The sequence below is a fragment of the Thunnus maccoyii genome, chromosome 22 (genome assembly GCF_910596095.1).
Source record: "Thunnus maccoyii chromosome 22, fThuMac1.1, whole genome shotgun sequence".
Taxonomy (NCBI): Eukaryota; Metazoa; Chordata; class Actinopteri; order Scombriformes; family Scombridae; genus Thunnus; species Thunnus maccoyii.
The window spans coordinates 4243136-5320659 of NC_056554.1; the positions used below are offsets into that span (position 1 = coordinate 4243136).

The 1077524-nt window shown below is 39.9% G+C and overlaps 9 protein-coding genes and 3 long non-coding RNA genes across 30 annotated transcripts; 7 read left to right on the forward strand and 5 right to left on the reverse strand.

Moving 5' to 3' along the window:
• Positions 1–8007: 8007 nt before the first annotated feature.
• LOC121888973 lies at positions 8008–38136 on the reverse strand. Of its 4 annotated transcripts, none has more exons than XM_042400621.1 (8): positions 38049–38136; positions 30479–30621; positions 29525–29994; positions 27115–27317; positions 26262–26627; positions 25895–25996; positions 8821–8921; positions 8008–8160 (listed from the first exon to the last, which is right to left on the reverse strand). In XM_042400621.1, the coding sequence occupies exons 4-8, from the start codon at positions 27170–27172 to the stop codon at positions 8008–8010; spliced, it is 780 nt and encodes a 259-aa protein (XP_042256555.1). In that variant the 5' UTR covers positions 27173–27317; positions 29525–29994; positions 30479–30621; positions 38049–38136. The 4 variants fall into 4 exon arrangements, with proteins under 4 accessions (XP_042256555.1, XP_042256553.1, XP_042256554.1 ...); XM_042400619.1 differs by lacking the exon at positions 38049–38136 and adding an exon at positions 31445–31468 and having other exon boundaries at positions 30479–30706; XM_042400620.1 differs by lacking the exon at positions 38049–38136 and adding an exon at positions 30940–31423 and having other exon boundaries at positions 30479–30706.
• LOC121888976 lies at positions 16912–26591 on the forward strand. Of its 5 annotated transcripts, none has more exons than XR_006093393.1 (5): positions 16912–16994; positions 18191–18298; positions 23380–23514; positions 25906–25999; positions 26506–26591. It is a non-coding gene; the product is annotated as an uncharacterized LOC121888976 (long non-coding RNA). The 5 variants fall into 5 exon arrangements; XR_006093395.1 differs by lacking the exon at positions 25906–25999 and adding an exon at positions 25787–25858 and having other exon boundaries at positions 26506–26590; XR_006093396.1 differs by lacking the exon at positions 25906–25999 and having other exon boundaries at positions 26506–26576.
• Positions 38137–38240: 104 nt separating the features above from the next.
• On the forward strand, positions 38241–56752 carry LOC121888972 (equilibrative nucleoside transporter 2). Of its 2 annotated transcripts, XM_042400618.1 has the most exons (14): positions 38241–38444; positions 39098–39217; positions 43255–43311; positions 43761–43842; positions 46363–46505; positions 46626–46765; positions 46880–47014; positions 47204–47301; positions 47637–47703; positions 50760–50950; positions 51060–51162; positions 51275–51360; positions 53036–53235; positions 54666–56752. In XM_042400618.1, exons 3-14 carry the CDS (start codon positions 43280–43282, stop codon positions 54775–54777), a joined length of 1389 nt encoding a protein of 462 aa, XP_042256552.1. In that variant the 5' UTR covers positions 38241–38444; positions 39098–39217; positions 43255–43279; the 3' UTR covers positions 54778–56752. The 2 variants fall into 2 exon arrangements, with proteins under 2 accessions (XP_042256552.1, XP_042256551.1); XM_042400617.1 differs by lacking the exon at positions 39098–39217.
• A 3270-nt stretch (positions 56753–60022) lies between these two features.
• LOC121888854 (serine/threonine-protein phosphatase PP1-beta catalytic subunit) lies at positions 60023–80856 on the reverse strand. The gene is made up of 8 exons (XM_042400403.1): positions 80723–80856; positions 65383–65514; positions 65028–65258; positions 64500–64604; positions 64205–64276; positions 61720–61871; positions 61450–61584; positions 60023–60617 (listed from the first exon to the last, which is right to left on the reverse strand). Exons 1-8 carry the CDS (start codon positions 80772–80774, stop codon positions 60513–60515), a joined length of 984 nt encoding a protein of 327 aa, XP_042256337.1. The 5' UTR covers positions 80775–80856; the 3' UTR covers positions 60023–60512.
• Positions 80857–83641: 2785 nt separating this feature from the next.
• rela (v-rel avian reticuloendotheliosis viral oncogene homolog A) lies at positions 83642–95310 on the forward strand. 2 transcript variants are annotated; one of them, XM_042400402.1, is made up of 11 exons: positions 83642–83899; positions 85879–85914; positions 86153–86298; positions 87458–87603; positions 89504–89595; positions 90566–90700; positions 91777–91881; positions 93282–93497; positions 93619–93699; positions 93806–93883; positions 94430–95310. In XM_042400402.1, the coding sequence occupies exons 1-11, from the start codon at positions 83893–83895 to the stop codon at positions 95266–95268; spliced, it is 1881 nt and encodes a 626-aa protein (XP_042256336.1). In that variant the 5' UTR covers positions 83642–83892; the 3' UTR covers positions 95269–95310. The 2 variants fall into 2 exon arrangements, with proteins under 2 accessions (XP_042256336.1, XP_042256335.1); XM_042400401.1 differs by having other exon boundaries at positions 83651–83899; positions 94427–95310.
• Positions 95311–96218: 908 nt separating this feature from the next.
• On the reverse strand, positions 96219–99355 carry c22h11orf68 (chromosome 22 C11orf68 homolog). 3 transcript variants are annotated; one of them, XM_042400405.1, is made up of 2 exons: positions 99254–99355; positions 96219–97439 (listed from the first exon to the last, which is right to left on the reverse strand). In XM_042400405.1, exon 2 carries the CDS (start codon positions 97390–97392, stop codon positions 96652–96654), a length of 741 nt encoding a protein of 246 aa, XP_042256339.1. In that variant the 5' UTR covers positions 97393–97439; positions 99254–99355; the 3' UTR covers positions 96219–96651. The 3 variants fall into 3 exon arrangements, with proteins under 3 accessions (XP_042256339.1, XP_042256338.1, XP_042256340.1); XM_042400404.1 differs by lacking the exon at positions 99254–99355 and adding an exon at positions 97915–98020; XM_042400406.1 differs by lacking the exon at positions 99254–99355 and adding an exon at positions 97844–97865.
• On the forward strand, positions 98815–105411 carry drap1 (DR1-associated protein 1 (negative cofactor 2 alpha)). Its single transcript, XM_042400407.1, has 7 exons — positions 98815–99063; positions 99670–99742; positions 100479–100572; positions 100801–100926; positions 102105–102195; positions 102309–102397; positions 103838–105411. Exons 1-7 carry the CDS (start codon positions 99022–99024, stop codon positions 104022–104024), a joined length of 702 nt encoding a protein of 233 aa, XP_042256341.1. The 5' UTR covers positions 98815–99021; the 3' UTR covers positions 104025–105411.
• Positions 105412–109705: 4294 nt separating this feature from the next.
• On the forward strand, positions 109706–161585 carry LOC121889356 (mitogen-activated protein kinase kinase kinase 11). The gene is made up of 10 exons (XM_042401239.1): positions 109706–111631; positions 136402–136582; positions 140793–140941; positions 142159–142334; positions 143490–143736; positions 146825–146941; positions 151853–152024; positions 152130–152242; positions 152442–153062; positions 155420–161585. The coding sequence occupies exons 1-10, from the start codon at positions 110875–110877 to the stop codon at positions 156019–156021; spliced, it is 3135 nt and encodes a 1044-aa protein (XP_042257173.1). The 5' UTR covers positions 109706–110874; the 3' UTR covers positions 156022–161585.
• Positions 161586–185041: 23456 nt separating this feature from the next.
• LOC121888950 lies at positions 185042–214745 on the forward strand. 5 transcript variants are annotated; one of them, XR_006093389.1, is made up of 6 exons: positions 185042–185161; positions 185244–185316; positions 185850–185973; positions 203111–203187; positions 212116–213937; positions 214577–214745. It is a non-coding gene; the product is annotated as an uncharacterized LOC121888950 (long non-coding RNA). The 5 variants fall into 5 exon arrangements; XR_006093386.1 differs by having other exon boundaries at positions 185043–185161; positions 214574–214745; XR_006093387.1 differs by having other exon boundaries at positions 185052–185161; positions 212116–212232; positions 213757–214745.
• On the reverse strand, positions 203936–920771 carry nrxn2b (neurexin 2b). 4 transcript variants are annotated; one of them, XM_042400576.1, is made up of 21 exons: positions 920605–920771; positions 826068–827472; positions 777834–777854; positions 721797–721826; positions 681054–681071; positions 605395–605696; positions 577453–577614; positions 568186–568624; positions 566297–566680; positions 563237–563440; positions 531855–531974; positions 529948–530329; positions 528578–528768; positions 502240–502413; positions 498033–498152; positions 314375–314556; positions 253630–253801; positions 236103–236192; positions 223094–223419; positions 216009–216087; positions 203936–207049 (listed from the first exon to the last, which is right to left on the reverse strand). In XM_042400576.1, the coding sequence occupies exons 2-21, from the start codon at positions 826777–826779 to the stop codon at positions 206157–206159; spliced, it is 5001 nt and encodes a 1666-aa protein (XP_042256510.1). In that variant the 5' UTR covers positions 826780–827472; positions 920605–920771; the 3' UTR covers positions 203936–206156. The 4 variants fall into 4 exon arrangements, with proteins under 4 accessions (XP_042256510.1, XP_042256509.1, XP_042256511.1 ...); XM_042400575.1 differs by lacking the exon at positions 920605–920771 and adding an exon at positions 905436–905718; XM_042400577.1 differs by lacking the exons at positions 721797–721826; positions 920605–920771 and adding an exon at positions 905436–905718.
• Positions 920772–941682: 20911 nt separating this feature from the next.
• Positions 941683–943536, reverse strand: LOC121889507. Its single transcript, XM_042401511.1, has 2 exons — positions 942084–943536; positions 941683–942000 (listed from the first exon to the last, which is right to left on the reverse strand). The coding sequence occupies exons 1-2, from the start codon at positions 942638–942640 to the stop codon at positions 941763–941765; spliced, it is 795 nt and encodes a 264-aa protein (XP_042257445.1). The 5' UTR covers positions 942641–943536; the 3' UTR covers positions 941683–941762.
• A 27293-nt stretch (positions 943537–970829) lies between these two features.
• On the forward strand, positions 970830–983655 carry LOC121889360. The gene is made up of 4 exons (XR_006093506.1): positions 970830–971048; positions 972522–972665; positions 981030–981117; positions 982121–983655. It is a non-coding gene; the product is annotated as an uncharacterized LOC121889360 (long non-coding RNA).
• The last annotated feature ends 93869 nt before the right edge of the window (positions 983656–1077524 follow it).

Here is a 1077524-nt window from a genome sequence, read left to right on the forward strand (position 1 = left end):
CCTCATCTTTCCTGCAGAGAAGTGTGAAAACCCACAATGTTTGTTCCTTCCTCTGTCTGTTTAATATAATTCTCACAAGAGAGTTTGAAAAAAGACATTCTGCTCTTCTGCTTGACAAAGATCCTCTTTTATCATACTAAAAATACTGACATACAATAGGTTACTAACTAAATCGATACTGAGGAGAGAAGCATTGGAACAGTCAGTATTTCTTTTAAGAAATAAATGTATTGAGATTATAATGATGACAAGGTTTTATTCTCATAGACTGTGTTTTTTCAACATGGACTCCATTTCTAACACTAAACTCAGTCCCTAGTTCACCTGATGTATTTTTATAGTACGTTCATTATCAGCATTGGAACATCCAATAAGTGTAACCTGTAGTCATACACTGTATTTTGTTGATTTACTTTGGTTAGAGCCAGTGGTGGAATGTAACTAAGTACATTTACTCAAGTGCTGCACTTAAGTACAATTTTGAGGTACTTTTACTTTCCATTTCATGCTGTTGTAAAGTTCTACTACACTACATTTCAGAGGGATTTATGTTGCTTACTCCCCTTAACTATTTACTCCACTACTTGTATTTTCCATTTATAGTTAAAAATCAAATTATACATTCATACAATATGATGCAGTACCATTACTACTAATCTACCCAGTAGTGTATAAAGTATCTAAAGTTGGCTCCACATTGACAAACTAAAACATTAAAATGTTTTGACATGTATTTGTAGCAGTGATATAGTGATAAAAACAAATAATATAATATATTGTAATAATATTGCACTTTAAAAGAAGTCCTTCTGCTAAATGATACTTTAAGTACATGTGGCTGATGATACCTCTGTACTTTCACTTCAGTAACATTTTGAATTCAGGAATTGAGTATTTTTACATCGTTGTATTTTTACTTTTACTTTAGTAAAGGGTCTGAATACTTTTCCCACCACTGGTTAGAGCCACTATTTATGTAGTTTTTATGTGATTGTACCATCTTTCAAATCATTTTGAAGGCGCGAGTGTTTGTTTGTAGAAATCATAGACAGTCCTGGTGGAAGTTGGTTCAGTTCACTTGTTGCTTGATTAATGAGTTTGTTGTGAGTTTGTTGCTCTGTGTCCATCAACCAGTCAGATCCATGGTCACAGGTTAAGTGTTATTTTTGGTATCACCACTAGGAGGCACTAAAGTCCTACAAAGAAGTGTTGTGGACTCACAGACCCTTCATTGGGTTTATCTTTAGAAAATACTTGTTGTACAACCAAGAATTGTGTAAACCAGCAAAGCTTTATTGAATTTCAGTCGAGAAGGTGGAAGTGTCTGGACATACAGCATCTGCAGAAGATTTGCAGGGATGCAAAAAGAATCTTTCCCAGGTGCATTAGAAGAGAGGACATGAGGTGTGATATGGATGAGAACTTGAGGTCAAGTGCAGAAGAAGTGTTGAATAGCACTGCTGTAGATTGAACCTGCAGCTCTCCTGTAGTGTTGCTGTTTTTGAGGTCAATGTGTTACGAGTGACAAAGTTTTCTTATTTATTGTTGAGACATATGTTGTGGAACAAGAGTTTTTCATGCATGTTGTTTAAAGTTAACTCAGTATAGAGAAATCAAAATGGGAGTAACCAACTGCAAAAACTTGTCGTTTTTCTATGCAAACCTTGACATCTTGAATGTTGAACTCATCACTGTCAAATTGTAGAGGTTGAGAAAACTCAAAGGCAGCCAGTTACACAGTCTTTTTGTTTACTCTGCTGTGTCAACTTATTTTAAGAGGTTCTAATGTTGATTTAATTAAACATCTAGATCAGTTTTATCAGTTCCGCTGGTTCTGTCAACTGATGATTTGTTTGTTTACAAAGCTTAAAAGTTTAATGAAGTCAGACTCCATGATGCCTCAACAGAGCTGTGAATATAGTTTCCTGGAGGAGGAAGAGATAATAGAAGTATCCATGTGACCGACAACATAAAACCAAAGAAGAGTCAAAGTTCCAAAAATAAAAATTCATAAGGAACAAAATTCAAATTCTTCACTTTAAAACCGCAGAAACATTTGTAAAGGTTTCCTTTTTCATGCTCCGACCTTCCATGGAAGAAAAACAACAAACCAGGGAAATAGATTCAGCAGATACATGTCATGACTTTCTGCTCATCTTACAAATGTTTCAAATGTGTCTTACCTCTGTTTCTTCATGGCCTTCTAACACAGTTTCAGGTCTGTTTGATGATGCTTTGGCAGATCCATTGACGATAACCAATTACAGGACAGGTTTGTCCTGAGAAAGACGCGTGATATCACATAAAGCAGAGTGAGAAACTTTACTGCAGGAGAAAAAGTTGACAGGAAGATGCCCAAATCAACAAGAGGACCTGAAATAGAAAACAACAGGGGTGAAAACTGTGAAGAATAAAGCTACATGGTGCTGGTCTTCATGGTGCTGGTCTTGGTCTTCATGGTGCTGGTCTTCATAGTGCTGGTCTTGGTCTTCATGGTGATGGTCTTGGTCTTCATGGTGCTGGTCTTGGTCTTCATGGTGCTGGCCTTCATTGCTGGGAAAGCAGCTTGCACTAGGATTTGTGCCAAAAGTTGTAGGTGGCTCTCCAATTTTTCTAATTATTTGTAAGAAACTGCAAAACCCTCTCGGAAAAACGTCCTAGAAATGTACCATTAAATTCCTGCAAACTACATCCAACATTTCCTATAAATTGTTAGACAATTAAAGGAATAATAAGATAAAATAAAGTGTTACCAGAATTTTAATTCAAGGACAATAAAACTTGAACTTTAAATTTGAAGTTGAAGTCAAAGTGAAACTGTAAATCAGTCACATTTGATGGGAACTTAACAGCAAAGTTCCTGTGATGTAAATGAGATCAATAAGTCTGTACAGTCGGTCTAAATGTGTCCCAAAACATTCACTAACATAATGTGCTGTTTTTGACATTTTGGAAATTTGTCTGATCCCAGACTTTCAAAGTTTTCGAATCTCACATTTTCCATGATGGAAGTTTGTTTTGTGGCTTTCATCAGTCTCTGTGAGTCTTTAGTCCTTGTCAGGAAGTGAGAAGTCCTCAGTAGAGGAGATCATGTCCATCAAATCATTGAGTGAGACTTGTGAAAACTTATTCTTGACCGTTAGGTTTTGTGTATTTTTGAATGATGATCATAAATAAATGATGCACCTGAAGACAAACATAGTAACCATGGAAACCTCAGCATAAATTTTCTTCTCATGTCACTTGTCTGCTATAAAAGTTGCTTTCAGTCTTTGTATTACTGGGTTGTTCATATTAATATATGTTCTGTTTCAATGTGTCATGAGTGTCTCTTTATTTGGATGTGTCTGGATGATTGTGTAGGAAAATAATGTGTCATAATAATAATAATAATAATAATAATAATAATAATAATAATAATAATAATAATAATAATAATAATAATAATAATAATGGTCATTTATCTCATCAAAGCTGAACTCTCCTACATAAAAGCTGCATGTGCTCCAAGCAGTAAATAGTCAGCAACTGAAGTCATCATCTAACAGAAGGCTGTTGATGAGTGTTGAGGATGGTGAATGTGGGCAGGTGAGAGTGACATGAGGATTGTTTGGAGTGACACAGTTAGTACAAACTAGGGGAGCCTGAAGCGTGTCTCTACCACAACATACTGTATAAATCCACATATGAACCAACTTTTTTCCATCTTTCTTATAATTTGTATAATTGCACCAACATGTTTTGCAAAATCTCCAAAAATGTAACAGTTACATATCTGCAAATTATTATGAATATTTCCAGGAAATAAGAATAAATGCAGTGACCTGTAAAACAAAATATTACCAAAATAAGTTGTACTGAACAATGTTGATCTGATCTTAAGGAGCATGTTTGGTAAAGCTCCTTCTGGATGTTGTAGCAGTGCTCCACCTCCTGAGGGCGCAGCAGGACAAAACAAGTCAGGGAGAGAATCAGAATTCAGCAGAGAAAAAGCAATGTGTTCATCCATGATGAGTACTACTGTATACACACCTGGATGTTTCCCATTACTGCAGTTGACTGCAGTTTTCACAGATGGGCTGCAGGTTTGGACCTAAGTGGATGGATTATTGTTTTGGAGGAAAATTTTATTAATGACAGACTAACATTTACATCTGCAGGCCTGATTGGTTGTTATGAGGTGAAAAACTTTTGACCCTTTACTAAAATACATGAAGACATGGTTTATATACTGTTATAAATCTTACTAAAAGGATTTTGGTCTGGATGCTCTGAACCAATCATTGGAGGGGTCTTCCTGATGAATTAAAGACAATCACATATGTTCTGTATTATTGTATTTCATCACATCAACCTTTACATGTTTCAATTTTTTCTACACTACACTTGTTTTCTGTCTTTCTCAGAGTCACATGAGAAGAGCAATGGAACAACAGGTGAGGAACACATCAGTAACAACCTGATTTAAAAGATAAAGTCCCAGTGTGGCACACGGGGTCAGTGTGGTTGAAAGCCTTGATCAAAATCAGTGACATGTCAAACATCAGCCTCTCCATTTGAATGTATATCTGTGTTGCTTCAGCTGATCTGCGGAAGGACAAATTCATTTGGTCTCCAAATTGTTGTCAAGCTTCAGAAAATGTAAAAGCTCTTTTACGTAGCAAACCAGCGTTTGCTGCTCCACCAACTGGACATTTCCTCCATTACAAGAATAATTTGACATTTTGGGAAATATGCTGATTCTCTTTCTTTCTGAGAGTTACATGACACCTTGCAGAAATATATGCCTGCATCCTTTCTTGTGATACTTGAAATGGTCAAGGTTGAACAGTTACAGGCCTCCTTCTGCAGAGATCCTTGAGATTGATCTTTTGAGATGATGCCATTTTTATTCTTAATTTCTGTTTGATTTTTCAGCCAGTTAACTCCCATTCTTTCAACTCTTTCAAACGTCTCTGTCCAGCAGCAGGTGATGTTTACCGTCTCCCAATCCATGACAGCAACATCAGGACTCTGGGTCACAACAAGTGTACCTGTTGATGAAACACCTATGAGGAGACAAAGTGATACAGGTTAGTTCATACTGCATCATTTGAGCACGAATGAAGAACTATTGACACATTTGTTTCCAACTAAACTTTAGGATTTTGTGCAGTATGGATGGCAGGGATCCCATGACATGTTAAAATCAACAAAAATACAGAAGTGATTTGAAAGGAAAGGCTAAAATGATCTGTGTTGGTACTTACTCCAAGATGTGAGTTCACAGAGAGTGACGAGAAGAAAGCTACTCAGAGGAAACTTCATCCTTTCACACCGGTTCACCACTGACTACTGATACTCATCTCTCTACAGCTAAGTCCCTTACACTGACTGAACTCACACACGCAAAACAACACATACCAAGAATTACCTTTATTTTTATGTTTCTCACAAGTTATCGCAGAGGTGTGCAAAACCACAAGTTAACACATTGACAGACACATTTTGACGAGCTGTAAACACAGAACAGAATTTTTACTGCTGCCAGAAAGCAAAGAGTGACAGTAGTCAAGGTGACAGAAGCATCAATAACAGCTTCTACATTTTTGGAAATGTATCCTCATCAAGACGACGTAATCATAAGATGACATCATCATTTTTATCTTCTCTCTGCAACTATTTCTGTCTCATTTCCTTCCTCTTCATCTTCCTCTCTTCTGTGGGCTGAAACAGGTGTATTTTCCAGAGTGGCTGAAACATGAACACATTTATGGATCAGCTTCACCAATCTCAACACACTGTAACATGTATGCTGCTACTGCATAGTCCTGATCATTATAGTGAAAGTTACATTGTACCTGGTGTGTGTTGCTGTGTTTTGGTCCCTGAACTGTTGAGGTAGAAGAAGGTTGCAACAAGGGCGAGGATGGGCAGACATCGCAGGACATGAACTAACACTTCCTCCCTCTGAGAACCTGAAAGTCACAAAACAAAGGCAAGTGCTGAGTTACACATAAGCTGCTATTAATACCAGTAATACTTTAACCAAACATCTGACATCCATTTCTGCCTTTAAATGAAAACAAGACTAAAAGTCTACGGCCACATTAGAGGAATGAACTCAGTTCTAACGTTCCAATCTGCTGCAGTGTCACTCATCCATTCCTCATAGCTCATATTTTGCCCTTGTAGGTTCATATACTCACACTTATGCTAACTAGGAAGGTGATATCAACATCCATGAGGGATCAGTGTTTAGGGCTTGTGTCAACAACAAGCAGCAAATACAACAACTTATGGCTGAAGCTAATGTGGAAGTACCATAAAGTGCAATACCACTGACAACCACTAGATGCTCCAACAGACTCCCATTCCAAAAGCCTCAACTTCTCTCTAGAAATACTAAGTCATGGTCTCAGTCGCTAAATTCAAGCCCACTAATAAGTGTGCTGGTGGTCATTTTGGAAATGATTGCTCCATTAATAAGATTTGAAGAATTATAGTAGCTTTGATGTCTGCTGTGTGGAAAACTACTTGTCCAAAATGTCAGAATGAAAGCACAGAGACACATGTCAGCAGTGCAGTGCAGATTTATACAGTGTCAGCTACCTGCTGCTTTTTATCCTCAACATCACACACTCATCAAAGGTGATACATGTTGATTTTCAACTAGTCATTGTCACTGCAACACTTTGTATGTTGGATGTTTAATGTTGTTTGTGACATGCAGCTCAACAAACACAGCTGCTAATTCATAGACAAACATTTCTGAGAATTGTGTTCTCCCTTTGACCTCACTATATTGTCACTTTGGGTCCACGTAGGTTGTTCTAGAGTCAGAGTTAAAACTGATGGAGCTTTTGTTGTACTGGCACCAAATAGCATCAGATCATCCTGCACAGTCTCCATTTAGTGTGATTGCGGTGCAACAGCACAGTGTCTTGCAAACGTAAAGTCTCCATCCACTCAAAAATGTGTTTTTCTTCTTGTTCCTTCAGTTGGATGTTTGAGCTTCACTGTGCAGAATGATGTATGTACAGAGTTTGTTTTCACATTCATCTGCTGAAAGTGGAAAGTTTCTCTGGGCTCATTGAAAACATGATTTTAAGGGGCGGGCCTACATGCATGATTTGCGACATCACAACTACTTTGAAATCAAACGAGCGCCAGTAAATAAAAGTGTGATGTGGAAACTTTAAGCCTCTAGTGCACATACACTGAAAATGGACTTAACAGGGAAGTAGGAGACATCTTGTGTCCAGTAGATGAAGTTTTATACGTTTAAGTGTTGTGCTTAGTCAAATCCCTTTTAGTTTACATTTATACTTTAGTTTAAATTTATACCAGCTACCACAACCCTGTGTTGCCCTTATAACATTTCTGTTCAACTTGTGGAAATCGTTTAATTTGGTGTGCTCATAAAGCTATTAATAACTACATTAATGCCTTCTTTGATTCTTGTTTGTGATGGATCTATACAGGTTTTTTGATATTCAAGAATGACATTTAAACACATTTCTGTTTTGCATGCACAAATCTCCCTTAAAGCAAACACTTTCAATGTTCATGCTGAAGATCTCAATTCAAAGAATACTGCACTGAGATGAATGAAAAGCAACTCATGTTTAATGTCAGCTTTGAACTGAAGAATAATTTGATGTAAGGAAACAGACATGTTATTTATAGCCATACATATTTTCAAAAAACTGAACTTAAACAACTCCATAGGGTTGATAACCATGAACTAAAACATTCAAACCAAAAAGAAAAGGCTAGTTGTGCTTCTCCACCAACTTGCCAAAGATGCCAATAAGGGTGTCCAGCTGCTCCTGATGTTTTTCTTTCTTCCTCCTTTTCATCCTCTACCTCTTCTCCTGCCTTTCAGTGTACTTCTTAAAGTATTACAACCTCATTATTCCTTTTTTTTTTTTGTTTCTTTTGTTTCTTTTTGAGCCCCCAGACAGTTGGTTTGGGGCAGTGGATGGTCCTGGAGCAGAGGTACAGGGCACTTCATTGGGCACCTCATCAGGCTCCTCTAACATCTGATGAAGAGTTCACTGCTGTAGCGATTAAGTTCAGAGGCTTGATGGAGTCCCTCTGCCTCAGATCAGTCTGTGAACTTTGTTTACTCTCTGTGTGTTCAAGGTAATCGAAGGATTCATACACTGGCACCTGACACTGAGAAAGACAGAGAGATTTTTTTTTAAAAATGCAATTACACATTGTGCTGATGGTTTGATCTGCTTAAAGGTCAATATTATGATTAGACCTTTACTAATGTGCACAGTAAATAACTGAGTATGCGTGAGCAACAGACACTATTCATCAGAAACAGGATGTCAGTTATATTTCATAATAATTTCTCAGCACTGGAAGTTGCAGCTTAAAGTACTGCAGTTTGTGAAACATACTATTTCATTGTTTCTGACAGCGTATCAAGGCTTTAGCTTGTAATGTTGTTGTACTGGATTGTAGTGTATTGTATGGTGTTTCATATGCTTTTGCACTTTCATATGTGTGAGTTATGTGGACAAAACATGTTAGAATATACTGTAATTTAGTCTAACACAAAAACACCACAAAGTACAGTCTTGAAACATCATTTTTAAATAATATATCATTACTTGCATGGCTGTTGTATTGTATATAAGGCAATGTATTATGTATGTATTATAAAAGTATTTTTCTGGTCACTCATTGTACAGTATATTGGACAGCATGATCAGTTTGCACACTATTTAACTTCTCTTTCACCACACTGAACAAAAGGGAATCAGGATCATGTTTGTTGGGTAGCACCATATTAATATGTTTTCTTCAGTCTGATATTGGACTCACCCACTGAAAGGAGCCACTGGAGGAGCTGGTGCTGTGTTTGTCCATGTCTGCCACCTCAGAGTCAATGTGCGGAACCTCGTAGATCACCCTGGCTGCTATCGCTGAACCCATGAAACACACACACACACACAAATTATTATTGAAATTGTTGGGAAAAATTACACAAAAGCGTATTGCGTAATTATGAGATAGTAAGACATAATTATGAGATACTTAAGTCGTAATTATGGGATACTTAAGTCATAATCGTTGAACACTTAAGTCATACTTGTTGAACACAATAAAAAAATACATAAAAGCAGCAATCAGACAAAGTTAACACCTAACAGGTAACATGGTGCATTTAGTGACTACGTAGCCCGATATTTGCCTCAGTAGTAGTAGAGACTGTAAAGTAGAGACTGCAACAGAGCTAAAAGGAGAGTGAATATTGGACATATATTCAATAGGTCGCCAGAAACACGACTCTAAATGAAAGCAAATGTTGCTCTGATGGATGATCTGATGGATGTGTAAATATGCAAACGTTTGCTAACACATTTGCAATATCAACTATATAAACTAACATGTTCGTGTTGGGTTTACAACTTTTTAAAAATCAGTTAATGTGGGTTTAAGAATTCATTTGAAGAGCCTGTTGGTCATCTTTAAAGCACAGTAAGGTTTAGCATTTATCAATTGCTTTTATTTACTCCTCAGTTCACATTTAAGACAACTGACTGTTCTTGTAGGTTTATAGAACTGTTAGGTTTGCTAAAATGTACCTCTGAATCTTTAAGTTGCTTAAAACACACTGTCGCTCATGATTTCATCCTGTAACTGTGTCGCCTACATTTTCTCTTGTTTTAAGTCTTTACAACTTCTTCTTTTTTGCTACTACTAATTATTGTTTTTGCTATTGGCTTTTCAGTGTTTCACGCTATGAAGCTGTTAAAGCTGGCGACCATCCAATCTCTCTTTGAACTTTTGGGTAACTCGAAGGTTTCTTGTGTCAATCTGCTTCTCACCTTCACTTTTAAAGACTTCTTATCAGCCGCAATACACAGGTTCTTGTTTGAGATGGAGGCTATTTTTCTTTTTTTTTAAATGTCAGGTTTTGTTTAAGTTACAATCCTCTGCTCTGTGTCCTTGCAGAAATTAAAGAAAGACATGAAAAAATATATTTTCTCACTAACATTACCAGTGTTACTGTATCTAGTCATGCAGATATTTTGGGGGGTTTAGCACATGTTTTGAGATGTCCGTCTCTGAGTTTTCTGCTGCAACCTCAATAAATTGAAGGTAAATGGAATTTTTTGCACTCACAGCATTGAAAATTATATTAAAAATAATTACATGAATTACATTAAATTGCATTAATTACAATCTAAACTAGCGCTATCTCTTTCAAAAAACATTTCCAAGTTACTCACACAGATGAACTTTGAACATTCATGAAACCATTTCCTGCTGAAGAAATATTTTTCAATGCGCTAACTTTCACCTCCAGTGTATTTGGGTGGAGGCAGAAGACTCAGGCAAGCTGAGGCAGAAATAGCTGCATGACCCGATACCCACGAGAGGTAAGTAGGGAAATGATAAGTGTCTGATACTTGAGTAATAATGCTGCATTTTTCTTTGTACCTTGTTTCCTTCGCAGTATGCAGACACAGAGGAGAGTGAGGAGCAGCATTGGAGCCACTACAGCCAGGGTAATGATCAGGGGAAGTGAATTGCCGGTAGAAGATGAAAAACTCCCTTGTGAGAAAAAACACAAATGTGTCAATTATGAGATCAAGAGAGTGAATGCTTTTTACATACAATCCAATTTGTGCATGAATCTTATAGTTTATATTTGTATAACAAGCAAATAAGGTTTGACTGAGGTCATATAAATTGCTGTTTTGTGAACAGACCTCATCCCATTCTGAATACACTTCAATAAAAGCCCCGTCCACTGTAAAATCAATATACTAGTAAACTCTTATTGCAACACACAAATTTCTAATGTTTTGTCACCTACCTTCTTCTGTTTTGTCCTTTATGTCGTCTCTGTCTTTAACTGTGATAACAGTACCATTTCCTTTAACCACAGTTAAACTTGGTATCTCCACATTCACCTTGCAGTAGTATATCCCTTTATCCTCTCTTGTGATATTTGTAAAGGTCAAGGTTGAACAGTTACAGGCCTCCTTCTGCTGACATCCTTGAGATGTATTTGTTGAGATGATTCTAGTTTTATTCTTTATTTCTGTTTGGTTTTTCAGCCAGTTAACGCTCACTCTTTCAAACGTCTCTGTCCAGCAGCAGGTGATGTTTACCGTCTCCCCCTCCATGACAGAGACATCAGCAGTCTGGGTCACATCAACTGTGCCTGTTGATGAAACACCTGTGAAGAGACAGTGATTTAAATGATTTGGTAATTTATCACAAGACTGTACAAATTGCATCACGACAGAAGCTAAACATAGTGAGTAATATGTTTTTGGCACTTTTCAACAACAGGATATGTGATTCAATCTGAATTGTGGGTAAAGTTGTCAACATCCCAGTAAAGTGCTGAAACATCACATCACATCACAGGTTTTCATTTCTCTTTAAGGTGAATATTAATACTGCTCTGAAAGTGACTGTACAAAAAACATTTTTCAGTGTAAAAAGGGAGTATCAAACCATAGAAACGTATATACATATATATATATATATGAGAAGAACCAACACACATTTACTCATTGGAGTCATATTTTAAACTACTTTTGTTGGCAGGCTATAACATGCACTACAGCATTCTGATATTCTGATATTCAGTCGGTAAAGACAATAATTACAAAAACCTGTCATCATTTTGACCTTTAAGAGATGTTTTTGAGCGCATATTCTTGCACAACAGAAGCAGAATGTCTGTATTTCTACTTACTCCAAGATGAGAGATCACAGAGCGAAGCCAGAAGCAGACAGCTCAGTAGAAGCTTCATCTTTCCACAATGATTCACCTCTGACGACTGACACTCATCTCTTCACATCTGCTGCAAGTCCCTCCCAGCATACACTCACACATGAACACACACACACAACAGAAACATACTGGGCATCATCTTTTCTTCAGTGTCCTCATCTTTCCTGCAGAGAAGTGTGAAAAACCACAATGTCTGTTCCTTCCTCTTGTCGAAAGAAGGCGATGACTTTCTATGCCTGTTTAACATAATTCTCACGAAAGAGTTTGAAAAAAGACATTCTGCTCTTCTGCTTGACAAAGATCCTCTTTTATTATACTCAAAATACTGACATACAGTAGGTTACTAACTAAATAGATACTGAGGAGAGAAGCATTGGAACAGTCAGTATTTCTTTTAAGAAATAAATGTATTGAGATTATAATGATGACAAGGTTTTATTCTCATAGACTGTGTTTTTTCAACATGGACTCCATTTCTAACACTAAACTCAGTCCTAAGTTCACCTGATGTATTTTTATAGTACGTTCATTATCAGCATTTGAGCATCCAATAAGTGTAACCTGTAGTCATACACTGTATTTTGTTGATTTACTTTGGTTAGAGCCAGTGGTGGAATGTAACTATGTACATTTACTCAAGTGCTGCACTTAAGTACAATTTTGAGGTACTTTTACTTTCCATTTCATGCTGTTGTAAAGTTCTACTACACTACATTTCAGAGGGATTTATGTTGTTTACTCCCCTTAACTATTTACTCCACTACTTGTATTTTCCATTTATAGTTAAAAATCAAATTATACATTCATACAATATGATGCAGTACCATTACTACTAATCTACCCAGTAGTGTATAAAGTATCTAAAGTTGGCTCCACATTGACAAACTAAAACATTAAAATGTTTTGACATGTATTTGTAGGAGTGATATAGTGATAAAAACAAATAATGTAATATATTGTAATAATATTGCACTTTAAAAGAAGTCCTTCTGCTAAATGAATACTTTTACTTTTGATACTTTAAGTGCATGTGGTTGATGATACCTCTGTACTTTCACTTCACTAACATTTTGAATTCAGGAATTGAGTATTTTTACATCGTTGTATTTTTACTTTTACTTTAGTAAAGGGTCTGAATACTTTTCCCACCACTGGTTAGAGCCACTATTTATGTAGTTTTTATGTGATTGTACCATCTTTCAAATCATTTTGAAGGCGCGAGTGTTTGTTTGTAGAAATCATAGACAGTCCTGGTGGAAGTTGGTTCAGTTCACATAGTAACCATGGAAACCTCAGCATCCATTTTCTACACATCCCACCTGTCTGCTATAAAAGTTGCTTTCAGTCTTTGTATTACTGGGTTGTTCATATTAATATATGTTCTGTTTCAATGTGTCTTGAATGTCTCTTTATTTGGATGTGTCTGGATGATCATGTAGGAAAATAATGTGTCATAATAATAATAATAATAATAATAATAATAATAATAATAATAATAATAATGGTCATTTATCTCATCAAAGCTGAACTCTCCTCCATAAAAGCTGCATGTGCTCCAAGCAGTAAATAGTCAGCAACTGAAGTCATCATCTAACAGAAGGCTGTTGATGAGTGTTGAGGATGGTGAATGTGGGCAGGTGAGAGTGACATGAGGATTGTTTGGAGTGACACAGTTAGTACAAACTAGGGGAGTCTGAAGCGTGTCTCTACCACAACATACTGTATAAATCCACATATGAACCAACTTTTTTCCATCTTTCTTATAATTTGTATAATTGCACCAACATGTTTTGCAAATCTCCTAAAATGTAACAGTTACATATCTGCAAATTATTATGAATATTTCCAGGAAATTAGAATAAATGCAGTGACCTGTAAAACAAAATATTACCAAAATAAGTTGCACTAAACAACTTTACCTGAAGTCTTTGCACTTCAGTGTTACAATGCTAATGAGAGATGTCAGGTGTTATTTTTTTGTACATTTTTCACCACTAACCTGCATTGTTACCTGATCTTGTGGAGCATGTTTGGTAAAGCTCCCTCTGGATGTTGTAGCAGTGCTCCACCTCCTGAGGGCGCAGCAGGACAAAACAAGTCAGGGAGAGAATCAGAGTTGTGCAGAGAAAAAGCAATGTGTTTGCATACATACCAACATCCATGATGAGTACTACTGTACACACCTGGATGTTTCCCATTACTGCAGTAGACTGCAGTTTTCACAGATGGGCCGCAGATTTGGACCTAAGTGGATGAATTATTGTTTTGGAGGAAAATTTTATTAATGACAGACTAACATTTACATCTGCAGGCCTGATTGGTTGTTATGAGGTGAAAAACTTTTGACCCTTTACTAAAATACATGAAGACATGGTTTATATACTGTTATAAATCTTACTAAAAGGATTTTGGTCTGGATGCTCTGAACCAATCATTGGAGGGGTCTTCCTGATGAATTAAAGACAATCACATATGTTCTGTATTATTGTATTTCATCACATCAACCTTTACATGTTTCAGTTTTTTCTACACTACACTTGTTTTCTGTCTTACATGTCACATGAGAAGAGCAATGGAACAACAGGTGAGGAACACATCAGTAACAACCTGATTTAATAGATAAAGTCCCAGTGTGGCACATGGGGTCAGTGTGGTTGAAAGCCTCGATCAAAATCAGTGACATGTCAAACATCAGCCTCTCCATTTGAATGTATATCTGTGTTGCTTCAGCTGATCTGCGGAAGGACAAATTCATTTGGTCTCCAAATTGTTGTCAAGCTTCAGAAAATGTAAAAGCTCTTTTACGTAGCAAACCAGCGTTTGCTGCTCCACCAACTGGACATTTCCTCCATTACAAGAATAATTTGACATTTTGGGAAATATGCTGATTCTCTTTCTTTCTGAGAGTTACATGAGACCTTGCAGAAATATATGCCTGCATCCTTTCTTGTGATACTTGAAATGGTCAAGGTTGAACAGTTACAGGCCTCTTTCTGCAGAGATCCTTGAGATTGATCTTTTGAGATGATGCCATTTTTATTCTTAATTTCTGTTTGATTTTTCAGCCAGTTAACTCCCACTCTTTCAAATCTTTCAAACGTCTCTGTCCAGCAGCGGGTGATGTTTACCGTCTCCCCCTCCATGACAGCAACATCAGGACTCTGGGTCACAACAAGTGTGCCTGTTGATGAAACACCTATGAGGAGACAAAGTGATACAGGTTAGTTCATACTGCATCATTTCAGCACGAATGAAGAATTATTGACACATTTGTTTCCAACTAAACTTTAGGATTTTGTGCAGTATGGATGGCAGGGATCCCATGACATGTTAAAATCAACAAAAATACAGAAGTGATTTGAAAGGAAAGGCTAAAATGATCTGTGTTGGTACTTACTCCAAGATGACAGTTCACAGAGAGTGACGAGAAGAAAGCTGCCCAGAGGAAACTTCATCCTTTCACACCGGTTCACCACTGACTACTGATACTCATCTCTCTACAGCTAAGTCCCTTACACTGACTGAACTTACACACGCAAAACAACACATACCAAGAATTACCTTTATTTTTATGTTTCTCACAAGTTATCGCAGAGGTGTGCAAAACCACAAGTTAACACATTGACAGACACATTTTGACGAGCTGTAAACACAGAACAGAATTTTTACTGCTGCCAGAAAGCAAAAAGTGAAAGTACTCAAGATGACAGAAGCACTAATAAAATTTTCTACATTTTTGGAAATGTATCTTAATCAAGACAATATAATCATTAGATGACACCATCCTTTTCATCTTCTCTCTGCAACTATTTCTGTCTCATTTCCTTCCTCTTCATCTTCCTCTCTTCTGTGGGCTGAAACAGGTGTATTTTCCAGAGTGGCTGAAACATGACACATTTATGGATCAGCTTCACCAATCTCAACACACTGTAACATGTATGCTGCTACTGCATAGTCCTGATCATTATAGTGAAAGTTACATTGTACCTGGTGTGTGTTGCTGTGTTTTGGTCCCTGAACTGTTGAGGTAGAAGAAGGTTGCAACAAGGGCGAGGATGGGCAGACATCGCAGGACATGAACTAACACTTCCTCCTTCTGAGAACCTGAAAGTCACAAAGCAAAGGCAAGTGCTGAGTTACACATAAGCTGCTATTAATACCAGTAATACTTTAACCAAATACCTGACATCCATTTCTGCCTTTAAATGAAAACAAGACTAAAAGTCTACGGCCACATTAGAGGAATGAACTCAGTTCTAACGTTCCAATCTGCTGCAGTGTCACTCATCCATTCCTCATAGCTCATATTTTGCCCTTGTAGGTTCATATACTCACACTTATGCTAACTAGGAAGGCGATATCAACTTCCATGAGGGATCAGCGTTTAGGGCTTGTGTCAACAACAAGCAGCAAATACAACAACTTATGGCTGAAGCCAATGTGGAAGTACCTTAAAAGGCAATACTACTGACAACCACTACATGCTCCAACTGACTCCCATTCAAAAAGCCTCAATTTACACAGTAAGTTATGGTCTCAATCACTAAATTCAAGCCTTATTATAAGTGTGCTGGTGGTTATTTGGAAATAATTGCTTCATTAATAGGATTTGAAGAATTATCGTAGCTCTGCTGTGTGGACAACTACTTGTCCAAAACGTCAGAATGAAAGCAGAGACACTTGTAGATTTATACAGTGTCAGCTACCTGCTGCTTTTTATCCTCAACATCACACACTCATCAAAGGTGATACATGTTGATTTTCAACTAGTCATTGTCACTGCAACACTTTGTATGTTGGATGTTTAATCACTTACCACCAGCTGTGTTGTCTTTTGCATCGTCATGTGTGTTCTCATCTGTTCTCTCTCTGTTTTTAACTGTGATGACAGTACCTTTTCCTTTAGCCTCACTGAAAAATGGTATCTCTACAGACACCTTGCAGAAGTATATCCCTGAATCCTTTCTTGTGATACTTGAAATGGTCAAGGTTGAACAGTTACAGGCCTCCTTCTGCAGAGATCCTTGAAATGTTTTTGTTGAGATGATGCCATTTTTATTCTTAATTTCTGTTTGATTTTTCAGCCAGTTAACTCCCACTCTTTCAACTCTTCCAAACGTCTCTGTCCAGTAGCAGGCGATGTTTACCATCTCCCCCTCCATGACAGAGACATCAGGACTCTGGGTCACAACAAGCGTGCCTGTTGAAGAAACACCTATGAGGAGACAGAGTGATACAGGTTAGTTTATACTGCATCATTTCAGTAGAGGTACGAGCTGGTGTACAGTTGAGAAACAAGGTTGATAAAAGCAGTGAGGTTGAACCAAAGGCTTAAAAAGCCCCGTAGAGCTGCAGGGTTGGCTGATCATTTCTTTGTGGCTTTATCATTATAAAGGCCGCAGACATTACACATGGCCATTTGATTGATTCATTATTTATGTTTCCAATCACTCTGCAACATTTCACAGATATATAAGCAGGAAATTAGTGTAAACCAATCTCTTCCAGTTCCAGAAATATTATATTAACACCCTCATGTCAAAAAGCACAGCGATGCTTTAGCGTTATACGTCACTCATCCATTCCTCATAGCTCATATTTTGCCCTTGTAGGTTCATACACTCACATTTATGCTAACTAGGAAGGTGATATCAATGTCCATGAGGGATCAGTGCTTAGGGCTTGTGTTTAAAACAAGCAGCAACCACAACAACTTAAGGCTGAAGCCAACATGGAAGTACCTTAAAGCGCAATACCACTGATGACCACTAGATGCTCCAACTGACTCCCATTCCAAAAGCCTCAACTTAGACACTAAGTCATGGTCTCAATCACTAAATTCAAGCCCTATTATAAGTGTGCTGGTGGTTATTTGGAAATGATTGCTCCGTTAATAGGATTTGAAGAATTATAATAGCTTTGATGTCTGCTGTGTGGACAACTACTTGTCCAAAACGTTAGAGTGAAAGCACAGAGACACATGTCAGCAGTGCAGTGCAGATTTATACAGTGTCAGCTACCTGCTGCTTTTTATCCTCAACATCACACACTCATCAAAGGTGATACATGCTGATTTTCAACTAATCATTGTCACTGCAACACTTTGTATGTTGGATGTGTAATCACTTACCACCATCTGTGTTGTCTTTTGCATCGTCATGTGTGTTCTCATCTGTTCTCTCTCCGGTCTTAACTGTGATGACAGAACCATTTCCTTTAGCCACAGTTAAAAATGGTATCTCTACAGACACGTTGCAGAAGTATATCCCTGAATCCTCTCTTGTGATACTTGAAAGGGTCAAGGTCGAACATTTACAGGCTTCCTTCCGCAGAGATCCTTGAGATGTATTTGTTGAGATGATTCCATTGTTATTCCTAATTTTTGTTTGATTTTTCAGCCAGTTAACTTTCACTCTTTCAAACATCCCCGTCCAGCAGCAGGTGATGTTTACCGTCTCCCCCTCCATGACAGAGACATCAGGAGTCTGGGTCACAACAAGTGTTCCTGTTGAAGAAACACCTGTGGGAGACAAAGTGATACAGGTTAGTTTATACTGCATCATTTCAGTAAAGGTGGGAGCTGGTGCACAGTTGAGAAACAAGGTTGATAAAAGCAACATAGGCTTAAAAAGCCCCGTAGAGCTGCAGGGTTGGCTGATTATTTCTTTGTGGCTTTATCATTATAAAGGCCACAGACATTACACATGGCCATTTGATTGATTCATTATTTATGTTTCCAATCACTCTGCAACATTTCACAGAAATATAAGCAGGAAATTGTAACAAAGTAAACCAATGTCTTCCAGATCCAAAAGTGTTATGTGAACACCCTCATCTCAAAAAAACATACAAAAAACCCCTCATATTACATTTCAATAACATTTTGCTAGAAATTGTGTGGAAAGCAAAAAAACAAACAAACAAAAAATAAAAACACAATCCCTGAAAGTTTCTGAAAATTAAACCAATAATTATTTATTAAATATTTTTGATTTTAGTATGCAAGAATACAAAGAATGTGTCTTGGCATTTGTTCCCACAAACACAACATAGAAAAATAAAAATAGAAAGAAAACCTCCAGTCCATTATCACACCCTGAAAATTTGATTTGAAAAATCTTTAGACACTGTGACTATAACTCTGGTTTTGATCATATGTAATGATTCACGCTTAATATGAAAAACCATCAATGTATGCAGCTTTATACAGAGGTGATTTGAAGGTTACAGTTGCATAATAATTACGTTTTTACTTACTCCAAGATGAGAAGGCAAGTAGAGAGGCGAGTAGCAAACTGCTCAGTAGAAGCTTCATCCTTTCAAAGCGATTCACCTTTGAATACTGAAACTCATCTCTTAAGCACCCACACACACTCACAAGACAATAGGTGCAAGGCATCATCTTCATTTGAGGTTTTTCTGAGAATTTTTGTAATGTATAAAACCACAACTAGTGTTCCCTTCCCTCTAGAAGAGTCAAAGGCAGCTATAGGTTCTATTTCATCAATCATTATTGATACAATTGTATAGAACCTTTCATACAGGTTAAATAACTGACTGAAATGTAGACGGTAAACAGTGAAACAATCTGAGAGCAATGTACACGAGAAATAAGACTTTTGAAAACGCAATAAAATAAACTAGATTTAAAAACTATAACAATAATAAAATGGAGTGAAATAAAAATTAGATTAAAAAATCTAGATAAAAAATAGCCACAATTGAAGTATGTCCTCCCCTCTCTGCCCTCACTGTGAAGATTAAAGAAATGTTTTCTTCTCTTCTGCCTTGCAGTGACAGATTCCCTTTCTTTCGTATAGTATATTTTTTAGATATTTTGCAAGATTTGATGCTCCCAAATTTTCCTCAGCTACAGTATATCAGAAGTATCAAAGAAAACACTTAAAGCAACGATAATCATTATTCTTTATATTTTGTGTAATGTGAAAGATCTTGCTGGTGATGATGAACTCATCACCCGACCCCACAGATGCCCTCAGTTCTTTTGAGCATTTTAGCATCTTTCAGCTCATTGTTTTGGTTTCACAGCCCACAACTTATCACTGTTTTGGTTCAGTCACAAAGCAGCAGACTTTGGTTTTCAGTTGAAAAGCTCTGATAAATTCACTCTATGTACCTGCACCAAACAGCAGACCAACAACTAGCTAGTTAGCAGCTGGCTGGGGAACACAACAGAGCCAGGAATTTCCCTCTGGAGTTTGTATTGTTCTATCTCGACATTTTGAACATATTTTGTAGTTATTAGCACAGTATAATGGAAATAATATATTCCTTATAGTCACTATGTGTATAATGGCAGCTTCTTACTTGTACAATATTAAAATAAGGACAGGACATATCTGAGCAGTACTGTACAGATTTATACTGATAAGAAATACATGAGTTTGCCATAGACATTGTACTTTACCGGGTGTACTGTTGACCTACATCATGTTGCACCTTTTTATAAGGTCTACTGAACCAGCCATTCTCAACCAGTGGGCTGCGGCCCACAGGTGGGCCTCAGAGCACCATCTAGTGGTTTTCAATGAACTGATGGAACTATCAGCAGACAGCAGCCTGAAGCTTCAGCTCACACAAGTTGACTCTGCTTCATTCTGGATACTGGCTGCCAGTCAATATCCCTCTCTGTCAAAACAAGCAATCAAATTTCTGTTGCCTTTCACCACCGCCTATTTGTGTGAGTCAGGGGTTTCCGTTGTGACTGTCACAAACTCAAAGACAAGGAACAATCTGAAAGCAACTTGGAATGCTACTCTGCACGTCAGTCTCTCACCCATCCCACCATGACTTGATCTCATTATTTCCCAGAAGCAAGTGTCTCACTGAGGGTAAACTGAATATTTATTTTGGTCATTACAGCTGACAGTGACATAACACGTATTTCCATATTTATTTGTTATGTTTTTTTCATTTATTTTGGAAGGTGTTTCTCGGAAATGTTTTAACAATCAGAAGTGGGCCTTAAGTTACAAAAGGTTGAGAACCCCTGTACTAAACGGATGTGGCCTGGTGTTCTGTGCTCTGGACTACCAGTATGATGATGTGTGAAAACAGGAAGACCATCAACCACAAACTGCAAAATTTTCAGTCTTCAAAGCCATAACTGACAAAGCTCTTCAGCAGCACTGAGATGTTGTTTGTGACATGCAGCTCAACAAACACAGCTGCTAATTCATAGACAAACATTTCTGAGAATTGTGTTCTCCCTTTGACCTCACTATATTGCCACTTTGGGTCCACTTAGGTTGTTCTAGAGTCAGAGTTTAAACTGATGGAGCTTTTGTTGTACTGGCACCAAATAGCATCAGATCATCCTGCACAGTCTACATTTAGTGTGATTGCGGTGCAACAGCACACTGTCTTGCAAACGTAAAGTCTTCATCCACTCCAAAATGTGATTTTCTTCTTGTTCCTTCAGTTGGATGTTTGAGCTTCACTGTGCAGAATGATGTATGTACAGAGTTTGTTTTCACATTCATCTGCTGAAAGTGGAAAGTTTCTCTGGGCTCATTGAAAACATGATTTTAAGGGGCGGGCCTACATGCATGATTTGCAACATCACAACTACTTTGAAACCAATCGAGCGCCAGTAAATAATTTAGAGTGTGATGTGGAAACTTTAAGCCTCTAGTGCACACTGAAAATGGACTTAATAGGGAAGTAGGAGACATCTTGTATCCAGTAGTTAAACTTTTGAAATGAACAATATTCATATATTCATAGACTCTGGATTTACCAATGAGAAGAAGGCATAGATGTCCTTTTAAGGATTTGTATATTTTATATTATTTTATGTTGTAAAACATGGATGAAGGAGATCTTTAACTTAAAATAAAACCCATTTATGCTACATATACTGTTCATATAATCATATGTGCATACTTTTATGTACAGTAGTTTCCTATATTTTTATGAAGCTTCCATATATAATTTGCTTTTCCTGAAATGGTATTTATTTACTTCTACAGTTTTAATGCTACCAAGACAATAGCTATAACTTTGTAAAACTGTACATAACTTTATCATGATGTACAGTTTATATGTTGTATTATGAGTTAAATAATGCAATAACGTCTATGGAGACCCATTCTGTTCCACTGTGTTTATAACACAGATGTGTGCATATTACAAACTCCAGTTAAACTCCTCAATACTCAGTGTTAGGCTCAACTACATAAGCACATTATGTTGACATACACAGTTAATGAGTTATTATGACTTACATGATACATTAAAATGTATGGTAGCCCATTTATTCAAATTGTAATTATAATTTGGCACCGATGGTTGTCGAAATCCAAATTGTCCAAATTAAACCACCCAAACACATCCAGTTAGATTATTTAACTACAAACAAAATTCACTCCACTCAACTTCAAGGCATCTATGACATCTCTGGGTGATTTCTGGACATTTTTGTAGGTTATAGAGGTTCAGTACATGACACACGGATTTTAAGAAACGGCCCTGTTTATTTCAGTTCCCTGTACCCCCCACCTGCTTTCTTTCTCTTGGAAGATGGAGGCTACCCTTGTCTTCAGCTTTTAATTATGATTGTAACTCCTATCAGACAACCATTACAGGGGTGGATGCAGGAGCGCTTCAATAAAACACATGGCTGGGCCTTGATTTAGAGGACATTTGGGGTAATGAAGGCATGGTGGCTAGCCACCTTATTCAAGGCACTCAATTTCTGTTCTGATGTTGCCTTGGTCTGTGCGTTCCCCTACATTGTGTGCCTTACTCATGGAGATGTCATGGAAGACCCAGAACTCCAGCCTGAAGAACCTGGTCCCCCTGCTCCACTTGACCTACATGACATCCAGGAGAGGACTGGGGCCCACATGAGGGACAGGTTATGTGCCCAGATATCGGCACCCCAGCATCTTCAGGCCCCATGAAGGGATCATGATTAGGCCAGCAGATGAAGTTTTATATGTTTAAGTGTTGTGCTTAGTCAAATCCCTTTTAGTTTACATATATACTTTAGTTTAAATTTATACCAGCTACCACAACCCTGTGTTGCCCTTATAAGATTTCTGTTCAACTTGTTGAAATCGTTTAATTTGGTGTGCTCATAAAGCTATTAATAACTACATTAATGCCTTCTTTGATTCTTGTTTGTGATGGATCTATACAAGTTTTTTGATATTCAAGAATGACATTTAAACACATTTCTGTTTTGCATGCACAAATCTCCCTTAAAACAAACACTTTCAATATTCATGCTGAAGATCTCAATTCAAAGAATACTGCACTGAGATGGATAAAAAGCAACTCATGTTTAATGTCAGCTTTGAACTGAAGAATAATTTGATGTAAGGAAACAGACATGTTATTTATAGCTATACATATTTTCAAAAAACTGAACTTAAACAACTCCATAGGGTTGATAACCATGAACTAAAACATTCAAACCAAAAAGAAAAGGCTAGTTGTGCTTCTCCACCAACTTGCCAAAGATGCCAATAATGGTGTCCAGCTGCTCCTGATGTTTTTCTTTCTTCCTCTTTTTCATCCAGCTCCCTCTACCTCTTCTCCTGCCTTTCAGTGTACTCCTTTAAGTATTACAACTTCATTATTCCTTTTTTTTGGTTTAGGCCTTTTTGAGCACCTCATCAGGCTCCTCTAACATCTGATGAAGAGTACACTGCTGTAGTGATTAAGTTCAGAGGCTTGATGGAGTCCCTCTGTCTCAGAATCTGTGAACTTTGTTTCCACTCCGTGTGTTCAAGGTAATTGAAGGATTCATACACCACCACCTGACACTAAGAGAGACAGAGAGATTTTTTTAAAAAAAATGCAATTACACATTGTGCTGATGGTTTGTTCTGCTTAAAGGTCAATATTATGATTAGACCTTTACTAATGTGCACAGTAAAAAACTGAGTAGGTGTGAGCAACAGACACTATTCATCAGAAACAGGATGTCAGTTATATTTCATAATAATTTCTCAGCACTGCAAGTTGCAGCTTAAATCACTGCAGTTTGTGAAACATACTATTTCATTGTTTCTGACAGCGTATCAAGGCTGTAGCTTGTAATGTTGTTGTACTGGATTGTAGTGTATTGTATGGTGTTTCATATGCTTTTGCACTTTCATATGTGTGAGTTATGTGGACAAAACATGTTAGAATATACTGTAATTTAGTCTAACACAACAACACCACAAAGTACAGTCTTGAAACATAATTTTTAAATAATACATCATTATTTGCATGGCTGTTGTATTGTATATAAGGCAATGTATTACATCATAAAAGTATTTTTCTGGTCACTCATTATGCAGTATATTGGACAGCATGATCAGTTTTCACACTATTTGACTTCTCTTTCACCACACTGAACAAAAGGGAATCAGGATCATGTTTGTTGGGTAGCATCATATTAATATTTTTTCTTCAGTCTGATATTGGACTCACCCACTGAAAGGAGGCACTGAAGGAGCTGGTGCTGTGTTTGTCCATGTCTGCCACCTCAGAGTCAAAGTGCGGAACCTCATAGATCACCCTGGCTGCTATCGCTGAACCCATGAAACACACACACACACACACACACACACACACACACACACACACACATGCACTCAAATTATTATTAGAATTGTTGGGAAAAATGATGCAGAAGCGCATTGCGTAATTATAAGATAGTAAGTCATAATTATAAGAAATTTAAGTCATAATTACTGGATAGTCGGTCATATAATAATGGGATAGTAAGTCAGAATTATGAGATGAGGACTCCAATTTTTTTTTCTTTGTTGAACGCAATGCGCTTCTGTAAAATGAAGCCTAAGCTGTAATAAATAAATAAAAAACATAAAAGCGGCAATCAGAGCACTTAACAGGTAAACATGGTGCATTTAGTGGATAAGTAGTCCGATATTTGCCCCAGAAGTAGTTGAGACTGTAAAGTAGAGACTGAAACAGAGCTAAAAGGAGAGTGAATATTGGACATATATTCAATAGGTCGCCAGAAACACGACTCTAAATGAAAGAAAATGTTGCTCTGATGGATGATCTGATGGATGTGTAAATATGCAAACGTTTGCTAACACATTTGCAATATCAACTATATAAACTAATATGTTTGTGTTGGGTTTACTTTTAAAACTTAAAAAAAAATCAGTTAATGTGGGTTTAAGAATTCATTTGAAGAGCCTGTTGGTCATCTTTAAAGCACAGTAAGGTTTAGCATTTATCAATTGCTTTTATTTACTCCTCAGTTCAAATTTAAGACAACTGACTGTTCTTGTAGGTTTATACAACTGTTAGGTTTGCTAAAATGTATCTCTGAATCTTAAAGTTGCTTAAAACACACTGTCGCTCATGATTTCATCCTGTAACTGTGTCGTCTACATTTTCTCTTCTTTTAAGTCTTTACAACTTCTTCTTTTTTGCTACTACTAATTATTGTTTTTGCTATTGGCTTTTCAGTGTTTCACACTATGAAGCTGTTAAAGCTGGCGACCATCCAATCTCTCTCTGAACTTTTGGGTAACTCAAAGGCTTCTTGTGTCAATCTGCTTCTCACCTTCACTTTCAAAGAGTTCTTATCAGCAGGTTCTTGTTTGAAATGGAGGATATTTTTCTTTTTTTTTAAATGTCAGGTTTTGTTTAAGTAACAATCCTCCGCTCTGTGTCCTTGCAGAAATGAAAGAAAGATATGAAAAAATATATTTTCTCACTAACATTACCAGTGTTACTGTATCTAGTCATGCAGATATTTTGGGGGGTTTAGCACATGTTTTGAGATGTCCGTCTCTGAGTTTTCTGCTGCAACCTCAATAAATTGAAGGTGAATAGATTATTTTTGCACTCACAGCATTGAAAATTACATTAAAAATAATTACATGAATTACATTAAATTGCATTAATTACAATCTAAACTAGCGCTATCTCTTTCAAAAAACATTCCCAAGTTACACACACAGATGAACTTTGAACATTCATGAAACCATTTCCTGCTGAAGTAATATTTTTCAATGCGCTAACTTTCACCTCCAGTGTATTTGGGTGGAGGCAGAAGACTCAGGCAAGCTGAGGCAGAATTAGCTGCATGAGCAGATACTCCGATGGGTAAGTAAGAAAAGAATAAGTGTCTTTTCTTTGTACCTTGGATGCAGACACACACGAGAGTGAGGAGCAGTATTGGAGCCACTACAGCCAGGGTAATGATCAGGGGAAGTGGATTGCCGGTAGAAGATGAAAAACTCTCTTGTGAGAAAAAACACAAATGTGTCAATTATGAGATCAAGATAGTGAATGCTTTTTACATACAGTCCGATTAGTGCACGAATCTTATAGTTTATATTTGTATAACAAGCAAATAAGGTTTGACTGAGGTCATAGAAATTGCTGTTTTGTGAACCGACCTCATCCCATTCTGAATACACTTCAATAAAAGCCCCGTCCACTGTAAAATCAATATACTAGTAAACTCTTATTGCAACACACAAATTTCTAATGTTTTGTCACCTACCTTCTTCTGTTTTGTCCTTTATGTTGTCTCTGTCCTTAACTGTGATGACAGTACCATTTCCTTTAACCACAGTTAAAAATGGTATCTCTACAGACACTTTGCAGTAGTATTTCCCTTCATCCTCTCTTGTGATATTTGTAAAGGTCAAGGTTGAACAGTTACAGGTCTCCTTCTGCTGACATCCTTGAGATGTATTTGTTGATATGATTCTAATTTTATTCTTTATTTCTCTTTGGTTTTTCAGCCAGTACACTCCCACTCTTCCAAACGTCCCTGTCCAGCAGCAGGTGATGTTTACCGTCTCCCCCTCCACGACAGAGACATCAGCAGTCTGGGTCACATCAAGTGTGCCTGTTGATGAAACACCTGTAAAGAGACAGTAAAGAGATTTAAATGATTTGGTAATTTATCACAAGACTGTACAAATTGCATCACAACAGAAGCTAAACGTAGTGAGTAATATGTTTTTGGCACTTTTCAACAACAGGATATGTGATTCAGTCTGAATTGTGGGTAAAGTTGTCAACATCCCAGTAAAGTGCTGAAACATCACATCATATCACAGGTTTTCATTTCTCTTTCAGGTGAATATACTGCTCTGAAAGTGACTGTACCAAAAACATTTTTCAGTGTAAAAAGGGTGTATCAAACCATAGAAACATATATATATATATATATATATATATATATATATATATATATATACACTACTTTTTTTGGCAGTCTATAACACGCACTACTATTCTGATATTCAGTCGGTAAAGACAGTAATTACAAAAACCTGTCGTCATTTTGACCTTTAAGAGATGTTTTTGAGCGCATATTCTTGCAGAATGTCTGTATTTCTACTTACTCCAAGATGAAAGATCACAGAGCGAAGCCAGAAGCAGACAGCTCAGTAGAAGCTTCATCTTTCCACAATGATTCACCTCTGACGACTGACACTCATCTCTTCACATCTGTTGCAAGTCCCTCCCAGCATACGCTCACACATGAACACACACACACAACAGATACATACTGGGCATCATCTTTTCTTCAGTGTCCTCATCTTTCCTGCAGAGAAATGTGAAAAACCACAATGTCTGTTCCTTCCTCTTTTCAAAAGAAGGCGATGACTTCTATGTCTGTTTAACATAATTCTCACAAAAGAGTTTGAAAAAAGACATTCTGCTCTTCTGCTTGACAAAGATCCTCTTTTATTATACTCAAAATACTGACATACAGTAGGTTACTAACTAAATCGATACTGAGGAGAGAAGCATTGGAACAGTCAGTTTCTTTTAAGAAATAAATGTATTGAGATTATAATGATGACAAGGTTTTATTCTCATAGACTGTGTTTTTTCAACATGGACTCCATTTCTAACACTAAACTCAGTCCTAAGTTCACCTGATGTATTTTTATAGTACGTTCATTATCAGCATTTGAGCATCCAATAAGTGTAACCTGTAGTCATACACTGTATTTTGTTGGTTTACTTTGGTTAGAGCCAGTGGTGGAATGTAACTATGTACATTTACTCAAGTGCTGCACTTAAGTACAATTTTAGGTACTTTTACTTTCCATTTCATGCTGTTGTAAAGTTCTACTCCACTACATTTCAGAGGGATTTATGTTGCTTACTCCCCTTAACTATTTACTCCACTACTTGTATTTTCCATTTATAGTTAAAAATCAAATTATACATTCATACAATATGATGCAGTACCATTACTACTAATCTACCCAGTAGTGTATAAAGTATCTAAAGTTGGCTCCACATTGACAAACTAAAACATTAAAATGTTTTGACATGTATTTGTAGGAGTGATATAGTGATAAAAACAAATAATATAATATTTTGTAATAATATTGTACTTTAAAAGAAGTCCTGCTAAATGAATACTTTTACTTTTGATACTTTAAGTGCATGTGGCTGATGATACCTCTGTACTTTCACTTCACTAACATTTTGAATTCAGGAATTGAGTATTTTTACATCGTTGTATTTTTACTTTTACTTTAGTAAAGGGTCTGAATACTTTTCCCACCACTGGTTAGAGCCACTATTTATGTAGTTTTTATGTGATTGTACCACCTTTCAAATCATTTTGAAGGCGCGAGTGTTTGTTTGTAGAAATCATAGACAGTCCTGGTGGAAGTTGGTTCAGTTCACTTTTGCTTGATTAATGAGTCTGTTGTGAGTTTGTTGCTCTGTGTCCATCAACCAGTCAGATCCATGGTCACAGGTTGTTGTTGGTGGTTATTTTGGTATCACCACTAGGAGGCACTAAAGTCCTACAAAGAAGTGTAGGTTTATCTTTAGAAAATACTTGTTGTACAACCAAGAATTGTGTAAACCAGCAAAGCTTTATTGAATTTCAGTCGAGAAGGTGGAAGTGTCTGGACATACTGCATCTGCAGAAGATTTGCAGGGATGCAAAAAGAATCTTTCCCAGGTGCATTAGAAGAGAGGACATGAGGTGTGATATGGATGAGAACTTGAGGTCAAGTGCAGAGGAAGTGTTGAGTAGCACTGCTGTAGATTGAACCTGCAGCTCTCCTGTAGTGTTGCTGTTTTTGAGGTCAATGTGTTACGAGTGACAAAGTTTTCTTATTTATTGTTGAGACAAATGTTGTGGAACAGGAGTTTTTCATGCATGTTGTTTAAAGTTAACTCAGTATAGAGAAATCAAAATGGGAGTAACCAACTGCAAAAACTTGTCGTTTTTCTATGCAAACCTTGACATCTTGAATGTTGAACTCATCAGATCCATTAGATACACGGTCAAATTGTAGAAGTTGAGAAAACTCAAAGGCAGCCAGTTACACAGTCTTTTTGTTTACTCTGCTGTGTCAACTTATTTTAAGAGATTCTAATGTTGATTAAATTAAACATCTAGATCAGGTTTATCAGTTCCGCTGGTTCTGTCAACTGATGATTTGTTTGTTTACACAGCTTAAAAGTTTAATGAAGTCAGACTCCACGATGCCTTGACAACTATATTGTGAATATAGTTTCCTGGAGGAGGAAGAGATAATAGAAGTATTAATGTGACCTACAACATAAAACCAAAGAAGAGTCAAAGTTCCAAAAATAAAAATTCATAAGGAACAAAATTCAAATTCTTCACTTTGAAACCACCGAAACATTTGTAAAGGTTTCCTATTTCATGCTCCGACTTTCCATGGAAGAAAAACAACAAACCAGGGAAATAGATTCAGCAGATGTATGTTATGACTTTCTGCTCATCTTATAAATGTTTCAAATGTGTCTTACCTCTGTTTCTTCATGGCCTTCTAACACAGTTTCGGGTCTGTTTGATGATGCTTTGGCAAATCCATTGACGATAACCAATTACAGGACAGGTTTGTCCTGAGAAAGACATGTGATATCACATAAAGCAGAGTGAGAAACTTTACTGCAGGAGAAAAAGTTGACAGGAAGATGCCCAAATCAACAAGAGGACCTGAAATAGAAAACAACAGGGGTGAAATTTGTGAAGAATAAAGCTACATGGTGCTGGTCTTCATGGTGCTGGTCTTGGTCTTCACAGTGCTGGTCTTGGTCTTCATGGTGCTGGTCTTCATTGCTGAGAAAGCAGATTGCACTAGGATTTGTGCCAAAGGTTGTAGGTGGGAGTGGGAGCTGCATGTGGTTGAAGTCTGCAGTAAAAGACAAATAGTGGCAGCAGTCTGACAGAACCTGCAGGTGGAGGCGAAGGTTTGGGTTGCAGCTCCTGACAGAACCTGCAAGTGGAGGTGGCATAAGAATTTTTGCAAATTAGCAACTAGGAACCCAAATAAAATTACTGGTTACTTACCAGCTAAACCAACTTAACACTTATTTCCAATTTTTCTAATTATTTGTAAGAAACTGCAAAACCCTTTCTGCAAAATGTCATAGATATGAACCGTTATATTCCTGCAAACTACATCCAAAATGTCCTGTAAATTGTTAGACAATTAAAGGAATAATAAAGAAAAATAAAGTATTACCAGAATTTCAATTTAAGGGCAATAAAACTTGAACTTTAAATTTGAAGTTGAAGTCAAAGTGAAGCTGTAAATCAGTCACATTTGATGGGAACTTAACAGCAAAGTTACTGTGATGTAAATGAGTTCAGTAAGTCTGTACAGTCGTTCTAAATGTGTCCCAAAACATTCACTAACATGCACAATTTGGGACATTTTCTTTATTTATTCCAAAACATAAAAACCTCTAATGTCTGACCTAGTCATCCCTGCAGCAGGGACACTTGCTGTGGGCTTCAGGCCTCCTCGCACCATCTGCCAGGTGTGCAGAGATTCTCCTCCCTCTCTGGTTCTCATGGTCTTCCAGGTGGACAGGCACATCATGCTGCAACAACCCCTGAACTGTTGAGGTAGAAGAAGGTTGCAACAAGGGCGAGGATGAGCAGACATCGCAGGACATAAACTAACACTTCCTCCCTCTGAGAACCTGAAAGTCACAAAGCAAAGGCAAGTGCTGAGTTACACATAAGCTGCTATTAATACCAGTAATACTTTAACCAAATACCTGACATCCATTTCTGCCTTTAAATGAAAACAAGACTAAAAGTCTACGGCCACACTAGAGGAATGAACTCAGTTCTAACGTTACAATCTGCTGCAGTGTCACTCATTCATTCCTCATAGCTCATATTTTGCACTTGTAGGCTCATATACTCATACTTATGCTAACTAGGGAGGCGATATCAACATCCATGAGGGATCAGTGTTTAGGGCTTGTGTCAACAACAAGCAGCAACTACAACAACTTAAGGCTGAAGCTAATGTGGAAGTACCATAAAGTGCAATACCACTGACAACCACTAGATGCTCCAACTGACTCCCATTCCAAAAGCCTCAATTCAGAAATACTAAGTCATGGTCTCCTACGCTAAATTCAAGCCCTCTAGTAAGTGTGTTGGTGGTCATTTTGGAAATGATTGCTCCATTAATAAGATTTGAAGAATTATAGTAGCTTTGATGTCTGCTGTGTGGACAACTACTTGGCCAAAACGTCAGAATGAAAGCACAGAGACACATGTCAGCAGTGCAGTGCAGATTTATACAGTGTCAGCTACCTGCTGCTTTTTATCCTCAACATCACACACTCATCAAAGGTGATACATGTTGATTTTCAACTAGTCATTGTCACTGCAACACTTTGTATGTTGGATGTTTAATCACTTACCACCAGCTGTGTTGTCTTTTGCGTGTGTGTTTTCACCTGTTCTCTCTCTGTTTTTAACTGTGATGACAGTACCATTTCCTTTAGCCACAGTTAAAAATGGTATCTCTACAGTCACTTTGCAGAAATATATCCCTGAATCCTCTCTTGTGATATTTGTAAAGGTCAAGGTTGAACAGTTACAGGCCTCCTTCTGCAGAGATCCTTGAGATGTATTTGTTGAGATGATGCCATTTTTATTCTTAATTTTTGTTTGATTTTTCAGCCAGTTAACTCCCACTAAGTGCATTTGTATTGGAAAATGAGATTCTGTGTGTGAACCTGTTGGCTATTTAAAGAATCAAGCACAGAGCAAATCTGATGAAGCAATGTGTGAAACACATAGTCCGCTCCTTTTGTTTTTTAATGTGACCCGTTAATAAAATAGTCTCAATCCTAATATCCTGGTGTGTGCTGGAATACTTTTTTGATTTATAATACATTTGAAGTGCTTATATAAGTTATGTGCGGTTTCAAAGAAAACCTCCAGTCCATTATCACACCCTGAAAATTTGATTTTGAAAAATCTTTAGATAGTGTGACTCAATCATCCTTTTTCAATTCCCTAAATACATAACTCTGGTTTTGATCATATGTAATGATTCACGGTTAATATGAAAAACCATCAATGTATGCAGCTTTAAACAGAGGTGATTTGAAGGTTAAAGTTGCATAATAATTGTGTTTTTACTTACTCCAAGATGAGAAGGCAAGTAGAGAGGCGAGTAGCAAACTGCTCAGTAGAAGCTTCATCCTTTTAAAGCGATTCACCTTTGAATACTGAAACTCATCTCTTAAGCACCTACACACACTCACAAGACAATAGGTGCAAGGTATCATCTTCATTTGAGGTTTTTCTGAGAATTTTTGTAATGTATAAAACCATGACTAGTGTTCCCTTCCCTCTAGAAGAGTCAAAGGCAGCTATAGGTTCTATTTAATCAATCAGTCATTACTGATACAATTGTATAGAACCTTTCATACAGGTTACATAACTGACAAGCCAATAATAAGACAGAACAAATGTAGACAGTAGACAGTGAAACAATCTGAAACTAATGCACATGAGAAATAAAAATTTGAAAATGCAATAAAATAAAATAGATTTGAAAACTATAAAAAATAATAAAATGGAGTGAAATAAAAATGTGATTACAAAAACTAGATAAAAAACAAAGACAAATAAAATCGATAAGATAAATAGCCACAATTGAAGTATGTCCTCCCCTCTCTGCCCTCACTGTGAAGCTTAAAGAAATGTTTTCTTCTCTTCTGCCCTGCAGTGACAGATTCCCTTTCTTTTGTAATTCAGTATTGAAATATGTCCAAAAACAAATCTATGTACTTTTTTAGATTATAATGTATGGTAGGCTGTGTTTTTTATTTGAGGATCTTAAATAAGTGCTGTATAGCCAAAGAACACAGACAGCTAGCTAATTAGCAGCTGGCCAGGGAACATATCAGAGCCAGGAATTTCCCTCTGGAGTTTGTACTGTTCTATTTCTACATTTTAAACAGATTTCATAGTTATTAGCACAGTACAATGGAAATGATATATTCCTTATAGTTACTATGTGTATAATGGCAGTTTCTTATATAACAATGTTAAAATAAGGACTTCAAGACATATCTCAGTAGTACTATACAAATTTATACTGAAAAGAAATAGATGACTTTTCTGGAGACACTGTGGTTTACAAGGTGCACTGTTGACCTGACCTCATGTTGCATTTATTTATAAGGTCTACTAAACGGATGTGGCCTGGTGTTCTGTGCTCTGGACTGCCAGTGTGATGACAGGAAGACCATCAACCACAAACTGCTAAATCTTCAGTCATTCAAGGTATAACTGACAAAGCTCTTTAGCAGCACTGAGATGTTGTTTGTGACATGCAGCTCAACAAACACAGCTGCTAATTCATAGACAAACATTTTCTGAGAATTGTGTTCTCCCTTTGACCTCACTATATTGTCACTTTAGGTCCATGTAAGTTCTTCTAGAGTCAGACTTAAAAACTGATGGAGCTTTTGTTGTACTGGCACCAAATAGCATCAGATCATCCTGCACAGTCTACATTTAGTGTGATTGCGGTGCAACAGCACACTGTCTTGCAAACGTAAAGTCTTCATCCACTCAAAAATGTGTTCATCTGCTGAAGTGGAAAGTTTCTCTGGGCTCATTGAAAACATGATTTTAAGGGGCGGGCCTACATGCATGATTTGCGACATTACAACTACTTTGAAACCAATTTAAGTAAACAACTTACACAAGTGTGATGTGGAAACTTGAAGCTGGAAAAACATGTCAGACAAAATTCATTATTCCAATCAGAGGATTTTAACATGTCCTTAACAAGCAGCAACCTCCAGGGCTGAAAAATGAAGCCAATGCAGAAGTGCCAAAAACTGCAGTTCCTTGAGTGGCCACTCGAGGCTGGCTCCAAAAGCAAGTCAATCCCCATAGACCCCCATTTTAAAATGCCCAACTTTACAGCAGAAATAAACATGTCTACTTCTTTGCCCATTTTGGATTAGCCAGGAGTGAGGTGGAGTCAGGCACTGCCAATATGGCAACAGCCAGAGCCGCCCACTTTGAGCTTCAAAACTGCTCTTCAGAAACCAGTGGGTGACATCACAGTGGCTACACCCATATCTTTTACAGCCTATGGTCCTAAAACATGCTTGGAGCTTGTAGTATTCATGCATATGTGCGTAATTTTATGTACAGTAGTTTCCTGTATTTTTTATAAAGCTTCCATATTTAATCAGCTATTCCTGAAATGGTACTTATTTACCTCTACAGTTTTAATGCTACTAATACAATAGCTATGACTTTGTAAAACTGTACATAACTTTATCATGATGTACAGTTTATATGCTGTAGTATGGGTTAAATAATGCAATAAAGTCTATGGAGGCCCATTCTGTTCCACTATGTTTATAATACAGATGTGTGCACATTACAAACTCCAGTTAAACACTTAATGCTCAGTGTTAGGCTCTACGATGAAATACATCTTTTCCCGGTTTTATGGGGCCCTTATTTGGATTTTTAGTTTTCAAGGCTCTCATTCTTTGTCTTTCAAATACAAACTGTTTTAATAATCGGGTATTTAGTGTTTTTACACAAGAATATATAATATTATGTTCGAATCTGTTGTGATTTTCAGCAGCCGGGCTCCATTAAGGTTATGTATTGCTTCCAGAAACACAACATTGGACTCCAGTAGTAGCAGCTACAGAAGAGTGCCATCTCCAGTCCGCCAGCTTGAAATTGAAGTATTATAGAGACATGCCCTTTCACTGTATAACTACACACTTTCCCATTTTGTTCAAGATAGTGCCAGAAGCATGTGTTCGCATTTTCATCTGTTAATAATGTGGAGCTTGTCATGGACTTGTGTGTTTTTGTTCTTTTGGGTTCCTGTGTTCACTCTGTGTGTCTGTTTAATTCCAGTTCTTCTTTATGGTTATTGAGCCTGTTAAGTTTTCCATCACAGTATGGCTCTGTGTCCCTTGGTTGCTATTCTCCATTGTTCCACCAGAAACCTCAGCAGAGGACCTGCAGACTGTATTATTACACATTTTAATTAATCAGGTATACTTCAACAAACCTATCTTTCAAACAAAAGTAAAAAAAAGTAATAGGCTGTCATAACTAGCCTAAGTCTTCCAATGTTTCTTAGTATTAACCCCTGTGTCTGTTATAGATCCACCAGCGGTTCCTGGCTGCCTCCTTGTGTGTGAGATGTGCTGTCACAGCTGCCCTTAGTCAGTTCATCATTCTGTGCCAGTATACTGGACATAGACCTTTCATTTGGGCATCCGGTGCTTTAGCTTATCTATATCTATTTATAAATCCATTTTCTGTCATGTTTGATTCAGGGCAAAATGCAATATTTGTGTTTTAGCAAGTGAGAAATCAGATTGGGGATTTCAGGCAAAATTTACCTACTTCCAAGGTGCATCCAGAAGGGGAATAGTCTGCAGAGGACAAAACTCCAGCAACACTTGTAGTATAAAGAACAACTTAGTTGTGAGTGAGTCGTGAGTCTTCTTTATACAAAGTGGTGCTGGAATTTTATCCTCTTCAGAGAGTGAGAAATTACAACAGTTGAAAATTCAGCTTTTGCTGCCATCTAGTGATTGAAATATTCACTTGCTGAATGCCCTGGCCTCACCACAAAAGTACATTGCACTGTGGTGCGTGCAGAGAGGGAAAGTTGTATTACAATACAAGTTAGCTGTAGTTCCGCCAGCAGAACATGTTTAAATAAATACCAAGAAGCTTTAAGTTAGTTCAGAGATGAGTTTTAAAGAAAGCCGAGTTATGACAGCTGCTAACCACTTTTTATGACCACAGCACAAGTTGGCATTCCCTTTGATCTGGTTGAGTGCTGAAAACATCACTTGTGACTGTGTTTGTGTGTGACCACTGTTTACAGCTCCTTAGACAGTAACGTTGGCAAAGAAAGCTTTGTAATGCCATGCAAGGATTTGAAATGATTACTTCCTTTAGATATGACAGGTGTTACCAATACACCACGAGTTCATGAATAGCTTAACCACAAGGCTGGACAAACTCAACCATTTACTCACTTCTCATGTAGTTTACTGCACCTGCACATAGATACAATGTGTGTGTCAGTCTTGGTAATCAGAACAGTCGCAACCATTACCATAGCTAAAGCCATACCATAATCACAGCAACAGCACTGTACAGCTGTACTAACCTCACCAATGGTTGCATAAAAACTTGAGCTAACTAGTTAGCTTACCATTAGCTTCAAAGCTACAAATTTTGTGGCAGATACCAAACATGATATATTTTTCAGCCTCCAATATGAGCCCACCATTACCCCTAAAATGTCAGTGCATGAGTATCAGGCTCTACCTAACTTTACAGTGGCAAGCTTATGCTTAAAATATGGTTAATGCTACCACATTTTGACTAGCTAACTGCAGTATTTTTTACACAGAATAAACTGAAAACACATTTACCATTAGGTTCACTATTTAACTATTTTGATAAACTCTTGGCTAATTTATGCTAACTGCTCTAGACCATTAACTGTATATAAACAGCTATAGACCTTTCTCATAGCAGACATTTTGACATGTAAAACAGAAAAAGCACAGGTATAATTAATAATGTTAATGATGGCTGCATTCCATTCAGGTCAGCCAGTTCTGGGTTCCTGGCAATGCCCATGCTGGCTCACTGGAAGGGCTTAACTGGAAACATGATGTAACAGACACATCGTCAGTGCTATTACTTACACCTGCACTTTTCCATCTGCGGCAAATTAAAACGTCTGCTGTGAAAAAAAACTGTTAAAGAACCAAGGGTTATTGGTGTGCAGTGAGCCCTTTCCTCATTTTTCATGCACCTGAGTAGTATTTATAAATGTGGGGTGTTTGTGGGCTACTACCTTTATACTTCTACCACAGTCTAAACCATATGATTTATCTGATATCTCGTTACCACAGTAGTATTCAAAATTTGATGTGCTTATAAACATGATACTTAATATATCCAATGGTGTGAAATTTCAGTTTTTCAGTAACTCGGTTTCCACCGTGAAACACAGTGCTTTAATGACAAATTCTTTTTTTTAATTCTTAAAGCTCACCTGCCATCCAATGTCTCTTTTTGTGGATTTTATGTTAAGTTTCTTTAAGTGTTTCTTTGGTGGTGCATTTTGCATGCATCAGAAAATTCAAATAACATTAAAAATTACTTCTAGAGTTTTTATAAGATCATCTCTTTCAATCTATCACATCTGGGACAGCTCAACAGTAATGTGATGCCACTGGGCTAATCAATCCTATTAGATAATACATTCACACATAGATGTCATCAAATATACATTGTTCCCACTGCACAGTGCTGATAAAGTCAGTTCAAAATTGTACCAGCAGAGGGCATTAAACACTAGTACTTCGGTGCAGTGAGTGCAGTGCACTAAGTGCAGTGAAATTACCCTTACAGTTTACAGCATAACTTGGCAGGTATCATGATATTTGCATTATATTGCCTGTACTCCACATTCAACGCTTTGAACAAACATGACAGTTTTTTAGAATTATTGCAAATATAACTGATTAAAATATGATTAACTGTCATTTAAAAATGATTGTTATATAGGAACCTGTCAAGACTTTGTGGTGTGCAAGAAGCTTTTTTTCTTGATGATCAGCTAATTAATCCCTTTATTTACTGATTACTGTTTCATATTTTTGTGTTTAATGTTACATATCAATGTCCAACGACTACCTAAATAAAAGAGGTACATCTATAATATACAATAAAACTCAGAATGGACCCTTTCAGAGTGTTTTGATATATTACTATGATATTACTGATTATTACTGATCTATTAACATGTAAGAAGCATTTTAATGATACTAGTTTTATTTAGGCGTGTAACAAACCATCTGGTGAGTTACAAGTAGCCTACAATATTTTCATTTGAAATGTAGTGGAGTAGAAGTAGCCTATAGAGTAGCATGACATGGAAATACTCAGTTAAAGAATTAAGCAAGTGTTTCCAACCAATTTACACACCTCACAACATCTCATCTGTAGGTTGTTGTGTACAATCATATAGAGTGGGGAAGGGGCTGTTTTGCCCGCCAGTCTTCTGTCAGATGCCCGCGAAGACGAAACATAATGTGACGGAACACATGTTTAACAGGGCACCGGAAGTACTACCTTTTTTTGTGGAGGTTTCCGTAACGTGTAGCAGCCTGTACTAGCTGACAGTTAAAAAAGCATACAGAGCCATGAACTACCGTAGCCATTTGTATATCCTGCCGCCACGTGCATGAACGACGAACACACACATCGGTTAAAATTAGTCTCCCAGTGAATCATATTGGACCGTTTGGATATGTTTAAATTACTTGAATCGACGGTGGGAGCATTATGAAAATACAGTGACGAGACCAGCATTTTTCCAAGGTGAGTCTGTCACATTCCTACATCACGTTAGCTAGCACTCATGTTAATAGATGGCAACATTGTGTTTTATATGGAAATGTTTTAGTCGTTTTTTAAGGAAGAAGTGATGTTTACGTCACTGTCGGTTGAGTGATGAAACAAAAAAGCGTCTCTGGTTTGCTCCTCTGTCTCTTGCAGACTTGAAATATGGATGTCATTGATTGTAAAATACCATTTACTAACTTACAGGGTTTTTAAAATTAACACCAGATTGTATGTGTTATCAATAGTTTCATTTAGTAATAGTTTTGTAATATAATACCATAACATGTGTATCGTTAAGTTAGCTATGTCCTGATAAAACATGGTTCCACATGGCTTAATGAAGATAATATTTTACGACATTTCCTTGAATATGATTTTGCCATTCACATTTAATTATATGGTGTTTAACCACAGCTGTTAGGGACGCAGTTGCCCGGGAAAAATCAGTCTGTGTTTTGTCTTAAATAACCTACACAGTGAAACAATTAAATCACTCTATTTGGCGTTACAGTACGCCTGTTTGGACCAATACATCTATTGTTTGGATCTACATTGTAGGCTACACTTTACTCAACAGCAGGGAATTGATACTGTTCCTATTTACTACACATGTATTTTCCTGGTGTTAGGAGCGATATGGTCCCTGCCACAGATGAACACATGTTCTGTGCGACTCAGTCTGGATTATGGAAGGGAGCCTTAATCTCTTGTGACTCAGGAGTGAAACACAGCTTTTTAAGGGTTAACAGGTAAGGCGAGGAACTGTTTATCACTGGGAACACAAGCAGCAAGTAGAAGGTACCGAGGTCTTGATACATAGATTTGTAATACATTTTTTTTTGTTACATGTCCACTTTCTGTTAACTTTCCTTGACCACTTCTACTTTAATGGTCAGGTGCTCATATGAACATAGGAACAGGTTTTTTCTTGCTGTAATCATTCCTCCTGTTCATACTATCTGTTAAAATATCAGTTCTTGATGTGCTTTCAATGTAAATGAAAATGCACAGTCCTCTGTTTGTGCAAAAAAAAAGTATTCAAGTTTATCTAAAGCTTACATGAGGCTTCAGCCTTCCAAACCAGTCAACTTAAGTGCAGTCGTTTTACTACTATCCTTTCACTGCTGCTCAACAGGGAAACACACAGAGGGAATGTTATACTAAAAAGACTTAAACTTTCAATTGACTTGACTAATTTGAACGTATGAGGATTCATGTAAGTTTTAGATGAACTTTTGAATATATTTTTGCACAACACTAAAGCTGAAAGCACATTAAGAATGGCTCTTCTAAAAGTCAGGAGGAATCATTACAGCAAGCAAAGCCTGTTTCATTGGTCCTTATGGGCACCTGACTGTTGTTTACGACACTTATAGATAATTGTGAACCTATCCTTTAATGAACTATGGCTGTTTTTATTAATTTCCCATAATATCTTTGACAATTTCCCAATTCTAACCTTTTCATAGTCAAATATTGCCATTTTAAATGTATAGACTCACAAGCAGCCGCCTGTTGGTCTCTGGAAGTTGTGATAAAGGGTGTGAGCGTGTGTGTAGACAGAAGATTTAGCATGGATAATTGTTCAGCAAGGCCTGGCTCAAAAAGTGACAGCTACCAGTGAGATGCCTCCGCAGTAATATTACAATACAAACCACTGTACAGGGAGTATTAGAGGAAAAACTAAAATAATCACAAAAACACAAGCAGAAATAAAACTGTACAGTGTAAAAGATGCATAATACAGAAATTAAGAGAGAAAAATAAATAAGTATAACTTTAAAAAGTGAATAAGCAATGTTCAAACCACTTTAAATCATTTAGCAATGTTGTCCATAGTGTTTTTCAAGAGATGAGATGTCTTTAAAGCTTTTTTATTTTGAGATACTCTACAGACAGAATCAAAGAATGTCTGAAGTTCTTCTTAAAACAAGTTTTTGTTTGGAAGAAACTAAAGAAATCTGGCTTTGTGAATATGGCGTTTGTTTCTGCAGTCTTCATGTTGCTCCCCTGCATCTTAACACGGGAGGAACAGTTTGATATACTGTCAGTGGAAACACCCACCAAAAACAGGCTCTTTTAAGAGAGAGTGATTTCTGGCACTGAAAAAAATAGCTGTGCGTATGTTACTTAAGCAAATGACTCTGCATTGGAAAGTACAAATTAGAGTGGGTTGAGCAAGATTGAATGAAAGAAGTTGGCTGTCTGGAGACAAATGAGCATTTTGTGTGTCTCTTTTCATTATGGAAAAATCCTTAATGAAAAGAGAGACACAAATAGTGTTTCTGCATTTTCAGCCTTGTGTTTTGGTTGCTGTTTATGCTTCATGCTTTCCCATCTCTCACCTAAATACCTTCCTAGGAGCCCTCAAGCTAAACAACCACTGTCTGCTGCACAGCAGTGGTGTCATTACACCTACTGTTTATGCTGACAAAAACCCTTAAACTATAATTAATATGACTTTAACAGTGATTGTCCCCACATTAAAGATTCTGTGTGTAAACATTTCTTTAGAGATGCTGCATTTGAAGTGGATCAACATCTGAAGAGTGTAATGAGTTAGGTGCCTACAAATGCAAATGTGTTTTATAAAATCCCACTTCAGAGTTTTCTCACGTTTAGCGTGTTTGTCTCAATGACGTGGGAGGTGTCTTTCACATGAAACAATGAGGCTACTTATCCTGTCTGCCCTGTACATGTTGCTAGTGATGGGGGGGGGGGGGGTGGAAAGAAAGAATGTGAATGAGTAAAGATTTGTACGATTCAATGCTGGGAGAAGTTCTGCCTTTTTTAAAATGTAAGTTTCATTCTTAGCCCTGTTCCTTTTTTGTTTCCATTGTTTTTACAAGCCAGAGCTAATGTGAGGCTTCAGCAGTCTGAGTTAGGCAAATCAAGGGGTTATCTTCCAAAGTTACAGACTGACTTGAAAAACCATGAACCTATCGTACAACAAGTTCACACACAGTTATTTTGTAGTTACAAAAATTTGGTGACAAAGATCTGTACACTATTGATAGTAATCATTTTATGTCCAAAAGATTGATTACCTTCGTACTAACCGTGAGGAACCACTCACCTACAAATCCAGTTAAAAATGCGACTTAAATGTAGTGCAACTGTGTTTCATAAGGAAGGACACTTCTGGTCATAAACATATTTTAAGTAGCTTATATCAGGCTCTGAGTGGAATTATACCAGCTGACATTCGTGTTGTCACAGTAAACCCGTGAGGAACTTTTGTTACTGTTTTTGTCTGTTTTTTCCACAACCTCATATTTTAAAAATGCACAGAATGACGTCTGAGACCAAAGCAAATAACAAATCAGTATAAATAACTAGAGTGGTTTTACTGGTTTCAATTAGAGACAGAATGTTTCTGGCCAGAACACAGACTGCACAGAGGACACTATGATATTAACTCTCCAACTCTTGCCCTTCATGCTGTTTTCCTTTCGTTTTTTTCAGAGGAATAGAGCTTTTAATAGGAGAGCTTTGAAGCAGCAAGCAGTCAGTTATAATTAAATTGTAGCCAAACACTGTTACCGTCTTATCCTTTCCCATTATGTTTATCACTTTCATAATCTGTGTTCAATATAAAAATACTCCTAACACATACTTTGATTTTTCTGTGAGGTATGTCCACATCATTTTAGTCCATGATTTACTTGCTGGCTCTGATTAGTTCTGCTCTGTTGCCTAAAACATGCTGTCAAGTTAGATTGTAATGACTTTTGACCAAGCTGATTACTTGTCAAGGGGAAGAAAAAACGTGTCCAGTCAAGTAATGAGTTGCTATTTCACCTGGGAGAAAACAGGCTTTTATTTTAGCTTAGTTACAGTCAGAGGCAAAGCTCCAGAGTGCACTAACCCTGTGATCCATGGACATTCACCGTCTGAGTGATGTTGACTTAACTGAATTGTGAGTATGTGCTATTGTAATGCCCTCTAAGAATGACGCAGCTGTTTTTTGTATCCGGTTACCAACGTCTGTGCTACACCTGCTTTTGTAGAAACACTGGTGTCGATTGGCAAGTTTAGTGAAGTAGTCCTGTAACCAAACGCTGACAAACAAATGGAAACCAAAAACCTTTGTGCAAAACAAAACAGTGGAGTCAGTGAAAAAAAAGGAGGTGGTTAGATCACATCCTCCTCCTGTATTTTTAGGAATTAGTGCTGACTCCTAAAGTAGGACAAATGTGAGTCGAGCTCCATTATTTGTCTAGTTACATCCTCCCAACAAGTCAAAACAAGCAGAGCAGCCATACCCTATACTGCCAGTGGCAATGTTGTTAGTGGAGGAAAAAGCTTTGCCAGTTAGTGAGTCAAAAACACAAAGAAGCGAACTATCAGATTCTTGACTAATGTACACATTAAAGAGGAACCGAGTTTGTTCCCAGCCTCAGGGTGCTGGTTCCAGTGTCAAAGCTTCAGCGGAAAATCATTGATACTGCACTTAGTCAGGTCATTTGATTGGACATATAGTAGACTCCTGCCATGTGTAGTGGCATATTCACGTTAAACTACACATTGTTGTAGTAATTAGTTCATTCTATTGCTCTTCTTTATCTGACATCCATGATTCTCCAACACATCACACCACTGTAGCTACTTTAGTGCCTCTTTGGAAGCAGGTTTGGACAGCCCCTCGCAGCCTCTTGCCAGAATGTAAATGGATTCCTGCGTGACTAAGTAGGAAAACCTTGGCAGAAGAGTGTCTAGAAAACAAAATACATGCTCCGTAATCTTTGGAGGTGCGGCTGACTTTTCCTCCCTTCTGTTGTTGTAGTTTCACTTGAACCTCCTACATCAGGATGAAGAGATGCAGGGACGCTCCTCCGGACCGGTGAGTTGAACTGGAAACAGTGAAATGGAAACAAGAAACTCTCACTTCCCAATATTTACTCTCAACCACAGTTTCTCTCGACCACAGCTTCTGTGTAGTTTCTGAAACAGGTTGTTGCTGACAGGCAATGATGTGACAATTGAAATGATTTTCATTTTTTTAAAACCCAACACCAGATTAAAAACTCTGGTATACTGTGTACTCTGGTTCCTGTGTGTATGAAGGCAATTTGAATCCAGCTCAATGGTGGACTCCACCACAACTGAAAACTATTATCTAGAGGTATCTACAGAAAGAAAATACATCAAATGGCTGTTGCTGAAAAATTTCTGACCATAAATAGTATCTCCAGGATTATAACTTCAAGTTCCATCAATTTTAAGTAGGCAGCACCTAGTTGTATACTGGTAACCCTTTTTCAAACAACACCCGTTACTTCTCACCTACAGGGGCTGCTTGGTGGGAATAATATTCTTCATTCTGGGCCTGGGAACGCTGCTACCATGGAACTTCTTCATGACTGCTTCATTGGTAAAAACATGGCAATTACTTCCATCAGAGGCTTCTGACACATTATCTGCTCCTCTGCTGAAGTGTTTTAGTGCATTAAAACCTATAAACTCAATAAGATGGTTTTCCAGTCAGATCTTTGTAAAAGCCTTTTATCTGAAGCCTTTTATGCTGGATGGATGTCAGTGGTCTTAGTGGGAAATTAACAGTGTTTATGGACAGAAAGCTGTTTACATCATTAAAGAAAATGTCTAGTGGATCTACAGAATGAAACTTAGGTAAACACGATGGATTGGATCAGTCAAAATTGGCATTATGTAGCGAGTGGTTTAAGTGATTTGTAGATGTCTTGCATGTTCTGCAGTCTGTGTGTAGGGTATTAAAATGTCATGACCCATAGGAACCCATAAATCCACACAGTCTGTCATATGACTTTAACCATGTGGGTTACTGCATGTGTACACATGTGAAACTTCTTATCACACACGTTACCTGCATCTCTTCCAGTGCCTTGCGAGCACTTCGATTCCTGCTGAAAGCATTTACTCTTCAGTTAGAGCTATTTTCAGCTGCTTGCTGATACTGAGAGCACAGAGTTGTAAGAGTGACCAGCATCACAACAGTTTGCCTCAAGCAACAACCCAAAAGAGAGCTGTATTATTAGTGGTATTGTGATGTGTTATCTTCACTAGATTATCTGGAGCTCTGTTCTAATCAGCCACCCACACAGCCTCTATTATGAAAATGTTGCTTGATGTTGACAGAAGGCCAGTGTAATGAGTGCCAGAGAGCCATGTACCAGTGTGTGTATGTACCAGTTTCTTGGCTGCTAATGAATAATAAGTCAGATTGTAAGATTAGTATTCCTCTTAGCTACAGTTAGGGCTGGATGATATGGACAGAATCAAATATCGCAATATTTTTGACCAAATACCATGATATCGATATTGCAATAATATTGTAAGGGATGACTGTGAGTGCTTTCACAAAATATTTACACAGTTTAGATTTTTGATTATAATATTTACAAATATAATATTTTTGATATAATATTGGTATATTAACCAGCCCTAGCTACAGTGCCTTCATCTCCTTTGTGGATACTTTACAGCAACATTACAAGTTTGGATTATTTTATTATTGCTTGATTGCATATTACATTATCATTATAGCACATACAAGGATACAGTGCTAGAGGACTGGCTTTAAGTTGGGCTACATTAAAGCTGCATTAGTTGTTGTTTTTTTTTCTTTTGGGCCTCTTTTGTCTTTTTCAGATTGCAGGCAAATCAGATTTCTTTCTCAAATCAGATCTTTAAGACAGACTGTCCACATTGTTATTTGCAAGTGACCAGATTGGATTTGTGTGTCCAGACATCACCAACCTATCTGCATGTGTTGCTGTGGTAACGACATAGGCATCAGTAACTACGTATGTTGGTGATGTGGGTTTCCAATGTGGAAGCCTGACAAATGAGATCCATCATTCCCCCAAAGTGCCAGCAGACCTTATTTTAGTTGTCTGTCCATGGACTGTTGTTCTCTGTGTCGTCCTCCATACTGCTCTGCTAGTAGCAGCATGGATTCTGCTCAGCCACTCTGATGCACCTCCGTCACTCTGGATTTGACGTTGTCATCGTGTGTCACATTGCGAGTGATGCAAAAGACACTTTGAAATCCGATTGGAGCAGCTGAGTGTCCGGACTGAGACACATCTGTATAAATCTGATTAGAATCGCATTTCAAACAACCTCTAAATGTGGCTTGGATCCAATTTGCAAAATTCACATTTCATGTGGTTTTTTGCTCTCCAGACTTTCTAAAATCAATCTGGATACAATCTCAGTGTGCCAAAAAAGGATTTGGGCTGACAGTCTAAATAAGGCTTTAGGGACAAGCTGTAAATACAACTTTGATATATTCCTGCATCAGGAAACGGGGTTGATGAGTGGTGAGACTGAACTAAAACAGTAAAGTTGAGGATCGTAAAAACCAAATAATGAGTTGAAAGACACTAAAACTCCCCATTGATCTGAGGGGTACTGCAGAGTCGGGTGACAATTCTCTGTGGGTTCATCACTCTGAGTGACTCCTCATGTTACACACAGTCATTTGACCCATTTTAAATATAAAAAAATGATTAGTGGTAGCTTTAAAGTTATATACTTTATTGTCTAAGAGATGGAAAATGTAGAAGTATATTTTTCTCGCACATGACAAGGATTCTGGGAGTTATGTTGAGTTCAACAGGAATATGTGAATGTCTTTATGTGGAGGCAAGTTCTCCAAATAATAAAACTTTCTTCTGCTGGTGAGCTGAGCAGAATCAGTTTTCTCAAACAATGTAAACTGGTTGTCTCAAAGAAGTAAGAAAAGTTGTCCTGAGAATTTTAACATTTGAAAGAGTATTGATCATAATATTGATTGATTTATTTACTTCATTTTCCATCACTGGTTAATGTAGTGTACATGTAAATGAAATGGAAGCATGCAGGATAACTCAACAATGTAATGTCTGTCTTGCTTCCTCTGGGTTTGTAGTATTTCCAAGGGCGCCTAAACAAAACAGAATGGAACAATGGCACAGCAGTCCAAAAAGAGTACTACTTCAACAACTGGATGACCCTGCTGTCCCAGCTGCCCCTGCTGCTCTTCACTCTGCTCAACTCCATCCTCTACCAGAGGTAGCTCATTTTAACCCTGACTGATTTAAATCAGCCTAAATAGAGAGGATTTCTGACTGAAGTGTCAATTTTATACAGCTTCAAATATTTGCAGTGATAATGCTGATGTTTGTGTTTCAGGATATCGGAGGCAATGCGCGTTGCAGGAAGCCTGGTTTTTATGCTGTTGCTCTTCATCCTCACAGCAGTGCTGGTCAAAGTGCCCATGGAGGAAGACCGCTTCTTCTCCGTCACCATGGCTACTATCTGGTTCATCAACTGTAAGTCAGAGTTACTGAGTGTGTGTGTGAGAGGAAGTCTGATAGTGACAGATAAAGGTGAGCATGTGTGTCTAAGTGATAAAATGTCACATTTAATGAGCTCTCCTCTCCCAGCGTTCGGTGCCGTGCTTCAAGGCAGTCTGTTTGGTCTGGTGGGACTGCTGCCTCAGAAGTACAGTGCCATCTTCATGAGCGGCCAGGGCCTCGCGGGGACCTTCGCTGCCATTGCCATGCTGCTAGCCATAGCCAGTGAGCCCACCCACACTCACACACAAAACACCACTAGTGGGTGCCTAATCCCTCAGTTGCCTAGTAACAAAGGACGTTCAAAACGGATCTAGAGCTAGTCAAATGCAGCATGACACCACACTGTGCTCCATTTCAGAGGACACAAATCATTAGAGTTCTTAGTTACTTACTTGTGTGTTTGTCTCTCAGGTGAAGCAGACTCTGAGACGGCAGCGTTGGGTTACTTCATCACGCCATGTGTGGGGACCCTGTTGACACTCTTCAGCTACCTGCTCCTGTCCCGCCTGGTCAGCTCTGCATGACTACATTACCCACAATCCAATCAAACTAAATAGCATTTTAAACCTAGCAATATTAGCACATTGTTAAAAAAGGTTGCAATAATCAAATCTTCAAAAGTGAAACAGGAGCCTCTTGGTGGCATATAGAGTTGCCAAAGTATAAAACTGTCTTAAATTGAATTTAAATTAAATGTGGATTAAATTGTTCACTTTTATCTAAGCAGGAAAATATTGCACATACTTACATACTACTACTACTACTAGAATCCCATTTGACTCTATCTTAGTCTAAACATGTATACAGAGGTATTTATTTTGTGCTTTCTGGTGATTCCACACAGGACTTTGCTCAGTATTATCTGGACAAAAACAACAAATACGAGGTGGGCACCACAGAGCTGCTGACAGGTGAGATTTAGGCTTCAACAAACTCCTTTTCATGCCTGCTGATTTAATGTAATTTGTCTCCAAGTTGGCATCACAGGGACACTGTAAATTTAGCATTTCTCCTCATTCTGAAGTGCAAGCTCTTTAACACTGGTAGAATTAAGATCAAGCATTTGCCTGAGCGAGTGAACCTCTGCTGGTTTTTCTACTGAGTTCATGATTCTGTGCTTCATAGTCTGGCTGAATGAAATCAGTTCAGGGGAACATTATCTTGTTAAGTCAGTTTACCCACTGTTTATTCAATTAGAGTCCTGGCAGTGCCTAGACAAAGACTGAGCCTGTTAGACACACAGAGGCCCACACACACACTCACACTCTTTGTCAGTGTTTTTCATGAATGTTAAAAAGCCCAAAGTGGCGCACTTACTCAAATCATTGACTAAACCAGACACCATATTTGAAATATTTCCTTCAAGCACATATGAGCATAAGAGCATGAGCATGAACAATGAGGATTTTTACTTGTAAATGGCACAGTGGAAGTCATTTGTACAGTGCTGCTTGAAAGTATTTGAACCCCTTATAATTTGCTATATATCTGCATAGATATGACCTAAAACATGATCAGATTTCCATTCAAGTCCTAAAACTTTATAAAGAGACATCAGCTAAACAAGTGAGACAAAAACCGTACTCTTGTTCATTTATTTATTGAGGAAAATGATCCACCGTTACACATTTGTGCGTGGCAAAAGTATGTGAACCTCTAGGATTATCAATTTATTTGAAGGGGAAATCCACCAGTCGATTGTCAGGCAGATTGTGTACAAATTGAAGACATCCAACACCATTGTTACCCTGCCCAGGAGTGGTCGAACAACAAAAATCACATCAAGAGCAAGGTGTGTAATAGTCTGGGAGGCCACAAGAAACCCCAGGGTAACGTCTAGGAAACTAAAGGAATCTCTTGCAGTGGCTACAGTCAATGTTCATGAGTCCATCATCAGGAGAACATTGAACATCAATGGTGTGCATTGTAGAGTTGCAAGGAACAAAGCCACTTCTCTCCAAATAGGACATTGCTGCCTACTATAGTACGCTCAAGACCACGTGGATAAGCCAGTAGGTGATTGGAAAAATTTTCTGTGGATGGATGAGACCAAAATTGAACTTTTTGGCTTGAATGAGAAGCGTTATTTTTGGTGAGGAGCAAACACTACATTCCAGCATAAGAACCTTAACCCATCTGTGAAACATGGTGGTGGTAGTATCATGGTTTGGGCCTGTTTTGCTGCTCCTGAACCAGGACGGCTTGCAATCATTGATAGAACTGAGTTCTCAGTTTTGCCAGCACATTCTACAGCAAGATGTCAAGGTATCTGTCTATGAACTGAAACTCAACAGAAAGCAGGTCATGCAGTAAGACAATGACCCTAAACACACAAGTCGTTCTAGCAAAGAATGGTTAGAGCAGAAGAAAGATAATGTTTTGGAATAGCCGAGTCAAAGTCCTGACTTTAATCCTAAAGAAATGCTGTGGAAGGACCCGAAGCATGTAAACTTAGCACAAAAAGTAAGGAAATTTGTGTTTGGTAGATTATTTTTTTGTTGTAACAATGCTTCTTGGCAATAAATCTTATACCGTTGAAAAGCCAGTTTATTTATTTCCCTTTTTAAATGATGCCACATTTGTAAGGAACATGCATTTGTGGGATGAGCAGCAGAGCTGAGTATGTGGGTTGCGCCCATGAAAAATTTGCCAAATCTTCTCTGCCAATGCCAAACAGCTTATTTTGCAGTTGCTATTGATTCTTGTTTTGAGCCTCATTGGTACCTGATTGGCAGGAACCTGAACCTGAACATGTGGAGGAATGTGATGTTCAGCGATGAGTCCACATTTTGCCTACGACAGTTGGATTGTAGGGTCAAAGTGTGGAGAACGCTATGCTGATTGATGCACTGATAGAGTAACATCTTTTGGTGGAGGCAGTGTGATGGTGTGGGGTGGCATCTCCCTCACTGGAAAAAACGAGGCTTGTCATCATTGGAGGTAATCTCAATGCAGAGAGATATCGAGATGAGATTCTGCAACCAGTGGCAATCCCATTTCTCCACAGTCTGGGACCGAACTCTGTCCTCCAAGATGACAACGCTCGCCCCCACAGAGCGGGGTTTATCAGAGACTACCTCCAGAATTTGGGAGTGGAGAGGATGGAATGGCCTGCCAGCAGTCGTGACCTCAATCCCATTGAACACTTGTGGGATCAGCTTGGGTGTGCTGTTAGTGCCAGAGTGACCAACACAACCACGTTGGCTGACTTGCGACAAATGCGGAGGTGCCAGACTGTTGTAGCTTTGTATGGTTCTTCCACACGCTGCTGAGGCTCCTGTTTCTTAAATGAATAAATTGTTAATTTGCCAATATGTCTTGTTTCTTCAAACTTCAATCACCAAACACCAAACAAGAGTCAATGGCAGAATAACCTATTTGGCAATTTTTTCATGGGCGCAACCCACATACTCAGCTCTGCTGCTCATCCCACAAATGCATGTTCCTTACAAATGTGGCATCATTTAAAAGGGAAATAAACAGGCTTTCCAGCAGTATAAGATTTATTGCCAAGAAACATTGTTACAACAAAGAAATAATCTACCAAACACAAATTTCCTTACTTTTTGTGCTAAGTTTAGTTCATGCAAAGAGGCCCACCAACATCCCTGAGTTGAGGCTGTTCTGTAAGGAGGAATGAGCTAAAATTCCTCCGAGCTGATGTGCAGGGCTGATAAACAGTTACTGGAAATGTTTAGTTGTTATCGCTGCAAAGGGGGGTCACACCAATTACCTAAAGCAAGGGTTCACATACTTTTGCCTCACACAAATATGGAAGATTGGATAATTTTCCTCAATAAATAAATGAAAAGGTTTTTTGTCTCATTTGTTTAATTGGGTTCCCTTCATCTAGTTTTAGGACTTGTGTAAATTTCTGATCATGTTTTAGGTCATATTCATGCAGAAATACAGAACATTCTAAAGGTTTCACAAACTTTCAAGCAGCACTGTATATATTCAACTACAGAGAGCAGCACAGTGGAAAACGGTAAGCTGAACGGCCATGCTAATGGCTCCGTGCCCAGCGGCACAACCAATGACAGCAGTCCAGCCGAGGCAGAGGTCGACAGTCCAGATGGGACCAAGCAGGCCTTCCTGTCACTGGAGCAGGTCGAGAGGGGACAAGCCAAGGCCTCGGTCATAGAGGTCTTTAAAAAGGTAAACCCAAATGTTGTGTGATGTGTTAGTTGTGACTGACTTGAGAACTACTTGAGAAAAAAAGCAGTTTAAAGTGTTTTAAAAAGTTTTCTTTTCCTTTCATTTTAAGATCTGGGTGATGGCGTTCTGCGTGACATTTGTGTTCACAGTCACTCTGTCAGTCTTCCCTGCTGTCACAGCAGATGTCAGAACATCTTTCCCAGGAAAATGGGGTATGACGGAGTCAGTTAGTTCACCTCACTGATTAGATCTCTGCTGCCTTTAACACACTTACTGAAGTCTGGTGTAATATCCTATTCATCTTGTTGGTTATTCTCTCCTCAGAGCGCTTCTTTATCTCAGTGTGCTGCTTCTTGATTTTCAACATTAATGACTGGCTTGGTCGGACAATTACCACCTTGATACGTTGGGTGAGTATTTGATTTTCATTAGATTTTTTTGTTTTGGTTTTTTAACATAGTAGTGCAATGTCTCTCCTGCATTCTGTTTGCTGCCACAGAAACTGATCATTTGTTGATGTGATTAATGTACATGACTTCATTTCCAAACTACACTGTAATATTGTTCCTGCCCAGGCCTGCATTGTATTACAGCAGTTGTTTGCGTCATTTACATTTATCTTCCAGTGCAATAATCCAACCAGTTTGACAGCACATGCCTGATAACTAATGCAAAAGTAATGTATAACCAGCACAAGAGAGAGCACAGAGCAGTTAGAAGACTGAGTTTCACCTACGTCAGTTATGACAAATATTTATACTGCATGAAGATTTGTAAAGTGATAATTTGGTGTGTATCACTTCCTGCTATAATTTTCTATAGCAACTTTATACAGTGTTACTTAAGTAACACTTACAGAAAGTAAGCACAGTTTGGGTTTAGGATGGATTTCTGCAGCCATATTCAGAGGATTTTGCATTTTCCATTTTGCATATGGAAAAAGGGAATTTGACATGGTCTACCACAGTGAGGGTTTTATGTGTTTTTGCTTTGTCACCAGAGAATGATTTTCTTCCTTGTTCAATGTGAACACTTTTTAGAGGCCTGAAAAGGAAAATTATCCAGTAATTTACAAGTTAATTATAGTTTGTTTTAGGAAAAAGTTTTTTTTCCTGCTTTGATTTCTTTATAATATGGAAGCCCGTTATTATTATTATTATTATTATTATTATTATTATTATCATCATCATCATCAGTGTTAGTGTTTGTTTTTTTTCTCCCAACTAGGACTCATATTTCATAATTATACATTTTATACATTATTTATACATTATTTTCTACATTTACTAAGTATACAGTGTTCTATTGCTACATCAATATAGTAGATCTAATCTAATGAATTTTCTGGAAAATCATTTGAGAACTGTTTATTTATTAAGTAACAGACAGAAATGTCAGTTTCATTAAATTGAGTAAATTAAATACGTGACTACTACTTCATCCCATTGATGCAAAAAATCATTTAAAAATTCAATATTGTCATAAAGCAGTAATGCTCGCTGGACATTGGCTTAATTTGCTTAAGACACCCACAGATATGAAATCCAATTTAAGGTGAGAGCAGTCATTGAACTGCTGAAGCGAACGTGACTCAGTGACTGAATCCTTACTGGAAATGACCTCCCTCCTCCTCCACTGGAACAATAATAATGGAATATTAAACACTGGCTGCTGGGCATGCAGTGATAGGGGACTTGGCTCTGGCTCTGGTAGTTACTCTGTCAGTTGCTTGCACCACATTTGTGTTGTTTTCCTGTGCCAGATGGTCCCGTCTCTCCCACACAACTCTTGTTTTCTCAGCTCCCACGCCTACATATGAAAATCCCTGTGGCCCACATCCACACTATCAGACACTCCCTTTCTACTTTCTATCCAACCTCCAACAGAAAATAATTTTTTCCTACACGCAGGACTCTTTGTTCTCTTTGTGAGGTGTTGTATGGGAGATACTTTTTTTTTTTTCTTTTTGTATTTTAATCTCCTACTCATTTGTTTTAATGTTCTCACCCGTTCCAAATCCACTTGTCACTCTACATAATCTCATTTCTCTCCCCTGATTCCCTCTGTCTCTGTCTCTCTCTCCAGCCTCGTAAGGAGTCCCGTTTGTTCCCGGTGCTGGTTGTCTCCAGGGTGGTGTTCATTCCTCTGCTGATGCTCTGCAATGTCCAGAGTCGCTCCTTCCTTCCTGTTTACTTCGCCCACGATGGTGCTTTCGCTGCCATCATGGTTCTTTTCTCTCTGTCCAGCGGATACTTCGTGTGTCTCTCCATGTCCTACGCACCACAGTGAGTCCAAACACGTTGGTCACTCACACTGAGTACATGTGACAATAAAGCCAGTGTAAATATCACTGCTTAATGAGAACTGCAGCAACAGTCATATCTGTCCACAGCTATCAGTAGTTAAATACCTGTCTGATATCAGAACAATCAAACCTGTTTAGCAGGAACTGTTACATAATGTTGTTTTACATCTTAACTGACATCAGACTACAGGGTACACTTTCATAAAACACTGTTTTTATGTGTTGTTATTTTGTTAGATTTTGTTAGATTTCATGAAAGAAATGATCAACATTATGTCTTTGACAACATATTTTTGCCCACTGCTCATCATCTGAGTTTTTCTTAAGGTGAGCTAAACAGTGTGTAGTCTAATGCACGCCTGTAAGACCGGTGTGTGGGAGAATCTCATTTACAGAACATTCAAATAATTTTAATAAAGAGCTGTGTAGACCAATACTGACAGAGGTATAAGTTTGATTCCAGCACACTTTATTATTTCAGACCTTCATTCAGTAGAATGTATTGAGTCAAACAATACTAGCACACCATATATGGTAGATATAAATCTTTACTCAGCAGCACGCCAGCAGCGCCTCCTGCTATTTATACCAGTTAAGGTCAATAAGCTCATCTAATCATAAACAAGCATAGCAGGATTGTGCTACTGTGTGTATACGAACCAAGGAACATAATGTATCATACAGTTGCAAAAAACAAACATGTTGCTAAAAAAAAACTATCAAATCAGTCAAAGTAACAAAATCACAACAATATTAAAAAGGTAAGTGATTAGTAAATGTATATAAAACAGGCCTTAAAATCTCATTGTAGTAAAATCAATAGTCAAAGCTCATAATTTTGATAACAGCATTAATAGTTACACTCCGTCTCTTGAATGTTTGCACACACATCGTTCTGCACAGTGAAGCTGGAGTTTGTTTGCACGTTCATCTGCTGACGTGCTCTGACTAAATCTCAGTTTAAGGCATGTACCTACCGGCAGGATTTGTGAAATCACAACTAGTTTGGAGCGTGATCACGGTCCAATATGCAAGATTTTTTTAATGGGAGAAGTAGAATTTTTAACTAATTAATTGAACTCTTTTGTGGAAAAAAACAAGCAGAGTGATTTTTATGTTTTTCAATCATATGTGGAAGGGGTTTTTAAGTATATAGTTTAAAAACGCAGGTCTTGGAGTGTCCTTGAACGCACCATCAAGGTGTGTCCCATGGTAACATAACTTTGACAAACAAAAAAGAAAACTCCAAAGGTGGCTGAATGTTCACTGTGTTGAATCACAGATGTTTAGTGTGTATTTACGTGATATGAAGTGAGAGCAGGGATTTCTGATTTTTGGCTGAGACATTTGAAAGCACCAGACTGGTCTCAGCTTTAAATACTCCATAGCTGACATCTGCTTTCTCATCAGGTTAGTGGAGCCAAAGGATGCTGAGACTGCAGGAGCCCTGATGACCTTCTTCTTGGCTCTGGGTCTGTCCATTGGAGCAGCGCTGTCCTTCCCCTTCCGGGCTCTGGTCTAGTCATACACACTTTGATGGGAATACGTGAATAATGTCAACTTCCTGTTTTCCATTCATCTGTGAAGTGGTGTGTTTGTGTGTGTGTGTGTTACACAGCGTGACAGCCATGATTAGGAAGTTTATGGAGTAGTACCAGTGCCCACACGTCTACAAGGGATCCCTAGCATCACACACACACACACACACAAACACTTGACAAGATTCCTTTTGGGAGAAGGAGTAAGGGAAGACTGCTCATCATTTTACCTGCTTCTGACCTGAAAACACAGGTTAGAAAAGGTCTCCTCTCGGTACAGTCAACTTTTTATGTGAACTGTTCATTTTTAGGTTTATTTATGTTTAATTTCCGTTAGTTGTAAGTAGCTTTTTAGGCATTTATCCTCAGATGAGAAGATTGATTTTAAAGAAGAACAGAGGTACGTGTTTCCACCACAACAAAATGAACTTTGTTTACTTGGTCAGGTTTTAATATCAGATTGAGGTTTTTTTTCTACTTTGATTGATGGCTTGAATGTTTCCTTTTTGTTAGATTCAGTGTTTTTTGATGGATTTTTCTCCTTTTGAATTATTTTGTATTTTCTAATGAAATAGCTCTATGATAGAGAAGTAGATCAAACAAAAAAAAAAGTCTTTGTTATATTAAACTGTCGTACTGTAAATATGCAATGGGAAGTAAATGATTTGCCTCAATGGACATTCTTCCCCTCCCAGTCTCCCTCACCAGCGCCAGCGGTCTCTCAAGCCTGAATGCTACTACTGCCATCTGTTGGTCAAACGACTTCAGCTTCATTTCCTTTTACTTTAAAACCTCAGAGTTGAAATATGACACTATCAGGACAGTGGGAACTAATGACTGACTTCACAGCAACTGTTGTAACTCTGATGTATATTTCGTGACCTGTCAGAGCTGTGACTACTTCAGTTCACTTTAAAAGCAGTTTAGTGATGCTGTTGTTGTAAATCATGAATATACAATTGAATCATGCGGAAATGGGAGTAAATGTTGAAAAAAGGCACTGAGTAATTCCTCTGTTTAGTATTGTATTGTTATTGCATTTGCCACTTGCTGCCAGTGTGCTATGCTTCAGTTACTGTTAACATTGGTTTTGTTGATGTATAGAAATTAATTTATTGCCCCAGATTATAGATTTATTTAGTCCCATTATCATTTATGTTGATTGAACTTTGCTCAAGTGTTCATAAGCCTTCATTTTTATGCTTAACATTCAAAGTGTGAATGTGTGTGTTTTTTTAATTGTTTATTTCAATGAAACTGTAAATGAAAAGTTTGTAACAAGAGGGGGCAGCAATAATGGGATTTTTTAAAAGCATGACTTGATTTATGCTGCATTCACATGCAGTGGGAATTTTCTTTTACACACATGCATTTTCAAGTCAAAAAAGTACATGGTTTACAGCAAAGAAAATATGGCAATGTGAGCCACAAAAAGAAGTTTTGTTTTTTTTTAGTACCATATTTCCCACAGAATGTAAATGCAGCATCAGTAATGGAGATGTGTGAACTGTGACTTTTTTTTTTTTTTACAACAGGATCTTGTGTCCTTTCATACTATACTTCAAGAAGAAGAAGAAACCTTTACAGGTTTAAAGAATTCAAACTTATTGGAAATTCTCCTTTTCTTTCTACTTCTAAGTTTCCTGTCAAAGAATTTAGATTCATTTAAAATGATTGGACATGACAGTTCTCAATGTACAGTTCTCTCACAATCAGGGTTAATGGTGATCAAACCCAGTTTCCAAGGTGCATATGGTGTTCACATCATATTAGCTTGACTGTGACCACAGAATTAATATTTCATGTACTCCGTTATATGCAGATCGCATCTATAAAAACAGATGCTGACAGAGCACAGACCACATGTCTCATGACTTGCAGTAAAGGGAATTCATGCTCCTGCATGTTTATAATGTATCTGTAGAGATTTGACTGTCAATAAACGGACGGTTTCAAACAGCTGTGTGTGTTTGTGGCTGTTGGAGATGCTCATTTGCATGAAAACAGACTACTGTCTGAGGAAGCCTGATTTTTTTTTTTTTTTTTTAATTCTGTCGTTTGTCTGAGCAACAAACAGCTGAAAATAATCTTATTCAGTTTATCTGCATCGATGTGATCAAGAATTTTAAGAGCTTATTGAGAAACATTTACAGTCTGTTGGTGTAATCATAATAACATTTTCCCTATAAAGAGTTACATGTACTATGGGATAGTATGAGCAAAAAGACATTAGCTTAACTAAAACTTTGTTAAAAAAACAAAACTTGGCACTTAGGTATAACATTATAATGAAATTTGAATACTAAATTGTATTAAATATACATGTACTCACTGACTGTGTGTATATGGACTGAAACATCTGTTTTAAATTGGAGTAAATTTACTCAGTTTGCTGGAAATATGATACAATTAAATCTGCTTTATGATGTATTTTGTCAGGTTTCACTTCATAGAGTATGTTTAAGGTTCCTCAGCTTTAAATGAACTACTGTACAACAGCAGGAATAAAAGTGTCATGTGTAGCCATAGTGAAATCCCAACCAATCAGGAGTGCTGATCATGGTTTCAACTCTAATTACAGTGAGATGCCTTTATCACAAAATAAGAGCTCACCTTTACAGAAGATAAATCGCTCCTCTAACACCATTCAAAGAACCAAATTAGCTGAATGAGAATTAGGATTATTTTATATGGCTAAGATTATGCTAAGATCCAAATGACTCCTTTCCAAGCAGGCATCAACAGAAACATGTTGATATAATTATGATTTTAGATGAGAACATGTACATTTTTTAATAGTTTTTGGGGCATTTTATACCTTTATTACAAGGACAGCGTAGATATGAGAGAGAGAGAGATGGGAGGGCGACATGCAACAAAGGTCTGCTGCTGGATTCTAACAGTGGACGTTGTGGTTATGTGGCACGCGTACATGATCTGATCATGTACATTTTTGAGAAATCTAAATCAGATTTGTGTATTTACAAACACCTGGTAGGCCAGCAGTTTCCAACCTTTTATAGTTTGACCCTTTAAAATAATGTCTACTTGTGACCTCATCACAGGGAATGACCTTACTGTGGACTGGTGGAGGCTGGTCCATAGAGGCAGAGGAGGTTGCTCCTCCTTTACTTTTTGAGAGGCAAGAGGGAGATCAAAATATAAAAAAAGAATATCTGGTTGAAACAAACCATTACCAAATCTCAGTATTATTTATAAAATATTTTTTCTCTCTTCTTTGGAAAAAATCCATTATTGAAATTCTGTTTAAACTGCTTCAACAGTGACACCTGCAGGGCAGGAGGAGAAAGAGCAGTCTGTGTGAAGTGGTGGTGGGGGGCAGTGTGGGAGAGTGAGAGGGGGTGGGGGACAGAGGTCCGCTGCTGTCCGCTGCAGGGCGGGATCTCTTACATCTATTTAATGTACTTGAATTTTTTTCCATGCTAATCTATGATTGGCCAAGACAGGTAAAATTACGCTCCAAGGGAGGACGTCCTCCCTAGCCAATCAACAACCAGAATGCAATATTGACATCGTGTTGGTCCAATGATAGTTTCCAGATTTCATCTTCAGTTCTCTCCACTGTAAAGCAGAGTAGCAGCAGTAGATAACTCCTTGCGTAAGCCAACGCAACAGTTACCTTGTTGTGGCAGCCTGAAGGACTCTTTATACATCCATGGAAGGACTGTTAAGGACTGTTGTTAAGCTAAACGGAGAAATTATCTGGACTATGAAGCGGAGGAGCAGAAGGACGCCGCCGGTGAGGCTGGAGAGAGAAGCAACCGGAGAAACAACCAGGAGAGTTAGCTTGTTTGTCATTGTTGCTAATGATATCAGACTGGTTAACCAGCAACCATAATGTTCTGTTAACTAACAAACAAGATGACCAACAGCTACAAATGGACGTTATGACATGGATACTTCATCTCCATGATAGAAAGAAGACATCAGATGACGTGAGTTAGATACAGCTTCTCTCTCTGTCTCTTTGGTCGCTAATTTCATGTCTGATGGTTAAATGTCTCTGTGTAGCTCTTGTGTGAATTTATCTCCTTAACAAGCAGAGATCATATAATGTTCTGTAGGTAGTTTGCTTGTTGAAGTTACAGTGAGATGTCTGGACTCACTCATTCATTTGGAATTGAGTGGTTGTTCAGTCAGCTGTTGATGTGTGATTAGTGAATGAGTGTCCAGGAGGTCTGGCTGCTTGTTGTGACAATTTCTTCATTGTTCGTTTTTAAGCTGAGTCGTATATTGAGTAATAAGCTTAAATAAACTAGAATAACAAGTGATAACATGTCAGCTTTGTAGACTATATTTTGTATGTGGTGCACATAGATAAGAGTGTGTAAGTCATGTATTTGATACATGCATTCATACTTTTTGTGAAGCTACACTTTTAGATCTGTGAATGTTTTTAGTGTTCAATCTTTCTAGTATTCAGCACTGATCTGTACCTGTATCACATTATAAGCTTTGTGGTACTTTATATATTTCTGTATACTAAGAAAATACACAGGAAACAGGTGTAAATCATGTGATATGTTGTCTGTTTGATGAGAACATAAATCTGTTGTCACAATAGAACAATACTATAAATCTGAATTTCACTTTGTAGATAAAATGACACATTCAGAACCACTCCAGGGATAAAATGAGCACTTCTTTGTTTAGAAACAATATGTTTATGCTAAATGTCTTTAAAGAAGCGGCCTTTTCACCACTCAGGGGTTTTTGTTTTTGAAAGCAGTTGTAAGATTCCATGTTGGCTTTCCTCCTGTCCTCCCCAATTTTTTGAGTCACCAGCCGCCACTGCTGTGGACGGACATAAACAGTTCAACCAAAGAGTGATTTTTTTTTTTCTCCTCGGACTCTTTCATTTGAAGGATTTTCAGAAGCCTGGAGATTTAGAGTATCCAGTATTACACATGAAAAACAGCAACATCAGTAAAAGAATAGACATTTTGTTGGACAGAAGTAATCTGGTGACCCCTCAAATTTTTAAAGATTAAAATAAAAATAAAAAAAAGAGGGAATTCAAATTTAGTCTGGGATGGTCTGACACTAAAAGGTATGAAATGTTTCATCTGAAACAAATTGTCTCTTTTTAGTTAAATTTGAGTCATTTTCATAGAATGGAAGTGCACCGTTATCCCAGATTACTCATGTTTTTAATGATCTCTCTGGAGAGGTGATTTTAGCGCTTCACTGAAAGAAACACACAACAGGTGGATTTCTTCCCTGTATTATTTATTGAAAACCCAGCAGCCGTCATTAATACCTGTTGTGTCTGTACAGGCAGGGGAGTAAGGAGATGTGATAAACTAAACTAGTCGTCATTCTGTTGTAAAGAAAAGAAAAAAAAAAGGCAAAGGACAAAAGACAAAAAAAACACTCTGATATGCTACAGAATGACATCCTTGTACTGTTTTCTCATTTTTCTTTCAACACTTGTTTTTAAAAACATTTCAAGGTTACACAGATGCAGAGAAAAAGCATTGAGGAAGAAGAGAGTGTGACAGCAGTTCAGAGGGAGATAAGAAAAAAAAAAAGTAAATGAAAGACTGGTTTGAGTGTGTCTTTTAAAATAGTTGTGTTCATCTGTTTTCTCCTCTGCCGAGTGTTACTTTGACTTATTTTGTGTTGTGAAAAGCCAACGGGAGACAATCTTTGACAATCATCTCTCTCATTCTGTGTCTCTTCCTCCCTCCGTCCTTCTTCATCGTTTCTTTGGGGGTTGGGCTGTGCGGGGAGGAGTGACGGGCCGACCCGAGTTCATCCCTCCGTACTGGTACTTGGCTTTCTTCTCAGATGGCTTCAGGATCTAGGATCAGACAGGCAACAGCGTTAGCTTTTAAATTAAAAGAATGAAAATGTTTTCTGTGTCGTGACTGGTCGTACTAGTGTAGATGCTTAATAACAAAGTTTCTCTAACTTCCTGGATTCTGTCATCATCACCGTGGAAAAACACAAACTTCCAACACTTCAGGAAACACTGCTACTGCACATATCTGTTATATCACTGTTATTGTGTCTGACTGCCATAAAACCATTAGTAATTAACTGAGTAGCCAATCACTAGCAATTTTCATAAATCCATTAATAGTTTAAGTAATTCAACAAGAAGAAAAAGGCAAACTTTTGTAGAATCAGGTCACATGTTGACAACTGAGCAAACTCCATACTGTGAGATGTGGTTGAAAGCCCTGGAAAAAACTAGTAAGCGGACCTTTGACTCCCTGACTTTTGGTTTCAGACTGTGACAAAACAAGCAAGTGGAAGATTTAAAATACTTTTTTTTTTTACTATTATCTGACATTTGATAAACACAATAAGTTGTAAAAAACAAAACAAAACAAAAAAAAAAAACAATATTCATCATTTATGAAGTCGTTATCTAATGTCAAATCATTTCATCAGAAAAGGTGGGAAAGGATGTGGTTAAATATACTGGCAGAATGTGGTTAAATATACTGGCAGAATGCGGTTAATATGAATGGGGAAATTCCCACATCATATATGTGAATGTACATTAGCAACACCATTCTGGGTCAAAGCATTATCAGTAGAAACCAAAAACTACAGAGAGCTTCAGTCACGACAAATGAGTTTTGGTGCTTGAACATCTGCGTGTCAGTGCTGTCGTTACTGCCCACCTGGAAGGAGCACATCAGGGTTTCATCCACACTCATCATGCCACCGGCGTTGTCAAACTCTCCGCAGTAGTTGGGAGCTGAGAACAGAGTCACCAGCTGCCGCTTGGCAAAGAACTCATAGCCATCTTCTACCACCTGAGGGCGTCAGACACAGACCATGAATCAGTCCAGAGAAATACCTTAACATGTGACTGTGGTACATGGGAGTCCAGTCCTGTATGTGGCTGCATGCCTATGTTTAAATAGTTAAATAATGAATGTGGGTGGTACCTGGTGGGCTCTGCAGATCAAGTCCAGGTCGTGGCGGTTGAGGAACTTGCTGACCACATCAGCTCCAAAGGTAAAGGAAACGCCGCGGTCGTTCTCTCCCCAGCCCTGGACGTCCTTGTCTGGGTCCGACCACAGCAGATCACACAGCAGGCCTGGAGGGCGGAAAAAAACCAAACATAAAATACAACTAAATTTTTACTTTTTGGATCAGATGAGACCTGCAACTAAACACTCTGGGTCTGGGTCACAGAACTTAACAGTTTCTGCTGTGAAGTCAAATTTATGGCATTTTTTCAGATATTAAAACTTTCAGGCTGCCCTATGTATATAAACAAACATACGTTCTTGACATCCAGACACAGCAAGTCTCCCTGAAAGACCATAAGAGGATCTGAGAGGACCATAAGAGGATCTGAGAGACAGGAGCTGCCAGGGTCTAAACCCTGCCAGCCTTATAAGGACAAGAACCAAGACCAGGTTTGATGAAGATGGGTAAAGACTAAGACTGAGAGAGGTTCACTCCTACAAGTTTCCTGTAACTTAACAACTACACCTCATTTAGGAAGCAAAAGAAAATAAAAAAAGGTACAAACATGTCTTTGTGCCCTTAAAGGGGACCTATTAATATTTTCCTTATTTTCAGTCATTTATATAATGTTACAATGTAGGATGTTCATATCAAACGTGGCCAAAGTTTCAAATAATGAAGTAAAACGTATGTAGAAGTAATCCCTGTGAGCAAAAAGCACTGGCTTCAGACTGCTCCTAACACTCGATTTGCATCAGTTTCTCCTACTTTCAGCCTGAGTCGATGTTGGCTGTGACCAATTTCTTTATATGGTCATCTGCTCTACACACAGCGTGCCAGTTCACTGCTCCAATCTGCTAACATTACGGCATTTTTCCATTGTTTTGGGGGTAGTCACGTCAAGCCATGACTCCATTATACAGCAGGGCAAAGTAAAATAAGTTGTTTACCCGTTGGAGGTGTGCTAGTCGTCTGCAGCGCTTCATCAAACATCATCATCACTGTGGCCATTTCTGCTTGTCCTATTCCTCCCTGCATTATTTCTGACTGATCCGCTCAACAAAGAGCTCCAAATATCTCCATATGTGTCGACTAGGTTTTAGCGCCACTAAAAAAGCTCTGCTAATTCAGTGAGGAACATGTTTACTTTCCTGTAAATTCTTCACAATAAAAGTCTTATTGAATAATTAAAAAGCTTTTAATGTGAAGCAGTTTAGCAGGAAATGGGTTTTCATCAGCAGTAACTTAACACAACTTTGATACAGCTGCCCCTCGACAGGCTTCCGTAAAGCTGGCCAATCAAAACAGAGAAGGCTCATCAGGATGGGGGCCTTAAAGAGACAGGAGCTAAGACTGCCTGTTAGAGACAGAGGCTGAACTGAAGGGCTGCATAAAGGGCCAGTATAAGATAAATTTGGAGTTTTTTTGAACTGTGAATCATGCAAAGCGACTCTAGTGGAGTCCCAGAATAAAAATATAGAGCTGGAAATGTGCACAATAGGTCCCCCTTAAATATTGAGTATTTGTCAATCTGATAACCTACATTACAGTTAATAAAGCAGTTTGTGTGACAGCTGAATAGTTCTGCAAGAAAATATAACCTGCATCACAGTTTGTTAAATAACTTCCTATAGTAATCTGTATCAATACCTTTTTTTTTTTAACCCATAGCAGCTCTTCTAACAAGTCTAACCGACATGACATCCATCACATTGCATCACTGACTGAAACTGCTGGCTGCTGTTTGTTTATTCTGTACACTCATGTGTCACTATCATTTTCACACTGCATGGTAGGACGTTTAGGTGTGGCCAAAGCAAACAAAGGATCGGAAGTGGATCGGGCTTTAAATAGCCAATAATTAATCCTTTTTTTTTTTTAAATGCCTAGATCAATCTTGATCCCGATCCTGTGCCAATCCTTATTGACAAGCTCTAAATGAACTAAACACCCAAATGCAGAAAAAAAAAGCTTTCACTGTTGTCAAACCAGGGGAGGAAATATTCAGATCCTTTAATTAAGTAGCAATTAAATAGCGATATACAGTGTGAAAATACTCCATTACAAGTCCTCCATTCAAAATTTTACTGAAGTGAAAATACATAAGCAAAATGTACTTTCTGCAGAAGAATGGCCCGTCTGATATATTTTTATATATTAGATGAATTGTACTGATTTTAATATTGTAGTATGCAGTAACAGTGCATCACATTTTATAAGATGATCATGTGTTTTGTATGTGAAATCTGAGAATCTAGTGGAGCAGAAGTCCTCCAGTGAAGTACAAAAACCTCAAAACTGTACTCATGCTAATGTACCAAGTTACTTTTCAACACAAAACTACAGTGCAGATGTGATAAACTCTAAGCCGACAAAATGATAATCATTTTATACTGGATGTTCATGACATGTAAAACATCAGGCCAGCTGTGTGTGTGTGTGTGTGTGTTGACCTACCTGTGTCAGGAACGTCTGTGGGTCTCATGATGCGTCTGATCTGCTCCATAGACTGCAGATCAGGAGAGAGACCTGCGGGACGGCACAATGACACAAAGCAATCAGTCTGTAAATGACCTCATCATCTGTACAGGTATTAACTGTAACCCATATCTGTGAAGTGATAGACTTGTCCTGACCCATTTACTTCACAGCAGATTAGTAAACCCAAAAATATTCTGTGCATTTCGGATTCAGTGCAAACTACCAGCCGGAAACATGCAACGTGATCGGCAGTTTGTCCGCGTGAATATACCTCCGTGACAGCAGAAGATCTTCTCGTCCACTATGGCGGCGATGGGCAGGCAGTTGAAGCAGTCAGTGAAAGTCTTCCAGAGCTTGATGTTGAATCTGCGTTTACCTGCAACATGAACAAGACAGTGAGTCGGGAAGACTCATGGCAGAGAACAGCACAAGGCCGCTCAGTCTAGAGATACTGGAACTGGAACACATCTGGAACCAAGTCTGCTGTCCTCTTTTAATTATGTCTTTTACAGCCATAATATTTGCTCAAGAGATTGAAGGTGGAAAAATGCTCATTTCTTGTCATACATGTAATATCTATCATAAAAAATGCACCACAAAATACATCACACTAGATTACACACGTTTGTCCACATTTTGGTTTTAGCAGCATTCTATTTAAGGTTTATCTGCCCGCTGCTCTATAGCAACTTCTGCTTGTTTGTGGGCTGTGACATTATGGAACTACATCTGACATAATGGGACTTGAGGGGAACTGCAAAAAAAAAACAAAAAAAACAGAACAAAACAGAGCACTCACACTCGTCATAAAAGCCGTAGATGCGGTTGATGGAGGCACACTCGTGGTTGCCCCTGAGCAGGAAGAAGTTCTCGGGGTATTTGATCTTGTACGCCAGCAGCAGGCAAATGGTTTCCAGCGACTGCTTCCCTCTGTCCACGTAGTCGCCCAGGAACAGGTAGTTGGCCTCTGGAGGGAAGCCGCCATACTCGAAGAGCCTCAGCAGGTCTGTGTACTGTCCGTGGATATCACCTGGGATGAAGGATGGAGAGGGAGCAGGGATGAATCGAGGAAAGAGATACTAAAGAGACGGATATCTTACAGTTTAGAAGAACAAAGCCGAACAGGAGGTTTCCTGAAGGATGAAGGTACTGACCACAGATTTTGAGCGGAGCCTCCAGCTCCAGAAGGATCGGCTGACTGAGGAAGATCTCTCGGGATTTGATGCAGAGGCCGCGCACCTCAGCCTCCGTCATCTGGACGATCTTCCCTGGACGACATCCTCGCACTGGTGAGGGGAGAGGAGGGTGGAATAAGGTCAAACAATAACTGTAAGTGTGTTTTCAAGAGCATCATTAACAAACTTATCCAGCTTTTCAGGCATACAGTGAAGCAATCAAAGTGTTCTCAGAATCCCCCTGATTTTTTTTTCCTCAGGGATATGATCCCACACATCGCTTCCCTCACTGTGAGCTTTTAAAAAAGCTTCAAACTAAATATGGGAGGCAGGGTTTAGCCAAAAGACAGGATGGAAATAGCCTGTGAGGGTGTTGTTTATGTTGTTGGGAGTGTTTTTGGACACACTTCCTGTTGTGTAACTGAAAGGAAAAAGAGAAGGGGGGAGTCACTGTGGTCACGTGACAAGGAGCTCTAAGACGCCAGGCACTGAGGACTGGTAATAAAGTCAGCAGGGCAATTACAGATGCTTCATAAAACTTACTTGTTTCCTGCCCCAACTTACATCTTAAAACATCAGTGGTGGTAGAATTTAGACAAGTGACAAACCCTAAACTTACTTATTATACTGCTCACATTATTGTGTAACTGTACTGGCTATTTTTACATTTTAGTTTGCACACAGCACAAAAGGTGCCGAAGACAAGTGTGAGCAAGTCGCACAACTCCTCTCAAAACATTTCCTGCATCTGGGTAGTAAATTATTCCCTGGTTTAGTCCAGCAATTTGCGGTACGAGAGAAACAAATTACAAAAGATATAAATCATTTAGACAGCAATATGAACATCTTCTTAAAATAGAATTTTTAAAAAAATGATTGGGTGATTAATTGATAAGTCAATTAAACTATTTGACGTCATCGTTTTAGTTGTTTTCTGTGTCATACATCATAGACTGAATCTTTGGATTGGAGCAAAACAAGGTATTTGAAGACGTCACCATGAGCTCCACAATATTATAAACAGTTATTTTTTAAACAATTAATCCAGAAAATAAACAGCAGATTTAAATTGATAATGAAGATAATTGTTAATCACAATCCATTTTTGACACCTGTACCAACACAACACCTGAGTCTCTGTACCAATAGCAAAATTATATTTTCAATACCTTACTTTGAAGAAAACAAAAATGTTTTGACAGTATTTTTGTCTCCCATTTCACAAAATAAGTTCAATGTTTACTTTTGTCTTAATACAAAGCATCTGTACAAGAACCTTCTTTTATCTAAAGTTAGCAAAACTATCCAATCAAAGAACAACATTCAATGCCAACTTTCAATACTTGAGACACATTTCAGTTAGTTCCAAAAAGAGTACTGAAGTTGGACTATGATGATGATGATGATGATGATGATGATAGTATACAACTTCATATACCACTCTGATGAAGGCCTATTAGCAGAAAACATGTGGGGAATAAAGAGTGATGCAGCACACTGAAGAACGGTTGTGCCGCTTTTTTCATCTTGATAGACAAATTATGTAAAACAGTTTTCTCTGAGCTAAAGCACATGCATATACTGCACAGTGAGCACTGCAATGTGAGAGTAACTGAAAGCAATAATATTTTTTTAATAGATAATATAATGCATAAAATGCAAAATATGTACTGTAAGTGGCCCTGCACATCATCACTTTCCCTTCAACTCCCTCTGAGTAAAAACAGTTTTTCCTGCCAAATGAAAAGCATTGCACTATTTATGAACAAAGCCCCTGCATGTCAGCCACTAATGGCCTCTGAAAAACTGTTGACTCACATACAGGTATGGCTACTGTCACGCATCCACTGACGACAACCACGTATAGCTGCCTTTGCAATTTGAGATTTTAAACTTTCCCTGCTTTCCTGCATGTTTTGTGACTGTCCTATATCTCTTCCCGCTGTGCTTACATGAACAGCAGGATCACCTCCTCTTTCTCTCCTCCATGGTAAACCACAGAAGTGAGCCAAAGCTGAGTAAGACCGCTGCTGCTGTCAGATGACACCTCAGCAACATGATGGAAATCCCCACAGGCATCAAACGCCACTTAACAAGTCAATCAAACAGACGTGGTCAGAGGAATCCTGCAGCTCCACAGCTAGAAGTCTTTGTTTTTGTAAAGAAGGAGAAAAAAAACAATGTAAAAGTCTCTCTCAACTGTAAGTTTATGAGAGGTGAAATGTGCGGCAGATTCCTGCAGGTGACTCTCCCTTGTGTGCCTTGAAGCTCTCAAGGCATTTTACATCCAGTTTTAAAAGGTGTGTGCAGCAGTGTGTGTTTGTGTGTGTGTGTGTACACATGTGCAACGTGACCCTGCTATTTCTGCCTTAAGCGCGAACCATAAACACTCGTCTGTCTCTGACCGCTGCAGCCAAACACAACCTGCAATCACACACCCCCACCTGAAGGGTGAGACCCGGGCTGTATTTAGACTGTCCAAAGGAGGGATTTCACAGGTAAACATACATAAATAAATCATGTGTAGGATTTGCAAGGTTTTAATGCTGCAAAAGTCAGGGGTCAGCATGCCCTTAAAAACTTCCTGTGGTTTCGAAATATAAAACATGGATGCAAAAAAAACAAAACGTATCCTACACTGAGCACAATACACAAGCAAGGAGTGTCTGTGTGTCCACCTAAATGTGTGTGTCGGCTGTCAAGAGTGATTTCAAACCCCTCCCTTTCAGTTCTCTGATAACGTGTTTGCAGTCTGTGCTGGCTCAGCTGACAGAGAGAGAGAGAGAGAGAGAGGCCAGATATAGGACAAACGCGCGCACACGCACACACACACATACAAGACAGAAACCGCAACCAGCACCCACTGACCTCACTTGCCTGAGAGGATCTCTTTGGTCAAGTTAAGGCAGAGCCGGGAACACACACACATACACACAGTGAACCAGTGACCTTGACTTCAGATTGTACCACCATGGGATTGTGGGGAGGTATCCCAGCATCCTTTACTCTGTCACCACTGCACTGCAGCTTCCCCAGTGAAGAGGAAGAGAGGGAGCGGGAGATACCGAGAAAGGGAGAGAGAACAGGAGGTGGTACCCCCCCCCCCCCCCCCCTCATCTGATCACCATAGCAACCCAGCAAGACCAATTTCCAGCCTGCAAGGTGTTGGTGAGCAGAGCTGCTGCTGTATCTCATGAGGGAGAGGAGCTGATTTGCAGATAAAGTGGCATCTCCGCCAAACCCACGCCCTGCATACTAACATGAACTGCATCTGACAGCAGTGAAGGGAACAATACAAGCCTGCACGCGCACACACATACACACCACAACAGTATCTCTGATATCAGGCCGGCACAATCCAGCTTAAAAATGAAACTTCCCAGTGTGAATTTTTCAAAACCTGATTTTATGCCTCAAAATGCCTCTAAAATCCTTAAATTTCTTCCCCGTAAATGGAAAAAGATAGGAAACTGAGGATGTAGAGGTGCTGTTGGTCATTTTATTATATTTCAGTAAGTGAGTATAGTGTATTTTAGAGGTGGACAACAATCTGGTTTTTATGTGAATGCTGCAGGTTCAGGTCTGATCCATGTATACTTAAATCTTACTATCAAGTCCTACTAGTACAGTTCAAATAATACAGCGATAATGATGAATACTAGTATCCACCACACGTGCGTCACTCAGCAGCAGAAACATTCTGTCCAGCTTGCCGCCACACACACACACCCACACTCACACACATGCACACGCGCAACAGGAGTGACAGCAACAGGTAGCAGCTTGCCGGCCAGCTAACTGTTTTGGATTGGGTGTTCATTAGCTGGTTGGCGAAGATATAAAGTGAGTCTGTGGTCTTTGTTGGTGTGTTTTTCCTCACATAAAAAGGCAAGTGGTGCATCAGTTTTAACTAATGTTTGATAAGAAGTGACCACTGACTATGCTGCACTGTATCTATATATATTTATATGTTTATATTATAAAGTATTTTCTGTGTAGCAGAAGCCTTCTGAGAGCTCCACTGTTGTCCTATTAAAAACACGTCAATGGGCCCTTTTTTTAAAGAGCTCTCTGCATCACCACATTGGTCTCATTCAAATGAATGACAGGGCTGTGTTTTGTCATGCACAGTTTAAGTCAATCTGAACACGGCCTCATCATTGGAAATTTACAGCTGATTGTCTGATTACTTCATCGTGACAGATAGGCAGATAACTTGTAGAAACTAAACTGTGACTATGTGTAGCTGTGTGTTTAAGACAGAGGAAACTTTGTTAGCCGTTAGCTCTGTGCAGGGCTCAGGCTGGTGCTGGTTTGTTTTTTGATGATGTGCAGTTTAGTGCAAAATTTAGCTTTTCTGACATGACAAATGTTTCTTTAATTGCAGTTTCACATTCAAAAAGTGTATCTTTTATGACATTTTTTACATCAAATGATTAATCAATTCATAAGGAGAATTATTGAAATAATCGTTAGTTGCAGCCCTAAAACTGATTAGCACTTAGCTTGCATAAAAATGATTCAGATGTATTTCTAAATGAAGCACACTAAGGCAAACTAATTATCAAATAAATGTAAACACAAGCTTAAAGCATATGCTCTGAAGGTGACAGACACTGCTAACAGATGCACAGTGTTTATCAGTGAACGTCACTGCTGTCTAAGTGGCAGCAGTGTAAATGAACCAGGTCTGTGGCTAAAACAGCTGTCGGGCTTCACTTCATGACAGCCTCGTGTCGACTGACAGGAACCAATGTTCTCATCGACTAGCATTTCCCAGCTGGTTCTTATGCACGATTGCTGAAAATCTCCCAAGAGCCCTTCCTCGAGAGACCTCTCCACGTTCTGAGTCATCTCTCCTAATTTGGTCAGGTGTATGAGTCTGTTTTCCTAAGCTTTTCAGTTTGGGTATAGTTCACACTCTGAAGCCCTGAAACTGAACGCTATGTCCTTCCTGTAGCTCAAACTGAAGCGGATCACTTTACTACAGGCTGCTACTCTCTTTCTCTCTGTTTCCCAGACCTCCTATCCTCCAACTTCACTCTTTTTCCCCTCCTCATTTGTTTATCTTTAGGCTGCTTTCTTGGCTGTGCCTGAATTCCTGGGTCATCCTCCTCCTCCTCCTCCTCCTCCTCCTCCTCCTCCGCCTTACCAGTGAACTGTGCTGACGTCAGAGGACAGCTCTGCCTCATACACCCCCCCACCCCCCCCCTCCCCCCTCCCTCCTCCCCTCCCAGTGTAGTCTCTGCATTCCAGGCAGCTCACGGACCGCTCAGACCTCGACAGCTCTGGCTGCAATGAGGCTTCAGTAAACACCAGTCAGAGCATCTGCAACTTCCATCAAAATCTTTACAAATATTCTGCAGCACAAGTTTTCTAAAATGCTTCTTCGTGTGATCTGGACTATAAAACTATGACATGTTATTCGAAAAGAATACAAAAAGGAACCGCAACACCAGAGCCGCTTTTAATTTGACTTTTGAGGCCTGAAATTTAGATAGGGAAAAAAAAAAAAAAAAAAGCTCAGAATAACTAAAATCGACAGTAAATTTATCATCAACAATTCTAATAATTTATCATTTATCAAGCAAAAATGCCCCAAAATGGAGGATTTGCTGTTTTGTAAACTGAATATCTTTGGTTTGGACTGTTATTTGGACAAAATGATTAATCAATTGAAAAATAATGGCTAAATAAATACTCTTGATGTTATTTTTAACATAACACAGCTATATTTTTAGTATTGGCAACTTGCATCCACTCTTATAAACAGTAAAAAAAACCAAATCCTAATACTGTTACTACTAACTGAAATACTTTCTCCACTGTGAGAGGAGGGAGCCAATGCTTACTTTAGAGCACTACCCTCCCTCAGCACTGCTCATTAACCTTTGTTACAGTGGTTGATCTTTCCAGGTACAAAAATGAGCCAACGTTCCCTGAATTAAAAAGTCTAGCTGCCTTGTAGTTGCTAAGTTAACTCACTAAATATTTGGGAGGATCTTGGGTGCTGCCCAACCCACTATTGTGCTGTGCGTGTTGAACCACACCAGAGAGTTGTTACGACATACTGTAGTGCAACTTGACAGACTGAACGCTCAATCACACTATGACAGATTTAAGATCGTTGGAAAACAAAACCTTACAGAAAAACAGTGAGAGCAAGCCTGTCTGTGCAGTTTAGGACACGGCACAGCTAGAGCATTCAGAAGAGACACTGTGGTTCACGAGTTTAAAGCAAAGACTGCCACGAGTTTGACATTTACCAATTTAAAAAAAAACCGAAGGAAACTTTTTATTTGCCTGAATACTGTAGATATCAGCTTAGAATATAATCAAATACATAACTTTTAACCATAAATAACAAATCTAGAAGACACAAGTGTGTAGTCCTCTAAAAGGAGGTTTGGTCGTCAGTTATTTCTTCTGCGTCATTGGTTGCTACTACTTACTACAGGTCAAGGAGGTCAACTATTTTTCCATTCACTTAAAAAGAGCAGAGTTCACGTGAACAATGTGTGTAAGAGCCAAAGAGACAGGGTGAAAGATGAGTGAATTACAGTCGGATTGCTTCTTCGAGGCATTACCATATATGGGCGTTACTGTATGGAGGGAGGAGGAAATAGGCTGTCAGGACAAAGAGGGAGCGCTTGAAGGCTCTGTTGTATCTGATGGAAAGAGAACAAGACCAGCCAGGCACGGGCCAGGGCTCCATCACTGAGAGAAGGTCCACAACAATGTACCAGCTGTCAGCTGCAAAGAGCTGCGTAAGCCCATTCACATCAACAGGAAAACACACACACTGAGGTCAGCGCAATATCAGCAGCATAAAAATAGGGCTGACCCCTATAAGAATTATTCAACTGGTGTGTTCTGGCTTGTTTTGTAGTCTGTTCTTTGCTTTAGTTGCACTAAAACCGCTCTACAATGAAAACTGCATTTGTAACGCTAATGATACAACTTTGTTGAGACTGTGTCTACTTAAGTTTAGTGCGGTCACAATTGTTGCTTTTATTATTTAGTGTTTCTTTGCTGGAGCTTATTGAGTATTTGCTGCACAACTTGTCTCATCTTGCCTTCATCTTACAAATTTTTTGGATTAGAAATGTGCAAGGTCTCTATGCTGCAGTTATAAAGTTTTTTCCAAAACTACAGTAAGACTGGGCAGGTACTGTTTTAAACTTCATAGTATTACAACCAATATATTTTGATACTACTACAGTACTAAAATTAGGCTATACTTTTGATACTTTAGGAAATGTAAACACATTTGTTTGTTGATGCCCCTGTGACCTGGTTTGCCAAGAGGTTTTTATTTTTAATTTTATTTTATTTAACCTTAAACCAGTGTACCATGTAAATGCAACATCCCTGGTTTGATTTCAGGTTGGGGCTTTTTTTTTGCATGTAAACCCTCCTGCTCTGTCCCTGTGATGTCATCTGTCAAATCAAGGCAAAAGTGCCAGAAAAAATGTTTTTGTTTTTTTTTTTAATTTTACAAAAGTTCTTGTAAAGACATATAAGAACCCTCTCTAAATGATACAAGCCAGCTTTCTATATTTGATAGTTTGATACTCTATGCTGCAAAGAAATTTCTTTCAGCCCCCAAAAGGCAACATTAGCATTCATCTGGAAGTGTGTTTCCAGTATTCACTCTATTTAACTGAGGTCTGGTCACCAACTCCTGAGAAAAATATCTGGTACTGGTCTAGACGTGTAACAACTTTTTTACTGAAAACAGCTGCCACCTGAGTTAATGAGAGCCGAGAGACTGAGTCAAAACAGTACATTTGTGGGCACGTAACACCAAAACAAAGAGCTGAAAGATGCTAAACCGCTGAGAGGAACTGCAGAGTCAGGTGAAAATTCTCTGTGGGGTTGTCACTATGAACAACATATTAATATTTCTGACTTGAAATGGAAAGTAAAAAAAACAAAAAACAAAACATGTTTTTAATTTTCTCGTAATTGCCGAGCAAAGATATTCAAAGGAACTTCTAATGGGTCAAGCAGACCCATGAATTTAAAGCAGGCATGACTGTGCATGTTTTAGTCATTGCTGCACCTCGCAGCACCGATAAAGATGCCCAGTCAGACCTTTTTTAGCTCTCCATCTCCATTCTTTCCAACCGGGCATGAGTCCAACAGTTCCCCCTCCACTCCTGCATCTAACCCTCTCCCACACAGGGGCGACGGAAAACAGTGACCCTTCAGTGAACGAGAAAAACAAAGTAACTCTGGCGAGGAAAGAGAGCGAATCTTAAGGCAGAAATCCCGACTGCGATGGCATTTCTGTGCGGGCTTTGCATTTTCAGAGGACGTTTTGTTCGCCTTTAAGTGCCACGGGTGAATGGCTGTCTTTGTGGGGCGAAAGAAAGGATGAAATTGAGAGGAGAGAGTGGGGGGAAGAAATAAACAGGAGGCATGAGTATAGACACAGAAAGTGGGAGAGATGGAGAGGAGGAGAAGATGAGATTAATGTGGGGAGAAATTGAAGCTTGAGTGGGGGTGACGCAGAAGGCGAGGGAGTGAATAGAAGGAGAGGAGAGGGGAGGGAGGGTTTATTGGAAAGCCTAGCTGGGCAGCTGAAAGGCCTGGGTGAGCTCTGTGCCACGTTTGGTGCCAGGGGGTGAACGCTCCCCCGCCGCACAGGCTCCACCATTGTTGTTTCCATAACAGAGTGCCACGCCAGCAGCCTGAACACCAGCAACACAGCAGCAGTCCTCCACATCCGACAAAAACAAGCAGGGTGACACCAGGGTGGAATGGATTATGGTAGAGCAGAAGAAATGCAGTGTATTATATTTTTATATTACTATTTAACTGTCAGTTCAGACAGTGACATCCTACAGAAAAGCTCCTAGAAGTGGCATCACAGGCCAGAAACGATTGAGAAACCATGACAAACATCTCTTTCAGGTTTCAGGTCCATAACCTATTAAAATGGTAAAAACGCATTACTGTACACTGTCCAAATTAAGAATTTACTCAATTCAGTTAACCTAATAGAATCTTTAAAAAGGGAATTTGTCAAGAAAACATCAAATTCATAAACAATAGTTGTCCTGAACATAAATTCTCAAATGCCAGAGCTCCACACAAACAGTTTTTGGCAGTGAAACAGTTGTTGTCTGTTAGCTAGACCGTGTTAGTCATGTTTGCCTCTGGTAGTGTACCTCGTATAGCAGACCTAAATGTGATAACAGTACTCAAAGAGCCTCTAATGTCATTAAGGACTATTATTTGGGAGTTTCCCAGGAAGTTAGCGCAACAGCAGGCAAATAGGGAAATGAACGAAAACTTTGTGCTTGTTGAACTGACGTAGGGTGATGTGACATCTCTGGGAACAGTATTAATCAACATGTTAAATCATTGTGACATGATCACCTGAATCTGTATTTGTCCTAGAAACCCATTGGTAGATTTATATGGTTGGGCTGACATATGTTCATTTCTTTATTATTGACCATATGCCAAAGTTTTATGTTCAGAATCCTCAAAATCAATGCCAAAATTGTTATCTGTGTTTCTTTTGTCTTCCCTGCTGACCCAAAAAACTGAGGTACATACAAAACTGGGATATCCCTAATGTACAGCATCAGCCTCTATATTTGATTATACTAATGCCTTTATAAGGCGCTACTGGGCTGCAGTGTGGAAAGTGGATGCAGACTGTCCAAAAACTGTGCAGCTCAACAATTAGGGACAAACTCCATTTCAGGAAATAAACACAACCTGAGCAGCTCCTACACAGAGAAATCCTCTTAGCAGATTTGGTGTACCCATACTGAGTTACAACCTGGCTGGTGTCTTAGCCCATAAACCAAAATGACAAAATGGCTCTGAATTGCAACTTTCCATCCCACCTTGTCCCCTCTGTTGCTGGCTGATGTATGGGACCATGGTGTTGATTGTGCCAAGGTGAGCCTATGGGACACCGGTGCTGGCAGGGCAGACAGAGGGCCTGTTGTCGCTAAAGCCTGGGCCAGCGTGGGCTTAGCGTGGGCATGTTGGGAAAGCTGGGGCCTGTAATAGCTGCTGTGCTGGATCGCAGCACATAGACAGAGCACAGTACTAGTAAAAACTAATGAGGAGGAAGAGGAGGAGGAGGAGGAGCCATGTGTGGAAAACTCAAACAAACAGAAAAATATAAGACTGGCCTCGTTCAGCCAATTGTACACAAACATGCAGTGAGGAAAATCTGGAGTCTTGCAGAGGCATCCTGATGTGCAAAGACAAGCGAAGGATTTCTGTGAATACTGTGAAAAACGCAAGGTCAGCTCGACTGTGCTATAACCAACCGCAGATATTTCACTGTGAAATATGAAACATGCTACTGGCAGTTGTACTAAAAACAGATAACTGATTGATTTCCCACAGTGTCATGCAATACAGTGTAATGTGGCTGTGAGTGTATTGATTTTCTCTCATAGAAGGCAATAGCACATTGCATCAGCGGTTAAGAGGGCAAACACTTCAGTTTCCTAAAAATCAACACACACCGTATGAGCTGAGATAGGGATATATGATACCCATCATATGCAGTGTTAATGTCATGTTACTGTGGCATTACAGTAATGCAGTCGCACCATCAAGTGTGCCTAAAGTAACAAACTATGCTCAAGTCCACTGGGACAGAACTTCTAGGACCAGAGACTCCACTGAACAAGTGCAACAGAAAAACATGATGCGTTCATGAAGGAGACTTAATCTGCAAACTGACTGCATAATACTAACATCCAGACAGACAGATATACGAATGTAAAAAAAAAAAAATGGTAAAGGACAAGTCATTGTACTTACACGTAAGTGACAAATGAAACCAGAGAGGGAAGAAACCTGCATGCTGAGGCCACTGAGGAGACACCAGTGATTGTAAACCATGTTGTCAGTCGATCAGGTTTAGCCTGTTGGCTAGACAACGCCTGTGGGCTAGACAATGCCTGTCAACCCCTCCACCAAATAAGGACACGTGCACTGTATGTGTGTCCCCACACAAAGCAATTCATATTTACACTTTGTTGTCAGACAGCGAGCCTTGGTGTGATTTGGTATTAGCGACACATAAGTAGAAATCTAGTCAGTTTAGCCAATGATAAGGGCTAACTTGTAAAGTAGCATGTGATGCTACTCATAAACTCAGCCCTTTTCTGTCTAACTGATCAGCAGTTTTTCTTTAGTCATACCTAACAGCATAAACATTTTGTGGAAGTGACGTTTCTCAACAGCTAATAATTTAATAAAGTTCAAATGACACCTGTGGTATCTTTAGTGTAATCCAATCATCAGTGTACCTGAGAGACAAATGGAAAAAATATTAAGACTGGATTACTAGAGAAGTAAAAAAAACAACTGCTACGACTGAGCTGGAAGTCTACTGTATTAATGTATTGCCCTTTTTACACTCCCCCCTGTGTGTGTGTCACCAAAAGGGTAGGTTAATTTCTACCAGGGACAGCTGTGCCTGTTGACATTTAATAGGAGATCAGAGAGCTCCCTGTATGTGCCTCTGTAGGTTCTTGACTGGCACCAGTGCTCATGGAAAAAGTTAGAGATCCAGCTTCTCTTGTTAAGGAAATCCCTTTCCACCTTAGTGAAAGAGTCCTGGTGTTGTTATTGTGTAAAAGAAGAAGAAATGACTCCCCAGTGCAGCAAAGGGAAAATATTCGGAGCTTCTTGAACTGACTGCCAGGAGAGAGAGTCACTGACAGGCGAGTCAGTGAATGTCTACATGAAAGCAGGCTGTAGATGTAATCTAGTTCAGTAAACTAAGATGAGAGATATCAAGGTTTCACCAGCGAGGAAAAGCCTGCGAGAGGTCTTTGTATTGTTGAAAGGTCATGTCTTAAAATAAAATGCAGTCCTTACAGAGACAAGGGATACACCAGCGACGGTTAGAGAGAGTGTATTTTCTGTTTCTATGGCCCAGATCTGTCTGCTACTATTAGACTAACAGGGTTTTGCCTTTTTTGTCCTTTTATTAAAAAGAAAATAAAGGCAAGTCAGCTCTGACCACCCGATATGATGGAAGTGATGCGACTTGATTTATTTGCAGAACTGCTCATACTACACCTGCCATTCTAATGTCATCTATTTTAACTTGACATAGCTATGAAAAATGTTTTATGGCTGTCATATTATCATCCCGGGTCTTTATGAAAGTTTTAGTGTCATGTGGTCAACTTCCAGTTTCAAGCCAAGTAGGGCTGGCTGGATATCAAACCTCAATATCTTTTTGGCGCCAAATGTAATATGGCCGTAATATCAAGTATAGAAAGTACTGAAAGTTGGTACTGAATGTCTGGTCAGATTCATAATCTTCTTTGATTAAGAGCAGAACTATTAGTTGATTAACTGATCAACAGAAAACTGGCAACAAATAGCCTGAAAATAACCTGCTCTCTGCTTCTATAATGTTAATATTTGCAGTTTTCTTTGTCTTCTATGACAGTAAACTGAATACTTTGGGGTTTTAGACTGTTGGTCAGACAAAACAAAGTATTTGAAAATGTCAACTTGGGATTTATGAAATCATGACTGGCATTTTTGTCTATTTTCTGACACTTTATAGACCAAACATCAGCATGATTGGTGACATCACAACTAGTTTGGAGCCAATCGTGGTCCAGTATGCAATTTACACAAGTGTGATGTGGACACTTGCAGCCTCCAGTGCACAAACACTGAGAGTGGACTTTGCAGTGAAGTAGGAGACATCTTTTGTCCTGCGGTTAAACTTTTGATATGAACAGTATTTGCATATTCATCAATTCTAGATTTTTTCAATGAGGGGAAAAGGAATAGATGGAATATGAAGTTTTTATGAGATAATTGTACCTTTTTTTGAGGACAAAACCGTAGACCCTTATTTTTCCAAGCTAGGGCTGTGCGATAGGATAATATATATCATGTGACGATAGAAAAATGTCCATTGTTTCATATTATGCTTTATCGTTTATTTTGCTGTGTCACAAATTACACTCTTTATGGCAATATTTTTCATCATTTGGAGTCCATCTTTTGGGCAGATTACATTAATAAATTACTCTTCTTGGCTTTTTACTCACAAAGCTTTTATTGCTCTTACAGTAACATAAGAGTGTAGTTGTTGTCAACTCGAGTACTTCACCAAGTTCACTGTCTCTCCTCTGCTACGCTGTGTGCAGCACACACACAAAGAGGGCTCATCTCCACCCCTGCTGAACCACACACACACACAGCACGGGAGAACAGAGTAACTAACGCAACAATAAATGAAAGCAAAACAGAGTAGAGTCATGTCATTTACCTAATTTATGTGCACTCGTTTCATTTCAACTCAATGTGAGAGTCTCTACCATGTTCTGCTGTCAGTTATGGTCGCGCTACTCTCGTCTGCGCTCTGTGGTTCACCGCTTGCTGGGCTCAGACCTCTGTGTGTGATTTCTGAAACTGATTTTATTTACATCAAATTTTGGTTTGGATCCGGAAGTATCAGCCTTCATAAAACTATTAGGTTCAAGCTTATGAGAGGCAAGCTTAACACTAACAGTCTGTAAATTCCCACCAAAAATGAGCAAGCCGGATACACACTAACTGTAGATGGAAAGAGAAAGTAGCTGAAGGGAGATGGATGGTTGGATATATTCTCTGCTCACATCTGGAAGCTTTTAGGGCCAGATCCCTCCAATTTCCTCCACTGAGGTTTCCTAGTCGCCGCATAAAAAAGCAACTAAATATGTAGCCAGTTAACTAGCAACATTATAGCATTGCCCATCTGACATACAGGACCACACTGCTGTGTTACTGCACAGCTGACACATATGCATAGAGAAAACAAGCACTATTATATAACCAGTCCCGATCAATCCAGATGATTAGGTTATACTGACATGTTGATCCACACCTTGCTCATTCATTAGCATATGCTGACAAACTGTGTACATTTCTGTGTGTATCTGATTTCCAACACACTGAATCTGTCTGTGAGACAATCAATGGTGAATGTTTGTTCACCACTGCCTCAGCTCTCCACATGTTTACTGAAGACACAGAGAGACACTGTCTCTGTGTTCTCAAGAGAATGAAAGGCATGAGAAAGACAGACAGATCAGCTTACCTATGTCAAGATCCCTTATTTAGCACTGCTAAGAAAGTCACCCACTGCTACCCAACACATAACAGTGGTGCGGGAGCAAAAACAATGCTTTCTTCGAAAGTAATGAGGTTACTTTTTCTGCAGCATTAACAGACTAAGTAATTGGATGTAAAGTTGTGTCACTCTTCAGTGGAGAATTTAGTCCATGCACTGTGCAGAACAGAGAAATAGCAACTTTAAACACCTAGTTTGGTTTACACATTTGTCTTTCAACTACTGGCTAGGGAATTATAACGTCCGTGGAATAAGGTTAATAAGAGTTACATAATGTTGAAATGCTTACAGAGTACACACTCTGCAGGTTTATTTATAGAGGAATATCATCAAGCCCTGTGGCTTGTGTAAACATTACTATTCAGCAATGTTCGCATATAAACACATTGAACTTGTGACGTGCCTTCTCTTCTCATCTGAGGAATCCTTGTGCCAAACCCCGTTTTTCTTATCAGTGGGGGCAAACGATATATATACATATCAGAGTCAAGACTTTAGATCTCTTATGAAACCAGACAACTGTGCTCAAACTTTCGGGCATACTTAATGCACCAAGCTGCGCTTTGTCTCAATAGAAATGTAAAACTTTTAGGACTGATATACACCATAAACTATCGCCCACTGTTGTGTGTTTTGTTGTAGAAAGCAGCACAGTTTTAAACACATTTTGTGTGATTAAAGCTTCTTAGATAGTGTGTTGTAGGCTGCATACCAAAGTGATGACAGTATTAATGGTGTAATGCAGTTATTGCAACATTAATCAAGAACACGATAAATGACAATAGTTTTAAGGTTGGTCTGACTACTGGAGCTTGTCCCGGATACAAACAACAAACAATCCTTCAGCTAGCTAACATACAACTTTGTTACCACTTAACCGTCGCACAACTGTAACACTCAACTATCACTTTATAGAAACACTCGAGTGTCAATAGATGTAAAATAACGATAACTTCATCTTAATCATGGGATAAGTAAGAGAGTAGGAGGCGGCTGACTAAAGGTGTGCCTGTGATTCCTATTACCGACAGACGGGACGAGTCCTGTTCACTCCAGCACCGGGCTACGCTAGCAAGTCCAGCGGGCCTTTTTTGATGCCTACTGGCGTCAGAACGAAACCCAAATAACCACGGAGAACTAATACCGCAACAACAAGATAATATGTGAAGAATATGGTTGTGGACTTACCCTCTAAAAGCCTGGAAATCAGCGAGTCCACGTCCAACTCCCCCTCCGCCATTTCTGTAACGAACAGCTCTGCCCGCCCGCCGCAGTCTGGAGCAGGCGAGACAGGCACCGCCTCACCGCAGCGCCACGCACCGCCAACCTCCTCCCATTTAAGGCTATTATGCTGCCTTTAAATGCCCCTCGGATACTTTAACTTCTAACGTCGAGAGAGGAAAAGTGGATAGCTTTTACTCTGACACAGAGAACATTACTGATGTTTTTCAGAGTTATGGTTATATTCCCAATTGTCTGACAAAAAATATCGACTCAAGGTCCGCTTACTAACTTTCAACCGCATCTCATAGTCTGCACAGACACTACACTCTTTTCCAAAGTGAAGAATCAACTTTCAAGCTAATATCCTAAATAATTCATATTATTGTCCATTAATATATACATATGAACATTTTTGTGCATGCGTAGAGCTTTAGATTTCTGAATATATTTCTCCTGCCTTGAATGCAGATATTACTCCATTCATTTACATAATCAATAAGTAGGCTCTCAGAACTTACCTCAACGTAAAAATACTCCATTACGAGAAAAAGTCCTGCAGAAAATAGTACATGGATGGATCACGGTTCGTCAGGGGCTGAGACCATCACTGGGCGAGGACAGACAGACAAATACAGACATACAGAAGAAAAATAATTCATGTTCAAATTCATTCCTGTCTGCATTTGAAAGTCACACACAGACCTATACTTGCATTACGTGGCAGCCAAATGACACCTATGCAAAAAGCTGACAACATGGAAACTCCAAAAAATAGGTCGGACAATCCCCAACTTTTTACTTTTATGTACTAATTCGTTGTTGTTCCCTAATTGATCCTATGATTTCCAACAGCACCTGAATGTATCAGTATAACCAGGGCATTTGCAACAGGTTATTGTAATAATGAATGGTGGATAAGATAATTTCTGAAAAAAAGACATTTAATAAACTCAGTTGACAACTTTTGCAACAATTAAATATTTAGTTTTACGTTGTTTGACTTCCGGTTACCGGTATAATAGTGATAATCTTTGCAGATATGTTTTTATAAGCCGATTTTATGGACATAAAATACATTTGAAATAAAGAAAACTTTTTTCTTTTTTTCAACAGTCAGTCAATTTTCATCAAGGTACAAATGAAAAGTGCTGTGATGACAGCAGATCCTGATTTATTCGCCTACAACGCCCTGTTCTGGTCAGAATGTGAATTTGAGTGTGAATTTTTTTTTTGGATAAACTTTTATGTGATGATTTAGTGATTAAAAAAAAAAAAAAAAAAAAAACAATATTTCCCTTTCTATGGCTGAAGGAATTATATAATGAAAAAATCATCATTAATAAAAGCGTTTGGGGCGCTACATGTTTATTGTCACTGTTTTTCCAGTGTCGAGATCACTGATTGATGTTTGCGTAGGCCACCAGCGGAATGGAAACCTGCAGTATTGGTCAGTGCGTAGGGTTTTAAGACAGTCACACACACTTATAAATATAAATACAGCTGCATCCTGCCCATGAAAAAACTCTGTTTACATGAGCATAACATGAGAATAAACTTCTAGTGAAGATCAGAGAAGTATCCAGTCCGAAACTGTTTCCTAGGTTATAATGACTAAAGCCAGAATCTGCCTCTCCCACTCGCAACTTATTTTTCTGTTCCTTTCAAGTGCGTCATCTGGGTATTTCCGCACTGTTTTGAGTGGGTGGTGGTAAGTTGCATTGCAGAGGAAAAGCAGAGCGCTACAGCGACGTCAAGCTCAATATAATCACACGGAAATCACACGACTCATCATTTCAAAATTACAGCATAAAGTTTTACCCTTTGCCTGTACTACAAATACGCTGCCTTTATCATTTCCTGATTTTGTAATCCTGATAGTCTGAATTAATACACAAACCCTGAAACACATTATATATGGCTAGTAAGTTATTTTTAAGGAAGGCTAAACTACTCAATATGTGTTTTTTAACGTACAGTTTAATTATTACTTTTAGGAATTTGTCAAATGAACATCACTGACTATTGTTTAGGCAACTGCTGAAATATTGTGTAATTACCAGAATCTGCTCTGCAAATATGATGGAAAATTATTTTTCAATTCGTTTGACTTTCAACTTAGTCATCGTGGTAAAGTAAAGAAAAAGAAAATGTTATGAAGTACTATAATGTCAAAATAATATTTGGAAATTGGAAAAAAAACACTGATATGTTTATGGTACCTAAATAATGTTGTGTACCAGTTTTCCAAAGTACACTGGTTTTATTTACATGATAAAAAGGCTTTTTTTGGCTTTTTTATTCATTTTAAATTGAAATTAAGTTTTTGATTCTGACTTTTGAGTAATGACACCATAACCTAAGATTAAGCAGCATGTAATCTCCAATACAAATGCAGGAGTGGCCTCACAATCCTTTCCCTTTCTGCTTATATAAATCAACTAACAGCATTAACACAAACTATCTGATTGCCACACAGTGAACCTGTGGCCTAAATTACTCAATACTATGAAAAAAGACATTCTGATTCATTAAGTTCAGTGGTTCTCAAAGTGGGGTACAGGGACCCCCAAGGGTCCTTGAGGGGGAATAATTGTGGAATAATTTATTTCCACTGTAATTCCATCCATATGTAACACAGTGATAAATGTATGACTGTTTTGGTCATGGGTTTCATACACTTTCTGTAATATCATAATATCATATGGGGGTCTAATTTGTGTCAATTTAGGGTCCTTGACATGAAAAAGTTTGAGAACTACTGATCTGGTGGAAGAAAATCAGGTTGTATTTTCATATACAAAGGTCTGGTAAATGTTGAACTCACCATTTTAACGATGGGAACAGTGCATTACGCAAAAACAAAACAAAACAAAACAAACTGAAGTTGCAGCATAATGTTCTTTAAATAGGTGTTGTACTTGTGTGCTGTTTTTACCGGAACTCCTCGCTGTCGTCGCGTACAACTTCATCTCTGAAGCTTGTTGTACACAGACAGATGTAGGTGGAGCAAACCAGGCGACAGAACAGCACTGTCAAGAAGTTTTTTTGAGTCCTCAGTGCCGTGTTTGCAACGTCTTTTAGCTGAAAAAATAAACAACGGATAAAGAGTCGTGTCGTCGGACTCAGACACAGCCATGGACGGTAAGTGGAGCCGATTTTATTTGCTCGGCCTGTTTACTCAGCGTACAGACTCTAGGTGAAACTGTACAGGCAGTTGTTTTGCGCACAGGGGAAAGCCCCGCTGCCAGGAGTGCGTTCCTCCCGGATACTAAGCTAACATACAGTAGGAAGTTTGACTTAACTTAGTGCTTTTATTACATATGTGAGTGATATCAGAGCTAAATTTGTTGTTACAAGTGTTGTACTTATTCTTCTGTATATGACTAACTCACCTAGTACGGGTGAATCAGTGTCGAGCTGCCAAGAGGCCTGTCGGGTTATTCCGCCTCATGGATTTCCTTTAGCGACTAGACATGCCAAACTTCGTTCAAAAATCTCACAATTGAAGGTTTAACTGTCTATTTGTGGAAACGTTTGATGATAAATCACAATTTAAAAGCTTGTAGGCTATCATGAATAACTTCTCTTCAGTTCGGCCAACATGTAACCCACCAGGTAGCATTGGTTTCAATTAAAAACCTCCTCTTTATAACTGGTCCACGCTGCTCGCAACCGCCTACCTCTGTTTTACTGGACGGAAATTTTGGAAATAACACACCAGTTTCGCACAAGTTGTGGTCAGATGCCGGCTGTTTAGTGGGACACGTATATGCCGATATGACGAATATCTTGTGACAAGTAAAAACTGCCCCTGTTTCAATTTACACTTTTATTTACCTTTGCATGTAAGTAAAAAAATAAATAGCAAGATTTTAAAATGGAGTTTTGATACATTATTAGATTGAAGCGTCTCCACACTTTTTCCACACAATAGATCTCTCAAAAGAGATTGATATTGTTGGTAAACGTTACTTAGTGTTGAATTCATATCCGTGTCTGGAATGTAAATAGGGGAAGACAGTAAAACCCTGTTCAAATGAATCCATATCAGAAAAAGTCAACAAACAGTCATAAATACACGTTGAAGCAGTGACTTTTATTGGGGCAATTAGAGTGAACATGACGCACCAGTGTCTCAGATGCTTCAGCTTGTTTTGATTTTAGTACATAGAGTGATTTACTAAATAATGGTGCTGTGGTAGACATTTACTTTCACTTTCTCAACACTCAAATATTCATTGTTTGTTTTCCAAATAAAGAGCCCACTGTACCGTCACTATTCTTACACATTTATTGGCATTTACGCTTTGTCTAATTGCAAGATCCACATTTATTCATATTAGTCCTACATATTCTAACTTTTAACAGTAACTATTGGGCTTGATTTACACTTTTTTAATGTGTCACTGTTTGGACAAAAGCGAAAAGTCAAAGAAATTTGTTGGTTTCTTTTGCAAACTCTAGTTTTCTATAAGCCAGAATAGGTTACTGTTAATGTCAGTGTGTGAAAAGTGAACTCTCAGATAATATAGAGTCCACATTCTGTTATGTGGTCTGAGGCTGAGAAGCAGGCATGTTCCAACTTGGAAAGCATCCTACTCACACTTTCACACTGAACAAGTCCTACTAGCTGATGGGTGGAGCTTTGACCATCCGATCTAGTGTCACTCCTCGCTTCTTTCTGTAAATCTCACCAATTCATTCACCGAGCACCTGAAACTAGAGCGCCGCCACTCTATTGAACCACTTCACCCACAATGGAGGCTCCTCGCAACAAGGCGGGTAACCTGACACCAATATTACACCCTGCCTGTCATTGTTTGCTTCATTGTGCAGTTCTTCTCCTTTGCAAGCTTGCCAGTCAGTTTATGAGAAGTAATTATATTTAGCTGTGCGGTCCTTGTATCTCACTGTCCTTTGACCTCTTTGGTCAATGCACTGTCTAGTAGATTTCCACCCAGACCACACCACAAATGACAAATTCTTACTGAACCGCAAATATGTGCTGAAGCAGTTCTCTGGTTTTTGTCATCTTCACTGCTGCTGTGTTGCGGGTGACCTGCTTTTCACCCAAAGCCTTCACATAATAAATTTCTTTTCCTGTTTTCTGTCCTCCCAAGGTGTGTATGGATGGGGTCTGGCCTCACTCACCCCAGGTAAGAAGCAGTTCCCCGAAAATTATCAATGTTATGTACAAAAGAGTACTGATAATGACTGAAAACTTTTCATGAGTAAATATTTCAACACTCTGGTGTGCCGACGAGTGATGACAGAGCTGTTCCTGTGTTGACACACTGATTCATGAAAAGTAGTTGAAGACAGTGATTCAGATTCTAGACACTGACACTGCTTTTTAATCACATTCTTCTTCTCTCTCTTCCACCTGTCCATCAGTCCAAACAGCGAACCCCTTCATAGAGATCATTGAGCAGCCAAAACAGAGGGGGATGAGGTTTAGATATAAATGTGAGGGACGTTCAGCCGGCAGCATACCCGGAGAAAAAAGCAACGACACCACCAAGACCCACCCAGCCATTAAGGTGAGCAGTATGCAGCTTTGTGCTGTATGTTTTTCAATAATATAAACTGTAGTGTGGTGGAAATTCAATTGAGATGTGGCTGCAAGACTGTCACAGCAGCACAGGGAACAGGCCAAAACAGTAGATTGAGACATACATTTGTGCAGAAAGGATAGCTGCAGCAAACCAGCAAAAAAAGAAATGAAACAATAAAATAGAGTTGAAACAGAAATAACAAAACAAAAGAGCAAAAATATCATTCAAGAAAAGCATGGGAATATAAATGAGTAGAGCTGAAACAAGTAGTCAACCGATTAGTTGATCTAGACAAAACGAAGAAGCAAAAATTTTGATATATTAATGTTTCGTTGAAGTTATTTTTTTAAACATAAATGGGGAAAAAAAATCCATTGGCTCCATTTTCCGTTTTCTTTTAGTCCTCTTTGAAAGTAAACTTAATATGTCTGAGTTTTGGACAACAACACAAGACATTTGAAGACTTTTGGATGATCTAATTGGATGATCTAATAACGAGAGGTAAACTGTGCCAAAGTTTGTGGGCAGAGACAGTAAATGCACTCAGTTTTTTAGATACAGTGTCAGACAGCAGATACATGTACTGAAATAGGTTAGGATATGCAGTAGCAATATACAATTCAAAGCACGATGTTTTACAGGGGTTATGTGTGTATGTCTTGGCTGAGAACAGCTGAGACTCCAGGAAGTTAACTTGTCCCAGCCAACAAATAATCAGGCACATAAAACAGTGCATTCAAAAATTGTGAATTTGAATTTTTTCACCAGTGTATGTCAAGATTAAACAAACAAAGATATAACATGTCAATTAGTGAGCTTTAGTGGTGCTTGTAGGCAGATTATTTGTTCCTTCCTCCTTGGCAAAAAAGTGAATAAGTCTGTTTCTAAAAAATGTCAAATTATTTCTTCGAAGGCTTTTTCTGGAGAATCAGCTTTAGCACTTCTCCATTTCTTCCATTGGTCTGAAGCCTTGCAGCATGATTTATAGTGTATTCTATTTTCTAAAAATATTGATGCTATTATAAGAACATTTGTCCATTTGAGCAGTACAGCTCGACACTAGACAACTGCAAGCAAGCACTCTTTTAAAGTGCCCTAAAATTGCTTTTTGGATTCAGTAAAGTATGACATATTCCTCCTACAGGTGCACAACTACAGTGGCCCCCTGCGTATTCGTATCTCCTTGGTGACGAAGAATTCACCGCACAAGCCTCATCCCCACGAACTGGTTGGGAAAGACTGCAAACACGGTTACTACGAGGCCGACCTGCAGGAGAGACGAATACACAGGTAGACTGGAGAAGGACACCACACTCTGTGTCTCACACACTCAAGAGAAACTTTAGGGAAATGATGCACTTTGTGATTTCATGGCAGTGTTCAAACAATGAATCGCCGCAGGGGAACCTGCAGTTCCACTTCAAAACAAGGACGCATTTGTTTGAGACTGACCTAGATAAGGTCAGATAAGGACTTTATCATTTGTCGGAGGTGACGTGTTCACTGTCTCCTTGGTAAAAATAAGTTACATCTTGGGTTTAGAGATGAGTAGAACATTACCTAATGACAAGTTGTGTTTGCTCTTGTTGTCTTTCACTGCATTATTGAGTGTGACAATGAAAAACTTACTTGTGTAACAAAAGTCTGGAGATAAAAAAAAAAAAAACGAGTGACTGTCACTGACAAGAGAAGTATTATTGCATAAATTTAAACTTATATTTGCATAATTTAACCAGTAGATTTGGGTAGGGGGGGATGATGTTTGTCAGTCTATCTTTATCACAAGAGTGATGAAACTCAAACAAACAGTGTGTACTGTAGTCTGCTGCCAGCACTGTGATACAGACTGAACATTGGTTTGTATTAGTCATTTGTTTTTCACATTGGAAGATATATATTAAATCTATAAAAGCTCCACATTTACAATAAGGGTTGGAATAAAGAAGTAGACATCATAGTAAATATATTCTAATAGGCAATATAAGGGTAGTGTCTTTTAAGCAAGAAGAAATATTTCCTGAATAGAGCTGCTTATTATTGAGTTCTTATCAAATTCTTATGTATATTTCACATAATAAAAACAAATATAATAGAATGTCAGTAAAACAGTCATAACATGTACTGTATATATGTACAGTATATAAAACAAAATAAATGACAGATGAGGCATACAAGTCAAAATTACTGAAAGGCCAATCAGTAAATATGAGATAGTGATTGGTGTGCCACATTTCAGAACTGTGATACTGTCAGAAGCCTGACAGATATTTTTCAAAAAAATAGGATAATCTGCCATGGTTAGCGAAATTGAACAACGGTTCCACTATTGTAAAATTATAGCTATAAATGGGAGCCTGGAAAAAAGGTCTGTGATCATTGTAGGAGGGATTGAGGCCAGCTTTCTTTTTTTGAGCAGGCGCCGGACACATCCAGTTTTGAAATGGTCAGGAACACAGCCAGTAGAAAGGGAGGTTTCCACTATTGTGTAGTACATTCAGTACTTAAATAAGAATTTGGAAGTGGTAAGATGATCTAAAAAATTATCAACTGTGTTAAAGAGTTGGAGGGAAGTACTTTATGGCAAAAATTCAATCTTGCATTCTTAACAGGCTTATTATACAGTAGGATTTCAAATGTCCTCATCTATTGGCAGTTCACTTGATGTCAAGTATTTTCCCACTTGAACTCTCCTACTCTGTCTTCTGAACTTGTGGATGTGGTCAGTGACCCATAGTGACGATGCTATATTATTTTTAAAACTGGCTTTTATGGGACCAAAAGTGTCCAAAATAGAGGTGCAGAGAAGATTAAAACTGTTTTTACGATGGTATTGTTATCAGAGTAGGTTAAACAAATACTGTCAGAGAAAATGTCAAGGCTGTCTTCTCTTAAAAAATGTACACTTTAAAAGAGCACATTAACTGTTTACAGCAATAGCCTGGAGGCTGAGATCAAAAAACAGTATGAGAGTGTTGGAGTACATTAAGATAAGTTGAGTTAATGGAGCTAATACTCAAACCATGTGTAAACACGAAGCTGAGTGGATGAGCATAGTTCTGTTAGGCTGAGAGTGTGTTGTTTTATGTCAAAACAATACCCAAGACTAAGAGATGCCTAAGAATTCATCATACTGACTAGACAGTACATGTATGCTTCTGTGGTTTCTATCTTAGACTGTGTTTGCTTTCAGTTTTCAGAATCTGGGCATACAATGTGTGAAGAAGAAGGATGTGAATGAAGCCATCACATGTAGGCTGCAGACCAATAATAACCCCTTCAACAGTAAGTCGTCATGGTTAGAGATGAGTGTACAACACAAAGTACTCCATGGTGTTAAATATGTCAAAAAGTGAAAAGTTATTTTGAGTCCCTAAATTTCCCCTTCAAATGAACAATTGTCAAATGACTATTACTTTACTGGAGGTTTACTCTACTAGAACTGATACTTCTGGCTAGGGCTGAACGAATTAAAAACAAATTCTAATTATGCCATAGTGCGATTTTGATAACATTTTGATTAATTGTTCAGCCCTATTTCTGATTTAAAATATGCACAAAAAAAGTTACTAAATGACTTTAAGAATGAGAATTCATTTAATCTATTTGAAAACACTAAAAATGCTTATTCTTCCCAAAAATTACCTCTAGTATTAGTAAATTTGCGCTAACTTTTTTCGTTAGCTAGAATTAACTTGTAAGGCTAACAAACTAGCTCGAAAGTGGCTGCTCTCATGCAAAACAGTGGTAAAATATTGTGGCTAATAGATGCCTGTTGACTCATTTTAAGCTCACCACTGTTGCATTTGAAGCTTACAGATAGTGATATCTTTACTCTGTAATTGCATCATGGTCCTCCAATTCACACAACACATCAGTATTTCAACCTGTAGCCAGTTCAGCCTTGACCTTTGCTGTGGAACTAATGGGGTAGTTAGCATTAGCATCAAGTTCATGGCTCAACAGAAAAATAGCACCATCAGAACAGCTATGGAAGAAAATGTCATAGTCCTGCCAGAATAAAGATAAAGTAATTATAGTTGTAGATAAAAGATGTGACTGATTATTAACAGTTGTTTGTAATTTGAGCAGTATAAATACAGTTACAACAACAACAGGAAGTGTCATTTGCTACTTTCGCCCTTGACTGATTTTTAAATACTGATAGTCTACATACGACAGGATGCAGTTCTTTGCTAGACTGCTGTCGCCTGACTGTACACCACACCCTTTCCCTGCTGTGTTTTGGCTGCAGTTCCCGAGGCGAAGGTGTGGGAGGAGGAGTTTGACCTGAATTCAGTGCGACTTTGCTTCCAGGCCTCCATTACTCTGCCTACAGGGGAGCTGTTTCCTCTTGATCCCGCGGTATCACAGCCCATCTATGACAACAGTGAGTAAACAGACTACACATACACAAAAGTACATATTCAGCATATTAGAGTTCAGCTGATGCACATTGTTGAATGTTCATACTGATACTTTTAGGTCGAAGCTGATAGTAACTATTGTGTGCTCTTCAAAATATTTTAACTATTTCATTTGCATATTTCCCCAAAGTCACATGATTTCAGTGCTTACCTCAAGATTTTGTCAGGGTAAGCTGATAAGCGATTGGATTTTGAGAAAACACCACACAGTCATTCAACACAAAGTTCATACTCTAGCCTATGTATCCCCTGAAACCTTTAAAATCCTCAAAGACTCTTTGTTCCTCTTTGCATGATAACTATTCTTGTCAGCCTGAAGGTATTTACAAGAATTAGTCTGAATAGTAACCATGTCCCTTTTTTAAACAGTATCTTCATTCTTAATCAGTAACTCTGACCTTTTTTGACTCAGTGCTTTTCCCATTACACAAGTCTATACAGAGAGACTGTGTGAATTGCTTTGGAATACGTCATTGTCAAAAGATATGTGTGCTACACTAAAATAAGCTATTATTTCACCGTGAAACACAGTTAATGTGAATAATGATCACCAAAACATCTTAACAACCTACACCTAAATATAGATTTTCCTTTTATAATCTCCACAATTTTTGCTCATATTAGATTATTTAGATAAGGAAAATTAAACAGATTAGATATATCAGTAGTCCCCACAGACTCAATATGAGTTTCGTTTCACTTTCTAAATGTAACATCTGCTATTTCAATTAAAGCAAGGCAGACTGTTTCAAAATGAATGCCGTCTGCTTCACTGTGGTGAAATTAAAACCAGACAAATTACAGTAGCTTACGTAATCAAAAATCATAAGAAATGACAGTAAAAACCGAAACACAAAAGACTTAACAAGTAACTTACATTTATACAGGGGAAAGAATTTAATTCTTTGGCTGCCTAAAGTGTGTAGTACTGATTTGTCAGCCACAGCCGAAATGCCTCAGCATTTAGCAGCAGTCTGGTATTAATCTGTAGCCTTGTTGTTGCATTTATTTGCTCATTGACGCTTTTTCTCTCTTGCAGGGGCCCCAAACACAGCTGAGCTGAAGATCTGCCGAGTCAACCGCAACTCTGGTAGCTGCAAAGGAGGGGATGAAATCTTTCTGCTCTGCGACAAAGTGCAAAAAGGTACAGTGCTGTATGTCTGCACTGAATGTGCTGTTGTCAGTTGACGAGTTACTTATTCTAGAAGGAACAGTCGTATTTAATGAGCCATGAATAGAACTCAACTGTGAAGTTTGAAGTACATCTAGAGTGGAAAAGGTGTAAACCCCTAACACCCACAAGACATCAGTGTGAGTTGTGCTCTCTGCAGGACTGCCATATTCAGTTATATACAGTACAGAGGCACACATACAACCCTGATACTCATTATATAGTATACTACATTTAGTGATTACCTCAAGGTCATAGTGGCTCAGTGTGTTGCTATGTTCTCTCAGTGGAGATGACGAAATAGACAACCTCATAAATTACTGTGATGCATTCATAGTCCAAGTTCCTTCTCGACAGATGCAGTTGAAAAGTAAATGAGTAACACAGGTGATGACTTTACAAGGAAGGCTACAGTCACATAAAACTGTTTGTACTTACCTTAAGACATGATTGCCTAAATTTAACTTGAGGCCACAGAGGAATATATCCAATATTATAATACAACATACAGATACTGTTAGCAAGACATATTAAGATTTGAAGGTTAAAAAATGCTCATTTTCACTTGAAGTAAAGGGTGTTTCTTGCTGTATATATATGTTGAAGGCTGTGGTACCAACTTTGTGTTCTGTTATGCAGCAATTGTCCTATTTGTCAGTGATTACCAGTCATACAATAACCTTAATGCTGCACTAATCAATATTTTTCTATTATCAAACTGCCCATCAGTTAATGTAGCTGTAAGTGTGAATTTCAACAAAAGCAGCCCTCACATGACCCATCACACATACAGAGTGTGTGTCAAGTGATATTTTTGGCCATCACTGCTGACACATACTGGTTTAGGATTTGTTGCCTGTCACGGTGTTTGCTGCTTGTAATGCAATGCAGTCACGTTATGTTTTGACATGGGAGTTGTGGGATGCTCCCTGGAGTACTCCATGTCTCAGCTTAAGCTACGCCAACATTACATCAGCGTGAAAAAAGCCCTTGAATCCTGAATCTTGGACCAGATGATAAAACCCTCAGTCCTCATATCCTCAAGAGAATGCCATATTTCCACAGCAAGCAGAGCTGTCATATTTTTACTTTGAACATTACACCCTTTTTACTTCAAGTTTGACAGCTGAAGCTAATTACGAGGCTCGCGAGATGTTGTCAAACGCTGTGTTGCGTAGCAGCAGAAGTGATGTAACTTTGCATGAGCTCTTGCTCTCTGTCAACAGTAAAACTCACAGCTTGCCTTTCATTGAAGCTAAAGAGAAAAATGCCTCTGTGTGATCATTGCCTGATGTTGATTCTTCTTTTTAACTGGTGAGTCCACTCTCAGCTTTAATATCTCCTCATATTTTCCATGTTCTGTTCCCCTACAGAGGACATCGAGGTGCGTTTCTTTCAGGACTCTTGGGAGGGAAAGGGCACTTTCTCCCAAGCTGATGTCCACAGGCAGGTGGCCATTGTGTTCCGCACACCGCCTTACCGCGACACTAACCTCACTGAGCCCATTAGAGTCAAGATGCAGCTCCGCCGGCCCTCTGACCGCGAGGTCAGCGAGCCAATGGACTTCCAGTACCTGCCCGCTGACCCAGGTAAGAGTTATGTTTCCATATAATGTCACATCTAATGAAATCTCTTGCTGAGAGTATTTAAGATTTCTCAAAACAACTCTACAAACTCAGTCTTAATTCTTCTTAAACATGTTCCCTATAGATGAATACAGGCTGAGTGAGAAGAGAAAACGTACAGGGGACATATTCCAGGGCCTGAAGCTGGGGCCCGGGCTGGCGAGTGGTACGTTGATGAGATTTGTTTTCTGTCATTCTGTCATAATGTAATTATGTGATAGTAATTTTTTTGTACTTGCACTGTAATATAATCATGTCTGTTGGAATTTCAGTGTCCATTCCCGCAGATAGAAGGCACATAAGCCCGGCAAGGAGAACAGTCAAGCCTGTACCAATGACTGCACAAGCTGGTGAGTCTGTTTCATTCATTCACATGGTGATTATTTTCACTGCAGACATCGGCTGCGACTTCAATAGAGCTAAAATGATTTGTTGATTAATCGGATAGTCAACTGACATATTAAACTGCAACTGTTTTGATAATGGATTGTTTTATCAAGCAGAAATGTTAAACATTCTCTGGTTTCAGCTACCCAAGTGTAAGGATATGCTGCTTTTTTCTATTATTTATATTTCAGTGTTATAAATGTTATGAATTGAATATTTTAGAGGAAGAAAAGGCATTTTATTTTTTTCTTGATTTCCTCACATTTTATAGACCAAAAAGTAAATGGACTAGTCAAAAAAACTATTGTCAAAATAATCAGCAAAGAAGATAATGTAGTAGCTAGATTTTAATCATGTGCACATTTGTTTTTGCTATATGAATACCTATATTTACTATATTCAAAATCCCTCTTATTAAAAACAACTGCACAAAGAATATGTTACACTAGTAGGATTTTCAGCAGATGAACTGAACTTGCTTGTGTTTGTGTTGTGTGTGTCTTCAGCAGCAGTGGTGCCCCCTGGTGCCAGTGGAGCGAAACCCCAGCCCGCCTTCTCTTACATCCAGCCAGGCCAGCTCTTCTCAGTCCAGCCTAAGGTAGAGGCCTCCCCCTCCATCTCCACTACAACCACAAATCAAACATGGAAGATCATGGAGAGTCTGAACCTAGGCCCACAGCCCAAAGCCACTGCAGTGCCCAGCTTCACAATGAGTCAGGCACCAGCCTCCTCCTCTACCACCACCTCCACCGCCAACCAGGACTACTCAACCGTCAACCTGTCAGACCTTCATGAATTCTTCCCCAACATTTCCTCAGCCATGTCCCAGGAGTCAGCAGCTTCACAGGGAAGCACGGCCTCCGCCCAAGCCAACAGCTCCTTCACCCTCCAGGGCTCTCAGTTCCGGGTGGACGCGCCACTGGCAGAGGAGGATATCCCAGAGTTCCCTAGCTTTCCTGAAACCCAGGCTCAAGGTACCCTGGACAGCCTAAACATGGATGACTTTGTGGACCTTCTGAACCCCCGCCTCATGAGCGAGAGTGGAAACGGCGCCTCGATGTTGGCCCAAGCTTCATGCCAACAAGCTGCCCCTGCCAGCTCCTCAACCGCCGCCCAGAACACTTCTGACCCTGCCAGCAACCCAGGAAGCACTTGGATGAATTATCCCAACAGCATCGTCAACTTGCTCCAGAATGAGGGAATGATTGACGTTGCATCCAACAACAACAACCACCGGCCTGTCATGCTGGATGAATTTGATGAGTTAATGTCAGCTGACGAGGATCGTCTTATTTCCATTTTTAACAGTGGAAGCCAAGCTGGTTTCGTGTCAGGACACCCGACTTAAAGGTTGTCCCTGTGATTTTTTTTTTTTTTTTTTTTTTTTTTTTTACAGACATATTAACAAGCTCTTTTTATCAGACCACTTGCATCTGCCACTTTAGTCTTGGGAACTAAAGATGCTTTGTTGTTAAAGACAAAAAAGGATACAAGGTGGACATGAAGGGCTTGTGGAGACAGAATGTAGCAGAGCTGCTCACTGAGGACTCACTTATTGAAATACCAGCAAAGATGATTACCTGTTGACATTCTTGAACATCTTAAGCATGTTTTTGTACTGTCATTTTAACAATTTTGGTAGGTCTAGTCAGTGTTAATGTGATGTTCACTGTCTTAAGTGAAAAGTGTGTTTTATTTTTAAAAAAGGGGCTGGTATTCTCAGTAAGAATTGTAATCAGATATAGAGGTAAGTCTATGCAAAATATGCCAGTTGTACTTTTAAATATCCCCATGTATTACTTTGGATCTTAGGATGTTTCACATGCTTTCTGAAGGTCAGCAGTAATACCACTTTCTTCATACAGGTGCCTTTGTTGAGTCTCAACAAAATATAGTAGTATTGTTCAGAACCAAATGAAGGTCTACATGTAAATAATTATCAGACAAGCAACATTAATGCATATAGTACATGCTTATAGCAGATAAGTGTACCAGATGTTTATGCTTCATTCTCAGAGCTCTATAAGAATTTTTTTTTTGTCTGGCAATATAATTTGTGGTCGCTAATCAGTTTTTCTACAGTTATTTTATGAATAATGGCTGCAGTTTAACAGTCTCAGACCTATAGGTCAGCTTGCTATACTATGTACTGAAATATGTTTAATTGAGATGAAATAGTAATGTTTATCCTGCCATAGTAAGCAGATTATACTGTATGTAATCTTTGCTGTAACAATTGATTGTTTCTGTCAAAATCCAAAACACTTTGCTCGGAAATAAAGACATACAGTATAAAGATGGTCTTCAAAAGTAGACTTTATTTGGCAACTCTCATTGTTGTTTAGTACAAAGGAAAGAATAAATTAGACAAATGTATGTTGTAAAAAAGAAATGCTTCATTGGATGCAAGTTTTCCTCTGAACGTGTGCATACAAATTAAGGATTTCTCCAGCCACCCTGTCAGTCAGGTAAGTGTTAGTGAGTTACACACAGAATCTCAAGAATACGTACAAAATAGTCTTACTGATGATGAATACAATAGATTCAATTCCAAAAAAAAAAGTGTGACAATATTTCAAGTCACTTCGAAACAGCATGAGAAGACGAGACTGAAATGAGATTTAGTGCTTTTTTGCCAAAAGGAAGAACTTGAGATATTTCAGTCAGTGAAACGCAGATGGGATCACTGAAATAAGTGCCTCCTCATCAAACTGTCCCCTTAATCACAGGCTTATGTTACTTCAAGATTGGTGACTTTGTTGATGATGTGGGAACGCCTGGGTACACACTCCAGGTTAAATTTGCTCTCGTATATGGTTGGACAAAGCTTCCAGCGGTTGTTTCGGTAGATTCCCAGGTATGTGTACACGTCTGGCTTGTAGGCAAGAGGGCACTTGACCCCTGTGGCACGGATGATGGAGTCCAGCCTCATAATCTCACTCTCGTCGGTGAAGTTCTGGTTGTAGGCACAAATGACCTGCTTGCCCTCTCCCTTGGGGTCATAGGTACTGACCTTAGCTGAGGAAACCTTCCCGTCCAGGACTGCTCTGGCCACACACTCCCACGCATTGTCCAACTTGAAACCAGAGTCCAAGTGCATCAGCCACTTGCCCGTGAGCACTCCGTGGTTCAGAGCCAGTTCCCTCACTGTCTGGAAGTTGACAGGCCGGCCACTGGCCAAAAGTTTCTCCCAGCTCTCCTGGAGACCCGTGACATCCCCACAGCTGGGGCAGTGTGTCGGGCCCCGCACAGCAATCCACCCCACAGGGCTCACACCACCCTCCTCGTCACCATATCTGTACACTTGTGAAGGCCTGTTGCTCTCCAGCCAGCCATCAAACTCGGATCTGGGAGTTCTCCTCGAGTCAAACACAATCCAGGGGTCCATGTCTGCAGCCATGGCCTGAGCGGCATAGGTCTCTGCAGCAAAGGGGGCCATCTCGCCATCTACGGGGGCCTCCTCCTCCTCCATAAGGTCGTCAGTGTGAGAGTATCAAACAAATCCTTGTTGGGATAATCCTGTCGAAGGGAGGAAGGTGCAGTGTATTAGAAAGTTTTTTTAAACCACAGGTGCAGCTTATGTTAGTTTATAGTTCCTCCTGGGCCGTTGCACTGCTCGCGGATGTTTACTAATGCTGCTATTTAGTTAGCTTGCTATATTAGCATCACTTGTTTAATGGGTAGCTAACGTTTTCCCAACATTGATTCTTATACAGTAAAATACGCTACTATCCTTTTCATTTGTGTTACTCATGTACGTTTACAATCAACATGTAGCTAACCACGCAGAAAACATTTTTGATAGCTTGGCTCCATTATGTAGCTAACCGACTAGCTAGCCAGTTTACCGATCCTCGATGTTTGTCCGGACAAATGTGTTGGGTTATTATTTACAGCCGGCTGTAATCAATTATAACAAGCACCTTTTACATACAGAGCACCAAATGTATTTCACGCTGATCACAAACAGTAAACGCTTAACAGTTAAAGCTACCTGCTGACGTTCAAGTTTGTTGTCCAGCGTTCTTCCGCACAAACGTAGACCCGGTAGTGCGCTTCTCTTCTCTTCTCTCCTCCCCTCCTCCCCTCCTCCTTTCCTCTCCTTCCCTCTCCTTCCCTCCACCTCCTCCTCCTTTCCTCCTTTCCTCTCCTCTCCCATATTCTCTCCTTCTCCTCTCCTCCTGTCACCCCCCCAGTACAATTTTGAGGTGCACAAGGATTACTTGAGTTATTCCTTTTGATGTTACTTTATACTTCCACTCCGCTGCATTTATTTGACAGCTTTAGTTACTTTTCAGGGGAAGATTTGACACAATGGATAATATAACAAGCTTTTAAAATACAACACATTGTTAAAGATGAAACGAGTGGTTTTCAACCATTTTGACTTTTGACGTCTTACAAAAAGCAGTGTGTAGTCGGGGTCACATTTCAGATGTCTATGAGTTGTTCACAGCTCCACCAAATAGTGATTTTTCCCATTAAACTTCTCACATGGTTTCATTTCAATAAATGTTCAAATGATCCAATATTTTACCAAAAAATAAAAATGAGAGAAAAAGTCAAAAAAATTGAAAACAGATTTGCGTATCAGAACTCTGTTTTTTCCTCTTTCCTCTCCCATTAATCATCTGACGACCCTTCAGATGTATCTGGTGACCCTTTAGAAGGGACTAAACCGCTAACGTTACATTTACGGCAATACTTTAACTAAATCAAGCTGATAAGACTTATGTACTTTAACTGTGGTAGGATTTTTCATGCAGGATATTAATTTGTAAAGGACTATTTCTACATTGCTGTATTGGTACTTTCATTTAAGTAAAGGATTTGAATACTTCTTCCACCGTTGATTATTACATTATAATCATGGACAAGTTGTGGAACGTCGTGAGCTGCAACATGACGGCACTGAGACCCTGCGGAACCAAAGTGACCTGCCAAGCAACCGAGAACGAGTGACGACGACGTGCTAACCAGTTAGCCGGATAGCTATCGCTATCTGGTGTGTGCGCGGTGGAGGTGATTTATATATGATATAGAGCAATAATCCAGAATATATTGTATTTTATTTTAGGTTAGCCATCCAGGTAATTTAATTATGCCCAGCAAAAAGAAGAAATACAACGCCAGATTCCCTCCGGTAAGTTTAAACTTTGTCGAAGCAGTGTTAAGAGTAGCTAACGTTAGCGCACTGTCTGATGGAAAGCTAACTTCTCTAGCTAGCTTGAGTGGGATATGGCCTGTTTTGTTGCATAGGGAGCTAACAAGCCAACTAGCAAACGCAAACTCTTTGACCACTTATATGTAAATTGTGAGAGGTAACAACTTACCTTGCGTCCCAATGTTTGTTAAGGTACAGGTGTGCGACCTGCGTTAGCCAGCGAGTCCACTAATTAACGTTGTTTTTAGCATGACGAGCTAAGTGAAGCCGAACGTTATGAATCTGAGCAAATTTGTTGTTTGTTACTGAATAATTGGCAAACTCGCAGAGCTCACACTATAGAAAGTTTCATCAACATGACGGAAATTAATAGTTTTAAATAAGCATGCTATGAAAGCCCTCTTACCATGATCTGGACCTTTGAAAATATGCTTTACTGTATTGTGGAATCATTTTAGCCTTGGGGTTTTGATACTCAGAAAGCTATCTTGAAGTCTATTAATGATAAACTATAAAACTTTGTTGTGTCGATGTATTCACACTGGACACACACACTTAAAACCATACCTCCTTCTCTCATTACAGGCAAGGATTAAGAAGATTATGCAAACAGATGAAGAAATAGGCAAAGTGGCTGCAGCAGTACCTGTTATTATTTGTATCCTTCCTGTCAAATATCTTCACTGTGCAAGTTCCAAGGTTTTGATCATCTGTATGAGTGTGTGTGAATGGAGGGGTCAATGCTCCAGCACCACTTTTAGTATAGAGAACAACTTTATTATGAGACTTCTCTCCTTCTCTAAGTTGTGCCAGAAATCCCTACTGTGAGCGTTTTGAATGCACAGTATGGTGTTTGATTTATCTAAATTGTACTATTCATTTAGTCAAGGGACCTTAAACGAATGGTCTGACACAGAGCTGAAACAAGTACATAATCAATTAACAGAAAATTTATTGAGAACAATTGTGTTAATTGATTACTCAGTAAAGTCATCAATCAAGGAAAAATCTGAGTTTTAGAGTATTGTAAACTGAGTATTTTTGGAATGTGGACTGTTGGTTAATCAAAACAAAGAATCAATTTTAGTTTTTTTTCCTAGGCTAAAGATTAATCAATTGTGGTCAGACTCTGTCAGGTAGTATTTCTAATAACTGGCATAAGCAGTAGAAACTAATATTTGTTGTGTCTGTAATATTTATTGTAATGGTTGTGTCACATTTAACCTCTTCTGTTAAAAACGTAGCAAGCTGCTCATGTTTTTAATTTTCTTATTTGAATGTTTTCAGGCTCTGTGCCATTCCAGTATAAGCTAGGCCATGTACAAGTGAATCTGCTTCATTTTCTTAAAGAACACAGATATGTTGTATCCTAATTTCCTTGACCGAGACATCAGCGAGAGCCTTGGAGCTTTTCTTGGAATCGTTGCTTACAAAGGCTTGTCAAGTCACCCAGTCTAGGAACGCAAAGACAATGACAACGTCACATTTGTAAGTTTCTGTGTTTGTGTGTGTCTTGATATAGAGTCTGGTCTATATTGCACTGTGTTGGACTTCTTTGGGAGTCTAAGACATCCTCTGCTTCATTCATTTTGACTGACATACCGTGGATGTGAATTCAGACTGCTGGATAATAACGTACATTCTTATTAAAGTGTGTGTAAGTCTGTGTAAAAAAAAACAAAACAATGAGCTGACTGAAATGTGTGTGTTTTTTAGAAAGCAGTGTATCGAGCTGGAGCAACAGTTTGATTTCTTAAAAGACCTGGTGGCAACAGTGCCAGACATGCAGGGCGAGGGGGAGGAGAACCACACTGAGGGGGGAGGAGAAAAAGTCCCACGCAGGTATCTCTCATACAGACATTCACACATATTTGTATAGCAGCAAGACTACGGAGGTGTGAAAGCTGTATAAATAAAACATTCAAAGTGACAGACTGTGCATACACGCAAATGCATACACTGCAACAAAATGACATCGAAACTGCTTTTTCCACTTCACAAACGTTTCTCGGTTTCTGGTTTGCAAATTAAAAGCACATGTTAAACTTTGCCCACAGTTTTGACATATAAATATGACTGATTTGAGTCAGATGTTTGCTTGATCACCAGTTTTTCTTTTTTTTTTCCCCCTTTCAAGAGTCTGTCAGTCTTATACTTCACATGCTATTTTACTTTGTGGATAAATCTCATTAACCTGTTGGATAGCATTGCTAGCATCAGAGCACACTTGTTTCTTTATCAATGACAAATAAATTACATTCATAAAGCGTTTCCACACATTTAGACTTGTTATTGCAGAGAGAGCACAGGCAGAACTAATGCCATTAACAATGGCTCAGTTCCAACACTTTTTGCAATGCCGTGCAGCAGTTAATAATGTTATTACACCTGTGTTTGACAACATATCTGCTGTGGAAAAAGGTCTTTTCAACTCTGGTTTTAATTCCACAATTTCCCTCTGGTCATGTGCTCCACAGAGCGAGAACTAATTATTGTGGATTGTAGAGAAAAAAAAAAGGCTATATTGACAGTTGAACTAAACACTGGCACTGCAGCCATATCGAGGCAGAGAACTTGGCAGAGAATTCCACATGAATTAAACGAGTAAGAAGTCGTCTTTTCACTGAAGAGTGTGGCTGACATGATTCAGATTAAAGTGGTTGTAAGCGCCCAATATTAGGATACTCTCTCAGCTGTTGAGATGAGGCATGTGGAGTATCTTTGAATATAAATGGCTTTAAGTCCAACTAAAATCACATATAGTCATACCATTTTGCAGTCAAAAGGAAGAAAAAAAGGTCTTTGGGGAAATATCAGAAATGCTCCTTTTATGAAAAATCTTTTTGAATGACAAAATCAGTAAGTGTGTGATCAGCTGTTGCGTTGTGTGAACATTTATCTATACAGGACGAGGAATATCTGTAGAATCTTATAGCATGATCATGACTTAAACCTAAAAAAATGTCTTTCCTCAAAAGTTAAAATAGTAACGTCTCCTTCTTTTTTGTTTGCTTCACCAGGGGTCGAAAACCAGGGTCTGGTCGTAAGAATGGAGGGGCTGGCTCTAAAGGCAAGGACAAGAAGTTGTCCGGCACAGAGTCGGAACAAGAGGTGGGAATTGATTTGCACGCAGAGGTTAATAGCTATCTGCAGTTTCATTGATTTGTGTGCGTGTGTGTGTTTGAGGTAATGAGGCTCTGTTGCATTTCTTGTGATGGAAACAGGACGACTCCGAGGACAGCGAGACAGACGGGGACGAGGAGGACGGCTCTCAGTCAAGCACAAATCAGCAGGCTGCATCCAGGTTCCACAGGTATGGACACAGACCCTCAGTGTGGAGATAGTGGTTATCCAGACTGTGTGTAGATCCACTGGAGGCAGATTACAGTTCACACCTGGCATCACAATGTGTACTTTGTATGTATCCTCAAAACGTTTCAGGAGATTTGACAATGCATTGGTTTTTAAATGGTTTTAACAATATAAGAAGTCAAAAATTGAATCCATCAGTTCCTCAGAAAAAAATCACCCAACTTTGGAGATACATGGTTTTCACTGGACAGCAATACTGTTGACAAGGCAGTCCTTCAATGTGGTCAGAGACACTTTTGAGCCCCTTTCAGACATGAACCTCTTTATGTAAGCATGATGGCAATTTTACATGTCGATAGTTTGTCTGAATAAGCACCTGAATCACTTTAACCTTAAAATCACAACAGAAATGTTACTAGGTTGAACATTTCTATGACACAAGTCTGAATTGAATGCTGTCAGGTTAACATCAAAGCGGCAGCAGCGCAAGGTCAAATATCATCCTCATATCCTCAAAGAAAGTCAGATTTGTTCAGTAAACTATGAAACACTTCAAAAGATGTTGTTGGGAGATTCCTCTTTTGACAGTTTGGTCTAAAAATACATTTTTCCTTTGTGGTGCGGCGTAAAAGAGTTTTTTTTAAAAATCTTGTACACCCACAGTAATGATTAGACCAGCCAGAGTAAACCAATGAGCAACATTTATGTAAAAACTACCTATGTCACTTTAACAGCTCACTGAGGCCAGAAATGTTAAGTATAGCATGTAAGAAAATAGCTTTGAGTTCTCTCTTCACAACACTACATGTGTTCCTGAACACCGCTGAATGTGCCTTGATGGGTGGAACCACTGTGCGCTCACTATAACGGGATCACTCAAGACACGCCGTTACAGCACAGCTGAGATATGCAACAATATGTCAGCAATCCATAACCGTCATAGATAATGACACATTTACATGATTGATGAATTGTTTGATTCTAAATGTGGCTACTAGAAGCTCACCGCTCCTGTGCCACCTGTTCAGACAGAGAAGAAACTCTACTGGCTAAAACAGGGAGAGGGTGCTGTTTTCCCACTAGAAACAATGTTAAAACCTTTGCTGTGTTTCAACTCCACACTACAGGGTTTGAGCATGTAGTGTGCTCACAAGGGGAAAGTGTCAGCCTCAGTATGTACACTATTTTCCCATGATGCATTACACAAAGGAGATGAAAGCGCTGGTATATTTTTGGGAATTGGTAGTGACACTCCAATGTCACAGTTTGATTGACATGCAGTTGTAATTTCCTGTTAGGATAACATGATAAAGTATATTTAAAACAATGTATTCAAAAACATTATATGCTATAAACTGTCATAGAGGTATAATCTTTCATTTGAATGGACATGACTCCTAACATCTGGTTTACACCTCTGCCTGTGCCCCCCCCCCTGCAGCCCTAACGCACCCCCCCACTACATGCAGATGGGCAACATGGTCTCAATGGGCAGCATGGCCCCAGCACAGCCCCAAGGCGGCATGGCCTTCGTCCCGCACCCCTCCATGATGAGCGCAGCACCGCCTCCCCCACCCCCTGCGACACACAAAACCGAGGATGATGACGATGAAGACTATGACTCTTAGCTCCCTCTGCCGTCTTCACCCCCCTCCCCTCCCCCCCAACACACACACACACACACACACACACACACACACTTACACACACACGCTCTCTTTCAACGTTCTTTTCAATTTCTTAAGTTGCTCTCACGGCGGTCGCTCTCAACAGAGGAGGGAAAGACTCTTCGTCGCAGCCCGCTCAACAGAAAAGCGCTCGACAACCGGCTATACAAGACGCCGCCGCTGGAGACAGGAAACTGGTTGTATATTATGTGTTTTAATTTTCAGTTGTTGTTTTTTTTTTTTTTTTTTTTAAAAAAGGTTTTATTTTATTGTAGAGGAGAATCCAACCAGGATGTTTTTTAACAAGTAAGTCGTTCAGTTTTGACTATTAAAAATGGCGGTCGTCACTGTTTTTTCCATGAGCCCCCCTCTCCCCCCCTGCAGACAGGATAGGTGTGGTTTGTGTTGCCTTGTAGCTTTTTCTTTAGGCACTTTTCATTCTTTTTCAATCCTCAGTGATACGCATACGAAGTCAGCATATCAGTCATCGTCACTCAAACCCTCAGGTTGGCTAAAAAAAAAAAAAAATTCAGTAAGTGGTAGTTAAGGCCTTTGATGCGCATACAAAGACTGCTACTTTAGATTTGTTCAGGGCAACAGTTTGTAAAGTATTTGGAAGGTGATCAGCACTCGTCTGAGGTAACAGAGGTCATCGTCTCACCCATGAAGTGTTATATTACTATGTTATCGATCGACTCTGAAATACTGCAGTTAACATGTGAGCCCTACTTCCCGGCTTTGTCACATCTCGCTAGTCAGTCCAATTGTCAGGCTGTAACATAAACAAGGAAGCAGGTGTATTTTTACTATAGGTTAGCTAATCACAGCTTTTTTCAATTCCTTTCTATTTTTAATTCACGTTTTTATCAAGAGAACTGTAACCCTCCACAACCACAGCCCTGAAGTCAACCATATCAACAGGTTAATTCCCATTCTGTTTGTTGTTGTTTTTTGACGCTGTCAAAGGTTCTTTGCTCCGGCGGTCGGAACTGGTATATAATTCTTTATGACCATGAAATTTCCCCCTAATTCCCATCAGAAGTATACTGTGACACTTGGACCATAACTTTGTTTTTAAAGTTGTTTGTCTCCTCTGTCCTCTCTTATTTCTATTCTGGCCACCCCTCCCAATTATGAGTAACTCTTCTTTTTTGTTCAACATTTCCCCCCCCCCCCTCCCCCTCTTTTAGATTGTTTTAAATGTATCAATTGAAAGCAGAGATGGGGCTCCCATTTATGTGTCAGTCTCAGTATGTAATGTTGACACTGTATTGTAAACTTTTAACATTCTTTTTATTTTGTATGGGTGAAATAAAGTTCACATTTCAATTAAAAAAAGCAACACTTGGGTTTTGGTTTGTTGTTTTACATATCAGAGATGAATAACCTCAAAAGTTCTCCCCATCATGTAACTGCCACAGCGTTCACCTCTAGATACAGCTCAGTGTTTATCAGCTGGAAGGACAAAACTTGACTCCTGCTGCATCTTTATGTAGAACATTTCAAAGTGCTACCTGTATTTTTCAATTTCACAGCTGTACAAAACATCAAGTTCTGTCTTTGCACCTTTGATATTCTAAGAAGTTTCTTGATATTTTGTACTTTCAGAAAAGTTTCCCGTGAATGCATTTGGTGTTGATCTACCACCCCGTGACTCATGCAACCTGTTAGACAAAAGCTGGTACTTCTACTCCTCCGCACTGCAGTCTCCTCCTGGTATTTGAATCAGATAAGTACAAGAAAGTACAGGTTTAGGGGAGCGGTGTTCACAGAGGGGTGATTGTTACCATCGTACTTACTTTCAGAGTAGCGTGTCCAGCCCCTTTCCTCTTCCTCCTGCTTTCTTTATTTTTTAAACAGTCCATTTTGTCGTGTAAATGCAGCCGACTCCTCCACCCCCCTCAAATCACCCACCCATGCAAGCAAGCAACCCCAAGCCGGGACTGCAAAAACAACTGCATCCTTCCTGCACAAGCGTTGACTCAGCGGACTGAGAGGAGGGTGGGGTTCGATATGTGTGTGTGAGTGTATGCGGGGGAGGGGGGGGGGGGTGGGGTTGTAGGTGGTTGACTTTAGGAGGTCGGTGTCCAAACAAACGGCAGCCGTGGGGCAGGGAAGGAGGGAGGGGAAGGGGAGCCATCAAAGGGCTAACAGAAGGAAGCACACTGTTTCCACACAGCAGCCGGCGGGGCCAAAGGTGGCCCTCTGATTCCCACCCCCCTCCCATGAAGCCACTGGTTTTTATGGATTCTGCACTTTGGAAAATGTGGCAAAAAGGAATTCCCTGACATTTCAGTGGCTACTTGAAAAGCTCGTGTTTAAAATGCACCTTGTGTTTTAGCCCTGCTGTGGGTTTGATCAGAGGACACGCTGGGAACCAACTCATTAATATTCTCTCAAACCTGGAGGCTATTTTTGAATACTCTTTTATCATTACAGCCCGGCTTCACCCTGGTAGGAGGTATGTGAGATATTCTGTCATTGAGGGAGTGACTGTAGTCGTATTAATGAGCACAGCAAGAAAAACTTTAATCATACAGCACATTTCATAGATGGGGAAATCCACAGCAAGCACATATAACGTATTCAATAACTAATTTACAATGCTCATTACTGGAAAGCAAGAACACTAGTGTTAGATGACCTGAGAGAGCAGTATGACTCATACAATAGCTTTCAAGAATCTTAAAAGGGGTTAATAGACCAGCAGGGGAAACTTGAAGTCAGTGCAGTGAAGTAGAATATATGGTGGACACTTCTGACAGAAATGATTAGTGTTTATTGTTGCATATATTTTAATGTAATGGAAGAATAAAAGCATAGGCCTATTTGTTTGATCTACCAACCTTTAAATTAGCCAGTTACTCCGAGAAAGCCTGGGAAATAAGGAAAAAAGCACTTTTCCAGGTTAAACTAAATACTCATGGCACATCCAAATTATGAGACACTACATCCACATTGATTTACAATGATAACTTTAATTTTTATTGTGCCTTTTCATCAATTCTTTTCTTTTTACTGGTGGAAATGGACTTCTATAGGCTGAAAATCACATCAGAGGACAAATCTGTCGGCTTTTCATTGATATTGTGGCCAGTTGCAAACCAATCAGTCAAGTATATTCTATAGTATAGTCAGTCAGAATCTGGCTTGTTGAGGCAGAACTACTTTTCTGAATTTGAGTGCTTTCAATATAACAAAATTGTACTCAAAGTAAGAGTATTCTCCTTGAAATAAAACTTTTAAACAAGCTACATTTGACTTTACTAAAAACAAAGTCGAATGTAGCTTTTTTCAGTAATAGCCCTTCCACCCCACACACGTAAGTAGCCCATCAAACTCCATAAAGAACATTAAAGCAGCCACACACTGAAGACTTTTAAGAGTGTTGCTTGAAGAGAAGCTTGAAACTCTTTTTTTTTTTTTGCTCAAAGTAACACTAGACAAAAGAAACCCTTGAACAAATTCCTCCTCACAGAAATCCAACAGAAGCAGTTTATCCTCTCTTCTTTGGGGATAATTTGTAATGAAATACTGTCTTATTTCTTAACTTAAAACTCTTGAATAAACTTAATATTTCAACTGATTCAGCAGGAAGACACTTCAGGATACTGATTTCACTTCAGAACACTACTCCTGGAACAGAGAGACAATCAGGGTTTAGTTGAACAAAAAGCAAATGGTATGTATTGAACATACTCCTACCAACAAATGAAGTATAATCACATTTGCAGGACGTATGCAGGGTGTGTTTACTTAACACTATTACAGATATATAGTGACATTCTAAAGGAAAGAACAAAATAGGAAATTAAACATTTATATTTATGGCATATTTTCAGGAAAATTGTGATTTGTGTTGATAATTTTTTGATGTTTGCATATTTGTCTACCCGTAGGAACTTGGGTAGAAAGACTATGAATTATTGTGGTTTAGTGGATTACTTTTTGGTAAATGTTTCACGAGCATTTGATCTTTCTCAGTTTCATGTGCCACCTGTGAAAATGTATGTGAAGTCAGACACAAAAACAGGAAACACTTCTGGCATGAGTTTCAAAATAAAAAGTCAGATTAAAACGTATTTGGTAGATAATATCTACTGTAAATCAAAATACAAGTGTTTTCTTCCCAAACAATAAAATTACTGTGCTGGTCATTTAAACATGTACTGCTGTAATCAAAATGTAAGAAATTTCACTCTTTTAAGTTGAAGGCAAAGCACTTCCTCTGAAGTATTGTCTGCCAGCTCCTCTAAAGTGTAGAGGAGTACAGGAAGTGGCCAGAAAACTACCGGAAATTAATGAATTCAGAATAAAAGTCTCAAAAATACATGCGTATAGGCCGGTGATTCTCAAAGTGAGGTCTGGGGACCCCCAGTGGGTCACCAGCAAAAAGGAGAATAATTTGTTTTCACTAAAATTCCTTCCATAAGTAACACAATGACAGAATGTATGACTAATTTGGTCATCGGTTTCACACACTTTCAGTAATAAAACATCTAAAAGCAAAAATCCTCTAAAAATGGGGGTCCATGGTCTAATTTGTGTCAGTTTAGGGGTCCTTGACGTGAAAAAGTTTGGGAACCACAGGTATAGGCTAATATTACATACATTAACAGTGGATTGTGCACCAGTATCTGAATCCATATCTTCCTTTCACTTAAGACAGTGAATGATAAATCTATAATGCACTTTCATTACTGTAAAATGGTATCTCTGGTGTGCACTTAAAGCTTGTTGAGTATTATCTGAGGTCAGTAATTTAGCTTCAATTTGATATAACACATACAGTACTGCTACACCTGTACTTTAAATCACATTTGTGCTGAGTGCAGGTGGCGTGGGCTCCCCATTAACAGCAGTTTTTATCCTAATGGAGAGCAAAATTAAGCAAAAATGACAAAAAATCTATAGAGAGTCTTGATATTGACTATATGATAATACATTATGTCATCAGAGTTTCTCAGCTTTGTCCTCACTGATATATTTGATACACACTTCACAATAGTGTGTAGGGTTTAGTGGCATCTAGCAGTGAGGTTTCAGATTGCCTAACCATAACCTTCCCCTTCCAAGTGTGTAGGAGAACTTACGGTGGCCGCAAAATTTGCAAAAACCGTGAAAGGCCCTCTCTAGAGCCAGTGTTTGGTTTGTCTGTTCACGGCTATTGTAGAAACATGGCGCCCTCCGTGGATGAGGGCCTGCTCCGTGTGTAGATATAAATTCTAGGTAATGAAAATACAATGATTCTTATTTTCAGGTGATTATACAGTAATTAAAACATACTTGTGAATATTATATTCCATTTCTGCCAAGGTGGTTCCACTGGATGCCACTAAATTCTACACACTGCACCTTTAAATGCCCAGTCACTTAATTCCTGTACTGTAAATGGCCTAAGACTATTATATTATCTAATATTATTTTAGCTACTGCTTACTTTTTTTCATTCGGACGTATACTAATATTTTTCTGTCTTTTAAATTCAAACCTCTACAAACTGCATTTGTTCTGTTTACCTCAAATAAAGCGTTCTCGTGTATCCTGGTTTTATTATGACAGTTACGGTCGGATACGTTCTCATTGTCTCGAGCTTGACTCTGGCCTGTCATCTGACTCTTTTCCTGTTGGGACAGAAAAAGTTTTGAAACCCCACCCTCTTTACTGACTGTAAGCATAGACGTAGAAGTGGTTCGAGGTCCTGGCGAGTGGACACTGACCGAGGAAGAGGAGTATGATAATCAGTTATGATGGAGTTATGGCGCTGTTTGGATACCGAATGTAACAACAAGACCACCGAGCGGGACCAGGCCACGCAATGAACTCCAAATAGGAAGCAGCAGGATTTGTTTTTACTGCGTGTTTCTGTCTGGAAAGTAAAGTCAAGCAGGTTTGGATAGCTCTTCCTGTTACAAAGTCGGCGGTTCCTAAGTTTGTGTGTTGTGATATAGCCCAATTCATCGCGTGCTTCTGCTCTCATAACACCGTGAGTATGGATACTCTCGCGCAATGGGATGCGGGATTTCCTGCGGGAGCGCCGCTACATTGCGGTCACACGCGGTTATTGGAGATTTGGGCTTAATAATGCGAACTGCTCAGCTCTGAAACTTGTCGTGAAACACTGGTTGGCTGGACTGAATGCTCCTTTCCTGCTATTCTTCTCCGCTTCTCAGCGCTTCCTGCTTGTGGTGGCCACTGCACTTAATGGCTAAAAATACATTAAAAACTCAAATGGACAGCTAAATGCAGAGTGAACCTCACCTTGGAGTTGCAATTGCAGCACTAGAAGTGCTTTACAACAAGCTTTGGGCACTTTTAGCCCTCCAAATCAGAATTCAACAGGTGGCAATTGAATGAGGGAAGAGAAGAGCTAATTCACCCATAATGAGGTGATTCAAGAGTCTCTTAAATACAGGCTGGTGAAATTATATTGTGCTCAAACCATGTGTTGGGAAACCACACACCACATCACTTGAACGGAGAGAAATTCAGTAGAGACAGTGCTGCCTTTCCGAGCTTTGAAACACTTAATCAAACAAGAGCAATCTCTCGACTGATTGTGCATTTTCAAATGAAGAGCTTTGCATTTAATGTCAAGACGAATGAAAGACACTTACCATTCAGTTATCTTTGAATCCTCTTGTGTAGCCCACTTGTTGGTCAAGCTTTTGAACACATTTCAGTGGTCCCTGATGAACCAACAAGAAAGACAGGAAAGGGAGCGAGGCGCAATAAAGTACTCCTTTGTACTTTATTTTCAAACCCTTGGGGTGCAAAATCAGATCCAGTCAAAACATCTGCGTGAGGCTCCATGGAGCCACTGAAGAACATATTCAGTCGAGGCCCGCTGTCGAACTGGAAAAATTTGGAACAATCACAAAAAGGGAACTTCACCAACCCAGTGTGGACGGCCTTATTCGACTATGAGGCGTCCTGTAAAGATGAGCTCACCTTGCGTAAAGGTGACCTGGTGGAAGTCCTCTCTCTGGACTCTGAGATATCAGGGGACGAGGGCTGGTGGGCGGGAAAGGTCAACAACAAGGTGGGCATCTTTCCCTCCAACTATGGCTCCTTCAAGCCCAGTGGATATGGGAAACTTCCGGGCACCGGCGTGGTCGCTGAGCTCGGCCCAGCCGTGGTGGGAGAGTTTGAACCCGCAGTGGTGGATTTTCGGGAACTGAACCTGGAGGAGGTCATAGGGGTCGGGGGTTTCGGGAAGGTGTATCGCGGTACATGGAGAGGCGGGTTGGTGGCTGTGAAGGCCGCCCGCCAAGACCCGGATGAGGACATCAGCGTGACGGCGCAGAATGTGAGGCAGGAGGCGCGTCTGTTCGCCATGCTCACCCACCCCAACATCATCGCCCTGAAAGGTGTTTGTCTGCAGGAGCCCAACCTGTGCCTCATCATGGAGTACGCCTCTGGTGGGCCACTGAGCCGGGCGCTGGCGGGCCGTCGCATCCCGCCGCATGTCCTGGTCAACTGGGCTGTACAGATTGCCAAAGGGATGCTGTACCTGCACAGCGAGGCGATCGTCCCCGTCATCCACCGGGATCTCAAGTCCAACAACAGTAAGTTCACTGTCCAAGCCTGCACTACAAGTCATTCACCAATCAAACTGGTCTATCCCAAATCTGTCAGTGTTAGATTGGTGAAAATAAATGGTGCACACTTATATACTGGGCCTTCTCTGTGGCAATATGCCCCATGGCAGTGATGGAACATGGTGTACAAGTGTATATAAAGCTGCTAATGGCCTCTCAGTGCTTACAAGGCCATGTCTAGAACAAAGGAAACATTTTTAACTCTCTCCACATACTGTAAGGCCTGTGCTCCAGTAGAATTATTAACAGGAACAGCTCATTAACCTGGGAAATTGAATGATTTCTCTTTTATTCTGAATGTAGCACATCGCTGCAGTCCAAGTCGTTGCTAATATATCAGCTTTATTGAGTGTTATAGTTCAAGATCATGACAAAGCATTTAAGGATAAGATTAGCGTTACGACAACACATCTTTTTGAAACGTAGCCCAGTCATTTGAAACTCCGGCTGTAAAAGGTAGGCCAAGGCTACTGAGTGCAGAGACTGAGAGGCCTGCAAATATGCGTTGTTGATAGGACAGAATTCCTGACCTTTGCTACGAATGGTAGCAAAGGTCAGGAATTCAAGAGAAAGCTTCCTGTCTCATCACCACTTTGGACTTTGATGCCATCCAGGGGTATCGGGATGCTCTTGCGTCAGTTTCTCTGGCCCTCGTGGCAGACACGTACGCAATGGACCTTGTCATTAAAGCTACATTGCAGAGAGATGTATCGCTGATAAAGCTTTCTGTCCCCCTTTTGAAGCATAACAAGTGGCTCTCTCGGCTCTAACGGTGCTTTTAGCGAACCTACACACTGAGCCACCTGAATTTTACAGCAGCCTCCCCTCTGTTATTATCATTCTTGCCATGCAGCATATAATCCCTGTCAGCTCTGTGGTTGTATCTGTTGCGGTACAAAAGATTTCCAACCTCCTAAAGCTCATCCTGTCTGTTACTGCAGATCCTGATTGCCAAAACACACTAAAATAGAAAAGATCAGGGTTGCTCCATGTTTAACTGGGAACGACTGACACCGCAAAGCATTCAGTACTGTAGTTTCTGAGAAAACAACCTTGGTTGGGAGCAGCAGAAGGTTCACTCCTCTGTTTCAAGGTTTGTTTAAAGCAAAGGAGCCCCTATTCAGCACATCCTGAGAATACCTTTCTCCTAGACTCCTCTCAACATTTCTGTATTTTTCACTTTTTTATCAGCTTTAACGTTTGAACGAGCACTAACTGCTTCTGTCAGTCTCAATCATCAACCACCTCGTAGCCTCAATTCTTCCTCCTCTTCCTGTTCCCTTCAGCATCTGCTTATACTCTGTTTCACCCCTTCGCTTATCTTCACCCCTGTGTCGGGTTCATTCCCAGTAGAGGTAGACCTCTCCACTGGAAAACATCTCCTGTCGCGCAAAAGAAAGAGGAGTTATGTTAATATGGTGTTTGTATATGAGGCCGGCCAAAGCGAACACAATCCCTCTCTCTGTGCGCCGGGAGATCGTATCACTCTCCTGCCTCCTCCTGCCTCTTGTTTTTTAATTCTTCTCTGAATCTATGTCCCTGGCCTGCCCCTACATGTCTCCATACAGCCATAACCCTGTTGTGCCACTGAGCAATATCCTGTTGTGGTGGTGGAGGAGGGGTGTGGGGCGGATGGGAACAGTGGGGACGGTGTGTGTGTGTGTTAGGGTGGGGGGGGTGGGGGGGGCTCTGTCAGTTTGACAATAATGCGCTGCGCTGTAAGTGAAGTGCTGACAGGTTTAATGCACAGGTGCAAGAGCATCTCAACGTAAAAAATGCACCTAATAGAATTGTTTTAAAAGATAATGAGACAGTGAGGTTGACGGTACAAAATGTACTAAAGTATCAATGGTAAACCTCACATAATGGTGTCAGTTCCTCAGAAAAATAGTGCAAGTTCTTCTTTCTGGAGCTGCCATTTTGCTGCGACTGTCTGCAGTCATACAGGGAGAAATCTGTCAAGGAGGAGACAGAAACTCTATTTCCGACTGTAGTCTCAAGTGGACCGTAATGCAGCGTGGCAACAACATGTGTCCATTGCAAAAAATGATGATGAAAGTAGATGAGTCAAGTTGAGGGAAAGATCATTCAATAGAAAAATAAAGAGTAACTCCTTTAATGAAGATATGATGGTTAAAGATCATTCTTTTACATCATACGGCACTAAAATATCATATCAGCCTAACCAAAACACTAGTGGAAGATAGTGACCACCGGCACAGTACCGCGTTAGAAATACGATGACTTTGGAGCATTAGACCCAGCTGTCACACTGATGGATTAAGGTGAATAGTCATTATCCCTGAAGAGCTTGTTAACAAGAGCCAAGAGGTGCAGTTGTAGCTAATGACCAGCGGAGCATATTGGCCTGTGTGGAAGATGCTGATTAAACAGAGTCATTGAAGAAAGTGCATGGTGGGACGCTTGGGTCGAAGCTAGAGGCCATAACTGGAATTCCACCAAAAGTAAATACAAAACAGAGAATAGAGGAGCTTCTTTTACTCGCTGTTGTGTCCTTATGTCTGCAGATGAGAGCTAATTCAACATACTTTTGATTATATCCCCTCAGTCACACCTAATGCTTTTTATTTTTATCAGACCAATGTTTTCGTATATTATGGTATCTAAATGTGCTTTCAGGTTTTTACTGTCAGCCATACGGTTTTACAGTAAATACTCTGTTTTAAGTCCAACTGAAATTAAATTGCATGTTTTTTCTGCTACAGCATACAGATGTGCTTTCTAAATTACATGTTATTTGCTCTGTTTTGAAAAAAAAAAAAAATAACCAAAAGGGAGAAATTTATATATTTTATTTTTTTTGTTTCATGACATTCCATCCTGTCTGAGCATATACTATCACCGTTCTATCATTGGCTGATATGACACTAGCAGTCAGACCATAGCGGTCACTGGACCAGAGTGCAGCTCTGAGCCAGACAATACAAAAAGAACCTCAGACTTTGAACTGTCTCATTTTTATCTACAAACGGGGACAAAATCTTGCGTTGGAACTTGGTTTGCTTAACGAACCACCAAACAAACCTCCCAGAGGAAAAGTTCTGTGCATGCTAGATAGCTTTTTAACCAGTTAGCTTCAGCACTTCAAACAGCTTTAAAACATATGTGCAGATGTCACAATAGCTCAGTTTAGATGTTACATGATGGTCATCAGGGCTGCCGTGGGGGTGTGTTAGGCCCCGTGCAAACTTGACATGCGAGGCACTGGTCATTGACACGCATGCACATGAATCACAGTCACACGCAACATAGCTATTGTAGTTCTACAGCAACTGTAATCTTGGTGCAATACATTTGTAACAAGTAGAATAATACAGCATCATCACGCATGCTATGACTTTTTGCTATTACAGTCTTTCAAAGGGAAAAAAAATCAAGTGTAAAACTATTGGCTTTACATCATCAAGTCAGCTCAGCTGTCACTTTATTTTGGCATGTTGAAGTATGACAGTTACAATTCAGTATTTCAGCTCTATAGTCTACATTTCATACAGATTTCGAAACATTTTTCAAACCAGTCATTACACATAGCCCACAGTCACAGTCACATGCATATAGCTATTCTAGATCTACTGCAGGCTGGACAATGCAGTAATATATAGACAATACATTTTGAACAAGTAGGCTAGAATAATACCGCATCCTGTGTACATTGTATAAGCTCATCACTTGTTGCTATAGTCTTTCAAAGGAAAAAAAAAATCAACAGTAAAAACTAGCCTATTGGCTTTACACCCACTGATGACAGTCATCTGATCTGTGACTAATTTGACATGACATTTCCATGGAAACGTGACTAAGCTGGAAGTTTTCAATTCAATATTTCAGATCTGTACATTTCTATACAATGTAGGATTATTTTTTCATACTGGTCAGGTCATACATGGCCTAGCCTACTGTAGTGTGCACTGTACTGTAACTCAAACAAATAAGATGGACTCAGTCCGACTCACCATACACATAAATGGATTAAGTGAAAGTCACTTTCCCTGCCTTCTTGGCCACAAACTCAGTAATAAAATCCTTGTAATCCAGCTTGGATGCAATGTCCTTCTCAACTGATAGAAGAACGAGCCCACGTAGTCTGTCCTGTGAGAGAGAGGTGTGCAAATAGTTTTTAATTAGTTTGAAAAGCTTTGCTCACCCAATGCCACTGTTACTGGGATAGTCAGTCGGATCCTGAGTGCAATCTCACAGTTGGGGGAGGTTGCTTCAGTCCTTTTAGAGGAAATGAAAAGTTTAAAGTGCTGTAATTATTCCTTTTGGAATTATCTCTCGATGTATCTGCAACTTGTGGAAGAGGTCCGGTGCGTTTATGTCCTGAGATTCAGACATGCTCAGAGCATCGTTTAGTCCTGTGCACTGTCTTTGTAGGTCAGTCTCCTCCATTTCACACAGTGTGGTCAGATCAGAAAGACATCCAAACATCTTGCCAAACTCCTGCATTTGTTTAAAACGGGTATGGAGGGCAGTGAGAGCCTGATCACGATTTAAAACAAAAAATATTTTAGCAAGCAGTTAGTTATTTACACATCCAGTAGTTATGGAGTAACATCAGCATTCATTTGGAGTTGTGTTTCTGTCCACCTGGCGAGTGTAAGGCCAATACTGACTCTTCTTTTCGCTCTGTTTTGTTCTCTATGGACTCCTGAGGTAAATATGTCTCTTTAGCTGCTAGATGCTCACCTGTGTTCACCAACTAGTTTGTGTGTTGTTTGGAATGTGATTGGTGTGAGTGGTAAGAATGAACCAAACCAGTTCCCTACCAGGCCCTAAAACCAAACCAAAGACTCGAAAAGGCTCCATAAAATATAGCGGAACTGCAGAGTCGGTGGTAATTCGTTGTGGGTTTGGCCCTTTCCCCCTTTTCACATTACACATAGCTGTTTAAGCCATTGTTTGTATAAAACATTGATTAGTACAGTTTTAAGTTTTTTTTGTAATTAAAATATCAGCACAACATATCTTGCTGTGCTTCAGTGAAGATCTTGCTATCACTAATGGCCTTCAAAAGCTCATACTGGTCTAACTGTCATCCTCACACTGTCAGTTATCTGCACAAAGCCTTCATAGACCCAAAAACAGCTATTGGCATCACCACATGCCATAAAACTCTGCAGAGGCTTTAGTTAGAACTGGTGGGGAAAGTGCCAAGCTAAGCACTTGCTGGGCTGGAACTCACAGGCCTTTTTTTTTCAGGAAGAAGCCACAGTTAGATCTTGGATCAACATGTCTTTTTTTTTTTTTTTTTTTTTTCCACGAGTGGACAAACATCTGATACATCCCTCTACCAGCATGTTTTCATTCAGGGCCCCCAGTGCCCCACACTGCAGTGCACTCAAAACATCCCCTGTGTGTGTGTGTGTGTGTGTGTGTGTGTGTGTGTGTGTGTGTGTGTGTGTGTGTGTGTGTGTGTGTGTGTGTGTGTGTGTGTGTGTGTGTGTGTGTGTGTGTGTGTGTGTGTGTCTGTCTGTCTGAGTGTACTGGCGGCTGGGCGTGTGATGTTTGCATGTGTGTGGTGAACTGCACTCCTGTTACCACTGCACTTACACACACATCAACATTCCCCCGTTCAGCCGGAGGAATTATTAGGGCAATTCAGACATTTTAGCCATTTTGTTGATTGTACAGTCATTTAGTGAATGGAGTAGGGGGATTTTAAACCTGATAAGTCTGAATATGCACCTGTATTTTGTTAAGGCAGCTGCATTATCTTTTAACTGTGTATTTTATGTGATAGGTGAACAAATACCGACGTAAAATTGGCCATGAGAGAGAAAGAACACGATAAAAATCCTATCTACAGATGTAAATGTTGCAGAGAAGAATGTCAGTAAGGCTTGACTTTTGCCAGTCAAATGTTTTATTGACTCCTGCATGTTCTTCAACAGCCTTTGAGTAGATATACCAACGCAGGCCTATTCAAAACAGCATGTGTATGTAAAAACATAAAGATAGTGCTGTTAGTTGTGGAACAGAGATGTTTCTGTTCCTGTTGAGTAAGGCCAGGTTCACATATGATCTGTTATAAAATAAATCTAAATAATTAAAGCAGCATTTTATTTGTATATTCTCTGTCTTCAACTGATATAAGATAATGGTAATTTGGTCCATTTGAAACCGTAGGTTCTGTGGCTTGAGCCAGAAGCTCCATATTTGGGTCAAGGGCAGAGCCTGAGTTGAACTGAGGGCGTGACAAGCAAACGGCAACTAATAAGACTGGCTGTGATAAGCTGGGAGAACTGTCAATCAAGGCAAACTGACCTTGAAACCTATCCCTTGATAAGCCTTAGTAGCCTTTTAATGCAGCAATTTGCAGAGTCATTGCCAGGACAAACTTAAAAATAAAAGGAAATTAGCTATTGAGGTTGTAAAAAAAAAAAAAACTTTTGGAACCAACGTCTTTTTTTTGTTCATTAGAGAAACTTTAGACACTTTATGTATTGACTTGCTTGTTCTAATTACAAGGGGCCGACTTTGTAGATTTCAGACTAAAACACATACTATGCACATTGCTCACCACTGTTATTCATAAGTTAATGTTCCCTTGTTTGGAAAAAAAACGATCCTTTGTCTAACATCACCAAATCAGTCTGTCGTCAAGCATGTTCGATTGACAACAACATATTGATAACACAAGTCTGGGTTCCGCTGCTCAATTGAATAATTTGAATGTGAAAATTCCCTCTTGACATAGATAACAATAGCTTGACAAATTAATCTTATGTCGAGGTCCACTTGCTGGCCTTTCCGAGAACTTTAACATAATATCTTTACGTCTTCAGCAAAGGAGTTTGCTCAGATGTCATGTGACTTAAAGGGAGACTGTAACTTCTGCTGAGCAGCAGCAACAGTAGCCTCTGCTGCCACAAGTGGTAATTACAGGATGCTGGTGCGTTTATTTCTGTTGATATCTGAGCATTGAGGGTACCGCACTATTGTATAACGTGAGGGAACACTATTTCACAGGGAACAGACTTCAAAACTTCAGAAACGCCGTATCTAGACCGCAAGCATTGCGTGAGCAGCACGTTTAGCAGAGCAGCAGCAGCAGTGAGTGCTCCGTCTGTGTCTACACAGGAGGTGCTCCGGTCCATTGCTGCTTAGCTAAGCATGCTGCTCACACTATGCTAGCGGTCTAGACACAGGGTTACTGTTGTTACTGTTGCTTAATTTTGATGTGTGCTAAAATGTAGTTGCTAACAGCTAGCAATACACTGATTTACTTACATTACGATCCACTATGATACACATCATCTTCACACACCGCAGAAAATACAGTCCGGTGGCTGCTAGCTCTTAGTTCTATTGATAATGAAATAGTAACATATTGGCAAGCTAACAAGTGGGTATAATTCACCAAAGGGCTCATCAGCTGTCGCTTACTAGCTGAAGACCCATCTGCACGTATTCATTAAACTGAAGTTTCATCCAGATAACTACTATTTTTAGTGATCGTACCTGTTCAACCCAAGTTACATAGTGCAAGAACAGGCGTTCAGGGCAGAGTGGGAATGAAAGAGGCTTCGTTCTCCCTAATTACAAGTCAGTGTATCATCAAAGTGATTTTGAAGCTGTTATTTTAAGGTAAAATAGTTGCAAAATGTAACTTTAAAGATCCCCCCCAGAAATGTTTTAAGATGTTACTAAAAGACTACTTTGAATAATAATTTGAGTCCGATATGGTTTTTCCACCAAAAGTTCAATTATCTTGCTAAAATACATAAAATGACATCTATTCCTTCTCCCTCATTAAAAATTCCAGAATCTATAAATATGCAAATATATTTAATCTTAAAAGTTTAACTGCTGAACACAAGATGCCTCCTAATTCACTATAACTTCATTCTCAGTGTTTGTGCACTGGAAGTTTCATGTTTCCACATCAGACTTGTGTAAGTTGAATATTGGACCAGGATTGGCTCCAAACTAGTTGTGATGTCACAAATCATGCTGGTAGGCCCGCCCCTTAAAACTGGATTTTCAGTGATATGGTTGTTTCACAAATAAGTTTGATTACCTAGTTAAAGAGGTGCTCCACACTAAATGATTATTTTTGCAGTGTACACATAATGACAAATCATGATGAATGATAAATTCTTGTTGGCATATGATGTCATATGGTAGTATCAGTGTCCCCTTACCTCTCACGTCTCACACTATGTACCCACAAGGTCACACCTCCTACACTCGTCGAGGGTATCAGCAGAATTGGAGTGTGTAGTTACCCTTTTAAAAATTTTCAAATTACATGTACTCCCTCTCCCTTATTGAAAAGTCCAGAATAAATACTGTATGCACATTTTTTTATTTCAAAAGTTTAACTGCTGGATGCAAGGTGTCTCCTACTCCATCCTCAGTGTATTTGTACTTGACTCGAGGCTTTAAGCTTCCAAATCACACATTTGTAACTTGCATACTGGACCATGATTGCCTTCCAGACTACTTGTGATGTGAAAAAATACTGCTTATATGTTCCAAGTGTTAAACTAAAATTTAAAGTTAGAAGATGAAAACAAACACATACGCATATTCTGCTGAACAATCCAAATGAAGGAAATAAAAATAGAAATAAAGGAAATAAAATAAAAAAGGAGAAGAACCAAGGCACACATGTAGGCATGTTGTTATACTAAACTTTCCCGATACTCTGAGATCCACGATGAGCTGAAAACACTACAGCTTCAATGAAAATGTCACAGGAATTCCCTTGTTGATGTTATCCTTCCTCTGCCTCACTGCTTCATCACACTCAACTCAGCTGACTTGTAATAAGTCTGAGTGTGCATGATGTAAAGCATGCGTGAAGGGAGGGGGTGTTTTTACATCTACTGTATGTTTTTACAGTTTCCGTATAGACACTGGTACATGCATTCTGTACATGAGTCTACATCATGTGTTTATCTGGCCCCAGATGATGAATAGCCTCTGGCATAGAAGAAGTGATTTAAATGTCAGACAGTAGCAATGGAGTCTTGTTTAAAAGAAAACTGTTAGCGTGAGAACAAATAGCCACCGTGACTGAAAGAGGAAGGAAAAAAACACCATAGAAAATCACTACTTTAACTACAGAAAATTCAAGGGAAAAGATGATTCAGCTATGCTGCTTGATTGGCACTAGTGAACTCTGGGAAATGCAGTGAAACAGCAGTGAGCTTTAAGCACCAAGGAAGGAAACTCAGGAACTCGTGCATTGTCACTGCAATACAGTGTAAAGATGTTACAACAGTTTCCTCTCCGTGCACGAGAGTTGTGAGATCTTTCAGTAACCTACAGTGAATACATTAAGTTATACAATATGCATCATGGGCTACAACTAGACTCTGAAATATAATGCCTGCTCTCAAAGTTTACTTCATTTCTCAACTAATTCACAACTTTTGAGGCGCATCACCATGAAGAGCAAATGTATTTTTATTCAGCAGAAGGCATAACCTCAAAAGTCAAGTGTAAAGTGCATCGTCATGAAGTAACCCATCCATAAACACACATACTCCTTCACTGCCAGTTTTTGCTGACTCGCATATCCAAGGGAGGCCTGGGGTGTCCTGGCAGGGAGTCAAAGGGGGTCACCTGGGGTAGTGCATGGCTGCTGGCTCAGAGTGTGTGTCAGAGGGTGATAAGGCTCCCTGCGTCCTTTTATTTTTTTTTATTATTATTATTTATTGTTATTATTTGGTCCAAGAAGCCTCCATTGACCTCAAGTTCACATTGAATCGAAGAGCAGGTCAGACCTGGAGATTGAAGAGATTCACACAAGTGTGCATGAACAGAATTCAGCTGTCTGTTTTTCAAGCCTAGTTCTGATCCCATTGTTTTTAGATCAAAGCTTCCGGGACCGCAGTTTTTGTGCTGATCTCAATTTTATTATGTCCTCAAAAAATGAGGTTCAAAGTCATTTTATGCCATGTTGAGCTGTGTAAAGAAATAGTTGAGTATTTTTCGCTTTCCTTCCGTGAATGATATGAGAATATCACTGTCAATCTCATGTCTGTTAAATACAGAGCAGGAGCTGGGAGGTGATCAGCCTAGCTTAGCATAGCAAAGGGAAGCAGTACTCTCAGTAAAACGGACATTCCCAGTGTATTATAGTATATATTATACTATTTGTTTTAATGCACTTCATCAAAAAGAAATGACCTAATAGAATTAGGTTCATAATGTGAGTTATTAATTATTATATAGTTGTTTTTAATGATGCACACTTCTTTATGATTATCATCCTTTCGGAAATTCCTTGTGTTCTCAGTGTTTTCCTAGACAGTCCTGCAGTGCTTACTCTTCAGCTGACACAGCAACAGTTACTTTCCGTTTAGACATCTGAAAAGGCACTTCTTTATTTCTGGACCGCCACTTTGACTGACCCTTCTAGCACAGTGTACTTCAACCAACATTTCAGCTCCTTTCATTGCTTGAAGCTCAACTAAGTCTTTAACTCCTCGCAGTGCTTTCACTCAAATGAACTCTTCAACTTCTTTCAGTACTTAATCTGAAACTTCAACGTCTTTCAGCCCTTCCATTTTAACTACCATTGCAACTTCTTTTACTCATTGTATTGCACTTTGTTCAGTTATCTTTTTCAAATGTTTCAAGTGCAAATTTTCAGCAGTGAGCACATACATTTCCTCCAGAAATTATTAAATAATTGCTTTGTAGTTTAGACAGTTATTATGCCATCATATCTTTCCTGAGATTTCTCTTCTCTCCAGGGCAAATCTACATTAAAACTCAGGGTGATAGCAATATTGGTGAAAAATATCCAAGCATACCTGGGTGTAGTCCAACCAAAATATTGCACTAAATTAAATTCAGGTTGTATAGTGATCATTATGTAACAAATAATATCTGTATGCTGACGTGGGAGTTTTGATACGATGGAGATTGTGGCCTGATATCTCTGTAAGACCATATATCCAGTCTCATACAGCACAGTGCATAAGTGCAAAATGAGATATGCCCACACAATGACTGCATACCCATGCTTAGTCATGAAAGCTGCAGAATATGTGTGTGTATGTAGTCCAAGCAGGATGAGTGAGGGGGCAGAACAACAGAACTGCAGGGGAGGAGGAGGAGGAGGAAAAAAAAGAAAGAAAAGCAGACAGTGGAAGGTCAGAGCGCACAGGAAGTAGAGGGGTTTCCAGAACTCAGCCAGAGTGAAATCTGTTGTTGTTTTTTCCCTTCTCTGGTCTGAAACCTCATTCTCAGCTTGGCCTTCTTCTCACCATACACATCACGAGACAGTTCCCATACAAATGAACAAAAAACCTACATACTGTATGACTGTCTGTGGGAGAGAAAATGGTCATGAGGATTAGGACACATTTGTTTTGGAGACTTCAGGAAGGAAAACAGCCAAAGGAATGTTGATCGTAAATGTAGTAAAGATTGGTTTGGTGGTAATAGAATTTTTGACCTTTTCATCTGAATTCAATAAATGTTTTTTTTTTTAAATCTTTCTGTTAACCTTCCTTCAATGTTATCCACTCTCAATAAAAAGAGCTGTAGTAATTCTATAATACATTTTATAAGGCTATTGATATCACACTGGGGTACAAATATGCAACTATTACAAGCCTTAACACCAGAGAAGATAAAGAAATATCATATAGTGTGATAAGATTACTATCAGATATTACTATTTACCACTGGCACATCAGAAATCCCTGTGTTGTATCAATATACAGTAATCCCTATAATATTTTGGTCTACTTCAAGAGAATACAAAAATGATCACTCTGATTTTCTTATTTTCTTGAATGTCAGTTTATAAGGTTGGATCACTGGAATACAGTGTTTCTGTTTGCCAAAAAAACAAATTGTCATTTAATTATTGTATAATTTATGTCATATCCAGGTTAAGTTTTCCATTTTAAGTTAATGAACAACAGCTAATTACATTGGCTCAAAATCAGCTCCATACAATTTCGTTGTAGAAATTGAGTGGAGGGATGAGGGGTGCTTAAGTTGGGGCCAGGAGTATTTTTTCCAATTTTTTTTTTTTTTTTATGTACTTGCATATTTTGGGGAATTTTGTTTTTTTTTTCCCCTTCTTTCCTTCTCTTTCATGTACATTTGGCATTATATACTGATTACATGCCAGCGTATGTGCATTTGCATATACTGTAGTGATTTATTTAGTGTAAATTAATTAGAATCATTAATTAATTTCTGCCTTCAAAGCAGCTCTGCCTGTGAGATAAATGTTTTAATAACTGAAATGCTACTCTGCTCACCAAGAACATTTTAGTCAAGTTCCCATAAGATATATAGACAACAAAAAGTACATTCATGTAAATCTGATGTCGCTACTGATTTGACTGGAGAAACCAGGGTCTAATATTTAGTTTTCGGCCGTAGTTCTTTTCCCTGCTCCGGAGATAGTAATTTCAGGTCCAGGAACTCTTGGGATGTCTCAATTACAAATCAGTAAACCGCCGGAAAACAACACAAGAACTCTGTTGTTTCATTGTGTGGGAAAATTACATTTCAGACAATGACGTTATTTTTTAATCTCTCATCAGTCTAATCTTTTTGGATCTTCAGATGTGGTGTAAACGCAAACAGGATTGCTCAAAAGGGACTTTCCTGATTTAGTTCCTGAGTTCAGCTCCTTAGTTCCTTGGACTTAGGGGCTTTATACTGTAGTTACGAATTAATTGGCATAGCCATGTACTTGCAGTACATTTCTTACCTGGTTGTGTCTGATCCATCATATTTACTTCCACAGTACGTCACCCCTGCTTCCCACCACTACCTTGACCTCAGAGCTTCTGGAGTCAATCCAGTAATGACCCCCTATCTGAGTTTCTAAGAAAATGGCGCTAATGAAGGTTAAATTTCAACATATGAGCAGTGGAGGCTTGTTAATGAGTGACCATTTTCTAGACCTCACAGTGTTTTTACCTGGCACTGGATACTTTGCACAGGGAATCATTTATAACTCCACTCTGACAGCGTTAATGTGGATGCCCAGAAACAGAAAATTCCCTTGTGTTTGTGTGTGTTGAAAGGTGTGTTTCAGACTCTCGAGATGATTAGCTTGTAGTTTGTTTTCCAGAATGTGCTTGATAGGAACAGGTTTGTCCTGGTTGTTTAGCTAAGTTTGATTTCCTATATTTGATTTACTAAAATCAATTGTTGTTTGTTCATTGTTGTATAAATTGAGCGCTTGATATTGATTTCACATTTTGTCTTTTATAAACCAAAATCATGTTGGATCAACACACCGCTGAGAATGCAGTGAAATCTGCAATACAAAGGTGTCACTGTTAAACTTTTACTGTGAAGCATTTACAGGAAATGTGATGAACCCCAAATCTATCTTTTCATAATGAAACACTCACCCCTGTGAGGGCAAAACGTGGCTTTAAAGCTGGAGTGCAGGACTTTTACATATAAATGAACATCTGTTACACTGAAGCCCAAGTTCACAAAAAGCTGATTAAGCCTATCACTGCTAGGTAAATCTCTCTGTATACTGGAGTTTTTAAATCTGGTGTCTGTGGTGACTTTCCCGTGCTGGTGAACTAGTAGTGATGCGTTTTATGTCAGCCAACAATGATTGGTTTGCAACTGTCGACCAGGGTGGACTGTCCTCAGTGCGCCCTAACCGCGTCACGTCACCAGGGCGGGGACTGGCTCACGTAAAAAGCGTCAGGGGTCTGGGGCATTGACATCCATAGTGTTTGTGTAATTACTCTCACTGCCAGAAGGGGGAGACAAAAGTTCCGCACTGCATCTTTAAACTTGCGCTGTTTTTGGCTGGACTGCAACAGCAGGGCCAGCCCTATAAACACAAATGTCCATGACTGAGTGAGTTACTGAGTGATGAAGCTACACAATTGGTTGGCTGAAGGCAGCCGAAGTATCCCAGAATGCATTTCGCACCAACTGGCAGCGATGGCAGAGATTTTTAGGCTAAAAGCTGTTGTAATTTTCGCTGTAGCACTGTATTAAGTTTTAATATTTTTTCAGGCAAGAAAGTAACTATTTAGATTCCCAATAGGTAAGTCAGCTTATCCAAATAACTCTATTTGGAAATTTGCTCCAATGTTTTTGGAGATGTGAGGAGCCACTGGCCTGGTAGACCAGCCAGTCATCTCAGCTGCTAGCAGTCCGACTCCTGAGATGATCGGCCGGTCAATGTCCGTTGTCATCCAGGGGAGAACGTGATCCGATTAACTGATCTGTGCAGCTCTTTTGAGATGTACCGCTGGCTCTAATGTCTCTGTAACATTTTGATACATGATATAATTCCTTTTGGAAGATTAATGTTGGTCTCACAGATTAAATCTGACAATTTTAGCTGCCATATTAGATTGCCTGAATGTAAAGAGAAGCATCATGTTTTTACTGGACAGAACAACAGCGCTGTCCCTGGGGCTCTATATGTACAGATATCACCACATTTCAATAAATATAAATGTATTAAAATGAACAGATCAGTCTATATTAAATTTTGTTTTATTTAAACATTTTAATCAAAGCTACATAACTGTTTGGGTTTTTATCATAGCTACATTACAGACAGAATAACATAATTTACTGCATCTCTCTGTCAATGAGGTTATTTTTTTGTGAGGAAAAAAAGTGTTAGTGGAGCTTTGACTTAAGATTATTTTGTCACAGTACAGTCAGGCAATTGATACATTTTAGAGTAATTTATATAGAGTAATTTAGAAAGAAAATTCTAAACATTTGCTAATTCCATGTTCTCAAATGTGATTATTTCTTTCTTTTTATATCTAAATTGAATATAAATGGGGTTTGGATTCTTTATCTTTCAACTAATGATTGACTGAAGAAAAATAATGGTTTATTACAAGTTGGGTTTTATTTATTTTCCTCTGCGTTACCCTCTACTAGACTATTACTGAAATCAGGGAAAGCACCATTGAGTTCAATGGGGCCTTGGCTATAAACAAACCAACAGGTTAGCCTTTCTTATTGGAAGAGAAAATGAAGAACGGTAAAATTATTTGGTTTATCCTGGTTCAACTTTGACCGACTGTACTTGCTGTTTTGTTTTTGGGTTTTTTTCGCACATGTTTTTTTTTTTCTGTTTTTCTGTAAATGACGGATTATTGCCGACACCTCTGATGCACTTATTTACGGTTTCATAATCAACATTTCTCAATTGCAGAGCACGGAGAGTGTCTTCCAGTAAATGAACTGTTTTCAAGTGTTTCAACACCTGCCACCATGCAAAGTGATACAATAACCATATAGCGATTAAATAAACATTAGGGGTTTCAGGTTTATGTAATGACAACACTGTGGTGTAGAGGGTCAATCTCTCTTTACACATCAAATGAGGAAGAAATGTCACCTCAGATTGATTTCAGAATCTTCTATTCATAATTATGAGTCAACTATGACTGTTGTCGCCATGTGCTTTCTCATGGGGGAATGCTTAGTTTCTGTGAATTAAATAGTACTGTCTAGACCTGCTCTATGTGAAAAGTGCCCTGAGATAACTTCTGTTGTGATTTGGTGCTATATAAATAAAACTAACTTGACTTGACTGTGGCCTGGCTTATAAAGTTACCAATGTTGCCCAATTCCTGGTTTCACTGAACAATATATTGCGTGCCCTTAGCTAAGACGAAACTCTAGCGAAGCGAGTGCTAGTTTCACCCATGAGTTGACATCTTCCGCACTATGATTATGCCCTGTCACTCTCTCTCTCTCACTCTCTCGCTCACTGGCTGCCTGGTCAGAGGTTGCCAGACTGTCTGTCAGCCTATGGCCTCGTCCCTCAGGGGACAAAGCTCCCGTTCTTCCTGGGGAAAGCCCCCACCCTGCCGGAATTCTCCCCTCGCCTACGGGTGCAGGGTAGGGAGGGGGGAGAGGGAGGAAGGTAGAGAGAGCATAGAGGAGGCTTAGGTTGAACCGATGTGTGTATGTAAAAGCCAATACAGATATTTTTTGGCTTGAACCGATATTCACCACCTTTTAAATTTAACCATTTCCATGCAAAGTATTTGCATTGAAATGGGAATACTTTTTTACCTAGCTTTTTACAAATGTTTTGTGTTTTCTTCATATTTTTAATGTAAATTTTATTTTCTGGTTGGGAATATAAACACACAATATCAGATTTCTAGTCATATCAGCCAATATCGGCTTAATATACTTCCACAGTAATGTATCAGTCCGCCCCTATCAGAGATTGGGAGGGGGGTGAGGGTGAGAAATGATAGCATACATAGAAAAATGCGGTGAGAGATGGAGATGTAGCTCTAGCGTCGAATTATAGAGAAAATATAATTAAGTGAGGTGCAGAGTGAAGAGGCAGAGAGCGGCTTTGTGGAGCTGACTTTTCCATCTGGCATGTTATCGTGACTGGATGGTTAGAGAGAGACGGCCCCGCAGCTGAAAGGTTACAGCCTCTATCACTACATGCACTGTATGTTCAGCACCGCCACGTCCTCTCAAATGTCCTTGAGCAGGACGTTGAACCTTTGCTTTTGCTCTTTGTATTTCAGGAGCTGTAGGTGTAACTGACTGTTCCCTAAGCAACGCTTCCCCTTAAGTTACTGTTGCTATGCCTGTCAAGCATTCCTTTCTCACACGGCACATATGCAGTTTACAATGATGGCAGCGGCGGATTTACTTTTCCACTCGGAAATTCTTAGTAATTTTTTAAAACAATGGGTTCTTGCTCTCAGAGGTGTACAAAAGCACATTTCTCATTTCTAGTCACTGACTGTCAGTTTTGCTGTTTAAATTGCAATGGTCACACGAAGATTTTAACGAGTATAGCTATCTAGCTAATTAAGCTTATGTTAGCCCCATGAGTTGGTTGAAAAAATACTTTAAGTTAGTCTTTGGCTGACTGATGTTTTCAGCTCACTTGTTTAAGACAAGAATCTTGGAAATGGGGTCTTAAATATAGTGCACTCAATGGCTAAAAAATTGAGGCTAAAGTGAACAGGTCTCAGGCAAAAACTCAACATACTCAACTTTTGATGATTGGCTTCAAAATGGCATTTTTTTCTACCTTGCCGAAGAGCTGATGTCGGCTCATTGCTCATGCCCGTAAACTGCCACCCACTCTGTAGCCTTCTGTAGTTGCTACTGTTTTTCCATGTGTTGTTTACATTGTTCACTTGCATATTTCACATCAGATTCTGGCTCAGACATGTACAGATGTATTTGAGAAGTTGACATTTCGAGAAAGAACAAGAAAAAGAAGTGAAATCCTACTACTGTAGTTTCATTCGCGGTTTGTTTATGTAGCCTCCCGAGCAGCTGGTAGTCGGCTGTGACGCAGCTTCCAGAAGCTAACCAATCAGAACAGAGTGGGCTCATCGGAAGGAGGGGCCTTAAAGAGACAGGAGCTGAAACGGCCAGACAGAGGCTGAACTGAGGGGCTGCATAAAGAACCAGTATAAGATAAATAAGATAAAGAAAATAATTTTTTTGAATTATAAATCATGCAAAGCTACTCTGGTTTAGTCCCAGAATAAAAATATAGAGCTGGAGAGGAGCATAATAGGTCCCCTTTAAAAAAAAGACACCACACTCCATAAAGATCAATTTTATGTAGGCATTACCAGCCATCTGATTTTGCAGACACTCATTTTGGCAGTTTTATGCTTTGCGGCTAAGACTTCTTGAAATGTAAGGTCATTACATTGGTAATGACGTTAGAGCAAGTTCCCTGAATGAAAGTATTTCACTTCATTTGAAAGTTCAGTGTCTTTTTTCCAAAAGGTTGAACTGATTTTGCACGTAAGGCAACTGTTATGAAATCCAAATAGACCTGAGGCTCTTGTTTAATGATGTGGAAAGTGTGGGGAATGTAAACATGCTTGTGACATGCTTATACTTTATCAGTCAGGTAAGCTTATGTTAAATCAGCCTGGGAACGGCCCGTGCAAAAATCCCTGACACTGGTATTCTCACTAAGCTAACTGTTTGCTGGGTTGAGTCAGTCCCAGCACCAAACTCATATCTATGCAGCCGCTAGTACGAGTCATGTCTGCAACTGACACACTCTTGTTTCTGAACAACAAACAATGCCAAACAGAGTCCTGTTGCCATGGAGATCTATCATGGTGTTTTTGTGGCGACATTGTTGGTTTCGCCTCTCTATCAGGAAGACGCTCTGTCTGGGCAAGACTGATCTAGTCATGTTACTTGCTGTTATCCTTTGAAGGAAAGGTGGATTTCCTGCTCTGTTTGCCACTTTTGTTAACACACCTTCTCAAACTGTGATGTCAGGTAGGAGATAGCAGAGGATGTAGATAAAAATCACATGTATGTATCTTTCATGTATTAGCCCAAAACAATTCATCAAATTCCAAGTTTATCAGCTCCAAACCCTAAATTTAAAAAAAAAAAAAAATCCGTCTCTTAAATTCCGGTGTCCTACATACGCTGATTATATGCAAAAGACCTCAGGCTATTTGTGTTTGTGCTGTTGCTATAGCTCACTGTACAGCATGTAGGTCATTAAGCGTATGAGCCTGTTTTCCCATGGATCCTGCCTCTGTACTCTGGAGTCATCCTGTCCACACCTAAGTGCACTACTTTGAAACTTCTCAACTTTTTCGCTACAGTTTTGAAGATGTCAACAGCAGACTTAATGTTATTTGGGTCATTGGCTGATTTGGACACAGTGTATTGCCACACGCCGTCCAGTAAGCCACTGACTAATTCGGCAGCTGTCGTCAGTGTGATGGCGGTGGCGAGAGGAGGAAGGTTGAACAGGGCTGAACTGTGGATGCACTCAGGAAGTGGAAAAAGAATGTGGTGTGTATGTGTGCTACTAAGATTACTAAAATGCTTTTGTTACTTGTGTAATTTGCGTGTTTGTCGCTACTTGTGTGTGTGTGTGGACACATTTGTTCATGCATGTGTGTGTACAGGTAGGCTATATCTGTCCCTTAAGTGCAGAGGGACATTTATATGCATGGATTATGTATATTTATTGTGTGTGTGTGTTATGAAACTGTCAGAACCTTGTTATATATACGCCTGTTGGCCTTTACAATAAATCTCTCTGTATGTGTGTGTGTGTGGGTGCATGCACCTGCGCAGGCCTGGAGCCAGGGACTGTATTTGCCCCTTTTCCCAGCATGACTGTTGTTAAACCTATTTACATCACAGGATGGATGGAATGCTATGAGGCTGTCTGTCTTTCTATTTCTTGATGAACAACAGTTCAGTATCCATCCGCTCAACACCTCTGTGCAGAGCCCCCCACGTACAGTTTTGATCACAGGTTTTAGTCTCTGTACAGGCACAGTGTAACCAAACCTGGCAACCACTGTGACCACAGGACTTCAAGATGCCCTTCATAGTCACTGTGTGCACCGAGAAATATTTGCATCATGCATGACACCACATCACAAGTTGTCATTTTTAGTCCTGTGTATGTCAAACAAACAATGTTGAAAGGCGTTTCCCCCCGCTTCCAATCCTTATGCTAAGCTAGGCTAACCATGTCCTGACTCCGCGTCTATATTTAACGCAGATGTGATGTTGATAGTGAGTCTCATCTCACTCTCGGAAACAAAGTCAAAATGTTGAACGATTACATGACTTAAACCAGAGGTAAATTGGGTCAATGTAGACTAACATTAAAGCAGCTACAATCAATATTTTTGTTCAAAGTGAGAGGCATCACTTGTGGTGATGAGAATTATCACCCCACTCTGTAGGAAGCTACATAGCGAGTTTCAGATCATTGTTCATCTGTCTGACTGCCGCTTTATTGTTGAGGTTCACCCTCACCTCTCCCACCGCAGCTCAAGAAATGTGTGAAAACGTCAAGCTGTACACCATCCAGACGATTTTTTTTGTTGTTGTTGATGATGAGAAATGTTTTGACAGATTATGTACAGTACTTGTTGTCAAGAAGTTTTGATAAATCTCACATTTCCCATTGACTACTTGAAAGGTACAAATTGGGTCTAAACATGCCAATAATGCAGGGCATGTAATGCAACCCATACATCCCTGTGATTTAGACTACACCTCAGTTTGTGTCTGTGTATGGTAGTTTCCTGGCATGTGTATTCATCTGTATATGCATGTATCCTTTAGGTGCATATGCTTCTGTATGTGTGTGTGTGTGTGTTTGCAGAGATTTCTCATGCTTTCCTGCTTGTGTGCAGCCGGGCATATTGCTAAAAAACAGACATAGTGTGAATGAATGTGTGTCCTGTGTTAAGTGTGTGTATGTGTTTCTGCTTGCCAATGTAGAGAGAGCGCTTTGTGTGTGTGTGTGTGTGTGTGTGTGTGCACCATTATCTATAATTCTGCTTTCTAGGTCCAGGCAGCCACTTTTAGCTGTGCTCTGTCTCACTCAATCATATGATAACAATCAACATTCAGCACCTCGCTCTCCCTCTTTCTCTCTCTCTCTCTCTCTTCTCTCTCCTCTCTCTCTCTGTATCTCTCTCTCTCACACACACACACACACCTCTCTTGCTCTACACAGCAGCACCTCCATGTCCCTCCCCGCCTGTCTCTGTCAGTGTCTGGAGTCACATGACCCCTCTTAACCTCCGTTTCCTAAAATAGCGCTCTGCTTATTGTGCACAATGAACAGCGAGCGGGAATCGCAAATCGGCTCCTGCTTTTTTTTTTTCTTTTTTTTTTTTTTTTTCTTTTTCAAGGGAGAGTCCCGCCACCGGAGGCTAATTGGCCGATACCGGCGTCACTTCCTGGAAGTGGGGTCGCGGGCGCAGCGAGCAAGCGGCCGGGTGGAAATAGGGGTGACTGCCCGGGGCTTGTTTTTACCAGACGCTGATCGGCAAGCGGACAAAAGAAGTGGAGCAAGGGATCAGGCCTGTTGCAGTAAATACCAGCGCCCCCCCCCTCCCAGCAACACCACCACCACCACCACCGCCACCCCCTCCCTGAGGGCCTGCGGAATTGACAGAAACAATGACTCAGCCGTAGAATGGACAGAAATTGATTTTTCTGCAAAAAGGTTAAATGAGTGGGCACTTTTTTCTCACTGTAGAGGTTTTTGTTTTGGCCACTGGCTACTTTTGCTATTTTATTGTTTGCGCCTTCCTCTTGAGGCAGAAGTTGATGCGAAAGTTTGTGATGGACATACATTAGTGCCGTTTCTTCCCATTAGAAAGCTGTCTGGCTGTTAGAATAAAGACCGTTACCAATGTGAAGTAAAAGCCTTCATTAACTATCAGTCTTTGCACCTGTCATCATTATAGACATAACATGCACAAAATCACACACGTGTTGCTATGGAAGGTATCTGCATGTGTGGTTTCAGCAAAACTGTGTGCAGAAATTGTCTTGCAACTACATTATGAAAGAACCATGTCTCCTATCCCCTTTAACATTCATACACACACACACACACACACACACAGAGCAGACAACACAACCTCTTGTGATGCATTCCTTTGTGACGTCAAACTCGCTGCCTCTGGGCTACGAGGCGCAGCACAGGATGTCTGAGAGAGAGAGACAAAGACAGAGACAACAAAGAGAGAAAGAGAGAGAGTATGTGTATGAGAAAGATGAAATATGTGTGGTAAAAGAAAAGACAGATTTTTCAGTGAAAGATACAGTCGAAAGAAGGAGCAAAAAAAAAAAGGAAAAGAGCGGCGAGCCCAGAAAGTCGGAAAGTGACTGCAAATAGCAGTAGTCTTACTTCCCTATAATAAGTCAAATTCTTTGCTGCTTCTCCTCCCTGTGTTTGACGGCCAGCCTTGCCCTGAGCAATGCCCGGCCTGCCAGCAAAGGGGAAGAGAGGCACGGCTGCCGATCATACTGAGACATGTGATACAGAGTCACACCGCAGCAACCCACGTCGTCGACATTATATTCTATTTTCATAGAAAGTCGCCCGGCGAGCCTTCCAACACTGTGTGGTTACACAACATTGGCTGGTTACCAAAATGTGTTTACTTATAGGTTATTACATTTTACAGTGTGTACTTTTCTCATTTTGGATTTCTGTTTGTGTGTCTATGTTTAGATCGACCTATACTTTCATGTCAGTCATCCATATCTGATTGTTCCATATTACTGCTGAGATTTTAATCAATCTGGATTCAACCATTGATTCATCAAATCCTGGCTCCAATTGTTGTCGTATTATTGAAGTATGAAAAGCAACACGGTTATGTTGACGGCAAAAACCACAGTTTTCAGTAGATTTAAGGTTTCATAATCCCCAGTGAGAGTAAGAATGGTTTTTGTCATTTGTAGGTCAAAAGGTTTACAGACGTTTATGTGAAAACTGGGCTAAATTTGGTTAAGAAGTGAATGTTTTTAAGACATCTAGGTTTCTTATGATCCTTGGTTCACAAGCAATGACTATATTTGAATAGGTAGTTAGGACCTGCTGCACATTCAAGTACAGTCATTTAATGTAATCTAGATGTTTAAAAACTATTTAGTTTTCAACCATAAAGCCCAGTTTTAACCTGCAAATCACCAAATCCATGTTCACTAGGGTCATTTGATGTAATAAATATTTTGTGATTCTTTCTGATTGAAAGCTAAAATGAAGAAAACCAGAAATATTCTCTGTCTTGACATAAAAAAGCTGAGTGTGGGCCTTTTTCCTCGGATGTCCTATTGTTAGCAAATTATTGAGCATTATGACCACGACTGGGAACATCAAAAACATTCCAGGAAATGCTTTGTCACGTTAGACCACATTCCTCCTGACATGAAATAAATCTTGCTAAGTAATAATACATCCTTTCCTGACATTCCTGTCTTTTGTGGAAGTTTTAGCCACACCTTTAAGCGTCACTTCTGGTCCACCACATTCTTAATAACTCATGCGCTGCTGACACATGCGTACGGTGATGCAGATGGAAGTGAGGTAGATCCAGACTTCACTCTCAGGAATCCAGTGAAATCCTTTTTGGAATTGGTTCCAATTCATTACTCAACCTTAGCTGAGGTGTCAGTGTGAAGAACTGAACATGAGAATGGCCAGTGGATTTAGGATCTTAAGAGTAGTCTGACAAGCCAAATCAGTGCATGAATTAGAAATGCTAACAATACTGTTTGGGACAAAAAAAAAAGCTGGAACTTCAATTTATGACATATGCAGTGTTTTGATGCCAGCATTTTTGAAGTTGCACTGATATTTTGAAAGAGTTTCAGAAGCCTATAAACTCTTTAGTTTTCTCAGTCATGATAATTAATGCAAATAAGCCAGTCCCTGCAGAACTTGAGATAACTTGTACTTTTGAAAAATTGTCCTACTTTGTCTGCAAGAAATAGCTAAATCAACCCAGAAGTGTTCACAATGATGCATGATGACACGGCACTAACAAACTACATCATCATTGACCCTCTTAATTAAAACCACTTATTGGCTCTGTGCACCTGATCAGTTGAAGTGTTTGGGTTTATTTTGTTCTTCATTTAAACATATTTCAGTTTTCTTTTACCAGGTTTCAGTCTTATCATCTTGACACATTTAAAATGTGGTTTTGTTTGGTGCTTTCCGTCTTGTGTTGCATTGAGGGCTTAATAGACTGCACAGTCAGTTACTTTGTTACAGCTTTGCTTGCTGCACAGGAAATATGAATTGATAATATGAATTGATAATCAAATAAGCATCTGAGTCTATGATGCAATGTCATAATAATGATTTCCATTGATTTCTTTGGTTACTTTTAACCCAATTTTGCTGCAAAACAAAACTTTAAAAATCCAAAAATAACCTACATATTACCAAAATAGGAATAGCAAGATTTCCATGTGACAGCCGACACACATCTGATCATCTGAAAGAGGGTTCTGCTTTGAAGAAACATGTAACTCAGCAGCTATATGATGGTGGTCTGCAGGTATGAGATAAGATACAGGAAAGATGAATATCACTGTACTCTAAAGGAATAATGTGTTGAGAAACATTGACTTGTTGGTCAGTTGAGTCATTAGACCAACAGTTTTGTAACTCCAGCGTTCTTCAGCAAACAATGGCACAATAGTAAATGATAGTGTGATGAATTTTGCTGCAACACATTATCATACACTATAGCTATTGTGATCAGAGGCTGTGATGCGGGAGCAGTGTGGGTGGTTGTTGGGCAGCAAGATAAAAGAATCAAAACTGATCCTTTAAAAAAAAAAAAAAAAAAAAAAAAAAGCTGCTATAAAGTGATAATAAGATGAGTGGAGGAAAACCCCAAACAAACCAGCAGTGATACACAGGAGCTGCTGAATTCATTTTAACAATTATGCTTCCTCTCTATTCGCCCATGTGACCCAAATTGTTGAGCCAGTTCACTGATGTCGCAGCACGTTTGGCCTTGTTCCCAAGCACATGATCTCAGCTCGGCATGCTGAGCCAAAACATGCTAACCTCCAACCTTAGTGTGAATGTGAAGTACGAACCTACCAGGTGGACTAAGCTCACTAAACTGACCGATGGGATGCTCACTCAAACATGGTGTGTCTGTTATAAGGGCAGCGATTTATGTTGTTTACACTGATTTGACAAAATGGAAGTGTAGTGTGTCATAGGATATGTGGAAATGTGTTTCAGTGTCAGCTTAGATTGTAGTGGCCTAAATAGGAGAAAAAGAGGAAGTGAAAAAGACTCAAAGAATGTGTGAATGTGAGGACAGAACTCACTCTACAGGAAAGAAAAAGACAAAAGTGATACAATCATTTCATACATGTACCTGTTTAAAACCTGACCTGTCTTTCTCTCCTTCTTCCCTCTCTTCCTGCCTACCCGTCTGTCCTCTCTCCAGTCCTTCTGGCTCAGCCCATAGAGAATGAATGTATGGAGGGTTTGACGTTGAAGATCACTGACTTCGGCTTGGCGAGAGAGTGGCACAAGACCACCAAGATGAGCACTGCTGGCACCTACGCCTGGATGGCCCCTGAGGTCATCAAGTCCTCCACGTTTTCCAAGGGCAGCGACGTCTGGAGGTGAGTGCTTGTGTGTGTTTCTGTGTGAGCAGGGATGTGGAAGTGTCTGAAGCCCAGAGATATTCAGCAGCCGTGTAAAATACAGTGGAGCATAGCCAGACCAGAAAACTGAATTTTTCTAAGGAAATGGGATATAGATTTAATCAAAGTACCTTGAAAGGATAGTTAAGGATACTGGGAAATACAGTTATTTGCTTTCTTGCCGAGAGTTAGATGTGAAGAGTGATACCTCTCTCAGACATCTCATCTAGCTTTTCCAAAATTTCTAACTATTCTTTTAACATAAAACAAGACTAGCTGCATGTCCAGATAGAACACAAAGCATATTTTCACTTGCAGGTATTTGAACGCTGAACCATTTCTGTTTATTCTCCCCAAACAGCCAAAATACCAACTGTACATTAGCTGTAAGCTCGCTAGCAACAGACGCACCAACCGTGTCTTTTGGAGTATTTCTGTGTGCTTGTGTTCAGCTCTGCTTCTGAATGGACTCAGAACTCACCAGAGACTCTATTTCATTCTGTTATATCCCTCCAGTCTCTCTCTTCTTTTCCCTCTCGTCCCTGTACATTTATAAAGTAAATATAGCTATGATAGCTACTCTGTGAGGCTGTGTTTATACACAGCGGTGCTTTGAGCTAAATACTCAAGCCAGCATGCTAACATGCTCGTAGCGACAATGCTAATCTGCTGACATTAAGCAGGTCTACCATATTAGTTTAGTGTGTTAGCATGCTAACATTTGCTAATTAACTGAGGCTGATGGGAATGTCGTTTGCAGGCATTTGATGACAAACCAAAGTATTGGACAGATTGAAATGTTGACCTGATGGTGTCACCAGATGAAAGGTTATTATAGTTCATCCTGAGTGGAACATGAACCCCTTTGTGTGAATACATTTCATGGCAGTCCATCAAGCAGAGGTATCAAAAACCAAAGGTATCAACCTGCTGGTGGCACTACAGGAAAAGTCAGGGGATCACTAAAGTCAGTGACATTTTCACTAATGTGTTTGAAGGAGCGCTAATATAAATAGTACGAAAATATAATTAGCTGTTTTATTTAATGTATAAATTGGTGCATCAATTTTGACAATTCTTATGTAAAATCTGTCTCTAGCAAATCACCCAACTTTATGGAAGTGCGATATTAAATCATGGAATATACCCCTGTGACGTTCAATATTGAGATCAGGCTTTTATAGTAGTGAAGTAGTATAAAATAATTATCTGCCGCTCCTCAGCAGGACAGTGGACCTCCTGCAGCGGTCTGTGGACAGAAAACCTCATAAAAATGGCAGGAAAAGGGTGAAAGTGCAGAGAAGTGATGGTGGGAGACAGAATGATGAAGAGATGGAGGGACATAGTGATGGATTGCAGCAGGGCAGCCGCAGCCATGTGATGGCGTCTCTTCAAAGAGCTGCTCTGTGCTTTGTTGTGGGACATGTGTACTGCACACTGTCCCATTGTCTCCAGTATAGACAGAGAAGGAGGCCACACACCAGACCTAACCGCAGCCCTTTATCTGTGAATAGCTCTGTGTGTGTGTGTGTGTGTGTATGTGTGTGTGTACATACAGTATTTGTGTGTGTGTTTGGTCACATCTACACAAAAAGAGAAGAGTCTCTTGATTATGGTTTGTGGTTGTATAACAATGACATTGACAACTGTGATTTTTTTTTTTTATGTGATTCGTGATGGCTTTTAAGTGCCACATGAATTTGCATTTGAAATGAAGCAAGCGGGTGTTTTTGCTCGGCGATAGGGGAAAATATAAATAATCTATTAAAGCAATAACACATTCACAGCTTTGCTACATTGTGTTTATAGCAGTTATTCTCATATGCTATGGTTTAATTTTAATTCTGTGGATTTGGATCTTTTCATCCATTCTTAAATGGCTCTTTGCAGCAGCATTCAGAACCTATATGAAAGCAATTGAGCATGCTGTTACAGAGGACCCTTTTGAAAGTGTCCTTGAGAACATCAAAAAGGATTCTGCTATGGTACAAGCTACTTAAGGAATTTTCTGGTACTTTAAGGAATTCAATTTAGTAAGAGTGTACAGTTTTTATACCCTAATGGGCTCAGTGCCATCTCACTATCTCACACACACATCCTCTCAGTTTCTATCTCCCCCGTCTATCGACAACAAACCCACGCAGGCTCATTTTCACAGCAATCACTGCACAATCTGGAAAACAGCAAAATGAGCGAGTAGCAGGCGGGCAGGCAGGCAGCCCTGCTCTGAAAATGAAGGGTAATCTTTGTTCTACTATTCTTTCTCATCTGTCTACGGCCACTCGTCTCCAAAGCCGCCACGCAGAGACGACGACCGCCTCGGGGCGAGCCGACAAGCAGCATTTCTGCACAGTCACAGTGTGTGGAAGTTGTAATTAAAGAACTAAATAAAAAAAGGCTGCGGCCTGCGCTCTCCACTTAGCGAGCCTCCACAGTGCGTTCAGTCAGGTCCGGGCAAGGGCTAATTGACAGTGTGGGAGATCCAAGTCCTGCGCCACGCTTCATCTTCTTAGGACACAGGGCTGCTCCCATTGTGTGGGCTCAAAAGTCCTCTGTGTGTGTGTGTGTGTGTGTTTGTGTGTATTTGTGTTTGTACAAGTGCTGCATGCACGAGTTCACATTGCTTTGCAAGCATATGTTTCAACAAGCAAAAATATTCCATCGCACAAATGTGTCCTGGTTCTGTTCTGTCAGTTCTATGATGATAAATGTGTTGTATATAAATGTAAATGTGTTTCTATAAGTAATAATATGTTCTGCAAAGCAAAAAGCAGAAAAAGCTACCATCCAAACACCATAGACGACCCAGTGTGTAAAAGTGTTATCTTGTCATGTCAGGTCAGAACTAAATGGGCTATTATTCTTTTAAAAACATCATCATATACAGTATGTAAATAGTAAGGACATAGGTGTCAGTCATGTTGAAATATCCCATTTTGTAACAAAACACATTTCATACCACCTCTCAGTATCTATGCTGCAAATGTCTGCAGGCATGAGTCAGAGGACAAAACATTATCATGTATTTCAATACATAAACAACTTTTTTTTTCTTAACTGAATCCAGTTATACTGGATTTTCAGCAGTGTTTCCCTCCCCAAACCTAACGAACAGCCTCACATTCAGCAATATAATGTGATTGGGAGCTGACAGCTTAGTGTGACTGACTTTCTTTTAACCAATTTACTGTGTATAAATGTAGAACAATGTCAAAATGTATATTTAAACCACCCATAACCTCTAAATATATCTTAAAGCTGCACTAATCAATATTTCTGATATTAACAGTGGTTCAAATGACTGTGTGTAATGTGAAAGTGTTCACTCGTGATGAGTAACTCACAGAAAATTATCACCCACCTCTGCAGTTCCTCTCAGCTCTGTGAGAGGCTTTTTAGCTTTTTTAGCTCATTGTCTTGGTTTTCAGCCGGTAAACTCTGCTCTCATTGTCATTGTTTCCAGCTGCAGCATGCAGCTGTTGTCAGCAAACGAGCTCTGAACTCACTGTACACTACCTGCCCAAACAACAGATAGACCAAGTTTGCGACTAGCTTAGTGTAGCATCTATCAGCTAATAAGTTCCAGGTATTTTCTTGAGGAGCCGTTGGAGACCAAAACAGAACTAGCAATCGTTTGCTACCACATTTGCCTCAACAGCTTTATAAGGTTTTAATATGACAGTGTTGTTCTTCTCAGCGTGTTCCACTGCCCACCAGAGGCCAACAAATGAATTGATACAAGCCACTATGTGTGGAAATTAAAAATTGTAGATTTTGGCACCCTCTATTGGTAGCATCACAGAAGACACTATGGCAGACCTGGGAATCTGACCCCAGAACACTGAGTTGAAAGGCCTGAAAGCAACACATTTGTTTTCCCGCAAACAAATGCTGCTCCAATAACACAAGAGTTTTACATATGGAGGCATTAAGATAACCATAAAAGTCATCATCAGTTCAAGCTAGAAGGCTTTCACTGTGAAGCATCTAGAGGAGGTATTGAGTTTGCAGCTTTTGAACATATGTAACTCATATGTAACTGGTTTACAATGCTGTAGTGGTTAGGTGTAATTCTATGTAAAAATGTGAAAATACTGTAACAGGAAGCTAGTTTGGTTTTATATCCTGCATTTAACTGTGGTCTGAATGTGCTCTCTCATGCCTTGTTGTCTGTATTTTTTCCCTCCAGCTATGGTGTTCTGCTGTGGGAGCTGCTAACAGGAGAGGCACCCTACAAAGGGATTGATGGACTTGCTGTCGCCTATGGAGTCGCCGTCAACAAGCTCACCCTGCCCATCCCTTCCACGTGTCCCGAGCCCTTCGCCCAGCTCATGTCAGGTGGGACGTGTGTTGATATGTGCAGAGATGTAATTGAATGCACTCAGAGCACTGTGAAGAGTGACTTTCAGTAAACTGGTGTGAGAGTACTCTTGCGTGAGATCAAATTTGTGTCCCCAGCACGCTCTCTTTCCATTTCCCCAAAGCTGGTTTGAAATTGAGAAAAACAAATTCCTGTATGTTGTTAATAACGTGGCTGTAGAGGGGAAGTGTTTTGCACTGGAGCCACCTTGTGCAATATGTTTGTGCCCATATGTCCTCTGTCTTTGTTCAGCTTCTTGTCAAAAAAGAAATCCAGTGGATCCACACAGTCACCTGCACTTGCTAACACACTAAAGGCCTATCTGCGTCATTCCTGACACAAACTTCCCAACAGGCAGAGAAAGATATTTTTATTCTTTCTGCTTAGCCCCTTCTCTTGATGTCAGCTTGTCTTTTACGGTTGTATTTTTAAAAAAAAGAGAGATCAGTGCACAAAACCACCGATAGCCACCTCAGAGGATTAATTAATTATCGGATTGGTTTTTGATCTGCTTGTAATGCCCAAAGTGTTGCAGCAAATTATGCAAAACCCCCCACAGCAAGTTAATTAAGCATAACACTTTGAATAAGTGATCAGCTTGACTCTAGATTGTGCTCACACAAGTGCCTGAAATATGTGTAAATAAAAATTAGAGGCAGTGCAGGATATGAAGTGTAATGAGTGCAGAAATATCCACCTCAGTAAGTAATCTGGCCTTATTTTAAGTGTTAAAATCCTAATGAACGCCTTTCAACAGGGTGATAAAATTCACATTTTCTTCAGTGCAGATCTATAACTCTTAGGATTATGGTGAATCAGTGAGTGACTTCCTCCTTTCACGTCCCTTGATTCAAGAAAACGCTCAAAAGAAGTGAAACCATACTGGACACAAGTGAACGTGTCTCACTTTTTTGTCAGATGTTTTCCACTCAGTTTGAGGAAACAAGATTTTACAACCAAACTAACTCTAAATAGCTAACTCTAAATAACCTCTTTGTAAGTTAAGCACACACTAGGATTTTCCAGCATGAAACTCCTTAATACCCGTTTTGCTCCTGTTAGGTAATCTATTATTTTTGTGTCAGTGTGTGAGGACAGCCATGCAGTTGTAATAGTAACAAGTGTTATTCTGTATCTGAATGCTGTAGTGTGGTAAACCCTGGTTTCTTACCGTGTGTGCTTGTATGTGTAACAGAGTGCTGGGACCAGGACCCCCACCGCAGACCCAATTTTTGCTCCATTCTGGCCCAGCTGACGGCCCTGGAGCAGCAGGTGAAGGAAGAGATGCCGCAGGACTCCTTCCACTCCCTGCAGGAGGACTGGAAACTGGAGATCCAGGACATGTTCGATGAACTTCGGGCTAAAGAGAAGGTAAGAGGCAGTTAGCCATGGCTTAGGTTGAGTAGCCTTTTGTATACATTTGTAACTACTTGATCAATTCACTCTCCTATTTATTCAGAGTTCTCATTTGTTTCTGAATTTATGCAATTTATTTGATTTTAAGGTGTATAGATGTTGTTGATCTGTATCTTAAAGTTATGCAGTTTTATACATGTTAGCTATGGCTAGTTACATAAACAGAAAATTCATCTTTTGATGATAATGGTAAGTTTGAATAGACAGATATCTTTCTTGATGATACTGATCTGGTCTTTCACACAGCTTAATCCACTCTTGACATTTAATTAGATTTGTTTTAGGCTTTGGGAGTTGAATGTACAACAATATTACATATTCCTCAGACACATGTTGTGACTGTTTTCAAAGTGTCTTTGTAGCTTGTAACATAAAACATTAATGTAGACGCTCGACATGCAGTAGAGTGTAAAGATGACTCAGGTTGTCTGAGTTAAGGTGATTGTGTGACTGTAACTGGTGCATCGAGGGCAAGGATGGACGCACGTTGACGGTGCGCTATCGCCCCATCGGTTTATACTGCAGCCCGTTTTGTGGCTGCTGGCTGCAGCGCTCTTGCTCTATACTGGACCAAATTTAAAAAATTAATGGGAAATTTAATATGAAACTGTAAAGTATAGTTAGATATGATTTTGCAAACAAATATAAATAGCTGCTATTTTCGCCAGGCACCTACATATTATTGACAGACATGAAACAGAAGTTATTTATCTACAAAAAACTCAAAAGCTCATCACAGAAGTGTTCACTTTAGTTTTGAATGTTAATTTTACTTTGATGTCATTTGGCCTGTATGGTATTAAATGTAAGATCCCTGGAGAATAAAGCCTGTATACCGCAACCTTTTCAGTTGGGTCAACACCTTTAGGATCAAACACTAATCTGCTGGGCATCAAATAAAATGTCAAACAGCAGTTGTGAGTCATCTCGTCATTAATTTTGATGAAAGGTTTCATTACAACCAAGCCTCTTCAGCATCTCATTTCACACTGCCACCCAAGAGTAGATAAGAATGTAAGCCTGCATAACCTCTGTCACACATGATTGGGACCCGCTGATATTAAACACGCTTTAACCTCTTTCATCCGTTTGTCTTTCCTCCTCCATCAGGAGCTGCGATGTCGTGAGGAAGAGCTGAAGCGAGCAGCGCTGGAGCAGAAGTCCCATGAAGAGTTCCTGCGGCAGCGTGAGCAGCAACTGGCCCAGTGGGAGCAGGATGTGTTTGAGCGCGAGCTCAGCCTCCTCATCCTCCACCTGAACCAGAACCAGGAGAAACCCAACGTTAAGAAGAGGAAGGGCACCTTCAAGAAGCACAAGCTTAAGTCCAAAAATGGCGAGAAGATCAGCATGCCCCAAGGTGTGTGTGTGTGTGTGTGTGTGTGTGTTTGAACTGTCTTTGAGTTGTCAGGAATCAACTATTAGCTGGGCTGTGTCGACCAGCAGTCTTTACGAGAAATCCTATTTCAGTGGACCATTACTGGCTCAGTCTCAAAAAGAAACAAAAACAACAACAACAACTGCCAAAAACTACACGAGAGCAGAGAAGAGGAAGTGAGGGAGAGTTTTGTGGTCCAACTATTGTAATTTTGCAGCTCAGCTTTGCTGAAGGTCCTATCAGGGCTGGACTCACGTAGGTTTAGTGGCTCATACTTTGAAAAGGAGGCTGCAGATCATTCAGACCGTCGTTAGACATAGTTAGAGAGGTGACATTACAGGTCGGACATGCTGATATCTGAACTGACCAACACACTCACTTTTTTTTCTCCTGTTTGTCCTTTCATACTCAGCTGGTTGCTGTTTCTTATGTATCCTCTACTATCACAAAGTCACACAGCCTGCAGCAGTTCACATCCAGTGTGTTTCAATGCGTGTGTTGAGTGTATTTTGGGCTGAGCAAGCATGCGTAAATGCACTGTGTGTGTGTGTGTGTGTGTGTGTGCGTGTGTGTGTTGTGGTTAGGCCTTTCCCAGCAGCAGCAGGGCGGTGATGTGGTGGTGGGGGGGGTTGATGAGAGGGGAGAGTGAGCCAACCACGCCTCGACACTTCCTGTCCATGGATACACTGCTGGCTGGCCTCTCTCACTTTCTCTCTCCCTCTCTCGCTTATTTTCTCTCCCTCTTTCTCTTTAGGTATCCCTCTCCAAATCCTTTCTCTCCCAGTCCCTTTCCCCTACAGCTGCCTAGTTAGTGTTTTTATTCTCCTTCTAACCATATCTGCCTACCTCCCTTTCATTTTTTCCTTCCTCTTTCCACCAATATTATTATTATCTTTTCCTTCATCCTGTGTTTCTCTTGCACTTTGTACCCTGTGGAGCAACGTGTATATCATGGTTTATCTTATGTTCTCTAGAAGTAGATATAAATAAAAGAAAGTGCTTCAAAATTACCTCTTTTCCATCACCCCTGAGCTCAAACCTGTATTCAAGGATTCAAAGGATTTATTTGTCACATACGCAAATAACAGGTGTAGTGAAATGCAATGTGGCATGCTCTTAAGGCCCCGAGGCAAGGCAAATGTGAAAAATAAGAATTAGAGAAAGAAATATAAAGGATAAGTATTCAAAGATATAAAAAAATTATAATGTTTTTTTAGAGGCTTTGCATCACAAATTTGGCTGTGACATGGTCGTATAGTTGCTAAATATACAGAGAAACAAATGCCAGATAGCTGAGCATCAGTGTTGTGTGGTGTGGCTGTTATTCCAATCACATTTGAAGTAAAAATGAATATTATTATATAGGAAGCGTGTCAAAATCTACTGCTTTTTATCTTCAGCCCTGGTCTCTACTTCTTAACACCATGTATCTTGAGACAGCTTGGTTAACATGAACAGAATATTGACTACTTTTGCTAACTAGCCAGCAAGCTAGTTAGCAAAACAGTATTAATGTCAACAAGCAAGTACCAGCTAGCACTTGCTTTGCAGCATATGTGTCAGAGAGCAACATTTTTCTCTCTCAAAAGAGTCAAATTACAAATTCCACTTGTGTTACCTTAGTTGAGGAAGTCAAATCCTAGAGTTTCTTTATTTGTCTCCTTGAATTTATAATTTGTGCAATTAAATTATGAAGTCATGATGATCTCCTTGATTCCATTGTATGCAGTAATACTTCAGGTTTTGGTACTTAAATGTGACATTGAATCATCTTTAACATCCTTCTTCATCCTTTATACCCATATGTAAATAAATAAATGATTTAAGAACATAATTTAGTAATTTGAGGGCACAAACCAAAAATGAAAGAGAAGGATTTAAGAAAGCCAAATGAACAAATTACAGGTCAAGGAGAGGACATGGATATATTGAGTGGATGTTCATTTGAGGTAATAGTTCATAATTTGAGAGCTTGGATAACTAATTTTTAGTGAATAATTTATTTTTATATTATTATTATTGTTACCTCCCAATACCCACTCGGCTGTAAAGCTTGCTATTAGTGAGTGGTGCTTTCTAATATAAGCAGCAAGCTAGTGGTAGCTTGCTACCTTTACCACATGTTTTAGCCATCGCTAACATTTACTTGCTAAAAGGAGCACGACAAGTGTCAGGCTAAATCTTTGGTAAATCATTTGTCAAATTAGTAACGTATGCAGTCAATATACTTCAATTTAGTGCTTCAGACCATCCCTTAAATTTCTAACCTTGGGTTATTAAGTTCTGATAATGGCATCACCACTTCACAAATTTCATTTCGTCCACACTTTCAGTACAAATCATTTGATTTAATATAGTTTTATTTTAATCCATGTAAGGTTTTGAAGTACATCATTCTATCATTGTTTTCATACCTTAAATATGTTTTACAAGATATACTACAGTATATACAGTAGTATATGGCAGATATACACTAGTTTTGCCCTTTTTTAGCTTACTGGACACTGCAGAGATGATGACATGAGGTAGAAAGACGCAAATTAAGTAATTTGAGAATCTGACTTATTAATTCAACAGCACAAATCATTCATTCAAGGGAAGGGATTAAGTAACACAAGGATGCAAATTACTGAATTTAGAAGGAAAGCACTTAATTTGAAGGCATGATTTGTATTTGAATTACTACTTTTGAAGGAATGATTTATTAAAAATTTTTTTATTAAATGGCCAGTTCCCAAACACAGCACAGAAATTAGCCATGTAACGGTAAGCTGAAATCTGATTACAGGTCTAAATATTATGAGACACTTGGCTCACCACAGCATTTGTTACCAAGTTGAGAACATGCATTACACTAAATTACCACTGCCATGACAGTCAGTATTGGCTGTATAAGAGAAATAAGGAAGCAAAAAAAAGTGTTGCAACCTTCAAAACAACTGACAACTCTTAAATGTATGAATGTGGAGGACGAGTGAGGAAACCCAAACTTGTGTGTATATTCTGGTTGATGTCTGCCATCCAAGTGGTCTAACCTCTGTCATATACTGTATGTGTGTGTGTGTTGCAGATTTCATCCATAAGATTACAGTGCAGGCATCTCCAGGCCTGGAGAAGAGGCGGAACTCTCCTGATTTGGGTTCGGGCTCCTCACCCTCCTTCGGTCCACGTTTCCGTGCAATCCAACGTGAGTGCAATCATTTTTTCCCTTGGATACACACTCACATGCACACACACAGGTACACAGGTGCACAAACAGTATGTGTGTGTGCGTGGAGAGATGGAGAGACATTTAAAAAAAAATCAAAGAATGTGGGATCTCTCGCCTTCTTGCATGCACACACAGACTCTGTTGCAACATTATATCTCTGTTTCCAAATTCTCTCCTTTCATGTGCTCTCAACCACCCACTCGTCTTTTTTGCCTTCCCCTGTTTCCCTGTGGGCCCCTCTCTCTCTTTCTCTCCCCCTCCCTGCCTTACTGCTCTCTCTCTCACACACACACACCCTTTTCCCTTTTCAATAGTCTGTTCCAGTCCAAATATTATCTGACTTCCTCTCAGCGGCTCAGCACTTCTCAGCAGCTTTTTTCCACTGCAGCCCTGCTATGCTCCCCCTATCTGCAGTTACTCCGTTGCTGCAGTGGGGGGAGCCATTGAGCTGTATTTTCCTGGCAGAAGGACTCCACAGTTTTATATGCATGTAGTGGCTACAGTGCGGTTTACTGAATTAAAAATAAGCAGGGAGGAATTTATTGCTCCAGGAGAAGGGGTTGAGAAGGGTTGCAGCAGCAGCAGAGATTTACAATACTCTTCTGCTTGTCAGCCTCTTAGACAAACGCCCCGAGATCCTCTCCCTTTCCGAGGGAAATTGTAGCCAGTAGGTCACGGGGCGTCTCAACAAAACCCAAAAGGAAATTTGTGGTGTAGCAACAGGCAATGAAAATGATTTTTCCAAACAATTACCACCAAGGGTTGACATCGAAGCACAAATTGCGGTGAAACATTTTTCTATAAGTGGTTAGTAAATCCAAAACATCTGCCAGCTTCATTTATTCATTAAATAGATGGTTGGTTTTCTTTACTTACTAATGACTCTCCTTAATGGCAATCACTAAGCCATGAGTGTGCCTGTCATTAAAATGTGTTTAGTGGATATTTATTCTTGCCCTCTCAGTAGCAAGCAGTGATTTATTGCAAGGGCCTCCCAAACTTATTTATCTAGAGAACTGCCAAATTGATTTGCATTAGTCCACAGAGCTCCATTCAACAAGATTTTTGCTCGAAATTAGTGGAGGATGGCACAGTAAAACCTGCAAAATAATTGTGTCCAAAGTCAATTGTTTTATTGTACCATATTCTAGTCTCAGTCTATCTCAGTTGGTTGACTTTATCATACTGTCTGTGCTGGCAACTTATGGATATTGCTGACATCATTTATTTTGTTTTTTTATCTGTGGGGGGAGGGTTAGTTTTGGTTCCTGTGCCTCTCTCCTAGTCCAATTCCTCATTCCAGTTCCAGTACCTGAGGTATAGAAGTTAGTGTGTTTATGTAATGATACAATTACTATCCTTTGTAGTCCCGCTAGCAGCGTAGCTCTAGGGATGACAGTATTAGTTAGTCTGGCCACTACTTTGGTCCAAACTGAAATATGTCAACAATTTTTCGAAGGATTGGGATGAAATTTGGTGCAGATATTCATGGTCCCCAGAGGATAAATCCTATTGACTTTGGTGACCCCCTGACTTTTCTTCTAGTGCCACCAGGTGAAAATCTTCACTCATCCAGTTAAATATCTCAATATTAAGTCGATCTGTTGGCGCACAATTTGGTACAGAGATTCATATCTGCCACAGGATGATTTGTAATAATTTTGGTTACTTCTGTCTTATTCATCTAGCGCCATCATCGGGTCATCAAAACATTCAATACTTTGGTTTATAACCAAATATCTGCTAAGCAGCTGGACTTCTGTTTTGTGCTAATTAGCAAATGTTAGCACACTAACAGGCTAAACTAAGATGGTGAACATGGTAAACATTATGCCTAATCTATTATACTAAACACAAGCATGTTAGCATTGTCATTGTGAGCATGATAGCATGCTGTAGTTAGCATTTCGCTCAAAGCACCATTGTGCCTAAGTACAGCTTCACAGGACTGCTAGCAGGGCTGTAGACTCTTTGTCTTGTTTGATATACAGCAAAAAAGAATGCCATCTGTGTCATTCATATACGGTAACAAAACTAGTCTTTTCTATATATTTTCTTTCCCAATGACATTAGCAGTATTACATCTGTCCCCTGCAGATGATGAGCAAACACAAAAATATTGCAACCATCAAGAAAGATTAAATCAAAATGAGACATTAACTGTGACATTTTGCAAAAGAAAATGTGTTCATGGAGTAATATACTGGGAAAGGGGAATTTTTTTAAGCCACGATCTTGATGAAATTGCAACACTGACTCTATCACCTAACTTCTGTGCTTGCTTTGAAAACATTGTGCTGTAAGAGTAATGGGAGGCAAAGTGCATCAGCCAGCCCTCCAGAGTACTAAAAGGCCAAAAAAAATAACATGTCCATTCAGAGACCATATTTACTTTTTCGTATTTCTGAAGGTGAAATGAACCAACATGAATGAAGGAATCAGTGGAAATAAGCAGCACCCGAACTCAGGGGGAAAAATAGTAACTTTTTTCCTTAGGATTTACATGACATTACAGTCGTATCCATACCAGTTTAGTCTCTTCTTGTGACTAACATGTCAGGTGTTAGGTTGAGAACATTCCATTAGGGCTTGTGAAGGGTGTGATGGAGTCTGTATTGCAAAGTGTTATGGCAGGAATCCTAATATATACATGAGACCAGTACATCCGAGAAATTTGGCTTGCAAAATGTCCCTGTCCCTTTTTGGAGGAAAACAAATATAGACTTTAATGTAAAATAGCAGTACAAAATAAAACCAATAGAACACCACCAGAATTAGTTTATAAATGATCCAAAGACACTATGTCATAAATATGTAAATATATGTCCACTCTGCCTGCCATAAAACACGCAAGATGCATCAAAAAGATTTATTTGATCCATCTTCAGTCATGTCCATTCAGTCTCCCAGCATCAAGCAGGTGCAATAACCTCACTCCATGGCCAGAGGTGTCCTACCCGGACGTCTGTTTTTACCTTATTGAGTCTCCAGGTAAGAAAATTACCAGTGAGATATTTTACTTTTCAGTCATGCTCTACAAATAGTATGCTAGCTAGCAATAGCACTGTGCTCTGACAACTGACCTAGCTACATGGTAGCCTATACGTTAGCTCAGTCAGTCTAGCCTGAGCCCCAGCCAGTAACTGTTAGTAGCCGACAAAGAACCCGAGCCCCACTACAACCTATTCTTTATATAATGTAGGTTACAAGAAGCTATGAATTTTTAAACAATTATTAGCTACCTTGATTCTGCAATGTGGATGAGCAGACACAGGCTTGCTGCCACTGTCCTGCCCTTGCAATATGTGTTGTGGCTGACAAGCATCAGTGCTACTTACATTAGGCAACAGCTGTTAATAATAAATTCATGGAAGTCAAAATGGTTTGTCTTTCCGACCCTAACATAAGCTAAGCTAAGCTTACAGGGTCAAGTAACACAGGTGACTTGTTTCACACACTGGCAAATGAGCAGCGCAGCGCCCGACACATGAGCAAATAGAACAGGATCGCATGTCCTACCTTAGTGGCCAGAGGACCTCTCATTAGTGTACTCTTCTCTGCCTTCTTGTCCATAATTCCTTCCCAACTGTGTCCAAAGCCATTAGAACATCCCTTTAATTTTCATCAATGCCTGCACTCTCTTTCTAATTTATATACCTTGGAGCCATAAAGCCCTGCTATCAGGATGTTTTTAGGACATGGCAGTGGAACAAATTAGAGATCAACATTTTTGGATTTATTGTTGGTGCAGTCAACTACACAGCAACTCTACAGCACAGCATTATTCATTTAAACACTTTTGTTTAAAAACTAAGTTTGGAGACATGTTTCAACTTACTCTGTTTTCTCTGGAAATGGGGCGTGATGATGAGAGCCCACTCTGGATGATGTATTGCTGGTCTAAGGCATACATGTTGTGTGTGATTGAATGATTACGCACCACTCACACACTTTGTGTTAGCAGCACAAGCCGGTGGGTGAGGAGAGTAGTGGGATGTGATTAAAGCGTGTGATTAGTGTGTGAATCAGGGGTTACGCCATGTTTACGTTACCTAACCAACATTGTCGCCATGGTAACAACTTGTCAATCACAATGTAGCCACGCCCTAAAACATACCCTGCTTTATCGTCAAATTTAAATTAAACAGGACCATAATTTACAAAATGAACATCATGATGTATTGAAGACTTGAAACTAGCAATTGAGACCATAAACTCATTAGGAAAGTATTTACTGAGGTAATAAATCAAGTGAGAAGTTGGGTCATTTCCCCATAGACTTCTATACAAATTGACTTCTTTTTGAAGCCAGTGGAGTCGCCCCCTGCTGGCCATTAGAGAAAATGTAGGTTTAAGGCACTTCTGCATTGGCTTCACTTTTCAGACCCGGAATTACCCACTTTGTCCCTCGCTGTCCTCCCCACGGCTGTTTTAAACATGGCACCCGGGTCACAAACTTTCTCAAATTACAGCTAAACAGTACACTAAAATATGTTTCTGAAAACATTTGAGGCTAGAAATAGGAAATGCAGTAACAGAATCTTGATTCATATTTGATCAGCACTGCCTAGTTTGACAGTTTGATCCGAGTTTCTGTTCAGATGCTGCTTTTTTTTTCTTTTTTCCCAACTTTACTGAGTAAACGAGGCACACATTTTTTTGGTCTGAGATGCTGGTGCCAGTGTGTTATCTAGTAGGGCTGAATGTCATATATTGTACCTCTTAAAGGTCATTGTGTTGGAGATGATTGCAGGACTGCATCGATTTGTTGGTGAAACCTGCCTTTTTAAATGCCCACCTCATTAGAATACAGCTAGGCAGTATGCATACTGATGATATGTAAGCTGATATTAAATCCATCCTGTTTTTCTCCATTTTTCTGTGCAGTCAGTCCTAGTGACAACAGCAGGACGTTTGGCTTGAGCTCAGTCTGGCCCCTAGAGGCCCCCTCTCTTAAACAAGCCAATGGAGACCTGAGGTTGGGCCCCCACTGGAGGCCCCAGAGCCCAAAAAGTCCCAAGAGTCCCAAGGTCCTGCGCCTTAGTCCCCAGGAAAGCAGGTACAGCAGGACTGCTTTTTTGATTCATTTGTGACATTGAGATTTATAAAGAATTTGTTACACTTTTAATTTATCACCTGTTGATGTTTTTGAATTTCTTTTCAGTCTGTCGATGAGAGCCAAGCTCCTGGTGTCGGACAGCAATGAGAACGGAGAATCCAAGGATGACTTTGAGGAGTACAGACCCTCTACGCCAACCTCTCCCCCTGCTCAGAACGGTATCCAATGCCCTCCATCACCAGCCTAACCGTCAGCCACATATCTTCCATTAGCCACTGTTATAATTCACACTGGCATGAGTGTGAATTATAAATAGAAGCTAAATGAATAATAAATGTGTTGAGGAGTTTCTTTTCTGTCTCTTTCTCCTTCTCTGTCTTTTTAAAACTTTAAAAAAACACTTTTCTCTGTGTGTAGGCTCCTCAGTGAAGGACAGCCTGCGGCTTCCTCTACCTCAGGGAGACTCTGGCAGCGAGGAAGGGGGTTACTCCCCGGCTGGCTCCCCCAGGCCTGAGAGGGGTTCCCTCAGTGGCCTGATCAAGAGCACCCACCGGGCCCTGCTTGGCGGTGGCTCCATCCTGGCCTCCATTGGACTAGGTCGATGCCTGGATATCCCACCAAGGGTGCCCCCTCGAACTAACCCCCCGTCCCTTGAGGACCGCACCCCTTCTGAACCGGAGATCTCAGTTCCAAAGCCCCTTATTTCAGACCCCCCTGTAGTGGATGATCTCATCACCTTCTCCACCTCTGAGCCGCTCCCAAGGCCACTCTTGGATTTAACTCTGCAATACCAAGAACTGAAGCCGTTGCCCCTGACACCGCCTCCGCCGAATCCCCGCGAGAGGTGTGGCCACCGGACACCGCAGGCGCCACACAGTCCCCAGAGCCCCAGGACCCCCCTGCAGCACAGTGGGGCCAGCCCAGGGGAATGGAACCCAAGTTTCCATTTGACCAACGGGGAACTTGGCTATGATGCCTCGGAGCACAGAGCTGACAGGAGGAGGAGGTCCAGCCAAGGCCTGCATGCCTCTCAGCTAGGTCAGTAAGAAGTCTAATGTTTCTGGAGCCACTAGGCACTAAACGTCAGGATATCTTGGCCTCTGCTTTTATTTTGACGGTTCTTTTCAACTGTATGGAAACAGGGAACTGTGTGCCTGTTCCAGTTACAGTCCTCCCTCCAGATTGAATCCATGATTTAGTTTTGATTCATCTGCATTTCTGAAATTCAAGAGCACTAAGCATGTTGAAATTGGATCCAACTTTTACCTTGAATAATGTACTTCCTCAGCACGACAACGTTGCCTCACAGTTCTTGCAGAATTATTGTTGTGCCTTTTTTTAGCCAGATCTTTATGGCACAAGGGAGGCTTCAATGCTGCACGAGCTTTTTCATTTACATCAAAGCTCGTCTTCAGCTATTTGCATATCTCAGGTAACAGATGGCCCACTATACTTCACTGCTAATACTTGCTAAGCAAAGCTGGCATCCAATCTTCTGTTGTTTTTCCCCTCTTTCAAGTCAGTTTTCATGCAAAAACATCAGGCGTCACAGCTGAGGTCACACAGACAGAAAGTACCGGATTCAAAATTGCTATTAATCTATTCTTGACTTCACCGCCACCGCAGTGTCTTTCTGGCCACTCTCTCAGATGGGTTGGGAGTTTGGCTGGAGCTCAACAGTGCGTCTCGGGTGAATTTACACTCCAGTTACAGCAAATTCTCACATGGAGGCATGTCAAATGTGTGCCTATACGATAAAGGATGCTCACATGATAAAAGATCACATACTAGAGGGATTAGCATTCATTTTCACCCTCAAAATACATGTGAAAATAGGCAATTTTCAGTTCTCATGGGGCATATTGAGACTTTTGTTTTAATTCATGTCAGTGTCATGCTAGCAGACATTATCTGCATATCTGCAACACTTTCATTTACAGTACATTTACATGTTTTTTTCCCAAAGAAGCACTGACACAGTTTAGAGCCGTAATGATGGAGGCGTTGGTATCGGTTGTTTTAAGAGTGAGTGGGCTTTTACGAGGGCTTTAAGAGTGCCCTCTAGTAACATTTCACACTCTATATCTGGTCCGCTTGACTCACAAAGCCTTGGATTCTCCACAGAGAGGTTCTTACAGCTCTGCCCCCAGGTACGGAGCAGACATGCATCGCCTGTTCTGCAGCTAACAACCGTAATCTCACAAACCGTGTGCGCTCATTACATCGGGCATGCAGAGGCAAAGAGCCACATATAATTAAACAGCGAGTGTTTTAGCTAAACATCTTATTATGTTTATTGACTGTAATGACTCAGGCTCAGATGCATAGACAGACTGCCACAAGGTTGCTGGCGGTGAATATGTGCTTGAAAGAGAGAGATGAATTCAGAGGATTTCTTCACTGGCGTTCTTCATCTGCTCTCATGTGACTCCTGATTGCTCTTTCTTGTCAGCTGAATAGCTTAGCAGCCTGAGAGAGTTGCTGTTGATGTAAATAATGCCATTTGGCAGACACATCACATTTGGAAATAGCAAATGTTCATTCAAGCTGATTTATTCCAAATTTAATGTTCTTGTCGGTGCTAATTTACAATTGCTGTTTGCTGCTGTTGCAGCTCTGTCAACTAGTTACACAGTGCTATTTTATACTTAATTTAGACTAATTACATCAATGTTCTGTGCTGCTGATTGTTCCATTTCTTTGCAACAGTAATGTACCACTTTCATGTTTGTGTTTGGATTTTGTATGATTTCATCATACAGGTTTTCGTGTCTTGCTGAATATTACAAAAGCAGAGTTTGGACTGTAGAGCAATGCATAAATGAGCACCAGGGCAACACCACAGCAGTTTGGACTAATTTCTAGATTAACAATTAAAGCTTCCTCAAGCAAGAAAATGAAAGATACTGTGATGAAAATGTTTAATATGTTGAATATTCTCTTTTGTGTCAGAGTTATTTTCATTTTGTGTCTTGGTTTAAAAGGGCACTCCACTGACTTCAGACATAGGGGTCAGTTTATATGTCATGCAGAGATAGGAATGATGGAGGAACTTTCTGAAATCCAAGAAAATATCTTGGATTTGGTTTGAGGCTTCAAATGTTTGACAGAAAACCTGTGTACTGGGGGAATGGCGTTTGAAAGATGAGGACATTTAATAGGCAGGGAGGGTCTAATGAAAAATGCGATTGGGTTGCACTGTGGGAATTGTATGAACCAGCGTTTTTGAAGTTTGACTCATTCTCGAGTCTAAAAGTTGATATTTCAGCCTGTGCTACTATTTTTTACTGTACTTTTTTTAATCTGTCTCTCGCAAGTCCCTCAACTTTATAATGGTACAATAGTAAATCTCTAGAGTAGCCCTTTAATGTTTTTTTTCTTTCTGTTATTTCCAGTTTTGGACTTGCCCTTGTGCCAAGACACCCAGGACTCTGATGACAAGCCTTCAGTGCCCTATTCTCTCCACCCCAACCCTGCCCTCTGGAGCCCCAAAACCCGCCGCCTGGAGGTCAGCGTCATCCCCCGACCTCGTCCCTCCCCTATACGTCCCCGCATTGACCCTTGGAGCTTCATCTCAGCCGGTGGTGGGAACTCAGCTGGCGGCCGCAGCCCAAACCGCTCGGACAGCATCCCTCTGGGATTCCAGCCCTCCCCTACCAACCCGTTCACCAACTGTGACCCTTTCCCCTCGCCGGACTGCGACCCCTTCGCCCTCAAGGCTGACCCCTCAAGCGCCTCGGACACGGCTTCACCCTTTGACCCCTTCTCGGCGCCTTTTCCTACCTCCCGTTCTGCCCCGTGCTCCACCAATGGCTCGCCCACGCTGCCCTCGTTTCGCATAGCGCCCCTCAACCCAGCCGACTCGCCCCTCATTGACCTGGGATGGGCGGCCTGCGGCAAGCCCCTGGATAGCACCAAAGAGAGAGCTCACCCCCGCAGGACACTGGGGCTCAAGCCCTTCAAGTCCCCGACGCAACTCAGAGATGACAGGTTCTAAACCGGCCTCGCCACCATGGCACAAGGCCAACTCTCACTTACAGATTTTAAAAACTTTTGGTTTTTATCACAGGGACATAGTCCGGGACCCTTTCCACTACTTTGTCCTACATTTTAACAAGGATTTGGAATCTTAAAAAAAACGCACACTCATCATTCAACCCACTGAGGGAGGTCTCCCTTATGGGAGCCCCAATCATTGCAGGTCCTATTTATATGCCAGCCTGCTGCTTTGGGAACCTGAAAGCCAGTAAAAGATGGTCCATTGGATTGTGGGATAGCTGCCTGTGAACCAATAGCTGGTGCCCATTTCATTCTCCCTCTCTATCTCTGTTTCTCTATCCCTTTGAAGGAGCAGAACACAGATCACTAGTCCCATCTTCAGATTTATCAGACTGCTCATATCACCTGCTTTCATCTCCCCCTACCTTTGAAGCATTGTGACAATGCAGAGGTGGATAAGGCGACTTGCACAGCTTCATCTGCCTCTACCTCTCTGCAGACTGAAAGCATTCAGGACAATGGAAAATTGGAGTGCCTTATTTCGTGAAGTGTTTTTAATATATATCTTTTCAAGGTTCCTTGAATGGTTAATCTGGTGCGTAGGGAAGATGCTATGAATTTGGCTTAAATTTGCAAAGCAGCTTAGCATTGCTGTGGAAGAAAATGTTGTGTGTGTGCGTGCGTGTGTGCATGTGTGTCTAGACTCATTGTTCAAGGAAAGCTTACTGTTTTTTTGTTTTTTTTTTAAACAGCGTCTGCCTGTTGCATTATGGGAGAAAACACTCAGAGTGAATATTCCAGGCCACTCATGAAATTCAAGACAAAACCATGACCCATGCATTCCACTTGGAAGCAGATAACATTCCAGTCACATTCCCCGGGAAATGCCAGGGATTGGACAGATTCATGCGGCTGGCAGTGCGACAGAGCACAGGAAACAAGACGGGGGAGCCCTCCGCATTCCCTTCATATGCCAAAGAATGCCACTGTGACAGTGTAAGGGCTGGGACAAAGAGTATTTGCAAATGAGTTGTTTTTACCTCCATGGAGTGCCAGACGGGTGGGGTTTGCCTCACTGGACAGCACAGATAGTGTGAAAGTTGATTCAATCACAGACAGTATTTAAACACAAGTTAAATATACTTTTCTGTGATTATTTAGCTTATTTGACACTATCCAGACTTTCCTACCACCACCCCTCTGATGCTTTAGGAAGGTTCAGCCAAATACTTAAAAGTATTTGCAAATGCTACAATATGTAGGAAGTATAGAGGTGTCATTGATTAATTTGTACACTTCACCAGAATAGTAGTAGCCTCACAAAGCCAGCCCACAATTCTACAGATGGACTCGCTAGGTTGCCATTAGCCCCTTCCTTTAGCTAGAAAAAATATTGTTCTGGATGTTTCATTCTTCTGAATGGATCCATAAAAATTAGTTTATGAATAAATATAAGAAAGACAGGCAGCAAAGAGGCAAAATCATGCTTCATTTTACCTTTGTATAACACCTCCTTTTAAAGGAATAATTCAACAATTTGGGAACTATGTTGAACTCTGTTCAATATGAAGCTTGAGCCAGAAGAGAGTTTAGCTTAGCATAAAGACTGGAAAAACGTACCACCACCTATAAAGCTCACCAATTGTCATGTCTTGTCTCATAGTTAAAACTGAGCTGGTGAGTTGTAGTCTGGCTTTGCGAGGCTAGAGTAGCAGGGCCCCAAAACAAATTTCCCTCCCTTTTTCTGTTAAAAATCCACCCAAAAACACAGTTAAAATGATCTGGTAGGATCCTGTGGATTAGTGGTCGAATATAGTTGAGATGTCAAGTTGACATACTTCCAGCACAATAATACAGATAGAAATCCAATCTGTAGAAACTGAAATATATATATATAAGACCAGAATAGGCTGCAGCTACAACTGGAAAAAACTTGCCCTCCCACTGATAGCTCCACTTAATAAGTAACATGTTCAGGCACTCTCTCAGGGGGTTTTCAGAAAGTATACCGGGCAATGTATGAAATGACTAACAGAAGTAGATGAAGCAGGGAAAAGTGGCTGTAGCAACAAACAATTCATTAAAAAAATAACTCCTGCAATATTTTGAACATCACAAACATGATGCCTAACAATATCCAAGCATCCATTTTCTTAAATGGCACTCAACTGGTGTAGGTCAAGCATGTAAGCAACTGAAAGAGATCCACTCACACACTGCACTGTCCTGTCACACCGTTTCTTTACTTCAGCATTATGAGGGACAAATACTGATTGGGTTCATCATTGACACCGTGTCATTGGAAGACAATAACGGCTTTGTTCTGATGAAGAGTGAAAATCTCGTCTCCAAAGGGGGAAAGCTTTGTGATTAGCCTAATAATCCTACAGACGAACAGAGGAGGCTGATAGTGATAATTAGCCTCTTGATAAGAGCAGAGAGCATTAACAAAGCGTTGAGATATTTGGTTAATTAATTTGCCCCAACATTACGAAAATGCCCTGCGTCTTGCTTGCAAGGTGTCGAGTTGCTTCCTGCATCAGTTCATATTTCGATATAAGCAGTGCCCTTTTTTCTTTTTTGCATAAAGCTTCAAAGACAGGTTTTCCTGTCTCTCCCCTCCATCGCTCCTTTTTCTCTGTTGCCACTGGCTGCTCAGCTGCTGACCAGATGAAATCTCCACCGTTGAGCCTTCCTCTATGTCCTTCCCCCTCAGGTGATGTGGAAGATTTCTTTCTTTCTTTCTTTCTTTCTTCTTACTCCTATTCCTTTGCTTTTTTTCTTCTCCGGAAAGTTTTCTTGAGGGCAGTTTTGTCCTGACACTGCAGAGCCTTCAATTCAATAACGGCCAGGTTTCTATCCAGGAAAAAGAAATGACATTTGTTCTAGGATGGAGCCCATTTACAGAGGAGTGCTCATTTTACAGAGGCAGGTGAATTCGGTTTGAAATTGAAACAGGAACTTTATTGTGTATTTCTATGGCACATTAATGTGTCGAATCATCATCCACAGGACATCTGAGGAATACTGAACAGTAGCAAAGAGACACACTGCTTGTTGAGGTCTCAGAATGCTTCAAATGAAATAGGTTATATGGCATGATGTCAGACCAGGCTTTAAGGCAAACATGCATAATGAATTGTATGAATGGGGAAAACAATGCTCACTATTAGACAGTCTCTCCTCGAAAGGTTCATGGTGTTGCATTTGGTTATACACACAAAAAATGACGGAAGTGGTTGTGTCAGGAGTGAAAAAAGAGCTTGAGAGAGAAACACTGCCTACTCTCAAACCTCGGCGCACCCGGCAATTTCTGCGTCAAGTGGGCATGATTATCTGATTGCACGTTTCAGAAAGGTACAAAAATTGTTGGCTGCAGCCCCCAGATTATGATGTTGTAAAGGTTATTCTAGACACTGTTCAGGTGATCTGAAGAAGTTTGTTTGAAGCCGTAAGTCTGAGGAGCTACTTGATTTTAACAACGGTGGCGTCGTAGTCTGTAACTCTTTGAAACATAGATGCATCTTATAGATAAACATTGGTAAAAGCAAGAATATAAGCACTCTAAGGCCACTATTCAGAATATTACAGGATCACCCAAACACAGGAATTCACCCAACTGCTTCTCCAAAGTTGTTTTATGTTGACGTTTAGCCCTGTCCAACACTCCTGCCGTCATCTAGACATGAGCAGTGTGGTTCGTCCGTCATGGTGTGCAGAGGGAGGAGGTTTAATATAGAATTTGTCTTTCTCAGCAGTGTTCCCTACCTTCCTCCTCTGTCTGCCCTCACCACCAACATTTTACAGAAGTGACAAGTGATGAGTTATTGCTTCGTCTCCCCCCGTGTCAACACACAAAGCCACAAGAGCTATCCTCTGATAGTCATTAGACTCGGATAGATGTTATTGTCAACCGAGCTCTGTGAGGAGAAAAGATACATGAAGGAAATTGAGATGATTGAAACCTCTGGCAGATTATTTCTGTCACAAATTCTGTGTGTGTGTCAAGTATCCACTTCAACCTGCCACTCATGTCTTGTCTGTATGTTCTCTCAGCGCTAGACTTTAATTGTACCCCAAACCCGATGTTGAAAAGTGTTACCTGTCATTTTCCATCAAGCGTGCGCAATAAGTAATTGACTTGATGAAATATTACTTGCAAAAACAGCAGTCACAGAGCTTTTCAGGTATAATTAAGTTAAGTGGGAATTATTTTCCTCTTGGTAATAACTTCTAAAAGTGGTTCAGTTGAAGTGGTGAGAAACCCACTTACTTTAAAAATGACCCGTGCATGGAAATACTGTAGAATACTCAAAATGTTTGTTTTCCGGCTCTTCAGGTGTAATCTGAATCTGACAAAACTCCTTGGTTGCTGTGGGAATGAGCAAGACAGGTTTTAGGAAGTCTTTTGTGGACAGGGATGTCCGATTTTTGGTTTTGGCTGTCAGTTGTTGGAACCGTAGCTGCCACTCGCCTGCCGGAACTGACAGCCAGCACTCCAATAAGAAACTCCTGATGAGTTGTTTGTGACGCTCTGCTCTTCCAGGCATCGCCCCATCCGTCATTACAAATCAGCGTCCAGAGTACAAACTGACAGGGAGAATGTAAGTGAATTCTCCACAGGAGAGCTGAACTAGAGTGATATCTGGCCACCGGCAATCAACTTTCAGCCCCAAAGTGGCAGGGAGCAGGCATGATTTGATGATCTTAATTCAAAGTTGAAACTCTGACCATTTTCCCCTAATCCGTCAATATCAAAGGGTCAGTACATTACATGAATGAAAGCTAATGAGACTGCACAATGGAGGAACCCAAGGCTCTGACCCTCCTCATGCCAGAAGGCTACTTTTGAGCAGTAGTTGTTTTTTAGAATTTCAAAGGTGAAAAATCAGAGCCATTATGCAGAAGAAAAGAACAGCATGTTGCAAGCTAATAATTTACTGGCTTTGTGAAGGTGGTTACATGAAGTAAATGATTAATAGTGGAAAGTGTTGCCTAATGCAACCATTGGACTTATACATGCACTTAAAGCCTAATTTGTGAACAACAGACATATTTACATGCATACTAATTATGTGATTTACCTTGATTAATCCATTGATTCCGCTATAGCAGTACTCGTGTGAATGCCTTAATGATTTCCATGGGGCTCATACCGCCTGAGGGCGTTCAGTAATCTGTAATAACCTTTGAAATAATAGTGCCAACCCCTTACAAACCTGCCACATCTGTAATTTTTTAGGTCAAAATTCTGGTGCAAACACGTACCTTCTGTTGGAAGTGGACATTCCCTAGTAATTGTAATCTATCCCTTGTCAAATGCAAGATTACACTGATGTTGGTGCGTCATTTCGTGTGTTGTATGAAGCCCCAAAACTGACAAAATGTAGTAAAAAACATGTCATATATGTAAGTCAAATACATATGTGACATATATACATATAACGTAATATAAGTCAAAAATGTAACTAAAATCATCAATTAATAACATTGTTAGTTAGATAATTGAGATAGTGTAATTAAGAGATTTATACTTTTCGTTTAATCTTTAATCAGCTGTTTAAATAAAAGCAAAAATCTTAATCTTAATTCTTAAATCTTAAATCTTTAATTTTTTATTTAATCAGTTAAGCTGAATTAAAACTTAATTTTACTCTTCTTTTAATCTTATATTTACTCATTTTATTTTCATTTCATTTCTTTCATTTCGAGAGGACTGTGAGGCTAGCTAGCTTAACTCATAGCTAAACACGTTGAACGCTGGCCTTTTCTGCTAACTACCTAGCTGAAGCTAACTTTCATCTTGAAATTACACATATAAAGCTCCATATTTCTTTTTACACTTCAATTTTAATTATTTATTTATAGAATTTTTATAATTGATGTTGAGTTATATTTTCGACTTGTTTGATAATCTTTTTCTATATTTGCTGGTTTTGGGGGTCCATACCACAAACCTTTCTTGTTCTTTGGCTAAATCCAGACGTGATAAGTAAAATATTATAAAGTATAGGCTGTACACATTTTTACATATTGCACTGATCACTGCATTAATTTAACATACTAGACAAATGTGTTTTATTATGCCAGGTCCCTAAATACTGCTGTGTGAATTGGATTTAAGTGAAGTCTTTAATATGTAACAAGTAGGATTTCTGTTCCATCTTTCTGTCTCCAACACTGTGCAGTTAGATCAATGTGATCTGATTCACTTTCATAAATGTGTCAAAATGGCCACAAGGGAAATAGACATATATCAAGGCGCAATGTGTTTGTCACAGTAAGAACATGGTGACAGAAGCTAATATTTTTCTCTAATTGTGATGAGAAAAGACAAGTGCTGTTATGATTGCGTTGAACAGCGAACACTTGAGACTGTAACCCCTGCATTAAGGTGTTGTGTGCACCCGTCAGCTTGAGCAACATAGAGGGCCTCATACTGAGAACAGCTGAATCTTGTTACTGCATAGCCTTCTAGGTAAATTAACTGATTTTCAGGATAGAAACACATGAAACTTGAACCGTACTTTGATTACTCAAAGTAACAGAGCACAGCGTGCATGTAAACAAAGCCATTTGTAGTGTTTGACTTTAAGTATATCAGCAAGTCAGGTCTGTAGAGGACTGCATTTCTTAAATTGCTGTAGATTCAATTAAGGCATGTTTTCTCTCCTGGTTAATTGAGAAAACTGGATATGGATTCAACAAGGATGGAGGAAAAAAACTGCTTTTGTTTTGTTGATGAAATCTTACTTTGGCAGGTCAGTGAAGACTAAATTCTGAGTGTATGAAATAGATGGCCTGGCATTTCAGTGGTTGTAACCCCATATATCTTTGCTGCTTTTGCTTGCTTGTTTGTTTGGACGTTACAAATATACCTGGTTATCAGCTTTTCTTCAGTTTTCAAACAGCCAGCCATCAGTGCCAGAGACACATTATTGCTCTTTCTGGCTCATAATAAACTGAAACACCTGCCCAGGCCTTTGTCTAGTATTAACAGGCTGAGACCAAACGATCAAATATGACCTTTCATCAGCTGTACAGGAATTGCACAACCCAATAGGGACATGGACAAAAGCCATGTCTGCGAGAAGCGCCGCCAGGTGCGTAAGCTAATGCTCAGTCTCTCAAAGTGTGAATATTATTCCTAATTCTTTTCAGTCTGTGCATCCAAGGTCACCATCTGCTGTCCTCTTTCTGTAACAAAGAAACCTGAATGAATGGGAGCCATGAAGGGAGGATCAATTCATTTCCAAGACCACAGTGATGGCTCTCGGAGAAGGCTGGTGCTCTGTTTAGAAAATAAACATGGATTTTATCTATGAGGTTATTAAGTCCAAGGCCCACACACTCATCCCCCCACCACTCGACAGCATACAACAGCCCCATGGTCGTGATTATTTTTCTGCCTAGCTATTGACACTCAATTACCTCGTGATCTTCCTGGAATAGAAGCCACTCAATCTGTAAATTTCTGTTTCTAGAGTGTTGAATGAGTGTGCTGCAAACCAATTGGTTGAGTAAACAGCCCTCGTGTCTCAAATAAAGAGAGCGCAAAATGATTTATTGTCATCTGCTAAACAATGTTTGCAGATAAAAGGAATGAGATAGCTGATCTTTATGGCCTTTTTCTTAATCACACTATGTCATTCTACATATCCCATATACATGTGCATAAGTTAATGCGTGGTGGTGCTAAGCTAATACTACGTATAAAACTCCAGTTGGTTCTGAAGCCAGTATGCTGTACAGCTAGCTAGCTCAGTTGTTTGCCAGATATTATGTTAACACGGTTCATTCAAGAGACGTGTTTGTATCAGCTGCTCTCTCATGGATGACTGCAGTCCATGTCATATCTTTATTGTGAAGTAGTTAATACTCTGGCAGAGAAAGGTTATATAAAATTGGCTGGTGTAACATGGCTAACATGATAGCTTCCTCCCTTTTGGACTCTCTAAAGTGGCAAACTGCCAAGATGGTTTGCAATTGGTTTACAGCACAAATTAGCAGTAAGAGTTCACCACAGTTGAAGTAGGAACTCATCAGCATTTTTTCACCTCTGTGTAGACAGCTTATTGTGCCCATTCCATTGAAATGAATTGATATTGCACCCAAATGGCACTGTTTTAAATGCTGGTGTGACCAAGGTTTTCTGGGTGGCTATTAGATGGAACCTGGACATTTTTATTGCACAGCCATTCCTAAAATGTGTTCCAGAAAGAATGCTTAAAAATATGAACTCAGATAGTAGACCAAACAATGTCAAACAGGTGTAAAGTAACAAAAAACATTCCATTTAAGTCAGCAGCAACATGCTCGGCTGCTGCCGCTGGTGTCCTACTGTTGCAACAAATTGGTTTTAACATATTTTATGAATAGCATTTTAGTCATGAATGACTAAAATGTCCGGATCCCTTCCACTAACCATCCAGCATCGTGATTCTATAGAGTGATGGTCCTGGTTCAGGGCTAAGACTACAGACAAGAGCATAGGTTTGGTTTTAACTTTGGTAGGGGCGTTTTTTTTGTCGGACAGCCAAAATACTTGTATATGTGTACTTTCTCTCTATCACTCTTTTCTCTTTCATAGGCACATGTGCGCACACACATAAAGCATAAAAGACACAAAAAAACATAAAACACAAAATGTTTACTGAATATGCGTTTGCTGCCTTGACTGAAACTGGACTTGTATCATGATTTTTTCTCTGATTTTTACATTTTTTTTTATTGATAGACTACTTAACTATAAATCTGAGACCAAAATTAATATTTAAAAATAACATATCATAGACTGTCACAATAAATGTGTAGAAAACTGTCGGTAATGTGCTGCTCTGTAACTACCTGCTGTAAGGTTTTCAAGCCTCACCTGAGATTCTGTCCTCCTTTCGGTTTGTGGATTTGGACAACACGACTCAAGAGTTTCATGACAGAGCCACAGTGATGTCCAAACCTACCTTTTAAATGATCTCGAAAACTTCTATCTGTATTATTTTGCATTCACCTCCTGAACCTATGGCTAGATCTTTCATTATGACATCAGCGCTCACCTGAAAGGCTGCAGCTCACCTGTCTGTGTGTCTCTGTGCTGCTCAGGCTGCTGCTGACAGGATTTTCAGAATAAATTAATGCCTGACAATCACAAACAAATCAGTAAGACAAACTGTGGATAATTTAGCTTAGAAATGATGTTCATGTCTTAATGATGCAATAACCCTGCTCCTGATCCACTCATGGAAAAGGGGAGAGCTGACAGTAAATAGTAAATATTTCTCTCACTAATTTCAAAGATTAATTTTGGATTTATTATAGAACATTTTTATTAACTAAGCTCAGCTATTACTGACACTTTGGTTCGCTTCTTTTAAAAGGACCAGATGTCTTAATTTGCTTTTGGGAGGAATTAGTTTAATTAAACAGTATGTCTGAGCAACATTCACAAATTAACTAACAAGACCAAATGCCTGAAATGAAATATAATATCAAATGATCTTAGTGTTGTCCAGTGAAGTCGTATTCAACTCTGTTTAAAACGTTAAACTATAAATACTAACTGCTTAAGATTCTCCACTGATGACTCTGCTGCTGCTGCTGCTGCTGCTGCTGCTGCTGCTGCTGTTGTTGTTGTTGTTGTTGTGCTGCTGCTAGGCGACAATACGTACAGCTTGAAATTGAGGGTTGCCAGACCATCAGGTCGACTATCCCCCATATCCTGCTCTTTCACTCTTTATCGTAATAGCACACTTTTTTTGCAGAAAACACACAAACCTGGCAACTTTGCACAGATCTTACTGTTAACATTACATGGAGTTAAAGCAGCTAAATTGTTTGAGATCAGTAAAAATATTGGTAGGGACAATCCAGCAAAACCTTGATATTGGTAGGGACATGTCACCCAAATCTACGCCCGTGAGTATGGTTGACACTCAACCTGATTAAAGTCTTCCAAGGCACAAATATAATTAAGGGTAAAGACTTTGACTGAGGCTTGAAGGTATTTAACAGTAGGTGGTCTCTTTCAGGTGCTTATGCTTGGGCTTAAATAATTGAACTCTAAATGATCCACAGAGGCAATTTTAAACGGTGTGAATGGTACAAATCCCCATGACTCACTGGTCAAGTCTCCTCCACTCACAGCATTACAGTACTGTAAAGGGCTTTTCCTTCTGACAACTTCCTACCAGCCAGCTAAGGACATATACAAAATTTCTATACAGGGGAAGAAAAGTGGATATTTATGAATGGCCATCTTTTTACACACTGGATTAAAACTATTTCTCTTTCTAGATGGCCATGGACACAGTCTACATTAGGATGATGGATTGATTGCTTCATTTGAACAAAACATTGTATAGGTTTTCACTGGAGTATTTAAGATGTACGTATGGGTGCTTCACATGAGGCAGATTAACTTTACATTCCAGTTCTCCAATTTGACCAAATCTGTATCAAAATGATTCCTAGTCAAAACCCACTATATGTGTGTAGCAGAAAATTCAAGAGAATTGCCTGATAGAGCTTGAAATCCGGTTCTTTGAGTACATTGCAGCAAAGTCCCAAATGTAAATCAGTCTAATGTCTCCTTGGGGCACCCATACTGAATTTTTTTTATGTGCATAAAACTGCTAGATGGAGATGAGGTTTTTGTCACTACCTTTAAAGTAGTAGACATGGTTGACCTCCTCTCTGTCTTTGTATCTATTTGCTTTTATTGTTATTGTTCCAGATTCATTTCCATGTCTTTTTTTTTTGTGTGTGTTCATTACAACCTAGGCGATGTGATAACGCAATTGTTGCATTGTCCTGGCAGCCATTTTTACATCTCTCTCAGAACTGTCTCTGCTCATGCGAGTCAGGGGTTTTGCGGTCGTCGGGCTTTGAAAATTCGTTATTGTTGCATTTTTGTGAAATCTCGCACTGGGCTGGGCCTAATCAACTGTTTTTATTGTTGTGTGTCAAGAGAATTATTTCTGTATACAGTATGTGAAATGTTTTTATTTCTCTTGGCGATTATAATGGGTTTTAACCTGTGGAAAAAACAAAAAACAAAGGAAAAAGCTCAAAAAGAGATAAGACCAAATAAAATGTAACACTCCTGAGTTGTCTGTGGTCTCATTCATCTTATAGTGGGAAATGTGTCTCAACCTTGAAGGTTTCATGATCAGTCAGTTGTTCCTTTAGCGATCTCTGCCAGTCATAAAACTGCAGATAAAATTGTTTCCTTTCACCATTTAAGTGTATTCATTGTATTATGAATTATTGTTATTATATTTGGTAATTATCACAATATTATTATTTTGAGATTCTTAGGTTTGTATCATAGTCTTTATTTTGTCAGTACAGTAGCTGTTCAATCAAATCACATGATTTTCATCAGCTGATGGTGTTTGTCAAGTTGATTTTCAAGTTGATTCTTGAGCTTGGGAACAGCAGTTGACAAAATAAGTCACACCACAAGGCTCATTTAATAGTAGGTGCTCTGGAGCTTTTTGATCATATCACATGAGCTTCATCAGGACCAGAAAACATATGTTCTTAATTATAATATGTCAGTACTATGTGTCTAGTAAGTAATAAAATGTTTTCTAATGATTCTTCTGTGAGCTCAAGAAAAGCCTAGCTTTTCAATGTTTTGATCAAAATTATTACAATTCACCTTATTGGGAACATGAATGTTTTACCAAATTACTTTGAAATGCATCCAATAGTTGTTGATACATTTCATTCTGAGCCAAAAATGTTAACCTGTTGGTAGAACTAGAGAAAAAGTCAGAGCATCACCAAAGATCACCAAACAGACAATGCATATCTGTATGAACTTTAATGGCAATCCATCTGGTAGTTGTTGGGATATTTCAATTTACACTGAACCTACCGAAATCCCTAGATACTCACAAAAAGTATGAAGAAAAATGTACCTACTGTCTTCACTGGCTTTCCATAGTCACCTCTCGGGGACAGACGTGGACATTTTCCTCCAGTTAAAAGCTCCTTTTAACATGAAACATCATTTCAGTCCTGCCACAGACGCAGACGTTAATATTCTGTTATTACTGTTATGACATCTTTTCACATATCATTCACGGTCCATAAATTGGAATGAATGCAAGCAAGTTTCATTGGAAATAATGGCTGTATGTGTGTGTGTATGTGTGTGCACGTTCTATATCTGTACCTGGGCATAATAATGTGAGCGGTGAGAGCTGGTGCTTTACAGCTACATGACAGGTGAGGACAGGGTGAGGACAACGCTGGCTTGTGTGTGTGTGTGTGTGTGTGTGTGTGTGTGTGTCTTTTTAAACAACATAAATTTTGGGCCGCTCGTGCAGACCGATAAGGGCACTCATACTTTTTTCACCGTGTTACTGCCTTGTGAGACCATGCACCAGATGCATAAACGATGCGTACGCACAAAAACCATGCCATTTCCCGCAAATAAACTGGCATTTCTAAACACAGAATGTGCGCACCTCACGCACTCTTCAGACGAGGCGTACACATGTTTTCCTAAAGGTGATGTGATGAGGTGGAGATGAAATATAAGGTGAGAGACGAAATCTTTTATTTTTATCGTTTGTTTTTTGTTTATACAGAGGTCTGCGCATTTATAAACGTACCATTGATTAACTACATTTGTGAGATTAATTTTATCATTGTTTTAATTTATGCTGGAGTCAACATTTTATTTTGCTGTTTTGATTTTATCCTTAGTTGTCACAGCTTGTAAAGTCGGTTTAGATATCAGCGCTACAAAATAATCATTGATTACATTTCCGAAATATCACTGCCAACGATGGTTTACAGTCCATGTGATGAATTAATGATATGGACGCTATAAACAGCCGCACAGTCGTGCGTAACGGTCGCGCGTAATGACAGCTCCTCTGGCTGTGGGAGAACCTTGTCGGTGTAACACAGTTGGTGAAACTGCACTGCTTCTCTCCCGTTTGTTTCACCGACAGCTGTACAGACTATAGAGCAAGCAGCGAACTGATATGAAAACGTGCACGTGCGCCCGGTTCCAAAATAACTGAGATGTATAAAATAGAGCCATATGTACACACAGCTTTATAAGTCTGACGAAAAGAATGCATATTTCTGGCTTTGTGTGTACACACAGTTTTAGTCATGAATCTACACAGAGTTTTATACATCTGGCCCCTGATGCTCTGACTCTTACAGTCTTTGACTTGCCATCCTGAGTGAATACAAGATATAATGCAGTAGAAAAGACAATGAGGGCCTCTCTAGTGTTTTTTGCCTCAAAATAGACACATATTAGACCCCTCAGACTTCTATCTAATCAGATTTTCTCCCTGAACGAGAAGATTTAAGGAAATAATGATGAGGGTGAAGCCTAATATCAGGGTAACTCTCTGTAGAATTAAATAACAGTGGGATTAAGCTATTACTCATTTGGTTGGGGACACTCTGAAGAACATCAGGGACTCCTTAGAGCCTAGGAGCCATTTAGTTATTATTCACTCAGCAGTGTAGGCGTGTTTATATGCATCTGGATTGTAGATACACCAGATATGATATAATATTTCTTGTTTGTTTGAACACGTTGTGCCGGGATGTCAGAAACTGAAAAGGGTTGCGAGGAAATTGCAGCCAATCCAGCACAGCAGAAAGTGCAGACAGCAATCTTCAAATATCAGATCTCTCTAGAGAGAGGTCATCATCTCAAATATGAATCTGTTTGAAGAATAAGAGGAACGACGTGGGGAGTTAGGCGGGCTGGGTGGACGGACACGCTGAGACACAGCGCTGCACTTTACTACGACTCTCTCCCTTCTCATCAAGACTGTCAGTCAACTGGATAACACAGAGAATAGGGAATCAGCAGCGTCAGCGAGGACGTGATGGAGAAACTCTCTGCAACGCCTGACCCTCCTCTACCCCGGCACAAGTCTCCAAGGCTCTTGTTGCCATGGACACTGTGAATGAAAGTCTGTAAAGCGCAGTGGTGTGGCTCTGCAATGCCCTCACACCGAGCAGTCAAGCATTATTTGGTTTATTTAAATATATTACTCGTGATTTATTTTGTATAGCTATTCTGCTTAAATAGAATAAACAGAATAGAATATTTAATGCATTATATTCAATATGGTGTACATAAAACTTAAAGGTGCAGTGTATAGAATTTAGTGGCATCTAGCAGAACAGACTTGGCAGAACTGGGATATAATACTCATAAGTATGTTTTCATTAGTGTATAATCAAATGAAAATAAAAATTGTTGTGTTTTTGTTACCTTAGAATGAACCCTACATAGGGAGCAGGTCCTCTTCTATAGAGGCAGTCATGTTGCACTGCCATGTTTCTACAGTAGCCCAGAATGGACAAACCAAACACTGGCTCTAGTGAGGGCCTTTTGCTTTTTTCGCAGGTTTCATGGTCACCGTTCTCCTACATGCTTGGAAGGTGGGGGAGGTATTCAGTTGGTTGCAATCTGCAACCTCACCACTTGATGTCACTAAATCCTACACACTGTACCTTTAAAGTGAAGTTGAATTGAATATACCCACATTGAAAATAATGCTGTAATCTACATAAGATATTACAAAAATAATAAAAATGAAATACTATATACACAGTGTGAGTTAAAGCTGCATTAAATGATTTTTGATCACTTGGGGGCAGCAGATCAAACTTTAAACACATGTGACGTATTATCACCTTATATGTATATAAGTTGTTAGCAACTTTGTGTTAACAAACAACTGCCTATTTACACCTCCTGCTGACATTGAGTAACATTAGCATTCAGGTGGAGTATTTTTCTGGCCATCTACTGAACGTAAATCCAGTATTTACTCTCTTTAGCCGCTAATGCTATGTTCACCAGCTAGTCTCTAACTTTGTAGGTAGCTGGTTAACTAACAGTGGGTTTATCAGAATGTTCACACTATTAACAGCTGACTACTGCTGCTTGACACAAGACTGACAAGTTTGCAGGCCAGAAAACTAAAGTAATGAGCTGAGAGATGCTTAAAAGGGGGAACTGCAGAGTTGTTGGTGGGTTTGTCGTCATGAGTGAGATGTTTCACACATTACACATAATCATTTGGTCCGTTGTTAATCTAAAACTATTGATTGGTGTAGCTTTAAAATATTTAAAAATATTGATTAGTGCAGCTTTAAATATAACATTTTAATATATTTTCTACATAAATATGTATACTTTTACTTAAATACCTACTTTTAGATGAAACATCATATCACATTATACTTAAAACTGCATTAATCAATATTTTAAAGTTAAAGACCCAGATATCTTGCAATTCAATCTTGGCTTTATATTTGGTGGGTGATAGAAACATGACTCCAAATTAATGCTAATGTTGCTCTGTACATGCTAGATGTATACATAAGCAATTGTTTGATAGCTCATTCATCATAGCAACTTTGTAAGATGATTATATGTCAACATTGTGTTGGCAACTAGATTTGCTGCCACAAAGTGACCAAAAAATAATTACTGCAGCTTTAATTAACAATATATATATATATATATATATATATATATATATATATATATATATAGACTTCATCTTAACCCTTGAGCATCCACATGCCTCCCACAGTACAAATGTTCTTTTCCTCCCAGTTTTTAAAAAGTACTTACAATCACTCAAAATCGATTCAATCAATCGCGTCAAACTTTCACTTTGATAAAATAAAATAGAATAATCCAACATATTTATTTGTTAAATGTATTGTTGAGTCTTTGTTGAAGATTCTCATTTTTAATCCTTTTTTGTAATTTACCCCCAGACATCTTCAGCATTCTTTTTTTCTCTACACAGCTCAAAAGATCATGTTCAGCATCATCTGTACATATACAGCTGAGCGTCAGATATTCTAATTTTCAGCTCATTTCAGTAATCAAATCAGACTCTCACTAGTGAGCGTCTTCTATTCCCCAAAAGAGACTGTCTTATCAATGTTAATGAAGGGTGGGAATGGAGTTCTCTCTGTCTCTTTCCATTTCTCTCTGCTCAGCTGCCTTTGAAGTGAAACAATTCTGTCTGGCAGAGAGGCAAAATAAAATAAAAAAGAACAAACTCGGATGTTTCCTCAAGATGTGATTAAACTTGATTTCTAATCCTGAAGCCGTGAAGAAGAATGTTTCAGATGTTCATTACTTCATGAAGTTGCAAAGATAATAATTGTTTTGGGCACTTTTATCTGCCTTAATCAGGGCATTGTCAGCTCTTCAGCTTTTAATCTTCTGTCTGAAATTGATTATAGACACAAGACAAACAAGAGAGGAAAGGATCGATTTAGCCTGGAGAGCTACATCACCTCTGCCCTGGCAAGTAAAAACAGATTTAATATCAGTAAATATAAATTGTTATGAATATCTTGAAACTACCTGGATTTCTGCTGTAATTTGTCCTGATCTTTAATTATCTTTGATGCCATGACACACAATTAAGAATAGTTCAGTTTTATGCTTTTATGAATTTTGTTTGGATTAAATACATTGTTTAAGGGTGTATTTTGCCCTATACAATATCATATGTTCTATGATAACTGATAATTGGAGTCAGGTAAGTCTGATGACATTCATATATGGGCAAGAAATGCTCTGTTCTGTTTGGCTATCAAAAGAGTGAAACATGTCCTGATCAGAAGTGATATCAGAGGATCAGAGAAGAAGATGCTGAATTTAAGAGGAGAAAGGGCTACAAAAGCTTCTGTGAAAGATTTAGGAACAAATATAAGAAATCCAACACCAGTGTCTTGCCCTTTAGAACAAGTTGTTCTGCAGAGCTCGCAATACAGATATCAAAGTGACAAATCTGCAGCCCTCTTTTGCACTTTCTAACATTTGTTTTCATGGGTCCACAGGAAGAAAGTCGTTGGACAAAAGTAGTTCTGGATTTTTTTTTTTTTTTACAGAGAATTGTGGACAGATGAGAAAAAGTTAACCCTTTGGTAAAAAAAAAAAAGATAACCCTGTTACTTATGGTAGAAAAAACAAATGCATATCAACACCTTGACCTCATCCAAGCTGTGAAACATGAGGTGGAGTGAGCATCAAGATTTGGAGCTGCTTTGCTTTGCAGCCTCAGGGTCTCGACAATCAGATGATGATTGAGCAATCAATAAATTGCCAGTTGTAGGAGGAAATACTACAGAAGAATATAAGAGTAATTGTGAGCTGGGTTATACAGTCTATCTGAATATTGTATATATTAACGATGGAGAGACTGATGGATTTGCATTTTGTGAATGGCTTAGTCTGAGAGCTAGAGGATGAATGATAAGAGGATAAAGTTATTTGAATGTTAAGTGTTTAATTCATGAAAAATTAATTCTGGTAGATAACAAAAAAGAAGGAACACTTTGAGGATCTCTTTAACCTGACATGCCCTCTATGGAGGAGGCAGAGTTGGACAACTCGGGGGAAGGTGCTGGGTGTGAATGAGATTCACCCTGAGATGCTGAAGGCTCTGGACATGCCAGGGTGCTGGAAAGGAGTCCCCGGCCGATCAAACCTCAGATTCAGGAGGAACAATGCAGATTCCTTCCTGGCCATGGAACAGTGGACTAGCTCTTCACCCTTGCAAGGATACTTGAGAGGTCATGGGAGTTGGTACATCTAGTCTACATGTGCTTTGTGGACCTGGAGAAGGCTTACGACCATGTCCCTTGGGGCACCTTGTGGGTGGTGCTGAAGGAGTATGGGGTACCAGGGCCATTGCTGTGAGCCATTCGGTCCTCAACCGCAGTGAGAGCCTTGTCTGAATTCTTGGCAGTAAGTTAAACTCATTCTCAGTGGGTTTTAGGCTCCACAAGGGTTGTCCCTTGTCACTGTTTCTTTTTGTGATTTTTATGGACAGAATCTCAAGACGTTGCCAGGGGGAGGAGAGTGTCCGGTTTGGGGACCTCAAGATTGCTTCTCTGCTTTTTGCTGGTGATGTGGTTCTGTTGGCTTCAACACCCCAGCAGGCACTGGGATGGTTTGCAGCTGAATGTGAAGCGGCCGGGATGAGAGTCAGCACCTCCAAATCTGAGGCCAGGGTGAGAAGGCCGGACAACCAAGAGAGTAGTGCTGCTGCTCCTTCTCATCGAAAGGAGCCAGCTGAGGTGGTTTGGGCACCTGGTTAGAATGCCTCCTGGACACCTCCCTCTGGAGGTGTTCCAGGCATGTCCAACTGGTAGGAGACCCTGTGGAAGACCCAGAACATGGTGCAGGGGTTACATATCTCTTCTGGCCTGGGAACACCTTGGGATCCCCCAGGAGGAGCTGGAGGGTGTTGTGATGAAGGATGTCTGGGTTGGATGGATGCATAACAAAAATCTTAACCCAACTGGTCAAAGCAGATGGCCACCCACCAAGAGCTGGGTTCTGCTTGAGGTTTCTACCCGTTAAAGGGGAGTTTTTCCTTACCGCTGTTGCCATGTGCTTGGTCATGGTGGAATTGTTGGGTCTCTGTAAATTAGTGCGGTCTTGAGCTGCTCTATGTGAAAAGTGCCCTGAGATGACTTTTGTTGTGATTTGGCGCTATATAAATAAAAATTGATTAATTGATTGATTGATTAAAGTGACTGAGGCCTATATAGCAAAGGCAGCTGCATTAGGGATAGATTTGGAGGACCACTTGGGGATGAAAACATCAAAGAAAGTGGAGTACATGGTGACTGTTTTTGTGGCACAGATACTGATGCAACAGTGGCTTCCAAAGACAATTATCCCTTTGCCACCAAGTGTTAGTGCTCATTTTCCAAAACATGGGAGCTGTAAGAACCATGATGTGTAGTGTTCAGTGCCAAATTTGAATTGGAATTGGAATTTACTATCTTTGTGGATAATACTGCACAGAAGGAGGCAAAGAGGAAACACCTTGTTCAGTGTAAGACTATAATAAACACTGCAACAGGTTCTGTGCTCTATGACCAATGTTTTACTAGTGAATACCAGGTGGTCTGTGAAGAATTTAATTTGCTCCTGGAAGGTGAGCTTGTTGTGAGTTGCAAGTTGTCAAAGAAGGTCACCCACAGGTAGCCTGTATGGGACATGATTCACATATGTGCATTGAGCAAGTTGATGTATCTCCTCTGATGTTCCCTAACTGATTAAATCCAGTACTGATGAAAGCTATAGACCTATAGAGGGTGCTTTTGAGTTTCTCATGTAAAATTGTAGCCATCTAAGACTTAATGTTCTTGGACTTGACGAGATGTTTTTCTAGGAATACAGCATTCATTTAGGTTGAGATGGACTCTGCGGAGACGAAGTGGACTCGGTGTGTGGTGTGTGTGTGTGTGTGTGTGTGTGTGTGTGTGTGTGTGTGTGTGTGTTTGCACTTTTACCAATCCACAGTTAAGTGTAAAAGCTGATTTTTTCACAAATTTACATTGCTGCAATATGCAATGATTCTTGTAGCTCTCTATCACATTTTAAGGGCTGTAATTTGCATTTTTATACTATGGATCAGTCTGATATTTTGTTGATTAACTGATCAATTGTTTGTTTATAAAATGTGAGAAAAGAGTGAAAAAATGTTCATCATAATTTCTCAGAGCCCTGGGTGATGTATTGAAATTGCTTGTTTTGGCAATTTTGCAAAATAGATGACTTAAAAGAGTAAATCAACTATCAACATTGTTGGTGATAAATAATGTTCTCTATTGTGTCAAGACTATCTCTCCACCCTACATATTCCATATGTATGGGGACTGACCCCCATGGGAGCAGCTGACGTGGTTTATTCTTTTCACCTGTGGTGGCCACCCGTAGTCATATAAAAGCTACACATGCATGGCCTCTTTGATTCCTTGATTTCCACGGTCAAGCAGTCAGACGTGTGTGTATCTTGAGAGAATTTGAGTTGTGTATGTGTGTTTTGACATCAGCGTCATCCACTTACCTTGTGAGGAGCAGAGCTGGTCTACAAGGCCCCTCTCTGGATCACTGCATTGTCTTTCCTACACAGGCTGTTGAAAACGTGTCAGCTTGCGGGATTGGCTTGCTGGTATGCTTGCATAGGCAGTGTCTCCTGTGAAATCTGACCTTGTTGGAGGTAGTGACAGGCGTGCTTCTCAGCTGATTGCTACACTACTGTGGCCAAGTGTGGCTTGTGTGTATCAACGGCAGCACCATCTGACACTCATGGCCATAATCTCTTGTGAAGTCCAACCTAGTCGGATCACACGAATGGGCATACTTTAGCCGTGGGTTATTCCCAAGGGGAAACTAAAGAAACGGGACTGACATGCCTCCATGGTCAACTTGGGCTTCCATGTCTGCATGTTGAACGTATGGAGGATGAATAGTGCCACTGAGTGCGTTCTTTTCTTTTAGTTCACAAGCATTCACATAGTTTTATTTTGCTGAGAAAATGACAAGCCCAGTAGGACACACCTGTTTGGGCTGTGGGATAAGAATGCCTATGGAGGATGGTCATGATCAATGTATGCATTGTTTAGGGCTGGACCATGCACGCATGGCCAGCCAGGACCTGGCCTCCTGCATGAATTGTTTTATCCTGTTAGGTAGAGTTAGGGAGACTAGGGCTCTAGCATTTTCTCGCAAACATCCAGCCACTCTCATTGGGCAGCTGCAACAGACAGAGGCAAAGCAGCGGTGGTTTGTGGTGGTTTGTAATGACCAAGTGGGGGTAGAGTCTCAATCACCTCATACCCTGGGTGTGACTGCCAGGAAAGGGTTGACATTGTCCTCCTTTGTGGCTACAGGGACAGCCCCATCTACTGCTCAGCACCCCACCTCCACCCGACTAGGACGGGAGGAGCAGGATGTGGTGTGCCCTGTATTGGATGCATCAGATGAAGGGTAAATTGACATCCTGGGGTTTGATTCAGAGGGCGACGACCTACCCCTGTGTCAGGTGTGTGTAGAGGCAAGGCAGGTAAAGGAGGAACAGGTGCAGGAGCAATCACCTCCCCTCTATCACCAGCTCATTACTCAGGCCTCATTACTCATTACTCATTACTCCTGATGTGGAGGAACTGGTACTCAGACAATTTGCTAAACCATCTGGAGCCCATCACTGGTTGGGTCTATGTCAACAGCTGGCATGTGTGCATGGTCAGGAGAAGATTGGCTGTGTAACACCACCACCCATGGATCAGGCTTTAGGGGCCTTGGTGTCCCTCACCAAGTCAGTCTTGGGGGAGTCGAGCTGCCCCAGCAAGGAACACGAAAATGATGGATGCCATGCTTGCCAGAATGCATGAAGCTGTGGCAATTCAGGGACAGCTGGTTAACACGGGGGCTAGCCTTGTATCAGTGCCTGCTGACCAAACAGTTGGAGGAGGGTGGCTCTGACCTAGCTGCAAACCCAAACATGGTCAGCTAAATAGATGGGGCCATGACCCCTCAAGCCTTCTCCTCAGTCCTGATGGTTCTCAGAACCCAGAGGGGGAAGGTCTTTGCATCCTCAGTTACCTGGATGACTGACTGGTGTGTGCTCACTTGGAGGAGCAGTGCCACAACAGTGTGACCCAGCTCCTGCAACACAAAGAGCACCTGGGCCTGCGCCTCAACAGAGGGAAGAGCAGGCTCCAGTCCACACAGTCCATGCAGTTCCTAGGCATGTGTTTGGATGCCAGGGCAGGAACTCTTTCCCTAACACCAGGAAAACAGGCTGCCTTCAGGGCTTGCTTGTCCCAGTTCTGTTTGGGGGCCAGGGTAATCTGGATGTTGTGCCTCCACCTCTTGGTGTTAATGGGGCGGATCCCGCCTTGGAGAATGAAGGCTGCATCCTGAGGTTGTAAGTGATCCTCCTGCATCCACTCCTACAGAGAGTCCAGGTAGAAGAGGTGACCCTCATCTTGGTGGCCCCCAATTGTCCCCAGATGATCTGGCTCTCGGCAATTGCACCCCTCCTTCAAGGACACCCCTGGGAGTCCCCTGTTCTTGTTCCTGTCCCAGACCCATAGGACTCTTTTTCATCCTTTTCCTCAGGGGCTAAGGCTTTGGACCTGGCCCCTGAGAGGGCCAAAATTTATACCCATGGGTTGCCCCAGTCTGTGGTTGGCACTCTGCAATGAGCCCGGGCTCCATCAACTAGGGCAGCATATTTCTATTGTTTGTGAGTGTTTCAATCATGATGCAACTTGAGACAGGTGGATCTCCTCTCCTGCATGGCCCATGACATCCTCCAGTTCCTCCAGGAAATGTTGGAGGTGGGCAAGTCTCCCTCAACTTTGAGGGGAATAGTTACAGCGATAAAGGCAGCAATGTTGGACCTCGGAAAATGGCAGAGGGTTATTGCGACCTTATTGCTCAGTTTCTTAAAGGTGCTTGTAGGGTTACTCCCCTTCACAGAATGCCACACTTTGTGCTGCGCCTGAACCCTGCATTCCACCCTAAGGTCTGGTCTGAGTCCCATGAGTGAGTCTATTGAGCTGCAGAATTCACAATCTGTTGAAAGGTGCTGTAAATGTTTACATCAGTTCTCAGAAAGATTGCAAATTAGTCATTTTATTGAGTGTGATTTAAGCAATAAGTGTGCCAAAATCTGTTAATTTACTTAGATCTTTAGTGGGTGTTATTGCTGTACTGCACTTTAATGAAATTTTGCTCTTGATAAATAAGCTTCTCCATGTAGACACAATAACCACTGTATTAAAACAAAAATACCCCACTGGTGTGGCATGATCTGAGATGAGCCCTTTATGCAAGATCTCCACAAATATATCACTGAACTGAAACTGTGTTTCATACTAGTTCCTAAATCTAAAGCTTCACTTTTATTTTCCAATCCAGGATTGTCTACTGAAGCAGTTATGTAAGCATAAAAACAGCCAGCATAAAAAGAGAAAAATATTTTCTGCTGCAGGGATGCAGGTAATTCTCAGGAGGTCACAAACTCATTCTCATAAATGTAGGTGGTGTTAATCAAATCAGCAAGCCCATGTTAAATATAAACCCACATGAAAAGGTTCTAATTAGCTTTAGAAATAGTTTCCGAGAGACCGCTGAGGTCAGGATGAGCTTCTCTTTCTACACTGAAAATGGCAAAATTAACATTTGCATCATAAGATTCGGTCCAGCTGAGGAGCTGAAAGATATAACCATTAAAAGAAATGTTTTCCTATCTCAATGTTAAACAGTCAGTTCACTTATGTGTATATATATGTGTCCATATTTGCATTCGTCTTTTTGAAAATATATAATACTAGTATATCTATCTATATTATAATACAATTGTGGGCTGTTAGAGGTATTTAACATGCTATAACCTCCTAAATATGCCCTCCCCCCTCAAAAAAGCTGTAAACAGTCAAACTAAACTATTGAAAAGGGAGACATTTACAACCATGATTTTGAAAAACAGTAGCAGCAGTGTACACAAGATCTCCACTATTTCTATAAGAACTCCATCCACAAAATCTTTGCTATTTCCAGCCTCTCTATTAGAAAATGTCAGAACCTCAGGCTTTAAATCTGTTGTGTGCCAATCTGATGTGTGATATGTGCTCACACAGCCAAATTACAGAAAGTCCTTTTGCTGGTAGTGAGTGAGCCAGGGAGGAAAAAAAGCCAGTTGTCTGATAAGACTGGCTTACAGCAAACTGACACCGGAACAAAGATGTCCCCAGTGCTGTAATAATGGAAAACCAAGACATCTCAAGCCAAGGATAACAGAGCTCATTTTCTGTAATACTGAACCAAAATTTAGGACAAGACAAAATGTAGTCATACAGCCAGTAGATGAAAGTGTTTGTTGTCTGTTATACTGTATACATTTAGTCATAGTGAAAGTAGAAGCATCACTAAAACAAAATAGAGTTGCATGCTCTGATTTAAAAGATAAATCTTTCCCTACTTGCATTTGTCAGGCTGAGGAGGATATCCAGTCAGTTATGTTTGTGCAGATGTAGCCACCAGAGGGCAATGTGTAAGTGCACAGCTGCCTCCTGGGCAGCTACTGCAGCACATAATCACATGAGACTTTGTGCACTAATCTATTCTATTTGTTATCACTGTAGCCTGCCAGTTTGCCGCTGTGGTTTCCCATCTCACACTGTTAGGGAATTGTACAACAGTGCATCGGGTCAGAGGTTGAGCATGTGTTTCCTCCTCTTCACTCATCTCAAGCCTCCTTGATGAGCTGCTGTCAGAAATAGCTTTGCATGGCGGGGCTGACTAATGATGTTTTTAGGGAAAGTCAGTCCTCCCACCACAGAGAGCTGCACACATAACTGAGGAGGGGTGATTGACAGATTGAGATCATGGAAATTTCAGACAAAAGGTCTTTATGGAAATGTATGCAGAATTAAAACATTACACAGTTGTCAGTCTTCACTCCTTATCATAACAGAGCGAGTATCAAGGCAAGAAGAAAGGAAGCATGAAAAAATGTCATTGTGACTCCCAATAATTCCCGCTATTGTTATGGACTTTGCACAAACACTAACACATATTAAAAAGGCTTACTTCAGACATTCTGAGGTGGTGATATTTGCTGCAGTAACCTCCTACTGATCAAAGATTTATTTTGCAATTTGTCACAACATGCTTCACCTGTCTCCGTGTCAAATTGGCCACATGTCCTGGTTGCCTTTCATGGGCCCATATCGTTACATTAAAAAAAAAAAAAAACATCCATCCTCTTGCTTGATTTCTCAACTAACCTACTTCAACAGGAGCATGTCCGAGATAGGACTGTGAAGTGCACGCCAGCAGTGCACAAACAATTACACAGCACAAGGCCGCCACAAAACCTGACTGTTTTGTGGCACCCGATAAGAGAGCCCTGAATAAATGTGCCTGCATGCATGAAAGACTTGAGAGGGAGAAGTGTTTGCAGGGTAAATATTGCAGTTGGCCTTCGTGCATGTGTACAGAACAATTACATGCTTCATTGTTGTGACAAAAACGGGCCGAGACAGCAGATATTTGCTGCTAATTTAGCTTGAGAAGTCCCCAACGGTGGGGGATAAATCTCATTGGATACTGTATGTCAGCAGTTACACTCTCCTGCAGGCTGCTGGCTGTAAAAGGCACAAGAAGCTCAAATGTAACTCTGCAAGCTGACGGATAAAAATAACTCAGCCGTACTGGACACAAGGTTTGGTCTAAGTACTGTAATGTGGATCCATTGTGGATGATCAGATCTTTAGGTTAATTTAATAATGGATGTGAGTTTGACTTCTAATGTATTTCTCTACATTGTATTGGCTTCAGCCAATTCAGGAACAGCAGCACAAGGTATTCTAACTACTCATAAGTTATCTCTGCTGTAATTGACGATGACATGAGACTGTCTATAAATCAAGCTGTCGCTTTGTCTTGCCAAGATATAATTTTTCTCACACTCATCTTTTTATGACAAAGTATCCATCAGTAGAGCACAGTTAGACAGACTTTCTTTAATCGCAGATGTGTGTCAAGAAAGGTCAGATGACAAATGCATCCAGAGAAATCACAATATCCTTACTTGATTTTAATCAGAGGGGTCAATCACCAGCCCATCTTCACACACGGTGCAAAATTAGCAGATGAACTAGAATAAAACATGAAATATAAGAGTGACCCATACTGGATTTTGAGGCAGATAAAGATCTATTAGTTGACTTTTTTTATCAAAGACACATAAAGACACAGGATTTAAAATGTACATACATTTACTTAATGTACTGCTAATTAGATAAAATAGATTTTATCTATTTTAAGATAGAATTTTACAATTGAAAAATCACTGTTCTCTATGGAATGGTGACACTGTTTCTAAATGACCTCAAATACTGATGATGACTATATTCAAAAGGCTCCAGAACAGCTACAAAATGGACTTCTTTACTATAAACATATCTTTGGCATTTCTGCACTGCAACACTCTTGTTAGGGTGCCTGGGATAAGCTGGTGTATTGGTCAGGGTTTAATTTGAAGCAGATATTTGGCTTCAGTACTACAAAGCAGAATAAGTTAAATAAAACATTGATCTGTCAGAAAATCAAAGGGCAGAAAAGACAGATGGTGGTAGAAGGTGATAGTAAAGGAGAAAAAGAGAATAAACTGACTGAGATTTGTTCCTCCAATACCATGAAGAACAAAACTGAGCCTAAAGATGAGGAATATGATGATATCATCACCGCCAGCAGGCTGTGCTACTGCAGAGGGCTGATGGTGCAGTTCATTTTTCTCCCTGAGACTTTGTCCCGGGGGATTTGAGAGTCCATGTCCTGATTCATGACCAGCGGTGGTGCAATTGAACATCTTAAAAGGAACCAGGGGTATACAGTACAGCGTAAGCTTTAATAAATGGTGCTCTTAAGAGCCATTCATAGCCTGTCCTGAGCACAGGGAAATGATGACGGATTGGTTTTTGTTGCTGTGCCTCATTTCTTATCCAAATGAAATCCGGGAAGTCCATTCATCCCGCTTAGAAGATAATAAATTGGTTGAGTTGTTGGCTGTATATAGACCTCATGAGTTGACCCACCTCTGTGCTTAATGTGTGCTGGTTTCCTTTATTGTCCCTCTCCACCTCCTCCTTCTCATTGTTGTTCTGGCTTTTTAAGTTCACTTTTTTCATCAATCAGTGAAGAATAGTTTACAACAGTATAGTTTTATCATTCACATAAATAAATGCATAAATACAAGTAAAGCTAAATAAATAAGCTACCACAGCCAACACTACTCTATCTCACTTACATGACTTGTACTTTAAATATTGATCACAGGAGTATTGGTTTTATGACTTCTACTAGTATCATTCATCCATTTTTCCACTGTTTTAGGGAGGTGGATCCTATCCCAGCTTGCATTTGGCAAGCCTGCTAGTGTCAGTGTAAGCACTTGTGGTACTTAAAAGATGCACCATGACCAGTATTCCTGTTCTAAAAATGTGACTTTAAAATCTTAATTATAAATTGCAACAGAGACACAGATCCATCCTTTGTTTGAGCATTACTAATGTCTGGCTTGGCCAAGCTATATTTTTAAAGGAATACTCCACTGAAAACTTCACCTTTTTTAAAGGTGCTCACTGATTTGCAGCACTGCCCTCAACAGCCACATGCAACAAGGGATATTAAAGTGAAATTTCTATAATGTCATGGTGTATGTAATCTTATTGCCCAACCCTAATTGGTAGCTCGCTCATTTAACCAGCTTTAGAACAGTTAAATGGACTTCAATGGATTGGTAGAAGGGAGGGTTTTAATATCATAATACATACATCCAAGGTAGAGTTAAATTGTTTTTCTATATCCACCCTAGCTAGCATTGCCCTAGCTGTCAGAAAGAATGTTGTAGGTTGTAAATCTTTTGCTTATCCTTTTCTCTTCCTTTATAACAGTTACTATACTAAGTCCTCTTGGCCAATCTAGGTTCAAAACATATTTATTTTCATTATATTTTAATTGGTCTGACCTTTTTTTTTTTTTTTTTTTAAAAAAAAAAAGTGGCAATCACAATCTAATATTTTCATATTAACAATGGATCAATGAAAGATATTAGTCATAGTGATAAACCCATAGATTTATCACTGAACTCTTCAACTCATACCCTCAACTCTAAGGAGCATTGTAGCATTTTTCAGCTCATTGTTTTAAGTTTTACGGTCTACAACTTATTTGCTTTGGTTCACTCTCACTGCTCTCATTAGTGTAGTTTTCAGCTACAACAGGCAGCTCTTTTCAGTGAAACAGCTCTGATAAACTCAATAGACAAAGTTAGCTATTAGCTGGTGAACATAGTGGAACATTTAGCAGTTAAGGAGCCAGATATTTCCCTCAGGAGTTGGTGGAGACAGAAAAAATATCGGTGGCCAGAAACATGACTCCGTATAAATGATAATGTAGCTCAATATCTGCAAAATGTGTGAATAAGCAACTGTTTGCTATGGGAATGCAAATTTTAAGCAATTTCTTTAATCGATAGTCGGCCATGTTAACAATTGATTATTATATCCATTATAAAACCATGTTAACCACTGACATGACCTATGTTCAACACAAAATCAGAGTAGGCTACATTAGTAATTCGTTCAAAGAACAGATAAACACCAAGTTACTTGAATGATGAATTAAATAACACAAAATAACGACTTAATTTAAAATTATGGAGCTCTCACTCTAGTCTGTCGCTGTCTATTCAGCAACTGGCCAGACAAAAAGTATTAAACACAGCAAAGGGTTGAACAACTTCCAGCTTCATTAGATGACATAATTAGATCAGACTAGATGTGTTGGACATATCAAAATTCAAATCAAAAAGTCATAGTCAACAAAGTGAAATATAAACGAGCCTGTAATCATACTACAGAATAAGAAGATGTAGAAACACTAGAAATAATTTCCACATATTAAAAGTAGGTTAAGGCTTAAAATACATGTAGGAATGACTATATATGACTTCAGTATAGAGTGAGTATTTTTTGATATTTAGTTGGATGATGAAGAAACCATTCTGAATATGTCACATAAAAAGACTTAAAAGTAATGCCAGACTGTTTCTGCTACCAAAGCAAAGAGAGGAAAAGTAGTTAATAACTGATGAGGTCTATCTGACCCAAATGTTGCATTTATAATCATGGGAGCCAATTAACAGTGTGTGGATTATTTTTCTATTAAAAGACAATCTTTTGTTTTTATTTCCAATTATCATCACATAGTTGTCTCATGTTATTCTGAGCTGCAGTGCTGGAATCAGAGTGTAAAATCAACCACACTGTCAGCTGTCACTCTGGGGATAAAATAAACTTTGCACAATTAAAATGCAGTTAAAATCATCATTATTGTTCAGTAAACAATCTCTCCGTTTGTTAGAAGCTCTTTTTTAAAACCAGAGTGGAAATAGAAAGCCTGGAACAATAAAACGTCTCCACTGACCTATAAAAATATATATTGCTCTTTTTTTCTTGTCACTTTATTGTAATTCAGGACTGCTGACCATGTCGGGTTCTTGGGAATGGTGGTTCTTTTTTTTCCAGTGAACTGATTGGACACTGGTTGGAGTGTTGACAGGTTGTGAACCCAACATCCTATTCAGTGCATGCCTCAGATCACAAAGCGTTAACAACACGGAAGTGCCTTAGCCAATCAGAACGCAGGTCCGCAGCACCGTTGGCCGGCTAGACAGCATGCGCTAGTCAGACGCTGGGTGACGCTGTGTGAAGGGGATATACGGCTAAATGGTAAAAATGTAAGTTAACTCAGATAAAACAGTAAAAACACCATATAATGTTGTCAAAGCAGAACAGTAACAACCTGTACTTTGTTGTAAGCTTGTAGACGTGTGTGTGAGAGAGGCCCGGGTCAATGAAGCCTGCCGAGTGACAGAGAGGAAATCCCGAATTGGTGAGTCGTAGTTAAAGTAATTAATAAAATGCTGCGCCACACGATGCTAGGCTAAGCTAGTTAGTTCAAGCGAATGGGCCTAGAGCTAACAAAATTAGCATTGAGTGCTGAACAGTGCAATTAGCCGACAGTAGAGCTCAACTTAAGTAAAACTGTTTGACAACTCAACTGGAAAAAATATGAAAACGTGACATGTAGAGTGTTTAACTGCTCAATGTTTTCTGTGGCCGATAAAGCTACTGAACTGTTGAATACCGAAGCAACATATTAAATTATGTTTTGTCGGGTATTTTATTTAATTGGTAAAGTGAATCTGATAAAAAAAAAAAAAAAAAAGAACAGAAGACATAAGAATATAGTGTGTAAATTTCGCACTTAATTTTACTCAGAAATGTATTTACTCTAAAGGTTATTTAAAATGTGTTGATCGTACAATTTACATTATATGTATATATTTTGTTGTAGTTTTAGGAATTAACCATTCCTGACAAATCAGAATGGCAATTGATTAATTAGACATTCAATGACTGCAGGTCAGGTTTTTTGAGTTGATCTGAAGTTGATGGCGAGCCAAACCAGACGAGACGTTGGACTGAAGATCCCTGAATCGAAGAACCCAGAGTTGAGAACTGCCAACCTTACCTCTCTCCTGCCACGGTAAACATCATAAGCTGCACCACTCTTACACTCAACTCCCAGCACCACTTGCACAACTCTGAACCCCAGACTCTGACTTTACCTTTTTTGCCTTGACTTGGAAAAGACACTTACCTTCTTCATTCTTGTTCAAATATATTCCCTGTGCCTGTGGAAGGAATGAGTCATAACCATCAGTGGTTTATGTGAGTGGACTGAGTATCCATATTATTGATATGGTGTATTATTGTGTCTTTGTTACAGTGATTTTGTTATTGCTGGTGCAGTGAATAGCGAAACATTGTAAGGTTGAAGTGAGTTGTGAAGTGATAATATTGAACCAGGTATTGTTTTAATATTGTTACCTTCCCAATGTTGGATCCAAATTTTGAGAATTGAGATTACCTACATTAGTGTGCACACAGTTGAAAAGAAGACTAGTTGAGAAGAACTCAGTGGTTCAAAACCAAAGAAAAAGTGACAAAAGAAGTAATTTGTTGCTGAATTGAAACTAAGGTAAATTTATGGAGTTGAACCATATAGTGAACCCATGGTCATTTAATTTAGTTTATGTTTAAAAATGCAAGGTACCAGTTAATATCTCCTTGTCGTATGTGGTCACTGAATATTGCAAATAGCTTTTTTCTGCCTCCTGTTTGAATCTGGTATCCTCTGAGTCTGGTCCAAAATAATTGTAATCCTTACTAACTAGTAGTGTTAGGAGCCGTATGCTACACAGAGTTTGTGTTGATGCCAGTCAACAACTACCATGGCTTGAGGCTGGAGCTAATGTGGAAGTACCTTGAAGTGCCACTGACGGCTGCTAGATGCTCTAACTGACTCTCATTTAAAAAGCCTCAACTTCTTTCTAGAAATACTAAGTCACTCTTTTTTTTTCAACGAGTCATTATGGTCTCAATTCTCTAAATTCAGGCCCTCTAATAAGTGTGCTGATGGGTCATTTTGGAAATTATTGCTCCGTTAATAAGATTTGAAGACATATAGTAGCTTTGATGTGTGCCGTGTGGGCGTTGATTGACAGCTGTGATTGACAGTTGGCTCACCTGCTGCTCTCCCTGGCTCACACTGAGTCGGAGAGCAATATTGCAATATTTCTGTAAGTTTAATGTTACATGTTAATGATACCTGCCCTGTTAGCACAATTAAGTTAAAGTAGCTAACATTAGCCAGGGCTGCCAAGTTTTGACTTCAGCTTGGAGTGACATTTGTGATTTGTGCATCCACTGCAGTCTGCTGATGCAGGAAGGAGATTTCTCCGAGCAGCCATTCCCAAGGTTTCCATTATTGTAATGAAGATTTCATAGTCATTTTACCTCTCACTGAGGATGTACATGTCATTATTTATCATTTACAGTTATTGTTTCATCATGTCTCACTCTGAGACTGTAACTGATGAGTGCAATGTGACAGCAGACTGGAGATATTGCTCTTTAGACAGTTAATAACTACTAAAGCTTGGAACTGTGTTATGTGTCTATGTTAGCATCCAATAGCTGACTTTATGTAACAGTGATTGAAAAGTAGAAGTAATAGATTCCTCTGAGTTTAATTATGTTTGTTCTGTTAATAGCTCTAATAAAGGTTCTCTGTCGCGTTGGTGATAACTTTGCAGTAGCCAGGTGGAGGAGTTTGACAATTATATATTCAGGAAGAACTTGCAATTAGAAGGATGTTGATGATGAAATCCAAGCAGATTTTTATGAAGCAGCTTACACGCCTTCATATTTTGTAGCATGTGAATCTTGAGTGTTTACATCTGAGGGTGATGATAAAATGTTTGAGTAAATTAGATCTCAAGAGACTCAGAGTGAGATCCTATGTGATGTTATCATTATGCTCATTTGCATATGTGACAGACAGGGGCCAAATGAAAGACAAAGGGGTTTATGCTTATAAAGGTAAATGTCCATGCAGAGCAGAATAATTTCACTTTGGTTGGACTAAGGCATATTTGGAAAACTTGAACAATGCCGTTGATCTGAATGTCAGCTAACATCATGAGAGGGTTCTGGGAGGCTCAGACCTCATCCTGGGAATGGATTTGTTACACATTCAGAATGTATAATGAGCCTTTACAATTAACATATCCAGTGAGACACAGATCTGAACAACTAATGGTTTATGAACTGTGACGCTAAGAGGTGTTGTATATAGAGGCGTTTTCTGACATTTATTGGACAATTTGATAAAACTGACAGTGAGTTTATAAGGAAAAGACGTCTTGTAGTTTTATCTGTCACCTATAAATATGTCTGAATATATTCACCTTTCTAAAAACGTCACTACATTTGTAATGCTTAAGCTTTGGCTGTACTTGGATGTAAACTGAAACCACATTATATACATGTAAATGATTAAAATCTAATTATTTAATATTAATGTAATTTAAATAAATTTAGTAAAATGCAGAATTAAGGTACAAAAAAACTGAATTAACAAAAATCCTTGTACTTATGAATGTATCAATAGGATTTGAACATTAAACATATTATCATGTAAGCAATGCTTCTAAGCATCAGTTATTATTATTACTAAATAATGTTTTCTCTTAACAATGGTAAGTGCCATTTATAGAATACATTGCCAATTTTAATGATTTTAAGCATCCACTTAAACCCTTTATTTTGCAGACTTACTTTTTTGAGTATTGAATATTTGAGTATTGTTTTGGTAGCAGAAACAAAAGCAGATGTGGTATCGGCAATTAGCATCAGAGCATTTCAAATGATATAGCCTTACCCAGAACGCTTTATTGGCACTTAAAGACTTTCAGAAAATAAAAAAATATTACTAGATCCAGGTTTGTTGTCAGAATCAAACAGAAAACCATAAAAATGTCCCTTTTTCATTTTGGTGAACCAACTCCCACAAGCAGGGGAACCACAGAGACATATGCAAGCACTGACTGAATACTCCAGTGTGGTTTTATTAAGTTGCATAAAAAACAGCTCAGTAATAGACTTGTAGTTGATTTTATTTGAAACCCCATTTTTCTGTCTTTACATAACTGATACTTTATATCATAAGTGCATGTTTTTAAATGCTGGATGACAGTAAGTTAACAGACAGCAGTAAGTTAGAAATGATCTCGTCTGAAAATACCGATTTGTAAGAAAATCAAATATGGTAATTGTCACTGTGGCATAAATCAGCATAGTTCTGCTTATATATGCAGTATCTGCATTAAGCTAATCTCAGCTGATATATTGGCCTGGTTAATGTATGGGTCTAGTTCTAGTTCTGCTACATTTTCATTATTGTCAATCACTTTTATGGTTTCATTTTATCTTTTGATAGGGTATGGAGAACCTGCAGGATGATAGCAAAAACCAAAAAAAAAGATGCAACTTCTTTTAAGGTGCCTTTGAATCATAGCTTTGCTGTTGGTGATAGTAGAAATGCAGTTTTTCAGGTGAGAACTATAAAGCGCTTTTCAAAGCAGACGTTAAAAAAAAAAAAAAAGTCTAGAATTACATCGACTGGACTTACAAAATGAATTGTGTCATGGTTATCATTCAGGCTCATTTTAATTTCACTGATGCTCAGAGAATATCATCTGATGAAACTATCAGTTCATTTTTGTGCCAGTAAATTGCAACGGTCAACAGCCCCTTCAATGAAATAGTGAGACAGGACACTTGCCTGGCTGCAAACAGACCTCTAACTCAGACTTGTGAGCAATATGAAATGCTCTGATAAACAATCGCACACTGAGAAAGCAGAGCAGCAGTGATATTTCTCAATTTTAAGGTGTAATTCAATATGGCATGCCAGAACGTGGCCTTATCCAGTCCTATTCAGCTTTTAGATTTCATCATTCCCTTCTGCTCATGTTACTGATACATTTTCATTTTATTCACTCGTGTTCTTTTATTGTGGCCATCTTGGAAAATATTGAAATGTTAGCTGAAGCCATTACATCTTCCTGTGTCTTCAGTGATGTGTGTGGGTTAGTCACAAGAGCACACATACTAAGTGTACATGAAAACACACGAGTTCTTCTCATGCCCACATACAAACACACACACATACACACACACACACATACACACACAGACAACACACAGCACATCCAGAAATACATAACCATATACTGGTCTCACATGGATGCATATAATGTGCTCACACTCATTCAGACATGCGTTTACACACTGCAGGTGTTCACACTTACACTTATTGTACAGCGCGTATGCACACAAACCCATTAACACACTCGCATTTGTGCACAGCTACAGTAACACAATCAGTTGCAGAAACGTACAGATACACACACACACACACACAGGGGCATCGTGCAGTCAATTTTCTGGCAGGTGGCACAGTTTCACAATACATATATTAATTTTCACACCAAACTGAGTTGTTACCAGTAATTATCAGCTTTGGCTTTTATGTTTATGATCAAATCGCCGCCCCACCAGGAACTATCCACAACTATAACTGAATGACACTCATTGACGCTATAGAACCAATCAATATAGATCCAACAATAACTTTGGGTAAAAACCCTGCGTCATGTACATACAATTTAATGGTGTGGAGAAAATATATTTGTCAGTTTAAGCAAGTAAAGAAGTAAACAAAAAAGCATATGTAAATAAGAATAAGCAGTAAGTAGAAAAGTAATTAAAAGTAAGCATAAGTAAGTATAAATGAGTAAAGCAGTGATAAGGCGGCTTCCCACTATGACAGCCACCAGTTAGTCCAACTGGCGGTGAAATGTCACTGTTGGGTAGATTTGGTTTATCAAAGACACTAGCAAAACAACACAGTACATAAAATAATCACAGCAAAAAACGTCAGATAGGTTGGACCACTGTGTTTAACTATGGCCTTGCTCACACTAATATGGATATTTTGCAAAACGAACATTTTCCTCTACGTTTGGCCTCTCATCCACACACAAACAGTCAGTAACACAGAGATTTCTTAAAACACCTTCTGAAGTGCAGATTTTAAAAACTCTGTTTTCTGTGTATCAGTGTGGACATGTAAAACATGTAAAGTATATGACAATATATATATATATATATAATATGACATGTAAAGTGTTTGGGACACAATGTGCATTAACATCTTCTTTCTCAGCCGGGCGGGTCTGCGGTATAAAGCTAAATCACTTCCCAAAAAGCTCTTCACCCGTTCACACACACACACACACACACACACACACACACTCACTCATTAGCCCAGTGAGAGTGCATCGGTGGTAATGAGTGGATCCTGGTTGCATGATAGAGCTGAAGTGTCTTTGGAGGCGGTGAGGTCAGCCGGATGCCGCTTCAATGCCACGGCAGTTTAATTAAAGCATTCTATAATGGAAGCCTATCTGGAATAGACCTTAATGAGCACCTAGTCATTCTATGTGTCCTTAATTTGTTCCACATAACTGAGGCCATGAATAATCTCAAACTGTGAATGATTATCTAAGGCCGGTGGGGGTCAGGGTCGGGTGTGGAGGGGGATTATTGGTGAAGTGTGTTTTTGGGAGTCGTTTTAGCTTTGTTCAGTCACCACGGTGCTCAGAGCTGATGGGGCGAGCTCAGCTTTGAGGTGTGGACAATGCAGTTTTTGCGAGCCTAGACGTTGACTTTCAATTCCCAAACACATGCACACAAGCATAAGGATGATGGTTGCCATGGTAACTGGGCAAAAATAGTAGGGGAGGGATGGCGGAGGGTGCGCACGTACACACACTCATCAACACACAAACCCTCTCAGAAGCTGAGTGATTTTGCAATCTCGCTGCACGTTTGTCTCCTCCCTCCCTGACATCTCTCCATCTTTTGTTCCTCACCTCTCTCTCCCTTTCACTCACTCCGATTGCACTCTCTCTTTCGTGCACACACACACACACACACACACACACACACACACACACACACTCTCTCTCTCTCTCTCTCTCTCTCTCTCTGCGAGTGTGTACTGTATGTGTGTCAGATGGTGTAATCTGCTGACAGCCAGATTGATAGGTAAGTGTGGTGTGTTTGTATGGCTTCATTCCAGCAGCGGAGGTTTGGAGGCACCTACCTGTTCATCCATCATCCTCCTCTCTGCCCCGCAGTCTAGATTTTTCAATGCAGTGACAACCACTTTCTCATACACACACGTGCACACACACTGATGTTTGTGCCCCTATATATTACACGCACATGCATGGGCAAACCCGTACCGTCTACTGTATAAAAATACACTCTTGTGCCTGCACACGCTTAGTCACATATGCATGCATGGACACTCATGCGTTCACGCTGACACAAGCACACTCATACATACAGACAAAAAGACAAACTTCAATGAGCAGCGACACACACACACACACACACACACACACACACACACACACACACACGTTCTCACTGTATAAGGCTTTCTTTACTTTTCTGGAGCTCGCTCTATGCCCCATTTTCAGCCCTTGCTCACCATCTTGTATCCAGTTATTTTATTCAACACCCCCCCCACCCTCTTCATCCCCTTCCTGCTGCATTCGCAGCTCTGCCTGGCTCCCTTCCATTCACGCACCGCTCCTTATACATATTTGACTTGTAAATTGAGGCTCTATTTGTGTCATGCCCAAGAGGTGCTGTCAATTAGTCTAAACACCGTGACGCATCTTGTGAAGAGAGAGAGAAAGTAAGAGAAGAGTGAAAGAGGGAAGAAGGGAGTGAGGGAAAATAACAGTGAGAGGAAGACCAGAGAAAAGGGGAGAGAGAGAGATAGACAGAAAGTGAAGTAAATACATGGAGAATGAGAAGGAGGCAAGTTGGAGGCTTTTGCCCAGTGCAGCACCATAGAGGGACCCCCCGGTGGTGGAGCAGATCCCAGATCAGTGCGAGTGTCATCAGACAAAACCCCCACTCCAACCTACTGAGCATCTTGGCGAGAAGCACGGATCAGACACTCACCCCGGGAGAGCTGCTGAATATAGGGGGGTGTTGGGATTCACACTGTAGATGCTGCACATGCTGACTGTCCAGCATATGTTAGAAAGGCCTGCTGGGCGAGATGTACACTCACATGATGATGTAAACATTTAGTCACAACACACACCCTGCTATGAATGAGTAATTATATGATGTGTTGTGGAGGGATTTAATACAAATTGAGGAGCTGTTTGGACAATATAGTAGGAGTCAGGGTTAAGGTGAGTGTGGCGGGTATGAAGTCTTGAAGTCATAGATACCCTTTTTTATTGATTAATTAATTAATTAATTAATTATTTTTTAAATTAATTTACCAGGGACAGTGCACATTAATCAACATTTCAGTTTCCACATCATTGTAAATGTGCTGGAGTTAGCTAACTCTAAGTTAACTAGCTAGTCCCTGACTTTTTTTCTCACTCCACATTGTTTCTTTCGCTGTGTTACATGTTAATGGTGCAACCGAAATAAACACGCATGCTAAATGATTGGCTGTTTGAATGTCACTCCTATCATGCTCCATTATCAAGGGATATGATAGGCTGATTATGAGCCAGGGAGGGAGCACGCGTGGGATTTGTTCATTCAACTGAACTATTTGTTATGTGTTTTCATGGCGTTTTGCATTTAATGCATTTAAGTGAAACTATTGAACATTCTATTGAACAATTTTCTTATTGCTATTGATGAAGTGTATATTGCTGGTACATATCGCTATCATTTTATCACTCAGGCATAGGTGTAACTAATAATATCAATTTAGGAGTTCCAGTCACAAAGCTGTTACTGTGCGTGCTGGATCACTGGCATGACATATAGCACACCTACATGTCATCATTAATGCTATTAGTTACACCTGTGACATGTCAAATGATTGTCATGAGAAGTCTATTATCCTGTCCCCTGAAGTGTAACGAAACTAATAGGGAAGATGTCAATCATGCGGTCTGTAACCATGCCCAACAGTTCTGAGAAGAGGTATATAATCAGCCACAGTGAAAACACCTGCGTGAACAGACAACTCTCAGTGATAGGTTTTTTGATATGGAATGGGTGGACATATTGTATGCATATATGGTGCAGGTTTATACGTTTTATGTCGGCAACAAATATTTTTTAGAAAATTCCCAAAGACTACAAGACATCCAGACACTGTCTTTTTTGCTGGAAGCATATTAAACCTTTGTTCTTAGTCTGTGATAGTTTAGTAGGCAAGTTATTTGAGTTCACAACATGGCCTTATTATATCTTTGCTTACTGTTCCATATAACATGTGTTCATGGTGCTATGGCCCCCAGTATTACTTGGAAGAATTATGCAATGGCATGAGAAGTGGAGCTGTATTTTCCCCTGACATAGTGAATGCAATGCATGTGGGTATAATTGGTATGGATGCTAGCTAAATGTAACTGCAAATTTTGCCTAAAAGTACTTAATATTAGCTAACTATGGGTGTTTTAGACATTAGGTTTTTTGAACATAAAGTTATGCTATCTTAAATTTGCAAATGCCTACATCTCCACTGAATAGTAACTGACATGGGTGAGGTACAGAGTTAATTGTTATGTTGCATGAACTAGAAACATTAGCTTGTGTGGCTAATGTTAGCTACATTATAGGTTGGCACTCTGTTTTCTTGTAAATAAACACAGGTAACGTTTCTTAGCAGAATCTATTGTGTGGCCTAAAAATATGTTGAATGCATTTCCTTCATAAAAATCTGCTTATTTATACATGGATGTATAAAGAGAACTGGATGCAGTGTCGGAGGCGGGGCCCCGTTCATTTCTATGGAAGTTGCTCAGTGGCGCATGAAGCCAAAAAAGTTCAACAACTTCCGCTTTGCTTACGCATCTGTGCGGCCCATAGAGCAAGCGCAGTAGTGACTTTCGCCGGCCGAGTCAACTTCTTCCCTAGTTCTTCCCCTTCGGCTAACTTGAATGGAGATTAAACACTTCAATTGTGCAGCTCTTCTAGGCTTTTGAAATGTGATCGGACCAAATGGATCAAATTCTGATAGTTAGACAAGTCATGTCTGTAAATCGTTGGATTTACAGACGTCTCTTTCACAATGTAAGTCTATGGGAAAAAGTTTTTTTGTGCCAGTGTGCATCACATGACGTTGTAATTACACGGTTTGGCTGCTATGTCAAATTTGCTTCAAAACCCGGCTCTCTTCCTGTATCCAGTTCTCTTTATAAATCCATGATTTTACATCCATATTTCCTAGCAAGCAGTCTTCTTTTACCCTGCCTTTTGCTGCTGTTTCTTTGGCCATTATCGCCATCACCTGCTGATTAGTGGAATTGTATGAAAGTATTTTTCAGAATTATTTTCAGAATTTGTGGTGTCACTGCATGCTTGTGCATTTGCAGTGTGTCTTCCAACATGTGCACAAGATACTGACAAAAAGGGGATCAACTCATTAAAACCTTACTCCACATATAATATCTGCTATCTAGTTAACTTTGTCTTGATATGTTTTAGGGTCGTATTCTTAGAACTACAGCAGCAGTGTTCATTGTATACTCTGCAGTTGTCTCTGGAGTTGCTTTTAACATGTTTTTCCAGGTTCTTGCATACTAAGCCAGGTGACAGAATGTGAGTATTACCTGCCTGGTTTTCTTCGGGGACTTCAAACAAAGTCTATCCCTGCGGGAGCCCCCCTCTGTCATAAACGCTGCCTTGGGGTGCATGATCACACACATGATTAAACATCAAACAACACACACACACATATCAGATCATGGTTACTTTTGGGGACATTACATAGACTTACATGCATTTCCTAGAGACTTACCCTAACCATAACCATTACTTGCCTAACCCTAACCCTTACCCTAACCTTAACCTCACCCTAACTTTAACCACTGACCCAAAAATCAGCTTTTTCCCTATTGGGGATACGGCTTTTGTTGCCATTTGGACAAGCTGTCCCTAGTTCACTGGTCCTAAGTCTGAAATTTGTCCCCAAAAGTAGCATATGACAGACCACAAACACACACACGCACACACACAGCCCATTTGAGCTTTTACTCAGAGAGGCAAATAAACAAATTGAATCTGAAGTTGCATTGCCTCTCTAATGCTCACATGCACCCACATGTGTACAGATACACACCCAAGCACAATGCCGATAATTTGCATGGCAGGGGCGGCTGCGGACATGGTGTCATGGCTGATTGTCTATCTAACCAGTGATGTCATATTTCTTGTGAAAGCCAAGTTTACTGCAGCGCTTTCAGCCGGCGGGGAAATGATGCCACAGCTTTGTTTTTTGTCTTTTTTTCATCTTTAATTTGATGAGTGTCGAGCAGAGCGGGGAAAAAACAATGCTCTCTCTGTGGGAGGAGCAGAGCAGAGGGTGAGGAGATCACCAAGTTTAACACATGTCCTATTGTAGTGTGGTCCATGCATGTGTGTATCATATTTTGAGGATTGGTGAGTAAACGGCAAAGGTGGCCATGGGGCACATGTCACAGTTGGATTGAAGAATAGATGATGAAATAGTAACGAAACACCATACAAAATGGAGTAGAGGCGTCTCGTTCTTCTTTCCTCTCTTACCTTTACTAACCTCTGCTCCAGATTCACAAACAGAGCGTGTGATTTGATACTGTTTCTCTGAGTATGTGTTAAACCTGATAGTAGATGAAATGTTATGGGCAGAAATATGTGTCACTAGAAACTGAAGTTTTAGTAATTTTTTTTTTTTTTCAGTTTTGAAACTGAATGTAATATTATGAAGTTGGATTCAGTTGCTTTGAAACTGCATTTGATCCTCACTGAAAATTCAACTCTCTATATACTGTACTTCCACATTCAGTTCTCACAATTCAAATTCAGTTCTCACAGTTTAACTTCAGTTTACTGAATCACACATCCGGTCATTGAGGAAGAGCAGTCAGTTCCAAACCAATAAATTCAATTTAAAATTATGTTATTCAGTTTCAGTTTTTTTAAATGCAATTATTTAAGTTGAGCAGTTCAAATTCAAATGTAAATGATTCAAATTCAGTTTCTAGTGACACATATTTCTGCCCATAAAATATTTTTATCCTTGGTGGAAAGGGGGCATAGAAATGGTGTTTAAACTGGTTTTAAACAATACCAGCGATTTGTTGTAATTGCTTATAAGAATTTTTTTATCAGAAGATGAGGGTCTGATGGATATTCACTGGAAGTCTCCACCCTGAAGTTGATATTTCCAGGTTTTGGTGTCAGGGATTCTGTTTTGCAGCAATATATTCAACACCATGCATGGGGAAATTCATTGGAAAAAAGGTAGATAACAGTGTCCCTACCAACAGCAGACTCAGTAGACCAGAATGCAATGCAAAAACACAACACTTTTTGAGCCACTGCTAGCTATGTCCTATCAATGCTAGCAATGTCTAGCTATTTCTTCCTCTTGCTGCACTATCAAGTGTTAGAAATAGCATGACTATATGAATGACACAACAGTGTGTTGTCACTTACCAGTACGCTTTTGATAGACTACTGTGCATTTCTACTTTTGATATTTGTTTAACTTTTGCTACAATGCATTTTAAACGTATTAATTAAAAAATCAATTAGGTGCCTGTTGTGACCTCTTCATTGTGCCAGCACGGCACAAAGTATCATTGAGCTGCTTAAATCCTAAAGTAAACTATAAGCAGGTAGTTACAGGTCCGAAAAGTGAAGCCAATGCGGAAGTGCCTTAAATCTGCATTCTCTCTAATGGCCAGCAGGGGCCGCCTCCACTGGCTCCAAAAAGACATCCGTTTGTTTAGAAGTCTATGAGAAAATGACCCAACTTGTCACTTGATTTATTACCTCAGTAAATAATTTCCTAATGAGTTTATGGTTGCAATTGATAGTTTCAAGTCTTCTTCAATACAGCATGATGTTCATTTTGTAAATTATGGTCCCCCCCTTTTTTTTTTTTAGAGTAGAAATAGACGGTAAAGCAGGTATGCTTTAGGGCGTGGCTACCTTGTGATTGACAAGTCACTACCATGATGTTGTGTGAGGTGCTCCTCCCCAGCTCCATGTTCTCATCCAAATATGGTTACTTCTCATAACTTCTGGCTCCAAAAAACCAAGATGGTGACGGTCAAAATGCCAAACTTGAGGCTTCAGAACAGGAGTCCACAAACCAATGGGTGACGTCACAGTGGCTACGTCCATTATTTTCATACAGTTTATGGTAAAATATTGATGCCCTGTGCACAGCTTGACTGAAGGAGACCAAAGTGTCCTTCCAGTTGAGGATGAATGATGGACAGCTATGGACTAGTGGCCTGTCGTGGCTGTTGTATTTGTTTGCTGAGAGTCAGAGCAACCAGAAGTTGCCAAGTGTTATTTAAAGCAAGAATAAGAATTTTTCATAGTAAGAGGTTCAATTAGTTTATACTACCCTGTGTGACAATTATAACTGTTATATTTTTTGGCCTAACATGTTCTGCCTATCTTGCATACATTTAACATTTATTTTCATAAAATAATTAGGATTCAGGAGGGTGAGTGTGAACGAGCATTCTCAATCTGACAATTTTGTTTCAGTTTTGTGACTGGCAGCTTATTTTCCTCTTTTTAATCCAATTCCAACCTTGGTAATGAAGTAATATTTTTCACCGTGTTGTCCATGTTTATATAGCCTGCATGAAACAACACAGTAAAAATGCATGGGGTGAAGTATCTAAGATGCGCTTTTTGTAGTCCATCTTCAGAACATGGTAGTTTCACCACAGCAGACCGACGTCAATAACATGTTGCATAATTATGTAGCTCAGTGTAAGTGCAGATGGATTCTCTTAGCACTGTGGTTGTCTTTTCCTAAGTCCTTTTGAATTCTCCTTCACGTCTTTCCTTGATCTTGTGATGTTTTCCATCAAGGTCAAGGAAAAGTGGTTAGGAAAAGACGATAGACCGCAGCCTAGCACTGTACTTTGACACTGCTATGCCTAAGTACAGTATCACAGAGCTGCTAGCATAGATGTTACATGTTTTAACATAAAGACATAGCAAACTAACATTTTTCATGAGGAGTCCTTATATCAGTTTTTCAAAGAATTGTGGCCAGAATATGTACTGAGCGGGACATTTTGTAGTTGAAAAATAAAATGACCAGTGTATCTGATGTCCAAACTTATGCAATTTAGACACCGTTTCTAAATGACCTCAAACTTGGCATATCTGTACTGCAACTTTTTGTTACTTACTGGCCAACATAAGCCCATATTGCAATGAACTATGGCCAATTTATCATCCATATTATCTGGCTTCAGCCAATGCTAGGAAGGAATAACATGCAACACAACTCTTGCTGTTTGAAGAAGTATTTAAGGGCTCATTTGTGCTAATTAGCTGCAAATGTAGCTTTAGTGCTATGACTTAACTAATGCAATACCATCTTTTAAGCATACATTTACATTTACTCTGTAATGATAATAATATTTTCATTTGTGCTGCCCAATTTACATTTTTGGCAATAAAACTGCCAGTACTGTTTCCCTTGACACCTAGAACAAGCTGGTCCAGGCCATCTCAGCAACAGGCCTACTACCTCTGCAGCATGTGTGTTTTCCTCTTTAGAATATAACCTGTTACATGCAATGTAATAAGCCTCTCTGCTTCCATCAGAGCAGATGAACCACCAAACACTAACTCTACTCTCATGCCACGGTGTTCACTCACTTAGCCAAGCAAACATCCAGACTGAGACTAGCTGCTCACTAGCGTGTGTTCCTTACCTTTTTAAACTCGTTTTTTTCCCAAATAAACAGACTGAAGTAGCATCGGATCAGGTACTGAGAGCTGAGGGAACAAAAGTGCACATATGGAGGGTTTAGACAGCCAAAGCTGCAGTGAGAGATGAGCAATCTAACACAGGCTGTGGTGCTAATTGATTTGGCAGGTTTTTGTAGTTAATTTTGCTACATGTTTTTTTGCTATATTAAACCTGCAGTGTGGAACTTTTACATATAAATAAACGTCCGTTACATTCAAGCCCGTGTCAAACGAGTTCACACATTGCTGATTAAGCCTATCAACACCAGATAAATCTGTATTTCACAGAGTTTTTAAATCTCATGTTGGGGGTGATGTTCCCACGTTGACCATTTGGCTGTTAATTGTGTGGCTCCTCTAGACTTTCCAAATGTTATACAACCGAATGGATCAAATTCTGATAGTGAAACAAGTCATTTTATGGGGGTTGTGTGATGCTCAAAACAATTTATCCACCGTTTTACAGCCGTAACAGTGGGTTATGGCCAGTGGTGTACTGGCTGTCGAGCATACTGTTCTGGGACAAATCCTGGTGGGCCAGTGGGCCATCAAAACAAATCCGTTTTTACTGGCCTTCTCTGTGTGCCTGTCATTCAGGTTGCACATGAGAGCGTGCTGCATGCCCATGTCAGGCAATCATAGCTGAACGCCCCCCTTTACTCTCACTGCCAGCAGGGGGAGACAAAATTCCTGCACTCCAGCTGTAAAGATCACTTAATTTTTTTGGAATCCTGCCTCTCTGCAACTTGTGGAACCACTGAGTCCTGCCAGCCCTGCTCAGCCTTACTTCTGTTTTTTCTTCACAATATTCCTCCTTTTGATTTTGATTTGCCAGTAATTATTCAAAAATGTTTACACTGTGTAGTGTGGACAGGTGGAGCGCTATAGTTTCCTACTTAGGTGGACGGACAGTTGGAATAAGCTGTTTAATTGATCTGTAATTGGAATCAGGTGTTTCAGTGGTGTGTATGGATGTGCATTCATTTGGTTAATTAACCCATCATGGATGCAGACTTTGTAAACCACTGTGCTCTGGTTGTGTGCTGACTGCAAATAATCAAGAAGGTACAGGCCACTTTGTTATGCTTAGTTTGTTGTTTTGTTATGAGACACACTGATGAGCAGATTAGGCAAAGATATTGCCTATGTAAGCAATCAGTAAGACAGCTCGTCTCCATGTTGAGAGGTCGGCTGAGACCCGGGGATATGGAGAATATACTGTGTCAGTAGAATAAGAAGTTCTGCTCCTACTGCACTGTTATACCTCTGATGCAGCAGAGGGATATTATTAAGGTGCTTGTCTCTTTTTGCTCTATGGACATAGATGCTAGTAATTTGGCTACAGTATACAATATCACATGAAGCCGACATTGCTACTCTAACTGTGCATAAAAGTTGTGCAGTTTTTGTAAAAGTTACCATTCATCTATAATTATGTTATTATTTGTGTTGATAAATGTGATTCTCTGAATTGAATCTGTTCAGGAACAGGTTAAGACAGGACACACATTGTTGAGCCAATAATAAATATGATTTAGGCATGATGACTTAATGATCCGAGCTGGGTCAAGTCTGGGTCAGATGGTGTTGACAGCAGGATGATGAATTCTTACAGTGTTGGGTGTTGAAGGATTCTAATCGTTTGTCCTCTGATCAAATTGTTACCCATCGGTCTTACAATGATTATTTTTAACATGATTTTTATGACTGGAATTCAGATATAATGATAAAAACAAAACCAACTAAAAATGGGGAGCAACTTATGCACTGTGAGTGAGAGGGTATCAGTGGCTGTTAGTTTGTGATCTACTTCATCAGATTTCAGTACAGAGCCACAAGTCTTGAAGTTTACAGTTCATGTTGTCCTCATTTCCCCATCTATTGTCTTTTTTTTTATTAAATTTTGTGTTTTTTCCTCTGTTCTGTTCTTTCCCTTTCCCATGTGGATTGCAGTGTATATTAGCAAGGCAAACTCTCTAATGAATGTCCATAACTGTTCTGTTAAAGAAATACTGAAGAATTTGTGTTTTCGCAGCATTTCAGTGGTTGTCTAGTAACATGATTGTTATCATTCATGTCATGATTCATAGCCTACCTATTGTCCAGTGTGTTGTCTCTGCATTTACTCAAGTGTTCAATATGTGTTCCTTTCTGACTGTTGAGATTTAAAAAATCGGTGCAAGTTGGTGGAAGATTACCATGATGATGTGCCCTGGTAAAAAAGTGAGTCAGATTCATGATACTGGAAACTGAGTGAAGCCCAGATTATAGTTGGCTAATGCACAAATCTTGTTTTATGATCCAGGCCCCAGGACTGATGTGCTGATGTGGTCTTTGTCATATAAAGCAGCTCAGATTCAGCTTTAAGGCAACAGCAAATTTGTATGGGAAGTCATTGCTGCTAACATTTGCTACTGTAATATATGTAAAGTAGGTAAAATTAGCCAATATCGCTCACAAAGAAACATCTAGTTTGCCACAGGTTCTCCTTAAACAACTCAATTTCTAACTGTTTACCATTTTTCTCTTATCCTCATCTGTTCTCAGTGCAATGGACAACTAGCAGACTCAAAATGATAAGGCTTTCAAATATAAGTATGTATAAGCCTATTAATGAATTCATTAATGTAGTTTATATCTTGGCAGTAGATGTAAATGGTAAATATTATGTCATATGAGGCTCACAATCTTGATGTTTAAAAAAAGGTTGAATTATGTCTCCTTTAGAGAAGAATCAATTTTAAAACTGTACTGGCATGAGTAAGTCACAATTACATTAGAGCACTTATCTCAATCTGTCTTTGAGACAGTCTTAAACATGAAGAAACGCTGCTTCTGCATGTTGTTCATGATTGGAGAGGTGTTGAGGACTGCACTTGAGTGGCATGATTGCTCTTTAATGTTTGGATCATTAGCATGCATTAACCACGGTTTTTAAACATCTTCACCAAACTGATTGGCTACTTGTGATGATTTAACTTTCACTATGTGAAAAGTATTTCCTTTAGAGGTGTGAAGAAGACTGTACATGAGGACTCAAACTCAACTGATGGTAGTGTGGCATTTTCCTAAACTGTGGACAACATTTCTTAAACTAAAGATTCTCATGAAAAGCATAGTACAGTTACTTTGTAAGGGTATGGTAACATAAAATCATCAAAAGGTTTGTCATAAAATGCTTTCCTAATCTGTTATGCTGGTAATAATATGTGTATGATATGTATGAACAAGAAAGATATTTTTGAGTATGCCTACATAGGTACACCTGTGGGATCACACCTATAGAATAACATCTGTGTATGTGAAGAGAAACACAAAATTAACACATGATTAAATAAAATCAGCAGCTCTGCCTTGCAGGGGTGATTAAATTACAGGAAGTGATCACAAGAGCTTGGTTAGCCTGGTGGTTGACTGTTTGTCTTTGTTTCAACTCACAGTGAAAGCGGCTCTTCAATGCTGAAGTGTTCTTGAGCAATACCCTGAATTATCAGCAGATCCAGACCTCTCTGCTAAGGTAAGTGATACAAAAAATCCCTGTAGCTATAATATAGCTCTAAGGAAGAATACATCCACAAATCTAAAACTGCACAGCACTCATTTCAAAAGTGGTTGGTAAATACTGTAAGTTAAGAGTACAGGTTTTGTAGTTAAAGCTAAGTTTGAACTAAACTTGTCTTCTAAAGTCAGTGCTTCAATGGCTGAACAACTATTGCTTATTCTATCAGACAATTTAGAAGATAACTTGCCTTCAAAGTGGAGAGCCTAGTGGGTAATAAGCCAATCTTGCATTCTTCACGGCAAAATTTAAAAGATTCTTACTCTTCCAATCAGTGGAAAAGACCCTGACCTAATCAATTTTCTATAAATTATTTTGTAGATTAGTAAGTAACATGAATATTTGAATACATGAATATCATGAGACTGTTTCATAACCTGTTAAAAGTTCCTTGTAGTAACTTTAACATTTCATTTGAAGAAAAATGAGATTCTCTGTGAAATTATCTCAGCTGTCTGTTAGTATCTTTTTTTTAGATTCTACCACTGGGGGACACTAAAGTCAGAAATGATCTAATTTTACACATGGTGGCTTTAACCATCAGTGTTGTACATTAAATATAATCCTGATACGGAGCTATGACTGTTTTCAAATCAAGCTGAGGTTTTTAGAAGCAACTGTCCAAATATTCTGCACACATCACCAGGTAAGATTAAACTGGATTGAGAGACAAGGAGACGATAAACAGACGACACGACACAGGGAGTAAGAAGTATATAACCAAGTGTATTCCCTCTGTTAATGTACACATATTTAGAGTCATCTCACTGGAACACTTTACAATAACATTTAGAAAGAACAGGAAGATACTGGGAGGAGTATGCTTGGAATGGAGAAAGAGAGAAACCAGACAAACGTGGCAGGAGAGTGAATCGATGGAGCCTGTCAAATGAAATGGCTGCCATCTTGTCTCTAGCCATATAGACAGAAATAGATATAAAACAAATAAAAAAAATAGATGAAGGATGGATAGAGCCTGCTTTCTCCACAGGGTATGAGGACAGACAATCTGCCATACAGAAAAAAAGGAATAGATGCAGGACAAAAAATAGACTGAGGATGGAATAAAAGGAGAGGAACTTTTCTCCCCTGGAAAAGGAGAATGTCTGGTTTCATGTTCATAATCCAAATCACATTTGCTCAATTACCAAAAGAAAATACATAGAAATTTTTGTTTCCCAGAATCATAGTCATTTTTTTCTCCAAACAGGAATGATAGTAGGGAAAACACATTTCTCTTAGTAATGGGATGAGAGTCAAATATTTAGACATTTCACAAACTTTTTTCAGGATTTTTCTTTTCTTTTCATGGTACAATTTTCTTTTTTTAATAGAGTCGAGAAAATTGGAATACTAGAGTTCTGTTGTTCATCTTCCAGGGAACTGCCGTTCACCTATATTTGTGTGCTCTTCCCACAAAGTTTGCTTTGCCCATTGGCTGCCATCAGTCCAGTCAGGCTAGAGAGGGGCGAAAGACACAGTTGCTTTTTCAGCTGCAAGGTATCTCTCTCCACAGTGGGACCCCAGCAAGAATGAATTCAGAATTTCCCTAAAATGTCTCTCATTTCTCCGGAGAAAAGAATCAAATAAAAAAAGAAAAGAGCAAACCAAAGTGACTGAGTCTTGCAGCAAGGCATTGCATCAGTCATACTGTTCATGAGAGGGGGGTGGGGGGGTCTGGGGATTTGGGTGGTGAAACTGTTCCGACGTCAAAAATCCTAAAGTCCATCTTCGCCCTTCAGTATCAGCAACTTTTCCACTCGCTCACAATTTAGGTCCATAGGTTTCTGCAACGTCTATACATATATTTATAATTATATAGAACAGAGTTCATCTTGTTTGCTGGAGGTTTTTTCTGTTTTTCGGTGATTAGTAACTGTAAGGACGTGACACAGTTTCTCTGCTGGCCCACTAGGGGGCACCTCTGAGCCCCAGAAACACATGACACAGATCTGCTGGAACAAAGGACGACCAAGGGGTTTTGGCCTCAACAAGTTTTTGGTGGCTAAACGTACAAGTTAGCTTCCATTAGTTTGGAGCGGTGGTATCTCACATAGTTGCTACGTTTAACGTTGTTATGATCATCAATCATCGTCATATTTTTTGTTTTTTGAACTCCACGGAAAGAAAAACAGTTTTTATCTCTTTTTCGTTAATGAATACTACATGCTTGAAACACGGCAGAGTTAACGTTGCATCAGCTGCTGAGCACCGTAGACAAGGAGAGAAACAGAGTGCACGAGCCAATGAGAGGAAGAGAGAGAGAGATCTGATGAGATCAGAGATGTGGAACACTTACAGTGGTGGGAGAGGTGGATTTGACACAGTGTTTCTGTATGCTGGCAGTATATTGATTTTACAGAGGGACGTCAAGTTGCTAATTCAAGCCTAGTTGGAAAATAATATGTTGATACTGTCTAAGGTGACGGCTTACACCACAAGCTCGCCTCAGATTGAATTACAGACCCTGACACAAATACTGATGTTGGTGCTTTCCTACAGTACTCAAGATATTAAATAACCTGTCATATGCTAACCCATAAATCACTGTTTTATCAGCATGTGGTACGCAGTTGTTGGCACAGTATGTGTTGAGATCTGAGGTGTAATAGCCTTTCCTTAAATCCACACCATGGTTAACATTGAATAAGAAGTCAAATCAATCAAAGCGATGCTGAAAGGTGTGAAGAACCACAATGTCACCTTGCCATCTTATTTTTCTGCCTCCCCCTGATTAGACTGGAATTGGTAACATGCATGACAATGCACCTGACAATACTGAGTTTTAAATAAATAACCCTCTGTGTTATGTTCACCATTTTCCATATACTGCCTCTTCTCCCTCCCTCTCTCTCTCTTTCTCTCTTGTCTCTTTCCTTCTCTAAGTGTGTCTGCTGTCTGTCTCTGTGTGTCACGGCGGTGCTCCCTCAGACGTAGTACTCTTTGTCTTTGTTCTTCTTGTTTTTGGTGACCGTCTTGGCAGTGGTGGGCTGTTTCTCCTTCACCAGGGCTCCGTTGCTCTGCGTGGCTGAGTTGCTGATGTAGTTGCGACTCTGGTCCACCTGGTAGGAGCCCTCGTCACGGTTGCGATACTTATACATGGCGTAGAGCAGGATGAGGATGCAGAGGGCGGCGGCTGCTACGATGCCCACTACCATTCCCGTGGTGCTGCTGGACTGCTGCACCTCTACGGCGCCTGGGAGACCTCTCTCAGGAGACGTGGGGTCTGGAGTGGGAACATGGGGGAAATTTGGGGGGTAGGTTATTCCAGGGACTCGGCGGTGGCCGGGGTCTGACGAGGGGTGGGCCGGCGGCAGCAGCACCTGGTCCCGGGTATTCATTTTCCCGGCAGGGATGTTGTTGCTGCTACTACTGCTGCCGCCGGCGGCTGGCTTGATGCGCGGGCTGAGCTGGTCAGGGTTGGCCGTGGGGGTGGAGGAGAGAGGTGGGCGGTGGGAGTTGGGGAAGCGGGAGAAATGGCGGTCTCGGGGGTTCTGGACGCCACCCTCAACGGCCGGGGGAGGAGGGAGGACAGTCCTGTCGGTGACTAGGGGGGAGTTTTTGTAATAGTCCTCGTCATCAGACTCTTGCATCTCCCCCGAGCCATACGCCGACACCTCGATGGTCTCCTCGCAGTCCTCCTGGTCCAGGGGGCATGGGGGCCGACCGTTGGGCAAGGGGAGGGACTCTTTGGTGGTTTCGAGCAGGGTGAGGAAGGGGCGGTAGGTGGTGGGGGGCGGGGGGATTACTGGGTAGCGGGTGGCGATGGATGGGGGGTCTAGGGAGTCCACGGTTATAATGGGCAACACTAATTCACCTCCTAGGACAAGAAAGAGACAACGGAGGAAAAGAGTGTTAGAGACCACCTGAGAGAGAGACCTCCTCCAGAACAACAAAAGAAAAACAGTTCAAATGAATACAGCAACACCAGTATTAGAACAGCACTACAACTTCACATGAGGTTAGTTATATAAGTTTAGTTAGTCTGTTCTATTTAAGAAGTTAAAATGCTGACTAACTGTCTGCCAACTGGAATAAAATACAAGATGTAAGAAAATACTCTAACCTGCACCTGTTCCTGACTGCTCTGACCTATCTCCCTATACTGCATAGACCTACATGTTAATTCACTAATACAAGATAAAAGTAGACTACAAATTACACTGAACAACTTAACATCTATTGTACTACACAGCCTATCCTTCACTGCTAACTGTCTATTCTTACCTATGCTTACTACACTAACGCTCAGATGTTTCTGCTGTGATTGGTTAAATAAGATAGCAAACCACGAGGTTCAGGTCACTTACATCAACAAATTGGCCGCATGATTTTTGCATGAAAAAAAAAATTACAAAAAGAAAGCTGTGTAAGATTGTTCTCGGATAGTGATAAACATCTCCCCCCCTCCCTTCTTTACCTCCTCTCCTCTTTTGTTTCTTTATTGCGTGAAAAATAATCAGGATTTTAAAAAATATAGTTGAATTATTCATTGTGTTTTTTCCCCCCAAATTCTCATGAAAAATAGGCTCAATCCGATTTCCCCCCCTTTGGGCATGGTGGTTTCTATGGCTCATTTCTAATTAGCTTAATCTGTATGCAAACCCTGCAGGAAACTGATGCCCCTAATTTCTAACCCAAACTCTCAGTACACACTACAGTACACTGAGAGACAGAGTATTAAACACTACTGCTGTCTTTCTTACATGAGTCCCCTGATGCCCACTTCCCTCCCAAACACCACAGATATACATGGGGCAATGACGGTCTTCATAAACAGCCACCAACACAAGTGCACAGTTAAAAAATCATCTTAATGAGCCACAATTTGTTGTCAAGCTTCAGTTATATAATCTTTTTAGCCCACTGTGAAAAGAACACCCCAGATTAAATAAAGATTATTGGGTGTAAAAAGTTGCAGTCATTCAGAAGGGTCAAGGTTAAGCATTAAACATATTGGGAGTATGTTAGCAGAACATGGCAGAATATCAGTCTAACACAGTCTATTTATACACTACATTTTAAATCAGAACAATTTTCTCTTCGGCCTTGTAAAAGTGTTAGGGTCACAGTTGAGAAAACAATTGAAAAACATGGCAAGGGGGAATTAGATTATGGCACATCTTGGGGGAAGAAAAAGAGGGGGTAACAGTAAAACATGACCAAAGAAATGCCAACATCACCAGCATAAAATCATGACTCTGGCTCTTTGTTCATTTGATGAGGTAAATCAGAGTGACTCAGTGGGAGAGGTGTTGGATCAAGCAGTTCAAAAATGATGGGGAAGTGTAAGGGAAGGTTGTGGACTGTTAAAATTCCCCCGTGGCCTTTATACAGCTCAGCAACGCTCAAGCACCCCAAACCGTGAGCCCCCCAAATCTTGTCATTTATACAACCATACATTTTCACTCAGAGAATGGCAAAGGCTTTGTTACAAAGGGTGATGCATTGAGTTAACAAAGCCACTAAACATATCAGCATATATACAACACACTTCAGAGAAACAGGCCTTGAAATGAAGCAAAATGTGAGAGCTGTAAAGGGAAAAGAAACTTAGCAATTCTTCAACCTTTCTCCTAACTTCTTATTTCAGTACCAGTGCTGGAACAACTAGTTTCCATGGCAATGCTCAAGTTATTTCTATAGATTATATTTTCTTTCTCTCTGTGTGCGAGGGCCGTGTTTCACCTTGACGGCTGAGAGGACAGCAGAGCGTGGTGGCAAATTTGAGGAACAAAGACGAGCTGCACAAAGTAGGATTTCACAAGTTTAGCACGTTCAAAAAATCTTTGGTTTTGTGAAATAACTTGTCAAAGTCACAGAAAGTTAAAAGAAAAAAAAAAACAGTTTTGGGGACCTCAGATACAGTAGCATATGTGTGATTGAGGGTGACAGACAAGATGCTAGTGTCGCTATCTTTACTTTGCCATCTGTCTGTATGGGAGAGATGCTGCAATTGCAATTTCAAGCTTTCTACCTGCTGATCGGTGTGCAGCCCACCCATTACTGAGCAGTTACCTCCACTCTGTGTGCCCCACTTACATGTACATGTGGCTGACATTGCAAATAGATGGTCTTGTTACAGTAAATACTTCTAGGAAGCCTTGCAGAATCAGGAACACTGCTTAACTGGAGTCTACAATCCACTTCATATGAACCCTTAGCTCAATGTTTATAAGATTTAAAATATTCAGGAGCTAAATAAAAATATTATCTAATATTGGGTGATTTAGTGTAGAAAAGTATCTTTAAAAGTAAAGGATGATTCTGACAAATCACTCACACCACTGTTGTGCCTCTCAGCAGAACCAAAGCCTGAAGGTTTTATGGTATTATCCCACATGACTGCCAGGCATTGGCTGCTAGAAAAATAATGAATCTCAGTCCTCATACACAGAGTGAGCCATGTCTCAGCACTCTAGGCAGTTATCAAGTCAACCATCTTTTCATTTCCTGTTGTGTGACCCAAGCCTACTGCACCCATAGTTTAAACCAATCAACAACTTCAAATTTGCTCTCCCCTTCTCCATGACTGCACCCTCTTTTTTCATGATGCAGCTCTGATTGTTCAGTTAACACCCACAGGCAGGTCGATGACAGGCTGAGAAAGTTGTACAAACGTGTCACAAATAACACACATATGTTCATATATGTGTTGTTCTGCTGAAAGCTGCCAAGCTCCACAGACTGATAGATGGATAGTCAGGATTTGATGGGTTTATAACCCAAGTGAGCATAAGATATTTAGGTACTTTTAACATAGGCACAGGCTTTGTTAGTACCATTTTATTTTATATCCAAACCATCACCCTGGACTGATACACAGCTGTTTGAACCAAAACCAGGCCTGATCCAAACAGTACTGGAAACAAATGCATATATATTATGATTCCAGAGTGTGGGTGTCTCTGTCTTTAACATTGTAACACTGTCATTTAAACGTGAAAGCGAGAGAGACTCAAAGATATTCAACTTGATTGATTGAGTTTGACTCCATTGATTTGAACAGCTGAGGCAGTGGAACCACGTTGAGCCCACATGATGAAATTTCTTCTTTATCTTTACCCACACGCCACTCCACAGCGCTGCCAGTATGAGTCATCCCCCCTCTATTTACTCAAAATGAGAACAGGGCAGATGGATAGTGATGCATCTATGTCGGTCTCCTGACAAACATAGTTATTCTAACAATCACGTCGCCCTGCTCACATCCATTTTAAATATTTAGAGCAAAAAGGTTGTTAGGAGTTTGAGTATTCTATAATTCAGCTTTGATTAGGCTGCAGATGGAAAATCCAACAGCGTGTCCAAGCATAATATATTTTTCCTTGCTTGCTTTTAAATCATGCCACAATAGTTACAATTATGGCCATATAATCTGTGCAACGGCGGGAAAAAAACCTGTTTCTTCATATGTACGACTGGATAAACTGTTTATAAATGCTGCATTTGCTGCTGTCTTTCTCAAGCAAAGTGATTTATTTTGACACAAAGGGATGATACCCTACTCATATCGTGTCTCACTGAGAGTCACACACCGGCTGCAGTCAAAGTCACCTCCCTACAGCTCCCCGGCACCTGGATCGACTCCATGAAGCTGGCTGGATTTGTTTTTCTTGCCAGCTTGGTGTTTCTGCCTCACTGTGGTATAAATCACAAGCTGTTCAGGAACAAGAGGCAAGTCATGCACAGAGAAATCTCCTAATGGAGAGATATCAGAATGCACTGCTTCCCTGCTTTTTACATTTGCCTATCTGGACCACTCCATGGTCTCTATATCTTTTTTTTTTCTTTTTTTCCACCTGTTATATTTTTTCACACTAACCTTTTATTTTTTGGGTGTCTTTGTTAGATGAAAAGGTCTTAGAATATAAAAGTTATAGAAAATGAAGTTTAAAAAAAAGAAATAACTAGGTTAGGTGGTTCAGACAAATTGCGCACCAGTGTTTCTCCACCATGCTCCTGGGAGAAACTACGACATTTGTTTACGGTTCTTCAGATTTTGAAGTGTTGAGCAGAAGGACACCCTGCTGAGGAAACAGTAGCACCAGGAAGAAAGAACCTAGCCTTCATAAGTGGATGCTCTGGGGCAACATCAGATTTTAATTATAATCAAATTTATTAAGATCTCACAAACAGAGATCGTTTGCAGCAGGTCAAATTTCTAAAGTAGGGAAATTCTTTTTGTTTGTTTGTAAATGACAAAATGCACCATTTACCAGTTTAAAGCAAAGTGGCTGCAATGAATGTGAATAATGTTGAATAATGCAGTTTTTGATGTGCACATTTAACAGCAGACTGAGAATGTTATGTCTTTAGAGCCAACACATAATAACTAATTCCCCTGATTTATCTCTATGAAAGCAATGATCCCTACTATTGTTACCCAAATGCATCTCCAATGACAAAGTAGTATATATATTATAACACTGTTTAATAGAAAAAATAAAAATAAATGAGTATTGAATTAATATATATATTTATTATTGATTGGTGAAATTACATTTTGATTAGTCATGTCAAGGTTTATTTTTGGTAAATTATGTAATTGTTTATTAATATTTAATTACATGATATTTAGTTAGAAAATCAGTACAACTTTGTTATATTTATGTTATTCTATTTTAGCTCATTTTTATTCTATACAAAGCAATATTCTTGTGATATTGCCTTGTGTTTCTTTTTATATAAAGCACTTTGAATTGCTTGCCTTGTATTAATACTCAATATAATCAACAGTCTTTGTTATTATCAGTAATTTTATACTTTGTCAGCTACTTTTGACATTTACAATTTACACAATCTGTTAATTGCAGTTATTTACACAAATATAACTAGTCACCTCATTGTTTGTGCAATCACTAATCACTGCACTTTTTATTTCAGGCAGAGCTGAGGCAGGGCCCGAGATGTGGCATGGATTGGACGACTGAAATCTGAACTCTGAAATCTTTCTGGGGCAACAGGATGGTGTATTGTTTCGAGATCATCCAGACAACGCAGGTTCAAGCTACTACACTGCAAAACATCTAACCTGTGCAACCCCTGCGATAAACCTGGGGCTGTTTATGTGTGGAGATCGATCGATAAAGAATCTCACTGACAAATATCTGACACCCAGACCCATCAAACAGTGTTGGTTTGATCCCATGCGTGCTCTGTGTATGGAGGCTCAGAGCTGGGGTCACCCCTCATCGGTCACCCAATCTCTTAGTTGCACTCCTTGACCTAAAACGAACATTCGCAGGTCGACTCTATAGCATGTCGTCTGATGAATTATTGAGGATCTCCTCAAAGCTCTGATCTTGTCAGAGTGAAACCGATATAGCACCTACAACATCTTGGGACTGATAAGTAGCTTGGAGGTATGAAAGAGACAAAGAAAGTGAGGTAGTGCTGAGGTAGAGAAAAGACAAAATGAAATAAAGAGATAAAATGAAAGATTTCATGTGCAGGGCTCATTGGAGAAATGACATTTGTTGTTTCTCTGAGAAGGACAGTATCTTCAGTTGTGTGTTATTGTGAATACAATTACTGTATGCACATGAGTTTTCATCTATGTGTGTTAAATGAGTTTCTATGCAAATGTACATATTTCTTGGTGTATCTATACGAGTGTGCACGTCATCACTATCCCCAGGACATGTTTCATCTTTGTAATCCTGGTTCCCACTTCCTATGTCTTGTCGCTCTTCTGACGGGGGGCTCATTAACAACACTGGAGGATCCAAAGCAAAGCTTTAATTGGGTGATGTAATTAAGGCTCCCTAACAAAGTCAAAGTTTAATTAGCCTGGTGGGAAAGGCAGGAATCATTCACGGGAATTTCACTCTCAGTTTTGCATCCTCTCCTCCACTTCCTCTTCCTTCTCTCTTGCAAGCTTTCTTTTTCTCCCTCTATCTCTCTCTCCTCTCCCCGTTTCTTTGTTCTGCTTTGAGCGCAAAGGAACGTGACACAAATCTCGATGAGGGTCAGTCCTTCACAACGCACTCCTTCCAGGTCTTCTCCTACTCATCTCTTCCGCGGGTCTGGGTCTCTGTCCTCCCTCTCTGCGTCCAGTGCTTTGTCTGTTTTGCATCCGCTCTGAGTGTTGACACTGTTGCTCTAGTATCTGAGCTTTTCACATGGACGCCCTCACACTAGTCCACCTAACGAGTTCCAAGTGCTGTGACGAAATGCAGTTGTAAGAAAACAAGTTGTCGTGAGTTGTAGTACTACAGCTGCAGGTAAACACATCTGTAAATGGGATGGAGCTCCACTGGCTGTATAGGAAGGAGTTGTATTGATCCCCATGCATTCACAGCAGTCATATCTCGCTAGGCTTAATAGAAAATCCACAACTGCGTGGCATTTTTCCTCCTTCCTGAAGGCAATTCGATAACACAGAGCCGCATTCTCACATGTAATTGAAAACACTGGGAATTGGTCCTATCATACAATGACGACTACGGGCCTGTGTCTGTGCAGCAGTGATGGAGAGGGGACATGTTTTGCGGACAATGTTGATTCTTTTCTCCTTGTCCACAGTTTTCACCGAAGCTTATCCGACCCTGCTAGCTTGCCTCGCTGGAACTCTTTTGGCATCTGGAAGGTGCGATACGGAGCATGTGCGTGTGCGCGAGCGTGTTTGTTGTTTCTCAGGAGAGACGGCTGCAGAGAGAAAACTTTACACCCACAGAGCGAGAGAGACAAGTGTCTGTCTGGAAAGGTGAGCATGTCTGCCACTGTATGTGTGTGTTTGTGTGGGCATATGAGAGAGAGAGAGAGTTGTGTTTCCCCATGGGAGATTAAGCCTGGGCATAGCATCCACCACCGAAAAACTCTCATTTCTCCTTTCGATAAGAAGGGAATTGAGTCTCTATTTTGGTCCCAACCACATACAGAGAAAACCGCAGGAGAATGCTACACTTGAGTTTCTCAACAGAGGTTCAGATCAGTTTGTCCTCACATAAACACTCCGATTGCTATAATCTCCTGCTATTTACAGTCTAACATATATTCTATTCATATCGCTAATCTCTGTTCCCAAAAAAACTTTTAGGAATGGGGACTGACAGGACTTGTGCAATGCTTTTCATAAACAAAGACATTATGCTGATCCTAACTCTTTTGTTCTTGTATTGTTCACCGCGTTTGTTCTTTTATTGTTTAATGATGATTTGCTCTCCCCTCAGGACATTAGAGTAGATTTTGGGCAAATCTGACCTCAATGTTGTATAATCCGTTGTGGAGCCATGCTAAGATTAGTGATACATTTTCAAATACAGTTCTTTCTATTTTGAAAAACCCTTTGAATGAGCTCATAATAAGCTGTATGTTCTCTCTCGCTTTCTTTCCCCAACAGCAGTTGCTTTCAAGGATGGGTCTGGGGCAGGATGTATGAACAATGCTTATGTGCAAAAAGATACAAAGTAAATATGTCTAACTTAACTAAAAGTATACTGAAGACCACGTGTAAGCATCGTTTCTTAAAGAAAGCCAGTTGTGCTATGGTTGAAATAAACAACATTTTTGAAGTTTTCTTTTTCAAGTCTCTGTTTCTGTGTGTTAATTGTTCGGATGTCTCTATATGTATCTGAAAATATGTATCATTTGAGTATTTTTTTAAAGGAAAATCCCCCTCTTTTCTCTGTAAACATTAAAATACTTTTGATACTCATGCTGAACTTGCGACTGTATACATACATTTATTAAATGTCATTTGAGGTGACTAGTTAACCCAACTGGTCATTTAAAACGGCTTTCGAGGGATAGCTTGCACACATTTGGATCTAAGTTTGCAAAAACACTGATTACATTTCCAAAAGAGCCTGGTTGAGGTTTGATTCATTCATTTCTCAAATGTCCTCCTCATGAACATGGAATCTAATAATAAGGGTTAGGGTTAGTTTAAGTTGCTAGTATATTTTACTGATTGTGTTTTTTGCAATCTAAACAGCGATCTCCAACATTTATAAACTTAATTTTAAATGATGACTTGTGCCCCAGGTGTTATTAACGCGGTTCTAGAGGAATGATTTCTGCTATTTTAATCCCTACAAGTTAGAAACATCACAGCCTGTATACTGGCACTGTTTCAATGACAGGTTTTATTCTTTTCATCTCACCCACACCAGACTCATTTAAATCTGTGAAGCCATTTAACAACAAAAATCTCATCAGAAGGATAAAATGTCATGTGGCGTGTGGTGTTAAAAATATATAGGAGCCGTTGCTATAGAGGTAGCAGTAATTTGAATCCCATTGCTTCACTGTACATGGTTCTTGGCAGTTTCCAAGTATGGCCAACTTAATAGAGCTAGAAACCACAGAGGCAGGGAGTAAAACACATGGCCTTTAACTTCCACCTCCTGTCATGGTGTCAGAACATTGCTTGACCCGCTGTTCACACTAACAGTGCCTCAGCCACCGAGCCTGCCAGGCTACAGCTGTGTGCTGCACAGAACAAGCTGTGTTTCCACGTTGAAACTGTCCTGCCTTGTTAAAATCGGGGCAGGAGATTGGTGCAACAGCTGGGTAAATGCCAGACACTACCACTTGGCTGAGCAATTGATGGACCACGGTGCTGTTGACTGCCTGCTGCTTTGAAAACCAATAAGAAACGGGGTTGGAGGGTACACATCTGGCCAATCAGAGCTGCATATGGAGGGCTGTGCAGTCACAAAATGTCATATAAAAGTGGAGAAGGAGATATAGCACTGCTCTAAGTCCTACTTTATTCCGCACTTTGTTTCTGGATACCAAGTACTAAGAACACAGAACTCTCAGAGTTAACTCACCATTTCCAGGCTCACACTCCTCCAAATCTTCGTCATCGCTAGGACACTCAGCTGATGCTACCAAGAGGTCATCCGCATTCTGGAAGAACAGAGGCAGGGAGGGAAAGGAGAAAGAGTCAGGACACATTGTATTTGTGTATTTGGACACATAGAACATCTAAGAGGATTAAGCCAGGCTCCGTCAGCTATAGTGAAGGTCTCTGGCTCTGCTGAAACCTACTTACACACAAGCTGATATAACCAAATTTAAAACAGCAAACTGAAAGTAAATAATCTTTCATTGGTTACAACATGAAGATTTATAGTTGAACTGTTTGGTAGTAGCAGAAAATGTGTTGAAAATACGGAGGTGGTATGCTTTATGAGTAGCACCCATGTATATTATGTAAGCAGAGACATGAAGCTTGAAGGAATCCGCAGTGAAACAAACCTTTCTGACCAAATACAAGCCAACAGAACAGAGAGGAGTAGCGTGTCTAAAACTGTAGGTATCCTCCATTGTGTGGGCACAAAAGTCAGACACTGGAAGCTCTATTGCACAACTATTGAGTGCTACCCCAACAATATTCTCTATCAGGAATCTCGCTCTCCATGACCCAGCCTGTAAACATTTCTCTACAATATTTGTACTATGTGATAAAGAAGACAGTATACATGAAGCCCACCTGTTAGTGCAGGGTTTAAAAGTACATTAGGTACAGCAGGCAGGGGTCTCGAGATGAAAACCGATTAAATCTGACAAGGTGGTTCCAATTTGGTGGCCAGGGTTTGTCCTCACTACTGCATGACTCACACTCACTGCATGTCTAGACACCCAAACCTCCCCCTCCTTGCTTCTCAGCCTCTGGTTGTTATTCAAGATAGGGTCATCCGATAGAAAATGGGGGGCTTTTATCAGCATAATTGATTCAAGCGCCACAGTGCTACGCACAGTTTTCTCTCTGTTATTAATCCAACACCTGGGTGTAATAATTTATTAATTAGATTGTGTGAGTTGGAGTGTGTTTCCACATCACCTGACTCTGTCAAATGGGTCTAATGATCCTGCTTCAGTTTCCTGGCAACATCTCCATCAAACATACACTTTCATTTTTATTCCATCCATGCAATCGGCTGCTTCACTCTTCCTAACTTGATAGTAAACAGCACATAATGAATCCTAAATAAAATGTGCACTTCTTTAAATTAAGCAACGCAGACATCAATAAATGCCCATGGCAGGGTTTTTACATGTTCTTTATGAATGAAAAAATGTCAGCCTCCAGGAGTTATCACGGTTGTAATTTAGTGTAACATCTGTGAAGCACTTGTAAACCCCAACCCCACCCGCCCCGGACATTCAAAACAGGCTTAAACCACAGTGTTGAGTGTAATTTATTGGATGGAAATCTGTTACATAAGGCCCACTAACCCAGTGCACTGATAAATGCTGAAGGAGAGCTGAAGGAGCACTCTCCAAACTCCAGTTTGACCTGGTCAGAACTTTTCTCATCAGTCTCCAAGTCGAATCCACAAGGAGACAACTCTGAAACACATCCATCCTGACAAATCAGAGAGAGATCACAAACACCTGGGAATGCTCTCGACTCAAGATGGCAGCAGTAAGGGCGTAGCTTGTGATCTTAGTTTTATAACATCCTGACACCAAATTTGGGTCAGAGCGAGACAAATGACGACTCCAACTGTTTCATGGAAACCCACAGTATCAAGGGGTGAAGGAAGGAGAGAAAAATCAGACCCCCACACACACATCAAAAGGTAGATCTTTTATTCTAAGCATCAAAGCGCATTATTCCACTATGATCAAAGCTACAGCGCGCGGCGGGTAGCTCAGAGCTTTTGGAGAAATTGAAATTTGGGTTTCCGCTTGCTTGCTTTCCGCCACCCTGGCCTGTCTCCTGTCTCCGCTGTATCTTGCCGGGTGCTGGGGATATTCATTAGAACGCCATATTTCCTGTTAGCTTTGCCCACTGCAGTATTTAAAATGCTATTACTACTGCATGTTTGTTCTAGCACAAAATTACACCACAGGCTCCATAGGATGGATAATTAACTATTCAAAAGGACTATATATATCTATATGTGTGTGTCTATGAGAGAAAGAAATCATGTAGACAGCATTTCTTCATGGGACTATGACTGTGACTAAAATAACTGATGCAAGGTCTAGAGGTTAATTTCAAAATGTACTTTGCTGCGGATCAGTGATTGTCTGTATAAACTGTAATGTATAGTGTTAAGATACTGGTGTGAGCTGTAACTGCAAATTAAAATTCCTCTCTCCCTCTCTTCCCTCAACTCATTTACAATCTTTGCTGCTGTTTTTTTCTGTGGCAGTCATATTTCTAATGGCTTATTATCAACATCTTGGCTCTAGAGGATAATACATAATCCAAATAACCATTAGTGGAATATCAATTTCCTTCAGTATACTGTATGTTTTGAAGGTAAATCAACCATCACATAACCAAAGAGTATTAGGGCAGTCGGTTTATTAGTTCCTATCAACTTCCTCAACACAAAATGAAACTACCACCAACCAGGTAAAATCAAAGCCGAGGAAAATAATCAGCATGAAAAATGAAGATTAAAGTTATAATCTCGAAGATTTTAATTTAAATGAATGTCTGTTAAGTCTCTATCGATTGCTGAATGAGGTAACACAATGGTGATTAAACCGATGGTCCACTGATGAAAGCTCTTGCATTTGCAGTATTACGATTATTACAAACTAGGTGTCGGTGGCGACTTTCCTGCCACGCATTCAAATTACAAGCGATGCAGTTAGTGACGCGTTTTCCATCACCCAGTAGTTGATCTGCCAGAGAGGGTAGGCGAACCTAACGCAACACAATCGCTCTTTAGTTCGCTTGTGCTAGCGTGACGTCACACAGCGGGGTGGAGCTGCTAGTCGCTGTCTCTCTCCTCTGCTCCACTCTGTCTGTTTCTGTGTCATTGATGTATAAATAGCTGCAGGTCTGTGCGTCTGGCAGAGCTCAGCTTTGCATGAGTGGCCAGTGCAGTCATCTGTGGTCTGGGAGATTGGGGTTTAAGACCTTGTGTGGGAACCCTACTTTGCAAAACAGTTTATTGAAGAACACTTATTTTAACACTTTACTATCCTAAAATTAGAAGTGTAATAAAACAAAAACAGGATTATTATGCCTACTTCCACATTTATTCAAATACAATTTTGCTGCCTCAACAAATACAAATACTGGGCTCTCTGCACATCCCTAACAGCAATGAGGTCCAAAAACACACCTGCAATTACTGCTTAATGCCGTATGGTGCCACCAAGAGTACGAAACAGAGATCTTCAAGAACAGGTTTGGTATTGTGCTCAATGAATGCTGTTTCCTCGAAAAAACAATTGAGCCAATCAGAGCTTTGTTGATAGTATTAAAGTAGTACTTCACCAATTTAGCATTGCACTCTTATAACAATGTACAGTTTTTAAAGAAAAGGATTAAAATTGATGCAGCAGAACCAGAGATGTCTTCTTTTTTATTCCATGCGTTGTTCTTCCTTGGCAAAACCTGGTGCCCATTACTCATAATTCTACTTGACTGTTAACAGTTCGGTCTGAGATTTGGGGGTGTTATGCTAGAAGCAGCTAATGTGGCCTCCAGCCACTAGCCTCAAGCAGAGATGAGGAGCGGGCTACAGAGGGCTGGTAACTTCACTTCTTTCTAACTCACACATTTTTTACATTTTCAAACTTGAAGTCGTTATAGACACTTATTTATCAAACTTTGTGCAGCTCCCTCTGGAGCCACAAAAGGCATACAACTTTTTTCACCTGCGCCCCAAGACCTGTAAACAGACTTTGATGTAAAATCGGTGGCGTTCCTTTAAAAAAAGCCATGTCATCTTCCTGTGCCAGAGCCAGAAAAATGTCCTGGGTTGACTTACAGAAATAACAACTCTTAAATCAGTACATATGTGCTCAACTGCTCATAGCAACTACGGCATCTGTATTGACTGACAACAATTTTGACAAGATGGAAACGACAGTCACTTCTGATTGGTTAGGGCAAAATAAACCTCCCATTAATTTGTCATGGGCTACTATTTCAAACATTTAATTTGTAAAAATGAAGGTAACCACTTCTGGAGCTTGCAATGTCTGTTATATGATAAAGATTGTTTTTGTCCTCAGTTCTGACTGACAGACTGGCCTTCAAAGACATAGTTATCTGTAAGCACTGAACCTTTAATTTAAATATGAATATCTTCAATTAAATGTTCCTAAACACTGTTTAGCCACCATAAAAGAATTTACCTCTCATACTGCTGCACATATACTGCACAAACCTCAGCCATTTACAATGAATATCTGTGATTTTTATTGAGTTTGAGCTATATATAAGTTTACAGTTTCAATACAGGGTTTGCTTTTCCTTGTCTGTTCAGCTACGATACACACTGCCGCTCATGTTAAATCCTCATTTTTTCTTCTATTTATTCCAAACTGCTGTTTCTGCCATAAATATAAAAACAAACAACACTTCCTGTGCACCACAGGCTTTTTCCCAGGACAGACATAGCAGACGCCAAGTGTTTAGAAGAGCAAATATCAAAGATTTCACACACTGTCTGGTGCCTCTCAGCTGTTCTAAAATCAATGAAATCCACAACCTTTCATGACTTTTCGCTTAATTTTACTTGACTACAACTGTGTGTACTAACAATTTTTCCCTCTCTTCAATGCAGCATCTCTGTTTTATTCTTCCTTTTCATTGAGGGGGCCAGACTCTCAACACCACTTAGTAAATAAGACAAATTCCAGAATAAAAAGTGCTGTGTGACACTGGTACCATCTGTATGAATGATCAGGTCTGCATTAGGGAACTATACGCCCCAATTATGCTCTTATGTTTGTACATTAAAGTATGTGGATGAGTGACTCATTGGTAATGTCTATTCATTTTCAAGCACATGTCCTTAATGCTATTTTGAGCTATTGTGACGATACACCATGTTCAGCTAGGTACATAATAATAAAGACGACGCTGTTTAAATGTGTGGACGCTTACTGGAGAATAGATTCTTGGCAATAAAAAGCACTCTAAAGGTGGAACTGTGCCTTTTTTATGACAAAACATAAATGTTAGTCAGCAAAGGCAATACACATTAAGGCTTGTAACAACAGAGAGACAGAAACACTCAGAGTCCTCTGCTATCCTAAAATGGTTCCAGATAATTTATCAAACAGCGCTGTCTATGGCTGCCAATTTCACATCACAGATCGCTGCTGTAAAAGCTTGTTATAAGCTGAACGCGGAAAAATGTTTCCGCCAAGAAGTCTGGAGGCCAGAGATATGATATTGAACTGAGTGGATGGCTACATGTGACATCTTGGAGTCAGGTTCCATTGATCTCATGTTTAGAGAGAAGGCGCAGAAACACTAAACCACGGAGCATTCATCCAAATAAGTCATGCCAGCTGGGCACGCTGGAGACAATGTCTGTACAGAAGCTTTGACTGACCTCTCAAAGTCCTCAATTCTTCCTCGCTTGTAATTACATGGCAACAACAACCATGACTAAAAGCAAGTGCTGGGGTGAACATTTTTGAACATGACCACTTTCATATCTTTTGTCAGCTGGCATCAGAGCACTACTTTGAGGCTCCATAAGTGACTTTTACAAGAGGAAGACAAAAAAAGTACCAGCAAAGAAACAGTTGATGCAAAACTAACATTCTGATTTTCTTTGAACTGGTTGTTTGCAGTATAAAGTGACTTGAATTGTGCACTTGTGCCATCAACAGCCTCACCTTGACTTCACCATAATTGGCACCGCCGCGTTTATTCAAAAGGAGGCTGATAGGACTTTCAAAGGAGAGAATCTGCTATGGTTTGAGATGATGATAAAGGGACAAAGAGTGAGCTGGTCTAAATATATTCTGAATCTGCTGATCATGGTTGTCAGGGATGAGCATGAATACCTTTGCTGACTGATCTCAGATAAGCTTCTGTGGACATGAATAGCACTAATGAACACAACAGAATAAGAGAAATGCACTGGTAATTGGCACCTCGCCTATGTGTTTCCTGTGACATCAAAGTTCGTTGGACAGTTGAAGTTTAAAGAAGAGAGCTTTCAAGTAGTTACATTACCAAGTGATTGCAAAGACAGAAATAGCTGACATCATGTACATCCTGCATAAACATGGAAGAGAAGCTTGCATCTTTTGCTATGCAGCAAGGTCTTTTTGCATAACACACAGATTGTAGTGAATGATATTGAGCGTGAACTGGAGCATATCCCCCCTGGAACACATGGAGCCTGTTATCAGCTCTTTTTATGAGAGTGGTGGGCCTGCATGACCCACCTCTCCCGTCTCACAGTATGTGGGCAACAGTGTTTTCCTACTGTTTGCTAATTATTGCTTACTATGATGGTGATGGCTGCCTTTAGCACATGTGGATAATCATCAGACAGTAAATCACAGTCTTTCACACATGTATGAAGGACGGTCATAAATATAAGCTTATAGCACCCAAGTTGTTGTGCTGTTACTCCCCTCCCTCAGCCTTTGTCGATCGGTCTGGATGTGCTGTAATTCATAGCATCCTACATGTCTAGGGTTTATTCGGACATATCTTCTCCGAGAAAATCAAAATTGCAGTGTTGATTGGTCTAATAGGATGAGCCACACAATGCTGTTATGTAACTCGCTCTCGGGCTGAGGGCTGTTTGAACATCTGAATATGGCTTTGAGCTAACAAGGGGAGGCACACAGAAAACACTCACGCTCAGGCCGTGACTGTTTGACCTTGCTGCTGACGTATGATTTCGTTTGAAATGCACATCTACTTGTCCAAGCAGGGCCATCTGGTTACTTGGCCATGCTGTTTAATCTTTCAAATATTGTTTTCAGCACTTTGAGATTTTGGAGGAACTTTAGAAAGCCAATTAAAAGTAAATGGCAGTGTTCCATCACAACGCACTGCACTAAAACATTTCCCCAGCTCAATGACTCAAACTGCAGTCCTTTTTAAGATACAGTTTGTTCTTTTAGCTTCTTGCTATGAATCATGTAAACAAGCTTGGATTACAAACTCTGGATTGCTCACCTGTGTGACACTGTCCCTCATGGTGGGCGAGCGCTGTTTGCGGGTGGTGGTTGTGGCCATGGTGGTGGTTGTTTCCATGATTGTGGTGGACATATCAGCCAGCGGGGTGGTGGAGGTAGTGTCAGTAGTGAGCACCGAGGGCACGTCACCCACCAGCCGCAGGTTACCCTGGGTCTGGACATTGGGGTCGCCCTCGGCTGCCAGTTTGAGCACCTGCAGACCGTTGTAATACAGGCCTGAAATCTGGCCCTGGAAGTGGCGCCCTTTTTCTCCACCGCCACCGATTTTGATGAACGCCTGGCTGTTGAAGATGGTCAGCTGGCGACCTGATGTACAAGAGACGAAAAAGGACGGACAGAGAAATGAGGGAAGTGAAAGGAAGTGAAGGAGAGAGAGACAGAGAAAGAGAAATCATGGAAAAAGGGGAAGAAAAAGAGAGAGAGGGCAGAGAGTACAAATCAGTCATGGTCTCTGGGTGAGCTTGCACATGAAACACAAAGCAATACACAGACGCAGTGTGAAACAGGGGAGATAGAGGGACTGTTTCGATCACATGGGATTTCCTGGGTAACACTTTAGAGAGCCTGGACCCTGGCTTGCTGCAGGTGCAGCCATTATGGGGCTGGGCACGTGCCACTTTCTCAGAGAGGCAGCCTGAATCTGGCAGTCAAATAGATTGCAGGGGCAGTTGCGGCTTGACCCTGAGACTGAAGGTGCACAGTGAAATGCATCTCATTTGCCCTGAAATGGAATATATTAGAACAATGCTGGGTCTGTGTCATTGACCTCCAATGCACCTGAGCTGCACAATGATAAAGTACCTCTGCCAGCAGAAAAACTGTCGCCCCGCTCTGCCATCCAAGGGGGGAAAAATAAGATCCTCATTGGAAGGAAATGTTTAATTCAGCAGGGGCTGTTTCTCTCTGTGGTCATTACTATTCATCTGGATGGATAGATGGATGAAGGGAGGATAGGGTCGACCATTTAACCAGGGTCCAATACTAATGTGTTACCAGGACTTGTGGTGAAGGGGTGGAGTGGGGGCGGTCTAATGGGTGTAGTTTTTCTCCTTGTATTTTATTCAGCTGATGTCAGTTTAGGTTTTATTTATAATTTTTCTTTCTTGTAACCCTGCTCTCCATGGACGCATCCCACCATGGCACTTGAACTGATGCAAACTTTGACCCCTACGATGACTCGTGTGGAGAGGAGGAAAAAGGAGAGCAGAGTGGAGGGTGGGGAGTGTTATTGTGGGATACTGTTAGAAGGAAGGAGGTTAAAAACAGACTTGATGGGGTAATTATTTAGAGGAGAAGGACAGGAGAAGCCAAAGAGCTTTTTTTTATGGATTAATCAATCCCTGTAAGGAAAGAGGGAGCGTGTTTGTTTGTGAAAGGAATACTACACTAATGTGTGCATTTGAGAGTGAAATATAGACTCTCTGGAGATGGCAGGCTATGGACTTCTGTAATGAGAGACCCCTCTGGCCTGATGGGAGTGTGTATATGTGCATGTGTGGATGCATGTATGCAGATTTATTACTTACACAGGTACGGTACGGGAGAGTATGGATGCTATTCAATCCAGTGTATTTTTGCATTTGTGCATGTGTAATTGTGTTTAATAATGACAAATGAATCCTCTGAATGTCTTTTGAATGTTGCTGTTGTTTTCTATGTGGGACATACTCCTACCTATCAGCATAGCACAAGACACTGGGGACAGGCCCGGGTCTCATTTGTTTTCAATTAAAAGAGCTGAGAGGGTGCTTCATCACTGTAATTATGATTTACTCTCAGTCTATATTGGTACACTCGATTTGACGTATGTGCAACACCAATGTGGGTGGGCTTATCAGAAAATAATGTCTATTGATGCACATCCGTGTGGGTGTGTGGGCGTAAAAACACATGTTCAGTATATACGTGTATCAGTATGTTTTCTAGAGAAGTGCTTGAGAGATAAATATATTCCACTGAGATGGGCCATTACACATGTCATCCCATTATTAGATCATTAGGCCCGTCAGGGGCCCACAAGGGACCCGGCTCCCATCTCCTAACTTTATAATGATGAGATTTAATGTCTGGCATATGCACTGTAGACACTGCTGAGTCTCACTCTATTATCTCATCACTGAGCATGTTTGGTGTGGGAGTGATATTGCAAAAGAGGGGATGGGAGAGGATGGCAGGGACAGATTGTCAAATTGTGGACATCAGCAAATAAAATACAGAAGAATAACCATGCTTGTGTATGTGCAGAGAGAAACTTTCAACAACAAGATCAAGAACACAGACAGGATCACATTCAGAAATGCACAAAATCAGTCTCAGCCCACCTCATAGCCCCCTGTATCACTCTTCCAGTGTCCTTGGCAAGAGGACATGTACATACACACCCACACGTTTGACCAGAGGGTCTCCCATTTCACACAAGCAGCCCCAGTGGGCCCCCACTCTCCAGTGGAAGGGTCATGGAGTACGGCAGAAGTTGAGGACATACATCATCTCTGTATTCCTGAAAGCTATCGGTCCTCTTGGTTTACCAAACAGCTCAAGTTCCTCTAGAAACGGCCGACTTTCCTCTGTGTGTGTATGTGAGCAGCATCTCCACATTAGAAGATGATCTGTTCAGACAGGACAGTTCACTCGGAGGAGTTAAGTGAATTGGTGTCACAGTTACACTCCGAGCCAGTGACACAGTCATAAGTAAGCCATATTGACAAGCGGCTTATGATTATGATGCAGAGTAGGGGGGATTAGTGATACCTCCAAAAGTCAGTGCACATGCATTGGTGTATCGTTACATATTTCTTAAAGAGTCCAAGCATCCATGGCCTGTTTAATCCTGTATTGCTAGTAGAGCTTGTGACAATGTCCTCCTTCATAAAAAAAGTGAGGGAAGATGAGCCTTGAGTGCAGGAGAGCATTGTGATGGCCATTTATGCATTCATCCCATCTGAGAAAGAGACAGAACAAGAAAGAAGAAAGGTGCCCTCTAGACTAGATGAAGGGGAATCAGTGTTTGTTTTTGTAGCTGTCTGGTCAGGATGAGACTCTAACAGGCCCTGATGAAGTTATTGTTTCAGGGTCTGCCGGGTCAAATCAAAAGTGACATGCGGTTTTAGAGCCAATTTTGGCGGCGGCCATGAGTGGGGTGAAGTGGAGGGGCGGGAGGGTAGAAAAAGCAGACCCTGCATGACAAGCAATCACAGCGCTTAATATGACAGAGCTGGATGTGGCGCTGCAGCTGAAGATAGGGTGTGTGTGCGTGTGTGTAATAACTTATGAAATATGTCAGTGAAATGACCTTTATGTGTGTGATAGCTGGCCTTTTCAAGTAGTGTCTATATGCCCAACATTTATTTACATACGCCTTTCTCTTTGTGTGTGTGTGTGTGTGTGTGTTTTGACAGCTGTGTGTGTGCAGTAGACAGCACAGCACACGGGGTTTTCATATTGATGAGAGTCTATTGGACCAATTTGGTGGGATTGGGTGCCTGCTGCCTCGCCTCCCTCCCCAGAGCTCTTAAGGTGATAGGCATTTAATGGGCAGAGGCTTTGGTATGGGAGGGGCTGGAGGGGGGTGAGGCGGTTGGGATGAGTGGGGGTGGCAGGCAGCCAGCTACTCATTATAACAGGCATTCACAGCCGTACACAAAGCCTTAATTAACTGCAGTGCAGAGTGTGATGGTCAGGCTTATGCAGTGAGCTACTGCAGACACTGAGCTGAGACTCAAGCTTGATACATCTATCCATGTATCTGTTTGTCCATCCATCTGTCCGTCTAGTAGCACTGGGCAATACAACTAAAAGGTAAAAATCGAAAGTTTATTCAAGCTCAGGCACAATTTTAATTGATTTCTTCCCTGCAAGTCTAAAATACGATTAAAACAACAACACAGTCAGAACATCAGCTTGCTAATGTGCTCACAGTGGCAATGCTAACATGCTGATGTGTAGCAGACAAAATGTTTTCTATATTTATTATCTTAGTTCAGTGTGTTTCAATGTTTAGATTTGCTAATCAGCATTCAATACAAAGTACAAGTGTGGCTGATGTGAATGTTATTTCAGGCATTTATTCATAAACCAAAGTACTGGATGAATTACAATTTTGACCTGATGATGATTCTAGATGGAAAGTCAGGGCCATCAAATTATTACAATTCATGCTGAAGGAAACATGAATGTCTGTGCCAGATTTCAGGGCAATCCAACAAATAGTTGCTGAGATATTTCAGTCTGGACCAAATTAGTGGATTGAGCAACAATCACTGCTACCCATAGCATGGCTGCTGCTAGCATGGGTAAAAAAATACAGGCTACCCCTTACAGCTAAGGACTGTCAGGACCAGAACCTTTACTAATAGAGCAAGGACACCCAGTTAATAATCAGTTTCTGCACAGATAGAGCAGAAAGGTCAGCACACTAATTAATCTGCTCCTCCTGTTCATTTTTCTTGACATCAGCCTAATATCTGCAGACAGCTAGTTAAGCTAGTGTTAGCTACCTGGCTACATGACAGGGACAGGCTGAACAATGTAGAAGCTGCACATTGTTCTGTTGACTGCCATGACTGCACTTCTTGTAATGATATGATATCTTGTCAACAAAGTGCATCTTGTAGATGTGCTTGTTTGGATAAACTACAAGGCAGCCAAAGCCAGCGAGCCACCTGGAGTCACGACTGTCCCATAAACTGTAGCATAGCTAATGATGGGACTGTCATGACTCAAGACAGCTCATGTAGTCAGCTACATTACTTCTTGAATTATAATAACCTTTTTGTGCATGTTCTGACAACGTAGACATTTTACACATAGTGCAACAGTGTAAAATTGAAAAGGAATAACTCAAATTATTTTGATGCACCGCTTATCTATCTTATCTCTTGTCTATGTTATCCCTCCATCCAACTGGAGGTGCTGGGGATTGAACCACCGACCTTCTGATTGGTGACTTCCTGAGCCACAGCCACCGAGTAATATGGAAAGCATTAAGTAGCACACAGTGCCCCTCAAACTTGTCACAACAAAGTGAATAAAAATAGCTCTGGATAATGAAGGGATATGCATAGACACATGTTGGAAACTGAGAGTAAAGTAACAGAGAGTGGAGAGGCAGCATGAGAAGGACTGAGCAGTAAAACATATATTATACTTTAAGTCATGTAAATCTCAAGGCTAAGTTGTCAGTGGAGATTGTTGATGTTTGTTGATGTATTTTTTTGCCCATTTCAAAGGTTTGTAGACTAGAAATAGTGCTTCAGAGGTAGTGCAGCTTGGTAAATCTTTGCTCTTTCCTACAGTCGTGGAAAACGTGTTATCCTGGCTAGAAGCTGTACGCTCGTTGCTGCTTAAATAGGGGATCGGGGTATAAGAAGGCGGGAATCATCTGCAATCACGCGCGCCTTTGGTTGGATCACCCTGGGGGGGCTTAGTGGCTGATAGCCTAGCAGGCGTCATGGAGGAGTGAGAAGCGCTCTGACTTCGATTACCTCGCCGAATCATTGCGGTAATGACCCCTGCATGTCACAGCATCTGGTGTAGCTGGGGGAGAGAGGTTATTTTTACATTTATAATGCACCGTGAAATGCAGCGTGCAGTGCAGTGCCCCCCCCCCCCCATAGCTGGCAGGAAATCAATATGAAGGGAGACTACTGTACATCCTACACAGGCCTGTCATTTTCTAATGAGACTGTCCTCAGTAGTGTCCCACAACAGAAGATGTACAGTAATTGTAACAGAACTTAACTGTTTCAAGTACATCAATCCTATTAAAGAAACTGGTATGTGGCATGTAATTAAGTCCTCTTTTACAGGCAAAACTGACCATAGGGCTGCTCCTTCCATAGGAATTACCTATTGAATGCCTGCGAGAGAGAGAGAGAGAGAGAGAGTGAGAGAGAGAGGGAATGAGAGAGAGAGAGAGAGAAATGACAAAAGAAGAGGTTGGACTGAGAGAATCGGGACATGAGAGATGACAGGAGGGAGGCAGGATGACAGACGAGTATGACAGAAAGAGCGAACCTGCATGAGGATAGAATGTCAAAGAGACAGAGTGAGGGCATGGAGGGAGGGATGGAGGGAGTAGATGATAGGCTTGATAAAAAGAACAAGTGGAAAGATGCAGTAAAAGACAGTGGCTCAGGAAGATAAAGATGTACAGTAATACACATGAGTAAGACGGCAAGAAAGAAGTAGAAGGAAGAATAGTGAGGTAGTAAGAAAAATGAAAAAAAAAAAGCAGAGGCACAGGACGGTGCACTGAAGTGCTTCCCGTGCAAGGGATACTGAATGGCTGGTGAGAGCAGTCAAGTGAGTCAAGTGTAGCCAGCTAATCATATGGTTAACCTTGTGGTAATGACAGGGTTTTATGATATGTACCTGTCTTAGTGTGAGGCCATAGCTTCCTGCTGCATGTCACACTGTTTGACCAGAAAAGAAGCTCATATAGAGGACGTAGGTATATATAGCACAGGAATAACATGCTCAGCTTGACGAGCTGTCAAAAGTGCTGGTGTGAAATAGACGTATTTTGAGAAAAAGTCAGAGGGAGACAATGTAATCTATACTTTTTGTAATACTGAAAAAACTATGTACTTTGTAAACTGATTGGTTTAGACTACATAACAATTCCAGTTGATCAAAACTGGTGTCTTATTTTTGTAGAACTGACCACCATTTCTATCAGTTATGATAGATGATATTCTCCAAGTTAATTGTTGAGATCTGGGAACACAGCGACAATGCTAAAAAGTAGTCAGAAATGAACAGTCAGTTGATCTGACAGGTTTTAAACAAATCCTAATTTAGTTTTATTTGGAACAGAAAAAGGTGGACAGTCCCAAACTGTCCATTGTATACACCTATCAGTTCACAGAATGACTTCCTGGTTCAAACATAGTTGTATGTGCACACAGTTTTCCTGTGTAACTGTGAACACCCACTGATCAAGATGGGACTTGTCAGATGTGATCTATTTTCTATCTGACTCCAGTGAATTGTTTCTCAAAGCATTGTGGGACAGCAGGCGACGCATCACTGACTAGAAAAGCAAAACTCTAAAGGATTGAAAATTTTCCTAGAAACCTTGTAGTGATTTCACAAAATCTACATGCTTGTGATCATTGACGCCCACAGTAAATTGATTTCTTTGCTTTCAGTCTTTCATGAGGTAATGAGGGATTTGAGGAACAATTCAGGTGCGCTCACTCAGGTTTGTTACCTCCAAAAGTAAAGTGGCTGAACTTTTGGCTTGGACTTCATAGAGTTGTCACTGTGTTCCCAAGTCTCAGCAATTATTCTGGTGAGTGTGTTCATCATAATCCATAAAAATGATGGCCCAAGCTAGGAAAATGAGACGAAAGTTGTGAACAACTGGAGGCTCTACCTGGTTGTATTGAGATTAGTCTTCATCTATTAACAAAGTTTGAAATTTTATGGATGGCTGACTTTTGTCTGATCAGTCAGAGTGGCTTTACTGTACTAACTGTCTGTATTCTATCTGTCATGGGAAATGTAAAAGACATCACTTCCTGTGTGCCTGACGATTTTTCTAACAAAAGACCCAACTGCACATTTAAAAGCTTTTATCAGTTGGGTACAGGTTGCATCACACTTTTCTGATGTCAGTTACAAATAGAGGACAGAATATTATTGAGATGACTTCTTCTGGGAAAAGTGAACTGCCTTAGAAGCTGTTGCAGTAACAGGAGTAATAGCAAGTATCTAGTTGCAGCTTTGCATCGTTGCACCATCCTCGGCTTTTTTTCTGAACAGAGAGAAATGGCTTGTCTCAGATGAGCTGTGGTCGGTAATTACTAGCTGAGCTGAGCCAAACAGGGGAGTGGGCTGGGCTTGGGCCACGCTCGGCTTGCTAATGCACAGATTGCTTGTCGGAGGCTGTGAAATAATGGCTGTACGTCTGCTACAACCCCCAGAATGTAGGTGGAGAGGAGGGCAGGGGACGAGGGCTTGTGCTCTCGCAAGGCTTAGCCCCTCCCCGGCTGTGAGCGGCAATCACCTGGAGGAGGTGATTGCTGTAGGGAGGCAGAGGAAGATTGGAGTGGGGGGATGGGGAGGTAAAAGGATGATCTCAGTTTACGGTGGATGGGATATGAAAAGGACTGCAGCTAGAGAGAGCAGCATCTTTCTCCCACCACCCTCATCGTTACGCCTCTCTCATCCTCCTTCCACTCCTGTTATCTTTCAGAGAGGAAGGATGCCATATGGTTGCAAGGAGCTTCTATCTGAAATGTTTTCTCTTAGTCGAGTTGCAGGGTGGGAGGGATGGCCCACAATTCACCTCTGTCAATACACTACTTTGTGATGTGCAGAACAGAAAGTTGGACCATTTGCACACAGTCTTTATGGGTTTGTGTTCACAAAGCCCTCATGCGCCTGCAGAATTTCTAGTATGTGTATCAACAAACAAGAACTCCCCCAATTTCCATTTTCTTCTCTAAAGAAAAAAAAAAAGAATAAGGAGGGAGAAAGTCGAAGAAGACTGGAGCACAATGGGGGTGGGGTGGGATGCTGACAAAGTCGATTATGAAGTGTTCCCAAGTTATCTCCTCAGCACACGGCTCTCTTTGGTAATTAAGAGCGTTTTGCTATTTTACTCCTCAGAAGTTGGGCTGGTTTGGGTAGAACACTATGAATTAATTGTGTTTGACAATGGAGATGAGGGGCCAAATGCAGCATGAAGTTAAGACTGAAAGCCTTGTGAGGCAGTGTGAAGCCCTGAGGTCCTTGAAGACAGCTGAGGGCGCCAAGATTGTGGTGGTAAATCTGCAGGACTCAGATGTGTCTCTATCTCTGATCCTATATCTGTACGTAGATCTTAAACAAGTGATACTGTCGAGGGAGAGACACAGAGAGAGATAGCATGGTGGTTAGCAGGGGACAATCTTTTCTCTTTTTATTCACTCCAGCTGTGACTGTGCTGTTTTTAGGCCATTTCATGGTAGGGGACCATGAAATAACAGCAAAGTGTCTCTTCATTGCAGCTACAGAGCCCCTTTCTAGCTACTTTTCTGCTCATGAGCAAGCATGTTAAAATTCAAACAATTTCACCCTACTTCCCTAAAATATGGCCATAATAGTGCAGAGGGCTAAAATGAGAAAACAAGATAGTAAGTCAGCGGGATATGAAGCTCATCATGGGGGGCTGAAAGAGACTCAAACAGATTTGACTGTGGCCTGATGTGAGAGAATCTCTGAAATGAAGCTGGAATCAGGAATAGCAGATCTGGACCAATGCCTGGCCTGGAGATGTTGATTTGGGTTCTGGCCCCACACCAAGTGGGAGGACTTGATTGCTTTCGATTAGGGAAAGGGGGAGCTCACACCACACCATTAAACACTGAACATTAAACCTGGTTGTGGAAGCTTGCTTTTTAGGCCACAGAGACCTGGTGTCCTACTGTTCCTCCTCCCTCTTCCTTCCTGTGCTCATGTAGCTCATCTCAGAGCTTGATCGTCCTGCTGTTGGAGAGCTCCAGAGGGATAGACTTCTTGCCAGAAGAAGATGTAAAGCTCCGATTCTTTGGGGAGCTTTATTCGCATCCTTGCTCATCTGCTAAAAGGGAACAGCTAAGGGAAATTGATTCTTGCTGGTTATTTGTAATCTTTATTTTTGAGTGGAGCTCCCTGATGACATCAGGAAACTGCAACACATTGTTATTGTTTCTAAAGAAACAAACTACACTGACGTAGGGAAATGCCTGTGAGGTTTTTGGTGAAGGATGGCAGCAGTAGTTGAGGAAAAAAATAAAGGAGGATCTAAGGAGAGACAGGAAAAAATAAAAGCTATGAAGGGCAGATAAATAGCAGAAAACCTGGGATGACAGATCTATCATGAGGAGAGAGAGAGCGATGCAAGGAAAAGAGGACGCATCTGAGTAAGTTTTGGCTTGGATGGAGCTGTTGAAAACTTTTGGGACTCTGATTTTTCCCCTCCATTGGGTCCCTGTAATGGCTGCCATTTTGGATTTAGTCAGCAGGCACAGAGTCAGCTAGAGATGTTCACTCTGATCTGCCTCACACACAGTAGGGGAGATGGGATAAGGGCTTCAGAATGAGATGCGGTGACACAGTGCAGCTCTCTTCTAGGACACTGCTGGCTCCAATGACTTCCACAAGTGCACGAGTCTTGAGATCAATGATGCAGTTCTAAGACCAGTGAGATCTGAAAGACGTGGAGGTCTTTCATGCTTGTTGAATTTTACAGAATTGACAAAACATTAAAAGCACAGAGAGAGGAGACCCATGGGGCTGATTGTTTTGTGCAGTCTGGCCAAGAGCTCTGAAGCATGTTAAGACCATTTGAGGCATTAATGAAATGAAGTCGCCAGAGACTGGAGAGCAAAACACAGCCTGGACCATTACTGGACATCTATTACAAGAGGAATGATCCAGGCTGTTTACCACACAACGCTCATACACCATTCACCCTGCATAACAAAGGACATACAGTACAGAACATTTAAACACAAAAAACATATTCCATTTCCTCAGTGGTGAAAACAATAAATGTTAAAGGGACCTTCATTGAGTTCTTCAAATATATTTTGTTTGAATGATCCAGAGCAGGTGCGTCACTTTTGAATTTGGTGTTCAGTTATTTGCTTTGTTTTAACCCTCTGAGTTTTGCAGTACAGGGATGTGGAGACAAGGGGAGGAAGTTGCCACTTGGAGATTTTTGTCTTTTAGTAGTAGTTAGAACTTAGTTAGCTTTTTTATTTAGTTTTTGTCTCGAGCGATCGCTGCTACCTGTCCAAGTTCTTCCAAATACTGACATCCAGGTCCAATTGCAAATTGCAATTTTCAAATGTTAAAACATAATTTATAACAGGGTTATAACTGAGGGCTCTCTGAATTTGTTACCAGCAGGGCAAAGCTGGAAATTTGTCAAATTGTTTCAATTTTCAGCTGGCGGTGGAAGGTGGGGTGTCATGAGAGAAGCCCTCAGCGGTTAGTGTGGGTGGAGTTTGATTTGCTGTTAGGTGGTTAGATTCTGCTTAGAGGTCTCTCAGCTTTAAGTTCTAGCCGCTTCCTTATCAAAGCAACAAACAGCCTTTAACCCTTTGAGCTGGGAAATGTCCGCTAATCCCCCTCATTATCTAGACTGATATGTCCTTTATGCAAACAGTATCTTATAAACCACTTTGCCTCTTTAGTCCATGACGTGTGTATGACATTTCATTAACACACCCAATCAAATTAACAAATAAGTTACATATTTCTGAATATGCGCCCTGATCAAAGCCCCCACTTGAGGTTTGATGGAGATTATTTGTTTATTTCGTCTTCCCACTTTATCCCAATGCTCTCATCTAAATGATTGGATACAGACTCATTTCAAGCTATAGAAGAAAGAGAATAATACATTCAGTTTCACTCTCTTTAGAGTTTCATAGCATGCACAAATCATTTCATAAGTGGGTAAGTCATTTTTTATTGATCCAGTTTTTCATTCAACTTTCATCTCCCAAGCCTTTTTAATTCTGATTTGTGTCCTAACTACCCTCAGCAGAAGTGCATTCCCTGACGCACCGGAGGAGAGCAGAGAAGTCAGTTTATAGGAGCTCGAGATGAATGCAAGGATTGTTTTGTTTCCATGAAATAAATATGCAAGTGCTTCATTTATCTTGTTTGTCTGATGCATTAATACTTTATTTTGCTCTCGGAGACAAATTTTATCATCTGAATTCATCCCTGCATGTGTTATCGTTGACACTACCGTTTCAAAGGAGCCCCTAGAGCTAATTGGCTAATGTTTAAAACTCTTAATTCATAATCTCAATACATCTCTTATGCAAATGGAAAAGCTAATGCAAAACTTGCTGTAAAGTCTCTAGCTTTGGACATTCTGATAATCCACACAAAACCCATAGATTCTCATCTCTACATGGTCGATTTTATACACTAAATACTCTAGTTACGCTTCCTTGATTTTCAATCTACCAGACTTCACAATACGCACAGAAGTGCATGAGAAATGAGTGTCTGCAATGCTTTCACTGCAACACGGAAACTATTTTGGGACTCAGCTGCATTTAACTTTCTTTCAAATTAATTTTATTCCAGTCTTTTTTTTTTTTTTTTTTTTTTTTTTTAAAGAATCAACCACCTTCAGCAGCACAAACACACGGCACAAGACAAAGACAAAGAGGTTGGGACATTCGGCACTCAAAGGGTTAAAGAGTCATCACTTTGATGGGACCACATTGGATGGTCTAGTTATGGCTAGTTATGCATAAATGTTGGGCGGAAAGTGGCGCCCACATGCTGCAATGAATGTAGATTAATCACTGAACAAACTACTGAACAACAGTCCCTTTAACTTTTAGTGACTTCCATGGGGGGGGGTTCTGTTTCTTGAAAATCCAGTTATAAAGTGATATATATTTTTTTGTTTTCATGAGTGATTAAATATAGTCAATGCAAGTTCACATTCAGCCAACAAAAGACACAGGAAAGAAGCAAACGTAATCAAGAGTCTATTTACATGTGGTCAAGTTATTAAGGGGGTTATGTCGGGTTATTTGGGGGTTAATCCTCTGAAGAGATGCAGCCCCAGTTTAAGGTGCTCTGGATATGGTCCCCTGGATATCTGCACCCCAATGCTAGAGGATGGTGCTGTTATGTCAAAACATTATACTGTAGTTTATTTTGACTGCCAATTATTACACAGCAAGCTGTAATGTAACAATATGTGATTGAAAACAACAAATCTTCCGACAATGTCTTATTGCCATGTTGTTTGTTTCGTTTTCATACTAATAGAAATAAAGAATAGTTGAAAGTGATGAGTTATGATATATCAGCCAATCATTATTTGGTTTGTTAGATTTGAGGATTAGAGAGGGGACCTACAGGTCTGTTAAAGAGCCAAATCACATTCAACCTTGTTGCGTGGCACTGCACCTCCTCCAGAGTGGTGGTTAACGGTAGGTTAGGCGGTTAGATCATTAGTGGAGTTAAAGGGATTTTATTACCTTTGTCGAGTAGCCACTCGTCAACTACCCGACCGAGTCGGTATGGGATTCTTTGTCTAGCAATAGCCAGGCGCTCATTATCAAAGTTCCCTTTAAGAAATTTGGAGAAGACAAATTAAGAGAGGTTACAAAAAATCTGGAAGTTGAAAGGTTAGAGGTTAGAAGGGCAACATGGCAAATGTTTAGCAAGTTATGTACTTTAAATCAGCTTTAGTTAGGACAGGAAGAACTTGAGGATGTGCTTTTGGGCTGGTTTGTTTGGTTAGGCAAGTTAACAGCATTCTAGTTACCTTGAGTTTAAATGATTTTTTAAGTTAAACAGATTTATAAATTATTTAGATATAGTATTGCATTTGTAGAATTGCTAACTTATGATAGCTATCCGCAAAGTCAATACACTTTAAAAATGCATTAGCAGTAATGAAGTAAATTAAACTAGAATCACACACAGAACCAGCAATCATTGAACAACAGAATTATTACACTGTGGAAGAATAAAGCAGAAAAAAAAAGACATTTCAGTGTCAGCAATAAACCATTGTTATTTCACATGAGCATGAGATAATCACACAGTACTAAAACACATTTCATGGTTGCTTCAAGGAAGACATATTTTAGTTCCCGTTTCACACAAAGTCACTGATTAGCAAATCACCACCTCACAAATCCGACAACAGGATGGCATTCTGCCTGTGCTGCATCTGTTGGATCTGACTCTTCTACTTCAACTAAGGCAAAAAGGATTTAGTGAAACTGTCAGCACTCTGTTTTTCTCAGGTTTTTTTCCTTATGCATTAATTGAACACTTCTCAGTGGCACTTGGCAATTAGCATCACTTCATCAGCGTGTCAAAGAAGTTTCATTGCCGCTGTGCAAACTTATTATCCCTCACTTCACTTCAATCAACCTCGGGGTCATGCTGCGTACATCTCCAACACCGTCAACAGAGACAGAGCTGGAATTAAGGAAGATGAGGGCTGATGGCGGCCGGGCTGGGGCTTTGATGAAGTCTAGTGTGGTGGCAATGTCAGAGGCTTAATTAGGAGTTATTGTCTATGTCAAACAGCAATATTTGCAGATTATAGGCTAAAAATCAGAGAGCTACGCTGGCAGTGATTTCCAAAAATGGGGTCAGGGAATCCCAAGGCGTCCATGAGGAGGGACAAAGTTCCAGGGGGTTCCCAGAAAATGAAGAACATGCTATTATCACTATAATTTACTGGAAATTATCTAATTTACAACACGCAGGTGTGAGAAATTGAATCGAAAATGTGTATCTCTCCATATACAAGGTGACACGATTCAACTGCAAGAGTGTTCACACCAATGAGCATGTGTTTGAAGTGTTTTATTTGAACTCTGGAGCACTTAATTACCTCCCACTAACCCAAGCACCTAATAACTCACATAAAGCAAGCTACTTGTGAGTTCTGTTTACTCCTGGTCCTGCTATAGTTTGCCACTGCAAGTCAAAATGAACCACATACATAACTATATCATACAATACTATATCTTTATCTTTTAAGTTACTGAAAACACAATCTGAGCAAATTAGAGTTTGAGGTTTGAAACATGAAATTTTGCAGAGCCGTTGGACTGGACAGATACTGCCGAAATGATATGAAACACGTGAAAGACTTGAAGAGTTTGGGAGCAAAGTCTAAACAGCAAACAGAAGAGCTCAAGGTATATACTGCATCTTAACTAGTATCCTTTGATTTTTGCTCCCCCACTCTGTGCTGCTGCAGAGATCTAAAATAGACCACCTCTCAGTTCTGCAGTACCTACTTCTACTCCCCAGGGGTCTCTCTACCCACGCCTGCCTGCGCAATAATGTCTCACACAGGCTGAGGAGGTGTGTGTGCGTGAGTGTGCATGTGCATACTGTACACTATGTGAACAGTTGTTTATGCATGAGGAAGAGGGCAACAGTGAAAAAAATAAATAAAAGAAAGGCAGTGGAAAGAAAGAAGAAATTGAATGACAGATGGCAGATGGATGGAGAAGTGTAGGACAGCCAGGATGAACATGTAAGAGTAGGTGGTTCCAATGAGCCATATGACTCAGTGGCATTCATATACTGCACCTATAGCTGTGTGTTCATCTGGGTGAGGAGTGACTCACAGGTGCAGGTCAGATGCAGGAAATGACAGAAGGGAACTGAAGCAGTTAAATTGTTACTGGATGTTTTGATGTTTCTATAATATATAATTGCTGGTAATGATGCTTTTTATTACCTGCAATAATCCCTCAATTAACCCTGCAGGGGGTCTGAAAAGTCTAAAAGGTTGAACCATTATAATCATTATTATTATATTTTCCTTTAGTTTAAGTGATTTGAAAGCCACTCTTTAGAAACAGAATTGCCAGATTTCACATTGCATGTATGGTTTACCTGTGATTACAAATATTCTTTGGGAACATACTACATTTTTCCCATCTCTAATGGCAGCAAAGTGTTCTAAATTCAGAGAAAAATGTATTGTAGCATATTAGTGTGACCAATTACATCACACCAATGGTTCACATCACACTTAAAGGGGCCATGTTATGATAAACTCACTTTTTCACTGCTTGTGTGTTTATATTTGGGCCTCTGATGTGCCTACTAAAGACATTCCACAGGGTGGTCTTATTCCACAGTTTATGTGGAAGTCAGTTTGGTGTACGCTGGCTTGCTCTGAACTCATGTGATTCAACAAGCCATTCAGATTTGATGCCCCTTCTTACATCACTTAGGGCTTCGTTGAAAATGTAAGTGCCTCCTCATCTTTGTTTCTTCACCCACGATTTCTGGACAAGAAAAAGTGGCTGGACTGGTAGCAAACACAATATGTTTAAGTTAAGAGTTAAATGTTGTTGACTGTAAAGACCAGCACAAATCACTACATTGGCCCCCAGCATCAGATGACAGAGGAGCTGAGTAGTTAAATTTTATTTTTGATGGTAATGTCCCAGCTAAAGTTAGCAAACACCTTTATGTTGAACATGTAGGGGGCTGATGTGTAGGACTGATATGAAGCCATTGTTACTGTAGCAACTAGCAACAGCAGTGTTTTTAGCATTTCAGGCTGCCTCGGGAGCTGAACTCCACTAATGGTAAGTGAGACATAGTGGCTGTATCCATGGCTTATACAGCTGTAACTAGGAGCTTTTTGACCATGAAATCATGCTAACATGCTGTTTGTAAATAGACCACAATGGTGAAAATATTAAACTGGAAAATATTAAGATTAGCCAGGTACCACTTGGTGATTAGCCTCCTGGAAAAGCAGTGCAGCAATTACATTGTGCCAGGCAGACAACCCCACTTTAGAAATGACAGACACTCTGCAGCAATCACTGAACTAGAAGAGGAGAGACTGTTGCTGCTGGAGTAGAGAGAGCAAAGGGAAAGATGGGAAAAAATGAGAGGGGTGTGGTGGGTGGGGGAAGGGAGGTTTGCAGAGAAGAAGGCGATCAAAATAATAACAGAGCGAAAGGAAAATAGTGGGAGGCAGTAATCCTTAGTGAGATGAATCAATCCTGTGAGTGTATATTCTCCTCCTACTGCTGCATCTACTATCTCGTCCACAAATCCTGACTAAATCTTCTCCCTCTCCTAACTTGTCTGAATCACACTGAGGCAGGGAAAGTGTAGATCTATGTCAGTCACCACCAGTAACTTAATCCTATGAAAGATCCTTTTCATCATCCAAATAATAGTTCATATGGACCATCAACAGGAGAGATGTCCTTCTCCCTCTAGTGGCAGCTGTGAGACACTGTAGTCAGGAAACAGCTCGGGAAGTGATGTCTTAAAGGACCAGTGTGTAGGATTTAGTGGCACCTAGCGGTGACGTTGCAGATTGCAACCGACTGACTATCCCTCCCCTTCCAAACGTGTAGGAGAACCTATGGTGGCCGTGAAACTTGTGAAAGGCCCTCTCTAGAGCCAATGTTTGGTTTGTCCGTTCTGGGCTACTGCAGAAACATGGTAGCGCAACATGGCGGCTCCGTGGAAGAGGACCTGCTCCCTATATAGATATAAAGGGCTCATTCTAAGGTAACGAAAACACGATTCTTATTTTCAAGTGATTATACACTAATGAATACATATGAATATTATATTCCATTTCTGCCAATAGATCCCCCTAAATCTTACACACTGGTCCTTTAAATGGTTTTAGCCTCCTTTTTCCCTCTATAGAATCTTTCCTTACTTTCTCACTTCCATCGCTCTTTCCTTAATCCTTTTTCCTTTTCTTTCTCACTTCTACCTCATTCTTGCTTGCTTCTTTTCCTCCATCCACACCTGTCCTTGTCCCCCCCTTGTTCTCAAACAATCCTTCATCCACGCTTCATTCTGTCGTCTCTTACCCTCCTGCCAAAGTCCATTTTGATTTCTTTTTCCCCTAATTCCTCCCATGCACCATTCTCTCCTGGCACCTTCGCTTCCTACTCCTTTTCCATTATTTCTTCTTTACTTAGCACCTTCCTTCCTCTTCCCTTCTCCATCCACTACTTCCCCCCTTTCGTCCTCCACTTTCCCTCTTCACCTTCTTCAACTGCAGTTAGTTTGTTCTTTCTCTCTCAATTCCTTCTTCCCTTCATCCACAGTCTCCTCCTTTCCTCTTCCATCCTCGCACTTTTCTCTTACTTGCTCCCTTAATTTCCTCCCTTTATTTTGTTTACCTTCACTTTATCCCTCAATCCTTCTTCATTGCCTGCTAACATAGTGGGTTTATTACTAAGAGATTAAATGTGCCACATTGTGAACCAGGCAATGCCATCCATTACGACACAAACACACACACAGTTTGACTAAGTGTAAAGTGGGTAAAGTAATAAATGCTATGAGTGAAGTGTGTGTACATTATGCAAATGTGTGTGCAGTCTTTCCCTGGCAAACAGGAGTGAGTGACAACATCCTCATCAACAACCAAAAAAATAACCAAGGTTGGTTTTGTGCATCTACTCAAAACAAAACGGACAAGGCGAAGAAAACTGGGGAAGCGACAATGGAGAACAGAATGTGATTGTGAGTTTAATTTGAGCGAAATTAGATGTAGAACTACCATAGAAAAAAATGGCACAAAGTTATGTTGGACAGCTTTTTGTGTCATCTACACTGCAGTGTATGAAAATCTGAATTCCTACGTGTCCTGATTGTTTGTTTGCATCTGTTTGCACTCGGATCCTTGGAGAAATAAGTCATTCTGAGTGAACCGGTGAAACTTTTCCCTTCCTGCTCTTCTCCGCACCAGCTGAAGCCTGCTCTGCATGAGAATGGGGGGATAGATTAAACAGCTGGGCCCTTCTCTTCTCCCCCAACGTCATTATCGCACTCGCTCTGCTCCTAAGACTATTCCCATCGCTTGATATGAAAGGCAGAGAAACAATGCTATCCGACCTGGCGCTCAAGGAAATCTGATATAATAGCCAAATGGACACCAGTGGCTATTGTATGTTTACATGTGACTAAGATTTCCCTAAATGTGCACTCAATGTGTTTCTCCTTTGGAAAAATACTGAATATAGTTGTATAATTTCCTCTGTGGCTTCAGAGGAGCTTTGTCAAGTGTGAGAAAATAACCACAGTAATGTCATAGCGATTTCATCAGGGTCATCTACACGTGGGCTTGAGACTACAAATTGATAATCAAAAGCTTATGCTACAATCTCGGGGTGTAGGAGTTAGAATGATACGGGAATTTACAAGTCAGGAAGGGTGTAAGGAAGTATGCTATTGGTTGCATTATGGGAAGCGTAGGATACAGTGTTTTTGGACATTTACCCCTATCTGTGACTTAAAGTTAAGATGCCCCTGTTGTGTCCATTTTGTCCATTTTTAAAATTTGCCTCCAACAAGTCCCCAAACATTATGAAAGTGCAACATTAAATCACTGAAGTATTCTGTCTCATGTTTTTGTAGTGTTTGGATTATGAGCTGGCACATGTAAACATAATGTATCATTCACAACAACCTAGTTAAGATTCTTATCCTGGATTGTGGTGCATGTAGTATTATGGAATAATAAGATGTTTACATGTTTTGTACTTACATGCAGCAGTCACAAGCCAGTTATTTAGTTGAAACATGGCCCCGAGTGTTAAATAAATGAGTCTTCACATGTCAGAACTGTATTTTCCTAAGGACTGGTGTTAAAGATAACAGAAAGAGACATATGTATTTTGTTATTGTTGTTATTTTGTGAATCTATTTAATCTGTTATTTTGTATTCATAAGGCATGTATAATATGTGGACATATGGGCAAAAATGTGTATCTCTAATTAAAGGTGCATATAAATATCTTGAACCAGACATACATGGTCCCTGCTAATGACTCACACTGAACATCAGAGGCTGGTTCACACTTATCCACACTAATCATGTATGTTTTCCAGCCAACATGCCTGTAGCTCTTGAGCCCTTGAGGCCAGGAGCGTTCACCCTGAAACACTAGTGTTCATCTCTAACTCTGGAAGCCAGAAACTTGTCTCGCCTCCTATTGTGCCCTGTGTTCGGTGCCTGGAGCATCAGCTGGATTTACAGCTATGATGGGACCCTTCCTGAGTCGGTATCACAGCTGCTGTGCAAGGGGCAGCGCAAGGGCACTCTGATTGACTGGCACCTCGGGGAGACACAAAGCAAGGTGGAGGACAGATGAGAGACCATCTCGGCATGCTGGGAGTGCAGAGTATCTGTTTCTGTGTCTGTCTGGGAGAGTTGGACTCTGGTGAGCTGATAATCCAGCATATGAATCACACACTGTTCTGTCTAGCTCGCTGTCTCCTGCTGCATGTGTGTGCATCTGTGTGAATACATGTGAGTGTGTGTGTTGAGACTCTCCAAGGAGCCAACTGTATATCATGTAGCTCTGTAGGCAGCCAGATGCCCTTGTACAGGACACCCACATCGGAAATCCATCCACAAGAATGGAGATTACATTGGAGACGATTGGCCATCGGCCATCCCACTCTCCCTCCCTCTTATAGAAACCTCTCTCTGTCAAGCTAGCCTCATTCTGTTTTTCATTAGGTAACTTTAGATGGATTGCCCTCACCCACTGGCTGTTTTTGAGAGCAGATGGGAAGAAGAAACCACTGTTCCATGTACTGTAACCCTGTAGTAACCCTGTAACCCTGCTAGTAAAGTCATTTTTGTTTATTATTAAGTCTTAAAACTCTTATTTTCTCAAAACAAAATCTGCCAGTGCAGTAAAATAATTATTTTAAACCATTTCTGATATAAATATATCAATATATTTCTAGGGTGTCAGCAGACACAATGCTGCACTAAAATCAAGAAAAATGACATGTGACCGTAGAAAATTCTTGAAACTTGTTAGGATAATCTTCGTGTGCAGCCATATTTGTTCACTTATTTAGAGAACAAGACTTTCAGGGCTCAAAAATTAATCAAACGTCTTTGATAAGATGAGGTTTTAGGCAGCGTCGTTTTGCTCCCCCAACTCTTTTATGGCAAAGATTGCAGACAAGTTGTGTTTCTTTATGTGAAACGCGCGGGAAAAGCAAGCGATTTACCTACCCACCACACTCCTTTGTTCAATGTAAATACGTCGTCCACCGCTGGTGTCGGCGTGCATTTGAAACAGACGACATCTCACTGTTATAACTGCTCGCTCATCTTTCATCTGTGCAGTAGTTATCAATCCAACAGCTCGTTTTCATTTCCTCCCCTCTCTCTTCTCGCTTCGACAGGATCCTCACCACCTTTCATCTTGGCCACGGTGGATTTGTGTGAGGGTGGCTGCCAGAGTGAGCCCCCCCACTCATGTGGAAATCAAAGTTGTCACTTCTCTAATTACCCAAAGCAATCTTTTCCCTCTCCTGCTCTGCACTACTTAGCTGTCTCTCCCTCTCTCTCTCCTTGCCCTCATCATTACTTTCTTCACAGTTTCTCTGTTCGCTCTGTCTTTCTCCATCATCCCATAGCCACAGGCCAATAATTGGAGATACCTTCCAACTGTGCAAGATCCAATCAGAACGTGTCGCAGAGCACCAGAGGCCCAATAAGAACCAGCAGAATGAGAGGGAACTGTCATCAGTGACAAGTGACTAAGCTGGCTGACTTCAATTAACTCTTTCTGACTTTTTTTTGCCACACTTTCCTGAACATAATGACAAGTAAAACAGAAATCCAAACTGTGACAAATGTCAGTCATGCATCATATCAGATCAGTGGCCGAGGAGCACTTGCAGTTGCAACATTTTGTGCTTGAGGGTGTTATAAGACTGGAGTGTGACTTTAAAAACTCCATCTGCTATAACACCAATTATAAGAGAACCACTCCACAACATGTTTAATTTATGTGCCAATTTATTTTGCCAACACAGACTGAAATAGAAATCAGCTTACTTCTTGGGAGCATGGAGGCTGTAATACTTAACAAGTACTAGTGAGTCCTGCATTCAAAGTCAGATGAAAAAGTGTACTTGAGTTAAAATGTGTGCTGGTAAAAATGAAGGTATTCAAGATATTTCAGAGAAGTGTGCACTCAGTTTCCAATTTAGCTAATGAATGCAGTCAAATACAGAAGCCCTTCAATAAAGCCTCCCTTCATGATGGTTTTAATGTTCATTTTAGGGCTGAAACAATTAGTCCATTTATTGGTTAATCCCTAGAAAAATGATTTCCACCTTCTCAAATGTGAGGATTGGCTGTTTTTAAAGTTTGATATCAGTTTAAACTGAATATCTTTGGCTTTTGGACTGTTGGTAAATATTTATTACTTGCAGCCTTAGTTCAGTTTTGTTGAAACTGTTTTTAAAACTGTTGTTGATTCAACTTTATGGTCATTTTGGAGGCTGTTTGTGTTGTTGTTGAGTTGTATTGTGTTACTGTATATTGAGAGGTGTTTCTACCACATTTATATAAATGAAGGTAAGAAATAGTCCTGGGCTGTTGTATTACACTGCAGTAGTGTAAGCTGAGTGCATTGTTGTAATAGCTAGTTGGCATTAATTTAAACTACTTCATGTACTTTATGTTGGTAGTTTAATCTATGACAAAGACAATGCATTATATATAATGAGCTGATGAGATGTTTTGTATGTTAAACATTCCTCTGTAGTGGAATAAAAAGTGCAATATCCCCCTCTGGAATGTAGTGGAGTAATACCTTAAATTTGAATAATTGTATTTAGATCCTTTCCACCACTGCCTGATATGTGGACTTCTGCAAAGTGGAATGAATCTGACTTTCGCCACAGGGCCTGGTGCTGTTGAAATGGTGCATACTTTAATTACTAAAAACACTTGAAAGAAGCCTGGTTAGTATACAAGTACAGCTCCTGAGCAATAAGATAGTAAAGATGGTTTCCTGCCAAAGCCACACTGTGCTCACAGCCACACAATCATCTATCATCTTCTGCTCAGTGGACCATCAAAGTCACATAGAGCCTCTTTTCCATACTTCTTGCTTGAAGGCCCGAGCTGGTGAAGTGAAATCTAGTCCATGCACAACTAAAGTCCGTATGCCTCCAGCCATTTGTCTGACTGCATTGCCTTGTAAAAAGTACACCCCTCTCCTGTCCAAATCCTGTTGCTCTCCCCTACTTTTAGCATTTTAACGTGCACCGCTGAGTGCTTTTATATTGCTTTTGCCAAAGGGAAGAGGGAAGCACATCTCCTGGGCTGCCTCAACCTCCTCTCCTCACATTGTCTCTTTATCTTTCATGCGTATTCACGTTTGGTTTTTCTTCCTTCTATGACTGTGGAGGTCGCAAAAAGACAAAGATGGATATCTAGAAACAGTGGAGACATAAAAGAAAGGATAAAAAAGGGGTAGGAGGAAGGAAAGAGTGCAGCTGAGAGCTTTGTTGACCCTTTTTCTTAGACCATTTATCTGAGGAGTGAGAACATCTTAACAGCTCAGTCAGATGAGCTGGAACTGACCTTGTTGGCACAAAGACTCTCTCTCTCTTTCTCTGTGAATCCATGTCTCTCCTCCTCCCTTGTCCCTTCCTCTAATGGTCAGCGTTACAGAATGACAACAGGGAACGGCAAAACCTCTGTCTTTGTACTTCGCTTCTTTCCTCTGATGCTCTTGATTTATGATCTGTATTAAGTGGTGTGTTGGTCTCCTCGAAATGAACGTTGTTGCGTCCCAATGCATTTCAAGTAGCAAGTAATTTGCGTGCTTGTTATGAAATGATTTCTGACAATATTACGTTGTGCGTGCATGTGCCTGCATGTGAGCGGCGAGCACATGCTACATCGTAACGTACAGGCTCTATGTAATCCTTCCTGCTGTGATGCAATCCAATTTGTGAAGTGCTTATTATTCAGTAACATGCAAAGCCTCATCCATCACAGCGTTGACAGCAGCTTGCTTCCAGCACACATACTGGATCTCGCCTCTGTATTTTTCCCTCCCTTCACCTCTCTTTTCCATCTCTTCATTCTTATTCTCCTTCAGTCCATCATCTCCCAGCAATGCATCCCCAGCACTTTGCTGTAGAGTACTATTGCTTTTCCTCTCCTCTATCTCCCCAGCCGTCAACCCGTCTCTCCGTGCGTTACTACACCCCCACGCGCTGCCACTTCCTCCGTCTTATTCTACTCAACTGCAGCTCAGTCAGAAACTAAAGCAAAGTGACAGTTTCTTAATAGATCTACTGCCTGTAAATACTGGCAAGTGAGAATGAAACAGAGTAAGTGAGGAAGAAAGATGGCGCACTGTGTGCTCTCATTGGTCATAATGACACTGTTATGAGGCAGCAAAATATGGTAATCACAGCCAATACACTGCAATGGTGACAATATAACTACGGTTGTAAAATGTATAATGATTATCCAAAGCTCAGGGGGACCGCAATGAAGTCAAAATGCCAAGTGTGGTATTAACCCTCAGGAAATGGATGGATTTTACCACAAGCTCCCATCTTACCGTAATGTCATAATTTACTGTGGCAAATGACTATAATCACAAAAAGAGTCAATGTGAGGCGATTTTCAAAGAGAGATGACAATGAGATGATGGGGGAGTGTATGACAAAGCAGAGAGAGAGAGAGATAGGTAGGCATTCATGCAACAACACCTCCGTACACACTCCCAGGAGCACACATATCCTCAAACAAATGCTACAGTTCTTCTCTGTTGCTTTGGCACATTTCTCAAAACAGTTCTAAATTTATCAGCGATGAAGATGTATTTCTCAAAACAGCTCATACGTGCAGCAAAACACTATAGTTAACCAGCAAATGGTGTAACTCACCAAAACTTTTAATTCATTTCAAAATTAAGTTACTGTGTCAAAGTCACTGCCACCAAAATGACACATTTCTGTGACATAGTGTAACACCAAGGTGGTCAAAATGTTACAATGTTTTGTCAGGAAGACAGTGGACTCTAGAAGTGTGAAGTCTTGTCCGACATGTTTTCACTGACACTGAATGCCTACTGTACCAGACTGTTATTTTTCTATATTTTCTATAGCGAACTGACTGCTATTCTTTATCAAAGTGAATACTCTTTTAGACACTGATTTCATGAGTACAAGGTTTCACATTCCACTTTGTAAAGCAAAAGAGCACTTAGATGTGCATGTAGTGTGAGGAAAAACAATTTCATTTTCCTGCAATGATCACACAACACAGTACAATACAGTAAACAGACAACAGAAACAAAACACAGGCCTACTATATTCAGCAGTATAGTGAACAAATACAGTGACAGTGCTGGGAATCATCCTGTCGATCCTGTCTGTTGGCCACAGATTCTCATCAACCTCACACCTAATGCTCTCCTTTGCAATGCCGCAACCATCCTCATCACACTTCTGCTGTTATGTCATCACAAGCTGCATCCATTGCAGCTTGTGATGACAATGGTCGATGATCGTATATTTACACCTCCACTTTACACCTACGTTGCCCCCGTCCCCGTCTGAGCAGGCGCCTCCATGTTCACAAACTGTAGTAACTCTGTTGCCCTCAAACTCTGTAAATGTATTTTAAAAAACTCATATTCATGACTTACACCTGTAAGCTAGCTGGACAGCATGTGTCATATGGGGCTAGAACAGCGAAGGTTAGATTTTGGCATTGAAAATAAAATTTGGCATTGAAAACACAACCTGAACTGAAAGGGAAACATTGGCATTGAAACACTTGTACTGGAAAAAGTTGTATTGGTACTGAAAACCAGTTCCACTGAAAAATAAAACACAAGCATTAAAGAATGACAGTCATACAATCTTATTCTAGTTTGATATTTTTGCATTATGATGTGTTTTTCAATGTCAATCTGCAGATTTTTTCTTCATGTCTATCTTTTTTCAGTGACAGGTTTTTGTTCAGTGTCATTGGTTTTCAGTGCCAATACAACTTTTTCCAATACAAGTGTTTCAATGCCAATGTTTCCTTTTTCAGTTCAGGTTTATTTTTCTATGCCAAATTTTATTTTCAATGCCAAAATTTAACTGTCACTCTTCTTGCCCCAATAGTGCCATTGATTGATCTACGATGTGAGAAACTCCCTATTCGTAAGTGAAGTTCAAGTTTCACTTGGCAACCAGTTTATCAGTTTGGCAGACTTTACTCTGTATCAATTTAACATGAAACATGGGCTTGGATTTTGACAAATAGATGGACTATTCTGCATGAGATGACTTACACAATGAAAGAAGTCTAACATTTTTGAGAATAAAACTATTCCACCGGGAAGAAAACAATCTATTTTGATCACAAAGACCTACAATCAACAATTGTTAAAAATTGTAGACGACTGTACTCACTCATTTGCCTAAATGTGCTAAAACGTTTGCAAATGGTAACAAAAATGAGAAATGATCTTTCTGCTGTGCACAAGTAACAAAATGTTGTGAAGAATTTCACATATTGTTTCGACAACTTCAACTGTTATTCGAGAATTGAGCCAAAGCAACTGAGAAAAACTGTAATATACAGTATCTAAACAGAAAAGTGAGTATACACAGACAACCACTTAGCCACACACACCTCACAAAGACATACACACACGCCTCCCTTCACCACTCAGGAACATTTTCTCCCATGAAGCTCTTTCTTTCTTCTAGTCGGATTCTTTTGGAAGCAGCAGCTGCTGGAAGGGCGGCCGTCTCCTTCTAAGAGGGGGATTAATGCTGTTGCAGGCCCCCACTCGCTAAATCTGACCTCCCCTTTGAGTGTGTGAACATCATGATCAGTTAGGGGGTGAGGAAGAGGGGGTGAGAGAGCTGGAGAGCTGGGAGAGGAAAAAGGTAAGAAGGAAAAAGGCAGAGAATTGAGGAAAATTTCAAGATGGCGATCTAATAATTTTGGACTGATGTTGCTAGTAGTGGACTGTTGATGGATATATAGGAACACAGTATTGACTGAACCTATGTTTACTTAGTTTGCAAAAGGTCATTTAAGTCTCCAATGAAAGTTTGAGAAATCCTTTATACAAATGAAAATCTAAGGTAAAAGCAGTCACACTGCACAATTAGCAATTGATTGCAGAGATCACAGTGCAAAATCAAAACAGGGATTAATGCAGAGAACCCCAGACTTAGTAATTAATTAAGTATCAAAATCAGATTGTTATAGTAAGCCTGTGGAACTTTGGCTGAGCTGCAGCCACTGTGGCCAAAAGCTGCAATTATGAGATAATCTTAAATGTAGTGAAACAGTAATGGAATCAGAGAAGAGTCTCAGAGAGACTCAGTAATATCAGTTACTGTTCATGGCAATATCAGTCTAAAGTTAGCTAACATTAGCTACTGGACCAAGTGAGGCCATAGCAACAAATCTATTGCACTGGGTAAAGATATGTTTTTACTGCATATAAATTCAACAGTTTTATTTGTCAGAGTAACAATGTGTCATTTCTTCTTTCAAAAGCTACATAGTCTTGTTTTAAGTAAGAAGCTGTGAGGTTATTGAGAAATAAGAACCTCTGACACACAGCAGAGGTTGGTTTTCTTCTGCATTGTGTATTAAGTTTTGATAACTGCATGGGTCAGGGTGGATCCCAAGTAAATGTTTTTTGCTCAGATTCTGTAACAAATGTTCTCCAAAACAATCTTCCTTGGAATAAAAGTTGCTCTACGACTAATAAGAAGAAGCTCTAGCCTGGTCACAGCTCAAACTGGCAGCGGTTCAGCTATGAATTTTAATTTAGAACACTGATGAGGCTGCAATGTCCTAGCTGTGTGTTTATCTGAATAACAACACACCCGTCAGCCAATCAGAACTGAATATTCTTCAGGGCAATGGTATAAAATTGTAAATAAACCATTTCAGACTAAACAATTATCCACATCAGATCTGCTACCTTTCTCACAGCAGATGACCAGTAAATAAAGGGAATCGGGTGTGAAATTGTACAATTATAGTCCGTATGGCGCTGCTGGTAACACCTGCCTGTTTATCTGTGGCCAGGTTGAGGTGCTCAGTGTGTCACAGGGATGTTTTCTATTGAGTCTGCCATTTTGGAAATGTGGGAGGTGGGGTGGGCCAATAACTGTTGCTGCAGGATCCACCGGGGATACCTGACATACTGGATTAGCTGGCCGGGTACTCCTCTGACACTTTTTGTCTGCTCTCTGTCCATCAAATGCATACATGCACACACACACACACACACACACACACACACACAGGATGCACTTTGTCATGCACGCAGATGGATGTGTGCACTCTCACACGTAGAATCAGACACGGGCCAAAACACCCATAGACACACAGTCCCTGAGGACTACAAACATCACTTCTTGGGACATCAGGAGACATGTTGTTTTGCTGTTGAATGTGCCTGACCCGTGACGACCATGTTTGCTGTCAACATCCTGTCTCTCCAAATCATCACCTTGCAGTGGCCTTCTGTTTATAAGCCTGCTGCTGGCAAGCCCAGCTTCACATGGAAACTATTCTGAATCTAACAAATGTTTTGGACACTAATTATACTGTGCTTAAATATGTGTGTGTGTGTGTCAGAAAAAGATACAGAAAGATATCCCGTTGTTGCCTTTCTAATGAGGGATGACAGATTTACATTCTCTCTTTTATTTCTACTTGTCCTTGTCCTTCTCCTCTGGGATCTTTTGCATTTCTTGGGCCGTGGTCTACAAGAAAAGAAATCCCACAAGCAACTCTGTATGCACAAGTATAAAATAGGGCTCAAAACTGCAATGCCATCCCAATGAGACTGCCTGATGTGGGTCACAGCAGTCCCTTTGGGGAAGGAGATTTCACAGGAAACTGTGCTTCCTTGTTTTGTTTGAAGAACCAGACAAATGTGGCACCTGTAACACCTCACAGTGGGCCCCATTGGAGGCATCATTCATGACAACTTGTTCTACTTTCTTCTAAATCTGGCTACATGGACATTTTAAGCTGTTTTCGGTGTTCCATAGGGACAACATGACTATGATATTGTATAATAGACGTATCAAGAAAATAAAGTAGGTTTGAACGCGTTCCAATATAGTGAGTATTTTGTCCCGTTTAAAGAATCAGAAGATGGTTTAATCTGGGTCACAGGGACTTGTTTCAGCGAGGGAGATCCCCCTTTTTCTTTCTCCTCTCTACAAAATAAAACCTCACCCTTTCACACACCTCCTGTCTCAGGAAGTTGTCATCCTCACAACCCCCCATTCATCCCCAACTCACTCTCTCCCTTACGTATTCCTCCGCCCTTTTGTGCCTCAGCCTCATCTGAGGTTTTGCTTTCCTAATGTGTAACATCTCTGTTTCCCCAGGACGCCGCCCCACCAGACGATGACGACTGGAACCTTCAAAGCGGGTGCCGGAGCCTTCAAAGCCGGTGCCCAAAAATAGTTTGAGTGTATCTAGCTCACATAAATGAATCAAAGTAAATGAATCAAAGCTACTCTACACACCAACCTGCTAGTCTCCCCCCTCATCCATTTCCTTCCCTTAGTCTCCATAACCTCAAACTTCAGTCGGGCTCCAGCCCCCAAGTAAGTAAACTAACAAACAACAACAAAATAACACTCTTCAATTCTTGATCAGCAGAGGAAAAGGAAAGCAATGTTTGATGAAGACAACAGCGGTGGTAAGGAGGGCGGAAGGAAAGAGGAATAAAAAGAATACAATATGGGCGCCTTAATGTTTCTTTAAGACACAAAACACAGACTTGGATGATGACACTCACTTGCCAATGTTAACAGGCTGCTCTGCTGTTATTTTCTGAGTGGTTAGTGCTATTGTTAGATGGAGGCTCTTCTTTGGAGCATGTGCTGTTGCGAAAAGGGCTGCATTTCCATCATAATAACAACTGAAAAGAGTGAACTGTCACAGGGCGCTTCCTCTTCTGGCTGTGATGCATGCCCCTCAGAACGGCCTCGCTGTGCTGATGGATGAGCAAGAGAATACGCTTTTCTCAATGCCAAAACAAAGCCTCAAAATATGGGATCACTGCTGTGACAGAGGATGTCGGTGTCCCATTGCTCTATATGCCAACTATAGTAAATATCATGGCCATATTAGCAGCACTCTCCTTCCTGTTTGAAACAATGACCATACCTGATTTCAGATAACGGAGATGGAAGGCATTGACGTCAGCGGGGATGGTGATTTACAAGTCGGACAGGATCAATGTAGAATCAAAACACTGGTGATTCATGAATGTACCAGTGAGTCAAGGCTTTTAAAAAAACACCTATTTTTGTATTTACTTTATTAGTTCTTCATGTGATCATTAATATCTACCATTGGCAGGCAGACAGCCTGGCTTAACCTGGTGTTTAACAAATGCAAACTCATGTTGGGAACACAAAATGTCTTCCTTTGAACAACAATGAACAAAGGGGAAACACAATGGAGAGAGAAATTAAGAGAGAGCTTCAGCATAACCAAAATAGCCTTATAATTCAGGCCGAAATAGAATACCATGATTATGGTTAAACAAGCGGGGGAATTAGCACACTCCCAGCAGTGACTCATCGGATGCTTGCCCTCCTTTAGAGTCTGTGTGTGTAATGATGCTGCGTCCCTGTTTATCTTGGAGTCGAGGCATGACTTATAAACACCTCCACGTACTTTCCCAGCATGAAGTATCCTCCCACTGTACGCTGCCCAAAACCCAAGCGCACAAACCATACCTGGCTGGCATATTCACATTTTGCTGGCCTGGATTCAACGCTGGCTTTCACAGTGCCAGGAGCTACAATGGTAGACTAACTGCAGTGAGCTGGATGCTCTTAGATGGGAGATTGCTTGCCTCAGGAAGGGTGCTTGGCTCTTCCTGCCTTTCAGACTAGAACCTGGCTTAATCACCTAGAATAATGCAGACACGCTCTAAATATGAATGTCATGATAAATAAACCAGAACCCTCACAGAATGTTCTATAAAAATCACTTTCAGTGGCACATGGGAGGCTGAATTAATGAATAGTAATTATTTTCCAAAGCTTCTTCTTTCTCTCTCCACTGTGTTTACCACACGATTCAATACTATGAAGGCACTACCCTAATAATGTTACCTTCCCCCCTCCTTCCCTCCCTCCCTCCCTCCCTCCCTCCCTAAGTCCCAAGATCAGGGCCCATGCTCCTACCTGAAGGGAAACGTTCGATGACAGGCTGGTTGTCCACCTGTAGTGTGGCATTGCCACCGCTGCGTGTGAATCGCACCACATGGTATTTGCCGTCGCTCACCATCACCGCGCTCTCCTCGATGATTATGTCGTCCGTTCCCACGTTGAAGATCACGCCGATCTTTCCCCTTTCCTATGGACAGAGAAGGACGAAGAACACTGTGAGAACAATATACCAGCACAGAGAAAAAACAAGTATTCACAAGTGCATTTCAGACTAAGTTCACAGCTCCACATTTGTTACCTTTTAAAGAACCAGTTTGTAAGATTTAGAGGGCTCTATTGGCAGAAATGGAATATTCATAAGTATGTATTAATTAGTGTATAATCCCATGAAAATAAGAATCATTGTGTTTTCGTTAGCTTAGAATGAGTGCTTTGTATGAACACGGAGCCCACCATGTTTCTACAGAACGGACAAACCAAACACTGGCTCTAGAGAGGGCCTTTCATGTTTTTGGCGGTTCATGGTTGAGGGGAGGGGTATTCAGTTGGTTGCAATCTGTCACCTCACCAGTAGATGCCACTAAATCCTAAACACTGCACCTTTAAGCTCTGAAACTTTAATTTCCTGGAAAAAAATATTTTTTGGAGCTGGGTGTAAACAGAAAGTCCAACCAAGTCATTATATGTTTTTCCACTCTGCCTATGCTATCAGACCAACCTGCCTTTCTCTCCATAACTAACTGTTCCTCACTGTCTAATGTCCTTCCCCAACAACTGCTTCAAAAGCAAAAACACATCAAGGAAGTTTGATACCAATTCATGAATTAATAACAACAATCTTCCTTTAATAATAGATCAAACTTTGTACAGATATTCAAGGTTCCCAAAGAATGAAGCCCACTGACTTTGGTGATCTCCTGACTTTTCCTTTAACGCCACCAAGAGGTTAACATTTGTGGTTTTGAGAGAAATGTGTCAACATCTATTGGATGCACCGCCATTAAATTTGGTGCTCACTTTCATGCTCCCCTCAGGATGAATTGTGATAACTTTGGTGATCCCTTAACTTTTAATGTAGCACCATCATCTGTTCAAAATTTCAATTTGTCCAACTTTGGTTTGTGATCAAATATCTGCTAAACTAATGACATCCCCATCAGCCTGAGCTGTACTTTGTCTTTAGTGCTTATTAGCAAATGTTAGCATGCTAGCATGTGAAACTAAGATAGTGAACACAGTAAACATTTCACCTGCTGTCAGCCCAAGTACAGCGTAACAGAGACACTAGCATGGCTGTAGACTCAGTGTTGTTTCATTATCAGAGCCTCTTTAAAATTTCAGAAGTAACAGAGCACTTTTTTAATATTGAAGGTTTTGGAAGAAGATTCTAGTAAGTCCATTTAGACAACAATGTGCCTATGTTTGTGAATGCAATACACTGAAGCAATCTAATAGTCAGCCAAACAGTACTGTCACACTAAAATGCAATACAATTACATTACAGCGATTGATTGAGGAGCTGTATAAGTGGCATTCCTGGCAAAAATCAAAAAATATTTTCTTTGAGTCACCAAAAAGGCCCTCACTGCTTGTATTGTGATGATGCTTTGAGGCTGAAAAAGAACAAGAGTACTTGTTGAGGACTCAGGCACCTTTAGTATTCATCAACCCGGTGACCCCCTCCCCTCTCCCATCTATTAGTGTTGACAGCCGCCCACTGCTTCGAGTTTATTACAGTCAACCGCCTACTCTACTCTCATCTCCCGCCATCTCTCTCCTCTCCCTCTGTGGTTCCTGTCCTCAGTCCCAGGAAAGGTCAAAGTCATTTACAGAGTTACAGTCTGCCAGAGAGGCATAGCACAAGGGTGAGAGAGAGAGAGAAACAGACAGAGTACATACCAGACAGCACCATTACAGACAAATTCTCTGTTTGGCAATAAATCTAGTGTTACAGTTGTGTTCTGCACTGCCATCAGATCCCAGGCAGTAACTGCCCTGCTGTCCATACCACTGGCAGGAACACTTCCTGGGTGTCACTAGAGGTCAAGCTCATTTGCAGACGGGGTCACTTCTGCTATCTTCCCACTGCAGCCATGAGTCCAGGACAACTTCATCGATTCCATTGTCTCATTAGCTATGTGCATTTATTCTGCCACTTTTCATATGCCGAGATATTCAGAGGTGAGCGTGTGGCTTTAGCTTGCAGCAGTTTTCCATTATTCATGGCTGATTAAGTATTTAAAAAAGGAAAATAAACCACCCTAATGTTAACAGAACTTAAAATAGCAAGTTAATTGAGTAAATAAGTGCAGAGGTTGTACAGTAAGTTAATGAGTGGTATAATCACAGCCAAATTTATGTGCATCCTAACCACTCTTTGGTGCTGTGTAAAGTGGTTACCGTATTCAGCCAAGGCCATAGTATTGCCATGCACTGATGACAGAGGAGATTAGGGTATTAATTGAGCATGCTCAAATTGCGGTTCAAGTGGAAGTGCTGGTGGCCATGATTAATGCCGTAGAGGGATCAACAGAAAAGACACAGTTGAACAGTCAGAATAAACAATGCACTCTGAGTCAATGTGGACATGTAACAGGAAATGGACACAGTTGAGCGCTCTCCATGAAGATCAGAACTAAGTTAGACTTGGATGAGTCTCTAAGAGTGGAGCTTGATGGACTGCTCAACAAATGATCTCATTCTGCAAAGAGAGCTGAGCGTCTCAAATGGCAAAGTGCTTCCAGCTTCTTGGGCATTTAATCAATTGATTCATGTTATGGACTGACCCTTGCAGTCTTTCTGCCCGCTCTCCCCATGCCTGCCCCAAGACCAATATTGATTCTAAGACATGAATATGAATACTATCAGAGAGAGATTAGTGAGGCACATGTGAATGAAAATTTAATCAAAGCTCTGGCTATTGATACCTTTGAGATACTGCAGCAAGAGAAAAAACAAAATAGAGATAGTGAGTGAAACGCTTTTGGTTAGAGCGGAAATGCCAAGATCATCTCCATTACATCCCACGCACTAGGAAGCTTAGAATAATCATAACACCTTTGCTTGGTGAATTAATTCAATTTGCCAGGGCAAAGCAGAATGAATCCATGCTATTAGTCTGAAAAGCAGAAGGGAGAGTGAATTTGAGTGATATTTACAGAGAGATTAGCATTTGTGTTCCGCAACATTAGGGTTCTTCCTGGTGCTGAGGGAATGTATTGAGTCCATTACGACGGGAAGCCGCTGGGAACCAGTGCTTTTTTAAAAATGATTTTAGTGTAGTGGTAATGACATTTTAATGGCCATTTCCCTTAAGCGAACATATCTCTGGAAACAGAAGGAAAAAAAAAACTCTGAATGACTGGAAGCAGTCAAGCCTGCAACATTGAAATGAAGGGACTGGTAGGTAACTGACAATAAGCCCTGGCTGCTCTTTAAACACCACAGCTTCTAAACTACTGCTTAGCAGCCCTTAATCTGCTGCAGCTGTCGGCTAATGTCATGAATAAGAATGCAACGTTTTTGCTCTTTTATCCAAACGTTGGCTCATCTTACTTTTCTGTCTGTGGGTCAATCAGTGGTGTAGGTAGGGGGTCCACTGTGGACCAGAGGCAAAGAGCTCTACTTTATGATACATTTTCAATTATATCCCATTAAAACCTCAAGTGCCTGGGGAAGACAGCATCTCTTTGAGTTACTGAGTTCAATTAAACAATATTCAGTGGTGGGAGGTTGAGGGAAATGCTTTGGGTTTCTTTTCTTCAAGGAAGGTTTCATTTGATGAGAACCCTAGTTAAGAAAAACTCAACATTTTTTAAAGATTTCTACTTGAATATCTTTATTATTACTCAAGCACAAACCTGCTGTCCTTGTCAAATATCTCAGATCTCAGTACAACAAAAAAAGATGTTTTTGCAGAGCAGAAACTGCTGATCAGCTTCTCACACAACAGTAAGTGGAGGATAGAATTTATCTGCCAAAAAAATAAAAAAAAGTTTGTGTAAACTTCTCATTAGGGTCTATCCTTCCTTTTTTTTCTGAAAGACAAAGAAATTGCCTTTGGAATTCTGTGCAGCAGCCACAGACGAGAAAGAGAGCAGTGCTGGAATATGGAGAGCATTTTCCATCTGAAATATTTCAACATGACCTTGCAGAGTGCGGGAGCGCATCGAGGTAAACGCTGCTGGCGAGAGCGGAATGTGAATGAGGGACTCCAGAACGAGGCTGCAGTCGGCGTGTGTGTATCAGGGTTATCAGGCAGCCTCAGAGAGCTCTCCCTGATCACGCTGAGCAGAAAAGGAAAAGGGAGAGGAGGAGGAGGAGGAGCAAGGGGCAGAGAGAAACACTGCGTGATAAAAGGACAGAGGGAACCTTGATGATCCTCCAGGGCCTCAAGGTGCTTTGAGATCAAAGCTCCTTTTGAAGATGTCAAGATTTCGTTCTCTCCGTTACACACAGTGGTAGTCAATTAAGAAGGGGGAGAAAAGACAAAGGGGGAATACGAATGCATTTTTGAGGGATTTGTTTCTTGATTTCATTTCTTTATAGGCAGAAGACAGCTTAATCATGATGCTCTTTTTCTGAAACACCCCCTACAGCTTCTCCTCCACACACATCTACTTGATCTATTTGCATTTCCTCAATGTGTTCCTGCATTTCCCTCTTAGATCTGATACATAAGTGCCAAACAGGCGAATTAGAAAGAGAAAAACAACAGAGAAACAACAGAGCTGCTACTGCTGGTGGATTCAGCAAGACTCTGACAGATACAGCTGCACTTTGCATTTTGCTTTATCAACAGGCTTCAAGAAATGGTCTAGAAAAAAAAAACAGCGGCTGACCAGTTCAGGAATTTGCTGATGCTGATGATTTGGTTTGACGGATTTCATATTAATAGTCCCCTGGGTGGTGGAAATGCAAACTATTCATCAGCTTCTTACTCATTTCCCCAATAATGATCTATCACAGCCTGTATCTGCCTTAGCCTAACTTGACACAGCAGTGTAAGTATGCAGAGCTGCAGTATTTATTAGCTTATGAATCAGCCAGTGGAGCAGCATGGAGAGAAATGACTGATAAATAGATTTTTACTAGATGCCCGATGAAAAGCAATCAGTTTTTTTTTTTTTTTTTACCCTTTTTCTATGGGCACGCACACACATCTGACACTTCCAACTGGTGTAAGGCAGCTTAATATTTCATAGTGTTGCAGCTTGAGCAAGCATTTCCACTTATATCCCAGCTCTCTGCATTAAACTTACATTTTACGTGCTCAGTTACAGATTAATATTGAGGAATATTATTGTAACTTATCCCACTGAGCCTGCTATAGCCTCATATGGTATCTCTGCATCTCCCTTTAGAGGGTAATTCTGGCTCTGTACAGATAATCAGCTTGTCAACATGTATGCATAATGCCTGCGAGAGGAGATCGGCTGTGGAATCTGCTACATGGAGAACAGTATAGTGGGGCTAATCTTCCACTCTGAAACTGCAGCGTTATGTAAGAAGAAATAGGCTGTTGCATAACATGTAGACTCCTCGTCGACTAAATCACCCACTGTCCGTTCGCTTAACGTCTTCAGAGTGTCTGTGAGAGCAAGAGGAAGAGACTGAAGGCAAACAGCCATTTTGGATCAGGAATACTGTTATCTAGTCCTCCAATTTCCTCCCCTCTCATCACTTAAAGTTACAAAGGGCTCATACATAAAGAGGAAATGCAGACGGAGCAGCATGTGTGTCATTTTGGATTTGGGGGAAAAAGAGGACGGCGGCGACAAAACATTCACTTTGTGGGAGAGGATATGCTTGGTTTCATTTACCACACCTTCACTCTGTTTCTGCTCAGCCAACTCATTTGTATGTGTTTGCTGTGATCTCAGGCAGTCACCTTGGGGAAGTTGCCCCCCCATCTCCTCATCTTAATAGCACTTTATCTCGCCTTCCCTACAGCCATCCCCCCCCCCTCTCCACTCTTTCTTTTCATTCCCTCTCTCCAGCGACTGTGGTCACAGCTATTTGTTCTTTCCTGCTCTGAAAATGACGAGCGGCCGCTCTAACGGAGAATCACATCTCATTGAAAAATCGATGAGTTAGACAGATGCGGTGTGGGTGTGTGTGTGCATGCGTCTGTATCTGAATCTCACATCCGAGTATGACTCACACAGGGCTTGCCCATTTGTCCCGGAGTACATACACACGGGCAGTGAGCCAAAATACTGCAGAGAGAAGCAACATTTAACCTAAAGAAAGACGTGAGGGAAAAATAAATCAACGCAAGCATCATCTTCTATAATCCTGATTATGTTGTCAGCTAGCGCCAAAACTCGTCTTTCACTTTGTGTCAGTCTCCGATCTCAGAAAAACAACACATAGACAGACATATTAACACAATATACACACAAACACACTCTAAGTTGATTCTAGGATGATGTGTACCACTGGGGCTGTTGATGGATGGTGTCCTTCAGCTCAATGACCATCAGACGTGTAGGTTTGAATCCCGCCTAACATACCCACTCTCACACACACACATAGTTATATGCAAACATGGGAACGTCCTTGAGCGAGGTTACGCTGAGCCCCGCCACACACCACCGCCTTGTTTACAAAGCTTCAGAAAACTGATGGACACACACACACACACACAGGATTTATGTATGCACTTTCCTATTGGCTGGTATCCAACTGATCATATACAGCTGAAGTGGGGTGTAGCTGCTTTGTGTCTGACTTTTTGTCTGGATGTACAGTATTTTATATTGTCGTGGGACACATTTAAGCAATAAAATAAAAATGTAAAAACTCCATGCTAATATGTGTCCTTGTGAAGATGGTGATGCAGTGACCACTTGAGGTCATGTGACACAACTAATAACCTTGCTTCCCTCAAAAGTCAGCACTGTCAAAAGATATTTTGCAATTAGTCAGTGGGGCAAATGTGGGTGTCAGATCAGGGATGAAATCTACATGAAAGCTTTGCAGTGCTTAAAACATTAACATTGCCAATGTATTAGAGCAACATTAGCATTCATTCAGGTATGCTTCTGGTCACTTGACAAGTGTAAATCCAATATTCACAATCCCTTTAGCTCTGGTTTCTACCAACTTCCCTATGTTCACCAGCTAGCCACTAGCTTTGTCTGTCAGCCATTTAGAGTTGATCAGGAAGTGGACAGTAGGTTTATTAGAACTTTTTTTTGCCTAAAACAGTTGCAGCTGTAAATGAAGCTGATGAGACAGAGATTTAATCAAAACAGTAAAGTTGCAAGCCGTAAACCATCATCATAGTCACTGTGGTCATTAGATCAATTTTTCATATAAAATATAATTTAGAGCAGCTTTAATAAATGCTGGTTTGAGTGAGTGCTAAGTGAATCAGTCAACTAGAGAAGGTAGAATTTAACTGTAATTTACAAAGACATGAAAGGCAACAGTGTCCTCCACAAGGACACTTTCATTGCCGCATTATCCGTGGCTATCAAACCTTTGACATTTATGTTTTGCTACAGCTCCGCTAACCACCCTTCCATAAAGTCCAGTCTGTCTTGTCTTACCAGCTTTCACAGTCGAGAAGTTCTCCCCCTCTTATAAAAGTGAGATATAAACTTAAAACATCCATCAGGAGTTGCCAGTCTGCCTTTCAGTGCCTTATCATAGCAAAAATGAACAAATCTAAGAGGCGGTATTGAGGGAATATGCCACCTTAGTGTGAAAATACAGTCATCATTTACATCTCAGACTCTCCTTCTGCCAAGAGATATGTTACGACAGATTACATTTATCAAGATACACAAGTGAAACCTGAACATTTCAAAGAGCAAAGATGTTTCATGTCAAGCGGCTCGTCAAGTCGCTAACCAGCGATGGATGGAGGATGGAGGAGATGAAGTGGAGAGAAGAACAATACACGCACCGGTATAGAAGAACGGAGAAAAACGTGGTGATAGAAGGATATGACGAAGGAATTACAAAGACAAATAAACATTGAACAGAGGGAAGCAGGTTACCACAGGAAGAAATGGTAAGAAAGAGGAGAATGAAGGGTAGGGAGCCATGATGCTGGAGCTGCGGGGGTGTATTCCTTGAGGCAAAAAGCCAGAAAAGAATCTCTGTTACTGTGGCGGTAGAAATCGATGTCCATCCGCCCACTCTTCATCCTTTAACCAAAAGGATTGGTAGGCCCAGACACAAGTAGATATTTGGGTGACTTAATGTGGGATAAAGAGGCTTACAAGATCTATAAGTTCCCTATCAGCGTTCTTTTATCCTTTTCTTTTATATTCAATTATCCTTTTCCTTTATCAGCTCTCCGTAATCCTTAATCAGTTCACTAAACGCTAATATATGGAAATAATTCCTGCATCTTCCCCCAAACCTGCTTATATTGACTACCTATTTAGGGATAAAGTGGAGCAATGACTGATGACTAACATGACATTTTATCAGTGTTATAGGAGTATTAGAAACAACCAGGATTCAGTCCTGCGTCTTACTTTATTTTGATGACTTCAAATTTGTGGCAATTCTGCTCTTTGTTGCCCAATAAAACGATAAAAGCTTCAAAATTCATTCCCGATTTTCCTCAGCATTGTCCGGTTAGTGCCTCACCTTCAAATGTCCTCCATTATCATTTCTCTCACTTTGGCTTTTTACCTTTCCTATGCCTTTTCTCCTTTTTCTCAATTTTCTAATCTGTCTGCCCTCATCACCAGCTCTTTCACTCCCCAGAGGCTCATTACTGTGTTGACTGGAGTTGCTAACATGGATTTGGTAGAATCCAATTGATCCACACTCTCTTGTGAGTGATCTGAGAGAAAGAGTTGATAGTCAGAGTGAATTCTGTGGCTCTGGAGAAAGGTGCATCAAGTCAAAAATAAGATAGGTAGATCATTCTCGACTGCCAGCATAAATCTCGTCAGCAAACTGTGAAATGAGATAGCTGAGTGCTTGAATATTGGACTTAATCTGCCTGTTGTTTAGCAGCTTTGTGCAATAATAATCCTTTCTGACATTGTATGGGTTAATTCTGTGGCACAGTGTTAAATTTATGTCTTACTTGTGGATGGAATAAGGCCAAAAAATTATGAATGCATGAATAAATTATCATCACTGTGCTATTTACCCTGATTAAGGCATGAACCTTGACAATAAAGGCTAATATATTGGAGATACACATGGCCTGAAAGAGTAATACAATAATTTGTTAAGATGTTCTTCAAGTACTTTCTTAATCCCTAAATGCTGATTAACATTTTATTTCAGTCTAACATTATGCTCCAAAACAAATCTAAAAATAGTACCACGGGTAAAATGCTGCTTTTGTGACCTAAACAAAGTGCTGCATTTGACTTCATCCGAGCCTGTTGAAAAATTTACACAGTAGTTTTCCAACCTCGGTATGAGGTCTTCAAGGGTGCAAAATGTTGGCACAGAACCCAAACAGGTCTTTGGTAAACCTACCAATGTGTATAAATCAATAAGAAGAACACAGCAGACGATAGTCAGACATTGTTCAAAATACACTTAGACCTGATCCAAAATACGGTCACACTGATCAGATCCAAATAGAGAAAGAGCATCAACACTGGCAGCACCATGATGCTCCACCATTTAACAAGCAGGCACCTTTGAAAAAAGAAGCAACACACACTTTTTTCCTGCAATGATTACAGTATGATGCACCACATGATCAAGGAGTCTACTTGGATCCACTTGTGTAGTACAGACAGACCAGAGATCCACAGCAATAGAACGAATTCCTACCCAAACATGATTCGACTGAATATAATTTGGGCGTGGCCTGACTTGAGTCATCAGTCTGGTCTGAGTACAGAGTGGAGCTGTGAAAACCTCTACCCACAAGTTAACCCATAGTTATCTGGTCAATAATGCCATGTGATAAATTTATTTCAGAATGGATTGTTTCATATCACTTCACCATCTAGTGTGGATATCATAAAGCAAAAAGGCCTCAAGTTGCAGGCTTTGCAAACATTCCAAATTCAAGTTTATTTGGAGAACATTGCCATTGTAAGTCATGATCTTTGTTTTATATGTTGCATTATGTTCATAAATGTTGATGCATTTAAATGGGACATTACTGACTATATGACCTGAGTGAACACGATATGAGCCAGTTTGGTAGAGCAAAGTAGCAAGTAGAAAGCAAAAAAAAAATCTTTTTGATGTTTTTACACTTTCACTGCATGACTTTGTGTGTAGCTATGAGTGAGATATGTGTATTCATGTTTATTTTAGTGTGCGTGTTTGTGTGTGTACTGGAGCGGCCAGAGCCTCGCTGTTGAGGAGAGGCGAGGCAGGCAGCTGGCCGAAATTGAAGGGAATGACTGTGACCTTTGGACAAAATCAAGAGCAAAGTGTTTTCTATCTCCATTGTTTTCTCCACTCGTCTCCACTTTCCATCCTCGCTGCCTCATTTTCCTTCTCTCACTCTATCTCTTTCCCTTCTCAGCACTGCAGAGCAGAGCTGCAAAGAAAAAAAAAACAGCATGAATCTGTTTTCTGTTTTATTTCGTTCCCCTTCTTTCCTCCTCCTTGGATCCAAACCTCCTTCAATTGAAAACAGTGATGGTACATATTGTACAGTCTGGGGTTTGGACAGACTTAAACAGTGCACCATTCCTGGCGTGATAAAGAAAAACACTCTGAAAGCAAGAGCTGCAAAATAAGTGCCACGCTGTGCTTCCATCAAAAGACCTGAAGTAGACATATGCCATAAAATGTAGTAGTATGAAAAGCTATGCAGAAATCATTGATACAAGACATACTCCTAAGTATGTTCTGACAGTAAAAAGAGTCTCTTGATTTGGGCTGCAGACTGTCGGATGATTGATCAGATTGCCCTCTTTCCATCTCCTACTTTCTCTTACTCTATTTTCTGCCATAATTTGGTCTCTGTACAATTCCTCTTTCCCGACTTTTGCGTCTCTCCATCTGTTACCCTGATAACTCTCTGTCTCAAACAGTTTCTCTCCCATTTATCCTCTACCTTCCCCCCCTCCCTGCTCTCTTTTTGGCTTTTAGTCTCTGCAGGCAGGGTGTGAGGTTGAAGCCCAGTAGAGAAGAACGGTTGCCAAGCACACTGGCTAATATTTGCCCTGTGCTAAACTGAGCAAACATGGATAAAGCGAACACAATCTCTTTCTCTGTCCCTGGCTGTCTGCCTTGTTGTCCTTTCATTCCCTTCCTGTCTTTCCTACGTGGCTGTAGAGCTGACTGCTGTTAACCAACGCACACACTGTGCACATGTTGTGTTCAAGCAAATCACTGAGTGAGGGATAAATCTGATACCATAATCCGTTTCTGGTGTGTGTCTGTCTACATCAGTGTATAGCTTATTAGGTGCACCTGTACAATCTCATGCAATCTAATCCAACAGCCCTGCATTAAACCCTACGATTGTGAAGCTTATAATGCACAGCTCTTGGTAACAGGAATCACATTTATACTGGATGATTATGCCATTAATTTTAGTTGTCTAACCCAAACTATGTCATAACCATAGCTTATTTGCCAGAACTATGATCCATCCCTTCCTTTAACCATACTGTAGGTGCATGGAAGATACTGTAGAGAGCAAGAAAATGAAAAACGTTGGCATTGGACATAAAAAAGAAAGTTGTCTTTGAACATAATTCAGAATTTGAAAAGTGGTCCAGGATCAACGTTCTTGTCTGGTGATTGTGTTTGTTACTAATCTCCAGGGTTTTTTTTGTGTGTGCATATTTTCAATTAGTGCTTAAAAACACTAGAGTCAAAAAAAAAGCCTGGTGATGATTGAAACTGATTTCTCAAACCTTAATGACATGCATCAAAAGATATATGTAACTGCAACGTTCTTGGGTTGAGTCCAAGCAAGGGGGACTTGTTCAGTGCACACGACACACGTAGCTCAGAATAGACTAATTCAGTCATAGAAACACACAAATACAATCTGAGGTGGGAAGCAGCGATGAGATGCCCGAACAGATCAGCACTGATGGTGCTCGGGTAATGTCGTCATGTCCTTTGCAGTATATTCACCATAAATGTAGTCGATGGAATCAGGCACTGATTCACATTTTATTTGTGCAACATTTCAACAGAAACATTACTATACCAGACACGTTTTCATTCAAGTCTATATTCTGTCATTAGGTGGACCAGTCATAACGTGCTATTTCATGACATATCCATGCGTGCCAGGCCACCTTCACCCCCGAGCACCTCTACTGGAGCCAGAGCTGTTGCCTCGGGTTGTTGGACTCACATCTGTCGAGTAATACTGAAGAGCTTGTTCTGTTCATGGCTGCTGAGTGACGGCCCTGGCCATTAGAGCTCTCCAGGCCTAAAATTAATCTGCCTGCTTCTACTTTTGTGTCCCTTTGGGTTTGTATGATTAATTGACAATTGAGGACACTTTGATCAGAATTTACTTGGAAGTTGTTCTAAGGTATAGGAAACCTGATTCAGAGTCATGGTTCTTCCATATCTGTATATAGGTATACAGGTGATGCCTGTTCAAAGCATTTAAAGTTATAGAAAACATCAAATAACAGCTAAAAATCTCATGGCTTAGGTTGCTTTGGCAACACGCAAACAAGGCAGACACACATACACACTTCTCTAAGGTATCAAGAGGAATCTCACAGCCATCAGGTGTATGTTTGAGCCAGACGAGCCCCCAACAAACAGAACCAGAGTTAGGCTGAAACAAAACAGTTTAACCCAATACAAAACTAAACTGAGTTTGTTTGTGCTGAACAAGCAACTGGTGTACACTTGAGGAATTAGACCTTAATTGTCAGATACACCAAATTGATTCCACAATCTGAACAGAGTGTATTTCACTCTGAGTGTGTACATTTGATTTTCTTGAAAATAAAATGCACTGCACACAAATGTCAACTTTCTTTCTCACTTGGAATAAGCTCCATTAAGGTTTTATGGTTAACATTGTTAGCAACTCATGGCAGGAAAACAAACACGATAAAAGCCTGATTTCTAAAATTTACGACTTTGAGTTTCCCATACCTTTAAGGCTTATATTAAGTGGGATTTACAGCTTCTAAATACTTGTGGAGTGATTGTGGCAGTTCTCTAAATAAGCAACGTTACTTAAAATCAAATAGAATTCCTTCACTTCACTGCCTTTTCTAAGAGAAACATAATACACGCATGAATTAGTAAGATGAACAATTTATGTGATGTTACTCATAGTTAGTGAATGAATTGAAGCAGTAATTACTGTATTTTTTTGTGTTGGTTGGTTCCATTGTGTATTCAAAGACATGAGGTTGGAATAAATGTAAGTAGGCAGAGTAGATACAGTAAAAAACACAAAACAAGCTATATTTCCAGTCCAGGGAAATTTGCTTTGCAGCAATGTAACAAGTTCACTGCTTTATGAAATCAATTACTTTTGATTTCACTCAGTGTTGCCCAAAGAGAAAAGGTAATTTGACAACAACATTAAAGAGATACTGTTTTACTCAACAATATTTTATGCAAGCTGGAATAATAATTATTAATCACTGCTGTATATGATTACAGCACCATTTAAATTCTAGCTCCCAGATCAAAATAAATTGCTTGTTAGGATCTACAGAGGCATATGAAAAATTCAATAAGCCATCAGAATACCGATATAGAGCTGAACTGCTACAGTCGATTATCTTGCTCAGTAACAAGAAAACATTAAATAATAGATAACATGCATGTTTTCAAAGTAACCTTAACTGGTTGTCTAATTCTTTTTATTTGAATGTGTCTCCTCTAGCAGTCATTTTGGAAGCACTCAGCTTGTAATAAAGGTGGACAGTGTTATAAATGAGTGCGTAACTAAACACTTGCTTCCTTGGCACAAGTCAATTATTTTAATTTTTGTGACATTTTTGATTTCATCGCAGTCGTGATGTTCCTGACTGCATTTAGATAATGTCGTGTTCAGAAGATGGTGCAATTTTGTGACGTACAGTACAAAAAAATACTCTTTGCAAGCAGTTTTTAGGAGGCAATTCATATTCTAACACACCCACACACAACCTGAAAGAGCAAGCAAGTGACCATGCACAATTACTCCATTAATTCACTATAATTTCTACAGTGAATAGTCTATAAATTTCACAGATTACTGAAGAGAAAAGCATGAGAGGTAGCGGCAGGTTTGCTGTGAACATACTCTGCATTGTATATTAAACAGGGGCTAATTATCTCATATATGCTCAGAGCTAAAAAGTGCACACAAATGAAACATCTAGGATATTATCATGCAGCAAATTGCACCAGATAATGAATAATTAAATGTATAAATTACCTTCTTCTAACCTTTACCCTGTGTCTTTCTGGGGCGAGTGCTTTCACAATCATACATGATCTGGATGAAAAATTAACACTGCATTGTTGCTGAGCAGAAGGACGTACTGTACACTGATATTGTACAATAAATGATCATCAAATTCTAGTTATGCAATTAGCGCATTATGAGCTAAATGCCAAATAATTAAGGTGATGTTTGTGATTGGTGGTGGTGTTGATTTTTAAAAGCAAAGGTAAACACTGCGGAATACAGTGCTCATGTTTGCAAGTATTTAAAAAAAAACATAGTATTTCTTCACAAGTGACAGTTACAAAGTTGCTCAAAAGCATTTAAGCTGTCTCCAGCAGTGACAGCTGTGTGCAATCTTTATTTACAAGGCGGCATCACAGTCTTCAAAGACCTCAGTTTGAACCAAATGAAAAGAAAAGAGAAAAAAAACAAACAATTTCTCTCCATCTCTTCCTGAGACTTACAGCGGGGGGATGTCAGAGTGCGGATCTTCATTCCAAACGAGACAACATGAGATACAAAGTGACAATGTGACAGAGCAAGACCGGATACACACACACACACAACTACAGACAACCTACTTACACCTTCCAGCTCATTAATTCTTGTGTTAGCCAGTGCTGCCAAAACATAGAACCCACACATTGTTGCTGTCTAGTGAATACCTTGTATCTATAACTTTGTTAATTTTCATGTCTTTAGACAACTTATAGGATGAGGCTGGTGATACATGAAAATAAAAAAACCAACAACGTCCATCCCACAACTCGGCCCATTGGTTCCTACTGAAGATGTAAATCTTTTTCAACAGATCACTAACATATTGCTTCATTTTTTAAAAAGGCAAAATAATTTCCTAAAACAGCTGGGCACTGTATTTCTTTTAAGCAAACATTACTAAAACAGGAGTAAACAGTGCATTTGTTGGGGACTATTTTCAGCAGTGGATTTGGTGCTCTAGTGAGTTCCAACAGCACAACAGTGTATGTGAGACTGAGTCAAAATCAACTACAGTGTGTGTTTTCATTGTAACAAAGGAATGTGTGGCTCATTGATGTGTTTAAATAGTTTTTGGACATCAGTGGATCAGATTTGTTGAGAATATCACCAAACCTGTTATTATTCTTGAAAGGGCCACTTCTTCTAAAAACCTAACATTTCCCCAAACCCTTTTAAAACAATCAAAAATACATTCTCATCAAGCTTAAGCTCCTTCAAGGTTGACAATCTGGAGATACAAGATTTCTATACTACACTCTGACTTTCCATATCTGTCAATTTACACGCATTTTTTAACACAATCACCTCAAAAAATCTTCATATTTGTATAGAAAATCTTGTCTGAGCAAGTATTCATTAATCCATCTGTGTGTCACTTTATCAAATGCTGCATTAACTTTCTTCAACTTTTACTTATTTTTGAAGATATTTCCATCTGAATGAACGTGTGTGTGAATATGTGTGGGTGGTCAGCTTGCCAGGTGTGACCCGGCACCCCCAGCAGGTGATAAACGCCGCTGTCTCGCCAGCCACAGGTGCTCTTTCCTCTCTTGCTGTGTCACCATGGCAACCTGCCGTGCCAGTTCAGAGTGCCGCCAGCAATGGTCGTCAACTGTGATGAATCATGCGCCAAGAAAATGATAGGCCAGTGATATTGAACACTCACAGCCTGGCTTTCAATTTGTTTCTCCCCTCCTATTTTTTTCCCTAAATAGTTTTTTTTTACCCTGCCCACTACAGTACATACACACATACAGTTAGACTGCATGTCTGGACATCACTGAATGATTCCCAACACACACACACACATGGATACACACTCTGGCTATACGCCTAAATTTTGTCTGCAGAATGAATGGTTACACTAAAAAAGGAGAGCAGGGAGTAAGTCAGTTATCCTGATTGTGCTGTTGACTACCTCTGACTAATCTCACAGTTGTAAAATGTGTAAAATCACCAAAAGAAATTTTAATGATGTGTACTCCCTTCAGCTGACATCTTGCTAGCCCTCTTTTAAACCCTCAAAAACCCATTAACGGTTCAAATGTTAACAGTAGAAAGACTAACAGTAAGGAGTGTTTGGAATTTTTAAATGAAAACTCTGCTACAACTGCAGCAGGCACATTCTCTCATGACCTGGTGAGCTGTAAATGTTCTCAAGCTCAGACATAGAGAGGTCTGCAGACAAGTTGTACAATTTCCTCCACACGAAACACCCCTAGAAACAAATATCCCGTGTCAATGGGCTGCTTCATCGTATGTGTTGGTGCCCTGCTTGTGGCCGGCTTCTGATTTCTGTGCCAGTGGGCAGGCCCTACCTTGGTCAGGTCACTGGAAGGATTCCAGTGTTAAATGTGCACACATATGCCCACCTGACCTGTGCTGGCATGGAGCGGACTGGAAGAACGGAAGCAAAAGCATGAAGGTCAGAGAGAGGTCTCATCCCTCTGGCCTCTGGTATCTATTCACGCCTGGCCCTACTGCCCACACACACACACACACACATACACAGAGTAACACGTGTATCCATACACATGTATATGGATACTGAGTGAAGTTTGGGCATACACACACAGCTGCCCTTATGGACACTCAGTGTGTGAGAAAGACACACACACACAGGATTTATGAGGCTGTGTTGTTGGTTATTTACAGGTAGTGCTCTGCTCTATTTACTGTCTATAACTGTGGACTGTTGGCTTTGTTTAGCACTGCTGAGGCAGAACCACTTACTGTACAGTCAGTGCGTGTGTGTGTATGTGTGTGTGCCCAGCACCCTCCCATCTTGCAGCTACAAAACTCACCTCCCTATAAATCCAAGATGATTTAACGTGAGCCCTTATTTACTTCCACTCCTTGCGTGTGTCGCCTGCTTCGCCACATATGTCTGAGGCGTAAAATATAAACACCACCCTACTGCGTTAGCTCAAAGGCAGGAAGGGAAAAAAAAAAGAAAAGCTGAATAAAAAAAGAAATCACACATCAAATATCAATCACAGGGCACCCCAACAGCTTCCACTTCTCTCATTACCGCTTTGAGGAGCATGGGAGCGCATACGAGAGCCTCCTCGATCGATACTCAGACAGTACCCACCCCCACCCTCACCCGCTCACCGCCTTTCCCTACTAACACCCTAACCAGACATCTTATCAGCCAATCAAGCAGACAAACCTTCTTCAGACTACACACCTCATCACTCCCTCAAAATAAATGTCTTCAGTGGCAGCAGAGGGACAATGGATGGATTGAGGATGAAGAGAGGGAGTAAAATGAGCAAATCAGACAAGGAGGGGATGTTAAAAGCAGAAGGACAATGAAAGTAAGAAGGAGGGCTTTTTTTAAACTTTAATTCAGTCCTCTTATTCTAGTGATTTAAACTCAAAACATTCACAACTAAACCTCTTCATGTTCATGTCTCTATATACTAAATGCAAACGAAGGACATTTCAAAGTGAATAAAGCGCTGTAGTGTTTAGCCCTTGAATCAGACACAAATGTGAGCTAGCTGAAAGCTAAAACACCTTGATGTTAAAATAATTAGGTTATGTTGCCTGTGCCTGCTAAAATTATACTGAGGTTATACTAATTCCCTTTCAAATGTTGCTATGTTTTAACCTTATCATTATGCTTTTAGAGATATGAATCTGAATCATGATGGTTCTGCAAATTCACAGAAAAAAAAAAGAATTGGATCATCTGTCAGGATGAAACAGTCCCTGTGACTCCCATGATTTAATTTGATATCTTCCCAGTACAATGCTCCTGTGCAGGGGAAGCAGTATAAAGTTAAGAGGCAAATAGAAAAACCTTTGGCTTGGGTTTATGCTCTATTCGCCATCCTCCCTCCTCTTCATGTCACTGCCTGCATTTTGACTGAGATCATGTAATACATGTGCGCACGCATGCAGAAAATTTTTACAACAGATTTGTATGAGAGCTCACCACCACACAAACACAAAACACAGATGCGATGACAGGCCATGGCCGACTGTGTACTAATGTGGGCTGTGCATTTCCACAGTGTGCAACATGCGAACACTACCGCGTGTCGTGCTCAGGCTCTGGGCACAGACATTGTGCATGCTCTCTACTGACATCCAGAAGTAATTGAATTAGAGATCCATGAATACCTAATATTCTACAATTCAACAGCCTCTCTGTATAGCTATGGCAAAAACCAAAGGCCATACATGGGTGATAATGTTGCAGCCGCTCAGTACGGTACGGTGTGTGTTGTTGAAAATGGTGGTAGGCTGAAAGGGAGAGATATACAAGCAGAAACATACAGCCCACTCTCATTCAGATGAGATCAATGTCAGCTATGATGCATCGCGTTATAATACACTCTGCTGAGCCGATTGAGATTCTATGACAAGTGACGGGGCTTAAGAAGATGAGCGATAGCTTCTACAATAATGGCAAAAAGAATAACAGCTACAATATGGATCCTATGGGAAGGAAATGTAAACTGCTGAAGCGCATGTGGAGTTTTACTCACTTGGAAGCAAAAGAAAGGTATTGCCTGAGGTAATATTTGATCAAGAGGAATAACAGTCTGAACATGTTTTTTTTAAAATAAAACATGACTCAAACCAGACTGTAAAATCTGAAAATGTTTGTTTCTATTTACCTATCCTGAGACCACTGGGGTTATGAGCTCAAATGTGATCCTCATCTTAGAGAAACATGCCCTCCTGGACAGCCAGCTATCTACAGTATATGAATGAGTCTGTGTGTTTGTATGTGTGTGTGTGTGTGTGTGTGCTGAAGAGATAAAGACAGAAAAATGTGGGAATAGACTTGGGCTGACAACATTGCCAGCATGCATCATCGCCTATCTTACAAACACACACCTCACGACACCTCAACCTCCGCTTGAGCCTCGTGCACCTGACACCTGCCCCCCTCCCCCGCCCCGCACCAGCCACCCCCCGACACACACCACCTGCTGCATGCTCACATGCACACGCTGATGGCTTACGACAGGGACACACACACACACAAGCGTATAAACAAGCTGTTAGCTTGACTGTACATGAGGATCTTCTGTTGAATGCTTTCATATTGTAAAAAACTAACTTTCACATATTATTGGGAGATTATTGAGCTTTATTACATTATTTAGCATGTCTAAAGCATAATATGTTGCATTGCTTGACACTGAAGCTGGAGCCCTGAAAAACCAGCCCATTGAATAAGTTTAGAAATGATGATATCTCAAAAATGTACCATATTTTTTCAAATTCAAGCCAGTATCAATATAAGGGTTACTTAGCCTTGGAAATAAAGGCTTTTACCTATATTGTTACCTATATTGTGACAGTTCACATGGTAAATTAATGTTATACCAACCAACCTACTTTTTTTTTTTTTTTTTAAATAAATATACTGTTCATTCACTTCTACTTTGCCATTTTTTTGGTCGGTTTTAAGCCAGTGTCAACAAAACTTCCTCCAGATGTTTCATATCAAAAGGCTTGCCAGGAAAGGCAGGGGTTATGACCTTTAAGACACTGGAAGGCTGTGAATGTGGCTCAACTTTGCAGGAAGTTGTGTTACATGGAGAGTAGCATGACAGCGGTTGAAAACACCTGGGCTGGGCAGATAAAAGAGAGAAACGGGGTTTCTTTCTGAAATATGAAAAAAATATACTTATAAAGGCAGAAACAATTTATAATTAACAATATAAACCCATTTCAAATAAAGGACTGGAATCTTTTGTTTTCATTAAAGTACAACAACACAAATCTACACACACGCACACACACACACAGGCACATACTTGACCCAATTGTAAGTAGCCTACATATTCAGGAGAAGGTGAAGGCTAATGGGAGAACTTCAGAAAAGAGAGGAACAAGGGTATTTTGGGAGCGGTGGTGATAAACAGAGCCAAAACTGCATAAAAAGGGAACGGAGAAGGATGCAAAGAGACAAGAAGTCAATGAGCGTAACATCATGAATGCACTCTGCTCTCTCTCACGCAGCCATGATGGAACAACAAACTTTTCCTCAGCTTGTTAATTGCGATGGCATTGGCAGACGTGTCTGTCTCTTTCTCATTAATCCATTTCTTAATTACAGAGCAGAAGGAAAATGCAGAACTGCTTCTGCCCGAAATTCTCCTAATGAGCCTCCTCGCTTTCTTTCTCCAACCTCCTGTCTTTTCACTTTTTTCCCTGTCTGCCTTTCTCACTGCACCTGTGTCTGTCTCCCTAGTGTTGTTTCATGCGAGTGCCAACCAAAGTGTAAGCAAACTTTAAAAACACGGCAAAACTGAAATGCTAATTAAATGCATTTTTATTGGCTGGGTTGATTTCCTTAATATCATCTATAGAAATAGATGTCTTAGTAAAGTTTTTGGCCATATTTAATTTTGTCTGAAGCTATACTTTTATACTTTAGAGGGGGCAGCATGTACGACATTTATGTTAGCGCTGTTGGACACCTTTTATTACACACACGTTAATTCACTGTTAATTTAACAAATGTTTTGCTGTCTCTGTCACATCTTAATCATCAAAACACCTTTCTATTCTAATTAAGCATAAAATATTTTCTTTTGTGATACTGAGGCCATTTATTCAAAAGGTTTCTGCTTCTATTCTGCTCATTCATTTTCATAATTGCTAAATCAAAATTTGCATAAATACGACCCAGCTGGTAGTTCTCTGCCTGCGTCTCTTTGTCCTCGTTATTGTTTGCTTCTCTCTTGAACTCTGTCCTCTTCTATTTACAGTATCTCTCTTGCAGCCTCGGTCTCGGTCATTCCCCTTATTTCTCTCCCTCTCTCCACTGTGAACATTAAATATTAACTCATACCCTGCCCGCTGGGGTGGAAAAATAGCAGCCTTGCAGAGCTAATTGCACTTCTTATGGTATATTTAACTATAAAAACATGCATTTGTGTGAGATTGTTAGTCTTTCAGTGTGTCTGTGGGTTTTATTTGGCTTCTATAGACTGAACAGACGTTCTTTTTTGCGACTATGGATTTGCTGCGTCAATGTGCATGGTACAGTTCATTTGGTCTAATAAACACAGAGTGCAAACGATGATGATGAGTGTGTATGCGAATGCGTGTCTGCACGCTCTTTGATCACAGAGATAATACATAACAGAGATTGATTACTGCGGCACTGATCAAGGCAGCTGATCTGATAGGTTAGTGTGTGTCTGTCAGAGCCCGGCTGGAAATGCTTTATTGAGAGTTGTTTACATGTCAGAGCCTCGCGGCTCAGTGTACATGTAATAGTTGGCTGTTCTGCTCTGCTTGGTAAGGCATTGACTTTCAGAAAAGTGGCAGGCAGAGAAGAAGCAGGGGGAAAATAAACACTGATTGCCACTCTGCCTTGAATCTGTCTGAATTGGAGATGAAGCAACCCCCGCATACAAATATGGAGGGACACACACACACACACACATAGGACCATGCGCTCATCATGGCAACAGGAGAAGTAATGGCACTTGGGGTCAGTAGTGGTAAAGCCTACACACACACACACAGGCTCACCCACAGTTTTGTGAGGTGATGACAAGCATGAGATAAAAGTCCTATTTCCAGATAACCCAGATGCCTCAGATCTGGCAACACACTGTAAGTATCTTGACAGCGTCTCTGTGTGCGTGTGTCTTCGCATGTGTTTGCTTCTTTGCTCATGTGTCAGAGATAGTGTCAAACACCGAGATAGCACAATATCAGAGGTGTGTGTGTATACAAATGCATCTGTGCGGTGTTTGCGCACTTCAGTTTGTGCTTGTGTACTGTATGTGTTGTGATGTTGAGTATATGCCTCAGTGTGTGAGTGTGTGCCACATTAAAGGCCGTCTCTCCTTATCTCTCTATGAGGATTAGAGTGCATAAACTAAGGCTGAGGGCTCCAATTCCCCATATCAAACACTATCAACAATTGCTGGACGCTGGCACTGAGCTCTCTATTAAAGACCCTCTCATATCCAACAGATAGCAATCTAGCAAAGGTAATGGGCCATAGATAGCTCACTGATTTGACGCAGCTGAAATGGGATTATTCAGCCCCATTGTGATCGTCAAAGAAAAGGGAAAACAAATAGTTCTCATTTGTAGTCCATGATAATTTGCCATTTCAGTCAGCAATATTTATCCACAGTGCCTTACCATGAATGCATTTAGTGCATTTTTGAGTTTGTGAGGCCACAAAACTGAACCACCAACTCAGGTTATACTAAAGCTGAAAGGGTCAACCTTTATCTATATGTGAGGTCAGAGGTCACACCCAACAGTCACGTGACGGTGTACAGAACCACGCTGACATACACTTTCACATCACTACAGGAAGGTGAGAAGTTAGACCACTGTCAGTAAGCAAGTACAAGATTTTCAGCTCTTGTTAGGTTACTTTTTAAAGGAAAATCCAGCTTTAAAAAAAAAGGGGGTCTTATTATGATAACACTTTTCTTGCCAACTTCAATATGGCAGGAATAACAGCGCTCAGAATGGTTCCACCAAACATATTTGAAAGAAAAAATGAAGCCGAATGTTGAACATTATTAAACTATCTGTCTGTTGTTGCAGGCAACCTTCTGGTTCATCTTTGATCCAATTCACAGTGGGTATGTGCACATAGTTTTTCATTGCAACTGCAGATTGTAACACACATTCCCGTTGTGTTCAATTTCAGTTTTGCCCCCCAAAAAGTGATTTAGATAATTGTGACTGAACTGGAGATTTGTTACAACCTGTCTGATCATCTGACAGCATGTGCTCCATATCAACATTACCAGGTACCAGGATCTCAGGAATTTAGGGAATGAGTAAAATGTTTAACAATGACCAAAAAACAGAACTCTTACAATGTCTTCTTAAAATCCATTTGTAGAGTATTTACATGAATTTTGGTCCCACTTCTGTATAGCTCTGTCTGCACAGTATGCAACAGTTAAAAGCACTAGGAGACTATTGAGCTGTTAGTCAGTGACAGAGGGAAGCTGGAGAGCTGAAAGGAATTGTATTCTGTGGAGGATGAGTTGTGATCCCAGCATACCACCTCCTACATGAGTCAAAGTGATCTCAACTTCACTGCGATTCAGAGAGTTCTTCCTTAACCTAATATTGCCTTCCAGCCAGACCCAGAGCTTTCAGTGCCAAAGGCGGGGAGAGAATACATTTCTGATTTTGGTTTTGATAGCCTTTTGGTACACTGCACACCTGCAGCATGACCCTTTTCTTGGACAGCCAATGCTTCAAGACACATTGAGCACAGACATGCACCGCATTAAAAAAAAAGTGAAGGGAAAAGAAAAGAAGGAGAGAAGGAGGCAAGGTGTAAAATGCTAGCTTTAAATCCCCTGGAGGAAGAGATGTTTTTGTGAAGCCGTCTTGGCCATAAGCAGAGACTGACAAAATAGATAAATCCACTCTTGTCAATGCCGCCTGTCTGGGACAAGCTCCTGCCCGATGAATATTTTAGTATAGCTGTGAAACGTTGGCTTGCTGCACACTAAACAACTTTTAGACTGTCGTATTTTAGTCCATTTTGTGTTAATTTTCTGAATCTTTTTATACAGCGAGTAAAACTGTCAGAGTGAGTGATGTGTTTTGCCTCAGTGCTTCACTTTTACACTAAGGAAATTCAGTGTACTGTGGGATTTCACCTTAAAATGGATTGAGTGAGTTAGACGGAGCATGTTTTACACTTTAATGGGAGAGCACCTCTGTTGAAACCTGGTTAGTGGGACGAAAAAGCCCAGCAATTTAAGCAAGTGCTGTGACAGAAATCTAGTTCATTTGGATCCAAATATTTCCATCCACACCTGCTTTCAATACAAAACTCTTATGCTGATGATACACAACTATATATCCCTGTTTTGCCAGATAACCCCACTTCTTTAAATGCTATTTTTACCTGTCTGAATGATATCAACATTTGGATGAGTAAAATATTTTTACATTTTTACCTTTTAACAAGGTTGCAAAAACATTTTTTTTTCATCTGAGGAATGAAAACCCCCCCAATTAATCTCACTTTTAATTGGGGTTAACTTCACTTCACATTATTGTTAATGTTTTATTGTATTTTGATCAAACTGTTTTTGTTTGTTTGTTTTTCTCTTGTTTTCTTAAGCACTTTGGACTGTATCCTTGCATGAAAGGTGCTATACAAATAAAGTTATTATCATCAAAGTTATTAAAATATTACTATCACCAAAACCCCCCACTGACTGTAAGGTTCAAATCCTTTTTTTTCCAACATCACCCAATACACCTACACTCACTGTCAGTCTGAATACCATACAGATATTACAGCAGGCAAGCACTCTGGAAATGCTGAACTAAAATAAGACAAAGACACAGTGCGTCCTGCCTGCGGATATAAAAGGATGCCTCCTGCAGAGACATTTCAGCACTGGCTGTATGGCCATTAATGGGGAGTTGAATGTTTTCTTCTGTCTGTATTATGATTCTCCTGGGAAGCGCAAGTCCGGTGATAAATGAACAGCCAAGTGGGAAATATTGGAGCTGATGGGAGCCATTTTGGCTCCATTATTCTCAATAAAAGGCAGGTCAATGTGCCTCCCCTCCCCCTTGCCTCCCTCCCTCCCTCCCTCTCCACGTGTCATTAAATAGGCCTCAGTGAATGGAGCAGGGGAACATCATTAGCTCTGAAATGAAAGAGAGGCCATAGTGTCCCGAGAGGAATGCAATGATGCCCCTCTTAGAATGATGCTCGAAAGAAATAAGAGACTCTGAATTTGTTTTTGAGTGAGAGCTTTCTGTTTGCATTGTGTGTGAGTACGTGTGATGTATAAACTGATGTGTTTGAGGAGAGTTACATCTCGTCAGCACCACATTGGTGTTGAGTGCAGGTGTGCTTCTACATCGATTGTAGCAGTGCATTCAGTGATGTCTCTCAAAAAACACACATATATATATACACACACACACCCACACACAGGTGCACTGTGCATCACCATTCAGCCTGTGTGTCTCTGTTTATGAGTGTGCTGTCGCCTCAGTGTTGCTGAGGTTCTTTCCATCGCCTACATGTCAGCAGTGTCGAATTGTTTTTCCTCTGCAGCCCCTCTCACTCTCCTGTGGCTGGAGATTGGAGTCCTGACCCAATGTCTTGAGGATAGTCTGTATCTCATGCTGCCATCTGACAGCCAATAATGAAAGCATTTGAGGTCTTCATCTGAAACATCTCTCCCTTCCTACTCCCTCCTTTCTCCCGGCCTTGTATCTTTTTTTCAGATTCGTCTTTGTGTGACTCACTGTAGCCTGACATCTTGTGTCTGTCCATCAGTCTTCTGAACCCTTAACTGCATCCTCGCCAATGGAATGGTCCATCTTGCTAAAGTGTTGGCTATCAAAGAGCTTGCTGTGTGGTCGACAAGTGATGGAGTGTACTATCAGTACCAGAGCATGTTGTACTCTACTCCTGTACACTTTCACTTTGTGTTGAGGAGCTGTCTTCAGTCATGGCCTTCAACCTTTCACTCACTCACTGCAGTATATGTACTCAAACAACAGATGTGCATGTACACTGTGAAAAGCTAAGGTAAGCTAAGGATTTTGGGTTACTGCCTTGATCTGCTCAATGTATATAATAAATCATGCCTCAGAGACAATCCAGTAATGTCTGGCATTATGCATAAAGCCTTCTAAATGTACAAAACTAGCCAGTGGTAGCTGCTGATAAGAATCCTCACTGGGCAGAATTTTTCCCTACAGAACATGTATTGTACTCGCACTGAAGGAGACGGGCTAGATTTGGCAAAAGACAGATCACCTGGCAAGCCAAATCCCATTTGGACTCAGTCATAGCCTATACTCTGCACCTGTCATTACAGAGACTGCACAGTTTGTTGTATCCAGGTTTTATGTCATAAATATAGGCTGCTCTCTTATCCCATACACCATTTTAGATCACCTCTGATTGGACAACTTGTCATAATGAACGAGTAACAGAACCCTCGGTTATATAACTGTTAGCAGGCAGGTGAATTGTGAAATATGAATGTAAAAGCTCACACCGCAGAAACTGGCAGATGTTGATGCTATAATAAACTCAATAACGTCATTGGTGCAACAAATTAAAAAAGTATCACATACTAGAATTATCAACAAGTGTTGTTGCTTAAATAGACTGTATTGATGTGGTTATGACTAAGCAGGATCTTCCTTGAGCAAAAAAGTTAGTGATTATTCATTGATGGCAGACAATCTGTTAAGGATAGATGAAGATAGCTGCTTCTTTATGTAAACATTTTCATAATGCTATAAGCTAACTGGTAACATTTATGTTTAACACTGTACATTGTCCGAATAAATAAAAAAGACATAAGACACTAGCCAGCCAGAAACATGCTAGTACTAGTCAGTCACAGTACTAGCATGTTTTGTTATAGTCACAATAGCACTCCAAGCTAGCTGCTTGCTGTCTGTTAGGAAGCTTGTTAACTCAGTTGCTACTAGGACATTAACTTTTTCACAGTTTATTCGAGAGACACATTTGTAGCATGCCTCTTTGGTGGAGCAGTTTATACTCTGGCAGAGGAGGATTAAATAAAAGTGAGTGATGCAACACGGCTAATAAGCTACTATAGCTTCCTGTTTTTTGGATTCTCTGCCTGCTCAAAGAACAGCTCTTTCAAGACAACCCTCTAACGGCGCAAATTTGTGTGTCCGAGTTCACCAGTGCTGAACTTGACGTGAAATATTTGCACATATTTACTGTACTTCACCCCTCTGAGTGGATGCACTAATGGCAGCAATCCCATTGAAATGAACAGATCTGGCAGTGAAATTTGGTTGTTTTAAATGCTGTATGACCAGGCCTCGAAGCTCTGATAAACCCACTGTATGCTACCTGCCAAGCCCCAAACAACAAAGTTAGCAAGTAGCTGGTGAACATAATGGAACATCTACCAGCTAAAAAGGCAGATATTTTTCCCAGGTGATGTTATGATGAACCAGGTTTTCCTTGAGTGAAATAAAGTTAGCTAATACGTTATGAATGTATGTTTTAATATAGCTATATTTTATGTTAACTCTTAACTTTTATGCTAACAGTCTCATATTTAATAAAAAATAAAATAAATGAATTACTATTTTATGGTTGATTACAACAACAATCTTGACGTCCAGTCCTGCACCACTCACTACTGTATTACTAACAAGGACATTTACAGTAGGCTGGCTATGGCATCATTAGGAGGTGAATGGGGTTAATGAAAAAGGCTTAACTAAATGATTTGTGGTTGAGCTCTGGTAATGCAGCCATGTTCCCTTGGCTACATTTCAAAACACCTCTGTGACAGCTCTGGCCCCGAACATGGCGAGCTCTTATGTTTTGCTTATGTAATGAGCCCCCTCCACCACCACCGCTGAAATGCAATTATCATTTGGCTGACACCAAAATGCGTTTTCTCGCCTGTGGCCACTCACGATGCTATTTAGAATTTCTCAACTTCAGGCGAGGGGATAGGAGAAAAAAAAAAAGCTTTCTTTCTCTCTCTCCTGTCGTCCTACTTTTTGGGGGTGAGCCGGAAAGGAAGAGGGGAAGAGTTACATGAGAGAGAAGGATGGGGAGGAGGAGGAGGAGGAGGAGGAGGAGAGGGATGATAGAAAAAGAGAGGAGAGGGAGAGTTTCTGGGAGGATGCGATAATGAGGACAGTTAATTCAGAAACAGGGTGTGAGAGCGAGAGATTAGCCCGCTAGCAGGACGATGCAGTCCGCAGATTTTCTGCTCTGAATGGCTGTCAGTGAGGGCTGAGGGGCTAGGACGGGCCACCGAGCCGAGAGGAGAGGAGCGACAGTTTTAATTAAGGAAGTGTTTGGGTAAATATGCATTTCCAGGTCAACTTATACAGCATGGGAGGCAGACATTATTTTTCCTTTTCAAGTCTCTTACATTCAGTGTGAGCAATCTGGAACCACTGGCTGAAAGTTCGCCACAGGAAGCTAAGCCAACTGTGCCCGCTGTCAAAAATCATGATTAAAAGAGAGAAAGCTGCGGGTTGGTTGGTGGTAGGCTACATTTCGACAGTCTGATCTTTTATTTACTGAAAAGGGGAATATATAGGATGCAGTGGATTACTTATTTTTTTAATTAAAGGGAATGCATGTCCCTGAGGGAATGCATGAGTGTGATGTTCAGTGCACCACTTTATGAATGCTGATTCTGAAACGTACCTGTCCATAATCTTTTTTTTTTTGTACACCAAACCTTGTGACCTTCACCAGTGTTGGAGGGCAAACTTCTGCCTCTCACACATTCCTCTACATCCACCACTTCATCCCTTTATCTCCAGCTCAATCCCACTCTGTTCATCTCTGCTTATTGTCCCAGGCCTGTGCCTAAATGCAGCTCTTTCATCTTTGTTTTTATCTGTCAGATCAGTGAGGCGCTAGTCCCACTCCACACAACTCCTCAAAATATAAAGTTAGAAAGTCTCCCAAATCCAGGCAGATCAATGGATAAGGGTTGGCAGGCCTAGCTAATGGAATGCAGCTCGTGCCCTAGATTAGGATGTTTTCTTTTACGCTTGGCTGTCCTCAAACCACCATGAAGCCATAAAAAATGTTGGTGGTGGAGTGGAAAGGGGGGGGAGGCAGACTGCAGGCTGGTTACTTGCCGAGACAGACAGGCAGATGGACAGACTAACAAGCATAGAGTAGGATTTATCAACTAGAAAAGACTGTCAATCAGCCAGGAGAGTGATAATGTGCTTTTACTACTGCTATTAATAAAACAGGATCATGATTTGCATCTATATCACAGGTCTTAACACCCAGTTACAAACTCCAATAAATACCAATAAAAAAAAATCTTATAATGATTCCACAGTGGAAGCAGTGAAATCAATAAAAATATCATCCCCATGAATGATACACTCCTTTGGAGGAATCAACATATATGTTGTAACACCTCACTAAGAACAAAAAATATCATATACTTCAATTTTAATACTGAAATGATGCATCATTAAAGCATAATTCCAGTTTATCACCACTTGGACCTTATTTTAGTAGTTCTGACCATCATTTTGGTTATAATATTAGTGGTGGTAATTAATGAGATCTGGGAACATATTGAATTTGTTATAACAAAATCACACAGTAAGATTGTCCCCAGTCTTTGTTGCGTGTTGTTCTCTGTCTCTCTCCCCTCATTTCCTGTCATATCTCTTCTTGGCTATCCAATAATGCCATAAAATGCCCCCACCCGAATCTTCTTTACAGTGTGTGTGTTCATGGTAATTAAAGAACATTTTTGATCTCTATGCAACAGAAGAATAAGGTACATAATAAGGCTTTGGATAGACACACAAGACTAATTCGTAGAATCAAGTTATTGCAGTTTTTGGGCTTTGTATGGATTTTGTTGTCAATAAAAAAAACTAGAACAACCTATCTATATCACTAGAGAAAAACCTTAAAACTATAAAGCCCTGTTTGATTGCTTCTATTTATTGCCCTGACATACTGTATTTTTTTGCTGCATTCCCAGACCTACACAGTTAGCTTGGTTTTTATATTCACTGATTGTTATTATGGCCAGAACTATAAAAAAGAAATCCACACTGTCACAAACTAGAATTATGCTTTAAGAGTATTATTACAGTCCCCAGAATGACTGTATAGATGTGAAGTATCTAAAAAGAACAATGAGTTCAGTTGACTTTCCCTGCATGGAAGACAATGACAAATGAACATGCAGCTAAACCTACAGAGAGACAGGCCTACGAGCAATCATCTGCAACACGAACGGACAGCACAACCCATAGGTGGCTTTCCTCGGAGCACCAACGAGACAAAAATGAGAGGCGAGTTTGAGTGAAGACCGTAAGAGAGAAACTGAAACAATGGTGATGATGTAAGATTCTGCCGCTGAGCCCACACAGGAAGAGAGCGGGGCAATGGAAAGTCCAATGGGCTTTTTCTGATTACATTTTTGCTAAATGGGATTAGTGAAGAGGGTATAAGGTTGGACGCACTCAGCCACAGAAAGCCCAATGGAAGAAGTGGGAAATGCTCATAAAAGATGGATATCTTTCGTTCACACTCTCAATCTCACTCACTTTATCTTGCCTCTAATAGCTTTTTCAGGCATTCCTCGAACAATGAATGTACCATCTCCTCTTCTGCAATGTGCCTCTGAAGTTAATATTTGCATGTATTTGCGAGACAGAGGTTTGTCTGCGTTCAAAAGAGCTGAGAACAGAGGACCTCATTGCTATAACAGAGGGCCCTCAGAAATTAAAATCTAACAAAGTGGATACATTTTTTTTTTTTTTTTTTACATTTTATAAAGTTAAGTCCAAATATAGTCTTGTACAACTTTGTTGGGTTAAGGAGTCATACAGAGACTTTTTCTGAGTGAGAAATGAACATTGTCCTCTGAGTGACTCTGAAGCTTTGCTGTATTAATTAAAGCTAAATTAAATGCTGGAGATGAGAAAAGAACAGCTTGGGCCAATACCTCAGTGAGCAACACTGATGAGGGAAAGACAGTTACATTGTTTTATATACAGTATTTGAACAGTGATTGGTAGGAAATTCAGTTTTTTTAAAAAAAACCCACATACAATCTAATACTTCAAAATTTACATACTGGAGCATATTCATTAGGGGGTGAATTACACCAAAGGTCGGGGCAGAATGGTGCTGATGAGAATTATTACCAACACACCATTAAGTCATAAGAGAAAGAGTTAGAATACTCTGTGGAAGGTACACTGCATGTGATTAGCCAGAAAAATGGTTTTCAACCCCATTGAGCTGAAATTCTTGTTAAGAAATTCTAACAATTTCAGTTTCTGATATTTCAAAGAGCGTCAAGTACTTTATGGTTGGAATGAGAGGTATCCCACTTCATGATCAATTATGTCGACCTCTTAAAAAACACCTCCAATGATACAAACCTACAAGGATAAAAGGAGGACAAACTAGACACAAAATTGTGCGTGAAGCACATTCTCACCAAGGTGCAATTCCTCTTGAGATTTTGATTATCAACCCAATCAAGTAACCTGCTCTTCACAGAAGAGGCTCACATTGTCTGACATCAAGTGATGATGGCAGAAGACAGAGGGAGGCAGAAAGACGCAGAAAATGAAAATTAAGGAATGTAACAATGAAAAGACTCTTGGAAAGTAAGGTCAGAGAATTTAAAAATGCGTGGCAGAGATTTAATAGGAAGTTAGTAAAAAAATTAAACTAAGAGGAATGTTGAGTTGCTTCTTAATGTAGGTAATGTGGTTGATATTCTGGGAAATATGTTCCTCGTGTTTTGTCATGTAAGAGGTTTTGTTCATATGGGTTTTATTGAAGAGCTTCACTGTCACATAAAGGTCCAATAAAGGTCTAAATGTTGTTTGAAAAGCTTTCCTATACTGCATGAAATACTTGTACATTTATAGTCTTACCAAATGTACATATGCTGAATGTTAGTTCTAAATACAGATTACTCTATTTGCACACTTAATCCACTAATTTCTGTTTAAATGATTGCTTCCAAAACAAAATGTAGCCTAACAAAAAGATGCAGGCATGTAAGTAAGAAGGTAGAGGTAAAGTAAGTAAGGTCAAGTCAGATAAAAGGTAAGTAAGTACTGCCCACTATCTGGGAATGGCTGTAACAAAGTGTACGGTGGATTCAGACCATGGACAGCTCCAGGTAACAGCCTCTACTCTGCAGCCTCCATCTGCTCCACACTGATGTAGACTGCAGTGCTTGAGATGGAGCCCTCTGCAACTGGTTTTGCATGGCAGTCTGGCAGGGTAAAAGCTGAAGTAATTATCTCCAAAATTTTCATATTAATATTTTGGAAACCCAGTAATATCATTTTCAATGCTGTCATAAATAGTGAGTGAACTCTGTGACGGAACTGGCAAACTACAGCTGTGTGCCGAGGTGATATGATGTACTGCGCAGCTCATGTTGCTGGAATTAGTCAGCACAGCTGTTGCCACCCACTGGCAAAAGGGAAACCATTATTTACATATGTGTTGCACATGGAAAAGAGAAATGGCTTTCAAAAGATAGATTATACCGAATTTAGCCTAATTGAAGTCTGTGACAGTTTGAAATCAAACTGCTATAAAAGATAAGTGTGTGACGTGTACCTATTTAAATTTGTAATGAAGTTATTTTAAGCTCAGAAATATGAAGTACCCTGATGAGTGATGAAAGGAAAATAAGGTCTGTGAAATAAGATATTCTTGGAGACCAGTTAATGTGAGACAGTTAAGCTTTTGACATGTTAATTTCCTGCTTCAAAGTGACCATTTAGAAGTATATAGATCCACTGCTCCAACAGCATTGAGCAATATGAACAAGTCTAACATCCGGTGACCATCTTTAGCATAGTAACAGCTATTAATATCGTCACTCTCAGGTAGATGAATATTGGAGGCAACACTTAAAGTAGATGATCTGGTGATATGGGAGGTGCAGTGGATGTCACTGATTGTTACTTCATTAGGCATGTGAATAATTCTGTGCTGTAGATCAGGTCCATCTGATTGAATATTCAGATATACTGTTACTGTATTTGTCTGAGTGTGCAGTGAAATGTGTATCTCTCTGAGTAAAATTTATTTAGCAGCCAGATTTTGATCCCAACAACCACCCACTGTCTAGCTGTACATGTAAAATTTATTTTGAGCAGGGCTCCTTAAAATATATTACTGTATTTAATATGTGGGGAAACTGGGAACTGCAACATTTGAACACTCCTGGCTAGATTCACCCAATTCCTCATCCATCCTACCATTTCATGGCAGGAAATGAGATCAGCCCTCTCCTGCTCTCACCTATCAGGACGGTCATTATCATGACTCAAAACATGTCTGCTGTCCTGCTTGATAAATAGTTTAGAGTAAACCAGGGCAGACAAGAACACCTCTCAGGCCTGTTGTCGTTGTTCTGCTGGGAATGCTTCTGTCAGCGGTGTAAGCTACGGGCATCGCACTGACACAGCAGAAACTATTTCATTTACATTTGAGGCATTTAGCAAAGGCTGTTATCCAGAGTGACTGACCTGTGATGGTTCTGTACAGTAATTAGACTGACGCACCGTGGAACTTTGACTGAACCTTGAATGAACAAGTGGCCTTTAAATGAAGCGGAAGTATCCTGGACCATTTGACTTTATTTATGGCAGAATAATGAGCAAACACAGGGCAAGAGTGAAAACATTTGTGACCCTAGGATTTTCAGGTACGATGTTCCTTTTAAATGTTGCTGAGTATTGTTAATTTTTAATAAGTCCCTGCAAATTCTTGATTTCTTCCTTCATCTACAGACTACAACATGCAACTTTATCAAAACCTAACTGAACAGTGAAATAAGGACTCTATCTTCTGCTTCCTTCTGCCATTTAGGAAAGCAGTCATGAGAGTTTAACCAAGTCATTTAACAACAGATGAGACAACAACCCACCGTATTGACTCTTCCTCAGAAAAAAAAAAAAATCAATTATAAAAACATCCACCAAGTCCAAAGCAAAAGAAATGATACAGACACTCTTTCAGAAGATGAATCCTTTGTTTTTAAAGAATCAGTCTCTCGCCATGTTGTGTAAGCTGACAGGAATTGACGGGTTCAGCTTCTGGCCGTGGTTAGTCGATATCTTGCAAGCCTCTCCAGCTAGTGTTTGTTATAATCATTTCATATCTATCTTCTCTGACCAGAAATTCTAGTAATATACATTTCCAGAGGCAGAAAAAAACTGAAATATTCACTTAGAGGGGCTCATTTGTTTTCGGAGCGAATCTAAATGGCATTGATATATAGTATGATCATCACCCTTGGGGCGCCATTTACATTTAAGCTCTGAGTTGGAAAGGTTACTGATTCACAATCATCGAAGTCTCTCTTCTCCTGCCCCGCCATCCTGGATTCATCTCAATCCAAAACTATCAATCTAAGTAATTAAAAAGACATCACTGAAATGTCAATGTGCTGTAATAAAGCTTATTAATGGTGCCCGCATTTTGTGCCGGAGCTGTCAAATGATGGAGGGCCAGATGTTTGTAGCGAGAGGGAGACAGGCGTTTTAAAAAACTGTGATCACTAATTGAAAAGTCCTGAAGGCTTTTTTTGTTGCTGTGACTCAAATTGAGGAAAATGACAACAATAAAATGCTTTCACTCTGGGTGATAGTAGTTTTTCTGCGTTGAATTACAGGTTTTTGAGGGAGGTAAGGTTGTATTCAATAGACAGAGGTGGTCAATAGAAGGTAGGTGGTGGTGGGAGGGGGTAGAGGGAGTTGCTATGACAGCACTGACCCAAAGTCAGGGCCCCTCCCTCTAGGCTTAGCATGCAACTCAGCACCCGTCCCCATTACAATGTCCTTCAGAAACATGGTGGGCTTCTGCGATCAGACTAGAAATATCATTCTGACAAACTCAATCTGATACAGAGAATCATGTCTCCCATAGGAGGGGAGGAAAGGACGGAGTGCTGAAAAAGAGGGCAATAAAGCAAAAAAAAAAAAAAAAAAAGTGAAGAGTGATAGGAGGGCTGACTGAGAGAACAGTCGGAGAAAAAATGATAAAGAACAAAGTGCCTGAGGCAGATTGAGACGTTATTAAAAAGTCAATCACCCATCAGTCCTCAGTTAGAGAGATAGAGTGACAGGCACTCAGGTCACTTGACCTGACTCAGTCATCATTTGTGCAAATTAGAGCAGTCAAGGACTGGGTTGATGTGAACCCTGGTCCAGCTGTTCACACTGAAAAATTCTAGCAAGGACATTTGGAAAGGGCAGCAGTTTAAAAAACAAGATTTAGGCCACTAGTTTGATTGTAGTAAACTCCCACAGTCAGTCACACCAGTGTACGGTGTACAACAATGCACACCACTATATATTCTACACTAATGAACTGAACTGAACTGAACTGAACTGAACTACTAAGCAACCAACTAGGCAACACTGCCAGCATTAGGTGGCGACCACATCAATGCACTTCCCTAATACTGCCAGCAAATCACTGTTTCACAGTACAGTGTGTGTGCTAGTCTATGCAATGCACTTTGCATTCTCCCGGTGGATTTTAGCTTTGCACAATACCTAATGTAATCACACATTTTTGATGTAAGGCGTACCGGAAAGAATAGCCCCAGGCCCACTGAGCCTTTCTGCTCAACATCGTTTGTGGATGAGTCTGTAGTGTCATTTGGTTGCTTTTAGGCCGTGTGCTGTCATCAGCAGGGCATAAAACCACTAAACATTTCCTCCACCTCTGTTACTCCAACCCACCTTCTCAGTTAATGGACTAATGTATCCATTATAAGACCCTGCCCCTCTGAAAAATCTAATACCTCAACCTCCCACTAACCTATAAGACATACATTGTTTTATAAATAGCTCTTACTCATTAAAACATTTCATTGTGTGATTGTGAAGTTGCCAGTGTTACTCATTCTGTCCACACATGATGGAAGGAATCGTGGGCTTTAGGGAGTCACTTGCTTATTCTGTGCCAGAAACAGGATGCAATGTGATCCAAAATGAAGGCTGGAAAGACCATTTGATTTCACATGTTGCCGGAATAATGTGCTTTTTTTTTTTTTTACATTTAGGTATCTAAAAATACAGTATGTGTTATGTGTGATCAAATTCTTAATTACTGAATCTTCTGAATCTGCTTTTTAGGGCTAGGTGATTCTCACACACACACACACACACACACACACACACACACACACACACACACACACACACACACACACACACACACACACACACACACACACCTGCTGCACAAAAAACACCAACAACAAAGTTCTGCAACCCCAATTACTGGACCAGTAAATACAACCATCCTACAGCCTGTGCTGAAGAGGCCGGAGCCAGATGCTTCCATTTTGGCTGGAAGTGAAGACGGGACAAAAGCATGGCAGACAGTGCCAAGCAGCATGATGAGAAAATAAGAGCCAGGAAGAGGGTGGAGGAACGGGGGGGTGGGGAACAGGAGTCCTTGTTGAAACTGTCCAGCAGATGATGCACCCTCAGTGACAGACCACACAATCGCTGGAATGGACTTGACAGATTTAGAGCACACACATAGAGGTTGGACATGAGTTGAATGGTACAGAATAGAGCAGAATAGAATATAAGAAGAAGAAGAAGTACTTTATTGATCCCTGTGGGGAAACTGATCCTCTGCATTTGACCCATCCTATACACACACACACACACACACTAGCAGCAGTAGGCAGCCGCAGTGCAGCACCCGGGGAACGACTCCAGTTCTTTTGCCAGCTCCTTGGTCAGGAGCATCGACAGGAGTATTAACCCTAACACACACGTCTTTGATAATAGAACCTGACTGAACTTGTACTGGAGGTCTCTAATGTATGGACACTACACCATGGAGATCTGTAAAACAGTACTCTAAAAATTACACCTACACAAATCAGTCAATGAGATAAATTTGGTGGATTTTGTGTGTCTTGGCAACACTTATCTTAGCTTTGAGTTGCCACAAGCAATGAGAAATAGCTCATACTGTTGAGAACATCTTGCAGGATGTAAATACATGTATGGGCCTGATCAAATATATTTTTATATGAAAATCTATAAAAGATTAAAGTATAGCATCCCTGTTTAGTATGTGAGCTCTCCCACTACGGCATTATTGGTGTCACGTACCCTTTGAGCCAAACACTTTGTACTTTATCTCTTTGTCAAACACTTTGCATCTTATGAATGAACACCGACAACATAAAAAAGGTAAATTATGTCCAATGCTTCTCTAGATTGTAAAGCTGCCATTTTCAGAGTGCTGCAGTTCAGGAGGGTATCATTGCATGGTTCGTGGAAATATGGCGGTACAGATACACACAGACAGTTATACATCAGAAGATGATTGCTTAATCCATAGAGTGAGTGTTTGGGAAACTCAATGAGATGGCCATAACCAGCATTTCCGGGCAGGCTGGCAGCAGGATGTGCATTGTAAGCATTCCTGGAAGCTATAAATGATTGTCTGTCGTCTCAAAAATGCAGCTCACTTCAAGTCAAGATTCAATTCACACACATCTCTTCCTTATTCCCTTACATCTTCCCCTGTAACACGTGCAGAGCTGCGTGTGTAGATGTTAGACACAAGCAAAAAATAGAGATCTGCACATGAATACATATAGAAGGATGAACATGCTCATGGGCGCAGTCCTGCCGACAGCTCTTATTAAAGCGTGTGTTATATCTGAGGTGGCAGCGGTGAAGTCACAGCCCAGGGCTCATTTATTTAAGAGGGGGAAAAATGAATTCTTTGTGGCATCTCATCTTCCCATCACTATTAATCTGGCTTTCTGCAGGTATCTGCACAGCGATCCATACCGCTATACTGCTTGGGCCTCTAGACTGGCGCCTCACGCATTGTGATGCTTAACCCGTGACAGATTCACAGCCTGTCACCCTGAGGATGCTAATTGTGCATGAGTTTTACAGTCTCCCCCAAGTCTCCCCAAGCTGTTCAAAAAATAACATGCATGTCGTCCATCACACACTGTTTCAGCGGGGTGCACAGTTATGTTATTTCACATAGAAGCTTTTCATCACTACTCCAATTTTGCTTTTACTTTACTCACTCTCATTGTTTTGGTATTGACACATGAGAATATTTGCAGCCTACTCTCATGTTAGAACCTTTGGCATGCCATAATTCTTCTTTTGAAGTAGGCACATGACACACAAACACACACTCCTTAAACCAATTTGTGCCACAGGCAGACGGAGAAGTCATTTACCCTCCATTGAAAGCGGCTAAAAAGAAAGGCAGGGATTAACCGCAGGCCAATTACAGAGTTGGCTAAACCCTGTCTGACTGGAACAAATACATGGCAGGGCCCAGGCTTTTTGAACATACATTAAGTTGACCATCTTCAGAGAAAGGTGAATAAAAAAGAAAGAGACAGACTAAATGAGGAGGTTGGACGGAAAGAGGAAATGAAGGACAGAGGAATGTCAATATAGATGGAAAGCAGGATGGTTCAATAAAGGTTTTTAGACGGATGACACGAGAAAGTGGTTGTCAAGAGCTGATATTTGAATTCCGAGTGATTTTAAATTGCATGTTTTTTTTTTCCTTCTACAGCATTCAGATCTGCTCTATAAATAACATTTCATGTGTTCTTTTAAGAAAAAGTCAAAACACAAAAGGGTTGTATTTTATATTTTTCAACTTCATCATGGTGCCACATGTCTGCGCATTAACCTGTCAAAATGCTTTTGTCTTCTTTCCATATCACCATATTATACTGTATTTAGAAAGTGCTCTGCTAATATCAGTTTGCAGGCTAGATAGCTAAGAAATTAATCAGCTGTAGAACACTGAACAGCTTTAAAACAGATGTCAATGTGAGTCAGTTTAGGTGCTAAATGATGTGGTTCTTATTCTTCAACACCACTGTTAACTAAACATAGTCTGACCCAGGCTTGTAAACAACCGTCTTCAGTGCAGTTTTGCTACCCAGCCCACAACATGTACCCTCTGCAACTATGTGTCTGAATCCTAATGATACTTTCAGAAATAATGGCAGCAGTGTCACAGAGGTCAGAGTGGAAGCACCACCTGAGTTGATAATGGTTTTACTTGTTCAACTCTTCACCTTCAGTGAAAAAGATGCAGTATATGAGATGGAGAAAAACGGTCTTGGAGCAACATCAGTTTCAAAGTTTGATTATCCCGCCTGATGCCAATATGTGTGTATATATGTACAACCCTTCATTTAACCAGGCAATCTCACTTAGATCAAGATCTCTTTTGTGACAGAGACCTAATTACAGCAGAGAGAAAAAAAAAACTTGGTAGGTATTCAACAAGGTGTAATCAATGAGTGAATAAGGGAGTTATTTCAGACACAGTCGTTGTTTCTCGGTGCTCCTGCCAGCTCAGCTGTCAATCAAGCATGAATACCAGCGCGCCTATTCACAGGCTTGGAGGCTAAAGAAGTATTTCTGATAGATATCCAGAGAGCTTTTAAATTTAAACATCAGCAGGTTTTATAGATAAAGAGGAATGACCATCATAGCAGGGGGAGAAACTGAAAATCTGATATTTGATCACAGGCATATATCAGGCTAGGCTATGAGAAAACTTAAATATGAGTTAAACCCAAGAAGGAAGAACTAAGCTCTTTGAAGTAAGGTGAAACACGGGACAGATAAAAACTGATGTAAGTGAGAAAAACAGCTGGAGAGAGAACATTACAGATCCAGATGTGGAGAGACAGTGTGTCGGTATAAGTGACTCAGGGCAGGTTGTATCCATCATGACTTTGATAAGCAGTGAAAGGTAACATGGCACCTTGGCCTAAGTTGACACTAACCCATCGGAGTGACATCGACAGGGTGAGAAAGGCCGAGGACAAGGCCTCGCTGGAGGACACCGCAGGTCATGATGCGTTACACAGCCGACTGACATAAAGGTCAACGACAGTCGCCTGGAAGAAGCTGCTGATACTGGCTATGTGGGCATTTCTCTATCTGTCTCCTTATGTCCTTAACGTGAACCATATTCCACCTATCAGAGACTGTCCGAATCAAACCTCTCTCCAACGCAGGTAACATCCTGGCTTTGACAGTCTAGTCGGCTCATATTTGGATGCGAGCGGGGAAGGAATAGATAAACGAGAATCTGTTGGGAAGGATCCCTTTGTACGCATGCTGACTCACCTATGTGAGGAGGGGATGGCATGAGGCTGCCCGGCTCTCGCTGGAGAATGCAGTCAGAGGAGCTGCTGCTTTATCAGATGCTGCTGAACACAGCTGTGGTGACATTACACGATTCCCGTCGGATTCAAAGTCGACTCTCTTGACATTTCTCTCCCTCTCGTTTCGATGGCAAAATGGCTGCCGTGAACGAATGTCCGAGAGCCCAAGGACGGGGGATAACAGCGCTTCCAGTAATTAGAGGGGATCAGCGCCATTGTAAAAAAAAAAAAACACCTCTTATATCATAGCTAATAGCATCAAAGCAACAGACTAAATGTGCTGTAGGACACTGGGAGGAAGTTTACAGTTTAATTAAAGCTTGCTTTAACTTTTGTATTTGATGAGGGAATTGGTGCTTTCTCCCCATCACTAGCCAATGGGGAGCGGAAGACGAGCGCCGCATCTCTAAATACGGGAGTGAGGAGTCAGGCATATGCTGCTACGATTCTTGTGGAATAAACGCAACCGTAATGAGCGTCATGGCTGCATACATTTATTGGTTGAAGTGTATGGGAATGTATCTTGAGGATACAATAATGAAGTATTTAGATTCTGCAGCTGGTGCTTTTTAAGGCGGTAAGTCTCCGAGTGCTGCTGATTGTAAAATGGAAAAAAAAGATGCTTCGTTGTTTGATGTACGTCATAGTTTGGCTCTCTAAATTTTTTTATTTTATTTGCAGACTTATTGTTTATTATATACAGTATATATATATATATGACTTTATTGTCAAAGAGGGGACTGGCATGATAAACAGCAGACAACCTTCACTGCCAAAAGACAGACACAGGTGTTTTCTCTTAGGTATCTGTCACTATCTCACCATCTGCCTTGTCTGATGACGAGAAAGTGCCTGACTTTGGTAGAATACTAAATATGTGTGATAAGAGTAAGCTGTCTGAGTGAGGTGCCGGTGTGTATCTATAACCACACCCTCCCCTCTCTCTGTCTGTCACGATACGTCGCTCCTTTAACTGGCAGATGAGGGCGACCTTACCTTTCTTTATCTCTCCAGACACACATTAGACTTTCTAATATGACTCCAGACCGAGCGGGGATCTCATTTTTATAAATGCTCGGGCTAAATGACCCACCAGCCGCCACGGCTATGGCTCCATCTTTACTATTTCTTTTTCATTTTCATCATTTCCAGGGAATAATTAAGAGTTGGAGGCTTGGCGGTGGAGAGGTGGGCGGGTGTCGGGGTGCTACCCTTCTCTCGGCTTCACAAGGAGGCTTTTCCTCACTTAAGTGGTCATTCAGGTGGAAGTTACTGTGAATTTGTCACCTCTCTTTGTAATCTCATTCCACAGAGCTGAACAAAGTGTATTCAGATGGTTTGAGATATAAATGAAAGATTTTTAATTAGTTTGTTAATAAATTGACAATAATGCTAGTCATGTTTGACTATCTTTAAAAACATCACTTTGACAGAAGCAGTAATAACTGGTAAGTGGTATGCTTTGTTGGTTTATGTATAATAAGATCTGTCTGTAAGATGTGCTTCCACTGTTGCCAGAGAAATACTTCTTTAAATATAACAAAATAGACATTGTGGTAGATTTTGCACTGAATACCAATTTCCTCACCTGTCAAACATCTGCAGCTGCTTTAAGATCCGACTACAGGAACTAACACCTCCCCTTACCTTCCTATGATCACCTCTACCAAATATCATAAGTCTCCTTTTTTAATCCATCAACATACACCTCCTCATGACATGTCATATCACACATACTATGTGTGATATGACAGGGGGTGGCGGGGCTCAGGAGGCAGAGCGGGTCGTCAACCAATCAGAAGGTCGGGAGTTTGATCCCAATTTGTGATTCCGATGGTGTGTGAGTGTGTGTGTGTGTGAATGGGTGAGTGAGCATTAGAAACACTGTAAAGTGCTATATCACTCCTGATGAGCAGTTTGGCACCTTGCATGGCAGCCTCTGCCATCAGTGTATGAATGTGTGTGTGTGTGTGTGTGTGTGTGTGTGAATGTTGGCATGTGTTGTAAAGCGCTTTGAGTGGTCGGTAGACTAGAAAAGTGCTATATACATGCAGTCCGTTTACCATTATTCAGCAGATATGTGAATCTAAACCCTGAAACCAATCTTCCACTAAATCCCTGATCCCTGATTGCTTTAGTAATCATAAAGCCAATTACACTGCCATGCTGGGATAACCTTTCCTGTTATCTGTAGTTTCACCCAGCTGAGCACTGACATAAGAGTGATGGCTGTGACTGAAATTCACATATGTGTATTTAAGCACTTACTTTGCATGCATGTACATGGATTATCCAGATCAATATTTCTTGCTTCAAGAAAATGTGTATTTTTGAGCATGCCTGCAGCCAGCTGCAGTGAATATTAATCTGAAGCCACAAGGCGTTTCTTGCTGTTTCTTTTGGATGTTCATTCATTGTTTTTGTCGTTAGGAAATAAAACCATAACATTGCATGCTGCAGTAAGGCAGGTGTGATAATAAGATATATATATGTACAAAAAAAAAAAAAAAAAAGATTTAACATTTGTATCTGCCTTCATTAGTTTGCAGCCACTTGTGATTTCTGTAATTTCAGATTCCTGTCAGCATAATAGAATGATCAAATTGAATTTAGGTTTAATGTATTATTGTACAATGAATAACATCTTGACTTCTCACATCTTGTATCAATGAAATATGTGTCTTTGTTTTCAGTCTGCTAATGTTTGAAGCACTGAGCCTTCTAGTCAAGTTTTCCTGCAGACAGAGTGATCTGAGGCCTCTACACTCACATTTTGTTAGACTAAAGGTAAAATCTGTATTTAACGGTGGAGAAAGGCAGAGAATGTTCAAAACTAACTTTCACTGAATGTCTTAATCTATCTACTTGCTATGTGCCCATAATTTGTGTTGACAGCCTCCGTTACTCGCATTACAGCTGAGTATCACATACTGTCTGGGAAAAGCAGCAGTATTTCCCAATACACATCCACATCAACTACATGCGCAGTGTGTTTGCCACACATTTCATTTAACATTAGATTCAGTGGCTAACTTGCAGCCCCCTCTGACAACTCCCTTCAGACTGCATCCGCTCCCAATGTTCCAGGACCCTCCAGATTTACACATTAAACACTGGTTGTGCTGCACCAGCTGTCTGGCCGACTCTCTAAATCATCAGGCCAGATGTGCAGCTAATTGTCATGGCAAGCATGGCATCTCGACACCCCGCCGTGACAGCCTCCAGCATGGAGAGATTTATGAAGCATGTGTCTGTACGCATGTTTGTGTGTGTGTACGTGAAGTTCTGAGTGTGAAGAACTTTCCTTCCTGCTTCCCCTCTGAACCTTCCAACCCCTGGGATACCTCCGTCAACACTGATGTAACTGACTAGTGATGTCAGTATTGTGCGTTTTTAAATAAGCTCAATGGAAGTCTGTGAGCATTGAGCTTTTAGCCTACCCATGAAGGCCAGACAGAGTGCAGCAGGATCCCTCACACACAGCTGTAAACCAGGCGGGGGGGCGCAGGAGCTGAGAGGCACCACCCCCTGGCCATCTGACCCAGAGAAGGCTCACTGATCTAGGACTTGTTAAAACAACGGGTGGGGGCCCTCAGAAAAGCTCCTGGGTGTCCTCCTCTTCTCTGTGTAGCTGGCATCACAGTCAGTGCTCACATCATCCCTCCCATGTGGGTTGCAGCTTGTGTGTGTGAACATGTGTGTGTGTGTTTATGAGAGAGACACAGAGTCCGGAGAGCCGGGAAGGTGCCTGTTGTTTACGCATCTTATTTTCTCTCTGATGATAATACATCTGCAGCTTTTGGAGACAGACCACTGTGTGCTATTACATCTGTTGATTAGCTAGCCGATTGCTTTTGATCAAGTGGATCCAGAGAAAGGCATTACTGATGCTCCATACATCTGCCTCATGACTGCCAGTGTAAACAGCTCTGGGACGCCGCTGTAAGTGATTGCTGTTAATCCATCAGGGAAATGGTCTCATCTGCCTCGGCTATTGCCTTTTTCTAATTATTGGGACTGCCAGCTTTGATAACTATGCCCTATCTGTCACATATGTATGGATTGCGCCCCGGTTGACTGAGCAACGATTGCATGGCAATGTAAACCGGAGAGCAGGTGGAATGAGCAAGACGCGGAAAAAGCTTCATTTGTCAACATGGATGACTGTGGTCTGCCTCCTCGTCCATTTATCATGCTACAGTAACGTGGATCATACAAATCCGACGTGCTTTTTTTTTGAATGTTACATCCTAGATCTGACCCGTAGATGAGTCACCAGTAGCAAAGTACAACCTGACATTCAACCTGGTCACGATGGAAGGGGCTTTGGCTAAGCAGAGTGGCTGGGAGAAGCTAATTTTCATCTGTGTATTAATCAAACAGGCATGTGGGTTCAGCTAATTGCAATGGGAAGACGTCCAACTAGCAAGGCTTTTTTTCCCTCGAGTTGGCCCAGCTCTTTGCAGAGGACATGAACAGCTTGACGGCTACTGCCCCAGTCTTAGTTGAGTGGGAAGATCCATGTGTCCAAAATGCACAGGATAGTAGTCGGAGTCGGTGAACTTTTTGTCATGTAAGTGACTTCTTGCACAACCCTAATGAGCCTGTGCCACCACCAAGTATCCTCTTTAACTTTACTGATCTGCAGGAAAATGTCAGATTCTTCGCTGCTGTTGAAACATTAGCAAATCTGGCCGTGTCCCTAAACGTCTCACACCATAGCCTGTGCTGAAATAAAGTCAGCACATTTCCCTTTTTTTTAGGCAGTAAAATACAGTTTCCAACTCTCATTAAAGTCAAACTGGTGACTTCTCCCTCTCTTACTTTCACCGACTCTTCCTCAGCCTTTTGCTACATCAGCTACGGATATAAGGGTACTTATTCAGCATATCATTCTGAAGCCTAGCTCTGTGTAAGTACAAGCACTGACTCAGCAAAGAGGGAGTGGAAGAGAAAAACAGACATAATAAAAGAATTAGAGAGACAGAGGTTGAAAATGAGGGCACAAACAGGAATAACCTTAACCCGCTAGATGTAGCTATCAATTCTGTCAAATTAAAAGTTTAAAAAGGAGCTGCAAACACATTTAATGATGTCCGTGTTTGATAGCTCATGGTTCCCTGATGAAATAAGCCCATGGCTTACTTGCAGAAGATTACTTTTGTTTTTCATTGTTTTTCCACCTACAAATTATGATCAAGGTTCTTGCATCCAGCAGAGTAGCTTTTTGCACTCAGCTGCTAAAGAGTTCCTACATGATGGAGAGACAGAATGAAATGTACAAGACAAGGCGTGGTTACAAACTAAAAGACTGAAGGCTGTTGCTGATTCTTGCATGTGATTGTCCCGAACCCAACTGGATGAACCTAAGAAATGGCGGTACACCCAGTTCCCAGCGGCAGCAGCCGATGAATGAATGATGAACTTCCTTCTCCTCCTAAATTGTGCAGGAATAATATGATGGCACCAATCCTTCAATCACTTATTAGAGGTTCCTCCCTTGTGGCTTTACTTCCTCTAAATATTAGGGGGAGTATGTGAGACAATGCAGCTCAGCGAGAATCAAAGAGCCTGAAACTGTCTTGATTCTCCACTTCTCTGAATATTCTCCTTATGACACAGAGTTTTGTTTTGTTTGGGTTTTTTTTTTTTTTTTTTTTTTCAAATCTCATAAACGTGTCACAAAAGAAATGATCTTCTCCCTCTTCAGGTCTCAATTCACACAGCTCTTGGGAATGCGAGCTTAACAAAACAAAAGCCCTTTTTTGTTTCATTTTCTGAAGTCATTTGCAATTTTGGCTGCTTGTGAATTTTTCCTCCAACTGACCCCCTCCCAGGAGAGAGAGTGAGACACTGAACGGCAGCAGAAATTTATCAAAATGAGTGAGGGTTATATTTTTCTTCCCATTTCCCCACCCCTCCTCGTCCATCTCTGATCAAATTCAGAGCCAATGCTGACATGAAATACACAAAAGAGGATATGGTCAATGAATATATACTGTCTAGCAAACTGACAGGCAAACAGATTGTTATTGAAAAGGGACGGGACTGAGTGAGGGTAGAAAGCATTAATCTACTGCAAAATGTGTGTATTTAAGTCGCCATAACTTAAACATTAAATGATTTTTTTATATGAAAAACATTTACGTGGGTTGGATTAGTAAAAGCCAAAGAGGAGGGATTTTTAGAGAGGATCACTGAACTACATAGGTCTGTTTGTATATATTTGTAGCTAAACATAATCCACATTCTGTCCTTTTCATCCCCTTTCTTTTCAGTTTTCATTCTCTCTGTACACACCTGTCTTCAACTTGGCCAACACCTTCCATTCAAATCAAACCAAAAATGGTCTTTACAGCAGATTTACCAAAGCAATACAGCAGCTGCAGCAAGCGAATCCTATTTGCACCTTATCGGCCGGGTGATAGCGCATGAAAGATTCAGCAGTGAACATCCACAGGACGGTCTGTGTGACAGGTTTGCACAGACCTCAGGGGCCCATCATGCATCGGTTATCGCCGGTCTGACAACAGGATTTCATCTCTTGGGGAAAGAGAGAGGAAAACAGAGCAGTCGACGTCTCAGCTCAGTGAGCTAAGACCCTCAGTAACCCATATCAGTGAGGATGGATTACTGGTGAAAGTAGTCCTCGACCCATAGAGAAGAAAAGATGGAATAGAGAGAAGAGGGTGATGGAGTAAATGTGAAAGATAAGAGAACATTTTCATCTTTGCTGTTAAAGCATAATTTTGATTTATAACAACTTGGGTCTTATTTCCTTAGTTTTGGCCGACATTTCTATCAGAAAAAATGACATTACATTCACCAAGGTAATTGCTGTCATCTGAGAAGGCTTATATACACACACTGTATATATATATATATACAGACAGGTGACAAATTACAGGAATAACTTGAAAAATGAGTGGAGAAACATAACGAACGCAGACGCTTCCACACAGGTGCACTGCATTGTACGATTAAGCAATCAACATCCAATCATGCTCTGTGGCATCCGGATTTTGTATCAAGATGGCAAGAGGAAAAAAACTAAGTGACTTTGAAAGAGGGTTCATTGTTGGGGCACGGATGGCAGAAGCTTCAGTCACAAAGACTGCTCAGCTGGCTGGTGTTTCAGTAGGAACGGTGACTAAAGTGACATCTGCATTTCGATCTATTGGAAAGACATCAGTAAATAGGATCGGAAATTGTGGTTGACAGCGCGCGTTTGATGACCGTGATGATGTGTAAGGAAAAACAGAAGAGCAACTCTTCCTCAGGTGACTGAGAATGTCAATGATGACAGGATGTGATCAAACAGTCCGTCGACAATTACATAGAGAGGGATATTATAGTAGGGCTTCAGTGCATAAACCCCTCATTACAAAGATGAATGCACATTTGACAGTTCAGTGGTGCAAAAACCACTGGCACTGGTCTATAGAGATGTGGGAAAAGGTGATATGGTCAGATGAGTCATCTTTCACCATATTCTTGACAAGTGGGCGAGTGCATGTGTGGCGTACATGAAGAGAACAGTACAGGTCTGAATGTTTGACCCCTACAGTGAGGGTCACTGCAAATCAATACAAAGTTGCTCTGAGTGATCACCTTTATCCTATGATGAAATATTTCTATCCTGAGAGAGTTTCTTCCAGGATTACAATAACCCTATCCATAGGGCACGAGGAGTCACTGCATAGTTCGATGACTATGAAAGTGATGTGAATCATATGCTATGTCCTTCACAGTCACCAGATATCAACCCAATTGAACACGTATGGGAGATTTTGGACTGACGTGTTAGACAGTGCTCTCCAGCATCATCAAAAAACCAAATGAGAGAATATCTTTTTGAAGAATGGTGTTCATCTCTCTCCTGGAGGGATGAACACCAGAGGGATAGAGACTTATAGAATCAATGCCAAGGCGCGTTGAAGCTGTTCTGGCAGCACATGGTGGCCCAGCACCTTACTAAGATATATACATATATAATATTTCTGTGTGACTGTGTACAGTAATCTACCATATGCTGCCATTTTGGACAGGTCTCTCTTGCAAAAGAGACAACATATTAAATATTCCCATCATACAGAATGGATGACAGATGAGGCAGATTGCCATGTTTACATGTCATTCATGTCACTGGGAAATTCAAGACAGTTGTATGATTGCCGAGTCGGTCCAGTGAGTGTTAAAAAACACTGTGCATTGACTGTAGGACAATATCCATTTAAATTGTGTATGACAGTATGACAGACTCCGAAAGTATGAGCTATCCATATTTGTTTGCTTTCTCAGGCACATCCATATTATTGAGTCTGATACATATCAGCAGGTTCACAATCATCCAAGTTTCCCAGTGGAAATTGATGTGGAAGTTGAATTACAGTTACACATCAGCACCGGGTAATTATGGTAACTTCCCACATGGCATAATGCAACTTTATTACCAATATTTCTGACGCACTCGCTTTCGGTTTTAATTAACCTGGCTAAACTATTGGCTTAATCATAATCTGTCTGATCATCTGACTGCTGACTCCAGATCTCATCAAGTACTTGTTTCAGTACAATGTTATCACAACATAGAAATGATAGCCAAAACTACAAAATATGACCCCAAATGTAATAAATCAGAATTGTGTCATTTCTCATTCAGCATCTCCTTTCCTCTCCAAACAATGGAAATTAATTGACAACAGACCAACTGCTCAAGTTACAGCAAGGAGACTAAATATACTTGGCCTGCAGACTCTGCACGCTGACCACTAACACGCTGACACAGTGCATCTAACAACACTTTTTGTACACCGACTTTATCAGTGAAGCAACCTGAGGGACTGAAAGGTGTGACCAAGTCTGAACTTGATAAATGGAGAAACATCATGACACAGACACTGCTGTGTTCCTGCCCTGGCTGATTGTCTCTCTTTTTTTTCCTCTTTAGAGGTGCGCTGCATGAAATTTAACTCACTGCAGAACACCAGCTGTGGCCCTTATTAAGAGCTCTTTCATTCCTAAAAAGGAAATACAGTTTAAGAAAAAGTCTTCTTCTTATCTTCACCAGTTGCTTTTTAAGAGTTTCACTCTCGGTTCTGACTAAATTTATGCTGATGGCACCACACATTCATTCTTAATGGTGTTCATTTTCAGAATAACAAAAGCACTGAATAATGAATTGGTTTTTCTGGTCTGTCACAGTGGAATGGTCGATGGACTCGCCAAGTTAAGAGTGGCTACTGAGAAAAGATGCATTTATCATTTCTGCCTTGAGTACATCACCGAGGGCTTGGAAACATAGACGTGCACTCTGCATGGATGAGCAGATGTAAACATCTTTTTTTGCCTCTTTCGGCCTCCGAGACATTCTCTTGCAGTCCATCGATCTTTTTCCAGCTCTGTTGCTTTTTTCCCTCTTTCAGTCTTTAAGTCCATTCTCTCCTACTCTGCTTTCAGTCTCTCCTTTTAGCTCGACTATGTTCATGGTAGAAACATCCTCTCCAAGAAAGTCAGCAAGTACACACAGTAAGGGTGAGAAAAGATTCACTAACAGTGTTTGGGCTTTAAGCTGACCACCATTATACGATAGTGGATGAGATAGAGTGGAAAAAGTTCAAAGCAGTTTCATGGAGTAAACACAGAAAAGTCTGACTGTGTTGGTTTTCCTCAATGCAATACAACACTCATGGTGTTTGGGCAATAAGAGATAGATTTTTTTTTTTTATCCTCCAGGAAAGTGGGCCAAAAGTGATGTAGGATGCTCATTTGGTGGTCGATTGAGATATTAAAGGGGGGCATGGACTGATAGCAGTTTTACAATCAATAGAAGACATAAGCTTTATTAAAACAGTACAGAAAGTCAATGGACAAACTTTTATGGAAAGGGCAAGGATGAATTATGGATGCAGTGATGAATCAAAGAGGAGGGAAAACTTAAGGGTCAGCCAAAGTCCAAAAAGTATTAGATAAAATGCTAATAGGCAGCTTTGAATAATGCCCAATAGAGCAATGGTTCTTAAACTTTTTCACGTCAAGGAGCCCTAAACTGACACAAATTAGACAATGGACCTCCATTTGATCAGATTTTGTCCCAGGATCCCACATCTGATAAGATTTTTGCTTTTAGATGTTTTATTACAGAAGGTGTATGAAACCCATTACCAAAGTAGTCATATATGCTGTCATTGTGTTACTTATGGATGGAATTGTAGTGAAAATAAATGATTCCCCTTTTTGCTGGGGACCCACTTTGAGACCCACTGCAGTAGAGAATTATAACACACAGTCAAAAGTTGGGGGAATGTGTTAGATATGAGAATTGGGAGTTTGTATACAAGCACTGTAGGCAGTCGATGTTTGTTTAAGGATGATGTATCCACTATGAAATTCATGCATGTGTCAGCGTTATGAGTTAATCATGGAAGAGAAAAGTTTTAATGAGACCATTCAGAATAGTGCAGACACCTGAGCGTTCAAACAGAAAATGAGTCGATTAGTCACAGAGAATCGTTAACAGCAGCAGCAGAAATTGTAAGTGTAGATGAATCAGAATGCAAATGAAGGTATGATTTCTAATGAGTAATGTTAGCTATGTTGTGTCGGATGAGTTTAGAGTTGTGTTCAATTAAATAGGTTGTCCTGTCTGTGCTGGCCGTGTGCTTATAGCAGTGAGTGAGGCTGGAGGCCTGGATAAAGTGCATCCAGCAGGAGCTGAGGGCCGGATGTGCAGCGATGACATTTGGAGAAGACCTTGCAGTGGTCCTCTCCTCGGGGCACCTCGCTAAATACAAAAAGGACAAGATAAATGCACTCTTTTCATTTTTTCTTCTCCATCTTATTACTTGCTCTATCCGTTTCTTCCCACCCTCCCCTCTTCTTTCCATCTCCCTCCTCATTTCATTCCACATGCTGCTCTCTCTCCAGATTACTGGGATTGTGAGGACCAGCTATACATACATTTTCTTTTATATGTAGGTTTCAAACTGATTCACAGAGTCGTATTGTGAACCCGTACATGTCAGGCTCATTGAGTTAAATCCTAATCTCGAAGATTAAAAAAAAACCACACAGCGAATGTGAAATGCTGCACGTTAAATCTTAAATAAAACGACAAAAGCAGCAAAGACGACACCGTCGGTGCAACGCATCACAATGCTGATAACATAATTTGTGTGGAAAATTATGAAAATAAAACTCTCGCTTCATATTAGATTGCTAGTAGGCAGGTAGTTATCTTGTTGTGCAGTCATACAGTACTCATCTGCACTAAGCTGATGAACCACTTGTGTAAACACTACAATTATGTAGACAGAGTGCAGTGGAAGATGAGTGGAAGGAAGCAGATGGCAGACAATGGCAAGAAAGAATAGAAACAGGGTAGTTTTGCCTTCCCAGGTGATTATTAAAGGCTAGACTGAAGCCATGCAGACAGGCCTGCTATCTTGGACCCTAATAGCTTATTGATCTGGAAAGCCCATCCACCACTTTACTCTTACAGGATACATAGCCAGGGTGAGTTTCAAGTACAGTGACCTACAGGCAGTAAAGATAGTTGAGACCACAAAATGATTGGGTTTTTTATGGACTTATCATCAGTTAGTTAGTTTCAGTATAACATATATTTTAAGTGGTTAAGACATAGCAAAGCAAACAAATGAATAAAAAGCTATCATTTTATTTGCCAGTAGAACTTTGACCTGTCTTCATAGATGTGTAAGTGTAAGCCACTGAACTATCAGCCAGAAAGAACAGCTGGTCCTGATGGTTTTAGATAATGTTTTCTGGGTGGGTTGGCGGTTCAATCCCCAGTTCCTGTCCACATGTTGTAATGTCCTTAAGCATGGCACTAAACCCCAAATTGCTCCTAATGTGTAAGTCGTTTTGGGACGAAAGCATCTGCCAAATAGGTCCGGTGTAATGTAATGCTTCCCTTTTTGTAGACTCACTTAGGCTGAAGTGTACAAAACCAAATGGATGTCCTTTTAGCTACAGTACAGTGCAGATCAACCAATCTTCATTTAATAATAATGTCATCCATCACTTCCTGAGTGCGTTGTCTTCAACAGTAAATCAACACTGTATTATCTGGCTGCAATTGCCCGTCTCTGTATACGTTTAAGTTTTTAATCCCATTGCAGGTCTGACCACACATCAATCAGTGATGTGAATGCGGGTGCTTTCATCAGCTGTCAAAGGCAAATTAGCTGTTGTGAGACCAAGTGCAACAAGCTTAATACAGTATGTGCTTGAAATGATTCAAAATTATGTAATTCAGTATGGATGTACCCTTTCATTCCTTCAGTTGTTGCACAGCGGACAGAATAAATGACCCTCAAATAGTCCAGTTATAGTAACATCTAACAAATGAACAAGTCCACACACATGTGCAGTGATGCTCGCTGTGTGTTTCAGCAGTACTGAGTAACTTCTTGGATCTTTGAAGTACTTTGCGTCTAAAAATCAAGACAAATGACCAAACAGATGACAGCAGAGGCACTGCTTTGAAGTGGTCATCCAAAGGGTTGCAAGAGGTATGTGCATTGTGTAAGACCTCTCAGGCGATGTTAATTAAGCCCATGCTGTGCACTCCCCTCTACAAGCAACACCAATCAAATGATCATGGATGGATTTTAATTAAGAATGGTTAATTATGACAGGGGTCTACCAATCCTAGAGAAGGAGGTGGGTTTCATAGGATGGTCTAGCTCCTAAACCCCTTGCCGATCCAAAGTTAGCCACCCATGATGAAGCTCTAAGTTAGACTCTGCCCCCCCTTCAGCTCACACCCTGCCGCCCCTCCAACCACAGGGACAATTAATTAGTGATGCGAAAGCGAAGGATTAATCGATATGTTGTCAAGCTCCCGCCGGCTGAGGAGAGAGACCCTGCCAAACCCACCAGGACCCGATCTCATTACTAACAGCGGCCCACGCTCCCCTTTGCGAGGCAGCTGCATTCATCAAAGCAATGCCTCCCTTTCTCCCTCAATTGTTCTCCATGCTTCATCCCTCCGTCCCCTCCCTGCATGTTTGGCTTTTTCTTCCCTGACAAGATGAAGGAGGGTAGGTTGCAGAAGTGACATCCATTTAAGAAAGGAAAGGCGGGAGTTATAAATAAGGAAATAACTAAAACACAATGTGTAGCAGAGAATATTTAGGGCTGCCCTTGTAAATTGTGACTGTGCATGAATTAAAGTGTGAACTAGGTTAATCATATATGTCTTGTAAGTGAACGTGAAGGTGTCCTTGCAATTGTGTTTGTGTGCAACTCTGACAGCTAACTGGAACCTGAGCGCAGTGCGTGACTCTGTGTGCATGCCACTGACAGCTAGTTAGGAGTTCATGTGTACTGTGTGTCGCTAAATGTGTGTGCGTGTATGCACTCATATATCCCTCTGTGTATATGTGTGTGTCTGTGTTACTGGGGGCGGGGAGTAGAGGATAAAAGCCCCTGCCTCTCTCTGACAGTTTTATCCGCATCACCATCTGCCTTTATCTGACGCCAGCATCTCTCGGCTCCCCACTGCACTGTGAAAGCTCTCCATCCACCCTGCTCTCCTCGCCACTCATCTTATCCCAGCCTGCCGTCACATGTCAGATCATATTTTTCAACCCATAATTAAACAGTCGCTGGCTTAAACCCTTGACAGATAACCTGTGGCCGTTATAAAGTAAAAATGAAAAAAAAAAGGCATATGGTATATCCCCTCCCCCCCTAAAAGAGGAGAGTTTCTCTCACTAGCCAGCAGTGAGAGGAAAAGAGATCATGGTGAAGGTAATGAAGTCAGATGCTGCACTTCACATTTGGACTGTGGGGATGTTGGCAACAAAAAGCCTATGTGCAGAAACATGAACACCGGGGTGCGCTGTCCCTCTGTTCCTCTCTCAATCAGCATTTGTCACATGCTGGGAGAGGGGTAAGGGTGGGGTCAAGAGGAGAAAATATAGCCATGTCCCTCTTGCTATCCCCCCTCCCGCCTCTAACCCTGCCCCTGCTCAAAGTAGACACTTGTCGTGAGGGATGGCTCCCTCACTGGTAATCAGAGGCAGCTCTTATTTAATGCTATGAGCAGGGACCGGACAGCCAGTGATGGAGGTACTCGGGGAGGCCCGCTGCACGCTGTGCACTGGCCCATAACTGCAGATGAGACACTTCCCACAGAGCAGTTAGCGCGACAACTCGCCAGCTGTAAACATAATGACTGCCAAATGTGAGCGGTGCCCGTGTGAACAGCAATAAATACAAACAGACACCTCTAAAAAATACTAAAAAAGATTGTGCAAGTCCTAGTTTGAGAGGTGCGACTAAACTGCTACAACTTTATTCAGCCATCTGTCAGGCCATTTAGAAAGTTTATGAATATCTCATTGAGAGAACAGCACTGATATGTGCTTCTTTCTTTGAGTGAAAACAGCTACATGAGACTCCATATTTTAACAGTCTCAAGAAAGGAATATTATTTCTGCACAGATTCAAGAACCTGCAGGGTAAGTTCTATTCATTTCTGATGAGTCATAAGGCTGAAGATAGTTACGTTTTGTGAGGCCTCCCTACACAAGCCAGTTTCTCCATATTGTGATCAACGAATACTTTTGGACAAGGGAAGCAAAATGCAAGAAAGTCTCAGAAAATGTGTTTTCCTCAGTGCCTATGTTTACCACGCTGGGTGCTGTCACCTGAGCCAGGCAGCAAGGACAGCAGAGCGTGAAGCTGGAGAAAGACAAGCCCTTCTTTTTGCATGCCCAGTTTTCAAATTGTCAATGTTTGTGTACAGGGAAACATGGACACACTCAGACTGAGACTATCAACTCAGCACAAAACTAAACAATGTTGTACTTTTGTTTGCATTGAGATATGACTGCGGGAAATCACACCAGACACCACACACACACAACTGCAGCTTTTACACTCAGTGTGGTAAGACTGAGGCAGAAGGAGTGTGTATCCTTTCTACAACTGACTGGTGTACTGACTGAAAAACAGTATCATTTAATTGTTCACCTGTTCTGGAAGTTCTTACATTTCACCACTAACATAAAACTACATGTTCAACTGTACACAACCAGCTACACATGATCAGCGACTTTGAATTCTTGCACCTGGACCCAGTTTTTGGCATACTTACATACAGAACTTCCAGTTGATCAGGACATACAGTATGTTGTGCTTTAAAGTAAAGATCATTTTGAAATCTTCAATTGATATAAATGACATTTGTTTTTTGGTTAATGATATAAAATTGTGATGTGGCAGAAAATTCCAACAAGAAAAAATGATTTTGGGTACAATAATCTTATTTTTTTAAATATAAATTAAAACATTTCTTTTCATGACTGGGTTCCAAGGTCTTGCAAGGACATCTGACTTTTCCAGCAGCCACAGACGGGAGATTTAGCTATCAGCCCACTTCCATATCTGTCTGTACGCTTCATTCCCTGAATTTGATGGGGGAAAAGTCATGAATATTGGAAAAAAAAATGATGCTCTGCTCTCCCAAATGACCATGTTTACTTCTATTGAGCTAAGATCCTGTGAAAGACATAGGGGGGACTGGGGCACACCTTGTCTATTACATCTAAGAAAACAGAAATGCTCACTGGAGTAATAAAAGTTGTATCTATTCCTATTGAATTCATCTTGTGAGTGGTGAAACCAAAGGTATTTGCTCACTTACTAAGCTCTTCCTGGAGCTTTTGAACCAATCTCACAGTCATGTTTAGCAAATGGAACTTGTTCAGGTGTCATCAGGTGACCTATGTGCAGGTCCCTGGTCATGGTGTTCTATGAACACCAGACCAAAACTGGCCATCAACTGCATCGGATCAAAGTTATGGACCGGGAGATATGATCTCCCACCCATATACAACTCTCTGTTATGACTTGACCATGGTCCTGTACTTAAGTCATGTAATGACACCTGAGCAAGTTCCATTATGGTTTAATAATGGGTATGGTTGAATGATCCAGGAAAAACTAAGTAACTTTGGAAAAGTGGACTTTTCCAAAATGACTTCCAAGGAGAATGACCTTCCAAAAATGTCTCTGCATTGAAGGAAGTATGGCAGCAACAACAGCGACGTTGTTTGGGATGAAATAAAGAAACTATAGTTTGAATGAGCAGCAAGCTCAGCTCATAGCTGGTTACACCAATGTGACAAATGACGCAAAAACTCCACAACAGTGACTGTGTACCGCAAAAACGGTTGCTAATTCAAACTAATGCAGACATTGGGGGTTACAATTGAGCTACAAGCTACCAACATGTTCATCTAGGCCCAGTGAGTAAAAGGCAACTGGACTTAGTGAGTATTCTTGAAAATGTTTCACCATTCATCCAAAAGGCTTAATTAGTTCTACTGACTCTTGGGGAGTTCTGTGGTATTTAACTTCTCTGGGTGATTAAATACAGAGGAACTTCCCACCAGTCAGTAGAAATGATGAAGTCTACTGGATGAACAGCACATTTTCTTCAAGGCCAGGCAGTGAATCCAGCTGTTTTTGGTTTATTACTACTTGATATTCCCTGACCTGGATGACAGAGAATCTTTATAGACATATGAGCAATCCTGCACTGCAACAGCAATATGTGCAGTCATGTTTAGTCCGCTCTGCAATGATTCATTCCTATGGCATTTTCCAGATAATGAATTTCAAAGCTTTTTCATCTAGAACTCTCAAAATGTCAACTGGAAAGTTTCAGACACACCCACAGTAAATAATTAGGGAAGTGCAAGAAACAAGGTCTTGTGGGGATATAGTATGTCCTTTTTAAACCCAGCCACAGTCAGCAGATTCAGTATAAGCACCTTATCCCACAACCTGGACATTACATCTCATACCCCCAGGCCTGATGACAGGCTGTCAGGAAGATGTAGTGAGTGATGACCTGCCCTCTGTCAGGTAAATAGACAGAAATGGAAAAGGAAGGTGGCATGAAAGAAGAGGAGGCCAATAAAGGAGGAAGCGAATATATAATAATATACTGTAATAGTATAAGAGATGAGTGGTTTGTGAGTGATAAGGAATAATGCTCATCTTGGTGGCACATTATTATCAGCCGTGCCCACCACTGCCAGTATTTTTAGTTAAACAGACAGAGACCGATATCCATCAGCGATGTGTAATATGCTGTAATGAAAAGAAACGGTTGTGATATGGGTCTGTGGGCTTCTGACTCAGTGAAACAGGCTACGGAGGGCCTTAACTTAACATTAATCAATTGCTTCATGAGTAAAAACATGAATTTAGTTGTTTGTCTGCTTTCAAAATGCAGAAATCCAGGAATCATCAACAGCAAACCAATACAGTTTCTTAGCATTGTGCATGTCCACTTCCAAATTGGTCAGTCAGGTTTAGAACCTTTGGAATCCTATTAGAGTCCATGGAACAAGCTAACCTGGAATAAAAAGTGAAATTTTTGAACCACTAGTCAGAGCTAACGGATAACGCCCCTGGTATTGGACCTCAAGACCGCCATCAATGTTTGAACGTTGAGCTATTTTATAGTGTGATTGGGTCCGTAAGGCCCCCATCAGGTGGGATGATATGGGGCCACGGCTCCTGGGTTCTCAGGTCTAATTTGCCTGTACTTCTCCCCTCAAAGAGAGACGGGCATAATTAACAGCACCAAAACACCCACCATGGCTGAACAGAGTCATTTAGGGGAGCGACTCGGGAGGAACGGCAGCAAATGAAATGTAATTGCAATGGGAGCAGAGGAGCCGGGCTAGTGTGTCAGAGGCACTGATGTGTGTGTGAGAGGGAGGCAGAGAGAGAGAATGAATGGGCCAGACATGGGGGAATGAGGGAGTAAATGAAATACACAGAAGTTAGATAGAGAATATGCACCTGAGAGAGGAGCAGGCAAAAAAAATGACTGATGAGGGAATGTGAGCGACAGGCACAGATAAACTAGAAGGAACCTTTCCTTCAGTTTAGAATAAAAAAATGAATGCATCACGGTTCACCGAAAACTCTAAGTTAAAGGATCAGTTCACGTAAATTAAAGAAAAAGACGTTATCTCACCAACCTCTGGTGGTATCTAGCCATGCAGATAGTTTTGGTTTCATTTCCCCAGGTTTTGAGATAGAGTATCTGCCTTCGAGATTTCTTGCAACACCTCAATACAATAGAGGCAAATGGAATCTTGTGACGCTCGCAGCATTGGAAATTGCATTTAAAAATTCAACAGCGATATCTCAGAAACTGTCTTGTTACCCAGCATAATCCACTTTGGTTGAAAGTGGTTCAACTACAATTATTTATTCTATGATATTCTACTGAGATTTACTGTATATGGCCCATTGGTTGAGTCATATGTGACTCTCTAAACAACCCTCTGAATATAACAAAAAGAAGAAATATTACTAAAAATGACAGAAATTGACCCTTTAAAGTTCAAAGTTGCTGCATCTAAACTTTGCAAGGTACATCATCACTTCAACTCCAGCATCATTTGTTGTGTCCATTGCATTTAAAACTGTAATCTTTCATCATTACAGTCATTATCACTATTTATCGCTGATGTTAAGAGCATTCAAATTGGCCTTGACCTCCTTGGTTTATCCATCAGACCTCTCCCCCTCTACACTTTCACCTATCCCTCCCTCTTTCCCCATCATCCCTTCCTCTGTCCCTCTCAGTTTACGGAGCGCTGGATGAGAAGTGACCCAGGGTCAACTATGTTCCTGTCGTTTCCAGGCATGGGCAACCCAAACAAATTGGGGTCACGAGGATGTTGGAGTGGTGTGATCACACACACACACACACACACACACACACAGACAGACGCGGGTGTGCAGATGGCGGAGTGTAGATAAGTGTAGATAATAGTGATAGTGTCTTATCAGTGCGTACTTAAAGAGAGTGTAAAGGAACAGCAGGACATCTTATCCACCAGCTGGTACAGTAAAGCACTGTAGATGTGGACCTGACTATGTACAGTGTGTGTTTAATTGTGTGACTCCAGCAACATGAGTGGGTCACAGTCACCAGGTGTGGTTGTGGTTAGTAATTAACAGAAACCCCCCATTAAAATGAATATGAGTTCTGAATGTAATTTGGGGTAGAGAAAGCATGGGGTCAACGAGACAATTAGAGCCTGTGTAAATGCATTTTTAAATGCCCTCTGTCCCTTAATTGCCATTTAAAGTTATCATTAGAGGTGGTTTGAAATGACCTTTAAGCCTAACATATGAAAGCAATGAAAGCGGAGATGAGGCTAATACTAGTTTAACAAGGGATAAAAAGAGAGGCTGTTGGGTGAGTAGTCATTTTCTGGACTCTGCACACCCTGCCTCTCTCTGAACATTGCAAGTACTACACGCCGAAAAAACTAAATACCATTCAAAGATGATTCCTTAACACCCAGAAAAGCTTGAACCATACATTATCCTGCATAAAAGGGACAGAGCTTAACGTGAGCCAAACCTGAATAAAACCTGATATTACTAATTATTACATACTGTCTGTCTTCATACTTCTCAGTACATCTGAACTCCAGTCCAACCTTGAAGGATAATTCTGCTTTATTACAACTTAGGTCTTTTTTGACCTTCATTTCTATGGCACTGTACTCACCAAGTTAATTGTAAAGAAAGGGGAACTTGGCAAGAACTTTATGTCTGACGAGGCAGTTTTAAACACACCCCCATCTTAGCCAAGCCTAATTTGAGAGCAGAAAAAACAAACAAAAAACCCTAATAGTAAAATGACTGTCTACTGTAAGCATCCATCACACTTAACAGACTGACTTTATTCCCTTTGACCTACAGCACTGTATTTGGCTTAGTTTCTGTGCACATGCAGTTTTCCTGTGCAATGAGGTAGTATTACCAACATCTGGATGCACTAACTCTCAGTTTTACCTACAAATAAGGGTTGCTTGTTTAAAACCTGTCTGACAGACAAGGCAAGAAACACAAATAATCAGCCTGCAGATCTTTATAACATCATCACCATGTTCCCAGATCTCAGAAATAACCTTAGTGGGTTATCATTACTAATAGAAATGATGGTCAAAACTATGAAAGACCCAAGTTACATCATAAATTGGATTATCCTTTAAACCCCAAAAATTTATGACTAAGGGTCATAAAGATCCAAAAGGTTCATGACTAAGCATAAATATCAAGTTGTTATTTGTCAAGCTGGTATCTGTAACCAGCATAAAACACAAATACCTAATTAGTTTCTGTTTGAATATCAAAGTCAAGAAACATTTATGATGTCATCTTGTTCACAGTCCTATCCTTAAAACCAAGAAATTACTGCAAACAAAATGCCTCTATCCACTGACTCAGTTACTCTACTCTTCTCACCTTTAGCCTCCCTCTTACTATCTGTAGGTCCTGGTTTATGCTCAGTCCCCTGGTGCAGGCCATCCTTCATCCCACTTTGACATCCTTCCTTTATGTAGCCTGCTTTTCCTTGTTCCTTTCATTAATTCACCTGTCGTCCTCCCTCCTTCCAGCTTCTTGTTCACCAGTGAAAAGTCTAAATCGCCCCAAGTGCTCTCCCACTCTCTTGGCATCCTTCATCACCCTCCTTGTCTTTTCCACCTGGCGGCTGATAGTAGCTCATGCACATACATCCCAATCCCTACTTTTTCTTTCTGGGCTTTCCCCAGTGCGTCATCTGACCAAATTTAGTGTAGAGTACTTTCCCATTCCTCCATCAAATCCACCCCCACCCCAATAGCCAGAAGGGAGGATATCTTACTATGTGCAGTTCCAGGTAATCTCCAAGTCCCTTGGCGCTCTCTACCCTGACCAGAATGGCCTCCTTCAGCTGCGTGCTGAAGCCCACTGCCAGCCGGTCTGCCCGTGTGCTCGGCCGGTCATTGGGTGGCCAGGTATATGTGATGAGGGCTCCGCCTCGTCCGAAGATGTAAGTTGTCCCAGCTGTAAAACAAAGGAATAAGGGAGGTTATGACACAATAATAGCACTTTAAATACTGTAAAGAAAGATGTTTAATTAAGTTTGTTTTCAAAAACGAATACATTCCCATATATTTTTGGTCTTTGTATTAACAATTTATAAAAATGGCATTTATCTCTGTTTTGAAGAAACTGCAGTTTGTGAAAATAACCTGCAGGTTATAATTCAATGTCAAATAAAGCCTCCTCTTTTAAATAAATACCACCTAAAGAGAGCGTGATGAATATCATTTTGTACTTCAAACCAAGTTTGATGACTTATAAGCACATAAGTGAAATGTCACATACTGATCGACTGAAAAATAAAAAATATGAAAAATATGAGATGAGAAAAAATATATAGTTACTAGCAGTGTAAAACATGATCATGAAGTGCTGGCTGTCACCTCTTTGAAATGTTAATGTGCCATGCCACTGCAGTTTCAATTGCATTGCGTTCAAACTAGAGTGAACTGAAAAACTTTGTGATGGCTATGCTGTTAGTATAACCAGCACTTCTCAACATCAACGATAGAAATCCCTCAGATTTCCCTGTCAAAGAAACTTTGCCTCAACAGTATCTTGAATTTCAGCCTAAAAAAATCTGCCCTCTGTGTACACTGAGTGATTTCATGTTTGAACTGTAACAGAGGAGTTATGACTTGGCTCGGCTCCAATAAGCCCAGTGGTGAATGAGAAATGATGGGCGTTGGCTATGATTAGAACAGAGTAATGAAACCACAGTGAAGTGCTCTAAACCCTGTGGGCTGTCTGCCTTCCCTGGAACATAAATACACATAAACAAAAACACAGGCTGTACGTGTATACAGCTAATGTGCACGCACGCACACATACACACAGTAGATGCATGCACACTCGACACGCACACATGACCCAGCAATTCAAACACACTTTTATGCACACAGGCGATTACATGTTCTAATGATACACACATTTACAGACAAGGAGAGACGTGCACACACACTCACATACAGATTCACATGCATGTCAGACTGCAACTAAGAACATCTTTGTTATTAATGTAACATTTAGGTTTTTTTGATTTATTGATTAATCCTTTAGTCCAGTGTTTTTCAACCTTTTTTGAGCCAAGGTACATTTATTTCATTGAAAAAAAAATCATGAGGCACACCACCAGCCGAAAATGTTAAAAACTGAAACTATGCAGCCTATATTAACAACATGAAGTCATTCTCGTCAAAGTGTCTTGAATAGGAATCATATAAACACAAAGAAAAAAGTCTTTTATAATCTTTCATATTTCTACTCTCTCAGTGTGAAACCTGGGCCTGTTTGGATGAACACAGAGCTGATATCTTGGCGGGAATCAAAGAAAGACACACACGAAGCTCTTCCTCAACAGCTCTCAGTCTCTCTCTGTTTTCTGTTTTTATAGCAGTCAGGCTTGAAAAGCTCACCTACCACAGATATGTCGTGGAAAATGTGAGCAATGTCAAAATAGCTTTGTTTGCCAGAATGGGGAACTCCTTGGCAGTAGCCAAGCAAAAACTGTCCAAAGGTAGATCAGCAAAGCTTAGCTTTAAACCACGATTTTGTCTCAGTTCAGTTATTTCCTCCTGCTCCTGGAAAGACATGTCCTTTCCAACAACTGATGCTGAGCTATCAGGGTCCCTAACCCAGGTAAGTCATTCAGTGAAGGCTGAAGAGAGATAAAATGTAACTGTCTGCAGACATGTCATCAATACGTCTGGAAATTGTGTTATCTAGGAGAGGGACTTTGGCTATTTCTTTAGCCGCTTCAGGTCCGAGCATCTCATTTACAACGGCTTTGCAGGCGGGAAGTATTAATGTCTCTGCCACAGTGTGGGACTTTTTTGATTTAGCTACAAGTTCAGCAACGTGGTAGCTAGCTTTAAGGGCTCTCTCATTTACCTTTGTGGTTCTTCTAATGAAAGTTGCCTGTTTCTCCGTGTGTTCACGCAGGCGAACAAAATAGTCCGCATTCTTGTTTTGAATCGAAGGGTGTTTCGTTTGGAGATGGCGTTTAGCTTACTTGGGACCACAGCACTGTTGGATAGCTTTTCACCACACACCAAGCACGACGGAGTCGGTGTCATTGCCTCGCGCCAGAGACTTAACTCGAGCTCACCGTCTTTGCTTTCTTTTGACCTCCACTCCAGTTCGGAGTTAGCATTTTTCCTTTTCAAAAACTTTTCCGTCACTGTCACCGTACAGTCTCACTAGCCACAACGCCCTAATCACCACCACCTGTCGCATCCATGCATCACTAATTCTCTTGTCTCAAAGTAATAGGCAATAGTAGTAGGCAATTAGCTACCTGCTGCCCCCTACTGACACGGAAGAGTATTACATGATTACTCTGCCAGTCACTATACAGCACAGACACTCGACAATGGCACATTATTTGCAGATAATAATTAATTCGTTTTCAAAAAATGTTTTTTTAGACCAATTGGGTGAAATTGGATAATTTCCCACGGCACACCTGACAATATCTCACGGCACAGTGGTTGAAAAACACTGCTTTAGTCCAGTGGTTCCAAAACTTTTTTTTGTCATGAACCCTTTTGGAAGCTGAAATAGATTTAAATCCCCACAACCCTCCTCCCTAATGTGAAAATCAATGTGATTTTTTATTTTTTTTATTGTAGCAATACTGGGGAAACAAGAAACTGGAGGAGCTCAGTTTAAATTCTATTAAAATAGCACTGTCAGCAACATGAGCTGCATGTTTCTTTTCATGCATGTCTCATTAGCTAAACATTCCCCAAACCTTTTTCTGAGTTTTGAAGTTCTGAAGTTTCTATATGAGTTTCTTAGATATAAAAGACACACAGCACTTCTGTTATATTGACAGCAAACTCAAAAGCAAGAAAGTCTTTTTCATGTTTTGGATTTGACAGATGTGTTTCCACGATGCCCCTCACCATCTTGTACATGCTTTCTGAATAAATCTTGCAAACCTGAATCTTGAGAGGCTTGCCAACATCAGAGCGCTCTCTTTTGTTTTTGTTTCCAAATGAATATGATTCAGTCAACTTTTGTTCCTCGACACATTTTTTCCCTGTGTCATGTGTGCCCCTGGTTTAATCTATAAAATGTCCAAAAAAAGAAAAAAAAATTCTATCACAACTTCCCAGACTACTACTGTTCTCCACAAATTGCTTGTTTTGTTCAACAAGCAGTCCAAAACCCAAAGGCATTCAAATGCAAATCCTCATATTTGAAAAGCTAGAACCAACTTATGAAATGACTTAAATTTACCAAAATTGTTGTCCATTCATTATCTGTCAATTGACAAATCATTTCAGTACTGTAGATTGACGTAGAATATGCACAATCACGCATGGACACAGTTGTGCACAGCATGAGGTTTTTGTAGCACACTTGTATATTGAAGCACATATACTCACACGTTCAAGGACGCGCACACACACACACACACTTGTTTTTTTCATGCCCTACAAAGCTCTCTCTCTAGGTGTGCTCCAGACAGAGAGGATGGAGAGCAGAGCTGTGATGGCTGAAGGGCCAACAGGCCATCAAACGACATTCACAGAAACATGCCCCAAACCCCACAACAAGGCAGGCTGATAAAGAATAGAGACATGCAGTCTTTTCTGTGCAAACACACGCTCACACACACACGTTTACCTAGCTCACTTTTGGGGAATTTAAATAGACTTACATTCATTTCCTGAAGACTTAACCACTGATCAAAAGAACAGCTTTTTGCCAATTGGGTCACAGCTTTTGTCCCCGACTGCACAAGCTGTCCCCAATCAACGGGTTTTAAGTCTGGTGTGTGTCCCTGAGTTAAGTCACCCACCACCCCCACCCACCCAAGACACACACACACACACACACACACACACACACACACACACACACACACACACACACACACACACACACACACACACACACTCGCACATATTCACTGAGCTACCTGACACTTTCATTATCTAACTATCCACTGGTCTGGTAACCATTTGAAATCAGCTGACACAACTGTCCTCCCTTTCTCTCTACCACTTTTTCTCTCTCCCTCTCTCTGGCTCTCAACATCCCTCCCTCCCTCCTCCTCCTCCTCCTCTCCTCCTTCCCTCCCAGTGGAGCTAAGCCCTCTGCTCAGCTCTTGTTGTTTTCTGGAGGCTGTATTATTTTAGCGCTGACTAATTATCGCAGCATGGCAAGGAGGGCTATAAGGAGGTTGTGTGCCAGAGGAGGGGGGAAAAAAGAGAGGATGAAGAAAGACGACACTGTATGGAGGCAGGGAGTGTAGAGGATGGGAAAGTGCACACAGTGGATGGTGGAGAGAAGAAGAAAGTTGGCATTTTGCTTCTTTTTTTTTCTTTCCTGTGTTTATTAACAGCGTAGCACTCACAGAAGCTGGGCGAGAGACAGCTGTGGAGGAAGAGGAGGAAAGGTTTCTAAAATGGCCGACAAACAGGGAGGGAGATGGAGGGGAGCCATGTTGTGATAGATGAGAGTGTAGCCATGTTGGGTAAAAAGAGAGAGAATAGTTAATGGTGGTTGGTAGTTGAGCTTGTTAATCTGTGTGAATGCATACTAGGAGAGAAGAGACCGAGAAGGAGAAGAAGAAGGTTTAGCTGCCACACAAACACTGGCACAATAAAAGAGTGATGATTTACAAGTGGCAGGAAGTACTCAGCCTGTAAAAACAGTTGTATAATGTCTGATGTCTGAAGAAACCCTGTCATCAGGGTTGGACTATTTAACAGTAAGCCTATGTAGCAAAGAAAGTTTGAAATATGGCAGCATTTAGCAGACGGATGTGGTCTAAAAACACAACCAATTTGCATTATGGGACATGTAGGAACCAGTGGTTTTGAGTTAGGGTATCTTTGCCTCTACTGCATCAATTTTGGATATTCTTTTTAAATTCTAGCCTCTTTGAAGTCTTTAAACTTTATGAAAGTGCAATAGTGCATGCTACAGATTTCTTTTCATGTAAATAGAAGGAGATATATTATTTTTTAAACTTTTCTTTTCAATAATAAACAAACAGTGTTTTTGTGAATAACAAATAGAGGATGTTACCTGGTCGGTCAAGGACATTTTCATTCAGCTAGCTAGATAGCTGCATACACACAACCACGACACAACAAGGACGTCAAAACCTGAAATGCTCTTCTGTCTCTGTTGCTGTTTTAAAGTGCCTTTCATCAACATAATGTCACATATTTGAACTTTATCCCTATTCTGACTGGGCTAGTGGTTGAAGTTGATACAACACACACCGCACAATTACAAATTCATATAACTCACGTTTTTAATGAGCTAGATTAATCATCCTGTCCATTTATTATGAAGTATTTGTCTGTCACTGTGGTCCATCTCTGATATGACAAAGGTCCCACAGGTCCCATTCTAGTCCCTCTTAATTTACCTAAACCGTCATCACATGTGTTGTGTTTTGAAGTACTGTCAACCCACATAACTCTAGGTTCTAATTAAGCTCCTGAGGTTTTCATGAATGCTACATTTGCCAAATTCCACTAAAATATGTATCAAATGAAGCATAAAACATTTAATCATTCAATTTAATGAACATGTACAGCCATACATAATAGTATATTTGATTTTACTAAATATTAGTGTTGAATGTTGCAAAGGGTATCTGACCTAAAGGGAGAAGGGTCCCCAAACACCCACATGAATCTAACACTTGAATATATCTAAATTAGGGTGCACACGAAATTAGACATGCAGCACGAATCGTCACTGCATACCTTACGTGTGTACTCACAGTGAATTAAGCCTTATCAGTTAACACCCCTCTCATGTGGAGCATCTACCATATGTTTTGTGTTCTCTAGAGTTTCCTGTGTGCCGCCACTGTCACAGTCACTCTTATCACTTTTTACTTTATCATCAGCACATTCACCTTACTATCACAAACAGTGGTGCCAAAGTCGAGAAAAAAAACAATTTCAAAACTCCAGTAGAACTTAGAAACTCTTTCTACTTCTTTCTTGTTCCTACGACCATCCTATGAGGTGGTGTTGACTTTACCTGTTTTGATTTGTCCAGTTGATAGTGGCCACCTGCTGCTTTGTGTGCTTGTATACGTGCTTGCATGTCTTTGTGTGTATGTGCACTCCTCTCGCCTCTAAATGAGGAGACAAAGGAGGTGCAGAGTCTCTAATGAGTATCCTGACAGGGCGCATCCATGTGTCACTGTTTCTCCCAGCAAACACCTGCTGCTCTGGTTGAGGCGAAAACCACCTAATACTGCAATGCAACACACACTAACAGGAGGACAAGAGGAGGAGATAAATAGAGAGAGAAAGTGTGCATCAAACCAAAGAAGACGAGTCTGGAGGGCATTCGTCTCTGGCTGGCTTCAAGAGAATGATCTCCTTCAAATCAGAGAACATCTATACGCTTTGAGTGGATCTCTGAGGGCTCAAAGTCAGGAGTCTTGCAGCCGCTCTAACAGGTGACTGTATTGCACTTTTGACACAAAGATAAACACAGTGAGTTGTTCACTGTGATCACATATCTAACACAAACACATTTCAAGTTATTGCTTGCTAAAATAACTTGAATACAATGTCTGCCAAGAAATCAATCTAACACTTTTGGTGGGGTTTGCAAACAGGCAGCAGTAATGTATTGTAACGGTAAAGACGTTACTGGATTGAAAGATGAAAAGAAACACTGGTATGGCTATGTAATCATCATAAAATATCTGCTTGAAAGAACCAGAGCTGACGGCTTCCCAACCTCTTGTGGTCTTGTGAATTCTGTCTGTCCTCTCTCTGAAGCAAAGGTAGAACTAGCATGACGTAGCACTGTGATACCCATTATGAAGGAGGTTGGGTTTATGGTTTGGAGTAAAAAGTGTCTGACCTTGACTTTCAGTCTCCTCCCAACAATCAATGTTCTTCCCCTACCCTCAACCAAGGAGTCTTAGGTGCCTAAACCAAAGCAAACTTAAAGCATAGAGATCATATGATTTATTTTACAATGGTCATATGGGTCATTTTGGAAGGGAGGAAGGTGTTAGGTATTAGGACTTGTTTAAATGTGTGTGCATGTGAGTATGTGTGTAAGAGTAAATGTATATACTGCATGTACCACCATGTTTACATGTGTATCTGTGGTGGATTTGTTGGTGCATAAAAACGTGTGAGTGTGTAAAACTGCTTAAGCAAACATGGCAAAAAAAGCTATCTGCATCAGAATTCTTCCAAACAGCAACTGTTTGCCTTTATTGGAAACTGTGAGTTAAAAGTAAATTAGTGCTGCCTTGGGAGTTGTCTGCAAACAAAAACCTGGCAGAGTATGGATTCCTCTGACCTTCAGTCCACCGTGGTCTAATCAAGCAATCTGCCTGGCCGTGTTCGCTAGAATAACAATAATGATGGAAATGCTCTACTGCACTCGTGTTTCACGCCCCCCCACATCCAAAAAAGAGGCTAAATATTTATTACTTTTGTCCAATTAGCTCTGGCGCCATCGATCTGGCCAATCAATCTTACCTGCGGCGCTAGAGGTGGAGAGAGTGCAAATAGATGAATCAAAACATTGCGGGACGCCCCTAGATTATTATTTCCATTCACAGGAGCCGGCTGGTAATTTGGTTTGAAGAAGAACGGACAAAAAAAAAAAAAAAAAAAAATTTTCCTTTGTCCACAGATCCAGTGGAAAAATAATCAGAAAAGACTCATGAATCAAAACAGTAATGAAAAACTTATTGATTTTGATTTCTTACGCCCCCTCCCCTTCCCTTTTCCTCACTCTTCTTCTCTACAGTGGGGCAAGAGGGGACTGTAGTTAGGATTGAGTTTATCATTTGGGATGCTTTCTCTGTTAGGGGCCATTGATTTAGGATAGTGGATTCTAGGCCACTACCATCTCCATCTACTGTGCGGATAAACAGGTCATATTGGAGAAAGCAGACGCCACGATTTTTCATTAAGGCCTGTGGTCAATGTTGCAGTGTCAAACACCAGCTGCAAAGCCTCATGGGAGCTGACACCGTGAAATTTACGAGACAGGACAGCGTTAAAATGAAAACTCCAAGAGGAAGAAAGGCCTGATGGTGGTGATTAAGTCAATTCTTGAGAGGCAATAAGCCTCAAGGCACAGCACTGTACACCCACATAAATATACACAAACTTCTTACTTTAAACTCTCAAACTGGCTCTCAAACAATAACTCAATAATACACAGATGATTCCTCCAACCTTCATGTATTATTGCATCAGTACAGGCTGATTCTTTGAGGCAGTTAAGGAAAGAGACAAAGCTATTGATTCCTTTTTAAAGAGCAGAATGAAATCTTTTTTGCTCCTTTTTTTGACACAACATATATTTCAGAGAAACTTACAAAGGAATGTGTAGACTGGGAGAAACAAAGGACACAGAGAGAAAGGGGCTAAGATGAGACATTTGCCAAAAGTTTCCAGACAGCTGTTGATCTTTGAAGTTGCAGTTACACACACACACACACACACACACAAGAACTTAGTGAAGAGCACACACATTTTGTTGACATTTTAGGGTCTTTCTATCTCTTACCCTCACACACAAGCACTGTCAGATGCAAACACGCCCCTTTGGTTGTCTAACTACCTCGTCAACATCGCTGCCCTTGCTCTGATAGTCATTTCTCTGTGGCGGTACATAGAAAAATGTAGAAATGGAATCCTGAAGATTGGCTGCATCTAAAGTGGAAATAGCATGTCATCCCTCTGTGATGTGGTTGGATAATATTCCTCTTCTATCTATACTTTCTGCAAGATTGCTTCAAAGGATGAGACGGGCCTTCCTGTTACAAGAGGTTAGACGACACATGATTACTGGATTGTCAAAGTTTCCAACACTTTCCTGAGTCCAGTTCTAGTAATACAAGTGAGAAGGTGAAGACACTAAGAAGGATGTATTTGAAAGCCATTTAAAGACACAGTTTTCTGTGACTGAAAGAAAAATATAATTGTTCAGGTATGGTTAAATCCCATTCATTTTGATACCTCAAGGAAATCTAAACTCTTTATGTCTTTTTGACTTAGTTTGATCTCAACAGGCTGATAAGAGCTTCAGTTGTAATTGGGTTTGGAGAGTTTTGCAGCACTAGCTGGAGGACAGGGACACTGCACCTCAGTAGCCTGGACTATATTTGAAAAGAGTAATTGGACTGACCTTATACTTGGGAAATAATTGGACTGATTATACATTTTTCACATGCTACACATACCCTTATATCACCAAATCAGAAGCTGAAACATGTTCCTTTTTAACTACAGTTGTAAAGTATAAAGATCTCCTCGTGTGATGCTGTCACCAATTAAAATGTCTAAGTCAAAATGAGTAAACATGCAGTTTCATCTTCAAAATATTATATAGTATGTCAGAATAAGAGGTCGCTCAATGTCATTCAGGATTGGTATATAGCAGCTGCAGCTAGCATAGATTTTGTTTCGGGGGCTACTGATGGTTAAGGGCACTGTGGGAATTTCAGCCATGAGCAAAAAAAAACCTAATTGGGAAGTAACAATAGAAAGGGAATTGACAGGGAGTCCATTGACAGGTAAAGAATGATAAAGGACACCATTCATATCCCACACCCAAGACCACTCTTGAGACATTGATTACTACCAAATGTTACCACGTTACCTACGTTTGCATGTTAACACATGGACATGCTCCATTTGCTGATGAAACCATGACATCTGATTGAAAAGTTGGGATAAGATACCTACCTAAGTGAAACCTTTATGTTGAAACTATTTTGTCACACATACTTCTATCAAGGTCAAAAACGAACTTCAGTATTAAAATTGAATCGGTAGTCAAATTAAGTAACCTTAGAGTAGTGCAAGCTCAGTGTAAGGGTGTAACAGAGAAGGGCACCAATGTAATCAAGCTTTTCATACTTGCCACTAACTGAAAAAATATACCTATGGTTATGGCTCGACTATAGCCACACATCCAGGTGGGTGCGTAAGCTAGGCTTCACATACCAAGGTTATCAGTCAAAGAAAGAAGTCACTACATTGCTTACTTTTTCTTCCAACTTTGATAACACCTGTTCCCTCGTACTGTTGTCCTTGTCACTGCTCCCGCCACTGTTGTTAGCAGGGGAGAAGATGTGGACAGCCACATGCCTTCCCTCATACACGGGTCACCAGCTTGGACAGAATGGCGTAACACTATCACTCCTTGCAGGCATTCAGTCCCGATCAACCAGCAGGAGTCACTGCCGCAGCAACAAGAACATAAGCCCTCACTGTCTTCCACTGATGAACACAGCCAATTATATTCATTAGAGTCCATGACCAAGCTGGAGATGCTGCTACTGGGTATTCAAACTGGGTGACTGTGGCGGTGGGTCAGCGTTTTACTCCTGTGCCACCCTGTGTCTTGTCTACCTTCTTTCCAGTAAGCAATCTTTTAACTTGACATAATGTATTTTGCCACTATAGCTGCATCTCAATACATATTTGTATGAGCGAACTTGCCATCAACTCCATCTCAATCTTTCATAACCAAACCAATTACATATAGGTTCCTTTGAGTTTGTGAGTTTAACATAGGTGGATATCCTCAACATTGTAGTTGCTTTGAAATTATAATGTCTATGTGTGAACTCTTACAGAGTCAACAACATAATATTAGGGAGGCACAGAGGAGGGAGTGATAGATTTCTTTGAAGCTTATTGGTGCTTATTTGTTTTGAGGATGATAGCCATAACAATGGAATAATAGCTTAGTCTTCTCTTTCTGTATTAAATTGTAGGCTACTAACAAAAAGGAACTGATTTCAGTGACAGATTGTCACCCGCTTAAAAGCACTTCTTAAAATCACATTTTGTTCGGTCTGGCTTTAAAGATCAAAGCATAGTGACAGATAATTGAAAAAATGGCTTTTGTTTAGAATTCCTAAATTTGGTTTACTTAATTTAAAATGTTCACAAAATAACAATTAGAGATACCAAGAATACTGTAGTATTTTCTTTAAATTGTGGTTTCAGTTGTGAGCTTGGGGTTCAAAAGCATTTTATTGAATTCAAATCCAGTATTGAATCCTTATCAGTCTTATTAGGTTCACCTTTTAACATTTGCAAATAACTAAATGCTAAAAAAATTACAACTCGAAGATGTTAATCACCTCTTCTTGGCTCAGAAGGCAGAAACACTCCAGTTTTTAATGGCAACCTAATAAATGTTCACAACCTGTACCTACAACCTGAAAATTGGATGAGCAGCATAAAATATGAAATGATAATTATATGCATCTGACACATTCAGTTAGCAGCTGTAGCATTCTGTATTTCACAAACTACTTACTCTGAATACTGAATGTCTTAATTCAAAACTATGATGTTGATCAGATTAAAATGTTGATATAGAACGAATCAAAGTTTAACTGAGAGATTCTTAAACTGATGTGAGTTGATCAGCTAGATAATTTATTTGTAGAGAAGAGTACCCACTCTGTTGGTCCCTGTTGAACCACAAAAACACGGTCCACTCAATGTCATACAGTGGTGTTACAGAGTGATCGCTGCACTCGCAAACAATCTCTGAATACGGACAGTAGGCACAGAGAGCACATTAACCATTTTCATTTTAGCTGTTATGGAATTAACATTAATTAGCTACAGCTGACTAATCTGCAGCCAATGATGTCTGTCATTTTAACCATGGATAGTCGGCTAAAAATGAGAAGCCAATAACCCCTGTCTTTTCCACTGCTATTGGCAAGAAAAACAGAGAGACAGAGAGATAAGGTTTGACAAGATATTCATTAGCATCAGAGCTTAACGAACATGGGTATTTTGTCAACTGGGAACCATAACCAAAATGGAACCTGTGATCAAAACCCATCCCTTCACATATCTCTCTGAATCATCCCTAAAACAGAAATCACTCCTGTCATCTTGAGATGTCTACTGATTATTCCCCTCCCAAAATCTGCCAGTTGGGACTTGATACACAGCTGTACCTTTCACAGTTCAGGAAGATTCACATGTTGCTCCTCTTTTGCTTTTGACACCAATGATATGCTTGCAAGGTTTGTTTGAAACATTTCAAAATGTCCCTGGAGGGATGCTACTATCAGAGAGTGGGTTTTTTTTTTGTGGAAAAAATACCATTCCCCAGTTAGTACTGAGAGGTCTACCCTTGTCTTTTCCAAATATCTTTAAATGAAGGGCTCCAGTGGAGGTAGTAGAATGGGGGGGTGGGGGGACATGGAAAAAGGTGATGGGGGTCTTGCTTTTAGACTGGTTTACACTCTGAGAGGTTGCTAGGCAGGACAGCACATCTAGCCTGCATATATATCATCTGGAAGGCTTATCGATCAGCTCAAAATACCCTCCTCTGTCTGATAGCCTGTTCAATAGTCTGGTGAGGTTGAGGCAGTGATGCCCAACAGAGCTGCATAGACAGAGAACATTAAATGTTATTTTTAAATGCCTCACATGTGCACATGTTGTTGTAGGAGGACAACTGCTTGTTCTTTAATTGTGTTAACTAATCTTTGATTCTTAAGGAAAATAAGAGACAGACTCCCTGGATTCCTAAGTTTGTAGCGCAGACCCCCGGCCTGCAGAATTGACCTTTGTAACCCTCTAAGTGGGGTTGATCAGTGATGCTCAACAGACTCAGAAAGACCTCCTCAGAAATCATTTTGATAAGTTGAATTATGACACAAACTAAAAGCATGAACTGATCCTAAAGGCCACTTGGACCTGAGAAAAACAACTCCCACCTTAGATGGAGCACAGACTCTTATCACCAAAGCCATAAACTAACCCACATTCCTGAGGACTTTGTGAAGCCTCCCTGTAAACCTGAGGCAAACCTGTGATTCATGTAAATGAAATAACTAATCATGCAACTTATATCATGTTATTTGTCATGTAAATACAAGAAGAATGGTATAACTTTCCTAGGTGTATGACTATCTACTAAAGAGATATAGGACTTAGATTTTATTAACCTTTTATACTACATATAACCATACTCCTCTCTATTGACAAGAGTTAAATTCCCTTATGTGAAGAGTTAATGAATGTTTGGTAACCATGTATTTGTATTTTAAAGTCACCCAAGTGTTTAACTTGTGATCTATTAACCTCATAGACAATCATATTTTAATAGTTAAATTAGACAAGTAGTTGTATCAAAAGAATGACGTTTCTGAAGTAATAGGAATGTAAAGATATAATGTTTGAAGGATTTGAGTTTAAAGTTTTCTTTTATTGTTAAACTATAGTCACATTGAATGCTTTATATTACGAAGTTGAAGTAATATTTAAATATGTTTCTCAAAGTAATCTAATCACATTAGAAGAAGAAGAAGAAGAAGAAGAAGAACACTTGATACTGCTCTCTGAGAGCAAGACTGCAACCCAGAAGTGAAGCCAGCCTGAAGACTCTGACAGAGCAGCCTGAAACGGCTTGATTCTTTACCGGCATTCAATGCCTCTGCATCTATTGAGATGTTCCACAGCTCATATGGGCTCTTTCACTTCAACACCACTGGTGATGCTGCATCAGGAACTATGCCATAAACCCCAGCAAGTAAATGTCAGGACTAGTTTTAGTTTAGCTAACAATTGTTGTTTCTCCTGCATCTTATTAAGTGTGGTGAGGACTAAAAAGCAATCATGTCATTTGAGAAATATATTTTGAAAACAATGAGACAACAACACATGAGTCATCATTGTTCTGTTGTGTAACTGTGATGTTTGAATCAATGTTGGAAAGAAGAGCTGCCGAGGTGGTTCGGTGAAAACATCAGAAGCAGTGAGGGTCTGATCGGTGTTTTGTTTGTCTGATTCAGCTCAGTACACAAACACATTAAAACAATTAGTTAATTAATTTAAGATTCCATTTTGTTTCTGTTGATCGCTTGGAAATGGACTTACGATCCTGCAGGCAAAATGCAGACTTGTTGATGAGCAACTCAAAAGAGAAAAACAAGTAAACAAGTAATGTTGATTTTATGACAGCAAAATGTCTTGCAACATCTAGTCTTTGAGAAATTCATAACAAAAAGAAAAGAAATTCACCTGCACAGGTACGCCTCAAACAAACTATGGCTATACAGTAAGTGCATCAAATGTTTCATTTAAGGTAATCTAGTAATTTGTAAGAACATTGCCTCTATGAGGAGGGTTTGTTATAAACGGACTTCACACACAACTGTCTGCAAGAACTGTTTCCCTGAACAAGAACTGGACAGCACAGCACATCAGTGCACCATTTAATTTGGTTTGGTTTTTTTTAAGTTTTGCAGTGACTGTGTTTATCTTTGTTAATGTGCATTGTTCACGCATGCATAACATTTTTGTTCATACAAGAGAGGCTCTGACACCTTAATATCCGTTACTCACAATCACAAGAGGCATGAACACACACACAACCCAACTCAGAAACACACAAACACACAGCAGCATCTTTTCACATTAACTCTCGTAATAACATGCCAATCAAATGGCAGCAGCAGACAGAGACGTGTGAATATTTTAGCTCGATGCACTCGGACTCTGTTGTTTAATTATTCACCATGTTTGGAAGGTATGCATCACTACACTGACCCCACCCCCAACCCACCACTGCCACCCCCCAAAAGCCTGTAAAATATGGTGTTAGCAAGACTTTGGCTGGGGTTTATGTTGAAATATACAGCAGTAGCAATGAACAGAAGACAGTATGAATGAGAGATAATAAAAAGGAAAAGAGAAAAATGAGGAAAGAGAAAGGAGAGATCTGAAGAGAAATGTATGTACATGGGTACTGTCAAATACTGACATGCACTGGATGAAGCAATAATAACAGACCTGTACAGAATAACATCCTTATTTTCCGTACAGCCATTAAGCTGTGATGTTCTGAAAAGGTCAGATTGTTTTATTACTGCTACATCTATGGGAATACAGGTGTTTGCTTGTGTGTGTGCTGAGCGGATATAAATGTGAAAGTAAGTGTGTGCACTTCTTGATAATGTTTAATAGCAATGGGCCCCATTAGTGTTAACATCATCCAAATTGCGCTAGAGTGGCCTATATAAACTAACACAGGCTAAAGGTGGTGTTAGCTATTCCATCCCTGAAGTGGTGACCTTATGAAATTGTGGCGGCTCAAATTGTGAAATTACATAAGTGGAAAGGTGTTTGAGTGAACTATGCTCACGCACCATTTAATTGGCAAATCTGAAATTGATACATAAGGGGTTTTCAAATAATTCCAAGTCAAGGACCACAAAATAGAAATGTTTTTTTCCTCAGAAATCCCTCAGATACCAATTTGTACTAAGAAATGGTTTCAGAGAAAAATTGTTTGTTTCACCTTTATACCCTTGACAGTACCTACTGTAGATTGGGTAATTATGAACAAATTTAGGCATCCAACTAATGAAAATATTCAATATCAGTGATCAGTGAGTGAAAAATGAAACTGAAATGTCAGACAATTGTGAAAAATACCCCACAATTTCCTAGAGCCCTCAAATTGTTGGTCTAACTGGTAGTCTAGGTTAATAGGATGAAACCAAAATATGTTTGACAGTTTCACTAAATACATGTATTCAAATGATTAATGACTATTTTTTTCCATAGTAAACCAAAAAGTCACACCAAAGAACCACTTAATTTCACATCTAGTCCCTTGACTCCATTTTTTGAACCACTGTACAACATTCCAATACATGCAGAACTTGCCAAACTAGAGTTAAATTACCAGAGCTCCCGTACTCTGTGAGCATTTCGCACTTGATAAAATTAGTCTCCACTGCACCTCTCCAGCTTGTTACATAGCTGTAATGGCCTCTTGGAAATACCTCTTGTCAGAAACAGAGTGAGCAAGCAAACACCTTGCACAATCAGTTTGTCTGGGCCAACATCAACCTCCACTTTAGCAACTTAGAGCCTAACATGAAATGGACCCCCGCAGTACACTCGACCAGAGGTTAAAGCAACATTCTAAATGGTTCTTTAATGAAATGAGTTGAGTGAGCTGTAGGGCTCGGATAACTTGTTACTGTGGTACTAGAGGTGTAGGAGTGGTTGAAAGAACAATGTGTACAGTGGAGGGAATAATGACCTTCATCCTGGATGAGGAGAAAAGATGTTTGTAATGGATGTTGGTGGAAGGACAGATAGATGTTAGAGAGTGGGGGAGGTGATGGAGTGAGTGATTGAAGGCAACAGAAAGAGGCTGAGAGAGACCAAGAGATGCAAGGGGGATCAATGGGAAAGCTCTTCCTTGGAGAAAGAGTGCAGATCCACTCTTTCATTCCCCAGGACTGTATTCCTCAGACTCCAGGGTATCCCACATCAAAGGCGGAGGCGGATGAAGTGGGGAGATGAAAGAACGACATAGTCTGTGGTGGATGTGTGAGGTGCATGCATTAAATATTGTGTGCATGTGTGTTGAATGTGTTCTGACACGCACGTATGATGAGCTGGCACAGGTCAGTCCACATAGGATTTCAGAATCTTGTGAAGCTTTGACTGTTGTTGACACATGAAAGCTGCTGGGTGGGATTCAATGTTGCACCAATGTGCATCCATTTCAGCCCACAGAGAAGGTCCATTATGCATTCACTCAGGTACCATGAGCTTGCATCCATAAAGATTAGTCTTAGAAGAAAAATAGAACAAAAATAAGGCTGAGTCTTTGAAGACTAACGGTGGTCCAGGTCCTTTCTGATCTTGTGAGATTTAAAGTTGAAACCTGCTACACACTGCTTTGGATGCTACTGAACTGAGCAGCCAAATGCTAAATGCTCAGGATGGCTTAGACCAAGCGCATACAGCAAGGAGGCAACTTCAAAAAACCATCTACAATCCAGCTCTCTGAGGACCATGGCTAGTCATCTGAAATGTCATTGGTGCCTCTGTTCTCTGATGTCGAGTCAGTGTGAAGTGCCCAAATAAAGCAGAGACAGTCAATTGTATTCTTTTTGTCTTTCCTCCCTCCCTCATCTCACCGGCCTAGAGGGACTCCTGGACAGGGGCGACTGTCTGAGTACGCCTGTCACAGAGCTGATATTTCACATGTGGGGAGAGCTGGCAAGATGGACGAGCGAGGCAAGGAATGTGAGATCCTAAATAAATGACTGTCTGTACTTTGCTGAGAGCCCTTCAATGGAAAACAAATCAAGCCAAACCAATAATGTGACGAGACAAAACCCAAACACGGGAGAGAAAGGGGAACACAAAAGGAGATTTGCTGTGCCGTGTCTGGAACCACAACATTTAGCCAGAGGCTCATCACTTACTCCTTCTCTCTTTCTCCAACTGCCTGCCTCCCTTTCTCTCATTCTCTTTCTTTATCTTTAACCCTGCCTTTTGTCCCTCCATCCCCTCTCTTTCTCTGCAGGTTGGCAGTCAAACATAACAGGCTGTGGCCGTTATGTAACAATCCATTTGTTGGCCAGTGCTGAGAGGCTGCTTGGCGGCCAATACATAAGCAGCAAATAAGGCCCTTAACGGGGGGAAATTCACAGACGCTTGTGCAAACAAAAACAAACAAACAAACACAGACTGTAAGAAGATAGAAAACAAACACTGGGGTTATTGGTGGAGGCCTAATGCTCCTCCTCGCTGGTGCGTCATGTAAGCTGAGGAGCAAACTGGACTCTCAAGCAATCTGTTGGGATTAATAATGTTTTGCCAAAGTCTCTGACACTTCTAAACACACTGTAGGCTGTTACAAATAGAAGCTGTGCATACATCTTCTTTAACAGGAATTTACCCTTAGTTTGAAGGCTACTGCACATCTTCACTTTCTGCATACGCAAGAGCCCTGCATGATGAGTCACTGGGACAAGATTAAACAGGGCTTTCTTGCATGAGCCTGAACTATATGTACAAAGAAGTCAAGTTTATTATATAGCCTAAATCCCAAGTTTGTCTCTGAGGGATTTATTATCTATTACAACAATCTCTGTCTTCAGACCTTTGAGTTAGATAAGGAGAAACTCCACAAAAAAACTTTGACAGGAAATAAAATGTGCAAAGAAGAGGGGAAAAAACAAGACACATGCCAGAAAAAGAAAGAAATGATCAAGAAGAAGAAATTCAGCCAAAATTGTTTGTAGTTGTTGTTTAAGTATTTTTAGTTGCTTAAACCTAATCAAAAATGAACTGTAAAGGTGGTGGATCAGAAAACGCTAACAGGAATCATTTTTCATACGAGTGGTTTTGGAAGGCACTGACAAATGATTTTGTCCTGCTGATTGGGGTTACCTACAATACATTTTGTTATGTAATTTAAAAGACTTGTTAGACAAACTACCTATTTTGATGTTTAGGCTTGAGGACTTGTTAGCCAAGGAGAAGGAAAGTGGAAAAGACATATTTAGCTTAGTGAATGCAATGACACCATACACTGCACTTCGACTCCAGTTAGAACAAAGACGTCACAGGTGTGCTGGTACTAGATACTGAATACCAATAGTTATTTAATTGTTGATGTTCAGGTGCACCTCTGAAAAAAGCTGTCCCTCAACCTTTACAAATTGCACTATTTCTAATTCAGAGGCATAAATAATAGGTGAGCTCTGAGTAAAAAAGAAACCTCTGTGTGTAGATGGCAGGAGGCTTCAAAATATCTTAAATTATTGCTCATTACTTTGACTGCATTAGCCCAAATGTATCTTTCCATGCATTTTAATCTGCATGTTTCCCTCTCACGGATTTTGTTGACTTTCCCTAGCATGACTTTCCCTAACCTTCAAACCGTGACGTTCACATTTAATTTCCTCCACTTTTAGCCAGGAGGGGTGTTTGAACCTAAGCAGTGTTGCTGAATACAAAGACACTGCATTTTCATGAGGGAATGAACAGTGGGGAAAAACACAGGCAAGTGTTTAGCTGCAGGCTATTTCAGAGCCTGTGGAGAATGTTTGGACAATGCATGGCAGCACTGGTAAGATGGGCTGTGGCTGTTACGAAGCCATTCACAATTCCTAAATGTCACGATTTTGTAATCCTGTAAAGAAGGAAGAATTACTTCAATGCGGAAAAGGACCAAGCTTTGCCTCTTTGGTGCGAAGACATTTGTTCTCATTGAATGCTCATTCAAGTGCCTTTAAGTACAAAAGATTGTTTATGCTCTCACTAAGTGATATAACACAGGTTATAGAAATGAATTGGAGCCAAGATGGCTGAAAGAAATGCTTGGAGGCAAATAAAGCAAAATCTTATTTCATCTTGTCTTATTAACAGCAGCAAGCAGATAACAGTACAGTGGCCCCCAAACATGAACAGAAATGTGATTTGATATAACCAGGCAGCCATTCCAGTGTCCACACACTCCAGTGGCATGACTGCCACCACAATAACTCCATTACCCCAAACAACCCAAACTCATTTCCCAAGCTCATACTTAGTGTGTACGCTGTGGCTAATGAGGGGAATTAGACAAATAACGAGTACAGTTCAACCTGGATTCGAGTCAACACATCTCAGACAACAGCCAGACTGGGGGGCCTCACAATGGCAAGGAAATATATTGTTTCAGCCAGTTCTCGCTGGTAAACAAACAGCAAACATTTTCTCTGTAATTAGTAGAGCTTCCCTGCCAAAGAGCGGACAGAAACTGGTGATTACAGTGATCACAGCAATCTTCCAAAACCTTCAAGATGTATGACATATAAGCTTTCTCTGTATGTTTATTAAATTATAGTGATGTTTCTGTACCCCTGCTATCTTTTGATAGGTCTGATTTTTCTTACTGTCACTATGGGCCAAGGTAATATACCATGTTTTGTGCTGTCTGAACACAGGTCAAAACAAGTGAAATACATGACATCCACATGTCCTGTTTAATGGATGTACAGAGAGTGAACATAAAAAGAAAATGAATTGTATAGTTTACCTCTAAATTAGCCCCATATGCCTTAAGGCTCATCAAAAAAACACATCCCTGTACAGTACATTAACTTTAACAGGGTTTGTGATATGTGATGTGAGCTCCAACCTTGCAATAAATGATGTCTGCTTTAAAAAAAAAAAAGGATTTGCACAGGCGTCATGGCTGAATGCCCCTCTCAGCAGGACCAAAGGACGTGCCAACAACACTCAAGAAAAAAAAAAACCTAAGAGGATCATTTTCAAACTGGAGCTGATTTTGTACACATAAAACTCCTGCAGTACTTCCTCTTCTCTTCTTTCCTCTCCTTCCCCATTCCCTTTCCCTCCCCATCACTTTCAGTCAGCAGATTAAAAAAAAAAAGAGTGTCATGGATGTCAAGAAGTATTAGCTTCTTGTTTGAGTATGAGGATACAGGGATAGACCTCCTCATCTTGTGCTCTCTCTTTCTTTTTCTCCCCCTGCATCATTCTGAGAATACAGTGCACACAGCTAACCAGAGGCCCCCTACCCTTCATACAGAGAAACTGCACTGATGTTCACTCAAACAAGATTCACCAAGGAAGTGGACAAAATAATGTGTCACATTCCTAAATCACAAAGGCAGCTACACTAGTGAGTCATATTGAGTGCTGTAGAAAGCTCTGACAATTATTTTACAGTTATCAGAGCAGTTGCACAAAGATGAAACATCTGGTACCAAAACTGCATGTGCCTGCAGAAAAACTGGCACTTGGAAACTCTGCAAATTGCTGGCTCCGAATAGCAGCAAGATGTATTGAACTGACCTGTTGTGAAGAGGTTTCATAGGGACTATTTCTTTGGAAGGAAGTAGTCCCATTGAAACATGTGGATTATCCTGCATAACAGGGGCTTTGTTACTGGAAAGACACTGTTGATATTTTTAAAATGTAATCTTTCAACACTGCAAGTACACACACAAGACTAAAATAAGATAATTACATTCACCTACATTGTAAATGGGACAAAGGCAGAAATCTAAACTACAAGGCAAATAAAACCACTAGAGATAAATGACAAAATATACTTTTTTGTCACTGGGGGAATTGACTCTATAAGAATGAATTTACAGTACATTTTAGCAGAGTACTGTAGTGGCAACATGAAATAAAACATGTCCTCCAAATTAAACAACCAATTACATAGTTTGACCATGTGCACTTGAGATGACACATAGGAGCATTTTCTAATCAGGTGCCCCTATCGGCAGTAATTAGACAACGCTATAGTTAAGGTCTGGTTAGTCTGAGGTAAAGATCATGGTTTGGGTTAAAATGATCACTTTGTTGAGGTTGACGAAACACATGGTGTGGGTTAAAGTTACTACTTCCTTAAAGATCTGGTTTTATGGCCTTTTTTGATTATTTTTTTTATAAATACTGAGTCAATTTTAAACATATTGGTGACATTTTATGTACCAAAGTGGTTTAGGTTTTGCTAAATCCATCTTGAAAAACTTCTTGGTATTTCTTGGTACTAAACAACTGTTTTGATGTCAATCAGGATTTTGACTACAACACAGCACTGAGACTGCTCTTGTCAAGGTCTTCAATGACATCCACTTAAACACAGATGTCCTGAATTTGACACAGTCGACCACAACATATTACTAGGCCAACTGGAAAACTGTGTGGGACTTTCTGGCACAGTGCTAAACTGGTTTGAATTTGGAAAAAACTTGTCCATGGATTTATCTTGAGTAGACTTGACTACTGTATCAGTGCCTTTACAGGTCTCCCTAAAAAAATCGATCAGACAGCTGCAGCTGATTCAGAACGTTGCTGCTCGGATCCTCACTAAGACCAAAAAAAAAAAAGGGTCAAATCATTACAGTCCTGAGGTCTTTACACTGGTTTCCTGTCCAGCAAAGAATTGATTTGAAATACTGCTGCTGGTTTATAAAGCACTGAATTGATTAGGGTCAAAATATATTTCTGATCTTCTGCTATGTTATGAACCATCCAGACCTCTCAGGTCATCTGAGACAGGTCTGCTTTCTGAGTTAAACCAAACATGGAGAAGCAGAATTCAGTTTTTATGCTCCACATATCTGGAAGAATCTCCCAGAGAACTGCAGGTCTGCTGCAACTCTCACTTCTTTTAAATCAAGGCTGAAGACTTTTCTGTTTGCTGACACCTTTTATTAAATCAAATTTGAGGCTTTTGATTAATATCTTCTGTATTATCTGTTTTACACTATCTAGCTTATTTTAATTTTTTTTCCTCCTCCTACAGGGAGGTGTGGCCCCCAACCCCAATTGGAATACTACCTAATTTAGTTTAGTTTATAAAATGTATTTATATCAGGGACCATGTACAAAATACATTAAAATGCTTTGTACCAGATTTAGCTACAGGCTAATTTCCATCTGTAGTCCCTGGGTGTATGAACACAAACAATATAAAACAGAGTAAACCTATCATCTCCACCACAAATGGACCAACAACCTATTGATATCCACACAGGCACATGTGCGCACACACACACACACACACACACACACACACACACACACACACACACACACACACACACACACACACAGAGGAATAAATACAAAGCAGAATACAAATATCAAAATATTACATCCAGTATATCCAGTATACATCCAGTATTACATGCATATGTCCAAAGTTATAAAAACAAGTTGTCAAAATGTCAAATTAATGCTGACAAGACTGGTTACTTAAAATCCATTTTTTAACTTTATGGGAGAAAATATGGAAATTTGTGCAGGTTTTCAGATTGACAGGTAGCTTATTCCGTTCTTTAATGGCTTTAAAAGAAAAAGCGGATTGTGCAAAGGCTCTGCTCATTTGCTCAGAGCGGAGCACTAAAAGAACATCTGAATAAAAAATTGAGTTGTTAAAGCTTAACATTTTTTATTTAACAAGTATATCACAATGATGATAGTGTTGTGACTTCTTGTCCAGCACTTTCAGAGCTTGTTTATGAAAAGATCTAATTGGCTTTAAGACAGTCGTGTTTGCCTGAGACCAACATGACATGCAGTAATGAAAATAAGAAAAAAATCACTGCACTCAAATATGTCTTAGAGGCTTCAACTGTTAACAAATTCCTAATATGTCTAAAATTAGCTAGATAGTTACATTTCAATACATGGCACATCTTTTTAATATGCCTTTGAATGTAAGAGTGGAATCTAAAGTAACACCTAAGTATTTAAACTCCAATTTTTTATCTATCTATATAAATATTTGGAAAAACCTTTTGTTTTTGTTTATTCAAAAAACACATGGTCACTGTTCTCTAAGATATTCAGAGTGAGACAAAAGTAACTGAGCCACTCTGCGACTGTTTTCATTGTTAACGAGATAAACTTCATCTAAAAATTGAGGATCAAAAAGTTGAAAATCCTGCCAAGTCTCATTAAGCAGACAACACACAAACAGCCACTCGCTGATAACGGAGGGAAGATTGTCACCAAAAAGAAATTGCAGCCGTTCCCGGTGCAAATGTTCATCCTCTGGAAGGCTGTAAAGACTTTATAGCTACTGAACAACCAGCAACAGCACACTTCCAGTGTCCTACTCTGCTTGTCATCCGGCTGAAATGCAAACTGCGTCTACAGAAGTTACAGCAGGGGTGGACTCATGCTAAAGCTTCCTCGCATATTAGATTTGACTGTCTGGTGTGACATAGTAACAGGTTCTGCCTCAATACCGCTAGCTCTTGAGCTGTGAATTTCAAAATTTCAAATAACTTAAAAAGACAGAGGAGATAGAATTGAGTATTGTTACAGCACAGGATGCCGGGTCATAATTACTACGGCCACTCGATGGCATACGTCTCTCAAACATGACTATACTGTAGTTTTTGGGTGACTGACATTACGACCTATTGTGTTGTTTATCTTGGGAGGACAGTCTCAATGAATGGTTGAAGCTACAGTAAACTGCTTGGTCACAAAAAGCAAAAATTGCACTTTGCAAAGTGCTGGATACAGATGATCATGATATGAACATAAAGAGCTCAAGTGCAATATATACACAGAGGTGGCAAAAAGAGTTAATCTATAGCATTTCAGTAAGAGGGAGGGATGCTTTTCTCTGTTGCAACCCCAGTGAGCAATTTAAGCTGTTAAGATTACTGTCTTTGCACATATTCATACCAACAGGAGCCTTTCTGTGGCAAAGACTTAAATTCTCTGTAAACATATATTAAATGATATTTATAACTTGGTGTTAGGACCTTTGTGTTTGCCTGAAACTCAAACCGTGAAGGGAATGATGGGTATATAAGATCATGGTTACAAATCAGAATCAGAATCTGTTTATTAGCCAAGCATGCAAGCATACTAAGATATATTGCATATACTGCTACATATCACCAGAGGGATCTAACATAGAGCAAACTCTTGGTTTGAGCAGTTGCATGGGTATAAGGTCTGGGTGAGCTTGTCAGTGAAGACAGCAGACACGAGATCTCGATCCTCAGCAGAGTCACCTGCAGAGGTGAGATTTAGGGAGGGAAGAGAGGATGAGGAGGGAGGGAAGGAATGAGCGGGTGTCAGTCATGACACAGGCATGTTAGTTGCGGCTGCAGATGGAGCAATGAGATGACATTTTGCTCCCCATTTCCTCCCACAGCTGTTGCTACCAGCAGGCGAAGGCAGAAGGAGAGAGGGAAAGAGACAGAGATGCATAGAGAGAGAAATAGAGCGAAAAGGAAGGAGATGATGAGAAGGGAAAGAAGGGATGAAAGATTGCTAACCTGCACCTTTGCCTCTGCCTATTACTTCTATCCCTTGCCCTTCAACTGCTACTGCTGCTGCTACATTCTCTCTTTGTTGTCTCTTTCCTTACCTCCCTCAATCACTGCCCTAATTTTTCTCCCCGTTGCTCTGTAAAAGTCGACACAGGCCACGCTCTGCCGGCAGGCTTGTCCGAGGAATGTGGAGGATGCCTCGCTGTTTCTAATGAGATACCCTCAGTGAGATTTCAAACATCCACTGCGTCCCTTGCCTTCAGCAACACCAGCACAAAGTGGTTCACAGGGAAAGGTTAGACTAAGGAGGGGGAAGGATGGAGGGATTATGAGGAAGGAATAGAAGGAATAAAGCATGAGAAAGAAAAAGAGATGCAGATGGAGGGAGAGGCAGGGAACCAGGCTTTCTTTTAAACTGCAGTTAAATCAAGTCAGGTCAAGTCCAGCATTTTAATTCTGAAAATGAAAAGTTGGTTGACAGCAGTATCGAAACGAAAGCTCTCACAGGGACAATAAAGGAATTCAATACAGTCCTCAGTACGGCTGGGTACCAAACTTCAATACTTCTACAGCACTGACTGAATTGCTTCGATACTACGGAGTATTTAAAAATGGCTTTTTGTTTGGTCCCAAATTTCAATACCTAAGGAGTGCACCGACGAGTGATGCTACTCATACAGCAGTTGCTGCTAACAACGCCCTCCCGACCCACGGTGGCGGCCCAGCGAGAGGCGGTTGCCTCGTGTAGCCCCATTAGGAAATCTTCCCCACTGTCCTTTACAACTGGCTCACCAGGGGACGAAGCGAGGGATGCAGCGATATCCTTGCTAGCCTTAGCCTCTTCCTGGCCCTTTTCTGCAGTACCCAGCCCTAGGTAAATAGGCTTATATGTTTTATGTTACGAAACTGCTTTGAGTGTGTAAAAATGCAAAGGAGCTGAAAAATAAAACTAAAGATTTGTACTGTAACGTAATTTTCTTTTTGTTAAAATCGATTTTATAAAATTGGTTGTTCAGGAACCGGTATCGAACGTTTTTGAACAAATCGCAACCCTAGTCCTCAGGCACGTCATCTAGAGCCAAAACCATTCATCTCTGCTTATCAAGAGGTGAGGATGCAGACCGGCTCAGTGAGGGTTCATAAGTACATGATATAACTCGAGGGCCAGACCTAATTGTGCTTGAAAAATTGATCAATGAAATCTTAAAAGTAATCTTCCAACAGGCAGATGGTGAAGAGATGCCACAATTGGGGTGATGTGATTTGTTCAGTTAAAATCAGACTGCAGCTCCAGCTCCAAGAGAAAGAGGGTGGAGAAAATAAATGGAGTAATACCTGAAGATTTGTGTTTTGTTTTTGATTAAAATGCAATGTTAGTGCTGAGGCTTGGGCTGAAATCCATTGTAACAAGCCTTATCTGTGCCCTGAAATGTAATCTTTCTTAAAACAAGTTGAAAACATCTGATGACAGTTGATGTGTCAGTGCAAATAAATTTGTTAAGAGAGGAAAATGCAATTTTTTAACTACAATGGTAGAATAATCTGCCTTTTTCTACCTTGTTTGGTGAAAATGTATTTGAGAGAATGCTCTGACAAATACATCCTTACTGTCAGGCTTTTCTAGATGTTTCAGGAAAAAAAACAGACTTATAGATTAGCTGAATTACACTTTAGATGTACGTAAAGACATCAGATGTATTTTGAAATCCTTCGGAGTAAACGGTTTATTATAAAGTCTGAATTTCTGTTTCCAATAAAAAGTGGCTTACAATGTTAAATAAAACTATTGATTATACGATCCACATGATCATACACAAACTGTGTGAGTGTGTGTGTGAGAGAGAGTGGGATAGCTTTGGTGAATAATGTAACCGCTCACACAAAACAAGGCGGCTCTGATCCATAGAGGAGCGGAGAGAAAGAGGGGGTAGACATTAATGAGAGAGATGAGAGGAGTGCTGTAATCAGAGGCTACACTGAGGCTGTGGCTCGTGTGTGTTGTCCTCCCCCCTGCTTCATTTGCCCCTCGGTGAACAGCGGCGACACGGCCGCATGGTAATAGTAACTCTGCGAATCACTCATGCCACAGCCATCACAAGCCTTCTTCTGGAACGCTTGACTTTGAAATCCCTCCCATAATGTTGTGTCCCATCTTCTCCTCGGTCTCTCCCTCTCTTGCTTGTTTTCCCTCACTTCTTTTTTTGGGGGGAGCTTGTTAGCTTCGGACAACCGCTGTGCAGCCCAGTCAGATGACTGGTAAACTAGCAGAATGGGCTGGCAGGCAAATGAGAGGACCTCCTCTGTCATCCATCCCTTGTGCATCTAGAGCTTTAGAATAATATATTCCCCTGCTTATGCTATACATACAGTTCTTCAACAAACTTTAACACTGGCTTATTGAAAGCAAGCATGGCATTAAAAGCTGCAAACATCCTCCATAAATCCTCTGTTCTAGCACAAAGCGACCAGCTAGGGAGTTGGAGCACACAGGTACTGGATGTGACTTCATCTTTGAGGCACAACAGCTCACAACTATCCAACAGACTAAAACAAACCAGGTTTTAGTCTTGTTATCTGTTATTGCCATGGTTAATAACAACACCCCCAATCCTCTAACATGATAAAAATGTTTTGCGAAGCGCAACATCAGCCTATTTGCTACCTCGCCTGCAGCTTCCTGCAATAAATCCTGCCCCCTTAATGCAATTTGAGATCCTTACCCTCGACATGTCAGGGAGCTGACACGTCTGAAATATAAACATGATCTCTGTGTTAATATATGGGTATACATGTAGAAAAAAAAAACAGAGTGCATCAAAGAAATGGGAGTTAAAGCACACCAAAAGGAGTGATTTTCAGTGGCCCACAGTTTTGCAATGACCTACTTTTGATTTTGCAGGCAGGGAGAGAGAGATCTTTAATAAACGCATCACAGCTCACACACTCTCATGAGGTTTGTTGCGGCAACTCTTGACAAGATCCCTGTCATGTAACATTCTATATAGTGGCTGCCATACTCTGAAATAAAGCTCCTTTAGAAGCATGGAAAGCTAATGTAATTAGAGAGGGTTGAAAGTCAAAACTGTATTCCTAGAACGCACTTTGTTTCAAATAACTCAAGAAGCTTCCTTATTAAGTGAAAGTGCCTGTGATGAGTTGCACTCTCACCCTGCACACGTTGGGCTCGTCTGTATTTGAAAGAATGTCAGCGGAAAGTCAAAGTCATTGTTTTTTTTTACCGCGATGGTGCTGCATGAAAAGCTGACATAGAAGTGGAGAGGATGAAAGGGGAGTGGGCCGGTCCCTGCTTAACAACAAACAGGAAACAAACAAAATGTGAATCAGAGACGTGCTCAGCGAGATGGTGACAATGAGAGAGCTTTACTGAGTCAGAGGGTTGAATTTGCAAGCACTGTGTGTATATGTCTACATACAAATAGCTGTTATGAATGTTATATATGTATTTGGATAGATAGATTAAAAAAAACACAATTGCCAGAATCCATCAGTCAGTCACTCCCTCGCTCTCTTGTTTCATCACCTCTCACTGTGCTGTCTGCCTCTCTCCATCAGCCTCACTCTCTGCAGTCGTCCACACAACTTGACTTGTCGTTAGTGTTGCACTAATCAACCACCGCCCATTAAAATCCATTCTCTCCCTGGCGGAGGCGTGCTGGTGACAGGAGGGGAGAAGGAGTGATGGAAATTGGCCTTAATAAGAAGCACACAGTGTCGGTTGTGTCCATGCTACGATGTAATCAGAGAGGAAGGGGAAAACAGAGAGAGAGAGAACGGAGGAGGAACAATGAAAAAGGGGACAACCCCACATCGTAAGGAGCACAAGAAAACAACGCTGACCTTTAACAAAATGGGGACGCTTGTCAGTGAGAAAATGGTGGCTGATGCAACTAAGCCTCTAATCTGGAGGAAAGTCTCTGTGTATGAGCTGCTTTCAGAGGTTCAAAACCAATCTGTGGCCCTCAATTTCTGGGGACAAAGTGACGTGATGACTAATGTCTTACTAAATATTATTAAGGTCAAAGTAATAAATCATGTCAATGTAATAAATCACTTAAAGTAGGTCACTAAACTATCACCTCGGAGAAAACTTTGGTCCTGGAGTCTCATTTTATTTTTTTGAATTTACACATTCAATGGATTTAGTGGACGGATAGAAGAGAAATGACCATGGACAATGAAAATGAAGCTTTAGTTTATAAATCACAAACAAAGAATGATCAGTTTCCACCCTCTCTGTGTCACTAACGGCCAGTAAAAGGTCACATCAAAAACCACAATCCTGGAGATCCTAACTAACCATGACTTCCATATTTTGCACATAAAAGGCACTCTCTAAAACTTGCATTACCTCGTTCCTCATAAAACATAAAAATCACAGCCTCCTCCTCCTCCTCTTCCTTCACTCAGTGAAAGAACAGTGCAGTGACAGTGGCAGCCATTTTGTGCCTGTGTTTTTCCCCCCAAGCCTAAGTGCTGAGTGAATAAGGAGAGAGTTGGGATGGGAGCCAGGACAGCGTTTTGGCAGGAGTCGACGCACAGGCCAATGCATGACAAATGAGTGTGTCATGCATACTGTTGAGCCTGGGCAGAGACCTGCCCTGCTCATCCGTTTGGTGAACACGGCACAAGTCAATTTGACTACAAAGACCCCCTCGCTGCTGCTTCAACCCCCCCTCCCCCCTCTCCCTTGAATCTGGGGGAAGGAGGGAGCTGTCTTGATTGGCCTCCAAGTGGGAGAGAGGGACTGAAGGGATGAAAGGAAGGGTGCATGGGGGGGACAGGGGAATATAGGAGATGGAAAGAGAAGGATGGGAGAGGCGATGAAACATACTGGCAGAGGAGGAGAGAGATGGACGGCAGGGGAAAATAAACAGAATGCGAATCGGGGAGTGACATGCACAATGAGACGCTGACGGACTGAGAGAATTAATGACAACAGAAAAACGGGAGAGGCTCAACAGAGCAAACGGAATAGGGAAAGACAGCGAGAGTCAGAAGTTTCAATTTGTAGGCTTCAACCATTTTTATCCCCACTCTGGGTATTATTATGATTTCATGTTTTAGAAATACTCCTTGATAGGGGCCACAACTCCATCAGAACACATACAATATGCATACAGAGCAGAGCCCTTGTTCTCCCTGCGACAATAAATCATCCCCTCCTGACTGTTTTATGCTCAGCGAAGCACTGGCTTTGACGACAGTTCATTTCATGCCAATTGTTCTGCGCTTTTCCCTTTCCTCCTCACCCCCCCCCCCCTCGCACCCACACACCCTCAGTCAGCCCCTTCATTCTCTTTTCATTGGACAAAAACAGACTCCTGCATGCGTCTGATTAAAAACCTTGCTCTGACAAGAGGCAAGAAGTTGGCGTCTATGGGAGGAAATCAATGGCACCAAAAGGCTCCTTATATTTTAGTAAGTGTGTTTGATTTGGCCAACCACGTTGTGCATGCAGAACTTAACAGGCCGGTTGGGAGGTGCAAAGGTTCAAAATTGCAATCCTGTTCATCTGAAATGTCACGGAAGCCGAACTGCAGTGTAAAGCAAAGGCAAACATGTTCAGTGTATTGACTAGCATGAAAGCAACACGAGAACATCACGTCTGAAAAATGTCAGCCGCTGTGCACCAAACACTTCTCCATTTCAACACCTGTCATTGTGAATATGGCCTACCAACGCTCAACATCTGACAACACACATGCACTCTGAAACATAACAAAGCAGGGCTGAGCTGAAGATGGAAGACAGACAATTACAGATGTTGTGAGGCTTTCTCTGTCGTTAAATCACTGCTACATCCCACAGCTGTCTACTTTTGTTGTTAAATCACTTCTTCTATATCTGTGTGTGTGTGTGTGTGTGTGAGTATGTGTGTGTATTGGTCTTGCCAGGCTGCATGCAGCATGTTAAACAGCAGATGCTGATGTTCCTGTGATGGGCTAGCTGTAAATCTCCTTGGCAGACAGTGGACATACAACAATCCATTAGGTGTTCTGACGGCTGGCTCTGATCATCTGGTTGACCCGGGTCAACCTCTCTTCACTCTACCACTTCATTTTGTTTAATGTTCTGAATGATGGAGGTACCGCCCTTGAAGAGTGCAACTAGGAGCAATCCACACTGCCAGCATTTCTGAAACATTTCTAGTGAGTATCAGACATCTGTTACCCACCCATCTCATGGAATAGATACACTTCTGCGTCTAAAGATTTATCAATCCACATGAGGGACATGCATGTGAAGCACGTTCACACACTGTCCAAACACTATTTTATGCTCCGAGTCCATTTTTTTTTCTGTTGCACACCTCGTGAGGCCTTATCGCCTTAGGCAGCCATTCAAATCACACAAATCAGATTTTTTCGATATGTTGGGAGCATGTTAAAGAAACAGTTTGATATTTCATGAAATACGTTTCTTGAGATGATCAATAGAAAATCAATAAGACCTTCATATGAGTATGAGGCTAGAGCCCAGCAGGCGATAAGCTTAGCTTCGGGTGACAAGAAGACTCCATCAAAGGAGGGTCACTCCAGTAGCACTGAAGTCTGGAGTGAATTTGAGGATATTACATTTTAAAAAGTGCATGTGGCAAAAATAGAACCTGTTTGAAATAGTCTGATCTTGAATAATAAAATGAATGACATTTTTAAAGGACTGGACTGGCAATACTTTAATACTTTCAAGTACACCTATGGGACAAAAGATGAAAAAGATCTAATGGTGTGTCTTTGGATAGAGGACTCATCTAGTGTTGTTTAGGAGCGGTTTAGCATTTTCATTAATCCCTTATTGTGCATCAAGAAATATTTCAGAATTTAAGTGGATAATTAAGCCAAATCCATGGTGTCTCTAGAGGGGACTGCAGGATTTAAGCTGATAAGATGACTTATTAGTATTTAAAAATCTTTTTGGTGCATATTTTCATATTGTCTGTTCCTCTTTTAATTTATTTTCCCTGAGATTTGATGCCTGTGTAACCCGATTCCTGTGTCAACTTCCCAATCACCTCTTTCATCTAATCTCTGCTAATACAGGTCATTGTCATTGGAGAAGGAGCCTTGACTGTGTCAGACAGCATAACAAAGCACTAATGATGTGCCGCCAAATTGAATACCTGTAATTGTAATCCCACCAGATGGGAGACTTAATGTAGCACTGCTCAAAGACACGTCAGCCTGAAGACATTAGTGGCAGAAGCAATGACTGACCGATAAGAGATACAAAAGAGGAGGACGAAGAGAAGAAACATGGACATGCAGTGGTGTATATGATGAAAATAAAGCTGAGGAGTCAACAAAGGGAAAAAAAGAAATAAGTGAGGAGCAAATTTCTATACTAGGAAAGATGTTATTAAAACACAGAGCCACATTAGTCTCTTGACCACTTCCCTCCCTATCAGACATGAAGAAGAAAAGTCTGAGGAATGCACAATTTATTGATGTCAGGATTTTGGGGTAATGAAGTCCTTTAAGAAATAGTGTAGCATCCAGGGTCAGCCACAGGCTCCGTCATCTGCACCAGTCCTATCTGATTAATCAAAAGTTTCAGGATAGGGATCACCCTTAAGGTAAGTTAATTAAAAACACATTTTTCTGCAGGCTGTATTAAGTTTTTACCTCTGGAAAAGGAGGGGAAAAAAAACAACTTCTCAACTCGCCTCTGGCCCTTCAGAAGCATAAAGTGAAAAAGCCAACTGCTAATTTAGAGCTATTCAAGGGTAAGCGGATTGCACAGAGTGAGGCTTGAGGCTTAGTGCAGATTGCAGGGCAGTGTGTTTAATGCAAGAGAGATAGCAGGGTCATTTAAAGCACCACTGAAACCAGCAGCCTGACTCCCTGCAGTAACAAACCTCTGTTCACACATTGTCTCTGCATGATGTTCACTCATCTGCTCTCCCTGACTCCCTCTACCTCCCCCTGTCTCTCTGCTCGTCTCTTTCCTCTGCATATACTTTCTGATCAGGATTCATATATGACTTTTTTTTTTTTATAAACTTTGATTTTCATATTCTACTGAAATGCATGAGCAAAGAAAACAATACATCTCCAAGGAGTGAATACATTGTTCAAACATTGCTGATCAAATAGATGATAGATGACCTTACTGCTACAGTAGCTGTTGCTCCTCCATTATGAACACCATTTAAAAAGACACAAACCCTATTAATTCCTCTGACCTTGGTGCTATCAGATCTAAGCAGCCCACACAGGATGAAGAAAAATGTGTGCAGGCTCTGATGATTTATATGTTAAAATTGAACACCATTAAAACATGATATTGTAGAGATAATGTGGAGGTCTGGTGGAATAATCACATATGAAGTTGAAAAGCAGTAAGATTTGAGAGTGTATGTTGTGTGGATTGGTAGCTCCCTGGACGTTTTCTTCCTCGGGGCCACGAATGATTAGAGGAGAGGGCAGCTCTTTGGTGTCTGTATGTTCTGATGTGTTCATGGACTGTATCAGCATAAGCATTTTGTCACGGCTGAACAAAGCAGGTATTCTCCCGAAGGTGCCTTTTGACTGTCAGTCACGCCGACAAATCCAAACAGCAGAAGAGGATCAAAAAACAGAGAACACTTGGATCTCACTGTCACCTCTGCGATGTCTTTAAGATGTATGGTCATTCACAGAGCAGTGTACATGCAGCATGGTGAGCTGCTGATTTTAAATACTAATCTCTTTTACATGCAAACATTGCCCTTTATGCCTGCCACTAACACTAGGAATGATAAGCAAGTTGCCTTTTCTAGAAGATTAAAACAGCATTACAGCTAAACCCTACTGAAAAAGCTGGTTTTGAGGCATGGTCAAGGTGAATGTAATACCATTTCGTACTTCAAGCACCACTTTTAGAGACTGAAATATTAGGCAAACTTATCTGCTGTGTAGGATAACGTCAATCATAGTCACCAGTACATCATTGGATCTGCTTGTTTAACATCATACTACTCACTCGTGTGACTGATAGTTGAGGCAACTCTTGTACTGTAGCATTAACAAACGATTGAAAGTTCACAACAAAAAGTTGTATATAACACTGATCTCTTATGTGCTGCATGTCCATCCACCATCAACCTCCACACAGTGGCATTTGGCTTGGATACAGAATGGATACTTCCTGCATTGGCACTGGATGCAAATCAGAAGATACAAAACGTCCAGTATGAACGTAATTCCTCATGATATACTGGGCTGCACACAAGAATGCTCTGAAGGTATTTCAGTATTAAATATTTAAATTAGATCTTTCCAAAAAGGACATCTCTGTAGCAGTGGTGACAAAGGTATGAATAACTATCAATTAGAGTCAAACACCTCAAATCAGTGCAATGAAATTCTTCTTTGGTCAGGGCATGAGGTAGTCATTGGAAAAGGTGCTGGTTTTCATTTCTCACTATTATTATATCAAAGAACCTAAGTTAGCTACAGCCAGTCAACAGCTTGTCGAAACTGTTGTCAAACAATGATCTATAATTTTCTTGAATGGGGCTTGTTTGACGGAGCTTCGACTATTCTTACCTCTCACTTACACTCGTACCACTGTTCTGAAAGCACACTCTTATAACACCTTGGATTATACACAACAACCAGTGAAAGTCAGTGGTTTTAAGAGATACAAGAAAACACAGCACATTTTTTTTTCTCCTTACCCACAACGATAATGACTTCTCCCACACACTCCTGCACTGGCTAAATGTAGAAGAGTAATAGACACTACATGCCTTGATTGCTTTCCCTCAGTGTAGAGATGTGATAGTGCTGTAACAAGGCTGTATTTGTAGGGTCTGTTTTGTTCCAAGTATCTCTACACTTTTACACCTCTGGAGAGAAAACTTATGTTCATCTCTTTTTTTTTTGCTGCTGCTGCTTTTCCTTGAGATATCACTTGCAGCGTTCATATGGCTGCAAAGACAAAGCACAGTGAGGATATTGTAGGATGCCTATAAAATGGAACTGATGAGTTATGTTGCATCAATAAACAAGACTAGGTCAAAACCTAGTATATGGCTAGACCGTGTGAAATTGTGGCCAATTTGTTACAGGAATAGTCAGTGGTAGTGTCTATAATGTGAATTCCTGGATATTAAATGTGCATCATCTGCAATTTTCTGTACTAGCGTTTCCAGTGATGTTTGTACTGAAGTAGCATATAAAATGAAATGGTTAAGCTACATTTGACTCAAAAAAAAAAGGTTATAAATGCAGTTGCAAGAACAATACTTTCCACTCATAAGATGTTTGACTTGAAAGAGAACTTATTTGAATTCTAATTATAACTATTCTAATGATCTGTTAACTCCCTCTGCTCTTTCATCTGTTTCCGCGGATGTCTCTTGTTTTTCTAAGACTCACTGTGTATTGAGTGTTTTGTCAGAGTGATTGTTATTTGGGGTGCTATAACTGTGCGCTCTCCCTCATGCTTCTCGGTGATGAGCTGTTTTCTCTCTCCTACCCTGCGAGCTCAAACTGTTTGTCCCGGCCCATGGAGAGCTGTTTTCTCTCCCTCTCTGTGTGTGATAAATTTGGAATGAGCTGCAGTCAATAGCTTTGGACTAGTATTAGGCCTACCTGCAACCTCTGATCATTTGTAATAATTGCGGAGGATCGTCTGTGATCTTAATCCCATGCCAATCTGCCATGTCTGTAATTTGTAAAGTAAAAATTCCACCACAAATTACCTACCAAACACAGAGGTCATGTGATAACATTATGCATCTCATCAATAGGCATCTCGGTGATTTTGGGTCATATTTTTTATTTTTTGCAAGGTTTTTATTTTCTCTGCACCTCTTTCCTGGCCAATGATCATGGAGGCTGTGGTGGAAATTGTAAATGAAAGTTTTTGACGGCATTTTGGGTGCAAACTCAGGAGGCTCATCTCTGCCCAGTTACTGCAGTTACAGAACAATCAAGTGCACCTGCAGAGCAGCCACCTAAACTGATATAACAGCCTAAATGAATCTCATGTTTTACCTGCAAGACTCACATATTAATACTGTTTTTCCATCATTTGTGATGTGAAAACGTCAGAGAAATAAAAAGTTTGTGTCCTGGTATTTAGTTCAGTTATAAAATCCAAACACACCCTGGAGCATCTCTACTGCCAGCTGCTGACAGCACTGTCGGCCAGAGAGTTGATCACACTGCACATTAGAGGAGAGAGTAGAGACGCTGGTATGTGTCTGTTTAAACAACAGTTTAGCCAACTTCTCTGCATTTAATACCTGAGCGGAGAGTGTCAGTCACTCTGCTGTCCTCTGTTTCCATCACAGTTATGTATATAGGTCATAACTGTCATAACGGTCAAGACTTTAAAAGTTGGCAGCCTGTCATGTTGTTAGGCATATCCAGGGGGATAATGTCAGTGAATTTGAGTAAAATACAGACTTTGCTTAACACAACACTAAACACAAATGTGTGTGTGTGTGTACGGGGGGTAATACTAGTCCTGTGTAAATGTAATAGAAAACTGTTTGCGCCGATTTGTTTTGAAAGAGCAACAGCCAATGGGGAAACTCCAACACTCAGCTGGCAGACCAGTGGTGTCAGTCCGTCATGGACAACTGCATGTGTAGGGCTGGCTTCACTGTTGCAGTCCAGCCAGAAACACATTCAACTAGGTCAGAGGAGGCAGCTTATTGCACAACAGATAACAACAGTTAACTTGTGTTTTGCCAATCGTTGGTATCCTTTTTCAGTTTGTTCTGGTATGGAATTCTATATCTGAGTTCAGTATTCAGTATACATTTTGGGGATAAATATTGCTATGCACTAAACTAAAACATAAAAAAGGACATTTACAGTGGCTGTTTCTTGTAAACACTATCAGTTCACAAGATCTTTGAATTCTCATGACACTGTGGTCTAAAGCTAGGCAGCTAAAGAGAGGGCGGTGAGCTGAGAAACATTTAAATTCAAACCTTACAACAATTTCAATAACAATGCAGTGATATTGCTTCAGATCTGGTTGTATTGTGGAGTATAGTGGACATTTACACTCACACTGATTATATTGTTGTCAACAATGAGCTAATAGGGCATCCTCAAGAAGTGTGTAAATGATTCCAATTATAGAAAGCACTCCAGCTGACCTCATGAATTTAAACAAGCTCATGTATTCCAAATACAGCCATTTGACAAGATTAAATGAGAAAATTAAATTGGAACACATGAGCTCCAGTTGTAAGCAACACAAACGCCATCTTGCTCTCTTTTCCCGTTTTATGAGGTGTGAGCTGAATAATAGCGCAGGACGTGGCCGCTCTGATGTAGAGGAAGCAGAGGGAGCGTAAAAAAGACAGAAAAGATGGTTCTCATTATTATGAAAAGGACAAAAGGAGACGGAGAGGAATAATGAAAAGACAGAAGGATGGAATAAAGCGAGAGAGACAGATGAGCAATTTGCCTTTGTGCTGGTGAGAAAGGAGAGGGTGGTGGCACAATGCGCATGGAAACGGAGGGAGAGCATGAAGGCTAGGCGAAATGAAGTGAGCGACAAGTGAAGCATCGCGTGCTGTCTCTAATGCAGTCTGCTGTAAGCTCTAATGAGCAACCCAATGATACTTTGTGAAAAGGAACCAGCATAGAGTGAAAAAAGTCAAAGAAAACTCTAAATTTCCTCTGACTGGTATGATATAAATTGTCCCATCAACGGCACCGAGGTGGTGGCATGAGCTGCCCTCAATTGCCTCCAAAGTAGGTAATTTGCCTCCAAAAATGTGGCAATTGCCCACTTTTATAATCACCATACGTATTAATATTGCAATGTCTCCTGACTATTAAAATTATGATACGTAGAGGAGGAAGCTGAAATTAGTCAGTGGTGGAAGAAAGTAAGACACATAACAATCCACTTGTCAATTAAAATTTAATGCTACGCCTAACTTCTAAGCCACAAGAGCAGACTCTCTGAAAATATAGTATAGTATAGTCAAGGCTTTCCCCCATTTGAGTTAAATATGTAATTAAAAACAAGCAGCAGCGTGTGCTTATATCACTGCCAGAATGACAGCACTGAGTTTTCCACTAAATTCTGTAACTATAGGAGAAACTGGGCAGAGAATAAAGGGATCATGAAACCAATACTTTCTTCACCACAGATCTATCTTCCCAACACATTTCTTTGCTCCAAAATTGCAGAGCTACAGGATGTAAACCACTGTCATTCTCATTCAAAAGGACAAGAATCCCATTAAAAGTCATCAGGCAGTGGAAATGCCTGTCTATTGAAGAATCCTTGAAGCCCATTCTGCATCTCTTTTGTACCTGCTGCCAAAGCTTGGTGTCGTACAGCCTCTATCTTTCCTAGCAAAGGAAATGAACCAAATAACTTTATTTGACATTTTAGTGTGTAAAGTGGGATTCTGTCACTTACCTATTTGGTTGTTTTCGAGGCATCAGTGAGAGCCGGAGGAGAGCATGAGAGAGGCAGGGAGAGAGAGAGAGAAAAATTGGTTAGTTCAAATGCACCTCAACAAGATTGTACATTCATCACACTCTGATAAATTCATCACTCATTCATCATACTTAGCCATGGCTTCTCTTTAGAGGATGTAATAAATGCCGTCCTTTACACAAAGTCATTCATCCAGGACAAAAGAGAAATCCGAGACAAAGATCAAGTGGTATAAGCCTCAAGACGTGATGCAAAATGAATGCCTCCCAAATAAACAGCGATGTGTGTCCTTTTTCATATCCATAATGCCCCCAGTGACCTTTTACCATGGTAAAAGACATTTAGCCTGTTGTCTGTTCATGGCAAACATATCAGGCTTTTTTTTATTCAGCATAAGACTGCTCATATTTCTGATATCCACAGTCTGATGACCTACTTTGGCAGAGCTGGAGAGCTTTATAAGCAGGACATGCATGTATTCTGACAGTGTTTCTCCATGCCTGACTATAGGATTGAAAAATGCAGCCAGTGTGTGGTTGTGAAATACATCTCCTTACTGTGGCAAGAGGGTCAGAGAAAGAGGCTTTATGGTTGAAATTACTGATAAAAATGTGTTTGAGCATGTTAGTTTTTTGCAATTTCCTCTCATCTAAGGACACAAGAGATGCATGAATCTGTCCCAGATTCTGTGCAGACACACAAACCAAGAGTCAGGACAGTCAGGAATTCTAATATTCAAAGTTACTAATCTTTAGCAAAGGGGGGGGGGGGCTATGAGGTTTTAGAACAGCAACCTTTGCTATAAATGCTGCCACATGGAAGTGGGAGAATATGCAAGTGCCTGTCGAGCTACATAACAAAAGGCTAGTCTGCAAGAGCGCTAAAAAGCATTTTGATTCTGCTGAAGTCATGTTTTTCCATCTCCCCGTTTTTCACTATCTAGGTCAGCCAAGGAAGATACTGAGAGGAAGGCAGGAGGAAAAAAGAAAGAACAGCATAGGAAATGGTGGTGTGGAGGGTGTGTGTGTGTGTGTGTGTGTGTCTGCAGTCGTTGATCGCTTCCAATTTTCTCTCCGATTGGGTGAAACGGTGTGCAGATGGAGCAGGGTATTGACCAAAAAAAAAAAAAAAAAAAAGGGAGAGGCTGTTCTCCAAGTGAAAATTTGGCAAGCGGCAGAGGTTATACTTCATTGTTTATTATCAGCTATCTTTAAAATTTCCATATCAAAAGCAACGAGCAACAACTGCTTTGTTGAGCATTTTGGCCTCCTTTCAAGGGAGTGAGAAGCCCGTAGGGGCTGGAGGAGGAGGAGGTGGTGGGGTTGGGGTTTGGGGTGTGTGCGAGCTCCGGGAGGAAGAGGGTGGGTGGGGGTGGTGGAGGTGGGGAGGATGGGGCAGACAGTGACAGCTTTCAAACACCTATCTTCTGTCACAGAGGGTGTGGAGGGGGATCTGCTCCACGTTGCACCTCCTTAATTAAAACCATCATCACACACACAATCATGCACACACACACACACACACAGATACACCACCTGCTTTACTTTCTCCGCCTGCATTAATAGAATCAAGTCTGTGTGCTATCAGATACCTGCTATTTTCTCCTGCTAAATCCAATTTGCTGATATTTCCAGAATGTCTCTCCCTCCCTACGCTTCCCTCTCCCTCTGGTCCACCCTTCTTATCGGATTTCAAACAAACTGTCTGGCTCTGTGTACCCTGATTAGTAACATGCTGGCGTAAAGATGGGAAGGTGGATGCGGAAGAGAGGAAGGAAGGAATCAAGGGAGAAAGGGATGAAGTGCATCCTTCAGTGTGCAAAGAAAGAGCAGATAAGCCTTTGCTACTGCAGTGACACATTGTCAAGAGAGTTTACACCAACCAGACTGAGCAAAATACAATATATGAAACCTTTTCCATATCCAGTGTATTCCTCTATATATGCAGTCATATCACATCTCTTTGCACTGCAGCATCATGTATCCATTTTCCTCTCCATGATACGACTCCATGCCAGGAGAGGCCTGTGTGCCCCTGCCAGTGCCCACAGGCTTCAGAATCACAGCAATACACCACCCAAACAAAGTGGCACCAGTGGGGCACGGCCTTCTCCATCTGTGTCATGCCAGGAGGGAACATGAGACCATAAGGGATGCTGGGATTGCGGTAGAGCCCCTACCATTTACTGGCATTTCAGAGGGAACAAGGCGGGGAGGGGAGGGGTGGCGTATGTGTGTGTTTTTGAAAAACACTTTTTTATGCAAATCATGATGTTGTTTAGTGATCAGAGTGAGAAAATGATGCTAAGTGTTACCCCATGCTGTGTTGGATTTTCTTCTCACTCTTCTTTGCCAAAGATTTTATAATACTGAGATGTAGGGGGAAATAGTGTCAGTTTTTCAATCTAATCTAAAAAATACATTTATAGATGGTTCTAAACTTCCGGTTTGCCAAATATTGCTTTACCGATTACGTTCAACAGCAACCTTTTTTCCAAACCAGGCATACAGCCAGATCCTTAACGAAGGGTATGTTGACAGTGAACATTTTGTGGATATGTTCAATGAACATGTTTCTTCTCTGTACATATCAAGAATAAAATGTTATCCTGACAACATTAGGTTTACTACAAAATGTACACGCTACTCCAACTTAGTTGTATATGATTCTATAGGAGACAGGGTCGCTGTTTTTATGTTTGATCTACACTCTTGTTAGACTGCATCCTGCAGATGGTCACTGATGTCTGTACACTGTACAGAATCAACACTACATGTTTTTCATTAACCTACGGCTCAGTTGCTGACAGGCTGGTTCACACCTGCCTTGAGCCAGCTGAGGTCACCAGCAGCGCCGCTGGTCACTGGTATCTTGCTAATGACCAGGAAATTGCCCAACAGCTGTCCATCGCCCCTTGACATTCACTTCTTAGCGCGCCGTGCAGCTCACATCTGACATTTTGCATTGCCTTTCCACAAACACCCTCGTTCTACAGCGCCCATTACCAAGCCCTCCATCACGTCCAGAACCCCCTCCCCACCACCACCTTCTACATCTTTATCCTTTTTTTACCCACCCCTCCCTCTCCAACCCTCACCCAACACTTCCACATTAAATGTCAGGAGAAGCCTTCTGGGGAGTAATGGTGTTTTCATGTCGGAGGCAGAATAACTATAAAACCATTACAATGCAGCAGTAAAATGGTGCAACCTGCTCCCACAGGGCATTCAAAATGCAATTAAATGCTGGGATGATAATAACAAACACAGGGGTAATTTAGTGTCATCACTAACCCTGATACAGTGATAGCTTTGAGGGGATCGGCCTGCGGTGAGGATATTTGAACATGCCTTTGATAACTGCCAATTTACTGGAGTATAAAAGAGTTGGGGGACAGGCAATGTTGGGAAAACGTGTGCACTGATTTGTCTCCATTGTATTGTATGAGTGTATTAGCTCTTGGCTGAGGAGTTAACTTTGGCCCCTGCCTTACCTCTCTACTTCCTAGTATGTCAACAAAGAAAATATACAAAAACATTCAAGGTAACAGTACTGTGTCTGGCACTCCCGCAAAAGATGAAATGTGAGTGTGTATGTGTGTGTACGAGAGGTAGAAGGCTTGAGTGTGCAGTGTGTGTGTTCTTTGCTGTGAGACGGTAAATTATTTACAGTCTCAAACCCCTGACACTGCCACCACTGTGCTGGGGAGAGCCAGCGCCTCAGGCAAACAACCCGTTGCTCTTTTCTACCTTCTCTACCTTTGTTTCCTGTCTCCCTCCTTCTATGCAATGGCACTCTAATGATTTCCTCACTCGACTGGGGTTCAAAGTATTGTAGCAGATAGAGCAACACATTCGTTCACATGTTGACTTCAAGTGTGCCTTAAAAAATTGAGTTTGGAAACCACTGCCAACCAAAAACACTCAGGTTCAAGTGTTTTTTTTAATGTTAGAATTCAGTACAAAATGGACATTTTAAAAAGAGCTGTACATCAAATATGAATATAACTTCAGGCAAGTACATTTGCTACTGTATTTGCCTCTTAAACATCACACTGCTGCAGCTTGATGCAGTTTTTCTGGAAGCTGAGTCAGAGGGACAAATAACAAAAACCAAAACAAAAGAGAGCAGATACTAGAAAAGGACCACGAGCCTATCATTGAATATACAGGATAAATGCCTCAACTTCTTAATTTCCTTTGACACTGCTGTAGCAAGCAAGCATTCTATCACTCAAATGTACCCTGTTCTCTCTCTCTCTGACTCAGTTGGCACAAGACAGAAAGCTACTTTTATTTTTTAGAAACCTAGGAGTAAGAGGAGGGTGGAGTGATGCCACGGTACAAAATGAAGAGCGGGGAGGCATAGAGGCGACCGAGCGAGTCTCCATGTTTCTTTTCCAGGCCTTTGATGTACTGGGAGACTGGAGAGAGGTGAAAAGAAGAGGGGATGGAGAGGAGGAGAAGGACGGCGCTGTGGGGTAGTTGTGTGTTGAGGGGTTGAGGTGGTTTCATTTCTTGCCAGCGTGGGGTTTCTCTCCCAGCAAATTGGCTCCAGCGATTGAAAGTCAGTGAGGTGAGTGAGAGGAACAGGGATGCTGAGGTGCCTGCGAGATGGGGCAGGAGATTTCCCAGGGCTCATTTCTCTCTTTCTCTCTCCCTTTCTTTTAGTTTCTTTCCCCCTCCTAAGCAGTTTTTTCAAGATATAATACCGCAGTCACATCATACCCCTCTTCAGTGGAGGACTGAAAATAACAGACCCTTCCCAAAGGGCTTTCTCTCCCACGACTCAAACTGCCATTAATAGTGTCAGACGAGGACATGCTGTTGCAGCAAAGCCCGCTATCACCTGTTACAACAGCATCTCAGTGATCACAACCAAGCAGGATAATTCAATTTGTATGCCTCTCTTTGGGTGCACATCAGGTAGTAAAAGGCTTTTAGACATTCTAGTTCGAAGGAACAAAAGCATTTTTTTGTCCTGCAATCTAAATGACTAAGTTGAGAAATTTTGAACAGGTCTATGACGGAAACTTTTAGTTATAGGGGACTTATTATGCTTTTCCTATTTTCAGTAATTTATATAATGTTACAATGTCTGATATTCATGTTAAATGTGGCCAAAGTGTCAAATTATGAGGTAAACATATGTAGCAGTAATCCTTGTGAGCTAAAAGCACTGGCTTCAGACTACTCTGATGCTTGGTTTCCAACAGTTTGTTCTACTTTCAGCCCGAGCTGACATCAGCTTGTGACCGATTTCTTTATATGGTCATCTGCTCCACACACAGCCCAAAAGTTCACTGCTACACTCCACTAACATTATGGCAAATATCTCCATATGTTGTCTTCTAATTCGGTTAGGAACACGTTTCATTTCCTGTAAATTCTTCACAATAAAAATCTCCTGTTATTTAGTCATCAGAAGCTTTTTAAAGAGATTTAAAGAGTAAAGAAAGAAATGTTTGGTTTGTATCAGCAGTAACTTAACACGACTCTGATATGGCCCCCTCCGCAGGCTTCCAGAAAGCTGGCAAATCAAAACAGAGAGGGCTCATCGAGAGGGGCCTTAAAGAGACAGGGGCTAAGACTGCCTGTTAGAGACAGAGGCTGAACTGAGGCGCTGGATAAAGAGTCAGTATATGATAAATGAGTTTTTTGAACTGTGAATCATGCAAAGCTACACTAGTGGAGTCCCAGAATAAAAATATAGAGCTGAAAATGAACATGATAGGTCCCCTTTAAGTCAGTCAGGATGAGACTTTTCTACATTTCTAATCTTTTCTCATTTAAACAGGATTAAGGACAAGCTGAAGGAGTAAAAGCATTTCAGTAAACTTTTCATATGAATCTTACTTTTACTATCAATTTTCCTATCATGGTTGTGACCTTTTATAAAGCTCTTACAAACTTGTGCGTTTGGATATTCATTTTGAAAATGTCAAATAAAGAAAACTTGCTGTGTAGTTTTTCAATTCTACTAGTTCCTGCCTTTTAATTGCATAAAGTACTAGATTAAATTTCAAGCAACATAATTTGTGTGTCTTCATCTTAGTACAATCTAAAATAGTTAGTCTAAAATGTATTATTTATAAGAAGTGCATCTTTATTTTATGTTTAAAATTAGGAAAAGACCTTAAACTGAATTCAAACAGGAATCTCATGGATTTTAGTCGAGGAGAAGGCCAACAAACAATGATAACAATTTCCCCATGTTGGATCATCAGCTACTGAGGCAGCAGAGGATCAGCAGTCCCAGCAGTGGAGGAGAGATCTTTGGTTTCTGCACCATGGACAGCTCCCCTGGGCTGCTACTGCTTGTTCACACTCACCAGGCCAAACACAGGTCTGGACCAGGATAAACAACACTACAGAGGATAGGCCATGACTGCGAGTTTTTCACCACTGCGCACACAGGTCCCTGGCCTGCCTGTTATGTGGTGCAACAGTGTGCACAAGGCCCTGGGAAAGATGACATGGCTTTTCCATTAGGTGAAGTGGTAGGTTGGTATATCTAAATAACAAATCTTCATCTCTCTACAGGACAAAACTCAAAGAAGGTAGCGTAGCACAGTTTGTTATGTGATGTGTTGAACCTTACCAAGAAGCAGCTGCTAGAGTATACCATAACTTTTGAGTTGCACTGTCATTCAGTGCCCATAGGTAAGAAACACGAGCAGTCACACGATAAGACAGGCTTTAAACAAACCCACAGAGCCATCTAGCATTGAAACAGAAATTGAAACATCCATTACAGTTTACACTCTGTCTGATTACTCATGTTTCAGACCACGTCATAGCAATATTTCCATGTTCCCAGATCTCAGCTATTATTCTTATGACAGTTATGTTTTCCTAACTGGTAGAAATAATGGCCAAATTTCCAAAACTAAAGACTCAGCTGCAAGAAACTTGAACTTTCCTTTGAGTAGTAGCCTGTTGGAGGAGACATGAGTGTTCCATCTGTTTTCCTCACGCGTAGCTTCAGAAATGCCAGTTAAAAGAACTGGCAAGGACACATATGCAGAATATTCAAAATAGCATTTCAGTGAATGACAAAAGGATAATGAGGTATAGTTTACAGTCCGAAGTTATTACCTGTACATGCTTGAGATACCACCAGCATTTTAAAAATGATAGGGGCTGTTGTTCTGATGTGCTCTGGTTGCTGCCCATGCTGTATGTTTTGGCCTCATTTCTCGGTGTCTCCAGACCTCTGTCCATGTAACCACCAGCTGTTTCCTGGTCATTCACTTAGTTGATTTGTGTCTGATTCGTTCCTTCTGCCCATCTGTTTTTAATTCTGTACGTCCATCTTCCTGTCTTTTGCTAGACTAAACACACATACACACACACACACACGTTTGGTTTTTCATTAAATAAACCAATGACAGAGTATGACAAGCTCTCCCAGCTTTTTAATTTAGTACTGGTGTCCGCCCACCTCCTCAGAGAGCTGGTCTAAAACCTGTCACTGGCAACTGTCGAGGGATGACAAGGTAATTAATAGTGTTTCACTACAATGCAGCCAACTCTTTTAGGGACTGGACAGACAGGATGAGCTGAAAAGCGTATGAAGCAAGGAAAGAGACAGAGATGAGCAGAAAATATTGACAGATACAGGGAGAAGAGGAACAAAAATGGTTCGGTAGACCAGATGGATGCCCCTCTTGACACTAATCGCAGGATGTAGAGAATGCAGATATAAATGTTTCAATGCAAAAACAAACGGGCACAAATCAGATTCAAATTTCACTACATCCCAAAGCTCCGAGCAGATCACTCTATGACAGTATTCTGTGATCGAAAAGCTGCCCAAAGATGAGGGGTAGCTGTGGACATTTTATGAAGCCATTAATCAGGAGGACAAGCACTCTCAGAAATATTTAGTATCTCTAATGCACCAAGCTTGCCACTGTGTTTCATCCATCTCTCTTGATAAAGCGTCATCCGGTGATGTATAGAGGGTATATATGCACATTCTGCAGAGTGGAGAGATCAATGGATGCTAAAGGGCTGTCTGCAACATCTTTGATAGATTGGTGATGTCGCTCATAAAGCTAGCTGCCCCAGCTAAAACTAATTTAGCACGGGTGGATCTCGGTGGTCTAAGGCCAAAAATGTGGCCAATGAAAGGTATGGCGGTTAAATATAATTCAGTTTATAAAGTATATATAAAGTAAAAACTAAACACTGACAGGAACAGAAAGTTGGACTAAGAGAAATCAGAGAATTGAAAGCTGAGATATTTCAATGCTATAAGGAAGTCAGCAGCTTCTAAATCCCAAATCTTGCTATAGTTGCCTTTTATTTTCAGTCTCAAAACCCCATAAGGTGTGTTTGATAGAGGAAACCTGATACAGAAACATGTTGCAGTTTTATTACTGGTTATCCCAGCAATAAGTAGAAAGATTTACTCACACACTTTACTTCCTATTGCCCAATGCCATCCCCTGATTTGATTTCCACCATGATTTTTTCATGAAAATTAGATCAGAAAATGGCAGAAACGTTTTCTTCTTCCTCTCTCTCTGGGTGCACACATTCTAACCATGTTTTTAATTCACCCAGTTGAGGGCAGTTGAGAACATCTAACTTATCTGGTTTCCCATGTGATCTGCAGAAGAGCAAATCACACAGACATCCTAAGTTTTAAAGGGAAGAGGGGATGTCATTGCCAATATTGGTGATCTAATGCAAAAGCAAAATAATCATATAAGTAATAAATAGGTTAGTGTAATAATGTTGCTTCTGGTATGAAAACACTGTGACCATAAGAAAACAAACCATTGTTTAGAGGAAACAAGGACGGCTGTGTGACTGCAAACTCAAAAGCACACACAGCACTTAGTGACAACTTCCAGCACAGACACGCCATGAGCGCTGCAAACACACATCCACACCCACAATCTCCTCTCCAAATGTCACAACATCATTATCATGCAGTATTGATCCTGGTGAGAGTGATCCATTTGAATTCCAATCAGGATGGATGCGAGAGTTCTTTGGCTGCTGCACCGCTGCTGTCTTGACTGGTCCTGGCAGTAAAAATGTTATTGTTAGTCTTCTCACGACCACAGATGGCCACAAGATGCTGGAATCTCCCTCGAAAACATCCTCTGATTAGAATCAGGGTACCTGGGTTCTCTGTGTGTGTTTTTCATGATGCATTATTCACCTCCAGGCTGAAAAATGTTCTGGCCCTTCAATGGATTAACTCGGCTTATGGGTGTTTCCGATGTTTATGAATCTATATTCATAATCCTGAATGATGTAGCTGTAGCTGTATATATTATAACTGGTCAACCTTGTCACTCTAGCTTCCCATATCACTCTACACCCTAACAGCTGGGAGCCCCTCCAGGCATGTGGAGCTGGCAAGGGCATGGCACAAAGGACAACACAAAGGGGGAGCTAATCATCCCCCGTTACATCTCGCTGCAACACAGTGGAGTGGTGGCCTTGTGTATGTGTTTATGGCCTTGGGAACACAACACTAGATCATGCGATGCATTAAGCGTGATGTGTTTGACCTTTCAGCCTGGCTCACAAAATATCTGTGATCTCTGGTCATTATGTTTGATCAAAAGCATATGTTTAAGGTCTTTTCTGTTGTAAAATTGGAGCAAGCCGCTCTATATGCACTGTGCATGAGCTTACTTGTTCTCCGTTTCTTTTCTTTTCCCTCTGATCTTAATGCAAGTGCAGATAATCAGAGATAATCTTATCTCTTCTCTCAATCACTGTGATCTTGTCTATTCAGTGTCATTAGCCTGCCCGACTCCCCTGTTTCCTTCAATCACTTTTACTACTTCAATTTTCTTTTTCTTACTCTCTCTCGCGCTGTCTCTGAACAGTGCATTAGCATCACCAGTGCCACTCAAGATTTCAAGTGCTCTTTTTGTCTCTCATTCTTTGCCTCTCCCTCTGTCTCCTTTAGTTCTCCACCACCGTTCCCAGTGGCAGCCAATCACAGCCCAAATGAGAGAGAACTACTGTAAGGTAATCAAACTCTACAGCAGGTCATACCGTCTACACACATACACACAGATAGACACACACTCAATGCTGCTTTCCCAACACTATTATTATGTTACACAGCTTACACTAAATCACAAATAGTCAACTTACAATGCATATTTTTATCAACAATGTAGCACGTACTGTATATAAAATGTCTCAAATTCTTGTTGATCATGTTTTATGTGCTGTGTTTGTAGATAAATCCAGATCTTCGTCCATGATGAGGGGTTGAGTTTATGATTTATAGGGGGAAACTGGGAGGGTCAGATTGTTGGCTTCTCCTTGCCGCAAAACCAGCTACTGAAGGTATCAGTGTATATCACATAGACAGGCATCATATGAGCTCTATGTTTCCACAAAGCTGCTTATTATAATGAATCTGGCGTTCAGGGGGAAAATGAGGAATATTTTTGGCTGCGTGCTAAAGCTAAATATCTGCGTTGCTGGTGACATATTGTATTTGGTTAGCAATAATAAGCTGCTAATGAAAAACGTTGGCGAGTAATGCCGGGCATATTAAAAAAATCAAACAACTGTGGCAGTCTGCAGTGAGGCTAACCCACACAAAATAAAAGGAAATATGGATAGCTGCATTTGCTTTGCGTCAAAGGCCGGAGCACGGAGATTCTCATTACAGCTCCTCTTCCGTTTCATCACTTTCATCCCAAGGCCATCCACCTCCCAAACACAGATAACAGAAGCACCCCAAATATCTCTTTTAAAGACACTACTTAAAAATCCTCAGCCAAAGAGAGAGCAGAGCTCTGAAGAGTGTGAAGATCCTCTCAAATAATTAAGGAGTGGGGTATGCATAGCAGATAATGAGTTTCTAGCATCACTGGCTACACAGTATTCCCCTGTCTTATCACCTGCTGCTGTCACTCACTAATGAAGTTGCTATTTCCAATTACTGCTCCCTATTAAGAATCATTATTAGGCCTGGTCTGTTATTGTGACTGCTTCTGAAGTCTGAGATGGAGCACGCACACAAACACAGCCTCATCATAAGAGAATAGTTATTAAAATATTTTAGAGGCTTTCATGTTTTAAAAGGAAAGTGAGATTCTTGGTCTGGAGCTTTAGTGAGTATTTGGAGTGTGAGTTTTTAGTGTATATCAGTGACTTGTTAGCCAAAGATACATACATGTTTATACAGTATAGACACTGTGTGAATGAGTGTTGTAACTGTCCAGCTTGAGTGGAGGTATTGAATTAAATGAAAAGTTGAATAGATGATTAATAAATCACACTCTTGTTCAGTTCAGTACACTCAGGGGTTTTGCTGTCACAGTCTCACTTGATCTGACCGGTAGCTAATGCTGGCTAATGTTAGCATACTTTAGATAGATATTGCTGTGTAACTGTCTGTCTGCTGACTTTATCACAAGTTTTCTGTGATGTAAAATGTCAACACTCGATCTCAGGTTTGGGTATCAGCCCATCAGAACAGTTCATCTTCCTCATCTTGCAACATGTACAGGAAGACCCTCTCATAGGAGAGGCAGAGACAGTCATTTCACACTGACGGTAGCTCAAAAGACCAGAATGTAACGCAGCCACAAAAGTCCTTTTTTTAATAAGAGGCTCATTATTTTTCCTCAGAAAAACCTCTCACTTCCTTTCTTTTGCAATGCTTTCACTGTGTTTGGGTTACTACGTGAATGTCAATAAGAAAGGGCTGTTGGCATGTATGCATTGTCGACATGCTACAGCTGAACTTATGTATCCTGTATGTCTTCCTGCTAAGCAGAAAGGTTAAAAAAATATCTCAATACTTTTTAAGCCTTTGGGTGATATATGATCTTGATATTTACAGTAGTATGTAGCTATCCCGAGTGATAAGCCCTCAAGAAAAGAACATAAGAGAAGATCTGGATCACTAAATGCCACATTACTTTTGCCACGGGCCGCTCAGAGTTCACACGCAACCCTCATTCTTCATTTCAGTGTGTTGTTGTGCAAGTGTATCTGGGTATTTGTACTAAGCACCTAACGTGTGATCATTACTGTCTGCAATCAGTGGCCTGTCTGCTCTGATGCTGCGCCTGATCAATCTCAATGCCAAGGACTCTCCCATGCTCTGACACACTGCAGTCTTTCCAGCAATTTATCACAACACACACACCCCCACACACACACACCTACACACACCTACACACAAACAAACAGACACAACCTGGGGACAGAGGAACAGGCTGGAGTCAGGATAGGTGAGAGGTACATTCCAAAACTTCACCTGGAGGAGCTTAGAGCGATGAAGATGTCTAAATTTCAGTTTTGGATAAATCCACTTACTTCCCTGAGGACTAATAATAAATGCAACAGCACTACAGGATGACCTTTGAAGGCAAATAGCTTGCATGCAGTAGCCATACGCATAATTAATTTGTGTGATTTCTACACATGTGCCTATGCTTTTATATTTGTTTTTACTTAAGATGCTGTAGAAGTTGCACAATTATCAGTGCCAAGAAAGCAACATCATTAGCATTAACAGCAAACATCAGGAAAGTGCTTAGCGTGTGTGTGTGTGTGTGTGTTTGTTGGCTGGAAGCTACTGTAACTGTTTGTTTACACTAAGGGGCAAATTGTCTAAGTCCTTTCTTCAAATGCATTGTTCAGCTAAAGACTTGCGTGTAATTTATCACCCAAGCACAGAGGAGCACTCTGTGTAATCAGTGCACCTCTCTCCCTCATTTATATGCATTTAAGAGAGAATTGTGTAGAAAATAAAGATAGGAAGATATGATCAGTGTGGTTGAGTACGCTTTGTGATGGATTCATGCAATTTTCAGAAGTCAGTAATGGTGGGAAATTCCTTCCTCTATAAAAACAAGGTGCACATATGTGCAGGAAGGTGGAGGGAGGAGGGATTTAAATGAATCTGCATTCTACATAAATCTTAGTGACAGTAGAGAAAGGGTGAACGTGCCACAAAAGTGTGCAGTGGAGCTACGGTGAATTAGTAAAACAAGACAAAGCTCGTGGGAAAGAGAAACACAACCGATAATAAATCAACATAATATAACTATTATATATTTTATAACAGAAAAAGCGCGGACAGAGTTGCGGCTGTGCGTTCATTAAACTTCAGCTGTAGCCTGATCCTCAATGAGTCTCTAATCCAATATGGCAATAGCATTAACTAGAAAGCAGTCCTTGTTGCTGATAATGTAATTAGCTGCTGCTTTAGTCAGTCAAACTATAATTACATGCAGAAGACGAGTACAAACAGAAAGAAAGGCGCCTGCGTGAATGTGCACTTTGCTTTTTCAGGGACATACTTTAGTCCTAAGTGCTTCTAAGTTTAAGCTTAATATTACCGATGTTTAAAAGGAAACTCTCAAATCATGTCTGTGTCTTTTTCATTCTCTCCTTTGTGTTTATTGGTCTATTTAATGCAACTGTTTTTCATAGATAGGATCCAGGAGAAAACCTGGAAACTCAAAAGAGCTAAAGACTGGAAGAGGAACGGAGGAGGGAGGGTGGAAGACAAAGGCGAACGCTCTCCATGACAGAAGATCCTTGTGCAATTCAGACTAAATCCTCCTACAATCACTGCCCCACGTGTCTCACTCAACTGACATGAATACACACGCTGTTTCTGCTGTTATTACATTTCATGCCAGAGCTAAAAAATTGACCATGGAGAAGTGGAAAGTAGCGTAGGAGCTGCAAAGTGGTGGGTCAGTGCAGTTCTCTCAGAGGGTTAACACTCTCGCTGATATTCAGGCCCCTTTGTTTTAAAGACAAAAGGGAGATGGAGTGAGAGACGAGGAGTGAACAAGGCTGTGTGACTGTAGTGATGCATGAGAGGCTATTTCTGCTTTCAGTGCCTCCACCTCCCCTGAAGGACGTGGTGGAGGATGTGAAGTGGGCAGAGAGCTCAAGGAAACTAAGGAGGGAGGCTGCAGGATGGAGAACGGGATCAGGAAGAGAAAAGACACTGAACCACTGCAATTATCATTAGATTCAATTTGTTTACACATGATCCAGACTGAGTTAGAATGGATAAGTTAATAGGATTTCTTCATGGACACTTTGTGAGGATGCATTGCTGTTGATGAACAGGAGAGTTGAGGAGACAGAAGCAGTAAGATCCCGGTTATAAGACAGACTCTATAACCACAAAGCCTCCCTGTCATACCACACTGCTCATGTTGAAATAGCAGTTAATGACTTTCTTCTTTTTGAAGCAAAGGTGGAAGTAGTGTTACATTGTTGTAGCCATGCCAGACCTCATGTTGAGGTCAGGGTGGATGTTTGGACATACACACTATCTGGCTGTGACACCAGACACCATGGTCCACACCCTGTCTGCTACCAAGAGTCAATATTGGTTTAACCAACTTGTTTTGGTTTTAGGTTAGTTTGCTGTTTTTACCTTGTGAATTGTCCTATGGCCACATTTCATGTTCATGTTATACAGCAACAAAATCCCATTAAGTAACTAAGAAGTAATTTATTCATTGTTCATGGTATTGTACCTCTGTAATTCATTCTAAAGATGCATCTACAGAGCTCAGAATAATAAACTATCAAGGATATAGATGGGTGACATTAGTATTTGACTTACTGAGAAGTCTTACTACTGTTGTCTGTCACAACAACCACTTAATTTATGTCCCGAAAACTTGCTCACTGTAACCTTTTAGCAATGTCAGAGCTCCCAAAAGATGAGAGAGAGTGCAAAATCAGGGAACAAGCAAAGTAACCTAACACAATACCCTAAATATAAAGTGTAGCTTCTAAGATCAGACAAGGAAAGGACAGAAAGGAATGAGATATCAGTCAGCGTTGTCTACCTCTGAAGTGATGGATGTTCCTTTTTTACTCACAGTTTCAGGGTTGTCAGTCTATAAAACATGGAGTGAAACCTGCCCAAACACCACTTAGCAAAAGGATGAAGCTGCAAATCCATTAACAAGAATTTGCATTCGCTCTAGTGGAGAATTTCACCTTCCCATGGCAAAAACACTATATCTCTCCTGTTGAGACAAATTTTGAAGGGAAACTTTTGACAAGTTAATGGACAAATATAAAATATTAAATATTAGCACCAAAATATTGCCTAGGGGCACCTTCAAATTAAAACTCCTAAAATATTGGTACTGACTTTCAAAAACCTTATCAAGTAAGCGCTTGTGAAAGCAAGTATACAATGTGTGCATATACACAAACAAACTAAACACCCACACACTTAATCTTCAACACTCCATCTTCTCCAAAGAGAAAACACTTAAACAATAAAACAGCGATTACTCTGAGCTAATTCAATAAAACCCAGCTAATCATTTGTCCCTAATCTATTGCACTACAATGTGTTAGAAAAACACAAAGAAACTGCCATGAGTCAGTGAAAGGCAGCCAATCCCACCAAGGACAACTCCTTTACTGATTTTACAGACGGGCTGAGCCGTGTAGCTACGCCACAGACAACAATAGGATGACCTCAGTCAAATCGTAGAGTGCTACCGCTCTGTCTCCCCTCCCATTTAACGCACTGACAGACATGGAAGTCTTCACTCTGGGGAGCCACAATGTCCTTGTGAGTGGAGGAGAGATGGTTTTTAAAGAGCAATAACAGAAGGAAAAAAGACAGGTATCTTCTTTTTATTACCTGACATGTCACAAATCCTATAATATACAACCACAAGTTTTATAATACAATTATAAATATTTAAGTTTGTGATATTCTACAGACACAAAAGGAAAGATATTTACTTGTTGCTGAACTACATGTATAACTCTAATTTTCCCCATGTTCCTGGACAGGTTCTTCTCCCTTTTCTCTTCTATGTTAGGTGGTCAATAAAACCTACATGGATGACTGACTTTTCTTCCAAATGTTGTATCATTTGGTTCTCCGGTAATCCAATAATCATTTATACGTGTGACGGCATCAGTCAGGGGAAGCTAATAACCCAGTCGATATTGGTGATGAGTGTAGCCAACACACACCAGCTGTGTTGGCCAGCACAATCAATGCTAGCCAGCTCCCATTGGTGTCCACTGAGACTTGCAGAGGCGACGTAATGAAGGGTCCATGATCCACAGTTTGTATGCTCTGGTACAGTCAGTGGAGAAAGATTTGTTTTGCCTTTGCCTGTGTGTGTGTGTGTGTTCCTTTGTGAATATCCGTCCTGAGTGGGTCGATGACTGCACTCAGCCCATAAATTATAGGTCTGATCTGGAATACAAAACACATCCTCCACAACCTTAGACAGCCAAAGTACAAACACATGCACGTACATCAATATGAGATGGGTTTGTGGAAAGTACTACTTTGCTAATAAGCAGCACACCTGTGCTCACAATTTTCTTGTTGCCAAATCCTGATGAACGTGCTCGCTGAATCAGTGCCCCCTTCCTGCTGCTTTCTTATTTATCTCATTTGGGGTTCCATTTACTCACAAATTTTTCAAAGATAGATGCAAAGCAGACATCAGAAGCTAAATGCTAAACTGAATTCCTTCACTAATGCTCAACTTTAAAACTGCCTCTTCCATTGCGCAGCTACGGTGACACATTACAAATCTTTATTTGAACTTTATGCCAGAACCTTAAATCTTTTCATCATTTAATACATATTAATTATTATTATGTTAAATAAACAGTAGTGTAGTTGTTTCTTCCAGCTGATTATCATAAAAATGTGTTCAGGAGGAAAACCAAAAGGAATTAATCTAATTTTGGAATAATATGACTGATGTAGCTATTAAGCTATATTAGGAATGTGTGGGCATGTTGTACATGCTTCAGATAAAGAAAGTCTGAGCACACCACATAGTGGGCGGGTGTAGTCATGCAGTCTGACTGTGTGTGTGTCTGTGTGTGTGTGTGTGTTTGCGTGTGTTCTTCCAGCACCACAGCCTCAGGGAGCCTCAGTAGTCGAGTCCTGGGGAGAGTGAAAGGCCTGCCTCCTACGTTTACAATACAAAGAGTCCGCACTGTGCACTCAGTTGTGCTTGCTATTGAATTAAATGGTAAATCCAGACATCCCCCCCCCCCACCACACATCCCTCCACCAGCCCTGTCCGGTCTTTGACCGCACTCTCACCTACGTACCGCTACTTAAACACGCTGCTGATGTTGTTTACATACAAGGATGGAATTGGTTTTAAAGAATAAGCAGACATTATAGACCTATAGACATTAAGCCTCCCATGATAGCCTTCCCCCGCAGAGGTTATGTAAAACTTTGCTTTCTTCTCTAATCTCCAGATACCGCTTTACAAAAGCTCCCTTTGAATTATGCTTTTCATGCTGCTTTTCATCACCTCCTACATCTACGAAGCTGTTCTTAGATCATTTACCAGACCTATGTTCCAGCTACGTCTCCTTTGAGCAATCAATCTTATAGTATTGCTGTACTGGTTAAAATGTGGCTCCACCTGGTAACTGCACCTGAAGCCCCAGCCTAGCAACCCCATGAGAATCATTTTAAAGCCATAAGGTAATGTTATGTCTTTGCAAGACCAGCTAATGCAACATAAAACCCCAATGGAAGTTAAACCAGAATGAACTGGCAGCAGTGTGTGCATTAACTAAGGCTTTATTTGCCACCTTAGGCTAAAAACCAATGAAGTCCAAAAGTGAAGTAACTCTGTAGGTCTGTAGCCAAGGGGAAGAGAGGGCACATGTGAATTATTCACCAGGCAGCTTTAGAGTTGAGTCAGTGGCAGGAGTTGAAGGGAGGACTTTGGCCAGAACTCTGTTGCGTTTAGCTAAATAATTGATGGCTTCAATCAGCAGCTGACATGGTTCCGGGTCAGGCCTACGCAAAAAATGATACATGGTAAATAAAAGAAGCTGTGAGATGAAAGAGAGAGAGGGGGCAGGAAGAGGGACAGACAGAAAATAGGTGAGATACAGAAATGGAACAGGAGGTCACAAGAGGGGAGGACAGTGAGGGACGCGACTGGACTCTCAACAGCTCAGCTCAACGATGGGCTTGTATGTGTCTTCAAACTGCAAGGCTGAGCTGCTACTGTATTTTATGGACACACTCAAGACCTACCACATACACAGTGTTTCATCTCTGCTTTTTACAGTTTTCCCCATTTGCAAATCAATTTCCCTTTTTTATCTGGGAACATTTCCTGGTTTATGGAAGCTATGAAGGTGAAGTATGGCTGAGGGGCAGAGCCCCTCTCTCTCCTCTCTCTTTGGTACCAGATCAAAACCCCTTCAGGTCTAAACTGGCTGTATCTCTCATTTCTCACTTAGAGATTATCCTATGAATACTTCAAGTGTATGTTTTCACTTCCAGTTGATATTAAAGTCAACACTCGTTCTTACCCGCAGCAAAACCACACAAATCCATTTATGTATTCTGGTTTTCGTCTATGAGCTTTATCATTAAAGAGATCCACCTGTGTAAGAATGTATATGAGATCCTGAGCTGCTGCCTCACTGCCTCAGTGCTCCTGCTACCCCAGAGCACCAATTGCTATGCATTTCCTTCCTCCTCTTGCATTTCAGTGCTTGCCTGTCGATTGTTTGGTGCTATTTTCAGCTTCCTCTCAATACATTAGCTCTGTGATCACCAGACCTAACCACATTGGCGTCACTAGTGGGTTAGAGACATGTGAGTGCACAAGCAGAAACTGAATGGAGGAAGGGATGTGTGGGTGTGAAGGAGAGAGGACAGGGAGAGGGAATAAAGCAGTGTTAGACACCTGTGATCATGCAGCTAATTCCCTGCTAATTTTAGTAAAAAAAAAAAAAAAAATGAAACAAAGTGAGGAAAGAGAAATAAAGCTAGTGACAGTGAGAAAATGTATGAGCCCAGGCTAATCAGCCAGCTGGGCTAGACAGATGTGTTAAAGAAAGTGCCAGAGTTGAATACTGTTGTGCAGTGCAGTGAGAAGGATGGGCTAATCCAACTAAATCCCTAAAGAAGGTATCTACCAGCACTGACTGCTCAATTACACCTGATGAGCTTTGTGGAGCTGACAATTACCTATTAAATAGTTAGATACCAATAATACAGGGGACGTATGCAGTGTAAAACAGAAAAAATAGCTAGAATAACAGATTGAATTCTTGTCTCACCAGAGGTTATTCCATCACCCAACATGTCAGGTGCGCTTAAACAGCATGGTGATATAACTGACTGCCTTTTTTAAAGGTTTTACAGAGCGTCGGAATGTGGACAGAGTGACAGTGCATACAATGGCTTATGTGCCCAATTACCTTCATTGACAGGCAATTTTGCCTGGAGCTGACAGCTATTAGGAAGCCATCACCTTCTGTTGGCAAGGCCGTTTCCAAATAAAGTCCCCCCACAGAGATAAAGTAAGTGTAGTGACCTCCAGCACACTCAATTATGAAATCATAATCCAGGACGATGGGCAGCCCTAACTCCTAATTGGTGGTCTTTTTATGTATGAGGTTAGCTTTAAGATGGAGCGACGGCGCTGTGGGGAAATCAAGGCCTCTCGCCAGGCCTGTCACTCAACCAGAATTGCTTAAGACTGAATTAATTTCCATCCTCAAACAGATTGGGTCATTGCTGCACATTTATTCTCTGCTCCACCTCATACCCAACATGCTTACGAGTTGCTAAAGAACAGTTATCCTGGAGGTATTTAATCTTTTGTGTCCAATTATGAGTACAGATCCTGAAAAAGGAAGATCATGCTCACGAGAAAGACAAAACAAGTAAAAGGGGCTTCTATCAATATTGGAATCTCAAGAAAACAAGAATTTTCATAAACCTGTTTGTTGCTCTTCAGCAAAAGCAATATCCTTTGCTACATATCAAGAGATACACTTTGATCTAGCTGAAAGTCAGTGCTACAAACACAACAGTGAACTGAAGGTGTCATATTGTCACTGAGGTCTGACAGATAAAACATATTAGATTGTGGAAATTACTGTTGAAATACTCCTGGACCCACATGCTGACTGTGATAGACATCGCATATCTTGTCTAACATTAAAGACTTGGTCACTGGTGTAAATGTAATGCCTCACAGCCAACACTGTGCGTTCCTACACAATAACTTAAATATGGATGATACATACAACTCTGATATTTGCAGATTTATGCAAGAAGCACAAACCACAGGAGAAAATAGATTTTCAGTGAGCTGCCACAGATCCAGATAACTCCTACATGTCTCTTTTCTATTATTATGCATGTTAGCTACTGTTAGTGCTGAAGCATTGCTTCTGCATGCAGAAATAGAGAGGGTGTAGTTTTGTTTTGTGCTATTTAAAATGTTGGCTTATCTTTGCTTTATTGGCAGGATTTTCCTTGATTCCGATATGTCCGTGGATGGAAATCACCTCATTTTATTATTCAAACTTGACTTCCCAGAAATGTTGATTGATTGTATTGTGAAACCCAGTAAAACTAATAAGTATTCTCACTAGCTTTTTGTCCCCTATATATCATGATGTGCTTTACAACCATGCATTTAAAACAGTCCTGACACTAATAACCGTTGTTGTTTGCCACAAATTCACCACAACCAATAGTTTACGACATGTCATGCACTACTACACCATCTGTGATACTGTAAGCACATCCATGCTCAGGATCTCACAATACTGTGTGTTAAATCAGAAGAGGAGGGAGGCAACACTCTAGGTTCTCACACCTAGTTAAATGTGATTTGTCACACGAGCATGTAATATGAGGAAAGGAAGGTGATTATTGTGAGATGAATTCTTGCAGTGTAGACATCAATCAAGGCTTTCAGGATAAACAATCAGTAAGGGAGTGATGGTAGGTAGAGAAAGAAAGAGGAGAAACCTGTGTGAAACCTGGCATTTAAGTGTGAGAGATTGACAGACTATCAACACTGTAATCCACCAGAGAGTAGTTCTAATACACCTAACTGCCCAACTAATGGAAACCATCCGACAAGCAAACCCAGGCTGATTCCATGTATCAAGAGAGGGCGGGAGGGTGAACGCCAACAAAATGTCAGCTTCAATCAAATGTGAATGACAGCCTTCGGTCTTTCACTGACAGCGCATTTACAATAACCCAGCAAACAGAGCCCAGCTATCTCCATCCGCTCACTGCCCGCCTGAGAAAAGATGTATCCATTTGCCACAGGTTTTTATCGTGTTTTACTCTTATCCTCCACTTTGCTACAGGGCAACTCTACTGCAGACACTGAATAATCTGTGAAGTGGTACTTGGCACTCTGTAACCAACTAGCCACTCGACGGTAGCCACTTAAAGCTACACTAGGGCTGAAAACAGCAGTCCTTAAAGTGGAAATCCAGTCTAAAGTAACATGGATTTCTTCATGTCTTGTGCATGGAACAATCAAAATTAGTCAATGAAAAGAAATTTATGACATATCTGCAATTAAAAATAGCTAAACCATATTAAGACTGGCTGCAAAATACTAAAGTACTTATGGAGGTATAACTAAATTATGCTTAGAATATGTTTTCTTTTTTGCAGCTTAGCATCCTCCCCCTTTGTTCAATCCCGAGTGTCACAGATAAACATGGACTAAATTATTGTGCCATCATTAATTCGACTGAGGAGATTCTATTAGTCGCATGCAGTGGGGGGAACAGCTTGTTTATCAAACACCATGCTGTGCTTCAATTAGTCTGAATAGTCCAGCCTACCAAGAGATATACACCGCATTAAGCCACAGGGGTGAGTCCTCCCCGTTTTTCTCAACGTGCTAGATCTGGGTAACGCTTAGCATTAGAAAGGCCATAAAAGGGTTCATTTTCTTGTGTGAGTGGGGGAATTATGCTGAATAATACAGCAGAAAAGGGAAAGTGCTGTACCTTTCTGTCACAGGATCTTTTCATGATCAAATTGAAAAGCAGAAAAAGCAAACTGGGCAAGAGTGAATTAAATGTCAAAGGGATGTAAAGGCTAAAAGGTAGCATATACCCACCACTCATTTTTCCACACTGCTCACACACACACAGTTATTCACACATGCAGTACATTCGTGTCTCAGCAGTCCTTGCCTTAAAACGATTTCTTTTTTCTTTGACTGTGGGAAATTGCAGGCTGGATCATGAGAAGCAGTGGCCTAGAGAAAAGTGTGAATGCTTCAACGCTCTGACATTCCCCAGGAAGGTGGACAGGTGATGTTTGACGTGCACCATGTGTCTTAATGCAAATGCTTTTGGCTTTGTCAGTGTGCTTGAGAAACACATTGCCTTGGGTTAGATGCATATGCAATACAGTGTGAGAATGATGCACTACATACACGTCAAACAGGTGCCAAGTATGGATACACCATCTGAGAAAAGGACATGGTCATACCTGTTGTCATAGCACTGTGTGCGCACATCATGTCTATGTATTTGCAAGACAGTAAATGCTAGTGAACCTCCTAGTCTTTGCATCTGTTAAAGAATGTCAGCAAGATAGGATTATTTTTGTTCAGTATCCATTTTTCCACCCTGACTGTTTTTTATATTCATGCACTATCAGAGGAGGCTGGTCCGTAGGGACAGAGGAAGTTGCTTCCTCCATTTTTGAGAGGCAAGAGGGAGATCAAAATACAAAAAAGAGTAATTGGTTGAAATAAACAATTACCAAATCTCAGTATGGCTCTGCATTGAATATAAGAACATAACATAACTTGAGCATACAAAGGTAGAAATAAGTAGGCAACTAGTATAAAATAACATGACACTGTGGGTTGGTTTTCCTCCGGTCTGCCCAAATTTTTTGACCACCAGCCGCCACTGATTTAGATACATTACAACATCTTGGACTCAGTCATAGGACAGTCACTTTCAAACAACATTTGCCTAGTATTAGCTGGCTATACACTTTTAGCTTTTGAAAAACCATATTAACTTGTACATTCACAAACACGATGGGAGCCAATACTACTCAGAGAAGATGTTGATTTCCATCTTTAAATCCATAAAAATAACTAACAGACAAAGACAGTTGATATGGCCATCAGAGGTTCAGTGGCTCCCTCTAGGCTAAAAGTGTAGTCAGAAATGGTAAGCACTGGAGTACAGCAGATTGGCAATACCAAATTGGGGAGAATTGAGGGTAAAAAAAAAAAAGACACTCAAAATAACACATTACCAAAAGGCTGTGCGACCAAGCACCACTGGGCCTGGCATCAGTCATGACAAATCAATCTCATCTCATCTTCTCTGTAGCCTACAGCAGTGAGGCTCCAACAAATCCACAACGACCGCACTTCTCCCTAGAGTACACTGATGTCCATGTGTAGGAGGTGCTAGTTGCCACTAGCATATATATGGCACCTTAAATTAAATTAGCTGCATTGTGTTGCAATAAAACTGTCAAGTGTGTTTGATTTATTATATTAATGCAATGATACTGCATGCATAAACTTTAAAGGATGTTTTTGTTTTTGTCTCAGTGGAGAGAGATAGACAATATATGGGAGAGAGAGAGACAAGGGGTTGATGTGAAAAAGGCTCACAGCTGGTTGATATCATGGCTGAAAGCTCACCTAGCCACCAGGTCAGCTTGAAAAACAACAGATTTCCATGTTTTTCCTTATTTTTAGGTCTGCATTTTAAGTATATTTGTGCATAGAACCTTACAATCTGCTGTGCACTAAGGTTTACGTGTGATTAAGTCTTTCCTCTGTGTCTGTCTCTTTGCATATCTAAAATAAAACCGCAGATGTCTGAGTCATGACGGGGACAATAAGACAGGAGACAGAATGAGAGAAATCAGAACCAGAAGAATGGGGGAAGTCAGGTGCAAAGCATACCGCTAACCGCTGGCAGAGGAGCGTGTCAAGTCTTGGCCTGGTACATCAGCACATGGATTTATAGGCTGATTTACCTCACTACTCCCCGCTGCATAGGCCATTAAGTTTGGCTCCTACTCCTGCCCTCCACATCCACTTTCCTCCATCTCCTCCCGTCACTAAATCTGTCTGTGTCCACTGTCACTCATCCTACTTCCTCGTTGCATAATATTGTCTAACCTCTCTCAATTTCTCTGCTACCTTTTATGACCTCATTCTTCATGAAGGTGCTCTCAGCTAATTCTTCTGTTGTTTGTTTCCTGTACATGTGAGAGGAAGCACCAAGTCACATCTTTGTGGGTTGATAATGTATATAAATGACTGTTATGAGTAAAGTGGTACTCCAGATCATCTTGTTATAATGTAATTAGCCTCTTTAGAGTGTTGAAAACCTGAAATTTACAGCTACAACAATACTACCTCCTTCTGACCAAGTGGTCTCCAGAGCACACTTGTGGTAATGAGTGACAGGATCTCATCAACAAGGTAGCAAGCTTCCTGCAAGAACATAAGCTTCCAAGCAACTAGATGATGTTCCGGTCACCAATGAACCCCCTCCCAGCCCCCCATCCCTCTCACCCCCGGGTGCCCTTCAGTTCCCCACGGGGACAGTCATTACTGCAACGATGTCCCTCGCCACTTTTTATCGAAATGAAAATGTACGAACTGCTGATTACGGAGGCCGCTGGGAAAATCAATTCTCATTTCGACGGGAAACATTTGTCTTTGCGCTCCGGTGGCCCGCAGAGATTTGACAGTAAAGTTTAACGTTAAAGGGTAAGTGTGTGAACAAGGGGGAGAGGGGATGGAGCGAGTCACAAAGAAACAGAGCGAGAGACAAAGATCGAGAGAGGGGGAATAGCGTGAGAGAGGACGCTGTGGTGTATGTGGGTGTATTTGCGCAATGGTTGTCTTTGATGTGAAACAGGAATGGCGGGGAGGTGAGGAGACGATCGAAAGTCCCCCTCTTTTATTGATCGCGCAAGGACCAAAAGGGGCTAAGGACCCTGAGGCAAGGCAGGAGACTGGAGGAAACATTCAGAGGTAGTTCTATGAGTATATTAGCAGAGCATTCACAAGGGAAAAAAACACTCTCTTAGCTTCCTGACATTTAACGTGACATTACTTCTTTATAGGGATGCTACAACAAATATCCAGTGAGACAACATGTCCTGGTAGGTACCAGACATACCAGATTGCCAGGGTGAATCTATGTTTTACCGCATTTTATGACAGCATACTTCCCGTCTTAAATTACAGCCTGTGCATTGGGGGCTATGCATTTCTGTTGCATATGTATCTATTTCTATTGCACTCAAACAGCAGAAATGTCTCATTGTTAGAGAAATAAAAGACTGAAGTGTCCTTGAGCAAGACACTCAATCTTTATCAACTCTAGGGGTGCTTGAGGTTATGAAGGGTCTTGAAACTCTAAGCGGAGGTCTTTGTTCCTAAACAAAAGAAAATTAATTTTGAAGGAAATCTCTCCACATGGCTAAGGAAATGTGTTGTAATTGGTATTGATCAACAGCCCCTGCAGATATATTATGGTCATTTTGTGCAAAGCAGAAATTTCCACTTTAAGTGGGATATTAATGAACAGAAAGAGGTCAAGAAGGCTTTTGCTATTTTCACTGGGACACGCACAGTGCAGCACCTGGAGCACTCAGATGACTGTTTGGCCCTTGATAGAGCTGACATTGGCTCATCATGACAAGACATGCTGAAAGGAGATGCATTTCTTTTGACAAGAGAAGCAACCACATTTTATCCTGATTTCTGAAACCATCAAAAACGCTGGTGGGAGAGACAGAAAAGAAGAAATAAGAAAAGAAAAAGACAAAAAGAAATGACAGCTACATTGATGCCAAACACAGTGAGAGAAATCTGTGTTTGTTTCACTTCTTCCCCTCAATTTAACTGGCGGTGGCTGAAGCACAACAGAAATATATTCAACAACAAAAATGTGCTAATCTGAGATGAACCTGAGCTGGCTGGCTCCCGGCAAAAGCCACGGGTACACGTTTGAAATAGGACCTGGGCAAGGACACAGCAAACACACACATGCACATATACTTGCCAAAGGCATTTTATAAAAAAAATATCTTAGGTGTTGTTAATGTGCATTACAGCAAATGAAGGATAAAACCCTGGCAAGGGGGAAATATTCTCATTTCCAAATGTTCTAGGCCCCTTTTAATGCAAAGCTCAAAGAGCAAATCCATTTCACACACATAACTACATTTTCCTCAGCTGCCTTTATCAAAACACAGAAAACCTATGCCTGGTTGAAAAAATACAAATTTTTAAACACCATTATCAAGTAACACCACTGCATGAACTGGTTGGCTGGGAAAAGCGGGCTAAAGCTGTTGTGCCTCCTACATATCAGAACTGCCAACAAAGCCTAATTTAAATCAAAGGTCACAATGTAGTACACTATGACAGTCTGTGTGTGTGTATGTGCACCCCTGCCCTGAAAGTAAATGTGCTAAAATGTAGGTGGGAGAAAGACACAAAGAAATTCTATTTACATCCCAGTTCTGCTAAATGAATAGCAAACTTTACTTTGCACAATATACAGTGGCCTACATTTTTACTGCCTGTGTCACCTTATCAAGTCTGCATGTGTATGTGCAGGGATGAGAATAACATAATAAATTGGCTGCATCGGCTTAGAGTAATAACTTGTGTGGGAGATGGGGTGCGGCATGGTGGGTTCAAACCTGACTATATCACAAATGAACAGCAATATCATGGGTATACTCCATTATAATGTATATTATTAGTCTGCCATGCATTCTGGCAAATCCAATATTTGAGTATTACAGCCTGGGTGCGAGTCTGGCTGCTGTGTGTTAGCAATGAGTAAGGAGACTTATTTTTGTATGCTGTTCTTTTTCACTGTTTAGCATGTAAGAAAAATGTATTGCTTTGCATATTAAGTTGCACAAGTGGAACTTGTGGAAATGGGTGGGAATGTGTGTTAAAATAAGAATGCTAATTTTGTCTTTGGATTTGAGATATCCTTGATTGCAGCACTTTGTAACATTGTTTAAAAGGAGCTCGATAACTAGTTATATTCATTTGAATAAAGTCATATCTATCCATAGAGCCATTTAACTCTGAATTTATTTTGTTAACATTTGACATGTGGTAGACTATCATGGGATGGGTCTTGTTGAACATGGCTTGGATGGATTAAGAGAGGGTGTGATGAATGTTTCAGTGAACTGTTGACAGGGGCTCAGCCAGTCATGTTTCCAGCAAAATAGGACCTAACCTGTAGCCTGAATGTGTGTGTGCTTGTGTACAGTGTGAGTGGGCATCAGCATTCACGAATCCTCTCCTGCAGCAACAATCAGTGTTTTGGAATGCTGTGTATGCACTCTCTCCCTGTGTAACCTGTAAGCACAGTGTGCGGTGTGTCATCTTTAGAAAACGGCAACTGCCAGTGCCAGACAGTAGATGCAGAGAGAACTGCATCGAAATAAAGACACACTATTGAGTCTTGAGGCATACCGTGTGTAAATATAAAGAGTGAGATTCAGAAGGTGACAATATATATTAGATATATATATATAGTATTTAAATATAGAAGTATTTATATCTTACTCATATTTTCAAACTGTGATGGACTAAAAATTAGAATTCTCTGCAATGTTAGATCACTACAATACAAACAAAGAGGTGGGTCCATTTACTGACCTTCCTCTTGAATTATGCTACAGGAACACACTGTAATCAAGTGTAATTTGAGTGGGCCATGGGTGCTTGTAGTATTCTTCTCTGTCTGTTGTTTGTTAATGAAGCACAAATGTAATAACTTATGCTCATCCAGTTATTTATTGCCAGAAGACAGGTAGTAATGGAATTTATAGCTGCAGCATCATTTGGTTCAGCAGAGTTGTACAGTTGTGCTAATATACCAACCAACCTTTCAAGACGATTGATTAGGATATCATGGTCAATGGTAAAATGCTCATCATATCAAACACTGTGCTCAGGTCTAAGAGGATAAAGATTGAGACCTTATTGTCAGAGTTTAGACTGAGGTTGCTGACTATTTTAGTAAGAGCAGTTTGAGTGCTGTGTGTTCTTAAGCCTGACTGAAATTCCTACAGGATGTTGTTTTCTTTAAGAAAGGAGTTTATTGGAAATGATCTTTTCAAGTATCTTACTAATGAATGGAGGGTTGGATATCAGCCTATAGCTGGTCAGTGTATTACCATCTAGGTTGGGTTTCTTTAGTAAAGGTTTAAGAGATGTATTTATAATCTTCAGGACTTGACTTGAAACACTGTTGAACACCAGCTTAAAAATGCTGTAGGTACAGGGTCAATACCTGAGGTGGAGGAGTTACACTCAGTGACAGTTTTGCAAAGCTCATTTAATGTAATCCAGGTGAATTTCCCCCTGGTTACATCATTTTTGCAGGATTTGCTGAGATCATCTGTGTTTACATCAGCAGCAATACTGGCTCTAACTGAGGTAATTTTGTTATTGAAGAGTTCTTCACATTTTGATGCAGTGAACTCTGGGGGGATGGGGGAAGTGTTGAGTAGCTGGTCAATAGTGGAGAACAATATTCTAGGGTTCCCAGTGTTCTCTGTAATTATCTTGGAAAAGTAATCCTTTCTTGCCTGACGTATTGCTTTGTTACAGACAGTCATGGCTTCTTTGTATATATTACAGTGAACTGTGAGTTCAACTGTAGTTTCCCTCCATTTTCTTTCAGCTGCCCAACGGATTCTCTTGATCTCATTAACAGTTATTGTTTAACCATGGGGAGATTCTGTCAGCTGACCTCTTTTTAACCTTTAGTGGAGCAACTCTATTTAAAGCAGATGACAAGTTATTGCTGAAATTTTCAACCATGTCATTTAAAGAGCAGTCATAACTGTATGACTCAAATGTTCTCATGATATTAGAGAACTTTGCTTCAACCTCATCATCTAGAAATCTCTTTTGAACCAAAAATTTCCTTAGTCTTTGTTAAGGTTAGGTTGTCAAAAGACACATAGTGATGGTCTGAAATAGGTCATTCAAATACTGAAACATTATCAATATTTAACACTTTTGTAATTTCTTATTCTACTACAACTCTGCTCTTTCAGAATCTTAACTCTCTTAATTTTATGCTTTTCAGAAGACAGCAAAATGAGACTCATGACCAGCGTAGTGTTTGATTAAAACCAAAGACTGTCCCTCTGGGAGAGACATTCCACTCGGTGGCCATTTCCCCAAGCAATATACATGTTTATACATGGTACTAGTGGTAGCAAGAGAGACAGCCCTTGTACTAACAGAAAAACATCTTCCGGACAGTGAATAATAAACCACTGGGCATGAACAATAGGCCATTCATTAAATTTTAATAGGGTCTACGCTGTGCAGGTACAATGACTTCTATCAGATTCACCAAGAATCTATAGCTTACCAAAAAAGATGGAGGTTTCAACCCCATCTCACACTCTCAGAGGGAAAACAGGCATGTAAATAATGTTTCTTTAACCTCTATGAATTAGATTACATGAAACTTTACAGGTCCACACTGGGTTGCATTCAACAACAAAGAAAATATGCATAAAACAGTACTAGCTGAATATTTTTGTATACAATTATAGTATACAATCTTGTATACTATAATGGCTATGCTTTTGTAGAAGAGACACCTGTGTCAAGCACTAATTGGACACATGAAAGGACTTGTGTTTCTATTGCACCACCCCATCAGTTTCCATGTTAGCACCTGCTGTGGCTGCCTTGTGATTGATCTACACACAAGCATGTGTGTGAACGAGTCTACGTCCTCAGCATTCTGATTTGTCAGTGTCCTGCTCTTTCTACTGACCTCCATTTTAACCAAGCGCTAGCAGAGTGGTGTGTGTGTGTGTGGATTGGTGAGAGCTGGAGGAGGATAGAAGGTTTATAACCTTTTCTCTCTCAATACCACTGAGCAATTTCATCAAGGGTTAATTGAAAATACGGGGACTGTGAGGCTACACAGGGAGTAAGATGCAAAATGTTAATGAGCTGTGGAGATATTTATCTATTGACATGCTTTTGTTTATTTATTAATCTGTTTGCTTGGTTGGTTGTTTATTTCATTTTGAGGGAATTTAAATTGAGAGCTCATACAGAAATTAAGCTTCAGTAGGTGTGATTGATAATTCAAATGTGTTTTCACGAAGGAACCATTTTTAAAATAATTTTTCAGACAGCAATATTTTGGTCATTTCCATACAGAGAAAAGGATGATGACTGCATTACCATAAGCTGCTGTTAAATTATGCCCGCAGCAAAATCTAGTAATGCTACACACAGTATCTGTGCTTTAGGTTTTTATTAAACTGGAATGAAACTTTGGGGAAATATAAAACTAAAAAAGATAGAGGAAGCAAATAAAAGCGCAAATACACAAATACTTCTTCCTGTAATTACACATAAAGGAGCAAATCCCCAAATCTCACAGGTCCAATTAAAGTGTACATGACAGCAACATCATAAAAGCAGCACATAAAATTTAAAGTGGATTTGACTAAAACTTTGGTAAAGCATAACAGCAGAGAAGAGGCATATGAAGGGCACACAGTCACCACAAAGCACACAGACGAGCCAACACTTCTCAACACACACACACATGTGCACTCTTGGATATCCACTCCATGCCTGTGTAACCATCCAGATACCCAGCTGGGTTCCTGGACATTTGGCTGCCAAAAGTAATCTGACCGGTAACAGCATCTGTAGGACCACTCTTTGTCCCATCTAGACTAAATCCATCCTGACCTAGTGTGCCAAACCCATGACAAGGCTTGGACCATTACTTTTCCTTTCCAGCCTCTTCTAACATGGCTGAACAGGTAGGGTGTTGCAGCTGAAAACAAGCAGCAGTGTGGAAAAATGTAGAAATGTCAGAGACAGATATGTCAAAATTCAGACAAATAAACCAAAAATATATGTCTACATAGACACCAACAGGGGTTAATGGGGAAAAATGTCTTGTTTTTTGTGTGATTTGGGTGACTTGACCCTTTAAAGTAGTATGGACAGAAAACAGTTGGCTTTGCGTCAAACATGTACACAAACATATACAATACACACACACAGATGGATTTTTCAAGAGCCTGAGGTCAGTGAGGTCATTTCAAGGAACTGCTGTTCATATTAACCAGATAAACATGATGCATGTAAATGTATTAAATCAATATTTCTAATATTCTCACTTCGATTTTGTAGCACACCCTAAATTACAGTGTGATTGTGGATATTGACAAACAATTTGAGCATGGAATTAAAAAATCTATGTGAAACTAGGCAAACAATTTTTTAAAAAAAGCCTCAGACAAAAGTGATGGAGCTACCCCTCAAAAACAAAGAGGAGTTTCTCAGTCGTGCATTAGATTCTTGTCACTGTTAATTTGGATCATGGTTGGAAAGCTTCAGCTCTCTTGATGCCAGAGCTTTCTAGGCAGGAAATCCTGTGCCAGGGGCTGGAACAGCAGGGGGGGAAGGCCTGTACCCTAACCAAGGGAGGGTGGAACCAGTATATGACTGGCAGTAAGGCAGAGAACCTCCGCTCTGCAGCTTGGGTTTGGGTTAATGAGACACCTGACTACAACCACCAGAGGAGGGAAAGACAACAGAGAGAAAATTATGACGGGGGAGAGGAAGAATTCAGATGCTTAACCTAAGTAAAAGTAGGTAGACTGCAATGTATAAAGACGCCATTACAAGTTCTGCGTTGGAAATGTCACCTACATAAAAAGTACGATAAGCAAAATGTACTTAAGAGTATCAAAAATAAAAGTACTCCTAATGCATTATCATTACTGATGTTATGATTGACATGTAAGTAGCATTTTACTGTTTCGGTTGGTTGAGGCAGAGTGAATTTTGGAATATGTGTTGAGGAGAAATAATTAAAGATTTCTGAAGTCCTTAAATGTCTCAACACTCGTTTCCATCATCTATCCAGTATCCACCGAGGATTCCGTTCGAAGCAGATTGAGGCAGATGAGAAGATGTAAAGAGAGAAGACAGGGATTTGGAGACACCACAACATATGACACCTCCGCCTGGTTTGTAAAAGCTTCTGTGACTATGTTTGTGTTGTTTTTCCTACAGCCTGCATGTCTCTCAGAGTATTTTAGGGCTGCAATTTAGGATTACTTACAGTGTCATTTAAATTGCAATTGTTTTTGCTATTATTTGATTGTTTTGTCTATAGAGTAATGAAAAATTCTGATCAGACTTTTCCTAGGCGAGGGTTTCTAATCACTTGTTTTGACACAAGATATTCAACTTACAGAGATATTACAGAGGCAACAGCAACATTTGAGACTCTTGAATCAGTGAATGTTTGAAATTTTTGCTTGACAACTGACTTAAACAAATTAAATTGTCAAAATATCAGAATTGTAATTTTCATTTGATCAACTAAACATTTCACATCTCAGCACGACGGTATTTAGACAAAACCTTCATTGTTACAGTATGTGGATGATAATTAAAGTAAATCAAGATATGCTGTAAAACCATAATATTGATTCTCCATGAAAGTTGAACCATAAACAAAGCAATGTAGTGGGAACTACTCTTCTTGGCAATGTGTCACTTCTTTGTGGCAATTATACTAATAGGTCAAAGTGAATACGGTAATGAGGAATTAACACTGTAGCCAAAGAGCATTTAATTATCCTGACACAACCGTCAAATGCTGTGAATTTTTCTACAACTATTATGACTAAATATAGGAGCGTGCATATTAATATGAGACTCTCAGCCTTTGGAATCTCTCTTGAATCTAAACTCTCAAAACACATAACGGATAACATAATCGAGCAGAGGGAGGCGCAGAGACTGGCAGGCTTTACTGGAGAGAGAACATCTCCGAATTTATTTATATCATCAGCCCCATGGCCTAAATATTTAGCAGAGCCTGCTTCAAAAGAGCACCTCAAAAGCAAGGCTCAACCAAGGGCTAATACTCACACTACTCATTAAAATTAGAATCACCTGCACAAAACATTTGGAGGACGATAGAGAAGAAAAAAAAACCCAGATTGCGAAAACTGTTGGCTTTACTTCACATAATGGGGATTTCTTTTTAGGCAGACAGTCCTATCAATTTATTCTTCATATCTGGGTCATCCCACCTCTAGAAAAAAGAATAAAAGAAATAGAATAATGAGGCCCCCGATGATCTCAGTTTGTGTCGGGTGTTGCTATGTCGCAGGGGTGTATTGATAATGATCCATTCTTAGATAAACAGCGTTAATTGGCTGGATGGGTTGTTAGTGAGGACAGAGGATGGGGATTGACATCTTGATGCGGACCAGCAGTCTATAGGCTGGTTGGCAATTACCATACCTTATTACCGTATTATACAAGTTAGTGGCTCTCTCTGGCATTGAGTTTGTGTTAAACAATGATTTCAGCTGCAATTATCTCTTGTTGCAGATATTTTGTCTTTGGCTACACTGAACCCTCTCTTTCTGATGCTGGAGATTAGATATTCAAACTTTAACTGCTCCAGTGGTCTAGTTAAAAAAAGTTAGTTGTCTTATCCCCACTGACTGAGACCTGGTTGATTTATCCTATTAGTATTGGTACCACATTCAAGTTGAGTGTGAACCTTCCATATCTTGAGGAAATAATTCTTTTTGTAAGTGAATTACAAAAAAACACTTCCTAAAAAGCAAGAGCAACAATAACTGAAGCTGCTGCCAAATGACTTCACCACCAAGAAGAAACTTAGGTCTGGGAAATACATGCTGTCAAGTTTCCCGATGCATTTCCCAATCATTCAATTTAATGACCTTGACACCATGCAGTGCAGAAAAGTGCAAGTGTGTTGTGAATGATATAAACACATTCAAAATAATGTTGTATACAATTCGCAGTGCATGCTGCCTTGTCGAAATGCTGCATCTAACCTTGAGTTGCTGTTTCAGTTCACCTCTCTGAGCTATGTGTCTGGAATGAGACATATGCCTATTGTTATTTTTCCATTCTTCCTCTTCTTTCCTTGTTCCACTAGAAATATGTGCCTTGACTTACTTCTTTCCTTTTATCATATCTCCTTCTAATCACCTCCTCCCCTTTTTATCCTTTCTTTTCAGTTGCCTTTCTTCAGTCCTTCTCCCCTCACTATTTTCCTCCATTGCTTGCTTCTTTCCTGGTCCCTGAAAACTCATACATATACATGTCATCTTCCCCACAGAGAGCCAAGTGCGTTAAGCACAGCTTGGAAATTAATGGCCCCTGAGCAATGCAGCGGTCCCAGCAACACCACATGCACTCTTTGGCTGAGGCTGTGGGGAGACTGTTAACAGTGGTGAGAATGTGAGATGGAAATGGCTGTGTGTGTGTGTGTGTGTGTGTCTCTACATATCTTTTAGCTTGATAGAGATTAAAGCAAGACAAACTGTCCAACTTTGACACCTTATCATCTTCTACCTACTGTGAACATTGGCTTCTCTTAACCATGACCATCATTTTTCTTTCTTTAACCTCAGATTATATCATTTTTCTAACAGTTATACGCTTTATGGAGGGCACTGACAACAATGTTGTCCCGGCAATAGGCCTGCCAGATCACAAAACACTCCTTTGGGTAGTTTTGGAAGACAAACACAGATTATCTATTTTGTCTTTCATGTTGTAGGACTTACTGAACCTTCTGTTGGTAAGTCCTGATCATTGATCATTATCTAAAGGACAGATTGTATTCTTGTCAGACTAAAATACAAATCTTAATCATAGATCTGGATAATCTGGACATTATACTTGTCTGACATCCAGTCAATGCCTTTTTTGAGCAAAGCAAAAACATCAAGAAAAGAAGAAAGATTGCGTGAGCTGATTTTGTAGTGTGACCTAAAGGGAATTAATGGTGGTAAAGGAGGACGAAAAATAGAAATGGATGCAGTGATGGATAAAAAAAGAAACATAGAAAGAAACAGAGGCGATACAATGGCTCAGAAGGGCTGGACCGAGTCAATACAAAGCGAGAGTTTGAGATAGACATGTGATGAAATAAACATTACATTTATGAAATATGCAGGTCTAATGTGAGTTCCAGAGATGTGTGAAGCATGTACGTTGAGCCATGCAGCAGGACGCATTAGGCTAAAGTGCTCCTTTCTTCTGCTGCTCCACCACCTTTATCTATGTACTTTAAACACGCTAACTCTCCCTCTCTCTCTCTCTCTCTCTCTCTCTCTCTCTCTCTCTCTCACAATCCTCTAGCCCATATTTGATTTGCCCAACTGTTTCTGAAATAACAATGAGTGATGGATAAATGGATCCCAATGAAAGGAAAGTCTTTTCTGAGTGAATCAGTGTCCATAGCAACTCTTACTCTCTCCCTGGCTCCTCAGCATTTCCCCAGAGTCTCTTTCAGAGTTTATCTAGCTGGACTGAGGCCATGGTTTTTTTCATTTAAACATTATAGAATATTATAGCAAAGATGATTTCCTCTCAATCATCAACTTCTTTCTTTACCCACGCTCTCTCGAATTCCCCTGGCAATGTCTATTTCTCTTTTCTCCTCTCTCTTCTTTTCTGCTTCAACCCATCTTTCTTCCTTCCACTCAACCCTGAAAAGCAACACATTGAGAGGAATGAGCCAAATAAGCAACAAGGACGGCGCTGAAGGATAGACAACAAACCATCTTTCCTCTCTGCCACACCCACACACAGATGTACCTTACACTTCCATTATGTCTGTGTGTGGCACAGAGATAGTAGCGACACAAACACAGCGTGCTCTGTCTAAGCTATCCTGAAACCAATAAACTGTCTATTCTTTTCTCCCCAAAGTGATAATTGCTGTTATTAAATCATAAAAGCTGGCACTTTGAGCCATCAGATGCACTCAGGCAAAGACGCGCCCGTGAACACATCCTCACATTTGAGATCGTACGCAACCGCATGTTGGAAAAAAAAAAAGAGAACATTTTGGCAGTTAAATGTCAAGAGAGGGATTGTTGAGTGTTGACCATCAGAGGCATAAATAAAAACCCTGCTGACTTGTGGTCATTATCAGGAGTTGACAGCATCACAAAAACGCTGGCAAAAAGTGGCGATAAGATTACCGGGACTGTTGAAAGAGACATACTGCCCATGAGGCCTGCCAAATGCATGGACATAATCAGCAAGCACTATATGGCTGTTTATATAGATAAGAGTGGTTCAGGCGAAACGCAGCATGTGTGGTAGACCCTCGCACACACACACGTGCATGCTTTGTCCATTACGAATGAAAAATACTATACTATTAATTCTGCTGACATGTCAATGGCTGTCTGACTTAGGAATCACCTTTCCTTTGAAACACATAGGCTTCTTTATATATAAAAAGAACCTAAGTTCTTAGAGACACACACACTCCCACCTCACACACATCTGACAGGTCTCATGCAGCGAACGTCAGCATTGTGTCAAAGGGAGATCCTCTTCCTGGTGCTAAGAGGATTGGCTGGCTAAAGACTAGTGACTTTGAAGGCTGCAGACACCTTGATGTGGGCTTCAGAAAGAAAGAGAGGGCGAAGTCAGTGGAGCCAGGAAGCTGAGAGAGAACCTGAACTGGGTTTAATAATCACACTACCATTTAAAGTCTACTATCGAAACACAGCGGTGGAACGTGGGCTGGTTGGCGTGCTGAGAGAAACTTTTATCTGCAGGTAAGGTCTTTGCTTTAATCCATCCACAGTGGAAGGTTATCGCTCTTTTTCTTCAGCATGTGCAGAGCTACGCAGTATTCCCGGCCATGTTTTCATCTTTTAAGATTTCAAAATGGCTGCAGAGGAGCTTTTCTTTGTCTGTTAGACAATAACATAATAATCAAGCCAAGCGCCTCACCTTTAGTTCTGACATCATTTCCTCAGGTGGTATCATTTTTCCACTGAACACCACCATCAGTACAGGGAGAGAGATGAGACTTTCCGTTTAGAGAAAACTGAGATAATACCTTTTAAAATTACATTTGCAACTGCAAGATACCTAGCTGTTTGTGGCTTTTTTCCCATGTGAAGATCAAAGTGAAGAATGGGGAAATGAATGGAAAGTAGAGAAAAGTATCCGTGTAACTTTCACTGGAGCTGTGCAGTGTCCAGAATGTTGAAACTTGGGATGTGAAGCAGCCTGCTGTCAAACCCCCATCGCACAGCTATTTGTGTACTTGTTTGCGTAAGGAGAAGTTAGGTATGTGTGTTTGTCCGCTCCGTCATACACAACATGCATCTCCGGCTGTGGAGGTTCTGCTCTCGCTCTAACATCACAATGTTACCGATTCTCTCATCAGCGGTTGGCTCGCCCGGCTCTGTCTCACCCCATGTGTTCCTACAGATGGGTGCTTAGTGCAGCCAAGCATTGAAAGCATAAAGGAGACAGGTACAGATCCACTCCCACAGGAGCGCTGAACCATTCCTTCATGCTATGCACTACTGAACTAACATCTTTTTCTGTACAAAGTGACTCCAAACTGCATGCATATACACAAGGACATCCATTGTACAGTATTTGAACGCAATGTCATATTTTTTAGATCATATTCCTTTTTTGTGATGTGTCCCATCAGAATTGCAGAATTTCATTATGAAACCTTCATGTATTTCTTAACTTTTCCTGTTAATAAAGTTTCAGCTGAAAATTGGTGGTGAATTGGTGTGCATCACTGTCACTAGAGGAAGTCAGTGGAAGATAAGACTACAGGCAGTGCAAACAGCTAAAATATCCCCATCAGAAGAGAGAAAACACTACAAGCCTTTGAATGAAACAAATATAATGTGAAGCAGAAAATAAATATGTCTATAAATAACCACAGCTCATTTAACTACAACCCTTAGGCTCCTTTCTGTCCAAATCTATCCAAGTGTGCAAGCCATTCCCACATATCCATATTTATAATTCTCCACAGATAAGATACCAGAATCCTTCTACTGTGCATTAAGCCCAGATGTCTCTCTGCAGAACAGCATTAAGCATCTAATGTAGCTTTCTACAGCACAGCTCTGTTCCCCCCCCCACCAACCTTCCTGTTCCATATGGTTATATCCATCAACTACCTAGCCATCGATCAGCCTTGGCGATACTTTCTTCTCTGTCTGCTTGCTAGGTCGAGCTCATAAAGCATCCAAGACATTATTGTGCATTAGACAATAAAGATGTGCTGCAGGGAAAATCCATTAGCTTCTATAGAGAGAGGTGGCATGAATAGAAACGTCTAAGGTCTTGACTGAGATGATCCATCTTACTCTCTTGGGCCGACATGCAACAGCTTTTGTGCTTTAGGTGAGGGAACATGTGTTACAAAGAGAGCCGACTTTCCGAGTGTGGATTTGCATATGAGCAAGTGGGAGTAGATAACATCATTATACGCCTAGGTTTCATTAATGTGACATGGGAAGAAGTTGTTGAGAGCACTGTTCTCTCCATCTATTTCTACCTCTGCTACAGTTTCTGACAGACATGCACACACTCCCTGTCTCATGTTGTTTACTCTTCTTCCCCCTTGCCAGTGGCGAGACTTCAGGATGCCCTTGACCACTACTGGATAGGTTACCATGGAATCTAGTACTGAGAGGACAATACTCTACAATTCAGGTGACCCTCTGACCTTTTGTCTACCTCCACTGTTAGGTCAAATTTTACCCTTGTCCAACACTTGCTGGTGCTAAAAAGGCAATGATTACAAAAACTACATTAACGATATTTCTATGACATTGGCTAAGTATATATTCATGGTCTCCAGAGGATAAATCATGATCAAGACCTCCTGACACTTCCCTTAGCTCTGCCATTGGGGCATTCATTTCTTTTTGTACAATAGAAATTTCAACCCTTCCACTTTGAGTAGTATAAGTTTTCTCCTCGTGCCACTTTCATGACAAGTTATATCACAAAGTAGGTGGCAGATTACCATGAATGTTGCCAAACACATTCCCATTCCCAAGGAGATGAATCATTTGAATTTTAATGACTCTGTGGCCTCTAGCGTCACCCTCAGGACAAACTTTATACTTCTTGTCATACTACTGGGGAGGCTCCAATAATGGGAAATTTGGCAGGAATTTGCATATTGTTGGGTATAATTAACCACATTGCCTCTAGGGGGCTTCTAGCAGGGCTGTAGACCTTTAGTCTTGTTAAACATTTATTCATGCAGGGACAGTCAACTGAGCATGAATGCTCTTTTACAGCAATACTCTGACATTCATACAGTTCTACTGGGAGATGCCCGGAAAGATCAGACTCTGATAATGCTGGTCACTGCACAGACATACTGCAACAGTTGGTTATGTGCCTTGGCCGCGCCTCTCTTGAGATATAACATTGGTATTCTTACTTCTCTGTCACAAGCAAGCTTTTCTAACCTCAAGGTTACTGTCTGACTGCCTACTCCACTTTCACTGTCAACTCTTATTCATCCAGTTGGTGATTCCCTCTATCTTTCTCTGTCACATTTACACTGTAACTTCTGCCTAATTTCCCTCTCTTTAGCTCCCTTCTTCCTCCTCTCTGCCATTGTGTTTCAGCTGGGCTATAAACTCAGACTAATGTATGCTCTTCTCTGTAACAGGGGGTGGCCTCTAGCGGAGGGTGCTATCAGGCAGAAGGACAACACACTCTATCTCTTTCTTGCTTATATGTTTTTAATGACTGGGGACTTAGAGTTCTTTCCTTTTCTCACTCTATTACTGTTTATTCATGAGGACACATCTGGAGGAAGCCTTGACAATGAACTCATGGAGTACTCTGATATTATAAATTTGTAATGTGTGTGTGAATACAATGCAGAAGACCACATCTGAATCAACATGTTAAGTCAAAGCTTAGTTATTCTATTTGGGGAAACTGAACTCTCAGAGTGTTCCTAATGTTTTATTTATTATTATTCTTTATGTACATATATGCATAAATATATGTACACACATATATATATTCTCCATGGTGACAATTAGTGATTTAAAAAAACAAAAAAAAGAAGTCCTACAGGTGCTTTTATTGATGTATACTCTAGGCGTGAGGCGTCCTATTAGATTAGTAACAATGTGTTGATTTTAACTGAGTATCTTTGTCAAATGTTATCTGTCTTTTATATGCGGAACATATACCATGTTTGTCTATTACTTTACTGTTGCTTTCTGACACATCTTCCTCTCAAAACATAAGCAAAAATATTTTAAGACACTCAAGAATGACAAATGAAACAAATGATTTACAGTACAGTGTGTTTTCTTAGTGTTCACCACGCAGGGCGTGAAGTCCCTCTGACATCCACCAAGCACCATGTTGACTTCATAGTCAAAGCCTTCTTCGCCATGAGGCACCACTTCAAAGTACCTTTCATTTCTCTGATCACAACGCACAGAGTACGGATTCCCTTTCATGCTGTGCCCCAAACTTTGACCTTTTCGTCCACCATTCCATGTGATGTGTCCCTTCCCATCACACCCTCATCTGTCTCCCAGTGGCACCTTTCATCAATCTCAGTGGTCACTGCGCCTGTCAGTCTAGTCCCATCATCACTCTTCATTTGAGTCAGTGGGAGACCCCACTGTCTCCCACTGACTCACTGGGATAAATTAGGAGAGCATTTTCCCCAGATTTATTCCTTAGCTATAACACTAAAGGAAGTAACATATTTTAAATGGGCTAAGTGTTATACTTAAACAATAATCACAGTAGAAGATTAATAGCTTCAATTGTTTCATTTGGTTCAGAATTTCACTGAACTAAGCACTAAGCTGAATATAAAAGTGTTGCTTTTCTGTTAAGCAGATCAAATAGATGCCAACTTCACTAAAACATAGAACCATTTGATCATGATGTCACCAGTATTAATACTAATAAACAAAGCAGAAACAAAGTTGGCTGTTGACTTTTTCTCCAGAGCTTGGTCGGGGAATGGGCATTTATTGGTTTGTTATTATCAAAAATATTTTTAAGTGAACTTAAGTTCAGTTAGAGTGCATTCAAGTGCTCTGCTAAACTGCTGATAATATACAGTATGTGTGAATTAAAACCAGCTCTGGTTTTCCTCATGTTTTGAGCACCTGTCAGGAAAATTGTCAGCAGAGAATATTTTGTCAGTGAGTCTGATAGCAACTGATAACTAACTTTTAATTTGAGACAGGTTGGTGAGTCACAAACAAAATGCATTCTGGAGATTAGGAAGATTTCCTGACATTATTTATATCAACATTCAATTTGATAACACATTATAACCAGTGTTCTGTATGTGCACATTATTATGTGTTCATGTTGCTGCCACAATAACTCTGTGTTGTTGTTGTCTTTAAATGCAGGTGCGTCAGAGCAGGTGTAAACCTGCTGTGTGTGCACTATTTGTTAACAATAACTGACACAGCTGCATAATTCTGTTGCCGTGCTATGAATATGTGTGTGTGTGTTTGTACAGTACATGTACAAACAGCCAGGCCCAGTGACTGTATAATTCAGACTCCAGGATACCCGAGGGTGCAGCCCTTTCTCCTCGCTCAGTTACTCACCAGAAAAAAAAGGAAATACACCCCCGATCCTCCAGCAGCTAGGAAACAAATTGAGCTAAAAGGTCAATCACCCCCCCACCCCCCCACCTAACTTTAATTAACAAATCAGTTGAAAATGCCAGGGAACCAGAGGCTATGAAAATATCACACCGTAAAGTTGCTTCTTCCTCACTACTCAGTGCTAATTGGATACCATTTAATAGACCAGTGAATGGATGTTAATCATTAGCTAATACACATAGGCTTTTTTCCATTGCTGGAAAGACTCTTATGTCCTACTGCTGTTTACGTGCACTTCTTGTGACTCTGCTCTGGTGTATTAGACTGATTCTTTCTGTCAGAGCTAAAATGAGCTGTCAAGTCAAATCAATTAATTGGAGAAGGGAAGTCAACATAGAAATGTTTGTGTGTGTGTTTTCAGCAGTTTCACCCCATGCTGACACTGATGTTAGCTGAATATACTTTGGAAAAAAAATTACAACCACTGTACCTGCCAAAAAGGCAATCTTGGAGTAATGCTGAGATACAACCATTAGTGAAATTGGCAATGCTCTCTGAAGTTATCCCCTTCAAACCTCCCTGATTATATTAATTCTTCTTCAATCCCTTCATCTATCTATCCCTCAGTCAACTCGCTTCTCAATTAATAGAAGAAGGCACAGAATCACGCTTTTATTTGGAGTCCCATAACGATGCCACCTAATCAGTCTGGGCTGGGCTAAAGTGGGGTGAAAGGCAGAGGGAAACAACACAAGTACTGGAATTGCATTAGCTGTAATGAGGGGAACAGAAAACAAAGATAACAACCAGCCTCTGTGCTCCTGAGTCTCAAATGAAAGAAAAAAACCAAAATAAAATATACTTGCAATTGAAATACATTAGTTTAAAAGTTGTGCTGAGTGTCACCAAAAAAATGGAAAATTCGTGTCCATGTGCACGAATCTATAGATTCAATTTAATGACTATTTCATGAACTGCCATGAGACTGGGTTGAAGATAAAGCCTCCTTGTTCCAGCAAGAGAAAGAAAGAGAGACAGAAACAAAATGGATGAAAGGAGGATGGTAGAGTAAGAGATGGTGGTAAAAAAGAAAACAGAAGGATGAAGACAAACGAGGAGGGAGCAAATGAGGGAGAGGATGAGAAGGTTCAGAGACAGGGAAACTAAGGATATCAGGGCCATGTGGCATGAAGAGGTGCAGGCGGGATGGCAGAGCTGAGGAATAAAAATGAGGGAGTGGAAGAGGGAAAAACAGATGTCTAATTCATTGACTCATCCTTCTGCTCTGGCACTGAGCTGCACAAAGCCAGCAAGATAGAGAAAAAGAAGAAAAGCCAAAGAGAGATGTAGGTATATTAAGGTAAAAGATTATATGAAACAGAAAAAAATTGAGACAAAAGAAAATGAGACAAAAGAAAATGCAAAGACTGCGAGTGAACGTGTGCAAAACACCACAAAGTGATGTGGACATGATTTCCACAGTGACTATGGAAATTGGAAGCCAGAAGATCCCAGTTAGAGTGGCTTATTCTATCTGATAATAGACACTACAGAAATCCTTTAAATTACTGTATGCATAAATCCAGAGGGTGACAGTCACTAGCTGTGACAGAATATGTCCTGTCTTTGTGTACATATATACATACAGTAAGTACAAGGATGTACTGTTTAAATCAGCTTGGGGATGCCAATGATGCAATTGCTGACATGTTAAATTAGGGGAGGATAGAAAATAACCATGACATGCACACTTAACCAGTTCAAACGGAAAATATAGTTAATTATGTAGAAGTATCCGCATGTTCGACATGTCTTCTGTTGTATGTTGAGAATATGTTTTGCTTTTTTGCATGTAACTCTTTCCAAAGGTCACTTTTCTTCTTTAGTTTACAGCATTTTTAAAATCCATCATGATATTTTTAAAGTAAAGTTATTGTGTCATATCAAGAGTAACACTTCTAGCAAACAGATTGAACCATTGCTTTGGTTGATTGGCAGTTCAAAGACTGACTGTGTGTATCTCAACAAAACTATGAAAGAAAGAAATCTATGAGAAGCCGCAAACACCATTAGATAATCCATTTACAATTGGCATGGCTTTCCTTTAAAATGTATAATGGGTTTCCTCCCTCCAATTGTCAACTGAGTTATAAAGCAAGTAATGCAGCCCAGAGGCTTCTTGACTGGGTTTTAAAGCAGGCCTGCATGGGCTCTGGTTCTCTATGGCATGCCTCCACACTTACTGCCCTGCTCTGCTCCACCAAGGGGACTGCCCCAGGGGAGCCAATTAAGAAAGTCCGCTGTGTCGGTGACAGCTGCTCCAGCCACAGCCCTGAAAGCCTCCCAGCTCCACATCATGGATGGGGAAATAGTGTAGAACTGGCTGAGAGGGGATGAGAGAGTCAGAGGGGGAGAAGGGATGAATGAAGACAGCAGTCAACCTGAAAGCATGAAGAGATCACGGTATGTTGGAGAGGAACCCTTTGTAGGGAGTGGGGACTACAGGGAGAGTTCAGGTTGTGTACAGTCAGTCACACCTTCACTTGAGCTGTGGAAAATGAGTTTCACCAAAAAAAGGATATTGATTCATAAAACTGGACCCATCTATTAATCCTAATTCAAAGTGTGAAAATGCAACATCCATTCCAATTAAAATACTTATTCTTGTGCTTATTGCTCAATAAAAGTCTGGTCATTTGTAAAGAAACTTTACAATTAAAATGTGAAAAACTAAAAACACTTAACTATGTTACCTCCTCAACCTTAACCACTCATAGAGAAACTGGTATATTTTTGGTGTTAAGTCTCACAAAACAAGCTAAGCAATGCCACACTTATTTATCTCTGACATTGAGATTTACAGAATTTTGGTTTTTTCAAACATCTCTGAACGCCTTTTTTCTCCCTCTCCTGTGTCCTCCATATCCTCTTAACATTCCATTCGGTCTATTTCTCAAATTGTTTTCATATTTCGACGGAGTGCAGAACACTAAATTCGTCGTCATCTTCTTGTCAAAGACAGGGAGAGATCACTGAGGTGAGGAAAGTGAGAGTAAGCAGTATGATGTTTTCAGAACACAACAATGTTACTGAATCAGGGGAAGTTTTTAATTGGGGCCTCTGAGATAACGCTTATGATGCACATCACCAGCAGGGGGGGGTGGGGTGATTATGCATTCCAAGATGCATTCTTATGCCCCCATTTATATACTGTAGCAAGTGAATCAAATTCCTGCCTTGTTTTTTTCAGGAGTTTGCCTGAAACAACCTTGGAGCTCTGCAAAGTGAGATGCAGTATCTTGCCATGAATAACACTGTTGTTTCCAAAGATGAGGTTAAGAAGACAGCTCTTCCATATTTCTTCAGAATTCCCACACGCCTTCTTTTCTCCACCATTGATTCCTTATTGAAAGCCTCTGTGGATTTTATTTGGTCTCACTAATTGAATATGAGCTGTGACTTGAGGGGGAAGAGCACAAGTGCTATGTCCCTTTCCTGTTATGTTCTGTTATTTTCTTCATTCAGTGGCTATTTTCTGGAAAGCTCTGACAGAGGTGTCCAGTCAAGGCACCATTGACTTCAGATTCAGTCACACTGGCAGCCACCCGTGGGCTCGGGGTGGCATGAAAAGCTCCCTATGTCATGTAACGGGAAAAGGCTGTCATGCCAGCACACCTCAGCTAGATATACCACTGGGATGTCACCAACCACTTCCTGTCCAAATGTCTGCTCTGTGTCTGAATTCAGCTTAGATTACTACACAAACTTCTTGGAAGAATAATCTTTTCATAAGAAACTAATTGCCTGCAGGTACCTAATATTCTGTAAGATAAAGAAAAAGTGGATTTAATTGGAAATTCAATCAAGTATTCAAAACCCAAAATGTGGAGGCCAGGGCTGCACCAAGAACTGACCACACACACAATAGCTGTGATACTACCCTCATCACACTACTGTCACTGACCTACCTAGCACAATGCAGTGAACTATTCAGTCAAACCAGATGTTTATTTGGTAATCAGTCTGTGCAATATGCATTATATGCAGGGGTATTTAGTGCATTTCTATGGAGTGGGGAAACTTGCGAGGTACAGATTTAAAAAAAGAATGATCAAACTTTTAGTGCCTTGTTACAGTCAAGCTCCAAAACTACTCTCTATAATGCAAGTAAATAATGTCTTTAATTAAACCCTCACTGCCTGGTAAACATCCATGCCTTTCAACTCCATGCCCCTTCCAATTTGTAACGCAGGCTTTGTGTTATTAAGAAAGTAAAGATAACCTTGATGACATCGCTATGACATCATTAGGGTTATTTTCTCAGACTTGAGCTCCCCCAGAGATACACAGTTTTCACAGGCTTAATAGCACAGTAAAATGACGGCTTTCTCCATATAAGTTACCGACAAACGCTGTCCATTTTTGTTATTGCTTATTTCTGCACTACAATGGCAACTAATACCGATAATGTCTGATAAAAAAAGCCAATGTCTGTAATTTCAGACAAAAAATTAGGCAAAACATAACGGCATAACGTAATTAGTGCAGTACTCTCAAAGTTATTCCTCAGCTGACCTGTCTGTCTTCCATGTTTCCAAACCTTTCCCTCCTGCCTTGCTCAATAGCCATCACTGCTTTGAGCTTTCAAGGTAAGTTCCCTTTCTAAAAGGATAAAACTAATTACTTCAGGAAAAACTGAGACTGGGATCATTGACTAATCACTCAGCAAACATTTTTCATTCCAGTATCGACTATTTGTGTCAGTGCCACACAGAAATCTACAGTATAATTACAGTAACACAGATTGACCTGATCCAATACATAAATTATTTAAATGTAGCACTAAGTTAAGTACAATGTATTTTTCTATAGTTGTTTTTGGGTAATGAGATGAAAAAAAAGATAAACCCTGCAAACACTGTGATTCTCGCATGCAGTAATCCCTTGTCTCATTGCTTCCTCATTGTGTAAGATGTCCTTGAGTCTTGAGTAAATATGAGGAAAAGATTATCAGTTATCTCTTGCCACACCTATAACAAGGTATCTGTTCACTTCAAGCGTGCAGGGCTTAATTCATAATTAAATAGCAATGAGAAGTAGACAGAGTGGAGTGGATATTCTCCTGCCAATCAATCCTCAGCTTCAACTGTTTGCTTGGAGTGAAAGTCACCTTTCCAGATGCTTGGATGTCAGCTCTGCCGCCACCCACACACATGTGCATTAACATAACTGCACACGTACCTCCCACTCTGCGCAGTGTGAGAAACCCTCTGTCAGTTTCCACTCATCAAAAGGTACTGAGATGACACTTAGCAGAGTACGTTTACATGCTCTCTAATAAGCTATGTAACAGATTCTATTTCACAAATTGTACAAACATGCACAAAGACACAAATACACACCAACTCTTGACTGCAACTACTTGCTTTTCCAGGTCAAATCAACAGATTTTAGAAGATTTTCCTGACTGACCATCTTGGATTTGCTTCATACTTTATGTAAATAATGTCATTGTACCAAACAACTAGTATGCAAAATTTTCGGCTTGTATCTTCTTTCGTTTCAGAGAGATGGGAGCTTTAAAAAGGAGTCTTGGCCTGTTGCTGAAAAATCACAAAGTTCTGTAAGTCATTACTTTTGAACTATTCATGCTAGATGCTTAAAATTTTCAGAGAATGTTCTACACTATTAGATGTTTTTAACTTATAAAATAGTTGGCCCACAGTTGCATATTTGCCAATTTATGGCTTGCTGAAAATTGTATTAAAAAAATTCTTTCGTGCTTTGGAGTACACTCCAAAGCACACTGAACCACATCAGATCTTTTAACACTCATGTTATAGTACTTTTTTAGCAACTAGATGGTGTAAATCAAAATTTCTGATTTATGAGGCATTCAAATTTAAATTTCACACCTATATTTCAAGCAGATACTGCACGTGTATGACAAAGTAAACCATAAAAATAATCATACCACTGGAAAGAGCATGCTTTAATTAGTAAATGCACAAAATATGAAGTTGATGCCTTGAACCAAACTAAAATTTCAAGCATCTAGCATGAATAGTTCAAAAGTAATGGCTTATAGAACTGTGTAATATTTTAGCAGCACTCAGTTTTGGCAGGTCATGCCCCCTTCTAAAGCCTCCGTATCTCAGAAACTAAAGAAGATACAAACCAAAAATTTTGCACACTAGTTGTTGAGTACAATGACATTATTTACTACAAGTACTGTATGAAGCAAATCAAAGATGGTCTGTCAGGAGGCCTCTGTTGATTTCACATGGAATGACACTTTTTGTTGAAAAATGTATTTGCATTCTTCTACAATACAAATACATTTTACAGTATGCGGTTTTTTGTGAAATACTCAAGATATTCACTCTTGCTTTGTTATATTGTTTTCTTGCAGACCTTGGTGAGTTCCACAGGCGCAGACACAGAAACAGCTAAAATAACAAACACCAGGTCCCTGTGCAGGCAGCCTGAGTCGACCCCACCACCCAGTGTCCAATGCCACAACCATGTCAACTCGCCTTTCACATGTCACTCTTGACAAGCTTCTGGCGGCTTCCCTCTGAAGGGACCTTCTATCAGATCTGACATTTGCTACCATTAAACGTAAGCCACGCCTTGTTGCCAGTTGAAAAGCTTGGACATGTGATTTAGAGGATGAGGTTCACTCCCACTCCATATAAGCTACAAATAGCATTTGATTACTGAGCAGACTGACTGAATGGTGTTGACGGTAAAGAATAGAAGGTCCTGTACCAAACATAAAGCTACTGTTCTTATCTGATGGCCAGGTCTGACAGGTAATTACAGAGAGGAAGTGCTGGTTGAGCTGGGGGGTGGGGGTGGGGTTTCTCTTTACTCAGTAATTAACCACATGGACGGATGCTCATGGATGCAAACTGCCCTGTCCATCTGGGAAACAGTCAAATATTTGCCTGGTAATCAACCATACTGACATGTCAGTGGTGCACTATATGGAGAATTATCATATCCATACACATATCCTTTGGTGCCATCTTGACAGATTTTGCATATGGCAACGGTCACAGTTGCTGGCAACAGTATGGAAGTATGGAATAGTGTCCAATATGACACAACTGGCAGCAGAGACAGAAGCAGAGATAGAAAAAATAACAGAATGTGTGCCTTGGTTATTCACTGAATAAAGGGACATATTAGGTATTCATGATGGCTGCTGGCTCTTGACCCTAGTCCTGTTTCTTGTAAAAAAGCAAAGTTGCTGCAAAGATGTTCCACTGGGAACCCATTTTCCTATGAAAAGCTTGAATTGTTAAATGAAATTGTTTGTGTGTGAAATAGCAGTCTCTTCTGGAGGGAGGTCAGCTAACCAATGTGAAAGGACCATAGGTGACATCCTGAGGGAGGAAGCCTTGGACACTGGTTCTCCTCTGAGACTGTCACCAGTCTGATTAATACATGTGGCAGATCAGGGAGAAAGAATGTACAGTATAAAGGGATACCAATCCTTTCTTTACTGCCTTCTTGTGTACTGCCTGCCCACGTACCAGACATTAATCAAGATGGAAAAGAATTGTTTTCTCTCCACAGCATGGCACAAAAAATAAAACTTCATCTGCGTCTGGGGCAAAGGGAGGGGTAATGTTGCGTGACATTCTCTTCATATCGCCGAGCTAGAGGTCACCTCCCGCCACTGAGAGAAAAGAGAGGGAGAAAAATAACACTTTCCATCTCTCACCTGCCTACTGTGCCTGCATTCATCAATCCTTCCATCTATCTGGCCTTGTGTGACACACCCAGTAACAATGTACCCATAACACATATTGCTACCTTTGCCACCAGCACAAATTGACTCATGTGGCCTGTATTTTGATTATGACATGAAGTATCCTACATCATCCTCTATGTGATTATTGTTAGGAACACATGCAACTGCATGTGAGCTATAAAGGAGCCTGAATACGAAAACAGCATATCAGAACGTGCATTGTATTACCTTGGTTTTGTTGTAATTGCTCCTGAGCTTTGACATCACAGAACAAATGTTTTGCAAGTTAAATTTACACCATGAAAATAATTTGCTTGGTGGAGGATTTGTGAGACAAGGACTCGATTACAAAGGTATGGTATTTTTAAATGTGATAAACACGCTCATAGTGTTTAACATTTTAACAGAAAATCACTCACATTAAATTGCATTTCTGAAGCTATTTGTAGGAGGGGACATGATTAGTAACTGTTTTTGTATGTGTGTGCCCGTGTGTGTTGGAACAACTGTTACATTTGCGCAAATGGAATGAGTCATGTCAGATTGACAGGATACAGTACATTTAAAGTCTCCCCACATCACAACTTGTGAATCATATGCATACTTTCAGCTATTCTGAATCACTGAAATCTCATAGTAAAAATAGTCATGGAATCCCACATCTTCCGCAGGGGACAGGATTAAAATGATCTCCATATATAATACTGTGGGCTGGTGGGGGACGAAACCCAACAGCTTTATAAGAACAGAAATTCAATTTTCAGTGAGCATCAGAATGAGAACAAAAAGTTTTAAATGTTCCTGTTGGAGACAGTACACCAGTGCATCCGTTATCTACCACTTAAGGGCCTCTACGAGAACCCAACATCAATCTTGTTTATTACTCTTCAAGAGCTCTGACCTTTTGATCCGCAAAGTAGGGCTTATGGACTATAGCCCCTACCTGTGAGTGAAATACAATCAATACCTGGAGAGCTTAATTTTTCTCTGCACTGTATGTGAGACCACAGAGCAGGTACAAAAAGAAAGAAGGGGGCTATGAATGGAGGGAGGCAACTAACAAAGAAAGACATATGACTGACAAGTAGGCAGCCACTCTCTCAACTGGGGAAATGATTCAAGTCAAGTGCAGTGCTGGGAACTCCGCCTCTGCATAAAGCCAAGCACACAAGATGGATATATATCACTCCAGCCACTCATTGCAAGCACGCTCTCGTCATCTGGCCCTCAATAATGGAGGGGAAAGGAAATGTAAATTGAAATACGGCAGAAAAGCAAGGGAGGTTATTTAAGAACAAGAGGACTGATGAGATATGTGGAAAGCATGGGTAAAAAAGGAATTTTAGAACAGCACTAAATCACTGGCAAACAGATCAAGGCTCCTGTTCGGGAAACGCTTCAAATGCAGACAGACGCGGACACAGACACAAGTGGACAGCGGAAGGTCAAGCACGTTCAGTTCAGTTCATCTAAGAAATGGTGTCCAGGTAGAGGCCGTTTCTTTGGCATTGACAGGATGTAGCCTTAATGGGCTTCATGCCAACAATCCATCTACCTTGAGTTAGATTTGTCTGGCAACTGTGCATCTAAATGTCTGTTGGTATAATTCCTCAAATGCAGAATGACTTTTCTGCTTCCCCCAAATGAATATTGTTTCAATTTATTTGTATTTGACATGATGCCCGGGTGTTTGGTTTGGTAACTATAGATCAAGCAGGCCTGTAATCTAATAATTACAGGAGCCAGCATGACTAAAAATACAACCTAACCAATGACAGGCACACTGAAATTACAATAATACTTTGTCCCTGTAGGATTTAGTTTCATGATGACAGTTAGTTGTAATCTAACCCAGTTTGTGGGTAAACCTGGCCTTCTATCCATGCTGAAAGGACAGAATTGCTTATGTACTGGACAGCCATTATCCTGACTGATGAATATGCAGTTAGATAGCTCCGCACTAACTGGGGAGATCTCCAAGGTTTCAGGTCACCGGACACATAAGTTTAATTGAAAATATTTCAAGGAGGCTAAATTACTTGGGAGAGTCAAATTAAGTGTGAATTTTCAGTATTTATGAGAAGTATTCCATGCCAGTTTCAATTTATGTGACTTAGTGGCCATTTAGTCCTCCAGCATAAACAAATAAGCAGATGAAATGTCATGTTTCTCCCTATTATATCTTTCAGGAAGACATTCTACACTTAGCTGTGCAGTTTAAAGTGGAAGATTCTGGGGAAACTATCCATTTTCAAATTCTCTGCCAGACTGAGCCTCTTAGCCCGCCCACGTGCCCTGCCATTGGCGGTCAATAATCTGCCCAATGAGGAAACATTAGCTGGTATGTGGAAGAAGAAGAAGAGGAGGAGGAGGTGGATTGGGTGAAGCTTGTAGACGATGGGCGACGGAGTGATTTGCCTTACATACAGGCCATGAGATAAGCCTCTTGGTTTCCCCCTTGGCAGATAAAGGCCCCCACATTACAGTTATCGTCGCAGACAGATTATAGACTCTACTCTCTGTAAGTACAGGGTGATGCTGGATAGGCCTTCACTGCGCCACTACCATTAGGAATGCTCTGCCTGCACTGTTCTCCACTGCAATCAATCTAGTTTACAGCCACTTTGAGTTATCACTTTCACTTGACTCTCTCAGAGTAGATATTGACCTACGCTGTTCCTCCATCCCATGAGAGAACAGCTTGCGCCTTGTCCACACCAAGTCTGAATGTCAGATCATACAATCACATAACTGCAAATGCACCATAAGCTACTCTAAGATCTGCTATAGTGGTCCCATTACGGAAAATCAACCCTATGCTAGTACTCATGTAACACAGAGAATAAAGTCAAGCTATCTGCCAAATGGCAAGACAGTCAATGATTTTGTATCAGCTCAGGTGCTCTTTTGAGTCAGGGCAATTTCCATTGCATGTGTGTAATAGGGTGGTAAGTGATGAAAAGGAAAAATGTCAATGCACATTTCAATTGTGCCATGGTCAGAAGAGCGACTGAGCTGAAAGGCAGAGGTTTAGGGCCCTGTGGTCCAGAACTGTGAAGCTGAGTGTGGCTTTGGTTAGCCCCAAATGGGACTGTCACCTGGGCACACTCCTGAATAACCTATTTCCGCAGTGAAATGACTGATGGGCTGGGATAAGATGGCAGTGGTGCAGAGTTGAGTGGAGCAGAGTGGAAAGTAGCAGGGGTTCGCCTATCTCTGGTTCTGCTCCAGTAGTGCCTTGGTTCATCTCCACAGCCCCCCAAAGCCCCCAGGGAGGAGATTTAAGTGTGTCAAGGCTCTGTGTGCAAGAAGATGAGTTAGGGCTTCAAACACACCATACCAAGACTCTATCACTCTCTATAGTTCTCTCTCTCTTGCACTCCAACCTTCCTTTGCCTCCCCTGCTGTGCAGCTCTCTCTCTTTTCCCTACTCTATTAATCTCCTCTCTTTCCACCATTTTTCCTCGTTTTCACCAGATATCTCATCTTCCCCTCCTTCTTTTTCCAATATGGAAGCTGCATACAGGGATGACTTGTGGGCACATTAGTGGCACTGGCAGGGGGGAATGATGGTGATGGATGTCATGTCTGTCAGTCATCAGAGCCCTGACACAGATGTGTCAGATGAAGATGCTGAGATCTTTGAAGTTCACTTGAGCTCTGGAAAGTTACTTTCTGCCAGTAGAACATGTGTGGGTGTGTGCATGTGTGTACATGTGTATTTATGTGATACGGCATATACACACACACAGCAGGAGGTTGCTGTCTGTCAAGCACCTCCAGAAACATTCATTTTCACATCCTGACATATTATATCAAACCGTGAAAATGCATGCCTCCACTGATACAATATATCACATTTTGTCTCATACTCTTGAACCTCCACAATAACACCATGCAGCAACAAAGACCAATTAAGCCAAGAAATCAGTGTTCCCAAAGGACTGCAGTAAAAATAAATCATGGGTATAAAACAAGCGTAGCCAATATACTGCCTTGTCCCATGGGTTGCTTCCTCTGTCAGCCAGACGGAATAAACAAAAGCTGACAAGGAAACCCCTGTTGACATCCTGCTTGCTTTGAGTGCTCTCAGTCAAGAAAATCACATTTAAATATTTGAAGGCAATACAACCATGGATTTTTTTAATGGATGGAGCCAAGCAGAAGACCAGCTGAGCAAAGCTATCTCTATAGATAAATGTTTAATGGACCATACAGTGTTCACCATAGGTGGGGAGAAATGAGACAAAGAATTGTTAATGTGTCACTGATTAGTAAGATCTCAGCTGATATTGGGTGAGAGGCAAGGTACACCCTGGACTGGTCCAATCACAGGGCTAACATACAGTATAGTATGTTTAGAGTATAGTACTCACATTCACACCTATGGGCAATTTAGAGTCACAGATTAACCTTACCTGCATGCACTTAACCTGTCTGTAGGAGGAGGCCGGAGTACCCATGCAAGCATGGGGAGAAGATGCAAACTGGTGGCCATTATGTCAGCCAGTGGGTTCAAACCCACACTGTGAGGTGACAGCGCTAACCACTGCACCACTGTGCCACCCTTGATTAGTAAGATATCAACACCACCATCATTCCCCCCGCCACCACCATTATAACACAGAATTCAACTGAATAGATGAAGCCTTTTTATAGAGAGACTTATTTAACAGATTTGTGTAAGACACAATGGGATATGATGGGATACTATTGTTAATCATGTATCAGCAACTAAGGAAAATTATTCAGGTGAATTACTACTGGTACTGTGAAAAGGAATCATAAGTGCTTGTCTCCAGTCACTGAATTTTCTCTTTGATATTCCTTTCAAAACACTGAAATCAAACCAATACAAAGTGGTTTCTAAAATATGTCCTCCATTTTTGTACACCAGGTTTATTAGATACTTTTAATGTGTCATCTCCCTTTTGGATGCTCTCTTGGATGCAACTAGTTATATTGAGTATTCAAGTCCACACAAAGAATTGATTGTCCCATGAAAAAAATCTATAACAATCATACGTGTTGTAAAATGTCCAATTATGTGCTTTGTAAATGAAGACACAATGTTTGCGTCTTCACGTGTATTGTGGTCTTTTCATGCATATAATTATGATGCAGTGCACATTTTATATATAAATTTGAGGTTTTTTTTAAATGCTAGGAAGCATATGATTGCACTTTTTGCAAGATTAACACTATGATTGTTGTTTTTGTAAATACTGATGAAAATTGCAAGCATGAAAGGCATTCATGTACATTACCTCAAATTTACTGCCTGCTAGCAGATCTGTACAATTTCCAGTATGATATAATATTTGGTCATGTTTCAGTTCTTGGACAGCAAAGGCCCCTTGAAAAGTGAGGTTGGAGATGGAGAATATTAGCTGCGGGATGGAGGGTGAGGGGCTGCATTCAAAGCCGATGAAAGTGTTTTCCTCTGCCTCCTAAAACTCCTTAGGGTTGAGTAGAGTGGCAGAGGTGGCGGTTTTTCAAAGCATCAGTCATGCATAATATAAGCCACTTTGTTCATTAATGGCGAGCACTCCCAGTGGACACTAAAATCCTTGGCGCGGGCCCCCAAGTCGCACCGCTTTAATATCTGGCGGCTAAATAATTAAAGCAGGCTTACATCACCGCACCCTCTGAAGATCTGGCCCCCTCGTCTCTGCTGTCTACAAAGCCAAGGCGTTGCCCACGCCGTGATGCGCTCCCACTGATGTGCCCGTGGTGCTTTCATGTGCCGTGGCAGGGAAGGTGGGTGGGAATGAGAGAACATCCCCACCACACACTGCAAGAGTAACCATGTCACTTCCCCTAAGCTCAATGCCAACTTTTAACAAAATTTCAGATGGCTAAATCTCAAGGAGGAAACAATTTATTGTTAAAACCCAAGAGAAACTGCGAATAACTGCACCTGCTGCTGCTGATGAAGGCTGCAATTTAGCTTGCAAGGAGGAAAATGTGATTTCAAAATCATCAGTGCTCAAGACAGCACACACATACTGCAAATAGCACACTAAAACCATGTTCTGTGCAATATTTTGTTTGGCAAAGGTGACTGACAACATCAACAATGGAAAGACCAGAGACTAATAGGTAACTTCTAAATGACGTTAGATTGTTATTCATATCAGTTAGTTTGTGACAAATGGATTAGTGTGTGGCTTCTCTTGCTTTGGAGGGGCATTAATCAAACCCAAGGCAGAGGAGGATCCTCAGCAACTCAACCAAGGAAAGTGGTATCTTCCCTCCCCTCACTCGTTCTTTGGTTTTAATAGAAAAGCTATTAATGGCTGTGTTGGGTGGAATGCGTTCATCTGGCCCCTGCGGCCGTGTGACACCTTATTTCGTGTCGGTGGCCGAACACACAAGAGCAAGACAGGGCAAATCAATTTTACGGGCAGGGAGAGAAGATATGCTTGCTAGCTAGCTGGCTGCATGCAGGAAAACTACACAGGTGATTGGTGTACTGATATATGTCAAACAATTCTGAGCTTTATTTTACCCAAACAAGAGTGTTTCACTGTGCTCCATCTCACACTAATAGAAGGATGTGGAATTGAAGCAACCTTTAAGCAAATGAGAATGATTGTTCCTTTACACAACACAGCAAATTAAAGAATTGGAGATAAAAAGGTGGAAAAGCTATATTTGCATAATGAGGTTTCATTGAAGACTACTTGCCAAAATCACAAATTATGACTAGCTGATTTTCAGATGCAAATAAGCAGCTTCTTTCTTTAATTAACTAATGAAATAAAAAATATTTCCACCAAAAGACTGTGAATTATTTTTTGTTGTCTCTATTGTTATTTCAGCTGTAAGCAAAAGATCTTCTGCTTTTATAGTGTTACCTTATTAACTTTTATTGGCATAGAAATGTAGAGGTTAGTTATTTGCCATTCCATTTAGGTTTTATCCAAAACTATTAAACAGTCTTGAAAATTTAGTCAAAATCTACTAATCTATGACTGCAATGACTTGTCTTTAAGTACAGTGTTTCTGCACATCCTACTGCATCTCCTTTTACAGCCTCTGAGTGATCACCCAACAGTGAGCTGACTGCCTGTTGGCGTGCTGACCTTATGTTTCAATAACAAACAGAGCAGGCAACTACAGCCAAAACAAGAGGAGGACAAGCCCACAGAGCCCACTTCAGCGCTCGGCTGAGAGCTGTCAGAGGGGTGCAAATACTCACTAGGAAAGTAAGACAGCCACCAAAGAGACACTTCAATGCTATCATGCACATACATATACACACATTAGGCAACATAACCTTTGAGTGTATTGCTGCAGTGCATGTGAGGCACCAGACAATGGGAATGTGGATTCAAACTGCTGTAGAGTGCTGCTTCAAACACCCACTTTCCTTCCACTTCATAAAATCTCAAAAATGCAACCTGCCTGAAGCCAAGTACCAAGCAAGAGACCAAGAAGTTATTGAAAAGAGAAAACCTGTTAATCTAACTCCTGCTATGGTGGGCTCAACAGTCAAATATCTCTGAACTTACTGAAGTTGATGACACATTTTCGGTCTTGACAGGTTTTCGGAAGAGTGCAGCCTGGCACACTTGGCTTATATATGTCCCCTTTTCATGGCAGCACAAATGCTCAGGTGTAAAAAGGGGTTGGAAGGGTGGGGATGTGGGAGCAGGACAGAAAATGTCAAACCAGCGAGCTTATCTTAACTGGCCAGAACACCTGAGGCGTCCTTTCTGTTTCTCATCACGATGCACGTGTCCGTGCATGTGGTTGTGCGCCTTGGACTTCGTGTGGAGGGAGAATCATGAATACTAATAGTGTTCTCTGAAAGAGAGGGGTTGTGACTTGACTCTCAAAGGAGAGCGCTCAACAGCTCTCCCCCTCAACATCCTTACACACAGATGAACACACACAGATTGCACCTGACCTCCCCCTGCAGCCCAGAGATAAAGTGGTGATTATCAAACATAGCAGCTTGTCATTAGCACAGTAACCAGTGATATAGGCCATTGGTGAAAGAAAAGGACAGGACTTGAGAAGAGAGGGCCACACACTGGGTGGTTTTCAGCAAAAATGGTGCTTGCACCTTGGGACTCAGAGGGCTAGTGGCCCTGCCTGTCCAGGATAGGGCAGATAGATAGGCAGCAGCTGACTTCATCAGTATGCATGTGCGGTCAAGCCAAGCAAACAACAACGCGCTGAGCACTACAAACAGTGACTGTTCTCCCAAAGGAAGTTGGCCAGGGCACACAGAAAACATGGCTCCAAAATAAGAGACAATGTGAAAAGAAACAGATGTAGAGAAAAAAGTCTTGGAGGATCATCAGGTCTAGAAGATACATGTACTATAGACTGAAGGTAGAGTGACTGGAGTGATAGAGGGGAAATACAACTAAGAAAACAAAGACAACAATAGAGAGAAAATAGAGCGTTTCAGAAACAACACTGACATTGGTATTAATGGTATGGTAATTATATGCCTAAAGTTAAAAAGGTAAAGAAATCCATGCCAGAGATGTCAATGGGGAATTGAATTCATATAGGGAGGACAAAAATGTGTGAATATACAATATCTCTCCAATTACTTCAAGGGCACTCTGACACGGGGGGGAGTGGGCTGTGCATCCACCACAGCAACCCTGTAATTAACATTTACACACAGTGCGAGTCAAGTATGGACCCTGTAGCTGCAGGTTATTTCATGATATAACTCAATGTGGACAAACACTGTTGCCATTATTTAACATTGCTGTAAATTATTGTATTTTATTGCGTGCACATGCACATTTGTGCCATCATTATAATTATTTAGATTAGCCCTCCATTTTCCTGCTCTCAGTTTTCTGTGTTCATTTCATTGATGCAATTCATATTTAAAACTGGACAAACAACAAAAATCCAGCCTGCTTTGCCTCAGCTAAGCAATATTATTGTATTTTTTATTTTAGCAATAGCTGCCTTGCTGTAAGCGATGCTTTTCTGCAGAGATAACAATTAATGTGTTTTTCTTTGATGGTCAGGTTGCAAGTGTGGACATAAAAGACAAAAAGCAAAAACACTCACACAAATCACGCTTTTATAATGCTGAAAGAAGGATCAGGTGATGTGTGAGCAGCAGCGATTATAGTCTTGTCTAAATCTTGATTCATTTGATGGTTCGAGGTGATCAAGGTCAACCTTCCATTTCCTGCCTTTTTTTCTTCAGCTGCCTGCTTCCACAAACACACCTGAGGTTGAGTCTGTCCTCAGTTTCCAAGGTGGCCAATTATGATGGGCAGAGCGAGAGTTGAACGATGCTGATGTTTCTCGAAATGTGGCCCTAAGCCGCTGCGGGAGATGTTTCATCCTTGGCAGCCTGTCTATGACATCCACACAAACTTGTGCAGATTAGAAACAAGTGTACACACGTGTATATAGACACCAGGCTCACTCCTGGACCCCCCCAGTGGATTTATTCTGTCCAGTGCCAAGGACAAAGTGATCCACCCAGCACTAAAATCTCTTGGAAGCTCTCCATCTAAAACATCAAAGACAGCCTGAATCAAAATTAGCTTTTTAATCCCTTTAGCCCTATGCAGTGGGGTGTTCAGGTATGGATTACCTCGCATGGCAAACATTTCCTTTCTCTGTCTCCAATCCAGAGTCATGAGTGTGCATAGGTGTGTGTGTGTGTGTGTGTGTTTGTAAGCACAGATGTGTTGACAGATGAGCAATGAACGAAGCCAGAAACACCAACAAAACCCCGGTCATGCCACTGGTGCGAATGAGCGATGATCACACATATAAACAAGCCCTGAGCAAAGCTTACTGGTTTGTATTTGGAATGATGTAGGCCGTTCACACCTCAGTGCAAGCTCACTCTAATTGCAGTGCTTGTGTAATCATGCATACTGTAAATATCTAAGGAACATAATGTATTCTTTAAAGGCGACACATCTATACAGCACAATAGGGTATCGATTCACATAGGCATTGAAGATTCATAATAAGAAAGTCATACATTGCTACAAGAACCACTGCATTCCCCGTGGATCTAAGTGAGAGACAAATACATAGTAGTAAAGTGTGCATGTCTATGTGTGTAAGGGGTCACTTATCACCGGGCAGACAGCCTACTGAAATGCCACAGTTCATCGGTCAAGACTCTCCAATTAGCTGCTATCAGAGCAATGTGGGTGAGACGTTGCAGCATCTGAATAGACAGTAATGAACTGCTTTACATATAGAAGGCTGCAATTGGTTGCTGTCTCGGACAGACAGAAACAGAAAGGGCCTTCTAAATAGGGCAGCTCTTCATCCATCACAGCGGATGAAACAATGGAGATGTGTAATCAGTGGCAATGGTGGGTACCAGGCCCCTTCATTCTGTCTAAACACAGATATTTGTTGATGATCACTTTTAAAGATATAAAGAGAGATGTAAGAACAAAGCCTCATGACAACAATTCATCCAATATGGTTCCAGTTGCACTCAAGCTTCCCAAGTCACATTTAATTACTATATATGCAACATGTAAGTACAATATATTTCCATTTCAGCCCATATAAAATAAACAAACTGCTCCTCCCTGCATGTCTTCATCATTGTAAAAGACTGCAATCATTCTATCTGCTGTGCTGCTTGTGTGTATTCATGGATGGGTGGGCGTGTGCCAGCAAGTGAGTGCAGCATGGCCCTGCAGGAGCTCATCCAGACAGATGTAGCATAATGATGACATTGTGGGAAGAGAGAAGCAGATAAGGCGTAAGCCTTGAATCTCGTAGACCTGATATGTTAAAACCCAGGGGTGGCTTCAGGGCCACAATGACAGCTTAATGGATGATGTGGGGACCATCTTTCCTTGCAGACAGTAAGACTTGCTTGGCATGCTGCAGGCAGGCAGGTGGAAGGCTTTTTGAGGCTTTTGAGGCTGACGTGAGGTCTGACCAAGGTACATGTCCGTAGCGGCAAAGGCTCTACTACAGTGTTGTCACAATGACAACCAGTTGAGAAACTGTCTACAGAAAAATGCTCAGAAGCAAGTGGGCTCTTATCACTGAGTGGGGTATTAGTGCTGGTAATAAGCTGTGCCACTTGGTTGACAATACATGGAGAGCTGGCATTTCAGACAAGGACTTGATATGCCAGACTGCAATGGAAGTATTTATGATGGCAATTGAAATTGACTCCCTGCACAAGAGCAGTCTTCTAATGTGCGTGTGCTGTCTTGTAGTAGATAATGAAAATGCTGGAAGTGTGCTACTAAAAAAAAAAAAAGACAAACCCAATGAGGAACAGCAATGTATGCTGTGTAGGCGTACATTAGTAACTGTTATAGCATACTGCCAGGGGAAAAAAAAAAAGAACAGCAAACACAGCCAACCAACAAAATAACTTCTCCATCTTGCTTGAACTTAGCTGCGTTTTCACTCAACATGTACTTTTTTATGCATGACTGTCAAACATGCAGCACATGAGAACAAACACAGAAGACTGACAGGCCCATACAGTGCCGGGTGACATCTGGCGCCTGAGCCTGGGCCTCTAAGTTTGCTATGGAAATGTAGCCTTTCCTCTTCACAGGGCAAACAGACCATTTTTCTTGCAGGCCAATATCTTCCGACAGTCATAAATCCACAGAGAGAGCCAGAGAACATTTTTATGTTAATTATGTCAATTTAAATAGCTTAGCAACTCAAGATGTAAGAGGTGCAATCCAATTATCCAAGCTAGATGAAAGAGAAGGCAGGAAAATAAAAGGAAATAGCAATAAGAAGACGACACTGGCTTGGTCTGCCATTTTAGGAGAGAGAAACTGCTTGTGTGCTGTTATTGAGTGTTTCTCTCTGATGAACTGCCATGTGCTTTTAAGATTTTACTGTAGATAACAACATACAAGGGTTTGCATTGGGGTAGAACACTGTCAATTATATATTATAAAGTTTTAAATCATATGTCAACTTTGACCAAGTACCGCAAGACTCAAACTCCCCATGTGTAGTAACAGCAACACAGATGCTAACAAGCTAATCTAAATTGTGAAGGGTTATGTGACACAATTGAGAGGAGAAGAGCACACGAAAGATCCTCCTGCTTTGATCAGGTAAGTAATATGGAAATATTCTGTAACATGAACAAAACAAAACATATCTTTTATGTAAGACACAAATTCTTCATCTCATGTCAGACAATGCTACTTACACAGCAGCACACAAACATCACAAGGAAATTTAAAAGCAGGGACGATGTAGGCAACATTTTCAGCTGCAATCAAAACATAACTGACAGGCAGCCCTGCTCTTACTAGATAAATCAATTAAAGAAAATTGTAACCCTTTTTCTTTTTGTGAGTGTTTTATGTAGTGGAACATGTTTGCCATTAAAATGTTGCAGAACACAACTGAACGCCATCTGAACGCGGTCAGATGGTGCACAAAGTTGGATGGCTACATATCTTATGATACTTATGATATATGGCAAAGCAATTTATGTTTATACTTAATAATTGATTTATTTGTTAAATATGCTTTAAACTGGAACTGTGTTGGCCTACAAGAACATTTGATGTTGTTAAAAGAAACAAATATTTTCTGATGGGCTCTTTAATTTTTGAATTCTTTGAATCTTTTTAATTCTTTTTAAATCAAGACCAATATGATAACAATATATATGTTATACTTAAATTGTCTCTGAAGTACTAGGTTTGACCTCAGAATCAAAAGTCAAATGAATTCAATTAAATCAATAAATTAATGGATTTGATGAACCATTACACCCCCACTGAGCGCCACAGAAAGGTTAGATCATTCGTTTGTCATTGACACAACACTGAGAATATTCCTTCATATCTCTTCTATGACACAGGTTAGCCCTCATTTGTGTGCTCAGTCACACTTTGACTGTGACGACTTGTGCACATGTAGCTGTGGGCTGGGAGGAGAATGTGGATAACCATAAATCCAATGCAGTACTAAGAATTGGGGAAGAGGTTGTGCGCTGATAATGTCTATAGAAGCTCACCACAGCCAACTGACCGCAGAGGACTATCTGAGGCTCCTCAGCTCATCTGACACCAGATTGATTGATACAGATTACAGGTTTTGCTGAGGCGAGAGAGAAGAGAGGGCAGAGAGGTAGCGAGAGAGAGAGAGACAGACAGACAGACAGACAGATAGAAGCAGGGCTTGTTAGAAAAAAACTAAGTGGATGCAAATGGAAGAATGTGAGCATGAACATGCTGAGGAATCAATAAATGCTATTAACGTCTCCTGTCAAAGTAGCGTGGTGTTGAACACAGGGTGTTGAAAAGAACCAAGAAAATAAATTGAGAGAAAAAAAGAGAAGAAAAATTGCAGTGAAAAAAGCTTGGGTTGGGGAACATCAAAGGAATCATCAGTGTGAAACCCTGCCTTGTCCGTGACAGCTTAGGCTAAGAACAGCGCAGCAACTGATGCACCACAGAGCACTGAGCCAAAGACATACTCCGGAAAGTAGGACAAAATAAGGAGTGCTCAGGCAATTATCAATGGATTTTCCTGAGTACACAATGTACCGTGACACACAACATGTGAGATTTAGCATCTCAACAACCAGTTAAGGCCATTCTCTTTTAGCGGCTGCCAGCATGCGTCAACAATTATGGCCACAGATGGTGATAACATGAATTTAAATTGGCCACAGTTCAATACATCGGTACACCCAAGATGGCTGCTGAGCTCGAAAGGCAAGTAGCGGAATCAAGCTGGCTTGGGATGTGCTGCAAAAAGCCAGAAAGGAATAGCTTCTGGAAACATCATCCGCCAAATTGGGGACATGAATCAAGACACTGGCCTATGGGGAGCTGAGGCTGTGATGTTGGTCGCCCAGACCTGGCTCCTCTCAGTCTTTCCAGAGAAGACAGAGATCAATAGATGGATGAACCAATTGCCTGGGCTTATGTACTCAACTTAGAGCTCATTGCCACCATAAATCAACCTTTGAAGAAAATTAACTTCCATTGACCCCTTAAGTCCATGTCATTCCTCTCAGGCAAACTCACATATGCACTTTTGCATTGTCGCTCAGCAAAATTGCTGGTCAACCACTGGCTGATCAGTTCCAGAACAGTCTAGGAAAAGAGCAACGAAAACAGCGGATCTTACCATGGCCCCCACGTGTAAGAAAGGGCATCCGGTTGATGGCAATGGGCACAGTACCATGCTTGTTGTGGAAGTGGTGGACATGGTGTGTGGTACTGAGGGAGGAGGAGACTCGGGCGGCCACGGCTGGACAGGGGAACACCAGCAGTGCCAGAGAGAGCACCAGCCTGAACAGGAAGGCTGGACTGGCCCACACCACGGGTGACGCCGCTGCTGGCCTGGGTACCAGTAGTAACCCTCCGTCCACTTCCACTTCCACCTCCTGCTCCATGGGGGCAGGGCCTGAAAGGAACATAAGGCTCCTTCCTCTCATGCGACACAAACAGGAAGTGAACATCTCAAATGAATCCAGGGCCCATGATCCCCTGCTTTCGAGCCCGGGGAGGAAAAAAAAAAAATTGTGAAAGAAAATACAGATTAAAAATATAAGCCAAGAAAGGAAAAAAAAAGATCCTTGATTGAAAATCCCAAAAATGATTGGAAAGAAAAAAAAACGGTGAAAAAAAAAATTACAAAATCCTTCCTGAAAAGAAAGACCCCAAAAATCCTCCAAGAGTCTAGTGTCGATATCCAAAAGCTTCTGCCTGAATCCTTGAGAACCAAAACAACAACTCCCACTCCTCTACAAAGACAATTAAACCTTTTTGTATAAAACCTAACCTCTTCTGTCTAACATGCAACTTCCTTGGTAAATTCAATTAAATAATCACAGCTTAGCAGCACTGATTTAGCAGACACAAGACTCCATTTTAGCTCCTTAAAAATATCTTGTGTACAGCTCGTTGAGTTAATTGTTTGACAGGGTTTCCTTCGCCTTGGGGAGATCTTCACAGGGCTTCTCCAACCATAATCCAAGCCTCCATCGTGAAGAAAAAGACTCCCGCCATCCCTTTTGAGCTTTTTGGAGATGATTTAAATGGAGAGCATGTAGGATGAAAAAATACATAAGAGTGAAACCAGGGTGCAAAAGGAGAGGCGAAGCTGAGAAAAGGGGTGCTGTGATGAAGGAGTAGCCAAATCCCGTTTCAGAGCTTCAAATCCCTGAAGGCGCTCCGAACCTGTTCAGTGTTCAGCTGAGAGCAGGAAAATAAGGGATGAATAAATAGAATACAGGACTGGAAAGAAAAAAGGGATGGCGAGAAGGAGGACAAACTGGTCGGCTATTTCCAAGTGCAGCAGTGCTGAATTCAATCTCCTTTTTTCTAACAAAATAAATCAATATGGGTAATGGAACGCAGAGCAGCACCAAGAAGACACCTTAACGGGATTAAACCATAACCAAAGCTCTGAACCATCATCAGAGTGGTTGATGTCCAGTTCAACACAACAATCCTCCAACCGTTAGACTTGTAACCAAGCTCCGTCCTACTTGTGACTGCTCTTCACCCTAGGAGAATATGATTCCTTTTTCTCTGCCCCTTCAAACACTGCTTTCCAGGGTGGGAGGCAGATGAGGAGCAGCCGCTGATCCTCTCGGTGGAGCTCCGACACAGGGTGCTGCTGCTGGCTTGCTGAGAGAGTCTGACGATGTTGCTGCCGCTATTGCCGCTGCTGCCTCTGCTGTGAAATTCATGCTAATTGAATCAGAAGCTGCAGCAACGAGCGCATCCTTCCTGCCCGCACAGTTCTCCCTTCTCCTTTTCCTCCGATCAACTCAGCTGCCCCCCCCCCCTCAACAGTAGACGCGCAAGGCTCTGCACTAGGCAGGGCAGAAATAGAGCCGAAAGGGAAAGGTGAACACACTCGGATCCTTTGAATGCACAAACGGTGACTATGATACATAGGGCAGAGCAGAGACAGAGAGAGAGAGTGTTTGTGTGTCTGGTTGGAGCAATGAGAGAGAGAAAGAGAGAGAGAGAGAGAGAGAGAGAGAGAGAGAGAGTGGGAGGGGAATGAGTGGAGAGAATTGGAAGGAGGGGAGCACGCACGCAGGAAGGATGGTAGGCACACATGCATGCTGGGTTTGCTGTTTGAACACATACACATAAACAGAAGCACCAGATTTTTAAATCAATGGATACAATACCAGCGAGCACATTCTCTTGAGTAAGTACAGCAATAACACACACATACTGGTACAATTACAAACAACATATGCAGATAATAAAGATAATGAAGAACTCAATAATACTAACTATTTACTAACTGTCAAATTAACTAAGGAATATTCTCTCTCTATAATATTTCTAATGTTTTATTTCATGCATCCACACCTCCTATCTCTTATCATCTATTAATCCTCTCCTCTCATTTTTTCTTTTGACCTCTCCGCACTCAGTTCTAAGCACGCCCTTTCAAGCTTGGACCTCAATTCCCCCTCTGCATGTCTTATTTTCTCCTTGCACTCCATGTACTCATTTTCAGCTATTCTTGCCAAAAGGAGGGCAGGGTACTTAAGTGTGGGCAAGACAGAAAAAGAAAGAGTGACAGGTGGGGACACCGAGAAAAAAACATGAGGAGCGGGAGGAACAAGGGATGCGAAATAATGAGGAGGAGAAAGATGTGAGCAGTGTAGAAAGAAATGTAAATGTTGGATTGCAAGAGGAGAAGTAGTATGAAAGAGCGTGAGATAGAGGGAAAGAGCTGGAAAGAGAGAAATAGAGGGAGATTGTGTATCAGATAAATCATGGCTGATAGAGATCTCAGCTGGGACGGGAGCTCAGTGCTAGAGACAAGAAGCAAGAAAAATGGCCAAAACAGGAAAAGCCAGTGCAGGTCTTCTGCACTGATGGAGAGAAAGCATCCGGACTATTACTCATTTACTCACTCTCTCCCACACATACATGCACACACACACACACAGACACACACATACACCTCTGCCAGGTGGGAACATCCCAGGGGGATCAAGAGATGCTGTGTTGGCTGCTGTCAGGGTGAGGGAGATGTGACACCCAGGGTGACCAGGACACCAGTCCTGATCTTGCACCAAGACTGAACTGCTGAACTTAGAAGATTACAGAATCTCAGACAAACCCACACAATCCATCCAACTGTAGAGTGCCCAAATCCAAAAGCTTGTTCCCATTCTCTATCTTTCTGGTTCTTTCTTTTGCTTTCGGGTGCTAAGATGTTTAGCAAAGTAACAGCAGCATGCAATCCTACAACAACAACACAAACAACAAATCAACTCAAGTTGTCACTGTACAGTATGAACTCAAGTCAAGTTGGTCTGAAATGTTGCATATTCATTAAATGAAGTATTGGGTGGGTAAAAGTTAATTTATTTCATTTCACACTCTTTCTCCTCCAGTGCACTGGTTTAGACGTACCGATTGGCTCAGTATATTCAATTCAAGTGACTTATATTGTGCAGGTGTTTCTGCTATTGTGTCCAAACCCATTTGGAATCTTTTTATTCCAATTGTCCTAAGACACACAGATTTTGGAAAACCATCTACCATGCTTCTGTCTGAGAGCTAATGCAAGAGCTATTCAAAATTTAAATTTTATTGGGGAGTCTTGGCCCCTCACTGTGTTTTTGACTCATTTTTGATAATTCATTCATTCATTCATTCATTCTGTCAGCAATAACTTGTTAATTTAATTTACCCATTCATTCCCGCATCCATTCATTCATTTTGATTGTATATATGTACATATGTTTAGTGTTTCCCTGTAGTTCAATAAATATCTTGATTTATCACCAAGTCATATTTGTATTCTTTTATTATATAGATGGGGGGTTCATGACTGACAGAGTAAGTATAAGAGTGATTAATTTGATTTAATTATTTTTCCTCCTAATTAATGAATTAATTAAGTATTAACTGATTAATTCATCAACGGAGGTGGTGCCCCTATTAACTTTATGAATGCATAATATTAATTTCAAGTGTAGTGTTATTCCTACAGATTATAATAACGTCCATCATAAAACTTCTCTCTAAAGATATTTCAAAGTATCTATATAGTATATAAGTATATGTAAAATGTGCTGTTTCATTATGAGACGCTGACACTATAGATGTTTCCTTCAGAGGACAGTGTGTGGACTGGGAACTCATTATAGTGAAAAGCACAGAGGTCTGCCAACACCTGCTGCTCTGCTCCCCTCTGGCAAAAGAAAAACAAGGAATACAGAGTACACAAATACACACAGGTAAACAATCACTACACGTACATGCGCACATACTAATTGCACTACACACACATGTCAAGTCGGTGCTACTGCTGAGTGATGCAACACTCACATCCCAGAGGCCAAAAGCCTTGCACTAAATATTCCCCCCAGTGAAACTACAACCTCCAAAGTCCCTTAGGGGAAGTGAGGTCATAGATGGAGGAAGTGGGATTAGTTTACTGACAGACAAGGGATCAAAGCCTCTCGTCTACATTCTAATCCTGAGGAAACCTTCTTGGCATTAGACACCTAATTAATTAGAGCTCAAACACCACTCGATGTTAAGAAGCAAAGATGACAGAAATACAAAGTGGGAGGGGATTTTTTTTCAAAGAAGCAAACGCTAAAGAGTCCATGTGGCTGTATGTACAATGTTAATGTATTGATCTATTTAAAGGGTGCAAGCAGCAATGCACATGGCACCCAAAAAGGAAGTAGAGGGAAGGCTTGGATTTTTCCGTTGGGTGAGGTCAGGAAACTAGGACAAGCTGGATCTCTTTGCTCGCACAGCAGGGGAAGGCAAAACACAAAAAGCAAGTCATCAATTTTTAACTCCCATCTCCTGTTTGTGCTATTCAGTAGCTTTCTCCCGTACTGAGCCCCCGATGTTAGCCTCTTATGTAAGTGCACTGTTGGGAAACTTCCTCTAGACTGAGCCCCGATGTTGTCCGCTTATATAAGTGCACTGCTGGATACTGCAAACAGGGAAATAACCTTGTATGTCAGGAATGCAAACAGAAACACCCGAAAAGCAGTTTGACATCTATGTTGTCAATTGTTAACTGTCATTTAGCAGGCAGGGTATTCAAAATCACTTCACTTGTGGAATGACAAACATGCCTTATCAACCTATGGTAATCAGATAGCTCACTTTCTGAAAAGATGAAAAGGAAAACTGATCTGACAGTAGAAAGCTTCAGTTGGATCGTGTTTGAAGCCCAAATAATACGTCATCCATTCAGAAAAAAGTGATATCTCTCTCCTGATACTCGACAAAACATAACTGAATGCAGTAGCTATCTTGGCTTTACTGCGTAGTATTTTGAGAGCGGACATCTAAAATAAGAAATGAACATGTCATGTGTCCAAGTAAGACACCTTGTATACCCAAACACCCACCACAACCATGAGATTTTTGGGTGGGTTGGGATTAGACGTGGCAGGAAAAACAAATTCATGGATGGGCAATAAATTTTCTCAAATTGATTGCACAATGATTTTTCAATAGAAAGCCACTAGTTTTCACTTTCTGAAGGATTCTTCACTAACCGAGCTTATTAATTTCAATCCTTGTCAGTTCACAGAATTGTTTTGTGGTAAGCAAATATCTCTAAATAGATTTATTTCTATGCATAAGCAAAACATCTCTTGTTAATGAGGGTTTCTCTGCAACAGGTTCCCTTTCATCTCTGTTTCAGTATGCCGCTGGGACAGCAACACAGTGGTGCTGTCCGCGGTGCTGGACTGGACGATGGCCAACACACTAACAGTGGAGAGGCAACTGAAAAGTCTCATTTCTCTCTCTTAAGAACATTCACTTATACAAAAACAAAGACTGAAACAGATCTTTGGACGGTCTCTCCATATATTTAACTCAACTCAACAACACAGGCAACAGTCTGAATCTTTTGTCAACAACATTATGACCTATCCACACTATAGAGTAACCACAATGTTAGCGATTAATCATTTTTAAGACATTAAAATGGAACACTGTGGGCCAGCTGGCTGCAGCCTATGGCACAGTTACCACTATCTGATTCAATGACATCACGTATGCAACACAACAGCCAAGCTGTATGAAACCAAGCTTCTATGGCATAGACCTAGGCTATAGGCTGCTCACAAAACATTAAAATAAACACAAAAAATAAAGACTTTATCTGCTCACTGTCAAAATAATTGGGCTACAGACTCCATGCTTTGACATTTGTAGAGCAACATGGCAGTTATACAATACATTAGCTAATATAACTGTGTATCCACAGACATGCAACATTGCAAAGACATTAACATGGATCTGTAGCCTGACTGTGGATTGAAATGGGATTCACACTGTTTATTTACTTACTTTAATATGCTGCTCTCATGGAGGTTTGGTAATTAAAATCTATTGGTTTTCCACCAACCTGCATCAATTATCCTGCTGGTAATCAGGTGCATACATTAACCCAACAATGCCTTGAAAGTAAGCCGCAAAAAGATCAAAATCATGAATGAAAGCAATATATTAAGCCATCTATACAAAACTGATGGGTGCATTAGAGCAATGGTCCACAAAGTGGGGTCTGGGACCTCCAGGGGTCCTTGTGGGGTACCAGGGGGTCCCCAGCAAAAAAGGGAATAATTTATTTTCACTATAAATTCCATCCATAAATAACACAATGACAGCATATATGACTATTTTGGACATTGGTTTCATACACTTTCTGTAATAAAACATCTAAAAGCAAAAATATTCTCAGATGGGGGACCCCGGGACAAAATCTTATCAAATGAGGATCTGTGGTCTAATTTGTATCAATTTAGGGTCCTTGACATGAAAAAGTTTGAGAACTGCTGCATTAGAGTACAGAGTTAAAGAGGAAGGAAGCCACTAATACCATTGTGGCTTCACCAGCATTGAAAACTAAAAATATCTGGTTAAATGAATACATCTATATGGCGTATAATGAGCAGGAAGTGAAAAAGAAGTTTAATGCACTATGTGGGAATGGGGAAGGTAAGAGATACGATAGATGAAAAAGAAGGGATCAGGATGAAAGACAGAAAGGAAAAAAGCAGAGAGAGAGTGTTTGGTAATTAGAGGGGAGGGATTAAAGGAAAATGTGTGTGTTGTGGGCAAAAGAAGCCTCAGCTCGGTAGAGAAGGGGGAAAGATAACTAGCTGGTGGGGGGGGGGGGGGGTCTCCTGTTTCGCTTGGATGGAGGGAGCAGGTTGCACACATCTTAATCATGTGAAATGATATATCCTCAGGGGGAGAGAAAGGGAGACAGCGAGGAGATGAGAGGAAAAGTATAAACCCCCCCATCCATCCTTTCCACCATCACCATAAAAGCCATTTTCTCCAAGTTTCCATTAACGATCATACGCAGAATGACACTGTCTGCCAATCTTATGTTAGCTCTGTAGTTAATTGGGTGTTTGGTAATTACAAAAATCTGATATCTATCAGTAGGTGGGCATGTTGAATATTTAAACAGTACCGGGATGGCTTACTCCTCAGGGTGCTGGAAGAATGTCTCATCAGCTGAATCAGCTTTTTTTCACCCACAGTCAAAATAATTTACTCCTTTACAGGAATAGATGAGGCTTGGTTCACCCTGGGGTTGGGCCACGGTCGATGCTCCAAACAAGCTGCTTGGTCACTTTTTAACCAAGCATATCATATACAGATATCTACAGAGCCCTGGTGGTGTCAGGGCTTTTTTAATCTACAGGTTTTTGTGGCTACTCTGGTCAGTCAGGGAGGAGCACCCAGAGTGTTAGGCTATAAGCTGTGTTTTGATATTAATAACTTCATATTACATTTGCTCTTGTCCCCTTGACACTCTCTACTGTTATGATCCTAAACCGGACATTGTGTCAGCAATACTGGCCAACTACATCAGCCCACACCATGTCTGCACAGAGGGTGTAGCATGAGCACATTAGAGCAGCACCAGCAAATTCTCTCTGTCTGTGTCTACACAGGAAGCATTTAGGGACAGAGTTGAGTGTAGATCACCCACGAATTGGCAGCGCTCAGAGCCCAATACACAATCAGTGTAGTTGCATGGGTAAAAGAGAAGAAAATAGATTTAGATTAAATAAGAATAGACTAAAAAGTAAGCCTTTACACAGCCTGTGCAGACAGCTTTATTGATTAAAATAGAAGCGTGTCTGTTCCATCAGACGTGTGCGAGACGACAACTGAAAAATGCAGCTGAACGCCTCCTGTGCAGACAATCCATACCAGTTAGCTGCACATATACCACTGTGTAGCAAAATAAACAGACACAGATGTAAGGTTGTGTTGCGTGCTGATTGTGTTACTGCTGAAATCTCTTACATACTGTATAAGCAATACTATGTATACACACACAAAAATGTTAGTTTGTGTATATTATTTCAAGAACAAAATTACTTATCTGTGCCAAAAACTGAGAAGAAAAACATTCTCTTTTTCTGCCTCAATTTCACTGTTTTAGAAATGCTAAATAAGAGCGCTGTAGGCTGTCAACCTTTTCCCATCTCGCTCTCTCGCTCACCTCTACTTATCTTCTCTCCATTGCTTCCTTCCCTCCCCTCCAGCCATCCATCCATCCATCTCTGCAGCCTAGCACTGTGTGGTGAGTCAGCTGTCACTGTCTGTCCCTCCAGCTGTGGACCCAGCTGTCTGGGCCAGATGGGCTTCAACTCCACCTCATTCTCCCTCATCCATGATGTCTATGAGGTGGCCCCTAACCTAAGGCCATGGACAATTGGCCCTGGAGAGAATTACTCTCACTGAGCCAAAACAATATTGAAAAGAAATGTTTCTGGTCCATTCTAATAGACAGAGGTGTCAGTACAACTAACACTATGACAAAACTCCAAGCTGCAGTGCCTTTTTATTCTAATTAGCACTAGCAGTGAAACATTCATTTTTCTAAAAGTGCTTATTCTTTGCCTTGCAACAACTTCAGAAGGTGATTTACAGGTTTACTGGGACCTGAAAGCAATTCCTTTCTGCGTGCCATTGTGAAGGTAATAATCAGGGTACATGCTCAAAGGTTGGTGGGGAGGGAGAGTGCCTGGTAAAGCCATTCCAGAATAATACTGGTTCACAGTAATCTCCTGCACACAGGGAGAAATTTTGACAAGGATTTAAGGATTTTTAAATACAATTTCTATACGCAATGAAGGCCCAACAATAGCTCTGGGGAGCGAGGGAGACAGAGCATGGTGCAAGAGAGAAAGTTGAGAGAGGAGAGAGGGAGAGAGGGAGAGTGCATGAGAAAGAGAAAGAAAGAGTCATCATCTTTCTGGGGAGCCAGATTGCAGAGCTCTAGGGTATGAGACGCCCCAGTGTTTAAAATGCCTGCTGAATCACATCTAATTTATCCAAAGCCTACGTGAAGAGGAACAGCAGTTAATGTGTGTGTGTATGTGTGTGAAAGACAGTGAAAAAATGAGAGATCAACAGAAAGACAGACCGACAGTGTGCACTGTACAACAGCTTATTTAAGACATAAGCCCTTTTTGATGCTCTGTTGGTGTCTATGTTCGATAAATGGAAGTGCCTATTGATTTAAACTCCAGATAGGGAGCTTCGAGTCCTCGCTGTTATCACTGAGATTAACACACAACAACAATGAGAAATCTGCAGGGAACAGATTGGGGAGAGAATTCTCTTTGCTTTATCCTGCACATAAGGGATACATGGCTTGAGCTGCAATTTCATCTATAGCTGATAGCATCCAACATGGTTTGCAAACAGTCATTGATATCGATGAACAAGTACAATAATGAAAAGTGGAGTCACGTGATCAGCTGGACAAGATGGCAGCCTAGGTTTTCAAGGTTTCCTAGCCCAGTTTCGCCAAATGTTGATCTTTCAAGCTACTGGGTTCCATGTTGGCTTATCTTGCATTGATTAAAGTTAGCTAATGACAATATCTAGGAAAAGAAAAGCTAATGGCAGGACATCAATGCCATTGCTGATTCTGTATTGGAAAAACAGCATGTCTCCTTTGAACAGCGCCTCATCCAGATTCAACAGGTAGGGAAAGACACCGATGAGAAGCTAAGAGCTATTCAGGCTGAACTAGCCATGCTGACGGCAGGCCTTGGCACGATCAGATCGGATGTTAATACACTTAAACCACTGTTGAGAGTGAGGCCAGTGCATTGGATAGCCATGACAAAGCTCTTCAGGAAATTGAGCTCAAGTTAGCGGATATGGAGGACAGGAACAGAAGATGTAACATTCGTGTCACTGTAACTGCACCCCTAATTTTCAACGTGCTTCGCTACCCAACCTGCCAGACCATTCTATGTGCTGCCAGGAAAAATCCTCTCTCCATTAATGGTAGAGAATTCGCTTCTGTCCTGACTACAGCAATTTCACTGTTAAATGCGGCCAAGCCTTCCATCAGGCAATGGATACAGCTTGAGCTAAAGGTCTGGACTTTTTTCTACTTTATCCCGCCATGTTGAAGATTAAGGACAGTGTTCAATACAAGGCCTTCACCTTTCTCAAATAAGCGGAGGATTTACAAGGCCTTCACCTCTCTAAAAGAAGCGAGGGATTTTCTGACCTCTGTGGCGGCCCCACGTCTGGAGACCTCTACATTGAACAGCAGCATTGGAGTCCACCTTGGATGCTGCCGAGAACAGCTCTAGTTCTGCACTAAGTTGGCTGGCTGCCTGTTGGACTGGCACTTCTACTTATGTGGACTGTTGCTTTGCTATGTCTGCATTGTTTTTTCCTTGCTGTTGTCGCCAAGTGCTTGCTCATGGGGGAATTGTTGGGTCTTTGTAAATTAAAGAGTACAGTCTAGACCTGCCCTATGTGAAAAGTGCCCTGAGATAACCTTTGTTATGATTTGGCGCTATATAAATAAAATTGAATTGAGAAAAAAATGAATTGAATTGTTAACTTGCTGAACTTTTTTGATCATCTTGTTGTTGCTGGACACAAAGGGCTAACATTGTATGAGCTCTTGGGGTGATGACAGCCCAATGTCCCTTAGCAGGTAGGATGTAAATCAACCGGCCCCAAATACACCGAACATTGCTTATCATAATTAATGAGTATAATTACCTTTAAGTTAATAAATTACCTACTTTTTGTTCTATTTTCATTCAAATGCATATTTTGCAGGTTAATGTTATAGCTACTGTGCATGTTGCCATAGCTACATTGGGTCATTATCTAGCTAAATTAATCTAATCAGCAATAAACATTGTTGTTGTATTACTGAGCTGGACTTTTTCTTTGGCTGCCCCACATCCTTTTGTGATCACAGACCGACCTTACAGTTTATGACCTGTTTGCATGTTCTTTTTTCATCCTTTTTCTCCTGTTTATATTTTGTGTCTACATCTTGTTTATCTTGTGTAAAGAGGGACTTTACTTTGGGTACAGTTATGCCAGAATTGAATCAAGCGGGGGGCTGTGATAGTATTTTTTCTATGAATACATTTAGAGAATTACTTTAGATTATGGGTGAACCTTCCATTTTAGTGTGGAACTGTGGTGGATTGAATGCCCCTCACAAATGAATGAGCACTCTTGGTCTATTGAAGAGATAAAATGTTGACATAGTGTTATTGCAAGAGACGCATGTGTTGAACGCAGATGCCGGTCATCTTCCTAATAAATTCTTCTATACTATAGCATTTTCCTCCACTAATACAAAATCTAAAGGTATGGCCATTGTAGCTAGATGCAATCTCCAAATCAGAGTGTTGACATCTTGGGCAGACAACATGGGTAGAATTGTGATTACTATTTGCCCCTGTCTCAGCAAATGCTCCAAATGTTTTTGACAGTACTTTCTACAACAAAATCACTACAAAAATGTTTAGAGTTAACAGATTACTCTTCTATTGTGGTTGCATATTTCAATAGGGTGTGGGATCCAGTCTTTGATAGATTGAATGCAACATCCTCAGTGGAGGCCAGGAACACTCTAAAAACCTGAGCCAGTTATTTGGGGCTTACAGACATTTGGTGATTAGTCAACCCCTCTGTAAAAGATTCTACTTTTTTCTCAGGTAGACATAAATCTTTTTCTAGAATACATTTTCTTTTTGCGTCCCCTCAGCTTTTTCATTGTATTAATTATGTAGTTTTACTCCCAATAGCGCTATAAAAGTGTCTTTTGTTCTGCCACTTTGGGTCGTCTGTCTAAGCGTGCAGCCAGATGGTGCTTTAACACCTTTTTATTGAAAAACAAAGCCTATACTTAACAATTCATCATAGAATTCAGGGAATTTATTGGTTTTCCTGCTGGTTCTGTGGAGGACTCCAGAATACTACGGGATGTGATAAAGGGCTTCATTAGGAGCATTAGGAACACAACATTGTTTAGCTCTAATGCACACGAAACCAGATCTCTTCGCTTACAAAATCTTGAGGCAGAATTTACTAGGTTAGATTCCATTTTGCAACTCAATTTTTCAGAACATTAGAACATAAGAACAGTATTATTTTTATAGTGCCAGACCTAGCCACCTTCTTGCTATGAGAATTAGGGCCAGTGACCATTTTTCAGATATCCCTGCTACTAAGCCTGCAGATGGCAATATCTGCACTGATCCCAAACAGGTAAAAGAAATATTCCAAACAGTTTACTCCAATTTATATAACTCAGAGATACTCCCAGACAAAAATCAATGTGACAGATTTCTAAATCAGTTACACTTACCCCAGCTATCAAGAACAGACTCAACTAATTTAGATAAACCAATCACCTGAGAGGAGCTCAGGGAAGCAGCACTGACCATGCAGAGAGGTAAATCACCAGGTATTGATGGGATCCCCCCTGAATATTATGTAACTTTCTGGGAGCAGCTGCGTCCATTTCTTCTGGATATAAGATTCTCAAAGGATGTTAATACTGCCCTCATTTCCTTGCTTTTAAAAAAAGACAAGGATCCAACTGAATGGCCAGTTACAACCCTCTCAGTCTCTTGAATTCTGATTTCAAGATCTTTGTGAAGCTCCTTGCCCACCATCTCGGGCACCACATGCCATCACTAGTCAATTCTGATCAGACAGGCTTCAAGCCAGTCAAGTCTGGCAGCAGATAATGTTATCCATGATGCATCTCGCAACCCAGATCATCAGCAAATTCACTTCAATATTTGCAAAGAACATACCTTACCCCTGTCAAACTCCATCACTTGAAAATCATTATTATTCTTTTTGTGACCTGTGCTCAGTGATGATTCAGCTCGCGTTTCTTCATATGTTTTGGGACTGTCCTTGTTAGACAATTTGGAACAATGTTGCATCCAAATTATCCAATTTTATACATGAAACAGTACCTGTAACTATATGTGCTTCGATTCTAAATCACCTATCAGTTCTTAATCTTTCCAAACTCAAAAAGTGTGTAATTTTTGCTGGACTGACAGCATCCAAGAAAATGACTGCAACCCGCTGGAAGCCACCTCATTCTCTTACTATTAGACCTTAGACCCTCTTCTTTTTAGATGTCATATACATGGAGCTCTCAACAGCTCAAATTAATGGTGCCAATGAGAACGCATTAAATGCCTGGCGTGGTACCGCTGAATCCTTGAAAAACACTCTGTAAGGTCAATATATTGCCTCTAGCTTTTTCAATCTAGTGTGCTTAGATGTTTAGCACCCTCTGTTTTGTCTTTGAGTGTGTGTGTTTGATGTGCATGTGTGTGTTTTGTATGTATGTATGCACTTTTTAATTATTTCTTTACTTTATTTATCCCTTATTGTAATTAATCATTATGTAAATATTATTGTCAATATCATTACTTTCTGTTCTAATGCATGACATGTTCTTATGTCTTAGGCAGGTTGTATATATGCTTACTGAAAGAAATCTTATATTTCATAAACTCACAGCATATCTTTATTTGTATGGTTTGTTGAATAACAATAAAAATGTGATCGTAAAAAAACAAAAACAGAAAAGCCACCAGGCATGTTGGACAGTATTTACTTAATTTTGGCACAGGTGCACATTATTATTATTTATGTGTATAAAACAGCTGCTGCATATGGACAAAAATGCACGCAGTAGATACATTACATAAAATACTACCAATCCAGAACTTCAGTGAAGAGACACTATATGACAAGCACAATTGTAATTGAAACAATAGAGATATTTATTTATCCAGTAAATAAGTCGAGTGTAAATCAGTGAATAACGTAATGCCAGACAGTATTGTAGATTCCTGTCTCCACAGATATCAGTTTGCACAGCTTCTTGGCACTGAGTGTCCTTTCGCCAGGATGTCCAAATCTTCTCTTGATATTCATACCTGTCATTTTAATCCTTTCCCCCAACACCAACTCCCAGCTTAGACGAGTTCTTTTTTTTTTTTTTTTTTAAAGCTCTAGTCTTTATCATTCTCTCCCTCTGGGAGGCAGTTTGGTCATAATCCCCCCTTTCTGATGTTTGCTCCTTCTTGTGTCATCTCTTATCTCAGAGAGAAACCCTTGAAATAAACACTTTCCACTGATTTCCCCTCAGCGGAAAATATTTCCTCCCAGTTCTCTGTATACAGTTTCACTTATCACTAGCAAAGTACAACTTTTCAAAAACAGAAGCAGAAAATATCCTTTTAGGGTATGTTTTGGGTGAATTTGTGCCTACATTGAGACAGATTGTGTATGTGTTGCAAACCTATGTGTGTGCCAACTAGGAGTGCAGCAAAAGTGCAGAGCCTCTGCTGCAGTATAGCTGACTGGAATCAGGATTTCAGAGTTAATGGACAGGGTGACTGCTGCCTCCTCAATGTGTCAGCCTTCGTTACACGCTCTGCACACAGAAGCCACCGCTGCTGTCCGCAACAGGGCAATACAGCAGCTGAATACATTACACAAAGGATAACTGTTTGGTTTTGCGGTGTCCTGTGTACCAGCCTTTGGAAGCATCGTGTCTGATTACTTTGTTGCATGGTCTTGCTCTCAATTAATGCACAGATTCATTTAACACTTTTTCCTCTTTGCTTTCCTGATGTTCCCATCCTCCACTGTTTGTCCTTTTGACCTGACAAAAACCGGTGTATGTAGCATGCCTGCTAGTGTTGTTTACTGCACACTTTGTGGTGTTTTTTATATCAAAGCCACAAAGTAATCTGTGGGGCCCAGCGTGCTAAATTGTTGATGCTGTTTGACAGCAAGATCTTGGATCCAGTCACCCGCGTCGGGCCCCTACAAAGGCAGGCCTCCACACTTGCAACCAACCCCCAACTGGATTTTCCACACCTACTATTAAAGGTCAGGGGCTGGGAATACCTGGCAACCCCACAGTTTTTCTTTATCACAAATCCCTGCACTTAACGGATCAATCTTCACATCCAATTTTCTTCCATAGAGATAATATAATGTATTGACAATCACAAGTGAGGTGCCATCCAGTGGTTGCGGTTGATTGTGTGTTTTTTTTTTTTTAATAAACATCGGCTCAGGCTTTGATCTTAAAAGCTTCATTGATGATTTTTTACATTTTACATTTTGCCTTCACTTTGTGACAGAGAAGGAAAAATGTGGGAACAATGGAGAGGAAAAATAGTGACACGGAAAGACAAATGTCCAGGAATATCATTGACATTTCCATACCTCTCTCCTCTTCTCTCATGCTCTCTCCCTGCTTTGACAGCCGCTAGTGCTTCAGCTCAATAGAGGACATTAACTACCTAAGTGCAGGTCTCCTATCAAGTGGCTACATGAGGGCTCATTACGGATGAGGCTGATGGAGACGTTAAGTTTGAGAGCTTATCTGTTGACTTGCAGCAGCACAAGGTTGAAGGGTTAACATGTCGAGGTTATCAATAGACAGATGGGGAGGCCTGCTTTGAATATGTGAACATGACTTTCCATCATGCTATTGACTGCTGCTGCCAATCAGGATTGCAAAAAGTGCTGTGATGCACATTTTAATGGCCAGGGAATGATAGAGTTGTTAATTAAGGGAGAGTCACTGAAATTATTATCAAACAACAGCAAAGTAAGTTGATGGGTAAATAGATTCAATATTTAGAGTGAATGTATTAATCTCTAGCTCTATCTATTCTTTTTTTCAGTAGTTCTTATGTGCTTCTCTCCCTCTCTCTCTCATCCCCATGCACAACATGAACACAAGCCAAGAGCCAACACATGATGTGACGTGGCCAACATCATAATTAGTCATGAAGCTGTTGTCTTCTTCTCCCGGAGACTTAATAACCCCAAGTGTCTGTATCAGTGGTTATTAAATTAAGTCATCTCAAGCCAGCAGGAAGAAAGAGAGCAACCATATGAAAAACACACAACTACAGAAGAGTCATAAGTGGAGCGACTGTGGGGGGCAGAGGGGGCCACTGCCCAAAGGCCCACACTGAGGAGGGGCCCCGCCGGGGACGTAGCGCGCGACCAAACCTGGCAGCACATCAGGACTAGTCACTCTCTGAACTTTTTCTATTCATTCTCTGTTAGTTCTAAAATATGAGATACTCGTGTCTTCTTATGTTTGTGATGAATGAAACTCGCAAGACGAAGTTTCTGCCATCTGAGGCTCATTAAGAGCTATGCGCATTCATGCATGGATGAGGCCAGACTATCCAACCTCATTTTGCTGTGTGTTGAGCAAGACATAAACATTGACAAAGACAAAGTGGTTGGCAGGTTTGCCAGCACGAAGGAGAGGAGGATGAAGTTTTAATAAGGGACCATGATATGTACAAAGTTTGTTAAACTGTTTGGATTATTTTGTTCTATTGAGGATGGTGGAATACACAAATGGACTAACGTTACACTAAACTACAGGCTGAGCAGGGACAACAACTGGTGAGACAAACATCCATAATTAGTCTTTATTCACTTCAATTTTGGTTATAAATAAATCAGTGAGAATATTAGATGAATCTGTTGTTGAACTCAATGCTTACCGCATCTCAGCACCTGTCTGTGTTACTGCCTGTGGTGTTGTGGACTCTCTACTTTGTCCCTGACTGATTTTATTGAAATACAAAGGAAGGTGTCCTTTTTATTTTTAAAATATTATGGAAAGTATCATCAGCCTTTAGGAGCAAGAGAAAAGGTGAGGAAATAATCTTGACAAGCACTTCAGTGGCAAACAGGAAATTGAGCAGGTTGACATTTAGTCTGCTTGGTTGGGGTGTCTGGTGGAGGTGAATTACACAACAGGAACTATCCTGGGTCAATCACTGAATAATCAATCAATCAATCATCAATTTAATCCACGATGCTGAACAGCATATGTTTTCACAGAATTATGAAGTGAATTGCTTTTATTGAGATTATTTTCACTTTTCATGACTAAATACTGTTCAATTCTCATAGTGGCAGTTAAGAGCAGATCAAGATGCATATGGAAAATTGTTTGTACATTTGAAATCCTAGCACCTTATTCTTACAGAGATCAGAGAAAAAGAATAACCCTAGACAGATATAATACAAAGTGAAGACCAACATGATATGTTCACTAAAGAGGGTTTTATCATCTTTGTGTTTGTGTATTTTCAGATATAATCATAGTACAGAAACAAATCCAGACACGTTCTTCTAACCAAAACTCTTTCCTAAATTCCCTCACTCTTTGCTGTGAAATCTCCAGCCGTCATATCTCTTTACATGCTCTGTGCGTGACACAGCATTACTTATTCATACGGACACAGGCCCAAGTAAACACATCACATGTATGCACTCAATAATTTAGATTGAGGAAGAGGGCTGTGTGAGCACTTTCTAGGTGCAATCCATATTTGAAGATTGGGTTAGTTGAAGGCATTAATCTTTACTCTCAGATGTCAGATGTTGTCTGGTGAATTCATGAGTGATCTGCCTGAAATCTCTGCTAAAGTGCTGACATCATTAGATACACTACTGCTGAAAGACCTTTCCACTACCTGCCACCATCAAGACATAAAGTTTAGTTAGTAGACAACAAGTGGGAGCTGGAGTGAAAAACAGCAGATACAAAAATCAGCAAACTCAAGTCCGACACGCTACACACCCATCCGACCTTCACCTACGACCCCCGACCTTCACATCATCACTTGACATCTCTCTACATAAGGGGGGAAACTACTTCCTGCACTGCAAATGGAAGTTGGTGTTAGACATAAATCACGTGTTGCCGAACTGTCCAATATAAACAGCAAATTTCTGAGGAATACTGGACTAGGCGTTTTGATTCATGATAACAAATATATTAGTACAGAAAGAGTAGGTCAGTGTTGCCAGTATATGATTGCTTTGTCACATCTTCTCTTCATTTTACTTCTATTTCTGTTCATAGTAATCTATGAGAATTAAATTAATTAAAGCAGACTGACTTTTGCTTTCACTGAATTATACTATTTTCACACATAATTGCTTTGTAGGTGTTACTCTCTCTTCATTATTGCATGAAAAGATCATGCATTCTTGACCTGTGATAAATGAGATGTAAATATACTGATAGGCTTACTGATTTAATATGTATTACAACATTATTTGGGTTATTTACTGTAACATTTCGTTGAGGTAGGCGGTGTGAATGCAAATATATTGTGTGAGTGTCTAAATATCTGTGGGAGTGTTTTTCCTGTTTGTGGTAGCAAAGATAGATGGGGGGAGTTTGATTTCAGTCCCCTCCCTCCATCAGGCTCCATAGCTGGCAGCCATAATGCCCTGCTGGGCTTATCAAATGCCAAGATGAAACATTTAATTAAAGACCCTTACACTCTTTATTCAGCTCTGCTCTGTGTCTCGTCCCGCTCATGCACTGCAGGGGTTTACAGGAATTGCTCTGTGACAGGGTCTGATAAAGTCATTAGGCTTCTATACTAATAATAGGAAATGGGCATGGATGTCCTTTTGTTAGCCAAGAGATAGGCACCAATGCTAACATGTAACACGAGAGGATGAATGCTTATGGAAATGAGAAAGGGAACATGTAATGGAGGATCGCTAATCTAGGATGATTGGAAGTACAGAGGGAACAGGAATATAAAAAAAGCACATAGGATTAATGGCACACAAAACGATTGAGTTGAAATTTAATCAGGGGAGGAAATAGATCTGGCTGTCTGGGATTGGCTTGTGAGGGAGCTCCAACTATATGTTACATAAATGTGTGTGACACTGACAACCAGGCTGTGCCATGACAGTTATTGTTAATGTTTTCTCATTGTGTTTTTTTTCCCTCTTGGCTGTTGTGGTCAAAATATGGAGTCTGCTTTTGCAGAAGATGAGGCACCTCTCCACCTCAGAGGGCAGGCAAACCTTGCATTTCAAACAGCTTTACTGAAATAACCAACTGGATTTCTATGGAACGGAGAGCTTTGGTGTATGGATGGTTGCAACAGTTTTTTTTTAAAATCTCACCACACACTGTCCTGTACTTTTTCTCTCTGTCTTCCTCATTCTGGTTCATTCGTTGGCTCGTCATTTTATTTTCACTCCCTTGGCCAAGATTACAGTGCGTACATTTAAATAATTCAATTTGCAATGCCTAGCCACATAATCATATTCTTCCTCCTCTGCCATCTCCTCTCTTTCACTGATGCTTCGACTCCCCAGGGGTAAATTTTCTCCTTTGTCTCTCTTCTTCAGTTAAAAAAAAAAAGGTTTGTTAAAGGCAAACAACTTTGATCGGCAGATGATTATCCTCTCGTCTTAGCCAATGCAAACTTAATATTAACTATTCCTGTCCTTGCTCTTCTATGAAGGGCTATTAATTACTCCCAACCCACTTGTCAATATTTGTCGGTTAAGTGGCCATACTCATTTCTAATCAAAGCCACTTTTACTTGACCATAATTGACCCTCTATTCCTTCCACATGTTCTGCTGTATATTACATTACCACTTGCTCCCAATAAAACAAATCCTGCTTCAATTCAGTTTTATTTAAAATCAGGACTACACAGAAAGAAAAACTACTGGCTTGGTTACCATTGGCCTTTCCATTACAAATTCACACCTGTCAAATCAAACAGAGGGTAACAGCCATTTGAAAATGAATTAGGCTATAGAAAGTGTACACATCAAATACATCTGCTCATGTTGTTTGTCCTTGATTCAAGCTGTGCATTAACTATGTTGGCGTGACCTCAAATCTTATCCATGTGTTTATTATTACAGATAAACTTGATTGTAAAAATGAAAAATCACTAGGCTACACATTAATCTTTAGAATTTCTGCATGCCTCCGGGGTGGAAAATTGAAGACACAAAAACACACACACACCAAAAAAGCAAACAAAGCCACTCCCATTCACCCCTCTTATTTTGTGCCACCAATTGAATTGTTTCCTCTAAGGTAGAACATATCCTTCCAGACATTAACCTGTGACCAAAGATATAACCGAGGATGATGGAAAAGTAGCTTGCTATGATCACACACACAGAGGATCAAACAAACCTTTGCACACACCAAAACAGCAAACTCTTCAAGGACACCTGCAGTTGGGTTTACCACCATTCCAATTACAGTTCAAACAGGACTCACTAATATATTTCCTAGACGGAAGAGTCAGCAGCTGTCTGCAGAAAGATCTTCTTACACCTACGGTACGTTATACACCCACAGACATCGTTAGCATGTACAGCTAACAATGCCACCATGGGAAACTTTACTTAACCCAGTGTAAGGTCAATGGGTGCCAATTCAAAATGTACTGCAAAAGCAATGTACTGCTTGTGTAAAGTGCATTTCTTAAGCCCATGGTGTAGGCATTTAGATTCACTGTAGCCTCACGGGACAGTCACTCTTAAGAAAATGGAGAGCATAAGCTGTCTTCCATGGCATTTATTTCTTCCTCCAGGTTTGGCCTTTCAGATCACATTACTCTTCAATTACATGTGGTCTCCATAGATTGTGGACTTAAAAGCAGTGACAGGATAAGGGACGACAGCAAAGTACATGGGAGTAAACAGAGAGGGAGAGAGAGAGAGAGAGAGAGAGAGAGATAGAAAATATGGCAGTCAGATTGTGTTATGGCACCCTGCTATTGTTTTGGCACAGCATAATAGCCTGACGGCCAATTAGCAATAAATAGTAGGCAGGTGGAGGCCTATCCGTCTGCAATCTCACACACTCAAAAACCCTCTTTCTCTTTCTCGCTCCATCCCTGTCCTTCTCCCCTTCCAGTGACCACCCACTCTTTAGCGCATCTCTCTGAGGGCCCGGCCCCTCTACAGGGGCCTGAAAAAGCCAGATGGCATTCACAGTTGTGTCGGTGTCTGTGTTTGTGTGTGAGCGTTTGTTTGCTCCTTCCCAGACAACCAGCCACTGGCCCACCAGAGCTGCGGGGCTTCCGTTGAGCTATTGGCACTGATTAAGACATTTTGGAACATGCCAGGCATTTCACGCACACACTCATCCTCACACACATATTGCTCTCATTATGACTACATCTTCTGAAGTTCTAACACTGGTCTGCAGTGATGTTTAATGGCTTCTGGAGAGGACAGTGTGGGAAAGGGCAGACACTGGTCATGGGATATTTTCTCTTAAGTCTTTTTATATAACATGTCTCACAACCTGCAGGACAACATTAGGCAGTTCCTTTTTTCAGCATTACTCTGTGAGCCTGGAGACAAAAGCCTAGAGGGTCATCCAGGAATGGTAAATGCATATCAGTGACACAAAACATTTTTCACTGGCCCTTCACTTTTGTGCCCTCAGGTCTCCTTGATGATTGGACTGCTTTCTGATATAATCTGTGATTTTAGAATATAAAACTCTTTCCCTTGCTTCATGACTTTCTGGCACCCTGAAGCAAAGAGCAGCCATTCCATTCTCCATAATTAGACCTATAAGAGGCTCATTTTAATTCAGTCTAATTTGATTTCAGTATCAGGCACTATAATCTGGAAATGACTTGAGGCCTAGCCAGTTACCTGTGTTGAATATGTGATCAGTGAGAGTGAGTAAAATGTAGTACGGCGGGCAAGCCGCAGCAAAATCGCACAATTGCGGCTCTACTTTTGACACCTGTTTCTCAGAGCAGACACATTACCAGACTTGGTAGAAAAGCACACAAATAAATGTTGATGTGTACAGATTTGCAGACAAATGCCCAACATATGCACTTATCCAGATACTGAATGGAATGGACACATTTTCTTCTATTATCTAGTCACTGACAGAGAGAATTATCAAGTTTTGAAGATCATGAGCAAATTTTTTCCAGTGGTGTGTAACTCTTCTACAAAGGCTCACTTTTTAGGTTAACTATTTACATTTTATATGGGATCTTTAAATGATCATGTAAAACTTCTGGTGCATAGAATTGCAACCCTCTTTAACTCCCCTGCAGCCATGATGACTACAAGAACAGGGACAGTTTTTCTTCCCTTCGACCGACAGCAACTCAGCCAGCTATACGGGCAACTGAAAGAGCATCAGCATTTCAACACATTAGCCTATCTTGCTTCATTGCCCACTAGAGCTATTGTACATGTATAGCTAAAGGCTTTATAGATTTAAATATCAGACTACATGTGTGACTCGAAAATGCTGACTTACTCTTTGTTGCTTAACACAAAAGTTTTAGGTCACTTTGCTCTTTCAAGTAAGGACAATGAAAAAAAAGAAAGATACTTCCTTCCCCTATTATATTACACTGTATATATGCTGTTTTACTTGCTACCTCTGTTCTTTTCTCACTGGATCTGTGACCATTAGCGCAACTCCCCCATCAGTCTAAAGACAATGCCACCCTTGTGCTCTCTTATTCGAAGGCTGCCACACACTCCATCTTGTTTTACGGGAAATGGGTATCATCATCGTACGACACTATTCTGAATTTTCCAGCCCATTTCCTCACCTTGCCACTATCATCTCTCAGTGCTTGTAGATGATGTTCCCTCTACCCATCATTCTCCGCGTGATATATCACAGCAGGTAATCTATAGTGTGAAGAAGATTTGGCGGGGGGCAAGCAAACTGAAACTGCAGATTTTCAAAACTGTGTGGGGTAGACTTATCTGTAACCATATTCAAATACGTTTGTTCGTATTCGTATGTATGTGCAAACTATGATCATATATTATTCAATTTAGTAATTAATCATAATGGAAACAAGGATGAGATGGCTTCCCATTTGATAACAATTTTCCCACTATTTTATTAGCAGTCTAATTGTGAATCTATTTAAGTCTTTTTAATTGTATTTATGTATATTCATGTGTTTTTATATTACTGTGTGTTTCTTTTACATGTTGTCTTGATGCCTTAATGTTTTATGTAAAGCATTTTGAATTGCCTTGTTGTTGAAATGTGCTAGACAAAGTCTTGCCTTCAAGTGTCCTCTTCATGTCATTCCCTCTACCAGCATTTTTCTATTCCTTTAATTTTCACTCAAAATGCATTTAACCATCAAGCTTAGACACAGCAGCCATTGTGACACACTAATGACAAGGTCATTTTGGGTCAGCCAGAAACATTTCAATTAGTAATTGTGGAGTACTTGTCTGTGATATCAATCAGATACTTTCACTGGGGCAAGTGCGTTCTCATCATCATATGGTATCAATCAAACTTTGGTCTAACATTAATCAGGGGATCATAGAAATGATCACAGCATACACACCAAGCCCCTTAAAGCACAAACACGGTGAATGTTTCTCTGATGGAGGGTGAAATAAACTCACATAAACGAACAAAGCGTACATGCATCAAGCGTCTGCTATAGTGAAGTCTATGGAATTGTATTGGGCTGTGTATATCATCACAAACTGACTGATACGTTGTCAAATTTAATGATGAATTCAATTAAATCCACTGATCTTCCATCATGAACTCAGTGTAATTAGGTAGGTTTGTCAGTTTCAAGTCAGGTCAACCAAAATGGTCTGTCTGACTAAATAACTTCATACACTGTTGACTTATTAGGTTATTTTCAAGTATGCATTGTATTTGGCTTCAAATGTCTCCGATGGGTCATCTGGAATTCCCTTGGAATTAAACAATACAAACCGTGATGATAGCTATCCTTTTTATCTGTATTCCCATACCCATTGTATGTAGGGAATTTCAGCCATATACAACATTTCTTATTTATCAGTGCTGTGGCTGCTAGCAGTAAACACAAGCAGCAATTAATAGGCTATGTGGCCCATGAGGGATCCAACATGAAAACGCTTTATTTGTGAAAAAATAAACACTAACACACAATCAAACAGGAAATCAAACCCAACTAGACTTACAAAAGAGATGGGTTTAAAATGTGAAAACAGTCCCCGACAAATACACTATTTAATCTTGTTTGAGTTAGATTTGATTAGAAAAAAAACAAACGGTGTCCGGCTGTTTAAAGAAATTACTGAGCCTGAAAAAAATTAGATATCTGTGACCTAATTTTAAAGATTGATGTATTCAGTAGGAACAAATGTGTTTAGGGTTGAGTGTCACAATCAGACATTGTGAGATAGATGAAGGCAGAGCTGGTTTTGATCTTTTCATGGGATTCGCTGTCAGTGTGTCTTATTTTCTTAAGTTCAGTTAATTGAACCAATTGGGCAAACTATATAGTACTAGTTCAGTTGACTCAAAATTTTAAAGCAACTTGGTTACTCATTTTTTATCCTAAAACAAATGTAAAAATGTCTTGTATGAAATGATAATGAAACATAGCAGATTTCCTCTCAAGCCATGTTCCATGCTGTCCTGAACACCTACATACACACACATACAATCCATAAGGTCACACAAGTCGACATTTGAGTGAGAAGAGAGAAAGTTAGGCCCTATGGACATGAGAGCTGAAGCTGCTGGCACTCTTTGTCTCTCCCACCACCCCCGTCCTCCTCTTCTCCATCTTCTGCACCACTGGCAGAGGAAGACCTTTCCCAGCTTGCTCATATAGCCCAGAACATTACCTCACTGTGTGGGAGAGCACCATATCATTGCTCATATTTATGTTGACTTTACAGCCATAGAAGGTACTTAAGTATCATCAAAATAAAATACTGTTGTTGGGGGATTTTCATGCACCCAACTCAGCCAAATCAATATGTAAACAGAGGCTAGGATGTGATACAATGCATCAAGAGATAGTTAGTCTTTTAGTTGTTTGAAATCAATGCCCTTTTCTCATTTGGTCTGACCTACGTCTATTACTGACTCCATTCATGATTGTGTACAAGTGTGTGTAAACAGTTTTTGTGTGTCCATAATATTTGCTCATGTCTTTTTAAGTATTCCTGTCTGTCAGTGCATTTTAACACAAGTGTGTAAATGTGTGTGCTCTGCATAATGCTGACAGGCAGTGAGGAGTCGCCACACACACACAAATATTCATTATTTTCTAGTCAAGTCAGATATATGCATCACAGCACTTCTTTCTATTGTATTCATCATATCAACACAGGGCTTACAGATCAATCAGGAGGGCAAAATGGAGGTGATATTTATTGTATTTATTCATGAAATTACTGTCTAGACATCGGACTCAAGGAAGTGACTGCAGTGACTGAATGCAAACCAGAGCCAAGTGCGTGAAGATGCTGTCAGAGCAAAGCAGTGTTTATCCACAGTGTGAAAAAGAAACCCTGTAAACACAAAAGCTGCTCTAAGAAACAGATCCTGCATTGACATTGACTGCATTCATAATGTCTATGAATGCATATTTTGTGGTCTGTATCTCGGATTCATAGGTGTCCCTCAGTTCTGTTTAGCATTTTATTCTGTGGAAAATATCACCCCCTTTGTAGTCGAACAGACCGGTGGTGAAAATGGCTGTCTTGCACAGGGTTATTGGGCTATTCTATGGGACTAAGTGTTAAAAAGTTGGGAACACGATTGCACAAAGTCACATTTTATGAGACCCATTCATGTTATGACTGCCTATTTCACACCGTGCCCTTTAATACACGGTTAGGCTTTAATAGGGACATTGGGTCCTTGGGAAGGTTAGTAAGGTCACAGGGGCATCAGAAGAACCAATAACAAGATGAATGCTAGTGATTCACTTCCTGGTTTTTGCCTTGAACAAGGCTGTATGTGTTGACCCCGTAATGGAGAATTGCCCAGAATATAATTAAAGACAAGAATGTCCTTCAGGAAACCACTCCTTGAATTCTCCATCACCAGAGAAATCGTTTTAATTTCCTATCAAGCCTGGGTCAAAAGTTATCTAAAGCATAGTGGGAGACTGATTAAACATGGCCAGCAAGAAGTAATCACTTTGTTTTTTCTTTGCCCTATCTTCTAGGCCTCTATAGTAGTGTTCACGAGGTGTGGCTTACACCTGAGGAGGTTTTGACGACACAGGGCTGATTCGCAGTGATAAGTGAGGGAAACGGAAAAAGGGAGGGAGACATTTTTCTCTGTCACATTGCTTTTTAGGCTTCATATTTCACCACCTCTCTCTGTCCCAGGAACCAAGAACACACCTTCCCCCGGCTCCTTCGCCCACCCATTACACCTTTAATCACTTCTCTCTCTCCCTCTTTGTCTTCCCCTCCTCAAACTTTTTCCTTGCCCTGGCCAGCTCCCTTGATGGCGGCTGCTTTAAATTTGCTTGATCATTATGGCTGTAAATTAGACTGGTGGGTTGAAAAGACAGCCTGGAGAATTTTTAAGATGGGCTGTTCTGAACAGCTGTGGCTTTAAATGGGTCTGTTCCCATGGAGATGTGGGTCATTCTAGGGTGACGGAGGTTGGGAGAGGCGATCATTAACATATGAAGATGAGAACTGCACTTCATCACAAGGCTGGACACACACACTGATGCCTTTATGAAATCAGAGCGTGTTTGTGAGTTGTTTAAACTGCCATTTATCATTTGACTCCATCTGCACAGTGCATCTATTGAGCTCCCCCCTTTGACCTCTAAGAATCAATGGCTGCACTTTTTTTCCCATCTTGTAGTTAAAGAAACAGCCCTTCTCGCTTGGTGTTTGAATACCGCTTTATGACCTATGCTGATTTTCACATCAACTCCTTCAGTAAAAGTTCACATTAGATTCAAAGCTACAGAAGAGAGCTAGTCGTTTGCCAGGGGTCACCCTCCCTACCTCATCGCTTCTCTGTTGCCCTCACCAACTCTGACTGTCTGGGTCATGCTTTGGAAGAGCTTGGTAAAATTGCTTGCAAGTAAAAGATTGTAGGTGGTAATAACCAGCCACAGCGTTCAGGCACAACATCCCAGCAAATAATAAGGCATGAGGAGAGTTCAGAGCAGACTTCAACACAGCTGTCCATTTCTTTCAGGTTCTTTCTTTCAGGAGCTGATTTACTCTTACATATATGCACCAGCATTCAGCTACACGGACACACACACACACGCTTCACAGAAACCCCAGCCTACACACGTGGAGACAGATGCACACTGTGCCTTTCTTCTGACAATTTCTCTGAGGAAGTAAAACCTGCAGCAATCATCACTGACCCCTCCGCAATCAAACAGAGGGGGTTCTTTCTAGCCTGACTCTCTCTTTGAACATCCCACACACTACAAAGCCAAGGACTGGTGGACAGAGAAGGAGACAGGAGGACAGATGGACAAAGACAGACAGAAAGACAGAGAGAAAGATCAAAATGGAGTGTCGGAGTAAAGGATAGGTATCCTCTTCTAGCAAGCATACTGTACACAACCAAAGCTAGAAATGCTAAAAAGGCAGAGAAAAAAAACATCAATTTCAGCTAAAGCATCTAGTCTTGTTCTTCAAGTTATTTTCAAACGATGATGTTTTAGGTATTTATTCTAAATGATGATCTTTCCCCTACCATAACCATGTGCCTTGAGTTGCCTAAACTAAACCAAATGCTTTAGTTGCCATGAGTGGGTATTGTACAGAAAACAAAAGAAATGTCTTTGCATATATATTTTGCTATTTTGTCGATATGTTCAATATAATTATTTCCTCCTGATGTTGATTACATTTCTTACATTTTGTATCTGCAAATGTTTGTTTGACAGAAGGTTTTAGAAGTGAAATCTTAGCCTGATAGTCATCACAGTTGCTTCTCTCTTGATATTTGTTCCACGAGGGCAGCTGAAATGGAAAAAAGAAAAGTGGGCTGTACAGGCTCTGGAGGAGTCCTAATTCAGAAATGTATGTGCATGCGTGGGCGTGTGCTATACTATGTACCCCAGCATCTCTGTCACACTGTCAGCATTAGAATGCTATTGTGAAGCCTAAAAAGTGAAACATTAAGCACTAGCTGGAATCTGATGCAAACAAAACACACCATTAAACGGCTTCCTACAGCATGTCTCCTATGGAAGCAAACGCGGAGAATCCCCAAAACAAATACAGATTTTGCATTCATGACAGAAAGAGAAAGGGAGATAATGGCGAGGTAAGGAAAGAGATCCAATGCAATGCAGCCTGAGTGGGAAGGCAGAGGAGCAAAGGCAGATGATGTAGTAGGAAAAAAGCAAATAGGATAAAAAAAACAACAAACTGTGCTGACTGTCAAAATCTCTCACCTGCATTTCCTTCCCGCCCTCTCCCCTATGAATAAGGGAGGGAGACAAGAATGAAGAGGAGGGAAAGATGGGAGGAAGGATTGAGGAAAGAACACGCATGGCTGATCATGAAATCACACGTGAGCAGCCCTGCACCGGCTAACATAAGAGGAGAGCAATTGAGTGAGATTCTTGACATCCAAGCATGTAACCTCACCATCACCATGACCGCAGAGCCAACCAAGATTATAAAGCGGGCCGAGGTGACACGCAAGGCTGCAGCTGAGGTTACATTATGGGGGACTAATGCCAGAGCCACAGTCAGGGTCACAGGAGTTATCTGGGTGAATAGGGGGTGCAGTGTGTGTATGTGCAGATGTGGGTGTGAGGCCCAATTAAAATTCTGAACACAACTGTCATGGTTGGTGGTGGTAGTTTGTGTTCAGGTATGAAATTCCACAATCCCATGTCCAGATGTGTGTTCATATGTTCCAATCTGACCCACAGTGCATCTTTTAAAATGCCTTAGTTGTATCATCACTTCCATTTGGTGCAACTTTTACCTTTTTAGTGGAAAGTTTGAAGTCTAATTAAAGATCTAAGTCTCTAATTGTCAAATCAAATAAACACAAAATGATCACAAGCAGCAGTTTAAGGCTTTATCTGTATATATCTCCTGTATTTTAAAAAGTATAGCATCTATTTATGCCGTATGCAGCCCAGTAACATGCTTGATGTTCAAAGAATACTACAAATGCCTATTTGAAATAAAAGACTCTACCTGCCGTAATGCATTATGACTATTTAACCATCTTTTATTATTATTCTCTGTGCATGTGCGGATTGTGATTCTGAGGGACAACATACATGATATTTCACTTTCTAATTTCAAACATCTGTCATGTTATGTGGTAGGAAGTGAGTGAAAACAACATGAATATAAAAATAACTCGAAGAGCCAGAACAATCTATCACAAGCCCCGTGAAAGGTGATGCAGCAGTGTCACATGTCATAAGTAATTGACATCCCTGCAAAGTGACGTGATGGAGCAAAGGTGTCATGTATTTGACAAATTCATGTTCCCTCTGTTCCTTCATCCTCACATGTCTTCCTGCTGTTGTTAAGAGGGAGGTGCTGAATAGAGTGAGGAGACATGATAAATACATTGTGCTCTCATGTCTGTCTTCACGGCTTTACTCTCCAACTCTCTCTCTCTTTTTGGTCTACTTCACATATCTATTTCATTTCACTACTGCCAGTCTTTACCTTTTGCAGCCTCTATTACATTTGTTTTCTTTCATTCAGCTTCTTTTTCTCTTTCCCCTTTGTACTATCACTACTGCCTCCCCTCTCTTTTGCTCTACTCCTAGCCTGACATTTTTTTTTTTTTTTCTAAGCAGAGGTCTGAGGCCAGCTGTTGTGGTCTGATTTGAGCTGTTTCAAGTGCTCTCACAACAAAAAGGAGAGATAGTGATGGTCTTGGCGGGGTGTGTGTGTGCACTAACAGCTGAGGGATGTGGATCACAGAGCAGAGGGTGAGAAAGTGTTGGAGGCTAACAGAAATATATATTTTATATCTGCAGTGTAAATAGAAAATTTAGGCTGGAATACAGACAACCAAACAGTTTCTTTTAACTGAAATGCTATATGTTCCCTTTGTCCAAAATTATTTCAGGTCACTGGTTGGTAAGCTTACTGGTGCACAGGAAGACAGAAAATCATTTTCATTATCAGCAACAAATGATTACTCCAGAAAAAAAACACTATTAAAGGTTAAAATTGGGACAAATTTTCAATGTCACTTTACAAAAGGTATAAGCAATTAAGTTTGTTTCAGCTGGAACTTCAGGCCACCAAAGTACACAGTGCCTGCTACAGCCTCAAGAGTTCAAGAGACTTCCTCAAATGTATATTGAGTTAGTCCTCTACAGACTTCTTTACATTGTGGATGTATTTTCCAGACTCCTTTGCAGTACAAATATTGGTGTAATATTGGAATAATTCTAATTACGCATTCATAAACAGTAGGATCCAAAAGTCTGAGAGCACTTCTCAAGTGGGCAGCAAAGGTTTTGTTCTCATGTCTTTCCAGTACAGTATGAATCATATGTGAAACAATCACTAGACAGAACATTTATAATGCAGATGATGCAAATAAACCTGACAGCACAACTAGTGACATTCACTTTCAACTTAACTGGCTATGCACTGAAACTAAACAAACACATGACAATAATAACAGCTCTCAGTACCCAAACCTCTCTGCTAAGTTAAACATTATGTGTAGTGAAACCAAACTCAATCTCTAACTTTTTCAATCACTCAAAACAAAGTTTTCAATTTGGGCATTTCATCTTAAACAGATAAGAAGTCTATAAAGGATGATTCCCCTGACACACACCCATCTAGCAGCAAGATGGATAGGGTGACTAGTTCCAAAAAGAACTCTAACTTTCTCCTTTAGGTCAGTCTGGGCGTGATCAGGCATTTCCTGCTCATCTTTTCTAGTTTCTCAACCTTGTCTGCCTATATACCCATCCAGTTGCTCACAGGGGTCTAGGTCCCAGCAGTGAAGGCGGGAAATAGCTCAATGCTAACACACTCATTGTTCCTTTTCATTATTTATGGAAGCTAATGGAGGTTTGGATAGCAAGCACCGGCAGACATACTCAGGAAAAATGGGGCTCAGAGTAGGACGGTTGTTTTGTTTCACCTCCGTTTTGTCTATTGCCCTCTCTTCCTCTCTCTCTCTCTCTCTGCTTTCCCCTCTCTCAGTCTGTCTGTGTTGCTGACGCAGGGTTTTAACAGGGTTTCAATGACTTAGAGCTCTTAGGCTGCTGCGTGAGTAATGGGACACTGAGAGCGTCTGGAATAAATAAAGGGGCGTCCGGAACAGCCCTTCCCACAACAACTCATCCTCCACCTCACCTGCTCCTTACTCCACTCATTGCAATTCAAATACTGGCAGTTGCAAGGGGATCAAAAATACTCTTCCTGAATTCTAACAAGGCTTCCTGGAAAACAGATTTTATTCAGGGACATTCTCTCTCTTTCAAGATCTATCTGCCATTTGCAAAGATCAAAGATTTTATTTTCTCTTTGTAAGTCCCCAGACTGGAACTTGATCTTAGTAGCAACTTTATACCTTAGCTACTCTAGGATGAGTGCTGACTGTTTTCTATCCATTCCCCACATCAAGAAGAAAAAAAATGAATCTGACTAAGCAGATACTTTCTCTGCATGAATTATTCAGTGGTGAGGAGAATGCTCTGATTCACAGTCATAATGGGAGGTCCTGAAATGGCGCGCCGTCCCGCATCCCCTCATATATATTTCAGACCTTGGCAGAGCCTCTGTCATGCAAGAAGTGGAAAGCCTGCCACTATGGGGGAAACCTGCAGCAATAGAAAGTGACGGATTTTAGGTACAGACAAATATGCCCCCATTCCCCTTGGCTGGAAAGTCAAGTTACTGTTGATCTTTGCTACTCTGCATGTTCACTTTGATGAATGTCAATCCCAACACAAGATACACACAACATTTAAATGATTGGAATACTTAGAAGAAAGCTCCATTTGAAAATATAGAAGAGCCTGTATCAGCTATAATAATTGGCATCACAGACTAACACAAGACTGAAGGCTGTGCAGAGGGTTTTTTCCCCCGTCTGCTCTCATTAGATGAGACATGTCACCACTTTATGGAATATGGGATACTGTATGTGGGCTGAAAAAAGAAGCAATGGTAATTTTTTTTTCATTCAATTGGGGAAGAAAAAGGCAGCCTCTCAGAAACTTTTAAAGATGTAGCTGTGCACCATGATTCCAGTTTCCAACATGCCATTACTATTGGCAGAGTGATACATCACATAACAGTGCCTCTGGATACCTCCTTCTCTTTTCCACCTGCATTCCAATACTCTTGTTTTGCAACCTATTAAATCAGCCCTGTCAGTGTTTTCCCTCTTCTCTTTCATTGCGACCAAAGACAGGATAGTCAGTCACAGAGCGGCTTAGGCTCTGATGAGGACTATCCAACTCTGACAACAAGGTGTTGTCTCTGTCTAACAGGCTTTCCTCTGGTGTAGTGCTGCTTGCTGACTCTCTGGCTTGGATAATTGCTGTCTGGCTTCTCCCAACTCAGCGGATTCCTCCAACTCATAATGAGGAAATGTTTGTGCGCATGTGTGTCTGTGTCAGAGTGTCAGGTTGGCAAGCTGGCCGTACAGTTGGCATAAGCATAGAGACATAGACAGTAGCACAGAGCACCAGAGCTAATCAAAGAACCCCACGTGGACTCCATTAATGCTTGGGAAACACAAGGGCAGGCTACTGCTACTGAACTGATTACCTGCAAGGCAGTGGGGGGTGAAAGTGTCTTTGTTGCCCTAGTCATTTCTATTGAGTTGGAGATTTCAGCATTACTTGTGAAATAAAGGGAATTTCTAAATAGTACTTATTTACACAGCAGCAAACAGTAGGGTTACAGCTAATTTAGCTGCAATTCAATCTGATGTTTAGAGTCCAGTGCTGGAATAGCTACCTGGCTGGCTTAATTATATTAGCTACTCAATTAATGTAATAAGGCTACATTTAATTGCTTTAATATTACTATTATTTAAATAGCTGAAAATATGAGATCATTTTGACTTTTAATTTTACGGTAGCATTATATGCCAGTGACCTAAGATATTACTTTATTGGTACCATTCATTTCTAACTCTTGCAAAATACTTGATATAAATGATAACTGATTTGTTTTCTAGCCCCAGCAGCTTAAAACACATTTTCTTCCAAAGAATTATGCACAAAGCTTTGGAGAGTATCTTAACTCTATCACATGATCTAACCGTGGCACCATATATAAGCATCTACTGTCTACTCAAGACCAATACAGAAAAAAAGAGAGAGAAGGAAAAGACAAAGACATTAAATGTAAAGAGATGCTCAGAACAGAGACAAATCACTTGCAGTATAATGCCTTCTATGACTTTGTGCGCTCAGGTAATATCACTCTCTCTATTTATGCATCTCGAGCTGTTTGTAATGAACCGTTATGGGGAGATATGTTCACTTAAAATCCTATTAATCCAAAAAACACACCGAAACTCCTGACTGCAGATGTTGCAGTACATACAGGTGCCACAGACAGACTCTCGGGAGGCATAACAGACACATCCACTGATAAAAGTATAAATTAACTGTAACACTACGACCTCACCTTGTCCCTGCCCTACTTTCCCTCTCCACCCTGTCCTGTCCCTCCATCTGTACACTCCTGTCCTCACCGGCCCTCTCATTCCTGTGTATCCATTAGTCCAAAGCTTTATATGGGCTCGGCTAATGGGGGCCTGATTAATGGTGAGGACTCAGCACAAAGCCATTAGCTTCCCAACTCCCTCAGGAGAGAGTTGAGGGATGGAGAGAGGCAGGGAAGGGGAAGTAGATAGGCAGAGTGAGGGAGGTTTGGGGTGAGGCCTGGATCTACCAGACATGAGGCCAAAGGAGAAACAAAGACACAGCAGGGCAGTGTAAAGAGGATGGAGACTTGTACACTTTCACTGAAAAGTCACAGTCACCATGACTGAATCTAGCAGGTATCAAATTATCTCTAACAGGCACAAACTGTAGATGGAGCCTTCGGGCCCCACAAGACCTACTAATTCTCCTACCAAAGAACTTCACTGTCAGTCTTTTCCGGCTTAATATCATGAGATGATTTGGAACATTTTAAATGAGAGCACCATTAAAAATTCAAAGTACTTAAGATAGTGCTTTAATAGTCCCAGCGTTCTCAGACATCACAAACAAATTGATCAAAATCAGGTTTGAAGCAACAGTTAGAAAACTGCAAATAAGCATCAGTTTTAAAGCATATCTGCAATTCCAGTGGACTGACACAGATTCATTTTGATGACTACCCCTAGGACTAACAGATGCCTCCCTTGCATCTGCAGATGCTCTCATCACATCAAGTTGTGGTTCTGTTTTCTTGACATCGCTCTTTATACACTTTCCTGTTATGAGATCCATCAGTTAATGAGCAGACCGGAAAGATTCATCCCTCTAAACTGTGCTCCGCCCAGGGCACACTGAGCTGTACTGCTGTGTTACAAGAGCATTCATGGAGCACACATAGGCCATTAAAGTGATTTAACTCTATCACAGGGCCACAAGTGCGGGACTAAGAAACATGCAAGAACTACAAAGTAGAGCAAGGGTAGAGGGGGTAGATATATAGAGGCAGAGAGTGATCCTAAAGACAATTCATCAGATGAGATATAGCATATTATATCACATAGAAATCTTTAAAATATACTTTAAAAAGTATAACACATTTTACACTACCATCACTTTCATCACTGCTCATTCCTCATGCACAAAAAGGCTTCATCCAAGTGTCACCAATTAATAGCCAGCCCAGTCATGTTAGATTAGGCAACACATCATTTGGTTGATGTGAGATATTGTTCTTTACTGTCTTTTTTTTCCTCCAACTCATAATTATTTTTGTGGTGATGTTAGAATATATTTTTTTCCAGTCCACAGCATTTCCTTTGCATTTTAAAACACCATGTTCATTTAATTTGCTACATCTCTCTGATGTTAATGACGCTGGACAGAGAAAGATGACAGAGGCCGGAGAAGGAGAGTGAAAACGCTCTACTGCTGATCCTCTCTCATCCACTGTAATCACTGTTGGGTGAGAGTGGTAGCAGTGGTTAATAACAGTGTCACTCTCCAATGACAGGAAGGGCCTTGACATTGATTGAGGGGCTGTTACATTGCAAACTTATATCGCATTACCCATCTCACATATGAATCCACTATTGACAAAAAAATATGATATGAAAAGCCCACCCTGTCCCTGTTGGTGGTGCACAGAGTGAGGAATGATCAGGACATGCTTCTCCACACTTGGGAGGGAGCGGTGATCAGGTTTGTGTCACCGGGATAGCTCCACTGTCCTTCGTTCCTGGAAGTGAGGGCAGATTGTAGTGACGCCTCTTTGTATTCAGTTCCTTCCTCTGTGTTTGTTTTGTCATAATTCATGCTTTGGAACAGATTAAACCGCACCTGCGAAATCATCATGAAACCATGCACCACAAAGTGCGGCAGACAGGAGCATGCAGATGATAGAGGATGGGTATGAACTAGCAAAGGAGAGACTGGGGATATAAAGGGATGAAGTGTAGAACATAAACGATATATATATAACAACATAGAACATAAATGATATATAACACAGGTCATAACAGCTGGCGTGGCAGGAAGTGCAAGCTCACTGGTATAATAACATTCACATTTACAGAGCTCTGCAGGAAGTTGAGTGAATGTGAGCTGAGGGTGGGGACAATCCATCAATTTATTTTATTCATTTGCACAACAGTTTTGATTTCATATGTCTGTAAATCACCAAAACAAAAGTAGAGGGCCAGTTGATATGATGCAAAGTGGAATTGGGTGCAGATCACCACCTAGACACTTCTGGGAAATGATTTAGATTAAAGAAAATAGGACACAGTGAAGCAATAAAAGCAGGTGGGGACAAAAGGGAAAATGTGTGTAAAACATGCCAGTGAATAAAAATCAACTGGCAGGACAAACCGTTTATGTAAATAAACGGTCACATGTGGCAATATGAGTTAATGATGGCTTTCTACTAGTGAAAATAAGTGGAAGAAAATGTACTGTATTTACACATAAGAATACACAAACGGTTCCAGGTTATTTGTTTGGAGGTTTTGTTTGTGATGAAAATTGCACATGCTGACAGAACACAATCACTGAAATGATCCACACTGACCCACAAAAAAATATTTTCCGCTGAGATAATTTGCAAGTAAACATGTAACCATAACACTGCTATTCTCTCCAACAAAAAGCCTATCTGAGAGAAGAAAATGTAGACTTTGCCTCTGGTAATCCTTTCTCCATGTCTTCATACACTAAAGACTTGAGGTTCCACCCTGGCTGTCGACCCCCTGAACACTCTGCTGTCTAATCAGGATTAATTGGCCCACCTTTTACCTAATAACACCCGGTGAACTGTGCTGCTGACATTTGTGCAGAGTGACAGCTTTGCTTGTTCCTCTCACTGACCTTTCCCTATTTGAAACTTTAGCCTCGGCACTGGTCCATCTTTCCTGCTCACCACCATTTCTACTTCATTATCTGTCTGACTAAAACAACTTCCAGAAAAGCAAGAGCAGAATATGAGAGACCAGCCACCAAACTGCACACAGAAGATGAATATCAGGGCCAGTAGGGTTCCACCTGCAAGCCAATTAGCTGCTTTATTCAAGTTTATTGTTCTCTTAACAGGCTTCGTGTCTGCAAATAAAATGACTTAGTGATTACTAATGATGAACAAAACCCTGAAAACATTTTGTCAGTAAATGGATGATGTAACACAGCCTGAATCAGTGTTGAAACCCATCATAAAACACATCATTAACATCCAACTAGATACTAAGAATATCACTGAGTGTCTCTCCACCTGTATTACAGAATCTGTTTTTGTTGTTATGGCGCTGTATCTTCATAAGCTCTGAGTTTCAATAGGGTTTTGATTATGATATTCATCTCAACACATCAGTCATTTACCTACTTGAATAGAGAGCCAGAGGAGAGAGAGACTTGTATTCACAGTAAATAGCCTTTCAGCGATTTGGGGGAATAATCAATTCTCTTATCAAAACAGCTTTTTGACTATTTCATTGTTGTCTAAATTGAGTGATATATTGATTAACATTCTTTTCTGTTAATCACAAAATACCATTGTACCAAAATACCACACCACAGGTGAAATCTAACCAAAGGCATGAAGCAAGCAAGTACCAGTGAAGCGTTTTTAATGTGAAGCAGTAAAAGCAGGATATGATGAGTAAGAGCAAAGAGTATGCATAATTTACAAAGGGGGGTTGACTATTAGTGTTTTTGAGTATCTTGAAAAGTGCTCTATAAATAAAATGTATTATTATCATAGCTCAGACAAAGCAGGTCAGATAGTGTAGCTCTATGTGTTAAATAACAAGCACAAACTGGAACAGATAAACATAATCATCATTTGTATTTTTGTTGAGATATATGGTTACACTACATCAATAACTGCTCCATTGACAACTGGCATCTCCCGGCGGGTTCTCAAGTCCTGCGCTGACGTCCTGGCTCCAGTGTTGGCTCCATATGCTTCAAATGGTCCACTATTGTCCCTGTGCCAACGAGGTTAATAAAGGACTACATCTGCTCCTCTCTGCCAAGCACCTTAGACCCCCTGCAATTAGCCTACCACTCAAACCAATCCATCGACGACACCATCTCCCAGGTACTGCACACCACACTCTCCCACCTTGACAACACCTTGATGTTCTGACCGCTCAACCTCAGGTGGTCAGGGTGAGCGGGCACACCTTCAACCCTCTGATCCTCAGCACTGGGGTCCCCCAAGGTTGCGTGATAAGCCCTCTGCTGTACTCCTCATACAAACATGTCTGTGTGACCAAACAAAGTTCCAACATCATCATAAAGTTTGCTGATGACACAGTTGTAGTGGGCCGGATCTCGAATGATGATGAGACAGCCTATCTGGAGGAGGTGGCAGGCGTGTTGCAGTCGTGCCAGGCCAACCACCTCTCCCTGAATCTCAGTAAAACCAAGGAGCTGATTGTGGAGTACGCCAGGAAACAACAGAGGTCTTACACCTCACTGCAAATCATGCATCGACTCCAGACGTGAGGGCAAGCAGCTTTAAGTACCACAGTGTGCATATTAACAAGGACTTAACATGGACTACACATATTGACACTGTGACAGCAAAGGCAAGACAGCACCTGTATCACCCTCAGACAGCCAAGGAAATTCAAGGTCTCACAAAAAGTCCGGCTGAGCACACTACGGGTACCACACTCCCCTCCCTGCAGAGCCTACACAACAGGAGGTGTGACTAAACTGAGAGTAGGCTGTTATTTTCCAGCATGAAAAGACTGGTGTCTTTTAGTATGAGTAATGTTTGCAATAACGTATCATTTTGCACTAGCACTGCATTTCAGCCACAATCCACAGCATAATAGAAAATAGTGCCTTACATCTTGCTGGTACTTTGTTTCGAGTCTCAGACAGAAATAAGCTTTGGTGCCAGAACTCTAAACAAAGAAATGATTGCCTCAAAAACAAAAAACAGTCCCTACATGATGATTACTTCTATAGCCAGGTCCTCAGGGTTGTGTATTTTGTGTTACATTTAACAAGTCCGATGTAATGTGATCTTTGTCACACAAATCATGAAAAGTTGTACAAATACAAGAAGCTTTTTAAAATATAATTTTGTAATACGCAATAATAAATGTTCTCCCTCAAGTCATGCAGCTACTGTACAAATGATATGGTAACAAAAGCAATGGAAAAAAATGAATTAAGAGTTGCCTTTTCTTGTTCCTTTTCTCTGAGTCTCTCTTGGGGAACAAAGTTTCTCAGAGATCAAAGAGAATACAAACCCTTTTAAAACTTAGAGAAAAGGGACATTCACATGAATTAAAAGAAAATCATAAAAGAAAGTTAAATGCAGGAAGTGGAGTTAATTTAGTGTATGAGTAAAATGGACAAGTGGAGGAAGGAGGAAAGAAAGAAAAATTGGGAGTAAATTGAAAGGAGCAAGAAAAAAGTAATACTTAAGCTTCTTTGGACCTGCATCAGTATTTACTGTACAGTCGATCGCTGCCCTGTTCCTTTTTATTTCATGAAAGGAGCAACTCCACATCAGCTCACAACTGCTCAATTACTGACCAATTAGGTAATCTGAAAGGGAATTCTGAATTGCATAAAGTTGCTCACCCCAGGCTTAGAGGGAGCCTACTTGGCTCTCATGGTTATCTGTATTCAAAGAGTAAGTATGCACTCTACTCTGTACCATCCAGTGAATCTCTATTCATGCTAAGTGTAGCATGTGGCTTTTGATCCCAAAGGAAATCTGATTATTATTGCTGTATCTGAGTCTGGCAGAAGACTGTGTTTAGTTTGCCCCCTGGGCCTTAAACACAGACCTACTGACTTTTTAGGCTAAAGTTCTTTGGGGGATGATTGTGTCTGTTGTGTTTACATTATGTATGTGTGTGTTTGTGCATGTGCATGCATGCATGATTGCATTTGTGGTCCAAGCCTAGAGTGTGAAACATATGCCACTGAGCACAGATGACTACACTGTATTGTCAACTTGTCCATCTCTCAGAACCTTTGGAGGAAGCCCATAGGTGTGTGTGTGTGTGTGTGTGTGTGTGTGTGTGTGTGTGTGTGTGTGTGCGGATGCGTACGTGTGTGTGGTTTAAGTACAAGTTTTGTGGATTTGTGTGAGCAAAAGAATTGCTGGAGATGATAACGGGTTTGGGGGAGAGGTGCAGTGTATATAGACATTATTGTTTAAAGGAAGATGCTAAAGATTTAATCCTTGATATTTTCTGTTCTGGTGAATTTGATGATGTGGTCACACTGAGTGAATTTTCACAATTTATACCCAGCATTCCACTGAAAAAGAAATCAAATCTGCCAGAAAATTCGGCTCTAGGAATATGGTTCACAGTGGACAATTCTGCAAAACACATTTTATATCAAGTGTCAGTTGTCTCTTTTGAGCACTTAATGATGACAATATTTGCTAAACTTAACCAAGTATTTAGTTTGCTAGTCCTAACATACCTTTAACAAACTGTAGTTGCAGAGGTTGATATTGTAGGAATAATAAATTGATCAATGTTGGCATTGAATGTTGCCTGAAATGTAATCAAGGATTTTGTAGAAGTGTTGAATATTAATACTCTTTGGTGGGAGAGATAATCAGAAGAACAATAATAAATCATATGTATAGCTACTGACTAAGCTCCATAAAACTTCCATTATTAACATTATTTAGTATCATGGAGTCTTTCAGTTTTAAGTTTTAATACGAAGACAGTAGGCAGAAAAAAGATGAAGAAAACTCTTGCTGTGGTAACATTACTGGTAATTTTCAAGGTGATGCTACATAACCATTAAAGATTTTATTACAAAATGTTAACTGTTGTGTGGATAATACAGAAAACCCAAATGTTTAAGTCTAGAGAGGTTAATTTTTAGATGAGAGGCAATATGCAGTGCAATTAATGTGTGTTTCATATGTTGTGCATTTTTGTGCTACCCCATGCGTGTTTTAATTTTGTGTTGATGTGGTTGAGCTCACACAATGGTGCAGCCTTAGTATGCATGCTGAAAGCTATGCTGTATGCTAGAACCTTGCTGCTATTAGGGTTCAAGTTATGTTAGACACCTAATTGCATGGTCATGTAATTAATGTTTTGGGGACCAAACATAATAAGATATAATAATAATAATATTAACATTTAAATTAAATTCATGGCACATGAAATATGACAACATCTCTAACCTAAGCAATGACTCTGTTCAATACTGTAAAATGCATGAGGTACAACAATCATGCTATGACAGCCTGCATAATGACAGTGATTCCACATAATGGCTTCACAATTATCTCCAAGGGTCACAGACTGCTGAGAAGAGCAAGAACACATTAAAGAGAATCACATTAAACGGATGTAGCTTGCGGTTAGCCAGGGGGGAGAGACTAGCTTCAAACAAATTCATTATTTATTTGAGAATGGCTATGGAGGGGGACACGGTAGGGGATAGAAATCATTGGAAAGCAAACACTAGTGCTGGAAGGGTATTAGTGGATAGACAGAGCAATTAGATGATGCTAAGAATACAGAGCTTACAGCTTGCACCAATAAACGGTTGATATGTGTTCATTAACATGTGCGTGTGTTTGCAAAGTAAGTGAGTAACTAAGGCAAACAAGTAAGACACCAGCTTGTACACTATGTGAATGATCCAGAGACATACAGTATTGCAGCAAATCATAACCACAACACCCCCTCTATAAACCCTCACCAAAGGTGTTGGAGTGGTGGCTCTGCTAGCTCTTGGGAAACCAGGCCTGTGGCTGTAAATCTAGCCTGAGGCCATCATACCCACAAGGCGTGACAAGTTAGGACGCAGCTCTAACAGACACAAATTCCCCTGTCCTGCTCTGAATTATTTCAACTTCTCTGATATTGAGGCAAAACCAAAGGAAGGGGGAAGGGGGAGAAAAAATGCCATGAATCTGTAGGTGTCAAAATGTGCAGCAGCATATACAGGAGGTTAAAAATGGCATGAGGGGAAAAGCATATGAGGAAAGTGGCAGGAGATGGAGGAGGCTTGTGTGAAAGATGCCTGAATCCAAAGAAATGGCCCCTCATTCAGCTGTTTTCCTTAAGTGCCATCAGTGTAAACCTTTGCACACCAGGTGAAAAGATGCAGCTTTAAAAGGCTGCAAATGGAGTTCAACCAATGCCTCACTCACACCAGAGACTCAGTAGCCTCTTCTGGGCTTACATCAGAGATTTATGGTGTTGAGGTGCTGTCACAAAAAAGGGTAGACTCTGCTGGTTTTAGTCCATGGGGAGGTAGTATGTACAGTAGCAATTCCCTTTATCCCCTCACAGCCATATGGAAGTAATTTCACAAGTGTCCCAGTTAACTTCAGACAAGTTTCTCAAGGGGAAGCTCTCAGACAGACAGAGAGGGATTTATGATAGCTTAACTCTCAATAACCATATTGGAGTTTTTTTTCTTTTCTATATCCCAAAGTCTGCACTGAGGTCATCACAATGATGGTCATAGAGTATACTGTTGATGGTGCATTCACTCTTACACTCAATCAACACAGGGACTCAGCAATGACAAGGACTATGGGAAGTTATCCCTTCCAAATTGGTAGAAAAAGGGGGGAAATGAAAAGAAGCATGAATAAGGATTCTCCATTCCCCTCAAATCCTCTTTTTATTCATTATTATACATCAGGTATATAGGGGGAAGAAGGTATAACTGCGGTGTCCTGGTTTTGAATCCAGACTTTTCTCTTGTGTCATTTCCACCTTTCTTTCAATCTTCACTGTATATCTTTCATAAGGCAGATTCAGAATTATTAAAAAAGAATAATATCTGTGTATTCCATTACTGGGAAGTAAAAATGGGGTCAGACAGAGAAAGTGAGACCAACTGACCTCATGTGTCTACATCACCACATACTAAGTTCTGCCAGTGTGCCAGCTTGAATAAAGACGGGTTAGAAGCCCTGGGGCTTAGGGTCCCATTTGTAGAGGCACTGATCTGGGCTTTTAGTCCAGCCAGCTCAGCCTACATCCAGCCTGAGTGAAGGGGATAATCATGGAGCTTTGGATCTTCGGTACTCCCAAGACCCTTTGCATGATTCACCGTCTGCCCAGGCAAGTCAAACCAATCCCAAGCATGTCACTGGCCAGAGTCCGCCTAATGATACAAAAAATCTTGCCAATGAGTGATGAAGTCATTAAATGGAGCCGTGGGGAAGAAGGAGATTGAGGTGGGCCCCTGTGAGTGTAACACAGGCCTTGTAATTTGTATATGTGCATATCAGTGACAAGGGAACAAGGGTAAGGTTGAAACCCATAAGCCTGTTTGACTCTGACAGACCACTCAATACTTAATGGAGTTCCCAAGCAATGCTTTACTATGGCTACATGAAGGTGCTTTAGAGTAAGCAAAATGCAATATGTAAATAATCTGATAGAGGATATTTTTCAATGTACAGTCAAGGAGGAAGCAGTAGCGATGGCCTGAGCTGAGTTTTCCCCTTACAAGACAAAGAGTTTTCCTTTAGCACAATCCTTGACATGATCAAATAATGCATCACCAGTTTTTAAACTATCCAAAGATAATTATAATTATCTTTTAAATTATCAAGAAATAAAAATATGTCTCACAGGATGTTGGGCAAACTAGCTTCCTGTGATCACTTTAGTGATAATGTTATTATTATTGTCACAAAATCCATCTTCAACTGATATGAAAATGGGTGACATACTGTGGCACCTTCAGTGTGTCTCCATGGCAAAATCATTAAAATGACTCAAATTACAGACACAGAAGATTTACTGAAGGTTACCTCAAGGAGTGTGACTTATGTTCTGTGTCCGATTTTACAGAGCTTTTCAAAAGGTAACAGGCCATTCGGAAACTTGGCCTAACCAATCACATTTTGGCAGGCTGTGATTCTTTCACCATCCAAAATAAACAGCCTAAGCTCACTGCTGCAAGGCATTATCACAGAGGCAGAGAGGAGTGTACCAGAGCAAGCAGGGGTGACAAAGAGCCAAATCAATTGGGAACCATTGCTGTGCTCTAAAATCATCATTTAACCAATGGGACTGTGAAAGAAAAAAAACAACCTTGGAAGTAGGAGGAAAAGGAGTCTGTCTGTTTTTAGACATCTTGAATTTTTGAAGCTGAGGATGTCAGTATTTAAATTTCTTCAACACAGTGAGCCAAACTGCAAAATGGTGACTATCAATATATAGAGAATTTTATAGCTCACTGTGAAGTTGTTCTCCTTTCAACACTGAAGAACAAAGAAACTTTCAACTATAGTACCTTTTTTGAACAGTGAAAGCCATCATATATTAACATAAATCACAAATTTGGGGTTGAGAAATTGATGAATCACTGAAGCCATGAGTCAAAAATCAATGTAAAAGCATACAATGTTCCACTTCATGGGAACTGGGACAGTTTTCATGCAGGCATGTATAGGATAGTATGAGAGATGCAAAAGTTTACAAATTCATACAAGGCCATTCAGATGAGCTGAGTCTGTCCCATAACTCTTGCCTTCTTGCGTCCATTCTCCAGTTTCTACAGTACATCACTGGACTTTGTGTGAGCTGCTGTTCTCAGCCCCGTGTGTGCAGAGATGTGTGTGGTTGACAGTCATGCTGTCAATGTCACCTTGCCCTTTGTGTTTATCGACACTTAACTACACTTTGCTCTACTTGCCTCCACACTCCCAACTTTTCAGGCTTTTACATCTGAAAAAAGGCCTCTGTGTTTGCATGTCTGTGTGTGTGCGCGTGTAAGAAAGAGGTAGATTTCCTAGCAACTGAGTGACAGGCTGAAATGTTCTTGTGCTGACATGCTTTGAGGAGGACATCATTACCACAGTGCTACAAGGTCCAAAGTATGATGGTTAAATTCTTTAAAAAGAGCTAGCGAAATTGAAGAAAGCAGTTTTACAGGAAGAGAGAAAAAACAAGAGGGAGTCGTTTGGCTTTATTCTCTAAGTTCAGAGGTTTTTAGTTTTAAATATCCTCAGTGTTATCAGATCCTCCCTAATTACCATAAAAGGCTGAGGCAGCAAAATATAAACCCATTGAAATGAGCAGAAAAATATTAACACGCTCAATATCCATTAGTCCAAATAGCCCTGGAGGACTGAAAAAGTGCTTATCTTTAAATAAGCTGGAGGAACTCAAGTAACTTTATTTATTTATTCAGTTTATTTCTCAGGGACAGTGCATTTTAATAAACATTAATGTAAAAATGCCTGATTTAGCCAGAAGGCTAGTTTTCATCCGTAGTCCCTGGCAGGGTGTGAAGTTGGCAGCCTAATGTCAGTCTAAAATCAACAAACAAGTTTAAAACAATAATCATGATGTAAGGCACGTCAATTAGAGTAAAAGCAGAATATAGACAGACATAAGCAGAACACAGTCATGGGCAGCAATGAAAGCAGAGCAAGTTACGGTTCAACAAAGACAACAACAGAACAGCTTAAACAATTACAGAATAGCTTAAATTACAGAATGGCTTTGCAAAAGCAGACATAAACAAAGACAGATAGGAGCAACAGGACAACAGTAGCACTAAGTCAAGCAACAGGACAGTTCAGCAACATACAAGTTGTGTATTGACAGACTTTTGCCAAATGATGAAAGCATCCAAACTAGTGCTGACAGATTTGGTGGCTTGTAAGTCATGTTCTTAACTGTCTAGAAAAGGACCTACAAGTGGTGAGGTCACTGATTTGGACTGGTATAGCATTCTTTTCATGTGCTGCTTTAATTGAAAAGGCAGATTGAGTGAAAGCAGATTTTCTTATTGGGATAATGCACTTTCCTCTTGTGACTCCTCTTGTAATCTGATTTGTATTTACTCATTGCCTAACAAAGCAGCTGAGTGGGGGAGGAGACATTCCATGAATAATTTTATAGATGAGACATATATTTGCATGCTTGATTAAGTTTTTCCAGGCTCACAAGGTCATATTTTTCTAGCATGTCACAGTGGTGAAAACTATTAGGTTTCTTATCAAGGGTTTTCATGGTTTGTTTATATAGTGATTCTATTGGCCTCAATGGTGAACTGCTTGCCTGTGACTGGCTTGTTAAGCAGTAGATTAGGTGCGATATCACACCATTCATGTACATTCTAGCAGCCTCGGTTGACATGCAATTCTTTATGAATCTGAAATTTGTTAGGTTGTACTTGACACTGTTGAAAACCTTCTTAGCCTGAGTTTTGAAGATGATCACAAGATATTTGAATTTTTGACAACTTCTAATCTTTGTCCAATAAAAGTATGTGTGGCTCGACAATATTGCTAGTTTTCTTTGTGAAATACATGCTAGTAGTTTTTGACACGTTTAGTTGTATACAGCTATGATTTAACCATTTGGTAACGTGGGCCATTGTGTTGGATAAGATGGAGGCAACCTGGCTCTAAATCTGAACTGCATTGGGTGCAGGGAAAAGGTGCTGTTGTTCAGGTGAAAAGCCAATTGCTCTGCAACCCATCTCTCTGTTATCTTTGATACTGCTGGTAGGATACTGATAGGCCTGTAGTTGCAGTTGGTGAGAGGGTTGGCAGATTTAAAAATCAGTGTTACAATAGCCATCTTCCAAGCACTCAGGAAGACTCCCGGGGAGAAGGACTGGTTTAATATCTTTGTGAGGGGAGAGACTAATGATGTGCTTAGATCTTTAAACATGGCAGTATCCATCTCATACACATCTTTTGCCTTTGATGTTTTAAAAGCAAAGGATGTGTCTTTGTATAATTTTGGTTCCAGCATGGGTATAGTGGTATGATGACAAGGGCGTATTTCCCAAATCCAAGGTGTTTGTTGTTTTGATTCATGGATTGAGTTAGCAGGTTGGTGGCTCATCTTTTGTTGTGACAGGTTTCATTAAAAAGTGGTTTTGTATCAGGTATGACAGTTTGATTAAAAAAGTTTAAAAGTATTTCGTGTGTCAGTAAAGTTGCGACTGCACCTGTGCTCCCTGCTGCCATCTTAGCCACCATTCAAGGAAGAGACTGATGTGCTGAAAAAAAGTTATTTACATGTGAGCAAGTAGGCAAATGTGTACCAATACTGATCCAGCACTGGACATTGGAATGTGTGCCGGACATAATGCCTGGGTCAGGCAATTTACTGATTATAATAATGCAAGTGTGAAACATGACACTGTAACTGTAATAGCTATGTGACGTCTCAAACTGACAACTCTATTTATACCGCAGGCTGAGTTTGGAGGATGACTCTTTTCTGACCAGTGTTCTGTTACTCTGAGAGCACAATCATGTCAATAAGATGGGTTTGGCTAGTGGAAGCCATTGATCCATCTCAGAGGAGAGGAAACAAGAGAAAGACACAGAAACAGAGAGGTGAAGAGAGAGACAGATAAAAATGGTAAAGACCAGACAAAAAGTGAGAGATAGGGAGTGTCTAGATACAAATTAGTATACTTAACAACTCAACCTTAGCACCTACAGAAAACCCACGCAGGCATGGGGACAACATCCAAAAATGCAAATACAACAAAATCTATCTCAGTTCTTCCAAACAAAACATCACAACTTGTTAAATAAGAATAAATCCTATTTAAACAGTTACAAAAATAGACAATACATGGCATAAGCATGCCAGTAATGGCAGCTGGTAGCTTTGTCCTCTAGTTGTTGACTTTCTAAAGAGGCCTTCAACATGGCTTAAGGTAAATGACTTCACACTGCACTGCTGGACTGAAAGTGTAAACACCCACAAACAAAACAGCTGGAATAGTAATCAGTCATACTGGCAGTGGGGCTTAGCAGAGATGGAAGACTCTTGTTAACTGGTGTATTAGTCCACAGCAGATGGCACTAGGATTGTGGCTCACTGGCCTAATGTCTGGCTGAGGAATCTGTGTGCATGTGTTTCAAGGAACCAATTGTTCTCACTTTAGAGACACAGCCACACACAATATTCATACACAAATGCACACACACACACAAACATAGCATATATGCACACATACATACCACATTTTCTTCTTTTAATTTGCTGGGAACAGGAATCAGTTAACAGTTTGAAGGTATGTGCTGTCTAATTGCACGTGTCTTTGCACAGTGAGTGACCATCTGTCCTGTTGCGACTCAGCATTTTTGTTCTGCAACTCTCTTTTACAATTCTTAAACAGCATTCACCACCCTCCCTCAAAGTGACCTAACTAAATTTGTAGTACTGCCTTTCCCCATGTGTGATTAATATAATTTAACCTACCTGCCCCTAAACTCACTGACTCACACTCTAATGTAGTAATGTAATTAATGTAGGTGAGGTGCCAACTGTGAATAACACCAGGAGCAAAGCTTCAGGGGCTTAAGAAAATAAATAAATGACTAAAATAGATTGGAAGTAAAAAAAAAAAAACACACATATATGCTCTGCCACCCTTGGAGCATTAGGGCTCACAATGCAAGTGAGGAAGGTGAGAAAGTGTTTGTATTTGTTAAGTGTTTGGATATAAACTAGTATATGGAAAAATGTTGAAATGTTGAAAATGCCTCCCATATAAACTCAGGATTTTTACCTAAGTTGCAGAGAGGTGACTCAGCTGTGTTTGTGTACTACAGAAACCCAACTATTTGCTATTATTTCCTTTTAACAGGACATCATGCTCCAGGTGTGAAAATGCTTTCACATCCGTGACCAAGCCAAGAAAACTGATAACGTTGTTATAAATGCTGCAACAACACATAGGCAACAATTGGGTGGGGACTGTGAATCTCAGTTTGAGATGTTGGATTTTAAAAAAAAAAAACTGCTTCTGCAGGATGGTGACATTATGTGAGACCCAAGGCTGTGTCCAACTGTGGAAACACAGCACTGTGCGGCACTGAAATATTCCCTTGTCCCAGACTGAAAGCAGGATATTGACAAAATACCTACTACATTACAACATGTGGTCAACTACATGGAAGTATACTAACAACAAAGAATCATCAAGCTGAACTATCACTGACCAAACTAGTAGCTTTTAGCAATTGCAGTTCACCTTACTGTCAGCTCAGATGTGCTCATTGAAAGACTTCAAAAGCCAAAGAAACAATCATGATGTAATAATCTATGTGCTGACAGGTTAATATCATATTTCTACTGAACTGAACACAACTGTTAAAACCAGGACTAGACTAAATTTACTTAGAATCTCAGACAGAACTGAGGACAGTTAACATCTTGGCATTATGAAAGGTAATGTAATTGTGTAATGATGAATACACTGCTGTGTGTTTGAATGGGGCTGCTAGGAACCGATTGATCAATTTGAATCACCAAAGCAATTTGTAATTTCCACCTCTACATACATGAGCATATACAAGCATTGCATACACACAGAATACTGTATGATGCTCCCTGCAATAAGGATGTTAAAATCACCACCCTCATCCTGGAACTCATTCTGGTTTCAGGCATTCAGTCTTACAGTTTCCAATGGCTGTAGGCTTGGTAATAATATGGGATGTCATTGAATGGCACTTACTAGAAGGCTGATGGAAATACCTTTTTGGAGCATCGTAGCTATAAAAACATGTTTTCTTTCCCTTTTAGAAACAGGTTCTATGAATGAGTATGGCTCCATAGAAAATCACTAACCATCAGATCAAGATATTCATATGCAAGGCGAACAGTGTTACTGTGTGCATGAAAATGTGTAAAACAAAACAAAACAAAACATTTTGCCCCCGCTGTTGAGGGCTGTTTTTAAAGGGGATTTTGTTGTGTATGAGGAGCTGCTCTCTACTGTGCCACTGTGTTGCAGATTACCCTGAAGGCATGGCAATGCTACCTCGCTTGTCTGTATGTATCATTGTTTTTAAGTGCAACATTGATTTTTACTGTTGAATAATAACTACTGTAGCATAATGATTACAATGTCTGCACAAAACATCAAGACACTCAAATGATGTGCCTCGAGGCATACATTTTTAACCAGGGAATACACACACACCAAGCACATTGACATGCCCCCCCCTCCCCCCCCCCCCCCACACACACACACACAAAAACACACTAAGATCACAGAAAAGCCTAAGGCACATTGAACCTCATAGGTACCTTTGACCTGCTGAGGTTGTCTAACCTAAGACATCCTCTGTAAATGGAACTGGTGAACATTTTCTTGTGTCTCTTCTGCAGCATGATGTCTATAAAAAACAGCAGTTTGGTCTAAAACACAGCCAGTAGAGAGCAAGACAAAAGCATCAACTGTCCACTAGCTAATGGTGTTTTGCTGTAAATATTGGATAAAAAGAGCATATCAACATATATTTACAAGGTCAGAACAGTGTGGTTGGCATCATTTCTGTTCCAGGATAACACGCTGATAGATTATTCAAATGATGATGCAGTTTCCTGACATGTAGATGGAGTAAATTTAAGTATTCATATGGGTGGATAGGTTCAAAATGCACAGCTATGGCTGCACAGTCTCACAAAAGCAGAAGCCATGCGCAAATTAAGCATTTCATGAAAACACAATCTGTATAGCTGTCTGCATCGATTAGAGCCAACCTATTCATATGGTAAATGGACTGCATTTATATAGCGCTTTTCTAGTCTTCAGACCACTCAAAGCACTTTACACTACATTTCACATTCACCCATTCACACTCACATTCGTACACTGATGGCAGATGCTGCCATGCAAGGTGCCAACCTGCTCATCAGGAGGAGTTTTAATCATTCACACACACTCACACACCGATGGCACATCATTCAGGAGCAATTTGGGGTTCAGTATTTTGCCTAAGGACACTTTGACATGTGGACTGGAGGAGCTGGGGATCTCACCCCCGATCTTATGATTAGTAGATGACCTCCTAGGCCTCAGTCGCCTCAAGTCCATCTTTGTGTTCATAGTACAAAGATGGAGGATGAAGGGCTTCAGTATGAGATGTAAAACATCAATAGAGAGACATGCTGCCTGGAGTTTGATGCTTTTAGAGCTACAATATTGAGCCAGGTACTGTATGTCTGCAGCTCAGAGGACATCCAAATGAGTCTGAACTCAAAATGGACATGACGCAACTATGCTCATTTTTCAACTGAGCGCTAGTACACTTTCCTCGGCTATGCTCAAGTGCTTCCCTGGTGGATTTATTATAATGTACTCCAATTCTGTGTCACCTTTCTGCCATATTTTTTTCTTTTCCAATGCCTCTCCTACTCAGAGGTGCCTGCCTATTGAGGAAAAATCTTGCATTTCAGGGTCTCTGTGTTGCAAATATGTTGTACATATAGTCAAAATATTTAACATTTGACCAGATAAGGAAACAATATTCACCTCTATCTGTCTATCTGATCTAGAAATCTATAAGGAGAGGGAGAGTAGCAAGAGGGGAAACAACCCCCATTGTCTTCCTCCTCCTTCCCCTAATGCTGACAAATGGACAGAGTATGCCAGTAGTGGACTGGAGAGGTGCTGAGACACCAGCTACTCATCCATCTGCTCTATTCCCTGGGTACTGCCTTCACTGTGGCAGAGGTCACATACTCGCTGGCTCAACTGTTACTAGAAACACACACCTTCCTGACACATGCACACTTCCTCTGTAGTATGCTCTCCTCTCCCTCTCACCAGAATCTTCATCTTCGTTTTTTTCCTGTCAGGGCTGTTGATGTTCTGTCGTTTTCTCTCAAACACATCCCCCGCTACCTTCCTTTCTGAATTATGCAATACTGCCATCCTCCCTCCTAACATCCTGTTCCAAATATCATCTTTACTTTAGTCTTTTTGAAACTAACAAGAGCCAGTAGGGTTTGAAATGAATTCAGCACCAGGGACAGCTCCCTCAAATACACTTGGGTTCATTCTTCACAACTGAAAAGACAGGATCAACTTGTTTCAATTACAGGGGTGGACACATAAACAGGAACAAATAATAAAATGCAATTCAGTATAATAGCCCTGAAATACACACTCTGAAGTAGGTTTAACAGACCTTTATGAAAACATATGCACATGCACACGAAGATCTTTTAGATTTCTCCCAGTACATACATGTCTCCTACAAAGTGTGTCTGTAGGTGGGGGTGGGTTGTTGTGAAGCTCACAGCACAAGGATTATAATACAAAGTGTATAAAATCATTAAGCAGTTCACAGCAAAAGCAACTTCAATGTTCATAACTGTCTCTTCATTATCTGCCAGTTAGAACTGGAAGGTTGATCAAGCTTTCAACCAGCACAATACCATAGAGCAGTTAAGACTGAAGATATTCATATTATTCATTCCATAACTCTTCTATTAGAAATGTAGATAATTATGTCCATACCAGCAGACAGCAAGGTCAGCATGGATTTTATTTTTCATTTTAGAATAATTTATGACTATTATACTACTTTTATATTGTATCTTAATAATAATTTAGATAGAAACTTCGTCCAGTTAAAGCCCCGCCTGCTTCAAAATGTATAAAATCATAATACATCAAAAATGCAAATACCAAAACAAATTCTTCTTGATAATGTAACATAATAAGAGAAAAAACACAGCTTCTATTCAGAGTATAATGCATATGTCTACATCATTATCAACATTTACATTAATTTTATGCCCTGAATTCTGTTGTGTTTCTTAAAAATGATTTGTTTTGCATTCATGTTTATTAGTTTGTTTAAGACACTATGTATTGATGAGCTCTGCATTTCACATTCACTTAATTTCACTTTGCATGTAAGCCTGATACCTAACTGCACATGCACATATGTTAGAGTGACAGAAAGAAATACATGTGCAGGGATTTTTGCAAAGTTGTGATTCTATGTTTTGGTAACCTATTTCTAATTGTCTCCCGATTTAATAAATTCTCTCTTGCACCCGCTCTCACTCACTATTTCTCTCTCAAACACACACACACACAGAACTCACTGAGCCAGCTGCTCCTGGGTGACAGAATAATCAGTGATTAAACACTTCAGAGATGGCATCCACTGGAGAATACATCACAAAGCATACTACGCACAAGGCTGATCAAAACATGAGTTACAGACAAAGTGTGCATGTGCATGTGTGTGCTAGTGTAGGACAGTACAAACTCCTAAATCTCTGGCACAAGATGAGCAGGGTGGGAACAACGGGGGGTTCTGATTAATTGTTATTCCTTTTGCATTTCACACTGAAATTATGGTTTTCGGGTGATTTTCTTCTTCAGTCAAGCATGCATCATTAAATTGGGACACCTTGTGACATGTGAGATTCACTGGGTTGGCTACCGTTTGATTCCTGTTTCATTATCACCTCTCTTTTGTGGCAAGAACACAGCCAAAATGAAGAGATGTCAAGCCTTCTAGCACATTCTGTTTAGGCAGACAAATGTGAGCACACTGATATTAAAAAAAATGTCAACTACGCTACACACACACACACACAGCACACATGCACTGTACATACACAGCAAAAAGGAAAAGCACTTGAACCTTGTTTATTGCTTTACCAAGTTAAGACAAACGATCTGGTGGCAGTGACTCCTTCACCCTTAACGGATCATTGTTCTTATGAGCCCATAGCAGACATAATCAGTTAAGCCTGAGAACCCCTCTCCATGAGATGACAAATAACCTTGGCTTTGACGCCCAAAAATTTAAAGAAAAAAAAAAAACTTAAGTTGCATATTTCATCCTCACTTTCCTTGGCATTGCTGTGTGTGGTTGGAGGTTTTATTAGTATTCTGTGCAAGAAGGGAAAAAATCTGGAAAGCACGGATGGCTGGAGAATGCAAAATGGCTTCCTCTAACTAGTGCACCCACAAACTATTTTGCGGTCTTTGCTTCTATCTGTCTCCCTCTCTCAGTCACTGTCACATACACACTTGTAGTGGACCTCTTGTTTACTTTCTGACAGACTAATTGACATGCAATCAGTGCTGTACCTTAGCCTCCAACATGCAAAGCCAAAAAACCCCATGTGGAAAGCACCACCTTCAGGCACCACACACTCATTCTGAGTCTCATCAGCCTGTATCATATGACATGTTCCTATCAATTAGGGAAGTTGTTTTCCACGTCTAAGGGCAAAGGTGGGAATCATATGGGAATCTTCTAACACAGAGGGAACATATTTTGAGTGCAGGGACTTACTGCACGCCAGTGTTCCTCTGTCACTAAGGCAGGGATGTATTCTGCAGGGATCTTTGCTACCCCTGAGAGCTGGTTTGTTTTTTACTACTGGCAAACAACTTTTTTTTCTGAATCTTGCGGGTGTACGAATCAAAGCAAACCACAAAACACTCTAGGGCTGTGATTATAGGGAGCGACAAAACAACTTGTGGCAAAACACTGGGAATTTGGTGGTGCCATCTTTAAGAAGTTAACCAGTCAAAAGTCTCTAGAAATTAAAAATCAGCAACGGCGTCTATGTTGTCATTGAGCCGAGTAGACCCGACAGAGCAAAAGAAGTAGAAAGGGTATTTATAAGCTGAGACAGTGTTTGATTTAAAGCCTGTGATGTCTGGATTGATACACACAAATCAGACATCACAGATTCACAATGTCTTCAAACCTCAAACACAATGGCACATCAATAATCAGGAAAAAAGCTGCTTGTTCTTCTGAACCAAATTTATTGTTAGTTGATGTGGTGGCCCTTAAAAGTTCACTTGATGTGCAGATGCAGTCAGACACATATCTAACATCTGCAAAACAGATACCAAGATGATGAAAAATGATCACTGTAGCATCAATCAACTTGGTGGTCCGAGTCAAGTTTCAGGTCAGTTGAGACAAGTGCAAATCATTTACTCAGGTCAAGTCAAATTTATTCTTGTCATGGCAAAGTCTTCATGAGCAAAATGGAGATCTTCAGTGCTGCATTGCAGCATTGATACACACAAGATTACCATGGCAGTACAGTACAGTACAGTGGCAGGCAAGGAGCAGGATTCATCTATTTTTAAAGTAAAAAGTGGTAATGATGGGAAATGAGAGAAATTCGAGTCAGTCTGGCCTGGAGACACAGGGGGAATGGGAAGATGAGTGGCTTGGAATAACAGAGGAAGGCCTGATGGGATATTCTACGAATGAGTGGGTTGAGAAGTGTAAAACAACAAATCAGTGTGTTCACTGGTGCAGTGGAGCTCACATGTCAGCATTTTATAGAATGTAAGCCAGAGTTGTGGACTTGAGACTTGGACTCGAGTCAGGCATAAAACACAAAAATGTGAAAGAACTGATTTGGACTTGATTGCTATGAGGCTTTACCTCCCAAAGACCTGGTAAAATTCCAGAACAATAAAAAATAAAACAAGACAGGCCTTGCGTACATAACCACACCATGAATAACTAACTATTAGACCTAGAAATTGAAAGGACTATGTAAAAAACAAACAAACCTTCAAAATCTTTAAAACGCTGTGTGAATTTAATGGTCAGTGGACTCGTGACCTGAGTTGGACTTGTCTTGATCGACTGGAGACTTCAGACTTGCCCACAAAAACCAGCTATGATGTAAACACAGTCATTTCAAGTGAGGCAGTCGACAACCAACCAACAGGCTATTTTCGTCACACATCTTAATACGCATGATGTATTTTACACAGGGTCATGCACTCTGTGTTAGTGATATATGGGAAATGTCACCAGTGTCAACAGGATCGTGTCCACACTTGTGATAATAGGGATAACAGTCTGTAGTCCTTGGAACATTAGATTTTCATCTTCTCAAACTGAGAACTAATCAAACACCCACCACCTGACCGTACACACACATATACACACACACACACACACAACCTCCATCTCATCTGTCAACCATCAGCATGGCACACCGTGACCGGGTGATGGATCAGATAAGTGATGGGTGATTAGCATTGATTCCCCCGTTGTCGGGGGGAGGGTGGGGGTGCAGTATGTTAAAGGGGGGGGGTGAGAAGGGTGCTGGAAGGTGCCTTGTTAGGGGGCAGGGAAGGAACAGTAAGTGACGTTCCAGGACATTACTTACACAAGGCCTGACGTGAAGAGACAGGGACCATTAATATAACTCCTTGATGCTGCCTCCATGGGGGCTGGATGGGCTGCACACACATGCAGTAAACTCTCCTTCATCCTCTTTCACCACGCTCTTCAATCAATTTGGTCCACTTAAATCCTGTTGACCATGGGGATTGTTATTACACTTAAAAATATAGTGTTCTTCAGCATTGAAGACACCATTTGATTTTTGAGGTGGCAGACTAATGCTCTATTTGTCTTCTCGTCATGATATATCTTTTATAAATAATCAGTGTTGTGAAAAGTGAAGTTAGTTTTATTAAATAGCCTTGTCTGCCAGTGTAGTTTTGTATAATGATAAAGCACAGACATTTCTCAATAATTTACATCCTAAGGTCGCTCACTCTCCCAGTGCTCTCAACTGCTCCTCTTCCTCTGTGTGTAATGTAGCTCCACTCAAATAAATGGAATGTGAGCGTTAGTGCTTCTCTTTGTAAACATCGTCTTATCGCCCTTACTCCGCCGAAGCCACCCTATTGTTTATCTCCTGTGCTGGTAATGGGACAGAGTAATTTCTCATTTGTAACAATATCAAAAAGCAATTACAAGACTGTGACTAAAAGCCACTGAACAATGTCCACCATCAATCATCAGAGAGGAAAAAGGCAAAGAGCGCAGAGACATTTCAACCCCCTTATTTCCCCTGCCACTTGCTCTGGTATTTGTGCTCAGCTGAACCTGGTCCCCGCTTTAGGACTGCTTGGATGCCACTGTGAAAGGGCAAAAACCTGTTGCAGTTAGCTAGCTAGTTATTGGTCTTATTTACCAACTTAAATGTCAATATCTCACTGCTGGTGTCCGAATTCTGTGCTTTACCACATGATTATACCTGCTTACACAAAACTTCGTTCATTACATGACAGTATTATGGCATGTGTGGTGGGTGCAGCATTTGTCCCTCTCTCACTAACTAACCTTACAGAAACAGTCAAATTTCAAAGATTTGCCAGGGAAACACAGCATTGCTGGAGGTGTCATTTTCAATTTGCTATTGACTTTTCTTTCACCATCATACAGTACAAATGAATCATGTCTTTGCAAGATCAGAATATTAAATTAATCTTGACGTCAATAAAGATTGTTACCACCTCAGGCAAGTATTGACACTTGCGGATCCTGGTACAGTAGCTCTCATTTACAGTTTGCACATGTCTACATACATGTTCTCAGTATGCACACTCTCAGCTCTGCATCGCAAACATTGGCTTCCACAGCAGGCTGCATTTTTAACATGCAGCACTTTAACTTTGAAGCAGCGATGACCATGGGCTATTCTTGATCGATCTTCAAGGCATAACACCGTGAACAGAACACCCAGTGTCTCTCAATCCATCCGCCATGTCTGTCTTTGACATTTTCTCGGCCCGGGGCATGTATTGACAGCCCATTTCCTCTTCCCCCCCACCCTCCTCTAACACCTCCAACCTCCACCTCCTCTCTCTCACACACACGCACACACATACAGCACATCCCTGCGGGCCAAGTTCATCAAGAGCAGAGGAGGGTGTCCACAGTTCATCGGTAAATGTGTTTGTGTCCTTCTGTGTGAGTGTGTGTTTGTGTTGTGGAGAGGTGACACTCCTGTACAGCCCCTTTAGGATTCCAGACAGGTAGTGTACGGCAGGGAATGAGGCTTAGAGAAAGAGAGTAGAGGTGGAAGTGGTGAAAGAGAGAGAGAGAAAGAGGGAATACAGTAAAATCATAAGGCGGGTGATCAAAGAGAAAAAGAATGAGGTCAAGGTGTTTGGGATTGACCTTGAGGGTTTCTGCATTAGAGTGGACAATCCAGATGTGTGTCCAATGTCAGAGGCAGTGCTTTATGCTATTAGTGCTGGTCAAAAGGTGACCGCACTGAACACAAGGACATGGGCTGGCCTGCAGGAAGGTCAGGTCCACACAAACTGACACACACACATTCTCTCTCATATGCTCATGTAACTCCATGGACAGGACTTGTGGATAAAATGCTAAGAACCTCTTCCTGCTATATACTGTCTGCAGTGATAACTATTTGATGAGATTTGATGCCGGTGTATTGTGAGCTTTATCAGAACTGGCAAGGGCATCCATGCATTTTAATGTCCTGCCTCTTTCCCACTACTTTGCGGGTGTGTCTCTCTCATTGCCACCCCCCTCCCTCAAACCCCCTCCTCACCCCATCTGGCTTATTTTTTTTTTTTCCATTTCTCTATTGAACAAGCAAAGACAGAGGGATTATGTTGATAAATTCAACAAAGACAAGCTGAAAGAGTGAGTCAGAGGACACAGGAGTGTGTGTTTGAGAGAGTGCGCGTGCGCATGTGGGACAGTGTGTGAGTATGTCTCTACACTTGTAGGTCTAAGTGAGCCTGTGTTTGTTTATGCATTCATGAGTACGTGTCCCTCTGTACACAGTTTTGCGCTCCCTCAGCATTCAAGCACATTTTCACCACGCACTCTCCTTTGAAGTCTTTGACGTTGTCACTCGACATTTCCCACTCAGTGGTACCTGCGGGAGTCGGCAAACTTGACCGACTTAAACTGAGAGGTATAAGGTGTAAAAACAACACACTATCTTGCATCTGACAAAACAGAGTCTCAAAAAACCTTGCTGCAGCTGGAGCCGATGACATTTTGATGTAAGACAAAGTTCTATCCGTGCAACCTCTCTCTGCACAGCAGGGTGGAGGAAGGTGGATAGAAATGTATATAAGTGAGAATGCTGATACTGCTCAAGTGTGTTTGAGAATGCGTATACCCATGTAATTATTAAATGTACAATATTTGAGCAAGTGCTGGGTTTATACCAAATTATAATGTTTTAAAAAATAAATGATTATCATTGAATCCATACTACCTTGCTGATATCCTTGGGCTCTATGTGCTTAGTTTTCCATGAAGAAAATATTAACTTAAAACAGTGTTGTTGTTGACTCCAAGAAATAAACTGATCTATGATGTCCTGCAGGTTCTGTTAGGTGTCTACAGGGAGGTGTTTAGAGGTGCAGTTAAAAGTGTGAGCTATAATCAGTTTAAGCTGAATCCAATCTGCTTTTCATTAAAACTAGAATGTGCAGTACATTGTGCGTTAGATATGAAAGCAAAAACTCAACCATGGCTATGGCACATTATTGGAAGACATCAATAGCACCTTTAGGAGGGAATAAAAACTATTTTCTCATAAAAGGAGTGGCATCTAAATTGTATCCTAAGATATATTTAGATTTTGTGCTGACTTGATTCTATTTTTAGATCAGGACATAATGAAACCTTGCCTAAAGTTCTCCATGTGTGGCCATTTGAAAATGATACCTGCTTCAGATTAAATTGCAGTTCTTGAAAATGAACCTACACAGTTTCAAACATCAGCATTCCACAGAAAAAAACATGTTTTAAAATACCAACTCTTTCATTAACTGGTTTTAATATTGACTGTTGGATGAGAAAGTTTTTCATGAAAAACATTTCAACTCTCTTTGCCCTTCTCTTACTCTCTACCCATTTGCTTACAATTGCCAGCAAGGTAAATCTAAACTCATGCGTGGATGTTAGTTTTGTAGGTCTACAGGTCAACAAATACACTTCAAACACACTGACAGGGGACCAGCAGCCAAATTGACTCAGCTGAACAGGAGACCCCTGTCTCTCTCTACTTTCACTTTCCTTCCCTAAGGGCACACACTATTTTTTTTTTGGCTTCCTCAACAGCATGTGTTACCAAAAATGGAAGTGACAGAAAATAGAAGAACAGCATGCCAACATTTTTCACGGGATGCAGGATCCACAAATTAAAGGTCTCTGTTTGTGTCCATATCTGTGCGGTGTGTGGGTTTTCATGCCTCTTGTAGGATGAGAATACTGATCATGTTTGCAAGTGTGTGTGTGTGTGTGTGTGTGTGTCAACGTATCGGCAGTATGTTTGCGTGGCACCATGCCAATATATGCATTTGCCTTTCTGTTTGTCAATGCACGGATATGCGTGCTCTTGCATGTTTCCATCAAAATGAAACAGATAACTTTGTTAAATGAGCAGCAGTTTCCATTTGTAGAAGCGTATTATCCCTGCCCCCTGCCCCTGCTATCTCTCACTCAGGCCTGGGGACAGCTGCACTCCCAGGCCATTCCTCTACCATCCTATCCCAGGATCTGTGCAATCATTATGCACTGGCTACTTTTTTTAATTATGCAATTCATCCTCTCCACATGCTGTCTACATCCCAATTTCCTTCCCTACACCCTCATCCCTCTCTATTTCTAGAGCCATTTTCTCTTTGTTTCTCCATTTTCTTTCCTTTTAAATAATTATCCCCACAGTGACTGAATGCACAAAAGCAAGCCAGCACACAAACACACACGGACCTCCGCTTTTCAGCCAATGACTAACAGTCTCATTTAAGCCTATTATTAATAATTTACTACCTGTTTGCTGGGCAGGCCTTGGCATCCTGCTGCCACTTAATTGCCTCTAGGGCTGATTATAATGCACAAATAATGCCTCGTAGGAACTGTTATAAGGGTTTAGGCACAACAGAAGAATATGCTAGAAGGAGGGGAACAGATCAGTTACCAAAATAGCTAACATACATTTTGAGTGAGTGGGGTTGTCAGGGGGTCAATGATACTGGTGAGATGAAAAGGTGAACTTAATTTAGTGTGATTTGACCTGGGGTCAGAACCCTGTGCATCTGAAGAACACAGGACTCATCCTGTCTGATGAATTGAAGATTGAACATCATAATTTAGAAAAAAGGGGAAAAAAGAGAAAAAAAGTTTTATTCAAACCTTATTCTGCATCAAATGTCATCATTTTGCTACTTCTGAGTGTAAAGGTTGCACACATGGGCATGTACCTAACAAAAATAACTACTTTCTCAAGAATGCCTTCAAGTAGCATCCAAAACTGTTCCTACATGTCTTTAATATATTGTTGCAAATACCCTATGAACCTTCAATCCTCAGAATACTGGTTGTGAAAGGAGTGAAAGGAAGAAAAAGAACATTCGGTGTCAGAAGGAAAAGCCAATAAGTCATATTTTTTTATGGAGCAAATCAAAGCACAATCAGCATTTGCTGCTTTGTTCCCTGGTGACCAAATGCTATAACTGACTGTCTCCTCGAATGAAACCTTTTCAAAACCAATTACATAATCATAAAACTGTAGAGGTGTCATTTTAAAAACAAGGCTTGATATCTTAGTTCCCAAAAAAGATAAGACAGGAGAGAGTAAGGTTATCACCTAACATGTAGACAAAGACAAAATACAGACAAAAGTCACGGCAATGACAGATCACTGATTACCAGACATAAAGAAAGTAAAAGTGATGTGAAGATGAGCACAGTGAAGTGGATTCCACTAGAGCCCAGCTAAGGAGTGTGTCACTCATTAATGCCAGACTGAGTGCCTTGCTCTCTTCACTTGCTCTGCACACGTAGGCGCGTGCACATACAGAGATCAGCATAACTTATCTCGCTCTCTCCACACTTCTTTCTTCCCTGCTCTGTCTGAAATTCTCTGTGGCACACACACACACACACATTCTCTCTCTATCTCACTCACTCACACACACACACACACACACACACACACACACACAGAACTACTTTATGCATGAAACTAGGGTAAAGACTGGGTTCAAAGCTTGAGTGATTTCTCAGAGCTGAGCATACAGACTGCATCTTAAACTCAAATCACCTGCTCTCTTTTCTCACCTTTCCCACACTGACTTTTAACTTCCTCCAATACACACACACACACACACACACACACACACACACACACACACACACACACACACACACACACACACCTGACTGGCAATATTGAGTCAAGTGATGCACAGATGACCTTAAGTTTTCTGACTTTCTATCTCCCCCTCTTCTACTTCCTTGTCCCCATTTGAAATTGCTCCCTTGAGAACTCCCCTACTGTTTTTCCCTCTTTTCCACCTAAAAAACTTGACAGTCCTTAGGGCCCCTGGGGGCCCCAGCTGTAGTGCACTGTTAAATTAGAAAGGCTTAAGAGTGGGCTCTGTTAGAGAGGTTGTAGCTGTTGTATGGTATAAATGTAGGAACAGCACAAGGGAAAGGATGGAGGAGAGCAAGGGAAGGAGCTGTAGATAAAGGGAAACAGGAGAGAGAAAAAGAGGGAATGAAGAAATGAGATTAAGGGCGGAGGATGAGGAATATAAGAAGAGAAGAATGAAGAAAACACAAAGACAGTAAGTCCGGGAGGGTAGACAGGGAAGAGAGGTATAAGAAAAGACAAAGAATAAAGTATGGAAACAACATGGGACGTGGGGAGGAAGAAGAGGATGGATGGAAAGAGGAATGTAAGAAGAAAGTAATAAAGATGGAAATGAGTCATTCAAGGGGAGGGAATGAGGAAGGTAGGCCACAGGAGATAAAACAAAAAGCATGTGTGTGTAAAAAAGTAAGGTTAAAGTAAGGATAAAGGACAGAGATATGGAGAAATGGAGGATGGGGAAAGAAGAGGGGGGGGGGGGGGGGGGGGATCAGGGGAATGAATCAGGAAAAAGGTTGGAGAAGGTTTTAAAGCTTGATCTGCTTGTTATCTAGTAGCACACTGAACATGCTGGATATGTGTGTGAGTGTGTGCTCTGCACATTCACATTCGTGTTCTTTCTTCCCGCTGCTCTGCTAGTTCATTCTCTGGAGACGACAGGAAGCGGAGGAGCGATCTCCTCCTCCTTCTACAGTATAGATCTCTTCTACCTCTTCTCTCACTCTTCTACTCATGGTGGTCTTTTATCCTACCCTGCTATTGTTTCTAAAACCCATTAAATAAATTATACACCCCGTCCCTTTGTCTTGCAATGACAGTGTATTGTACTTCTTTTTAGTTCATGTTGTGGCTTTGATGATTTAAATGCTATTTATTTTCTGTATTATTTAATTTAATTTCTAAAGGTGACTTTCAATTATTTGAATATATAAATAATATATTTACTTTAAAGGTAGTGAGTTATAATTAGTCATTAATTGCACATATTCTAGGTGTATGTGCAATACTCCCGTCTCAAAGGGGACAAAAGTATGGTTCTGCTGTTCTGCAGGGAGGTTTGTCTTCATTTTTACATTTCTATCATTTTTCTATAGAAATCAAAAAATACAATAGCTATAGTTAATTGAAAGAAATCATTCAATTTAATTATGAAAGTAAGCATGACATCTTATTGTTATGCTGTTTCTAATAGCAGCCATACAATAGACTGTCACATCTCATTGCTTCCTGTGGAGTGAGGGAGATAATGGCTGCATGCCATCAGAAATAAAAACCATAATCCCATGAGAACGGCAAACATCTAGAGTTTTCAGCAATCCTTTTAATGATGGCGACTATGAAGAAGTCTGAACAAACAGAAATCATATCTGACACCTTATTTGCATATTTCTTTTGAAAGAGATAAAGCTATATGGCATATCATCAGCAAATTCATGTTAATCGTGACAATTTATTACATAACCTGGATAGTACAGCTAAGACTATAACAGTTCCACTGTGGTCTTCCTTATGTCTTAGTAAATCCCAACTGATAAATCCATCTGGCTGATATATCTGCCAATACCAATATGTAACATGCAATTGCAGTACAGCAATGCCAAGGAAAGAAGTCTAAGAAAGGACCTTTCCTGGCCACCTAATTAACATGTCACATGAACCTAAAATATTGGAAAATAAAATTCCCTTTCTCCAACGTCATCTTCTACCTCCCTCTTCATCTGTTTTTTTTTTTTTTTTTTTAAAATGTGCCAGCTGTAGTTACCATACGCTACTGACTGGCTTATCTCCCTGTGTTCACAGTTTCACTGCTGTGATGAATCACTGCCACATGGGAGGAAGAGGATGGAGAGAGAGGGAGAGACAGAGAGATTGAGAGTCAGATAGAGGAGAACAGAGGCATAGGCATGAGGGGAATTGAGAATACTGGTACCAGTGCTGGATGTTCCAACTCACATAAATACACATGATATTTGCAAGAATGACACAGTCCTGGCCACAGACTGAAGCACACACACACACACACAACAAAAGAGCCTCTTTCTTCTACTCTCTCAAAAGTTGAGGCTATACCTTCTAGTCCGATTCACACCTATAATGTATCTGGACATATCCAGACCGTGTCAACATTCATCTGAAGTAGATTATAGTTCACACCCGACATTGGCATCTCCAGTGTGATTAGATTTAGCTTTCAAGCTCACATTTACAGAGTGAAGAGCATGTCTGAGACTGACTTTAGATCCAAAACCCTCATTAAAACCCTGTTAGAATTGCTGGGATCAGCTAGCTACCAGTATCCAACTGTTTGTGGGAGGTTTGTTGTGCTATACACACAGATGACTGGGCAAACCTTTAATGTGGTAAGACACATTTTCATTAACACTACAGTACAAGCAGTGTGTGGTTCATCAACTCCCCTGAATGTGGCTTTGTGTGTTTGTAAAGTGTTTGGGGTGGAACCACATGTTTATCTTGAGCCAATGACACGCATGCCAAGACACATTTAAAGTAGAAACAGACAACTCTTTAACTAACAGGAAGAAAGCCCTCTGGTCAAATCAAATCAAAATACAAGTTTATTCAGGTAGTATACTCAATGCAACTAAAACGTAGCGTACACAGATATAAGTAGTGTGTCATCAGATTTGCCTGTGCAATATTCCACATTTATCATATACCAATAAGACAATAGAAAGAGGTTGGCCACCTAACAAATTATTATGATATATAGCTATCAATAGCTTCTGGGGAAAACAAAAGCACTATCCTCTTCCTCTTCTGGTTGCGCAATGGTTGACGTTCCTTTGTGCTGTAAATTGAGCCTTCATTTTCTCGGAAGATTGTCTATTTCCACTTTAAGCACTCAGTGTGAACAGGGTCATAAATGAACATGTGTCAGCTTACAGGCAGGCCTGCATGAAACAAATCATCCGTTTGATTTCCAACAGCACTATCACTGCTTATTTTGCTGTCATTCATACACCCATACAGACACTTCCTTTCCCTCTTTCTAACATAGACAGGGAAATAAGTGAGCTGGGACAAGAACAACTATGAGACAAGGTGAGCAAAAGACAGAGAGAACAAGTAAGACAAAGGGAGAGTAATTGATATGAAGGGGTGAGGTGAAGTATAGCGGCAGTACGGGGGTCAGCCTTTTATCTTGAAGCAGAATATTTGAAGAGCGGTGACTGCACTGTGAGCTGAAAACTGCTTCAATATTTTATCACTGCAGGGATCAAAAGTTAGGATTTTTTCCACCCTTTTTTGGTCCTTGACAGCCCCAAATGCCACCAATGATGAGTGTGGGTGGGGAGTGATATACTCAAACTATACATGGAGTCACAGTTTACTTTCTTTTTCTGTCAAATCTTTCCCTCTTTTACCTTCTGCATTCCTTCCCTTCATCCATTATTCTGTATATTAGAAATTATCTCCACAAAACACACACAGGCAAAGTTATAAGACTGTTTTTAGCCTGTGGATCTTCAGTCTAAGCTAATTCAAATGCAGTCTAACTTGCAAATCACACAACTAACAAATTTTAAACTGGTCCAGACAATTCCTTAAAGCGTTGTGACTTCAAAAGGTAGACACGTGTAGGAGGAGAAGGCATTCCTGCTGTTTAAGCTCCTAAAATAACCAGATTTTTTGCTTCAGAGCAAGAGACTCCTCTGTCTGCTGTGTACTGCTGCCATGTATTTACACAAAGCTGTGGCTGGGCCCTCAGGGGGGGGACCTGCAGGCCTGCACTTCCTCCACCTCCCTCTCTCATCCCTCCTTTCTTCATGTACTACATTCAAATTTAGGCCATTAAATTGCTTTGCTGATGTTGGCCTTTAATTAAAAAGCTCACATTGGCCATGACTTGCATCCACCTCAGACATAGTGAATGCAGCCATGTTTCATTATGTCTTTATTGTAGAATTGATCAATACTACACTGGCTGTTGATAGAGAGTCCATAACACATGAAAAGCCAATAAATTTGGGGATTCACAGAGAAGGACGACGCACGATTGGCAAATAAAATTCTAATGTGTTTTCCTTTCATTTCAGAAGTGATTGGGGGAACTTTTTTCTGTTGAATTTTAAAGTGGATCAATTTTACTGATATTCTGATGTCCACTCAAATGAGAAACATTTTATTTTTGTTGCTTCTGTTATATATTATTAGAAAATTAGCAGGAGTAGTAGTAGTAATTATGATCTCATTATGAATGGTTATAAAAATGAGTCAATTCAGCAGTTATATACGTATTACACTGAATCAACATGACATTTCAATTCTGGGGGCAATATGAATCATGAGATAAGACAAACAAGTCATTTGTGAATATGTATGAAGCAAAGAGAGCCATCTACTCTGCCAGTATGCATGTGTGCATACAAGTGAGTGTGTGTAAAGGGCTTTAGGTTTTATACACTATTCATCAGAGTGCAAGCTGCAGAGCACTGTAGCTGTATTCAATCTAGCTGGACTTAAATGGTTTCATGTGACCCTTTGGCCTTTTCACAGCAACACATTATAGTGGTGCTGACGGTAGCTGGCTGTGCAAATCAGGGTTGAGGCACCGTGCACCTTCCCATGGAGATTTCTGTAATACACAATCCAATACAGAAAGCCTGCCTTCACACTTTCTTCCAACATGTAGAATACTGGGTAATTGATCGAAAATGAAACCAAATGAGACTGATCAGAGCTTTTGTGGTTTTCTGGCTAAATGCTTAAGATGAGAAGTAATTCAGCTAGAACATCAGAGGGAGAACAGGGAGCTGAGATATGGGTAAGTCGTGTGGGGAGCAAGAGACAGAGACAGAGACAGAAAGAGAGAGGTAGAGAAAGAGACTATTGATCACGCAAAGCTGTGCTGCCTGTCGATATGGGCTTCTCTCCAGGGAGTAGAATGACACAAAATAGGGAGGCAATATTTATTAGGGCTGTGTGTACGTGTCTTTGTGAGTGTGTGCAAAGGGTTTGGACGTCAGCTTGTGTGCACATTTGCACACTGGGGAGAGTCACGCTGATGGGCTTTTAGATCGAAACACACTTAATGCCTGTATGCAGACTACTCATGCATGCTCCATCTGTGGCAAGTAGCAAAGATGGGCCAATTTAGGAGTCTGTAAGCCATCTATTGGAAAGTCAAGCTCACCATAAAACACAAAATCATTGAAGGAAAGGAGAAGGATATTTCTTATTGAGTAACAGCAATATTTTATTATTTTCCATAAAGAATACATGGAAAAATTAAACGAAATGCTCCCCAAGCAACTGCAAGTATTACTAAGAGCAGGGGGAGTGAAATTGCCAACCATTACTTTCCAGTATGATGGTGAAGAGAAGATGAATTTCTTGATCTAATGTAATTATAAATTACAATGAACTAAACTGCTATCTAATTTTTATATTTTGCATAAAACGTATGATCTACTGATACACTAGAGAAACTGAATGTGAGAGCTTAATATGCAGCAGCTCAGGTCCTTTATTAATGAGGAAAAGTAACTAACACAAACACAACACACTGGCTACGCAGGTAATGTAACATTTATGCCAATGCCAAATTGAAATGAATAACAACAGAAGCATGGTTGGGGGGAGGAAGGCAAAGAAAGAGCTATTGGCAGAGAATGGAGAGGTGACAATAGGAATTAGGACAGCTAAATTTAACTGTAGGAACCATGGGGGGTGGTGGTAGTGTATGTGGGTTGTGGAATGGTAGTGGGGGGGGTATAAAAGAAGAGAGCGAGAGTGAAAAAAAAAAACAATTCAAACTCCTCTCTTTCTTCTTTCACAGCATTTCAGTGAGATTTAAACGGCCCTCGGGCTAATCTCAGAACTGCATGTGATTTTCAATTCATTTCCCCTCTAGGTAGGTGGACAGTTATTGTCCAGCCTGTTCATTCATGGAGTAGAAAGGTGAAGGACAAGCTTGCAGGGGTTTCAGATCAGAGGAAGCCATCTCTCTGTTGCAAGGGGACAGAGAGGCTTGAGACAACAACTGCAGATAGCATGATGGAAGAACCACTGATGTTGATGACCTACTGTAACAATCCTCTACAGCTTCACAAGAGACCATCATGTTAAATAATGACACTTACCAACTAACATGAGCAGTTCTGGATAAACATTTATGATGTGTTAATACTTGCCTGAGAGAAATTCATTTAATTTATCAGAGGATTCCACCCATACCTAATTTGTTTTAATCAGGGATGGGGTAGGATCATTGTCCTGTCATACCCTCTAGTTTAGATGATAGATATGAGAAACGTTAGATGAAAAGTTAAGGTTCATCCTGAGGGAGACATGAAGGACTGTATAAAATTTCATGACAATCTAGCCAACAGTTGTTGAGAAGGGTTAACCAAAATCACAAATGTGAACATCAGGGTGACGCTAGAGGATCACCAAAGTGAGTAGGATTCATCATCTGGGAACTATGAATGTCGGTGCCAAATTTTGTACCGATCCGTCCAATAGTTGTTGATATGTTTCAGTAAAACCAAAAATGTCAACCTCACGGTGGGACTAAATGAAAAGTCAGAGCATCACTGAAGTCAGTAGGATTCATCCTGTGGGGACCATGGATGTCTGTGCAAAATTTCATGACAATAGATCCTATAGATGTTGACATATTACAGTCTGACCCATCCCTAGAGGCATGTCGCTAGCATGGCCCAAAAATAACACAATTACTGCGACCTAAAACAAGTCCCATTGTGTATCTGTGCCTTACTAGTCCCAAGGAAAAAAAGAAAATTCAACTTTAAACACTAGCCATGAACATGGCTCACCTAAATTTCAAGACACTAATAAGTTCTCTATGTAATCCTGAGTGAATGGAAGGAATTAGGACAACAAAGCCCCATACACATGGAGAACCACAATGCAAATAAATTATTCAACAGCATTGCTGCTGGAAGCACATTTTTTCTACCATTTGAAGGGGTAGGGGTAAATGTGCTTTCCAGTCTTGTTTGGTAAGCCAGAGTCGGCTAAGGCTACTGGTTGCGTGAGCGTCTATGCGAGTGTGTGGGACGGTTGTAGCCTTAATGTTGACACAGCATTTTGTTTCACAGTGTCAATTTCTGCACATTTCCCTCACACCTTTGCTTTTAAAAGCTCTTACAGTAGGGATGTTTTGTCAGGCCTGCCTATGGTTCCCACCGATAAACGTCACCTGGCTGGGCGGCCTGGGTTACTCTATTTACAAAGAACAGTCTTGCCATGAATAATACAGGATGTGCCAAGCACAGGGATGGAAACAAGGGAGTGGGGAAGAGGTTCTGCCTTATTTCTGGCTGGTCAGGCAAGAAAACACTGTTGGAAAACACAAAATAGAAACATCTGTAGTCAGTGATCTGTCAGACAGAGAGGATGCAGAGCCAGGTATTCAGCAGCAAGATAATAAATAATAATACATTTAATTTGTACCACACTTTTCATTCATAGTGAAACTCAAACTGCTACAGTATTAATAACATAGAAAACACAATATAAAAAATAGTAATAAGACTTAAGATGAAAAAGACTTCCTAAATAGAAATGTTTTTAGGTCTTTTTTAAAAGAGTCTAGGGTCTGTGCTGCCCTCGGATGGTTAGGAAGGCTGTTCCACAAGTGTGGTGCAGCAGAGCAGACGGTTTGATCCCTGATGGTGCGGAGCTTAGTACTTCTGGACCAGAGGTTTGTGGTATGATCAGTTCCTGTGGGTAGAGAGGTGCATGTCCGTTGATGGGTTTGTATGTGAGTAGCAGGACTTTGCAGTCAACCCTGAAGGAGACAGGGAGCCAGTGCAATGAAAACACAATTGGAGTTATATGTTTGTGTTTTCACAGTCTCATCAGGATCCTGGCAGTGCTGTTCTGAATGTACTGGAGCTTCTAGTTGCTCCTGCGAGGGATCCCTGTGAAGAGCACATTGTAGTAGTCCAGTCTTGAGAATGTAAAGGCATGGACAAGTTTCTCTGCATCTGACAGGGTTAGATAGGGGCATAGTTTATAGATGTTTTTGAGATGATAAAAAAGAGGTTTTGCATAGATGTCTTATATGGTCATCAAAATTCAGCTGAGGGTCAAAGCTAACACCCAGATTAGTGACTGAAGAGGAAAGGGGGATGTCTTGGCCGTCAAAGGCAAGATGAGGCATGGGGGATGACTGAATCTGGTGTGGAGTGCCAATAAGGAGAGCTTTAGTTTTGCTGCTGTTTAACATCCAGGCCTTTATCTCTTTAAGACAGGCGCTGAGGCGTGACATGGCTGCAGAAGGGCATTGGGCAGTTTTGATGTACAGCTGGGTATCATTAGCATAGCAATGAAAAGACATCCAATGTCTGCTGATGACACGTCCAGGATGATTCATGGAGACAAGTAGGATGCTACAGTTCCATCTTCCACAGCATCCAAAACACAATTGAAATTCCTCTTGATTCTCTGATGAGTGCCGGATAACAAATTTGCTGAATGTATGTATTATCAATTTTACAGAAAGCATTTTCAGCTACAGTCAGAATGGCATTCAGAGAAAAGTAGGCTGTCACTGGGAGTTATTAATGTGGTTTCTGCTCTGCTCAAGGACACTTGTTTACTTTGTTATGCTCATATGCCTGGCCTCAATCGATCCCTGGCCCTCCTTAGATGTACTGTGAGGGATGTGTGTGAGAGAAAGCAAAAGATAGAGTCCTATTTATGCTAAAGTTTAAGGATACAAAATTCTAGAGCAGTTTCCAAATGATTGTAATTAAATTGAAGCAGCAAGAAGAAGGATAGCAGAGATGTTCTCATTTTAAACACATCAAGCAAATGGAATATTTGATCTGTATAAGATAGCAATGTCCTAAAATGTGATCCACAAGTCTTACAGAACATTATCCTAGTCATACAAATTAAATATTACTTACTCCTACCTCAGTATGTGTCTGCAAAGTAATGTAAGTTCACTTATCAAATCTGCACACAAATATTCCCTGGAAAACGTGGAAAATGTAACTCTGACAAACATTATCAGGAAACTAAGTAAAAAAAACAAGATTGTGTGAATGAAAGTAGGCAAACAAGGAAGCAAACTGGAGTTCAAATAGCCATAGTTATTTTGTGAGTGATACCATACACACTTAAGAATGTGTGAAGTATTGGGATTGAAGCACCTATATTCATTTTTGGCATGAAAATATCAGTAGAATAAAATATCATCAGTCTGTGTCTGCCTGTGACCCCTGTCATCATTCAAATATCTCTTTTTCAAGAGCATGTAATCATCTTCTGGCCTGCAGTGCACTGGGAGCAGCTATCAAGATAAAGCTACTGGCTCCAAAGCCAGGAAGTCATGGCAACAACGAGAGAGGAGAAAAGCATGAGCAACAAGAGCACAGCCACACATGTAGACGACATACATAAAAACACAATGAATATCAGCACTGCATTCAGTTTTCTTCAGTGCCTGATGTGGCTTTATAGAATCCATTTTAGAAAAGATAGACAGCTAATCGAGATGAATAAGGTTCAGGTGGGAACTTGAAAACTGAGTCATAGGACAAACAGACCACCATTCTGCCTCAAGGTGAAATGATGCATATTATAGCTTGGAAAACAACTGTTATGCAGCATCGCAGTTACATTAAATGTAAAACTCATTCAGGATAGTCATCCCTCATTTCAAAGCTTAATTATGTTCAACCAACAGCTCAGTATAGAGGATATTCCTTCATTCCCCATACTAAAGATATTTGAAAAACACATAAAAAACAGCCTTTTTTAAATGAGTGCATTCAACAAGACATTTCAGACTTTTCTGATTGGATTAATCTATGGATAAAGTGAGGCAACTGAAACACTTGAATAAGGTTAGGCGAAGACTGCCATCATAACTAAAGGAAACCGATGTTTATGCTAGTAGACGGGATGCAAATGAACTGTCCGAAGCTCAACTTAAAGATTCTGTGTGCCCATTCAATACTCCAATGCCCCTGCAACGCCAACACTACCTCCAGCTTTGGCACTGAGCACCAATATATGCTGCTTTAAGACCAATGATGTTTTTTCCTCAGTCTTCAAAACAAGGTACCATTTCTTTGTGTGAAAAATGATGGATGAAACTGTTCAACTATGTTAAAGCAATGTGCAATGAATTATATCCACTTACCTGTTTATTCTTATCTGTATGTATGTTAAGTAATTTTACTTTTTTCTTTCCAATCTGACGGATGTCCACCTTTCAGTAACTGAAAAATTATTCTGTAAGTATTCAATTGCTTTTGAGCTGAGTATATGGATGATATGAATAAAGAGTATAAAAATTAGGAATACTGCGGTGCAGGTGGTGAATGAAAAATAGAAGATTTGTACTTTCATAGTGTCCCTTATGGCAAAAAAAAGAGGACTGTGAAGAATCAAGGGGAAAATGAATGCATTGATCTATGTTTGAAATGATGCAGCAGTGGGGGGTCACGCATGAGTAAATAATTGATCTAGATTTGTTATGTTATTAATTGCGCCTTATAAAGTCAGAATCAATGCTTATAAGCACCAAAACTTCAAAACATATAGCTGTAAACTGAAATAAAATGAAAAAAAAAAATGCAAACCTCTTGTGTTAGACAGTGATAGGAGTTGTTTTAAAAGGAAGAGAGAAGGCTGACTTGATTATACATTCCAACTGTGAAAGTCAAACTTTCCCTCGACAGCTAAGGCAAGGGGGCTTTGAAAAGAGTGCCATCTCTCTCTCTCTTTCACTCTCTCTCTGTCTACATCTTCTTATGCTCTTTCTCTAGGTTGTTCTCATCTACACTCAGCCTATCCCCATGTCATCAATCGGAGTACAGAAACCAGAGACATAGCACATCCCGGTATAATAACTGCATCTAACACACCCAGGGACATATAAGCACATATCTTCTTTAAATTAAGTGTGCCAAAAAGTCTTAATCAAAAGCCAACAATACACATACACTAAAGCTCAGGTTTTATAATGCAGTTCTATCACAGCAGTAAATAAAAAAAGACTTTACTCCTTGTGAGACAAATTATCGGTAAGATTCCTCTCTGGACACAATGTAATATCCACAAGATGATACAAAAGTCTGCACAGGGCTTTAACAAAAGTGGCTTGGGGATAAGCGAGAGGGGGAAAAAATCTATTAAAATGTCACAACTTGAATCTATGCAGTGAAAAGTATCACAATGTATATTAATTCTTTAGGGAAGGGGAGTGAAGGATATTCCTGATTTATCGCCCTCTTTGGCCGCCATCATTTATCACATCACTAGCCACCTGATTCAGGCCGGCTTTAAAATGGCCACTGCGTTTCCGCTTGGAAAATTCCATTACTGGTCTAGGGACAGAGGTGAAGATGTGAGGGTAGTTTTAGTCCTGCAGAGCACAACATATAACAGACAATGTTCAGGTCTGAGTATTTCTGCAGTGATTCAGTATCCTGAGGCTCCTGACTTAAATAAAGGTTATATGTCTTCTATGAATAAAAGCACACATTTTACACTCATACAGGCACATTTATACATGCACACCCAGAAGAAAAAAACACACGTATAAACAAGAAAACACTGGTGGTGGACATAAACTCTGCTGTTTTAAAACATATTACTATTTAAAAAGAACGATCACTAAAGTTATATGGGAAATGAACCATTTTTAATTAACATTAGACATGGAATGAATATTTCATTACATAGAAAATTGGGGAATAAGGAATTTACCACATAAAATGTGCCGGCTGCTGACACGTTGTATCATATTGTATTGTATGTGCCAACCCAGTGCTTTTATGTGATTCTCTGTGAAAGAGTTCTGTCAGTCTAACCTGTCACCGATTAACTACTGCTAGAGTTCATGGGAAGTGTTGCTACTACTCCATTGCAGTAATGATCCATGCTGTTGATCTCCCTCTTTAAAGAGATAAAGGGAAATATGTCTGAAGAGTAAAATATTGGCCTCAGATGAAGTTCATGTGTTTTCACAAGTTATTTTAACCTTCTACCTAACACACAATCAATTTAGAGTTCCAGAGAGTGTGCGAATAGAGCGCTCTTGCTCAAGGACACTGTTTACAGTTCATGGACATGCACTGCCGGTAGATGACATCTTTCAACAAGTAACTCATTCATTAGCTTCCTCCGATTGATCAGTTCATTGGATATGTTTGGATTTTTCTTTTTCTTTCCGAAATCTAAAGAAAAGTTGAAAAGATTTTTTTTTTTTTTCTGAATTATAATTGGTGATTTCAAATGCTTTATCATCAGTATCTCAAACAATGTGGGGATGATGTGTATAATGAAGCATGGAAAAAAGTGCGTATGTGTGTATTATCTAGTTAGGAATCACCTATTCTTTTATGTGCATGATCTAATCTGTTCTAATCTGACTTTTGTTATGGTTCTCTAAGTTTAGCGTGTTAGCATGTGTTATCGCTACTGCTATCATTTGGAGATGTAATTATCATAAACCCAAAAGACAAAAGAGAAAAGCAAGACGGTCAGGTGCCACCGCCTCACCAGAGCCTCCTAACCATCCACATGTTGCTTTATAGTGCAAGGCAAGAAGATGTCGCTGTTCTTCTTTCTGCAAATGAGGCTGGGATTTCCATAATTAGCCAATGTTAGAGGAGGCGAAGGGCTAAAAGACAATGTTTTTCCTGAGAACACATTTTTTGATTACCATAAGATCATCCATGTGAAAGAAGAATTGTGATCTTTGATGTGAGAGACACTAGAGCACACAATACCACCAGTGTGAGACTCTAACAATTATGTTAAATATGGATCAACTCTGTCTATGAGTAGGAGGCTTGCTGCACAGCAACATGGGATTCCCTCAGCTTACAGGGAGCAGCAGTGGAAAAGAGAGTAATGGGACGTGAACAGGGAATAAAAGGCAGGAAGGTAGAGGACAGGATGGAGAGTGAAGACAAGGTGAAGAGGAAACTGTCAGCTCAACTAACCGACAGCTCAACCCCCACAGGGATAAATACAAGGAAAGTGTGTGTTTGTATCTGTGCACGTGGGCGTGCATGTGTGTATGTGTCAGTCCTGATCATCTACCATGTCAACTTGAGTAAAGGTCTCGCTCCGTGCTGATGCCCTAAGGAAACATTGACATTCTCAGAAGAGTTTTTTGTGTGTTTGCAGGCGTGTGCATGTGTGCATTTGCGTAAGCGTGTGTCTGGGGGAGGGCGATCAAGCACAAGAGAGAGACAATATGAAGGAATTTGACTGTCTGACACAGCACTATTTCCACCCACCAAATCCAATGAGTGGACAGTGTCGTCCGAAATTTAATGTATTCTGGGAGTGCAGTCATCCCTAAAGCACCGGCTATTATTTCAGGTGCTCAGTACTGCCAATGATAAACACTGCTTCTGCTTGTACTGCTGCTGTCATTCATGCCTTCTTCTAAAGACGAGCCTCTTCTCTTTTAGAGAAAAATCATGAACATGGTTTAAAGAAATGTCAAAAGATGAGAACTACTGTCTCGTGTCAAAGTCAGACTCTTTGTACACACAGTTATCCATCTTGGCCTCCAGAAGAACATAACACCACTTATGCTTTTGCCTCTGGAGGAGAGCAGTCATTACTTATGTGACCACAAGAGGTCTCTTGTCTGGAAAAGTCATTTTGAAGATTTGAAGAAACAACAGGTGCTGTTGTTTTCTGGTGAGGACAGTCTCAGAAGAAAACAACACTTGATATTCAAAGAGGAAACAGAATACACTACATTATGTTCTAATAACCATAACATGGATGTGTACTACATATATGTGTGAATTGCACTTTTTGGTATAATCAGAGGTATGGATAGTAAATGGTTTGGGGGAAAGGTAATGCTCTTCATAGGTTAACATATCCATCCCATTTGATCATGAGTCAGAACAATTCTGAAAAATGACTGAAAATGGCTAAAATATGAGCTGGAGAGCCTTTTAGCACCTAACCGTGACTGCCATCTGTGTCATGCTAACACCGTGGTAGTATTCAAATGCATCACACACACACACATACATACATATCACGCACAAAGTAGATCTCTCGTAGTCTTGTTTACATCAGTTTGATTGCAGAAGGTGTGTGTGGTATTTGCAAGTGCATTTGCACCACTGAATTCAATCAGGTCCAGAATATTGACACTAGTCAGATGTGCGATGCTGCTATTTACAAAGCGTCAACAAAGGAATTGACTAATAAGAAAAGTTTAAACTGACTGCCTGTGAGAAATAATTGCTTTCCCCTGTTTTCACCCTTTTTTATATTTTGATTCTCTGTCTCAAATCCACATGGACATGCACAGAAATCCCCCCCACCTCTATTGTTCTTGTTCCAGAGTATAGTGAAAGGCTTTTGATAATGTTTGCAAGTGGCTGGAGTGGTCTCGAAGCAATTACAAAGCCCTATTAAGTGTCCTTTAATGTACATTGTGGTTTAAAAGCTCATCCAATCTTTAATTAAAACCAAGCAAGCAGTGGAGACTCTGCACTGGTTCAACACAAAACAAAAACTCATCAAGAGAAAAGTTTCTTTTGGTATTTTTACCCCAAAGTAAGACACAGACGTCTGGCTTACCTGCCAAAGCTACCTGACTCCAGACTCACAAATAGACACTTGACACCAGAATGAAATACCTGTAATCCAAGTAAACACTATCACTGTTATTGTGGGTGAGATATCTTCACCTTGTTTTACCATATAACCTCACATGTATTGTATGTCTTGAAAAATGTCACATCGATGAAAAATTTCAATTAGTACAAGTGTTCAAGCCAATAAACTACTACAGTAAAAGCACTATTCCCAACTAAGCCATATCTTAAGCCAAGCTATTACTTTCACCTACCGCCCTCAGCACTGCTGGCCACAGAATGTGACCATCCACCCTCAACCAATCCCCTTCAAGCTCTTGACATGGTGACTTCTAAAGTCCAATGGGCTTAACGCTGCCCTCTTTTGGGGGAGCCAAAATTGCCTTTGCATGCCCAAACCCTATTTCATTCCTCACTCTCGCTCTTTTCTTTCCACTGCTTTCTATCCATCCTTTCATTTCTTTGCCCATGCTCTCACTCACAGCGTCTGCAAATGGGAAGATAGCTGCAACCTCCCCAGTCTCTTTCCATCTCATTTCTGGAGCAGCCCACAACTGAGAAGTAGAGAGGGTGCTTTTTGTGTGTGTGTGTGTGTGTGTGTATTTATGGGCATGAAAAAAGCAAGCCAAGTAATTATTCAGGATTCACACTGCGTTGCTGGCCTAATGAGGTGGCGGTTAATTGCTAGGTCCGGACAGCAGCTCTTTGGGGCCGGCTGGCAAACAGTGCGAAGAGAAGATGGGAGCCACAGAAGAGGTGGGAGGAGTGAATAACAATAATCAACAAAAATTAGAATCAAGAATTAGAGAGAGTATAAGCCAAAAAAGCAAGTCAGACACCTTCCATGCACGACCATGCTTGTCTTTCTCCCAGACAGCTTCTTGAGTTAAAACAGTTGATTTCCCTCATTGAATCAGGGGAGGGGGGGTTGAAGGGAATTTTTTCCTCTCTGAGAGGTTTGCAGCTCTACTTACTCATTCCTCCTGAGTTTGGGCTGAGTGTTTTGAGCTGGTGATGAGAATCTGAGAGGGCTAAAGCCTCCCCTTAAGTCTGTCCTGATCCATGCTGTGTTGAGCACTGAGTCCATGTTGAAGCCAGTGTGACCTTCATCACAACAAGTGGCCTTACAATCGATGTTAAGTCTAAATCAAGTGCATTACAAACACAGTGAGGCTGGATTCAGGCTATTTTGCTCTAGAGACGAGTGGCCATCTTTGATTTTCTTTTCTCTGCTTTTTTTTTTTGCTTTTTCTGCATTTCAAGCGATGTGTCAAGCAAATGATCACCTGTTGAGTCACTAGAGAGGATGAGAGTGAATGCATTTCAGTGATCAAGTTTCATTAAAGTTTGGTGAGGAGAGATTGCAAGAGGGACTAGGCGTGACCAATACCTGTTGAAACCTATCAAGCTTATCAAGCATTAACAGTAGGATAGCAAAAGCAAGGAGTACAACACTTAGTGAGCTGCACTTAGTCCCTGAGAATTGTTGAAATCAATTCACCTGGTGTTATGGCCCTCATAAGGCATAAATAAAGGACTCAAGTAATGAAGAGCTACAGTGTACTCAAAAATAGAGGTCAATTTTCCTACTGAAAAGTTCATGTTCACAGATGTACCATAATAGCCACATATTGGACCCTTATGAGACCACATTTGTACCTTTTGATCCAAAATAAAGGTTCAAGATTAAAGTATATAGTGGTTTCAAAATTGTCAGGACTTTAGGCCTGAACTCCAGGCACAGTAGCATTCTTTCAAAATGCGCCAACTGTCGGCCAACTGTTACTGATGATACTGATTTTTTATAAGCTGATACAAAAGATCTGAAACAATTTTTCTCAAATTGAGAGGCATCATTGGAGTATTGAGTAAAATAAAAACTAATATTTTGTTTAGACCTATATACAGTAATTTTAGTTTTGAAGATATAAATGGTATATAATGGTAATGGTAACTTGAAAGAAAGTATGTGTATAGGGTACAATTCTGGTCTACAGTATGTGCAACAATCTCCAGCTCCTTTTTTTTTTTTTTTTCTTATTTCTGAGAGCCTGGGAATGGTGACAGACAAAGACGAAATAGAGATCAAGGATTGGGAGAGGAGGCAGATTGAAATCAGCAGTGCTGCAAACACACTGGCACTCTGCACTCAATTAGTATGACAGACAGCACTATGCACCGGCAGCTGGATTCATTGTACACATGCACGTGTTGTGGGAACGCCCGATGAATACATACAGTTAAACAAATTATTGCACAGACACAGCCTACTCCTCCCAGCGTCTCCCCTCTCCATCTTGTTTTCTCGTGGTCGCTCTCTCACTCACATAAACAGAGAATGAGAAAGAAGTGAGAGAGAAACAAAGCCCCTCGTACCGCACGCACTTACACAGCATCTCTGTCTGAGTTGGTTCCAGATGAATAAGGCAGAATACCAAGTGGCCCACTTATACGCTACGCAGAGACAAATAGACCAGTCAATCACTGCAGGCTGCTGCTGAATAACAAATGCTCTGTGGTGTGTGTGTGCGCGTGTGTGTGGAAGAGGGGTACAAGACAGCCTTTTTTCTATTTGTTGTTCTATAAATGCATCTGTGTGCATGCACACGCTTCTACAGTATGTGCAACAACCTCCAGCTCCAACAGAATGTGATGTGTTTTTCAGTGTTATAGCAAATACACCAGATGTTTCAACTGTTAATGAGAACTGAAGAGAAGAGGCTGTTTTGGAAGACAGATACATTTGATACAAGCTACTGCTGGTGAGTCCTTGTGTTTACATTTGGCTGCACGGTTTGAAGATGTGCAGACAGGAGGCAACTACTGTGTGCCTGGCTGGTCACGTAGAAGGTCTGTGTGATTGTGTGTGTGTGTTGTATGTATGCACTGTATTTCTCACAGTGTGGTGGCAAAGTGACAGATAAAGAGTATGATCACATGGCAGGCTGGTTCTTTGTGATTCATTCTACTGGCCCAATTTCTGTCCCTTCTTTTGATAACATGTTTATAAAACTACAAAGAGATGCATCCCATTCACCTGTTTATCCCGGTCTCATTCTTGTTATGCAGGCAGAGACAGGCAAGTAGGACACAAGCTCCTGTATATGATCTCTATGGCTACAAAAAAAAAAAAAAAAAACACTGAAAATTCTACAAGGAATTTAAACCTTTCAAAGCCATCCATTTCAGATATGTTGAAAAATCTGGGGCACATGGTAGATTAAAGGGGAAAGATATTTTACTGTGGAAGGGAACCCTGTTTATAGGGCTGTGAGTAACGCTGCAAGTCCTCTGTGTCCATTGCAAAAAACAAAAACGAGATTTCCAGACCTATAACATCAGTTTTATACACAAATTAAAAATGCTACCACATGTAATGAGTCCTACCTTGGTTTTCAGAGCAGACAATTCCAAGAAAAAATCCTTGAAGGTTGTTCAGAAAAATGTTGATTAAGTTATTGGGTAAGCCCAGAAAAAGTTTCAAGGAGTGTATATGACGAGGAAACGCAAAGAGACGAAAGAGAAGACTATAACGGGAACAAGGCAAAAGTTCAACCGGGGCAGGCTCTCAAGGTCAAGAGATGAAATATGTTTTTCCAAGCTGGCAGAAATGAAGACAGAAGGCCAAGTCTGAAGATGTGCAGCTGCTGTCAGGAAAGAAAAGGATGTGCTGCAATAGAAACCAGCTATTGAATAGCAATGCATGCACACTTTGAAAGAGGCTGGCATACTGTTGGTAAAATAAGTATGTACACTATGACACAATCATTGTGTAGCATTCAGCCAGCATTTTGTCAAACACATTTTTTTAAAAAACTTTTTTAACACTTCTTCAATTACTTTACATCAAACTTTATCTTCGATTTTGACTATTGAATACTGAAATTCACTTTTTGAAAAAAAATATTGTTTTTATATATATTGCCTAAAACCACAAATCCATCTTTGATGGCTTTACAACCTGTACGATATACAACACCATCAGTAAGCTGGTGCTGGTTCATCAGTCAAAGATCCATTTCAGATGGAGTATGACAACCTCTCATCAAGAAAGTTTTAATAACTTGCAAGAAGACAAAAGACAGGAGAAGTGGACTTTAGCCAGCAGCCAATGACTTATAGTAACACCACATGTGGTGTTACAAAATGTGCCCATCAAGCTGTTATATGACTTCCATGCTAGATTAATGAACTTCATTAAGATCATATTGGTCATATAGTTACATTTTAGACTCCACTGTTAGAGGCTGATAGTTGCTCTACATACAATGCTTCTTCTGTTGCCTGCAATTATACATTGCAATCTTTGATCAGGCTGCTGGTGACGTCCTTTCTTCCACTCCACACACTCACACAAAACTCCCAAGCATATACACACACACCTCCTAGGTCTTTCCACGGAACACGTTAGTATTCTTCCTGGTGTCACACACCTGTCATCTTTGAAACCAGCACAGTAAAGCCACTAACGCTCCCCACAGGCAACAACTCAAATGCAGGAATCAGCACCTCTCTCCTCTCATCATTTGCTTTCCTCTCTCAAGGAGCAATGGGTCTCTCTGCTTATCTCGGCATGGCTGTCATGCCGAAAGAGCAGTTATTATCACCTTCTACTTGCTTGAATCTTCCAAGAGCCAAAAGAGCACCTCACTAATCAGCCCCTTGCTGTCATGCCTAGTCATATTGTGTCTAGTTAACATCACAGACAACATAACAAGGGCAACAACACACAACAATCAGAGATAAACTCTATCACAAATGAAACATAGGGTGGTTTGAAAAAATAGAAAATGAGAAGAGGGTGATACAGCTTAACTCGGCACCCACCACTTAATAAGCAAACAAAGACTTATGCAAACAAGTCTATTAGCCTGTCACCCTGCCTCTGCCCCTGTTTAAATCAAGCCTGTCAGGAGTGCTGAATGCTAATTGTACATAAGCTCTACCAAGCTGGTAGTTGTGGAGGTCTGCAACCAACACAATTATTAAACACTGCAAGTATCAGTCTCAACAAATCTTTTATTACTGTATTTTTGATCTTTTATGCCGAGCAGGTGAACATTTCTGCTACTGGGTAAGAAAGTTCCCAATGCCGTTTCATCTGTTGAATTTAACACAGTACAATATACTACATACTAGTACAGTTGAGTTGATCAAACCTCACCAAAAGATTTCTTTTAGTTGTATATCCTTTGCAGTGCATTAACCGTTCCCTGACAATAATTCAGAATGTTTTCTTTCAAAGAGGTCATTTTTGATGCTCAATGAACATTATGCTAAAGATGAAGTCTTTTGACTGCAGATAGTTCACACCTAAGCAATTTCTATATAGATATGTACACTGTAGCTTCAACACTGGGCCCTCAGTAAAATCATTAACCACAATCACATTACAACAAATACATACTGCCAACTGAGGAAAGCAACACTTAAAACTAATAAAATAAACACGCTTACAAGAAACCTGTTGTGCCCCCTCTCCATACCTTCCTCCATGTTCTCCCTTGCAGCCAGCCACCCAGCAGGTGACCACATGGTAGAGACACAGGACTTAAATCACTGTTTCTCCTCACAGCATGTGTTAAGCAGTGCCTCAGTAGCCAAAGAACCAATCTCATGGTGAAGTCTGAGTTGTACAATCTAAAGTATTACTTGGAATAACATGTGAGTAATAGAATATTAGAAGAGGAGTGAACGCTATGTGAAGTGCAATCCGTGTGGCCCTGTTGAAGTGTCAACATTTTAATTCTTAGTAGGAATATGTTAACACGTTTTACTGTTAATGGACACAAGCATTTGCAATTCAAGCAATTAGGCTAAACATCCGTGAGGAAAAATGTGTTCCCGTAGATCTAATGTGATGCTGTTCAAAATTGCATAAGGTTGTGTATTTGTGTATGTAAAAATGCAATCATCTTATCAGCTTCAATGACAGATTAAGACTGTAGCAGAGTAGAGCATCCCATTTCTACTAATTGAGATCCTGAAGATTCACACAAATGGTCTACTAAAGAGCTGTAAATTAGTGCTTCAGTGACAAAAAGCTGACTCACCAATGAGTAATGTATTCCCTAAAACCTTGAAAATGGACTCTTCGACAACAGACCTGCAAAGTTGCCTGTGGAGTTTTAACTTAGCACCCTAGCACAAGCTATCCACCTGCACCACTCTTGCCAGCCATACACACTCAGTCTTTTGCAAACAAAGCATGACAGTCATTAAATTGAAAACTTTTCACTTACGGTCATTGCAAAATGAGCCTCCATAGGACGTCATGGTGCAGTCGCAGGTGAAGCCCTCCCACTGCTGGAGACACACCCCCTGATGGTAGCAGGACTCCTCCGTACAGGTGGTACTGGGTCCTAAGAGCATAACAAGGGCAAGAGCAAAGAAACTTAAATTTGCTGTTCAAAGATATATTAAATTCATGTAAAGGACCTTACATAATGCACAAAAATGTACTAATGAGGAGCATGTTATAGCATTTTCAGCTGACCCAGGCATAAAACCCTCAGGCAGCTCTGCTAGCATCTCACATCTCTTGGAAATGACAGCTGAGGATACTTTTTTTAAAGCTGTGTTGAGCAATATTTTTGATATTTACATTAAAGTAATGTGAGAGGGTTGCTGCTAGCAGTACTGTCAATCCCACAGAGGTTCAACACCTTTAGCTGACTTCAGCTCACTCACTGTGTTGGTGAAGAGAGGCTGATGAAAAGGGTTGAGTATTAGGGACATAGATAATTTACTTAGGAGCTGGTGAACTAAACTGGGATGAAAAAAGTGAAAATTGGATTTAGATTCGTCAAGCATTGAGAAAGGGGACTTCAATGGGATGCTCATGTTGCTTCATACCTGCTGGATGTGTGAGTCAACTGCCATATGAACCACAATATATCATGATAGATCAAGGCTCTGTTAGTGTGAGTTATGTACGGTTCACCTCATGATAAACATGTTAAGGAAATAAATAACATGTAATTTGTCTAAATTAACTCTTCAAATTAACTATGTAGAATGCATTGTTTACTTCTAGGAAAGTCTCAAATAAAACATAAACCTGACGTTTTTAATATTTATGTGAGAAGACACATTGACTGCGACCAAACAGTAGCTGCTCAACTGCCGAATGAAAGTGATTTGATTAAGGTTGCTTAGAAATGTATTCAGATTAAATTTGACATTAATTCAAGGTTGAAACCTGGTGTAATCGCCAGACTAGGGACACATTTGAATTGGAAATTAGTAGGGTGGTGGAGGCAGCTTCAGTTTAGCATCTACAGTATATTGGTGTCCATGTTTTTTTGTGGGGGGGTGGGGGGGTCTCCTGTTGTTCCCTCCCACTGTCATGGATGGATGAAGGCATTTAAATTGTCAATTAGAAACCACAGCGTAGTAATTTCTCTCAGGAATTCCAGCCATTTACTCAGGTGATGTGACAGACTGCTTTGAAAACTAATTTCCACTTCACATTATATACAGTATACTATTGACCAAACGGGCATTGGCACATGAATTGATATGATATGGAAAGTGTTTGCCTTTGTTGACTGTGTAGCATAAGGGGCTAATACAACTGATGGAAATGAAAGAAGACAATGTCATCATTAGTTTTCTTTCCAACAAAACCTGGTTTCAAATAATTGTTCTCAAAATTAGAGGGAAAAGGCTGAATGATAGATTTAACATTAGGATGCAGATCAAGTCTTAGGCAAGAGAATGGTTCTAAAAATAAGTATGTGTGGTGGCTGTCATGTTGTTGTTGGTGGGGATTCTCATTAAAATCTCAATTAAACACAAACATTTCCAAAGAACCGTGGTTCAGTGCCAGACTAATTTGTTTCCGCATAGATAAACAGACATCTCACTGTGCCATTTACAAATGGCCCAATTAAAAAAAGGCCCCACCCTCCCCCACAGAAAATAAATAATAAAAAAGTAAAAATAAACCACCAATCTATGAAAGCTTTTCTGCTCTAAAATGTCCACTTAAATTCAATGTCATTTCCTTCCTATCAGCTTATTCTGTTAGTTGTTCCTAACCAGGCTAATTGCCCTGTTAATTACTCACTTATAAAAGGTTCCCTTGAGGATCTAATTAAGCATATTGTTATAATTAATAACCAAGTCATGTCATTACTTTCTTACTCTTCTTTCATATACTGATCGGTCACACACTACCTTCTTACGGCTGCCTGAGGACCTGTTATTTGGGTGCCTTGGGTGTGTTGGCGCACAAAACTCCATCTGCTGCCTTTGCTCCAAATGTTCATGAAAGTCCTGGACAATATAAGGAGCCACTAAGCCTCACATTAGTTGGAAAACCTAAAGAGAGCACACATTTCCACTCCCTCACTGCTGTCACCTGCTTCTGCAACTAACAGCTGGGTTACAACTGAAACATCTGCTCTCATATTGGCAGTGTAGAGAAGGCTGCAGTGCTCAACTGGAGATCGCTTGGAGCTTTTGGTTTGGAATAAAATAATATTTACAGGAAACAAATAGTTTAACAAGAGCTTCTCAATTTTTGTACATGGTAATAGAATCTCTAAATCTTGAGTTTTTATTTGTATTAATCTTGGAACTACATTTTCTCCAACTACTACAGATGCTCATGCTACTAATCTTAGAACTACTAATGCTATGCGATTTCATTCAAATTGATTGATACAGTATGTTTTTCACATATTTTGGGGGCTTTTTTCCCTTTGTGTCTCCTCTCTTGAGGGACAGTGAGTCAGCAGCTATGTTTATGTACCTGTACTCCCTAAGTCTCACACTTAGGACCCTTTGTTGTTGTGATCCGCTGAGTCAGTAGAGAGCTACAAGAACAAGCTCAATGTTCTGGCCTTTGTCTGGCCTTAGGTCTAGAGAGACTGGACCAGCAGCCACCTCTGACCACTCTGTATCCCCAGTGCACAAGCTAACAATGACCTCAGAAACAAGTCGGTCAGGACTTTGGCAGTGATCCACACCAAGGACAGCACTGCATTGTGGAAAAGTCATCTTCATTACTCTTACTACTGCTTTAGAAACCCTGGAATTCAGATATGGCATTTTTTCTAGCTAAACTGTTATTGTTATAGGAGATCAACCAACAATTGCAAACTATTAAGTATAAAAGATTTGATTGAACTAATATGATGTCAACAGTGTTTGGCTTCTCTGGTGTATGGTAAGGAATAACATTCTGAATTTGATTATAAGAGAATTAGATAAGTAGTCACAATTGTTTTTGATGTATTCCTGTAATATCAGCAAGGGAATACACAGATTTGCAACAGCCCCAGGTACAGGTATACTATTATTTGTCAAAAACATCCACCCTTCCAAAACTGGTCAATTACTACTACTCAGCTCCCTGGCACATCCAATCATTAACTAATATTAGCATCCATTTCGGGTGCCTGCAGGAGTCAATATGATAGCTTAATGCAGTTTTAAACTGTGTTTGAAGCGAAGTAATTGTGGTGTATAACTGTAGGCAGGTAATAAGGCTGGTTGGCAGAGGTAGCCGTGTTAGGAATCGAGGGAGAAAAAAAAAAAAGCTGGATCAGTGCCGCATCGAGTCGGCCAGTGCAGCCCTTAGGGAAATCAAGTCTGTGCTCTCCAATGCTCAGTACGCCATTGAGACGTGGTGGAAAGGTGTGTGTATGTGTGTGTGTGTGTATGTGTGTGGGGGGGTTCAGGGTAGGGTGTGTGAAAGGGGGAAATGCTATAGCCTAAATCCACTGTTATACTCAGGATTAACTGCTTGACACTGGAGCCATGCAGCCTGAGACATGGTGACGAACTGCGCACAGCAGAGGTAAAAACATAACAAATGCAAGATTGATGAGGCAAAAGCCAATGAGGGCGGGGTGTCGCTGAGATTAGCCACACTGACAATAACATTAGAGGAGAGATACCTCCCTCATGCAGGTTTTATGGGGCAATAGAGAGGATATACAGAGGACAGAGGCTCAGACTGTAAAGACTGCCCAGAGCTGGAAGAATATGGGTGTGGTTATTGGTGTATATCAGGGAATAACAGCCACAGAAAAATGCACCAAGTTGCTGTTTTGGTGTCTTTTTACTGAAGAATCTCTGCAAGTGTCAGACTTGTGTGTAATAAAGCCAATGAGGGAAACAGGTCCAATTTATGGCTGTTAATAAAAAACAGAAAAAGGCAGAGAGGCTATTTAAAACAGAGAAGCAAGGTGGTGTGTAAAAATGTACTTACATACTGTGAGACGTATCAAAGATCACTTGAAAACAATGTTTGTACCTTTCTAAGTAATAATTAGCACAATGTATTTTCAGTGTCTGAATCATTTAAAAAATGTTTTTTTTTTCACTGTCTTTAAGTGAAAAATAGAAATTAAGTACAACACACCCTGGGTGTCAAGCCAAGAACTGTTACTTTTGAAATGGAGAGTTACAAATAACTTTGACTATTCTTTGACTTACCATCGCAGCCTCGTTCCACCTGGCCCACCCTGTGGAGGGCATCTGCGATCAGGTCGGGGAGTCTCCCATTCAGGTCCACAGAGGCCAGACAGCCCTGGTACCCGTCCCGGGACGCAATCAGCTTGGGCAGATTGCTGTACATGGTCTTTGTCACGCCACCGATGTACAGCTCTCCTGCAAAACAGACATAGAAACCACTCATGAGAAATTGAATTGTAATAATGTACAATTGCCTGTAGACAATATTCATCACTTACACCACACACTTATGTGTGAAAATAATCTGTGACATGTAGGGATGCACGATATTATTGGCACATCATCGGAATCGTCCGATAAAAGCTCTAAAATGAAATATCGTCACCGGCCATTTCTGCCAATTATGAGAGGCCAATTTGTTGCCATCTCCTCCCTTGCCTGACTGTGCTTCCCTCCACGGACTGTTCCACCCTGAAGACCTAAACGCACTGGGAGCGGTAACTGACGCGCGTCAATTGATGCTCCTATGGCGCACTGCAAGCGTCAGAGTTGAAATTCTAACACCACAGAACCAACACAAATTTGTCATTTTGTCCTCGTATTAAACGCTAGTTGGATGTAATGAATGAATGAAAAGGAGAAATGCAGAGGAGGAAAATGAAACTGAAACTAAGAGCGTCAGTGTCCACAGTAAATTATTTGTTGACTGTTTGATGGTTATTTATTTGTGCATTAAAACGTGACTGCTGTGAAATAATCAGAATATAACGTTTTACTTCTCTCATTCGGCGATTTTGTTCTCACTACTGCTGGCTCTCCTTGCTCGACCACCGCCGCGCTGTCTCTCTCGCTCGCTCGCAAGTGCTCAGCTGACTTGCGCTATCTCTCTCTTTTTCGCCTGCAGAGAAAACAGCTTTGGGTGCTGGGTCCTCATTTGACGCTTCAAAAATCAAAACAAGGTAGGAGTAGGCGCGTCAAGGCAGTTAGACGCGCGTCATAGCGCTTCTGGTGCGTGTTCGGCCATTGAAAACAATTGGTGTAATTCAAAACATGCGCGTCAGACGCTTCCAGTGCATTTAGGCCTTGACGGTCCCGGTACTTCCTCCGCAGGCTCCACTTCACTCAGGCTGCCCGTCAGACCCGCTGCTTCTTCCCACTTTAACTTTAACTTGAATAACAAACTGGGGCTCGGTGCTCTGGTTGGATCCACATGCAGAATCGGGGCTAACGTTAGCTGGGAGGCTAGCAGAGGCTAGCTGGCTATGCTTCCCCCCGGCCATGCTGCAGCTAAAGCTCCGCTAGCCTCTCAGCTAACATTCGGCTGCATAGATAGGAAACACCTTGGCTGACAGGATGTACCCATGGATGTATTATAAGAGCTGAATACTGGACTAAAAATGGCGCCCATTCAGTCCTATAGGAATTGCTCGCCTGGTGCATACGCCAAAAAAGTTTCTAGCTTCCGCGTTGTGCGGCCCACTGAATGTGCGCAGTAGTGTTTCCCCCGCTGGCCCCGCCCACAAGCTCCCGCTCGGCCCACCGACTTTACATTGTGATGACGTTTTTTTTCTCGGCTCGAGGAAAGTTTTACGAACATAAAACCTCCATGGATCAAAAGTTCATAACAGAAAGAGTCATAATTGACATTGTTTGCAGTTCGAGGTGTCCTGTCAACAGTTTTACAGGCATCTCTTTTACAATGGTGGTCTATGGGGAAAATCCTTTTTGGGCCGCAGGGGGATTTTTCGCTGCAATATCGCGAGTGGCCACTAGGAAAAATTGGCTGCATGGCTGAGCAGTGGCGCCCTATCCAGCTCTTACTATACATCCATGGATGTACCACTCTGTTTGGAAAAAAATCTTTTTGGTTTATAACGGCACTTGGCAACCGGTGTATTAGGTGCATTACCGCTACCTTCTGCTCCAGAGTGTGGACCAGAGATTAAATCCTACACATTAATCCTGTCTGTCTAATGAATTCAATGAAAACTCTACTGCTCCACCCACTTGGAAGGTTGATTAAAGTTTTAAGGCTTCCTAAATTCTTCCTTCATATATTGTCTTTCTTTATCAAACTTAGTACAATCTATGCTTGCATGCATAATAGTCTCCTCAGCCATCTGGAAACAAATATGTGCATATATCGGCATCCGCAATTGGCCACAATGAGTTGGAAATATCGGCATATTGGATATCGGCAAAAAATCCAATATCCTGCATCCCCAGTGACATGTTATACTAAACACATTGTGTATAAATATAAAAAGAGAGAGATTAAACATACTCAAACAACATTAATATACATATCAGTGTTAGGGAGGCAAAGATAAAACAGCCTATTAGTAAGATATTGACATCACAAGTTCAACATCGAAACAAACAGAAATTAAAATGTCAGGGTAAGGAAGCAGAAAGAAGGGCTTGAGCTACTAGTCTTTTTCTATTTTTTAATATATTCTACAATCCCTATTGTAATTAATCCTTTTATTGTTGTTGTTGTTGCTTCAACCAGCAAAATATTTAAAATGCTCCACTATAAATGGACAATTGCTGGACAGCTACAAAAAACTACAGCTGTAAACATGGGTTATGGATGGGTGGATACATCTGCCTCAAACCCAGGTTTGATTCCCAATTCTAATATTCTGGTCCTGTCTGACCACAACCAAACATGCATGTCTAAATTGAGTCCTAGCTAATTTTCATGACATAATTCTTGTACACTGAAATTGCAGCCACAACACATAATGTGCTTTTCATAGTTTGTGCTTTTTACTCATTGTACTGTATATGGTTTTGTAAACAGAAACCTAATTGTGCAAATACAATGTTTTCAGTCTTTCGTGACCCACCAAAGATCTTTAACATTCACAGAATTCTACAAAGGAAGCAGAGAACTGAATGTTGTTGGATATACATATACACACACACACATACACATATATATAAGATGCCATATTCTGCCTTTGTATAATAAGGCACACTCATGTATAAAAAATTTCTTTTCAAACATGCAAATAACATGAACTTTATTGTAGTCTGTTAAGAAGAGAAGAGTGTAGATCAGCAAGGGAGCAAGGCCAACATAATTAAATAATTAAGTCCATTACTATTATATACAGCACACTGGACTGTCTGTGCTTGTTTTGTTCTAACTTCCTGATTAATCTGTTAAATGTCAAATGACTCCTCAGAATTGTTGTTGTTAAAGGCCAAATGAGACCCGTGTGTGTTCAGTACTTTAGGTACATTTGAATCTCAAACTGTGCCTCTAGAGTATAGTGTGCTGCTGATAAATTGTGAAGGTGTGTTATACTGGATGCGGGTAGCAGACAGTAAACACTACAGTCACCAAGAGACAGAGGACTGACATTTTAAAGACAGGTAGTGTGAATGTTGGGAGGAAAGCCTCCCTAAGAGACATCCCCTGACATAATGCTTGTCATTACAGAGTCGCCAAGAAAACGTTCTGATAATTACATGATTCAAAGAAGTAGCTTACAGTTGACATGTATAGATTGTACAGCATCAAGCTAAAGCATTGGAAATGACACTGGATGCTTAGAAAGATTTATTATGTGAGCCTGTCCATATACTGAATCCTTCCGGGAGGAGAACAGAACGTACCCAGCAGCATTTTCTCATGAAGGGAGCAGAATTTGTGAATCAGCAAGAAGCAAGAAGATAAAGCTGAATTTTGGGATATCTCAGCGCTCAAGTACAATTAAGGTCTCTTTACATTACAACATAAAAGAAAATATCCATCCACTTTTAAGCCCAATTATCTCCCTCTCTTTTCCTCTCTCAGCCCCTCTGTTCTGTAGAGTTGTGCAGAAAATGCCAAGTAAAATTATGAAAAACACAAAGAGGCCTTTGATGTAAGTGCATAAGAATAAACACGGTTTGAAATGCTTCAGGCATTTCTCGTCATCAAAACTCCTACTTTACACTTTATATTTAAGTAGGCATAAAATGAACAACCAGAAAAGATAGGGCCTTCAGAAAACTATCCCACTTAGAAAAAACTGAAAAAGTATATTTTACCAGCTGAAAACCAGAACTTTCAACTTTAGCACTCTGAGAAGCAATGAGCCAAGAGGTCAATTATATGTGGACTTTGTGTAATGGAATGAGTCAATGATGTTTGCCAACTTCTCTCTAGAATTAATGAGTACTTGACACTTCATATTTCCCAGCTGGGGCTCCCGGGCGTTATAATCAATAAAATGAATTCATTAGCTGTCCGACTGAGTGATGTCCTGAAATCGCGGCTGTAAGAACCATTTAGCAAATATGAAATTATCGGTATAGAGTTCATCTCAAAAGAGCAAACAGCACATTTCCTGCAGAAGTCAACAGTATGTTTGAGATTCCACTGGCTGACTGCATAACTGGAATAGACAAGAAAAGAGGGAGGGCTGCGCCAGATGTACTATAAAAATTAGTCATGCAAGTTTTGTTTTCTTTCAGTGGCGTAAAGACTACAGAAGATGAATAAATATGCAACACACATACACACTCCCACTAAAAGAACTGGGCTCTCATTGTGTTTAGTTTGGAGTTGGATACTTTAATTTGAATTACAGATTTCTTCGGGTAAAGTTTGACTTCCTTTTTTGGGCCATGAACAGTTTGTTCCACAGCATACATTACAGCGTATCCACCTTGTTTTTAAATGCGACATAGCTGCAGTATCGCACTGTTTACTGCAAAAGTACCAGTTCCTAACATCTAAAAGCTGCAAGCAGCCAAGTTAGCATGTGAGAAATTCACAATGTCATACCAAGCACTGATCCAAGTAGTGCTACATGCATAATTCATGCAGAGTGACCCAACAGCAACTTTTTATAAACTATTTCTTTTCTATTTTTACTGTAGAACACTTTTATTTAACATGTAAATGAGCATGAAGCTACATTTACAATTTTTATATTTGTTCAAAGAAACTATTCCTTATTGAAGGAGGTTGGTTTTTCCACACTTATATAAGTAACACCTAAAACATTAATGTGAAATGCTGACACATCTTTAGGTCACATCTATTAGTTGCTATATGCTCTGGGTTATCAAATTTGTTTTATACAACTAAGAAATTAAATAAAGTTTGAATGTCTATACAACTTGTTTCTTGTCATTTACTCAGTAATGTGGGTAAGACCGATATTTGAGCGTGCCACAAGATGTGTTATTGCTACTTACACAACTTGATTTGCTTTTTTGGCTTACAGTTTTTGGGACTGCTCTGGAGTAGGTAAGTTAGAATGATGAGTAACCATTTTCCCAGCCAGAAACTGTGTCCTGGTCTGGCTCTGCTGTCCCAGCAGTGATGAATGCTTGTGCAGCTCAAGAGCTCAGAGCAATCCACAAGATGGGACCAATTATAGCCTCCCAGACATCGCAGAGACCACCACCTCCACATCTCTACGGTTACCATAATGACCTCTCAGGGGCTAGTGTGAGGAGTTGGGATGCTATGATACGGGGCCCTTGAAAGACTCTGACAGCACAATTGGAAGAGCATACTAACTTAACATTTACACTGGACAATCAGAGTTTTCAGAGATTTTTTAAAGTGAAATATAGATCTCTGTGATGATGGTTTCATTTGTCTTCCATGATGTGAAAACCTCATATATCTAGTTTTGCAAAACCAAAATTTTGATCTATGAGTCATCTGAGAGATGGGTGGATGACCTTAAGACTCATGACAGCCATTCACAACTTGATCTTTAATATCTAGCAAACAGGAGCACTGACTGGAGAATATTAGTAATTTTCTTGATATCTTTCTTAGAGGTGCAATGTTAAATCATTTGGCTGTGTTATACATGTATTATTTGGTCAGAAGAACTAGCTACTTCCAAAATTGAAAACCTTATAGCTCCAATTTCACTGTTTTCATTATCTTTTGAGTTATCTGCAAGGGGAATACATTTCATGGGTGTAAGACCCATGACACCCATTCAACCATCCAAATAGTCTTTATTTTGTGTGTATTTTCCATAGTCAAATAATTGAGATGGGGATTTTTTATTGTGTAAGTTTACTTTTTTGGAGATATAGTGTTTAAATTCAATAGCACTGTTAAGCTATTCATTTTATTTGGTCAGTACATCTTGTCAACTCAAGATAAGACCTGTATTTCATCCTTGCCTGTAATTGGCTCCCAAGTGGAGTGATTGTATTGCAGTCTTTGCCCACATCTAGAAATACTGTGATATATATTATTTACCACATATCCATCATTAAGAATAGAAGTTTGACAATGAGATTAAGTCATGAATACACAATGCCTGGTCTCATCTCAAACAATACTCAGTTTCCTCTCGCCAATTCCCTAGTGAACACAAAGCCGACCATTAACTTTCATTAAATGCTCTATTAAGGCTCTCTGCCTCCCTCTCTTGAGTCCTCACTCTCTCCTCTCTGTTGTTTGTATTGCTTTGCTCTCATGCTGGCTCTAATTGACAAAGATTGAATGATTGCTGATGAGAGACACTAAAACACACACACACACACATATGCTGTAGGCTGTGCAAATGAATGACTTTTAGGCGGTGGCAGTGTGTGTTAAAGGCAGGGCTGGGACAATGGCAGCCAGCAGGAAGACGCAGGGAATCTGTGGCTGCTAATTACAGAGGCGCTCTGATCTGCAAAGATGCCACAACAAGACGATTGGTGTAGAGAATAAATGTTGACGCTGCTTGCGAGTTAATTGCAGATGCTAAAAAAAAGTTGTATAATTATGTTGTGTGTTGTGTCACTGTGCTTTGGATGTGTGTGTATCTGAAGACAAATGGTATAGCAAGAGGTGTTTTGAATTCTGTAAGGAAAAAAAAAAAGATTGAAGCAAAGTAAAGCTGTAATTATTTGATACTGCAGTGACATGTTTTCACTAACAGGTGCATGCTGGCTCTCGTTCAGTTCTATTGTAACCGCAGGTGGTGCAATACATTTTCAAAGTGTCTTTATCCCTCCCTCTCTAATTCTATGAATGTAGGCAGCTAAGTGATAGGAAACAAGCTGTAATTGGAAACAGTGACTGAAAATGCAATGTTAAACAATTACAATGCAGTAAAATTTACTGTGTTTGCAAATGTTTTGCATGCTGTCACCACAATCAAGCTTTATTCATATCAAAATTTGAGCAATGACTCATCAATATTCAAGTCTTTCTTTGCTCATGTCTAAGAATGTTTAGGCAAGGGCAAAAGAACCTGTGATACACAAGTACTACTTAAGCATGAAACTGAGCGACTAATGTTTGATTGTGTTCGTCATGCATTAATTACTGTTTTTAAAATGCAGCACGTGTTTACATGCCTAAAACTACTCATTGAAATTAAGTCTTTCACCACATTTTAACACAGACAAACAGAGCAAGATGGGGAGGGGGGGGTTCTTACAAGCTATTGTAAGAACCCGGCTTGCTCTTACAAGAACCTTGTGGGAACAAGCTATTGTGATTGGCTCATTATTGCTTCTTGATCAACAAACAATCTGTCTAGCCTTGAATACTCTGATAGCAAAGATAACATTCCTGCAGGTGCCTGAAAACTGTTTATAAGAAATATATACCATGTGTTGAGCATATCCCCTGTGTCTCCAATGTCGCTATCCAACTCCACACAAGCTCCACTTGTGTTCTGGATCCCGTCCCATCCAATCTTGTCAAGGACCACCTCCCTGCTATCTCCTCACTCATCAAAGAAATCATTAACTCCTCCTTAAGCTCTGGTTCAGTCCCCCCAAACACTCAAACTGGCTGCTGTCACCCCCATCCTCGAAAAACCTGGACTCAACCCCAATATTTTAAGCAATTTCAGCCCATCTCCAATCTCCCCTTCCTGTCAAAAATACTGGAACGTGTTGTTGCCTTCCAACTTAAAGCCCACCTCATCTCCCAAGACCTGTTTGAACCATTTCAATCCGGTTTCCGCTCACAGCACAGCACTCAAACAGCCCTCCTCAAAGTCAACCTCGTCTCCTCAGACTCTGGTCACTTTAGCATCCTCATCCTCCTCGACCTCACTGCAGCTTTCGACACTATCAACCACACCATTCTTCTCAACCGCCTTGAATCCTCCCTTACATTCAATGGTATTGCCCTCTTCCTGGCTAAGGTCATATCTCACAGACAACAGACAACAGTTCATCAACATCAACAACTGCACCTCCTCCGCTGCTCTGTAGCAAGGGGTCCCCCAGGGCTCGGTGTTTGGTCCTCTCCTGTTCATCCTCTACATGCTCCCCCTTGGTAACATCATACATCCTCATGGTCTCCAGCTCCACATCTCCACTAAATCCATCACCACTGAAAGTCACTCCACCCTGACCAACTGCCTCACTGAAATTAAATTATGGATGCAAGCAACTTCCTCAAACTAAACTGTGATAAATCAGACACAATCATCATTGGTCCCAAATCCCTCACCAAAACCATTCACAACTTCTGCCTCACCATTGATAACTCCACTCTGTCTCCCTCCCCACACATCCACAAGCTGGGAGTCATTTTTGACAGCAACCTCTCCTTTGAACAGCACATAAAACAAATCACCAGAACTCCCTTTTTCCACCTAAAAAACATAGCTCATCTCCACCCATCACTCTTCTTCTCTGCTGCCGAAATCCATGCTTTCATAACATCCAGAATTGACTACTGCAACAGCATTCTTTATGGCACATCATCGAAATCCCTAAGTAAACTCCAGTACATCCAGAATTCTGCTGCTCACCTGCTCACCCAGCCCCACTCCTGTGACCACAACATCCCTGTCCTCCAGAACCTTCACTGGTTCCCTATCCCACTACAGATCCAACTCAAAGTCCTTCTCCTCACTCACAAAGCCCTCAATAACCAGGCCCTTCACTGCCCTGACCCCTCCTACCTCATCAACCTACACCACCACCACATTACCTCCCAAAGCCTTCGCTCCTCTGATGCCAACCTCCTGTCTCCACCGTTCAGGACCAAGCACAGGACCTGGGGTGACAGAGCCTTCTCCATAGCTGCCCCCTCCCTCCGGAACTCTCTCCCCAAACACATCCAAGACTACATTGATCTGTCCATGTTCAAATCACTAATCAAAACTCCCCTTTTCAGAACTGCTTTTAATTTGTGATTAACAAAGTGTGTCATATGTTTTTGGTTGGTTGTTTTCTATGATCATTTTAACTTGTGTAAATTGTCTTTGTACCCTGAAAAGTGCTCTATAAATAAAATGTATAATTATTATTAATATATACAGTTTGATTCACAACAGGCTATTAGTGGATATACTACTTCAAAGGCAAATAAAAAAAGAAAAACTGATTCGCTGGAAGGTGTCAGTCAAAATTCTTTATCCGGACATGTAAAACATGGTTCCAGTTTAACCACACTTCATAATCAGGACACCGAGTATATAAAAGGTAAAAATAATAATAAATATAGCTGCATGTGGCAATTCGCAGGTTCAAACTTTTTTGCACTCAACAGAAGGAAGCAGCTCAATCGGCCAAAATTAAAGCTGCAAGCAGCAACAAGCAGGTGTCAGTCTTCACAAAGATGAACAAAGTCACTTCAGTTAGTTTGATTCTGTTCAAAGAAGTGAGTGAGACCAATCACACACTTGTTTCATCATCAGAAAGCCTGCAGCATTTCAATAATTGCACACTCAAAGTTCTGCCATTTGTTCCCCCTTCATTGGATGTGAACCAAACTTGGTGTGTAGGTTCAGGATATAGCGCAAGATATCTCCAGTGAGTTTAATCAGGATTGCTCGAGGGCATCTTGAGCTATGAGCAAATATGTGATAGGCCATGCCTATTTGCACCAATCAATATGGCACTTCAGATTTCAGTTAATATTTGACCCCAGAGCATGCACAGCAAAATTGGTGAAATTCTGTTTATTGGGTTTTGAGGTACATGTTTTCAGGATTTGTGGCACTCCCTTTGAGTTAGGCTCAAAATGCGTTGGTAGACCTATTACACTACATGTTCTGAAGATACCTACCAAGATTTATGATGAATTTCCTGCTAAACTCCGAACTTTGCGAAGATATTTTGATTGATGGTGGCCATGTTTTAGGACCGATCTTGCTCGCTTATAATACATATGTGTATCTCAGTCCCACAATGCTGTATACCCAATTTGGTGTTGATAGAGTCAAAATCAAAAAAGTTCTATTCACATTACCAGTTTATGCAAATTGGCAAAAAATCCATCGTGGCGGACTATTATGGTCCAAGAGGCTTTTTTGTAGAGCACATTGAGGTGGACTTGTGTGTGAAATTTCGAGTCAATCAGACTTACAGTGTAAGGGGCATTAATTACAGTGCCACCATCTGCCCAATTGGGCTCATGTTTCTCGGGAAGCACCGTGTCTATGCAATTACATGTAAACCCTTCGATGCCAAGCTTTACAGCATACAGTATATAAAGTCTCTTAGCTGCTCTATAATCATTTAGGGCACTGCCTGTTGTATTAACATTATACAAGCTGCAAACGCAAATTTCCCCTCAAGGATGTATATCTACATTAGAGGGAAAATAATTAATTTCTGCTAAAACAAAAATAGAGAACTTTTCAATAACCCAACACAACACAAATCAGTTGGTATACATGTCCTTGAGAGGGCTCTGAATACGTGCCAGTGCTTGCTTATGACACTCGTTGAAAGATTGTATAGTGATAGGCATCATTACACACTTTTCATGCTTCCATTCTCCATCTATGAAATGTCACTCCGTATTCTGTGTCCTTTCGCTTTGCCTTGGCTGCGCTCTCTCCTTTCAATTGCACTTCAGTTTTTCTTACTTTGCTCAGTCACTATCTTTTACTTTCCATTTCCCCATATTTGTCTTCATCTCCCTGCCCTTTCATTCTCCACCCTCGCTTTTGTGTGCTTCCAATACCCTCACTTTGTCTATCTTTATCTGTCCCTCTTTCTTCCATTTACTTTACATGATATCTGTCCCAGATGACATTACAGGTCATATGTATCAGTTTTTTATTAGTATAATGTACATTGCACCTGTTAAAACGAGCAGATGTTAAATGTCCACAGACTGCACTTTTGAAATGATGATGTCTTCAGGTGACAATCTGAACATGAGTTAGGGACTGACTGTGGGCTCAGAACATTTCTGATATTTAAGATACTACATCTAAATCAGTTTGATCTCAGTGAAGGAATCCCAGATGTGATCAGACAATGTACCCAAATCCTGCAGTACAATCCCAATGACTGCTGTCACAGCATCCTAGCAGTTATTCTATTATTCACGGTCCATGGAGCAGTTCCAGGATTTCACTGCAATCGGTCTTTGCTGTTCAAAGGAATAGGAGACTTATTCACACCTACAAATTAAATCTCTATAATTCTGTAAAAGTTACTTTCATAAAATGTATAAAGGTGGAATTTCCTTTTGATTTTTGCACAAAACATAAATGTCCCACTGTTTTGTCATGATATGTCTGTTTTCAAGTGGACTCTAATGATGGCTACCATTGTTGTTGTGAGAAATCATATATTAATGGATGACAGCAGGCTTTCCTCTTTCTACCTTTTTTTCTTCCTCTTTCTAAGATGATGGAAAATGGGACTTGTGAGTGTGTAAAAAACAAAATGACCCATGACAATATCCCATTCATCAGGGGGAATTATTACTACTCAGGTCTCTGCCAGGAGAGTAGAGGCCAACCAATCAGGCCTCCTTCTAAATCACCCCACAATAGAATGTGATAAATGTATTTTTAACTGTTAATCTCTTGTGTAATTTTGAAAATCAAACTTCATAGGGTGAAGGGACAGTTTGAAAGGTTATATAACCAAAACAGTAGAAGATCAATGTCACTTACTGCCTCTATAGTATTAGTCAGTTTCCAATATTTCTTACCTACCCTGTTTTATTTCCCCTCCTTTGTGTTACCTTTTACCATTATCACAAATATTCTTTTGTACATTAATAAAATGTTCGTCTGCACTAATCGTTCTGTCTTTATTTTTCTTTTTAAATGGCCTTTTTTTCCTGTCCATTCTTCCTTCAGTAAAGAGGCTTTCTACATTTAACGTGACAGTTATTGAAAAAAAAAGACATTTTTTTTCTTGGTCTATCTGTCTGGATAGAGGTTAGATACAGCATTATGAAAACAGACAGAGTAGAAGGTTTCATTTCCATCCTGTTTTCCGTCTGTCTTTGGTTTGCATAGAGCAGAAAGCAGAAATTAATTTTGAAAAAAAAAAAAGTTGTGACATTTTTAATCAATTGTTATATGTGTTTTACATATAAGAAGTGGACATATCCTACAACACTATGACTGCAACGAGTAAACATTCTTCACTAAAAGAGAATCTGACATAATATATTTTCACATTAAGGCTGTAACCAATGGTTGTTTTTATTATTGATTAGTCTGTTGATTATTTTATATGTATTGATTTTATAGTAAAAATTTTTGTTGGTTCATTTTTGAGCTATCAACTGTTCAATTAAGGGACTTACCATTTCAGCACTATTTTATTACATTGTCAGTCTTTTTTTCATTTAGGGATGGGATATTTTTATATTGAGGCATTTTTTATACGTCTGCACTGAGGTTGTAGAGAGCATTGAGCACAGATTTTACACATGTGCACACCTGTGCAGACAGACACACGATTAGACTCTGAAGAGGTGCTGTCTCTATCTCCACTCTAGCTATGGTGGAGAAGCTGGCTATTGATGGAGAGAAGAGATGAAGCAGGAGAAAGGAGAAGAGAGGATGGGAAAACAGCCAAAGCTCTGAGTAATGCCATAGTAAATTGTAATGTAAGACAGGTCAGTGGGAGAAAAAAACCTAAAACACACTGCTCTATTGCAGCACTCAAGCTACCTAGTCCATCATTTATTGAAAGAGCACTGACACTGAGTGGAAAAATAGCGGGGCTAGAGAAGGACATGGGAGGGAAATGAATAAAAAGGAAACAAAAAAGAATCTGGAGGGGAAGGTGAGGCTTTATAGGACTAAGTGATTGACGTATATATTTAGGTTGATTTATATTGACTATATACGACTTGACATGAAATATGATGTTGCCATATTGACTTAGAAACAACATTCAATTAACTACACAACACATAAGTGTAAAAAAGAGGTGGTGTGGGAAAAAACAGTTATTTAACGCATGTGTTTATCTGATGATGTAGGTTCAATAACTGGCTTTAAAAGTTGTAATCTATTTTGGTCTGTGACGATGGTGATTCAGTGTTGATTGATTCATTTTAATTGTTCAGAATAGTTGTTGTTGATTGAAAACGTTAATAATGAGGATGATGAGAACAGTGATTATGGCAATATCACTGACTGTGCTGAGGATGATTATGACAAATTAATGGAAAGTGCAGATAAACTCAACATCTATCCCAAATTGCTTCCACTGTCTTCACTTTCCTACAGTGAAACTTCCCCTTCAAGAGGCTGAAGTAACTGCTTGAGACATTCATACTATCTGACATGAGGTGCTAATCCAGTTATGCTGCATGTGATTTGTTTAGTTATTATGCAAATGGATTCAGTGTCAGCTTTGGCAGATCTTCATTACAAAGCCTCCTCCCTCTCTGTCATTTGCAATCCTACACCAGGTGCAAACTGAAGCAGTGTTAAAGAGGAAATTGAATAAAGGACACATGTTATAAATCCTGTAAAGGTACCAAAACTTATACCCAAAAGCTCAGTTTGCTCTTCCATACAACATCAGATTTCAACCCAAACCTTACTTCTGCACCTAAATCATGATTCATGTTCTACAAACTACAGTAACACACTAAAAAAAAACAAACTCTGGAACACTGGTAATTTTATGTATGAAAACAAAATAATCCATCTTAACAATATGACACTATGGAGCAGCCTGATTAGTTCCAAGATACTGACACTTGTTTCAAGAGAAATCATCAAACAAGTACAAAGAACTACAGTATATTGGTCACATGAGGAATTATTTTATTCATTATTATTGAAAAAGAGGTTCACAATTTTGGTCTATCTTAGGACAATATTGACAGGCCCATATTTGAATTTCAACAGTTTTTAGACTGTATTATTCTTGTTCATACTGACATGATCCCTTCCTAATACTACTAGTCCAATGTAAGTGACGTGGAACAAAACCCACAGCCCTCGTTCTATGTAAAAATTAATTCTAGTTCAGATTAAGTTCATAAGGGGCTTCAACAGTCTGAAGTAGCTAGTAAGTTACAATCTTTTTGAATAAAATTCCTGCTTTGTGTTACTATCCCTCTACTGCAGAGAATCACTGTCTGGGGGAAATAAAAAGAGGGAATTTTGTACTAAAGAGACAAACTTTGAAAGATCCCCACTTGATTTGATTAATTTGGACTGCTTAAGCCTCATATCAGCTTCAATCAACTTTATTCATTTTTGCATGTAAAGAAGACTGTGAATTTTGTCCCAATCACTTACACTGGAGACGCACTAGGAAGGAATTTCTTCACAGCCAGTATGGACATATGGAGTGATCACAGCGATTAATAACTTTAAATGTGGCCATGTGAGCAATGTTTTGAGTTAGACTTCAAAATTATGAACCTATAAGATTTTTTCTCTGGGTCTGCTATGCAGTTACTGAAGCCAAGAAAAGCCAAAGTTTATGGAGCCAGGTGAGTATGATGGGCTGAGACACTTTCCAATGAAGTAAACATGCCCCACACTTTCTTTAAGCCTTAATATCTTTGTCATGAGAGACTACTCATGAATATGCCAAAACACACAGTAGAGGTGAAATTAGCTGTGGGACCATAGCTTGTAGAGAAAACAGACTCTTTTTGTATTTAAAGAGAAACGGAGTATTTGTCCAATAAATTCAACACATTAGGAGCAGCAGCTTGAAACACCTGCACAATAGTTTCAGCATTCAGCTGGATTAATCTCCGCTTACCATAGACATTTGAGATTTCTTTCCAAAACTGTTGGCTTAATAAAACCTTGAAGCATGTTAACACTTGAACCCCTTAAAGCTAACAGTATACTCTTCTAAGGATTACAAGGACAAGAACATTTCTGAAAAAAAGTTATGGGATCAGTGCTATACAGACAAACAGTTGCAGTATTTTGCCTCTCACTTCATAATATTTGTGTCGCTATTTCCATGGTGGTTAAAGCAGAAATGAAAAGGATTTCAATTTCCAATTCTGGACAATAAATTTCTTCAGTATGATCACACCTCTGTCTTGTCCTTCACTTAATAGATCTGTACAGTCCTCTTGTTACTGTTGCCCCAGAGATGCTGATTTTAAAGGCTATTCATTGTGATGTGACATTATAGAGGAAGGCGATAATAAGAAGCAAAGAGAAGGGAGAAGAGAAATGTATTCTTCTCACATAATGGACTAGATCCTGGCATTATGGTAATGTCATTTCCTCTCCACACAATGTAATGGAAGGACAGGAAAACCCTCAGGATGTAACAATGTATGTATCGTCAGAGGACGAATAGATTGTGTTTTATGTCCATCCTGACAAAGGTTCAGTTTGAATAGGTGGATATGTTAATGCATTGGTGTCAGTGTACTCAAGACAGGGGATGGGCATGCACAGTGTTAGTGACAATGTACTGCTCATGGTGAGTAACTGCAGCAAATCAGTGTTGCCCTAACAATAGTATTTTCAAGGCCAAATCCTGAACAGATGAAAAAAGAGGAAAAAATATGCATTTTCTAGATCGTGTAAAACTCATACAGCAGCTGTATCCAACCCACTCTCACATGAAAACATGTAATAGCTACGTTGGTCCACAGTGCAAAACGAATTAGTTTCACAATTATGGCTCTAAATCTGTGAGATGCCTACATTTTTCTGGCCTATTCTTTTCTATTGGTCTGTGTCCACATCACGTGACTGTCAAGTTCAAACAAGCTCAAACAAAAAAATGGCTACCATTCCTTTTATTCTCAGTGGAAAATGCAATATTTTAAAATAATTTTGGCATAAAAATGTGTTTTGATAACATTTCTAGCAAGAAATGTGCATTATGTTTTCATAATCTTCACTCTGTGAATGTCTATGATGTTTAGTTTGTCATTTATTACAAAGATTTTTGCAGGCTTTCTGTCATTGCTATGGTGGTTGCTATTAACGCTGCTATCACTGAAACCACGCAGTTGCATGTTGTTTGCATCATTGTCTTTGCGTTGTGCTGTCATCTGAGCTGTTATGTTATTTGTGTTGTTTTGCGAAACTGTTTGATGATGATATTTCAATAAAAAAAGGTAGATTTTAGAGTGCCGAAGGGATGAATTGAATTTGAAATCCAGAATTTGAAGCTTTGCGATTGTCTGACTGGCAGACCCGCAAGGAAGTATTTTCCTCACTGTCCCATGTTAACGTTTCTACATTTTTTATTGAAAGATCATCAAACAGTTACATAAAATAACACAAATGACATGACAGCTCAGATAACTGCACAACATAAAGACAATAATTCAGCAGTGTCCATAGCAACAACTATAGCAACAATAGAAAGCCTGCAAGAATCTTCATAATAACTGACCAACTAAACATTGTATACATTCACTGAACAAAGATTATTAAAATAAAATGCACATCTATTGCTAAAAATGTTATCAAAACAAATTGCACTTTCCACTGAGAATAAAGGGAATGGCAGCCATTTGTTGTGTTTGAGCAGACAGAAATTTGACAGTCATGTGATGAGGATGCAGGCCAATAGAAAAGAAAAGGCCAAAAAATGGAGACATCTCACAATTTTATAGCCATTATTATGAAACTAATACATTTTGTGCTGTGTACCAACGTAGCTATTACATGTTTTGATGTGAGACTGGATTGCTGTGTCAGGGTTTCAAGAGGTTAGAGCCATGTTCCTTTCATCCAAGAAGGTGAGTACAATCACCCTTTTTACAAAATATCCCCTGTTATGTCCCTGAGCAAGCCACTGAGCAAGCCAATCCCTTCCAGCTCAAGGGCTGCTGTACTGTTGCTCATCCCGATTCTCTTATAGAGAAGGGTAGCATGAGAAAAATACCTCTTGAAGAGAGGGCTAGCAGGTGAAAATGACCCATAGGTGATTAGTATGACATTAACAGTATGTTCGAAGTATTTTGTGATCTGGCTCATGAGTGACAGTAATATGACCACTGCTATCAGTGGCCAGTGAACCAAAGTTGTGTTGAAAATAGACTTGAGCCTGGTGAAGAGCTCGATTGCCAGTCATTTTACATTCTAGCCACCCCCTTTGATCATGAGTTTAGGATAGTTACTTAAAGAATGACATTATATAAACTAATGACCAAAATGAGTATCCTTAGCAAGATATCGAGGCTCATTGGGTCAGGAGGGGTCAAGAAGTCAGACATCCAGAAAAAGCTCAAAGTGGAAATGGTGGTCTGACACATTGGAAGGAGCCAGTTGAGGTAGTATGCGATTATGTAGGTATTCCTGTAGAGTGGAAAAACCTGCTGAAGATGCAGTACTTGTTAGAGGGATTACATATCCCATCTAACCTAAGAATGCATCAAGATCTCCAAAGGAAGAGGAGGGCAGGAGAATGTCTGAGCTCATTTTCTTATCCTGCTGCCACTGTGACCCTGACCCAAATAACCAGAGAGAAGGCTGGGGGGGTTGGTGGATGGAGGAAACCCACCACAGAGGAGTTGAGGAAATTGTATTCTGACCATTGAGGGCCACTAGTCAGTGTGCTTATGATTTTATGGTTGGACAATTTGGACACTAGCAAAGGTGTGGGCTGATGGTCACTACTATGTAAAGGCTTAATTTTAGTCACTGATCAGAATGTGCCCACCCCCAGTAATTAAGTAAGGATCTGGTCATCTTAACATCTGGAGTGTTAGACACAGGGGGTCAGATATCCTTAAGGCACCTGGAGTCTTAACCAATTCTGTTTGGAGACACATAATGTAGCTGGTAAAGCGGAAAATGAAAACGTCTGCACACCATGAAAAGCTCTCTATTCAAAGAGGCCGTATACTTGCTATGTGAGTCTGTAATCTAGATCTATATAATGCACTCCACCGAGCTGCCTGTGACCAAGGCACTTAACCTCCAGCTTCACTACTGAAGTTGTTTACTGGTTATATACACTCACCGGCCACTTCATTAGGTACACCTGTGCAATCTAATGCAATCCAATACAACAGCTTTGCCATAAATTCTACATTTACGAAGCTTATACATTTTTCAGTTTTTGTTGACATTGTAAGAAAGGTGATAATTCTACTAAATGTTTATTATTGAGGTCGTAGTGGGTGGTGATGGTGTATTGGAGTGGATTATATTGAATGATGTTCCTAATATCTTGTCCACCCCATTAACATACATGAGAAGGAGTATTACCTATGGGCTGAAGATTTATATAGACATCCACATATCAGTAACAGAATTCCCCTCATTCCATCACAACTTTATCAACTGTTCTTCCATTCAATATCCTGATTGTAATTTTCCTACCATGGTGCTGGCACTGTCCACCATTTGCACTTAAGTTAGATGGCAGTTTACAAAAATCAAAGAATAAGTATTATGGTGCTGAATGTGTTGCCTTTCTTTGTTGGGGTTGTAATGAAAAAACTAGGGCAATCTGCATTACTAGAATTATCAAGACAGCACAGCACTTTGTTTACCTATTTGTAAATTCAAACACCTACTTGAAGTGTCATCATAATAACCCCAAATTTACCAAGTATTTCTGCTGCAAAAACTCTTAACAGGTCTTATGCTCGAAAATTCTGTCAGATGTAGACCTATTAAAACATTTTCAGGGATATGGTCAAAGGGAAGGGATTTCTAATATCTTACAACTTTTAAGCAATAATACAAAGAGTGCCTGCTCAAATTTGATAATTACTCTGCAGCCGAAAATTATTTTTGTACAAGAAACACTGATCATCGTCAAGCCTTTCGATTTTGTGTGACAGAAAAACTTGAAAATACAGGAAGCACTCAACTTCATTTAATTTTTTTTCCCTTTGGGACAGCCTGTACTGTCCATTGTGGAAATTACAGCTTTATCGCTTGGAGAGTGTACAGCCTTGGTGGGGATGGGGGAAAGACAATGGCTAGAATTAGTGTTGTACCTGGTCTGCTATGAGGAATGCAGAGGTTTTGGTATTGTGGCAGGATTAGTGACAAGCTTAGCTTGGTTTGTCAGACACTGATATTAACCAGAAAGAAGAAGAAAGAAAAGCTTTGGGGTGATCAAACGGCTAATCTCAATTTTACCGCCAGCAAGAGCAGAGCTCATTAAAATGTGTGTACCTGTTTGTCTTTTTCTCCTCCTCTCTTTCCTTTGCCAAACCTCTCCTCCATACTGTGTTTCAATTTGTTCAGCTTTTGTTGAAAAATGGAACACATTCAATGTCATCTCTTTACAATTCTACACAAGTATGCCTCATTAGCAAACATCTTCAAAAAGAAGGGACAGGCGTTGTCTGAATATGGTATGCCAAATTATTCCTCCTCCTTGCATCTACTCAACCTGAAAAACTCTTAATAATAATTATTATATTGTTGTTGTTATTCCTATTTCCTATCACTGTATGTAATAGTGGCATTAATATCACAGTAAAGCAGGGTATTCTCCTCAGAGAAATGGATGTTACTTCAACTTCAGCTTTACAGGGGGCAATAATACAAAATGCAATCAGAACAGGACTACAAGACCACGCAATCACTAAAACATGCAGTCATCTGTTTTGTTTGCGTGACTATCTTTGATAATTTATTGCTCTAGTTTTAAGAATTTGCATGTCACTGTTGTGGCCAAGGAAAGATCAATCACTAATTTCCACCATAAATAATTCTTCACAAACTTTAAACAACATTACTGAGATTTGAATTTGTAATGCCATTATAAGTTCAGTACAGTACATTTTGGTGCTGCTATATTAATAATGCAACAATTAATTTGTTTGAACTTCTACAGATGCTTGCATTTCTTGCCCTGCGCTATGCGACAGTATTGCTGTTAACTGCTAAATGATGTTACAGGATAAGGTGAAGGACATACAGTATATCCTCATAGTTAGTCAGAGAATATTCACTAATTATTATTATTAAGTGTTCTTGGTTTTAGGTGCTATGTTTAGCACTAATTAATTAATGATCAATATATCATTGTTAAATTAATTGTGATACCTTGGCATAATTAGCATTAACAAATGGAAACAATTAGCCTCTGTCCACCCCAAGAGGTATTACTGGTGCAAATGTTCCTTAAAATGAAGACACATGATAAAGTCCCCATGACTTCCTGTCACACAGAGGATGCTACTAATTGTTATGTTTGTTCCCTAGAGGGGGCTGCTTGTCTTCTGGGTGAACATGGAAATTATTAATGTTACAATGCCACAAGTAACACCTGGCAAGCATTAAAAAAATGAAACATATTTGTTTCATGCTGTTGTTAAGAGTTTGAACATTTCAATTTTTCAATTTCACATAAATGTGAAAAAAATTTAACCAATGCCACATCAGGTTCATGTGGCAACATATCAGAAAGCACTACTGAAAGAGCCCTCACAATATAAAGCATCAAACACACTTTCCTGCTGTGGATGTGTTTAATGAAGGGAATCCCTTATTCACCGTTTGATTTATTCAGAGATAACAACAGTTACACTGCAACACCTAACAGATAATAGACAGATAATAGATAGATTCGTGGAATCAATGTGTTTATAAGGAATTATGACAGGTATGACCACTAATTTTAGCTTGGCAACTTAGAAAGCTTAGAAACTCTGTTTTAGATGCTCTATGACGGTCATTTTATTTCCTGTCAATTTGAATAGGGAAGAAGCTCTACCCTTACTGCCCTGGAAGTAACAGAGCATCCAAAGAATTTTTTTCTGACTGAAGTGAGAACAAACTGACCCGAACAAGCAGTTCTAGTTTGATAATGATGTACTATGCTTGTGAAACGTATATGGCAAGGGTCAGCAATTGGGTTCAACCATGGGCCAGATTTTCTCAGCACTGCTTGTTGGGAAGCCGACATTGCACAGGCGTGGTGAAAGCCACAAAATATGGTTTAAGTAGGTTTTGTTTGTTTATTTATTTTGATTAATTCAAGAATAACATTAATTTATAAAACATCAGCTTATGTTAAGACTCATTTGGCAAAAAAGGACTAAACATTAGCATATCTTCTGTGTTAAAATATGATTGATTTCTTTCCCACACACTATAAACAGTGGGCTGCTTCATTTATGGTTGAAGCACAGTGTTGTTATTGACACATATCTGTTCTCGTCTGATAGGTACAAAACATAATTTGGCCTGTGTTATACATTATGGAAGTTCAGTAACAAGGTCATACTTATTGGAATTTACATTAGCCTTATTTACATTGTTATGTACTGTAGATTAATGAGAAGTCATGTAAATAATTTGATGTAATCAATAGAAAGGAAAACTTCAGTTTTGGTTAGGCTCGCCAAATTTGGCTCACGAGCCACCATTTGCCGACCACTGGTACATAGACTAAGGAACACTTTTCTCTCCCTCCACTCTTTTTTTATCATAATAACACAGTGAACAATGATTTTAGTCAGCTCTGATGAAGGCTGTAGTCAGGTCTGCTGGTCATGATGTGTGTGATACTTACAAATTTAAAGTTACAAAAATCTGCACTCACTGTTTGGTACTAAATAATGAAATTAGGGGTGCACGATATTGGATTTTTTGCTGATATCCGATATGCCGATATTTTCAACTCATTGTGGCCGATTGCCAATGCCAATACCGATATATGCACATATTTTTTTCCAGATGGCTGAGGAGACTATTATGCATGCAAGCATAGATTGTACTAAGTATGATAAAGAAAGACAATATATGAAGGAAGAATTTAGGAAGCCTTAAAACTTTAATCAACCTGCCAAGTGGGTGGAGTGGTAGAGTTTTCATTGAGTTCATTAGACAGACAGGATTAATGTGTAGGATTTAATCTCTGGTCCACACTCTGGAGCAGAAGGTAGCAGTAATGCACCTAATACGCTGGTTGCCAACTGCCGTTATAAACCAAAAAGATTTTTTTACTAAACAGAGTGGTACATCCTGTCAGCCGAGGTGTTTCCTATCTGTGCAGCCGAACTTAGCAGCTCTTTGACGGACTGTTTCTGTTTCTCCCTGACAGTCCCGGTGCTTCGTCCGCAGGCTCCACTTCACTCAAGCTGCCCATCAGACCCACTGCTTCTTCCCTCTTTAACCTGAATAACAAACTGGGGCTCAGTGCTCTGGTTGGATCCACATGGAGAGCCGGGGCTAATGTTAGCTGAGAGGCTAGCGGAGCCTTAGCAGCAGCATGGCCGGAGGGAAGCACAGCCAGCTTGCCTGTGGAGGAAGCACCGGGACCGTCAGGGTGAAACAGTCCGTGGCAGGGAGCACAGTCAGGCGGCGGAGGAGAAGGCAATAAATCGGCCTTTCATAATCGGCAAAAATGGCCGATGCCGATATTTCATTTTGGAGCTTTTATCGGCCGATACCGATGACATGTCGATAATATCATCTGCATCACTAAATGAAATCCTATTCAGTTTTTTTTTTGTTTGTTTTTTAAACTCCAATGGTATTACTAAATGACTGTTTTGTATTATCATACTTAACCTTCATATTGTTTTTGGCATATTTGATAAGTATCCTTTTAAACTGTGTTGCACTGTAGGATCAACAAGGCCATTTCAGGGTAAACACATGGTAATAGCTTGCTATCACTGTGTTCTGCAGGTTGTCAACAGGAATGATAGAACCGTATTCCCTTTATGGTGTATGTTCAACATGTCTTCTTGTGAGACTTGTATTCACTATAAAAAACTAGATCCACTCAGCGCTATCCTTGGGGACTGTGTGTGTTGTTCCCTCACCATACTTTAGCTGACAAAGAGGGATGCCTTGAAGATTTTTTTGCCTGTCCAAAACAAAGAGAAGGAAGACAGAGAGCACAAAATCCATTTTCCCCATTTTCTCTGGGCAATTACACGAATAAAGCTTGGAGAATTGTTTTATTTTCTTTGAAATGCAGGCAGAAATGGTTTTAAAACAGAGCAAAGAGATTGTAAGAAATGGCTTATTGTTGCTATTTCTTCTGTGTTTGATTTGCAAAGCCTTGTGTCTGACTGCTGAACAGTCAGAAAAGCAAACATAGCATACTGTATGTGTCTATGTGTACACAGATGTAAGGGAAAGAAAATTCTGCCTATAATGTTTGGTAGAATATATGATTATGTATTTGTCAAGAGTCTTTCTCCAACTACACACATGTGTAGGTCTGGTGCTTTGCTGTAGTGTTGATGACACTACAGTGTTTGAGCTGTGTATGATATTTTGGCAGGGGAATTGTCACAGCAGAACTACAGAGCAAGGTTTGAATGTCCAATTAGACAAGGGAATTGAGGATAGAGACATCTTCCCCCTCCCATGAATGTCCTCTGAGGCAAGATTTACAACTATTTTTTTCCCACTAGCACCAAACTGCCTTAGCCACAAGCCCCTGCAGGCAAGAGTTCTTCAAATAAAGCAAAGGACCCCTGAAAATAAAGAAGTCTCTAATACAATGGTTCACAGATTAATAACAGATGGAAAGTTACTCCCCAGCCATGTATATTGTGATGATGGGACACTGAAAAGGCAAAACGGCTGCCTTCTGTTTCATTTGTGGAGACAAATCATTCAATGGGGTGTCTGTAATTTCGAATATGCAAATGGAGCTAGTGTCGCTCCATGGTACTGTGGTGGGCAGCTGAGGGATCTTGTCGGTGCACGCTTGGTTGGTGGTGTTTTATAAGGAAGTACAATTGTCTATTAATCACTCAAGCTGAGTGAGGGAATGCTAACACCAGTTGTAGTGCTTAGAGAACACTGCTTGTCCCAATAAGGGGAAGACATATTATGTTTACATTTTGTAAAGTAAAATGACAACTGGGGGGTATATCTCTTCTGCTTGAGGGTTGTGAAGCATTTCTGCTTGACTAGAAAAGAGACAGAGCAACATGACTGCAAATGGTGGGAGAAATTGAAGATGGGAATGATGTGGGATAATGGTCCTGGGTGAGACGGAAACCAAAAAAAACATAGTCCAACAGCTGCCAGATAGCAGCACACTCCCTTAAAAACCTCATTGACTGTCTCTTGATGACTCTCTTGTCTAATCTCAAAGTTGATTGACAGCAGTCTTTGCCACAGCCCAGACAGACACAATCAATCAAAAACAAAACCCTCGTAATTACAGACATCAATTACTTCACTTTACTGTAGGAGATCACCAGAATAGATATGCTGCAAAGACTGCATGGATGCACAGGAGACCCATTTTATCTATCAATCACTCACAATGCATAATGAATACATATTAAGCTGCTGCTTGCTATACTTAATAGCCACAAAAGCAGGCATTAATTATATCTAGAAATTTCTGATTACTCTATTGACATCACAGTCTTGTGAAATGAGCACAAACTACTGTATAATGACACATAAATAATGTAACAATTACATTCCTCCTTCAAAGCATGTGACAATAACATAATTGGCCATGTGCATGATGCACTTTATTTGAATTTCACCATGAAATTTTGTGAGACCAGGCTGCTAATTACATGTCTCACTGCTAAAACCCACTGTAGATAATTTTATACTCTTCATTCCCTGTGTCTCCAGCTTATGACAGTTTGTTCTACATCCAATACTCTTGTCTGTATCCCGGTGTAAGGACACTGGCGGAGTACCATTCCTCTATACCCAATGCCTTTTATGGTTACCTTTTTTAATTGCACCATGCATACCTCAATGGACAAAACTGAAAAAGGTTAAGTCCGTCACTAAATCATGTCTTCCCAAAGAAGCCTGGGGCACTTTTTGATCTTTTGACTCCTCATAGCCTTCAGTGGCCCTGGGGGCTCACCCTGACTTCTGATGTGTCTTACACAACAACCCCAAGTAACTTCAAGAGCACTCCAAATACTGGGACATGACGCAGGCAAAAATAAAGGTGAATCACCTCCAGCTAAGCTTAATGTTAGTACTGACAAGCACTTGAAAGAGTTTAGTTTTGGTAAAACTATCCTATGTCCTCTGTTGTCCACTGTCAACATCATAGTGTCTTTCTTCCATGTAAGTATCTCCTTTTGTCTTTCTTTCTGAATCTACTTTTAATTATTCCATTCTGTCACTCTTTTGTTCCACAGACAGCCTCTCTTAAGCATCCAAATAACACATCAGAGAACCTGACTTCTGAGGTCTAAAGCCTACATTTACCTAAGCTTCCAGTCTCAGTCTCCAAGCAGACCAGAGATACCAATTCACACTGAAGTGCCTTGTAACCATGGCTATTATTTCAAGATGATTCCTGAGGACAGGGTATTTTAAAGTCAAAGAAGTAAAGGTGTCTCCATCAAATAATAGTCATCATACTGTGGGTGTAAGTCAAGTGTACCAAATGTGACAGACAGGCTGCTTGGTTGAAACAAGCAAGTGACAGCAAAAAGGAGCAAAGCGCAGAAGGATGAAGGCATAAGCCTTTATTGTTTTTGGTATGACTCTTTTTTCACCTTGGTTTGCAATGTTGGATTTAGGTAATATTGGGATACCGATTGGTGAAGGATATTGCTCTGTTATTGCCCTGTTCCTGTAAAGCCAACATCTGCTGAAAGAGGGGGGATCATCTCTCAAGGTGAAGAGGACAGGCCAGCACAGATGCTGCCAGGCTTTTGTTAAGTTTTATTTCACCCCCTGTCCACTCTTGTTTGGCAAGCACATTTACACTTGGCAGCATCATTTAGTTTTCTCTGTTTATCCTGGGCCTTTGCACTGAAACGTACAAAATTTTAAGTAAAAGAAAAGACAATGGTAAATAGTGCATATGTCCAAGCAAACACATGCAAATTCCTATAAACCTTTTCTTTTTTTGGTAAGGTATGCACAGAGAAAAATATACCTCACAAAGATTAGATTGAGAAGAAGAGATTAGAAGAGATTAAAATTGTGCTCTGTGTATTTACAGCAAAGAAAATTATAATCTGGTGTTCTAACAATTATATTTTTGTTAATTATTTAAGAGCAAAAGGTTTCAAGACTTCTTTTAGAAACACTCTACTACAAAAAGTAAGAATTCCTCAGTGACTAAGAAAAGTAAGTGGATGTACAGTGGAGCTATTCTAAAAGCCACTGTGATCCTGAAAGTGGGTCTAATTTAGATGGATTTGAGCTGGCATGTGTTCATGGCGACCTTCCAACAACACTTAAGGGCCAGGGATGACACTGGAATAGTTATTTCCCGTTAGTGGTAATGTTTTCTGGAAGAATCTATCACTGAATGCTGGACTGTCTGCTGTTACCTTTGAGGTCCAGGTTGCGGGCTCCATTGGAGTGCTGAGTAACGGTGCGTGAGTCGATCTTGAGCGTATGTACGTTGTTTGCATCCCGGGACACCACTACGTTGTGCCACTGGTTGTCATTCAGTGGCTTGTCTGAGTTGCCCTTCATCAGCGATGGCCCGTTTCCAAGGTCAAAGACATAGTGGACATATCTGACAAGAAAGATGTGAGATTAAGGAAAACGTGTAAGAGTGTGTGTTTGTGTGATTATTATTACAGATGTAATTCAAAACCAATTCTTCAAGTAAAGAAAAATCAAAATCACTGCATGCCAGTCAGAACAATTGTTCAGAAAATGGTGACAATCATGTCAGTAGTGATTCGGTTTCACTTTAGAATTCAAACTCATCATGACATGTTTTCTTCCAATGACAGATACTCATGACAGGTCACAGTCAACAGCACTCAACCTCCAATTGTCATGATGAAATGACTGAAGATTGGATGTCATTCCACTCTCTTACTTGCTGTCTAATGTCTCAATCGTTCACTGTGTAAGAGCATATTTTTAAGGAAAATAGTGTAATATTACCAGCACATATGAGCCCACTTTTCTTTTTTGCTTACTGACTGGTTTGACATGTGAATATAGAAATCTGCTTTTGTCTAAAAGCTCCTGTTTGCCCAAAGGCAGACAAGGTGGCACAGTTCCTTCTTTCACACAAATATGGCTCTTTTGTGTTTTGTGTTAAGGCTATTGTGGCTGTTTCATTCAAGGTATGCGTTTTTTTCTACCTTGATTCCAATTCCTTTATGTAGCCTCTTGTCTTTGTGTGGCAGAGGAAGCTCAAGCTTTTGTGTTTGTAACAGTGCTGAATATAGAGCACAAGAGGAAGGGAGGTACACAAGCAAAAACCTTTTTTTGATACTCTAATTATGTACAGCTTTTAGGGTGATACAATTCACCGTTCACAAGCAAGCACAACCCACTTCTGGTTTCTGCTGGCTTCTTCAAGCCTTTATAGAAAATCTGCCAAATACTTTGCTGGTCAGAGAAATGCACTCAAAATTAATGCTCAAAATTATGCATTAACAGTTATCAGTTAATGGATTGTAAAATAAATACCTGAGACCTGAGTTTTCCATCCAATAACAAAATGCAGTATTTACAGCTAGACTGGTTCTCATGTTTTCTGTCAATGACAGATTTGAAGAGGAGTCTGTAATGTATATATTGTGATCAGTAAAGCCAAATACAGAGGGAATTATGGAAAACAGAAGCTCTTTTGTGACAGTAGGCAAGAGTGTTTTTGGGAACAATACATAACATGCTACACCTAACATCTCAATTTTCTTGTCAATCAATGTAACTGAAAACACATGGGACTCACCCCTTCACCAGTTCCACAACAATGAAGTCGCTCCCGTCTCCAGAGTTGAAGAGCATCAGGCCGTCAGGCGTAGTGGTTTTAAACTGAAAGAAGAGGTGCATGGAGGCGTAAGCTTGCAATGTTGCTAACGCTAAGTAGCTGCCTTTCGTTCGAAACGTCACCGGATCTGCGATGATGTGACGCATGCCAAAGCGGGCGTTCAGCTCGCAGTAGGAGATGTCCCCATTTTTGCACTGGTCTAGGTAGGGCAACCCGTTGAAGGTCAGGCCCTGGAGATGGCCAATGAAGTTTGAGGGCACGACAGATATGAAGCGGCGTTCAGTCATGATGCCTGTCTCGATATTGTGGAACTCGAGACGTGTGTGGGCACCAGTCATCTGGCCTGGAAAAAACAGTATCAACTTTGAGCATAAATGGTAATACATTAATTGTAATGCTATACAATAGGCAATATAAGGCATCCTGAGAAAATGTTAAGGATTATGTCACATTATAATACTGTGAATGAATTATAGCCATTCTAAGCAAAATGTAATTCAATATGTGTCACGGCACAATAAGTTAAGCTTCAAGAGGTTTACACTTTCTGTGAAAATTGTAGGTCAAACTCAATCATGGAAAAGCCATGGTAATATTAAAATGCATGTATAATATATTTAACTGTAAGGCAATGAATATCAAACTAATGTACTGTGTCTGTAATAGTAAATTAGTGATAAACACATTTTATATGGTTCTGACATATTATTATGCTTATTATATCTTAAAATGGATTTTTGTTGCTTGAAAAAACAGTGTGTGTACAGTATATGGTTTTGTTGCATATGTTCACAAAGGTTGAGCCCATTTTTCTAACCTGCTGTGAAGGAAAATATACAAGCATAATATTGCAGAAAATCTTGTGTTACTGCTCTACCCGCCACAATATATACTGTGTTAACTGAGAGATATGGAGTAATGAGCTTGGCCAAATGCCAAATAAAATGCCTTCCCTGTTGAAGCCTGGCCAGTCCTGCAAGGACTCTCTGGGCGCTTCCTCCTTTTTCTTTCCCGTGAACCAGTTTGTGAACCAGGCAGAACTTCACAGGGTCATTCCTTGCTTCTGGCCTCAGTGTGCCCACTCTATTTTCTTCATCTAGCTCACACCTTTTTCTCACCTCTTTCCTCATCCTTTGGCTTGCCATCCTTTCACCTGAGGCCATAATACAGTGAGTGCCCATGATTCTACCTCGTCTCTTGACCTTTCATCCCTCTCTTGCTATTTTCTTAGTAGCTGGCAGAACCTGTACCTCTGTACTTTGTACACAGCTGCTCACTCACAGTCAGTATATGTTTGAATAAACTCTTCTTCTTTCATTTCTTTTTTGTGCTCTGTCTAAATTACATATATTTCATACTTTCAGCTTTATTTATATCTATAGATAGTATATAGATATTTTAATATGTATACAGAGTTGCTGGGGTTCCAGCTATAGGTTGTTCTTTGTGCTTAGTTAAAATGAGACATACTGTAAGTCAATGTGGCTAACACTGTGACCAGAGTTGGGTATTAAGGTTTACTCATAAATTAGTAATGGAACTAATTATATTAATTTCAGCAATTTAATGACATTTGTCAATAAAGCACTTTTTACCACTCACCCTAAATATCAGATCAACAATAAATTAACAAATCATATGCCACCTACATGTCTGATTCATTATCATCACAATTAATCATATTCCTCTTTTAAACGAGTAGTTTTAATGACAAATGGCAAAACAGATACCTTTGCTGTGGGTGGATACATTATATTTGGGATAATGTGTGTGGATTTTTGGGTAAAACACCATCCTCACACTTACTATAGTCTCACTGACTGCCTTTCACCTCAAAAGAATCCATCTGTTTCTCAAACACGACTAACCTTCCACTGTGACGTTATCCACAGACAGCTGCAGGCTCTTTCCTCTTCGCACCACCTTCACCGCATGCCACTCGTTGTCATTCAGCTTCTGCCCCGCGAACAGTGTCTCAGGTCCTTTGCCTGTAGTAGGGGGGGGAATTCAAATCACAAACAGCACAGTGGGAAAGGTGTGTGCGCCTACTTACACACCCACCCAACCCCCCCAACACACACACAAAGTTCACACACAGTAGGTGACAGAGCTAGTAGAGAAAACCTGCATGTTTGCGAAACACATTCACACTATGGATTCTCCCAGTATGCTGGGAATGAAAGGAATCAAATATCTGGCCTGACAGACTGTAAAATCGAACGTCTTCTCAAAACCTCGCAGCATTGCAGCAGGATGTCATCAAAGAAAGTAGGACAAAAAAGTCGTAACCAGCTGAGGAAGTAGATTAGAACAGGCAGCCGCCGACGACTGAAGATGTTGTGTTGCAAACATTATAGGAAGTCGTGTTCTGCTTTCACAGAACATTACATGTCTCAGTTCAGCACATAGAGGACTCTTAATGCGCCCTGTAAGTGGGAGAGTTGATGGGTTAGACCAGACGGTTTAACTGCTCATCTCCCAAACCACCGTCCTCTCTAATTCCCTCTTTCCACTTCTCTACTCCCAATTCCCTTCTGCTCTGCTTGACTCTCTTGTTGTTGTCCTGCCTCGACCACTGAAGGAGACAATTTGATGCAACAGCATATGGTGTTGCAGAAATGCTTATTAGAGCCATATTTACATAAGCGTCTTTTGAAAGTGGGGAACAGGGTATTTATATCTTTCCAATGACAGAGCCTTATTACATCAACTTTAGAACAATTTGCAGGCGTGAGGGAATGACAGCAGGAGAAAGAGTGTGGATTTTGATTAAGTCAGCAGTCATGAATCCCTCTTTCAATGCACCATGACGAGTTGACATGATCCATGGCTAAAGCCAAGGCGATGGCTGATGCTGGCTAATAGCTGTGTCAAAGTTGGTTAAAGGATTCAAAATAAACATACATAAAGAGAGGGGAAGTATGAGATATGACAACCAACTGCAAGAAACCAGTCACTTCCATTAAGCCACCTTCTGTACTATCTGTGCTTTTAGGCAGCTCTGAAGTGGAGCAAGGGCCATTGTGGCTCATAGATAAAGAAACCACAACATCAAAAGCCACTGGCTTTCTTACACTATTAGCACTGGTGCTTTGTTTATTATAGATCTACTATTAGAGATGCCACTCCACTTCCAGGGTCAGTGGCTCCTTTCTGACTGGTTGGCTAGCTGGAGCCTGAGTGTATTATATCAGGTGCTGGAGTGGATGATAATAGCACAGCCTGGTAAAATATGATTGTCCTCTTCCCAGATGTGTGTGAAATTATTTAGTCTAGAGGAAAAAAGGTCCCATCAATTGATGGTACCGCCTGGGAAGAACACACACGGCCCACTGGAGAATTGTTTTCCCATTTACTCCTGTTACTTTTTTATTATATTGTTTTTTTCATGGCCTTTTTGTCTTCAGCCACGTGAAATTGGATAGAGAGACTTTTGATCACCATGTGTGAAGTAAATATAAAGGAAAAGGCTGCTATATTGCTGCAAAGAGAGCAAGAGTGAACAAAAGTTGCCAGCAGAGAAGTTAAAGCTGATACAAAGATAGATGGGAGGATAGGGGAGGAAATATGAAAACACATGAAGATGAAAAAGGAGTAAAAAAGAACCCTAGAAAAGAACTAAACACTGAGAAACAAAGTGCAACAGAGCAGCAGCAGAGCCGGCTGGCTGATGTAAGATCGTAAAAGTTAGAAGAGTCTAGTGCAGCGCAAATGAATGGGAACGGCTACCCTTTAGAATAGAGTCCATGTAATATTTATTTGACTTGGCTGCTACAGGCCGCAGGAGAGCAAGGGCCACTGCTGCACATATAGCAAGAGCCATTTGGCCATAATACCACTAACAATGGGGCAAAAGATATATATGCTACTCTGGTCCGGCTAGCCAAGCAAGAAAAAGGTCTGGGCAGAAGGTGGTGAAAATGCAGCGAGGGATCCATTAGGTTGTTGGGGCAAAGTGTGACATACAGTAATAACAACACTTGAGGAAAAGCACAAGTTCGGAATGCAAGTTCACTGTCATACTCTTGTCTCTGCGGGCGGGTTGAGGGGGTGGAAGGTTAAATAACTGCTTGCTGAGATCACAACTGTAACTCTAAAATTCAACACTTTCACTTACATAATTTTCAATATTTCAGCATTGGCTTCATGCTCAGGTCATAATGTCACCCGTGTTACTGAGAACAATGACTGCCTAAAACCCATATATTGATGAAGCACCTAATGCTGGCTGGGTTTGATGTATAGCTGACAGTGAAGTGAAGTGAAGTGAAGCAAAGCCTTCACTGGTCAGGTAACACTGCAAGCAAGAAAGCTGAGAGCCAGCGGCCCAGGGTTAAATGAGCCGACAAGCCTTTAATGCAGCCACTGGCAAAGAGAAGGACTCATTGCTGGAAAAACAAAGGGGGACCAGGGCTCATTAATAAAAGAACTGGCGATTATTAAAAAGCAATTAATTCTCATCCTGCCACTTCTGCCCTCTCACTTTTTTCTTGGAGATCAGCAGGGCAAAGGACTGTGATCACGTAAACAGAAGCATCATCCCTCTTCATCTCTCTATCTCTTTTGTTCCCTTCAACTCTCAGTCTGTCACTTCCTTGTACTTTCTAAACCTGTCAAATGGGAGATGAAGAGGTGTCAGAGAGATTTCTTAACACATGTAAAAATAGCCAGGATTGTGGATTATTTTCATTGACTGTGTCAGCACACCATAAATGAGGGGTGTGATGTTTGCGGGCTGTTGCATAATTACCAGCAGTCATCCATCATTGGTAGCTGTGTTCTCTCTGTAAACAACCTTGATTAATGCAATTGGATCAATGGAACACAAGTCATCAGCCAATGGCTGCTGGTTGTTGCCATCAGTCTCTATTCAGGCTGTATGGTTGCTACTGCAGCATTATGTTATACAACTTGTGTTGTGTAAATACAACTTCATGTCTACACTCCAATCAAAACAATTTGAGACAGTGAAGATGATCGTCACTTTGCAGTGGGCAATGATGAAATCATTTCTGTCATGACAATCAGGAATGAGAAATGTTTCTTTTCTCTGACTGTGCAGAAGTGGCACCAAGATCTAGATGTTTCTCAGACCACTGATGAAAACGTATGCACTCTCAAAAGTCTGAGGTGCTTAAAATAGAAGCATCTTACAAATTGAATATGTCGCCAAGTGAAATGAATTCACTCATTCCTGTTCATGTTTGTCACAGTCACCACAACTCAAAGCCCCAACTTTAACTAAAAATGATAAAACCACTATGAGGCATGTTTCATTTTGTTTCTTTTGCATTCTACATGAAAGCAGAGCACTGTGTGGTCCAGCTAACATCCCCGTCGTCAGTCAGAATGACCCTTGACTGATACTGGCCACACAGCAAACCAAGTGAGATTTCCCCACATGATTGTTATACTAACAAGTGCGCCAAAGTCTGATGCTGTCCAGAGGGCTCAAAGCTGGCCAGAGAGGAACGATCACTGCTAGCCAACGTAGTGGCCAAAACAACAGTGCCACAGAATGAGAGAGCCACAGGCATTTCCTGGCAAGTCCAAAACTGGTGCACTAGATGACAATAGAACCAGCCATGAGTCATACATGGGGGCAAGCCATCGAAGCTTGCTGTTTGTCAGGGTCACTCAAGCATATGCAGTCAGAGTGTCGAGATTGTAGGGGTCACTAGTAACTGCAGGGTGTGTCAGCAAGTCAAAGGGTCAAAATTTGCTAGGAGGGATTGAATGTGATGATGTTACTGAGCTAACAAGACAGTTTATGCCCCAATCAGTGGGTTGCACTAGAGCCTGGACTGAGCAGTAGAGAGAGAGAGAGAGAGAGAGAGAGAGAGAGAGAGAGAGAAATATATGTAACACTGAACAGAGACATATTGTAACATAGAACAATGCTGTGCCCTGAATATGCCACTTTGCCTTTTTTCATCTCAATACTGACTCAACTAAACAGGGGAACCTGAACTACTATGTTAGTCGAGTTCCATAAAAGTTGATCCCCTTTTACAACAGCATCAAATTCTCTTTTACGAGGTTTGACAGAACCTGCCATCTTCAAGTATGGGATACAGTAGTGACTGCCACTTTGAGCTTTGTGATTCAAATTCCCTGGAAGAGAACATAATTATGAGCAGCTAGCGCTCGTGACTTTTGAGGTCATGAGTTTCAACGAAGCTACCCACATGCGTGCATCCACACGCACACTTGCAGGCACCCATGAGAAAAAGGAAAATATAACAGTGCACTGCAGTCCAATTAAAATGGGCTCAAGAAAGATCCACACTCCTCAGTGCTTCATTCTTGGCTCAGCAGCCCCACTCTGAGGAAAGAGGGAGGATGCTGATACTGTGCGTTGTCGAAAATAGGGCACAAGAGAAAGAATGACTGAGGGGGGGACAGAGGAGAGAAGATGCAGAGATGAGGGTGGATACCAGATGATTGGAATGGATTTTTCATGCAGAGCAGCAGAGGAGGATAAAAACACAATCAGAGAGACCAAATGCTGACCAGGGGGAATTGTAATGCCTGGCTTTTTTGTGGATTCATATGGAAACAAAGGGGAAAGAATAACATATCTCCATAAAATTCTTGCTTAGCAAGACAGACAGATGCTGTAATTAAAGTGGGAATATGTGTATGTGCATGGATTTAGGATTTATTTATGTTCATGATTAGCATTTCACTACCAGGTGATGGACCTCAGGCAACCCCCTGTTGTGCACCCATCTGGGAAAGCACATTGTGAGGTGAACACACGTAACCGTATACACTCACACAGATGTATGCATATGCAGGTGCATATAGCTTTGAATATATTAAAAAGAATGTACACTTTAGCCCAAATGAATATGTTTTTGTTTGCTAGAGCATACATATCTGCTCTGTAAGTCACATGTTCCGTGTTCTCCTTTGAGAAACAAATCAGAAACCAAAAGGGAGAAATTTATATTTAATCATTTTTGGTTTCATGATTGTGCCCCCATCTTATATCTAATAATTTGTTAGAATACTGTTCCTTGCCTACGTAAATGGAGACCTTATTTCAATATGATCAATCAAATCTTTGCTTAAAGCAGTAATGTCAGCCATCTATCATAGGAGGTGAAGCACACTGAGCCTGAGAGCATCCTGCTACACAAGATCCAATGACTCTGAACAACAACCAACCAAGCAGGTAGCTCTGGGTCTGAAAAGTGGAGCCAATGTGGAAGTACCTTAAATCTGCATTCTCTCTAATGGCCAGCAGGGGCGACTCCACTAGCTCCAAAAAGTAGTCTGATTGTATGGAAGTCTATGATAAAATGACCCATCTTCTCACTTGTATTACTTCAGTAAACACTTACCTAATGAGTTTATGGTCTCAGTCGCTAGTTTCAAGTCTTCTTCAATACAGCTTGATGTTCATTTTGTAAATTATGGTCCCATTTGGAGTAAAATAGATGACAAAGCAGGCCAAAGCTGTAGCCATAGCAATAGCTGTAGCCGTTGCTATTTCAGTGTGTTTTCAGTTCATGATAGTTAATTGTAACATTTTGGTCTCCTAAAAAAAGTCTTGTTCGGTGTTTGGTGGTACTAAAAGACCTCTAAGGAGTTGGATGTTTTTCCAGCAAGTACATTTTGTTTGAAACCATAGACTGTAAATGCACTGTGCTAACCAAACTAGCAGCTAGTGTTACCCTCTCATCCAAATATATTCACTTCTGGTTACAAAAATCCAAGATGGTGACAGTCAAAATGCAAACTCGAGGCTTCAAAACGGGAGTTCACAAACCAATGGGTGACGCCATGGTGGCTACATCCATTATTTTTTTTATAGTCTATGCAACATTAGCTTTCCTGCTAAAGTCCCCTCCTTATCTAACTTACAGACATGAACACACATCTTGTCCTGCACCACAGCTTGTTGAATGAGCCACCAAACTTTCACCATGTAAAAGTGCGCTGGTAAAGTCATCTTCAAATGTCACTTCGTGGCTGAGCCTGTCAGTTGCTGCTGATCAAACACAGTCTTTCACATGCATTTCCCTAAAGGCATTTTCTTCTTCCTTTTGATAATAATAATAATAAAACTTTTAAAATGTATAAAGTAAAATAAAAAGGCATGCAAATCATATGTATTTAGTGGATGCCATTGATCATTAATAATAAAAGGTATGTAGGATAATGAACCCAGTAATAAGAGGCAAAGTTTTATTCTTTCAAAAACATTATGATTCCTTTTGGCCTAACAGTCTCTCTGTGTAGGTGCAGGAGCACACACACACGTACCTAATGACCTCTGACCTAAAGGAATAAGGATGTCATGGAAAAATTGGATAGAAGTAACAATCCAGCCTTCTCACCACTAGCCACAGAAGGCAAATGTACAGTTTTGGAAATTAACGACTTTGTGCCCAAACCTGGATGGGCCACCCTCCCTTCTTCAGCTAGCTCCTATCTCTCAAGTCATAAATTTTGGGAGAAGCTGCATTCCTTTGAGTCACTCCCCTCCTCTCTTTTCTTTTATATACAATACGTGTCTGAAATGGTGAGAAATACTACTAAAATGTGTAAAAATATGTATCTAGACTTATCTAACCAGCTATAAGAAGTCTTATAGCTTGTCTCTCTCTTCTTAGCTCATGCCCTTTTGGCTGTTGCTCATCTTCTGCTTTTTGCCTTTCTGACCGCTGCAGCTTCTTCTGGGTTCCTCTCAGCCCTGCAGCTGGGATGACCTGGCATTTCGGTGTTGTTTTTTTCTATGACTGAGAGCTCCAGAAAGAGACTAAACTAAGAAGCAAAAGGCGGCAAAGATGCCTAAGCCACAAGCCAAGCAATGCCATTTGGCATTTGAATAACCTGTTATTTTTGTATTCTCCTATTTTTATTGTGTAGTTAAACATTTTGAAGACTTTTCCAAGGACTCTTCTGACTAGTTTAGAGTCCCATGCATTCAACTCTGCAGCCTGCCACTAAATGCACTGAGACACCTCTCTGCTCTGTGTGTGTCCACTACGTGGCCTCAGCTAGTCTGAGACTGGCTTCATCCTCATGAGAAGCAGTGAACCAAAGCTGTTTCACTGAACCTACTGCAGCAGTTCTCATCTGGCTGTTACTCTAGCGACCCCGAATCTGCTTCACCTTGCTTGGCGCTTTGCAGGAAGCTCCTCATAATCAGCCCTTCATCACCAAGGAAACAGTAGGAAACCATCTACCATGCTTCTGTGTCAGAGTTGATGCAACAGCTATTCAAAATTTGAATTTTTATTGGCTGTAGTTAGAGTCTTGGCCCCTCATTAGTTTTTGACTCATTTTTTATAACATTCATTTATTAATTCTTTCATCCTGTCGGCAATAACTTAATTTAATTTATCCATTCATTCATGCATCCATTCTTCATTCAAATTAGCTGTATATATGTGTATATATATGTATGTATACTTGGTGTTTCCCATTCATCCCTACCCCTTGGTAGTTAAATAAATATCTTGATTTATAACCAAGTCATTGTATCTGTGTATTCCTTTATATCAGAGCTTAGCTTAGAAAATTTGAGATTGATTGGATTGTGCCATCAACCGATGGCTGGGATGCATAAAACATTTTTATATGAAAAACAGAACTTTCAGTCTTGTTAGAATTACACTAACATAAAACATATCTAAATGTTGCAAAAGTAAAAGTAATAAAATGTTGTAAAAAATAAAATAATTTAAGATTTAAGAACCACTGTTTTCACTTGTTGGATTAGCATATGTGTAGTATTGTACTTTTTACAAACACAACTGATTTGAAATAACATCCATGTGTTTTTTTATGATGTGATTCTGCCCTGTGCCAGCCAAGCATGTATCATCAAACAAAGAGGGAAAAAATTAATTCAATACAGTCTAAAAGTGTCTGTGTACATCATCACATCATTTTACACAGAAGCACAAACAACTTGCAAGGAAGAAACACACTGCATTACAAAGAAGTTTGGAGCTAAAAATTCCCAAAACAAAGTAAAAAGGCATTAAAATCAGGCAGCCACATGGCATCATCACCTGAAAGCCATGTCCTCCTCTATTATGCCTGAAGAAAAAAATCAAATATGAAATCCGAACAAAATCATCCTAAAACCAGTGGATACAAAATGTCCTCCAGTATCCATAACCCAATGACCAGTGTTTTTTCTAAGTTACTGAGGACTAAAAAATCAACTCTAGTAGCTAATGAACAGCGAATATCAAACTAACTTCACTACATGTTGGTGGAAAAAGCAATAGTAGCTGTGATATATTTGTTTTTGCCACTGAGATAGCAATCGATCAATATTTCACCAATCCTATTGTCTTGTAACCCTCTAATAGCCCATAGTATATAATGTATAGGATAATAATAATAAAAAAATCAGACATATAATATCTGGTGTTAAAACACAGATTTTTATGTAACAAAGTAACTTCAGTTATGTATAAGAGTGGGGAGGTGGTACAGTAGGTGTTTCTTAGGTGTACTGTAGGTACTGTAGGGTATGAACTGAGACTACATGGCTTTCTTGCTTCCTACATTTGTGGGAGGTGTGTGTTTGTGAGAGAGTGTGTGAGAGCTTGGTCTTCCGCTCAACCTTGCAGAGGAGAGCAGTACATGCTGTGCACAATAGATACATCTCCCACACACAAACATGCTGCCCTGCTTTCCTGCCGCGCAAACAGTCCACTACTCCTAATTGGACCATTGGGGTGTGTGTATGTATGTGTGTATGTGTGTGTGTATGTGTGTGTGTGAATGCGGCAGATAAAGAGAGAGAAAGAAAGAGAGTGGGACTCATTTTCAAAAAGATACTGTTAAAATTTTAATTTAGGTCTTAGGTTACAGCATCAGTGGTGGCAAGGGGTTGAAGGAAGGGTGTAATGGGAGGGCAGAGTGTGTGTGCGTCTGTGTTAGAGAAAGCGAGATGGCAAAAGATAAAGAAAGAGATGCAGTGTCAGCATGGCTGCTTCCCCAGCCAAGAAACTGGTGCGGCAACACCACGGGATAGCTTGATGTCACGTGTGTGTGTGTGTGTGTGTGTGTGTGTGTGTGTGTATATGTGTGTGTGTGTAGGTGATCTTTAGGACAACATCTAGGCTATATGAATGCGTGTGTTTGTAATACATGTGATGTATTTCACTATTATTAGGTGTACATATTGAGCTTTGAGGACTTATTCTTTTGATTTACATATTTTTAATGTCATTTTGAGTGTGTGAATGTATGTGCTGTGTGAGTGTGTGTTGCAGTTTATGTGCCAACTCCATGCCCCCTCTCCTCTCCTCTGCCATCTGTGCTCCTGGCATGGCTCCTTAGTGTCGGTAATGAAGAGGAACACCCTCCCCCCTCCAACCCCCCCTCCGACACACACACACACGCACACATACACACACACACTCTTTTCTCTCTTTATGTCTGTCTCTGTAACAATCCTCTCCTCCTTCAACACTTTCTCTATACCCTCAAATGACTGCTGCACTGCAAGCTGCTGCCTACAGACACACATCTTTTATACACAGACACATAAATTCACAAACAACTGATCTGTCCCAGGTATCGCTGCTTTTGAAACACCCTCCTGAACTGCATCTCCTCTGAATCCGCTTGACTTGCTATTGATTTCTTTTAAACAGAGCCTCACAGCGTGTTGCCTCTTAAGTTCAAACGGCTGAATGCTCTCCTCCCACCCAAATGGACAAATCCTATAAATACTGCACATCTCATTGCTGCACTGAAAGGGACCCCTGACGTGTTGTGAACCACACATTGATAGCCTACTTCAACCCGAAATTACACACATTTTCACACATATGCCCCACGGTTTAGTGTGTTTTGGGGACTCAATTGAGTTAAATGTCTTCTCTGGAATTTTACCTGGACTACTACACTCCAAAACTGCAACCATTTCATCTAACATTACTCACAACTGCTATTTACCTGACTCTTAACTCTTAAATGACAATTTCATTGGATTTGGAACCTTGTTGTATGCCTCAACTTAAGCTCAATTAGATAAGACATACTACATTGTACAGAATGCAAACACAGTTGCATTGAATGTCAAATGTATCTCTTGTTTGAAAAGCCCAATTAATATGTATTTGAAATGTTTTTAACCAATTTGGTCCTCAACAAAAACACTCATGCTTGCAACACCACTCCTATAACCCACATACAATCACACCCATGATGTAATGCCAAATAAGGCGAGTGCACTATGACCTCCAGTTGGTAATCATCATGAGGAACACATCACCACATCAATCAATGTCTTTCATCATACTGTAAAACTGCATCATCGAACAGATTTATATTCTAATATAGCATCAACAAATCCTTGGTAAGATTCTTTAGGCCCTTTTAAATGATTTATTTGTCATTGACCCATAAACAAAACACAATTACATTTTCTGAAAGAAAGAAATAATAATTACGCTTGGCTTCCATTCAAACACTCTTCCACCAGCTGTCACTTGTAGGGGAACTATTCCACAGTCAGTAAGGTGGACAGCTTATCCACTTCTCATAAGTGAATTTACTCTCCTAGTCTATACTGAAAACAAACACACGCACTCCATCACACCCTTGTTCATGCTCTGGACCTTTTGAGGGCAGTAGTTCAGGAGATTTTTGGATGCCATGCTTTACCAAACCCCTGGTCCAATGCCCTTTTCCTCATGCCTGCCTCCAATGAGTTCCCCCTTGTGCCAGCTCGACCCGAAGCAGATGGGTTGGTTCAGCATGGCATCACACCAGCCGACACAGTGGCATGTCAAACAGGCGGTCACAGGCCTGGGCATGCCAAGCACTGTCCCACTGTAATGCCATATGGGAATAGTGTGCACTGAGATCACACTGGATAGGCAGACATAGTGGGATGCATGGCCTGATTTCCCAGCAAATCTGAATAAATAGATACATGCCAGAGTGTATGTGTGCAAGTCTGAAAGTACAACAAATGCATGCCAATTACTATTTACTAGGCTGTAGTCAAGGCTTCAAACTTGCACATCTCAGAAGTGCACACATGCACAAGTACACACAAACACACAATCCCCTCTGCCAAACTGATGACAGTCCTACTGTAGCTGCAAACACACACCGTGCACTCATACACTTCCCATCAGACACACTCACAATCACACAATCCACTCAACCCATCAGATAGCAATAAAGAGGACACACACAATCCTATACTACACTCAGCAGCCCTGGCACTAGCTCTCATTCACACAGTGACACTGACACACACACACACACACACACGCCCTCCCCTCTGTCCTCTGCAGACGGTGATGATGGCCTGTGTTTTGGAAGTTAATGGCTGTTTGCTCCTCACAACCTTCACACTTGATTACTTCAGTCGACTGGTGTCTGGACAGCGAGGCCACAACTCCGCGACACCAAAGCCCTCCCTGTCACCACTCTCATATGCTAACCACGTTCATCAGAAATGTTAAGGTGATATTGAGGAAGCTGTGTGCAAAACAGTACAGTGTCAAATCTGAAAAGCAAGCAAGACATAGAGAAGTAGGAGCAACCCTCTGTGTTCTTATGTTAGGTTACATTTCCAAAACAAACTGGAGGCTGGGGTATGATTTATCACTAGGTGTGTAATGGTGCACAAAATTCATGGTTCGGTATGTATCTCGGTTTTGGGGTCGGTTTGGTCAGTTTTATATCTTTTATCTGTTGTTTTTTATTTCTACTTAAACTGTAACTGGTGTGCTGTTTCGGCCAGGTCTCCCTTGAAAAAAAGATTTCAATCTCAAAGGACGTCCTGGTTAAATAAGCAAGACCAAACCACTACTTTTAATTTCATACTTTCTAACTACATTTTCCTCTCTCAAAACTGGTTCTTATGATGTGCTGTCTGACCACATCAAAAATCTAATGTTTTCATCATTGTTCTGAATGACTTCACTCAAAGGCGGAGTGCAAAGCCGACCGTCACAGAGAGGGGAGGGGGACGAGGAGACATGGTATCATTTCACTAGGGAGATAACAGAGCATATTTTAATCATAGTGTTGTACTCGGCCAGTGTTACGAGTCTTTCGTTTGTCGATCTGAGAGCAGTGATACTACAGGGTAACCAAGGTAACCAGGCTATTTTGGCTAGCATATACCCATGAGCATGCTATGCTAAGTGGTGTGCTGTCAAAATGTACCACGTGGACTTCATGCTCTAGAATTATTGTTCTGCAAATTGGAATAAGTGGATTATTAAACTATCTGACAGTAATTGTTTGGGTGACAGAGCGTATTCTTCGTATGACTGCATGCACCAAACCATCACGTCCGTGCCATGATGGTTCGGGATGAATACACGTACTGTAACATCTCTATTTAACACTGCCTTTAACAAGGACAAATCGAAAGTTAATTTTGACGGGTAGGACAGCAGAAAATGTTTCAAATACTAATTAGAAGTATGCAGGTCACATGTTTATTCATTCAGTTTTAAGTAATTCACTGTGGGCTTGCTGCTGCATGTGATCATTGTCTGATTTCCATTTAAAAGTGAGGTAATGTTAGGCTCCATGGCTCATTTTGGAAAATTCTATAAACTGCAGAGCAAGAAATGACACACTGTAGTGTTACAGTTTATAGTACAGGTGGTACAACTTCAAACACTGTGAAATGTTCGTACACCACGGGGACTAGTTTGATAGCAGTAAAGTGGCACAAGTCAGTCAATAACGTTCCAGTGCTTTGCTTTTGCTCTGGTGAGAGTGGAATCTCTGTATGCTACTGCCATGTTGTATTTCTAGTGCATTATCACCTGTGACAGCTGACTGGTAAACACACTGACTGGCACAGCCTGAGTTGTCAAAATGAACTACAACAAAAGCTAGGAGGATTCACTAACATATTGTATAATTCATATAGCCCCAGTAATGGTCATTGGAATATTATACTGATACATTCATAATATAACATTACATAACAATCTAAAATACAGGAGAAATGAGGGTTGGATAAATTCAGAGAGTATAAATAGATAAGGCAGCTGTGGCAGAGGAGGTAGAGCGGGTTGTCAACTAATTAGAGGGTTGGTGGTTCAATCCCTGACTCTGCCTGTTCACATGTTGAAGTGTCCTTGGTCAAGATATTGCTCCCGATGGTAGCGCCAGCACCCTGCGTGGTAGCTTGCCACTATTGGTGAGTGAATGTGTGTGTGAATGGGTGAGTGAACAGCAGAAACATTGTAAAGTGCTTTGGATAAAAGCACTATATAAGCAGCAATTTACCGAATAAAAACGATGAGTGAGTAGGGAACACATTTTAAATATCATATAGATGTTCTTAATTCAGGATTAAATATATGTTAAGGACACTGTTAAGTACCTACACTATCATAGATATTGTGTCACTACTTATAGGGATATTAAATACAGTTTGAAATGATAAAGTAGGTGAATATAGTGTTCTGGAAAATGATTTCCTGAAATGTTACAATACAAGCGTTTCCCACTGGTTCAATGTTTGCCTCTAACACACAAACTGAATCAGCGGGCTATAAGATTTATTCAAAAGCCTATTTAGCTTGTTTCTGTAAAAACCTTTTCTTTACCTGTACATCCTGCATGGGAACAGGCGAGATAATAGTGCTGTAAGCCACTAAAGCTGTGGTTATGTACAGTATGCTGTGTAGTATAATCCCTTGCTGCCTTTATAACAGAGAAATATAATAACATACAACACATTTCACATTTAATCATAATCTCTTATGTAAACAAGCTGTGGTGAAATTTCATGTTTATAGATGGTTATATGGGTTGTATGTGGGTTGATAAGCTCCACCTCCTCAGGCTGTTATACCTGCTTTGTGTTAAACTGTGCTGATGACAATGTAAATAATTTGAGCATGGATACTGTATTTTGGGACAATATCAATGCAGGTGTCATTACCTAATAGAAATTAGACATGGTAAATCGATCCATTCAATCATTCATCCATCAGTCCCAGTTAAAGGTTCTATATGTAGAATTGTGAGGCAAATTACATGTATGAATCTTTTTTTATTGCCAATGAGTGAACGGGTAGTAATGTAAAATAAAAAATGAAACCTTCCCCAACTTTCTCAGTTGTCTGTAACAGCCGGTAGACTGATTTCTATGTGAAGGACCTGGGACGGATTTTCCACGAATATCCAACGCAAGTGATGGAGCGTGCAAGCGTTTTTTGCACGCTCCAAAGTGCCTTGCTTCTCTCCCGCTAAGATCAACAATTGACTGGCATAATGACAAAACAACACAATAAAAACAGTGCTATCTAACTAGAAACACCCTGTGGATATTAGCTCTCCAGCTAATGAAACAGCTAGCTGCCTCCGTCAACCACTACACATTTCACAACAAAACACACCAGCAATAAAAAGTCACCCACTCCTGAGCACACACACCTAAAACATTATTTCTTCAACAAAGGAGCAGAAAACAAGTTCCAAAGTGATAGCAGAACAGATAGCAGAACTACTGGTATTTAGTAAACACGGTTGGTAAAAAGAAGTTGGCGGTTTGCAGGAGGGGTCAGGTTTGGGTGGTTGATTAACACATATTGGCTCTCATTCGCCAGCAGCCACAGCACAGCAGAAACCTTTGTGTGTGTTTGTGCGTGCGTATGAACGAATATACAGCGGGGGTAACTGAAAGGGAGCGAGAGATGCTTTGCTAAAAAATGGTGCAAAACACCATGTTAGAGATTTTTTATGTAATTATGAGAAGAGAAAGTGGGGGAAAAGACATCACCTGCAATAGTGCAAGCAACAGGATGCTGACTGCAGCTTATCTAACAGCCACTGTCACCCTTTGTTTTGTTTTTTTTGTCTTTTATGTCAGACACATGTTGCTCTACAAGGTGTCATCTGATTAAGTAATCATATAACAGAACATGAATGTGAATTTTTGTCTTTCTTGACTTTCTTCACCCACATACAGGATACATACTAACAGCATCATGCTGGCAGAACATTAATATGTATAGCTTTAGTAACCAATTAAGTAATCTTGAATTTATATATGTATGGATATGGTCAATATGTCCAGATGGGGAAGGAATCCAAATAATCAATGCAATGATTGCAATTCATCATTGCAATGATTTAAAGGATTTAAAATGCTTTCACTAAAATTGCATGTTTTTTCCAATGGGAATAATTCCCAACAGATTTTCTCCACCCCATAGTGACCAAATAAAACAACAACAAAAAAACAAAAACATAACAAAACAGCTCCCCTACCAGTCAGCCCACTATCAAGAAACCTAAGCTGTTTCTTGCATGTTTGGCTAATATTGAATTTACAGAGGTAGGACTATGTAAATGATGCCTTATTCAGAGACCCAGGGGTGCCATTTTATGATTCATGACCAGTAACTGTGTTAACTGCCTTCATTGACTTTCAGATTCAGAAGTGTCTTGTTTAAAAATGAGCCAAGCAATGGCTAAATTGGAAAGTGTGTTATGGGTGAGTCACATAGGCGAAATGTATATACATTATGTGTGTGTTGGGATGGAGTTCTTTATATCCTTGTACTTTTTTTTTGCCTCAGTCACTCGGCTGGCAGCATTGCAGCATCATTTACCAAATGGTTATTATATACACATACCATATGTGGGAATGGGAGTGGAAATGACTTTTCTACTGCTGTGGAATGTGGTTTATGAGAGGGCTGAGGGTTCTTCGATGGAGGCAACTGACCCATATGGAGTTGTTATTTTTCTGTAAAAGCAAAGGCAGATAGCAATAGTTACATAAGGCTGCATAAGTTAATGTGGTTTCTATGGCAAGAGACAGGATTTACTTTGCTCTTCAGAGTTATCAGGATAAGACCTCCTTTGACGATAATTCCATTTGGCTCCTATCTTAAGATATCATATTTTCTATCTCAAAGGAGCGCAGGCCTATCGCCGCAGATCTAATGAAAAGCTGTGTATGAGTATGTGTTTGTGTGTGTGCATGCATGTGTGCCATATAAATGGCTTCTAACAGCAAAGATGGCGTGATGGAAATGAAAGATATGAGCTGATAATGTTGATAAAAATGCAAGGAGACATCTACATCAAGATCCTCCTCCATCTATCCCTCTCTTCCCTTTTCTGTCTCCTCATTTTGTTGCTGGCCCTTACTATCTTTCCTGTGTTTTTATTAGCCCCAAATCACCCTTTTCAGTCTAACCTACATTTCTCTCCTTGTAATCTATCAAGTTTTACCCCCTGCAATGTAGCTCTTCTTGTTTTACAGTATGTGTTGTACCTCTGAGAACACTGGGAGGAGGGTGGAGGGGTTGGAGGGATCTGTTTGTGTGGGTGCATGGGAGGACTGGGGAGTGGTAAGTGGGGGGTCTGGCAGTCAGTTGAGGACACAGTCGCATGCTGACACAACAGCAAAACAGCCCCCCTGTGGCCACATCCAAACATCTCCTGCATGGTGCTGCATCATAAACAGGGGGGAAAAAAAAGGCTGGAGGTGGCCGAGTGTGTCTGGGTGTGTGTGGTTTTGATGGCAAGGGAGGGGTCGAAGAGAGAAGAGGAGGAAGAAGAAGGGAGGGGAGCGGCAAACAGATTATGACCCCCAGCAATGATTATCTACGCCTGCCGCTCTGACCCCCTGTGCCAATTACAGAGATAAGGCAGCCTGTGCCTGTGTGTGCGCGCGCACAAGTGTGTCTACTTTCCTTTCTCTGAAGCAAAATGTGTGTGTGATGCTTGCTCACACACAGACATTTGTATTCAATGCCTGCTATCAGGGGCCACACACTTTCTCTTTCCCACTGTTCTCGCCCCTGTGAGGGAGGGGTGTGCTTGGTGCTTTAGCATCCATGACAAGATAACCGCTGTTGATATCTTCTAGAATTGCAGATGGCCACCGCAGGAAGACACATTTGAGTTGGGAAGATATTGAGAGAACAGCACATTGATTTCGAGAAGGAGGAAATGAATCATTCATTGCACCCGTCCTCTCCAGAATTTCAGAGCTCCCTTTGGAGCTTCAAACACAGACGACTCCATTCTTCCCTTTCGTACAGCCATCTGCACACTGGCTCCTTGCTTTCCCTTTTCACACTCACCCTCTATTGCCTGCTTCTTATCAGTTTGCTTCCTTCTTTGTTTTTTTTCCACCCATCCTCACATCTCTCTCCCTCCCTCCCTCCCTAGGAAAAGGTCCCGGGGGATGCTGATTTATGATTTGAACCGTATTTCCCTGCATGCTGTGGCAGGAGGGTATGGTCCCATGGGATAACCATCAGTCCTGCAAGGAGGTATGCATCTTGACAGCTCCAGGCTGCTGCTGGTTCTCTCATTAGAGTCTTTGTAATGAGTCCCAATCTAACCTGTCGCTGGTGCCACGTAGCAATGAAAGGAGGCAGACTGATCATGGACTAAGGCTTCGCTGGTGAGGCAGCCATATCCCTGTTCAACACAAAGCTCTTGTCCTCTCTGCACTCATTGAGCCTTTCTCAATCTGCGTTCTTGTCTGTACTTGTGTCCTTGTGAAATGTCATCAGTCGCAGCCCAAGTACTGTTCCATTTCAAAGTTCAAGTGCAGTCAAAATGCCCGGATGTGTACTTGCTCCACCCACCAAAGGATACATCTGGAGCTGACTTGTGTGGATGTAGGAAAGCCAAGTATCCAAAAATGCATTTCACTCCAATTGGCAGCTATGGCAGAGATTTTTAGCTGGGCTAAATACTGTTTTTCACTGTAGGATTGTTAATATGTCACTTTATTAAGTTTTAATATAGTTTTAATATATATTTCAAGCGAGAAAGTAACCATTTAGATTCCCGTTATGTGGTCAGTTTATTTAAATAACGCCTATCTGGAAATTTGCTCCTACGTTTTTGGAGATGTGAGGAGCCACTGGCCTGGTAGACCAGCTGGTCATCTCAGCTGCTAGCAGTCCGACTCCTGAGATGATCGGCCGGTCAACGTCCATTGTCATCCTGGGGAGAACATGATCTGATGAACTGATCTATGCAGCTCTTGGGTAGTTTACTGCTGGCTCTAATGTCTCTGCAGCATTTTGATATATAATTCCTTTTGGAAGATAAATGTTGGTCTCACAGATGAAATGTTGTTTTTATTGGACAAAACGCCAGTGCTGCCTCTGGGGCTCCATATATACAGATATCACCACATTTCAATAACTATAAATTCATTAAAATGAACTGATCAGTCTATATTAAATTTAGTTTCATTTTATTATGGTATGTAACAGTTTGAATTTTTATCATAGCTACATTACAGACCGAATAACATAATTTACTGCATCTCTCTGTCAATGAGGTTATTTTTTTGTGAGAAAAAAGTGTTAGTGGAGCTTTGAGTTGAGATTATTTTGTCACAGTACAGTCAGGCAATTGTGTTGAAGCTGAGCTGCTGCTGTCAGAAAGTACGCTGCTGTTCCAATTGCAGAATGATCGTACTGTGTCCTCCCGTCTTCGGAAGTTTGTAATCCAGAGTCAAACTTGCCAAGTTTGAATTTGGCATACTTGGTATTGAGAAAGGCCCATTGAGATCTGAACAATTTCAACTACTTTGTTGACATAACTCTGTAAAAATAAATACAGAGGGAGCTCAAATCCCAAGTGGATATAGGCAATCTTTTCCTATTGATGATAGAGTAAAAGAGATCTTTTGCACTTCTGCACTTGAGCACTTGAGCAGAATACTAAACATTTTAAGTGTATTTGTTTAAATTGTGATTGCAAGCTCCCCTTGCATCCACCCTTTAATGATCTTTTTGGGCTTAAATGTTCATTTACTATAATAAAGAAAGAGCAAATTTGTGCTATTTTCCATTAAAAGTGCTTAATTTATGTCCAGCACCAGATTGTTAGTCTTGTAATATTCCAAAATTTACACACAACTGAAGTTTTCATGAAAACCCTGGAATCAGTAGGACTGAAGCACTTTCTGAGATCCACAATAAGTACTTGGATCTCGTTTGCCTTTTTTTTCACACACTAGGGTTAGTGTGGCAATGATTCTCAGTGGAACCTCAAGACTAATCAGAAGACCCCCTTTTTTCTGAATACTGTTAAGTCATATTGATTTTATATTGGTCTCACCAGCCCAAAGATCCCAAACATGTATATGAGATAATGAAGTGTTCATGGAATGCTATTAGACGATGTCTAATGGATTATTAGATAGGTCTTTCAAAACTATTATCCTGCATTTTTTTCTTTTGATCTGGGTTATATTTATCTTATTCTACTAGTTACTGAGTTCTGCTCCTTTTTGTTGTATTCAATGTCATAATGCCCTCAAAACTCAACAAAGCAACCACCGACGGAGACAAACCTTTGCAGCTTAATATACTGAAAGACATCCACAAAACCTCCTGAGCCCCTGTGGCTCAGGAGGTTAAATTGCTGCAACCCCAAATTGCAGCAATTTAGGGTTCAATTTAGGTTAGGAGTATCTTGGTAGTTTCAGTTTCAGTATCAGGAGCAGGAGTATGAATGTGTGTGAATGGTTAGCTCCCTCCGATGGACAGGTTGGGACCTTGTATGGTAGCTGTACCCATTGGGTGGTCCGAAGACTAGAAAGGCGCTATACAAGTACAGTCCATTTAGAAAAGAAAGTAAACCAGACTGAGAATGGTTTGCTTAAGACTGAAAACTAACTAGCCACTACACAGATATGAGCTAGTGTGTATGTGTAAATCACAAATTGTTACTTGTAAATATGGCTTCAAACCACTTGGCTGCCTAAGTTGTGTCCCTGAAAGGAGAGGCTGCAATCTGAAGACTATTGAGGTATCAGAAGGCACTGAGCAAGACAAGCCTGCCAGCCTCCTGTCAAACATGCTCCACAAGCTGCTCAGTGGACCAGGAAGGCAGGTGTGATCTTCTCAAACATGTTGGTTCCCAGTACTTGACCAGGTCCCAGGTGAAAAGACAGAACACACCTTTCTTTACCTTTTCCAAGTAAAAGATCTGAAATTGTGGCCAGAGTACAAGTAGACACTGGGACATTGATGTGGACAATTCTTATTAGACAAAAAGGGCAGGAAGGCAATCTCCTCACCCGGTTAGGTATAATGAGTAGATTGCCTCAGGTGTCTTAAGTTCAGAGAGAGAAGAGACAGAGGGCTGAAGTAAATAGAAAAAGAAAAACTACAAGGCACTGTCGTCCTTGTTAGATCTTCATTCACTCTGTTACTTTCATCCCTATCGTCCCTGATTCCTTGATTTTTCTCTCCCTCATTCTCTTTCCACTCGTTCATCTGTCAGCGGTTGTCAGAGTCCATCCCTACTAGCCATCTTTCCCCCGTTCTGCTTTGTCAATTTAGGTTTCTTCACCATCTCTCCCTCCTGCTTAAACTTATCTCTCCTTTGGGTTCAACAATGAAGAAAGGGCCTTTGACAGTGAGACAGTCGCCGAAATTTCTAGGCTGTTGAACACTGAATGGGAATAGAGGATTGCTTTAAAAATAGCAAAATAAATGATATAAGACTAAGCTCTGTAAGGTCAGTAGTTTTTATACAACCACGGTCGATCACCTTCCCAGCATGTCCTTCAGCTAGAGTATTGCCCTTTCATTTGTGAGTACTTGGCAATCACAGCTCTCCGGCTCATTTGTGCAATTATGTGCAAAAGGGGGAGTATGTTTTGGCGGATTGTCTCTGCTCTGAGTTGCTTTTAACAGTAATAAAAACATGTAATCTACATCTGTTTTTTTATTTGGGATATGCCTATTGCTTAAGAAATCTTTCCTAACTAAGCTTTTACTTTATTTTCAGTATGATAATACATATGGCATCTACTGGTACCAGAACTTTGCTATCTTCCAAATCAACTGTGACCTCAGTTAACAGGAATTTCTATAATCACATTATCACTGTGCATAGTGATAGACCTGGTGAACTGTAATATAAACATCTGCAGACACATGTGGCTGAAGACGCAGACAGATACATATACAATGCATCACACATGGATGCTTGCACACAAACACACTCACCCTTGCACATCCCATTCCAGCTGTAGTTAGGAAAATGCTCTGATTACATATTCCTTTGAAGTTCATATAGGCTTCAAAGCACTTTTTTACTAGGTCATTTCTGTTTAACATTTTAAGAAGCATTTGGTTCATTTCCATTAAAACATGCACGGAGCAAAATACGATAAAATGTGTGGAAATTAAATGAAGTTGCATCCATGGAGGCGATATTTACTGTATGTGTATGTATTTTTTTATTATTATTTTATTTTTTCTGTTAAAGATGATTTGTGTGTGACAGTAGAGTATTTCTAGGCAACTACCAGGAAGGTTAGTTATATCCAGTGTGTTTAAATACTTAGACATACATGTGTTTTCTTATTGGTGCTTAGCAGTGCACTATTAACACAGAGACAACTGTTATTGCAATTATAGTTAAACTTGTTACTGAGAAATGTTCAATTAATTTCTGTTTTCCCTCGCTGAGCTAGATGATTGCTTTTAACATAAATCTATTTATATCAAATGACATATCCATCTGAGGGTGCAAAGATATAGGCATTATGTTAATAACATACTCCTCTTATTGGCTCATTGCATCACATTTGGCCTGGAGTTGTGGAGGATAAAATGAACATTAAATAAAAAAAATGGTGGTCCTCCATTGGAGCATTAAATTGCCTTTAAAAATCAAATCCAAATCCAAGCATCTCCAAAATAAATGTTATACAGTCTAACCCTGATACATACTCGAACTTCACAAACTGTAAGATGTTATGCGTGCTGGGGGCAACTTCTAGTGCCTCCTGCATATCCCTCTTGGACATCTATTTGGCTGAGATAGGACGTGATGACTCATGATTTAAGTGAGCGATTGGAAACTCATTCAAATTGAATATTTGTGATTCACTAAGAATGTAGGAGAGCCATCTGCTTGGAGACAAGTGAGAAAGAGCTGGGGCGGCAGATAAGAAACCAATGCAATACAAATTAGACGGAGCAAACCATCCATTCAAATATAAAATGGCCATGACACCCGCCGTCTCTGAACACATGTACTGTATCTGCAGTGAAAATGGAAACATGAACTGCGCTACATATTTCAGTAGTCGTGACCGTACAAAACACATGGGGGAAGAGTGTGACACCTGGCAACCTGGGTGGAGGCAGTTAAGACTGAGGAGGGTGACAGCTTCAGTGACAGAGATATGCTGTGTTTGTGTGTGTGTGTGTGTGTGTGTGCATGTGTGTGGGCAAAATCTCACTTACATTCATTCCTCTGCCCACAATATGTGAATGCATGTATACGTGTGCGTACAAGTACATCTATGTTTGTGGGTGTGCACATTTCTGTGACAGCATTGAATAGCAATGTAGTAATCTCATGGTAATATCAGTCATCATTGTGCTATTCTTATTAGCCTACGGTATTGTTAAACAAAAAGCTAAAAATGTGGATCTAAATTAACTTATCTGTAAAATTACTCAACTATAGGACCAGTAGCTCTCTGGAAAATGTGCTGAGGTATTTAATTACTACTAAATGAAAATCAATAGGATTTTGTGCATGATTCAAAATGGATTGATTTTCATCTTGGTTTGACCCTTACAATTAATTTGATACCATTGTTTTTGTTTTTTACTCACATGAGGCTATACTGACCACACCACGGGTCAAAACACAGAAAACATATTTCTGCATTAGTTGCAGGCATAACAAATCACACTTCTGATCACATCCAGCAGTGCTGTGTTCACAGATAGTAGATGACAGAGTTTCAGAATTTTAAGTACCCCTAGTACAGCACAGTAGAATTTCATCTTAATGCTATCTCCCCACTATCTGTGTATTGCTATGGGGATTCCATGCTTACTAAAGTCAGTTAGTTTGATTTAAAATTCAGTTTGATTAAAAGAAATACATATTAGCAAATGAACATCAAAATAAATGAGCTAAACAGTCACACTTAAACTCACCAATCATTAACATTAATAGCAGTTTAGATCCAATTTTGCTCATATTACACTGCATAAAATATTAATGGTGGTGTGAGTATAAGATATGCATAGATTTCAGCCAAGTGACCATCAAAGACTAAGTGTAACATTTTGGCAAATCCCTGTAATCACTAACCTCATAAAACTTTTCTGTCCTGGCCTGTCTCTCTGGCTCCCTCTCACTAAAATTGATTTTCAGACTACTCAGGATACATGCTAAGATAGAATAAACTGGAAAAATAAAGTTAAAAGGATACTTTTCTAAACAAGCACTTATATATAACCTCAGGGGTATATCTGGTATATTGCTACTAAAAAGAGCATGTTTACTTTGTGAAGATCAGAATTCAAAAATAAGTCATCCCTCCTTTGATAGACTACCAAACATATTCATATCACATGCTTGTTATGAATAGAGAATGAGTATTTTGCACAAACTGTGATAAAAACATCTGGGTTGCCCTAAGTTTGCCACACCATATATTTCTGATGTAAATATTTGCTTAATTGTAATGACAGGATTCAAGGTTATCTCATCACACAAGGAAGTGGTGAGCGGATCCTAATTAAGTAAGGAACTGTTTGCTCGTTTATAATTAAGATATTTTCGAGATTACAAATGGTGTCCATCTTTGTGACAGCTATAGAGGTCTGAGACTACATTAATTTCCATATTAAAGCCCCTGAAAACTTGGTTTCAAATATTAAGTATATCTTTTAACTTAATATTATGTTCCCAATAAAAACATCTCAAGTTATTATTCATTAGGAGCTTAACTCTCAAAAACTCAGCTAATCTGCTTTATCAGGACTTTGTGGGTGTGGTTTGATCAGACAAAAACACAAATACAAAAAAACTCAGTGGATTTTCAGACCACATTGACTCATGACAAAAATCTGACTGGGAAAATGAAGTATAGGCCTAAAACCATGTCTCCAAGGCATGGCTATTAAATAATTGCCCCTGCAGCAGCAGAAAGTAAGGGTGTGGAGGTCAGGGTGGTGAATGGGCATGTAAGGGATCATAATTTCCATGGGGGACTCCAGAGTTCCTATCCCTTCACAGACTTGTAGTTAATCTTTGCCTTTTTCTTAACCATAACCACTTAGTTGCCATGTGAAGATAAATAAAAATCAGTTCAAAGGAACCCCCAGAAACTGAGTAGTCGAGCTTGCCTTTACACAGAGCACAATGATGGCATTGTGACCAAGCCAGATACAGTAACTATCAGTCTTCAGTAAAATGTTGGCCATTGATCAACACATAGGAGCTACACTGCCAACTGCCTGGCTCTTTATTGTCTGGTTGCATCTGTTACTGTCAGATAACAAAAAATGAGAGTTTATCTGGCCACTTTCACAGAACATGTCTCCACTCATCTAGACGACACTTACGCCAATTAATTGAAACGTTGTGATTTTTTAAATCAAAACTTAAATTTTAAGTTTTGCTTTTAGAGATTTTTGAATGCTGAACCATAATCAATTAAATTAACTGTCTTCTTTACACACTGCCACACTGTGTGCCTGTGTGTGTTCTGGAGTGAGGACCTGCAGGTGTATAGGCCAAAGGGCATGATATTAGCAGACGGAGTGCTTGCACCCCACATGCTGGCCATATGTCACGCCAAATCTCATCTCATCTTGCGCTAAGAAGGTGCTGCTGGCTGCTGAAAGGCCACCTTCCAAACAGATTTCATCAGCCTGACACTCTGACCTGACTGGAGCTGAGGGCTACAGTTCTGCTCCATATCATATCCACTTGCATTAAGGTGGGAAAGCAGGGTCACAATGTTCTGCAATAAAAACACAAGGCTGAACCTTCACTTCCTAAGCCTCACAAAGCACTTCAAAGTCCAGAAATAAAAAGGTGAAAAGGGTCAACAGTTGAAAGACTGTAGTTATAGCAGTAGTAGTAGTAACACCACAACAGAGAAAAGTAAAGGAGAAACAGTTTTGTATGACTATGATATTTGTGTGCTATCGCAATCTGTATGCTAATCATTCAGCAGAGCTTGCTGGGCGTCCATTAGTATCCCAAAATGCAACCGAATTAAACATATTCCTCTTCTTCTGATTACTCCCATTGTTTTTCATTGGTTTATGTTTGCAAGTTATGATACAGTGATGTGATGTGGAAGTTACGGTGGGCAAGATCACTGTTTGTCTGAAAATGAAGCAACAGGAGATGAGAAGAAAATCAAGATGACACACACACACTCACACATATGTACCCTACATAACCCCATGTCCCTTTTGTTGAAATGCACGTTATGTAACACGTTGTATTTAAACAGTTACCTATTTCTGTGTATTTTATCACTAATTGAATAATTCCTTGTTTAAAAAAAAGATAGAAAATAGATGGAAAATGCAGCTACTCTGTTGCAGATATATTGTATCTGCATTTGCCCTTTTGCCCCAGAAAAAATTATCTTTTATTATTAATCTTCATAGCAGTCACCTTGTATACATGAAAGCCACTTTTGCTCGAGGACAGTAGCTCAAGACATTACATTTTTATTCCTCCTCTATTATAGAAATCGGGGATATATAGTATTTAATATTTTATTCCAGTACTCTCTGGTCTTTTCAATCAATGAGTGCAGTCAGAATCCATAAATCTCTCTCTACTGTATTTAATGAAACATTAGTAGTGCTGCTCACCCTGCTAAGGTTTTGTTCTGTTAATTATGTATTGCCATTAAAGCTGAAATAAATGTGAACAAGAAAAACTATCTAGATAGACCAGCCAGCAGAGAGACTTTGGCACCCTGATTTTCTTACTGGAATTCAAGGCTTTAGTTACTGTAGGGCTCTGGAGGAGGAATCGACTGGGAGATGTCATGGCATTGAATAAATTGTTGTCTGTACCTCTGCCCTGGTTTGCTCTGTCTCTCACGTTCTTCTGGTCTCTCTCTCACACACATTCAATTTCTTCCCCTCTTTTATACACTCACACAGTCATATTTTGGCATTTTTATATAGTGTTTTGTGTGACTGAAGCAGGACAGTGCTGTACAAGGGTGCTCAGTCAACCAAAAAATATAAAAGTTAAATAAAATATTCTGTGCAAAACCAATAAAACACAATGTTCCAAGACTGCGACAGATTATTGCTTGAGCAGCATCAGTAAATAACCACATCAATATTTAAATACAAGTGCTAAATTAAAAAAAAAAAAAAAAAACAATGATCAAAAATAGTGGTAGTTTTATGAAGAAAGCCTGGTAGATTCTGTGGAAAAACTCTATCTGCACAACATTTCTCACATTAAAACATACAAATCTATTGAGACCTCAACTACCATATAAGATTTGAAATAATGCAGAGACCAAGTCATTTCCAACTAGCCAGTCAGAGAAATGGTTTAGAGACCTGTGGTGATAAAAAAAAAAAAAAAAAAAAAGAAAAGAAAAAAACAGCTTCAGTCACAAACTCCTCCCTACTGCAGGGAAAGCACACAATATTCCCAATGATTGTGCGACATCTAGTGGTCAAACAGGGGAATAGCAATCTTCTATGCATTATTTGAATGTGCGTCATGTCAGTGGCTCCACACATAACGAGGGGTGTAATTCGTCATACTGAGGCCACTTCCATGCCTGGCAGAGGCTTTTGAAGTTTTTGAATTGCACTCCATAAAGTCTGACATAAAGAATGTTCAAATGTATTTTAAGTGCAGAGACGTGAACCACATACAGTAGAAGTATACAGATGATCATCAGCAACTGAGGTACACATACTGTACATACTATACTACTATTACTTTACATGGTGGCTTCAACTGACTAAAATTATTTCTTTAACCATCACCACTAACACAATAAGAATCTGACGATATCCTATTTTTTTTACTTAATCTCAAATGTAAACCCTAATCCTTGCCCACACCTGATCTTTCTGACTGCAATGAGGAGCAATATACTCAGCCAATTTCTCTAAACACACTTTTTTCTAAGGCAGCAAATGAAAAAGCCCCTTGTGACGCTGCCCCTTCGGTGACTGTTAGAGGTTGAACAAAGTCAAGCCCCCACCTTTCTACCCTAACAAAGACATCATTAAACATGAGGAACATACACACAAAGACACAAACATTATGGCAAACATCAGGTTTTCTCCATTTTTGTCACCATGGCTGGCAGCACTTACCTGTAGTCTAGTTGTTCAATTGTCAGTGGCCATGATAGAAATAACAGTTTGCTATCATTCTGTCAGCATGGGGCAGGAAAACATTAGCTTGCTCCAAAAACAAGCACGCACCAGGTGGTGCTGTCTCTCAGTGGATAAGCAATTAGCTTTCTGGGGGCCAGAACTACAGTTTGTCCCACATAGAAAACAAGCAACACCTGCGTGTGCAGCCGAGTGGAGCCGAGGCTCAGCGCTGCATAATAGAAAATAGGAACATCCAACAGGGGAGTGTCAAGTTGCCCTTTTCTGAATGCATTTTTGGAGAAGGTTGACAGGAAAATGAATAAAACGGGTAATAAGCAGGGGAGAGGCAATTAAATAATTTCATAGCAGAGTGTGGTAGGCAAGCAAGAGGGATTGCGGGATGAAAAATCCAGATAATTATGCAAGTGAAACAATAATTAAATTTGTGACAGAAAAGGGGAAATTAAAATGACAGAACTTATGGAAAGAAGGAAAAATACAACTTAGATCATGTATTGGCAAAAGAGGTGGAGAGGGACATACAAATGAGGCAGTAAGAAAGACACAAATGAAAAATAGTAATGAGAGAAAAAGGTGTGTAATTGAAAAAAAGAAATTCAACTGATTTATTCACAGGCAAAAAATATGGTAGGGACTGAAGATGTGGGTAATAAGAGAGATGTCCCTCTTCATGAAGTCAGAAGAAAGCAGAAAAGGGCTACTGCACAGAATTCAGATAAGATACACAGATACATTTTAGTCAGAAAAATGGATAGAACCACTTACTGAGGCTACAGTCTATCCTGATACAATCTGGCGGGAGAGAGAGCGAGATGGTGAGATCAAATAAAAAGAAAAGGAGAAAGAAAGAGAAAGAAAGAGACAGAAAGAAAGAAGAGAGAGGATAAAAGAGAAAAAAGACATTTTACATCCTTCAAGGTACATTCTGCAGACAACCAAGAATTGCTCTGGGGCCACCATCCGGGGACAGGCTCTGAGTCAGCATCACCCTTTTACTCCATCAATCCCATCATCCATCCATCCCTCCTTCCACCCCCAATATTCCCAAAGCTCAGCAGAAGGCAAGAATTGCACCACGGGATCCATACAGTAGGGGAGCATTATGCAATGTCAACAAAGCGATGACACTTCCATATTTAAGGTATTAAACTACAGAAAGTGCTCTATTGTTGGCATATGATTACATAAAAAAGAGACAATATCAAAATGCTAATTGTGTACTTGCAATTATAAGGTTCTATCTGGGTGGAGTGCAGTTCTGAAATAGTGAGCATCAAAGATTTAACATACCATCTGGCAAAACCTTTATGCACTTTTCATCGTTTTCAATATTTAATGTCAAAAGTTTGTTTTTTTTTTCTTCGTAAATCAAAGAGTGTATAATGAATACAACAGTTCAAACATCATAAATATATGATTAACTTCATTTAACATGCCAGATAGAGCCTAATAATTTCAACTGCACAAAATGTTTTAGTCAGAATTAGATGGCCTAAATAACTTCAGGTGGCTGCTTTCTTGACAAGGATTGGAAATAAATAATGTGAAACAGTACACACTGTGTACAAATATCCTTTTTTCTGCATCTGCTGTGCCGTCACAAGAGCAGATGCAATGTCTTGCACCTTTAACTTTAGCCCTCCTTCCTGGCAATTTGAGAGATGCACTTGCCTTCTGCAGCACTTTGGGCATAAGAAACCCAACAGTGTAAATGACAAGAAAGGGTGATCTGCACATCCCAGCCACCTCATGCCTGGTGCACACAAACCACATGAAATAAGACCCTGCTGTGTACTATTTGCTACAAGTGGTGCAACAAAAACACAAAGTGTTATCATTTTACAAACTGTGCTGTCATATGGAGGTTGGGCAGGATGGTGGAGTGTTGGTTAAAAAGCTTTGTCCTTCAACTGAAAGACAGGATTGTCAGTAAACATCCGCCCTGGTTGAATGTCCTGGAATAAAAACTGGAACCTGTTGAGTGGCTTACCCTGATCTTTGACCCTGTCTGAGAGGGAATAAAGAAACAGAGACCTCTGACAGAATTTGTTAAAGTATCAAATTATTTTCCCTACAGAATCTCAGGGTGAAATGAATTTGTTGCTATTCTGCCATTTTGTGGCTGTGAACTATGTGTGCATGTGGCAGTGTGGTTGGGTTGTGGTCTCGAGCTGTCAACCGCTACAGAATAGTGGACACAAACAGCCAGGGACCAGCATCACTGTGTAGAGAGGTGTGGGTAATACAAATACTGTTATGTTAAATGTATCTATGGGCCACACGTGCTGGTGAGTAGTGATGTTTATTGAAGTGAATGATTCTGGGAGCAGAAGCCATACTTTTTGAAAATGGAAAAGTTGTCCCTAGCTCAGAGAAGCAAAAGTCCCAACAGGACATGAATGCCTTTCAGTGATCATCAAATACAATGTCTTATGGTGTAAAACTATTTGCATGGGAATACAAATAATACAAATAATATACAAATAAATGTGTTAGTTGACAGTGTCTAAATAAGGGACTTAGCTTCAGCTGACACATTCCACATTAGAAAGGTTAGGATCATCATCTACCACTAATAAATAGCATTAGGACTAATTCTGTCCAATTATAGCCTTTCCTAGTGATTAATTAGCAGGGATTTAATTATCTTAACAAGGATTAAAGTTTGGAGAGAAAGTCTTAACAGATATTGAGGATTCCCTGCTGATTATGAGATGTGTTTCACTTTAGTTATTAATTAATTTCCTTGCAAGAGCTATGAAAATCCTGAGAAGAGCTGTAGCTGTGGCCCTGTGTACCGTGAGTGTGTGTGCAACTTGGGACCACTACAGCTGTGAGCTGGTCTCTCTGACTGTTTGATCCGAGGGCCGCAGACATACAGGCCATTGAAGGGATGAAAAGTTCCATCGTCTGAGTCTTGGCCAGGTGGGTGAGTTCATGAGTGACAGAAGGAAGAAAGAGAGAGAGAGAGGGAAAGAGAAAAAGAGAGAGGAACGGCCACCTTCGTTTATCCCACAGCCCCCCTTCCTGTCTCTATGGTGGCTTAAATTCCCATATTCCGGGGTGCACCTCTGTCCTGCTCCTCCCCTGCTCAGTGCGGAGAGTCTGTTCCTTCAAAGGATCAGCACAGACTAGAAGTATCTGAAGCTGGAAGGTCATACACATCTGCCCAGAGCACTAATATTCATTGAAATTAAATTTTCATAAGTCAAAAGGTCTGCATTTCTGCAGTCAGTTATTAGAGGGATTGCATTTGCCCCTTCTAAGAACACCATCTTACAAACCCTTCTCGTCATATAATTTCACTGAACTTCTCCCCACAAAAATTGCCTTACAGACCTCTTTACATCCCCCTCTTGTTTGAACACATCTGTAATTACTTATGATCTGGATCTCTCTAAGCACCGCTGCTAGGCAGAAGTGGAGCCAAACAGCCCCTCAGCAAACTCCATTAAAAGGGAGAAGAGCAGGGCCGTGAGGAAGAACGAGATAGGAACAAGACCACCTTGAAGCTTTTAGAGACAGGTTCACGGGTTAAGGCTCAGGGTTGGGCCAGTGATTCTGTTAGAGATGGAGCTTTTTAACGGGAGGAGGTACTATGGGGCTTCACAGGGAACAAAAAGAAGAGGATGAATGAAGAGTGGATAGGGTTGGTCAAGGGGTCAAAGGGTATGGGACAGAAATGACTGCAGGGTGGCTCCCCACAGATGGAGAAATGATACCTTTACATTTTGAATTTTAGTGTTATTTTACTGCGGCAGGGACTTTATGAGTAAGTGGGGGAGAAGTTCCTGTATTTGTAACTCAGTTTTCTAAAATAAATAGCCTTTGAGCACTGTTGGCATCCAAACAGTATCAAGGCTAGCTTGTTAGCTTACTGTACTGCATAAACCTTGCTATATCACATGTAACAAACCTGAAGAAACTGAGGGACAAATCATGAAGCCCTTCCCCTCCCACAAACTTTCTGAGAGTGGAAAAAATAATGCTGTAAAATTCAAAATGTCAAACTATCACTCTAAGTTCAGCGGTATGCAGTGCTAAAATACAGAGCAAAGGGGATGGGATGGTAGGGGAATGGTTAGCAGGAACATCCACAATGAATCACGGTGGCCTACCAAGGTTCACTGTGAGCTTGACACGGCCTCCGTCCAGCTCCAGTCGCAGGGTGTCCGCTGACTCCTTGGAGGTGGTGGCCATAAGCAGGCCATAAGCCCGCTGAGACATGAAACGCAGAGCCACATCCTCCGCCTCCGTGTGCATGGTGACCGGCATGATGATTTTCAGGTACATGCTGCCGTCATAACTCAGCACCGTTGCCTCTGGATAGGGGTGAAGGAGAGGACATGAGAGTGACAAAGTGAGTCACACAACACAGGACAGAGGTGTACAGACAACATTTGATAGTCAAGTATACTGTAAACATTTGTCAAATTCAATGTCAATCTAAATAAGATTGAAACAGATTTAAATATTTTATATATTTAACATGGTTTCACCAAACACTACAGATGGATTTTTAATGTTTCATCATCATGTCAACTTGCTTTCTTAAAAGGTGTGGTACCTGTGAGAGACAACTGAATAGTAGGTTATCATTTGATGTATTTCTTGTATAAATCATACATGTTACAAATAGCGTTCTTAAGTTCAGTTTAATGTTAGTTTGTGTTCTACACCTGTTCCAAATTCCTTTATGCTGTGTCTATTCTAAACTTGGTTCTTTGCTGTGTAAAATGAGACAGTTGAGTCTTTTAACAGTTAGTTTATTCTGTTGTACTTTTGTTTGAGCCAGTGGTAAGATAAATCATAGTTATGTAGATTTCTATGTGTCAATCTGATAAGCCTTTAGAGGACAGTGTTGTTTGTTCTTAATTTAATATGGTAGCAATGTTACTTTGTGATGCTACTTGGTGCATGCTTGTGTGCTGTCATATATGGTTGTGAGGAAAGACTGTTCCTGGGTTAGTTGAACTCTTGACTTCTATCTGAGGGTTGTTTACTGACATGTAAAGTTAGAAAAGAGATGTTTCAAATTCTGTACAATAGTATTTAAAGGACTGGCTGAGTACTGTTGTATCTCTGGTTGTATTATTTGATAACATTATTTCATAACCTAACAATGATCTCTTTGTGTGTTTATTGAGTGATCAAGCAATTTTCCACTACATACCTGTCATATACTTTTGCCCTTTTTGATTTTTTGTGGTATTTACTTAACTACTATCATTTCAAAACTGATACAGAACTAACACAAAATTCATTTGTGAAAACAGATGTATCTGAGTGTTGCATCTATAGAATAGGATCAAGGGAACACTCAGTAAGAAACAATGATCAAAGTCATGTTGGTCTGATGACTGAAAATGTATCACTGATCAAAGGATAATATCAGTCGGTGGGTTTGAAAGTTTAGTAGCAAGTGATGCCAGATACACCTTTATGTTAGCTACCATTTCTTTTTCTCAATAAATATAATAATATCTAAATTTGTGTCAAGTTCATGTTTGACTGTGTAAAGAATTTGCTCAGGGCCTTTTATGTCCCTATTATCTGTTATCATCGGATGACAATTAAGCACGCAAAAAGAAAACATTCAATATAACAAAAGGCAGAAAACCACAAAAAATATCAATGAATCCAATGTCAGGCTCACTTCAGGCTTAGACAAATGACAAAAAACAAAAGTGCAGCTGGTTTCCGAGACATCCTTATTTACACTAGACACAACCATGGTTACACTCTCTAGAATCAGCCATGCCATAAATACACTGCTGTGCAGAGTGACAGTTCCCTGAGGACTGCTCTTATTTTGCAGCTCGGGTCGATATGTGTCACCACAGGCTAACAAGAGTCACTGTCACATGGTACTTCCAACATTTAGGTTTTAGAGGGCAGACAAAAAACATGATGCTAAAAGATGTAGAAAAACCATGCGATGGGTGGACAAACAGGTACTGGCTTCTTTGACAAAGACCCCACTTACATATAAATGTGATACATTCTCAATACAGCATTATTTTAACAATCAATCACAACAATCCACAGTGAACAAAAAATATTCATTATCACCCTAATGCCTGCTCAAAACATCATCAATGATTTTAATTTTATGTGGCTTGGAGGGATCATGTAATATCCTCTGAGTTTTTCCTCCAATCAATATCGTTGATTGTCCACACACTGTTAATCTATCCACTCAGTCTACTGACATAGAGAAATGTGTTGCTGGTTAATACAAAACTGCCCTCTACCATAACTCTGCAGTAACACAAAGCTCCACTAGATGGCAGAAGAGCATCGCTAAAACCACACTTGTCATCTGAGCACCCAAAGACAAAACTGTTAAAATATCACCCTTCAAAAATAAAGACATTTCATCCTCTACCTCCACTGTCCTGATTTGAATCCAATCTCGCCTTCCCTCATTACCCTCCTTCTCCTTCAAAATCCCATACTGTCATGGCTCACTCACCCCCACGGATGTGCAAAGACAAACCATGAAGTGAGGCGCCTGCAGCTAATTGGGATGAATCAGACGTACGTGGTCCTATTTGCCTGGCTCACCTCGCATCGTGATGGCGTATGCGCCACCTGGGTTTGCGTGACTGCCACAGATGGCAGCAGTAGGCCTGGCTGCTCTGCCACACTGCTGCCAGCCTTTCAGTTATTTAGCCTCGACTCCCCCCTCCCAACTGGAGGGCCCCAGTGCCACCCACCCTCGGGTGGCATTTGGTTCATACATAGCTCCCTGTGGAGCTTTTGCTCCTACTATACAGCAGCTGCTTGGCTGTGTCAAACACAAAGCAACACATTGTCAAATGTTTTCAAATGTTCATTCTACACTTGTTTTCTTGCTCTGGTTCATTTGCTGAATTGTGCATCACTTGTACAACAAAGCAACAAAGATTTAGAGACATTACATTGTGTCATGTTGGGACCATCTGTGATCCCCTTTGCACATTTTATAAATATTGTAGTGTATAGTGACTCAATTTTTTGAATTTCCTTTTTACTTCACTGTAAGAAAGGTTACTGTGTCGTTTCGTGTACCTTGGTTTGGACGACACAATGGCTTTCTGATTTGTGTATACCCAATATTGCAAACTATGCATGCAGGGGTGTATAAAACAGACAGACATACAGACACCCCTTTCCTCCACCACCACCCTCCTTACCTATCTCACAGTTGGTGCCCAGGTATCCGGTGCCGGTGCAATCACATATGTAGCGGTTCCAGCCCTCTTTGCATAGACCTGCATTGCCACAGGGGGCACTGCTGCACCGTTTCTGCAGCTCACGGGTGCAGAAACTGCTGACGCCCAGCGCACTCTGGATCTCAGCCAGACGGCGGACATCACGGCTTTTGCCGTCTATGAAGAGGTCACGGACACAGCCCACATAGCCGTAGTTAAGTAGCGCCGTCCAAACCTCAGGTGGCAGAATGAGGTCCGACTTTGACTCAGGCAGCCCACCAAGGTACATATCACTGTCCAGGTCAAGGATCTCACTGCCCTCTGGGGAGCTGAAGGGCATGCTGCGGCTGTTGACTGAGATAGATCCTAAAAGACAGAAACAGAAACAAGAAAGTGCAATATGAACTGGCTGATATCATAATTGTTATTAAAATAAATAACATAAAACTTGGCTCATATGTACCTGTGCATGTCAAAGGGACAGTGTTAATGATTGATGTGTGTGGTCATGGAGGTGAGTGAGTGAATGGTTGGGGGGGCACAGGACACAGACAGAGGGATGGACATGAGACAGGGAGAATAGATGACAGCAGAGAGAGAGAGGGAGAGTGTGTGTGTCTAATGTGTCTGTAATAGGCTAAATGGAGGAGAAGGGAAGCAGAATGCAGCAGGGAGCGAGTGAAACAAAAGGCCCTCTCTCTTTCCGTGATTAACGACTCCGTCTTAATTTTCTATTAAAAGCCAATTACAGCAGGAGTAGCAGTGAGCGCACACACGCACACACACACACACACACACTTGTTCACACTCTTCCTCATTATAACACGCCATTAGAGGGAGATATAATATCCAAGGTGCTTGCCCACCTACAGATCGTTCATCAGACACCACACTCTCAAGCATGCAGATGCTCCTGTTTACGCCCACATGCAGGCAGAGATATCACTAGCCAACACACAGGTATGAAAAATAATCTCACAATAATAAATAACACTACATGTGTTATTAATAGTATGTGTAACCTTTTCTTAGCTTTGGCTTTGGCATGCTTGGATTAGCATGGGGAGCTAGACTGTTTTAGGGGTCAATTCAGTCTCCTTTTTCTGTGACACTAAGTTACCATTATCCAATGAACACCTCCAATCTGTTGCCTAAAGAAGCTACAAAACACAATGAAATTCAATAAAGAAATATTAATAGATTAAGAATAAGTGCATGTTTAAACCAAGGACACATTTGTGGTTTGTAAAATGCTGAAGAGCCAGCTACAGTAGCCAGCAATTTGAAAAGCAATTGTAAAGCTGCAAAGAATAGTCGGTGCTGTCTGGTGGTGTCGTGTTTTGTGAAGAGTTTTTTTCTTGCTACTTTGTATTTTCAGTAGTGTGCAGAAAAAAACAGACAAAAGATATTCTTGTTGACACGACAAAAGGCTAGACAGTGGGCTGGATGAAATTCACATTAAATGTGAGGTAAAGTTGATAGCACAGTATGATTTCACTTTTTTTTCTTTCTTTCATTATGACTGCCAGGTAAAATTACACTGGTTTTATCCTTATATAATGAAAGTATCTCCTTTTTTAATATAGGTCAGTAAATAGTCTATATAATCTTATAATTTTCTGACATACTGCTAACTGTGAAGACGTTGAATCTTACAAAGTAAAAAGAGCAATCAAAAGTAGCAAATATCTCACTGACATGAATCTGCCTCTTAATGTGAAAATAAGAACATCTGGATTGGCTTCAAAGATGTGGGTGGTGAATGTGAATAACTACTACAACAATACTGCAATAAGAATATGTCACATGCTCAGTAAACTTATTGAACAGATGTCAGTCTCAAAATTACCAGAGTTTAAAGCACTCCTCACCTTTTCTCCCTTCCCTCTGGAAATCTACATGACACCATTCTCCGTCATTGACCTTTTTGTTGCTGGCCTTCAGCTTTGTTTTTCCAGAGCCCATATCAATCAGCAGGTACAAATAACCGTCCAGCAGCTCCATGGCAAAATAATCTGTCTTCAGCTCCCTCCCAGGTTTCTGTTCTTTGGGCCCCTGAGGGCGGCCGTGGCTGAACAGTAGGAGGCCGCTGGGCTCTGTGGTGCGGAAGTCGAAAGAGATGGACCCTGTCTTCTTGGTGTTCCACTTGGGCAGGGAGATGTAGGACTCAGCGGTCTCAAAGGTGACAGGGTCTAGGGCGGCCACGTCTTCGCAGCGGAACACAAGGTCACCATTCAGGGTGATTTTAGGATCACGCTCGATGGCCAGCCGTGACAGCTCCAGCTTAAAGTCGTTGTTCTTGTACACCACCTGGAGAGCAGAGAACAGAGCAAGTGTTTACCAAGTTATAATTCTGTTCTTCATGTACCCTCTCTAAAATAGTGCTGATGACGTGTGACTGTGGATTCAAATACGGCATATAGAATTGCATTATTATTCTAAAATGGACTTTGAAATAGCCTAAAACATAAAATGTAGCTTGCGATAGAGAAGCACATTCTGTCCACAAAACTTAGAGGCTGCAGATGCATCCTAATTGCCCAAATTAATTCCAAGTGTCAGTTATAGTGGCTGCTGGGAAAACTTGTCAGCGTGGGGAAATGATGAATCGAAACATGAATGAAATACATGACTGAAAAATTCATTGTGCTACAGAAGCTGCTTTTCCATCTCCAACCCACAATCCCAGAACAAGAAATTTAGGTCAGAGGAGTGCTCAGTTTACTGATGTTACATGATTTACTAAGAAAGTCCTTCACACTTTGAAAAATTCAAACACTGAGCTACCACTTGGGGCCACCAAGTTGCCCAGGGCATGCTTTCATTGATTTCACTGATGCCTGGGTGTGCTGGGATTGTGTGGGTCCACAACTTGCTCTGTGCATCAAGCTCTGATCACTACTGTATAAACTCCTAACTCTTAGTCAAATCCATAAAGCGTATAAAGTATTTGTTGTTGTAAAAAAATGTAGCTCAGAAATGTCAGTATATACAGTATGTACAATAAACGGAAAAAATTAAAAGGCTCCAGGGGATATCCAGACACAGAGAAGTGAATGTTGCCTAGAGCCTTAATGCAAATGTCTCCAACAGCCTTTGATGAAATACGGCTCTATTGTTTCAGCTCAAAGTGTGTGTCTATGCCTCACTGTGTGCATTCATAATGGATTAAGTGCTAAAGGCAAAGTAAATTATCCTTGTCTTTCATAGTTTTAGTTCTCCTTTTATTTGTTGAACACTCTGTAGACAGCGTTCTGAGAGGCTGTCCTCAAGGTAATAGTGTGAAGCAGCTGAGGTCTTCATGTTTGTCTGTGTGTTTTCTCTCCTGATTGTAGCGCTGTTCACACTCTCACAGACCCAAACATACTCTCTGACAGGTAATGGAGAAAAAAAAAATCTCCTTCTCCACATTTCTGTCTTTGTTTTCTTCCACTGCTGCAGCTTCGAAGGGAAGAAAATTGTTCTGTTTTTGTAAAGTCTTAGGTTTGATCGCAACAACAGACATGTTGTGGCCCAGATTAAACACACAGAAGACCTACCTGCTTGTTGTGTTAGGAGCTTTACCCTCTTCCTTTGACAAAATGCATTCAAGGGCCATATAAGTGGTTTTCCATGATTTAGTCTATTAACTACAAACTATGTAAACTGATATTACTGCACACCGTTTTCAATTCATACAATACCGTTTTAGATTGATAAAACCTCCATATAGCCATTGGTTTCAATTCCCTTTGGTGGACTGTGAAAATCAACTTGCAGAGATTTGAAAGGTAATAGAGATAAGTTGATATGATGTTTCTAATGAGTTTTGTCAGGATTCAATTTTAAGGGTAAAGTTGGGCATAACTTTGATATCTGGATGTTTTGATAGGATACCTTTGCCTTCCTCTATCTCTTAGAGAATCGTTAACTAGTTTAATTACACCTACATACATTACAGATACATTACACCTACACACAGACACAGAATGCACAACAGGAACACATATATACCAACTTAAGCCTCCTTTGTTATCTCCTACATTGGTCACACTGCCACATGTACTGTACACCTCATAATGCCATCATTAGCAGAGATTAGTCTTAATAATTAGCCATGATAATGCTAAAACTGGCAGCTAATAAGGTGTGAGCTTGCCTGGCTTAAGGTGTTAGAAAAAAAGATAGATAGGTGAAAGAGAGAAAAGGCAGTGGGAGGAAAGAGAAGATTTATTTTTATTTTATTTATTTTCAGGTATTTATTTTTGTTTACCCATGCTGCTGGATGCAGCCTGGTGTACTGCTTTTTACAAAGGATCATAGAACATGTGGGGAAAAGATGAGGCTGGAAATAAATCTGGAGACATACTGTACATAACTTTTGTTGCATTTGCAATATGGCTCTAATGACAGAGTTTGAATTCCAACCAAAGTCTAAGCCCAGGTCTAAGCTAAATAGTTTGTAAAAGTTATTTGGTAGGCTTGTTCCCAGTCAGTACCAGTGACATCAAACATGATTATTATTTATTGGTTTTGAAAGGTGAAAGGTGAATAGATCAATTTACCACTTTGTTCCAGACCAATTATCCAGTCAAACAATTGTCAGATTGATATTGAAGTTAGTATACCAACATTTGAGTCCCCAAGAAGATAATACCTAATTATATTGGTTAGGTAAAACTGTCTCTTCATTAATCCTGAGGTTAATGACAGCATAAGACTTGATTACTGCAATGCATTTTTACTTGTCTTAATTGAAAAGCATTAGACAGGCTACAGGCTGTACAAAAGTCAGCCACAAGGTTTTTAACTAGAACCAAGAGATGAGATCACATGAAACCTATTTTAGCTTCTCTGCACTGGCTGCCTATTTGTTTTAGAATTGTTTTAAACGCCTACTGATAACTTTTAAATCACTGAACTTTCAAAAGTCCATACGAACCTTCTTGTAAATTGAAATACTATGAGATTCACTTCTCACAGCACACTTTAATTGTATAGTTTACTCCAATTATAGTTAATTTGGCTCCCTTTTATTAATCACATTGATTTAGTCATTTTAACCACAGTATTTTAATCCTGTCTTATCTTGTTTTATTTATTTATTTTTATTCTTGCCTCATTTTATACTCATTGCACTGTTGTGGTTGCCTGTTCTGTTTTTTAGTTGTAAAGTACTTTGTAAACTTTGTTTTAAAAATAGTTCTATAAATAGTTTAGAAGTTTATTATTATTAAAACAACTAATGACCAGATTGCCATTATATTTGCTATGGATAGTCTTGTTTCCTAAATGATAAATCATATGGTTTCCTGAGACCTCAGGACCTTTTCTTAGCAACACCATCCAGAAAAGATTTGCCACTTGTAAAAAAAAAAAAAAAAAAAAGCAACATCAAGATTCTTATTTGGCCATGACATATTACGATCTTTCCTCTAACACTACCCTTCTCTGGACTAACCTAGAATGGCAACTGTAAACAAAAGATAACAGAATATAATAGACAAATTGCTGATTAGGGACTAGGAGCTGCTAGCTGGGCTTTAGACTGAAAGGTTAAATCTTAAGTCTTGACATCTGCCTGTAATCGAGTCAGTGAACAACCCCATCTACATGAAGACCAGCAATAGCTGCATGTGAGGCTACAGAATGTCTTTAAAATACTAATTAACAGCTAACAATGCATTCCTCTGAGTTTTTTGGTTTCTTAGTCATGAATGTGATCAAACTAGCTGATGAGGCAGAGATGGGGTGTCACAAGCACAATGACAGATTATCATGCCAGCTTTCAATATGTCACTGATGTCAAGACTTCCAATTTCAGAGGGATTTTGTGCAATCCAATGTGTCACCAATTAAAACAACAACGAAGGCAGTCAACTCGCTTTAACATTCAACATGATTGGTTATTGATGGTGATGATGTTTGTGATCCCCAACAAGTGCAGGATTTTTTCTGAGGTTTAGATGTCAGGTGGTACATGGTAAACATGTCTGTTATTACTGCGGCACTCCAGATCATCTGTACACATTTAAGTGCTTGTTTGCTTTAGTGTGTGTCCAATTCTAGTTTGCTTTCTAGTGTGCGCACTTCAATGAGGGCAAGACAAAAAAAGGAAGAAAAAAAACAAACAGAAAAAAACAAACAATGCATTTCTCAGTCATTAAGTGTGTGAAAAACTATCTATCCACAGTCACTTAAGTGTTTCTAGCAAAAGAACAAAAACATAAAAGGAGAGGAGTAGCCAGGGGCGACAAAAAGCAAAGAGCTGAAGGTAAAAGAAGGTGGACGAACATTAAGGAGAGGTGTACAGCCAGGAGAGACGCAGGAGAAGACAGCTCTGAATGAAAAATGAGAGAAAGACATGGGTCAGTGAGGGACAGAGGGATGTATGGGAGCACCAAAGGGTGTGAGGCAAGCAAGGCCCTCTCTGAAAGGTTTATCAAATAACTTGTGCCTTTGTAAAGCAAAGGACCCAGCTAACCTGTCCTCAGTCAGGGGCAGATGCTTTATAAATGCATGTGCTGACTCAGCTTCTAGACCATATGCCTTTCTTTCATATCTTCAAACCCTTGAGGCTGTCTGGCTTTATAGAGATATTTTGTAATATGTCCTCTTCAATACTGGGAGGGCAAGTCTCAACAGCTCATCTAACAACCCAATTACCCACTGTAGAGAAGCTCACTTGCTATGTCCACAAATAAAAGGCTCACTGTCAAAGGTTTAAAAAACTTTGAAATCTTGAACAGAGTTAATAATGCCTAGCAACACAGTTTTTGTCCCCCCTTTTGATTTGATCATCACTTCTGACTTCAGAATTCATTGACTTGGGTAACAGAGCCACAGGGTGTTTTTGTTTTTTGATTAACGTTAGTGATTTTTCTAAAAATCAGACTGTTTGAGGCCCTGGACATGGACTTTGGATCAGTGATTACAGTGAAAAAGCACAAACAAGGTAATGTATCGCCAAAGCCTTCCTCAGGGGTGACTCGATTGATTTGTTTTGTCATTGAGAAACTCTGCAAATCCAAAACCCTGCAGGTCAGCAGTACAAAAATAATCACTTTTTCCTAATGCACTTAGGGTTCTGAATGTTCGGCCATATACACAGTATGTGCCTGATCTTGCAGGAAGGATACAAGAGATTCATAGACAATCCACTAATCAATCCGTCAAGGTGTTAATATGAAGTAATTTAACTCATTTTATATATTTATCGACTGAAGTGACATTTACTGGCGGTTTATCCTCTATGCTAAGCATTACCACACTGTATTGATTACTGTTGCCTCAGTGATAAGGAAGCACAAATGGAAAGGGCAAAGAATAGACTTTGCAACAACAAAGTCTCAAATGAATATGGACTTGAGGTAGGTGGAGTTTGAGTCGGGATGATGGGTGACTCCAGAAGATTTTATTGTGCAACAAAGGTGAGACTCGAAAGGGGCTGCAGATAGAGCATCAATATGAAGTTGGGAGGGCAGGAAGGGAGAGGGAGTGAAAGAGAGTGAGGGCAAGGAGGAGGGCGAGAGCATTCATCCAGTGCATGGAATCAGTCGAAGAAATCAATTTTTAATTTGGCCGTCAGGATGGCAAAGCTGGCGTACCAACAGCGCTACCATGGACTTAATTACACAAAACTGCCCCCGAGAAAGGGAAGATGAGAGGCAGAGAGAGGTGATGAGAGAGGTGGGTGAAGTGAGGGATGCGAGCAGGAGCAGAGAGAGACTGAGATGGAGGGAGGAGTGTGAAATGGGCGATAGCAAGGTCACTGTCTGGGAGAAAGATGGAGAGGCGGAGGTTGCGGTGGAGAGACAGATGGTGACATGCAGAAGAAGAGAAGAATCTGTGGAAACAAGACTGGGGGGCTGAGGAGCAGGGAGACCTGATTTCACACCCCACCACTCTGACTGGGAGCCTAGAAAACACACATCACACAGTGTATGATCATAGCATGTGGGTGACTTTGAATACACACGTAAGATCACACACACACACACACACACACACACACACACACACACACACACACACACACACACACACACACACACACACACACACACACACACACACACACACACACACACACACACGCATATACACACAGCAAAGGGTTTCAGTTCGTCTTTTGGTGCCTTTTCACTCTTCTTCTGCTGTGCTCTTCCTTTGGATTCCTGCTGCCTGGAGGGTGCTGGCCAAGCGTATCAAAGGCGTTTGACCACGGTGGCGGCATGAAAGCCTTGCCCCGGACCATAACACCACTGATAATCCGAGCTGTGCCACTGAACTAGCACAGGATGAAACACACCGCCGTCTAACCCCCCAACCACTCACTTTCCTCTTTACTTTCAGCCACTACTACTCTATCTGGCGCTTTCAGTAATTGTCATTGTGGGTTTTCTTAGAGTCCTTCTCCGTAGTTACCTTTGTAGCTCAGTTCAGCTGATATATTCATTAAAGCTTGACTGCAGCTGAAGAGTTGAGCCCATATGACTCAAACACCAGGAAAGACGACCAGTGCAAACTTCTAGTAAGCTCAAATCTGGATTCAACAGTATATCTTTTTGATACCACGGGGACTGGTATGGAGTGTTAAATGTATTACTTTAAGTAAAAAAAGGTCTGACATTGAGTAACACATATACAGGCTTGTTATATTTTTGTTGATCCTCTGGGGTAAAATCATCATCCGCTCCATTGCAGTGCCCTGAAAAAATCTCCAGTTTAAAGCCATGATTTTCTCAAGGGCAATGTCTAGCTTAGTCCAAAAACAGTACAAAAATACCCGCTCCCTCCAAAAAAAGTATGAGGACACACGAGCACCCAGAAGCTACCCATACAAATATAGAAGGAGCATAGTTACGCCACTCAGAAAAACAGACATACAGGACTGTCTTATTTGATTCAGTGCTAATCTCAGATCCATACTGTACAGAAACTGTTCACTTTGGAGTCAGAGTCAACAGTACACTATGGAAATCTTTAAAATTCTGTGTCTGCTGTACAGCAGGCCCATAGGAATTCAGACTAACTGCCTAATGCTGTCAGCAAACGGTTTCCATTGATTTGAGGAAAACAAGATTTTAACATTCTATACTTGACTGTACAATATTTTGAGATATGTTTTGCAGTGCTGACTCAAACCCAAGCTGCTAAATGAAAAATTCAGCCATTGGCAGAAGGTCAAACATGAATGCTGATGTCTGATGTTTACAGTAACACCACTTCTCCCTGGATTTTTTTCTGGAACATACTCCCTTCCCTCTCACCCTCTGCCTCAAAACTATCCATTTTTCATTAACATTCCTTTTCTTACTTTTGTCTGCGCTCTGCGATCCATTAAAATTGTCTGCTGATAAATGCCGCTCCATTATTATTTGAAACATGTTCTCATTTCAATATTACACATATTAAACGTGCACTCTTAATTCAAGCTATTTCTTCCTAATTTTCTCCGTGCAGCATCTTCTCTCATTTTGGTATTTATTGGGAGATCAATCAGTCTATCTGACAGAGTCTTAAATGCTCTGCTCTCCAACCATCTGCTCTGACTTTCCATTCCCAGCACTTTATTCACTTTGATTCTTTACTTTCACCTCTATTTGTTGCTTTTAGCACTAACAGTTGTCTTTTTTTCCTTACTGTTCACACCCCTCCCACTGCCTTTGCTCTGTCTGTAGGTTGACTGTAAATCCAGCCTTGTCTTGATGAGAGAGAGGATAGTTAAACGCCTTGGGAAGTTTAAGAGCCACTAGGGATCCTTCCAATAGCAACCCAAATAATGAAAATGTAATTCTACAGGCATAATTAAGTTAGAGATAGGGCGATTACTGTGCGATCCATTAAAAGTGATGGCAAAAGTAATTACTTATTCAATCAGCGTGGTTTATGAGGAAATGCGATGGCACCATGTTGCGTCGCCTCTATACAAGTCATTACATTTACAAGGGCATAATACTTTAAGCTGTGATTGGTCCTCTTGACAGCTTGTTAAGCAGTGAAATAAAACCCTGGTGAAAATAAGTCATTTTTGACAAAATTGAAGAAACAAAGTTTTTATGAGGCAACTGTCCCTTACATATCCATCCATGACTATGTGTGGCGGCGTATTAGTATCGTATGTGTATGCTGGCATGGCTATGTGTATAAATCTCAGTCTGATTTTTTTCAGCCCAGCCCACTATGGTGAGTACTGTGGATGTGTTTTGTCTGCAGTATGGTTAGAAGGGAGGAACTTGAAAGGAATTCAGGATATTATATGTCTGACACTTCCTACTCTCACTCATGGGAGTTATATCTGCACAGACCGATGATTCTCAAGTGACTGTTTCAGAGTCCGCACAAATGTGTGTGTGAGCATGTGTGAGGATGATGCTATACCACAATTGGATGTTGTGTTTTCTTTTTGCAACCTTGAAATAACTACCATTTTTTCCCATTGCATTTCATTTTGCTTGGAACAGAAAATCGTTACCCAGAGTTTACAGATATCTTCTAAAGGTCCAGTGTGTACAATTTAGTGACTTCTAGCAGAATGGACTTGACAGAAATGGAATATAATGTTCATAAGTATGTTTTCATTAGTGTATAATCACCTGAAAAGAATCATTGTGTTTTCATTACCTTAGAATGAGCCCTTTATATCTACAAAGGGAGTGGGTCCTCTTCCACAGAGCCCACCATGTTGCACTGCTGTGTTTCTACAGTAGCCCAGAATGGACAAACCAAACAGCTCTAGAGAGGGCCTTTCGCTTTTTTTGCGAGTTTCACGGCCACCCTAGGTTCTCCTACACGCTTGGAAGGGGAGGTTGAGCGGAGGGGTACTCAGTTGGTTGCAATCTGCAACCTCACTGCTAGATGCTACTAAATCCTCCATAATGGTCCTTTAACTGATGAAAACAGGTAATCAGCTGACAAAAAATATAAACATTTTCTCATAAGGCAATATGAGCATCTGTGATATTTTAAACTTATCACACGCTGGTGGTTAGACTGCATTGCGGGCTGGTGCAGTGAAAACGTTTTAACAGCAAGTAAACTACTAGCATTGGGGCAAGGACACAGTACAAAGCGATGGTGTATATGGTGGCGTGTTGAGCTACATACAGTAAATATTCACAACACTACACATTACATAATCACACCCAGTCACTCACATCTTTAAGGCAGCCCATGAAGTTGTTGCTGACCGGCGATCCGGGCAGGTCAGCAGTGTTGGGGCTCCCTCCGATGTAGAAGAAGTCATCTGAGCCCAACATGGTGTAATCTTCCTGGGTGTAACCAGTGGTGGTCAATATACCATCAACTGAGATGGTCACCTGGCATAGGCATGGCCCAAAAGAGACAGATGAAAGAAGACAAAGAGATAGGGAGAGAGAAATACAGCAGGGATAGAAAGAAATAAAGAATGAAGAGAGAAGAGAGAAATTAGAAGAATGAGGAGAAAAACAAGGAAGAAAGTGGATTAAACACAAGTTATAGGCTGGGCCAACCCCTAAATGGTATCGCTTGGTTGGTTGCTTTTGGTGCCAGTCAGACTGGGGGCTTTCACTCTAGAGTGCAGTTGCTAAAAGTAAACCAATGGAACAGTTCTGTTCTCACTGTATAATCAATAGCTGTGGTAGAGGAACAGTCTTTATTTAGGTGAGTAAAGGCAAAAGTAGGCATTACCTGTATCTTAAACTGGATTTAGTGTGCTGAAAAGACATTTAGAATTCTATATAAGTAATAAGTATAAACAGCCTTCTTCTATAAACATGCCAATAATTAACACACAACTATCTAAAAAAATGCACTGAATCAGTGGTTTCACGAAACGAGTACAAATACCTGATACCTTACAGGGAACACTATTTTTAAATTACCGAATGACCTTTCCTTCACTGACATAGTTATTCTGCAATATTCCTTTCCTGAACCAGTCCTCACTCAAGGAACTCCCAGTAAAAATAACTTCCTTTTCAATATTTAATTGCCTCCAGTCTTGTCTTTAGTGCAAGGTTACACATTCTGAGCTGCATGTTTGATTGCTTACAGAGCAGGAAGCACCAAGTGGAATCAAACACACAGCTGCAAGCTGATAGTATAAGATAGTGTGGACTGCAGTGCAGAAACACGACTGTTATACCCCCCAAACTAAATTCATTAATTAATTTAAATGGTACGATGCAAAAATGGTACATTTTTGAGGCTCCCCCAGGCTTTTCTGTGAGATTGCTGTCATTTTTTTTTCTTTTAAGCTCAAATGGTATTTCGATGTCTGTAATATTAAGTCTCAGTGCCCGCCTATTAGTGGAACATGACCTGCTCAAAAAGAGTTTTAACCTAAATTACAACAGCATATGTAGAGACTACTCTTGTACTGATGTAACACTAGACCTTACAGAATGAGGTGAGGCAACTGTTTTAAATGTAACACCAGTCCCTACCTTGTCAGTTCAAAGAGTACTTGAAGAGTGAATAAAAATGAGACATGATATATGCTCAGTTGATATTAGAATGCATCTCAAATGAGGATAAGGATTTCCTCCTTTTTCAGCAGTCATCGCAAATAAAAACCTTGTCTTTTTACATTATACTCATCACAATGTGACAAATTCCAGTGATTGTTGAAAATGCTAATAAGTACAATTTGGCTGATTGTATTACATCATGGCTGTATTTGCTATCAGCTATGCTGCGATACAAACATCCTGCCAAATCCTGCTGTTTGATTTGGGAGGGACTTTTGCAGTTAGTGACCAATTTATTGTCTAATTATTCTAATAGAGCTGGCCTGGGTGAAAGTGAGGCACTCCAGTCTCTGATTCAACATCTGTTATTCTGCATAAGTGTACACAGCATAAATACAGCACTGCAGGGAGCCACGTACACAACCATCTGTTTTTTATTACCTTTGCACACTCAAATGTGATGCTAGCACAAACTACTACCTTCATTTTATCTGAGGTTCAAATTTACATTTGCTCAGTTACTATGTGATTATGGATATAGAAGTATTTTTGCATGTTGGATCTAGAGATTGTTTTCCTTGAGTGTGATAGATTGATTGAATTTTACACTAATAGCACATTTTCAGTTTGTTTAACAAAAGAAAATCACAAAAGCATTTATTTCTATCTATAAAATGTAATTTATCCTCACACAAAAGCTGTAACTTAACCTGAAGTATAGGTCTCAGCCATGGAAATAACATTCTAAAGCAGGGGGCTGAAAAGAAACCTTAGCAACTGCACTCAACAGATCAGTCGCCCCAGCTGAATACTCGTCTTTTTTTTAGTTGTTGATTTCTTTTCACTTCTTTTTTTCTTTGCCGTACTTCCCTTGTTAACAGGGCAACTCATTTTTATGTCTGCTGTTGCTACTTATTGAGAAAGAAGATCATATTGGCCAGATGGATCCAGCATGAAGAATCTGCAGTTGACAGTGGTGGTGTGTTGGGGTCGTCTTTGGAGATCTCAGATGAGGCTTTCAGTAGGGCCATTTTAGTGAGCAGCGAAACCTTACTGGTGGCTTAGGAGGAAGAACGGGGGGTGGGGAGGGAAGTCTCACAATGCATTTAAAGCATGTTCCTATGGTCTTTGGCCAAAGCCATCTACCCTTGGCATGACCTCTTCACGACGTAAGGAGATAGGATTTGCGATGTCAAAAGGTAAAGACGTGTAAAGCTTCTGAAATTATAATGTTGTCTAAAATATTGAAGAACACCAACATATTTTATGGCCAAGTTAGGCTCTTTGATTTGGGATCATATTTTGTGGAGGGTTCTGGACAGTATATTTTTGTGGCTGGATGTGCTGATTGGAGACATGAGGAACCAGCATTGGCTAGCTGCCAGACACCTATGAAGTTCCCAGTTAAAGAGGGAAAAGGAGAAATTAGCAATGTTTTTGTTGTCTTTCTTTCTCTTGCCCTCTCTATCATTCTAGATTACACCACTTTAGTAGTTCATCAAAGCTTTTAATGCATGCAGTATTACGAAAACAATGCCTGGGGCAATCATATTATATTCAGTGAGTCGCTGTGTGATCAGAGGTTGGATCTAAACAATAAAAACCCCACAGAGACAATATGTCAGAGATCCAAAACAAGCACATGCATTATTAGTCCAAAAAATGAATAAAATCAAAACAAATATCCGAGTGTTTCCTCTGTGGTAACTTTGTAATTATTCAGAAGAGTTAGCTAGTTTTTGCTTCTTCCAGACTGCACAATCATCCCATTGAGTAACATTACAAGCAGTTGCATCACTGGCTGGAGGAAGGGTGATGATATAACAGGTTGCTAGTTGAAATACCTTGGTGCTGCCTGCCTGGAAGTCATACAGTCTGGAGGAAATCTGCATACATCCCCATCTCAAAACATTTGCTACAAAATGCAGACTGATCTTTCTTAAAATTAACTCCAACAAATTAAATATTAAAGGATAGGGTTGGCGATTTATTACATTTTTCTTGTGTGCAGAGCCAAACCAACAATGAACTCATGAACTCATCTACTGATCTATGTGGTATTCCACTGTGCTGTAAATTTCTCAGAGAACTTCGGTACAAAGTCAAGAAGTTGTGATATGTAACACAAGCTCGCGAAGCTCCATAAATAGAACTATGTTCCTACGCATACACAGTGGTGTCTGCTGTACAAGGAACTAGTCCCTGGAGGCTGAAAATTTCATCGTCGTCATTAGTCTTTGGAACCGTCTCTAAACAAACTAACATGATTGTAATCTTTGGGGCAAAGGAACATGTCACCCAGTGCAGATGTGGACAGATCCGCCAAATTAGGAGGATCTTTCTCTCACAAAACCTGAATATTAAAAAATATGAAATATTTGAATGTGCTCATAAGGTATAATTGGTTTTATAACAAAGCTAGGTCATAATTATAGTTAGCACACTATATGCGCTATTTTACAGTTCTTAATATGACATGCATTTATATTTAATTTTAAAGTGCATGAGAATTTGTTATTAATGAATATCTTATTAATATATTGGCAAAGCCAGATGAGAAGCTGGCAGCTGGGGAATGATTCTGAAAGAAAATTACCCATTTATAGTTTAATTTTACCATTTTCTTCTGTCCCTGGAATAAGCTTATAAACTGGATGGTGGTGGAGGTAAATCTGACTGAGCCATAGAGGAAACTATAAAGTCACTTTAAAGTAAAGTTTCACTTTGATAGAACATGTTAATATCCACAGAGGTGAACCTACAATATTAGCTCCCTCTGTTATTCCTCTATACTTAATGGTGATAATAGCTCACGGGTAAAATTAATGATGGTTGAAATGTTGGATCAAACTGAAATACCACCTGTGTCTGTGTTTCCATGATTGTGAATGTATTCAAAGTGATCAAACTGACAGACCCCAAAGCAGTACCGAGTAAGGACATCCAGAACAACCAGGGATGGTGACCATCACTCCTGTGCCAAAATGCTGCATCTTTTACGATTACTTGTGTTTTAATATTTCTTATACCATTTTCTCATTAACATGAAATGGTGGCTTAGCACATTATTTATAGTATGAAAGCATCAGTGATTTCTTTTTCTGGGAAAAATCTCTTTGAGTAACCTGAGCAAATGCAACAATATGGCCTGATAATAATTCTTTGTAATTGTGTGATCACAATTTAACTCCTGAAGCAAAACCTTATTAATACTAAATGTAACTGGCTAATCAACACTATTCTATCATCCTCCTTTATTATTTTTCCCTGTTTGAACTCTGCCCAAGGATATATTAAAAATCAATAAAATAAAAAACAAACAAAAAAACAAAACAAAAAAAACATATGTGGCCTTGCTCCACCTTTCACAGGTGCCTAAAAACAAGCAACCAACACTGCACCGCTAAAAAAAAACTATTTAAATAGGTGAGTACAAGTAATACAATGATCTAACTCAAAGCCCACTTGCTGCCTCTGTTGGATCCCTTGTTTTTTTTCTCAGCTGCTTATCAAATGCTTCTTTAGTCCAGTGCACACAGAAACCAGACAGATCTGGCTGATCTTTGCTGAACCTGTGTGTCCCAGATACATTAGAAAACCCGCTAGAGCTGTTTACAGCTGAATATACTGTGAAGGGATTGACACAGCTCTAAGTTCAAATTCCATTTTACCCATCCACATGCTGCTGAACTAGCTTCCTTGATAGTCCTGTGGTGGGGGCATGTCTTATATGATGTTATTAACCTCTTTTCTATTCAGTCAATCCTTCACTTCTGTGCTTGTTTCTCATAAAATACCAACTGCCTGCAGAATAGCACAGCTTTTATGATGGGGCTTCACATACAGTGTATGGTGAACTAGAACTGCACTCTGTGTGGAGTCCTGAACTGTGCTCAGCTGAGCGTGTCACTGGCTCAATAACCATATCTGACTCCATGACTGCAGGCTGCTGAATACTGAGGGCTCTGTAAAGAAGATCCCCCTCTCATCAAGTAAACAACAGTCCATATGATTCCAGCTGTGCTAGGGATTACTTATATGGCACAAAAAAGTCTTATTGAATAGAATTAAAACAATAACACTATACTTGAATTGATAAGACTAATCAGATCCTGTATACACGGAAACCATGTTTCAATTTAAGCGGGCTCGAATGTAAATAATGCGTTTGGTTAAATAACATTTGGTGATGTAGCTAGATCATGTTATACTGTATACCAGGGCTCCAGACTAACTTTTTTCACCACCATCCCGAGAAACAATTTTAACCTTCCCGAAGTGAATGTAAACCATCCCAAAACTCAAAATGTTGTTTTACTTTGTAAAGCAAGACAGAGTTTGCCTGCGCCCCCCAAATCACTAAATCCACCTCTGTTGATATGAGTGTTTTCTTTGATGATTTACTTTAAAGATTAGAGATACTGCTCTCAGTAACTGTAAATTGTGCCTTTGCAATACAGTTTCATATTTATGTAGCCTACTATGTATGCTTCCTACTGCGGTCCCGTTTCTGCACCTGATAACGCATGTGGTCTGGAAAGACTGTAATATGCTGACTGCACCAATTTATACAGCAATCTCAACTATATAATTGTTAGTGTTAGTGCCTGTATATTTCTTACTATTCCCTGTTGTTAGTTTGCTTGGTTCTGAGTTAGTAATTTGTGCCTGACGAAAAATGAAGCAGAGCAGCAGCGGACCGCAGCTCTGCTCTCTCTGCTATGTTCACATTTTTAGAAAAGGTAATTAATATTTTCCTGATTAATGCATCCATCCTGAAATCCATCTGCTATTACCCAAATGTAATTTTTTATGACCCGAGCCACTAGATCCACCGATTAATCGCAGTGCCTGTGGATATAACTGCAATCCGCGCAATGGCACACATCATTACTGTCCACGTACAAGCTGTGTTTGATTAGTGTTTGAGGCTTAGATTATAACAAAAAAGACCACATTAATGTATTGAAAATGTCTAAATGTATGCTTTAGCTAATATACTCACACACAGCCAGGGTAGCACTGTGTTTTGTTTAATCAACGCAACATATTTGCAAGCTCCTGCCAGCAAGCTGTTTGTGACTGAGGGGATGGATGGACTGGTAGCGCAAGAACATTTCAGGTCTCATGCTGAGTAGCCAGCTAGTGATAGTAACTATAGTAACAGCATGAGAGAACACACTCTATTGAAGTCAGCACTTGGTTAACTTATTTGCGAAGCAACAGTTTTAAATAAATAAATAAAATCTTTTCATTCCAGAGGCATCCTGGGTAAGAACTCTGTTCGCCCCAAACACATTTTCAACAGTCCCCAGGACGATGGGACGCTGTTAGTCTCGAGCCCTGCTGTATACACATGCACACCGTTCCCTACATAGTGAGAATGCTCACAACTCATCTACTGCCTTTACTGATTTTCAGGAGTCCGGTAGCAACTTATGCCTTGACTATAACATTTTAAAAAAAGAAATGAGGAAGCGTGAGTAGAAAGTAACATGAGTTTAGCAGCCACTACTTCCATAAAGAAGTGCATCTGAAAGAACCCAGGTGGTTTTGAAGGGGCTGGGTAGAAGTATCAAAGCAAGTCTCCAAGCTTATGTTAGCCATATCCCCAATATGAAAAGAAAAAAAAAGAAGAAGAATTCTACAGTCTATGGTATTTGAAGCTATTTCTTGTCAGCCCTTCAACACATACAATGGAAAATTGCTTTATGTGAGTCACCCACTCTCAAAGTGCATACATCTTCTATTCAGCAGTACAGATGATGTTTTTCCTTCAATTCCCAACTGCAGTCATGATTTTGAACATCCAATCTTTGCTTTGAGTCTAGTTTCTTTGTCAGCAATTTCTGACTTTTTGACTTGTAAAGTAAAGCCTTACCAAATATGGACACCTATCAGTACCTTTATATATTTCACATCATAACCCATGCAAAAAGGAGGCAACGCGCTTACCTTGAAAGTACATCACTTACCCTTGTTGGCACTACGTCTGATTACTGTCAAGGATCTTTTGCAGGGAGAAACAATGTGTTATATTTTGGAGTTAATGCATTACATTTTTAGTTAAAGGATCATACAAGAAACGTGTCATAATAGAGCGCACACACTGACCCTCCTATCAGGTAACAGGAAGGAGGGATGCTCGAGAGAGAAAGAGAAAGAAGGGGTTCCCATCCAGCAATGGACTTCAATAGGTGTCTGGCAGATCATATATATATAGGCCGGGCGCAATTATTGTGAGAGATGGTCCTGTCTTTCAACATTAAATAACCAAACAACCTTGAACCTAGTTTGGTAAACTAAAACATCGTAGAACTACGAACGAAGCTACATCCCTAGGTTAGTAAAGCCATGAGGGAAGGTTGGGAAGTGTGGGGTGAGTGCTGTTTTGGAGACTGTTGACAAAGGGAGGGAAGAGAAAGAGGGGCAGGGATTCTTTAGCTGTGTGCCGAAAAGAGTTAAAAGGGTTGGAGGGTGAACGAAATCGGTTAGTACTTTTGTAAGTAAGGGAAAGTCAGACACAAAAATGGTTGTTAGTACAGTTACAACAAAGGTTTGATTCAAACAGATTAGTAACACGTTTGTTTTAGTAAATTTAGTTGAAGTAGTAGGAGTGGGTGAGGATTCTTTAAAAGTCCTCTGCAATTTGATTGCTCAAACCAGATCCAGATTTGGATTGAATGTGTTATTTCATGTGACAAGGGTTTGTTTTGGTTAAGAAGAAACAAAATGAATCCATCCAAGTTAACAGGGTGACACACAAGCCATGCACTTAAATGGAAAGATGACAGGAATAATGGGAATGGGGGGAGAATTCCATCAGACACAACACAAACAGAGCAACTATTAAATAAAAAAACAAACAAAAAAACATCTGGCAAGATGCAGCAAAAAATGGGGAAGTAGTGGGGAAGTAAATTTAATTTCAGGGTACCACAACAACAGACAAATGGGGAAAGGAAAAGAGCTTTCAATGTTAAGGTTTTATTTGGACAAGTATGCAACAACGGCAACAAAAAAACTAACAAACAAAAAAGAACAAAACCGAAGACCAAAAAAAAAAGTCTAGACACGTGTACAACAGACTGACACGTGCTGGGCTAGAGCAGCATTTAGACCCTGTGAGGATGCGGATGTTAAGATGTTCTAGCCAATAGAAACATGCAAACAGGATGCAGGAATACAACCACTGGATACTGTAAGTTTGGAGGTGGAAGTGGGACAGGATGGGACCAATGTCATCAATCACAGATGAAATCAACGGAAATGAGAGGGTTTTTTAAAGAATAGGGAAAATTGAAAGGAGAGAGAGGACATCCCTGTCTTGGTGAATAGAGCAATTAGTATTCCAATGGCAGGACATATTGTATCATCAGTATCCCTGTCCTCCAAAAATCTGTACTCAGTCATGATTGCAGTTCTTATTATGCCTCCACTATAATTTCACCACAGCATTTCTGATGTGAGCTCAAAATTGCTTCATCACTTCTGTCAAATTTGAGCCAAGACTGAGCGAGTCACTAGCAGATACAGTGGCTTTCCACACACTTACAACAGTTTTCTCCAGCTCATGTGTTATGATGGATTAGCCAGATTTATTCCTTGGGCATCAATCCTCTATTCACCCAGAAAATGAAAATCTGTCTCCCCTCTGTACTTTTTCCCCTTAGTTTTGTTTCAGCAAAGTAAGGTGTGAGGTCATTATTCATTTTAGTAAGTTAATTTTGAAGTTAAACTTATAAAAGTAAAAAAGGAAATGAAGTAAAATAAAGAAATAAAACAACAAGAGGGTGCGGCTAACATGTTTTATGGCCATATTGATTATATTAGGACAATTGATATATGTATGTATATATGTTAGCCATGATATATACATATGCATATATACTCAATGCAATCTGTATATCAAAAACAACAAAAAAAGATTAGGGGGGGGGTCAAGTCTCGTCATGCAAGAGGTGAGGCCAGTAAAGTATAAGAAATATAAGTTAGTGTTAGTGTTAATGAGGGGTCGATCGCACACAGTTCAGCTTTTTCCAGGCAGTTCCCTTTATGGTCTGCAGCAATGGGCAGAGAGCTTCATTTATTGATTGGAAAGTCCAGTGAAAGCAAGTAAGACTGACCACAACTACACACTAAGCGTGGTCTACCAGTGTACATTGGTAGCACTGTAACAGATTCAGCCTGATAACAGTTTTTAAAATAAGATCCCACTATTGTGTTGTAGGTATTATTTTAAAAAATCATAATTTTTACAACATACACGTCTGCAACCTATTTTGGAAAACTTCCTCTTTTGTAGTTTTTTTAGTTTAATAAAGGTGTAATTGCTGTTTTATTTTCAATAATGATCTTTTATGCTCATTTCTGCACCCGAGTTCAGGGGACTATTACCACATTAAAGCACTTTCATAAGTGTGTACATGTGTGTGTACAAGAGGGTACACAGGTCTGGGAACAGCTCCATATTGATCATAAATCAGCCTAAGGCCACTAATGGGATCAAGGCCTCATTTGAGGCCTACTTTACAGTGAAGGCTTTGTCCACTAAATCAGGAGCTGTAAATACTCTTCATGACTCCATAAACCATAGGACAGCAAGCCTAGATAACAAGTTGCTCTGTAACAGGCACAGGTCCATCTGAGGACACACAGCAAGATGGCCACCACGGTGCCATTGCTCTCATGTTGTTGAAAAGTTGGGAAAATTAATGATGAGCTCTCTCTTTTTACTTCCCCTCACTGGAGTTGCCATAGAGGGTATTTGTCTGCTTGAGAAATCTGCTGTGTACGCTCACTTTATAGGGTTTTTCTAAGAAAAAAAAATCAGAAGGAAACATAAAAAAAGTAAAGTACTCAATTGAGAGATATCTTGCATTATAATTCTTTATTTCTTCATACGGATAGTGTTTGGAGTAAAATAACAAATAAAAATAAACTAAAAGAGGAGGAAGATAAACAGCAAAAAAATAAAATCTTAAAATTTAAGTTATATATTTTTTGGGCAGACCTCTTTGGATGAATACATTAATTCTTTTCAGGAGGGGGAGAACTGGATGGCAATAAAAAAGCAATAACATATATAGAGAGGGCTAAAAGAAAAACAGAGAGGTGGAGTTTTTCAGCTACCTTGGAATTGATGGCGGATTGTACTTTCAGTAAAGCAAACAGAATAGAAAGAGGTAACGGAAAACCCAGGGCAAACCAAAGTATAAGACAATTAGAATGATATCTACCATATAATGCAGTTTGTTTACCATAGCGTGTCCAATGCCTGCGTGCTTCAGGAGAAAACAGGGGGAGGAGAAAGAAAAAAATAATGACAAACCTTAAACTCAAGAAAACACACCTCAACCCCAAAAAGGTGGAGAAAGAAGAAAAGAAAAATCGCCTTGTGCAAAACCAACTTCTCTTCTCAATAGGCGATCAGATTCTGAGCAAAAATTCAATGTTATAGTAAATATAATTTAAAAGAATGTATCTTTTTCCTACAGCTATGTAGTAAAACATCCAAATAAAGAAATAAAGAAAGCAACTGTAAAACTTTAGTTTAGGGACGTCTACAAAAAAATATAAAAGAACAAAATTGATAGAAGGATAACAATACATTTGTTAGTATGTAAGTCGTAAGTTAAGTAGAGAAAACAACAGATGGTTCACATTCCGTGATGACACAGTGTTAGTCGTTGAAATCATAAAAGGTAAGGAAAAAAAAAATTCACCAATGAAAAGAATCAAATTGGAAGAATTCTGAAGCTTGTTAGTAAAAGAGACAAGAGTTAGCAAATCAACTTCCACAGAGGGGTTTTGGGTAGTTTTGATGGGGATGTTTGTTTTGAGCGAGGAAGGGAATGAGGGAAAAGTACATAAGTATTAGTATTCACTCTGACAGGCTAATCTGGACAGTGGGCTCGGCTGGCGGTTGGGTCTACTCCATTTCAAAATGATGTTCTTCCGATGTTCTAGGACTGGGTTTTGATCCAATCAGACTCAAAATGTGCAAATCCCTAGGCAAAATTTCTCCAAGTTCTCAATAATGGTCGAATGTGATATATGCAGGAGAAAACCAAAAAGAAAGTATTGCATATTAAAAATGGACACATATCAGCTCAAGTTGGCTATCAGGTTATGGTTAAAACTACAGTGCACTTCCAGTGTTAAAAGCAGTGATATGAAATAATCAGGGGCCGACAGAATTGATTTTGCATATTCTTGAGAGTGAGAGAAAGAAAGACTCAAGGATAGGAAGGGAAAGAAAGGAAGAGAGAGACATTTTATTAAGGATTCTGGTATCAACAGCATCCTGAAAAAGAGAGAAATCTTCATTTAATCATGTAAGCCATTTCCAAAGTAAGTAGCAGTGTTTGCAACCCTTTGGGAGAGATAAACATGCAAAATAGAATGTGAAATGGAAATAAATAAAATCAACAAATAAGAAACCATGTTTTACATGTTATGTCTTACACCTGTAAATTCAATTATTTCCTGTCTTTTTTTAAAGGTCTGTATTATTTAGAGCTTTGTTGCCAATGTGCAGAAGAACATTAATATGTACACTTTCCATCTTAAAATACCATCTCATGTCCCAGCTTTATACGCATGTGGCAAGTTGGCAAATCACAGTGAGGTAAGAGAGGCAAGATCAAACAATGAGATCTGTCCTGAGCTTTCCCTCAGGACGGAGTGGACATCTAGAGGACATCTTATATCTTGATCTGAAAGTTGAAACTGTCAGCTGCTGGTGATCATATCTGGCACACAGACTTTGGGCAAAAAGGGTGAATCTATGGGGTCCCACTTGTTGGGAATAGAACGGTTTTCTCTGTTGAAATTTGTCATTTAGGCTGTTGAGACAAATCAGATTTTACATTGAGTAATTACCTTGCCTAGCCCACTGTAAATGCAACAATGTGAAATATGAAGCAATAAATACAAAGCTGTAAGTCAAGCTGTTGAGATATATACAATAGATGGCAATGGCCTCCACAACATAAAGTATAGGAAAGCAAATTTGGTTGAACAGTTATACCTGTATGTTTGTCTACAACCATGTGTATGTGTGTGAATCTGCCCCTGTTGTATGTACAGTAGGTACAGTACTGTGGGTCTGTTTGTATGTGGGATGGATTACTATGTGTCCATGCCATCTGTGTGGGAGCTGAGTGGCAACCATAAACAAAGTCCTCAACATGGGACTAGCGGGGGGATGTGAAGCTTCATGCATGCCCACTCTTTGATCAAGGGTCATGCTAAAGTGCAGTCACCATTTACCCACTTTGTCTAATGACTCCTCTTAATCCATTAATTAGGTAAATAAGATTCAATGGTGGGTGTGAATTTGCATATCCACACCACTCTGCACTCCCATTTCCCTGAGCTTTCATAAAACAACAGCTGATATATCACTGATACAAGACCGGATATAATAAGGAGCTCAACGACTTCGAGCCTGACAATGGTTTATTAAGTTAGACAAATGTACCCCTACAAAGGTGACAATGACTGTGGGCTTTTCAAAACTCATTGAAAGATAGTCTGTGATACAGAAAGGGAAAAAAATTAGAGGTTATTAAGAGCAACATTTTGAATTCTGCAGGTTTTAGATCCCTTTCAAACATTTGATGTCTGGATTTTGAACTTATCTCTCTATCAGTTCTTTGACAGAACAGCCCTAGTATAGTTGTGAAAAAATGTATTCTTAAAATTGCTGATGATCTTTGAAATTACATGATAAAGTAATGGTGGTGAGTGGAGTGAAAACATGGGTGGCGGAAATGAAGGAAAAGATTACATTTTGACTTTGGTATGCATGGTATCTGCATAGGCCTCTAAAAGTGCACATACACGTGTAACATGTGCTTCTTTCAGTAAGCAGTACACCCAAAAAATCTATTTTTCCAAACCTTTCTCAGGTAAAGGTTAAGTCTACAGGGTCAAGACAAGTCGATAAATGGATATGATGTCGACCAGATAAATAAATAAAAGAGCTGCACAGATCATAAATTGGAATCTGTGTATGTATAACCTGAATTCAGTGAATTAGTAACTCAATTTGTACTCACTGTTTTATTGTCACATTGACTTGCATTTCAAGATGCTGAGTTGTTTGTCTCATCTATAGTGGTGTCTTGATTCACCATACTGGGCCACTGGAAATTAGATTAAATTATGGAAATTAACTACATTATGCTGTCTAGTGTAGAGTTTTAAGTTACCCAAGCTTTCCCTTAAAATAAAGTCTGCATAGGCAGTTGGACTGAGTTCATAATTTGAAGAGTAAGAAGTTTAAGTGTTAAATGAATAAACTCCTAGACTAGAAAGTGAAGCAAAATGAGCCATTGAAACTGTGTGTGAAAGTAGATGTGTAGAAGAGGCGTAGCTATTACACAAATCAGACATTCTACTGCAGGCTTGAGAACTGTAAGCATTGCTGAACTGGTGCTCCATTGTCAAGATCAATTGTGCAGAAAATTAAACTTTTGTTCTATTTTTGTTATCAAAGGGTTGACAGAATGGTATGGTAACCAGTTGGTTTAAAGGGTTTCAGTCATGATTTTCCAATTTTGTTCTGCTCCAAGATGCACAAGAAGGAAGTGCTTGCAGTACTACTGCAGCATGTATAGAGGGAAATCCACGGTGACTTCTGCAATAGCAGACCATATGAGAGGAATCCATCCTTGTCCCACTTTGGCTCCATTTACACTTGTCATTTCAAGTGTTTCCTATCCAAAAAAAACTCCAGATTAAATTTAGACACTTTCTTTTTACACTTAGAAACATATATCTATATCTGTTGGCTAGATCCCAAATCTGATTGCAATATGTTTTGGTTTTTCCAGGCTACCTGTAAATCAGGGTCAGTCCAGAAGGCGGTAGTAATACACCTGAAGCTGAACACTACAAGTACAATAACTTGCAAAATAACAGCATTTTACCAGTTAAGTTATACCAATTAACATACTAACTAGCAAACAATTATCCATAATCTAACACAAGAAAATTATTTATGAACTACAAGCGAGACAAAAGTTTTATCTTCTTCTCAGGCTCTCACTCATGCCGCTCCCTCACTCATGATGATCAATGCTCCCTCAATCCTGATCAGACACATGGCATGTTTTCCTGTTGCTTTAATGAGACAGAGAGAATGGCAGCTAATTTCAGTGTAACTTGGCCATTATTACAAGGAAAACAAGACAGGACAGACCCTGTGAGAGGCTATTTCTTGTTTGCTGACGCAGTTACAGTTGGGAGGAGTAGTCTTAGACAGATGGATGCATTTACACCTCCTTAACATTTGGCTATACTGTATTTCTGGCTATATTTCAATCAATCTTGAATGCTTCTTGGATGCATTTGCACTTGGCTTTTTTGAGATTGGATATCTATCCGATCTGCCCAAGATGCATGAAGTGACTAAGTGTAAATGAGGTCTCTAAAAGTATCCCAGGAGTGCCAAATTGTTCTCCTCAGAAAGGAGGAAAGTATAGTGCTGAGAAAATACAGTGAGCTGACAACAACTGAGAGCACCAAAAAAAAATCTAGCAAGGGATTTTGGAGATAAACAACTACAGTACACAAGAGGGAGTCGGAATGCATAAGTATCCAAAATAGACAGACTCAGCCCTTTCCGTACCACTAATTTTACTCATACAGTAAATTTCCTCTCCCATGCACTGCGCTTGTTTCAAGCCTTAAACCTAACATGCCTGGAGCCCATGCTGTGACAGCCCATCACCCTCTCTGTAATTGACCCATGTGGGAAAACGAAGGCTGTGAATGCCGATGTCTGCTAATGGAGGATAAAACTCCCAGTCATGTAAACAACCACGGGCCCAGACTAACAACTTTGTGTTGCATCCGTCTCAAAGGACCCCCTGGGCTAGAAAACCTTCATGTATTAAATATTGGGGAATGGGGTAGGGAAGGAGGAGAAATTAGCTAATCTTCATACTGTTCACATGGTAATTCACAATCTGCGTTTTGTAGCTGTACATTTCACAGACAGGTGACAGGGTTGACATACCTCTGTCAACATGAAGATAATGACACGCAGAATGCCAACCAGAGTTGAATGAGATGTAAAATTATGTTTTTTGTTGAGTTGCTGATCTTTTACACAGTCGTCACGGTGGACCTTACTGAACTGTGGCCACCAGTGAATAAGCTGAATAAATATTTAATGACAAAGCTGTGAAAATGATCAATGGATTGTGCAGCGGAGCCAAGATTCCCAGTCCAGATAGATTTATCATTGTAACTGAGAAAGTTCTATGACTGATGATTGTTCTCTCATAAATTTCCAATTGGAGCCTTTAGAAATAAGTGATAAAAGTGATATTGTGGAATAGTATTATGGGGTGGGAGGGGAGGGAATGGGTGCCATTTGTCATTAGGTGAAAATTTCACACATGAAAATTCGGTATGCGTTTAAACATATTAAGTATAATCTAAATCTTTTGGCTGTATAAAGTTGAGCATCCATATTATATACAGTACATTTATGTGCCTTGCTGGGTATTTATGCCTCTGTGGTATATTGGGTGTTTCTCTGTAACACAGACACTCTGTGGGTGACCCTGTCAGATAGAGAGGAGCAGGGCTTTGATTCAGAATAGCTCTTTCAGGTACATTTGATTCTGCATTCATTCCAATCATCTGGCATTCACTCTAGTCTGCCTCTCTCTAAGTCTAGCTCCAAGTAATGGAAACTGGCAGACAGGCTTCAGGTGCAAATATAAATGTCACTGCAATTACGGTGGGGAGAAGTCTGCAAACAAACAGTGTGTGAGAGTGTGCGCTTCTGTGTAGGTGTGTGTGTGTGCATGAAAATTGCAGTCGAAGATATTGTGTATGGCAATGCGGATGGTCATAACTCTCTTTTTCTTCCTATCATCCCTGTCTCTGACTGAATGGCTGCATCTCTCTTTGTAAACTGGCTACTGAGCTACCGTAACAACTCATCGGGATATGGCTATACAATCCTAAATTACAAGATTTATATTGATCAACCGCTTTTTTAAGGAGAAGCTTACCGGTACATTCTTCAGTTGAATTCACTGTACCTTCATTGTGTGAAGTAAACAATGTGACATTATGTTGGACTATTTTTTATCTCCATCAGGTGTAAGCCTGGAGGAGATTATGCATTTGGTCATGTGTGTCCGTGTGTGTATCTGTCGACAGCTAATCTTGCATACTACTGGACCCGTCAGCCTAATATTTTTTGTGCACATTTATGAATGTATGCTCAAGGACCTCTTGTAGGTGCAGTGATTCACAACTGTTGAAAAACCTATTTTATGGCGCGTTTTATACGCAACAACTAGAGTTAGGTATACCATTTTGACTGTAAGGGAGCCAGGAGGGGCAAGTGAGTGGGATTCAACTCTTCTTTGTTTGGGCGGGGAGAGGGAGGTAAAGAGGGGTTTTATTTTGTGTGGTGTGTTACAACAAAATGTCCTAAATAAATAATGTTTAAATTGAGAAGATTGGACTTATCATCGCGTTTACTGTTTCCTTATTAAGTTTATACATTTAGGCGAACCCAGGAGGATGCTCAGTTACAACACCATTACAATATTCTATGCATCTTAAAGAAAGCTGAGACTATACATGCCCCCAGACACACCTGGTGGAGATCTGCGTCTCCTTTATGCCTTCTTGGCTGTGGTATATAAGAAAAAAACAAAACAAAAACAAAACAACAACAACAAAAAAACAACAAGGGAATTTTGTAGAATCCAACCAATTATTTAAAGTGAGAAAAAAAAGATAAACAATAAAGGTGAAGCAAGATTGCAAGGTCTTTTTCAATTAAATTGAATTAAAAATACTTAATTTCATGGGGACTTTGTGTTATTTCTTCTACTACCTCCTTTCCTTATTCTCTTCCAAAGTCTTTCACACTGTTCACAGGTCTTGTGTTGTCCCTTAATCTCTTTCTCGATCTCTTACCAGTTTCTGTCTCAGCAACATTTTATGACCTGTTCCCACCTGTTTGAATGTGCTAATGGTGCTTAGATTTGTTATCTGATTATAGGTCTGTGAGACAGAAGGATGAATAAACATGAAAGTGCTTGTGCAGGTAGTGGCAAATGAGGCTGATGAATGAGTGAATGTGGGAATGCAGGCGGATATGCTAATGAAGTGTAAATGTGATGCAAATTAACTTTTTTTCCTCAAATGCACAGAACCGCTTAGTGTTGGTATCAAACAGTTGTGCCATTGTTTCATAGCATGAGGTGTTTGCAGTTTGGGCAATGTACAGGCAGAAGCTGTGCTTTAGGTGTTGACCTCTGATCAGCATGGGGAAAGAAACGGGGGAAAATTCCCAACATGCATCCACCCGCACACCAACTGTGCCCCCCCCCCCATCTCCTCTCAGCACGGCTGGAGCACATTAGGAATACTTAAAATGTCATTGGCAGTAAACAGAGCGGATTACAGAGGTGTTAGCATGTCATTATGTACATCAAACAAATCCACTACTCCTGCCTGCCTTGAATAGCAATTCCTATCACCAATGTAAAAGTGTGTGCTGTATGTGTTGGCACAGATGAGCACTCTAAATTGCATTTTCAATTCGGCTACAAGAGGTTCAATCTGTCATTATGCTAAACAAATTGTTCTGACCTTATTGAGATGCTAACATGTGAACTAATCCACAAGGTGTAAGTGTGGGGTGGCTATTACATGTAAACCTTGGTTTCCAGAGTAAAATTACTGGAGTAACCAGTCACTCATTAACTTGATTTGCCCAATAGTTTAACAGAATTACTTTTTGTCTTTTTTTGCACTTGCATGTAAGTACATAGCAGGTTCAGAGGACCAAGGAAAGAGGGTTTCAAAATGCTGTTTCCCACTAAAAAGGATGTTTCAGTCATTCTTTTATCAGTAATATCATAGTGCTTCTCTGTAGGACTTAGTTGTGGGGAAAGGGTTAATGCAACTGCTGGAGTACTGCAGCCAGGGACGATTCACTACCCATCAGCATAGCAGACACTGTTGCTAAGTGACAAATTGCTGGAAAGAATGGACGAGAGAGACAGAGTGAAAATAAGAGAGGGAGGGAGGGGAAGAGGAGCAACAGAGGGATTGATTGGCTCTCCCTTAGGAATTCTAGCTGCCTCTTGGAGGAAAGTTGGATGAGAGGGGAGGGAGAGGAAGGATGGAGGAGGAGGAGGAGGCAAGGTAATTGCAGTTGATCATGCCTTACAGAAATGAATGGAAAACAAGTGAGAGAGGTAGATATAGAAAGGACAACAATGAGAAGGGGGGTGTCCAGACATCTGCTAGTATTGATTGAAGGGGTTGGGCTCATCTGAAATAAATGTGATTGTTTTCCCCTCATGCCCTGCCAGTTAAAACCAAGCGGGTAGTTCCGGGTCTGAAAAGTGATGCCAATGCGGAATTGACTTAAACCTGCATTCTCTCTGATGGTCAGCAGGGGGCGACTCCACTGGCTCCAAAAAGAAGTCTGATTATATGGAAAGCTATGAGAAAAGGACCCTACTTCTCTCTTGATTTATTACCTCAGTAAACACTTTCCTAATGAGTTTATGGACTCGATTGCTAGTTTCAAGTCGTCTTCAATACAGTATGATGTTCATTTTGTAAATTATGGTCCCATTTAATTTAAATGGGACAATAAAGCAGGGTATGTTTTAGGGTGTGGCTATGTTGTGATTGACAAGTTGCTACCATGGCAACAATATTGGTTAGGTAACATAACCATGGCATAACCCCGGATTCAGAGAATAGATGTAGCTGTAGCTGTCACTATTCAGTTTGTTTTCAGTTCATGAAAGTTGAATGAATCTAAAAAAGTCTTGTTCAATATTTGGTTGTACTAAAAGACCGTCTAAGGAGTAGGCTGTTCAGTTTTTCCAGTATGTGCATTTTGTTTTAAAGCTGTAATATGTAACTATTTCGCATTATAATGTCTAAAAACAACTAGACTTGTGTTATATATTTTGTTGAGTTGTGTACTTACATTATCCCAAATGTTTCCAACAATTTTCAAACCCAGAGAAATCTGTAATTTTAATCAAGGTAACAGTCCGTTTCATTTGGTCACCTGTCAATGGCATCATACCCCTCTAGAGTATACGTGCACAAGATGCATGCGTTGGTGTTGTGTTTGTCCGCTACAATTGCATCTACCATAGAATATACACCTACAAGATAATAAATCTTGTAGGTGTAGACGCCATTGTGGCAAACAGCCACAATGGCGTCTACCAAAGAGTACAGTATATGGATACAAGATAATATGTCGGCGTTGTGTTTGTTTGACAGACACTGTAATAAATTGACTTTTGTTCAGTTTTAAGCCACATTTTTATGATAAACTTTTTAGATCTTGGTCATTTTTAACTATATCTTTTAACTGGATGAAGGATTTTAGTCATCAAACGTCTGGATATAAGTTATCAGAGAAAAAAACTGGGCAAACGTTAGCAGCAGCTCACCTAGCAGCCCTTCCCAGAAGTCTGGTACTCGCTGAACATTGGCGGAGAAACACTGTTTTTTTGTTTTTACGTGAAATAGCTTTATTCAGTATTTTTACCAGTTTTAATCCCTGTGTATATTTGTTTTTGAGGGAGGAGACCTCTGTGGATAATTCAGCTCCCGCTAAAAACCTGCTGAACATCTGGATCTTAAGTTATCAGAGAAACAAGGTGAGCAAACGTTAGCAGCAGCACAGCTGGCAGCCCCTAATGGACGTCCTGTACCCGCTGAACAGAGTCAGAGAAACACTGATTTTTCACGTGAAACTGCTTTATTCAGTGTTTTTGCCTGTTTTAATCACCGGGTCTGTCTGTTTTGGAGAGGAGGAGACCTCTGCAGATAGATCAACTCCCGGTAAAAACATCCTAAATGACAAACACTGGAGTAATCCAAACCTGAAGAAGTTAGTTGTTTAACAATGAAGACAACTACTCTCATGATCCCACACTACTTAACAATGTCAACACATTCCATCTTTTGTTATTGTTTTGATTGCGAGACCCCTAGCGGCTGAAATTACATATTGTGTGTTTAACAGTTTTACGTCCAATTTTCGCTAGCGAAAATTAACATTGGCAATAGCATTATCAGTTAACCATAACCGATGCACCGTGCTAACCAAGCTAGCAGGTCAGCTCCGACCTCTCGTCCAAATATGGTCACTTCTCATCACTTATGGCTCCAAATATCCAAGATGGTGATAGTCAAAATGCCAGACTCAAGGCTTCAAAACGTGAGTCCACAAACCAATGGGTGATGTCCAGTGGGTATGTCCATTATTTTCATACAGTCCATGATTAAAACATTACTCTTAAATATCGTGATGTCTTAGTAACTGGGATTACAACATATCAGGGACTGAATGATGATTGAAGGGTTTAACATTATACAACATACACATTATTTTCAAATGAGATGAAGCTTTTAGAAGATTGCACAGCATGCAGAACTTACAACACTAATAAATGGCCACTATTCTCCCTGATTTTTCAGTCATGACAGCAACTGCGCTGCAAGTGTTTAATTTTAAAAGTAAACCATAATTTTTTGGGTGGAAAGTCAATTTTTTCCATAGGTTTTCCATCCCTTAACTTGGTTTCTTTTTATAACACCCATACAGTAGTATGGATGAAAGGGCATATGTGAGAATGGCATGAGAAAATGTTGTATTTTGAATGTGAATACATAGCACCAGTTTTTATTATGTATGGAGGACATGCATGGTGGCTAGAAGAAGTGTAGTCTGTGTGTGTGCTCAACTGAATAACTATGTTTGCCTTATTGGTTTTTATGTAATGTTGTCTCGCTGCTTGTAAAGTTTGTGTGTGTAAAGTTTTATGATCTATTATTGACTATGAGGGTGTGCTTGAGCCTCACAATCATAAACAGCCACACGCGCCTGTGGATTGACAATGACCCTAACTTTGAAAGTAACTTTTTTATGATGCATTTTAGTAGTAGGAGTAATTAAAACAGCAAAAAATGAAGAGAAGAGTAGTGTTTATTTTTTCTCTTTGTGTTATAGCAATGATGCTATTGTTACTGCTAACGTGTTTATTCAAAGAAAGTAAAGCCCTTCTGCTGCTGCTAGATAGGTAAAAGACAACACTTCCTGTATAGCAGGGGATTGTAGAACAGCCGATATGAAGGTTTTCCAGTAGGCTGAATCACTATAGTGTGTTATGTCAATCCGGCATACAGCAAAACAAACGTCTCTATCTGCCTTACTCTATGGATTTTTAAGGCTCTTTAGTCCAAAAGTAAATAAAAGAAATCCACTTACTCAAAGTTGCAATACCTCACTGGATTCTGATACAGTTCATAGCGGTTGCTGCCTATGTGGAACAGATTATCATTCTCAATGCGGCCTTTGCTGAACTCGATCCTAATGCAGATCAAAGCTCGCCTGCTCGAGCTGAACCAAGGGCCGGCAGTTGAACCTCAGGGATCTACATTCAGCACTTTAAGAACATGAGCAAATCTGTTTGATCCATGCATTAATCCAATAGGTCCACCCAAGGTCCAATTATATGGAAAAGAGATGTGTATGAGTGGAGGGACTTAAAGAACATCAAGGTAGACTGAAAGAGACCGACAGTCAGAGACAAGAGAAGGACCAACGATACTGTAGGTGAGAGTATAAAAGGGAGGAAAGGGTGACGGTGATACAGAAAGAAAAATTGTGCTCACAGAAAAAGATATATTGAGTTCAAAGGACTCTCTCTCTAGATGCTGGCAAAGCTACTGGCCCAGTTCTGTGACACATTGGGATGTTGAATCTTTCGGTTGTAAAGTCACATTGGGGAATTAAAAGAAAGCTCGCTTCTGTTCTCTTTCTCTTAGAAGAGAACAAACTGTTGTCTCTCTCCCAGTGCTCTCTCCATGCTCCCACTGCTCAGATACTCCTCTCTCAGACAGCAGCACTAAACTTCATTTCCCACTCTGTGTAGTGAACACAATCATTTTCTTACACTCTCTACTTCTGATGAACACACAAAAATACAGACACACAAGCACACATTCCCTTTCCCATAGCGTTATGTGTCTCATGTTTCCTCTGGCTGCCTACAGTGTCCTGTGGTACCCAAATGCCTGCTAAGTATACAGACAGAACGTTGAGATGTGAGGCCTTTCTGATTGTTGCAGTGATCATCAACATGGGAAGCGGGCCCTCCAAGAATACATTAGTATATAGATTACTGTATTTCTGTATTCCTATCTTCCCATTAGATCGAAAGCATGACATTCCCCATTTTTCCTGGCATTGCTATAATCTCAATAAACCACGGACAAAAACCAAAACATTGACAATATCTTTGAGGTAAGTGAATGAGTCCTACAAATACCACCACAAAAGCTACACTACAGTCAACTATAGAGCTGCTGAGTGAAACATTCCTGTCATACACTGCAGGCGATTCTTTTACTAATCTTTTACATTATGCGGTAGTGTACTGTATAGTTTATGCACAGTGCACTGCTTTTATTTCTACAATGGCTTCTCCATTTACTATGTCTAAAGAGAACATCTTGCCTACCGCTTTTGTATCCTCATAAAAAGAGCAGCAGCAACTGAATTTCAAACCAACAGAACTACTAAATAAGGTAAAAGCTGACAAACTTTGAGTGCAATCAACTGTGTTACTTGGACTGGCATATTAATTCCTGACAATAGCTTGACTACAGGAATACAAACCACAATAGTAAATTCACATTAGTGTGTAATCATAATTAAGTTGGGTTACAGAAATAGTTACTTGCTCTATTTGCTGGTTTAAATTGCAAAGCTATGGAAATAATGAGTATGTGACAGGAGTGAAAGTTGATGAATTGAATCAGCTGACTCCTGTTCTTTCATTCGATACTCCTGTGTCACTGCTGATACCTGAACATGTGTGTAAATCTTAAGTTCAAAGGCAATACATTAGCCACTAAATATTCATCAGTCCCACTCAACATCAGACACTGACTGATCTGCACTTGTATTACTGCTAGTCTGCAATACATGCAAACCGATTGATTGACTTTGAGTTACTGTAATGAAAGTAATGGGTATGAACATAATAACACAGGCGCCAGTGGTTTTAGTTTCTGTCGAAGCTATTTCTATTGAATTGTGGCTGATTTTTCCAGTTGTAAATGTGATAAGGTATCCCTGCAAGAATACAGCAGTATGTGGATTAGTTCATGTGTTGGCAGGGTTTCTGGGAAAATCAAAAGTGGGATTTGAAAAAAAAAAAAAAAAAATCAGAAAATCAATACCCATGGAAGATACAGTACAGTAGACAATGAGCAGTTTTTATTTCAACTATGCATTGTGCATACATTAAGAGAAGGGCCATTACTGCTACAGTAGATGTATGCTGACTAGAGTCGTTGTCCTTGCACACTTCATATTTGACCTATTTTCACACTGTGCTCTGTTTTGGTGCAGTGTTTCAGATATATCTATAGTTTCCCAAGACACCCAGATATGAGGGCTTGTATCTCTGTCTTTGCCCTTCCTTTTTCTGCAGTGTGTTTAGACAGTGTGTGTGACCCTGAGGGAGAGTTAGGTCAAGGGTGGTCACCAATGCTGAAGTCTACAATATTTTCATGATGGTACATTATCATGTCAGGGAGAGAAGAGGGAGGGATAAAGAGGGAAAGATGGCTTACTGCTTATGCTAACTGTAGTATGCGTTAGGTGGGGAGGGATGGGTGGATTGTGTGTGTATTGTAGGGGAGAGACTTGCACTGATGAGAGGTCAACGCAAGTGTCCTTGCCTGCCTATCAACAGTACACCAAAGGGATTAGCCAAACTCCTCAAACATATACTACATCCACACTTGCAATACTGTCAGATGCCACCAAGGGGAGCTCTGCACCTGTGATCATTTGTTAAGCACATAACATACCCTTTTTCCTCCCCAACCCCCTCTCATTTCTCTCCTCTCTCGGTGGAGAGTCCCTATCACCTCACCTAATTCTGTCTGCTTCATTTTAATCCCGCACAAAGCTGACAAATTCATAGGTTTTGTGGAGAAAGACGGTGAATATACACATACAGAGGGAGAGAGAGTCAGAGAGAGAAAAAGGCTTGAGAAAGCTCACAGGCTTTACTTATTTTGGAGCTTACTGATGCAGCAGTAGATATGCGTGACGTTGCACGAGCCATTATAAACACCAGACAGAGAGTGGATGAGACTTTTGAGACCACAAGGACTGTACAATAACCTCAGTTGGAATGTAATGCTTTTGTTGTAGACTGCAGGCAATCTTTAGCATGAGATATCATGTTAACCCTAATGTGAGGAGCAGTGGAGAACAATAATGATGTGTTTGTGTGGGTGCGCTGTTTACATTCACAATTCTATTTAAAGATAAATTGACTTAATTAACAGTATTTTTAGAATCTAAACCCCGCCAACCGCAGTAGGAAGGGCAAGGCGTGCATGTTGTTGGACAACTGTCTGCAATTCATATTTGTCAATTTTAATTGTGTATGGCCACACATAATCTGAAAATATGTCATACACAAAACAATATATGGGGAGGGGGGGGCTATTTTAGAGAGAAAGCCATTTTTGTGAAATATAAACCATAATGCAAATGAACAGGCCTGCTATAAATACAATCTTTGCAAGCCTTATAATGGTCAATATGTATTAGACTATTAATGAAGTGTTGATTCAACAACTTTCTGGGAAGCAATAGTTTGTAATGTCTTAGTACTGGACAGCACTGCATTGAAATGTGTTCCATGTACATATCCTGTATATGCTATAAATTGTCATATTTCTCCCATGGTTCTGTAAAACAGACGGTATACAGATTGATGGTGTTTCTTCAGTTTCCTTTTTTGTCAGAGTACACAACTCACACTGCCATGCTGCTATTATGGACACTGTGTGTTACGATTGAGAAGATCCTGCTAAGGAACAAATCGGATTGTTTTTCTTTCAGATTCTCATTCATATATTTTGACTAAATATGAGTTTTGAAATATGCTGCATGAAATATGCATGTGCTTCTTTTTTGCACTGTGCACCAGCTCATATGTTATTATTGGTTATTGTTGAGATCTTTACCTTCATATTTGTCAAACTAAAGCCTAATAGTTAATTGCTTCACAGACTGGAAATGGTAGTTGGTAATTGTTAATGTAAAGAAAACACTTCCCACACACATTTAAGTGTTTCTCAGGTGTCATCCTGAGGTGTTTCTCAACAACTGTGTGAACATATGAATGCAAAGGCAATGCGTCTGAATTTCAAATTTCTCTGATGTGTGTAACTGTGTAAATGCATGTGTTTTCTATGAGACCTCAAAGCATGCAAGTGCTCATTGATTAGCTGGGTATCAGTCGGGGAGTAAACACAGGGTCAGAGGTGGTCAATGTCATCAATACCTCTCTCCTTGTGTCTCTCAGTGGGATTGTCCAGTGTAAATCTAGAGAGCTCTTTAACACTTAGGCTGCCTGTTATGTCAATTACAATGATCCACTGGGGATTCAAGCTGTTATGTGAGTTAATGGAGATCACCCGGACAGGATGGTGTGGGTGGTTAGTTCTAGTTCAAGGCATGGACAGGGTTCATGCATATCTGTTCAGCTACAACTTGCAGGGCAGAAGACAACTCATTTAACTAATATTACAATAATATTTTTTTTGTTTTTAAGACAAACTTGCATTATTTTTGTTTTAACTTTTCTATGAGTAAAATGAGATCACCCAAACAGCAATAGATTTTCCTGATAGTTTCAAGGAAGCAACACTTTATATGTAAATTCTGAAGTGATTTAACTTTGGATGACAAATTTAATCACTTGCAGACTTTTCCCCCACTTGTTTTAAAATTTAAATTCTAGTTAAGCTTTATAATAATACTTTATATTTGTGATCAAACCTATATTTAATAAGGTTGCAAAAGTATAGTTTATTAACTGGTAGTATTGGTACTACCCTGAATTGACTGAAAATGAGAAATGTAATGCAACAAATTTTATTGTAAATGTTAATACAGACAGACAGGCAAGTGGATGGACAGACAGACAGACAGACCTCAGTCTAGCATGTGTGTATCTGCCTGTGTTACTCATTTGCCTAATGGTCGTTATGTTGCAGTTGGTGGTAGGTGGGTTGGCTCAAGCTGTAAATCTTTAAAATTGTGTTGGCTTCCCAAACTCATTAAGCTAGTCTCACTCTGCTGATCACACATATTTTCTACAGGAGAACATATTTGACCCAGACTCTGTATGTGTGTGTGTCTGCGAGTACATGATCATTTTTGCCCTTATCCTAAGGCAAGTGCAGCATATGCTAACAAAACATCAGCTCCACAAATCTTGGACCATTTCCACGTCTAAGTTACCACACTCAAATATATATTAATATTATTGCAACATGACAGAAATTGCAGAGTGTGGTTGGCATGGAAATTTCCCCCTATAATTTAACAGCACTTAGTCCACATTAAGAATCACTTTTCTCTCAGGTTGTCCTATTTTGCGTGGAGAGGAGTTTCTTTAGTGGCTAAAAGTACAGAAGTTTGATACAATTGCTTGTTTTTTGTCAACTTTCAGGGGATGTTTTTGCAGGTGCACACAAAAGAAGTTGATGCACCATCTTTGTGTTAATGCATTCACATCAGGCTTTTTTGCATTCGGGGGCCACTTACAATGCCCATTATTAGGTCTGACAAGCCATTCATTCCAATTACAATTACCAAAAAAAATGTGAAGTAGTAAGCACGGCAAGTGAAAGTGAAATTGATTGTATCTCACTGCTGGTATCTGCAACTGCCAATTGATGACCCGGTGCATCTAGAGAGCCCAGCACCTAGAGAGTGTACTGTATGTACATGTACTTTAGTGCTTTGCTGTGCATTGTGCAAAAATTAAGTAGTTGAGACAAGCTGGTATGCACAGGCACACACCAATTTACACACATGTGCATAGACATTCAGTTTGCTAGAGCTCTTTTGTTTTCCATTAGCTACGATTAAAGGTTTGTAAAGATGCGATGGGTAATTTGTTCAGAAAGGGTTTAAGTGCATTGTCACCTTTGATAAATTAGGGTGCATTCCATTTGTGTAGCCTAGTACATTATGTGCATACATACTGAGAAGAACACTTTTTTCATCAGTTTTTCATTAACAGCACAGAAACAATGCCCTCTCTAACACCTTAAATATGCACAGTTGTCTTTGATTTCATTACAATCCATGTTAATTATAATCACCATGACAGGTATTTTATTCTCATCAGGTCTGTGATTACTTTTCACCTTTTGTCTTTAAATGACCCTTGAATATGATGGTGACATGGATCTTTGGTTTCTTTGGAAAAAAATATAAAGCAAAGAAAGAAATGAAGAAAAATCCCAAAACAAAACAAAAACCGGCACCTGCCTTCTGTTCAACGCCGACCTGGAAAAAAATAAACTTTTGTTTAAGTGGGCTGCAAGCATCAGGAGAAGAGAGAAGAAAGGTGAGACAAACATTCCCTGTGTGCTCTATGTACAGAGAGATAAGAGAAAAAGATGGAGACAGCAAAAAAGAGTTAAATAAAGCAGCAAAGATAAAGGTGGGTAGCAGACAGAGGCACCACTCCGACTGCGGTGGCCCTGGATTACGTGGGCAGTGTTTACCTGGCGCAGGTTGCGGGTGACGCGCACGTCATGCCAGGCGTTGTCGTTGAACTTGCCGTTGACAGGCTCCACCAGGGCCTCAAAGGCCCCTGAGCCCAGGTTGATGACCAGCCAAACAGCACCGCTCTTCAAGGAAAGGTTTACGTAGTCAGCCGACTTGCCGGTGTGTAGCATGAGGCCGTTGCGTTGCAGCGTGCGGAAGGAAAGCGTGATCTCGTCAGTGCTGCTCTGGATGGGTGTCAGCGACAGGTCGTAGCAGAAGAACTCGTTGCCCTTGAAGGTGGCCACTGACTCTTCCTTACCTGCGGAAGTGAAAACAGAAGAAGAAAAAAAAAGAGATATTAGTTAAAAGGAATTTCATATGAATGCAGGATTACATCATAAAATCAGTCTGCCGAAGCTTGTTTAACTACTATAGAATTAAGGAACACTGGTGTTTCCCTTACAAAGGAACATCATTTTAAAAGAAACTATTTTAAAAAGCATTTTCTGAAAAAAAGAGAAGCTGTTTTTTGCTATTAAAAGTCTAAAACCCCACCTCTAAGCAGAGTAAATCCTAAAACACTGGTATTCTTCATACATAAATAAAAAGCACTGGACTAACACTAATGTAACACTTAATTGTGATCACTTCTCTGTGCCAGATGTCACGGGTCAAATATTTTGAGATGAAACCATTTAGATGTGGTTAGGGACTGCAATGTTAAAATATTGATTCTTGTTGCAACTCTAATGGACTCGAGAAATGTTCTCATCATCAAAGCTTCACAGGGCAAAAATAACATTTGCTTTAGTTTATGGATAAATTAACAACACATTAAAGAAACATATACAATTCTTTCAGCATGATGCATGTGCAATGGAGTAATTTTTGGAGTAAATCAGCAGCAGCAGTGTGTCATGTGTGAAATAAAATTACTTCCATCAGAGCAAAGCAAACAGCTGGGATAGAAATTAGAGAGGAGGGGATTTTAGAATTAAAGGGTGGGGGGAAGAGAAACAGCAGAGAAAATAACAGAAGAAGAATGAATGCCAAGACCAGACAAAGTGGAGCCAAGAGGAGCAGCTCGAAAAAGCCAAACTTGAAAGTGAAGAAAAGGTGTTTGACAACTTTCCTACTGTCTGTCACTCTGTAGCACATGGCCTCCTTCCACTGCAGTGAGCTTTGTTCACACACTGCCAGTCAAAACAGCCAGTTTGTACAATGGACACATGTCTAACAGCAGCCTAACAGCAGCAGGAGGAGGACACAATGTGCATCTGTCAGGAACTGAACAAACACCTGCAGCTGTCAGAACAGAGAGTACAGCTGCAGCAACACTCACAATAGTGACACCTCAATCACACGAGTCAAAGTGTGGACATTTACATCAGCGGGCCTGGGAAAAATTAGCATTCATCTACTCAGTAATCCATACTGTTTCTTGTGATTATATGTATATATAGTTTATTTATATAGTTATATTCTTTGGCACAAATCTTCTCTGCGCCGCAGTGATACAAATCAACTGGTTTCCCAACATGAGCTGTGATCTGAAGTGACACTCCACTTCCTGTGTTCGTTTGCCCCTGCCCACCTCTGTCTCCTTGGGGAGACCAGATTGAAGAATCAGCCTCAGGTAATGAGGTTTAGGTCTGAAACGGGGGGGCCGCAAACTCAAACCTCCAAGAGGTCCCAGTATGGATCATCAAATCTAGTTTATCCTCAAGTTCCATTACAACAAAATCAGTCCAAGACCTTGGTGCATTTCCCCAGGGAGAGAAGCTGAGGCTAGCCAGAGGGGTGGTCCACTGGCAGATTGAAAGCCAAATCTCATGAGCAAGCGAGTTCGCACAGGAGCAATCTTAGGTGAGAGGAGAAGAGTGGTGATGGATAATACTGTGTCCATTTGACAGATGTGACCTTTTATGACCATGGACTGTTAAATATGGCCAACTTAAGGAAAAGTTGATCACACAAATTCATTAACATTGAGTTAAGAAATAAATGCTTTACGGATTTTATATGAAAAAAGAAATGTGATTCAAGAAGAGAGGCCGAGCGAGTGCTGTGTTAAGTGACATTCTAACTGCTCTACTTCTGAAACATTAAAAGGGATGATGGAGCTCACTTTGAGACAAACATAGCCACATAATATGGGTGCATGCACTCACATAAAAGAAAACATTTTATGTGGTGGTAAAAACGAGGAATTGAGGGACGAATGGCATTCAGACAGAGAGACAGCTACTTAAAAGAGCATTTTGGCTGAAATAGAAATTTAGAGCAATCTCAACTGAAGTGTGAATTGTCATCGAAAAAAAGGCATCAAAGGAGAGAGAGAAAGAGATGGAGGGGAAAAATGACAGAGAAAAAATAGCAAATCCCCCAAGAGCAGCCTCCTGGCGGTGCCTGCGTTGCTGATGTAGGAAGAACAAAAGCGTAGCAAATGGACCACAGCAACCATTTTCAATTATGTATTAAGTTGGACCCCCTCCCAAAGTATGGGCTGTTAACGGTAACAAACTGCTTGTTATTGCTTCCATGAGCTCAGCGAGACTGAGCCGCATGCAACGGAGAGACACGAGCTGCAAACAAAAAACTTTCTTTTGTTTATGTCTGTTTAATGAACAGAAGGCTGAGAGGAAGAGATAAAGCTAGAGAGGATCAGGGAGTGACAGGAGAGGACGGGTGGGACGGTTTTCACGGTTGCACTAGTTAATTTGGTCACAATGCCAATAATGTCCCTCAATGGATTATTTCAAAATTAACACAATCATATGGTTTTTATTCTCGACTTTAGAGGCAGAGGTAGCAAAAACCAACACTAAGCAGCCAGTAATGCATTGCAGTATTATCCAGAAATTGACACTGATCCATCTCATATTGCTAGTTGAGTTAAGTCATTTTCTGTATATCCTGTATGCTCCAGGAAGTTGGTGATCCTCCTCTACAATGCAGAACACTGGAAAAGCCTCCCTCCCAGTTTCCCCGGAGAGAAAAGAAGATCACTTCAGCCTCGGCTTTCAAGATACAAAAACTAATATAAAGAATGACTTTTCTTTCCCTTCTCTGAGACCACTTCAGCTCCCATGAATACGTGCTTGTCGCTATACATCTGTTTCTCTTCTTGCATCTACTGTACATCTCTATCTTGTCCTCTTGCTCCCATGGTAGCACTCTTGTGACTACATACACATACACACTAACAGTATACGCTTTTCACTCAGATCAAATCTCTCTCTATAAAGCCCAAGAGCCGACGCTGTAGCCAGAGGTAAGACAAGACACACGAGCACGCAGCAGAGACTAGAGTGCTGTCAAGGTCTCAATTAACCTCACAGAAGGCCCTGACTACATTACTGAAATGACTCATTTGAAATTTAGCCACCCGTAATAGCATCTTTATTATTAATTAAATGTTGAGTTCCTCTGGTATTTGATTTCAATGCAATTGGGGTGCAGACCTTTAGTACTTGGTATTTTTAGGGGTCAAAAATGATACTCCGCGTGTCTAGGCAGAGCAATATAACCTAACAACTGTTTCATGAATAAGCAGATGTGATGAGGGAACCCGATGTTTATCATCTGCCCACGTCTACCCGGTTTTAGCAGCCTTTGGTAGTGCTTGCACTTCAGGCTACATCTCCTACACGTCGGATTCAAAAGTTCAATGGTTTCAAAAAATGTAAAGATGCAAGTACAAAAGAGAAGAAGGAAAAGCAGGCATGAATCTACTGATAAAAATAGTACTGTTATAGCTTTTGCTGGCTGAGTTAGACATTTCAAACAAGGGATCAGTGCAATATCACCTCATTTTCCAAGCACTCCAGATCCAACTTAGTTTAGACCGCATCCTAAAGAAATCACTTTTCCAGTCTCCCTTCTACTTTTATACACGAAATGGATTCAGTGACCTCAACCTCCACTGCCACCTCTGTCACAATCATGTCACTGGCAATAGCTAAGGACTTTGCTGCAGTCGATGTGTCAAGCAGCTTGCTCTCTGCGACATCATTGTTCTTGAAAGGGGAACTTCATTTCTATGAAATACACAGTGAAAGAGTGAAGGGGAGGAGGGAGAGAGGAAGAGGATGGAATTCCAACCTGTGTAGAATCAATGCCATTGACTTGGACCATTGTGCAGTCCAACCCACACACACATACTGTGTTAACAGGCTGCTATAGCTTAACTTGAGCACAGAGCCACGAGTGAATAAGCATCAGGTTGTGTAAGTTAGTATGCTGTCTAGCTTGCGAGCTAGCAATAGCGATGTCATGAATTATGATCTACTGATATTTGTAACAAGTGTCACCATTCTGGAAAAACACAGCATCATAAATGGTTATAAAATGTCATGAGAACACAAATGCAATCTGTGTTTGTCAATGCTGCCCCAAAAATGCCATTTTAGGGTAGTAGTCTTTGGTGGATATTACTGTAATAAAAGCACAGTGTGGCATGTGTGATTAAATTGGATTCCACTCAGACTGGGAGAGAGAGCAGGTTTAATAAGATGAGCTGCATGAATAGCTCCATCCAAACTTGTGTGGTGCATTAGTCAACGCATAATGAACCTTAACATAGTGCTTTTTGGCCAATTGGATTACATATCAGGAGTAATTAGGTAGTTTTAGGCGAATTAGAACAGAGAGAATGGAATAACACAAGTGTATGTATGTGTGTGCATTTGAAAGCATCCAAACTCTAGATGACCACATGCTGGCAAATCCACTCGTCACATCACATTACTTCACTGTTCATACACACCCACACGTACCAACACACCCGCATGTGCATATACAGTCACCCTCTATTAGTTTCCGACGAGTGCCGTCCACCCTGCAGAGAGAGTATCCGACAGCTTTGGTGAAACGATTCAACAATGAGATGAGAGAAAGTAGTGGGAGATGTACGGGGCATATGAACGCTTTGATGCTGCTTCATGAATCAAACAGGCCTGCTGGGTCCACAGACAGTGGCTAGTGTCCTGTGCTAGCTCTGAGGCACAGACAAAGGCCAATGAACTGCAGGGAAAAACAGTTTGTTTATTAAACGTTTGGCCAGTGTTAAAGACCTTGCACATGCACGGGAACAAAAAAAAAATAAAAATCAAAAAACACCACATAAGTAAACAAACAGACAAACACACCAACTCAATACCTAGGCAGTGATATAGAACTCTGGCGCACATAACATTTCCCTTTTATATCCACAGCTGTTTTCATGAAGCATGCCACAATGGAGGAAAGAAATGAAAAGAACTAAAGACTCTCAGCAGACAGATCTACACTACACAGTATACAGAGAGGTTATATCCACCAAAACTGACAGGGTTTGCATCGATTTTGAAAAAGATACTTGATTTTGCCAATTCTGAATCAAACTCAACTGGCCCAGACTTCCAAATCAACTTGAAGCCGACCCAGACTTTTTTACTGAGAATGGAGCCTCTCATGCAGGTCAAAAACAGCACTGTGTTGAACAAAAACTCTCATAGAAACGATCATAAAAATGAAACAAGAATTTACAACTCTGGGAGGTTATCAGGGTTGCAATCTTTTCATCATTCCTCTCAAAAATCACATCACAAGGTACTTAGTCGAGGAATGTGCACCTGACTGGCTAACGCAGATGATGCCAGATGTTTCCAGATGATGCCAAGCTGCATCGTGGCAAATGTGTTTTATTTTATCCCAACTGGTCACCCCGCCTATTTTTTCCGGAACCGGGTGTAACAGGACCCCTAGTTGGTTGCCATGTTTGCAATGAACTTGACCAGAATATTAACAATGCTATTGTGCCACTATGCTATTGCTATTATGAGTTTTTCATGAAATGACGTATAATAATATTTCATGAATCACAAAAATCATACATTTTAATGTAGAATTCCTATAGCAATTCTCTATTATAGGTGTCTGCTGTCTCTATTTCCCCCCTTTACGTCTAGCACTGACCTAGCCTGTGACACTATCTAGTTAGCTGAGTTGGTAATTTGTGGATACATTTATGGATCTCTGCCTCTTTGTGGGGCCATTGACACAAGGCGTAAATAGAGGAACATTGCTCCCACCTTCAATCCTCTCCACTCTCCTTTCTCTGTACAGCAGGTGATTACTGGATGTATTGATCCATGGACTGATTGCAATCCTGTAATGAAGGGGCTATAATTTGCAATCTGCCCAGCTCATTTGCTGTAGGCCAAAGTTCTTTGTTGCACTGACCATTCCTCCCCACTTAAGAGGTGTTTGTTGAGCCATAGCAAATGTACTATCATATCATTTACAATGTATCTTTTGTTCTGTGGCATGCCACCAAAAGAGCATCAGTGTCAATATCGAATGAGCTGTCCACAGTGAGGTAATGCATGAGTCATTTAAGTTGTCTCCATTGCCTTTTGAGCCTTACTTTCTTGAGCCTTACAGACACACAATATTGATACTGAAATCTGGGTGAGCCAGGTTTCAGATGATAGAGAGCCTCACATTTCCTGGGGGTGATACAAGTGGATAAAACACTACAGGATTCAGACATTATTATATGAGGTGGATTGTTGTGTTGTGGGAACTGTTCTAGAGAAGTTGTAGAGAATATATGTCCAAATTTAGCTCAAGATTAGCTAAGCCAAACTAAAATAAATTACATCTAAAATAAAATAAAAATCAGATGGAATAAATACATTTTTGAGGCAATATATTAGTTACTTTAACATGGTTTCATCTTTTTACATTGTATGGTAGACCTTACCTGTACAATGTGCATGTATCTGCCATTCTAATCACCCACTTGACTTTATTAGTAAAAATGTATGTCTACAAGGAGTCCATAGACTCGTAGAGGACATGCATTTTAAGAGCCCTTGGCATAAAGGCACTTGATTAGATTCTTTTTTTCTCCTCCACCTTTAAATGTAGCTGCAGGTCACATTTTAAGAGTGCATGGTTCATTTTAATTAAATCCCTTATGCAGTTGCTTTGATTGACAGTATTTGAAGGTCGCTGGAGGAGCATGCAGGTGGCAAAGAAGGAAAGAGTAAATCTTTCCGTAGAGCTTGTAAGAACAGAAACAAGCGTGATTTGCATATAAAATGTGTTCTTCATTGGTAGACTGTTACTGTAAGTTTGGTTTCATAACCCTGACATGAAACTGAAAACAAGGTGTGTCTCGAGTTGGACCGTGTCAGCACTGTGTGGTGAGGACCTTTTTGACCCCCTCCCTCACTGTCATCTCTAGGAGTTTACGTCTAGCATTTTCATGAGACAGTTTTGCCTGTCCTGTTTCCTCCACTGATCATTTCCAGTAGTAAAGGATAAGGTTTGATGGAGATAAAACAGTTGCCTTTAATTGTCTGTCGCCTTGGAAACAATCCATTTTGTAACCGCAATATCAGACACCGTGGCAGCAGCCTCATGACTCCACTCCACCTCTTTCTCTGTCTCCCTCATATGCACTCTTTCTTCTTTCTCTCTGTTCCTTTTTCCTCAGCTCTTTCTTTCTTTTAACAGTATCCATGTCGTGTCCTTAAGAGCTGCTCTAGTCAGCTATTGTATGTTTTTGTAGACATTTTTAATCTGTCATTGTCTGTGGTTCCTATGTGCTTTAAGAAAACCCTTATTTTGCCTGTACCCAAAAAAACACCTATATCCTGTCTTAATGACTATAGACCTGTTGTTTTACCTCAGTAATAATGATATGCTTTGAAAAATTAGTTAAGAAATACATAAACCTTAACATTCCAGTCAACCACAAATAGATCTGTGGAACACGCTGTATCACTGGCTCTGCATACTGAGTTAAAACATCTTGAAGATAAAAATGCCTATGTCAGAACATTGTTTACTAACTATAGCTCTGTACATTGTACCATCTAAATTGGTGATAAAGTTTAGGGAACTTGGTCTTTGTAATTCCATCTGTAAACTACATGACTTTCTGACCGTCAGACCTCAGACAGTGAGAGCACATACCAGCTACTCATTTGCCATAGTTCTCAACATAGGAGTACGACAGGGTTGTTGCCATAGTCCCTTACTCTACAATCTATTCACACATGACTGTGTTGCAAAATATCATAATAACAGCACTGTGAAACACCACAGTGATTGGACTGATAAATGACAACAATGAGAACACCTATAGGAAGAGGGTGAGGGATCTATCCATACAGTGTGAAGACAATAACCTTTCTCTAAATGGTTAGAAAACAAAGGATATAATTGTTGATTTTAGGAAGTCCAAAACTGTTCAGCCACCAGTTTCCATCAATGATGTCCATATTGAAATTGTGAATAAGGCATTCAGATCTCAGACTCCCTCTCCTGGTCTCTTAACACCAATTGTGTCATTAAGAAGGCGCAACAGAGACTATTCTTTCTGTGATACCTTAAAAAATATGGAATGTCCACAAAAACCCTGGTCAATTTCTAACAGGCTACTATAGAGAGCATCCTTAATGGAGGCATACTGGTGTGGTTTGGCAACCTGACTGAACAAGACCACAAACAACTGAGGGGGACAGTAAAAACGGCTTAAAAAAAAAAAAAATCATAGGAACATCAATGCCACAGATTCAGGACATTTACACCCCCCACTGCAGAAGGAAGGCCCTAAGTATTATGGAGGACACAAGCCACCCAGCACACGGTCTGTTCTCATTCCTTCCCTCGCAAAAACGCTTACAGAGCATCAGAACTCAGACTAGCTGCCTCAAAGACAGTTTTTACCCCGAGGCTGTTAGATTACTGAACAGTAAGCACTCACATAACTCAGTGATTTATTATTTGTGGGATTTCTTACTTATTGTTGTTTTTATTTATTTTTTTCTTATTTATATATAGTTTTAAGGGCTGAGAGAGTCAGGCAGTTGCATTTCATGGCATTTGAATGTATAATGGTACTTTTTAAATGGAAATGACAAACTTGAGCTTTTCTCTGTGGGTGTCTAGCAGGTGATTTTTTTTATTATTACAGTGGAGAGCTGTTCATGCCCAACCAGGACACAAAGAAAACGTCAAATAAACTGACACTAACAATAGGCTTGTGCTCCTGAATGGTGGGCTCCTTAGCAAACAGGGAGCTGATTGCAAGGCAGACAAAGTACATAATAAGCCCTATTAACTTGAGCCAGAACATGCACCTCGCTTGAGCAATGTGAGCCCCCACATCATCAAGTTGCACTTACCCACACATCTTGTACACATAACCTTGTATCACATTACAGAGTGCCATTGTTAGTTAACACAAGACTTATTTCTGAGACACCCTCTCTCTTCGGTGTTGGAATCAAGATGAGGGCAGAGTGACCTAAACACCTCCATCCACCTTTTCATTGGATTATTTTTTTTAAACGTTTTTAGGACCAGAAAAGTCAACTTTAAAAACCAAAATCAATACCATGGGTGGTACAACTGTAACTCCTATGAAAAGTGACTGTGTGGTAGCTGTTTGCAATTGCCAACTCAAGATTATTTACCATAGGAAATCAGACTTATATCCAAGATAACTGTAACTGTACACTTCCTATTTCACATAGATGGCCATTCTCTGCTAGAGTGATCAGACTGACGTTCATATTTTACCTAAGCAACATGAAAGAAACCATGTGGAATACTGAAGTATAGATTGTTTTCTTCCTATGACTCCAGTGAGCATTGGTCAGGTTTGGCTCATTAACTCTATATTGAAGTGTGGTGAAAATGTCTTGCATAAGACAAAAAAGATTTGCATATTCTGCATATTTGCACAAAGACGTTTTCAAAAATGGCAATCACGTGCATACCGCCTGCACATATAATATATAAGCAACTCTTATAAAAAGCAGCCTTTAGTTATATTAAAATGTTAACTGACAGCCTAAAGAGACACATGTAACAAATTTAATGAAATGCACACTCTTACAAAGTTTATCACAAATTACTACCAATAGAGCAAAGAAAAATGAAAGACAATGCATTTATTTGGACGTGTGCCTGATGCTGTTTTATGTGGGTTCTTTTAATTGTATGAGAATCCTTGGCAAATTGCCTGAAGAATTATCCATTGTAAACTGCTTTACTTAATATGTTAATGTCGTCGCCGGCAGTGGTGTTAGTGTATTGTAGCAGTTTAGTGTAGTAGTGTGAGTGTGTGTGTGTATGCCTATTATTATATTAAAGCTGATGAGTGCTGCAGCATTGAGTTGGCCTCCTCTTTTATAAACATAATCCTTGGGAAATAAGGACAGTCTGATTTCTTCAGGTGGATGCTGAGTAATTGATGTTGTGCACAGTGAGACAAGATACTTCTTCTCATTCTATTTCCCTCCAATGATGTCTTTGACCTTTTGACACCACCGAGATTGGAGTTCACTTTCCGATAGAGGTACCTCCACCATAGTCATGTATTCCAACAAACACAATCAGCTGTATGGGAAACCGATGAGTCTATACATCATTGTTGCTGCATTAGCAACTTCTACCGATCGGTCAGGAGCCTTGCTTAGTTGGGGGTGAAACTCAGGACGACAGTGTGAACTTCCTGTACGTTATACCCACCCTGTGAAGCTCATCCCTGGCAGGTGAAAAAAAGCAGCTGGGGACACCTTGTCATGGAAGTAGCACATACCCTTCCAACAGAGACTACAGACCATAGAAAATTGTAGTATTGGAGAATTGTACAGGAGTACAATGGTAACCATGAGGAAGCTGCAAAGGGCAAGACCGATCGCTTAGGGTAAAAAAAAACAAAAAAACCCACAAACACATAAGAAGAAGAAGAAAGTTCAAGTCACACTTGAGTAAATGCCAATTTTGAAAGAGAGGGAATAACTAATCCAACAAGTTGAACCGCTAATAAGGCATTCATTCAGCTGAGGAAGTTTTAATGAGCGAAACTTGTTGCTAAAGGCATTTGACCTCTTGAACCTGGTATCGAAAAACTGTGTAACTGCCCACGGAGGAGCTAGAAAACATGGCTGCTTGCAGACAAGGAGAGAGTTTGGTATGAGGCAAGGAAAGGAGAATTTGGCATTGTGTATCTGACAACTTTTAAACTATTAAACAAATAAGGGTGACATGTCAAAACTGCATTGTAACAAATACCACAGGGATCTGGCAAGTCTTTCAACAACAAACATTTTTTACAACAACTTGTACCCCTCTGGTACTCTGGTGGAATCCTAATGAAGCCCACACATAAAAAACTAAATTCTGGAATTAATCTGAGTTTGTGGGTGGAAATGAAATGTACAATGCCTACAGACAGCAAAGCAAGACTCTTGGAAAACTCCTTTTTGTAAGCTTTCATACTTGATCAATATGTCCACTGATATTTGAAAGTGAATGTAAAATTATCAGCTCAGAAGGTTCAGAGACTGGACAACAAAGAGAACACAGAAGCTTAAAAGGGATTTAGTCCGCTGATGTATTAGATAGAATACCATAGAAGAGTAGAGTAGATAGCATTTTTTTGCTTGTAAAATGTATGTAAAATTCAGAGCAAATACAAAAGAGAAAAATTAAAGGAGTTCTGTGTAAATTGTTACATGTCCTCCAAGTTCAGTTTCCAAAATCAGCTCCCTTTTATAAAACTAAAAATATCAAGATTAGTTCTTTCTAACTAGTGGGCTGTTGACTGTAAGACTACTGGTTCAGTTCCCCAAAACACAAAGCTTTTGTCTCCTTAAGTAACTACACATCATTGTCATGCCCTTGTGTGCAGCATTCAATGGCAGCAACTCGGAGGGAGCTGTTTAGGGTCATTGACACAGATATCATGATTGCACAAGGCCACTCCCGGCCAGAAAGTACTTTGATGCAACATGATAAACTGTAGCATGTTCAGACGTTTATAGATAGTGTTTTGCCCATTTACAGAACCAGACTCATAACTTAATCAGTTGTGGGAGGAAAAGGGAAAGTGGTATGTAGCAGTAATTAGTCAAAAGAAGATGAACATGATGTGTAGTTTTGAAAACATTTTGCTGCTCATTCGAGAGGCATTGCCAGTTCTTTTAGGCATGGAGCTAAAGGTAATGAGAGTTTTTGAGGTCATATGGCAGTTAGAGCAGTTGTTAAGAGTCACATGAGGGGTACAAATTGTGAAGAAGTCAGGGTAGAGATGTGATGACAGCATGGTTACTAATAAATGAGTGGTGCCAATGTCTACCCACTCTGTTCAGGGAAGGATGTTCTCAGGGGTGGGGTGAAGTAGAAGAGTGGGAAACAATGACTGCTAAACAACAAAACCTTGTTTTTGACACAATTCCAAACTAAAACCAGCTCCAAAAACTCATTACTATAAAATTGTTTAAACCAAATGCTGCTGTAACAACATGCTGCTATAACAGCATTTGATTGTTCTCACTGCATAGTTCCATAAATCCAGATTTAACATAAATAAGACTTCAAAATTAAAGTATAATAGTTAACGACTTGGTAAAATGGAGTGTTTGCAATGCATCGTTTGCTCACCCACTCAGAAAGACAGAATGCACATCTGTTGGTTTGACAGATGTTGGGGCTGAATTATTGTGTGTGTGTGTTTGTGTGTATGGATAGTGGCGAGACCTGTGCTGCAGTTTAATCTTTTACATACAAAACAAAGAAAAAAGTGCAAACATCTCTCATACGCACAGAATATTTTTTGGAACACTTGACTGCACCCTCCTCCAATTTAAAAAAAAAAAAAAATCAATATCTTTTAACCCACACCTGCCTAACTTGACCAGGAAACCCACTCTCAAAATGTCAAGTCAAAGTAGGAGTGTGCAACTCCAAGGTGAGGTCATTCAATTATACTGCAGGTTAGGTTTGGGCCCTAACAGAATGTGTTTGTTTGTATGTGGAGATACTGAATCTGCAAGCACACAGCTCTATCAGCTCAGCCTGCAGCAAGACACAATACTGTTAGTTAGGCCACAAAAATCAACCAAAAGCGTTACCGAACCACCAGGATCTCTCCAGATCTTCCTGATTAACACTCTGCCGCTGGTTGTTCCAGTTTGACTTCATGTAGACGCCCTTGTCCTACCCAAGCTTCATCTATACAATACATTCAGGGCCTTTGTAAGTACGGTTTACTTCCTATATAGGACTAAATGAATCAATTTAATTAGTGCAGAATTCAATGAATAGAGTGATCATTCATTCAAGTCTATTCCAGTGTGTAGCTGGGGCATACCACTGTTATCTACATACAGGTGAAGCCCTGTAGGCTGTTTCCACACAATAACTGTAAATCAATGTTTGTATGTCTCTGTCAGCAGGTTAATGGATTCAAATGGAATATTAAACCAGAAGTCATGTTTTCATTTGTACTTCCGCTAAAGATTAATATTTCACACTCATGTAGTCTCAGTGATGTATAGGCTGATGGTACCCAAATGCAAGCACACACACACACACACACACACACAAACCCATTAACTTGCACCTGCGCTCATGCACACATAAACATACACAACATGCACAGCTTTTCTTAATCAACGAATGAGCTCTGTTGTTAGTTGACGCTACAGCGGCTATTGACAGTGAACTAGCAGTACGGGTGATGGCCTGTTTGTCTAATAACCAAGGCTGCATTTCAATTTCACATCTCACTGAACAGCCTGCTTAGCCACACAAGACTGATATGACACCAGGCTTAGCAAGAGGCTCTGTTTGTGTGCGCTGCTGCTGAGGATGATAATGGCAAAAAGTCACACATTAACCTCATGGTCTGCAGTGATGTCTTCAGCTGTTTGAGCCAACCTTGAGACAGGTTGAATAAAAGGGAGAGTTTTGTCGGTGATAGATGAACACACACTTGTGCGCACACAGAAATGAGGCAAAAAAAACTACCCCCTGCTTAGTCCCACGGGAGCCCCATTATATTAGTGGAGCTTGAAAGTGACTTTCCCCTTATACTCCCCCCTTTAGGCCTAGCCTGTGTTATACACACAGACAGCACTCTATGTCTGGTCTAATTAAAGACTCTAATAAACCATCTCCCTGTGCTGCTGCCTCTCAGTCTCTTCCTGTCTGTCTTTTGTGCCTTAGTGAGTTTGTTTTTCAGTCTCACAGAGTGATTTTTGCAGTCATACTAGCTGTCAACACTTTCCTTTCCTTGCTTTCACTGAAAACAACTCTGTGAGCAAATGCTGTAGATGCGGCATCACAGGGAACTTCAGTTTAGGAGAGACTGAACCTACAATATGAGCAAATACCCATCAGATGTTTGCATTATATTCATCATTCACATAGCAGTGTTCTACCCAGAAATATTTGGCCCAGGTCTCCATGTTTGCAACTGCTTAGGAGAATTCTGCCTGTGGAGGATCAGGACCATCTCTATCACTCGCTATAAATCTGTGTGTAACAGCTCAGGCATTTTCTGCTCACGTAGGTGCATCAGGATGTTTTCTGATCTGTTCTTTAGGCATGCCGTGGTACTTTTTTGATGGCTGCTGCTGACACGGAAAACCCTTTTCACTGGCTGATCATCACTGCAGCCAGTGGGAAAATTTTTTTAAAAAAAATCACATCCCACTGTATTTTCTTTTTTATTATCAGCCTATATTCTATAACAGGAAGAACCCTGTGTAATATACATATGCTTGATGAAAAGTGGGACAATCTATATTTAAAGTTCACATAGAGCTTCTTTGTTGCACACTGTTTTAATATGAACTACAGTTGTACTTTTCATGTCTCAGCACCCTCTTCCTCTGCATCACTGCAGTCTCCTTCTTCCCCTCTCTCTCTCTCCCTCCCTTCCTTCTCCCCAGTGGTCATCATTTGCCTTGGATTTAAGGACACACACATCCTCTGAAGGCAGTAAGTTAATTAGACATTGGGCCCTATCTGTCCCACTCATTCCCTGTCTCTCCTTGACTATCTGTAGGCTTAGAAGAGTATTGCTGCTTCAGTGAAACCACACACGCATACACACACACACACACACTTCCTCTGCGCAGTAGTGTGGGCAGTGGCTCAGCCAGTGTACGTGGGAGTTTTATTGTGTGTGCTGCTGTGTGAATGTGTTTCCCCAGGCCTGTGGGTATTTAGAGAGATTGTTGAGTTTCTTTCTAAGCTTACCATCCACAAACAGAAGATTTCTTCTTCCCCAAGTTCTCTCTGCATTGAAAACTGTGCTGCACGTTCTGCCTTTTCCCTTAATATGATGGCAGCCTCATCACAACCTTGTCAAATGTGGGAGACGTGACTCCGCTGTGACTCCTGTGTCAATGTCACAACTCTTTACGCTGTAGACATCTGAAGGGTTCCCCGAGGCTCAGCTAGCTAACCTTGAATGAAGAACTAAAATGATAAGGTACGTTTGACACTGCAGGGTGTATTATGACAACTCCAGCCATTGTTTACAGTGAAGAGACAGTGACAGTCTTCTGCTGTGCATTATGTGAAAATTCATATGATATCTATGGTACAAACTAAAGATTGTAGTCAACATTACCACCTCTTTCTTTCTTTATGGCGACATTAATTTAAAGCGTCCATCCAATCATCTGTTTTTAGACAGACTGTAGTTTCTATTATAGTTAATAACAGATCAGTTTTTAGGGGTATATCAATGAAGAAGGATTGTTGGTCATACTTTCCAGGTACAAAAATGAATTTATTTTTTAGTGACAACAGCACCAGCATTGTTCTCCACAACTAAGAGAAGAAAAGTGGTACGTGGCTAAGCTAAGACTGGAAGTAACAAATTATAATTATCTTGTTACTGTAATTAGGCAGGTTTTATACAGTTTTTACGGTCTGCAATTAAGTTTCACTGTTTTACTGTGGTGTTATACTTAACTAACATTTAAATTACATGTGTTTTAGACTTGCCCCTAATTTACGAATGTAGTGATGAAAGAGAGAAAAAAACAGAGGACAATTTGGTGAATAGCATTTCCAAAATGATGCTTGGTTCATTTTGAGTTCAGAAAACCATTATCACGTCTGTTTTTACTAAAGAAAATAAATCAGCAAAAATAAATAGAAGTGTTATCGTCACAAAATGCAACTGATCAGCCCCGGTGATGCCAACAATTATGAAAGCATCCTGACAACAAAGACGGCTGGTAGTGTTTGTTGGAAACCTCCCACTCAGGGTAATTAGCTGCACAGAATGCTAACATGCCATTCTTTTCACTTGGAGAATTGATGCAATGAGGACTCCTACTGAACCCCATTTTCTTGCATTAAAATTAAACTACAGATGGGACTAAGACTGTGGTTTACTATAATGGGGAATAGTGATAAATGTTGGTTTGTTTGTAAGGTATTTGTGGGTGGAGGAGCCTAAAGACAGCCTTTTCTAGAGGTAGAAAGGTCTTGCCATATCCCATTCACTTTGAAGGTATTTAAAAATGTCATGGATCAATCAGGAGAAGGTTTTTTGGGCACATGCCAATTTTGTCTGATGCACACATTAATGGGTTCAGGGTCCATGCTTGTGTAAAAGGCAAAGTTGCCGCATGAAACTGCTCCTATCTGAGTTTTAGCTGCTTTGTTTGGGGTTCTTTGGTAACTCTCCAATCCTTGATGTGAGCTGTATAGAGCAATAAAAGCTCCCTCTAGTTGATGAGCCACCTGTCTCCTCTTTAATTAGCCACATTTGAGTATAATGTATCCTGGGAAGAGGACATGGAACGGAGTAGGAGTAAACAGTTTTACTCTTGTTTGCATCTGGGGTCGCACAAAATGTGACATGTAGATGGATGGATGGCACAGTACTGTGTCAAGAATCAGTTCATTGTGTATACCATTCGAGGAGCGTGACACAGCAGAAGAACAGGGAGGAAGAAGAAGAGGCAATGTCATAATGTCAGATATTCCCTCGAACGAGGGAGGAGTATAAGAGCTGACAGAGGAGGAGGGCACCGGGGTGGAGGTGGGGGGATGGGGGGTAGTTGGGGGTGGGGTGGGCTTTAAATGAAAGCTAGAGTTCATATGGGAGTTGAGATGAGATACAGAGAGAAGTACATGAGTAAGCGAGAAAGATGTTAAATTTCCATCTCTCTTCCTCCCTCACTCCCATCCAAAGTTCCCCCTACAACCAAACTCTCAGCATCAATATTACAGAAGAGACGTTTCCATCACTGTTTTCTCCCCCCTCTCTCATCTACAGTACCCACTCCTCTCACCTCCTGTATCTCCCGTCATTCATATTTCATTAATATTTTAGTACTAAGAATCCCTATCTCACTGCTTCTCCTCCCTCTCTCTTCTCTGTCTTGCTTGCTCACACAGCACAAAATGATCCAAAGGAGCTCTGACACCAATAATTAAAGAGTTATTGAAATTAGCATTGACTGGCCATCTTGTTGCTGCCGAGTGCCAGCAAAGATTCTCTCTCTGCTTTGATCGCCTAAGCTTTCTCTTCATTCTATTAAACTCTGCTCTTGCGATTGACTCAGTCACACAAATAAACACACACACACACTCTCACTCATCAAGCGTCTGCAATATTAACACTGTACTGGCACAAAAATACTTTTTTTCCCAGCTCTTGGTGATAAGGCGGCTTGTAGTGTAAGAACGATACGTGTAAATGTTGATACTATATGCAGTGCCTGTCAAAAAGAAGAAGCATCATGACCTGTGATATGACATCTCCCACTCCCCACCCGCCCACTCGCTCTCTCTGGCATGTCAAAATTTCCCTCCATTTGCTGTTCATGCTCTCGATCCTTTCCTCCTCCCTCTCTCCACATTCACGAGGATTGACATCTCTAATTTTGTGTCCCGTTCTCTACAGTAAGCCGTCTTCCCCCTTCCTTGTCCTGTATACAAGATTCCCCGTGTTTTGAAGCCCTCCTCCCTGTATTTTGCAACCTCCTCTGCAGCCCTCACTTCCTCCCTCCCCATCTTTTCTCCCTGCTGTCAAAGCCCATTCTCTCCCTCCTCCACCAGCTGCGTGGAGCAGAGGCCCGCTGTGCCAAGTGCCATTTGATTAGCCTCTTTCTGGCAGCCACAGTAATTGTGCGGACATTTCCTCTCTTGCTTCTTTCCCCTCATCCATTTCTCTCTTTCTTTCTTTATCAACTTTGCTGGGGATGCATTATCATCATCAACAAAATCATCTTGCCTCTCGCTCTATATCTGTGTCTGCATTCTCTCCATCATCTCCCCTACTCTCTTGCTGGATATGTCTTGCATTTTCCCCCCATGATGCTCTCTGTCCTCCCACATCTTCCCCTCTTTATACTAGAAAAACACACATGAATCCTTCCATCTCTCTGGCAGTCTTGTATTTATTTTCCCTCCCTTCCCCATTTCTCCTTTCCTTTTTTCTTATATTATCATATCATCCCATGAACATCCTGTCCACAAACTTGCATCTTCTCATCAGTCGAGCTTAAAGGTGCAAATGCCAAACATTCCCAAGATATGAGGTAGTAAATTAATTCAGCACCTGATCACATTTAGCCCTGCGTATACAACCAAACGAGCTGTGAGATGGGGAAATTTCAAAGGAAATCAGCAGAACGGAGAAGAGACCGAGATGGGGATGAAAGAGGTGATAGTGGGAAGCTGCTGGATAGAGAAGTGGAAGATGAGAGGATGGGAGGAGGGGACAGTCATTGATGGGGGAGGTGTACAAACAGTCAAATATTCTCAGGTACAAACACTTCCCCACCATGTTTCTCATGAAAGCTCTACAGTGTCTTTTGTTCTTCACAGGCCTCTGGCACTGTAAACTGTGGCAAACATATTTCCCCGACAACTGTGCCAACTCTACTGGCACCCACTAACATGTTGAGAAACAGGCTGGAGAATCCTAATACGGTAATCAACATCAATCAGTGTAGAAAGTACTGTACTGTAAAAAGTAATATACAGAATTATACAGTAAACAATTGGATGGTTCACTGTAGGGAACCATCCAACTGTTACCCTGTGGCGGTTCTAGTGTTAACACTAGAACAGCCATGTTCATGTCACCTGTGGCAGTTATTGGCTGGACCAGCAATGGACCAGCACTCTAACCACGGTTCTGAGTGAGTGAGTGAGTGACTGGCAGCCGAGTGTTGGAGTTTCCTCATTTGCTGTTGCTCCTTCAAAATGAATCAGTGCAAGATAATGGAAGCAGAGGACAGCAGCGCAACGCAGAGCAACTGTGTTTCCTGCTCCAAGCTCTGACGCTCTCAGCTCCGGCGTTAAATGCAGTGAAATTGGACACAGACATGTACCAGCGTCTCTACCCTCTACCCTTCTCTACCATCCAGTGTGATCGACTCTACAGCTGACAGCACTGTCAGCAGCCGGCAGAAGACACCCCCCGAGGTGTGTTTGGATTTTATAACTGGACTAAATACCAGGACGCAAGCTTTTTATTTCTCTGATGTTTTCACATCACAAATGATGAACAACGGCATTAAAACACGAGTCTTGCAGGTAAAATATGCGACTCATGTAGGCTGTTATATCAGTTTAGTGTGCTAAATTGCTGCTCTGCAGGTGCACTTGAGTTGACTGTAACTCAGATAACCCGGCAGAGATGAGCCTCCTGAATTTGCACCCAAAATACTGTCAAAACTTTTTACATTTACAATTTCCACCACAGCCTCCATGATCATTGGCCAGACAAGAGGCAGAAAAAACATGTATAGAGGCATAAGTTAAAGCACCCCAAATAACCATCACTCTGACAAAACACTCGGTGCAGAGTGAAAAACGAGAGACATCCGCCAAGTGAAACAGATGGAAGAGCAGGGGGAGATACAGATAATTAGAATATTTATAATTAGAATGAAAATCACTTCTATTTCAAATCAAACATTCCAATATATGAGTGGAAAGTATTGTTCTTGCAACTGCATTTATAACCTTTTTTTTTTTTTTTTTGGACTCAAACATAGCTTAAACATGTCATGTGATGCTACTTCAGTACACTCTAACAAATATTACTGGGACCACTACAGAAAATTGCAGGTGAACATTTAATATCCAGGAATTCACATTATAGACACTGCCACTGACTATCCCTGAAACAAATTGGCCACAATGTCACAAATTGACCATACACAGTCCAACCATATATGAGGTTTTCACCTAGTCTTGTTCAATTGCATGTTACTATGTTTTAATAAAAAATTCATGTCCCCCAGTCTTTGACCTTTTCTAAAATACTGTTGTGAAGCATCCCCTATTGTTAAAAATAGTGAAGATGAATCGAGGAAACACAGGCATTTATTACTGTCACCGGGTAAAATTTACTCTTATATGAAATGCATTTATTTTCGTGCGGCTCATGTTTAAACATTCTAAGTGGCTAGACAACAGCATTCATTGGAGTGTGTGTCTGACAAGTCAATTAAATTAAATAAAAAGAGCAGAGGGGAATGACCTGCAAAAAACCTTTGCCAAGTGCCTGAAGTGCAGGAAAAATGTACAGTCAAGATGCTGAATGTCTGCTCAGAGTGTGTTGGAGGGACACGCATAATCAGATGTTGTTCAAATGATTTATTCTACTCACAAACATTCATTGTGTGTAAAACTTATTTTTAGTTAATTGATTATTCATTCATTTTTGTTCGGCCGTGTTACTGTTTATTGTTTATAAGCTATTTAGCCTAATTTTCCATTGCCTTACTCTGTTTTCCTGAATGGAACATCACAAGATAAATATATATTTGCATTATGTTATGAATTAAAAAAAAAGCTTTAATGGTAACCTCAAGAGCTGCAGTTCCATCCGTATGTTCAAAATCAAATTAACAAAAATCTGCTAAAAACTACTGACTCTAAATTTCATCTCATGGTCTTCTCATGAACGCAATTAATCTTGCTTTTAATTTGACAAGCTTACATTATTAATTGACATTGTGGGTGTATGTGATGTGCTATTGTGTGTAGCTTTGCATTTTGTATTATGTATCCTGTGTGTTTTTTGCTTTGTACTGTTTGATACTGTACAGTTGTATGTTTTAATTGTGACCTGCCTAAGGGACAGCAGATGAAAATTAGCTATAAGCTAACTCTCTGGTCCCAATAAATACATACATACATACATACATACATACATACATACATACATACATGTATTTCTTGGTGATGTTGTCTTATTCACACATGTTGAAATACCTAAATTAATAATTCAGTAGGTGAAATTGTACGCATGATGTTGTTGTGGATTTTGTTGCGACATTAAATCACCCATAAGTTTGGTGGTTGTTTATTGTTATTATTATGGCTCATTATTGTCCATTTGGGGTATTAAGGCTATTTTGGTAATTTAAATAACATGGGTTATCTCATTATGTGATGAATGTCATTGTATAGCCTAATAATATCATGTCATTCAAATATGCAAATATCTCCTTCTAATACCCATTTTCAGTATCATTTTAGATTAATTTATACTGACAGTCATGCGAAGCGATTAGTGCTCTTTAAGATACTTAGATTATAGTCATTAACAATATTTCATAAATTGCTGATGATTAACTGATAATCGATTGTTAACATGGCCGACTATCAATTAAAAAATGTAAAATTTGCATCCCTAGTTCATTGCCATCACTGTTAAACCTGCAGTGCAGAACTTTCACGTATAAATGAACATCCATTACATCTAAGCCTTTGCCAAACAAGTTCACACAATGATGATTAAGTCTATCACCACCACATAAATCTCTCCCAGATTTTAATCTGGTGTCGGGTTTGGCCTTTCCGTGCTGGCCAGATGAATGTATACCACGCATGTTCTACTGGAGACTTCTGCCAGCCGAGCCAGCTAACTTCCAGTTAGCTCTCTGCTAACTCAAGTAGCATAAAATAATTTAATCATGCAGCTATCTAGATTTTCAAAATGTTATTACAAGTAACAAGTCATTTTGTGGGGATTGTGTGACACTCAAAACAATTTATCCACCAATTTACAGCCGCAACAGTAGCGACAGAGTAGGCTACAGTGGAGCATGTGTCGACACTGTTTTTGTAATTCTTCTCACTGCCAGAACAGGGAAACAAAAGTCCCACATTGCAGCGTTAAAGTAGAGGGATTGACATGAACATTCTCAAGCTGATCACAGTAACGCTGCATTCTGATAATATGAAGTGTAGACACTTCTTGTCACAGCTGTCAGCTGAACAGGTCTATGCTTTGTCTATACCTTATGTGAGGCTGTTATCATTTTGTCCTTCATCTACTATGTCGGCCGCCCTGTAGGCATGTAGCAGCTTTTGGAAAAAAGAAAAAAACAACAACAAAAAAAAACTTTAAAAAACACACCTGTTTCATCAGCCAGATCAAAAGTAAACTACAGTCAAGAAGCTCTCAGTACAAATAAAGCTGGACTCTAGCCAACTGTCAGCGTTTAAGAAGCAGCAAAAGCTTGGCAACAACTGTGAGGTAGATGGAGGGGTTGAGTTAATTCTATGTCACAAAAATAGAACTTAAATGTAAGACAGGTGAAGTAAGGAGCATGCACTGAGTGTTTGGCTATCTTTAAACTGAAATTTCATGCAAGAGAAGAGAGGAAGATTCAAGAACCACTGGTTAGTGAGGGGACTGCGGGAAAAGGTGAGGGAAGGTTGGTGTGTGTCCAGAATAAGAAAGATGTAATTTGGTCCTTACAGTGAAAGGCAGTACACTTCCAAAAAGCTTTAAGACATACGTGACCTGACTTTACCAGATGAAACTGTGCTGCTGTGTGTTATGGGGTATCTACAGTAGTAAAGGAACCATTTCCTTGTTTCTCTTTGTGCATTCTTCACTACCAGACAGTGATCATCCCACCGTAGTTAGTCTGTCAGCACCATAGCAATTAGAATGTTTTCGTGTAAACATTCAACAGTATCAAACAGCACAAACGTTCATGTTTTGACAGTTTACTTGCTTAAAGATTTACAAGATAAAATAGGATGTTGACACGTCATGATTATGTATTTTCTTTTCTTTTTCCATTATTTGTACAGTTTTTTAAAATGATTTTCTTAAGATGTTGCCAAATGTCTGATTTATTCTCATCCTTCCTTTATCAAAACACACAAGAACATGTACATGTCAATCATAACTGCACAACTAACGTCTGACACTCAGTGGTCTTGACGTGGGTGACTGAGAGGGCAGCTTTAGGAACAAGGGATGACCGAGGGAGCTTTATGAGTAAGCACACCCTGTTTTAGTCATCAATCTCTTACTTTTGTGCACTCTCTCCCTCATACACACAAACTTACATGTGAACAAACACAATGTCACCTCTGCCCTGAGGGTTCAGCATTGTACTCTTGACCCACGGACAAGAAAAAAAACTTACGTTTATCTTACTCATTACATACAGTAGCCTTAGTTTTTTACGAGCAATAGCCAAGCATGAGTAGAAAAACATATTTTAACTCACATATAATTGGTTTAGAGCATGTCTGTCAATCTATCAACACATATTTATTTCTATACATTTATATCTCTAGATAATATATACACATATCAGATGTGATGGGAGATATTCTCCCCGGTATGTCAGTCATGAAAGGCATCTCCTTTTTCTCCATTATGGGACTTTGTGGCTATGTACAGAATAATCAGATGCATGCAGTGATCAGTTCATACATTCCAGCTGCATTTCTGCCACTTTGCCAGAATGATGTGCTTTACAGCCAGCCAAGTGGTAAAACTGTTTCTATAAATATTCATGAAAAATGAAAAAAGAAGTCCATAAAAGAGGTGCGGCTAGAACATGTTTATTCAGCAACTGAAAACTTTTACTGTTGCTAAGGTTAGGGTGATGTTGGTTGGGAATAAAAAGAAGAGAACAGGCAACAGCTATTTTATGTTACACACAAGTTTATAATGAATTCAAACAAAAATCATTTCATACTTAGTTTTTGATTAGCATATACACTTAGAACCACATGCACACACAAACACATTTAAATCGCAAATGTACTATGTAGTTCCACACATGATGAAATACTGTTACTTGTGTTTACTTGTGTTTGTACTTACTGTTACTAAAGCAGAGGTACTTTTTAAGATATATACTAGAGTAAAAGTAAAACATTTGATCCTTTTAAGCACTCAGTGGTTGTCTTGTTAAAGATATTTAACATCTGTGCACTGTAATCAGTGTGATTCCAATTGTAATAAGGTACACCGTTCCCTTCGCTACAACACTAGTGCAAGTAATTCACTGACTTTACCTCAAATATCAAAGTAGCAGTACAGAAAAAAACTGCTAATTGAAGGAACAGTAATAAATGTAATCGATACTTTCACTCTTGACTGTTTGCCCTGCAGTGTTTAGACTGCCAAATCACCAGCACACCAACCAACCAATGAGCACACAAAGTGACTGGCTGGCAGCACCGGACACTGCTTCCTGGCGTATTCTCTCGTGTCCACCCTGGCATGACCGTTCCTCCGCCAATCATAGGAGGGAATGGCTTTCAATTGCCCAACACAAATCGCCACCTGCCATCAGCCCCATTATCCTGTATGCAGGCCTTGCTCTGCACCACAGGCCAGATGCTGAACAAAGACCATGATACTAGCAGCTACACAACTCATTTGTGCAGTGTTGGCTAATTATATCAACATATGCAAAAGGCCTTTCACAGCTGAAGGGTGGCACATTATGCAGTGTTATTCAAAATTTGGCTGAGACGTGGGGTATTCCTGAGCCTAGTCTGTTCTTCTTTCATGGCGGGACATGTTTTGTGAATTTTCTACAAATGCAGCACTGCTGTTTATAATGCAGGTTGCTGACATCTTGGCAAGGAATAATAGCTTAACATCTCTAGAAATTTCAAACCTATCTAGACCAATGACTCCTGATGTGTAGATCCTCAACTAGGCATGCTGGTCAGTTCACAGTGCATGCCAAGGGAAAATTGAGCTGAAAGGGAACAAATAAATCCTTTGACTGCTAACTTGCATGCTTACATAAAATTCAGCCATGTGGGATGCCTTTGGCTCTGGGAAAATACTGACCTGTGAGCTGGCAGCCATTTAAAAAAGGGCACCTTTCTCAAAGCTGAGCAGACCTCAACTTTTTTGTGTTCTCCAATGACAACCAGAATAGAAATCAATGTGTCTGGGGCAGTGTTGGAGCCCGATGCGTTGATGTGGAATCGATAGCTAATGTCACAGTCATTTTTCCTCATCCACCAACCAATAGAAGCCAAGAAGAAGGTGGGAGCTGGTCTGCACCACTGGGAAGTGGCTGAGGGTCAGTGAGCTAAATGAGAAAAGAGACTGCGCAGGGCATGCTGGGATTCCTCGAAAAAGACCCTGGTGTTATACACTCTTCGTGTGCTTTCTTTCTTCCTCGCCCTGCCAGTCTTCCTATGCGTGCTACTCACTAAATAGAGGTTTCAGTCCACAGTATAATGCTATGTAGCTGCTGAGCCTCCTGAGACATCACCCCAAGGTGATAAATTATTTTTGCTGTAGCCACAATAAATGGCTAAAAATAAAATTAATGTTTACAGTAAAGTTGTGTGATTCAAAAATATGATTAAAAATCACCAATAACAACCAGTAACAGCTTAGAGCTAAAAAATAAAAGTATGATTAAAAATAAAACAAAAACAAATCAAATAGAAAATAAAAAAGACGCCATCAGACAACTTTGAGAGTAAAGCAGTTATCACGTAATTGCCTTGTCTCATACCAGTCCAACTATATTGGCTATTTGGGATCAAAGTTGTGAAGAGAAATTGCTGCAAAATTCAAAAGAAATTCTATCACAATAACAAAAAGGGCGCGCTGAAGATCACATAAACACATCACACAGACAGTGAGGTCTGGATGTGCAGTCGTAAGATGTCTGAGGAGATCATAAAAAGAACAAACAAAATAACCAACACCAATAAGTTGGTAAAATGTATTTGAAGCATCACACCACGGGCAGCACAAATGCACAGGCACACATTCACAATCCCTCAAAACCACTACAATCAGAGTCAAGGCTTCCCATAAAACCCAACTCTGTAATAATTCTCCACTCCTTAAATATTTATGGGCCAGTGCCTACAATCCCCCACCTCTCCTTTATTATTTGTCAGCAGAAATTATTTAGCCTCTGGAAGTCTGCTACATAGATACATGTATTGAGAAAATTATAGGGGCACAGCTCATCGTTGGTTATTGTGTTCTCTATACCGCTACCATCAGTCTAAACAGGGTAAACAAAAATCTTCAGCCCAGGAATTGGAAGCAAACCAGTGTTTGGAGTCAGACAGACAGACAGACTCTTTCCACTGTGATTGCTGGGGAGAGAAAATGTATACTTTTGGATGGGATTTGCTGCTGTGCTTTGAATGCAGACAAACTGTTAAGCCTGTCTGTACTGCAAAGCTGGTGTCAACTATGGCTTCATGATGAAAGCAGTTTGGAAGCTTGAACCAGCATGCTTTTTTTCTAAGCCTTTTTAGGATGACAGCAAGCAAATGCCATCCATACCAAAGTGGAGGTGGAACACTTTCCGAGATGATTTCCAGATATGCGACCAAAAATAACTTTGTTTTGCCTCCGATTCTCTTTTGTGCTCATGTTTCCTCATCATTTGAGCGTCCATACTACTGATAACCTTCTAGAGATAACACATATCTACAGTAAATAACAACATTTAGTACAGAAAGAGAAAGCAGCTTAAGGACACATCTCCCCAAAATGACACCATACCCTCAAGGAAAGGGGAGAAGTGTGTCCGTGTGTGCATGTGCGTCCAAGTCTACAGACATGCAATCTGTTATTTGGCAAGGCGTGAGCATGCGCACAAAAATGTGTCTTTTGAAGTGGCCCAGAGATTAAATTACTTTCGGCATGGACGGTAGGGAGAGGGAAATTGAGAAAATGATTAAAAAATAAATGGAAAAATGATTTCCCATTCTGGGCCCTGTCACAATGGAGGGAGAAGGCAATGGGGCGACAGCATGCTTATTTGTCTGGTTGGGGCCAAAGCATGCTGTAGCTGCTCATTATAAGACATTACCAATTTATCCTCCTCTATCTCTCCCAACCACTGCTGGCCAGGGACTCCTGGGCCAGATTACCTAAATGAAATAATCCTAATCTCTGCTTGCAGTTAATTATGTCCATAGGAAAACAATCCCAGCTAGGCCAGCGCCCTTTAAGCACAATGAATTGGTCCTCATGTGATACCCAGCAAGTGACCTTGAGGCTCTCAAGCTATATGTTGTTTTAAGCATGAGAGTGAATGGGTGTTTTGTAGATTATTTCCATTTTTAACATCTACTCAGTTAAACTAAAAACTGAAAAAAAAAATCCTTCTCCATCCTAACTGTGACTTGAATATGTGTGATATTGCAACATACAGTAGCTACAATATCATAGTTCAAGTGGCCCCACACTTCACTTAAAACGGCCATTCAAACTTTCATTAGCTTGAAATCTATACCATTAACCCTGAATCAGATAGGTAGCATCATCTGGGAGATCAGTCACACACAGAATACTTCCACTGCCCTCTCCTTGTCCCGGGCCATGCACTCATCGCCTCAACCTCCGTACCTCCATACCTCATTTATTCTAATCTTTACCAGGGCCTTGGGGGTGAGGGGTGTGTGTGGACTGAATGGAGTGGCTCAGTTGCCATCCATTAGGACTAAGTCGCCTATAAATCGTCACACCCGCATCCACACTTCACCAATCGCCACATAATTACATTTCAAAGATGCAGCGTACGTTGACCTCCGAATGGAGCTCACCACCGTAAATAAGGGGCATGGTAAATCTCCATGCACCAATCCCTGAGAGCTTTTTGACACTGTGTGCACATGTGCACTTCAGCAGTAAGTGTGCAAGTTATGGGCTCTCCACTGTACTTGTATGTGGAAACACAGGTATATGAATATCTAGAATATGTAGAATATGGAATAATATCACTATATATTTTTAATGTTATGTGAGAACATAAACGCACACACATCTTTACATTCTCCATGCCTCCCCTCTCTCCAGTGTCCTGATTTCTCCTCCTGGTCTATTAGAGACAAGGTATTTCTGGTGGTTTAGCATGATGGAAAGAGTGGTTGCCTCCCTCTCAAGTCACCTGTAGAAGCCAAGGCCAGGAGACAAGGGGGCATGTGGGGTCTGAAACCCAGTGAGAGGAAGTGTCAGTTGGGGATCATGGCTCCAGCGGTCCTTATTAGCTCTAATGGCACCGAAATTATCAATCAAATCACGTTTGTAGTTGCAATCTGATGTCATGAATTTGAATGTCCTGATTGGGTTGAAACATGTATTTGTTTGATGATATTTGCCTTTTGATATAAATCAGTAAAGTTTATGATTTCAGTCAGCAGGATTACTGATGGCAATCTGCAAAACCTGCAATTAATCATCAATCATCTGGCTTTACTCACTTTGTTGGCATGGGTTTCAGTGGAGGCTTCTGCAACAGAATCTTTACAACTTCTATATAATAAGTAATAATTTCAAATAGAACTTTTGAATGGACATTATGTTTGGCATGGCAATCATCACAACTGTCAATACAGATTATAGATACTAAATATATCCTATTACACAAATCCAACATATTATAAAAAAATATTATTTGTCAAAGCCCAATTCAGTTAAATCCATTTAAGCTACTCTAAATACTACAGCGGCACTCTAAGATAACAGAACAGAATGCAACAACATTTTGTTCTTGGAAAACTGCCCAAGTGATGAAGTTTTAAAAGTATGCCCACTAGTGATCCTTCCACCATCACCACCAACCACCAGCTGTGTGTAGAGGCTGAGACAGAGCATCAGCAGGTTGCTGAAGGAAGCACTGTTTATGTCCTGGTGCTTCTGTCCCTCCCTCCACCATATCTGTTTGCCATCCATCAGCACCTGACAACCTTGGCAGGTTAGAGAAAGATAGCACCTCAGTACCACTGGGATAGGATGGGCAAGATACAAGCAGTAGAGACTGTGTGTGTGTTTGTGTGCGCGTGTGTGTGCAAGGGGAAGGAGGGGTCATGTCTTGCCACTTACTACTTCACATCCTTATCCCACACTTGCGATATGTTCACAGATGAAGAGAGAGACAAAAACAAAGGGGCGAAAAGGGCCAAAGAGCACTCAGGGAATATGTGTCTGTGTGTTTGTGCTGTGTCTTGCAAACATGGTGCTGGTGTGGTGAGTCAACGTATTGCATGGTTATCAGCATGCAATGCAGCACAAAAGAGGTTTTTCCTCAGATAAGAATAATATATATATATTTGGACACATTTTCTTGTTTTCTGTGGTTTTGTATTTCCACAAAACCACAGCGTGTCCTTGTGGGATACAAAGATGGATTTGACTTGACTATTCCCTGCAGCAGGAATGTAAATGATACTAATTAGGGTTAGATCAATGTTAAGGACATAAGTGGGTAATCAGGGACAAATGCATTGAGATCAAATTCAGTTGAAAGAACTGTGGTAAAAACTGCCTTTCAGCAGTGCATTGCAAACAAAGATGTTAACTAAGAAGTATCACTGAAGAAATGTGTGCAATATATCTAACTTTTAGAGAGGCTATATTCACATTTTTATGTAACGCAAAAATGAGGTTGTCCCCAGGCTACAGTAACTTAAAACCAGACAGTACTGAGAAAATAATGACTTTGCTACCCCAAAGTGCATTCAGATTTAAGTCTATTTAAGCCATGTCAACATGTTAACACCAGTATTGGTTGACATTATTTTTAGAGCAGTTCTCATTACAAATCGTGATTTTTTTTTTCAAAGTGAAAAACAGTCAAACAGAAGCAAAAGCCACTGAATCTTCATGCTTACTAATCACATAAGGTGATAATAAGACATGGGGTAAAAGGTTTATTATACAACATGAAACATATCTAAAAATGGATTTGATTAAAGTCTATACTGTTAATTATCAACAAGAAACAGAAAGGTGTTTCTCAAGTTCAACATGGTGAGGAATTAGGCACAGAAAGCACAAACAAGTTGAAAGACTTTAAAACAGATGTGAAATCTTTGCTGAAGAGTGCAGGGAAAATCCTGAGTGATCCCAGGGGAGATTTTAGAGAGGCTGACCCTCTGAGAAGGATTTCAAAGCATAGGCAGGTATGAGGGAAGCTGCGCGCGCACACACACACACACACACACACACACACACACACACACACACACACACACACACACACACACACACACACACACACACACACACACACACACACACACACACAAACACATGCACTGCACACACTGAAGAAGAGACGTGGCAGAGCCATATGGACTAAATGGATTTAGCAACAGTGGATTGCGCTGGCATGCTGGGCAGGTGAGTACACACTCCGAACTGAGCAGATGCTTCACAGAGGGGGGCTGGGGGTGTGTGTTGGGGGAAGGGACATATGATGTGTATGTGTGTGTGTGTGGAGGTTATAAACAGCACATCATTATATGTGCGTGCCCACACAGTATATGTTACAGTGTGTTTGTGCGCACTCGCACTTCTTCAAGCAAGCATTTATGTGTTTGTGCATGCTGTCACACATACAGTGCTTTATGCTCACTGAATAAACACCAGAAACCACAAAACACAGCCACACCCACACACACATCTGCACCCCTTGAGATGCAGTTGCTAAATCCATCACCTTAATAAACATAAATGCACCCAAACTCTGTAAGCTTTTCCGACACAGCATCCGAAAGCCCAATCACAGCTAATAAAGGAGGGTAATGAACTCCTCTCATTATGTAGATGCTAATCATGTAACACAATCTTGTAATTTGACACACTTGATTTATGGAGGAGGACCCCCCTCCCTCTCCAACACCGCGATCACTATCCACCCACAATCCACCACCCTCCGCACAAACTATCTTTAACCATTACCAATCTGAGCATGTCACATTATGAAGCATGTAGAGCTGCAACATGCATAATGAGGTGCTTAGGCGACTTATCGCATACTGAGATGATGCAAGAGGGAGAGAAAGAAAGAGGGAGAGAGAGGGAACAGATCACAGTTGGAGCAGCCAATGTGTGGGGGAGAGATGATAATGTCAAGGTGACTGACAGTTGATGTCTGAGTATATATTGTCTTGGCATTTATATATATACACTGTATACTATATGTGCATAGGAGTACACAAACACACACTCACATGTACAGACATTTTTTTGTTATCAGTTTGAATTAAATCCCAATCATTCCATCCTCAAGATGGATGCACAACATTTGCAGATGGGAACTATGCCATCAAGTGAAGCCAGCTAAGAATTTACTTTGGTGTGTTTAAGGACAACCACAAAGAGCAAGGATAACATATGTATGCCTTTTATCTAATGTGTAACATGCTTTTTAGCCTCTTCATATTCTCCATTACATTATGGAGGAAAAAAACAAACCATTGCTGTGTCTCATTTCTACATACTAGTAGTTCACATTATGTACAACATACATTTCATTGCTGTACACTATTTTTGTAGTTAGAAATCAATGTGTATAGCCATTTAGTACAAACAAGAAATAACACAAAACATGTGCTGATGGACGTCGATCAAATGAAACAAAAGATCTTCATGGAACTGTCTCAGACTCATCTGCAATTTATATCTATCATTTGCAGATATGAGCAGCTCCTCTTTTACCAAGAAAAACAGATTTAGTATGCCTACTGATATCTGCTTAACTTGATCAATTTTCCAATGTGATCACACTACATACCTGCTCAGAATTAAGGAAAACTGATGAACGTGCCGACCTACAGTGGAGCTGTGTGAGATATCACTTATCAGCGACTGTCACTGTCAACCATTTCTGATGACCTTTAAGTGAAGTGGAGGCCTGACGTGTGATTCAGTGCGACACTGTTGTGTATAAGTATGTGTCTTTTTGTCAGTGAGTGAAGAAGCCGTAAAAAGGTCAATTCATGTTGTGGGTAATGGTGATGATGATGATAATGACACCATCTATGATGATAATGATGTTGCTGACGAAGATAATGATAATTGAACTATTGATCAGATAATGCCATTGATGATAGTGATGATGATTATAATAACAGTGATTTATTTGTTTATTGAAGATAAAATGTTACTTTTTGCAAATGTGATAATGCATATGGTATTGTTGTTGTGTTTTTTGGGTTTTTTTACCTTTTTTTTCCTTTCATCCCATACAAATCTTAGTTTGTCGAATGGAGCCATTCTGTAGGACAAGTGAATTCATGACCTCAGTCAAACGTCTGAGCTTCAGTGCCATGTTTTGACAGCATGTGACAGCTATTACAATGGCACATAATGGTGAACATAACACTATAGAGGTTGATGGAGGAACACTTTGGTTACAATAGCTTTTTTATGACAAAAACTGCATTCAGCTATTGTATCCAATCCAACCTCATAATCTGCTATTACAGGATCAAATCCAATTTTCATGTCAACAGAGGCGGCATTATCCCACACCTTTCAACATACTGTCACAACAGACTAGACATACACCAACGCCATGTTTTCCCCGATGATTCCACCCTGAAGGACAGGATTTTACATCCTTTAGAACAGTATAAGTTCAGTTTAAATTGACTCAACGGATCTCTTTGTTCAGGATATAGTTACAGCATCAACAGATTATTATGAAGTACTGCATCAATTGTATGTGCATTTGGGCTAAATCTAATGGTTATTTTTATTATTAATGAATCTAAGTTAATTCTTTGATTAAATGACTTTTGTCTAAATAAACATAGCCCAATGTGATGTATTGAAATTGCTTTTGTTTGGCCAACAGTCTAAAACCTCAAGGTATTCGATGTATTATTATATAAGACAAAGAAAAGCAGCTAATCCTCATATTTTAAAAGCTGGAACCAGCAAATGTTTGGCATTTGTAGAGGTCTATAATTGACAAAAAATACAGATGCATGCCTCTCAGAGATCCCACGTTCAGTTTAATTGATAGAAATAGAAACATGTTAAACGGAGTGTTACTCATAATGTTGGATATGCCTATCTAACATCAATATCCCCATCTGCACATGCTTTATTGTTCATAAAATGTATTTAAAGCCAACAAATAAAACAAGGCAGCCACATCACACCATGCCAGCATAGCCTTAACACGCAGCTAAGCCCTGAAGGAAATCAGAGAGAGTCTATCTGATGCACAACCAGAGGGTGGCAGCAGGCAGTGTACACAGAAAAAAAAGTTAAAAGAGACAGGGTGGAAGCAGGTAGGGTGGGTTGTAACGGATGGAACAGTCACAGAGACAGAGGTCATCTTCATTCATGTCAGAAATGAAACTGTGATTTTAATGAGAGGAAAACTTTCTCTTTTATCTACACATCTCACCTTCGGAAGCTGATGCAAATGACATATCATACACAAACTTGTCTGTTCAGAGAGAGAGACAGAAAATGAGACAGGTGAGACCTTAAAGATGGACTGACAGTGGAGCAATTCAATGTGCCTTGTTCCAAGTCAAAGGCAGAGGAATGAAACTGCGTTTGTCTCAGCAAACAAAGCCATTCTGTTTGTGTTAATGAGGATGTGAATAGGAGTGTCACAGAGTCAACATCAAGCACACCCTTTTATCTACAGTGTGGTGGAAATCTGTGTCATTGTTGCTATTTGTGTTAAGATGTTGTTATATCCTGATTAGGGAAGCATTCAACACAGAGAGAACAGAGATGGGCTATAGACTTTATATTGTCATCATTAAACTGCCACTGTTTTCACCATGTTTGATGAAATGTTAGTGTACATTAAAGAAGATCGACTTGATAAAATGAGATATGTACTCTAGGCATTTCAACTGATCCATCACATTCTCTGATACATTGGGGATGAATTTGCCTTTAATTATTTAATTAAATGTAAATGAAGACGTAAAATAATCCCTTCCCAAATCCAACTAATTTTTTTAAGTTGAAGACAAATCCAAATACATGCATGCGAAGGTGACAAAACTATATCTGCTAGTCTATTATATCCTTTTGCTAAATATATTTTCATACACTGAGCCATGAAGTGCAGAGATCTTTGTATCACCTTATTAAAGAGTTACTTAGATACGAGGCAAAATGTTCAGTTGGCCACAACGTCTAGCCTCCCACACAGTCGATATTGCTCTGTGTATGAAATCCAACTATTTATATACAGTATCTTACATCATTATTCTTTGACTTGAAAGAAGTTATAGATTTGGGGTTCCATGGTCAGATGGTTTTATTTTCTCATTATTGACAAAGAGAAATAATGTAAAATAAGTAATAATAATTTTTTGCATGTCACAAAACTCAAATGAAATATATAGTACATAATGTAAAGCCCCTTATTTGATAAATAAATAAAATAAATAAATAAAGGGCCTCAGAAGGCAAAGATCAAGGTATAAAAACTTAACTCTACATCTGTTTACTGTATAGTGAACATTGTAAACAGCAAATAAGACTAGTAATACCTATGATTACAAATATTTTGCACTTTGAGTCATTTCCGGCGAACTCAAATATTGTGATATGTTAAATTTTTGTTGGGGACTTTTGCATGGTTACAAGGTTTACTACAGAGAAAACATTGGCTTAAGCTAATATTTGCATCTTTGTGTCACAGTTTTTACATCACATTCTGCATAAAGGTGCCAGAGAGGTTAAAAGGAATGTGTAATCATCAGGAGATCACATGGCTGATTCCAGTAACTGCAAAGTGTTCTGTATGATGTGTCTTTGAGCAAGACACATAATCACATAAATCTATCAACTGCAGGTCAACCCAGTCTGCTAGAAATTACGTTTATGTACTACTAAAATGTTATCCCAACTATGTTGTGTTGAAAATCACTGCCTGGATTATGCTCACAGGCAGTGCGTTTTTTTTATTTAAATAAGTGAAGCACTACATTTGTATTGTATACCGCTCTGAGGTTGGAAAGATTAGGTCAGAGTGGATGGTGGGCATATAAGACGCAGGACTCTGGCACCAGAGATCACATCCTGAGTCCTGACTGTGATTAGGTTTAGGCAACAAAAGCATGTAGGATAAGGTAACTTAAAGATCATGGTTTTGGTTAAATGTTAATAAACATATTGTGATTCAAGTAACTGCAGCCTTTTTCCCATATTAAACCACGACCATGACCTTTCCCTAACCTTAACCAAGTGCTGCCAGTGCCTATACTATGCTCCACATATCTGGAACAAACTCCCAGAAAACTGCAGGTCTGCTGCAACTCTCAGTTCTTTTAAATCAAGGCTGAGGACTTTTCTGTTTGCTGCTGCCTTTTCTTAAGTCAAATTTCAGGCTTTTAATTAATATCTTACATTGCACTGTAACTTTTATTCTCTTGTTTTATCTGTTGTATCCTATCGTAGCTTATTTTTATTTCCATTTTAACATTTTTTAATTGTCTTCAAATGTCTTTGTATATTGCCTTGTGCTGCTTTTACATTCTGTCTTGATGCCTTTTATGTTTTATGTAAAGCACTTTGAACTGCCCTGTTGGTGAAATGTGCTTTACAAATGAACTTTCCTTGCCTATACATAACCATAAAAGAGTTTAATATTGCTGTAGTCACTACTAGCGGATATTGTATTGCAAGATTGGATATTTTGGTGGGAAAATTCAATAGTTCAATATCAATGTTTTTTGCAACTTGCAACATTTTGTAATCATGTTGAGAGATAATGTAATTCAGCCAGCATTATGTTTTCTGCAAAACATATTTGCTTTTGCAATTTAGTACTATATAAATGTACTTTCTAGGAGACAGGGTTGTGCAGAGACCTCTGCATAAAAGGATCAACTAGACAGAAACCGTAGTCATGTGTCCACACCAAGCGGTTTGACAAAACTCTAGAGTGTTTACTCTTTTGATTTCCTTAAGCAAATATGAAACATGTCTTTACAGCACCAAATGCCTGCCAAATGCCTGTGTTTTGCATCTCTTTAAGAGAGCCAATACATAAGTATTCCTGCTTAAATCCTAGAATAACAAAATGAAACAGGGGCTTAAACTGCAAGGTAGACTGCTGCTCCTATTAAGTTAAAGGGTATTGTCATGTGATTTGACAAGCACACTAGAAATGTAATTTTTTAGCACTCAAAATTTCATACATTTAGCCAACAACTGTGTGGCTCAACAACCGGAATGTGTTTGAAATGTGAATTTCAATATTAGGGGCAAAACAAAAGTACTTTCTTGAAGTTTTTGTCTCTTCTTTCAGGAGTTAGGATGTCATATTTACTACAAAGCTACAAACAATACTGTATGTCAGTCATGGATTTTTTCACAACATACTGGCACCTGCAAAGATGCAGGCTTGGCTCTAAGCCCAACAAACAGCCATTCTCTGGAGTGCCAATGCCAGGCAGTGGCATGGACACCCCATCACCATGGAGACCGGGTCCTGACTGGGAGGTAGGCAATATCAAAGCCATGGAAAAATGCATAGCGGTGAAAGAAAGAGAGGAAGATAAAAAGAGAGAGAAGGCAACAGATATCCAGGAAGAGACTGTAAGAGGGAGGCACTGCTCTCACACGCCACTGCTCAACATCATATACACATCCTGTGTAAGAGATGAAAACTGGACTTGGATGTCAGTTAGCTGAGAAAGAGGGAAAAAAAGAATACAGGAAGGGGACAAAGTCTTGCTTTGTGTGTTTCTCTAAGGATTTAGGTTTTCATTATTGCTTGATGTATTCATCAAGCCCCATTCTGTTTCTCCTGCATAGTTTTGTATTGTGGGCACGTGCCATGATTTTGACTTGACTATGTAATTAATGTTCAACAACACACAGCTGTCGGTATGACCAATGCATGGAGATTCAGGAGTCACATCCTCTGTAGGGGTAAGAAGCCAGCTGTCGGGTACTGCCAAACCTCTAAAGCCAAACAATTTCAGCTGCATCAGTCAGCTGTTTCTGTTATGGTTATTTGTCACTGACTCATCTCTTACATTAGGAGGAATACAGTCATTTGTCACGATCTTCCAAACTTGAGTAAGATTTGGTGGCACATTCACTATTGAGAAGTGTTCTAATCATGACAAGATTGTGCCAGGTGGCATGCTTTTTAGGGGGAGGAGAAGATGTGATTTAGTCATGAATTACAGCCCTTTCCATACCACACCTACTGGTAACTACTCCTAATGGCATAGTGGTCCACAAAATGATCAGATGGTGTTAATGATGTAAAACAGAAAAAACAGAACTCTTGTGACAGTGGGACACACAAATCTAGTGTATAAGAGCACTGGGCACTTTCAGCACCTTGGACAGCACCTAGGCTGAGTGGGTTAGAACTGGAAAGAAGAAAAAAAAAAAATTATAATTAAATATAATATAAAATATAAGTCACAAAAGTATCAACAATATAAAGTAAATATGTTGTTTAAATTTATTTATTGTATTCAAATTTGCTGGACAATCTAATGCATGTTTCTTTCAATCCTCAATTTAAATGTTTCTCTCTTGGATAAAGAGAATACAGCTGCAATTAACATTTCATCTCATTTTGGTTTTAATACTGCAAATACAATTTTGGCTAAGAATTTAATTAAAACATTAATGTGGTCAGTGGGAATTTTGTTCTTTTAATCTTCAATTGTAGCACAAAACCGCTCCACGAAGCTTGATTTCTAAAATGACAACAACCACAAAAAAAAAAAAAAAAAAAAAAAAAAAAAACCGGTTCATTATGACAAAGATAAATGATAATGCACAAGATTTTGGATTTCAACTTCCAAAAAGTAAAGCAGGGTTAAAACCATTAGAAACTGGTGGCTCTCGAGGGAGAAAAATGGAGCTCACGGGCTCTGACTAAACATTGTTTGATCTGCTATCATTGTCCCTTCAGAAAAGTTAGGTTGGCAAATGGGGAAAGGGGAAAAAGGTATTTCATAAAAGAAGGTAACCATACCTGACTCTCAAATTTACTAATTAGTGAAGACAAATATTGGTGATTGTTAGGTCAACTTGTAAAAACCTGGATCATTTCTATTCATGTTTAAAGTGAAACAAAAATTAAGAAAGTACAACAAACAAATGACCTAATAGATTATTTAATTTCATATTTTTCACAAGGTTTGTATAAGCTGAAAAAAAGAACTACTTTACTCACTGATCAGAAACAATCCCTACGCTTCTGCCAGGAAGCACATTCTAAAGATAAAGATATTCATAAGATTTTCAAAATTATATTCCTGATAACTGTCAGACTTGTTTTGATGGGAAAATGTGCATGTACTGTAACTGCATTCAAGTGATCCCAAAATGAAACATATGGAAAACACATTCACACAGACATAAAAAGAGATATATTTTATGTTGTACACACATACTTTTTTATAACACAATCATAGTGTGCCAACTGCCAGCTGTGCAGCTGAAAAATATTCCCTAGAGCAGACTGCTGTGCAAATGAAGGTCAACAACACTGTAAACCAAACCCCAAAACAACAACAAAACTGAGAACCATCAATGAGGCTTTGATTGCTCGTGGACCATAAAAATAGTGCAGGCACTGTAGAACACTGGAGAAAGAAGAAACCTTCTAGTTTAACGTGGGAAAATAGTATCTAGACCTTATTTTCTCACAGCTTTAAAAACCGAAGCAGATTAGTGCAAGCCAGTCTGTCACAGACTATACATTAAAACACAGCCAAAACACAGACAGGCAAGCAGAAAAAAACTTACCAAACACAGAAGAGCTTTGGGTTGCAGGTTTCTGTATTAAGTTCTGAGAAACATATATTTTGAATATATATTATTATATATAAATAATATTCTGAATTCACTGAAGTTATAAATAAACATACTCCCTTGAAAACTACTAAAGTCAAGGGAAGGCATCTTCCCTGGATAACTTCTGATCTTGTAAGTATTTTCAGGCAAAGAGATAATGCATAGGCCACATTTCGAAAGTCCAAGGATCCTGCTGACTGGGAAAAATACAGACAGTTGAGAAATGCGAGCAAAACTAGGACCAGAAATGCCAACTCCAATTATTATAAAGAATCTCTTGCTCACGACTTTAAAAATTAAAATTTGGAATAAAATCAAAACTAATTAATGTTTCTGATAAAACTTCACTTAATCAGATAAGAGTTGACAATGTTATATTGCATGATCCACTTCTAGTTGCTCAAGCATTTAATCAGCATTTCTCCTCGGTCTGTTCTGCCATAATGCCTGATCCTTCTGCTGGTAGTGATCTTATCAATGTACTGTGTAGTCACAGCTCCTTTATTTTCAGGAGAATAACACCTGTGATGATCTTTTGATCTGGTTGACCACTACCTTCTTTAAGGTAAACTGTACTCTGTTGGTCCATCACATAATGCTTTACTTCGGTTCAATTCCTATCTTCATTACAGAATGTGTTGTCATACAAGGAAGCAAATCTGATACATTAGCACAATCATGAGGTGTGCCTAAAGGCTCAACTCTTGGTCCACTTCTCTTTTCCATTTTTTTTAATGACATCCCCTCGATTTGCTCTGAATGTTGTGTTCAGCATTATGTGGATGACATGGTAATATACACATCTAAAACTAATTTAGTATAGATTGAATCAGCTTTGCGGTCTGATTATTAAATATCTTACAACACTGGCTCGCAGCTAATAAATTACCACTCAACACAAGTAAATCTCACACTATGATTTTCAGTAATCGCCAAAGCATTAAATCCAAACCTAAAGCTCATTCATGTATTATTGCCTTGATGCCATTGTCTTGATGGCACACCACTGCAGAGAGTTGAACACACTGGGCCTATGGCTTGACTCTGAACTTCCATTGAAATGCCACATTAATCATATTGTGAAGAAAATGAACTTTGGTATTGTTGTTCTTTACCGATCCAGAAACGTCACAACTCATTTTACCAATATTGGATTATGTTTATGTTGTAAAGCCAAAGCCAAAATTTATCTTCCTCTCAATATAGTTTATAATAGACTATGCAGATTTGCTTTTGGTTGTGCTTTCATAAATCATCATTGTACAATGTATGAAACTCTTAATTGGCCCTATGTTCCTGGGGGACTGAGATATACAATTCTACAATTAATGAGCAAGATTGGTTCAAAAACATGGCCACCACCAACCAAAATATCTTCACAAAGGGCAGGGCATAGGAGGAAATGTGCCATAACTCAATAACCATTTGTCCAATCATCATAAATCTTGGAACACAACTTTAGTGTTTTTATGAATAGGTCGACCAAAGCATTTTGAGCCCAACCCATAGGGGCGCCACAATTGTGCATCTGAAAACCCAGTGGACAGAACCCTAACCCTTTCACCAAAACTGGTGTGCATGCTCTAAGGGTGAGTATTAACCAAAATCTGAAGTGCCATACTGATTGGTGTGAGTGGGTGTGGCCTATCACATATTTTCTCATAACTCAAGATGCCTTTGAGCAATCCCAATTAAACTCACTGAAGACATCCTGCACTATCACCTGAAAATACAAACTGAGTTTCGTTCAGATATGATGAAGGGGGGACAAATGGCGGAACTTGGAGTGCACAATTATTGAAATGCTACAGGCTTGTGATGATGAAATAAGTGTGTGATTGGTTTCACTCCTTTGAACAAAATATAAACTAGCTGATGTGACTTGAAGTCTGAAACCCGCTTGTTGCTGCTTGTCGCTTTCATTTTGGCCAACTGAGCTGCTTCCTTGTGGTGAGCGCAAAAAGGTTTGAACCTGCAAACTGCAGCTTGAGGCTATGTTCTTGTAGTTATTTTTGTTTTCTGTTAACTGTTCTGTCTAATTGTGCTTATACTGTATTACTGTCGTTTAGGACCCCCTCAAACACGAGTTGGTGCATCTCAAGGGGTTATTCCTAATAAAGAACTTCCAACTAACATCACCATAGCCACACCGTAAAAGATTTTAATCAATTATGCATACACTATTCAAACACGATCTGCACATTTCTAATTGCCTCCCCACTGATCTCCATGGCAACAAAGGCTCCAAGCACCACAGCCGAGTTTCCTTCCCAATCCCTGGTACAATCAGTCTTTTTCCCCTCCCCTCGCTCTAATTTCCCTCATTAACTCTAAATCAGATATTGAAAAAAGCAAGTAATGCCCTCATCCATTTTTAATAATGCTTAACTAAGGGTGTCGTTTCTCTGTGTCTCCCCACCAAACTCACCTTCTCTTCTTCCTCTTCTTCCCTCTTTGTCTCTACAAATAAAACCCAAACCTGTGAAGTGTGTCAACAGCACTTAGGGCTGTGGTTTGAGAACAGTTTGGAGATTTAGAGGGTAAAAAATAAGAAAAAGTTTGGAGATTTAGTTATACAAACATGTCTCTGAGGAGGTAGAACTTTTCTTGAGGCAGAAATAATCTAGTTAAGTTTAAACATATGTTACTGTCCAGAGTCTCTGAAGAAGGACAGCATGAATGATTTAAAAATGGATCCCAGAGCACCAATCTCTTTCCTCTGGTCTGCAAGCGTTTACATAAACTACTATTACACTACGGTTAGTTAGAACTTGGAGACAGGGTTGACACATCTTCCTATGCACTACTGTCCTATAAGTGGGCGAGGTTTACACTTAAATTCTTGAAGTTTTTGGTGTCAAATAACACATACCAGTGGAGTACAGCTCATTGTTTTGAACATCAGTTTGAGGATGTTTGATTTCATTTTTCATACCCTTTCCAAATCATGAAATATAGGCATAACTGAAAATATCATTGATATTGTGATAATGATTCCAGTCAAACAGCCCAGACCTGAAGCAGCAGCAAAAGCCATTGTTTGTATTGCCAAACACAGTAGGATTGGCTTAGAAAAACTTAAATTAACCGAAACTCCTCCATCAGAAAATACTGAAACTGCAATATATAGCCAACCTGCTCTTTAGCTGATCATACATTGCAAAAGAGTGCAGACATGAGAAATAGATATGGCTGGATGATTAAGTACTGATGAGCAAGACCATACAGACTAAAGGCAGAGCTGAACCAACAACAGAGCTGCACAGACACTATGCGTAAGAATATTGTACAATCCATTAAATTTTGAACTCATTTTACATGACTAACACCTTCAATTTCCATCGGACTGTAAATAATGTACATTCAAAGAAGAAATCCAATTAGGAATTGCAACTCTTCCTCTCCAAACCACATCAAACTACCAGGTATCATTTCTGTTTAAATAGAAAAATTATGATGTCTTACTACATTTTTATTGACTAACAGGGCCTATACCAGTCTGAATACTTATATATGTAAGAACATGTTTTCACTAAATCTACAACAAAAGGGTACAAAAAGTGAAGGGGTCTGAATACTATCTGAATCCACTGGATATATCTAACTAACATCAGTTATGGCGGGGGAGTGTGAGACTAACAACAGAAGTGATGGCATGTACCGTGTGTGTGTGTGTGTGTGTGTGTGTTTTTGCATCTGTACTTGTGTGTGATTTTTTTCTGCTCTTGCTTTTATCTTCTTGAACTCACACTGACATTTACACAAACACACCCACCCCCCATCCATCCACCAACCTACACTCTTACATCATGAAGGCATCTAAGCAGTACATGGCTGCTAACAAGCTCTCCCTTCGGCTCAGAGTGTTGATTGGGCCAGGTAGTCAATAAAACCCACAGCCAGGGCCCTGGCGTGCCACACACACTCAGGTGTCTTTTATCAGCCTCTCCCCAGCCTTCAGCTTTGCCCGCAGTCAATAGCTAGAAGAGACTAATCCATAACTGCAGCAGCAGCAGGGTGTCTGACGTGTGCCCACATGATTAAGAGTGAACAGTCGAGCAGCGTTAGCACCAACATCTGCCAAGCTGAGAGCGACACTTTTGTCCCCGTATTGTAAACAGGCCAACCACGGAGGAAACAGATGAACGGGCTTCAATTTGCACACATACACACCAGTGTGAAATGCACATTTTCACGTAAGACATGCAGCTCATTTGACACACAGCTGGGTAAGTGTCAAGGTTGTGCAGAGAAATGCTTGCCCTGCAGCACAAGGAAAATATAGGCGTTTCCTCCAAGGATAAAAAGCTTGCACTGGAACAGAAATGCAGAAATGCACATTCACAGGTATGAACACACTCACACACCCACACTATTTAACACAAACAGTATGTTACATTTACTCTAAGAAACATAAGCACAAGGACTCATCACAATTTGTAACAGTGAAATTATGGGGAAAAAAAATCAATTTATTTCGATGCAATTGCTGCAATCAGTGCATTTTTTGTGTTCAACTTTGGTGAACTTTGACAAAAAAATCCCTGCTGCTGAACATTTCTAAACAGTCTTGACAGTGCTGACCTTTGAGGAAATGGATAAAACAGGGGAATCCAAAATGGAGGCAGCTATCCTATTAACTGTATTGCAAGTAGTCTCAACATCAACAAAATGCGAGCATCACCTATTTTGCTTGAATTTTTTTTTTTTTTTTTTTTTTACACAACATACATTCTGCTGTACAATTTTAAGATGTCACTGAATTCAAGTGGGACATGTAAAAGGATGGCTTCTGTCATTATTGGTGTGGAGCTGCTACATTATCATAATGACTCGTAATATAATTCTTCAAGAAACCAAATGTGTACTTTTGTAATAAAATTTAAAAATCTGTCTTTCCAATTCATGTTTTTAATACATTTTGAAAAAGATATACATTGATTGATGAAAATGATGATGAAAAGCAGCACATTCTTGCACCTTAAAAATGGTTTAGTGGAACATCATCCCACACTTCAGGGTGTAATAGAGTTTGTTGGGTGATACACAGTAGCCCCTGGCTGTGATCACTGTGCCCTTTGTGAGTGTGAGCCCAGCATGTGAGCAGTGTGTTTCTATGTCCGTGCATTTGTGTAAAGCACTGCTGCCTGCCTGCGTGATGGATGCCCCTCTTTGTAGCACAGGTTAGAAGGCATCCTTGATGGGATAGGCCAACTGTTCATCACTCCCCAGCCTCTACCTCTCTCCCGCCTCTCCTTCGTTGTTCCCCTCCGCACCTCCATTCATTCTCCCCTTCCCATTCCAGCTGTACATGACGAATGGCCTACACAAGAAATGCGCTCTCCGATATCTAGCCATTTTTCCTCTGCCACAAGCTTTTCTTCATCCTTTCATCTGATTGCTTCTTTTTCTTTCCCTACCTCTTTTTTTGCCATCCTCAGCCATCCATCTCTCATGGAAGGTCGGTGGTTAATGAATTGCCAATGTTTTTCATTTAGTTTCAATCTAAAGCCTGACAAGTAAGACCTGGCTTTGCTGAACTAAGCCAAATACTTACCTTTGTTCAGTTAAGTCAAAGGTAGTGTAAAGAAACACTTTCTCTTATGGGTTTGAATGAGATTTAACTTTTATTTATTAGCACTTCTAAGCTTGACTTAAACTTTATTTCACTGTTTGCATTCAGTCTGACTTCTTTAAATTAATCAGGAAAAGACAACACTGATCCCAGATTATGGGAGGGGAACTTTGACAAGAATTTATCTGAACAGAGCCAATATCCTGAGTAGGTCTTGATTATCTAAGCACACATCCTCTCTGATGTGTTGGTCGAACAACATTAATCTGTGTTTACCCGCAGCTGCCAGAGAAGGCACCCTGGGATTTATGCACACACTCGCTTTTTCACTTCGGTGTAACTGCTCCTTCCGCTGCTACTCATCCACTTATCTAATCAGCGAGATGTTAAGTGAAATGCATTAAGGTTCAGCATCACACCTAGCCATTACCACTGAAGCTTGTTGCAGTTTCACTTTTCACTGAGGCGACGAGCAGGGGAGGGAAAAAAAAAAAATCTTCAGGATCCAAATTACCATCCACTGAAGCCAAAAAAAAATGTCTTCTGGGATGGAGACAGGGCCGTCAGCAGGCTTGTTAATGGGGGCGACTTGATAAACGGAGTAATTCATCATCAATTTCCTTGGCAAGGCACTGCGGAGACAAATTCTCCGCTCTTCTGGCATGAGGAGGGGGGTGTCCTGTCCTTGATGATTAATTTGAATAAACACAGCTACATCAACATTAATGCTCATTGCTGATTAAGTTCAGATCCATTATGTTCCCCCAACTGAGATGCCCCCCTCCATTTTTTCTTTATTCATCTATATCTCTCCATCACCTAATCATTATCCCTCTGTCTAATTTTCTCTATCCACATCTTAAATCTCTGTGCAACCATCCAAGGGGATTGTTATGAGTGTTTGCTGGCATCAGGTGTTAAAAAGGTCTTGTAGCAAGGCAGTTAGTGAAAGACTAAGCCAAGATAATAAGCTGTGCACATTCTGCTCCCTGATAACGCCTCATCCAATAGCTACAGTATGCCTGATTATATATTTTAGGAGCCCTAAAGTCCTAATACACTGGCTGGCACACTCCTTTGTTTATTCTCTGCCAACTAACTGAACTGGAGAGAAATTAAATCAGGCGAGGTTAATATAATAGGTTAACACTATACTGTAAATCTTGATAAGACTAAAAAGCTACATACAGTTGCCCTGGATTAGTACTTGTCTAGTGGACGCTGAATCCTATTTGTGACAACAAAGCAGGCCCTATAAGGAATTATGCTACATGGATAAGGCCTACTTACATGCATCCCAAAGGGCCAACACAAAGCATATCCACCACTGTAAGCACAGAAGACTGCCTTCATTTGAAGGAAAAATCCGTTCTCATGCGGATGTTTTTTTTGTTCTGTCCAAAACCCAGATTAGAGTTATTGAATGCATTGCCCTGAAGCTTTTGAAAACAAAGACGTATGTCATTAAAACCAATGTCACCTCACCCTATGAGAAGCCTAGAGGAAGGTTGGTAAACCATGCTGAGTAATACTGCCAGTCATACAGTAAAAGCCAACTGGGTTGAAAATGTCCACACTGAGAATACTGCCCTTTACAATGGACCCAGCGTATTGACATACAGACAAATCAAAGAAGTAAACTGCAGACCAGAGGAGGATATAAACCTTATTCAGTATGACAAGTAGACCCACACACCTACAGACACACACATGTGACAGAGGAAGAAAATGAAGTTGTCTTCATTCACTGTTATTGTTTGAGTCAGTTCAGAAAAATCAAGCTTTAAGTATAACTAATAAATAATTACAATTATAACATAATTTAAAAATTAAAGACTGTTGTTAATCAGATATCAATCGAACAACCATTAAAAACAAAATGGTCAGGGATTATGGGTGATCCCTGGCACTCTGTGCTTTTTTATTCCCATCACTTGATCATAATTCCATGCAGTAAATGTTCCCTCCTTTCTTTATATGTTGTCATATATCATCTTCTTCCTCCCCTTTCCATTCCTAACCAAGATATTTCATGAGGCATTGAGTGCGCATCCTTCAAAGTAGCTACGGCACCGTTAATAGTGAGGTGAGTGTGAGGGGTTATTTAAATCAACCAAGATGTGGTGTCTGAGTCCCCTGTTTATCACGCTGTCATGTGGCAGCTAGTGCTGATCACTAGGACCAAAACATGATCTCTTCCCGACACTAAAGCCTCTACGGGTTCTTAATCTCCTGGGTTAGCCCACCCTGTGACAGCAGAGTGTTTCTGTGCATACAAATTGCTGCTCCACTCTGTGCTCATCCTATCAGGTAGATAAGTGGCTCTGGCTACTGCTGCAGACAGACAACTTTTATAGGGGTTTCAAGGCGAAGACAAGTGGCTATGGAGCCATACACAGGTCATGGTAATTTGGATTGTCACCTATAGAGTGCCTCTTCCCACAAGTATGTATATGTCTCTACATGTCTGTATGTACATACATATACAACCTTGCACACATGCACAGACAAACACACAGTGCACATTGCTCTCAGCCCGCCTCTTGTGGATACAGCTGCACACAAAAAACATAGAAATTCCACATGATTTTCTAAGTGCCTGGGAGATGAGAGCACCGAAACAGCCAGAAATGCCCTGAGAAGTTTAATTCTAGTGTTGCCATGACGATGGCAGAGTCAAGATATGCCCTTAGCCCTAATGAGCTGCATGGGCTGACATGGAGGGCAATGAGGAGGTTTGCAATAATAGGAACATGTACAGAAAGCAGGCCTGCATATATATGAAGTCAAAAGAACTGATGAACATATGAGCACACAGAACCAGAAGCATCCCCTTTTCTGTCTGCTTTATTTGTTTGTGTGTGTGTGTGTGTGTGTGTGTGTGTGTGTGTGTGTGTGTGTGTGTGTGTGTGTGTGTGTGTGTGTGTGTGTGTGTGTGTGTGTGTGTGTGTGTGTGCGCGCGCGTGCGCGCGCGTGCATGCGTGCGTTTGTATGAGGGGTTTTTTCCTTGTTTTTTTAGGGGCAACAAAAGGCAATAAATTTAAACACTCATTTTAACAAAAAATGTCCACTGTATAAAAGCAGTTTTTAGGTCAAACCAATAACTGTGCTTGCTCTGGAAGTACAGTAATTTGCATTCTGATGCTTGTAATCCATCACATGTTCAATCGTGCATGCATATGTATTGCATCCCAAAAATGAAAGTGAAATTAAACTACACTGGTAGTAGCTTCAAGCTCTGGCCTTTATTAGGCAGGATGGATGTAATGTGATTACTGACCAGTATTTGGCAGTGCTTCAGACTGGATGCTGTTTGTGATCCAAGACCAAGTCCTGCAGAGTCAGCCCACCTGTGGCACACAGTGTTAATGCCCACTCTCCCCCAGACTTTTTTTGTGTAATCAACAGTATAGGCTCAACAAAGACTAATGATCTATGCTGACGAATTGTTATTTCTGTATGCACAGTTGGATAACAAAACTCAGTGAGAATCTCAACTTAAGAGACTCCAAAAATGTATTTTAAAAGAACAGGGTGACGGTAGAGCTGGGATTTTAAGGAAACAATGCATCAGCATTTTTTCCTTAATTTATTCAGTAGATAGCACTTATTTTCTTTCATTCCTACCATGTTGGTGTTTTGCCGTAGAAAACCCCAAGCAATTAAACTGTTCTCAACAGAGCCTCCTTTTGATTTTTTATTGAAGCGCTAGAGAAACACCAGGTTTCCAATAGTCACATACCAACATGAACTTGCACAGGAGTAAGGGCTGTCCAATCATAACTAACAATGAGTGGTATGTAATATTCTGTTGTTAAAAAGCAGAATGAGATAGAAAGCAGTATCAGTGAGCTTTGGTGAGAGACTGACAAAGATCCACAGAGCTTGTGTGCATCAGAATTTGAGCTGTAATAGATGATTGACTTTGTCAGGACACTCATAAGCCAAATCAAGAAGAACATCCCTAAAGTTTCCCTCAGCAGAAATGTCATTCAAAATCTGGACAACTTATGACAGATGCAGTCAAGTTTCAGATTCGAATCTGGAGACTGTGAGGAAGGATGCAGGTTTGGTTTTCATAAAGAAATGTCCTGCAGACAAATGTGCTGTATACCTGTACATGACTCCCTTTCTATATAATGAGGAACTTAGCTTAACAGACAGGTAAACACAAGCACAAGCAGAGTTGATGGAGGCTAATTCTAACAGATGACAGATCCCTACCACAAGACTGGGCATCCACAAGGCATTCACAGCTGAAGTGGTGATATTTTCCTTTAAGGTAACTATCATTTACCCAAGAATTTAAGTTACTTAATATACTGGAGGGCAGTCTTTTTTCTTTCTTTGGTGGATATTAAATGTTGGAATGAAACTCGTCAAATAGACTTCTGAAGCTTGTATGGAAAACATCAGTAAATTCAATCAGCTTGAGAATAACAAATATTTAATGTTATATTCGCTATGAAAAAATAAGACCAAGAGATGAAAAAATCCCCACCAGCAGTGAGTGAATCATAACAAATTACTGTCAGTTTCATCTGTTGGCATTACTCTGTAGCCATGACCACTGCTCAAGAAAAAAATACAGGCAATGGGGCAAAAGTTTATGAATAAAAATACAACATCAGTGCAATCCACAGAGTTATCCCTGGGCACTGTCCAGAACACTAGGGCTAATTTTAGCCATGGAGAACACCCTAATCAAATCAAGCACAGAATAACAGAGACTCTTAACATACTCTCTCCGTCTCTTCTCTTTATGAGCTCCGTCGGGCTGAATGAGTGGATGAGCGTGGCTTGAGGCAATATGAAAATCTTAAGATGTAGGGAGTCTTCATTCTTACTATCCCTATCAAAATCCAATTCCAGAGTCCTTGTTGTATGCCAAAGTTATATTTCTGTATCCATTATCAAAGTAATGTGGAGCCCACCATGCAGATACATAGTGACAGCCATGGTGGAGTTCTTGATATATTCTACATTACCACTGCATCAGGGAACCTTTATTCTGTGTCATACACCACAGGAAGCCTTATTATGGTCTTTGATTACACTTGTTAAGACAATACGTGATAGGGAGGGGAGCAGGCTGATTCATCAGCCTTGGCCTGCATTTTCAAATTTCAAATGCCCAAATTCTGGGCAACAGTTTGGAGTTTAATTCCCACAAAAATTTGAAAACCCAGAACATTTTAAAAATAAGTTTGGTTTGTACATATGATTGATGACTGCAGTTATTTTGTTCATGAAATAACAAAATAACTGGCTCTACCTGAACAACTGTTTTGATTGAGTGGGTTTTTCTTGAGTTTTAACATGTTATAATAATGCTGTGAAATTTTTTATTTTATCTTCTATTTGACATTGTGCAAATAAAGGTTTGATGCAGGTTTCAGTAAAATTCTACTACACCACACTGGAATGATTTCTAAAATCAGATGTGTGAATGAAAATATACAATATACATAGTCAACAAGTAAGTGTTGTAAACCTCTTGTCATATCAGAGGTAGACAGGATTGGTGAACATCTGAGCTTTAATAAAAATCAATGTCAGAAGCGATATGTTTTTGTATCTATATCCCAGCAGCAGCACCTTTGCTTCTAGTATGTGGTGTTAATTGAATCAGACAGTGAGTATGCTCTCTTGCCCACCTTCAGCCTTTTCCTGCTCTCCCACCCTCCTCTTCAACCCTGCCAAGAGAAGAAAGCCGCTTTACCCTCCTGCCATCCTCTCCTCCTCCAATGCAATCCTGCCACCTCACCACTCCTCTCTCTCTACCTTTCCACTTCTCTCGCTGTCCGCCCACACAGGCTTCCTACCTGCAATTTTATCATTCACTTAACCCAGGCCATAAAACATGTTTTGTATCGTCATCTTGCTAGATGAATTCTCAATGCCTATAAGTAGATTTTTCTGCTTTTGATTGAATATTTGCATATTTGTAGTGAATACAAAAGCTGTCTCTGGGGAGCAAGTGATGGAAAGACTGCACTTGTAATAGAATACAGTGTTGCCCCTAGGTTGACTGCTTTGGAGCGGTGGTGGCGGCTTCATGGTGGGGTTGGGTGTGGGGTTGTCATATGTGGGGGCATATGAAAAACTAAAGACAGAAAGACAGAGACTCATCAGCCAGACATTTCTCTGTTCTCTGTTAAAGAGCTGCTGAGATTGACACTAAAATGAGAATTGCTGGTCCACCTTAAAAGTCAGTCCACCTTAAGTGAGCCTGGTCAAGTTAAGCTAACGCATTGTTGCTAACTTCGGGGCTAACCCCCTTCGATAGATGAGTATTTTCTTTGTCTTGAGGAGCTGCAGCATTTATTAACTGACACACAGCCTGTAATGTACATTTACTGCCAGATTGACAACTTACTGCTAAACTTTTCCTCTGCTCCGCTCACATTCACATCATGTTTCTGCCACTTGCGCAACTACACACTCACATTTACACACACGCACTGCCTTTTTCCTTAACGGAGCTATAAAAAAACGCTGCAAAATTGGGGAAACACTGAAATAGCAGTGTATTCCCTAAATTTTGCAGTGGTGTACTGCTGCTGCTAAATTATGAACACCCTTGCTAAAAATCCACACGATCATTAATATCAATAGGCTACTAATGATTTTCACTCGCACACTGTGCAAGCCCGAAAACACCCTAGTTACCGTAGAATTGTTTTGAGTCATCCTCCCTCTCCTCATTCAAATTGCTGTTGAGTCTCTTCCGAGTTTCTGAGTTTTTGCTCAGCAAAAGGTTCAGTTACTAAAAACACCTGTGGTGAAAATGCATGCAGTCATACAGTCGTGGTACATTTAAGTGCTCTGGATAAAGGATAAACACTTTGCATGTTATTATTGTTATCTATCTGGGCACATATAAAATAAACCTGCATGCTGGGATATCTATTGCCTCTGCCTGTGACTGTGACTGTGGACCAGTCAACCTTAAATTGAAATGCAACAAGCAAAAAGTACCTAATAATTTCAAAATAAAACCTCACATTAGCAGAGAATGCTCCCTGCCAGGTCGCTGTTCTTCAGATCATTCTGCGGATCAAATTAAATGAAGACAGCCTCCACATTGTTAGCGCGTTCCATGCCTGAGCTGCTTCTGCCAGCTAATTGATGGAGAAAATGATAAATCTCTTCTTTTCTTTGTGTCCAAATGACTAACTTTAAAGGTCCCATATTGTAGAACGTGAGATTCCTATTTCTTTTTTTGATTATAAAGCAGCTATACTGTGAAAGTAATAAATAAATTCTCAGTCCACGGAAAAATGCACACAGCCCGTATTCAAAAACTGTGCCTTTAAACAAGCTGTTTGGACTTCTAGGTTGCTATGTCACTACTATACACTCAGCTTTTGCAAAATAAACAAAATATCTTTGTTATTTACCTAATTTATGTGCACTCATTTCATTTCAGCTCAGTGTGAGAGTCTCTACTGTGTTTTGCTGTCATTTATGTTCGTGCTAGTTTCTCTGCTCGCCTCTGCTCTCTGTGTTTCACCAGAGGGCGGGGCGGAGCAGAGGAGAGACAGACCTGGAGGAAACACTGCACAGTTGTTGGATGTCAGGAAGCATATTTTCCATTGCTCAGCCTTCCAAAGGTTGGATAACATTATCTTCAGTGGGGGCCATCAAAATTTACCGATGACTTTTACCCAGAGCCCTGGTTTAACATAGATACAGTAGGCCACAATTGGTTACCTGTGGTTAGCCTGGGTGTGCGTCACTCAGAAAACAATCAGGCAATGAGAAGAGAGGGGCATTGAACAGACACAAAACAGGCTGTTCTTGGTTGAGTTCCAGAAAGAAGCTTAAGAGAGGAGATGTAAATCTATATTGAGATGGTTTATGGTACTTAAAACCACAAAAATATTTTCTAATGGATATCAAAACACCGGAAAAATGTAAAATATGGGACCTTTAATTACATTGTCTCTTTTTTAATCACTTCTGCTGAACAAAGCAGTGCCATTATCCTTGGATTCACTTTCTAAAAACAGAATACCTGATATTTTAGGATAAATTATGCATTCAAAGCCAAAAAATAACATTGTCTTTAGAGAGAAAAGATTGAGGCTTTGCTAGGGGAAACAGTGTAAAACATGACTGTGATAATAACAGCAAACTCGCGGTGCATATTCATTGTTGGCACCTGTGCCAAGCTACCTGTACGCCTGTTGGTTGGCGAGGTAGCAGAACATATCCATCAAATGTATCTGTCTTGCAGTGTCTCGGTGTGTTTTGATGTCAGTGAAGCCTGGAGGGAAGCCTCATTAGTCAAGAAACTTCAACACATGCAGGCTTACAAGCATGAATGAGTGCACCGACACCCGCGCAAACACTTTGTGTCTCCAGCTCAGACTCTGATTGCATTTAGTCAGTAGTCCAATCTCACAGAATTTCTGTGATAATTTGTGTGTAATGAGAAGACAGACATTAGCAAACACATATTAGCTCGTTGTGGTCGAGATCAACCGGGTCAGGCCATCAGAGAATAGGCAAGCTGTGTGTAAAGACGTTAAACATATCAATGAGAGGACTGAAAAAGTATTTGTTATTGAGTTGAATACATTAGAAGTGACTAAAAAAAAGGAACGCTAAATAGGGAGTGACGCTGAGCCAAAGGGGCAGCTGTTAGGTGTGAGGCAGGGCAATGTCCCTGATGGGATGCCATTTGTGAGTGTGTGCATTCATACTGACCCATTCTCATCATGACAAAGTGGGCCAACAGTCATCTATCACTCTGTCTGGCTGAGTGTGTGTCAAGTGTTCGGGTCACACCACCTGCTGCAGGTGGAGGCAGTGTAGAGTGGCGGGCGATGAGCAGATATTGAGCTCTCAACCCTGGCTGTGTTTCATCTGTTGGCTTCCTATAACCCACAGCTAACACACCCATCAGACCTCCTGTCCTTCACTGTGACCTCGACTTCCACTCAGTCCACGGAGCCAGGTCTGAAATACTGCTGCAGCCATAGTGCAAACTGGCATTTACTTAAAAAGGTATAATGTGTAAGAATTGGCCAAAATTTTAAGCTTAAAACATTACTAAATTAACTAAAATTATCAACAGCATGTGAAGAAATAACAGTTTTGATATTATGTCATAGACCTATATGTACTGTGTTGCAGAGATATCTACTGAAGTTAGCATGCTAACTGAAGTAATACCATTTTGTACCACAGGGGTGATAGTGAGTCACTGTAGCCTCCTGTCTGCCCTCAGTCCAACATGAGAGAAAGGAGATGTAGCAACGGCATTAATGGCGGAGCCAGGCTGAAAGCTGTTGAAATTTAACTGTTAATATGTCATTTTATTAGGGCCCGAGCACCGACCGGTGCGAAGCCCTATTGAAACTGAAGGAGTTATTATTATTCCTCCGAAACAAACGCATTTTTGAGGGCCTAAACATGCACGAAAACTCATGAAAATTTGCACAGATATCAGGACTGGCGAAAATTTCGATATTTTATGGGTCTCGAAATAAAGCGGGACAAAATGGCTCGACAGCGCCACCTAGAAAGTCAAGAAAATTGAGCCCCTCGATACAGATTGTCGTAGGAGAACGAAATTCGGTATGCATATGTATCATGACCAGACGCACCAAAAAGTCTCAAGGACACATAGCCTAACTCCAACAGGAAGTCGGCCATTTTGTATCAAAGTTGAAATTTTGCACCGATTTTGTCATTTCCAGCCCGCATACTTTAACGAACTCCTCCTAGAGATTTGACCCCAGGACTTTCAAATTCGGTCCGTATCATCTACAGGCATAGGAGATTAAAAGTTGCTAAAACAATTCTCATTAGTCTTTCCTAGGGGGCGTGGCTGGGCGGCGAATTTCGATCCTTCGCCATGAAAAATGAAACGGCTATAACTCCGGCATACATGATCCTAAGAGAGCCAAACCTTTTGTGCTTCATAAGAGTCCCGCCCTGAACGGGTCCATGTGACAATACAGGATATGAGTCATAGCGCCACCTCCTGGCAACAGGAAGTTACATGTTTTACGCTCTGACGCCCTGTGGGCAGCACGGTGATCGAATCCAGCTGAAATTTACTGAGAATAGCCTCAAGACCTTGGAGATCTTATATTATGAAGTTGGTGACCCTTCGTTGAAAGGTGTTGCCATGGCGACGCGGCGAATTTCGATGTGACGCCATGAAATTTCAATGCCTTATAACTTGACTCCACGTGGTCTGATCTTTTCCAAATTTCATATGCTTGTTAAGAGTCCCAATCTGAACACATGTTCAGTCTCATATTTAGCGAAAGTCATAGCGCCACCTACTGGCAACAGGAAGTATCATGCGTCGTACTTTGTCTAATTACTCCTAGGAAATTTGGCTGATGCACCTGAAATTAAGTCAGCTAATAAACAAGACCTTGGTGATGCTACATTTGGCAGCTCATGACCCAAAACTGAATGCTGTTACCATGGCGACACATCCTTCGCCATGAAATATGATACTGTTTTTCAGGGAGAAGGGATTGCTCTACAGTCATGAAACTTGACACACATGTCTAGAGTGATGTCAGCTAAAATCCTATGTGGTCGCTTTGAATGGGCGTGGCAAAATGGCTCAACAGCGCCCCCTTTAAAATTTCAAAATTGCAGCCCCGCCTTCCAGATTAACGTAGAAAGATGAAATTCACAGGGCACATGTATAATGTCAACACGCACAAAAAAGCCTCTTGAAGCCTTATTGTAAGTCGAACAGGAAGTCGGCCATCTTGAAAAAAATGGTACATTTTCGCCTTTTCTTGGCCATTTCGCATACCTTGTATTTTAAAGAACTCCTCCTACAGAATCCATCGTAAGGACTTAAAAATCAGTGTGTGTCATCTAGACTAGTGTATGATCATGATGGTTTGGCCGTGGCGTGGCGTTGAGTTTTGATGTTTCGCCATGACAGAGGAAATTGATATAACTTGAGTGTACACGGTTGGATCTGCCTCAAACTTTACACAACAAGTCACTGACAAAAGCCCTTCGACTGAGCGTCACTTCGACATGCGCTGGGGTGCGAGGGCCCGATCATCGCTGCTTGCAGCTTTAATTAAGTTTTAATATTTGTTCAGGTGAGAAAGTAACCATGTAGACTCCCAATATGTGGTCAGTTTAACCTATTAACGCCTATTTGGAAAGCTGACATTGTCGGAGCAGCTACTGCAGACTGCTTGAGAGACATCAGCTGTTCATGTCAGCTGAGCCGACACATCAGCTATATGAAAGCTGGCATAAGCCATTTGGCATCATAGCACATCATAGTAAGCTGGATCAATATTGAAATATAATAATACTAATCAAAATATTAGGTCTCCTACTGGATTACTGTGTTGTAAAATGGCATGCAATTAATGAAAAAATGATGCTGTGTGGCAGAAAAACTGCTGTTCTACAATAATTGAGTTCTGAGACATTTTATGATTTACACCTACCCTAGGGGCATGTGTGTAAATATTTAGTTGTTACTTAGAGTTATGTTGTAACTTATCTCTTTGGTGCAACCGCTTTCTGGTCTGTGCAGCTTGTTTGTAATTTACCACTGTCTCTAATGTCTCTGTAGCACTTTGATATCTTGACAACGCCAAAGCACAGATTCACTGTAAACAGTAAACTTTATGATATATTCAGTGAATGATGGTGGTGGGGTGGCGTGTGTGTGGGGGGGTTGGGGGGGATATGCTGTTGGCCAATTCTTACACATTATACCTTTAATATTATTAGTATTCAAAGTAGTTGGTTGATAGTTTCATTACAAATTAAAAGCTACAAATATAATAAATTTTCATTGCTTCATAGCACAAATTGACCATAGTATAGAGGATTGGCAGAGGGTTAATTGGGTTGTTAAACAAATTCCAATTTGATAAACAATGACTTTGGCTGGTGCTGAGTTTTGTTTATTTTGAAAGGTACTTTCCCATCTGTGTGGTCTTAAATGTAAAGCTGCACTCACTTCCCAACGTAAGTTGTGATCACTAACTGTGTGATCAGCCATTAAATCACTACATAGCCCCCGTCGTTAGCCACCAGGGATTGAAATTACATATATACAAAGAAAGGCAAAAAGAGAGGCAAATACAACTTGCGCACTTGGTATTTTCAGGTTTTCTGTATCAAAAATTAAAGGGTTGACAAAGGGCATTTCCTGGAAAGAAAAACGAACATGGAGAAAGTCTGAGGGAATGAAAAAAGTAAACAGCCACCCACACACAGACAAACACAACCAACCCCAATCTGAAGTGCTTCATGTGGAGGATGTTGATGTCGTCCCCTGCCATCTCCATCACAAGAACACAAAGTCAGAAAGTCTGCTCTGGCAGCAATCACGGGCCAAGTGGCTCAAATCACAGCGCTATTGTTTGTCCAAAACCACAATCAGAGCTGTATTGTCAAAAGCCTTGTTGTACAAAAAGGCCTGCGGCTTCCCAACACAATTAAAAGCCTTTGGACAGTGAACTGCAGCGTTTGTAACACTGCATCAAACACAGAGAAGCTTTTCTGTGGACGACAATGACAGAATCCATCTGAGGTGGCCTTGCTGTGAACAATTCCAAGGGAATAGACTCTGCTGCTTACAACAATGTACTGTGAATACTCTAGGTGTGTGTGTATGACAAAGCTACACAAAGAGGGTTTCAAAAGGGAGGTTGAAAAGTGTGATAAGATCACAAATATATGGGTTTCTAAAGGCTGATAAAGATATCAAAGTTTTTGGATCACAGCTGCCAAAAGTCAATATAGGCATCAATATATTATTGTTATTATTAATTTGATGACGATTTTAAAATCACATATTTTTCCCACAAAATGACAGCATGGACTGCTTTTACACTATGAAGTACTCTTTGGTAAGACAATATATGTACGGCCAATATTTACATTAAAGTTGTTCCACAATACATTTGATATTTGTTTGTGAAGATATGGTAGGCATATGTATTCTAAATTTGTTTCAAACCTCACTTGTGTTCTAATTGTGTGTGTTAGTATCACTAAGTTCTGCAATTCTTTAAAACTTACGTTTGATAACATTTTGCAGCATACCTAAATCTAACCGACCACTGTATGCTCATGAACAGTAGGTGACGACCCCAGAGAAACCATACATTTTCAGCCTTGTGTTATAAGCTGATTATACATACAAGAAAACAGAGATGTCAGTCTAACACTAATATTTATACCTCTGCTTGAATCCACACATCTACAGGAAAGTAAATGTGCTCACATAAAATACTCCAGCAGCTGACTTTGAAACCAATAAAGGACACAAAGGACTCCCCAAATGTAACAACACCCAAGAGAGCCTCCAGCTAAAAGAAACAGCCTGCTGAGAAATAGCAATGAGCTCCCCACCTCTAAGGCAAAAATGAACCGACTGAGAGGCCCCACATCAACACCTACATTACAGCAGCGTTGTTGGGGGAGAGAGCTGAAAAATACAAAAGCAAAACCTGTAATATAAATTCTTTAAATGTTCTCTTTGGTTGTCTCCCTTAGCTTTGTCAACGTTCCTGTGTAACAATATATGATATTTGTATTTTTAGCTTTGGTGTTCCTGTCAAAGTGTTGTTAATATTTAAAGACAAAAGGTAAAACTAGCATTGTGTTGGATTTTCTCTGCAAATGAGTGAGACTTAGACCAGCAGCATGTTTTTCGTTAGTGCTTTTGCTCGTTATTTCCATTCTTAGCTGCTTTTGATGTCTCATGTTCATTTTTTTGTAATCCCTCACAGGTTTCTCCTTTCTTCTTGTATTTCAATGTGTCCATAATTCAAAAGTAAATTTTTGATGAGGAAAAAAAAAAAATAACCATGCCCCAACATTTTCATACATTTTTTGTGCCTGTCAACAGCGAAGGGAAAAAAAGAAGAAAAAATATATATATATGTTGTTGTTGTTCCCAATCAGAGCGGAGGCTTCAGATTCAGCCTCTCCACAGTAAGGCTGATTACAACCTGTTTAGAATGGTGATTACATAGAAAGAGGGGAACGTCAGGATGCAAAGTAGAGACACAACCAACAGGAGAATGAGTGTTTGAAGTCAAAACGGTGTGGATCTTTTGGAGCATCACTGAAAATAGATATTATTATCATAAATCAATTTAAAATGGGTTTTGTAAGTTAGGATGATTTTTATTCTAATGTTAGAGACCGTTTAGATTTTTTTTTTTTCTTTTTTAAAATTGGCATCGGCATTGAAGTGGAAGACAATTACTATGATTTGCTGATGGTGTGGTTGATGGTTTAGGGAATATTTGGATCCCCTCTGGGAACTCCGGGCTTTGTAAAAGGAATTGTAGTACATTATATACTTGTTATAACATGTTAATCATTAAGTTTTTTATGTGCTGGTGGGTGGAATTTGTTATCTTTGAACATAGCCAGGAAAGTGGTTTCCTCGTTTTCAGTCTTTGTGCTAATCTAAATGAACTGACTGTTGGCAGTCATGTTAGCATACAGACATGTATATATGTATCATATAACTCTTAGTAAGGGTGCAAATAAGCCTGGGTTCCTTGGTTTAAGGAATTCTGGAAACAACTTGCTTCTATGCCTCTTGGTTTGATAATTTTTATCCAGAAGTATATGCAAAAACTATTCAGCAGTTTACAGGCCTATGGCAGAACTTTCCACCACACTTTTTTTTTTACTAAATTTGTTTAGTAATTTTGGGATATCTTGGTAAATAACAGAAAAACATCCTACTGAAGAAATTTGCCTTTGGTTGTTCTGATTCTACTTTCTGCAATCTCAACTTTTTTGTCCTTTACTAACCTTTCCGCTCTTTGTGTGCTTCATTTCTCTGTTTCCACCACAAGTTTACTGCTGGTGGCTGTATGGTTTGAAATATTAAAGTGAACTTCAACAGTGGAATTGTTGTGGTACTACAGAAAAGTTTTACCTATGACTGTCAAAATAATAAAAACACTGCATTTCTTTTGCTACAGTTATTTTGAAATGTTTAAAATATAAACATAAACCTAACTAAATTTTGTAAACACAACAGCAGTTTCAAAATACCAGCAGTGCCCACTGACTCTGCAAGAGCATGTTGGTCTGCTGAATAATGAAAGCATTGCCTGCCACTATGGGGACCAGCTAGCTGTCAAATCCAACTCAATGTAGTCTGATTAACTTCAGTGGAGATGCTAACTGACACTAATGGTATCTAGTGTACCTCAACATTTTTGTGGATAAACAAATGATGGAGCACTATATACAACTTTAATCACATGAACCATGCAGAATGTCCTACCTTCTTCCTGCAATACTGTAACAAAAGCCTAATATTTCAGTCATTTGCGTCTTCATTTTGACATCACCTATCTGTATTTACGTAAATTTGGCTCCAAACAGTGTTGGACATTCTGTTCCAAGGCAAGTAGCTGTTTGATGACCCTTGATGAGCCTCATATGAGTTTACTGAGCCTGAACGTGCTTGACAGAGAATTGGGCTGCATTATACTGGGAATGTATTGTCCATATTATTTGATGACATTCATACTTATTAAGGCCAAAAATCATCATTAAATTGTCTGTAACAAAAAATGTTTAAAGACAAACATGACTCACCCTAGCAGAAGTGGTGGTAATGGCCCCACAGGTATCTACAGTATGCATCATGTATCCACTTGCTTCACAGTAGTAATATCATATATGCTTACTATTACACTAAATAATGGAGTGTTATTATATTGTTGTCACACTAATATTACAAGGCTATATTCTTCTGTGCATCTTTGACATTAAACCATTTAGTATAGAAACTGAATTGCATTCTAGATATCTGTGAGTAACAATGTCAGCCTCCATAGAACAAAACACCCAGAAATGTGTCCGTTTCTATCCGCTGAGTATTCTCAAAGACCCTGAAAATCAGGCAATATAGGTGCAAATGTGACTGTCTCTACACCATCCACACAGCAGTAACTCCCCTCCCCACATACCAAAAACATTCACATTCACAGTCACACAACACAGACCCCACATTCATACAATGATGAAGATGTTGTGTAAGTCGTATGGAAGGTCGTCCACTCCTATGCCCATTAAACCATGTTACACAGTAAAGGCTGTTTGTCACCGCAGCCCCTGTGAATCAGAGCAGTCCTTGGTTACACCCTAAGGCATTTATCAAAGGTTCTTCGTGGATGGCACAGTGTCCTTGGAGGAGAATTCATTCTAAAGGGCACAATGCACAGTAGAGGTCAACTGCAACTATCTCCGTGCATTGTACAGTTTACTAGAATAAGCTACTAATAAACTGAAAACACAGAGTAAAAAGAAAAACTGCAAACAAAGTCTTGCCTTTGTACCAAGCGATACATTGTGTTCCATTGAAAGATCGGAATTGTTTGTGTTTGAATAGTAGAAAATAGGCAAAAACAATGATTGATATGAAAATCAACTCAGAAATTGGATTTTTAAAATACAATTTGAGCAGCCATTCTGTAGTTTAACCGTGACTTTGTCATCTTCTTATTTATTTGACTTGAAATGTGTTTAGTGCATAGTCTGCAGCTCATTTGCATCTTCACAATTACTATAAACTATTGTACACTGGACAGGGAACAACAATTTTCCAAAATTTGGTTATGAATGCCAAAATGGTTGAAACTGAATCTGAACCTTCTATTAAAAATATTTATTTTCTGATAAAACACATCAGTAGAAGAACCTATTTACCAGTGGACAACAAGCATGGTCGAGCAGCCTAAAGACTGCAACATATTACACAGTCCACCATATTTTGAACTGAATCCCAGTCTGACTAAACTAGTTGCGAACAACATAACGGGAGTGAGGAATCACTTACAAACACCTGACATAAAAGTTGTAAACGCCAAGTCCCATTTTAAGATATTAAACTTTGAAGCATTGTCACTGAAGCCAGATTTTGGCATATTATACTTCATATTTTGTCCAACAGCTGGCAGCCAAACAAATCCGAGTGCATATCAAAAACCTCAACATGAGTGAGAATGCGTCATCCTGGTAAATCAGCTTTCCTACGCTATTGTATCAAACAAGTGGGATGCTGGGAATGGACAGAAGATCTCTTTTATTTATTTATTTATTTTTGTTATTACTGGCAATTCTAACGTAAAGGGGACACAAACACCTGTCAGCGCTCTATATGACATGTAGACTGTTTTGAATTCCAGTCAAGGCGCTGATGGGGCCGGAGCAAAATAGAGCTATATCGCTGTCAGAGGCTGTCAACGCTTTAATAACTGAGAGCTTTTCTGTCATCCTCGCACGCTGACAGGAATGCAGATATTTTCTTTGTCTGTTTTTGTCTGCTTTTCTTTCTCTTTCCCCTCCTTCCACACACCTCCATCATCCTTTTTTTTTTTTACCGCCTCCTTGTTTGGGATGAATCACAAACAAAGCGACTTCCTATTTCTTGTGCTGTGAAAGACAGACTGCACAGGATTTACACATGTGGGTAAGAAAATCTCACAGCCAGTGACAATGTTTTGAGCTATTGCTGGTGTTCTGCAGGCTGTTAACCACATGCACATGTTAATTTAATTATCACATCTATTTTTTAGCATCTACAGCTCTGAATATGGCTCATTCTCCTACATGTGTGACAAATGGTAAATAAAGTTTTATGTATTAACATAAACTCAAAAAAGTGAACAGGGTGGGGTTGTGTACCTTATATTAATTTGTTTATTTTCAGTTTACTTGAAATACATTTCTTTATGTTCTTTAAGTTTAAATATTTTTTTCTAATAAAGTCAATGTAATTGTGTCTCTCTTTATCTGTACAAAATCTTAATGTGTTTTCTAATCACAAACCATTCAAGTGAATTAAGACTGAGATACTTCTTACATCCAGAAGGTGACAGGAATGCAACACTAGTTGCCATAAAACCCCAAAGAAGATGATGATTAAGACATTTCAGACTGCACATGTGCAAAGCCGCTTGACTGCTTCTAGTTTACCTCCACATCTTCCCTGGGTTAATTTTGGCGGACAAGTTGCTGTCGGTCTTTGTTTTCCGAATTGGAGGTAGGAGGACATTTCTCTTCCCCCTTACCTATTTTTATAGTATTTTCATATTGAGCAGGTGGGTCTTTGACATTTTAGCTAGCATCACCCAGTATATATGGGTGGCAAAGATTTGACATTGAATATTCCCCTCATTGTCCTAAACCCCATACTGCCATATGGAAGGTTACCCTCACATAAAGCCAAAAAAATTAATCAGAGGGAAAAAAAAAAAAAGTGTCTCACAAAAAGATTTTGAAAATCTGACATTAAATCCAATTTTTCAAGTGCGACCCACTTTATCTGTGGTGACAAAACAGCCTTGAAAAAAATGGAGGAGAGACACAATGAGGCTGAGAAGATGAGAAGTGTTGCATAACTGTCTCGTCTACATTAATTACTTCTTAGGCAACAGAACGTAAGCTTTACAGTTAAATGAGAGGGAATAGAAGACAGAGATGGTGAAACAGGGGTATCTCACCATTTGATTCAATTCCGATTCTTTGGCATCTGATTCGATTTCAGAATTGATTCTCGATTGAATGAATAGAAAAGGGGGTACAATTTTCAGTCTCCTGCTCCAGTATATCGCGTGCCAAACCAGGCTGCAGACCATTTTTATTTTAAAAAGTTAACTGCAATAATTAATGAATTAATTAATCTGAAAGCATCTTACAGAGAACAACAAACTGAGGGGAACGAGTGCTCCGCTGTGTTGTTATTAATGTCATGTCTCCAGCAGTGGAGAGCAGCCTCTCTGCTGCACCATTAGCTCCGGGGAAAGCGACTGTTTTCCAAGACACTGAGCAGGCGCAGGGTTTCTGAGGTGAAACAGACTGAGTACCCAGTTATTTTCTTCACCTCAGAGTTGGTTTAAGTTGTTTAATGCTGCAGTGTGTGTTGGTTGGCCAGTCTCATTTGTTACTGCTGGAGTTTGCTGCTCCGCTCCGCTAACATGAGTCTCCAAGTGATGGCGTAAAAGTATTCACAATATACTTCACGTTTGTCTCGTAAAGGTAATTATTTAGTCATTTAATCAAAACATGCTTGCAACTGCTGCCTTTTTTGAAGATAAACTACAAGATAACTCTAGTGCATGTGCGCTGTGGACTGTCCGGGTGTTGCACTACCCTCACAGTCGAGTTCCGCCTTTTTCATTCTGTCAACATCACGGCATTAACTAACGTTTAGAAAATCGATTTTTGAGATACGTGAATCAATGCAGAATCATCCACGTCTCCATCGTGATGCATCTAAAAATCGCTTTTTTCCCTCCAGCATTAAATAGGCCAGCTGTATATTGGTAGGTGTGGATAGCTTATGACTGTTCAGAGGGCTGTTTGAAGCACTGTGATAATATAACAATGAGGGAGATTAAAATACATGCTATATTTATTTAATTTTATTCAGTTGCACTGTTTTTTTCCTTTTATTTAACACTTTTGATAAGGAAACAAGACTGTTTACTCAATTGTCTGTTGAATACAAGTAACATGATATCTACTGTTGAATGGTACAACTTGAAATTAATATGTTGATATTAATATACATTTGATATTTTACCCATTGAATTGCTCACTATGCAGTTTGATTTTGCTTCAAGGGATAGCCTGATCCAAATACACACACTACATCCATACACAGGTGAGGAGAAGAGGAAGAAAGTAGGAGGGAGAAGAAAACAATGAGGTGAATGATGATGTACATATTTTTAGCATAGTAAGCAAATGTCATTCTGTGGAAACTAGGAGCTGTTTTACAGTTTGTATCTATCTCTTTGTGTACGAGTGTGCATGTGGGCATTGTGCAGTCACTGGCAGGATGACGTACTTTTATGATGTCATCTATCCTCTGGAACAGATTGGATTTAATTGGTCGGTCGTTTCACAGCCGCATGCCTTTTTTTTTTAACAAGCACATCTATCAATCACACACACACACACACACACAGCCATTCTACTAAAAACTCAATCATTTCTGCAGCAGAGTGGAATATACTTCACCTTTCAGTATACTCAATGAAGTACACAAAATTTTGTGTGATTCATATCAAACTGCACAAGGACTCTTAGATCGTGCACACACATACCGACATAAATTGCATAGTCCCTCTTTTTCTCTCACACTCTCCATAAATACACACTCTCGCAGCTATTGGCCCTCTTGCTCTTACAATGTTCTCCCAGGCCCTTACAACATGAATCCTATTGTGACTGTGTAGCGATATATCAACCTTAGCCTCATAGCCTGGCTGTGTCCTAGCCCCGAGCAAACCCTGTGTTCTTCTAGTTTGCAGGCGTTAGTAGCACTGATAACACTCTGGGTCCACCGGCCCCCATTCATCACCTCCGAGAACCACCTCACTACACGCTTTACTCAACAGCAACACCACAGGACAACCGAGGAGGCTGAAGGAATTACAAATGCAATGATGTCACTTTTCCCCCCACTTGTTCAATTTACCTTGAAGTAACTGCAAGCACTGACAAAAATTATCGTGGACTACTTAAAGCTTCCATTTGCTGAAGCTGCGTTTACACCGAAAATGGTTTCAGATTAGAACTAATATGCTGCATATGCTGTGCAAACACAAATCACCCATTACCCACTTTCGTCTATATGAACACAAAGAAAGAGTTACTTCAAAATGGTACATTATGTTTGCCATATTTCATATAGATTTTAAATGCATCTCTTAAATGAAGCTGCCACGATTGCCACCATGAATAAACAAAAGTTTAAAAATGACTTAAGATGGTTTTAAGCTCACATTCTCTCTACAACTTATCAAGTTTGAGATACTGCAAAGTGGCAAACATCATTCAACAGTGATTATGGTATGCTGAATATTGTATGCAGTGACCTGATTTCTTAAACATCATGTCAACAAGAAATACAGTATATTGAATTTGGATTTGGAAAATGCTATAAGAATAAAATGGATAACAAAGTCAGATATCAACAGAAGGAATGTGATTTTTTCACATTTCTAATAGGGGTTTTACTTGTTTGCAAGAGCATGACAAAGACAGCTATGGAAAGCATCACTGTATAAAGTGTTTGCACAAGCAATAACATGAAACAAAGGAGGAAATGAATGCATTCCGTGTGTCTATGTCTTCAACCTCTCAAAACCTGGAGTATCTCCTCAGATCCATTACTTCTACTAGACACTTTACTGTAGACTGTGGGCCATGAACTGAATACTTTTCTGATAGAGATATAGAGAGAGGGGAGGGGCTGCTATGAAATCCTGTGCCAGCCGCCGACATCCAAACATCCATCCTGGAAACATTCACACACTGTGTGAGACCACAAGCCAGGAAACCAGGGTGCTATCAAACACTAGCTAGTCCACTATAAAACAGCAAAGCAACAGCCTTAGCCACACTACCAACTAGGCTCTTGGCCCTTGTACTGGTGGCTGTGGAGGGTTTTTTTTTTCCTTATGGTTTATGAGACGTGATATAACATAAACCTGGCTGCTGAGATGGCGGAAAACAGACTTTTTAAAACCCACAGTGTCTTATCATACAAGGTAATAGAGATGGGCTATACTGTAGTACTTAAAAAGTGTAAAAAACCTTAAACCAAAAGCACAAAGTGCAACATTAATAACTACTAAACTTCTCACGTACAGTAAGGAAACTATTACAGAGCATGTACGGAAATGTGATATTGAACAAAAACAAATAGATGAGATCTTGTTCAAGAATCTGGCATCTCTGATTAGGCACAAGAAACTCATGGACTAGTTTGAGCTTCCTTTTTGCAGTAAGTTATGAAATCTGTGAATTGATAAACAATGAATTTGATGTCCACATTTATTCTAAATAAAGACTACAAAACTACATTTATGTAATGAAATCCAAGGCAGTGAAACCAGCAAACATTACCGACAGCTTAAAATATTTCTACATACAAGTTCATGGTATACTTGATTACTGGAGGATTACTAATTTAATCAATGTTGAAAGAAAATAAGAATATAGTATGGTGTCCCTGAGAGCTCAATATGCTGCAAATTAAGAAAACATCAATTTGACAACACATGCACAGCATTTGGAAAATGTGCTGCAAATTCAGGCAACACAACACCGACACAAAACATTACAGACAAAACAACACAATATAGAAATGTGCTGCAATTACACGAAACAGTAACTGAAGTGTTTCCAGAGGACACTTAAAAGTGATGAACATGGCTGGATATCTGCAATAATATTTGAATCATGCGATCATGATGTTAAAATAAACCGGAAACACTTACATTTTAGCTTATTTTCCAACACCACTGACAGATAGCTGACTTCAATAATGTCGTGAGTCACAAACCATGGCAACAACAAGCCTGTCCAGATGTGTTCATCACTTTTAAGTGTCCTCTGGAAACACTTCTGTTATCATTTGGTGTAATTGCAGCACATTGCTGTATTGTGTTGTGTTGTCTGTAATGTGTTGTGTCTGACTTGATTTGTCTGAATTTGCAGCATGTTTTCTAAATGCTGTGCATGTGTTGTCAAATTGATGAAGATGTTTACTTAATTTGCTTGTGTTTTGTCTACTTGCTTGTGTTTTTTTAAGTTGCAGTGCATTGAGCTCTCAGGACCACATAATGTATTCTATAATTAAGGGATCTAATATTATGAAATACATTAGTAACAGTTCCTTCATAGCTACTTAGATTGGGAGATTTAAATGTTAATTATAAACACAAATATTTCCTTTATGTGTGTATATGTGTGTGTGTGTGCATGAAAAGTAGTAGGTGTGCTGGTGACGGGGGGTGTCCATGGATAATTTGTCTTTACATGTGAGCACATGTGCATGTTCAAAGCTTTTGTATGCATTCTGCCACATATGTGTGTATGTGCCTGTTGTTGTTCATATACAGACAGGTTGATTCATGGGCCTCATCCCTCCTATTGGGTTGCCTATCGATCAGGCCGGCTGTGGGCTGCTGCTGACCGTGGCCTGGGAACCACACAGCAGTTATTGCTAACAGATACACAGTGGCTGCGGTATGCCAGCATGGGCCCTGGAGCCTTACGGGGGTTGGGCTGAGAATGGGGCATGTGAAATTATGAAGTGATTAATGTAAGAGTGAGGTCAATTGGGGACAGATACAATTGAGCAGGGAAATTGAATATAAAGTAAGCAATAAAACATATATTAGATTCACTAATAATAGAATCATTTTGTATTATGACAAGTACAAACAATTAAAGAGTAGCATATTTTCTTGAAGCTAACAGTTTGCTTACAGAAGTAGAGAATGGCAACTGTGTCCACCATAGTCTATTTACGCACATTGACATTAAATCATACTCACTAAAAATTTGAAAACTTTAAATGCAACACAAAGAGAATTTTTTGTTATATCCATGTGAAAGAAATAATCTTTAGATTTTTGTCTGTGCAGTAGAAAAAGGACAGATTTTTTTTTTTACATAAGCACAGTTCAGATCAGATCTCTGCTGTGGTGATATATAATCTGATATCAGCCTCAGAGCTTATGTTATGCAAGACAGAGAAACAGGAAGAGTGTGTTTGTGGAGAAGCAAAATGTGCCAGAAGGTCCGTCTATGTCATAATGATGTATGAAATACCTGCTTCGCTGTGTCGTCTGGAAGTTGACATAAAAAATTAATACACACAGGAGTAGAACCCTATTGAGTTTGTGCCAGTTTATTATTATTATTTGTTTTATTCTGCCGTGGCTCAAATTGCTATGAGCTGGAATGAGCTAGAGACATGAAACTTGGCCCAATAACTGGAAATGATGTGCAAACGCTTCACAAGAAACCTGACTGAAATCGGCCAGATGGTGGCGCTATAATTTCACATTCAAAAAAAAAATGGAAAGGTTGGGACACCCACACAGTGATAATTCAGTCCAGCTCAATGTGCTCTACAAAAAAGCCAATTGGACCATAAAAGTCTGCCATGATGGATTTTTTGCATAAACTGAAAAGAGTAATGTGACATCAACTTCTTGGAATTTAACTGTATCAGTACCAAATTTAGTATTCCGCCTTGTGGGACTGACCTAAACAATTCTACTATAAATGGGCAAGTTTGGTCCAAAGCCATGGCTGCCATTGATCAAAAAACTTTGCCAAGGGCGGGGCTTAGCAGGAAATTGGCCATAAATCAAGTTGTGCTACTTATAGCAGCTCTCCTCATGTATCACAATTGCAGTCCTTCAAATAAGCCTAACGCCTGGGCGACGCAGGTCTGCAGTGTCCACACAGACATTGTTGCTGCTGCAGAGCTGCTACTGCCAGCTCTATCTTTCTTCATAGAGTTTGACTTTGATAATGGCAATCAATAATAGAATGTTTCATATCATTTCATAAATTTCATTTATATTTAGTTTAGTCATAAAAAGGTTAGGAAGCATGTGCTGGATTGTTAAAAATAAATAACATGTGAGGTGAAAACAGCTTTCTTTCTGACGGACATGGTGGGGTCTAGTTGGGGATACTTCTGTGTCAGCCACACACACTCCTCACAAAGGACGGGTTTTTTTTAACTTATTATATTAATCATTCCACCAGTTAAACCCCTGCTGTCACCGCTGCAAGAGAGGAAAATCCCTCCAGATGACACCAAGTTCCCCAAATGAGCCAAACACACTCCGACAAACAAACCTTCAAACTAACTGACAACAAAAAGGAAAATAACAACACCAGAAATTATATCCCTGCCAATCATAGGGTCACATATCAGGTGTTTTAAGGTGCCTGAACAGTCTTCCAAAGTCAGTGCAGCTCCTCATAAACATGCAGTGTTTTAACTCCGTCTAAAGGCAAACTCAGCCTCTCACATCACACTTTTCACATCACTTTCACTCCACTCATACACACTTGTGTTCCAATATTATCACAGGACTCAATTAAACCAGATTTATATAAAGTTGAACAACAAACAGACATGATCTTCCTCTGTCTCAGGTGCACACGTATGTCTGCAGTGCTGCTGTGTAGATTTCAGAGGTGTGTGCACACAGTAAGAGCCTGCAGGAGTGGACAGTTTGGTGCTGATTCTCTGTCATCGCCTCCTCAGACCCACAGTTGCACTGTCATGACCCTGAGGCAACACAGGCAAGTGTTGGTCTATATGTGTGAGTGAGGACATGTATGCCAAGTTAAGTGATTCATTTGTGAGTCACTTCTTCAAAGGGGTGCTTCAGGGTTATACAGTTTTACAGTTTAAGTTACATTAGAATCATGATAGTTTGAGAAAAGTAAACATTTTACAAAAAGATAATTCATTTTTCTTTATGAATCCACTTAAAACATGCTCAGCAACTGCCACTGTGATCTCTCTTTATAAAAGTCCTCTAAAACACAAGTGATGTGCTACATGGACCTGCAGGCTGCAGCAGGAGTGGTTGTTGGAAATAAACAGAAGATGAGCTGTGTTGTTAATCATGTGTAATAATTTTAATGTGCAATAACTACAATGTCGCAATGAACAAACACACAGTAATGCCACCTACAGAAGCTCATATTTCATCAACAGGAAAATCGACAGCAACATAGTGGACACTGACAGAGCTCAGGCCACAGAAAGTATGCAAATTTGTCCCCCTGTGGTGATGCTTCTTATCTCTTGTTTGCAGTGTGCACTCACAGCATCATATACATCAAAAAAGGAAAGAATGTAATCACGTTAGGGAATGGATGTAGTCAATAGAAAATCATAATAGTAAAAGTCCATGGATGGATGGATGTGTGTGTATGCGTGCGTGTGCGTGTGTGTGTGTGTGTGTGTGGGTGGGTGCGTGTGTGTGATGGTGTGTGTTAATGTATGCGATTGGCCCTGGGCAGGACCCAGCACCAGCTGTTGGTAATAAGCTGTGGCTGTTATTGAACGCTCCCTCTAAGCTGTGGAGCTAGAGGGCACCAAGGCCCAGCTACAGCAACGGCCTGGCCCTATACTTAGCAAACACCCCTGCTGCTCCCATAATACAACCACATTACTCTGCCTTCTTTTCTCTTATACTAGCTCTTTCTCTACTGCCTCATGGAGTCAAATCAACCTAATAGATCTGCAATGAGCCTGCCAAGCATTGTAATGAACTTCAGCCTTGGGCTCAACACAAACACCAAAGGACACTGTGTGAGTGGATGCCAAGGAGGAAATGATTGAATGCAGATCAAATTGTGAGAAGTTTTGTGTTACTTAAAACTTAGGAGGATCAGCTGCAAGGCTAGGTCAAGTTTTAATTGTGTCTGTGTGTTTTTTCTGTTGACAGTCACACGTCCTCACGATTCTGCATCTGTGTCTTACAAGTACAGCATGCACAAGGCATACACTTCCATTCTCACCTCCTTGACATGCTTTGTTCTCCCTGAATCTTTCATCTCTGTATACAGTTTTCACTCATCTGTCTTTGAATTCACAGTGCTATACTCATTCACCTAGGAGATGAAGGTTTTTGTCACAGTGTAAAGTATGTCACGCCCTATTGTACGTTAGAGAATCTTAACTTGCTTAGCACCACCAGCTCCATCATTAAAATCAACATCTGTACATTGACAAAGCTTGCATAGCCTCTTCTTTCTACTGAAAAAACTATTTCAAGAGCCCAGAATCAAATTCCAGTTAATTAGTAGATACTTTGACAGGAAGTAAGTCACCTCTATGCTGTGATCTCTGAATAAGATGGAAAGATTAAGTCACATTTTTTTTTAGTGGAGAAATTAAACCTGAATGTTGGTGGTCTGTGCAACTTCTTTGATTTGAGGATTAGAGCTATGGACTGTTCATCGCTGTCTTAACAATTACTGTGAGGCTAATGGAAGCGGACGCCGTTAATCTTCACATGCTGGCACCAATGTAGATCTAACAGTGCTCTCCATCTCTTATTCCTAGTGTGTAGTCTCACGTTGCTCAGCTGAATAAACTAAGCTCAACAATCACACACCATCAACACACCATCATTTATAACAATTCAACGCAATTTCTCAGCAGTCAAGATATTACAGTTTAATTTATTCGTTTGAGACAAGACTAGGATGAAATATAACGGCAGTAGGTTTGATTGATGGCCATGTCAGGGATGTCTCCAGCCTTCAAAAAAGGCAGAATGTCAGCAGAGCAGTTACTGAGTCAACGTCAGCAACATAAACATTTTACAAGTTAGGATTTATTGTCATTAGTGTTAATGATGTCATTTCTAAGCCACACCACGGTCATGCTGAATATACAGCCAGGCATTTATGGTTTTATATATTGGGAGAAAGGGTCAAATAAGCAATTCTTTTTTCCACCAAGCATTAACATCTGTTTTGACTCCTGAGTCCTTAGTCTGACAGACAGGAGTCTGTCCTGATGAAGACTGTTTTCAGACCTGAATATTAAGCTCCAGCCAGAAAAAAAGGTCACAATGACAACAAGACTGCATGTATTATGTCCCTGATCCACATACTGTATAGCAACAATAGAAACATTGCATAAAAAATAAATGTGAAAGAATGAGGAGAAAGAGGTTGATAAAAAAAATAACATCCTTGTCTATCACTGCCAACTGTATGGATATGGTGGGGAATAAGCAAGACAAGGTGTCCAGTTACAATTTTAAAGAATGCATATATTACAGGAGGATCTTTTTAATACTGGAAAGAGACATTTTACCATTTAAACGTAATCCAGTTAAATCAGATGATTCCAAATGACAGATGCACAACAATGCCAGAGGAAAGTGAGCTTGTTGGAATCAAGTAGTAGGCACACAAATGTTGCCAGTGTGTTGTATTAAGCTTAGCCAGAGCCATGGGCTTAAATGATCACTTCCCAGTGTCTGTCCTTTATTTTGATATCAATAACTCTATATGAACATATATCCTTCAACATTTGCTGGTCAAAGTTTCTGCTATTTAAGTAACTGTTGTGTTAAAACACAGTGAAGCATAAAAGGGCATAAATGGTGCCTCAAATGGAGCAAATGAGTGACCATTTAATTGTAGTGAGTTAAACTGGTTCCCTGTGGTAGGGGATGAGAGCTGGATGCCTTGAGTAGTAATTATCTCAGGTAGCTATCTCATTACCACCCTCCTCTAGTATGTAAATGTGGCCACAGGCTCGGGTGTTACACTGCAGATTTGCCATTTTGTTGTGCTGTTCTGAGGCCGTGCTGTTTATCACCAGGCAGGGAAAATAACTGAAGCACCAGTTATATTTCCGGGGAAAATAGTTATTTTATTGTCTTGGTTTTCACATTTGTGGCTGATGTATAAGACTTGTTCAATTAAGTATCCAGGTCACTGTGATCAAACAGAACACTGCCTCAGTGTGCAGCATTATAATAATCAAGGTGAGGAAAGGAATTCATAAATTAGGAATGTTAGGAACCATCTCAATGTTTGCAGCAGGCCGCTCCTCCATGTCTGTATTAGCTCAGACTAAAGCAGTTTAGGATACATAATGAGTTTCCCAACTGTGTATAAATACATAATGCCAGACTTTGGGAGATGTAAGAAAAAAACTAAGGCTGAATTAAAACAAATAGCTTGAGGCATTGACACATTTTGTGGGGGGCTGTCTTACTATTGAACATTCTGGAGGGGGGAAGTGGAGAAAAACAATATGTTCTACTAAGTGCCACCCTCCACCCAACACAGAGCCTGAATCCTTCATTGTCTCTTCCAAATTTTGGATGTGTGGTTCACTGATCATTCTTGGTACCATGTGTGGAGAGCAGGCCAATCCCAGTGCAGCATCAGCTTGAAGAGGCTTCTGCTGGCTCTGACTAGCCTGGGGTTGGCATTCAAGGGAGTGAGAGAGAAAAAAGGGAAAGAGCGATGCTAATCATCTGAGCGGTGGAGAACAAGGCTTGAGAGAGACAGAGACAGACAGATGTACACAGAAAGATGTCCCTGTCTCTGCCAATGCCATTTTTGGAGTCAGAATTCAGCAAGAGGATAAGGATCTCTGCTTGTAGTCTGCCTGCCTGCCTCTTCTTCTAAGGGACAACAATTACCTCTGCCACTACCTGCCTCAGAAGCCTGGCAGTGAAAAGAGAAATCTGACTGTCTACAAAAAACAGCAATATTAACTTCCAGCAATGATATATTTTGCAACACTGATTGTCATATTCTTTAACTGGTGCGGAGGGGGATGTGACATCTGTACCCATGTGAGTTTCAACTACATTTACTGAATTTTGAAAAACATCAGGAGAATAATGGAGTTGTGTGCATATGTGTGCACTGCAACACCAAGATCTGGCAGTTTTACACCACTGATCCAATATAAAACTTTTGCATTACATTTAGGCCAATAAAACTGACTGGACAGAGATGGTCCTACAATAACAGATTGACTGACTCCCTTAATGTACATTTTGACTTTTGTACAGTAAATAAAAAAAACTAACAATAGTATTTATTAATTAAGACTTCTACTGTATCTACCTTAGTGTACACAGTTATTGTGTTAATACTGGTTCTTAAGGAGAACATTAAGAATCTATCATTTTGGACTGCAATGCAAACTACTACTACTGCTATGATATCTATTATTATCATCATCATCACAATTATCATTATACAGTGTGCACTGCTCAGAAACCATATGCCTACCAGCACGTGGCCATGTTGAATTTGAAGACTGAGAAAAACACCTTGTCCTGTATCTCAAAAAAGAAAGGAATTATCTCCCTCTTCTTTACCCAGTGGTCTTAATGAAGATGAAACTCGATTTGCATTGGCCTCCCAGATCAAATTTTAATTAGTTTTTTGTTCTCCTCTCTGGATCTTGATTCTTGCAGGGTGGTAAGAAACGGGTGTGGTATTTGAATATTCGTTCATACTCGGCACTGCACCCCGGGGGTGAACATGTCCTAAACCGAAACTCCAGTCCCCACTCCGTTTCCAAACAAAATGCCACATTAGTATTCAGACAACATCAGATCTCTAGGCCAAACAGTCTGGACCAAGCTTAACAAGCAGACACACACAAAAAACCATTTACTTATAAGGATCAGGAGATATGCTTGAATTATTACAGCGTAGAACTCATAGGGGAAATTATACACCATGGGATTGGACAAAACCTTATTATCATGACTGCATGTTTTTCTCATTGCATGCCACACATTCTGCTGTGCCGTAGATTACTATTACAAGTTCATAATGCATAGTGGGTGCTGCAGCGAGACAAAGCTAATTATTAGAAGGCAAGAGATAACACTGACACATCACTAAAGCAGGAGTTGGCTGCTGCAAAGTGCTGTGAGCTAGAGTTTTTTAAACTCTATTCATCTAATTTTCCTGCTGTTTGTGTGAGGTGTTGATACGTCCCATTAGTCTGTCCATCTCATCCTCTATCCCAGTCCTATCCCTCGCTCATGTATTTCTCCCCCGCTGATTCCAAATGCTACGCTGATAGAAAGTTAGCCTACTGTGACGTGTCAGCATATTTACACATAAAGCCTCTGTTTGTGTTTTAATAAATGCCTAAATGGTCCACAGCATTTCAGGTCCAGTACACCACAACATGGAAGATGAAATATAATTTGCCTATAACTTTCCACATAAGTTACATGAATGAGAAGGTCATTTTGAAAATTAGTACAATGTGGAAGAGTTAGCAAAAAAGAAATGAGCCGAAAATAGTAGTGAGGATTTGCATTGTATGTCTGAATTGCTATCAAAAGTCCCATTTAAACATGGGAAGCACTCAACCAAACCAATGGAAAGTCTGAGAAGTGTAGCATTAAAAAAAAAAAAACTTGAGGCAGATGAATAATGGGTGAATAAAAACTGTACAACTACACACAGTCTTTTACTGAAATCCATACCTCTAAATCTGAGGCACTACATCTGAGACACTACATGAGCCACTTTCACAAACTTCATAAACTTAAAAATGAGAAACAACTCACTGAGCTCTGGATTTTTATGAGGCAGTCAGTGCCTTATAACAACATTGTACAGTATGATATTACTGAAACACAGAATGGTGTCTGGGCTCCCACACTAACTAGAAATTCACAAAAACCGTCTACATTTGCATTTGCACTGGAAAATAATGCCTATGTGGCTCCCGAAGTGGGGGCTAAGAGTGATTTTCACAGTAAACAATGGAAAATCCCCACATCAATATACAGTACAAACAAATGAAAGGTAATGTAGTAGGCAACTTGAAATGGCTGCAACGCATAAAGAATAAAAATACAAGGGAAAAACAAAGGCAGAAAGAGAAAGATTTATATTCAACTGTTCGCTTCATTTTGCACACCAACTACGGTTAAGAGATAATTGGTGGTTTTGTTTGTATGTGTGCGTGCATGTAAATGTTCACACAAACCTAACTGCACTGTATAATAAAGATGGGCTGGAACCACACATTTCCTACGGAAGTGAGGTGAGTGCATATAAAAGAACATGCAAAAGATAGCAGAAATTATGGAAAGAAGTCAACTTACCAACTTGAGATGAGTCACCTGGAAGAGAAGAAACGGAAGAGAGAAAAAGAAAGGATTGATCAGTTCAAAGGTAGTCACGACAACATGAGATATAATAGCACAGGGAGACTGCAATTAGCATTAGATGTCTACTATAGTGCTAATCCACACATAAGCCTCAACACAGAGCTGCTAATTGTGATGATAGAGGAAAACGACTACCAGGGATGATCAGAATGCAGCATTCATATTATCTCTGTAAAAGCAAGTCTTAAAAGGTCAAAAAAGGACCTCTCAGGCAACAGCTAACTTCTTGACATTCACTTTCCAATTCCCTCTATTCTGCAAATAACGACCCCTAAGACTCAAACTCATTAAAATAAGACATGTTGTCAGACACTGAAACATTCTTCCTAACTGCAACTATTCATGTTTTATTTTTTACATTTTACCACCAGTTTATCCAATTAAAAGGTTTTTTCACCCCCAAACAAAACCAAAATAGCCAAGAGAATAATGAAATTAAAACAGAAAGAAGAAGAGGGCAACCGGTAATGAAAAAAAAGAAATCTGCATTCATGCAGTAGCATGAATAAATAGTAACTTAAAATAAATAGTTATTGGTTGAACAACATAACAATACACATTACTTTCTGCTTCTTGTCACCTCCTCAAAAAATAGCATGGCACATCAACCTATGATGGTTCAGGCAGACACCATACACAGAGTCATAGCATGATAGAGTAAGACAAAGAATAAGTGGTAGGGAGTGGTAGCAAGTTTTAAAGAACTTCAAAGCCAATATCACCCCCATAGCTTATTAACAGCCCTGTCCCTACTCCTTTTGGATTCCTTCCAATGTTCAATAAGTGATTCAAAAAAGAAAAAGAAAAAAAATGTTTTAATAAACATGAATAATTTTCATCAAAAATATTGATCCGTGCTGTCAGGCCATATTTCTAATTAAGGATTGGAGCTGCTACATCAGTTGGCAGGTGTTAAGTATTACAGCAAATATACAGTTGATCAATGTTGGGGTGGAGAGTCCATCCAATTAAGTTGTGAAAAGCAACTTTTCTTTTTTTTCCTCAAGGAAGCTGTACACACAGAATTCTGAACCTGCTGCAAAATTTGGGGATGTCTCAAGGAGTACTCTGTTGTCAATGACCTGTCGAACATTACCATAGTTGCATAATTTTCTGGGAAATATGTGGAAAAAGCAAAGCACTACTGTACTTTTTAGAATTTCCTTTCCCTAAAATGACAGCTAACATTGTGAGTTGTGGTTGAAGATAACAGATTAGTCAAAGAAAACTGAACTGCCATGTTTTTTGGGTTTTTTTTCTCCTTTTGGTTTATGACATTTCAGAGGTACAATATGTTTTGAGGGACACAAAATCAAAGTGTATCTTCCATAATATTGCATTAATAAATAAATCAGTACAACTCTTAAGAATGAGTCTCTAAAACTAAAACTTAAAAAAGTGTCATATTGATGCACTGAGTGGGAAAAAAATATCACACTTTGTTTTGTATGGTAATAAATGAAATCTTTAAGATCATGTTAAGGTTTTTGTTGGGTTTTTTTTTTTGGATCTGTGTGTTTGAAGAATTTCCTTCAAGACACACAATGGAAGAGGAGTCTCACTCAAATTTACAGTGTCAGGAAAGGGAAATTTACACCTTAGCTCACTGAGCTGCTGGTTAATTCCATTTTATTACTGCCAGCCATGAACAAAGTAGGCTGCCATCCCTACTGGCGAGATGGCTACCATTCTATGTCCAAGGTGAAAAGAAACCTCTTCAGTCCCAACACATGGGGCAGAATAGGAATCTCGGCCAGAGCAGATGGAGCACAGGGCACTTTGCCTTGCGGTGCGGGCCTTGCTCTTGATCTACAGTTCAGGCACAAGAGCTGAGGCAGAGCTTAAATGACCACAGTGTTGAATGAAGGCAACAGAAGAAAAGGTGCCAGAGGAATGTACGCAATCAATAGGCCGCAGTCTCCCAGGCCGTGTTTGTTAATATCCTGGATTTTGAAAAGGATATCTCCAGCTCCCAAGTGCTATCAGCTGCACCTTGCTTGCTCAGGCATCGACAAACATGCTCTTACACATGGGGGTACAGCCAATGACGGGGACAAGGAGGAAGTGAGTGTGTGTGATAAAAGGGAGCTAAGATAGTGGAATGGAGCAAATGAAGAGATAGTTGGTCAAATATAGCTCATCTATCATGCCTTTCCACCTCTCCCAGGCCACAGTGAGCACACCAGAAGAGACATAAAGATGTACAGAGCAGTATATGTGGTCCCATGTAATATCATGTCATGGCAGCTGTGTACAAATATAAAGTTATGGCAGCCACGCCATCTTTACAGTGTGGGGCGCAGAGCTGGGATGACCATGTTTTATAGATGATATATCATTCTGGAGAGCTGATAGGACCCAGGGGCAGAGCTATAAAGTCTCTAGTGACCCCTGTAGTATAGTAAATAACCCCAGCTGGATGCCAGCAAGTTTGTTGCTCAGTATTTCATGGAGGAAAGACATTGAGGCCAAGGCTGTTGGGCTACAGCAGCAGTACTGGAAAATTTGGAAGCTGTGTTGGTTTTTTGTAAGCCTGTCACCTCTTCCACACACAATGTTTTTACACTGTATGATACTCCTCATTACACCAAACAATGCATGAAAACTTTTTGTGACCATAATGCCATCATTGGAAAAGCAAGCTGGAAAATGACCCCTGACCGGCCTCCCCTTTACTTTTTAGCAGTTCAGTCTCACAACAGAGAAGCACTGGACCCTGTCTGCTGTCTGCTGTCGATTTACTTTCCATCTCTTACCACCACTCCACACTTCTCTCAGCACTGCTTGGCTGTCAACCCTTCTCACCCATAAATGTGGAGCAGGAGGAGTGTGGAGAGAACATGATACACTTTAAGGAGTGAGACGCAGGACACCAACACACATATACCAAAGAGGAATAATACAAGAACACATTAAGAAGAAATACACATTTCAGGTAAAAACCAAAAGCAAAAAAAAGAGACACATAAATAAGTACAAACAAATACATGTGCAAAAATAAGACATTTATTTAAAAGGTGCAATGAGTAGTTTATTAACCGAAATTGCTAACTATTTTGAATCCTTTTTTTTTCAGTTCCTTAAATGTGAATATTTTCTGTTTTTTTTACTTTTATGACAGTAAACTAAATATCTAGGAAGACATTTGAGGATGTCACCTTGGGCTTGGGGAAACAGTGATTAAGATTTGTCACCATTTTCCCCCAAATCATTTTATAGACAAATTGATTAATCAAGAAAATAACTGCCAGTTATACATATTTTTTTAAATCATTAGTTTCAGCCCAACAATTAATAGCTTTAGTTATTAGAGGCAAAAAACTAAGTTCAGCTTGCTATTATGTAGCTTACTGAGACTGGTTAGCTTATTTTTAGATTTAAAATGAAAAACTTCTATTTTTTGTCCACTAGAAATCAGTGATACAAGTTCTAGATATGCTAAGCACATCCCGTTACAGCCAAAACATTTCTATTTTTCATTTCTATGTAAGGAGCTTATCCAAGAATTATGACAGTCTGACCCATTGCCCTCATGTCTGGATCATAAATTTTCCATTGTAGCTTGAACTGAAACATGGCTAAATTAATCTGTGGTTTGATTATATAAACTGCTATTCATTGAACAAGGGGATTGAGTAGTGGAGGAGGTGTGTCTCTCTCCATCCACAAAAGTTACCAATTTGTCAACAGAGGTGATCTTGTGACTTTTGAATCTAATGTTGCAGAACCTGTTTTTATTGAAGTTACATCATGCCTCTCAGTTGGGGGAAGAAGTGTAATTGATGGAGTTATTTACTGTGCACACAATACAGATATTGTTTTTTAATCAAAGGTTATCAGATCTTCTCCAACTTATATCAAAAGGATATGTTTATTATCTCATAGGTGATTTTAATATCGATCTGTTCAAGAAAGAGAATCATCCACAGACCCAATTTCAGGTCTAAGATAGCAAATATCTCATGGGAAAATTCTTCATGGGGAAGATCCCGAATTAGCCTCAAATTTTATACATGTATTTGGTTTACTGAACCAGTGTTTTCAACTCAAAAAGACAAGAAGAAAGATGAATGCTGATTTAGATAAACCTGGGTTTACTTCAGTTCCTAAAAAAACAAAAAAAAGTATTTTAAATCCAACTCCCCTAAATTTAAAAGAATATATAACATATACAAATAACTTTGTGCCTATTTAAATTCAGAAAAAAAAAAAAAATTCTCAAAAGGACTTTAAAGAATCAACGGATAATATAAATCCAGGCCTACATGGAACATTATTAATGAACTACTAAATAAAATATAGAGAACACCATCAGGCCCTGCTTCTCAGTTTCAAAACGGAGATAAACTGATTAGTGATAAGTGTTCACAGGTTGTTACAAAATGAAAAATGATTTCAATTCTTTCAATGAAAGAAATGGGAAATAAAAACTGAATATATGTAGGAAGTGTTTGTTTCTGATTGTAAACCAATAGCAGGGTTCATGAATGAATCAGAAGCCATTGGCATCTTTTTACATTTTGAGCTCCTTCTTTGCTTTAAAGCTAACTGTGCCCACAAATATACATCATTTATGCCTTCAGGGCTGCTACTTCTGAAAAATGCATATGAGACACAAAGACAGAGAGACAGTGGGGACATCAAGAACAACATATTATGAATCAATGAATTCAGTCAAAAACTCCAACTCAGAATGACTCTTTCTTGAACTGTTTCACTGTTAATATTTCACCCCCCCTACTCTATCTCTCTTGTACTGTCTACTGACTACAAACAACAGCTAAAACTGGTGAGGTCCTTATTGCAATGTGAACACAGTTATTAAAGTTTGATAATACTGTGTCAGTGGTAACAATGTAATGCTTCAAGAAGAGTCTTCGAGTACAGTGAGCAAAGTATGGAAATAGAAAAGATGATTGTGCATTTACTGAATCCCCAACAGACTCTAGGGAAAAATCTATACGCATATTTTCACACATAGAGGTGACAACCTAAGTGCTGGAATGACTTTGTGCTTATTTTCCACAACGCTGAGCAAACAAGGGAAATCTGCTGGCATTCTGCCTTGATCAAGATCTTATTACTGGTGGATTTCATCTAATAAGCTAAATGGATAGAAACAGTACGCTTCTCACACCACTGTGCTCTTGAGTTGTGCAGGACTAAAATACCCTGAAACTACATGCAAGAGGGCCACCATAGACAGTGATCACCTGTGCATAGTTTACATTATTGAATACACTCTCAAGTAACAGGAAACTTTTATTGAAAACCAAATAAAATGCTATCCTGGTGTAGGATGGTAATCATACAACTAAACCCCCTTAGATAAAACAAAAAAGATTAAAACCTTAAAAAAAAAAAGTATATATTTCCAACTCTAGGTATTCCACAAAACACCTATCAATGAGTTTGAAAGCTGACTATCCAAAATTAATATTTTTTGGTAAGAAATAATAATTATAGACAGCACAGATTGCCCGTACAGCACTGGCAGTGAAGGGGACAAAATACATATCAGGCATGTAATTGATGTTCTAATTAACTATCTAAACAAAAAAGTGACAACTAAAATCCAAATAGAAAGTCAAACAACAGCATATAAATTAAGCTGTACAGTGATTACATGCCCTCCATTTATTCTTAATGAGAGATGAGAGGAGCAATGGGTGTCATTCACAGAGATGGAGACTGAGGCTTCCTCTTAGCTCAAGCTTTTCATTTGCCAACATGAACATGAGCTCTATGCCTTCCACTGTGGACATGCGCATGGCTGTGCTAGCTATCATGACAATTTCAAAAGAACACTTGATTTTCACAAAGGTAAAATGTCTGCCAAAGCAGTGAGTTTAATGAAGCTCATCAGCTGTGTTATACCATATAGGTTCCTACTGATGTGTGGTAAAATGTTACCCAAATATCATGCATAACAATGAAGTGAGAGAATGATTCAAACTTATGGTACACTGACTTTCAAAGTGGTGCATTTGAACAGGGAATAACATCATTCTTGAATAAGTGAAAAGATAAATGAAGATAAATTCCTGAATGTTAGTTCCCATTCTGCCTCTTTATCTCTGCTTTGCTGTTTCTCTTTAACAGTCTCTCTCTACTGCTTTTACTGCCCTCGCCCCTTTTGGCAAGTTATTTTTCAAGGCTGGAGATATCCTTGGGTGCAGTGAGAGTCTGCAGACTACACCGCAGTCTATAACCCTTTTCAGGATAAAAGACAAGTAATAGTAAGGCACTTTTCTGTAAGTGTAATTACTGCAAAATGATTTATGTCCTTTACAGGGTGGGTCATCTCAGGGAAAGGTTGCCTTCATTGAAAAAATTTATTAGCCAGCAACTCTGATTCACCCCATAGAGTCAGTGTTTTTAAAGGTTAGACCAGTAGGCAGAGCATGCAACTTGCTCAGTATGCACAACTAACAAATTAGCAAATTTTGACTACTTTGTCAATAAATTTTAATTCAATTATAATCGTAATGTACAAATTATAATTGTAAATTTGTAGGTAGAAATCACCATTTTATCCCCCCCCCATGCTACCACAACTCTTCAATGTTGAAAGAACAGGAGAAAACTGAGATGAGAGAAGGCAGAAAGCAAGCCCTGAGGCGCCATCATTTTACACCCCAGAGGTGGGCTGTTGTTCTTCATAGAAAAAAGGATAGAACAATGCCGTGTTACTCAGGAAGCAAAACCAGATAACTTCTTCCATGCCGAAGCAGTGTTAGATCTTTCTGATCACTTAAGGATGGAGTCCTCATTACCCTGGGTTCAGACCTCCACTGGGCATCAAGTCTGCTACTGAGCTGGTCTGGGTGGTAAGAGGAGAGGGTAGTTTGGAACAAGGGCCCCTCTGCCAATACCACAACCACTGTGGAAAGCAACCCTGCCCTGTAGAGGTCTTCATGGGTCCACCTGAACCCTAGGACCTGAGACTAGACCTAGGATCCATATGGGTTCAGATCCATGTTTTATACAGTCAATTGGGTCTGGGTTGGGTCCCGTTCTGTTGCCATGGATACGAGGTCTGTTGAACATTATGTGTAATATCTGAGTGGATCCAAGAAGACCCGGCTGTGATCACACAGCACTGGTCAGGATGAAAGTGCTGTGTGTGTGTGTGTGTGTATTATAAGTTGCAACATTGTAACATTAGAATGAGAAAGCAAAGATGTGCTATTAATATATATATATATATATATATATATATATATATATATATATATATACATATATATATAAATAAAACACTTTCTGAACCATCTCTGGAGTAAGTGTGGGCCAGGAAATGAGGTAAAGAAACCAACAGCAAGTTGAGCGACGTCAGAGGCAGAGTAACGAATTAGCAATGCTAACGCTGGTCCGAAAATATGAAATAAACAATAGAGCGTCATATGAAAACTTTTTTCTCTTGTCACACGATAGGCAATATATTGTCATATCTCACAGCCCTATTGGAAAGGAGGATGGATTATACGTCACGGCCAGGCACTGCTAATATTACATTAGGAAGGACAAAGTATTGTTTTGACAACTTGTAAATTAACATTAACTTGTTAATAGGAATTAGCTGTGAAATCAGTGCCGATTGGGTCCGGGTCCAGCATTTCTTGGTTCTGTGTGGGTCTGGGTCTCAGCTCTCAAATAATAGACGGGTCTGGGTCGGTTCTGGGTAGTACATTTCCGGGTCTTTTTGGTTTGGGCATTAATTTTTAAGGAACAGATCATGATTTGGCTTAAAATTAGAATTTGGTTAAGATTACGAAAACATCCTGGTCTAGATTAAAATTACAACTTCATTAAGGTTGTTAAGGGAACTTCATCATAATGGTTACCATAATAACCACTGATCTTGAGTGTGAACATTGAGTGTCGGTTGGAAAAAGGAAAACAAACTGCGGTCTACTATGTTAAAGTCTGACCCATCCATCCACCACAACGTCCTAATTAAGTAAACTTTGTCACTCTATAAGAATGTCACCTGACTTCCTCCTTTGCTCTCGTCATAATTACTAAGGCTGCTAGAGGGCTTTGTCACATGAACATAAACATCACATTTCACATGTTCTATTGTGAATAATGATATCATAAAAAATATAAGTAACCACAAAGAGAGATAGAGCCAATGTGTACAAATATGAATCCAGCTAAACAAACAAGTATGCAAGAGATGAACAAATGAGAAGCAGGATTCAAGAGGTGGCAATACACAGTTGACAGATGAGCTGCTGTTTCCCTAAGCTTCCTCTGTGTTTGCCTCTTGTCAGAGTCTGACCACCCTACCCTAGCCCTGCTTTACTAATTGTGAGGGGCATGCAGCTCGTTAGAGCTTTCACCATACCACCAGCAAACTCACAGGATTATTGGATGCCAGATTCATGATTTTTTTTTATGTGTAGCATTTACAGGAATCACTCTCTTTCACCCTCCTCTCTCCCTTACTCTGCTTCAGGAGTTTAGAAATTCCTTGAAGCTTTTGATCATATTCCAGGGTCATTACTGGAATCCCAAGCAATCAACTGGGGTTAAATCCTATGTGCCTCCACCACTGCCAGTCCAAGGGAGGAAAACAAGTGGGAGAGGGAGACTGTTAATCAGCCCAGCTTTGCCAGAGACATGAGGGCGGTTGTGAAGAGTGGAATTTTGGAAATAGGACAGCTACCCTTTAGTCTTTTATGTAGGCTGTCTGTGTCCAAGTCCTAATTATACAGTAAATAGCTCCCATTAAACATATGCAGTAGCTCTGGAGCTGTTTGACTTCTTGTAAGTTGGAGGAAGATCTAACTCTCACATTAAATATTTAGGTATGGTTAAATCATTTGATTGCCATTTTGCTTAGGGGCCGCTGGTGAAACTTTTAAGATGTGGGTGTATGTGTTTATTCACATGCACAAAACACCACTGTGTTTCTTCTTGATGCATGGGCAGCATCATGTAGAGTAATCTCAACTCCAATTAGGTAGCACAGAAATCAGAAAATTTCTTTGTTGTAACAATGCTTCTTGGCAATAAATCTTATACCATTGGAAAGCCTGTTTATTTCCCTTTTAAATGGTGCAACATTTGTAAGGAACATGCATTTTTGGGATGAGCAGCAGAGCTGAGTATGTGGGTTGCGTCAATGAAAAATTTGCCAAATCTTCTCTGCCAATGCCAAACAGCTTATTCTGCCATTGACTCTTGTTTGGTGGATTAGATGATTGAAGTTTGAAGAAATAAGACATATTGGTAATTTAACAATTTATTCATTTAACAAACAGGAGCCTCAGTAACGTGTGGAAGAACCATACACAGCCACAACAGCCTGGCACCTCCTCCTCATGCTGGTCACCAGCCTGGTCACACACTGCTGTGTGGCATCCCATTCTTCAACCAGCATTTGACGCAAGTCAGTCAATGTGGTTGTGTTGGTCACTCGGGCATGAACAGCACGCCCAAGCTGATCCCACAAGTGGTTCAATAGGGTTGAGGACACTACTGGCAGGCCATTCCATCCTCTCCACTCCAAAATTCTGGAGGTAGTCTCTGATAAACCCTGCTCTGTGGGGCGAGCGTTGTTATCTTGGAGGATAGAGTTCGGTCCCAGACTGTGGAGATGTGGGATTGCCACTGGTTGCAGAATCTCGTCTCGATATATCTCTGCATTGAGATTGCCTCAAATGATAACAAGCCTCGTTTTTCCAGTGAGGGAGATGCCACCCCTCCTAGCAGCCCTATGAGACCGGAGAATGGCTGCGTGCAGCCTGTTCCAGATTGTCTGGGCAGGGAGCCGTCAGCCATATCATCCTGCAAACCTTGACTGCAAGTCTGTAGAAGACAGCCTACAGTACCTAAGTGCTGACAAGGTGAAGAAACGGTCTTCTTGGGGTGTCGTCTCACAGGTGCTGCCAATCAGGTGCCACTCAGGTACCTGGGGGTACCAGAGGCTCAAAACAAGAGTCAATAGCAACAGCAAAATAAGCTGTTTGGCATTGGGAGAGAAGATTTGGCAAATTTTTCATGGGCACAACCACATACTCAGCTCTGTTGCTCATCCCACAAATGCATGTTCCTTACAAATGTGGCACCATTTAAAAGGGAAATAAATAGGTTTTCCAACGGTATAAGATTTATTGCCAAGAAGCACTGTTACAACAAACACAAAACACAAATTTCCTTACTTTTTGTGCTAAGTTTACACACACACACACACACACACACTCACACACATTCACACAATCACCGGCCACTTCATTAGGTAAACCTGTGCAATCCAATACAACAGCTTTGCCATAAATTCTACATCCACGAAGTTTATACATTTTCAGTTTTTGTTGACATTGTCAGAATGGTGATAATTCTACTTAACTACTTTATGTGATAATTATGATAATTCTTTCTTTCTACTTTATGTTTATTATTGAGGTTGTTGTGGGTGGTGGTGTACTGGAGTGCACTATATTGAATGGTGTTCCTAATATTTTGTTCACTCTTAACATACATGAGGGGGGGCACTTTTACCTTATAACACTTTTACCTGCTCGGGTGAATCAACTCAAGCAACCTAAAGCTTTCTTAATTATTAAATGTGATTTAAATCTTTATGTCTTACAATTGTCGAAATAACATCTACCAATATTTAACCATAAGAATTGATTTTTAGTTATTTTTTTTATCCTGCAGCAGCCAGAGGAGGCAGGAGAAAGCACTATTGTCAGGTAATAGTGACACAGTTGAGTGACTGGGCTGGGTTGATAGCTACAGTGGTTTTCTGAGGAACCATTGGTCCTTTGGACCCCCAGTGGCCAGCAGGCTTGAGTGGCTCTCCCCAGAGAAAATAAGACTGATGGGCCCTACTCTCATCATAGCTCTGTTTGAGTGCATTGTGGGAGAGAAGGACATTGCAGTGGCTAAAAGGGTGGAAAAATAATAAAATGGGTTTGAGAAGGAAAAATGAAATTGTGTTTCCTTGTATGAATATAACAAAGCATATGTCAGTATGGGGGGGGTGGGGGGTTCTGTAGGCAGTGGCTGACTGGTTACTTAACTTTAGTGACTAGATGACTAGATCTAAATGATACTGTGAATATGTACCTTATGTACATATACAAGGCAGTTAATTAAACAAGTTAGTTAAACATCTGACGTCTTTCTGTGTATTGTTGCAGCCCTTTTTCAAACTCAACATTTGTTTCTACTTTTGATCAGTATAGAACTAATGAGTATTCAGTAAGGGTAAAATGGCTTTGACCAAAATTCACAACATCTGTGTACTTCGTGAGGAGAGCTGGGTGATTCCTCCAATTAGAGCAATTTTGCATATGTCCTGTAAAAGGTTGCTTCTATAAGTGTGTGTTTCAATCCGTCATAGTGCAGTTATTTCAACTGGCACACCACACATCACGCTTCCTGCGCATCCCAGTGACCTTGAGGGTGCTCTTATGTGATGTGACATGGTACCTCTTAGTGCTTGAAGTCTGTGTTTGACCAATGTTTCACACAAACACATGCACACGCACACACACATACACACACACTGATCCCCTTCTTCTCGTGCGTCTGCACATCTCTTTCCTGGACCCCAGTCCTTGCTCTAATCCTCTGGACTCGATGCTGAGGCTGCAGCCTGGTAATTCACCAAATCCCCTTCTGCTACCCTCAGCCCATACCTCTCCTCTGATGTCAAGTGCTCCTTGACAGTACACACACAAACACACACATGCTTACAGCATGACAGACACACCCACATATAAACATAGCAAACACACATTAAGGCTACATAATACATGTACACAAAACAAAACCTCTAACAAATGCCTCAATATTCAATTTTCTCAACTATCACCATGAACACTACTTTATTGGTTTGCAGTGACTGCTTTTACAGGATTTTTAGTTGACAAAGTGTCAGTGTTTACAGCCTGCATAGCTTAGGTCTGCTTGTCGCCTGGTTTTCTACAATGAACTCCTCTTTACTTCTCCATTCTCAAACCTGTCACTAAAAAACATCCACATTTGATCGCTGATTTCATTAAATTCTTTATTTCTTGCTAAACACCAAAGTGCTCCCCAATTTGCCATTATAGAGCCTCCACAAGAACAATGTGTAATTTCAGCCTGCCATTGAAACTGTCTGAGCGCATCTGTCAAGAGCAAAATGTGGACACTAAACACTAGATCGACTTGAAATGTTTTTCTTTCTTAGAAATGGAGAGTACATACAAAGATAAATGATAAAATGGCCACACCAAGAGGGATATTTTCTGCTTCTCATGTCATCCACACTTTGGTATTAAACTGTCAATCACATCTTGTAAGATTACCGTTTTCATCTGAGAGGACATCTGTATTATGATAAAACAAAAAGAAAAATGTATTGCAGTAGGAAATATGGTGTACAAAACAACTAAGCAGATATAATTACTCTATAAGCATACTACATACAATAGACAATATTTTAAAGTATTCTTGTTCACTCTGATGGCATCGTATTACATGATGTAAAGTAACTGACATGCTTCAGAATTTGTGCATGAAGCCTTTTGAATGGTTTAATTTTGTTGGATATCTGTATGATCAACAGGTTTAATCAGTTCCTCAGATGGATATGGCCCACAGGCTTCCTGCTCATTTGAAATCGTTAAGGCACCTGATCGGGGGAATGAAAGTCATAAGCGATTCTACAAGATGTCTGCCAGAGACTCCTTAAAATGTCGAGCCAATTGTACAAAAGCAATAAATGGAGAAATTATGGGTGAACTTGAAAGTGAGGTAGAGGTGGAAGAGGAAAGAAGATAAAGGAGAAAGGGAGCGAATGAAGAGGATGCATTTAAAAGGGAAAATAAAGGATCTGGCACAGTGTGACTTGTCTATGCATAAGGGTAAAATAACGATATTAAGGACACTTTGAAGGCTCTCCTGGATCCAACAAACAGGCAACATTTCAGTATACTTTGCTGCTTTCCGAGGGTTAAGAAGGGTACTTTATAAATGCTGGAGTGGCCCGCTATCAAGGCCCCCGCTCTGTTCCTTTATGATTAGTGTGCTTGTTCTCTTAGATATGACTGGACTAATGCTGTAATGCTCTACCCGAGTTAATGGTCTGAGGTTAGTGTTGCCAAGCCCTGCTGCTTGATTAAATTATTCACTTAATATTAGTATTAGTTGATTAATCTACCAATTAATTGGCTGGGTCAAAGTGATTGTTACTGAAACTTTGTGTACGAGCTGACTTAAAAATGGTGGTGGTGTTATTTGATATTCACTCAGTGAGGACATGATGTTGTACTGTAAACATGCTTCCTGGAGCTGGTGTTATAATAATGTAATGCACATATTTATTGAAACAAAAATTCAGTGTTAGAAGTGGTTTCCTTTATATTGCTACACCCCTTCCTGGTCAATTAGTACATAATCAATTTATTTTTTGCATATCAAACACTATCAAATACTTAGTTGACAGGTTTTTAGATTTTTATTTTTTTTTTTATACAAAGAACATTGCCTATGTCAGGTCGGAATCAAAAGACTACAAGTTTTCACAGTGGCAATAAAGTGTTAAAACGTTTTATTACTGGATATAAACATATCAAGCGACTGCTACAGCATAATCTGTGTATCTGTTGCCCATATGCATGCTCACTGTTTTCCATATGCAGATATTTTTTTGCCAAAATGTTAGAATACTTACTGCTGCTCCTTAGAATAATTCTGTCTCAATTCTTGGTTATCTCTGCGTGTTGTAACTCCACATCATAGATGTCTCTTTGTGAAGGGAACCATCTTTGTCCTCATTTGTCAAGTTTAGAGAATCAGCATCAGCACCAGAGTAAGCCACCAGGATGGAGTGGGTCAACATGGCGCACATTGCAAAAGACTGCCCAGAATTGGGCAGTTGATTGGGCAGGTGATTCAAACAGTAGTAGTGGTAATAACTGCAGGTAGTTATTACCACTTGACTAAAATTATGTTTTGTTTTTGTTTTGTTAATATTCACTAAACCTGTAATAAACTATTTGACCAACTGTGTTTATAGGAAGTGCAGCTATTGAGTGTGTAATGTTCTAGATGGAAATAGTGGATTTAGCCATAAAGTAAATCCTAAATCATGAACTAAAAGTGCTGAACATACTGACCATATATATTTTACAGCCAACATTTAACCATATAACTGTCACTGCAGAGCAACTGACTATTTAGAGAAGTTATTTGTCCATATCTTATATGTACCTTTGCTGAAAATCAAGAGCACATTAAATTGCCATATGTATGAATAGGTGTGACATTCTCAATTTAAAAGAGAATGCAATGCATTGGCCTATATAAGAGCATACTAAATGATAAGTTGGTGGCATAATTTGGAGTAACTTTGCAAGTTTAGAAGCCTTTTCATTCAGGTTGTAAACAAAATGCAAAAATGTAGACCAATGGTACCGCAATGCAACTTTTGTGGTGGATTGTGTTTCATCAGATCTGTTATGGAACAATTACATAGTTTATTACTCTTAAGCAGTTGTTTCTAACCGAGGTGCAAGAAAGTTGGTTATCAGCATTGTGTGGTCATCTCCGAGCTCACACCTAATTGGTTTCACCTCCAGCTGCTGCTGCAGCTGGCTCCATCTTTTTTTTTTTTTTTTTTTTTTTTTTTTTTTTTTTTTTACATAGGAGGGCATGTAATTTACATATTTGGCAATTAAATGTTTATCCTCTAGCCTTTATCCATGTCTATTGTCATAGTTTCACTGTCTACTGTAAGGGTGTTTGAGTGGTATTTGCAGCATATATTTGGCTAGTATTGATGACATAAACCTCAAAAACCTTCAAAAATGGTCATAAGTGTATTATATAGCATTTCAATGATTAGGTTTAGATATGCATGTACATACTGCACTGAGTTTCTGTTGTGGTTGGTTATTTTCAGTAATGAATAAAGCTCTTACTTCTGATAAGCTGTATAACAGTTCACATGGAGGAAGATTGAGACCTGAATTTCAGACATATTGAGGTTGACTTATCAGCCAAGTTTGAATGGTATTGTTCTCACTTGGCCAAACATAAATAGTAAATGCTTCATAGTTCATATAAAGCGCTCCAGAAATGTTTGGTCACACCCTTAATCTTTAACTGCTTCAGTGGAGGTGCTGAGTTGCTCCCAGTGAACTAGTGTTAGAGCATGAATATAAAGCAGAAATAGGCTTGACAAACAGCTAAATATTTTTTTATTATTATTTTTGCTGTGGTGAGCTCCTAAGTCAGTATTTTTTGGAACTTCTTAGTGATAGTAAACATTTATTCACATCGTGTGAATGTTAGAACTGTGATCTATGTTTTTAGTGTCGCTTCCTTTTGATTTCCTTACTTGGAATTCACATACTTACAAAGAAGACTGGTTCGAAACTAAAAGTGATAGACTTCCTCCCTCACTGCCTAGCAAGCTTAAAACAATGTAAATAGTAAAAAATAAGTGAATAAATAAAAATAATAATCACAAAATAACTGGTAAAACAAGGCTTATAGTTTCTAAATATAGTTATTTTAAAAAAGAATACATTCAGGATTAGAATAGATTTATATTTTAAATATAACAAAATATTGTTTCTAGAGCAGCAACAGTAATGCTTAAAACAGCAAAGTCACTATATAAACTTATACTTCAGTCAGTATCAGTCATTCCTCCTGTCCTCTGTCCTACCTCTGCTGCTGAGGTGATTCACTGCTTCAATTCTACAAGGATTTGACTAGTTTCAATATATGTGACAAACTAAGATAAACAGTTAGACTATGTACAGCTGCACAAGTGTACAGCTTTGGTTTTAGCTTGTTCATTACTATTAGCAGTTGGCCTAACCAGCGCACTGTAGTTGTGTAAAACATATCAGAATACTGCAGACAAAGCAGGTGGAGTATCGCTTTTCCGTATGTTTATGTTTGTTGAAAAGGTGTTTTGATAAATTACTCTGGCTTTTTATTTGCAAAGCTTTTATTGCACATACAGTAACAAACATTCTCAAAAAACGCAAGTTACATGTTATCTTCACTTGATTCACTGTGTCCACCGATGTGTGAGTGTGTTTGTGTGTCTGTGTGCGTGAGGGAGCTGAGCCTCACCCTGGTCAACCACCAACACAGAGAGCAGAACACCAAAACACGGTAGAGACACTCAGCATAGTTTTGATCTGCTCATTCAGGGTACTGTGAAAAACATTGATGTCAAAGATGTGTGCATTAAGGCGGTTGTTTGTATTGGTGTATTTCTGTACACTGAGCTGAAATGAAATGAGTGTACATAAATAACAAAACAAACATAGCCTATTTTGTTTCTTTCAGGAGGGGCGGAGGGTCCCACTGGTGGGGCGTGCCACCCCTTTAAGGCAAAGGTAAGGGAAACACTGAAGGCCTGATGAGCTTATCTTGAAGCCAAAAAGATGGGAGTGGAGTGGAGGTTGGGGGGCAGAAAGTGAATAATTAATAAGTGGATGGAGGGCAGGAATTATGGGATAAGTGGAATACAGAAGGCATCGACCCAAATCTCCTTAACTGCATAAAAAAGGAAACCTCTCATCACAGTAGCGACTGTTCTTTAAAAGGTAATGGGTTCACGTCTAAATCCATTCGCCTACTATCAGTGTTTCATTACAGAGTTCAAGTGAATATTTACCTTTGATAGAGAGACAATGTGATCCTCCTTCAGTGTTACAAGCCTAAAGTCAATTCAACTACATCAGTTTAACCAATTTTGAGATTCTGTACTGAGCTGTTCTGTTACACGGCTGATCTTTCCACTTGAAGAACTCTCATGAATCTTAAGAAACAGGTGTTTGGCATTTTCTGAATTAGCTCATTGGACCCTGTGCACAGATAAAAGCATGGATGCATATGCATAAAGTTTCGGTAAACAGTAACACCAGTATGTTTCTATACTGAATTATGTTTACAGATAATCACATACTGTAGACTCTTACAGGTGATTTTGCAACTATACACGTGTGTAAAACTGGCTTTATCTGCTCAAAACCAGCTTGTACATGTCTTCTTCAGTTAGGACAAATTCTCTGGTCACACCCTACCTATGAAGTAATAGCCATTGTGTCATGTAAAAACACATTTGATTTATGGCTTAATGAAAATAGTCCAATAAACAGTGTTGTTTAAATTGATTATTGAGAACAGTAATTCCTGATTTTCTTAAATAAATGTACATTTAATTTTTTTTTTTTTTTTTTAAAAGAGGTGTTTGTATGCTCACTTTCACTGCCAAAAACCACAAAAACTTGGTTTTTAGTATCGATGTCCTTTCATAATTTTGTTTGATATGAATCTAATCTCATCATTAAAGTGGCTTTGTGTAAGAAGAAACATAGTTTAGAGTTGGGAGTTGGGCAAGGAATGATTTTGAAATTTCAGTACAATGTTAAGACGGCAAGATTAAATGTCATGTCAGTAAATCTAAATTGCAACTTTTTCTTGGTTTCTGGGAAGAATAATAAAGGTCACTGATGAAACATTCTGTAGCGTTATATGGTTTATGAACTTCACACTCCCTATGTTCTTTCTTTCCAGTTGAGAAAGACAGTAGAAAAGAATGGAAGATGAGATAACATGAACATTCCTGTGACTAGATATTATTCATATATGCCCTGAATTGACACCACAACAGCATAGGTATTAGGGGCTCAAATAAGGCAGTGTTTCAATCATATCAAGAATTTCATTAGCTTCATGATTGATGGATTTTCCATCAAAGGTGGGAATTAACCAATTCTGATTGTGCATGTCTAAAACGACAGTATGAATATTGATTGTGTAATGTGGAATCAAACTGGATAGCTGAACAAACAGCCAGACAGAAATACAGATGGAGTTGGATAGAGAGGAAATTATTAATGCACAAATATAAACAGTGTTTGAGTTTGAATGAGCACTGCCAGTGCACTGTTTTACTTTAAATTTCCTCAGGAGGGCATTGTTGTAAAAATCTATGTCCTTACACAGAGGCACTTGAGAGTGGTGCAGGTGAAACGTGCATAGCTACCTGTGGATGCAGGCCTGTTGCTTGTGTTACCAATGGGATTTTTATTATCATTTTAAAGTAATGGGATTAGTGTAAAAAGAGATTTATTAAAGTGCACATCAGTTTAGACACTTCTGTCAGATCTGTGAATGAAGATCTCAGAGCTCATAGAGTATTCTGTTTGTCCATAAGGTCTCAGGCATACTAATGTCTTCTGTAATTTTTAAGTTTTTTTTGTTTTTTTCCCTTTTCTTTGAAAGCAATTGCACTTGATGAATCATTGGAATGAAAAATGCTCGCAAACTGGCTTTGGGAATTGGGAATGCAAATCATGCACACAGAGAAATAGCTACAATATCTTATTCATGAATGTGATCGTGGCAGCTACAGCCTCATGGAAACATTTGCGTGAGCCTATAACTTACACAGCAACTCTTTTGTTCTCAATCAACATAAAAGCACAGTCTACATGAAGGCCATCTCCTCTGCCCAATGGCTCCATTTGATGTCATGTTTCTTTTTACTTCTTTTTCTTTTTTACAGCCCCTTCATCAAGATCCTGAATCCAGTCCCATCACCCCTCTTTCTCCCCATAATATCTCTGTCCCCTGGTGCTTGCTGAGAAAATTAGCCCAGGTTTTGATCTTTTCCTGTAATCTGATATTTCTTGTGTGATCTCAGCTTAGAAAGCATCCGTCAGGGTAGCCCTACGTCTCTGCTGACATTTAGAGCAGTAGTCATTAGTTATGCACTTGATCTGAGCCGCCAATACAAAGGCCCGTCCCCCCGTCCCTCCTCCCGTCTACCTGCTCCGTGGATTGCAGTTTCAAACAAGAGGCTCTAATGTTATTCCACTTGCCTCATTGCCTCCGTTTGTATGCTCCGGCGAGCACAAAACCACCCACTGCCCTGTGAATTCTCAAAATTAGCAAGGGGAAAAATTGAGGCGGAGTATTTTGTGTGGTGTAAAATGTTTAATTCAGAGATGCTGTGACAACCTTTCACCAGCTTTCCTTTTGATTTGCAAGAAGAAAATGTGTATGTATTATCTGAAGGAAATATAGTTAAACCATGAAAGTTGCCTTTTTTCATTCAGGAACACAATACAATAGGTAAGAAGATGTCATTCAAGTCTTTCAACTATTGATTAGTACATGCACTCAGCAATTGTATCTGCAACAAAGCAATGTCATGTAAGGTTGTATTAAAGCATAAAATGAATTGTTAACGCTTCTTTTCAAAATGAAAACCTGTGAATTCCCAGTAACCTTGCTGTCTGGCTAATTCGACAGTTCACCTTGATGCAAGGAGCGTAGAGCAAATGCAATGAAAGCACTTCAGACAGTTGGCACTGACTTCTTATCTTCTCTCTTAACTAGGGGGAATTATTTTGGTTCACCTAGCCTCAGTAATATGTTAAAACCTTTCACTACACAAATCATCTGCCCAATTAAGCCCATTTTGGAGATAAGATAGGTAGCTTTGATCAGTACGAAAGGAGTTATTTGGAGGACAAGGTCATTGTGAGTCATTTCCCACATGTAAAGAGAGGAATTAAAAACTGTGCGGCTTCATCTGGGAAAGGTCATGACCTACAATATGCCGTGCTATATACCTTCCTACTGACACTGAGCTGTGCCATGGTGTTCACAGGTGTCAGTTTTGGATTTCAGACTGCATTTGCATAAAAAGATGAGATCTTCATAGATTCAATAAAAAGTTCTAGTGTCTTCCAAATATTACTTTTTCCAGATTTAATGGATATTGTTCAATTCTCTACACCTTAAATCATGCATGTTTTAAATAAAATGCTTTACAGAGTTAAGGTTCCATTATTATGAGAGCAGTACTGAAGCAAGCCTTATAATCAGGGTTTATGATGATATAAACATGTCATTTATCAAAGTTTTTTTTAAAAATATTTATCAAAAAACACTAATAAGCCTTTCAACACTCTTTTCCATTTCCTAAGTGAGTCATTGTCTTAATTAGACTTTAACAGTCTGCCTATTAATAAAATAAACTGGTACCTACTCTGTTTCAATGATTATATTAGATTAGCACAGTGAAGTTTAATGTCAAACTTATTCTGTCATAGTTCAGTAATAGTAGCACAATTGACAACCTTAGACCAGTTATGTGCATTCATTAGCCATTATGCGTACATCCACTGCCCTGTAACTCATGAAGATGAATTTTCCCAGCTTTAGTATATTTAATTATTAAAATGACATGCATGCATGCTATGGGGGATTACAGGAGGTTAGCAGGAGGCAAGCGTTTGAAGAGTGTGAATATCTACTAATTAGCCATATGACTGAAACACTCTAGGGGGAAGGACAGAGGATCAGAGGCCAGGTGGGGCTTCATCACCCAGTTGAAGAATAGTCATACATCCTGTTATTTCACCTAATGTGTGGTTAAAACATACTGGCATTTAGTTGTGTGCTGTTTTTATCTTTTTTCAGTATGTATGATTACAGTAACTCTGATAGCAGGGGTGTGTGGTCCATTATGGGTGCTGGGGTGCTGCCTCATACTGCAATTCCAATTGTGAAATACATTTTTTAATGAAAAATATTTTTTGTTATTGTTATGTTGTGTGTGTATAAATTTCAGTTGTTACTCTCACATAAATTATACATAATTACAGAAACATGTGATGACTAATGCAAAAGTGCTGCCTACAACCTTTGTGTGCTGAAGGGCGTACTTTTCTCCATACGATGGCAGTACGTATGTAATATGTTTGGCTTTTCCTGGTGGCACCTGATTGGTTGACACCACACACTGAAAATAACTGGACCTGGGGTGGAAAATTTTGCGCATGCTCAGGGCCACAATACACAGAGCTACCGAGGGTTGTAGTTGTTAAATATCTAAAATTGGTGAGTCCAATCACTGCTTTTCAGAGAAACTTTTATGTTTTGCTTTAAAATGAGAGAGATTTGCCATCTCCTCCCCCCTCAGAGGAAGCCACAGTCCCTGCAATCCAATAGTCATGCCCTTGTTTCTGTGCTATTTGGTCACTTGCGTTCGAGCAAATAGAGTGTATCAACACTTTCTTAATTAGTGCGAATGATATCGTTCTCTCTTGTGCAGCCACTATTTGTGATGCAGTCTAAGATATGTATATAAGATATGTACATTTTTAAATAAAAATTGAGCCCTCTGTAGTTCTAATATTACAGCTATCTTAACTTGCATTTAAAGTTTGATAGGTATCTATGGCATGACCCTGTCCATTGGACTGTGTATGATCAATACTTCTTTAATACTAGAAGTAACATTCATAACATCTTTTCTAAGGCCTACCTACCAGTTTTATACTTGTAACTTATTTTTTTGGATGGATTTTGTTGTTTTGGATGGGTGTTTTTATTGTTACGCGCTGTAACTTTTTTTTAATTGTGTAGATATTCTACAAATGTGCACAGTTACAGTTACAGTTGCAAGACGGGGTCAAAGTCTTCAATGAAATTATTTATTTATTTATTTTAGGTAAACAGAACATAACCATAAAATATAAACACACAAATGCTGGACTGAAATAAACCAAGCCTCTTTCTTTCCCAAGGCAACTTGAAAGATGTTTCTAGGCACTGGTTTGACTCAGTTGGCCTTGCCTCTGTTCTCCACCGTTTTAAATCCCCACATATCTTAATAATGTTCTCTCTCTCTTCCAAATCCCCTTATTCAATTATGGCAGTCTCTAATACATGTGTCAACATGTTTCATTAGTCCGTCCTCTCCCACCAAAGAGATTAGCTCTCCCTTCTTTCTTTTTATTTACTAAATGCAGAAATATCATTTTCCCAGGACAGAAGAAGAGAAACTGAACTGTGAAAGAGAGAGTGATTATTTTTGTTCATTACATTACATTCTAGTCAGCCAGCCAGAGCTTTTTTTTCTGAAAAGACTATTAAATATGCAGCCTGAAATTTACTTATTCAGCTTTCAATTTTGCTGCAGTCTACATTTAAATGCTTAGAGAACATTAGAGGGAGTGTGGCACTAGAGTGTGGCTTTAACTCTTGGCTATCTAAACTCATCGCCTGGAATGCTTTTATCACAGAGCGAGTATTCATGAGCTTTGTGCATTCGAACAATGCTAAGACTGTAGAAATAAGATATGAAGCAAGACTGCTTCATCTCAATAACTCTGTATGAGTATATGTGAGTGATAGATGGAGATTAATAATTCTATGAGTGTGTGATCGCTTTGATGTTCCTTGTGGTAATTGTTAGGAGCTCATGGTCCCTCAAGGGTTTTATAGCAGCTTTTGTATTGTTGAACCACATAGGGGAGTATAGAGACCATGTGTAGGCAGGAACTAGATTAGACATTACAGTACATGTGTGCTCTGCAGATTTTTTTCTGTGACACTACAACTGTGGAGAGACAGCGCAGTGGTAAGCAAGGGCTCGCTGGTCATTATCATTCTACTCCTGTAACACTCATCTACTGATGGGCCTCATCTCTCCAACCCTCCTCCCTCCCCCCCTCCTTCCACATCCCCTTCTCTATTTCCACATATCCCTGTCTTCATCAGTTTCCCCTCACCGCCTGATGTTGTCTCTCCAGAGATCAGACAAGAACAGAGAAAGGAGACAGCCAGAAACAGGCAGATGGAGAGAAAGCAAAAGATGACAAGAATAAGACGGAAGCAGACAGATATAGACAGAGGGGTGGAGGCAGAAAGAGAAGAGGGAGAGAGGCGACTTGTATTTCTCTCACATTTGAGATCCTTTGTAATTACTGGCCCTTTGGCTATGCTTATGATAGCAAAATGCCTTTGCTTAGCCAATACCCAGTGAAAATATGTGAGGTTTTATTATCTTGTTTCCCTTCCTCATCGCTCTTTCATCACTCTCCAAGCCCTCCCTTTCTCATCTAGTCTGTAAATCTATCATTGCTCTCTCCTCTTTAGCTTTCTTGAGACTCAATCCTCTGACCCTTATCAACACCACTAAGGTGCCCTTGGGCAAGTATTGACAAAATACATCACCTTTCTCTTCCAAATTATTATGCTATTAAATCCAAAATGCACCCAAACGCTTGCTTTTTTTGAAGATGAACAACAAGTGAACAACTCTAGCATGTGCACGCTGTACATGCATCGGGTACTGCACTGTGCCTCACAGTTATGTCCCACCTATTTCATTCCATTAACATGATGCTATCAAATAATGTTACAAAACTTGATTTTTGGAATTTGTGAATCGATTCAGAATTGTACAAGATAAGAAATGCAATTCCTCATTTTTTCCACCCACCCCTAACTGCTATTGCTCTGTATTTTCTTTTAGTAGTCATCCAAACAGCCTTACTCACCTCTCCCACTTTCGCACTTCTATACTTCTCCCTCTCCTCCCTCTCTATTCTATCTTATGTGCTACTCCCTCCACCCTCCCTCGTCACGTCTCCCCCTACTTCTTGCCCCTGGTGACCTTAATTACAACATGTAAAAACCTGACCTGAACCAATTTCCAGACTCCGACCACAATGCCCCAAGATTAATGCCCCATTGGCCAAATTCAATTAAGTACCCTTCTAAATAAGGACAACAAAGGTACAAAGAAAAGAAGGGGGAAAAAAAAGGTGTGTGTGTGTGTGTGTGTGTGTGTGTGTGTGTGTGGAGGGGGGAGGGGTTCATTGATTCTTGGAGAAAAAAAAACATTGGGGTAAAGGTCCACTAAATTAAAGGGAAAAAAGGGACAGAGGGCAATAGCTGCATATGAAGAAGACTGAAATTACTCTGCTTGCACTGGGCTTTGGCTCATGTGTTCAAGATATTAATGGCCCCTATCCATCAATGGTTCAATAAATATTGACATATTTGGTTACCTTGTTTAGTCAATCACTGTCTCAAAGTAGCCACTCTTATTAAAGATTCATGGAACTCGTAATATATGTGTTCTTTACAACTTTTGGTTGGCTTCTGATCCCCCTGATCCCCCTGATCTTTGGCAGCCCCTTAACGTAACCTTGTTAGAATTCTTTGCAAGTGTTAGTAGTAGTTTCTCTAAAACAATGAACTTGTTGTTTTCCATGTCTATGTCCATTAGCGCTTATAGTACTGTGCAAAAGTTTTTAGATGTTTAGATTCTTATCAATTATGCAATACCCAAATTTATTCATGACATGACAATGACCCCAAGCATACAGCTAGAGTCATAAAGAACTATTTTCAGCAACAAGAAGAATGATGATGTGGTTTGGCCCCCACAGAGCCCTGATCTCAACATCATGGAGTCAATCTGGGATTACATGAAGAAGCACCCGAGATGGCCTAAATAATAAATCCACAGAAGAACATTCTTTCTCCAGGATGGTTACAACCTACCTGCAAGTTACCATGAAAAACTGTGTTAAAGTGTACCGAGGAGAACTGCTGCTGTTTTAAAGGCAAAGCTGCTCACAACAAATATTGATTTCATTTAGGTTTCTGCTGTTTACTCAACTTTGTAAGACGTTAATTGATACATTAAAACAATTTATGTCAATATTTTTGTACGCATTCTCACTTTACTTTTGGTGCCTAAAACTTATTATATTATACTAAATATTTTTTAGTCTTAGAGTAGAAGTTGAGTTCCCCGTACTCACTCACTTCATTCATTCAATAACTACAATGCATCCTCAAGCCAGTCTAAGCACAAATTAAGTTTCTATCAGTTAGGTTTATTAATTATGTGGTGAAATGTGAAAAACTGTGCTTCATATTTCACTCATGGGTTGCACTAATTACGAATTTTCTGCTCTCCTTTCCCTACTTCCAGTGTTAGGATATGTTCAATTGTTCTAAATATTTTTCTGTACATTTATTTAAAAGGTTAAAATGTTAATATTTATAAGATGCTAAAATATTGGCATGGTTTAGTATGCATTTAACACCCTATTTAAAAGTGGACGGATTGCATAAACTGTATTATTGCACCATTGGTCCATACAGCAGGCACTAAACAGTTTTTAAACCGAAGTCCCAGTCACTCATTTGTGAATGGTATTTGCTTCCCATTTTGAAAATGGAAAAGATGACAATACACATTTCTCAGATATTGTTGTAGTCACCAAAATTATTTTCATAAAAATTCTAATATATGCAATGCAATCCCTGAATCATGTTTGATTTTACAGTATAATGGCTACTTTTTTCACAAAGTTTGGGAGTGTCTTGAGGTAGGAAGTCATGTTATCATCTCAACCACAATCAGCTCAATGAATTCTATACACATAACATTTAATATATTCATGCTCCAGACACATCTATTTGTGTATATATTTTCCCCCCAAGAGAGTATCAACATTTGAAGTTTTTATAAGCCAGTATTACTACATTTGATTTGCATTTTAGAAGAATGTTGTGGTTTCTTGGTGCACCATTTTTCCAGTGATAAGTTCTGGTTATTGATTTGTACAATTTCATAATTTGTCTACAGAAAAGGTTTTTCTTTTTTTTTCTTTTCTTTTTTTTTTTAAACCTATTTACTGTTTACTGTGCACCCAGTTTAATGTCCCTCTCTCTGTATTTCTGTCTTTGTGTTCATATGTAACTTTTTTAAAGTGGTCAAACCTTGCTCAAGCCTGTCCTCATTATTCCATTGTATTCACCTTTAATATACAATCATTTAAATTCATGATTCATTTACACAATTGACATTGCTTCAATTATGCCTGCCCACAGATGATATATTTTAAACCTTGTCTTAGATTCTCAGCCAGACTCAGATGTCTCATGACTTCCTTGGGCTTGGTCACGTTAAGTGTCATTTTATTTTTGCTTTTTTCCCCTTAAATCAAATCACATGAAACATTGTGTCTAGATGAAAAGTACATCACCCTCTGGCCTTGCAAGGAATTTGTGTGACATTTAGAAGGTTGTCACTTTGTACTAGGTTATGCATATTTACAGACAAATGAAAATAATGTAAGTGTGAGATTAAATAGGCATAAGAAAAATGTTTTGCCCTCACTGAGAAGAAAGTCTGGGATAAGACTTTGATATTATTGTCAACTATATAAGATTTTGTGATTTCTTTTGATAATGACAGTGCAAAAATATGCTAACGTATTATATTAAAACAAGGGCAACTATGGCTCAGCAGGGAGAGTGGGTCATCTATCAGTCGCATGGTTGGCAGTTCAATCCATGGCTTCTCCAGTAATGTCAAAGTGAAACCTAAATGGCTCCTGATGGCTAAGCCAATAAAGCAAATTATGTTTTTAAACGTTATTAAAAGGCTCTGTAAACGTGCCACAGACAGAGCTCTCTCAACTGTGTCCTACACTGTACTATTTATTCTATTAGAATATGGCACATATTGTGTCTGTAGGAGGACAACTGCTTGTTCTTTAATTGTGTTAACTAATCTTTGATGCTTTAGGAAAATAAGAGACAGACTCCCTGGATTCCTAAGTTTGTAGCGCAGACCCCCGGCCTGCAGAATTGACCTTTGTAACCCTCTAAGTGGGGTTGATCAGTGATGCTCAACAGACTCAGAAAGACCTCCTAAGAAATCATTTTGATAAGTTGAATTATGACACAAACTAAAAGCATGAACTGATCCTAAAGGCCACTTGGACCTGAGAAAAACAACTCCCATCTTATATGGAGCACAGACTCTTATCACCAAAGCCATAAACTAACCCACATTCCTGAGGACTTTGTGAAGCCTCCCTGCAAACCTGAGGCAAACCTGTGATTCATGTAAATGAAATAACTAATCATTATGCAACTTATATCATGTTATTTGTCATGTAAATACAAGAAGAATGGTATAACTTTCCTAGGTGTATGACTATCTACTAAAGAGATATAGGACTTAGATTTTATTAACCTTTTACACTACATATAACCATACTCCCCTCTATTGACAAGAGTTAAATTCCCTTATGTGAAGAGTTAATGAATGTTTGGTAACCATGTATTTGTATTTTAAAGTCACCCAAGTGTTTAACTTGTGATCTATTAACCTCATAGACAATCATATTTTAATAGTTAAATTAGACAAGTAGTTGTATCAAAAGAATGACGTTTCTGAAGTAATAGGAATGTAAAGATATAATGTTTGAAGGATTTCAGTTTAAAGTTTTCTTTTATTGTTAAACTATAGTCACATTGAATGCTTTATATTACGAAGTTGAAGTAATATTTAAATATGTTTCTGAAAGTAATCTAATCACCTAAGTGTTGCCTAACTTTATTTCCTTTCACTATAGTATTAAACTTGATTTCAGTAGATTGTTTAAGACGTGTAAATAGTTTGAGAAAGATGAATCAATGGAGGTTATATGCTTAAACATCATGAAGTGTTAATGTGAAGATTAATGTTTGTTTCTTAGGAGAACTGACTTATGAATCATGTAAACTGCTTAACTGTTTCTTTAATGGTTTTACAAATACGATACAAGCTGCAGGACTGTTATTAATCAGAAAATATCATGACTTTACTTTCCTTTACTTCAGGAGACGCAGTCTGCAAACCACCAGCCACACCTAAAGCCCCTAGAACAAAGTAATTGAATATCCATCAATAATTCGGTGCAAAACCCTTTAGAACACACCCAAACTCCTCCCGTTTTATCCTAACTTATAAAAACAGCCTTGAAGAGATTCCTCTTTGAGCTGGCCTCCAAGAACTCAAGAAAAATCTGAAGAGGTCTCTTTTATTTGTTTTTCAGCTAAATATGTCCGTATTTAATCTTTTATATCAACAAGTTAATTTAATTGTTTTATTAGTAATATTAAGTCTCGTATTTCCACATATAGTACTTCAATTTTGAAGTAAACACGTACAGTATTTCAGTTTAAAGTAGACACTGCTGAAGATTTGAGCATAGTCAGACTAAACTTTATTGGGCACTCAACTCGAGTTACTACAAGCCAACCACAGCCTGAATCCTCAACTTAAGCTCCAGAAGGAGAAGAAGAATAAGAAGAATGCTTGAAACTGAACCTCTACCTGCTCTCTGAGAGCAATACTACAAACTAGAAGATAAACTGGCCTAAAGACTCTTTCAGAGCAGCCTGACACGGCTTGATTCTCTACACCTACAAAGATGAGCCACAGCTGATCCGTGCTCTTTCACTTCAACACCACTGGTGATGCTGCATCAGACAATGCTGGATCAGCATTGAACAGTCTATGTGCTGGACCTGCCGCGATGACGCCTCTACCACGACAAAACACTTCAACCTCGCTTTGTGATCAAGGGTTGATGTTGAATAATGTTAAAATTATAAGAATTTATTTAGAGAAGTTGAATTAGCTTTCCCTTAGCATTCCCTGGTGCAACACATTAAGCCTCGAGTTACACACTTCGAGCCACTTTTGCTGAATAATTTTCTTTATTATTTTTATTATCATTCCTAGGCCTTATTTATTTATTTTACTTTCTTTGTATTTATTATTTTCTGTACATTATCTTATGCTTTATCATGTATCCTTAAGACATTTAGCTATTAATAAATGTCTTAATTTATCCTAGAAGTGTTTTGTTGTTTCTGAGCTGTAGTGAACAGAGGTCACTGTTTGGGACAAGAATTTACGATTATGAGACTGATTCATTGATTAAATTGAACAAGAGTTAGTGCTCCCTCTTGGCACTAACAATTCCTAACCAAAAGGAGGTGGTGCCCCCAATAACGAGGTAATTCAATAATAAAGTATTAATACTCCTACATGTCATACCGTGCACATTCCAAATTCACAGGAGGGGATTACAGAGAGACATAAAGACGAGTGAGATGAAGTGTCATTGAAAATACTATGTATAAAACTTTCAGACAATTTTCAGCTCCTGAAAACAATAGTTATACAATGTTGTTACACTTCTATGCCCGTATTCCAGGAATTCATCTAACAGATGGGAGCCTCGCTGTTTTCTGATCCTCATCGTATGCACTGCTTTGTCAAGCTGTGATGAGATCCATTTCTTTATTGCAATGGTCATATTAATGCAAACTTACAATGCTAAAATAATGATTTTGCACTTCTTTGGTATGCTTGTGTATGGTCCTTTTTTCCTCTTTAGAGTGCCCTTCCAACAGAAATAGCTTTTTTTTTTTTTTTTTTTTACCAAAAAGGTGCAACAAAAGCGAAGTCAAATAAATGATACTATGATTTATCGAACTCAGGAGCAATTGGATTGAATTTAGTAATTGACTGAGCTGCAACCTATCACACATTGAGGCATTAAATGAAAGTCTGTTGTTGTGTGTGCATGTATGTGTAAACAGCCCAGAATGTCCATTGCCAAGTAAAGTGGGAGTTCGCTGGGTGTATGATGTGTCCTGTCAGTTTCTCTAAGTGAGGCTGTCAATAATGAGGCGTGCCTAGCCTAGGAAACACAATGCAGGCCTCTGATCAATCTCAGAGAAGGGGGCAGAGGGACTGGGGACTGTCACACACTGTGATTGGCTTCACCCCAGGGAGCCACTGAAGGTCACACAGGGTAGCCTCAGTCCAGCCCTGTCAATCAGCATTAGCCTTGTGATTGTGATTACACCATTAATAGGGAACTCTCATACATGATTGACCTCGACTATGGATTCTGATCTTTTATTTAATAGACATTGTTAATTAGACTGCTACTTTTGTCTTCCTATCATTGGTTGCATGAAGTAACTTTTGTACACTCATCTTTGTACAGCTTCAAGGGCATAAAACCTTACACCACCTACATTTTATGTATTTTCATTTTGGCTCTGGAAAATCCTCTTTTACATCTGCTTCATGAAGCAGGAAAGTCATATTATTGTTTTAGTCTGTTACAGTTGTCTTAAGATGGAGACAAAATATGTTATATTCATTCTAACTCTTAAACTCCATGTGTATAAATTTTGTCTAGATATTTTAAATTTTGGTTTAGAGTAGAAACTGAAACTCTGATAATAGTGCAGTAGCCCTGATATGCTATAGGCACAGGGGCCCATAGCCACAGACGTGCTCATCACAGGCTTTTCTCTGTATGACTGTGAGGACTGTGCGAAGCAGATTCAGGCTGCTGTAGAGCTCCATCCATTTTAGCCTGCTGCTGTGTCAGGAGAAATTCCTGCCTGTGTGAGGACTTCTGCTGTCCAGGTAGAGCTGCTGTGGTTACCGAATTACCGTAGTAACGCAATCACATCATGCCCACCGCAGAGTAAAGCTGATCACCGCTTCACCGCTGAGTGAGCAGAGCAGCTCAAGTGATGGGACATTAGTTATTCTCTGAGGCTTGACATAAAAAATTACATGCCTGCCGAATGCCGACCAATATTCCTGCTGCAAAGTCGGCCTCTTAATGTCAACACTGGAATAAAGATAGCCATTTAGACTACAGAGGATATAAAGAATAGACTACTACAGAAATAAATGCATCTGAAAAGTTTACCATTTTGGTCTGAATATGAGATGTGTTTTTTTTCCTGGAAAAGTGTGGTTGTCTTATATTCAGGGTCTAGACAATTACGTGTTAACAACATCAAATATTGAATGGATAAAGTACCAGTGTAAAACCAACTCCTGTGCATTACGAGTTGCTTGTAGCCTTAATGTTGCTAGGCTGGCAAGTGTCTTGAAGTCTGTTAAAATTGAGCATATTAGAGTCAGTCAGCCCTAAAAGTGTTTCATTAGTCCAGTTTAACCCGCATGGGTTTCTGAAGGCTTATGTAACATGTTTTTCTGCCACAGAGGAAATAAATTCATGACCAGTGAAAACGAGTCCAAAGCATCTTCTGACGTCTCTACTGCAGAAATGGAATATGTCAAGCTGCCAAATACCACTGTCACAGATGATAAGGAGTTCAAAAAGACATACAGGCAGTCTAATAAATGCTAACTGCTGGAGAAAATAATTTTTGACCACTTCCGAGAGTCTGGCAGGAGAGTGTGTGAGTATTTAACTTTACTATGATGTAAGTTGTATTTTTCCCAAAACAGGTGTTGGAAAAGGGAGGGTTCTTCTTATAATCAGGATCGCCTTATATTGGGCCAATATGGTAATTAGGAACCAATAATTTTATAACATCCGAGTTTTTTTTTGTTGTTGTTGTTTTTTTTTGTTTTGTTTTTTTAAATGGAAGTTACTGTGACAGTTTGAATGGCTTCGCTAATTTGTGTGGTAGGGAAAAATTCAATACTGTGGCAGCTCTACATCCAGGCCTAATGTCTTAGCAGTAGCTTCGCAGGCTTCAAGCCAAACAGACCACCAAGCTCAGGCTGCTGAACAGGGTGGAAGAGATCACTGTATAAATCAAAATGATCATCCATTGGGTTTCACAATGAGGATAAAATTTTGAACTAGAATCACAGTGCGTTAATGAATTTTAGCACGGTATATTCAAACGTTCATCTGAATATCAATTTTATTTTTACTTTGCCAAAATATTAATCCAATTCAAGCATAATTTCATTTCAGCATCGTAGTACTTATGGTGCTGAACTGAAACTGATTAATTCAACTCTGGAGAGAGTGGCTGAGCCATGTCAACATTTAGCAAAGCTAATAACGATGAACTTATATTAGAGTAAGATGATAATGTATTGCTTGTCAAGATTAATATATACTAATAGAAAACAGCATATATCAGTAGCAAATGGGTTTTGCTCATATTTATTCCCTATAGTTTTATATAAGTTATCTTAGACTTACAAAAAGAGGATTAAGTTTAAACCTCTGTTTACTAGCTATAAGATTATTCTGACTGACTTATCACCAATTGTCACATTAGATCAAATTGTGCAGCAACACAGCCATGTTTTGTCGTTGTTGTCAAGTTGCACCCTGTTCCTGCCCATTCAAATGACAGAATAATGGCTTTGCCCGGCGGAAGATACTGCAGTAACCACTTGCTGTCTGAAAGCACTTGAACTGAAAGGTTTTCACCTCCTCAGACAGTAGTTGTACAGGACATTTCCATAATCTGTTAGGAGCGTGAAGCAAGATGTTGCTGAAAAAGAGCATGAAAGTTTTCATATTTCCTTGATATATGATGATTTTAAAGAAAATCTTAGTGGTCCCAGGTCACAAAGGAATTATCTGTTACCAAAATGAAGTTCCAGTATTTGTTTGGTTCTTTGTTTCACTGGTCATCCTTTTTTCTGAAACATTGCTACCGTAATAATGTAGCCCATATTTTGGTGCTGGAAAATAAATATTTTAAATCATGAATCAGAAGGACACATATTTTTAAATATCATTTTCTATGATCAAAACATGAAGTATATTCTGTTGCCTTTGTCAAGCCATGGCCAGTGGCTTGGCAAATTATGAGTATTTCTCTGTGTGCTTTTTTGTCCATGTGTGCATTTTTTATTTTTGTCTGTGTGTTGTTTATAAAAGTATGCGTGCATAAACCTGTTCAAGCTTATTGGAGAAAGCCTCTACTGCTCAAATAAGGCTTGGACAGTGGGCAGTGAATAGCAGGCTGCCTTCACTCAAAGTCACATGGCACTCAGGAGGAGCATCTTTAATTATAGTACAATAATTTGTACAAAAAATTTTAAATAACCATCAACTTAACATTCACACTATTTAGTAGTTAATAATTTAATGATTTGCCCTAGAATCTTATATATCATTTAGAATATGAAGCCAAGCTCAAAATAACTCAGGATACATAATATGAACACAGTAATAGTGTATTCATGCAAACTTTTGTCAGTTCAGATTACAATGTTACATAAATCAATTCAGGAGTGATGCTTAGACCAGACAGAAACGTTTTGAATAACTGACAGACCTAATCAGACTGTTTCATATTCATAATATGAGACGAGAACAATACTATATGGATCATATCCACTTATTATTAGCCAGTATTGGTCTGATTTATCAATGAGCTAATAAAGTAATGGATCAGTGTTACTTAACAGCATGAAAATGAAGACCAACTGGTTTCACACTTATACTGAACTTCATTGCAGTTCTCAGTGTGTTTTAAATAGCTTGAGCAGAACACAGTGGCACATGGACTCCATAAACTGCCCTCAGTGAGCTCAGACAGAGATGGCTATCTTGACCTGGACCTAGTCTATTACATTCGAGGTTAGATACAGATCTGACTGGATATTCCCTTCATTTTCCCTCCAGTATCTCCAAAGAGATCTACATTAAACCTGCCAAGAGACAATCTCCCAGGGCCTGGTTAATTTGATTCCCAGTATGCATCATGCTGGCCTCTCCAAAAGAGGAGGTGGTGTTGGTGGCAGCAGGGGACTTCATTCGAACAGAAACCAAATGATCTGTGGGCAAAAACATCTGCATTCCCAAAGGGGCTGGAAATGTTGGCAATTTAAAGCCATTAACTTGCACTTTTTTTCCTATTATTGGAAACGGCAGTTTTATTTATTTAAGGGCCCCTTAATTAGTTTGTATCAGCTGAAACAGCTTCAGGGCAGCTGTTTAGAGTGATGCATCAACACCTTGGAAATTGCTGGCCCAAGGAAATAGGCTACGTCTATAATTACATACAGTACATTGTCATACAGTAGTACTTTTATCATTTTAAGCTCCTGTTTAAATTCTACATGCTGTCATAGTTTCATAGGTCACTTTGCACTTCCATATGAACTTACCTTGCGACTTCTGCTCGACAATTAATTTCAACCAGGTTATGTTGTTATATTTTTGTATGAGCCAGAGGTAAGACAAACAACAGTCCTCTAGTATACCATACTAGATGACCACAGTTTAAATTTCAAAAATAAAATAAATGTTTCATATGTTTAAAATATGCATATGTGTGCACATTCCCTAGGGACTGTGCTGTCTCATCTCTGACGAGATAAGTTGTTATGAAAGTGCTCCTGTATAATAATGCACTTTCTGTAAAAAGACCTGGGTCAAATAGGACCAAATTGTATGAGAAGATTTTTAAGACTGTGATGTATTAACTACCTTAATTTTTTGGCTAATAGGTCTCAAATTTTGAGGGTCAAAATCAAGGTCTGACTTGAGTAAGGTAAGATTTCAATTATTTCAAGTTTTTATTGTAATTTCAAGGTTTTTATTGTCATTCCAACACATTGTACATGTAAGGGAATGAAATTAACATTACACAGGTCCCGGTGCAATAAGATATAAAAACAAAACAAAGAAAGAAACAAAAAAAACATGTTATATCACACAAAGTATGGGAATAAAATACTGAAAAATACCAGACAATAATAATACTATAAATAATTAAAAAATATAAATTTTAAAGTACTAAAGTATGAAAGTGTATCTTATCCTATTCAAGTCTTAATGTCTGCCCTTTTTCTCACCATAGTCAATGGCAATTACATATTGCCATTTCTGTTAAAAAGTTGATCTCAGTGAAAGTTTGACCACATTTAGTCAGGGTCAACACTGCACTGCCTTTTTGCATTACAAACAGAGGTAGCTCCAATAGCTGAACTTCTATTCTGCTGCTGCATGTACAGAATTTCTTTCATCTACAGTATCTCACCATGACAATCTCTGTGCATGTTATTCTTTTGCATCCAAAATCCATTAAAAAATATCAAATATGCTTTTCTCTGATATAACCAGAAGTTGAGAACCCTTTCATTTCAAATTGCAGTAAAAATGTCTTTGGTGCAATAAAATTTAAATGTTCTTGTTACACGTAATTTTAACCATTGCCTAATAATGTATTTGTATATAAGGACTAGTCTTTGTTAGTCAACTGCCATGACAGTTGACAAGCCTCATGTTATTTAAAGAATAATATTTAGGTATGAGTGGTAGTCCTTAGTGGTGAGGGGAGCAGAGGGTAATGCCAGAAAATGCTCTTGAATTTGTCAATTACTATAGTGTAAATATTGTTTTAAATGCAAATATTTAGGGCGATGTTCATCCAAGAGAGTAGACAAGTTTAATTATTTTGGTTGTTGAAAATTATTGCTCAGAGAGTCCGTGTCTGTCATGGCTCTTTTTAAATAATTATCTTATTGTTAAATGTAATCTGTAGCTTGCCAAGCATGCAGCCCAGTGTGTGAGGTTGGCAGCAGTCTTACAGACAGGAAGATAGAGATCAGCAGTGACTGAAGCCTGGGGTTTGTCCTTCCTACAGCTGTGAAGGACAGCCTTGGGTTTGAGAGGAGACTGACATTGATTTTCTAGCCCTGGTTATGTGATGGCTGACGCCCCTGCCTCTGATCATGAACATTGACCAAAACCGCTCTTTTTTTTGTTAAAAACAGGGCTATCCTGGCTCACATGAACACATCCATAAATGCACACACACACGCGCACACACATATTCAAGGGAAGTTGATGCCTGGAAAGCTGAGAGGTGCTTAAGTCCTTCAGTGAAAAACAGCTAATTCGCTAACATGTCACACATTCTGGCCTTTACCAAATAAGTTTATTGATTTTCCTCTTTTAAGATGTTTTTTTGGCCTGTCCATTGGGAACAAACACTGTATTAATTCTGGCTACAGGGTGATCAATATAAATGGCTGGCTAGGCATTGTTTGATGAAAACAAGCATAATCAGCTACTTTTCTTTGAACTCCGATAATATGGCATCCCTCCCCCAGGTTATTTACCTTGTTCATTGTGTAGGCCTTATTTAACTTGCATTGGTTAGCCTTGATGAAAATAAATAATAAAAAGGGAAAAAAAATATTGTTACCTGTACAGTAGTCGCTTTATTTTATCTCAAAACAGAATTATGAATTAGACTTTCATTGAATGCCTGTGGCCTATTTGGAGATGTTTTTTATTACACATCAGTCTTTGAGAAAGTAATGTATGAGAGACAGGGAAGTGGGTTGCAGTCAGTGACATGCAAATTAAGGCAGCTCAGCTGTGAGTGTGATAAGATTCCATTTATTCTCTACAACTTTTTCCCCCACCTTATCTTCCTCAATCCCAACCCCTCTTTTCTCTTTTTTTTAAAAAGTTATGAACTGTTCTGTTTCAGCAACCTTTAGTTTAGATCCTGCTGCTTGCGGAGGCAGAGTTAACAGGAACAGCACAGCTATGCTCTACACATGGTGGATCAGAGACTGAATGTCTGATGTTGAGATCAGGGCGTGTCTCAGGGAGGGATGATGGAGATTGATAGATACTCTAATATCAGATCTTCCATTCTTCTGGTATGTTCTATTATCCTGGTGTGAGCTCATCTAGCTATGAGTGTGTGACTGGAGTAAACAGTCAGCCCCGTCTTGGATGGACTACAGCTAGGGATCAGTATTAAATGGCAGTAGGTTGCAGGAGATGTTATAGGGAGGCAGAGTAGACGCTGCATAGAGATGAAGGGATTATGGTTATGATTCATCTGCTGGTGGCAGCGACTGTCTGCTGGGGATAGGAAAATATATTCATCTAGGGTTTCCATCAGTGTATTGCAAGCCCACCGGCCTGCCAGGCCTAAGCTGACCCCCGTCAGGCCTTAGCATTGGGGAGTTTTTGTTTTTTTAAATGTATTTTTAAGATGTTTTTTTAACAGTTACAGTGCGCCAGCTTGGTTGGAAACATAGATATAATAGTTGGAAAACCACTTACTGTAGCTTGCAAGTTAAGGACATAAAGTTTTGTTAGCAGTTTTGCTGAAGAGCAGTCTTGACAATTTGAGGCACCGCTAGTGTTTTAGGCTAACAGCTAACAAAAAACTTGTGAGAGTGAGGAAGCGGTGGTGGCTGCTATCAGTGTAGAGCTGATCGGTGTAGAGCTGGGTGAGCAGCATAAACTGTGAATGTAGCTGGACATGTATATTATGATCCACAGTTTGCAAAAAAAATAAAAAAATAAAAAAATGCAGTCCTTCAGGCGAAGCAGAGTTCCGGAAAATTGTGTAGACAAATTTTGCTGATTGTAGTGACATGAATGAGCTGCAATTTATTCCAGGGAGCAGTAAAGGTGTGTCAGAGCTTATCAACCAGCTATGGTATAAACTTTGATTTTATTTGTTGTTTTTGAAATGTGCCCAGCATTCCAAGGCTGTAAGAATCAGTAGCCAATCAGGACTTTTTTGTAGAGTGCAAAAACTTTGATATTTAATTTAATTTCCTTTGCTGTTGTTAAAAAACACAGCATTCCAAGACTGTACATTGCCAGATTCTTTCTAAGACTATAGTTGTTGATTTTTTAAAATGTGTGTGAATAAATGATTTATTTATAACACATTATGTCAACTTTTAGCACTGACTTAATGTAGGGCCCCATGTTATATGTGTTATAGCTTTTTTAAATTCTGAATTCTGCGATTCCTTCCGTGATTCTATTATCACAGAAACTATAGGGCCCCACCTTAATGCTGCCATCAGTCTGTTGCTGTCAAAAAAGTCACTTGGCTGCGGGTGTGGCCCCCTTCAAAAGATTCTTGCCACCAGGCCTAACAATTTTTCTAGGGAAACCCTGTTCATCCTTTGTATCGTACCGTACAGAAGCAATGAACTGGTAAGCATCTTGCTCGATGACAGTAAAAAAGTGGGTACTGTGCAACAGAACCATTCCATACAAGTAATTTACTGGTCAGTGCTGACAATCTATAGTTAATACAAAAAACTTCATGGTTTCATCTATGTATAAAACCCATTCTTTAACACAATATTATTATTACAATATTATTTACTGTATGGGATTGAGTGTGAGAAGTGAGTGAGAATGTATAGAATAGTTACACTACTAAAGTGCATGTGCTACATTTGTGGTTAGGAGCATCATCCAACAAATGAGGACATATTTTAGAATACATTGTTTGTGTTGGTGCACATTATTATTATAGTCTGTATATCCCTAACCTTAAAAAAAATGTCAACCTTGTGATATAGGTGTCTGGCTAATGTTGCTTTGCCTCTTATGTAAACTTAAGTTTTCGCGTCAAGTGTCATGGATGGAGACACTTCTCATGAGCACACTCATTTGGTCTAACTTTGTCTTTAATCAATCAGGTTTTACACTAATTAAAATTAATGAAACACAGACTGTTTTACTGCTACCGTATCTACTGGCAATCTTTCAGGCACCATTTCATCTCCAGTGGAAACAACTGTGGTCCTTTTTTAAAGTGATGAATCAAATTCATATCATCACTTTAAATCATTTTACACATAGATTTGGAGCCTAATGGTAGCCTACAGTTGACTTTGATTCTACTGCTGCAATTATTTAATGTGTTCACAGCAGTAATTTATGTCTAATCTGTTTTCCATATACTATAATCTACAATGAGAATGAAAGTATGGATATCATACCGGAATATTAACTCTTCTCTACATGTTTCCCCTCACTTTTTGTAAAATTAAAATCCAACACATGAGCTGAGGTAATTTTGGTGCCAATCCTCACACTAAATATTGGGTAAAGTAAAGGTTCAACAAGGTTCACTAAAAGTCTGAGTGATCTATTAGAACCAAAACAAGTTCACTTTTGAATTTGCCGGTGAAACCTGGGCTTCTCCCTCAATTGTTCACTTGAGTCAAAGGAAAAGGGTCATTGCTCAAGTCCCAGTAGATCATTTACTACGATTATAGAAGAGAGGAAGCTCTCCTCACACCAGTAAAAGGTCAGAACCAGGGATGCACGATATTGGATTTTTTGCTAATATCCAATATGCCATTATTTTCCAACTCATTTTGGCCGATTGCCGATGTCTATACTGATATATGCACATATTTTTTTCCACCTGGCCTAGGAGACTATTTCGCAAGCAATCATAGATTGTATGTATGATCAAGAAAGACAATATATAAAGTAGGAACTTAGGAAGACTGGAGTTCAGGAGCTCAGCATTAAAACTTTAATGAACCTGCCAAGTGAGTCAAGCAGTAGAGTTTTCTTTGAGTTTATTAGACAGTCAGGATTAATGGATAGTATTTAATCTTTGGTCCACACTCCGAAGCAGAAGGTGGCAGTAATGCGCCTAATATGCTAGTTGCCAACCGCCGTTATAAACCACAAAAGTAAAAGAAGAAGGTTTTTTTTTTTCAAACACATTGGTATATCCTGCCAGCCAAGGTGTTTCCTATCTGTGCAGCCAAACACAGCAGCACCTCAAACTGTTTCACCCTAAGGGTCCCAGTGCTTCCTCCGCAGGCTCCTCTTCACTCAGCTGCCCGACAGACCTCCTCCCACTTTAAAGTAATTAACAAACCAGGGCTCAGTGCTCCAGTTGGATCCACATGGAGAACCGGCACTAGCTGGGAGGCTAGCAAAGCGTTAGCCGCAGCATGGCCGAAGGGAAAAACAGCCAGCTAGCCTCAGATCTCCATGTGGATCCAACCGGAAAACTGATCCCCGGTTTTTTATTCAGGTTTAAGTGGGAAGAAGCAGTGGGTCTGTTAGGCAACTGAGTGAAGTGGAGCCTGCGGAGGAAGTGCCAGGACCGTCAGGGTGAAAAAGTCCATGGAGGGAAGCACAGCCAGGCGGCAGAGGAGAAGGTAATGAATCGGCCCGTCATTTCAGCAAAAATGTTCATTTCAGGCCAATACTGATATTTCATTTTAAGCTTATATCGGTCGATACCGATTACACGCCGATATTATCAATGCCTCATCCATGCCCAGTCAGAACACTCACTGGCTACTGCACTTGTTCATTTCTTTTCTTCTTATGAACTTTGCTTTAACACTTTTTTTCTGTGGACAGGCCTCAGTGGGAGGTCAGCGGAAGATATAGGTCAGTGAATGAGGAGAATATAATTGTGAGGAATAGTAAAGAGTCAGGAGCATGGTGTGTAGTTTAGAATGCATCTTGGCTGTAAAAGTACAAATACTGACATCCAATTCGCACATAAAAAAATGTGTTGCTCATGATTGGAACACCTTCTCTGAAAAACATGTCAAATGTGCAAAAGGTCAGAAGATGAGCAGAAACATGTTGGTGGGACACAAAGTAATGTGAGTGTATATTTCCCAAAATTATATTGTGTAGTGTGGCATAGATTAAACAGCTGTGGTGTTAGATGTATTTGTGCTGTAAATATAGACATAACAGCATCAAAAACAACATCTAGTGATCACAGAAACATCGAAACAATTGCAGACACATTTTCTTGTAAAAAAAGAAATATAACACATGTAATTTAAGGTTCAGAACTTGAATGATAACCCTTTAAAAAATCTGAATGCCAAACAATGGGAATGTCAGCAGAGTGGTGATGAAAACTCTGCACATTCGACAACACTTTCACCTTGAAGTGTTAGTGAATGGGAGTGTGAACACATTTTGCTTTTGTAACTTTGACCAGCAAACACATTTCCAATAGAATCAGCAGTTTCTCTTCTTTTTGTTTAAACCCAAGCAGAAGGGATAGCAGAAAAGTGTTACCTTCAGCCCCAGGGTCAGGTCGTCGGGGTCAAAGGTGGTCAGAGGTGAAGGTCCAGGACGTGAGCCATAGGACAGGACAAGGGGTGGACACACATTGGTGGAGGTCACAGAAAAGCACAAAGACATGGCGGTAGGGAAAGGGAGGAGAAGCAGGAGGCACAACCAAAACAAAAAGAAAAAAAAAAAGTGGAGATATGGAAGGAGATATATAAGGGGGAGCAATAGGGGAGGATGTTGCAAGGGGTTAAAAAGACAAGGGAGGATTTTGGGGGGGAAATGGAGGTATATGGCACCGAGAAAAGGTAAAAAGCGGAGGAGGAAATTGTGAGGGAAAGCGGCAGTTTCAAGGGGCTAGGGGCGAAGAGGCTGAGTCAATTCCTCTAAAAAAAAAACAGAACCAAAATAAAAAGGAATGAACCCATACCTTGGTCGTTTAACGTCAGGTGCGCCAGACCTTGAAAGGGAAAAAACAGAAAAAAAGAACAGAAAGAGGAAGAAAAGAAGGTCATAAAAGGCACGGGAAGAAAAAAAGCATTGTCACAACGTTGGACTGCAGTTTGTGACAGACATCCTGGGGCAGACGTGGATGTCAGAGTTCAAATCAAAGGTAAAAAACGAGAAAGAGAGATAGAGATAGAGAGAGAGCGAATAGTAACAGAAAACAAGCAAACACTTTTTGAGTGAGGTGTGGGGGGTTTAGAAAAAAAAGCATTTTCATTTGGCGCAACCCCCGAAGGCTATTGCTCTCACAAATGCTTTTTTTTCCTCTGGAGTACTTATGGAACACACAGAGAACTGTTTGGCAGAAAAGATTTGAACTGGATTCCTCATCTCTTACTGTACTCAAGTCATAAAAAAAGAATCTGAGCTCTGCAAGGTCTCACACAGAGAGGGTCAGAGATAAACCAGGAAAAACACTACAGGATAAAATGTTTTGTGTTGTCTGTAGAAACCCAAAGCCAAATATTATTCCCACACAGATGTGAGTACAGCCTAAAATACTTATTTAGCTTACTGTAGGCTATTGCACACATCTAGCAAAAACCGCATATCAATAGATTTCAAAGAGAAACATTCACAATGGTCTCCTGCAATTGTTGGTGAACAATAGTTACCATTAAGTACCTTCTGAATCAGGCAACAATACCCAGCAAACCATTTCACAGACAGAAACAACCTATACAGACAAAAAACATATAGGAAATTATGGATGTGCAAAAATTTATAATAACACTTCTGGGAAATAAACTGAACTTAAATGACCACCAAAATACCTCCAGTTTCAGGTTGAACTGTGGCCAAAGAAGCAACAGGCTGAACAATTCCCATTCTCACAAGGTCATTACTTAAACTTACTGGGTTAAAAATACTGAAAGAGAATAAAAGAACTTATTGTGTGTGTTAACATGCACACTCCAGTCTAGATTGTGAAAAAAATATAATACACAATGCTCAAGCAGCAGCATTTACAAGTTTACAACCACAATGACATGCATAAAAATAGCTCTTACTGTTGATAATACAACATTCAGCCTTCGTACAGCACCTGTTTGAGAATGCTACGGTACGGGGGATCATCAGGGACAAATGCATGGCAGGAGGGTAAAAATTATAGCAAAATATTTTCAAGCATCCTAGCTGGTAGTGTTCATGTACTGTAAACATACAGCAGCATGTCTCATGGATTGAATTCTTGGAAGCAAACTGTATAACAGAGAAATAGAACTTAAATAAAAATGAAATATGGTCCTAACTAGCCTAAAGCAAGGGTTTATTCCCAAATAAACAGAGTGGCTAAAGCAAATCGGATTTAACCCCAGGCAGCACAGAATATCAACAACATTATGTCTGTTGGACCAGAAGCCCCAAAAGGTCAAATCTTTTCAAGTCAACCTGTCTTACCTTGATCAATACCATTTCAAACATAAGACTCTTGGCAATACCAGCAAACAGCTCAGTCTAAATAGCCCTTCAGCATCAAGGAAGTCAAGTGTTGCAGCCTTGAAGTATTGTGCTTTACTTCTGTTTGGATCATCATTCACCAACATGAAAATGCTGAAAATTCAAGATACTTTTTTCCTAAAAGACTTGAAAAGATTCACATCACTGATGGCTGCACTTCATTAATATTCAGCTATGGAATTAGCTACTACACATGTGAAATATATTTGAATTTTTGTCCTGATACCTGAGATTCATAGCTTGGAACAGTATTGATCTATAGATACTATAACCTTTTTTTCAAAAAAATTGAGGTATTCTGCACTCATCATTTTCTGTGGCTGATGGTGGTCAAATCAAGAGATCTGTTGATGTAGAGGTTAGGCAGCATACTGCCATTTAGACACAGCAATATGATGACTCAATACAGCCTCTCACTTATCCTCTTGAATCAAGGATGTGGTAAAATACCGTTTTCAGAACTCTAGCAGGAGTTAAAAAGAGAGATAGCCTTTAAAGCAGCCCTAATCAATATCAAAACCTCAGCTTCCATGCACAGTAAATGTACTAAAGGTTTGTCTATCAACGTTTAGACCATGGACTGGCTAAATGTGGTGCTAGATATCCAAGATTACCTAAACATTCAGTTGCTGCCTGCTTTTTCTTGCGGACAAACAAGAAAACAATAGTTTAATGTCCCAGAAAACAAATTAACACATAACCTGGGGCTAGCTGTTAGTCTGCAGCGTGAATGCACAAAACACATCTATAGCACCAAAAGTGAGCGGGCAAATCAGAATGCAAAGACCACAGAAGCTCAAATGACTCTTGACAACAAGCTGTTCCTATTGTCCTCTTTCCTAATAACATCTGTGATTCAGGGGCAGAGGAAATGTACAGGCAGAGTGTTTTATTAATCTGGCTGCAGTCCGTTTCCTGCCGGCCCTTTGCAGGGAGTCCAATCATTCTCATTCTGCCTCCCTCTGTTTTTGTTTCCTTGCTCATAATCCATTAAGGAGATAAGGCTAGGGCTCCTGCACTGAAACAGAACGGTGCTGTCGCTGCATACCAAATCATTCAAATACACCCCCCCCACCCCACCCCAGCCTCATCCAGCTCAGGCGGGGAAAAGACACAGTGGCACAATTTTATGGCAGAGGAAGACAAGAAAAGGTGAAGAGGAGAAGGTAAGAAAAGGATGCACAGAAGAAAAGAAGAAAAAAGCCAGAGAAATGGCAGCCAGTTGTCCAATGACATCTTCACAGCCTGTGTTAACCGGAGATTTTCAGACAGGTATGCTGCATGGTGCCAAAAAAGACACAGAATGCAATCAATTCATTCCAAGGTATTGTATTGGAGGGTGAAACTGGATATTTGAAAGTTACAATTTGATCCACACAAAATGGCAAACTTATTTTCACACAACATTTCTTCCCACACAGAAAGACACAAAAGCTCCACACATACTTACACACACAGCCAGTCACACACATTATGTTGTCTTGGCAGAAGCAGAGGATGTCAGACTCCTAACTTGCCAGATCCTGATCAGGATGTGATGGCTTTCACTAGCAAGTGGAGTGAGAGGGAGAAAAGGCGGCATGACTGAAAATTTAAATTACTGATCACTGTAAGACATCCAAATTTAACCAACATAAGAAAAAGCTCTCCCTCTCTTAACTTTCATTCTGCATCAATATTAAAGCACAAATCAAATTACCACAGCCTCAAGCAGTATCGCTTGCCTCAAATGCTGGCAACGTGACCAAAACCGAGCCCAAACTATGAACTCCCCACCCCCCACCTCCTTCACATCTGAGCATTTGATTACATCCTTAATTCTGTGGCGAATACAGATGGGAGTGCCTGACGGAACTGCTGCTGATTGGCTGGTTATGATTGAGTGGCAGATGGAGCAGGCTCATAATTCTTCCATTAGGAGGAGACGTGCTTACGTCTAATCTTGCCCACTCCTCCTCCATTCTGTATTCCCCTTTTTTCCCCAGCTTTTCTTGCTCCCTGTCTTCACTTCCAACCCTCCATCAGCCAGCTGCAGCTGCCTCCTGCTCTCTTCCTCCACATCTGCCACTTTCTTCTGTTTTCAAGACTCATGAGCACAAGTCACTATTGCTTGGCAAATTACTGATTTCATTTAAATGACTGTTGGTGGCTCCAACACCAGTGTCCTGCCAGATACTGCATGATAGATGATAGATGATACTGCATGAAAGACGGGCAATGCCAACCAGGGTTATATGTACTGTATGGATATCAATTCATAGATATACCAAAGACTGATAATTGCCTACTGTAATGATGAAGATGAGCGAATTAATCAAAAAGTGCCTACCAGAAATTATTGAATGGCGAGTGAGCATCAACGAAACAGTTGTGTCAGCTTCTCCCACTCCAACTAAAAGTTGAGTACAGACTGATTATGAGGTCAAGTGTTTGTTTGTGTTTTCAACTTTCAACTAAAATCGTATTTGGACACACTGATCATGTTGTAATGAACTGGTAAAAAAAAAAAACAAGTCCTTGTTTTGTAAACAGCATTCAACAGGTACAGCATGTTCTTCAAAACCTTGTCAGGAATTAATCTATCACAACATTCCTGAAATATTCACAGATTAAGATGAGCCTCATCATCCTACACACATACACACACACACACGAACAGATGTGCTGGGTCTCAGGGCAGCAGCAACAACGCACAATTGGAGGGGACAGAGAAAAATGGTAGTCATCATCATTATCCCTTTCTACCCCTTCCGCACCTCCTTTCCTCTCACTTTCTCTATCCCTCGTTCATCAGATGGACACATAGACTAAGTCAGAAGGAAGAATGTGTTTGCTTCGCGAGCCCCCTGTGGTGCTGGGATGGCATGTTAAATAGCTTCATCCTCCAAGGATTCTAACCAGCATATGGCCACCGTACTTCACGTGCCTCCTGAAGGCACATGCCATACTGACACAAGAGCCTCCTCTTTACTTAGTGATCACAAAATGGTAATCATGCAACAGCGGTTTAAAAAATTTTTTAAAAGATACCGCCTTGGATGACTTTAGTGGGAGCGAGCGCTACCAAAAAGCAAGAAATATCAACAAGAAGCATATAAAAGTCATGAAGTATAAAGTAAGAACAATAAATGGTTTTATGTGCAGCTTATTGCTTGGTGCACCCTTGGCACAAGATATAAAACTACACAATAACCAAAACGTTTGACACACCCACAAATCATTGGCTTTTACTTGGCCTGGGCACAGATAAAGTTTCACAGCTTAATCATCACGGTATGTCTCCTATTGCCAAAAAGTGCAGACATGGCCCTTGGGGGCTCAGAAACAAACCAGTGCGATTTGTAAAAACATCTGCTTAAAAGGATGTTGGAAAATGGTTCTGATTGAATATGAATAATATTCATCTCAGTAGGATGATTTATAATGCATAGTGTCTTTGCACAGCTTAAGTAATATAGAAACTGTGGTAGAATTTAAAGTGCTTTAATAATTCATTGTGGATATCTATTCTATGAGAGAGAGAAAGGGAGAGATAGTGGGAGGTAAGGGGCTAAGAAGACTTCTAAAATCTTGCAGAGTTATAGATTGATGTTAAAGGCTTCAATATATTTCAGTGTTTTAAATTATTAACATAGAGCATGCCCTATTTCAAAAGGAAGAAACATGTAAAACTCTATACTTGAACATCAAGTGAAAATCTTTCTCACTGGGTCCACAGCTGCTGACTGACAGTGTAGTCATAGACTGCAGCTCACTGTGATTTTAATAAGGGATAAAAGGCTTACAGTGAACACATCCTGCATTTGCCTTGCTCATAATGTGTAGTAGGGGAAAGCCAGTATGAAAGTAACACGGGATGAAAGTAACAGGGCAATTTTCTCCGAGCCCATACAAGTTTGATATGTCTAACTGCGTCAGCACATATAGCACACAACATTTACCAGAACCTCGAAAAATCCTGTGGATACATCATACTATTGCAGAGTTTTATCCGAAAAGCTGTTTCTGAATTCACTCAAGTGTTTTTTTTTTTTTTTGAATGACAAGTTGCGTTTCATCTGTCGTAGTCATGATCATTTGACAGATTATTTAGTACTTTAACACATCTTGACGTTTGCCATGTCAGATTTTTTCAGTATAGAAGCAACTGTCAGGAGTCATTGTCGGGACGATTGTAACAGCTGTTTGTTTTGTCCCGCCGCTAATGTGGTCACACTGTATGTGTAAGAGCAGGCTGTACTCTGATCAAACCACTGCACCTAAAGTTTCCCTGGTCAAGGATGAGAAATGTCTTGTGTGTGGGGAGACATTCAGCTCATTATTGCTTGGTGAAGTGTGGGTGCAGTGTCTCTTTTGTCTGCACTGGTCCAAGGCCTGTACTGAGGGTGCAGAGCACTATATCACACAACTGTCACAACTGTGACAATGAATAAAAAAAAGAACTTATTTTGGTAATACAGTGAATGAAATGTGTTATTTTTACACTTTTATACTGTTAAAATTTCTTTAAAAGTTATATTGTTCATACTGTTGTAAAATGTTGATGATGAAACTGAAAATTGAAATTGAAAATGAAATTTAATAATTTTTATTAAGATAAAGGACATAATAGGTTTGCAATTACATATTACCAAGGACATTGTCAGATATTTTAATAAAAACAAAAATAATATAAACAACTTAGTTTTATGCTGTTGTGTTACTTTTGACCCACACGGGTTACTTTCATCCGACTGATGAGATTGAAAGTAATAACGCGCAACCTCCATTCAAAGTCAAATTATAGGATTAGTTCTGTCTGTAACATAATCTTTTTAAAATGACGTTTATCTGAAAAGTGTTACTTTCATCCTGGTTTTCCCTACATGCTGTATATACTGAGAAATGTCCATCTGCTGCTTTGCTGAACATCAAAATGCCTTATTGATGTTTCTGCCAAAAACAAACAAACAAACAAAAGACAAAATAGCAAGGCTTGCTGAGATGAACCCTTGTCAATTACGTCTACACTGACCCTCAGTTAATTTGCAACACCAAGACTGGAAAAGCTTTGATCCATTGGTCCTTATATGGTCAATAGGTTAAGCTTTTGTCTGCACATGAAAAAAAACTGAGTCAGTGTCTGTACAGTATAACACCTAGTCTGCAGGTCATTGCAGTGTCCTCAGTTTTACACACACACAGTACACTGTAGAAAATCATGGATGCAGTACATCACCCACAGGTGAGTGAATGTTTTAAAGCTTTGATTTGGGTTTTGCACATGCTGCAAATGTCTGAATTTGAGTTGAGAAACCTGGATGGAGCTGAGGTAGATTGAGCATGCAGTAGATTGAATTTGACAGGTGGTCACATGTCAGTCAAGCACACATGAACCTATACTCTCCTTTGTAAGTCTTCATAAAACAATGACTAAAATTCATTTTATTCAATTTAGTGGCTTTTAGTATATTATTCCAATAGTAAAATAAGTAAAATACTTATGAAGGTAACTGTCTATGCCAGTTATGACAAATACAGGCTAATGCAAATGAAGTCAATGACGCACAAGTATAGCGAAAGTAGTGACAGTAACAAAACAGCCAACTGTGCAAGCTACCAACAGAAGCAGTGTTGTTGAGACATAATGAGCATATGAACAGCGAACTGCAGGAGTGGTTTTTAAGTTTCATAAGACTTTTAGCTTTCACAGCTTGTCACCACTTGAATTCATTGGAAACATCATGAATTCAAGCTGATAGCAGGTCTATGAAAGATGAAACTACCAGTTTTTAACAGACACATTCAAACCCACAGGTGTTGGGTATTTGACACTACAGAGATTTGGGAGTATCCCCTTGAGACACTTACATGTTGGCTGCAGCATATAGCTCTTGTGGTTGTGGCTTGGTTGTATATACTGCAGGATCCATTAGCTGCAGCACCACAGCTATCTGATTATATTGCAACACAAATCTTATTCCCTCTCAACTGACTAGTTACCACAGCAGTCTGAAAAGTGAAGCAAAGGCACATCTTTACTTCAGCAACAATGAAGCAAAAAGGGGGTTTTCTAAAATACTCCTTGGAAAATGGAAAACCTGAACAGTCAGTTTGGAAAAACAAACTTCATTTATTTTATGACTGACACAAGATGTGCATGTGTAAAGCTAATAGTGACTACAACCAATCAAAGCACAAAAAGCACTGCACAGGCTTTATGCTACTTAGTGATCTTGTATGATGTCATATTCACTCTGGTGATTAGTGGAGCACTTGTAAATATATGGATGTAAAATTTACATTGTAAATTATATATTATTTCATAGTACTTACACACTGAATATACGTAAGAATCTGAGTACATGTTTATTTCTTGGTTGGTGTGTTGGTTTCTGGCAGGATGCCCTAGATTCTCCAGGTATCTGAATAAAAATTGCACTCCTTTTACAGCATTTCAGTATTCTCTTCTGTATGTGTGTGTGTGTGTGTGTGTGTGTGTGTGTGTGTGTGTGTGTGTGTGTGTGTGTGTGTGTGTGTGTGTGTATATGCATGTGATTTCCCTGGAAATACCACAGGGAACTGTTGACCCCAGGCAAGGCACTTAAGTTGAGCGAGTGAAGCATTAAATCTTTATGGTCACTTTCTACTTAACACAGCAGCAACAGCCATCATCTGTCAGGAGCGATGCACTAAGTATTTTGGAAGCCTGTCAAATGATGTGATTTACTATTCAAAGTTACAATTAGACAGGACCACACTACATAATTAAGATGGCACATGCCAAGGTTTGCAGACAGAGAGTACGCAAACCAATACTGCCTTGATAGATAATCCAAAACATTATTGTTTGTCCTGATTTTGGCTCCAACTTTGCTGCCATTGCTTTGGTGTTTAAGATTTACTGTAAGCAATGGCACAACATACTGCAAAATTAAAGATATAAAACATTAACTTTTCACACTTTGAAAATTGTCCATATAATATGTCTGTAATATGTGTAAGCCCCTGCTGAATAAAAACAAACACTCTGAGTGTTTTTTATTGGCGTAATAACTGAGACTTGACTAGGATCTCTCCGCATACAGAATAGAGGAAAATCTCTCATATGAAGATATCATGCTCCCCCACATCTCCTAATTAACTGCACAACGCTGAGTGAATCACTTTGACTCGCACATTTTGTTCATTAAAACACAGCTAATATGTCATTGGATATGTCTGGAAAAATAAATCAGAGCATCTTGGAGATTGGTGAGGGGTAGAGATCTGAACAGTTGCTTTTCCATCTTAATTAAACAGTTCATAAATAAATAGGACTTCCATATGTCGAGTCAGAGAACTTGGACTAATTTCATGTTTTAGCCACTGAAGCTAACACACAGAAGGGATGTTGATGATTTCTTCACTTATGCTAATTTACACCAGACAGACTAAAGATCCTCAGAGGTCCTACAGTGTTTTGCTAGGTTTTCTATAAAACCCAACTGCATTCAATTAAAAGAGGAGTGCTTCCAACACTGAATAACAAAATATAGAGCAAATATAGCATCCTCCTGTCCTAGAGTGCACCTCCAAAGTTTGAACTCGTAGCATCTTCTAACTTCAACTTTATATGGAAAAATAAGTATCATTATTTAAGGAGAAGTGATATTGTGAAATATGTTAAGAAAGGAGGTCTAAATGCAATTGTCTTTGATCCAATGAATGGTACCGTCAAATTAAAATGGTTACAAACTTTTATTAGAAAATGTGAAAGTTTTGAGTTTGATTTTCCGTCCAAAATCTTTGGGAATTTTAGTGTTATAGATTTCTTATTAAGATGTGACTTTGACATTTCCAAGTTAAGCTGTCTGCTTTTCATTAACAAGTTTTCCGTTAATGGAAACCGACTGACTTTACCCCACACGATATGGAATGATAGATGCATATTATTTAAGAGAAAATCTTTTTTTTCTTTTTTTTTTTTTTTTTACAAAGAATGGATGGAGAAAGGTATCTGGTCTATTGTACATTTATTAGATAACGGTGGTAATATTTTAACATAATGTTTTCATTGAAAAATACTATCTTGCTAGTACTAATAGGAAATATAACAGTAATTAAGGCAATCCTGCAAGAAACGATTTGTGGTTATTCCACAGAGGCCTTCATTAGTTATAGATGGATGTAGCTTTTTGGATTAAAAAAATGCACTCTCACTCAAAGATAAGAACTAGTTACTTCTCCTTTCCAATTCCACCTAAGGCTAAAGATTAATTTAAGATTTAAGGATTTAATTTAGATTTAAATATTTGTTCTTTCTGTAACTCAGACATTGAAACAATAGAAATCTTTTTCTCTCTTGTAGATTAAGACAGGATCTTTTGGGATGCTTTTAAATATTGGATAACCCATAATGATCAAAGTATTCTGATTCTAACATATGAAAATATAAAATTTGGTCTCCAACTGGAGGGCAAGAAAACAGAATTTGGGAATTATAATTTAATTAATTTGGCAAAATATTTCATACACAAATGTTGCTTTTTAAAAACTATTCCTATATTTGCTGCATATCCAAACAACACTATATAAAAAATATGTAAAATGTTGTAAAATTCATAAAGCCCTATACCTTTATGAATATCCATGTACCTAAATTTCTGATTGACAACTTGTGTTTTTGTTATTGTTTATTTCTGTTTTGTAATTTGTTTTGTTTTTGTTATTGTTGTTTTTTGTTGTTGTTAATTGCAATCTCTTCAGTATGACATGTGCCTTTTTGATTGTGTAATAAAAAAAAAAAAAAAAACAAACAAAAAAAATCAACTGGCAGCATCTTCGTTTCATTGTTTGTATTTTCCCAGTAACCAAATGTTTTCAGTTTCTGGCCAGAAAGAGCCAAGCTGGGTCCAACTTGCAACAGCCAATACATTCTATGTCTGACCTCCATTTTCCTTTCATTTATGAGGTCAAAACTAATCATTAGTCCCCACTGAGATCTGATGTCCTTGCGCAGAGTATCTATCAGTCCTTCCTCTCCTCTTCCTAATCTTCAACTGCCAGTGCTGCAGAGGTATCCTACAACTGTTCCCTGGTCCATCCACCCTCTATCTAGAGCCAATTTCATGGAATGGATGGCTCTGATTACCACTTCTGGACCCCACTCATTAGTGAAGCTGCAAGTGGGGAATGGGCAACAAAATGCATGCCGTCTTTACAGTTTTGTTTTTTCTTGTTCCTTTTCCCTGTTTTGGAAGCTGTGATTGCAATGTCAGATGTGATGGAGAGGAAGGAAGCTAGTCCTCAAGTGGACAATTAGCAGATGCAACCACGCCCCCTTTCTTATGTAAAATATTCTAGCCCTCCACAAACAGCATCAGTCCAAATTATCTTCTTGCTCTCTAATTTTTTCTTAATCATGACATTTCACACTGAGTTTCAAATCTTAGTTTATCTAAAACCACTGAAAAAATATCCAGGATGAAATGATTATAAAAATTTCCAACTACTGACGTGTCTCGACTATCAATATCTTGAAATAAGGATAATCACTCCAAAAATCAAGGAAGGGAAAAAAAGCAATTATCATTCTCCACTTGAAATAAAACATTTCACCTCTAAAGTATATTAAATGACTTGTAGAGATGGATTTTGTATAGATTTATTGGATTTTCTTATTTTTCCACAAGAATAACAATAATGATAATCATCATAATAATAATAATAATACAAACATATAAGGAATTAAAGCTGCAAGCAGTGATGACCGGGCCCTCGCACCCTTGCGCACGTCGGGGCGCAGTGTAGTCGAAGGGCTTTTATTGAGTGTTCAGGATCAGACTCTTATCGAACATTGCACGAAGGAGTTGAATATCATTTCCTGTGTCCACCATGTGGTGCTAGAGAACACCCATTAAATGAACAACATGTTGCTGTATATCAACTGTAGACCACACCTTGAAAATTTCATGTGAATCAGATGTTTGCGAAGGTGGCAGAATATGATATGATCAAACCTCTTGCATAAGCTTCGCCACCCACTGACTTCCTGTTGTCAGTGGGTGGCGCTATGACTACGACTCAACATCGACATGTAGATGTGCACGTTTAGGCCCTCAAAATTGCGTTTGTTTTGGAAGAAGAAGACGAATTCCTTCAGACTTGCCAGACTTTGTAGAATACTTGTAAGATATTCCAAAGGAACCAGCTCATATACAGATGTCACTCATTTCAAAACGTTATTACCACGGTAATGTCGCAGCAGCAGTGAAGGGGAGTGAAATAATTTATCCAGGAGTAGCAGTGCGTACCAAAAAAGTCCAAGATAAGTCTACTGCCCCATACCTTCTTCGTCCAAGCCAATGTCTAACTGAAGATTTCACCATTGATTGCGCATTTTTAATAACGTTTCACCACATTAAAAAAAAAAAAAAAATCAGTGACATTTAACTAGCCCACGTTTTAGGTTGCGTTTTGAACATAACAAAACAGAATAAATAAGCAATAAATGTCAAAATCTCCGTATTAAAAACTCTTTAATATGCAGGTAGTCGTAGCTGACATGACAACTTACGGTTGCGGGTTGTCATAGTAACACAACACACTTTCCGGCTTGGGTTTTCCAAGAGCTCAGCAGTCAGAAAAAAAGTGAGCATCAGAGCAGCGCTGGAAAGATTTGAGACAGTAAACATCTCAAATAAATGCTGAAACATCTCAGAACACAGATGACTGAATCTGAGCCATCCAACAAAACTACTCAGCTAATGGCTTAACGAACAGGTATATGTGGAAGATGGATGTTGTTGTTTGTGCATTCACTGTGGTCTATTTTTTTTATAATTTCTCGATGCTTATATGTATTTCACTTCTAGAATGTGAGCAACTGTAAAATAACACTATTTCCCCTCGCGATCAATTTCTGATTCTGATTCTAATTACTACAGTTAATTAAATTCTTAACTGTTTCTCATTTTTCTTATGCTACCTTCTCATATATAGCCTCAGTTGGACATTTAAGAGAAATAAATCAGACAAGGAGGAGAAATGATGAGATCTCTTATGGATCATACTTCTCAGATTTGTCTCATGAAAGTCTCAGACTCATCTCACGTTCTTCTCTTTACTATAACCAACCGTCCTATTTTGAGGGGTTACTATCTGCAATAGAAAACAAAATCCAGAAAAGTAAAGCAAGTACAGTTGAACCGAGCCAGTACCATGTAGTGGAAAAACGGCTTAGAGCCTCTCCTCTAACAGCCAACCCCCCTAACACAGCAAGAGAAGTCAGCTTTCACATGGAAATGATAATGCTGTAAGCTATACAAATGCAAACCAGCCAATTAAAGTAGTATGGAAACTGTGATTCCTGTTCTACATTTAAGAGCTCCAAATATTTCAAATGTGGAAAACCAAAAGTCAAGGTTATTAATTTAATTTAGTTGATGTTTTTTTTTTTTTTTTTTTTTTAATTGTTTTTATTGCAGAGGTTGGTTATACTCTTTTCTAAAAAGGTACTCACTCCATTTGAAAGGAGTATCTCTAGTAATCACACATAAGAAAACAAGTTCTGATACTGACCGTAAATTAATAATTGGTTTTCTCTGTAGCCTAACTATAATGGACCAAACTGAGGGTGAATACCATTGATAAAGGGTCTGTCATTTGTTCCCTTAATATTCAGTATTAAACCAACTCCAAAACGCTCTGGATGTGTATCATTCACGGAAAACCTCCTGCATCTCGTCTGTGTTCATGTCGACAGCAACAGTGAACACAACAGCTGTGAGCATGGTGGCAAAGCTTTGGGTCCATCCTGTAGGTCCCAGGGGCTGCTACTGCTCTGAAGGCCCGTTGCTCCAAAAATACACACTCTCCCTAGAGTGTTTTTTTGCTTTTAATATGTTGTGATCATTTTAATCTAGAAAATGATCTTTCCCGAACCCTAACCAAGTGGTGTTTGTGCCTAAACCTAACCAGACCTTAAACACAGCATTGTCACATCATAAAATATCATTGGCTAAATCTGTCATCATGTTTCACTCAGTAGAACTCCAGTTTAATAAATCAGCACTTATACAAATGTGTAAACTGCATTGTTAAGGCAGATGAGCATTATCTAGAAAACATCAAGTTTATTCACTTTACATGGCGGTAAAATTAATACTGAATTATGTGAAATGTTCAAAGAATGAGTTAGTGTCTTTATGGGAAATCATAAATGATCTTTTAGAAGGAGCAGATGTTTCCGGGAAGCTTGGCTCTGTTAAATTTATCAATATGTTAACAGAGGTTTCTCCTCTATTAGTTGGAAACAGTTGAAAACTTAATCTGATGATTGTTGCACTATGCCAATGCTAAATGTAACCTGAGAGAAAACAATAACACTTTTCAGAGACGTGTTAACTGCTGTTGAGCAAAGGTGCAGGGCTGTTGTTGGAGAGTTTGCCGGCTTTTGAATCTCGTGCCACCGTATTCAGACCAAATCAGGCATTGCGGTGCTCCGCCTCAGGATTGCACAGAGGTGTGTGAGGGAGGGGGTGTTTATTTGTGCTCTAGAACATAACCGCTGTAAAACATCCATAATAACCCATATGAGCCCATAACAACTTTTAAGATGTCACAGGAGCATTACCAAACAAACAACATGACAAGGGAGCCTTGAATTAAGACATGACAAACAAAGAGCCACACACAACTACAGCATGTGCGGTAGGGCTGTGCGATTAATCAAATTTTATTTTCGATTACGATTTTGGCTTCCAACGATTATGAAAACAAGATAATCAAGATAAAATGATTACATTGTGGTCAGGGGGGTATTATCCTAAAATGCTGTCAGCAGGATTCAAGCACTCTACTACCACCAGGCATTTACAATTATCTAGTTCAGCCCCCTCTTTTACCGCTGTGGCAGCAAAGCAGACAAATGAAATGTCAAATGAATACAACCTAACATCAGCCCTTAAGAGACAGAGTTAGGGTTAGGACAAATAGCTCTGGTAAAAATGAATTTGTTACCCAGATTGCTTTATCCCATCCTAATGATTCCTCTATTGTTTTTCGAATATGGTCCAATAACAGTCCAAAACAAATCAATAATCTGAAGGCATGGTGATCAGTCCGCAGTCTGGAGGGAAGATTCAAATTAACTTCCACATTTACCGCAATAAATAACAATCTTGAATTTTTGCCAGGAATGTTGGATACTGACTTGACCGGCAATGGGATAACAAATATATAACCAAATTGGGAGAACCCTAACCAAGAAACAGGAAGTGAGTTCCAGCACTCTAAATCTTGTCTTATTTTTCCAAATAATGGAACAAAATTGGCTTTATACATCTGATTAAATGATGAGGTAACAAAACTACCTAAATAGACAAAACCGAAGAGAAACCACTGGAAATGCAAGGATGGCATAGTATTGTAGTATGGTATGGTATGGTAGTAAGACTACCCAGGGGCATAGACTCTGACTTGTTTAAGTTAATCTCACATCCAGAAAATTTACTAAACAGGTTTATCATCCTTATCAGCATAAAGAGTTATTTTATGACATACATCTCCAACCTGTAAACCATATATAGAGGGCATCATTCTAATGGCCTCAGCCAGTTGCTCGATAGCCAATGCAAATAGAAGAGGTGACAGAGGACAGCCATGCCTAGTACCTTTATGTGTAAAAACAAGTACTTTAATCTAAATCCATTAGTCATCACTGCAGTTTGAGGGTCATTATACATGACATTAATCCATTTCACAAAATTATTACCGAGACCAAATTTTTCGAATGTGTAAAATAAAAAAGACCACTCAACAATGCTTTCTCTGCATCTAGGGAAAGCACTAGACTACAGATTTTCGTTCAAAGGCCTGAATAACATTAAAGAGACATCTAACATTGTTAGTTAAATTCTGGCCTTTAAAAAAACAGTTTGATCTTCTTCCAATTAGTATGGGCAAAAGGTCCTCTAAATGAGTAGCTAGAATTTTAGAAGAGCTATCAGCCTATAGGAGGAACAAGACTCAGGGCATTTCCCTTTTTGTAATATAGCCTAAGTGATATGTTAGCCTCCTTAGAGTCTGTGGTAATTCTGCAGAAAAAAATCAATGATTAAACATTTCAAGTAATGGTTCTAAAAGCAGGTCCTGAAACTCCTTGTAAAATTCGCACAGAACCCATCAGGTCCTGGTGACTTCCCACTCTGGAGGTTCTTAATAGCCTTAATTACTTCATCTTTTTTTTTATTTTGATATTGTGGGGAGATTAATCTGAGCAAAAAAGTCTTCCATTAATTGAGGTACATCACTTGTCTGTTCAGAATAGTACAAATTTGTATCAAATTTCTTAAAGCAGTCATTTATCAACCTATTTTCATACCTTGTTGCCCGCAGCATCAACAATAGCTGCTGGGACTCTACTCTCTTTTTTTTTTTTAGCAAGGTATGCTAAGACATTTCCCTGGTTTATCTCCATATTCATAAAACCTCTGTCTAGTATACTTAGACAAGTACTCTTGTAGACAATTTATAGCTGATCTGAGAGCAAATATTTCTTTCCATAAAGTAGGTGATGGACAGCTAATGTAAGCTTTTTCTTTATCTGACAGTTCCAGCTTTTGGCGCCTATTAGTGGCAAAATATGATATGATCAAACCTCTTGCATAAGCTTTGCAAGTTTTCCATAAAAGCGATTAGCTGTTGATTGTAAGTTAATGGACAAAAATGCAGTTCAGTGGAAAAGTAAGATGTAAAAGTATTGTCTTTAAGAATAAGAAGTCTCCAAGTCTCCATTGTCGAGATATATGATATATATTGAACCCTTGAGTTTTATATCCATAACCACACTGGCATGGTCAGATATAATTGTACTACCTATACTACAAGAAAAAACTGAGTAATTCAGTTCTGAGTAGAAAAAAATAATCAATTCTAGTCTGACACCTATGAGTTGCAGAAAAAAGTATACTCTTTGTTAGAGGGGTGAAGACTTCTCCATACATCATCAAATCTGAGATCCTCACTAATGGCACAAGGAGAATTTGCTTGAGGAGAAAGAACCACAGGCTGAATTTAATATACGATTAAAATCAATGCCCACAATTACTGTATCAAGCTGTCATTTCCGTAAGGTCCAAGAACAAGAACAATATCTTGCCCTTGTAGGCTACCTTTAATTATAACATAACAATAATTTTTATCTAACAAAATTGAGCACCTTACAAGGCAGAGTCTGTCTAATAAGTATAGCAAAACCCCTACTTCTAGTTATAAATGACAAAAAGAATACTTCTTTATTTCCTGTTGTAACTTCAAATGTTCTATGTTATCAAGACAGGTTTCTTGCATCAGTGTAATATCTATATATTCTTTTTTCAAGAAGGTAATTATTTTCCTACATTTAATGGGATTATGAATCCCTTGTATATCCCAAATACAGACCTGAAGTTTATTTGCCATCAATTTAAACTGTTAATGCAGACATACTGGAAATGGACTGGAAATACCCTGAAGCACTCCATTTAAAAAGAGAAAAGTACAATGACTTAGCTGTGTAAAAACAAAAAAAACAAAAAATAAATATATAATAAAGCCTAAAGGAAATGGGGAAATATCCTCACTAAATGTGCAGGGAACCTTGGTCTTCCTCCTACCCACGGCCAATAGATCAACCAAGCACTATACTCACACCTAACCATAGAATTAGTCAAGTTGTCACTTGCAGTCACTTGACTGCAACAATACCATAATGGTCTCCACACTAGCCATTCTACCCTCCGGCTTTCCGACTTGAACTCCCAGAGCCTGTATTTGGGTTCTTTGATCCCTTATAGCCACAAGTACTGTGTCAACTTTAGTATCTATAGCCTTCATGATACAATTGGTTATTCTGTCCATTGCCTGGAGAATGTTCGAGTTGGTGCTACTGCTACTGCTAGCATCTTCATGTTCAGACGATTTTTTCAAGGTTCTGGACATGTTGCCGGTATTTTCAAAAACTAATTGTCAAGAGTCATGCTATAAGGTATGATACTTTCGCCAAGCGAATACGTAAAATAATCGGATAAATGGACAAATATCATCGGAGCTCAATGAAGTATGGTGTTCCCTCTACGAAACCATCTTGGCTCCTCCAAGGTGGATATTTTTGCTATCATTTTCACCTCTATTGCAAAAGTAAGCCCATGTCATTGAGATGAGGTAAAAACAACAACAAAATCTGGTTCTCTGAGCCATGGAAGCTCAAGTCAGAGGCAAAGTAATCTATAGGGACATTAGTACAAAATAACACCTTGCCTTGAGCGTTTTTCTTCCCTCAGACAACGTTTAGGAGCTCATATCCTGTTCCTCTCCACTAACAGCACAGCAGTGAACTGTAGTTTCATGTTAGGAAAAAAATAAATTCTTAATGACTTTTCCTGGAAATGTGGCTCCCTGTGAGGTTTTGTTAGGGCGACTTCCTGTCTTGTGTCAGGGGGTGGGTCTCAGCAGGTAACTACAACAACATCCCATAATGGAAAATTAATGTCTTCCGACTGAGACGACACACTAACTTCATTTAGCTCATTGGGCTGGGTAAACCCCATTAGACCATGGAATCTGCAGTGCTCCTGGAAGTTCAGTCATTTGAGGGAGTTGGGTAATTATGGCAAAATTAATGGAAATTGTGAAACAAATGTATCCATATTTCATGTGCCTATTTTCTGAGGCTGGAATGATCTTTGTTGGGAACAATAAGCAGCTTGATTTAACTGAGACTGAAAAGTCCAAACTATCCCTTATTCATTCAACAGCATAATGGTGTGTTTCTTGTTACACAGTGGTGAATAAAACAGTTCTAAAGTTGCTTAAGCAGAACTTGAGCAGGTTGAATTGTGCAAAAATAAAATTGTAGTTTCATATCATAAAAGCAAAAAGATCATTTGTCGACTAGATGAATTAACTTTAAAAACACATCATCTTAACTAGGTCTATGCACTTCACCCATTGTCATAAAATTGAGGACTGAATAGCATTCTTGAGATGAACCATCACTTAAGATGAACTTTCACCATTTTATTTTTAATTTCTGCTATGCAAGGACGACTGCATTTGTGGGAAACTGTCAGACTAATGTGGAAAAGAGAAGTAGTATTAATTTGACAGAAAAAAGACATCCATTCTTTTGTCTATTCATCTGTTGTAAAGGAAATGCCACACCATAAATGGCAGAGCTCAACCCTAAACTACGGAAACAAAAAAATCTCAAGTTGTTTTTTCTTTCAGACACACAAGTATCTCGTTTAGTTTCAGCCACTGAGCAAAAAGCCCTGCTGCTTGCTTTCATCTCGCCAAACTAATTAGGCAAACTGAACAAATACCAGTGGAGAGAGAAAAGTCCTCTGCATATTCAAACAAAAGGGCTCCTGAGTTCGAGCGAGCAGAAGGAGCTAAGGAGAGGGAGAAAGGGAAGAGAGAGAGCTGATCACAAGAAAATTAAACGCCACTGAACCTTGTAAACAAATATTTCAACAATGTTAAACACAATGTAGGAGACGTCTGGTGTCGCTGTGCTGTGAAATAGCCCAGCTCTGTTTGGAATGGGGTTTCACGTATGATGAGCGCTGAGAAAAAGCTTAACTAAAAGAGACAAAAAGGGGAAAAAAACCATCAAGTGCGTGTGTATTTGTGAAGGGGTATCAATAAAAAAATTGTCTAATATACAAATACGTTTTAATCCGAAAGTTACACATACAGTAAATATAACCAGTGGAGCAGAGTGAGGCTAAGAGGTTAAGCAGAACCTTTATTTCTGCTCATTGTACCACCTGCCTGGAAATTCCTAACATGCTGTCACTGCCCTCATTAATAATTTTTTCTTTACCGACATGGAGTGTTCCACCTTGAAGTGTCAGCCATATTTCCCTGAAATATGTGAGCTACTGTAGTCAGCCCAAGAATGTTGCGGTGAAAGAGAAAAGACTGACAGAAATCCATTTCTTTCCCTTCAACATCACAGAATTTCTTTCTTTCCAAGTTTTGTTTCTCTTGAAAGTCACTCATCACTTCTTAGGCCTTCTGTGGACAAATGAATGAGATGCTGCAGCCCAACCCCTGTTGGCATGGCAACTGGCTCCAGTATCTTTCTTACCATGACGGCGGCCATACTGGTGTATTCACATACTGCTTCACATTCTTCTGCTATCTTTCTGTCATTCTCATCTTTTGATAATGTCTTCTCTGTACTCTCCTTTTTTCCTTTTCTGCCAGACTTTTATGTTCTATTCACTCTGTTTCCTAACCTCCATCATCCCCACTTCTTTTGTCCCCCTTTTTCATTTGGCCTCAACACTGTGGAGCTCACTTCTCCCCTTCCAGTGTGTCTTTCTCTAGAAGCAATTAAGCTTGCTATTGTGTGTTTTTATTACATTATCCACCCAAATACATAATGCCCAACCCTGAAAAGTCAAGGGGGATTTGCATTTGAAAAAGGTTATAAAAGCGAATAAGAGAATCCAGTAATTATATTAAGGGTGCATTTGAATCAGCAATGATATTCACAAAAATATTGTCTCCTGGTTCATTGCCCACAGAGGTAAACCTAACAGGGATTGCAGGTATAGGGCAATGGAATAAAACTAACCCGTTAATAGACCTTCCCACTGCAGCAAAATTGCCTTTTGGGGGTAAATCCTTTTTATATTGTCAGAAATCCTGTGGCCCATTAAGTCCATGTTGCCAAGGCTATATTGTTTAACTGTAAGCATTCACCAGCATACATAACGACACTGATGAAGTGCAAGACGAGTGGAACAAACACAGACCTGTTTTTAAATTTACATTGAATTACATTACCATCATGTGAAATAAGCAAGTCAGGCTAAGAGTTGTGCAAAATCAAACTCAATGGATCAATTGCATGTTTAGAGTGTTATATGTATTTTGGTGTATCAAATATAGTAATAGAGGTGCGGGAACATATTTATCATATCCATTTCTCTGGCACCTGGCTATCCAAAATAACAAGATAAACAGATTGGAGCAGCCTGTTACCCTGAGGAGCTGTCCGGAGACCAACACAACCCTCAGGTGCAAGAAGTCCATGTTATCTCACAGCCACACCTGATATCATTGTGTGTGTGTGTGTGTGTGTGTGTGTGTGTGTGTGTGTGTGTGTGTGTGTGTGTGTGTGTGTGTGTGTGCGTGTGTGTGCGTGTGTGTGCGTGCGCGCACGCGTGTGTGCGGGCATGCATGCGTACGAGCAAAGGTGTGCTTTTGCCAAAACCTTAGGGACTTTGGTAGTGTAACGCAGAGTAAATATTGTCATCACCATTGCGCCAAAACCAGAACCACTGCGGTCGTTTTGGCTAGTGCTCATACAGTGTAGGATTGCTTAATCAGATAAGGCTGTTATGCTAGGCTCCACTGATCCCATCTGTCACGACTTCATCCTCAGATCCACCGTGCTGTTTCAAGCCCCATGACAGCTCTTTAAGAAAACCACTCAATCTGTTCTCTGGGCTATTTTTGAATTCTTGGCAGAAGAAAGGGAAGCGTAATAGCTGCAGGTTGCTCGTCGCAAAGCAATATTTCACTTCGATTCAGGAGGTGGGCAGCCTGACCTCCTTGATCTGCAATCCCACCCTCCTCCACACACTACCTCCACCTCCACAGAGGAATCTGGCGGTAGATCAGAGGGGCTTGGTGCTGCCTGAGTCACCAGCTATTTGGCACTTGATGCCCTCATCCCCTCCATGGCAGTCGTTCCTAGCAGTGTGTCTGGGGCTGAATACCAGTCACTGCTGGATCAGCTCATCTCTAGGGAGCCCAGAGGAAACTGGATTAGTGGCTCAGAACCCACGTGAGAGAGGGAGAGACATCAAAATATGGTGCCTTTGTCCCTTACTGTGTCTAGTGGCAGGGGGTCATTACTTGGTCACCAGTTTACAAGTTTAAGAAGGCAGATAAGACATTTACTTCCAATGGATTTTTCCATCACAGTAAAGATTGTATTGAATATTATTCTGGTTTGAAAATATAATATCTGACCTTTCTTGTAAATGAAATTCGAGTTTGCTAAAGGTTGTTAGTTTATGAAAACCTAGATTGGTGTGCGTTGGGTCTTCCCTGGGTAAATATATCCTGTGGAAGAGAGTGATTTGGTTTTTGTTTCAGGTTTATTTGGACTGAATATCTAACAGTTAGTTAGCATGAACAGTGACAGTCACTGTGACTGAAAAAGAAAAGGAAAAGAGTGATGGAAGAGCGACGGAAACAAAAATGTAAACGGAGATGTGACAATGCCAGCTCCACTCTTTGAAATATGAATACAGTCTCTGTGCAGCACAGTGTAAAAACACCAAAGCTATGTCTGGTTAGCACCAAAGATATCGCAAAAATCTGAAAAAAAAAAAAAAAAAAAACAAGCTTCCTGAGGATTACCGCTCTAATCCATGATACTCTATGAATGCTAATGTGCTGGCTTGAGGTACAAAGAACTCAAATCCCCAGTGGCCCTTCACTGCTCTCCTTTACTTATTAGAACTTCTCATTATGTGACACTATAAAAAGATTCTGATGATCCACAAGATAACATTAGCAAGTCTTAAATAGTCAGGGCATGTACTGTACACTGCTGTGCCAGGACTAGCTTCAGACTACTGTTGAGTATCTGACATCAGGTCACTGGGGATTGGGCTGACATCACTGGTCTGTGTCATCTTTTCTCTCAAAAGCATAAAACATATATGCTGACATGTACAGTATACACACACATTTACTAAGATGGTCACATACTGAATCTTTCTCTCAGGCTATCTACTGTCAAGTGCAACAAACTGACCACAAGGTCACTGAACTGCAAAATCAAATTATATGCAATTATCCGGTGTGTCTTATACCAAAGAAGAGCTTTATCTGAACAGGGGAGAAGGGAAAATTGAAAAAATGGGATACACTCCTTTGGCCATGATATCTTCTCTGGCGGGGCTCTCTGTGTGGGGGGTGAGTGTGTGGCCTGTGTATGCATGTATCCGTTTGACAAGTTGCCATGTGTAACTAGGATTTTTAGCAGTGTTTCACACAGGATGAGAATTTACCACATACTGGTGGATGGCGCAGAGTGTTCAGTAATAAATTCGTCAAACAAAGATTTATGAAAAACTATTTATTGCAAATGAATAACTATTCAAAATAAACAACAATGTCAACATAAATGACTATTAAGAAATAAATAACTATTTACATATTAAAATATATTTTCCATTTTCAAAATATATTAAAGAACAAAACAGACTTGATTTCTGCTTTTTGATGATCATGTCAAAATAAATAACTATTAAAAAATAAATAACTATTTACATAATAAATACATTTTACATTTTCAAAATATATTCAAGAGATCAAAACACTTAAACTCTGCTTTTGGCCCAGAGTTGTTCTCTGGATCCTTTTATCATGTGCCTATTTGCACAGTTGGCATTCCCTGTTGGAACATCTCATGTTTCTTGCTTTGAAAAAAAAAAAAAAAAAAACATTTCTATCTGTATTAGGGGAGGGATAAAAAAAAATCAAAACTGCAATATATCGCGATATTTATCAATACTTTTTTTTCATTTTTTTAAAACATGGGAAGAATTGATTCAGCTACTTTGGCTCACCTCTGCCAGACTGCCACTACCCTCCGCCTCCTTATGGAGGGGCTCAACAGACTGGTGATGGTCAGATAGACGGAAATTGTAGGTGACAATGAAAAAGAAATGCAAGCAAAATAACCAGCCATGAGCAGCTGCTGTCAGACTCTCTGTGTCTGCGCTGGAAACACAGAGTCCGCCAGAGCTTTGCCTATCACTAGAAGCACATTCATGGCCCTTTATAAAGTTTCTGTGTGGTACCTGTGTTGTAGCTGAGCTAGTGGCTCTACAAGAGGCTCTCCAATGTGGGTGTGTGTGCGTGTGTGCAATGGATGTGCAGAGAGCCCAGTATTTGTATCTGTATTCTTTAGGCGGCAAAATTATTTGCATTCGAATAAAAGTGGAAATAGGTGTAACAGTCCTGTTTCTGTTTTTATTGCACTTCTAATTTAGAATATTAAAGTGTTCTTCAATTAACTATTACAATAATTATAAACTTAAATGTAATATGACCATGATCTATGATCGAAAGAAAATCATTTTTGATCTAACATTCAGGTCCATAAACTAACCAATAAACTAAACTCTAAACTAATAAATGTTTTAAAAGAGGGCAGCTATAAGGATACACTCACTAACGGTCGTTATAGCTCAAAAACAGGTGCAAGCTAACCCACATTCCCATGAGCTACAATTAACGAAATAGCAGAACAAAACATAATTTGCTCTACACTCACGTTTTCACAACAGAGAAAATATCGTTAGCTCATACTGGGAAACGTGTCACATTGAGCTTGTGATGGAAAAACAATCCCGTCTAAGTGAATGGGAAAGGACAGTTAGCACAGTTAGCTATCGGCCAGTTATGTGTTGCGTTTACCGCCACAGAAAAAGGAATACATCTCTAGGTTATTAACACAACGTCACCTCTCTGTTGTCTCTTATGTGACTTGCTCACTCTAGCAGATCTGTGTGAGGCACAAACTGAGTTAGCAGTGTTGTGATATTTATACTTGGTGGCATTTCTGGGGCTGAAGGTCTGCTGGTCTGTGTGCATTATGAAATGACAACTGTGCATTTTGATTGAAAAAAAATTGGAATTTGTATTTTATCTACCTGGGGAGGACTTAATCTACCTGGGCAAGCCGCCCAAGTAGAGCCTATGTATGGGAAACGCTGCTTAGGTTTGATTATTTTAACAGTATAAATTCAAAGGATGTTCAAGTTTAAGGATCAAGTTAGTGACAAACACTGTCTCATGTATAATCTCCAGTATCATGACAGAACTTTGGAATCTAAGGTCCCATCAAAATATGACTCGTATCCTTCCCTGTGATTTCTTATGTGCAACATATCAATCCATCCAGCTTGAAAACAAAGACATATAATGCAATCATGTTGGGCATCGTGACAGGCAGGAAATGGTCAAGGTCAAAACCAACACAAGCCAGCAAACAAAAACACCACAATATGGCATTATGTAGTTGTGAAAACTGACAGTAATCACTCTGGAAAACAACTTTGGGAAAAAATGCATTGATTTTAGTGCTATGTTGTGTAGATATATACTATATTGTGTACAGTTTGTCAAAGTAGGCTGCATATTCAACAGCAACATGTTTATAGACCAACGGCCAGACAAAGGTTTGTGTGGACTGCAGTGTGTCTCAATAAATGTCTTGTTTACTGGTTGCGATAAAAAGCATAATAAATACAATCTCAAGACTGATGTACTGTGCATAATTTAAAGAATAAATTAGATACACAATATTAATTTTGAACCACACTGAAAAGGAAGCGGTGTCTTAGAAATAGCCCATATTACAGTGATCCAGATCAATCAATTTCCATATAAGCTGTAATTAAAACTAATTGCTCAGCTAAAGAAGGCACCTGAAACTGGGATAAAGATTGATGCCAGCTGTAGTGAAATGGATCTGCCTCAGAAAAAAGAGTCAGGCAGCCAAATCAATAACTGTTTCTGAGTATTTCATCAGTGTCAGTAACAAAAGCATATAATTAGAGCTGCCTCAGAAATACCAAAATCAATCAAGAGGTGTTTTTTTTTTCTTTTTTCTTGTTCAGGCTTCACTGACAATTGAACCCTTTTATGTGTGTTGTTTTTAGTTAACAAGGTGGTAGCACTTCCTTGTCTGCATTCAAATTCCCACAGACACTGCCTCCATGTAAACATTCTGTTATGTTTGCATTCACCTCCCATATTGCTTCCATTCTCCTTACCCTTTCTGCACCTTAAGTATCTCTCCGCTCCTCTGCATTTACTGAAAGCGAGGGAGCTTGGGGAGGAGGAGGAAGAGTGATCAGTGTCATCTCCACTTCATTTCTATGATCAACGGCGCCTCTCGAGGATCCAACCAACAGATCTGGGTACTCGGCACTTCTGAACAGGCGCCATCTGCTGCTGCCATTCCCAAGGTAGGCAAGCTGGAGCTAGGGCTCTACACTGGTGCAGCGGAGAATATATGTGTGCATGTGTATCACCCTGAGTTACTAACACAGAACGCACGCATAGTAATAAGAGTTAAGATGAAAAAGGCTTCCTGAATAGAAATGTTTGAGGCCTTTTTTTAAAAGAGTCTAGGGTCTGTGCCGCCTCAGATGGTTAGGATGTGTGTTCCACAAGTGTGGTGCAGCAGAGCAGAAGACTAAATCTCCCATGGTCTGGAGCTTGGTACTGGGGGCCTTTTTTGCATCTGTCAGGGTTAGATAGGGGCAGAGTTTAGAGATGTTTTTGAGATGGTAGAAAGAGATTTTGGATAGATGTCTTATATGGTCATTAAAAGTCAGCTGAGGGTCAAACCTAACACCCAGATTAGTGACTGCGGAGGAAAGGGGGATATCATGGCTGTCAAAGGTGAGATGAAGTATGGGGGATGACTGAATCTGGAGTGGAGATCCAGTAAGAAGAGCGTCAGTTTTACTGCTGTTTAACATCCAGGCCTTTATCTCTTTAAGACAGATGTTGAGGTGTGACATGGCTGCAGAAGGGCTTTGTTAATAAGCATCTGTGCCTTATGGGGAGTACTCTTGTTGAAATGCTTTTAGTGTTTTCACACAGTATTGGGGCAGTGCACAGCAACAGGTGTGTGTGTGTGTGTCTGTGTGTTGTAGCTTGTGCACATGTACTAAAATTCAAACCGTGTTCTAACATGACTCTTAAAGGGCTCAGATCCTGACAAACAATTTAACAAACAAGACCCACGCTGGTGCTGCAATCAAAGTGTTTTCACAAAGTGATGGAATTGGGCAATGCAATACGTGTACATGTGTGTACACTTGTTACAAGTACTACATGTGAAACTTTTTACTGTAACTTGTTCGTAAATTAGTCTCTCCATAGGTGTTGTAATATGCAGAAAAAATGTATGCAACTCAATTTTAACAGCAAATAAAAGTTTTAATAACACTGTCACTTTCAGTTGGTTACTAGTTGACGCTGTCAGCTGATAGCATGACCGCTAACAACATTGGACAGCAAAAATCGTGCATCAATGTCCACAAGGTGTGTGGCTGTGTATGGGTATATGCATATCACACAATTTACAAAAACATTTGTAGAATGATATCAGGACTTCTTTTGGATTTTCTGTATGTAGGTATTTGTGTCCTGTTTTTCTAAAGCATGGGCAATATGCATGTGTGTGTGTGGGCGTGTGTGTGCATGTGTGCGGCCTCTCCTCTCCTTATCTCCTTCTGCCAGGCCACTCTGCCGACATACACTCCAAAGAGCCCCTAGTTGTCATTCATGGCGTCACACAAACCCCTGAAAAATGTCACCATAAGGGGAAGGGGAGAGACAAAGAGAGGGAAATGCACACAGAGAAAGTGGCGAGTGGTGTGGGTTTGAAGCACAGCAAATCACCAGTTACCTCAGAGGGGTTTCGTAATCTCTTCAGTTATACCTCGTCCTTCCTGCAACACCACACAGCTTCAGGGCAAAACTGGTGTACGCCAAAGCACCTACTACACTTAACAGCTGTCTAAATGCAATGTTAAGTGTGAGAGGATGTGTAGGGTAGGGGTTCACATTAAAAATGTGTGCTCAAAATACATAGTGATTACACAAAGTTACTCAGGTTGTAATTATCCAAACTTAATTGCGAATGAAAAGTGCTCCCACACTTTTCTGACATGAATGGCTGGCTCCAGAATTACAAAAAATGATGGAAGAGAGGTAATAGAACATTTTGAATGTAGACAGAGATGTAATGTCTTAAATAAGATCAGTTAAAGGGAAGATGAGTAAATTCACTGAAAATCATGCAAAAAAGTGATGCTTTTGCTAAAATACCATTTGAAGCTACAGAAAACTGAAAAACCATGAAATTGTAACTAAATACATCTTAATTATCTTTGTTCTAACCAGCTTAAAAAAATGTTTTTCACAGAAGCAGAAAACTTAAAATATGGAATAGTGCTCTTGCTCTGATGTCGCTTTTGATGTGTGATGTGTGCAACTGTCCAGCCTTTCTGTTGTGTTGAAAAATGCACAAACTGTTTTTATGGATGAATTCTACAGCATAAAAATTCCAAGGAACTTATTCCCAGTGAGGAAGAAAAAAAGATGTATATACGCAGCGTGGATTTCAGCCAGAGCTCAATACAAAGCGAACTGGGCTGGTGAACTAGATTAAGCGCAGGACATTTGCAGTATATGGAATGTGAGGCAACACTATTATAAACCTTACAGCATGCTGGCAATATTGATGATGCAAATGTGACACTGAAACTAGCCAGTGATTCTCTCTTTAGTTAAAGCAATCCAGCAGAGTGTCTGCCACATAAAAGCAGGTGTGTGCAAAGTTAAAATCAGTGAATGTGTGCACTGTGATAGAGGCTGCAAATTGTTCTTTTGGTGTGTGTTTACCATAATTATATGATGAAGAAATGCTTTACGTGAGACACAACCACACTCAGCAGACTGTCAGCCTTAGGCTGAAAGCCATCTCAGATTTAAATTGGAAATCTCATTTGGCACATGCATGTGATCAGAGTGGAGAAGACTCCATCCAAGCCCTTGTCTTTATCTCTCTTTATCTCTCTCTCTCAGTGACACACGTGCAAGGAGCAGAGCACACCATACAGTTATTTACCTCAAATACATATCTATCAGATTCTAGCCAAATAGCATTTGTGCGATTACCATCTTGTGACAGCTGACAGCTCGTCTGGTGACAACATGCAGTGACGAGTGGACGGCATCATAAATAATGACTGCCATCCATTCCAACTGTCAGGACGAGCAGCGTCTCATAATGGGCCGAGAAGGCAAGAAAAACAAAAACATATGCTCGCACACAGAGACAGTGATTTATAACCCTTTTACCTTCCGCATGCAGGTGCATGGGCAAAGACCAACACACATGCACACACAAATAAAAAGCAAACAGTGAAAACCAAACTGAGAAAGACACAAACTTTCAGACACCCACAAGACAGCACATTCCTCCACAGAATTTTTAACTGTCGTATCTTATTTGTCATGTCATCTAACTGAGTCATTTCATTCCGTTTCTGGTTAAGAATTCAGTGAGAAATAAAATTAGTGGCAAACACTGCTTAAGAGAACGTTGTCATCTAACTCAGAGGCGCTGGTTTCATTTCAGAAGTGCAGGGGCCAAAATGCGTGTGTGTATTAAGGCCTTTTCATACTTTCCACATCAGTGGACAACTGTGGACTTGCATGCAGACCACGGAGGGAGGGGTTGCCGAGTGGGTATGGGGTTTAGGTTTATCTTAGACTTTTAGCTACTTCAAATAAAAATGTGCTGACAGCTCTGATGGAGCTCAAGATTCATCCATAAGTGCTGCTTTATTACAAACAATTCCACCTTATAAACCTGGAATCTGTGTGTAACAGCTGACCTCTTTAATGGTGTAACTGGGTAGCAGAACACAGAGCATTAATTACCGTTCTGTTGACATGTTAATGAAGTTACTGCTGCTGTGCCACGTGCATAAATATGCACATCACTCTCTCAATTTAAAGACACACTTATTGTTTCTGCTGCTGTGTGGTGCTGCGGGTATTTAATAAAGTAAGAGGAAAATCTGACACAGCCAACTGTGGGGAACAAACAGAACATCAGTGCTGACGTTTCTGTGAAATCCCTGATACATTTGGTGACACCTGAACGACATTATTTTAAGATTCAGACATTAATCTAACACATTTCAGACCTGCCTGAGTCACATTAATAGCCATATTTTGATGGACATCTCAGTAGATTATGTTATAGATATGAAATACTAGAGAAGTAAAAGAAGCAAAATACATTGAAGTTGGTTTGTGACTGTGGCGAGCTCTGTGTGTGCACACCTCTGCTACAGCCACACCATGAGGCTTTTTTGCTCTCTGCAGTTTTCATTATGGACCAATCTCTATGCTGAAATGTGGAGGAAAGCATGAAACACTGGAAACCACTGCGCTCACTGTAAAAAGTAACTTTGTTGCCATACATCCATGGCCTGTATACATCTTATGTGCAGCACCATATTTCTTTTAAACTCTGCTCTTTTACATTAAAATACCAGTTTTGAAGACCAGAAATGTGTGGGGCTCGACTCAAACCATTCAGGGCTGTCGCAGTGGCATCCCTCAGGACCTACAGGACTGTGAGAAGAAAACACCCTGCATCTTTTTACCGCAAGTGTTGCAATATAGGGGCATTTGAGGGGATACAATGAAGTGGGAGCCAATGGCCCCTTGGCCCCCCTACTACTGGCATCAGTGGTCTAACTGCAGTTCCACAACAACACTTCTCAGCCTCACACATTCAAATATACATTCTATCAAAAATCTGAATAAAATAACTGGTATATTCCCCTTTGGAAGCACTGAAAAGAGGAAAATGCTCCTGAATAGCCTGAAATATCCATTTGCTGTTAATCTATATTTTGAACACATTTCATTGCTGTTATCATGCCCTCTCCAAAGCCTTTTGTCTCTCCTCTGCTGCTAGAATAGATTGAAACATTCCATGTTTGTCACTGATTTGACTTGACGGACAGTTCCATTACAATCTCTCTCAGTCTCTGGTGTATGCATATCTGTGTGTGCGTGTGTGTGACTAACCCACCATCTGTTCACACAAGCAGTTGTTAACAGGGCGTTGTACCTGAAAATACTCACACAGGTAACAGTTTTGTAGGAGCAGTTCCTGCAAAATGGTTTTCTATCCTCTCATTTTGGGATGCTGAAGCACATCATGCCAGATAATACCAAGCAGTAGTGATGATGGTTATCTTGTAATTTCACTGTAGAATGTTTTTAAAGCAACAACACACCTGAGCTGATTGTTCTTATCGCTAACCGTTTTAAACATATACCTGCGTGTGAGCATGTACATGCAGTCACACACTCATAGGATACAATGTAGCAGCATCTCAATGCAGTTTCTCTACTGGGTGCTACAGCTCAGAGGGCTTGTTCACACTTCAGGGCTTTCATGCTCAATTCTGAAATTCTGCTTATTACTGCAACTATTTTAATGTATATTTATCTAATCTGAGCCGTCATCAGATATTAATGAAATAACAGATTGTGTTTTGTCATATTTCCATTATATAGTGTGGCTTGGGGTTTTGTCTTGATTGAGCAATGTATTTAAATTAAAATCAAGCAGGCAACTTTACTGTTCACCGGCTCACAAAGCTGAAGTGAGCACCAAAAGTTTTGCTTTTTGTTTGTATTACTTTTTTATGACAGTGCTTAGGACCCATTGTAGCTTTGTTTTGTTTTTTGTTTTTTTATTGGACAAACTACATCCTTGTGGTCCAGCTTTTTTGTACTTCACTCCGTTTCTCAAACATCCTATCGGTGAAACATGGGGAAGGAAAACAAAATCAGTGGTGGGACACTTTTGGCTGCTGTGTGAACATAGCATAGTTTTCCCTAATGATGGCTCCTATCAAGCTGCATGCTGTCAGGGCAGGCCTGCAGCCGACAGGGAAGCGATAAGATAAGAAACTGTTTATACTGCAAAGGCAGAATAAATCCCATGGTAAGGACCTCACAGTTGCCTGGTGGGTTAGATTGCCAAGTTGGCCTGATCTTTGTCAAGGTGTGGGGGTGTTATTACCCTGCTGTGGGTAGCAGCTCACCCTGCAAACCAAATACCACCCCTCCCATCAAAGCTCATCCTCCTCTCTGTCTCTATTGCCTTCATAGTGAGTGGCTAAGTCCTCACCTGTGTCTCTGTGTCAGAAACCTTTCTAGTGTTCTGCCTGCCCTCTTCAATTCCTCTTTCTCTCTTTGCTGTGAAATTTTACAGTAAACAATCGAAGATTATTGGGTTAAATGTCAAGGCTGCTATGTGTGGGTTCATCCAGGAAATTGGCTGGCTTCATTGTATATGGTGTGCCATTAATGGAACTGAAAGAATATAGATGTATTCACTCTGGAAAGATGTTGAATAACCATACGAATATGTATGAGTTCTTGCGTTTGCATAGCAATCAGAGAGATACAGCGCTGCATGTGTCGATTTGAAAATAGGAGTCAATCAGAAGTGGTGCAGACACCGTGGGTGTCTTACTTTTTCAGAGTCGGAAACATTAGAGGAAGCCACTTCGACAATAAATGCTTTAAAGGAACAATAGAGAATACATGAATTAATTTGCTAAGGAGGTGATTTATCTATTCAAAGATTAAGTGTAGGCTGTTTGTAGCCATACAATGAATAATCACATCTTTTAAATCATATTAAATGTGTGGACCTTTAGGACACCTCATTCCTGATCATTTGATTCTGATCTATAGGTTTGTGCACATATGATTGACTCCGTAAATACTCTAAGAGGGCTGAACATATAAGAGGTAAGGTAAGGTAAGGTAACATGAAGGAAATAATTGCCTTAATCAGGCCACAGGCTTCCATCAGCAATGACTCAAGTGGATTTGATTTGAAAGTACTGGCTGATTGGGCACTCACGGTGTGTGAGATTTGCTCTGCTCTTTGTATTAGTGTCCATTAGCTATTGATTGGCCAGTGTGAGAGGAGGAAATAGAGAGACACTTGGAATAAATGCTATAATAGTCTTCAAGTACCCATTTCTTGGAAAAGTTTGTTTCAAAGGTAATATGTCAAAAGGAATTTCACTTAATAAAACAGGTTCATATTCACACAGTCATAAAATACAGTACTTTTGTATTTACTGCAAACAAAATGAGGAACCTGGAATACTGTACTTGGCCAACTAAAATTTGAAAATGTCATAGGGCATCAAAACAAATGGCGTCATTTGTTTAAAAGTAGTGGGCATTACAACAGCCGTCTCGTCTTTCAGCATTATGTAAAATTTGGTGCCATGTCTACTTGATAATTCTGTTCCCAGATATTGATGCTCATCTATTTGTATCTGTACTCACTGAGACATAAAATCATTTATTTTTGTCTGTTACATTCTGATTATTCGGACATTGAGCCCAATCAATACAAATTTAGTCTTGAATCTATAATGGCTCATCAAAATAATTTTAGAAAGTCAATCAAAGCTCACTCAACACTATTGACACTATAAAATGTTCTGGCGGGAAACTGTGAAAATTGTGATTTGTAAATATCTTTTTAGTCTTGTCTTTTGCCAGAATTTACCAGACCATGGCAGTGTTTTGGCAAACTGCAACACATTTACTCCTAGTCATTACCGCACTGACTTTAAAATCAGCAAATACAACCACTTTTGGACCACATTAACGACAAATGTGAGTTATCTTGTGTACAATACCAATCAGTGCATTAATATGCACTTAAGTGATTGGGTTACAGCCCGCTTTCTCCAGTAAGCTGTGTTTTTTAACGTCATGTTAACAAGAATCCTGTTTTCTGCATTCGTGGTTGAGGATTAGAGACATCAGATTTCCTCAGCTCCAGGAGAGCGTTCGGAACGGTGGGAGTTTACATGCATGCATGTGCGCAAGTAACAGCAGAGCGGGTAGATGAAAGGTTAAATCATGTGTGGTGATGTGCCCTTGTATTTAAAATGATTCCATCCAAAGTGCAACTAAAACTGAAAATGTAGTCTTTCCACAATTGAACATTTGACTATTTGTTAAATTCATATACTTGCGTGTTGTGAGGAAGTGACGGACACCAGGAAAAAAAAAGGTCAGACACAGCGTACTCTATCACTAATACAGAAAGCCATGGTTCCCAAATAAGGTCAGGGCTAGGGAAGAAGTAACTGCGTTACTACAGTTCATGTAAATGCCTTCTCCAATGACCTGCATAACTGTTTCTCTGAGTAATCTGGTTACTTAAATGCTCTGAATGTCTTTATGGGCCCTGTGTCGGACTTGACTACATTACCAACACCCACACATCAGTGCTCACAAAAGTTACGGAAGCCATCAATTATGTTCCATTGAGGACACAAAGCCTGAACATTTTAAATGCCTCTTAATGGCCTAATGGCCTATAATAGCTTTTGGGTTCTGACTTGCTATAACACCACACACTTCACTGCAGCTGGGGAAATCTTAAGAAACCACTTCTTCCTTAAAAGCAAATCAAAGTTCACTGCAATGCACAGAGACTAAGGTTGAGTATCAGTACTCAATACCTTTAAATATTGACCAAAATAACCCAATACCAAGTAGTATCAAAACTTCTCCTGTCAAACAATACTTGCATTTGATCCTTTTTGTACCCAGATCTAGAAAAAAATGATTATTTGTATGGTTCTGCTCGCAGCCAATCGTCGAAAGCATTCTTCTATTTAATGCGACATGATTGGCCCACTACCGCAGCAGCTATAACCCATACAGTCTGTGGTGATAATACTACATTGTACACTTTTGTACAGTTATTTAATAAACATTCCAATAATTCAAACACTTTCAAAACGTACTCATGTAAAAACCATTTGGATGGGGAGGAGTGATGGCATTCTATGCAACTGAATGCTTCCATTCACATGATGGGTATCGAATGAAGTAGAAAGTGTCACATGAAGTACTCTATTGGTATCGATATCACTTTAAGGGTACTGGTATCGTAATTTTTTAAGTGATACCCAGCCCTAACAGAGACAAGAAAACAAACAGAATAGCCCACTCAAAGTGTGCTGCTGTCACACCAACCAAGAAAGGACGAAAGATAAAAGCATGTTTAAATAAGGATCTTGCTAAGTCATTTATAATAATTGTCTGCATCTCTGATTTGCCTTCCATGAGATAAAGAGAAACAAAGCAAAAGGAAAACTTCAATCTGGCCAGCATCACCCTTGAATAAAGCCAAGCTAATTTGAGAACAAAAAACCCTGGATGCCTCACTTTCTGATGATTCACATTCGAGCCCAATTTCCGGATATTTGATGAGCAGAACTGCTCCACCAAATGCCCAAACATAAAAGAAATGAGTCAAGATGATTCCTTACCCTTCCAGATAAAAGTCAGGCAAGTAAATTGACATTTATTTTCTAGCTAGGGCTATGCTTCCATAATTTAGTGCAAAAACACAAGGGACAAAAAATGCCTTGAGGTCACAGAAATGCAACATGTTGAAAATTAAGTAGAGTGCAACTGAATGTTTATGCAAGTCATAGTAATCAATAAAAATGTTATTTATAGCTTGGTTGGTGTTTGTGGAGTCTTATAAATCTTGTTTATGGTCTCAGCACATTTTCATCATATGTTTATCAGAATACCAAAAGGTAAGATCATGACATAATATGAAATATAAACAATGAAGAACCTCCAGGAGACAAATTCTTGAAACTGTTGCAACACAACAGTGTAGCACCTAATAACCTCTATCAGAGTTCAACCAGTTTCATGGTGTATTTTGCTATGTGTTATATTTCATAATAATCCATTAAGGATCCTCCAACTACACCACAAGTCAAGTATTACCGGTTTGTGAGAGCTGTATTGGATTTCTGTCACTGTGCATATCAACCAATTCATTCCTTATGTAGGGAGCTTGGGGCCACCCAGTCAGGGGTGTGATAAAAGAAATGGGACAGAGGGAGAGTGTGCGTGTGTGTCTGTGCCTTTGGGTGAGAGAGAGGGATAGAGAGTATGAGAGGGGTGTATTCAATGGGCATGTGAAAGTGAAATCTGGAACAATAAAAGAGGAAAAAGAAAAAGAAACCCAGAATATATGGATTAATGTGTTCAAGCCTTGACTTGATATGATGCCACTGAACTGTGCTGTTCCATGCATGAATCTCTCCAAACAATGTCCTTGATGGCAGAAGTACCTGTTTCTGAGCATGAATATACTGTGCACATGCATGCACACACGAATACATACATATATATATACACACACACACACAGCTCCAGGATGAAAAGAGATGTATTTATGGTTTTTATAGCATCCATTATTTGCACAGGGGTAAAGAAGTGTCATGAAATATTTATCAGGTGTCTGATGTCATTTCATGTAAAGAGAAAGGAAGGGTAGAGATGCAGGAGGAAAGAGGAAATAGTGCAAGTAGGGACCAAAAAAAAAAAGAGGAGGAAGGAAATGTATAAGGGAGGTAGAATGTGTCAGTGCCTCGTTTTGAGTGATGCCACTTTTTATTAAAAACACCAATGGGGTTTCCATGCAGAGCTCTGGATGAATAAGCAGGGAAGTCGAGTTGTGATTCCTTGTACTCTGGCATCTCTCTCTTCAACCTCAAACTCCTCTCTTACGGCTTTCCCCTTGCTCTGACGTCAACTTCCTCCATTGTTTACTGCACTCTGGGGTTAGGTCTGTCGAGTTGACAGGGTATAAACACCTACTTGAATGTATATGAGACACTACAGATGCCAATCCTGCTTCAGGGCATCTATCACCTACTTCCTCAAGTGACTGTCTACATCTGCTGTGTGGAGCTATATGTGTTACTTAAACCATGACCATAACGGATAATCAATTCCAATTGGCTGACAGTGTGTCCATAAAATCCTAAACTGGGAAACGTCAAATAAACCTCCAGTCAACACTTGAATTACTGTTTTAAACCGTTAATTCTTTTTAAGAAATATATATATATATAAATAAAAAACAGGGCTTGCACATCCAAGAATGGGCATTTCTTTTTACTGTTATCAACTTTTGCCATAATGACAAGAGAAAATGGGTCACTTCCTACAGGAGCAGATTTTTTTTTCTCCCCACAGCTTATGTTCCAGATGTTTACCACCCACTAGGACTATCAACAAATCAATAATCATCTCATGCAAAGTTTATGATTACTTTGCTAGGTAGTTCTGTAGTTTTACTAGTTATGCTGTCTTGACATGGATTTAGGAAGTACAGCATATATCATACGTGCAACTCAATAGTGAATGGGTACATTTGGTCAGAGGATAATATGAGTACAGTACTGTTCCTATGACGGACTTTGGATTATATTTCGGTACAGTGCAAGTCTTTGTCCTTTCAGCCCCTTTTCAACTTTTGTTGAGCCTATCTCGAGCTACAGTAGCAGCCAGACAAACACATGTATTGTGTGTTTGTCACCAGATGTAAGTCAACAAAGTGACAGTATATCTGAAAATCCGAAATTAGTGTTTTTACCTGAGCCTCTGTCTACATACAGTGGTAGAGAGCTCCTTTGTCCAGCAAACAACAAAGATAAGCCTCTGTGGTTCTATACAGCCTGAAGAATACTACAATGGACTATAATGGGGGCCATTAGAATTTGTGTGTGCGCGTTTCTGTCTGTATGTGTAAAAGAGAAAAGGAGAGACAAAAGGACAGGGATATATAAAGTTACCATAAAAGGGTGTGTGAAGATTGTGGCGGGGTGGGAAGTGCAGGGCAGCTGCAAGCAACAGATTACTCCCCGAAGTGTATTCCATACTATCTTTTAACTGGAAAAAAACTGCTTTAAATGCTGTAAGCAAAGAACATGCCATTGCAAGCATCTAGACTATAAAATAGCTTTGTTGTATGCGGCTGCTTCTGTGTGCACTTGAGCAATTCACATGCAAGCATATGTTTCTTTACATCTTTGCATGTTTGTGTGTTTACTTTGCAAGAACAGTGTATGAGAGCACTCACACCAGAGAAAATCACAAAGGCAGAAATAAACCAAGGCCAAGCACTGTCTATGAGAAAGTCTCACAAAAATCCATTTTCATAATGACCCGACACACAAACTGCTTCATAATTCAAAAGAGGGACTTTCTTTTTGAGGGTTTGGCAGCTCAGGTCATATAAAAGCAGCTGCAAATTTAATGGGTCAGCTCTGAGCTTTTTGGATGTCTGGAAGCAAGAACACAATATTAAACAGCACTAACAGGAGCAAATCTACTCACTGACGGAGATGGGCACTAATGATCCTATAAACTCTGGTTCATGCGTAGTTTATGCTTCTTGCCAACATCAGCTGTAGACATGTCGCTCATAAACACACCTGGGTCCAGTGACTAACTACAATAACACTGTGGCATTTGAAATGTATGCTTGTTATTGGTGTGATCCATGACAGCACTCATGTAATATGCGTCATTCACCAGCAGACATTTCAAAAGACCAAAGATGCACAACAACTGCTGAGATGTAACACTCGCTCAATGAAAATTGCTCATCAATATGTTGTGGTTTCAACAGACCATCAAACTGAGTAGCTTATTACATTTCACATTTTGCATGAGAGAAGAAGGGTTGAGTCAAATCTATTGGACTTGCTGTGTGAGTGGGATAAACAGTGTGCTACTAGTAACAGTGTGTTACTTTGGAGATTCAGCTCCTCAGGTGTGCTAATCTCTATTGCCTAGGGAAAGTATAATCTTGATAGCAGTTTAGCAGCTGTGGATCTGAAGTGTACAGTTTACTACAGAGAATGCTAATGGCTACTAATAACATTGGGTTATTATGAAAAAAGCATGGGGGCGCAGAGGGCAGCCCTGTTGGGGTCCCCAAATGGTGACAATAATTAAGCTGAGAAACAGTAATAACAAGATATGCCATTCTGGGTGCCCTCTGTCTCCCATTAAGATTGTTGTGGCATTAAATAGCAGGTAAATTGGTCTCTTCTGGGTCTTTGGGATTGCTTTGTGGACTAATGGCTAGTGTGGCTGTCTGCTACTTTCTGATACACTTGTGTAAAAATCCCAATTAATTTCTGCTAATGTTGAGGCTAGCTGTAACATTTCCTGCTCTGTTAACAGTCAACAGTTGCCTCCTAGACCTTAGCTTAACATAGCAAGCATTAAAGAGCTAAAGGAAAACTGCCAAGAGAAATGTTAAGAGGAGGGTGAGCAATGGAATCCTGTCACTGCAGTTCTTTCATTACACATCACAGAGATTAGCCCTGGTGTCTTGTAAAATGGAAGGACAGCAATGTGCAATGGCAACAAAATGACAACACCTTTAAGTGGAGTACAAAGAGTTCTTCCTGTCCCTTTTAAAACGGGGACTGCTGCTACAGGGAACAAGAATTAATATGAATTTGGTGATATAATAGCTAGCATGGTCCTAGGAGACCAGGCCTTGTGGCCACTACTTTCATGCTCAATAATTAGTGCATAAGCCTCCCCCTACCATATACATGTGATGCCAGTCCATGCACAGCTAAAAACTCTACCAAGCAGCTGGGAAAAAAGTTCAGATAGGAGAGCAGACATTTTTGTCTCAGCATTAAGACTCCACCTGTCGCATTGTTGTCCCCACCTCTCCCCTCTTGTTTTTCCTTCATGTTGGAGAAAGACAGATCGCACTACACATAAAGAGTGCTCTTACCTTTATCTATACTGCTCAACACAGAGTAGCAAATCTGTATAAATGGCTGTAAAAGTCAAAAGGGATCTGATGGGCTATATTTACAGCTCATGAAGACATTCTACTTTTTTATTCATTTATTTTTATATTAGTTTTTTTTGTTTGTTTTTGTTTTTTAATCTCCATTTCAGCAATGTAAAGTTTGCTTTGGGAAATAAATATACATATGAACTCAAAGTGATTTCACTCTTTACATAATCTCTCTCTAAAGGCATGTTGGGGAGCCAGTGAGATGAAATAAAGCCAATTTCAAGAGTCTCTAAAACCACTTTGATTTTAGTCTCTCCTGGGAGTGTGAACGTGGTGTTAAGCGTGTTTCAAGAATATGGACCTAATGAAATGGTGGGCTAGATCAACTCAAATTCCCACGTAGACAAGTCAGATGTTTTGTTCTGATGCAATCAAACTGTTCAAGAAATTCTTGACTCCAAATATCGTTCTCCTCCCTGGACTAGTGTAGTGTGTGTTTGAAGCATTGGGGATTTCCATCCAAACACAAATTCATTGTTTGCTGACACACAGCAGCATGAAGAAGCATGACATGGCTTTCTTTCTGCCCCTGAACTGCACTCTGTGGTTCTTTGGCATCAACATCTCTTTCAGTTGGCAGAAACAAAGATACATTACTAAGGACGTGGTGTAAAGGGCTGGTGTGGGGAGAACGTTTTGAACCAACCACAGGTCCCACCATTCAAGACGGGGAAAAATAATTCAAACAGGGATCATTCAATTTATCTACCTGCCTGGCTGTTGGAAATGAAAACAGGTTGGCGAGATGAGGTCCAAGAGTGGGCATGTGTCTGCCTGTCATATGCTGGTCGGGCCTGCATCAGTCAGTGCTGTCATAGTGCCCACTAAACACTGGCAAGCAATGAGAAAAGTATGAGAGAGTAAGGGGAAAGAGCAGAAGCAGAATGCCAAAGTTTGTGGTACGGGCATGATCTTGTCAAAATAGAAATACCATTCACTTCCGATCAGCAGGGTTAGAGCTGATTCCTCTTCATGACGTTCTGCATTGTTAGCAAGTTTTTAGCAAACTGCTGGGACAAGAGCACTGACTGCACAATAGTTCATTTTAGGGGTTACACTATCATGCCAGTGGAGAGCTTCTGGTTGAAGATGACAAGTACATACATAGAGACCGATATAGCTGGATGAATTGGGACAATACGAATTTGGCTTGAATTTCACCCACCATACTGACCAAAATGATCCATCATTCTACAAATGCTCATTCTACACAGGTTACCTGAAAGAAAAACATACCATAAAAACTGATTGCTGCTAATGCTACATATGTTACAGTGTCAATGTGACACGGTCCTGATTTACAATTTCTAACAACCAGTTCCCATCTCTATATGCTAATCGTTACATGTCATTTGTAATAGTCGGAGCCAGGAACTATGATTCCTATGCCCTTAACGAAACAGCCCGCTCTGCTGACCTCATTTGTAGATCCACGTTCACTTAAATGTGACGATACCCTGCAGAAATGGGGTCTAGCTCATAAAAATCTAAGGTTTACAGGGTTACTCTGAAATTGAGCATAACACAACTCAATGCAGTCATGATCTACCCCTCTGCTGAGTCTACATGTGAGCAGAATGTGTAATAGACACTGGATCAGTTATTATGCCAAATCATTAGTGCGGTCAAATGACAGCATGTCAGCTCCATCACAGATAGGTTTATTCTGGTGCTGTTTTCCCAGGGTTGACAAAGGTTTATCTTTGAAGAAGGCTAATAACATTAGTTTACAGATCTGGATGTAGTCTGAACCCAAATAACCCAAATAATAAAAAAGACAGGAAATCAGTCATGCTATTACCTAATCAGTGTTCTCTTTATCATAGAGGGAAAAATAACATGGAGTGAAAAAAAAAAAAAAAAAATCAACCTTTTTTTCTGTGCTTGCATAAACACAGCCATTATCTGGGTAAATAATTATTCACAGTGTGTGTGAATGTTGATTACAGCTTCCCTCTGTTGTCTGTAATAGGAGGGAGACATTCACTCATCAAATATGGATGAAATGAATGTTGATGCTTTCCATCATGGCACTTAATCATGGCCTTCAGTAAACAGTAAGGGCAGGCGAGATGTGATATGGTGACTGTAACTGCTTGGGAGGCAGGTAAACACTGACTAGTTTGCTAGCGTGGTGTGACAGCATGGTGAGAAGCAATGGTTGTGTTTAAGTTGGTTGATTCAAAGGCTGTCTTTAGAAACAGCAAGCTATTGTTAATGACAAACTTTGCCATATTAAATGCAAACAGAAGTGTAAAAACTCATTTTAAGGAGGGAAAATATATATATACTCTGCTCTTTACTCATGCGTAGTCCTGCTACAGTCTGCCACAGTAATAAAAAAGCTGACCTCCAATGACAGTGGGGGCATTTGTCCGCATGCTATCATCCTATGTACACAGCACTGAGTGCAATGACACTCACAGGCCTACATTCCCCTTACTTAGCAATATGTTTACCACCCTTCCATAGATTTCCTCTCAATCTAAATGATGAGCCGGAGCCAACGGCAAACAGGCACACACCCAATTACTGCATAAATTTAGCATGCAGAACTCATCGCCCCACAGAGCACAGACATATACAAACCACAGACAGAGACGGAAAAAAACCCTGTATCACCAGAGCGACTAACCCCTTGATCCACACTTGATCTTCACTTGTCTTCAAAAGGCAGGATCTGTGTCAGGCTAAGGTCAGAAAGTAAAGGCAAGAGGTCTATGGGGAGAGGGGATGAGTTTGAGCCCTGAACCACAAGATAAGATCAAGTTCAGGCAGAGGACAAATTGGCAAGTAGAGGGGAATACAGGAAATGAGGGGTGCTTTTGATCACAAGTAAAATATTCCTGTATCTGAGCTGATGGATCAGGTCTGAGGGCTAGCTAGTATAGTATGCAAAGCTGCTTAAAATCTAGGGGTAACCGAGCTCCTGCATTGCCACATCACCCCTCTGTATCCTTCTGTCTAAAAAATTAAAAGCCAAAGTGTAAGATTGTACAAATCTGTTAAGAGTGGAATAGTTCGAGTGGAAACATAAATGTGTGGCTTGTTCCTGAGTAACCACAAAGTTTCACTTTTGTTCTGTGTTTTGAAAAAGCACACCAGCAGTAACACATACACAAAAAGCAGTCTGGAATAGCTAATTACTATGCAGGAATAACTAATGCTTGCTGAATGCAGTGGGGTTTATTTTAAAAAGCCATTACGTAAGGTAATGAATATGCGGAGACCCTGGGGGCCAGTGGCTCAGCAAGCTTAGTGTTTACTCTGCTTTAAAAGGGTGCTGCTTGCATTTGGGCTCATTATAAGCTGCTCTGTTTTCAGGGTAAAAGTGGGTGATAGTAATTCAAGGATTTGTGATGTACAGACTGAATTAGGGCAGTGATTCACAAAGGATGCTTATCAGACTGCTGTAAAGCACTTTACACTCATTTCTGATTGAAATGACTGACCTGCAGTTTACCTGGGGAGAAAAAGCTACCAGCAGGAATGGACCACAGGGCTGCCTTTTTGTATTGCATTTGATAAGCTTGAAGGCCAGTTTTCTCGGAGTGGGCATGTGACAGTGTGAGAATAACTTGCATTCGCCTCTTTGTGATAACTTTGTGAATATGTGTGAACATCATGGTTCAAAATATTTTGCATCTTTTCTGCGCGCCTTGTTCTGCAATCAGAACTTCATGACAGTAAGTGGTGGTGGTGGGACTAATACTACAGAGGCAGAAAGGGCAGGTTCGCTGTGAAAAGGTGAAAAAAAGAGAGGTGGGCTGGAGCTAGAGAGTATAGGACCGGAGCTGGGACTTAGCATGGCTGCCACGTCCACTACTCTGACAACTCATTTGCCCTAACATTTCAGCAAAAAGGTCAGACAACCCTCTGCCCAAGTTTATGAATAGTGTATAGGGGCTCTGGCTGACGGAGGGGAGAAACAGCGAACGAGGCAGGTAGAAGGTCTCTTCATTGACTTAGCTTAGAGAGAAGAGGGAGGCTGCTCTTGTCAGTGTCCAGATGGGAGCTGCTCTGTATCCTCTAAATCAGGAGTGGAGTTCTGACCTTATCTTATTCAACTGGGCCACTCGCTTAAGGCGTTGAATTGTTCATCTTGCACTCCCTAGTGCCTGCAGATTTAACTGTAGGATCTTTGACAGTGGTAAAGAATTAAACAGCAAAACACATACATGCACAAAAAAGAGAATTCCTCGATTGTAATAAATTCTCCCTGCATGCAGAAGCAATACCCTTAGGCAGTTTATGTTTATGCCTTTGGTCCTCTAGGATGTAAATAAATGTGCTTTCACACACTGCTCTATTTTCATATTTTAAAGGAACTAAGGCCAGAGCACATTCAGAGACGGCCTTTCACTTGAAGTTGTGTCACTGACAGAACAATATGTGCACTTTTTCCAATTGAAGACATTTTAGCTGGACTCAATTTTAAGAGCAAACAGTACAATCCACCTATACTGGTCCTGAGGGTCAGAGATATGAACACACACAAATAAAGAATAGTGCTAGCTAAAACTTTTACAGATGAGGTCAAACAATATTGACTTTGATGAAAAACTACAAAATAAGATTCCTACTCTCTCTGCTGTTGTTAGATTATCCAACACAGACTCAAAGCCTCACTGACACTGAACTGAGAAATGATAAATTAAGGAGTGGAATGTTTATAAAATGTTTAGTATCACAGTTTAAATCATAATTCCTTTCTGAAGGAGGACACACTCAAGCACAAACAGGAGTAGGCTACATTTACAGTACAGTGCAGATTGAGCGCATTAAGCTAAAAGATTAATGTTGCCTGTTTGTCCTCCCACATGTTGCCTCTTTACTGTATCCTGGGCTACTCACAGGGTGTCATGGCTCCAAATTTACTTTCTCACCAACCATTCAGACCACAGACCACATGAAAACACCCAATTCCCAGGATGGTTTCTGTCCAGATGGGCCAAGCTAGCGACACTTGTTCAATTAAAGGCATCAGGGGAGACCCAACCACTTTATTATCTGCAAGCTGGCCCACATTGATCAGTCTGTCTGCAACCACTCACAGCCTGTGTGACAGCTTAATCTGGGCCCTGCAACATGCACAAGCACCTTTTGCTCTCTCTCTCTCTCTCTCTCACTCACACACACACACACACACACACACAGACACAGACACAGACACACACCCTCATGGCCATGTGCACACAGACATATTCACATGCTCAATCTACTGCAGTGATGTGGATGTACTCTGGATTCTGCACAGGGGTAAGTATGTTTATTTGTGTGTTTCCAGTCTGCAAAAGAAGACAAAGCAAAGGAGAGGAAGAAGAGGTTCTGGGGGATTGGATCAGTTTCCATTTATTGGCTTCTGTCAAGCCATAAAAACAAACGGTTGTCTTTCTATCAGTTTCCTGGTGAAACCTGCAGAAATCAAATTGCTAGGATAGATTTCAAGGCCCAATATGGAGTACAAGCTTAGTGACCACCTGTGGCACCAGGATTGCTACATTGCTTGCTTTCAACATGTTCATTTTCCAGGACTGATGACTCCAACAACCCTGAGAATAAAATTGACTGACCTGTTGATACAAGGACTGACAGTCTCAATTCAAAATAGAAATGTGAATGAGGATTTGATCACCAAAATATCCACAGCAATATGGAGCAAATTCAGCTGGTTGATGAACCTAGTGGTTAGGGACATTATCCATCAAACTGAGAGCTCGGGTTTGATAACTTGTTAGATCATATCCTACCTGCAAAAGAGATATATACTCATATGTTAGAGAAATTTGAACACTACAATAGTTGATGTGTAAAAATCATAGCTACTTTGAAGTTAATTCACTCACTGTTATGTTGTCCTTGCAGACTTCCTCACACACACACAGACATGGCTAAAAAGCCACATGGTGTATAATGCCACTGGCTTAGTTGACAAAATGAAACCCTGGCCAAGCTGAACAGTCATTAACAGTGAATCCTAGTGAAGTATCTAGGCCATGTCTCCTTCTACTGAAACAGCCTGCTGGTCTGACGCCTGAGCTCTTGAGATTTCCCTCAGCCAATCTTATTCCTCACTCCATCCCCTGTCTCTTGTTTCCCATCCCTAACGATTTATTTCTTCCTCTCTTTGCATTCTTCTCTTTTGCTCATTGTCTCTCATCTCCCTCTACACCCCCACCGTCCTCTTCCTCCCCCCAAAATGATTACATGCTGAGAAAGCAAGCACACCAGGCCTAACCCAGCCCATTCAGGGAGCACTGAGGGTCTGTGGCATTATAGCTCCTCCTCTCTGGTCCCCATAGAATTGGAGAGGCGACAGATAAATAAATAAGAGCTGTAGCGAGTGAGGCTTTGTGGCAGCTGCTGAACAAATTTATGGTGTTTCTGATAACTCATCATAGCGGTTAGGCCATACTGACAGTGGAGAGAAAAAAAGAGGCGAGTCTTGTCTGCAGGGATGTTGTAAAAGGGACAGTTCAGCTAATTATTTATCTCAGAGATGTCTGTTTTGTTTATCGTAAACTAGCGTGCAACTGCACAAACAAGGCCACAAAAAGCAGAGCTCGATATGAGAATCCTGACTTGGCTTAAGCACAAAATATACTCAGGGTTAACTCAATAAATCAATCTCAATCATGCTAGCTCAGTCTGATTTGAACTATTAAAAGACACAGTTCACACCAGTTCAAAATGGAGAAGACGTAGTAAGTAAGTGAGAGGGCTGTGATGTTCACAGTAGCAGAGCAAAAATTACTAATTAAACACTGATGAATAAAAACATTTTTTGGAGACCGGCTGTGATGAATGAAGAAATGCCCTGCTGTATAGTTTGCTAAAGTGTTTGCTAAAAAGACTTTGTAATTTTGTCATGTTGAGTTTGAATCAGCTGTGTAGACAAAATGATCTGTTTTTTTTACCGAGCTGTCTAGAACAGCAGAGATCCCCCATAATATTCATTACCAAAACACTTACCCCTGTGTGTGCTGCAATATAAATGCAATGTTAATCAAATTTGATGTCTCAAACAGGAATGTTATGAAAAATGTCTTTGTTTTGTCAATTTTCATTTTCCATAAACTAAGAAAAGCCAACTTCCTACAGGACAAGAAAGCACTCATTCAGTATTCAGTTCTCAATTAGGCAACTGTTTTAGTAACATAATGGCCTCAAAATACTCCAAATAGCAGCTTTCAGACTGGTGTATATCCCCCATTTAGAAAATGTGTCTCTTCTATCCTTTGTTTATCTGGCATTTAAAACAAGAAAATGGCATAAATACTATTCTCAGCATCCACAGACATGGTCCAATTAACTATGTTTTTGTTTAATTACAATTGTGGTACCGATTAAGTACCAAATGTTGTACAGTAAGACTGACACAGATTTGACCTCTACATTATAAGATGGCAATCCTGAGCCTTGCCCACTTCACTTTGTAATGTACAAAACAACAAAACATTGAATATTACAATGTGGGTGTAATTTACTTGAAATTAGGGAATGGGATACATGTTGAAATGATACATGTGTAATTTGTGTAATTTTCTAATTATATTATTATTCTACTTACCTGCCCAGGGACTACGGGTGGAAAACAGCAATTTGCTAAAAATTAGAATTCAAAATTCAAAAGGATGTGATGTCTGACTCTGCTTTCATGGACAGAGGAAGTAATATAAGGCCTGGTCCTAATCTAGCAAAGTCTGACTAAATCTGTGACTTTGCAGATTTGGACTTGGTGCTGTAGCTGTGGTGAAAAGTTAGACTAAATTGTTGGCTAGAATCTAAGAACAATAAATCCTGGATTTATGTCAAGTTGTCAACAAGAACTAATCATCAACATACGAGAAATGAATCAGAGGAGTCTATCACCAAGGCACACACCATATACTTTGTTAGTAGAGACAGAATTAATGTGGAAAACATACATCTGGATTCTTAACTCAAACATTTTGTTAGCTGAGCCTAAAGATATTTGGAGATCTTGGAGATGTGACAATGCTTTCACTACTTTTTGTAATTTTTATACAGTTTCAAATGCTTTTATTCTTCTTATTAATCAAGTGCTTTTCGCCCATGCATTACTACAATTAACAAAAGCTAACAAATCTTTATGGAGATGGTCTGCAAAAATTCCAAGTTTAGGTCTGACAGGTTTGGTATGTGTCATCATCTTGAGGTTTTGTTTGTTTTTTTTTTTACTTAAATGTCCAGTTGTCTTTCCCAAGCACTTTTTTACATTTTATAAGCCTACATTTTAAGCGCACACTAATACTTGTGACTATATTTTTTTTTGTCTACTTACTTTTCAAACATAAGGACCTTTGAAATACAACAACCAGCTCTGTATCACTCATTGATTACAAAGCCTGCATCATCAAGGACAGTAAAAACTCTGTGTGCTTTTTGTGGTTAACTGCTGTGATGATACTCAGGATGTGTATGGATTAGAACATGTTTAGACATCACAGATCAGGTTTTGAATAAGTACATGTAAAAAGGCTTGATCTTGGGTGAAAGGTATTGTTTAACTGACCTCACATCGTGGCAGAGTTTTCTAGATCTGCAGTAAACACTGCGCTTTACTACAAAAATGCCTTGGTTTGCTCTGATTTTCCACTAAGCAGAAAATGGAAAATGCAAGAAAAAAGGAGGATCAAGCAAGAAGAGAAAAACACATTCTCCAATCTACCCTACTTGAATTCCAAAAGAATATCATTTCACATTCAAACGGAGGGAGGTATTCAGTGGCAAAACAAGCTCAGTCAAGTGTTACTATTTTCCCATTATGTAACTGAGGGAGAGATGAGCAGAGAATAGCTCTATTCCCCACTTCCCTTCTTTTATTGGTCACTCTCATTCATCTCACCAGCCTATTGATCTCAATATTACCAGACCATTTCTCTTTGCACTGCCTCTGTGCCACCAACAGCCCTTCATACATAATTGTAGGCCTTCTAAATGAAAATTGGACAACAAATAAAGGCCAGGCCCTAAACAAGACAGTTAAAACAAACATTCACCCGGTGAATCAATCAGAGTGAAGAACCTGTCTGCTCTGGACTGAGAAAATGACTCAGGCAGGGAGGCTGAATTTGTATGACGGTGTGGTATTAGACTTCAGAGGAGTGTGTCTTTAGACAAGCTTAACCTCTTAAACTCCATAAGGATTCCGGCATCCTCGGCTGACATAACTGTCTTTCAGAGGCTGTAGCAGGCTAGAGTGAAGATTAGAGCCGGAGTGAAGATTCTGGTGTCTTATGAAACTAGACGACCTAAGGCATCCATTGTTACCATGTCATGCTAGCTTGTTGGGAGCTACCATGACATAACGCTCCAAAGTTAGGCCAAATTTTGGTGAGGGAAAAACTGGCATGGCCATTTTCAAAGGGGTTTCTGTACCTCTAACCTTAAGATATCTGAATAAAAATGACTTCTATGGGTACCCATGAGTCTCCCTTTTACAGACATGTCCACTTTATGCTAATCCTATGCAGTTTTAGCTGAAAACCATGCAGTTTTTTGTATGCAGTATAAATATGCTATTTTCACCTATTCTAAAAGTGGTGTATTTGAATATTTCTACATACTGGGGTCCCTAAACAGTCTTGGAATTGCATAAATTGGGTATGACTGGAAAGCTGAGACTCTTGTGGATTCAAGGAGCCTAATTGTATTCATGTGTGATGATCTTAGTCCCCGTAGCAGCCATTTCATTGTAGTGAGACCATTTTTTGAAACTTGACCTCACTGTATAAAATGACTTATTGTGACCTCTAGGACAGTCACAGCCTCATGAAACTTTACAACTACAAACTAGAGACCAGGGCATTCAGAGGATTTCATGGGTATATTGACAATAAGGGGGTTTCTGAGCAATTTCCAGAACAGAAGTGTTCGCCATCCAATCGCCGAAAAATGCAATTCTTAGAGAAATCGCCAAATGTCAAAAGTTTTTGATACCAAATCACAGCATGAATTTTTCTATGGTGTTCCTCAAGGTCTTGGTGTCTTAAAGTGGTATTTTGGAGGGACTTTTGAACATTTTTTTTTATCAATTCCCAACTGGCCAAAAATGGTTACATTTTGCACCAAATCTGTATAACAAATGATAAACCCAAAAATTGCTGCAACAAATTATGAGACATAACTGAGCATGGGAATGGCCACCATATACTTTCATCATAATGTTTTAAGCTCTTATATACTCTAAACTTTCAAAAGTTAAATAGGTGCCTAACCAAAACTCAATGTTTATTACAGACTTATGACTAGAAAAACTTGACACACAGTGCTGAACTGCATCTTAAATTAACCTTCAGGTTCCCAGCTTTCAGGTGATATATACCACTTCTATGTGGCACATACTGCTGACCTGCTATCTCCCCCTAAAGATCCCCTGTCCCTCCCTAAAAATGGATCTATGGTAGGGAGGGGGGGATTGGAAGAGGTTAAGTTATGAAGTGGGAAAACACACACCAGCATATATGCATGCATCACACAGATGCAGACACAAGCAAGCGGACTGCAGAGTCTGTCCTAAGAGGAACATATTTACACACAAAAACACACACACAAAAAAAAACCACACATGCACACACACCTACGAGAAAGATAAATTTGGCAGTAACGACTTTCCTCAACCTTTTGGCTTAGCAGCCGGATGGAAGTGAGAGTGAGTGTGAGTGCTTTTATTTTCTTAGCACTGGCTGTCGGCTGGGGGACGGGCAGGAGATGGACTTTTCACCGGGCCCTGCCCAAACGCAATCTCTCACAGTGTCACTTGGCCAGCATGGACTCTTAGCTTTGCAGTCAGTGGCATTTCATGGCATAATTGAATTCAGAAAAGGCTGCAGGTACACAACAGGAGTGTTCTAACACTGAGGAAATAATGGCAAGTTGTGTGGTGAGAGAGGAAAAAAAAAAAGAAGAAGCAGTGACTCTTGACTTGAGCAGCGGACAAATCTGGTTATGAAAGTGACAGTGGGTGTTAGGTGGAAAATAGGAATGTGTCAGCTTCTACATGTATCCCAGCATGCCAGTATACACCCACATACACAGCCACACACACACACTGCATAGATCTGTGCTTTGGGATACTTCTCCATTCCTATGAATGACTAATTAAACCTGTTTGATGTCTCACTTTGAATGTATTTAATGAAATCATGTACAGTGCTATTTGGAACACATCAGTTTTTAGGACAATGTACATGATCAATGGCCATGTCTTAAGCATTAAAAGATCTCCATCATTTGTGGCACCACTATTATCAACATGGGTGCAGGAGCAAAGGAAAGTTGCAAATGATCCAGGGTTGTGACTCCTTTACAATCATAGATGCGCATTGTTTTGTGTGTTTGTTTGTTTGTTTGTTCTCATTATTTTAGCCAAATTGGAAGTAGAGTAGCATCAATCTTGTCAGTTCCAACAGGTCTGTGTTATTCAAGGTTACCGTTAATTCATTCATTTATTTTTCTGTTTATCTATTTATTTATTTATGTGTACCTTATAGGCCAGGATCTTTGACAGCAGTATGGTATGCAGGATGTATGGACATAGCAGATTTAAAAAAGGGAGACAAATGACAGAGATGCTCAGCTAATAATTACATTATCCCACATTCAACTGTTAATCTGATCTATTCCCAATAGGGCTTAAACTGCACACTGATACCACTGCCAGCATAGCTCTGGTAGGTTAATCACCTACTTTGTACATTAGTTACTATGATATCTTATGATAGCGTCAAACATTAAGAGCCTCCAAAAGACCAAGGTCAAAGCTTTATTAAGGACTTAAAATGGATGCTAACATTGGAGTGTTGAGGTGTTGCCTTTGAATATATTGCAATATGTGGGCAAATAAATGTCTTCCAATTCAATTACATTTCATAGCTGTGAAAACAAGTAAGAATGTAAATGTCACAGTATTCAGTACACAATGTGGGCACCAGCAAATAAACCTGGGTCCACCTCTTATTCTTTTGCGTGCTCTTCTCTGGTCCAGTCTATATGGCCTTCAATAACTCAGTAAAGCTGTATTTCACAGCTTCTTATATAGGCATCTCGCCAAAAAGCCTCTTAGCTACAACCTATAAGTTGATCTGCCAGAAGAGGGAAGATGATGATTGAGATGAAAAAGAGAGGACAGAAAAAAAGAATGGAAGAATCTGTAAAAGGAAAGGAAGGCAGAGATGTCCGGAGTACATATACACGGCAAGAAGACAAAACAAAACGAGAGCGATATAAACTCCATATATCTCAAAATCCCAAAGTCCAACGGGAAACGCTTAAAATATTTTTTTTCTCCTATTTCAAAAGTAACAAAGGGACATAGGTGAACATCAAATTCTCATTTTAGTACACAGGAGGAAGGAGTACTTTGAAGGAAGCATTGAAATCCCTCCAAAAGCTCATTGTGGTATGTCACTGTAATATATAAGAAGTGCTGAACCTACAACTTGTGTGGTAGGTAGAGGGAAAATAGTCAACTCAAGGGTGTTGATTTCAACAAAGTTGTGAAAAATGTAATATGTAAAAAATACTGGTGGTGGTCTTTCAAAAGGGTATAAAGTCTGCTGCAACCTTTCAGCTACAAAACCTTACTCCAAATTGAATCAAATAGTTCAAATGAGTCAAAAGAATTTAACTAACCTGGGGAGCAAATTTTGACAAAACTCCAATAGTGAAAAGCATCAGGATTACAAAGTCAACAAAATATATGGAGTATGTACAGAGGTATCAGACAGACGCTTAATTAGCAAATATGTAGCCATTTTGGAGTTTTACAGGACTGTAGTAGTCGGCAAATGCAAAAGAAAACAAAGAAAAACCTCAGCAAAATTTGGCCCACCCAATGCTCTTTCATGCACACACACAAACACTATACAACATCCAGAACTCCAGGCCATGCATTGTCCAATTCATTTCTCTCTCCATCATAGTAAACAGTATTGCCTGAGGCCACGCATGTTGACACTGAAGCATCTGGAGTTGCTCACAAGTGGACGCCTACTTCATCCCTTTAGACTTTGTTATCACAAAGCAGTAAAATGGAAAGAGAGAAAAGAGTGTGAGCTGTGTGGGGTGAAATTAACGTCTTGTGAGAGCAAGCATGGCTGGACTTTGGCTCCTCCAGGACCTGAGGAGGCTTAATCTCACTGCAACATCTGGCAGAGGCTGGGCAGGCAGAGGCAACATCAAGGCATCCTACTGTCCAAAGGCTCTTGAGCAATTTCAGAGCTGAAGAAAGAAGCCATTCAGCTCTGTTCCACCCTTCCTGGCAATTTTTTTCCATCCATTGAGGTTACTGTGTGTGTGTGCGCGCGTGTTTGTTTGCAGCCTATTCTTTTCAAGTACTTGTGAGTAAAAAGCTAGCCAGCAATCTTCCACAATCGATTACTTTGTTTGAACACTGCAAATCTCTCGCACGTTCAATGAAAAATGCACAGTTAAGCTTTATTGATCGGAGGAATGGACAAATAGCATTGTTATTTTATACCGTTATATAAATAAATACCTTATCGTTCTCATGTACCATTTTTTGGCAAGATCAAAACTGTTTTCATCACCCAGGTGGCCTGTCTTTTAGCCAATGGTTCCAACAGCAGTTGGAATTTGAATAAGGATCACGTATAAGCACCATTTGTTCCAGAAACAAATAAAATCTAGGTTAATGCCACAATGACATTGGTACATTTAATATTTGCTTGACTGTGTATTTTCTTCTTCTGCTGCCTTGACGCACAAGCATTTAGAAAAACAAGTTATTGGTCTATGAGTTTGTTTTATTTCTCCTGAGCAAATAAGAACAAAATCCATAATCTGGTTTGGATGATCCAAAGCAATCTCGTATAACCACAGGGCCCACTCAAATCTATAATCCTGTATCTCCGGCCAACATCAAACTTCCATTTTTTTTTTTACATCGGGGGGGAAAAAATTGTTATTACCCTCTCCCGGGGATGAGATTAAGTTGGAGGTCTGCGTGGCTCAGAGAGAAAAGATCATTAGCCTTGATCAGATTGATTAAGATCAGTGTGGGCAGTTCAGAACATCCCTCATCCAAACAAAGCACCAAGTCACGAAATCTATCAGCCAGTCTCAGAGGCCAGCCACACTGACCAGGTTTAGATTTGATATGTATTGTCCAACTGTATATGAACTAGTTCTGTATATGAACTAGTTATTCTCCCAGCCATGGTCATGGTATGTCAAACCATCAGTTGAAAGAAAATTTTGAATGGCTATCCTTCTGCATCTGAATGAACAGCCTGTGTTTTTACTGCCTCTATAATATTCAGTTTTTCCTTTTTTGTAAACTTTTCTTTACCAGGATGGTCAGCTGACCACAAACAGGCCTGTTTAAGAAACTATGCTTCACATTTACATAATTACAAGCAAAATTAACTTTTTTGTCCACCGGCCAAATGGCTTGGGAATGTTGAAATTTTACCAGCCACTCAATAAATTACCATTGTTGTTTTTGGCTGGTGAGGGAAGCAAATCTACCAGACACTTGCATATTTTACTAGCATTTGGCTGGTATCTGGTGCTTATTTTGTGTTTAGCATAGTTACATAGATTCAAACCAACAATTCAACAATACCACTACAGGCTTCCTTTCTCAAGCACTTTTAACACAATCTGGTCCAGTAAGGTAGTCAATACCTTGCACAAGAACACTTAGTTGGCAGTTTGTTTTCTCTCTATAGATCAGGTCATTATCCTATTTGTCTAACCTCTAGGCTACCACTACCTTCAGTGTTAGTGTCATCTCTTTACCAGCCACTACAGCAACACCACTGCACCAGGCAATGGGGTAAACCTATGCTTATATAATGAAACTGCACAAGCAGCTCCCCAGGGAGAGGACATGTTTGGCTATCAGTACGCAGATGGCAGTACACGGTTTGCTCACCAGTGAAAGCAGGTCAGTGTTGCAGGCAGATCATCAATCGAGGCCCTTCGATGGAAGAGCAAGGGCCAACAGCCACCTTCCAGGGGCACCGGCCTCCCTGGGGCTTTCAACATTTCTCCACATCATCACTCAACCAACCTTTGAACACATGGTCACCAACACTAATTAGCCCAAATAGGGTCACAGGGAAACCCCAAAAATAGAGGAGAAAAGAGTGCAGAAGCACTCTAAGGATTTGGTATCACAGACAATGAGCCATTAATTAAATTTCCTATTGAGCTGTCTTGTTGATACACAACACATTGGAAACACAACTCCTTGTTTTAAATTAAATTACATTTCTTCAGAGAACACGAATTAATTTAGGCATTAGCATTTACATTTAAGTACTTTTCTCTATTAGTTTTTCTATCAAACAATGTATTCTTTACCTGGAGAATGTTCTGAGTCAAAATAAACCCCATTTTTTAAATTCTTTAAAAACCCAAGGGGTCTTTCATATTAGAGTTATGGTGTAACTGCAGAAAACACCTAGACCTCTGCACAAGGAAAGATGTTGCTCTTGCAAATTGCTGGGAGCCCACATTATTAATAGGGAACGAACCTACCATGCCTGCCCTTGCCCAGCACAAAGAAACATTTACAATCAGTAAGAAAACTGCAGGTACTGAGATAAAAGGTTAGGCCTGAGTGACATTGGCTTGACATTCCCAAACACAAACAGTCCAAAATATTTGGTACTTAGGTCCACTACTTTTTACCGTAACTCTGCACTGTGCATCTGTTGTACAGTCTGGTTTAACTTCTGTAGTCAGAAAGTTAACAGGTTAGGCCTGGGAGGAGCCTTATCTCCCTTGTGTCTGTCAGAGTAAAATCACTACTCTTCATCACAGCATAAGGCAACCCTCTTCTGCTCACTCTACAACTCTCTTTCACAAAGCTCTCTCACCCCTCACCTCATTCAACATCAGTCTGGAGGGGCTACGCTGTCCAACAATTGCTGTTCTCTTAACTTCCCCTGACATTTTCCCATCAAGGGCTTCCACAGTACAGACATGGGACCAGGCTACAAGGGCACTCACGCACAACACACACACATAAAGTCATTACAGGAAGCTTGCATTTCTCATGTAGGAAAAACTGAGAAAATGTCAGCTTCTAAGCAGTCTACAAGTGTCCACATATTACATACCAAGCCCAGACCAGAATTCAGAACTTCACTGGGTTAGCTGATAACAATGAAATTAAACTATGACATATGCCTCTGTATTTACAAAATGCCACAAGATAAACAACTCATTATTGGTACAAGGATTGAGAAATAACTGCAGCATTTAAGTTTTCAGCTTTAAAGACAAACTTAGAGCAAGAAGGTGTTTGTCACAGTGATTTCCCTTGCTGGTTCAGACTGTGTGATAGGCAATACATCACCTCAAACTCAGCAAGCAGGAAATGCAAATCCAAAACATGCAAACATACGCACACACCCACGCCTAGACACCAGTTCACCACACAACGCACAAGTTCAAAAAAGCCTGTTTTTGTCAATCTGAGTGTCTGATTTGACTGACAAACAGATAGTCAAGTAGTGGGTGAACCTCCTCGTGAACAGCGCAGAGCTGAGCCAGGCAACAGCCTGCAGACAGACAAGCTAAAGCTGATCTATCCATAAAGTCTGCCACACCCAGCACTGGCTTAGTGCCTGGCCTAAGGGCTAATGAGGCCCCTCAGGGGCCCCAAGTGGCAGCCGTCATTCACCTTTGTTGTAGATAGGACAGGGAAAAAAGCAGGAAGACAGCATCTCAAATTCAGCATGTCATATCTTGTTAACTTTAACAAAACCTTGTCAGTGGTAAATTGACTCACAAATGCCAAGCTGCCTTGACATTTTTCTATTTTTAAGTGCATAAATATATTCTTGTGTGAATTATACAGCTATATTCTTGTCTATAAAAGAGAAACCACAAAACAAAATAAAATTTAAAAACACAAGATAAAACAAACAAGGGATATAACAGGGATAATTTGGGTTGTACATCTGTCACTTTTGTCTTATTCGGAAACTGTAATTTAGCCCCCCTTGAAGTCACTTAAAACCGCAGTCCAAACTGACAATGCCCCTCCCCAGAGGGAGGGCACAGAGCATTAAACAAGCAGCCAGCATCAGCATCCATGACAGCATAAAGGGAAGCCATCAGAGGGCCTGAGAAGCAAAGCATCAGTCTTACCTTCAACAGCATACTCTTCAGCTTCAGGGAAGTCCAAAGGGAGTGTATGCAAAAGAGAGAGAAAAGACAGAAAGAGCACACTTATTAGATGTTACTTTTTTCAAATAAATGTATTCCTATGTTTTCTCCAAACTAATTTTTTATGAGATAAAATCTAAATAAAGAACACCAATGAGGACTGAAATCTTGACAGCAGAACAAAAGTCTGCTCCCCTGAAAATGTAATCTGACATTGTTTATCTGTTGACTTTCTTAAAAGCCTGCCAATGGCCCAATTATCCCACAAATACACATATTACCGTTTTAAAGAAATCTCTAATAGGAGTGTATGGGACCCCCTCAACCAGCATACTGGAACCACATTACCTCCCATAGGGAACAGGAGGCTTCAGTTAAAGAGGATTCCCAACTGAGATACAGTGACTCTCACTTCTCTCTGGCTTAATGACACAGTGAGGGGGAGTCAAAGAGATCAGGCTCCAGCAGGACTCTTTACTTAAAAAAGCTACCCTACGGCAGCAGAGGCCAATCTGTAATGCTAAAAAACGAAACTGCAGACGACTGCCAAGATAAGGCGCTACCCAAGAATGTAAAACAGCCTCTAGCTTGGCATGGCATTCCTGTGGAGAACTTGGCATTTTGATCTGCTGTTGTGGCTGCTGGGCCTGGGTCTTCAGCAGATGCTGCTGTATTAAGTTGTAGCTTGGTCAATAATATATCACTGTGACTCTATACTGTACTGGTTCAGTCTTTTTTTGGTACAGTACTTCACTCACAGCATAAACAACTGCAGAAGAATCATACAGTATCATCATAAGCCTTTTGAGCCACGTACAATTTATACATGAACTACAAGGTCAACCAAAGAGAAAAATATGCAACACTTTAGAGCTGCAAGGAACAAATCAATTTTTTATATACAATTCATATGTGTTGTTTCCAACACATAAGACTTATATGCAATTGTACATAGGTACAGTTGCTTTTAACATTAACATTTGATGATAGCAGCAGCCATTTAAAGATCTGAAACGCACAAATAGGGTCCCAACGTAGCTGAAAGGCCAACCAGATTTCCCATAACACACCAGCAGTTCCTGAAAAGGGCTTCTCTTGAATGCAAGCTCTTGAATTCACCCGTACATTAACTGAATCTTACATCTGCTTATGAATTTTGTACTACTACTGACCACTATGAAAGCATCAAAGGGTCTTAAGCTTAAACAATGAGATTATAGTTAACTAAAACCACAGGGTTAATAAAATAATGACTCCAGAAGATAAAACATTCTCTTTTTGTACCACAGTTGTCCCCCTCCACATGGAGCTGGGAGGTCAGCCAGACAAAAACAGAAACCCTCAAGGACATCAAGCAAAACATTGGGACTTCTTCAGTTGAAGAATGGTGTCACCATGTATCCCTGCTGCCTGAATTGAGTCCAGCTGGTCACAGTGAATGTCATAAGTACTGCCATTTAACATAAAACCATCCACATAAATCTATAAAGATTGAAACTCTGTTGAGTGTAGAAAGCTTGGGGTGCATTTAACCAGCTGAAAGGATACCAGCACACTGATTGAAAGACGTTAATGAATGAAAGAGCATGTGTCAAGCTGAAGCATGGGAACTCTGCTAGTCTGATGTAGAGGTTGTTTATATAATCACTGGCCATGACTGCCTATCCTCTCGTCTCATCTCGGATCATAGTCCATCATCATTTCTTTCATTGTGCTCTCTCATATCTTCCTCTTTCATTCAGCAAGGAGCAAAGGATGTTTGAGGTTGTTTGTATCATCACCGGCCATGACTCTGACTTTCCCCTCCACTCATCTCTCAACATAGTCCCTCTTGCTTTCTTTGTTTAACCCAGCTTCATACAGTCCATCCTTCAGTGACAGAGGAAAATTGTTTCTGTTCAATGTTTTGTTTTTGGGTTTTTTTTTCCTAAAACACTAGAATAACTCGCTTGGATAGTCTGGATGTTGGTTTACTTAAATTCATGAGGAAAAGCACCCTCTTCAGAACCTCCCATCTTCTTGCATTATGTTCTACTTAAAAGCAAAGAAACTTTTTTTAAAAGACAAAAACCAAGAAAAAACGATAATAGTTTCAATTTCAAGGCATAGTTTTGAGTTTCTAGATAAAAGCCAGATAAAAACAACTTGGAGCACTGCTTGAAATGCAAAACATATTTATTTAAATAAATCACGTTCAAGTTCTTTTTTCATCAACTTTTTTGTCACAGTCTACATATTCCACCTGGGAAGACATTCCTTACCTCTTAAGAACATTAAGAATCACCCCTCAAGAGGCCATACCACAGGAAAAGGTGAGCAAAACTAACTGACTATTAATTGACAGGTATTCCTTCCGAGCAGGCATTGTTTCACACTGGGGATAGTTTTGAAGTCTAGCCTTAAGGAAGAAATACGATTTCAGTCAGATACTTGGTGGAATAGACCCCATCCCTCTAAGCTTGTCCCTTTTATCCCATTGATAAGTTCCAGTAGTCTTTACCACCCATTACCTTTATCCTGGAGCTGTTTTCCATTAGGGTATATCCCACATAGCCTCAGGCTGTAAGCTCCACTGGGATCCTCGTCTATTCAATGTACCTTGTTATTCATATGGGAATGTGGAAAACATTTTTCTGATGAAAACGCTCAAAAGCTTTCATATATATATACACAAAAAACACACACACACCGGCCACTTTATTAGGTACAAATGTGCAATCTAATGCAATCCAATGCTGTTGTATTGCAATCCAATACAACAGCTCTGCCATAAATTCTACCTTTACAAAGCTTGTACATTTTCACTTTTTGTTGACATTGTCAGAAAGGCGATACTTCTACTTTATGTTTATTATTGAGGTTGTAGTGGGTGCCGTTATCATGGATGTTAATGGAGTAGACAAAATATTAGGAACACCATTCAATATAATGCACTCCAGTACACCATCGCCACCTACTACGCCCTCAATAATAAAAAAAGAATACTAGTTCTTTATTCTAACCTTTTCCAGTCCAGATTTAAAAGACGTGGCTGAAATATAGACACAAGCTCACATAAAAAATGACAGCCAGTCAAATGTGACATTTCTTCCTACATCCCTAAGCAAGAAAATGTCGAAATTAATAAAGATGACAGTCACAGGGTATGAAAGAGCATAAATCAGAAGTGGGCTGCAATAAAAATAAATAAATAAATAAATACCAAAGTAAAATTCAGACGGAAGCAGTAGAGAAGCTGGATTTCTTCACCAATGAATCCCTGAGGGCTTTGGAGGCAAATGAGAGACTTTTCAGACCTAATCCTCACCAAGCTAACTAAAGGATTTACAGAGGGAAGAAAAGCATGCCTGCATTGAAAAACAACCTCCTCTCTATCACTATCCTCCCATTTCTTTGCACATGAAGAAAGCTGCACAATTAACTGTTTGCTGGATACAAAAAGAGCATGAATGGGTGTCAAGTAATATTGCAAGGTACAACACTAGTTGTAAATATGCCGGTTGAACATGTTAAAATACTATGATTAGTATATAATTACTATTCAGGAACTTTATCTCAAGAAAAAACACATGATACGAAATATGGTTGGTTGCACAAATAGCTGTTAGGTGACCAATGAAAAAGTTCTTTTTTGTCCTTTTACTCAAAGTCATTCCGTCAATAAATATGTAGTCAGTTAATAAGAGATGAGGCCTTAGAAGTCAAGCAGTGAGCTTCCTGAGAACAATCTATTGTGATTGTTGACTTCTTTTAAAAAATAATCATCTATAATTTTCATAATAATCTTCTCATTATAGATAAAAGGCTGAAGCACAGCAGCAGTCATCACAGAGGGAGTTCAAGCTCAACATCAGAGGCAGCAAGAAAGTGACTGTATCTCTCTCTCTCACACTTACACACAGCTGGAGAAGCACGTGCGAATCATGCAGACATCAAGCCCCCCGCACACTCCAACTCCAACTGTGAAATACATAGTGGTGTATTTGTACTTATCTCTATTTTTTCTGGTTCTTGCCTTCTTTCCTGTTGCTGAGATATAAAAGCAACACTTTTTTACTTTTTTTGCTGAATGTATTTTAAGAACTTAGATGTTATGTAACCATGGACACACACTTTCATACACACAACAAGTGACACCTATCACCAAGAAAACTTTTCAGATATGATATTAACAATCCATGTACTATCAAATCTACACAATTGCATGTTGGATAAACTCAAAACTGATTTTTGGATTAATTAATAAATACAAATAAAAGTGATAAGTGGCGGGGAGCTTTACTTTAACTTTTTGTAAAACTGTGTTTACATATGTATGAACTGGACAATTAAGTCAGGACAATAAAATCAAAGTCCATGGTGAGTTCATCATAATTTCAAAGAAAAAAGTTTCAGGATGAGAGTTAAGTATTTGTATTCGTAAGTATTTATATTTTTTCCTCATGTACAAAACAGTGCATCATTGCAATGGTTTAAAATAATTGCAGGGACATATTACACTAAGCAGTCATTACCTACTATACATGATACAACAAGAAGGGAGAGTGGCATGTTGCTGTTGAATGGACAATATAAGAAGAATACCTTCCAGTCTAACGTAATCCGATGCAACAGCACTCCAATGACATTTGTGAAGCTTATAATATTAAATTCCTGTGGAGACAGTAACAAAGAGGTTGAACTCTTGTCACAGTCACAGGTTGTTATTTGTGTTATGATTGGTCAACAGTCTAGAAAGAGCTCTTACCTAATATGAGCAGGTCAGAGGGCAGATGCCAGAAGATAAAGAGAAGTGGAGAGAAGAGAGGAGAGCAGCATGCTGCTGACAGCTTAACTCTTTTGTTGAGGCTATGATGGACAATAAATGACAACCCTTATCCAACAATCATTTTGGTTTAGGTTCTGTCTGTCTGTTTCTTAGCCACAGCAATAACAGAGAACAGTGCACAGTTGCCGACCCAAGACAAGGATTGGGGCTGGCTCACCAGGGTTCAAGTAAGGCCCACAGCCCTTCTTGTTGATGGCAGCCAAAAGGTGTTCAGGACAGCCGTGCAGCTTGGTGCTAACTAAATCCCTTAGACCAAACAACAAATCATTGTGCCACTACAACCTGTAAATGGTAACATTAAATTATACTAACATCACTGTCTTTTGACCTTAGAATATACAATATGCGCTACAGATATACAAATTCATTTTGGTCACTGAGCATATACACCTGTAAATTTCCATAAAGTGGTTTGGTTAACTAATGTTTCCATCAGTTTTCCAGCTGCAATTTACCCACCCTGTGTTTTGTAGCATAAATGTGGCGTAAAGCAAACACGTCACCAGAGTGGATTTTGGAGCAGCACACAATACAACATTTTCTTTGGATCCACACAGGTGAGCACATTAGCCAAACAATGCTGGGTTAGAGTTAAAGTGGGCTGTTTTTGCTTTTGGGCAACAATGCCAACAAAGAGCCTAACAGGGCTGTGGACACTGCTACTGCTTTCTTTGGTATACCTCATATTGGAGTCTAATTACAGTGGAACAAAAAAGTGATACTTAATTTGAAATTTCTGTGTCTTGCTTTGGAGTCAGCCTTTTATTCCAAACTTCAATGCCAACCATTATTTTACATGGTCCCTGTCTTGTGAGTCACTCTGGAAAGACTTTGAAAGTCTATTATTTTGGCCAGCAGAGTGTCACTCAGTGAACTGAGATTTCAAAAGGCAAGAAGAAAGAGAAAAAGCCCTTTCCATCCAAGGCTATTTGACATCATTTCAGACAGGCAGAGAGGAAAAGAAATGACAACATTAGTGAATAATGGAGACAGGGTAAGTAGAGAGGAGACAGACAGATGGATAGAAACATGTGCACGCACACACACACACAGCCTTTTCCTTCCTCTTTACATTCTAATCAGAGGGAGGCTTTGTCCTGAACTCTCTCACATTGTCAGAAACTTTCTCTCTGACTGACAAGTTAATCCGCAAGACATGGCCTTTGCAGATTTCATACCAAATCTCGACAGCAAAACACAAAACTTCCACCCAACAACTGTGCAAATACAGTTGAGGCTTTCTAATCCTGATAAAGAAAAAAATAAACAAATTGACTGAATTATCTAGCAACAACACAATAGATAGAGTATCCCCATTTAAAACACAGGATGTAGCAGGGGAAAGAGGAAACAGGGGTCAAAATGGGAATGATCTGAGAAATGCACTAACCTTAAAAATAAAACAGATGTATAGGGTTTTTTCTTCACTGAACAGTAAAAGCCATTTCCGTCGAGGGTGTATCTAGATTTTTTTTAAAAAAATCAGAAAACATGGTATATTGTATACCCACCTTGTTTCAAAGTAATATCCATTAATTTATGAGAAATAATAAATAATAATCAACATTAGAAAGAAATGAAATTACCTCAACCTAAAAGCAGATTTGTTCCACTTGCATAAAGAGATTGAATCAACAATTTTAAGCAACTAAATGAGTTGTTAAGATGCCTTCATATTAATCTTTTCTTAATCCCTGTTTGTTTGTTTGGTAAATATAGGCAGATATTCACTGGATATTTTATGCTTGAACATATTAAATATTAGGTGTTCATTTTGCCAATGTCTACATGTCTAATAGTTAATTTAGATGGGGATATATTTTTCTGCATTTGTTAGCAGTCACTGCAGTTTATCTTGCCTTGGAGGGCAACAAATAAAAACATATATTGGATTTCAATCAAAATTGGTAGAAAAGTAAGCCATGAGTTGAGGAAGTGTTTTCAGTGCAGCTCAAGACATTTGTAAAGGATTTGTTAACACAGTGTGACGGCTAGCATTTTGAAACATTCTTACCTTATTCTCATGATCTACTGTGTCTGTGACTGTCACTTTGTATTTTGATGCACATCTGGATCCAGATGTGCATAACATTTCTATATATTTTCTTATTTTAATCAATTTTCTATTGATAAAAGTACAAAAAAGAAACATTACATATCATACATTATCTCCCTTGTCCATCGCTCTACCCTCATAACTTTTTCTATTGTAAATATATTTAAAAGATTGTTCATCCTTGGCAGAGATAAGCACTGAGTGCTCCCTAGACACGTTTTTCATAGAAACAATCAAGTACTATGTCCGTAGTACCTTCAAACTTAACAAAGAGAGACTGGTGTAACCTCACACACTGCTGACTCATAAAGCAAAAGCAGGTTTCAGAGGGAGTTCAGGGAGAGGTAATAACCTGAGAAATGAATGGGGGGGTCACCTCTTGTACCAATGTCATCACAGCGTTAAGAGTAAAAGTTAGAGGACAGGGTAAAGGCAATGGTTGACATATATCAGGGCCCTTCGAACAAGGTTCAACAAGGACAAGGTCAGAGAAATGAACAGCGATAAAGAGACAGGAAGAAATTGAGATAAAATAAAGGCTGAAAGTAGAGATAAAACATTCCTTCCTTTGCAGTGGGCAGTATTAGATACTAAACTGATCCTCTTTTAAACAGCTGTGTGGTTTATTAACTGAGTGTAAAGCTAGTTAAAAAAAGCCATTTTACCACACCTTCTCTGTAGACAGAATTTGAGGTGCATGAGCTGTATAACAGTGTAGCAGCTGGATCATTTTAGTCTTTTTTTTATTAAGAAAACAGCAATGATGTGTTTCGGCAGGTGAGAAAAGAACTGATTCCAAACGGCCTGAGCTAATTAGGCAAGAGATGATAGGAGCTGACTGGGGAAAGCAAGGAGCGAGAGGAGGCAAAAAGACAGTAAAGGAAGACAATTTGTTGATGCTCAAAAAGATATGGGCGTGGGGGGGTGGGGGAGCTATCAGAAACATGAGATTATGCAGTACAACCCAACTCCTGTCTGTGAAGAGCAGCAATAAAAGAGGCTTTGCGAGGTTAAACTTAGTTTAAAATGCTGTTCCACTCACCAAGGCAACCTAAATAAAAAGACATGAGTGTTACAATAAAGTTTGTAAGGTGACTTGAGTTCCTCCGGCGGGTGTCTGGTGATTGACAGAAAGCAAAGTGTAACATAATCCAGCACTGATATAATATAAAAAAAAAAAAAAACCTGAACTGAGGCACAATGATATATTGAAAAAAACTGACTACTTTGACTAAATCAAATGAAGGCTTCATGTTTGCTGTGATGGATTATCTGGGACTGTTTTCAAACCTGTGAAATGTGTTTTTAACAATATACAAGGATGGATGGCAGCAAATAGATGGCAGAAAATGTGAGCTGATATCTCCAGCTCTGGTGACTGTGTGCAGACAGCCACAGCAAGCAAGCAGACCACGGACAAAAAGTACAGTGATTGATGGATTGCACCTTTGTGGGATAGAGAGCTTAAAACACCATTAAACCCTTACCCTAACCCCATACAATATGAATATTTTAAATATGTACTTCGCATATTTCCTTTGTGTGCATGTGTGTGAGAAGCCAGGAAATGAGTATATCTTTCACCAATCAAGCATTGGCCTGGCTTGGCTGCCTTCCTGTCCATTTGGGCCCTCCAGCCTAGCGGACTTAATGACATTTGATTTCAACTCTGCTCATTTTTCACTACATTTAACCTTGGTTTTAAACATCATTGAAGTTCGTATTAGTATCATTTACGTGACAACACAAAATAATTCAGAAGTATTGACTAGTGATCAAATATTCATTTAGGAGTAGGAGTAGGAGAAGTGTTTTTGTGTTTCTTTGTGAGATTTATCGTGGCAGAGGAGTGAACTGTTCTCTGTAGAGGTAACAAATTAAAGACACACTGATTAGTACGTCACCACTCCGTGATGTTCAAAGCACTTCAGGAGTCCTTTTGTGATAAAACATTGTAGTGTACACAACCCACCTTTCTACTTCCACATCAGTCAGTGTTTTACTACATTTCCCACAATGCCTTTCAACAACCCCCAGAAAATGCTGCAGGTTGTATGTGTAGGTGGAAACAAGCAACAGCTGAGCATATTAAGTTTCATCCTGTGAAGAAAAAGTGAGTACTCCATCACACAATCCAAACAAAACATGTCTTGTGGCTGTCTGCCTAGCATTCTGGTCTATTAGGGCTGCTGTCAGTGGGGTATTTCTGCTTCTTCTACAGTACAGTAAGTTTCTCCCTGTATGACTGCTCAACACTGATGTAAAATGGCAGCTCCTGTAAGCTCTAGCAAGCCCTTGCTCTTTGATTATAAGGGGCTGAAACCAAAACCTGGCGTGCATGGGTAATGTTTCAGATTGCTGATTTTTTTTCTGCAATTAAATTGCTCAATAGCTGTGCTGGACTCATCTCAACATGGCATCATGTCATCTATATTTGGACAGTCATCTGTGGACATGAGACAAAAAACATCACCAGACAACAAATGTGTCCAGATATGCAAGCTGGTCAAGTATTTTAAGTTTTAACACACCAAACAATCTAAAATCCTGACCTGGGTTTGTAAAAAACATAATTGTATCAATAAAACAAATTAAATGATGACATTTATTCTCCCTGAATATAGAATATTTTGTCTACATCTATACAAATCTGACTTTTTATGATAGTTCTTGTACTCTTACTAATCCATGTTCAAGGTGACCTAAAATAGCTTGTGTTTCCATTGCTCCTGAAATCTGACATGGTCATGAACTCAAATGACATGAAGGGATCATGTTCTTTTGTCCCCCACTATCAAATCCTCTTGTCAGATTATTTCTTCCAATGAATAAAAACATAAAACAAAAGGTTAGATTATTAGACAAACATACAAGGTTGTGTTCAGAATGGTCTTTTTAAGTCAGCATTTAATTTGGAGGATGTTATATTCTTAACTCTCATTTCATCCTGAAGGAACTGTATGCTCTCCAGTGACCTCTTTATGAAAACATTTTTTGATTTCAACAAATGATAAAGCAAGAGCACTGTTAATGTGCTACATGTGGAGTTTGTATAGGGTCAACCAATTATCTACATCCACTCATCCTAAACAGTCTGTACACATAATGCTTATTACACATGAGGATGAAAAACATTGTTTTGTATGTGTGTGTATATGGATATTTATGTCTGATGGGTCTCCTATTAAGTGACCCATGTTTGGCTTTGTTCCCTTGTTCAAACGCTCAATGTAATGTTGCCTGAGTGCACACAAACCTTGTGAACTGTTCCTGCCATTTTCATGACACACTGACATAAGAAAATGTAAGAAAGTGGGCATTTGTCGTAACAAATCGAGTTCTTTTAAGAGCTTTTAAGCAACTGCTATGAAGGACAGAAGTGAATTCCAGTCAGACAGTGGCCATTTGCTCTTACAGAGGAGCTACAACAGGCCTGTAATACAGTCAGTATTTACAAGATTGACAATTATTGACTGCAAAACTTATCTAAAAGGAGAAACTGAAACAGTAAATGACATCATTGGCTGTTCGAGACAGCCTGCAAGAATAATCTCTGTGAAACGCTGTCTAGTTGAAGCCATTTTCTAAGCTATCTGCGTTGATTAGACATGAAATGTAAGTGTGGCTGCCACACTTGGGAGATTTTACTTTTATGGTTCATGTGTAAAGAAAAAGTCAAACAACTGTCATTTGACGTCAAAGCATTGCAGTGACATTTCACCCTTTGGGCGCAGCAGCTCAAGTCTCTACCCCTATGGCAAAGACACTATACAAAGTCGTTTCCATGTGCAGCTCTATAGACAGAGCGTAACACTAATGGTTTCCGGGTTTGAGATTTGGTTACCACCGGGGTTCCCTGTGCTAAAAATATGCATACTTATGATGCTGTGAGGTGATTTGGATAACAGGGTTCGCCAGGATGACACATATAGTTAGGTTCAATCAGCAGCGGTCGATCCACCTCATTGATGTCACTAACTGTTCGCTGGCAGCCACTCAGCTCCCTTCCTGAGCCCAAAGACTGTGAGCAAAGACACATCATCACACATTAAGTGACATGTTTGTTGCTCCATTTCTCAACCAGACCAATGACTGAGTGGGCTGATGCCTCTTGCCACTCCCGTCATGTGCTCTATTGTGATCTAATGATACATTTCTATTATGTTTAATTCAGCTATGTAGATGGCTTTTATTAATAATAATTAAGTTTCTATGACTCATTTGCATGGTGCAAAAAGTGTGTCACTGAACAAGGCAAAAAGAAATATTTTATCAATCTGTCACTCAGCATTAAACCCTGTGTTTAAAATGTCAGTCATATGGAACATGCATGTGTCATTAAAGTTTTTGTAGTGTATTACTGTTGCAGGAAGGTCAGGAGAGGAATTGTGTGGGATGGGAGGAGGTGGTCTGACAGTTCATCGATGATAGCAGCACATTAGTATCGACACCAGGAACTCACTGGGGAGAGCGAATCTTATCTTTGCAAAGCTAGGAAGACAGGGAAGATGGGAGTAAGGGGGGAGATAATGGGAAAAGAGAGGAGTGGGAGAGAGGAAGGGGGAAGAGTACAGAGAGGGGGGCGAGGAAGATATGAGATGTAAGAAACCTTGGCAGACAGCTTATCTCTTATGTGAAATAAGAAACAGGATGAGACTGAAAACTATTGTTTAAGGGTGGGGCATTGAATTTGATGAAACAACAAGCCGTGCAGCAAAAACTTATGAAAATGGCTCAAGTTTCTAGTGCAAAGGTATAACTGGTTGTGTGTTTACTGGTGCAATGTAAATAACAAACATAGACAACAACAACTCATGTGATGTCCAGATGATTCCAGAACCACTATAATGGAGTTTCAAGTCACCACAAGGAGTTGTGGATTTTTATTGACTGTGGTAACCCAATGCCATTGATCGTTGTGGCTTCTTATCACAAAGATCATCACCCCTGACCTATCTGTGACCTTCAGCCATGCATCCATGTTGTACCATGTAGAGTTCAACATGATTAGATGGTCAATCTTCTTACTTGTGGTCTCATTTGCTTATTTGTCTTACAGAGATATCAGAATTACACAAAGAATGGAAATAAACACAGTGTGCCACATCTTTCACACTCAACTGAAAAAGTCAAATTAACTGCTTAAATAGATTTTTTTTGTGTTGATATTGATCTCACAATATCATATGACAATATGATAAAACTTCAAATCATTTAGCCTAATTTAAATAATTTTCCAGTATTTCCCAGTCCTAGATGTCAGATATTATGTTCGACTGGAGGATTTTCCCTCAAAACACAAATAAGTCAAGGATGAAGAAGGAAAGATGTGTCACACTTGGCACGCATTGTGGGAATCACTGGTAGGGCATTTGACAAGAGCTAAAAGATTTGACCTGCTTCAACTCTTGTTTGACTGAGGGGAATGAAGACATTCATCTTTTCTGCTTTGATATCTCAGACTTCCTATATAACTTGTCTTAATGCTTTCAATGCCACCTGTAGATATAAACACCTACACCTCAGTGAAACCTTAAAGATTTTGAAATGGCTATAGAAGGCAGTTAAATCGAAAAACAACAAGATGATTGAAAAGAAGAAATCGTTAGAAGATATTTTACCAGGATTTTTGTGTTTCCTCTTCTCTCTTTTTCAAAATATTCTCTTTTTGCACTACAGCAAACAGTATGTTGTTTAAATGGGGAAACTAACACTCAAAGTAGCTCTTTGCATTTTAAATGTCAGTCTATGACATTTGACATATGACAAATATGTCATATCTAAATGACAGTCAACTGTCAGAACACTTTCTGAAAAAAAAAAAAAAAATGAAGGCATGGAATAATATAATACAGTCTGAATAGCAGTCTCAGTGGAGGACATGTTAGGATTTGTTGGGAAGACTGCCAGGGAAAATCTCAAGAAGGAAAAATACATGCACAGAAAAATGACGAGCCAGCCTGGAAGACCAACAGCATCCAAGATTGAAGGGGGATGAGCAGAGCAAAACAAACAAGCTGAGAAAAAAAAATAGAGGGACAATAAAAATGGAGGAACAGTGGGGTTGGGGGGTTGACAAATCTCTTAATCTCTCTCTCACTCTCTCTAGCTCTGTTTGTTTTGTGTTGGTTTTGGCCTCAAGTCGCCCGTCGATCCCCTCGTAAATTGCCTGTGTCGATTCAGCCTTACAAGCTTCCACACACTCCCTGAGTCCCTGTTAAAATGGTCACGCCAATAAAAGCCCATTCACTTGTAATGAATTGAGAGAGAAGCTAAAGACTAAAGGGGCTGATTTAGTAACAATTGTTGATGATCCTCGATTGAGTTAGGATTGAGCTAGCCAGCCTCTCCAGTCCAACAACATGGCTGGTATTGTTGGGGATTTCTAAAAGAAAAAGAAGGCTGCCAGTTTCCATTCCTTCTCATCCATCGCTGAAATAGACTTTTAGACAATGTACAGTATGAAGGGAAACACCTCACTCTGGAGACATTGTAAATAAATCTGCGGGCGCACAGCATGTGCAGAGCCATGCATTGTGATGAGCAGGATTCTGTCATGCCGGCTGATGCATCCAAAACTGCTGTAGACATGACAAAACAGAAATAAATGATCACAGCTTGTCATCTGATGCCAAGTGCCTAATTAATACAACACAAGATGCTCCATTTGCAATGACAACAGCTCGTATTGTCATAGTCCTCACAAAGTGTGTGCTGAGATGGAGAGCCACAGCTCAATCCTCGCTTTTCCGATAACTGCCTGGTGAAGTCACTCCAAATCTCTAAGTGCCACAGATGAAAAAAAAAAAAAAAATCGCCATGGTAGGGTAATGGCAGTCAAATCCCATGGGGTTGTATTGTAAGGGAACTGCTGATGCTGTAATCTCCAGGTAAGCTGTTGTAACACTCTCGGCCTCACACTTGCAAAACTATTAACGGTGAGCATGGGATCTTGCAAAACACCATGAAACCCCCCCGCTTCCCACTAGAGCCGATTACAGCTGTGAGGTCAAGAGAAGCTAATGTGACTTTGTCTGGAACTGCCCGGTGTGGCCCCGAGGTGCTGAGCAGCACGCCCCTAGATTACATGGACGAAAGAATTCTAAAATAGAAAAGTACACAGTGCAAGAATTAAATACAAAGTAGGCAGAAGGGGAGAAACTTTTTTTTTTTATCTTTGTTTGCAAAAGCTAAAGAAGAGCAAAACCTTATGAACACAGGTGAACTGGAATTCTTGTTTTATTTCTTGCTTTCTGTTTCAGCGGAGGAGTATTGATTTGTTTTTCCACAGCTTTGAAAGATGGGGTGTTATGTGCACAACAATGTGCTGTAGAAAGCACCTATCATTTTCCTCTGGCTTAGGAGAATATTTTATCCTCTACAACACTAACAGCAAACAAAGAGATAGGAAAATAAATGAAATAACCAACCAGTGGTTTAGGTATAATATTATGCACAGTTCTTTGCTAACGACCTTGAGTATGTCTGACAGTCACTTTAGAGCCCTCCGATTTCCATTCCACTGGGGTGAAAACAATTATAATTTGTATTCTATAAAATGTATACTGGCAAATCTGTTATTTTATTTTCTTTGCAACACAGCAGCTAATTAAATGCATTCACACTAGGGATGTCAATAGTTAACAATCGGTTAACTGCTGAGAATATTTTTAACTGGTTACGCATGTCAGTCTTTAGGTTAATTTGCATACACACTCCACTAATGGCTTGACACTTATGTGTTCACAACATCAGATATTCTTTTTGAATGGATAAAGTACCGGTGTAAAACCAACTCTTACACGGAGTATTTTGCATTTTGGGTTGTTTGTAGCCTTAATGTTGCTAGGCTAGCGAGTGTCTTAAAAGTCTGTTTATAGTGAGTGTGTTAGAGTCAGTCAGCCCTAAAAGTGTACCTTTTAGTAGTTGTAAAAAATAATTGATTTGTAGTGATACTTTAAAGGTGCAATGTGTAGAATTTAGTGGCATCTAGCAGAAGGGACTTGGCAGAAACAGAATTAGTGTATAATCACCTGAAAATAAGATTGTTGTGTTTGTTACCTTAGAATGAGCCCTTTATATCTACATAGGGAGCGGGCCCTCTTCCACGGAGCCACCATGTTGCACTGCCATGTTTCTGCAGTAGCCCAGAATAGAAAAACCAAACACTGGCTCTAGAGAGGACTTGTTGTGTTTTTCGCAAGTTTTGCGGCCACCGTAGGTTCTCCTACACTCCTAGGCTCAGTTGGTTGCAATCTGCAACCATACCACTAGACACAAAATGGGCTCCATGGTAGAAGACCCAGGAAGACCCCACTTCTACGAGGGAGACACAAAAAGCCAGACTGGACTTTGCCAAAATGTATGTTGACAAGCCACAGTCCTTCTGGGAGAATGTGCTTTGGACAGATGAAACAAAATTAGAGCTTTTCGGTAAATCCCATCAACCCTATGTTTACAGAAGAAAAAATGAAGCTTTCAAAGAAAATAACACCATGTCTACTGTGAAACATGGAGGAGGCTCAGTGATGTTTTGGGGTTGCTTTGCTGCCTCAGGCACTGGCTGCCTTGAATCTGTGCAGGGCACAATGAAATCAGGAGACTGTCGAGGCATTTTGGTGCAAAACATACAGACCAGTGTCAGAGAGCTGTGTCTTAGTCGCAGGTCATGAGTGTTCCAGCAAGATAATGACTCCTAACATACATCAAAAAGTACCCAAGAGTGGATGAGAGAAAACGTTGGACCATTCTGAAGTGGCCTGCTATGAGTCCTGATCTGAATACCACTGAATATCTGTGAAAAGAGCTGAAACTTGCAGTTGGGAGACAGCATCCATCAAACCTGAGAGAACTGGAGCAGTTTTCTCAAGAAGAGTGGGCCGAACTACCAGTGGAGAAGTGTAGAAATCTTATTCAGAGTTACAGAAAGCGTTTGACTGCAGTTATTGCCTCCAGAGGCTGTGCTACAAAATACTAAGTTAAGGGTACCGATATTTTTGGCCATGCCATTTTCATTTGTTTTATTGTATTAAATAATATGGAAGTAAGTAAATCAATGCAAATGATTTGTGAAATAATGAATGATGTATACCAGATATTTTGGTCAGTTTCAAACAGGTGGAGGCACCAATATTTTTGGCCAGGTCTACAAGTAGAAAACAGAGAGTATAGATTATAAGTCACACAGTTTCATAGTCTTCCTAGACAGTTTGCTTACTGCTTAAAAAATAAAAAAGCAGAAAAGCAAAATTGGCATATGATGAAAACATCTTGCAACCTGAAGGCATCTTTGCACTTTGTGATGATAATGAACTTAACAGAGAAGGACTGATCTGAGCTACCTGCCTGATATATTGAGACATTAATGAATTTTGCATTCAAAGATTTTGAGAAAAAAGCCTTTGCGATACAGCACGTTTTAATGTGTTGTCAACATGTTTTATATCTGCTGTATTCCCATATCATCAAATTCATGCAGAGTTTTCAGCCACATAGTACCACAATATATGGGTCAAATTTAGGAGCCACTGAAATAATGAACACATACTGTCACATACTGGCCGGTCATTCTGTGGATGTTAAGGCACACCTCTGTCAAATCAAGGGTCATGTACCCACTGAAAAGGTCGAATGAATTTACATAATGGACAACAAAAAACAACACGTTCCTTTCATGTTACACTTAAAGCACATTTGAGTCCATTATAAATGACCTGCTGTATTCATCAACTGCCCTTAGCATGAATAAACCTACCTTCTAGCCACAGACAAAAAATATCTTAAAAGTCAACTACATGAGCTACAGTAAAAAGGTAAAATACAGGAAATGTGAGTGATTATGTCAATTGTGGCATTATAGCACTGCATGTCCAGTATTGTTGTTCACTTTCAGAGAAAGAAATGTGAAAGATAGTGGAAAAAGTGTGAAAATGAAATGCTGAGCTTTCAAGTACCATCATCTTTAAGAGGCTGGGTCTTTGTCAGTTAGAGAGACAGAAAAAAGTGTAGAGTGCGCAGAAAAAAGTACCAGCTCACAGAATTTACACCTGCCCAAAAAAAAAAGGGGGGTAGAAAATAGAAATGCCATTGTCAAAACGATTGCTTCACAGTTTCAACACTTAGTCAACCGTCTTGCCAGGTGCCAATGTGTGTCTAACTCACTGCTGTGCCAAAAATGCTGCTGTCTTTGAGAGAATATGCATTCAGAAAGTAAACAATGCAAGTCATATGTGAACTTTCTGGAAAACAGTTGGTAGCCTGGGGCACCCTTCCACCTGCCTTCCTTCAAGGTGTATGACAGTAAATCAATACTCTGTGTGTGTGTCTCTCTCATGTGGGTATGTGAGGGTGTGTTGACCTACATTATCTCAGTGTGTGCTAGCGTGAGTGTCTGCCTGGGTTCAAGTATGTTTCACTGCACTTTGTCATAATCCCTCTACCCACATGAGAATCTGAATCAGAATCTGAAAATGGATAGAGCTATTTTAAAGAAGTATGTCGCAGCAGGAGCTTGTTCTCCTGCAGAGATCAAGCGGTCTGGTAATAAGGCTGTTGTCTTGTAAGGAAATGATCAGGGTTGCTATAGACTGGGAGCTGAAACTCACTTGTCTGTGAAACCTGAAAAGGATTCCTTTTTTACACAGTGAGGTCATCCTAGCCAAGCAGTCTGATTAATCTGTTAAACAACACTGTCCTACCTGTGGGACAGTTTAGCCTCTGTAACTTTGGTTCAGGATCAGTTATACTCATTCTGAGGTATACCATTTTTGGTAGTGAAATTTTAAGAGTTGCCTTTCAAATGAAACCACAGTTATGAACACTAAACCTTTTTATTTCTGGTACATATTTTAGGGCTCATGCACAAAAATAGGGGTGACTGGTAAGAGGTTATAGAGCTATTCTAGCCAGGCTAACCACTAGAAAGAACAGCTACACATAAATTAAGATCAACTGCTGTAGTTGCTGTGCCAACTCGTATGGTAACCATGGAGCAAAACCTTCTCATTACATTGCTTTGTTTGCAACAAAAAGGAGAAAAATTAAGAATTGAGTATGCATCAATAATGGTATATAATTGTAAGATAGAAATAAACCAATATTTTTTGTGAAGAATGCTCTCCAAGGTTTAAATTATGATGACTTATGCTTTTTCATTTCAGAGGAGAAGAAAAATAGGGCCATTTTCATTAAATCCCCTGTGAATAATGTCCTCCAAGGTGTAAATTATTATATGTCCTAACTATAATAGAATAAAAGAAAAGAATGGAAGTAGAAAAAGAAAAAAGAAAATGCATAGAATATATGTCAAAATAGGTGCTCCAGTAGCCTACTGGTTAAGACACATGCCACCTATCCGCAATGACATTTGTTGCATGTCATACCCCTCTCTCTACCCATGTTTTCAGTCACTCTGCACTTTCAGCAAAAAGGCAAAAAGTGCCAAAAGGTTTTACATGGTGATTTTTTTTAAATAGCCTGCAAACCTCAGATTCTTTACCAGTACTTTAGTAAAAGTACCGAAACAGCAATGTTAAAGTCCTGCCTGAAAAATCCTACTTAAGTAAAAGTACGTAAGTATTATCAGCTTGATATAGTCAAAGTATTGCAGTGAAAGTAGAGGTTTGGTCCCTCTGACTGATATATTATTATATATGACATCATTAGATTATTAATACTGAAGCATCAGTGTGTAAGCAGCATGTTACTGCAGTGTTTTCCCTATAATGGTAGAACGAGAAACCCCACCAGGCCAAAAAAAAAATGTTTTTAATGCTAATAATGACGGCAAATATCCATTCATTCAGAAATCAATAGCGTTTGACAGCCTCTGTGCAGCGCAGTTTCGAAACGTGAGTTAACCTCTGTGTCATTGCCTGGGAAACTCTTGGTAACGTAGCTCCTTTTAAGGAATAAGGCAGTGCTAAAAATGTGTGCGTAGCTGTGGGTGAGTGAGTGGTTGAGTGAGATAGTAAGCAGCAGAAAGTGACGGTGTAAAGACTACAGTGTGTCAGTTAATAAATGCTGCAGTTTGTCAAGACCAAGGAAAGTCACGTTTGTCGTTTCCCCAACTGCTGAAAAAGTGAAGGGGGTTAGCTCTTAAGTTAGCAGCAATGGGTTAGCCTAACCTGTAGATGCTAAACAGAGAAAGAGAACGGAGAAATGTGTGGCTGCTGAATCTCCTGACCCCCCCAGCATCTTATTACACTGATGACCTTTGCGATACATAATGTATCAGAATGGATCCATCAGACAGAAACCCACTTGAGCTCACTGAAATGTTTCAGATGAGTAGTGTGATGTTCACATTCTTATTGACAGCAGGTCAGATTTGTTTACTTTGTGATGATTCATAACGTTGAAGCTTCAAATGATTCAGGTCAACTGAACATTTCTGAATACATCAGCAGAAGACAAAATGAAAACCTGTTTGTAAGGTTCTCATCGGCAGAATTTAATCCTCATAGTTCACCAGAACATCAAAGCATGTTAATGAACTATCTCACAGAATGATCGAGTAGATAATCTCTCTATGTGCCTGCTAGTCTGTAGCATCCTATCTATCCCAAACATTTCCTTATCCTTAAGCTTATTCCATCCATCCAAACTTTACCAAAAATGGGGGGAAGATTTTCTCCTTCTTACTTGATAATTTGTAGGAATACTAACATTTGTGGAAAAATGTGTGTTTTATTTCTGGGAAAATAAAAAACTAAAGATCTGATATTCTCTGAGGAAAAAAAAACAGGTCTGCCATGATAGTAAACACAAACATATGATGTATTTTTAGCTACATAAATCAAGTCCATACTGATTAATTAGACTGAGGAAAAAGCATTCTCATTCTCAATTACTGGTGGATATATATCAAAGGTACATTCAGTGCCATGCAATCTATTGTTTACTATTGTTTCTGTAATAGGGGAAAATACCATTGATCCCTCAAGGGATGCAATATATATGAATCAACTGTACTTAAGGGTCACAGAAAAAGCACTGTCTACTAGGCTTGGGTAGTATCAAGGTATTACAGTATAGCAGGGTATTTAGAAATCCTGATGCTGTCAATACATTTTGCAATTTTTTGTTTGCTTTTTTTTTTTTTGAACACACAAATACCATCATATATCGTATACCCCGGTGAAATGTCAGGAAGGTATGAACGTATTAAAAAATAGATTCCGCCCACACCTACTGCATGTACTTTAGTATATTCTGCATTAAGACCGTATCAAGAACAGTCTAACTACAGCCAAACAATTCGACATTTTGATGCAGTTGCTTTAGCAAGCCCATGTGAATTGTTCACCTTCAAGTCTTTTTCAAATGAACAATTGATTCATGAATCTACCGACCACCAGAGACAACCTTCAGCTTTTTTAGACAACAGGCAATGGATCTGAGAATTGGATGTTGTGACATTACCTTACAGCACATATAGTTCTCTGAAAAGGTCAGCACAACAGGGTCTGTATGAGTTCAGAGACTCAGATTCAGAGGCTTGGTGAGAGAGTGGAAAGGCAGAGAAGAAGAGCGAGGGCATCAGCTTTGACCTAGACAGGGAATAAACAAACAGGCTGCCAGGCTATCAGCACACACAGTGAACAAACAGGGAGGCTGACAAATCTCCCTCATATCTATGGAACCAAGCCAGATATCATGCAGGTTAGAAAGGTGAGGTGTTGGAATAACACAGGGATGGGGTTGATGCGACTTTGGAGCAAATCCCTACAATCTTATCCATATAATAATCCTTTTTTTCTCACACTTATTAATCTATTACATACATGATTTCAATTTTAATAAAATATGAACCGTTGCTCTTATGTATCAGCATCGCTGTCCCAACTGAATGACTTCCCTTCTGAAGGTCGAAGACAGACATCAGACCAATGAGGTGATTAAATTGACCAAGAATTGATTACTGTTTTACAGAGAGCTTTACTCATTCATCTCTTACAAATGCAACATCAGGTATCATTCATCATTTATGACCTGCTCTTGCTAATGACACACAATGAAACCCATACTTGCCCGCTGTCAATAATATATGGGAGCAGAGAGCTGGTGTCCAATCATGTCTACCACAAAGCCTGATCATGTAGGGCTGAGAGTGTGCTGCCTGAACACAGCACCAAGCACATTTCACTGAGTAGTTCCTTCTGAAATCAGTTCATGTTGTGGCTGCAGTGGAAACCTTCATTCTTCTGGCATTTGTTAACATGACACTGCCAGGCTGGGGAAATGGCAGAGCGGGATCTGCACTGCATTCTGCAAGCCAGGGATGAGGTAGCTACCCTCATTATTAAATCTGCTAATAAATAAAAAAATCTATGTGTCTGATTGCTCATTTTTATTTAACAATGTGCAGAGAAAGCCAGTTCGATAACTTGCCATTTGTCAAACATATATTGTTCTTCTACTTGTCCAGCAGACAATGATAGGGCCAATAAATGAAGGTTGGAGTAGCAATAAAAACATCTCTGTTACTGTACCACCCTGTCTCACACACACGAGAAAATCCTGGGTGCTCAAATATTCAGGGAACAAGGAGATTACACACACATACAGTATGCATACATGCATACACACAAACTTAACCCACACCTTGCAAAACACACCTGGGATCTAACTCAATCTCCTTGAAAGGTCACCTGCCAATAATGTGCAGTTAAGTCTCAGACATGCGTGAGCTCTGTGTTATTTTTTGGTTCCACTCCACCACTGTTTATTGTAATTTCATTAGCTCAATCTCTGTTATTCTAATTACACAGACATCTTTTGCAGCAAATAAAAGTTAATGAGCTTTTATGAAAATGGCTTGACGTGACCTTTTTATTTATTCATTCATATCCCCACATGTCCCTGTCCCTGTCATATTGTACTGTGAAAGGTCCCTGACATCGTGGGATGGGAGGGATGGACACACTCTTCTGAAATACACACAAAAAATGCACACTTCTAAACACACTCTTTCCAATCAACAACAACAATTTCCTCCCCCCGCCCCCCATTTTCCATAGATCATTTAGCCTTGTCATCCATAAATCTGCAAAATGCCCTTTTCAAGCTGCTCATAAACACCCTCATAGATCTCCAAAAATGCCACCACACTCTGGGCTGTTGGTGGTAGCGAGCCCACAGCAGTACACCTCCCTACAGTCAGGAAGTGATGAATGTCAGAATGAATGTGTACATTACAGTCTGCGAGGCAAGGCCAATGGATTTTGGGTTGAGGTGCCCAAGTGAACTAGCAAAATGTTGCTCAAGAGGGGTAAATGTAAATGTTATTAACTTGCATGACCAAAACACTCAAAAGAGATTTGTACATAAAATGTGTCTTGGAATAATGTAAAGCTAGTCTGTTTGGTCTTTAATCTGCATAGCATATAGATATATTATCTGGGTTATTTGGAGAAAAAAAACTCTTCTCTATTGTACTACAAAAGGGAATCTAATATTAAATGATTTAATAAACCAGATTACATATAAGAGGGCTTGTTCAGCTCATCATATGCATTATCACTGAAAACTACATGAGTAAGATATCTACCTTATTATCTTTCTTGGTCTAATGTGGCACAATAAATATGTAAATCACTGAGTAGATAATTTCAGATTGCATATACTATGTCACTCAGTTCTCACAATATTGAATAACTGAATACTATATGACTTGTTCCTTTGATACATGATTCTGTATAATCAGGGAAACACAGAATGACACAAGCCAAATTCATTCAATAGCAAACAAGAAGCAATTTTTGATGGTGAAGAGAGACTTAGTTTCACATAAAGATGGGATCTTCTAAATTTTTCAAAAGCACCCACTAGCAAATTCTCCCTTTTTCATTCTCTGAGTTAGTCATACACTGAATCATTGCTATCAAATCATTATGTGGCCTGGTGGATGGCCCTGGGGTTTATTAGCCTGCTCTTTGCTAGCAAGAGCACCATTATCTTATTGCCTTTAATCTCAGAAAAATAAGGTAGTAAGGTGTGTGATGGCTGCTGCTGCTTTGGGTCACTGCATTCAACTCAGGGAGCTGGAAATTCAATATTGCAGGGAAGATAGATATTGAGGACAAAAGATAGATCTTAACTCGAAAGCTATTACAAAGTCAATTGTTTTTCAATGCTGATGTAAATTACCCTGAGCAGCTTCAAGCGCCATTTTGCATTCCATAATTCATGTTTGTTGAAAGCGGAGTCAAGTAATAATAACTTTATGTATACAGCACTTCTCTAAAACAATATTTACACTTTCATAATCAAGACAAACTAAAGATGCATAAACAACTATAACCCAGCCAGTAAAAATCAGTGATTTAGCCATAAAGGTGAAAGATATTTGAGTAAAAAGTGATGGGAATGGGAAAATGATTATTCTGGTATTGTTTTACAACTTTACCTGAACATGATGGACTTGTCTGTGGTTTTCATTTAAGTTAGGAGCACATGAAACAATAGCTGGATATGAGAATCAGTCTAGACTGTGGTTTTCCCTTGCTTCAATTTGATTTGCTTGGCCTGCCAAGGAGAGCTATCACATGTCATCACCTGTCATCTTGTACCTACCAACTCTTGCACTTTAGCATCCTTGGACTTAATTCAGAATACATTCTCACTCTTGATGAACTGCAAGAGTGAGAATGCATCTTTTTTCCAGTAAGAGGACTCTTGCGCTTTAAATGATCTGAGTGCAGTTAGTTAGTTGATGCTACCCATCCCATGTAATAATATGTTGGGAGATACAGTATGGCTTTGTTGTGACCTACCCCAGTGAATCATACTAATGGCATGGAGTTCAGCCTCGACAAGGTTCACACAATAATTCACATCTACAACCAAGAAAGCCAAAGACACAAAGATCACAGAGACAGACAGCACAAACTTCAAGATGCTGCTTTCTCTGTTAAGGTCAACCACGGCACTGAACACCTAACCAGACATCATCAGAAAACAGCGAAAAATCAGGACTGCAAAGACACAGTTTTGTGAAAATCTCTCCTACCGCCAAGGTAGGATCTGTAGCTGCACAGTACACAAAGTTTACCTGAGGTTTTACTTGGTAACCATCTCCTACTCTCTCACAGGCTCTGTCTGCTGGACACCGGCTTTAATAAAAAGTTCAGCACTGGAAAAGAAATGGAAATGGAATTTCTAAATGGAGTGTGTTGTTTGCGCCATGCACAGACTAAAACACACTCTGGACACAGCACTGCAGAAATGGCTGAATGTGTTTGAGGGAATGAGTTTTTGGCCTGTGGCAGAACTGTGCCCGAAAGGGGAGTCCAGCTCTTGCTAGGGATTCGGAACATTCATTTCTGCCTGACTTGTATGCATTATTGTCCTGAACCAACCTCCTGACCTTGTCTCCAGCCCCTCACTGTCCCCCAGTGCACTGAAACATTCATTGTTCCTTTATGTGGATGTGGCAATGGGAACATCGGCTCTCCATCCCTCAATGAGACAGTAGTCATTGAACCATAGGGAGGGAATATGGAAGAAAAGAGTTGGGGTGGGAGTGTGTACTAAGCCATTGTTTCAGTCTTGTTCACCAGAGTGAAAGTGAAATGGGCTGTGGGCATTATGTAAAGGGACAGTGTGCAGATTTGTACATGAGCAAGGGGGTCACTGAGTCACCAAATGGGACAGCTCCATGGGAAACACAGCAGGAAGAAGCACTTCTGGAATATACAGTATGCAGAATTAGAAAGTGTAAAGACAGCTGGGATGTCAGAGAAACAATGATAGCATAAACACAATCAGAAAATATTTCACAGATGGTAATATGCAGGAAGAGGCCAAGTTCAATGTCAATTCAAATGAGCACAAAATATTCACAACATAATTGGGCAAAGTGAACATCAATACAGCTACAGATGACCACATAAATACAGACTTAGAATATTTACACAGATTTTCAGTGAAGGTGCAGTCTATTATATCTATCTAGCATTAAAATGATTTGCGGGCATTCTTATTTACATGCACACACAATGTTTGCACACTGATACCATGGTTATGTGTACAAGAGTCTAAATTGAATAATCTGATGATTTGAATGCATGTTGTAGCCTATGATGAAATTCTACACACCTGGAAAGTCTGCATACATGCCTTGCCTTCCATATTGTCTGTTGATTTATGCTATATTAAGTATATAGTACCGTAAAAGTTTTAATTATATGCTCATCTTTTTGTTAGTTGTTATATATTTCATATATAATATAAGCACCATTTATTTCATCATTGTGTGTCACCACATTTTCATATACATTTTCAGCATTTCTTGCTCTGTTTCAATCAATTCTGCTGCATATTCATATGGCAATTAGATGTATGCTTTTCCATCAACACTTTATATTCTACATTTCACCTAACAGGTTCTAAAGTTAAAGTTGTCAGAAGTAGTCAAGACAACAACATGTACTGCTCAACTGACTTGAGTTTACTGACCTAACCTGGTGCATAACCCCCCTACATAGAAACTGGTAAGAGTAAGGAAACTTGGTTGGTGGGATCATACCCAGTATGCCCAGCTGCCTGCCTGATTCCACGCTTGTCTGGCAATCTATCCATCTGTCTCCGAGGGGATATGGATTTATTTGCTGAGGAGAATTGCCTCTGATACGACAGCCTGAACAAAATGCAGGTCTACAGGATACCTAGCACTGGCATTCAGGCTCACCCCTCACTTCTCCCCACTAAACTCTTTAGGACGAGAGTAGTGAGTGGCTCTGTGAGCTACTGATGTGTCACAGACAAATCACTGCAGTGAAAGTTGGCTGGACCTGAGGCTCACTGCCAAAAACATAAGAACAAAAGAAGGGCTTTGGAGGAGACAAAACAGAAGGGTGTTGACTGGTCTCCTTTATTTGCCTCCTCCTCCTCGTAGTCACTTTCACACTCCAGGAAGCTTGATCACTCTTGTATGCAGGTCAGACAGAGTCAAGCGTATAATACATGTTTCAGCAACTAAGGCTCTCAAGTATGGGGTGTTAGAATTAACTATTAATTTACTAGCTGGTAAGCATTTTTGTTTTCCTCAATTATGCTGTCTTTCTTATCTTATCTGCTCTTATCTTATCCTTATCTGTCTGCTGCCAGTGTTTGGTGTAATCACAGAGTTTGAGGCTGCTAAACTACAGGAACTTTTGGACTATTATGAGTTTATGATTGCCTTTGGCAATGGCACCTGTCTATTTAATATGCCAGAGGAACAGCAGCTGGGCTCTCAGCTGTGTGCTGGCTTTGGTCAGCGGTAACAGGTGAAAGTATGTGAACAAAGGCCCTGGATATGTCATCTACAAACAGTACACACACAGCAATATAAAAAATATTAAAAATATAATATATAAGCAACCATTTTTTTCTCTCAATAATCAATTGCACAATCATTATCCATTAAGAGGGCACCACTGATTCGGCACATTTTAGCCACTCAACTACAAATCACGTGTATGATGTTGAACTGAATATTTTAAAGGGCAAAAGTGTCTTATATTAGGAACATTACTATTATTTTACATTAGTACTGACCATTTTTCAAAGCATACAAGTTTTAGACTGTTTAATACCTTCTAGCTCGCAACTGGTTTCTTTTTATTCTATTCCAAGTTCAACAGTCAGTATCAGCTATCAAGCACCAATCTGGACATACAACAGTCACAAAGGTCAAACTGCTGAAAGTTTTTTTGTTTACATATGTACAGTTTATTTATCTGTGTGCATTTGCTTGTTTACGCATCCATGCCAGCAAATACCTGCATGACTTGCCCAGATATACAAAGCCACACAGATGCACCTGTACCAGATTTTGTTCAGCGCAGGGGGAGCAACAGTGTGCGGTCAGCATTACCTGCAGCATTTCACGCCAGGCCTCTCCGAGCAACGGAGGAGTCCAGACTGTGTTATTTCCACCTCAGTGGTATTCTACCTGCTCACTGGCCTGCTCCCGTCCCTGCTGCCCGCCACCTGTGCTGTGCGATGACACACACACACAGTCCCAAATACACTGAAAAACCAGGCCATATCACAGTAGTTACCTGGCTGAAGACAGACGAAGTAAACACATCCATCTCTAGCTCATCTGTTTACGGTAGGTTTGTGTGTCTGTCCCTGCATGTATGTTTGTGTGTGAATAAAGTATAAGTCTGTATTTGAATTTACATAATAAATGTATCACACTGATAAAAATCCAGCCCAGCTGTCACACGGTGGAAGTAGTGGTTTTATTTGATTCCTTATATTTATAGTTTTATATTTGCTGTGGTTATTTTATATTGCGTGATTTTATATGTTGTGTTTTAAATTGCTGTTATTGCTGTGCTTGGTTTTATTTGCATGTTTTTAGTTTGAAATCTGCTGCTAATGTTTGATGCATGTTTAACTTCCTACCACTGTGATTACCACTAAATACTTGCACCTGGTTGAGCTCATTGATAGACATTGTTGTGAACCAATCGGACACAAGGGTGCAGCCGGAGGAACCAACGGCACACCTTGGAAGAGGGACTAGACACCCATACACGAAAACAAAGGCTGAGCCAAGCAACATGGCAACAGGAGGGAATCGGGCGAAAAGGAAGGAGAATAGAGAGCACATGTCAGGAGGAGGGACGACAGCCATGGGGAGCAGTGTTTAGCCCTGCCTGTGGTCCAGGTAAGAACCAGGTGTGGGCAACTTTTTCATGGAGGGCTTGAGTATACCTCTCTCCCTTGGTGCACCTATGGGCGCACCATGGCAGAATTATGGGAGGGAGAGGGAGAGAGGGAAAAGGCCCAGGAGGTGCCCCACCATGGCGACCAGGGACCGCAGGCAGGGTGACGCTCCCCAGTTTCCTGAAGTACCATTCCCCTCCAGGTGGCCAGAGGGCATGCAGGAGATTCAGACAGAGAGGAGAAACAAGTAGAAACGAGAGAGGAAACTACTAGTTCAGTACTACAGCGCAACACAGACAGCGGGCAGAGTGAGAGCTCTGCCCAGTTGTGTGAGTAAACAAGAAAAGTACTCTTGGGGACAAGCGGGTGGGTTGGTGGTTTTGGGTCTAGTTATTGCTAGCTGTCTCTAACGAGATGTTACCAGTGAGCAGCAGAGGTCGGCGGCCAGCGGAGGTCTGCGGCCAGCGGAGGTCGGCGGCCAGCGGAGGTCGGCGGCCAGCAGAGGTCGGCAGCCAGCAGAGGTCGGCAGCCAGAAGAGGCAGCTCTGGGGAGGAAGAGCCAGCAGGCAACCTACAAATGATCCCCACTTACGGATAAGGCCAGCGTCACCTACTGTCATTGTTAGGTAGGCCAATGGTCCAAAACTCCCCTCTGGTCACTTCTAAGACGTGTAAAGACTCTTCTCCTCTCTCTAAAGGAAAACAGACCCTCAAGCTGTTTTAAGCGACACTATAGACGTTTAACATTTTATAGTTTTAGTATTCTTAATTTCAACATTTTATAGTTTTTTTCATTGTATTTCTATTTCAAAATTTATTCATTTTAGTAGTATAATTTTATTTAACATTTTATAGTTCATATTATAGTTTTTAACAGATTGTATTTATTGCTTTTTGTAATAAATTATTGTTGACTTACTGTTTGGTGTTGGCTCTTTGGTTGCCTCAGTTTTCACTCTCTACCCGATTTTAAAAAGGATCCTTTAAGTCCTACCTACCTCTTCCGTTTTACACAGACATAGTTCATTAACACCCCTGTGGGCGAAGATAAAAGGATAATGCTAGGTTGATCATTCATTACCAGCTATGTGGGTGTGACTATTGTGTCTTGTTGCCATAGAAGTATTATGGGAATATATTTATTTTTGGTCAAAATCTTGTCAGTTCACTTCAAGATTGCCTCTCCCCTCACAAGGGCCAAAACAGCCTCTTTGTCATTAGCAGCACAAATAAAACATGGAATTAATCCCTACCCCCATCTGCCCTTTCTTTTCAAAATCATCCAGGAAGCCATTTTGAGATGCTTGCGTCATGGTTTAGTCTTTGAAACTCAGGGGATAGAATGATGCAGATGGTGATTGTCTAGACTTGTTTTATGTATGAGCCAAGTTCCACACTTTGTGGTACAGATGGAAAAGAGGAGAAAAGAAAAATTCAAAGACAGATCAATGAGAGGTCCATGGAAGGCAGGCTGCAAACACAGTCCTGAGTCACTATGACCTCTGCACTCTAACCTCCTCCAGTGTCAATGAAAAGTCAAAGGGCAAGAGATACTTGTTCATACAGTACAACAGAGAGATACAGAATGGCTGAGGTAATATAAATGTTGTAAGTATAATATGGATTACTGTATCAGCTTCAATCAATCTCTTCCACTACATATTTTACGGAAGCTTTGCACTGTGATGCCGGATCATGTAGCTAAAAGTCCACCAGGGAAGATAATCCACTCTCTTGTCTGTACAAGCTGGCATCCCTCCACCATTCTGTGTTCAAAGGGGAAATAAGAGGGTCAGATTTATTGGTATTCAATCACACACTAAAGCAACGGTCATTCCTACTGATTGCTTTCAGGTAAAGTGACTGTCAGGACTTCTGCCTATAGAAGCTCCAAGCGCAGAGGAAATGAAATCACATTAAAGCCAGCACTGCCTTTTCATCACAATAAAAAGAGGAGCTAGTATTATCCTCTCGCAAAGAAAAGGGAGAGGTGAACTGTTGGCGCGTATTAGACCTGAAGTGGAAAAGTCAGTGCATCTTTCGAAGTTAAACCAGGGAGAACAGCCCCAGTGACAATAGAGTAATAGCATTTTTAAGCTTGATCAGACATGTGAACAGCAGAACAATTCTCTTTGGGATTGTGATTTATTTTATGTCTTGTCTCTTTACTCTCTCTTGCTCTAGTTCTTGTCTCCATATTCATGAGATAAGTCTTTACTGTGCAGTTTCATTTTTATAATATTTCACATTTTACCAATGGTATTGGTGACTTTGTATGACTTTGTTGCTATGATGGACCTAATTTAAACCATGGCTGAACAACAAGCATTAGGGGAAGGCATTATGCTTATTGTAACTCTGAGCTGTAAAGATGGTTTTTAAAAATGCACGGCTTAGTGGAATACAGAGACAACAGCTGGCAGAGAAAATGGGTTCTAGAAGCTGTGTCCATTGTATAAACTTGGCATGATCTCCCGGCATAACAAGATTAACCCTATTTTCACATGAACTATGTTTTCTGCATTTACAGTGAAATCGTGTAATTCCCAAGACCCGGGATGACCTCCAATCTGATTCCACCCTTCTGCCCTTATCCCTTGGCAATAGGCCTACGCAGGGTCTCCAGTGGAGAAGCAGTAGACAAAGGGTGACCATTATCATGAGCACACATTGCCCCTTGCACTCTAACATTTGCAATTAGTGTACTATATGTCCTTTTCAGGGTATGATAATCAAAAAGCCTTTTAATGAGAAGACTGTCAGTCAATATTTACCTTCCCTGCTCGGTTTGTGAGCGGTGACACCAGAGGATGTGTGTCAATGTGTTTATGTGTTTATGGAAATGTGTGATTAAGTCCTTCTGCTGAGAAGGGTGGCTATGAATAAATGTGGTGCTATGTTGTCATGACTGCTCCAAAAGCATGGAAAGAGTGAATAATTACAATAATAATTTCAGAATGTGAAAATAAAGTCTGTTTTCTTGCATCACATTATCATGTCATCATATTGATGCTAATGAAACTGAAAACTTATCGTTAAGGTCCATGCCTGTGTGGCAAAACAGTTATATCAGTGGAGGAACTGGATGTACAAAGAAACAAAGGTGAAATGTCTCTGTCTACCTTTCTTTGTTGCTCCTTTTTTGTGAATATTTCCATACCATCTGTCAACCTGCCTGTGAGACACAGAGAAGCCATGCTAAAGGCCTCACCACTGGGGTGAGTCCCACACTCCTCACATACGTCTCCTGATTGCAATTCTAAACATTCCCACAGATACACAATCTCCAGACTGGCATTACTATGTGCTGCCCTCCCAGCACTCACAGTGTGCCCCTCAAGCTGTTCAATTTTCCCTGACAAATATCACCCCAGGTAATCCATCAGAGACATAAGCCCATTCTTAAGGTTTTGGGCGACTTTGTCACTACCACTGCCACGCTGTTGTGCCATGCAGCGTATTTCTGTCTGCTAATTAGCCGAAGATGAGTTTCTCTCTTTACATCTTGGTGCTCTCCACATGCTCAAAAATGTCCTCCTTCCTGTCTGAGTGTCCTAACTATCTGGACCCCCCATTATGAGTTTCTACCTTTGGCAGCTTTTGCTTTGATGGTGCCATTTGCTTACCTCAGATTTCCAGCTCAAACAAGTTCAGCCATCTTATTGTGTTTCAACCGGAATGACCTTTATCAGTCAATGTCCTGTTTGCTATACAACATGGCACTTGGTGGGCTAATTCACCAGGTTATTGCCCTGCACAGTGAGCATGCTGACTTTAATTGTAGCTTAGTCAAAAAAAAAAAAATGTAGCCCAAAATCTTTTGCTTTTTTCTCCACACTCTTGCAGAACCCAACAGATTCTTCAATTAGCCTGGTTATTTCATTGAAAAAATGCACCAGTCAAATTGAAAGTAGTGTAAAAATAAATAAAAGAGAAGTTTTACCCTCAGTCTCACTCAGCAGTGAGGCAGGAGAGCTCTGATGAGCCACAAGCACAAACAGCTTGCAACTTGAGTGACGGCATTACAGCAGCAGGCACATCAGCAATCAGACCTCATTTCCTAGTAATTTGGTGTCGCCGGCGCTGTATTAACTCCATAGGTGGTCCCGTCTGTTTGGAAGGCTATATAAATAAATAAATGTCATAGAACCAGCCCGGTTCACAGGAGATGTATAAAGTAATAATGAATGCCACCCTGTTCATGCAGAAATCAGCGGTGATGACAACTTAGCTCCTTTAGGTAGTCTCCAAAGGCCAATTTGAGTCTTACATGTTGTGATTTCCTTTATATGCTTTAGTGTAGTGCAGGGTTGTTTGTACCTGTATCGACAGGGGCTTGAGTCACACACTCAGTCAGGGCTATAAAGGCACCTCAGGCAGTATCAGAACCTGCTCTATTCAGTCTATCAATATTGTAATATTACATTTGCAGGGGTCTTTAGCTTGTGAAGGGAGGGGGATTACAGTCCTCTTTTGAAGCTCAGCTGGCAGGTGTTTGATAGAAGTGGAATCCCAGAAAGAAGGGAGGGACTGAAGAAAGGTGAAGATTTTCCCTCAGTCGGTGTTGAAAGCAATGTCTTCCAAGCCTCACTTTGGTCCAAAACCTCCTCTGAGCTTTCACCCCTTTTTCACCCTGTTATTTGTTTCCCCCAAACCTTTCTTCCCTGCTTTCCCATGTATCTTGTTTCTGACTCAGTGCACAAACAAGTTGTCCAGAAGAGGGCCACAGGGGGTCACCTGATGCATGGAGTCACAAGCATCTCTTATCAGTCACATTACAGTCAGTCATCATTGTCACCAGGAGCCTGGGGTTACAGAGCAAAACTGGTTGACTGAGATCAACAGTTTGCAGCTATGAAGGTGGGGTGTTCAGCACTTCACAATCTCATTTTCTCCCATCTTTTCTTTTAGTTTCTCTCCAGATCCTTTCACATGTAGGTGCAATAAACCATGCTTAGATTGGCTTCCTTGAGCTTTTAAGTGCAGTAGTCCAAAAAAAAAACAAAAAAAAAAACACCCAGCATGACTGTGTAGACTCAAGTTGTGTAGTGCAAAGAGCAGCAGTTGTGTTTTTTGAGCCAAGCTATAAGTGAATGGCACAATATGGCTAATCTGAACATATATTAATGCACAAGGGTTCCGGGTGATGTAATGTAGCATCCAAGGGCCATATTATACATCCTCAGTTCTTTGGCAACCATGTTTCTTTGCATTAAGATAATGTTAGCCATTATCTTGATGAAACATAATATCATATAATATCTTGTGGCCTGTCTCACAAACGTATTGAACCATTTGGTTTCACTGGTGACCCTTAAACAATTGTCACAAAAAGTTAACCAACTTGCTCTAAACCAAGCCTTCGAGTGAGAGCCCACTCTTGAATGAGAACACACTCAAAGTCCAGCTTTGAGTGAGAACACACTCAAAGCTGGACGTTGAGTGTGTGTCAAACGAAACAGTAACAGCAACATATCAAGAGCAGAGTGTAAGGTGAAACCATTCAGCCAAGTAGGAAATTTAATTTGTTACAGCTGCCAAGATGTGAGCACACCAGAATATAAAAAGATGCCAGAGAAGAAATAAACTAATAATCAAACAATAAAAGCAATAAGCTATGACTATTTTATGTAGGCCTTAACATGTACTGCTGATATGTAGCCTACAATATCCACTGTAGAGGTGGGTGTGGGACAAAAATGGATTGCTAACATTTGTGTTCTTTCATGGTTACAAAGTGTTCTAATAAAAACTTAGAGTAATATAGACCATTATCAGAGTTAAACGTAACACTACATCTCCTCCTCAGGCTACAAAGTAATAGTGAATATAACATAGTGCAGCATTTTTATGTGCAATCATGCATGAAAGATCTCACTTCCAAAGGTTTATTCCCAAGTGCCTCCCTTGTAAATATGTATTTGTCCATTGTTGCCCTCTAAACTGTGTTATATTGTGGCTTTGGATTCCCAAGTCCTTTTCAGTCCAAAATAATATGAATAGAGGTGTAACTTGATTGACTTTAATTACAACTAGCCCAAATCGATGCTTTATCTGCTGAGTTTGAGCTGCAACTACTCATCTAAGTCCAGCCGGCTACTTCATTATATTAATGTTTGATTCTAACAGCATAGTTTCGATTAACAAGTTGCGATTCGCTATGTGTGTACATTTATGACCACTAGTCTCCGCTTCAAAACAATGCAAGCATGATGATAGAGAAATGTGCCTATCTGTCTGTATCAGTCTATATCAGTCCTGTCCCAACATGCTCTATATGAACGTATGGGTGTGTGCTCAGCTGAGAGGTTGTGTTCTGCTGGTTAGAGAGTGGAGAGTCGTCTTCAGTGTTTAACAAATATTACAAAAATAATTGATGACAAAACACATTAAGAATTGCGTTGAATGGACAAACAGGGTGCATCCTAATTAGATAGGCTACTTCAGAAAACACTGGAAAACACAAATGGCAGAGACTTGACAATTGCGCAGTGAGTATTAAAAAGTCAGCTGAAAGCTCTGCATTTTCCATATACTCCAAACAGATGTGACAAAGGCAATGTTGTCAAAGTTTCAGGACTATGTCCTATGAGGAAAATGTGGGCTATGCCTCAGCCTCACACTGTAATTTTAGTTTGAAATATCCTAGAATTCTTCTGTATTTTTTGCCATTGGCCAATTATGCAAATTAATGTTAGATGCCCCAAATTATGTTTCAAAAATAAAATATGATGTAATGGAACTTCCTGCAATAATATAAATGATGAAGTTTATATGTTTTCCACATCATACATTTTATCCATGGTTTACATTTTTACAGACTGTGTGGACTAAAAGACACAAGAAGCCTAATTCTCCTTTACAATAATTCTCTACATGTTTACAATCAGGTAGGCAAACTCATTAAAATATGCAATAATTAAGATCAGCTTATATGATGGAATGGACTTGTGGACACCTGTGCCCTGAACAACCTAGTTATCAGAGGAAGCATATTTCCACACAAGAGGATCCACAATGCAACCTGGGTATCATCAGATGGTGTGGTGTGGTGTGGCGAACCACCAGATAGACCACTTCCTTATAACCAGGAAGTTCAGGAGATCACTGTGGGACCTATGAGTGAGGAGAGGAGCAGACATGGCTTTAGATCACCACCTGCTAGTCCCCACGCTGAAGCTGAAACTGAAACTGAAGCAGCAACAAAGAGACAAGTTCAACATCTACCTTTTGAAAGACACACAGGAAAGGGAGGAGTACACACTAAATCTGAAGAACAGATACCAAGTATTGCAAGAAATGTTCAGAGTTAGTCAAGAGAGGCCATCACAACAACATGTCAGAGACTGGACTAAAGAAATGCCAGCAGAAAGAGTGGATATCAGCAGAAACGCTACCCAAGACAGAAGAGAGGAAAGAGAAGAAGGCAGAGATTAACAACTGTCATAGGCCAACCAAGGCAAGAATACACAGAGGTCAACAGAAAAGTAAAGAAGAGCATCAAGAAGGACAAGAGAAACTACATCGAACCTGTCTAAAGAAGCAGAAGAGGCAGTAGCAAAAGGAAACATGAAAGAACTGTATGACACCACCAAGTAGCTGTCTGTCGAGATCAGCCAGCCAGAGCAACCGGTGAAAGACAAGCAAGGGAAGACAATCACAGGAATAGAACAACAGTAGGCAGAGCATTTTGAAGAACTCCTGAACAGACTGACACCACCCAGCCCTCTGGACATACAACCTGCGGAGACGGATTTGCCCAGCTACTGTGGAAAGCCCACCAAGCTGGAAATTAAAAAGAACATCACACAACTGAAGAACAGCACAGCAGCAGGACCAGACAACATTCCTGCAGAATCACTGAAGGCAGATATGGACACCTCTGTAGAGAAGCTGCACCCACTATTTGAGAAGATCTGGGAGAAAGAGGAAGTACCAGCAGATTGGAAAGACCTGGTCAAGCTCCCCAGCTCCTCTGCAAATGCCATGACTACAGAGGAATCATGCTTCTCTTAGTGCCAGGAAAGATCTTCAACAGAATAAAAACAAATAAAAATTGAATAACGAATAAAAAAAGCTGTGGACCCAGAGCTAAGAGACCAGCAAGCAGGCTTTCAGCAGAATTAATAATGTGTGGACCAGATTGCAACCCTCTATCATAATCGATTAATCATTTGAACGGAACTTTCCACTGTATCAACTTCATAGACTTCAACAAGGCCTCAATATCCATAAAGGGAAAACTAAAGTCCTCAAGGTCAACACAACCCAAAAAGACCCAGTGACCCTGGAGGGAACAGTACTTGAGGAAGGAGAAGCCTTCACTTACCTAAGCAGTGTCACTGACAGGCAGGGCAGCACAGAGGCAGACGTCAGAGTCAGAATCGGCAAGACAAGGGCTTTATTCATCCAACTGAAGAACATTTGGAGTTCCAAAGAAATCAGCCGGCAGACAAAACTCAGACAGCTCCAACATAAAGCCTATACTATTCTATGGATCAGAGATGTGGAGGACAAGCAAGACCAAAACGACAAAAGTACAAACATTCATCAACAGCTGCTTGAGGCGGATCTTAAACATCCACTAGCCAGATATAGTCAGCAACAATGATCTCTGGCAGAGAACAGGCCAACATCTGTGGAAGAGGAGATCAAGAGAAGAAGATGGGGATAGACCAGCCACACACTCCAGAAACCCAAGCACCACCAGGCAGGCCCTTAGATGGAACCCCCAAGGTAAAAGACAGAGTGATCGGCCCAAGAACACCTGGTGCAGGGACCTTGAGACAGACATCAATCTGATGGGCTGACATGGAAACAGCTGGAGAGGATGGCCCAGGACAGAAGACAGAAGACTCTGGCGGACTGTGGTCAATGGCCTACGCTCCATGAAAAAAAGTGATAGGCGTAAGTAAGTATATGGTGAAATAGTGGCATTAGATTGTGCCAGAGGCCACCAAATTTTGGTTTTTACAACCAAAATTTTTGTTTTTCTCCCTAGTTGGCTACTTTTTCCCCACTGGCTTGCTACTCCATATCCTTGTGGAAAGCCCTGACTGTGCAGCCCATAATACCGCCTTTTCTGGTGGCTGATGCCTCTGGGGAGCCGCCTTTCTTTTAATTAACTGTGTACACAAATAATCAGAAGACCCTGAAGGTAAAAAAAAAAAAAAATCAAGCCTAATTGAATAAAACTTTGCACCAGACACTGAAAAATCTATATATATTAAATTTAAAGCCTTTGACGTGAGTGCATTAGGATACTGATGCTGCATGCTCGACACAGTAAAAACAAGCCATCAGAGAATCCCTTATTGATTTGCTTTGTTGTTGCATTGGGAAAGCTGTCTAATGGACTCCAGAAGTGTGTTGTAATGCGTGTATTGCAATGAGATGCATGTCGATTTTCTCATCTATTATTTAAAAAACAATCCCTCACAGTCACATGTGCAAATTATCAATAACTGTCTCATAAGTAAATGCTGTATATTATACTTGTATTATATGGTGACGCTGCAGTAACTCATGGAACCGCAACAGACTAAGCATTTAGCATTCATTTAACGCAATAAGTAAAAAAAATACTGTAACCAAGCTTTCAAAAAGATCAGTTTTACAGTTAGACTGTCTTTGTTTTGGGCCTACTTTGTCTCCTTGCCACCCCTACAGCTCAGCTATAATGGGGATGGATGTCAAGTGACATGTGACAGGAATGTGTGTGCCAGACCTCTCGCTCACTTTTCCACTTGTAGAGTGACAGCTGGGGTAGAGAGCAAGTTTTAATTGCATGTGACGGACGACTGCGCCAGAAGGGACCTTCAAGCCACTAAAGACTCACCTGAGAAAAAGGTGAAGAAGGTGGTGGGCTGGAAACATCACACTGACACTGGAAGCCACTCGCTTGATTGCACCCACCCCACCTACATCCTACACTACCACCCCATTGCGTCATGCAAGTCAAAACAAACATGTTTTTGAGTGTGCCTAATACTCACCGGCTGCTTTGAGTCAGGCAACTTAACCTCACACTTTAATCCATTAATTCTTGCTTTATGCTTCTGCGAGGAGAAGCAATCTGCATGAAAGTATTCATACAGTGCAAAAAAGAGGGGAGGAATTAGGGGATTAGGGATTTAAGGAAGTCTCTCATCTGAAGCAGTTTTTACTGGATTTTTTTTTTAATGCAACGAAGACCAGGTTATGAAAAAGACTGGATCAGAATCAGTTATTTGGAGTATAGATTAATATATGCTCTTCCTGTGTGCAAAAGCACAGATATAAGAAAAACCATGAGAGAGCAATATGGAGGAAGACAGCACGGCAAGAAAGAATGAGATAAGCGTGTAGTGAAACATCCTTTGATGAAAGTATGAGGAATTGAGGAATATTGGGTACCCATGCCTAAATAGTGGATTTCTGCTTTGCTGTCAGTTCGAAGAAGCTGGGAATCTATCAACAGGAGAATGGAGACCCAGGAGCATGTGTCCTTTGAACTTGGGATTGCTCAGCCAGCAAAAAGCTAAGACTACACAGTTGAAAGAAGTAAAAAAAATAAATAAATAAAAAAGAATAAGTGAGTAGGTGATGGGTAGAGAGTGAGAAAAAGAGGAACAGAAGAAGGGGAGGAGATGAAAAAAGCGGGATGACTAGAGAGACAGTGTAGATACTTATTAAAACATCAGAAACAAAGATTGGCAAGGAGAAAAGTAAGATGCGATTTCAGATGATTATTGGTGATATTCCCTCCAGTTACTGCCTGAATTTGTCCTTCTACTGCAAAACCAAGTTTCTTTCATTCATTCCATGGGGGAGGGGGCAGCTCTGCTAATGTGTCATTACGCAAACAAATGAATTTATTATCATCATCATCGTAATTATTAATAATAATAACAATAATAATATTATGTGCATGTTTACTCATTTATTGTCATTTATTTTCTATGCACTGACTAAGTCTCTTTGGATAAGTGCACTATAATTAAGTCTGTTATTACTTTTATTACTGCTGTAACTTTAGGGGAAAAACTGTACCATTGAAACTTCTAACAATACACTTTGGTAAAATATTTCCGTAGTCTTCCCATCTGTGCCCGTAGGGTACCAACCGACACAAACTGAAACTAAGGGGATTGCTTATTGGTTAACAAGAGAAAGAGAGGGAAAAAGAACACCAAAATGATAGAAAGATAAGGACACCTACTTTACAAGCACCAAATCCCACCAGCACACAGTAGCAGCAGCAGTCGCAGCAGCAGAGATATGACACAGCTACTTTGGTAAACACCAACAAAATCTCAGCACTAAGATCCAATGGAGACTTGAAGCATGGAGGGCTTCATTAGACTTTATCTGTATAGTTGGTTGGTGTGGGCAAGAAGACATGGCTTAGATTCTGTCAGCATGTGTTGTCACAGCCAAACATATTGCTGATAAGGTTATCTATGGAACCTCTTCAGGCAGTCTTACATGGTACAGCCCCCTCATTAGTAATATGCTTATTTATGTATACAGGACAAGTTAATTGGGAGTTCAATTATCAGGCAGTGAGCCCCCACTCCCCAACCACACCACCACACACTCAACCCCAACTCACTCCACCTCCTCCCTCTGTGGTTGCCAGTGGGGAGAGAGCGTAATTATCACCATGATGTATGACTCTCCTTGGTGTCCTCCGCTCTTTGCCCCAGCCCTGTTCTGTCAACGTCCTACCCCAACTATTAGTACTAAAATTTTCTGTACCGCCTCACTCAACTCACATTTAAAGTAGTATGATATTCTAACATCCATTAGGCATAAGGTTGTAGTGTAAAGGGGATACATGTATTTCTTTCAAAATATCCATTTTCAGTAACAACCTACATTTTTCACTATGTGAGATGTAATTTCACAAAATTAAGTTCAAATATTAATATGATATTGTATTAATGTAAGCTTGCAGTACAAAATGTCAACTTCATGGGTGTAAAGGTGAGGTTCTTCTTGTTTCACTGCTTGAGACAAGAAAAGGTAAAGCTATTTTGAATTATAATAATTATATTCAGGCTCAACTTTCAATGTGAATGTAATTTAACATAAAAAAACAATGTTCAAACGTTACCTAAAATGAGGTAGAACTGCAGTATATAAAATGCCAAGTTCATGGGTGTTGTGGTGTTAAGAGAGTGTCGGGGCCCTTATCATTCATGAATTACAACAACTGATAAACCCAGATTACTCTGGCCTTTCAGGGAAAATAGCATCTGTTCATGGCAAACCGTGTTAAAACATCTCCACAGGCTATAAAAAGGACAGTGTGCATTTGAATCTGACGCCTTGGCTCCCTGAATGCAGCTCTGTCTGTCTCGCTTCTGTCTCGCTCACTCTGCAGCTAGAGGCTCACCTGAGGTCACAGCTTCTTGCTTTAAGGGGGGGATGCCAAAATACAAGGTCCAGGCCGGTTAACAGCAGCATTCCTCAGGGACACAGGTTTCTGCTTTATTCCAACGTATATAATAAAAAGTGATGATGAAAGTGAATTGGAGAGTGTGAGCAGTAATGAGCTAAGCAGCTGTTTTTGAGCACTTCTCTATATGGCGCTGCCAAGTGGAAAAGGGCTGCTGCATCAACCTTTTTTCCTCATAAATGGGGTAGTGTTTATTCCACTGCCAGAAACAGGCAGCAAATGCGGACGGATAACAATTTTCTGTCACACTACTAGATATAATTTCCTGTCACAAGCTGAATAAGAGAAGTAAATGCACTCCCACGCTATATGACTGATGAGGCTGGGGAAGATTATTTTTCAAATGTAAACCATAACTGACTGCTCATTATCTCCCAAAAAGTGTAATCAATATAATGTAGCATTATGAATATGAAATTTTACACCTAAATCTATAGATTATCCAATTAAGATTACAAACTTCCCAAATTTAATGTCAATGACAATGACTAAATTATACATATTACTGACATTATTCTGTAATGAGTAAATCATTATGCTCATTTGCCCAACTCCTGTCAAATACGCTTTACTGACAGAATACAATTTTAAACAAAGAAATCTCAATCACACTGAAAATTGCCATCCCCTGACATTCAAAAATCAATATGAAAATAATTAAATTCACTGACCAGCGCATTTGCAAACTGATGTGAAATAGCCACAGAGATCAATACATTCAATATGCTGATGTCTGACTCAGTTATGTTCTGAAATCAAGTTTCTTGTGAGAAAGAAGTGGCTCATAACAGACATTTTTTGGCCAGATGACTACGATTTCAGACAGCATGCCTCTGTAGCTTGGTTATACACAGCCATTTACATGTCATTTAAAAACAGCCTATATATATTAAAAGAAACATGACAAATTGCTTTCAAGTTGGGTTGAAGTCAAGCCTCGTGGAAACCTGAAAGACTATTCATAATTTGTTCAGTAAATGAATGTATTAATATCACAGCATTCATTTTCACAAATTCATTTAACCTCTAATTACACTGAGTTAAGAGCGCATAGCTTTCTTGCCCAGTGCTGCCGTTTGGGGGTCAACAGAGAACAAAGCCAGGGGCAGCATCAATTATAAAAACAATGGCCCACAGAGGCACATAGCGGCTTTAATTACAACCCCTAATGGTAAAAGGCGTGCCCGTGACTATTTCAAAATGCATGCTAATGTTAACCAAATCTACCATCATAGCAGAAAAGGTGCACCTACACACATACATTAAGCTTATTTTGTTTCAGGTAATATGTATGTTTGCTTCTCTGTATAAGAATTCAGTGTAATATTTGTGAGGTAAAGTCTGAATTTTGTCTGTGGAGGAGGTCAGTTTCAAAAAGACATCAAGCTGACTGTGTGATGTTCACATTCAATCTGATGTTCTCTTCTTAACAACCTCCCACTTCACCAGAACAATCTCAGTGTAAATGAGCAAAAATGCTGAAACTTTCTGTGGCAGACATGGATGAAGGAACAGCTGAGTGAGATCAATGGTATTCAAATGGACGCAACAGGAGACACAGACTCTACAAAGGGAGCAGTAAGATTAAAAAAACAGTGCTTGAGGGAGATGAGATGGCATAACCTTCTTAAATTACAGAACGTCTGCTGTCATATAAAATTTTTCAGATTTTACTGAGTCCACTTTGGGCTGACATTCATCATTATAAAGGGATTTCAAAAGTCTGGAAGACAATATTTTTGTAGTAAATTAGACCTTTGTGGCTAATAGCTTCTACTTCAATAATTAGTCCACAGTGCACTACAGGCTGTCAAAGTGTGGTTGTTGAATGTGCATGCTGAGAAGATTTATGTAACAATGTGGTTAAGATTACATGGTTCAAGTTGGCTCTTCTCCTTTCCATCTTTGCTTCAGGCAGACTTGAAGGCAACTTCTTAGTGTCAAACCCCATTCTCTCTCGGTATGCTCTAATGTGTACATCAAAGCCTGCCACTTACAAAGCCTTGTATTCATGAGCATAGAGCAGCTATCAGTAAAGAGGACAGTAGAAAAAACCAACAATTCCTCTGATCACTACATTCTCGCTTAGTGTCTTGTAATAATGTTAACTTTGTACTTAACAAATATTTCTTTATTTGTTGTCATCAAAAACTAGATTTTATTCACACTTTTTTATTAAACCTTTATTCTTGAACAGCATATCAGACATCAGCCATTGTTATCCATCTCTAAGAAATAATAATCATGCTTGTTTACTTAACAGTTTTTAAAAGATTTGATCAATACACAACAGTTTGCTTTATATACTGGGCTTGAGTGGTGACTTTAGTGTCTAAATGCTGTTCAGACTGACAGCTGACAATAAATTGTTCAATAGGTGGGCATCACAGTTGACCAGCTGCCAATCACAGTGAACCTTTTTCCAAACTAATTTTGGCTGTCAGTCTTTAATTGCATCTTTATTGGTGATTCATAACACAGGTTCAAAAAGGTGTCATATCTGTCCTTATTTTGGCATGAAAATGATGCTGACTATCACCACAAAATGTTGGCTTTAATCCAGAGACATATCTAAACAACTCCTTCAAGACTCCACGACAGGACACCACATAGCACATTATATACTATATACAGTAGAAACCGCTGGTAGTGATCACGTCTGTCCTGCTCAAATTGATCACTATAAGTGGATGATTACTACAATCGATTTTTTCTTCTTTTTCTTTATTTCTCATGCAGCTTACCATCTAATTGACATTTGTATATTTATTACATGAATATAAAGAAATGAAACAGACAGCATCACCATTTACGGAATTTTACTGACCATTTCAAAATACAGTACAGGTCTCTGACTTACATTGCGCTAAATCGGACAGTGATCTGGTTTCTCGCCAAACCCTGATTATAATTCTTGATATTTTAAAAGTTTCCTCGCTGAATATAGGAAATGAACACAGTTTTATAATGACTTAAGTCTTTTTAACTGATCTACAGTTCGGCATTACTTGCTGGGCCTGATCCCGGTGGTTTGAGCCGCTGACAGCCGCCAAGCGGATGCCACAGCACGGCTGGCGGAACTGACAGCTAGCGGAGCTAGTGGCTGAATGGAGCTAATTTTTTATCCACTTGAGAGACTGCATTTTCCACAGATATGGTGACCCAAGACCCAAAATGGACACTGTAAGCAGACTTCTTGGTTACTCTAAGTGAGTTATTTAAACAGCATTTGTATAGGAATGACTCTGTCCCAGGCTTTTTGATCCATATAAGCAGTTGATCACTGTAACCGTGATCATAAGCAGTTTCTATTGTATTAACATTCAGCTTCTTTTCTCTCTTAAAATCCCTTTCTTTGTTTCTTTTCAAAGGACAGGTACCTTTCATTTGTCCTGCAATTTTGTATAATTATCTGGTGTCAATGAAACACATCTGTTTCATTTTATTTTTTCTGTAAAAGCCCACAATCTATTGTTTCAGTGATTCACATCCCAGTGCTTTGTTTCCACCCACATGTGAAAAGGCTGTTTTTGGCATTTTTTCTCATAAACAGTTCCTCTGCTAATGAGCTGCTGCTCTGAGTGGCAGCCCTACTGGATGCATGTTCATGTTTGAATTGATAGGTTAATTTTAGACAAATATGATATCCTGCATAAGGATGGGTTCTGATTGCTAGGTCTATTTTGGACCCGGATCTGATGAATCTCTTACCAAACCTTTTATCTCTCCTCACTCTTTTAGCAGGCTTATGATTTTTAGCTGACTGTTGGCGTCGCTGGTTAAAATGACAGACATCACTGGCAGCAGATTAGATCAGCTGTAGCTAATTAACATTAATTCTGTAACAGCTAAAATGAAAAGTTTGGCTCTTCTCTGGTTAATGTGCTCTCTGCAGCTGCTGTCTGTATTCTGCCAAAGATTATGAATGAAGAGATCACTCTGTAACACCACTGTATGACCTCAAGAGGACTGTGTGTTTTTGTAGTTCAACAGGGACCAACAGAGTGGGTACTCTTCTCTAGATAAATTATCTAGCTGATCAACTCACATCAGTTTAATTAATTAATTAAACTTTGATCATATTAACATTTTAAACTAATCAACTTAAAGTGGAAACAGACAACTTTTCAACCTGGGTTTTATTGTTTGCACTGCTATCGCAAAGACGACCAGATCACTTTCCGTTTCCTCAGAGCACAGCTCCGTGAAGAAATGATCAACGCTACCTTGAAACTTAGAGAAGAAAGAAGCACGTTCACTGAAGAGGTAAATTGAAATTGTCACAATTTTATATTGAATTTGGGAACAGGCAATAGCTATTGTGATGATGTGTATTGCATAGTAATAACATAGTTTGAGTAACGTTATTGCTTCGCACAAACAAGTAACTACAGCAAGGGTTGGCGTCGGGGTGTAGGGGGGGTGTAACGTTAGAAGAAAACATTAGGAGAAAAGGTGTGTTTGTTTATTGATTTAGTTTATAATGGAGACATGAAAGCAAATAGAATTTCTTTAGTATGTGTTGAGAAAAGTGAACTGGGTTGGAAGCATGTTTATGTTTTTGAAAATGAAAGAAATTTCACAATGGAGACGATAACACATTTTCTGTCCGTTGATTTTCATATGAACAAGTAGATATGCCTGACAACTAATTAAACTAACTAATAAACTAACTAATGCAGTTAACTTTTGGTTGCGGACCATTTATCTTATCTACCAGTTATGTTTCATAAATTCATCAGCATGCAAGGTCATTGAGAAACAGTGGAGATAGTAAAACAGTTGCGTTGATAATGAAACCCTATGTAGGCCTACTTTTTTCTACAAATTGATCAGGAATCGATAAGGGAATTGATAAAGAATTGGACTAATAAGCAGAATCGATAATGGCATTGGTATCAATAAAGTCTTAACAATTCCCATCCCTAATGACAGCATGACAGGCTGTAAAGTTTTACAGATTCTTGTTTCTTAAACACCTACAAACATAATTGTGATGGAAACAGAGAGGGATGATGGAAACGGAGGACAGGATAATTGGTTAAACTACTGTTTAAACAGACGTGTACCAGCATCTCTATTGTCTCCTCTTCTACCGTCCAGTGTGACTGACTCTTATAGGCAAGATGAACTAATACCAGGACGCGCACATTGTATTTCTGTGTGGAAATGTGACGTTTTCACATCACAAAGGATGAACAGCAGCATTACAACACAAGTCTTACAGGTAAAAACACAAGACCCATGTAGCTGTTATATCAATTGTGGGGAGACTGCTCTTTAGGTACAAATGGCTCTGTAACTGTGGTAATTGGCCGGAGACATGAATAATATTTCTCACAGGAGGCTGTATTGAAGAAACAATCAATAAGTAATAATGTTGTTTAGTATATAGGCCTATAAGAACAAAATATATGTAATGAGATAAATATAGAGAAATATAGATGACAATAATTCTAATTTGAATACCTGACAAGGTGATGCAAATGGCCTAATTTAGCTACTACAGTACAAAATCCTTAGTGGAGGTCAATTTTAAATCACCTCCATTGTATTCTGATAAAATAATGTATAGTTGCTCAAATCTTTGAACTGTGCATTTTCAGCTGTTTGTAGTTTTAGTGATCTAGGAATTCAAGCTGATTCTATCAATTGTAAATCTCTGTGAGGAAGGGCATCAGCTAAATGCCTAAATGATCAAGAAGCACATCACAAATCATCTACAACGAGACACATGAATATATAGCAAGTGCCACATCTCATCATTAAAAATGTTTCCATGAAATGATGTGTTTTCCCTCTCTGAAGTGAGCAGGCAGCAGCCCTTTAAACATAAGCTTTCCCTTGACATGGCCCCTTCACCACAGAGTTAACACAGCGAGACATGGATTTGTTAGTAGTACAGACATCTGGAGTGTCTTAAAACCAACTAAAAGAGAGAGAGACCTTTACATTCTCATCCACGTGTTAGATAAAAGGAATAAATATACCACTGCACTGGCAGTCAGCCATAATGACCCAATTTACAATCCTCAAACCAAAGAACATCTCTGAAAATAAATTAACACTGAGCAAATGAATATCTTCATGCTGTCTTTCTCATTCTTGCGCTCCTCTCCATTTCTCACTACTGATCAGCCATTGCTCTCTCCCCTCTTTCCTCTTGTTCTGTTTCTCTCCTCCTTACCTCCATCTCATTCCCTCACTCAACCTCTATCTTTCTCTCTCTCTCTTCATTTCAAAAGGACAAATGTTTCCTGCAGTCACTGTAGCACTGCATTGGTATTCTGCTCTCAATTTAGCCAAGAGCCAAGCAGCAGTATCTGCTTGCAGCAACCACACAGCAATCTGACACAGAGCACACAGAGAGAGAGGAGGAGAAAGGGCTTCAAGAATTAAAAAGGAACTGTAAAATATGAGAGGGAGACAGGAAGAGAGATGGAGACAGACAGACATACATGGCTGTCCAGCAGTGACATCATTTGCTGTGCTACAGAGTCTCTAAACGGCAATAACTCATCTGCAAGAAATGAAGGATTCTGCCTCTGTTTGGCTCCTTCGGAGAGCAAAAGACGAAACAATACAGCTTCTTGAGCTACTAAAGACTGTTCTAGACTTTCTACATCAAAACAACTTAAAAGCTTTGATCTAAATTATGGTTGTATGCTGATTTTATTCTTATTACTTCAGATCTTTCAAAAGCAATACTCTAACAAAAATTTGAACAAAATATTTTGTTTGGGTTAATTTTTTTCAGCGCTGTCAAAGCTTATCTGTGAGTGCCACAAAAATGCAAGACTTCAAACAATTGGTACATAACTGCTGGCAAATTAGTTATCTACCTTTTGAAGATTCAGTAATTACAAGTCATTTCATCACACAGGACAAGGTAGGCGCTACTCAGTCTATTGATTATTGTGAAGGTTGTGTTGCAATATTAATAGTATATATTATAACAGCAAAAAACTGGAGATAATGTAGGCTGAAGTGCTTTTCCCCTATTACAAATGATCTAGACAGAGCAAGCAATTTCTGATGGCTGCATAGGGAATGTGAATTCACAAGCAAGGTGTGGAGATGCAGACAGAACGAAAGTTAAAGAGAGGAGGGAGATAAGTGCAGGAGGAGGGGAGGCAGGAGTAGGAAGTGCTGACAGCGGGTAAAGGTGAAAGAGAGATAAGTGGAGTAAGGGAGTGAACTCGGGAGAGACAGAGAGGGAGGGAGGTGAAGAGAGATGGAAAGCCCAGATAGCCTTGAGAGGAGAAGGTAGGAGGCGGGTGAAGGAAATGCTGCGGGACGAAGAGAAACAGAGAGATGGATGAACGTGAAGGAGAGGGAAAAACTATAGATATGGAAATGGGATGTGTCAGTGAAAGAGGGAGCCAGAGGTTTAAAACAGAACACAGTTTGACATGAGCTGACAGCACAGGAGCACATCCCAAGAGCAAATGAAGGCAGGAGCAGGGTGCACGCCAGAGACAATAGGCTTGGAAAGAAAAAAGAAGAGACATAGAGAAGGAATGAAATAGAAAGAAGGAAAGAAAGCCAGTTGAAAAGCAGACCGACAGTGTGTGATTTTGCATTTGAAATACTCTGTTCAGATATTCAGCACCTTTGATGTTAAGTATTGTTTTCAAAAAAAAAAAATTCTCAGCCAAATCCAATGTAGCACCTGTGCCATGTCTAAAAATCTTGTATGACTCACATAATCCCAAATGCTTTTTCAACAACTCAATCTTAAAAGAAAAGAAACTTCTTAAAAACATTGTATGATTGACTAAAAATGCTTGCCAGTAGCCTTTTCAGAAAGCACCTCACCCTCCTTCCTCTCAGCCCTCATTGGGTTCTAAACCCTACTAGAACACATCTTACTGAGCTAGATATTACTTGCTGCCTCACACCAAAGAAATGAGTCACTTGTGACCTCTCTTCAAGAGACTTAAGAAAAAAGGTGAAGAAAAAGACTATTTTAGTATAACTTATACACATCAGAACTGTACAACTCATCCTATCCTCAAAGAGACCAAGTTGCTACGAAGTGATAAACCCACCAAAGGTAAGGGCCAAATCTGCAACATCTCATGGCATAACAGTGATTTTCAGTAACCAAGCAAACAGAGTTATCGTTATCATGCCAAGGGGGAGCACACTCTGCTAGCCACTTGTAGTGCACAGAATTAATGCACTGAAAAAAGCATAGAGTAGGTAGAGTATGTTGGTTCCTTACCTTCCTTGCAGTACTTCCCCTTGAAGCGGGTGTGGGTGCAGTCACAGTGAACCTCTCCATACTGAATAGAGCAAAACCCTCCATTGAAGCACGGATTCTGTTTGGTGCAGAGGTACTCCAGGTCACTCTGGATGCCCTGGCTATTTAGCAAAGTAGGAGGCATCTCCCCCACCTTCAGATTGGAGATCAAGCCCTGGAAGGGTGGCTCATACTTCACTGTGCTGGATGTCAGCGCAGAGAGACGCACATCAGGCGGGATCCCGCCCACAAACAGATCACTGACCACTGCCATCTCCTTCCTCTTGGACTTGACCTCAGCCACTTTAGTCTCCCCATCCACCATCAGAAGGGTCTCACGGAAGTTGCGGGTGAGCAAGACCATGTGCCAGCGGTCATCATTCACCCGTGTCTCCATGTGTAAAGTGGCGGGCTCGGCACAGTGGATGGCAAAGCGCAGCTGGAGGCGCCCACCAGCAATCAGCAGCTCCAAGAAGTCACAGTTGCCACCATCATCCAGGTAGAGTACCAAGGCTTTGCTGATGTTGGTCTTGAGGCTAAAGCTCAGCTCACCCACTGATCCAGCTTCCCAGCGTCCGTAGCGTGCCCACTGACCGGGTGCCCCACCGAATTCCAGCATCCTCACAGTAGTGAGCAGGCTGAGGAGGGCCAGAGGCCACAGGGGCCAACACAGGAATCTTAACCCCCTTGTCATCCTCAAAGTTCCTGTTTCCCCTTCTCTATTTGATGCCTTATAGGTCTAAATTAACCACAGAGGTAGGGCCTAGCTTTGCGGTGGCTAACAGATTTCAAATGTAAACAATAATTTTTATATATCTCTGAACTAAGATATGCAGCTCACTGGGTGAAGTAATCCTTGCAAGGGCACTACTTCAATTTTCCTAATGAATCAGCAGAATTTTTCCTTATCTCTCTGATGCTCTAATTCTTGTCCTTATCCTGACTCTCTCCTTCGTCTCTCCATCAGTTGGTGCCTCTGGGACTTTGAGGAAAGAATGAAGAATGGGGTAGAGTATAAGAGGGGGGAATATGATAATTTCAACACAGCCGTTTCTTCAAAAGCCTCTTGGTCTATCCTGGACCGAAAATAGAATCTTCGTCTCTAGAATCCAGATCTCAGTGTAATTTCCAAGAAATTTCAGCTGCCACCAAAAGCTTTGGGGAAGAGTTATCCGATCTTGATCTTTCTTTAAGGGGGGTGCAGCCAGAATAAAATTAGCAAAATGGAAAGAAAGCCCAGAGGAGATGGGTGTCAGAGCTTGCTGGTGTCTGCTGGAGCATGAGATGCAGTCATGGTTTCAGTGTAAACCCATTCTTCTCCTGAAACCTACTGACCACAGGACTTTAGGTAGGTATGGGTCCCATCATTATAGTGGGAGGTGGGGATCTGGAGGAAACACACAAAAACAACAACCATAAATTACATGCAAATATGTTTCAATGCATTTCATCACAACTATACAAAACAGGGAAAGTCTACACACAAATATATCCAAAAATTATGTAATCAGCAATTACTCTGTTGATAGCCTTAGAACATTTTTTTTAAATGCTTTTTTTTTTCCCTATCTTTCATCTGCTTCGCCGGTAGTTTGCTTTCCTCTGCAGTTTTAGACACCATGTACTATATATAAAAATTCCTATGCTCTTCTCAGTTGAAAGCAAAAAAAGTTTGTCTAGAGCCCAGCAATAAATAAGCTTTGTGAATTTTGCATGGCTCCATACTTCCCAGAGGGATCTGAGCAATATATATGTCTTATTTCATTTGATCTCTCGCAGTCATGTTAATAGATATGTCAAGCAGTGTACTGAAACTGAACATAATGGTTTCTCTTGCACTGAGGAGAGCTGTCATCTGCACACACTTTTTGGCCAATCAGTAAGAGTATATTTAATAAATCACACCCTTTCTCTGTGGCACACACATGCTATGGACATGCATATGCAAACACACACATCATTAAATCAAATGCATTTCAGAGTGGAGTGCTGCAGAGTCAATAGCTATCTGAATAGCTGGTCTTGACCCTGGGGCTCAGCCTAATCCCCAGCCATTATTTCTTGAGTGAGATTTAATTTCCCCCACAGTCCACAATTAAGCTAGGCTCACCCCTGCTCATGCTGCCTTATGCTATCCTCCCTGGTTTCATAGTGACAACAGTGATGACGCTAGCTTACAAGCAAGCAAGGGAGGGAGGGACAGTGAGAGAGATAAGGGGAGGGGGGAGAGATACAGGAGGGGGCGGAGGAGAGAGAGAGAAGGAGGGAGAGACAGAGAGAGAGAGAAGGATGCATAATTATGATCTCAGAGGGGCGAGGCTTAACATCGATGGAGAAAGAGGAGGGCGGACAGAGGGGACAGACGGACCTGTGAGAAATAGAAGAGGGTAGAACACAATTAATATTGGGGCTATTTTTCTCTGGGTGATGTTCATATTGGCAAGCAAGAGAAAGTAATGCTGCCTCCAGATGGAACTCATAGGGTCCCATTTTCAAAATGGGAAGCACAGAACACATTATGCTTGACATCTAAGTGGTGTAGGTGTGGAGAAAATTAGCTTAGATGACTGACAGAAAAAAATGGGTGCTGTGTTGTTCCAAAATACAACACACACAAAAAAGATTAAAAAATTTTAAACTAACATCCTCATACATGTCAATGTATGTCACAACTAAAGATCAATACAAATGAGACCATACCTAAAAGGCGACATACTGTTGCAACAAAAAGGGTAAAATTGTGGTTATTTGCTGCTTAATCCTGTCATAGCATTTAATCCAGCCATCTTGAACGTTCCAACTAAATTCAAAGTTTACCATATTATGAAAGGGTTTTAATTATAAACACTTAATTTTAAATCTTACAGTGTCAAAGTGTGCTCACTTTGGTGGATATCAGAGCATTGGTGGTAACAAGGTACAGATGGCAGTTTATCTGTCTGTTTTGTACCAGGTGAAGTGCATGACCACAGATGTACTGACAGAGTACAAAAAAAAAAAAGACTTATCTTATCCATTTTGTGGTTTTCCTACTAGCTACCATCCTAAATCCTCTGTGTATGTGATCTGCTGTCTATGTTGAATGTATGGCCTCCTGAACTACAGTTTTTCAGTTTCTGACAGAAAAAGTAGGGCTACAGTCCTTTGTATTAGGCTTCATGATTCCAACTATGTGTACACATCGGGCACTAAGAACACATGACTTAGACTGAATTCACATCAAATCAGGCATTGTAGCACACTTCTGCATTGTTGTGTGGAGGTGCGGGGTGTGGGTAGGGGTGTGGGCTTGTTTGTTTGTAACCACTGTGAAACGGTCAGAAAATAACATTTTACTCCTCTCTTTCACCAGCTTTGTAACTACGACTGCTAGCCCTCTTCATTAACTCTCTAGCTCATTCGACCGCTGATCAATCTCTCTCTCTAAGCTCACTTTAGCTGTCTCTTTTTCTCTCATCTTTTTAAAAATGAGTCGGGAAGCCGTCAGCAAAGTCTAACTTTACGTTATCTTTACTTTACATTATCAAACGAAGAGAAATGTCCTCCCCTCTTCTTAGTAACGTTTTTGTCTTCCCTCATGGCAGGGTTGAACAGCTCTGATCAGTCTGATTGTCGGCTGTGATTGGCCACGGCAGCGTGACGTCAGGTTGCATTTCTCTATAAATTGATTATGGTTCAACTTTCTTGCCGCAGGCCACTGCGGCACCCCTGCAGCCTCCGCTCTTGTAGCCTAAACAGACTACCCCCATTCAAATGAATGGGAGGACTGGCATTTTTGTCGCAATGCCTGATTTGGTGTGAATTCAGCCTTACTGTATGTCAGATTGTTAAATGTGAGACACTGTCAGACAAAATGTCTTCTAATCTGTGGCAGGCACAACATGCCTCTAGGAGTGATAAAACCGGGGCTGGGTTATTTTGGTCTCTGAGTGACAGAACCCAATCTGCATGTTTGCACACGTTCTTCTCTCGTTTACACACACACTAGCATTGCAGATACATGCGGTACTGCAAATGATCCAGCATGATTCACAGGATTCATCAACAGCAGTTGTGAGAAGAAACAGGTCCTCTTCAGAGATAAAAGGCATTCTTAGATGCACATCTGGATGGGTATATTGTACTTTAAATGTACATTGGAAGGAATACATGTACATCTGATTATGCAGAAGCAAATACGCTTCCCACTAATTTGCAGACATATACTACATCATGAACAGAAAGCCTACTGTTTAACATGCATGCAACCCCCCCACCTCACCTCACACACACACACACACACACATAAATCATTACATTGTTCATAATGGCAATTATGAACATCAACAAAAACATGATAAAACCCCTGAACACTTTGGGACCAAAAGAATTGCATTTTGTGAACAATTTGAGAGCTTACACTTGTTTAATCAACCATTCTTTTAACCACATCTGTGTCCCTAATGGGTAAATAGATTTGGAATATTCCCTAGCCAAATTGAATATTCATTGAGTTATTTCTGTCTGGTTGGGGACTCTAATGCTACCGAACGAAGCAGTGTCTTTTGCTCTTTTCACAGTACTGTCTATGAAGTTTCACTATGTTGAGTTTCAGTGTATCCTCTATGCATTATGTTGCTATTTATTTAGGAGTATTGGCGGGCTCGCCTGATGGTACCATTAAATCCCAAGGACACTGAGGAAACATAACAAGCCTCAGGAGATAACTAGAGCTCTGAGGGTTGAGCTGTGTGTGAGAGTGTGTTTGGTTGTGATTGATTCTAGTTGCGTGTGCAGCTGTCTGCATTCAACTGACCAACTGTCCTTGTGTGACAGTGCAGTGTTCATCTGGAAGCGCAAGTTTGTGTGCGTCTATCTTTATGCCTGCATTTGGGATTATGATTTTTGACAAAGTTACAGTCAACAATGTCCCCTCTACAGCATTTGACCGCAGTATTGTTTTACAAATGACATGTACGATCCAGCTTCAGTGCAGTTTCAGTCCAAAAACATTTTTCCTAACTGTTAGCATGACATCCATCAGCCTTGAGTCTTTTCTCAAGGAAACTAAAACAGCTCTCTCACTCACAGTGCTTGGCTAAGCTGTAGCATAGCCAGGCAGCTTGACTCAATCTGTACCCAGCCTCATACACCCCGACTTGACTTCTTGTCAAAGTGAAGCTCTGCAACCCTCAGAACAACTGCATGGTCATGTGAGCCCCCACCAACCCATTTCCTCACACATCATCCCATGGGGAATGTTGGCAAGATCTTGACAGAAATTCTGCTCCAACTCTTTAAGAGTCTTTGGCTACATCCACATTGCAGTGGAAACAGTCCCATTTATTATTTTTCTCCATCACTCGAGACAAAGATGGGATGTTTTCTGTCAATAAAATACTTAAGAAAATTTTCTGTACTTATCTGAATGCACTAATTGGAAGGGTTCAATAATAATACTTGCATGAAAATAAATTGTTATAATAATGTTAAATCATTGATTTGAGCCAGTTGTCATGATTTTCCTGCCCACAGCAGTTAAGCTAAGCCAGCATTAGCGCAGAGACCACACAATAATGGAAAGAAACTGAAATCTAAACAGAAGCTGGTGAGGTTGTTTTTGTGTTTTCACTTCATGTATGCTTCTCTTTTAAGCACTTGTGAACTGCCATGATACTATATTGTATGTGGTTTACATCCTAGAGTAAAAGCAAACACCCTTAAAACATATAGTATTTAGCCAACAAGGTAAAAGTGGCCATGAAGGTTTGTAGTGTGAATGTAGCTTTAAAAATGTGTGTATGCTTGCTTGTGTGTGGTTGGATCAGTTTTGGGGAATTTGTTCTTGTTGAATTTGTTTTCGTTGTGGAAGCATGAGTTTCAGTATGTGCACACACATTTACAGTATGCCTTGGCATGAATGTGTGTTTTGGTGTTTAATCCATCTCTTGCAGAGCTCCGCCTTGGCCCCAAGTCCTCAGATTCCCCACTGACCAGACTACACCTGTTGTGTGAAGTTGTGCCAGGTATTCATCTTCCTTCTTCCGCAAACACTATGCTCAATCAGATGAAGTCTGCTTTGAATACTTCACTGCCTAACAGTGCAACATACAGTTCAGTGTTGTGCATTTTTGTTTTTTTTCCTTCTAATGGACAACAACCTTATTTATAATTGTGAATATGACACAATCACTTTTCAGGTGCAATAAAAATGGCTGAAGCGTATGAAATATATTTATACAGCACAATAATCTAGAAAAAGGATAATACAGGTGTAGCCCACACAAATATTTACACACACAAATAGTTTTTCTATGCACAAATACACCTACGCATGTATGCATTATACACACAGTTTCCACATGCAAACAAGCAGACACACACACACACACCATATCCTTGTCAGGCAGGAGACATTAATCCTGGCCTGTGAGAAGCTCAGCAGTGTACCATCCGTCAGCATGAGGCTGCCGCTGCCGCTGCTGTGCTCTAATTAACCAGAGAGGCACGCTGAGCCACTTTTAATATTCCTGGTCAAGATAGAGAACAAGGATTTTTTTTTTTTTTTTTTTTTTTTTTTTAAAGGAGTGGTGTTAGAGTGGGTAGCACAGAGAAACATAGAAAGAGAAGTGCCAAGACATTTTGATTATCAAGAATACAGAGTTGGATGGGGAGAAGAGATAAGAGGGATGATTTGGAAGTCAGACAATTCCAAGAAAGCAGTAAATCAAACGTGTGTGTTTCAATAGAAAATCTTAGCAAAACCAGGGAGCAAATACAAAAGACTGCAAAATTTTCTTTCTTTTATCAAATTATTCCCCATGTGTCCTGTTAAATCAATGCAATTTGGCATGCACTAGCTTATTAGCAAAAATGTCAGTAGCTCTAAGTGCAATTTCACCATTAAAATTCAATGTATAGGGTAATCTCTGACAGGTAATTTGATATTAGGTCAAGAAGTGCAAAAGTAAAAATTATAGCCTACACATTTTCAGAAAGGGAATGTTGTTGTTTGCAGTCTTTGCAACAATGTTGATGTCATGTCAGCTTTCTGGATTGAGAAATCATGTATGAGTTTCATTCTGGAGGGCTGTTGTAGCGCATCTTTCTAACTAGAAAATCCACATTTCTGACTGTCTGACATCGCTGGAATGCAGCTCTAGACTGGAGAGACAGGTTTATATTCAGGGATTGAAGGAAGGAGGAATTACAGAGAACAGATATTGTAAAAAAGAACAAACCTGCATTTCAAAGAGGAAATGAAGGAGACTGAGCACCTTAAAGCTGGGTGGGGAAAAAAATATACTAATGAGTATTACGAAAGCCAAGCTCCATGACACAGTCCTCCAGTCATGTGGAGCGTGTGAGCTAACACAGAGGTGAGTGGGCCTTTATTCTACATCAGACTATTGCCTTTGATCAGCCCCATCAGCTGTAAGCCACTAGTGACTAGCTCTGGCTGTTAGTGCTAACTGCATTTAGCCCTGATGAGGAGATGCTAATGAAACAGATCAAGGGCTTTAGCCTTGCTGTTAGCTCTGTAACAGCCAGATTAATAATGACTTTAGCGGGACTCCTTGTTGCTCCTTTTGCCACGACACCTTGACAGGGTGAATCATGGGGAGTAAATGAATTTGCTCTGCAAGCTGAAATGTTGTGAGGGTGAAAAAAGAGCATCCTGATCTCACAGAAATATGTGAAAAGACCACAACCTCTTAACACCACACTACTTGGTAGTGGCAAGATTTGTTAAAATAACATATGTTAAAGAGGTTATGGTCATTTCACATATTTTTGTAAGATCAGGCTGAAAAACAGGGCAATCATACAGGTTAAGTTTGGGAACTGTATAAAAAGGGATGTGGTGAAAGATAAACACACGCATCTATTTTGCTGCTTGTTTTAGACACTTTATCAAGTCAATCAGTAAACGCTGGCTGGCAATAATGAAGGCTTTTTAAGGGCACAATGTGTGGTAAAGATTGTTTTCAACTAGAATGACTAGTCAGAGATGAATTACAGACACAAGACACAGCAGCCTTTGTGATGGCAGTGCTGACAGTCTCACACAAAAAACAAGAACACATAAATGACAGAAATGGAAAAGATACACATACTACATCATGTAGGCCTGTGACAACAGAGACCAGAGGAAGCACACCAATCGGTGTTAGCAAGTCGCATTATTACATCCCTGATCGAAACAAAATGGCCGACAACAGTAGAGAGCAGAGGGGAGCAGAAGGAAACTGAGCATGAGGGACATAAATGAAGAAAAAAAAACAGAAAGATGACATCAGTGACACTTAGCATGCCATGCTACTTGAGGCAAAATCACACTGACATGTATTATCACACGCACTCACACGCACGTCATCTTCCACACAACAGCTCCATTAGATCTGCGTGCCATCAGCCAGCCTCATCATACTGCAGTTTAATGTACCAATCATGGTGTGAGACAGAAAGACTGACAGAGTTTTTGCACACATACTGTAACATTAGCGTATGGCTGCCTGCTCATCCAAGCTCTAAATACCTCTTTCACTTGTCCTTCCATCCTCCTTTTTCCTCCCTGTTTGACACTAACCTCCTCATAATGCCTCTCATTTCCCATCACGCCCCTCCCTCCTCACACTCCCTCTCTCTTTAACTCCCTCTCTCGGTTCACCCTGCCATCAATCACCATCCCACTGTGTCCCACTGTTCCAGCTATTTCCAACCTTTCAGAAGTGCTTGTGGACAACAGGTACAGCCAGTGTTGCAAGTTTAAATTCAAATGAATCTGACTTAATGCTAAATGCAGAATGAACTGGCAGTTTGTTTGCGCCCTGGGTTAAGCCCTGTCATGTTATCACTGTTGTGTGGGGGTGATAGCTGTCCCAGATTAATATCAGTTTGCACCACTGCAGTGAAGAGGGTGAAATAGCTGTACCTTTAATGCCTGGAGGGGTTAATTTTGTATGTTTGTGCATGTATGTTCGTGTATGGTACATATGCACATATAGAAGGACCAATCAGTACCAAAGGTGATGCATATGTGAATGCAATTAAAGGCAGCCCTGGACACCGACAGTATGTTTACAGCATACAAGTTCATATATATGTAAGTTATGTAAATGCTTCCTCTGCAATTTTCCTTGAGTAAGATACTGAACTCCTACCTGTTCACCCGTTCTAAGTTGCTTTGCATGCGTGAAATGTAAAATGTTTGCTGTGGGCGTGTGGAAATGTGGCCGATTAAGTTCGTGTGTGCTTGTGTGTGTGTGTGTGTGTGCCCACTGGCATGCGTGTGGCTGTCTTGGTGCCTAGAGATGTTTTGGTAGAAGCACAAGGCTCACTGGCCAGGCCTCGAGACTCTCCCCGTTCCAATTAACCAGCCCAGCAGCCTGCAGCTCTACTGGCCTTATCTGGGAGAAAAGAAATGGAGAGAGGGGGGGGGAGGGAGGGGGTTATAGAGTGAGACAGGACATAGGAAAGACAGAGAAGGTTGGAAGGCAATAGAAAGAAAAAAGTAAGGCTTGGGAGAGCAAGAAGAGGAGAGAAGGGAAAAAAGAGGAGAACTCGCTCCACAGTCATATTGCCAGACAGTGCTTCTGCAGATGCCTGCTTGCTTGATGTCTTCCAACTCCTATCCATTCACACAAACACATACATGCACATTCTTTCCTTCCTTCATCTTCTCCCCATCAGACAAGAGAGAACCATCTTGGTAAGAAACAAAGACCCGTCGGAGCCGTAGTGTTGGGAGCGAGAACTGATAGTGTGGTGTTGACAAAGGTATTGTGTCTATTTTAGGAAGAAAACACCATGCTGTCAATATAGCCACTGGGCCTTTTCTATAGCCATTGTTAAGTAAAGGGTGGAAAAAGGACACTCTTTCAGCAGCAGTCACATGTTGTACACTGGGCTTCATAATGGTCAAAGGAGACAACTTCGTGAAATACCAAACCTCTGTTAATCTAAGGATGAGTTTCACTGCACTACAAAGAGGAAAGTAAGAATTTATTTATTCAAAGGAAGATAGTGCCTCTTCAGGTTTTGTAATTTGTAATGATTTAGAAAGCTTGATTCTGAATAAATTATTTGTGCTGAGTTATAGTATAGAATAAGTATTCATGATCATCTGAAAAACAAGATAACATTTGTTGAGGGTGGCGTAACAAAGCCAGGAGTGTAAAAAAGATACATATATACTTCTAACTGTGTCTCTTCTAAGCTTACAGATGTTGAGAAATTAGTGCAAATTATCACACTTAATACCTCATGGACATGATGTAAATATTCAATACCTCCCCCACAAAACCTTATGTGAGAAAACAGATTATTTTGTTAACCAAATCATGTGAAATGGTCAGCTACAAGTTATATTTATGTACAAAGTACAACTGTGGTTAAGATAAGCTTGTTAAAAAGTAAATTTCAACTTGAATTTGAAAACTTCCACACATCAATTAGGAACTGAGTCTGAGTCATTGAGTCAACAGGTAAAGATATTTGCTATTACACCTCTGTGTCAAGCTCATTTGTCAAACATTTCTGAGACCAGGATGCATCTTGTCTAGATCTTCGTCTACATGAGCCTGAAATTGTGTATGCATTTCAAAGGCATTATGCTACAGCTTGAGCTTCTAGAAAATTACACCAACAAAAAAGGGGCCATTAGCGGTTGTATATGGTGGCAACCGTCCCATTTCTCCTGAATATTAATTGGGGCAGTGGCCGGTGCAATTAGATGCAATTTCTAGTTCCTGAGTGGCCAATGACAAGAAGCATTTCAGCAGCAGCCAACCAGCCTGTAAGAGGGCAGCAAGTACAGGGACAGCCTTGAAGGAACACAGGCATTGCTATTATTTTTTCATGAGCCCAACAGCAATAACAATAGAAGTTGGTGAGCTGAGGGATTAAAAACTGTGGGAAGGGAAGGATGTTAGTACACCTGGGTTATTATAGCTTCACTTTTTTCATTTATCAATTTTAATTTAACTATTTGATGTCAGCATGTTTTCAGTCAACAAAACCACTGGTTTAAATGCTCTGACACACACATATTCTATGTGCACACAGCCACACAAATATAGTGTGGTTTATTGTGTACCTTTATACATGTTGCTGCTTGTTCATGTCCTCTAAAACGGAGCCACAGAAGCTGCCACTCTGTCAAATAACATTCTCCTTAAGCCCAGAGAAAGTGCGGGATTTATGAATATAATACTGAATTTCATCTATTATGTGCATTACTGTGCTTTGTGAAGTGGGGGGTGTGTGGCTGGGGGGTCGCCACCAATGAATTATGGAAGAATCAGACAGGAAAAATGAGAGGGACAGCAGATAGAAAGAAAAGGAAGTGGGATAGGGTAGGAGTGGGAGGGACACTGAGGCACACGTAGCAATTCAGAGCGAATTGGCTGTGGTAAATGACAGTCGATTACCATCTTAAATATACTGTCAAAAAGCAATTTGCTTCGCTCATGCCACAGGCCTGATATTTGCACCTTATTAGGGAGGCTGCCCTATATTTTAAGAAGCCAACCTTCCAACCTCTCTGAGCTCCAATTTTCCCATAAGCCACCTGTGCGCCTGTCTAACATAGCACTTTTTTTTTTTTTTGAGTGAAAGGGGCTGGTGAATAGAACTGGAGATAAAAGGCTAAAAGCTGTGAGAAAGTCCTATAATGTAACCACTATAAAAACACAGACTAAATAGGCTTTCTGAGTTTTTGACACTCATCACTAATGGAAGTTTGGTTCAAAAGGATCTTAAATGCCTATTCACACAAATAATGCTGATAAATTTTTACTCAGTTTGATAGAATACCAAATGTTTAATTCAGGCAAGGAAGTATCAATGGGGAATAATGAAGTTGGAAAGTTTAATACATTTTGTTGGTTAAGATTCTATCGACTGCAGCCATCATAAAAATACCATTAGCAACAAATCTTATTAGAAGTAAACCTGCAGTTATAACTAGCCTCTTTAATGTTTATTGGCTTTTAGACCTCACAGCTCGTAAACTCAGCGGGTGATGACACAAACTCTCAAAGAGAGGATATGTTTTATATATTTGAGAGGATATCACCGCAATCGCAGATTTATAAATGGAATTGACATTTCAATATTCCAGCTAAGGCTGATGTAGAGTCGTATTGTTACAAACATTTCAGAGAAATCAAAAGAAACACAAGCACACTGGAGACCTGGGGACCGACAGAAGCAATAAACTGGGGCCTGGATATTCTACTCAACGTTCCAGCTTAGCGATTTCCATTGACGTTCGGGCGCCGATATGATTACTAAGAGTCAAGGCCCAGTGATATCTGCAGCAGGTGAGCAATGTGTTTAATTTCACAGACCTTGTAGACTCGCTGAGCTCATTATTGGCCTCTCAATTCACTCAGCGCACTTCCTTTGGTGGCATATTGATCTGGGCAATATGGTTGAAAGCAGTGTCTTACAAAAGACCTCTCACCCAGCTCCTCTCACATGTAGTCCTCAGTATCAAGTCCGTCTCTCTCATCAGCTCTCTCTCCTCTTTTGAGGAGGAAAGAAGAAGTAACGAAGAATAACTGATGAAAAATTGAACTGAAGTTACTCTGAAAACATTGATTCAGGTCTGCTTTAGTTCAGCTCTAAATCTGAGGGAGCGGGAACATGCACAGGCATGCGGTGCCGCTTTGTGACTCAGAACAAAAAAGTGGCAAGAATTTGGTTTGAAAAGATATAAGGTGACACACAGCTTTGTGTGTGCACATACACATATAGACACAGAGACACACACGGAGAGCTGTCAAAAAGGGGACAGAATGCACACACATTTGCAAGCCTCTGGGCAGAAGTAGGTTAGGCAGAGGAGAGAAGAGAGGAGACACAGGCTGGATTGGAGGGGTGGGGGGGGGGCTGCAGTTGAGAATAAAGGATCAGATTATGTAAGAACGGTTAATGCTCACTGTCTTTCTGAAAAAAGCCCAGAAATGCAGGAGGAATTCTTTAAGCATCCGACCTCAACTTGCAAGACAAACTGCATCCTTCTCCCAACAGCCTCAGTGGGGATATTACAGACAGGATAAATTATGACCCCTGGAATAAAATAATATTACACCAGCTGCCTCTGAGGCCAATTGAAACCACTCAGTGCCTCAGGATTTACTACTGAAACCAAGTGGAAAAGCTAAAAGACAGTAGTTCAGTCGATCAATACAAAATGCACTGGCTATGACCTTGTAAAATCTGCCCGCACAGGAGAAGGCATAGATGTTGTCTCAGGTGTGTTTGTTTAGAAATGTAAGATGCTGATGATCACATTATCTTGAGATGAAGTCGATGCTCACCTATTGATTTGGCATCATAACAGAGGCTGGAGTTCGTTTTGTGAAGTGCATTGGCAGTGAACAGTTGTGTGTGATGTATGCTTGCCTGCATGTGTGTGTTTCAAATTGACTATAGCTTTTCCTCCTTGTCCTCATACCACACAATTCTGAGTCTATAAACTCATTGACCACTCGCTAATGCAAAGAGGAACCTTTAACCTCTCAGGCCAATGCAGCAGACACCTACAGTCTCTCTCTCACACACACACAAACATGCACTTTCTCCATTTTTCTCTCTCGTACAAACAAAATCAAGATAATGCCTTTGAATAATTATTTGCTCTGTAAGGAAACAGTGTAACAGTGTGTTGAAGTGGGATGTAGGAAAGGAAAGTATAATATTACATATTAAAAAGAAACAAAGCAACTCCCCAGTGACATTATTGCTGAGCACATAATCATCACTGTGCAATCATTTTGTGAGCAAACATCATGAACCTGACAGGGTCAGTGTTTTTTCTATGCTAGTAGCTATGAAAAATGAATCAATGAATCATTTCAACATCTGTAATGTGACATGTTTATTTTCATAATGTTAATATGTATTCATGGATTTTGTTGTTATGCATTTTAAGGTGAGCGTCTATATTGTATCTGTATTTTGTCCATACATTTACATATTAGTGTGTTGTACTTTGTGTTTATGTGCGTGTGTTTGCATTAGTGCATCTATGTGATAAGATGAAACTTTAATGATTCCCATGAAAAATGGGTTCACTAACTTAAAAATATTAATAAATACAGCAAAGAAAAATAGAATATAAATAATGATACAGGAAATAACATATGCAACCGATGATAACATCTAACAAATTGTGTGTGCATGTTTGCCTCAATAAATGGTTAACAAAAAAACTGCAGTCAGAATCATACCAGCTTTGGATAAATCTCTGCCCTTCAGCAAGGTTTACAAACTGCACTGGTTTCATTAAAAACATAACCAGGCTACAATATAGGGGGCTTTCAAACAATTTTCCAAATAAAAAGGATCACATAGATAAAGGCTTACAAGTTTTTATACGCACATTCATTACTCTCACAGACCAACAATTATTACCAACTGTAAAAAGAACTTCCTTTCAGTGATATGTTTACACCACAGAGCCACCTGTAGAAGTTAAAGCAAGACACCACTAGGGTAATCACCTCTGCCATATGGCTGAGTGAACAACAGCCAGTACACACTGTGCCCATCCACCGGCACTAAACTAGTTATAATGTGGTAGTAATGTGATATTCCATAATGATGTATACTTGGAGCATGTAAACGGAAGCCCAGCTCTCCCACAGAGTAACAGGGCTAGTGTCAAATAAGCTACGTGCCAATGGAAAGTCTCATTGAGTTCACAGGAAAAGGTTAGCAGGGTATTTATGTAAAGTCTACCTGGCTCTGTTTTGCTGTCATTTCTGGTAATGGTGAGTATATAATTCAACAACACAGATACAGGTGAACTGGGATAGAATTATTGTTTATAAATTTCATGGTCATTAAAAGCCCTTGAGTGAATCAAGATTCTCATATTTTTCCAGACTTTAAAAAAAAAAAAAAAACCACACACACACACACACACACACACACACACACACACACACACACACACACACACACACACACACACACACACACACACACACACACACACACACACACACACACACACACACACACACACACACACACAATCCTGGCCTCTTCACTCTACCCAAACCTCCCTCTCACCCTCTTTCGACTGCTGTCTGTGCTACTTTTACAGCCCGACTATTGTTGTTCTGGGCTATTTTTCTGCCAAGTCAAACAGTGAGTCAAAATGTCATGTTTGCATCTCTCTTCTATAATCCTTACATAAAGTGTCAGTGTCAAAGAGAGTTTAGGGAGGTATTTGGTGGATATGTGACATGTTGTCCCAGAGGCGATGCCAATGGACTTTTGTCAAGTTGCTGTATGTCAGAAAAACATAAAAGAAAAGTATTAAAAACAGCAAAATAAACTGAAAATTGGACTGCAGCTGTCACACTTTGGGCCCTCTGCACTCTTTGCCACAGTACAGGGCCCTCAGTCTACTCTTCCCTCTTTGAATATGAAAGCATTCCATCATATATCATTCATCACACTCCACCTGCTTTTTCCATGTATTTCTTTTTCATTTTCCCTAAATAAACCCTCACCGCCTGTATTCTGTCATGTTCCTGTCATGCCTCCTACTGTGTTTACCTTCTTAAGCGCCTGCTAACCACTGCTAAGCCGAGACAACAATAGTGGAAGAAAGGCAAGAAGCCAACTGGGGCATCAGTGAACAGAAACAAGCTCTCTCTTTCATCCCTGACCATTACCAGGAGAGTAGAGGAGAAAATATGGGAGGGGAGGGAGAGAGGGGGTAGGAGCAGACGGAGAGGAAGCAAGTGAGACTAAAGCACTTGGTAACAGCCTAAGCATAGCGAAGGGACACAAGAAGGCCCCCTGCTACCCAGGCAGGATTTGGTGAGTGCAGATCTTTGTTGATGGCTTCCCAGACAGCAGGGAAGCCACGTGTGAAGAATAAGGAGAGGTCAGGAAGACCTGAAACAAGGAGTCACACATTGGGAACAGCAACAACAGTTGCAAAAAAAAAAAAAAGTGAGGTATAAGCACTGATGACAGTGGCAGTGAGGGAGAGATAAGTACACCAGAGAGGATGCAAATACAAGTGTGTGGGGAGCTATGGGCGCCAGAATAGAGCATTAGTGCAACTTGGTCCATGAACATGAACAAGGGAGAATGTATATGTGTACATCTCCAAGCATTCATACAACACAAAGTGGTATATACTGTGTGTGTGTGTGTGTGTGTGTATGTATATATATATATATATGTATATGTATATATATATGTATATATATGTGTGTGTTTGCATGCGTAGCATATTACGCAACCAGGTGCAGGTACTTGGATATGTGCCTGGGACCATTTGCATGCGTTCAAAAAACATGCTCGCATATTGAGGCGCACGATGTGGAGCATTGTGGCGAGGAATGCAAGAGATAATGGAGAAAGCCCAAGTCGTGTTAGGAGCAGGAAGGTAAGAGGAACCGAGCGGGGAGAGAACATCCAATTCAATTTCGAAACGGCGCCGGCTCAGAGTACAAACACAAAGGCTTCATTACAGGCAGATCCCTGTTGAAGGCTGGAGCTAATTCACCATCTTCAAGCACGAGGAGAGAACAGCAGGGAAAGAAGGTGGGGGCTGGTACGGAGGGAGAGTCAAGGGGATCGACAAGGAAAAGAGGTGAGTTGACATTGGGAGGGAAATAGAAGGGAAGAATGAAGGAAAGACCCAGCAGCAGTAAGTCTGCTCTGAAGGAGGGAGAATGTTCAATACCAATGGCGCCACTAAGAGCATATTGATGCCCTATTAGAATGGAGCACAGAGCGGGAGAGTAATGACTTCCATTATAGCATTTACAGACATGTGAGAACCATGTAAATAAACTGGATGTAAATATAATGCAAACAGAGGCATGTTATTGCATTCATAAATCTGGTTACAAGAGATGCATAACATAGGTGGCAAATATAACATTAAATAAGAAAACTATTGTTATTGTTCCGAATTTCAGCCGATAATTACAAGAATACGATAATCCTGAGCCTTTTTACATTGGCTACAGACAAGGGACACCACTCAAAACCTGCTTCTGAATGGGGAGTTACGTCTCTCTGCTTTTCTCTCCTCTCCTCTGCATTCTGTATTGGTGCCTGCCTGTATATGCATGAGGGCAGGACTGATTTTCAAACACCTGTTGAACAAGCAGGTAATGAACTTGAAGAAATGGTCTTCGACGTCTCACCCCGCAGTCAATTGCTGGTCCATCTTCACCCTCAGCCAGAATGTTTTACACAGCCATGGACAGCTCATTCTGATAATCACAAATTGGTGTGAACAAGCTAAAAACGAGCACTAAATACACGTAACAGTTGAGCCTAATTAGTCACGTATATTAAAACTAGGCCTAGTTGAATTCTTGCAGGCTTTGAGACTGACACCAACCACTCTACATATTAATAAAATAAGCTATGGTTATAACAAACAAGTTTAGTATTCATACATATAATCATTTATTCTAGGGATGGTGAAGGCTTTCTAAAACATAACTTTTGTATTAGAAGATTACATTTGTTGATCTACATGTCAATCTAACATCTTAAGTCTCACCTTTTTAATCTTGCTTTTAGTAGTCTGTATCCCTGGCACTTATTTAATCTTACTGAAAGTTTACTCATTTCTTTTCATCTTATTTGAAATTTTATTCCAATTATATGCTGTTTTATTCCAATGCTTCGTTTGCCACATCTAATTTGTTTTAAAAGATTTTTTATAATTTAACATAAAGCACTTTGAACTGCATTGTATGAAAGGTGCTTTACAACTAATTATTCTATAATTACAGTAAAAAAATATAGCTTTGATGATCATTTTTGCATTTGTAAGCTTAATATTTAAAAAAAAGAAGAAGATAGCACAGCCAGCAGCAGGCCAAGGAGACAGCCACCGACCAGGGTGAGTCTGAGACGGAAGCGGGAGCAGGAGAGCTGCCTGGAGGAAGAAAGGCCTTGCCCGGGCTTGTCAGGCTCCGAGATAACGTTATCTTCTGTCTTCTGTTTAGAAGTGGTGAGTTTACAGCTCACAGCAACTTAATGTGATACAGCCTCTGGCTTTTGTTTGATATCCTGTGTCGGCAAAAAATTTTACTGACATATATCGATAAGTATAAGAGTATCAATACGTATCAATAAGCATTATCAGTATTGATAGAGATAAAATCCTAATAATACCCATATCTAGTCACAAGTCAAAAAGTTTGAGAGCCACTGCTCTATAATATATATAATATATTGTAAAGTGTCAATTGTTAAATGTCAAATATTATATAGACTGGAGTGTGGAGATGCTTTTTCTATCACTATAAATCCTTCAATATAAATTTAAACTTTTGTCAATGTCTGTGTGTAAGATCAGCAAAGCGGATGTATTTCGTTTCTGTGAGGGATTCTCGTTATCTAAATCAGCAAAGTTAAATATCCACCAAATGTCTTATTGATAAATCCATTAATTTATTCACACAAGAGACCGTTGTCAGCTGGCAACCAAAAGACTTCAGTAATAGTGCTATTAGTTTCATTGAGCAAAATTTACCCGCAGTGGACAGAATGTTTGAGAGAAGCCTTTTGCTAATGGCTGAAGGTCAGTGGATGCAGACCGCCTTCCCAACCCCCACCGCACCCCAGACACAAGCTGTGAAGCCCTGAAGCACAGTTACACTACAGAGGTGTCTCCCATTCACACACATACACACAGCGGGGCACAAGCACCAGGGGCAGGCAGGACACTGAGGTTTGTGGTCCCAGGTGAAATGCCTCTCTGCTGGGTGTGAATCAAGCTGTGGCTGGGGGACAGGATGCCGAGGGAGATAGAAGAGGAAAACAGAAAGAGAGAGAAAGAGAGGGACGGAGGATAGTGTCAGAGCAGATTAAAAATGCATGGCTTTGCTCGGGCTGGCGTAACAATGAGTGTCCTCATTCGTTGCCTGTCACCTCTGGGAACTCATGGGACAGAGTGGAGGAGGGAGAGGAGGAGAGGAGTGAAGCCGAAAAGAGGGTGTACCAGCAGTTCATGGCAGGATGCAACAAAGAAGAGGAGAAGTAGAGGAGAATCTCAGGTGAACAGTTATTCACAGTAGAGCACGAATAGGGAGGAATTAACATGAGACTTTGAGGAGGGGTATTAAGGTTCAGCTTGGTTGGATAATGGTTGTGAAATAATGACCTCTGCTCTCTAACTGACACACACACACACACACACACACACACACACACACACACACGGTCTAATTGAGAATAGTGGCATCCAGACAGTGTTCAAGTCTGGCGTTCAGCCAGTTCTCTCCATAATGAACTATATGAAGTACGGTTGAGCTTATGGCCAGAACTGAAATGGATCAGTTGAAGCCATGCCATCAGGACATGACACTCAGCCCATGAAAAGCATTATTAAAGAACACGGCCTTTTGCAAATTACCACTTGCACTGTGACAATGACTTGTTTAAACACTTTGCACTCAGGGTGAATACAATCAGCATGGCAGCAGAGCAAGTGCAGACCCCTGCAATAGCTTGTATGTGATGGTTTGCACATCACAGAAAGAAAACCAATGCTGAGAAGAAAAAGGGGTGACAGGTGACAACAATCATCTGGGAGACTCTCCTCTGCGACCTTGACAAAAAGGAGGATGTCATGTGTGGTGTAATGAAAAAGCTCCCCTTCAGTGAGCAAAACGGAGGAAAAATAAAAGGAAACAGGGGAGGGAAGAAGGGAAGGATAGATGGCCGATGAGTTACACATGAGTGCATCCAAACAGCTTTTTAATTGCGTGTGGAGGAGAGCTGAGGCCACAGCTGTAAATAACCTGTTCACTGCTGAAACACTGACTGGACAAAAGTGTGTACATGACAGACGTACGGATATGTCAGTGTGTGTTTGTAGAGTGGCAATGACCTGGTAAGGTTGTGAGGTGATAACGATGGGAATAAGGGCACACATAAGGCCTCTACATGCACACACCCTCCCTCCTCTCCTTTGTGTCACCTATAAACCCCTCACTACTGCTGACATTGTGACATTAGCTGACGTCTGCAGCACTCAAGACATACCAAAGTCATACCACCTCTGACCCAACTAATCCATTTGTTCATCAGTTAAAATGCCTAATCCAAATGCAGGCTTCTATATTTCACAACAAGGTTAATATTTAAAAGCATATAATATTCTTATTAATAAATTAGCAACACTTCATAAAATAATAACAGGACTGCCAGTAAAATCTTTTTGAAGATACAACTATTAATAGTGTATAACACTTTTTACTTTATGGCACTTTTTAGATTTTTGGAAAAAGAAAAAAAACAGATGTGTGCTCCACAGTTTATAATATGTTCTCCACTCTTTAAGCAGAGTTGATTGTTAAAAAGGGCAAAAACTTGTTGTGCTATGTCATTTACTTCCTTAATTCTTCTATATAAAGAGATATCAAAAACACTTGACAAAGCAGAATCTCTCTTGGAATTTGAAATCCTGTCATAACAATAAATAATCCAATATCTATTAAATAGTGCAGTTTATCACAATTGGACAAAACTGCAGCTATTGTGAAAATGTTTTCACAAATAATTGTCAATATTTGTACACCACCTTTCAACATAAAATACTTCAGAACCACTGTCTGAGCTCATGTCAACTAAAATCAGTCATCAGCAACAAACCACTTCCTTGCAAATATGTCCGGAGGACTTTCTTTCCCCTGAACTCAATATTCAAGCTGTGTATGGCCCCCAACAACCTCTGACAATTACAATATCAGCAAACCTTTCTATTATAGTTACATAATGTGACCTAATACCCTAAAACTAACATTAAACTTCTCCCAATAAAACTTTTGGAAATAATTACTGAACCTATCTATATTTTATCATGCATTTGGTTTGAACTCTATAAATAATCTAATTATGAATATTTATTGAAAAATAAACCCTACACATCAGGTCCAAGAAGCATAACAACATTGCCATTTACAGATACTCTTTGACCAAGGTCTGGTCAGTGAAGCTTCACTGAGACCAGAGCAGATTGTGTTGAGGGCAAGAAAGCTCTCAAAATCCTACATTATGCATAATATTCCTCTGGGACTTAACAAATTAAGTAATAGAGACAGAGAGCGGGGGGAAATCTCTAGTTATGTATCTGTATGTACGTGTGTGTATGGTCAGTACATTAATAGTATATTGTGTTTCCAGTGTGGATTAAGCTTAGTAGGGCTTTATAACCACAAGAATAAAGACAAGGTCAGGGGTGATCAAAATTGCATCACATTACGTTCAGAACACCAGTCTGGCGAGCTGAGCACAAATATCCTGTCAAATCCAATAGCTCTCAGACAGGCAATAATACATGATAAGTTCAAACCTAAATGTCTCAAGGCTGTAAATCAGGTTTTGTGTAAAAGACTGCATTGTTAGATTAAGCGAAATTCTCAGACAAATACAGAGCAGGCAATACTGTGAGGTATTCATAAAGTCAAATAAAAAATCTGTATATACTATATATTGACAACTGTATATGAAATAGAAATATATAATAATCCTAATATTTTGTCTGAAAAGCCTTACATGTGTAGGCAATAGCTACTGCCCACTTGTGTAAGGCAAACATGTAAATCCTTAGTTCAATTATGGGCAGTGCATTGTCATTCAGAAACTCATCCATCCGAAATTTCCTGTCACTTTAATCCTGCCACTCAAACAATGGAATATCCGAGAAATCTGTGGCCAATATGCGAATGAGGGAAGCCGTGGAAATGGGACTCTCACCGGTTCCATTGCCTCTAATGAGCCAAGGTTTCTTGCATAGCCAATCAAGCCTGTCTCCAGTAATGGGGTCCAATGACACCTGTAGGACACTGAATCATTACAATGAGCCAGTGGCAGTTAAGCTAAAAAGGAGTGGACAACCAGCTCGACACGGATCAATGTCTGTTCCTTTAGCTGGCAAAGGTCAAATGTCATGGGCATACAGGAGATAGAAATGAAGACCCACATGCAGCTTTGGTACACGTGTCACTTGGTGACAGATTAGAGTTTAGTTATAGAAACCTTTAATGGGGAGAAAAGCTATTCTGAGGAAAAATATTATCTTGAGAGAAACCTATCAAAGTCTAATCTACACTTTTTTCCATTTTTTCATGAGCAGTCATTATGTTGGAAGTCAACCAGATCAGAAAACCAGCTTACCTAGGTATGCAGCTATTGGCTGACATATGAGCACTTTGAAGACAGACATAAATTAGTGTGGATAGATTGGATTTGTTCATGCTAACAGCACAAGTGCAAATATTAGAAATAAATAATAAATGGTGCTTCTTTGACTACCAAAAGAGGTCTACCTCACAAAATGAGATGTTTTCTGCCTCCACAGGACTCATCCTCAGAGGAAGGCTTGCATGATTAAAACTATCTGCCACTACTAGATGATTGTATGTCAGAGAGTACTTAGAAGTACCCTAAAGGCATACATTTTATATATGTATATGTGGTTCCATTGGGAATCAAACCCTTAACCCTTACAGTTAACATGGCCTATTGAACCAAATGATCCACAAGGACCACACACAAAACACAGTATCTCCAGATTTTGTTTCTAAACAACAGAACAGTCTTTATACAGAGGGTAAAACATTGCAGCTGCTACTATGTCTGTCTTCTATTTTTATATCAGCTTTGTTGGAAGATAACACTACCTGTGTGTGAGAATAGCCCAAAGCATGAGACTTCTGTAGTTCAGAAATATTACTTGACTTGTGGCCTATTAGAGGGGGAAAAATCACTGTGGAAGTAGGAACACAGAGTTTCTGCCAATAAAAATTTAGATGTAGGATAGTGATGGCCTGTAGCTGGGATGACCCAGTTCCACCGACCAGAAGTCTGAGCGTGTACTACCACCTACTCAAACTTATTGTTTCATTTTTGCTCCTTTCTGGCACACGCAATCACTCCTCATTCTCTGGGTGGAGGTATAGTTGTTTGTCAACCCTAATGCTCTGAGATCTTAACCTAGGAAAGCGTGAAAGCAGAGACTGACAAAGAATCACACATTAAGAAGCACACCCAAAAACAGACTTTAAGATCTAAATGCTGGAATACACACAAAAACCCAATGTATCTTCTTGTGGATAGTGTAATTAGGCTTAAAGACTTGGAGTTTTAAATCATTTCATAATATCCTTGCTTCATAATTTATATTGACTCATTATGCAAAGCAATGATATAATCTAGAGAAATAATCTTTGGCATTATTATAAAATTATCAGCATGCAATCTGAATTACATTATTTCTTAAGAATGTCATTAAAACTATTTACAGAAAGCACTGCTTTTCTGCATATTATCCCACATACTATGCATATGAACACTTTGCAGTATCTTGCAAAATTCACAATTTGCAAATTATGCTGTTAAGTCTATCTGTTATTGTGAGATGTTTAACAAACATTTTAGAAGATAACATCTATTGCTATTTGAATGGTGAGAGTTTACATAACTGAATTATACTAGGGGGAAAGTGTTAAAAGCAATGATGATACAGACAATATGATCACATGAAACTAATTGACTTTCTCAACGGAAAGGGAAATCCACTTTTGACTTTTGGTGGGTTGGTTGGTTGCTAAGAGGGCAAAAGACAAAACAGATGACCTTGGTGTACTGATGGCAGTAATGTCCTCATTAAAGTCTAGTGATTCTCAGTGTTGCAGCAGTTTTGGATGAATACAAAGATGGTGATTATTTTATTGGCCATTTGACTTGAAATAATTAGCAATTTCTCTCTGATACATCACCCTACTTACAGAAACACAAAGACGTTCATTTATTTTATATTTTTTCAATACTTCAAGAAAAGATCTTCACAATGCATCTGCCCTCGAAGACGAAGTAACTCTGCTTTGGGGGCATCCTTTGAGACATGTACAGGATCATACAACAGGTAGTTCCAACCAAGTAATCTGATTGGTCAACTAGACATTTAGAACGTGATCAAATCAGCATGACATCACACCTAGCCATGCTCAAATGAAAAATGCCTCATCACTATAAATATTACTCCACCATTCATTAGAACTAAAGACAGTGACATCACGCTAATAACAGTCACTTCCAGGTAGATAACTGGCAGTTGATTTGAGTTGCGGAGATAAGTGAACTCAGCAAACTTCTTATTTCTGTCACTTTCAGTCGTAACTAACATTTGAAGATATATAGTTAGACACAGTGGTCCAGCCTGTCTGATGTTTCTACTGTGCTTATTTGAAGTACTATGTTAATTTTCTAGCATTGTTGGTTTGTTTTGAGTTGTGTTTCTTTTGTTTGTGAAACTGGATTGAACTGAACTGGTTTGGGGTTGTGGGGAAAACAAAACGGATCCTTTACTCAGTGGATTGAACGCCGACTGTAGGACGAGTTACACACGCACACACAGTCGCGCACACTGAAAAAGCCAAACCCTTCTGGTCTTAATCGCTACCCGGCGCCCCCATACACAACAAGACTTAACCATTTTCTTCAGTTGAGAGTATATCACAGCTCCCACTCTGGCATCCTTCATCAGCTGTGCTGGTGAGTCGTTTTTTTTTTTGGGGGGGGGGGGGGCAAATTTTAGAGCAAATTGCCCCACAATATGAATACATTTAGTTTTCATTTATTTTGTTGGTCACTTGTATGATCGCAATATTACACGAGAGGGTGTGCTTTACCACCATTGTTGGCACGACAGTGATGCGGCCAGGAACGAGGTGCTTGAGCCGAGTAATAGTAACGTAAAGATTGTAGATGTCGTCAACTGAAGTACTTCATCTGGTTTACCATCCCTCCTCTGCTGCACTGTTTACAGCACACACATGAAGGGCTCAGCCCTGCCCTCAATGGAGAGCAGAGAAGAGGAGAGTAGCGCAACTATAAATGACAGCAAAACGCAGTAGAGACAATGTTATTGTTATTTACCTAATTAATGTGCACTTGTTTCACTTCAGCTAGTGTGAGAGTCTCCACTGCTTTTTACTGTCATTTATGGGCCTGCCACTCTCCTCTGCTCTGTGTCTCACCAGGGGTAGGCTGAGCCCTCCATGTGAAGAAGGACAGACAGTGAACCAGATGAAGTACTCAAATTGACAACAACTACACTTGTTACGTTACTGTAAGTTCAACAATAGCTTCACAAGCAAAAAGCCAAGAAGAGTAATTTATTGATGTAATTTGCGCAAAAGATGGACAAAGACAAAAAGGAGCTTGTACCTAAAAAGGGGCTACTTGTATTGCATGGACATGGTTTGGGTATGAAAAGTCTGACACGAACCAGAAACTATTTATTCATTGAATTTACAAAAAATGTGCTATATCGTGATATGTATTATTATCTGGATATGAAATGACCCATATAAGGATATTAGATTTTGGTCATATCAAAGAGTCCTACATAGAGCATACTGCACTGTACACTATGGAATAGTTGTGTGAAATAAAAGTAAGTCTAGTCTTCTCTTTGAACACAAAGACATGGAGAGCAGGCATGGAGGTGAGGGACTGAAAAAGAATAAAAAGGGAGGAAAGAAGCCAGGGGCTTCGGGAGGAGCTAAGGTGGCAAAGGAGATGTGGATGATTAAGGATACCAGTGTCAACTGGATGAAAAAATGCGGGCACTGTCCGGTTTGCATTGCTGAGGAGACCCAGAGGCAGAGATATACGCCACTGATGTTGACCCTGAGGCAAGGGGTCAGAGCTGACAGCAAAGCAACAGTCCTCAGGGCCTCTCTTCCTCAGCCATCATCACTATCATCATCTCTGCCAAGAATAGTAGTCAGCCTTACCCAACTAACCTCCATCTCTCTTGGATAGATCTGTCCGAAGCAGCTTTCATTAAAAAACACAGTATAACCAATATTTCTTTGAAATGGGATGATCAAGGATGATATAAGGGTAGGCACCACATTTCAGCATAATTGCCGTTTGACTTCTTAGTCTTAGTGTGTTTGGTTAGAAGCACTGAAAATAAATCATTAGTGAAGGAGGGAAACACAATTTCATGGAAGCTGTAGCTTCCTCAGGAATGTGGGTGAAGGAGTTGCTCAATCGATTGATCACTGCCTTTGAAGCTGATGGACTCAATTAATTATTAAACAGGATCTTTTAACGAGGTAAAGTGCCTTGACCGGAGGCCACAAAGCTAGGCCATAAAGCTATGTATAGCCTGTCTGCCCGGGAGAATAATGCATACTAAAATTAACAATATGCATTTTTTGACTGCAAAGAGCAGTGCCTTTGGAAATCAGGGTCAGTGCTTGTACCTGCAAATGTTTCATTACCCTTTGACCCCTGAGTGTGCCAGTTATACAGCAGAGACATTAGCCAAGGGCACCGCTAATCTTAATTATACTATAGGTGTAGGGGTGAGCATGTCTGTGACAGAATATGAGCATGCTGCAACTCTTCTCCTCAGAATATACAGTACATTTTTATACCCTTGTTGCCACATTCCATTTGTGTAATAGCATTTTCAGAACAAATTAATGTATTCTTCACACGTGTAAGAGCTGATGAGGAAAAAGGGCAGAGCTACACTAAGGCTACACAGCCTTGTATACAGGATTGTTTCTTTAGGAGGGGTGAGTGGAAAATAATAAGGGAGTGAACAAGTGCAGCGCTAATCCTACGGCCTGCCGTCAGTAACAGTTGGCATGGCTCTGTGTGTCCCTTGCTTCCCCAACTGGATTACGCACACATGCACTCTGACGTCCCTGACTAACAATAGCACAACATTCAATAATCCTTTTCTCCATTGCTCTGCCTGACTTCTTTCACTCTCTGCTGCTTTCCTTTTCAACAGCAATCTCTCAGCTCCTTATATCTATTCTATTTTCTGGTCATATCTAAGACGCAAGGATGGAGGCCATTCCAGAAAATGGATGCCAGACAAAGCGAAGGGAGCATAAGTGAAGATGCAACGTAATTGCCGAACAACAAAAGGGGGTTTGTGTTTGGCTTTAATGGCGCGGGGGGATTCTAAGGAACATAATTAAGGCATTATCACCTCGTTCTCAGCACTTAATTGTGACAGACTGGCACAATACCTGCACAAACAATTTGTGGAGGAGGCTGTGGTTTTCTCTTACCACTGACTATAGCACACATCTGGGCTGTGGTTTAATTAAAAAAATGTTATTGTTGATGTTTAATTGCGACATAGCCTAATTACAAATATGAATGTTACACTTATTCATTTGACCTAAAGGTGTTGAAATGACTATCAACCACTTTAAATAAAGGGCAGTTACATGATTTGTCTCTAATTAATAAAAAAATTGGTTATGTCCTCAGCTTACTCGAATTTTCTAAAACTAAGATATTTTATTTATTCAAGTGGAGCACTAAGGATGCTATGTCACATACTTAGGACTGTGAAATGTAAGTCCCCATCAACAAATGCACACACATACACACCCCACCCTCTCTAGTGTGGCTTCCTCTGTCAATCTTGTGTACAAGGCCCAAGCAGAGATAAGTTTGTAGATACTGATCTTAAGTTTCCTTTCCATCCCTTGTCCATCCAGGGTCACCTTTACTTGCCATACACAACAACAAACACACACACACCTCTTTGTTTAGACCTCACTGTCATCTTCTAATCTCAGTTTAACTCCTTGATCATTCTTTTACCTTCCAATACCTCTTGGACAATGCTCATGCTAACACTAGAGGATTTGCTCTACACCAAATCCTGCAGAGCTTTCCATAAGTGCCAGCTCCTGGCCGAAGAGCCAACTACTAATTTAAGTCCAGCTGGCTATTTTATTAGATTAATTTTTGATTCTAATAAAATAGTTTTGATTAACAAGTTGTGATTCACTATGTGTGAACATTTACCACCACTAGCCTCCGCTTCAAAACAATGTGAGCATGATGATAGAGAAACATGCCTATCTGTCTGTATCAGTCTCGTCCCCCCACATACTCTATATGAATGTATGTGTGTGCGTGCGTTCAGCTGAGAGGTTGTGTCCTGCCGAGCAGAGAGCCGTCTTCAGTGTTTGACAAATATTAGCAAAATAATTGATGACAAAACACATTAAGAATTGCATTGATTGCACAGACAGGGGACATCCTCATTAAGCAGGCTACTGTGGCTCAAGAGGTAGAGCAGGTCGAGCAGGTCATTCACTAATCGGAAGATCGGCGGTTCGATTCCCAGCTCCTGCGGTCCGCATGTTGAGATGTCCTTGGGCAAGATAATGAACCCCAAATTGCTCCTGATGGCTGTGCCGTTACTGTGTAAATGTGTGTCAATGATTTCCTCTGATGGGTAGGATGGGGCCTTGCATGGTGGGCTTTGAGTGGTCAGAAGACTAGAAAGGCGCTATAAGCTGAAAGTGCTACATTTTCCATATACTCCACACAGACATTTATGGCTTTATGAATGAACAAATGAATGAATTATCTTGAATTGAAATGAATGAATTATCAAAGTAACAGTAGCAGCTCAGCAGGGCACTTTAGAGCTGGGTATGGACTCAGAGTAGAGAAGATGAAAAGTAAGACGAAGATGACTAGAAGTTGAGTTGATTCAGTAGATTCACATGATTTGAGTCAAGTGATTCACATGTTATTTTAGGCACAGGTTTATTTTATAAATATTTTAATTTAAAACCAATACATAGGATACATAAGACATGGGATTAAAACATGTTCCTTCTTAAAATAACCTTGTTTCATTGAATAAGAGTGTATTTATGTTTCTAGTAAAACAAGACATTAACCATCATCATGGCATGTCTTGATAAACCTTACAGTGAAGGTGTCAATAAATAAATTTAAAAAAAGAAATAAGGTCGAATGATTCTTAATTACAAAAGTTCTGATCAATCAGGGGGTGCGTGCACCTGGAGCCCCCTAGCTGGCTACTCCATATCCTTGTGGAAAGCCCTGAATCCTGTCCTGCTAAATCCACTTCAATCATAATGAGGAAAATGCACTGTATACAGGGACTGTCAGTGGACAATAAGAGAGGGCAGAGGTCTGTTCTGTCTACAATAATGGTTGTATTTTCCTACTGTTGACAATCTCCTTCTCACCATGAGACCGCAGAACAAAAGAGAAATAAACAGGGTATGACAGATATCCTTTATTCCATCATTAACAAATCAGAGGCTTGTGGAGTATGCTAAATACTGTGACTTTGAAAGCAGCAGGATACAGGCTGCTACCAGCATGTGGCATGCAGACTGTCCAACCTTGGACACACAGTACAGCAAACGTGGAGAAAAACTGACCTTGACAAGGTCTACACACAACAGAGTAGCTTGCTTCTCCAACATCAGGTTCATGTGAACACAACAGAGCCACTCTTCATTCATTCTCAAAAGCAACAGAAGAGGTTTTAGAACATATCATAGTGGTCCTGAAATAATTATTTGATTCATTTATTGGTGTACAGAATATTAGTGGTCAACAATTTTGATAATTGTTGTAAGAAAATGTTCCCACTTTGTTTTATATCATTATATTCATATTCATTAATAATCATTCAAATTAACAATTAAATTCAAATTGGACTGACTCTTGGTCAAACAAACAAGCAACTTGAAGATTTCTGGGGAAATTGTGAGGAGCTTTTTCAAAAAAAATTCTGATATTTAATAGATCAAACAATTAATCTAAAAAAAATAATCTAATAAATGAAAATTATAATTAGCTGCAGCACTATTTGCAACAATAATTGCAATAAATAATATATATATATAATAAATAATAAATAAAGTCCTATGTCCAACACTCCACATCTTATTTCAAACATCTCACAAGAAAATGCAACCTGCACTGAAGGTCAATGTGGTCAGAGCAGAAATTGACAAGCTCATACTTCCAACTTCATTTACTTCGCCCTCACCCTGTGTTATACCGCTGCCTCGACAACAGTGAGTTCAGTTAATTGAACAGGGGACAGCAAGCAGGTTGAAAGAAAAGATTAGATATAATGAGAGAAGAGTCTGTCTGCACAATTACAGGTTTAATTAAAGCTAGGGAGGATGCCAGAGGCAGCAAGACCACTGGCCAATAAATGTAAAGGTTATCTTCTTGGTGGACAAACAGGAGGAAGAAAATAATCACCACTTTGGACACAAATGACAAGCATGTGGCTGGTCTGACGGGTATGCGTGTGTACATGATCTGACCCCATGTTAAAAACACTTCAGTGATGCAGGTGGTTAATTTACAAATATATGTAAAGAGATAAATATAGAGAAATATTGATGACAATATGCAGGGTTGGAAATAAGCACCTGCCAAATCCGGGTGCTTTTGTGTAATGGCGGGTGAATTTGACCTACCAGTTACTTTGGCGGGTACATAAAAGTAGCGTAACACAGCAATTTGTGACATTCCACAACGCAGATTGAATTGCAAGTCTGCTTGTTTTACTTGGACACTTTAACAAGGAGACACAGAGAAACAATGTGACGTTACATCGCAGGGGTTAAAAGGTCTGCAGAGAAGACCTCCCAGGAGGAGACACAGGCCAAAGAGGCAAAGGTAATGAAATGTTTTTTGTTTTTATGAGAAGTAGAGAAAAACCGTGGAGAAAAAAAAACAGAGAGTCCCATGATTGGTTAGTTCACGAGGAGACAAGCCAGACAATGAGAGAACTAATTCATTATTGCGACTAAAAACCTAAAAGTGGAAGCCATACTGCCCCATCCAGGTAAGAAAGACAGTGAGGGAAAATCAGCCCCAGAGGATACAGCACTAACCAGCCTGAAGACAGCCCAGTTTGGAGAGGACGAGCATACTGTTTAGGAATGCCCATGCAATCGCGAAAAAAAGGAAGGCCATTTTGAGATAACAAATGGCAATGCAAGTACATTATCATTTTTTTAGTCTATTTACTAACGTTAGACTAAATGTTGACTTAAGGTCGGAATATAGCTGTCATGTAATGTCATTAGCTAGCTAGCTACATGTAGTTAGCAAAAAGGTAAAGATGGCTATCCATTGACTTCTAGTGACAATTTACGTTTATTATTATTATTATTATTATTATTTTATTTTATTTTTTTTATTATCTGGATTAGATGAGAAAAAAAGAATAAGCACAGGGAGCACATACATGAATCAGAAGCAAGCCAGGGTGTTTATTTAGCACATAGCTGAATTTGAGAGGAAGACCCTACTGTCAAAGACAGCGGCAGCAAGATTCCTCTTCATCATGTCTGACAGGTCTACTGACACTGCTGTGATGGAACAGGAGATGCTCTATGCAACCAAGGCAAGGTGGAGGTCCACCTCGTAAGGTTAAAGGATGTGGAGAGAGCAGACTGTGAGAACATCGCCCAGGCAATAGATAACATGATGAGGGAGGTCCACGGAGAAGGGAAATGAAAGGCCAAGTTGGTGGCATGTGTAACTCATGGTGCTGCATTGATGGCAGGGGCAGGTAAAGGCATAGTGAGCAGGCTGAGAGGAATTAACATGCAAGTCCTGGGCATTCACTGTATGGCTCGCTGCCTGGAACTAGCGTTCAAGGATGCCACCAAGAGCTGCTCTATGGCAAAACAGCTTGAAGATATGCTCTCAGGGCTGCATACATTCTACTGTAAAAGCACTCACAAAAGGGCAAAACTGACGCACAGCTTCAAGACAAGAAGCCCCTTCAACCAACTAGGGTTGGAGGTACCACGTGGGTTTCTCACCTCTTCAGGTCCATTGACCATTTTCTGAGAGCCTACCAGGGACTTACCCAGCACCTAGAAAAAGGTAAGGCTAAATAACAGTATAGATTACTTGAATGTTAAAAGGTTAGGTCAATTGACTGTAATGAATTAGGTTCAGTGTAATATCATGAATTGAGCTAACTTATTTTTTAAAGTGGCCATTGAACTAAAAAATGTTCTTGTTTGACTGATTTTGTATAAAGATTCAGTCACCAGATGCTGAAGGAGTGAATCCAGTGCAGAGGAGTAAATCGCGCCACTACTTTCAAACCTGCCGGGATCCAGCAGTTTTCATGTTATGCAACTTCATGCATGATTGCCTGACCCACCTCAGCAGCCTCTCTCAGACTCTTCGAAACTCTTCAAACCACCCAGACAGTGCTCACAAAATATAAAACCAGGTAAGTGACTGGGAGAACTGACAAGTTGTGAATTGCTGCTTAGCTGAATATCTAGAAAAAAAACATACTTGTATACCAGAGACCTGGGCCCAAGCTGAAAGCCTATATGGACCAGCACGAGAATGACGACAACACCCTGAACTGTGTTATGAAGGCTACCTTCAAGCTGCTTGACCAACTCTGCCAGAGTCTGCAAAGTCAATTCACAGCGATTTTCCCAGCTACAAAGTTGGTGAATCGTAACAGTTGGCCTGATGCAGATCACAGAGAAGGTATGTTGTTCAGATTCAGACGATGAAATTCTTGAAAGTATATAACTCAATATTTTTTTCACTTTCACGTCTCTTTTCAGAATTTGGTGAATCGGAAGTGGAGGAATTAACAAGATAATTCCATAGCATCCTGACATCCTCAGGGGTCGCTATTGAATTCATAGCAGACCAGTGGACCATCCTCAAGACAAGACTGTATGAGAAGGGAAAGAGTCTTCACACAAAGACCTGGCCAGTGATCAACAGGTTTTTGTGACAACAATGCCCTGACCTCCTCAGCCTGGTTGACGTCATTCTTACCCTACCAGCCACTACAGCAGACTGTGAAAGAGGCTTCGATCAAATGAAGTTAATGAAGAGTGACTGAAGTCCTGTCTTACATCAAGAAGCCTGTGTGACCTGATGTCCTGCTCTCCACTCCCTCTAGAGGATTTTGACCTCACCCCTGCCATCCAACTCTGGCATCAGGCTAGCATCCTTCCTAGAAGGCCAGAATTCATAGAGGGGAAGACGAACGCTCAGGAAAGCACCACTGAACTCAAATGTAACTTCCATCAGTTCACAGTTCATATGTGTGTGTGTGAGTGAGTAAGTAAATGAGTGAGTGTGAGTGTGAGTGTGTACTATTTGTGTGTATGAGAGAGCGAGCAAGCGAGTGCGCGCGCGAGACAGAGAGAGAGAGCATTTTCCTTAAGAGTTTAAATAATAATAATAACATTTCTCTTATGAAATAAAATAGCTTCTTGCTTGAATATTGTAGATTTTGTTTTATTATTTTTCGCATGCAGACTACCAATTAAATCAAGAAAGCGGCTGGTAAAAAACTGAGTGGATTTTGGAATCCACCAACCACAGTGGCAAGTGGACAAAAAAAAGTTCATTTCCAACCCTGCAATATGAGGATACACATCACAAGTCAACTGAAAATCCAGAGTCAGGAACATCCCTTAACCAAACCAATGACTGGTTGTTCACTTGTTTCTGGTTGTTGTTTGGGCAAGAAAGGAAACAAAGTATTTCAGGTTGAACACTACCCAGTTTGACTATCTAATGCTGCAAATTGGACCGTCTTAACAAACGCAACTTGAAAAGGAAACCCATTAGCTCTGGCAATATGTGTGGCATGAATAGATGGACATATTTCATGATGACATTCTTGCTCTTAACGTGGATGGATAAAAGCTCTATCAGTGATGTATTGTATATAAGTTGTCTTCAGATGCACACAGCTCTCTAAAGGACTTATAAGATTGCTTTGCAATACATTTTAATACAGTGTTATCATTTTAGGCAGTTCGTATTGTAAGTACACCTGTTCTATTCTTTTTCAATTTTTTCTGTGATTATATTAATATTTTTGTGGGTGATATTAAACTAAAATGCTACATGTAAACATAAGGGGGAATATATTAAGACTGAAATAACAAATAGTCAGAATCATGTGTCATAAATCCAGTTATAATTGATGAAATAGTGCAGTTTTTTATGATTATTTGTTGTTCTTTAATGTTTTGTCTAGCAAAAAACAACAATTTAACAGTTAGGTTTCTATTTTCGTGGAGGCGCAACAAGCAGCACGCACAGCGCTCCGACTGTTTTTTTACTGACCTTGAAACACAGAGCACACAGTGCACAGGGGGGAGGAGAGGTGCAAACAGGTGGGAGGTTCATTCAGATGAAGCAGTGCAGTGAGTTGTTGTATTTTGTTTGAAATTTGGTCCTAGACTTTACACTGAAAATAGATGCCTCACAACTTTGGTAATTTTATCATCAAGAGGGACAGGGACAGGTGGTGAGCCACGGGCCAATCCAATGTCAAATCCCTTGTGAGTATTCTCAAATGGTGTCAGCTATTTCATGCTCAAGTGTGGTGAACCATTTTACACATAATTATACATGAGAATGTCGAGATTGATGTGTGTTTGTAGAGATGTGTCCATGTATGCAAGAGCAAACTACTCAGGCCAACCACAACACCAGCTCCAATGACCCACGCCCACCATGTTTCATTTATGATTGTGACGAGTGCATGAAAAAAGAGAGAACATCTATGAAATATTACAGACAAGACAAGAAAAAAAGGGGGAAAGAGAGACAGTGTGGAAGACCATCATGTACAATCCTATTTTTATTGAAGCAGTGCTCAAACCCTCTCCCACCCCCCCGTAAAATACATCTGCTTGTGCTGCAAACAGCCTTAAAATGCTTCATCTTATGTCTGCATTGGCTTCAAAAACCCATATAGGTCAAACTTAAATGAACCCATACAAATCCATATGATTTGCCACATTGAGGGGACATTATGTAAATAAGTCGATCATTACATGGTTGGTCTCCACAGCTTGTAGTACACTGAGTAGATGAGACCCTGAGTCACCTTTATTTGCCCCCTGCCAGCAATTTGCAAGTATGAGGGAGAGTCCGACCAAGCGTGTCGCAGAGTCAGGGTGGATGCTATCCACCCACACATAAATAAATTCATCAAGTGACTTCAACACTGTCTCATATTCTATCAAAATGCAAAGTGCTGATTTGGGTGTACACTTGAAAGCAAGCTCCATATTTCACTTAACTATTGCCTTGGAGTTTAGTACCCCCTTTCTGTCCCTATTTTTCCCCCTTGCTCAGTCTTTCCCTCCCCCTACTCCCTACATTGCATATTCACCCTGACCTACTTTCTCAGTTTCCCCATGCCCTCTCATTTATTTCTTAAAACAACAGATATTCTAATGGGTTGACATGGGACTTTTTCCTGTCAAGACTGAGATCAAAGTACAAAGAGAAAGGTAGTGGGTGTCCCTGTACTGCGATACAAATTACGGAATAATCCTGTAATCCCTCACCAAAAGCTGACAAGGTTGGTTGGAGGTTAACAGTTCACAAGGTCATCATTTCCTTTCTCTACTAACAAAAATTGGCTGCAATTATTATTCATTATTAAATTCTTGTATTTCTCTCATCCTCATCACTGTCCACCCTGTTTATCATATTCACTGACTTAATTTTCCCCGCAAAATTAAACCCCAATGCAGTTTATCAAATTCACTTGTCTATAGGTTTGAAAATGCAATAAAATGCAGGTAAATGTGAATGAAAATGTTGACAGAAATAACTGGAATATGCTCTCAAAGTCTTGAGGTAAGCTGTTGCTTGTACTGTTGCATCTTTCACATTAGCTAGCAAAGAAATACAGTAAGTATTCACAAAATAAATACAATAAAATGGACCAGGGTTTACATTAGCCGTTAGCACGTGATACCAGCTTTTTGCCAGTATCACATATAGTTGTCCAGCAGATGAAAACATAAATGGCCAAAATGCCTGGTGGGAAATATGCCAATTGTCAAATAAATAAATTCATTCATTCATTAAGAGCATATTAAATAGCCTAATATTGTGGGATCTATAATATGTTGCCAAGACAACTTAAATTATGCAAAAGTTCGGTTTTGCCTCCGCTGTTAAGACATTGAGAGTGTTTGGTCAGATGTAAGCATGGCATGAGATTCAAAAGCCGACGCACACTCTAGCCCTGCGCTTTGCCTCAACAGTAGTTAACACGACTTTGAAAAGTATTACTGTTTTCTCTCAGGTAACGTTACATCCATTATTGGCACAGTGAACCAAATGGATCAGCCCAGAGCTCCACAGTTCAATATCATGTAACTGATCAGTAGGAGGTTCAACTTTTCCCCGGCCCCAATGAGGATGGGAGAAATGTGTCAACATTTTGAAAAGATGATGGTAACTGAGGAAATTTAGGCAAATGTTTAAGTCAAAGTAGGGTACATGAGATTTGTAATAACTTGCAGAGCTTGAAACTAACTTTTTCCATCATGTTCCCAACGCTGTCCCAAAGCATATTTTGTATGTTTGGTTCCCGCATGGATGAAAAGCAGCCAGTTTAATTTTTCCTGGCCCCAGCAAGAGGTGGACTCAGGGAGACCGCAGCAGGTGGAGGTGGTGGCAGAGCTAGAGCTGCAGGCTGCCCGCATGGCTGCATTTAATGCTATTTGTTTTATTTTGTTTTATCCTGGTAGCTCAGTTCGCAAAGTTTTCATTCTGCTGATATTTGTTGGATCATAGCATTTTGTGTTATGGTTGTTTAAATGTAGGCTATTATATGGCTGTTTATATATATGTCTGGTAGTTGTTCTATATGGCTGGAATTCTGGAATATTTACGGTCCAAAAAAAAGTAGCATAAATTCTGAAATGGACAAAATTTCAGTTAGCATGACTGACAATGTTTTGAGACTTTTCAAAACTTAAATAAAGACGACTATTTGGAATATAAGAAATTTTGGATAGTGTTCATATTTACCAGCTCAAAAACTAAATGCAGGGATAGCCCATATGTCAATACCTTTTTCACCATCTGTCAATGATGTTCAAGTAGCAGGGGAATAAAACACCTGCACCATCTTACTTTCTCCTACCACAACAAGAAAAGAGACAATGGTTGCTTGCATACACTATTAAGCTTTGGGGGCGGGAGGTAGAGGAAACCATGAATAGAAAGTGAGACATGGCTTGCAGAATGTCTTGTTCTGGTGAAACAACTGCTTTATTATTGACAGAAAGGGGAGCACAAAGACAAGGGGAGGCTAAGGTAGAAAGGGTTCATCTGATGTCCAGACAACATCTACTATACCTCTACTGCTTCACCCTAGACACTCTTCACACCCATCTCATTCCGTCTGCTTTGTCAGCTGGTCCAAACTACACAATTGAAAAAAGCAGCCTTCTTTCTTGTAGTTCTTGTCATGCCAACAAAGTGATTACAAAGCGATCTGGCAAAGACAGGGGTCACTTGGATTTTGTTAGGAGTGATCTAAATGTGATGCTGCATCACAAAAACATAATTTTGTCACCAAACTGTTGGCACAAGTGAGTGCACACAAAAAGTATTACAAGCTGCTCTTCCCTCTCAAGCTTCATGTTAACGCAAGTACAAGAAAGAAAGGAGAAGTGAGCTGCCTTTCAAAATGTTACATTCCTCTGATGAGTTAACATTGCTAACTAGGAAGCACTAATGAGATGCCATAAATCAGATCCAAATTGAAAACAATTACTTTAGAGTTTAGCATCATCCAAAGCAATGGGTTTAATAGATCCCCAAGCATTTTAAGGGGTTTGTTCATGTAGTCTTTCAAATAAAGTCTGCTGGGAAGCTTTAAACTATTATAACAAATGTTGTTCGACATGGCACATGCAGAATAGTTCAAAAGTTGAGTATAAGAAAAAAATCCCATCAGTAAGTCAACAATCCCATCAGTGAACGCCGCACCACCTGATTTGGTCTGAAAACGGGCTTACTGCTAACCTTTTCCTCAGCTGTGCTCACATTCACTTTTCTGATGCTCACTCTCTCGCTTAACCATTCACTCACTGGTACTACCCTATTCCTTAAAAGGAGTTACACTACCTGCAGTTTCCCAGGCAACAACACAGACGTTGACTCGCGTTTCGAAACAGCGCTGCTCAGAGGCTCCCATACACTATTGATTTCCGAATGAATAGATATTTGGCATTATTTTTGGCATTTAAAAAAATATTTTTAGGCCTGTACTATTGTAGGGGAAACACTGCATTGTGTTTTAAAGTTAAGTCACACACTCTCCTAACAGGCTCTCGGAAGCAGTCAAAAATGATTTTCTCTTGCAGTTAACGTAGTATTTATAAAACCGCCTGCTTCACCTGTCTGTGACAGTGATAACTTATCTAGCAGCTTGTTGTAGTAGTAGAGACGTTGGCAGATGCTTTGGACTCACTTTCACTCGTTATGAATTTATTTCCTCTGTGGCAGAAAAAGACGTTACATGATCCTTCAGCAACTGCTGCAGGTTGAACTGGAGTAACGAAAAACTTTTAGTGCTGATTGACTCCAACACACTCACTATGAACAGACATTAAGACACTCGCTAGCCTAGCAACATTAATGCTACAAACAGCCCATAATGCAAAACTCCATGTTGAAGTCGGTTTCACACCGGTACTTTATCCATTGACAAAGAAGATCGATGTAGTGAACAAGCCATTAGTGCAGTGTGTATGCAAATGAACCCTTAGACCGACATGCATAACCAGTTAAAAATATTCTTGACAGTTAACTGTTGACGTCCTAACCAGGATATTGCTGCATGGTGTTAACTTAGCTAACTACAAATGTACATAGCATTTATAACTTGCTGTGAGACCTGATGGGTTGCTACTGTTTCAGCACGATGTGACATTAACACACACAGTCTGAAAGCAGACAGTCACTTCTCAGTTTAGACAGATCAGGAGAGTCTGCCGGCTGTTACATGACTGGCAGCTCTCATCTGAGTCTCTCCTTGAGACGTTTCTCATCAGTGTGTTTAATGTTTAACGTGTAAAAAGTGTTTTAAGTCATTTTTGTGACTGCTCCTATGATCTCAGACTCAAATGCTAATAGTTGCACACGTGTTGAAACTTGTTTAGATTAATATTGATCACCGTTACCCATTTATAGAATTTATCATTAAAATATAATAATATAATGAATTGTTCACATTTTTTCAGACAGCATTTTGTGAAAAAGTCAGACATTCAGTGTACAGTTTTAATAAACTCTATACTATTTTTCAATACACTGACTACTAATTGTTGATTGTATACTGTCTTGTCTTCATACAATGTAATTATCATTTAATGTTGTTGCACCATTGGTTTTGGCTTTGGTGCCCTATATTTTGGCCATGATGCCCCAATAAATTTGTATTTATCAAAGGCCAAAGTGGCCTTGCCCTAAAAATGACTTAATTCCAGGCTTGAAGCTGGCATTTACAGTGGACTGTTCCGCTGAATCCTGCCTACAACACCAAAATCAGTCCGAACATCATGTTGTTTCTGTATGACTTAAATGTGTACAATGGACATTTGCTTAGGCTTTAGCTCCATAGCAGACCTATGTTTACTGTAACAATTGTTTTAGTTTTAAACATGCTCAGTGTACCAGCTTTCTTTCAGCCTAAACTGAAATAATGCCAAATGTAATGAGGTGTTTTATGTCCTCAGGCATCTGGCACCTAAAAGTACAAAAAAAAAGAAAAAGGAAAAAGAAAAAAAAAAACCACACACAAAAGGATTTCAGATGATCGGAAGAAAATGCATCTATCAATTTTCTCTTGGTTGATTTTTCTTAAATTCAATTTTTAATCCCTTACTAAGTACTTTGAACAGGGATTGGTGCCAAAAAAGCAATGTTTGCAGTGTACTAGTTAGACCAATGAACAACAAGAAAAGGCAGGAAAATAAACCATTTAACTGCCTGGTCTTATACTAAATGCACATTGTAATTAAGATATAAACCTTCTAATTTTACTATTAATAAAGTGAGACTATATCAAACAAGGACTTCCCTACATACATGCTCCAACAGGTGTATCACACAGTTGGGTAACTTTGTTGCCCTGATATAAGCCTCTTGGGTCACATTTCCTTACAGACCTGACAAGGAATGACACTAGACTAAACCAAGGCCCTAAACATAACTTTAACCACCTACTAACTAAGCCTAGATATTTGATTGGTGGAGGCTGTTGGGGACTGTACAAAGCCTGTGAGGGCGGCTGTGGCTCAGGAGGTAGAGTGGGTCATCCACTAACTGCAGGGTTGGCGGTATGATCCCCAGGTCTCCATGTCCATGTGTCAAAGTGTCCTTGAGCAAGACACTGAACCCCAAGTGGCTCCCAATGGTCATGCCAACACCTTGCATGGTAGCTTGTCGTAATCAGTGTGAGTGTGTGTGCGAATGGGCGAATGAGAGGCAAATATTGTAAAGTGCTTTGTCCATTCAGGTGGAAAAGCGCTATATAAGTGCAGTTTATCTGAGGGACCTTAGAGCCACAAAGTTTATTTGTTGATAGAAAGAAAATTATTGGCAACTATCTTAATAATCAATTAATTGTTTCAGTCATTCTTCTGTGTTTATTGTTGTAGCTTCTCAAATGTGAGGATTTGCTGTTTTCTTTTGTCATATACGATAGTAAATTGCTATTAATTAATTGTTGTTCTTAGTGTTAGGACTGTTAGACAAAACAAGAAAACTAAAGACATCATCATTTTCACATAGTTTGGTTGTGACAACTTGTGAAATCTTGTGTTTTTTCAAGATGCCTTTCCACACTTTTGAGAGAAGCTGAGAAAGATATTAATGGTTTGAGGTAAGTTACATATGCTGTTCCAATAGCAGGCAGATACATTATGATGAAAACCATTTGTGAGTTTGTATGAATATTTTGATAGATAATAAAGGACAACAGTTGAATTTCCCAGAAACCCGTTTTGCTTTAAATGTGAATATAGACTGAGAAATTTTATTTTTAATTGTTTTAAAATAAAAATGGAATGGAAAATGAAGTGCAATTATGTCAGTTCAAATTCAGATTATAGTAGATCTATATTCAATTCACATAGATCCTTGCCTGAGCGCCTAATCAGCTTTGTGTAACGGAACTGCAAAAAGATGACTTAATAGTATTCATATATGCTTCCAGCAAGCCCAAACCATATGTTGTTTGAAAGTTGGATCTGTGAGTAGAATGTGATTTAACTGTTTCGTTCGCAAAAAGAATTAGTTCAGCCATGGGTAGAAAAGCTAAAAATATACATACACAAGGAAAAACAACACATCTCATGCCAAGAATCCACCCACCTGCCCACCCATATACATGCAAAACATGCCATCTATGCCACACACAAACACTTCACAGCATGACTGTGCCAAACACACTACTGTGCTGTATGTGTGTTAAAACAGATAATACAGCAGAGGAAAAGAAGCCAAACCCAACAGCTGTTCTCAACTCCATGCCTGGGGGCAGATAAGGGGAGGCTTTGAGACCTGTGACCCCAGATGTGCCGTCTAGTTCTCTGCAGAGAGCATCTGAGGGTTAGCCTCTCTGGTCATGAATAATTCCAAGTCCATGCCTCTCTGAATACCTGTAGTAGGCTCTGCAGAGACGGAGTTAAGGGGCTTTGACTGACAAAGCCTTTGATCCCACAACAGCCACGCACTCTATGATCAGCGTCTCTTCGAAAGAGGGAAGACCAGAGCTCTCTTGACACTTCCTCCCAGTGAGCTCTCTCGCTTTTACTCCTCTTGTCTCTTTTTCTCAATCCATGTCTCACTCTTTGTCTGAACTCTATCCATCTTTGTTTCCTCCTGTTTTTCAGTCCGTCACCTCACAACTACTTTTGTCTTGGATTGTCTGTTAATGAAACAGAGACCTTTGAAATTGGAACTCAGATGCAACAAACTACTAAACGACAGTCTAGACACAATAAGTTACCTTTGATAGCTTTAACACTGTAGCACTGTGCTTCACATAGTAGGTCAGAGCTGAGTATACAGTGCTCAGAACTTGTGATGGTATAACACAGTGTCTACACAGAAAGCATAGCGTGAGCAACACGTTCAGCAGAGCAGCAGCATTGAGTGCTCTGTTTCTGTGTCTACACTGGAGGCGTTCAGGTGCAGGGTTGAATGTAGGTCATCTGCATTTTGGAAGCATTCTATGCCTAATACACAATCACTGTAATTACGCGCATAAGATGGAGGGAAATTAGACTTGAAACCTAAAAATATGCTTCAGGTCACAGTTACGCACCTATAGCGCGTGAAATGCGAGCCATTACACAGCCTGTGTAGACAGTTGGATAGATTAAAATAGGAGGGTATCTGTTCCGTCAGATGCTCGTGAGATGGATGACTGGAAAACGTGGCTGAGACGGCTGAAGAGATCTCCTCTTATGGATGTTTCTAAATGCATCCGCAGGCTTTTATAATGACGCCCTTCTGACCTTTTGCCACTACACCCCAACAACACCAAGCTTAATTTCTTTGGTTCATTTAAGACTTGGACAGAGAAACACCGGGGAAGACCAAACATTTATCTGTCCCTGATGGCTGCCCTCCTTTTCAGACACACCATTCTCAATTGACATGGCTTACATGCATTCTGCTGGCTTGCTCTAGAGTATATACGCTTTGATAAAGAGCCCAGCTGCCTGCGCTACATGTGGAGCCACCTGTGGTGAAAGTATACTAAAGGAATCTTTATTTGCTGTCCACAGGGTATTCACTGGTATGGCAACAGATTTTTTTTTTTTTTTTTTTTTTTTTTTTTAAAATCAAGAAGAGTTTGAGGAGTCAATACACAGTGGTTACAACAAAAGAAATTACCCAACAGTAGTCTTTTTGTAAGGGAACACCGATATAATTTTCTAGTCAGGATTATGATGGAGTGATTAGTATTATCATTCTACTGTATGATCTGCAAATGTGATATGTATGAATGTCCTAATTGGTTTGCATACAATCCCTTTCAAACTCATGTAATAATGAGTATCTGCCTATACAAAGTCATGATTGGATATGTATATATTTTTACATAATGTAATGCGAGTACACTTAAGTATGCCTAATAAAATTTGTAAAATCAAGCCAAAGCAATAAGAATATAGGCTGTGTCAAAGCTTCCCCTTAAATGTTTTCCCAGTGTTTGGCATAGTATCCATAGAGTACTGCCAGTGTAGATCTTACACCGAGGACAATGCATTACAATAAACAAAGGATCGGAAATGGATTAGTTACTAAATATAGCTGTGTATATCTTTTGTAGACTGGCCCACATGCAGGTGTGAGTGAGTGGAGAAAACAGTACCCAGGTAACTCCTTGGGGAGGAAGTGTAGAAATGCTGCACTTGGCTAATGATGGGATGTGGGCCTAGTTGGCCAGGCAACAGCATTTCTCCCTGATAGTATCTGGGTAATGGTATCACACTAGCTCACAGCCTTTGGTTTCGTTTGTTCTTCACTTGAATGTTAGCCTCTATGGCTGGGGGGGCTCTGTCACAACCCCAGCCCCAGATGTATAGCCCAATAGCAGGCAATAGGACAGGGCTAGAGGGGTCTGCTAGAGCTGCTGAAATGGATGCCTTGCCAAACACATGTACAAAAAGGCAATGGGTGACTGTGTAGGCATATGTTGCCATTTCAGAACATTTATCTGTTGCAAACACACTGAAAATCTACACAGAAACACAAAAACTTGTTACACTAAATTCATTCAAAAGATTTGGATATAACCCATCTCCTTTTTCTCCTTCCTCCACCACTCTACTGTGCTACAACCAACTTTGCACATGCACGGCATGGTCTGTCACGCTCTTCATGAGCACCACAATCCTTGGCTAATCTCATCTGTGAATCAATGGGATTCTCTCATTGCAACCACAAAAGTGTATGGCACACCAATGGTTACACAAGCCAACAGCATCTCAGAGCATCATCCATCCCACAAGGGACAACTTAAAGACTGCTTCCAACACAACTCAAGCAGCACTCACCACACAAGTCAGATAATTTATTAGGACCAGGAGAAAATCTCATGTATGAATAATAAATGATGGCATACTGTAGAGCAATTTGATGTAGGACTGATGATTGTGCATAATGCAACTCAGGGATATCTGTGCAATAATAGCAAAATAATAAAAACCTGCCTTTGTAAATATGCACTCACCAAGCACTTTATCAGGAACACCTGTGCAATCTAATGCAATCAAATACAACAGCTCTACTTAAAATTCTACTTTTCTATACTTTTATTAAATTGAAACATGTTCCTAATATCTTGCCACCCTCATGTATGTTAATGGGGTCGACAAAATATTAGGAAAACTTTTCAATTTAATGCACCCTTCCAGTACACCACCACCCACTACTACCTCAATAATAAAGTAGAATTATCATCTTTCTGACAATGCCAACAAAAACCAAAAATGTATAAGCTTCATAGACATAGAATTAATAGCAGAACTGTTGTATTGGAATGCATTAGATTAGACACAGGTTTTCCTAATAAATTGCTTGGTGAGTTTATGTCAACATTTTATTATTGGACATTCTGCCTATGCTTTAAACATAGTTATGTTTGCAAAATGCTGTAATTTATACTGTTTTTGTCCATTTAAATGACATCATAAAAAATTGCTTTTTATTTCATTGCAGAATTTTCAGGGCAGTGAAAGGTTAAGCTTAATTAGTCCTTACACATTTCATCACACAAAACCTTTGATGACTGGGCATTACCCACAAAAGACTGCTTTAGATATGTTTTCTGTTTTTTTACTGCAAGCTAAGATGGATCAATTACCCTTGTTGCAGTATCACTGGCATAAGTCTTCAAAATATTCATCTGGAAAATGTCTCATGGCTTTTAAAGCCTGATGTTCTTTCAAGGTGAGTACCATCTACTGCCAATGAAAGGACAGACAAGATTTTCACAGGTTCTACAGCCCTAATGTCTGAAAAATGTCTATCTATGCAAGCCTAACAACTTTTATGCCCAACATATCAATATATAATGTAAATGACAGGCATAGTCAGAGCTTCGTAAGTTACTGGATGAGAAGGTTTTCAGTCCATCAAACAACATTGAATAACAGGGGCTTGCAAATATTGCCCACAAATATCCATGGGTATATTAGTTACAATCAGTGTGTCTGCACACTTTTTAAAAATCAAATTTAATGCTTTTTAAGACCCTTTTAAGACCACAGCAAAGAAAATTTAATACCTTTTCCACAGCAGGCTGGATGATACGTTTGGATGGATTATTTACCTATGGATTATTTTATCCAATGTATCACCATATAACAAATATATGCAATATCACATAAAATTATCAATATGAGACAATAAGATAGCCGCTGCTATCAGTGCTATCAGAATTACTTATTTCACTTTGCCTGATTGGTGCCTCAGTCTAGGAACAGTGACATAAAAATCCAACAAGCATATAAATGCATAAAATGTTTAAAATGCTCAAACTGTGCTTCTGTGTTTTAACATTCCATCTAACATCGTGGTTCGGTCACCTGAACTAAAGGCTTAGGAGTTAGCTAGCAAGAATAGTTTGTATTGTCAACAAAATAACTAAGTCCCAAATGAAGCTGAGTGAACTGAATACAGTCAGGACAAGAAATAAAGTGTTAAGCAATCTGACAGACATTTGAGACTCTGAACTCCAGCAGGTGCCACAGGGTATTTTTAAGAAGTCTTTTATTCCTAATGCAATGAACATTATAAACTCAAAAAGCTGAGCTGCAGGTGTTGGTATTTTATGTCATGTTCTTCTGTTCAGTGCTATATTTTCGGTAATTCTATATTGTGTTTGTTGCATGTTCTTGTCTTGATTTGGGTTTTGGTGAGCCAACTACATCCAAACAATCCAATTGCATCTCACACTCAGAACTTTTACAGACTAACTGCTCTTAAACTGCCAACATAACCTTGCTCATACTACAAGGTCAGAAAATATGACATCATCATCATGACAAAACATGAAGCTGATCAGACAGAGGACAGTTTAGTGTCTGTAACACACCCACCACTACTACACAAGTGATTCCCCGCTCACGCTCTCTCAGACTACAAGTTCTCCACATTTCTTTTCTCGTCGTTTGTTAAAACATATTTAATTATTTAACGTCAACCTCAGTCATTGTGGACAAATGTGTACTGACCTTTTGTCTATTTTAACTTAAACAGAAAATACCTGCCAAAGTGATTATCAGTTTAAAAAGTCCTCTCGTCTCCTCTTCTCAGTCAATATGTGTAACATATTGAAGGTCAGTGTTAAACCCAAAGACGAACAGTACTGTCCAAATTCTGAGAAGTGTCAGATATACAGATGTGGCTGAAAATATTGGTACCCTTCCACCTTTTTAAAAAACAAACAAAAAAATTAAATTTTCTCTGTATTAAGTTGAAACTAACAGAAGTATATGGTATCCATCATTGTTTATTTCACATTGAATACAACTTAAACTTTGCTTTAGATTTACTACTTAACATATTATTTAACACAATAAAACTAATGAAAATGGCATGGCCAAATATATTGGTACCCTTAACTTAGTATTTTGTAGCACAGCCTTTGGGAGGCAATAACTGCAGTCAAACGCTTTCTGTAACTCTCAATAAGATTTCTACTCTTCTCCACTGGTAGTTCGGCCCACTCTTCTTGAGCAAACTGCTCCAGTTCTCTCAGGTTTGATGGATGCCGTCTCCCAACTACAAGTTTCAGCTCTTTTCACAGATGTTCAATGGGATTCAGATCAGGGCTCATAGCAGGCCACTTCAGAATGGTCCAGCGTTTTCTTCTTATCTACTCTTGGGTACTTTTTGATGTATATTTGGAGTCATTATCCTGCTGGAACACTCATGACCTGCGACTAAGACACAGCTTTCTGACACTGGTCTGTATGTTTCACACCAAAATGCCTTGATAGTCTTGTGATTTTATTGTGCCCTGCACAGATTCAAGGCACCCGGTGCCTGAGGCAGCAAAGCAACCCCAAAACATCACTGAGCCTCCTGCATGTTTCACAGTAGACACAGTAGACGTGTTATTTTCTTTGAAGGCTTAATTTTTTCTTCTGTAAACATAGGGTTGATGGGATTTACCAAAAAGCTCTAATTTAGTTTCATCTGTCCAAAACATTTTCTCCCAGAAGGACTGTGGCTTGTCAACATGCATTTTGGCAAAGTCCAGTCTGGCTTTTTGTGTCTCCCTCTTAGAAGTGGGGTCTTCTACCATGGAGCCCATTTTCATTCAGACAGTGACGGATGGTGGGACTTGAAATTATTGTACCTTGAACTTGAAGATCAGCTTGGATCTGTACTGAAGTTTTCCTTGGTTCTTTCTCGACTACTCGAGCAATCCTTCTGTTCAGTCTCGGGCCAGTTTTCCTCTTGTGACCACGTCCAGAGATGTTGGCTACAGTTCCATGGGCCTTAAACGTCTTAATAATATTGGCAACACTGGACACAGGAACATTAAGCTCTTTGGAGATGGTCTTGTAACCTCTACATTGACCATGCTTGGCTATTACCTTTTTTCCAATGCTTTCAGACCACTCTAGTTTTCTTTCTGTTTCCCATGTTCAATGTGATGCACACAATTGCACAAAATAGCAGAGTGAGTAATTTTCTCCTTTTAAAACACAATAGTCTTGCTTAAAGTATCACTACAAATCAATTATTTCTTACAACTTCTAAAGGGTACCAATAATTTTGTCCAGGCAATTTTAGAATGTCTTTGTAGAATAAGCATGAATTTAGTTATTTTCTCAACTTTTTTGTTTTGCTCCACTGCAAACCAAACATAGCCATGCATTGATAATACAATATCTTAATTTCAACACTGTTCAGGGGGAATGGTGCATTATTTTAATTAAATGCAAGGGTACCAATAATTTCGGCCACATCTGTAACAAGACATTGCCTCTTCTTTGAATACCTCTGGTGCTGTCTTTAGCTTAGCATCATCAGTAAATGATGTGTTTACTTCCTGAATCTTGTCACTTGTTTCCTTCAGGGAAAATTGTAAGAGCAAGTTGCAAATATGTGCAGAACTGGGCCAAATGGCTACAATAAGGTAAGGAGAAAAAATGAACTGACGAACTAGACTGATGTCTGAGACTGACGAATGACAAAGTGATTTTATATTTAAACAAATAGCCTATTAAATCCTCTGGGAGTCTAGGCATCGTCATGAAATTTAAGACCTGTCATATTGGCTTATCGACTTAAGACACTTTATGGTCTTAAATTCACAAAGTCGCACATAAACACTTGCACACTGTCTAACTTGCGATGATACATTTATTTGCAATGTCTTGGTGCTAGACCTTCACCGGGCAAATGGTTTGTGACAATGAGAAGCCATCTTAAATAAGGAGTAGCTGTAAGCCTGCAACCAATCACATTCCCCACGTGAAATAGGAAGGCATAAGTGCCAAACATCAATTTACAATATGACAGTCTCCAATATAATACCCGGAGCTAGAAAAATAAAACACTCTGTATAGCACCAATCATAAGTTTACCTAAAAAATGCTTACATTAAATGGGTAGATTACTATAAAATAAATGCTTATGGCCCAAAAGGCTAAAAGCATTCTTAAAAAAGATACATCCCCAAATACTGCAGGTTACATTTGTAAACGAACCTGTAAGGACACCTTTACATGTCATGTTAAAAATCAGCATCAATAAATAAATAGAACCCTTCATAATAAATGCAATAAGGTCTCACAAAATTCCATTACTAATCATTTCTCCCATCCCCACACAGGCAAAATATTTCCCATCAACAGCGTCATCACTTGTGCATCCACATACGTGATATACGTATATGATACATTGTCCCTGTGAGTTTGCATGGGAAAACCACCAGAAAACTTAAAGTATTAGTGAGCACAAAAGCACAAAACGCAGAAATGCATTTCAATGAAGCTCACCATAACATCCCTTCATTATGTTTCGAACCGGTCACCCTACCCCCCAAGGGTGGTGACCATGACAAAATACTCAAACAGCATGAGGCCTACTGGATTCATACTCTTCAAACATGGGCTACTAAGGGACTGAACGATGAATTACTTGTTAAAATTTTCCTATGATTCCTTATAATGAATATATTCTGTAGATAGTTTTCTGTGGGCTATATAGCAATGGGGTTTTTTTTGTTGCTAAAGATTAATCCGAGGGGTTCCTTGTCCAGCTCCAGACAGTCTTGGATACATATGAATATGTCCATACCAGATCATTATCAGATTCATTTACCAATGATGCATTGATGCTGAATAATTTTTTGAGGCCTTGATGTCTTTTGTATTTAGTATTTTGGATGGTTCTAAGTAAAATATTGGTGTTGACTTTTTATATATGCTATGTTAGGTTCATCCATAAGTGTAACCTGCTAAATATGTGCATTTTTTGACTGCAATTACCTCTTGGGGCCTGTATAATGTATTTATAAGGGCCTACTTAATTTAATGTATGCAGTCTTGATAGGGTAGAGGTAAATTTGATTATTGCTACTTAACATAAAGTATGTATCCACTGATATAGTGTTTACCCACTGGAATTTTGTGAGGCCTTGATGTATTTATTAGAAGGGTTCTATTTATTTATAAATGCAGATACATTTACATGGCATGTAAATGTATTTACATGGCATGTAAATGTATCCCTACAGGTTCATCTACAAATGTAACCTGCAATATTTGGGAGTATCTTTTTGAGAATGCATTTTAGCCTTTGGGGCCTTTATTTTAATTGTACCCACCCATACTACCTAATGATTGTTGCTATACAGAGTGTTTTACTTTTCTAGCTCCCGGTATGGTATTGGAGACTGTCATATAGTAAATTGATGATTGTTATTTATGCCTTTATATTGCACATGGGGAATGTGATTGGTTACAGGCTTACAGCCACACCCTATTTAAGATGGCTTCTCATTGTCACAAATCATTTGCCTGATGAAGGTTTAGCACTGAAATGTCACAAATAAATGCAACTTTTTGATCAATTTGTCCCTCTCCTGTCTGATGAAATAGTACGAAGTATCCTTCTGTTATATGGCCTTAAATTCTGAAAATAAAATTTAAAGCCTTTTAAGACTTTAAGATTCAAGGATACCCTGTACAACTGATTTGACCAAAATAGCCTAAAGTGTTTTACAATAATTGTTCTACCTGGAGATGGCATGCGAGATCTCACAGAGACCAGTGTGGCTTGTGCACTGGACTGCAGGCAGCAACACATCTGGTGTTTCCACTGTTCAGATTTATTAAGTTACATTATAATTCCTTATTTGTTATTAGTGAGGATAATTATAGGTGTTGCTTACTGTTTACAGCCTATACTATGTACAACATGAACGTCTGTATTCACGTTTGTATTCACAAAATATAGTTTGTCAAGCGGCTGCGCTGAAAAAGCTTGGCATGGAACTGATGCCACCTGGCTGCGCTATAACAACAGCCTCGTCTATGCTTTATCCCACACAAAATAATTAATAAAATTAACTTATTAAAAACAAACAAATTAATAAAGACAAATGAACAAAATGAATAACCACGCCTTCCTGGAGTGGACACGCCAACAGATGGGGCAGCTGTACCAAACTTCTTGGCAGTGCTAGTGTTAATGCCCTATAATAATCATGTCATCATATCATATTTATCCCATTTTTATTTTTACAATTAACTTCAAGGTGGATGTGCTTTGATAGCATTAAGCTAGTCCTCATATTAATTTAATTCGTCATCCAGACTAAAGACTTGCCACACATGAGTTGGAAATGATGGGCTCAATTTTGCAGATGAGGAAGGGTCAATTACAGTGTAATGCAGCATCCCAGTGGAGTTATTATGTTTATATTGCCAGTGATAAGTCAGGGATGATGCTGTCTGTTTTTATGACTCCACACCAAGAATCAGCAAAGCAGTAGTAAAACTTGCCCTTCGTTCCAAGTGTGCGCGTGTGCTTGTGTGTGTTTCTGCCCAAAGGGAAAACAGACAAACAAAGAAGAGGATGAAGGAGATGGGTCCCTAAATGCAGAAAAGAAACATGAATAATTCATTCACTTTAAGTTGAGTCAATACAATGTGCATGTGTGTGTTTGTGTGCATGCCTGTGTGTTCATAGATGGTATACAAACAAGAGTATCTAAAGATGGCTTCCTTTGCATTCCTACATGCATCTCTGCATCTCTGCAGTTTGCAGGAAGTGAAGCAGCTATGTCAAAAAAAAAAAAAAAAAAAAAAAAAGGAGGTTTTGCACAAGACAGTTAATGAGGCAGAGAAAGAAAAAGAAAAGGAGGTGGGGGTAGAAAATGAGGCAGAGATAGACAGAGCACAGGTTGGTGTGCTGATCCGATGTGTATGTGGCCCCCTGAGAGAGCTAAGCCTATTAGCTAATAAAGAGGAAGTGGATGAAAACAAGGCAGAGGTGGCCTAATCAGGTTGGCCTGAGGTGTGCAGGCTTAAGTAGTAGCGGCTGGAGACCCTGAAACGTGTAAGACAAGGACCTCGCTCACAGTCGGTCACCGTCAACACTTCCTGCCTGAAACTGACACCCATGTGGTGTAATAAAGTGCCCACTTTGTGAAACACAAAGGAGCTTCTGTTTTAATTATTGCAGTGTTCTGTAATGGTCAATTCCTGGTTTTCAATTGTCTCGTTTCACCAGCAGAGCACCTAGGGTAACAGAAATGAGGCCAGAGAGATGCGAAAGGGAACTAGCCTTAAAACGTGTCGAGACAGAGATGGAAGAAGAGACCCCACTAAGCTGTTCTTTACACTTCACTGGCTTTGTGCTTACATGGACTCGCTAGTCTGAAAGATAGACATTTTCAGATAAGTCTATATGCCATTATCAAACATCATGATGACGGGATCTAGTATAGATGACCCTATAGATTTCTAGTGTTATCATAAAGCCCGAGAGATGTATCTTGGATTAAAATGCATTTCTGTGTTGGGGTAAATTGTGAGAGATGCACTTGATAAGGCGATATGAGCAAAGAGACTGCTATCATGAACCAATTATACATAAACAGAGATGTCAGTCGATAAGGAAGAGGCCATTACAATTCAGCATAATTGATTTTACCATGGAGTCTTTTTCCTCATGTCATTTTGAATATGAAAAAATGAATAATTGCTCAACATGTCACGTTGAATCTATAACAGCACCTTGGCACTGGCAGTGAGAGCATGCCATGCCAGGAAAAAACAAATCTGACTTTGTCACAACAGTTGTGTATGGCCTGTGCGTGTGCTTGGGCCTGTGTGTGTGATTCATGTGTGCGCTTCTGTGTGCTTTGAGCGGTTGTCTGGAGAGAGAGGTGAGGCGACACAGACAACACTTGTCAGGGCTGGTGTGAGGTGGCCAACTGACGGGCCCACAGCCTGTAAAATATGCAAGGCACAGAAACTGCAGGCCAAACCACCAACATGGGTAGATAGACAAGGCAACTATATTTATCCTGACCACAAACACATACAGAGTCAAAGATACATACAAACACTTATGAAAAGACAATTGTAATACACAACAATATAACAATATATAACTCTATAGTGTCTACACAGGCTGTGCACACAAATAGACACTCAAGCAGGACAAGCACATCCAACCTACTTCAAACACTTAAGTCTGCACAGAGACTGTGTGGACATTTGAGTGTCACTAATTCTGGCGTGCATGTATTAATACACTACTGGAGAGGAAAGAGAATTAGATGTGGCACACAACAAAAAGAGGAGTGCATGCCACTTTCAAGTCCCGAACAGGAGAAGGCACTCAGGGATCTCTGGCAACACGATGCATATTTCAACAGGAATAAAAAGAGAAAAAAATAAAAAAAGGAAAAATGTCATCTTCACTAGGACTTCCATGCCACTGTGAAAAATTTGTCCCCGCACGTCCGTTCAAGGTAGACCTTGAAAACCATTTGAGACAACTCCTCCATGCTTGGGATCTGTGAATAATGTCGATTGGATGAAATAGGGTACAGCAATAAAAAAAAAGAACTTTCCAACTTTTGACTTTGGGACAATGATTGATTTGGTGTAGTCACTGGAAAAGAGGCGACCATTAAAAATTGACACGGGTGTGTCTGTGGCAGCGATTCATGTATTATTTCAAGTGGAATTTAGAACTTTTATATCGGCAGATGGAAATGAATTATTAAGGAACTCTAACATCTCCTTCTCCTCTATCTTCTGTCTCCTATCCCTTCATCTGATCCACTCCTTGGGACAAGTGGAGGTGGGGTCTACAGACGATGCGTGAGTGCACTCTGTTTTGACTAGTTTTCTTTTGAGTTCAGTTAAGGGTAAAATCAGATTTTCATTAATATTTCATATTACACAAACTCACTTCAATCTAAAATGCCTATAGGATATATGCACCTTTTGTGCCAGGCACTTCACGAAAGACTTCATATTTAAAAATCACAGGCCATTGGTAAAATGATATCCTTCATCTCCAAACTTTAAAAGCATGGTTTAAGATTGCTTTAAGAGGCAGCTTTAGGCCATCGATTTATGCTACCAAGGTGCTTAGAGCAAGAACAGATGAAGAGCACTGGGGTTATATTTGTGGGTTATGTGTGTGTGTTAGAGCACTCTCCAGAAACTATGATTTGGAGCTTTGTCTATCTCGAAGCAAAATGGTGCTGATATCACTGCCCCATGTTTTAATACCCACAGTGACCCCAGTGTCTTTTACTGGCTGTTTGGAGCCAGCCAGGCTATAAACGATGTCTAGCAAGGCCCAATCTTTCCCTAATGGCTGAAGGGGAAAGGTTAGCTTCAAACACAGTTCTCTGATATCTGTCATTTTGAAATTAGTCTGCACCTACTGGACTGTGTCTCATCTATTATACACAGTAGTGTCTTTAGTGTGGGTCTGTTTTAAATGTGCATTCGTGTACATTCGTTTGTTTGGTTTTTTGGGTTGTTGTTTTGTTTTTTTTTAAATTATGTGGCACTGTTGCTATCTCCTTCATTCCTCTCCTCTAAAATGAGAAAAACAAAAGGGAGCCAACAAAATAGTGCTGTATTTTGCCAGAACAGGGTACTAATGTATTCAGCTATAGCAATATTACTCCCCGGATTCAAATATATTTGTCTCTTTTTTATTATAACTTGAGCTGAGTAATGAGTGCTCCCAGCCCTCACACCACATGTTACAGGCAAGAGAAAAGAAGTGCAGAGATGCGAAGACATGAATGGCCAGAATCTGCCTTTTGCAGTGCAGTACTCACATCAAACTGTCCACATCATGTTGTTATGGAGACAGGGTCCTAAAAACGGACATTCACAGACAGATATACACTCACTGTCCAACACAAAGACATACACACCCCTGCTTACACACACTTTACATGCAACACTACAGCTTCTTAGTGTTCTTGCCATATTCCCTTTGTCAGAGTTTAACTGATCAGTACCCAATGAGAGGATCAGACTGTCTGTTAATAGCTTTGTCGTATATGGCAATTATCTCTAAAAGTGCATTCTCTGTTTCCATGACAACAAGTCAAAAGCACTCCTAACCCCATCATAAGCCTTATTCGCACGAGACTAGTATTACCTCAGGACCTCTAGTAATTTGTAATAATTGCGGAGGTCGTCTGTGATCTTAATCCCGCGCAAATCTGCTATGTCTGTAATGTGTAAAGGAAAAGTTCCACCACAAATTACCTACCATATTTTGCCAAACACAGAGGTTATGTGATAACAGTAGTCCTGTGCGAATCCGCATCTCGTGACATGGGGTCGTTTTTTGTTTTTTTTAAAGCAAGGTTTTCTGTTTTCTCCACACCTTTTTTCTGCCTCTTTCCCGGTCAAGAATTATAGAGGCCATGGTAGAAATTATAAATCAAAGTTTTGACAGCATTTTGGGTACAAATTCAGGAGGCTCATCTTGCTACACAATATGGAAATCAATTCACAAAAAGAGCAACCTCAAATCCATCACAAGAGCGAAATCTTGAAAGATGATGAAATGGATGACATGCATGGCAGCATGTACATTTTTCTATCTTTCAACAGGGTGTTAACAGTTAAGAGCCTTGAGATTTTCAATCATATCGGGGGGGAGGGGGGGGTGATGTCAGTAAATTTGAGTAAAATACAGACTTTGTTTATCCTGTGCTAATGCATCACACAAAACATAGATGTGTGTGTGTGTGTGTGTGTGTGTGTGTGTGTGTGTGAGGGGGGGGGGGTCGTTTCTAAATCTTATGAGGTCCCCAGGTAATACTAGTCCCATGCGAATAGGGCTGCTGTCAACGCCAGTTGCAGCTTCAATCTACCTTTTTGTCATTTGAGGTTATTGAGCGAATGTGAAACAAATGCATCCCCAAACTCTCACTTCCTTTTTGAGAAAAAATATACAGTAAATATACAAAAACAGAGTTGTCACAGGAGACCAGCGACAACTGCTCAGAGAACTAGAGCTGTTTTACAATCAGTCCACTGGAGACAGAGAAGGGATCAAGTTGCCTTACTCTACCCCTGGGACTTCTGCTGTTGTCTTTTTTTTTTTTTTTTTTTTTTTTTTTTTTAAAAGCCTTTCTTTCCACCATTGTCTCTCCCCCTAAAGTGTGTTTTGCGGGCCTAAATCATCTGTCGCACTCCACTTGATGTGATAGTGGAAAAGTAGAACTTGATGAAACATTCCCATGAAAAACAATGAATAATTCAGGAGAATTTTTTATTTTTTTTCACAAAGCATTTGTTTTTGTGATCTGTGAGCATGATCTCTGAGCTGTATTTAACTCCTGTTCTGTTTCTTCCCTGTTGGGGATGAACACAAACCTGTCATCTTTGGCCATGACACATAGCATCATCTCATAACTGATAAATCACACAACTGGCTCACAGGAACGCCATTTTAAGAACTCTTGAGGAGAGCTTACATATGCATCACATCAGAAAAATTATACAGCAGTGTCTGAGCATAAGATGTAGAACATACAAAAGGTGTAAAAGTTATTTACTAGTTACTTAAGTCCTAATTAATGCATGATGAACACTGCATCCCCATTATTGATGGACTTAAGACTTATTAGTCAGTCACTAACTCAGATTTTGGTTAAAAAGTTTGCAGTATGTTGCAAGTCTTTACATGTGCAAGAGCTGTAAACCTCTTGAAGCAAGTATGTGAATTGAGGTTTTATGTGTGAATACACTGACGTGTTAATTTGTACTTTTGTTTTTTCTTGGCACCATCTTTGATACAGAAAATAGCATATGCCAATCCATGCAACATCTTTTCTGTAAATTAAGTGTGAGATATCACTTTGCTGCTTCAAAGTCAAATATTACATCTAAACTTCCACATTTTCATTGGAAATGTATTGTTTAGTTATTAAATCACAATTATGTTATATCTATCTGTATAGGGTGCAGGTTATTTAGATGTACATATTTGTGATCAGTCAAATGTTAGTCTGTATAATAAGCAAATTCCAAACTAAAGACAATATGACTGAAAAGTAGTTTAAAAATTAAATATAATTTTCAATACCTGGCTGCCATTTTATGTCCATGACTGATGTGTTATCACACAAAACTGTGAAGAACACTACCAGTCAAGAGATTTGAGTGGGAACCATACTGTACATACAGACCAAAACAATTATACCAACCATATTTTCATCAGATATGCTTTTCTCACAGGTGTTCAAGAGTATTCTTCAAGAGTGCAATACATGAATCCATCATCACCATTTATATCCAGAACATGTCAGACGACACTTTTGGGACACTCACTTGCTATGTTTGTAGTTTAAATTTGTAGATACGAAATTACCCAGCTGACCTTTTAAAATTCTGTCCCATCTTCCTTTCATATTTAATATCACTAGTGGTGAGTAAAAGATTTTGACCAGCTATTTGGAAGATTCCAAATCTTCAATCTCAACATCTCCAAACACAGTGAGAGAAAGGGAACCGAAAAATCAACTTTCCCCTAAAGCCATGTTATCATAAGGCCAAACCATGTTATATTGTGACACTGTGTTGTGTAAATGACAGAGAAATGGAGCAAGCAAATATGACCAAATGTTTGTAACAAGGTGCTAATGTATTCAGGCACTGAGAGCTAATTTACAACGTTCTACACCTCAAAATCTCCTCTTTTACATTATACACATATAGCAGTTTGAGATACAGCAATTTTTCCATAGAACACTAGATGCAACATTACATCATAAATCATGGGATAACCGTCTGCCATTTGACCTGGATTTTGTTTACAATCACTACTCATTGGCAGCAACTATGGTTGTTGGCTGTGCAGCACCACTTTAACAAAAGGACCAAAGAGACCAGGGAGGCTGGCATCACTTTCCACATATCAGTATAGAGTAGATGTTTTTTGTTTTTTTTTGTTTTTTTAAACATATGGGTCAACTAAAACTATAAAAAGTTGGTAAACTTGGTAACTTTACCATTAGCCAAGTTACCAAGTAATAGACCAGCTGAGTTCTAAGTCAGTTATTGCTGATCGTTATTGATATTACCATAGCATTTGACCACCAAGCAGTTGTCAATCAAGTGTAAACATACAACATGTTAATGACAAGGAGAAGTGCTCATCTTCACTTCTAAATCTAAATATCTGAAAACAAATCCAGCAAGCCAGCTATGTTACAATCTACACAAAACATGAAGTCCAAGCAAATCAACACAACAGTAACATTAGCCACTGACAGCAACACAGAGCGCTAACCAACCACACAATCACCCAACATATTCAAGAACAAGGAGTTGCAATTAACATTACATGTTCACAACATCTAGCAAGGAATCCTGCAATCAGTCATCATATATTAACATCACTTTTTGTCAGCTTACCTCATACCTTTACATGATTTTCCTTTCAGTAAAGCAAATAAAAAATGATCCATGTGTTGATCAGGTAAAGTAATCCAGTTGGAAAAAGGAGGTTTGTACATCAGCAGTTGAGGTCAAGCTTGCAATTTTGCAAAATTCCAGCAATTTCTCTGCATTATCACAATTATGAGATTAATGACTGAAACCATGATTTGTTCTCTTAGAGCTATAAATAAACAAAATTCTACCAGAATCTTTGTTTTTTTGGTTCAGTCTAGACAGGCACTGTTGTGTTATGCTCATTCCTTTGAAAAAAAAAAAACAGTAATGGTGTATTGGTAGAAAAATACAAGGACTGACATAGATTTCAACATAGGTTCCAATTACAGCAAGTTTAAAACTGGACCAAGGTAAGATGGTTGCCATGTAGTTCCATCAGAATGGCAAGTCACTATGACACGTTGCATCTAGTGTTTATATCTATGAATGTTCCGTTCACAGTGTTCACATCTATTCTCATCCAGATGTATTGTGCATTTCTGAGAGTGAAAAATGTTTTCTTTTGCTGGTTTTGCTTTGCAGAAACAGTGGTCCCCAAGACTTCAGCAAGAGAACTTTTTTTATATAAAGGGCCTTAAAAACACTGTGGAGTTATCCAGCAATGTTCTAACATTAAGTTTCTGTCTTTACGATCTGGTAGTCACTATTGATAAAGAATTAACTCTGTTAGTGTTTGATTATGTGGGCAGTCCAGCTTTCATTAAATAGAGGTGCAGCTTTTTAACAGAGAAAACTGGGTTACTCTACATCCCCATTCCTTGAGGAGCAATTACCATTTGTTAACCTTGTTGAGAATCTTTTGCTAATTAACTATTCACTACTGTTTCAATTGTAAACAACTTTAACATGAGCAGTCCAGTAGGTGTTTTAATAGCTCTCTGGCTACCAATGACACATCAGGCCATTCTCCAGGTGAATTCTTTTACAATTCAACTAACTTACTTTTTTTTTTTTTTTTTACTGTATTTTGGGAATCCTTCAAAAAAATCTATTTTAGTTATGTGGCCCATAAAGCTGTTCATGCATTCATGCAAATCTTTTCTCGCTGGAGGAGAAGGTTTAGTGGGGTAGATGGAGTATGACTGTGGGAGGTGGGGGTACTAAAGATGATGTCAGCTTTGTAACCTAAGCCTCTGGCTAGAGATCCCCTCATGGAGGAAAGCAAGGATCAATCCATGGGTCCTATTACCCTGTCTGCATAGGTAATGTCATGAGATGATCCCAACTAGCAGTCTCTGGATGAAAGGCAAGACCCTACAGAGCAGAGCAGAGCAGAGCAGAGCAGGGGAGAGGAGGGGAGAGGAGGGGGGAGGAGAGGAGAGGAAAGGAGGAGAAAACTACAGAGAAGGACAGCCTTTCTGCACTCAGTTCACTTTTGAACTGGGTACTGTTATGTCTGTAGGATGAAGTCAAAATTAAGTCATTTCCATGTTGATGACTCAATTTTCCGCCTAAAATAAACATCCAGACATAGCGATCAAAGTTAATAATACCTCTTTCGCCTCAGAGAAAACACAAAGCTATTTTCATCACCTGCCTGTTGTGGGTACAACGTCATCAAAGTGATCATCAGAAAATGCCTTTGGCATTGCCAAATAATCATGAACACTTAAAACCCCAACACACACACACACACACACACACACACACACACACACACACACACACACACACACACACACACACACATACATACACACACTCACTGCAGGGTGAAACACAACACTGTCTTGCCCCAATAGAGCAAGTGCAAAAGTGATAACAATGAGTGCTTTAGCTGGATAATAGAAAGAGGAGTACTTACAAGTTCTTATCTCTTTCTCCCTGTCTGCAGCTTTCACTCTCCCTTTCTGTCTCTTACCCCTCCTCTCCTCAGCTCTGTCGCTGCTCATGTAGATGTGTGCACTGGGGGAAACCTGAGGAGGATCCATTACACTCTCAGTCATTGATGATGCCTTTTTGTGTAGGTTGAAGCTCATGTATGTGTGTGTGCACACGCACTCTTGTCTGTCTTCGTCTAAAACTTAAAGCTAAATTAATATTTTGGTTGTCTATGTATAGCCCAAAAAACATTAATATCAGTCAAACCATTGTCTATGGTCATCCAAGTGCAAGTGAAAACTAGAGAAGAAGGAAGAAAGCAACATGAAGATAGTAGGTGTTGGTCAGAGAAGAGGGAGCAGGTTCATAAAGACAAAGCCCTTCTCTAACTGGGTTATAGGATTTTTCTCTTTGTCCATTAGACTGGTAATGAACCACTGGCCTTTTATGACTTCCCACAGTGCTGCATGCTTCCCTATCAGTATCCCACTGAGTGTTCTTCCTATCGAGCAGTTGAGGAACTATTATGTGTTGATGTTGTTAAATGAAAGCCTTATCTTCATAACAAAAGAAACAGAAGGGATCATTCATATTTTCAGAGTCCAATAAAGGTACAATATATACAACTACAAGTGGCAGTTGATCAAAATCACAAAGACAGATGTTTTCTTACTTATCCCTTATAGTGCCTCGCCTTTCTACTGAAGAAACAATCCCAAATGAAAACTGTTGTACATTGTGGTTTACCTAGAATTATAGACATCATTTTTATGAGGACACATTACTGTATTTTTTCAATGCATTGAGCAGCACAAACAAAACTGCACTCACCTCCATTTTACTAAATCCTTTTACAAAAGGTACATATCTTATATACCTCAGCACATAAAATTTAAACTATGTGGATGGCTATATACAACTTGCAGTAAGAGAGAAATTGGTCTTGGTCATTTGGGTGATCTGACCCCTTAGCTGATGACTACTTCCCAATTATTACACACCAAGACAAATACAAAGAGTAATTCCTTAAGAAACAAGCGGTCATGTTGGCGCCCATGTGGCAAGAAACTGTCTTGCCAACAAAGGATACTAAGAAGTATTACAGTAGTTCAAGTGATGTTACACTTTCTTAACCCAGCTGTGGCCAGTTTGACTGAATGCACCCCATGTAGCTGTGTGGTGTTCCACAGCCCTTTTGACATGAGTGCACTACACTGGAGTCAGCATCAAGATGATCGGATCAATAGCAAGCCTGCAGTTGCTTGTGTGTGTGTTTGTGTGTATGTGCACATGTGTCTTTCTCCCCCATCAATCCACAGCTGGATGGCTGCTTATTCTGCCCTAAGGCTACATCAACTTCAGCGGCTCACAGTGGGAGAGGGGCTACAAACCAACATCGATACACAGCATGCTGAGACACAGGGAGAATGACTGATTGAATGAAACCTTAGAGTGGTATTTGAGAGCAAAGCCTCTGACAACAACAGCTCAGGCTGTCAGCCTTCCAAACACACAGAAAGCCCCAACACAAAGCTCCAAGGTTAAAAGGAGAAAAAAAGGGGATGATTTTGTTTGAATAAATGTTATTACTATTAGCTAGGAGGTGGAAAAGGCAGACAGCTCATATATCAAATACACTGCAGTGTTCTGAGGGTTTAATATTGTCTACTACAGTGTTTGCTCTTTAAAGGACTAATCTGTGCTTGCAGTGTGTGCTGAAACATAAATCCACTGGTGTCTCTTTCAACTGAAGACATGCATTTCACTACTGATTGATATATTGATAGTTGACAGGTGACGGGCAAAAAAAGACTTGACGTGAATGTTGCTTGAATTCTGAGATTGTCAAGGGTTAGTTACGGTTTCTAACACCTACAAAAGCACCTTGCTCAGCTGAAGTATGATGGGTTTAATTATCAAGGAGTTTACAAATCTACATTTTCTGAACATATACAATACTATTCCCAAAATTTGCATAGTTAAATTATTTCAAATTAATTATTAAATTAATAAATATTAATAAATATTCAAGCTTTTTTGGGCATATGAAATATGAATATCATGCAGAAGTGCAGCAATTTAGCAAGCATACATTCATGTCAAAATCTGATTGTTCATATATTCAACAAAATGCAGTCTGGCTGCCATTTTGGCTCATATACAATGACTGTAGCTGATTCCCAGTTCAGAGGCTGCATCCTTCGAAGGACACAGTCTACAGAGGTGTGCCCTTCATAGACCACAAAGGCCGAACTAAGTCTTGTTAAATGAGATGGTCTGGTCTATTGAGGATTTCCTATTTGCATCACCAGCTGTTCCTGCCCTTACCCTTGCGTCACAAAGCGCTGCTCCTGTCACCTAGCAACCTTGACAGCTGCAGTTGACAATTGGGACACAGCTAGTAGAAATGGAGCCAGAAGTTTTTATTTTATCATTGTGGCAGCCCATCCAAGTCCAGCAGCACCACCAGGGACTCCTTGCTCAGCTGAACCAAAATATACATAAGTGTATCAGTGTTTCCCCTAGGTTGACTGCTTTGGGGTGGCAGCGGCTCAGCGACTCAGCAGCCACACATTTCTGTGTTCTCTGTTTAGCGTCGTCAGGCTAGGCTAACCCATTGTTGCAAACTTTGGGGGTAATATTTATAAAATTGAATTTAAGACTTTTTAAAAAGGACCTGCAGAAACCATTTTATTCCACTTCTTATGTGCTTATTATGTATATTGTAAAAAGTTGTAAAGACTGCTGTAAATGAAATAAACAATGTATTTAACACTTATTTTATTTTAATTCATTCAATATTTTTTATTTTTCAACTGATCTCTCAAGTAAGGAGAAAAGCCTGTCCATTCTCTCTCTACTTTTCTGAGCTCTCCTCTCCTCTGCCTCTCTCTGCAACCTCATGTCTTCCTTCATGAGCTGAAGAAGCTAATCCTCTCTCTCTTTCTCTTAAGTGGCTCTAGCTTCCGAGGACGGGAGGACACAGTACGGTCATTCTGCAATTGGAACAGCAACGTACTTGCTGACAGCAGCAGCTCAGCTTCAACACAACTGCCAGACTGTACTGTGACAAAATAATCTCAACTCAAAGCTCCACTAACACTTTTTTTCTCTCACAAAAAAATAACTACATTGACAGAGAGATGCAGTGAATTATTTTATTTGGATAAACTGACCACATATTTGGAATCTAAATGGTTCCTTTCTCAACTGAAAAAATATTAAAAACTTAAGTGAAATATTAACAATCCTGCAGCGAAAATTACAATAGCTCTGCCTTACAATAGCCTGGCTCAAAATCTCCACCATTGCTGGCTGCCGGTTGGTGAGAAATGCATTCTGGGATAGGCTGGACCACAAAAGATCATACACAACACACATCCTGTGTTTTATCTCTTTCTCTCCCCCTTCCATCATTCTCCAACCTACTGCATTTCAAAAGTTGTGAATCAATTACCAGAGTGCAGTTGAATCTGGTAGAGGAACTCGTTAAACATATGCATTCACACACCTACATCAAACACCATCACAAGTCTGTGTATTAATGTAAACATACCCCAGAAGGTGGGAAATGGCAAGCTTATTAGCTTTGTTGTTGTGTGTTGAATTTTTTTTTTTAAACTGACAGACATGTACAGAACTATTTGCACATATCTCTTTTTGTATAGAAACACAGTGGCAGTGATGATGGAGATTCAAGTGTTTGGTAGAAAACTCAATATTGGCTCAGACCGAGAGGAGATTTACTTTTTTATTCTTTTAGGGCAGGGTTGGCCTAGAATCACAATACTTTTCATCAGCATTCAAGCAAGCCTCCTGCTACACATTAATAAATGAATAAAATTGATTCAATATTTTGTTTTCATCCATCTACTTTGTGTATATCTAGTGTCCAGCTAGGCTCAGATGCAGAAAGATCAAAATACCATCATCATTTTGCAGATTACAAACATTAAAATAAGTATGAATGGGATTTGACACTCTGCAGTCTCCATCCTGACCATTTCCAATGCTGATTGTTTTTTTCCACAGGAGACGAACTGTACAATACATATGGGAATTACTGCATTGTACTACAGTACAGTACCATTTAACTTTGTGTACAGTGAGTTCAATTTTACAGTTCTGCCAATTTTTCTTTTGTTACGTTGTCCTCTTGTACTATCCTATTCAGGGACAGCTCATGACAATTTCACTATATAGTGTGCAAATGTCTTGTGGCTGAACAATGAATCTCCAGTTGCTGTGCCAAAATTAAAGAATTAGAGGAATCAGACCTTGAGAATGCATCAGTAATCCTGCCTTTGCTCTGTGATTACATCCTACAGGCAATGATCCCATCCTACAGTAAGTCATCTAAGGTAAAGGTACAGTACCAAAAAAGAGGGACAGTTTTGGCTGGAAACTGTATCTTTGAATTTATGACCACTTTCTACATAGTGCACTGACTGCTAAGGGACTCTTGTTGTCCAGTGCACTGTGTGTCAAATCACTCACTCATGTACTTTGTCCACTGAAGTGCAATATGACACATAACTGGCAATTTTAAAAAAAAAAAAACTGGTCTTGATGAATGTAACTGACGAACAAAAAAAGAGAAAAGTTTTTGATTTAAAATTTTATAAATATAGGTTCTGTCTCCAGCAGTGGAAAACAGCCTCTCTGCTGCACCGCTAGTAGTGGAAAGCCATCGTTGCCAAAATGCTGTGCGGACTGAGCCATTTCCTTTGCCTGACCAGAGTTGGTCGGGCAAAGGAAAAAACCGTTAAGTTTTCTAAAGTGCTGCAGTGTGGTATGGTCAGCCAGTCTTGTTTGTTACTGCTGGAGTTTACTGCTCCGCTCTGCTAACGTTAGTCACTGGGTGAAGACGTATGAAGTTTTCAAAAAATACGTAACCTTTGTTTCACAAAGCTATTAAGTCATTAAATTCAAAAAGGGCCCAACCGCCTGCCTTTTATGAAGATAAACCACAAGTCAACTGTAGTGTGTGCACACTGTAGAACGCCCAGGTGCTGCTCTGGGTGCAGTTCCGCCTTTTTTGTTCTGTCAGCATTACATTATTAACATCATAGAATAATCTATTTTTTAGGATCTGTGAATTGTATCAGAATTGTAGAAGATAAGAATCACGATTATATGAATCGATTTTTCCAGCCAACTCCACTGACTGCAAGTACCAGTGCTGGAACTTAAGGATGTCCCGTTGTCCTGGGGACAGTAAAAATAGCACCTAGGACGCAACAATAGTGTGTGGGACAATTCTGAGACAGTAGAGAAATGTCAAAGCAAATTTCAAAACAGGTGTTATTTGGATAAACTGACCACATGTGGTAATCTAAATGTTTACTTTCTCATCTGAAAAAATGTTAAAATTTAATAAAGTGACATATTAAAAGAAAAAATATAACAGTTTCACAATTTAGAATAAAATGGAAAGATTATTGATATGGGGAAATAACTCAAGTGTAAATAAACAGTGATAAAAAAGAATCACTCAAATAATATAAAAGTTTATAAATGCAAGAATATTAACAAAAAACTTTGACTCCAGTAGATGTGAACAAAATAACTGCCAACCTTTTAAAAACAGATGTTGATAACAGAGCATTTTATTTTAAAACATTAGTCATTTTGTGCATTTGATCTTTTTAAAAACACCTCTCTTTAGAGGGGGCAGCAGTAAGGAGATAATGATGAGACTGATGTACATATGAACTCAAAACATTTTGTTATCGGTATTTAGAAATCTCGAAGGTATGATTTTCAATACTGTCAAAAATGCAGACTCCAAGTAAACCTTGAGTACACCTTGAGTTTACGAGGAGCACTTGAAGGCAGCATGTATTCCCCCCTCCAACCACAGTGTGGGTTGCAATGGCAGAATGGCACTGCCCACATATCCGCTCGTTGACTCTGCAGGAAGTAAAGACTGCAGAAGCAGTAATTCAAAGTTTATAACTTTGCTGAAAATTTTATCTTGTTATGTCTTGTTATGTTTGTGGTGAATGAAACTCACAAGACTTTTCATTGTTTGAGCTGTTGTTTATCTGCTGGCCTTCAGTAAGTTTGCTCCTGACATTTATTCAGCTGTTTCTCCACTATGGTACTGTGGTACTGGATGAAAGGTAAGAGACAGGTTTTTTTAAAAAAAAAAAAAAAAAAAAAAAAGAAAAACACAAAAATACTGTCATATACCATATCCCCCAGTGGAATGAAGAAAAACCAGAAAACCAGAAAGGTATGAAACTATGAAAAAAAACAGATACCGCCCCAGCCTATCAGGAATAATATTTATTTAACTGACATTTTAGATTTGTTTCCAGTAGGATATTATTGAGTGTAAACTTTAATGTTGCTGCTCTAGAAACAATATTATTATATTTAAAATATAAATCAATTCTAATCCTGTTCTGAAATTATTATATTTTTAAAATAATAATTCAAAAAAATCCAATTCTTTAGTAATGAAAAATGAACCAGTAAGAGTATGAACCAGACCGATAAGGATATGGATAAGAAAAAGATAGAATCCTAACGATACCCATCCCTACAGCTGGTTAGTGGCTACACCCTGACTCTGGTAGGATGAGCAAATTGCTGTTCAAATCCCTTCACTATAAGCCTCGTTTTACCAGTGTTATTTTGCGATTATTATTTTTTTTTATGGCACACAGTGCAATCACTCACAACAATGTGAAGGATTACTTCAGGCCATAGTGCTTACATATCTGTTTCACTTCTTCATGCTGATGTCTGACTGTACTGTGTATTGAAACACTTTCTTTGATTAAAAATTAGTGCAATGCTATGCTGCATCATTACAAATTCATTGATATATATTAATTTCCTTTAATGTATGATTAAATTTTGAATACTTATTGAATTGTTGAAATTTTATTCATCCACCATATGATAAGACATTCTTTCTGATGACAAAATGTGCTTAAATCGTAAAACACAGAATTTAGAAAAATTAAAACAGAAAACAGGGAATTTGGGAAAAAATAAAAGTGGAATCTGGAAAATATCAAAACCGATTTCTTAGGGCCCTATACTTATCTAATTAAAAAAATATAGCTTTCAATCCAAGTCTACCAGCTCATTATGCTGTAGCTACTTTCTAATCACATCACCACATTTAACACATTTAAGGCTTGTATTTGTCTGCAGCTTTGTAGCTCCTCAATGTAACAGCAGTGCTGAGCTTGGATATTATCCAGTCTTTGGGCAGTGTGCTGGGGCAGCAGGGTGAAGGGAGCTGATGCCAACAGACTTAACAAGCTCATTAAGAAGGCTGGTTCTGTTCTGGGAGTGGAACTAAAGACTCTGGTGGATGTGTCAGAGGAGGATGCTGCAGAAACTTCTTAGCATCATGGACAATCCCTCTATCCCCCTGCATGCCTCCCTAGAAGGACATCAGAGCACACAGACTCTCACTGCCCCTTGGTACAGGGCTGAACAGTACAGGTACATCCTTTCCGCTGGAGGCCATCAGACTCTGTAACTCCTCCCTTTGCAGGGAGATCACCTAAAAATCCTTTCAGTAAGGACAATAACATGTAACATCATGAATCATTCTATGGCCTTAAACTGAACATGTGCAATAAGTAATTTACCATCTACATTGAGTGCAATATCGAGGGTGCGGTATCTTCATCCTGTCTGTTTTTCTTCTGCTGTCAGCACTGTGGCCATCATTCTATCATTTAATATCAATATAAATTGTCACTTTCAACTTGTCACTGACAACTCTGTTGTTCTATATTACACTGTCACTGTTTTATCTTCTTCTATTTATTTATTTTATTTTTATTTATTGTTCACAGTATTTAGATTTGACTAAGTAATGTCTTTCTCTACCCTGTGTTTCTGTTGCATTGCGCATGTTGATAGCACAAGAATTTCCATCAGGATTAATATAGTTCTTTCTTGTCTTTGTCAGACTGGAATTCCTCTGGAAATCAGAGAATCAAAGTGACCATTCTGCTCCTGATATAATGGACTCCAGAACCGCTGAAGATGTGCTTGATATTTAGCCTACCCTCCTCTCACTCAACTATCAGCTAATTAAGATTAACAAATATCCAAACCAACTCAAGTTCTCTTAGTGTATATATATTAATTCGTACTGAAAACAACAGCAGACTACTGACTATCCCTTGAGGTGTTTCACTTTCCACCACATATCTGTTGCTGTAGATGTTCATCCTCTCATTCTGCATCCTCACATCATTTCCCAAACATCATTTCCCAAAAAGTAAAAGTATAGCAGCTTTTAGCCTTGTCAACTCAAAGATTTCACTGTACTGTAACTGTGCATGAATGCAATCTGAAAACATATACAGGGTTTTCCCTGCCTATCTAACTCAAAAATGGGCTGCCTTTGTATTAGGGCTGTGTAATTAATTGAATTTTATTTTCCATTTACAATTTTGGCTTCCGACGATTATTATTGATTCATTGGTTTTATTTCCTTGCCCACTGTAGCAAGTGAATCTGCCTGTAGTGAAACCGGTGTTTCTTCCACACACTCCACTTCGATCAGCTGCCCGACAGACCTGCTGCTTCTTCCCACTTTAACCTGAATAACAAACCGGGGCTCGGTGCTCCGGTTGATTTAAACGGAGAGCCGGGGCTAGCCAGAACACTAGAGGAGCATTAGCCGCAGCATGACCGAGGAGAAGCACAGCCAGTTAGCCTTGCCAGTTAGCCTCCGCTAAACTACCAGCTAGCTCCGACTCCCCGTTTGGATCCAACCAGAGCACCGAGCCCCGGTTTGTATTTCAGGTTAAAGTGGGAAGAAGCAGCGGGTCTGTTGGGCAGTTGAGTGAAGTGGAGCCTGCGGAGGAAACACCGGGACCATCAGGATGTAATAGTCCGTGGTCGTGCTATGGTGATCAGCTGCACAGATAGGAAACACCTCGGCTGACAGGATGTACCACTCTGTTTGAAAAAACTTTTTCTTCTTCTTCTTTTTGGTTTATAACAGCAGTTGGCAACCAGCATATTAGGTGCATCATCGCCACTCTCTGCTTCGGACTGTGGACCAAAGATTAAATCCTACACATTAATCCTATCTGTCTAATAAACTCAAAGAAAACTACTGCTCCACCCACTTGGCAGGTTCATTAAAGTTTTAACGCTGAGCTTCCGAACTTCAGTTTTCCTAAGCTCTTCCCATATATTGTCTTTGATCATTAGTACAATCTATGATTGCATGTGTAATAGTCTCTTCAGCCAGCTGGAAAAAAAAATATGTGCATATATCGGCATTGGCAATTGGCAAAAATGAAAGTCAAAAAGAAAGTCATTATTAACCAAAATAATCATGATTATGATTTTTGCCATAATTGAGCAGCCCTACTTTGTGTTACTGGCCTCTGCCTTTGTTGAAAATTCCAGCATGTGATGTTGATGAAACAAAAAAGGCAGAACTCAACTGCAAGGGCAGTACAGCCCCTGGACAATCTACTCTCAGTTAATCTTCAAAAAATGCAGCATTTGCACATGTTTTTTGATTTAATGACTAAATAATTACACACTGCAGCACAGACAACTTAAACCAACTCTGAGGTAAAGAAATTAACTCAGTTCTCAGTCTTTCACCTCAAAAACCCTGCACCCACTCAGTGTCTTGGACAATGATGTCTTTTGGGCTAATGGTGCAGCAGAGAGGCTGCTCTCCACTTCTGGAGACATGACATTAATAACAACACAGCGGAGCACTCCCCCTCAGTTTGTTATTCTAATACAGACAGGAGACTTTAAGATACTTTCAAATTAATTTGTTCATTCATTAATGAATGCAGTTAACTTTTTAAAATAAAAGGCTATGGACCATTTATCTTATCTGCCAGTAATGTTTCATATTGTATTTCAGTGGAGTAAGGACACCAGTGAATGGTTTTGGTACATAGTACACTGGAGCAAGAGACTGAAAACAGTGCCCCCTTTTCTATTCATTCAATCGATTCTGAATCGAATCAGCACCCAAGTATCATGATAATTTCGAATCGGGAGATAAGAGTTTTGTCCCAGGTCTACAAAATAAATACTGTTATTTATCACAACGTTTATTTTTCATCTTTTTGTTCCACCTTGGTATAAAATTTAAATCCCTATGGACATGTTTGTCTGTCAAATCATGATTTTTTTTTTTAACCTAGCGCACAACACTAAAGGTGTGTGCACAAACTGTACGCTGCACCACGCACGTTTTCCAGCCTTTGCCACGTGCAAAAGTATAATGACAAGCAAAATGCTCTAGTCTTCAAATTTAGTGAAAGAACCCTAGCAAATCAATTCAAACCATAATTTATAGATGTAGAAATTACTTCAAAACGTTAAGTGATGGCCCACTTTGATAGGGTGCTGGCGAGGTTGTTACTACCACATTCCTCTCCTGTATATCTGTGGAAAACCAAAGAATGCTCAGAGAATACCATTATACTGTATCAAAAGCTGGCTCAGTACAACTGAGCAATACTGTACATTAGCAATGGAAAAATATGGGTATAATGATCCCATCATCCTCGGAGAGGAATGCTCCCTCCCGTGGCTGCTACACTGCTAACTGCCAGAGTCACCTGAGGACTCCCATAGGAAGATGAGACATGAAGCAGGAGGCCATCTGAGGTAACTGAGCTGGTGTAGCCCTTGCTGTCATCCTTTGTTGTTGTACTGCCAGCTAACTAAAAGCCAGCATCACAGGGGACTGGCACTGAGTACAGATAGTGGGAGAGTAGTGATGCCCAAGTTAATGATAATGATTTTAGATCAGTAGCATTGGCATCAATAGCGATGAAATTACTTGAATTTATTATGGTAGGGAACCTACGAAGTGAGGTAAAACATCTCTTAGACTCCTAACAATGTGCTTATAAAGATGGTAGAGGCACTGATGATGCTCCAAATACCACGACTCATTTTATTCTATAGCACCTTGAAAATCCTACAGCTTATGCAAAACTAATGTTTATGGACTTTAGCTCAGCATTGAATACTATACTCCCTCAGATCCTCTTAAACAAGCTGAAACAGATGGAGGTGAATCCCTATATAATCAGATGACATCATGCATTTCTCATAGGAACACAACAGCAGGTGAAAGTCAACTAAACTCTCTTTGACATACTGGCTACAACTACTGGAGCTCTTCAAGGCTGCATAAGCTCCCCCTTCTTTTCACATTATATACAAATGACTGTAGAAACCAGTACACAAACACCTACATTATCAGGTTTTCTGGTGATACAGCTATGCTCAGTTTACTGACAAAAGATTCAGACATTCTAATGCATAAGTCAGAGATAGAAGAGGTTGTGCAGTGGTGTGAGCGGCACAACCTGATGTTAAACATCAAAACAAACTAAGTTGTCATCTTCATCTTAAGTCCGTTGGTGATTACAGCCCAGTTTTAATCAATCGGGAGAGAGTTGAGCAAGTAACAACATACAAGTATTTAGGTATTCACTTTGATTCTCAGTTACAATAGGCTCATCAAGTGGAGTATGTTTGTTCAAGAATCAGTCAGTGTCTGCATTTTCTGTGAAGGCTCAGGGTCCATGGATTCAATATTACCACTACCGGGCAGCCATTGAATCTATTATTCGTTATGGCATCACAACATGGTTTGGTAACCTGTCTGTTAAACTCACAACTCAAAAACCTGATCAGAAGGGCTGGAAATATAATTGGGATGCTGACCCCATCTTCTCTCCAGGAGATATCTGAGGAGACAGTGAGGAGGCAGGGCCTTAGAATCACCTGTGACCCAAACCATATCCTTTACAAAGAGCATGAGCTGATGCCTTATAAAATTTTCCTTAGTTCCATTATCAATCAAACCACTGAACAGTAAGAAGTGTGTGTGTGTGTGTGGATGGGGTGGGTGCAATATCTTGGTTTAAGACATCTGTGCTGTATTTTGGTGTAGGGCATCATGCAATATTCTTGATGTGTATGTTTTTGTGTATATGGATCTGTGTATGATACTGCATGTTAACTGTAGTTTGATTGTACATGTATATGGATATATTGTCTCTATGGAGAGGCTGTGTGCTGTTGTGGCACCTGTGTTCTCTTGAATGCCCAAGACAAATTTCTCCAAAGGGAGACAATAAACACTAATCTTATCTTATCTTAAGTTCACACAGAATGACAGCTAATGCCTTTTGAAAAAGTGGCTATGGTGCCACCAAAGGGAACTAGGGGGAAGGCAGTGCAAAGTTCAGCTGTCTCATCACAGCTTACCATCGCTCCCTGTGCACTTATCTGACAGCTGCTGCACGCCAGCCTGCCTGGCCATTCTTACCATACTCTATCTTCCTCTTTATCTTTACATTCAAATATTCTCTGTCACTGTCTTTCCTGTATTCCTCTTGCTGCCTCCTTCCCTTACTCCCTCTCACAGCGTGTTCTCCTTGCCTGACATAGGATCAATACGGCTTCTTCCTACCTCTGTGGCTCAGGTAACAGCGCATGAATTTAAAAATAATACCATCTGACTAGGGGGCAAAATACAAAATAATAACCCATTGCTCTTTTCTTTTTATCAATAGACTGTGATTGACTGAAGTTTAATCGTGTTTCTTCCAAGAAACCAGTCTTCAGGAGAGAACAAGCCTGAAAGCTCATCGACTTACACGTGATGAGTCCAACTGCCTCTGTGAATAAGAGTCTATGTTCCACATTAGTTATACTGGAGCAGGTTAATTAAAGATCAGATTAGACAGAATAGGCTGAATATGGCAAATCATTTTCTGGAAAATCGTGACGTCACCATGGAATTCTTTCAGTCAGCCTTGCATTACCTCAGTCACTGCAGTGACACAAAAACAGCTCATTAAACTGATTGAAAGGTTACCAAAGCTAAATGGCTTGGGTATAGCACCACTGATTGATGAATTCATTGACTGATCGATTTTAGGGAGTGGTGCCACTGTTTCCAGTCTGTGAAAATGCTGATGCAGTGCAGTCACAGCAGTCAGACCATATTGATTCATCCTTTTTGCCTCTGATGAAAAAGCAACTTGAGTGCACATCCACACACATACCGTTTATACAAGAAGACCAGTCGCATGAGTGCTGAGAGAAACAAACATGAATTAATATGATATAAACATTTTATCTCTACTGCCATCTCTTCTTCTCTCCCCCCTTTATTTCTCCTCGCTCGAATTTCAGCTCTCAGCCCATCTAGACTATCCACTGAGGGACTGCTAACAAGATGTTGCCTATTAGATCCTGGGATGGTGGAAGTCTTTAACTACGATGTGTCATCAACATGCCCGCCTTTATAGCAGCTCGGCGATTGGAATATTCCCTTCCGCTTCTCCAATAGCAAACTAATTGAGGATGAGGGACTGATGATTAATTATCCCGTCCCTGTGCACTGTTTACTTAAATGATTGCTGCTGATGAGGGGTGATTAAAATTGAACTGCCACTCATATTCGTGCTTGGTGTCAAGCATTGTGCAGATGTGGTGATATCAGCTATTTTGTAACTCCCTTTTTGCTGTTTGTAAAACACTGCTGTAATTCTATCAAACTAGTGATATCACCAGGAATGAACAGACTACGCCAAGAAACTGAGCTAAGAGATGATTCTGACATATTTCACACAAATGTTGACATTAGGGTTGGGCGATATTACAAAAATCTCATATCCCAATAAAGGTCATTTCATATCCAGATAACGATACCTATCCAGATACAGCACATTTTAATTCAATGAATAAATAGTTGGTCCTTGCCACCCCCCCTTTGGCTTGTTACTCCCGAAGCTTTTATTGCACTTACAGTAACGTAACGAGTGTAGCTGTCGTCAACGCAGGTATTTCACTTGGTTCACTGTCTCTGTGTGTGTAGCACACACACAGAGGACTCAGTCCCACACGCGGTGAACCATAGAGAGCAGAAGAGAGTAGCGCAACCATAAATGACAGAAAAACACAGTAGAGACTCTCACACTGAGCTGAAATTAAATGAGTGCACATAAATTTGGTAACTAACATAAATAAAGACAGTCTCTACTGCATTTTGCTGTCATTTATAGTCGCTGTCTCACTCCTCAGCTCTTTCTCAGTGCGGGCGGGGCTGTGCCCTTCGTGTGTGTGTAGCGTAGCAGAGGAGAGACAGCTGTGGAGAGTTGGAGAGTTGATGACAACTAAACTCATTCCGTTACTTTAAGTGCAATAAAAGCTTTGCAAGTAAAAAGCCAAGAAGGGCAATTTATCGATGAAATCCGCGCAAAAGATGGACAGACTCCAAAGGATGAAAAATACTGCCGTAAAGAGGGTGATATGCGTCACAACGAAATAAACAATAGAGCATAAAATGAAAGACGTTTTTCTCTCATCACGAGATATATATAAAATAATCGCACAGCCCTCTATATTATATGCATTCTTTCTGACAAATCTTAATAGTATCAACATTATCATGAAAAAAAACTTCCTTAAGACATTACACCATTCCTGTTGTCGTAAACTGAAATATCAAATCTATCAAAATATCAAATTTCATTTTAATCACTGTGCATGTCAAAAATGAAGTCAAAACATAATAACCAGAGTTGTTGTGTAAGGTTTCTTCCTCTCGACATTGATATGCACATTAGCTGGTAAAAGGTGTGCGCCAAGGACACAAACGGACCTACTGGATTCTAATTAGCATTCCATCTTCCCTCCATCTGCAGACGGAAACATGTTGGCCAAAACCACAAGTCTCGAGGAGAGTGTGGCCTGGCCCCTGTTTTTGGCCATTAGGCATTTGATGAATGTCCCCGGGAACGCCACACAGGGAGGGATATGTCGCCCAAGTGGCGGGCAGCCATAATGACTCGCTGCAGATCATATAAACAGATCAGTCATTGGCACTAAACTGTGGGTGACGCAGCCCATAGAGGGGCAAGGCAGGCCGTGCTAACTGCTTATCTAGTTCACTTGGATTTATTATTTGAACATTTAAGCTATGCAATTCATTTTTCGTTATATAAAAAAAAACAAAAAACACCCAAACCACATACACAGCAAACTGAATCACTGTAGAATGACTACACAGCATTGCAGCTACTTCATTACCACTCCCACACACACAGTCATACAAATGAAACAGATGTTTATTGTTATGAGCCATTTGTTTTTATTTTATTCAGTTGTATTTAGATGCTCTGGTAATAGTGTTCATCTAACATTCATGTCAGTAACACAGTGGAATGAATTGAGTTCAACTGGAAATACAGACAAACAAGAAAATGGCTACAAAGACAGGATGACAAAGAGAGAGAGAGACAGAGTGTATAGTCTCTTGTCCACATTGCTGGATGCACCACAATTAAACACAGCCACTGCCTGTGAGAGTCAAAAAGCCCCTCAAGCTGCATTTGCCTTGAAATAAGAGAGTGTTAAAACACGCTCAGTGGGGGAGGAGATACACAACAGACAGTTGGAGAAACCAGAGGAAGAAGAGGAGGAAAGGGAAGGATGGAGAGGCCGGTTGTTGAGAAAAAGCCAGAGGGACTGTCAAGCACAAGCTTTTTATTTGAATATTTGAATATTATTTGAATATCAAATGATAGCAATTTTCTCTGCCAGTCTGTCCTGCAGGACCCGCTAACATGGAGCGCTTTTGTGGAAGTCACAGTTACCACAGTGAATTTAAGCTCCACTTTACATAGCCCCCCTGACAATGAGCTCCAACCTCCTGTCTCGCCAATTTTTTTACCGACTTTCCATCCGCTTCCTCCTCCTCTTCCTCCTTCCGTCCTCTTTCCTCCTCTCCAGCTAGGCATAATTCCTCATATAGCTCATATTCCACACTTTCATGTGCAATCCACAGGTAAGATTAGCCCACTCATGCAGATCCATTCCATATGAGTGAGCTCACTTGATAACTGCAGACGTCCAGTTCACACAGCTACTAGGCTGCTCTTGCTAAATTATGCAAATGAAGTCGTCAGCACAAATAAGTGTATATCACCTTTTTAATGATGCACAGCCGCAAAAAAACAGACGCGTTTCAGCCCTAGGCTTTCTTCAGTGTCACTGAAACAATTGTGGGTGTGACCCCTATTAAACAGCAGCCAGGAGCCTGCTGGTGATTACAACCAGCTGATACAAATCAGCCAAACAGGCATCATCACAAAACTACTACTAACAAGAAAAATAAGAAAATTTAAGACAATTTAAGCCATAAGGAGATATATGACATTATGTGATTGTAACAACCAAATGGTGACCAATTGATTTACACACTAACAATAAAAATAGCTTTTTATTGTTTTAGTTTTGTGATGATGCCTGTTTGGCTGATTTGCATCAGCTGGTTGTAATCACCAGCAGGCTCCTGGCTGCTGTTTAATAGGGGTCACATCCACAATTGTTTCAATAACGCTGAGAAAAGCCTAGGGCTGAAATGCATCCGTTTTTTTGCTGCTGTGTATCATTAAAAAAGTGATATACACTTATTTCTGAGTGCTGACGACTTCATTTGTTATTTTGTGATTTTTTGGGTCGGCACCCATTACACTCTAAAGACTGTGAGTTGAGCACGCCAGTTCTTTCATCTTGCTAAATTATGCACAATAACATCTTACACACACATTTGTCTGCTATGCCGTGGGGCTTTTAATGCTTGGCCTCCTCAGTGCGCGAGTGTGTGTGCACTAAAACCCAAACCACGGCGGTGTCTCGACACAGTACTCGGAAATGCTCCCGACCCATCTATGATTTAATCCTCATTATACACGCCAACATCCTCCACAGAACCACCGTTACAAACCACAGTCTACCAAACCGATTGTAGGCCATTACAAGTGAACGTATTACTGCGGCCGTATTGTGCCAGGCAGAAATGTGTCTTAAGCGTATTTTGTGTGATCTACCGCTAGGTTCGAATGGAAAAAAGACAGCCAGTGAAAGCAGCCAATAAGTAAATGCAAAAACGGAGACATGCAAATACATAGATTCCCTGACAAATCTAGAAGCACAGAGAAGATGTCTGCAAAAACAGAAAACGCAACTGAAAGGAACTGTAAGGGAATTAGATGGATGGGCTGCGGTATATTATCTCAGAGTGATGTAATGCAGCACACACAGTTGATCAGTGGAGGCAAAGTGCTGTTTAGCTGATATCTGAGTAATGGCAAATCTGCATACATTTTTTCTTCAATCCTCAGGTGGCTATGCTAAACTATGCTAAACTGACAGAAGCCCGATTGAAATAAATGATTGTGCCCATGCATTTTCAGCTGTAGCACCTGTGGGTAACTGCTGTGCACTGTGTGTGTGTGTGTGTGTGTGTGTGTGTGTGTGTGTGTGTGTGTGTGTGTGTGTGTGTGTGTGTGTGTGTGTGTAAGTGAGAGCGAGAGAGAGACAGAGGGAGAGAGAAAGACAAGCAGACAGAAGGAGACAGATTAGATATGTGGTGCACACTGATCTGTGGCTACATACTAGTGTGAGTTGGTGCTAATTGCACCAATGCTAATGCATGCACAGCGCTTTCAACACAATATCTATACTTGTAAAAGAACACAGCTACTCTCTGATGGATAAATTACGCCAGTTTTCAGGCTCCTCAAGTGCCCCAAGAGCTCTGATTGATAGATGTGTCCAACAGTAATTAAACATTCCTAGATTTACACAGGACCTGATGATGAAGCAGTCATCGCCACATCCAGAGCACTGAATCTAGCAGCCAGCAAGACCTAATACATACATATGTGGAACAGGGACAAGGTGAGTTAACCTGGTGGAAGAATATGAATTCTGGTCTCAAAAACACAAACTTCTGCATTTACATGCACAAAAATACACACTGCCCTATGTCAACCCCATCTTTAACAAGTACACACATGCAATTTCTTCTTGACCTCTTTTCACAAATAATGAGCAAGCTGTGTTGCATTGGAACTCAGCATGCCTCCAACATTAGGCCATAAGGCCTGGGCTAATTCAATTATAAAACCTTCACATACCAATGGGCAGCAGCTCTGCAAAAGGCAGCCTACACTCTGAGACATCCCTTCCCTGTAAACAAGAAAGATGATGTTTCCTGCCCACAGGCTAGGATCCATGAATACTCCCTCACATCCACTCATACTCACACACAAACACATACACCTTTAGTCACACACAGAAAAAATATGAGCACATTTACTATTGCCCATGCTGACACACAGAAAACCATAGGAACATTAAGGTGGTGCAAACTAAGGCACAAACACACACCTGAGTAAGACGACCCTGAGTTCAAAAATGAAACCAATGAAGCGCACATCTGGAGATGATTGACCTTTTAATTCTGCACTACTGGGCATGTTTTATGTTCAAGATGTCGCTTGTCCAGTCATGACATCACTGATGAGCCACCACGGCTGAGCCACTAAGTTTGAGGCATTGAAAATGCTTTAGAAACACTGAAGAAGTGTCTAGGATAACTCCAACTACACTCACACCTCATATCCAGCCAAACGATCCCTTTTTTTGTTTTTGACCCTATATAACTTGAACCATCTTGAACCGTTATGAGGATTTCAGGTCAAAATCATAAACACCAAGACCTTTAAGAAATGTCACGGGTTCTCATCTCATTATTTCAAAACCAACACTACAGCATTTCGTTCTGTCGTGATGTGACTGGGATCCTACCCACAATAGTAGGTGCATTAGTTTAGTCATCTGATGAAAGCTGAAATACATTTTCCTTAAGTACAACTGTTTTCTTAAAACTTTGTCATGAGAAGCTTAACCAAAACAGTGCATGTATGATCACTGCCTCGTTCAGACTAAACAAAGAGTTGTCCTGAAAAAAATTAAACTACAAATACATATAGGCCTACACACACACCACAGCATAACACTTACAAACACAATCAGGATGAAAGTGATTCTTCGTTATCACTTTCTCAAGGATGCCACCACAACAATCACATCCAGTGCTAAGTGGCAGTCACACTGCAAGAGTGAGTGACATGTATGTCTCAGAGCCACAAATCCCACACGGATACTCCTCAGGTATTGTAATCCAGTTGAAGTACCAGATAATACAAAGAGTTTCCTGTCAAAGTGAAACATCCACCGGTCAGAAACACTGACACCCACTCTTACAGAATGATTCCCAGTATGAAATGGAAGCACACTGTGTGTTATGACTCGGATAAAGGCCACCACTTTGGGGTTTTTTCCCACCTCTACTAACACTACACTAAACCACCAAACAACAACAACCACCACCTGACACAGCCAAACAACACAAATCACCTCCACACGTGTTATCATTTATTTTCCCTAATTATGTCTCTTTCTCAGGACTGTGTAGACTGCTTGATTGACAGTCATTAGCAAGGTATTTTAAGTTAATTTTTTTCCTTTGTTTTTTTAACCACATGATATAGTAGGATAGCACAGGCTTATTTGAGTCTTACACGTTTGTAGTTTGGTGTAATAGCTCCACCCAACTTCAACCCGCACAAAGGTCTAATTAGCCATTATTGAAAACACCTGTTTCCTTACTTCGACCAAAGACTAAAATAGTTTTCCTCGTTTTAAAACGACGCTGAAGTTTTTTTCCACTACTTGCGGCGCTAAAAAGTATCAGACATCACTGTACAAGCATTGACGTTGTTCATTCAAGCCAGTATGTCTGTGTATGAGATTCAAATTACAAGTGAAACGACTTAGCTAGTTTTTCTCTCGACGTATTTTGTCGTTGCTCAAATTTACGTTAACTGCGTCAATGTTGAACAAAATTGCGAACTCAAAACTCAAAGTTGAAATGTTGTTATCCGACTATAAACACAGTTTCGGTGGTTTTGAGTACAAAATGCAAGTAACTGTATAAAAATAAACTAGTAAAATGGACACTCACCAGTTTTACGTGCACTTTGATATCCACCTCCATGAAAAGCGCCATGTTGTACGCGCGTCAACTTCAAACAATTACGCTAGGTTAGCAATTTAGGCATAACACTGCTCGAACACTTGACCTTCCGCACTTTTACTGTCCATTTATATCGAATATATCCATTATTTGAAAGCACTTCGCTGCGTTTCCTCCATAGTTCATCTTCTTTGTAATTTGTCTTCTTCTTGGAACAGACGAACGCGCCGAACTGGGCCAAGCCAACTACTGTCTCGTGACCCCAGGTGAAGGCGGGACTGTACCATTATGGGAGCGGCTGGGAGGGACCGCACATTTACTCAAATCTGCTATCACAGCTACAACCCAGATTGCTATAACACTCACTATGGTCATTCTTGGCTTCACGTTGTTTTTAGAGACCAGTTGACATTTATTCTAGCACTACACGAAATGTTACACTTGTGCAAAGGAAATAGACTATCAAAAGCTTTTGTGCATGGAATTTTAGATGCACATTCCTGCCTCCCAGAGACTGAATCTTCACTGTTTTTAATACTTTAATAGGTTCCCTGTAATACAATTTTCAGGTCAAATAATCACTTTTTTATATAAGAAATCATGGCTAGATTGAAATAAAATTTGCAGTGGATGCACAGGGGATGGGCAGTCTCTTTATTTCATTCCCAGTCGCACACTAAGGTATAGTACTGGATATAGGCTACAGTTACCTGATACAAAAAGAAATCTGTCAATAATCCTGCTATTCATACAACCTCTGGCCATGCCACGCTATTAGACCATCTTGTCAGAGTCAGTCTTGTAAATTTCATTACACAACTTGGGCCAATGTATATTTTAAGAGGTCCACTGTGCACTAAAGAAAAATTCAGCAGGAAAAAGAATAAAATCAGAAAATGGTCACATGCCATATTTGCTGAATTCAACTATGCTAACCAGGGAAAGCAAAGGGAGACAGATCTCTTAGCAATTTCAGGCAGGCAAGGAGCCTACAGCTAGCTCTGGCATACCCAGTCCTCTGCCCAACCCCTCCTCTCTCCTCTCAGGAGTCAGAGGCAAGGAAAAGGCCCGAAGGGTTGAGAAAGACATGCTCTGCAGTAAGCAGTAACATATTTAGCATTTAACACTGCACAGGAGGTAAAGGTCTCTATCTCGAGATTTAGTCCCTCTTTTTCCTCTCTCTTTCTCTCTGTGCTTGCTCTTTCTGCTTTTCATCCTTGGTTATTAACATGACTATGAGTGACGCGTTCCTGCTCACATTGAATCCAGAGGCATATTCTGTGCCCTCTTGGCATCTTGTGACTTATTGTCTCCTTCCCGTCTCTCCCTACTGGCCCTCCTCCCTCTCCTCTCTCCTCTAATAGGAATGGATGATAGCTGCATTCTCCTCTCTCCTCCACATGTCTTCCTACAACAGAGCAACTGCCCCCACACCCTGCAGCTCACCATCCCATCTCTCTGTGGATACTTCCCCCTGAGTCCTCGGGCTGCCTATTTGACGCAGAACAGTCAGTGGAGCATTTGAATGAAGGACGGGATGGTGTGGTAACGATAGGCCAACTGAGGAGGCAGGCAGATAGAGCGGAAAGAAAAGCCTCAACCCACATGTGGGATTCATCTGGGTATTCTCTTCACAAACCTATGAATTGGGGCCAGAATTTCTTTCAGAATTGATACAAAATTGGGCAATAAAATAACAAAATTCTGATGCACTGTGTAAGACACTACATGGGTCAGGAAATATAAGAGAGAGCTCAGGAGACACAGACCAAAGGTCAGGATTTGGATTTAAACCAGCAAAATGATAACCAAATTGCAGATGAGCACCAGCCTGCTGGACTATTTGGTTTCCCCCAGGAAATGAGTGCTAGAGGTGAACTTTCCAGCCACCTGTTTTCCTACCTACATAAACAAGTGCATTAGCCATTCCCAAGGCCTGAGTAAATTCATTAAAGCAGCAGGGAGTGGGCCAGGGGGAGACAGATAACCCCTCCTTCCAACTGACTGACAGCCAAGGTGAGTCAATGTCAATCCACAGGTTGCTCTGCACCCTTACCAAACCTCATTTCCTCTCTTTCTCTGTCTGTCTCTTTTTCTGGTAGACTCTCACTGTGTTAAGTGGATAGTTTTTCTCTCCCCCTCTTCCTCTCCTTCCATTCCTTCCTCCCTCTTACAACATCATCTCCCCTCTAAAAATCACTTCCATTACTTTGTCCCATTCTCTCCTCATTTCTTTCTATTGTCATCATTTCTTCTTTCACCTTTCCCTAATTTCTGTAGTTTTTATTTGCCCTAGGCTAAAATTGAGTAGAAGCAATCTGTGCCCCAGACTGACTACACTTCAGCCTGCTACTGTGTGTAGCTGCACATAGGTGGCATGACTAACTATTGCTCCATAAACAGATGCACACACAGATTAGGTCACTGCAGCAGTCTATAAGGGCTGGTCAATTAGGGATATTCTTCTCCATGAGAATACAGTTATTCACTTAAGAATGTATGCATGGATACGATACATACATTTTGTTATTTTCATGCAAAATCCTAATTTCTTTAAGCTTAGCTATTTTGTTCCTCTATGCGTTGAGAAAATTATCCTACTTCTTAGGCTCAAAAAACTTTTAAAACCAATTGAAAATGTCAAATATACATTGAAGCTTAAAATAACACCATTTCCACAGCTTTGGAGAAGTTTCCATTTTGGAGATACAAGGTTACATTTGTAGGATGGTGCCTCACACAAGAGTGAAACACTAGTTACAGAGTTAGTTTTGTTTCCTACATCACCCAAAAAACACCAAAAGTCAGCGGTGTAATGATCACTTTAATTGGTCTTGCTTCCCTCCAGGACGTTTGCATTATCACACTGATGTGTTCTAAGTGTTAAGATAGGAAAGAGAACATGAGGTAAGGAGACAGATTGCTTTTGCATGTACACACAACCTGCAAACACAAACATGAATACCACCTTAAACGGTTTTTGCCTTTGCCTCCTTCCCACCCTCTCACCTCTCTCCCTCTCTCTTTTGCTGTGACACCCAGCAGCTGTCCCTGTGCCGTGCTGTTGCCTATCAGGACCATCTGTAGGGGTGGGAAAGGCATCAGCTGCCACATCAGCACACTGACTTTATCCTTCCTTAGGTCACAGGTGGTGCCCGGGGACATCAACAGGGCACACGCATGCACAAAATGTATATACATGCTGATATGCATATGGATTCATATGCGTATAAAACTTTCTCTAAAAGGACATGTAAGCACACTAAAGGATGTGATCATTCTTGCTGAAATGAGCATTGTAGGGACTGTCATGCAACTGTGTGTTTGTGCAAAATGTATTAATCCTTTTTAATGGACACTTAAGATGGCATTTTCAAATTTGATGTAATCTAATCTCTTCTGATGCATTCTTGCACACACACCTACCGCAGGGCTGTACTGTTATTGCACATTGAGCACAATTGCTATCTTGTAATAGTCCATAAATCACTACAGTATTTCCTTCACGGAAAAGCTTCTGACACTGCACATGCCATGAGACAAAATTTATGCACTTCAAAGAGCTTACGTAGATATTCCGCAGCTACCTTAAGTGCGCTAAGAGGCTTGGGCTTAACACTCCATGACCTCATCACTACATTTACACCATGACCTGACGCAAAACCAGCAGCCCAAAACATCAAAGGGCTCCAGTCAGCAGTTCTCCCCCTAAGCCTCGATTATTCCAGTCTCAAGTCTAGCTTGATTTTCTTAAAAAGAAAAAAAGCAATGCTAGATGCAAAGCAAAAGTGGGGTAAAGGAGAAAAGACAGAGGTAGTGGGACGATGTGGTGGGAGAGGAGAAACTCCTGTACTGTCATCACTAGGAGAGCTAAGGGCTGTAAATCAGACATAATCATAATAGTCTTTTCCCACAAGTGCCGCAAGCCCTTCCCACTAGCTTCACACAAGTCAATAATTAATAAAAACAACAGCTTAAGCCACCACCAGGCCAACATACACACACACAACTTTTGTATTGTATTTAGAAATGGGCCTGACTGGGTCGTTTCATGGCTGTTTACTTCCTGAGACCTGCCATTAATTTCTGCAACAGCAGTGAGTAAAAATATAAGCAGTGTCAGGAAGGTAAACAACAACAGGGCCAACCCAGAGTCATAATTAGAGGGAGAAAGAGACAGAAAGGTGGAGGCAGAGAGGGAGGAAAAAATTGGAACATAGTGTATGCAGTTCAAGTCTCCCTCAACCTACATATACAGACACACACCTCTAATCCATCATACAAAAGCCAGAGCAGCAGTCCTTCTGCAGGCAGCTGTCCAGGGAGCTCCACCAACAACAAGCCCAGAATACACACTATGTCTATGGTACACACACTTTCAAACACACACAGAAAGTGAGAACTGTGATAGTGTGTGGAACTAGGTGCTGAAAGAACAGCTCCTCTGTGTGGAAAAGGAAAAAGTGAGTAGCAGTCCAGGATCTGGAGCTATCCAAGGTGCTGAAACCCTCTTACTCCCTCATAGAAAGCTGGCTGGTTTGGAGAGATGGAAGAGCAGAGGCAGAGGGGGCTGCGTAGAGTGGCTGTCCAAGGTAGTGAATCAACAGCATGGGTCTCCTTTCAGCACTGGCTATGTTTGCCTGCACAGAGTAAGTCACTGTCTGTTACTGTGAATGAGACCACTGATTGAATATTCCTTTCCATGGACAGCAAAAACAGATTTGATCCATATGAAATTTTTATTTTTAACATTATCAAAGAAAAATAAAGTAGACGACTAGACTAGAATATAAAACCACTGGAAAACAATAAAAGTAACAGACTGTAAACACTTTTGCTGGCCTAGATTTATACATTTTTCAAGATATAAAATAACATGGAATATAAAGGTATCTATAGAAAAAAGGATAAATTACATCGTGCTTTTATATTTCACAAATAAAATATTTTATAAAGATTCAGCATGAGCAATACACAACATTATAACAGTGAAAAGAAAACACTATTTCTATTGCCAAAAAAGGTTAAAAAGTGCTATTGGAAGAGAGGTGCACTATGCATAAATGAATGTATAAAATCAATAAATGCATAAATAAAAAGGCTTAGCAGTGCAGCATTATTAGAGCACTGTGGACATACTTTACTTTCCATTAACACAGTACTGTGTATTGACTCTCTCTGATTTCTATTTAAAAAGTTGGTTTCATGTTCTCCAGAGCTGCAATGATGAAATATGAGTGCAACAGTTTACACTGAACCAATCGATGTTGGGAGTTTTGTAGCACAATTAATAGTCTAAATTTAATTCATTATTGATATCTATGCTTAGCTAACATCTACCAGCTATTTGTTAGACACAATGTTTTATCACCAGAGTGGGCAAATGATCTAAAAATGTTAAATGTACTGACTCAGTTTTTCTACAGAAATGGTGTTTTAATCCTGAATATGGAGCATATTAGCTATGTTATGCAGCATAGGTTACCAGGGTGATGATCTGCAGTTAAAACTAAGACACTTTTGTGCAATAGGAAGGTTAGCTCAATAACAGTAGTCTGGCTTTGTGAGTCAGGCAGACCTGTGTAGGAGAGACAAAATGTGCGTTGGTAGAGAACTGTCCATGGTGCTGAATTGACAACAGCTCACAATTCAGTGGCAGTGCTGCCAATGGACCGTGTGCACAAAGCATGTCCTTCCTTGTTGGTTATGGACTCCTCATGGCCTATCCCACAGTGCATCTTGCACTCATTGTTTCTGGTTCAGCTGCACTGCTCTGAACCAGAGAGGCTAGGAGTGGCAATGCACTGTGGAATGTGCCACAAGCACTAAATGATATCAAGGACGGTCAGAGAAATTCTCAGAGCCGCCACTCAGTATTTAATTGTAGTGGATAGAGGAGATCTGAACAAAAATAAATACACAAATGATAGTAAGAAAAGTGTGGAAAGTATTGCAAAGATAGTCACTGTTTGGTTGAGGGTTACGGATGTCTTTACCCAATACCCAATAGACAAATGAGACTTTGTTGAAAATATTTCTTTTCTTTACACTTTACCCATTGTGGCTTAGTAAAGCTTGAGCCTTGAGCTATGTATTTTCTTTTTAAGTAGGCTATTCAATATATGTTTTACAGTTCTCTCTCACACTCAAATATTACATATGCTTCCTACAACTGACTCGATGAACACACCACTCACTGGGCTCCCATTGGTCTTTCTTTCCAAATTTCAAACTGTGAAAACTATGGCAGCTGTTATGAAATGTTTTCCTTATTTTCCTAAATCCACAGAGGTTCAATTTTTTTTTAATATATATTAGCTAAAATGGCATGTTGTTTCAGATTGATGTTATATTTCATAATGTCTTTTCATAATGTCTAGTTTAAATAGGGGCTCATACTCCCCATATTTTGCAATCAGCAAGTTAAATATCTTAACACACACTAAGGTTGAGAAATGCATTTACATACAAGTGCAGTATGAATTTGAGGGAATGTTTTTAAAATCCCCTCTCTGTGGTAATTAAAGGTTATGTTAGTTAATATTAATATAGCAAAATACTGAGAATCTGATATATCCCAACAGGAATATCCGATCTCACATTCCTGTTTAATGTATTCAGACATCATCAACAAGAGAACAATGATGTCTTCTGACATTAATAATGGATGATTTTCAAAGTGCTGATGTGATCATTTTGCACATCTATGAAAACCCTTGGAAACTGTGAAAAGAGCCCACTTTAAGAATGCAGGGACTTCACTCCTGTTTCTTCCCTCCCTGAGAACACAAAAAGGATAAACTAGGAAGAAGATGGAGATGTTAATGTTAGAGGAGAGAGCAACACACTCACCCTCTCTCCTCATTGACTTGCTCCAGGCCACACAGGTGTGACTAAGCCTTATAGATTCATGGCTGATGGCGGAACAGGGTTAGCGAGTGAATAGTGGGTAACTGGAGCAAAGTGCCCGCCTTGCAAATAGCGGCATCCTTGGAGAAAATGGCTTGGCAAGAGAGAGAGCTTTCGATCGATAGTGCTCTGAAGAAGTTTGATAGGGCTTTGGTAGGGCTGACTTTTCAACACAGCATCTGTGTTTTGGAAGACCTAAAAGGTCTGCTGGGTTCCTATGATCTGCCTGTGTTTGTCTATGTTTTGTTTTTTTTCTCATTTTTTCTCTTATAACCCTTCTCAGATTCTCTGTCTGCCTGGAAGCTGTTCATTGTGATAATATTGATCTTTCCTCTTACTATGTGGAGAATGTTTTGCCTAACTCTTTCTAAAGTAATATTTGTTGTGTTTTATTAATGTTGAATAATTAAATTAATATTAAAGACATTTCTGATCTAACTGAATATAGTTTCAGTTCTACTGTGAGAAACTAGTGCTTGAGTGAAGACAAGTTCATACTACATGGAAGCAACTTGCTCAAAATTCAAATGTCTGGGGTAAAAATTACTTATTGTACCCAATTTTGAATTATTTGGTTGTGGTGTCTGCAACATTATTCTAACTTAGCTCAAGCTGTTTGTCAAGTGTCATATCAATCTTGTAATGTAACCTCCATTTCAGAAAACCAAAAAATGGTGACCGACCAACAGGCCACAGCAGTGGTGGAAATCCCTGATAGATTCCTGGGGATCTGCTTTGTCAAAACAGGCACAAGCATCTCTGCTGTTAATACCATCTGTGACACACACACACTTCCTGTCTCCCACACTCCACAGCTTGCTGTACACCGGGGGCCATGTCAAATCACAGAGTTATTCCAGGGACTCGCTGGGGAGTGGGAGGCGCAAGTCACCATACATGCCAGTCCCAAAACACCCAGGCCAAATGGTGTGTCACACTGGCTTGGAAGTGAGGGAAAACACTGATGAATCCTGGACTGCTCCATTTGGAAATGGGAGAGAGATAGAGAAAGAGAGAGAGAGAGAGACTTGGAAACCTGGTAAGTGCTAAACCCCCACAATTAGCACCATTGATAGGAAGAGTGGCTCTGATCCCAAACAATCAGATCTGGGTTTATTTAATTTCTGGGCCATGATTTGAGAAGTTGCAGCTTTGGGCATCTTCACACAGTTGAAACTAAACCAGTAGTGTACTAAAAAACTGATTAGTTGAAAAAGTATTGGCTATAATAATATTTTACGTTGTATAATAACATGATTTTATGCAGCTTAGCAGTTCTGATGCTCATGCTGTGGTGTTTTTACACTGCACTTGACAATGATTCACTGTCAATCACACAATCTGTCCAATAATGTGACATCATACACATGTGGTGCTGCTTTTCAATTTTTGTATGTGGTGTGAGCATACAAAAATTGGTATGTGAGCCACAATAGCTATTACTGCTCATCCTAACTCAGCAGTTCCTCTAGTTAAACAAATCACTACTGTTGGAGCTGTAAACGTATAGTAATCATTTTTTGTGTGGCAAAGGAAACAGCTAGAACATTAAAATCATATGTACTGCATATTGCATCATATCTCTTATAAAGTTGATCAAACTGGGAAATGTGATATAAAAAATAGGCTTATAACTTTAAAATATAACAATTAATTATAATGTCTAAAATCTAACTAGTAGGGAATAGACGCTTTGCATTTGGTTGTGAATAAGTAGTATACACTTTGAATCATTCCTTGAATTATAATTGAAAAGGAGCGTAGGAAAAAGACTTATTCAACAGCAGTGTACTGAACTGCTAAAAATGTCCAAGTATGGAGAGGGATGCGGTCCAAAGGACTAAAGAAAAGCCTGCACTGCATCAGAGCAGTTAGTCAGCAAGTCTCACTAAAGCTATCTGGATGGATGGTTGGATTGAAACGGCTGGACTGAGATGGAGGGAGGGACGGATGGTCTGTGACTCTGCTCTCCCTCCTTCCACTCACTCCTCCCCCTCTTTCCTCTCACCATCATTCTGACACATTCAGCCTTCATGTCTCTACTTTTCCTCTTCAAAGTGGAAAAGCGGCAGCCAAAGTGGCAGATTGGCACAAATGTGACACAGGACTCATTTCCCCCGACAAACAGGAAAGGGTCATCAATAGCGAAGCTGTTAAAACTCAAGTTTGGAGCAGGGCATATGATGCAAATAGAACTAACATCTTAGCTTCAACAATTTTCACCACAAAAAAAAAAAAACAAAAACAGAGAAAATGTGAAAAAAAGGAAATACAGTTACTGCATGAAAGCAAAATACATAACAACTATAAAAACACAATAAAGCTAAATGTGATTGAATCTGAGTGCCCATTTCATTTCTGTTTCTCCTTTGAATCACAAAATGGTGTCAGCAGTCATCACTCAATTGTGCTTCTCTATTCCTGGCTCATTACAACGGAGAGAATAGTGCTGGGTAATTGTTTGACCCTGCCTTCTCAACCTACGTCCTTGGCTGTTGAGAGCGCTCGACGTGAGAGTTCTATGGGATAAATGGCGGCTATTCCCACACTCTGCCCTGAGGCTGTCTGCAAACAGAGCACCATCGTATTGGAGACAAGAGAAGCCTGACGAAGGTACGCTGGCTACACAAACCCATTGCAGGCCCAGGCAGCAGCACCACCACCTCTCTAAAAGGACCCATTGTGCCCTGCAAAAACCTTTCCCTCTCTGCAGTGAAGTGGCCATTGTGGCTTGCAGAATAGCCATCCCTCTCCATCGCCTGGCGGGGAAAGTACTGTTGTGCTGGAGCTGAGTGTGGCCTTGGTTGCAGCAGTAGACTGTATCTCAATATCATGACCCCCATCAGCCCCCGAGTGCCCCCTGTCGCTCACTCTATTCTTCCCACAGGTGGGGACAATCCAGACCTAATTTCAGCCAGTGAAAAGAGTGTAAGGAACAGCTGCATTCTGGTATTGGAAATAGTTACATTTCAGAATAGAGCTACCGTCTGAGTTTTTAGCATGTATAGCACAAGTTTGGACATCTCGTATTGATTTGGCTGCTGGGGTGGTGCTCTGAAAATATATTCATCCATGATATATGAATGATGGACAAAAGCCTTATGGATTTCTGTGAGAAGCATAAACTGTGGTGGAGTACAACAATTCTCTTAAGGGTACTTGAATGAGAACAGTACCTACAGTTTTTCAAGGTGCACCGCTGAGAGTCAGCTAAGGACTTGCAAAAAGGAGCTCGAAGGAAAAAACAAAAAGAGAGACACTACAATATTTATTAAAAGTGAGGAAGCTTGTCTGGCTTTATGTCCTCAGTGAAAGCTACAGCTAATGTATGACTCATATACAAACTATTGTGAGGAGCATATTTATATTCAGAGTGATGACTCTGAACTTTCCTTGGACCGTCTGCATTCCCTGCATCCTTAAAAATTGCTGTATATTGTTCAAATGGGAAAAAATTCTCATAATATGCTTTGTTGACCATAGGATAGATGAATTAAACAGGAGAAAAAAAAAGTCTTATCATAGATTAACTTTCATTTAATTGCATAAGGCTCCTTCCTAAAAGCGAGTAACTGACTGATGGTAATGTCCAGCACTTGTCTTTAGAAGCATGCTATTGTGTACAGTAGTTAGCTATGCAAGTGTTATGCAAACAAATTGCATGATTATGCAAAACTAGAAATTGTGTGGATGAGTGATATCCCACAGCATAAGGATTAGTTACTAACACCCACTCTTCAATTATGAGCATAAAACTCTGATGTGGGGTTTTTTGTGTCCCATATCCCTGTTATGCAACCTGCTCCACTTTGAAATAGGATACATTCAGAGCTAACCACATGTTAGCATAGTCTTGAATGGATGGATACAGTTCATACAAAGATGGAAACAATCTTGGGGTTTATGTATGATAATGCAAAGCAAAATGAGGCTCAGAACAATTTGATTTAAAAGCTCTGCAGTGTAAAAAACACCAGTGTTTACTACCGACTCCGAGATGAAGGACTGTCTTTAGGTTGTAGGCGAACATGATACATCAGCATCAACTGTGAGGTTACATCAGCTTGTTTTGTCTGGTATGTGCCCTTCTAAATGGGGAGGAAGGGGTTCTGGGGTGATATTTTTAAACCTGAGAAACAGCAGCTGCCTTTGCGCTGGAGTAATTTAGGTTAAATGGCTCAGTGGCGGGTGCTAAAGAGATAAGTCTCACACCTGAAACAGACGCTGGTCCTGAAAAACTCTCAGGCAAAGAGTTCTCTCAGGTCTAGGTTGGGTTACACCTGAGGCGGATAATATTTGAGGAGAAGCCAAAAGGAGATGAGGTGCAGACATGACAAAGTAGCTTGAAATGTCCATTTTATTTCTCCATTATTGATACCCCCCTGTTCTTGCTCTAAGAAATTTAAGCTTGACTGTAGTGCCAAGGATCTCACTTGAGCCTCTTAAAAGGCGAGCAATATGGTAATGCAAATATTTCAAATCAGCTTCTCACTGGAGGCTACAAAGAACATCTTCATTAATTCATTGGCAGTGCCTGCTTTTTGGGGGTTACTCAGATATGAAAGAAGGGGGCTGGGATTACACTACTTTCAACTATTTGAGAGAAGAAAAAAAACTCTCATCCAAGATTCAGATGTACTTGTGAGCTGTGCTGAATGAATTCATGACCCAATCTTTGTGGAATACAGTAGAGTATGTTGCACCGATCCAGGATTTTCAACAACCAAGTCTCTCAACTCTTTCTCAATTAGAAAGACCAAAGGGAAGTTGTTAAAAGCTGTGCAGCGCTTTGAACTCAACTGGTGCAATCACAAGACAATTTTGAGCCTTTTCCTCTGCAGCCGACAGCACGACAAGTGATGTACTAACTTACATAATAAATGTCCCTCCAGACTGACTAATATTAGTCCCAACCTAGACATGGATATCCTATTGCCATGGCCACACAGGAGGGAAGGGTGTAACTTGATCTGATCAATAGGCCATACTGTATTCTCTCTTTCCTCCTGTTTCTCTGTCTATCGCCCCTTCTCTTTCTCTCACAAATCCAACCATGCAATCACTCAGAGACAATGAGAGGTCCTTCACTCCATCTCTCCATCATAAGCCCTTCCCCCTCTACTCTGACTGCTTAATCGAAGGAGAAAAGCGATAGAAAGGCGGGAGAAAGTGCAGGCCGGGCACGTCTTCCCTCATCATGGCCCCCACAGCTAAAATGGAGGGCGTGAGGAGTAGGAGGAGGGAGTCTTTCATTTTCATATCGCATTTCCTCCCCTTTTTATGCAAGTGAAAGTGTCTGCCTTCTTTATAGTTCCCCTAAGCTCCTTTAACCTCTCTTCTCTCCCACTCCGCAGGCGGATGGTGGACGGATGAACAGGAAGATGGATGAGGGCCAGGCGGTGAGCGGCAGAAGAGTGAGTTAATGAGGCAGATTGCTCTCTTTGCTGCCGTGCGAGGGATTACAGGAAGATTACCCATTCTGATTCTCTTCTCTTCCATTTTCGTTCTCTCTGTCTCTGTGGTGGTAAACTGGATGGGCGCGGTGGGGCGGGCAGGGGGGTGGGGAGGGTGTGAGTGCACATGTTTTGATAGAGGTGAGATAGAAGACAGTGCCGCGGCTCTCTGTCAAGAGACAATGACAGCTGCTCAAAACACTGACCTGCGAAGGAATAGAGTTTCTGACTGATGCCTCCAATCTGACAGCTGCTTTGAGCGCTGCACTTGGCCTAAATATACCCAGCATGAGACTGAATATCTTATTAGTCACATGAGATCCAGCTCCTTCCTGAAGTTTGTTCTCTGAGATAAACTCTAACAAACTGGGGCTACAGATGCCACCCACAGAAGCACACATAGTGGACACTTTACAATAAGTCACATTATGCATTTGAAAAGGTGTTGTTTTTCTGGGGCGTTCAAATGGCATGCTGATTGTGTGTTGACCCAGAATGATGGCATTTGAGTTGAAAAGCTGGAGATTTGTATTCAGGAAAGTTGTTGGAAGCCTCATGTCAGAGGGATGAGCGAAAACAAAGAGAAGCGCAGGACCTCAAATCCACTTTTTGCACTCACCGAATAACAAACAGTGAAAAGGTCTGGAAAAATTATTCAAATTGTAGGGGAATTTGCAATTATTATAAGTCATCTCAACCCACAAAGGCAATGTTAAGCACCCTTCATGAAGTGCACTGAAAGCTCTGAGAACAAAAGTGGAATCATGTATGGGCCCATTTTCTGCCGGCAGTCTGCTCAGTGTGTATTATTATAAAGGGGAGAAGCTATTCAGGTATTTTCAAAGCCATTGTAAAAACTAGAGTAGTTAGACTGAGCTGATTGTGGAGTCATTTTTGTGAGGGTTTTTTCCACTGGGAACAGCTGAATACAAAATTATGCTTAGGAAAAGCAATATTTGTGCTGTAATTATTTGATTGAATGACTGAAAAATAGATTTTTTAACCAGTGGTCAAGTCCTTCAACATGGCCTTTAGCCCTGACAGCATGAGTCAAAATATTCCTGGCCTCAGAAACAAGTAACCAGGAAATGAATCTCATCACCTTGCTTGATTTCTGGCACAGGGCTTCATTTGCATTAAGAAGACAGCTGGCTCAATAAGCACATCCACTTCCTGTGCGTGTCTCAGCCAATCATCCTCACAGTATTGTATTTTCTTTGCATAGGCCTTTAAGCAATGAATTCGGGTCAGTCAATAAGAACCGGGACACTTCTCTGTATTCATCAAACTTCATTAAAGTCAGCACTATGCGTGTTATTCAGCAAAGTCATACAATTTAAAGCAAATTGTATTAAGATATGTTTTCTTTAGTAAAGCTATTCCCACCATGCCACACAGTCCTCTGTCCAACAAGAAAGAGGGGGAAGTTGCTTCAGACAAGTGATCACCATGCAGATATCGTGAAAAAGGACAAGTCTGGTGTCATATTTATCACACAGCTTAAGTAGTAAGAGACACAGTGGGTCAGCTTTGTCAGTGGCGTGTGGGACTCTCCTCATGTGGTGTCTGCTTTCATCGTCTTTCTGGTCGCGTGCTTCCCGTCCGTTTCTGTCCCTGCGCCGTTGCGAACTCAAGCTTGGGCTCGGTTTAATTATTGTAAGCACAACTGACCCCACAACCCGACTTGTATCCCATAATCAGAGAAATACCGATTTGTTGGACTTGGTATTTATCTTCTGGTTTGGGGATTTTGGGTAGAGACACCGTTACGCACCCCAGTGGGCGTTTGGCGACACGTTGGCGCAGGAGTCGCACACAGTCGCATTATGGTCGGCGCATTACAGAGCTCCAGATATCCACGTACTGTACGCGCGTGCATTCCTAACACATCATGCTTATCACATTTACTTGGAGATAACATTTCTGAGATGGTCAGATCACGGCAATACTGCCCTTCAGCATCCAGTTTTAATGCAGCTGTTCAGTAAAGAAAGCGTACCCTCCGGCGGCCTGTTTTTCAGTGTCATAAAGATTTTATTCTATCATTATAAAGATGACTTGAATAATACACCCAGAGGATGGGACCAAAAACATGAATCAACTCTAGTAGGTGAAATTCCAGCTAATTTTAATTTCACGGATTTGGAGAGAAGAAGTGCACAAGTAAGCACGCGGTGTGTGTGAAAATTAGGCTGCATATACTATCAATAGATTCCACAGAGAGTACAAATCGCTACAATTTAGGTTAATGTTTTAGTACAAACTGGAGCAGTAAAAATGAAAACGATAGCTCGGGTTTAATGAGTGTCGGAACCTGTAAGAATAGCCCCCCTCGCAAGTCGTCTGGACATTGCGTAAACACATCCACAGCTTAAAGAAGCACACAAACTGACTTTCTCTTTCGCCGAGCACAGTGAGATATTTTTTGCTGGATTCCCACACTCCACCACTGCTGTCACGCGTGGCTCCAAAACATATATGTCCATCATTCCCCCCCACACCGGATTCAACGTGTCTACTCCCAGAGCCGCAGAAAACAAACAGCGGACCTCAAATCCACTCGCCTCCCAATCTCCTCCAAATATTGACCCATTACGCATCGTTTGCTGCTGGCTCCCTCTCAACAGAGCAAAGCCAACAATTGCTCATTAATGGACCATGTGAGTGTATTTTTTTTCCCGACATCACCTGTTATCATTTGGAAAGCATGTGTAGACAGCGACAAATCCTCACAGCCAGAAAAAAAACCCACAAAAGCATATAGTCATCACAGCAAAGAAGAGAAAAGTCCTTACTTGTGTTTTGCGGCAATCCCTCCGATTTTATTCTCCAGACTTGGGGAGGTTTGTAAATATCCCTGGATATAGCCTGGATACAGGTTACGTTTCTGTGTTTCTTTTTTTTTTATCCAGAGCGTTGAGCAGATCAGAACGCAGGTTTTCTTTCCCCCCTCTCTCCTTCAAGACAGATGTGAACGGTCCTGGCCGAGTCGCTCCACCTGCATCCCTGCCGTCAAGCCAGCCAGAAGGCAGAAAATGCAACTTCGGATTCTTCTTTTCAAATTAAAACTCCTTCATTTATATGTCTCAAAGGGGCTTTTATTGTGGAGGTTCCGTCGCTCTGTTCCTCGTGGAGGCTTCTGGGTGTTTCTGTGCGCTTTGACGCATATCCACCTGCATCCACTGGAATAGGAGACAGCTAGCGGCATCAGCAGCAGTGGCAGCGGCACCGCACTGAGGAGGACGCCCACAGAGACACGCCCCGCTCAGGCAGGAGAAGGCTACTTCACCCAGGGCGAGGGAGACGGGAAGGGCTGAACTGGATATGCTGTTTAAAATACTTTTCTGTGCAAGTGGTCGCGCCTAATAGGCAGTGAAAATTTTAGAATTTTATAAATAGGGTTGTCAAAGAAGATGAAAGTGTGTGTAGGCTAATTATAAATATACAGAATAAGATGAGCCAATGAGTGATTTCAAGGAATAAAATATGCCATTTTGATCAACTGAAAATCAAAGAATGAAAATGAACCAAAAGAAAAAAAATCTATACTGTAGTCCCAGAAAAATCAACAAAATATACCCAAAGAACAACATCTGGACCAGATCTTTCTGGCTGTCATAACTGCCTCCAAGAATGATATTAAACATGACAGCCTAGCATTATCATTAACCAGTTTTGAACCTAATTATAAAAAACTACATTGTTTGAGTCAAAATGGAGTAATTACCAATGAGTCACAAACTTATTACAATAAGTATCAAATGCACTATTGCTATTATTTGCTAATGGCTGTCCACAGCCTCAAACATTTCTACAGGCAATTATGTAGACGAAACAGTGGGTCTATGAGCTCCATTTGATCATCATCATCATAAAGGGAAAAACAATATAAAAAGAGAGAGCTTTTCCTCTATAGAAGACATTACCTTCATTAGTTTATTTACTTGGATACACACACACACACACACACACACATACACACACACACACACACGCACACACACATTCCCCTCATAAAGATTTATAATAGCCAATAGGAAAGTAAGCACTATCAACAAAGAGGAGAGAATAGTGTTGGAGGATTTAAATACAACTTACATGTACAGCATACTCAGCAGGTATTTTTCATTGACATTATTTTGCATTATTATTTTTTTCTACTGATTTGAATATTTACATGCTATTCTTACAGACAATTAGGGTCCTAAAGTATTGGTCTAATGATCTGAGAATCATACTCTCTACTTTTGCTGTGGTATTGGTATAGTTTCTAAATTCATACATTCATAAATTTCAGCCATTTCAAATATCAGATGCATTCAGAGGTATGGTAATTTTGAGAGACAGAGCTATTTGTTCAAGTGGAACGGGAATAATTTGGTGAGATAATGTGAATATCCTCAGCTTTATAGCTTCTTTTTGTGTGCCAACTGGATTCAAATCTCAGTATTTTTACCTCTCAACAGAGTACTGCCAGTTTTCTTTTTTATCCTTCCAGTTAGTTAATTGCATTAAGTACGCATCCTTTGTGTAAATCTAATCTGTAGATCAAATGAAAACCAGCAGGCCTCTGAGCCATGTTGGACTTAAAAACCACTGTTGCTGTATGTTTTTTTCAGACAACAAGTGGGATAAGCTTTGACTAGCCAAGCCATTCTGTTTCTGCTGCACCATCACCTGTTACCCTTAAGACTGGCCCATCGCCATTCCTCCTGGCAAAAAGGAGGTGTCACCTGCACAAGTGGGACCATTTGATCTGGGCAGAGAAGAGGGTCATTTGAGTCAGGGAGACCATTTGACGCTGAAACTCCATTTCTCTCTCAGTCTCACTTTCTCTTCATTTCCTCCGCTCATCATGTCAGACACTGGGCTGACAAAGTTTCTCATTAGTAGCTTTCTGCGGCCTCACTGTGGTCTGTTGCTCTGACTTGCCTCAGTGGGAGAGCTCATGGGTCTGCTCATCATGTCCCACATCATGTCAGCAAATTGTCACAGCAAAAGTCTTCATTTCAACCTTTTCTCCTCATTTGCAGAATATACTTTCTTCAGTCAGAGTAGCATGGTCTTTAGTTGGAACATGTATGTCATTGGAAAGTCTGCAATTTCACCAATTATTACATTTTCATGGAAATATACAGTACATGCTAAGCATTCAAAATCAAATAAATAAATGGCTAGTTTACACCTTGGTGGATGATCAATCAGAAACCATTGGGAACCATTGAACACACATACACTATTGACACATAAGTCAATAATGTGTCTTTGGAGTACTTTTACAGGGTATACCATCCATCTAGCCATCACTGTGTTCTGCCTTAAAGGTCTGCCTACGTCAGAGGTGAGCACTGTGTCGACAGAAAAATCACAGTCCTAGTCAATGAACCTGGAGGGGCTGCATCAATCACAGGCTTATTGAGCAGCACGGTGCGAGAGAAGCCTGTCAAAAGAATATTGGCACCTCTCAGAATTTATTTCTCAAGCCAAAATATCAGATTAAAAACAATATTGGCAGAGGGTAGGTGGGCCATTGTCACGACAGAAAGCTGTGTCACTTAGAGTTTTTTAAGTTATGCCTGCACTCACATGTTAGATGAGGCTGAGAGGGGATCATTTGAAGTTCAAACTCAAAGTTACATTTACTCCCATTTCTGTGTTTTGTGATCTCAATTGTTACTGCCATGTTTGGCGGTCCTTTGGAAATATCGGAGTACTTCATTCACTTATGTATTACAATCTGATACCTTGGTCTAAGAAATGGATTCTGGACAAGTGATAAAGACAAATTAAAACTAAAATTGGCAGAGGGATAACTGCTGTATCTGCTACTAAATGCTGCTACTTATTTCTATCTCCAAGTACATTAAAGCAGGTTGTACAATCATTAGTTTCATCATACCTGGACTATTGCTCTGTGATGTGGTCCAGTGTGGCTATTGTATTAGCTCTAGTTAATTGAGAATTGAGCAGCACATCTAGTTCTGAACTTTTCATTTAGATGAGAAGTTGAGAGAATGCATGCTGGTCAGTCCTTGTAGAAAGTGAAGAAGAGATTGGTTTGTAGTCTTTTAACCTTTTTCTGTTTTGTATGTATTCTCAACCAACCAAACTGCCTTTTCTCTAGGAGAATGAACGCCATCAGAAAGCTAGAAAAGTGGCAATGGCCAAGATAGCTCTTTTACAACACAGATATTAACAATTTGTGCACCCTTGTTAAGATTTATTTATGTATATAGTTGCATGAAATTGTAATTATTATCCAGTGTAATTGTTTTTTTTTCTCCTAAACTCCAGGAAGAGTTATTGTGCTGGTGAAAGCTAATAGGGCTCCAAATACATAAACACATAAACATTTACCTGCATGGAAAAAAACATGCTCTGTTACAACTAAATTTTAATTCTCTTTTACAATAATTGTTTTTCCTTGTGAAATACTGTATAGTGTTGCCATTTAATGAATCCTCACAAAACTCTTAGGCCTATGCAACTTGTGATAAGTCACATAAGTCACAAGTAGACAACGCTTAAGGGGTCACCTCCTGAAGAAGTTGGAAACCAACTGCACTATTGCATTGTATGTAGTCAGTATACAGAATCCATATAGGTTTTGTTCACACTGATGCTTTTCTCACATCCACAATGTCTCCTGAGATATAGAAGTCTAAGTTATGATCAGAGAGAGATCTTATCTATATAACATTTGGCAGAGACCTGCTTTTCACAAAACTGCAGGTCTCTGCGGTCATTGTTAGATGTATACTTCAATCAAATGTGAGTCAGTGCTGTTTGGCTCAATGAGAGTTTTCCATTCAAAGGCAATATCTAAAAATAAATGAAAATATCTCACTGCAGACAGATGTCAACTGGGTGTATAACAAACCAAATATCATCAAATAACCGCCAGGCTGTTATCATGATCTGATTTGAATCCAATAGAGATTTCATGCCTTTTAAATATCAGTATAACTCATTCCAGTTGTATGTCTTCCAGCACCATGATTTAATATTCTCTACATATAAAGCTGGCTGATTTGATAAGCTTTCACTCATGAGTAATTCATTTCATTGTTGGGGGACCCTGTGAGGTTGTTGTTTTTCCTCTTTCTCTCCATTGAGCTAATTAAAACTAATTGAATTGAATTGATGGTACCAAGCTCCCGAATCACAGTGCTACCATCTCCGTCTTGCTCATCCCTGAAATGAGACAAATCAAGTGTGCCATGTAATCAGACATGAAAAAAAGTCAACACACCAAAGAAGCCTCTCCCTTGTTTGTTGTTATTGTTGTGAGCACATTATCACATTTCCATCAAATTCACAAATAACAACTTGACATAAAAGAGCAAAGGGGTAGTTGTTTAAACACAAGTAAATTTGTTTGTCTTAGATGTGACATAGGTTGTTATACTTATAAAATGTCATCATAAAATGTCACCATTTAAAATCATACTTTAATGGATATGCTCATTGGCCTAAAGGACAGGGTAATGGTCAGCGGGGCAGCATTTATGGGAGCTGTCAGTGTGTACTTACTGTAAAGTGAAAGTATAATTATGGAGAGAAACCTGAAAGTCTCCATTCAGATCATCTAACTATACAGCAAGGACTCTCTTGTCTGTCTGTGTGTATGTATGTATGTATGTGTGTCCTTCATCTATCTCCAGAACAGTTCATCCGATTTACTTCACACTTGGCAGCTGTGTTGCTGAGGATCCAAGGAAGTGCAGTGTCGAATTTGGTGCAATTTGGACAAATGATACATTTCATTTTAATAAACTTTGAATAAACAATCGATTAGAGAGCTGCTCAGCTCTTTAGCAGCAGGGTGGGGCTTCTGTGATCTGCAGCTGCATGTCATGAGCACAGTTGGAGGAGCTGTGCATGCTGTCCAGGAGTAAAAAGAGCATTGTGCTGAAGTGGTGACCGCCCTCGGCTGCTGGAGTGGAGCATTTCTCTGAATCTGGAAATGAATTTGGATTAGTGTGAGTGAATATTCTTACTCAGGATAATATCTGATGATTTGGAAATTGCATAGGGCCTAACTGGAAATGGCTAAATGATGTGTGCAATAGTCAAATAACTAAATTACTGGAAATGTTGAGTGTGAGTGTTCATTAAGCTGTCAAGTCCCTGCATAAGTTTTCACCAAAAAGTATTTATGTTTCTGATTTTTTTGCACTCTATAATAATAAAACCATAACTGTGCACAGCCAGTGATCAGAGCTGTACAATGAGAAAAGTTTTATCACCTGGCGTGCTCTAAAAAGAGAAAAGAAGGCAGCGATAACACAGCTTTTAATCAGGAATGGACAGACTCTTAGGCTACTTCCCATGGGCAGCTAAAAAACCAGTATGTCTCATATAAGCACAAATCCTTTGGCAAATGTACCCACTCAAATGATCTCAACTGAAACCACAGAAAATAAATGATCTTAGAGATCCACTTTATTTTCAGATGCACATTTTTTCAAAAGCTCTCTCTCTCTGTTATGTATTTTATGTTTAATTGCAGCCCTTAAATGCAGATTCACTATTACAGTACTTAACATCTGTATATAATATAATGTGATTTTCGTTCATGTTGTTGATGTATATACTCATTCACACCTCAAATCAATTGTATTAATTTTTCTATACGATGAAGCAGCAATATCAGAGGCCAAGCAATTGGCCCGTTCCGAACAGACACGTTTTGAACAGGCATTACACTAGTTTGCTACCACCAGAATACTCCACTTTTCAGGGAAGTTGATCTATTTCCATTGTGTGTGGGAAGGATGTTGATTAATGGTCAACAAATGATGAAGAAAAGACAGAAAAGAGGTTTGCATGCTGACACATGAAGAAAAATATGACTTTAATATTTCAGTTTCAAATCTTTGCTGTTACCCTCTGAGGAAATTTGATGCTGTCCTCTCAAGAAAAATGACAGCATCTGTGGTTTTAGCAAATGCACATTAACAACATTTGTTTATGTTCAAGCCCTTTTGCCGCCGTAGGAATTATGACTCTTATCCACTGGGAGTGAAGGAGAAAATGGTATGATGTTGTTATAGAGCCACCAAATCCACAGAGGGAGGATGTCAGTGTAGATGGATGGGTCAACAAAATGTGGGACTTTCACACAGAGATTGTTGTTCCCTTTCCATTTCCCATTGGTTTCTTTTAGCCATGACCACAATTTCCCAACCTTAATTTCCCGATAGGTTATTAGTTTAACAATGACAACAAAGGCCTCCCAACTTTAATGAGTTGTTTTAATCCAAACCATAGTGTTTCTTAAACCTTTAGAAAGTAGTTATTTAAATCCCAAACATGATCATAACCAAATAGTTTTTGTACCTGCAGTCAATCTACATCAGATGTCAGGTCAGAAAACACTTAATATATGTGTTGTAATGATGTTCTTTTTTTGTTTCATGTGGAGAACTTGGAGAGAAATTTGTGATTTGTGATGTTGGGTGTGATTTGAATTGACTTACTGTACCATTCCACATCAGTCCTCCACTCACCAACTTGTTTTTTGTCATGATTGGACATTACTGGACTCTGGGCATCAACGCGGTTGAGTTCCCAGATATTTCACAGAAGAATAAAACTGAGTTCACATCTATTATGCATTCGGTAAATATGGGGAAAAGGAATGTAATGAGCAGTGTACTACTCTGATGGAATGGTAAGTGAAAATAAGTGAAAGAGGGGAGAAAGAGACAGTATCCATCTTACTTTAGTAACAAGAGATAATGGTAGCCTAAATGTTGGTGAGGTAAGCTAAAAAAAAACTTTAAAAGGGGCTGTCTGTACATTGCAAATATGTTTATTAAGTTTGCAGGTAGGAGACGTTTTTCATTGATTTGATGATCAGTAATGATAATACAGTATATTATAAATGACATTTCATGAATCAGAAAAGAATACATAATGTCCAAAGTAAGACAAGGAGGATTGTAGATTGTAGTTAAGGAGAAAAAGTAAAAAAGCAAATGATTTTGGCAAACTATGGCAATTAACTGCCTCTTAAACACAAATGGTGTTACATAAAAGTTTACAGCTGTCAGTATTGGACTTAGTTTAGCTCCTCCTGCTGTGCTCTTCAATTTTCCTTTGCCAGGAACTTTCAGCCTCTTTATCACACTTATTACCCCAACGGATGAAGAAAGCCGTTGTTTCATACAAAAGCAACCCTGCTGATTAGGCACAAGTAGACAGTAGCTGTAAATCAACAAGCATGTCTGTCAGCAGGATATTTAATGAAGTTTTGATGGAGGTTCAGACACTATGAGATTATAAGAAAAGCAGTGGTTGATGAGAATAAGACATGTAACCACAAGCAAATTGTATGTGCTGAACAATCACCTGGATTTGTCTAATGAAGCAGAAGAAACCGCAGAAGCAGAAGAAACAGCAGTGACAGAAAAACTCAAAACACATCAATTATCACCATCAAAAAAAGAGAAAATTGGCAAAGCAGCACTTTATTCAGTCTGTCTTTGTAGCAATCTAAACTGCCTATGAGATATGAATCTGTAGTGTTGAAGGGCATTGTGGGAGAAATGTGTGATCAGCATGTACTGTATGGCGAGGGAAAAAAAAACAGGCATGCTCTGTTCCCTAAAGGCCTAGTCATGATTAGATGATCAGGCATGATGGCTCCAAACATATTTACCCCACGGAGCCCTATGGACATGCTGTGTGTGTGTATAATGCTACAGTGACAACATCAGCATATTTGCAGATAGCATCTTCTGCACAAGAGAGGGATACACGGCAGAGACAAAAAAACACATTAGAGATGTGCCTCTGTTTGAATGTGAAATTCATGTCAGTATTTTTGCATTTGTTTACGGTAGGGAGAGAATGAAACATGGAATGGATTGCTGTAAAGATCACAGACAAGATCTAAACCTGTATGCATGTATATATGATTTAATGAGAGCATCCAGAGTCCCTATGTGCACAACATCAAGAGGGGCTATTTTCCAGGGGGCACCTCTGGTGATCACCGTTGCAGTGGTAAAAATGGACAGCAGCACCTTGTGTTGGTGTGCGTGGGGGCAAGAAGCTTCGCTATCTCTATCATCATGCCTGGCTGCTGTTAGGAGACACACTTAACACACAGTGCGAGGGTAAGCAATTATTCCCTCTCTCTTTTATCCCCCTGAGATGGAAAGCGCCTGCCGATGGTGAACAATGCTTCTTTTGTGCTGCACTATCAAGGCTGAGAAAATTGGCACAGAGCTCCCCACTTCCTGGAAGGCACTATGTGTACATGTGATGATGTTTGTATTTGTGTGTGTGCATGTACATTTTTATGCTGTGTTCTTCTAGTTCTATCCATGTCAGAAGAAGTTTTAGCATGAGATCTTAGGGTTAATTTAAGATAAATATTTGAGTTAATTTAAAGGGTTAAGTTTAGACAAGTTCTTTGTTAAGATAGTCATAGGACTATTCCAACATTTTGGCAAATTTAACTTATTTGCAAAGAGTCTTGCAGATAGTTGAATATGAACATCTATAGAATGCTTTTGACAGATACCATTTGTTTCCTTCTGCCACACACTTGGTTTCTAAGCTAGGCTAAATACCTCATGCAGCCACCTTTGTATTGAACGCACAAATGAAATTGGAATTGATCTTCTCATCTAAAACTCAGTTATACAGTAAATAAGCAAATTTCCCAAAGTGCCTGAGTATTCCTTTGAGAGTTTGGACTGGGGTTTTGGATTGGAATACATCAGTTGGTTTAGACTCTTTATTGCAATAAAACCAAAATAATATTGGTATTATTGTACATAAATGTTAATGGATTATTTTGGATATTTTAGATCACAAAATCAAATTTAATTATTTTACTCATTCTTGAGGAAATGGAGTGGTCAAAATAGAAGTTAAAACTATTTATCTGTATGAATTTAACCAGCCCTTGAAAAGATAAAAGATGCATTCCATATTTTAGAAGTACATATTCAAGGAAAAGCCGATGTGACATGCTGGTTAAAGAGATTTTTTTTCACCCACACCAATGAGTAAGAGTTGCTAATGTAACAAGGACATAATCCCTGACCAGCTTCCCACTTCGGAAATTTGTTGAATTGTATGACCAAGCACAGTACAGTGAATCGGCTGTGAGCAAATATGCCCTGCCTTAAATGTGCCCCACTTCAACCTTGGGTTCAGGTTTTGGATTGTAAATAGGTCTAGATTAGGATGAGGGCTAACTTTATGAATGCACTGTGAAAGAAGGGCTTATTCTTAGCAGATAAATGAGAAATGGGCTTTACAAGCGTAGTCGGACAAACCTGAGTGTGTGTGTGTGTGCATGTGTGTGTGTGTGTGTGTGTGTGTCTGTGTGTGGTTGCAAAGAGAAACTGAGATGGCCTCTTTTACTCCTGATTGCAAGTCATTCCTTTAATCTCTTGCTCAATCTCTCTCTCTCTCTCTCTCTCTCTCTCTCTCTCTCTCTCTCTCTCTCTCTCTCTCTCTCTCTCTCTCTCTCTCTCTCTCCAGGCCATCCCTCACTTAATCTTCCATTCTCTCTCTCCACCTTCAATTCAGTTTAATTTGCTTGGCTGGCATGGGAAGTACGCATTTATGTCAGCCAGGCATCCGTAGGGGTAACTGATGGTGCAATAACCAAAGGGAAACAATGCTCTCAAACAGGAGGGGGTAGGTATCGCTGTTGAACCATTAAATAAGGGAATGCTCAGTACTCTGTGTGACTTTCTAGGAGGGAATGATTGCACTATCTACGTTGGGACTGGGCTGGATCAAAATGTGGAATGATGAAGTAACTCCTAATTTGTGAGGTTTTGCCATTGTTCACCATAAAAATCATTCATGATAGAGGATAAGTGTGGAGTATGGAGGCGTACAACATGCAACTGATGTATTGATGGTGGCACCATTTTGATTTAGAAAAGGGATGTTGAGGGTGTTGGTCAGGAAAGAAGGTCCAAGAAAGTGAGTCTACATGATGTCATTGATTTGAAAATCAGTGATATCTTAGTTAATGTAAACATTTTACTAACAACCATATGGAAGGCCTTCCTTAACTCAGCCATTGTCCAGTTAGACTGAATCAGGCTACTTGTGAGCAGACAGACTCTGAGAACAGAGAAAGACAAAGACACATCAGTGCCACAAGTCAACATATCAATAAAACATTAATGATTCTGCATCCACATTAGTTTAACTCTTCCTAAAATGCTCATAAAATCATCTATCTGGACATGTTTTGAATCCAAAATGGAGGTATTCCAGGTGGAGTATTCCACAAACGGCACTACTTAGTTTTCATCACAGTGTAATCAAAGATTGGAGAATACCAGACTGTAACACTGTCACCTGTATAATGCCAGCAACGTCATGTGCAGTATACTTTGATTTAAATGTCAAACAACTTTCAGAAACAGGTTGTGATGGAAATGCATATCAGTGTGAGGTGCTGACATGAACTATACTTCCTAGAATATCATGTGCTAGTAGCTTTAATAAGAAAATGAAAAAAATACTGAGGTGATTGGAGTGACTGTCAGTCTTGGTGAAGTATTAACTCTGACCTGCAAATTAGTCCTCTTGCTGCTGTTTCCATCTTTTACCCACCTCTGCTGGGATTCATCTGCCAGACTTGACACTTAGCAGAAAATTCATGTTGAGCCCACCTGCAAACTGACAGCTATAACAATGTGTTTGAAATACATACCTACTTCATTTGTTTCATACAGTACTGTACTTCCTTTGAGAAAGAGATGCATCATTTACTCATAATATACTGTTTTGTATATGCTTAAAGGCATTTTAAGGAAAATGCAACATTGCATCATACTGTATACAAAAATGTAAGTTGAAAAATGGCACGTCATGGTCTCGGATGTACAAGGTTTTGTGTAGGAAGAGGTGCATTTGTGAAATACTGAGCATGAAACATTTGACATAAAACCGGGTAAAGCTGCCATGTATGGAAGGTTAGAAAGAACCTGGCAAAAGCTCATCTTTCATTATTTGGTTTCCTTGAATCACAAGGAAATAATTTAATTATGTCACCATAACAAAAATGGTTCCTGTCATACTTTGTGATCACAAACTTAAAGATGAGAAATAATTACACACATTTCATCTCCAACTGTCTGTAGTTAATATACGTTTTAAATATGAAAACCAGAAATGACAGAAAGATAGGATCTTAATAATCCAAGCTTATTATATTCCAAAATTAGTTAAGACTTAATTACACTTAATTACAGGTGCTCTAATCACAAAAGAAAAATTCACCCTGAAATAGTACAAAAGACTGTATATTTCTGGGCCCATTTTTCTTCAGCTCAATCATATATTTTTCTTATTCTTTCTGTTAACTGCAGAAATGTGGATGATGTGATCATCACTCTGAGATATTTCCCTCCATATGACAGTGAGTGGCAACAGGAAAAGCTTCAGTCATCTAAAATATCAAGTAAATGGTAGGTTCTGGTGTCAAAGAGCAAGAGCTTCTTTGTGAAACTATCATTTTAGGCTGACATTTAACAATCATAGAGGACATCCATCATAGATTTCTTCTTCAACAGTAGCCCTGAGAGATCAGAATGCAGTGCAGCCAATGACAATTAATATTATGCCATTTTCAAGTGGATCAGACAAGAATACACATATTCTATCTTTTGTATTGTCTATAATTATGTATGACTAATAACGACTTAAAATTGGTGTACAACTGATTTAACCAGCTGTATGCAATGTATAAAATATGGTCATGGTAGCTCAAATGGTAGCCCTCTCAGTTTTTATTATAGTTACTAAAAGACAGAAACAGATCATAGCTTTAATATATGATGTGTCTCTTATTATGACTATCAAACGTCACCATAATACCAACTGCAAATTTGATAAAATCCAGACCCAGTTAAGTCAGTTTTGGTAACTTAAATTACATTTTATATTATTGCCCATATTATCCTATTGCCCAATGTGCCCAATGTGATTTTGGATAAGCTCCAGCCTGATGGATTAGTACCATCTTTACTATTTATTATGGCTTTCATGTAATGACTTAAGCCCCAAAGTTTCATTATTAAAATAAATGTCCTTTACATAAGAGGCAGTGGGTTTTACAGAAGTGCTGATTCATGTGAATAATCTTAAATTCCTGCATGTACCTTTGCTATCCATAACCGCTGCTGTTTAATAGCCACAATTCGACTATTAAATATGAGGAGAAAAAGCCTTTTCAGTTAATAATAAAGGTCCAAAAGTTAATGAGATGTGAAATGTGTTGAACTGGTTGACAACTTGTGAAATTTTCTGGTTCATCATGCACAAGGCAATTTTAGCTCTCACTTTTCCTCACTTTACCTTTCACTAGTGTTAGTCATAATTTAGAGTGGTGCAATTTCAGGAGAGTAGATAGTGTTCAAAGGTCATGCAGGAAACTTGAGTGTTTCTTTACCTGGTAAACAAAGCTTTTCTGGATGATAAAAGTATTATACCGTACAGTATATATATCCACAAAATAAATATCACATATATCATCATTTCTATTATTTTTAAATCATCAGTTTTATTAAGTTTACTTTTCTTACATTTTCAGTAGTTTTAAGTTACAGGCCAATACAAACCAGTTTAACCGGGATGCAGGACTTGATGCTTGTCTGTTTATACTCAGCACAGTCATTCAGTCCTATTATGTGCCATTCAAAACAAAGCTAATGTCTTTTGAGACAACATCTTATCTTGTGCTGTTTTGTATGTATTTTCTTGTTGAGTTTTGTGTGTTTTGTGCTTTAATGCATGTATATGTATCGTTGAGTCTTGTGCAATTCCATATGTATATTATTGTTGAGTTTTATGCATTCTAAGGATGGGCATTGCAAACTAGCTTAGACTATAAATGCTGTGGTATATGGCATTATTTCATGCTATATACTTGTCTATATACGAATAAACATTAAATAAATACATAAATAATAATAAATGCTGTCCACAGTTGTTATATTCACTTTATTGACTTTAATGTCCATGAAATCTTTATGATGCACTGTCCTTTACATTTTAATCTTGGTGAACATATGGATACCATGCTGTGTAAATCAAACAAAAAGCATCTATGAAATATTTTTATGTTGCGTTTATGTAACTATGCTGTCTTGTAGCACTGTTGATCACATCACCCCTCTGTCTCTCAGTTCTCTCATTTCCTCAGTCCTCTTTTACAGGAAACCACAACCACGTGACTCGCTGTATGTACAAGTAATCAATTATATGGTAATATTAAACCAACTGGTGAATGTATTACTGCATGCAATTTATGTATGAGGCCTTGATAATGCTTCTCTATTTCCCAATATCACTTCATTTGTCCATTATAATTGAAATGACATTTCCCACACATTCACTGGCTATAAGTACCCACGTGTTAATAAGAAGATGTTTATGTATGACTGGCATCACAATTGGATGCTCATTAATGGATCCAGGAGGATTTCCCCTGCTGTATACTAAGCCATCCTATGGTGGGTGCACTAAATACAACCATGATCCAATCACTGATCTGATTTGGCCTTTGACCTGGTGATGTAAATAATAGCTGCAAACAGCAGTTCTGATTAGTTTTTGTATTTGATAAAAGTAATATGAATTTTAAGTCAGTGTTATATGTATTACCTTGCTTACAGTTTTTCCCTCTGGCATTTAATTTTTACTAACTTAAACTGCATGTTTGCAGATTGTGTCACTCACCTACACATCTTGCACCTTTAAGGGGTGGCTACAAATTTGTACATAGGCTACAGTAGCTTGTAAGTCCAATTACAGCCTCAATAATCTTATGAGACAGGTTCTGCCAGTTTCCTTTTCCATGCTGTTGTATAATGTGCTGTAATTGTCAGTTAAGTGCTAGTGAGCATTTCTGAAAGGCATAAATGTGAGTAAGGGAACCAAGCCAGAAGTGGGTTTTTGAGTTTTATTGCAGCTGGTTTGAGGCGCGTCAAGACTTGGCGAGACGGAGCCAGAGGTAGGAGATATGGGGAGGTGATGCTGTTTTTATCTGTCACTGTGTCATGAAATGGAATTTCGAAAGGTAGAGAGCAGCCAGTGTGTTTACAGGTACAGTATGCCTGACACACACATACACTTAAAATTCTTGCACAAAATCCTGGAAACTTCCACATCCACCTGTGCAAGCATACTTACTGTTTGTCTCTCCCTAAAATGATGTTTAATTCAGTTTCATCTGTTATTCTCCAGCCCAGTGATATACAGAAAATAAATAATATGCCATGCACAGCAGCGGTGTTAGTGCCATGTGTGTGTGTTTGTGTGTTTTTAAGGAAGCCTCTGTACTCATCTCCATACTTAAAAGATATTTCTTGGACAGGCCTGAGAAGCCTAAACAACAAGGCTCCCGCAGAAAACATTTATTTACTTTTGGAATTACAGTATGCCATTTCATTTTGCACAAGGCAAGGAAAGCTGGATGCTCAGACACAACCCTCGGTTATTTTTCTCACTGCAATGTTTCTTTCTTTTTTTTTTTCCTGCCAACTCCCTCAGAAAAGAAAAGAAAATGGCTGTGGGTAACAGTAGCGGGTTGAAAATACCTATTGAGTGTAATGGGTCTCTCCTTTCAACTTCATCCACTGGAGAATGTAAAAATATATGTAGAGCTTGGGAGGCGCTCTCTGTTTTTGTGGTTGACTTGGGTTTTCCTCGCCAACAGCAGACGAGGTCAGTGTCTGAACCCTAAAGCACTCTGTTTTCTGGAAAAGAGACATCATACCACTGATTTCCTTGTGTGTGTGTGTGTATGTGTGTGTGTGTGCTTCCAATCTCCAATCTGCTTTTTGCTCTGTCTCTCTCACCAACGTTTTTGCCACCAAAACTACAAAACTTGCCACATATCAACCGCCGTGGGGATAAATTGGAACAAATGATGACTGATGAGGACTAATGATGGCTCAGTTCAGACTGAACAGAGCCCTGACTGTTATTCACACTGTGTACTGTATATACTTACTTTTTTCCTGAGGCTTTCCTACCCTTTACAATGATTAAAGTCCAAGAAAAACCTTTGACTCACATGAGCTAAGCTATATGAGTGCACCTTGCAATTTCCCCGCTGGCCTCCATAATTTTGATGTATTTGATGTAACGACCAACTGAAGTCCTAGAAAAACATTGTCATGAAAAGGTTTTATGGTTTTTAAATTAACAAGATTTTCCCTCAATTAAGATTTTTTTTACATGAAGAGTAATGATATCGGGGTGCGAGTTGCCTTTCATGGTTGAGTGTTAATTGATGCAGGACAATAATGCAGAATGACACTGACACTGAAGAAACCCACAGAACCTGCTCAATACAAACCAATATTGTATGTGTAAGACTATATATGTAGTTCTGAAAGCTTTTTTTCACATTTTATCCAAGCTGATGAACAGCTGATTCCCTTTCTTTTGTTGTTGCAGCAAATATCAAAATATTTTCTCGCTCCTTCTTTATTTTTTTTCTCCCTCCTGCTTTCAGACAGAGTGTGAAGACTTTCTAATAAGCCCCATAAAGACTTTGGTTTCCCTCATGCAGTGTCATGAGGGAGCAGGGTGCATTTCATGCTCTGTGGCTTTAGTGGGAATAAACAGGTTAATGGAGTACATGTTTGCACTGTTTTTCCCCAGCCTGGCTATAACTTTGACCCTGTTATTCCACTATAAAGGAGACAAAACCACAGTCAGTTGGGAGATACCGTATGAGAAGTGCATTTTTAGCTCTGAATGTGGCATGTGTGTGTTTATGATTATAATGCTATGCTTATTAGAACTACATTAAATTCTGGGCATGACTTTTATTTGTTTTATCAGTCACAACTGTAAATTAGGATTGCAATAGAGAAGTGTCCCACACTCCAAGTGAGATGATATAGATTCAGCCTATTTTCTGAAATGTAATTTGGTGTCAGGTATGGCATGTCACTGCTGGGAAATCTCTGAACAGAAAACTGACAATTTAAGCAAAATGTTAAACTCTTTCCCCAGAACAGCAGCCAACAAGTGAACTAGCTGGAATACTGCCAAAATGGTTTTCATCATCCTAACCCCGGATGAACCAAAATACATTTGATCATCCCTGCTCCTGACATCCATTATAAAAATTATATTCAGGATCAAGGAATGCACATTGCACTGATATGAAAAAATAAGATTTTTGTGTAAGTCTGTTGAACTTTAGAAATGTCAACTAGTTTCCTCTGAAATTTGTAGCCTCTATAATGCAGGAAAATACTATTTATAGTACTGTGTTGGGTATCATACTCCATGAGCATGAGACAAAGGCAGGCCTGCATGCAGTCACAAAGCCTGATAACAGGGAAGGGCGCCAAGTCAAACAAAAGTAGTCCAAAATGGACTCCATCTTCCAGCATGCTTTGCTCAGTTTGCACCTTGGTGTCAAATCGTCTCTCATTGACAGAGAGGCATCAACACCACTGGGTGTCATAACAACGCAGGTGTGACATCACCGCAGCTTTAAATGCCAGCAGCATAACTTCACCCATTGCCTTCCCATTGTAACCACGTCAAGGAGGCCTTGCTTTCTTGCGAGCCAGTTTTTCCCCACCGACTGGAAGATTCTCCCCTTGCTGGATGAGATGGTGCCCTGGCATTATCAATTCATATTAATCATTTAATTTGAATAATTGATTATTATCTCTGACAATTATTAATTATTGCTAATAACCAGCCATGCTCCTCCCAGATCCACCAACTGTTAAGGCCTTTGTTATTACAAGAAAGTATAAAAATCTTCTAACGCGTCTAAGTGACACCTCAAACCCAAGCAAAAGCTTGTTGAGCCTTGGCTGAAATAAATTCAGCTAAAAAGTGATTGTTGACTGAGCAAACCATTGTATTGTATAGCAGTGTTTGTGTGTGTGTGTGTGTGTGTATGTATGCGCACATCGACACCTGATCATGGACTCCCCCTCAGTAGTTAAAGAGCTAACCTTTCTTCAATGAGTTCCCCATAACAGGTTTGCATAACTACTTATTATGCTAATTAGAGGTAATAATGAATTCAGTAAAGTGCTAACACTTTCCTCCCCCATGTTGTGCTGTATGTGTTATCTAAAACCACCCCCATGTTCCACTTGTTTGTTACTTTTATAGAAAATGCCAGTCTTTGCATCTGTGTCGAAGTCACATTTATTGTCTTACTATATGGTGAATAAAACACTATCTGGTCAGCCTCTGTTGCCTTAGAAGAATGTATTTATTTTAACCTGGTACCAAGGAAAAACCTCCCACCCTGCACACTGTGCAGCACTCTAATTGAACTGTATTCAGAAGCCCTTATACAGGAAAACAGTGATTGGATCAAGGTCATGTTTCCTCTTTAAACAACAAACTATAGTCAAAACCGGTTTTGCACAAGCATATCTTAAGATATTGAGACATCTTAACACCCTCTGATACTCATGGCAGGTTTACATGGTTAGCACATGTAAATTATAGCCAAGTTATGATTCCACTTTTAGCTGTACAACAAATAGCAGTGTAGCAGTGATTCAGAAGGTTTTAAATCTATGTTGGCCTGAGGAAAGTAGACTGCCAGGTGTCTGCCTGGATACACACCAGCCACTTCTTTGAACCTGAGAGTGAGGACCTTAATCGGGAGGTCATAACACAGGCAGAGGTTCATTTTATTCCCCCAAATCCCCTTTTCTCAAAGGAGCCAACTAGGATTTGCTAGTGCAGTGACAGTAACAGGCCCTCATCAGCTTCTCACTCACAAGCACTGCTAATTGTGCACAAATGTATTGGTAGGCTGTATCTATCGTGTCTTTTGTACCTGTACATATCTGGTGCTGTAATGATTAGTTGCGTCATCTGACAGAAAATTGACACTGATCATTATAATAGAATTTCAATAATGATTAATCATATAAGCCATTTATCAAGCAAAAAGCGCCAAACATTTACTGTTCCAGTGTCTCAAATGTGAGAGGATTTGCTAATTTTCTAAGTTTCATATGATATGTATAACATGCAAATTGTACACCTTTGTGTTTTGGAGTGTTGGTGCGACAAACCAGGGATGTCTTGGCATCTGGGAAATTGTAATGTTTATTTTTCACTATTTTCTGACATTGTACAGACTGATTAATACACAAAATAATTACCAGATAAATCAATAATGAAATTAATTTTTAATTAGTTTTAGCCCCATACCTATCATTGATTTGTTTATGTGTTTACATATGGTGGTTATCATGCTAAATAGTCCTATTTTCAATAATGTTGCTGCATAAAATGTAAAGCTTGGAATACATACTTTTCTGTGCAGCAAGTGATTTGTGTTCAGACCTGGTATCAGACATGGTACATGGCATTAGTTACTCACTTACATATAACATTACATTTCAAACAAAGAACTTGGTTTTCTGTCCCAAACTCTACAAATGAAATCTACTGAAAAAAAAAAACTTTTTAAAAAATCCATTCAACTAGAAGAACTCATCATAAATGGAGGACATTTTACTAGAAAGTTTAGCACTTAAATTTTTGTATAATGAGCCATAAAACATGAAATGGACTGAAATCTCACTTAAATCACAAAAGAAATAATTATAATAATAATTTTCTCTTCAGGGAAACCACTAAACTTGTCTTTTTTTAGCTAATGGCAAAGTGTCTGAATGTAACTGCACTGAACACAAAGATCATTATTATTTCTTATTATTTACTTTATTACATACTACTTGCCTGATTCCACTGTAGTCCTGTTTACTATGTGTCACTACACTCCAGTCTCAGTCTCTGTCTCTGTCTCTGAATCACTCCCACCCACCCTCACTGTGGCTCCTACAAATAAAAAAGTATGGTTACACTGTTGTTGTTCTGTCATCACGTTAGAAAGAACAATCACCTGAATAGTGATGGGGCTTTCAAGGCAGTCACTGTTAAAGGAAAAAAGAAAACTTGAGAGTGGGCGGCTGGGTGATGATGGTGGTGGGGTCTGCACGATTGGTAGCAGAGGCGAGATGAAAGGGATCCTTCACTCACTCGCAAACAAACACACACACACACACACACACACACACACACACACACACACGCTTCACTCTCTGGGAAACACCACTTGCAGCAAACTGCAATATCCCCATGCCAAATGTTAGCCTTAAGTAAGTGAAAGTTTGTGCACTTGAAGGGAGAGGGTTGTATGTGTGCACTTCTGTATGTGTGTGCCCATTTTATTTTGACCAGTGGTGTTAGTCCAATTTCCTGCCTCCCACTCTCCCCTCTGTCTTCATGAAACTGCTGATGCTCACTGGCTGTCTGCATGACTGGCTGCCATTGGCTCGCCTGGGCAGAAGATCTCCATGGTGCAGCTTTTTCTTGGCTCATCCTGAGGATCACTGAGGATTGGAGGTTGCGTCTCTGGGGCCAGTAAAGACCCTCAGGGCACCTGTTCAAAGCTCCAGAGACAGGGACCACTCTTTGGGCTGCTGTTCCCAGGGCCAGGCACCTTTCCAGGGGATTAGCAAAGGGAGAGTTAGCCTGTCAGAAGCAGAACGAGCAGAGCCTGTGCGGGCAATTGAGTCTCAGGGGATCTGCTGTCTTTAAGTGGGTCCAATGGTAACCATAAGCCAATGACATTGAGCCAACACGCCTGGGTTAAAATACAGGCAGCGATAGTAGTATCAGCCATATAAATAGGACAGAGAGGAAAAACACATACATATGCTAATACACACACACAGCAGGATTCAGACTACCACACAGGCAGACTAATCATACTAATCATACTCTTTCCTCATTATATCCCTTGGGTAACAGAATAAGGCATCTATGGTGAATTGAGGGCATTCCAAGAGATTGTATGTACGCCACAATCTCTCCTCTCCTCTCCTCTGTGCAATACAAACAGCCACATTATTGAAAACAACAAATATTTTTGGCACAACATTTCCCTCCGCAGGCTGTGAGCCTTATTGCCTTGGACGTCCTCTCTTGGCAGCTCAGGGGGTTGAAAAAAAATTGATGTGAGATCCGGAGCAGAGCCTCATTCCTCGTTGTTTCTTTAATTTCCTGTGCTGAAATGGAGCCAGAGAGTGTTATTGGTGTGATTATTCTGTTGCACTATGTAGCAGAGAACGGTGGCAAAATTAGCTCACAGTTGCGACTATCTCTGCCCTCACTGAGTACCAGCCTCCCCTACGGACCGACTGATAGCGGCTGCTGTATATGAGATTCACACTGGCCTCTGGCAACTGGCCTCATAACTGGATGGGCTGGGAGGGACACAAAGTCCAGACTGGCATGAGGGTTGAAAAGCTGCTTATCATGCAGTTGTGTCCCAAGCCTTGGGTGGGGGGGCGGTTGGGTCAGGGTCAATGTTTCCATGGTGATTGGATATAAGTTATTTGTTTGGAGGCAGTGTTTGTCCCCACTGTGTTACACCTCTGAGGGAATCAACAGCAGCTGTAGAGCTTCATGAGCTTGATGAATACGGAGGATTCAGTTACACACAGTATCCACTTAGAGATAATGTGATATACACAACATAACTGTATTATGATATTTTGATTAGATAAATAGCTGTTATGCAGAACAGCACTTTTCAGTCATTGGTACTGGTTAGAGTTTGAAAGGCCTTTAACCACTTGAGCCCATGTTGATGTATTGAGCGTCCAAGCTGGTTAAAGCCGTTATGTGTAAAATTTCAGTTTGGGGACTCAAGTTTGCCAGAAAAGACAATGTTGCAAACAGATCCTACCCAGGCCAAAGGTTATCAATTGGCTGCAAACATATCATAGATTACACTAATTTTCCACCAATATTGCCCTTTTTTTTTACTGCAAATTCACTAACAAAGACCATGCCATTTGAACGGTATAAAAAGTAGATTTATTTGGATTGTCAAGAGGGTTCAGGATTGGATGAGAATAGTGTATGGTGGGCTGGATGGGGGTCAAGGAGAGGGATGAAAGGGGTCGATTGCTGGGGGTATGAATGGGAGCTGAAGGTTGGTCCGGGTTGTGTATGGTGGGATGATATGGTCGAGGAGAGGGATGAGTCGATGGCTTGGGGATGACCGGGGACCAAATGGAATCACAAAGAGGCTGGAGCGTCTAGGAATCCGGGGGTCGAGACTCAGGGTGGGGGACATGTCTCGATGAGCTTTCTGCTTCATCATCCCCCTGTGGTTCCTAGAATAGGACAAGAAGAATTACTTATGCGGAAGTATCAACCCTAACGAGCATGCCTTTGATAATGGGGGAAAGCGGAGTACCTGGTGGAAACCCACGCGAACACAGGGAGAACATGCAAACTCCACACAGAAAGGACCTGGGACAGCCAGTGTTCGTACCCAGGACCTTCTTGCTGTGAGGCATAAGTGCTAACCACTTTGAGCCACCGTGGCGCCCATTGAGAGGGGAGACAGGAGAAAAATGGGGTTTGGGGGGAGGGCCATGAGAATTGAGACGAATGGGAGAGAAAGGGGTTAGACACGCTTATATATAGGTATGCACGGATGATTGAATTAGTGAGGCACAGGTGATGGAATTTAGTGAGAGAGGGGCGTGGTCTTGTTCCTGAACCTTTGTTATAATAATAACTCCATTTCACTAACAAAGACCATGCCATTTGAATGGTATAAAAAGTAGATTTATTTGGATTGTCAAGAGGGTTCAGGATTGGATGAGGACAGATGAGGGCTGGATGGGGGTCAAGGAGAGGGATGAAGGGGGTCGATTGCCGGGGGATGAGTGGGAGCTGAAGGTTGGTCTGGGTTGTGTACAGTGGGATGATGGGGTCTAGGCGAGGGTTGAAGGGGGTCGATGGCATGGGGATGACCGGGGACCAAATGGAATCACAAAGAGGCTGGAGTGTCTAGGAACCCGGGGGTCGAGACTCAATGTAGTGGACATGTCTCGATGAGCTTTCTGCTTTGTCATCCCCCAAAGTTAACTTCATTGGACTGAGTGAGAACGGGCTCTTTGAATGTCGCTGAGGTAGGCATGGAATCTTGGGAAGACTAGCGGTTGAGAATTTTATTTATTTAATTTTAACAGGTGGTCTGGGATTTCTTATTTGGAAGTAGTTGAAGCGGCTCCACTGTGGAAGAACTGGCCAGAGTATGGTTAGGAATGTGGACTGACTTTGTCGATGTGAGGAGACAGGTTGCCTGTACAGAGAGTTTGGTAGTGGGCCAGGAAGTCTGAAGTGAGGGGCAGACGTTTGGCATAAGATGTGGTTCGGACTTACAGATAACATGTGGAAGTGTGCGTGAAACAAGGCTAGGTACGGTGCCCCTGAGGACAGTTTTATGGAGACGTTAGTTCGGCTGGCGTTGACGTGTATTGTGGAAGATTTAATCTTGAGAGTGGAACGGGCGAAGGTAGTGAAGCAGGAGAGGGTCAGGACGTTGAATGAATGGAACGAAAGACCGTGGCTATGGGAAGAAAGACAAGAAAAGAGCTGCAGGGATGGGTGGAGCCGAAAGCGCTGAGGTAGCTGCAGCTGAGGGAAGGGAAGAGGAAAGGATGCTGGGATGAGGGGATATATGTGCAGGGGTTGATTGTGCAGTCTGCGGACACAGGGATGAGACGAAAACAAATACAAAACGGAGGGGGTTAGAAAGGAGGGAGCTCTGTGGCTTCTTTATGTATCAACTAAGGATGAGGAAAACCAGGCTCCCTGAAGCAATGAATCGATTGCAATGAAAATTGTTCACTGTTGCAAAGCAGTTGATACAGTCAGTCAATGTCACTGAAAATGAGGGCATGCCCTCAATGATACCTCCAGATGTAAATAAAGGTTGAATGAATGAAAAGAAGCAGGCGAGTCGAGGGAACTATAGTAGCTGTTCCCTCGACTCGATGCGTGTGAAGTGGTAAGATGTGCGGCTCATAGACGCAGGGATGAAACAAAAACATGAGGCAATTAAGACGTAGGGAGCAGGCACGTGAGGAAATATGACCTGGCCCTAGCTGGGGCTGAAGCAGTCTGTTGCCGAATCGTAGTGGCGGCAGGATGGAATCATCGGTGTGCCAGTGCAGGAGGCGCTGGGTAGGGAACCCGCAAGTGAGTCGGCTGGAGTGGCAGAACTGGAAAGCCTGGCCTTGTAGGCCGTGGAGGGGAGGAGTGGCAGAGGCCAGAGTAAAAGTGCTCGCAGGCACAGAGTTAACGACGGCTGGAGCGAGGGGATTGGCGACGGGGGGTGCTGAAGATACAGAAAAAACATTTGGGTGTTGGGGAAGGGAGGGGAACAGGGATAGAACAGTAGGAAATTGAGTGTGTTCATCAGAGGGAGCAACTGTTGCTGTGGTAACCGCAGGACCGGAGGTGGCTGAGAGAAGAAACATAAAAGAAGGAGCTGCTGGAGCAAGTGGAGCCGAAAGCGTAGAGGTAGCTTCAGCTGAAGGAAGGGAAGAGGAAAGGATGAGGGGATGTATGTGCGGGGGTTGATTGTACAGCCTGCGGACACGGGGATGAGAGAAAAGACGAAAAACACGAGACAGATCAGACAAGGAGGGAGCAGGCACAAGTGAAGTTACGACCTGGCCCTGCGAGAGGGCTGAAGCAGTTGGCTGCGTTGTGACGTCATCGATGCGTGGTGTACTGGTGGCACTGGGCGGGGAACCCGGAAGTGAGCGGCCATCCGGAGCGGTGGTGGAGGTGGAGGCAGAGAGGAGCAGGAAGAACCTGGCTTTGTTGTCAGTTTGGCGAAACGGGATTTGTATCCGGAGTTCAGCCTGGCCTTCAGTCGGGACTGAAGACGTCTGGGCTCTGTTGTAGTAGGCGGCGTTGTGACGTCATCGGTGCGCGTCGGCCCGGCGGCGAACAATAAATCCGAAAGAGCGGGAGGATTTGAGCTGCCGACGAGAGGGTTGATGGAAGTGGAGTCTGCATAGAGTCGAAAAGTTTGTCTTTATCATCGTTTCATAGGAGTGGGACGACCGTCCCCTTGAGAGCTCGCCGGAGGTGAGCAAACATCTGGTTGAAGATGTCAATCGCTTGGAAAAGAGCCGCGTCCGAGTGGGCCATTGCCTGGATGCATGTGGAGCATCTGGCTCCCAGCTGATCAGAAGCGCGGCGGCTGGAGGAGAAGGGTTCCATGTGGATGTGGTGGTGAAGGAGATATCTTGTTGGTACAGCTGGATCTAGTTGTGGGTGGTATATTGCTGAGGAACGTGGATCACGGAGCACAGGCGGGAGGTAAGTGCTTGCGATGCAAGCGTGTCGTAGGTCGTGTGAGAACTGATATATATAGGTATGCACGGATGATTGAATTAGTGAGGCACAGGTGATTGAATTTAGTGAGAGGGAGGGCGTGGTCTTGTTCCTGAACCTTTGTTATAATAATAACTCCATGAAAAATCTATGCCAGAATAATTTGAAAAATGTCATAATTACGTCTTTGTATCATCTTCAGGCTCTTGTGCTTCCATTCTAAAGCTGAACCTAAATTCTGAACTCCCTGTGGACGGGTCAAAAGAAAACAAAATTTCTCCTTGTAGATTAAGTAAAGTACTATATGTCACATTGCATTCAAGGGTATTTTGGATATCTTATATTTTGGGTATCTTGGAGGTGTCTAGATGATCCAGGACCATCTCACTACGTATCACGTATTGGCTGGCTATCTTCTGGAAGGCATCTTCAGGCAAAAAAGACATATCACTCTAGCTGAGAAAGGTCTCCTGCATTAAAGTCAATACGAACTATGCAAAACTCACTGATTGGTGTGCTACTCAGTAGCAGTACACCCAGAGGCTTATTGATGGCTGGTGGCTATATTACAGCAATACTTCTGTCTTCTTTTTACTGGATATATCCTGGCCACCAGTGGCAAGCCCATGATACCTGTGCTTAGTATGACAATCAAAGGTGTCTAATTGCGTGCATGTTCTCTCACGGTCAAAGAGCTGACATCCAAATAAAAAAGGTCTACATTAAACAAAAATGACACAGCTGTCATATTAATATTAATGATGCACCAATTTTAATTTTTGGCTGATTCTGATTTCCAATTTTTTAAAAGTTCTTTTCTTTATAAGAATTTAACATGTTTTTTTTTTGGACTCAATGTTATTACAAATTGCAAGCTTTGTGTCTTCTTCACTCATGCTAAAGAACTTCCATACCAACAATATGTGTGTGTGTGTGTGTGTGTGTGTGTGTGGCTGTGGCTTTCTGTGCGCTGTGTGCGCAACATGCATGTTGTGTGGCTACACTGTCTGTGCCATAGCTGCTCAAGTCCGAGTCATCAGTGCTCAAGTCCGAGTTGAGTCATGAGTCCTGAAAATCAGGACTTGAATTGGACTCGAGTACTACAACACTGCATGTCTGTATTGACACATTTAATGTACAAAATATCTAAAGAGCAACATGTTAAGAACTCATAATACACCTCTACAGAGCAAATTATCAGATCAAATTCGAACATCAACCAGAAAATTAATGAAAAACTCTTACAACTTTTATCACTCCTTCATGCCTTAACACCCTGAGAATATTTTAATACTGCTTCCAAGGGTGTTGTGAAGTCAGGTACCTGGAAAATATGCTAAATAATGTATTAATTAGCTTAATCATGATCTCATTAGCTTAAATGTGTTAATTAGGTGTAACTTGTGTGATGTAGTTTGATGATTTTGTCAGAACATGAGGCAACTTAAGTTCTTCATGCCTGTTGTGTTTCATCATTTAGAAGTGTCAAAACAACACACAATGTCTGCATACAAAGGTATTAGTATAAAGATGACTGATGCACTTCATTTTGTAAGACAGCAAAAGCATGCTACAATAGCAGGTACAGCTGGTTCATGAGCAGAATCAAAACCTGAAATTGTGAAATTGTCCTATTAGTGGGAAACACAGGTTTAGGAGGTAACGACTACATGCATGAGTAGCTGGTAGAAGCCTTTAGCGTATCACAGCTCTCATGGTTTCCACCCAGCCTGGTTATAGATCTCACCAAGACAGCAGCTTGTGGCAGCTAGTGTTTAGCCTCAGCGCTAATAGCCTAGTGTACTGAGCCTTGGGAAATTAGCTGCGCACTGAAGCATGCTACAAGAAGCTGGGTGTATCTCGGTTGGAGGAAGAGCAGTCACACATAGGTCAGAGGAATCAATGTCCTTTAGGGACCATGGGACTGAGCTTGAGAGCACTGAACTCTCTCTAACCTTGTCCAGCAGCTGCGGTGTAATTGCACTGGTGCAGTGATGGAGATAGGGTGAGAACTGCAGGGGCTGAAGCTAAAGAAGAGCCAGCAGGATATGCTTGGCTGCAGGAGGCCATGGTTGAAATTTTGAAAAGATCTTAAAATTAAGCCATTTCCCCTAATGTGCTTGAGCACTTTTAATTTTAGGTTTATTTGATATTAATCTGAACTAGTGCAGTGCCTGTTCTAAACATGCCTGTTTGGAACAGGATGATCTCTCAATACCTAGAGAGAACAGTGCCCGTCCCCTAAATGCCTCTCATGCAGACTATCAGTAGATGCTACAATTTACTGATGCTCCCTAAACACCTGAGATGCAGGCTATCGGCAGACAATACAATTTACAAATGTTCCCTAAATGCCTCACATTTCGAATATCTGGGGACTACAATTTTAAGTTGAGCGGAAGTTGATCAGATGAACTGTAGTGCCCGTTCAAAATGTGCCTGAGACATCCTGCACTATGTCTTGAACATACATACAAAGTTCCTGTGCGTGAGGAACAGGAATAGAGCTTAACTGTAAACTTTTTCAAACTCTCTAAACAGTTCTTATCACTACGGATGTAATCCCATCTCTGACCACAATGTGGGTTGCGACGACAGAGTGGCACTGTCTGTTTTTCCGCTCGTTGAATCCATGTGCAGAAGAAGCAGAAGCACTGTTGTTTATGAGGTATTTTTATATTTTTCTGAATGTACCTGAGACATCCAGCACTAAGTCTTGAATGTACATGCCAAGTTTCAGTCACAGCACATAGTTCAACAGTAGAGCTTAGTGGCGCTATCTGTATTTCCACTTGTTAACTCCACGGGCAGAAGAAGAAGGAAATCAACGTTGTAGACACAACGTTGTTTATTAGGTATTTTTATGTATTTCTGAATGTGCCTGAGACATCCAGCACTAAGTCTTGCATGTACATGCCAAGTTTTGTTCACAGTAATGTTACTGTTAAACTTTTTCAAGTCCATTAACACTATAGATGTAATCCCACTTCCAACCACAATGAGGGTTGCAATGGCAGAGTGGTGCTGTCCGTATTTCCGCTCGTTGACTTCATGGGCAGAAGAGGAAGCAAATCAACGTTATTTATGAGATATTTTTTAGATATTTCTCGAGAACCACTCATCCAAACAACTTCACACATTGACATTGCTCTTCCTTGTTTCCCCAGGAATCTACCTGCCAGATATGAAGTAGATTGGATGAACGGTTCTCCAGATATGTGAGGGACAGACAGACAGACAGACAGAGATTCCTTGCTTTATATAGCGAGATACATGTCAGCAGTGACAGTCAGCAATCAAATATCACACATTTTGACTTTTTGTAGGAACAATTTTTTTTTTTACTTTTTAAAGTTTTTTTTTAACTGTGTCGATTTCATTTCAGTGACAGCAGTGACAAAAAAGAAAAGAAGGCAGTCCTGTACATGATTTTCAAAACTTATTTCATTTCCCACTTGGGATGTGCTTGTGAACAACAGAAAAATGTTCACATTTCTCTGATGATGGGTTTATTATGAGTTGAACATTTAATATGAAAGCAGAGGCACTTGGTTAATACATATTAATACAATGGAGCAGGGCTCTTCAGGCCTTGTTAAAAATTGCTGTTGAAAAATAAAGACATTTAGTTTAGGTTTAGGCACAAACGGAACTTGGTTAAGTTTAGGGAATGATCATGGTTGAAATTAAAAGAAGTACTTCGTAAGGGTTAGGGAAACATTGTGGTTTGGATTACAATGACTCCTTCCATAAAGGTTAGTGGATCTTCCTCATCATGGCTACAAAAATAACCACGTGGTTAAGGTTAGGGGATGAGTGTGGTCATGTTTTCAAAAAACAATGTTGACTCTGGGTTGGAAATGAGGAATGAACAGCGATCTCTTGTGTAAAATCCAATGTTTTGTTGACCCATCCATTCACCCCAACCTCTTCCTTATGCAGACTTTGTTGCTCTAATATAACGTCACCAGATTTCATCCTTTGCCTCAGTCTAGGGCTTTGTCACTTGAACATAAATATATGTAATTTTCCTTGGGCGGACAGTCTCGTTGGTGCTCACCATGAACCAAACTTGACAAGACACAAACTACAGTTTCTGGCCAGGGACAATGTGTTACTACCCCAGAAACTCATACTGGGCATGTCATCTAGTGCTGAGATCAGCTCAAGGCCACTTGCTCCTTGGTAGCTCAAAACAGCAAGTAGCCTAAATTTAAAGTCTCTATAAAAAATGTATTTATACAAGTGCTTGGCTTTGAGATGCAGATCTGACCCCAGCTGTCACGTAGTTGGCTCATACTTAATGTAAGGTGTGTTTACCTTCTTGACAATACCATTTTGTCTTTGCCCTGAATTTCAGCTGACATGCTGTCCACAGCAAACAGCTGACAAATGTGCTGAACAAATGGCCAGCAGTCAGTTGTCTACTGAGTTTTCCTGGTAGAGTGGTGGGGAGCGAGCCATCCCCGAGTGAATGACCTGGGTCTGGTCAGGCTCTGTCACCCGAGAAAACCCTCCGAGACTGCCTCCACTCAGCCAGAAAACACGAGGGAGGTGACTGGGGCACGGACACATCAGTAGGACTGCAGCTCCCATAGGCCACTGGGGTTAGAGATCACAGCTACAGACAGGAGGTGAAGGGGTGTTTACAGTTTGGGGAAGGAGCTGATGGAAATGAAGAATGATGGCGGCATAGGGAAGGGATTCTCTCGTCTCACTGATGCAGAGAGACAGGAAGTAGACACTGCACTAGAAGCAGAGTGCACACCAGAGAGGGTTGGACTGATCCCAAGGAATTAAAAACATTCAGTGTTTTCACACAGAAGTCCACTCATGGCACAGACTGGAAAAGCCCCTGGCTCAGCATTCAGCTCTGACAGTCTCCATTTAATTTGAGGATAAAAGTAATTCAATCACGGTAGTCACAGGCAGGAAATTAACACAACAAAGGAATTAATGCAGATGTTTTATTTTAATCATCCAGAAGTTAGCATGGCTCCATTGATTAAATGTATAGTTATATAGACTGTAAAGAGGCGCAACAGTTAAGGTGGCTTAGATATCCTTCATTCTGAATGATCATTGGTTGAGAGAAAAGTCGTATCTCAGTGAGTTCACTGGATACTACATAAGAGGGGAGGAGTCAGTGAGATGATGAAATTAGAATGATAATTGACTTCCTACTTGAAGTTAGAAGCTTTGTTTATGATAATAATAAAATGTTTTGCATGCTCATTAGAATCAACCATATTACCGGTCAATCACAAATCCAGTGTAGGAAATTAAAAAAAAATTGGGGGGGCAACTTTTGCCCCCACTGTCTAAAAAATTGGGGCATTTACTAAATTTTGGGGGCAAAAATAGTAATTAGTGCATAAAGTTGCTGTTTTTAATGTGAAATGAGCGCAGATTAAAATAAATACAGTGATCATCACCTTGTAACCAAAACCTCCTCAGTAAACACCGTCTCATTTGTAATAATTGTCTACATGTTCTAACTACAATAATAAGCACATGAAAAGCAAATTAATGCATCAATTTCCTTTCAACAACTAAGGTTTTATTTAGGAAGAACCTTCAGTATAAACCACTAGATGACAGTATAACATAATGATCTTGAGATCATGACGATATTTAATTGGTTTGATCTAATTAAATTGACCAAAAGTTCTGGTTGGGGGGATAATGTCAGATATTCAGACCTCCTACAAGTCAAAGCCAGTCTACTGTTGTCATTACAATATAATATTTACAATATTACAGTCTAGTAGCTACACGTACTGTCAAAAGAGCCAAAACTAGTGTAATATTCCTTCTTTATTGATGCAGTTCTGGAAATGCCTTCAGCTGAAGTTTTTTTTAGCATTCTTTATTTCATCTCCAAATTTATCCTTGCTGAGGTTTTGACCAGGATGACATGATGAAAATAACATAATAGACTCGATTATCCAGCACTGCCTCATTGGTTAGTAAAAAATATGTTCTAGATTTGGGAATAAAAGCTCATTTCACTCGATGCACTGAGCCCATTAATGTTAGTTGCTGCCCTTTTTACACAGCCTGTTCAAGGCGGGAATGCTGAGCCTTTATTCTGCCTCGCCGTTCTGTATAAAAGGTATGGACACACAGTGGGGGGCAGAGTTGCTCCTCCAATAAGTCGGCTACGGAGGTAGTCATAGCTGGATGGACGTCTGTGTGAAGCTTCGGGATAGCTGGCATGGCTGGGCAGGGAGCTGACGCTATTGTGTTACACATCATGCTGGGATGCTATGTAAAAGCACACGCGGTGGCATTATGCCGGATTTGTTTGGTTTGGTGAAAAAAAAAAAAGCGAAGGTGGCTTAGTGACGGATCTTCTTTATAGCTAAAATGCGGCATATCTGTATAAAAAAGTGAGAATATATGAGATGAGAGTATAAAACAGCCTCGGCAAGACCCATGTATATGTATTAACATTAACGTTAGTTAGCCAAATTACTAACACTATATTGGCTAACGTGCCAGACAAAAGACGCTAGTGTTAGCGTTAATATTACTTATCATAAGCAAATCGATTATGTTTGCTGGCTTGGTGCCGATGAGCCGGACACTTTTTTGACCTGTTCGCTTCCATTGATAAAGTCGTGATTACTTTTTCCCAGTTCCAGGCTATTTTTGGGTGGGTGAGTCCTGCATGCCTTGCAGTAGAGGAGAGTCGTCTTATTCGTTTATTCGACACACAGTCTATTTTTATTTTGCTTGCTGGTGGTGGTGTTGGTGACGGCCTGGGACTTAGGTTGCTTTCATCGGGTGGAGCAGTTAGAGTTTTTGTAAGGAGGTAGCGGTCCATCCTGGCAGCGAACTTCACTGCAGGTGCAGCAGGAGTGCAACACCTCTGTCAGGTATCTTAGTGTGAACAACAGCGCTGTTTGTGTTTGTGTGTTAAAATTGATATTAAATGAATTGAATGAATTAAAAATAAAATGATGGCATCATGTAGAATTAGGATATTGACCTAAACTGGTGAAGATAAAATTATTTTTTTCAAATTTTTGGGGGCAATTTCTGCCCCTTGATCACGGTTTTTAGGGGCATTCTGAGATTTCTTGGGGCCTTTTTGCCCTTGCCCCCTGCTAATTTCCGACGCTGCATAAATCAATATGTATACCTAAGTCAATCATGCAGGTTCTATTACCATTTTAGGGGTTGGACAGTAGCTTTGTTAAAACCTAGTGGAACCTAACCAACCAATACCACATTTTAAACAGAAGGACCGTATTGATTTCTTAGTCAATTCATTATCCAATAACCCCTCCCATTCTTGCACACTTGTTATGTGCGCATGTGTTTGGCAGGAATCAGCACATCATACTTACCTGTACTGATAGCAGACTAATGCAGTCTTCTGCTTACAGTAAATGTCAGAAAGTTGTAAGTTTGAATACTTTGGCAGAGAACAAGCATGATAAATGAGTCATTCATTTGCCCCTGACAAAAGCATTTAACCTGCATTGTTCCAGTGCAGCTGCTTTGCAGGCTGAAGTTGCTGAAAATAGTATAGCATGTTGGGAGGTTTAAATTTTGAGGCATAGTCTGTAAACTCTAAGGTGGTGGTGGTGGTGTATTTAACTCATGTGAAGCCATTGCACCTCAGTTAATTTTGAGATTGTGATAAACCTTGAATAGACAGGTGTATTTCAAAAAGTTGACTCACCAACATAATGAAAAGAAAAACAAAAAACCCATATTTTCTCACTTTCCTCTAGTGGTAAGTGGTAGCTGACCCTTAAACATCATATTTTGAAAAAAAGGCCTGGCAGATTTCACCATGACTCAATTCCTTGTGTTAATTTTGATGACATTGTCAGCCACTGGCCACTGTATTCATTGAAAATACTTAGTCTGCAATGGGAAATCAAACTTCTCTGCTCAGCCAAGCGTATCATGTGGATGTGTTTGCCTGTGGATGAGAGAAAAGCAACCCTCCTGTTGTGATGACAGGGGTGACATTGCTCTGAGGCTGCCATTTCTACCGGTGACTCCCCTGGCTGAATGCTGCCTTTGATTGACTGATGGAAATCAGATTTTTTCTTTTTTGTCTGTGTGTGTGTGTGTGTGTGTGAGTGATAAAGCACAGGATTACCTTTGTCCTTCCATGCGTTCATTAGCCCATCAGTGCATTGTGGCAAACACTGCCAGCTAAGTGTGAGTGTGTGTCTTCCTGGAGTTTTTCTCTCCCATCTGGTCTTTGGATGATGAAACTGCTGCTCCTGTGTTCTGACACGACCTGTCCCTTCACATCAGGCCTCTGTGATGGAGACTGTCAGCGTGGTACGCTCGCATTTGTCCCTGACTCATAAATCCCCCTTACACACGTGCACATGCTCAGTCACACACACACACACACACACACACACACACACACACACACACACACACACACACACACACACAGAGATCACCTCTGGCTCAACCTCTTGTCTCTCTCTCTCTCTCTCTCTCTCTCTCACACACACACTGCTGCCCCACCCGACTGTCAATCACAGCTGCTGAAAAAGTGAGATGGACAAATCTGCCAACTCCACAGAGAAACAGTTGGTACTTGACACAGACTTAAAAATGTACCCACACACTTACAAGCAAGGTCATGTACGGTCATTTCTCATGTTTCCACCTGCTTCTCACATCCCAGGATTTCATTGGTGATCAGAAAATCAGACCTTTGCACACAAACATCACAAATATGCCTGCATTCAGCGCAATTGTCAGTCAATCAATCAATCAAGTTTATTTAGAGTTTATTTGAAAAGGCCATTATCCGGGTGGTTTGGATCCTTAATGATTCTCCTAGCCTTATTATTACTCCAGCATCTGGTGTAAATATCCTTTACGCAGGGTAGAGCAGTGCCTTTCAGGAGTAGGTTGTTGTTCTGACACCAGCGGGTCTACTTCCTTCAGGTAGGCCTTTTCATTGTTATCTGTGATTGGTAGGGGTGCAACGGATCACAAAACTCACGATTCGGATCATATCATGGATTTGAGTTATGGATCGGATCATTTTTCAGATCAGCAAAAAAAAATATATATATATTCTGTAAGACACTTACAGCAAGGAAGTTTTACTCATGGTCTTAAGTGGAAACAACATTCAAGATTTTGACCTGATGAGATGAAAAGTCAAAGACACCCTGCAGACATGTTTTAAGATATATAAAAATATTATGCTTTTACGACTAATTTTTCTTCTGATATGGTTTTTCCACAAAAAAGTGCAAGTATCTAATTAAGTCTTTTTGCATTTCAAAGTTTAACTTCTGGGCACAAGATGTCTTGTAAGTTGCATACTGGACCACGGTTGGCTTCAAACTAGTTGTGATGTCACAAATCATGCTAGATACACGACTTGAACTCACATCACAAGGTGAACACAAAGAAACTTTCCTCCTTCAGCAGATGAATGTGGAGACAGACTGTACATACTAGGGCTGCAACGGATCACAAAACTCATGGTTCGGATTGTATCAAGGATTTGAGTCACGGATTAGATCAAAGACAAATAAAATTTTGTTTTCCATATATTCTGTAAAACACTTACAGCATGGAACTTTTGCCCGTGGTCTTAAATGAAAACAACATTCAAGATGTCCAATGTTTAAATTAAATCTTAAAATATATAAAATATTCAAAGCTCAATTGTTAAATTAAATTGCAATATGAAGAATGATACCTTCTTCCTTTAAACATGGTAGTGAATGAAACAACAGCCTCTGTCCACATCATCAAAACTTGATAACTTACAAACATGAACACACGTCTTGTCCTGCAGCTTAATTTGTTGAACGAGCCACCAAACATTCACCGCTAACGTCAGTTAGCTGCTACGTAGCTAATTAGCTGCTCAGCTGCAGCACATTGAACAGCATGTAAACATACCTGCAGATGTCACTTCGGACCTTTTAAATGCTGGTTTGGTCGTTGCTCTTCAAAATCCCTGTTAGCGATGAGCTGTCTGCTTATGACTTGTACTTACAGCAGTTTGTTTACTTTGTCTTAAATGAGACATTCAATTTTGCAATTAATCTGTGGTTCACATGTGTGCCAAACCGTGGGGGGGCGATCCATATGAATCACGAATCAACTACGATCCGTTGCACCACTAGTGATTGAGCCCACCGCAGGTATGTCATCAGCAAACTTGATGATGGTGTTGGAGTTGAAAGTGGCTACACAGTTGTGTGTGTATACAAGGGAGTAGAGTAGGGGGCTCAAAATGCAGCCCTTGGGTGCTCCTGTGTTAAGGATAAGGATAGAAGAGGTGTGTCTGCCTACCTACACTGCCAGGGGTCTGCCCGTCAGGAAGTCAAGGATCCACATGCACAGTGAGGTGTTTAATCTCAGGTCCTTGAGCTTTGTGATAAGCCTGGAGGGAACTATGGTGTTAAATGCTGAATTGTAGTCAATGATCAGTAATCTCACAAATCTCCCTCTCTTCTGGTGTGGAGGATGTGTGCTATGGCATCTTCCGTTGATCAGTTGGTCAAACTGTAGTGGGTCCAGTGTGCTGGGTAGTAAGGAACAGATGTAATCCATGACCAGCCGTTCAAAGCACTTCATCACTACAGAGGTGAGTACCACTAGGGGTTGTCATTCAATCAGGCTGTTCTCGTTTTCTTGGGCACAGGAATGATAGTGGACTTCTTGAAGCATGTGAGTATAACGGACTGAGTCAGGGAAAGGTTGAATATCATTGTGAACACTGGCACTAGTTGGTCAGCACATAGTTTGAGGACCCGCCTACTGATACCATCAGGTCCTGCTGCATTCTGATCAAAGTCTCAAGCAACAATGAGCGCAGCATCAGGATTACTGGTCATGTTTGGGCACTCTTCTTTTGATATGATACATGGCTCAGTTGTGAATACTGCTTGATTGAAGCTGTGTCTGCTCTTCAGCTAATGGCCAATAAAAGTACCTTTTATCTCTCAGCAGCTTGTTGCTCAAAATCTCTCTCTCATGGAGGAGCTGGGTTGAGAGTGGATGTGGTGTCAAAGCAGAAATACACCTACATACAGTATATATACGGTATAAGAGCAGAAGTAATAAGACTGTATGAGTGCTCGTGCGCGTGAAAGCGCCTACTCTGTTAAATATTATGACGGTAGTTACGCTGTGTGTGGGTAGTCATGCAGGTGATTTTGCAGATGATGAAACAATGAGTGGGTGTTTGTCTGTAAAAGATTGGAAGATGTTTCGTTCTGTCGCATGCTTAGACTTTGACATGACTGATTTCCCTGAGACAACCATTGTGTCGCGTTGGAGTAGCACAACAGGTCTTGAGATGTATCGTTTTGAAGCATTTTGTTTCAACAGACTGGCCGACAGATTTATTTTTCTTTAGAGTGTTTGTGAAGACAGGGAGAGAATGAGTGTAGATCATGAATATAGCATGCAGTTTAAACCACTTTTCTTTATTCAGTGGTTCAACTGGCGGTCCCTGCAAAGAGTGTTTAGAGAAGTTGACAAGGCTATCAGAAGAGACAGAATCAACACTTCTTATGAAAGCGTTAGAAAACGTCTTTTTTTTGGCGATATATCAATCGGTGCGCAAACTGGCATCCCTACTACCCTGTGTAGGGTGGAAATCGACAGCCGAGTCTGACGACTAATAAGAAAATGGTGGGTCGTATGTGTGTTTATATATATTTATATATATATATATATATATATATATATATATATATATATATATATATATATATATATATAATCGGAGTATGGAACGCATAAATGTATGTGTGTGGTAAACTTATCTGGGATGAGTGTGTTGGTGTTTTCCATTTTAATATAATGTGTTTATTTTGTTAAAGTGCGTGCCTGACACTGGGATGCCTTCTACACCAACACCGCAGATATGTCGATGTGATCCAGGACCTTATTAATGCCTATAACAACTCTCATCATAGATCGATAAAGATGTCACCCATAGATGTAAATAAGGACAATGAGAAACTAGTTTTTAACAGATTGTACAAGTGTAAACCGCAGAGAATTGTGTCCTTTAAATATAATATGGGGGATAAACACTGAGGGGCACTGAGGGGCGTGTTTAGAAAAGGTTATGAACAGACATACACAGACGAGTTTTTTACAATAACGGGACGCGTAGCCAGAGACCCGCCTGTATATAGACTAACAGATCTCGCCTGTGAAGCAGTGGAAGGCACATTTTATGAGCCAGAGCTACAGCATGTGATCATTGATTAAAAACAAAGCATTTAAAATAGAAAAAATATTGGCCAGAAAAAGATCAGGGCGCAGAAATCTAGTCCTTGTGAAATGGCTGGGATGGCCTGAGAAATTTAACTCATGGGTATCTGAAAAACATAGTCGACGTGTGTTAAAAGGCTTGTGCTGGTTGTTTACATGCTCACTTATGAATAGGGGTATATTCGGTGTCAGAGCAAAATGGAGAAGAGAGGATTTTATGTAACATTACCTAGCAATGCTTCAATACAGATATACCCAAACAACAAGATATGGCGTTTCAGGACAAAATTAGCAAAGCCAATCGTTTTGAACGAACCTCATGAAATGGGACTTATTGAGCTCCAATATCCAAGGGTGTGGAATACTTTCTCAGCGACAGATGCTGATGTGATTGTCAGTGGCTCTGAAACACAACAGCCTGTGTTTATGTCTCTACCTGTTGGTTTTTACGATTCTATACCTAGAATATTAAAAGAATTTAATTCAAGATTACTTCTTAACACTGCAACAGCCCGCATAAGTTTACAGTATAACCATGTTACAAATTTTGTTTATTTTGTGGGTGCAGAAGGAACTAGTTTCACATTTAAAGGGAGATTAGCAGAAATATTGGGTTTCAATCCAGGGGAGTCGTTTGTGATACCATCCTCCAACAGTTTTTTTAATAAACACTATGCTGCACCACACCCTGCCAACATCCATGGAGGGGGTTATAATATATTTGTTTATAGCAATATTGTGGATTATCAACTGGTGGGCTACAGCTATGTGCCACTTCTCCACTTTATAAATATATCTCTAACTCTGGCAGGTATAAGCTCCATATTATTGCAATTAATGTCTCTAAAATCAACACGCTGACACAGTTCAAAAGCATTAAAAGCAGGTTTGTCCCTGACATGCACATGACACCTACCATCAGCAGAAGGGGAGTCAGACACAACCCTAGATTATCCTGCACCAGTCTGTGGGAAATCAACATTTCTACTTGACGATGGCACTTCACACCCAGCTGCAGACTCGGCAGCACCCACAGCGACACCCCCAGCACCAGAGACAGGGTTACACATATTCATCAAAGCACCAGCTGAACCACTAGACGATGGCCCTTCACCCCCATCTAAAGACTCAGTGACACCCACAGCAACACCCCCGACACCAGAGACAGGGTTACACATATTCATAAAAGCATCATCTGAACGACTGGACGATGGCACCCCCAGTGACAACAGTAGTAGCAGGCGAAATACACTTACCCCATTTTTTTTACCTTTCTTGTAAGGCCACGTATTATTCTATTTCGTTTTTTAACTAAACGTCTCAATGTAAGATAATCATATTCCATGTTAAACCCGCACGGGGGAACAACATCATCATCATTCTGATTGTTACATGCATCACACCATGCCTCACGGTCATGTCTGAATTTTTTGGCAGGAGGGGGGGACATGTTACTGGACTGTTAGATGTAAACTATAAACACAACTATTATGGCAAACTGTGCACTGGTCAAAACAGTGTCACTGTTGAGTGAAAAATCATTACTATTTTGATTCTGATAACGTTTTCACTTGGTGGGTAAGAAGCCCAGCTATATTACAATACGACAATTGCTTTGCTGTAGCTCATCAATTTTTTTACTTGTAGACCTCTCTAATTCTTTAATATAATCTTTAATGATCAAAGCGTGTACTAACACTGTTACACAAATCCTCTACACAGCTACCAACAATGTCACATTGGCTATCTGTTGACTGCCCTGTCTGCACCAAATCACTGCCATTACAAAGATCATAAAGCTCGCGCAAATCGAGCAACTCTGGCAACCCAGGAGCTTCCAACTGTTCTGCCATAAGCTCTTGTAAGCTATCCCTCTGCCACACACAATCAGGTAGTGCCTCAAAAATGTCTAAAGGTGTGTCAGTGAAGTCTATGTTATTAGCTAAACAGAGCGAATCACCAAGCTGCAAAACAGGTAGTGTATATATAATATCTTGTATGGTCTCCTCCTCACACTTTTTTCGCTTGGCTGATTCGCATGCAGCGCGGTCATCCCTGTGCTGCATCAGAGAAAGCTTGTTCCTTGGCCACTTTTGACCTTTTCAGATTTAAATGCACACACATACACATTTGTTTTTAAGGCATGATAAATAAACGTATAAAAGTATCAAATCACTATTTTGCATAGAATACAGGCGTGTACATGCTGCTCTCCGTTTGTATGGGGAGTTAGAGACTACAAAATCACCCTCTTCTGCAAAGGTGATTCAGCAACAGAGGGAGACGGTACTACTGGTTAAAAATAAAAAAGAAAACAATATAATCAGTTTAGAAAGAATACACCATTTATTGATGATAAAAATATAAAAAGGAAATGTATACAGATATATATTTAACTATTAAATACAAACTTTCCGTATCAATGAGAGGAATGTTTTCAATATCACTCGACCCACAGCTACCTAATAGATAAAAACTTTAAGCACACGACAACAATTTGAATTTACTAAAACAAGACTATGGATTACAAGAAATAAAAAATATTATGAGATAAAATAAGTACTTGTCTACTCACTGGATTCAAAATCCATTGTTCAAATATCACAAAATGAAGGGGTAAAATGCGTTGGAATAAAAAAAAGCAACAAAAACAGCGCAACAAAACAGAAAGATATAATTAAAAACAATGGGTTAAAAACGGATCGAAATAGGCCCAAAACAGCCCTACAAAAACAGTAGAAAAACCGCGGCAAAACGGATGGGATAAAACCAGGTCGAAATAGCAGCAAAACCACCCCACGAAAACAAAAGAAAAACGCAGTGAAAAATGGAGGGATAAAAACAGATCGAAATAGCCACAAAAAATCAGGAAAAAACGAAGGGTTAAAAACGGAATCGAAATAGCAGCAATCAGACCAAAATCACAACAAAATCGATATGATTATGCTCTTTATAGCTCTTTATAGCTTATCAGCTCTTTATATATATACTATCCTCAGGTTAAACATGCCCAACAAGGTGTTAAAACAAGGTGTTACTTACCTCAGACATGCCCAACCACGTCATCCACGTCACTGACCAATCACGTCGCTAGGGGGCGTATCCAAGGGTACGCATGAGCATGCACACACCAGGCACGCTCATGTGCACGTGATTTCACGCGCACGAGCACTCATACAGTCTTACTGTTACTAAGAGGTGAGCTACAGTAATGTAAGTTTGGTCTAAAGGAGATGATACAGTCTGGTATTTGAAGAAATTCTTTACTGTAAATGTAAAATCATAAAGATCCATGTTTTCTCTCAAGGCTAAAGAAGTAAAAAGAACATTTGAGAATCTGTTGACCATTATAATCAGTTTTACCCTCATTTTGTATAAAAGAACTCCGCTTCTTTTTCCCAAAGGGATTTAAAGAAGAGCTTTTGGTTGTCAATCCCACAAGTCTCAATTCCCCCACGTTGTGCCGTCTTTGAGTCTGTATGCATGAACAAAGGGTGAGACTGCTTTCATTCAATTAACCAGTATGAAGAGTCAAAGCTGCTAGAAGCCAACAGTAAGTCTTAGTATTGTGTCTATGCTTCGATCTTCCAAAAGAAACAGAAACTCACTATATGCAGTTTTGACAGTGCAAGATTAATTCCTGTTCAGAAACAATATCAAAGTGTTTCTGGATGATCAACAATGTGGACAGTTTTTAATTTTCTCCACTTTAATTGAAATAAGCTGTGAAAATTGTTGCAGATATTTAACATGATCACACAGACGCGATGAGTATCTTAATTTAGAGATTTAGGGTAACAGTTACAGGGTTAAGAGGTTAAAATGTTCTCACAACTCCAAAGTAACCCGGCAACACCATGAGAAAAAATAACTTGAGAGAGTTGATGACATATGAAAGAGAGGAAGGTGGAAGTGACATCTGTCTGCTGTAAATATCATCACCTCTTGTGTCCCGACACACTTCAGATGTCACCTGCTCCTCTGATCATGTTTCCTCATTAAACACCCCAATAGTAGGGCTCGAATGGAAGAGACACTGAGTTCACGGTTCAGGATCTAAATTGCAGCAGGTTCTTTGCTGTCCTAATATCTCACTCCTACCCTCTGTTGAAAACTATGAATAAAATATTCCCTTTTTACCCAGGTTTTGTCAGCCGTTTGATATACCGCCTTGTTTCTCATTGGAAGACAAAGCTGCGAGCGAGCGAGCGGTGGCTTTGAGGTTTTTGATCGCTTATGTACAACCCTGATGGATTGTTCCTTGTGGTAGCAAAATCTTTAATCAGTGCTCCTCCGATATGTTGGAAAGGGGTGAATCTGAAGAGGTGGGAGAGACAAAAGCTTGAGATAGTTATCAAAGAAACAAACAAGGATGCTTGTTTATACGCTTGACAGGGGCTTCCCTTAGGTTCTCAGGGCTGGAGTACATGGATGTCGACAAGATAGCTGCCATTTGAAAATGTGCTGGAAAATGTGATGGACGGATTGCTTCACATGTGCACGCACACACAGAACACTTTGCTCACTGACAGTTTGAGAGGTATCATTGAATCAAGGATGCAGAGAGGGGGCAGAAGAAGGCAGGTTTCTGTCCATTCCCACTCTTCTCTGTATATGACTGACAGACTGTATAACATTTAATGAGAGACATATATTTTGCCACTTTCTCTGTCAGTTCACCCCCTTTCATAGTGGCTCACATGTCGCTTAGGTGCTACAAGTACGTGTCTGGTTTGTTTGGAATTGCTGAGGCGAGGGATGTCAAAGCCTCAAAAAAGATATATCACAAGCCAAGAGGCAGGGGCTGTATTAGTTGGGGGATGGTGTCTATCCATTTCAAGTTGTGAATTGAGTCTACAATTTACTCCAACATGGAGGGTGGTGAAACCCCAACTCTGTGATCTCCCCTTGAGTCAGACCCTCAGAGACCCAGCAGAGGCTGTGATCATCTTGGACCCCAAGTATGCCTGCAGACTCTGCTTCCCAGTTCTGATCTCCCACATTTTCTTTTGTCTTATTGCCACAAGTCTTCTGTAGTGAGGTGGTGTGTTTGTACCCATGATATTCAAAGACACCTTGTTATTGATAAAGAAAAACTCCATTTGAGAAATGAGCATCTCCAGTAGCTGATCTGTGTTTGAATTTTTCTAAACAGGCCTGTTTGTTACCTGCTGTTGGAAACTGATCACAATGCTGTCACTCACTGTTTATTTTATTGATTGACAGCAAGTGTTTCTTTCACCAACTAAATCTTTTTATTTCACACTTAGTTTCCAAGCTGTTCCTAAATTGATAGGTCAAATACTTCATTATGATGTGACAACCCAAAGACTCAGAAAACCCCCTTTGAAAAAGTGTGAGTGTTAATCAGAAAAAGCAAAGCTTTCTTCTTGCTCTTTGGAGAGGTGACCTTTTGGAGAAACAATGATTTCATCAGACGGAAAATGAAATATGATATTGATTAAGAGTGAAACTAGGACATGATAGAGACACTGACAGAGGCAGACAAGATGAGCTGCATGGCTGAACATCATTCAAAGGCCACTTTTTGACTGACAACACATACTGTAGCAATTTAACCACAGGAATCAGACTAATCATGAGCTCAAGCTATTGTATGCTATGAAGCATGTTTTTTTTAAACATCTCTGTTTTATATTTTGACAAAAAAAAAGATTTTTAAATGCATGATTCTACACCACTTTGAGCATTTTCTGTTGTTAAATAGAAAAAAAAAACATATTTCCATGACAACACCACAGTTATCCCTATTTCTTAAACAATAAAATGACTGAGGAAAAAAAAAAAATGTACACAGCATCTATCAAATTTCGCATGAGCACATATCAGCCCACCAGGCAGATCAATTTTCTGCCCGACCTCATCAGGTTTAAAGAGGTGAGACTCGGCTCTCAGTCCATTAAGCTCATTAGGAAATGAGTGAGAAATGCTATGTGAGAAGGGAGTAATCTGAGAAAGTGTACGGTGTGATATCTCAGCTTCAAAGCCCACTCTCCCTCTCTCTCAGCCTCGATCCTGTCATCCATGTACACTGTGTAGATTACTTCAAGCATGTACATTATTCTTTTCATCTGACATGACAAAGGTTACAGGGTTACAAATTGTTTTGATTAATTTTACAGTGATGTTTTTTGACATGGGTTTTACATTTATACAGCCTGTTCAATTCCCAGGTCACCCTGCATTAGCTTAAAACACAGCAAGTGGAAAATAAAATGTAAATGTCTGATGAAAACAGCTCTTAATTTGTAGTTAATTAGTCACATATGCAAAGAAAGGTGGGTAAGTTAAATGCCAATTAGTGGCATTTTAAATGATCAAAGAGGTTTGACCATCAGCATTTTGATATGTACTTTCAAAGCAACAAATATGTCAAAACATCTGTGCCCAAGCTAGATGATAAATGACTGAAAAAACAAAAATAGAATGCCTCAGCTGAGTTCCTCACCAAATCCTGAAAGGGAGAGCAGATTACTCAGTTTTTTAGCTTGGAATGACCTACCTGATGAGATCAGGCTCCCAACTTCACCAATTATTATCAAATCTGGGCTTGTGTTATTTTTGTTATTTCAATATCATTTTCACTTGTTACTTCCTAATCCTCTTACTGTACCATATTCTAGACTTGATTTAATGATTTTTTTGCCTTTGTCTTTTTTGGCTTGGCCTTTGAAAAGTGCTGTACAAATAGAGATTGTTCTAAACCCTATATGTCTATCTAATCCCGTTTGATTAGAGGATTGACAAATTCTGCTGGCATGAAACCTAATTTACCCACTTTTGCAACAAACAGCATTTGCACAAATGTGGAGATAGTCAACATCAGGCTAAAATATGCTGCTGCATCAATATTACTGACTACACTACTATTATTATTAACAGATCAGCTTTCATAAACCTATTCCAGTCATGATAGGCAATTTTCTTTCTTTTAAGAGTGTGCAGTGAACAAGACGAAACAAAACCTTGCCCTTCATTTCACCCTTCATACATGCATATGGAACAAACACAGTTTTCTAATAATGCATATTTGATTAAATACCATTCAAACATTAAAAGAAATGAATACAAGCAAAAAAAACAAGGAAAAAGCAAAGAAGATAATCGGGAAAAGAAAAGACATACAGAAGCTGTGAAACAAGACCATGGCAATTATATTTGCTTTCAGCAAACATCCTTGCATGCTATCTAATTATGATTCAAGGTCATATACATTACACTGTATAAACAAAAGACACTTACCAACTTTGAACTCATGTTCCAGTCACAGCCATAATTGAATATAATGCACTTCTCAATGTATTTCATTACGAAAGCCCATACTCTTTCATCCATACACGTGCAAACATAATAAGTGAACTACACATAGATGCTCTGGTTCCAATTCATATGCTAAATAGGGAAATGACGGTAAAGAAAAGGTAATTAGAGAAGGAATGGTGAAAGGAGCAGGGGAGAGGTAGTGAAAATTAGAAAAGTGGAAGCATTCAAGCAGAGAGATTGAGGCATTTTAGAAAGACAAATACACACACACACATACACACACACACACACACACACACACACACACACACACACCCCAGATACAGAACAATAGCATCTCCGGGGTCGAGTCCCAGACAGATGTTCTTCTGCAAAGCAAATGCTATCACACTCTGTAAAATTATTAATGGGGAGTCAAATGGTATTTCAAAAATAACACATTACTGCACCAACCAAACTACCTCCTTCATATTCACCTGGATTACCATAAAACACTCACAACACACACACACACACACACATACAGTCACAGGCACTTGCATGCTTGCATACAGCCAGCAACAACTGATGGAAATGCCAGTCTTGATCTGGCAATCTGGTGAAAATAAATTAAGAAAAACGTCAGTCGTCTGTGGAAGTTCTGATAAGGCTGCCATCCTTCTCCAGTCAGGCCTGTTGCCTGTTGGCGTTCTCTAGCTGCACAGAAGCATCAGTTTAGATAACAATATCCTCTCATGTTCTTCTACACATCAGGTGAGCCTTTCCTTCTATCAGTTGGTCTCAGCTCACCTTGCTTAGTTGCACTGTATCTTGCTAAGTAAAAGTCTATTTTTCTACTTTCTTTTGCAGATTAATTAAATACTTGGTGCCTGGTCTTTCCTGAGAAATAATTAAAGTTTATCCAAACAGGAGTAGAGGTTTTGCTTAAATATGTGTAGAAACAAAGCATTTTTTTTTATCACATTATCCACAGATGTCTGAAAAACATCTGAGCAGCTACAAAATCGCTTGCTTTCCTAGAATGAAGTAGAGCTTTTCAGTACAAAGCAAGTTCCCCTCCATCCAGCCACAAATGCTTAAGTGCACATCAAGTGAAGGATTTTGTGTCTCCGGTAGCAGCAGCTGTTACTTTGAAATAAATAGAAGAACTACATAGTTGGCATGAAGAGCAGCAGCCTCTGTGGATTAACAGACAAAGAAATTTTCACTTCACAGTTGCGAGAACAGAATTTACCCAGATTCTGTCTCCCTGTTGAGTCTTTTGACTCTATTAGTGTCAACTCTAGTTTTACTTAAATGCGTAGAAACTCCTCTTAAAGACTATATACAATATATGCACATTAACCCAATCTATCCAGTCCTATACCAGGAATAGGAATTCCCAGGAATTACATCCATATTGAAAGATTCTGCACCTCAAGATTTATATCCAATTCTCAATGTTCAGTACAAACACAGGAAGTAGTGTGCCCTTAATGTAACAAGTGAGAAAGTAAGGGTGTGGTGGCTGGAATGGTGGATGGCCATGCAACATGTATGACTTTCATGATGGTGGATCACCTACTTTAAATTAATTATTTTCCTGGTTTTATAAGGCATGTCCATTCTCTTTTGAAGGGAAAACATATGTTTGTTGATCAGTCTTACATTTGAGGTTTGAGCTCTCAAAACAGTGACACAAACACAAACAACTTCCTAGATAAATGAAGATATTTAATCATATAGATAAATGTCTGAAGAATACATGGTGCAGAAAATAAAAGAATGAATAAAAGATCTTTAAATGATAATATAAATCTTAACTCAGTGGCAATAGTGAATTGAAGCATGGCTTAGGTTATAATAATGGAGGGATGCCATGGGCTTTAACTTCTCTATGGAAGTTATTTCTTATTTTATCTGGCTTGATTTGAAGAGTTGTCTTTTGTTGGCTTCTTGTTATTTGTAGTGATTCTTGGTTGCAGATAAAACACTGGCTGCTCTACTTCTTTAGTTAAGCTAGAGTAATTATGTTTTATTATAGCGCAACTTCAAAAGAAAATCTTAAGCCTTAAAACGTAAGACTTGTTGCAAAATAAAGCAAAAACTTGAACTTGTTTTAATAAAAGATTAAAATGCGCACATACTTGATTGACAAATACGAAAGAAAACTAATAGACGTCTTTAAGGAAAATAAAACCGGGAGCTTAAGCAGAGAGGAAGCTCCTTACTTGAGTCTATGGGAGGGCCAGCCTGTCTGGATTTGTCCCGTCCCATACTTATCAACACAGTCAGGACAGGTGGAGTTTTGGACATGTTTGAAAGTGTTTTGCCCTGAATTCTGTATATTTAATTCATTTGTCTCAAAAGAAACATGGTTGGAAACCTAAGATAGCAGATCATGTCTTGGTGACATGAAATAGCTGATTTTTATGATCTCTTAAATTAGTGAACATTAATGAACATGGATTAAATTTAGTTTACGAACATAATTTCACTCTTCAGGTGACTATGGCCAAATCTTTGTAGATATCAGTGTCAAACGTGTAGATATCAGTGTATTGTAAAACCACTCAGAAAACATAGTTTAGCATTATACATTCAACTTAACTCTTATTTCATGATATAAAAACATTTGACCTGACATTCTTCATTGATTTAACTATCGAAAACATAATACAATGGTGAAGTAAAAGTTAAGACAACAGTTAGGTGATTTTAAGCATAACATTTGTAGTGACCAGATTAAACATTCTGAAACACATGGATTTAAACATAAATTCAACAGGACCTTTCTTTAAACATGTCTCTAACATTTCCAAAAATATAAAAGTGTATAATATGTAACACATGTACAGAGGTTTAAAGTAACAATTTAACACAGCTCAAACTATGTGGGGTTAAAAGTCTTATCTCAGTCATTAGAGGGCAGTGTTGTTGTCATGTTGTCACATGGTGAGAAATGTTTTATCCCTGAATTTTAATATTTCACCAATGGCTCATTGTACAGCTATCAAAATTATACCATTCTTTATACAATTTTATGATAAGCAACATTATATGGCTTATATACTGTTGGACAGCTTAATTCACTGCAACTGAAACCTGGCTGGAATAGGACCTATACATGAGAAGTTAGCTAAGGAATGTACTTCAGATTTACAACAGTATCTGGAGGTAAGTGGAATCCCAAAAGGGGAGTGTCTCTCCATGTTTAATGTGGAGCTATCTTGTCTTTTCTCCGGTTCAAATGACCCAAAGGTCATTTAAATAGTCCAGTCATTAATTTAGTTCTTTTATCAGCAATGGTCTCTTCAGGAAGTCTGGTCAACCTCCATTCTGTCAGACCCCCACTAGGTAAGGAGGTCAGTTCTAACATCCTTGTTGCCACTGAGTATGCACCTTTTTATGAACAATCCTGTTGTCAGTGGGGCTCTTAAGATTTGAGGCCAATTTAGAATTCATTTTGAAAACAGCCCTCTCTCAAGGCTCCTATTTTGCTTAATGCTCTGTTCCTGTCCTCCCTCATCAACCTGACATTCCAACTGTGGGTTAGAAAAGGTGTGACCTGTGGTTCCTCTGATACCTACAGGTCAAGAGTTTTGTTGGAAAATCTCTCTCATTTCTCTCCATCTCTTGAGAAACAGCTGGAACAGTTGGATAGAGGAATGCTTGGAAACTAACCCATTGCTAAAGGTTGTAGTATGTATTTTATACAAGACAATTCATGCAGCCGCATCTCCTTCCCTAGATCACATAAAGTAGCAATGGGAAGAGGAAATGGGTTCACAAATATCAGAAATGTCTTTGCAGTTCACAGTTGGTCGGGTTCATTCCTCGTCAATATGCATCAAGCACTGGCAACATACACATTAAATCTTGTCTGTTGATAGGGTTGCCTATACAGTGCTCTACCTTAGATATAAGTACACATTTTAGATTTTTTCAGCTGTTCAAATGGGTCTGGTGTTGTGCTTTCCTGGTTGGAAAAACAACCTAGCCAATAAGAGCTAGGAGGGATTATGATTGCCAGAGCCAGAAAAATTGAGTCAACATGAGAAATGTTAACAATTTTTAGGAACCCATAGTTCTAATTGTCAACCATCAATAATGTCGTCAGGATGGACATGTCTGACTGAAGATCAGTTTCTATATCCAAAACAGATAACAGCTAACATGAAGGCAATGTCAGACTGAATAAATGAATGAAAATTAAATATTAATTTAGACTAATTATCAGGCTAAATTCCATCTTTCTCATCTTATAATTGGTTTCATCTGTATGTTGGAACAAAGTGATTGTAGAATATCTGAATGTCCTTTTTTGCTGCCTCTCCCAACAAGCCACTTTGATGGCCTAATGATTACCTCCATTGTCATTGAAAATACTACAGAGATTGTGCACCCTGCCATGATACCAATTGTCAGGCACTGTCATGCTTTGGTAAGTACCAATCCAATATTGTGAAGCATATTAAAATTTGCACATTTTGTCTTGAAAATGGGCTTTAACATGATTTTGGTGGCATTTTGTACACAGAAGAAAAAAAAATCTACCCGCAGAGGGCTGTATGGTGCTGAGCCAAATGCTTCTTCCAGGTCTATTACACTGCATGTTTCTTGGCTGGATGATCAAAACACCCTGAGAAGCCATGTAGTCCTGTATTTTGTTCAGATATGTCAAGAAGTTGGTTCATAATTAGTTTTTTTGCATTTGTAAGTGATTTGTTTACCTGTGGGATGTCAATTAAAGGCACTTACAAGCATACTGGTAAAAAGACATCTCTTCCTACTGCATTATAACTGCTCCTGGTCTCAACCATTACCACGGATTTTCTTCTCAACACCTGGAGCACCTCTGTTAATCTTCCAGATGACCTTGGAGTTGGCATCATTTTACATTTTGGTGGGCAAAAATCCATTTTGTGTTCTGGATCATCTAAAAAACATATTAACTTCCAATGAATTCCCCAGTCTGTGTATATTTCACAAGGTGTTTTGTATGCCCTGCTTTGTTGCTTTACAGACTACCACTATTCTCCCCGGTGAAGAGAGATTTTTGACCAATTTAAAGGGATCCTTACAGAGCTTTGTCCCAGCTGACACTTTTCTCAAGATTCTTTCCCTCTTCAATGCTATGAAATGACTCAGGTTCTCTTGTAGCTCACTTATACCTTGTTTGCCTTCCTCCATAACTTTTTGAACTTCATTCTTGAGTGCACTAGGGCACTTTATTTTGGTTATGACTTAAACTTCCATAAGTCTGAGATTGCTCTTTCTGTTAATAAACTCCAGACTTCTCTGTTTCATAGCCATATCATAGATAGAATCACCCATTTTATCTTGTTAACTCTCTCATGCACAGTGGTCACTTCAGTGGACAGCTATTCAAAAGCCGTTTTCTTAGATATGCATGGGTTTTGATTAGGGATGCACGATATTGGATTTTTTGTCGATATCCGATATGCCGATATTTCCAACTCACTGTGGCTGATTGCCCATGCTGATACCAATATATGCGCATATTTTTTTCCAGCTGGTTGAGGAGACTATTAGGCATGCAAGCTTAGATTGTAATAAGTATGATCAAGAAAGACAATATATTAAAGAGGAACTTAGGAAGACTGGAGTTCAGGAATTCAGCAATAAAACTTTAATGAACCTGCCAAGTGGGTGGAGTGGTAGAGTTTTCTTTGAGTTTATTAGACAGACAGGATTAATGTGTAGGATTTAATCTCTGGTCCACACTCCGGAGCAGAAGGTGGCGGTAATGCACTTAATACGCTGGTTGCCAACCGCCGTTATGAACGGGGTTTTTTGGGTTTTTTTTTTTTTTTTTGCACAGAGTGGTACATCCTGTCAGCCGAAGTGTTTCCTATCTATGCAGCCGAACATAGCAGCTCCTCGACGGACTGCACCACTATGACGGTTCCGGTGCTTCCTCCACAGGCTCCACTTCACTCAAGCTGCCCGTCAGACCCACTGCTTCTGCCCACTTAAACCTGAATAACAAACTGGGGCTTGGTGCTCTGTTTGGATCCACATGGAGAGCCGGGGCTAACGTTAGCTGGGAGGCTAGCAGAGGCTAGCTGGCTGTGCTTCCCTCCGGTCATGCTGCAGCTAACACTCACTAGCCTCTCAACTAGCACCGGGACCGCCAGGGTGGCACAGTCCGTCGAGGGAAGTGCAGTTTGGAGGCGGAGGAGAAGGCGACATATCGGCCTCTCATAATTGGCAGAATTCGCAGATGCTGATATTTCATTTTAGAGCTATTATCGGCCGATACCGATGACGTGCCGATAATATCGTGCGTCAATAGTTTTGATGGTATAGTTGCACATCAGCCACCACAGTGGATCCTAGTGTGTTATCCCATACACTGCTATCCATTGGCCAGCCTTTGTAAGTGCAACACAAATTTCTCAAAACCAAGATGGCTGCTGGCCGGCCGGAAACGCTCAGCAGTTCAGGAATATCTTGCCAGTCCTTCTATGGTAGCAGGCCCTTGCAGGTAAATAAAAATTTGTAACATCAAGTAACAACTAAGGAGTAATACAATTGTTAAAATTTCCAAGTATTGATTTTATGCTGGGAGAAAATGACGATTAATAATCTGTCCACTAAGTTGGACATCATGCATCGCTGACTATATTTCAACTACAATTATACTATTACTGTGACTTTGTTGTTCTTGAAAATACTTCATCTGCAGTAACTTTTTTGTTATTTACGTTACATACGTTATTAGAATGTAACTTGCAGTTTTAGGGGGCTAAGGATACTGAGGGAGCTGAGGATGCTGAGGGGGCTGAGGGGTTGAAGATCCTGAGGATACTGAGGGGGATAAGAATGCTGAGAGAGCTGAGGATGCTGAGGGAATGCTTGGCACCTCAAAAGAATGTCTGGATCTTCTGCATTTCAAGTCATCTGTAGCTCCTGTGCTAATAAATGCAATAAGACAGAGGGGAGAAGCTGAGGAGTCAGGAACAAGGTTCAGTGGTTTTGCATTGCATTGAACAGTATTAGAATATGTTAAAATATGTTAAAACATTAGTTTAACAGCTTTGAAAATATATATCATTTTATAGTTTTCAAATAATAATAAATACATATTCCTAAAGTTGAAAACTGAAACGCATGCTGTCCACCTGAGTGGACATGTTAAAAACTCCTTGAAAAATGCATGCTCAAAAAAAAATGAAGTTCAAATATTTTTTTCATGCCTAAAGGGGAATAAAAACACTTAGGAAAAAAATCCTGACTGACGTTGTCATAATTCATGCCTGAAAGGGTTAAAGCCAGACGGTTATTACACAAGTGTACTTCTGTACTACTACTACTTCTGAAAATCTACTGCAATGGGGTTGCATATTGCATATTCTAGGAAACAATAAGTGAGGGTTAAAGTAAATTGAACAAACTCATTTCCTTCACCATACATGCACTCAGTTTTTTATGATGTTATATTTACTTATTTTAACATTAAGTTAAATATATATAAAATAAGTTATTATGATGTCTTTCCAATTTGGACACCAGAATTATAGCAAATCAAAACAATAAATCTCTAGGATTTACCTGTTTCACTAGAACAGACAGCATTTTCTCAATATGGCAAGAACAATAACTTAAGTTGCATGTGTAGCCATCTTTTATAAATCTACAGCAGCTCAGTGTCCCAATAAATTACATTTATACAAGTCTGGCTCTGGGGAATATGATTTACATCCACTGCCAACATTCAGTGCCATTGTACAAAGTAGTGTGTTATTTATGTTGAATGGCCAACAGTAATGACATGGAGGAACAGGAGCTAACAAAACATGGCTGTTCTTACACAGAATGTGTACAGTACAAGGCTCAATAGTCATGTATATCCATAGTGTTAAGCAGAAGGTGAGCCAAATAGCCAATATTCTACATGCACATCTTTACAGCTCTTCAGCTTTGTACGATCCTCTTACAGTAAATCTCTTCCCTACAGGGTTCTCCTAAGTGATAACAGTCCAAAATGTCCTCTCTTGTGACAATGGAGCACCCAGCAGATCTAACCTGTCCCTCTGTCAAATACTGTATGTTGACTGCCTTTGAAGCCATGACACGCTCCAGAGTGGCCACAACCATCTAGGTGAGTTTGTCTATATGCCTCACAATGCATTCCTCCTTCTGACTTGATATAGTGGTCTCTCCTCATCTTCCACACGGACATGCCACACACTCTAAGCTTGTTCACCTCACCTCCGACTGGGCTGCCAACAGCACTGAATACATCACTTTGGTTTCTCCTACAGATTCCATGCCATCATGCATTTAGTATGCTATCCTCTCATGTTAGCCAGGTTCTGTCTGTATGGTGTGCGGCTCCAGCTGTTAGCACTGCAGGTGGTACAGGGAAGAGGATTCAGGTGCAAAACAGAAGAGAATATATCAGCATCCATTTACAGGTGTGCGCAGGTGACAATGATTATTTGCAAAACATGTTTTGTGTCCATTGAACTGTCATTACTTTGGCCATGATGCTTTTTTAATCAAGGGCAATATAAACACATTTACTCAGATTTTTGTTCTCCCACTAACTGGTATCGACCAACAACATTGTCTAACTGCACATATGGTGCATAATTGTTCAATTACAATTCACTTGTAATTTATGTGGTCAAAAATGTACAGATAAGGCTTTTAAGTGACCATATGGCTTTATTAACAAAGCTTGCCACTTAGAATTTGCTTTAAAACTCATCCCTAAATTGTCACAAAGTGTCCTTCAAACATACTGCATGTCACTGTGAAGCACAGCACTGAGCAGCAGACTGAGCTTATGCAGTTTACCTTTATCTTCATGGACAAGGGTAAGATAAGGGCAGAAATATTAAAGCAAAACTGTCCGTCTGTTGTGGTGTTTTATTTTATTGTTTTGCTGATCTTTGCTTTAAACAACTATCCTCCTCTCTCTTTCTCTCACTCTCTCTCTCTCCCCTCCTTTCTATCTCTTTCTATCTATCTCCTGTCTGCGTTGTGAGTACCGTAGTTAGTGGATCGCTGTGAAATGCCAGCTGTCAGAGTGACATACGCAGTGTCACCTCTGTGCAGTCACGTCACCGAGGCGACAAGCTGTCAACATGTGCATGGGTGTATGCGTGATAGAAAGAGAGAGAGAGTGGGACAGAGTGTGTGGGTGTTTGTACTGCTATACTTGAGAGGACGAGTCAGTGTTTGTAGTGTCAGGCTTTTTAAGAGAAAACAGGTTAGGATCAAATTAAAGCCAAGGATTAAACATGTATTGGTTGTGGGGCAGAGATGACAAAGTGCATAGTATAGTGAGATATATGTAAAGCACATAGCTGAGGGTCGAGGGGAGAGCAGCTGCCTGAGGTGAAGGGAGGAAAGGTCAGGACTGAAATGGACAGTGGGAGGTAGTGGGTAAAGGAAGGAGAGGTGCCAGATTGGAGAGCAGTAGCAGTGGAGGAGTAATGAATAAACAAGAGATAAGAATGGTAACGAGAGGAAGGGGCGGGATAGAGACACCAAGTGCATTGTCAGGAAGCACAGTTTGAATGAGAGCAAACAAGGGTGGGAGAACAAGAAAAATATAGAAGAGAAATGCAGAACATAAGGTCAAAAGACCAGACTGAAAGAACAAGAGCTGAATAAAAAGAGAGAAGTGGAATTCACTCTTGAAAAGCTAAAAGGGAGGACAGAGCGACGGGATTAGAGTGACTAAGTGAGAACAGGAGATAAGGACAGCAGTGAAGTAGAAGGATTAAAAACAGTGGGACAAAGGGAGGATAGATGTTGGGATTTGTTATGGCTGAGGGAGGAACATGAGCCACTGACCAACAGAAGAATTTGAAGAAGCTTCTTTACCAAGGCTGAGAGTAATTGCACTTTCACACAAAAACCCTGAGTTTGACTCAAGGCAATGGACCCTTGTTCATCCAGTGTTTTACCAACTGGTTTATCCGGGCCCACAGCCATTTCACCATCTGAACTTCAACATGCAGAAATGTGGGCAGAGAGGCATTATAATTGCAGGCAAATCATTTGTCTTTTTCAAAGACTTTGAATATCTGTAGACTCACAAACATAAAGGAGTACGTTACCCAAATTCATGTAGATTATTAATATTTAGCTGCTAATGCAATAGAGAGGAGATAATATATGTGCACATAATACACTTGTACTTGTAGTCTAAATATTAAGCTGCTGGTTTGAATCGGGTATTGTGACATCCTTTTCCATTCCTCTTTGATAATTTCTGTGTTATATCATTATAGCATGCAACACATGATATTTATTTAAATCTGCCAATAATTATATGGTAAATATGGGGCATAGGACCATGTCCAGAAAAAAGATTACATTTGTGTTTCTAAAATATTATTCCTGATCTGTAGATGTTTGAAAAACAGGTATTTTTTTTGGAATATCATCTCAGTGGTTTTTCAACTTGTTTCAATTACCTTGTTTATGTAATACCTTTAATACCAGGGGAAGAGTTTCATGACAGTGTGATAAAGCATTCATGGAGACTGACTGTGTCCTTTTGAAGAGCAATCGTTTAGCCTGACAATATTTGATCTACTCGTGGAACAGGGAGCCAATTTATTGAACACCTATTTCAAAATAAAATTACTCCAGAGTCCATGTTAAGTTTTAACCTAATATTTTTGTATGACATTATGCCCCATCTGGGAAATCATTTCTGGGGGAAACACGATGAGAATGGAGCCAAATCAATTTTGTTCAGGAGGAAATGGAGATTCATAAATAATGACAGAGTTCTTGGTAGGAATGGCTGGTCCAGCAGTGAAAATCTGGAAATTGATTTCCATAATGATAAAGACTAAATAAATAACCAGTGTAACCTTTAGAATATCTTCTGAGCATTACAAGCCACACACTGTAGCGACTGTCCACTTGAGATTGAAATCTTTAACAAAACTGGAGTAACCGTTTCTGCAAGTCCTCTGGTGGCATTTGGCTTATTCATGAACGCCAATCACTCCTGGGGTACCTGACCCAACCGTTCATGAATACTAATGACCACAAAATGATAGGGCTGCAATTCACTTCCTTAGCAACCAAACAGAAGGGTAGAGTAGATATGAAAATAAGGCGACTGGCAAGTCAACAGAATGCCCCGACACCTCTCTGTAGTATCAGACGACAACACTTTCCCTCGGGGTCCGGGAAAAAACCGAATGACTTTTATTTACCTGGGAAGAGCTGAGGTGCAGATAAGTGCAAAATGAGGAGGAGGGGGCGTGTGGGGAGAAAGACAGAGAGTTAGGGAGAGTGGGAGATAATGATGAAAGGGCTTTTTTAGCCCCAAGAAGGCAATGAGTCATCCAATCGTGCGTCCTGACTCACTGAGGCCAGGATACATTCACAGCCTCGGGATGTCTTTGGTCACCGTGGTTACTAGGCACCCGGGTTACGACATGTTGAGGAAGAAAGTAGAGTGGAAAGTTGTATGTCTTTATTTACATGTATGTAACAATACATACTTCCACAACAGTAAGACACTGACATTCACCGAGGAATATATAGGTCGCTGAAAAGCAGTAGGCAGCGTTTATAATTGCTCTGCAGTTGGCTGTTATTTCAGTCTCCAGAGGGAAGATGAGTTGTCAGTATTGACATACAGACTCTGAATGACAGCCCCGCCTTCCTCTCCCTCTGTCTTTCTTTTTTCTCTCCTTCTCTCTCTCCCCTGCCATCGGCCAGCATCTCCATCTCTCTGTGTGTTCCATTGCCTTATAATGAAATTCATTACTGTTACAGATAGGAGAGTAACACCCGTTTAGAGATCTGTGTAGAAAATCAATCTCAGGCTGGTTCAGTGTGGGGAAAGTTCACTGAGGTTTCTCTCTCTCTGTAGTTGTGGTTTCTGTCTGCGGCCTCTCCAGCTTTGGTATTTGCTGTTATCAGAAGGGGGATTCTTGCATTGGCAAGATGATACTTTCTTTGACCTTGGGCTCCTTTGGTATATGACTGTGGTGCCATCAATGCTGAGCACAAATAAATATAGAGTGTTAGGACAACTCTTTGATTTAAGAGATGATATTCAGACATGGTATTCAGGTTGAGTGCCACTACCTACATTGATTTCTGATGTAAAAAAGAAGGAAAAGCAGCATCAAGGTCATAGTCTAGCTCCTTAAAAAAAAAAAAACACAACTAGAGAGGGAGATGAAAGTCAAAGGTTTACTCACTGAATAATTTTTTAATAGGGCCTTAGGGAACTGATAATAACAAATTCACTGCTGTATGTGATGAGTAATTCAGTCTTATGTAAACAGTCTTGTACTTTGGTGTTTTTCCTTGTCTATTCTTTTATTGAATCTTATAAGCTCATGATTCATCTTGTTCAGTATAAATTCCGAAATGCTTCTGAGGTCTCTTGGTTTAACAGACTGACTGGAATAGAACCGCAACACAAAATAAAAAGCAGATATGCTTTCAAAGACGGTTTGAGCCAACTTCTGCTCCAGGCAATTTTAAATAGTCTTTCTTCCATTAATTTTCGGTGCAAAATAAAGCTACAGTATGTCATTTCAAAACTGACATGCTGACTTAAATAATGACTTTTTCATTGCTATTCCAGAGCTTGTTCAAAAATCACTCTGGTATCAAAAATAAGCCAACAAAGCTGTAGAAAATAATTACGAACAAGCTTGATTTGCTGCAAATGAATAATTTAGGCTGCAGAGACTTTAAATGTTCATATTGGAGAAAGGACATTAATTAGTGTGACTAATTGTGTTATATTTTCTTGCTTAAACAGGCACAATTGTTATTCAAAATGTCAAGAGTTAGAGTAAACAGATACAAATACACACTGTACGATTTGGTTTGGGTTGTGGGATCAGAATATTTAATTCTGCCAAATGATTCTGCAATGTTAGAGCAAAAAAGAACAGCAAAAAAAAAACAATTATTTGAGTCTGCAATTGTATTGATTTTTGCAGTTGTGTACCAATACATGCTTCCTAACCATTCCTTTACAGTAACCATATTTTGCGGTGCAGAAAGAGAAATGCTAGTAAGCAATAATAAAATAATGTAATTGCCACACTAAATCAAGACTTTCTGCCTCTTTAGAATGTTAAACACTTACAACACCAGCGTGAAAGTTCAAAACAGCACGACGGTGTGACAGGTTTTATTAAGAGTCTATTTCTTGAATAGGATCGGGGGAAAAAGTCCTTGAAATTCTAGTCCGACAGAGACAAAGACGAGCCATCCTTAATTCATTTCTTTTCTTCATGCTTCCCATTTCCATCTGAAGAGCTCGTCTGAGGGAAGTGACCCTGCTTTTCAGTAACTGTGACTGTAAATGTGTGATTCAGAATCCTGGCCTTATCAGCTCCCAGAGACTAAAATAGGGTCCATCACTCTGCCTGCTTAATGCTCACCCCCGCACCTTCAGGGACAGTCATGGAAGTTTGTCACTGCTTGTCAGCTCTTCCATCAAATCCCCCGAGGGCTCAGCAGTCACAAACTAAAACTATGTTTCATTTCCTTTTTAAATCCTGTTGTAAGGTGACAAGTCAGGATGCTTTTTATTAGCTGTACTTTCTAGTTGAAGAGGAAGGAATAAATACTTATTTTATGAGTGACTCTCAAATGATCGATTGAATTACTGCAAACATTCTTTCAGAACAGTGCCAAAAAGAAATCAATAGTTAAAGGATATGATGAAAGAAAAGATGACTCTGACATGAACAGTTTGACTCCTTAGTTATGACCACATCATGATCATTGTCCTTGCCATCCTTTTTCAACTTTGTAATTAGGCCACACAGTCGCAGTGGTGCTATCACTAGCTTCGCATTTTATCTGTGTTTGAGGATGAAACACCGCACTCAGAAAAAAAAAAATCTCGACCTTCAGTTGAGTGGTTTGTTTATGTGCTGCTGTAGCAAGTGGCTTGATTTAATAATCTCACTGATGTTACTATCTCTTTACTATTCCTCCAGTATTTTTCTGACACAGCCTCTGCAGGTGGTAGTTAGCTGCTGTAAATAAATGACAAATATTCCTTTGGCAAATGTCTCAAGACTAATTGCAAAATATGGCAAAACTCAAATGACAATGTGTATGTTTTGAAAGTTTTCTGTTGCAGAAAATATATTCCGAAAACATCAAGTTGTAAAAAAAAAACAACCCTTGGCAAACACAATTGCCAGTTCATCTCTGTATTCAGTTTGTTAAAGCAAAAATGCAGAGCAGCAGAAAGGTTATTCTAGCCAACATTTTCATCAACTAACAGTCCATGTAGGTACATGATGATTCACAGAGACTCTCAGACTTTTCACTGCTTTAAAATAATCTTTTTTGCATATACAGTATTTCAGACTTAGTACAGCCTTCGAGCTCATCAATTTTGAGAGGTGAGCAAGAACTCTTCAATGCAGCTGATTAAATGCACAAATTGAATACGCCATTTTCTCATGTGAAAAAGCAAAGTATCCACTTTGGCTTACAATAAAGCCAATTATTTATCTTTAGATTATTATTAGACAACAGTGGGAGGGAGAAAAGGGTATAATATGCAACAAAGTTCTGCTGCTGAAATCAAGAGAAGCGACACCTGTGAGTTAGTTCAGGCAGCCCAACTTGAGCTGCTGCACTACTTATATGTCATACTCCCCTCACTGTAACATATATCCAACATGCCATTTGATCATGGTGCGTCCACCTGCAGACTTTGAGTCTATCTCTTGGAGGTTAGTATCGTCGTTTTCCACTCCCTGCTGTGTGAGATCAATATTTCCTTGTGGGAAGTGACAAGGTCAGAGCCTAGATGCCAGACACCAATGCTGTACATATTCTACATTTAAATAATAATCTACTTCGGGTGAGTTGTCTGAATGAACCCCGGATGTTGGGTTCAATGCGAGGCCAACAACCTCTTATTGAATGTCTGCAAAACCAAGGAGCTGGTTGTAGATTTTGACAGGACACAGCAGAGGATCTACACACCTTAGACAGTTGACGGTTGGTGAAAAAGGCGAGGCAATACCTTTATCACTTCAGACAGTTTAAGAAATTCAGAGTCTCTCAGGGGGTCCTAAAGACCCGCTACTCTCATCCCATCCCAGCATTCCAGCTTCTACACTGCTGTTAACGCCTCTGTAGCCACAAGGCAAACACAGAGAGACTAAGAAATAGCTACTGTCCTCAGGCCATCAGAATGATGAACTCAGTCCTCTGACCTCTGTATATCCTCAGCCTTGTCTAACAAACCATCTCTGAATCCTCTGCACTGCCCTGCACATTTGAATATTTGCACTTGAGCATATACAAAATGTTATTGCATCTTTTTTTCCGTACATACAGAGATAGAGACTCTGACATATCATATGTACATTTTACATTTTTATTTATACTGACAAATTGCCACCCACAGACTGGGCTAGACAAATTAAATAATTTGATCAGTATCAAAGCAGAGCAAGGCTATGGTCATGGTTAAATAAGAGACATCACTCACAGAATGATGATAGAAATTATCTTTGCATGAGTTCACAAATTAAGCTGAGCTGCTGGAGTTGAAAACAAGTGTATCCATTTCACTTGTTGAAGGTTAAAAAACTGCCTCTTTCCTCTGTATTTATGTGTCCTTAATGTAATTCTCCCATAGTGGGAAACATATCTAATACACTTGTAATGCAGAAAATATTCATTCCCTTCTTAACATATTAACATATTTCCCTTTCATTCATTTTAGAGAGAACAGGCACCTGCACCACGTACCTGAACATACATTAGTGAAATCCTGGGAGCTAAGATAGTCTCTGTCTGTGGCTACAACTGCCCTTTGAAACTGTATCAGTCATCCTAAAATTTGCATTCACACCCTAAGGTCACCAAGGATTTGTTAAGAAAGGTCACCTGTGTTTTGTCATCTGCTGCAGATTTACATCTCTGCACATAATCACATATGTCGCTCTGGAATTCTGTTCCGAGCAAAGTGAGGAACAAACCGAGGTGTCCGCGCTGAATATGCATGAACGTCGCACATTGTGTTCTGGATGCATAGGTGTGCATGATTTCCTCCTGAGTCATTATCATAAACTGTGATTTATTGCAATAGTAGCATGGTTGCAGCACTACATGATTACCCAAAGCAGTGGCACATAATATTCTAACCTGCATAATCAGAATCTCCCTCAAGAAGCAATATTACTTGAGATGTTCTGACGCTTGGTGTTGTTTCAATTCCACACTCTACCTGAGGTCTGGAAGGGGAGAAATGCCTGTCAATTTTCATATCGCCTCTTGATTTATTTTGAGCAGTTATTAAAGTTCACCTCCCTCTGAGAATTTCCATAATGATCTCTCTTACACTGGTATATATGAGGCACATAGACTGCCTGGGCCTACCAGCACATCTCTTATTAAATCTGTTGAGCTGTGAATTTACTCAAAGGCATGTATGATTAATGAAGGTAAGGATCCAATACAATATCCCTGTCTGTTTCAGGCATAACCCACAGCGCTGCTCTGATGGGGAGGAATGTACAGCTGAGGATGAGCAGGCATTTCTCTTATCTTATCAAGAGTATTTCAAGGTACAGTAACTGTTTTGTTCATCATGCAGAGGTGTCGCTGCATCAGTCAATACCCGAGTGCAATTACTGTATCGATAATTGCGCTTGTTGTTTGGAGGTGAAGTGTGCTGACCTCTGACATGCCACCATCTGGTTCTGTGGCTATTGTCAAGCAGCCACAGAACCAGTTGGCCATGACAACCACAGTACACTCTTTTCAAGTGTGCATTCGATGCTGACACACTCAAGAGGCAGTGATAAACAACTTCTGCATTCAGATGACATACGGAGGGCTAAGCACTGCATAATTTCCCTGTTTGTTTCCAAAGCAGAATTGTCTGTGGTGGCAGGGGAATTGCCACTGCACTACATGCTACCATAAAGTGCTGAAAACTGACTTTTCCTCCTCCTTCATGTTTGCCAGTCATCTCTCAGCAAGAGTTCAATCCCATGTGGAGGAGAGAAACAAATTAAGCAATACATAAACACTCAGAAATACATATCTGCCATGGTGGGCTCTTGCCTCAAATCCGTCAGTGCGCCCCGGGAGGGCGACCAAGCTCGTGCTGGGACGTAAACAGATGAAAACATCTCGACAGCCAGACACGCTTGCCTCAAGATCCCCGATCTCTCCCCTCTGATGCAGGCTGCAAGTTGCAGCGACTGATACTTTGTCACTCCTCGGTCAATAAAGCCAGAGCCCCCTGTGGCATCCCTCTCTGTCACCTTTTAATTACAAGCCCTTAATATTTAAATAGAATTGAGGGAAAAAGGGGGAGAAAAAAGTCCAGAAAGAAGAAACACTAACTTTATAATGTACTCTTTTTGTCTGTCTGACTTTCTCTGGAATGGTCACACCACTCCATCTCCTCTCCTTTCACCACTCTTCTCAAAGAGTTTTTTCTCATTCTCACACTCACTGCTATTTTATTCCTCACTCCACTCTCACCTTTACTCTTATCTTTGTCACCCTCATCTATCCTGCTGGCCCAATTTCTCATCTTTCACTGTCTCCAACTTTCAGCAATGGGTTCATAAAGGAACGCCAACAGACAGATCTTCACAGATGAGTATTTGGGGAGAAAGTCAGGGCACTCACCTGCATCAATCAACGTCACTGCGCGCAGTTGGTGAGCCCCTGCCAGCATCCTGACATCACAGCTGGAGTTACAAATGGATGTGACACTCTTGTTCTTTCCTTCACAGCCCTCTCTCTTTGCTTGCGTGCCTCCCTGGCCGCGACATTCCCCAAAATACAGTGGATATGTTTCATAGCTGCTGTTGTGAAGATCTATTTTCAATCTTTAACCTACTGCTGTTTACAGATGTGAGCTTTTATCTCTGTCTTGGATATCTGTGCCTGGTTTCCAGTATTTTGGTTTCATCAGTAGAAAAGATGGTAATGTCACATCTCTCTCTCATAGTCTGAGGAAGTAACAGTATGTGAAAATTTGGATTCTGACTGCAGGTGATAATGGTGTGACCTTCAGGTATAATAAGGTCTGATTCTCATAAGAGCAAATTATTGTGCAGACAAGAGGCTGGAGAGCACTGTGTGGAAAGAGGTAGAGCTGTAGGATCCACAAAAGGTCATGATTACAGTCATTAAGGAAACATACCAGACAAAGGAAATGGATTATATCACAGGCTTTCTATTGTGAAACACCTTTCTGAGAGGAAATGAACAGGTCAGACTGCAGCTGTGGGTAAATCATATTATCTCAAATGTAAAATGTTGATGTTCAAATGTTAGTTATTTTTGCTGGCATTTGTTGGGATGGCAACAACAATGATTATGGTGTTCACAAAATGTAAGGTTGTGCAGTTTTGTTTTTCTTTCCTTTTAAAGCAATGTATTTAAAAGCAAACATGGTTGGATCCAAAAAGCTGCCGTGACTTGATAGCTCATCCATAGTGTCATCTCTTGGAGGTTCCTGCAGCTCATGAATACACCACAGGAAAACAAGTGTCAGCTATGCATACAGAGCAGCCTGAAGTTGATTTTTTTTTTTTTTTTTTTTTGCTGTGTCCCATTTCTTCCCTTCACCCTTACCCTTCTGCTGAGTGTGCATTCACCTGAAACACAGTGATGTGTCCCAGTTAAAAACTTCATTCTGCCAAGCGATTATTAGCCCGTCCACTCTCCGGCCAAATCCACTGCACTTGGCACTGAGCGTTAGCCATGACACCATGCAAAAAGATTAAGAAAAACAATTCACAGCAAGGGGCAGTAAAGAAAGATGAATCATGTGACCTGCTGTGATAAAACACAAAAAGAAGAAAAAAAGATGAAGATAAGTTTGTTTTCAAAATATGAATTTTTATTGTATCATTTCAGCCATAAGATTTTAGAATTTTGGTTCTGATTTTTTAAAACATATTCCATATATTAGTTGAAAGCTAGCAGTAAGTGGTGCAGAGTACATAATATTTTTGTAACTGTGAATAGCAGCTACTATTTTAACATAGTCACTGTTGATGTCTTGTCAGACATTCTTCCACAACACTGGAACAAACAGGTGCTTCTTTGTGATGATGTCTATAGGGCAACACATGCCAGAACAGCCACTTTATTTGGATAATAACAATAAAAACTTCTGTTATATAGAGGTTGTTGAAAGTAATTATTCAGTCAATCTCCTTGATTAAAAAAAATGATGAGATAATACAGTGAGCCCTCAGCCACCCACAGTAAGCTTAATTTTCACACCAATACTGATTGATAGGCGTCAGGAATTTATATTTACTCCTCATCAGACAGCAGTGACAGTGCACTGACCTTGCATTACTTTTAAGTTTACAACAACCTTATACAACTCCAGGCTCCTTAATAGTTCTCATCACACCTCAGCCTCTTTCTTCTCTGTAGGAGGGGGATCCATGCTGGGGAAACCAAATCAAAAAACATTAAGACAGACACTCTGAACTTCACTGGTGCAAGGTAGGCACAGCAGCAAACAGTGATAATGTTAGAAAAAAGTTCCCAAGAGCGGACATGGGTAATTGCAAAAAGACACTGTAGTACTTTTAATGTGTCAAGATCTTGAGTTCTACCATAACTATAAGAAGCTGGACATTTACTGTAGTTCAGTTGTTATAATATGAAGTTAAATAGCTTTTCATAACTATTAAGCTGATACTACTAACACCTCATAGTCACAGCTGTTGTTTGGTGTAGATTACCAACTACCTCCAGAATTAAAAGTAATTCTGAAACAGTGCAAGAACCTTTAAGATTATGTGTTATATCCTAATTTGTGCTTCTGCTTTCCCCCTGAGTTCTGCTGTTCCTGATGAATGCTGTAGGGGGAACCTGGATCCCCAATGGCGCCAGATGGTTGCCAGTTTCCTGGTTGCTGTCAAGTCAGTTGTTCACAGAGCAGCCAATTGTGCATGTGGGAAGAACAAGCTAACACCCAAGGCCTTTCAAATACTGACAGACGCAGTGGGGCATGATCCATACAGTTTGCATCCAAATACATGTCCTATACTTGTGAGGATCTTAATTTACTGGAAACCCCACTTAGCTACAGTGACGTATTTTAGAATTAGTCCTTCAAATTTTCAGCCAAAGTTTTTGCCCTTCGAGTCATCACCACCTTTCCGTAGCAAGTGTTCCAAAAATGCTCTGATTAGTTTTTTTTAAAATAGTTTTTATGCTCCTTACTAGTATAGGAATGTTATACAAGATGAATAGTTTTTTTTCTGCACTCAGATGGAGGACGTATTGTGGCCCAGTCATGTCATCTCTGAGTAAAACAGTCCATTAGTGCTGGCATTGACTTAAACTAACATACAATATAGGGACATCATGTACAGACTGTATTTAGAAACTATACTCATATTTGGAATCATACAACCTCCTCTGCAGCTGATTGACACTATTACTGAGAGCAAATAGATGCTTTTCAGTGAGTCACATACTGTCATGTTGGTCTTCGGCTCTTGTATTAAGTGCTTCATACTGCAGTGACAACTGGGGAACCATTTGAACTTCATGCTGAGAAAATGGAGAGTATGTAGAGTTAATATTAATGTCTAGGCTCTGACCTCATCACTCCAAAAAGCATAAGTTTAAACCTGAACAGAGCGAGATTGAGGAGTGACAGCAACAAATTTCCACCAACCTCAGGGGAAATTAGATTTACCACAGCATATCAACCGGGGAAAATGATATGCTCTTCTCTATTGCAATTTGTGATTTGGGCTAATTTGATAGGTGTATATACAAAACTTCAGCCTATAGTACCTTCAAATGCAACAAAGTGAACATACACAAGTTAGAGAGCCTGTAAGTGAGCTGTCTCAGACACAGCCAATTTATATTTTTTAGCCATGCTAGCAGCATGGCTCTAGGGATGGCAATGTCAGTCTATCAGTCTGTCAGTCAGTTGGTTGGTCCACGACTATTAGATGGATTTCTATAACATTTTGTACAGACTCTCATGGTTCCCAGAAGTCCTACTGACTTTGGTGAACGTAACTGTTCCTCTAGCATCACCATGAGATTGACATTTGTGGTTCAGTGATATATCTTAACAACCATTCAATGGATTGCCATTAAATTTACAACAGATATCCAAGGTCACTGGAGGACACATTTTAATGACTTTGGTCATGCTCTGACTTTTCCTCTAGCACCACCAGCAGCGATTTAGTTACTGTATATCATCATGTTATAATGATATATCATTTGGGTTGTTATATACCTGAAAATCTACTTGATGGATTGGCACAAAATTTGGCACAGACATTCATGGTTCCCAGACGATATATTCTAATGACTTTGATCTCCTGACTTTTCATCTAGCACCTCATTTGGTCAAAATGTAATTTGTCCAGTACTTTGGTTTATGACCAAATGCCTGCAAAACCCATGACATTCCCATCAGCCTCAGCTGTACTTTCTGTTTAATCCTAATTACCAAATATTTGCGTGCTAACATGTAAGGTGAACATGGTAAACATTACACCTGCTAAACATCATCTGTAAACATCAACATATCACTTTTAGCATGTTGGCATGCAGATGTGAGCATTTAGCTGAAATACAGCCTCACAGAACTGCTGGCATGGCTGTACACTGCTAGTCCTGTTCAAAAAGGTTTTAGTCAGAAGCCTTGCAACTACAGGCTGAGCTGTGTTCATTGCACAGCTAACTGTCACCACAGAAAACGATGTCAGTGTTTATCTAATACCAATTTTAGCTGGTTATTTGATCAGTGTATTTTTATATGTATCAAAAACAGTGCACTTACACACATCTATATATATATGCAGATACTCGCAAACTTACAGGCATATACAGGGAAAGGCTCACAATCTAAAACCTTCCAGATTTGGGGCTCCTCTCAGGAGAGACAAACCAATTAAAAACGACAGCAGAGTCTTATCCGAGTTCTGTCTTTGTGTTGCTCAAATATCTCCCTTCCTCATTTCCTTCTCCTCACCCTTCTCTCCTTCCCCTCATTTGTGGGAGCTGGTCTAGTTTTAAGGCCAGGGTAAGGCGGGGTGGGGGTAGGTAGGGGGCCATCTATTGTGTCTTTGTTGCTTAGGATATTCGAGTGTAATTGCTGCACTTGGTGCTAATTAACGGTCTAACGGAGATAAGCTGGCAAGAGGCTCAGAGCAGTATCTGTGTGGATTCACTGATAAAGGGACACTTTCAAGAGGAAGCAGAAACCCACATGACAACCTATCAGACGTGGACTAACTGAGAAGGAACACTCCTTTCATTATAATTAGGTGGGATACATAGGTTTTAAGAGAGTGACCATGAAAAGTTTTTGTTTACGCACAATTTTGTCTGGAAGTACTTTAAAAGAACATCCGTGGCTATTCAACTCAACTCAAACTTCTGTTTAGTTTTGATTGTCACAGTGCTTGAAGGAGAACATATGTTTTATTCCATAATGTGATTCACTGGTTCTTGGGTAGAAAGGGTCAAAAAGTCAACGGGAAGCTATATGAGCTCATAGAAAAACCAACAGCTGTTGTTACTGCTAAATGTGTTTTTAAAGTCTTTATCAAAGCTCTGTAAATCAAAGTGGACTGCTGAAGTAGAATTCTCTTGAGAGCATGCAAAAATACACATACTGGCATAAAGAAATAACACACACACATAGTCACATACACACACAATCCCAAGAGAAATTGTGGTGGGTATGACAGCCATACATAGTTCAGTAGTATGTGTTAGCTCTGTATCATCTCAGAGAAGTTCAGAGGAGTTAATCCGTCAATGACGACAGAGCCTTAATATAGAGGCCAAGGAGGAGAAGGAATGTGTGCTGAGGGATTATGGGTAAGCAGATGAGCAAACATTAAACATTATAACAGTAAACACTGATGGATTGGGTCTTGCTGAAAAAAGATGGAGGGAAAAAACGGAGGGATCAGAAGAAGAGCCACAGCTGAAATTGGAAGGGGGGTAGGTTTGATGAAGTGGTTCCCCCTGCTGTTTGCAAATGTGAAAACGTTGTTTTTCGCAAGCGCAGTTTTTGATAACATAGCAATCTGAGAGGACTCATCACCAGCTATTTTCAGTCATTACAAAGCAAATTATAGCTGAATGTCATGGCAATTTCCAGATAATCACTGGTGTTGCAGAGATAGACATTGGTCCCTACTCCTTTCCTTTTTTTCTGCTGATGGCAGTACATTTCACTCTGCAGTTGAAACCTAAAGTATAGTTCCATTCTCTCAGCCGGGGCCTATTATTCCTTGCCTTGGTCTTGTAGAGATTCAATTCCACAGTCAGTCTGTTGAACTTGGCATCAACAAAAAGCAGCCTATTCCCAGTGGGCTGCTGCTTTCTCCCTCCTATCCTCTGTCTTTCACTCTCAACAACGCCTCTGTCCCTCTCTCCATGATCGGAAATGATAATGGAAAGGAGCTGCAGCACACAGATTATTTTTGTCACATTTTACCTCCATGGGGGGTTCATTTCAGTGGCATGATCATTATCTAGGAATGGAAGGTCTCATATGCATGACAAGCCTAATTTGGTATTAGCTTTCCACATATCAGAGAAATCTCTAAGTCCTTGTGTTTGCACTGATGAGAGAGATAGAAATGAAAACATACAGTACTCAAGATGTATTTACCTGCAAATAGGAGTTTTCTGGGTTCACAGGTGAGGCCATGGACACTTAAAATGATTGAGTCCAGAACAGTGTAGGGAACCAATTACGAGGTAGCACCACAGTGATGCCGTGACAGGACAGGGAGTGCCAATGACAGACAGGTGAATTGCCCCTGAGGAAAGGGAGGTAATACTTTTCCCCATTGCTAGCTGACAGGGTTAGGAAACAAATGTCATCGAAACAGCACAGAGGAGAGCAGCCGGGCAGCTGCACGACTGTAGCAGACAGACAGACAAGGAGGGCTGTGCCTGTCATAGTAAGGCTGCATGAAAAAAAGGGGGCTGAAACAGACAAAGCAAAATGTTTCCGCACCTGTTAGCAGGCATGTTGAGTTGTTTGATCACTGTTTTGGTATTCAGACAATCGTACTGTATCATACTTGAAAATCCAAGCGAAAAAACTGCTCTCAGCATCTGTCTCGCCTCTACCTGCAACGCCCTCTCCTTTCCCTCCACCTCACCACTCATTTCACGTCTGCTTTCCCTGCAGCGTTTGTGTTTACTCGTTCTGCGGCAACAGTTTCCCTTTCCTTCCCCTCTCCTCTTTCCACTTCCATTCTTTCCAAGCCACTGGTTGGGGCCTTTAATCGTCAGTGGCACCTGTCCCCAAGAGCTGTAATGTCCCCCATCCATCAGTGGGGGATGACGGGAGGTGTGCCTCCACCCCCCTCCCTCGCCTCCCCTGACTGAGGCAGGTGGAGAGGGTTCACACTCTACCAGACCAGAGCAGTTGGAAGGTGTGTGTGTTGTAGAAGCTGACATTCATAGTCACTGGATCTGGACTCTTAATCATCGAGGCCTGATGTGTGAGTCTCACTCCCTTCACCTCAACCCCTACAACACTTCCCACACATCCCCTGGGGCTGAGGATTGAGGCCAAAGGAGGAGGGAGGGTAGAGGACACCCAGGACTGTCCCTCTGAAGGATGATTCATCTCCATGCTCTGTAGCTTCCACTAATGTGGTGATTGATGCTAGCCGTCAACATGAAGTCATCCATGTTTCTTTTTGAGGGTTGGTGAACCTTGCTTGCTGGAGTTGAATCAATACATTGGAAACTAATTAAAAATCAGACATCAGACTGGCATTTCAAATATGAAAATTAAACTAGGTTTCAATAGCAAACTTTTAACCTGATATGATTCCAATTAAACGAAGTCTAAATATCCTAATAATATCTTAACTGGATTGAGTATGTGTAAATATGATTGTGTTGATTATGATTATCCTAAAACTAAAATGTGATTTTGACACCTTCCCACCTTGACATAACCTGATACTCCAGATGGTTTGTTACACAGAACCATCTGAGAAGCCATCCTTGGAAACTTGGATGAACCATCTGTCTATCACTGTCTATCACCGTCTTATCTTGTGGGGTAGTTGGATTTGCAAGATCACGATCATGCAATCATGTGTTCATGGGATCATGCGAGAATCCTCATAGGATGCTGATTAGTCCGATCTACTAGTGGTTCGGACACAAGTGCATAACTTGAAGCCTGACAAGATGGGCTCTTGTGTGATCTTGTGATGTTGTGATTTTGTGAATCCAGCTGCCTCGCAATGTAAACCTTGACAATGAAGGATGTCTGATTTCAACATTTATAGGGAAAGCTTGGTGTATTATAACTTGGGTCTTATTTTAACATTTTTGGCCATTACTAATGGAAAATTAGACTCAAGAAAACCAGCACTGATGTTGCACTTTCATTAGTTGATTGGCATCAGCTGCTTTATTCATGTGTCAACATCAGTGACTTCTTCATTATCTGCTTGGCTACCATCTGATTAGTAACATCCAGTCATATTCATGCAGGTTTACAGCACTGCATTATAGCCTCACCATGAAGACCCACTGAATGCAGCAGGATAGTGGCTATGATTCATGCTCTATGGGTTGGATCAGTGATCACTGAACACTGTCACAGTTTGCTTATTTGTACAGTTCGCTAAAGAGCAAGCTACTAGTTAGTGAAGTGGCAGAGGCGATGTTACATGATTTGTGCACTTCCAGTCTTTCCTTCCCATGACACTTACACTCATGCCAATGCCTGTTCTAATGCCACCCCAATTGTTTCCTTATGCGACAATCTTTGGTTATCGTTGACTTTACTAAGATAGATTTAATCATGTATATTTGCTGAGCAGTGGCTAGTTCTCCCAGCTGAATCCTTGTTTCTGCTCAGATTGATTGAGAGCTCTCTGAAAGAGCTGAGCCCTTTCCACTAAATCTAAATCTTTGCTGTAAATGTTGATGTAAGTGTTACTGACTGGACTATTGATTATGATATCTTACTCATGAAAGTACTGAGATTTGAGTCCAACAGGGTCAGAGGCACAAGCAATCAGAGCATCATACAGGTTTTAAACAAGCCAGCAGTTTATCTAAACCACTTTATTTGGAGGCTAAACTAAAATGTTGGTAATAATTCCTCATTGCACAGTAAACCTGTATGTGCACAACTTAGGCAAGTACAGTAGGTCAAAGGAAGTTTGTAAACTGCAAAGGATACTTGGGTGATAATTTTACTATTTGCCTTCATTTCCCCTCCTAAACTACTAAAATAAGACCTACTTTATATAAAAACTAAATTTCCCTTCAATGCTTACTTTTTCAGCAGGGATGTTTTCAGTTAAAGACACTGACTATCAGTGCAAATCAATACAAGTGTTATTAATACAACCAACATTCACTCTAGAAACTCACTATATACCTTAAGTAAATAAAGCAAACATATTTAAAACCCCCAGATATCTCCATGTAGTCTTCATAAAACTAATAATCAGGCAAATATGGGTTTATAGCAGTGTTGATACAGGACATGAATCAGTTGAATGTTTTGACAGTAATTAGGCTTTTGTAGATTGCAGCTCTTGTAGATTCCTTTGAAAGATGTAGCTGTGTCATGTATACAGTTATGTCACGGGGTCACTATCATAATTTGCAATGGAGATTTCAAGGTGACGGATCGTACGCACTTAGTGTTTCTAAAAATGACAAAGGAAAAAAAATGATGTGATCAAAGCTGATCAGGTGTTTAAAAAATGATATTTCATTTCATCACAATTAGAGGTGTCTGGGAAGCATTTTCTCAGAGATATCTTCACTTTCATCTGCTCTCTCACAGAAAACACATAAATAGATGATAAAAAGCTCATTAACTGCTGTCTGAAATGAGCGCCAGAACCCTCACCATTTGCTACACTGCATGTCACTCAGCCATAATTGGAAAAATCAACACAAAAAAAGATGATCTGACAACATGCCAGCATGAGATGTTTCTCTTTCTTGCTCTCACTCACTCTCCCCTTCTTCTCTATCTCTATATTTAGACTCAGGAGATGAGCAGGAAAAGGTTTGCAGTAGAAAGAGCGTTTGCTAGAAACACTTGAAAAAACATAGAACTCTCAGCTTGGTTGGATATACTGAGCAAGAGACGCATTTTTATGTCCTTTTTCCCCCACATTTTCTGTTCTTGTTATCACAGAGGCCCTTTACAATCAAAGGGCTTTGCAAAGTGCGAACCATTTTACCATGTGCATGGACTGAGGTAAAAATCTAACCCGCCAGCTGATCCAACAGAGATAGTATGAGGAAAAACATATAAAATGAATAGTACATGAGGGCTAGAGACCTGGTATTGTTCTGGGACATAATATAGTTCATAGTGAAATGTCCCTGTCTTCCAGCATCAAAAGTTCTATCTTCCTGATGTGAAGTGGAGTCAGCCCAGGAGATTTTTTACTGTTAAAACATATAAAAATAAAACCATAATTGCAGAATGCTGTTATATTGTATTTTTATTGTTCAGTACATTGGTGGCTCAATTTTCCAGATGTGACATAAATGCCTTTGAGGATAACCTGCACACCCACACAGTTGGGTGGAGCCACTGTACGATCGGAGCTTGTTGGGATCAACAAACTCTACATGTTTAAAGATCAATAAAGATGTAAGTTGCACCACCATAACAGATCCATAAATACTAATGAGCTGGTGAGGAACATGTCAATCATCCATGGTCTGTAGAAAAAAGGTGCAATCAACTAAAATAATTGAGAACATCTGTGCAGGTGGGCCATGGGGGGCTTTGAATTCTAATGTCAACAAAGAGCCAAAAACCATTTGTTATAATCTTAACAGTTCCAAGAGTATTCATGTAATTATTGATATAAAACTTAGTAATTGGCAGTACTTTTTGATTGTAAATCATGAAAACATTTTATTCTAGTTAGCAGACATAGCAGTGATGCTACTTTGCTTACTGCAGTGGCATGTCTTTCTTTGCAAATTTTCAATTATTCAGTTTTGCACATGAATCTCACACTCCTGTACACATTGCTAAGACTACTGCTACAATTTCTACTAACAACTAGTGTATACCTCTATTGTTGTTTTACACACTAATGGCTACAGTAAGCATGCTTAACATTCAAGTGCCAAAGGCTTCAAATGTGGTTGGTGTATAGAAATGGAGGAAGAAGTGCTCACTCCTGTAAATTAGTGATATTACTATGTAAACATAATCCATTAAAAGTCCTGCATTCAGAAATGTACTCAAGTAAAAGTAGGCTAGAAGCATTTGCTGTCAAATTCACTTCAGATAAAAAGTACCAAAAGTAAAAGTGCTCATTCTGAACAATAGTCACTTTCAGGGTGTTAAAGTGTTGTGCAGAATTTTTATGTTGAAGCTGTTCTACTGTAGGTAGCACATAGCTCTAATTACTCTATGCTGTTGAGTAGTTTATTCTACAGCAGTGTATCATAATTTATGAGCTTGTGGTATGTTTTACTTGTAAAGTATTAATCCAATTAGCGACTGTGCAGTTGGCACATAAAAAGCATTGGTACTAAAAAGCATTATAAGTCCCTCTGAAATGGAGCAGAGCAAAAGGACAGTTCCATATTTTACCAATTTATTAATTATACAATGAGTAAATGTTTTTGTTACTGCTCGCCTTTGGTGTGCAGTTCACCTTCAGTTCATAGCTGAAAAAATCCTATGCATTTATCTTTTAAATGGCACAAGGCACTTGTCTGTTACAGAAAATTAATGTTTAAGAAACTGCTTTGGGCAATGTGAAACGCAGCACATTTACAGAGGTCTTGTATATATGCTATTTTTCAGCTGTGTATGTGACCTTTTACCATAACATATCTTACTATCAAAAGATATTCATGTAACAAAGGCTGCAAGTTATCCTGTTGATGACCAACGTCTCCTGTCAAATCATCTGTCATTATTATTGTTTTTTCCTTGTTGAAGCTAAAAATCTCTTGGCTTTCATAGTTTTCTTTCATCATTGAATGCGGGGACCAACTCGTTCACAAAATTGCCTAGCACTTATCTCAAAGTGTAGGCTTAAAAAACAAGCCGCGGTTTTTAACAACAAAAGCAGTCATCAAGCAAGACTGGCTTTCATAAAGCCGAATAAGAAAATGCATCAGAAATGTTGTTTGTGCTGCATAACAACATGTATTAGAATAATGCACTTTTACAATCAATCAAGGCCACATTGTGCTGTGTCTTTCTAGTGGTAACACAGGACAGGTAAAAGAGGATCAGAGAATTAGAATTTGATTATTGATCGGTGTGTGTACAGAAAATATCAGTCAACAATTGTGGTGTCTAAACCCACTGTGTCTAAATACCAAAACAACTTCAGCAAACCACATGTCAATACATGCTATGCTCAAATGCCTCCAGAAATAGTCAGTCTCTGGCTGTAAGATAGTCATCCTTTACCTGCTCTGAGTGTTGATTCTAATATATATTGCCCAAAGGGAAACATGGATCATGTGTGCAATTTGAGAGGATCTCCCACAAATCACATGTTTAATGGTGAAACAGAATCTCCTGAATGGCTGTGCGTGTGTGTGTGTGTATGTATGTATGTATGTGTGTGTGTCATGGCTGCTGCTCCCTGGACACCGGCTAATGTGTTGTCGGTGGGGTTTTTAAAGGCAGGATCACTTTCCTGTGTCCTTCAGGAACCACTCAGATGTGTGACCTTCATCACCACAGGTGCCTCAGGTCCCGACTATCCTCTCAGATCTATTCACTGCTAGATAGGATGACATATGTGTCTGTGTGCTGTTACACTATTACCACGACAATTTGTCTTCACAAAGATAACACAATAAAGAAAATCTTCAAAGACTTTTTGATCCTCATAGCTTTTAAAAGGCTGCCATTATAGGTTATTGCTTAGCTCTAAGACTTAAGACTAGATCTAGTATTAAGTTGTTGAGTAATGTTAATGAGGGTCAAGTCCAGAATTTTCAATCCCTGCTCTGACTTGTCAGGTCACTGAACTCTTATAGATTGAATATTATGGAACCATAGGGTGTAATAATAACAAATACACATAAAAAGCAATATTTGAGAAATCAATCTTTGGCTCAAAAAAAGGTTCAAAGTTCATTCTAAATATCAGCTGTGGAACCCAAGCAACATGAAAATAGAAAGAAAATCAGTGGCAATAATGGGGATATTTTGTGCGTACTGTCAAGGCCACTGTGGGGAACACAGTAAAGTTTTTTTTACTTAGTATGCTCAAAGAATGTTACAGTATTTACAGTGATGCTGCCCTATATAGTGTGTGTTCAGGTAGTAAAATACACTTCTCCAATACAAGGAGATAAATGGAAGATAAATAGTCTTGTGCTTTATCCAGAGTAACCAGGACATAAAGGCCTCATACAAAAATCCTGTACAAATGATTTAAGAGAAGTTGCTGCTTTCACCGTTTTTCTACTTAAGATTTTCTCTCAAGTGGTCTACACTAGTCTTTCAAGTCATGCACAAATAGTGTAACACTTGTTTGACTTAAGAATTATAAAACCTTAATCTGAATGAATTTGGAGTTTGACAATGTAACCATAACATCACATTTATTCTCTCCTCCACCTCTGTGGCTGCTGCCTGCCATCTAGCAAGACATTTTTAACAACCATTTCTTCTTTATATCTGTCAAAGTACAGCGCTGCTCTGATGACACGTTGTTGGCAGCTGTATTAATACTTTCTAATTTTTTCAGGTCCCCTAACACCAGTACTGACACTGCTAAATTTATGTTTTCATCTACTGATTTCAGATAGCAGAATTGAAGCTTGACAATGTGTGTTTTCACTTTTGGGTAATATTTTTAAGAATGAAACTTGCCCATAACTGGAACAGAACACAGAGGACTTATACAGCAATTTGGGGGAGAGTCAATTAGGCTAATAGTCTAATTAGGATAAGAATGTGAAAATGTACTTTCATGAGGCACATTGTTTCGGTAAAGACACACTGCTTTTTAGTTTTTCAAATCTAATTCTTCATTGTTTTTAGCAGCACAAAATAAAATTCCATTTACTTTCTTTTCACTTTCCTCAGATACCTCAAAGCTTGGGCAAATAACTCCAAAACTATCCGCATGGTTAGATACCACTAGACTTAAGTGAGAAAAAAGGGTTTTTATAATGTGGGTGAACTGACCCTTTAATAAATCTTGAAGCTAGGGTTAGTGCTGGCTTCAGAAATGTCAGTGCATGCATGCAGTATGTGTGTGTCAGTATGTTATGTACACATCTGTACACTCTCATGCATGTGTGGCTGCCTCCCTTGCTGACTGTGGCCTCAGGGACAGAGCATGGGAATGTGTCGGGTTGGTGTTCACTGAGCAGACAGAGTCAGTGAAAAGCAGCAAGCTCTCAAGGTCAACCTCCATCACAGACTGAAGCCAATCAGGCCTGACATGACCCTGCCATCGCCACATGCCTGGGCACCGGTACAGCCAAATGCTTTCTCTTCCTCCTCCTCCTCCACTTCCTCCTCCTCCATCCCTCTGACTCTCCCGTCCCCTTTTCCTCCCCTCCGCCCACGAAAACGCTGCTTCTGCCAAAAACCTGCTGCCCTCAGCACTGGTAGAGGCATGTCTCTCAGTCTGTCTCTCACTCTAACATACGCATTTGCTTACTCACTGGTTTGCTCTACCACACACACACACACACACACACACACACACACACACACACACACACACACACACACACACACACACACACACACACACAAGCAGTTCCACACATTTCTCTACTCTTAGGTTATCTGTGGTATCCTCCATCTCCTTTTCCTTCCCTCTTCTGTCTCTCTCAGTCTCTCTTTCTGTGACCTCTACACCCCTCACACACCCACCATTGCCAGCCTGAGCTGTGCACTATGTTGTCTATGAGCTTATTGTTTTTGACAGCTGAGCATAAACACAGAGCTGTTGCTTAAGTTAATCTGAGTGCATACTGTGTGAGCTCCAGACAGCAGCTCAGAGTCTTTATTTTTGGAGTGCTCTGAAACCTAACCACCCCACAGCCAACCAGGAGATATTTCACTTTTTTAGGGAGGGGGTCTCAATACACCTCAATATGTGTTCTTTCAAATTAGCTACTTCCCTTTGGCAGTATTTCTTCCTTTGAATCAGAATTTTAGATGCTAGAAAATTGCTTCCATTTAGCTTTTGGGTACATTTTCTTCCTTGTATTTCAGTGGAAGCTTAAAAGGAGCAATTGTTAAAGGTTACATTATGTGATTCAAGCCACATTTTCGTAGAGGTGAGACTTCAGTATACACAACTGGCAGGTTCTCAAAGGCTTGAGCTCTGTCCATCCTCTCCAGAGAGTGGAGTTTGTTGAGGGAGATGTTGCAAAAAATAAATTCCAAATTTTGAAATCCAAAACAAAGGCAACACACACTCCAGATGTGCTAAAAGCTAAAGCCACAGTAATATTATCCAGCTGAAAAATGATTTTGAACTATTGTTCTGACAATTTGAGCTGTTCTCTCGGGATGAGATACCTGTGGAATAAAAATGCTCTCAAGTGAGGTAGCTCATTTTGTCAGGTGGGAAAAGCTATTGTGAGTACACCAGCACAATACAGTCTTTTTTTTTCACAGAAAAAAAGTATATGGTGTATTTGTTCCTTGAACCGAACAAGGAGGCTGAATGTTTTTCTTTTTCTCTATTATTCTGGATGAGGAGGTGAACATGTGCAGCTGCTTTGATGGTCTCCCAAAATGAGTGACCCCTTTTATTAAAAGATTTCTCCCACTCATCCATCATGTCTAAAAGCAATCCATCACTTGGAAAAACAATAAACAGTCATCTAATAATTAACTTGCTGTCATTTATTTAACTGCCTGATAAATGTATTTCAAATGCTACATTTTGGTGGATTCTGTATTTTATCTATGGGTAATGACTCAGACCCACTGACAATGATAATAGCAGATCTCTGAACTTGATTAGGGAGTAATTCTTTCCCAATATAGGCAACCTGAAAGGTGCTAATTACAGCTTCTGAATCAGTGCATGTACTGTTAAAGTGTGAATGTGGCCAATACATACAATAACCTTGCCTAAAGGTACTTATGAAGGAAATTATGTTCGGTACAGTAAGTGTGGCATGTGCAGGAAACAACAATTACCATATGCATTACTATAAAGGTCTTGGAAATTTTAGTGAAATGAAATGACAAAATGAAATGATAAAAATAGTCCTGGTTAGATTCATTTCTGACCCAACTTTAGTCTTATTTTAATAGTTAAAAATAATATTATTCTCTCTAAATTACTGAATTTGCTCAAATCTGGCATGTGGCAGGAGAAAGAGCCTGACCTTATTTCCTAGAAATTACATTTATAGTATATAGTACTAATTTGTTTTGCCAGTAACATTTTGAAGGAAATGTAATTGCTGCCAGGGTTATATATGGTGCCAGACTTTTGTCCAGGGAATGAATGCATTTTTGTATAGCATGGAACTCATAGGGAGGTAGTGAGGTTATATGGTGGGGATACAAAGCTAAAAACTGTGACACAGGAGACTGGGCCGTGTCCAGAGTCCTGTGTTTGGTTAAGTTTTGGCAACATAAAGTTGCCTAATGTTGAATATTAATTATGTAAATAAGTCATGCCCTCTGTTTCAAATTACTGATGACTTTTTCAATATTTCACCCAGACCACAGTCTTTCCCAAACCTTAACCAAGTGCTTTGAGTGCCTAACCATACAAGTTTTGTCATGCTCAATGAGTTGATATATTTTGGAAGAGAGTATTATGTAGAAGAACAAATTAAATACGTTGTCAGTGAATGATTTTACTAATTAGTTCAGTATCAATATTTTTCAACTTGCCAGATGACATTAATTAATTACTTTTTCCTTCCATTATGTTGATAAAAAAAACAGCAACGCTATGTTTCTCTCAAAACATATTTGCTGCTGCAAATTAGTAGTATATGAGCATCATTTCCAGAAGACAGGACCGAGCAGTCAGATCATCAGACAGGTTTTAAACAAACCTCCAGGTTAGCCAAACTTATTTAGATGAGCAAACAAAGGCGAATGTTAACATCATTAAACTGTCGTAAACATCCGTCACATAGAGACCGACTTTGTGATTCAATGTTTACCTACCGTGCTCCCTTTTAGTTTTACCTCCAAATAGGTTGATTTAGATTATCTGGATAAACTGCTGGCTTATTTCCTAACTGTTTGATTGACTGAGTGCTTTAAATTACCTGCCCTGTGAGACTTTGCTGTATTAATGTTGCCCTGTTCCCAGATCTCAGCCGTTACTTTGGTGACGGTGTTATCTTAACAGATTGAAATGTTGGCCAAACTATGAAAATAAGGCCAGAATTGTAACAAGCCATAATTTTGTAGAAGTTGGCCTCAGAATTTCTTTCATGCTAGCCTTACATCTTGATCCAGGATAATCATATTAACACATATTGATAAAACATGATCAGGTGTTTGTAGTGATGTTGCCACATTCACAGATCTCATCAATTGGTGACTTCAGTGTTACTGTTACTGACGATAGAAATATGTGCTAAAGCTATGTAAACATAGAACCCAATCGTGATTCACTAGAATCGTCCTTACTTAAATCATCCTGGCATCATAAGGGTCCATCTAACTCATGTGGAAATAACACATAACAGATTAACTGGAGACATGCTCCCAAAGCTCACATGTAAAGAGTGCAACTAATCACAGCACACTACTGTAACCTATTACAGGCACCAGTGCAATTAGGGGTGGTGAAGTAGATTGTGCCAAAATTTCAACAAGCACTAACTGGAGGCCTTTGCACACTGAAGCAATGAAAGCCTAATGCTAGGCTTTTTTTGGGTTGCACACCCACCGTATTGCCTCTGAGAATACATTGATATTGATTTCATTTGCAGTATACTGCGGGCTTAACAGTACTTATGACTTAGGGTTTAAAACCAATTTCTGGGCAAACTATTATTAAGAGAATTCCCCCATCCCTTTGAAAAGCAGACTTATCTAAGTGTTCAGTGTTAGATTCATGTGTTAAATCTTCGCCTTGATGTGGTTAGACAAGAACAGCTGCTAAGAGCTCCCTAATGAATTGAATACTGGCTTGTGATTTAGGAGATTCATTTAACCATGCTGTGCGTGTGTATGTGTGCGTGAATGTGTGTCTTGCTCATTTCTTTATTTTTACGTGTGCCTTTGTCTGGCTGCATACCACTGAGTGTGCATCTGCCCATCTGCGTGCATACATGTGTGTGGCATTTGTCAATCAGTGCCTGTGTGTGTGTGTGTGTGTGTGTGTATAATGCTTTGGTTCTGTCTGTGTGCCTGCCAATGATAACTGATAAACAAAGTCGGAGAATAATAATTCTCCCACCCTCTCTCTCTCTCACCCTCCCACTTTGTCTTTCCCTCTGTGATGACAGCGCTGTCTGCTGGAGTGTGCTGCTTCTTGTCTCTCGGCACATTGTGTACCCATTAACAAAGCTCTGTGTGCAACCCAGCCACCCTCCCTCCCCCCTTATCCTCCAAACCCTCGTCACATCCGCTGAGCAGTGACATGTCCCGGGTGAAGCTGTGCTTTGCTGCAGCATATTTACATGAGGGAACAGCGGCCCAGCCCAGCTAAGGGACGGGTTAGAGGGTGGGATGATGGAGGTGGTGGCTCTCTCTTTAGTGTTAAACCTTATTAAAAGATTAAATTTGACAGAGTTCAGCTTGTTCCCTCCTTGGCCATACAACAAGAACATTAGCATGGGGAAACAAAGTACAGTGTGCTACTTGGGCCTTTTCACACTTAACTTGTTTGGTCCAGACTTTCAGATTTTTCAGTTTGATCTAAACCAAAATTACAGGTGTGAAACCTCCCCTGGACCACGGTCCAGACCAACCAAACCTTGGTCCAACGAAAAATGTGGTCTTGGTCCGGGTCAAACTGAACCATGGTTCGGTTCATTTCTAGTGTGAAATATTTTTTGGATGGTTCAGACTTTCAGACCAATTACAGGAAGTCCTGGCAGGCTGACATCTGAACCAGAAAAAGAAAAAAAATCAGCCAAGGTAGCACATGGGGAGAGGAAGAGACCAAGTTTTTTAATTGAAATATGGTCCAATGACATTACAAAAAATCAAATGGAAAAAACTCATAAGACACATTCCAGGTATTTTCGGAGAGGATGAGAGAGAGAGGATATGAGAGGACAGGAGAGCAATGCCACCTGAAGATAAAGAAACTGCAGCAGAAGTATACAAAGGGGGCAATGCCATTAGAAAAAGTTGTGTGTTGACCAATGAGAGGGACAAATTTCCTTTTTATGATGTAAATAATATTATAATAATCTTATTATAGTGGCAACGAAATTTATCTGTTCATTCATTTTTCTCCATTAATTCAAACAGCGATAGAACGCTACCCAACATCAGACACACGCCTGTCTATAAACCAATCAATGTGAAGTATAGGAAGATGCAGCCCATGCAGGTGATGGTGACAGGATGCATGTATGTCATGTAAAGTTTTTTAGTGTGCTCGCATATTTCAATATGAAACCAAAAATAACCCGATCAAATGTATACAATGTAACTAGATCATGTTCTAATAGAAAGTAATGTCCTTGTCTTTGTGATGTGTGGTGTCAAGAGATTTAATTCAGCTTACCATGTAGCACAGTGTGTTGCAATTTGCTCCAGTGATAGAATCAGAAATGGTTCCTCTATGCAGATATGCTTCCAAAGAGATTTTTTATTCTTGCACTGAGACATCTGTGGATTTCTCACATTTTGAACTGCATTTTTAAAGCTATAATAGTCATGATTATTATGTAAAGAGAGCAGTGACTGAACACTTCTTCCATGTAAAGTTGGATTCATCGATGGGTGAACCTGCTGCACTGTGTATGAACCCTTCACCATCACCAATTCCCGTCATCCCAGTGTGAAGACAACATTCAGGCCTGAGGAACACAGAATTAAGTCATATTGCATGGTATCTGAGTAATTCATGCAGCACTTCCAACTCTCAAAAGAATTTAAATAGTTGTAGTAGTTAGATGAAAGTGAGAGGAGCAAGTTATAATAAGTAATTCTACCACCAGTCATCAATTTACACCCATCCCTAATGTCTTATTTGTCCTATTGCCTATCCCTTCACTCTGCATTCCGATTGCCACCTTTTCCTGAGATACTCTTTATATTTAAATGACATTTTGTGTTTTGCATTGTTCCATCTACAGGGAGTATGAAGCACATTCAGAAACAGATCAAGGACTATGTAGCAGGTGGAGTCTCACTGTTTTGTTCAAAGGCACTTTAACATGTGGATGCTTGCTATTATGGTCTACTTGTTTCATGAGCATACAGCTGAAGGACAGTTTCCCAACTCACATTACGACCATCTGTCCCTTTTACATTTCTTGTATTCACACATGTACAGCACCAACACATCCTCACACGAACCACATTGGCCCGGTTCTTGGCCACAACAAAATCATGCATGATTTAATGGGCAGATGTATTAACAATTTATTTCCAAATTAAGCCTAATGAAAACATACTTATAAAGATAAAAAAGATATATAAGATTCAGTAATTATAGAGGGTTCTGGAAAAAAACATATGCCAGGTGCTCTAGCAACAAAGTACTGTGCCTGTTAGGACACTGAGAGACTTGAAAACCCAACAGTGCAAGACAGTACGCATAATAAATACATGTCAGCCAACTTATTAGGAAAAAGTTAGCTAATAGGAGTTAGGTTTCAATTGTGATTCTGCCCCTCTGTCCTTCTTGTGTCAACATGACCTCACAAAAATAGGAAAAACTGCAAAATTCATTGATGCAGCTCATCCTCTAATTTTTCTAAAATGACCCCCAAAGCACAACTTTGAACATTTTTCAATGCTCTCACACTTTACCACTTCTGAAAAATTCTCGCCTGGGTACTTGAGGTCGATACGACCTGAAAATGAATTTGCAATATCTGTGCTAGTGTGCTCACATCACACCCAAACACTACATTTTCTCTCTCATATACCCACCGATGCACACAAATACACAAACTCAAGCACGGATACCTGCATACTCATATTTCTCCTCCTGTAAACCAAAGACTCATTTCACTTACCGAGCTGATGTGGCTTGTGAGGGAAATTACACATACAACATGTATAATCAAGTTTGAAAATCTTTTATTACACGTCTGCTCATACAGTTAATTTTTACTATGTAATCATGTTTAATATTCACTATGATTGATTATTCTACATCTTAAGCATGTACTCTTTAACTGAGAGTGCTTCTGCTGTGAAAAATATCTTAGTCACTGAGAGTGTGAACAAAGAATAACTGATTCAGAAGAGCCAAGGCTAAAGGTGCAGATAAGAAAGTGTGTGAAGGTGTCCAGTCCGCTGCTCCCAGCAGATGCAAAATATATCAAAGGCCTCTCAGCAGCTGCAAAAGGCTCCCCAGGAAAGAGAAACATGATAAGTTACAGACAAAGGACTAGCTGCAGTTTTTAATTACTTCTGAGAATGACGGAATGCTTTATAGCTTTCATGACAGGTGGCTATATATTGTGTGTTTCACTCTGCCTCTTCACTCTCTGTCTAACACAGACACTGAGCTCATGTGATGCTGTGAGCTTTAGTAAAGTGTGACAATATTGTAAAAGATCTTTGTCTCGTTCCTCTTTGTCAGAGTGGAATTACAAAATTGCCACGAAAGGCTGCATGGGAAAATTGCATTGAGGTGAGTGCACACAGCAGGGTTATTTTAATCAGATTTTTTCCCTGATCCCAGGATTCTTTTCTACATGGGGAAATGTTTTATCTGAAACTGTACAAAACCTTTTGTGAATTATTGTTATGCAGTGTATTTGTAGCTCTGGACCTCCGACATTTGAGGATGTAATCATTTGACTTTTATATCACTGGAAATAGCAGAGGTACTGTGCAGATGGTTGTAATAGATGCTTATAGAAAATAGATCAATGGAATGATGAGCTTTGATGATGTGCTATTTTTATTTTTGCTAATAATCTCATCATTTGCATTTGACCCTCTTATCCACCTAGCAATGACATTAGCATCCTGCTGTCGCGTGCATGTTGTTCTTCCTCCTCAACAACATTGTGTACAAAAACTCCCTCCAGTTGTTCGCTGATAGAAACAACAAAGTCAGATAGAAGCCTGGATAGTGCCGCTCTCTACTGCAGACATGTATGCAGTCTGATTGAGAGATTGACGATTTTGGAGTACAGTCAACTTGAAAGTGACTCAGGAGAGGCATATAATCTGCAGTGTTATCTGTGACAGGATTCAAAGGCAGCAATGAGAGGGGACCCCAGGACATTATGGGGACTAAGCTCTATCTGGCCTAGGCTGGATCAACACATGGTGGGGTAGAGACTCTTTGATCACACACACACACACACACACACACACACACACACACACACACACACACACACACACACACACACACACACAAACTGCGTCAAGATTGCTGCCTCACTCCCCGTGTAGTTCATTCCATGTCTTGAATAACTTAAACATATAAAGAGACATTTGTGGTTTACATATTATTTTGGAATGTAATTTAACAGTATTGATGTGAGCACAATAGCATACCATCTATGTTCAAGGAAAAAAAGCTGGAGCGATATCACTGCACCACAAGTTGCTTAGGTGCTTGCTTTCTATTCTCTGAACATTCTCACCTTACCAAAACAAAAAGGTTTGTTTGTGCCTTTGATCCACTGTTTTGTGTACACCGCGAGGCACTTTGGTGCCAGCTTCCCTCTTAGCAGTAGAAACTTGATTCCCGTCACATGCGAAAAGTCACAGTGTTGTGTTCATACAGTACACAGCCAATGAGCAGAGTTCTCTATTTTGATAAAGTTTTATGCCATTTCTGGTGCTTCTCAAGTCATGTCGTGTGAAGCAAATGGAGAAGAGGGGGTGAGAAAGAAATCTGTGATGGCGTTAGACAGGGGTCTTGAGCTGGACCCAACTCGTAATGACATGAGGACATGGTATGTGCCTTAGCCCAAGGCGCCACAAAGGGACCAATGTGTTGGGTATTTTAAAAATGTATCATTAAATGACACAACTGGGACCTCATTCATCCTGCATGAGCCACACAGAGGGAAGGATTTTATAGTTTACATGAAAAATAGAGTGACTTGTTCCAGAGTGAAAGAGAGGGGAACCACCTCTGGAGGCATCTCAAGTGGAGTTTGATGTCCAGACAGTGCATTTTGCTTTGGTCCCACGATACAGTATCATCACTGTATAACACACTTGGTTCTCAAATGACTGGATTTACTTTCTGGCAAGTACTCCGTTATAAAAGAATAGAAATTCATTGCCTGTAAGAATGTCATGATATTCCCCCAATAACAACCAAATACACAAGCCAAACACAAAACATGAATAAACCTTAAGACCCTTAGGCATCACATAGACATATACGTGTATCAGGATTCTCAGGCATACAGCAGGTACTGAGAGTGAGCAAACAATAATTAAATGTTGATAACAAAATGGAACATGAACAAAACACGCAGAGTAAACTCAGCAGGAACAATTGTGTGAACATCAGGATCTGTTTCAGAGCAACAATAGCAACTTCGTCTCTATTGTCACGGTCAACATAAGAAAAAATCTGTGAAAGTGGAAAATGAGAAGGATAAGTTACTGCATAAATTACACTACAACTGCGCTAGTGGCTCTGAGAGGCTGTACAGCAATGCTTGAAGCAATATGTCAGTAAGCTAACATGCTAACTGTGACAATGCTAACATGCTGATGTTTAGAAGGCAATATTTATCAGGTTCACCATGACAGTTTAGCCTGTTAGCATGCTATCATTTGCTGAGGGTGATGGAAATGTCAGTAGTTGTACAGGTATTTGGTCATAAACCAAAACATTAGATTGAAATTTTGACCTGATGATGATATAAGTCACAATATCAATAAAGTCCTCAGAATTTATCTGTTAGGGACCTCAAATTTCATGGCAATCCATCCAATAGTTAAGACATTTGAATAAATGCCAAAAACCTCAATATAATATTTGTGAAAGTCAGGGGATTAGAAAGTTGTTTTGATATGTTGTTCGGTGACCAATGAATGTTTGTGCCCATCCATTGAGAAGATGTCAAGCTAAGTGAAAATTTTGACCTTTTGGTTCATTAATAGAGGATTGGGTGATTTGGCTGCACCTGGTTATCAGGTGCTTAACATCGATGACATTGTGCATCCTTGTTTATGCTTTCAGCAGGTAGTTCCCAAATGAAAGTCATGTGATATGATATATATGATCCTAGTCTCAAAAAGATCAAACCATTTCTACCTGAATTAAAGTTACACAAAATGTTTTGATTTAATTTCATGGGATGATACATAAAACAACTCTGTTATCAACACCATAAAACCAAATTGCATGAAAAATAAAAACGATAACGACTCTGGTGTTTTGTGTAGAATTATATATATAGACCAAGAAAATGGAATTCTTATATGGATTTATTGCTTAAGAAAAGCAATTACATACAGAATATACTATGCTTCTATGCAAAGGTATATATCAACAGCACAGCCTGTAATTTGTAGCATCTATGTATCAATGTCAAAGTACTGTTACCAAGAATTCTGAAATGCTAGGAGAAAGACAACTAAAGCCTTTGACTCCTCACTTGCTCCTCCTCAGACCCTCCAGGCAAAAGCCTGATATTACAAGACTCAGTGGACTTAAATGATTGAAACTCATCTGTTCTCATCTTCTGTTCTTTCACAAATACCAGATAGCTTTAGTGTGTTATTCTGACAGCTTGATAAAAGTAGAAAGAAAAGCAAGAAAAGTGAACATTTCAACAACTCTAACACAAACCAGGTTCTACAAAAGGCCAAACAATACAGAGTGCCAATCAGTCAAGTCAATTGAGAGCACTGCAAAGTTTCAGTCTAAAATAATGTAGCTCATATGTTCAATACTTTTAACGTAAAAACTGAAAATCTGTTACATTTTCGCCAATGGAGGTCTTTGGTTCAGGACTTCTCTGCTAATGTGCTATACTTTGGCTATTTTCTTGTAATGCTGGTTATGACTTCAATCATACTATTGCTGTGCACCGTATATATAATCAGCTACAAAAGAAGTATTACTGTACTCTGACATGCAGTGAAAAAGACTCAGCATGATCCACTGCTGTGCCATGATGAGAGCCCCAGCTCTGCTCCTCTTCAGGCCTCTTGGAGGTGAAAGATGGTGGGTGTCTCACAGAGAGCCATCTGTTATGATTATGGAGACCCTGAAGGGGTGAGTGGTGACTAAAGTGGGCTCCTAATTGAATTGGGTGTAGAGGTAATCTTGTCAGTGTGCTGGGGTGGCTGGCATCACTGCCAACTACTCCTCCACAGACCTCTCTTTACCCCCATGCTGAAATAATGTATGACAGTACATTTGTGGTAGATGGTATATAATCTATATGGTATGTGTATGAGTGACTGTGGAGGAGAGATGAGTGTGTGGTACAGTATGAAAAGAGCAAGTAATTGTGCAAAAGAGCCTAAATTCCTCATGTGAGGCATATGGCTGAGGAGAAAAGACATTGTTCGGAGTTACACAAGAAATATCTCCTGTACAGAACAATTATCTCTATGTTTTATTTTATAATTTTGATAGATGACACTGATACATTTTCTGAAGCTATTTTTAAAAATATTTATTATGGCAACAGACACCACTCAGTATATTACCTCAAAGGTTCTGGATTGAGGTTTGAGAGCAAACTTAAGCATCAGAAATATATAAAAGATGTCTTGTCCTGCTGGGGATAGTCAGAACATTCTTCAGAGTTGTCTGTTTATTAAAATATGTATTTCATCTTGGCCCTGTTGGCTGATGGAGAACTGAAGTGAAACCAGAACTTATATATTTTTTGTCAGCAGTAAGAAAACCTCATTCAAAATCACAATGACATTTGTAATAATGCAAATATATTTAAATCCATCTCTAGAGCATGACATGATGTTCAACAGTATGTTGCTTGGTTCACGCTATACTATATGTCTAAATAAGAATGTCATTTTTTGAAAACAAACTAATGTAGTTGTTTATTTAATATTTCTGTTCAGACAGAGCAGGACAGGACAGATAGCATAAAGTTTTTAGACAGTAGATATGACAGCTAAAAAATGACATTAAAGAGAGTGTAGATGGAAATCATGGATATGGAAAAAAATCGAGTTACAACTACTGTATGCTTACTGTATGTACATGTTCATGGAAGCTGTAATTTTTGGTATGGCAACAAATGAATCATTGTTTAACTTTGTTAAAATCACAAAGATTTCAACTTTTGTACATGCTTCGTTTTTATCAGATAGACAGATGAAAGAAATGGGAAACTGCATTGCATGGAGCTAGTGGAACAGGCTAGCCCGGAGGTTATGTCATGACTTTGACTCTGTTCCACTAGCCTCAGCCAGACTATGTATTTTATCATAGAGAATCTCTTTAATCAGTCTTTCTAAAAATATAAACCCTCGCAGTGGGGTTTGTTTTATAAATATTTTATTCTAAATTCTATGAATGAATGATTAGCTATTACTGTAATGGCTGGTAAAACATCACTTTAAAGAATTTTTTTTGTTTGTTTTGTTTGGGCATTTAATAATACCATATCCAATGAGTCATAGACGCAGAGAAACTGTCAAAGCCTGATTGAGCTGTAGCTGTTAAATGCCTGAATCATGGGTAAAATGTCATGGTGCTCAAATTGTACTATCCAGTACTGTAGTCAGTGTGTAATCAGTCATTTCAGATGTTTTTTATTAAGACGTGAAAATGACACATTTTTAGGGGGGGCAGGGGATCTTTAGGGGGAGATAGCAGGTCAGCAGTATATGCTACATAAGTGGTATATACTGCGGTATAGAAGTGGTATATATTTGAAAACTGGGAACCTGACAATTAATTTGAGATGCAGCTCAGCACCGTGTGTCAAGTTTTCCTAGTCATAAATCTGTAATAAACATAGTGTTTTGGTTAGGCGCCCATTCAAATTTTGCATAAGGGCTCAGAACATTATCATGAAAGTATATGATGGCCATTCCCATGCTCAATTATGTTGTTGCAGCAATTTTTGGGTTGATATCATTTGTTACACATATTTGGTGCAAAATGTTACCAGTTTTTTACCACTTGAGAATTGATAAAAATGGTCAAAAATCCCTCAAATACCATTTTAAAACACCAAGACCTTGAGGAACACCATAGAAAAATTTATGCTGTGATTTGGTATCAAAAACTTTTGACATTTGGAGATTTCTGTAAGAACTGCATTTTTCGGCGATTGGATGGCGAGCACTTCTGCTCTGGAAATTGCTCAGAAATCCCCTTATTGTCAATATACCTATGAAATCCTCTGAATGTCCTGGTCTCTAGTTTGTGGTTGTAAAGTTTCATGAGGCTGTGATTATCCTAGATGTCGCAATAGGTCATTTTATACAGTGAGGTCAAGTTTGAAAAAATGGTCTCCCTACAATGAAATGGCTACTGTGGGGACTAAGATCATCACACATGAATACAATGCACTCATTAAATCCACAAGAGTCTCAGCTTTCCAGTCATACTAAATTTATGCAATTCCAAGACTGTTTAGGGACCCCAGTATGTAGAAATATTCAAATACACCATTTTTAGAATAGGTGAAAATAACAATTTTATACTTCATGCATAACACTGCATGGTTTTTGCCCAATACTGCATAGGATTAGCATAAAGTGGGCATGTCTGTAAAGGGGAGACTCATGGGTACCCAAAAAAGTCATTTTCATTCAGATATCTTAAGGTTAGAGGTCAAGGGACCCCTTTTGAAAATGGCCATGTCAGTTTTTCGCTCTCCAAAATTTTGCCTAATTTTGGAGCGTTATTTAGTCCCCCTCCCGACAAGCTAGCATGACATTGGTTGGTACCAATGGATGCCTTAGGTCAACTAGTTTCATGTGATATGAGTATCTTCACACTAGTTTTAAATCTGAGTACACTACAGCCTCTGAAAGACAGCAATGTTGGTCGAAGACGCTGGCGTCCTTGAGGAGTTTAAGAGGTTAAAAAAGCCAAGCATATGGTTATTGTAAAACACCTTGTATGTGGAAGGTGCTATAGAGACTTTTTATTTACCTATTCCAAATAAGAATGAAAATGTACACCAATATATCAGGCAAAATTGTATTGAGCTGACATACTTGCTAAATATTGACCTCGTCCACACACACCCACATCCACACACACACACACACACACACACACACACACACACACACACACACGCACATAGGCAGACTTCACACCTTGTTGTTTAGGTATAAGACATGGAGAAATCTTAATACTGTGTTTAATAATATCCCTTGGCCGCTCCAAGAAGTTTCTTTTGATTAATGTGCAGAGCTCTCCTGCACCGCTGTCCATGCTTGACCTTAATGTCAGCTCATTACCAGCTTAATTGAAAGCAGAAAGTCAGAGTTGAATCTCATGTCCACACACAAATTTTATGTTACGTGAACATGGTTTTTACTATGCATGCACACACATACACACACATGCACAGTGCACACAGTTATTACTGTTCATCTCACACTTAGAGGTTTGAAGAAGCTTCCTCATTGACGCCCCACAAGAGTGTGTGGGACTGGGGATTCAGATTGCTGACAATGGTCAGGAGCTGATAGATGTTACTACTGCTATGGTACATATTAGTACATATTAGCAGTTGATTATAGTAGATATAAAATATAAAAACATATTTTACAATATTCCAATTACCGGTCTGAAATAAGTATACTTGTAATGGTAATGCACAATACTGTGTTTTTGCTGCACATTTTGCTTTATGATTTAAAGATCACTTTTCAACAGGGGCTGAGTTTATGAAAATTTTTTAGTTTTTTAGTCATGCAGGTGTAAAAAAAGGATGCAGATTTCTTAACCCAATAATTTTGTGCATAGACCAAATGAATGCGTGCTGCACCTTTATGAATAGAAAATAGAGTAGGAAGTGGCTGGTGATGGCCTCATTGTGTGTGCACACATTATGAAGCACTTGTGATTGTGAGGTTAGAATGGGAAAATACAAAAAACTTAAGTGCAAGTACAAGTAAGCCAGGAGCCCTAGAAATAATTTAATAGAGTATGACAAACATGTTCCTGTTATTTTGGACAAATAAACAGAACCACCTTCCCATGCACACACTGTCTCATTCACACTTTGACCTGACCTTCCTGGAAGTGTGTAGCCTCCCAGGAGGCTGTTCTCCAACTTGGGGGAACTTTTTGACAAAGTACTGATGGCCTGGCTCCAAGTCTCTTCATTCATGTGGTCCACCTGGGAGCTGCAGAGGCCACGTTGCTTTGTACTAAGTGAATAGTGTAAGTCATCCACAGGAGCATAATGCAGCCGTGGCTGAATGAAGCGTAGGTCCTCACCCTGAACTTTCTGCAATGAAACCCTTTTCATTTATTTTCCGTGAAATGACCTTCATAACAATGGTTTCTGTGTGGATGTCAAGCTGGGTGTGGAGAACACTAGTCAGTGGGTTGGCCAGATAAATGCCCTGTTGATAAATCCCTCAGGTTTGAATCATGACTGATTTTACTCCATTCATTTTATTCATCACTTTATGATATTTTCCTCAAGATTAGACCCCTTGAATGTCAGTTTCACTGCCAATCTGTGTTGTAATTGTGTGTGTTCTGCTTTTGTCCCATGCCTTCTTGTTTCATAGGTACCTATATTTTGAATAATTGTTGTGAATTTAGGCTTATTTTTTCATATTTGGAAAATCAATAATTATCAGATGTACTGAATTTAAATGCACCTTCTTTAGCTGATCTTGTAATTTTTGAAGTTAGAATTTCTTTTTGATACTCCCACCTGTAATTAGTGAGCAGAAATGCAGAACCCACGGTTAACAGAAAGCTGTTACTCCTCTTAAAATGCCGGGTTAATTTAGAATGTGTTAATAGGAGGGTTATGGTGAAAAATTCTGGTTTTAATAGCGATGAAGTTCATTAAATGCTGCACTGGCTTGTTTTCAGTTCTGGTTAAAACAGAATCAATGATGGTTTGTGTAACTGGTCCTGGAAAAAACTCCACCGTGTGCATCCGAGTGCTCTGAAAAGGCACACTTCTTCACCAAGATCTCTCAGTCCCTTCATCAATATAAACGAAGCACATGCAATAATACTGACCTTGTTATTCAGCCAAGCCTCACGTTTTCACACTCCATTGCTCATTATTCCTCTACTTTATTGGATCACTTCTGGAGAATGGATTCCACGGCTGACCACTCGGCACACTGTTCCCTCTGAGGGCAGATGTGCCTTGGACTCACGAACATCTATAAAAGATGACAGGTTGAATCACTGAGGTGTAGTTCTGCTGCCCTAAGCAATCCTTAGACCAACACTAATTGATAGGAGCATTTAATACTGAGAATAATACCACGATCTGAATGAGGGGAGTTACCGCCAGGGGTCCACGCCACTTATAAATTAATGCATGACAGAGCAGAATATTCTGATTGGGAGTTTAGAAGCCCTCAAGGACCATAGCGGGGTCCTTCATTTATTTTTTTTTATTTGAAGAAAAAGTCTAGCATTATTTCACAGTGAAGGGCACCTATTTTCCTCACATGGGTAGTATGACATGGACAAAAAGGAAAAGATACAAGAAAAAGAGTAAGTAAAGCGACTTAAAAGCAGGAGTGAAAGGGCACTGGGAAAGGATTATGGTGATTTAAAACCTCCCCTACTTCCACATCTGTTCCCAGTGGTTTTCAGTGGCAGACTGGAACGTAATGAAGACAGTCCATCAGTCCATCCAGCTCTTTATTTGAGCTTTCCTTTTCACACAGTAGCAGTGATTAGGCCAGCGTTTGTGTGCATGTACGTGCATGTGAGAGAATGAAAGGAATCAATTTCTTTGGGTCTATGTGGGTGTGTAACTGTGTTTGTGTGTGTCAAGTATCTCTTGTAGGTTTTCTTTGTATGCATGCATGTCTACATAAATCTGTTTCATCTCTTCATCTCCTCACCCTTTGCTCCCTCCTTCCCTCCACCCTGCTTCCTGTCTTAACGGTCACAGGCAATTGACTGAAACGGCGGATTTTAGCAGGAGCAGGGAGAGGAGAAGCAGGCAAGTTAATGAGCCCGCATCACCGCTCATATAAGAGCCGACACGCGTTTCTTCTTGAAAACAACAAAAACAAAAACAAAAACAAAACAACAGCCACCTGTGTTAGACTATCTTCTCCCTCCCACAGTCGATCTCTCTTTCCTCTCTCTCCTTCTTCCTGTGTTCTTAATGCATTACTGCCCTCACCCTGTAAGTGGCCATTTATTTTGTTGGTAGAAGAAAAAAGTCAAAGAGAGGAAAAATTTGCAGGGAACTGTCCACTCCACTGGTGCTGAAATTCAGGATTTTCCGGCGTGCTGCAGGGCAACACGGTGTTTACAGGGAGCACAAACATTTTTCTGGACTGATCATCATTACAATTTCAACAACACGTTTTTACCTTGAAAACAAAGCACTTAGGGAAGACGCCAGAAGCAATTCAGACATCCTTTTTGATGTGCACCGCCACACTGTCACATATCAAAAACCAACTCCTTACTTTTACTTACATTCTCTGCACCAACGATTACAATTTCCACATTGCTGCAGTCATAAATGAAAGGCAGCACATCAAACACAAATGTCTGCCTCAGTAACTCTGCTCACTGTGTGAATGACAAGCGCAAAGGTGGCCTGGTTACTGTTATTTGTCAATACACTCATAAATAAAGCACAAAGTCACACGATGCAATGCAAATAATTCTTTTTAGGCTAATTCTGCCGGGAAACATGATGAGAACAGAGCCAAACCGGTCTGCATGCAGCCCTCTGTGGTAGTGTATTAAGCAGAGGGAGCCAAAAGAGATAGCCCTGTGGCGTAAATTGATTGCTAGAGACATATGTTGGCAACGCTGTATTTCACTCTGTGTGAAATCTCCCCTATGGGGCAGACAGGGTAAAACAGGGAGGATGGGGGAGAAGTGAAGGGTGCACTGGTTGTGGAAGAAGCTAGAAATGAGGATGAGGAACGAGCATCAGAGCAGGCAGGTGTGTGTGTGTGTGTGTGTTGTATTTGTGTGTGTGTGTATATGCTTGTGTGCAAAAAAACAAAAAACATGCATATAGGGCTATAGTGTGTGAATGTGTTTGTGTGTATGGGGGTATGCAAATGCATAACCTTGCACAAATCCTCAGTTGTGTGTTGGTGTTTTTTGTGTGCAAGTGTGATGTCTACACAGAGAGCAGACCTTGATGATAAGCGAGTCATCTTACCATGCTGAGTGGGCCATTTAAAAGACAGCCATTTTTCTGGCAGCTCCGTGGAGAGAAGTATGATGGAGGGGGAAGGATGGACAGGCAGGATGCTGAGAAATGTGTGTGTGTGTGTGTGTGTGTGTGTGTGTGCGAGTGTGTGGTGCAGAAGAGAAAGAGAGAACATAAACAGCCAGTGGGGACAGTGCAACAAGGACCAGAATTTGTCACGGTTTTTTATATACCTCATACATGAGCAAAGATTTATACCCCCACATATTCATACACTATACATGCTCACACATATCCCCTACAAACATGCAAATGACATCAACATACAGGCCCACCCACACACAAAGACAAGGCATGAAGGCATGGAGCATTACATATCCCTTTCACCCACAGCACTCCACCTCATCACCCACCCACCTACACATACGCACGTACTGTAGACCACATGCAGTGCTTCCATTAGCTGCACTTTTATATAAGCGGCCCTTCATCATCCTGTCTCGTCTTCAAGAACTGTTGAGATTGTGCTGATTCCTGAGATAATTGCACTTACAATTCATCCTGCTGATGTTGCCTTTGCTAATATACTGACATTATAAGACATGTCTCCAGACTTATTAAAATATACTGCAGTGATACTTGAGTATGGTGGTATATCAAACTCATTTGACTCTAAGGAACAACTGTCCTGACTTATTTATGTATTTATACAGTGCATAAAGTATAAACACACACTCTCCAGTAGGTACATGCCATGAGATCTACTGTATATGGATACCCTCTGCAGACTTGTAAGCACACTGCAGACGTCATTATATGAGCTAATCCCCCGTGTTCATCATGTGCACCACTTAGAAATGAAGAGGGTATGTGGAATGATTTAAGAGAATCCATGTAACTGGAGAGAGTATTCATGTCAGCCTCCTAGAAAGAATTACAAGTAGAACGTGTCAGAATGTTTTGTGGGCACTTTAGTGGGTATTAATGGATTTTAAGAAATCCACTTATGTTGTAAAAATGGTAATAAATGGTAAAAATCAGTAATCACTAAGGTATACACAGGAACACACTGATCGACTAATCAGCTCTGAGTATAATAAAGACCTCTTGTGGTTCCTTCATTATTCCATTGTAGTGTTTCCATGCAATTTTTGTACAGCTGTAGGTCTTTTTCACAGCATATGTTCACTTATCATCATAAGAAAAGCAGAGGTGTCACTAATAACATTAACAATGGCTCAGGTGTATTCAAGTTTCATTCCACTAAGCCAAGACTGTGATAGTGGGCTGGCATGCACAATAGCAGGACCCTGACACCGCAGCATCTAAATGGAATTTAGCCATCACTCATTTTATTATTTAGACCTATGCTTTTCCTACTGTGACATGTCAAAATGTCTTCTGTAAAAAAGGTCTAGTAGCAAAATGAATTTTGGGTATACATGGATATTCAGTTTCAGCATTTTTTAATATTTTATCCCTACTGCAATGGCTCAGTAAAACAAGGTCTGGACCCAAAAGCATGACTGATAACAGTAATGGACTAAAACATAGTGGACTTGTTTTATAAGACAGGTAAATGTCAGCAACAGGTAAGCAGTCAAAACCAAGCCCAAAAGAGCATAAACTAGACCTGGACATAATAGATACTCCTTACTGTGAGCTCTATTCAGGGGGTCCTGAAATTTTAACAGCACCCCTTGAAATATACATTTCAAGTTTAGAGGGACTATGTCTTGACTGCATAGGTTCAAGCAGATACGGACAGTATTTGTTATGATCCCCCAAAACAACAGATGGTGGGTTTGCTGCAAGAGAGATGAACCAGTTACAAAAAAAATGTGGGCACAGTGAATCACAAAGACGACATATGGAACGGTGAGTTGTCTTTGTTGGACGCGATGCTTTTCTCTTGAGTATGAATCAGCGGATTGTGTGCATGCGTGAAAGCAGAGATGAAGCAACTGATATAAAGATGTGGCAGAAAGACAAGGTAGTGTCAGGATATGGGTGTAATGTAGGGGGTGCGATGAGGAAGGAAGCAGGCTTTGAATTTGCGTTTGAAACCGGACAAGCAAGGCAGGAGTTGAAAGAGAAGAAGTACAGGTAAAAAGAACGACAGGTGGAAGTGAAGAGATGTGGGCAAAAACATCAAGGCACTCAGAAAAATGTTCACACCTTTTCTCTTGCTTTCTATTTTTAATTTTTAAAACTCTCCCTCTATCAGTCATCGCTATCAGGAATCCGCATGAAGAGAAGCAATTTAAAGGGCAGGCAGGTGTGAGCTGTGATGTCAGATGACACAGACAACAGTTTGATTAGTTTTTTCAACAAGTAATTAGTCTTCAGGATGGCTGCCAAAGACTCAGATACTTTTTGAAACTGTTTAAAGCGAATAAGCTCAGATCAGTGGTTGACCATGAATGTGGACGTCTCTTCGAGCCCTGCTATAGTATGTCAGTGAATGACAATGACGGGTGGAAGGTTTTTCTCCCACGGTTATAATTTCCATTTCATAAAAGAATGCTGGCGATAAAGAGTGCTTTGTGAAATACCCCCGAATACCCGCACCAGCATAATGAAAAGCAGAAATCAATGGGAAAGGACTTGCTCTGTTCATTTCATATTGGCTGTGTGTGAGTGTATGTGTGTGCTGTCTGCTTGTGTGCATCTAAAAGTGTACAGCGCATGTATTTGAGGGCACAGAAAACCCAATTAAAAGCAAAATCAAAAGTGGGAATCCATAAATGAATGCTATTTCAGTCATTCTGCTGGTGTGCTATTGAAGGCAGCAGCATGTGGTGTGAGTCACGAAAACTGGTTTTGATAGTACTCAATCTGTGCACTCAGAGCTGCCAGACACACAGGTTCATTTTGATCTACATCGCTGCATTCTTTTAGCTGGAGGGAAAAGAAAAGGAGTGATAACGACGTTTTTAAAATATGAGAGCATGAAAAGCAGCATCTCTGTAGTGCTATGACAGCAAAATGTTCCCATTGTTTCCCATAATGTGGATCGCTTCTAATTGCTTCTTGTCATTTTCTTTATGATAGAGCTACTTATTGTGCATCTTGCTTTCAAAGGTGGAGTTTCCAAAACTCTGAGCATGTTTTCTTTTTTTCTGTGATGCTCTCTTCAGCATTTGTTAGAGATATTTTAGTTTAAGCTGATTTTTATAGTACTCATTGTCAACAAGGACAGCATTGGGTATAAGCTGCAAGCAAGACATATGGACCTCTGTAGTAAAGTAATTTAGAAGACTTTGATTTAGAATTTGATCTGGGATCATGGCAGCATCACTGCAACAATGTCAGATAGGACAAAAAAAAACTAAAGAAGTTAGATAATCAGACAGGATGCAAACAAGCCAACACTTCAGTCAGATTATCTAAACCACTTTATTAGGAGGTAAAACCAAAAGTGAGCGTGACAGAAATGTCAGTGACAATACCTTCACTACACAGTGTGTGTTCAATTACGTTAAGTATGGTAGGTTAATGTCACTTAAAGGAAGGATGTTTACAATGGACAGTTTACTGTCCAAATAAGTCTGGCTAATATGGGAGTTTGTTTGTTTACAAGTTGTATGAACATTCGACTGATTATTGAATGATAATTTGATTAACTTGAATAGTGAAAGTGATCAAAACCACAAAAATATGTAAGTGCAGTAAGTTATAATAGACCTGAATTATCCTTAAGAGCAGTAAGCCACTTGAAATTCAAAATGTTCCCTCACTTTTTTATCATGTGAAAACATTCTGTTTATTGTTCATGTATGCCTCATGTTCTTGTGTAAATTGTGCTTGTGCTCATATTGGATGTGCAAAATATTAGAGCTGTTTACTCTTCATGGGGCACAATATTGAGGCCATTATCCCTACTGACTCCTTATTAAATCTAGACCAATCACAAAGGAGGACATGTAGACAAACAGGAGCAGATAAGGTAGAGGTGGATTTTTAAGCTTCGAGACAGCTGAGGTGTGGATTGTGCATACATATGTACAGTACCAGTCAAAAGTTTGGATACACTTGTATGTGCAGGTATGTATGAGAAAATGGGTTTGCATTCAGTACATGGAGGAGACGAATGCACTGTATATTCCCATTGATAGATTTCCCCATACGTGTTATTGTTTGACAGGAAGGCAGTTGAAATACAATCTAATATTTTGCACATGCACGCACATATAGTCACCAGCAGTCGTACACACACATATAAAACATACAGTCCACTTCCCAACAGCCTATTTCCCATAACACCAGACCTATACATATGCTCAACATGATACATAAATCAATTTAATGTAACTTCATGTTTGAGTGGCCACATGCTGCCAAAGCACAGCCAGCAGTCAGGCACGTGACAACCAGGTGAACACGTCACCATAGACATCCAACATCACATGCTTTTCATGAGCTCAGAGTCTCTTTACATCTGTCTCTCTCACAGCACACACACACACACACACACACACACACCATTTGAGGAGCCATCAGTGTGCTGAGTCTAGTTATACTCCTCCCTCACCTGTATCACACATGAGTTGGTTTGAGACCATTTGTCACTGATGAATCCCTCAGACACAGCACACACGAAGGAGAGATTCATTTGATGTACGTCTAACATTTTTTTGTGGTTGGATGAAGGCTGTGGATGTTTGACAACATGACTGGCTTTTGTCGCAGAGATTGAAACAACAGCCATGTCTGTTCCATTTTCACTCATATTCAACTCATTCACGTCAAATTAATGTATTGTAAAAGGCCACCTGCAGTATTATTCAATCCAGGGGCTTCACGGTTTAACATTTTGAGTGAAATCCAACCCGACCTTGTGATTTGCAAAAAAAAGTCATATCAAAATGAGCTGTTTTTTTTTCTCCATTTCTGAATCTAATGTTAGTAACTGCTGTTTCTGTTATATCAGTGCTTCATTTTTTTCAAATCATGCTTTTCAATGATTACAGAAAGGAATCTAAAGAACCTAATGATGACTGATGCAGTAATAATTCTCTGCTTTTTTAAACAACACTATACTGACACTTTGTATCTCTACTACTCTACACATGTGAAATAAACCTGCATAGCACAGCCTCAGCAAGCACATTTAGCATCTGCTGCTGAAATTCTTTGTCCAGTGAAGCAGTGACTTCTTCAGACATGAGTGAATCAAGAATAATTTCAATTCACACACTGACTTCTTTCACAGTTGGTTACTGGAACTAAGTTCACCATGCAACCTCTAGGTTGTGAAGCCTGTTTCTTCTAATACTAATTCTTAGAACTTCTCTTTACCACTAATACTAACACTGCTGATCTGCAATATTATGATTTAATTAAATATGAATAAATTGCTGCTCCATTTTGTCAGCTGATAGAAAACAACTGTGTTGCAGTCTACAGTAGGCCATATTCAGTTTATACGAGGCTGTACAATTGCTGTTCACCACCTGGTGGCATGTAGGATTCCTTTGGGAAATAAAGAGGCATACAAGAAGAACAGCAATACAAATTTGTTTGGAATAAATACAGAGATTGCTCACTCCCATAATAGTGCTGGCAAAAAAAATGAACAAAGCAATCTTTTTTACTGAGACTTTTTCGAGTATAGTACTTACCAGGTCTGCACTGGTACATACTGCTTCCAAGAAATAGTCTAGTCAATTTATTTATAGAGCACATTTAAAAACAATAAACATTGATCAAAGTGCTTTACAGAGAGATTAAATTATGGGATTATTCGATTGATGATTACAATCAAACAAAAAAACAGGAATGATCAAATATAAACATAGGAAGGATCAAAATAAAAACACAGACATAAATAATCGGATATAAGTAAATTAATAAAAGCATATACTATCTTGAAAAAATCACAACACAAACAGCATTGCACAAACAACAAATAAAATACAAACAAATAAAAGCCAGAGTGTGGTCAGGCATAACTTCATGATGACAATTAAGAGGCTAAAGAAAAAAGATGCGGGTTTTAAAGGTATCACTGGAGGGGGAAGATCTAATTGTTAGTGGCAAACTATTCCACAATTTAAGGCCAACAACTGAAAATGCTTGATCACCTCTGGTTTTTAACTGGGCGCATGGAATGGAGAGCAGTGATTGGTCAGCAGATCTGAGGGGTCTGGAAGTGGAATAGAGGACGAGCAGTTCAGAGATGTAATCTGGTGCTAGTCCATGCAGTGCTTTAAAAGCAAATAAAAGAATCTTAAAATCACTTCTGTACTTTACTGGTTACCCGTGAAGAGAGGCCAGTACAAGGGAGATATGGTCTCTCTTCTTGGCACCGGTGAGTCTCACTGGTGCATTTTGAACCAGCTATAGGTGAGATAGGACTGACTGACTGATTCTCACATAGAGAGAATTACAGCAAGAGGAAATAAAAGCATGAACTATAGTCTCTAAATCTTTAACAGACAGGAATGATTTTAAGTGATTTTAAGTGATCTAAGATGGAAAAAACCAGTGCTGACAACTGAGTGAATTTGTTTATCAAATTTTAAATCAAACACTGAGATTTCTTGCGTGGGGCTTTATATTCAATGACAGAGGCCTGGGGGCATTGATTATGGTTATGGAGTTGTCTGCAGGGTTGAAGTTTAGGACCTCAGTTTAATTCTGGTCTAGCTGAAGGAAGCTTTTTGCCATCCAGGATTGTACATCCTCAGTGCAATTTAGAAGTGAGTTAACACTGCATGGATCACATGGTTTCAGTGGGAGGTACAGCTTTGTGTTGTCGACATAACAATGGCTGGCGATATTATTTTCCGAAAATACACCCCAAAGAAAGCATAAATAGGGAAAATAAAATAGGGCCTAATATGGAGCCTTGTGGTACTCTACAGGAGATGAGTGCAGAGGAAGAGGACATGTTATCAATTATAACAGAGGCTGATCGGTCTTGGAAGTAGGAGGCAAACCACTGAAGGGCCTGTCCCTGAATACCAACAACACACTTAAGGCTGTCCAAGAGGATAGAGTAATTGGCTGTTTCAAAGGCAGCTGAGAGATCTAAAAGAACTAAAATAGTGTAATTTCCTGAATCTAAAGACAAGACTACATCATTTGTGACCCGCAGGAGTGCGGACTCTGTGCTATGGAGCATCCTAAAACCTGACTGAAATTTGTCCAGTATGCTTAATTTATCCAAGAAGAATATGAGTTGAGAGAAAAAAACCATTTTTTCAAGAATTCTAGATAAAAATGAGAGCTTTGAGATTGACCAGAGAGCTATTAATTATTGATAAAATACTAGGCCCAACAGTGTCCAGCACTTTCTTAAATAGGCATGAGGGAATAATGTCTAAGGCACATGTGCAAGGTTCCTATGTGAGAGAATATGTGTCAAAGAGGAGAGAGAAATCGGTTCAAAGATGATGAGAACTGAGGAGCATGAACTTAACTCTGACAGATTGTGGGAGGGAAGTGAGATCTGAGATTGTATAGTGTCAATTTTGCTAGTAAAGAATCTTAGGAAATATTCTCCGGTGTCTGGTGTTGCTTCATGACAATTTGCGACTGCAGGGTCTATGGGCATGTTTGAAGATAATGTCAGAAAAATATTTGGTTCTCTTTGCTTTGACACACTGTTGGTATTTAGCCAGACAGTATCCCAGATGCTGGTTAGACACTTGGAGTTTATCTTTTTTCCATTCACGCTCTGCTCTCCTGCATTCCTGCCTGACTGAATGAATTATGGAGTTAAACCAGGGCTGAGCTTGGATTTTTGCTTTTCTCAGCTTGTTGGGGGCAATTTAGTCGAGAATATTGGTGCAGTGTAAAAGATGGCACGATTGAGTCCAGACGCTGTTGTGTCAGCTCTGATCAGATAGTGTTTAACTTTTGCTATTTTTGTTGTTTTATTTAACCCTGTAGTTTTATTTAATACTATCATCCCATACAGGCTGGCCAGTAAACCTGGGTCTAAATAACCCTGTGTGCACCTGGATCACTATCATAAAGTTTGCTGATGACACAGTTGTAGTGGGCCCAATCTTGAATGATGATGAGACAGCCTATCTAGAAGAGGTGGCAGGCCTGTCGCTGTGGTGCCAGGCCAGCTACCTCTCCCTGAACATTAGTAAAACCAAGGAGCTGATTGTGGACTATGCCAGGAAACGACAGAGGTCATACACCCCACTCCAAATCAGCGGGATTCCAGTGGAGAGGGTGAGCAGCTTTAAGTACTTCAGTGTGCATATTAGCAAGGAATACACATATTGACACTGTGACAGCAAAAGCAAGACAGTATGTATCACCTCAGACAGCTGAGGAAATTCGACATCTCACAGAAAGTCCTGCTATCCCTCTGCCCTGCTGCAGTGCAGAACATCCTGACAGGGAGCCTAACCACCTGGTATGGGAACAGGACAGAGAGGATTGTGTGATCAGCTGAGTGCACTGCAGGTACTGTGCTCCCCTCCTTGCAGAGTCTATACAACAAGAGGTGCGTAAGCAAAGCTAAGGGAATAGTAAAGGACCCCCACCACCCCAGGAATGGACTGTTTGTGTGGCTGTGATCAAGAAAATGCCTGCGCAGCCACAAATCACACACTGAGAGACTGAGGAAGAGTTTCTTCCCACAGGCTATCAGAGCCATGAACAATGAACAATAAACACTTGAAGGACAATATACCCAAGGACATTCACCCATGTATATTATACTATACTTTGCACTACTACTTAAATACTTTTGACACGTTATTTGCACTGTTTACTTTATAACCATGTTTATGTTTTTGTAGTTTGCTTATTTTGTATACTTTGCTTACAACTGCTATTTAAATACTTATTATAATATCTAAATGCTTATTTTATATATTTTTGCTTACTATGGCTATTTACATACTGTTGTCTCTTTATCAATAGTCTTACTTTTTATTGTTTTATTGTTGGCCCTTTCATTCACAGATATAGGTATAAATTTTGTAAATATTAGCTTAGCTTTTATAATTTCTTGTATTTGTATTATGCACTGCCCGGGACACAGCAACATTTCGTTATACGTATTTGTATGCATATGTGACAAATAAAATCTCTTGAATCTTGAAAATCTTGAATTGAATACTGTGACCAGTTCTTCTGTGCCCAGACCAGCAGGGGGAGCTTTAATGAGAACAGAGGAGAACGCATCTGAGAACTGCCTGGCAATGAAAGGAGTAATAGACATGGAATAGTTTCCTGGCAGAAATCACTTAAAATTAAAAGGTTATCAGATTTAGTAACCATAAAAGACAAAAAGTTAGAGGATTTGTCAATAAAAACTTTGTTCAATTTAGGGGGTCTGTGCGTATATAAGTGCACAAAGTACTGGAATTGACTGTTCAATCTTACACAACAGTAATTCAAAACTTGTTTATTTGTCAATTAACATGGGTTCACAGGTAAAAAGATCATTCAAAACTATAGCTAGGCTCCCACCATGGCCAATAAGCTGCGGTGAGTTAACAAAGTCGTATTTTGGAGGACACAACTCAGAAAAAGAGCTGATTTTACCATGTCTATGCCAGGTTTTAGTGAGAAATAAAAAAAATCTAATTCATGGGTGTGGTAAATGTAAAATTGAGAGTATTGAATGCTAGTCCACTAGTCCACTAGGTGGCACTGTGACATTGAGGTAGTTGCCAGTTGAGTGTTAGGGACACAGAGGACGAAAACAGTTTGTGTTGTGTAATGCAGAAATGTTGTAACCAGGCTGCACACTTCTTTCACCAGGAGCGAAATAAAACTGTTGTTGTATTATGTGTCCTGTGTGTTTTTTGCTTTGTACTGTTTGTTATTGTGCTGTTATATGTTTTAATTGGGTCCTGCCTAAGGGACTGCAGATGAAAATGAGCTATAAGCTAACTCTGGAACACTACATCAAATGGTAACATTTATGTTTAACACTGTACATGGTCCCAATAAATACATAAACTCAGGATAAACTTGGGATCCAAGTGCAGGCTGGCGAACCACCGTTGCAGGCGGTGCATGTGCAGGAGCCCCAGTGGAGCAACTGGATGGCCCGCTGCCATGAGCCCCAACACCTGCATGACAATCAGAGCTGTCACTACTGCTCCCTGCTACAATCTAAGGACTGCCTGCTGCAGAGCTGTACATCTGGGTTCCAACAGAATGGTCTGCAGACTGACCACATCAAGCACAACTCCCAGACACAGCCCACTGATGTGGCTGGGAGACGCTCTTCTTCCAGTTGATGGCAAAACCTAACTGGGTAAGGTGCAGCACCAACTTGGCTATGTGGAAAATGGCCCATTCTCTGGACCTGGCCATGACAATGAGGTTGTCTAAGTAAAAGAAGACCCTCATGCCCTGGTCGCACAGTGGTGGCAGCGCTGTGTCCACACACTTGCTGAACATGTAGGGGGTCAGGGAGTAGCCAAATGGTAGCCTGTTGTACTCATAGGCTATCCCCTGAATTTTGAAATGCATGTTCGGCATCACCTTGACATGGAAATAAATATCTTTCAGGTCGATGGTGGTGAATCAGTTGCTTGGTTGAACCAGTTCCAGCAATCTCCCGATGGTTAGCATGTGGAATGTCTTTTGAGCGATACATTGGTTCAGAATGCGGAGATCTAAAATGGGTTTGAAACCCCCTGTCCTCTTGGGAACCAGGAAGTATGCAGAGTAAAACCCCTTCTGTCCTTCTGGGAACGATCGAGATGGCCTGTTTCAGTTATAGGTCTCCTTGGAAAGGGAAAATCTCCTCTTGGGAGGATAGATTTATGTCCTTGATGCTCAAAAACAGAGGAGGAACATGACAATACTGGAATGAATAACCCAGTCTCAGTGTTTTGTCCATCCACTCTGATAATGCGCAGATGTGACACCATTCCTCGTAAAACTGTGTCAGAGGACAGACGATCAGCTGGGGGGCAGCAGTCAGAAAACTGTGATATTTCGGTTTGGTCCTCTCCGCTGCCATACCTTCCATAAACAGAAGATGTTGGGCAGGATGTGTTTCTTTCTCACAACATTGCACCTAACAAAGCGCTCATAAATGAGCTCAGCACTGAGCTCAGCGCTGAGCTTTTACCGGCTAGCACAGCCCGCGGCTGAGTGAGGCCACCCACCGACAGTTGAGTGACACTACATGTCACAGATGACGCACAAAAATAATTGTCAGAAATCTCAGTTTATTGCTCACTATAGAGTAAACTTTTGAATGTATATTATATAGAAAGTAGTGATTGTGTGAACAAAGGAGTGACAGCCCATTATCTCATAAGTTATCACCTTGATGTAGCCTACAATTTAATAATCTAAAAGAATAATGAAAGCATACATTGCTTTACTTCACTCAGTACGCACACTGTTGGCATGTCCTGCAGACATGTGATCTGAAAGGTTTAAAATACATAATACATGAAAAAACAAACAAACTGAAAGTTCAGTATATGTAGACATCAGAACCCAGGTATAGCAAGGCAACATAATATTTCCCGGTACTACATCATGGCTGACAAATAGATAAAATAGCTCTAAAATCATAATCATTTCATTGGATTAAAATTTGGGTAAAGACATCATAATGGATTGATGAAAAGCTTAGATGTGTAGTTGGATGTATGGATTCTGATTCACACTGAACACAATGAACCTCAATGCAACGCTTTGGCTCTTTAGACTGAGGAATTCTATAGACAATCATATTAAATGGAGCATTAAGCACAATCCCATTTCAAAATGATCTGCAGCATATAAAACATTTCGTTATGTAGTCATTTCACATTGACTACTTTTTAAAATCATGTGTGACATACTGTTGGCTGGAAATGTTGGTACAATTAAAATGCTATCTGAATGTACTGTGAAACAACAAAGCTCATCTAATGATTATATATGACAAAAGATAATGACTGGTCCTGTTGTATGTTTTCTGTGCACCTAAGGCTACTTTTTAAGGTAGTCATTACTCCATGTGCCATTGTCACACTGTATTTCAGTCCATTACAAATGGAGCTGTTTGAGAGCGTCTGACAGTAAATACTGTGCACGGTGAAAGCATAATTGCCAAAGCACCCGTGATGCGATGTTGTGACAACATCAGTGCTGATAGGGGATGAGAGGAATCACTTGTGTGTTAAAATTGCCATTCAAACTTGGTCAATCAATCGTGGCAGCCATTTAAATGTTAATGGTAAAAAATGAACTGCTACATTGTTGGTGGACAAGTGGTGCTCTGTAGCAAATGCAATGTTTATTCTTGAGTTGTTTAATTGCTGACAAGGGCGTGTACCTCCGAGCAAGACGACTACAGAACAAGAGACATTGACAGCTATTTTTTCAACTGAGAAATCACTGAATAAAAAAATCAATCTGGCTAGGGAAGAGGTCCCGCATTTATCATTATATGACAAAGATATATGTCATGCATGGGAACGGTGCACATAAAACTCATTATCATATGTCATGTCAGGCATGGAGTGTGAGTATAGTTTAGATCTGGTGGAAAAAAAATCACAGCATGATCTGTAATACACAGTGTTTAAAATGTCAAAGAAAGCCAACCACCCCTTCTGAATAACACAACCATACAGTATGTCAGAGCCAATTGAAATCATACAGAAATGGGAAATCCCAACAACGAAAGTACTTCATAATAACGGTCATTTCTTATTAGAAGAGAACCACCATTACTTTCAGGCAGTGAGTCGTGACGAGTGTCCGGAGCTTTCAGTATAAGTTGCAGTGGACATGGGTGTGTTTCAGAAAGGATGAGGGCTGAACAAGAGAAATCCATTAACCTTTCTCTCTGAGAAGACTGGCATGTGTATCTTTTGTACCATAAACTACCTCTATATCTCCTCTCTCTCCCTTCAGTCAGCATCTCATTCCCTCTAACTCACCAGTTTCACTTTTCTACCACCCCTTTCAACTATATGTTTTGCACCTCACCACATTTTCTCACTTTTCTCCCTAATCTCATCCCCCCCCCCACCACCACCGTCGCTACCACAGTCTCTCAATTTTATTTGTAGACCAAAAGCATAGATGTGTTTATTCGAAATTTTAAAATAGTATTTCAAATGTGTGAAGTATTGTTTTGCACATACGAAGTATGGCAGTTACATTTTATATAGTTATATATAGTTATTTAACACTATTCACAATATATTTGTATCTTATTTTTTACATTGAAATAAATTAAAAGCTTGCAACAGTGCAAATTCTCTTCTAACTGTATGTTCAGACTGAACATAAAGTGAATTTTAGAGGTGGCGCAACTGTCTGTTGGAACGACGTAAGTAGACATGAGTAGACACAAATTTGCCACATATTTGGTAAATAACAGAAGTAACCAGAGTTTTAGGTGAGCTCTAATTTCAGTTAGAACCTTAACAGAACACAAACACACAGGCACCGTCCCACAGTCACAGTTGGTGCATCTTTTGCTAGCTAGGTTACAGCTAATGTACAGTTGCTAAATTGGCTGTTTGGGGCAAATAAACACACTCGCACGAATTATGTAGGGGAAAGATTTGCTTCATGTTCTGTCTGAACACACCATAAATGTTAATGTTTTTTGACCAATTGCAGGTAGTAGCCAGGAAAATGAACAAAGGAGAATAAAAGAAGTGGGGTGACCATATTTTCAAACCCCCAAACCCCCAAACAGGGACCCTTAAGTGTACCGCACATGCACATGTATATGCATGCACCATGGGTGTTTTCATCAGGATTGGGGACAATTATTTCAGCACTTTGCACACCTACCATGGACAGCACCTCAGCAGACAAAAAATTATGTTTTGTCTCCCAAAATCCACCAAGGTATTTGTCAGTGTGGACAAGTGCAGGCTGCCAGCTAAATGGCCTACATTCTCTGCCAGCTATTTAAAAAAAAAAAAACCAAAACAAGGTGCAAATCTCTTTGTGGCCTATAAATAACTTTATAGGCTATAACATAAAAATAACTTTAACTTACATGTTCATAATGTTATGCCATGAGCTGGTTGTGAGTTTCCAAAAATTAAAAAACAAAAACATTAAATCACAATTGCAGCTCGTTAATAACAAAAACCGAGAAAGAGCCTTTAAAGAAAGTTCCCTTTAAGACGATTACTGGTTCTTTACGCTTTGCAGTCCTTCCTCTTAGTTAGAATTCCTTTTCTGGAGCTCTCGTCTCTCAGGGAAACCACCACTTATGATTGGCCTTCTTAATATGATCTTTTATATCAGCATTTCCATCGTGTGCGACCAAAAATGTACTCTTGCAGTGTGTGCAAAACTTGCAGTGTTTCTATATTTGTTTTATCACAATACACTACATGACTTACATTAGGAGTGTAGGGTAAGTAAAATTTTATTTAAATGTCAGTACTTTACTTGAGAAGCATATTGTATTCCTCTGCAGCTGTTCAATACATATTCAATATTTGATGTTACCAAAATCTACCTCCTCTCTCCTCTCTGGCCTCTCCTCTTCCCTCTCTCCCCCCTCCATGCTCCAGCTCTTTGACAGGCTCGTCTGCTCTGCATATCGCCCTCAGCTCCATGGACACCATGCGAGAGAGAGCTATGCTGAGACAAATAAGTGGGTGGAGGAAGAGAGAGAGATAGAGGGAGAGAACCAGGTCCCAAATTACTGAGGGCTGGCTGGATCAGACACCTGAATCATGACTCCAGATTGAAATGTTAAATAAAATATGTTAATTAAAAATGGGCTACAGGGTACAGGTAGGTTTTTAAGCTTAAACCTAAATTGTAGAATTTTGCTGTATGACTAGTTTACATGTGAAGGAAAAAAGAACATTTTGAAACGTTTGGTTGCAGTGTAAAGGCAGATAAAAGGATGGTATACCACACACACTATGTGTATAGAGTGTAGGGTTAGGGTTAGGGTTTGGCTTCTGCTGTGGCCACTCATGTGTACGTAAAAAGACTCATTTTGCTCTTAATGCTGCATTCAGTTTCAATACTGTAAGCCACTTTAGGTTAAAGAAATGATTGTTTGAAATGAGATTACTTGTGTTTATTCCCCTTGTTTATTGCACAGAGAACAGAACAACATGCCATGTTTAGTGTATGACGGTAGAAAAAAGATATTGCGACGCTTTCTCCAGGACATGATTACAACAGTCAGGCAATGCAATAGGATGCAATATGCACACAAAGACAAGCACGCACACAAGGAACAAAAAGGGTTAACTCCACAATAAACAAGCTGTAATGAAAGAGGTGGATTGCGAAGACAGAGAGAAGAGATGGAGAGAAGGAGAGAAAGGGAAGAAGGGACAGGAAGGATGTTCAAAGGGTTTGTTCTAGCATTTGAAAGGGGAATTTACAACAGACAGGCAAGCATCACACAACAGCGGCGCTTTGAAGTGTCTGGGTATGTGTGTAGATAACGGTGCTTACATGCCTTTATTAGCTGGAGAGAGTTTCACACCCCCTGCTGCACATGTTGTTGCTGTGATACTCTTACCAAGCAGGGGATGTGGTGATAGTCGGGGGCTCAGCTGGAGCTGTCTTCATAGGCGTGTGTGTGAATGTGTGTGGGCAGAGAGTGTGTAGATGTGCCTATAAACGTCTGCAACATTTGAGGGTGTACACATGAATATATGTGTCTGAGCAGTTCTTGTGTTTAGTGGTGGAGAGTGTATGTACTGTATGTGTGTGAGTTTGTGGGCCAGACTATCGGCATAATTGGATTGACAGCTCCCACTGTGAAGGGTGCAGCAGAGTCAACTGGTGTGCGTTCCTAGAGAGCTCCCCTGATGCCCTCTCCTCCCTCCTCTACCTCGTCCTCGTTCCTGTTCTCCTCTTCCCTCCCACCTCCTTCTACTGTGATCCTAATCAGTAGCGAAAGGCCGGCGGAGGAGCTTCAGCTCGTGGTCGCTGAGCATCTTCCTCCTGTGGAAATAGAAGTAAGACAGCATATTGGAGACTTCAAATATGCATCTTTAAAGCAGTATGAGTTGGAAGTATAAATAGTTTGAGTTGATTTGGCCATCCTTTCAGTGTCTATTAAACTTTCAGATGTTTTTAAAATCTGTCTGAGTGCTCATGCTTCTGCCCTGTTGGACTTATGTTGAATGTCTCTGTGTTCCCAGATCTCAGCAATTTACCTGATGTGTACAATGTTATCATTACTAATATGCAAGATGGTCTAAACTACAAAAATCTAAATCTACAAAGATCTAAATTCTAATTTACCATAATAATCCTTTATCAAATTAGCTGAGACCAACCAGCACAAAAGGCAGAGAGATTAAGAAAATTGTATATGGGACCAGCTCAGATCCAGTCAGCTTTGCCTCAGGCTTTGAGAGGCTGAGTTCACACAGATTGTTTTCTGCAGTTTAAATTCATTCTGGTTAGATTTCTTACGTCGACTTTGTGCTGACAATGCTTTGCTTTGCTGTCCAGACCAAACTACCACAACAATACTAGCTGAAAGTCTGTGTCTTGCCCTCCATTCATTAAAGGTGCTAGTTTTTATCAGTCAAAACATTATGTGATATGCGCATGTGACAAATCTGGACTAAACAAATATACCTGAGCTCTCTGCTAATCATGACAACTATGACAACATTAGGTGACATATAAAAATGACATGATGTTTATCAAGAGTGGAACATCTTCTCCTCAAACAGGTAATGATTCAAAACTTTATCATGCACAGTAGATTGAGCCCACACATCTCTATGGATTGTTACTGCTAAAAACATACTACTAAATATATACTATATATATTTAGTAGTATATATATATACTGATCATGGAAACTGGTTCACCAAAAAGTTATGTTTCTGAAATAAATACATAATTATTGTAATGTAACACTGTTTGAATTTGTATTAAAGATAAATGCTTTGGCAGTGAAGAAAATGAGTGTGTGGGTGTTAGTATGAATGTGTTTTTGCATTGTGGGGTTTGTGCCTTTTGCTGCATGAGTTTGTATATTTGTATTTGAACCTGTATGCACCATATTTGGGTCTGGGTCACCACCCAGCAAACAGCTGTGCATTACTCATCAAACGATCTGCATATGGATTCAAAACTTCAGCTATCAATTGGATGAAAAGTTATTTATCCAACAGAAAAGAGTATGTTTTGTCTATTGGTACCCTGTCAAATATTAAATCACTACAATGTGGAATCCCCAGGGCAGCTATCTAGGGCTTCTCCTATATTCCATTTCACAAATGATCTGCCATGTGTATTAAAAATGCATGCATGTATGCTGATGATACTACAGTTTACATTATGTATCTGCAGAGAATACCAAGGAACTTCAAGACAAAATCCTTCAAGAAGAGTTCATGCTAGTTTCTGAATGGGTTTCTGAAAACAGGCTGAAATTGAACATCTCAAAAACCAAGAGTCTAATATTTGGCTCCAGGCATGCTCAAGAATTCTGCATCTATTTGCAAGGGGTAGCTATTAAGCAGGTTAAAGAGGCCAAATTGTTGGGTGTCACACTTGAGGGAACACTTTCATGTTCAACTCACATTAATAATATGGTTGCCAAAATGAGTAAAGACATTTCCATCATCAGAAGGTGCACTTACATTTTTAATAGAGATAACAATTAAACAAGTAATACAATCTTTGGTCTTATCCCACCTTGATTACTGTCCAGCAATCTGGTCTAGTGCTTCATAACAAGAGCTTAATAAGATCCAGCTCACTCAAAACAGAGCTGCTGCCTTGCTCTTCACTGCTCAATGAGGGACAGTGTGGAAGGGAGGCATGCCAGGCTGTTGTGGATGAGGGTGGAAGAGTGACTGGCATGCAACCTGGTTCACTATATTAGAAACATTTGTGCCTTAAGAAAACCTACATAGTTATATCCACAGCTAACGCACACCAATGATAAACATTATTATGACACCAGACATGCCTTCACGGGACCATTCACGTTACCTTTACCTAAAACCAATACCTTAAAGAAAACTGTAATGTATAGGGCTATGTCAAACTGGAACAAACTACCATTACATTTAACTCAGATTACCAGAAAGATCAGTTTTAAAACGAAATTAAGAACAGCAATTATTCAGAAAGAACTCACTTAAGGCTACATATGTTATTCTGTATGTTAAAGTTGATTATATTTGTGGTGCTAACTTGGTAATGCCTCACTGAGCGATAGTAGTATTGGACAGTTATAATATATATATATATATGTATCTAGCTTTCTAACTATTATGTGCTTTAACCATTTACAGTTGATGTGACATTATGAATGTGAGAGAACTACTTATTTTCTCTCATTTTTATTTGATTTTGTTGATATTGTGGTTTGTGTTAAGAGTTAATATAGTTTATAGACCCAAAAGCAGAACTCAGACATGGAAACATTTCCACAGTTCAAAAAGGTTGTTTATGGTAGATTTTTTGTGAAGATGGTTTGGGGAATGGGCTGGAGTGTCTGGAGACCAGGACAGGCAACAGAGCAGGTAAGCCAGGGTTGTTGGCAGAGGCTGGGTAAACTGCGCAGGTTCCAAGCTGAAGCTTGACGACATGATGGTGAGCTGGGCAAGGCAGGAGAAAAAGACAGCAGGCAGAGGTGAACCTGAGGCACAGGTAAATAGTTAAACTGAGTTAAAAAAACAAAAACAAAACAAGAATACTAAAGCAAAGATACTTTGAGTTGGCCGAGGCGTTGCACCACATAGGTGAATGAATAATCTGGCAAAGAGTGGAGTGAAGAGCCATGCAGTAGCTTGTTGAGTAGATGAGATGATCAGATGCAGGTGTGCAGGTGGATAGGTGGGAGAGGGAACCAGAAGGCCACGCCCAGCACACACAAACAAACACAGAGAGAGACAAACTGGAAACACAAGGGATGGGAAAGGCAGAGCAAATAACCTAACAGTACCCCCGCCTTAATGGGAGCCTCCAGGCAACCCACCAGCCTTTTCAGGATGAGCCCAGTGAAACTCTTTAACAAGATGAGCATCCAGGATGAAGGACCTAGGGACCCAGGACTTCTCCTCCAGACCATATCCCTCCCAGTTCACGAGGTACTGCAAACCTCTACCACGACAGTGCACATCTAGTAGATGATGGACAGTGAAGGCAGGGTGGTTATTGATGAGCTGGCTGGGTGGAAAGGGCTTGGAAGGAGGGCAAAGAGGACTGGTTGAGACTTCAACTGTGAGACATGAAGATGGAGTGAATTCTCATGGTCTTAGGCAACTTGAGTTTGACAGTGGTAGGGTTAATAACTCATTCCACTTCAAATGGACCAGTATACCAGGGTGAGAGTTTGCTTGAGTCAGTCTTTAGTGAAATATTTGGAGGAAACCAAACTTTCTGACCTGGTTTGTATTCCGGAGCTGGATGTCGAGTCCCAGCTCCAGAATACGAACAGAGTCAGGAACAAACAAGCAGTTAGGCAGACTGTAAACTGAGCAGGCTGAGTCTGTTGGGCCTCCATGACTGCTGCTTCTACCTTCCAGGTCACAGCTGCCACCACACAGGCTGTGGGAAGGATGGTGTCTGGACTGCACTAAGACTCCTCAGAAACATGTTGATTGGAGAGACCATCAGGTTTAACATTATGGGAACCAAGACAATAGGTGAGTGTAAGTTAAACCTACTAAAGAATAAGGCCTAACAGTCTTGGCGAGAGTTCAGGTGACTGGCGGTTTGTATGTGTGCCAGGCTCTTATGGTCAGTCCACACAATGAGAGGTTGCTCTGCTCCTTTTAGCCAGTGTCACCACCCCTCCATCACTAGTTTAACTGCCAGTAGCTCTCTGTTACCTGTGTCATGCTCTGTAGATGTCAAGAAAAGAGGGCACGGGGGTGATGTTTTTGATCAGGACCAGAACATGAGAAAGCACCACCCCCGCCCCACTGTCAGATGCATCTACCTCAACAATAAACTGGAGAGATGGATCAGGTTAAATTAAATGATGGATCAATAAAATTTACAGGGCAAAAGACAGGGAGGTTGAAATTTGTTCATGTGCGACTGTGTGTGTGTGTTCTCTTGTAATTTCAGAGTTAACCCATAACTTGTTTTTGTTTTTACCATGATACAAAAGTAAGGAAATCCACATTCAGGGCAAAGTAGAGACTTAAACCATGACAGAGAAAATGTTGATAATGGTTGTTATGCAAATGAGCACGTGAGCACCAGAGAGAGAAATCTGGGGATTAGATTTAGGCAATTAATTGGAAAGATTTTGTGACCTAAACTGGATTACCAGCCTATTAGGTCACATCCAGACAGCTTTTGAATTCTGATGCTTGGTTGGTAAATTGTGTAAATACATTAAATATGTGTCTGTATTTGCATATATAAATTTTACCATTCATTATACATTTATTTTGATACTGGTGTGTGCAGGGTTACCTGCGTGAATTTTCTGACCTGAAAAGTGTATGCTTCCATCATTTTTCTTTGCATCTGAGACCGTTGTCACTCTCTGTCCCACTGTGCTGATGTTGTTAAGGACACTGTCATATTGGAAGTGGAGCTGTGGGATGCTAGTTAGCCACTCTGCGTGTGGTTGATGGCCGGGGCCTAACAAGAGCCATGGGTGATAGAGACTGATGGTAGAAAGATCACTGCCAAATGAAGCAGATTTCTCTCTAGATGTTGTTGCATGTGAGGCTTTTTGTTAGTCGATGTTCTCTTTCTCTTTTCTGCATCTCCTCCACTCACTCACTGCATCTTTATCTTTCCCCACCTCTTGGTTAATGCTGTCAACCTTTCCCCATTTAGCCTTGTCTCATCGTTCATTTGTGCAGTATCAGCAAAGTATCACCAACATCTACTGTACCTCCCATCCTCAAAACGCTGTATGCCCAGACTTCCTGCATGGTTAGCAGTGGGGGGAAGCCACCACAGTTTGCCTGGCCATTCAGATAACTGTGATGGTTCTCACAAGGTCTACTGAAAACAAGCAGCTGATATACAGGGCAGTGACCAGCAAATACATCAAGCTTGAGGAATGTACTTGACCTCCTGAATGCACATTGCAATTTTTATGACAGTAGTGCAATTCAGTGACAACTGTTTGCCTCTGAGGCTTTGGCAGCAGTCCATTCCCACCTAAATGTTAATATCTGCTCAGGCAACTGTATAATAATCTTTCTCGGTAGGTGTTCTTTGCAGTCTTACATCCTCCACAATGTTGTATGTTGCAATATTTGTGAGTACAACCCTTATACAAAAATGTCGAAAGGTTGGATGAAAGAATAATGATCATGTAAGAGTATTATAAAGCAGCACTACTACAATGGATGCATATTTAGATCTAATGACCTGTCAGTGATATGTACATTATGTTCTCCATTTAGGAGATAAAAAAGTCAATACATAGTCAATATGTTTGGCGGGGAGGAGTAAAGACATACAGCACATGGTTGTCACTGCCATCAGCTTCTCATAATGGCTCTTCTGTCCCCTAACTGTCCCTTCTACCCAAGCTGTGTGTGTGTGTGCCTGTGTGTGTGTGTGTATGTGTGTGTGTGTGTGTGTGCGTGCGTGTCCGTGTGTGGGGCGCTTATTATGTTTCTCTCGCATGCTCTCTCCCTGACAACCTAATTACTATTTTCAGCGAAATACTGACATACAGATCGAAGACTGCAATCGGGAATGCAGCTCATTTTTGACAGAGTGGTGGTTTATGAGATGTTTGTGTAGGAGGAAATATTTCTCTTTTTTTTCTGTCTTTGTTTTTCGTTCTCAGTAGTTTGGGTAATTATTTACATTGCTGGTGTCACTGAGAAAAAATGGAAGAGAGGGGCTAAGGAGGGAGGGATGAGAGTGAGATTTGTGAGAAACATGAAGGAAGATGACTTTCTCTTTCAGGCTTTGACTGAGTAACTCTGGATTTGTACTGCAAGCAGCCTGGTTGGTAGATTGATCTGTTCTCTGCCATGGTGGTAGAATTTCATAAAAATATGTAATTTTGATATGCTGACATACCTAGCTGGTGATAGTGATAATTAGATGGCATAAACTGAAAAAAGTGTAAAGTCAAATAGCTTCAGAATCTTCTATTAATCCCAGCAACACATGCAATGGTATTTCAAGATCATTTTTGGAACACCATTCTCAAATAAAAGTTAATAACTGGCAAAATTACAGTATTCATCATACGTGATTTCTAATACATAGAAATTACTCTTAGTCTTGTTTTTGGCTGAAACAAGACTAAGAGTCTACAGCATTCTAGTGGCTCTGTGGGGCTGTATTTAGGTGCAGAGGTGCTTTGAGCTAAATGCTAAAATCAGCACACTAACATGGTCAAAATGACAACGATCACCATTATAAACATTATACCTGCTGTGGCTCAGCAGGTAGAGCAGGTTATCCACTGATTACAGGGTTGGCAGTTCAATTTCTTCTCCTGTCCACATGTCGAAGTGTCCTTGGGCAAGACATTGAACTTGAAATTGCTCCTGATAATGAGGCCAGCTTGCATGGTAGCTCACTGCCATTGATGTGTGTGTCTGCGTGTATGTGTGTGTGTGAGTGAGTGTGAATGAGAGCCATAAATGTAGTCCATCTTACTTTAGCAAGTTAACATCCCAACCTTTCCTAATTAGCACTAAACACAAAGTACATTTGATGGGATTGTCATTAGTTTTGCAGGTATTTGGTAATAAACCAAGACGGTGGCACTAGATGAAACATTAAGGGATCACTAAAGTTATTAAAATTCACATTCAGTCAAAACCTCATGATGGTGGTAGAGGAAAAGTCAGAGGATCATCAAAGTTATTAGGATTCATCCTGTACACCAAATTTCATAGTAATCCATGCAATAGTTAAGACATTTCATGAAAAAGCAAAAATGTCATGGTGTCCTGTCATGATGGCATTTTCATATAGAAAATAGTGGTAGCAGTAAACATTATGTTTTAGTTTTCTTTACTGTCTTTACAGCTAAGCACAAAAGCCAAGTCATATACATTACATTCACACAGAAGTAGCACAGGCAAAGTTTTTAGAAAGTATCTCTGGGCAATATCTTAGCACTGCTGTTTTAATCAGAAACTTTCACACCAGCAACTTTTGTTGACTTTTGTTGACTCTTAAGGTCTCTTCATTACCAGTTGCAAGTGATGCCCATCCACGTTGCTGTAAATCTTTTTTTTACCAGTCCAAAATGTGCAGGACCACAGGAGTGGGAATGAAGAAAAAAACATCAATGAGTAGATGGGCCGAATTTCTCTTTCTGGCTAAAGCGGGCTATAGGTGTTTCACTGGTATCAAGATGAGTTTTTGCGTGCCTGACATTACCTGTCTCCATGGAATGACTGATTTAAGAGTGACTGTGGCCAACCAAAGATTGAATGAATGGGATTGTAGCTCAAGACGCAGAACAAAAAGAATGAGTTATCGTGAATTGGAGAAGAATATAAGAAAACATGAGGCAGTTGTTAAAATTAGGCCGTACAACCCCAAACCACTATTAGATAGCTAGCTTTTAAACAGAACAACTGGCTGAAGAGACCAGCACATTCAAAACCTATAATTAAGCAATAAACCACAAGAGGTTGTGGTTTACAGTGATTTTAGGACAGCTAAGGGGCGTTGTTAGGCACCGCATCCTACTTAACAATGCCCCTTATCTGTTCTAAAATCACTGTAAACCATGGCCTCTTGTGGCTTATTGCTTTTATAAAATGGTTACTACATATACCTGACAAGGTTTCATAAAATAAAAACACAGCAACAAAAAATTAAATCATTTATTGATAACAAATAATCATCTTTCTACCAAGCAATGTAGTTCTTCAGCGACATTTAGCAGAATGGTTGCCAAGCAACACACAGACAGGTGGAAAGCATGCTAATCAGGCTAGTCAAGCATGCTTAAAGATCGGGATGATTATTAATATTTATCTGGATAAACAGCGAAAAGACCACATAGTCTGTTTAATGGTCCCGGCTTTGTTTTTTGACTTCCCCAACTCTTCAGTTTCTCTCTCATTAATTTCAGTGTGTCTCCTTTCTTTTTTATCTTCCTCCTCTATCCTGTCATCTCTTGCCACCACTCATTCATGCTTAGCCCACCCAGTAAATCATACATTGTTCATTTACTTTGGGACAGAGCGAAGATTTACCTTGTCTTGTCACTGAACAGAGGACTACTGCCATGCATTCACCATGCTTATGTTCTTCCATTCGCTGTGACAGTAAGTGATGACCATGGCAAGAAGAAGGTCTGCAGTGAAAATGGCTTTGCTAGATATTTGCTTTGATTCTTGATTCTTTTCTTAATTTGTTTAATGTAGTCCACCATCAGAAACACAAGCTACTAAAACCTGCCAGTCACGCAGTTTTGTGGTCTCCATGCGGTGTCTTTATAACCATTATAGCCCTAATGTGTCGTTACATTTTTGAAGAGGTGAATGTCAACTATGGTGTAGCCTCTGGAGAAGCTACGGTGGCTACAGTATGTGCATAGGCTCTGCAGCTATACTAACCTCTTGACAGACAACTATAAATCCACTTTAATCGGTGTTATGCATACTTGCATAACATTACACATGCCAGTGCTGAACACAACAGTTAATCTGTTTCCTCTCTAGCTGAATCATTTTGACCTATATTTAACATAGAGATCAGTTTTAGCATACACATTATTAATCCAGATTAACCTGCATACTCTTCCTCATGAACTAACTACTCCAACCACAGTTTAACATCTCTGAATTAATTACCTGCACACTGAAGACCATATTTCAAATATTTGTATTAATTCACAGTGGAGACATTAGAGGACACACTTGGGGGTTTGACTGAACAAATAAGTAAATAAATGAACAAAGGATGGTTCCCTAGGGAATAAAAGAGATTTGCTTACTGTCACTGTATGGAGATCCTTTACATTTGTGCTATGAGTCCAGGAACACTATTTTACAGTACAAGTGCTCTTCAAAGGGTTTCCCTGACTTTGTCTTATGAAAATGATAATAAGTCAATTAAAATTCTTGCGAAACAAACAAGCAAAACGATAACTTCTTTTATTCACAACACTGTCTGTTAAGGTTAAGTGGATGAGTCTGAACAACCCTTAGTGGAGCTTTGAGACATTTCATACAGTACAAATCAATTTCACAAAGTGGTAATATTTTTCTTATTTGCTTTTATTTTGTATTGTGTGAAGGAGATTTCCCTGTGTAAGTTTAAGTGGTTCTATTGTTCAGCTACAGCAAGCTGTTTTGAAAAGCAGATACTTCTTCACTGTATAGTTACAGAGGTTATTTTGGCATAGAAGGGTTGAAATTCTAATAAAAAGAAAGATTTCACTTTGTAAATTTTTTAATTCTTCTGACCCGCAAAGTGAATGCAAATGGAAACATATTTCAAACTTAGAAAAAACCTCTCAAACATCGTCCTTCCAAGTGACTCAGGGCTATTTTCACAGTCTATGCAGTACTTTACATAAGGTGACTGAATGCCCTTGCAGTTATTACCCACATTTAAAAGAAAAAAGTCATGTGGTAATGACAATTTCATAATATGCCTGTATGTTTTATGTTATGTAAGATTTACCAGACAGAAATATTGCCATATGGGATGTCAGTTGCTTTTCCCTCAGTCAGTGTTCAGACGGGGAGTCATCAGTATGAATAATGACACCTTGGGCTGAATGTTTGTTCACAGTTCCCCAAAAGAACGCCAATTTAATGAAGGCAAAGTGAAGGACTGCCTGCTTCTCGCCTCGAGTGTTTGAAGGGTGGCAGTCGGCGACAATTCACACATGCTGAGAGTGGAGGACTGATCAGGAAAGTAATATGTGCTGTGGGTGGAAAATATACTTGGAGGGTGCCTGTGTGCTCAACTGGATTAGAAAGTTAAGAGAGAGAAAACACAAGCAAACAGGAATATATATCAGTCTAAAGCTGTGAACTGGAATGCACAACGTTGCTCCCTGCAGAGACTTACTATTTTAACCAGGAAAGCAGATTTACACATTTATCTCACTATTTTTGACTGTCTGTTTCTACTGTATGTGTCTGTGCTGCCGTGCACTGATTCATAAGCATGTTTCAGTGTGTGTGTGTGAGTATGTTTATGTTCATTTCAGCACCACCTGCATCCCAGTCACCTCTCTGCAGCAGATTTTCCACTTAACATGATAGAAATGCCTTTGGCCATGAATAACACATTTACTCTCAACTGTACCTCAGGCAAAGTATTACATGATCGGTTTCCTCTGCTAGAATATGTTAAAAATGGAAAAATCCAGAGTCCCTTCAGGAAGGAGAAACTAGGGAAGCAGCACGATTTTAAGGATTGAGAAAAAACGCTGGGAGAGACAGAAAAACAGGGAAGTAAAAAAAAAGAAAAAAAGAGAAAAAGCTGCATCAGTCAGTAATGATTTGCGTCCCCTCCAGAATCACAGTTGCTGGGAGGGGAGAGAAGGGAGTGTGCATTTGTGTGTACATGTGTCTGCCTGCCCATGTGTGTGTGTGTCTGTGGGTGTCAGTGCATATGTGTGTCTGAGGGCTGAGTGTGGAGGGGCTAATGGAGTGTTGATTGCCTGGCGGTAAGCAGGCATCAGTGGGTAATTGCAGCTCTACGGTGTAACAGCTCTAAAATGAAGACGCATTTCACATTCAATCACTGAGCCTCCAGTACGGATGCACATGCATGCAGCGGTGGGTGATGGAGGGTTAGAGTTTGCATGTAGTCCTATAATTTGCCTATGGAGCCAGCTTTGACGATTGGCAGAGGGATATTGAACAGCAGGCCAAAAACAAAATGACACTGACACCTTACTTGCCTGGCTTGGTGTTCATATGTGTTTCAGAATATAATTGCAAGCTGTTTTCAGTGTGCTGCCAAAATGTAGTTTTAGAAAGGAGTTGCCAGATTTTAAGAGAGTTGTGTAACACTGTACGAACGGATGAAAACCAAAAGGTGGAAAGCTAGAGGTGGGGCTAGTGTGTCCTGCCCTTTCTCTTTCCTTCTGTTTTCTTTCCCTTTGCGCCTGGTTGAAGTCCCTCCTTGGTGAACCTCACTCGTGTTGCCAGGCGACAAGGTTGCCTGGGAGCAGGGTTTTGATGAACAGTCACAGTGTAATGGAGGTAGCCCTGCCAACACACTGAACACAGGGACAGACAGGCGGACAAACACATGCATGTGTGCAAACACATGCCAGAGTGTGACAAGTGTGCAGACAGGACACAAATGCACCCAGTGGACCCATATCTGGGATTCTCTTATAACTACAGATTTGGCTCAAGCTAATGCTCAGACATGTACAGTATAATTTGTGCTAATTATTGCTCAGGAAATCTTAACCAATTTTCTATTTCACAGTTTCCTCAATTAATACCTGCGATGAATAGAAGCCTGTGTATTTGTCACAGTCAGAAGCTACAGCACTGCTGTTGATTCTATTGCTGTTTTCCATGAACTCCTAAAATCATCTGTTCACAGTGTTCTCAAAAATCTATTAAACACATTTCACAGCAAATGTAATCCATCATTTTAAATGTGAGGATGGATAATTTTCCTAACATTACTCATTATAACTTTACAACTCTCATAGGCATAAGGTTAAAGAAAAAATAAAATTGTACTTGCAATATCCCCTAAAAGTCAAAGAATGTGCACTTAGGGCTCAACTAAACCTCATGTAAAATTCACAGAGAACAGATACAATGTCACTGCACGCAATCAGACAGTAAGATGAATGCAGAATAAAACAAGTACAGTGGTCAACACCATCAAAGCTAACAGTCAGCAGTACCAGCATGGCTGTGTCTGAAGGGCCCCAGCATACCCATGGATGTGGTAATTAAAGAGACATTTGATCAGTCTATGTAATTAAGTGGTCAACCCACACACTCTACAGCCTGAAGCTCAGCAGAAAACATGTACTTTTCATATCTCTTTGCATTCTTAAAGTAATAGCCTAATCTACAACTTTTTAAAATAATTGGCCATTTTCTTACTCTCTCTCTCTCTCTGTTCAACATTGATGTTTCAAATTCTGACTCTGGTTCATAACAGCTCTTACAGTTCCTCTAGGAAAAGTTCCTCTGGCACACATAAAATATATGTTTTACATTTCCAATGGCTGCAACAGCATTTCAATTATGGCTGCAGGCTCACAGCCGCAACTCTCAGCCTTTCCAGTTGGCTGCATACACAGATGCACACACCACTGTCTGTTATGTTTGGGGTTATGATAAGAGGCTGTGAGATTGCTGCCTGCAAAAATGCAGCTGGTGGTGAAGCAAGTACTCATCTTGACTAGTAAAAGTATTAGTAACACCATTGGATAAAACTTCATTCAATGGTAAAGTCTTACAGACACAATTTTACTAGCTATAATCAATATTTTTATATGGATCACATGACTACTTGTATATGAAATGGGTTGCTTGTCATGATGAACCTACAGAGAATTATCACCTGTCTCAGCAATCCCCTCAGCTCTATGTAGCATTTTAACGTCTTTTAGCCCTCTTTCTTTAGCTACTTTAGCTAAATTGTGCTAACAGGGCAGGTATCATTATCAAATAACATTAAACTTACCGAAATATTGTGACAATAGTCCAACTCAATGTGAGTCCCGGAGCCAGGGAGAGCAGCAGGTGAGCCAACGGTCAATCACAGCTGTCAATCTTATTAATGGAGTCTTCAAATCTTATTAATGGAGCAATAATTTCCAGAATGACCACCAGCATACTTATTAGAGGGCCAAAATTTAGCAGTTGAGACAATAATGACCTGTTGAAAAAAAATATTGCCTTAGTATTTCTAGAGAGACGTTGATGCTTTTTAAATGGGAGTCTACTGGAGCCAAGGACTTTTTGGAGCCAGCATTTAGTGGCTGTCATTGGCACTGCACTTTAAGGGACTTCCGCGTTGGCTTCAGCTTCAAGTCACTGTAGTTGCCATTTGATGTCAACAAATTGCAAGGAGCCAAACAAACAAAAAAAAATTCAATTTCTATATATATGTATATATATATGCAGCATACATTTGAAGAACAAGAGAAAACTACTGTATGTAACCACAAATTTGCATTTAAAAAGGAAACCCAAATGAAACCAAAAATAGCTGTATGGCTACTGAAGTGCAAGGCACATACGGTCCTCACGCTTGAGCTGTGAATATATTTAGCTGCTGAACACCTCTGCCTACAGCTACACCCTACTGGTTTGATTAGAATAAATAGAATAACTTGGGATTCAGCAGTGTTTTCCTTGATGATGCATTTCATCAAAGAAAAAACCTTACAAGAAAAATTATGTTACAGTTGGCCACATTTCCTTTTTGACGATCATCACTTCTCTGACATCAAAGGATAGGTTCCAGTTTTTCAAGTCTACAATTTTGTTCATACTTGCTGTTAAAACATCCCCTTCCAACATGCTTCTAATGGTGGTTATGGGAGACAATATCTGCAGCCTTCATTTTGTGTAAAAATACATTTCAAAGTTTATCTGAGGTTTCATTTCCCACAGTGTTTCTATGCTGAGCTGTGGTGGATGGATTGTTGGTACTAGAAAGGCTAACTTTGGAAGACATCCACTTGATTTTTCCAACTCATAATGTTGAATCTCAGTTTAAGCTCAGATAAACTTTGGAATGTATTTTTACACAGAAGGAGGACTTTGGCACTCTTACATTGAAAGTATTTGGGAAGGGATCTCTTAAAAGCCAGTATGGACAGGCAGGATTACATCAAGCAAAACCTATTTCATTGTACAAATGGGCATATTAAGACAGACTTCAAAAAATGTGAAACTATCCTTTAATAAGCACTTAACAGTTTAAGAAAAAGTTATTGCAAGACAAGAACTTGATGATTATCTCTTTACATTCTACACACCAATCTGAAAAATATGACTGTGCGATCAGGTTACACCAATATTTTAATGCCTATATTACTGAATAAATTGTCAGTCAGTTACATGCAGATGGATGGGGTAAAACAGTATGTGTACTGTATGTAGTGTGTGTGTATTCATGTAGTTGTGTCTGTGCACATCCGTGTACAGGAGTGTGAAGGGATGTCTGCAACTGTCAGTCTAATTGTGATAATGGCATTTAATTAACCCAGATGATTTCCACTCCTTGGTAATCATTAATTATGTGTGTGTGTCTGTGTGTGCATCTGTGGACATGTGTTAGATGTTTGGACCGTGCCATTCCTCTAAGACCAAGGATAAAACTCTCTCACAGTCTATCTGTCTTGCTCTCACTGCAGGATTAGCTCCATGTCATTTTCCCAGGAAAAATAAAAACTCTGTTGACGCTGAAATCCTCATCAAATCATCAAATGTCCTCTTGCTAAAAATAGTCACCTAATGTCAAGCCATGGAAACATTCACATTTACAGCAGCTGCAACTCAAACAGAAGACAAGATGTTAAAATGTCATTGTCATGACTCGGGACAGCTGCATGAGCCACCTTTATAACCACATAACCTCTATCAAGGGAGCAACAATAATACAACAACAATAGCGTTGTTTGTGGGGTCTGAGTCACTTCTGGCAGACTAAATGACCTGTGAAAGCTGGTATGAGGAACATGAAGCTGTGATACATAAACAGATGGAACTTTTTTACAGGCATCCACAGCTAACTAGCCAAGTGTGAACACAGCTAATTGGAATAACAGCGATGTAAACTTCCCCACCACATATGTGTGGGTGGACTTGTGCATTTGTAGGTTTGATATGCATGACTGGAGAATTTAATAGGGGATTTTTTGTTGTGTTTTCACATGTGTAAGAGCTTTTTAGGCAGAGCCACGCAAGTCTCATGCAATTTTCTGACAAGATCAAACCCTCCTCACTCATTTAATTGGCTGGGATTTTGCAAAGTCACAGTACGACATACGTTTGCTTTAAAAAGTTTAAAAGGTGAAATTGGTGTTTCATTCTTAAAAATATACTTATTGTAGTGAACTGTAATTATACTTTTTAATGTATAATTTTTAAACAACAGTCTAGGAAAAAGTCTACTGCAGTTTTACATACTGTAATACAGTATTTTGGTGTACTTAGAGAGGGCAATGTACAGTATATGCAAAGTGTGAAAACATTGACTTCTGCACCCCTTGTTATTTTACTTTAATAGCAATACAAGAAAAATATCAGACATCATGATATCATGTTTAAATACGTTTCAAGAACCTGGAAATTATTTTATTTCTAACTTGTGATGAATAATAGAGTTAAAAATGATCAAAAACAGTTAAAAGAACTGTCAGGATCCATACAGACTTCTCTACTCTTGTTTGTACTATCCCCAGCTGTAAAGTCTTTCCAAGGGGTTTCACACTCTCTTTCTGACAACACATTTACATCAATTCCTCCGTCTCTTAAACTCACATCCTTGGATGTTTGTTTTTAGCTGTTATCCCTACCACTTTCCAAATCAAACATGTTGCCCTTAAGTGTGTTAAACCCAACACTCCAAATGAACAAGAAACATGTAAGATAAACCAACGGCAGTGGAAGAAGACTTAAACTGACATTTGGCTTCCTTAGCTAGAGGCAGAGACAGGAAGTCCAGCCTGAGAATTACAGAGCACAGCAGCGAGGGGCGAGGGAGGACACCCAGTTCCTCCCATTGAGCAGTTAGCCTGACAGTACAGTATACTCCAAGCTAAATCCAATTTAGCATGTTTACAAAGGCTGGAAACTTCTGTTGAACATTGCACTGTGAGCTGATGCCAGTATACTGGAGGACTGTTTGTTTAACACCCAGGAATTAAATGTCTCCCTCTTGAGAAAACTGTGAAAACCTCTAAGCCAAAATGTAATACTCTTATTTTCTCTTACTTATAGACAGTGATCTAGTCAACCCTGCAGTGGAAAACATATTTTCATACAGTAAGTTGTGGAGGAATATATTAAAACTCCAAAGTTCTCTGTTCAAGCAAAAGTACTGTAAAAAGCATTTCATCATTAAAAAGAAAATAACATATATTTTCAACATTACATGACTATTTACTAATGTTTCACTGAGATGACCTTCAGCAGTTATTCATTGTGATCCTAGAGGATATTTTAGGATTTAGGGGAACTTTGGGGTGCTATAACGAATTCAAAGAGTATATCTGTAAACATTTTCCCCTACCAATTTATTTTTAAATTTAGAAAAAACTTATGCAAAGTGACAGCATTTCTACTTGAATAAACTATTTTAGTAGTCTTTCCAATCTGTAGCACTGTCCTCCCTAACCCGACCCTCCCTTGTTTTTCTCTGTTTTTCTCCATCCTGTCGTCATTTGACAGCAACAACAACAGAAGCAGCAGTAGCGACGGTGGTGACAGTGCCAGAGGCCATGCTGCTCTGCCACAGAGCGATCTGGCAGTCTGTTGCCTCCTCCCCCTCCTCCTCCCTCTCCTCCTCCTCTTCCTCCTCTTCCCCAATCCTTCCCCTCACTGCCTCCCCTGACTCCCGATCTGTCTCAGCTGACAGTCACCTGAACAAGACAAGGGGTCGACCTGGCCACCGTGCACATTGGCCCGCCTCCAACATTTGATGGAGCATGTGTATCTGTGTATGTGGTTGTTGCAATGGATGGGTGTTTACATTTTGTCACTCTGTCCTCCCTTTTTCTCTTTTAGTTTTGGCCCTTCTTTTATCTCATGTCCCATGCTTCCACATTAGGTACATTGCAGACACAAAAAAGAAAAAAAATGCCAGCGATTACTGCAGCCATGCTAGCAGGCTGTACGAGAGACAGCAGTGCTTTGAGGTAATAATACTAACATCAACACGCTAAAATGTTCACAATGACAGTGCAAACAGACTGAAAGTTGAGCATGTATAATGTTTACCATTATCACCACAGTAAACATGGACATCAGCATATGCTAATTAGCACAAGTACAGGTGAGTCTGATGGGAATGCCATTAGTCTTACAGGTAATTATTGGATAAATCAAAATTTTGACCTGATGGGATGAAAAGTCAAAGACACCCTGCAGACATGTTTTAAGATATATAAAAATATTATGCTTTGACTACTAATTTTTCTTCTGATATGGTTTTTCCACAAAAAAGTGCAAGTATCTCATTAAGAGTCTTTTTGCATTTCAAAGTTTAACTTCTGGGCACAAGATGTCTTGTAAGTTGCATACTGGACCACGGTTGGCTTCAAACTAGTTGTGATGTCACAAATTATGCTTGTAGATACATGACTTGAACTCACATCTAAAGTGAACACAGAGAAAATTTCCTCCTTCAGCAGATGAATGTGGAAACGAACTGTACATACTGTATATCATTCTGCACAGTGAAGTCCAAACATCCAACTGAAAGAACAAGAAGAAAAACATATTTTTGACAAGATGGGACTTTAAAAGATCACCAATAATACAATTCATCCGAGGAGGAGGGGGACATGAATACGTGTGCCAAATTTCATGGTAATCCATCCATCCAACCGTAGTTTAGAGACATTTCACTCAATAGCCACAAAAATATCAACCTCATAGTGGTGCTAGATTAAAACTTAGGGGATCACCAAAGTCAGCAGGATTCATCCTCTGAATACCATGAATGTCTGTAGAAAAATTTGTGGCAGTCCATACAACAGTTGTCAAGATATTTCAGTCTGGACCCAAGTGGTAGACTGACGGATCAACTGACAGACCATTGCCACCACTAGAGCCACGGTACTAGCAGGGCTAAAAAAAAAGCTGTTGCAGAAAACTTTTAAAAACTTGGCTCAGGTGGAAAAGTTTACATATTGAAGAATAGGAGATTCATTCAGATTCATGTCTTTCTGCCACTGTTACAGACCTCCGCTCTACTGAGGGTGTCAGGGGTGTACGCAACCGTACCGTCCTTGTCCAGACGTGAGCATGTTGCGTGTCAGAAAACTGGAATTGATGCTGTTCAATATTGTTATCAGTCATCTTGTCACCTCCTCTTGAATACATTTGCATAAATGTAGTGAATGGGAATGTATTGATGTATTGATTCATATTTCATTTTGAAATAATTTAAGTGAAATAGCTTAAACCCTGCATACCTATTTATTAATTCAAGAACAGTTATTGGAGTTTGTTAAAAAAATTCCATCATACTACACAGTCATATACATAAATTTACATATGGGATCTGCAGAGAACAACTACAATAATCTATTTCTGACTAGCAGCTCCACTGGAGCATATGGGGGAGGAAGTGCTTTGCTCATGGGCACACTGATGATAGTTGAAGGTGCAGAGCGGGTGTTACTTACTCACTTTCCTATACCAGACTTTCTGAGGTGAGCTCATACCACCGTGCCTCTAGTCACAAGCCTGCCTTTCTAATCTGCTGTAGGCCCTGCTGGATGATCCCTCTCCCTCTCCCTCTCCCTCTCCCTCTCCCTCTTCCTCTCCCACTCCACCAGTATTTATTTTCCCTCCCTGGGCCAGACAGATAGGAGTGTTCAGGAATAAAAGCTTCAGTATTTACCATATTATTTACTAGCATCAGCGCCAGCCCCTTTGGCCATGCCAGGCTAAGAAAAAACACCTCCTCCTCCGCCTTCTCCTCCTCCTCAGCTTACCTGGGCCATTTAGGATTTATGTGGGACAACTATCCTGTTGGAGCCATTTAGTAGCTTGATCAAAGATGTGTCAGCGCTGGGATTCACTGCACTGACCCATAGGTTAAGAGTGTGTTTCGCACACTGTGTAGCATATATATCATACTGTGACAGACGAATGGGTTTGTATCTCTGTGGACAACCTGAAACCAAATACGGACACTAATGGATTTCTCAACAAGTGAGTGACTGGAATGATACTATAAAGAATGGCTGAAGATATTTTTGTGGAGGTTTTATTGTATGTACTGAACATCTGGTACACAGAGTGTACACACAGTGTCATCTTCATCCTCAAACTTCATACTTACACATACAGGTTTACCAACACAGGAGATGATCTGATAAGATTTTGGAGTGCCTTGATGCATATATTTGCATATTAATGAGGTAAAACTGCTTTCCTCTAATCCACTGTAACATATTAAAGCTTTAAAAGCCAGACATCATATCTGTAACACCAGGTTTGTTAAATGTTATATAGACAAGTGCTAATTAGTGCATCTATTAGCTTTATGAATGAGCTATGTGCAAAATAAGCTATATTAAATATATTAGGGTGGAGCACTAGTGTTGTTCAAGTCTGAACATGTCCACAAATATTCAGTAACCATGGAAACAAAACACCATCAATAACCTTTGTATGAACTGTTTTTAAGGCTGAACAAGGCTGTGTGTATATGTGTACAAGCTCAACTTTGTATGTGTCTGTGTGTGCCTGATGTTGGGAGTGTGTAATTATGGGCAGATTATGGGAGAAGCGGACGGCATGAAGCAGTCTTTGATGGGATTAAGCACTCAATTACCCAGCTAAATCTGCCCCCCCCCCCCACTCCCCAGCCCTCCAACTCTCAGGTTCAGATATTTCAGGCACATTCATACAAGCTTGCACAAACACCTTTGTATGTGCACATATACACACTTTTTCCTGCTACTAAAAAATATGACACATACACATTGAACACATCTTTACCTTTTTACTTATCCAAACCACCTGTCCATCATCGTCTCATTTTATCTCTTCTTGGGAATATCAAACAACTTGCTGTCACAGATGAACATTTGTCCGTCTATGAAGAATTGCAGATTTAAATTCTAAATCTGTCTAAAAAACGAGGCAATGCACTATGAAAATAGACATTAGACCTCCTATCTGAAGACTTTTCTCTTGTGAAAGTGAAACACTTGCAACAAAGCATTACTGTCACCTTTGTGTGGCTTAACCAAGTATGTAGTAGCTGCTATCAGAGTGTTCTCACCATCTCCAATCACTTGATCCTCAGCTGCGCACCTGCCCCTTGCTCCCTCATTAGCCTCTCAGTATATGTACCAGCTGCTCATTCACCGGACAACAGTACATTACAACGGTCATTTTTGCATCTGTAAAATGCAGTGCATTGCATTGTGGGATTATTAGCATAAAGCAGTGTACATGTCATTGCCCTTTGCTGTTTGACCACATGTTACTGGCCTCTGCCTTGACACTGACCAAATAAACCCATGTTTTTACTTCACATAATCTGCATCTAGCTTTTGAGTCCACACATCAGAACCATGTTCAGAACCATAACATGAGCATGTCATTCACATAAAAGGTTTGACAAACAATCATTTAGCTTCATAAAATATCATTTAGAGTGAAAATTTAGTACATTCCATAAAGCCTGAGAGTTGTAAAGTTATTATGAAGCCACTGTTTTTAAATTTACACCTGAATGAATTACACAAATAAACCACAGCTTTTGTCACAACTCCACTGTCCCCTTATTCCTGATTTAGTTAATTGTCGACAGACTATTTTATGTATAGCGTATGTCTCCTCCATACAATCCTTTATTAGCAGAGAAAATATTTCTGTCATCAAGACATGCCATCTAATTTCCAATACTCTGTCCTTTACGTCTTCACTTTTAGCAGTTCTTCCACAACCCAGGCAGATACTCTGTCTATACCCTTTTAGGTACAAATATGCCTGACATTTGAATGCACAGCTACAGTACTTCATGTGTGTCCATGTCTGTGTGCATGCTTGACTATATGGACACATACTGTAGATGTAATAGTGACTCCTGGGGATGCCTATTATCTGCCTGTGTGGGCTGTGGGCTGGCAAATTGAGGGGCAGCTACTCTGGAAAGGTCAGGTCCCCAGTCATGAGGAAGCTGCGGTCTCTGTTTATTGCACTCTTTGGAGTTGCTAAAGTACAGTAGTAGATCGGCAAATTACTGTCTTTCATACTGTCATATAACCCTCTGATGGTTGTAGGAGCCTTTTTCTGTAATGTATAGATTGAAAAGATACATGAACAATGAGTTGATTTCAGTACATGAGTATACATTTTGTATGTGAATTTTTATCATTCAGTGTGATGTTAATACTATTGTATTGCAGTACATCTAATGTGCCAATGTGGGCTGACCCAACTCATCACCTGCCTATGGAACTACAACCTATCAAAAGTTTGATAAATGTGTTCAGGTATGGTACAGTTGGCCCAGTTTCCCCACAGAGATCCATCAAAATATTGATTGTTAAAGAATGAATATATGTGTCTGTTTGCCCCAGTTTAGCTTTGATGAGTCATTTAAAGATTTCAATTTGCTGTTTTGTAGGTCCCTAAGGTGTTATCGTCCCCAAATAATGTTTTTTTTAATTATCAGAATTTTCCATTAATGCCCAAAGTGGACAGCTCTGGTTTCTGCATGTTTCCCACCAAAGTTCAATAGGACATGTCCCAGCCAGGCTCGTTTATGAACTTCATCGGATGAGAAGTGATATTCAGCAGCTTACAGCAGGCGTCATGAAACCAAAAAAATATTAATTATAAATGACTATCTTTTGATTTCTGATTTTTCTCAAAGGAGAACACAGGGCAGGTGCTGTACATAGCAGATATGCATGCTGTTGTAGAAAAAACAAAAACCAAACACAAGCAATTAATTCAAGTTGAACTTTGTTATTTTGGTAGTAAGAAGCTACTTTGGCCAAATTGTAATTAAATCATTTCCACCATTAGTGAACATTGCTTACTTTGCAAAGGTTACGGCTTAAGATGAATAAACCTGAAAAGTATAAAGACAAGCTGTCTAGAAGTTATACTGACAACAGTAATATGTTTTAAGAGGTGTCTATGTGAATTTTTTTTTTTTTTACATCAGGCAAACTGGGATATTTCTGAAATGCAGCTCAATTCATCTACGTTTTCAACAGCCATCACTGAGTAGAAAAACCAAAACACAAAAATTAAATCTCTGGAAATTATCCCTGAAGTTATAAGGCTAGCATCATTCAGTATTGTTCTTACTGTCGACAAATACCATGAAAAGATCAACACCATCAATGCATTAGTTTGTTCTGAATACTTTCTGACTTTCCTACCCCTGTCTGTGGCACTCAAACCCATATGTCACTACTGAAGACTAGAATCTTTCAAAACAGGCCCCAATGTATAGTTTAATTTTTTTTTTAAATGCCTCAGTAATTTCCTGAAACAGATGGGCACTGTAGTTTTTAGCAAACGTTACTCAAACAGTAAAGAGAGAATTTGTTGGGGACTATTTTCAGCAGCAAATTAGCACACATATGGTGCTCTGCTGAGTATTTACAGCAGCAGGACAGTGTATGTGAGACTGACTTAAAATAAACTACAGAGCCCGTTTTTATGGTACTGAAGGAACATGTCACCTAGTGCAATGTTGTTGTGCAGTGATGTGGTTTTAATATTGCTTGGAAAACAATGCGGCTCTAAGGAACAGAGCAATAAGATATATCAGGCTTTGGCTACACAGACAGTAACTGTCAGTAGGATTAGTTCATTGCTGTTTTTTGTCTTTTGGGATTTGTTGACCATAAGAAAAATGTAGAATAACACAAAACTTATGCTTTAATACCAGTGAGTAAGTAAAGATAACAAATTAACATTGTATCAGAAAACTCAATTAATACTGTTAAATGCTCACGCACAATGCATTTTACAGTTATTTATGATACAGGTATATCTTATACATCATATGTCAGTCATTAAAACTCTTGCATTTGAGGGAAATGTTATGAACACAGGTTCTCAGCTCCCTTGTTACAATGATATTGGTCTATTTGCTTCTAAAAAGCAATGTTGGCTTAATTCATGCCCTTTAGGCAGAGCATCAGACAGCTATATCTGCTGTATGTAAGACAGAGGTGTGAAATGATGAAATGATCAAGTTCATCTTAGACTGTGGTGTTCGACAGTGGTTATTTTGTTAGTCGTCAGTGAGCTGTGATGTTTCTAAATGTGGTCTAATTGAGACCAAGTATGGTGCCATTATGAAATGAAGTACATAGGTAGCTACAACAGTATATACACTGGTGTATCACAATCATTGCAACCACAGACTCATTTCTGCACATAGAAAAAGAATATTTTTTCTGCTGTCTGCTTTAAGTTTTCTCATTATCTATTGAGTCTTTCCAATAACAATATGCTGTCTACATGGATTGGTCTTGGTTATTCTTGGGAGTAGTATGATGTGCAGAAAGAAAAAGAGAGAAAGAAGGAAAGAAAGATTGCTTGCCACACTGGGGTCGTTTAAGGGTGGCCAATCATCCAATTATCTGGATAAAACAGGTGGCACCTCATTGGGAAAGCTCATTAAAATGGCGTTCAATCTTGGCTCTTGGCTGCCTCTGGAAATGAAAGCACATTTCCTGTTTGGCTTGTTCAAATTTTTCAAATAAAGTCAGGCTGGGAAAAGGAGAGGCATTCCCTGACGATGAATAATTGAATGTTTGGATCTCAGCCAGTCAAGATTTACTTGCTATTTCTCTTGTGGAATCCACGGTGGACTGGTCATCATGATGGAGTCTGGTCTTAGGCTTTGGGCTTTGTCAGCAGAGCAAAGCATCCCATCTGTTCTGGGGTTGTCTTTTTTAATGCAAGAGCTGTCTTTTCCTCAATCTCACAAGTTTAAAATGTCCGCTTGATGGCTATTTATGGTGCATGAAAGTTCAAATTGAACTTGTGGGTAAAGGTACTGATATCAAATACACTTTTAAGTCTACACACCTATGTACACACAAGCACTACAAAGGCCTTTTTCCGGCCAGTGCTTCTGAGGGCTATTTGGTTTTTCATACTATGACATTTTTTCATACTGCAAATGGTCTATAAAACCAAAGGTCAGGATTTTTTTTTCATAGAGATTGCTCACCAATCTAGAAAAGAGAGGTCGATTGTAGAAAAAGTGGGAATTGGTTTGTAAGCGTTTGCTTTACAGTTACCATGTCAGGGACAATAAGTCTTGATGGCTGTGAGGGGAAAACAGGGAAAAAAAAAATATAATGCTCAGTCTTTCCACTTCAAAACCAGCTGTCCCATTTTTTTGGTAGATTAAAATGAACATTTTGAAATACTCTTCCATAAAATGTTTTGAGAATTGAAGATGAACTGGTAAGTTAACAAACCAACACTCCACTCCTTTACACTGTTACACTACTATGATAATGCCTTAGTGTTGTCTCAAAAGGCCAATTTCAACCATCATCACATGCAGCTCTGAGCCGACACTAGAACCTGATGGTGCTGCATATAGTAGCTGAACTTAGGTATGTTTACACGCTTCATTAGCATCACAACAAATATTACTTTGTTACCTTCACAGGTGTAAACTTTTAAATGCCTGAACCAATGGCACCTTAAATGTGAGAATGATGATTTAATTTCATTATTTTCCTCAAATGTGACTAAAATTACCACTGAGGAATTGTTTATCATGCACTGCAATGCAATATTTAGAAGTATATATCCATGAATGATTTTTTTTTTTTTTTTTAAGTAGGAAACATTTTCAAATTAAATTTGAGCCCCTAAAAGTTGCCTATTATACTTGGGATCTGAACAGTAGTCAGCATATAAATAGTAATAGTACACTAAGATTCAGCACTGAACAGTCAAGAATACATCAACCTCACTAGTGTCTAAAGCACAATAGTCAAGCTGTAACATCACTACAATCTGTCTACTTTAACAAGTAAATCAAACAATCAAATATGTAGTTTCACTCTCGAGTATGACACATTGGAGCGTTTTCTAATCTGGTACCCCTATTGATAGTAATTAGCAGAATATCATTTGTCTATGCTTTCCAAAACCGTTACATATCACTGTTTGTGGTGACAAATAATTATGTTTTATGATGAGTCAAAGCTGTGGTTACATTTAGGCACAAAAACCACTTGGTTAAGAAACATCATGGTTTGGGTTAAAATGATCATTTTGCTAAGGTTAGAGAAACATGTGGTGTGGCTTAAAGTTACTACTTCCTTAAAGACTCCTTAAAGACAACCTTTGTCATCATTACTACAATAATAAGCATGAAGTTAAGGTTAGGGGACAATTGTAGTTGGATTGTAGTTGGATTGTAGTTGGATGAATGGAAGTCTCCTGTAGCAAAGTTCACTGCTCCGGGTCATAATTATTATGGCTGCTTGATGGCATCTGTCCCTAAAATGTAACTATATGATGCTTTTGGGAAACTGACATTACAACCAATTGTGTCATTTTTCTCTATAGGATACTAACAACAATATTGTGACATCCAGTGTAAATATCTTGCCACCAAGAACAAAATTCAAATCTGGTCATTTATTACCTTAAGTATGAGATCTCAAAAAGAAATAACTTTTTCAACATTTGAAAACTTTCACAGATTGAGCTGGAGGTGCCTTCTTTTGCCTATTTTGCACTTGCTGAGCTATTGCTGTTACAATTTACTTCAACAACAAATAACAGCCAATGCCAATTATGCCTATCTGGAAAGGAAATGTAATTATTTTAATTATTTCCTGTGTCTTGTGTTGCTGTTGTTTTTGTCCATACTGTAAACATATAATGATCCACAAAGATTTGAGTGTGTTTGTGTGGCAACAGGACAGACAAACTTCCTTTGTCATTTCTCCCACATAAACTGTGGATAAATCTGCTGAGTTATTAAAGTAAAAAACAAAGACAGTCATAATTCAGAGCATACAGTAAATAAAAATACCCATGACACTGTAGCTGTTGTTTCTCAAAATTAATCCTACATGCTACATAACCACTGCTGCTTCCTATCAGGATAGAAGATAAAACACATACATGCATATCATCTGGTGGAGGTGGAGAAGACACCTTAGACACATACTGTATTGTCCAAAATAACCATACTACCATAGCATGCCTGTTGTTCCATTATAAATACTGTGTTGTTTTGACTAAATAAAATAAGCCTCTTACAGAAAAAGAGACAATTATTAAGTCCCTGTCAGATCTGTTCAATACAACTTATATTTATATAGCGCCTTTCAAGAGACCCAAGGATGCTTTACACTTAGACAACATCTACATGCACAAAATATTCCAGTTTTTGCTGGAATTATTCCATATTAGTAAAAATACAATATTCTTATTAAGCTGTTTACGCGGCTAATGAAAATGAATATTCCACTAATATTCCTGTTTATATGCAGCCATACATACTCTGATTAACCAGTGGGAGACTTGTTCGACCGTGCGAGCACAGCCTCCCTCTGTCATTTGTTCACCTTCTTGAAAAAGTCGGCGTTGCGATATTTGCGCATATCCAAACATCTGTTGATATCAAAGTCTTTCAAAATGTTTAAAAGTATGTGTGTTTCTCCTTCTGACCACAAATATGGGCTTTTCCTTTGGGCATGCATCCCTACCCCAGCCTTGCAAACTGTTGGCTAGTTGGTTTGTTTACAACGCACAGAGCTGACCATAAACAGGCAAGAGGCTGTATGCTGCTAACTGCGATAAAAACCCCAAATGAGATGCATATTCCAAATGTGTTGTATACATGTCCAAAGAATGCTCCTAAAACCTGAATAATATCGATATATATCCTATATGTCTTAATCGGAAAATGCTGCATTCGTAATAGGGCCTAATTCAGAGTATTCAAATGGAGTATGCTGTTAACATGACCAATATCAAATTCTGAATATTGTCATATTCTGAATAATAGTGGAATATTAGTGTGCATGTAAACGTAGTCATAGTGAGGCAGACAAAACAAATAATACAAGAGCAGAAAATAATAATTGCAATGATTGCCGGGGATGACAGAATTAACTAGAGGCCATAGGCCTTGGTGAACAGGTAAATTTTAATAAAGGTGTACTCATGCTCTGTTTGCTGTTTTGTGCCATTAAACAGTCTGCAAAGTACAGTGCGTTATAATGCATTATGGAGACTGGTGGACGCTGATAGTCTTCCTCACAATAGTCTTGTTTCTGTACAGTAATTACACTAATGTCTCACATTAGTGTGGTAGTTTAGTTCAGTTAAAACTAACAGGCGTAGCACCTCCAGGTACATTTTGGTGGTGTATACATACCATTCTCACAGGACTGGCAAAGTAACATAAATGCATGCTGTTCATTTTTAATTGCAATAAAGCACATACACATTTAAGATAAACAAAAACAAATATTCATCATCATTGGTGCATCATTTCCATTGCTCATCATCTTGTACAAAGTCCACAGTGGCCCAATCAGCCTTGTTATGTGGAGACCCTATAGAAGCCAGGTATGGGGGCCAGGAGGCATCCCCAGTCATCCTGAAGAAGGAGAGCTAATCCTCCCGGACAGCGGGGAACGGCTGCTATCCCGGCCTGTCACAACTAGTCTGGGCCCTCACAGCTGAGGCCGTCACACTGAAAGCCACTGCTCCGCAGAGAAGAACAGGACACAGGGGAAAGGAGGGACAAGGGGCATAAAGGGAAGGATTTACATGCGTGGCTGTTCTTTTTATGCCACCCAGAGGACTCAGGTGGAGTAGGAGGACTTATGATATCACCTGAGTGGGTGGAAGACTACATTATACTTCTTGTTTTATCATTTAGTCTTTTATATGTGATACACCTTATGGTCGTGTGGTCATTTTATGTCCTTCTCTGTGTACTTTCAGAAATAGTCAATAGCAGTGGCATGGTGTCAATATAGGCTATGCAACTGCTCTCAGTGATTCAAGTGACACACTGTACACAGCACTATCTAACCAGTAGTCCCCTTTGTCACACTTGTTCCACGCCATTTAAACAAATCCCTTTATTCACAGTACAGTCAGGCCCCCGTTGGACCCACAGCAGGAATTTGGGCTCCCACTGAGAGATTAACAAGCTGAAGCTGTATTACCTGTTACATGATTGAACAGACCATAACATTTTTCCTCATAATTAGCAGGATTTGGGAATTAGGAATTTGACAGTCAGTTGGGCTTTCAACTGGAGTTCTCACATAAGCAAAGCAAAGGTTTTCCCCATAGACCTTTCTATCATTGCCAGTCTCAGTTTCATATTTCAGGACGCAGTACAGGAGGACTTCTCACAATTTATCCAAATGAAAGTCAAAATAGCGAAATAATGATTGATGGCCGTCATAAAAATAAGGATATTCAAGTTGCTAAACCGAAGGAATAAGCATATACTCTCAAAATAAATCTCTTGAAGTGCTTTAGGGATCCACAGAGTTCAGTGAAATATCAGTGAAAATGGATCTGTGTACTTAATGTACTGAATACATTAGCCATTATTGGACAAATAAACGCCCCACTTTGTGTGCACAAGTATACTGTGTGCACAAGTATACTGCACATTTGAGGATGCAACAGAACTGCAAGTAATATACCTTAATTTGGTTTATGATAAACTAATTTACAACCTTGTCTTTGTAAAGTAATTAAGTAAACTTCAATTTAGTCCCCTGGATCCCTCCTTTCTAGACATACAAAGAGAATGTGACCATGCTGTTGCAAGCATTCAAGACGCAGCTTTGACTGCACTGAACAGAGGGCAATAAAAAGCTGGCATTGCATTGCACAAACCACTGGATGAATGAACTTAACGGCACTGGGGGGGAGTTTTTGTTGTATGTGAAAGCTCCCTTACGCAGTTTACCCCTGGCCAGTCACATTTGAAATTCCATCAGCAGTGGTCTTTTCTATATAAAAAAGAAGCAGAGTAAAAAAGAGGATGGGAGTTAGGACGAAGAGAGAAAAATAGATCAATATTTAATTTTCTCCCCAGGAGATATGTTCAAGCGCTAATCAGCAGCAACTGGAAAAGATGACACCTGGAATAGCAAGCAGCAGAGCTGAGCTGTCCTCTTCTTGCCTTCCACTACATCTTTTGCCTCCCAGGGCAGTCTCTCACTTGCTGTCTCTGTCAGCCCTCCATTTCTCGTTTATTTAAGTCAAATCCATCTCTCCATCTGTCTCTGTGTTTCCTATTAGCTCCACAGCTTCTTGCTCTCACTCGTCTGCCTTCTCTGTCATCCTCTCATTCTCCCCTCATTCATCCTCTGCCCTCATTGTCTCACTTTTCCTTCAGCCATGTTTCTCGCCCTCACTCCCGTCCCTCTCTTTTGCCAGCAATCTCTTCTTTCTCACATTCAATCTTTTGCTCAATAACTACTTGTCCAGCATGGCAGACGATCAGAGATTAGTCCTGCAGGAGAAATCAGAGATTCACTTACCAAAACCACTGTATGTGCAGCAGGTATCATTCACAACAGGAATTCCAGCTGTGTGTGGAATTGGTAATCCTGCATTACATGCTCTTTCTTCATTACAAAGCTCACCGATTGAGCTCACTGCACATGAATCTTGTGTACACAAAATGTACAATACCCTTGTTGGAGATATATGGCACTTTAACTGTCACCCTCTACAGCGATATTTCCTGGAGAGAAGAATTATAATGCAGCACTTTTAGTGATTTCACCAGACTGGTTGTGATTTGATTTGCAAGGCTTTCACATTTTCATTTAGCAAAATGGAGCAACCCATTTGTATTTCAAAAGCATTTCAAATTCATGTTCCTTCTCTCACTCAGGGTTTAACAAGACCTCAAGCGTAATGAGCTTCATTTCCAACTTGAACAAATTCATACAAATTGGGTCTTATCGCTTAAAATTACTGCTCTGATTTCTGTGCCAGAGATGCCTGCCTGATAGCAATAGTAGCATTGTTTTTAATATACCATATCACTTGTGGAAGATTTACTCAGATCTTTTATGATAGTAAAGTAATGCCACAATGTAAAAAAAATACTGTAAAACATGAAAGTACTAAACAGAGTGACCCCTGTCTGAGTGTTATATTATCATGAAAAAAATGTTTTTTGTGGCTGTTCACACATTCATACTGTATGCGTTGAACAATATAAGGACAATTCTATCTATAGTATAAAGGAAAATTTCAAAATACTAAATGTCTAAATGTCTGTGGAAATGCAACTGTTGCTGCAATGCTTACTCCCAGCCATTTGATGATGTCTTATTGATGATTTTGAGGTAGTCTGACCCGAAAGTAGACACTCATTGACGCAGCGAGGCCACCAGAAAATGCCCACACTCACCACCTGTGAACAGATCAGTCGCACTGGCAAATGTAGTTTCCTACTTGTTTCCACTGTGTTATAGGCTCATGATACAGATAATACAAAATTATTATTATTATTTCACCTTTGTCTTCCTCACTACCTGCCCATCTCTCGCCGCCGGCTATCACACTGAGCTCGCCACTTCTCATAGAAGATGAATGGGAGCCAGCGGCTGAACCCAGCTCATAACATTTGTGTCTTTCTACCCTAAAGCGGGGTTTATACTTGATGTAAAGGTTAATGGCTGTCCTGCCATAGATGCCTAGGGGGAAGGTTTTGATTTATAGTTCAGCATAGGATTCACCCGCTGATATCACCAAAACAATGCTGGAAGGACGTATTGGGTCCTATCATGTCTTGACTATATTCACCATAGTAATTGTACTTACATTTTTTCATTTGCTTGGCTCAATTTACAGTGCTTATATAATTTATTATTTATTCATTATATTATATAATTGAAGTGAACTCCAGGTAATTTAGGAGATTACTGTGCAATCCATGTGTTTATTTTCTTTAACTCACTGTGATCAAGAGCTGTGATCACATGAGTAGACGTTTACTTCCTCACTATCAACAGTCTCCACCGGCATCTGAAACTTGTAGGAGAAAAACAAAAGCAGCCCATGCTGACTGATCACAGTTCTTGCAGTCTTCATGTAGACTTATGAAATAAAATGTAGTAAAATGAAACGTACAATAATATTTCCCTCAAACTGTGCATAAATCCAGCAAAGACTGCCCTCCCCAGAAAAACCACAGCATCAGTTGTTTCAGCAAATGCCCCAAATATATGTTTATCTTACATCTCTAGTGGGCAAAGAAATTATGTCAAGATATGTCAGTTGGAAACAAAGGAAGAAGTAGTGTGATGTATTATAGAGCCAGAAAGTCCACCATCCAAAATGTTGGCCTTTATCATAGGAGACAGCTTTTTGTTTCCTGTTCTCTAATCTAAATCAAGTATATGTTAGTGTAACTATGACACTGGAGGTCCCCTAACCCTAATCCAGCCAAACTTTGACAATAGTGGTGTCAGATCAGAAAGTTATTTTATTTTGTAATGATTTCAGAAATAATAATAATAATAAACAACTATATTTATATAGCACCTTTCATACAAGAAATGCAGCTCACAGGAATTTCTGAAGAAATTGCAGTATGGCTGTTGACAGGCTGATGCTAAACTGGATTGCTGGCTTTAATATGGATGAAGAAGCAAGAGTATGAGTATGAATGAGTTGGAAAAGTGGGAAAAAGGTGGGTCAAATTAAGAAATCTCAATCAGCTGTGTTGAATATTTTCAAAAAGTATGAATGGAAAACTCCTTATGTATGAAAGATGTGGAACATTTTAAGGTTTGAATGGAGTATGAATCAGTAGATAAGAGTTGAAAATGCATAAAAAAGCAGCTGAAGCAGTATGAATAGATGAAAAAAAGTGGGAAAGGGATGAAGGATGCAATATATAGAGTAAACAGTGAAAGAAGTTCAAATGGGAGTTTTAGAGTGATGACTTAAATGAGCTTAAGTGTACTGAGTAGTTGAGGTTTCCTTTAATTGTCTTTGTTGGAATAAGGATGAAACATCAGCTTAGGTCTAAGCCCTGATAAGAGTTGAGCCATAAGCACTTTTATTTTGAAAACTAGGTCCATCCCTAGTCTCCTGTTAACATACAGTGACTGTTGGGGGCTTTTATTTTGAAAAGCCTGACTCATCCTGGCTTTCCTGTTATGAAAAAGTTACTACCTTGGGCTTTTATTTTGAAAACCGGAAATGACACTCTGATGTGTGTGTGTGTGTGTGTGTGTGTGTGTGTGTGTGTGTGTACAGTGAGTAGATTGATAATTTCACCGTCAGATTAGCCAATCACATGTGTGTCGGTTTCTGCCCAGAGACTGAGTAACAGGTTGCTATGGTGACAGTGCCCCTCTATGGCTGGGGTGAGACAAGCACCGACGTTCATATCCATTGAAATATTTCAGCCCTTAAGCCAAAATTAGTCACCCAACAGCTTCTTGTAACTCAAAAACTAAAAGTCACAAAAAAAAAAATCAGTTTGGGCAACCCGAGACTTCACTGGCAAGACTGATGTATGATATGTGTCAGTATGACTTAAAATAAAGGAGCTCTGATAAATTATATATCACCATCATCTCTGTTTTTGACAGGGAGCTTCAGAGCTCAGATAACATGTCTGTCTAAAAGTCAATGAGACTTTTAGACAGCACTCTCTTTGCTTTCAGGCAATTTATTCAAAAACTGTGAGTCCCATTACAATGGAAGTAAAATTGGATGAGAGAGGACAAATTTGTCTACATTTTGATGTATAAATTGTGCTTGTAGACTGGAAGCTGTGGGAGTAAGATGATAATGTGATGAAGATTTTTGATAAAATTTGAAGGCCTGGACATACAGTGTGTGATGTCACTTTGTGACATCACTCACTCTGGGTCTGAACATTCCATGCAATACACACCCATTATTAAGTCTGAGAAGGGCTGAAATTGCATGAAACTTGAACTGCAATTGTGTAAAAAGTGTGAATGATATCAAAATGTTGAATTAATGGGAGAAAGTCCCAAGTCTTGTGACCCGTTCAAAGCTTGAATGAAGTTTCTACGTGACTGCATGAATGAATTGTAAGAGGTTGAAGATGAGTGGATTTGAATGTTTTTCTAATTGACTTCCATTATAAATAAGGTTCGAACAAAGTTGAATATTTTGAAAAGTTTTAATGGGGTTTGAAAGTTGAATAATACCTTGAATGTATGAAGGATGTGGAACATTTCAAAGTTTGAATAAAGTTTGTAGCTGAAAGTATGAATGAGTAGATAAGATTTGAAAATGCATGAAAAAGTGTGACAATGTGTCAATTTTGAACATTCTGTCCATTCATTTGAATGGAGCAAAACTGCTGGAAAATGTTGAATATTTTGGAAAGCATTAAGGGTATGAATGAGAAAAGTACTAGCGCACATGTCCTGATTGAGCTGAATATTTTGATGTTTGAATAAAGTTTTTACATTGAATAACGGAAGTAGTTTAGTGCCAAGAAAGTGGGTGGAGGAATAATAGTATTATTATTAATAATAATAATAACTATTATTATATCTATCTATATTTATGCACTAATAACTATTAATAATAGTAGTGCATAAATATAGACATAAAATTAACACAAAAACAGGGATAGAGTGCCACAATTTAAGTGGAAATAGACAACTTTTTTGCTTTAACTTCTCATTATGAAATAAATGTTGATTGCACAGTGTAATGGCTATAGAATAATGACACCATCCGCATTTAGATTGGTTCTCTATAAACCTCGCTTTCACTCTGCAATTCTCTCTGCCACCAGTTATGATCTCCAGCAAATGAAGGCTTGATTTACGGCACAAAGGAAGTGTGTCAACCATTGCACAACCAAAAGAGAAAGAGCATAGAGCTTTTGTTTTCCCCAGTAGCTGCCTGTATCTCATAATCATGTGTTAGGTGGTCAACCCCTCTCTATTGTCTTATTGCTATATGATAAATGTGGAATGTTCCACAGGTAAATGTGATGACACATGTATTGAGTATGCTACCTGAATAAGCTTGTCTTTTGATTTCTAGAGGGCTTTCTTCCTATGAAAATCATATGAAAACAGTCAGAAAATATGTTATTACCATATCTGTTGTGCAGTTTCTTTCATTTTGTAAAAACATAAACATGCTTGCAACCCAGTTTGCTTTTCTCAACACATATTAAAGAATTTTTATCTGCTTTCATGTCTTCATTATAAACTAAATGAATGAACAAACACACCTTTTCTCCTAATGTTTTCTTCAAACGTTACACCCCCCCTCCACCCCAACGCCAACCCTTGCTGTAGTTACTTGTTTGTGCCAAACAATAACGTTACTCAAACTATGCTATTACTATGCAATACACATCATTACAATAGCTATTGCCTGTTTCCAAATTCAATGTAAAATTGTGACAATTTCAATTTACCTCTTCAGTGAATGTGCTTCTTTCTTCTCTCTAAGTTCCAAAGTAGTGTTGATCATTTCTTCACGGAGCTGTGCTCTGAGGAAACGGAAAGTGATCCGGTCGTCTTTGCGATAGCAGTGCAAACAATAAAAACACTTGGAAACGCAGGTTGAAAAGTTGTCTGTTTCCACTTTGGTGTGACATAAGATGGAAAATAAAAAACACTTGATAATAATAAAAAAAGGCACAAGGGAGGACTTGTAGATCCAGCACTCCAGAACTACTTGTTTCCACCATATATTGTACTATACTGTTTTTAATACGCTAAATTTTCAAACCCGCTCAATTTCTTCACAGCAGTGAATGAGTGAGTGAGATAAGAGCTTTTGGAGGTAAGTGGACCTTATCAAGTGGATGGAAAGGTTGCTTAAGGTTGATCTGTTGTTGGCAGTTCTGACATCAGACAGCTAGCTAATCAAGTCGTCCTACAGATACTCAAAAAGCATGCACACACACGCATAACAGACACTCAAGAGACAAAATTACCATACTAGACTTCCCTTTCAATATTTCGCTTTACAGTATATTCCTTTTGACACTCAGACAACCATCTGTGGCCTGATGGTAGGCGGAATATTGGTCTCCGATGGACGAAGAGTATCTGTATGTGGATCTCTTCTGTCTACACAAAGCTTCTGGGGGGAATAGAGAGAGAGGCAAAGGAACAGAGAGAAAGGCAGGAAACCTTTGGCCTCAATGGGAAGTCCCTATACAGATGCTGCCTGCCTGACTCTCTGCATGCACTATCAACCTGTCTGCCCACACACATATACACACACGAAAACATTGCAATGAAAACAGACTACCGCCTGCGCACTGGGGTGAGTGCATATGTGTTTGATAGCAGGAAGTGCAGTCACAACTCAGAAATAGTCGATTTCATATGAAAACCTGCTGCTCGGCCCATGAGACAGAAGGTGACTGATCACACACTCACACACACACACACACACACACACACATACAGCCTCTCCCCTAGTGGGAGACAACGTGTTTAATTAATACTGACACCATACTCATCGCAGGAAACCGTGTGTGTGTCGGCATGTGTGTGATTTTATATCTGCGTGTGTGTGTGTGTGTGTGTGTGTGTGTGTGTGTGTGTGTGTGTGTGTGTGTGTGTGTGAGAAAGTATGAGCCCAGAAGTCGCTACAGCTACACTATGTGGAGCATGAGTGGCCATTAAATATTATGCAAAGCTCATTCTCACACATAGTGAAGCCAATCTCCCTCTCAATGTCACCTACAAAGTCTTAAGAAGCCCTCAATTAACTTATTAGCAATTCTGCCGAGCTTAACATGGGAGCTAATGAAGGAAGTGTGGAAAGGAAATGAACTTAATGGTAGGAAATAGGAATCTGGGGCACTGAATTTTGTAGTACTCTCCATTATTTCTGATGAGGTCAAAAGTAATAAGATGTTGATATAAGTGGCGACTGGTGACTCAAAAAATTGGGGAGGACAGGAGGAAAACCAACCCACGGCCTCATGATATTTTACATGAGTTGGCTACTTAACTCTACTTTCTTATGTTCTTATGAACTTTGCGTCACTGGTTAACTAGTCTGATATATTGTTTCATTTAAATTATGTTGTTAACTTTCTATTGTTAAGAGGAGTTCCCTTCAGAGCAGCAGCATGCGGGGCCGCAACATGTGGGGCTGCTACAACAAGCTAACTGTAAAATATTATAGTATTTAAGCTCACTGTAAAGTATTAAATCTTATGAGGTATGTTCTGTCTATAAAGGGATATTATGAGGATATTATAAAAGGCTTGAAATGTTAAAATGAGTGAATTTATGCTCCAGGATTTCCTCTTCACCAGCACATACCATTGTGCAACAAATGCATAAAGTTTTCCTGTTCAACAAGACATTATTTAATCTCTTAGAAAATCGGCATGGATAATCTGCCTAAACTGTTCATTTCTTCCCAACCTGTCTGTCTACAGCCTTTCTTGGTCTGTCGGACTTTGTTTTAGCCATATCACTGTATCTGTTTCAACACAATCCCAGTATGTGTAGAAGGTGACTGTTAAACCCCTCTAAATCAAAAATCATGAACAGGAAACTCTCCAGTTAAATGGTTAATTCATGCACACACATTCTAGGCAACATGCTTTGTCGCTAGTTTGCACGCTGAGAAAGTGCGTCTGCCAGAAACATCCGTACATGAATAAACAAGGGCTTTCCTGTTTGTGATTTTTAATTACAACATTATCATAAAATGATGAAAAAATACTTGTACACTGGCATCATGTTCTCAATCCTTCCTTTATTCTACATGCACATGACAATATTTCAAGCATCATCAGTCCTCTTCAGGTAATGGCCTACCTGAGGAATCATGTGGGAGTAGTTTTTGTCTTTTTCTACAGTTTAATGTCACCCAGCACCTGCAAAGGTTGTATTAATTTGCATGTGCCTTCTGATAATTACATTATCGAAACCAATACAAGTAATTACTAAAACTACAAAAATAAGATCCAAGTTGTAAAAAAAAGGAATTATGCTTTACATAGTCACACTATCACATTTCTCTCTCTCCCTCATTTCTGCTTTCTCTCCTTCACTTTTTATCATCTCCTTCTGCACCTTTTTCCTTCCTTCTCTAAACTCTTTGTTGGCTCACCCCTCTCCTCTCTCTCTTTCTGCCTCTTCACTTTCTCTATCCATTCCTCCTTTTCCTTCCTCGCAATTTGTTTCCCCTTGTTCCCTCTTCTTCCCTCGTCCCCTCCCTCTCTCCTCCTGCAGGCAGTAGCCGTCGTGCACAAAGTGACGCAATGGTTGTAATTGGCTGCCCGCCACAAATCAGATCACAGCTGGCGCTGGGAGTGCTCTGGCGATTACCCATAACCCCCCACCCCACAGATCAGGGGCTAACTCCAGAGAGAGTGGAAGACAGGCAAGACGGAAAGGGTTAGAGACTTATTTTGTTCATCTACTGGGGTTTTTCCTCTCCTCTGCCCCCCTGCCATTTCACCACAGTGATAGTGGTCATTAATCGATCGAAGGTATTACAAACAATAGGTCATTCTTAAATGGCCCCTTTTCAGATTAGCACTGAGCTGATGAGATGGAGCATTGAGAGGGCCAGTGATGATAAAGACCTATTCAGTTTTTAAAACATCAGCTGTCTGTTACCTTTCTCCTCCCTGCTTCGCCTCTTTTTTCCTCATTCCCACTCCACTCGCTTTCTTTCTGGAAAGAGAAAAGAAGCTGATGAGATCTTTGAGCCTGTGAGCAATTGACTTGAGATTGCATGGGCTTCTCAGACACTCCATCGACCCCCCATCCTCAGCGAGGGGTCACGCTTGATGTGGTCCTTTATTAGCTCAAATTAGGCCTCTGTGTCTCCAAGAAGGGAACATCCATCTCCTTATTCATTTGTTCTTCTTGTCCCATTTATTTACTTAGTTGGCTTGGCAGTAGGCTGTTTGGACAGAGCATTGGTTGCCCCAGGCAGGGACACAAATAACATCTTATGCACATTAGTTACAAATTACCAATGCGGGTTGAAGGTCAGAAAACGGGAAATAGGTGAGGCTAAAAGTAGAATGGGAGGATGTGAAAGGCAGTCAGCATGGGCTCAGAAAACACAGCACAATCCTACCAGATGAAGTGCTTTATTTAACCCAATACTATAACTATCTGTACTTGCATATACAGCTACCATTTCATACCTCTATAGACTGTTTTACCATATGTTTCCATTTATTTCACTCTGCTATGCTTCAAAAAAACCTCAAAAATGATACAACCATTGTGTGATAATACAGTTGTGAGCAGCAGCTATTGTGAAATCTCTCCGTAGTGGTGTGTTCAAGAATGATTGGTCATTCATTATTGGAGAGTCAGTTGCAGAAAAGCTCTGAATTCATGAACAGAAGATAACCCAGACTGAAAAACAATAAGTGAAAACAGACAGTGTGAAGAAAGTAATATTTTTCTGTTATTTTCTTTTGCATTACAAATGGTTGCTTTGTGGCAGCAGTCTCTAAATCTCATATGTCAGACTGTCCTTGAGGAAAGGATTTCTTGTCTGTTGTTGTTTTTTAATGCCAAACACTAAAACAGTGGAAAACCATAAAACATACACAAGACATACTATATTACACAACAAGGTGTAAACCTCACAAAACAACGACATTAACATTGAAACAAGAATAATATGTCTCCAAAGAGAAGCCAAAACAAGATCATTAACATGAGCTAAGTAGGCAGATAATAGGATATAATGTGAGAACTGTGTGCTTTTGTTCTTTTCTCCTTTTTCTTTCATTTCTTTTTCCTTCTCCTTATTTCTTATCCTTCTTCCTTCTTTGAAGGTAGTCTTTAGGTCAATTTGTGTGTATGCGGAATGTACACAGGGCACATTGATTAATGAAATCACTCCCAATAGTTGTACAGTTTATGTATACATGTCCAAAGGTGTCCTGTTCCCCTCAGGATGAGTAATCACAATTTAGCGCCTCAGTTCTCTAGTGATCTCCTGACTGGAGGTAGCCATTTCTGTAGTGAGCAAAGCGTGTATAGTCGATCTATGCACTTTGATGTCAAACAGTCCGCAGGCGAAAGGTTGACCTCATGATACACTTTGAATGACAGCCCCCTCATTTGCATAACGAAGCAGAAATGCATAAAGAAATGTAAAATGAAAATACAGAAATAAATAACTTTATAAAGAGAAAATAAATAAATAAATAAATTCAAAAATGATGAAATTAATTTAAAAAAAATGAATATTGATTGGGAAAGTAAATAAATAGGGGAATTAATACAGAGGTAAATAAATACAGAAGCAAGTTAAATCAGAAATATAAATTCATGTTTTGGTGCATTTAATGGCATATTAATTTATTTATTGAGTCATTTTTTTCCTTTTTGATTTATTTTTGATTTTAGCAGTTTTGGTCCTCCAGTTTGTCCAATACTTTGGTTTATGACCAAAAACACTCAGCTGTACTTTGTGTTTAATGCTTATTAGCATGCTAACACATTGAATTAAGATGGTTAACATGGTAAACACTACAGTGTGCGTGTTAGCATTTAGCTCTAAGCCCCACTGTGCTTCACAGAACTGCTTGTGTGGCTGAAGACTTGTCTTGTAAGACCTAACTTGGCCAAATTTGTTCTTATGCAAGTCCTACATATAGTGTTTATTGTTTCCTTTGTTTTTGGCCAAGGGGTCTAAAGCATGGATTTTTCATCAATGACTTGCCATTACCCATTGCCACAGCTGATTCACGACCTAATTATTACCTCATTAACACACCATATCAATTTATAGATTGATGGCCACGAAAAGCAGTGGATCCAGATGCAGCAAGGGTTCAGCCTAAAAAACCCTGTTAAACATGAGCAGTTTGGTAGATAGAGAAAAAACATTGTAAATAGAGGTTTAAGGTGCCTTGTGGCTCATCTGTATCTATGTAGTGAAACAGATGGTAGTTATGAAGGGGACATTTCCACTACAAAGATGGATGCTTACTGTGTGGTTATGTGTGGAGTCACAGAGTGCAGATTTTTTTTTTTCAAACTGAAGCAATACATCAAATAGGCTATCATTACAGTCAATACACACACACACACACACACACACACACACACACACACACACACACACACACACACACACACACACACACACACACACACAAAACACACTACCAAGACTCCCAGCAATTATTCATGCTTCTCCAACAATGACACATTTAACCCCCACCCCTTTGATCATTATTATACAATAGATCATTGTACAATAACACCGCTCCAACATACATCTCACTGTTTCCCTCCCATAGGCTCCTGTCTCCACCAGCAGGATGCAAAATGTCACCTGGCTGATTTCACTGTGGGCTTATGTCTCTTTCAACACAGCAGGAGGGATTGGGCTAAGTGATGGAAAGTGAAGAGGAAGTGAACAAGTGTTTTTCTACAAGCAATGATTTCACTTGTGGTCAGAGTACGGTCATCTCCAGAGGCCAGGTCTGTGTTTTCTTCCCCAGCTTTGGTTCTTTTAACAGTCTGTATTTGAATTTGGAAGGAGTGAAAGAGAGGTGGAGGGAGCGCCTGCAAGGGGCTGATGGGAGCAGACAGAGCATAGGGGTTACTGTCAGACAGAGCGTTTCTCTCTTCTGCTTATCTCAATCTCTCTCTGTCTGATCTCAAATCATAGTCCTGACTCAACTCGAGAAATGAGGAGAAAAGATGGATCCCTTCAGCCATCTTCATTGCTTATACCCCCCTCTTCTCTCTTCTTTCCTCCTCTTCTCTGTCTCCATCCCTCTTTTTTCCAGCCATCCGACTCGAGGCGGCGTGCTGGCCTTTAAAAAGGCAAACTTGTAATCTGATAATTAACAATCTGCTAAATTTCTCAAAAGGAAAACAGTCATGAGAAATGTCTGCCTCATGCCTGTGAGTAGGATGACCTTTTGCTGAGGCTGGAATGGCAGGCGAGGCGAGGCGAGGCGACTCACTTAGAAGCATTTAATTAGCTCTGCTCACGGCTGTGTGCGCTGCCAATGGACAGAGGAGGGAGAACGAGATGGAGAAGAAGGGAGGAGGAGGAGGAGGAGGAGGAGGAGAGAGATAGTTGGGGAGGGATACAAACACGAAGAAGGAAAAATTCTCTAATTCCAGATGTCTCTAATTTAACACTTGTTTTCCATCTTCATGCAACAGTATGTAACTTACTGATCGTGGAGCATAGGTGGAAGAGGAGTAGAGAGGAGCAGGATAGAAATAGAAAGCAGTAATAACTAGAGGGGCTGGGTTCTGCTAGAATTTGTTTTTCTTGTTGTTGTTATAGTTGACTCCATGGGAAATTGTCTGTCGTAGCCTCGAGGTGACCTCTAAGGTCATGACACGTGCCTTCAAAGGGTGACTCAAAAAGAAAAAGAAATGGATCACGACTCTCACTACCGAATACAATTGTTCTGTCCTCTTCTTCTGTGTTTGTTCTTCCTCTCTGCCTCTCTTTGCTATCTACAAACTAACCTCAGCAGCAGTATAGGAACATATCAGCCCTTTGGCATATTCAGTGGCTTTCCCTTGTATGTCACTGTTCATCTGCTGTAAATAGAACAAAGCTTACAAAGCAATAACAACTGCTTTGGATACACACTCTCTCTTTATTTGAAGGAAGCTATTCTGCCTTTTTTTCATTCTCCATACAATCAATCCTGTTGGAGTATAGCTTGATGAACAGTGCCTCTATTCTGTTCTTCATCTATACTTAAAATGTGTATCCTATTACTGTTTGCACAATAATGACGCATTTTTCTCCCTGGGATCATTTAACTTTCTTTTTTGCCTCACTGCTTTATATCTTTATGGGATGCAATATGTAAATGTGTTCCTTAAATCAAACAGAGCACACTGCCATAATGTCAAATGCAAACTGAAGCTTCACTATGATTTATTGGTGCAGAAAAGGAATAATGTCTCTCAGAAATCCATAAACAAAACAGCCAGAGGAAACCACTGGAAGTCAATTCAACAAAGTCAATAAAGGATCATTATTCCACCTCATTTCAAGTACAGATAGACAAACGGTGAGTGAAATATTAGTACTGAGGCTCTGAGAAGCAGCCAGAGCTAATGCACTTAGAGGGTTAATCACTGCATTTGTATGCAAATATGTATTTAAGTGTGTCTGCCCTTATGGGAGGGTTTAATGAAGGAATTGGGCCCAGGCAGTAGGTGACATTCAGCGCCTGTGTAACCTCAGTGGATAGCTTCCCTGACGCTATTTGTGAATGTTAATTGCTTTTCGGCTGCCGCTGCCTCCCCAGTCTCCACCTGTCCCTCAGTCCCGAGCAACATGGGACTCTCCCTGTCCTTTAAGCCGAATCTGTTGTTTACAAGAGAGAAAATCCTCCTAGGAATAATGTCTGTTGTGTTGGAGCATCACGCCAAAACTGACGCCGGTATGATAAAAGTGTCCCAATGCAGAAGAATAAAAAAAATAACACAGAAACTTCAATTATCGGAGGTCTGACCTCTTTGCTGTCTGGCGCTGTACCTATTGGAAAGGATGGAGTGAAATCCTACAAGTCTGCTCTCTTTCTCCTTTCCTTTTTCTACTGGCGTGTGAAGAAAATGCAGTGTAAGATTTGCATATCCAATTGAACAGAAAGCTAATCCGTCCAAATATAATTTAGTGTGAGAGGACCATGCGTAAGACAAAGCAGACCAGCCTCTTTATATTAATTTTCCCCAGTTCTTCTAGTCCACAAGCACAAACAACAACAAGAGAGAGGAGAGGAGGTGAGATGAGGAGAGACGAGAAAGGGAGTGAAGATAAAGATCTTTCCATTTCTGACAGGGAGCTTTGAATTGAGGTAATCCACAGAACTGTGAAAATTAAAACCTCATCTGTTAAAAAAAATGCAAATAGACCTTTTGATTGAGCTGCTGAAGGAAATTTGCCCAAATCAAAAGATTAGCACCAATAGTTATGGATTATGTTTCACTTTTATGCTCAGTCTCCTCACTCCCCCCTCACCCCTCTGCTCTCTCTCTCTCTCTCTCTTTTTCTTTCTCATTCTCACTTCATCCAGATTTTCGTCAGGGTATTAAGATCTCACTGTTTCTCAGGGAGGTGGAGAAGAAAGGGAAATGGATACAGACAGAGAGAGAGAACAAGAATTTGATACACACACTGAAATCTACTTGTGATCTAAATTTGGCCTACAATCCAGTACGTTTCTCAGCCTATTAGCAGGATTCAAATCTGCAATTTAAATATTTAAGATGATAAATCAGGACTCAACATCATGTCTTATTCCTATAAATTAAGACCCCAAAAGAAGCACAAGATTTGCATCTATATTTGTGACAGAAAATATTTGCTCATAAATAAACAAAGCATAAATCCTTGTGATCGGTTGGAAGTGACACTAAACATTTATGAAGGCCATGAATCTGTGTTAAAATGCTAACCATTTAGTATGAAGTGGTGTTTAATGGGCTTCGTTAAGTGGACAACATTGCTAAGTCTGTTTCATCACTGTTTATCACCTGCTACAGCTAACAACCTCTGTTTTTTTACTTTGTTTCTACTGCTTGCAGGCTTCCTCTTAGCCAGCGATATTCAAGAAAAAGCCATATAAATGCTAACAACAGACCATTGATTTTCCTCTGTGAGTGTATGTGTGTGTGTGTGTGTGTGTGGTCGTATCTGATACATCAATCTCATTAACACGGGGAGCTCAGGGTGGAGGCCTCAGAGCCCGGAACAATGAAATAGGTAAATTCAAACTGTCAGCTGTACAAAATAACGCAGTGTAGTGAACCATAGTGTCGACAATCTGCAATTACTTGACTCTGTTAAAGAAGTAAACCTAAAAACTAGTAAACATAGAGGCAGAGGGACAGGAAGATGGAAGTTGTTTCATCTCCACAAACACATCACACTTAACAACGTGGAGAGCTGAGAGCAGAATGCTGCAAGTTGTCATAGAGAGAAAGGGCACAGGGATCACAGGGCTCAGTGTGTGTGTGTGTGTGTGTATATGTGAAAACAGTGTCCTGACAACGACCCTTTCACACATTACCGAGCCCAGAGAAGTGTGTGGTTCTGGTGGGTTGTCAGGCAAGATACATTTCAAAACAATAACTTTGAAGCAGGACATGATCATGTTTTTTGTGGAAAAGAGTTCCATTAACCTTTGTGAATGCTGCACCACAAAGCCAAACAATGGTTGAGCAAATCCATTGATTCAATTCCATTGAAATCAACTGATTTCGCTTATGTCTTATGTTTTGAAAATGTAACAAAACAATCAACAAGCTTTGGCTGTAGCGCTGGTACATCTATGCCTTGAGAAAAAACCTCAAAAGATGAAAAGAAGAAAATTGAAATCCAGCATCCAGGAAAAGGAGGGCAGCATGAAATGTGAGTTTGAGGTAAACATGTTTTAAAGCAGTAGCTTTATGCTGCCTTGCCAGTGTATTCTGCAGTGTTGTCATGTCATGTTGTTGGTTTGTCAACATAAGTAACAGTCAAATTGTGGAATTTCTGAACTGTCTTAATTTTTGCACAGCCCGTGGACTGTTAGGGGACAGACCTAGAATACCATCTGAAATCACCGTTTTTGATTAACAACCCAAGATTTCACCATTTTGTCAACTTTGGTCTTGGCCAATGAAAATGGGCCTGAAGGCTTGCAGCTCTAATATGAGATTATGAGGTCAACTTGCATAAGATTTTCTTTGTCAAAGACGAACCATAGTAAACAATTTTGCTTAGCTTATCTACATTCGTAACTTTTCTGCTTTTTGCATTTGTATGGGAAAATGGACTGCCTCAGGGATTCTGCATTGTCTGCATTCCCAGCCCAGAAATCATTACTTATTTCCATTACAACTAAAGCAGGTAGCTAATATGCTTTTTCACATCAGCCATGGTATCAAATCAGAGAGCTGACTGCTGGCTTCATCACTGTCCTCTTCATTCTTCCCTCCCCTCTTGCTCCTGCTGAATGTGGAGGACAAACGCGTCAGTGCCCTCATAAGCCTTTTTAATCAGCGTGAGAGATTGCCCACATATCTGTTAATTCTGTCACTAATGGCTATTCTTCCTCATTAGGGAACGCTATCGCTTTTCTCCCTCCTCCACATACAGGCATGATCAATTCCTCTATCATTTAGGACCAGATCAATCTCACAGCCCCTCTTCCTTTTTAAACTTCAATATCTCCTCCTTCCATCATGATGCATTACAGCATCTAATTAGTCACATAGCCGGGGGAGTGGAACTGGAGCAGGGGAACAGGTCTGTACATTCAAGGTGGGCTCCTGTAGTATAGATAAGTCTTCATTAAAGAAGCAAATTCCATATACCCATACAAGGTATAAATGGCAGATAGTTAATCAAAGTCTCTTGCTGAATGCTTTTTTAATCCTGAAATCCCTCTCATACTTTTAGATATTGTGAGTTTGTGATATTGTTGTATATCACCAGTCATGTTGAAGAAATGTGTTAATTGGATGCAAGTGGATGCATTGACCCTTGCTAACCTTGTTCTCACTGTCAGTACACGTACACATATCTGTTTCCCCTGCACTCACATATCAATAACTTTCAGTTATTAAGTTCTTCATTAGTTATATTTATTAGTTTTGTTAGTTACATTTTGTCTGTTAGTGTGTGTGTGTGCGTTGAGGGGGGTTCATGCATGCTGTCTGTCTTTATTTATGCTTTAAAGGTGCAGTGTGTAGAATTGAATTGAATATAATATTCATAAGTATGTTTAAATTAGTGTAGAATCCCATGAAAATAGGAATCACTGTGTTTTTGTTACCTTAGAATGAGCCCTTTATATCTACATAGGAAGTGTGTCCTCTTCCACGGAGCCTGCCATGTTTCTACAGTAGCCCAGAACGGACAAATCAAACATTGACTCTAGAGAGGGCCTTTCGCGTTTTTTTGTGAGTTTCATGGCCAACGTAGGTTTTCCTACATGCTTGGAAGGGGAGGGCAAGGGGACGGGTATTCAGTTGGTTGCAATCTGCAATCTCACCGCCAGATGCCATTAAATCCTACACACTGGTCCTTTATCTTATTTTCCACTGTTCTTTGGATTTGCTTTGAATTGGTGTTGTTGATATTATGCTATAAAAATAAACTTACCAAATTGTATTTACAGTTTTTTCAAAAATCTGCAAATACATTGAGATTACTTTGATATGTTTCAAATACAAATCCACTTGCTTCAAATGTTTTCTAAATTGAAATGACATTTTCTGGAGCAAACATTTGTCTTTCTTTAAGGTACTGACATACATTTGTGCTGGGAACAAATTGAATCACCAAACACTGTTACAGTTACAGTTTTAGGGTGGATTTTTCCTTTAAGGGTTAGATAAAGTCTTATCCTTTGGGTAGAACTGAATGAAAGTATAGATGGGCAGACTTTTTGTGAGGGCTTTTGGGAACCATTGTTTCCTCAGCTTTTAGTACGGTTATAAGGTCAATACAGCCATGAAAGCTTTAGAGACACATAACACACTTATAAACCTGAGTGTAAAGTCCTGCCCTGCAGCTCAACAACAAAACAAAAAGTCACAGCTCTGTATAGTAAGAAAGCCACTGTTAGCAAGAAAAGAGTGGACAAAGGATAAAAATATCTATGCAAGGGTTTTTTTTTCCAAGAGGTGATGCCAATTTCCTTTGGAATGGTAATTAGACATAGTGTTTTGATAATGGTTTAATCAAGCTGACATGATTATAACTTTCTCCCTTACAGTGCAGAATCTATTAACTGGTGGTGCAAGGTTAAAAAACAATACTCAACTTTTTGATATGCAATACGCAGGGCACAGTCCTTTGTAATATTATACCTGATGAGGGTGGATTTAATCACTATGTGTGTGTACAAAGGTGGCAGCAGGTAATAATACCACATGAACTAGAGCTCACCTACACTATAAAAAGTACAAATTTGATATGTCAGTCAAATCACAAATGATCAGTAAAAATAAAATGCTTTCATTCATTTCACTTTTTTAAATTATTTTTTTGAACAATTAAATGGTTGCATTTTATTTTTTAAAATTACAGGAGAGTATTGTAGGTTACCAAAAGCTGTTGTTACCTCTCTGCTATCCCACTGTAGTGTAGAGAGGGAGGTGAAGAAAGAGGACAGGGGAGGTATTATTTATTAATAGTCAGTCTCCCCAAAGCTCTGTAAAACATCCTGTTGAGCTCCCTGAGGTGAGCGCACAGCTTCAAAGCAATTAAAACCAAGGCTGTGAGAGTAGGAAGAGCAAAAGGAAAATGGATAGAGAGGCAGGAGGAGAGAGAGAAATGCCAGCCACAAGGCCACTGGGCTCGGCTGGCTGCGCAGTCACATACAGTACTGTACATTCAGCTTTCATGCCTGGGAGGACAGGGTCCCTGAGAGGAATCACCACCCCAGGTCAGGGATCCCTTGTCTGGGTTTAAAGCCCCAGTGAGCCTGGGGACGGGCTAATACCTCTCTGGAGAATTATATAACCATAATAAATGAAATGTATATCCCTTCGCTTTGTGTCCCTCATAGTGATGTTCAGAAGTTGCAGAGGAGGATAGGCCTTTGAGGTGGATGGAGAAAGGAAGGTGAAGTCTTCTGAATGTCTGGTCTGACCCTTCATACTTTGAAGAGATGTTTAAATCAGGTTGTTTGGAGATGATAAGTTGCCCTGAGGTGTGAATGTGAGGTTAAAGGATTATCTACTGTATGTTTGCCATGTTAAAGATTGGCAACCCCTGCAAGGTGTTTACTTGTCCACTACTGTATGCTGGGATACGCTTCAGCCCCCAACAGACTCTAAATAAGAATGCTTCCTGTAAGAAAAACAGATGAGTATCCAACATATTGGATAGATTGGCCCCAAGGCAGCTGATAGCCATGAACTTTCCAATAAATCTATCTAACTTCTAAAGCATCATTCTTACATGCAGGAACAGTCATATGTTTCCTTGCACTGTCATATGTTTCCTTGCACTGTTTCCAAACCCATTCTATTCATAACCATAAACCTCATAAACCAGCATGAGGGAAGGTTATGCTTATCCATCAGCAAGTGCTGTTAGGC

Excerpts from the sequence above, each read along its gene's own strand:
- LOC121888973 (XM_042400621.1), bottom strand. The coding sequence starts at position 27,172 with ATGAAGCTTCTACTGAGCTGTCTGCTTCTGGCTTCGCTCTGTGATCTT. Across the intron at positions 25,997-26,261 it reads AAAGGACAAAACAGAAGAAG|AGAGTTTTTCATCTTCTACC; the intron begins GTAGGTGACAAA and ends TTTTCTCACAAG. Across the intron at positions 8,161-8,820 it reads CCAGTGGCTCCTTTCAGTGG|TGTCAGGTGCCAGTGTATGA; the intron begins GTGAGTCCAATA and ends TGTCTTTCTCAG.
- LOC121888972 (XM_042400618.1), top strand. The coding sequence starts at position 43,280 with ATGAAGAGATGCAGGGACGCTCCTCCGGACCG. Across the intron at positions 47,704-50,759 it reads CACCACAGAGCTGCTGACAG|AGAGCAGCACAGTGGAAAAC; the intron begins GTGAGATTTAGG and ends ATTCAACTACAG. Across the intron at positions 51,361-53,035 it reads TTACCACCTTGATACGTTGG|CCTCGTAAGGAGTCCCGTTT; the intron begins GTGAGTATTTGA and ends CTCTCTCTCCAG.
- LOC121888854 (XM_042400403.1), bottom strand. The coding sequence starts at position 80,774 with ATGGCGGAGGGGGAGTTGGACGTGGACTCGCTGATTTCCAGGCTTTTA. Across the intron at positions 65,259-65,382 it reads GGCTCCGCTCAAAATCTGTG|GTGATATCCACGGACAGTAC; the intron begins GTCAGTACCTTC and ends CCTTCATCCCAG. Across the intron at positions 64,277-64,499 it reads GATCTTCTGCTGTCACGGAG|GTCTCTCTCCTGATCTGCAG; the intron begins GTATATTCACGC and ends GCCGTCCCGCAG.
- rela (XM_042400401.1), top strand. Across the intron at positions 89,596-90,565 it reads CAATAATAACCCCTTCAACA|TTCCCGAGGCGAAGGTGTGG; the intron begins GTAAGTCGTCAT and ends TTTTGGCTGCAG. Across the intron at positions 90,701-91,776 it reads ACAGCCCATCTATGACAACA|GGGCCCCAAACACAGCTGAG; the intron begins GTGAGTAAACAG and ends TCTCTCTTGCAG.
- c22h11orf68 (XM_042400405.1), bottom strand. The coding sequence starts at position 97,392 with ATGGAGGAGGAGGAGGCCCCCGTAGATGGCGAGATGGCCCCCTTTGCT.
- drap1 (XM_042400407.1), top strand. The coding sequence starts at position 99,022 with ATGCCCAGCAAAAAGAAGAAATACAACGCCAGATTCCCTCCG. Across the intron at positions 99,743-100,478 it reads AGCAGTACCTGTTATTATTT|CGAGAGCCTTGGAGCTTTTC; the intron begins GTATCCTTCCTG and ends CCGAGACATCAG. Across the intron at positions 100,573-100,800 it reads ACAATGACAACGTCACATTT|AAAGCAGTGTATCGAGCTGG; the intron begins GTAAGTTTCTGT and ends TGTGTTTTTTAG.
- LOC121889356 (XM_042401239.1), top strand. The coding sequence starts at position 110,875 with ATGGAGCCACTGAAGAACATATTCAGTCGAGGCCCGCTGTCGAACTGG. Across the intron at positions 136,583-140,792 it reads AAGGGCAGCGACGTCTGGAG|CTATGGTGTTCTGCTGTGGG; the intron begins GTGAGTGCTTGT and ends TTTTCCCTCCAG. Across the intron at positions 142,335-143,489 it reads AACTTCGGGCTAAAGAGAAG|GAGCTGCGATGTCGTGAGGA; the intron begins GTAAGAGGCAGT and ends CTCCTCCATCAG.
- nrxn2b (XM_042400576.1), bottom strand. The coding sequence starts at position 826,779 with ATGACAAGGGGGTTAAGATTCCTGTGTTGGCCCCTGTGGCCTCTGGCC. Across the intron at positions 577,615-605,394 it reads TCACCCGCAACCTGCGCCAG|GTGACCATCTCAGTTGATGG; the intron begins GTAAACACTGCC and ends TGCCTATGCCAG. Across the intron at positions 314,557-498,032 it reads AGGCTCATTTTGCAATGACC|CTGGGACAACTTACATCTTC; the intron begins GTAAGTGAAAAG and ends TTTGTTTTACAG.
- LOC121889507 (XM_042401511.1), bottom strand. The coding sequence starts at position 942,640 with ATGCCATCGACCCCCTTCAACCCTCGCCTAGACCCCATCATCCCACTG. Across the intron at positions 942,001-942,083 it reads TTCGCGTGGGTTTCCACCAG|GAACCACAGGGGGATGATGA; the intron begins GTACTCCGCTTT and ends GTCCTATTCTAG.